At 37.1% G+C, this 1,153,433-nt stretch overlaps 4 protein-coding genes across 9 annotated transcripts; 2 read left to right on the top strand and 2 right to left on the bottom strand.

Annotated features, from left to right (window-relative positions):
• Window positions 1-82,508: 82,508 nt before the first annotated feature.
• On the top strand, window positions 82,509-894,487 carry EYS (eyes shut homolog). The gene is given in 50 exon segments (XM_033053725.1): window positions 82,509-82,621; window positions 166,313-167,170; window positions 172,679-172,792; window positions 212,224-212,417; window positions 215,259-215,386; window positions 222,278-222,392; window positions 239,004-239,163; window positions 254,091-254,195; window positions 254,464-254,603; window positions 261,155-261,321; window positions 269,233-269,486; window positions 280,220-280,324; window positions 353,606-353,719; window positions 355,948-356,070; window positions 369,072-369,176; window positions 388,135-388,257; window positions 389,900-390,013; window positions 391,156-391,269; window positions 391,716-391,829; window positions 408,595-408,792; window positions 411,058-411,179; window positions 439,512-439,633; window positions 458,132-458,391; window positions 465,746-465,842; window positions 466,977-467,084; window positions 467,616-467,761; window positions 473,821-473,992; window positions 475,580-475,658; window positions 485,925-486,124; window positions 544,668-544,792; window positions 548,407-548,531; window positions 551,760-552,012; window positions 626,520-626,710; window positions 628,397-628,488; window positions 644,022-644,172; window positions 672,929-673,041; window positions 699,699-699,928; window positions 743,758-743,922; window positions 751,162-751,315; window positions 782,937-783,045; window positions 785,764-785,984; window positions 841,620-841,792; window positions 850,670-850,852; window positions 855,332-855,498; window positions 855,695-855,839; window positions 861,135-861,309; window positions 867,918-868,090; window positions 878,740-878,837; window positions 878,839-878,902; window positions 889,479-894,487. Coding segments are annotated over 49 exon segments (8,853 nt in total). The 5' UTR covers window positions 82,509-82,621; window positions 166,313-166,416; the 3' UTR covers window positions 890,678-894,487.
• PHF3 (PHD finger protein 3) lies at window positions 893,746-945,287 on the bottom strand. 5 transcript variants are annotated; one of them, XM_033053729.2, is made up of 17 exons: window positions 927,817-927,938; window positions 926,273-926,389; window positions 925,972-926,046; window positions 925,553-925,714; window positions 921,698-923,501; window positions 910,967-911,291; window positions 909,757-909,934; window positions 908,095-908,245; window positions 907,812-907,968; window positions 906,685-906,801; window positions 904,535-904,666; window positions 903,951-904,083; window positions 903,270-903,462; window positions 901,554-901,701; window positions 900,359-900,448; window positions 897,924-898,119; window positions 893,746-896,794 (listed from the first exon to the last, which is right to left on the bottom strand). In XM_033053729.2, the coding sequence occupies exons 4-17, from the start codon at window positions 925,692-925,694 to the stop codon at window positions 894,621-894,623; spliced, it is 5,940 nt and encodes a 1,979-aa protein (XP_032909620.1). In that variant the 5' UTR covers window positions 925,695-925,714; window positions 925,972-926,046; window positions 926,273-926,389; window positions 927,817-927,938; the 3' UTR covers window positions 893,746-894,620. The 5 variants fall into 5 exon arrangements, with proteins under 5 accessions (XP_032909620.1, XP_032909621.1, XP_032909622.1 ...); XM_033053730.2 differs by lacking the exon at window positions 926,273-926,389; XM_033053731.2 differs by lacking the exon at window positions 927,817-927,938 and having other exon boundaries at window positions 926,273-926,465.
• A 6,295-nt stretch (window positions 945,288-951,582) lies between these two features.
• On the bottom strand, window positions 951,583-964,688 carry PTP4A1 (protein tyrosine phosphatase 4A1). 2 transcript variants are annotated; one of them, XM_033055143.2, is made up of 6 exons: window positions 964,409-964,688; window positions 957,908-958,457; window positions 956,279-956,371; window positions 955,783-955,913; window positions 954,072-954,146; window positions 951,583-953,005 (listed from the first exon to the last, which is right to left on the bottom strand). In XM_033055143.2, exons 2-6 carry the CDS (start codon window positions 958,010-958,012, stop codon window positions 952,888-952,890), a joined length of 522 nt encoding a protein of 173 aa, XP_032911034.1. In that variant the 5' UTR covers window positions 958,013-958,457; window positions 964,409-964,688; the 3' UTR covers window positions 951,583-952,887. The 2 variants fall into 2 exon arrangements, with proteins under 2 accessions (XP_032911034.1, XP_032911035.1); XM_033055144.2 differs by having other exon boundaries at window positions 957,908-958,454; window positions 964,409-964,615.
• A 71,209-nt stretch (window positions 964,689-1,035,897) lies between these two features.
• On the top strand, window positions 1,035,898-1,058,403 carry LGSN (lengsin, lens protein with glutamine synthetase domain). Its single transcript, XM_033054457.1, has 5 exons — window positions 1,035,898-1,035,927; window positions 1,041,648-1,041,707; window positions 1,042,292-1,043,252; window positions 1,055,293-1,055,471; window positions 1,057,104-1,058,403. The coding sequence occupies exons 1-5, from the start codon at window positions 1,035,898-1,035,900 to the stop codon at window positions 1,058,301-1,058,303; spliced, it is 2,430 nt and encodes an 809-aa protein (XP_032910348.1). The 3' UTR covers window positions 1,058,304-1,058,403.
• The last annotated feature ends 95,030 nt before the right edge of the window (window positions 1,058,404-1,153,433 follow it).

Genomic DNA, 1,153,433 nt, shown 5'->3' on the forward strand with positions numbered 1-1,153,433 from the left:
GCTAAGTGAGCCCTGATCTGCGCAAGTACTGAGTGGATAGTACACTTTCTCCAAATTTCCATTTGTCCGATGGGTCCAGTCCCCCAGGAATTGAAACCTGGAAAGAAATTTGCATGAAAATCTTTCCTAGCAACCTCATGGGAATATGGCAGGTGTTTTTAAAAGGGAGCTCACATCTTTCCCAATGTATCTTTAACTAGAGCTAGAGAAGATGATGACCAGAAGCTCACAAATTGGCACCAGGTAGTTATCAGATTAATTAAATTATCAAAAGTTACAGTTTATCATGTTACTTTTATGTCTTGGTTATAAGTAAATTTAAAGACCAATGTACCAATAGACTGATAGTGCATCACTGAATGCTGAAAACTTTGGCAGAAAGTGAGACTAGGAGAAAATTAAATTGCAATTTATCAGTAATTAGAGGTATTGGCTTCATTGTAGAAGATTAAGATTAAGGTTACTATTGAAGTCACTTATGTGTTTATCTATCTTCTGCATTTAGTATTTTATAGAAAACATTGCCATGAAGTTTTTTTACAGGCATGATTTTGCTGTTAGGAGGCCCCTGGCTGTGTGCTGACCCAGCAGTGCAGGGACTCAGCCCCTCCATGGTCTGATCTGGGTGTCACTGATTTGACACAGCACTGCTGCCCACGCTGCTCTGGCTTCATCTCTGGGGATAACGGGAAGGGTGATAGCCCCGCTCACTGCAGTCACTGCCTGACAAACCACAGGCCTGTCTGTCTGTGGCTGGGTAAGGCTGGGGGCTGACACATCTCAGGAAATGACTAGCTGCTGGGAAAAGATTTTTTGGTTTGGTTTGGTATGGTTTGGTTTGGTTTTGGTTTGGTTTCAGTAACATTTTTAATGCTTATGTTCTTGAGACTTGGAGAAGTACTTTGGACCGTGACTGTTAGTGTCACGAAGTGCATCAGCAATATCCATTCATGATATTTTAATTAAACTATTAAACATTAATTGTACCCACAAAAAAACTCCTAGCTTCATTTGTATTATTTGCTCTGTTCTACACATAGAATGCTTCTGTGTGTGATCCACCCAATAAACCCAAAAACTAGGAAAGATAAAGAAAAAATTGGCCATTATTATGTTGGTATTATTCTAGCTCTTGTCAACATATATTTGCAGAAAATAAGAAACTCCAGAGTAGAAAAATGGTTAGGTTAAAATGTTTTATAACAGCAAAGTTCTCCAGAGCTTGTGCATTAGCAGGAGATTAATATTGGAGTGAAATTATCCATCATCTAACTAGTATAATGTTTATTTTTGGCCTGATCAAATATTTAATCCAATATGGGCTTCATATTAATATTTTGTATATAAATAAATTATATTTTTTTTCTTTGCACCTGAGGATTTTATTGCTTTTCTTTTTCCCCTTTCAGCATTTAGACAAGCAAAAAGCAATTGTAAGCAAGCAGCCAGCATCTGCAAAAATATCATGGTGTTGTTTACCATAGGCAGGAGGCCTTTAGAAATGGAACATTATCTGTTTTAGTAAGAGTTGACACAAAGTACTGATTCTCATTATTATGCAACTATTATGTACTAAATAGGAAGGTCTTTCCACTTGTTGTTTGTTTGTTTTCTCCAGACTGTGCCTGTATTGGTCTTGTTCTCCAGTTCTTTTGAACAGTGCTATTACACATCCTTGTAGTGAAAATTCTATTATGAGGTTGTGCAAATTATATGACTTTTTGCCACTAGAGTCACTTTAACAACAATATATTAGTAGTAAAAGTGGAGAAACAAAATTTAAAAAAAAATGATGTAGGTCTGCCTTAAAATTAAGATAGAATATCTTTCATTAACATACTATAGTCTGGATTTCTTGGGGCATCACTTTTACATCTTATAATATACCTTAGAGAGAATGAAAAATTATATTCAACAATAAAACATTTCAAAATATGCTTTAGTTCTAATGTTCAACAAAAGAGATTAAGCAATCTCACTGATATACAGTAATTTCACAATTATAAGCCGCACCATTTTGACTAAAATTTTGGTTCAAACCCGAAGTGCGGCTTATATACGGACAAATAATGAAAAGTTGCTGGTTTAGTTTGGAGGACAGGTGTCTGCTGAGAAGAGTAGGAGCTTCTCTTTGAAATGGAAAATGTGAACCCCCTCCCTTCAAATTATTATAATTTTGAAATCAAGGGGCTTTCAGGCAAAGATATGGGAATTAGGAATAACAGTTCTTTACTAGGTAAATTAAAATAGAAATACAGTACTACAAAGAAACAAACTCCAAACCCTGACAAAGTCAGGGTACAACCTGACAACCCGTCAGGCAGGGTGTTGGTAGCAGTCCCATTAAATGGTGGCTGCATCCTCCTGCAGTGACAGATGTGATTCTGTTGGAGCAGTGCTCCTGCAGAAGGTGCAGTTTCCCTCCAGAGGTCCAGTGGTGATGTGCAGAAATCTGGTTTTCCTCTGGAGTCCAGTGGAGAAAGTGGCTCCCTTAGTGTCCCAAAACCTCTGTTTTTATCTTGGTAAGAAATGTTGGGCTCTTCCTCCTGGCTGGAGCAAGTTCCAATGGGATGAAGTAATTTTATCAGTCCCACAGTGGGTCTCAATGGCCATTAGCAGAAAATGACTCTTCGGAGGAAGGAGGGGTTGTGAAAAGATAAAGAACAATGCCCCACCTGGTTTCAATGGATGGGCCATTAGCAGAACATCTCCCACGGAGATCAGGATCACTGCCCTTATCCTCAACAGATGGTGATAGAATAGATACCTTTTATGTAATCCAAGACAGTTGCCGACATCCAGACACGCGGCTTATAATCAGGTGCGGCTTAGAATTGTGAAATTACTGTAACTAGATACCACTTGGAATTTGTAAACAACTCACTGTGCAAACATTAGCATCTGACCAGGCTCTTAGTTGTTATATTCACATTGAATATGAGCTCCCGTTCAGATTGAAGTTTTTCAAAGGAGACGGTCATTTATTCCCTAAATTATACTAAATTGCATAACAGTGACATAATTCTCAGATGAAGGAGTGTGCTGTATACTGTTACTGGCAATGAAACAAACAGCTGTTTAATGAGGGTTTGTGTTGCAGCATCTGCTTGTGAATCCTCAAAGTAAATGGAAAAATTGGGTTAATGGTTTTGTTTATCAACCACTTTCCAGTTGTTTTTGTCCATTCTGAAGATAATGAACTTCTAAGGGACTTACAGAATTGCAAGGCATGATAGCATATTTAAAAAGCACATTTTCAAAACAATGGGAATAATGATTGCTTGTTTTGGAATTTTTAGGCTTGATCGGCTCCCATGCTAAGCACTTTACTTAAAAATTATTCACCTATTCAGAAATAATATCCTTTGATGAAAGTTAATAATTGTTTGCAAATTACCAACTACACTACCATAAATTAGGTGCAGTAAATACAATAACAACAAAGTAATTAGTGGCTGTATTTTAAAGCATCTAAAGCAATTTGAGGCAGTCACTCTGGGTTATATAATCCTACTTTGTTAATGAACACCTGATGTCCCTCAACTACCCCATTTCACACCATAAAATCAGAAATAGGATTAATAATAAAATGAAATTTGCATCAAGATCTCCACAGTCTATGGTGCAAAAATGGACCTAAGAAATCTTCCTGTCTTCTGCTCAGCTGGGGCAATTGGAAAGCCAATGCTGTCCATTCTGTGTGTCCTAATGGTTCTGCCAAAGATCTTTTCCACTGACGTGTTTTTTTTTCCATGCACAAGCTTGTTGGAAAGATCCAATGAGAGTCACATACACAGAAGTTTAGGTGGATATATACAATTGTTTTTCCTTTTCCATTCTTAATGTGAAAAAACTGTTGAGGTTAACTACTATATGTCAACTATTCCAGTTGCTTTAATTTTTAGAGCAATTGTTCAGTTCCAGTAAATTTATTTTTAGTAGTATATAATAAATTTGAGGGAGCATCCTGTATTTTATAGACAGTTTCCCTGGCTGAGTACATCAGTGGCTTTCTAAGTATGTATTATAACTGTTGGCGTTTGTTCGCTTTTACTGAGGTGTTTTTTTGGTTTTTTTCCCCAAAAATGCCAATGCAAAGTTGATGGAACTAGTGTAAATGGATGCGTGAGTAGCTTTAAGGGAATATTGATATCCAGAAGTGTTTTCCATTTACCTTACAGCAGGCCCCAGATGGACACTTGGAAAACAATTTTTAAAAAATTTTGACTGATTGCTCTTGGCATAAATATTTTCCTTTTAACCTTAAGAGTCCCATAACATTCATTTTGATGGGAATAGATGTGTGTCAGAAATTTCAGTCTATAATGTATGAGTTTTTAAATAGTTACAAATATTACAATTGTTTGAATATACATGCTCATTCAAATGCAGAGAGGAACAATTCCTGTTCTCACAGAAGACATGCCTGTTTACTTTTATAACTTCAAGGAATATATTATCAAGAATTATTTTCTACATAAATATATCTGAATTAACAATGGGTGACTAATATCCATTCCAAAATAACGCAATAAATGTTCATAGGAGTTAACCTTGAGCTGCTGCATGTAGTTGCACATCATCCTGATTTCCACTGATTCAATTTCTAGATAAAACAAAACACCCCCCACAATGTTACAAGGTTTAGTTTCTTTTCCTTTTTTAAAATCAGTTGTTATATAATAATCTAGGGTTTTAGGATGTAGGTGTTTGCTGACTATGAGCTTCATTAGGAATATTATAAGCTACTTACTGAAACAGTCTTACTATAATTGTTATTGAGATTTTTTGTTTTAGTTGAAAAGTATCATTAATTACATGGCTGTTCAGGGCAAAATAAAGAAGAAACAGAAATAACCATATAAAAAGAAATGGAAAAAAAACCAAAGTACATTTATCCTTTTTCGCCCTTTTTTTCCCTCTTCTATACTCCTATTTTTCTTCCATTTTGTTTAATGTTTTCCTCATAGAATATGGTGAGAAGACCTTATAAAAAGTTATGATAATCTCAACATTTTATTAAAATATGTTAGTTTTCTTTTTCCTTTGCTAACTTTAGCTAATTTTTTTCCTCTTTCTTTTCTCTTGAATTCTGAAGTACGTATATTCAAAATCATCTGGAAAAGCAGTCAGAACTGAACATCAAGGTTCATTCAATATCTTTCCTATTTATATTCTTAGTAAAGAAAAAAGCCACACAACTGAAACAAATATTTTCCTTGGAAAATTATGTTTAAATAAGATATGAAATCATAAACTTGCTATCTGAGTGATGAAACTGAGGAAGCATAGGGCACATAATAGGAACCTCTATGCACGAAATTCAGAGATAATTTTTTAAATCCTGTAAATGAATACACTTACCAAAGTTTTTTATTCTTTCTTTTATAATCACCCTCTTGCTATTTAAAAGGGCTGTTTGTTTGTTTGTTTTCATATAACACATATTTTAGTAAAATAAAGCAAAAACCATATATATGCAGAGTAACTTTTCTTTTTATCACTTCAATTAAAGTAGTGTTGCTGATGCTGTGGAAAAAAAAGTGTCATTATTTCAATGTAAAACTTTCAACTGTACATTTAAAATCTGGGGATATGCACAGGAAGCATTTCCAGCAGGGTCCCCTAACAATAATGCACTTTTACAATAAAAATTTGCTATTCAGTAACATCTATCGAAAACAAAAGAACAAAAAAAAACCAACCAAAAAACAAACAAGACTTCACAATACCAGCCTATAGGGGAATATAAACCTATATGATCATGATTGATTGACCTATTTGCTCTTTGATGAGTTCAAAATTTTGATAATATTAGTTATTGAAAAGTCTGATGTACTCATTGAACTATTATCATCCTTTGCTGTTATATTCAATGTACAGAACAAATGGAAGTAATAGGAAAATTGGAGGCTCAGAAAGGTTAAGTTACTTCCGAGATCCCAGTGTGGATTTTTTCGACCTCTTGACTTGAAGAGCCCCATTAATTCCTTCTCCAGCTTAATCCAATTAGTAGTTTCATAATCAGTTCAGCCCAAAGAACAATTATTTTCAGCCACCTGCTTTTATCATATAGTATTTGAACCTGCCTTATATACTCTGTTGGAGACAGACAGGAGTTCAGATGTACATTTCCTTTTGTGGTGCTCAGAACCCCTGGTAATCATAGCACTTCTCTGCAAAATAATGAAGTGGATTTTGTTCTGCTTGCATTTTACCGTGCCTGTCCTAGGCAAGTGCCTCAGTCTCCATATGATCTTTAGAAAGAGCCCTGAGTACCTGAATAGTTTTTCTCTCCCACTTCACCAGCAATAGCTACGGACTTTAAAATAAACTGCATTGTGTAGGCCCTAAAATAAATGCGTGTAGTAGTTGGCAGATCTTTGCTAAAAATACACCATCATGAGAGATTTTCAAAATACAGTGCTCCAATCAATAAGGCATTAAATCCAACAATAAAGTGGGTAATTCTAGGAATGCATTTACTCCACTTGATTGGGCATACTACCTACTGAGCAGTACGGTTTTTTGCATTTTCCAAACACTATCAAGAGATTAGAATCAGACTGGTACAGAGAAAATTGCTCTTCATAAGGACCATAGTACTGCTTTGCAGCACTACTATTTTCAGGTTTTTTTTGATGTCATATCTCTGTCTCCAGCACATGGTTTCTTAAAAATAGTTCATCAGTAAGTAAGTTTGTTATTTTGACTAAGGATACCATAATATTGAAGTGATATAAGGCAGAGGAAAAAGAATATGTAAAATCATTGAGCTGAGCTCACCCAGGAGAAAATCTCAGCCTTTGAAGATGAACCTAAATGTTTTAAGAAAGCGTTAAATCGCTGTATGAATATACCTGGGAAAAATATGCAAGTATGAGAAAGAGTCCTAAATATCCAAAACATGTAAAATTCCTAGAATCATAGAATGATTTTGGTCAGAAGGGCCTTTAAAGATTATCTAGACCAACTCTATTTCTGTGGGCAGGAATATCACCCATCTTTATCAAATCACTTTTATCAAATTTTGGTAGTTTACATTTCACAACGCAAAGAGGGAATTCTCAATTTTAGGAAAAAGAAAAAAAAGAGAATATTCTCAAAATACAGTATTTCTGGCCAAAGATTCAGTTACAGCTGGAACCTGCCCAACCACCATCTGAAGAAAGTAACTGAAAGCAGGTGCTGGAGCAGGTGCCAGCAGTTGCTGCATGGGTGATGCAAGTACAGCATGGGAGGGCAGCTGTTAGGATGTGCAAGATTGGTATTACCCAATGCTTTTAATTTAGTGGAAAATTAGCATTTTTGTGAGCTTGATGCTTTTCTGTGGTCACTTGGACTTCCTGAAAGTAGTTTTACGTATCAGAGACACTACAGAAGAGTCACTGGCAACATCACTTAGACTACTTAATCAATGGTTTCATTTATCTTACATTTTCTGGATAAAAGTTGCTTTTCATGGCATAGTGTAATGAATAGTCAAACACTTGAGTGATTTTTGTTTAGCTGTTTAATATGTGGAAATTATTACACAGGGGAGATGAAAGCATGATGACATGACAAGCAATGAATAAATAACATCTCTAAAAGTCAGTATTGCTTTGTCATTGCATTAAATGCTCCAGATTTACTTGTTCTCTTTATGCCACATGGTACTTCAAATTATTTGATATCCTCGTATTTTGACTTCAGGATGTTTCCAATACAGCAGAATGGCCTGAAATATATACACTGGATGAGATACTCATTCCTCTGCAAATAAAATTTTGTCATGACTTCAGGACACAAGGAGATTGCTCCTGAAACTTGGAAATGGGGTCTGCTTGCTGGATGCTGAGGCCACTGCAAACCAACCTTAATAAAATATGAGTAGTATTTAAATTTAGTCCTGCAACAAACAATACTGAGAGAAGAAACTTCCCACACCAAAACCAAAAATGCCCAAGTAATTTTCCACTATTTCAGAAAAGCTTCTTGTTCATCAAAAACATTACTACTGAAACACTACTGAAATATTATATTCTCTGTTTTACTGAAGGAAGATTCAACAGTGATAGTAACTTGCTGTATTCCAGCTGCAGCTTTGATTCCTTCAATAAATAAATTATTAGAGCTATTACTTTGTAAGACAGAATATTTTACAATAGGCCTACTTCTAAAGCCTGAAGGAAGAAATCTTTTTGCACACTCCTTTTCACAGATGTTTCAAAATTAGATAGTATTTAAAAATTTACTATCGTAATTACTGGGGAAAATTTCAATAGCTTTGTTTTAGAATTAGTCTAGTATTATAGTGTGAAATATTTGATGCTAAGAAGCTAATGACATGTCAAATTACAGGATAATTTAAAAATTGAAGCTGGTATATTTATTAGGCTTAATTATTAGGGAAATTACCTTGAGTAATGCTGAAATAGAGTATTTGTGAGACATGGTTTAAAGGTATTAGTACATAATCAGGGCATGGAAGCACACCTGTAGACATTAAGACCTGACCAAAATAATTAAAAAAAAATACATTGGTTGAAATTTGCACTTCATCTTGCACTGCTAAAGTTTTTAGCATTTTGCCTCTTTAAAGTCAAATAAAGCTCAATGTTTCCAACTTCTATTAGACAGGTTTGTAATTTCAAATAATAATCATAAAGTTAATATGTTTGTGTGTTTTTCTTCCATTAAAATAATTACAGTAATTTCACGATTATAAGCTGCACCATTTTGACTAAAATTTTGCTCCCACCCTGAAAATGCAGCTTACGCTCAGGAGCAACTAATATGTGAAAAATTTTCTGAAATTTCCAACCCTGGAAGTGCAGCCGAGGTGCTGAGCCGAGTACCTGCCAGCAAAACCCGGGATTACGAGATTGTTACAAATTGGTTACTCTGTTGCGCAGCAGATGCAGTCGGGCTCCATACTGGCAGTGCGGGGGGGAGGGGGGGAGGGAGGTGGGGGCTCCGTGCTGCCATCCCCGCGGCCCGGGGCAGAGGCAGGGGGCTCCATGCCGGCAGTACAGGGAGGGGAGGGAGGCGGTGGGCTGTGTGCTGCCATCCTCGCGACCTGGGGCAGAGACAGGGGACTCCGTGCTGCCATCTCCATGGCCTGGGGGGGAAGCGTGGGCTCCTGCCCCTGCCTGCCGCCGCAGGTGCGGGGGGGGGCTCCGTCTCTGCCTGCCACCACGGGGCAGCGCCGGGCCAGGGCGAGTGAGCCCGGCGGCAGCAGTGGCCGGCTCTGAGCGGCCCCGCCGAGCTGGGCCACCCGGCCCCATTGGCAGCCCCAAGCGGGCCGAGCCTGCACAGCCTGAGCCGAGCCAGTAAACCCCGTGATCCCACGATTCTGTTACTACTTGGCAACTTTGTTGCACGCGGGTCCTTGCTGCGAACGACAGAGCGGCTTATAATCAGGTGTGGCTTATGTATGGACAAAGAACAAAATGTTGCCAACACCCGGAGATGCGGCTTATAGTCAGTGCGGCTTGTAATCGTGAAATTACTGTACTTTACTGCCACTAAAGAGGAATTTCTACAAAAATTGAAAAGGTGACAGATTTTTGGTGTACATGTAGTACTATACAAGGGACTTTATTTCCTTAAAGTTTATTTTTATGTACTTTATCTGTCTAGGAAAAGTCATGAGCACTAAATAATCATTCTTGTTACCTGTTTTGTAGCAGCACAATGATGGTATAGTACAAGCCCATAATGGATGTTACTGTTAGAAAATATATGTCCCAACAATAATGAGCTTAATTTCAATCAAAGGCATACATTTCAAGTAAATTTAACCATAGAATTGTGTTTGTGAATTTCTGTTTTCATTCATTCAGTCAGTATCAATACCTACATACAAAGGCTCTGTGCAGCAAAAACAACAAAACTAAGCAAACTTAGGAAATAATTATTATCTTACTCTGTGAGTGTAACTTGAAAAATGAACTTGTTTTTTTGAATAGTTGTTGAACATGAAGTCCCAGAAAAGTCAGAAACTAACTTCTGAGGTATTGCTTCCATCTAAAGTTATTTGTAGTGAGAATGTTTAGACTTGACTTATCATATAATGTCATCTGGATTCATGGAAACTATTGTGCAATGACAGAACTGCTTATTTTTCAAGAGAAATGCATGGTATTAGATTAATTATGTCAATAAGTATGTTAGTATCTATTATTATCAAGATTCAGCAATCTCTATTTTGAATATATTTCTTTTTAAGGAGTGTGGGTGAGGGGTTATTAATTAGAATTTATTATCTCATGTTAAAACTGGAGAATTTCTCAGTTTAATCAGGTTACTCTTCCAGCAGCTAATATAGCAGGATTTTTTCCACCACATTCCACACTAACTTTGTCATTGTCTTCCTTACAGGCAATGATAAACTACATTTGAAGTTAAATAAAATTAAATCAACAAAGAACAACAACAAAAAAGATAAATGCATCCTTTAAAAGTTACCAGAAGACGTATAGTTGGGTAACATCAGGGAGTTTTGTCAGAATTTAATTTGATTAGGTAGTCATTCAACAAGTGGTCAGAACTTCGCTTCTAATGTTTGAAAGCTTTATTAGACTATTGTTGCAGTCTGCATGGTTTCTATTGCTGTCAAGTTATACAGCGGTGACTATGTAAATGTATGATATAATGCATTTCCTTCTTGCTCTTGTAGTGGCACATGGCTTACTTGTGTCACTGCCTCTTTAAGAGGCAAATTGCTATCTGGTGAGACTTCTTGACGTAGGAAAAATAATAAAACTAGTCAAAACTAAATATAGTTCAATAGCAGTATTCAGTTTATTGTGCTGTAGATTGCATTCATTGGATGAAGAAACATACATATTTAGCAGATGCCTTCAGGTAGAAATGTTAATCTGAAACCTGGCAGGTTTTAAAGTTTCAGGCATAAGAGTATTTACCACTGCATAAATTATAATGTATTTGTTGCATACCCGTAATTTTTATGGCTATGATAGTCCAAGATGAAAGCATGCTTTTGATGTATGCTTTCCTACCTATTAATCTCCCTATTTTTTATGGTAAGCAATATTATATTTGCAGCTGTTATTCATGATAGACTCCAGCTGCTATGATGTTATTTTACATGCTTGTTTTGGATAAAATCTAGTGCTACTATGTGCAGAATTTCTACACCTAAGTTATTGTTCATTCATATCTATCCTCTCACTCTATCAAAAGAACAAAGTTTTCTCAGAATAAAATATTGAAACTTGTGGCTAGTTTTTGTCATTTCCTCTACCTGGAATCACAGATTTAAGTACACCTTTCCAAGACAGTTATATCACTGCACATTAATGACCAACCTCTGAATCTTGAACATTTTTCAATTTAAAAATAATGAAATATGTGCATGTGTTTAAGAACATGAAGACCAACACAGTTCTTTCTTTTGAGGCTGTTTTCAGGTTGTCCCATATCCTGTACATGTCTGATTTTCTTTCTGGTCCATTCATCATAGGATGCTGCTGAGAAAGATGCTGAATGCTCACTTAGAAGATTCCCTTTATTTTTTTTTTTTATGTTTGCTGGTGTGCGTGTGTGTTTGTGCAGCACCTTACATAGAAACACTTTCTTCTTGAGCCTCACTTGGAATGTCTTCTGATGAAGAAAGAAACTCCAGGAAAATGGCAGATAAATTCTGAGATGCAAATCTCTTCCAGAGCCCCATGGTTTGACTCTGACATCGGCAAATATCTTTGTGTACACGATCTCTGAGAGCTGTCTGTGACCTTGAATAAAACAAAGCACTTTCTCGCACACTTTATTTTTTACCTTTCATCAAACACAGAATGGAAGGACTTCTCCCTCTTATTTTGTACTTGTCAATAACCTTGCACAGAAAACACAGGAAGGCAATAACAGGAAGGACTGTATCAGGAATGGGCAGACAGTGCTCTGGAGTGATGGAGAGTGATTTGAAAAAGGGAAAAACGGTACAGAAGACAGAAACCTGGAGAACATGTTTACTGCTGTTTTTTTTCTTCTTATAAATGAAAAACCTAGATGCCATAATTTTACACAAATTGTAATTCTGGTAATTTAGGTACATATCAGGTTGATTTTTTGAACACGACATCTCTCTCACCCCACTCATTCTCTCTCAAAAAAAATTACATTAGGGTGAAATAACATCAATTTCTATGCCCTCTGGTTAGTGCACATCAGCTCTGGGTGTACAGAAAGCCTGCATTCAGAAAGGCACACCAGCATGTCACAGTACTTTGAAATAAGGGGACTTAGTGCAGGACACATTCAGTCTGTGCCCATCTTTCCACTATTTGTGGATACAGTGAGGATTCAGTGTGTTTGTATTTCAGACCAGACCAAAATCCTGAGCATGTCCAGGCAGAGGTTTGTTCTGTCCCTTCATGGAATGATGGAGTCATGCCAGAGGAAGACTGCTTAGTTTTTATTATTTTTTATATTGTAGAGCAAAAATTGCTCTAAACTACTGAGCAATCCTTTGAAATCTTTGAACATGTTAAGAGGACTACAGGTGTAGATTGTATCGTATTATTAATACATAGATATTTGTAGTTGTTTACTCTTCTTAAGGGACACTTAAACATGGGAAATATTCCTTTCTCTGTAGATATAGTTCATAGTACTAGGATTTTAAAGTTTTATCATGCTGCAAATTATTTTTTAAATGTCTAAGTACAGAAGAAAGCTTATTAAAAGTTGTTCCAGAACATTTTTTGTTTCTTTCCTTCTAGATCTATCTGCAATTATACCATTCCAGACTGCTCATTTATCCCAAAAATACATTGTCTAGAACTCTCACCAAAATGTTGTCCATCTAATTTTCTGCACTCCCTTTATATTTCCTTAGATCTAAGTCTAAACATGCATAATCTCTGATATGTTATTCCCGCTCAGGGAATAAGAATTACAAACAGTGACCTCACACCCAGCCACAAAAGAATTATAACTGCAGGTACAACATGAGTGCTTAGATGTGTTTGGATGTGTTGATTAACATCAGTTAACATCAAGGTCGAGAAACAGGTTTGTCTAGAGACCCAGGAAATTTTTGTTGCAGAACTAACCTCACTGAGTACAGGTAGTGCATTTGGAAATGCTCCAGAGAAAGCATTGCTGCAGACACAGAAAAGGTCACCTAGGTCAGGCATTTTTACAGTCTAGAGATGTCTTATATTTAGTTTTAAGACAATAACAATGGATTCCACATAACCCACTAGGATCAACAGACCAGCTGGGTATTGGAATGCTGCAAAACAGAGGTTCATGGAGCCTCTGCTGGACCAGCTAAAGCAGCTGTTGCAATAATGACTTCAACAGACTCATCCAAACAGTCATCATCCAAAGAGGGACTGACCACCCTTTTCTAAAGATATAAATATATGTGAGAACATTTTTGTACAAATAAAAACACACAATTTGACCCTTCCATCCCCCCACCCATCCCCGCAGAACAAAAAAGTCTATTTCTGTGTCTGTACAATACAAACCTACAAAGCTCAGACTCCTCTAAGGCTAATAATGCATGATGTTTAACATTCATGTAATAAATTGTTTCTGTTTACCATTATCCATTTCACCCTGTTTAGGAAATTTATTATTCTGTAAACTTTAAACTCCTCTTTTCTTTTTCTTCACTAAGTTCAAGCCCGTTCAAATGTTTTCTTCCTTCATGTATGATATAGCTGTTTCTCATGCTTTGTCCATGCCTAGGTATTTATTTTTTCCCACTTAATTCTGTAGACTCTACATACAATTGAGTATTCTCTTGTTGTGATTTTTTAATTTTCTTACTGAAATTGCATCCTTCGATTTTAAAACCATGTGAACTTAAGAAGAAAAATACTCATTTGAGGACCAAAGGTGTTCCAAGGGAATAAAGGCTTTTCTAAGCATGAACCTAAACCTGCATTGTCAGAAATAAGCTCATCTTCTTACAATCAGCAGATATATGATGTAATAAAAACAAATAAATCAAAATAAGTCTCCAATTTTTATTCTAAGTTGTGTTTTCTCACTGTTGATTCTTTATCAGATTTGTAGTTTCTGTAATCACTTTGGGCATAAGGTAAATGAGTTAGATGATGCAGAGACTAAATATTTCAGTTTATTAGAGTCACAACCATTTGCAGATACACTCCAGAGTTCCTGTATTTATAGGTATCACAATAATAAGGTACAGATAAATATATAGCTCTGAATAATTCAGGATTCAACTTTCCAATGGTTTCTCTTTTGCCTTTTTTAATTTCTTCTCTGCATCATTGCAATACCACTGTATATTTCCTCTTTTTCCCATTATCTCTCACTTCTATGATTACTTTCATTCTTGTTGCTTCTCCTCACTACCTTGGACTATTAAAAAATGGGGTCATACTTTATTATATTTTTATGTTTGGTGGGGTTTTATATACTCAATAAAAAATTTATCATGCAAAACAAGATATAGACATAAATTTTGTGCACTTTCAGAAGCTCATTCTGTACAAGTGTTGTTAAGCTTTTGACTATCCCTTGTAGATATTTTCCTAGTTCTAGTTTGAAGAATATTTAATTTATTTCTGTACAGTTCTTTGTCACAAAGTCATGATGCTGTGCAGATTCTTGAAATGTTTCTGTGCTAAAAGTAAATAATAAACTCAATAAGCCTTAGGAATAATAAACCTGTAACATAACTGGTATAATGTTAATGAAGAGCTAACAAACAAGTCATTGAAATACCAACAAAAAGGATTTTAGCTTAACTGGACATTAAACAGGAGTGAAGAGAAAAAGGAGAAAAGTATCCTTCAGCAGAAAAAAAAAACTAACTTAAAATAACTGTTTAACTAATGTAGAATCTCAGACATTCCGTGAAACTCCCACTATCAGTTTGCAGTTATTTTTGTTGTATTAAAATTGTAATGATTTTTATATTAAAATTTGACAGTGTTACTCAAACTTATTTTTCACCCATATTCTTGTACTCTTCAATCCCTTAGAGATATTTATACCTGGAAGTAGTCTGCTTTCTATTACATATCCAGTAACACTTCTTTTAAATTCTGTCCTTGCAGATATTCAATCCGTTGCTCTAGCTCTTAGAACTTTATCAAGGTTTCAGTTCTGAGAAATCAAAATATCCAAACTAGAATTGGTAAAATTGCATAGCAAGATATAACTGCCTTCAAAACATCAGCACAACCTTTATCATAGCATTCTCAGTTTATTATCTGTTGGAAATAAACAAGCAAAGAAAGGATTGTTTCTTATTGAGTTCCCTAAGTTTTCACTGATAGCGTTGTAGGAGTAAAATGCTATAAAAACAGATGTTGTGATAAACATGGGTTTTTTAATAGAGTTCAATTTCACAGACAATAGAAACAGTCTTCATTTTTCTTAGGATCCTAGCCCACACCAGAAATACATGTGAAAAGACATTCTCAAATGTTTACTGTTACAATGTAAAAAAAAATCTTAAGCATCTAGTCTTTCAACTGAGTAAATGTGCAGTTTTACTAAACAATTAACCTTAATGCACAAACAAAAAAGGATGAGATTTTTGTTTATTTTAGTCCTTTGCACGACTTAAATTATTGCCAAAGAGACAGAAATATTTTAATAGTAAGCTGTGATTATTCCTATACGTTCCAGATACGTCTGCGGGATTCTCATACTTCATTAATTCTCTTGGTAGACTTTATAGCAGCCTGCAAGTGCTTGATATGCAAATCACAAGATTACATCTTATATTGATGTAATTAACAAGAATAATTGTACTGCAATCATGACTGTTTCCTAGGTAAAGTTAAACTTAAAACATTACCATTTCCCATATTCTGAATAGATGTTAAAGCACAAAATAATTGTCTATCATTTGTTTTTATCTTTTTTAGACTTTTTCCTTTTAATGTCCACAGTATTAGAGCTATCTTGAAACTTGAGGGGGAAAAAATACTCAATCATAACTGACCAGATAGTTCAGAGAGGTTTTTGAGATGTCTGATCTGGTGTTCAATTTTACCACAGTTACTTGTTGAAGCTCTTATTGCTTTGCTTGGCCAGGAAAAGATCTATTGCCCTGGCATAGCCAAAGATTTTGTTGTGCTGGAGAGCAGCTTTACATTTTTAGTGAAATTTACTTCTATAATATTATAAAAATTATACTTTTCCACTGGAAATAAAAAATAAAAAAAAAATAAAGCAGATAGATAAAACTATTTCAAATTATTTCTCTAATTCAATAGAAAGAACATAATCCACCTTAGGTCTGAGACACCAGACAACACATTTAACCATTTTGAATCTATGCAGGGATGGAAGTCACGCTCTTGAACTCAGTGTAACCATTGATGTCATTTTTCAAACTGACTACAGAGCTTTCATTCTGAATCAGAAAAAAATACATTCATGAGAATATGTGAATTCTCATCCTGGAGGCTGACAAATCAAAGTGGTGTAAAGATATCTCTACTGTGCACTATTTCAGAGGGTAGATGTGGCCTCAACATTCATTTAATCAAAGCAGCTAAGCAAAGGTTTAACTTTGTAACAAGTTCCACTAACTTGTATAGAGTACTTAGTGTTAAAAACTGCTTAAAAATTGACTAACTTCATGAATCAGGCCTCTAAAATGAAGGAAGCGGTAATGGTACTCACAAAATAATTAGAAAGGTGGCACAATTTTGCTAGTGAAAGGTAAAAATGAAACAGCTTCAGTCTATGCCATTTTTATCATTATTATGATTTTCTTTAGGTGAAAGTTCATAGACAAAATAATGGTCTGTAATTTGTAACTACATTAGCCAGGATATAGCTGAACAGGAGCGCAGTAAAGGAGTATAAAGTTGTATAAACAGCAATAGTATATAAGCATTTTGTTAAACAGTTATGGCATAGCTAAAGACAACATAGGAAATTTTGCGTAAGCATATGATCTGTGTGACCAACAAAGAGGCAACAAATTCAAGTAATAAATATTAGTAAAGCATGAGATAAGCAAAAGAAGAGATTACAGGCAGGCAGGGCATTCTGCATATATTCTGTATTCAAATACATAATAAAGAAACATTCAAAAATAATGCTTCATTCAAAAATTATAAAAGCAGTATCAGAAGCAGATGAAACTTCCTCATAGACTCGTTATGAGCTGCAAAACCATACAGAAACCTCAGGTATAAATCAGGAAAATGAGAGAAGAAAGAGGACAGGTTCACTTCAGTTCTGACATCTTTCAGCAATGACTTCCCTAGACCAATCTCCTGGGCATCAATAACCAACAGCCACCAAGAACTATAGAAATCAATGATAAATAAACAGCTTTGTCTCCACAGTATTGTAAGAACTTATTTATGATTCAAGTTCTAAAGACAAAGTTTTAAAAATGCAGTAATAATGATTAATATTATGTAAGAATAATCCAGTTGCATAACATGTTAATGAATAATTTTAGAAAAAAAAATATTTTTTTATGTTTGAAATTTCTCATCACAGTTGTGTCTAGATACTGGACATATGTATCCACTAATACATATATGCATAAAAGCACATGCAGTTCTGACAATTCTTCACCAAACAAGTATGTGCTATGTACAAGTTGAGCAATTTTCACTTCTGTCCTGCTCACCAAAACTCACAAATTCAAAAAATAGAAGGGGAGGCACAGACAGTGGAAGTTATAATAAATTTAGTTATTACACATTTGGAAGTGTTTGTTCCAAGTAATGAAGCATTACGAAAAACGATAAGAACAAAACACTTGGAAACAGAAAGACCAACACTATATAATTTAATAGTTTCTACTTTACTTTCCCATGATAATTACCTTTGTTTGTAACTTGAAGCTCTTACAGTTTCATTGCAAAATCAGATTTAATTACTACTGTTTAAATTGCTCTACTAGAGCTATTAAAAGTTTGACTTGTTTTTCTTCAGGTGCTCAACATCAAAGAAGAATGTACTTAACAATTATGGCTAGTTAGGGTGCTACTCTTTCTATTTTGCAATAAAAATTAAGTGTTTCATATATTATGTTAAGATTTATCTAATAGCTACATTTTTTCAGGATGTCATATGCTACTGGCAGAACTGCTATTCACAGAGTATTGAGGAAAAGTACTTCTTTTTAAAACAGAGCTAAATACACTGTCAAATCATTTTAAGTTTTAGCACAGAATGACATATCCTTTCTTTACTGAAATACCGAGTAGCAACTTATACTAAGCTTTTTAACAAAGGTAGAAAATAAATGTAACTTGTCAGGATTTTACAGCAAAAGGGACATATTTTCTTATGAATGCTGCAGGTGTAATGGAACACATTACTCTTGACAGGTATTGATGACCATCACTTACCTGGAATTTACTCCTGCCACAGTAAAGCCAACAGAGAAATCCTTTGAGCATTCCTAACCCATTTAAGTGTAACCTCAAATCATTATGTGTTAGAGTAGTCCTAACACATGAGATGGCTCACGGCAACTTGGCTGTCTTTGTCTAAAATACATTCTGTTCTATGTGTTCTACAGCTTCTGCCACTGAACAATTGAGGTACAGCAATATTGAACTCTTGTCTCCGAAGTGATGGTGTGATTGACTTCTCATTCTGTTAGTAATTTCTAGCAGTGGCATTTTGACTCTAATGTCTTTCCAAAGCTCTCCTTGTTTTTTCTGGTTGTTAATGACAGATTTTATTAGTACACAGACTGTACCTTTTGAATGTAATTAAAGTGCTATCCTGCTCCTCTATACTTCATAAAGTTAGAAGCACGTAATTCTGTTCTCTGATAGACATAGTCTTACTAAGTCTGTGTTAAATGTATAATTTGGGCCTGGCAGAAAAAGGGATTTTAACTTTCAATACAGAAACCACAAAATAAGCTTTTCTGGGACAAAAGTCAGAGAACTAACTTTGCTAAAGGGTAGATGTTCATAAAACACTAATCTCTATTTCAGATTATATGGTTGGAATTTATACATACAGATTGCCTTTATAATCATAGAGCAAATTAAGCAATTTTATGATGTCATTAATTGCAAACTAAACAGATGTCTGAAAGAAGTTAGACAAACTGCATCCTTGAAGGGCATCTTGATATCCAGATAAGAATGAAGTCTTGAGCAAGTAGAGTGGTTGCTGACATATATACTAAGTTTATTTTTCTGACATTATGTTTTCAGGTGGAAATCTGTCATAGGGACCAATATGAGTTTCTAAAAGATAGGGCATTTTTCCTTTTCAAACTTCTGTGTAAAAATCTGCACTATGATACAGGAATTTTAAAAATCACCTCTTTTAATTCTCATAAGATGGAGAGAGCATAAAGACCTAGCCAGGAGAGAGGCTGACATGGTGAGGGCATTGCTAAAGCAACGGTAAACATCTCCAGAGCCTCAGTGCCTTAGGTGAATCCCATCAGGCCCCCCATACTTGTGAGTTTACCTGGACTTCAGTAAAGCCTTTGATGATGGCAGCCCATGGGTTGGACTCTTCACTGGGTTACAGCTGGCTGGATGGCTGGGCCTAGAAGGTGGTGGAGAATGGGGTCACATCCAGCCCTGTTTAATAGCTGTACTGATGATCAGCGTGAGGGCATGGAGAGCACCCTATCAGTGTGCAGGTAACAACAGGTTGGGTGAGATTCTTGGTCTGCTCAAGGGTAGGAAGATTCTGTGCAGGGATCTGGACAGGTTGGGTTGATGGGCCCAGGCTAATTTCACGGGGCTCAATAAGGCAAGGTGCCAGGTCCTGCACTTGGGTTACTGTAGGTGTAGAAGAGATTAGAGGCAAACTTACCCCTGACAAGTCACAGCTGTACTAATTACCAAAGAAAATGAACAGCCTTGCCCTTAATGGGTCACAGCTTGACTAATAAAGGCAAGTGTGATAAAAGGGGTGGTTGGCTGGCTATGGTACCTTGGAGGTGGATGGGCCTGGGAAAAGAGGACTGCTGAGGAAAAGGAATGATCTTGAGAGACATGAAGACAGATGAAACAAGGAAGAGTTGCTGCAGTAAAAGATCTGCCATGAGGGCGGTCTGTGTCTGATGGAGTTGGAGCCTGTAGTCATATCTGAACTGGATGAAAGCTGTGTTCAGTGTTTGCAAACCAACACTTACAGTCACAGTCCAGCAAGAAACAGCCAACACTCGGTTTGCAGTTGGACCCCCCCAGTAGGAGCTTGCTGTAGACAGTCAGGAAGGCAAAGCTGTAAAGGAGCATAAACTGGGACCCTTTTCATGTTGTTGAATGAGAGTTTGTGTCTTGGTTCATTTTTTACCCCCAAGGAGGGATGTGCTGCAGCAGGGTTACAACATCCCCATACAGTTACATGCTGTATGGGGCTGGGGAGGAGGGGCTGGAAGGCTGCCTGCTGGAAAAGAACCTGGGGGTGTTTTTCAGCATTCTAATAGACATGATCCAGCAGTGTGCCCAGGTGGCCAAGAGGACCAGTGGCATCCTGACCAGTGTCAACAACAGTATGGCTAGCCGGACCAGGGCAGTGACTGTCCCCTGTCCTCATCACTGATGTGGCCACACCTTAAGTCCTCTTTCCAGTTCTGGGCAGTGAGGACGGCATTGAGGTGCTGGACTGTGTCCAGAGAAGAGCAATGAAGCTGAAAAAGGGGTCTGTAGAGCCCATCCTATCAGGAGGAGCTGGGGTCTTTTAGCCTGGAGAAAAGGAGGAGGCTTTAGTACTCTCTACAATGCCCTGAAAGGAGGTTTTAGCAATGTGGGGATTTGCTTCTTCCCAGGCAATCAGTAACTGGAAGAAGCCTTAAGAGGACATAGCCTTAAGCTACAACAGGGGAACTTCAGGTTGAATATCAGGAAGAATTTCTCACAGAGAAAATTAGAAACATTGGTAAGAAAGAACTACCCATGAGATAGTGAGGTCAACATTTGTGTAGGTTTTCAAGATACAAGTAGTCATGGCATTTAGTGCTATGATCTTGTAAGTGTGATGGTATTCAGTCAGATGTTTGACTCAATGATCTTTGTGGTCTTTTCCAACCTTAATGATTTTATGATTCTTGCAAATTATAAAAAAAATTACATTTTTGAGTTAAATTTGGAATATAATTATTTTACCTATTATATAAAATAATTTTTTTTATGGATTTGTGGAACCTGTGCTTATGGAGTTGATATATTTTCTGAGGTGGCATGTTACAAGGCAAAAATATAATTTACTAGCTAATAAGTAACTGTAGTGTTCTCTATTGTACAAATTGAATTATATTTTTGAAGTAAAATAGTATTTTCAGCAGCAGCCATTCAAATCCAGTGTCATTCCAGGTTTGTGTTTTTAGAATTTTATTAACAGCTTGCATCTATTTGCATACTGGAGGAAGGATTTCAGAATGCACCCTAGAGTTTTATTAAATTTGCCAACTGGAATACTATTCCAGAGCTCTTTTATTAAAAAGCACACATTGCAGTATTTTAGGGAAGAGCTGAGAAATAGAAGTCTTTAATGTTTATTAAAAAAGCAAAGAGACTTGGCATTCAAAATTTATGTAGGAAATTATTTTGTGGCGGAGATAATGTCCTGAAGACCCTGTGGAAACTCAGTGTCTAGCTTTGTTTTGTTGTTGCTTTTTGCTGCATTTTGTTTATTTGTTTATTTGGTTTTGGTTTTTTGTTGTCAGTTGTTTTGGGGGTTTTGATTTTTTTTTCCTCTCTTTTCTCATGTTTTAATAGTGGATGTTAACAGTCTAAATGCTGTTCATTTATTGCAGGTACTGATATCAGTTTTGTATGACCGAGATGTATTTTTATATTTGTATTATTGAAACTGCTTTCACACTTTTTTTAACATATCCTCTTATTTTCTTGCAATTATGGTAAATGCTGAGAAAAAAATTTCAACAAGAGCATTGATCAGGTGTTAGCCATATGATCAGTCTTAAAAAGGACTTTTAGGATCTGCTATTAAGCAAGAAGATAAGTCTGTTTTCCTACCTTCTCCTGCCTGAGCATTGCTTTTTATCTATCCAAAGGTTTCAGTATACTTTACAGGGAGAACTGACTTCTCAAGAATTAGAAAAAAATGAAAATTACTCATTCTCAAAAGTCCTCTCTGAACTATTAACCTTCCCAAAGCAGACTTCCCTTGTTATCTATGAAGTAGGTAATGTCTCTTTATAAGATTTGACTGGAGTTCAAAATGCCCCAGGTAAATATTAATTTAATAAATCTCCTTAGAGTTGGGAGACCTAGAAACTTAATATCTGAGATTTTTATTCCCATCCAAATGTATATTGCTGGTTCTCTTCACAATAATTAGTTTTGCTTAGTTGCAAGATGCAGTAAAACTGATATGAAGGGTACAGATGCTCAGCAGTATGAGGTGTCTTAGGCTACTTATGTGTATACTGTGTGTACCTAAGAGGAAAATGTACACTTCTGAACAGGAAGTCCTCTTTCCAAAATTATCACATTATCTTTTCACAAAAAAAACCCCAACCAATACAACCCCCAAAAAAACCACCTTGCAAAATTTAAATGAAAATTAATATGACTATCAATACAGTGGATCCAGAAAGAGCCAAAACTATTTAGAAATTGTTTGAAGTTCTAATTTAAAATTATGTAACATCTGAATTAAAAAGTAACCAAGCTATATAAAGTACTCAAAATAACTTTCAGACATGTTCAGGAACAACAAGTGTTAGAAATATTTCTACTTCCAGAAAGAATGATGTGAATGGCCCAATCTAAAGCTACTTAAATTCTGGTTTTCTTCCATTGCTTATATTGACACCCCACACACACATATATATGAAGTATTTCATTGTTCTTCTCCCAAACTGAAATCAGGAGTCTGCTCACAGCTAGCAAGAAATGATGGATAGTGTTAGTATTATTATTTGAGAATCTTAGTGCTCAAGAGTCTGCATTAAAATCAGATGGTTTTGTTATTGGTACTGTAAATTGGACATCATATCCAGCTTCAGGAAATAATTCTGTTTTTATTCTCCATAGAAACATTTGATATTCTCAATAGAAACATTTGACCTACAGACCACTTTGAATATTTCGGATTCATAAAAAATAGCTGCTAGTAGCAAGACAAGTGACAGAACTTGAAATGTTACTTTTAACTCATTTCTACAAAAAAGGTTGTGCATATAGTCAGACTCACTGTCACTTCCAATCTATTTTTATATTCATCTTCCAGCTGTCATATCCATGCTTGTTGAGCATCGCTGCCATACAATACTTTGCTCACAGTCACTAAGGGCCAAATATCCACACAGAACAGGTTTCTTATTGACTTCCGTGACAGCTGTACTCACATAAGAAATAAAATTTAGTTCACTGTCTTATATTCAACAATGCCATCAAAGAAAGTTTAGCTTTTGTTGTTTTTTTTTCATATACAGAAATACAGTATGATCAAGACAAAGCAGTGCATTTCTTCTTTTGCTTGTGCTTGCTCCATTTACCTCATACTCCCCTAAAATTCCATTTTTTTCTTACCTGTCAGAAATATCACTAATAGTAACTATTTCTAATATGATCTATTGTTTGAAATAGTATGTGTACATAAAGTTGTTAATATAAGTGTACTGAGTTATGTCCTCATAGAAGTAAGAGTATTTTTCAAATTTTTGCTTATTGTACTTTAAAAAATGGTACTGTATTGGGAATCATGTAACTTAAGTCACACTCACCTAACAGGTCAGTGATCAAGTTGTCAGTATTGGAAGAAAATGTTTGAAACACATCAATGTAAAATTAAATCAGAACTGAATGTATATTTTTTTAAAAAAAGGGAAAGTCACTGCAAACAGAAAACTAATTTCTTAGATGAAATTCTGATTTTTCATATTTTTTTTTACTTGAATAGTCTTATCCTCTTCTTTATGAAACCAGTTAAAATAGAAAGAATTGTGAAAAGCATGATTAATATGCTGTTATGGTCTAGATTTCTCAAGTGGATTTCATCATATTTTTTGCGTGATGAGCAATTGAAGAGGGGCTCATTTTCAAACTGATTGAGAAACAAAAGGGTTAACCAAGGGCTCTCGCATTTCTCTGTAATGAATGGCTTGACCCGGGGATGGGAGAGTTTGGGAGTCTTGTCTAGGGCTGGCTGCCTCTTCCTGCAAAACCTGGTTATGCAATCCCAGTATAGGTACAATGCAAGTGTTCTTTATATTCCAGACGGGTAAAGAAAGTGGAGATGAAGATTCTTCCACTTTGAAAAATTCTTCACGTTTCAAAATGAATTATTTCAGAGGGAAAAGGAAATGCAATGAAGACTTTTTCTCTTGTGAAGTTCTGACAGTAGATGACAGTCTTTAAAATATTCACTCCTTGCCAGAACTAGAATAAAGGGAAGAAATGAAGAAATTATGGAGTTCTAGCTATCTATTGAACAGTCCAATTACTCTGCTGGTCCTGCTGGAAACTGAAGAGGATCAAAGAGCAGATTCAGTACTAATATAAAATATAAATGTGGAAAATAAAAATACCCCTACAAAACAAACAATTGCCTGGAAAAAAAGAGTTAACAGACTTAATTTTGTGTTTCATATCCACATTTCTGGTTTTGTGCATTTTACAAAAGAGTAGAAATTAATAAGTTTCATATTATAACAAATTTAGAGTGTAAAGTACTGACAAGTGTTTTCTCTATTATTTGGGATCATGTTTCCTCCCACATTTTCAAACTTCATAAATTCAGGTGTGAGAAATTTTAAGCAGTCCAAAGAAATCCTGTATGGATCCAAAAAGCTTTGAATACTCAAACTAATTACTCAAAGACTAATTTTCTTCAATCAATAGGGTTACATCTCTGTAAATCTGAATTCTTAGGTCTTGTATACCTTTGCAGCTGAAAGTCACATATAGGCATTTGTTCATCTCAGTAAAGCTTTTTTTTTCCCTTCTTTAGGAATAATTTCTGTTCATCCCTGTTGATAAAGATGTTCTAAATACCTTAGTCCTGGCTTTTCTCTTTAGCTCTCACTGATTTGAATGCAGACCATTTTTTCATTATGTTTAGGTAATACTGGTTGTCCCAGTTGTACTCTATAGCTTGCAAGAGATATGATTTTCATGAAGTGTTTTAAGATTTGAAATGAAGTAAAACACCAAGTATAGGAGTCTCTTTCTACATGGACTTTGTACAGAACCTTAGTCATAGATGTCCTTAAGTTTGTCCACTATTTATTTATGCACTTAAAACTAGATAGGATAAATATAGATCCCTGTATTAATTTTCATTATCTTTCCTTAATACTTAAGTATTTCAATTGTTTGTCTGGAAACAAGAAGATAAATTATATTTCTTCAGGGTTTTGGTTTTTGGTTTTTATTTTCCAGATTTGATTTTTACCTGATTTTCTTTTTCCTATTTCATCTAATAGAGCATTAAAAGCTTTATTCAGTGTGAGAGTGCTTCTCATGTTTTTAAAAGTAACAGTTTTCTGGATTTGTCAACTTTTAGACTTTATTTTCTTGAAATAAGTGTTTATAACTAAAAAAACACCAAAACTCTTTTTTTGTGCACTTGTTACTTTTGTTCATTTTTGTTTGGTTGTTTTGGATATTTTAAAAATAAAAATCCGGCTATTTTGTAAATATTGTATGCACTTATATAGTTTTGAAGGAGTGAGACAGTGACACTTGCTGATTTTGCTTAAGTTGGATAAATTCTTGTGTCTAACCAAAAAGCACCTCACCAAAAGCAAAGCTACCTTATCTTACTATGGTGAATTTAACTTGGCTGGATGACAGGTGCCCACCAAAGCTGCTCTATCACTGCCCTTCTCAGCTGGACAGTAGAGAGAAAATATAATGAAAGGCTTGTGGGTCCAGATAAGAAGAGAAAGCGAACACTCAGCAGTTACTGTCATGGGGAAAACACACTCAACTAAGGAAATTAATTAAATCTATTCCAATAAATTGGAGGATAATTAGAAAAAAACCCCCAAACCCATAGCATGTTTTTCCCACCTCTCCTCCTTCCAGGGCCTAATGCTACCTCTGATTTTCTCTACCTTCTCCTACCACCTAGTAGGGGGACAAGGAATGGGAGTTGCAGTCATTTCAGCATACATTGTCTCTGCTGTTTCTTCCTCCTCAGGGATAGAATCAAGAATAACAAGAATAATATCTTATTCTATGTAGTTCTGTTAAGGTGTATCAAAATAAATAGTTACTTGAAGAAAAATTTTTTTCCTTGTTTTAAATGTTTTGACTCATAAATTTTAGAGTGGTGTTTTAAAGTAAATTACCAGGAAAAAATGTATAATAGGGAAATGTCTCTTCCCTAAAGCCCAGCTAAAATACAGAATTTTCACCTTTTGTTTCCACGTTAAGTTTGGCTAGATTTTTGCATATTTCTCTCTATAGTACTGTCTCCTCTATGCCTTGAGGTTATCCCTGCAAACCTCTTTAATTCATTTCTCAGCAAGTTTACTATTTAGAAAGACCCAGGTTGTCATTCATGGGATTGAGGCGTTATGTCACAAAGGAAATAAAACTGTTTGATAGCCCCTGTTCTATCTACTTTATATCTGAAATAAACTCTACCTCAGTACTGAAGCATTTCAAAAACATCTGAAAGTTACTGCTGCATGGGCCTGGACTTGTGCCTTGGATGTATTAACAATTGTGTAGGAAAGGTTTATATATGCAGTTTGGGCGCAATCCTCAAAAGTATAAAGCAAAAGGAAAATGCAGTCATCTAACATTTTGCTATGAAAAAAACCCCAAACTCTTTAATATCTAGATGGAACAGAGTGCTTTTTAAAAACTAAGTGAACATAAGAACATTTAGAAAAAATTGAGTGTCTAACCATTAATCCTTTTTGTCAGTAGAAGCTGGTTTATTTTGCAGTAGCTCCTACCCCTACCTACTTTTCTTATTTTCTCATCATGTGCCTATTATATAAATGTTCTTACATTTCAAAAAAGGCGCCAGTACTAACAGTTTTGACTGGCAGAAGTATAACAGTCTGATAATGAAATGTGAGTCACGATATATTAGAATATGTTAATACATCTTCTAGGTTTGTTTTGGTTCACCCCTTATCTCCTCACCCCATTTTTCTTAAATACACTTAGGCAAACTTCTGTTCTTCTATGTAGGTTTCTGTATGGCTTGCACAGAATGACAGAGGATTGGTATGTAACCTAGTTAACCTTCAAGATCTAAGGCAATATTATTAGCTCTAGCTGTGAACCTACCTGTAGGTGTTTACTTAACCTTTGTTTAAAGGTGTCTACTTACATCAAACTATTCCAGTGTTTCATTATTATTACCATGAAAATGCTATTTTTAGACTGTAACCTGAATCTGCTTTGCTCAGTTTGAAATCCACTTAAATATGGACATAAAGAACATTTTAATATATTATTTAATATATAATTCTCATAGCAATCGTCTGAATTGGGAGAGCATCAACATTTCTGTACTCAGTCTTTAAGTTTTAGAAATGAAATAAATTCCTTTCTAAACCTGCCATCATATATTTAATTTCTGTACAACTGCTAATTTACATTAACCTCATTTGGATCCATGAACTGAACTCTTCTGGGGTGCGCAGAGCCCAGATCTGAATGCAATTCCCCAGTATAGACCCCAGCAATGTAGTGTAGAGAAGATTCCCTTTCCATAAATTGTAGACATTTTTTATTTTTTTCCTAATTAGCTGTCAATACATGGACTGTCTTTCTACAGAGGTAAATAAAATTTTGATTTTAGTGTAGCTTGATTATTTCCTAGTATTAATTGCTATGAAACTGCTATTTGTCCTTATCCTGCATTTATTCAATGATTCTCAAGTGCAAAATGAGTAATTTTCTTAGCTTGCAACAGTGAGCTATTTAAAAAATCTTGTAGTAGTTATCATTCTGAAATATCATGGATAAAGATAGGTGAACAATAGAATTATGATTGCAGACCTATATTGATATAAAAACAGCAATTGTTTTTATCAGAATTTAAAGCAATCTGGAATTCACATGATTAATTTCTCTGGACATCCAGAGGTTCATTTTTTTTTTAATGAGATCAATTTATCTTTCTGATACTCAGTGGAGATCACTGCCCTGTTATTTCAAACTCAAACAAAAAGAAAAATCCTTATAGACAGCTTTATCTCCTTCAGGACTATTAGAAGAAATTTTTCACTGGCTCAGACCCAAATCTCTGCCAAACATGCATATATAGGAAGTGAATTTTCAGCTTTCCTCAATAAAGATTTTAAACAAATAGCTTAACTTAGTGTTTTGTATTTTATTGTGTTGAGATTTTTAAATCACTAGCATTTAAAAGCAAATGTTTATTATCCCTCCTGAAAACTTAGTGCTAATAGCACAAACTTCCTGGGTTTTTTAAGATCAAAATTTATTGCTACTGTAAATCAACAGCATTGTGTGTACAAGACAAGAGGTTTTTTCAAGGCTGTTTCTTAGAGTTACTGCCTTAACAACAAGAGTTGGAAGATAAAAATAAACATGTAAGTCTAAGTGGATCTGACCTTCTGGCATTAACATAGAACCATAGAATGGTTTGGACTGGAAGGGACATTAAATATCATCTAGTTCTGACCCTTCATCCATGGGCAAGGACACTCTTCACTAGATAGGTTGCTCAGATCCCCTTCCAAGCTTGTCTTGAACATTTCCAGAGATGGGGCATCCAGCACTTCCCTGGGCAGCCTGTTCCACTGCCTCGCCACTTCTGCAATACAGAGTATCTAATCTAAACCTAGTGTCTTTCAGTCTGAAGTTCTTTCCCTTTGTTCTATGACTAGATGCTCTTGTAAATCATCTCCTTTCTTGTAGGCTCCCCCAGGATTGCCAACCCCACTAATGCACGATCACTGCAGCTCAGGCTGCCTCTAATCTTGATGCCCCCAGCTGGCTCTCTTACACTGGTGACAATAAAATCCTGTATCACATTCCCTCTGGCAGAGCTGCCTACAGTTCATTGTACAACTTTCCCAGCAGATGTCAGGATGGTTGAAGCCCCCAGGAGGACAAGAGCCTGTGAGCATGATGTCTCCTTCAGCTGCAGCAAGCAGGCTTTGTTAGAAAGATCCCATTTACCAGGGGCCTCAAGTAGATGCTGACCACAAAGTTCCCTTTGTTGTCTCGGTCTCTGATTCTTACCCACAGGCTTTTGACTTGCTCATGGCTGTTCTTCAGAGACAGCTCTTTACAGTCAATACAGAGGGCAGCTCCTCCACCTCTCCTTCCTCCCCTGCCTCTTCTAAATAGCCTGTACCCTGCGATAGTCACACTCCAGGCATGGAATTAATGCTGTCAAAGTTTCAGTAATGGCAACAAGGTTATAGGTTTCTACTAGCATGGAGGTAGCTTCCAATCCTTTCTGTTTCTGCTCATGTTGCATGAATTGTTATAAACACGCCTAAGCTGGGCTCTTGCCTGTGTCACCTTCCTAGAGGAGCACCCCTTAACTCTTTTGGGATATTTCTCTGGTGTTTCCCTTTTGGCTTCTGTTAGATGCGTCCCTGGCTTGTCTCTCTAGGACTGCAAGTGTGTTATCAACCTATTTTAATAATTTGTGAAGTATAAACCCTTTTACTGCATTCTTCTTTTTGGTCATAAGATACAGATTGATTCAATTTGATCTAAATAAAATGAGGAAAGGTGCTGAACTCCCAGCATCTCTGACATGAGTTGCACATGTTATTGCCAAAAGGACTGAGCAGAGCTCAGGATTACTGAATTTATGTGTAATATCTAAATTAAATATTGAGAGATAAACTCTTCTTCATGAAGAAATGTTTTTTATACAGTAAGCAAAGTAATTGTAGAGTTAATCTGGGGCACTGAAGTCACAAGTATGCAACTAATCACTGCTGACTGCTGCTAGCTGACTGCTAGTCTCCCAGCTAATCAATGTATTGGTTTATCTCTTGGTGACAAAGACATAGGTGGAATTATTTTTCTCTTGGTTACATTACTGTTTTGATAAGATGCAGCATTATTCTAATAAGAACAATTTTTTTGTGTGTGAACAGATAAAATAGATTTGATCCAAATACAAAATAGAAAATCGTAAAAAAAAATCAGAACAATGAAAGATTTCTTTGTGCAATAATCAAAACTGTTATGTTTAATTCTGCTTACATGGTTACAATGTAAAGTATGTAAAAAATCACAGGTACTGCATGTTAATCAAGGGAATAATTCTGTTTATTGAAAGCCCTTGAACTTATTCTGTGCAATAGTCAAGTGAGACGAGACCAGATTTAATAATTGTTATCAAACTAATATCAGAATTAATATCTAACAAGTGACCTTGATGATAAAAATATGTGGATGGGAACTGGACCTGCAAGAAGGACTCACAGGGTCAACTTACAGTAGTTTCACGAATACAAGCCGCACGGATTATAAGCCGCACCCCCGGTGCCTCGACAATGTTGCTGTCTTTGTCAATAGATAAGCCGCACCCCGAATATTAGCCGCACTTTCGTTCGTCGCGAGAATCCGTGCGCAGCTTTCACAAATTGGCCAATTAGTAACAGGATCGCGGCATAGCGGGCTTTACTGGTTCGGCCCGCTCATGGTTGCCGACGGGGCCGGGTGGCCCAGCTCAGCGCCACGGCTCGGCGGGGCTGGGCGGGTGGTGCTGCCGCCGCCGCCGCCGGGCTCGCTGGCCCCCCTCTCCCGTCAGCACCGCCCCGCTGCCGCGTTCGCTCGCCCGGCTGGCAGGGCTGCCGCCGCCGGGCTCGCCGCCCGCCCCGCTGCCGCTTTCGCTCGCCCTGCGCCGCGCCTCGCGAGCGCCGCGCCCGCCCCGCGGCGCTTTCGCGAGCGGCGGCGCTTTCGCGAGCGGCGGCGGCTCGCGGCGGCGGCTCGCGGCGGCGGCTCGCGGCGGCGCTTTCGCGAGCGGCGGCTCGCGGCGGCGGCTCGCGGCGGCGCTTTCGCGAGCGGTGGCTCGCGGCGGCGCTTTCGCGAGTGGCGCTTTCGCTCGCCGAGCGGCGCTTTCGCGAGCGCCGCTTTCGCTCGCCCCGCCGGCAGGGCTGCCGCCGCCACCAGGCTCGCCGGCCGCCCCCTCCCGTCTGCACTGCCGCCGCGTTTCCTCGCCCTGGCCGGCACTGCAGGCCCCCGCACCGCCGGGCTCCCCCACGCTGCTGGCCCCGATTCTGCTGGGCTTCCCCCGCTGCCAGGCAGCCCCACCCGCCGGCCTTCCTGCTTCTGCCATGCTCCCCTGCACTGCTAGCCCCAGTTCTCCCGGGCTCCCCCGCCATGCTGGCTCAGGCTCTGCCGCCCTCCCTGCCCCGCCCTGCTGGCTCAGGCTCTGCCACCCGCCCCCCACACTGCTGGCCCCGCCTCTGCCAGGCTTTCCCACCTCTGCCGGGGCCGGCCGGGCTCCAGCTTGGCTTGGGGCTGCCGCGGGCTCTCACTTCCGTGTTGGCAGCTTTTAGAATTTTGTTAATAGATTAGCCGCCCCGGAATATTAGCCGCACTTCCGGGTTTCCACCAAAATTTTGGTCAAATTGGTGCGGCTTGTATTCATGAAATTACTGTAATCATGATTTCCTCCTCTTCTAATGGGTTTTAGTTCTCACTAAAATTAGGAGAGGTCTGTTCTGAAAATGGAAATATTTCATATATGGGGTTTTAAAATTTCACTAAGTATCAATAGTGCTGTGTGTATTTTCTTATTAACATTCATTTCATAGCTTTCTTTTCTAAGATTCGAGATCTATGGTATTTTCTACTGTCAGCTGTAGTCTGACAAATGAGAGTTATGCTGAGAACCCAGTGAAATTGAATACCTTGATAAAAAGTATTTGTGATTTATTTTGCATTGTGCTGCAGTATGTTCTTTCAGAATAAATATCCAATCCTAGTAGATAGCAGTTTAATACTAGTTTAATAAAGGGTGAATATATTTTAAACTGAAAATATACCTCTATAACTATTTCTTACTATAAAATTTACAGTAGTTTCACGAATACAAGCCGCACGGATTATAAGCCGCACTTCCGGTGCCTCGACAATGTTGCTGTCTTTGTCAATAGATAAGCCGCACCCCGAATATTAGCCGCACTTTCGTTCGTCGCGAGAATCCGTGCGCAGCTTTCACAAATTGGCCAATTAGTAACAGGATCGCGGCATAGCGGGCTTTACTGGCTTGGGGCGGGGCCAGGAAGGCTCGGCCCGCTCATGGTTGCCGACGGGGCCGGGTGGCCCAGCTCAGCGCCACGGCTCGGCGGGGCTGGCCGGGTGGTGCTGCCGCCGCCGCCGGGCTCACTGGCCCCCCTCTCCCGTCAGCACCGCCTCGCCGCTACGTTTACGTACTCGCCCTGCCGGCGGACCAGCCACTGCCGGCGCTGGCAGGCATACCGGCCACCTCGCCGCTGCGCTGTTTACGTAGTCGCCCCGCCGGCGGACCAGCCACTGCCGCCGCTGGCAGGCATACCGGCCGCCTCGCCGCTGCGCTGTTTACGTAGTCGCCCCACCGGCGGACCAGCCACTGCCGGCGCTGGCAGGCATACCGGCCGCCTCGCCGCTGCGCTGTTTACGTAGTCGCCCCGCCGGCGGACCAGCCACTGCCGGCGCTGGCAGGCATACCGGCCGCCTCGCCGCTGCGCTGTTTACGTAGTCGCCCCGCCGGCGGACCAGCCACTGCCGCCGCTGGCAGGCATACCGGCCGCCTCGCCGCTGCGCTGTTTACGTAGTCGCCCCGCCGGCGGACCAGCCACTGCCGGCGCTGGCAGGCATACCGGCCGCCTCGCCGCTGCGCTGTTTACGTAGTCGCCCTGCCGGCGGACCAGCCACTGCCGGCGCTGGCAGGCATACCGGCCGCCTCGCCGCTGCGCTGTTTACGTAGTCGCCCTGCCGGCGGACCAGCCACTGCCGGCGCTGGCAGGCATACCGGCCGCCTCGCCGCTGCGCTGTTTACGTAGTCGCCCCGCCGGCGGACCAGCCACTGCCGGCGCTGGCAGGCATACCGGCCGCCTCGCCGCTGCGCTGTTTACGTAGTCGCCCCGCCGGCGGACCAGCCACTGCCGCCGCTGGCAGGCATACCGGCCGCCTCGCCACTGCACTGTTTACGTAGTCGCCCCGCCGGCGGACCAGCCACTGCTGGCGCTGGCAGGCATACCGGCCGCCTCGCCGCTGCGCTGTTTACGTAGTCGTCCTGCCGGCGGGCCAGCCACTGCCGCCGCCGCCGGGCTTGCTGGCCCCCCTCTCCCGTCAGCACCGCCCCGCTGCCGCGTTCCCTAGCCCTGCCGGCGGGCTGCCGCCGCCCGGCTCGCCGGCCGCGCCGCGCCGCGTTCCCTAGCCCTGCCGGCGGGCTGCCGCCGCCGGGCTCGCCGGCCGCCCCCTCCCGTCTGCACCGCCGCCGCGTTTCCTCGCCCTGGCCGGCACTGCAGGCCCCCGCACCGCCGGGCTCCCCCACGCTGCTGGCCCCGATTCTGCTGGGCTTCCCCCGCTGCCAGGCAGCCCCACCCGCCGGCCTTCCTGCTTCTGCCATGCTCCCCTGCACTGCTAGCCCCAGTTCTCCCAGGCTTCCCCGCCATGCTGGCCCGGGCTCTGCCGCCCTCCCTGCCCCGCCCTGCTGGCTCAGGCTCTGCCGCCCGCCCCCACACTGCTGGCCCCGCCTCTGCCAGGCTTTCCCACCTCAGCCGGGGCCGGCCGGGCTCCAGCTTGCTTGGGGCTGCCGCGGGCTCTCACTTCCGTGTTGGCAGCTTTTAGAATTTTGTTAATAGATTAGCCGCCCCGGAATATTAGCCGCACTTCCGGGTTTCCACCAAAATTTTGGTCAAATTGGTGCGGCTTGTATTCGTGAAATTACTGTAACTATTCCTCAATTATTGTGTAGAAATAATTAATTTCTTTGTGCTGTTGTTCTTTGTTTTAAGTGAGATCACATTATTGATTAAATTTAATTACAATATCAATATGCTTCTGCATTAAAAGACAAATAATCATCTACTACACTTTATTTTGGTTTTGGGGTTTGTTTTCCCACCCACTAAAGTAAAGCTTAAGAAAATTTTTGTAGGACTTCCCTAATAGGATTGAAAATGAATGTACTGGTGGCAGTATTTAAGGCTTTATGACCAGCAGGCATACTGATCAAGAGCAGGCTGCATTAATTCTCTCTTTGCCTTTTAATTACTTTCAAAGGGTACATTGATGAGGGTTGTTTTCCTTAACCATCATGACGGCTGAACAGTATTCTGACGTTGTAAATTCTGTTAATGTCCTGAGAGTTTGCACAATATACATACGTCTCAGGAAATCATACCACAAACTCAATCTGATGTACAATATCAATTCATGCAAAATTTCTGTGAGACTTTTATCAGTAAATGAAAAGATCTCTCAAGATTCATAGGGAAAAAAGCCCAACTCCTAAAACTAACAGAGGAATCTATTTGAAGTCGCAGGTACGGTTGTAGTACTTACAGATGGTGGGAATGTAAATGCTCAATTCACAAAATTATGAAGTAAAATCTAATTTGCAATGTTTCTTATGTCCATATAACACAACATAGTCAGAATATCTAGGGATTCATAATTTAAATTTGCCATGTAGAAGAAAATAGGGAGAAGGGTTTTTTCTTCTTTTCTCTTTTCCAAATGAAATTAATCGATACATTATATTTTAAATTGTATTTTAAAAGGAATGTTTATGCTTAACTGCCTCTTATTTGTTTTTTCCCTCAAACATATGTCTTATGTTGATCACAAAGGTTTAGATCCAGATTATCAATTGATTTAAACAGACTCACTAAACTGAAATCAGCAAAGGTAATGTACAACTAAGACAGCTGTACTAATGACAAAAAAAAGACTGTGATAATAGAAGGGACTTGTGAAAAGGTGCTGCTGCACAAGAATGTCAACAGAGGAGACATAATGGCCCATATATAGTGCTATCAAGATTAAATTATGGGATGGCAGCTTCAGGAGGAGCAGTACATATGAAAGATTATCTAAAGAAAAGATTTGAGTGATAACTGATAAACATTTGTGAATGCTGCAATGTCTCAAAAGGTGGCATTCAGGAAAATATGAGTAGAAGGGCACTCATGGAAGGTAGAACACTGCACTGTTAGTGAGATAAAGAGCTTTAGCAGACAGTAAAATGGGATTGAGAGAATGGGAATGTCTTTAATTTCTGTGCAGGCTTTTGTTTTCCACTTTCTATTTGCATTCTAATCATCTTGGGTAAAAGATTTTGCATTTGCAAAGTGTCCTGCTCAATATCATTTCATTCTTGTCAGTGTGCTATTTTATTTCCACTAATTGTACTATTTATTACAGCTCAGTTGGTTCACAACTGACAACATAAAAAATATCCTCCAGTGATTGGCCTACTGAACAGTGCCCCATGCTTCCTTTATTGCCTATATCAGACATTAATAGAGAAACACCATTCCTGAGATGTGTTGACATCATTGATTAGGATTTTGAATATACTGGAAAGTAAACAGAAACATTAATTTTAATTTTAAACTCCATTAGGAATTTGAGAGTAAAACAAAACTGATGCCTGCAGAATACAAGTGTAGATTTTTAATGGAGCAGCAGGCATTTGCTTTGTGGTTTCTAAGGGAATCTTCAGAATAGATAGTAAAAACAACTTTAAAAATATGTGATCATTTTCCCAACAAACTATGAAATTCCAATACACTTATTTTTGATTGGGAATGCAATAGGAGAAAGAAGAGAAAAAAAGGGTCATTCTTTAATCATTCCATATAATATATCACTGATTGTTAACAGATAATGTTATGTCACATTCTGGTGATTTTTAGACACAGAAATAATGTTGATAAGGCAAACTTATCTGTGACCAAAGCCCTGGAACTGTTGAAAACAGTGACAATTTTGCTATTTAATGAAAACAGAACATATTTCTACATCTTATGGTATTAACCTCTTAAGGCTGTATGCCAGCTGTAAAATGTTCTGGTCTGACTCCTTGGCTAATGTAGATCTCAGCATAACAGAGTTGACATCAATCAAGTCAAAGCAGAAGCAAATGCAGGAAATGCATTTTAAAAAATATGCTACATGTGAGCAGATTGTTCTATGCCTAGTGTAGTAGATCTTTTTTGGAACTGAAAATTTAAATTCTATGATTTCTGCAGCATCAGGAAGCTCTTTGGTTATAGATGTTGATAATGCTCAGTGTTGATACAATTCTATTGCTTGTCTCAGGTTCTGATGATGATCTTGCACACTGCAATTTGTGCAACACATTGGTCAGACATTTCTTTTGTAATCTAATGTGATTATCACAATATCCCTGCATCTTACAGTATCTTGTGTGTTTTCTCTTACAGAGTGTTTTTAACCCACATTAATTGATTAAGTTTTTAATTTGATGAGATGAGCCAGGTTTGTAACAAGCTGCTTCTGCATTTCTCCTTTTGTCATTTTTGTTATTACCGACTTTAATTTCTCTTTTTTCTTTAGCCTATTTGTACAAAAAATGAATCCCTCCTAATTCCTCCTGTCGTACATAGATCACTTTTGAGAAATATGTAATGCTTTCCTCTCCTTCTCTAAAGCAACCCACTTTTTACTCCAGAATGTTGTACAAATTACCTGAAGTAATCACGTGGAGTATTCTAGATCTTCACATATATTGCAGTATCTTCATATGTGTATTACAATCCTATATTTAAGCTACAACTCATATTTTAAGATACATATCACATTCTGAATATAGCTCAAAAAACTTTATTAATGTCATTAATGTCATTTGATTATACAACAAAAAACAAAGGGGGTTTCACACCTGTAAATCAAAAGTTGAAATGGCAGGGATGAAAATAATCAAGTTTATGGTATAATGCATATCTTTATGGAGTAACAGTGTGAGACACTGAGAGTTTGGCAAGTGTTAAGAGATATTAGATGATTGGATTAATAAATATTTTTTTTAAAAAAGTGATTTAAAATTATATTATTATATGCTGTAATCTTAGCTTTACTTGCTTGGCATCAATAACTAGATTTGCTGAGGCTTTAGGCTGGAAGCTGTGCACTTTCACCTAGAGTTGCTTTTGGATAGAATAGAGTTCATTTCCTTAGTAACTTTCCTGGTAGCTAGTTCAGTGTGAGAATTTAGTGTGAGAATAATACTGATATCACACCAAGGTTCTAGCTGTTGCTACATGATGTTTATTCTATACCAAGGACTTTTCAGTTTTCCATGTGCTGTCAACTATATTAATGGACAAGAATGCAGACCAGAAGACTAAGAGGTTACAGTCATCACTAGAAGATATAACTTCAGAAGAACAGCTGATGACCTGCCTACGTGGACATGGAGAAAGAATCTAACTGTGTGTTAGAAGACCCAGATCAAAAATCGCCAATCACACAGGTGTATGCAGGGTGCATTCAAGATGTGTAAAGAAGTGTATAAAAGTCCAGAGATTTCTTTGTTCTGGGTCTCTCTTTGGGAGCACCTCTCATATGAGAAATGGCTAAAAGCATTGGGACTATTCAGCCTGGAAAAGGCTTTGGGGTGACCCAATTGCAGCCTTCCAGTACCTGAAGGAAGCCTACAAGTAGGATGGAGAGGGACTTTTTATAAGGTCATTTAGTGACAGGTCAAGGCGAGTGACTTAAAATTGCAAGAGAGCAGATTTAGGTCAGATGTAGGTTAGATATTAGGAAAAAAAATTCTGTCATGGTGGTGAGACACTGGAACCTGTTGACCAGGAAAGCTGGGGATGCCCCATTTCTGGAAGTATTCAATGCCAGGTTGGATGGGTCTTGGAGCAATCTAGTCTAGTGAAAGGTGTCCTGGCCCATGGCAGGGGGATTGGAGCTAGATGGTATTTAAGGTTCCTTCCAACTCAAACTGTTATATGGTTCTATGATTGTCTGGAGGTACACATCTTGAGCTGTCTTATTGCTGTACCACTCATTTATTAAAATATTTTTTACCTGGCATCTTATGTCTGGGACTCTGCTACAGGAAACCTAGGGAAAAAATAAAAATCTTTGACAGCAGGGAGTGAGATCATGAAAACATATGATATGCAATGATATATACTGAATCCTTTTTCGTTTAAAATAATTTTTAATTTGGTCTTTCAGATTTTAGTTCCCCTTTGAGGAACAGGATAGAGAGACCAGGAATGGAATGTTTGAAAGAGTGGCTGTAATTGGCTTTTCCTTTTTTTTTTTTTTTTAAATCATACTAGGATTAGAAGACATGAATTATGGAGAGTGACTGGGGAATATTTATTTTGTTTAGTTTGGAGAAAAGGAGACTTAGAGTTGAAGACTGATGTATACAAATTTGTCATGGGGAAGTGAATAGGGAGGCGCTTATCTTCTCTGTTGTCGTGATAGAAGGTGAGAGAACGCCTCAAAGCTGCATCAGGACAAGTTCAGATAATATATTAGGAAATAGCTCTTAACTGAGGAGGTAGTCAAACACTAGAACAAGTTCCTCACATGATACCCTTAAGGCTACCAGTGTTAAAGAAATTTAAAGAAATAAAGAAATTAAAGAAATATCTAGGTACTATGGAAATGCTGAATTAAAATTATGGCACTTCAGATACCACTTGGCAAACATAGAAACAATGTAGTCATTCAGTTATTTTCAGAGAGTGATTATAAATGTGGAACAGCACTTTCCATTACAGGATTATTCTCATTCTCTTTTTGTGTTATAAAAGCTCCCTTTGGATACCTTTCTGGTACTGTAGCAGGAAGATAATTATTAAAAATAACTAGTGTAACAAATTAGGAACTTTTAACTCTTGATGCTCAAATTATCAAGTTGAGGTTGATAAAAATTTCTGAATTCACTTTACAGTAAATATGCAATTTTAATTCTATAATTCTTCCCTTAATAAATATAGGACATTGAATTGTTATGAGGTTTTTAAATATTAAAGATTGAGAAAAAGACAACTCCATCACACAGCCCTTTATTCCTCATTTATTATTGCACTTCATCACTAGAAATTTGTATTAATTTCCAAGGGATTTCTCAATTTTAAGAAAAACATGTCCCAGCCACAGCAAAGCATTAAAATCCGTATTATTTATAATAATTCACATGCAATTCATAAAACAACAATTTTTGCAAAACAAAAATTGTATTTTTCTGGAAGTTATGAAAATTACATTTTTCTCCTGAAAATGGGTCAGATGCTTACTTTTCAATTATGAGATGTGGAGTAGGTGCTGGAATTATAACCTTTGAAAATTAAATGGAGTAATTTGAAAAGTACATATTCTGTGTGCTATAAAAACTTCACTAGTTAATATCCATTTAAGAAAAGAAAAAAATCTAAGAAAATTTTTTGCAGATTAACACAAGTAGGATTTCAGCTACTCTATCCACATTTGGGCATTAAGGAATGGTTCTGCACTGATACAGATGGTGGTCAGTCACTGGAGCAGACTCCCCAGGAATGTGGTTATGACAATAAAGTCTGTCAGAGTTCAAAGAGGGTCTGGACAACAATCTTAGTCCTACAATTTAATTTTAGGTGTCCTGCAAGGAACAGGCAGGTAACTTGAAGATCCTTCTGGATCTCTTCCTGTTTGAGATATTCTGGGCTTCCAGGATTATATGATTTCCGAAATAAAGAAAAAATACAGAGGGTTTTTCCTTTCTGTTTATGAAAAATCAGTAAGAATGGTATTTTCCTCCATTGCCTTTCAATATTTAAATACCAGTATTATTTCCCCTAAACTAACAGTAGCTCTTTGTTAAATTGCTTATTTTATAATTACCTTATTTGTGCAGTCACCAGGATGAAAAATTTTATATATATATATATACAGGGAAAATACTTTCAGCACCTAAGTATTTTCTAGTACATGATCATGGTCAACAACAAGCACTTTCCCTATGTGGATTAAGGGCATTAGTACTTAATGCTAGTCTACTAGCTCTGTAAAGGGAAAAATAATAAAAAAATTCTTTAAATAAGTAATTAAAAGTATAATATAAATAAAAAAAGACATAATGGATAGGTAAAAGAATTAGAGTAATACCTCCAGGAATTTCTTTTTCTCTAAAAGGGCAGTAGAAAGGAAGAGTTTCCATTTCACAGAGTATATTTATAAAAATGAAGCATTTTTTCAGCAAACATTATATTATAGGTCATGTACTGCCAGTTGATTTAAAAGTAGGTGAAGATTAAACTATTTTTACTTATCAAATATCAAAGAGCTTGCATATTTCTTATGACTTAATTCCCATTTCATGAAAACTGAATTAGTCAGAAGGAAAGTCAAACCCATTACTGTGTTAGTCTATGAGATGTGTTGGCAGGTGCTCATGGGAATCATTTGTTAAAACATCAGCAAAGTAGGTTACAGTAATTTCCCACCTCCTTTTGGAACTCTTGTAGCTTCTCTCTCATAATAATTATCATTGTTCCTTTTTTCCCCCCCTAAATTCATGAAGCTAGGCTAAACTGCTAGTCACAGACAAGAATCATCCTCTTGGTATGGATAGTAATTGGGAGCTGATACAGTCTGTAAGATTCTCGACTGGGATTGTTTCTATTCCTCTGTCAGGAAAACATCCAGTAGAACAGTGTAGAAGAAGGGTTATAAAATTAAAGTAGCAGACTAGGAAAAATGTTTTGCATTAGGTTTTTGGCTGGCTATTCAAAAGGCATGGTTGCATTTCATGAAGGTAAGTGGTAACAATATTTTAGATTATCAAGATGAGAAATTATTCACAAGGTTACTTGTGAGATGGACCAATAGAAAAGATGTCATTGGGCCATTATGCAAAAGAATCCACCAAACTTTGAATAAGTTGTGTGTTAGAGACCAGGGAAGATCCTAAGCGTGAACTAATACCCTGTTAAAGACTTATGATAATGCTGTGCAAAAAGACCATTTTAAAAAGCAGTAAGATTTTAGGACAAAATCTGGCTAAAGAAACAATCCACCAAAAAAAGTTATCAGAACAAAGAAAGTTAAAATAAACTGATTTTTAGAATAGATACATAGAAGGCAGTGTGTATTGGAAGAAAAAATCCATCTGAATTCTTTACTTGCTATTGTATTAATTTTTCATCCTTTCTGTAGAATCTTTTTAGTCCTGTGTTTTTGTTATTTTTGTGGGATTCTTTTTTGTTGGTTGTGTTTTTGGCTTTTTCAGTATGGATTGTTTTAAAGGGGTTTAGAAGGGAAATGTCATCAAAGTGAAGTGTCTTTGCTACCCTGTTATTTTAACTCTATATGTGATGTCCATCCATACTGTAGGGCCAGGATAGAACACTGGAAAAATTATTTCAGTGGCAAGTGCAATTTGCAACCCATATCAAAGAGATTTGTAGGAGGAGCATGTCAAGCTACTCTTAAAAACAAAAGGAAGAATGGGCAAAATTGTAGCCTTGCATTGTACCACAGAGTACTTTTCACTAAAAATGAAAAAAAAAAAATAATGTGAGTTTACAAAAAGAATAATTGAGTGAATGAGTGTACATAGCAAGAAATTTTGAGACATGTTTATTGTACTGAGTGCATTGTGTCTCTAGCATTCAAGAGATTAAACTTGGTGCCTGGGACCTAAAATCCAACAGTACAGAGACTTTGTATGGTATGACAATCTTGATATTGTATTCCTTGTCAGAATTTCTTTGAATGCATGTAGGGTTTTCTGTACATTTTGTGCTCAGTTAAGTATGTACTATTTACTTTTGTAAAGGGATAATTTAAAAAAAAAATTAAACTCTGTTTTCTATGGGTTGATGAAGACTTGACATTCATTCAAAATGTGATTTAACTGGGCTGAAAAGAATTAATTCGTTGAAATGTTTGGTTAGTTCATTTGATACAGGTGGAAAGAGATTGCACAGTCTCATCTGGCTGTCAGAACAGATTCACAGATAAAGAATGGAGGTGAGAAACAGACTGACGATCAAATTTGGTTTTCCTGAAGGCATTTCGACTGTGCTATGACCAGATGCCCTAGTTTCAGCTGGGATTGAGTTAATTCTCTTTCTGTAATTGGTACAGGAAACTGCTGTGTTTAACATTTAGGATAAGAATGATGTTGATAACACAGCAATGTTTCAGCTGTTGCTGAGCTGGACTTGCACTAAATCAAAGGCTGTTTAGCTTTTCACACCACACCATCACTGAGGAGCCTGGGGGTACACAAGTGGCTGGGGGGAGAGACAGGCAGGGCAGCAGACCCAAACTGGCCAAAAGGATGTTCCAAATATTATGATATCGGGGAAAAACTGACCCAGGGCCTGCTGAGCCACTGCTTAGGAATAGACTGGGCATCAAGTGGTGGGTGGTAGGTAATTGCATTGTTCATAATTTTTTTTTATATTCTACTTATTTTATCATAATTATTTTGTTGTTTCATTTTCTGTCCTGTGAAACCTTCTTTATCTCAAACTGTGAGTTTTAATTTTTGTTCCTTCGAATTTTCAACCCATTCCACAGCAGGGCAGAAGAATGAGGGAGTGGCTATGTGGTGTTTTGGTGCCTGCTGGATAAAACCAGGGCACAAGAAAATAGAAATGGCAGCAATTTTACAGTCTGTTTTTAAATTTTCATATCTTGAACAGTCTTCTGTGTATTTCCAATTCCACAGATGACTGCTTCTGATGCTTTAAAGGGTTATGTGTTTAGTGATCAGAACATTGTAGGTGGACAGTCTGTGCCCCCTAATCCTCCAAGGGCTCCATTTTTGATATTAAGAATAACCCTAAATCTGTGAATTTCATATAGGAAATAAAGAAGATGTTAGTTTGGGATTATTTTGGGGTTTTTTTTGGACCAAGCTGTTGAATGAACCTTGGCTGCCAAATGCTCACAAAGCTACTCTCTCACTTCCTGCCCTCAGCAGGAGAAAGTGAGAAAATAAGAAGAAAACTCATGGGTCAAGGTAAACCTTACTATAAGAAAACAAACGCTGCCACAGAAGCAAAAAAAAAAAAAAAAAAAATAAATTTAGCTACTTCCCATCAGAAGGCGATATCTGACATTTTCTGGTAAGTAGGTACTCATTACATGCAGCAGTTTCTTCAGAAGACCAAAAACTTAGTAACAAAATGCCCTGTGACTTCCTCTCATCTTTTTCCCGTAGCTTTTATTGCTGAGAATGTCATCATACAGTATGGGATATCCTTTCAGTCAGGTTGTTCTCTCCCAGACCTACCCTACTACCTACTTGCCTATGAGTGTGTGTGTACGTGTATAGAGCTGTGACAGCCTAAATGCTGCAATTGCTATTCAGCAATTGCTGAAACACCACTGAGTTATCAACGTATCTCAGCTACAAGTACAAAGTACAGCACTATATGGACTGCCATGAGTAATGTTAACCACATTCTGATGCCATATGCATATTTGTGAATTCATGTTTGATTTGGCAGAGTCACTCCACTTAAAGACAATTTAAAATACTGGAGGAATAATAAATATGTAGAAGGACAGTTAAGAAAACATAAGGCTCCTGAAAATATTGTGCTACTTCAATGATTGCTAAGTAGCAATAGCTTTTCTACAACAAATATTTCAACACAAACTTTGTACTGCCTTTACATTAAAAAAAAAAAAAAAATTTTCTTTAACAATGTGTTTCACAGAATGGGTAAGGGTGGAAGAGACCACAGTAGGCCACAGTGGGTCATCTGTTACAGGCTCTCTTCTTAAGCAGGGGCATCCTGGAGCACATGGCAAGGATTATGTCCAGATTGTTCTTGAATACCTCCAGTAAGGGAAACTCCACAGCCTCTCTGGGCAATCTGTTCCAGTGCTCAGTCACTGAAAATAAAGAAGTTCTTCCTCATATTCAGGTGGAACTTCCTGTGCATCAGTTTCTGCCTCTTGTCTCTTCTATTGCTTGGCACCACTGAGAAGAGCCTGGAAACATCCTCTTGATATCCTCCCTTCAGATATTTGTTATAGATAGTGATGTGGTCCCCTCTCAGTTGTTTCTTCTCAAGACTGAACAGGCCCAAACCTCTTAACCCTTTCTCATAAGAGATTTGCTCCAGCCCCCTAATCATCTTTGTTGCCTTCCAAAAGATCTGCTCTAGGATCATCATGTCTCTTGTGTGGAGGAGCCTTCCTAGAGCAGAGATGTAATTTTTCCTCCAGACTGCACAAATGTTCTGAGTTCCTAAAATATTATTAATTTTTTTCTTTAAATCAGATGTAAATTATTGCAAAAGCCTGTCCAGAGCTCCAAGCACCCTGCCACAATTAATCATACAATAAATGCAATTAAATCCTCAGCAAATTAAAACCAATTTCACATGAATGAGATTAGTAAATCAATCAGATATGAACAGTCTCTATTGATTAGCAGCCAAACCAGCATCATTCCAGGGAGGCCCTGTCACATAGGTCTGTATTTTAAGTATGTTTGGGACATAATTTAATTTGGTCTATTAACAAAAAACTTATCCCTCATACTATCCTCTTTTCTTCCCTTCACCATGTGTAATTTACCATTATCTCAAGATACTCCATGCTATGCAGTATATTTGATTTTGTCACAAAATTAGTATAAACAATAGTTTTATTCATTTTGGAAGAATAACACCATGATTTTTAGTACTGCATTTCACATACAGAAAAAACTCTCCAAGTGAATTCCATACATGTATGCTTTTGTAAAAAACTCAAATCAATGAACACCAAAAACATGAAAATAGCCTTCTTTTCACATAAATTTAAAAATTTGAAATTTCAATTTGAAATGCCCTCTCCAGGGATTCTTGTTAATGTTGTTAGCTATTGTCAACAGAAAGAGAAGATTTGTTCCAAAGTCTGAAACTATGCACAAAAGGGAATCAGAAATGTCACTTTAATTAATTTATTCTGTCATTTCTCTGGGGGGAAATAACCATAATCTCTCTTCTGGTCATACTCACGTATCCCACTCATCAAGTTAGGATCCACCCAGGTTTAAAAAGGGCACAATGCAAGTGGTACACAGGATACTATACCATGTGACAGAAGGAACACAACCCAAAAATTGTTTCCATGTTTTCAACATTTTTTTGTTTAAAAGGAAATTTATATTTTCATATTCTACATATATGATCAGTTTATGCAAAGAAATCCTTTTAAAGTCAGTATATGAGGATCTTAATTACATCAGTGTCTATGAAAAAGTTCAATACCATTTAAGTACTCAAAATTTTGCAAGTTTGATTCCCATATATGACACCAATATAAGCCCGTTTACCTACCAGCCAAAAGAGTTATGTATAGGTAAAGGGAGATTCCATACAGCTGAGGGCATGTGCATTAAATCACAATTGTGTGGTCAAAATTGGAAGATACCTTACAGTTCATCTAGTTCCAACCTTCCTGCCATGGAACAGAAGTCCTAATCCTTCTCTTATATGCACTGCTATAAATCATAATAGAGGAAATTAAATTAACCTGATTTTAAACAGTGCAAACTAATAATCTGATATAGTTTTTTTTTCTGTGCAGGGCTCTCTCCTGAGCTGCTCTATAGCCCTGAGCAGGGATTACACCTATCAAACAATAGTCTCTCCTCTCTTAAACTAATTTATGCTGTTATCCATCTTGAGTTTCCACAGGCAAAACATCCTAAGAGTTTAAGGTTCCTGGTCCTTTCTTGTTATGTTTCTATTGTTGTTTATCTGAGAGACTGCCTCACAAAAGAACAAAAAGAGCACACAACAATAAGGAATACATAATTCCTACCAGTATATGGATTTTCTAGTACTTTTTAGCTCCTTTTCTCAATCTTTCTTTTACCAGGAAAATCTGTGTCATCCTTGGGGTTTCTATGCACACATACTCCCTTACTGGCATATTTAGATAATTTCAGCAATAAAAATATCAGGCTAATTTATTTTACTTTTTCTTACTGAGATACCCTTGAAAACTTTATTGGGCAAGTCCCAGGCATTTAACTTGACAATAGAATTTATATATATTTATATTTATTTATATATTTACTTATATATATATATAAATATATTATATTGCATCTGTGTGGATTTTCAACATTCATTTCCAGATACTGTTTTATTTTTAAAAATTACCAGGTGTATAAATATGGGGCAATCCTCATACTGACTGAGACATTTTTTTCTGAGCATTCACACCGCTTAAAGAATATAATTGAGAATGCCTTGGGGAAACTATTTCTACCTCATTGCCATGTAAATATTCCTTATTCATGAGTGGATGAGTGGGTTTCTGTGAAAGGAAGATGACTTTCTACTCACAGATTTAATAAGTTAAGGGATTTTTTGGACTACTTACTTGACCTGAAACTGATTCTGTATTTTTCCATATTTTGAAGGTGACTCCTTTTAACCACATTCTGCTGCCAGAGGCTCCCTGAAAAACTGGCTGGTTTACTATTTGAAAGCTTTTGAGAGCATTCAGGTCAAGAAAGGCTTATTCTTTGAAGAGCTGGAAATCATTAAAAACAATGCCGTTTTTGAAGTACTACAAAAGTTAGTGGGATTTACTATTGTCATAGAGACTTTGCAAAAGAACTGATATTTTAAAATATGTAGCTTGAAACCTGCTTGCTTAGTTTGGATTCTGATTATCTCAGAGCCTTGGGAAGTTAAGATTATCTGTCTAAACTCTCATGACAAATTACAATGCCACAAATTTTCATTAGTTAAACATTAAAAGTTGGGTTTGGTTTTCTGGTTTGGGTTTTTTTTTTTCATTGAGTATACAATGTGATTTTTTAATTAAAAAATTATGTAATGGTTATAGATTTGGATCAATTCTCTCTCTCAAATTATCACATAAGTAAAAATGATTGTGCTCCATTTCCACTGTTCTATTATCCTTTTACTTGATAATATGCTCCAAGCATTTGCCTCCACAAGTCGTATTAATATCTATATGTATATATAAAAAGGAATTTATATTCTATATTCCTACCTCCTCTTCAGAAACTGAGTTACAAGAATCTTATTATTTAAATATTTGAACTCTTTTATTTTACTTTTATTAAGATTTATAGAATCTCCTATCTAAATTAAAGTGTTCTGAATGTATTTTTTCTTGTAAAAGAATTTTTCCAGGATTTTTGGTACCAATGCTATTTTAAAAGTTTGGGTTTTTTTTTTTTTCTTTCCTTGGTTTTTTTGGGTTTTTTTTTTTTTGTTTGTTTGTTTGGTTTTTGTTAATTTTTTTTTTACAGACTAACTGATCCCAAGAAGGGTCCTTCCTAAAGGTATATTTCCTCTTACAAGGTAATGTACAGCATCCAATTATGGCTTTAGAAGATAATCATTAACTTAATAAGCAAGAAAAAATTCTCCTTAGAGAAACTTTCAAGATTTTGCATTTATTTCTTTTCTTGAATAAAATTAATAATTCTTGTAATTTATTTTCATTATTAAACAAACAGAAGACCAACAGACTATGCCTATATTAAGAGGGTGGCTACTTTCACTGTAGTAGTAAGCAGCAAGGTTTGACACTACGCAGCCATTCCCTAGGTAAATCTCATAATTAACATCTGTTGAAGAAGGTTATTCCCTCATTTTTAGCTGCCAATTTTTCTGTCTACCTTGACAGTTGCATGTTTATATGAAAGGTTGTATTTTTCATGGAAGAAAAATTTATCTATCTTAGGTTCTGTAACAGATTCTGGTTTAGAATTGATCTGGGCCACTCCGCAAGTTTTCATTGTACTATCTGCACAAATCTGTCACGAGGTAAATAAATAAATATTGTTAATTTCATTTCTGCAGATGAGAAATTAAGAAAGAATGTAATGGATTTCATATTCAACAAGTTTCTGGACAGTAACAGGTAATCCCATGGAAGCTGTCCCCATTTCTAGAGTAACTATACGTGTGTGACTTTCTGCTAGGCAGAGTCTGAACTCATGTGAGAAATGTTTAATGTTTAAATGCAGACTCATGCAGGCAGAGATCAGGCCAGACCTGATGGGTCATGTCTGAGTCCCACTGTACCTAATCCAAACCCAAAAATTTTGTTTTTGTTGCTTTGTGTTTTTTTCCCAAAATTATGTGCCAAGATTTTATTTGGTCTGTGCTACATTGGAAGCATTTGGGTAAACAGCCAGACTGATTTCAGAAAAGTGATAATTTTGGTCTGTCTAAGCACACTTCTCCAGGCAGGCATTCCTCCAGCTGATGTTCTTGCTGTGAGAATCAAAATCACTAAAACAGGTTCAGAAATAAATCTCCCCTCCTTGGCTGATAGTGTGCTTTACAGAGGTTGATTTACTTGCAACTACTTGATGGGGTTTTTAAATTAACAATTCTAAAATCTTCAATCACCTGAGCTCTGGTGAAGTTTCTCAAAAAACAATGATTAAATATAATAGTTATCTCTCTAATATATCTGGTCTTTAACATCTTTCTGAAATGGCCATTTCTTCAGCTGTCTTTCTGATCAAATTCACTTTCTATACTTAAAATAAATTTTATTTGCACATGATTTTTGTCTCTTCTGTTTCAGTAATTCACACATTTATTTGTACCATTACATTTGCTTCAGCTCTTATGAAATAAGAAATATTCACATAAAAATCATAATTGATGTTGTAGTAATTAAATAATGTACATGTCTTTAGAGTTAATAATCTAAGCTATAACATGTTTTGGTTTTTCAAAACAACTAGAAAATAAACTATTATTCTATGTTATAAACACTGGGAAAATATTTGCATAAAATCTCTCTCTGGGTCTCACCATCTGCACTTTTGTTTAGGAAAGAAAAATATGATAAGATGTCCAACTTCTCAAAGTAAGAAAAAAAATGTTAAAGCTGAATTGAATGAATGAACAAATGAGTAAAATCTTCAGACATAAATTAATATACAGTAATTTCACGAATACAAGCCGCACCAATTTGACCAAAATTTTGGTGGAAACCCGGAAGTGCGGCCAATATTCCGGGGCGGCTAATACATGAACAACATTCTAAAAGCTGCCAACACGGAAGTGAGAGCCCGCGGCAGCCCCAAGCCAAGCTGGAGCCCGGCCGGCCCCGGCAGAGGTGGGAAAGCCTGGCAGAGGCGGGGCCAGCAGTGTGGGGGGCGGGCGGCTGAGCCTGAGCCAGCAGGGCGGGGCAGGGGGGGCGGCAGAGCCCGGGCCAGCAGGGCGGGGCAGGGGGGCGGCAGAGCCCGGGCCAGCAGGGCGGGGGAGCCCGGGAGAACTGGGGCTAGCAGTGCAGGGGAGCATGGCAGAAGCAGGAAGGCCGGCGGGTGGGGCTGCCTGGCAGCGGGGGAAGCCCAGCAGAATCGGGGCCAGCAGCGTGGGGGAGCCCGGCGGTGCGGGGGCCTGCAGTGCCGGCCAGGGCGAGGAAACGCGGCGGCAGTGCAGACGGGAGGGGGCGGCCGGCGAGCCTGGTGGCGGCAGCGGCAGCCCTGCCGGCGGGGCGAACGAACACGGCGCTCGTGAAAGCGGCGCTCAAGAAAACGGCGCTCGCGAAAGCGGCGCGGCGCGAGCGAGGCGCGGCGCAGGGCGAGCGAAAGCGGCACTCGTGAAAGCGGCACGCGCGAAAGCGGCGCGGCGCTCGCGAACGCGGCGCTCACGAAAGCGGCGCGGCGCGAGTGAACGCGGCGCTCGCGAAAGCGGCGCTCGCGAAAGCGGCGCGGGGCGAGCGAGGCGCGGCGCGGGGCGAGCGAAAGCGGCGCGAGCGAACGCGGCGCGGGGCGAACGCGGCGTGGGGTGAGCGGCGAGCCCGGCGGCGGCGGCGGTGGCAGCCCGCCGGCCGGGCGAGCGAACGCGGCGCGGGGCGGCCGGCGAGCCCGGCGGCGGCGGCGGCAGCCCTGCCAGCCGGGCGAGCGAACGCGGCAGCGGGGCGGTGCTGACAGGAGAGGGGGGCCAGCGAGCCCGGTGGCGGCGGCAGCACCACCCGGCCAGCCCCGCCGAGCCGTGGCGCTGAGCTGGGCCACCCGGCCCCGTCGGCAACCATGAGCGGGCCGAGCCTGCCTGGCCCCGCCCCGAGCCAGTAAAGCCCGCTATGCCGCGATCCTGTTACTAATTGGCCAATTTGTGAAAGCTGCGCACGGATTCTCGCAACGAACGAAAGTGCGGCTAATATTCGGGGTGCGGCTTATCTATTGACAAAGACAGCAACATTGCCGAGGCACCGGGGGTGCGGCTTATAATCCGTGCGGCTTGTATTCGTGAAACTACTGTATTAATATTTTCTTAGGAACAATTGATGTGGAGTTGACTTTATATAATCATTATCACTATGGTACCTTTATATTAGACAACATGAGTTTGCTAAAAATATTTTTAAATAAGGGCACTGATGCTCATAGTCATACACTGACTGCAGAGTAGTTTTTAACTGACACAAAACTTTTCCTGAAACTTTCATTTTCTTTGTGGAACCTAGTATTTTTCCCTTAAGGAAAAGACAGATCTCATCCTAGGTAAAATTTTGAATTTTGCATTGAGGGAATGCATTAAATGTGACATTTCTGGGTCTTGCTTTTTAAGTATGAATTGAATGTGGATGGATTCTTCCATCCAATAACTTGGAATTGCAGTACTAATTTTATGGATTTAGTATGTTGGAAGATTTTGGAAACTAGGATACAAAGAGTGAAAAGTCTTTCAAATTTATCTTCTATATTCTGCATTGACTTACCAACACCATGCATGAAACAGGTCGGCTTAAAACTACTGATAATGTGGTATTCTACATATCCAAGCAAAATCTTTGAATAATCATTTTTTTAAGCCAGCATATTTAAATTGTCAAATGATTTCTGAGAAGAGTCATCTAATCTTGCTTTCTATGACCTTAAAGCACAAAAATTGTATCCAGGCATATATCTTCAACTGATAATTTAAATTCAAAAAGGAATTTCCAAAAATAGTGTTTTGGAAGAGTTCTTTTTTCCTGCAATACACTGCACTTTTCTCTAGAAACAGGTTTTTTCTTTTTCTTATTTTTTTTTCAAGTTAGAAAGAATGAAGAAATACCTTAATTGCACTCCAAAGTTTAAACAATGTGTAGTCATAAAAGATTTCAGTGTTCTACAAAATGTTTTTTCCATTATGTATGTGTCCTTATGACAACAAATGCATTGAGATAATGTTTAGCTTTCATTTGCTTTTATAATTGCTTCAAAGTTTATATTTTGCTTTACTAGCAAGTATGCTTACAGGTAGTACTGTGACAAACTTTGGACTTAAGTACATCCACAATCAACATAAATTCAATTTATATTGAACAAGTGATAACTTTTCTGAATTTGTTCATAGTTATAAATATTGCCTTAGGAATAAAATATATCATTTTTCTAGCAGGAAAGAGGCAAACATTTGAATTATCCAAACTGAAGTAATACTTGCTGAGAAGATATCATCACACAAGCAAGGTGCTATTTCTCATGAGGTCTTTAATACTATGAGCCTCGACCAGCTAATCTACACTATCTGTAAAAAAAAAGACCCAAAAAGCTGCAATTTATCTTATTTCTTAGATAAAATACTTGTTACTGCGTTCCTCTATTGGTTCTAATAAAACATAAATAAATTGCTTCTGTTTGCAGCGGTATTTGTAAAACTGTCCTATGGATTTAAAAAAGACTGAGATTAACGTTCTGATTTTTCATTAATTATATACAGTACATATAAATACATGTAGACATATATCAATATTTACACACAAATTACTTTGTTTTCTTGCTTCTTATTGGCACTGTACACAGATACAAAATTTGTGCTTGTAGTGGGTAAACCTTGTCTAACAGCCAGACACCCACTCAGATTTTCACTCGTCTGTTCTGTGAGGTTGGGGAGAAAACAGGTGAACAAGAATGAGAAACCATCTGGATTGAGGTAAAGAAACGGAATAAAGACAAAAGAAAAATACCAGTTATTGACATGAAGGGAACAAATTCAGCCTTGGGGAATTAGCTTCATTTATTGTTATTTAAGATGAATGTTTAATTATTGATTCATGTATTTGAAATCAAAGAAAAAAAGAAACAAACATTTTGGTGAAAATTTGGTGGGGAGAGCACCTTTTCTCTCTTTTTCCCAGGTTCCACATCACCCCAGGTACCTCCTCTCCTTTTATGTCAACTTCAAGTAACACTCGGTCCCTCCATTAGGGAACAGCACAAGGAGTGTTGTGCTCAGGAGGCAGAAATTTCCCTCTGCATTTCCATCCTTCTCTCTTCTGCTGCTCCAGAGCTCTCCACCACGGACTCATTCTTCCTTTTCCTTCATTCCTCACTTATAAATTACTCACCAAAATCAGGTAGATCAACCAATAAGGCAATTTATTAGTTCATTGATAAGGAACAGGCAAGCAGAGTTGGGGACATGGGGAGTCTGCGCTCCACCAACACATCCTGCCCCTGGTCACTGCCCCTTTTATAGGCAGTCTCTGGTGGGCTGCGACATGCCCACTGCGCTGGGGTACAAGTCCAAGCAAGCCCAAACATGTTAGCTAGCTCTCAAACAGCCGTGGCTACAAGCCCTCATCAGGTCTGGACAAGGCTCGAAATGTCAGATTTCACTCCTGGCAAGCAGGTAACAGCAGGGACAAGTTTATTTCTGTTTCATACAAGCCCATGTTTTCCTTATACATAAAAAGTGGATACAATTTATGATTATAGTGGCAAAGTAAAAAATACATAAAAACAAAAAGCACAGCAAAGTGATTTTAACGAATAGAATGCAATATTTTTTTGCGTGTGTTTCACGTTCATGCTTTACTTTGAATTCAGTATTCTTGTTTATATTGATCTCATGGTGTATTTTTTGTAATGACACAAAGCATTATGTAACATCTCACATGCTCCTTTTGCCTCTCTTGATCTGAGGCACCCTGCCACAGGCATTGCATTACGCTGGAATTAGATGAAACAAAAAACACACAGTATGTCTGACTCTTAACCTTTCCAAACTTCATAGCCCATATGACGTTCTGATAAACCTGTGGGTGACCAGAAATTGAAATAACTTCAAAGTTATAAAAGTCACTCTGTAAATCTAATAAGTTTTTTTCATTTGTATTTGTTAGTCCAGCATTTGTTTGCCTTCCATTTGTTCTGGTTTAATAATTATATTGTGTTTGCAGACTAGATTAAATCAATTATTTCCTGTACTAAATGACAAAACAAAGGCTTTGTGTAATTGATCGCAATCTAGGTGATAAGACCCCTTTTTTTTAAGGGCTATGCTCCAGAGCAAGACATATGAAGAAGAGGAAGTTAGTATATGCTTAACACATCTTTCACTCAGCTGCCACCTTGTACAGATTATGAATGAAAACTATGAAATCTGAAATTGCAAGTAAGAAATACAGGCTCAGCAGCTAGATTCACCAAGCAGAAGGAAACTTGATAGGGATGCCTTTGAAGGCAAGCCAGTATGAAGTCCCACGTAGGGTTTTCATAGTTCCCTGTCTGATCACAATCACACCTCTAATGATTTCTATCCCTTATTGATGCGCCGTGCTCACTGATTTATGCATTAAGTCTGGAAATGGCACAATAAATAAATGCTTCCTATGCAATATTTTTTTACTTCTTACTCAATATTAGCACCAGGAATACAAATATCATTGTGTGTATTTCCTTGATGAGTATGCTCTGACCACACTTCCTGTCCTCAATATTTATAGCCATCAATTCCTCCAACTATAGGAGAATGAAGCCTCTTGAGAGAATCCAACATATCTTGCTTTAGATCATGGCTTTAAGAAAGTCACAAATCCTACCATTTCCCCTTTTCGAGAACAGAGGCTTTTAAGCGCTGCCACAATGCTGTGGGACTCATACTCAGAATTCCTTTGAATTACAGTTTCATGTCTTAACACGTACCTCACACATAGCTCTTCTTTGTTAGGATGGGGAGTTGTAACAACTTAGAGATCAAATGAAAGCATTCTCTTTTATAGATGGAATGTCTTTGGGTCAAACTCATGTGATTTCAGCAAAGAGAAACTTGTGTGTCCTTAGCAGAAGTTCAGCTGCTTAGAAGATCCACCATTTTTAGCTCAGAAACACCGATTATTTCTACATTCATAGTTAGTCAGTAAAGTTACACTAAACAGACAAAAAGATAAATACATTGGAAAAGAACAATTCTAAAAGTACCATCTGTAATGATGTTCAATCGTGCCTTCTACTGCATACAAGAGTAAGGCCAACTATGTTCATGTTACACTGGTCTTTTATTGTTTTGAGCTAAATTTTCTACTAATCAATCAGGTGAAAGGGTTTCTCATCTATGTTTTCTCTCTTTTTTTTTTTTTTTTTTTTTTTGGTAATGACACCTACTAAATTCAGTTGCGAGCAATCAAACAAAGTAAGAATTTCTAAAGGAATGGGTACTTAAAATTTGTGTGATCAACTCTGTAGGAAAAGTCTTGAAGGCATCAGTGAAAAAAAAATATTTTTACAGTCATTCTGATTATTAATAAAAATAAAGAATGGAAAAAATACATTCAAATACAGTGAATTTGATAGTGACTTCACACTTGCAAAACAAAAGCATGGTTTCAGGGTATGAAAAAAAGAAGTTTTCTGTATCATATTAATGATATGGTAAGTGTCCCATTCCCTCTTTTTGTAATTTTAAGAATAGAAAAGATAATCAAATCAAACTGTGCTCTGTTAGGTGATTAAAACACAACTTTGCCTGTCATAGCAATGCTAATTATAACTACAGTAATTTCACAACCATAAGGCGCACTGGACTATAAGGCGCACCCCCGGGAGTCAGCAACATTTCACAACTTTGTAGATCATATAAGGCACGCCGGACTATAAGGCGCACCTTTTTTTTGCAGCGAGGATCTGTCTTCGGCACCCCCTGTGCGGTTGCTGGCCGAGGTCCCGCCTCCACCCCGCTGCCGCAGCCCTGCGGGTCCCCGGGCTCACTTGCATCCGGCAGCCACAGTGCCATGGGGCAACTCCCTCCTCAAAGCCTGGCGCAGCCACAGGGCAACTCCCCACTCACAGCCAGGCACAGCCCCACTGCTGCTCCCCCTCACAGCCTGGCACAGCCCCGTGGGGCCACTCCCCGCTCACAGACAGACACCCCGCTCACAGACAGACACAACCCTGCGGGGCCACTCCCCGCTCACAGCCCTGCACAGCCCAGCGCTTCCACTCCCCTTCACAGCCCGGCGCTGCTGCAGGGCCACTCCCCCTCACAGCTCGCACTTCCGTGTTGGAAAATTTCACAACTTTGTCCATTATATACGGCACACCGGACTATAAGACGCGCTTCCGGGTTCAGGAAGAAATTTTGGTCAAAAGGGTGCACCTTATAGTCATGAAATTACTGTACATTGTGTTCTTTATTTTTCATTACAATTAAGGAAAAAGAAAGGGAGGATTATTGTGACTTTTTATTGTGACTTTAGATTTGTTTGATTTGCTTAATTGTTCAGATCTGTGTTATTGTCTCATCTTTTCAGAAATGAGTTTTGAAAGCTTTTTCTTGAGTATTTTGTTTTTATATCTGTTGAGAGAGACATAGAAAGAGAAAGTGAACAATGTATTGGATATATACACGATTTCAAAGCAGACAAAATAAACAATAGTTTGAAAAAATAGTTTTCTGAGGAGCCAGTCAACAAGTAAAGCTATTCCATGCTTTTTGGGTTTTTAAAAATTATTTATTTCTATTTTAAAACGTTCCCTGTAAACTAAGATTTTTTTTTTTGTTTTCCTCAGGTGAAAGGCTTTTAAAAATAGAATTTTGCTGACAATATATTTTAATACTGGAAAATTCAAGCCTACCTTTATTTGTGTTTTAAGAATTATTCTAATCTGAGCAACAGAACAAAATCCTTCCTTTTAACCTGTCTCTCTATTAGCTTTCTTGAAGTTAGTCTCCCTTACACAAAATACAACTAATAATGCAACTATGATAAAATCAACCAGTATTTCCTTTCATCATCACAAATTACTTCAATGTGATAGAAGATTTCTACAGAGGATAGACTCTCTATAATATATTCAGTAACTTAGTAAAATACAACTGAATCTGCCTTGACATATCAATATGTATATATGATTTTTGACCTACTAACCCATCATATCAAGAAACTATTTAGTCAAGCATATAAATGCACATAAAATTTACTTCTTTCTCCAAAATATCTCCACCACTTGCTCAACAATTCATTTTTTAATGTGCCCCAAAGCTCCATTTTCTTACATTACTTCTGTGTTCAGGAAAATTTAAAGACCTTGAGACAAGGTAACAGCTTTCACATAAATAAAAAGTTGATGGAAAAAGGAAGACTATTAATTGTTCTTTATTCCACTGGCTCAAAAGTAATGGGCTTAATTTGCAAGGAGGGATATTGAAGTTAAATGCAAAGAAAAATAAGGTTCTATCTATTGTTAAGGGTAATTAGGCTTTGTAATACATTATCTAACAAGCTTTTAAAATCATATAATTGACATCTTCTTAAAAACAGATAAATTAAATAGGTAAGGATTACCTTGTCTGCAGCTGTTATGCCCTAGGGCACATAATTCAATTACATAATACCTCAAGTTCCTCTCCAGGTCTATTTTATGTGTTTTGTAACACTGAAAATACTGAGGTAATCATATCCACTTTTCTAAGACAGTACTGGAAAACAATTAGAAGGAATCGATGTACAGTGGGACACAGAGCAGTATCAATTACGGTGTCTGGTCTCCATTTTAGTATATGCTGGCATGGATTTCTGAAAAGCCTTATCCTCCTCATTATCTGGTTACTACCCTACTGTGTGAAACAGCCACATGGCTGTGGGACCGAGAGAGTATCAGTAATGACAACAGAAAACCCTTTTAGCTGTTTGCTATAATTTGAGGGAGGTCTAGCAAAAAATAGCAATCAAAATGTTCTAGATTGTTTTTTCCTTTCTCTTGATAATTGTGCCAACCATTATGTTAATCAGTCTCCCTGAGAAGCAAAGCAGTTTTGGTTTGGTCATTTGTTTTTTTGTTTGGAGATTTTTTAACTTTTTTTTTTTCCTGACCAGATACTCTGGTTAATTGGGCAAAGTTTCTTATATTGTATCCTAAATGCTATGCAGCTTGGACTGCAGCTATGCAGTTTGAGACTGCATTACTTAAGCTGGAATGCAGCTGCTTTGACATAATTTATGTCTATATAAGACTTTTTTTAGTGAGTTATACTACCATAAATCTTCATATTCTACCATATGCCAAACTTCATCAGGGGATTCCAATTTGAAGAAGTAAATGTGGTTTCAAAATTAACTGAAAAGAGCATTTCAGAAGCTGAACTGACTTCAGGAGCAAGGGTGACACAAACAGCTAGCCCACATAGCAAAATAAACCCCACCATAGGTTTTTGTTGGTATTGTAGTAGCCTATATAAGAGAATAATTTAGCTCTGCTAACAGTATTTCCAATTTTTTTTTTTCATTAATTATTATAAAAATAACTTTGAACAATCAAGGCTTTTGGTTATAGTCATCCTAACCTTCACCAGTTAAGTCAACTATCCTGCTAAATTGTGTAAATTGTTTAACTGAACGTCATTATATAACTATTAAAAACATGCATTTTTTTGTCTCTGACTTTCAGTAGAATGAAATAGGTGTAACATGAAACTAAGAACTATTCCTCCACATGGTTTTAGTTATGAAATTTCAGTTTGACTATGACTTCCAATAGAATATTTTTCAGTTAACATATACTCTGAGCTATTTAGTAAGTAAGTCCAAATACTCAGTCTCAAAGGAAAATACATATATACATAATGGCAATAACAAAAACAATTGGGTATTTTTGAGAATGTTGTCTACAATATTTCTGGCATTTAGAAAAATAGTATTTCTTTGAGTAGACATTATATAGTAGCAATTATAGTTTTCTTATAGTCATGCCATATGAAATGTCTTAAAATCTATTTACCATACTCTAATATTTGTTGTCACCATTAATGTTGTTTATTGTAAAATTCCTTTTTGTACTTGGTAAGACTTGGAGAACAGCCTAGTGCCTCTATGAGGTAACATTAACATTTTTGTTTCCACAGTAACTTTTCTCTTTGGTTTGCCACATACCTAATGATAAAGAAATTCAACAGCTTTGCTGAGCTTTTTTCTTTGCACAGCAGTATATGCATAGATTTTCTTATCCCATGATTATGAAATTTTCAAATTTGTAACAAATGCTTCAGTGAATCAGATGAAGTTTCAGCATGTTTATGATGCTGTCATAATGATTCATTACTGTATCGGTGCCTCTGATACAGAAATCCCCTGAAGGAGCTTCCCAAACTTCTGTCACTCTGTCATTTTCTTTCTGTAAAGAGAGTTATCTGAGTTCAATAATTTGAGCTTTGCAGCTGGTAAAATTCTCACCATGCCCAAGTGTTTCCAGGTTGTTTTACTTAGAAATATTTAAATTCATTTCTCCATTTCTTGTATGCAGTTCAACAGCTTGCCATACATGTAATACTCAAAGTTCACCTTAAGTTATGCTGAGTAAGTTATTTACATTAACCATTCTATTTTAAGATTTAACCTAGGATGCATCTCTTCTGACATTACCATCCATGTTGTGAATAACAGAATAAAAAATATAAAATCTAAATGAATTAAACAAATAACCTGGAGAATGTGAGTATTAAACTATTAATGACCTTACTCACAAGGTAAGAGAAGTAATTTTCCTAAATGTTTGAACTAAGGGAAGTTAATACTTATGAATTAATTTGAAGTAAAGATGGAAAGGAAATAATGACATTTTTTTCCCCACCGCTAAAAGAAACCCCACACTTACAATTATTTTAAAGCAAATTCTAAACGATGAAAAATTTTATTTCTCATCAAGAGGAATTATCTATTCATATTTTCAAGATTAATTTTTACCAGATATATAAAACATATTTTAAAATAGTCAGGAAAAAAAGAACAAAGAAGAAGAAAGGAAAATCTCTTAAGAAAATTATATTATTTAAATATGCATTGAAAACAGATATTAAGAACAAAGTATAAGACATTCAAAATATAAAGTCACTTTGAGCACATCAACAGTAACAAACAGCATAAAATGTACACAATGTACTACATTTTTTGAGTAGCACATTTTTGAGTAACATTTGAGTGCTTTGTTCTTTCAAAGAAGTGCTAGTTAAATCTAGGGTTATGTTTAGGTAACTGTACTCTGCTATTTTTGCTTACTTAGAATACTTTCAAACTTCACTGGGAGAATTCCTAGGTTTTCAACATTGCAGCTGGTGTAGCTTGGCTTAAGCTTATTGAAATTTGTGAGCTACACTTCTCTAACCTCATAAAATGGCTCCTGGATCCAAATCCATTCTGGAGTCACTCCTGTTCCATTTTGATTTTTGTGGCTGGGCTACATGTAGAAAATCTTCTAAGTAAATGATATATTTTATAACTATATCAAGGAGTTCCTCTAAGTGGAAGAAGTTAGGCAGCATAACTACACTCAGCAACAGAATGACAGAAATATTTTCTGCTTGACTTTGAAAAAGTTCATCAGAAGTGGCATGAACCCTTTTACTGCATTTCACTTGTTGGAAAGTCTTTAATTCCACTTTGATGGAGAAATATCCTTTTAAAACAGATTACATCAAACAATAGACTTAATTAATGAGAACACTTGGTTTATGTTGTATGGAAAAAATAAAAAATCCGCATCCATTATTTATGCTTGACATATTTTTCCTTGATTGATAATTCCCCAAGTTATTTATTCTTCATGCACTAGGACTTCACAAATTAAGTCTATGTTTTTATATTGTTTTGACTGACAGCTCTACAGATTTAAAACTTACATTCATATAGGAAAATTATTGAATTTTGGCAAATGTGAATTTTAATTCACTTCTGCAACCGATGGCAAACAATTCTGTATATTCATGTTTTGAAGTATAATTTCTTGTAAATATAGATAGTCTGGTTTTCTGATGTTGTCTTCTTGAACAGTATAGATGAATTAAGATCCTGCAGAATGAAAATAAATAACAAATTAAGAGGACCTGGAATTCCTTACCATTTTCAAACAATGCAACATACTGTGACATCAGATTATTTAGTCACACTGTGCTCTGTTTGGTAGTAATCACAGCTGTAGTAATAATCTTAGTAGTAGTTTTACTACAATGCATGAAGAAATGTACCTCAGGAGTCAAACACTGCGTACAAAAATCCATTTTCCGGTATCATACTTTCTTGAGTATGCAATGAAAGGAGTGGGGTAAACTACATGATCATATCAAACAGGGCACACAAAGCAGTGGACATGTGATATTTTCTGCTTTCATCCTGCTGCATGTTGATGCAAAGAATGTATCCAGGAGTATTAAACAAATGTGGTCAGGAACAATTACATCACACTATTAAGATGAAGAAGAAGAAGCAAATGTATCTCTTACACATGCTTCAGGGTATTAAATGGAAAAATACAGAGGGTGTGTATCAGTTAACAAGTATTTAAAACCACAACACATTTCTGTGAAAATGTTTCCTAATGACCTTGGTTAAAAATTAGTTTTAGTGAAGATAAAATTGAAAATAACCTAGAGATTCCTTCCATACCTTATACTTCTCTTCCATGAAATACTCCAAAATGAAGTCACAAAACTATTTCAAACCTGAGGTCAATAGGAAGGTTTGAAGTATATACCTTTTGAAGCCTTTACCCTTTGAAGCCAATACCTTTATACATCAAAAAGTGCAAACTTGTGCTTCTTTAGGAAAACAGAAATGCTCCCAGAACTACTTCACTGCTAAGACCACCCCTCCCTATCAGCCCCCCTCCAACCATGCCAGAATATCAGGAGGTTCAAACTTTTATTGAAATTGGGTAGCAAATGTTTATTTGGTAGATAGGGGAGGGGAAGGAGGGGCTGGGGGAGGCTATGCAGGAGCTTCTGGGAGAAGTGCTAGAAGCTTCCCCCTTGTTTACAGAGCCAGCTGGCTCCAGAACACATCAGCTGCTGACCATCAGCTTGCCCATCAGAGATGTTGACAGCACTTCTGGAATAACATAAAAAAGTGGGAAAATTGTACTGTGCAGAAGCAGTTGCAGTCAAGAAAGGAGTGAGAATACAACTCAGACTCAGGAGTGAGAAACAGCTGCAGACCTAAAGGCTGGAGAAGAAGTGAAGAAGTGTAAGGAGGTGCTCCATGCACTGGAATGAGCAGGTAGATGCCCAAAAAAAGCTGTGACCCTGTGAGAAGCTGGAGCAGGTTCTTGTCCATGGAGAAAGGCACCCACGATGAAGCAGGTTTTCTGTCAGGAATTGTGATCCTGTGGGGTACCCGGACTGATCATCCGTGGGATGTAACCCACACTAGAGCAGGCTAAGAGTGCGAGGAGTATCCTCTCCGAGGAGGAAGAAGCTACAGAAATAGTGTGTTTCTCAGAAGCAACTGAGCACACAAGAAAACTGATTAAGAATTTATTCTAGTTTAACTTAGAAAGTCCTGGAATTTATAATGTAACTGGAATTAGGTCCCAACAGTGTCCTTTGTAGGCATACAGTGAGTAGGAATCTGTATGTTTCAGCTTACTAAACAACCAGAGTCATGAATCTGGAAACTGAGTCCAGGTTTTAATACTTGAAGCTATCTAAGAAGGAAAAAATCTCAGAACAGCAAGAGATGGAAGCAGGGATGAACCTTGTTTCTTAGCCATCTTAAGCAGCCAGTTCACAAACTAGAATTGCTTCATTTTCTTTCAGAATTTCACTGAAATATTTTTTCCATAGATTTCTGGAACTCTTATTGTAAATTCTGACTGAAAAAAAAAAAAAATTAAAACTATACACTTTACTTGACTTCTACCAAAATTCTTTGGGGTTGTAGAACTTGTAGATGAATATGTATACAATTAGTATTCTAACTTACCTTTTTCAAAGTGAATAGAATTACATGATTCAAAGTTTTTTGATACAGTGAAATGCATTCAGGAGGTAGTTCTGTAAATCATACAAACTTTCTTGTTCTGGCACGATAATATAAAGCTGCTACAGAAGATTTTGGTCACACAGTGCAAGCATTTGTTATCTCTGCAGTGAACTGTGTCCTATGTAGAAATGCCTATAATTTCCAAAGTGTTTTATTCAAAGCACTGTGTGAACAGTAGCTAATTGGCAACAAGTTTTGAGCAGTTAATTTTTTTGCATCTACACAAGCTTAGAACAGTTTGAAATTTTTTTAACACTTCAAGTGTTACATTTGTAAAGAATCTGAAAGTATTTAGCACAGGTAAGTAGTGCCATGATTGAGAATAAAGCTGGCTACAGAAAAATAATTAAAAAAACAACCCCGAACCCTTAAATATCCCAAAGCAGTAGACCTTGGAATTTTACCCTCTCAAGGATTTTTGCAGGGGGAAGATTTAAACTCAGAATTGAGCAACTAATACTCAGAACTTAAATGGCTGTGAAAACTGAGCTGCTTAAGAAGAGATTAAGCCTTTACTCTAGTTCAAAATAAGCAGGAAGCTCAATACCAGTCTCTGATATGAGTGAGTTTCTCTGTAAGATACTAGCTACTCTAGCATGTAAGCACTCTTATTTTTTATAAGTAAAATTATTCAGGTAGTATCTTTACTATACCGTAAAACAGAAATACTGTTGGGAAGTTATGCAGAGAAAGAAAATGGTCAGCCCAATGCAATTAAAAATTAGTAAAACGATTGCTGAAGAACAGTTTAATACATTCTACTTACAGGTAAGATACTTGTGGTTTTTTAGAAGTCATCTGTATAAATAGAAAAATAAAATAATTTAAAAGTTACATCATATAATGATGTAACTAATCATATGTTATCATATAATGTTTAATATAGAGGGTACCAAGTTGCATTCAAAATTCATATGCAAACCCCTTACTGCATCTTATAGAGATCATTTCACACATCCTTGAAATAAGAAAATTTTGATAATACTCAGGACCTTTTTAACAACACACAGCAAACCTCACAATGTTTTATTAGAAGAAAAAGAAGTAGAGTGTCCAAATAAAATGCAGGGGGATTTACTGGCACAGTGTAATTACTTGTGTTGGAATTTGTCCAGGACACTGTGGTTAAAGGTCCTACTGTTACGGAAAATCCCACTAGCTATTTAATGGTTCCAAATGGTAGAGATGGGACATGATTTGATTTCTGATATAAAGTAGGTGATAAGAATCTCTGAAAAGTGTTTGTGTTTGAGTCTGCTTTCACTCTAGTTCGAGGGTAGCATAGCCTTTACTCTTCTGTGCAGTTACCAATGGTCTATATTACCAAGAAAAATAAAATGCCTGGTCTTCAGAAAGCTTTGTGATCCACTAAGTGGTTTTCTTGGTGGTAGGCATACATAATATTGAAAATATAGGGTATTAAAGGTCATGACTCAAAGAACCTCTGTCAGTATAAGAAGGAAAATCATTAGGGAGACCAAGAAGAAAGCAAACCCTTCAGAGCGGTTTTTCGAATATAGTCACAGTCCTACGTAATTCTGATCTGAAATGATAGCTCTGTAAATAGGATCTCTCTACTTAAGATACAATCCTAAAATCTTATTAGGGAAGAACCACATTATATACAGGAAAGAAGAGCTGGCAAGCAATATATGAAAAATATTAATCTGCAGTCGGAACCTTTCCTCTATCTATGAGAGAACTCACAAATACTTAGGTCCTGGCAAAAAAACAAAAAACAAAAAACCCCAAAATCTCTCTCTGATGTTGCTGTTTTAACAGTGTGTATAATTTGAAAAATAATACATATTAATATAATTTGGGAAATATTTTGGGAAAATTTAATTTGGGAAAAATTAATTGTAGTAAGTACTGAAAATGGATTTTTTGCTAATATTTTTTCATGGAATATAATTTATCTTATGAAAAGGCAGATTCTACTAAATGAAGGACATGACAGTAGAAAAGATCATACACAAATAAACAGGTATGTTTCAGTAGGTGTTGAGCAGAAGTAGCTATAAACTTGTCGTATCTATGTGTGTGCATGCACATTTTTTTGTGGGATTCAAAAGATTGTGAATGTCACAACTCATTTTAACCTTCTGTTATTGGTAGACATACCTCAATTTCGAAAATCAATTCTTATTAAATGTTTCATAAAAATGTTTCAGTGTTATTAAAAATTATTTTTTAAAAGTTACTTTCTCCTCTTCGTTACAGTCAATGCTCTTATAAACACATGTAAGTCAGAATGTGAAAGAAAAACATGGCATGAAAATTTTATTTTAAATTTTTCTTATCTAGCTCATCATTGCCTCTTCAATTATATTAGCTAGCCTGTTTTTTCAAGGCAGCTAGTATAATTGTGTTGTTCCAATTTTCACTATTTTTGAAGTAAAAAGTAGTAACTCCTTATTTTTCATCAAAGATAAATTGTGGGAACTGCCTTGTCTTTTCCAGTGACTAATGAAAGAGACAGATAGCTAGTTTATGAGAGATTAAATGTTCCAAAAATTTGAATTTCATGATCTCTGCACCGCAAAAAAGTAAGTACGTTGGAAATTAAAGTATCCTTGAAAATCTACCTTAAATCTCATTGAATGGTAATGATATCTATAGTTCTAAGAATTTTTTTTCAAATTTATACTTTAAAATGTACAGAAATGACTTTAAAATAGACTTAAAATATGCCATTACCTCACTTTTGAAAATGGCACATATACTCCACATTCACTCTCATTCTTCTCAAAGTTTTACCTTGTGTTCTTTGTTATAGGATGAACAAGAGTAGCTTTAGTACTTCAGCTAATAGAAGACTGTCTTAAATATTATGTATAGCTTTAAGGTCTGAGGATCTTTTCTTCCTTTGATTACTGATGAGGAAGACAAGACTCACAAGTCTTTGTTGCAATTTCATGTTATTGTTTTCTTCATATTTTCTTTTATTACATCAGAATCAATGATATACCATCGTTGTTCATCTCTGACAAACATTTCTTTTTATTTAAATTATTTACTTTGACCAAATAACTTATAATTTCACAATGGGTCTCAAACTATTATTACTACTGGTTCTGAATGTAAATTACTACTTGCGGTGTCCTGATTAAAACAGTTTTTAAGTTAAATTCCAGCAGCTATGCACAAGATTTTTTTAATCCACATTGAATGAAAACAAATCTATAGAGAAAGATTCCTCATTGTTCATTAGAAATTAGATGAGTTGTTTTTAACTTGTTCTAAAGAATGGAAGGTAATTGTTTGCTATCAAAATCTCTCAAAAAAGTCTTACTATATTCACAGTGGTATGTTGGAAGAAAGTACAGTGGTTAAAAATTGATAATAAGTCAAACAAAGGTTGCAGGCTTTGTTTACTGCAGGTTTATGAAAATTAAGAGAAAGATTCAGTCCCTGGGTTATATTTTTCTTTCTGAGAAAAAATTATAGAATGTTACTATAATGAATAGTTGTATTTTAAAGAGTTATTAGCGTTCTTCCATTGAACCTCTCCATGTACAGTTTGCAAGTCATATGTAATACTGAGGACTTACAAGTTCTTTCAGAGTCTAACCAGAAATTCCACTTCTATTTCTGTATATTCCACTTTACATTGAAATCCCATCACTCTATAATGCAGGAATTAGTGTAGCAAAGTTCATGATCTTTAATAGTTCGTTATTCCAAGTGAAGTTCTTTTGTAAAAAAAAGACTGGCTTTTTCTTTTCTTTCCCTGTCTTCCAAAGTCTGGAAGATAAAAAGTGGTGTTTTTCTATTTCCTAACATGTTTTATTACTATATTTGTCCCAAATTGATAAAAATCTGTTGTCAGAGTGTGTTACACTCTGCCCCTCAATACCTTTTGTGAGATGATGGGCAGCACAGGAGGTTGGACTCTGGACCTAGTTGTATCCTTCTTGTTGTATCCTGTTAAATCTTTCCTACCTATTTTCCTCCTGTGGTGAGTTGATCCTGGCTAGACAGTAGATGCCCAGCAAATCTGCTATATTGCACCCCTCCTCAGATGGAAATGGAGGGAAAAATTATAAAAGAAATCATGAGTTGAGGTAAGGACACAGAAAGATCACTTGCACGCGAATCTCATGGGCAAAATAGGCTTGATTTGGGGAAAAATTAATTTAATTTATTACAAATAAAACCAGATTAAGATATGAGAAATAAAACTTAAATCTTAAAACCCTTTCTTCCATCCCTCCTTCTTTCTGTGTTCACCCTCACTCCCAAATTCTCTACCCCTCCCCCTACAGAAGTGCAGAGGGATGGGGATTATGGTCAGTTCATCACATGTTATCTCTGACATTCCTCACACTCACCCCTTTCATATTTTGGCGTGGAGTCTTCAGTGGGCTGCCAGTGGAGCTCTGCTCCATTCTGGGTGCACAGGAACACTCTGCATTACCATGGACTGCCAGGTAATCTCTGCTCCAGTGTCTGGAACACATATTTCCCCTTCTGAACCTGCCTTGGTATCTGCAGAACCCCTGATTTCACATATTTGTTCTCCTCTCTGTCACTGCTATTGTTTGTGGCACAGGGTTCTTTTTCCCCATCTTAAATACATTAGCCCAGAGATACTACTTCTGCCTCCTATGCGCTCGACCTTGCCCAGCAGCAGGCCCACCTTCGAGCTGGCTGCCATTGGCTTTGCTGGACATGGGGGAAGCTTCTTGCAGCCTCTCTTAGAAGCCTCTCTTGTGGTCTCCCCTTGCTGCCAAAACCTTACCACTCAAAACCAGTACACATTTACAGTTCCTTGTTTTCTATGGCTCCTCTGTACTGGCATGGGTTACTTTATGTACTGTAGCACTCTCAGGGGTGTCCCTGCTCTGGCATGGGTCATCTATGACTCCATTCCACTCAGAAGAATTTGTCCTCATGGCATGGAACTCCTTCCAAGACTGCACAGCCAGCTGTAAGTCCAGCAGTGTCCTTTCCACCGTATATCTCTGCTTCCTCCTTAATTTTCTCCAAATCTCTGCCTCTTCACAGTTCTCCTCAGGTGTTCTCTTTGGTGCTTCTGCCCATGTTCCTTGCTGTGTCTCCTCACTTCTTTCAGCTTGTTTTGCCTTTCATATGTTCCCATATATGAGTCCTCATATCTCCTCACATGAGACCACATCTTTTCCTCACAGCTTCCACCCTGTCTTATTTATATCTGAAAAGTGGTGCTATGTGTTCCCCTCACCAGCTGCAGCTGTGGGACACTGCAGAGCCGAGAGCTCATGTTCTGCTCCTACACAGGTGTTAACTGAGGGGCAAGAGCAGAGAGACATCATGATCTCACTTCTGAGTAGGATTAATGGGTAGAAATGTGACAGAAGGGAACACTGCTCCCATCCATTCAAAATTCAGGAAGCATAGGAATATAGAGATGGAACTTGCTGTGATCCAAATGCAACAACTTGGGAGAGCAGCACAGCCTGAGATTTTCCAGACCTGCATGACATCTTCCAATCATTATTGCTTATGAGAAAAAACAGATACAGATAAACAGATAGTACGTGATTTGATTTTGTGAAAGGAAGAGTATGAAAATAGATGCCATTAAGATCATAAATCACATTATGTAGCAGATACACATAAAGAAGTTGTATACACAGTGTAATGAAAACCATTTATTAAAGCATGAAATGCTTATTTTTACAGAGAAACTGCAATACATAATTTAAAATGCGTGTTAAAATGCATCTTTTTATAATATAACGGATCCACCATGTGGAAAATTTTCAGGTAAGATATTGTCTTAGATCCAAAGTATTTTATATTAATAATTAAGAGAAATATATCACTTTCTATATTTTTCATATAAAACCTGGCAATACCAGAAGTTCATTAAATTTCATTGCTTATCCTTAGCCTTCTTGAATCTCTCATAACCTCAGTCGTGGGACACCAGTCCATGATGTGTTATGGCCAAACATAACAAAATAGAGCTGTTTGATCCTGACTTGTTAACAATAGCACACTGTTACTTCTGCTGCATCTCATGTAAAGATGTGCTACAGTTCTGCTGGAAGATAGTTTGCATTTCGGAGGAAAACAGTTTCATAGTCATTCAAAAAATATAAATCGGTAAGGAAGATACATAAACTGAAATACTGCTAAGTAACATTTCTTTTAACTTATACAGGGGGAAAAAATTAGACTCTTTAGACTTTCTATGTTTAATACATGCAAATGTACCTTTGAAGCAGAGAGTTTACATATGTTATTTCCTCGACTGGGTCTCCACATTGTCTGGGAAAGTGTTATTTGGCCTGAAGCAAAACCGTGACAGAGATTATGTTAACAAAAAAAGGGATAGTCATGGCCAAGAGCTCAATCTCATGCCTGTATTTATTAACTTGTATAGATGTAGCAATAGACTTTAGAGGCAAAAGCCCTGTTATGATAATTCACTCTGTCATTTTGCCTAATGCTGGCCTTTAGGCAACAAACAATTAAATTTTTATTCATTATTTTTCCTACTAATCTATTTCATATTTCTTACAAAAGCTTTGAGACCTGCAAAAATTATCAAGTGAGTCTTGATTCAGGTTTTTTTCTCGTACTGACAGTGCCATAAAGTCTTGGCTGTTGAGTTCTTTATTCATATAATTATGGAATTATGGAATCATGGAATAATGGATAGCCTTGGATTGGAAGGAACATTAGAGACCTAGTTGCAGGACCTTGCACTTCATCATGTTAAACCACATGAGATTCCCCCAGACCACTTCTTGAGCTTGTGCAGGTCCCTCTGGATGACATCCTGTTCTTCAGGGGTGTCAATCACACCACTCAGTTCATTGCCATTTACAGATCTGCTGTGTGCACTTGATTCCTTTGTCCATGGCATTAATGAAGTTATTAAATTACACTGGTCCCTGAGGGAAACCACTTGTCACTGATCTCCATAGGGATTCTGAGCTGTTTACCCTCTGAATGTGACCATTCAATCATATTTTTTTTTATTTATGTAACACTCCACCCATTGAATCTGTCTCTCCAATTCACAAACAAGGACTTGCCTTGGTTAAGTTGTGATGATTGTCTTTAATCTCCTCCTTGTTCTCCATGTGTCTCACCATATATTCCAGGAAGATCTGTCCCATGATTTTTCCAGTTCACAGAGGTGAGGCTGACAGGTCCATAGTTCCTTTCTACCATTTTCAAAGATGTGTACAATGTTTCCCTCTTTCTAAAAACTGTGTCTTCACCTGGTTGCAATAACTTTTCAAATATGATGAAGTGTGGCTTGGAAACTGCATCAGCCAGTTCATTCAGGACTCTGGGATGTGTCTCACCAGGTCCCATAGAGTTAAATACATTCAAGTTCTTAAGGTAGTCATAAACCTGATCTTTATTCACAAGAGAGGCCCTTTGCACCCTCAATCTCCATCCACTCAAGAAGTGAGGTAAGAGAGTTGGCCCCTGAAGACTGAGGCTAAAAAGTTATTGAGTACTTCAGCCACTATAACCAGTTTTCCAGCATTGTTTCAGTAGGGGTACACCTTCTTTGACCTTTTCTGGTTAACATACCTGCAGAAACTCGTTATTTGCGTCCCTTGCCATGTTTAGTTCCAGCTTCTTACCTCCTCCTTACACAGTTGAACTTTGCCTCTGTACTCTTCCCAGGGTACTTGTTTTTGTTTCGACTGCCTGTGCATCTGGGGATTGTTAGCTCTTTTACTCTGAGGAAGATTTATTTACTCCTTAAAGATCTGTCAACTCTATTCCACTCACTTGTCCCTGACAGCAGTCTTCCCAAGGATCCTATTGACTATCTCCTAGAAGAGGTGGAAGCTTGCTTTCCTAAAGTTGATAGACCTAACTTTACTCCTTACCTGACCCATGTTCCTCAGGACTGCAAACCCCACCAATGTATGATCACTGCAGGCCTGGCTGCCTCCAATCTCAATATCCTCTCTTACCTCTCTTCTATTGGTGACCATCAGATCCAATATCACTTCCTTCTGAGTCTGTTGTCTGGCTCAAGAGTTATTGTTTTGGCTCTTAAAATAAGTCTAATTTCAAATTTCATTTTTATCTTAATTCATTTTGCATACTTTTCTTGTACTTGTCTTGCTATCACTCATATATTCTGCATTGAGAAGTATCCTCTTCTATGTGTTCTTAAATAGGTTGTGATTCTTTTGTCTTCTCTCCCAAATGCCCATGCAGACTGTGGGTGAAATCCAGCTCTAGACACAGACATTTGTTTCCAGATAGCTCTAATGTAGTAATCTACGTGTTGATTTGATAGATGTCTAAGCTTCCGTCACAGTCTGTAGAGGTCTAACCAACACAAATGCTCCTAATGAAATCTTCATGTAGATGTCTTGGTTTTAGAATGAGCTAGAAGTCTCTCTGTATGCATCAATTACATTGATCAAAGCCCCAGACCAGCTGTACAACTATAAGTATTTCATGCTATTTTAGATACCCTAAGGTATCTGAGCTACCCATGCAGGAATGGCAAATGTTACACAGGACAGGAGAGACACAACCACCTAGAGTGATACCTAGAGGGCAATGCACATAGATAATTCAGTCATTCTTACAATAAATAATGAATATAAAGTAAGCTTAATCATTTAGTTCACTTGTAGAAATCTACATTACAGACACCTCAGTTGTACATGCATGTATCCAATGCAAGGCAGCTTGCAAGGGCTAAATACAAACTTTTGTGAAACTGTATTTTAGTTCCTGTATAACTTTTGCAAATTGTTCTCAATTCTTGAAATTAATTTCTGACTGTGAAATTCTAACAGGGATCTTATCAATGCTGAGTACACGTGTAATATCTCCTTTTTGTTCCTGCTTAACAATTCATACTTCCATGGAGAATCCCTTTCTTCTTTTATTGTTGATGCTGCCTTGTATAGTTGGTCTTCCATGATGATCTTCTAAATCCTTTTCCAAAATAATATCTTTTCACTGTCCATTTGACTAGATTGAAATGAAAAGCATTTGCAGAAAATCAACTTGATATTTTTCCCCCAAAGTGTTGTGTCTCTCTTCTTCACATACCAAAAGCAATAATCTTCAATAAACTAGGAACTAAAGCTAGTGCAATGCCTAAAGTCTAAAGAGCTTTCTGCTTCCAAGAGCTTTACCAACTGCAATAATCTGCATAAGGAATTCACAGAATCACAGATTCACTAGGTTGGAAGAGATCTCCAAGATCAAGTCCAACCCATGTCCTAACATCTCAATTAAACCATGGAACTGAGTGCCACATACAATCTTTTTTTTAAACACATCCAGGGATGGTGACTCCACCACCTCCCTGGGCAGACAATTCCAGTACTTGATCACTCTTTCAGTAAAAACTTTTTCCTAATATCCAACCTATATTCCCCTTGGCGCAGCTTGACACTGTGTCCTCTGGTTCTGTCAGTGCTGCCTGGTGAAAGAGACCAACCCCACCTGACTAAGCATCTTTCAGGGAGTTGTAGGCTTTATTGGCTAGGGTTAAGCAGGTGTATATATATCCTAATGGTAGTTTAATTCCTCCAGAAAATATTTCTATCACACCAGAACAGATTTTCTTTGTCGAGCTTAAGGGAAAATCCCACTATTTCAGCAGACATCAATAGAGGGGCAAATTATTTATATGGGGAAAAAGACAGTCAATAAAATATATCTGTAAAACATCTTTTAAGAAAAGAGGGCAATTTCAAAATCAATGTATTATCCAGGTTCCAGTGAACAGAAACGTTCTTTTTTCATTGGTGCCTTTGTGCAACTCTTGCCATGTTATAAATGTGACATGCAAAAAACCCTTTCTGATAATTAGTCGTTACCTTTTGTTACAACTATTGTGTCTAAGTGCAGCAGTCGAGAAAGACCATAAGACTATCAGGTACCTTTGATGTCTGAAGATGTATGTCCTTACTAGAACACGAAACAAACATTTCAGCTAGCATTATTGATCTTTGATCTGGGTTGAGAAAAATCTACTGGCTTCAGTTTTGCTGTTTGTGGGTTAAAAATACCATAATAGACAAAAAAGAAAGGTAGCTAATATGTTGCAACCTACAATTGCAGAACAAATGCCTGACTCTCAAGCAACGCAGATTAGAAGCATCAGTAAGGATGTGATACTTTTGGTCACTTACCAGACTGAGAACTAGAATTCTCTCTCTCTGAATGTGCCAAAATATTTTTCAATAAGGTTTCAAAGAAAAGACTGTGTTCCAGTATAATTGCATTTTTTGGGGAAAAATAATAATAATAATAATAAAATAGAGTACTTAAATTGCTGGTTCATTACATTTTAGCCTTTAACTTCAGAGGTTGTAGATCACCACTTTTCAGACAGTGCCAGAGAGGTTTTATGTATCATGTAATTCCATTTAAATTCTGCAGTGAGAAGCTAATTGAGACTTATGTGATGTGTCATCCCTGTGCAGACCATCTGCACAGGCTGAATTGCATTCAGACTCAGCCTGTGAGAAACAACAGAGTACCCAATTGCTGCCTGGTCGGGAAAATAAAAATTACAAATTTATCTACATCTAATATAATGTGGTAAGATGAATTACAGGCAGTTATGAAATAGACCAGATTTCTCTATTTCTATATTGGTAGATCAGCTTCAGCTCAAAACCTGCTTTCATTCTCTCCAAAGAAACCATCATATGGCAGTTTTTATCTTTAAAATTCATGGCACTGAAAGTAACTCAGCAACTGTTCCAGAGTCCTTAGCCACTGTATTTTGTATAGACAGAAACATAAAGAAATATTCCTTGATGTTTTCAATATATTACACAATAAACCCTCATTCTCCCAACCCTCCACACTCCCAAATATATCTTTCTGAAGTTAAAATAGTCAAAATAAGAGTGACAATAACAGAGAAGCAAAGAGGAGAAATCACCTTATTGTAAAATTATGGTCAGATTATCAGATTTTTACGTAATGTAGGACCATAATAATTTCTAGGTAAAAAAATTAAAACAATCTCCTTTCAAATCTCTAGGAACCCTCTTCTGATGCACTACTTTATTTTTGTGATCTTTTCTTTTGTCCATATAAAGACATCTAATTTATGTCTTCAATAAATAAACATTACCATGTCTATACTTTGAACAATAAATTATATTTTTGATCTTAACTCTTTCTCTTCTTCCACCTCGTAACTATACTGCAATGCATGAAAAAAAGCGAAAGAACCTGTGAGTGACTCCTTGTCTTTACTTGGTCTGTTATAGTAAGTGGCTTGCTCTGGCGATCAGTCATGACTAACAAGAATTAGCAACCAGCAAATATTGCTGGAAACAGACAAATTGAATAAGCATTTTGTATTTAAAAGAGACAGCAATAAAATTAGTAATTATAAGGAGAAACAAATCTTTTCTAGAAGAGAATATATATGGAAATTTAGCCAGTGACATTGTACTTTTTCTGGTTAGATATACATAGATGTATGTAGAGCAGTCAAATAAGCAAGCAACAAAGCACACCAACAGTGGAAATGCATCGATGGATAACAGAGAGTGTGAACAAATGCCTGCAGCATACTCAAAGTGGCATTAATCACACCTACTATAGGTTCTGTGTTTTGGGATCATGTTTTTAAAATGTGCTTGGAAAAGTAAACTTAATGAAGGTTAATATGATTTAAAACATTTTATTGTGGCAGGTGAGATACCTGTGGAATATTTGCCTTTTAATTATTAGAAAAAGTGTTTGCCTTTGAATTTTTTTCAGGTAATTTACAAGCTGACTGCTTTCTACAAACTTCCTTTCCCCACCTGAAAGTGGAATGTGTTGACAAACTGCAAGGTGGTCAGGTCCTAAGACGCAGGTTAAGAACTTGTTTACAAAATTCTCTGTGCTAAAACACTTGTGCCTACTATCATCTTATCTTTTAAGGTAAAAACAGTCGTGTACATGGAGCTCAGAAGGGCTTCTGGTTTAGGGATGGTTTTGCTTTGACTGATGCTTTCAAAGGTCATTTTAACGTATTCCCTTCACCTCACAGCAGAAGTGCAAGAGGATCAAGTATGGGCTGATTTCTGAAAAGTTGTATAGGAATAACAAACTCTAAATTATTCTTTATATTGGCTGGAAATATTGTGTGTCACACTAAACTAGTTACTTGTGTGGGAAAAAATGAATGAAGGATGGAGAAGAGAAGCCATCCTTCCAAGGCAAATAGAGAGTTTTATAGAATAATAGAATGGCCTGGGTTGGAAGGGGCCTGAAGATTTTCCAGTTTCAACCCCACTGTCATGGGCAGGGACACCTCACACTAGACTATGATGCTCAATGCCCCATCCACCCTGGCTGTGGAGTTTACTAACTTCATCTTCATCTGTGTTTCTTACCAAACATATAAAAGGGGTGAATTACTAATTATAATTATTGGATTATTATCCAATTAGCTTGCATATTCCTTCTCTACAGATAATAATGTTTCTGGGAAACAAAACAAAACAAAACAAACAAACAAGAAAAACATCCATGACGGCTTGTAACTTGCCCAAAACACTTTTTTTTAAATTTGGCTGCAGATATTGCACCTTTCTTAGCTCTGTAGAAAGGTGATTTCCTTTGACTTACATGGGTAGTGAATCATATACAGTAAATTCACGAATACAAGCTGCACTGAGTATAAACTGCATCTCTGGGTGTTGGCAAATATTTCGGTTTTTGTCCATAAATAAGCCGCACCCGAATATAAGCCGCTCTGTCGTTCGCAGCGAGGACCCGCGTGCAATTAGTAACAGAACCGCGGGAGGGCGGGGTTTACTGGCTGAGCTAAGGCTGTGCAGGCTCGGCCCGCTAGGGGCTGCTGACGGGGCCAGGTGGCCCAGCCCGGTGCTGCCGCTCGGGGCCACCCGCCGCTGCCACTGGCCTCGGTCACCCCGGGTTGGCGCTGCCCCGAGGTGGCAGGCAGGGACGGAGCTTCCCCCGCTCCTATGGCAGCGGCGGCGGGCAGGGACTGAGCTTTCCCGTGCCCGTGGCGCTGGCGGCGGGCGCGGACAAAGCACCCCGCCTCCTCCCCAAGCCGCGGCAATGGCTGCGCGGGGCTCCCGTCAGCTCCCCGAGACGCGGCAATTGCGGCGTGCACTTCCCCCCTCCTCCCCGGGCCGCGGCAATGGCGGCGCAGGGCCCCCGTCGGCTCCCCAAGCAGCGGCAATGGTGGCGCGCCCCCCACCCCGTCGGCCCCCCGAACCGCGGCAATGGCGGCGCGCCCCCCCACCCGTCCTCCCCTGGGCTGCGGCAGAGGAGGGAAGAAGAGAGCTCTCCCGCCTCTCTCCCCACCCCCCGTGCTGCCTGCAGGGAGCCAGGGCAACACAGTAACACTGTAACAATCGCGGAATGCCGGCTTTTACTGGCAGGTGCTTGGCTCGGCGCCCTGGCTGGCACGTCTGGGGTTGTAAATGTCAGAAAATTATTCACATATTAGCTGCCCCTGACTATTATCCGCACTTCCGGGTTTCCACCAAAATTTTTGTCAAATTGCTGCAGCTTGTATTCGTGAAATTACTGTAATTTTAAATAGCAGCTCTAAAAACACTTCCATCAAAAAAAGGCATACACAAATAGAGTTCAAATGGGTTTTTGATAGTTGGAAGGAGTTGCAAACTGTGTGGAGGAAAGCTGCAATCAATTTCTTCAGTCATCAAAGCAAATTTATTACTGAAAAATGTAACTTCTCTCTCTTAAATCCAGTTGATAATAGGTTAACAGCTAGACCAGAGAACCTCATCCATGGAGAAGAATGACAATCTGAGGCACTGAGTATAGAATTCTCCTGATGTTTGACAGCAATACTATCACATAAGCCTTAGTGATAGCAGAAAAAAATACTTATTTCTTGGGTTTCATTTTTCTTGTTTCTGGAATGAAAAGTTTGTTGGGTTGGTTTTTTTTTTTTTTTTTTTTTTTTTTAATGAAATGAGTCTTTAATCAAGAACACAGATTTCTATAAATACACAAACACTGCCACACTCTTCTGAGGAAACATTTTTAAATTTCCAGTTCTGTAAAAAAAATTGTTTATCTGGTAAAATGCATGGAAGAGCTTCTTGAGGTTTTGAGGTCTTGAAGATTAACAGAATTAATAAAGGAATACACTTGTGAGTTATTCCTTGTTATTCCAGATCCATCCACAGAAAAAATGCAAATGATATTTGCTGCCAATAAATAGACTCTACTCAGCTGACAAAAAAAAAAAATAGAGAAATAAAGCTTCATTGCAAACTAGGCATTCATTTATATTCAGTCCTTTCACAGTGATCAAAACCAGACATGAAGATGATGAAGAATTGGCTCCAGAAAATGTGCACAAGAATCATGGCATGTGACTAAGTTTGCTTGTTTACATTTTTCTGTCATAGCCATTTTTGCTTCATCTGTCACTAAAACCACAACTTTCCAAGTTTTGTTTAGAAATTTATTCATGTTCCCTACTGAACATTAATAATAAAAAAAAAAAATATAATACTTCTGGGTTTGGGTTTTTTACCCTCTAAACTTTCTAAATTCAACTGAAATCTGAACTCCCTTTTTCAGGATCTATATATGTGTGCATATCTAAGAACACGCAGGCAGAAGAGACAGGCTTCAACTAGCTAGAAGATACCTTGGAAAAAACTGCCAGTCTCATGATGGTTATATGGATATCTAAAATCATTATTTAGTACTGGTTCACTAAAATTTAAAATGAAAGGTTCATCAACCAGATGTTTGTATGCTGTGAATTTACAGAGATATATTATAGAGAGAAAAATAAAAGATTTAGCTTATATTCTCTGCTTGTTGTGTAGGTGCATTTACTATTAATATTAATGGGACCAATGTCTATACATAAAAAGACTCTTAATTTACAAGAGGTGATATAAAAGCAGAATTATGAACTATTGGAAGAAGTCACATTAAGTGAGATACAAGCATCATATAGTTCCTACTTCATTTAAAAAATATTAAGACTAGTCAGAGACGAAGCAGCAACTTAAGAGAATATTTTATGAATCTGAACTTTAAAAATTACAGACAGCGTTCTTAATAAGTGCTTTTTTAATAGAAAAAACTAAGTATAGATAGGAATGAAATGTCAAGAAAAAATTTACATAATATGTTTTGTATAATTGGTTGTACGAGAAAGCACATATAAAATTTCTTATTTGTTTGAGGTTTTTACTGTTGTAATAGCAAATTTGAAGTCAACTTAATGAAATTTAAAAAAAGATCTGATGTTCCTGTCTACAACAACATAGGATCTCTTTACAAATAAATATCCTTGTGATCAATTACTCTGTCTTCTGGGTTAAAACCTAAATTAAAAACTATATCTATTTGTATCACTACATGAGCTGCAAATTTGCTTTTCTGAGATTTAAATATGCCTGATTTTTTTTGACACTTTATTATATTCAGGCAGAAATATACCTGTCCTTCCAAAATAGTAGGGTCCTCTTTAAGGTTGAAACTTTAATGGTATTCACTCAAGTCTTCTAACAGCTGGAACAGTGTCCAAAGGTTTGATTTGAAAGAATAATCTCCTAGATATCAGGGTCATTCTTTAGATATTTTTTTTTTTTTCATCTGAGAGTAGTACAGGTTTCAGTAGAAAATTCCAGGAGATGAAATAATCTTGGAGGTAGTAGTTTCATATTTTGGAACTGAATTCCTGGCTCATCAGGGAGGATCTTGTAGGTAGGATAAGTAGGAAAACTCTCATTTGGTAAATTATGGAACTTAGGTGTAATAAGGGCATAAACAGATGGCTGGTGTTTCTCATAACAGGTAGTTTTGACTTCTAACAGGAAAAACACAAGAGGCATAGAGAACAAAAACATAAGTCTTCAGGGTTAAATTGATGACACTTTTAGGTGTGTCTTTTATACTCAGTGCTACGCCTTAAAAATATTCTGAATCTATGTCAGTATAAAATCTAGATATGCATCAACCCCATGTGCAACTTTGTTTCCTTGGAAGAGAGGAAATCATAGTGTAGTTCAAACAATCCCTTGTTCTGGAGATTGAGAATGCCTGAGATTCAGTATCCTGCAGTCCAAACCTGTCACTTAACACACCCAGGAATCTAGGACTAGGTTCTTTTTATTTTTAATATTCTTTCTTTCTGTGGTTTTATTTGGAAAATGTGCACTAGCATCCCATGGGGGAAGACAAACTATTCCAAGCTCTTGTAGATGGAATAAGGGAAGAGACTAAACACACTTCCTTTCATTAGAACAAAGTTTTAAATTCTTTCATTGAAACATACCAAAGAAAAAGTATAAATCTCTACCACCATTTACATAAGAGCATATTTGTTAAAAAGCATCTGTAACTGAAAAAAGCCCCCAATCTGATAAGCTTACTAGAAGAATACAGTGTTCCTTTATTTTTCCAGCATTAAGCAAGGAGTTTTGGAAAGCCACATCATTATATATTTTCATACCTTAACATAACTAGCATTCTTGATCCCTTATTATCAAAGATTCAGCTGCTTATTATTCTGAAGAAATAAGCCAAAATGAATAAACCTATCAATGCTGTGGACAAATAGTTCAGATATTTTACTAAAAAATAAATTAAAACTATATAAATATTTTAATAACAGTCTGAAAAATGTTATTAATTAATAGCTTCAGTACTCCACTTCCAGAAAACCACAAGATGACATCAAAGAGATAGTCTACTTTTCTTTGAGTAAGTAACACAGAAAGTTTTTTTCTGTATTAACAAACTGTATTAACAAACAATAGCAGATCCTGCTTGCTGCTCCTGAGGTAGCACATCCACATGTGGCCACATCTGTAAAATTAAAATATCTTGGACTATTAAACCCAAATCCAAACTTTATATTGGAAAATGTAAACATGACTATTATGTAAGGAATTGAAAGTGGAGAAAACCTACTTTAGTGAAAATCTATAAACCCCACCTTTGTTGAGAGAAGATTTCTGACTCAATTTCTCTAACTCTTGATGGTATAGCCAAGTGCAGGTGTAAACTATAAACCCAGCTCTCTCTCAATCTGAATATCTGGAGAAAAACTTTTCTCATTTTTTTCATGCTTTCTGAGATTGCAACAAAAAGTCCTATGCCTCCATTTCACTTATTTGTCAAACTCTCTGTGGGAAATGGAAACAAAAGTAAAATTTAAATGATAGAAATAGGGGCTTTTGTAAAATAAAAAACCAAACCAAACTCAAGTGCAATCTAGGGTTGAAAAATCATGTCCAGCAGCAAAATATTCAATATTTTCTTACAGACTTTATATAAAAAGGTACAACTCTATTTACTGTAAGATAGCTAAAATGATCGCTATCAGATCTTCAACTTCTTACTAAATAGAGTACAAAAATGCTAATCACTATGACACATATATAAAATGCTGTATTACTAAGATGTGTATTTATTACCTAATGCCTAAGTTATAGGTGTGACAATATGGAATATGACAACACGAACCAAGGTTCCTTGAAGTGCTGATTTTATTTATTAAACTTCATATATATGTATATATACTGAAGGACAGAGATGACGTGAGATGAGATGAGGTGAAGTAATATCTGTATAGATAAAGAGCTGTCCTCTCTAAGTTACTACAGACAATAAATCTATAGATAGTTCACTGATGTCTGCTCCTACTCTGCTTCCAATAATGTTTCCTTGAAATCCTGCCAGATTTCAGTTTTGGTAAGAGAGTATTCTGAATTGCTTTCTATTGTTCATTATTTAACATTTTTATGTAGCTTCAAATATATGCAACAGTGGAGTGAGATAATATATGGTCCTTGCCTGAAAGAGACCAGATCTTACAAAGAAATAGAAAGAAATGGTGCATAATAAAGTGAGAATAGAATTACTTACACCACCAGATGTGGTGCTTTTTAAGATGTAAGGGAGCTTAGGGGGAGCGGAGTGCATGGAAGAAGTATTGTCTGTTGCAAATCACAGGACTGACAATATGGACTGCAAAATGGATGGGCAGGAAGAATTTTTCTTCATATGAAGAATTTTTCCTCAATTTTTCTTATTTTTATTGATCTACTGTTAGAGCTGAGCCCCAAAACAAAAGAATGTTGAGGTTGTTTTGTTTTGTTTTGTTTTGTTTTGTTTTGATTTGTTTTATTTAAATTTGAACTATAGGCTAATTTATTCAGAAGTGACACTTAATCAGGATGGGAGATCACTGCAGTATATTAACCATTGATTTGTAAACTATTTTGGACTGGATGTTTCTGTCTTGTTGAAATATGCAACATTTTAGTAAGAAGCTGAAATGATAGCTTTTCATTGCTTGGAGTTCTGTGTGGTCATCAATGGTAGACCAGAAACACACTGGGTATTCAACAGTCCTTGTGAGAGCCGTGGTTTCCTTTGATGTATGAACAACCTGCAGGTCTCATTGGAACTAGAGTGACTCAAACCCCTCAAACAATTTGCACGCATGTATGGAAAAACAAAAGGCACGTTTTTTGTATAGTACTTAATTAGCATCTAGTGTAGGAGACAACCAAGGGTAGGACTATATATGACTGAAAACTGGGAAACCCCAAATATATATCACTTTTGTTACAATGAAGAGGTAGACTTCAGAAAAATGGTTATGCATGTGAGACTATTTAGATGTTACATATGTCCCCATTTTACCCATAAGGCACAGTACTTGACCAAAAGAATTTAATGTTCCTTTAATATATACATTCATTTGACATAGGTACTATGCCTGTAGAACAAAAAAGATATTTTTGTAACTCTATGTATAAATAACAATTTATTTACCAGTTTTCAGACCAAATGTAAGCGGGCACACATGTAATTTAGTATCTATTTTAGTGTCTGTAGTGTTTATAACAGTAACATTTAGTGTATTTGTCTATAAACCAAAATCAAGTAAAATTTCTAGATCAGAACATTTGTCTTATTCACAAACTACTGATCATTTGCTGCTATATATTCAAAATTTGAAATATCTGAATTATCTTGCTTAGCCTGAGAGTTTGATCATGTCTCTATTACTTTAATTTTTCACATTAATCTGTAGCTTTTGTTTAATTCAAGAGACGTTAGTGCATTTAACCCAAGATTACCTATATTGAGTCCAAATTAATATTATTCTGTTGATTTTGCTTTTGTTTCTGAAGATAACCCTACTCTTTATCTTGAACTTCCTACCCTACTCTAAAACCAAGAGAGAGAAAACATCAGCCATGAAGTTTTGACTATGTATCAAAAATCCATATGTTTTCCCCAGTATTATCTAGGATCCAAAGAGAAAATATGATGGGGAAATTCATAATAAGGAAATTCATAGGCTTTTCCTTGCTCTGACCAGTTTGGTGGGGAATTGTTTTTTTTTGTTTTGTTTTGTTTTGTTGGGATTTTTTAGGGATAGTAGGTAGAGGGATTGCTTGGTCCTGCTATTGACATAATCAGAAATTCCCTTTGATCCTAATGGTGAGGTCTGTTGAGGGGACTATCTTCATGTTCAAAATACCTAAGACTTCAGGACATGCAGTCTTAAATCCCAGTAGGACTGAATCAATCTTTAACCTTCAAAGCCATATTGATCAAATGGTCTTGTGTGATGTTTGATTTGCACCTTTGAAATGGCAGTCCTTTCTGGTCTATTTGGAAAGTAACATTGCAGTGGCTTTATTTTTGAAGGAAAGGAGTTGCTTTTGGGTGTATTATCAGCAGGCTTTCCAGTATTATGGGAAATGTGTTTGTAAAATTCCTTGCAATAGAAGGCCCTCAATTGAATATAAAATATTATTTCTGTGTGTTTATATAACTTTCCCAATCAACTAATAACCTGGAACCCAGATGAACTAAGAAAAAAAGACGTATTTGATAGAAGAATCACGGGTTTTGTTTTCAGATAATATTTTTATTATATTTGTTAATCTACAAACAATCAACTAACCACAGAGGTAAATTAAATTCAGAAAGATTTGTGAAGTAGAAAAAGACTTCATAGAAGAAAATGTTGACCAGCCAAATACATGCATTTTGACAGGTGTTGGTTATTTCACAGCTCATGCTGCCTGTCTTCAGAAATACTGTTTCTGGACTGTAATAATATTTTAAAATTTTTATCACAAAATAAAAATATTTACAAGACTAAATGACTGAAAATGAAATTAATCCCTGAAATTTAATAGTTCCACACCTTTGAACCTGGAATTTGTTGGAAATCTTTCCTCTTTGGATCCTTTTTTAACAGTAATTAATGAAGTTAAAACACATGAACTTAAAATGTCTTTATTTTTATAAGTTGTCAGTTTAAAGACAAATTATTTGAGGAATCATATCTATATATGAGTTAAATATTTATCAAACTAAAATGCAGTATTAATTTTATAAACTTTATATTGAATAAGGGTTTAGGAAGATTAGTTACCTGCATCGAGAGCTTCCAGGCAGATTATGTTTCACTTTTTTCCTAACATTAATATAAATTCTTATAAAATATTATACATTCTCTCTGCTATCAAATTAATATATTTTAGGCAAGGAAAGGATTCTTCTGATAAAGCAAATTGAAAACATTTGGAATCCATTCTTGTTTCTTATCAGTAGCATGCTGTCTAGTCCCTCAAGCAGACAATCTCCAGTACAATACCATCTGATGCTGTCATTAAATCCTCAGCGTCAGGTTTCTGTAGCAACAGCAGAGCTCTGCCTGCTTTACTGCCTGCATCTGAAACCCAATCCGGAACAAAAACTGTTAATCTTATGGTGTTTTTCCACGTTTATTTGACAACTTAAAACAGAGACCTTCTGTAGCTGGAAAAAAAGTGGTAAGTAGCAGTTAAAGTTTGTGATTATTAAATTGTAGGGCTATATTGTAGTTGTTGATGTACACGCACACCAGATGGTGGCCTGCTGTATTCAGCACCAGATTAGAAAGATAAAGTCTGGGCTATATGTAGGCCCACACACCAGCTTAAGAGTTTACTTTGTAATGCATAATAGCTTTTAGTAGTTATTTAAAATAGCAAATCTTGAAAAGCTTTACTTTGATTTGATTATAGATGTGACAGGATGAACATATTCCCAAGGTGTTTAAAGTTAGTTTTCATGTTACCGTTTTCACACTGTTATCCCTCTGCAGGCTGACAATAGCAAATCATATACAGGTTATATCAAGTTTACTTGGTTTAGGAATTAGTGTTCACAGAACAGACAACTGTCTTTGACTCCAAATACACAATGGTAATTAAAAACTATGACCAGAAATAATGTATGGCTTTCTTACAGAAAAAATACAAAATGTTTCTCAGGGAATTTAGAAATTTAATGTCTTTACTTACTCGCATATTCTAAATACACTTTTTTCTATGTTCACTAAAACCAAAGAAAGTATCTTTCAAAAACAATTTTTTTTTCTTTGCTAAGGCAGACAAATTTTCTGAAAGTCATTAGAAAGCCCAACCAACTATCATGGAGAGTTCCCAGATCAGAGCTGTTTTGGGTTTAATTTTGCTAATTATCTGTTCTTTCTCATTATATTTTTATAATCTTGTTGCAATACATGATTGCAAAACGTGCATGACTGTTATATGGAATTTTACTTAGCTACAGTATCTATTTAATGGAAGAAATAGCTATTAAAAATGTAGTTGATACATTTATAAAAATATAATCGTAAATAAGCAGGAACCACTGTAATTTCTCAGTGTACAAAATTTGATCATGGTAAGTATGAAAGCGATGGCATAGGTTGAATCAAACAGCTGCTCCTGTTTGCCTTTATTGCTCAAGTTAAACCAAGACATTGTGCCTTTATACTTCTGAAGATTTGAAGAAAACAGAAAACACAGGTATAGTAAGCAGTTTTGTTTATACATATGTGAGAACGTTTAGTTATATTTTACTTAGATGGGACACAAACTTTCACAGAATCAATATTTTTGCCTTTATTTTTGAGGCATCTCCAGACATGACTTCTTTATGTAATTTTTTCTACTAAAATAATACCACTATGTGTTAGACTAATTTTTATATATCTGTGAATGCCATTTAAATTAGAACTATAGTATCATATTTAAGTATTTTGCAAAATAATTCTGCTGAAGTAAGAAGTCTTTCAGAAGTTTCATTAACATATGATATTCATCTAGTTCAGGGTTAAACCTCTTTTCTGAAGAAATCAGACAATCCTGTTAATTTTCCAAGGGCCTTTTCCAAACTAATATCAGTGGTGGCTGGCTTTTGCTAAAGAATGGCATGATATGAGGGAGATGCTTATTACATTAAACATATTTACTAAAAGTATGTTTAAAAGATAGAATATTCTTTTAATATTACATATTTGTAATGTTTTAAACATAAGAAGACACATGCTTCTTCTTTCTACCTGGTGGAATTTTTGGTTCATAACAGTGCATAACCAAAATAACACTTCCTTTTTTACACATCTGTGAAGAGGAGCAATACAAACCCTCTAGATAAATTTAAGTAGCTGAGGTATCTACTCAGTACATTTTCCAGCAAGAAAGAGAGTAGGAAATAAGCAGGCCCTTGACTACAGTGTCATGCTAGCAGTAGCATTGAACAGATTTGAGAATGCACAGGGAATGGAAAAAATCCACACTTGTCAGATCTTGGTATGGATCGCTCTTTTGCATTAATATGAAGATGGTAATTAAAAAGTGGCAAAAAACCCACATCACAAAAAATCCTCATATTTTGACCACACATAGCTGAAATACATAAAAATGAAACACAGTGCTAAGTAACCCAAAGTAAAGATGCCTCTATGTCCAGCATAGGATCCAGCAGCCTCAGCAGAACCAGATCTCAGGCCACAGTTAATCAACTCTCACTGCTTTAATAAATTTTTCTTCCTTCAAAAGGGAGTTGGCAATTTGTATTATAGTAGTGATGTTTCAGTGAAATAATCAATGTTTTGATAATACTATTTTGAAATTTTTTTAAAACAAAATAATTGCTAGACCTGTCTAAGTGCCGAGTCAAGCCTTGAATCATTTTACTGTAAATACAAAGCAATTGATCCAGTTAAATAAATAAAGTGTTTCTGGTGAAGCAATTTTGCCCATAGAAACATGGCTGGGTATTTGAGGCTAGATGGAACCATAATTTATTCTTTTCATCATTAGTATATTGCTTGGTCTTAAATTTACCTGTTTCATTTATCTTAATCTTGATTATTTAGTCATTTTTGGTTTTGGGTTTTGTTTTAGATTATAGACAATCAATCCAACTAAAAAAGGATTATGAGCAAATTTTGCCAGATTTGGGATAATCTCCTTCCTGCATACACTAATGTTGCAGAAAATGTGTGGCTATTTGCACAAAGGTTCATCCACTTCTATGCACATTCTTAAATAATATCAGTGAGCTTTTGCATGAATAGGGAAAAAATAGGCAGGCTGTAATATCTATCTTTTTAAAAAATACATCCTCTTTGTGAAAACATTATGCAATGAATGTTAAAAATTAGATAGTATGATATTCATAGATAAACCTAAACAGTTTGTGTTCCCAAAACCATTTGGGAGCGCTGATTTTCTTTCTAGCGTCATATGCTGACTTGATTTTCTTTGTTACTTTGTTTTGTTTTGTTTTGTTTAAACATTTGGTAGATAAAGAAATCTTTATGAAAATTAGATATATTATAGGAGGAACATGCCAACAGACACTGACTGTGATACATGCTGTAATATGAGGATTTCATGTCCGTAATGATCCATTTTGTTTCTATCTCCCCATTCTGTCAATCTTGCTTTCCTTTTCTTGTGCCAGTCAAATTAATCACATTTGAAGCCCAGATTCCTGAGGCTTATTTAACTGTAGAGAGTTGATAGAGAAAGAAAAATAATTTAATTGGTCTCACAAACCAAAGCCACTTCTCTGGAAAATAAATTTATGATGAAGTAAAATATAAAATAACAGCATTTCTATACAGAGTTGCAAGGTTTCAGTAATTTGGTAAAAAACCCCAATTTTTTATGAAGTTAACAAATCAAATGGACAGATGATCAATGTCAAATCTACTGGAAAACTGCCTGTTCAAATGGAATGCCAGATTAGATAATGATCTGTCACTCAAACTGCTGATGACCATGAATATATTGTCAAGCATGCCTCAGAGTAGACTTGTAGTAAAAGTCACCTTCATCCTAAAATGAATTTAGCATAAATTTAAGGTTAATAAAGATTTCCAAGGTACACCATGAAGAAGCTGCTATTAGCTATAAATATATCTTGAACATTGACTTTCTGGATTGGTCCAATCATTGCAACAATTATGAATTATAATAATTATTTATTAAATCAAAAGACACTTTTTTTTTTGTGAATAATTTTAATTGATGAATGTTGTAAAATACCTTGGCATACTTTACGTTGCCAAGATGCTGCTGTGTTTGTAGAACCCTTGTGATTCCCCAATTTTTACTAGCTTTCCTACTTTTGTATGACTCCCAGGGAGTGTGTTCTTTTGTAAATCTTCCTTTAGAGGATGCTAGCTGCCATTATTTTATGTATCAATACGACAGGACTTGAATAGGGCAATTATGCTATGCAGTCTGAAAGCAGTGGTTATGGAAAGCTGCTCACACAAGTAAGTGGCTGCAAGGTAGGTAATATATGGCCTCCTTTTTCATTCATTAAGTACCAGTTGCTTCACAGACTGAGTGGATGCTTCTTGCATGTGTAACAGCATATAGAGGGATCACTGCCTGTGCATACTATCACTCCAGGCAAAGGAATCAAGTGGGTTCTATTAAAAAAAAAAAAAAAAAGTTGTGTATCTTGGCCTTCATCAGAAGAGGGAATTTAGGGAAAGATTTTAAAGTGACAAATGAGAGATAACAGGTTCTTCAAAGATTGGCAATAAATTGTGGAGCTATTTGTCTTCTATAGTTAAAAAATTAATATGGCGGGAGTCTTCTGCTTCATTCAAGGTCTAAGCTATTTAATTGATTTTCTTCAGGAGGGCCTTAGCTTTTAATTTATATAGTTATGCCTTTCTCTTCTTACTCCCTGAATGGAGCATATGTATTCTGTACGATCAAATCTTGGTATTTAAAGAATTTTATGAGGATGCAGAAAATTTAGAAAACACCTGAGCTACTTAGGTTAAAAGGCTACATTTCTTCCTTCATGAAATAGCATACACCTTGCAAATTTTGAAGTAGAAATTTTATACTCAGTCTTGAAATGGACAAAATTATGTGTTTCTCTCGGGGGAACAAAACTGTTACCATTCACACAAATAACAAAAACTAAATATAAGGCTAGTGATTTATTTTCTTTTCGTTTATACAAAATTATTTTTCAACTTCTATGTTAAGCACATTGAACATGGACAAATGCTCCTCTAGCCCTCTTTAACTACATATTTTACCAGGAAACTTAAAATTTTCATCAACACAATGTTTGTGAAATGCTTAAATCTCTAAGTAATTTTATTTTTGCAGACTGTCAGTGAAATTAGTTTTGATACTTAGATGTCTATGATTTGCAAAATTCTATTGCCAAATAATACAGGACAGAAGTGTAAACTTGACATCAATGGTTGCATTACCAAATTATGATATATTTCATTTTACATTTTCACAGTATTATCTTTGAAATTGCTTGTGATTTTATAGTCTGTATAAATAAATAGATGTGGTCAACATATAAATGCCATAGAAAAAGTGTGATTCTTTAAAGTAAAAAAATTTTTTATTCAAAATAAATCTTTCCAATGCGGAATTTAAATAGAAGTAGATAACACCTTAATTGACAATAAAATAAATAAAATAGGTTGGAAGGATGAGTATTGTCACTGGTAAGAGCAATTATATAATTTCATTTATGCTGACTGGAGTTGATGAGAATGGCAAAAATCTTGAACATAGCTGCATGTGACTGACAGAATTTGTGAATGTAACTTCAAATGAAAGATTTTATGGTTGCCTTAAAATATTTTTAACATTTTTAACATATACAAAATATTTTTAATATTTTGACATATTTTTAAATAATATAGAATATTATTGTTAGTGTATAATACAAAAAACTGATATATTTCTATTAATATAAAACTAGTATATAAAAATGAGAAAAAAAAAATTGACGTGATGGAGTTTCCGGTACCTGATGCCCACCACAGGACTGGATTTTTTTTTTCTACAGAGCGTAACTTTGGCAACTCTAAGTACACACTGAAATGTAAAGTAAAGCAACGTTACAGGCGATCAGATAAGATTATCTGCTTCCCTGAAAAAACATGTTCACACAGAGAACAAGAATTTTTTCTGTGGGTGGTAAAGGAAAGAATCAATTATATTTTCTTAATAGCTTCAGAATTTTTATATAGTTTACATTTTTAAATATGGAAGCGTTGCTTTAGCCCATTATGTAATGTAGTTTTCAGTGTAATCTGATAACACTTCCAAGTTAAAAGAGGAAAATCTGTTTCATATTTTGCAGTTGCTGCTCAGGCACAAAAAGGAGTATTCTTAGGAGAAGTGCTACCAATAGAGTTTGTCAGATAAAATAGAAATTAAATTAGGGTTCTGAATGTCTCAACTCAAATTCTGTCTTGTCCTACTCACTGCTCTTTGATGGGAAATATAAATGGTTGAGAGGAATATTTATTTTTCGTGTTGAAACATAACAGTTATTTCAAAGGAAATTTGGAGGAGTGCTGGGAATGGTGAGCAAAATGTCAGACATTCTGCCTTTTTGTGTAGCATGGGCCAGCAAGTTTCAATACAATGCAGCACATGTTGTAGTGGCTCTTGACAACTGAACAATTCATGTGGAAGACTTGGTATTCACATTATGCAGTTCAGGATTTTTATTTTGGATTAAGTCTAGTTTCTACCTGGGGACTTGAATGCCTGTTAGCATTTGGATTTATTAGTTACACACTGGGAGTGCATGTTCTCTCAAATGATATGTTTAATATAATTTGAAAGGAATTCTATTCATATGCTACATGATGTGATCTGAAGCCCTGTAAGGAGGAACAATCAGGATATTCACTTAAAAACCACATTCCTCATCCAGCAGTAAAGACTATTTAGCACAGCTCCTCCTTCAGCTATAGCTTTAGCCCCGTACTTTCCCATTGCTTTATACACTACTGTGTTTGAAATCGTGTTCGGAAAACCAAAATGAAGATCTGAGCAGCCTTTCTAGTGAGTAGTGCGCCCTTCTGTTTGATCTATATTCTTTTTGTAACATTTCATTGCAGAGCAGGAGAGACATTCTGGAGCCTATTAGTTGTTACCATGCTCTCTCTTTGCCACAAGCTTGTGGCTAATTAACAGCTATGGGCATCAGAAGTCATTACCCTGCCTTTTTTTTTTACTACATCTCTCTGGCCCTGTATTTATCACAGTTTTGTCTATGAGGATAAAGTTTTGGGGAAACCGAAAAAAAAAAAGGAAAAAAAAAAAAGCCATGGAAATTAGAAAGTGTAAATATACTACCACACCTTTGTAATTTCTTTCTTTTGTCACCTCATCCTTTTCAGTTGTGTTTATTCAATGCAGCATTATTGGGAAAGGTTATGAAACCTATAAGATTCAGGGACTTGCAAATCTTTACAAATTTTGGGGACAAAACTTCCTAGAAATTTTCCCAGAAAAATGTTATTTCTTTAAAAAGCAAAAAGCTTGTCGTTGCATAAGAACATCAACTTTTCCTTTTCTAATGATATCTATAATTATCAGATTAACTTCATTTTGTTATTTGTTGTCCATGGAAGGGGGATTAAACTTGGTGTATAGACAGATACCCACAATAGACTCTGGTGTTCTCATCATCTCTCTCTGGTACCAGTACTACCCTATGTTCACTTTAGGTAAAAACCTCATTGGACACTTCTGAAATTTTGCAAAATATAAGGTGCTCTAGTGCAATGTTATTGATCAGAATTTCTTTTCTGTCCCTGCTGCTTTACAGAACATTTTTTTTTCCATTACAGATAAATTATGCATTGCTGGAAGCACAGTAGTTATTTATACTCATGTACATGGAAGGAAGACACCTTTAGGCGAGTTTATCATTTCAAAGTGTATGTCCTTATCAAAGTACAACTACATGGATGAATCACTTTCTGTTACAATGTGTCCATATTTTCCCCACTTGTCACCCAGGAAATAATTAATTCTCATTCATTGTCAGATTTTGCATCTGTACAGACTATATTTATGTTGTGAAAATTAAATAGTGATTTATAATTTAAAGGAGAAAAGTATTAGGACATTATGACCTTGTCACAGTCTTGAATGGTTCTCTTGCTTTAGAAACAGAGGATAATATTGCTTTTTTTAGCCTAAGAGACAGTTGATTCTTCTGGAATTGGACCCTGAAACTCTTGAGTTGCTTATTGTGCCTCATTGGCGCCAATAGTCTTAAAAAATATTTTTTTAAAAAACCCTAAAACTCTGCAGTCTTCTTTTGTTCCTAAATGTCCTCTCCCTTTCTATAACCACAAGTAAATGTGACAACAATAGTCTTGAACGTACTGATTTTCATATTAAGTATTATGAATTGTATTTAGAAACCATTACCTGTATGTAAACATGAAGAACCTACATGCTGCTTACATAAAGGTTGTGATGTACGGGAAAATTAGTCTAGCTTTCCATTTTCCTGCGAGATGTGCATTTGTCATGCAAAAGAAAGGATATTCAGTTTCTGTTTTTGAAACAATACTTGAATGATTATTTAAATAATGGTGTATTTAGTCAAGTTCTTCTCCAATTCTTCATTTCAGCAGCCTCATTTCAAGCTAATGTCAGGCTAACTCAGTTGTGAGCCACCTCTATCAACTTTTGCAAATTTAGCCCATTGGTGTTAATACATCCTAATCAATCAGTACAGCAGCATGACTAAATGAGTTAAGTTATGCTCACTGACTACACAGCCTAAAAGCCTATGACTATAACATATAGGATGCTTTCTATGCCATTAAATTTCTCTGAATTGCAGAAATTTTATCTTCTAGGTTGACAGAAGACTAAGGTATGTTATTCACATAATGTTAGTAACTGGAATAACTTAATATATTCTTTTTCTTGAGGAAATATCGTTTCTTATACTAATTGGCAAAATATTTCATTCAGAAAAACAACCGTTCTCCAGCTTTGTTTGCAGTATAGTACAGATAGCAGCCTCAATAACAAATGACAGAAGAGGTTGAAAAGCAACTACATGCTGGAAAAAGTATATCTTTTTTAGAATTTTGGCAGGATGAACTAAGCATCTTTCATTTTGATGTACTACACAATTTTCATCCCAATATGAATGAAGAGGAATTTTTACCAAACATGTCAATTTAACCAAAGTCTGCTTTTAATTCCTACTCCTCTTCCTGTTTAGCTAAATTCAAAGATTTAAGTTCTTGCCTGTTTATTAATTTGCATAATAGAAGCCTTTATCACTTACAATATAATCTGTTGTTGGACTGTTGGACATCTGTGAATGATGATTCTCTATGTTGAAGGAAACACAGGCCTCCTTTTTTTTTTTATTTGACTGATAATGTCCAAGCAGTCACCTCCCTTATGGCATGTGAATCAGACAGCAAAAGACAATTTAAAGATTATTAAGTGGGTGGGTTTAATTTCTTTTTGTCCTGTCAAATCCTTGCAATAATCTTTATCACAAGAAAAGATGAATTATGAGCAATTTTCTTTTCTCATTACAATCATTGCATGAAAATAAAAGTATGGAATTGATTAGATTACAATAATTGTCGAGAATTAGAATTAGTCATAAGATTTAGTATGGAATTGATCAAAGACTACAAAAACCACTGTAAATTTTACCAACATTTTCTGAAACTGTCATTAACCTGCCCCTTTCTAAAAGCAGAGGTTGTGACTGATTAGCAGATCAAACTGTATACTGTTGAAATGATTAAAATAGCACTTTTGGCTATTTCCCACGACAAACCCCCAAAGTCATGATGTACAACTGTAAGTGTTATGTGTTCTTAGCCTCCTGCCAAGAACAAATCAGTCTGACCAAATGCTGGCCCACAGCTGGAGGGCTGCCTGAAGTAACAAAACAACCATGCCATACTAAAGTGCCTTGCACATTAAGCCAGAAACTGTGTGATAAAAGGATTGCACACAAAAGGTAGTTTATCAAAAATAAAGACACAAGGAAATCCTGTATATATAGAAAGTCCATTACACCATGTTTTAAGACATGTTTGTATGCTGGCAGCATCTCATGTTCAAGTTTATTAAACATGTCAGTGTTAATCCATTTCTGTATCAGATGCAATTTGAACACATCGAACTAGTGTTGTTAGTGCTACCACTTGGTATAGTCTTCTTTTTTCATTTTCTTCCTTTTATGAGATCTGCTTTTTGTTCTGTACATATTTTATGAGTCTATTCAAAGAGAACATGTATACTTCTTGACCTCTATAAATGGTAGTACCTTAGACTAAGGTGCAAACTCTTTATACCCATCACATCAGCAGGATGGGAATTACTTTGTATACTTGTGGAAAACATATTCTTATAGAGACTAATTTAGACACTGTATTGCATAGAAGCTGCAAAACAAGGTTGTTTTTCACCTTTAGAAGGTCTGTTTTGTTTCTAACACTACTGAAGCTAAGGGTAAAGCAATTGTGAGATTCAATAATGAAAATCAGGGCAGAGAGCAACTAAAAGTCTCTTGAGATTTTGTCACCAGTGTACCAGGACATCATTTGCCTGCCACTCTTAAGAACAGTCCTTTCAGTTGCTATTAAACAGACATAAAGCATGGTTTTCACCTGTGTCAGACAGACTCTGAAACAGTAATCTACAGTATTCCCAAATTAAAAGAATTACAGAAATTGTGCTGTAGCAAAACACATGTATTGACATTTTTCTTGTTACCTTACAGTATTGATTTACGCTTTTGGGAAGGATATGGTGCAACAGTATTATGCAGACAGTTTTGCAGTGGATTTTCTAATATATCTATATATCTATATGTATGTATCTATCTATATATATATACAGTCATAACCAATTCAAGAAACTTACAGATCCACCAAAATAGTCAAGTATATATGTATGTCTCTATCACCTCCTTTTCCTTTGCATCCAGAGGTATTTACAGTGCTACAGAATTCAAGGTGAACAGAAACCTGGCTCTTTGTTTTCCCTTTGAGCGATGTCTCCTTTTAAACTTTTGACCAATTCCCATCACTTTCAACAAGAATGCCAATGCAAAGTTGCTTTTGCTCAAAAGAAGCAAGTCCTTTTTCTTCAGTGCTTTTATTTTTGACACTCTTACATGTGTTTAATGTAAACACACAGCTACTAATTTCTCTTTCCTACAGACCAGTGGCTTTGGCTGCGCTGTACTCGTTTCACTCTTCCACTGTGGCAAAGCCTATGCAGCCTGATTCAGTCATACAAAACTAGCAGTTCCTCTCTTTCTAATGGAAAAACAGGTGATCTAAGAAAACACATATGACCAGAGAACAGGAAAACAACAACAAGAACTAATTACATCAGAAATAATTAATCACATGGACATATGGTAAAAAATGGTAAAAAAAAATGTTTGATATGGAAATTAATTTTAAATATTTACTGAAGAAGAAAAATTTATGTAAGAGGTTATTAGTATACCCTGTAATTCCTTTTCAGTGAAATATCTTTCATGTTCTATACAGAATACGAATTCCCTAATAAGGGTTAAAGGAGTATGTATTGCAAAATTAATGTTCATCTCATTTCTAGTTTGATTGGAAATATACATATATATATATGCACACACACACATTATTTGCCCTCTTTTTTTGTTCATTTGGTTCTTGTTTTGGGATTAGGTTTTTATTTACTGTCAGACCTAAGTCCATCTATTGCTAAATGTTTTAGATTAAGTAAATGAATAATTTCTAAGTTTCTCTTTCAATCATATCATCACAATTCTTGTAAGACTGAATGTTTCCTGTGAATTCGTTAGCCAGGAGCCGTCATATCTCCTGGCTACCAGCTGAGTGTAAAATGCACAGTGGAAATAGAAGAATGGTACTTTGTCAAGTATTATTCACAGCAACCTTGTGAAGGGCACTACAACTTAATATAGCATCTGTCCTTGGAAAAATCACTGAACCTACACAAAGAAGTTCAGGTAGAGATACTGGGTGTTCAGGACCAATTTTCAGATGGTCCAGACCACTCAGCTTTTGCTTGGTTCAAGTAGTTCTATTTTAACTACGTTGAGATTTGAGTGCTGTTATTCCCTGCTGTCTACACTGGCACAGCTCTCTTCAAAAACTGCCCTAGATATGACTTTCAAGAAACGATATATGCAATTTTATAGCACTAACTCTTCATAAGAGCCTGAATCACCTTGAAGACAGTGTCTGATGTCACTGCCTGGAGAGATCATTTTGTTCATTAGGAGGAACTGTATCAGCTGGCTCCTATGAGGCAGCACCCTGACATCTTAAAGCAGATAGATAGCTAGACATGGCACAAAGACTCCATGGGTAAGAAAAGAGACAAAGGCCAACATAGTTAATATTTCAAGGATCTTTTGAATAAAATTTGAAATGGGAATTATTTAATGTATTAGAATTTTAGTCTTGAATCTAATTGAATGCGTAAACTACTTTTCAAGTGATGATGGAACAACTTTCTTTTGAAAAATAGATAATTCTTCGGATGTTGTAAAGTACTGAGCGGGGCTATTGCTTAATACCATTCTGAATCAGTGTACTTTATCTGCTTTCTTTTACTTTAAAACTTAGGAACTGCAAGGATAAAAAAAGAAGAGTAATGGTGACTACACTTTGAAAATAATGGGTCAGTTCTGAGTATTATTAGGATTTGAGGATGAAAAGTCAAATTTAGTGTTGTAGGATAAGGTGTATGGGACAAGGCAAGACTGTAAGATTATTTCAAAATTGCACTATGTGAGTAATTCTTAGGTTACATTTACTCTTATTATGTATTTGAGAAATAACTAGATTAATAAGCTAGGTTTTATTCTCATTAGGTGTTTTGTCATGAGGACTGAAGAACTGCATAGACAATAAATTATGTGAAATCACTTTAAAAGTTGTGCATTTTTCCTGGTTTTCCATATATAGTTTTGATGCAAATGTACCACTGTTTCAACTGCGGAGAGGAGAAACAGCGCTCAGACTAATAAAAAATCTGACTGATCATAGCTCACGAAAACTATCATAAAGAAAAAAAGTTAAATTCAGACACACAAAAAGGCGTGGATACATAGTGCAATGATTTATTCTGTTGTTACCTTTTAAGAACATAACTTGCATAAAATATTTTTATAAAAAAGGGAAGCAGATGTTAGAAGACCATATGCATCCAGACTGTAACTGGATGTATAAACGGGATGCATAAATATTTTTTTTCTGAAATAAATTGTATTCTAAATCTTTAAGATGTTTATTTTCACAAGCTTAATGCATAACGGAAAAAAAAACTTCCATACAGGTCTTTGGCTGACCTCTATTGTCCTACTTTTTAAAGCTGATTTCATGTTTTGCATTCAACAGAGCAGACAGAAAGGCGATGCAGGACATGGCCAGGTTGTGATAGACCTGCCTCATTTTTGTGTTTCAAGGTCTCAGGCATGTTTGTGATACACTACCACGGCAGGAATTTCTTGTTATCACTTCATCAAGGGCTTCTGGTCACCAACTTTCCTGATGTTATGGGGAGAACTGTGAAAACAGTGTATCATAGGTCTCCGCCCTGTATTCGGAAGGCACTTATTAGCTATAATCACAAACATTATTTTATTTGCTGAGGTAATTTGATACTGAGGCACTTTGCCCCCTCTAGTTACAAATTGTCAAAGAAAGAATTTGAAAATCCTGGATTTTCCATTTACAGAGATTGTCCTGCAGCGACAGAAGGGGAAATCTTAGAGACCGTGGACACAAAGGAAGCTCATTCAAAAAGCCAAAAAACTTTGGAATGTCAAAGTTCTGGCTGGCATACTCAAAATAGCTGTGCATCTGCCAGACTACTCAGTTTTTCTGTTGAAACACTGGGTTGTACTTATGGAATATAGTCAATCCTTTCTCCAAGTGTCAGGTTCTGTGGTGCTTGGAAACTCAAAGCAGAGAGAGTTTTTTTAAGCTTTGCAAACAAGCATGAAAAATGTAAAGCTAAACATGTTAGATGTGAGTATATTAAAGAGTGGGGCATATATATATTGATATTTTTCTTTTATAGATAATAACTACATGATTATTATTAAATTCCTAAACCAAATGCTGACATAAGTTTGAGTAAAGTTATTGATGCAGCCAAAGCAATCATACTGTACAAAACGAGCTATGGAAAAAATTGAGTTAATAGGTAGAATCGTTGTAATTAGGATGTGTTCTTTTGGAGCTTTCTTTTGAGTGATCTTTCTGGATTTAAAGTCGTATATATTTTAAATTTCTCTGTGTTAATATACAAAAACAATAGGTTTACTGTTAGCAATGTCATTTATTGACTTGTCTCTTCCTAATTCACACCAAGCAAAGTTAAATATTATAGTAATGAGAAAATATTTCTATGATTACTCAGAAAAAAAAAGAAAAGAAAAAGAAACTAAAAATAATTCCATGTGAATTAACTTGGAAATTTGATGGTAAGAAATATTCTTTTAACTTGTAACACAATTCTTTTAAATTTCATGGGATCCAAACAATATTGTTTGGTTGTTTTTTGTTTTTTTTTCTGAAGGAAGACCAGTTTGATCTAAGCATTTGCAGTTCTATACTCTGCTCTGGCTTTTTTTACATAAATGTATTACAAATATGGAGGTTTCTGCATTTTCACAAATCGGATCCTGAAATGCCAGTTTCTTCAGAGCTCCGTGACTGCTTCCTATGAACTGTATTTAAGAATCAAAAATAAATATACTGACAAGTTTAGAAACCTTAAACTGATCTAAAATCTTTTTTGAGCAAGATTTCAAACTATAGCTATAATGGCAAGGAGATTCTCATCAAAGACATTAAAAATGTAGTTAAAATATAGATCTCTTCACTCAGCCCACTAGCTGAGAGCTACAAGATTGCAATCATAACAGAGTAATGAAAATGGATTTAGCTGATGCCATTTCTCATTTTCATTACCATCATTTTCATGAAAATGAATTAATATTGTGCTATTTTGTATTCTCATGGCAATTTTTGTCACAAAATGGATTCATGCCAAGTCATCCTCTGTTCCTGTTAATCTTTGTCAAAAAGGCAGGGCATCAAACTTTTTGTGTCCTGTTGAGTTCACAGAAGGATGTAAAATGTCTGTAGCTCTGCAGACTTGAAACTGTTTTTGGTGGTTTGGATAGTTTGACAATAGGTAATGCTTGTTAGTGCAATAAAAGTAAAGTACAGAAAGCACAAGAAAGACGACAAAATATGAAGATTTTTTTTATTGCTCTAATTTGTACTGGGAACAGTCAAAAGCAATTGTAAAAAGTCAAAAGTCCATTGCAATACCAAAGGACATTAGTTAGTAGTTTAAAAGTGACACAGGTAAATATCTAGTTTTGCCTATGCAAGCAAATGTAGAGATATATAGCTAAACCCCCATATTCATAGCATAGATAATTGTGTTAAGCACTGAAATTTTGAAAATAAGTAATAAGGGATTGATACAACCAAATTTAAAACCCAGTAGGTTTTCATTCTAATGAAATATAGCGGGTAACTTAAAAAAACTGGCTGACAAATGTACTTCAAGAAAAATGCAATCATTAATGTATGTATATAAACTTATTCATGTGAAAATCATTACACTATTCAACTATAATTTTGAACTACCAGATTAATTTTTGTCTATATTTTTCTCTTCATAATGTGGTTATGTTCCATATTAGATATAAAGATGGCCTATTTAGTAATGATTTTGGTATAAAATAATTACATTGAAATTACATGTCTTACAACCTGAATGTATTTTTGCTTTGAAAATTATGTCCTGAAAAGAGAAAGAAAGTAACATGATAATTTAACTAAAGAGTGGAAATGTATGAAACTCTTTTTGTCCCTGTAAAGGAATGTCCTTATTCTTTCATTAAGAAAGACTGAACATGACCATTTAATAATGTACCATAGCAAGCTGGTGAAACTACCACAAGTGAAATGCTTATACCAGAACCTGATTATGGAAAAACATATGTTGAATTCTATAGACATTTAGCAGCCAAATTATTTTGAGAGATATATTAGCTATTTTTCTATGAAAAAAAATGCCCTTATAAGTCATGTGCATGCTTTACCTTTTCCTGTACCTTTATCTTTACTTCAGTATCCTTTGGTCTGGCAGCAATTAAAAATTAAAATAGTTTAAAAAGTTAAATTAGTTTTAAAAATACTAAAAAGTTAAATGGTAGCACAAACAATCAGAAAAGAGAATTTTCTCTTTATCGGTATTTTTCTCAAATCATGTCTGTATTGTCATGTATTATTCTCAAATCAGCTGATGAACTTGAGAAGTTCTAATCAGCTGATCAAACACACTGCACTGATTAGAACTTCTCCCAAATACTAAGTTATAAATACTTAGATACTTTTCCATCTGCTTGATTTCCCCTTGAATTTTAGGTATTAGATATTTTGATATTATATTTCACTAAATATGTAGAAAATTATGTAAAAGACTTGTTAGGTTTCTAATTTTGCAAACTAAATAATGAAAATCAGCTGGTCATGAAACTGAATGACTATAAGCCATTAACTGACAGAGCAACTTTACAAAAAAGCCTAGTTCATATTCTTTCCCCAGTAAAATGTGGTACTAAATACATGCTGGATTATAATTGTCCATAAAATCAAGAGGTAACTTATCTTCTGAAATACATGGGACATACTTCTAATTTAAAGCAGTATGTTTTGGACAGAGCTAAATCTGATAAAGCATTGTGTAAGCCTTTTGTTTTGGAATAAAATTAATTTGTTTCTAAAATAGAAGCAAACATCTGTTTGCACTTTGATAAACTTTTTTAGATGACATTTGATATAATTTATATAATATTTCATATGTTTAATATAGTATCACATTATAGGTCTACTTAAATTATTAGAATTGAATTATTACTTAAGTGAAAAACCCAATTATGTTATGACATCTGATTTGTTACATAAAAATTCTAAGAAAAATCTGAAAGCTTCCAAAGCCCCAAAGGAGACAGGATGTTGTCACAGGCAAATAAGCTACAAATACTTTATTCACTGTGTATTTGAGAGTGATTTCAACTTTTTCATAGACATAATATTATCTATTTTTTTCCAGTTAGTTGTGTGGCTTTCTTGTATAAAATATTGTATAGAAAATACAGTGTAAAATCTTAATTTACCAGAGTTTTATGTGAAGGGATTTTATGTACAGAATAGGTACTAGGTAAATTATCAAGTAGAAAGATTTCACCTGGGTATAAATGGGTTTTAATTAGGTAACATTTGCAAAGCAGATGGAGATGCTAAGATTCAATCTATTGTTTTAGATTTCTTTAAGGGTGAACACATTTGTTCTTATACATAAGGTATTATATATTTTATGTTAATGTATCGTATTTTAAAAATAAACACATACAATTGAAACTATCAGTATCTCAGATAGATTCCGATGAATTACATAACCCACTTGTTAAAGCTGTATTCATAAAACAGAATCAGAATGCCTACCATAGATTTTAGCACTCAATATCTCTAGATGTTAATCATCTTTCTACTTTTGCTTCATTGAAGCTCTTGTGTATTTGCCACCTTCTTGATGTTCTTGCCTAGCTCTTCCACCTTGACTTCATATCCCAAAATACTAAGGACCAACACAAATCACATTTGGAAAAGTGGGAGAAATGTCTTCTTTTCTGGAATTTGTGAAGCACATTCAGCAAAAGGGATCTGACCTCAGAGCCCACTGTAAAAACAATCCTCTCTTACAGCCTGCTCAAATCTCCTCTTTGCTGTGTCATCTGAGTCAAAGGAAAAAGACTGTGTCAGGTGATGAAAAAAACTGAAAAACCTTTCTATGTCAACTTGAAAGGCATCTTCCAAATTTTTTTTGTCTTCCTTTTACACGAGTAGATATTGTAGGTGAAAACAATTTTTTTTAAGTTAGGCCTTTGTTCATCTTTGTGATTTGTTCAAATGATCCCTCAGTCAGGAGCTTTTTGTGGAAAGGACTACCTCTGTTTACTTCTTTCATTTTGGCTGGTTTGATGGGACTCTGGTTAATGACTGGAAGCTTGAAGACACTATCATGATATAAATACCAAGAAAAAAGTTTCCTAGGAATTATGAACTTGTTCCATGAGACTAGATGACTGTAAGATCTCAGCCAATATAAAGCGGCAAAATGCTGATTGTGTGACTGCTGCTTAAGAATTGAAGTATTACCATAGAAGACAATTATAGTTAGTGCAGCATCCATAAACTGGAAGAACAGAGGCATTTCATGCCCACTTATGCAAGGAGTGACTGCCTCATTCTGTTTTAACCTATCTAGGATCAAGTTGACTTGAAAAGAAGGTTCAGTGGTGCTTCTATGACATTGAGGATATTCTTCTCTCAAGGACTAGAGAGGTGCAGCTGCCCTCAAGATAAATTGCTGTATGGAACAGAATGATTCTATTTCCATCTCAGATGGTAGAATTTACTTTTAATATGAGACGAATTGATTCTCTAGAAACTACATCTGTTAAATATATTGTATTCATAATGTCTGTTAATTAAAAAGCATTCCATACACATAAAAATAGAAATGGAAAAAAAAGCCTAATGACTTCTCATTTAGAGTAAAATATAGCTTCATACATTTTTTTTTCTTTTTCTCTTGCATATTGGAATACCATTGTCTGTAGTCATCTGCCAATTTTTTTTTTTTCATTTTTATAAACCCCTGGATTCTTAATATAAAATTGTTTTTTTATGATTAGCAAATGCTTAGACATTCAGGCATCTTGTTTAATTGTTAACTAACATAGTACAGAAGAAAATTGATGACATTTCCTTTATTAATTTTTTTCCCAGATTTTGATTTATATAGTGAATGATTGGTAAGTTTTTTTGCTGCAGTTTTTTTTCATTTTCACAAAGATTTAACTTCTAAGCAGGTAAGAATTACTCTGATATTACATGCACAAGTGGGTGATTTCATTGTAAAAGATAATTGTTTCAAAAACGATTCAATCACTTTCTTTGAAAATCAGCTGTTAGAATACTCAGTAATCTCTCATCTTCCTAAATTTAAATTCACTGAAGACTAAATGCATGGGCATGTTTTGCTAATTAATACCATATTGCTACTACTAAAGACCTGTTTGTTTGTAGAATATTAAACTCACAGCTGTCAAATGAGGTTGTTTGCATTACACGTAAGACTATTCAATCTGACATTCATGTGTAGTCAGACCATAATATAAAGGATGGTTTTGTAGTAAAGTGCCTGTATTAAAAAAAAAAAAAAAATTGAGATAGCTTCACATTACAAGGCAGTGCTTGAAGAAAATATTCTATATTATGCACATTTTGATGCTATGTGAGGAAAAACTCCAGAATAAACACAAGATGCGGGGTTTTCCCCTTTGAAAACCTTCATTGACATTGTTGTGTTTACCAGAAAACAGTGTATTACCATATCACATGAGAGAATGCAAATTATGATAATTTTTTATCATCTGCAAAGCCAGGTTTTTATTAATTTTAAAGAAATAAAATAGAGTAGTCCAAACAATTACATGTCCAATAGATTATTTTGAGATTAAAAAATCCCATATATACAAGTATATTTATATTACTAATGCAACACATCTGCTGATATTTTGAGAACTCAGATTTCAAAGGGCTTTTGCAAAGGTGGTCATCATCACTATTTTTTTTCTGCAAGTAGTGATGAAACTTGGAAACTATTCATTTTTATAACATTGGAATTATATGATTCAAGGACAAAAGTAGGTAAAACAATATGAAAGCAGACAACACACAAATAGATCCAATGCTTAGAACTGTTCCAGCTTAGAACTGACAGAGAAATAAACAGTCATTCATTGCAAATAATCTAGGGACTTGTTAGAAAAGTTTTGCACATAAAATGACATTTTCTACTTCTTCTACATGGGTAAACAGATCTGCTCTATACTGCCTATAGCATTTGCATTTATTTAAAGTAGTCCCAACCAAAGATTTAGCTATTTCAGAAAAATTTTAAATTACAATTCTTAACTAATGTGGTAAATATTGAATGTGAAACTCCCGAGCATCTTTACTATTCATATACATTTGTATTATCTGGTGTGAATATAGTGTTCAGAAGTTTACAGTATTTCTGATAAATAAGCAAAGATCAATGTGTCATTTAATTGTTAATTTAACTTGGGCAATTTACTGACGTTTTTACATGAGTAGATATAGATAGACTCACATGCTGTGTGGTGTAGTAGGTTTTTCAGGGGACTTTTTTTCCCTCTTGTTTTTGATGGGGTCTAGTGGTTTTGTTTAGTTTGAAGAAAATTTACCTTCTATTCTAAAAGATAAATAAACTAGAAAATAGTGGTAATAATAGTAGTAGCAGTAGTAGAAATAATACGATAATAATAAAAATAATACCAGCAAAACCCCCAATAATAGTACTGTGACTTGTGGAGGACTGATTTGCAAAATCAAATCCATTTGTTTCAACTTTTCTAAATAATCAAACCATATCAATAACTTTGCTGAATCAGTATTAATCATGATTACAGAATTTACTTCAGGTCATTGAAAGTAATTATATAAGTGCATGAATGATTGTACTAATTTTTATTGTAAAAATATTACTCATAAAATATTTAATCCATTAAAACTGTTTACTAATATTATGGAACATACACTGTAATCATGGCAACATAATAAATACCTGATTAAGACCTCATTAGGAGCAAAGAACTTTTGATGAAAGTAAATATACTCTGAAATTGTAGGGGTTTTTTTGTTTTGTTTTGTTGGTTTTATTATTGCACTTACTAAAGGCATACAATTTCCATCCCATTTATAAATTTTGATAATTCTGTGCTGATGTAAAATATGAAATAATATTATCAGAAGAGATTGTCTATTATATAAACTAGTGTTCTTTCAGGCATAAAATCTGTAATATTTAAATATCTTTAAATAATGGAATTTATTGCACTTTTCAGTTCTTAAAGTTCCCTTCACAAATATAAAATTTCTAATGAGGTCTATGGCTTATTTGAAATTATCTGTACTCATAAATGAGATAAAGATCTTATTAAAATCTTTTATTTCTGGAAGGTGGGACCTCCTTGTGGATGTCAAGTGTAATTCCTAGCTTGATTTAAAACAATTCAAGGTCTATAGAAAAACAATGTGGGGAAACAAAAAAGGGTTCTACTCAAAATGATGACAAATACAAAAGCATTTCTTGTCTGACACAATACTGGCCAGTTTCAACTTTGAGTTCAGTTTTAGCCTTTCATGCTTTCTCCATGCATATATGAGCCACAGCTCTATAATATTCTTTCTTCCTTTGTTGTTTTCATATCCTCATTTGTTCATATAAGTTATAATAAACCTGTTAATTCAAAAAAAATATAATCTATCTGAGAGGTAGGTAACTTACAATAGTACAAAACATTTCAAATGAGACAGTTTATAAAAATTAATTTCATTTCTATATTGCATGTTATTTCTTTAAAATAACCAAACCTGTAATGTATTCCAAATAAAAATAACTAGGAAAAAAGCATCTGAAAAATAATTTAACCTAACTTTAAGATCCTATCTGTTAGAATTTGTTATAGAAATTACATATAATTTTAGTAATCATACTGTAAGAATTTGGTACTTATACTTTTGATATGATGCAGGGAGGTACATATAAACTTATGGAAAACAAAATAGATTTTTAACTGTCTTTTTTTTTTAAATGTAATTTGTGACAATCACAGTTAACTATTTTATTAGTAGCATATTATTTTTTTGTTTCTGTCCAAAGGAAATATATATGGTAGTTTTAAAGACAAAACTAAATATTTTAGATTCAGTTCTCAAAGTTGTGAGCACGTTCAATGGGCGCTAAAGAACTATTGTAAAAAAAGGTCTTGGACAATAAACTATGTCTTGATCCCATACCATAAGAACACATTCCTTCACAATTTTCAGTATGTAGTAATTAGTGACTTAGATAACAAAAAAAAAAAAAAAAAATTAAAAAATGCACAACTTCTAGATGAAATTGCGAATCTATTTGTAATTTTTTTTAAAAACGTGTTTGCAAAAGAGTTTGCTAGACTGGCATGCTTTTTTTATCTGCTATTATAGGAGATACATAAATAATTACATCTTTTACGGTTATTAAAAATATTTGCATGAAAAAAGTTACTATGTGACATAAATGACTAATCTATTCTTGAGGAACCATGAGGAAACTTATCTTTTTTGTCTAGCTATAATAAATACACCAAAATCCTTTTTTATAGAATTTTAAAGTGTATTTCCTGTTTCTTAACAAGACACAAGACTTAACTTACTTTTATCATATTCAAAATAACTTATTTAAAAGTGTGATAATTTAGCTTATTTATTTATTTACAATGACTAGACAAATGAATTCTTTTATGTACTTAATAAGTTATGCTGATTCTACAGGAAAGTCAATATAGCATAATTTATGATAATATATTACCTTAATATTCACAATTTTTCATTTTTGTATCGACAGCCTGTTTAGTATCCTATCAAAAACTGTGTTCTCTAATGCAATTTTTTTTTTTCTGGAAGAACAGTGAAAATTAAATTCCTTTACTATACACACAACATGGAGAATAAGAGCAGTGCAAATATGAATATTTCCAAACTTTACTTTTCATTACAAAACATAGAATATAAAACATATACTGTATCTGTTTCGTTTTTTGCACACTTTGTAAAAAGTTTAAATTTCTATACTTTTGTACCATCAACAAAAAACATTTTCAGATCATTTTGTGATTGACATATTCACATAAAAGATTACTATATAAATCCGTGCATTTGCATACCCTAGTTGATTTCTGTCTTTGATTTGTACCCAGATTTCCTAAACAATATTTGCTTGTGTTACAGCAGTTAAATACTTATATCAAGCACTTCTATATCATGCTTCTAAGCAGAAGCAGAAAAAACCTAGACTTTTTAAAATGTAAAACCACTATTGTTCTCCAAAATTCTTTCAGTAATATCAGTTTTTCTTTAAGATCAGCATGGATATTAGAAAATTTTAAAATAACTTTTCATTTGAAAAATAAGATTTCAGTAATTTTCTGAAGATGCCAGTCATCTGCCTCACAAAGACATCCAAATGGAAGAGAAAATAATCTTCATGAGAAAGGTTTCAGATAACAGCATTTATAGACAGAAAATACAGCTATTTCTTGCAAATAACAGCACGTGGATTTTTGACAGAAAAATCTTTAATGTCTCTGCAACATAGTTCTTGGTTTTCTGTTGGAAATCAGGACAAGAACTGAGAGTATCAAGAAGCTTTTGACTGCTTACTCTTACTCAGGTGCCTTTTCTTTCCTTTAACTGTTAAAACTAAATCCAAATGATGAAAAACAAGCTAGAAGAAACCAATTTCTATTCTAACGACTTTTTATGTTGACTCCACTGCTTTTATTGTGGGTATTAAGACAGATGAGTACACATTTTATATGTGAATCTCAGAGGTTTCATACTGTAAGTGTGCTCGAGTAAGTCTGTTAAGTTAGATCAGATTCTTAGTATGCAATGATTGATTTTGTAAATAAAGATTTTAAGATAGTGTGAATGTTTTAGCAAAAGGTTTAACTAGGTTTGCCTTCTTAATTACAAAAGGCTACCATTCTCTTCAAGAATCTTTTAAACAAGTCCCAAGGTAGTTCAAATAGCTCACTGATCTAAGAAATCGATATGGAGTTTAATAGAGACAACACCAATTGAGTGAGGTATTAGATTCCTTAGTAGTCAGAGGACCAAAGCTTTAGTTATAAGGCTTATTTTTAATCTAGTGTGACTTGTGTCTATATAATCTAATGTAGTACACAAAGCATTGTACTCAGAGGACATTTGTGATTTACCAGCCAAAACAATTTCCAAGCAACAACCATCTGAAAAACAGAAAAAGAAAAAAGAACAGAAATTACAGTCAGAATCTTTGTATTGTATCGCTGCTTTTAAGGTCATTCCCTATTCTTCAACATCATAAAATAATGCTAAAAATTCCTTTCGCATCATATTCAGCATGAAAATATAACTATAACCATGTCAGTGTACATACACAAGAGTAGATAGAGTAATAATTATTCTTTCAAGTTAAATTCCTCTCAACTCTACTTAGTCAAAACACTCAGTCTGTTTGTAGGGGAAAAAAGTGGAGCTTTCTGGTTTTTACCTACAGTAATTTCACGAATACAAGCCGCACCAATTTGACCAAAATTTTGGTGGAAACCCGGACGTGCGGCCAATATTCCGGGGCGGCTAATACATTAACAAAATTCTAAAAGCTGCCAACACGGAAGTGAGAGCCCGCGGCAGCCCCAAGCCAAGCTGGAGCCCGGCCGGCCCCGGCAGAGGTGGGAAAGCCTGGCAGAGGCGGGGCCAGCAGTGTGGGGGCGGGCGGCAGAGCCTGAGTCAGCAGGGCGGGGCAGGGAGGGCGGCAGAGCCCGGGCCAGCAGGGCGGGGAAGCCCGGGAGAACTGGGGCTAGCAGTGCAGGGGAGCCCGACTGCATAGGGGAAGATAGCAGAAGCAGGAAGCCCGGCGGCGGGGAAAAGCCCCCTAGAAGCAGGGCTGGCAGTGCACGGGAGCCACATTGCATAGGATAGGATAGTAGAAGCAGGAAGCCCGGCGGCGCGGGGCTGCCCGGCGGCAGGGAAAAGCCCCCTAGAAGCAGGGCTGGCAGTGCACGGGAGCCCAGGGGAACCAGGGCTAGCAGCGTGGGGGAGCCCGGCGGTGCGGCGGCCTGCAGTGCCGGCCAGGGCGAGCCAACATGGCAGCGGCGGTGCAGACGGGAGCGGGGAGCCAGGGAGTCTGGCAGCGGCGGCGGCAGCAGCACCGCCCGCAGGGCAAGCAAACGCAGCAGTGGCAGTGCAGACGGGAGCAGGGAGCCTGGCGGCGGCGGCGGCAGCAACACCGCCCGGCCGGCCCAGCCAAGCCGTAGCGCCGAGCCGGGCCATCCACCCCTATCGGCAACCATGAGCGGGCCGAGCCTGCCTGGCCCCGCCCCGAGCCAGTAAAGCCCGCTATGCCGCGATCCTGTTGCTAATTGGCCAATTTGTGAAAGCTGCACACGGATTCTCGCTACGAACGAAAGTGCGGCTAATATTCGGGGTGCGGCTTATCTATTGACAAAGACAGCAACATTGTCGAGGCACCGGGGGTGCGGCTTATAATCCGTGCGGCTTGTATTCGTGAAACTACTGTACATCTATTTGGTTTTTCCTCTGAGAATAAATAAAATAAATTTTAAAAAATGCACTCACATGCAATACTGCCACAAATTAATTGATATATAAGGAATAGTAGAGCCAGACTTCCATATAAATTAAGAAAATTAGCATGTTTCATCTATACCTAAGGACCAAATAAAGCTTGCAAGTGTGTGAAAAACTGCTTAAGGGACAGTGTCCCATTTCAGGGAAGAATTGCATTACTGAGTACTTGGGATTCTATTTTTTCTTCATTCAGTAATTCTCTGTAGCACAATTCATCTTAATTCTGGAGAGGAAAGGTGAGAAAGCCAGGAAAACCAACCAGGATCCCATAGCTTTTCCTGACTTGACAACCTGAACTTAAACTAGAATGACAAACAGAGTAAAAATGCCTGCAATTATGCAAAAATACCCAAGGGGATTATTTTCAAATAACTCTGTTATGAAAGTTTTGTAACACCCACTATTAAATAACCTTGGTTACTGATATATATAACTGCAGGTTTTCCTACAGTAGCTGTGAAAATTTAATTTGTCAGTAGTTTTCTTTTTCAGAAATTGTTACTATGGTGGCCACTAAATATTGGGATTACATAATGAACACTAATACAAAATGAGAAATTGACTTTTACTTGCATATATATATACACACATGTAAATTTTAATTAATTAATGTAATAGTGGATTAACTTTTGTATTTACACATGCACGCATTCTATTTTTACATGTGAGTAAGCTCAGGAGAACAGATGGTTTTCTTCATTTTCTTTCTTTTATTTAACTGGACTTTCAGATCAATTCCATCTTCAATTACCTCCCAAAGCGTTAGGTTAGAGTTCACAGCCTTTAACTCCTGAAACAGATTAGAAATGCCTATTCTTTACAGATTCAGTTTTAACAGAGGGTTATATCTACAGGAAAAAAACTCAAAGACTCAATTAAGACCTAGTAGGTAAAAGAATTGAGTTTAAGAAAATTTGCTCAGCACAGAGTTTTGTTTATTTCCCAAAAAACAGATCAGAGCTCAGAAGTTTCAGGCAAATTTCTGCCTGCTAGCTACTGAAACTTTAAGAATAGGAGTGGCTGTTCATAACAGCTATGCTGTGATCACACTTTCAGCAAATTCATGACTGCAAAGAAGTGGGAATTAGGGGATTATCGTGAAGATGCATTGTCATATGGGTTTTGTTGCTGTTGTTGTTGTTGTTGTTGTTGTTTTTGTTGTTCTTTTTTAATTATCTTTCCTACATCTTGCTCTGCCCACTGCTGGAAATGATTGAACTGTTTTATGTTCTTACATTGATTCATAAATAACTGGTTATTTCAAAAAGACAGCCAAATATTAAAGATTTCTTTTTAGCTATAAATTGAGTTTGTCTTATTGTTACTAACTAAGTTATTTGCTCTTAAAAGAGGATTTTTTAACACTAAACCTTTATTACATGCATTTAAAAGTATTTGTCCATAATTTTTATATATATAATTATAGGCATTTAAATAAATTTAATATAGTTTGAGACTAAAATTCTCAGAATCCACAACTAAAGGAAAGAACAGTTGTTTTCTATAAGGCATTGAAAATGCATTCACCACTTGCCAGTCCACCTTTTGTTTCGATTGGTCATAAATAAAATCTAAATTTATAGAGATTTACTAAAAGTCTAAGAACTTTGGTTTAGTTTCAAAAGAAGAGATAATGCTGACTAGGTGGGAAAATTTTGTTAGAACAAATCTTAGAATCTGTAGTGGCAAAGAAAATGTATCTACCATGTTAGGGAAGTATTAAATGAAAGGAGATTAATCTTGTATAGCTCTTTAAAATCAGCAGTAGCATATTTCTGAATATTAATTTTCAAGGGGCTTTTGTACTACATTAAGGAAATAAATAGAATTACATTTATTTCCCATGTTTTTAATGTTATGGTAAATATTTCTTTCAAGTAATCTTTAACATTTCCAAGGCAATGAAATGTGACTTCTGGAGCAGGACTGGCAAACTTTTAAGACAAATTTCTGGTAACTACTTCTTTGTCACAGCCTGTTCTATGAATTCCTGCTGAGATGATGTGTGTTGGCCAGACTGTTGTATGATGGATTGCTGGATTGTATGAGGCGACAGCCTGTAGTGGAAATGTACAGACTGAATGCCCCACAATTTTAATCTATAAATAAAGTTTTTGAAAAGCTGTTTAGCTGCATAAACCTATTATGACATATACAGATTTGGGGACTTTCCCTTTAGCAAATGTCTCTTTTCTTTCAAGTCTATATGATTGCCTTCTAGGTGTATGTCTCACAGCTCTTCAAAATGTGCTCATTTTTCCCATCCTCTTTATCTTCACTTAGATTACTGGTGCAAGAGACTTGCTTTATTTTATATTTATTTTGGATAGTATTATTTTCATTCACATTTTAAGAAGTAGGAAGGGAAAGGTCAGATCAGTTTTGATTATGTGATCACTTCATAACTATTTTATTTTAAATGATTCTTTTTTTTTTTTTTCCCCCTACGGCAGTGCCTTTCTCTAAATATAGCTTCACTCTTCCATGAGTATTGTTTTCATTTTTTTTCTGTGTCTGAAACAAGGAAGAGCAGACCTATTTTAAGAGACATCCAATTTACATTGGCTTAATTATTCCAGAGGATCTTTGTAGTAAAGCTGGCTTCTTCTTATCCTCATCATAGTGCCTTACCATTTTCACTATCCTGCAGAAAGCCACTTTCCAAATTCCATGGAGTATCCAGTAATTTCTGTGTAAGGAGCCTGGCATCTGGTTTTGAAAAAATGCCTGTAGACCAAACAGTGATACTCAAAGGAAAAACTGCCTCCAGGATCGCTGATATCCTCATTGCAACAGCTGACTGTAATCCTCACTGAGCAGTGAGCCTGACAAAATCAGTGATGATGGTACTTGCTGCTTCTTTCTTTTCTTCAGCAATAGAAATTAATCTTGAATCTGGGACTGTCAACATTACCTTAAAGTCAAAAATTTACAAAAAAAAGCAAACAAGTTAAACAATGAACTACTACCTGTTTCTGTGAATCCTGAGAAATTTTTCCTGCTGGAATAGCTACAACATTATGTGTTCTCTAACATAAATACTTCAGCTTCAAAATTGCTCTCATCTTTTTATGTCTTATGTAATCTTAATTTTACAGACCTTCTGGTATCCAGAAAGCCACAAGTATTGTAAGAGATGTGAGCAATCCTTTCCCTAAGGAGAAGGGTGAGGCAGAGACAACGTGCAATGAACTGGCACCAATCACTATTTCTTGTTCCCTTGTTTCTACGGTGCTTATGGGGAGAATGTAGAGAATTCAGGGATGATGTTAAGCCCAGTAAGAAAGGACTGATGAGTGGAAGATGTTTTAAAGATTTAGGGGTTTTTTTCTCATTATCCTACTTTGATTTGATTGGTGATAAATTAAATTAATTTTCCCCCACATTTGGTGTAGTTTGACTGTAGCAGTAATTGGTGAGCGATCTCTCCCTGTCCTTACTTTGACCCATGAGCCTTTTGTTACATCCTCCTCCTGAGGAGGAGGACTATATAGAGTAGCTTCGGTAGGCACCTGCCACCCACCCAGGGTCAACCCAGCACACTAGATTACATAATTTTGTTAAGCATCCCTTTGATTTATAAATCACCAATAAAGAAGCAACCCCATCATATCACAGCTTAATCAACCTACCTTAAAAAGTATTCACTGTATTACTCATGTTGCAAAATATAGACTTTCACATCCACTTTAAGTCTATTTTGTCCTGCATCCACCAAAATTTGCAACCTTTCCCTGTGTCTTCCAGTATCCCTGAGTTCCTCAAAAATCAATGTGCCTTGATTTATTGCTGATTTACACTAAGTAATCTGGATTCCTGCTTTAAAATTAAAAAAAAAAGAAAATAAACACTGTTCAATAGCTTAAGCTTGTTTAATGGCAAAGTTCTACCTTAGCATCATCAGTGAGATCAAGTGCACCCTCAGCAAGTTTGCAGACAACACAAAGCTCTGCAGTGTAATCAGCATGTTGAAGGGAAGGGATGCAGGCATGTGAACCTCATGAAGGTCAACAAGATCAAGTGTAAGGTTTTGCATGTGGGTCAGGGCAATCCCAAGCACAAGTACAGGCTGGACAGAGAATAGACTGAGAGCAGCCCTGAGGAGAAAGACTTGGAGGTCTTGAAGGACAGCAAGAGAAACCTGACCCAGCAATGACCACTTGCAGTCCACAAAGTCAGTCATATTTGGGGCTGCCTTAAAAGAATTGTGGCCAGTGGGTTAAATGAGGTGAAATCTCCTCCTCTACTCTGCTGTCCAGAGACCCCACCCGGACTACTGAGTTCAGCTGTGGAGTTCCAAAATAAAAGGATCTGCAGAAAGTCCAGATGAGGGTCAAAATGATGGTTAGATGTCTAGAGCACATTTCCCAGCAGACTGAGAGTTGGGGCTCTTCAGCCTGGAGAAGAGAGGACTCCAGTGAAATCTTACAGTGGCCTTCCAGTGCCTAAATGGGCCCTAAAAGAAAGCTGGAAGGGGACATTTTACAAAGGCCTGTAGTGATAGGAAAAGGGGTAGTGGCTTCAAACTGAAAGAATGTAGATTTATATTAGGTATAAGGAAGAAATTGTTCTTTATGAGGATGCTGAGGGACAATTTACCTAGAAAAGTGCTGGATGCCTCACATCTGGAAGTGTTCTGGGATACATTGGATGGATCCCTGAGCAACCTGGTCTAATGGTAGGTGTCGCTGCCCATGGCAGGGGAGTGGGAACAAAATTATCATTAAGGTACCTTCCAACCCTAAGCACTATGATTATACAAGAGTCAGATGTTAGAATCCTGTATCTCAAATTAGGAAATGAATACTTTTATACCTAAGGCTCTAACATGGACAAAAGTGTGTGCTGGTGGCTTAACAAGCTATTGCCCACCAGCTGAGCTACTGCAAATGTGCATATGCATTCTATTAGCACAGCCTAATTAGCTGAAAACCCCTGCCACCACAGTTAGTTCTGGGAAGTTTATAGGAAAGGACTCATTATAATGTACTATTTGTAAAATGAGTTTTTTGTTTATGGACTGAACACTCATAGTCATAGGTAGTGAATATAGAAAAAACTATCATTATGTAAATATAAATGATAGAAGACTCATATTGTTTTCTTCTTTTCTTCTGAAATTTTCGTCAATTACTCTGAAGTCATAATTGGGAGCTGTCTTGCAAAATGGGACACAATACTTATCATCAATGTTTTTAAGTCTGTATAATGAAATACCAGTAATTTAGGATAATATGTTATTCATACTTATTCAGGTTTTTCTTCCTAAACTCAGCCTCTACATTTCACTATTCTTATTTCATTTTCAAAGCACTTTTTCCTTCCTAAACCAGAGAATATTTCCATATTATTATTGGGACAAAGAAACATAAGAATGGACAAAAAATACTCACTGTATTTTGGATTTCAATACTTGAATTTATCTTCTTTAGAAAGAAGTACGATTTAGTATTTCACTTTATGTGTACATATATAGTTAGACATGACTTTAAATCTGTGGCTGGGTTCAAAAAGAGACATAGTTGCATTGGATTACACTTTAAGGCAAGTAATTGCTTAATGCTTTTAATGAAACTAGAGGACTTGAAGTAACTATCCATCTATACTTTTAAATAGTACTACAATTGTTTGGGGTTTTTTCACCAAGTAAGATTTACTTGCCTTTTAGTAGCAGAACACAGAAAGGAGAAGGGCAAGTTCTCTCAAATCAGAAACATTATTTTTAGGGTTTTTTTCTAATCAACCATGAAGATTGTGTTTTAGAATCTAAGAGCTTTATGTAGCCTTGGCAGCAATCTGATAAACCTTTCTGTACTTCTGATACTTATCTTAGCATACACACACAATACAAGTAAAACAGTGTCATAAGACTGCTAGGTTAAGTACTGTAGGATTCAAGAGCAGGAAGAGGGTCTGGCTTTCTACAGGCAGATTGAAGTAGCCTCGCAGGCACTGGTTCATGTGGAGGATTTTAACTACCCTGACACTCCCTGCAGAAGCCACACAGGGAAGCCCAAACAGTCCAGGAGGTTCCTGGAGAGCACTGATGACAACTTTCTGACAAAGTTAGTGGAGGATCTCACAAGGATTGATGTGCTGCTTGACCTCATACAAACAAAGAGAGAAAGCCACATTGGAGATGTGAGTGTTGGAGGCAGGCTGAGATTGTGTTTCAGTGTTGGGTGAGGAGGAGGCAGGGCTGCAAGAGGGATTGCAGCCATGAAGAGCTAACTTTGTCCCCTTCAGGGATCTTCTTGGAAGAATCCTATTGGAACAGCTCTTGCAGGAACAAGGGGTACAAGAGAGTTAGTTGACATTCAAGAATCACTTTCACCAAGCTCAAGAATGATACATCCTAATGAGCAGAGATATTGGGCAAAGGGGGCAAGAGTAGATGAATAAAGAACTTTTATCATTACTGAGGCCTAAGCAGGAAAAATGCAGCAGATGGAAGCAGGGCTAGGCCACTTGGATTAAGTATAGAGAGGTCAGACTAAGTAAAAATGAGACAAAGAAGGCTGAGGTCCATCTGAAACCATGTCTGGCCGAGGATGTCAAAGACAACAAGAAAGGCTTCTTCAAATCAATAACCAAAGCGAAACTAAGGAACATCTGTAAGGAAATTCATTACTAAATAGAAGGAGGATCCTAGAAAAGAAGATGCAGAGAAGGAATAACTACTAAACACCTTGCTTGCATCAGTCTTCACTGAAAAGAACAGCCCTCAGAAATCTCTGACCCAAGAGACCAGGGTAAAGGAACATTAGAAGGAAGACCACCCAAAGAGACTTGATGAGTCTCTTAAGAGGTCTTGTTCTTTTTTAATGTACCCCGAGTTAGATGTAAGGGAGAAATACTGACAAGATATTCTTAAATACATAATGCTAAAACAACAAAAGATTTACTGACAAACTTCAGAAAATCAGAGAGTTTTGGCAAAAGTTTAGAACAATATTCAATCAACATAAAGCTTTTCACAAATTATTAACTTAGTCCATTCAACTTAATATCTGATTTTAAGTTACTTGAAACTCTGAGAAGAGGGAATTAGAAGAAAAAAAGAAAGAAAGAGGAAAAAATATATAAAAAAATAACAACTATACAACAACAAAAAACCCCCCCAACACCTACCACTCCTGATTCCAGTGGTGTTCAACTGACATAAAATCCAAGAGGAAGTAGGGTCAAGAACTATGTGTGTACCTTGTGCTTTAGTACCCTTTGGCTTTCCTGGGCCCTGGCCCCAGGTTGAACTTCCAGTCAGTTGACCATTTAATAACTGGGCTAGGGGCTCCAGGGTCAGGATGGGGAGCATTTCTTCCCACTGACTGGTGGCCACTGGGAGGCTGGGGTACAGGCTTTACAGGGGGTGGGGTGTGTAGAACAGGGTATTTCCTCACATGGAATGTTGCAATCCAGCAATTTACTCCAGTCTCTCACACTACACTTCCTAAGGGACAGCTGTTTTACATGGATTGTGCTCTCCTGAGCTCAGCCAGTGGAGAAATAGTATTCAGGAAACACCTTGTTTTTGATTAAGAAAGGGTAGCAACTGAGGTTTTATCGTTTTTTGTTTTTTAAAAGCTGTTTTGCATGCCAGCATGAATTAATCTATCTTTTTATAGCTATAATGTAAAGTGTTATGGTTTTATCTACCAGTTTATGCTTTTGAGCACTGTTCTCAGGAGGAAATTGATATGGGAGCAAAAGTAAAACCATAAAATTAAGAGCACAGATCACATTTCAGGAGGTTCAATTGTTCAATATCTGTGCCACAGAACACGAAGTTTTCAAACAAAAGATAAGCACCCTGATAATTTATATGACATGTAAACAAAATTAGGTAATTTCAATCATTTAAACTCTTATCAGAGAAATGCACCATAAATTTAAAACAGTTTACTAAACAGTAGGAGCATTACCTCAACATTTGCCAATTATTCAAAATGAAAATGTCCACTGTATGACTACATGTAAAATATGTAAATTGGAAAATTATTTGTTATTACCATAGTGTTTTAAAATACTCCAAATCACGGTTTTGTTTTGATAGAAAATAAGTAGGTGAGCAGTCACTGTCATACATTATTACTATTCTTTGATACTGTTAACAGGCAAAAAAAAATAAAAAATTAAGTTGAATTTTTTAAAACACAATTAGTAAAACAAAATATTTTGAGCAGTTGATATAATTTACAATGTGTCAAGAAGCCACGTTCTGGAGTATAAAAGACTTCAAGTATCTGTGCAAAGTTCATATTAGTACACCTGTCTTTCATAAACAGCAGAACTCTGGTTGCCCCAAATTCCAGTAATATAGGAAGAGACCACTGTCACCAACAAAGAGACACAAAAAACGAGACAGTTTTAATTAGCGTAGCTTGCAGCGCTCATAACAGAGCAGCTTGTCAAGTATTTTTAGATGACCCAGAAAAATGTCTCCTCTTCAGAATAAGAAAGAAGATAACAATGTCAAATATAATATTTTATAATTCTGGTTCCTTTTCTGAGGAATAAATAGAGATATTTTTCTTCAGAAACTTCCATTTGTTAGCAATAGATGTAATGTTGTGGAATATACTGCATACCTGGATATGCAATTTGTAAAAAGAAAAAAACCACCAAAGTAAGGATATGTGATCTACCAAAGCTATGACAGGGGCTAGAAACATCTTTCTTAATTCCTCATCAAGAGATAACACCATTTAATTATGTAGACATTTTTCCCAAGAGCCCTTTTTCTGGTGAGGAATTTATTGTGCCGGAATTACAAGGCCATGCAGTAATGCAATTATTTATTATCCAAACATTAAAAATATTGATGATTTCATTTTCAAAATAAACTATTTTGAAATTACAGTAGTATTATTGATGTTGCTTCCAAAGACAAGCATCCTCATTATTTATTCTTTTGAGTTTAAAGCTAAAATAAACACACTTTCTAATGATGCTTATAAATGTTGCTATCATCCAAAATATGATGGCTTAAAGTGTTTCAGTCAGACGACAAAAATTATGCCTTTAACCATTTTCTTTTTCTTGAAAGGAGAATGAAACAGAGGGATCTTTGAATACAGTTTGAGGGAAAATACATATCCATAAAAAAATTTTACTCTTTTACTCATAAATTGCACTGTATTAAATAAGATATTCTATGAAAGCTTTGGCTTAGATTTTCAAAGGAGGAAAGCATTAGACATCCTTTGCTAAGTTAATTCAGCATCTCTATTTTGTTCAGTATCTTCAAATATTTCAGGTTTACTTTTCAGCTAAGTACTTTTTCCTAGAGGTTTTTATTTATTCTGTGAAATAATTAATAATGACAAAAACAAACAACTTAAATCCCACGAGAATTAACATGTATATTAGACTTTCTTCAGTGCTTTTGTTTTCTCTGGTTATTTGCAGAATCTCTTGCTATGCATAACTCAAGAAATTTTAGTAGCCTTACTTTGACACCACAAATATCTTAGACCAGGAAATCTTTACATTTTCTGCCTTTTAAGTGTATTTCAAAGTGGTTATTCACCTAATTAGCTGTTAGGAGTTAATTGGAAATGATAAAAGGATAATAGAAAATTCTCTGTATTTTTTTCTGTCAAATTCTATTTTGTTGGAGATTTTTCCAAAGCAAAATAGAATATAAGATGATGGGTAGAGAAAAAGAGGGGCATAGGTGTTTCAGACAGACCACAACTCTTCTCTCATCAAAAACTTATTTACTTGAATGTGACTACCGCTAGAACCATATGCATATTATAGTATTGTTATTCATCTATTTATTTCTTTTAGCAATATTAGCAAATTATTCCAGTTATATAAATAATAAGAATTCCAGATCATTTTCATTACTAATCTGCTACATGCTTTTTGCATCATCACTTAACGTTTACCTTATCTTGAGCTCTTAAGCAGGTTTTGTCTCACTATCTTTATTTGTATTATGCCGTCCTTATTGGCTTTATGGCCAGAGATCTTTTTGGTCTAGTCTTTAAACAACTAGATTGACACCCATATGTATATTTTAAACTTGGGTTTGTTTATTTCACAGGATCCTCCTTCCCAGATACTTGAAAGGTGATTTTGCATCTTTTCCTGACATTGTTCCTACCCATTATCCTGTTACAAAAGGTTTTTCTGAAATTCCGTCATATACTTCTTTATAATGTTGGCCTTGTCCTGGCTAGTGGTTGTTGCACTAAATGTCTTCCTGAGACTGTCCTTCAACCTAAATTATTCTATAATTCCATGGAATTGTCAAATAGTTAATTAAGAAGGAAGAAGAACATCTCTGCAAATTACTGAATATTTGACCTAATGTGCAAATTGTACTTGCCAAGCAATAGAACATTAAGGACTTGACTAGACAAAGACCAAGGAAAATAGCATATCAAAGCCTTACAGAAATGAAAAATTATTATGAAAAAGAAGAAAAAAACCCCTACAAACCAAGAATCAACAAGGAAACCAACCTAATCGCCGCCCCCAACGACCCCAGCATCTACTAACTGGTTAGATAAATGTGTCTCCACAATTGCCCGTAGTAATTTGATGCAGAATGTTTACTGAGAAACAGACATTCAAGCCCTATATGTATTCTAGAGCAAAGATGAGAAGTTGAGCTGATGCACTGAGTCTGAGGATCCTTGCATGGGAAATCTTTTTCTATACTACCTTGGCAGCAGTGATCCTCCCTAGGAGGATTTCCTTCCTGAGAATCTCTGGACTCTCAGATTCAAGCAGAACTCAGAACTCATGAATACCAACAGGCCCCATCTAAGTGCATCTGTTTCCCAGGAATACATAGGTGAGCCTTGAAAAGCCAGCATAGACGCTACTCTTTTTCATTCTTCAGCAGACTAGTGAGATTACTACAAAGCAAATTATTTAAGACACTAAAAGATCATTCACTCTTTTTTCTTCCAATATTTCATGCTGATAGCAGGAAAATACACTTTTCCTTCAGAAATTTTGGGACCAGCTCTAGTCTGCTGATTCAGGTTGACTTAGACAGGGCAGGCACATAACAAAGTCTTAGGCAGTGCTTAGGATTTCCATGGCATTGACCACATGTCAGATGTTACAGAAAGAACCCTCTGAATTCAGCTTTGAACTAAGTTGTTTCTCTATAGCAGTAAAATGCACCTGCAGCTTAGTGCAAAACAATAAAAATATTTAATAGCTTTAGGACTGTTTTGTTGCCTTTTCACCTCTGCCGGGTGCCGTATAAAAGGTTGTTTTGTAGAATTCAGAGAGGAAGAAAAATTATCAAGAGCAAATAATTTGTACTATCTAGAATACATATCTTGGGGTCTGACTCAGTCATTATTCTCTCATTTTCTTACAGGCTTATTAAGCTGTGTTCTTTTTCTTTTTTCAAAATCTATTAGTTACTGTCTTCTTTGCCAAAAAAGTGTTATCTCCTAAGTTATTCTTGCATATAATCAGAAAAGTTTGAATTTCTCTTCCTCAAATGTATCCCTAACTATCAGTATATCAGCAGTCAGTAACTATTCTGCTGGCACAGACTAAAACATTAAGGTAATAATTATTTTCATTTTCAAAAACCTGTATTCTGTAATATGCACGTAAAATGCTAATCAGTCACTTTGTTCCATAAAATATAGTATTGAGAAATCCTGGAAATTAAATTGTTTATCTCAAGAAAATTTTTTTAATGCGCTTTGATTATTTTGAATATAATCTCAAGAACATTGAATTTAAATTACAGTATAAAGCCCCGCCCCCCCAAAATCAAAACCCTCACTTTAAAAACCCTGGAAATTGTGGCAATACTTATTTCAGAAATGCTGTCTCACTCTTTTCTCCCTAAGGAGATCATCATTGAAGCTAGTAATTGGCATATTGAAGTCCTAACAGGATTGGATGTTCTGGACTACAGCTCTCAAAAGCACTTCAGCAAGTAAAACATTCAATCTGTCTGGGCTACATTCTGCTCTGCTCCTTGAAGTTCTATTTTCAAGTGACAAAAAGTGATTAGAGATAACATATTTCCAATTTAATTTTCCAGAATCAGGCAATTAGACTGTTTTAACAGCACACTTTTTTCCAGAAAATTTCTAATTAATGCTGTGCTTAAGCAGAGCTGGGTTCAAATACATGTTTTACTTTTATAACATTTGTGACTTGTACTATAGTTATGATAGGGTTTAAAACACAAGTCAATGATGGCTGTTAAGTATTTGCCATTTAGGTTATGTATAGAATACATAAAACATTAGTTGTGTAGAAAAGGCTTTGTCTATATTTCATTCATTTTTCATTCATATATTTGTCTATATTTCATTCTTCATTTAAATTAATATTTTGGTTATTTGTTTAGATAGCAGTATAATACATCTTTTAATCTCCCAGCTATTTTAGGCTTATTTGTATCCTTTATGGTCTTTCTTATATAGTCAAATTGGTTATATGTACCAAGGATAGCATCAATCTAAAGTCCTCTTGTTCACTGTCACATGCAAATAATGGAGTTCCTGCTCTGCCTGTTCATTCACTTAAATTAACTATTTTATATCTTTACCAATTATTATAATAAGCAACTTATCAAGAAATTTGCAGATTTTGTCAACACAAAATTACAGAATGTAAATGTTTATAGTAATACTTTTACACACAGTTTTGCTTTGAGTAGGTTTTTGAGATTATGTTTTAGCAATACTTGAATTATTCTGGTAACAGTATTTTAATGAGAGAGTAATATAAATCTAAAGTAGCATCTTCTAAAGGGTATATGTTTCTACAAAGCTTAGTCTTTTTTTTTAGTAATGCTAGGTGGTTTTGCTAACAGATATACATAGTGGCTATACAAAGAAAGGTTGATTAGGTAAACAATTACTATTTTAATGTGTATTCTAGTGGATAGGATAAGCCAAGGTTTCATGAGGAACTCTTGGGGCTTAACTTTCTAGTGACTGGTATTAGAGTATAATGAGTTTCTAATGTAGCTGGCTTTGGGGCTTGGTAGGGGTTTGGTGAGAGTTATGTAATACATAAGGCAAATTGAATGGAACAGAAACCTTACAAATATCAGGCCTTTTCTTAAAACCTAGATCACAACCTAATCAAATAAGATGAATCACGTACAAGTTGTAATATGGAGACAGTGTTAGAGATGGTCATAATGAACAGTGCTGTATATTTGTAAGTCTTTGAATTTGGAAAAATTCAAATACTGTAAAAAATGACTGATCCATGGACAGCAGATGAAATTCAATAGTTTTATTGTTTATTTTGCAGTTGTCTCATCTATCTCTCCTCTTTACAATGCCCATGCATAATGCTCACTTTCTTACCTATGACTATAAGGCTAAAATTAGAGTAAAAAGGAGTTCTTAACAGTTACTTGACATGAATGATAATAATTGATAATTAAGAAATTACAATATATTACACTATTTAAGTTATGATTCCAGGTGTTTGCTGCACTGCCTTAGCAAAGAGTTTGTGCACTAAGAGTGTCCCTTAAAGCATCTGGAGATGTGTTGCATAGCTTTCATTAATAAGATTATTTCTTTCTTTTCTTGTCTACAAATTTTTTCTTTTTTTTGTCTTCATATATAGTTGAAGTGTAGAAGATTGCTACTAAGAAAATTGAGAATTCATTTGCACCACACAATCAAAATGCAAGAGCAACACTTACTGCTGCTTATTAATTTTATAAGGACTTCGTTTAGAGATTTTTTCTTCAAGAAAATAGAAGCCGTGATACAGCCAGATAGCTTTTCCAGCACGCATTTTAAAACATAGCTCTCTAAAGGAGATCCTGGGCTTCAGAACTAAAGCCTATGTCATTATAGTGTTCACAAATCCCGGATTTAAAATGGTTGGGTTTTCCTTTAAATTGAGTTTTTTCCTTCTTTCTTCTTGTTGCCAACCCTATTTGTATTAGAGCACTTCTTAGACATATTTAATAGCTAGTAGACATTTTTCTAATTTGTGACTCAAATGTTTCCACAGCCAACATATAATCTCTACCACTGTGCCAGTATTGATTTGTGGTTTAAACAGCATTTTTTTCTTTTCTGATGTTCTAACCTTGATCTGTTTTTAAAATGGTATTATGCTGCTTCTCTGTCTTTTTTGCTAGATTGCTTCTCATACAAAGAGCTTCATGCCTGCCTTCTAGCAAAATAGGAGTTCCATGGCTAATGTAAATATTTATGGGAAGGTTACACATTTCATACTATATCAAGCTGCTTCTAACACTGAAATTCTGACTCCTGGCAGTATATTAGAAACACTATGCTAGACTGAGCAAGCCATGTTTTTCCATTTCCTCTTCTAAGATTAGCTCCGTACTCACTTTATCATTGTCATTACTTTTGTCAGCAACTTTTGTAGTTTGATGCTATCAGTCTTGAGCACAAGGAAAGAGAATCATATTCAGCATTTTGGAATATAATGGAAGCTGAATCACTGGGGTTTTCTTATGGAGAAAATTTTAGCTGAAGTACCTTGGAATTTATTTTTCGTGCACTGATCCACCCTGATAGCTCATTATAAGTCCACGATCAGTGTGTATACTGAGGCTTTTCTTGTCCTCAGCACTTATAGTCAGTAAGCTTGTGAAAAAGATGTCTAGATAGAAGACATCTCTAGTGTCTTCATTCATTCCGATGTAAATGTCCAAGAAAAAAGTTAAGCACCTTATTGAGGTGAGTCAGAATTCTGATAGTGAGTAATCTAATAATTAAAACTTGTTCAATCATGTTTCAGAGAAACAATGTTAATGCTTTATATGTGAGACAGATTTCCCATTAAAATTTCCACAAATTACTTGAGTTCTTTTTGCTTGCTTTTGTCTGTATAAAAGGGACACAGTAGTTTCATATTCAGGATTACTGAAAGTAAACAAAACTGTTAAGAGCAGCCTTGCAACACAAATAGATCATCTGTCTCTACTGAGTTTGAATATTAAGCTCCATTAAAATTCTTGATATTCCCAGTCTCAGTGTCTTCTCTCAGGATCTCAAGGATTTAGACATTAACCTTTTAGCCCATAGAATATAATCTTTTTATGTTTCTCATGCAGTTTTAACATCAAGTTTAAGTTCCCTGACAGTACTAACCTTTCTGCCAGTGATGTGGATTTCTTGACTGAGCAGATTTCCTTCCCTAATATCCTGATGGCGTCTGAAATGGTGTGGCCAGGGAACTAGGGAAGTGATTCTCCTCTTTACTTGTCACTGGTGAGACCACACCTCGAGTGCTGTATCCAGTTCTGGGCCCCTCTCTGCGAGAAGGACATTGAGGTGCAGGAGTGTGTCCAGAGGAGGGCGAAGAAGCTGTTGAAGAGTCAGGAGAAGAGGAGCAGCTGAGGGAGCTGGGGATGTTTAGCCTGGAGAAAAGGAGGCTCAGAGGAGACCTCATCCCTCTCTCAAGAAGTGCCTGAAAGGAGGCTGCAGCCGGTGGTGGGGGGGGAGGGGGGTGGGGGTGGGGTTAGTCTCTTCTCCCAGGCATCCAGTGATGGGATAAGAGGACACAGTCTTAATGCGCATCAGAGGAGGTTTAGGTTGGATATTAATTAGCAAGCGTTTCTTCACAGAAAGGGTAATTAGACCTTGGAATGGGTTTCCCAGGGAAGAGGTAGAGTCACTGTCCCTAGAAGTGTAAACGAAAGACTGGATGTGGCACTTAATGTCATTGTCTCATTGACATGGTGATATTCAGCCGTGGATTGGACTTGACCTTCTCAGAGGTGTTTTCCAAAATAATTAATTCTCTGACTCAGTGATTGTGTTTAATGGATATTACAAATTATCAGCAATTTAACCACTATTTTAATCTATCTTCTCCTATTAATTTAATTTACATATTATAAGTAGATCCTTACCACCAAGATTCTAATTCTTATTGCTCAATCCCATATATTTTTCTAATCTATACTAAACTACTGCTTTCTAAACACCTGCCACATTAAACTTAATTTTGTTTTCTGTGACAAGTGGATACTTACTACAAAAGAGTTGACATCATAATTTTAGGTAAGAATGGGAATTGACTTTGTCATATCATAGTATTAAAAAGGACCATACATATATAAAATGAAAAATACACAGAACTTTGATTATAGCTTTTTAAAAGAAATGCCAAAGCAATGATGTAACAAGAGGATGTCTGGATGTACATGACAGTGTAGTTCAAAGTTCCCATCTCTCTTTCTATGGAAAATATTACCTGAAACATTTCAGTTTTGCTCTATTTTACCCTATTCAATAGAGAATAGGTAGCTTGACAAGTACACTGTCACTTTCATTATTTCAAATTCCTATCTCCAAACCCAATTATTCAGGGAGACATATTTTTTAATGATATAGACACACAGGGACTAAGACAATCTCAAGAAATAGAATTCAATTTGTGAACTGATGAGGATTTGAATTTAAGCCTCCAGTGACAAAAGTGTGTATTTCTGGCACCCTCTATTAATCTTTATGTTGGATAGCAGTATATCATGATCAACATGTTGCCATGTGATCTTATGATCCAGGTAGTATTTGAAATGCTGATATACACATATATATATGTATATATCTACATATATATATGTATATGTATGTATGTATTTCTGAAAAGATGAGAGTTTAACTTTCAAGTTGATGGTTAATTTTTAATGTGGTAAATGGATATTTTTATACATAAAGCTAAATATTTTCGTTTATTTTTTTTTTTACTGGAACAAACATGTTTCAGGTAATGTTTATACAAAAAATGTATAGAATTAATTTCCTTTTTGAAAAGGATCAGTTAGTCATTAAATATGTATGTTGCCTTCCGTAAATATATCTGAATTTAATTAAAGCCATTGATTCTTTTTGTGCCTTTCTCTAGCCTAGGAAGTAATTTACAATTTGTTTGGTTTTATTTGGTTTTTCTGGTGAAGTGAATTAAAAACTGTGATTAATTTGGGGTTTTTTTTCTTACTGAAATTGTTGAATTAATTTAAGTCTTTTGATATGTTTTCCTTGTTGCTTTTATATATTTTGCTCTTCTACTTGCAGTTTTTCCTGAATTTTGTTACCTGAAAGATTTATCATTAAAAAGTTAGTGAAAAGTTAAAAATGGAAAATCACTTCACTTTCTGTCCATACTATTTTGTATAAAATTATTCTGATTTGTTTCTGTATTTTGACTTACTTCCAAAGTCAATGCATTTTATGCATGCAATATTTGTAAATATCAACTTCATTTCTTGTTCTGAAGTATACTTATTTGATTTCTGTTAAATTGGCACCAGCTACTCATGTTATAGGCACCTCATAATTCATCTATTCTTTCAATTCTTTTAAACACCAATAGCTTTTATATGATGTATACATTTTATCCACAGTGGTTAATAAAATATACTGAATTTTCATAGAATAGGCTTATTGTTTATAGCATAATTTACCTATTATACCATTTTACGTACTGAAAATTTTAAATTACAGGAAATACAGCACACTTTCTAGTGCCACATGTAACTGAAATCCATCTTGGAGAAAAACAAAGGGAAAAAGTAAAAAAATATTTTCTCCATAGGAAGAAATGTATTGTTGGATGTATTTATTCCAGTTACTTTGCACAGTGGAGAATACATGGCATAAAACACAGTAATATGCTATTAAAAATTTCCCAGAGGTCAGTATCTTAATTCATGCATGCTGTTATCTAGTTTAACAGAAGCTTCATCTTACACATTTTCATATCACCATTTAATGTATACTAGCAGAATTTTCCATTGCTTTTGAAGTCAGTCTATGAAGCATTGGCATTTAAAATATTTGTATGGATGCAACTTCTTAGTTAATGGACTGTACAGAGAGTATTCTAAATATACTCCACAGAGACTAAAAACTCATTTTATTCTGAAATATGCACATACTAGCAAAAGTGGAACCTTCCTTACTGTACTGTATAAAACAGGCTTAATCTCATCTGGAAGGGAGAAAAATTGAATGTCATTCATCAACAAAGCTGAGCAGGTAGGCAAAAGTAGAAAATAGTTTTCCCCTTTTCTTGAACAAGTACCCCATTGTCATGGTAGAAAGAAGATTTTCGTTTGGGCAGAAATTAATGTGTGTGATTGCACTGGTACGTGTGTTAGTTTAAATTATTGTTGTATCTAACTCCAATGGGTTTCAGAAAAGTTGAAAATAAAAGATATTTTGTTTTGGAAATAGAATCCAGGGGCTGGGAATTTCTCTTCATGGACAAGATATATCAGTCCTGATGGTGTGACAGTGGGTCAGGATAAGGAACTAATAGTGTATTGATTTTGCATTGTACAAATTCTATCTATTTTCTCAGATGTTTAGGGAGACATGTATAGGTCACTGATGGGAGCAGAGACTTATGTTGTTAATCTTGTAGAGGGCTGTGTGGTTGAGGTTTGTGTTTATGTGAGTTTATTGGTATGTTTTTTAAACTGCCATGTTCTCTTTGTGAAGACTAAAGGTTGTGGCGCTTCTGACATTGAACTGTCATTTTGTAATAGACAATAAATAAAAACAAAATTAAGAGTTCTCATCAGATAATTCCGTGGGTATTTACCTTTAGGTAATTTTAAATTGAAGATCAATTAAAATTATCTAACCTGTAATATATCTAAATTTTATTAATTCAATAATTCCGTTTATATGGGTATGAACAATTAAAGATGTAGTGTCTTATTTTATTGCATTGCAAGAAGTTTGTGCAAGGAATTATTTTTTTTCTATAGATATATTTTGGAATTAGTTTACATTATCAGTTAAGTTTCCATAGACTAAGGAATGTTATGACACTGAAAAAAATGCTAGTAATCTAAAAAATATATATAAGGTAATTCCAACTTGTCAAGAAATTATAAAAAATATTAATATGTTCTATGTCACTTCCAATGACAAAATAAATGCTTGATGTTCTCCAAAATGCTTCTAATTGCAGTAAAATGGAAATTTTTATAAAAAAAAGACCTTATTTTCTTTTTTTCTGATTCATAATGAAATGAACCAATACTTAATTCCCATAAATTGTGAATACACATTACATTATTAAAAAGTATTAAAATTCAATCTTTTGTAGTGGGTGGACCTTGGCTGGATTCCAGGTGCCCGACAAGGCCACGCTATCACTTCCCCATCTTGGCTGGACAGAGGAGAGAAAATAAAACTGAAAATAACTTGTGGGTAGAGACAAGCAAAAGCGAAAGATTTAATGTAGAAAAGCAAAGAAAAATGCTAAAGACTTTATTCTTTACTTCTCATCAGCAAGCAGTGCTCCGCTACTTCCCAAAAAGCAATGGTTCAGGCTGAGTAGCATTTCCTCTGGAAGGTAAAACTTATAAAAAAATGAATGCCTTCCTTTATTTCTCCTTTTCTAAGATTTTACACGTGAGCAGACATCATATGGTATGGAATACCCCTTTGGTCAGCTTGGGTCAGCCGTCCTAGCCCTGTCCCCTCCCAGGATCTTGCCAACTCCCATCCTGCTGGTGGTGCTGTAATGATGGAGAGACGGTGCTGATGCTGTGCCAGCACTGCTCAGCAGTGCCCAAAACATCTCTGTGTTACCAACACCTTCATAGCCACCACTGCAGAGCCCTGCACTGTGAGGGCTGCTGTGGGAAAAATTAACTCCTCCTCAGGCAGACCCAATACATCTCCAAACTAAATTCTCTTGTTAATATTTGAGTATTTGAGTATTTTAATTGAATATATAAAACTTCTACTTCATCTGGCCTATTAGACATGTAAGCTATGAAAGAATCTTAAAAGTCGCATTTATTTATTTGCAAATTTGGTATTTTTAAATTTACTTCCTTTCATATTGATATAAGTTTTGACTCCATCTTAGGTAGTCATCACAGTTCAAACTTAACTGTTCTACTTTTTTATTCAAGAAGTTGCCTATGTGATCTAAATAAAGAACATTTTATCCAATTCATCTAACTGTACTCTTTTAATGATGATAAAAATGTTAAGCGAGCCTTCAAACATTAATGTGCTTAGTTGTACTTCAATACTTATGTAGAATTCAGTCAATGTTGTTTTTTGGGTGTTTTTTCAAAATAAATATAAAGATATTTAATGTCTTTATTTTTGCAAGTAACGAGCAAATAACTTTTGGTCACCTTTTAGTTGCTCCATATTAAACCTGTGCAATCTGGAGAGCAATAAGCATTTTAGGAATCCTCTAAGCATTTAAGGAATCCAGATAGTACATTGTTTTTAAAGATGACAATGATTTAAATTTTATGGAAGACAAAACATAAACTAAACTGTGCAAAGAAATAGTAACACATTGGCAGGGATTAGGAAAACAGTACTTAGGAATTTGGTATCCTTATTCATTTATCAATCTATCCTATGGATTCTGCTTTACTTGAAAACAACATGCATCCTTATTTATCAAGGTGTGATAAAAACTTAAAGTTATGAAATGTTATACATCTGTACACAGTGCTGGCTGCACAGAATATAATTATTGTTAAATACACATATATGTAGCTGTGGAATATAGTTACTTATGACAAAAACCCTTTAAGTCACATGTCTAAGACATTAAAATATGTCAATATAGACCTGAAAGTTACAGCAGAGAACCATAGATTTTCAAAATAATTTTCACTGGCAAAAAAAGGGAAGATATTGTATTATTAATCATGTCCTTTTCCATGTACATGGACTTTAATTACTTAATTCCCTGAGTTTCCATTTTAAGATCATTTAACATTCTTCCTTTAAAAGTATTGTGACAATAGCAAGAAATAATTCACACAACTTTTTAAGATTCCCTTGTGTCATATTGTCTTACCATCATGAGCCTCATCAAAAAGTATTTAAATGAAAATTTACTGAGATATTAATTCCTTCCTATATTGCCTACAGTACAAAGAAACTTGTCTGGCAAAAATATTCCAGTGGGAAAAAAAATCTGATAAACATATTCTCCACAGCACATTTCTTTTGTACAATAGATATATTTTTCAAACATAAACTGGATACAGTAAAATAAATCTATGCTTATCATCTTTGAAGTCATGTATCATTGTGATCAAATACAAAGAATCTTAAATATTTCTTGTCTAGGTATCATGTTTTGTTACCTGCCTACAAAGGCCCTTCTTGTTTTTATAAAAGTAACAGGATATCAGAATTACTAGGGCTGTGAGACTCCTGACTGCTTCTAATTCATGCATTCTCCTAGCACTGTATTTTTCAGGCTTTCCTTGATCAGCCCTGGGTTAATTTGACTTAAAACAATCTCAGAAAAACTCAGAAAGTATTCACCTAGATAATAGATTTTAAAATAGGTTTTTGGATAAATATATAGAAAGAAATGCTACTGAATTATAAAAAAAAAAAAAAAAAAAAAATGGGGCCAATAACTACACATAGAAAATTGGCCACAATCCTGCTTGCTTTTAGAATCTAATCTAAAGATTTAATGTTGAAATTGTCAAAAATCCTTCCCTAGTTCAGTGGATTGACATATTTCCTAGTGAATGCATAGCAAACTCTATATTTACAGGATATATCAATTCAAACTGTCAAATACTAGAGACTAGATAAGATTCCTTTAAAACTTCTTGATGAAGATGATGCATTATTGAAATCTGAATATGATAGAATTTTTATCTTTAAAAGGAACTGTATACAAAGTGACCTAAAAGTCCATGATGGAAGCATTCCATACATATCAGAAATTGAGGACTAAAGACAAGAATATCCTGTTTTGTCTTCTTATACCTCTGATACTGCTCCAATATTAATGAGAAGTTGTATTAGGTGTAATACTGGTTTCCTAACAGAAGTTAAATTGAGGTAATGGTACTAAGAAATATAAAACCAGGAGGAACCTCACCCAGCTGAATGCTGTTGCATGCATCTTCTAATCTAATGAAGATACCAGCTCCACGTTGAATTTTCTTCTACTCAACAAAGTTGAGTTTTCTTCTATTCTGCTGGTAAGACTGTCCTCTTATTTTTTTTTTTAATTTTGCTTTAATATTTTTACAGTACATGTACATCATTAGCTTTATCTTGCCTAATATTTACCTTTATGCCTATAAACATCTATCATATTCATTTAAGTTTTCATTTTCCTAAGTTAAAACTAACAAACTAATCTCTTTTTTTCCATTCATGGTTCAATTTTCTGTGTCCTTGATAGCAGCTGTGAATTCTATGTTAACTTTTCCTGACTTATTTGATTCTTGAGGAAATATAACAGCTGAGGTCTTGCACAATGATGCTATTACTTATCTATTTCTTCTGGAGATGCTACTCTGCAATCCAAAAATTAGAAGTTTTATTTTATTTTCTTTCATATTGTATACTTGGCTCTTAAACATCCTATGATACACTAATCTAGTTATTTTGTCTTTCTCTTCTGACATTTTAAGAACCTCTAGCTCATAACAGAAATTCATAGCAATAAATTCTCAGTAATCCCCTAAGTTACTTGGCGTAATAGAATTTATTAAACAAACATCTGCAATCGACCTACAGGAAAAAATAAGACCTTAAAATATTAATTGCTGATATGTTTTCTATCCTTTACTGGGTTTTTTTTTTGTTAATAGATAAATAGATAGATCCTTCACTTTTCTCCTTTCATTATTCCAAGATTTTGAAATACTTTGATATGAAAGAAAATAGGTTACCCGTGTAGTTTGACCACTGAGAGCTCTAGCGGCAAAGGGTGAATCGCCATTGTAGGATTTCACAAAAAGTTTTAATTGTGACATTAGTTGGAATACAGAAACTGCTTCAGGGAGGAGGAGAAGGAGGATGGGCAGGCGGGAATGCAGGAATGTCTTGGTTCCAATCCATTTTCTAGTCTTGATAAAAATGTTGGAAGCAGAATAATAGTTCACAGAAATTTAATCCCTTTAAAAATAGAAACCAGGGCTTAAAGTGTGAAGATATGGACTGTGAAAATAAAATTTGAGGTCACTAAGCCATAAACCTAAGTAAAATTGAACAACACAGAGTTCATCATTCCAAAAGACTAAATAAAGCCTCCACAATGAGAAGGAACTAACAGTCTCCAGGATTATGAATTTTTCAACAAATATTTCAGATAATGGATTATCCTGTTTGCCCATATCTTAAATAGCTTTTTCTGTGATACGGGTTCTTTTTTTGTGTGTGTCTATTGTCACTATTTGTAACAATGTCTAAATGTAATCTGTAGGATAAAGCAAGTTTTTCACCCTTGGAAAAATCACAAATTTATTGACCTGGCTACATGAAGGATTAATTGTGAGTATTGGGTCAGGGAATCCTTTACGGTTCAGGTAAACTAAAAATACAGTTAGCACTGCTATTGAATGCCTGTTATTCTGTAGTTCAGCCTGTGTAAACATAGGGAAAAAATAACTTGACTTTGAGACTTGTTTTATTCTGGCATAAAAAAGCTTAATCTGGTTACTGGTGAGTTTTATTTTAATTTTTTTTAATCAGGAGTCCCTGATCTGAATGACATGGTTGCTTAACTTCATTTCCATTATATTTGCCTTAACATCAGCATTAGAATCACTGATAAAGATGACTTGGGTAACTCATTCGTTCTGTCAGTTTGTCTTATTCTAAAAACTGCTATGTATTCTCGTTTTTCACTTCTATCCACATTTTACATAGAAGTTAGTAAAAGGTTCATTATCTGAGTATAAATAAAATATATATTTATTTATTTATACATATATATGTATAAATAAAAAATACAGAATTTGAACATTTTGAATGTTTTTTTTTCTGATCTGTATTGGCTGATGTACAAGGAAAGCAGAAATTTTATGAAGCTCAGAGGACTAAGCTGTGAAATTTTTGAAGATGAAAATAGGAAGTTTTGTATTTCCACTACAGAAACTATTACTGTTGTCTACTGTCTACGAAGTCAATACATTTTCTTTGGGAAGTAAGAATTTTAGGCTTTGCTGACATCAGACACTTGAATTGCAATACACTCTTTACAATTCAGTACTACCTGTGCTGAAGTAACAAATCTTATTCACCTCATTAAAATTATACAATATAAAATCACCTTAAAATACTTGAACAGGAGTTGGGAAAAAAATGTGTTCAAAGGCTCGACATGAATCTATTCAAAATCTTAGCTGAAGGTTCCCATTGTCTTCTATCATTTGTGCCTCTCCTTTTCTCCGACCAATAATTCCTTCTGATTTTCATCTGGGAGGTATAATGGTTTAGCTGTGTCTTGTCAAGAATAAGCAAGCTGTTACAACAAAAGGTGAGAAAACTGTCTCTACATGCTCAACTACCTTTCTAAATTCCCCTTCACGCCAGTAAGGGAAGTAGGTAACCAGCTGGTCAGTGATTGTTATAAATAATGCCTACTACTTTAAAATATCACATCTATCAAGCTACTATTGTACAACTCTGGATGAATGCTATGGTGCAAATCAATGTTAGAAGAAAAAAAAAAGTAAAAATATTTATATCTTAGTGAGAGCTACATGCACAAAGCATTCTGCAGAGTGGGCAATGGTGAACCTTTCGAGTAGATGCAAAACCTTTCATAGAAATTTTTAACAGAATCTGGAAGAACGTCAGAAACAAGTTGTGAAAATGCAAAGTTGTTAATGTCAATTAAGGTTTTCTTCCTTTTGAACCTACAGCCTTCCACCATTACCTGGGAAGACTGGGTTATTTTTACACATCAGGCTCCTAATCTGAGTGCATCAAAAACTCCAAACAACAAAACATACAAACAAACAAAAATCCTCAGAAAATAATCTCATATTATGTTCTACCAGGAATCATAGTGGAATGACTGATACCACCTGGCAGAAAACATCAAGACAGTTTAGTGCTCCAATTAAATGGAGAAGAAGAAATTTGTCTAAAACTGTTCTGAGTTTCCAAGATTTTACTTAACTCTTGTCATTTTGTGTCTTGCTGCCTCTACCACTTACCTATTTTTTGCATTGTGCAGTTGAATATACATTTCATAGGAAAAAGCTTTTGAAGTTTCATAAATAATTCTTATTGCAGTGACATTATGCATCTCTTGCACCAACAAATAGAGGCAAGCTTAGCTGGTTCTAAAACAGATTAAAGTAAGGTGAGGTAGGACAAGATAAGGTAAAGTAAACTATGGGATGTAAAGATAAAAAGCTGAATTTTGATAAGGTTGCAGTCATAACACTGTTTTAAAACACTGAAACAAACCAAAAAAGAAGTAATTGAAAAAGAAAAGTCTCAAACACTCCACGTTTCATGTTCAGGAGAAAAAGATAAACAAAAATGTTATTGAAATTAAGTATTTCTAAAAGGTAAAGCTTAAATTTTGCATATTTAAATACTGATTGATGTAGAGGTTATTTTATACTTCTTTTAAACTTCTTCACAGATAAAGGTAGGCTTCAAAATTATAATCTTTCTAAAGGTATGATCACTGTATACCTAGAAGCCATCTAGAAGTTTCATGTTAAGCATTCTGCTGAAGAATGCATTGCTGTTTGACTCAAAAGATTCACAAGAGTCTAATTATCAGTTCTCAAACTATGGTCAAGAATAAGCAACCATGTTATTTCCTGCCTTTCCAATAAAATCCATATAAAATCTGAATTTTAGCAACTGATTGGTGTTGAAAGATTAGTTAGGAACTACAGAAATTTAGGGTGCTGGCAGAAATTTATTACAGCAATTTCACAATTATAAGCCGCACTGAGTATAAGCCGCACTTCCGGGTGCCAGTAACTTTTCATTCTTTGTCCATACATAAGCCGCACCTGATTATAAGCCGCATGTTACAATACAGAGTGTGATAAAAGGTATCTATTCTATCACCATCTGTTGAGGGTGGGGGCAGTGATCCTGATCTCAACCGCAGATATTCTGCTAATGGGCCATCCATTGAAACCAGGCAGGGCATTGTTCTTTATCTTTTCACAACCCATCCTTCCTCCAGCGAGTCATTTTCTGCTAATGGCCCATTGAGTCCCACTGTGTGACTGATAAAATTACTTCATCCTGTTGGAAGTTGCTCCAGCCAGGGGAAAGAGCCCAACATTTCTTACCAAGATAGAAACACAGGTTTTGGGGACACTAAGGTAGCCCCTTTCTCCACTGGACTCCAGAGGAAAACCGGATTTCTCCACATCACCACTTGACCTCCAGAGGGAAACTGCACCTTCTGCAGGAGCACTGCTCCAACTGAATCACATCTGTCACTGCAGGAGGATGCAGCCACCATTTAATGGGACTGCTACCAACACCCTGCCTGACAGGGTGTCAGGTTGTACTCTGACATTGTCAGGGTTTGGAGTTTGTGTCTTTGTAGTACTGTATTTCTATTTTAATTTCCCTAGAAACTGTTATTCCTAATTCCCATATTTTTGCCTGAAAGCCCCTTGATTTCAAAATTATAATAATTTGGGGGGAGGGGGTTTATATTCTCCATTTCAGAGAGAAGCTCCTGTTTTTCTCAGCAGACACCTGTCCTCCAAACTAAAACTGCAACTTTTTGTTCTTTGTCCATATATATAAGCCACACCTGATTATAAGCCGCACTTTGGGTTCAGAACAAAACTTTAGTCAAAATGGTGCGGCTTATAATCGTGAAATTACTGTAATTGGCAGACTGTGTAACAACAGTCTTAGTCTTTAGTACTTAGACTAAGTAGCAGAAATTAACAGTAAATACATGAAAATACCACCCTCTTCTTTAGCTTTAATTTTGTAAAACAATAGAAATCTGTTAGGATAAGTAGAGGGTCATTCACATCCCAAAATAGATTCAAACTACAAAGTCGTAATACCTATATGACACTTGCATCAAAGGTCTAGCTGGGATTTGTAGCACCTATTTAAGAAAAAAACCCACTCTAAACTTAGCAAAGTAAAACTGCTAAAAGATAGAAAGTCTTTAAGATCTTAAAAATATACATACATTTTAAATTTTCTAAACTTTATGTTTTAACTGATTAGTTATATATAACATTTGTGACTTACACATTTCATAATTAAAGGAGTTTGAATATGATGTAAGATCTGGAGATGTAGATATCAGAAGTGCATTTTCAGTAAAGAAGCTAAAAGAGAAAAAAATTAAGCTTTCACATGTAGCAGTAGTTCATAAAAAGCCCCCAAATGATACTTCTTTTGTCATGACATCAACAAATGTGTGATTTAATTTTGTTATTTATACTGCAAAGCTGGTAAAATGATAGGACTTTATTTTTGTTACAGCAGGTTAGAGATTGCTTCAGGATCCCTGGCCTCATGAAATAGAAATGCAGCTAAATTACTTTGACATCAAAAGGGTAAAATCTTTGGACATGACTGCAGTAAAAACTCTGCTAATGGTAGACGAAACTGAACTCCAGCTCTTCATGCCGTGTACCTTTAAAACTGTTGGGCTTCAGTAAAGTTAATTACAATTTTCGCATAGGCTTGAAAGCTTATTTAAAAAAATATTTAATCATATGCATCTATAAAAGCAGCTATCAAACAAATGCACTTGACAGGAGAGAACAGTACCCTTCCTCAAAAAGAAAGTGCTTGGGAAAATATGTAGATCAAAGGATTTTCAATAATTTCTCTACAGATAATGTTATAATTGAGCAGCATATATCAGCTTTATCTCCTTTACCCCATGTAACAACCATATTAGCTCACTATATTGAGTTTCATTTTTTTTGTGTATTTTCATAATTCATGGTCCAAGGATGAGAAGTAAGGAGTAATGTGTAGGCATGAAATGTCATAAAAGACAATGTTCATGTGTGAATTCCATTTAAAACAACAACAACAAGACCCCAAAACTAAGAAAAAACAAACAAAAAACAAACAAAAGGAGCCACAGAAAAAAATCTGTAAAAAAAATTAAAACTAACACCAAAACAACTAAAAGAATTTTTGATGTGAGAGGGCTTGTATTAGCTTCATCATGATAAAGATCCCAGTACAGATTAAGCATATAGTTCTGCTTTATTCAAATAGACAAGAAAGACAAGCCACAAAATTTTATTGAGGAAAATTAGATTTTCAAATTAATTATCTGAGTTTTACACTCTGTGTAGGGAATATGTGCAGATAAAAAGAACTTCCCAGGTTCTCCGTGGATAATTATTTTGATTATTAGAGTAGTTGTTTCTGCACAACAAGACAGAGGTCTTAATTTTAATAAAACAATTTTAAAACTCCAAGATTTAGTTAAGAATAAATTTTTTCACTATAAAACTAGCTCAAAACTCACTCCAAAGTTCTTTTTTACAGTTCTACAATATACCATGCAGGAGGGGCATAAAAATGTCTGATAACTTACCCTCATTCAGAAAAAAAAATATTTGAAATCTCTCCTGATTTACTGGCCCTCAAATATGATGACTAATGGAACAGAGAAAGACAAAATATGTCCCAAAAGCCATAATCTAAAGTACTTTTTTCTCTACTAATGATGTTAAAGGCTATAAATTTGGATTTTAAATCATGATACTAAAGAATAAAAATGCAATATACAAGGCTAGAAATGTTTTGAAACATTTAAATGGAATGTTTGCACTTCAGCATTTGAAGTCATTGCAAAGACTTTTTCATCTAAATTATTTAAGCAAAGTGGGAATAAAGAAACTGAACAATTGCAAATGTTGGCAAGTTCTTTAAGTAGCTGAGATAGATTCTGACATCTGCTAAAGCTACTGATAGAGTGGTTTGATCCAGGAGTGGTAATTACTGCTTTGATTTCTTTGTTTGTACAAATTGAATATATTTTTTAAATTTTGAATGGAGAGTTTAAGCTGTGTGTAATACGACTAAATGTAAACTGTTCTTCAGAAATATATAAATGAAAAGATCTTGCTTTTACTCTATTAGCTATCTAGTGGCACCATATATAAAATCCATCAAATTTTTTTTTTTTAATTACTGGTCATAATAAAAAGACTTGTTTTTATTTCCTAATTTCCTTTTTCTTTAAAATTATATCTATAAGTGAAATTTTTCAAGTTTTTATCCTATATTCAATGCCAGAAGCCAAAAAATGTTCAACATTTCATTCTCTTGTGACTCACTTATCACTGCAATCCTTCAAACAGAGGCTTTGTGAAATCTCTGTCCTGCGTGGGTGGCTCATTCAGGAGCTACTCAGGAAAAAATATGTCTGTGATTGTGTTAATTTTGATGGGCCATCAAAGATCTGCATCATCCTCAAACCACCCACATCTGCTTTAATTGCTTTGGAAGGTTTGTTAAACCAATTAACATCAAATTTCTACAAACTTTCAGTCTTCTGATTCTACTCCATGCAGTTTACTGTTGCATTCACATCAGAATTTGTGTTTTTCTGTTGTAAAAAGAAAAACATAAAAATTATTTTAATAATGAACAAGAAAAAAGATTACATAGTTTCTTTTTTCAATGTTCTCCTGCCTTGATTCCATTTAGATAATTAATAACATAATTTAATAGAAATTATTTATGCAGTTCTAATATACATTCTATTAGGAAGAATGTTTAATAAGTAGGATTAACTTCATTTTTTTTAAAAAAGAGAATTATTGATTATCCTATATAGAATACCAAGAGACCATGGCACCCCTAGTCATTAATTAGTATTTTTGATTCCATTCAGATAATTAATAGTATAATTTAATGGGAATGATAGATGAAAATTTTCATGTTCCCCTGAACAAAGGAAAATGCTTCATGCCTTTATCTAGACCTTTCTTTGATTCTTATGGCTGACAGTTTGGATTGGGGTTTTTTTGTGAAAATCTTTCTCATAATTTCTTTGTGTGGTGTAAGCATATGTCACAATGTGCTTGGTGACGTACAGAGGGCAGAAGCTGCTGGTACTTTTTTAAAAAAACTGACCTTTGCATTTTCAAGACATTATCCTTTCTTGAAAATTGATTTCATATGAAATAAAAAAATCACCAAGAAAGATAAAACTACATTACTATCAAACATTTTGTATATTTAGAGAAATTTATTTTTTTAGGTTCAAAAACCATTCTCTAATACTGACATTAAAAGTGAAAAATTTTGCTGGATTATAAAAAAGCAAAAAATCTTTATATCTTATTTTTTCTACATTGTTTTCTTGTCATTTTTATTTCAGCATTTACTTCATGCTCCAGCTATGCTTACTGTCTTGGCTAATTCCTTGCTGAAGTGTTAATGTTTTATAGGTATTATTTTGCATTTGTTATCAGTAATTGCTGATGCTTCTCTTTTCACGTTACATTTCCCTCAGCATCCTCAGGCAAATAATAGGGATTAATACTCCAAAATATAAACATATTAACAATTCCAGAGTGGGGCATTCAGTAAAAATAATAATTTAAAAAAACTAAAAAATCCCCTTCAGATTCACTACAAAGAAATCGTTTTACAACTTCAACATGTTACTCTTGAGAATTCTGGGGTGCATAAGATATTGTCTTTTTCCTTCTCATAGTAACAGAAACAGAGTATAGTCTATAATTACACAGGTGAGACAAAAGGTTTGTCTCGATCTTCAATTAATAGAATATTTGCATAGGACAAGCAAGATCTTCAGCCTTATTGTCTTTCTTTACTGAACATCACTTGCCATCTGCTGGCTGAGTTGCAATTAAAGTGTTTTTGAATACAATTTCATTTTTATTTTTTATCTTCCTAATTTTACTGAAATTTAAATTTAAAAAAAGAGAAAAATCAGCATATCTTGTCATTATCTGTTTCTGAATTTTACCTTTATGTACATATTGAGCAACCATGTGCACTTTGACAATTAAATGCAATAGTAACTAAAGAAACATGCAACGTTTCATGCATTCCAGGTATTCTCAACTTGAGTGGTGCTTGTCTTCTGATGTAAACAAATTTTCATAAATTTACTACATTTTGGACAATCTTCAAAACAAAACAAAGCAAAGTTCTTCAGAAATTAGAAAATGAAATTAAATAATAGCTGTATGAACTGTGGAGGAAAATAGGAAGTTTATGAAGTTGCAATGGAGGCAATTAATGTAAAAATTTGATTTTAACAAAATAAAATGTTGGAAAAAATTCAAATATTTGTTAAAAATAAGACATCTGACAGAGGACATGCAAAGAAATTGGAAACTAAATCTTCAAGTAAAAGAACATTGAAATGGAAACCATTAAATAAGGAAGACTGTGCTATTGTTATTTCATATATTTGTAAAATATTGGGTTCCTCCATTGTTCTTTGACTAACCTGTGCCTTACCATAGTGTGCAGGTATTTATCAGCTATAATGGATTTGCTCACACAGGTACCATTAAAAGCCTGAGGTTATTTCTCAGAAGAAGAGACAAGGGATTCTCTGATCATTTACAAAAGAACAGGAGACTAAAGGAAAATCTCCTTGTCCATATGTATTTTTCTAAATTCCCTCTTACTGAAGTCAACAAGCTTAATCCAATTGAAATGAAGGTGACTGAAGAGGGCACAAATTAACACAATCTCAGTCCATAGGATAGATGCAGATGAATGTTAAGCTGGGGCTCGAGAAAGAAGAGTTAGTCAATTAAAGGCCAGTTGAATTGACTCACAAGATATTAAATCTAAAATACTGTTAAATGCAAGATTTTGTCCAGAACAAATGTTAGAAAAGTAGCTTACAACACTGTATTTTATGTACAGATTGGTAATCTTAGGTATAGGATAATTAACAGCGTGTTACTGATGAATGAATGTAACCAGTAACAGTATAATAATTTTAATGAATAGTACTCATTCTTCTTAACTGAATCTTTTAGAGTAAGAAATTGTACATATAATTTGATAGTCAACAACACTTTGACAAATGATAGTGGGACAGGCCTGAATGGTATAATTGCAAAAGCAGAATTTGAGATTAAATTCATGACTTTTAAGAAATCATGATGGCCAAAACAATGCACTTAGTCATAAAAATATGACTCCTGTTTCTTTTAAGGTATACACAAAGCTCCAAACAATTACTACAAAAAACTGACTTATGTGCTTCTTACAAATACAATCCTAGACATGGCCAATCTATTACTCTCCTGAAAGAATTACAAATAAGGAGAGTGGAAGCCAAGTAAAGTTCAAAGCTGCACATGCAATTGATCCCATTTAATAAAATCGGATGAGGCAGAACAGTATTTGGTTTTTGGTTTTTAATAGAAATTAAAATATAAAAACTTTTTTTTTTGTTTTAGAGGACTCAATTGGCTAAGAATTGTTAGCCCAAAAAAAACAAAGGCAAATTGAAACTAGATTCAAAAACTGTTAGTGGTTGACTGTCATTAAATTATATATATCTAGGCACTCACTAAGAAAGTAGAACTTTTTATTTTTTTTAAATCACCTTCCTATCCAAGACTACTTTGTACACCCATTTTGGATTACTTGGGGGAATAAAGCCTAGTGGGTATATTTGCATATAAACATTTAAAAAATTATTGAATCCCAGGAAATAGAGATTCATTCAAAACCCTACTTTATTTTCTAGTTCAGCAGTTATCTGAGAACTATCTGTATAACAGATCAGCTGCTGAAGGACATCACCCCCAATAAACACATGAACACACACACACGCATACAGTAAGTTTAATAATTTATAAGCTATATATAATAGTGAAATAATATTGAACTACTGAGCTGCACACCGCTGTCAAGCAGTTCAAGCACAACTCCTGTGCTGGAGCAATGTGTCAGTAGCAATGAAGTTTGTTTTGGCAGAAGGTTCTTTGTCTGCATACTTAGTCATAGAAATTAGCACATTAACAGAGGCTGCTAAGGCCGATACAGCCTTGTTGCAGCAAGACTGAGGAATATACTCATTATGACTAATTATTTTGTGTCTGAAAACTATTCTTGTGTTTTTAAAATAATTCTCCAAGATGCATAGTTTCCAGCTATATGAAGATTTATACCTGGTTACAGAGAAAGCTTAAGCATGTCAAATAGGATCATAACCTCTGCTCTACTTTCCTAGATTTTATTTCATGTTGCATCCTTTAATTTTCATGACTGAAATAATACTAATACTGATATAACTAATGCCTACTTAATAGTAGCACATGACTTTGATGAATATTACTAACATGGGGAAATACAGTCATAATGCTTACTTCATATGTTTTTTTAATATACTTTACAATTTTAAAATTACTCAAAATTGCACCATTATAATATAAGATCTGTAACCTGTCAATCTTTAATTTCACTTTCTTCTAGACTCTTCTAAACACATATTTCCTAGAGTAGTGTATATAAAAGAAATCTATTTTCTTTAAAATACCTTCAAGTGCTTTCTTCTGAATAGGTGAGGTTACAACCCTTCTGGCAGTTCAAACTATCCAGCAACATCACAATTATCAGGTAAAAACTGTATTTCTCATAACACCTTGAAAGAATAGAAGGTGAAATGAATAAGAAAATGAATGATTTATGACGTAGTAAGAACATTGAGATGGCATGCTAAGCTGGGCCCTTTTTTGTCACATAGATCTGTGTTTTGACTGAAAGAATGGGGCTATTTATGTCAACAAGTAGTAGTGATTAACTCCCAGTGTCTGTAAAGGTGAATTAAAACTATGATTTTTCATGAAGATTCTCCTGATTACTGTTTTAATAAGACAATTAAGTATTAGTAATAGCTAAAAATAATAACAAAAAAGTAATCTAACACTACTCTTACGTATGTCAACCTTTTATTAGCTGAAAAGAATGTTTTTCATTTTACCTCCTTGGAATGACAAAGGATATTGTGGAAATTTGATATATGACTAGGAAAGAAAAATCAACATTTGGCAACTTCATTTATCTGAAATACAAGAAATGGGAAATTATAAGAATCATATTAATTAAAACTATGTCAAGAACTCAAAAAAGGCAATTCTTCACAACTCTTAACAAAATAAGTGTGAAAATCTTCCAGTGTCTTATAAATTAAGCCTCTCTTTTTCTGGAAGGACTTGTGCATTTCTACATGCCACTGAACCCCCTGATAATGTAAGCAAACATATTGTAAATTGATTCACCTTTCTAATAAAATTAGCAATGTAGTTTTGTCCCACTTACTCTACTGACTTAATACTCTCCACCACTGGAGATTGAATGTTAGAAATCTCTCTTTTATTTCTCCTAAATTTATTTCTCCTGCATTTATATCAATTTGTTCTTGTGCCAACTTTTCACTTTAGATCTATAGTGTATTTATGAGAAATTATAAAACTGTATAGCTTCCATTTTACTAGGATAAGTAAGTCAATCTGGTTTAGTATTTTTGGCTAATTTAAGCTGTTTTTATGATAAATCCTTTTCTGATTAAATCTGTTTAAAACAATGACCCATACCGTATACAGCAAATATTGCCCATATTATTTATTTAATGAATCTAAGATCACTTCCTCATGCAATAAAACTGTAAAACAGGCCATTTAGAATGAGAATTCAGAGTATCGTTGGCATAGTCTGGAGTTTATTTGTTTCTGTTAATTGCATATGCAGCCTTTTCTCATAATAATGATGCTCCAATTGAAAACCTAAAATTAGGTCATAGCAATTCTTCTCAATATTTCAGATTAAATTTCCCTTGTGTTTTGGCCCAACTCCTTACCTATTGCAAGTACGTGGCCTGATCACCCTTAAAAAACTCAATGACTTTTTCATGTCTCCATTATACTGCTAGCTGAAGAATTAGTACAGACAGGATTTTTTCCCCCTTTGCCCTTTCCAGTTCAGAATCTCCATGCACAAAAACATTTATTATGAGCAATCATGTACTTTATACTAACACAGTATTTTCCATTTCCATTTGTATTCTCTCAGAGTTAGTTCTTCCTGTTCTGATTCTTTCTGTGAATGATGCTTTTCATACTTCGAGTTAGGGAAAGGTTATTAACACTTTGCTACGTCTTTGCTCTTATTAGTGAGATCTCTGGGATAAGAATTTACTTTTCATCCTGGTGGCTTCCCTTTGAATACTACAAAACTTCTTACAGCTGCAGCCCTTTTTCTCCAACTTCAGAATAATTTACTGTGTGGTTCTACGTTAAATGCTTTTCATCATATCTACAGAGTTTAAGAAAATATAACCAACGCATTATAACTTTTCAGGGAAGAGCAACATTGAAGAAATGACCACTACATTTAGAAACACATAATTTTTGACAATAGTGCAAGTAATTTATGTGAAACAGCTTCAACAGTGCCATCTGACATGTATATGCAAGTTTATTTCTTGAATTGGGCACTTTTTTTTTTTTTTTTGATTAGCATGAATTGCCATATTCCATATAGCATTTTCTTTCTTTATGTCAATTTCATATAAACAGAATTAGCTAAATGTAGTTCTGGATTAAATGTGATTTTTTTGAAAAATGAGTGCAGGCAAAGAATTTTGAAAGCTTCAATACAGACTATCTCTGAAATACAGACAACTAAATTATGCTAGGTATGCTTTTTGCATCTGAGATATATAATCCATGAAATTGTTCATACAAAGAATACACTATAACCCATTTGTTACTTTTATGACCTGATCCACACTAATCTCACTGCAAGAACACTTAATCCAGTTACTTGTCTTTTGAGGATTTTAAAATGCAAGAACTCGTTACATATTATTTCATTTAAGACATGATAAAAGTTCTCATCCGTATAAGAAAAGCTGTTGCTTTTATATTATTGACTTTGAGGATATTACATAATTGAAAGAGGTTTAAAAAACAGCCTCTCAATTATGGAGCAGTGCCAATTTTGCTGCGCTGCATGTAGTGTTCAGTGTGACAGCCTGTTAACTGGAACAATCTGTGAGTGACAGTTCTTCAGTTAGTGTAGGTTAAATTACTTTTCAAAAAGAAAAAAACAAAAAAGAAAATTCTGTGCATTTCTGCTGTTTCTGATTTAATTGCTCTATATTATTTTAATTTTACATATTAGTTTGGATATGTTTTACTTATAGTATTTTTATTTATATCTCTTATAATAGGAAAATTATTTTAAGATCTATTAAAAAACTGAAGAATTATAAGAATTGGTTTCAATTTTTATGCCCCAAAGTCCTATTATCGAGGAAATCTAGGTTGGTTCATTCATAAATGTACAGAAAGTGTGCTTTTTAATATGAAGTCTAGCAATGTGGTATAATACAGCAAGGGTAGCAAAACTGGCTCTAAGAGCAAGTTTTACAAACTCTTTTCTACAGAGATCCTTTTTCTTTTTTTATTTTTTTTCCAGTAGATGCAGACATTTTTTCTTGAAGAGAGAGAACAGAATAAGTAACCACTAGCTAGAATGCTGCTGCCATGCAAAGATTAAGTATAATATGAGTTCCAACTCCAAATCAAGAGGGGAGAACAGTGTTTTAAAGATTTGAAGATCAGACTTCTGAAGATTTGAGAAAGTATTTGAGGAAGTATTACTCTTGCTAATAGTAAATCTCGGGTATAATTTTTGAAGTTCCTTACATCCTTTTTCAGACTATCCTGGACAATAATTGGCAAAAACGTTTCTGCAGACATTTTGATATTGCTCAGTAGTACATTTGTAATCCTGAAAAGACAACAGACCTCACTTTTGAGGTTAAAATTACCACATTTTTATCATATAAATCTGTTGTATAGAAGCATAACTAATCCCCCTTTAGAGATGTTTTAGCAGTAGCAGCACAGGGAATTTTTTTTTTTAAGTGGAAATTGAATATATATTCTGTTTTAATCTCTTCAAGGATAATATGAAGTCAACTCAAGTCATGGATGGGACCTGTCCCTCAAGCACTTCCTGAATAAATGTGAGATTTTCAAACAGAATTACACTATATAATTAATCCTGCATCATCAATCCTATGTTATCCTAAACAAATCTGCTCCAAAATCCTCATTCTGTGATAGGACCAACCTCAACAGCTGGACACATGCCTACAACCTAATTAATATCATCAGAGAGGTTAATTAGGTGGCTCTGAGTTCTGGGTGCCATGTCCCTTACAGCCTTTAACCATATAGCAACAACCTTCTGATTTCTGAGATCAATACATGGGGAAAATGTGACACTTTGCATAGTGAAGTACTCATCTCCTTGGGTGAAATGAACTAACTTTAACTCTGAAAATAATTTTCTTCCTATGGAATCTGACGTTCAGGCTCTCCAAAAAAGCTTTTAGTGATTTAGAGGCTCTATATGCTAAATGTGTGGTTATGTGCCCTTAAGAAAACTTCTTTCTTTTCATAATTTCTGATAAAATTTGTTTGCAGCTGTGTGTCATTGTCCTTTCTATTGCAGGCTCTTTTCTTGAAGACATTGTCCCATTTATAGAAGCTTTCCCAAAACTGAGCACTCTCCAATGACCTCAATCTAATCTACTACCTGACAGGTTTTCATGCAGGATGTGAAGGTCTGGGTCAGACAAGTGGACAGTCTTCTTTCCTGTCTTCAGTCACACTTTCTTTAACTGAAGACTATCTATCTGCTGTGCATCCCATTTTCAGATTTAAATTAAGAATTGGTTTCTTATGCAGTACAGAAACTTACATAGTTAGTTATTTAGAATGGAATCTAAAATTCAGTGTATAATGCCTTTAGATGGAATAGAAGAAAATGAAATTTTTATGTCTTGCTATTTCTTCAGGAAATGATCTATCTTTATTTCAGGCATATCATTTCCATACCTGTAACTAGGCATCTAAAAGGTGTGGAGTTTCTGATTGTATTTGTGCTTTAGTAAATAAAGAGCTTTATTTTCAAAGCTTTTTATATTGGCATGCAAATGTTTTGACCCCCAAAAAACGCTAGTTGATTGGCACATTGATATTCTTCTTTCTGATGTTTTTCAGAGATGTTTGATGTAAAAATGGTTCCATTTGAAACTGTACAGATAAAACAGAGGAGTAATATAAAATTATAGATTCATATATATAATTGTTCCTATTTTTTGGAATACCTTGAAGAGCTAAAAGATTACTTTCATAAATCAAGAAATTCCTTGAAAGCTGTGAGATGCAAAGTTTATCACTATTGCCTGGTCCTTTGCTGCATGTCTCTGAAAGCTGGGATAACATAACAAAAAGAGCCCTGTTTATGGGCAGTTTCCTAGGTATTTACTACTGGCTTCTACAAAAGTCAAGAAACAATTTTTACAGGTCTACCCAAGGGCTAGTGGGTATTACTCTACTCTAAATAAAATAACTGTATAGCCAATGACGTGTGGTAAAAATGAAGTTATCATTCATGATCCACCAGGGTTTTTATTTGATTATCACAATTAGCTTGTGATTGGTATCATCTCGGTTCAACTTTGCTTATCCCAAGATTTAAATAAGGTTGACATTCTTAATATTCACATAATTATTCATTATCATGTTAAATCCATTGCCCACACAAAAGGCAAAACACTTTGTTGACAAGATGATAAATATCTAAAATTATATAAACCAAATATCTCATGTCCATGATACCTTTATCAAGAGTCAGTTTATAGTTAATGTGAAAAATATTATAATCTTGGCCTAATTATCAACTGACTAAATTTTATTTTGTCAATACAAAGACTGATAGCAGATGCCAGAGAGTAATGATCATATCCCAGTTCATCAATTACTTTATGTACATTGTGCAAAAAAGCAGAACAACCTAAAAATTTAGTGAACCTACCCATCCAACACCTCCAGTAAAATGGAGTAGACGCATCTGGTCACTATGGCATCATCTTCTAAATCTCATGAAAACCAATGCAGAAGGATCATGGTCAAAAAACTGCAACTGGATTATTTCCTGGCACTTGCTTCCTGGATCAATTTTATGAATTTGCATAGATTAGGAAAACAGCTGGAGTGTTTTCAAGGAAAAAAATTCATATCAACAGATGTGTTCCAGGAAGGCAAGCAAATAAAACTTGACTTCAAATATATCATATGCCTTTAGGCAGAGATAGTTAAACACATTTCACTTCTATTGTGTAACTGATGTGGAACAGTATTGGCTCCAATACTGACCCCCAGGACATCACTGACACCCCTCATCACTGGTCTCCATGTGGACAATGAGTTATTGACCACAACCCTTTGCATGCAGCCATCCAGTGAGTCCTTTTTTCTTTGTCTATCTGGACAAAGTGGTCCATCTATCCATCCATCCATCCATCCATCCATCCATCCATCCATCCATCCATCCAGCCAGCCAGCCATCCAGCCATCCATCCATCCAGCCATCCATCCATCCATCCATCCATCCATCCATCCAGCCATCCATCCAGCCATTCATCCATCTGTGTCCCTGCTGTTCAGCGACAACAATGTTGTGTGGGACAGTGTCAAATGCTTTGCATAAATCCTGGTAGACAATGTCTGTTTCTCTGCCCTTATTCAGAAATGCTGTATTCCCTTCACAGAAGGGCACCAAGTTCATCAGGCATGATTTCTGCTTTGTAAAGCCATGTTGGCTATTTCCATTCATCTCTTTGTTTTCCAGGAGAATCTACTCCATGATCTTGCCTGGCACAGAGGTGAAGCTGACTGGTCTGTAATTCCCTGGGTCTTACACTTTCTCCTTTTTAAAATGGAGGTCATATTTCCCTTTTCCAGTCATGGGAAACTTACACTGACTGTCAAGAGTTTTCAAAAATTATGGATAATGGCTTAGCAACTTCACTTACCTCAGGACCCTTGGATGAATCTCAACAGGTACCACAGAATGACATTGTCATTTCAAGACTGCTGATCAAATGTAGTAGGCTAGGTTTTTCACAGAAATACAGATAAGGGTGTTTGATTTGTTTCTCCTAATAGTTCAATGAACATAAATGAGTCCTTGGTGTGAACAGACATATATTTATTTTACAGTGAAAAGCTGAATCTGGACAGGAGCAAATGATACAATTTGCTTTAAATGCTATAATTGACTAAGGTACACTATAAAATTACACAATAACGTTCAGAATTTCATGTTAATTTTTTGCAGACTTTGTTGATTGCACTTCAGTAACAGTTTTGGTTGTATGTCATGGACTGTTTAGGATCATATGTTTTTCTGTAATCAAATTTCTCCTAGGGAAACTACTGTCCTTGAACAGCTGCTCTACCTGTCAAACTGAGCAGAGAAAATGTCTATTTTGAGGTGCAGAAGCAGCTGGTTTTCCTTAGTAGGTGTTAAAGTGAATCTCAGTCAGTGTCTAACGAGTCTACACTAAGTTCTGCTCCCTAGTGTCATTACTTTTTAAATAACTGCTTTTCCAGTTACAGTCTTTTTCAAAGTGAGGATTATTAAAATCTAAATTTCAGATATTTCATCTGTTTTAGCTATCTGTGAGGAAAAGTTGTAATTTTCACTACTGGCTTTAGGGAATTTTCTATACAGACTTCTGGTTTTGTTGTGGTTTCAGCCCTGCAACTAACCAAACCCCATGCAGTCACTGTCTCACTCCCTGTCCAATGGGATCAGGTGAATCAGAGGGGTAAAAACTAGAAAACTTGTGGGTTAAAAGAAAGACAGTTTAATAGGGGAAACAAAAGCCTTGAACACAGAGCAAAACAGGGAATTAGTTCAGTGCTGCCCATGGCCAGGCAGGTGTTCAGCCTTCCCCAGCAGAGCAGGGCCCATCAGAGGTAACAGTGACTTGGGAAAACAAACACCATCACTCAAAATGACCAACTTCTTCCTTCTTCCCCCACTTTACGCACTGAGCATGATGACATGTCATCTGGAATATCACTTAGGTCAGTTTGGGTCACCCCTCTGGACTGTGTCTCCTCCCAAACTCCCATGCACCCCCAAATTCCTTGTCAGCGTGGCCAAAAAGCAAAAAAGGCCTTGGCTCTGTGTAAGCTCTGTTCAATGGTAAATCTCTAAATAATTAACCCTGTGTTCTGCACAATTCAAAAACACAGGCCCATACCAGCCACTGTGAAGGCAATTTATTCTACCCCAGTCAAAATGAGTTGGACAGGAATTCCTGTCAAATACTTTTACAAGAAAACTCCTTTTTACTAATGTGAAAAAAAAAGGAGAATCTCAAAGTGGCAGTGTGTTCCAGGCCTACACAATGAGGCTTACATGTCAAATAATTTATAAGATAATATGAAGATGGAAAAATAAATTTTTCAAGCCTTGATTCTTAGAACCAAACACTAAACCAAATCTGTTACAAGCTCGTGAAAACAAATAACTAAAATTTTCTTCTCATTATTCAAAGCGAAATCTAAGATTGCAAGCTTTTTCTCATATGTGTAATACATGTTTAAATAATTTCAAATGCTTATCCAATGTCATGAATTCTTTAAAATTGTGGGTATTTTTCTGAAGAAGCTAATAAAGAAAATAAAATTATATAGTATAGACAGTATTTTATAGTATATTATATAGTATAGCAAAGTATTAGCAAATCATACAAATAATACCACTATTAATAAATTAACATTAATTCCTATTCCACTCTGGGTCAACTAGTTAAAAACTATGAAAATCAAAAAATATATTACTTAGAGTTTGCCCCAATATTTATTTAGATAACTTTTCATCACAATGTTATTTATGAAAAACATGTATAAAAACTTCTAGATTCTGTCAGTTTATTTATGTTTGTTTCATTGCAAAGTTTATTCTTGCTCAACCATGTGTAAAGAGTTCTCATCTTCAGTTCTAAGATTGTCACCCTTGACTGCATGTTTGTCAGCTCCTCACAGAATCTCCCCATGCTTTCACTCACTCAGTTCCTTGTGTGCTGCATCTGATCCTGTGGCTTGTGCAAGGCCCCTAGTCTGACTGTGTTTCAGGCCTTCTAAGGAGCCATTTCTTTTATTCTGTAAGCGTGAAGGCATGCAGTCAAGTAAACTTATATTTCTCTTTGATCCTGTTTGAGAATTTTAGCCTGTAATTTTCCCCTAATTTCTTCTTCTCTGTCATTAGAATCTAAGTGTCTTCATCTTACAAAGTGCAAAAATGTCTTTTACATCCAGAACACAACTATAAGAAATGTTTTTGCTGTTGAGTATGGGTATGAACAGAATGTGCAACATTTTGGGAATGCTGCAGCTTTTCATTTTGGAGCAAACTATGATTACATTAGGTATATAGTTAGCCTGTAAAAATGAGGAAGTTAGAAGTAGCATCTGGACAAGGTATAACTTAACTGAATTACACTCTTTGATAGCCAGGCACTCCAGCTTAACATAGTAGGATAAAGAAAGGTGGATTTATCCAGAAACACAGGAATTTTTTTTTTTTTTTTTAAAAAAAAGGTGCTATCTCTCAAGATTGAGCTTCTTTGTGCATAATCAAGCCTGGGGTACAACTGTTAATTGCAATGCTGCTTTGACTAATCAGGCCATTTTCTTTTCCACATATAGATTTAAAGAATTCTCTTTTGGCAGATGATCCCTTTAGAATCTGTCTCCTTATATTTTTGTTACTTTGTCAAGCAAAATTTCAAGAACACCCTCTTTTCAACACTGGACTTTCATCAGTTCCACAGTTATAGGAATCAGAGAGCTTGTGACTGAAAAACAATAAAATTTTTGCTTAGAATACTCTTTATTCAGTTTAGCTCCATGAGCACAAATATAAATTAACAGTTAATAAAATGTGTAAAATTTTTGAACAGCCACAGGAGTCTTATCAATGAGTCTGGATTACCCAAGGATTCAGAATTATGCTGAAATCACAGTACATTGAAACCTGTATTCTATTTAACAGAAATAATTAAACTCCTGCAATGACTTTTTGCTTGGATGGGAAAAGATTACAGAGTAATAGAATGATCTGATTTGAAAGGACCCACAAGGATCAGTGAGTCCAACGTTTAAATGAATGGCTTCTGGGGATCGAACATATGGCAAATAGATACATATTTTTCAGACAAGAAATTATAAAACCTCAAATTTTTGTTTCTTTTCTTTTTAAAATTTTTGTAATATATTTTTGTATTTATCATGCAGTGACATATATGAACCTCTCTGATAATTAGTGTAATTGAATCTCTTTTTGCTATGCCTTACCACAGTTGCTTCTGCAAACAAATATCATTACCTCCCAGCCACCAGGAGCTTGTCTCAGGAGAGTTAACACCTTTGATCAAGTTCATTAACTGTTCTCATGATTATCGCCTGAAATGCTTGAATGACCAAAACTCATTTTCCCAAAGCCTATAACTTACCTCTGTAAACTCATCTTTTGCAGTGATCTCCTGTATGTGTGAGGAATCATTAGCACTCCTTCAGACATTCATGAGAAAGTGAGTTCTGTAAAGATTATGCTTGCTACCCCAGAAGTTTACTCAGTAAAAGGCTGGAATAGACAGTTTTGAAACAGAGCATAAATCTTTCCCTGTCTCTCTCTTTTTACAGTTAAGTGCTGTGATGATGACAGACAGACACTGGTGCTACTAGATTTGTAAATGGGGAGACCTGACTAGTAAACACATAATCCTAAATATTGCACACTACAAAATGCATTTACCTGAGTAAGATTTTTCTTAAAGGACATTTTTTCTCCCTATTTATTTTATCTGTATTTTAAACCTATGTTTACATCTTTTTCCTCTCCTGACAAAAATCTCTGTTCCAAATCTTCTTGTTTACTTTGAGAGAGTTTTATTCACATAGGCTTTGTTTGCTGCTCTCTTTAGCAAATGTAGGAAAAACTAACACTACACTGATATACTCTTGCTGAAGTTTACTAGCTGTACATGCCTTACAGGCCTTTCAAAGTAAGGATAGCCCATTTACTTCTGAAACAGTTCCTTCTTTTCTAATGTTCAGAGATAAGTACATTGTGCCAAGGCAAAGTACAATAAACTCTGGCAAAAAAGAAATGACAAGCCATGTGAATTGTTTCTCTACTTAAATATTCAAAAAGCAAAAAAAGTAATAAGAAATTTTCTCCTTTAATAAAAAAATAGTGAAACATCTAATACAAAATATTGATAAATATATTAAGTGTTGCAAAGAAAAATGTAAAAATACATCACTTCTCAATTAACTCAACTTCACACAGATTGTGAGGTGGTGAGATGATGGTTAGAACCCCAAGGCGATTTTGAGAATCAGCTAGTAGCAAACAAAGGCATGCAATGTACTGAAAAAAGCATGTAGTGATTTTTAATTATTAAAAAATGGAATTTTTAGGGGGTTATTGTCATTTAATTAATAGATGAAAATAAAATATATAAAAAACCAAAAGGATTTAACTTTTTTCATATATTTTCTCCCCTTTTAAAGGGCCAAGAAGGCAAAGAAATGCAAAAATAAAAAAAGGAACAACTATTTGAAAAAGTAAAATACTATGAAATGGTATATTTTAATAGGTTTTTAATTTTTTTTTTCAAAAGTTTTTCTCTTTTATGCAAAAGAACCTATTAGGTTAACAAAATTTATTGAAGAAGATTCTCCTCCAAATGTCTTATAATAATATTTTTTTTGATCAATCCTGCTTATAAATCAGGTAAATGTATGTTCCTAACCATGACTTACCAAAATTTTTGGACTGTTGTCTGTAAGAAGTCCACTTATTTCCATTTCATTCTAGACAGTATTAGTGCTGTTCTAAATATTCTATACTGCACTCAACCTATGAAAAAAATTGAGGTGGCTCTGTATTTTATAAGCAAGTTGTCTTACTTCTCTTATCCCATATATCTGCATAATTTCCCTATAAATTTGATAGAATTTAATTTAATGTACTTCTGCTATTTAAAAGATTGAAATAATTTTCTATTTTAACTACAAGTATGATAATGGAAAAAGGTACTATTTAAGAAGATTACTTGTGTGATGGGATTTATACTAAGAGGCCAGAGTTTCAGCCTTAATTCTGTCAGGTCTTGGTTTCATGGCTTTAGAAGTCAAACTGTCAAGAATTTTAAATGTGTCTCTTTGTAAAGGCATAGTGTTTCCACAAAGAAAGTTGAAATGTACATCCCCGTGGCAAGGCCTAAGAAGAGAGTAAAGCAATTGCACAACTCAAAACACAGCTGTAAGTGGGGGAAATTAGTAAGACACTAAGGAAATTAGGAGGCTTACAACCACTATATGGTGAGAATACAGAAATCTTTTGAGAATAAGATGTGCCACATGAAAAAATATGAAAAAAATAGTACTGGGGTAGAGTCAAGGGGGAAGGCACTGAAGGTGTGCAGGTAGATACATTTTTAATGATTTTCTAGAAAAGTCAGTAAATTTCTGACTTGGCTATAAATATTTCTGTAACACTTTTAAATTTACAGACTGAATTTGAAAATATACATGGCAATAGGTATCTTTTTCTACACTTGTGCAAGTCAATGGGCTAGAATCTTCTTATGTCATCACCTATAGCAAAATTATGACTCATAATTAATGAGTAGAGATTAATAGATGTAATGACACAGAGAAGACACATACTAAGTTAGAAAAAGAAAACCCTTTTCTTACTGTGAGAATGGTCAAATACTTGGGAGACTTTCCCAGGGAGTCTGTCAAAGTCCCCCATGTGGCTACATATTCAAAACCTGACTGTCCTGCTTGAGAAGGAGCTTTGGACAGGATGATCTCCAGAGGCTCCTTGAAACCATTCTGAGATTGTGTGAAAGCCAAATATAGAACTCTAAATTCAAATGACAGTTCTATTGTTAAAACTGGATATTCTTACAGCTGAAGGTTGACATACGTATCACCTCCTTGACTCAATACTTCAACTTTGATTTGATTCCCTATCTCAGGTGTCATTTTTATAGCTGGTCTTTTCCACAGGAGTCAAGCCCAGGAGCTACAGATCTTGATTTGCAAAGAAATAACTTATCTTTTCTAGCACTTCAATCTTTCAGATGATCTAAGAACCAATAAAAATTCAGCTAGCATTCAAAAAAATAAAATTGTCTAAATATTCTTAGGAATTATGTATTAATTAAAAATCTGTTTACTTCAGAATTTTTCTGTCTGCACTTATGCATGACACGTGACAGTAGACTCTGCAAAGAAGGATTAAATAAATAATAGACAACTTCTAGACTAGGCATACTGAAATGTCACATTTTCTAGAGTTGAGAAATATGTATGCTGGCATTATATGTATAATGCAGAAATCCAGCTTTATTTTATATAAAGTAACTTGCAAACCAAGTACTTTTTTGAGAGACCAAATAAGAAATATTGCTCAGATATGCAGATTTTGGGAGACAGTGATGCTTAATTTTGATAATGGACTATAAGAAGTGAAAACAATTTGGGACAATTGAATTTCACAGATGGAAAAGTGGAGTAATGCTATTGCAAAATGCAAGATCATGAACTAAATCATACATAAACTAAAAGTAATTGCAAATGCCTCAAACAGATATTCAAATCTCCAAGTATAGCTCATGAATTGCAATGTGTTATGGAATTCAACAGACAATATGTTTTAAAGAGATCCTGCCTTTTGAATAAGAATGCTTATGCACAAAACAAGCTGACAAAATACCAGAAAACTTACAAGACACAGAAGTGAGAATAAAACGTAATTAAATTGTAAATCCCAATTATGTGAGGTGAATTCCTTGATGAGTTAGTCAATACATCTTATACTAATACCCTTTTCATTACATAGTTGTGGAAAAGAAATTAATGCGAATTACATATATTAAATAGCTTCTATAATGTTGATGTAATATTCTTAAAAACTTTGGAAGACAGTTTACCTACTATAAGTTGAAAAAAATGTTAGATATTATTTATATAATTGTTAATACGATATTCCAAATTTGCTCTCTATGTTAAGCATTGATTTTAAGTCTTCCTAAAATTTTTCTATGCATCACCATGACTGATGCTATTACTAACTCAGTCTAAATACCTACACTTTAGGGAAAAAAAAATCCAGTTTTTCATTATAAATGTTGTATAACACTTTTAATGCCAAAATAAGTTTAATAAAACTTGTAAACCCAAAAGCTTTTCCCTTAGTACCTAAATCTTACAGTTTAGATTAAATTTTTCTTTTAATCACTCCTATCAAGAAGTGGACAATACATCATCTAGTTTGCTTTTCAGACTTACAAAGTTCTCAGCTTGACCAATTGATTTTATAAATTTCTAATTCTTCTACTTCAGTAGCTTACTTCCTCTGAAAGAGGATGTAAATTTTATTTTTTTCCCTATGTTTTGTTGGTTTTTTTGTTGGTTTGTTTTGGTTTTTTTAAATAAAATATGTAAAACTAAGTGTGGTTGGGCACCAGAGAATGGAGCTATATGCATTTCCTACCTCAGTGGATGCATACAGATCTCTCTGTGGATAGAGGAAAAGATGCTGCTTTGTTTAATTGCACGTCTGAGCTTTGAAGATGCTCTTATAATGCAGGTGATGAGCAAGAACCACAGCAGAAAAGACTGTCAAGCATGAACAGAGCCAGGAAGGTCTTGGGAAGAATTGAGAGGAGGTTTCAGTGACTACAGGAAATACAGACTGATTTTTTAAAATTATCTAGAGACAATAGTGTAGTTTTCCAATCCAAAATACCTCTGGAAATTGCTGGACCACAGAAAAGAGTATGCCATTCAATTACACATGGGTACTAGTGATGCTGCTTAAAAATACCTCTTTTCTTGTTGGATCAAATTTTAACTTCTAAGTATTCTGTTCTAGCAATCCTAGAAATTTAAAACCATTTCACTCCAGAAAAAAGAAAACCCCGAAAAGGTGATGTACTTATTTAAAAGCTGCAAATATTTTGGGATCAGCAGCCATCTATTGGTTTTCAGTTTCACAGTTTATGGAAAGATTTTTTTCATTTTTGTCAAGTGTTCTAAGAGTTGTGAGGGCTTTTTAGTGTGTGGTTTTGTTTTTGTATGGTTTTTGTTTTGGTTTTTTGTTTTTTGTTTTTTATGTTTTGTTTTGTTCAGTTTTGTTCAGTTTTGTTCTGTTTTGTTTTGTTTTTTCTCCTGAGCTTTACTGAATTTTGCCAAAGCTTGTTGGAAAAATGAAGTGCTTTCAGCAGGAAGCATTGAACCACTTACTGCTTTGCTCTGAAAATTGCAGTCTGCATGCTTCCCTCAGGGTTAAAAGCTCTGCACATTTTCCATGAATGATCAGGACAATAACAAGGAATTTCTCACAATTGTGTGAGAAATTTATTGTCCGAGGTTATTATGAGATTCTGAGTAAAATGAATATATTTTACTAATCCAAAATCTACTGTTGGAGCAGTGTTGTTTTAAGAGAGCCTCCCTCAAATTTCAGACACCAATGAAAATTAATTTTGATGCATCAGTATCCTATTACCTCTGAGCCAAGAAGTATTTAAACTTTGTCGATTAACACAAGTGCAGTTGAATAAAATCATCACTTGAATGAAAGCAGCATGAGGTCCACACCAGATCTTTCCAGACAATTAAGTACAAGTACAACCTTGTCAGTTTTTTAAAACTCCCTGTGCTATATTGTTTTTCTGCAACTGAAACATGTGATGATACCTGCCTTCTCCCAAGTAGTCAGTTTCAATACTTTTTCAGGAGCACTGAGACATTTATGGCAGCAAAAGATTGTGTTCATTATTTGTGATGAGAATCGGGAGAATAATGTTGATACAAATTTTTTTCTATACACAGTTTGCTTTTTTTCCCCACCATCATCTAAAATCCTCTTTTTAGGATTATTGTAGAACCTAGGTTACTCTCCAAGTGTCCTTTTAGTTGATGTTTTAGAAAATTTAATGTTCATTTCTGTATTATATTTGTTAGCTCTTTCATTTTGACATCAAGTCTGAAATTCTCTTATACAAGCCACATGACACCTTCTTCAAAATTTAGATTAAAATTTTATTAATCTCATCTTCACTAGAGGAAGGGTTGGCTTTGGGTTTTACTTTGTTTTTCTGTGCCATACGTGAAAAAAATTTCCCCCCTATAGCTGCTGCAGCTTGACTCAGATGGCTAGAACTCATGTTACTGACAAGACTTGCCTGGTATTCATTGTTCATAGTGATTTCCAAAGACCTAGAAGGAATGACTCATCTGCCTATTTACTCAGGTTTTTCAAAATAAATTTGGTGAAAATTGTGAGCTTTCTGATTTTTCATTATCCCTGAAATACAGTTGTCCCAAATTCTTTATTTTATGAATTCTTACAAGAATTATGGTGGAGGTAACTAAAAACACAGAAAATTATATATAACTCTAATAAGGAGCATTAATTACCTCTTTCTTCTTTTCTTGCAGTTCTTTTAAGAATAGAGCTAAGAAGTTCAATAAAAAGCATTTGCTAAATTGTCTATGAGTAGTAACAAGCCCTCCAAATCAGTGCAAGGGAGAACGTAGTTGGAGGAGCAGAGGTGATTTAATTCCTGCAAGTACTAACTTGCAAAATCCTAGCAACAATAAACCAGTCATTCAATTTCTCTTGTTGCATATTAAATTTAAAATATATTAAATTATGGAACTACTTTATTAATTCTAACATTGAACAGAAGCTTCTCCCAAATATATTAGAATATTTGAAGAGGCCTATTGGGAACATAGATTATAAACATTGTTATTTATAGTGAGTATGTGTGTGTGTGCACTTTAGTGTTGGACTTTTCCCTGTTAGGTTTATGGCTGGATGATCTTAAAGGTCTTTTCCAACTTTAATGACTCTACGATTTATTGTGTTTACACATGGTGTTAAGAATGGGATTTCACCACTAAATATTTTTCTGTGATAACATATTTCATTTGCTGATGGTGCATGTTTGGCAACTGTGGAATATTTAGAAAAATGTTTTTGTTGAACTTGAATTAGTAATGCCAAGGATTAAGTAAAATGCAAGAATACTGAACTGACATGACAATTATTATTCAAACCCTTTAATATTGTGAGTCATATGAATTAATTTATTGTTGTCATTCACAGATCCAAATATTTTGCTATTATATAGATCTTAAAATACTAGTAAAATAGCACTCAAATATACTAAAGCTATATTCTGAGTTTCATATTCTGGGCAATTAATTTTTCAGATAGACATAGATATTTTCTTTTGTCTTGTGCTTCCAAATTCCCTGAAATGGTAAAATCATACCCTGCAGTATAATCATATCCTGCATTGAAGGCCCAAAGACATTTTTCTAACTGAATATTTCCAGAGGCTGTTGTCTAGTCTTGAGGCTTAATGGGATTAGCTGACCTATCCAACCTACAGCTTTTCCTTAGCCTCCAGGAAATGTGTTTGCACTCTGACTGGTTATTGGGATTGATTCTTGGCCTGACAAATTTTCCTAGAGAACTGAGTTTAAATTACAACTTGATAATGGTCACAACTGCTCCAAACACCAGCCTAACAGTTTAAAAGTATAAAAGATTTTTCCCCCCCTTCCAGAACTGATAAAATAAATTGATGCTTGATTATTACTATAGACAAGGCCATTGTATCAGACAAGGTCATATGTAGATATATCACCTGGGCTTCATAGGGATACCTTTTTACACCTAACTATTCCCTGACCTGGGGCTGAGTTTCTCACTTTCTTTTCAAATTCATCATCATGTCAGGCTTAGAGGGTTTTTGGTTGCCTTGAGCCTCCTTACTGGGTCTTCCTCTGGTCAACTGTCCATGCCTGCTTCTCAACCCAAACCTTGTGCTGTGCTCTTCCCCAGGAGCCAATACAAGGCGTTTGTCCCAGAAAAGTGTTGGCCTGCCTCTGTAGGGGCTCCTTCACCAGCCACATCCCGTCCTTTCTCACAGTATGTTCTTATCAACAATCTCTATTTGCCTCTGTAATTATCTGCCTATTGGTTTTGAGACAGGCTTCAGGGCTCATCTGCAGGGCTTCTAAAGAGGACATGATAAGGAGACTAGGGTAGCTATCCTATGATGGTAGGCTGATGAACTTGAGGCTGTTCAGCCTGAAGAAGAGAGGGTTGCATAGTGACCTCATAATATCCTTCCAGTATCTGAAGGGGGCCTATGAGGAAGATGGAGAAGGGCTCTTCATCAAAAACTGTCGTGATATGACAGAGTAATGGGTTCAAAGAGAAGGTTTAAATTAGATGTTAGAAAGGAAGTTTGTACTTTGAGGGTGATGAGGCACTGGAACAGATTGTTATTCTAAGTTGTGGATACCTCAACCCTAGCAAGGTTCAAGGCCAGGCTGGATGGGTCTTTGAGCAAGCTGGTCAAGTGCAAGGTGTCTCTGCTCATGGCAGGTTGGAACTAGATGATCCTTCAGATGCCTTCCAATCAAAAGTATTCTTTGATTCTATGCCATCTAGGAGTCTCCAATTATCTTATTCTTTCTTTCTATCTAGCCTCAACTAAAGTTGGACACCATGTACTGTAATAGCCAAGACATCCTTGGAAAATATGGCTCCTTAATCATGAACATGTCAAGTTAATACGTTCTCTAACAGACTATTGAATGGAATTCACTTAATCTATATTATCTGGAATTGAAGAAAATTAATTTTCTTTTCAAGATTTGTAGGGGTTTTTCAGGGAGATTGGTCTTAATTCCTTTGCTCTAATTAAGGATCAATTATTTTGAATACAATAGAGTTTAACCTCTTGAATATGTTAGGAAACTTGTTCTATTTTAGGTTCACATACAGCTCACAGATTTGCCTATGTTTTCAAGCAGTATGGAGACATAAGAGAGGACTTTTAAAGTGAAGCTGTGAAGCTACCTGTTACCACTAAATGATATTCATGCTATTGATCATCTGGGGGTTTTACTGCAGAGTAGCCTTATACATATGGATCAACCATCCATACTCAGTGGGGTGTACTAGGTACATTCTTCAAGCATTTTTTTCAGGTTTGTTTCATTTGAAGATTCACTTGTTTTGAGATTGCTGTCTTAAATGAACTAAAGCGTGCTATGTGGTGGTAATTTTAAGTTAGCTTCAGAAGCACATTTTTGATCTTAAAAAAAGTTTACTCTAAATGCACCTCGAAATATTTGTCATAGGAACTCAAAAACTTCAAAGAAATGGAAACAAAGTGATAATCTGGTTTAAATATACATATTGCTTTTATAGAAAACAAGAAAATAAACTTTTCTTTTGCCTTTAGAATCCTTTTGCAGTTTAACTTTACCCATACAATTTTCATGCATTCTCCTTGAAAGTCATGTTTTCACTTTAAAAAAGTTTGTACATGTTTTACTGGCATGATTAAATACTTTCAAAGTTTAAAAAACAAATGAAAGGTAGCGTGATGATGGACATGAGAAATGTGTATCCTGTTCTAAGTCTATCTGTTTTCATTTCATTCTTTATACAACACTAGTCAGACAAACTGAAGGAACTTAACAGAAGTAAACACTCTATACCTGTTTCAATGAATGTCAATGCTCTTTTATCATCATCCTTGATGGTCACATCCAGGACCTTGTTCTGTGACTGGGCTATAACTAATAAGGGCTCAAGGTTTCTTGTCTATTGTTGTGAACCTTGTGTTGTCAAGTACAGCAGTTTTAAAGGACAAAACATGTTTAAAACCACTCCTGCCTTCTCTCTTTTAATACAGTTGTAGTGCAATAAACTAAATATGACGTATATAAATTAGTATGTAGATTAAGAAGCATTAGAAAGGAATTTCACCACAAAAACACAGTAGGTTCCTTAAAAATTTCCATTGTTAATAATTTCTAGCAATTTTTTTTCATCCCCAGGCACCATAAGCATCATGAGTGAATACAAAAAAACTGTGAAATTCATCAGTGATCAGTGGAACTAGAGAGACTGAAATTGTCAGTAGCTTGGGATATTGTCTTCTTCTCTAGTTTGTATTGCAACCACAGTTTTCACTGAGTGTGAATATGATCTACTATGACACTGTATCATAACTGAACAATAAGTTCATCATTAGAATGTCTGTTAGTCATGGAGGGTCTCTGTTGGAATTTTTATTACTGCTGTCTTTTTTGAGATTTGTTGTTGGTTTTGATGCTGTTACTTGCTCTTTGAATTTTTTTCTTCCCTCTAGTGTTTTCATATTAGTCTCTTTTCAGATTCAACATGCCAGAGTCTGTGATGTCTTTATTTCATTTATTTAGGGGAAATTTCAGATTGTAAGGTCTGCTTCTTGCTTTCCTTCCCATGCTCTTAAATTTAGACATACCAGCTTCCTTTTATCTATTTTCATGCCCTGATCAACAGTACACAATTTTAAATTTATCTTTAATACAGTATCCTTATATAATTTCTGTTTTTCCTATGAGCACTTAACAGCATTGCCCTGTTTTAAGCATTCTTTTGAAAGGCACTGGTAGCTGATAGGGGCTGGAGACAGGTTGGAGCAGAGACTCAATGGTATAGGGGTATGGACATCCTCAGAGACTTCAGCCATGGTCAACTTAATGTCCCAGGACTGTAGGAACAAGAAAGAGTTGTTACACCAAAGCCTCCTCTGATTATCCTGGAGGAATGGGGACAGACTCCAAACAGACACTTGAGTGTTCATAAAGATTGCTTGTGTATATGTTGTTTCTATGATTCTTTTTCTGACTTTCAGAACCACTAAACAGACTTTTAGGCTGTCTGGTGAGCTGTTTTTGACTGGATTGGAGTTTATTTTTTTCATAGGAGTCAGTATGGGGCTGTGCTTTTGATTTGTGATGAAAACAGTGCTGATAACACACTGATGTTTTAGATATTGCCAAACAATGCTCATACAGAGCCAAGGTCTTTTCTGCTCCTCACTTCACAACGAGAAGTCTGAGTGTACACAAGGAGTTGGGAGAGACCTCTGGTAAGACAGCTGACCCCATGTGACCAAAGGGATATTCCATACCATTCCATACACGATGTAGGATGTCGTGCTCAGAATACAAAGCTGGGGGAAGAAGGGAAAAGGGGGCATTTACAGAGTTATGGTGTTATTCTTCCCAAGTCACTGCTATTTGTGATAGAGCTCTGCTGTCCTGGGGATGGCTGGACACCTGCCTGCCCATGAGAATGTGTGAATTCCTTGTTTTGCTTTGCTTGTATGCACAGCTTTTGCTTTCCTTACTAAACTATCTTCTTTGCAACTTATGAGTTTTCTCATGTTTACCCTTCTGACTCTCTCCCCATCACAACAGGGGGAAATGAGCAAGCGGCTGTGTTGGGCTTAGTTGTCAGACAAGGTTAAACCATGACAGTTAACAGTAAACTAGAATATAGTAAAATTCCCTGGCTTGATACTTGTTATGCCTACCATCATTTTATAGGGATTGTTGAGTAAAAGACTAGTCACCAGAAACCCTGATAAGCAAGTCCAGCACTGTCTGCATCACTACTCTATTTAGAATACAACTGTAAGGTAGAAATAAGGGTTCTATATTTTGAGATGTTGGTAAATTCACTGTCTAGCATGTTCAATATTGCTTCAGCAAATGCCATATATTTTAAATGGTGTCTAGTAAATAAGGAATCATTTGCAAATAATCAGGATTGACATAACTAATGCAGAATTTCCTAGGTATTATTAATTTTCTGATGAAAAATAAAAATGTACAAAAGACCACTTGGTATGTCATTTAGAATATTAGTGCATATTGCAAACAAATTTTGCAAGTATAAATTATAATTTATGGCTTTTCCTTTATTACATGTAGCTATTAAGTCCTGTTTAAATTTGTTGTTTTGAAATACACATCAGAAATAAAGGAAACATAATATCACAGTCCCGGGGAGCAGCAAACATGGGCTGCCATGAAAAGGTAGAGTGCTGGAATTGGGGAGTGACAGTGACAGCAGTGACAAGAGGCACCATTCCATAGCACTCATATGGGAAAGAGAGTACCTGGGGATGGTGCTCAGAGGCAGCCAATGGTCCGGTGGTACCCAGACAGATAAACAGCAAGGAGACAGGTCCTGAGTTCAAAAGAGTAAGTCAAATATTTAGGTCAGGGTCAAGGCCCAAGTAATCAAGGTATAAGGGCAAGAACCTGCTCACTTGTAGCATAGCCCAGGTGAGTATCAAGGATCAGAACTTGAGGTTAAATGCAGCTCCTGAGGAGAGTAGGGGGCACCCACAAAGCATCCCCTTCTCCGTAACAGCACCCTCTCAATTACTTCACATCACTTTGATCCACGGTTGCAACCCCATCCTACCAAAGCTTCTCAGGTTCAGGAAGGAATTTAACAAAGTGGTCATGTGATTTGTGAGAAGCTGGAAAGTGGAGGTTCATTCCTAGCCATAACATGGTGGCATGATATTTATAAGCATTTCCTGGTTTATTCTCTTCTTTGATATATTTTCTTTTCCTGAGAAGTTGTTAAAGTCAAACATCATCTGCAGGCGTTTCTCCAATCTCACTTATAATGTACTGTATATTTTGTTATTAGAATGTAATACTAGTTATTAATCGAAAGAACACATAATTCTGCAGGATCTGCAGGAATTCAGATCATTTGGGATTAATTTTTACTGGAGTTTTGCATAAATCTACCCATTTTATTCTTGTCTAGTGCAAAATAGAGCATTGTGCTGCTTTTCACCCAGCCTTATGTAAGTTTAAGAGTTGGATTTTCTTCAAGTATCTCTGTATCCATACAAATCCCAGTCTTGAAATTTTCTTAGTCTTTATCAATTACACGGAGTCAGCTGGGCTTATAAATAGGCAGATTTTATCCTTGCCTAAAGCAGACATAAGGTATAATAGTTGTCATATTCCTTTTTAAATTTCATCTCATGACATCATTTTATTTCATGAGATGGCATTAACATTTCTCCATTATTTAATTTCTTTCTGATTTTCTAAGTAATATATGTTAATATATTAACTGTACTTCATACACAGCTTTTTACTTTTTATACTCTTCACTCTATAATTTTTTCTATCATGATTTTATTGTTAAGTAAACAGTCTCTTGGTATTTCTTTTCTATATTCCCTTGGAATTTTTCATTGCTTTTACAGGGTGTTTTCGTTTATTTAATATTAGTTATAGGGCTCCCACAATAATTTTTTAGCTGCATGAAGACTAATCATGGTTTTGTGGAGAATAAAAATTGTTAAAATGCTGTTAACTGTGAAACCACCCACTTTTTAAAAAATAGTTCAGATTTTTCCCATTTTAATGTTGTAAGGAAGCACATTTTCATTACTAGTTAAAATGAAATTTGTATATGACACCAGAATGATGCATAATTACATGAATTAGGACAAAATGTAAGTGGGCAAGAACTCTTCTGCATTAGACATGCAATATTTTCTTTTTGAAGAGTATAAAAGGAAAAATAACCTTTTTAAAAGATCTTTTTAGTAACACCTGAGAAAATCTTACTAAGAAATACGTGTGAAAAGATGGGCCACTGATTGTAGGATTTCTAAATCTGTGCAGTAATATAGACCATAGACTTTTATACCTGATAAGTGACAGATGTAATAGCAGTTATAATGAACATAATAGTTCAAGACTGCTACCTTTAAAGAAAAAAATGCTAAATGACCCAAACTACACATTTGATACCCCATTATTTAATGGTATCTTTGAACATCATGAGATTCTGAAAATAATGGAATGGGCTCAAAATAGAAAGACTATGAGTATTCAGCAACAAGAATAGTGGTTTTCTTGCAGATCCGTGTCCTTTCTTCCATTCTATGGGGACTTAACTCTCAGAGGTGAAAATACAGAGGCAAAGAGAGGAAATTAGTTTTAGCATACAGCTTTGGAGCTATGCAGCTAGAGTACTGAAACTCTTTGAAGGCAGAATTTGGATTCAGTAGTTAAAATAAAACGAAAAACATTCTGGGAGAAGGATCAAAATCTAGTTTATACCCCTTCTGAGTTCAATAGTCTAAGTCTTCTGTTATTACTATGGGTTAGTCATAGTCCACGCTTTTCTGGTATCTTCAAAGGCTTAAACAATGCTGGCCACTCTGCTGCACAAAGGTCATTGTTACGGGTTCACATGTTCAGCATGTTAGTAATTAAACATAGCTACATTTTAGATGTTTTAAACTAAATTTAGATGAAAATAGGAGAGACTAAATGTGACCCTTAATTATTATCCTATAATTGCCATCAGATCATTAAGTTGTTTAAAGCCCTTTAACTAAAATTTTCCTCAAAGAGTATCTTTTCTGTCCTTTAATCTTTCAGCCTAGTTCAGAATATGGACCAAAAAACACTTGAAGAACTTTGGGGAAAATAAGGACATTTAAGGAAATCATGTACTGTTGCATCATAATCCACACACACTTTTGTGGTAACCCAGTGTAGTGTGTTTATCCTGGGTAGATGCCAGGCACATGTTCTCACTCTGCTCTTCTCTGGCTGAAGTACAGCAGTTCAATAACTTTTTTTTCTTCTTAAATGTTTTATCTCATAAGTCTTACTACCATCTCTGATCTTGGAGCTGGCTGGCATTGGCTCTGCTGGACAATGAGAAAGCCACCCCTCTAGCCCTCCCCACACCAAAACCAGGCCATGCAAACCCAGTTAAACTACATGTGTGTAGGTATAGAAAAATATGCATCTGTGGGAACCCAGGACACTCCCCTGGCTTCCCTGGAATCTGGGCAGGGGGCTCAGATGCCTTAGCAAGGTGCCCAAAACCCCTGTGAGTTTGATTTAAGTCCCTGGGACAACTTACCATTCTTTATATGAAGAATTACAAAGTCACAAAAAATAAGTAGAGTATAAATTAGAGTGCTAAAAGGTAGAAAAGTGAAGTTTTAAAAATTGTTTATATTAGGGGTCTGTACACAAGATGGAGGAATTAGGGTGTGGTATGTCTTCTTCTTCTTCATGTCATCCATCTTTTGGGTTAGGATGTCAATTCTGGATTTGTTTAAGGGAAAACTGGGCAATGCAATGTAGGTGTCATGTATTGGAGATTAATTGTAAACAGTGTATGCTAATTTATAGTATAAAAGATAAGTCCTGCCCAGGAGGGCAGGCAGAGTGCCTCAAACGACTTGCAGGAGGAACTGCTGCAAGTCAGAGAGAAAATTCCTTAGATAAGAAAGAATAAAAAACCTTGGAAACCTCAGAAAACGGCTTCTGACTCTTCCTTCGGTGCTCAGGCTAGAAAATAAGAACTCTCAAATCACCACTACTGTGCAGTGAGTGATCTCAGACCATAAAAGAGATCGCCGCCGTTCACATGCATCCACATGATTTTTACATGTGCTGTGCAAAAATGAAAACAATGTGAACAAATTTCAAACTATAAATGCTGTTGTTTATTTGCACTGAATGGCTTCCCTTGTAAGATAAGTTTTCTTTAGAATAACTTTCTAATTTGTAAATATCAGTTATGGGGCCGCTATCATAAAGGGGAGTATAAATATCTGAGAGTGTCAGATAATGAGGGAAAAAAAGGCTGAAGGAGAGAAAAAAGTTTTGTATTTAATACAAATTAAACTATTACTAATGCAAAACTATTGAAAATTTCTAAGGTATTTAACATAATATTGTGTTTTCATAATTTTCATTATGACTCCAAGCAAAAGCTTCATACTGTTATCTTGATTTTCCTTCTATAATCACTCATCTCCATGCAATAAAAATTATTAGATATATTCAAGGTACAGAAAAGGCTAGTCTATAAATTAAATAGTCCTGAAGGACTCTGTAATATGTTGTCTTTAACTGTAATACATAAAAGTCTCAAGGATATGATTAAGGACATTTGGCTTTCAAAGACATTCTTTGAAAAGTAAGGATTTTTTTGAATGAATAAGAACAGAAAAGAGTTGAGTAGTGATTACATGAAAAGCAAAAATTCTCAGGCCTACATCTTTGGAATATCTACTTTTATCATAAACTATTAAAATGTTATCAGGAAAATATCTGTGGTTAAAGCTTATCATTAGAACTTAGATGTTCCTTTTTAGCTCCTCATTTTGCCTCAGACTTTATTACCATTAGTTTTGTCAATAGAGGGAAGGAACATGAAAAATATCTCTTCAAGCTCTTGTGCATAAAAGTAAAATGAAATGCACTAAATAAATATCGATTTTTAGCAGGAATAAAAATAGGAAAATATTGACTTTGGTTGCACTGTTGCTGTTCTGATCAGTTCATTTGACTTATTACAGTTTCCCATTAGTAATTAGATGTTGCCCTTGATTTGTTGTACATTTTCTGTTTTGTAATGAGGTTTTCATATTTAACTGCAATTGATGTGAAAACAGAAATATTTTCCTCTGTTTGAATTTCTAGGCTGCCATGGAAAATACATGTAAACCTTAAGGAACAAGTTTTCTGAAGCTATTCTCAGTAATGAAGCATATGTGAAAGAAAGCTTCCATTGGCCAGGTGAAACAATGACTACGAAATCAGCATTTTACATGGTAGTGTGCTTTCTTCAACTTTGCATTGTCAGTGGTCAGGTAATATGTGAGAGGCAAATGACTACTGAATGGAGAACAGAACCAAAACCTACAGTAATAAAATGGACACCAAGGGAGAATGTCTGTTCAGACTTTTACACTGAATGCTGGAATATGAATAAAAGTATTACTGGAGAACTCTCTGAAGAAGATAACCTCAGTATCCCTCAGATATGCCCCTTGCAGCTTCAATTAGGTGACAGCCTCTTCATCTCCTCTGAGCCATCCTTTCAGTCCTATGGAATGAATTTGGTAAATGTCTCCAAGGAAGAATTTATTAACTGCCCTAAGGCCAGTTTTCTTCAAGAGCAGTTGATTTTTGTTTGCCAGATAAGAGGACTGCACCAAGTGGACCCGAACTGGCTTGGTGTTGGAACTCATTACTTTGCAGAACTTCACAAGAGAGGTCCGCTATTGTGCAACGTGGGCCTTCGTCTGAACGTAACCGTGAAGCAACAGTTTTGTCAACTGTCTCTGGATGCACCACTGTGCTCTGGGCATGGAAAATGTCTAAGCCATGTTTGGGAAAAAGCATACAATTGCCATTGTTTCTCACAGTATTCAGGAACATTCTGCCAGAAGTTTGATATATGCTCCACTAAACCTTGCCACAACAACGCCTCCTGCACTGAGAAGTCAGAACTTTCTGGAGATTCTTATGAATGTACATGTCCTCCAAAATTTTCAGGTATTTCTTTTCTCCTCTAGGAATAAACATTATATAGATAATACTCGATTCTTAACAGATGAAAAAGCAATAACAGTAGAAAGGTAGAATTTTGTATCATTTGTTTGCCTACTACTGCTACCACACCTGCAGTCTTTTTTACGTGGAATCACTTATGGGAGACTGCAGGCATTTGAAGTCAGTTTGTACTTGCTGACATTCATAAATATATTGTAGAGAAAAAAATAATGAGTTCTTATCATGTTTCTTTCCTACTTAAGCATGAGACATAAATAAGTACTTGCTGACTTACAGAAGTAACTGTATTTCTCTTTTTGTTCTGCAGTTCAGGTTCTTAGATCAAATAACATAATTAATTTGGAGCAAGCTCCTCGCAAAATAGCTGGTTAACCAAACTGGTGAAAAGGAGTAAGTGATTTTATTGAAATGAGTATTTCATTCAACTTGCCAAAACTCCCCTCCATCTTCAGTTTAAAGACCTTTCAAATTACAGTAATTTCACAATTATAAGCTGCACCATTTTGACTAAAATTTTGGTCCGAACCCAAAGTGCGGCTTATAACCAGGTGTGGCAATATATATGGACAAAGAACAAAAAGTTGCTGTTTTAGTTTGGAGGACTGGTATCTGCTGAGAAAGGCAGGAACTTCTCTTTGACATGGAGAATGTAAACCCCCTCTCTCCAAATTATTATAATTTTGAAATCAAGGGCCTTTCAGGCAAAAATATGGGAATTAGGAATAACAGTTCTTTTCTAGGGAAATTAAAATAGAAATACAGTACTACAAAGTCAGAGTACAGCCTGACACCCTGTCAGGCAGGGCGTTGGAAGCAGTCCCATTAAATGGTGGCTGCATCCTCCTGCAGTGACAGATGTGATTCAGCTGAAGCAGTGCTCCTGCAGAAGGTGCAGTTTCCCTCTACAGGTCCAGTGGTGATGTGGAGAAATCCGGTTTTCCTCTGGAGTCCAGTGGAGAAAGGGGCTCCCTTAGTGTCCCAAAACCTCTGTTTTTATCTTGGTAAGAAATGTTGGGCTCTTCCCCCTGGCTGGAGCAACTTCCAAAGGGATGCAGTAATTTTATCAATCACACAGTGGGAGTTAATGGGCGATTAGCAGAAAATGCCTCGCTGGAGGAAGGATGGGTTTTGAAAAGATAAAGAACAATGCCCTGCCTGGTTTCAATGGATGGCTCATTAGCAGAATATCTGCGGTTGAGATAAGGATCACTGCCCCCACCCTCAACAGATGATGATAGAATAGATATATTTTATCACACTCTGTATTGTAACATGTAGCTCATAATCAGGTGCGGCTCATGTATGGACAAAGAACGAAAAGTTGCTGAAACCCAGAAGTGCGGCTTATACTCAGTGCGGCTTATAATCGTGAAATTACTGTACATTAGTGAAATTTTTAAAATCAAAACTTGGTTTAATTGAAAGGTCAAACCTTAAATTAGAAGGACAAGCAAAATAAAATACTTACTATTTTCTTCTGGATTGTTCTGTCCCCTAAAGTTGTTTCAAAGGAAAATTTAACATACAGTTTTTATCAAATTAAATGTGTCTCAAATGAAAAAAGAAAAATCACGTAATATTCCAAGTTATACAGTACTTACCCAAAACTCATTGGAGAAACTGAATTTGGGTTTGTATTAACATACCAGAGAGTACAGCATAACTGAGTAAATTCTTATCTAATCATTATCTTTATTTCATGGAGAAAAAAATGGATTAAGGAAATTATGGGGATGTTGTTTCTGCATTCAAATCAATAGAGTTTGGGTACATTTTAGAAAGTACCAGAAATATTCATTCTCATCACAAAAAGAATTGTTGTAGCTCTTTTTGTACTTGCGGAGCAAAATTATTGAAATGTTCCTCTGTCAGACTGAATTTCTATGCTCTCACAATAGTGATGTTATGCTATGAAGCAGAGCTGATGGTTCAGGAAGGAGTGAGGTTCATAGAATACACTTCATAGAAATGAAGCTTATGTTGCATAAAGATTGCTGTAATTTATTTTTAATTGCTTTTCAAAGTGCATAATAATTTCGATACTAATGCATTTGCCAATAGAAGATTATGCAGGTATGAATAAGTCAATGTTGTGAGAAAAATATTTTTATAATTATGAGCAGTGCAATAAGATAGTGGAAAACCTTTATGGTATGCAGGATGTTTCCTATTTTCTTTATCATTATTGGAAGCTGTGTAAAATGCTTTGAAAATAATAATACCAAAAGCGTCTGGTACTAATTGAGCTCAAATTAATGAAAAGATTTGTAAGCAATTCAGTTAAAAGCAATCATCATGCTTAATGCTATCAACAAACAATGCTTAAAACATTTTGTTAGCCTATATAGGAAAGTTCTAGGTGATACCATCATTTTGTACTAACAGTACTGTTCTCATAAATAAGCTGGATGTAACAAGAAGAATTAGGAGACTAAACCACCATATATTATGGGTGTGGCTACAAAAGAGTAAAGGCGGTAAAAGTACAGTAATTTCACGACTATAAGGCGCACCTTTTTGACTAAATTTTTTCCCTGAACCCGGAAGTGCGCCTTATAGTCCGGTGCGCCTTATCTGAGGGACAAAGTTGCGAAATTTGCCAAACCGGAAGTGCAAGCCGCAATGGGGGGGCGGTGCCGCGGGAGCACCGTGTTGCAAGCGGGGGCGGGAGCGGGCGGCCACAGCCGGCAGGAGCCAAGAGGGGAGGGAGGGAGCCAACGCCAGTCCTGGCCTGGGCGGAACAAGGAGCTGGGTGGCGCCACCATGGGCGCTGGGGGAACGAGAAGCCGGGCGGCGCCGGCCCTGGCCCGGGCGAGGGGGAAACGAGAACCCGGGTGGCCCTGGCCCGGGTGCGGAGGGAACAAGAAGTGCGAGCCCGCAACAGCCCTGAGCAGAGCCCGCCCGGCGGCGGCATCGGAGCAGCGGCAGTGAAGCCCCTGCGGCCGCCAAAAGGCAACGCCGGCCGAGCCGCTGCGGCCGCCATAAAGCGGTGGCGGCGAAGCCCCAGCGGCCGGTGGATCGCGGCATCGGGGAAGCCCCCGCGGTCGCCAAATCGCGGCGCCGCCGGAGCCCCCGCGGCCGCCGAGAAGCGGCGGCGGGGAAATCCCTTGCGGCCGCCGAGAAGCGGCGCCGCCGGAGCCCCTTGCGGCCGCCGAGAAGCAGCGCCGCTGGAGCCCCCACGGCCGCCGAGAAGCGGCGGCGGGGAAATCCCTTGCGGCCGCCGAGAAGCGGCGCCGCTGGATCCCCCGCGGCCGCCGAATCGCGGCGCCGCCGGAGCCCCCGCGGCCGCCGAGAAGCGGCGGCGGCCGAGCCCCCGCGGCCGCCGAGAAGACAGACGCCATGGCGCCCACGCCACCGTGCCCCGAGAGGACAGGCGCTGGTGCGGCTGCACCACCGAGCCGAGCGGGGACGGGCGCTGGGGCGGTTGCACCGCCGAGCCGAGCGGGGAATGGCGAAAGGGTGGACGCGCCGCCTTGCCGAGCGGGGACAGGCGCCGGGGCAGCTGCACCGCCGTGCTGAGCAGGGGACAGGCACTGGGGTGGCCGCACTGCCGTGCCCGGAGAGGACAGACGCCATGGCGCCCACGCCACCGTGCCCCGAGAGGACAGGCTCCAGGGAGGCTGTGCCGGCGAGCCGAGCGGGGATGGGCACTGGGGCGGCTGTGATGCCTTGCCGAACGGGGACAGGCGCCGGGGTGGTCGCGCAGCTGTGCCGAACGGGGACAGGCACCGAGACAGCTGCGCCGCCTTTCCGAGCAGGGACAGGTGGCCGGGCGGCTGCACCGCCGTGCCCGGAGAGGACAGACGCCATGGCGCCCACGCCACCGTGCCCAGAGAGGACGGGCTCCAGGGAGGCTGCGCGGCCGAGCCGAGCGGGGACGGGCACTGGGGCGGCTGTGATGCCTTGCTGAACGGGGACAGGCGCCGGGGTGGTCGCGCAGCTGTGCTGAACGGGGACAGGCACCGAGACAGCGGCACCGCCTTTCCGAGCAGGGACAGGCGGCCGGGCGGCTGCACCGCCGTGCTGAGCAGGGGACAGGCGCTGGGGCGACCGCACTGCCGTGCCCGGAGAGGACAGACGCCATGGCGCCCACGCCACCGTGCCCCGAGAGGACGGGCTCCAGGGAGGCTGCGCGGCCGAGCCGAGCGGGGACGGGCGCTGGGGCGGTTGCACCGCCGAGCCGAGCGGGGAAGGGCGAAAGGGTGGACGCGCCACCTTGCCAAGTGGGGACAGGTGCCGGGGTAGCTGCACCGCCGTGCTGGGCAGGGGACAGGCGCTGGGGCGGCCGCACTGCCGTGCCCGGAGAGGACAGACGCCATGGCGCCCACGCCACCGTGCCCCGAGAGGACGGGCGCCAGGGAGGCTGTGCCGCCGAGCCAAGCGGGGACGGGCGCTGGGGCGGCTGCGCTGCCTTGCCGAGCGGGGACGGGCGCGGGGGTGGCTCTGTGGAGCCTCGAGGGGGAACAGCACGGCAGGAGCGTCAAGCCGAGCGAAGGAACGGCACGGCAGGAGCACCGAGCCGAGTGAGGGAACGGCACAGTGCCTCCGCAGAGCTGCGAGGGGAAACAGCATCGCGGCAGCACGGAGCCGTGAGGAAGAGGCGGCCCCGCGGCTGCGCCAAGCCACGCCTGCCGGCACCAGGGGCAGGCGGGAGTGCCAGGGCCCACTGCACGAGGAGGGCGCCTGGGGCTGCCTTTGAAAGCCTACACTCTGTGAAAAATGTTTCTAAATTGTGCTCCTTCCAGTAAACTCCACGATCTCGGGTTTCCGTTACTAATTCGTTACTTTGTTGCGCATGGCTCGTATCTTTGCGGCAAAAAAAAAGTGCGCCTTATAGTCCAGTGCGCCTTATCTGATCTACAAAGTTGCAAATTTTGCCGACTCCCGGGGGGTGCGCCTTATAGTCCGGTGCGCCTTATGGTCGTGAAATTACTGTACCTCCCATAACATAAAGTCTATTAGAAATTTGAACACTTTTTGAAGTGTGAATAATGTCATGATCATAATTCAAGAGGCAAGCATAATTATATAGTATTTAGACCTGTGCGCTGTAATAGCATAAACAACTTATAACTGCAATTGTAATTTTCAGAAAGCTGTGTATTAAAAAAAAATCTCATATTTCCACTCCACATAAGAACATCTTTTGTTCTCAATGCTGAAAGAAACTATAAGCTAGATTCATGTTAAAAAGGAATAAATACTGCAGTTCTAGTAGCACTTCAACATTTTAAGGTATGTATGAATTTGTATCTATATGTCAGATGAGGTTAAGCACAGTAGCTGAGCACAGAAAGATGATTAATATCTTTCTGATTTGCCTTAGAAGTTCAGTAAGTCTGGTGCAAACTAATGAACAATGTTAACACAAACACCTTTCTCTCCCTTTGCCTATCTATACTGTAGCTATAAATTTGATATTTACAAAAAGTTTACCAAACTCCCTAAATATTTATTAAAGTCCAGTGTTTCTATTATTCCTTGACACAGGTAAAAATTGTACAGAAATAGTTGGACAGTGCCAGCCATCTGCATGTTTCAATGGTAACTGCATCAATGTTACTCCAAACACTTTTCTTTGTGAGTGTGACAAGGGCTTTACAGGTAGGAAACACCTTTTTTCCCTGTCTTACAATAATAATTTTATCTATTATGATAATGGTACAAACTTCTACTGTGTTACAAGCTATTTTTGATGTTTGATCGCTATTTGCTTAGATTTTTAAAAATAAGTTTTTAAAATATAGAAATCAGACTTCCAAATTACTCATGTATTAAAGTAAAAACATATAAATGATAGAAACTTTTCATAATCAGATGCCATCCATCAGTACCTTGCAGTCTAACAGAGGAGGACTCTTAATCACTGACACACTGGTTCTCAAATACACAGCAAGAATCAGAACTCTTCCTGGATGGATGATTTTGAATGGTCATGACATTCGTATTCATAATTTCAATATCCTCATATAAATTACTAGGAATATTATGATGGAACTGTTCTAAAGGGTCAATAAAGTAATGATTTAGGGGCGCAACTTGATGAAAACCAAGGAATTTAACTGGTTTATTTATGATATATGGGCAGATTCACTAACATACAGCATAATTTTACAATTATTTCCTAACCAAATGTGGTGGTTTAAGTCTATATGTCTTCCTACGATCCTGTGTAAAGGTGTTTGCTAGCACAAAGGCTATTTTAAGAATAGCTACCTAAAAGAATGCTACTATGAGAAAACAGACATTTTTTTCTAGGAAAACAGACATTTTCCAATTGCTGCTCCACTGCAACTCTATTGTATTTTCAGCCAAGGTGTGCTGTGTAATTATGAAAGTTGAATGCTCTTTTAAATGTGTGAAATTGGCAGAAAATTGAAAACATTCTTCTGTCTTGATATTGAACTTGCACAGAGAAAACAAAACATAAAAACAAGATTGTGCACATTATGTTTAAGATTTTGTAAACTTTGTCCTAATGTTTCTCTAAAATGAGGTAAGACACTGACAGTAACTAGTTCACATGATCTGAAAGAAAATATTATATATACTTGTTACTCTATATTCATGGGATGTAAATAAAATTATAATAAAATCAAAATGCTTTATAGGCATTTATTCAAAATAAATAAAGGTTGCTGGGTCCAATACCCTTTTTATATTCACAAGGATAGAATTAATCTATTAGACAAGCAATTTAAATTCTCATTTCAATTATGTATTTTTCTTTGTTATTAATGGTTTAGTTCATTCACTGGGTTCACAAAACTCTCTTTACTCTTTCCTGAAGGAAGATTTTTAGCATAACAGCAAACAGCTAGCGTTAGGTTTGCCAGTATTCTTATGATTGAATATTCTGATTCATACCAGAATTTGCATGCTTAGACTTACTAAGAAGCATTTAGAGGAAGGGAATACAGGTTAAACAGATGGGGTGGATACAGAAAGGAAGGATGGAAAAATAGACTGGTGGAGCGTAAGCAATTTCTGCTCAGTACTCTTGTCTGACTGAGAAATGCACTGAATCACTGTAGTCTATCCATTCTTTCTTATTAAATATTCTCTTACCTCTCTTTCCACATAAACTCACTCTCTCCCCATCTGTGTGTTCTACGGTCCCAATGCTAGAACTGGAGAGAAAAAAGTGCCTGAATTTGGTGTCTGCAATTTGAGTGAGACCACTGGTGATAGTGGTCCTAGTAACTCTGGTGCCAGCATTTGGAGTAAATGAGGGTCTCAGCATCCGCAAGCTGAAGGAAGACCACAGACTGTAGGAGTGTGTAAGAGGGTAAATTTTGTGCCAGCAAGGGGTATCAGACTCTGACAGACGGTGGCTCACGTGCCTAGTGCCAATTGGAGCAGATGAGAGTCCCATCATCAGCAAAAGAAGAGGGGAGCAAAAGTGCCAGGAACTGTGTACACTGGTGGGAGCAACTTGGAAGACAAAATGTTTACATTTTCCTCTAAGTTGATCTCTGAGTGTGTGTGCAGATTGTGTGTTCATCTGTGTATGTGCATGTGCAGTCCATTAGCACCCTTCATGCTGAACTGTCTGTCGAGTAGGAGGATCTGGGCATCAATATTAGATGAGCAGAGGTCCCACCCTGCTATTGAAAGGATTCACAAAAGTGTTGGTCTTTGTGAAACAGAGGATAAGGGGCTGTGTGTTGAAGGGGTTCACAAATGCATCAGTCCTTCTGAAATAAAGGGTAAGGAGATGTGTATCTTTACTAGAAGCTTCAATCCTTATCAGTCAGAGAAGATCAGGATTTGGCTGTTTGTACACTTGTTTTGTGTGAGTTCTGGGTGGGTGCTGGTAAAGGCAATGTCTTATCTGGTTGTAGTCTCTGTAGTTGGTTGCATTCGTGTCCTCCACATGTGTGCATTTCTGGCATACAAGTTCATCTTGGCTGAGCCTGCAAACAGGAATGCAGCAGCTGCATTCATTTGAATGATGGGACTCCCAGGTGTTTGGGTTCACTGGGCTGGGGTTCAGCAGCTGGGAAGGAGGTTCTCCAGGTGCCAGAGTTCACCACAGCAAGTGGCTTTTATAAAAAAGTGTCTCTTAACAAAGAGAATGTCTCAGAAATTTTGATGGATGTTATTGTCCTGTTCTGAAGATGCGTAGAAAACTAATGTGACTTATTCATAAGTTAGAGAAAATAACAATATCTTAGCTACCTCTGTAATGGTAAAGCTCCATATGCTTACCCTAGGTAACATTTAGTGAATTAAGAGAAGTAGTTTTCCATTTGAATATGTTTTGTTGAATCTGTGTGGCATTTTGCTCCTTAAGTGGGAAGATAGGACTGACTAAATAACAACCCTTGGTAGAGCACTTGAGATTATTTGAGTTTTTTCACACATTCCTGTAAGAGACTTGAATTTCCTGCCTTTCCCAATGGTCCAATTGACCTCTTTGCAGACTTTAATGAGTTCCCTCCTCACTTGAGGGACAGGAGATACTGTGAGAATGAGGTGGTTTTGCTTGGAGCCACTATGCAAGAGTTTCCATCATGCAGGCACGTTAGTTTAAAATGGTCTGTTTACTTAATTGGTAAATTAAACACAGACTATTTTGGAAAAGGTCATAAATTTGAAGATACTTTTATACACATATAAAAGAATTTATTGTTTGCACAATTACTGTTTTAACGGCCTAATAGTTCAATTTATCTACTACTAACACTCATTCCCCAAATTAACACCCAAAGTGTTCTTAATAGTACCCCAGAAAATATTATGCAAAAAGGTTTTCTACCATCTATTTTTTTTTTTACTTTGGTATTCTGCTCAGTTTTCCACCCACCTCTTGGTGAATTATACCCATTTCCCTCAATAAGAGGGCACAATTGCAGCAAGTTACCAGCATTTTGTGGCATTCATTGAGAGGAGTGTTACATTTACACTGGAAGTTTCTCACCTATCAATCAAGGGATTATCTTAGTCTACTTGTACATGTTTTCATATCATTGTCTACTTCTACCCAGGCTACCAGTGGGAGCTTGGCAGAGTTCTCCAGACACCTGCCATAAAGGACTTGATTTGTCAGATAGTAACTGAGCTGGGGATGAGCTGACCCTCTTCTAAGATGTGCCATCCACAAAAATGAAACTGAAACAGAGGAGACAGCCATCACTGGGCCCAAGCATAGGGTTTAACACAAACCAGAAAAGTTCTGAGATCTTGCACTCAGATAAGTACAAAGGTCAGTCTGAAGAGATCTACCTGCTACAGATTGTGGTTTTCAGTGTTTCTCTAAGGGACGGGGGAGATAGCTGCAAGGATATGAGAATGGGGAATGAGTATGTTTTAATAAAATCATTTGTCAAGTATGACAGTTTCCTCAAAGAAAGCTGTGTATTTATTGGGATTATGATTCTCAGTTGTAAAAATATTCCGTTTAAATTATTCTGGAAATATTCCTTTCTCACCTATAATTATGACTAGAATGAAGAAAGTATGGTCAAGTTTTTTGCCCATTTTTATGAATGATACTGTTAAGAATGATAGTGTTAAGAAAACAAATTATCTGTGAGTTCAGTGAAATTATGGTAATATTTTTATTCACATCATTTAATGTATGTTTTATAAGCATTTCATTGAATCATAGAACCATTAAGATTGGAAAAGACCTCCAAGGTCATCGAGTCCAATCTTTGAACAAACACTATCTCTTCCACTAGACCACAGCACTAAGTGCCACATCCAGTCATTTCTTGAATGTCCTTAAGTTAATTGATGAGAATATGAAACAGGTCTTTTCATACATCATTTGATGCAAAAGGAGTTTAGGTAATTGTCACTTCTGGGCTAGATAATTATAACACTAGTATTTACTCTTCCAGACATGATGCAGATCAATTAATCTTAACTAGTGATAAAGATATCTGACCTAAGTAGGTTTAAGTTTTCTCAAATGTATTCCCCTGGCATGATTTCATTACATACTTCAATAATTTGTAGTTCAAAACTTTTTATTAGTTTTGATAACCTTTCCATATTTCACAGTCTTTTTCCCCTTTCATTAATAGATTTGCATTTAATTATAAGTAATTGTCACATTTATTGATTATATCAACTCAACAGTGTAATGAGTGAATATCTCCTAGCACTTTAAAACTGATGAGTATAATTACTCTGGGAAAAAAAAAAAAAAAAACAGGTATGTATGATTCTTGTTGTTTACTTTTCTTCATATGGATAAGTTTTTGAAATATTCTCTTTCAGGGAAGGAATTTCTTCACTGCAAGATTATTGATATCACACTTTGCTATAAAATTATAACTGATTTTTTTATTATTTATATGAAATTAAATCTATTTTTTTATAAATTATTGTGCTATTTTAGTATGGAGAATCTGTAATTCTTGCCATATCTTAACTACATTAAATTACTAGCATAATCACACTATATGCATTAAATGAATGAATTTGTTGTGAAGCTACAGCTTGATCTTGCAAAAGGCAGTGAGAAATTTGTGTTGTATTCTATTTACAGATTCTATCAGCTAATAAATACTAACACTGAACACAGAATTAGAAATAGTCTGTAGAAAATATTAAAGAGTAAAGTAACTGAAACTCTGAGGTACAAATGTCTATGGTAGTGAAATACCCAAGTAATTCTGTCCCCAATTTTCCTGTTTTTCTCCAAACTCCTTCTGCTAGCTGAAAAAACACAAGCATTTTCCCACTTGATTTGTTATCTGCTAGTATTATGCTTATTTGAAACACAGAATACAGCAAGTGTAACTAGTTGTAAGATAGGAAAAAAACCTCCTGGCTGTTGGAGTTGCAGTTCTTCTTACACATTTCTGATGGTTTATGATTGAAAGAGTTATTTCATCCTCTACTGAAATAATGTCATCTAATGACATTTGCAAGAAGACACTTGGGACACGATACTGAAAACTCATCCTCTGAAGTAAAGTCTTGATGTGTATTCACTGTTCAAATGCCTTAGTCTTACTTAAGTAGGGATGGTAGGACTTTATCCTGAGAGCACACGGTGTTCTTAGGCCCTAAATGAGCAAAAGTCAGCCTCTTCAAAGACATTACTCCATCATCATTAACACAAACTTTTAGCAGAACAGGTAAGCCTGTAAACCCATATTGTGGGCTCCCATGCAAAAAGTTGTTAGAAATACCGAGTTTGAACTTGCAAGGCTCTGGAGATTCATGTCATTTAGCACCAGTCTATTTCTCAGCTAGATACCCATAAAGTTAAATAAGACACTGATGTTATAAAAGGCACCAGCATAGAAGTTGTTTTATAGACTATAGACCTGTGAGGTAAAGCTCAGTAGGTAGGCGAGCTGTATCAGCTGAAGGAGAAGTGGGAGAGGAATGAAAGAAGAAAAGGAGGGAGAGAAAGGAGGAAAGAATGAAAGAAAAGAGGAAAGGAAGAAAGGAGGAATGGAGAAAAAGAGGAAAGGAAGAAAGGAGGGAAAGAAGGAGGGAAGGAAGGAGGGAAGGAAGGGGCCTCACTGTGACATCAAAGCTGATTGCAAGCTAATGGTACCCATCTGTTCATCAGATCATTATATTTTTCACTTTGTCATCCTGTAAAAAGACTTGTATACAAGATTTGTGCAATGAGGTACCTTTTGCAGTCCTCAGTATTGCTGGGAAGAAGTCCTGTTCCCAAAAAAACCACCATTCCAGTCAGACAAGGCTGAAGAATCTCAGCACAAATATCAACAGGTGATGACTACAATATCATATTTTCACTAATTATGAGTTTGCAGAGTTATACATCTGATCAGTTAATTTAATATCTTTATATTTCATTAGCAAATTACACTAGCAAGTGCATTAAAGTATGCAAAAAGTCTATTTTTCATGAAAGAGATAGATTTAGTATAACTAATAAGGTTAGACCCATTTACTGTTTTATTTACTGTTGTATTTACTTTAAATACTCTAAAAATCTCATGCTGTTTTTCTTTTTGCATTCATTTTACTTCCATTTTACATTGTGTCTTCTTTTACATTCTGATAATTCAGGCATCTTTCTATTGTCCAAATTAGAAAATAAAAAAAACTATTTCAGTTGTATTAAAAAATTATTTCATTTGACATTGATGATGTTCTTTCGACTAAAGTACCTATTTAAATTATATTTTTCCATTAATTATTTTAAATTGTTTTATTCTTGTGAATTAAAAGACATGCTTACTGATAAAGGCCTTATTATATAGAATATTACTGTTAGTCCTCAAAAGCATGAGGAACAATGTGATTAACATCTTAATACTCTTTATGACAGTGCAATTAACAGTTATGTAAATGGTCTTCTGGAAAGCAGACATTCCTGAAGAACCCTTACATTATGTTTATGTACTAAATGTAGACTTCGGAAAATAACAGGACCTGTGAACTGCTAAAATGCATAATAGTTTGTAAAAAGAGCACAGAACTGATGGATATATCAGATATAGGCATAATTCATTAATTAATTGAATAATTAATTCATAATTCATTAATCAGATTCCATGTACGATAGAAAACAGGACATCAAAGTTTTTAAAGCAAGAAGAGTGTGATAACAGTGCAGCAGGTGATGCAACTACAGCTTATAATAATTTAAGAGGATGTAAAATAAATTTAAAAAAGAAGAGGATAAGCTATCCAGAAGTAATCTAGACTCCAACCCCTGTTGCTCAGGAGGCTTAGCCATATTTATTGTCATATAGTGTGTCTGGTTCAAGCTGCAGTTCCAGTCTGCTCCAGCCCACCCCCTACAGGTCATGGCTAAGCCCACAGCAGATATAGGGGCACCTTGGGTGAAATGTAGTTAAGGAAAGGCAAAATTCTGCACGTATATTGAAGAATTAAGGAGGAAAAAAAAAAGTAAACAATTCAACGAATGTAAAGACCAGTAAAGGAAAGGGGAGGGGGTGCTGCAGGCACCAGAGTAGCTATTCCATTGCAGCTGGTGGTGAAGACTGTTGTGGAGCAGATATTTCCCTGCAGGGTGTGTAGCAGTCTGGAGTAGAGTGAAATAAGGCCTAATAAAAGGAGGAGGAAAGGTGTATTCAGAATGGCACAGAGTACAGGTGCATTAATATTTTTGCTTTACCGAGAAAAGACAACGACAGATAAAAAAACCGTAGATGCTTATATTTCTTTTGAAGAAGGTAAATTTCAACATGATTTTGAGTCTCAAATGTTTTGAGTCTCATTAATTTATCTCAAATATTATATCAGGTTTAAATAGACAGGCATTAAAAATGGGTAACGAGATCAATGAATCAGAAAAACTTCAGACGAAATACTAAATAAAATTTCCTTTATTGACAATAGAACAATACTTAGATATGTAGTAATATGTTGTAGGATACCAGAGTGATCAGCCTGCATATGCAGTTCTGAAGCATAACATCTGCATAATCAGCTCTTTTTCTTGTACTCTTGTATGCATTGTAACGATGCCTCCAGACATGCTGTAAGATCAGGACAGCTTCATGAGCTTGTTACACAATTATATGTCCTTAATTGGCCAATTGTGTGCATCACACTGCAGTTAGATATGTTTCTGTATTTTTAAAGCCTTTACTTTGAACTGTCCAGGATGCCTCCCAAAGTCTTCTGATTATTCACTTTTGCATAAATGTCGAGGCTGCAATAGCTTACTGGTGTTTAAAAACTTATCACTGGATATGTATCACTTTCTCAACTGATTATAATTAGTCTCTGAGTCACTATTGGAATTTTTGGTGTGTTTTCTGCAGTGGTTTATTTCAGACTTTAGCAAAATCATAATGAGAAGTAAGTGGAGACATTAATTTTGATCTTACTTGGTGTGCCATAGAGTCTGTCACTCTAAACAAACACTCCAACAAAGATATCACAGTAAGGAAGATAGTAACTTGTATGTTTCAACTAAATGCCTAAAATATAATGAAGAAATTCTGAGTTTCATTTCATTAACATACAAAAGGGGATTAATCAAAAGGTGTCAATAAATGGGGAAACAAGGAATGAGAAAATGTTTGGACATACATCCTAGCTAATTGTTAATTTTCGTTTATTGTTTCAGTATCTGCTAGGTGCTCCATGAAAGGGAATATCATTAATAGTATCTATTAATGCAGTAGCCAGTTCTGTAACAGATTCTTTTGGGAAAGAATGCTGTTTCTCTCACAACTTTAAAACATACCAGTGTAATAATCTTTATTTAATAATATATATATATCAAATATGACAAGCAGTAGGAAGCAGCAAGATAATTTCCATATGTCCAGAAGCTCATACGTATTTTCTTTTCTTAATAAACCTTTATAGATACATTATCCAGACTGTTTCATGTAACTCTAATCAGTGTAGAATTCAAAGCATTTAAAGACAAGATTTAATAATAATATTTTTCATAACTTAAGAAGCTAAGATGATACCACAAAAGAGGACATTGTGGAGGAGTGGCGGAAAAGGAAAAAACAGGAAAAAGAGACTTGTTTTTATAAATCTGAGTTGAATGCTTGTGATGCTTCACAGAAGACAGGCTCAGAAGGTGGTATCAAATAATAAACTGAATAGAAATGAGGATTTAGAGTATGACATTTTAAGTCTCATGATTGCTATTCAAAGAGGAAAAAAACCCCTGAAAACAAAAGAAGAGATAAAATAATGAAAAATAAGAGGAATGGAAGTAGTTTAAATAAAACCAGAAATGCTCTTTACACAAAGGCAAAAGAATGTGCTCGTAATACTGCTTATGGCTGGGAATCTAGGGCAGTCAATGAGGCTGATGAATGAAAGGTTGCTGAAATATGGCATTCTTTGTTAACCATAAACCACAGCAAATACCAAGAACAAAAGAGTTCTACCTCAGCACAATACTGGGCCTGAAATGGGAGATATGCCAAAGACTCCATTAAGTCCATAAAATATATCACTATTCATTTCAATGGAAGTGGTTGGATAGTGGGGTGATGGATGAATAGACAGATAGGTAGATAATACAACAGAGATTGCTCATGGTTTGACTGTCATTATTCATATTTAGCAATCACAGTTGTATTGGTGAAGACAAAGCATATATTGCAATATACTGGGTTAATATTGATGAAAAAATAGAGATGTAATATTTCTTTTTGGTTCTGCCTGTGCTGCCATTTCACTTACAGAGTTATAAATTACACTTACTAAGAGGAAAAAAATAAAACACACAAGGTGAGGTGATATGAAAGCTTAGAGAGCATGCTGAAATCTCACAAACTCTGACAAAGCAAATATTAAAAATAATAGTCATTCTAGAAAGAAGACAAAATCTGCAGAAAATAAAGTAACATAACCAATAAAGTCACTGCTGCTGTGAACAGAAGACTGTTTAAAATTCTCAGAATTAAGCAAGTAACAAATTTCTAAAAGAAAAAAAATTGAAATCAAATCCCTAGTTTATGAGCAAAAATAAAAGGTTACTGTTACTATTTTACAGTTGGTTGACAATAATAGCTTATGAAATTCATACAGAGATGGAAAAAAAATAATAAGATAGAATACTGTGAAATTGAAAAAAATAGAAGATATCACACATTAATTCTAGCTGCAATTTCAGTCATTGTGCAAACAAAAATTCTTCAAAGATTTTACGACTGAAATAATGTCAGCTGAATTCCAGGTAACCATATGAGAGTGTCCTAAGTCATTCATCAGGACACTGTAGGAGGCAAGAATACTGCTCAGGTGTTTTGACATGAATTCCTGCTTATTCATTGGACAACTGTAGCCTCAATGGAATTTTGTGTGCAAAAATGAATTGTATGTTAGGTAACACATCGATGCATCCTATTATAATATAAAGGACATAGGAACAGAAAATAATCAAACTCAGATTTCAGGAAAAGGAAGTTTATTGATAAAACTTAAAATAGGAAAAATGTTATGCACAACAATAGAAATCATAGTACCTGACTGCTTATGCTTTTATAAAAATGATGTTACAATGTTAAACTATTCTATATCCACAGGTTTTACTGCAACTTCTTATAAAAAAATGTATAAGCTTCACCTTGTTTAATATTACAAACTTCTGGTGAAAACCCTATAGCGATCAAAGAACATTAATCACTAAATGTTCAAAATATTGTGATTTATAGATCTTCATCAGACACCCACAGAGAAAGGTGATTACTTTTGTAAATTTACACCTACTGGTGAAGACTTGTTAGGAAAGTGAGGTGTGCAAATCCTCATGACAGATGATCAGCAGTGACAACAACAATTGTTGCAACTTGAGTAAAGAGCTAAAGCTGTAATAATGAAATTTGCTAAATATACCAGTTAGAATGTTCCTTCAATAAAAATGAGAATTAGAAGTTTTACAGGAAGACTTGAGTGACCTGGAAGACTGGAGAAATAAATGTGTAAAATGTTATACAGTTAAAAAGAGTTTAAAAAAAAATTTCTTCAAACCATAAACTGTTTGGAGGACTGCTGGCCTTCAGCCTTCAAATCCCCAGGTAACCTTTCCTTATTTGTGAGCATGAAGTCAAACAGAACATTTGTCCTCATTGCTCCTCTATGGTTTGGGTCAGGATGTTGTCACTGATGCTCCTTAAGGACCTCTTGGATTGCTTATACCCTGCTATGCTGTTCCAGCATATACCAGGGTAGTTAAAGCTCCCTATGAGGTCAAGTCCTGTGAACACAAGACTGCTTCTATCAGCATCACCCACTTGCTCTTCCTGGTCAGCCAGTCTATAGCAGCCACACACCTTTCACCTCTACAGCTCTGCTCTTTCATCCTCACACACAAGCTCTCAGTCAGCTTATCATCCATATCCAGGTGGAGCTCCACATTTCTGCCTTTTACTCACATAGAGAGCAACTTCTCCTCCTTGGCTGCCCTGCTGATTCTAAAGAGCCTGTATTCCTCCATTGAAGCATTCATTCAACAAACCGTCTAACTAATCTATGTGATACCAATGAAATTATAGTCCTACAATAGCACAAAGACCCCCAGTTTCTCCTATTACTCTTCATGTGCAGGGGTACCTGAAATAAAGCACTTCGGTGTGCTGATTTCCAAACCAAATCTCTTTTTTTTTTTTCCCATAATAGTGTTTTATAGGCACTCCTTGCTTTCATGCAAATGCTGGAGGTGGTCTTGCTTAAGCCGTGGTTGTGTTCCATTTCATTCACACCCCTTCAGACTGTAATCAACCCTGTCTCTTACAGGCTGCTGGTAACTCTCTCCTCTGTTGGTTTCTAGTTTAAAGTCCAAATCAATTGTCATTCTGGAAATAATACTTTTTCCCTGCCCATTTAATAGGGATCCACTGTCTTTCCAAATATAAATTGTTTATTGTTATAAAAGTGAATATACTACGTAGTACTGTCAAGGTGTTATGGAGCTCTGCAGTCCAAGAAGTGTTTTAGCTCATGTATTCCCGTGAAGTGAATTTGATGTTTGTATCAATAGAAGGCTGTTACATACCTGCATAAGTAGCAACTAAACAACCAGAAAAGAACTACTTATTCTGGCTTGATTTATTTACTTTAGGATCGCCGATGCAAATTTTTACCACCAAGTAGTATTACATTTTTAGGATCATAGAACTATAGAATATTCTGTGTTGAAAGTTACCCATCAGGATCATCAAGTCCAACTCTTAACCTTCCAGAGGACACCTCAAGATCCCACCATGTGTCTGAGAGCATTTTCCAAAGGCTTCTTAAACTCTGTCAGGCTTGGTGCTGTGACCACTGCCTTGGAGAGCCTGTTCCAGTGCCCAACCACCTTCTGGGTGAAAAATCTTTCCTTGATGTCCAACCTATACCTCCCCTGACACAACTTCATGCCATTTCCTCAAGTCCTGTCACTGGTCACAAGAATTAAGAGATCAGTGCCTGCCCCTCCGCTTCCCCACATGAGGATGGTGAAGATCACAATGTCCCCTCAATCTCCCCTTCTCCAGGTTGAGCTATATACTGTATTCAGCATAATGTGCTCCTGCTAATACCATATAATATTTTCAATTCAGCTTACTCAATGGCAGTCTCATAGGAATCCTCAAGGCATACTAATTGGAAAAAAAAGGAGATATGAAGCAGCAGTTTTAATGTCAGTTAAAAGGAAAAAGAAGACTAAATTATAGAACTAAAGAGTATTGTAATAGAGTGCTGTAGAGAAAACTAAGAATTTTTTTAAGAAATTCTTGATGCTTTAGAATAAATTAATAATTATTTCAGAGTTTATTAAAGAAACAAAATAAATTAATATCCCTAGTTAAAATCTAAGGTAGAGAAATTAATAATAACAGAAGGTTAATATGGTAATATACTTGCTAAGGTAACCATGAGTAGTAAAAGGCAATGGTGTCACTGCTGACTTGTCCACAGCAGTAAAATCAATACATTAGTATTTCCTAGCAGAGAGACTCTGTATCATATTCATAGGTTGCAATGAAGTAAGTTATAACTTTAAAGGCCTTTACACCAAACTACCTATCATCTACGTGAGAGAAAACAGCTGAGCAGCAGACGATGAGAAGGTAAATATTTTCTTGATGTAAACGTGTTATTTCACTTGGCTTCATCCCCACAAATTAATATTCTGCTGGCTGTCTTCACATAATAGGTCAGACTTAAAAAACAACTTTAAACCACATCATCAACATCCAGATAGAAATGGTAGGAATTATATTTGCTTAGCTAAACTGATTGCAACTTATATGTTGCTAGGCTTTTCCAGGGCAATATTAAAAATGAAAATAACATGAAAATATTAAAAATTAAAATGAAAGTGGGACTAGTCCACAAACACTTTTTTCACAAAAATTGGGCAGTTATGTCTGCACATCACCACCACAACGCCTGTAAATTTGTAAGCCTTACTCATTCTTTCTCAGTGCCCCCTCACTCCAAAGCTTTGCAGTGCCAGATTTCCATCAGAATAGCCTAAATCTTAAACTGTTTCCTGTGTTTCCAGATATGTTTTTACAGAGTCATTACTAATTCAATAGGGTAAAATTCATTTTTATTGCTTCTTTATGAAAAATTAATCTCATTTTTTAAGGCATCATCATTTGTAAATGCTGTAAATTATCATGCTATTTTGTAGCCAATTAGTAAGATAAATGCCATAAAACATAATATTTTTTCCTTTTCACTGCAGTCTCTTTTTTCAATCAATTTTTGCTTGAAGGTCTTAGCAATATCAACATAGGTTCTCTGACACAACATATTACTCTTAGCCTTTAGCTTTATACATTGTGGTGGCACTGTTACCATTTTATTTCAGATTTATCTTGAACATGTCCATATAATGCTTCATCAGCCTTCTTCTCAGCCATGTATGTATATATTATCTGGTCAGTGAAAATAAGTTGCAGCAGTCTGTCACCTGACATGGAGACACCTGGACAAGTGTATTTGTTCTTTAAAAAGCATCCAACTGTGTTGTTTTTCTCTGTAGTCAAAATTATATTCTGTCACTTTATATCAGCAAAATGATTCATACAGATTAATAGGGAAAGCACAGAGATTCTTCTGATGACTGCAAGTTTCTTAACTGCTGTGCATTACATAAAACTGGTTGTGAAAAAATGAATAGAACATTCTTACATTCAAAATAATGAATGATGAGTTTTTATTGTCCCAAGACAGAACTCAAATTAATCTCATTGTAATCCATGTATATTTTATCAGTTATATTGTCAGGCTAGCTAAATTCTCACACAGATTTTTAAGTTATTCAGGAACAATTCACAGATCTAATGGACTTTTCAGCATCTTCTAGCTCTTCTGTACAGTGAAGATGGGTAAGGACCTTAATTTCCTTGATGTTGATGTGAAGACTTAATTGTTTTTTGCTTTGATCAAAAGAGTTGGTGATATATGGCATATATCCTAATATGTGTGTAATGATTGGCAAAGAACAGTCTATAGCCCAGCAATTATATAAATTCAGATTTAGCTCAAAGTCTCTCCCTTACATATACTGACAAATACAGGTTCCTTTCTACCAACTAAGTACACTGTACAGGTTGTACTATCAAAGAAATTATTGCATTGTAACTTTTTATCACTGAAAGTCCTAAAGTCTACTTTAAACAAGGATGTGTCTCACCCATTATGAATGAAAAAAATTATTTGAAAACTTGCCTGTGCAATGTTTTTTTCCTGAAACCTCCAGGGAATCTGATAGCTGATAGTACTGAGTTGTTTGTATTGATGCATATTATTTTAAAATGCCCTTAGTTGTACATATTATACTAGTCTTAATCAGGGTCATGGCTTAATCCCAGCAGGCAGGAAAACCCTACCCAGCCTCTCTCACTCCCACCAGTGAGATGAGGGGAGAGGATCAAAAGAGATTGAGATAAAAAACAGTTTGATATGTAAAGATAAACCTGTCAACACATGAACATCAAATTAAGGAATTAATTCACCACTTCCAGTGGGCAGGTAGCTGTTCAGCCATCACCAGGCAAGCAGGGCTCTGTCTCATGTAATTCTTATTTGGGAATATAAACACCATCAGTCCGTGTATCCACCTTTTCTTCCTTTTTTTCCCAGCTTTTTGTTGCTGACCATGACACCATATGGTGTGGAACATCACTTTGGTCTGTTGTGGTCAACTATCCTTGCCACATTCTTTCCCACCACTTTTTGCACCGCCAGCCTGCACAATGTTAGAGTGGGGCAAGGAGCAGAAAAGGCCTTGATATTGTGTCTAAGCATTGGTCAGCAACAACTAAAGCATGCCTGATTTTTCAGAACAGTTTTCATCACAAATCCAAAGCACAGCACCATACTAACTACTGTGAATAAAATTTACTTGATCCCAGGCAAAACCAGTAAAATCAGAAACTGAACAGATTAGCTAGAAATTTATTAGGATCAGCACTGTCAAGCATAATTCTCCTAATAATATTTTTATCACTGGGTGAATTACTATGGTCATTATCATGCCTGAGGAGTCATTTTTCTATTTGAAGAGATGAACATTATCTTTCAAGTGAAAAAATGTTCTTTATATGAACTTTGTCAAAAGCACATTCTTTCTGAGTCAGTAATGTCTCCTATATTTCTGTATTTTGGTGGGAATGCTGCAAGTTTCTGTTGAGTGACTCTATTGCAACTGTTGAGTAGTTTTAAGCATATCACAAAGGTGGTACTGCTGTTATCTGCTTCTCGATGGGTAGCTTAAGTTTCATTTAGCGTTTTGTCAGAAATGATAGATGAATGATTTAATGGTACTGAATTGTTCACCTTGCACCAGGATACAGGATTTCTTTTCCATCAGTTCCATCCATTGAATTGTTGTGCAATAGCACCATCATAGGGAGATATAACATTTGAAGCCATTGTGAAGATCTTTGATGTGATACCATTTTGCATTTTGTTGACATTTATACTTTCCTTCATTAGAATTTTAAAACATTTTAGCTTTTATGGTAAACAGCTTGTTTATTTGCCAGTTTTTACATTCTACTCTAGCTTTGTTCTATATTTATACTTAAAGAGTGTTCTGAGGAAATTATTTTTAGAAGAGCTCAAACACATCTCACACTTGCCTTTGACAAAGCAAAGATCATCCTCTGAGGTAGTGTATCCTGTCTGGCTTCCATACTGGCTGAAAAAAATCAAAGAAATGTAATATTAAATTAATATCAGTATTAGCTACTCATTTCTCTTCTCCACTGCTGGATACCTATAGCATTCCCTATAAGAAAAAAATATTTTATTAGGCTGCAACAAGAAAAAACAGTACATGAATTCTAGTCCTTGTCTCTCACCTTTTTTTTGTAGCACTTCCTAGCATTCAAGTATTTACCAATAGGTGCTAGTCTGTTAGAACCCCAAGAAGACAGGCACTCAGGCTCTGTACAGCCTTATGCTAAATGATAATTTAAAGTTATATCTATAATGGCTAACAAAATAATATAGTAAGAAAAGATAAAATAGTATACATAATCTTTATCTGCATAGATTCTGATAACCCTAAATTGTGTAGTCTTGAACAGTCCTCAATGCACCATCCAGATCTCCATGCTGACTCAGTCTATGGATTGGGTTACTCTATTTTGGTCATTCACAGGATTCTATTATAGGATTTTCTTTGAGGGAAAATCTTGAAATCTTTCTTGTGTTTGGAAACTGCCATCACATTATTCCAAGACTAGTTGTTTTTTTCCTTAAAATGAACTCAAATTTATTCAAATTTTCTTCATGAATCCTGCTTATTTAAATTTTGATGCTACTTCTTCTTTTAAGCAGGAGTTTCTATAATGATTCCCTTTCTATTTGACTTTGTTTTTTCAACATAACACATAAACTGAGATAGAACTAGAATGTTTTCTTCAGCTATTTATGAAAAGCAATATCAAGTGCTATATTACAATAAATGTGACATAAATTTCATTAACTTACTTGTTGTTTTCTATAAACATAGACAGGTTTGGTAAGATTTGTAGCTTACAAGTTGTGTTATCCTATTTTTTGCTATTTTATGGCATCTTTATTGTCTTCCAGGTGTTTGCAAATACCTTGATTATTTGACATTTTCCATTTGATCTTTTAAAAAGCTAAACATTAAGAATTAATTCCATTAATTTCTTCTTCTCTGCTCCTCTGATTAGCTGAATATGAACCCTTTAATGTGTTACGATTAGTATTTAAATCACAGTTGTCAGGCACCCTGTGACATGTAGCAACCTATAGGTTCATATCTGCACTCAAACTTCATGTTGCATAGGTAATTCTGACATCTGCAACTTCTAAATTACCTCTCAATGATCTAACTAGAGAACTACTATGCCTAGACTATGAAAGAAGATATATTTTTTCCTTCTCAGCTGATTAAAATACTACAGTAATGATGACCAGTGCTCTGAAACTCAGTAGTATACTATTTTTATTCTCTTTCCTAGAGGTATGCTTATCTAGATCCTTTCTTTAAATAGGAACTCAAGAGTTGCCATTTCATGCCACCAACTTTGTGACACTTTAAAGATACAGTTTTCTGACCTCTTTTGTTCTTTCCTCACACTCAAGTGAGTATATTAACTTTAACAGTAGTAAAATAACCAACTGCCTCTCTGTAACACCAGTAGCTGGCCTACCAGTTCCTCAGGTACAAAATGGATTTGTCAGTAATCACATACTGTTTTTTTTCTTTCTCCAGTCTGCCAACCCAAAGCCTTCCAGTTAAGGTGACCAAGCACTTCTAAACTCTACCTACAGCATTGGCATGACACTTCTACTTTTCTGCAATGCTTGACTTAATATAGCCAAGAAATTATTCATCATAGTAAGAACAAATTGCATTTTCCCATTTCCCCTATCTGTGGCTTCTAGTTATCTATTCAGGTGGTAGGTGCTAGATGGTAGAAACATTCAAGGCCAGGTTGGACCGGGCTCTGGGCAACCTGGTCTCACTGAAGGTGTCCCAGATCTTTGCAGGGGTGGTTTGACTCCAACCCAAACCAGTCTATGATTTGATGGCCTTGAATTAGAATCTATGCCTAAAGCAAAAAAAGTAGAGGAGATTGTATTTCAATGTATTTAACGAGTTACAGAAAAAAATATATACATACATAAATACATACATACATACATACATATATATATATATATATATATATATATATATATACAAAGTATTTCCATTTAAACATTTTTTTTAGGAATGACAAAAAGTTACCGATTCACATTTTGATTGTTAAGCTCTAAATACATGAAACTAATTTCTAAATACTGTTTAGTCAGTTATTGCACAGATGAGTATTCTTATCTAATGTAGACTCTACACATTTCACTGATTTGCATCCTTTTTTTCTGTAGTATTTTGAAATCAATCCACAGCAAAAGCTGTCCCCAAAAAATTTCAATAATTTTTAATTACAGACTCTCATTTGTGTCACACTCATTTTCCAGTGTGACCAACATAATTTTATGGATTTAAATCAGTGATAATTTACAAAAAATTGAAAACCCAAAGTCAAACAGCATTCTGTAAATGAATACACATTTTGAAATGCAAGAAATATGCTTTGAATATACTGAATTGCAGCTCCAAGATAACCATGGCTTCATTGGACAAGAGGAACAAAAGGCTTAATAATTTATTTAGTTTTATGGATTAAAAAAAAAAAAGCCAAAACACATCTACTCTCTGTGTACTCATGTTTTCAAATGTAGATTTTTTTTGTTTTACTTTGTGATTCATTATTTAGAACAAATTGAACTGGATTTAATTATGCATTTAATTATGCACACTTATTAATCATTGTCCTTTTAAAACAATTGAGTTCCTCACTGATGTGTCAAATCTATCAATAGTATTAGATCACTATAACTGTGTCTCTAAATAAAGATATTACTGAATATATATTTTAACAGCAAGACAAAATGTCATTGATGCCTAAGATGCATGTATTTTACAGTAAGTTTTCATGAAATTAATATGATTGTCTCTACAATAACTGGGCATACCTCTGCTTTATTAAAATTAATTGTGATTTCCCATACTGTTGCTTTTTATGGAGTGAATTCTTTCTGACTGATATACATAACTTTCCCTCATCATTTATATCTTCTCAAACTTTTTGGGGAGTTTAGAGAGGCTCCTATTTCTTGTATCTTCACTGAGCTTAGGTATGTAGCATGTGTGTATGCAGTGTGTCAAAAAATAAATAAACTGGTGTCCTCGGTGTATGTTACTTTAATTAGAAGTGAATAAATATCATTTAACTCCATTATCTCGCTCACATCACTGAAGATAGGCAGCAAACACATCAAACTGGGTAGGCTCGACTTGAGCTTAAATATGTCAACTCTATGTTAGACAATTATAGAATATAAGAATCATTAGAGGGTGTGGGTGCTTTGATGATTAGGTAGTATTTGTTCAGAGGATGTTTTACCACAGTTCGGATAGAGACCATTTATTTTCCAAAGTCCTGCCACCAGTCTAGAAGCTTTCATGAGCTCTAGGCTGCAGTGCCTGCTTCCTCTCCATACTCACAGTCCTCCCTGCTTAAATTTGTCACTGCTGTGACCTGCACATGAAAGATCACTGTACCCTTAGGTGTGCCATGACTGCATGTTGATGTAGAATATAGGCATGCACTCCTCACTTGATTTGTCAAAAAGAAATCTATTTCACTGCAGGAATAAAGAGCTTAATAAGTGCTCAGTACAAAAAGCTGCAGTTTCACAGTTTCTTACTGTTATTATTACCCTTTAAAGCCAGCAGGTAGTCTTTACTCAATTAATTTCATAGAATATCACTTAGTAGGCACCATTTTATCAACACTTGACAACTAAGGCATGCTTTGCTTATATCAGTGGGGGTTTTTTTGTGGCTATTGTTTTATAAAAAGAAAACAGCCAGAACTGTTTCTGAAACCATTTTTATTCAGAACACAGAAAGGCTTTATACACTGTGTTCAACTGTTGTACAATACAGAAACCTCTGTGGGTGCCTATTAGCACAAGAAACATACATGGAGTTCATACTACAGTTCATTCCTGTAGAGAAATGCTGTGCTGTATGAAGAATTTATTATTTTTTTTTTTTAATTATGGAGATCATTGCAAACACAGAAAAGTTGGAAATGTAAAGCAAATTTCATGAATTCCTCTTGAGATTTATTCAGTCTAAATATTTTCCATTTCTTCAATGGATATCCTTGAAAAAGGAAAATTTTAAATAGTTTTAAGACATTACATTGAGTAGACTGAGGAACTCCAGAGTCTGAATAAAAAGAAATTCTGTGCATTTTATTGATTTAAATTATATTGTAAACTTTCAATTCAATTTAGTACAGCCTAGGTTTCTCTTTGTAATTATGTTAGTGGGGAAAAATTCCTAAATAAAAATTTCTCCTGTATTTGAACTGGTTTTGTTGCTTCTATGAACTCTCTCTAGAGAAAAAATTCTTTGGTTTGCTGCTGGCATCTGTTATTTTTCTCTTACTTAAGCACTTAGTGCTTACTGGTCAACTTGTGGTATTTTAAATGTAAAGCCAGAGTGAACATGAGCAGTAATTTGAATTTCCTTTTGGCACTAAGTATGGCTACAAGCGCATATCAATCTATAGTCAAGCGAGCTGCATTTCTTCTTCATCTCCTTTTATTACTATGACTTATTTCTTCCCCTTGGTTTTTCAGTTTTCTCCCAAGCTAATGGATTCTCAACTCTGAGATACCTGATAACTTGTCTTGACATTAATCACTCTGAAGTTAACAGATAGTATACCTTTCAGCACTATCTCTTCTTTAACTTTGTCCACATAGCAATGAATCAAGGTCATGAAAATATAGAATTGTGCCTTTTGAAAGCAAAGTCACTTATTTTTTATATCAGGCCATCTGTTATTAAAAAAAAATATATATTGTTACATCCTTTCAAAAGAACAGAAGACTGGTCAAAGTTTATGTGATTAAAAGCTAATTGTATATACAACTAGAAAGACCAGCATTCCTGCAAATAAATAAAAATGAAAGAAACTACCTTTATTTTTCTAGAAATGTATGGTGTTAAGAAGTATTACCTAATTAAGGTTGGTAATACATTTTGGTATTTTACCATGTCATTTCAATTTAGAATTGAATGCTTTGTCTATTAATATGTGGACAAATTATTGGTCTATATATTCATGATTAAACATTTTATTTCTGTATGGTAGTTTATGCTAGAGTTCCAAATAAAGGATTTTAAATAGTTTGCAAAAGGCTTTTAACCCATGGTTCATTTGGAATCCATCCTGGACACCAATGGTCTTGCCTATAAAGCAGACAAAATTCAACACAGGGCAGATAATGATTGTTGATTGATTATTTAGTTTATGTTTCAAAATAATTCCACTAGCTCTGAAGAAGCCATTAATACAGGAGATCTTTTATCATTCTTTAGGGAGAAAGAGACCCTGATAATTTTGATACATTTCCAAGAGTTCAGTTCTTGTTTTAATTTTGTTTCACAGTGATTTATAAATATAATAGAACAGTGCTCTGAGCATGTAAATCCCTTGAAAGCTTTCCAGCTGACTGATCATGATCACAAAAAAGCCACTGCAACTTTGACCCTAGAGTCCAAAAATCAAAACCTGTCACGTGTATGAACTGAAATGTTTCAGTATGTTACGTACCTCGTCAAAAAAATAATTTCTTCAGTGTTTGTAAGTATAAGCCCATAATCACAACTATATACCTGCAAATGCATAAATGGATTTCACTGTTTATGTATTTGATTGTGGTCCTGCATCAATGACTCCAGCACTTTTACATCTTTGCTTAAGAGAATCTCCTAAAAACAGCCTGTGTACACAAATACACACACCCCTCTCTTCTGGGTGTGAGAGATTTAGAGAGATAAAGAGAGTACTTAAAAAGGCATCTTCCATGTGTTTATTTATAGAAATAATATTAATTGTAAACATATTTCATGTTTAGAGAGATGAAAGAGCAGCAGTAGACTCTTAATCCAAATATTCAAATTTTTGACGATACAATGTAACAGGAGAGTCACAGGCCAGGCTGAAATGAGAGTGGATTATAAATGAGTCAGAGTTACCAACAGCAGCAGCATTATTTTAAAATAACAAAATGAGTACTATGTAATAATGGCACCCATTCATCAGGGCACTTGAAAATGTGGGTAACATAAATAATTACTCTCATTTTTCAATCTCAATTAATATGCCCTTTTTTAAAAAAAGACACAAAAGATTGTTTCGTCCAGAGTCAAAAACTGAGCAGACATGAGGTAGAAGCCATAACATGCCACTATAGCAAAGAGGAGGAAAAGAGCAAAAAGCAAAGAGGAGCTGCAGTGTACAGCAGCTTATGAAAAAGACTGCTGGAGGAGGACTACTGGACGGCATCAGACATGAGTCAGTGGTGTTAGAAAGAAGCTTCCTAGAAGCTAGGATGACTGAACAGTTAGCCAAGAAATCAAGCCCAGAAACAGGGCATCCAAGTGGAAAGGAGAGAAAAAATTGGAAGGGTAAAAGTAAAAAATCTCATGGGATGACATAAGGACTGTTCAGTAAGAAAAGAAAAAAGCCATGCATGCAGGAAAAGCAAACCAAGGAATTCATTCACTAGTGGCTACCAGGGGACAGATGTTCTGCTGTTTTGAGGAAAGCAGGGCTCCATCATATGTTGCAGTTTCCTGGGACAACAAGGGAAGTAACTTGAAGTTACTCCTCCACTCATACCTTCTTCCCCTAGCTCTTCTTGCTGAATAGTGTCATCTGGTCTGGGATATCCCTTGGGTGGGTTGGGGTCAGCATTCCTCTCCATGTCCCCTCCCAGCTTCTCATGCACCTGTAACCTCTTCACTGGGGGGGCACTGTGTGAAAGAATCATAGAGTAGTTTGGGTTGGAAGAGTCTTTAAAGATCATCCAGTTCCACCCCTCCTGCCATGGCCAGGGACAACTCCCACTAGACCTGGTTGCTCAAAGCCCCTTCCAACCTTGCCTCGAACAGTCCCAGGAATGGGGTAGCCATTTGTCTGCACAGCCTGAAAAGACCTTGCCACTGTGGGCACTGCTAGCAATAACAACAGCCCTGATGTGTTATCAACACTGTTTTCAGTACAAGTCCTTAACACAGCCTCATACATACAATTATGAGAAAAAATAACTATCCTAGAAAAAAATAAGAAAAAAAAATAAACAGAATATATTTATAATTGAATAAGAAGCAATGACATGAAGACAGAACAGAAGACAAAATTTGAAAACATGTCAGAATGAAGGAAAAGGATTAAACCCCCCACGTTTTTGGCTTAGTGGCTCTTGTGGGCTTTGAGGATAGATGAAACTTTACAGGAGTCTTTATCTTGTAAATCAGTGATCTGCATAATTTCTCCATAATAAGATGAATAAAATCAAGAATATACAGTTTTGGATAGCAAAGAAATAGGTTGATGCATAATCTAGAGTGCTTTCTGAGGAGGATATCATAAATTTTTCATTATATATACACCAGATTGCCTTTTTGTCTTGCCAGTTAGAGGGTAAAGACACTACTGATTAGCTGGCTGACAGTTTCTTGCACCTGTGAGAGACTGTAAAGCTTGTGTAGTGCAGTGAATATGTGATTTTTGCCATTAACACCAGAAGGCTTCAGGCTGTGTAGTGACCCAGCAGTGCAGGGTCTCAGACTCACCTTGGTCTGAGCTGATTTTCATGACTGCTGCCTTCCCTGCTCCAGCTTCATCTCTGGAGATGGCCCCAGAGGAGAAAGGCACACTGTAATCCTTCAGTCTTTGCCAGGCAAACAATAACTCTTCATCCCTGAGGAATAAGGGCTTTGGCTGGTAGTCCAGAAAAAGAAAATGGTTTGTGATTAGAAAAATATATTTAAAATAAAAATAATAATGGAAAATAAAAATATACCAAACAAAAAACCCAACAGCAACAAAAGTAAAATAAGCACACAAACTCTAGACTTGAGACACAAAAGGAAGAAATGCCTTTTATAAACATCACAGTTGTGATCCAGAAGTCTGCACCATACTGAGCTCTGACTTCCCTATGCCATTTTTTTACTTCCTCTAGTTCTTGGTTTTATATCCACACAACTTTTATTTTTTGATATCCCAGTTCATCCTCAGCCTTAACACCAGAAAAAAAAAATAACATTAGTTGTTAAATAAAAAGTGAGACAATAAGGAGTATTTAGAAACTTCCTTGCTTTTTTGGTTCTATCTTCAAGAGCAGTGTCTTTGGAGATGTAGCTCTACTCGTGTCATGAGATACTGTGATACTATCATGTAGCACTTAAATAGCTAAAAAATTAATTTAGCTAATTTCTACAGTCCAGAGTTAATTTCTAAAAATTCATGCAATGAAAAATGGCATAGCAGATTTGACAGAACTGGCCTGACTGATAATACTGCATGTCAAGTAAGGCTGAATTCACTAATTAGATTGCATTTGTGGGGTTTTTTTCAGTCTGAATCATAGAATCATAGAATGGTTTCTGTTGGAAGGGACTTTTAAGATCAGGTGTTTCCAAGCCCCCTGCCATGGGCAGGGACACAGTCCACTAATCAGGTTGCTCAAAGCCCCATCCAACCTGACTTAGGACATTTCCAGGGATGGAGCATTATGGCTACTCTGGCAACCCATACCAATGCCTCGCCACCCTCACAGTAAGGATTTCATCCTATTATCTAACTACTACGAAATATGAGTAGTTTTAAAATCAGAAAGGCAGCTATAAGCAAAGTACTTGGAAAGAAGTGTCCATTTCCTAGTGCTACCAGAATTTTTGAGGTTTTTTTTAATATTGTCAAATATTTCAATCTCCATTTTAAAGGTTTTTGTGGCCCTTCAAGTCAAGAATAGGGTACCTGATGCATTTTGTTAGCAGACTAGCCAAAATCCCTTTACTCTAGCTAACTTATGTTGAGTTTATTTGTATTTTAATAATATTTTATACTAGAATATAGTATATGTTTTCATTATGCAGTGGAAAAAATAATGTTAGCAACAGTGACACAAAGTACCAGAGCTTTGAATTGGACCAGCCTGCACTTTCACTCTAATATACAAGGGCTTTGTTTTGTAAAGCAATAATAAGAACAATAAACTTTTAAAGAAACACATAGTAGCAAAGAAAAATTATAATAAACAGTCTTTGTTGTGTCTTTTCTTACAATATTGCTATCAGTTCCCCGACTCTTGTTAATCCAGTTCCCGGGTTTGAAATAATTTCTACACTTTACTTTGTGGAACCATAGGAAAAATGGCCTTCTGCGCTTTGCTGTGGTGCTTTAGCTCCCTGTTTTCTTTGTTTCTCACAAATCCTTTGCTTTATTCTCATGCTTCTTGCCCTGATAATTAAAGTTCTGCCTGGATTCCTGCAGCTGTGGTTGCGCACTGGAGTGGTTTTGCCCCTTTCCTCCAGCACCTTTCTTCTAAACCATATTGCAGTAGACAGTAAAAGTTAAGACAGATGGCATTCCTTTATGCTTCTCACTCACATACTTTTAAGGATAATTTAACATATACTGACTTATATTGACATTTTAATCTAGTAACAAAATTATCTAACAAATACTTAACCTTTTCACTTGGAACTCTCTTCACCTGTCATACAAACTTCCTTTAAAAATTAAAGTGAAATTCCTTGCATAATGACAAGTCACCAGAAGTTTGTGCTTTGGGAAATATTTCCAGACACAAAGCCACAGGGCAGATAACACCACTACTGAGTATACCAATCTCTCTCTCCAGAGTAGTGATTAATTACCATTGATGGAGAAAGGATATTAGAATTCATTGCACAGATTTCTTTATTCTTCAGGATTGGCATAGAAAGATGAACATGTTTCATGTTCATGAACAAGTCTCGAAATAAAGGGTTTAGTACAAGATATTAGGCAATATAAATAAGAAAACCAAATTAACTTATTTAATGTTATGCTTGCAGTTACACATCACATGTGAATTTACCGTTATGATTTACAAAAGACTCCTTTCAAGACCTCAGTATTTCTTACAGTTTTATATTTGAAATGTAGCACTTCAGAGTGCTGGCTTAAAATCTGATCCTATGACAGGGCCCATTAGCACTTATCTCCCTATAAATGGTAAATGTGATAATTTTGGCTGGGGTGGAGTTAATTTTCTTCATAGTGGCTAGTTTTGGATTTGTGCTGGAAACAGTGCTGATAACACAGAGGATTTTCTTGTTTCTGCCAAGCAGGGCAGAAGGATCAAGGAACATCAAGGAACTGGAACTAGGAACTGGAAACAATACTGGAACAGGCTTCCCAGAGAGATTATAGTCTTCATCTTATGTAATTTAGAAAATAGGATAGATAAAGCCTTGACTAACCCGGCCTGACTTCACAGTTCACATCTTGCTTAAAGCAGGAGTTTGGACTAAAGATTTCCTAGTGTCCCTGTCCTTAAACTCTATGATATCTGAGGTGAAATTATCTTAAACTAAGTATGAATAACAATATTATTAACCATGTTTAATTTCCAAATAGAAATAAACCCAAAAGTAAAACACATGGCAAGTCTGTGCCATTAAGAGTAATGTACAGTTACACAACATGAGTTTTTTTACAATTGATGCTTTGCAATGTGTTCATCTTCCATGGAAACTGTCAGTACAGAGGAAAAGAGATATGTGTTTGTCTCTGGACTCTGGACAAAATGACAAGATCCTAATCATTAGTGTTAAAGGAACAAGTTTCTTAACAACATTATGCATTTCAGAGCTGCTGTGTAAGTTCTCTAAACATTAGACTGACACACCATATTCACTCATATCTTATCCACAATCTCTCTTACTCAGTAAGTATGGCAGGCAATCAATTCAGAAGTGTGTAAGTACAGTGGTCATTATAATATTTTTCATAGTTAATTAAAATACAAAGGACCATAGGACTTACCATCTATAATAACATCATATGATTTATTTCAAGGTCTGGTAATTGATGGTTTGAAACAATGTCTTCAACATTGAATGTTTATTGATATCATATCATGTGTCAACAGAGCACAGTATCTACTTAATTCATGAATGAAATTCAAACACTAGAAAACATAAAAAATTGCCTGCAATTCTGTACTCACTTTGAAAAGCTGATGTCTAGACACATTTCAAATTCAGTAAGATTAAATTAATCATTTTAGAGAATTAGCAACAAAACAGAATTTTGCAAACAAAATCACTATCTCCAGGAGGGATAAAACCCAGCGTATACAATCAATATTGCTCCAAACTTTTAAGTACTATAGTGTCTGTCTTCATTTAGAGGGAATTCCATATTGTGTATCCATGATTTACAGACTACTAAATAGGCAAAAGACAAATTTATCTTACAAGGAGATAATTATCACCACAGTGATTATGACAAAAAAGTCACTATTTCAAAAGATTTTCAGACTTTAGAGAAATCTCTGAGAATTCTTTTTGGTTTTTTACTGAGAGATTTGAATCCCTTTATTATAAATAAAAACAAAACTTATTTGCTGAACTGTTCAAACTTAATATCATTAAGAGTGAACTCAGATAATTTAAATTTAGGGCATTTTTCAAAATTAATCAAAATTACAGATGCAGATAAAAGCACCATATATGAAAAGGGAAGGTTGCATAATCTTTGCCCATTTTAATTTATTATTTAGAATATATGTGAACGAAATTCCTAAATAGATAGGTAGGAATACTTCATATTTGAAGCTTCTTTTCTTCCAAGACATGGGATTTTTTCCAAACAGTAGTCAATCACTTCAAAATATGTTTTACTGCTTTGGCAGTAAAAGCAACAGACTCAAAAACCCTATTTTTATCTATCAGCCTTTGGAGATTGCTAGAATGGGAATGCTTCTGGAGATCCCGTTGCAAAACTCTTGTATTTGATTAGCTCAAATCCATTTGTTCAGTAAACTTTGAGGTGTACTTCATTTACTGACTGCATGTTATGAAACATCGGATATCTAGAGTTTGGTATCTAACCTGAAATACTTGTTTAGTTTGCCGTGTTTAGTTAGAAGAAAAGCAAGCATCCCATGAACAATCAGTCCTAGATATGTTTTTTGGATGTAATGAATCATCTTCTAAAGGTGTCTAGTTTAAACTATTGGTTCTAATAGGGGTTAGAGAGCATCGAGTTTTTTAATTGCTGAGTTAGGTCATATGAGCTTGCTTTTTATATATTACTGAGCACACATCTCCAAATTAGAAAGAGAAAACACAGTTTTCTGTAGAATTTTCACTTACTACTGAAGGGGTCTTCTCATTAACCCAGCAAGTGTCTTCTATTTTTTTTTTTTTCACTTTCCATGTATTTTATCATATTTGGGTTGTTATATTGCTGCTATTATCTTGCTACACATCATTGTGTGTCATTATGTATTGACATTTAAAGGCAGGAGTCTGGAGTAAATGCCGCAAATATAAGGCCAAAAAATTATGACATAATTGAAACCTTAAGATTCATCTGTGCAGAAAATGTTTCCACAATAAAACTTGTGAACTTCTTATATATATGGGCTTCTTATTTTCCAAACTTATTCCAGATGCTGTGCTCACCCTGACTCTGTTCCTTTTGCTGCCATTGGCAGCAGGGGTGTGTTACAATGGGTGTTCCTGTGAGCATCTGTAGTCAAGGAGTAATATGATATTTGAGTTGGTTGTTTTACCTTTCTTGCTCTACAATCTACTCAGGATCATATTTATATGTTTGCTAACATCCTTATATACCTTTCTTTTTCTTCAGTGAGTTGTAGTTCCAAATTACACCTGAATTTACAGCCTGTGGTGGGGTTAATGGATGTTAGATACTGTTTTTTTTGTTGCCCCTAAGACCAGTTTTGTCCACCTCCAGGTCTGCATTTCTTTGGCTGTTCACTGGTGAGTTGTTTGCAGCTGTGGGGTCTCCAGGTCCTGGAGTGCACCTTTCTCCAAGTACTCCATACCTGTATGCCCTATGCTGCATGCCATGTCTGCAATTTTTGAGGCTTATTTTACCATACCATACCTCCATTCCTTTAAATTACATTACAATATTAGAGCCATAAACCCATGTTGATATTACCAGCTTCTGAGAATGACTAATTTTTTTATGACAGTACCTTTACAGTCCCTCCAGAATTGGCAGGTGCTTGCACTGCTCAGCCCAATATGCAGGGATTTGAACACACCCAGTTTATGCCATTAAATAATGCTGATGGCATGTCAAGAAATGGAAATATACCCAAATGGAAATATACCCAAGGTCATTGAAGACTCTAAGTTACAGTTCTGAGAAATGTTGAATGTTCAAAGGTTGGTTCACTAGCAAACAGTAAAATACTCTGTTGGTCCTCAGTATCTAATAATGTTACAAGCTGAAAAATAAGCAGATTTTTTTCCTTTTTATCACAATTCTAATAGAATGTACAAATGTACAAGCTTAGTTAAATCTAATAGATGCTTATTTTGTTTTTATTATTTTCTTCTATATGTACTCCTAGGGATTTCTTTCTTCTCAAGAATACTTATTTGCAATAAATTAATGCATAACCTAGAATATAAATCTGGATTATGAAACGTTGTGATGTGGTCACTTGACAACATATCACACATTTTATCCATTTGATCAGACTGCATTTCAGATATTAACCCAACTGAACACTCTTGAGATCTTTTGACAATTTGCTTAGAATTTTGCAGCTGGGATAAAAAATCAGCAATATCAAAATACTCAAGATAAAACACCAACAACCTATTTTCCTCACCAACAACATGCAGGTTGAAACTGTTTTTATTTAAACAGCTATCCTCAACGTTTTCTTCTCTCCCTTCTAGGATATAGAAGGTATCAAAATAGGTCTATTGGTAACTACTCAGCCCATCCTACCGCTTCTGTGTTACTGTGATGTGCTTCCTAACCCTGAGATTCAAGCCTTCTTTTGTTCTCTCTTTCTATTTCACTTGGTGCATCCTGCCTCTCTTCAATATACTCAGTCCCTGTGCTGTCTCAGACTTCCCCTTATTTAGCACACATCCCTGGACTCTGCGGTTGCTCAAGGGCACACCTTCCCAAAATATATTCCTATAATTTACATTTCTTTTCAACCCTTGCCTCAGTTATTGAATTTCAAGTGGCTATATCTCCTGAAGATACATTTCCCAGGCCTTTAGTAGTCATCTCAAGCCTAGAGCCATGTTTCTGAATATTGTTAAGCAATTTAATAGGAATTCATCTCAGCCAAAATCCTCTTCCCTGTAACAGAAGAATCTTCTCATTTAGACTTGCAATTTCTGAGGATGAAACAAAGGTAAATGTATATATCTTGAACAGACTCCTTTGTCAAAGACTTGAAAAATCAATTATCTTTTGATAAGAGTATTCCCTATGTCAATTTCTTTCTTTCTGAGTAATTGTATGCCTGCTTCCACACTACTACAGATTAGGAAAAGAAGATATATAATTTTTAACAATAATTAGCTGTGAAACTATGGAGACAAATTAATCACAAGCTTCAGTTATTCACATCCATCAAGCTGATTTTGAAAAGAATTTTGTTAAGGAATAAGAATTCATGCAAATTAGTGAATTCCAAAGGTTCAAGCTGTTTGAGAAAATTAAAGGGTTTAAACAACTGTACATTCCCATCTGAAAATTTGAAAGTAGTGGAAGTTTTTCAATGTTTTTAGGTTCAATATTTGCAGCTGTGTATAATATGCTATTGCTGTGAGCTACATTTGCTCATAGCTGTATATTGTTTATTTAGAGATGATGTACAAAATTATAAACAACTTGGCACATGTTTATAGAAGCTTTTTTTCTCACACATTTTTGACTGCAAACAAGAGAAAAGACCAAGCCACACATTATTTAATTTATTATGGAGGAAAGTGTTTGTCTATTCTCATGAAACCACATGATTTTTCAGTCCATACATATCTGTCACAATCACTCAGCTGGCTGTGGTAACTCTGAGGAGAGAGGAAAAAGTTAATAATCTGTCATCTGTTCTGAAAAGTATATCAGCAGAGAAATAAAAGAGTACAAACTTTCTGGGGACTGATTAATTGCAGAATCCTCTTCCTGGATTCACATAACTAACTGAACTGCCCACTGTCAATATATAAATTATTGCATCTCTGATTTATCCTAGTGTCAGAAGTATTCTTGAAAATATTAGTGCCAAAAGGATGGATAATAGCAATTATCATCATCATCATCAACAACAAAAAGTCTCTGAATAGTGTTAGAATTCTTGAAGCTTTATATTTATTATGACACATTCATGATTGCTGAATACTTAGGTGTATAGTACAGGCACCTTACAGCAAATTTTTAAAACTTTTTATGAAACTTTAAATTGTGGGTCAGTTTCTTTATTTGTCTCTCAATAGATACTAGCCTAAAGCTTTTGGTGTCCAAATATCTAAATTCTACTCTTCATCTGCTGACTTCCACTCCTAAAGAAAGAAAGACAAGGAATTTGATAAATCTACCTAATGTATGTATTGATGCCTTATATCTAAATACATCCAACATGTTTTATAGGATTTTTCTGATTTACACTAGATTATATGAGGTTCCATTGAGATAAATCATAAATAAACACAATTATGGCTCCCCCAAAAAATCAGAGGCATATCAGTTTGCATAACTGAATTAAGAATAATGAAACAAATATAATCTAATATCACTTTACCAAAGTATGTCAAGAAGGCACTCAGAATAAATTACTATCCAAAGTAAACCTGTTAGCACAGGCTTTAGAATATTTTTTTTTAATATATCGTTGACATATATTTTTTAAATGACATATTCTACATTCTAAAATTTTTATTCATTGATCTTTTTTAGTTTGGAATCACATACGCTTTTTCATTTTAATGAAGAAAATGTCTGTCCTGCTTGATTGACTTGATCTGTTTTCATTTAGGATTTTAAACAGAAGTGTGTTTCCCATTCGTACCTTTAGAAACAAAGTTGAGAAACCTCATACACAATGCAAGTCCATGAATCTGAGGTGAGATCTCATTTCTAAGAGGTATAATTCCTCAGAATTCAGAAGTAGTGAGCTTCTCACAGAAGTATGTAGGCCATCAGGAACATGCTTTAATTTGGAGTATAGACAAGATCTTATCACTTGATGAGCCGTTGAGGAATTGAATTAATACTTTTTGAAGAAACTCACCTCAGAGGAAACACTGCTTAATCATTACATGTTTGAAACCACCTTTCCAAAAAGTGTTTGGATAGAAATCATATAATTTTTACTGTAGTAAAACCCATGAAGTATAAGTGAGTTCATTGCTAATGGACACAGATATTCTTCTGTGTGGTGAACACCCTCAGCTGGTTACATAAAAACCATTTTTAATCTAGGCATTTATTGACTGGGCAGCATTGGTGTTCTTCACAAAAGTCATAGCTGCCAATCTGAACACTATAGCTATTATCCTGATGCCCCAGTAGCATTTTAACACCTTTCTGCAGCAGACTGAAGCACTAGGAAGTGATTTTAGGAGAGAAATGTTATATGATCTCTTACACCTAGGGGTGTGCCCTGCTCTTGCCCCAAGGAGTAACAGCCCTGCAGAAGCAAGGACAACCTGTGCACACTGCCTTAGCAACAGCTCAGGATCAGTCTAGTTCTGTTAGCTTACACTGTTTTTTGAACACTGTGGTTAGCCAAGATTAGCAGTGAATCAGTTTTACATTTAAAAGGAAGGACATTTGAAAAAGCTTATGAACATAAAAAAGTCCCTAAGAAGTGGACTGGACTAAACTAATTTTAATAAATTAAAGTAGTTGAAAAGATTGGGATTATTTAATCTTGGAAATTTTTTTCACAGCTGAATCAACTGAAATCTGATGGTCATAATATTAAAAGAATTGTTTACTGTTGCATAGTACATATTAATGGCATGTGTAAAAAGGATTTTTTGGCATGTGGGTTTCTATAATTGTAGATAGAAGCTGAACATATTAAAATAATAACAATAGATTAAAAAATTAAATTTTCATACTTGTCTTCATCTCAGTCTTTATTCAGTTTACTGCCTGTTGTGCATCTTGGTCCTTGATTGTATCAAGTGTCAGTCACTTGCTTCATTTATGCTGAAAATAATGTCTCTCCCAAATAAATCTCTCTCCCACTAAATACTTCATTTTTTTAATCCTAACCCTGAAATATTATTGCTGTATTCTGAGACAAGTACAAATACAGTAATTTCACGACCATAAGGCGCACCGGACTATAAGGCACACGCCCCGGGAGTCGGCAAAATTCGCAACTTTGTAGATCATATAAGGCACACCGGACTATAGGGCATGCTTTTTTTTGCAGCAAGGCTCCGCCCTCAGCTCCCCCCGTGCAGTTGCTGGCTGAGGCCCCGCCTCAACCCGGCAGCCATGGGCCCCCGGGCCCGCCTCCGCCCGGCTGCCGTGACACTGCCGGCTCCCCCCATGGCTCATGGCTCGCACTTCCGGGGTGGCAAATGTCGCAACTTTTTACATCATATAAGGCACACCAGACTATAAGGCGCACTTCTGGGTTGGGGAGAAAATTTTTAGTCAAAAGGGTACACCTTATAGTCGTGAAATTACTGTAATTGATTATAACATATTCTGTTTCCTGAACCAGTCTACTCCGCCTTATGCATAACTGCTCTAGAAAATAAAGACTTTTCATTAGAGGAACAACAAAATGAGACTACAGTAATTTCACGACTATAAGGCGCACCCTTTTGACTAAATTTTCCCCCGAACACAGAAGTGCGCCTTATAGTCCGGTGCGCCTTATATAATGGACAAAGTTGCAAAATTTGCCAAACCGGAAATGGGGGGCGGTGCCACGGGAGCGCTGAGTCGCGGTGGGGGGGCGGGAGCGGGCGGCCACGGCTGGTAGGAGACGCATGGGGAGGGAGGGAGCTGCCGCCGGCCCCAGCCCGGGCGCAAGCAGAACCAGAAGCCGGGCAGTGCTGACCCTGGCCCGGGAGCAGGGGGAACAAGAAGTGCGAGCCCGCAACCGCCCCGAGCCTAGCAGAGCCTGCCCGGCGGCGGCATCGGGGCGGCGGCAGTGCGGCGCAAGCCCATCAGCATCGGGGCAGCAGCGGCGTGGCCCGGGCAGCTTGGAGAAAGCGCCGCAGAGGCGGTATAGCCCAGGAGGTGGGGGAAAGCCGCCGGCATTGGGGCAGTGGCAGTGTGGGGGAAAAGCCCAGGGGGGCACGGGCTTCCCAGAGTGGCACGCGGCTCCTGGAGCTCCGGGGGAGCGCGGGGCTCCCAGAGCTGCACGGGGCTGCCAGAGCGCTGGGGTGACACGGGGAGGGAGGGAGCAGGCTGCCGCAGAAGCCGCGAGCCGTGGTAGTCCTGAGCCCCACCTCGCCAGCCGGCGCTGGGGGCGGGTGGGAGTGTCGGGCCCCGCGCACGGGGAGGGTACTTGGGGCTGCATTTAAAGGCTACGCCAATCTGTGAAAAATGTTTGAAAATTGAGCACCTGCCAGTAAACACCACAATCGTGGGATTCCGTTACTAATTAGTTACTTTGTTGCACACGGCACGGATCTTCGCGGCAAAAAAAAAGTGCGCCTTATAATCCTGTGCGCCTTGTATAATGTACGAAGTTGCGAATTTTGCCGACTCCCGGAGGTGCGCCTTATAGTCCGGTGCGCCTTATTGTCGTGAAATTACTGTACTCACATCATATTAAAGTGCAGTATGCTAATATGAATCTTAACATATATTGCTGCTTGAGAAGAGAAATCTTTGCATAAATGTGAAGTCCAGAAATGCTGCAATTAAAATAGAAACTCCTTATTTTAATCAGTAACCTCAGATATTTATGTGTCACTATGTGGTGTCTTAACAAATTGAGTGATATTTATCAATGGTGTCAGGAATGTCCTTTGCCTTTAAATGGGCTATCATTATAACATGGCAGTGAAACCACAGAAGGGAAGACTAGGTGGGATGCAGTTAAATTGAACAAGGAAAAGATGGGATTCTCCTGTTGTTAGTTTTGTTTGGTGAAAATTTTTTTTTTTTCATGTGTGAAAACAACAGAGTATGCCTGAAATAAGGTTCAGTTCCTTAAACTAAAACTCATTAGCTTTCCTATTGGTCTATCAGATAATCTTTACTCATTTGTTCTTGCTTTTTAATCTTCCAGAATTTTTATTTTATTGAAATAAAGCAAACAAAAATTCATTATATTGAAGGATAAAGGTGAACTGGTCCTACTGATGATACATTTAATTTCTTGGAATTTCCTCTTTAATCAAGGTGTTCAATCAAGCTGATCAAACTTTTTTCTTTCTTTCTTTTCTTTTTTTTTTTCTCGCTGAAATTTCTGGAATTAACCCTCTCCCATTAGAAGATGGCTTCTGCATTTACCTTCCTGAGAATTTGAGTAAGATTTGAATAGCTGATCATTCATCAGCAAGTGCTAATAGGACTTCAGTATTTTCAGCAAATGTCTCTTTTTGGGTCTGAGTGAGGGAAAAATTACTTCTGTTGAAATTGTTTGCCACAGAAATACACAGCATCTAGAGCACATATAACTATACTACTATTTTATTGATATCAAAGTAAAATAGAAGGTTGTATATTAAATCTATGCAGGCCTTTGCCTTTTTTTTTCTTTTTTCTTATTTTTTTTTCAATTTAACTCTCAGGCCTTCAGAAGATGTACAAATATTTCAAATATGCATGTACTGGCTGGACTGATGTGCTGATCCCAGCTATTCGTTGCTTTAATATTGTCCTCTTTCTGGGGCTTGCATTTGATACCAGATTATAAAGATCTGTTTTCATCCTATTCCCTCTTTACCTTTTTTCTAGCACAACATTCAAGAGGTCGGTAAATGTGAACACAGACATGAATTTAAGTATTTATTTAAACCTATTACAACAAGAGCAACTGATAATGACAAAATATGTACGTTTTAAAAATTCAGAAATAATTCCTGATGTGCACAAATTTTTAGAAGGGTTTGTTTGCATCTTGAGTCAAAGTAGATAAATAGTTTTGCAAGTTTGGAGGACCAGTCATTCAGCTCTTCTCACCAAAGCTTCTTATATTGTATGTATCCTCTTCCATATAGTTAAGTCTTCTTCTATGTAGATAAAGAAGTACTTTTCAAAATGCATTGTGAACACATCAGCAACTGTAGAATTCAATTTTTTCATGGTAGTCAGGTAAAGAGATCTCAGGTAAAAATGTGTAAGGTTTTTCTCACATTGTATCATTCTGCTTCTCTCTTCTGTCATTTACTTTTCTTACACTCTTCTCTCCGAATTAATGATCCCTTTAGTGTTTAAAATTTTCCCCATCCAAGAGTTGTAATCAAGTCACCTTTTAATCTTATTTAGCAAATATATTGTGACATCAAGTTTGGGAATAATGGAATAAAAATCTCAAACCACTAATTCTCTAGAATTCCATTTTTTGACTTGATTTGTCAAACTCATCAGGCATGGATGTTCAGGTGGAAGAATGTTGCTCTTGCTTTTCACACAAGATGCTGAATACTGGGAATTATAGCATAGAGGAATATCAAAGACATAATTATTGTCAATGACTAGGGAAAAATCCCAGCTCAAGACTGAATTCTTCCTAAAAGATATTGGTAGATTTCACTTGTGTTTTAGACCTTGAGTTAAGTTAATATCTTCTTTTAAATTAATGCCCCTTCACAAGGAAATGCCAAGGAAAAAAGAGTAAAAAGTTTGGTTGGCTTTTTTGGTTTTTTTTTTTTTTTTTTTTTTGGTTGTTTTTTTTTTTTTTTTTTTTTTTTTGGGGTTTTTTTTGCTGTCCTTGAAACTTGCATTTTTCCTGATATATTTCTCATGGTGTGATTGGCAATATTTCCTTATCCTCTCTCAGGCTTTTCTTTATTTCTCTTCTAGCTACTTCAGTCTTCTCATAAATGAGTGTTGCACTATCTCTCTCTTTTTTTTTTTGGCAGAACAATACCATTTTCCTAGTTTTGATACAAATGAGCATAACATTACCAAAGGCACCTCTTCCATGTGGTTTTCCCCACTGGTCTTCATTGTTCTCTCCTATTTTGTTCATTTAGTCTTTCCTTTTTCCAATAATCCCACTGAGAGACATTTTTTAACAAAAGGCTAAGAAATGCTTGGTAACGGTGGCACAAAAACCCATGGAGAAGTGAATAGATTCAGGGTAGAAACAAGGGAGGAAAAACTTATTATTGCATTCAGCTACTGAGACTTCACTTTCTGGCTTCCCTTTGGGTAGAGCAAATGAGGTCACTGTTTTTCTTATTTTCCTTCTTCTGATTATTAATGTGGATGGGACAGGAGCACCCATTCTTGTCAGATGTAACTAATAATGGAGGGAAAAATAGGTTGAACCTTGATATATAACCTCATCTATGAGTGCTGCTGGAGTACAATGTTGCACTAAAGTAGAACAGGACAGATAGACAGTAAATTGAATAATAAGAAAGAATTGACCAATTCCCCTCACTTCATGTTGCAAATGTTCTCTTATATATGCACTAATACCAATTAATGTCCTTTTTGTGAAGAATGACCTCCTTAGCTTTTCCTATTAGCAAACCCTAACATCTGGACTTTGCAGTGCACAGTAATTTGGTTACTATGGTGATGAGGGACAGCAAAACATTTTTGAAAGATTCTTTGAATGTCCTCTGATGCTAAAGACAAGTGAATAATCTGTCAGAAAAGATAGATTCAATTCATTTTGCCTTATTGGAATAACTATTTCTACTGAACTGAACAAAAAAAGGAAAATGTTTTGACCATGTCCCATTAACTGTTCTGGTATATAATAGAGACAGAGTGTGATATTTCAATATTCTGATGAATATTGTTCCACATACTTTCAGTTACTTTAGATAACCACTCTATTCATCATTAAATTATTGAGTTTCACTAATCTATTAAGTGGTTTATAATTATTATTTCTGTTTATCCTGCAGTTCTCAATTTGAGTTAAAAGTACTTTGTTTACCATTTCAAAATTATACATCTTTTTGTAAAATGTAATTTATTCTTTTATGAATGTCTATTTTAAGTCACTGGATTCAAATGACTAGCAAAATGTTGAATCAATACATATTGCTACTTCAGAAGGGATTTATTACAAAGCTGTATTATTGCTGCAGCAAATTGCTAAGAAATTCTTCTGATATAATTTGTAATTATGTATTAGGGAAGTGGTTTGAATCAGAGCATCAAAGCAAAAAGTATGCAAAAAGCATATTTGATGCATAATTTTCCAGAAGTAAATATAAATAAATTCTTAGCTGCTATAATCCTTCTTTATCTTTGATGTCACAGGATTAAAAAGAGTAAATTGTCAAAAATACTTAGGCAGTTCAAAATGTTAAGGTATTCAGACAGATCAGTTAAATCCTGCCTAGGGTCACAAAAATTTAGGAGAATGTGCAAAGCTGCTGGACACAGGGTAAGAAACTGATGAGTTCCACAAGTAACAGGGTAAGTGACTGACAAATGTTCCACAGACCACCATGAGAAAGGACTGAAATTCACAGACAGTGAAGGGAGAATTCTGTGAGAGACATGAACATTTCAAATAATTAAAGAGAATGACTTGAGGAAATTTTACAGATTATTTTCTTGCAAGGCCAACAAAGACTGAATAAAAGTCTCTTTTCTTTACTACTTCTGTGTTAACACCTGTCCTAGTCATGAGTGATAGATCTTTAAACTACAGCAACCAGAAACCAGAATGGCATGCAGACCTGGATGACTCAGGCTCTGAGCCAGCAAGTCAGCAAGGGATTCAGGATATGGATATCAGACAGACTTAAAATCTGGTCTGATTCTTGAGGGATCCACTAATGAGGGTTTATCTTTCTATTTAGAAAATGAAGGAGTGTGCATGTTCATTGTTGAACTTCAGTACTAACTAGCCAGAGATGAGGAAAAAGTTTGAGCTGTCATTGCTGCTTATGCCTGTGTGACTGCTGTTTGTGTTATCTGGGAAAAGATACAGCTCTTCATGTTGATTCACATGTCCAGCAAGTTTTAGTGTGTGTATATATGTGATTGTGGTTTTGCTTACTGAAAGGACATTTGGGTTTGGTACTGGCTGGATCCATAAACAGGAATGAGAAGAGCCCTCCTGGTCTGGGAATCCATTGGATTCAGCTTCCATTAATAATAACTGCTGTGAGATGTTACGTTTCTGTTCAGAATAGCACAACACCATGGCTCCAGTCACATCCTTCCTTTGCTATAGATCAGGTTAATCTCTCAGAGAGATTCCTACCATGTTCATTCACCAAAACAAAGCATTTGGGAATATGTTAAGTTCTTTGCTTGTTAAATGATGATAACTCACAGATGTCCCAGTAGCAACTGGAGCATCAAAGTGTAAAAAAAAATTAGAAAAACACAATTAATAAAAGACTCTCAAACCTTCAAAAAAAATCAAAAACAAACACAAAACCAAACAAAAACAAAAAACAAACAAAACAAAATATAAATAACAGGGAAACACAACAGTAAAAAAAGTAGTGTCAAAGAGCATGTAAAGCATCACTCCAACACTCTGTATTTTTAAATGTTTATTTGTTTTAGGTCCATTTTGTGAAGAACTTGGTGATCTTTGTGCCTCTCAACCATGCCTGAATGGAGGTGTATGCCAGTATAACCAGTCTGGATACATTTGCAATTGCCCTTCTGGTTTTCTTGGTCACAACTGTGAAATTGATATCAATGAATGTTCTTCAAGGCCATGCCAGAACAGAGGTACATGTATCGATTTGCCAAATGTAAGTATAGATGTCAGAGATCCCTATTTGATCAGAGAACTGTGGCATTACAGCATTGCATCATAGAATGATTTGGGCTGGAAGGAACATTAGAATATGATCTATTTCCAACTTCTCTGCAGTGGGCAGAGACCTGTTACTCTACATCAGGTTGTTGAAAGTTCCATCCAACGTGACCTTGAACACTGCAAAAGATGGGGCACTTACAACTTTCTCCCATCTCACCAATTTAGCAGAAATGGGGATGTGTGGGATGATGTCAGAGGTCTCACAGAAGTCAAGGTAAATATTATCAGTTGCTCTCAGTTGCTCTTCCCATTCCCATCAACGCAGTTACTGCATCGTTGAAAGACACAATTAGTCAGACATGATTTACCCTTTGTGAAGCCATAATGTCTGCTTCTAATCACCTTCCTATCATCCATATGCTTTGACACACTTACAGGAGGATATTTCCCTCTAAAGTGTCAAAACATTTAATTCTAAAGTAAATTTTTTTTTAGCTTTGCATGCTTTATGAACATAGTATTTTCTCAGTGTGTCCTGTTTATAATATTTTTATTATAAAAATGCACAAATTTCCCATTTCACACCAGTTGCTTGGTGATCATTTAAGGAACTACCCATGTATTTTATTTATTTTTCCCTTTTCCTGATCATCTGACACGAACATGGGGCATGACTTTATTAACTAGTGATCATCTTGTTCTTGCTTTTCATGCACTTTAAGTTTTTTAATTCTTTTTTATTTATTTATTTATTTTGTCTTTTTGTAAAATAGAATACAGTAGTTTCACGAATACAAGCCGCACGGAGTATAAGCCGCACTTCCGGTGCCTCGACAATGTTGCTGTCTTTGTCAATAGATAAGCCGCACCCCGAATATTAGCCGCACTTTCGTTCGTAGCGAGAATCCGTGCGCAACTTTCACAAATTGGCCAATTAGTAACAGGATCGCGGCATAGCAGGGTTTACTGGCTCGGGGCGGGGCCAGGAAGGCTCGGCCCGCTCATGGTTGCTGATGGGGCCGGCCGGGTGATGCTGCCGCTGCCGGGCTTCCTGGCCCCCGTCTCCCATCAGCACCGCCCCGCTGCCGCGTTTACTCGCCCTGCCAGCGGGCCAGCCGCTGCCGCCACTGCAAGGCACGCCGGCCGCCCCGCCGCTGAGTTTACTTGCCCTGCCGGCGGGCCAGCCGCTGCCGCCGCTGCGAGGCACGCCGGCCGCCCCGCGCCATGTTTGCTCGCCCGGCCGGCAGGGCGGCCACCGCTGCCAGGCTCGCCGGCCGCCCCCTCCCGTCTGCACCACCGCCGCATTTGCTCGCCCTGGCCGGCACTGCAGGCCCCCACACCGCCGGGCTCTCCCACGCTGCTGACCCCGATTCTGCTGGGCTTCTCCCGCTGCCAGGCAGCCCCACCCGCCGGCCTTCCTACTTCTGCCATGCTCCCCTGCACTGCTAGCCCCAGTTCTCCCGGGCTCCCCTGCCCTGTTGGCCCGGGCTCTGCTGCCCCCCCTGCCCCGCCCTGCTGGCTCAGGCTCAGTCGCCCCCCACACTGCTGGCCCCGCCTCTGCCAGGCTTTCCCACCTCAGCCGGGGCCGGCCGGGCTCCAGCTTGGCTTGGGGCTACCGCGGGCTCTCACTTCCGTGTTGGCAGATTTTAGAATTTTGTTCATGTATTAGCCGCCCTCGAATATTAGCCGCACTTCCGGGTTTCCACCAAACTTTTGGTCAAATTGGTGCGGCTTGTATTCGTGAAATTACTGTAAATTCATGCAGAACTCATGAAGTTTTGATAATAAAGTCATACCTGGTAGTATAGTACATCAAAATAAATTGTTGATAGTCCTTCATTAGAATGACTATTGCAAGTAGTAGTGATTATACAGAATCGAAACAGTGAAAGAAGAGTTCAAAAGCTTAGTTCTCACATAGCAGTGATACATACTCATACACAGAGAGAAAAATAGATATCTAAATTGCTGAATAAATTGATTTCTAATTTATGCAACCTGTCTAAATATTTTGTCTAGTAAATATACTAGCATAAACTATTTCATGCAATAGACCAACACTTCCAGTAGTTTGTTTCACAGGTATAGACATGTCTCAGTGGGAGTTGAAGTTTCCTGATTATACCTTTAAGGCCAATTCTAAAGAAACACCTAAGCACTTCCAATTTCACTAGAGGAGCAAATCCCTTTACTTTTTCCTTTACTTTCTGACTTCAAAAGGCCTATGAAGAGCATAGAAAAACAAGGGTGGCACTGTAAGCCTTAAGAAATATTTTGTTTTGTAAAACAATTTACTTTACTTACTGTTAAATTAGATATTGCAGTAACTAACAGATGTCTTTCAGTCTAAAAAGAGAAGCATAGACTGTGCTTTGTATTAAAGGAGAAAATGGATGTGCATAATGTTCTTTCCTCCTCTAGTTCATGACACTGTTCGGTTACTGATGTACCTTGTGTACTTTGCTGTTTAATAGATGCAAACATTACACTGGAACAAATTCATAAATGAGGAAAAAAACCCTAAATTAATTAATAAACTCCTTCTCGATTGAGTTATGAGATCACAAAACGGCAATTTTAAAGCTGTTATATTTACGTCTAGCAAACTCAAGTATGGTATAATCTGTCCTGGAAGGCCTGTTCTACTTGTCCTAAATTAAGTTTGTAAGCTATCTGCAACTAGAACTGTTCTGTCTTTGTAGACTCCTTTATATGATGAAAAGTTGTTCTAGTTAGGACCTCACTAGTAATGGATGTAAACACCATAAACACTAAATTTTGTATTTTCTTGGGTACAACAAGTCATGATCTCTAATTTCCCTCTCTTCTATAGGATGTGGCATGTACCTGTATGCCAATATTCACTGGCAAGTTCTGTGAGAGAATACTGAATCCATGTGAATTATTGCCTTGCTTAAATAATGCAACTTGCATAGCTCAGCAGCAAAACTATAACTGCCGGTAAGATTGGAAATTAATTTATATCAGTACTTTGTTGGTTCACTTGATGATATCATGCAGATTGCAGAAAGAAAAGACATCATCATTCACAGAGAACACAGAAAACTATAAACTTTTGTTTTAAAAAAAACATATTTATTTTTTGTGCTTTAGTAGTTTAGGTTTCTTATAAACCCTGTTATACAAAAAGATTTAAAGCATTTAAGGGCTATAAATTGTTTCAATATTAATACTAAAAAAATTATAAATTTTAAAACACTGATGACATTTGACACAGTTATACTAAATGTGCAACTCCCTTTCAAGGTGTATGAAGTTTATGTTGTTTCTGAAAACATAGGGCACCCTATTTAATTTCTAGTTCACAGACACACATTAGTAGACTTACTGATCCTTCAGACAGCATGTGAAAAACTGTTTTAATCAGAAAGACTAAAAATTATCCATTTTAATGTACCAGAAGTGATCCAATGTATGATTTAATTTCATTTTACAATTCATTTTTATATTTTTTTCTGTGCTAGTAAGGAGTACAATTTATCCTGTCCCCCTTCACTTGGCTTTTATCTTGCTGCCTGAGTAAATTCTGATAAGCATTACTGAAGTAAATGTTTTACAAATTTTAGGATGTTAATAAAAGCAGAGAATTGAAAACCTGACTACATATTATGAATTAACTTAGAAACTCCAAAAAATATAACAGAACTATATAACAGAGAGTTTCAGTGCATCAGCAGAGATTCAGTTGAGAAGACTTGAAATTACAAGTAGAGCTATGTTTACAGTTTTCCTAAAGAAGAAAATCCTAACAATTTCATTCGTATTTATTCCTAAATACAGATATACAGTAGTTTCACGAATACAAGCCGCACGGATTATAAGCCGCACCCCTGGTGCCTCGACAATGTTGCTGTCTTTGTCAATAGATAAGCCGCACCCCGAATATTAGCCGCACTTTCGTTCGTCGCGAGAATCCGTGCGCAGCTTTCACAAATTGGCCAATTAGTAACAGGATCGCGGCATAGCGGGCTTTACTGGCTCGGGGCGGGGCCAGGAAGGCTCGGCCCGCTCATGGTTGCCGACGGGGCCGGGTGGCCCAGCTCAGCGCCACGGCTCGGCGGGGCTGGCCGGGTGGTGCTGCCGCCGCCGCCGGGCTCGCTGGCCCCCCTCTCCCGTCAGCACCGCCCCGCTGCCGCGTTCGCTCGCCCGGCTGGCAGGGCGGCCGCCGCCGGGCTCGCCACCCGCCCCGCTGCCGCTTTCGCTCGCCCCGCTGCCGCTTTCGCTCGCCCTGCGCCGCGCCTCGCGAGCGCCGCGCCTCGCGAGCGCCGCGCCCGCCCCGCCCCGCTTTCGCGAGCGGCGCTTTCGCGAGCGGCGCTTTGGCTCGCCGAGCGGCGCTTTCGCGAGCGCCGCTTTGGCTCGCCCCGCCGGCAGGGCTGCCGCCGCCGCCACCAGACTCGCCGGCCGCCCCCTCCCGTCTGCACCGCCGCCGCGTTTCCTCGCCCTGGCCGGCACTGCAGGCCCCCGCACCGCCGGGCTCCCCCACGCTGCTGGCCCCGATTCTGCTGGGCTTCCCCCGCTGCCAGGCAGCCCCACCCGCCGGCCTTCCTGCTTCTGCCATGCTCCCCTGCACTGCTAGCCCCAGTTCTCCCAGGCTCCCCCGCCATGCTGGCTCAGGCTCTGCCGCCCGCCCCCCACACTGCTGGCCCCGCCTCTGCCAGGCTTTCCCACCTCTGCCGGGGCCGGCCGGGCTCCAGCTTGGCTTGGGGCTGCCGCGGGCTCTCACTTCCGTGTTGGCAGCTTTTAGAATTTTGTTAATAGATTAGCCGCCCCGGAATATTAGCCGCACTTCCGGGTTTCCACCAAACTTTTGGTCAAATTGGTGCGGCTTGTATTCGTGAAATTACTGTACATACAAACACACATATTCAAGCTCATATACAGTTAGATCTTCCCATTCAGATATGTAAAACACAGCACAACAGTGTTATCATCCATTTTCCAATTATTTAAACTGAGATATAAGCTAATAATTTATTATTATATAGCTGTCTTGCCCACAATACGTGCATATTAGTATTAAATGTGTTGAAATTTGCATTCAAAAAATAGACATGACATGAAAAATTAATATCCAGATGTATATTGCCTTTATTAACCAAAAAAGAAGAAATGAAAAATTATCCTGGCCCTGTTATTCGTATTGAATAATCTATAATTCCACAAAGTATTTGTAGAAATGGTCTGTATTAGGAACTTTGTTGTACGATAGAAATTGTTTAATAAAAATATCCATTGGAAACCACTGTGGTTGAACTATCTTTCCTTTGATAATATTATGTAAGAATAAGCATGGAAGTAATTATTTAGATCAATATAACAGAACCTAAAAATGGGCAATTAAGAACCCATTTTACATTGGAATGGGTTATAAGTTCATTAACACTAAGAATGCTCTAAAAGGGAACTAACAACCTAGAGAGAGTGCTGTGACTAGTGTTAAATCCACATCATTTACCTCTGCAACCAATTTGCCCACCAGACATTCTTGATGGAGGAGGAGAACTCCAGAAAGTGACTCATATCTTCCAGAGAGGAATATCCAGAGCAGGTGACAATGACACATCTTACACAACTTTGCAGCTTTCTTTGTACAGAGGTAGAGGGTTACAATGCAATCATAGAGTATTAGGACAAAATAAATATGCAATACTATCAGAGACTCATAGAACAGCCCGAGTTGAAAGAGACCTTGAAGTATCTTCTGAGCCAACCTTTCATGGGAAAGGGAGTTTAGATGAGATTTTCTAGTACCCTGTTCAATTGCTTATTGAAAACCTCCGGTGTTCAGAATTAGTTTTGCTATTCATTCCCCTAAGGCTTCAATTATTGATTGCAATAATTTTTATTATTATTTTTATTATTATTTTTTTGTGAAATTAAAATCAGTTTTCCACTACTTAAACTGAAACAGTTAATAAATATAAATATTTATGCTTATGTACTTAAAGGAGGCATTTAGGTGAAAGCATTTTGAGGTAGTATGAATTACATATTTTTCACAAGGAGATCACACTCAGAAGGTTTTTTTGTGAGAGCTGCAAGCTTGCCAAGTACTTGAAATGCAAAGGAGGTGTTGACAGATAGAGAGATCCAACAGGCTTTACTGTTTTAAGAATTCAAAATTTTCTTTTTAAATTCATGTTCTACATTAGCTACTTGACTAACAGAGGATTTCAGAAGACCCATAGGAACAGTGGTTAGACACTTTCAGTTTTCTAACATCACAGACTTGGAAGCTTTCTGCCTGTGATTCATGTTTTAATTCATTTTACCTAAAGGAAATCTACCATTAATTATGTTGCCTGATTTGGGAGATTTGTAGCTGCTCATCAACATTTTTAGTGAAGATTTGATTCATTTTTGGTAATAAGTGTCAAATACTGTATGTTATGTCTCTGTCTAGCCCCTTTGCAATGAACTGCATGTTTCATACTACATTTGGTGCAATACTACATGTAATACTATGACACAAGTCACTTTTTATAGTATTTTAACATCATAAATAAATGTAATGGTGTTTAGATCAGATGCATGTACAAATTCAAATAATAGATGAAGTGCACTTTTTACTTCATTACAGTAATTTCACGACCATAAGGCGCACCGGACAATAAGGCGCACCCCGCCTCCCCCCGGAGTCAACAAAATTCACAACTTTGTAGATCATATAAGGTGCACCGGACTATAGGGCGCACTTTTTTTTGTCGCGAAGATCCATGCCACACACAACAAAGTAACTAATTAGTAACGAAATCCCGCGATCATGGAGTTTACTGGCATGTGCTCAAATTGGAAACATTTTTCACAGATTGGTGTAGCCTTTAAACGCAGTCCCAAGCACCCTCCCCGTGTGCAGGCCCCGGCACTCCTGCCCGCCCCTGGCGCCAGCTGGCAAGGTGAGGCTCGGAGCAGGCGGCGCTCGCGGCAGTATGGAGCAGGCCCCGCTCAGAGCAACCGTGCTACGGAGTGGGCGGTGCGCGCTGGGGTATGGAGTCAGGCCACTGGGAGCGGCCACGCTACAGAGCGGGCGGCGCCCGGCGGCTCTTCGCTCCCGCTGTGGCTGGCAGTTCTTCGCTTCCCCCGCACCCGGGCCGGAGCTGGCAGCAGTTCCCTCCCTCCCCGCACGGCTCCTGCCGGCTGCGGCCACCTGCTCCCGCCCCCGCCTCGCGACTCGGCGCTCCCGTGGCACCACCCCCCCATTGCGGCTCACACTTCCGGGATGGCAAATTTCACACTTTGTCCATCATATAAGGCACACTGGACTATAAGGTGCACTTCTGGGTTCGGGGGAAAATCTTAGTCAAAAGGGTGCGCCTTGTAGTCGTGAAATTACTGTACTTTTTATCTTGCTTACTATGTTGTTCTTCTTATGTCCAAACTACATTATTATATCCTACACAGTCCCAGCTTTTTCTCAACACATCCTTCCTTCTTTGGGAAAGCAATTGTTTTCCATTTTAAGCATATAGTCAAACAGAATCAATTTAATTTTCCCCACTTCAGTTATGATGTATGACTATCTTGTATCCTAATTCCATCCTTTCAGTCTTGATATCACACACAACTTTGTGCTAAGAATCTAATAGGTGTGTTTTTTCTTAAATGTCAAAATTTAAGGTGAATTCAAATAGGCAGTGAGCAAGCATATCCATCACTATAAACTGTGGTTGTTTGCTTTTTATCTTCTTCTATTATCCATGTACTTTAGGATAATAAAAAAAAATCACAAAAAATGTGAAAGGGTTTCTGAGAAAATATGTTCTGTTGGTGCCATATTTGGAACTTTACTGTCAACTTTTTTTTTGTTAGCTTATATTTCCTTTTCCTGACATTGGTATGTTTATTGCAAAACAACAAAAAGCAAAACCAGTAAAAAGTGCAAATATAAAAATTAGAAGAAACCACTTATAAAATTGGCTTGTTAGATTATCTAATTAATGAAATAATCAAAGATTGAAGCAAAAAATCTGGGAACTCTTTCACTTCAGATCATCGGTAAAAATAAATCAGTAAAACAAACACTGAGTTTCTCTGACTTGGTTTTAAATGTTATTTAAAAATTATAAACTATATAAATTATAAACCATGCAAAACCATGGTATTATTTTGCATTCCTTTCATTTATAAATTTTATTATGAAAAACTCCTTTTAGCTATAATACGTGAACTAGATCTTTGCTAAAAATTGAATTTGCAAGAATTTTGAAGCCGTGTAGTTGAAATTGTAGAAACATGATTGCATGCAGCACCTTTTCCAAGAGGAAGATGAGGATTTTGTGGTTTATTGCTACTCGCATGGAGTGTCCCCATGTGTTTGTGCTACACCAGCCTCAAAGCATATAACCATTTACAGGTTTTTCCATATCCATTTATCTCTGTCCAAATGGGTCTATGCATGAATTGTGGTTGGTTTCCAGGGATTTCTGATTAAATCCAACCAGTTTAATGCTTAACTAAGGTTAATAAAGTGACTTAAGCTTCTGGGCATGTCTGTGCATTCCTCACACTCAGAGCCATACCCACAGACAGACATCTTTAAGATTTAGAAAGCGTGGTTAACTCGGATGCTTTCTATTGAATGTTGCCACCTAAGTAGTTGCTATGGAAAATATATCACTTATTTTAGTGTACTGCATAACTGTGAGAAGTTTCATGCATTTCGAAACAAGGAATTGGACAGGTTTTTTCTAAATGAGAAAACATAAGCAACACATCTGGATCTCATACCTGTTAGGAGTAAGACGATAGGAAAACCAGAAGCAATTCTGTATAATCTTCATGATTTCTAGTTTCTGGACTGAATAATTTGAAAAAAAATCTAACTTAGAAACAGCTAAAAAAAAATCCCATCTATAACTTTTGGATTATTTCTCAAGCACAAATTTTCAGCTAGCTAGCCATTTCCTTCTCTTCTTCTTAAATCTTTTCTTTCCATGATAGCAGAAATAGCCTTTAGACAGAGGAACATGCTGTGTCTGTAAGAATATAATGAGAGTGTTTGACAAGGATTATCTATCTATCAAGATATAAGTATTCAAATATTTTTCTACATTGTTCCATTATTGCTTTTGAATAAGGCTTCTTTACTATCCATTTGAATGTTACCCTTTTTATTTGTGTATAAGAGATTTTTTTTTCTTTAACATAGGAGGGCTACATCAGGAAAAGATTTTCTCCTACTAATAATAAGTGCTGACATGAAGCAGACTTTCTCTAATCCTTTTACATATATAAGTTATCCATCACTCCATTGGCACTACATGAAACTAACAGTCACAAAAGATTGAATGCTAGTTTTTTCTTTAAAAAAAAGTACTGAATTAAAATTAAGTAAACACATCAACAACTATGCATTGTTGTCTCTAGATTGCTCCTTACATAATTAAGCAGTTCTTTATCCCACTCTTTATTCATTAGCAATGATCGATGTTTATTTCTCACTTATCACATTTTAATTTTTATATTAAAGGATCTCTCTTATGCTTAAATTTACCTATCCTTTCTAACAGTTTTCTAAAACCTTGCTACCTTGTCTATAAATGTTTATTAAATATTACCTCATTCTAGATTTTTTTATTTCCTAGAAGATTATATGAAATATTGGTGTGAAAATACTTTTATCAGTGAAAGAAATTATTTGTGAAAAGCAACATTATACAGAATCATGCAAGGGATTTTTAATTTCTTGAAAACATATTCTGTTTATTTTAAATAATGTAAGAGGTCTATTTTGTTACTGCAAGAACATTATTTAATAGAATTATGGAACATAATTAAATACAATTAACTTTTAAAATGCAAGTTCTCTAAAATACCCTGGTGTATTTGCAGCTGCATGCCAGGATTCACTGGAAAGAACTGTGAGGAAGTAATTGACTACTGCAGGCTGCTCAGCATCAACTGTCTGAATGAAGGATTGTGTCTTAATATAATTGGAGGATTCACTGTAAGTAATTTAATACATGTTAAACTAATTCAGGGTTCTAAAGTATAAAAGCTTCAGACAAGCAAACTTGAAATGCATTCATTACTCTAAGAGACAAAAGTGGCACAATTTTATAGGTTTTATTTATTTTAATCAATAACACAAGGGAAATTCACTTGGGTAATATGGATTTTTTTATTACTTTTGTACTGAGATCTTGTTTAATACTACATCAAGTAAGATAACTGAAGGGTATTTTCATAGTTAAAAGAATGTATAATAATTGTGGTCCACTGTCATTACCCACAAAGATTATAATCACAACTTTGTTGCTGCCTTTTAAAATACATTGCTTGAATTAAGATCATCTCTTGCCATGTTTTTTTAACCAGAACCAAATTACTTATCTACACATAAACATGTTTAAAATTACAGTAATTTCACGACCATAAGGCGCACCGGACTATGAGGCGCACCCCCCAGGAGTCGGCAAAATTCACAACTTTGTAGATCATATAAGGCACACCGGACTATAAGGCGCACTTTTTTTTGCAGCGAGGCTCCACCCCCAACTCCCCCCGCACGGTTGCTGGCCGAGGCCCCGCTGCATTCACCCGGTAGCCATGGGCCCCCGGGACTGCCTGGACCCGGGAGGGGCGGTGCTGCGGGTCCCCGGGCCCGCATCAACCCAGCAGCCATGGGCCCCCAGGCCCGCCTCCACCTGGCAGGGGCGGTGCCGCAGGCCCCCGGGCCCACCTCCAGCTGGCTGCCGTGGCACTGTTGGCTCCCCCCACGGCTCACAGTTCACGCTTCTGGTTTGGCAAATTTCGCAACTTTGTACATCAGATAAGGTGCACCGGACTATAAGGTGCACTTCTGGGTTCGAGGGAAAATTTTAGTCAAAAAGGTGCGCCTTGTAGTCGTGAAATTACTGTAATACAAATTTAAAACTTTGATGATGAAACTGTGGTGTGGGGATGGTAATTCCAACTGACAATTTGGGATAAAAATATTAGATCTGCTTGCTTCAACTCTCTAAATTGCTCCTGAAAATGTTAAGCAAGGTGCAGAATCTGGCTCTTGTCCTTGTTAAACTCCCTATGGTTGCTTATTGCCTGTCCCTCTATTTTTTCAAGGTCTCTCTGTAAGGATGCTCTGTCCTTGAGGGAGTCTAAAGCTCCTTCCAGTTTAGCGTCACCTGCAAACTTGCATTGTATTCCTTCAAGTTCTTTGTCCAGGTCATTTATGAAGACGCTGAAGAGCACAGGGCTGAGGATGGAGCCCTGTGGAACCCCACTAGTCACAGGTCACCAGACTGGTGTCACACCATTCTTTATAACCTTTGGTACTGACCTGTGAGCCAGTTGCTCATTCATCATGTAACCTGGTTATTACAGTAATTTCACGAATACAAGCCGCACCAATTTGACCAAAATTTTGGTGGAAACCCGGAAGTGCGGCTAATATTCCGGGGCGGCTAATCTATTAACAAAATTCTAAAAGCTGCCAACACGGAAGTGAGAGCCCGCGGCAGCCCCAAGCCAAGCTGGAGCCCGGCCGGCCCCGGCTGAGGTGGGAAAGCCTGGCAGAGGCGGGGTCAGCAGTGTGGGGGGCGGGCGGCAGAGCCTGAGCCAGCAGGGCGGGGCAGGGGGGCGGCAGAGCCCGGGCCAGCAGGGCGGGGGAGCCCGGGAGAACTGGGGCTAGCAGTGCAGGGGAGCATGGCAGAAGCAGGAAGGCCGGCGGGTGGGGCTGCCTGGCAGCGGGGGAAGCCCAGCAGAATCGGGGCCAGCAGCGTGGGGGAGCCCGGCGGTGCGGGGGCCTGCAGTGCCGGCCAGGGCGAGGAAACGCGGCGGCGGTGCAGACGGGAGGGGGCGGCCGGCGAGCCCGGCGGCGGGGCTAGGGAACGCGGCGCGCCGTGGCCGGCGAGCCCGGTGGCGGGGCTAGGGAACGCGCCGCGGCCGGCGAGCCCGGCGGCGGGGCTAGGGAACGCGGCGCGCCGCGGCCGGCGAGCCCGGCGGCGGGGCTAGGGAACGCGGCGCGCCGCGGCCGGCGAGCCCGCCGGCGGGGCTAGGGAACGCGCCGCGGCCGGCGAGCCCGCCGGCGGGGCTAGGGAACGCGGCGCGCCGCGGCCGGCGAGCCCGCTGGCGGGGCTAGGGAACGCGGCACGCCGCGGCCGGCGAGCCCGCCGGCGGGGCTAGCGAACGCGGCAACGGGGCGGTGCTGACGGGAGAGGGGGGCCAGCGAGCCCGGTGGCGGCGGCAGTACCACCCGACCAGCCCCGCCGAGCCGTGGCGCTGAGCTGGGCCACCCGGCCCCGTCGGCAACCATGAGCGGGCCGAGCCTGCCTGGCCCCGCCCCGAGCCAGTAAAGCCCGCTATGCCGCGATCCTGTTACTAATTGGCCAATTTGTGAAAGCTGCGCACGAACGAAAGTGCGGCTAATATTCGGGGTGCGGCTTATCTATTGACAAAGACAGCAACATTGTCGAGGCACCGGGGGTGCGGCTTATAATCCGTGCGGCTTGTATTCGTGAAACTACTGTAATATTTTGTCCAGAAGGATCCCATGAGAGACAGTATCAAAAGCATTGCTGAAAAGATTGCATCCACTAATTTTCCTAGATCAACTAAGTGGGTTTCCCTTTCATGGAAGGAAATAAATTTTGACAAGCAGGACTTTGCCTATGAAGCTATGCTGGCTGTGACCGAGAACTGCAACACTCTGGGTGTCGTTCAATACTTCTCAGAATAATAATTTCCATGGTGTTATCAGGCACTGAAGTGAGACAGACAGGCCTGTAGTTTCTGGGGTCCTTCTTCCTGTTCTATGTGTGGCAATGACCACAGAAAGTGGTAGTGCAGCTAATAATACACAAATATGTTAAATATTTCTTGGTGGACAGCACTACTATAGAAAAACATATCTTCTAGGAGAGGCAAATTCAATGCTGTATCCATAGAAAAAAGAATATGAGCTACACAATAGTGAGTGTTCCTGATAGTCAGTGACAAAGAAGGCAACTTTTAGCTCAAAGTGAATTTTAAAATCTGACACCATACCATTGGTGACAATCCCTGTAGTCAAAAATAGGCACTTGTACACATTGAAGCATTTTTCAGTAGTAATACATTTTTGACTGTCAGTGAAGGGTCATCATAGGCAGCTAAGTAATCTAAATCATTTTAAGAAGTTTGCAAATGAGGAAACTCTCACAATCTTAAAACAGTCCATGGTCTATCAGTTTTTCTCAGAAGAAAAAAAAAAAAAAAGGAGCAATTGTATTTAAAACATTCAACTGCTGGTACCAAAAATTTTGAAGCCACATTAGCAACAAAGTGATGAAAGTACTGTGCATGGTTCTGAGCAGCTGCTTCTTCTATGTGCTACTGATTATAGTAGGAACATTTTCAAAGGTTTTTTAGGTAATGCTGTGTTTCAGCAGTTTCCTATCAGATCAGTGCCACGTCACATGTGTCCTGTCCTTGTGAATAACTTCACCAGACATTAAATTTCATGAGGATCTATTACTGTGGGATCCAAACCCCATAATTCCCACAGAACGCTGAAGTCAAGGCAGCAGACTCATTCACTGATAATAAAAGGTTAGGAAAAGGATTATATTTTCCAAAGTTGCCATGAATAGTGAAAAGATAAATCCCCCCATTTTATTTGGGCTCTGAAGAAGATCAAATATATGATATTTACCTTGTTGGTTTCTAAAGCACAAAAAGACAACACCGCAGCTTTCACTCACTTTCAGAAATATATATATCACTTGGGCATATTGACAAGCACAATTCTTGGACGTGAACAGATCTTCCTCTCTCAAAAAACACTGATATGAAAAATTCTATTATTTACTATTGATTTAACAATTATTGCAAGAAGACTGCTATTGAATTTCTCCTGATTTTCACCTGCAATGTTGGAACTGCTACGAATAAATATAGTCATTATAAAAGTTTTGAAGAAAATATAATATAGCATATATATATATAAAGCATATAATATATCCTTTTTCAATATCCATACCATAGGAAAGATTTTAATTAATTTACCGTTTTTTTTTTCAATTTTATAATATATAACTATGCCTACTTAGAGACAAGGGACACTATTTTAAGAAAGTTTGAGCATAAACCATATTTATACAAATACTGATATGTGAACTAATTTCAGATTTCAGCAGTCTTATTCAATAAAAATATTTAACTACATTATTATGAGAATATGATAACCTGCTTCTTTAAAAAGTTGTTTAAAAATCTGCCTACAGATACACTTTTCAATAGATTTTTCTGTTCTCATGGCAACTTTTCTTTTTCTTAAACGGATTTTATAAGTGAAAAGTCAGTGTTCTTCTTTTGCAGCTGATACTATTTTCTCATTGCTTTTAATCTGATTGTCTTAAACAATTTATGGCTGTAGGTATCTGTTTTCCTTATCTTTACCTGAAGACAGGGAAAATATGAGCAATGACCAAAAGGCAAGAGATAGGGAAGAAAGAGCTGTTATTTGTTCCATGCTAATCATACTACTGCCGCATGCTAACCACCTCAGGGTATGGAGTGATTTGAGAAGTGTTCTCCCAGTGATTTAGAATGGTTCCAGTAAAGCCTCTGGCACATGACTGGGCAGTGAAAGCCAATAAAGAGAGTATACAAACAAGAAATCACTTGTGGATGTAAAGCTTTCCTCTAGGTTCCCAGAGGGGATCAAGTACGACACTATCTATTTATCCACAGCAAGTAGTTTAGATCATGGCAAAAAGTATTATCTCTCCTTAAGATCTCCTGTTTCTTCCTGAAACAATAGTATTAAACTGAAAAAAACCTCAAAACCATTAAAAAAAAAAAGATACTGAAAAATGTATTAAGTCAATCTAGTGCAAATTCTGAGAATAACAGAACTCTAGTTTACCAGAATTTGGAAGCCTGGAAAGGAGCACAGTTTTGAAAAGATGATAGCAGGAAAGTTAAGGTACAAAATCTGTCAAGTCTTTGGCATACTATGCCATACTTTGGCATACTGTCTTGACTTTCTAGGGAAAAACCACTGAATTGCATAAAAAAGATAGAATTTACAGGTCAGTTATGATTAACTACAGAAGTGCATTTGAGGAACAAGAAAGTGCAGCTCTACAGTGGTTGCTACACACCCTCCCATTTGTGATCTGCCTTATACTTCCTACAGAAGGGTAGGTAAATTGAAAGCACTTTTCCTTTCTCATAGGGTAAAAATGCTCATTCATTACTTTTTTCTTTTCTCTCTCTTTTTTTTTTTTTTTGTCTAGCAGCTCCTTACTATGCTGCAAGCAACTATCTTTCAACTTACATGGTCTGCGTAGTGTCTCCAAGTCTATTTTGTCAATATACCTTTTTCCCATCATCCTGACAAACCACTGATTTGTGCAAGGCTGTGTGCTAACAGCTAGCAAAGAAATTGAGTTATGTAGACACAAAAACTGAAGCTGAAAGATGAAGAGGAAGCAATGTCATTGTAAGGTCCATTTCCATTTGCCAACACTACACTTGAGACAAGGTCTAAACAAATTATACATACTGCCTGAACAGCAGAGCTGTGTTGGCAAAGAAACACACACAAGTGCAGCATTAAAGAAAGAGAAAATAATCTCTGCTACCACTCTGAGTTTTACCACTACAACTTCTGTTGGTCATTCAAAGAAAATGTTTGAAATTTCTCTGAGAATCTACACTGAAACTTGCATGTGAAATTTTGTATTGGAATAATTGCCAATGGATGCCCTGATACCTTCAAAAAGAACAACAGGGAATGCTGCTGATTTCTAACTGGTGTTCCTACAGTGCAGTGGAAGTAGATTGTGCTTTTAAGGGAGAGTGAAGCTAAGGATAAAGAAGTAATGGTTTTAACTTCTACAGGTAATTTTCCTGGAGAACATTAATTAATGAGAACAGGTACAGTAATTTCACGAATACAAGCCGCACCAATTTGACCAAAATTTTGGTGGAAACCCGGAAGTGCAGCTAATATTCCGGGGCGGCTAATCTATTAACAAAATTCTAAAAGCTGCCAACACGGAAGTGAGAGCCCGCGGCAGCCCCAAGCCAAGCTGGAGCCCGGCCGGCCCCGGCTGAGGTGGGAAAGCCTGGCAGAGGCGGGGCCAGCAGTGTGGGGGGCGGGCGGCTGAGCCTGAGCCAGCAGGGCGGGGCAGGGGGGCGGCAGAGCCCGGGCCAGCAGGGCGGGGGAGCCCGGGAGAACTGGGGCTAGCAGTGCAGGGGAGCATGGCAGAAGCAGGAAGGCCGGCGGGTGGGGCTGCCTGGCAGCGGGGGAAGCCCAGCAGAATCGGGGCCAGCAGCGTGGGGGAGCCCGGCGGTGCGGGGGCCTGCAGTGCCGGCCAGGGCGAGGAAACGCGGCGGCGGTGCAGACGGGAGGGGGCGGCCGGCGAGCCTGGTGGCGGCGGCGGCAGCCCTGCCGGCGGGGCGAGCGAAAGCGGCGCTCGCGAAAGCGCCACCGCTCGCGAAAGCGCCGCGGGGCGAGGCGGGGCGCGGTGCTCGCGAGGCGCGGCGCGGGGCGAGCGAAAGCGGCAGCGGGGCGGGCGGCGAGCCCGGCGGCGGCAGCCCTGCCAGCCGGGCGAGCGAACGCGGCAGCGGGGCGGTGCTGACGGGAGAGGGGGGCCAGCGAGCCCGGCGGCGGCGGCAGCCCGCCGGCAGGGCTAGGGAACGCGGCGCGGCCGCCGAGCCGGGCGGCGGCAGCCCGCCGGCAGGGCTAGGGAACGCGGCAGCGGGGCGGTGCTGACGGGAGAGGGGGGCCAGCGAGCCCGGCGGCGGCGGCGGCGGCAGCCCGGCGGCGGCGGCAGCCCGCCGGCAGGGCTAGGGAACGCGGTGCGGCCAGCGAGCCGGGCGGCGGCAGGCCGCCGGCAGGGCTAGGGAACGCGGCGCGGCGGGCGAGCCGGGTGGCGGCAGGCCGCCGGCAGGGCTAGGGAACGCGGCAGCGGGGCGGTGCTGATGGGAGAGGGGGGCCAGCGAGCCCGGCGGCGGCAGCGGCGGCAGCCCGCCGGCAGGGCTAGGGAACGCGGCAGCGGGGTGGTGCTGACGGGAGAGGGGGGCCAGCGAGCCCGGCGGCGGCGGCAGCACCACCCGGCCAGCCCCACCCGGCCAGCCCCGCCGAGCCGTGGCGCTGAGCTGGGCTACCCGGCCCCGTCGGCATCCATGAGCGGGCTGAGCCTGCCTGGCCCCGCCCCGAGCCAGTAAAGCCCGCTATGCCGCGATCCTGTTACTAATTGGCCAATTTGTGAAAGCTGCGCACGGATTCTCGCGACGAACGAAAGTGCGGCTAATATTCGGGGTGCGGCTTATCTATTGACAAAGACAGCAACATTGTCGAGGCACCGGGGGTGCGGCTTATAATCCGTGCGGCTTGTATTCGTGAAACTACTGTACACAGATGCATTCTTGTCAATTCCATTCAGAAAACTGTTCCCCAGTCACCAGAATTTTGCTTTCTTATATGGATGTACATTTAATAATATTTATCTAATGGCATGATTCACCGTAAGAGGATAGAAAAATTAATATAATAGAAAAGAGTGATATCTAAAATCTTGCCCTGCAGATGGCTTTGTGGTAGTCCATGTTGTACTCTTTTCATCTTTTTCTCACATCCATATAATGAGGTCATAGCTTTTATATTTGGAACTTTATGGTGAATCTGAGATATTTCAACAACAAAGTGTGCACCAAGAAGATATAGGATTGATTAAAAAAAAAAATGAATATACATTAATAATCAGTAACACCATGGGTCACACTGCTGTAGTTGAAGTTAAAAAACACAGCAAACATGTTTTGCCCAAAGACTACAGTGTTGTCTAGCAAAGCAGGAGACTGTATATCCACACAGAAAATGGTGTTCACTGAAGCTGATATGTTCCTTCTAGGGTGATGTGGGAAGGAGGATAGAGGAGGGAACCTCTCTTTTTCCTGTGATTTTCCCTATGTCAAGCTGATACGTGGCCCTCATTCAGCAGAACTTGTACAGAAATTGCAATCAGGCAGACAAAGGTCCAGGTTGCCTCCCTTCCAGATGAGGTTTACCTTTGTGGGTGCAGAACCAGGCCCATCAGTCAACTGTCAGGTGGGGAATCAAATTGCTGCTTTGCAGAAGAGCAGTGAGCAGCGTCAAGCCCCACAGGCTTGCCTGAAAAGCCTTTGTGGAAAGGCTGCTCCTCTGGTCCTCTTGGTAAGCTCTTCCCTGAGGAGCCACTCTCAGTCCTAAAGCTTTTTGATAATGCTTTATCCCTACAAGTCTGGCTGAATTTGTAACTCAGAAGAAAAGAATCTCTATGGAGAATTGGCAATAATCTCCAAAATGGAGCTATGCCATACTGCTTAGATCTCACAGCCCTAAGAGGCCCTCCACCTTATTCTTAGAGAAGCTATAGTAATTTCACGACCATAAGGCACACCAGACTATAAGGCGCACCTCTGGGAGTCGGCAAATTTTGCAACTTTGTACATTATATAAGGCGCACCGGACTATAAGCCGCACTTTTTTTTTGCAGCGAGGATCCACCCCCAGCTCCCCTCCGTGCGGTTGCTGGCCGAGGCCCCGCCTCAACTCGGCAGCCATTGGCCCTCGGGCCCGCCTGTACCCAACAGGGCTGGGGCATGCCCCCCACCGCTTCGTGCCACCTCCCCAGGGCCAGGGCATGCCTGCCACCCCTCGGCGCTGCCTCCACAGGGCCGGGCCTGCCTGTACCCGGCAGCCGCGGCCCTGCCGGCTCCCCCCGCAGCTCGCAGCTCACACTTCTGGGTTGGTAAATTTCCAAACTTTTGCCCATATATAAGGCGTACCGGACTATAAGGTGCACTTCTGGGTTCTAGCGAAAATTTTAGTCAAAAGAGTGCACCTTATAGTCATGAAATTACTGTATTTATATTTATTGCATGATAGGAGAAATAACTTCTAGATCACATATCCAGAACTGAAAGGCAGTATATCTGAGAGAAAACAACTTGTTTAACACATTCAGTTCTTTCCAAAAAATGCACTGGGGCTTTTTAAAGCCCTCTGCACTGTATCTATCACCATTTGTTTTCTGAGTATTAAATAGCTACAAGGAAACAAACATTTAATATATTTGGAGTATTATATACTAAAGCCGTTGTTTAGAGCAATAAAATGGTTATGAATATTTATAACAGATCTACTACCAATGCTAGAAGCAATGAAAATTTGCACTGTAAAGTCTGTTGCTCTCAGATGCAATTTTTATCCTTACATACAACATGTAAAATAGATTATTGTCATTTTCCCCTTTTAAAAAATCTACAGTCTCTCCTACTGTTTCTCCCCATGGACCATATGAGAACATTATAGCCTCATCTCTGTGAAGCCACTTTGCCACTATCATTAAGTCTATTGATGTCTCTCCTGTGTTTGTCCTTCCAGCTGAGTGTTCAAAATAGCAGTAGTTCAAAGTCAGATACTTCCATTAGGGGATAGTTTTCCACAAGTTAATTAGTCAATTTTCTTTCACAGAGTAGCAGTAATTCTACAGAAGAGTTCACATAAATTTTAAAATGTCCCAAACAGCTTTTTCCTTCTTTAATTTGGACTTTATCAAAATTAATTTTCCTGTTTTTCTTTATCCATTGAAATAAACCCCATCAAAGCACCCTAGGTACATTTCATATGTGCTGCTAATTATCTCTGAACTGTACAGCAGTTAATCAACAGTAGAAATCTTCATGCAATAAACTAAATGTCCTTCTTTTAAAGAGTAAATTTAAATGAAATATATTTAATTAAAATAGTGATCATGTAATCATTTTAGATATCTTTGTATCAGTGAATTTATATAGTATAAGAGCATATAATTAAATATAAATGGACAGCAAAACACACCAGATATAACCAATATAAATTTTCTGGTTTATTTTTAAGTGCAACTTCTGAGAACTAAAAGCAAGCCTGTGCTCAAGATTAAACCACTTTTCAAAGACAGAGAAATTCCCCAAATTTCTTCTTTACTGACTTCCCTATCTAATAAGGAGCTGGCCCCTTGAGATAAGGAAAATGTCTGTAGAAAGAGTCCATAAAATTTCACTCAGCCAATGTATTTCACTCAGCACTATGTATTTCTGAAGCACATAATTAAAATAATATTTCACCTGTTTATTAATGCCAGTAAGGTCAGACACACATTCTCCATGTGCTGCATAAATTTTGTGCTGTTTTTGGTAACTGTTTTCAATACTGTACAGTAAGTTTCTAGCTTGAGCTTCTGGATGATTATTTTTCATTTTTCAGTATTTGCCCTTTTGTCATCTACTACCAAAATCTCAAAAATGCACATTCTTAATTTGCCTTTTAAAGTTATAAAAAATTATAATAAAATGTCATTATTTATGAAGTCATATATAAAGAGAGATGGCACCTCCTCAAACTACAAAGATAATTACATCTTCCCACCTTCTATATGAGATACGCATGGGTAGAATTCTAGTTTCTGTTTTTTCCATATGTTCACCTGAGAAATGAAATAATATAATCTTTATTAAAATTAATTAATTAATTCAAGTTAAGACATATTTCTGCTGAAATCCCTAGTTGTTTTACCTAAAATCAGGGTTTCATATGAAGGAGCATTTCCTATCAAAGATCATAGTATCATAGAATGGTTTGAATTTGAAGTGACCTATAAAGGTCACTTAGTCCAAATCCCCATCAATGGGCAGGGACATCATCCACTACGTCAGATTATTCAGAGTCCCCTTCAACCAGACCTTCAGTGTTTCTGGAGATGAGGCATCTACCACCCCTCTAAGCAACTTACTCCAGTGTTTCACAATTCTCATTGTGAAAAAGTAATTCCCGCTGTCTAAACTGAATCTACCTTCTTTTATTTTGCAAACATTACCCCTTCTCTTGCTATATAACCTGCTAAAAAGTTTTTATAAGCCCTTGTCAAAAAGGGAGATTCCTCAACACTTGGTGTGTGAGATTTACTCAGCCCTTAGTGTTTAATTTGCCTACCAGAACTCCAGGAAAGCTGATCAGATTGTGTCCAACCTGTCTGTCGGTGTCCCATTATGGGCACCCTTCACTGAGCAGTCCTGCTAGATTGGAGAGTGGCTTGACTGACTCATTCAGGAACACACACCAACAGCACAAGGGAGACCCTTCCACTGTGTGGAGTATGTTGCCCTTTGCTGGTGCTTGTGAAGGACTCACACCAACAGTTCACAGAACAGCATTCCTTATTAATATAAAATTGTGAAAGGTAAAGTTTCAAGGATTGTCAGTGGTAGTATCTGGCTGCAAAAACATATTCAAAGCAATACACAGACAAGCTAAGATTCTCAATAAAAATATTCACCATAGACGCAGTACAGTTCTCACCCAATAGGGGTCCCTGAGCTGGAAAACACAGGTTCACCCCATTGAGTGATCCCAGCAGTTATGATAGAGTTTTCCCTAACATTCCCCATTCTCTACTTTTATACTATTTGTCTATGTTTAGATGGAGCTGGAGTAACTCTAGTCATACATATCTTTGTTACTGTCTGGTGTAAAACTCTCTCACTTCACTTTTAAAGATACATTCAAAAAAATAAGAGAGCACACACCTTATAAGGTGGATCATATGCTGAAGGGGGATAACTTTGGGATGGAGGTGTGTGTTAATCTTACATTTAGGCTATAATGAACAAAGTTCATCTGAGGAATGTGATTTTGCCAGAGCTTCTGGCTCAACAGCAGAATATCTTTCCCTATGTCCCGTGGCTCTCCTTTGTAGTTTCTCAGCTACAAAGAAAGCACAATTGAGTTCCCCTCCCTGCAAGGGTTTCAACAGTGCCTGGCTGCAGTGTCTCCACTCTGCTCCACCCTCCATTTCACACGCCTCAGCAGGTGCCTATAGTTCCAGATCATGTGTACTGGAAATCATTATGGAATAGGTTTTGGGCATGCCAACTACATTCCACCCAGGGAGCAACAATTGTATTTTACCCCATAATTTCCATACCTAACTTCTGTTAGGATGTGAGTATGACTTCTCAGTTTCCTCTAATTTTGCAGCCAGTCATCTTTCTACAGCACTCCTTAATGAAAGATCACCGGAAGATCTTCCCAGAATTGTTTTTGCTCCAGACTGGACAACTCAAACTCTAACAGCCTGTCTTAGGAAAGCTACTCCAGCCCTCCGTGGCCTCCTGGTGACCCAATCCTATACTCAATGGCTTTGTTGTAATGAGGATCCCAGAGCCGGCTGCAGCACTCCAGGTGGGATCTCACCAGAGCAGTGTAGAGGAAAATAATCACTTCCCTTGATGTGCTGGCCGCGCTGTTTTTATGCAGCACAGGATACAACTGGCTCTCTGGGCTGCAAGTACACATTGCTGACTCACGCCCAACTTTTCACCCAACCCTCTCTACTAGGCTATTCTCAAGGCCTTTGCCCTCAGCCCGTGTTGGTAACAGCGGTTTTCCCCTACCAAAGTGCAGGACTTTGCATTTGGCCATGTTGACCCTTATGGGGAGTTCCCATGGGCCCAATTCTCAAGTTTGTTCAGGTTCCCCTGCATGGTGTCCCATACTGCAGTTTGTCACTTGCACTGCTCAGCTGTTGTCTGCAAATTTGACAGATATAATAAATTAGGACAAATTAATTTTCTCCTTTAAGGTTTAAAGTCACTTAAGTGCCCTAGTGTATTGTAGGTTAATGATCAATATTGTAAAGTTTTAAGATCTATCAATTTAAACAAGGAAGTAAAACATTATCCCCAAATAAGTTCCTCAATCCACTAAGAGGCTATGCTTTTTTTGCTACAAGCTAAATTTCTACATATTTCTTGCAGTTGTTTTCCTAGTGTGAGCGACTTCTTGAATTTCAGTTAGGAATTAACTTTGCATACAAAAAAAATATGTAAGCAGATTATTTTTTTATTAAGCTAAGGATTTTGTTTTCTTCATTTAAACAATTTTCAGAGCTTCATCAGTGCAGAAAAATAAAAATACTATTTACTTTTAATCATTTGGCCAAACAGCATGTCTTGAATTCTTGAAGCCTTTTAGTCATAAACCAATCACTTCAGTTCCTAATGGTAAAAATATCTATAGAAAAATTTTAAAGTATAAACACTTTTAAGGATGTACACATAACTCAGATAGTATTTGTGGAATGGAGGGCAGCAGGGATGGGTGGGCAAAGAAAAAACCTGAGCATAGGAATAAACAATATGACAAAATAATGTAAGATAAATCAAAAATTGAAAGCATTCATACCCGGTTTAATGCCTAAATTTTGGGTTGAGTTGGAATTTTCTGAATGTACTTTAAAAGGGGCAAAGTAGTCTAACACATGAACATCTTCATTTTGCAAGCCATCTTACCAGGCAATTGAAAACTCTGAAGGAAAAAAGAAAGGTTATTGTGCCAGTATGCCATGGAGATGATTACAATTAAGCTGAAAAAAATTGCTTAATGTTTGTGGAAAGTGCTGTCTTAAGCATCCCTAAGACTTGTCCTTCAATTATCCTCGAAACGATTCAGGCATAGTCTGGAAATAGTGATTCAGTTCCTGAATGCTGTCTTGCCAACAATACATTTCACCCCAGGTGCAGAGAAGTCACTTTGCTAGAGGAAAGTAAATGTCCTTTTCACAGCTACAATCACAATTCCATCTCTGAGAACATATTTTTTTAAGTTAACGTGTATCCACTAGATATAGGGGTAGGTTTCAGTGAACTTATTTGAAGTTCTTCCTTGCAGAATGGATTTAAGACATGTAAAGAAAGAAAATACTGGCTAAACAGTTTTTATCAATAAATAGTAATGTTTAGTGACTGGGTAGATAAAAGGTTGAGCCTAGTGAAGGAGAATTTCCAGGTGTGTCCTCATGAAAAATACTCATAAAGGAGAAACTATCTTATAAATCCATTTGTATAGGTACAGTGGCAGAAAAAATGAGACCAAGGAAAATGTATGCTCACTGCTGAATGATGTGAATGGCATTCAGTGTCTTTGCTCTGGTTTTTACTTACAATATGTGCTCTCAAATTTCCCAAGTCCTGTGCCAGGTGGCAAAATTTAGAGGAATGAAATACCATCAGTCAAAGAGAAATACCAAAACAAGACCATAGGCAATGAGGGTATTTATAAATATCCAATGGGCTTGACAGGATACATCTATGGAAGATGAGGGAGTGGGCCAATGTAATCAAGTCATGATAAAGGGTAGGTAGCTTCATCTAATACTGGCTTGCATTAGTAAAAGCATGGAGAGAAGGTCAAGTTAAGTCATCAGTTGGTTCTGCTCAGTATTTGATAAGCTACCTGTGAAATACTCTGTGAAGTGTAGAACTTTAATGTATGAAAAACATCAGAGAACCATCAACACTGAAAACTTTGCATCATATGAGGAAAGGCTGAAGGATTTGCCTTTGTGAAGCCTTGAAAACAGAGCACTGAATGGGGACATCATTCTTTTCTTCAGCTCCTCATTGGGTGATCATAAAGAAGATGGACCCAATTTTTTCTCAGAAGTGCACGGCACTAGAGTGAAAGGCAACTGGTAGATGTTGCAACAAACGAAATTATGGCTAGGTATTAAGAACAAATTGTTCATAATGTAGTGTGAGTGTACCAAAGTGCTGCAACAAGTTGCCCTGAAAGGCTGTGGAATTGTCATCTTTGGAGATATTTAGACCACAAGTAAACAAGATCCTGAGCAACCAGCTTGCTCCTCTGAGCAAGGAGAAGGACTCTATGACCTTTAAAGGTCTCTCTCAACCTAAATAATTCTGTAATCCTATGAATGTAAATACATTGACATACAGGATAAATCATGATTCTATAGGTTTGTCTGGGATAAGCTCTGTGAACAGACAACAGATACAGACAAACCCATAGATACAGGTACCTAAAACATACCATCTTGTTATCTCTTATTACCTTTCACTTAGTACTGTCATATTTAATCAAACATAACATCAAGGACAAGGAGAGTACATAGCAGTGAAAGATGTTTCTGGAGATCAAGGGGAAGGAAGTCAGGAAATGTCAGGGGTGTGTATGGGTATTGGCACAAGAGTGATGCAGGAATAAAAATGCAGAAAATACAAAGGAGAATACAGTTGTTGGAGAGCAATGTGTTCTTCCAGGTCTTGGAAGGTAAGTCACACTGATTCTGTAGGCTATCATGCTCCTCTTATACCTGGGTCACTTTGGAGATGGCAGTCTACTTTAGTAATCTGCTGTTTCAATCATTGAATGCAGAGATTCACAGTAAGGGATTCACATCAGTGCAGTTCTCTTAAAGCCTTCACTTGACCACCTAAGTACTGTTCATTTTTACAAAATATATATGTCAGATAGGGAATCAGAGATCACTCTAAAGGGAATGCTTAAAAGACTGAGAGGTAGGGCTGGTTTTAAACTTTAAAACAAATGTGAATTAATTAATTCACAAGCAGCATACTTAATGCTAGTAATTTTCAAGATTGTTAGGCATTGTCAGTACACCTACATATCCTTGCTCTGTAACATTTACATTCTAAATTCTCTGTGATCACACAATGCTGTGGAGCTGATGCTGAAGACTTAGTGCTGACAGCAGTGGTCCCTAGTGGTACTTAGCAACAAAGGTCAAGGAAATCTATGTCACGAGCTTTGATGAGAGAAGTCATTACTGAATTGAGCTTGTCTTCTGTCTCAGTCTTGCCTCTACATATTTGATGGTTTGCAATATTTTATCTTCCCCTAAGAACCCCCTGCCCTTCAAAAAATGATGGTCTCCTCCTGGTGCTACTTGCCTTGAGGCTTTTTACAGTAATTGTTTCTGTAGTCAGCAAAATATTCTGCCTAATTTCTGTGCCTTATGATAATATTGTTCTTTGACGACTTTCTTTTTACTTGTATTAGTCACTAAACTCTCTGTCTTTGGTGGTCACAGGTACACATACTAATATAAAATGTTTATATACTGTGAATCCGGTACACCATTCCAGCATTCTAAAATACAGGCATGCTGCTGTTGGATATATTGTTTTATTGCCCTTGTAATGGAACTCAAGGTCAGCTACTATTAATAATATTTGATCAGGGCACTTGTATGAGTTTCACAGGACTCTTTTAAGAAGCTAATATAAGCTTCAAATTTTCCCCTTCCCTCTGAATAAACTATTTTAATTTGTTTTATTAACAGGTAGGGTCTGCATGTATAACAGAAACCCTGCACCCTTATGTTTTCTGATTACCAGTTAGTGACAGTGTTTGTCTTGCAGAACTTGTTATCATCACGACTCAATTTCTCCCCCATTTCTATCCCTTTAAAATCCTTTTTGCACACTCAGTTCTCTGTTCTGTTTCTCCCTTACAGCCAGCAATTATCTTGCCATTTCCACCAAATCATATGTCTTTTGTTCCCCCAATTTTTCAACAGGCATGGTAGATGAGTTTTGCCTCTGTCAACTATTTTATCATCTGCAAATACATGCATGGAGAATAGTCTCAGCTGGGTACAGTATTCTGCATTCTACCACACTTTTACTCAATAGTAAAATACAACACCCAAAGAAAATTCTACAGACTTTCACATTACATTTTCATTTTGGGCTTTCTGTGTTTCTTTGTGTTTCTTGTATCTAGTGCCTCTGTGCACCTGGATGGACAGGAGAATTTTGCCAATTCGTTGAAAATGCATGTTTAATTTACCCAAATAATTGTTCTGATGGAGCAACTTGCATTGATATGAGTCAACTGAGAGAACAACCTTTGTTTCAGTGCTTGTGTCCTCGTGATTTTACAGGTAAGGCATATACAAATCATGTAGAAGCTTTTAGTTTCATTTCCTTTTAAATAGTCAAATATAAGAATACTGGATTAAAAAAAGTAAAAGGGATAAAGAAGTATTTGGAGAGTAATCACACCTCTGTATGTTCTGCCCTCTGCTGTGATGCCTGTAAAGTCTGAATGGAATTTATAGGTTACTTTTGAATCTTCCAATTAAGTTTACAGTAAGAATAATCCTAGAATAAGCTTTAGCTTCAGTTTAAAAGACTAAGTGCATAAAATTTTTGCATGTGAGCTACATGTCTGGCATCTAATTATAGTTCCTGGATATCTAATTAATGAGAGAAACGGAGTTCAGCAAGTTTGTTAGTTTTTATCAGCCTGTATTTACTTAGATAATTTTACTCAGGTATTTACTTAGATAATTTACTCAGCTGAATTCCACCTTTTATTAAAATACCTTAGTGGACCACCAGTGATTTATGAAATTTAATTTGGTGTGGGATTAACTGATTTGTTGTACTTAACCAAAACCTAGTCTTCAAGTGACTCAGTTTTTCAGAGGGGGATTATAACCACTGTGTCAGATACTTTTTAGTCATTGACACAATTTCTTCAGCAGTGTTTCTCTTTTAATTAGATACAAAAGAAGCCTAAAACAGTAGCTTATATTAAACACAATGGTTTTTTAAATGGCAAAGAAAATTATTTCTGATTTTTTCCTCCAGTGTTACCGTTTAATTAGAAGCTCATTGAAGTTAGATTCTAAAATCCTTCAATAATCTTTGTCTAGAGAGGGAACTGAAAGAGAAGATTCATATGTGATTCACTGCAAGTTTAGGTAATATTATGGAAAAACACATTAACCATATGTACATCAGTTTAAAGATAAGTGCCAGAAATACTAAGAGAACTTTAAAAATAACAATTTGAAATACAGGAGCAATGTTTATTGCTCAAAGAATGAAAATTAATTTAATCTAAAGAAGTGATGATAATATTTAGAGAAAAATAACTTTAAATTTACTACCATTGAAAAAGAAATAATAGTTTAATAATAGTTTAATAATAGTTTAATAATCTTTCTTTTCACTTCTCCTTTCTCCCCTTCAGGGTTTATTTTTTTTTCAATCTACCCTTCACTTTTTAAAAATTGATGTGACACCTAAAAATATGGATTTGTTAATAAAAGTAACATTTCACAAGAATACTTTAAGGCTTTTGAGATAATTTCAGGTTTCTAGTGTACAATATGATCATGAAACAAAAATTTAACAGGCCAAAATAAATGGCAATAAATATATGCAATTAATAGAATAGAACCTTACTAAACACTGAGTCATGACTGAAGTCAAGTGGAAACAGCTTTGCTGCTCATGGGCATCTTGCTATGAGGCTGAGGCCAAGATTCATTTTTTTGTAGATTCTCATTGTAATGAGTTCTATAAATTGTAATAGAATTTTTTTTTTTACTTTTTCTGCTTTGAAATAGCCAGTTACTTCTTCAGTCTTGATCCATAAAGAATTTCATTGATATGTTTTACTGTCTCATTTGTCTATTTAAAAAGGAAAGAGGGAAGGGAAAGGTAGTAACAATTTTTTTATATCTACTTTGCTCTGAATTAAATAGTTTCTGCAATGGAAAAGTTTTGTAGCTTCACCTCTATTGGTTCTTAATTGTGTTTCAAAATTATAAACACTATAGCTGCAGCTTTTGCATTAACATTCAGATCATGTTTGGAACAGACATCTTAGGGAACACAAAGTATGACATGATGTAACATTCTCAGATGTGAAAAGCAGAATTTTGATTTAGAAAGTAATAAACCCACATCAATTTGGTTCCATACTCTTTAATAAAACCTTGTGGAAACTTAACATATACACATGAAATTTTAAACTATAGATTTTATTTCTGTTTATATGTAAAATATTTTGGGTCATTTACTCACAAAAATGTCCCAATGTTAAGTTTAAATGCCCACAGAATAAAGGGTTATAAATATATACAGTAATTTCTTGACTATAAGGCCCACCCTTTTGACTAAATTTTTTCCCCGAACCCAGAAGTGCGCCTTATAGTCCGGTGCGCCTTATATGATGGACAAAGTTGCGAAATTTGCCACCCCGGAAGTATGAGTCACAATGTGGGGGTGGTGCCGCGGGAGCGCCGAGTCGCGAGGAGGGGGCGGGAGCGGGTAGCCGCAGCAGGCAGGAGCCACATGGGGAGGGAGGGAGGTGCTGCTGGCCCCGGCCTGGGCGCAGGGGGAACAAGAAGATGGGCGGCGCCACTCCGGGTGCGGGGGCGGGGGGAACAAGAAGTCGGGCAGTGCTGGCCCCGGCCCGGGCACGGGGGGAACGAGAAGTGCGAGCTCACAACAGCTCCGAGCAGAGCCCGCTCAGCGGCGGCATCGGAGCAGCAGCAGCATGGCCCAGGCGGTTGGGGGAAAGTGACAGCGGTTGCCGCCTTGGGAAAGTGGCGAGAAGCGCTGCCACCACCAGCCAGGTGGAAGCTGGGATGCAGCGCAGCCGCACGGTGGGAGGCAGGAGCCGTGCCAGATGGCGCCAGGGGCGGGCAGGAGTGCCAGGGCCTGCTGCATGGGGGGGGCGCCTGGGGCTGCATTTAAAGGCTACACCAATCCTTGAAAGATGCTTGCACATTGAGCACCTGCCAGTAATTTGTTACTTTGTTGCACGCTGCGCCACTCCTCATTGCAAAAAAAGAAGTGTGTCTTATAGTCCGGTGCGCCTTATATGATCTACAAAATTGCGAAATTTGCCGACTCCTGGGGGGTGTGCCTTATAGTCCGGTGCACCTTATGGTCGCGAAATTACTGTAGTTATTTTTGTTGAATAGTTGCCATTAATTTCATGCTTTCAATTTCCTTCTATAGTTAGTTTACTCTCATATTAATTTCTCTCTTCTCTGAAAGTGGATAAAAACCTTTGAATCTATGACAGTGCTTGTAAGTAATACATCATATGACATTGAAACGATCCATGTCAGCAATTTCTCAGGTCTGCACAGTAGACCAATTGTCCTTGAATAAGTTTCCTCTAATTTATTGCTATCTTTCCTTGTGTGTAGAGAAATCATATTGGCAGGAATTGATTTAGCATGTTAGACACTTCATTCTCACTTCAGAGAAAAATTCTTTAATTAAAATAATCTTACTACTGTTAAATTGAACTGAATCCCAAGAAAACTCACTAACAAGAGTTTAAAGTACTATTTTAATTGCATACTTTTTACTTATCTTAAAACTTTTTATAACACTTATTAAGATTGTTCATAGATTCATTCACAATTTATTTTTTCTCTTTACTGTTTTATTGACACAGATCTTCTAATTTCTACAGGTATATGTGAAATGTATATAAACATACTTGGATTGAGATTACCCTATTGAACCATGTAAGATACTTGAAACAGTATTCTGTAGAAGATATCTCTGGTGCCAGAATAGCTAATGTCCCAGAGAATGAAATGTGGGCTATAAAAGTTCATTTATCTGCTACAATCTAGTTAAGGCAACATTTATATTAGTGAAAAAAGAAATTATATGGCCTAATTTTAGTCCTCCTCTCTGGTCAAATTCACATTTTTAATTTTTTTTTTTTTCTCAAGGGTACAGTGGTGACATATTTTAGCCCTGGTGGGCAGCTAAGTACCAAACATCTGATTGTTCACTCTTCCCCAGTGAGGTGCTGGAAAGAATCGGAAGCACAAAAGTAAGAAAATTTGAGATAAAGATAAATCATTAGGTCAAGCAGAAGTTGTTCACATAGGTGAAGCAAAATAAGGAATTTGTTCAGTACTTGCTGCTAGCAGGCAAGAGTTCAGCCACTGCTAGAATATTTGGGATACATTTCTGTTTCATGTCAATTTCACAAATCTCAAAACTCAAATAGATAAAAAGAGTAGGTTTTTTGTTGTTGTGTGGCTTCTTTTGTGGTTTTTTTTCTTTGTTTGTTTGTTTTGGTTTTTTTCCCACAGCTCTAATTCCTATAGCAAAGGTGTGCAACTAAAGGAACTTTTGAAGCATCATGGGAGGTCCTTATGTCACATGAATGTACTGGAATTACACAATAGTATCTGTCTCAGCAACAGATGCTGCTGTTTTAAGCTTTATTCATTTCACTTTATATGTTATTGCTATTGTCATCTCTGAAAGAGAAATGGTTAGGCCTCATAGATTCCAAACATCAATGACCTTGTGGTGAAATAATGGAACAAAAGAAGTCACTTGTTAAGTGGCGCTACAGGATTTCACTCAGAATACTTACAATCATAGATGAATAAAAAGGGAACAGCTTGTTGCTTTCCAGAAGACTCGATTTTTTTATTAAAGAAGAACTTTTAGGGATAACTAACAGAAAGCAATAATAACTGAAGTATTGAAGTCCTCTTCAGCTGATGTTCAGAAAACTTACCTACTTTTAAAATGCCTTTTAGGAGGTGTGTCCATATAGCATTAGTTAGGGTGAAAGGAAAATTGTTTTAGCTAGTCCATTCCTTTAACTTTGCTCCCAATGCAAGTGTCTCCCAATGCCAGTAAAGTCCAAGAAACACGTGAGTTACACTGAGTCTATAAATCAGAATGATAGCATGTACTGAATTGGAAAGGACTCACAAAGATCAGCATGCCCAAGTCTTGGCTCTGTACAGGACCATACCAAAAATCACACCACATGCCTGAGAACATTTTAGAAACATTTCTTGAGTGCTGTCAGGCTTGGTGCTGTGACCACTTTCCTGGGGAGCCTGTTCTTGTGCCCAGTCACCCTTTGGAAGTAGAACTTTCTCATGATATTCAACCTAAACCTTCCTCAAATCAGCTTCATGTCATTCGCTTGAGTCCTGTCACTGTCACCACAGAGAAGAGATTGGTACCCGCCTCTTCTCTTCCCCTTGTGAGGATGCTGAAAATCACAGTGAGGTCTCCCGTGAGCCTCTTCTGAACAGACCTCAGTGATCTCAGCTGCTCTTCATACGGTTTCCTTTCTAGGTCCTTTCACCTCTTTATGGCCCTTCTTTGGATGGTCGCCAATAGCTTTATATCCATCTCATATTGTGGTGCCCAAAACTGCACCTAGCACTCAAGGTGATGCCTCAGCAGAAGGTGTGTTGTAAGGACACCGATCCTTGCTAAGACCTCACACCTAAGATGATAGCAAGATGAATTACATGAAAACACAACAGTTTCAGTCCATCTAGGGCATTCAACTGTACCAATTGTAATGAAAGATAGAGAAGTAAGTAATGGAAAAATAAAAAGGATACATTATCCATACTGGCATAATATTTAATTTGAGCGGTTAAACTCCTGTACAGTAAGTGGGGGCTAGCTAGAACTGATCTTTGATGTAGTATGCTAGTAGTTACTCCCAATAGACTGTGTTCAAGTAGATCAATTTTTTCTCAGGTCTTGATTTCCACAAAAAATATTAAGTCTATTGAAATTTTAGTGCTGGAAATAATTCAATTATTTTGGCATGCAGTATCTTTATGAAAAGCCAAAAGAATATCAAAATATTCTACATGAAAATTCAGGGAGAAATGCAATATCAGTATTTAAATTCTGCCTGCAGTTAAAATGGAACAAAATGCTCCCAGTGCAGGGGGATATTTAGATATTTAACAGTTCAGATTCTGGTTTAATTTGCTGCGCACAATATATTTTGCTCATTTGAATCAGTAGGAATTTTGATGGAGTTTTTTTTTAATGAAGAATAGTTATGGTTAACTTAAAGATGCTGTTGTTTTTTAAGGACCACAAATGTGTCAAGGTCTGGATTTCCAAACATATAATTAGTAAAGTTCCAGTAAACTGGAAGACATACTTTAAAATACACCCTTAAACTTGGCATATGGAATCCTCCTGAGAGCTAAATCTGCTCATGAACTCCAAAAATTACTTTCACCCACCTCTACCAACCTTGTATTTTTTAAGAGAAGTACAAACTACTTGACTGTCTGGGACTATTAGCCCAGAACTCAAACTAAAGAGGCATTTTACATCGTTAACGGAATATTTTAAAAATAGCAAAGTTTCAGGGACAGAGCAGGAGTGTTTCCTATTCACAATGTGTTCCTGTGAAAGTCTGACCTCAAGTTCAGCCTGCCATTTTATTCTCCTGCTTCTCACTTCAGCATACCTCATTTTATTAAGGCAACGACTCAAAGATTTACTTGTCAAGGAGTTAGAACTGTGCTGATTTGCTTTAGTTTGTCTGACTCTTCTAGGTTTGCAGCTATTGATGTGTATCCTTTCCTTTTTTATTCATTCAGATTAAAACTTAAAAGGTTGCTTTGGTTTTTTTTCTGTGGATATTTTATATGTCTCTTATTGAGAACACCGCTGCATTATTCATTTTCATTTCCAAATATATAAATCTGCTGTTAGTGACAAGGGAAATTGTAGCTTTCTCTAAGCATTGAGAGGTAGTTGGATAGATAATGAACATTCAAATAGCTGTATATTACCCCCCAAAAAAATCACATCATCAGTAGGAAACATGAGGGATGAAGACCTTTTATGCAAAATCAGTCCAAAGTCTTCTGAACAAGCTGAAGTGCTTAAAAAAATTTAATTATCTGTAATAGCCATAGAGACATTATTTTCTGCTTCTCAGCTGAACATGTGTTTACTGACCCAAGTACACAATTTCAGATCTTACCAAAGTACAAAAATTTTCAACAGTGTTGCAAATCACCTATCATGCTAATGGGTTTAAACCATGATAAGGTGTGCAGTGTAGATATAATTATAGCATGTTTAAAAACACAAAATGCATTAGAAAGATGAATAACACTACAGTGTAGATCTAGTGACTGTTTTCATTACAAAACTGATCTCTGTAGCTCAGTTTTAGTTCTTTAAAAGACCTCAGACTTACATCTTATAGTTTTGAATATCAAATTTCCTCTTTAAAATATGCATAATCAGGTTAGCTGCATACTGCTTACTTTTTCTCAGGCACAACGTACAACACCATTAGCTGGCATAGCCTACTGTATCTCCACTTAAGCTGGAATAATGATAATATATGAAATTAATATTCTAGGCTTTCTTATGATATATTTCAACCTTTGTGCTCAGTAGTTTTCCTTCCATTAAAAAACAAAATCAAAAACAAAAAAAAAATCAAAAACCAAATGTGTTTTGTTGAAAAATATTGTTGACATACAACACCACTTTGTGACACACTTAAACTTTGGCTTTATCAATGTTAATGATGTCTTATTGATGTACACTTTTCTTGTCACATAAGCAGACTTGTTAAGCTCTTTGATACCAATCTGTTTTGCTTTGTTTTGTTTTGTTTTGTTTTGTTTATTTGAGTTTTTTTAACCTGAATCAGATCAGAAACTTACATTCAGTAGCAACTTCTATACTTTGGTCGTCACTCTGGGACTCTGAATAATTCAGGTTTACATTTTTTGCAATATACTTGCCTACATTTATATTTACTGAGATATATCTCACTTTAAACACATTTTCCTTCAAAATATTTTTTTTTTATTTTTATTATATCTTTCTCAGAATTTCACACCAATTTAGTATAAACTCTGTATAGAAGGTTTAATTTACATTTCAGATCAGAACACTAAATAATATTGAATTTACATCAGAGTACAGCATCTGCTCTCATAGCCCTCAGTAGAGGAAAGACAAGGAGCCAGTAGAGAGGACTGGAACAGTTCTCCTGTGAGGAAAGGCTAAGGGAGTTGGAATTGTTCAGCTTCGAGATGAGAGGTTTCTTTAATTACTCTGGATTATTTCAATAAACCAGTTTACAAAAAAAACTGAAGAGGAACTTTTTACAAGGGTCTGTACCAATGAGAAGGGGTACTGGCTTTAAACTGAAAGACAGTAAATTTACATTACATATGATGAAGAGATTTTTCAGAAAAAGTGTTGTGAAACACTGGGCCAGGTTGCCCAGGGATGTGATGTCTCTTCTCTGGAGCATTCAAGGACAAATTGGACTGGGCTGAGCAACCTGAGTTAATGATGTCCCTGTTCATTGCTCATTTCATATTTTACTTATGATGAGTGGAAAAGCATCAAGCTAGATAAAATTTCTGTGTTCCAGGCATGAGAATTACTTTGCATACTCTCCTAGTATCCTGTTGCAGTTTTTATATGAACTAGATTTTTTGATGAGACATATAAAGGGCACTTTGACCAACAACAAAACAAAGAAACAAACAGCACCTTCACAAGAGGATAAAAGACTCTGTGAAGGAGAGGTCTGCAAAAGACTTTGACAAGAGATGAATCTTTATGAACAGTTTCCCAGCTAAATCCTGAATGCAGCTAAGAGAAAGGACAGATAATCTATTAAATGGTCAAAAGTCTAATTGTGTGTTCCAGAATAATGAGTTCATTTAAGAGCCAAGGTTATTAAAATACATCTCAAACATATTTAAAGACAGTCTGTAAAAAGTTACTCAGCTAAAGACTGTGCTCAAACAGCAGCTGCAGAGGAACTTTCAGAAAGGACTATTCTTATGTACCCTTAAATGATTACCCGCATTCTAAAACAGGAGAAGCTAAAATTTTAACTGCATATTTAACATTTGAGAATATCTGATTGTGTATAGTTCATGCAGTAATAGACAACTGCACTAAGTCATAAACGGTCTGTAGTCAGTGGAAGTCTTTTTGATCTTTTCAAAAAGCTTTAAATTCAGCTTCGTGTAAATAAATTATGATAGCTGGTGAATTTTGAGAATAAGCATAATAATGCTCACTTGAACTGGAAAATGTTCCTATTATAGTTTGTATCCTCTTGGTCTATGAAACAGGGACAGTACTCAATGAACTGAGGTGTTTTACTTTGGCTGCTTTACTTATTTGGACATGTGTGTCTTTGTGTTGAAAAGATTCTGTTGCTTTCCCAAAAAAGGAAATAATTGGCCCATGATACGGTGTAAATCTGGCTAATCACTTACATCTAATCAAAATCTAGTCAGATTTACTGCATGATGAGTTCCAGTTGTGAAATGGTTATCTCCAAACCCAGTAAATTATTGTTTTTCATGAGATAATGGAAAATATGCCCTTTATATGTCAATTAGAAAAGCTGTGTCATTACAAAATTTATTATCTCATTGTTCTTCAGTTTACCTTCTTTAATTTCTTTCTCTCAGAAGAATGAATCTTCTTCACAGGGATTTGAGAACAACCATCCTAAAATGGAGATACAAAGGAATTTTGGAAGTAAAATAAGTGAAAAGCACAATTAAACCTGCAAATTCCAACAAAAGAAATATTTTTAGATTATTTTTCAAATACCACTGTAGATAAATATGTTCATGCTGATGCCATTTCACATGGCTGTATAATTTTTTTTTTTTTTTTCATTAAATACAGGGATGTGGTAGTGACAATCGATGAATGAGCTATTTCAGTATGATGTACTTTAGAAATCTAAAATTCAATAATTTAGTCTAAACAAATTGTCTAGATTTCATCTATAGTTGGTGAAGATTTTCTAGTTTCAAGTTTCCTCAACCCACCTACAGCAAAAATGCTTCCACCAATAAGAATAACATGAATGTTTGTTTAATGTTTAGCTGTAGATAAAATATTTTTTATCAATATGCAATTATATTCTGTTCTAAGTAAACCTAAAAAACTATATATATTAATCTTAAATAAATCATCATTCGAATATTTATGCTAACTAGTTTATAAAAGAGATTTTTCTAAGGTCAAAACCAAGTCATTTGAGCTTGATTACTCAACTGCCAGGCAGAATTTTGAGCACTGACGTGTAAATGTCAGATTTGTTCTTTATTTCTGGTATTTTTAAATTCTTTTCTCATTCACTGAAATTATTTTACTTAGAAAACCACAATGATTTATCACTATACCTATATTTATTTAGGTACACATTTACTGCACAGTTCTACACAACTCCAAGGGAAAATAAGGAAATATTCAGAATCCATGGAAACCTATCTTGGAAAACTAACTTCTAGTGGTTCCAATAAATATTACTGTAAGTGGAGTTAGTGTATTTGAAAATAAATAAATAAATCAATGTAAAGTTCCAGGAATAAAATGCGTAGTTTTCAAGTGCTTACAATGTCTCTACCAGGCTTGTCCCTCTGTGATCTCTTTAGGATACATGGAAAGAACTGAGAATTTTAGAGATCTCCACTCATATGACCTTTTTTGCACTGAGTTCAGGATGAGATAGATCATACAACAAAGGTGGAATTTTTCATGACCTAAAATGCAATAGCATTGATGTAAAAGTTAACATTTCAGATAGTGAACCTTAACTGCCCATGCTCTGACAAAGAGCATATTTTTTAAGGCTTCTACTAACTTCTCGGTTTGAGTGATTGAAAAGTAATGGTTCTGTGATTATTTCAGCATGTGCACATATGTGTACATATGCAATAAATCTAATTGGGTGTTACAACTGCTTTCAAAGTCAGGGAACAAAAAGAACATACAAAGTCTTGAGTTGTAGCTTCATAAAATTACTTTGGAGAAAAAACATTTAAAAAATAAATATTATGTAATCCAGTACTTGTGTACTGAAGAGAAGTGTTAGGTCATGTATTCTTTTTGTTTGATAAACTTGTTACCACATGAAATAGCAAGTTAAAAATATGTACTGTGGATCATTTTTATACACCCTTTATTAGCACTCTTTATTAGGTTGTTCCACAGTTTCTGGAAAAAAAAATATTAGATTGAATGTAGAAGTACAAAAATAGACTAGAGCAGAATGCAAAAATAGACTAAGCAGATCACATAAAACTAAAAATATCTCCAGCAACTCTAAGTGCAGCCAAAGTCCGAAGGAATGCAAATTCTATTTTATAGGTTAAAATGCTTGAGTCATTTAAAAATGAAACACACTAGAATTTCTGGCTTTACTACACTGTGTTGTATAGATTGCAACTGTGAGTTATATTCTTTTGAAGAACCCTCAGGAAGTTATTTGATAAAGCCAAACTTAATGGCACGTAAGCCTCCAGATGATTCTGTTATGTTGAAAATTTTTGTTATGTGCAGGGTAGAAGCACACCGTATATGCACGCAAAGCCAAAAATGTATTGATAATGTAACTGAAATAATAAAACTAAAATAATTATCAAGGAAAACATAATAGCTGCAGAAATGAGTGAAAATGCAGTTTTAACACAATCTTTAGTTTTTGTCGCTTTTTACCACGCTTTTCCCTCCTCCTGTACTTCTTAAGGTTAATGGTTTCACAATTCTTTTTTTGGGAGCAGTGTTGCAGAATCTCTAGTCCTTCCCTAAAATGAATGTGACATTCATACTGGTGGTTTCTTTATGTCCAGGATCCACTTGGGGTCATTTCCATTTGTCCACTTACACATTTTTTTCATTGGGCTGCAGCTCTATTTTGGATATTAATTTACATTTCATGGGGAGTCTAAAGTATATTAAATAAAATTTCTTTGTGTTTTTTGTTATCCTTAAGACCAGTTTTGTCGAGCTACAGGTCTTCATTCTTTAACTGGGCACTGGTGAGTTGTCTATTGTTATGGGGCATCCCATCTCTGATCACCTCAGTGTTCCTCACATCACATTCTATGTCTTTACCTCTCTTATCTCTTGCTATGGTACCAGTCCTGTATTTGTAAACACCACTGCATTGATACAGTAGATACAATTGTACTTATAATGTCTGCTTGTTCCTATTTATTTAAACCTATGGTTATTCCATGTAAAGATAAACAAAAGCAAAGCAAATCAGAAGGAAAAAAAAAAAAAAAACTATTGTCACAATCAGGCCAAGTAAAACATCACTACAGGTAAGTTTGATGACCCTCAGTTCTTGCAAATTCAGTGCAGAGTTTATGATCTCTTGCTAGAAAAAGCGGTGTTGTTCTGTAGGGCTGTGGGGGAAAAAAACCCCTCAGTTTACTTTTAGAATTTCCACTGTATTTGCCAACTTTTCTTCTTCTGGTCTCAAAGTCCATTTAAAAGCTTACTCACTCTACTGATGTTGTTTCAGCAATGTCACATTTTAGTCTCTTTAGAATTCTCAGGTGTGCTTTACCTGGATTGGGTTATTTGTTGTTATTTATTTAAATAAACTAGTAAGTTTATTATCAGATATTGACATAATTACATTAATTTATCTGTTTCTTAGCTGGCTGTTACCAACCCCAGAGCTATGTAGTTGTTTTAGGTCATCATGGATGCTAAGCTAACAAACACAGATGAAAAGCAAGGGATATTCTTTCAGGTTTAGTGTGTTAATGCAATCAAATGTTTCATCCCACAATGCACAGAAAGTGGAGGTTGGAAGCTGCATAAAAGAAATTACTTTTGTGTCATGGATGGGGTAAAAAAAGCTAAAGCTAAGCTGGAAATTAAAAGAGCAAGAATCAGGGAGGACACAAAGGCTTCCTCTAAATATATTGGTGGTAAAAGAAAATTAAGGAAAATAATTAAACAGTTTTTAAGAATATATCCTCAGATAAAAAATGTATAAGGTCATTTACAAAAATAAACAGTACAACAATAGTCTTTAATCAATATTTTTCCCTTCCTCCTCATGTTGTAAAATTTCTTTATTTTTCCCTTTGTTCCTTGAACCCGCTGAACTTATTTCTGATAGAAGAATAACATGCTTAATTGTGCACAAAAAAAACTTGGTTGAGTTCTCTAAGTACTGCATTTCTCAATTACTCAGCTCTTACTCACTATGAAGTGATAATTAGGCATTAAAAGCTAAGTGGATTACTGTGGAGATCTCTCCTGATATCCATTTATCATTTAATCAGACTTTAATACCATAAATTATGCATTTCTCAGCAGTATTCAGATACCAATAAATTTTATAACAGTTTGGAGTTACTAGGTTTTGTTGACGTCATTGTGGCAGGGAAAAGTCATAAAGTTTGCTAAAGGATACAGCCACTGTAAGAATTTCAGATTTATAGCAAAGTAGTTCTTAAAGCCTGTTGGGTTGTACTAATATTTATTCATAAGGGTTTCCTGGACAAGACAATTCCATCCTCATGAATAAACATGAAAAAAAAATTGATCCAAAATATATATTGAATTGAAAGGGGTTTTTTTCCCTGCTTTTTTTTGCTAATGATTTTGCCTTCCAAACCTCATTAGGAAAAGCAAAACAAACCAAACTTCCCAATTCCTAGGAGATTGCAAATTCCTCAGCACATCCAGTTGCTTTTGGAATTAAAATATCTATTTATGTGTTAGCATGCCTTTTTGCTGGCTACTATTACAGGAAAATAGGCTTTCTAAAAGTATTAATCATGATGAAATCTCCCCAGAAATGCAGATAATTTGGGTCACCATTAGAGTCAATATGAACGGAGCAAATGAGTCTTGCAAATGTAAGATCAGGTTGCTCATAGTTTCCCATGTAATATTACATATTATAATAACAATAATAGATACCAAGAAGTATCTAATTTCTCATTTCCTTGTGTTCTCTGTTATTACATATAATTTTAAAGCATTTTAAACTCAGTAATCTTTATAATACAGACTAAAAAAAAAAAACTTTGCTGTTAAAAATTTCATGGATGTTATCAGTGTGGGATTTTTAACTGAGAACTGAAAGGCTAGAATATGTATTAAAAATCCTTAAAAGCATGCTGGTCAACCTCTCTGAAAAACATCAGATTGCACTTGTGGTTTAACACCTGTTGGCCCAAAATAGAGATTTTTGACCTCCAAATCACAGCATATTCCTGTTTGCATTTACAGAAGTCCATAAGAAGCAATCTTTAGGTCTTAATTTGGCACTCCATTCTAGCATACTAAAAGTGAATTAAATTGGAAGAAAATACCAAAGGAGAGACACAGTCATATTCTTTCCAAATTTTAGCCTATTAATTTGCATTTTCCTGATGTCTATAGATTTAGATTAAAGGGACGTATGATTAAAAATTTGAAAATAATTTTGTTATTTACAGTAAATGCATTTCCTTTTTGTTTTACATTTGAAGAATTTCACATAAAATACTTACTTCTGACTCAAAATTTTACATATTGAAAGCAAAGAAATTATCCATATTTCTTGTGTATTCCTCCCAAACATTTTTGTCCTGTACAGCTCTTTAATGCTTTCTGCTTAAGCCATAAAGTACCACTGATAACAAAGAGGTTGGTGGTAAAAACATTAGTAATTTACACTTATTGTATTTTCTGAAGTGTTCCTTTTCAATAAATCTCAAATCCTGCCCCTTCTTCTAATTTTCTCAGCAGTAAAGATTTTTTCTCTATTCGTTATCCTTTCTAAATTTGGAAACTTGTTTTCCAAGACTAATAGTAAACCTGATGATCTTCCTTATTGATCCATATCACATTGCCAGAGATATATTTCTCTTCAGTCCTTTTTTTTAGACCTGTCCAGTTATAAGTTTAATTATTTCTTCCTGCTGGACTAAAACCAGTTTTCAGTTAAATGAAAAAGTTGTTCAGTGAATCACACTAAACATTACCTCAAATAAATGTGGAACAGCCAAAACAGAACTCAGAAAATATATAATGAAACATGTATATATATAATAGATTCAAAAGTCTTGAGTAGATATCAGGGTTGACTGATGAAACAGGAAGAAGAAAATACAAAGGCATTACCTCTGTTTCAGTTAATTATTTCCAGGGAAATTCCACCCTCTTCACCTCTGTATATCCTTCTGGATGCATCCTAAATTGTTTCAAACGCTGAAAAAGTACTTTTTTGTTTGACCTTTTTTAAAAAAACACTGAGATCTACTATTTATATGCATAAGCAAAGTGAAGAAGAGTCTGAAAACATACGCAAGATCTTTAACTGATCTTCCAGAGATCTTATTTAAAGAAAGTTATTCTATCAATATGACTAATATGACTTAAGATATTTCCTTAAGAATGTGATATTAATTCCTAATCTTTTTATGACTTTTTTTCCCTACCTCAGGAGAATTCTGTGAAGTGCAAATCAACAACTGTGGTTCCAATTCATGTGAAAATGGAGGAACATGTATTGGTCATGAAGATCATTTTGAGTGCATTTGCCCTATAGGTGAGCCATTGGTATTTTATTCTCTTTTCTAACATAACAAATAAAATGTCATCCAAATATTTATGTTAAGAAATAGTGACATATAAATAGCAATGATTCTCAATAAATTCAGTGAACATTTTTATGAAGAAAAGCACTTTTTCTCTTTGTTCAGGAAATAAAACTGCCAAATAACTCTAGTAGAGTGGTGTTAACTGCTAACACCCTGAACAGACATAATGTCAATATTCTGAATGAACTGTGATTAAACATTCTCTTTGTGGTGCAGGTTTTGAAGGTGAAAGATGTGAACTCGATATTGATGCCTGCTTATTCAACAATATAAGCTGTGCCCCAGGAGCACTGTGTATGGATAAATCTCATGGATTTAATTACACATGTTTATCACCATGTATTGGAAACACAGAGGTAAGATAAAGCAATATATTCCCCCCAGCATTTTTTGGGAAATCAAACAACTTATTCTAATAGCAGTGAGCTGATGAAACCTCATTTAACACGGGTTTCCTAAACATAGGACTCATACCTGATTTATTCTCATGTTCCTTTTTCCTGTGTAACATATCCATGTAAAAGTATGTGATCTGACTAGTTTGGTCGCTGTCCAACAAACCATGTAATGTCTGAGCTCTGCCTTTCTTTTTCATTATAGGTTTAGTCACTGATGTCTCCTTCTGTCCCCTACTTGCTGCTGCTATATTATGAAACTTGAAAAACTGTAGGCAAAATCTCTTTGCAATCTTTGATATGTTTAAAAGTTACCAGATAGAATGCTGATGGTACAGCAATGTACAGAAATGACAAAAGTCTCTTTTCCATTACAAACAATAATAAAAAGTATGTTCAACAACTAAAAGGCAAGACTAATTACACTTCAATGAGAAATGAAAAAATGCAGTTATAAAAAAGACCTAAATTCTCCTTGCAAGCTGCTCTTCAACGCTTATAGCATATGGAAATGAATACTGTTTTAGTACTTTCTAAGTTTTCTAGAAGAAATGCATTTGTTGTATCCTTCTCACAATCTTTTATGAATTTTTAAAATAAATTTGGGCAGGATTAATTCATTTCAGGTTGGACTATGAGATTTTGGTATGGGTTAAACTAAAATACTGTTGCACTTTTCTATTATGATAGTTCATTTAAAAGGTCTGTACATAATGCTGTATAGCCTTTCAAACAACTACACAAACATGATAATGAGTGTTTTACAGGTTTTATCAATTCTTTTATTGAAATATATGCACTGTAAAAATTTACTATGCATAGTAGGCAATATATTTACAAAGAACAATCAATATTTATGTCACTTTGAAGTCCATGAGTAGACACTTAACAGTGAATATGAAATATAGCACAAAAAAACTCACTGGCTCAAAGGTTTATACTTAAATTGTTCAGCATCTGGTAAATTTTAACATTTTTATGATTTAAAGTGTCATACTGAGTGCAAGTATATTGTACATGATCTAGCATTATAATGGTGCAATCATCATTATGGATAGTTAGTATGGGAAGTGATGGTGTGCCAAGGATGCTGATGGGAGCTAGTAAAACATTTTCCTATAATAGTCACTTAAATACCCTCAGACATACTTAATTTATTAATACAAACATTTTGTAGACTATCATAAATGTCTCATGGGAAAAAGAAAATATAAAATATATGTATGTATGAATATACACTCACGATATGAGATGCTTAATTTGGGCATAATGTGAATAATTAGTAGACTTTCTAATGGCAAAGAGAATAGAAAATAAAATTATGCGTTTGTATACTTGAGTTTTACAGATCATTAAAACGATATCATTTCGTTATTGGAAAAAACAAAGGCTGTATTCAAACAAATAATTTAGTACATTTCTGAAATAGCGTAAGCAATCATTTGAAATTAAATATCAGTATTACTCAATAAATTGTATTATTGAGCATTTAATTCTTAATTTATCTGCTATGGAAAGAAAATAAGAATATATTTTTTCATCCTTTTAATTCTATTACATTTCCAATGGTACCTCAGTTATGCTGAACTGCTCAACCTCTGCGTATTCAGCAAAATAGATAGAAGACAGTGCTACTATTTGCAACAGTTTCTCAATGAACAAAAAATAAATGCAATTAATTGAGGCTCTTTTCTCTCTGTATAAATATATAATGATATTAATGCATTAGGGTTTGGTTTTTACTTTCCCAGCCCAACAATTATTCCACTGCAGTTGTTTTCAATTTCCCTTTTTTTCCAAACAAATATTAAAAAAAATTGAGGTGAACAAATTAGGACAGGGGTTATATCTTCCTTTAAGCTTCAAAATCTAATCTTAACTTTGTAATTAGGATAGTGCCTGCTTGCTCTGGGCCAAGAATTATGAAAGAAGTCTGAATAAACCAAAATTTTGTCATCTTTAAATTAGTGACTTCCAACAGGACCAAATTTAGCTACTTTGTGTTATAATACTTTTTCTTTTGTAATGTACTCAAGTAGACATGAAAAGGAATAAAGAAAATATCTCTTTTTTCCATTTGAATGCTCAATGTATGCTACAAATTTTAATATTTTTATTAACAGGAGCTCATAGAGAATTGATAAGATAACTCATAATAAAAAAATACTTGTAGTGCAACATGATAGGCCGAGATAATAGAATCACAGAACCATAAAACAGCCCAAGTTGGAAGGGACCTCATAAAACCTTCTAGTCCAACCTTTCATGGAAAAGAAACCCTTGGTTAGATTATAAATCACATTTTGAAAACCTCCAGTGATGGATGTAGTGCAACCCTGAATAGTTTACATACCTTGAAAGTCCACCTGTGACCCAAACAATCACAAAAGAGGAGGCATCCTAAAATATTCTGGACCCCTCACTTCAAGAAAGATATTGAGGTGTTGGAGTGTGTCCAGAAAAATGCAAGAGAGCTTGTGAAGGGTCTGGAAAGCAAGTCTTATGAGGGGCAGCTGAGGGAGGTGAGGTTGTTTATGTTGCAGAAGCAGAGTCTCAGAGAGACCTTCTCACTCTCTAAAACTCCCTGAAAGGAGGCTGCGGCCAGGTGGGGGTCAGCCTCTTCTCCCAGGCAACCAGCGACAGGACAAGAGGAGACAGCTTCCAGCTGTGCCAGGGGAGGGTAAGGATGGATATCAGAAGAATTTCCTCACAGAAAGGGCTATTAAATTTTGGAATAGACTGGCCAGGGAGGTGGTAGGGTCACCATCCCTGGAGGTGTTCAAAAAACAATTGGATGTGAGACTTAATGCTGTGGTTTAGCTGATGTAATAGTGTTTGATCGAGGGTTGGACTCAATGATCTTGAAAGTCTTTTCCAGCCTTAATTCTATGATTCTATGTGTGATTATTTTTAGTGGCTGCAGCTACATCTTAAGAATTTTATTGCTTCCCTTAAAACACTTATTTTTCAAAATTATTTCAGCAAGCTTAAAAAATCATTGTTTCCTTTAGCTCTTACTATGAAAAAATTGAAAGCATAAATGTAAACTGTGGGAACTGCAAGATGTTGATATATAGTAATAGTATTTTAAAAGGAAGCATAGGAATTAAAAAATACTTTTCAATTATTTTTCATTCTCTTTTCAGTTTTAAGATCTAAACAAATGTGCTTAACAGACATCAACTTGATTTGTCAAAAATAATTCCCATATGAATTAGGAACTAAACCACATCTGAAAGTCTCAGTCAGTGTCTATCTACAGCTTTAAATACTGACGTTTATTGAGTTCCACTGACACATTTTACTTAAAAGTTTTTTCATGAGCCAATGTCCCATATTGCACTTGCATTCAAGAACATAGTTCCAACCTTTTCAATGGAAGTATCTATAGACTCAATATATATTTAGTGTTAAGAGGAGCTGCCACTTCCATATTTGTTCTGGTCCTTATGTTCTCTGCAGCTCTACAAAGTCTCCTCATATGTAAAAGTAAGGCAATTTCAGTTTTCAGTATTTTTAAAACAAACATTTTATCTACTTGCTTAGTGTACCACCAGTCTAGGAAATGATGTAGGGCAGATTAAATAAAATTGCACTTCTGGAAAAATTTGAATACTCAGGTACAACTGACTTTGCAGTAATAAAACCTGAAAATTATAGTAAAATTATGTGCTTGGGGGGGAAATATACATATGTGTATATTTTTTTATTTATGTAAAATGCAGTTTCGTTCCAACTGCAGAGAATTGCATGAAATGCAAGACAAAAGAGGGATTGGAAATAATGACTGCCATCTTATCTCTACCATTTGACAATGCATGATACTTAGAGAAGAGACAGACATATAGTAGGGATATATCCCTCAATTCCTGCAAAGGGAAGATAGGAGAAGAATAAAATCCTCTAAGGCTTAATTATATTTCCTTGCTGAAATAAAATCTCTGGGTTGATTTTGGAGAAAGAGATTCCTACATTTTATCACGACTACATAAAAAGGCAGATTGTTGTTAAAGTACTTGCTCTAGACAGAAGTATGATGGTGAGACTGATGAGAATAGACCTGTCTTTAGTGTGTTGAAACATAGGATTTGTGTTTAAATACATTCTATAGCTTTCATTTCAATTTAAATCTTTAGATTACACTAACATCTTAAGGGGTCGCACCTTTCTTCATGGTATAAAGTATCAAAATGACATAAGAATAAATTAAACATAATGTTGTGGCAATATTTAATTGCCTAAGGTTTTCTGGGTGGTTGTCTTGAATATAAGCTTATTTGACCTATTTGAGCTTTGAGCAAATAGTAAGAGTCAGGACAAATCCAGCAAAAACATATAAATATAAAAGTAAGAAAACACATAAAAATAATTTAAAAATGAGATAACAATTCCCACACCATACACATAGAAGGGTTTTTTGCATTTATGTTGAACTGTGGTTTTTTTCAAGATGTTGTTATATTGAATAAGTATCCCAAGGTGAGTCTAAAATTCAGTATAAGGAGCATAACAAAAATCTCTTATTTTAAGGTCAATTTAAAACTTAATCAAAGACAAATGAATATTAGAATATTTCTGCCAAGGAATGTTATTATTACAAATCTTAATGACATTATAAAGAGATTCAGACTCAATCAAACTGAAGTACTAGTGCATTAACTCATCTTCTAGACACCATTTTCTTTAAAAATCAATTGATTAGAAGGAGGGGTCTTAATTGCTTTGAAATGAATATGTAGCTATCTATCTTCATACTGGCAAAATTTTCATTGAAATGAAAATGGAACCTAAAAGTAAAATGAGGAAAGGAGCATTAATTCAGACTTATAACTTTCCTTATTTTTTAAGAATACAGGAAACACTGGTTTAGTGTTAGCAATTAAAAATGAAAAGGAAAAAACTGTTCCAGTCTAAATTTACCAATCTTTCAACATCAGCAAATTGAAAATAAAGCAGCTTCTGATTTTCCCACAGCATAGATGTAATTTATAAACATATAAAAAATTCAATGATAGATTGAATCAGCATGATAATTAAAATGAAAAAAAAATCAATATTTTCCTGATAGACACATATTAAGCTAAATTATACAGCATAGGATCAGGAAATGGAAATGGAAAATTAACAGTCTAGTTCACTACTGTCCCTCAAGCACATTTTAAGGGCAGCTGTAAAAATGATGCTGTTAAATTAAAACATAAATGCCTTTTACCAACTAAACAGCAAATTGACATTGATTTAATAACATTCAGTATTTTATGTTCTTGGAGATGAATTTTTTTTAATATTAAAATATAAAAAGATTAAATAACCTTATATATTACCAATGGCTTTTTCCATTCAACTCCTGGAGAAAAAATCCAACTTGTGAAGAAAAAGCTCCTTGTGTATGTGATGGGTTGACCTAGGCTAGATGCCAGGTGCCCTCCATCCATTGAAGCCACTCCATCAGTGCCCTCTGCAACTGGGCTGGAGAGAGAAAATTGATTAAGTTGAGATAAGGGCAGGGGGAGATCACTTAATGATTCCTATCACAGGAAAAACAGATTTCACTTAGGGAAATTAGTTGAATTTATAACTAACAGAATCAGAGTAGAAGTAAGAAGTAAGACAAATCTTAAAAGCACCTTCCCCTCTTCCATCCATCCATCCATCCATCCATCCATCCATCCATCCATCCATCCATCCATCCATCCATCCATCCTTCCCAGGTTATATTTTATTCCCCATTTTCTACCTCCTCTTCCCTACAGTGGTGCAGGGATATGAGGAATGGGAATTGTGATCAGTTCATCATGTCGGTTTTGCTGCTGCTTCTGCCTCAGGGAGCAGAGTCCCATGGGAGACAGTCCTCCACAAACTTTCCCAGTGTGAGCCCTTCGCAAGGGCTACAGTTCTTCCTGACCTGTTACAATGTGGGTCTCTTCCACAGGATGAAGTCCTTCAAGAAAGAGGTTGCTCCACCATGGGTCTCCCACAGGGTCACAACTTTCTTTTGAACATCCACCTGCTCCAGTGTGGGTCTCCTCCAAGGCTGCAGGTGGATCTTTGCCTCCCCATGGCCCTCCCTGGCTGCAGGGGCACAGCTGCCTCTCCATGGGCTGCACCAGGGGCTGCAGGGGAATCTCAGCTCTGGCACCTGGAGCATCTCCTGCCCCTCCCTCTGCACTGACCTTGGTGTCTGCAGAGCTTTTTCTCTGACATGTTCTCTCTCTGCTCTTCTCTGGCTGCAATTACTTCTGTGAAACAAGCTTTTTCCCTCCTCTTGACACTGTTAGTCCAAGGCTCTACCATGGTCACTGCAGGGCTTGACCTTGGCCATCAGTGTGTCCATCCTGGAGCTGGCTGGCATCTGTCAGGCATGGGAGCAACTTCTGGCAGAAAAAGGGAAAAAAAGAAATCAACTCTATAGCAACTCTACCCCCCACTCCCCACTACCAGACCCACCCCCACCACTATCGGGATCTGACCATACAAACCCAATAGAGAGTATTTGCAATTCTCATCTTCAGGTATGTGCAAATGGAGGTAGTTGCTTCTATGATGAAGAAAATCAGAGATCTCACTGTGTCTGCACACTCGGATGGACTGGAAACACATGCCTTGAGAATATTAATGACTGTGAGATAAACCAGTGCCAACATGGAGCCACATGTGAAGATGGAATTAATAAATACAGGTACTAACATGTTGCTTTCTGTACAAGCTTTCATAAAGGGTTGTATGCCATATGAAGTTATTCTGACTTTCAGAAAGAATTACAAAGGGTGTTGTTAACGCAGTAATATAATTTTCATATCAAAAAATGCCACGGAATACTGATTTTCAATAAGGATGTGCATTCAGTAAAACTGCGTCATCTGAAGTGTTGCAGGAAGGAATCACAAATATTCCTCTTTGCTGGTCAAATAAGTTAAACCAACTATGCAGAATCTAACATAAACAAATGGTCTATTTTATTAAATGGCAAACACTTTCTGAGCCTGCACTCTGTCATAGAGTGTCTTATTAAAATTTGAATGACAATTTATTATCATTTGAGTTATTGAAAAAATCAAAGTATGTGTTCTCCTTAGTGAGCTGTAACATGCTATAGATATTTTAAAGTGAGATTTTATAAAATATGGTGAAAAAATAAGATGGGAAATGTTTTCTTCACTAGACGGAGTTCAGCTGTTCTTATCATACTTGAATTATTTATTGTTCTTCTTAAAAACCCAGAATAAATAAAACTTCTCCATAATATCTGTAAATGTATTTTGAAAGACATTATTCTATGCCATGCCCTACTTAGAAGCACTGTAATTAGTATGCTTTAGTGTTTCTACTTAGAAAAGATTGCAATAGTGGAAAAAATAAAAATAGAAGCAATTAAAGATTTCTTCAACTTCACTTCTGTTTTTAAAGTATCTTCTGTAAAAAAACCCCCAAAATCACGAAACAAGCACATAAATGGAGAAAACTGATTCTCAGGATACCAGAATTAAAGGAGTTTTTGTCAAAGAATCCTTACAAACTAAAGCATCCTTCCTTTTTTCCACCTTGCAATCAACTCTTGTATCAAATTACTGGACCGTATTTTGGCATTTTATTTAACTGTTCAATCTGTGGCTCTTCTTTCTTTCTCAGGAGAATAATTCTAATAAAAGTACAAAGCTATGCTTATGTTACAAAATCCACTAGCATTTACTGAGAAATTAATGGTTCTGAAGATATCTGGTAATAAAGAACTTTTGATTTTATCTTGTGAATCCAGACAGTTTACTGACAGAAGACACTTAATTCTTACTTTTTCAGTCTTGGAAAGACAAATTAAATTGACAGATTAGCCTGTTTATCTAAGGAATAGGAAAACATGCCACTAAGATCTGAATCTCAGATGGTCGGTTTTGTTAGCAGAGAACTTGACCCCAAAAGAACACAACTGGTTATTTTGTCAAGGCAAAACACAGTATGTTGAAATACCTACTCTGTTGAAAGAGAACGGTTCTGTCTCAATGACAGTGAAGCATTTTTTTAAATAACTAAACTTTGCCTGCCTTAAAAATAATATTTCCCAAGTTACTGGTAACAAGCGAAAAAAAATTAAAATCGCCTTTCCAATAAAAGGTTTACAAAAAAAGAATACGAGAGGTAATGCTGAATGTAAGTGCACCCACCTTTTCTAAAGACCTGTAATTGCATTTCTGTCTTAAAATGGGTATAATTTTTTTATTAATGTACTTATCAAGAGCTATATTTGATGCAATTGTTTCAGGAAGACATAAGAAGACTGTCAGCAGAATAGATGGGGAATCAAATGTTTAATTTCCATTAAGAACCCTACAGAAATCCATTTTTTCAGCCATTTAAATTATTATAGCCATTCAAAACCTCTCCTAATGAGTGCAGAAGATAAAGATATGCCAGAATTTTATATATATTCGATTTTATTTACAAAAAATATTATAAAACTCTAGACCTTTCTCCTAGTTAAGAGATCTTAAATTTTAAACTATTAAATTTTGGTCATAATTTATTTTTCTAGTGGTGGCTTGATATAGTAATACTAACAGAAGGAAATCAGAGAAAATATCCAGCTTTGACTCAAGAATATCCTCCTTTTTTCAGATCTCATATTTTTGCAAGGCATAATTTCTTTTCCAGATGGGAAATAAGCTGTCAACTGAATGAAATAATCCTTTCTGTCCTTATCATGGCATATTCTTTTTCTCCTCACATTTTAAAATACGCTTCCATATTGTAGTGTCACATAGAGATATATTTTTGTATATGCAGTGAATTTCCTTTGTGTTCAGATTGGGAAATTGCACTAAGTGAATGAGGGGGAGTTTTAAACTTTTATATGGTGCAATTCTCAGCAAGGCTGCATACTAAGATGCTCATAATTGCATTATGATGTTTTAAGAGTTTTACTCCTTTGGTTTAGTGGCCTCAATCACAGTGACACAAAACCTGTAATTAATTTAAATTAATTGTTGCACTACCAGTTGAGTCTGTGCTGTTTGCAATATCATGAAGTAAGTTAATCAGCATGCATTCAAAATGATAACTTCAAAGAATTATTGCTCTTGCCACTGGGTTGATGGTGTAGCTGTCAATACAAACCTGGAAGATACTGTGCAATAGACTAACTGCATCCACATGCCGAAAGGATCTCTTGATCTTCGGTTATATATACTTGAGAGTAAAAATTACAGGAAAGATTCTTTACCTCAGTAAATAGACAATGTTTCTACATAAAAAGAAAATAATAATATTTTTCCTGTCTGATGAATCTGTATTGTTTGATTATGTTCTGTGTAGGAGAAGAGAGTGAACTGATTTAGTACGGTTCAATGAGAAGCATTTAATGAATAATTAAAGTGAAAGAGATCTTCAAGAAGTATAACCTCCTGTTTTGAAATCCAAGGGGAAAATTTATTACTCTGTTTTCTTCACACTTGTAAATTTTTTTCAAGTCAATATTACATTTTGGCCAACCAAGATCCTAACCAAAATAAGACAATAACAGTGGAAAAGAACAGAGTCAAAAGGCACAATTTAAAACTTGGTGCAGTTTCCATTGTTTGTCCTGTTTCTATTTATTCAGTCCAGTGTGCTCAGATTAAGACCTACATTTATCACAACCCCAGGAAAGCCCAACGAGAAAGACAGAACTGTCACATTAAGACTTTTGAAGAAGCTGCATTATAGGATTAACCACTGTTTAAAAGGTCACGATGAACTCATATATTTTTAAGAAGTATTTTAGTCAATAGTTATAGCTCTGATGTCATCATTTCATTAGTTTTTATGCAGGAAAATGTCTCATTAGGAAATTCAATTTGGTATATGGTAAAATTTGAATTGCCAACACATTCTTCAGTATTCAATATACAAATTTCAGTGCATACAATTAAATAAGCAATTAATCACAGCACAAAAGAGTAAAGTGACACATTGTAGAGTAAAATACTGTAAAATATTAAAAACTTAACATGATGCCAGCAAGATTGTGAAAAGTAAACATAATTTAGATCATTTCTGTGTATCAAAAAATTTAAAGCTTCTATTATTTTATTCATCCTTGACTTTTTCCATTTTCTTCCAGCTGGGTAAATTGAGATGTTTGATTAGATTATTTCTTTATATCTAATTGGTTTTTTAACAGGTTTATTCATCCTGTACTATATATGCAATTTGACTGCAGGACCTAGTTGACAGTGCCATATAAAGTTAGTACTCTGATATACACAGTTTTCTGCAGCAATAATAGACTTCTTCTACTAGAAAAAGAGGAGAAATACTTTTCCTCACTTTTCTACAACTCCAGAAGATCAGTGAATTTATGTCACAATTTCTCAGGGAATACCTCTGCAATAAGTTATACAACAGCTTTTCTGAAGAGAATAGAGATGCATATAAAAAGTCAAAGTGGAACTAAATAACCTTTTCAACCACTTCTGTGTGTATAGTTCACACTTCAATGACAAAAAGAGATAATTTATACTGAATAATTCTCACTAATATGCTTGGAATTATATCTATATATCTATATATCTATATCTCTATATCTATATGATCTATATCTATATCTAATCTATATCTATATCTATCTTCATTTATATATCTCTATTTATATTTATATATTTTTGTATACATTATATATAGTATATATAGTATATAGTATATAGTATATAGTATATAGTATATAGTATATAGTATATAGTATATAATATATAGTATATAGTATATACTATATACTATATACTATATACTATAGTATACTATATACTATATACTATATACTATATACTATGTAATGCATGTATTACATATCTTATATATTGTATATTATTCATGGTTTATATATATTTATTTATATTTTATTTTATATAAAATTAAGAAAAAAAAGTAGAGGGATTCTGGGAAGTCTTTGCTAATTCCAGAAGTGAATGTTCCTACATGCCTCTTGTATCAATATAGAAAATAGCTAGGTCATCTCCTAGCACAAGTTAGCATAAACACATCTTCTGGTCTGGTCTTTGGCTTTTTGCAGTAATTTTCAATATTCATTTGATGTACATGGTTATTTACTCAATAATTTACTCTTTAGTGTAGGCAGCCTATGGTGACAGCTTGACAGCTATACTGCCAGGTCTAACCAGCACCAACTGACTTACCCTCACATCTGCTGTTCAAAACCCTTAGTGATAAAAAGTTGGTAGTAATGCATTGCATGTATGCCATAACCATTCTCATTTTAGAACACATTCCTTCTTAGACTAAATTCCATGCCTGTCTTTGTATCTCCATTTAACATTTATTTTGCAAGCATATTAAATTATCGTGCAACATTAACTATGTTTAGGCTCTGGAGTAGTAGCATACAATCATTTGCATGACGTGTGGGAGCACAGTAATTCTCAAATGACTTGTGCTTGCTACTCATTACTAAAATCCATGTTTGTAGCAAAAGCATTGAGGTATTTGTTTTCTCTTTTAGCACCTCTTACTCTTAAAATCCTGCTGTGGATGAAAGAGGACATACATGAATCTAAGAAAGTATTGTTATTTCCATTAATGCTAACACAAAACCTTTTCATGTGCTGTTCTCTGGTGCCATGCTTCTGCTTTCACTGTTCTCCCGTTTTGTAAAGCTGACATTTTAGTCTTCCTTAAGAAAGAGGCTGTGGAGGTGTCATTAGCATTTTCTGGTTTCTGCTGAGAGATCTCTCACACACACTCTCACAGCAGATGGGCCATCCCGGAGCTGAAGCTGGAGCAGGAGAGGCAGCAGAGTCCAGCACAGAGTGACACCCAGAAAGACCATGGAGAGGCTGAACCCCTGTGCTGAGATGCCATTGCATAGCCAGATGGTCCCTCTGATAAGGGCAAAATACAAGTTCCCTGAGCTAGAAATATACTTACAAATGGAAATTCTGGTATTGTATATGTCTGTATATATATATATTTTTTTTTTAATTTATTGTAGAGAAACATTTATGCTTCAAAGAAAATAAGACTGAAAATCAATCCATGCCTCAAGGCTTTGAAATCATGCTCAGTATTTTAGTACTGCTGAAAATAATACGAAGAAATTGATTTATAATAAAAATATAATGATAATACCACTACTAATAATACAACACTTAATTACACTGTTGTAGGAGATGACCATACTAAATTTAAATACATCCAGGTACAATTTCACCAGGAAAAACAAAGTGCATTTCACTATTAGTTATTTTCAATTTCTTCAGACACCAAAGCATTGAAAAATAAGATATTAATGACATCCTTGTTTGTAGTATGGAGTCAGAATTATAAAACCAAAGCTAGAAGATTCTACATTACATCTATTTCAGTGTAGTTATTCTGTGGCCTCTGAAGATAAGCTATACAGCTAGTAGTAGCCAGGAAATGACAGAAAATTTTTCATCCTCCCATTCTTGTTAAGGATAGCTCTAAGTTAATTTTTCCATTCAATGCTAACAATAATAGCCACATTTTCAAAGAATGATTGAATAGTTGCATTTTCACATTGCACACACTGATTGTTACTGTAAAATAAACTAAGGAAATAAAGTGATTGCATAAGAAAGATTCATATGACTGGTTGTTTACCATATTATTGTAGGTAGATTCAGAAAATGTGCACTAAAGGTAACTAAAAGCACACCTGCTTTTAGTGTTTATGCGTAATGAAATTTTATGCAAGTCAAAATTTATATTAAGCTATAAATGTAATTGTCTAAAGCCACCTGCAGCCAAAGCAAATGCAGTCACTCCCTCACTCCCATACCAGCAGGATAGGGAAGAGAACTGGAAGGGGGAAAGTTTAAGACAGTTTAATAGGAAATGCAAAAGTCATGCACATAAGCAAAGCAAAACAAGGAATGAGTTCACTGCTTCCCATGGGCAGGCAGGTGTTCTGCCATATCTAGAAGAGCAATGCCCCATCACACATAACAGGTACTTGGGAAGAAAAATGCCATGAGTTAAAATGCCCCTCACTTTTTCCTCCTTCCCCCCACTTTCATACTGAGCATGATATCACACGTTCTGAAATATCCCTTTGGTCAGTTTGGGTCACCTGTCCTGGCTGTGTTCCCTCCCATCCTCCCATGCAGCCACAATTTCCTCACCAGACTGGCAGTGCTTGGCTCTGTGTATGCCCTGCTCAGCAATAACAAAAGCATCCCTGTATTATCAACCCTGTTTACATCATAAATCCAAAACAATATTAAAACCAAAAGAATATGAGTACTACCCACTGTGAAGATTAACTCTAACCCATCCAAAACAAGTACAGTAAAGTAACTGTACGATATTATTTTTGTGTACTCCATTCCTTTAAAAATGAGAATCAGAATCAGCTGAAGCTCTAAAGAAAAGGCAAAGATTTCTTGTTTCCTAAGAAGCGGCTGAGGCTGGAAGAGAGATTATATATATTTGAGTCATTACTGCAGTAACAATGGATCTGTAGAGCAAAAATGATGGTGATGAAGAGCTCACTAAATGAGGTAGGGAGGCTTACTTCAAGCAAGCTCTATTTTAGCTCATGGACTAAAAGCCCATTTGCAGTTGGTGTCCATTAGCTGTACTCCAAGACACACAGCTCCTGATTTAGTTTCCATATGTCTACTATAAAAAAAATGCAGGCACAGTAAGCAAGGACAGGAGCAAAGAGCCACATGAGCATTCACTTCTGTTAAAAATAAGGGGGAAAATACTGTTTCTGCTAGAGGGTTCGGTAGAGAAAATTACTATAATCAAGACTTCCTTAACTTGTTAGTCCTTTCCATCTTCTGGATAGCATCTCTATGGGCCAAGAATATGTATTATTGTAAAATTACCTCCTGTGTGAGGAAACCACTGGACATGGTAAGTAGAGGATCAATCAAAGAATATCTTGCCAAGTACAAGGGACTTTCTAATTTTATGAAATTTGTGTCAGCTATGAGATAATCCAGATTTGTTTTCATTCAAACAGCAAAAGAACACAAAGGTAGAAAGAGTAACATGAAAAAGTCATCTCCAACCTTACAAAACTTAGATGTCTGTCTAAATTTTAGGGAAAAAAAAAACTCTGAAAAATTTCTATAAAATATACTGAATAAGATCTATAGAATTCTATAGATTCTTTTTTTAAGACAGAAATTGTAACTTTTGTTGCTAATAATAAAGGATTTTAAACTGATTTTCTATCCAAACAAGTTGTAATATTGTTTTTTCCTAGGAATATTGTAGCAAATAACATTTTTTTCCCAGAAAAATCCATTAAAATGCATAATACTCATAATTATAAGAGTTTTCTCTTCCAATATTTTCCTTTGAAGCTTAATATTAATGTAGCTCCTAGTTGGTCGTATGTAAACAGCTAAGATTTTAATTTCATTATTGCTGGTAATGCATGTGAAATTAAGTTACTTAGTGACTAATTAAAGGTAAAGAATGAATATTGAAAAAAAAAATTGTGATTCACTTGTGAGTAATTCAAAGGGAGAGTATTATTAACCTTATTGAGTGATTATTGACCTATATATTCCAGACTAGTGATTTAGTTGGCTTTTTCCCCCCTCCTCTCCTCTTACTTCAATAACAGGTGCATATGTCCCCTTGGCTACACTGGCACATTTTGTGAACTTGATATAGACAACTGCATTGGCAACCAGTGCTCTCAATATGGATTCTGCCAGGACCACTTGAATAATTACAGCTGCTACTGTGTGCCTGGATATGAAGGACCCTTCTGTGAAGTTGAAATTAATGAATGCTCAAGTTCACCTTGCAAAAATGGAGCTACTTGTTTGGATTTAAGTGGCCACTTTTCTTGTCATTGTACTGCTGGGTTCAAAGGTAAGTTTTATTCTTTTGAAGTGCCTTCTATTACAGATGTGATTGTCTCACTTTATGTAAGTAATGTTTATGTGACTGTTTAATTAAAATTTATAAATATACATATGAATACATTTGCAATTGCATGATTCACAGGAATTTTAACTTAATTTGCATTTAAATTCTTAGGTTGTCCCTCCTAACAGCTCCCCAGTGACCTTCCCTCCACTAAACGTAAAATTATGAGTGTTAGCTTTGATTCTGTTGGGAAAAAAATCTATGAAGTTCCAAAACACAATTTAAATGGCATTATTTTAATTTCACACATATGCAGTCTTATATATTATGGCTTCAGTCATACATAGGCTGATAAATGTTTTGGTATAGAACAGGAAAATGTAAGCTTGAAGAGGAACGAGATAAACAGTATCATCTCTCTGCATGCATAGAATATAATCAGCTACATTTGAGTGAGCTGTGCAGACTCCACTTCTACGCACTGGAGGGAGATAGGGCATCTGTCTGTCCTAGACATCTTTTCTAGGAAGAGATGGGCTGTGGAATTCTGCAGTGCATTAGACAAATCCTAAACAATCTAACACTATGATTTTCTTTTACAACAATTTCTGTTTTGTGTGAATAATAGTAATATTCAGACTACATGTGGGAGACATAAAATAATTTTGAATGCAGTAATACCAAAGTGTTGCATTTTCAGTCTTTAGTTTATATCCTCAAGAACAAGCAATTAGTGCTCCAAATGCTTCTCTATTGACAATCTGTTGTATCAATAACAAAGGCAAAAATAAATAGCATAGTATGCACAGTGTCACTTGTACTAACTAAATATTAACTTACAGCTTCTTCTTCTAAGCTTCTGAGGGCTTTTGCTCTAATCTAGAGAGTGTATGTAGAACTAGATTTTTAAATCCCAGTTAAACCACTGAAATACTAAGTAATTATAACTTCACTGCTATTTTTTCATTATACATTCTGGCTAGCTACACATAATTTTAACATTTAGGCACTAACATTTTTCATTTCAAATAAGTTTATATTCATTTGTATATTTAATTCATATATATTCTTTTACACATTTATGTATGTGATATGCACTCGCAGATTTGTTGTCCTCAGTTTTGGTTGATTAAATAATCTCTTGGTCATTTGCTTACACATTAAATAAAATATGCTACTTCTTGTTCATGCTCATTTATTAATAATTGTGCAATAAAACAGGGAATGGTCCCTGAATTGACTTTAATTCCATTATAACTGTAAGTCTGAATAGAAGTGAAGAAAACAGTACTTGGCTCTCCTCTGCAAAATTTAACACAATGTATTTCCACCTTGCTGCTTAAACTTCAAGCCTTGTTTTGTACTCTGCTGGACTTTATGGGGAACTTCAACCACCCCAATATCTTCTACAGGAACAATACTGTGGAGTATAAGATCTGCTTGGAAGAGTCTCATGGGATAAAACCTTTGTGAGAAGGGCCTAAGAAAATCTATCACAACGTCTAAGCTCAAGAGCTATTAGTCTCAAAGAATGGACAAAAAATACTAGGAGGCCAGTATGGATGATCAAGGAACTCCTGGCCAAATTCAACGCCCTGAAAAAAAGGTATACTGACAAAGGGTGGAAGGAAGGACAGGTAACCTCGTAGGAAATAGAGAGACACTGTTTGAGAATACAGTTGTAAGTTTGGGAAGTCAAAGGTCAAGTTGCGTATGACAAGAAATGTGAAAGACATCAAAAATGGTTTCTGTGAGTATGTAGGTGACAAAAGCAAGGGAAAGGAAAATGTACTCCCATTCTTAATGAAACTGGACATGGAAAAGTTTGAGGTTATGACTACTGCCTTAGTCTCAGTCTGTACTGGAAAGATTGTCCTTCAAAAATCCACCATCCTGGAGACCAGAGAAAAAGTCTGAAACAAGTAAGACCCACCCTTGATGGGTGAAACCCATGTCAGGAAATACTTAGGCAATCTGGATATATGTATGCCCATGGGCCCTGTTGGGATGCACTCACAAATCATAGCATCATAGAGTTTTATAGTCATTAAAGCTGTAAACACCCTCTAAGATCACTTTGTCCAAATGCTAAAATAGCACCACCATGTTCACTGCACAACCATATTCCCATGTGCCCCATTCACATACTTTATTAACAGTTCCAGGTATGTAAATTTCACCATTTCCTTGGGCAACCTATTTCAGTGCATGACCACCCTTTTAGTGAACTCTTTATTCCTAATATCTATTCTAAACCTCCCCTGGCACAACTTGAAGCCATATCCTCTCACCCTACCACTTTGTAAAAGAGACTGACCCCCACCTTGTTGCAACTTCCTTTCAAGTAGTTGAAGGGGGTACCAAGGTTCCCTTCTCAGTCCTCTTTTCTCCTGCTTAACAACCCCAGCTCCCTCCCAGCTCCTCAGTATGGCTTGTACTCCAGACCCTTCACCAGTTTTTTTGCCTTTCTTTGGATATGGAATTCCATAAAAGCTGGTAGACGTCATTGCAAATTCACTGTCATTTAACTTTAATAGATCATATTGATTAGCAGAACCACCCAAAGAACGGAGGAAAGCAAATGTCACTTTTCAAGACGGGCAAAAATTAAGTCCTGGAAAACTTCAAACAGCTCACTGTTACCTTGATTCTTATTGAGGTAATGGTTCACTTAATCCTGGAAATTATGAATAAAAAGAAAATGATCTGGAGTAATCAGCACAGTTTCAGCAAGGGTTGGTCATACTCGTCCAACTTGTTAAACTTCCAAAGTGAAATGACTGTCTTGTAGGTGAGGGGTGAGCAGCATATATTCTCTACATTGACATGCAAAAGCTTTCTGCAGGATCTTCCCCAAGATCATAATGAAGAAAATGGATGACGTATAGGCTGGATGAATAGACAGTGAGGTGAACGTAAAACTGGATGAGTGGCAAAGACCAGAAGAAGATGTTTGTCATGGAGTCAGCCTTTCCAGGACCAACCAGTGGTGTACTCCAGGAGTCAATAGAGCATCCAGTCCTTTTTAACTTCTTCATTAGTGATCTGACCAATGGGACAAATTTTGCAGCAGACACAAAGATGAGAGGAGTAGCTGACTCACCACAGAATTGAGCTGCCACCCAGAGGGACCAATATAGGCTTGAGAACTGGGATGACATGGGCTTCATGAGGTCCAACAGGAGGAAGCGCCAAATGCTGCACCTGGGGATGAATAAATCCATGTACCAGTGGATACCATGGGCTGATCAGCTGGTATGCAGCTTTGCAGGAAGAACCTGGGGGTCTTGGTGGACATCAAGTCGAATGCAAGACAGCAGTGTGCCCTTGTTCATAGAAGGCACATGCCTGGGCTGCATTATGAGGTGTTTTGTCAGCAGGTCGAGGAAAGTTATGCATTCCCTCAGCACAGGTACTAAGGCTATACCTGTAGGACTGCGACGAGTTCTGGGCTCCCCAGTAAAAGAGACATGGACATGCTGGAAAGAGGACAGTAAAGACAAAAGGATGATTAAGGGACTGGAGCATTTCTGCTGTAGGGAAAGGCTGAGGAAGCTGAAACTCTTCAGCATGAAGAAGAAAGGTGCAGAGAGAGATCTTAACAATGTATATAAATACCTGGAGAGGGTGTACAGAAGATGGAGCCAGGCTCTTTTCATTAATGCTCCATGACAGAACTAGAGCCAATGGGTACAAAGGGAAGTACAGATGCTGCTGTCTGAACGTCAGGAAATTATTACTGTGAGGGTGACTGAGCACTACCACAGATTGATCATGGGGATTATGGAGTCGCCATCCTTGGAGTTATGTAAAAGCCATCTGTACATGGTTCTGTGAAACTGGCTCAGGGTGTTCCTGCTTGAACAGGGGGATTGGACAAAATGACCTTCAGAAGTAACTTCCAATCTCAACAATTCTGTGAGGAATTGCTTATTTAAATTATATAATTATATATTACTGGAAAACACTTAAAAAAAATCTTTATTTTATCACATGATGAGATATTATATAATAGCATTCCATAGAAGCAAATTTAAAGAAAAAAGAAATGTCATAATACCCCTTAGGTGTAAGTCGTTACCACACATACCGAATATACTTTCTAATTTTTCAGTATAAACAAGAAACAATTTATAAATGGCTATTTAAACTTATAAAATTGTTATCACTATCCTGGCAATTACATTTTCATAGTCTCTGAGGGTTTATAATCACAGGATATTTTTTACTACAAAATATATTTTAAGTTCAGTTATAACTAGAAGTTATGAATCAGTGATTTGTATCTCTGTGCACAACTAATAACCCCACATTTATTCGTATCTCATTTTTGTGTGTTTGTTATGTTGTTTGTCTTTAATTTAGCTTTTTGACAAATCCAGATGTACTTCATTTTTCTTCATAAATAGTAAATTCACTTTCAGAAGTAATACCAAAGTACTCTCCCCACTGTCTATAAGAGAACTTCACACATGTCAAACTTGGAAGTTTGAAGTATGATTTTTAAAATTAAATTTATTAATTTTTAAACTTTTTTAATCTTTGACCATGTGGTGGCCTTCTATATGGCCGTCTTCTGCTTCAGTCCTTCTAATGTAGCATAATATTTCAGAATAATTCCCAGTTCACACTTGGATTAATTCCTAGTCTATCCTTTCTCCCATATCTTTGTGTAAACTCTATCTTGATACATCAATGTTCAGCATCAAATAATTCCAACTTTCATGATGACTGGTTTGTCTAAATCAATAGCATTCTATCTATTTCTGGTTTAAAGGAAGCCTTCTTGGAATTATTGGAAAAAAAAAATCACATATTTATCAAAACATGTCCTTCATTAAAACTCTTTTCTGTTTAGATGCTCACAAAAATGTGAAGGCAGTTATTGAGAAATCTAAGCAGATAGGCAGTGTTGCCTCATTGGTTTCTCTTGAGGGTTTGTATCTATTTAATGTAGATTATAGAGTTAAGATTTGGGAATTCTCTTTATTCTGAAGATATACTGTATCCCACATACCAAAATATGGTTCATCATTTCTTCACCTGTTTGTAATTAATAAATAACAGTATTAAAGCTCATCACTAATGTAGGCTTCACAGTGACTTTCTGAGTTCGACTTTCTTATATTCTGTATGTCATGCTCTTCAGCATCCTTTTTTTTTTTTTTTTGCCTAAAAATTTCTGGGCTTTGGTTTTACTTTTTCATTCCACAAATACACAGGAGAGGCCCATGTTATAGCTGGAGTCTGAGGAAATATTTAGTGCTTGTATTTTCAGTACATTATTAATTGGTTTTATGTTTGTTGGATATTTTCAGATAGTTGCCCCTTTCTGTAATGTGTGAATAGTGTATCTTCCATGCTGTCAATTAAAACAAATTTTGAAGGAAAGTACTGAAATTATGTGAAAACCAATCCTTTTTTACGCAAGTAAGTTTAAGAAAACTTAATCCTTATACAAATCAAATCTAGAACAGCTGATGGACACCCTAACAGCAAGATCAAGGCTGCTCCGTGAGAGGAATCACAAACTAGAATCCAAGTTTAATCTCAGTGCAGTGTTGCCATCACTATACAAGGCACAGATGTGCAACATCTAAGCAGGAAAGTCAGAACCAGTGTTTGAACAGGGTACCAGACAAGCCCCAGACAGCACAAGCAATGGACCAGATCCAGGCTCCAGCTAGGGAAGCAAGTTAGAAGCAGCAGGAGGAGACAGAACAGAGACAAATCTGCAATGGACATACAAGCAATTTATCCAAAACTAACAAACAAACAAACAAACAAAAAAACGCCACCAAACCTTACAAGACCACTGTTGAGACAGGGAGGGAGGCAGGATTGGAAAATAAAACAGCTACAAATAGTTCAGGCAGATCAGGTGCCCACAGCTGATCTCATTGGCAATGGGCAGGGTGTGTGGGAGGGACCTCGGTGGGTCGGCTTCAGTCGGCTCGGGTGTATTAGTGCTCTCCGGGCTCTGATAGGTGCTTGAAAGGAATGGGCTGAAGCAGGATCATCTGGAAAAATGAAATCATTAGTTTTGCTGACAAAGGAAGCCAATCAGGTTCATTTTTTCCCCACACCTGTTTTGCATTTGAAACACCTGCTTCCATTCCATTCTTGCAGTTCCTATAGGAGCTGTATGATAGGACTAGGCCATCCTGGAAGCAGAGCTCATGTCTGCTCCCACATTTCTACCACATACCGAGGCTGGGCTGGTTTTGCAGCTCAGGCCTTTGGGTAGTTCAGCCTTTTCAGTTCAGCTCTGGCTGGCCTTTTCTGTTGGAGGATTGATTATTGGTCACATTGTGCCAGTGCAACCTGTCAGAGGTACAGTGTAGTCCCCATGGATACAGCTGAGCTGGGTTCTGGGCAGTTTACATCTGAAGAGTCACTCAGAGACTTTCTCCGAGTTAAAACTCTTCCATGGAAGCTAAGAGTATGGAGTGGTTTGGCACATCATATAAATTGTTTTCAATCCATAAAGATGTTCACAGAAATACCCTATATGACCTAAATAAAAATTAGAATTTGTTTTGGATTTCTAACTACTACAATATCTTACATAGAAAAGACCTTAAAGAAAATTTTAAAAATTACCAAGTGTATAGAACAACAAAGTTGAGAAAAAAAATTCTCTTTCAAATTCACTAAATCCTCACCTGGACTGTTTGTCTTTCTTTTTCATAACCGTGTTTTCTGCAAAGCAAAAACTTTCAGCAGGAGCATTACTCAGCTTGATGCATCTCTTATCTAACAGAATAACATATGTTGCTTAGCAAGCAACAAAATGATACAATTCACTATCAGGTGCATGACTGAATGCTTTACAATTATACATGTTTTATAAAATGGTGGACAGTAAGACAGGGTTGTTGTGAAAGCAATTCTCAAATACACTGTTAATATTTTGGCTACTTCTTGAACTTTATAAAACCCTTGTGTTTTGCTTTTCCCTTTTTCTAAATAGTACTTCATTAAGTTTACATTAAACAGAATTTTAAATAATTTGCTTTTCATTTGATCTCAGAATAAAAAGATTAATTTTATGTCATAAATATCTCCTCAAGTGAGGAGTTTTACTTCAAAAATAATCTTACACATCCTTTTCTTAATTGCGGTCATTCTATGTGCCTTTACATTATAAAAAGTTTGGTTTTGTTTTTTGCCTATAAAACAAAAAATGGCATAAACAGTATTTAAAAGAAGCTTTGTATTTTCATCTTTTTGCATGTGTTTTTGTGATTCAGACAGAAGTGTTATAGTGGTTGTGGCACTTAATAAAAGATACTTTAACTACAATGTGTGTTACATTAGGAAAACAAGGTGTCAAATTATTTCAGTTTTATTCTAATTTCTGAATTAATTTCAGACATTTATTCTAATGTCTGAATATTACATTTGAGAACAGTTTGAAATTAAACTTATTTCAATATCAAAAAACCCCTCAGTTTTGTGGATATTCTACAAGATCTAACAATAGTTTGATAAGTTCAGATAAAGTGCAAAGTTACTGCATTTAAGTTAAGCAGAAAAAAGACATCCAAATCTTTAAAGGTACAAACTTTCAATCTAGTGATTCTACAGAGCTGCACTTCTGAAAATAAGGAAGAGTTCCTCCATTTGCTAAAATAGCATGACTGTTTTAAAGAGAGTAAATTATATCAGTAACACTGGAAGAGGATGAAATATCTTTGCTAATTTTTTTAGCATTCACCTTCTCAGGTCCTTACATTCTTCTCAATACCTTTGTGCTCCTGCAGAACAATGTCTTGAGTATCATCAATATATCGGTAGAAAATGTTGCTGTTAAAGATCAGGTAATGCAATTTTCAAAAGTGGGAGACTTTCCTGTAATTGTCTGTTATATATTTGAGAACATGGCAATTTTATACAGTATAAAATATTCTATAGTGTTAATAGAAGTAGAATTGGCTCATGGTAATTTTTGACATTCTCTTTGTACTTCAGAATTGGTGATATGAAGCCTTTAAAGTGTATAGAACTCAGACCTTAAGCTATGATTTATTAAATAGCTAATTAAATATTATGTTTTGCTAGTAATTATTTTGGATGTGTTGTAATAATTTTAACCTTAAAAGCATAAACCAAAAAAATATTTATATTAACACACTTTGATGTTGAAAGTAATTTGTAGCCAATTAACGACTTTTATCTGACTTTCAAAGAAAGTTCTCATCATACATTTCAAATGTGTAGTTGAGAAGAGCTGCATACTGAAAACAAAAAAAGCTTCTCCTTATTTGTCCAGCACTTTTCATGTCTCAGAAAATATGGTCTCACAGTAGCTTCATAGATTCTTTGACTCCCTCTGAAATATCTTTAAAATACTGCCCACATATTACCTTTGTACTCTGAGAACTTGAATTCCTAAATTCCCCCTGGCATGTTATCTTGGATATCATCAGTATATGAGGACGACCTCACTCTCTTATTTCCCTTGAAGCTGCGTTTTGCTTTAACCTGTAACAGTTTGAGGGAGGTGAAAGAATCTGTTTAAAGGAGTTTTTTCTAGTACATGCATCAGCTTGCCTATGACTTATGGCCAAATAATTTACTTCTGCAGGAAACTCTTTGTGCCATTTGTGCTACTCTCCACCTGCCTATTCAAAGGAAGAGAACAGATGCCAATGCATTTTTATTTATCTCCCCCAAAAGAGACCCACCATAATTAGAGATATGAACTCAAAAGCATAAGGAGTGCAAAATACCAGAATTGGATCATCAAGGTTATATATAGTGTCATTACCTTATCAGCACTTCAAAGAAAATCCTTTAAAAAATTAAAGAACTCAGAAATTATTTTATAAGTTGGCCAGTCCTTTCTGTAATGCTCACTGGTGCCATGGCATATGTTAGACAGCAGTCAGCAGCTGCTCTTAGCAGAAAGTTTTTAGTTTACCGAGTTACCTGAACTCTCCCTGGACTATGCTTTTTCTCCTCCTTTTCATTCATATATCTTCAAATCTTATGGAAAATGAAGAGCATGTTTAGAGGCAGAAAAAAAAAAAACAATAGGAGCCCTTCTATCACAAGTTTATGTGTGGAATAGAATCTTGGTGCTTCATTTCTCCAATGAAGACCTTTTGTATCTAGTAGATACAGGTTTTGAGAGCCAAGGTCTTGGTTCATATGATTCTATAAGAGGGCATGTAGGTGTGCTGCAGAGAAGAGGCCAAATTATTTTCACCTTGCAAGGAATTCAGAGGTATATCAGCATTTGGTTTCTTTTTATCTTCTGCTGTAAGAGACACAGGATGCCCAGCATGCTTTCCATGCTGCTGACTTGTTATAACTACTGAAAGTGATTTACCTCCATATTTGTATGGCTGGATGTGGTGGGTTGACCCTGGCTAGACACCAGGCTCCCACCAAATCCTGTCTATCACTCCCCTCTGTAACTGGACAGAGGAGAAAAGATATAACAAAGGGTTCATGGCTTGAGACAAGGAGAGATCACTGCTCTAGCTTGGTCCCCCCCATGGTGACAAGTCCTACCAGGAACCCTGCTCCAGTGTGGGCTCCTCTGTCTGTGGGTTGGCAGGTCTCTACCAAGATGCCTATTCCAGCATGGACTTCCAACAGGTTCACAGCTTCCTTTCAGGCATCCCTCTGATCTGGCATGGGTCCCCTCCACGGCTGCAGGCGGATCTCTGCCGCCCCATGGTCCTCCCTGGGCTGCAGGGGCACAGCTGCCTCTCCATGGGCTGCACCAGGGGCTGCAGGGGAATCTCAGCTCTGGCACCTGGAGCATCTCCTGCCCCTCCCTCTGCACTGACCTTGGTGTCTGCAGAGCTGTTCCTCTCACATACTCTCACTCAGCTCTTCTATGGCTGCAGTTTCACCTGTGCGAGAACTTTTTTCCTTCTTCTTAAATGTGTTATCATAGAGATGTTACCACCATCTCTGATTGGTCCAGCCAGCCTTAGCCAGCAGTGTTTCCATCTCTGTTATTGGCTTTCTTGGACATGGAGGAAGCTTCTGGCACCTTCTCACAGAAACCATCCCTGTGCTCCTCCTTCTACCAAATTTTGCCTTGCAAATCTAATACACTGGAAATAGCTTTTCCTGTTTCATATCAAAGCAATCTCTTTTGTAGATTACAAATCTACATTTCACTATACTTTCTAGCTTTGATCTTAATTATTTCATCTCCTTTTATCTTCATTTTGCCTCATTAAATGTTCTTTAGTGTTTTGATCTTCTCCTCTGTATTACATGGATGAAATGTCCAGCAGTACAGTATTGACAACCTGATGTAGAACATAAACTGAATTGTTCTATTACACATAAATGTCTGTAAATCAGTGTTGGCCTGCTTTTCATATGCAACGATGCTTCATAATTCTGTTTCAAAGGTCTCAGAGAGCAAACTGAAAGAAAATTATTGACAAAACTGTGTGAAAATTGCTTGTATGATGTAGATTTGTATACTGGGAAAAAAAGCTTCAGGATTATGTATAACCTCAGAAGGAAAGCTTTCTATTTACCTGATTGTAATGCTTCCAACTTTGCCTGTCAAAATGGACTGCCCTGTAACCAATGAAGCAGAAAAATTCATGACACCCAGGGAGTCTATCAGTGGTCCTGTGTATGCAATGTACCATGGCCAGTGGGGTCACCACATAAACTGTGACAACTCCATAGACTTTTTTCATTACAAATATATCTCTGTGTTTTGAACATGTCCTTTTTTTAATTCAAATTTTCAGGAGAAACATGTTCTGTTCGCATCAGTGAGTGTCAAGACAGACCCTGTTGGAATGGAGGAACCTGTGAAGAGGATATTGGTGGTTTCAAATGCAATTGCCGTCTTGGTATGCGTTTATACTTTTTATGTAATTGCTACATTGCAAGAATTCTGCTTGTATTGTGAAATCTACAGGGTTAGCTATTTAAACTACTAAAAAGAAACATTTTCTCTAATTTTTCTTAAGAAATTGCTTTAAATTATAGATTACTTAGATTAAAAAGTACTTGCACTGGAACATATTGAGAAAGAAATATTACAGAACTGAAGATTTTAAATTATGTTGTGTATATTCATACTTACAGCAACACATTCTTTCAAAAAATGTAGGGTTTAGGCAGCAAAATTTTGGCATTTAGCAAACATAAAAACCCCAGTCTTTCAAATCCTATTCCACTGGCCTAATTACTAATTCCCAAAAGAACTGAACTTTGCTCTGAAGTTTGTATGACCTCAATCTGGTTGCCTGATCTCCATGGCATCTGAATTGTCCTGAAGTAGCCAAGGTATTGTATAAGGCTAGAAAATATACTAGAGGATATAAGGGACATCTAAGATGCCTCAGGCCAGGTGGCAAATGAACTAAGAACAATGCAAAAAGACCAATCAAAATTAGAGAGAAAGATATATGATACTGAAGATTTTGCTTTGCTAATATACATGTACATAATATACATTGTTTAATTTGAGATTTTACATGTATTTTGGTGTTGACTAAGAAAATGTAGAAAAAGTTGGGTTAGAAATTCCTAACCTTAGAAATTGCTTTGATCGAAGGAGCCTGGGCTACCGATTTTGCCATTTGCAAGTTCATTCATAAATAAGGATGATAAATTACTGATAAATTCTAAAATTGTTTTTGCTTTGAAATGTGGATTTATAAGATCATTGTTCCTATGGAAAATAGGGTCCAGAAAACTAATTTTATACAGTTATGGGATAAGAAGTACTTACAGTACTATAGTGTTTTGAAGATTAACAGATGGTGATCAGTAAAGCCTCAAAATGTCAGAGTACTGAAATACAGGTCTCCAATGAACCCTCACAACCTAAAGAACTTATTTTAAGAGAACTTTAATGTATTTAATAACATAAGATCCTTAAATGCCTTAAGGTTGGTATCTGCTGAGTTGGGAACTGAAGACAATACTGAGTTATATTTTCAAAGATAAGGTGATGCTTTTCTTCACTGAGACAAATGTGAGCCTACCAGGTGTTTCACTGAATAAAGGCTGTAGCAAAACATAAACATTAACTCCTTTGTTCTTCTGAGATAGAACTTACACATTTAATGCACCACTTAGCTATCATGTGCTTCGACTCTTGGAGTTCACCAAAACTTTTATCTACGGTGGATTTTACACAGAAGCATCTTGCACCTCTTTCTTTCCACAGATCTAAAAGGAGATCTCTTTCATACAGCAGAATGCATGTCAGTGACAGCAAACAAAATTGTTGTGGCATTGTATTAATAATTATCTGTGTCTCTTTCTTTGAAGAAATGTCAGTCACTTTATAAAGGTTTCCTAACCCAATTAATTTTCATTATCATTCCCAGTGTGTATGTGTCATCTGGAGCAATTAAATTTATGTAATGGATATATATACCAAAAACTATAAGTTTCCTTCTAGTGACTCTTAAAAAATGCTGTGTATTATAATGATTCTTTATCATCAGTTAAATTATCAAAAAAACCTCCTAGCGAACCAGGGGTCATCTGCAGAAATGATTGCAGCTGCATTATTAATATAATAGCAAACTGAATAGAGAAGGGGAACATTTTGTACTGGTGTGAATACCTAACAATGAGCTAAAAAGAGGAGTATTTTAATCTAAATGTACACATTCCTTTTTTGCCCTTGGCTAAATTAATTAATATCCCAGTTCATATTCTCTAGGTGAAGGAGCAGATAAACAAATGTAACCATCTTGCAAATACATTGCTATGATTAAATAATGTCTGTAAATTGCCTGAAATCACAAGTAGCTACATTACTGGATATTTTTTCAGCTAGCTCAGTTCTAACAAGAGTATCACTTCAAAAGATAACACAGCTGACTTGAACTAATCTTTAAGTGAAAAATGACAATTTATCCCTCCATACTTTCATTGACAGCCAGTGTCCTACTGGATTTCTGGAAAAAAGTAAGTTTTGCTTATCAGAGGAACAGTAGTTTCTGACTTTTTAGCAAGTAAATAATAGTAAATAAATAAAAAATAAAAATATTGAATAAATCATATACATTCAATATTAATAGACAAGGGAACACAGAGAATTTGGATATGCCCTAATGATCAAGTTCTTGTAAATGAAAAAACTTGTATCTGTAACTGTCACTCTGACTAGACCAATTAGGTGGGTAGCTGTTGTTTTCTTTGCACTTTTCTGCTTTGCCTCTGTTGTCTAAAATAGTATCTGTACCTAATTTAAGTATATAATTATGTCTTCTCAAATTTGACATTTCAATATCAAATATGCTACAAGGAACATAAAGATCTTTCCCCTGTCTTCCCTGGAGGTTCTATTTCTATTTTTATTTAGATTATTTTTTAATGAGTAATAGTAACTATTTTACTAGATACATCTTAAGATAACTTTGATGGGCAAGAAATATGTCAATGTCTCAGGCATCTCAAAAATGAGCAGCACAGTTTTTTTCTTTTGTTACTTTTTTTCCTTTAGTCAACCTTTGCATTCGGCAGTTACCACAGGTAGGAGTTACATACATTAAAAGGGTAATCACAGTCAGGAGTTTTATACATTAAAATTAATAGAAATTTTTTCTTCAAATTATGGCATAACAGTATTTCTATTTATTTGAATACAAGAGAGCATAAGTCCTCTTAATGTACAATTCAGAAGGAAAGGATTAATTTAAATTTAGTTTTTCTTTCAGAAACATTAGTGCTAAACTAAGACAGGTGTGAAAAGACTTCCAAAGAGCTTTGCATCAATGATGGGTGAAAGTTTAACTAGTGGTCTTGGCTTAATAATTACGAGATGTTGTATAATAGTAAATATAGAATAAATCTATATATTTTGAAAGGGAAGAGTGATTTTTTACCTTTTATCTTATAAAATTTCCATTCAAAGTGGATGTAAGGCTAGTACATTTTTATTATAAAGATATATGTTTTTCCAGAAGCTCCTCTGGTTACACAAGGTATGCAGTGTTGCATCTGGAAAATGCATAACTGGCCCAATAAGAACAGAAACATGAAAAATGTAAGGCTGGATCCTTCACAGAACTGTGTGCTGTAGATATTTGGTTGTTTCTGGAGAAAGCAAGCTGATTAGCCTGATTAACAAGCAAGGTTCATTAACTCAACAAGAATGTTATGGTAATACTTAGGCTGCTTCTGATAATAAGTAGGATCTTTCAGATGCTGTTTCTTTATAAAGTAGAGTGTTTAAGAAATGCAGAGCAACTAGCATATTGCCATTAGGGGGAGTTAAGAGAATTAAGTTGTCAGAGAAGATTCATAATCTGATAAAACTGCTTTTGATTGAGACTTGTGGTCCTCCGGTTTTGTTTAATTTTATTTAAAGAGCTTAACTGGGAAAAGTACACAGAATGTGCAAATTGACCTGTGCTATATTAAGGCAATCATCAATCTGACATATTTATGTCTGTATGAACTCTCCAAGACAGATTTTTCTTCTAAAGAGTTCTACTAGATATACCCCAAATGCTTCTGCAGCCTACACAATCCATTAAAATGACCCAAAACCCTGCATTTTTTTAGTTTAAGTTTTCAAGCTTTATATATAGAGTTTGTTCACCCTTGAGAAGCACAATTGTTTTTCCTTGTTAATAAACCATAACTCTATATATTTTACAAATCTAAATTATGTACATTTAATTCTATGACCTCATTTTATGAAAATACATATTATACTTTGTTAATTGCTTTCAGGTAGTTCATTTTCATAATAGGTGGTCAATTTTAATACTCAAACTTTTATTTTTATTAGACAAATCCCCTTTCAGCAGCTTTAAAAATAATCCATTAAAATTCTCTATAATACAGCTGAGACCTTTTTTAGAAATTATTCCAGTAGCCCATTGTGCTATTGATAAGATATTGTCACTAAATAGGATAAAATGAGGTCATTTAATCATACAGATCATTAATTCACATACAAGTATCTCAATGTTGCTGGAAACCTGAAATATCTAGAGTCAAATTTTAAAAGTAGATAACTAGATCCTTTCTTTGTAAGCAATTTGAGTTGTTGTTGGGGTGGGGTTGTTTTGGGGTTTTTTTTTTGTTTGTTTGTTTAGTTATTTTGGGGTTTTTTGGGAAGGATTTTTGTTGTTGTTTGGTTGGTTGGTTTTTTTCTTTTGGTTTTGTTTTTCTAATTTCCCTGTACTATATTCTAATTTTATTAACACAACATAGGAAGTTCATGCATCAAAAAATACGGATTACTTTGAGTAATGGACCCTTCAGGGTCTACTTTTCTGGATTTTTGTGACAAAGCATGATCTTTATCTTTGCACCTCAAGATAAGAGGGAGTAATATACAAATAGATCATATAGAATTCGATTTTTTTTTTTAGATATTATATGAAATTATTACCTAAGTCCTTTTATCTCTCAGTAAAAGACATTCCTGGCTTCCAGGTGAGCATTGTAAACATCTTTGGAAACTGTTTGACAGCAAAGTAATTGTGTGATAATACAGCTTGGGTGACCAGTTACTGCTGCATACTGATGACCTTGTGCGGGAAACTTTAGGCAGGTCAGGTCAAGTGTAATGTGTTCTACTTTTTGCTTTATTCCTCCCTATCCTACTCTAGGTTCTATTTGCTATAAATTAAATTATTTTTCTCCAAATTTAATTTATTTTTCCCATAATTCTCATTAGTAAGTGATCTCATTGTCATTATCTCAACCAATGAGATATTTCATGTAATTTTCTCCCCCCATCCTGCTGATGAGAGGGACTAAGAAAGCAGCTAGCTAGATGGAGGTCTGGAAGCCATCCCAGGTGAACCCACCACAAACTCCTAAACATCAGCATTGTGAATCAGCAGATTTAAGAAAAAGAAAAGTAAAAATAGGAACCTTCATTATTTTAGCATCCTCTAGTTTGTTTTGCAAGAAAGGATTAAATTGGTAGGAAGAAAGTTCTAAAGTATTTAAATTCAGGTTATTCATTGATACAAGTAACATAAAGAAATTTTTTATAAGATTCTTGGAATGTGGGGAAAGCACTGTAATAATAAGTCTTCTAAGCAGAGTGGAAAGGGCCCTAAGTAAACCTTCTGTTCAATACTGTCATAGAGCCAAGTGCTGCATTTGTAGTAGCTATGTCTGGAAGATGGCATAAGAAAAGCAAGGTATTCCAAGGATTCTGAAACCTTTGTTCCAACACAAGTCATCTTGTGTTGTTTAATAATAACATCTGATGCTTTTAATCAATTTTATTGGAAGAAACTCCAACCTCTTTCCTTGGAGCAGAGAAAACCTTCGGTCAGTATCAAAAATACTGAGGAAAATGATAGGCACTTGCCATCACTTGCTGTCCCCATGTGATCTTTATCATGAGAAACATAAGGATTGATTATATCGATTAATATGTATTCTGAGTTCAGTGTAATAAAAGTGCAACCTAATGCCATCTTCACTGATGGAAGCAATGGCCGAGGAAATTTAAGTGATGATATATATTCAGCTGCTGTTGGATACTTGATTTAATGGTGATGTTGGAACTAACATGGTTTTGGCTCAATATAGAGTGAATGTAATTCTCCACACAATCTATCAGAAAACTGAAGTGCAGATAAGTGATGAGAAAGTCCTAAAGGACCTGTGTTGTACTCCAACCTTTGTTAAGGTTAATGTGTCCAGGAAACTTTTTGCCTATCAGTGAACCAGCATGTTTAGCAGTGAAAAAAGTACCCATGGAGACTTAGATCAGCTCTTATTCCAAGAAATAATGTACATTTTCAAACGCATGGGTTCAATCCCTGTATGTTTTATTGCCTTGTAGTTTCTTTGTACATTTTTCTTCTTTTATGTGGCTCAGTCTTCAGAATGTTTTTATTAGTCCCTGGTGCTGTTTTTCATTTTGGCTATTTATATTGCTTATTGAAACACTATTAATTCTTTGAGCTTGCTTTTACATTTGTTTTATATTGCTTCCTTTAGGTTGTTTTTTAAGACATGCTACTTGTTTCCCTTTCCTTTCTGCTCCCTTTGGTATTTCACCTTTTTTTCTCTGTGAAAATGAATATTTAGAAACTTGTATTTGTTGCAGGTTTGCTCATAAAGACTAATTAAATGCAGGCTGGGCTATTAAGCATGAATTTTTCTTTTTTGTCACTGAGTACTTGTGCACCTTTCTGGTTACCCTGCTACTTGTTTAATTTACTTGTTTTAATTTTAAACTTTTTGGTTTTAAATTGCATTTATAGGTGAATTCTGCTTGTTGAACTTTTCAGTTCACCTGTTTTATTCATGTAGGATAAATATTTTAAGTATTTCAAAGTTGGTGAGATTGTTTTTACAGTTTTACTTCTTCCTTTAGTTCACTTGAGGCAAAATATTGTGTAGAGTGTCATTATAGCTTTTTATGGAGGGAATGACTCACTCTTTTATTCAGCTTTTCTTTTAGTCTTTCAGCTAGATGAGAGTAGGAATAAACTGAAAATTTTCATTTTTGTACGTTTCAGTGTACATGAATATACCATTAGTCTTTTCTTTACATTGAAAAGTTCTTAACAAAACACCATATTCTGAAAAATTAGAATCATTAATGACTTCAGGAAGATTAATTTAATAAAATAACATAAAAAATAAGCATCAACTGAATAAAATTGTAGCAACAAAAAGATTTCTAACCCAGCTGTTTCCATGACAACCTCCTTTCTTAGGTTTTAAAAAACATTTCTGCATTACTTCTACGCTACTCATCTTTTTTGTTGTATGTTATTTAAATTGATATATGTTTCCATTTTATTCATGTGGAATATTGGATGAAACACGTAACAGAAAGTATTTTTCTATTTGCATTATAATAGTGTCATGGTGCCTGATTTATATAAGAAGCATTATATAACATGCTTTCTGCACGTTGTTTTCATTTTCAGTATTAATATGACCCAGAGAGTTCAATAGGTTTTGTTTGTTTGTTTGTTTGTTTGTTTTAAGACCAATCCTCATTGTTGCCAACAAAATAGGAAATAGTCAGATATATTATGGTTTAATTTCCATGTATTTTAGTTTTATAGACAATATTAATCCAGATGAGATGAATATTTTGCTAGATGTACCAGTCTTTTGTATTAGAGTTTAAAGTGAGAGAACTTGCATTCAGAAAACAAAGTTTTACCCAGCAGAAGATAGATGAGATGAGGTAAGATGAATACCAGCTCATGTTATTTACTCTGTGATTAAAGTCACTACAGTAAAAGTAGATAAAGGTCTCCTTAGCATTAATCTGATGCCATTCTTTCATCTTTACAAATGAATTTCGGGGTTTTGCTGGGGTTTTTTTTATTTTTAAATTCACATAATTTTCTTTCATTTTTATTCACATTATTCCTTTAGGATTCTTAAAACAGTTTATCTACTTGAATAAAGTAAAATTTTATGCTTTAATCCACACTCTGGATCTGAAAAGGACGAGTGGAAAATGCGTATGTATTATAACTAAATGTGAATCATCAAAAAAATAACATGAAGGATGATATGGACAGGATCACAGTTTGTACAAACAGTGAAAATTAGCTATAATAAGGCACAATTAAAAAGTTCAATAAAATGAAACCTCACAAAAGCTGCCACACAATTTTATTATGTTCGGCATAATTGGCAGTCCATTTTAGAGGATAACTTGGGACTGCAATAGTGAGACTACTGCCCAAATTCTTAAAGGACACTATTTGAGACAAAACCCCCCCTATCTTTATATGTTATGACTTCAGCAATTAAAAATAAAAATTTAAATTAATTAATAGCATGGTTTTAGTTCAGCCACCTTATAGTCTAGGCTGCCCACACTATTAATCTGTTGCTGCATCCAACCTCCATAGGCAGTCCTCAAATCAAGTACTCAGTCAAACATAATCAGAAGGTCCTGAGAACAGATTCACAGCTTAGAAACCAGAAAGCAATTCTTATGTACAGTAATTTCACGAATACAAGCCGCACCAATTTGACCAAAATTTTGGTGGAAACCCGGAAGTGCGGCCAATATTCCGGGGCGGCTAATACATTAACAAAATTCTAAAAGCTGCCAACACGGAAGTGAGAGCCCGTGGCAGCCCCAAGCCAAGCTGGAGCCCGGCCGGCCCCGGCAGAGGTGGGAAAGCCTGGCAGAGGCGGGGCCAGCAGTGTGGGGGGCGGGCGGCAGAGCCTGAGCCAGCAGGGCGGGGCAGGGGGGGCGGCAGAGCCCGGGCCAGCAGGGCGGGGGAGCCCGGGAGAACTGGGGCTAGCAGTGCAGGGGAGCATGGCAGAAGCAGGAAGGCCGACGGGTGGGGCTGCCTGGCAGCGGGGGAAGCCCAGCAGAATCGGGGCCAGCAGCGTGGGGGAGCCCGGCGGTGCGGGGACCTGCAGTGCCGGTCAGGGCGAGGAAACGCGGCGGCGGTGCAGACGGGAGGGGGCGGCTGGCGAGCCTGGTGGCGGCGGCGGCAGCCCTGCCGGCGGGGCGAACGAACGCGGCGCTCGCGAAAGCGGCGCTCGCGAAAGCGGCGCAGGGCGAGCGCGGCGCGGCGCGAGCGAACGCGGCGCGGGGCGAGCGAGGCGCGGGGCAGGGCGAGCGAACGCGGCGCGGGGCGAGCGAGGCGCGGCGCGGGGCGAGCGAAAACGGCGCGAGCGAACGCGGCGCGGGGCGAGCGAGGCGCGTCGCAGGGCGAGTGAACGCGGCGCGGGGTGAGCGGCGAGCCCGGCGGCGGCGGCGGTGGCAGCCCGCCGGCCGGGCGAGCGAACGCGGCGCGGGGCGACCGGCGAGCCCGGCGGCGGCGGCAGCCCTTCCAGCCAGGCGAGCGAACGCGGCAGCGGGGCGGTGCTGACGGGAGAGGGGGGCCAGCGAGCCCGACGGCGGCGGCAGCACCACCCGGCCAGCCCCGCCGAGCCGTGGCGCTGAGCTGGGCCACCCTGCCCCGTCGGCAACCATGAGCGGGCCGAGCCTGCCTGGCCCCGCCCCGAGCCAGTAAAGCCCGCTATGCCGCGATCCTGTTACTAATTGGCCAATTTGTGAAAGCTGCGCACGGATTCTCGCGACGAACGAAAGTGCGGCTAATATTCGGGGTGCGGCTTATCTATTGACAAAGACAGCAACATTGTCGAGGCACCGGGGGTGCGGCTTATAATCCTTGCGGCTTGTATTCATGAAACTACTGTAATTGGCAATATCATAAAGGTCACCAATGACCAATTTTGCATAGCTGTTCCTTAAGAAAGGAGCACCTTCACAACTCAGTGAAGTTTACTACTGCATTATTTATCAAATTTAGGGGCAGCTTTACCCATGATCAAATTTAACAATGCTCTATGACGTTATGTTAGGATCCCTTTCCAAGGTGAATTGATTCTTCAACAAAATATTTTCATTTTCTCTAATTCTAGAATGTTATGTCGAGTACTTCTCTGTATGTCTTTTCTTAAACATAATCTGTACACTTGAGACAACCTGCTCATCTATGCACCCTGTGCCTGGGTATGGGGTGTTTTTTGTTGCAGATATTTTATAGACCTAGTATCTGCACAGAATCATAGAATGGTTTGGATTGGAAAAGATCTTAAAGATCCTCTAATTCCAGCACTCCTACAGAAACACCTTCCACTGGACCAGGTTTTTAACCCAACCTGGCCTTGAACATTTCCAAGGTTTAAGTATTCACAACTTCAGAAAACCTGTTCCAATGCCTCACCACCCTCACAGTAAAGAATTTCTCTCTAATGTTTAATTTGACCCCTTTCAGTTTGAAACCATTGCCCCTTGTCTTTGTCACTATCTACCTGCAGAAAAAGTCCCTCTCCCTTGCTTTCATAAATGCCCCTTCAGGTACTAGAATCCATCTCCACCTTGTCTCTCACTACATACCCTCATACCCCAAGGTCCTTTTCTGTCCTTTCTGTCCCGTTCTCGCAAACCTTGCCAAAACTTTGCCAGACCTCTGCCAAGCTTGTATTGGTGTTTGGGATTGCCCTGTCCCAGGTGTGGAATCTTGCATTTTACATTTTTAAAATCTCAAACCTGTCAAGGTCCCTCTGGATGTCATCCCTACCCTGCAGCATCTCAACCACACCACACGGATGGGCGCAATCAGCAAAGTTGCCCGAGGGTGTGCTCAATTCTGTTGCCCTAGTGCCAACAAAGATGTTAAACAATGCTGGTCTAAGCAGTGACCCCTGAGAAATGCCATTTGTCACTGATCTCAACTTGGACATTGAGCCATTGACTGCATCTTAATGACAATTTAATGAAATAAGTTCAATACAAACTTTCTTGGTTACATGTGTAGTTTCACTTTCATCTTTGCAAATTTCTTAAGATACCTAGAAATTCAATTTACATATCAATGATAAAACCAAATTTGGATAAACAAAAACTCATAATAATAAAACTTAAAATATACATACAATATCTCTCTAGCTGCCTATTATTTATATATATTTATGACTGTTCATGTAAGAAATTGAAATTGCTTAAGGAAATTTATTTGATTTAACAAAGAAATCTTAGGCTGATAAAAAAGGTCTATATGTACTTTCTCAGGGAAACATTTAAATAGAAAGTTCACTGACCTTTATCCTTTCTAGAAGTGATGATTTTTTATCATCAAGAAACTTTGTGAAATGTTTCTTTAACTAAATTCCATGTAAACGTATTTATTTACCCTACACATAATTTTATTTTTTCCTTAATTTTTTTTAATTGAATGAGAAATACATTCTTGTTTACCTGAATGTGGATGTTAAACCATGCTGTACTTCATGGGAATATGTCATCACTCTGTATCATTTCTATACCTTCTTTTAGTACCATTTCTTATACTTCTATATGTTAGTGCACGTATGTTTTACTTATTTACTGTTTATGAATTGCAACTGATAAAAGGGCTGGAGCAAGATGCTTATCATTGTAGATAAAAGATATCTTTGCAGACCAACTTCAAATGACAAATTTATCACTGATGGGCACTGTCACACAATGAAATAATAATCCACTGTGGTTAGCAGTACAGAAGACCTGTCGAAAGTTCTAGTCTGCTTTCATAACTAGACATGGTTATTCTCTCCAGCCTATTTTGCATAAACTGTGGTTAGACAGGAAATTGGATATCTGGTTACTCTTTCTACTTACTAGGCAGGAATCCAGCCCATAACCAATCTGCAAGTACTCCCTGAGAGGATTCAGCAGCTTTCTTCCTTAAGCTTATAACTGAGACTGTGCCAACTGTGTCAGCTGGACTTTCAGAGAATAAAAAGCATGCTTTGACAGCTGGATGGTGAGTCTGGACATCAACCAGGGGAGAAATAAAGTATAATACAGATTGCACATGAGTCCGAGAGAATTATTCAGCTTTGCTAACTGGGATTTAGTTAAACTTTAGTTGAACTTCTTGGTCAAATTCATGTTTCTTTATATCAAACAAGTTCATTTAGCTTCCTCTTCATCAAATTAACTTCCTTGTCATCCAAAATAAACCTTCACTTTTTTAAAATTTCTATCGGTTTTGACTGGTATGGAGTTAATGTTCCTCATAGCACCTCATATAAATGCAGTGTTTTGGATTTGTGAAAAAATAAGTGTTGATATTATACCAATGTTTCTTGCTAGGCGGTGTTTGCACAACAAGGCCTTTTATGTTTCTCACACTGCCCTGCTGGCAAGTAGGCTGAGGATAAACAAGGAGCTGGGAGAGGCCATAGCTGGACTCCTGAGCCCAACTAACCACAGGAACATCCCATGCTATATGACATCATTCTAAGCATATAAAACTGAGGAAAGAAGGACATGAGGGACATTTGACTTTCAAGTCACTGTTGAGCATTATGGAGCTGTTTTCCTAGAGCAACTGACGGCTGGTGTGAAACAGTGAACAAATTCCTTGTTTTTCTTTGCTTGCATGCACAACTTTGCTTTCCCCATTAAACTCTCTTTTTCTAAACTGTCTTTCTCCAAAGACGTGAGTTTCTCTTTCTTTTGTTCTTCCAATTCTCTGTCTCATCCCACTGTGGGGTACTGAGTGCGCAGCTCTGTTGGGCTCAGCTGCCCACCAGCATTAACTAATCACATTACCATATAATTTCCTCCTTGTTTTCATTCTATAAAATAAGATGCAATTATATTCTAAAGATTAATAAAGGCATAATCATACCAACATTTTAGTGAAACAGATTTTTTGCATGTTCTGGTAGGCTTTGAGATAAATTTAGCTCTGCAGTTGTAGAGCTGCAGTAGCATTCTGGTAGCACAACAAATAGTTAATGTCACCAGTCATTTTCTTTCTTGAGGTATATATAGAAAATTATCAGTGAGTAGTGCTCTTGCCCATGCACTCACATCTTTCTAAGATTTTTTTTTTTTTTTTTTTTTTTTTACTTCAAATACACAGTCCTTCAACACAAACCATCTTCTCAAGTTGTACATCAACAGCTTCTCTGATGTCAAGGTGCATGTAATAGAATGGTATGTTTGGGTGATTCTGTACCACATGAGCTGTTAGAATGACAATTGCCTTCATCCTCCATGACATGTTACCTTCACTGAATTGCATTTTTCTGTCATATTTGCCCCCCATAGCCACCCACATACTCTACTACAAGAGAGTGCATCTCTCTCTTGAAATTTCTCTATGAGATTGAATACTCATTTAATTCCTGTGAACTTATACTGTAATTAAAGAATTCTAAATATTCGTCAAAAGGCAAAGAGGATTACTTTTATCCACTGCTGTGGCAAATGTATATAGCCTTAGCTATGAACTGAGCACTGGGAGTTTAGCATCACTAGCTACACTTACTTTTTCCTTGAAACTTTTTTCTCCACTTATTCTAATGGAACTGAGAAAACTGAATGCAGTATCTTAAACTTAATATTTTAGCATTGTTTTAATGCAGCACTGAAATAATTCAATCACAGAATGTGTTGGGTTGGAAGGGACCTTAAAAATCACCTAGTTCCAAACTGCCATGGGCAGGGCTGCCTTTCATTAGACCAGTTTGTTCAACTCCCCATCAAGTCTGGAACTGAACACTCCCAGGGATGGGACATCCACAACCTCTCTGATTAAACTGTTCCAGTTCTTCCCCACCCTTGTAGTGGAGAATTTCTTCCCAATATCTAATCTAAACCTGCGCCTTTCAGTTTAGAACCATTGCCCCTTGTCCTGTCACTATTTGCCTATATAAAAATAGTATTTGCCTATATAAAAGAGTCCCTCTCCCTCCTTTTACTAAGCCCCATTAAGGTACTGGAAGACCACAGTGATGTGTCCCCAGAACCTTCTCTTCTCCAGTCTGAGCAATCCCAGCTGTCTCAGCCTGTCTTCATAGGAGAGGTGCTCTGGTCGTTTCATGGCTCTTCTCTGGACCCATTCCAACAAACTTTTCTTATTTTGACCACCACAGACTTGGGTGCAGTAATGCAGGTGGCACCCTAAGAGAGAAGAGTAGAGGGGGAGAATAGCCTTCCTTGGCCTACTGTCCATTCCTATTTTGAATCAGCTTTTGAGGTATGTTACAGGTTTTTGGGCTTTTTTTATGGTTGGCCTTCTAAATGCACACTGTGGCTCATGTACAGATTTTCATCCACAAGGGTCCACAGGAAGACTAAATCAGCTATATGATGTAAATGTATGCTGTAAATAGTAATGGTTAGTAACATAAATCACATTCTTAGCTGTTACTTTTGCAAATTTTCTTTTTCTCCTTCATATCTCTGAGTTAGTAGTCCTTTTATTTTTTTTTTTTAAGAACATATGTTGAAAAGGTGTATTTTAGGAATAGTTTTCACTTTTCACTTTTTTTTTTTGCTCGGTGCACATAACACAAGTTATCACTGAGAGCTGAAAGACTGGCAGTAGTAATTGCATATTTTTAGGTAATGTGATTTTCTTATCATAGATGAAATTTTTCTACATTTAAGGTAACGTTCAATTTTAGCTCCCTAAAGACATAAATCTATCATGAATTCTCCACTGTGATAGAAAAGGAGGGCTAATGATGAAGCTTTTCAGTCATTAGAAGCATCAGAACACAACTTTACCACCCATGGAGCAGACAGAAGTAGAATTTTTAGACCTGTGACTGTTTTGAATTTGAAGTTATTCACTGAATTTAATGAGATTTTGCATGCAAAAGTTTTATTACATAAACTAGAAGTCATGAAGTTTATTTTTTAAAGGTATCAGGATAAATATAATAAGCTGTTTAAATGCTTAAAGTATCAGGTCTTAGTCTCCATTTTCTAATTTTAATTATCTGACAAATTAAAACAAGAGTAGAACTTTTTAACAAGTTAAAAAGAATAGATTTTTGCATATATTCTAGCATATGAAATATTATCTGGCTCTAGAAGGAGAAATTAATAGTCAAGACTTTCAAGAGATAATGAGACAATATTTCATTAAAAGCTTTATTATAATTTAGAGAAAAAAATAGAAAAATTATACATTTCAGGAAGATTTATACCTATTATAAAAGATAGGCTATCACGACTTGTATTAAGTTGAATACCTCAGTTATTTTTTGTCTTTTATAAAGGCAGATGTTTTTTAGAACATCTCAAGGAATATCAGGAAAACGTGATAATGTCTATAATGTCACTATCATTTATGAAAGTGTATCAATGAGATAATTGTACTTGCTAGCTGTGCATGTGATGAATTAAATAATTATTTATTCTACTTAATGAAATCCAGAGAAATAATTAGTTACACCAAATGTCTTCTAATTATTCATTTTATACAAAAGAATTAATATATTTCAGTTCACCAAAAGAACAGTCATTACCAACCAAACTTGATTACTCAGTGAAATGCATGTGAAGCTCCTCCAGAGGAACAACCTTAAAAGTAGAGGAAAGAATAACAGTGAGTTAATTAGACTTCTTGAGGATGTACCTACCATCAAGTTGAAACTGATTAGGATTTTTATTCTTTATAGTACTATGAGACTTAGCAGATTTTCAAATTGATATCACAAATGTCAGAAAGGTCCTATCAACTTTTCACTTCTATACTCTGAGACATTTGGAAACTGTTTAAAAGTATGCTTTTCTAAGGCATTATGCTTTATTAAGAAATAAGGCAAATTATAATTACTCTGCAATATGTGCTTACTTCCTCCTTGCTGTCCCCTTCCCCCCCCAAAAAAACTCCCAAAAATCCCTAGTAATATTAGAAGGGAGTTTCTTGCTGGCTGAAGACTAGGTAACAGTCATGCTCCCAAGTCCTGGGAGTTTTTTGTATTGTAGGTAACTGCTTTTATTGAAATATTTAACCTGGAAAAATACAATAATTGATCAACAACTAGGCATAGCTACCAAGTGGCATCTTATTAGAACGGCCTCAGAAAGATAAGTTGAAATCTTGACTCTGGTGAAACATTATGGACTTTACTGATTATTTACAGTGAATCATGCATTTTTCAAGGTGAATATAGCTTTGAAAAAGAGAATACTTTATGAACTAGTAGCTTTAGAATCACTGGGAAAATATCAGTGTTTAAATGTTGTCTTGACTGTCAAACTGGATTCAGTTCACCTGTATTTTCTGAGAAGGAAAAGAAGAAGAATGTTCTAATATAAAAATTTGTTTTGGAAGAATAATGCCTTATAGCCAAAACTCAAACAACCAAACAAGCAGCAGCAACATAAAAGTGGTGTTGCCATGGCACTTCATTTTATTTCTTTCATTTCTTTCATCTCTGATTGCATTTCAGTGCTAAATTATAGTCTTCATGCTTTGTGAGATATGTGTTGCATCTTCTGAATCTCACAGCTACATCATGGGATCTGAACTCAAATTTTCTCAACCAGTCAGGCTGTTTTGTTGGAACGATTGTGTGTTAAAATTTCAATGCTAGCCCTGACAAAATGACAGAAGCAAATGGTAACTGTATTGTCAAAATGTGAGTGAGCAATTGGCTGGACAAACAGTGCAGAGCAAGTGAGAGGTCTGCGTAAGGCGACAGGAACTTGAATACTACATGTAAAGGCTGGGGTATGGATCTGACTGAAGTGGTATTAAGCTGCCTCAAGAAACTGCAGAGAGCCAAGTTGGAGAATGGATAGAACTGCACACCACCAGTAGATAGAGGTGGCCAGGCTAAAGCATGCCAACACTGAAAACACTTTCATCTGGGGAAGATACTAGACCTAGGAAGCTAGTGTGATAACTGTCCTCAAGAGAAGGAAAGAATATGAGAAGAAAGTAATAATGAAAATAGAATGCAAAATATTTTTATTAAAAATGTAAGACTATGAGCCAGAGAACGTTGCATTAGAGTTTCTCTGCAGTAAGTGGAAGGTAGCATGCTCATCAGGGGACTGCACTGGCTAGATGCAGGTCAAAATGTCTATGCATTAACTGGAAAGATAACTGACCTTGTAATATTTGAAATCGGTTAAATCTTATATAGTTTGTATCTTGCAGACAGAACTGTTTCTATTTCTGTAGTCTTGTTGTTTTAGAATACCCATTCTGATTCCCTCTGAATGATCTGTCTCCTCATCCAGTTTTACTGGTAGATGTTATTTTTGTCTAAATGCAAGCAGAAGAGTCTGACAAAAAAAGCGCTTTGTTGTCATTCAAGTGATTGTTCCTCATTTAGATATAAATATATATCAATTACATGTAGCATTTTTAATAAACATAGCTTATAAACTAAACAAACATATTACAATAAATTATAATAGAGGTGCATGCACTATGCAAAAATAAAATACCTGAAAATAGAAATGCAACGAAGAAAACCAAGAAAGTCCTCCAAATATTTCTGGTTTTAGTTGTATATTTTGGTACCTATCCTTATTAAGGTCATGAAAATTGGATTTATTTCACATCTGCTTTATAGTGTCCGCCATGTTAGCAGATGGATCAAGCTGGTAACTAGCCATGACGAAAAAGCTAAAATAACCTACTGCTCCAGTATTTCCTTACAATTGGATGATACACACATTTTTGAAAGGACAGTTTATATATACTTAATACTAGGGTTATTAATCAAAATGGATTTTATGCTATTAGTAAATTTTTTCTTTTAGCTGAATTTCAATGATTGCTTAATCATAGTGTAAAACTGCCACGTTTAGTAATCCATCACTCATGAATTATATTAATATTCACAGAATTTAACTGCTATTTGAAAATGCAGAATGTAACTTTAAAAAAATACATCTTGGTTGCCTGGCACACAGGGACTGTAGGATCAAGTGTCTGACCCTTATATATTAAGTTACTTCTACTTGAACATAATGAATGATATTTGAACACAATTAAAGATCTAAGGACATATGCATCAGAACAAAGAGATTAATTCCCAAAGAACATGCTGGCTTGGACATGGAGTGATACAGGTCTAAAATATGGTTATGTTCTAAAATACTATGCAAAACATGGCATGATGTTGCTTTATTAACTACTTTTTAACTAAGTGAATTCTCTTACTGTCCTTTTTTAAAAAGTTTATAGTAACTTTTACCATTTAATTAATACCAAATTGTGATCACAGTATTTAGCAATATTTGGAAAGTAATGCTAAAGCCCTAATTTCTTGATTCCAAAATTGAGGGTTAATATCACAAGGCAAGAAATGTCTCTAGAACCCCAATAAAATTCTCAGAAGTATGAAAGAAATTAAGGTGCAGAATAAAGCTAAATTATTTTCCCACTCACTTCAGTGAAAGTGAAGTGTAATTTAGAGTTTAAAAAAATTCATTTGATATATATGACTATATGGTGCTTTGAAAGAATTCTGGAGGCCACCACCAAACACTTAAATTATATTTGTTGTCCACACAGACTAAGAATCACAGCCTTTCACTCTGCTGGAAGCATCACTGCTGTTTGCAGAGAGGCTGACTACTGAGTGCTGTGAGTTTACATTCTTATGTGGCAGATTTCTTGGCAAAAGCCAACACAGCTTTAACAAAGGTAAATTGGGTTTAACCAACCTGATTGCGTTCAATGATGAAACAGTTTGTTCAATGGATTATAAGAGAGCTGTGAATTTACTTTTTTGACTTTAGTAAATCATTTTGGCACAGCCTCCCACAGCATCCCTCCTAACAATTTGGTTAAGTAATGGACTGCACAGATGGACCACAATTGGAGCAAAATGTCCTATACTGTTGAGCACAAGGCAGGTGGATAAAGGTGATCTGGGACCCACTCATGACTGGGTTTTTTCAGGGCTCAATACCATTCAGTATCTTTTTAGACTATATGGATGACAGGACTGAATGCATCATCGCCAGGTTTGTGCATGACATTAAACTGGGTGAAGTGATTTAGTCAGAAGGAAGAGCACCCATAGACAGAGATTCTGACAGACTTGAAAAGCTGGGTCAGCAAGAATCACAGAAGTTCAACAGGGTAGATTACAAAGTTCAGTGACTGGAATAATCCCAAAGAGCTGGGGTGTTTACCCCTACAAGCAGGTGAGAATATATCTTTGCTGGGAAGGCACTGGGACCAGAGTGCAGAGCAAATTGAATTTGAGCCTGTGGGACATACTTCAGCATATGCTTCATATGCTTTCATACTTCAGAAATGGACATCCTGAGCCAGAAACCATGCCCTGGACTGCAACATCTAGCAGATGGTGAGCAGATCAAGAGAGGTGGTTTCTCAGCTCTCCTTATTAACTAAAACATTTATTTGTTAAAAACAGAATTCCAGACATTATACCTAGCCAAGCAGCATAAAAAAAAAAAATTAAAAATATGAAGACAAGGTATAATTTCTTACAGAATACCCCATAGGCTATATTTGAAAAATCAATTTCATTAAAGTGCATTGATTTTTTAATAGTGAGCATGTTAAAGAAGCGCAAATACTATTAAATAATTTGATAATAAAAGATGGAGGAGGAGTACTGGGCATAAAGGATAAACACCATCAATATGTGAATTGATCATTCGGTGCATTGTACATCAAGCCATTCCCCAGTGAGGATCTCATAATCTGACAGTTCATTATATACAATATATGTAAGTACACAAACTTCACAGAAATATGAATGAAGAAATATATCCACTAAATAGGCTAATTTAATAACAATATTTTCCATTGTATTAGCTGGGAAATACATTCTCTATGGAAAGAAATGGTTGAGCTGCACATTTTCTCTTTTTTAATCTTTGAGCAGAAGAGACATTTCTCCCCCTTCCCTGTCCCTCAGTCTTCATTTTCCAAAGTGCTAAAAAAGGAAAGACCCAACATAAATCATCAGTTGAAAAGGAAAAACAAAGTGCAATTATGCTGGTGTTGATAGTGTTTTTTTAAAATTTATTTTCATTATAAAGGAAAACAGAAAAAAAAACCAGAAACAGCTACTGTGAGTACTTGTTCTATGTACAAGATCAGCTCTTATAATAGTTTACCAGACAGATCACATCTATTATCACTATTTATACTGCAGTCTTTGCCCTAGGGCTCAGCAAGAAGACATCTTGCACTTGCCAGGAATTCTCTGTGCAAGTAATTTCTGGTATAGCCAGGCCAATATCTGCTCCCAGTTCTCCCTGTAGACTGTCTCAAAAAAAAACCCCAAAAAACAACAAACAACGACATCAACAAAAACAAACAAACAAACAAAATCCACAACAAAAACCAAACCAGACCAAAACAAAACAAACAAACGAACAAACAAAAAAATTAAAAAAAAATATCCCAAACAAGCAAACAAAAAACCCAACAAAACATTTAGAACACAGAATTTTTTTTTATATCAGTCTGGGGTGTGTTTTGTGTATCTGTGTTTAGGCTTTTTACATTGAACCCTGCACATCCAAGCTTTTCTTTCCATAGACCCTGGTCTTGGGAATTGTAAAAGGAAAGAAAAATAGAAACCAATGCATACAAACTTGTACACTATCATCAACAAAAGTACAGGGTTTTATCATAATAATATATGGCTTTTTTGCCAAGACAAATTTAAATTTTATGTATAAACCTGTGAATAATTGAGCTCTTGCTCCTTATTTCATTGTTAACTATGCCTGGGCAATTCAGAGGTAAATCACAATATATTAATTTCTTCCTGAAAATGTCATTCTCAGGCAACATGACTGTAAAATAATTTTTGTTTTGAGTTGGAGAAAAAAGATTTAATATTTCAAGTACTATGGTGAAAAAAAGGTTATCAAGTACTTGATCGTGTCATGTTAACATGAGTTGAGTAAATGCATGAGCTATGAACAGCTTCAGTCTTTTGACATTACATAAAACAGGGCAGGATTTTTCAACATTAAGACTTAAAAGTTTTCGGTTTTCCTTAATCAGATTCTGGGCCAGCATGTGTTTAAGCCATGATGAAAACTGCAAGTATCAAGTTCCATGACATCCTTTTTGTCTTACTGTGTGCTAGAAACAACATTGTTTGTATTCCAGATTCTCTCAAGAGGAAACAGGTGTTTTAGCTGCTGCTGGAATTCCTTGAAATGGTAATGATAATAATACAGACATGTTCAGTAAGATGAGGCTTTCACCCTGGTGGAATAACCCAAAGAACACCTGACCTTGTAGATAAGATCAGAAGCTGGAAGCACGTGGAGAGTCTCTAATAACAGTCTTGTCAGTATCTAATATGAGTTCCTTAGCTAGAAAAGGTATTAATTCATCTTGAGCTACCTTCCTCTGAAATAATCATGGATAAATACATAGCTGAGTAGTAAGCAGGGGAACAGAGATATTTTTAGAGAATGATTAATTTAATAACTTCTAGATGTCTATTTTGTATTATATAAATCGCATTTGAAAACTTCATGAACAGCTTCTTCTCAGAAAATGTAGTTTTCAGGAAGCAAATAATTTTATCTGCTTCTATCTATCGGAACTTTCTCCTAAGGCTGCCTGTGAGTTTGTGTGGGTGTGCTAGATAAGCAATTATAATTCAACTCAGACTGCCCTGGGTTTCCATTGCGCTGGAACAGGACTGCAAAGATAAGAGAGTGTGCAATTTAGCCAATTAATTCAGATATTGAGAATGGCTCAATCTCTGAGCCACTCCAAGAATTTCAAAGAATATCCTTTGAGCTATAAGGACCCTTCCTTCATGAATAAAACGATAACTCTAACATCTCTGAATAGTAAAAGAGGAACAAGAAGTTATACACATGCCTTTGGGTATGATTTTTAACTGTAAAGGAAATTTTGAATTGGAAAGCTTTTTTCTTTATGAGAACACACAGAGTGGCAGTTATTCCCAGTACATGTTAATCTTTAGGATCATCTTAAAAAGAAATTGAAGAATGAAAGCCTCCTGACAGCATCATGTAAATAACATAATTTGTTTTACAGTGTGGTGTGCATCCCTGCCATATGATGGAATTCATGTAACATTTTAAATATCTGGCCTTTCTCAAATGATTATCAAGTCTTACTTCTTCTGTCTTACTGTTAGAAAACACACTTTTTCTCTCGGGAAACAGGGATTTGCTAAGTCTTATCTCTTTGAAATCAATTTTATAAGAATAAAGCTACCAGATGTGTAATAAAAGCATTGTCAAAATTGGATTATTCTTTTTGGAAGTAGTTAATTATTCCTTCTTTAACTAGTGATCTGATACAACTTTATAAAATTGAGAAGAAGTAGGCTTTGCCCTTTATTTTCTATTTGCACCAATAACTAAGGTAGTGGGAGGACCCCAAGAGGTAATCTATGTCAGAATAACATTTAACTTGAAAGTTAAATCAAGTTGCTGAGGGGCTTATGCAGTAAAGAGACTGAAAATCTCCAGTTTTGGCAGAGATGTCACGGCCTCTCTTGAGAGACCTGTTCCAGTAATTCAGGGATCCGCATCTGACTCCCTCAGCAGGTTCACAGATGACCAAACTGGGGGAAAGAGCTAATATTTGAAGAGAGGTGTTGCCGTTCAGGGAAGCTAGTAAAGACGTAGAAATGAGCCAATAGAGCCAATAGAAAATTCAACAAAGACAAACAGGAAATTCAGCCACCGAGAGAGAGCCTCTTGCATCAGTGCTGAGTGATGTGCTGGGACAAGAGCTGCAGAAAAGGTCCTCAGTAAGTGCCTTGAACCAATTAGTGTGAGCCAGGACTGCACTCTGGTGGTGATAAAGGCTAAAGGCACAGAAGGCTGCTATGGTAGTTTGACCTCAGCTGGCAAAGTTTGACCTCAGTTTTTGATGTGTGCACAGACTGCTCTGCAAGTGGATGGGGGAGAGAATCAGAACGGGAAAAGTGAGAAAACCTTTGTGCAAGCAAAGATAAATAAGAAATGAGTTCACCATGTCCCATCACAGGCAGATGTTTCTCCACTTCCAGGAAAGCATGGCCTCAGCACACCTAAGTTGGGAAAACAAGCACCATGAAAAACACCACACGTGTCCTGGCCCCACTTCTACCTTCTTTTTCTGATTTTTTACTTCTGAGTGCAATGCCATCCAGCATGAAATATCTCTTTGCTCCATTGGGGTCACCGGTGATGGTTGTGTCCTCTCCCAACTTTTTGCGCACCTCTGAGGAGGCAGACTGGGAAGAAGGAAAGGTCTTGATGCTGTGAAAGCTCAGTTCAGCAGTGCTGGTCTCTTAACACTATCTTGGTGAGAAAATCAAAACAGCACCATAGGAGATGCTATGAGTGGAGTCACATCCATGGCAGGCAGAGCCAGCACAGCTGTATTAGTGAGATCATTGCCAGCTGGCTGAGGGGAGCTGTCATTGCACAGGGGAGGCCACAGCTGAATATGTCTCCTTCTGGGTCCAGGGAAAGAAATATGTTCATAAAGGAAAGCAAGTCCATCCAAAGATCACTATAGCAGAGAGATGAAATATATAACCTGAGGGGAGACAAGAAGAAGCTTTGTTTGTTTAGCTCAGGGAAGAGAATTGAACAGACGAGGCTTTAATTCCTGTCCAGTGGAGAAGGTGGAGCAGACTTTTCCCTGACATGTACAACAAAAGGGCAGGGGCTGTTAACCAAAAATTGTAGCAGATCTTTCAGAGAGACTGCAGAATTGTCATCCTTTGAGTTTCTCAAATACAACTCGACACAGTCCTAAGCACCTTTAGCCGCCTTTGAAGGTAAAACTGCTTTGAGCAGGAGGCTTCAATTAGATTACCCCTCTCCTTCTAACCTAAATTACTTCACAATTCAACAGACTGGCTCCTTCTTCTCCCTATTACCCACTAAAACCAGTTTGGAAGAAAATACATTATTTATTTCTGTCTGTGATCTTTTTGTCTTCTTAACTTTAAAGAGCCTCTTACCTGAATTATTTAGAATATGAATGTAAACACATGAGCTCAGAGTCTCTTGTGAAGCTTTCTGAACTGTTTCTGATGCTATTTCCATAACAGATCTGCTTCTCACAATTAGCACAAAAACCAGCAGTTTCATACAGTTTCCCAGATAGAGTTAACAAGCAGATGCTTTGTATCTATCTAATACAGAATTAATTTACCTGTACTGATAGCTCTTCAGGGAACACATTTATGTTGGTACTTTTCTGCTGTACCATTTAAAGATACTATTTTTTAAAGTGGGAAAAAAGAAAGGTTTTCTAAAGGTCCCTGAAAGGAAGCTGAGAGAATAAAAGAACACTCCCTGTCATTTTATCTTTGAAGCAAAACCTTTATGTAAGTAAATATGAGTCATTCGGATTTGCTACCTGCTGAGGTAAAGTACTTGTTTGCTGTAACACTGCAGAAATAAATTTTTTGAAATACAATTTCTGTAAAATTGAGTTTCTGTAAAGGTTTGAACTAGTGAGAGGAAGCAAAGATGTTTTAATATGTTCTTTCCTGAGATTCCTTCTAAATGATGACAAATAGTGATAGGATGAAGTCTCTATTAGATGGTGTTTCATAGGGTATGAAGCTGTACTTCAGGGATACTGAGACAGCGTAATGAAAAATCATTATGAATTTTAAAGGAGAATATGAATTTTCTTTTATATATCAAGAAGTCATTATGTACTATTGCTGTGTTCAAGTGTCTTTCCATGATTTCATTATTAACCTTAATTTCCAAGAACTTTATAACTCAGCCATTCTAAATCATATTACAAAAGCACCTTATATGTCAAAAAGCATGCATGCTAATTTTGTCTTAAAAAATTGAATATACTTAGTCTAAATATATTCACATTATTGGCTGAGGGTCAGACAGTACTAGCAACTTGAAAAGATACTGTTCTTGAAAGATCATGTGCTGCAGTGGTGATGTTAGGGTCAAATTTGAACAAAACTTAATTTAAAACAATTAGGTTGGACTTGCCTGTCAGCCAGTTCAGTCTGTGCAATAACTGGTAGTTCAAAAAACAACCTAGACAGAAAAGACAATGAGAAGAAAATGTCTGGGAAAAAAAGTAAAATGTCAAGGCAGAAAATGCAAAGAAAGGTAGCTGTGAGCTCTGCAAGTATCTCAGAGACTGGAGTAAATTATGACTTCACTTAAAATTGTGCTGAGTAATTCAGGTCACTGATTAAGTTTCAACTGGACCCATTATCTATACCATTACTTATATAAGTCAATTTTCAAGAATTACCATATTTTTCACAATCACACTTGAAACTATTTTATTTTTGTCTACATACCACATGAAATTGGAAATTTCTATCATTGCCACCATTTTCACTTTTAATGAGTTAATTGCTCTAGGATGGGTTCTCTCTTATGGCTACTCCAATGTGAGTCCTCACCATGGGCTCCAGTTCTTCATGAACTGCTCCAGCATAGGGTTGTTTAGGGTGGTATAGCCTGTTAGGAACAGACTGCTCCAGTGTGGATCCCCCAGAGCAGGACAGGGGGTCACAAAACTCCTACCAGCAAACTCTCTCCAGCTGGGGTTCCCAGCCTGTTCTGGGCATTCAGCAGCTCCAACGTGGGACCCTCTAAAGGCTGCAGGTGGATCTCTGCACCCCCATGGTCCCTCCATGGGCGGCCGGGGCACAGCTGCCTCTCCATGGGCTGCACCACAGGATGCAGGGGAATCTCAGCTCTGATACCTAGAATGCCTTCCCTCTTTAACTGACCCTTGTATCTACAGAATTGTTACTCCCACATACTCTCACTCCTCACTTCTGTTGCCATTGTGGAGCAGTTTTTGTCCAGCCTTCCTAACTACCTTATCCCATAGGCACTACCACTGATGATGGTTGGCCAGTGGCCGCTCCCTCCTGGAGCTGAGTGATATTGGCTATGTTGGAGGAAGCTTCTGGCAGCTTCCCACAGAAGCCACCCCTGTAGCCCCCCGCCAGCAAAACCTGGTCATGCACCAGTGCATCAATGAAATTACATTTGAAATTATGGAAACTCAGTCACTTTTATGGCTTGTAACCTTATTTCTTTTCAGTCACAACCAGTTTGTACCACTTTATTTGTCTGCCAATACTATTCTTTTAATGGAAATATGTTTTGTGATGCAAATGTTCAATTAGAGGCTTCTACCTCTTGTTTAAAAAGAATCCAAAACTTTTATGTGCTGTTTTAGTGAGAAACATAACTTTTAATATATATATGAAAAGATTAATGTACCTAATTTATAAATATGAAAAAATTATGCCTTTCAGTACAACAGGAAAAAGTATATATATGTAATTTTTGTGACTCACAGGACATCATATGAATAAGAAAATTGTTTGTGAAATGAGTGTGACTGAAGATATACTAATTCATAGGTGATAAAGTGATAAGAAGTGTGCTGATTTGAGCTTTTTGAGAAAAACCCATCTGTAGTTGACCAGTTTCACATGCCAGTACCTGATTAATCCATTCCTGATTTTACTAGACAACTTTCATTTATTCTAAGATCTAACCACTCTAAGTGAATTTGAGTTCTTCTGAATTCTTGTCTAAGCATCAACTATATATGCTTTTCATATGTTTAATATGTTAATTACCTGCTTATAGATTGTGTAATTCAATACCGTACAAAATTCTCAAGGGGAAATAAGTGTTTTAATTAACAAAACTTCTGGTTTGTTTATTTTTCATCAAATACTCAACTTCTGGCTTTTCCAAGAAAAATAGACTTTTAGAAAAACTTTTTAAATGCACTTTATAGCTGTATTTTTTCATACAGTGCTGCCGTTGAAATACTTTATAAATATGTTACTTAGTATCTGATAAACTCCACTGAGTTGAACTTTAAAACACTCAGCAAATATTTATTTTGCTATATGTCAGAATAACTGCATATTAGGTGCTCCAAAATCTCTTCTACAGTTTCCATTGGCTTTGCATTTCAGCATGGCATTTACTGTTTCCAGGTTTATCAACATATTCTGAAATGAAAATTTGGCTTTCTAGTCAAAAGAAGAAAGTGGTATCTTGTAATGTATGTTGCATTGAAATATATTCCTAGATTTATGGAAATGCATTTTATCATCTTTTACACCTGTCTGCTTTGATAAATTTTGCACAAATGATTATTTATTCTTGTAATCAATTTCAAGGACAATGTAAATATTCATGAATTCGTCATACCAATATTAATTTACTGGGATTTTATTCACATAATAGGGAGTCTCTGATGCATCTATTATAATCTCACATACCCTTTCAATTTGACAGTGGTAAATTAAATCCAGGAAACACATGCTTTTTCCATTCACGTAATTTAGAGTGTGATAATAAATTATTGCCATCCGTCATAATAAGTGTACAACTATATAGCAGAAAAGAAACCACACAGGAGGGAGTAACAAATATATCCCTCTCTGATTAATCTTTTTAATGTGTTTAGAATAAGTACATTAAAGGATCCATGTATTCAGTTCTGTGTGGTTAAGAGTCTAAGTATCATTTGTTTAAATATCAACATGGTGTATATGCTCATATATAATAAAGCTTGAGGTCAGACATTTAAGAAGATTAATTGAGCAGGAGGGAAGGGATGGGTTAGGAAAGGGGTGGGAAAGGGAAGAAGAGGGGAGAGGAAGGGAAAAAGAAGGGGAAAGGAGGGAAGCAGAGGGGAAGGGAAAGGAGAGCAAAGGTAGAAAGGATTTTGCATCCTAAAAAAATAAGTCTGTACAGAGGAGCAAGGCGTGGTGGAAAATGTTTCTTAGAAAATGCTGTGTATCTGTCTGTAATGCCTGTCCATGACAGATTTTTATTATAATATTGAGATGGATTAGTTTGCTAGAATTCTATTTTATTTCACTAGAATTATTCTAATAAACATGCAGATAGAAGACTTAGTAAAATAGGCATAAAAATTCAATATCTATGCTCTGAAGCAAATGTATATCCCACTTTAAAATTCCCCAAACCTTGTTTCTTACCAAAGTCACAAGGACATCAGGCTTGTGAAATAAACATTGAGCAAAGCCCAGTATGGATTCACAGAGTTCTCATTTTTGAGTTGGTTTCTCAAGAGTAGTGTCTTGTATGTATTCTTACAAGGTGCCTATCACATGTAATTAACGATCACACAAAATTAAATAGTAGGTTCTTCTTTCCTTTGAAGTTGCTGTAGTATTATCAGCTTAATTTTTTATTAAAAGTGTAGTAGACACAATAAGTGCCCACTTTTTCATTATTGTCATCCAAGCACTGGAGAAATATCTCTCCATTGTCATTTATACATTTTTTTAATGTTCCATATCCAGAAGTCAGTGAAGGGAGTACACAGATTTGTCATTACAAGATAATGAGTTGCTCAGCCAGCATTAGGCAATCAAATCAACAGTTTTTTTAGTAGCAGTCAGAGTTCTACATGGCTGTTGTTTCAATCGGTATAGAGCTCCCAGTGGTCTTAATACATTTTCATTTTGTTCATGCATGACTGAACCCAGAGAGCATCTCTGTAAAGAATAAACCCAAAAGGGGGGAATAGAAAACAAAACAGGCATATGCATGAAATTAGGTAAAAGAAAGAAGTGCTGTGTGGTGATCTACCACTTTTTCTTCATTTGGCACAGTAGCATAGCACTGTTTCACAGACACACAGAGCCAGGCAGGCTTGGATTCATCTCATGGATACTGTCCCTAGACTCAGATCAGAAATGGCTGGAACTAATGAATGTGGCTGTGTGGGGGCTGGCTTGAGTTAGGCAAAGCCTGCCTGCTCCCCTGGAGTGCTAGAATGAAGTGTAGTACTGCAAATGCTTCACTGTGCTGCAACATATATTGCAAATACCTTCTTGCATTTTTTAACAAGTTCCTGTATTCCTATTAATTGTTTCAGTTTTTTATTTGGGAGTTCTAAAGGAAGCAAACATAGTGTATGTTTTAATCTTGCTGTATACAAGACTGGATATTGGTGTTGGGGTTTAGATTTCAGCAGGAGTGTCTTGTCTGTGCTACAGCAGACCTGTATACCTGCACTTATATACCCATGTAAATGTAGACAAGATAAATGTGTTAAGGACATATGCAGATGCTGCCTCACATAATGCCCCTTCCAGTAGAAAATAGTTAATAGAGCTCTTATTTCAACTGCCATTCAGAAGAAGAGCAGTAAGATGAAGGAATGTTCATTCTCATAGGATCTGTTTTGCATAGAGGTTATTTCTTAGGGCTACACCTGTGGATATTTAGGGAATGTATCTCCCCTGTTTTGGCTCTTCAAAAGGCATTCTTTTCCAGGCATAAAATGGGGCAAGTGGCTCTGCCATCACACGGTCCCTTCCGCTTATGCTTGGTTTAGCCATATGATACCCAGTTGATATATTAAAGCTTACATAACGGTAACCATATATTATAGGCTTTTTCCTAGTGGTGAGTTCCACACATTTTTTTATACAGTCAACCTGTAGGTCCCAAGTGAAGGTACCATCAGGTAACACTCCTTGCTTCGAAAACTCAGTACACCAAACTAGGTCAGAACACGTTCATAAATACTGAATCCTGTAATGAGAAGTGCAGTAATTTTAGGAGCAGCATCCATAAACCTATTAGTAATTTTCTTTACATTCCAATTGCAAACAATTATATTATCATCTCTCTAGGCTCCCTGTAGAGACCTGTTTCAAATCACACTTGTGAGGGGTGTCAGAAGAGAACAATGTACATATTAAGATATTTTGCTTCTGTGTGTCTGGTGATAAGGAACCATACTGTATAGCTGGTCATTTACTGGATATAATTAAGACATAGTTAGGTAACAGAAACTGAAAATGAACTACTAGATAAATGATTGAAATTGAACACATTGTGTACTAGAAAACTAGCATATAGTACCTCAGATGAAGTAGAAGTATTTTCCCTCTGATGCAAAGCACCTCTGACAGGAATGTGACACATAGAAGCAAAGTCTGTAAACAAAGGCAAAAAGAAAAAACTTCAACTGCTGCCAGATTTGCAATAGGGTACATCTAGTGATTCACTGAGTGAATCACTGCATTGCATTTCTCAGTATTTACTGTATAAAACCAAAGCCATTAGTGGTGTAAATTAATTTTTTTCTTTTTTTGTTTGTTTGATTTTGGCTTTTTGTTTTTTGTATTTGTATATTTGGTATTGGTTTCCAGTTGATGAAGAAATTACTGGCAAGAAATAAATTAATAAAAAAATCATATTGAAAAAATATTATTGTACAATTTTTGTCATATTAGGCAGATACATGTACCACCAAATATTCTTGTTTTTATCAGAAAGACTAAGTAAGATTTCAAATCTAAGTTCCTGATTAACATTTCAGCTATTTTATTGTTCATTTATTAATTAGACAGTAGCATTCAGAATGTGCACAGATAGGATATATGTTTGATGGATGATGACTGAAAACATTAATCAATCAAATAAAACTGGCATCTTTCATTGTAGTTCAATAATAAATAGAGAAAAAAGCACCCTTTTTTGTTTGTTTTTGGTTTTTTTCTGTAACAGCACTATTTACTAAAACAATCATCCAGATATCCAGAAAAAAGGATACAAGGTTTTTCTCAGCCTACATCTCCCACTACTAAGAACAATGCCAAGCCTTACATTTTGGACTAGCATAGGAGTTGGGCAAGATTTATAAACCTCTTCTGTATCAACAATACCACAGAATGGTGAGGGATTCAGGGTTCACAGGTGTGAGAAAAGCATGCAAGAGAGTTTGTGCTAAGTCTCACCATCCTAATGCTGATGTGTTACCACTGAGACTATGAGCTTGCTTTCAGCCCTTGTTCTGAAGAATGTTTCTGTACTCTACTTCAAACAGGTCTGACCCAGAACAGGTATAGTAAAAACTTTGGGTAAACCATCAGACACGAGCCTATATTTTCCATTTTTATTTCCGAAATACTGCATTTGTTGCTGCTCATTCCCAGAATGAAGCAGAGTACAGGAATCTCAGAGTAACCCTGCTGTACAGGGCTTGCTACTGCAGCCATCAAGCTTGTCTTAACATGTTTAGTTGACAAGATGCTTTCTCCTTATATTTCTCTCTTTCCGCGTAAGTGCTCTCTTATAAAACTGCATAATGCGTATACAGAGTATATGCTTCCCTTTAAAAGAGCCTTTGTACTTTGGGACAAAAGAGTCCTCGCTCCTTGTACTTCAGCTCTTGTCATGCACATTCGGGTATGCACATCTCAAAAGTTCAACACAGGAACTTTTATATCTGAAGAGAAATCACTTTCCTATTTCCTACTGACTTGTCATAACTTGCTGCCTGGAACTCAAAGAGCTACAGGTTGTCCAATTCCTGCTTACAGGGTAAGACGGCTTTGAGCAGTGGATTCCATTGTGTGACTGAGGAAGTTCAGACAGCCAAAGACCCAACCTAGTAAAGCTCAAGAATAATATAATGTTATTGTTGTACCTCTGGGGGAAAACAAACAAACAAACAAACAAGCAACAACAATAAAATAACAGACAACCTTGAGAACATAATGAATAAATATAATTTGAAGAAAAGAAAGCATAGAGATAAATGGCATTCAGTCCACATGGGCAGGCTTACTCACCTGAAATTTATAACTATGATTATAATGGTGGTTATTTAAAGCTAAGATAATGAATACTGAAATTAATTAACTATTCTTAGTGTAAAGTACACATATTTGTCACCACAAACAAGAAGAATGTAGTTTGAGTAAACTTCAATTATGTCTTCTCAAATTATGTAAGTGCACATGCATGTGTGAGAGGCAGAAAAGGCATACTGATTTGGTTTAAAACAATGTTGATTTATTGGGATGGCATAGTTTTATAGGTTGATCTCAGAATTTATAATAAAATTTATCAGAAAAAGGTATTGAAGACATAAGAATTGAATGCCTGATGGAAAGATCTTTTTGTTGTTATATTTCAAAAGGACTGTAGTGTTTAGATTACCTTTTCAGTTCTGGCATTACTAATATGGGATTATAAATGGCTCAATCATCTGTATCTCATAAAATTTCTGCCTTTGTTATAAATTAAAATATATGTAAGGCAAATGAGAAAAGTAAGAGACAGTCCTACAAATTTGAATTTATGGGTCTGCCCACTGCTGTCTCTTCTTCAAATTTTATGTAGTCTTTTTGTAAATGAGTTTCATAACTGTTGTTCTGATATATTGATTTGTGCAAGATGTACCTCATGGCTCTGTGGCACTCTTCCTCACCAAAAATAATAGCACACTGGGAGGAAAAAATTGCAGGAAACTGACACTATAGGTAGCAAAAATGTGTCAGTAGAACAACAAATTTAGTTTATTGGACTTCTCATGCAGTCTGTATAGGAAATTATGCATCTAATTTTGTTTCAAAATGGCTTGTATTATACCGTGCAATATTCAATGTAGCTTGAAATTATGTCTTTGCTACTGCATCTTAGGTGGATGATTTGCTAGCTGATGTTGCTTAGAGCTAGTGTCTGTGTTAGGTAATTTTTATTCCACACTTCTGTATCTGCAGATATTAATATTGCATGATTTATAATTTCGCAGGGGATTTTTTGAGAAAAGAAGCATTTTCTCCATAAGCCTTTATTTTTTCCTATGCATTAGAAAAAGATTGCATCGATAGAGATGTATATACATGAATAGCAGATATAATTGTATTTTGCACTGTTCTGAAACTGGAGTACCTCATGCTTATCAGCATATCAGTAAACACTAACACATTTGCTGCTCTGAAACAAATGTAAAATTGACACTTTCTTTCTCCCTTTCACTCTTTCTGTCTGTAATGTGCAACTTTTCAACTTTCTGCAAGTTTACTGACATGGAGTTTTCAGACCATTATAGTTCTCATATGAGTGCACAGAAAACAATTTAATACAGTATTAAGAACTTCCATTTTTGATAGAAAAATTAAGTGATACTGTAAGCTGGTTTGAACTTGTCATATCATATATAATGACAGGCCTGATAGAAGAGGTGGTCATTTATATTGCATGTTAAAACTTATATGATTTTATTAACTTCTTACATTGAAGTACACTGTGGCACATAGTATCTGGGATGCTCATTGTAGGTACAAACTTGTAAGAGGCTAACATGGAAGACTTCAGATACCTTTAGGGAATTGAGAACCTTTAAGCTTGGTCTTAAAATTGCTCCATCTTGAGTATTTAGTTAGCGTGTAAAACAGCTTCTACTTTTATTGCAATTCCATTCCTATATTGCTTAAATTTCATGGTATCGCTGGGGTATAGGTGCCAAGTATGGCAGGGAAATTGGAACTGGGTCAAATTTGAGGTTCCTTGCAACCCAAACCTTTCTGTGAACCTATGATACAAGGAACTGGTTCTAGGTTTAAATTCTGCAAAAATCTTAAAGAAAGACTCAATCAAAATAGAGGCACATCAGCCACAATATGGGATTTCAAAGAGATTACATAACCAGAGAACCAAAGTGGACTGCTTTTGTAACCCTGTGGTTGGATGACTCACACCTGAAAGGTGTTTTTTATAGATTTCCTGCAGACACAAGCTTTCTCAAAACCATTAGTGCTCTCTGTCTCTTAGCAGTTTTTAATCATTAGGCTAAAAAGCTATTCATTTTTGTCTCTACCTCCACATTTCCTTACCTTATTTTGTGTTCTCTTCCTTCACTGATGAAGAGAAAAAGGTGAAGGTTGCATCTTTCATAAGATATCTGATGACCTAGAGGCTAAGACATTCTCTTGTAATTATGTCAGTACAAATAACTTCAGCATCTGAAAGGCTGTAAATCAAGATCTTTCATGTAATTGGTTGTGATTCAAATTACAAAGCTATAAAGCAAGAGATCAGCACATACAGTGCTACACAATTAGGGGCTGAAAACTGTGGTCAGTGCAAGGGAGTGGTAGCAGAGAGCAATCCAGAGTCAGCAATGAACCAGGTCTGGAATTCATGGACAAAGTTCAGCTAGGAGCAAACATGGCCAGTGGAAAGACTGCAGACAAGACTGCAGAGTAGGGCTGAAGGGTGAACCCACCTACATTGCAGGGCTAAATCCCTCCTGGAGACAGCACAGAGACACAGCTGGAAACATTCTCCGACGGCATGACCACAACAAGCTATTGAGATCAAATGGGGTTCATGGAGCCATGTCAAAGCACCAGAAGGAGCAGCAAGGAGGCTGAGCAGGGTCACAGAAATCTATTAGTGCCCACAATGCTCTGACAAATGCCAGTGAATCTCTAGTGTCTTACCACTTAAAACACTGAAAGATGAGTAAAGGTATTGATTCTCAATAAAGGATTCCAGGCTTTAGTCTTCAAGAGGTTGGAGACAGATATTAGGGATGAGAGGGATTCAAGGCATGGCCTTCTGAAGTCATTTCTTACCATCCAGTTCCAGGTGATTTCCCAATTGGCATATATTATTGCCTATTCACGGTACCAGTGTCACCCCACATCCTGGTATGAGAACTCTCATATTTCACTTCAGGAGTTTAAATCGAGGTCCTTTATTAGACTGTGTAACAAATGACTTTCTGAAGATCTACAGTTTAAGGAAGATATTTTGAAAATAAACACAAATTTTCACACTACATCAAGAACAAAGGCAGTTGAAGTACCTCTTTTTCAGTTATCTTTCATTATAGTAGAGAAGAACATGACTTTTAAAAACAATAAACTCAAGAATGAAATATTCTAATTTAAATTGGGGTGACATATATCAGTCTTTTGACAGGGTTTGACATTTTAACTTCAAAGAAACCATATTCTACATATTAATAGAGTTCTTTTGCACTGAGGTTCTTACCAGTTCAAGAGGAATGCAGCATCTTGCAAAATTTAGAATTGTGGCCATTGTCCTCCCTAAATATTTACTCAGTTCTAAAATAACTGTGAGGCATTTTTCTAGTTTTAAATGGTGAAAAGAAAGAAAAAATAACAACTAAGGTTTCCATTAACTTAAACAAATAGTGTTGTTTTAATTGACTAAGTGTGAAATACTAGTGACAACAACAAACTTCTCACTTTATTCTACATATTTTACAATTAGTTTGAATTGCAAATACCAGAAAATTTTTGTAAAGTTAAGCACATAAAACATATATTTAGAATGCAAAACTTACATTTTAAATGCATTAACTTATAAGAGTTTAGAAACTGTCTTTGTGCCAGAATTCAGACTTACTTTCTTTTTAATTAGTAAGCTTATTTGACTGCATATAGATAGTGGAAGAATTGAATCATGAGCTAAAATGATAGATCATAATTTTTTTTTTATTGCTACTGCCTCAGACTTAAAATTTTTGAATTTTTTTTTTTTAAATTATGTACCAACACAAATTTATTAAATGCATATTCGATTTAGTTCTGTTTCATGCCTATGCAGTCAAGAAAAGATATCTGGCAAAGAGAAGGCTGTGGTCAGACAAAATGTCATAGTGTTATGTGAAAAAGTACAAGGTCTGCTTGGGACTAAAACCTATGAAGTTTTCATAAATGTCAAATGCTCTTCTCAGTGTAATCTCTGTTTGCAAGACTGCTTTGTCCCTTTTGCTCTCGCTACTCAGTAGACATTTTTTCTCTTTTTAATATGAGCCCATTATGTGGTTGTCATTATTAATCTTGGTTATGAGCTACCTCTATAATTAGCCTTTTCTGTTTCAACAGTGTATTTTATATTACCAAGAATTTTTTTAATATATGTAAAGAGTCGCTACTGACACCCTTTAGATTTTTGCCTATAAAGGTAATTTTTAGTAATTTTAAGTAACTTTCATTCTGTTTGCTCACACTGCCTCCAAGCATCTTTATGTATTAATATATAGATGTTTAGAACAGAGGCAAATATCTCATGCTAAAAGTGACAAAATTACTGCAGTTATGCCATATATCAGTTAATACAAAAAGGGCTATATCAACCTCGTCTAGAAATGAGTGCGATTCTGCCAAGATTTATGAGAGACTGCATTATCTATCTCTAAACTTTTTCATCTCCTGTAGTGCCAAATCTATATACTAGATTTCATCTCGCTGTATAATTTCCTGGAAAGTACCTTAAGCCTCTAAGCCTCTGTTCAATCATGACAGGGAGCTGAAATTGAGTACAATGACCTCTATTATTTTGATTGTTACTAAATGAAATGGAATTTAGCTTGCCTTCCTTTTGTTCTAAAGCAAGGACTGTTTTCAGAAAGGTTTAGATCAAACCATAACTCATTTTAAAATAATAAGAAGAGAAAGTTCCACTGTATAGCAAACAATGAAAAAGAAGAATGGTAAATTATAATACCTTTTATTTCTTATTCTATTCATATCATCATTAACCAGAAAAGCAGATTGTTCAAGGTCAGCAGCAAGATAGGCTGAATCCCTAGACCTCAATAACATTCTATTTTAAAAGTAATGCAAATATTCAATAGTTTCAATATACAACATTTGTAATTTAAAACACAGAATAAATATATCTGAAGTTATATGTACTGACATATGAGGCTGACCTTCCTGTCACAGCAGCCTTTCCTTCTATTCTTTCCTACAGTGTCAAAACTCATTTAAAAGAATGTTGACTGAATAGGGTTTATTTGTTTGTTTGTTTGTTTGTTTGTTTGTTTTATTGTACAAGCAATGTACAAAATGTACAAAAAGTTTTCTTCTTATACAGTTTAATGTTGTTGTAAAAAGAAAAACAACAAGAGTGGGAACAAAGGCAATCTCATCCACTGGTGATGTCAGAACTTGTATAGGTGGTGGTTAGAGTCTGGGCTTATCTATAAGATGACATAATCGGCAAAAAAAAAAAATCTATATGCAATTTAAAGTATTTATGATAATTAATAGGCAGGATAATGTAAAGTACAGAAAACTGTACATTTACAGTTTAATTACTCTAATTTTATTTTAAGAATTGTAGTGTTCTTAAGGTATATAGTTTGCTTATTCTGTCAGAAACTAAGTAGTGGAGATGTAATATGTCTTTTTTTAATCTACATTTTGAGGCCTCATGAATTTTTTGTCCTTTTTGCATTTCTTGTTATATGAATCTTTGGTAAGTTTCCCTGTTTTTAAAGGCTTCAAGACTGAGCTTAATGGAAAAGATGAAAAAAAAAATCACTTCATCATATTAAAAAACTGTATAATCTAGTTTGAAACAGCAAAGGGTTTCTAGAATTTCATATGGGGCTACCCAATAGTTTAGTCATTGGAGTATGAATCCTATCAGTGATACTTTCAAAAGCAAATTTTTATAAACAAAAAAACTGTAGATATTAAATGACTGAAATAAAAGGTTTTCCATCTGCCAAATCTTCCTACTCCTTACTCGCACAACTAATTTTGACCTGTCCCTCAGGAAAACTGTAAAAATAAACCAACAATAAAGAAAGAAAGGAGTAAAAAATAATTTTAATTGACTGGCCATTTTTAAATTTGGAGCCTGGAAATATTTTATTTTATACTTTTAGGAGAGTTTTTGGCTTATTTATGAAGTCTCTGAATTTTAATTTTGGATTAATTTCACTACTCTGTATCTCCCTTTCTTGTCTGTTTTCACTTAATCTTTGTATTTTGGGAGAAATATTGGCATTAAACTTTGATATTGTTAAAAGAAGTACTGGAAAGAACTCTCACAATATAAACTTGGTATATCCATTTGCTTTTGTAGGTGCTTCAAAGTTCTTCAAAATTAATGATATTTCTCATTTTCTTTTTTTCTATATGAATTCTTTTCTAGGGTGGGAGAGAAGTATTTGTGGAGTTATGGCCTAAACACTTGGGCTAACAGCAATTTTAAGAGAGCGGTCTATCACAGGCAAACTTCTTTTTAACCATGAATAATTCATAAGCAGATTAATCTCAAGGTGTTTAAAAAGGCAATCGTCGAAAGCACTTATGTAATTTAGAAGCTTGAGTTTTAACCAGGAAAATATATTTTAAAATCTAACTTTAGGATAGAATTTGCTAGTGTGTGATCTAATGCACTGTTTTATCTCTTTTTTTAAAAGAAGCAATAACTCTTGCTATTGTTAAAAATCTTGGTTCTTCGGCTTCATAACTAAGTTTAAAACAATGACAACTTATTTTCCCTTATTCTCTATAATGAAAGCGGGCAGGCTCAAAATACACATCATACCCAAAACTTAAATAATGCCAGTAGCCAATGCTGAAGATGGACTGAGCATGGCTAAAGGAATTTATTTGCATTGTGCCTCCATTACCATAGCTATGCTGTAATGAAGTTCTCCAGTCTACTAGAAATATGATTATTAGTCTAGACAAGACAGACAAACTAAAACCTGCTTAGTATGGACATTCAGCTTCCCTTACACTTGAGACATTGCCAGGACAACACGCTGTCTGCTCATTTAAAAAAGCCTGATGGAAAATTGGAGTGAACAGTGCTGAATGCCTAAAATTGATTAAACAGTTTATAGAGAAAGATGTAAGGGTTCAGTTTATCAGAAAGAAATAATAGATCGTTGTGTCATAGCTTGTAAGTAAACTTCTATGATGTAGAAAACAGGCAGCCATGGTCTCTTTAGTGATGAAGATACAAGAAAGTCCTCTGTATTCTCTATATTTATATCTGTAAATAGGAATGCCTGTAGAAGTAATACTCTTTTATCTACAGAGACACAGACAGGTTGAAGTCAATAAACTCTATATAAGGCATAATTTATTTATAATTGTCTGTATAAATTTACTAAAAAAATCCCAATAATCAAACTGTTCAGTGCACATATGCAGTTTTATATAGGTAGTAACAGGTAAATGGAAGGTCTAACAAAAGTATCTGTGCTACAGCACTAAAAATGTTAAAAGGATGACAAATATTTTAAGTCTAAATTATACACTTTGAATTATAAGACTTTCTTAAGATTCATGCAGCAAGGTTTTTGTAGCAGGGGAGGCTACAGGGGTGGCATCTCTGAGAGGCTGCAGAAACTTCTGTGTCTATCAGAGCCTGAACCAGCTGGCTCCAAGTCAGACCTGCCACTGAGGCCAAGGCTGAATCCATCAGTGAGAGTGGTAGTGCCTCTGGGAGAACAGATGTAGCAAGAGGAAAAAGTTACTGTGCAGGGCCAATTGCAGAAAGAGAGAGGAGTGAGAACACATGAGAGGAACAGCTCTGCAGACACCAAGGTCAGTGCAGAAGGAGGGGCAGGAGATGCTCCAGGTGCCAGAGCTGAGATTCCCCTGCAGCCCCTGGTGAAGCCCATGGAGAGGCAGCTGAGCCCCTGCAGCCCAGGGAGCAGAGATCCACCTGCACCCTGTGGAAGGAGGGCAGAGCCCGTGCTGGAGCAGGTGGATGTGCCTCAAGGAGGCTATAACCCCATAGGAAATCTATGATTTATTGTCTCCTTGGAGTGAAAATTATGATAGGTTATTTCTTTATTCTTGCGTAGGTGGCAAATGGCTATGATAGATGAATTTTTATTAAAAAACTACTATGTAGTTGAGAGTTCAATATCTAAAGTGTGTTATTGATTATAAACAAATCACAGAACAATTTGGTTTGAAGAAACCTTTAGGAGATAATTTTTTCGACTTCTGCTCAAAAGAGAGCCACATACAAGTTGGTCAGAATCTTGTGCAGTAAATTTCTGAAAATCTCTAAGAATAGAACATCTCAAACTTCTCTGAGCAACCCTTTATCTGTATTTGCCTTCTCAAACAGTCCTTCCAAAGTACTATTTAAAGCTGCTAAACTCTACTTTAAATGAAGGCCTAGCGACTTTTTAGGAGAATAGTTTTAATCACTTCTTTGTTTGTTTCTGCCCTATCTTAATGAGCAAGATTGTGGCATTTGCTTTCTAACTCATGTGGCAATATGGGTTAATATCGCTACAGTGCTTACATGTTTTTTCCTAAATTAATATCTCTGTAAAATATCTATAATAAAGCACTTTCTTCCTTCACAAGGGTGTAGTAAGGTTTAATGAGATAATAATGTGCAGAATTCAAAATCTTCAGATAATAGGTCACGTGTAAGTGCAAAACATTAATTATTATTATTTCTGTCCCTTCGAGTGTATTTAAAATGCAAAAGTCATCCACATGAGGATGTTTAGATTATTTTTTACCAACTCTGGTTTTTCATTGCTTTTACTCAGCAGTGTACTCTGGGCCTCATGTATCTCACCTATATTTATTTAGTTTTCTAGAGTTCATACTTCCCAAATCCATGGTTTATAATAAATTAGAAAAAATAAATTTATGAAACTTCTCATTATAAATTTACCACATGTAAGTAAAATAACTTGTTTAGAAGGTAGGAGAGTTTCCATTCAATAAAAATTGAAAAATAATTTAATATGTAGGGATTTATTCAGAGAAAGGGTCTATGGAAACCAGTGTGTCTTTATTAATTTGATGTTTTGATACTGTAAGGAAAGATCAGTGCCAGAACAAAGCTGAAACTCTGTAAATATGATTATTGCCCCCATCAGGGGGATGCAGTGCAGGGGCTCAGCCTCAGCATGGCTTGAACTGAATATCTTTGATTTAACCCCAACCAGCAACTGCTGCCTGACCCAATTCATCTCCATCTTTGGGGCTATTGTGTACACCATGGCTGGACTTGCACCCACTCTGGGTGGGTCTAGATCCATGTAAAAATAGACAGACTTCTTCCACAGATGCCATTCATATTTTCTCAAGCACATGTATAGGAAATGTTTTTCAGTTCAAAGATTGCATTTTAACCAGATAAAATGTTATGACCTAAATACAGCACAATCACTTGAAATTGGAAGTACATATTACATAGCTTAGATTACAATATGAATACATGAGTCCACATTTTAGAGCAGAGTCTTCTGGTGTTTTTACAGAGGACTATGTAAGGCTGAAAGAGCCAAAACACGTTCAGTTTTATTAGTTTTGCTGTTTGTTCCTGGAATAAATTGCTCCAACATTAAAACCTTTCTTGATTGGAGAGACCCTGCAGGAGACAGCCAGGCAGCAAAGCAAGAACCTGCAGGTACTGAATTCTAGACATCCTGTAAACCTCTCCTAGTTTCCCAAGGGCATGTCCTAGCCTCTGGAGAAACTGGAATGGGAACCTTGGCTGCCTCAGATGCCACTGAGAAAAAGATTTTGAGTAAAGAAAATAAAATTAGATAGATGAGAATATGACTACTACTATGAAGATTAGGACATTTAATAAATATTTTGTATCTTGTGTAACTGTTTCTCATTAAATGTTTATTATGTGAGAAGAAAAGGCGCAAAAAGCATAACAATTACAAAGCCATATCAGTAACAACATCGGAGTTCATCAGCGCAACACTCAAAGATGTATTGACTTTGAAGGCTGCTAAAAGCTGTTGTGTCTGTGGATTTTCAGTTTCTGTTCTGCCAAAAAGCTTCGTGAAATTTACTTCTGGAAGAAGATAGAAGGGATTCAGAAATATTCTGGAGGGCAAGGAGCTCAGAAAATAACAGTAGTTTCACGTTAAAGTGTTCAGAGTCAGAAGAGTCAGATCGTATCCTGTTGCCAAGACATGCCATAGTCAGGGCAGCAGGAAAGGCATTTTTATTCAGCTTGTTGAAACTCAGCTTGTAGGACATCAACTGTAAAAAGATGGGAACAGTGTAGTTCAAATTATATTGGTTTGGTCTGGGGTTTTTTCCCTAAATTATTTTTTATCTTGTCTTTATCTCATTGTTTTGTTTTTGAAATTAGTATAGAATTTTATTTCGAAAACAGTCCTAAATTCTCTGCTATGTATTACTGGATGAATTAAGTACCTGGAACTAAATATAAAGCCATTAAAAAAGAAACATTTTGCTGTTAAAATGTCCTTATTATTGTTACACATTGTAGCTATTAAGAACACTATTCTTGCATAGATTGCTTTTGCTGTCTCTCCAACCCTTGTCTCTCTAGCTCTTGTCAGACAATGTGTTACTTCTACTGTATAACATAAAGGATGCTGTTGTCAAATAGAACTGAAGAATTAGTACTCAAAACAATTCCGTCTTTTAAAAATATTATTTTTTCCATTAAGAAATTTGCCTATTGTTGAGATCCGGTATTTAATTTCTGGTAAAGTTACTTGCAAAATATTTTCATATTCAATCATACTCAACACATTTAATATATGCAAACTAATTCTAACTGTTAGGAAATATATACCAGTGTGCAGCAATGCATAATATTTATGAGCAGATCTTGTAGAAGACAGCATTATTCTTATGGGATTTATGCTCACTTTTCCTTTTTTTTTTTTTTCCTTAAGGTTGTTTAAAGGTTTTTTTGGGTGTTTTTTTGTAATTAAAGAGTGAAAAGTATTTCCATTATTTTCATTCTCTTTCATATTGTCAAAGCAAAACAAGAGACTTTTAGGAAATGGACCCTCTGAAGCAAAGAAAATTACAGAATATTATACGGACCAAAAAGCAAATTACACAGTTTAGGCACTAGCACATTTGAACACTCATTCACATGTTCACAGCACGAGCAAGTCATGATAACAAAGGCAGTCGATGGTCCTTCCTTTTTTCCCCAGAATTTAGAGATTAAATGCATTTTTAAAATAAACTTTTGAGCTGTTCTCCTGGCTGACTGTCAACAATATAATTTGAATAAAAGAAACCCACGAGCTATTATCAAGTATATGTGTCACAAAAAACAAATGTATTTTTACACATATTGTGTCATGTATTTTGTACAAATGCTGAATTTCCAAACACTTACTTAGAGGTCTTTTTTTGTCAAACTCTAAAAAAGAAAGAATTTCTGCTTTCTCTCTATCTGGATTTCCTCAGTCTTTGTATACACAAAAAAACCCAATCAAAAATGATAAAAACACAACAATCCACTCCAAAACAAAACAAAATAAACAAATAAATAAACAAAACCAATCAAAACCAACAAAAACCAAAACAAAACCCACAAAACCCACAAAAAACACAAAGAAAAAAATAAACCCCAGCAAAACAAAAAATCAGGGCTCTCAACCCTGTCTTATTTGTCTCTCCAAGTACTTCAGAAGCCTGAATAATTTTGCATATTGCCATGCAGCCCAGAATTATGCACTTCTCCAGTGAGATGCTGCCTTTATTTTTAGGTACAGGGATGACAGGAACAGATAAGCATGTTACCAATACTTTATGTAGCCTGATGAGTCAGTCAGACTGGACTCTCACAATGAGAAATAAACATCACTCTCATGGATGAAGCTCTTTAATTTAGACCTTGGTCCCACCTAGAGCTAAACTAAAAGCCTGGCAAATTAGCACTGTAAGAAATAAATGGATTTTGCATGAGGAGAGAGGACTGTTCTCTGTCTTTGTCATATCCTAATCACATAGAAACTTAGGGATTTTTTCCTTTATTTTTATGACAAAAGCAACTGTAAGTCAGTATTAGCAAATGGACTTCTTGGCTTAACACTTAATCCTTGTGCAGTTTCCTATTGCGGTTTTTTCATTCAGATTCAATAATTCTCAGCTGAATTGACTTTGTAACTGTACCCCACGGGTAGACTAAGTGTTCTTTGGGCTATTAAAGAACCTGTTGCCCTGGAGCGCTCCTGAAGTGGATATAAAGTCCAAATAGCAGCTGGAAGACACGCAGTGAAACTTACTTTGAAATAAAAAGCTGGCTGCTGCATCTCGAAGTTTCTGGTCATATTTACAGTAGAGTGCGAATGGTAGAGCCAAGAATATGATGAAATTGTTCATAGTTTCCAAGTAGCCTTTCTCTTATTTTCTTGGGTGTAAATTAGGAAAACATGTCTCAATTATAGGAGCCTCATCGTTTTCTGCAGAGATGAAGCTCTGTTAAGATGATCTCTGGACTTTCTGCTCTCTTGGCTTTCTATATCTATCAAATTATCTCCTCTAAGATACTACAGAAGCATGTAATGAAAAGCATTTCAGTGTAATGCATTGCACAGAAATATAGTCTAACTTTGTCTGACCTGATCGGAATCAGAGGCAACTTCTATTTACCTGAAATTGCAGACATAGTGGGTAGATTCTTCTGCTCTTGTTCAAATATGACTGTATTTTATGCAGCATCTCTTGAATTTCATGTGAAATTTGAAATATTTATTTTAGATGCAATGAGACTTGTAAGATGTGAGTAAAAATGTAATCACTGTTTCTCTCTCTCTCTCTCTTTTTTTTTTTTAAATAAATTTCTAAAAAAGCTTGGAGGGCTACTTTTTGAACTCTTTTCCAAATTATGCACCTCACATGATAATACTTCAAATATTTCAATGGAGCAACAAACACTAATGCCTTTCAAAGTAAAGCCATAGATTTGTAAAGGTATAATCTGTTACTTATTTTTCTGTGGCAACTACTGTTCTCTGATTCTGAAAAGTGGCTGTGATTCAACAATCTTTGGCAAACAGTGAGAGCTTCAGAATATGTACCTGTTTTTCTCTTATGAAGGAATGACTTTCACATTTATCTTAGGCAAAAAATAAAACCTCATTAAAAGAGATCTGTCTTCAGTGATTTAGGATCATTCTGAGTTAAGCTGATGTATGCTTATGTGCTTGTGTCATTGTACAAGAGAAAATAATTTGGTTTTGATTTTGTTTTGGGGTTTTTTTGGGTAGGAGGCATTTAAATGACTCTTCATGTCAGTGATACAATTTCTAAAATTTTCATATTGATTTAGAATAATTTTTATGCTTGCAATTCAATCCCTACTTTGCTGTAGTTTCAATGTTTGAAGACAATCTTACTAAATCAGATCTATGCTGCTTTTTAGTCTGTGCTGTCTCCCACTGAATAAACTTGGGGGTAAATTCTGAGTTAAAACAGATTCCAGTAAAGAAAATTCAACTAATAATCAGATCAAGGTATTATAATAAATGTCAGAGACTTACAGTCTGGTTTTTTTACATCTCATTTGGCAAATGGTCAAGATGAGAGCTTATATTTTAGAAAATTCATCTGAATTTTGAGGTGAAAAACACTGGCAGTTGGGTCTTCTCCACTAAGTTTAATAAAGTATTGAAGTGAAAAGGCTAATTTCAAGGGAAATTTGCAGTATATGATGACAAGGAGAATTTCTCACTCTGTCATTGTTCAGAATGATGCATCTTGAAAAGCTGATTAATCTTTTTTTTTAACAACAATTTTACAGCAAACCCAAGAGTAATTTGTAAGGTAAAAACATTTAACACAAATCATAGAGTTGTGATCATAAGAATTAATGTTTATTTCTACTAGACAGACTATATATGGAACCACATCTAAAGAATGATGAATGTTTATAATTTCTTTCAATGTAAGTCAAAGACATTGGAATTAGATACTGAAGTACTCTCAACTTGTGAGTCTAATCACCATAAGAATTAGCTGGAAATTACCTGGCAAATATCTGCTTATGTATTCTGTTCTGATTTGTAGAAGCCAAATATTTCATAAAAATATCTTTAATTCAAAAACTTCTGTCTAATTGTGAAATTTTCCAGGTTTTCTACTCTGCTGGAATATGAATCTTTCAATGTCTTTGGCTTGAACTGAATTTGCAGGGGTTACAGAAGCCCTAGAAAAGATCTCAAAGTCAGAAAACCCCAATGACCATGGAAAATCCCACCTCTCATCCCATCTCATTGAGTATCCAGGTTCCTTTGTCTTTTCAGTGGACTGGAAAGCTATATCATCTAATAATTTTTACAGTTTGGAATAAAAGAAAAATATAAATTTCATTTGAAAACATTCACAGAAGAGAAGTGTATATTATCTTGTCAACATCACGAGTAGGTTGTTTTCCCACCAAATTATTGTTTTTCAGGCTTTCTATACCATATGTTCTGAAATAGGTTTATCTTCCAAGACCTTTTATGATCTAGTGTGACCTAACTCATCAGCTGTCAACCTGCTCCCTGCTTAGGCCTTCTGTCCAACCCTACCAGAAGTTGCCTGGAATTTGGGCTTCTTGTCCAGAGCACAAAAGTTTTCACTGGCTAATTGCCCTGATTGGTTGGTTGGTTTGTTTGTTTGTTTGTTTGTTTGTTTTAATAGCACATAAATAATATCTGTGGCTTAAGCATGTTTTCCTTATGGCTAGGAGCATCAGGTGTATTTGGAAATCCATAGATTGACATGTGAAGGAAAATTAATAAAAAGGGACAGAGAAAAAGGATTTTTCCAAGTCACCCAACAACTCAGAAATAGCACCTGTGCAGGAATTAGCCTTGCTCTGTGGCCCATCCTAGACTTGTGTGACTGCTTTCAGTATTTCACCTTCTCTGTGAAACTCCAGATTTGTAACTCAGAGTTTGTAATTCTGAACTAGAAACTGGAGGCAAAATTAGCTGATCTACAGATGTCACAGAATGCACCAGAACATTTAATTCAGCTTGGACTTTTCAGTGCTTCCTGATTTTCACAGCTAACCCTAACTTGACAAGCCTTGTGGCTGTAACTATTGAAGTTGACAGTTGACATTTGTTCTCAGCATGAATAAGAAACAGCCTTTTTCTTGTCTTTTGTTGGTAAATTGTTCTTCTCGATCCTTTTGTCCTTTTGAATGACTCATGCAAATTGAGATTACTCAGTAGCCACTAGAAAAATCAAAATGAGTTTATGCATATTAAATTAAAAAAAAAAAAACACAAAAAACCCCTTCAAACCTGCAACAGCAGTGATACAATTAATGTTCTAGTTTAATGAGATAGATTAATTTCAAGGAAAAAAGTATGCTATCTCCTTATGAAATTTTTCCTGTATTATGTTTTATATAAAATTTGTCAGATTCTTTTACTGATATCATTATAGCCAAGCAGAAATAGTTTCACAAGTAATAAGGGAATTGTTTTTACTTTTAAAGAACTCAAAATTTTCATTGTGGAAACAGTTATAAAAGTATAAATGCCATTAATTTTTTTTACAATTACTATAGATGGTTATCTTCAAAAACACTAGCATTATAATATGATAAGGAATATCAGTATTTTTATCCACTCTAATATCCTTTCTTGCTTTCTCTTTCATCTTCCTGCCTGATACAAAACTACTTCCCTATGGATATTTTGGCCTATATTCTTTTCTCAGCTAGACTGAATAATTTTATTAAATCATTAAATTGTGGGTTGAAATTCAAAATTATTTTACATGAACTAATTTTTTTTAACTTAAATTTAAAACAAACTAGTAAATGCCAAAATATAGCTTGCTCAAGGTCAAGTATCTACCAGTAAAAATGTTTTTAAAATATGTAGATTTATTTAGAGAGGTAAGTTATTGTCTTCAATCTCTATCAGTACAGTCTGGGTGACAAATGGATTGAGAGCAGCCTTGCAGAGAAGGAATTGAGGCTAATCATGGATGAATAAATGGGAGTGTTGTAGAAACTAGCATCCCAGAAAGATAACTGCATCCTTTTTGTTAGTGAAACATTTGAAAAAATTGTCCAGAGAGTTGCTAGATGCCCCATCCTTGGAGGCATTCAAGATCAGGTTGGACAGAGCTCTGAGCAATTTGATCTAGTTGAAGATATCCCTGTTCATTGCAGAGAAGTTGGACTTCAAAGATATTTTCCAACTCAAACTATTGTATGATTCTATGACTCTAGACTGCATAACAAGAAGAGTGGTCCCCAGGCCAAAGTAGGTGATTCTGTCATTCTACTCTGCTCTTGTGAGACCTCACCTGGAGTACTCTCCTGGAATATCATAGAATCATAGAATCAGCATCATAGAACAAACCAGGTTGGAAGGGACCCGTAAGGAGTACTCCCAACTCTGGGGACCCCATCACAAGACAGACATAGACCTGGTAAACAGGTTGGGAGCTGGCCATTAGTATCATCAAGGGGCTGAAATACCTCTCCTGTGAAGACAGGCTGAGAAAGACAGCATGGTCGAGAGTGGGGAAAATAAGACTCCAGGGAGACCTCACTGGGGCCTTTCAATACTTAGAGACCATTTATAAAAAAGGTAGAGAGAGAATTTTATCATGAGCTTACAGCAGTATGACAAGTGATAATTTTAAACTGAAAACTGTCAGTTTAGATGTGATAAAAGTAAGAAATCTGTTATTACAAATGTGGTGAGACACTAGAAAAGAATGCCCAGAGAAACTGAAGATGCCACATCCCTGGAAGTGCTCAAGACCAGGTTGGATGGGGCTTTGAGCAACCTTGCCTAGTGAATGATATTGCTGTTCCCAGCAGAGGGGTTGGACTAGATAATCTTTTAAAGTCCCTTCCAAGCCAAATCATTATATGATTCTGTTGTACTAGTAGTACCTAAGTAGTGTGTAATACTTTATTTTTATAAATTATTAGATTTTTTTACTCCATTCAACCTTTTTTTTTTATTCCAATTACATTTCATTTTTTAATGTTGAGAGTTTAAACACAAGTTTTCTACTGCCTGTACTAAACATATTTTATCTGTGTGAAAAATCTCTTCCCTGTGTGAATCTAGTCCCTGTAAAACTCTGTAAAACAATTCAGGACATCATACATACTATGCAGGAGTAGAAATGACTGTACAAGCTTTTAAGTAAGAGATAATCCAGTTCACTTTGTGCTGAATAACATTTTGAATGCAGAGACCTTGCCAAGGGGCACTCAAGCTTTGTTAGAGGAAAAAGCACAATTTTTCATAATAGTAATTGCTACATATTCTGGTATCTGTGGCAACAAACAAGTTTGCAAGACTCTGAATTCAGGACAAAGAGGTGAGAAATAAAGATTAACCCTTATCAAAATGAAAAAAGATCTGATTTAAAAGCAAATTTAAATACTTCTAAAGAGTATTTGTGTAAATAGTGTATCTGAAAAATAACAGAATATGAATAAAGGTAACTCTATTTTTCTTTTCAAGATAAATTATCACAGGGATAGGGAGTGGAATGAAACCCCCATAATCCAAGGGGAAGCACTCAGTCACCTGCTACACTACTTAGATACAGAAAACTCCATGGGTCTGGATGGCTTCCATCCAAGAGAGCTGATAGAGCTGCTGGGAGAACTCACCAAGCCACTTTCAGTCATTTACCTGCATTTCTGGCTAACCAGGAAGATCCCAGGTGACTGGAGATGGGAAAATGTGAATGGGAAAGTGCAAGAGTGGCCAGAAGGGGGATGTAGGGAATTACAGGCTTGTCAGCCTGATCTTGGTGCTGGGGAAGGTAATGAAGCAGATTGTCTTGAGTGACATCAAATGGCTCATGTAGGGGATCAGTCCTGGATAGATTTCATATAAGGAAAAATTCTGAACTGAAAGGATGATCAAGCATGAAAACAGGCGCCCAGGGAAGTGGTAGAAAACCATCTCTGGAAGCATTCAAGAAATGTCTAGATGTGATACTTGGGCACATGGTTTAGTGGTGAAGATGGCAGTGTCAGGCTAATGGTTGCACTTGATCTTTGAGGTCTTCTCCAATTAACAATTTTAGGATTCTATAGGCAGAGTATCAATTCTTAAATTTTGGCATCTCTGCTTTATATGTCCTTTGCAGTTGTAAAACGAAAATTATTTTCCTTTCAAAAACATTGACAGCAGACAGTTGAGGCACAAAATATGTGCATCAGATACACATTAAAAACAAAATAAAACCAAAAAAAAATTCACAGAAAAAAAAAAAAGAAAAAAGAAAAAGAAACCAAAACACCAAGAAAAGAAGAAGAAAAAGAAAACAAGTGTTGCAAAAGGAGTCAAAGATATATCCAGAGCAACTCAAAATGGTAACTTTAGCTTCAAACAGGAGTCTGGAAGTTGTGCACAAAACCATTTCCATGAGAGTTATTTAAATGAGAATAAGCTTATCCAGAACAGATGATAAGCATAAGTCAAGTGGGAGTGATGATCTGAGAGATGTGTTTCTGTCAAATGTTCCTGATGTTCTATTTTATTCTAATTGTGTGAGAAAGTGGTGAAAAAGAAATGTTATACAGAGTTTTATTCCAGAAGGTATCAAAATATGTTTCTACTTTCACATTAAAAGCCTTCATCTTCCTCCAAGCTCTTTATATTAATCAGGAAAATTTAACTTCACAGTCCTCTGGTAGAGGACTGTTTTCAAAAAGGAAGTGTATTAATAAAATAGGCTTAAGCTTGTGAAATGATACAAAAATATAAAAAGGAATATATTGATTTGGTGTCATTAAAAAAAAAAAAGCAAATGTTAAAGAAAATTAACAAATTTTGACACCCCTGGCAATGCAGAACAGAGGAAAATTTCTTCTCAAATACAAATCTAATGATCAACCTGACCACTAGTATATATGCTGGAATTTCTTAGTGAATACAGCAACAGAGGATTTTAATGCTCCTTGTTTCATATTCTGTCTACCCTATACTGTATCCAGTTTCAGTGAATATAAATTTCTGTCTATGTTTGGATCACAGCTGAGGAACAGGAGAGTATAAAAAATCTTTAGAGGTCATCAGGAAATTAGTAGATTTGGCTGGATGGGTATCAAATGCCACCCTTCTTCCCTCCAGCTTGCAAAGCAATCTGTGTCATATAAGATGGCCAGTACCTCTTCCCAAAACAAAGTCTATGGAAAACAGAATTATCACAGCAACTTGCCTGTCTCACTAAGCAAACACTTAAACATTTCAGTAATGGAGCAACAGAGCAGTCAGATAAGATTCTTCTGAAAACAAGAATGAAGCAATTTTGGAAGAGCTTGGTAAAGGGTTTCACTGTTAAAATACCACTTGGATTGTTGCATGGAGTTAAGATCATGTGTCAGAAAGTTTTAGCCTTAGTTCTGTTGCCATGTCTTCCTGAAGGCCCAGGTCCCTCAAATCCCAGCAGAAAAGCAGGCTCTATTATTCCAAGACAGTGACTTCTGCAACAAACACATAGAAAGGACTCAGAAATCATCTTCTATGATTCTCAGGGCATCCTGAGCAGGGTCAGGATTTGGAACTGATGAGTCTCATAGGTTCCTTCCAACACCACATATTTTATCATTCTATAATTCTACACCTATTCAAGGCTTTCCCTGAAATTAAAATTCTGAGAATATAAAGAAAATTTTATGCTAGTCAATAATTTAAATTATTTATTCTGTGCCAATTATTCCTTTTTTTTTCTATAATTTCCTCAACCAGTTTATATTTAGCCTGTATCTGACTAAAGAATACCTAATTTATTGGAACGACCGAAAGTAAGTACCCAAAGAATAAAATAGTAGGAAGAATCTCAAGCAGTCTTTAACAAAGGCTGAGATTTTATAAATTAAAAATAGTGTCTTTCAGTGATCATTTATGTGGAAAAATTATATATAAATAACTCTTGGTGTTACTCTAGATTGTATGGTCTCTAGCAACCTGGACCTTAGGTTTTTCTGCTTCAAGATTTTAAAAATATTATGAAGTGGATTTCCATTGCAAATCTACATCGTGTAACTAAGAAGGAATTACATTTCCTTGAACACAATACCCACAGTTTTATGGAACATTCAGTCAACAATTTATAGAGAATGGACTGTATGTATTTTCTCTCTTTCAAAAATTATCTAATTCTATTGAACTATACCTATAAATGAGGTTTGTCTATCAGAATATGCTTCAAGAGATGATTAATTCACAAATAATGTCTGCACCAAACAATTTTTACTGACTTTGGTGAAAATTTCAGTATTTTTCCTTAATATATTTTAAACCAGTAAGAATCATGCTTCTATGAAGAAAGAAGTCCCAAGGTTCCTCTTAGTCCTTGCTCTTGATTATGTTCAGTCTCCTTCTGCTTTGAAGCATTCAATAATAACAGCCAGGTGTTGGCTTCAAGGCACCAGCTGTTCTCTCTCATATTCAAGATTCCTGATACTGATTGTGTCCAATAGAGTTGTGGGTCTCTTTGGGATGACATGGAGGACTTTCTGGTCAACTCTGTAGACAGTATAATTTTGTGCAATTCTGAAGCATGAACAACTCCTGTGAAAAAGAGTTGAATTTAGAAATTATAAAAATGTGCTCCATTAGTTTCACAGTAGGCAGGATTCAGTTTACAATTCAGGTAAAAATGAAAATTCAGTTGTAATTTAATAAATACACATAAGAGATTTGACATATTCCCTACTGTATGTGATGATATCTTCCTCCCATACTTTCAACACACATTCTCTACAATCTTCAGAGCCTATGCACTATCTTATGTGAGTCATTTAAACCTTTCAGAGTTTTCCTGGTATCATCCTCCCCACTACAAAACGTTGTCCATTATACCAACAGTCCTTAAAAAACCCTCTTCCATATCCATGAGGGAGAATCCTTGCTGCCTAAATCAGTATTGCATTAAGGTGGTCCATTATATTGCCTTTGTGCAAGTTTTTCCTCACTGTGTTCAGTTCACCTTCTGGCATGATGTAGAAGAGCAGGGGAGAAAAGTTTAGATAGCCCTGTTTAATCAACTTGAGCTGCTGAACATGGAGAGATGGTGTCAGCCCAAGCCATCACTTTTGTTGTGGTCTGCTCCCAATAGCTAGAACAGAACAGAGTAAAACAGAAGAGTTGAGAGAAGGGCTGAGTGGCATTTTTGCAGTTTCTCTTTTTTTTCATGTTTTTTTTCCCTGTATTACAGCAAAAGTAGGAGCAAGGAATATAGGACTTTCTGTCTTTTCTTCCCCCACCTTGACAGGCAGTGGTGACAATGCAGTATGTTTTCTACTAGCCCTTTGTTATGATCATAAGGTAGAACTGATTTCTACCTTATGCATATTTTCTTTATGTAGCAACAAACAGATCTGGACAATCTGCAGAGACATAATCTGTAAAGACTGAGACATCTATTTCTCATTCAGAACTGTAGGCTGACATTAGTGAAATTCCAGATAATTTATCCCAGCATAAGTGAGCACAGACACGTTTTTTAAGCCCATCATATTTGAAGCCGTCTCTTCTAGTTACATGCTGACAAGTTTACAGCCATTGTAACTCATCCGGATGTGTTTGTGTAGGGAAAGCGTATCCAACAGGAGCACAGACACTTCCCATCCTGAGACCTAGGCACAAATTGATGTCAGAAGGGCAGGGATAAAGGGTTTCCATACACTCTAAATTGCTTAGCATGACTAATAAATCTAACTTGCATAGTTTGTAATTTGTCAAATTAATTTTGCCACAGCAAGTACTTGTCAGAATTTTGACAAAGGTGCAATTATATTGCTTCCTGATAGCAGCAGATTAGTTCCTGTTTACACCGTGATGGCCTTTGACAGCCCTTTGCCCCAGAAGAGCCCTTTGAAATTAGTGATGCTTCACACACATGCTCTTGGGATTTGTCCATGGCTGATCTCTGTCGTTAAATTCTGTTCCATTGCAGAGCCTACCCAGATGTACAAAGACATTTGACATTATACAAGAGCCCCCAGTCGACTTTAAATTCAGATCAGGTCTGTTACCCAAATGTAGATTTTCTTATTCACATTGGTGAAAGATATATGCACCTATTTTTATAGTTTCTAGTTATTATAACAGCATCAAGATAAAATACATGTTGAGAATTAGTGTAGCGCTAAGAATTTGATTAATATGAAGTAAAATTTTAAATGCAATTAGAATTAATAACAAATCAAAAGACATCTGTTTGAAATAGGCAGGAGAATATTATCAAAAAAAAAAAAAAGAGATCCATTAACCAGTGAAGGGTTTTCTAGAACACTTATAATTTAATAATTGATAATAATGTTTGGTCCTATTGCCCATTAAATAAATATTACCAGTCCTAAGCATTAAAAGTTTGAAAGTCTTGTATTTTATGTGCTAAATAATCACAGGAAGGAGAAGTCATTATTCACATGGTTTACATAATTAGTCACACAAATGCTAAATTGCAGCATACTAGAAACATTTAGTGTATTATAACACCTGATTTACTGTCAGATCAACAAAATTCATAAACACAGTTTCAGGGCATTTATTATATGTATTTGGCTTGAAGCAAATCTGACAGCCTGCACATCCATACTGCAGTCATTTATTATCCTTCCTCATACAAACAATTAAAGACACATCCTCCTAATACCCACTGAAGCTAAAGTCATAAATTTTTCTTTTCATTGTTTTTTTTTTCCTTATTATCTTTGAATGCACATACTTTAACTTTATACTCCCACTTAACAACTGGCACAGCCCCCTTTGCAGTTAATCTACTGGATATTTTTGATTTTCTAATATAAAACTCTTCACAAAATGCTTTTCACCCTTGATTAAACACATTCAGTATAGAAATAAAATTAAATGAAGAAAAAAGCATTCCTGGCAAAGTATTTAATTAACTGTTTTTACTGTCATCACACAATGGGGACCTAAATAGACTAGAATGTGAACAGGGAATCCAGAACAATGCCTTAAAACACAAAAGCTGTGATTATTCTAGATACTTATCTGCTACTGTGCTGTCAGGAAGAATTAAGATGAATTTCTGTTGGTACCCACAGAGGAGAGACTAAAATACTTGATCTACTCAAAGTGAAGAAATTATTGGCTTAAACATAAAATATCTATAAGGTTTATCAGATAAGATATGGTAATGGTACAAAACCTGGCGTTGTTTCTATTTTGATTTTAAGGCATGTATCTTGCAAATAGTCATGAAAGGGTGTTGAGGTGTCATTTCCTTCACATAATTAATGTTCTAGAAAACACTAGTGAATTTAAATATGCCTATGTAACCTTGAGCATTTATATGCAACCACAAATAATGATCCTTCCAGTTTTATGAATAAAGAATAGACCAGTTCTTTCTAAAACAAATCCTTTTATTCTTATGTAATTATTAATTTAATTGCTAGTTTCCCTATATCTTATTTAGTCTTCACTACATTCTGGCTAATGAGTTAGGATGAGTTATCACAGAAAGTTTCATAAATATGAAAATGTGTGGAAAATGTTAAAAGTCTAGCAGTTGGGGTTGGACAAGTCATCTTCTAACACTAAATTATGGAAATATCTGATACTCTGAAATTATTTTAGGCACAGCTATAGCTATTTTCATTATAATGTGGAGAAATTTAAGTTGAAAACCGTCGTTATTATCCAAAGTTAAATAAACACCTCCCAATGAAGTACTGTGTAATCTTGCTGAGCTTTGGCTATCTGTTGGACCAGCAGATGAAATCTTCACTATGGAGACCCTGACTTGAAAAGTTAAGACCTGAGCCAAAGTCAATTTAAAACAAAAGAGAGAATCCTATTGACTTCAGTGCGATCAAATCCTTGCAGAGCAACCTAAAGGACCCCAGTGCCAGCCAGCTTACCCGCAGCATTCACTTCTATCCAGGCTGGAGCTGTTGTTTTCCTGGAGAACCATCTAGCTGGCACTCACAAGCCAGTTGGCACTGGAATTGTCAGACAGGGTAATTTTGTCAGTTTTCTTGGATAGACAATAAAAACAAATGTGTCAAAAACCTGTTGGATTGATTTCTAGTTGTACATGCCTCAGGTTAGAAACTCTTTTCAGTTATCTAAACTCTTCAGATGGCTGGATCTTATCACTTTTTGTCTTCATTTAATAGATTTGTTCTGGTCATCTCAAACTGCTTCTCGCTTAGACATAATAATAGACTAAAATTACTTATCAGCATAACTGGAATGATGTATGCTAGTCACAGTAAAATATGCGGTAGTACAGACTGTTTATTGTGGATATTCATTGAATCAGACCAAGATTAATATATCTGTCTTTATAAAACATGTTACCAAATAGCAACAATCCTAATTTAATAGCTGCTCAGATGCTACTGAGGACCCTGTTCCATAAATCCATCATTGCAATCCATCACATTGGTGTGTGACTGGAACAGAGGGTGAGTTACTGTGAAGATATAATTACCTACAAATCTATCTATAATTACCTATCTATAATTATCTCAAACTGTACAGTGTCATAGCAAGAAAAAATTATAAATATTCTTTCTATAAAGACTTTAAGGTCTTTAAACATTTAAAACCTCAAGTTATACTTTGCTATAGCCTGCATATTCTTCTGTCTATACTCTGATTTTTCCCATAATAAAATAGAGTAGAAGGAACATTAAAAGCTAACTTATGAATGGAAAGAGAGTAAACATGTGACAGATCTGACAGGAGAAATTGCTATATCCAGAATAGGTAATTTAAAATATGGTGAATGTAAATATTTCAGTAGAAGCAGTAAGGCTCCATTATAAAGCAATGTACAAAAATATATGCCATAGGAGTACTTATAAATTTTCAGAAAACCCACTTATGCTATTCATTTGCAAAATAAAAAGTAAAAATGAAGAAAGGTAATCATACTGAAGTTAACCAGCATTAAGCACGGATGTAGATAGACATAGATAGAAGAGAAAACACTGTGAAATAAAGCTGTGAAAATCCTGCAAATAAGAAAATTACATACAGGTCAATGAACTGAATAAAGCTGTCTTCAGTCTTTACTTCCATAATATCTACATTTTTAGGCATTTTTTCTGACCATGAAGTGGTTTTATACATCTGGTTCAGCTATGTTACAGACTGTAATGATTATATCCTGTAAAATCTTTTAAAAATCTGACCCTGTACAGAATGCACTCATTGTTTAATAGCATATAGCCATAGCAACATAACATATGTTCTTTCTTCTTTTCTTCAAATGAAAACCCAGTTATTGCACATTATATACCTACGTGTTTTATCTATTAAATTTTTTTACTGGGCACTGTTTATATCTGCACTTGCATAAAGCTGTGAGCCACCTCTAGTCCAGAGTTCAGCTGCAAATGGCTAGGTATTGAATGCTGCCTTTCCTAAAACTGACACTGAGACCAATATTTGAACTATTTCTCATTCATCTTCGGGTTACAGAAATTGTAAACTGTTTTTGCTTCCTCTCTTACGTTTATGCATCTTGAAGAGATATTAATCTGCAACATTTTCATCAGTGGTTAACGAGCTGCAGTGCAACCTACTGGCTTTCAGATTCCTCTTTTCTCTCTGAAACCCAAAGCTATGCATAACGTCAGCAAAGCTTGGACTGACTTTTCAAATCTTCTCAAGATATGAGAAATTAAGTTTGCTTTCTTATGTGCCTGTTTCCATTTCCTTTGTCTGTCTTGTCTGTGTGGGTTCTAAGCTACTATAACTATATTTGTGTAGGCCATCTGCACATAAAGGACTATAGAAGAATAGAATAGCTTGGGTTAGAAGGAATATTAAAGACCATTTAATTCCAACCTCCTGCCATGCCCAGGAACACCTTCCACTAGACCATGTTGCTCAATGCCCCATCCAGCCTGGCCTTGAACACTGCCAGGTATGGGACATATACAATTTCTCTGGGAACCACTTCCAGTGCCCCACCACCATCATATCACTATATAAGTGATATATTAGAAAGCAAATAATGTCTTTCTAATATATCACATTCATTTAGGGAAATTATTCTCAACATCTCAATAAACTGGAATTAGTATCATGATTAACTAACAATGTGAAAAAAGTATTGTAAGAGAAAGAAAGGTTAAATGTGCACAAAACCTAAAAATCTCTCATCAACAAGATTGTTTCTTTGGATGCAAAAACTGCCTGGAGCAATTTTCAAAACACTTCCTCAGTGTTGGCAGTTATTAAAAAAAAACCCAACAGAAATACATGACATGATACAAAATTGAAAAAAAAACCAAAAGAAAACAAGGAAGAGTGAATGGATTGTAGTCAACCATTGAGAGATAATGTATTTTGCATAGAACTTCATGAAAAGTATTTCAGATAATTATTCTAACACCAAGATATTAAATAAAAAGATCCAAAAATTAAGGCAGGAAATGATTAAACTCCAGAAGTAAGTATAGACATTTATGTTCGGGTTTAGACCAGTTCTAGACTCACAAGAAAAATGCATATAGACTAGATGAGAGTAAATACAGTATAGTGCCAGTGCAGTTCTCTCTGCAATCCAGAGCTATAGATGTATTAAATAAAAGTTTAAAGAAATAGTGCTGATCCATTTTCTCATATAATGAATTATGTAGTTATGCAAATTAGTTATAATGAAAAGAATAAAAATTATCAGAACATATTAATTACTGAATTGTAAAGCATGTTTTAACTTTAAATGAGGGTGCCATAGCAAGCTGCTTCAGCAATTATTTGACTTCATAAAGCATTCATCAACTGTTTCCATAAACATTAAAAAAAAAAAAAAAGTGGAGGCATTAGAGGTTTAATCAGATTGGGCAAAACCCCAATAATCTAGATTTTTTGGTAATCTCAGAGAGAAGCTTGTTGGGTAAATTTTACAGATGTATACTGAGTAGTTCACTTATGAATCCTATAAGCAGGCATGTACTAAAATGCTATGGCTTTCTAAATTAATGCCACTAATAATGTTTATATAAACCTTTTGATCTATTTTTCCCATACACTTTTAATACAGAGCTGTAGAGACCCTGGACACAGACGTCTCTCACCTTCTTTCAGTAATGTCAAATGACAGCAAATTGCTATAATGCCTAAGCTATATCTTTATGCCTCACTTTGAACATGAATTAACATTAGATTAGGAGAAATGGTGAACTGGTTATGCTGCCCAACATGAGAATGGAGCAAATCCCACACAGTGTGAGCAAGATTCAAAGAACCAGCTCCTGACCCAGACCACTGCTGCTAATCCTTTGTCTTGCTCTTCTGTACAGTCTTACAGGACATCCTCCCTTCCAGTCTTCAGGGCCACATAGGGCTTTCTGGCCCCATTTCTGAGTGACATGCTGTGTCTTTAGTAGAAGTCTGAGGCACTGTGCTGCTGTCTCACTGAACCTAAGAAGCCACATAAGCAGTCTCCTGAAGGCACCAATAACTGCATTTCTAGTGGGCAGCCAACCCACTCATCCACCGACAGCCCCTTCCCAGCACACAACATACAAAATCTCCCACTTTCAAATGCAATAAATCAGTTTCCTGTACTCTTCTGTGTCCTCTGAAACTTCAGTGGTGGAGACTATTCTTTGGTTTACCCTGGGATTGGCCTGCTTGAAAGATAACTATGGGGGAAATAATTTGGGGTTTTTTTTAAATAAGAGCTGCTACTCAGTCACATCCATCTTCAGCCATGTGATTTATTTTACAGCTGGGCTGGTGTTCTTTCTCCAGAAATTAAAAGTTTAGGCTCATAATGGACTTCTTATTTTGAAAGATTCATGCTTTTTTTTTTTCATTCTGTTGACTATGAATTTCTGAATAAAGGTGAATTTTATGCCATGCCAATGGGCTCCAAGTCCAGTAGAATTTTTAATCACCCAAGTAACTCTAATTATATAAATGCCTCCTCTGAAATCAATAGCATTCCTCAAACATCCAAATTGCACCCCTACTTAAGTGCTTTCTTGGATTCAGGCCCAAAATACTCTCATTAGAAAACGTGTCTCTTTTTATTTCAAAGAAATGTAACAATAAAGGTGTATTTCTGTAAAATGTTCACATCTCAGATGCAAGCTCATTTTGTAAGGTCAGGATGAGTCAATGGATCACATTAATAAAAATTGTTAACAAACAAGGTATAATCTGTCTATCGATTCCCTTCAAATAGATCAAGAAGTCTGTTTTCATCATAAATATGGACATTTTTAATTCATTCTTTCTACATAGACTTATATGAATTAGGATTAATTATAATGGAATTTTATGCAGAGTTCATTTAAACCTGAAAAAATTATACAGCCTACTGTTACTGCCATTTTTGTGAATCCTAGAAAGGACTGCTGCTTGGCTGGAAGGCAGAACAACAAATTTACATCTTAGGAATAAACAGCTAAAAGTAATCAGAATCAGTAATAATCAAAAGCTTTTCTGGCTACTGGAATAGCCAAAAAGTACACATGATAAGAAGGTTGCTGCTAGAGGCTGTCTTTTTCATCTCTGCTTTGAATGCAATATTTTAAATTGTTGAAATTAACTTGACTGAGGATCATAAGATTGTCTTTGCAGGAGAAAATTCTGAAGACTTTAAGCCTTCCCAAATAATTCTAAAAATACCAACTAGAGCACTGGGTTAGAGGATTACTATAATTGTCTCGCTAGTACCTTCCTTTTCATATTTAACCTCTCTCTCTTCATATGCTGACATCCTACATACAACATGACATTTTTTTAATACATAAATGCTTTGTAGGTATCTCTGAACTATGTTTTAAACCTTACCTGCAACTGTGGCCTACTTTCTTAGTTTTAGCATTTGATTTTGGAACCATCTATTCAGACACTGCTCTTACAAATCCATGACATTTTGTGACCTGTACATCTACATCTATATTTATTACTCTTCCAGTATACTTCCAAGTGCAAATTTTGTAAATAACTGTTCATTTTTTATTATGAAACTCATAATATCTTCAGACCAAGAAAAAATTTCTTCTATATTTGACTAAAAAAGTTTCTGGTGTGCAGAGGTTCTGCAATCAAAATCACTTCTGTCTCAGTAAACTGATTTTAATTTCTGTAAATATTGGGACTCCTTCGGATGGCACTGAGATGTTTTCCAGAACATTTTATGATCCCAAGGTAAAAAAAAAAAACAAAAAAACAAAAAACAAAACCAAAAAAAAAACAACCAACAGAAAAACACCAAATATATTTCTGCTAGAGAACTCCCTGTCCATTGCAGGGGTTTTGGAATCAAGGTCCTTTGCAATACTAATAATTTATGATTCTAAGATGGTTTTGTGTCACACTTTCTCTTAACTTGTACTTATGATGATGCTGTAAATATCAATTTTATTTGATATTGCTTATTTTTCTAAAATAAGGATAATTTCTTTCAATTATATTATTGTCCTTCAATTTATCTCTAAGTTCTCTGCAAGTCTTGTTCTAATCTTCCAGTTTTCTGGAAATACTGCCAAGGTAAAAAATATCAATTTCTAAGAGCCATCTTATTAGGACTTTTAATATAGCAGTAAAACATATATCTCTTCCCTTCAAAGTCCTAAAGATTTTGTGTTATTTTATGTTTTATTATAATTAGTATTAATTATCAGGGATGACTCAGGTAATTCTTTTCATAACCTTGAATGAGGATTCCATGTCTTCCTGGACTATATAAGGTAGTAAATTCAATACGTGTCATTTAATGTTATCTGTAACACTAAGGAAACAGTCAGTATTTCATGATTACTTATAAAAAGGACTAATTCCTAAGCTAAAAGTAAAAATCGGTCTTACCTCTTGAGTTTCATATTATTTTTAACAAATGCTTGAAAAATTATAAGGAAAAATAAGTTTGCATGCATTTAATATAATTTTGTAGCATGTCCATATCTAAAGCATTTTCCCTTTCAGTATTTTATTATTTTCACTAAGCTATTATCTTATTACTAATTTTATATTAACCTTAGTTGTAGGTCTTTGTAATTTAACTTAGATTAATTAAAAGTGATCTATTAGTCAATTGTAAAGTAATAGATTTTAACATTATTCCTCATATTTGTAGTGTCACAAGTAATACTATTTTGCTTATGCTCTCAAGACATGACACTATGTGAAAGAATGACCTTCAGTACTTCTAGTAAGCTGAGGTATGCCCTGCTATACATCTGATGAGGAAAGATTATGCTGAGATTTTAATAGACCGGTAACATCTTATCCTATAGCTGCACACATGCTTCTTGAAAGCAGGAAAGGCAATTTACCCTCCACTGTGACTATTTATTAGTTTTTTAATTGTCTTGGAGACTACTTTTGCACAAGAAACCATTAAACCATTGCAGAAAAGAAAGAATGTGCACGGTGGGTGAGAGCATCTGTGTTGATGATTTCTAGGTAAATAAATATCACCTATTAGAACATGATTTTGAACACCTGTTCAAGAGCAATTTAAGCTACTATTATATTCTTGGTCAGCTACTGTTTAAGCACTTGTTGGTAGAATGGATTACTGAGAAGGACAAAGTAGCAACTTCTAGTCACAACTGCTCTCAAGTTTGTGGAAGGAATACTTAGAAATGGGCATCTAGATTTGATTCCCTATAAATAAATTTTGTCTTTGAATGAAAAAATGCATCTTTGATATGATAATGTCACACATAGAGTGGCTTCACTCATAAAAGAGAAGTAACAACCTGTTTATTGATATACAACAGCAATTTGACCAAGTTTGATAGTAAAAGTGACAGTGGTTTAACAAAATTCAGTGACAAAAATACGCTTGATAATTTATTATATAGACAATAAAGTCAGACAAAATTATCAGGGAGATATCCCCTTTGATTCAGGAAGGACACCCTTGAATTCTAAAAGTCTTCTCAAAGAGTAATTTGGGTGCAACTGGCCCTCTTCTAGTCTGAAACTTGTTCAATGTTTATGTCTTAGAGGTTTATAGGTGCACAATCAATCAATTAAATCAGATAAAATTTCAAATTTTAGCATGTCATACATCACTTACCAAGGATCTGTTGCAGCAAGGAGCGTCTCAGATTTGAGGAGTAACCTTGAGAGGTGCCCTATTAAGGGGAACATCCTGATGTGCAGTTCACTGTCATGCAAGAGAGCTCAACTCTTCACTGAGGAAGATAATTTAATTATAGCCATACCTGCATGCTGACCACAGAAGTTCATTTCTATCACACTTGACTTGAGCCAGATTTTGACCAGCACTATTTTTGGGTAACCGGAGGGGCCTCCGGTTAGCTCTTGGCTATTGTGTTGTTATCCATCTCCCTGACATACACTGTGGGTCTGCTGCACCCATCACAACTGCTCCTGGTGGTCATCACTTGAGCACAGTTATGGGAAATAAAGGTCAGGCTTTGGGACAGCACTTTGTCACCCACAAGAAAAGGTTATTAAATATATGTCTGAAAAGTAGGTTGAAGTACACCCTCTTTGAATAAATAAAATTAGGATTCTGAAATATAAACTTTATGCCTGAATCAATGCTCATGGAAATCAGCAAAAGGGATGGATGTAACGGATTTGGTGTAAGTCCTTGTAAAAACAAAGCTAAATTCTTACATTCTGTTGGGCTAAGGAAGCACAAAGGAACTGAAGAAGATCTCAGGCTCTCAAACAGTGTTTTTCTACTTTATGTATATGACAGATGGACTCTTCTCACACATGTGTTAAGATCAGTGATAGGAGGTGAACTTGAGTATGGACCACAACCATAGATAAATAAATAATCTGCTGGCAGATGTCTTGTGTTTCCTTTTGGATGGGACTAGTTGAGGTCTGACACAACCTCAGACTTTATTTGCTTTATTAATGTTTCATTTATTTTCAAATACACCATAGTGATAATTCTCAAAATATATATTTTTAATTAATTTTATGGCTCTCTATTTGGTAGCTAATCCTTGATATTTTCTATGGTCTTAATGCTACATCTAACCATGTGAATTTATTTTACCAAAAATACTTCAATAAAATCTTAACGTCATTTTTCTGTCTTCTGGATGACAATTTCCAAAGCATGTTAAGGTCATAAGTGCCTGATTTCCACTGACTGCTAATTGCAGTTAAACATCTGATTTCCCCCTCACAAAGTGGGTGGGGGAGAACTACCAGATTTTACTGAAAATAACACAACAGGTCACATAGCTAAGTACTTTAATTTATTAATTGTATATAAGATTAGTTCTGTATCAGGTTACTTTATAAACATTAAATACTTTTAGTCTTTATCTGTAGCACACACCATGTTATCTAATAAATTCTCTGCTGTTGCTATATCTAAGATTTTAGCCAGCCTATTGACCTTTAAATTCTGCTGTCCTCCCTTCCTCCCTCCTGCAATTGAATTTTTTGTCATGGATCCTAATTTTATGACACTGTATTGAAAATATTTCTGAAGGAAATATGAAGAAAATGTTAACTCTTCCAAAAGAAGCATTTATTTCACAGTCAGAAGCTTTCAGAAGTGAGAAAAGAGGTGACCACTGATTCAATGAGTAGTTCCTGACAGTTATGTGTTTCTGTTACTTACGGTGCTTCTGAAATAATCTGATTCCCACAACATTTTCATGAAGAAATACTTACTGTCTTTCTAAGATCTGTTATGAGCTTCAACCTGCTTTTAATATTTAAATTGAACCATATTATTAGTGTGATCATATTCAAACTGTTCAGAAATCTTTAAGCAATCTATGTTCAGTTTCGATAGGCAAAAACTGGTTACAATTCAAAGATGTTTTAGTTTGCATTGTGGACTCTACATATTTTTTTACAAAATCTACTAGAATGCTAAACTTAAGGTGAAAGTTAGTTGTACAATGTGTGTGGACAACAATATGCTGAGTTGTACAATGTGTGTGGACAACAATATGCTGAGTTTCATCTGTTATATTCCAAATCTATGTTAGCATTCAAGTGATCCTTTTCTCTCTGGAACTCTACCAGAGAACGATTTATTTCGCTTTCCTTCTTAATTTACTATGTCATGCTTTCCCACGAGGCAGTTTCAATAATAAAACAGATATTGGAAAATTAAATTAAATTTAACTTTCAAAGGAGGTCCCTCCAAAGGCTGAATGAGTCACATTGTTTAGGATACCTGTGGGATATCATTAGATGTATTTTAAGTGATTGTATTTCAGGACAATGCTTGTTTGATGTTTTTACCAGCATAATTCTCACTTTGAAAATGAAAAATTTCTAACTACATAGCTAAGAAAACACAGAACTATTGGTTTTTCAAACTCCATTGCTTTCTGCCATATACCCTAACCTATTGTGGAAGCAAGAATCCTTGTGGACAATGTCAGAAAGTTACTTTGTTACCTGGCACAAGAGATATGAAACAACGCTAAATGAGGTTTTCATGCTGTGTAAATTTATCTTGGACAGACTTCCTACCATTTTCTTCATTTTTGTTCAGTAAATAAGGACATTCAGGCCTGTGTTTTACTAAAGAGAAGACAGCAGAAAAAACCACAAAAAAATAGAACAAATACAAATTATGTAAAGAGATTAAATTAAAATGAACTCTAGAAAATGTAAAAGGACAGAGAAGTGATCAAGAAAATTCACAATTTTGAAGTAGCATGAAGCACATTTTAAATTGAAAGTCACATAAAAATATGTCTATTAATAAATTAACTGCCTATAATGTTAACTAAACATATTTAGAGTAATGCAGGATTTTATAAGAAAAAAGAAAATAGTCTTGGAGTAAGGAATTAATGCTTCTTTAAAGAAAATCACTGCTGACAAAGGGCACAGAAAGTGAGATTAGAAAATATGTACATAAATACATATATTAGTACACTTGAAAGAACAAGATTAAAATTATTTAAGGAACTCCAAGATGGACATGTTTAAGAATAATTGGATTGGAGAAAGCAAATGGAAATTTGAGTAAATGAGGAGCATGTACTCTATTTACACAAAAAAAATTATTTCTAGTTATGTGGTTTTGTTTGCATATTTGATCTGTACTAGGTGAGTTTCTGTTGTGGGTAGATCTGCAAAGAAACATCTTGATTCAGTCTAAAACCAGAATTTTTACACTTAGTAGAGATTAATTGAAGGTAATTATAATAAATTATTTTATGTACAGTTCTCTTGCACTACATGAAAAGAAAAACTTTGGGGTTAGGTAGTTTTATTCAGTATACAGTGAAAAAAAGGGCTTGATTTTCAGTTGCAATGTATCATTAACTCACGCTGGATTGTCATTGTCATGCAGTACAAATTTGAATGACTTCTTTTTTTTTCCTCATCATAATTTCACACTGTAGTGCCAGAATGATAGACTCATAATGGGCTCCCTATAGACACATACAGAAATCATTTTGTCATGGTTATCTCACCTTGTAACAGCACCGAAAGCAGTTGGTCTCCATGGTCTTGCATTAAACTGTCACATCATTGTTAAAATCCTCTGTTTCAGGAAATGGTGACACTACATCTTGAGTGCTGTGAAAAATAATGACTTCATTGCCCATACTCAGTGGCTCTGTAAAACCAGATTACTCGTTTATTTATATGGGAGGGGAAAACATTTTTCAATAGTAAGCAATCGTAGCAATTAAACATTTTCTTTGCTTGTTTAGCTGTCTCAAATTGATCACACCAACTTTTTACCACCCCAGTAGCAATTTTTTTTTCCTTTTGTACTTTGGCTTGCCCTGATTTTCAAGCCATTTTAAATATATGCTAAACAGGATGTTTTTACTTAGGATTATTTAATTCCTCATTCCCCTCAGAGATACTTACTTGATCTTTTAAGATTTTTGGATATTCATTTTCCAATGTTTTTTTTCCCTGTTTTTACCCTGACCATAACTGCACACCAGTTCACTGAAATCCTAGACAGAAAAGAAATTTATTATCCTGCTTCTGTAAGAGAAAAAATTACACTGACTAAAATTGCTTGGCTCTGAGGTCAAATCTCTTTTTATTTAATAAAAGCTTCCATTTTAATTATGCAATTAGAAAGTAGCATCTTTCTGTACCAGAAAGGTATGATAATGAGCTGGACTATCTTTAAGTACTTTAGCAAACAAAATATATTTGGTATATTAATGACACATCTAAGACAGCTGAAGATAAGTCTGTTATCTAGTATGCTCCCTTTTCACTGTAAGTAAAGTGATATTCCCTGTCAAGGAAAGCCACATTTTTTGAGCCTTTTCAAAATGGCATATTTGGTGCCAACCCAGCCAATCCAGATCATGGGCAACAATGCAAATGACTGTTTCCAAAGAATCTGAAAAATGGGGTTTATTTCAAAACAAAGCAGATGAGAGCTCTTACTGTAGTTGATTATCCCTCCTACACCCTTTCAGTGCTATGTCTGCCATGGTTCGATTTTGTGGGAAGCTCAGGCAGAAAGGCATTCTACTTCATGCTGAGCTGCTGCTCAGTCATCAGTCTTGAGCATTACTAGCCACAGTCCCTGTGCATAACCTGGCTTTCTTTTCCCCCCACGTATCTCTGTGATCTCCAGGCTCCTGCCATACTTCCATGATCTTTCCAATCAAGATCTTAAACTTCTTTCTCATCAGCCTTTTACAACACAACTTCTTGTTTGCAGGAGCTAGTGTTGTTCAGCACCAGCTCTCTCTGCAAGCTTGGACTGCCCTCCCCTTCACAGTTCTCTCAGCCTAACCATATTATTAAATGGATGATGCTCTCATGGCATTTCAACTGGAAGATTCAAGACATGCAACCTTTATTTGGCCATGGTGTTATCAAAGCTTACAATAAGGCCACATGATGAGTGCAGCTAAGAAGTTGCAGAGTGAGCTACCTACACCCAAATCCCCGATTATCTACTGTCTGCTAGCATTTATGATTTAAGCTTTTTATTTTTTTCCCTCTGATTGTCACACTAAGGATTTCTCTTTTGATGTATGGTTACCAAATTTCAGGGATGTCAATTCAACCAGTTTCACTGGAATTCATAATTTGCCTCATAAATTATGGAAAATCAGGGAGCTTCCATTACATTCTTTATTAATGCAGAATTTGCCATCAAGGGGCAACAATTAACATTCAACTTAATTCAAATGCTACATGCTATAAGCTATTTGTCATTTAGATTTAAGGTTAATCTTCAGACTATCTGTAAACTTATGTTTCAGTTTTTACTAGTGTAAAACTTTGTCCTGATAAGTTTACTTTTAAGGAGAGCTAATTTAAATAGACTTAGGAATCTAAGTGAATTTGTTAATGGACTGTTGAATTATTTAAAATAAATTAACATTGCTCCATGTCCCCTGAGATTCTTATCTGGAAAAAAATTGCATCCATTTTGTGCATCTGCTGGGCAATGACAATGTCACAGTTTCTTGCATGAGAATTTTACTCTGTTTGAAAGAAAAGTGCCCATCTGGTCTGGATGTACTATTATTATTTCTAATACCATTTGTCCATTCTATTTCTTTTACAGTGAATTGATAAAGAATATTTTATATTAATGACAGTTTAAAATATTTTAGAAAAATAGAGTAAAACAGCTCTACAAAAAAAAGGTGAACACCACCAATAAGAAAGGAAAGCAGATACCCAAATGAAAGAATGACAAGTAAAAACATCTTAAATCCTTTTCTATTGCCTCTAATGCCTTTTCACCAAGGCAAATCTTGAGTATATAAATGTGTTTTATTTCCTTCCAACTGCTTCCACAAATTCATATTTTTTTTCCATATATCTGAGTTGTAAATTTTGCTATTCTTTACACTTGAGATGTAAGTCCTGAAAATCACAAATGTAATCAGAAATTCCTCAGGCCTAGAAACACAAATGAAACAATAGTTGTCCCTGTGCTACCTTTGGTAACAGGTATATTTAGCATCTATCTTGGAACAGAGCTCTTTGTCTTGTCATGGCAGCTTTTTATGTGGGAGTTATCCAGATGATGTTCCTATGCCCTTTGTTTTGATGTGACTTTATAAATTTGTCTGCTATAATGGCATCCTCTTGAAAAGCAGATAATTATGGTAAAAGAAAAAAAGGGGGGAAAGAAAAGGAAAGGTTTGGAGTTTTTTGCAGGAAAGGAAGAAACCATGCTGATACTTTTCATCTTTCAACAAAAATTTCATGGGGCATTTCATGGAAAATTAGAATAGGTTGAAAGAAAAGCCTGGGAGACCTCCTGCTGTGCATAAGTAAAATCAGAAAGCCTCAGTTTGTGCAGTTTTTATAAAATCATCCTGCCAGAGGACATGGTTTTCAGGCCCACTTTATGGTTTGTGGGACATCTCCCACCCACAAGTTTGTCTTTATTTTCCTCTGCAAGTGCGAATCATACAGGTGTGGGGGGCTTTGTTTGTTTGTTTTATTTTGTTTTAAATATTGGAATACATGTTTTCTGCAATATGTTTGTTCTTAGTTCCTATTGAAATTTGTTCAGCAGTATTCAACTAGCTGTCAAGAAAACTTTATCTCCTGTATAAATAATTCTCACACTTGTACAAGATAATTTCAATGTGCCTGTTCTCTCCTTGTTCTGAAATTTTCTGGTTTGTGTTGTTTTTTTTTTTAATACTGCCCTCAGACAACTGAAGGCTCAAAAAATAAAAATATTAGATGAAACCCTCTTATAGATGCAGGGTGGTTTGCAGAAGACAAGATAACTAAATCATGGATATTCTCCTTCTCTTCTTCACCCCATGGAAATAGTAATGGCTTAACCTTGATTGGCCAGATGTAAAACAAATCATCTATATGCAGATTTAGAACACTGAAACATCTGGTAGATGAGATTTGTTCTTTAACTCTTCTTGAGTAATCTAGGTCAGTGGAATTTCATAAAAACATAACAGCTTGCTATATTGCATCTCTTGCATGACTTTATTTTCCTTTCTAATACTTGAATGCAGCTAGTATGCATATACCCACAAACCATATTAAAAGAGTGATTAAGATTTCAATATCTGGAAAAGCCAGAATTACAGCTGCCAGTGTGATTTCCTGTACCATCTCAGTTCCTCTCTGTGTAAATGCATTATAATCTGAAGCTGAATAATTTCTTTTTGCTTACATTATACTGCTTCTATATATGTAATTCAATACTCCTATGTCATTTAAAATCCAGAATACTGGGTGTGTCTTCTGTCTAGAAGAATAGTTAAAATTTTAGGTTAAGTGGTAGTAACTTCTTTCTCTGCTTTTTTGCTGGATTTTAACAGTTGAGGAGATTTCTTTAATAATAATAATAATAATAATAATAATAATAGTGATCACCGTGGAAGTTTGATTATAAATGTAATGTTGATTTTTTGAGAAATTTTTAAAATCACATTCAGGCTACTAATATGTATACTTAATACAAAGCCAGGTTGCTATATGAAAATTGTTCTGCAAGGAATTTGATATCCTCTGTTTAATTTTAAATGTTATCACAATTCATATATGCAAATTTAAGAAGCTCATGAGAAATAGAAAATACTGTGACATTTGTTTGCCTAAAATCCAACCAGCACTGTAGACTGAGCTGGTGTTTGACCTCAGGGAAGATTTTTAATAAAGTAATGATCTTCTTGTGGAACAAAGACATAAAAATGTGATCTCAACAAGAACAGTTCACACATCATTACTTGAGGTGTAGACAGTTCAGTTTCCCAATGCACCTTATTTTTCAATGCATAACCTGTGTGCAAGAGTTTCACATATAATCTACTTTAGTAACTGGCTTAACTTGACATTTTAAGAGTTGAGACTTTAAAGACTGAAGCATTTTCCAGTTTTATGCTTTCATCCTTTAAAAATGTCTAGGAGTCTTACCACTATATAAAATTATTACTTTGATGTAGAGTGTCTGAATTCAAACTTCTAGATGCTCCTAGACAACATTTGCATTGAAAAAATTTAGTAGGAGCTAATAGAGCCACATAAAAGTTAGATGCATGTTGTTTCATTTCTACAAACACATATATTATTAAAAAAATTTAATAACTAAGATTTCTTGACATTATTGAATAAGGATTAGATCCAGTCAATTTAAGCATCCAGGAAGGATATGTCCCACTTTTCTGACATATTCATAATGCAGATTCCCTTTTCTTTCATTGAGGACTTTCTGCTAAGAATGAGAATGCAGAATCATAATTTTCAGGTATCTAGAAATATTAGAAACTTATATTTATTTCATAGTTCTATTGAAGCAACTTATTTTTTTAGATTTGACCTAGAGTTTCTAGAATTATTTATAACACATAGAAATTATTTTTCCTTATATGATTTATTCCTTAATATTAGGTAATAGGAAAGAAAATAATGTTGAGGGTTTGACATATGAAATATATTTATAAGCCAGATAACTGCATATATATTTTAACAGAATATCTACAACTCGATGAAATTTTCTCTATTTTTTAAAAAAATTCATATATGTAAAAGAGTCCTGCGAACAATACTGCTTTCACAAAATTACATCCCAGGAAATATTATTACTTTTCTTGACTGTTTATGTTTTATCTTACATTTATATTGGATAAGAAAACATTGGCTAGTGCCAGTGGAAATAAAGATCTCATCCTCAACTGGGGAGGAAACCCAAATAAAGAGCTATAAAACTTGAGAGCTGAAAATATTTACTGCAGTGTGTGTGTTGACAAAAAAACTGTAATTACATCCTTAGTAAATAATTATATGCTTTTCTAGTTTTGATCCCAGAAACTCTAGAATAAACCACAAATAATATAAATACATTTTTACATAAAAGATTCCCATAAATGTACTCTTTACTGTTTGAAAGGATTTGTATATGGGACATATGCCTTTCATTTGACTGCATGGAAATATTTATTCAGGACTAGATGTCTCTCTGATATCCCTAATCACTGGCTAATGGAGAGAGGAGCTGAATGGATGAAGGAAAAGAATTGTTTCCTGGTTCACAGAGCAATGTGCTGGCTCTGCCAAAGTCATCTTATGAGATCAGAGGGTAGAGCACAAAGGTTTGGAGCACTCATACACAGACATTTATTTCCATATTTTCAAATGTATGAAACCAATTAACTTGCATCATATAACTATGAAAAAAAAATTTATATTTTAATTTAATAATTTCTTTTATTTTGTTGCCTAACAATGTTATTATATCACAAGCAATTAAGTATGAATACACGGATTTTAATGCAGCTAAAAGAGTTCCTCAACTCATTCTTAATTCAAAAACAATACAAATCTAGCTATTTTGCCTCATGTTCTTTCAGCCTATTAAGTGAGTTATTTAATGTGTGTGAAAGAAATGTCTTTTGTTGGCATGTTGATCAGCAAGAAATAAACATAATCAAAGTATATTATATTATATATGAATAATTCTTCAGCAGAAACAATTTAAGATAAATACAAACTCCATTTATATTGTTTTCTGTCTGCAGGATATATTAAAATGTGACAAGAAGAAATAAAATTCTATCAATATGTTTGCTTTCAGCTCTTTCAGAGTGGATAATTGACACAGTATGCACCAAATTCTATTGAAGACAGATTCTAGTTATGCTTTTCATTTCTTCCCTTCCAATCCATAATTTAAGAAAGCAGCAACGAAGTAAACTATGCAATGAGAATCTTTGCAAATTAGCGCTTCTGCTACCTGCAGCTCTGTGTTGGCTCCTATGATATTTCCCCTTGCTTGCTAGTCCTGCTGTAACACAAATCCCCAGAATGTCAGGTGCAACTGCTGGGCATTTATACTGCTCCTGAGAAAGGGTGACCTGGTCATGCCTCAGATTTCATATTGGTTCACATGGTAAGACCAAAATGTGGGGATTTCTTCTGATTCTGAAATGGCATTACTAGCTCCTAAAACATTTTAACGCTACCAGCAAGGCCTATAGGAATGCTAAGTGTTTATTCCAAAACTGACTTAATATGCTTCCCAATAGCTTCTTTAAGAAGCTCTCTACAATGTGTTGTCTTGCAAAAACAATTTATGAATAGGCATAAATGCGATAAATAAAAAAAGAACAGCTTGAAAAAGTATTTTTTTCCATGTTTAAGAATGAGGTGCTATCCTTTATCCTTCTGTACTGGTTAATTTTCTGTCCTTTTAATCAAAAAAACCAAAACAAACCTTATTGAGGCCAGACTTCTGATAGTTAGGTTTCCAATGTGAATTAGTTTTCAACTCGGTAGCTAGTTCTCAGTTAGACATGTTAGATGTGAACATTTTTAAAAGAACATAACTTCTAGAAAACAATCTTAACTTACTAAAACTTTAAAAAATCATATGTAACTGCTAAATTAAAGTAGGTTGTAAGCTATGCCTAGCCACCTTTATTGTCATAAAGGTCATAATGCTGTAAAGCACAGGCAAAAGGAATTTGTCCTGCAGTTTTTTAGTACACTCACATGCAAAACAGCTTTTTATTCTTAGTTTCTTCTCTGAATTTTGTATTTTAAACATATAAAGTATGACCTCATTTCATTGGTGTCAGTAATTTTCTAATCCCCTCCCCCCAAAGTTTCTTTGATATTGAATATCATCAAAACAAATTAAAATATATAAGTCTTGATTCACAATATATGCCATTTAGAATAATTCTGCATTATACTTCAGATTAAATCTTTCACCTTTGGTTGCTATTTATGAAAATATCAATTAATCTAGTCTCTGATTAGCACATGTAACTTAGGGGCAAGTGGGTAACTCTGCCCTGCTTCCCCACAATGAAAGTTAATTTAATATTTTGTTGGCTTTGTCAATTTACTAAACAATTTCTATCTGTTCCTCTCCTGTCAGGACCCCCTTGAAGCCCCCATTGCAGCACCTGTGCTTGTACAGTGTCTCAAAGTACCTGTAAGGAATTACAAAACTGAGCTGCTCTTTCCTTATACAAGATTAATTAGCCCTCAGATTTTTGTTCTAATGATGTGCACATCATTCTTTCTTTCCTTTAGAAACAAAGCCAACAGCTTTATGTGCCACAGCTGAGCCGTGCACTTCACAGTCCTGAGACCTGACTTGTGCAGCCCATCTTTGCTGTGCCTCAGTATATTGGCACTCTGTATTTTGTCACTCTCCACAGCAATAAGGACAACACAGTGGATAGAACAGAATCTAGGTACTCTTTCTCATATTGGTGTGGCAAAATTTAAGAAAAGGTATTGAGCAACCTGTTTTTGTGGAAGGTGTCCCTGCCCCTGGCAGAGGTCTTGGAACTAGTTAATCTTTATGGTCAATTCAACCCAAAACATTATATGATTATATCATAAAAATACTAAAATTACTCTAATACAAGAAAACCACTTTAAAATGTCTACCTTGTGTTCATACAGCTGTGAATGTCTTCCTGCATTCTAGAAGCATTTCCTACTTGATTCATTGCTTTATTCCACCAATAAAGATGCATTTGCAATATTGAATAAGAAATGAATAAAATTTAACTCTTTGTAAATAAAATACAGAAAACCTGACTTAAAGTTTCATTTTCCAGGGAAATATGGATCATAAGACTGCTGGGTTTTAGTTAAAGAATACCATTCGAAATATGTGTTTCATGCTAATAGCATACATAATGACAAAGAAAATCAAAGCTTATCTTATTGCATTTGCAGGTTTTTCAGGCCAGTACTGTGAAACAGAAATGAATGAGTGTGATTCAGCTCCCTGCTTGAATGGTGCTGTTTGTCAAAATGATGTCAACAGCTATGATTGCTTTTGCCCTGAAGGTAAGTTGTTTAAAATAATTTATTTTTATTATCTTTGACAATTTTCAAAACTGCCTGCAGTTTGCAAAGCATCTTCTTGACAGGCTTCAAAGCCATTGTTAAAACTTCCTTTCTATGAAAGTTCATTCCTTTCCAAAGTCATGTTGGCATCTTTGTCCAAAACTTGCCTACCAAAACAACCATGATCATTAAGATTGGAGGTAAATTAGGAATGGAGACTGATATATCTGTAAATTCTACTTTTTGTCAGACAGAACTTAATGATTTTAGCAAAAGTTGAAGCATTGGAGAAAACACAAATGAGGAGCACATTAATTCCATGGAAAATACCATCAACAAGCTTAGAAAAAATATTTTTACCTTCCTTAATAACATGCAGATTTCTGACTGATCATAAAGACTTTAATAGGCCATCACTAAATAAATCTATTAGAACTTTCACAGACAAGAATAATATGATTTTCAGCACCTGTTGTCTGTTTCTTTAAAAATTCACACTGCTTGTTATCAGTGCTATATGAAAAATACTAGTGATTTCAGTAAAAAAATTAATCAAAGAAAAACCAAAATGTTTTAAAACATTTAAAATTGATTTCTGAAATGCTTTCACAAATGGGTTTATTACGAATATTTTAAACTGGGTTTTTGATTAAAATAAAGCCAAGGTAGTAATTTATAATCTGGTATGTTCCATGTTTTAATTATTTTTTATTTTAATCTTCAAATTATACTATTTTCTAAATATGGACTCATGTTAGCTGATTTCAGAGCTGACAATATTTCAGGTTGTATACATTAAGGCATTCCAGTAGTGATCGCTTCAGAAACTGATCACAAGAAAGGAAATTTCCCCAATTAACTCTCATAAGTACAGCCTCTGTCATTAGTTAGCTTAAATTAGAAGCCAAAACAGATATTGGAAGGTAGCTGGAAAATAACCTGGGAAAAGATCATCTTGCTGTATAAACCTGCCTGACCAACTTATACAAAAATAAATCTTGACATCCACGTTGCTGATTTTGTGGCTTACTTGTTACCTGTGAGACATGGGTCTGATTAAACTTAAAATGCAAATAAGAACTGTTATTTTATACATTATTAATGAATTAAGGGTAATTCTAAAGTTTTATGACTTAAGGATCAGTGGAAATTGGTTCCCTGGTCAGTTTGAGAAATTATAGGAATATGGCTTGCACTGAGGGTGTACTGATAGCTCAAAATTAGTCATGGTCTTCCTGCAGCCATGGCCTGTGACAGCACTAATGACACTCATTTTGTAGCATGACCATGAATTAGAATACATTTACAAGAGCATGAAATATCAGATATTGGAAAGGAGATTTTCTAGCAATTTTAACTAGAAAAAACCACTGTTGGGACTCTGGGTTGGCTAAAAGTTGTTGTGACACAAGAAGCTGGGGTTGTTTAGTCTGGAGGAGAGGAGGCTCAGGGGAACCTCACTGCTCTCCACTGAAAGGAGGTTTTATTGAAGTGGGGGTCTGTCTCTCCTGCCATGTCTCTACTGACAGGATGAGAAGAAAAGGCCCTGAATCATGTCAGGGGAGGTTCAGATTAGATACTAATAGATCAGAAAAAAATCACTGAAAGAGTGGTTATAAACTGGAATAACTGCCCAGGGAGGTAGTGAAGTCACACTCTCTGGAAGTGTTTGAGAGGTGTCTGGATGTGTCACTCGGGGAGATGGCTCAGGGGTGATTGTGGTGATGCTGGGTTGTCAGTGGGACTGCATGATCTGGAAAGCCTTTAGCAACCTTGATAATTCTAGGGCTCTGTAAAACAAATAAAGAAAATGCAGAAAAGCAGCTATTTGAGAACTGATTTTAAAAGAGATTTTTAAAGTTGATTTTTATTTTGACAGCAGAGGTCCAAATTCCAGCTTCACTTCATCTGTGATGTCAAAATGGCAGCAGATGCATGAATTCTTAAGTCTCTGCTCAACTAAAAGCTGAACTAGATTAATGAACATACTGAATCCTAAAAATGTGCTTTCATTTATCAATTCCTTTTAAAGTATATTTGACAGAAAAAGAATGTACTTTCCTATTAGTGACAGAGCAGAAAAAGCTTTTTGAATGATCTTTTCATAAGGATTCAAGATCTCTTTTTACAAGATTAAATTGAAAACAAGGGACCTAAAGACATTGCTTTAGAAAAATAAGGAACAGATAGAGCTGAATAATGCATACCTCTTTGGTTTTTTTTCCAAGGATTTGAAGGCCTGAACTGTGAAATCAACTTTGATGAGTGCACTTATGGCTTCTGTAAAAGCAATTCAACTTGTTTAGACCTGGTTGCAGACTACAGCTGTGCTTGTCCTCCAGGATTCACTGGTAAGATTTTTTTTAACTTGGAAAAAGACATGAAATAGTTAAACTATTTATTATATTTTCTGAAATTAATTGCACTTTGTTCTGTGTTTTAGCATTAATAAAAATAAAATCAACTCAGGGTTTGGTGTCATTGCTAATCTGTTATAATTTCCCTACTAATATGATAAAAAATGAAAGCATTGTGTGTATGGAAAGCAAAACTGTATTTTGCACAGAAGAAAAAATTGTTCAAAAACACTTAGTCTATGAAACATAGGTGAGCAGGTAGCTGGTTCAATTTTTTTCAAAAGATTTTATCACAGTCATACTTGATTGAGATGGTAACAAGAACACAATTTTAGTAAGATGGCACTTTGTTCTCTTTAAGAGACGTGCCATCAGATCCTTATGATAAATTCTTGTAAGTTGTGCAATTATTTGCATGTTTAACAGCCATAAGAAAATAACTCTTGCATCAGGAAGAGTCTTCAAGGTTCTATTTTCTGCCAGAAGCAGCTAACAGGATCATGGGGAAATCAATAAAACTGTCTCCAAAAATATGCCATCTAAAGAACAATGTCAGGCACTGAACACTGACTTTCAGTTGCTGATTTCAGAGAGGCAAATGGACCAGCTTTAGTCATAAGTAGTGACAGGAAGACAAGCAGTGTCAGTCTAAGAAATCATACACAGTTAGTGGATCTTGTAATAAAAAGCCAAAGAGATTTGTCCAGAGAGCTCAAAATGTGTGGGGACAAGTGGAGAGGAAAGGAAAAAAATTGAAGAGCTCTGCTATGGAGAAGTGAAATGCAAAAAAACCAAGTAGAACAGTGAAGGATGAAAAGTGAAATTAAGTTAGTTGCAAATAGAGCATTTCATGTTGGTAATAATTCCAGTGATGTTCAGTTTAGAAATTCTTCTTTCATATTTTGTCAATCGTTAAAAGTAGGAAGATGGGACATAAGGAATCTAAGACAATATACAGAGATTTAGAATCTGTGAAAGTAATGATAGTTGCATTTGCCACCGACATCTCTGAGTTTTCTTGATTCGTGCAAACATATTCTTATATTATTTATTCAGCATTAAAAACCTGCGTTGCAATATATTTCCTGTATGATCTTATTCTTTTTACTTGCAACTGGCTTTGCTTAGTATGTCTATTTGGCATCAATTTTGAAAATAACAGAGGTGATTACAAAGTATTTGTTAGCATAGATAGAAGTTTAATGCAACAATTTTAAAAGAAGAGGTTTTTAAAACTTTCTCTGTACTGCTAGAATCAAAATGGAAAATATCTAACTTTTTGGCAGTAGGCTGTTAAGAGTCACTTTGAACTAGGCAATGCAGGGAAAGCTGTTCACTTGAAAATACAGCATTACTATACTGGGATTTGCTGGAGTCCACATTGTAGAACCAGAACTACAAATTAATGTGTGTCACTAAGGAGTCTCAGACAGAGTATGCCAGTACTATCCTTGTTCATTCCAATATGGGATGGATTCAGGACCAGTGAACAGTAAAAAAGTTAATAGTGAGTTATATGTAGATTTTAATGGATACCTTGAGGCCTATATTGAAGTCATAGAAGTTCACATGACTGCATAACAGGCTCATTTGAAAAAAGTTCAATTTTCTCCTGTTTTTCCTACATGAGAGACTTTCCATCACTAATATGCTGTTGATCTCACTTCTCACTTTTGTTCTCACTTTTTTTTTGTGAGACAGGACAGCTTCCACAAGAAAATTGACTGGAATTAGAAGTAGGGACGAGGATCCTCCTCATTTCACTGAATAGTTTTGTCTGTGCTCATGCTTTTTGTACAATTACAGTAATTTCATGAATACAAGCTGCACGGACTATAAGCCGCATCTCTGGGTGTTGGCAAACATTTCGTTCTTTGTCCATAAATAAGCCGCACCTGAGTATAAGCCGCTCTGTCGTTCGCAGCAAGGACCCGCGTGCAACAAAGTTGCCAAATAGTAACAGAACCACGGCAGAGCAGGGGGTTTACTGGCTCAGCTAAGGCTGTGCAGGCTCGGCCCGCTCGGGGCTGCCGACGGGGCCAGGTGGTCCAGCCCGGTGGGGCCACTCGGCGGGGCGTCTCGGGCCTGGCCGCCGCCTCTGGGCTCACTCGCCCCGGCCCGGCGCTGCCCTGCAGTGGCAGGCGGGGACGGAGCACCCCCACTCCCGCGGTGGGCAGGGACGGAGAGCCCCCACTCCCACCATGGCGGCAGAGGGCGGGGCCGGAGCCTGCCTGCTCCTGCTGCAGCAGGAGGGGGAAGGAGCCCCCCGCTTACCCCACGGGCCGCGGGGATGGCAGCACAGAGCCCCGCCTCCTCCCCGAACCGTGGGGATGTCAGTACAGGGCCCCCTGCCTCTCCCCCGCCTGAAGGAGGGAACTCCCTTGCCTCCCTCCCTCCCTCCACGCTGCCAGCATTAAGCTGGCCCCGCCTGCCACGCCACACAGTAACTAATTTGTAACAATCGCAAAATCCTAGATTTTACTGGCAGGTGCTCAGCTCGGCACCCTGGCTGGCACTTCCGGGGTTGTAAATGTCAGAAAATTATTCACATATTAGCCACTCCTGAGTATAAGCCGCATTTCCGGTGTGGGAGCAAAATTTTAGTCAAAATGGTGCGGTTTGTATTCGTGAAATTACTGTAATTTGCAGTCAGTCATTGTGGGTGTCGTTAGGTCTGCTCTCTCCAAATCTTCCAACAACTGCCTCAGCCTCTCTAAGAAGAGTCTGTGGTGCAAAATACTGGATTTTTGGGCTTCTATTTTCTACAAAAGGCAAACAGTGGCAAAAGAGTGTTCCATGTTCTTCTGAGTTTTAAGATTTATATAAATGGCACTCAAAGATATTGCTACAGTAACAGTGATACACTCAAAAGCTATTCAAGGGCCAAAGGAAACATAGTGTGTATATGTATAAAATTCTTATCCACTTAATATTTAAGCAATGTAGAAATTGCACAATTAATGTAGAAAAGAACAACAAACAGAGCAGTTAGCTGATGACAATTAGATCTGATGATGGCACATGTTACAAAGTTCATCAACAGATCTGCCAACAACCTGTCAATCACACCTTGCAGTGTTCTGATGAGACTCCATCAAGGAAGTAACACTTGAAAAAATTCCAATATATATATGACTGATTTTTACCTTTTATTTTCTTTTATATGCACTTTTGTTTTTCCTATCATATTAAAAGAGATTTCAAAAAAGTTAACCTTTAGCACCTTAGCTGGTCAGGTACAAAATTGCCTTAAGCCTGGTTGTTTGCTTACTTTCCTGTTTACTGTCTGTGCATGGCACCCTCAATTCTGATTGGGATCACATGCCTCTTGGACTAAAGCCCTGATGGAAGGGCAGCATTGGACAGGAGAGCCTCCTTGAATGGTCTAGGGTGAATCCCCCTTGAACCAGGCTGTGGTGCTCCACAGGTAGTAGATGTTTTTCCTTCCCTGAGAACAGAGCTGGGAAGAGACAGTGCCTGTGTGCAACAGGGAGCAGGGCTGGATGGCGAATGAGGAAAGTCAGCAGGACAGGAACACCAAAACGTCTGAGAGGGTCTTGAGGGAGCTCTCTTGCAGCTTCTCCTGCCAGCTGAATTGTTTGTTGCTGAAAGGGTGAGCATCATAATTTTGGCAGCCTTTGGAACTTGCTGCATAGAATTTCCTTAACTCTGTCCAGGACAGGCAGCTCCTGAGAAAGACCAGGAAAATGCTTTCTCTGCAATCAAACTTGCTCTCAAATGCCCTCCTGTGGTAATCTGCATACACAGGATTACAGTAATTATCTGTAGTAAAGAGCTACTGGACAAATGGACATATGGCAGAATTGCTACTTTCTTCCATCAAGGTGTTTTATTTGATTTTGCCAATTAGAGAGGTTTTGAGAACATCTGGGAGTTGAGATATGTAAAGGCAGTCCAAGTCTGTTAAACTGGCCAGCCTCAAAAATTAGAAAACATCTTGCTTAACACATCCAAACCTAAAGATAGGTGAAGTACGGAATTTTAGTATTGAACAGTGGGACACCTTTAGTTCATTCAGTAGTAAGAAACCTCAAATTAAAACATCAATGGGAGGGTGTTGAATTTATCAACGATACAGAAGGCAATTTAATGAGATATGATTATTGACCGTTGTCATTATTTGACTGGATTTTCTCTGGTAATATAAGCAGTTGGAACTGAAGTGCTCTGTAATTCAGTGGTTTTGGATGAGAACACATGGGGTTTTAATCTTAAATGAATGATGGGATTATGTTTTTTCCGTTGCAACTCCTTTTCCTATTTTAAATGTTGGAAAATATTAATTTGTTTATTTATTTATTTATTAATTTAAAGGATTTCAAAGCTGTTCATGTATATGGATGAGCCCTATGCTAGTAAGGTGACACCAGTGAATACTGGGTAGAAAAAAACATTATTTCAAACTGATTTTTACTTCATCACCTAACACTGAATTTTGTAGTTACGGTTTATAGGCATGAGATTTTTAATCTGCCTTCCTCACTTGGTCCATATCATGGCCCATATGAATACTCTATGTGTAAAATGATCCCTCCTCTAAGTTTTGCCCATGTCTCATTAATGTTTACCATTATAATGAGACAATATGAATTAACAGTCAAAATCTACCATCAGTCACGCATTCACTTAAATTTACACGAGGCTAAATAAATATGCAAGCCCTTTAATATGCTTTCTGAAGATCAAATCTGTATAGTTTCCTCTGTCTCATACAATTGGGCTTTAGGAGTTTGGTAGTAGATATTGTGGCTAAGCAAGTGGGTGCTGCAACACTGAACATTTGAAAACCAACCTTATACAAGGATGTGCAAAGTCTTGCAGCTCAGCTCAAGCCATCACAAGACATAAGATAATATCTTTCTCTGGGCTTTTGAAAATCTTTCCTGTATATTCTTTTCCTGTGGTATTCTAAACTTTGTTTTCAGTAAGCCTGCAAAAGTTGTTCTATTTTAGGCATGTTTTGCCTGATGTAGATGCTTTTAGTTACTGTCAGGACAACTGCACAGCTGCATCCTCTTTTCCTTGTTAATCATAAGAAGTTCTGTCCCAAACAATTCAAAGGAAAAAAACTGGCCTGAGAGATCGACCTCTACCCAAAAATAGGTTCTAATAAGGTGGGTATTGGTCTGTTTTCCCAGATAGCTAGCAACAAATAGCCGCACCAGGTGAGGTTCAAGTCAGAAATTAGGAAGAATTTCTTAATGGAAAGGGTTGTCAAACATTGGAATGGGCTGTCAGGGAAGTGGTGGAGTCATGAGCGGTGGAGCTGTTCAAGAAATGACTGGACACGGCCCTAAGTGCTATGGTTTAGTTTGACATGTTGGTGATTGGTCAAAGGCTAGATTCAATGATGTCGGTGGTCTATTCCAACCTAATTGATTCTGTGATCTATGGGTATTCATCCACCCTTAGAGCAGGTCACAGAAATCCAGTCTCACTTGTATCTCGTGCATCAGATTATTGTTCCCCACCAATCAGCCCTTATGGCCATCACAGAGGCAGCTTAAAAGCCAGGTCCTTTCTGTGATTGAGTTAATTTAAACAACATGCCTCTGTCTGAGCTCTAGCAAAAATCTAAGGTTTTTAATGCAAAACAAACAAAAAAACAAATAAACAAACAAAAGAACTACCTGGAAGTTGACGATTGAGAGAGGGATGGTTCCCCAGGCCAGCAGAGCTCTGACTCATAGCAGGCCATGGAGGAGTGAAGGGTTGTCTTCCTTTCCCTTGCTCAGCTGGAGCAGTGCAGATAGGCTGCTGCTTGCCACAAACACTGCAAATGGCAGGCTGCTGAGAGCAGGCTTCACACAGTGATGTGTGCAAAATTAACATACTGGAAAATAAACATTTATGTGCGCATGGAAATGTATTCACCATGTATTTCTGAGTTATTAGAGAATATTTATTGTCATGTCATATGTAAGTGTGCCTGCTTTCCTTGGAAGGAATTCAGGTTAGTAAACTTGAATGGGCAAAAAATTCAGTAGAGTGCATAAAAATCTGTTTGAGTTTCATTATGCTGCAAATTACTTTACATAAAATTTTTGATAAGATAATACATAAAAGTTAATGAATTGCATGAAAGAAAAGCAAATCAGTTGTGGTTTTTTCCCAGTAATTTTAAATATAAGCAAAGTTGCTCAGTTTTTTACGTGAGAAATCAAATAGCACCTTTCTCCAAATACTTATCAGGATTGGTTTAAATTAGAGGATGAATAATAATAGTTGAAACCACCTGACAAAAGATAAGTTGATTCTTCAATCAAAACTTTAATTAGCTTGTGTGGAATTTACTTTATCTTTGCTCTTCTGAAGGTGTTATGAAATTGTTTTTGTATTCCAGTTTATCCCCATTATTTCAGGTACAATGGCAGGTTTTTAAGTAGTGATCCCAGCTGTCAGGCACACCATAATGTATGTAGAACATCCCTTAATATTTTTCTGGCCGTGACTATGTACTTAATTACTTTTAGATAAATTGGAAAATAATCATTTTATATGAATAGGCTTGATTTTCAATTTTAAAAATGTTGTGAAAGTTCTTATCAAACAAAAAAAAAAAAGAATCATGTCTACAAACACTCATGCGTTGAGTAAAACACACACACAGAGGACACTGGAACACGTGGCTGAAAATTTTAGTCTTCCTGAGTTACTTTGGAAAATAAATATCATTTTTCCTTAACTCCATATTTTTTCTACAGTAATGTCATTGATGACACCATACAATGAACAGTAATATGCCAGCAGAGTGACCACCACTTTTGCTTTTTACATGTGAATGCACCTGAAAAATAACATATGGGTATTAAGACAGAATTTCAATCAATTTTTTTGTTATAATTTCCTCAAGAAACCTGTTAGGACTTAATTTTCTGTAATGACCCATGCAATCAGTGAATAAACCCTAGCATTAAAAAATCAACCTCCAAGTAACTTCCCCAGTGCACATTTTTCATCCCTTACAAATATTTTGTTAATAAAGTGGAATGAAACGGACGTGGTATCTTAGATAAGAATGGTTATATTTAGGGTGTGTTTAGTTTTTTTCTAGTATATGGTTCCTCTTCTGAAAAAAATCCAATGATTTTCTGAAAAAATCATTGATGTTGGAAAAAGTCTGTTGTTCAACACTGCTTCTGCAATACCAACTAGCCTAATACTGAAGTTTTTGATACTAAACTGTATTTATCAGTATATACTGGATTGCCTTTCTAGACAATTAAACAATTATCTTTTAACATTCTTTGCTTTGATAGAGTCATACTGTAAAAGGTATGACTATCAGTTTTGGTATGACCACACTAAATAGGAGCCTTATTTGGTGCCATCTTTAGTAACCTGATGATTTTTTCTGTTCTTTACTCTTCGGCTTTAGTCTTTGTAATGATTTTTTTTCTCTTTATTTTCTGTATATTCCCCATCCCTAGCAGTGTTCAGGGCCAGGTCGATGGGGCATTGTGCAACTTGGTCTCATGGAAAGTGTTCCTGCCCATCACAAGGGGTTGGCACTAAATGATCTGTAAGGTTATTTCCAAACCAAACCATCCCATGATTCTATGGATCTAACACCAACCTGGCCACTAGACAAGTCCTGAGGCCCTTGCTCTTAGCTTGACAGCTGAGCAGTGGCTAAAAATGGCAGTGCCATGTGTATTGGGCCTGCAGTGGTGATAGTGGGAACATTAAACCACAGCTTGACTCTCTTCACTTAAACAGGGAGCTCACTGGACACTACTGAGGAGTCTTGAGACAGAAGGGGAAATGTGTTAATTGCAAAATGATGGTTTTTAAAGCTGTTTACACGAATTTCATAAAAAGATTTTTTTTCCCCTTGGTACACTGGAAATCAAGCAAAAATTGGAATAGCATTGGCTATTTGATCTGTTAACAATAGAACAACACCTTGCCTCTAGTTATCCTAGTAACCTCCAAAACCTCCCAGAAGAGGATATATACATTTCACATGATGACAGTGATGCTACATAGCCTGGGTGGCTCAGGGTGGGCTATTGCTGTCACCTGTCTCACTAAATTGTTTTGATGTTTTCCCAGGAAAGACACAGAGAGGGCTACAGGATGAGTGCATTTATTCTGCAAGTCTTCTAACAATCCATAGATTGCTGACTGTATGCTTTAAATTAGTTTTGTGTACCAGAAGGAAGTTAATGTTGGCCATTAACCACCTTGTACTGAACCTAAATACTCTAGTTTTGATTAAAGCACACAATGAATCCAAAAACATTCAATCCTGATTTGAATGCATGAAAAGAAGCCAGAATTTCACTGGCATTTTTTCCTAGTAGTAATCACTATCAGATTTAGAAGTTTATATTAAATATTTTATTTAAATTTTTGTCTTCAACTTTGAGCTATTGCATCTCATTACCTTTTCAACACAAAATGAAAAAGCCCTTGCTACTCAAGTTATTTTCTCTTTGTAAAGATACTTATACAGTGTAATCAAGTCACTTTTTTGGTTTTGTTTCTTCTAAATGAAACAGATGGAGCTCTTTAAGCCTTTGCCGACAGCATGCTTTCTTCAGTTGCTGAATAAATTGTGTAGCTTTTCTTGCATCCTTCCCACTTATTTTTAAATATGGAACATTCTAATCAATGTTTTATGCAGAGGTATTTCACACATCGCTGTTCGTTTTTTGTTTTATTTAAATACATCTGAGATTTTTTCTTTCTCACTGCACTGCAATAGTGCTCATATGCTGAGGTCTTCAGCAGTTCTTTTCAAATTGCTTTTGTTGTTTCCCCACACACAACTCAGCTACAGTTCAGTATCTGTAGTCTGCATGGTTTTTTCTGTGCTTGTATCTGAAAACTACAAGTGACCAGAAGGGACCTGCAGTACCTTGAAAAATGTACTGTTTAGCTAAACAAAAGTTATCACAAGATTTCACTTGGTGCATAGGCTTGGTCCCCTGTGGAAAGGAGATACAGAAAAGGAAATGAGAGTGGAAATGAGGTATCTGTTTAAAAGTCAGTGTTGAAATAATAGAGTAAGGAGTTTTCATGTTTGCCTACAGAAAAAGAGACTCAGGCAAGTATGAAATACCTCATTTGCCACATTATGGTTTTTTCATGAGAAAAATTTGAGGGGTGAATTCAGATTGAATGTGCCAAAAGCTGTACTGCTTTCTTTGGAAGGGTAGGCCTTAGTATCTGTTCATCTTTCCTGCTAGTGTTACACTTTTATCCTGTTTATCTTGTCTGCTGCAAACCTGGGCTCACCTCTCTTTTATACCACTAATGTAGAAATGTGTTTTGATGGAGGAGTAGAGATACAGATTTGGATACAAGCACTAAGTTCCAAAATCAGAGTGCAGTTATCACACACCAAGTAACTTAAGACCTTTACCATAAGGCAAAGTAAGTTTCCAGACAATCCAACTCATTACACAAACAGAAGTTTTTGGACCTCCTTCAGTGTTATAAACAGAATTTATGCCCTGTAAATTATATAATCACAACACTAGAACAAAATATTAACTATAATCTGTTTCATTCTTATCTCAGCAAAAAAACCCATATAATATACTATGTTGCTTTCTCACCTATGTATCTTCTTAAAGTCCAACAATTCTTTATTTTCTTGGGGGAATCTTTCCAGTGTGATATTATATTTACCATTGCAAGGATTTCCTTATTTTCTAATATTTCACTGTAGTTTAAATGCATTACTTCTCACCTTGTCTACTATGAACACAGCAAACTGATGACTTTTGCAAAAGTACTCTTTTATTTTATGATTGCCATCACATTTCTATTCAAATTTTCATTAGTTAGACTTTACAGGCCCATTTTTTTTGTTCATCCTAAAAGGTCATGCTTCTGAGCTGTTTGTCATTCCTAACATGCTCATATGGGTTCTCATTTGGTCCACAATTTTCTTGGATGCACCTCACTGCACAATGCAAAGCACTTCAAAAGCAGCTTTACTCTAGTAAGATGAGAATGGAAGGATAATTTTATGCTTCTAACTGGATATGGTTTTTTGCATGTATCCCAGCAAACTATTTGTTTTAAAACAAAATTCTGGCATCCGTTCCTACTTAACTTGTGATTTTCTGTATTGTATTTTCTCTTCTGATTGGATTACATTTGTTATATCAAACTCTATCTTCAATTGGTTGAAATTAATGAAGACTTCTAATCCTGTTCTTCAATGTACATTTTTGTGATGCCATCAGTAAGCTTACTTTGCTATCCACCATCTAGACTGTTGAAAAAATAAAATAGTGGGATTGAATGGGCAGTAAATTTCTTTCAAAACCTGTGCAATTCATTCATCCAGTCTGGTAGCAAAACCACTGACAACTAATGCATGAAAATGGCTTTCCATAAAGTTATGTTAATATTATCTTATAGTTTCTATGTAGACCAGTTACTGGGATTTCACAAAAAATGCCAGAAACATTAGTAAACAGAAGGAGCGTGAAATATGCTACTAGGTTTTGTTATCCACAAAGTGTGTAAATTTAGAGTAGAAGGGAATCAATTTGCTTATATGAGGCCCATTTTTTATTAATTGTTTTGTATTTATAGGTTCTTGCAAGTAAACAAAACCTTTTTTTTTTAAACTTTTCCCAATATTTCTTCCAGGAACTGAATTTCACAAGTGGATTTATAATTTGATATCTTTGCCTTTTATTCTTCTCCTAAAGGCTGATTTTAGTGAGTCTTCAGTACTTTATCTATTTTTCAAATGTTCACAAAGAAAACTATTGAGTTTTTGTCCACGAGTACCCAAAGGTATAGTTCATCAGACCAGCCTATCTATTTAACTCATTTGACAATTCTGTATTCAACACTGAAGTTCTGCCCTTAATAAGTATTAATTATGATAGTGACCTGCTTTACAACTGGTCTTTTTACTGATGATTGATGTGGAAGAAACATTGAACAATTTTTCATGATCCTTCTTCACTGGATGGCAAACTGCAGCTTTCCCTCATCTCTGATATGAAGTATATGCAGCATAATTTCTTGTTACCCAGACTATCCTATAATGGCTACATGCTTTTCTGGTCTGACTGCATTTATGATGTACTTTTTAGTTTATTCTGAGCAACTTGACCTGCTTTTTTGTTCAGTTGGGCTTTTTTTTTGCTTTGAAAAACCAGGAAGTGCCACGTTGCTCTCCTAATATCCAGTCTTTTTCCCACAAAAAGGAAGTTTATCCTTGTGTACTTACAAAAAGCAGCATCTTTCTTAATTACCTTTTTAAGGTAAGATGTTCACTCTTTATCAGGTTTCAAATCAGAACTTTTCTACTTTTTTTTCAGTTCTTCTGGATTCCTTTATTAATATGTTTTTCACCCTCCTCTCCCTTTCTGTGGATTTTGACTGCTCTCAGCCAAGTTTTTCACATTTCTTTCCTCATAGTCAGACAGTACTTTTCCCTTTAACTTTGAATCAAGTAACTTGTAGTTACCTTTTCCACTATGTCATGAAAAATTACCAACAGTAAATTCAAATATCTTTGAATATTTGAATGACAATTGCTTTAAAAAATTATGGTTTTATAATTAAATACCCTACGGGTCCAATCCTGTGTTAAGGATTCTGCTAGTTCTTTTAGCTATTTAAAATATTACAAGCAACAGCAAAACAAAGTAGCAACAGAAAAACCCACAAACTATAAAAATTTAAAATTCCTTTAAACTGATTCTACTGGATATGTGATCTGTATTTAATCATTAAATACAGCATATTATATGTGACTGTGCAGTATTTTCCAAAAAATGTTAAGGTCTTACCTGGTTTCTATCATTATCCTTATCTATGATCTTCTGCTTTCATCCCTTTAAAGCTTTTTTAAAATGTTGTCTTTTTTTCCTTCCCCTGTATTCTCCTCACTTTCTCTCCTGCCCATTTGATTTCATTTTTGTGTACATTCTACTTTTACATGTTAGCTGAAAGTACCTCTTATGGTTAAGAAAGACAAAACTGCAAGGTGACACGCTCGGCCATGCACACATTGTTGCAATGAATCTGTAATTGTCCAAGCTCTGTTTGTGCAAGAGAGACCCCAGAAACCAAACACAATCCTTTAATTCAGCTCCTTAGACTGAGGGATGCTTTACCCATCTGGTATATCTGATTTGAGTGATGTAAGGAACCTTCCAATAACTTCTACAGAGAACACCAACAAAAGTTCTGCTTGTTCACATCCGTGATAGTTACAGTTTTCCTTCTCTATTATTGGCTTAACTTCTGATATTTAGTCCATATATTTGTCCCATCTATTTCTGATCAATTTTTCTTCAGAAAGATCCCAGTATTATTTATAATAGCCTTTGTAGGGATTGTCCTAAATTAATGTAGTGCACAATAGAGAAACAGGAGACTGAATTTTATTTGGTATGTCAAATGTCAAATGAGTTAATTGTTTTCATAAGCCACCTATTCCATGGTCTTCTAAATTTTCCACCTATATATCTTCTGCATATTCGCCTATATTTTTGTTGTTTCAGATTTGAATAAGTTTGAATTACAGCTCAATTAAATCTCTTTAAAAGCAGAAAAATGAAGAAACAGCTGACTGAACTTGTGGGTTTCTGTTTGGATCTGAGAAATGGCTTCATTCTTCTGGAAATATGAATGCAACCTTGAGAACTATTTTTTTCTTGTTATTGTTACTAAAGTTATTAAATCTCTAAAACAATTTTTTTCAAAGCAGTATATAGTTCTAGTAATTATGGTATCGTGTTGTGATGCTAGAATATACAAATGATATTTTTGCAAATACTGTTCATATTTATTCCTTTAAAATATTTTATTTGTTAATGATCATCTAAGATCTATGAATTTCTCTGGTTTTAAAACTGTCAAACAGAAATAAAATAGTGTTTCCAATCTGGAGAAGTTAAATTATGCAATTGTCACTTGCACTGTGAAGCAGCTTTTCTACTTTCCCAGCATGATTTATAGTTTTAATCTTTAATTTTCTTTTCTGTCAGACAAAAACTGTTCCACGGATATTGATGAATGTTCCTCCAAGCCCTGTAAAAATGGAGGCCATTGCCATGATTTGATTGGTGAATTTTACTGCAGCTGTTTGCCAGGTAAGAAGCCACATGATGTTTAGTTGAGAGATGTTCTGTGGTATTCCAAAAAGAAACAGCTTTTCACAAGCAGGCAACGAAGTAGTAATATTTTTTTGCTGAAGAGAGAGAAGGATGAACAGGTATTCTCTAAGCATATGCTACAATCGTTATGCAGGTGGTGTTAGCAGAATTTGTTTACAGAATATAACTTGTGTTCTGGAAGTCCAGTCCAAATTCATTAATAGAGAGCCTTAAAAATCAACCAACTCTGCCAATAGCATGATTTTGATTCCATCTTTTCTACAAGCAAAAGTTATTTTTAAAATTTCTCAAAGAAAATGTGGACAAGCTATACAGTAGTAGTCATAAGGGTTGTTGTGGCGGGTTGACCCTGGCTGGGAGCTGGGTGCAGTCAGTAAATCATGTATTACTTGTTGCTCCTTTTTTCTCAGGGGTAGGACTCCTCACGCTCTTCCCTTGCTCCAGTGTGGGCTGCCTCCCAAGGGAGAGAGTCCTCCAAGGACTTCTCTAATATGAGTTCCTTCCCATGGCCTGCAGTTCTTTACAAACTGCTCCAGCATGGTTCCTTTTTACTGAGTGCAGTCCTTCAGGAACAGCCCACTCCAGGGTGGGTCCCCACAGGGTCACAACTCCTGCCAGGAAACATGCTCCAGTGTGGACTTCTCCCTCTATGGGGCCACACGTGCTGCCAGAAGCTTGTTCTAGTTCAGGTTTCACACAGGAAGGGTCACAGCCTCCTTAGGACATCCATCTGTTTTGTCATGAGGTTGTCCATAGGCTGCAGGTGCATCCCTGCACCCCCATGTCCCTTCTTGGGCTGCAGGGGCACAGCTGCACCAGGGGCAGGGGAATCTCCTCTGGTGTCAGCAGCACCTCATTCCTCTCCTTCTGTACTGATTTTGGTGTCTACAGGGCTGTTTCTCTTGCTATCCTCACACATTTTTTCAGGCTGCAGCTCCTAGTTAGGTTTTTTGGGTTTTTTGTTTTGTTTTGTTTTGTTTTTTTCTCACAGAGGTGCTACCACTGTCACTGATGGGCTCAGCCTCGGACAGCAGTGGGTCATCCTAGAGCTGGATGGCACTGGCTCCATCAGACCAGGGGTAAGCTTCTGGCAGCTACTCAGAGAAGCCACCCTTGTACCTGCCCCCCACTGAAACACTGCCTTGTAAACCCAGTTGCAGTGATGAAAGATGCCGGCAATATCTAAATTTGGCAATAAGAGTAGATCAACTTTTCTGTCTTTATGTGACATATGTAATTTTATTCACAGATTCACAGAATAAATTAGGTTGAAAAACTCCTCTGAGATCATAGATCTCAATAAATAAACAGTATCTCATTAAGATGTGAACCTATATGCTTCAGTGTGGCTTTTCAGTGTGGATTGGTGCTATGGGCAAGAATTTACACATTGAAATGTAGTATCTCTTAATATAACCAGCTAATTCAATATGTGACAGCTCACATAATATGACCAATTTTTTTAATCCCCTTCTTTCTTTGTTGTGGGTCAACTGTGTCAACCAATCAGAAAGTAGGGAGCAAAATATGAAGCAATAGCAGTTTTTCATTTGCAGTTTTTTAATACTCTTAAGTCAGTTACATTGCATTAAACCTTGTTCTACAATGTCAAATTAACAATGTAAGGATAAAATTATCAAGCTTGTATTTAGACAGAAATATTTACTGAAAGTGGACAGGCAAAAGAAGCAGTTTAAATTTTTTATATCCTTAAAAGGGCTATATATGTTTTAAAAATGTATAAAAGCTATTTCAAGCCTAATTTACAAATAGCTTGAAAGTTATTGAGGTATGGAAAACAGAAACTCACAGCCAGCACTGCCACGTAGTAATAGTATAAAGGCATGAATATAATTTGAATCTATGTATAAATATTTATGGATATTACTACATATAAAAGTATGTGTATGTGTGTCTTATGCGTGTACATACATATACATACTCATACTACTTTTTAAGACGTGAGTCTTACAATAGACTTTCAAGATTCAGATTATTGATGGTTTATTATTATTGTTGTTGTTATTATCATTATTGCAATTATTAATAATTATTTTGGCTAATTTTTTAAGGCTAAATTCTTGTATGTGTTGCCATAAGTTAGTTTTTTTTTTTCAGCTGCAAAGACTGTGACTGTATTTCATTATTCTTTCCACTATTGATAAACCAAATGTCATATCTCATTTTGTCAATGTAGTTTGGCCTGTGAAATCACAAACACAACAAATATGAAAACATCTTCCTGTTATACTTAAAAAGTGAGATCATATGCATGAAATGAATACTGAAATGCTGTAAGAAGTACACATATGAAATCTCAGACTATAAACGTTTTCTATTACCATTTTGAACACTTGTTAGATACAGTCTTTATGATGAATTCGCCCATCTGCAAAATGCAGGATGAACAATGGTTTAGACAGTATTTAGGACTGCAGAAAGGCAATAAAGCATGTGAAGGACAACACAAAGGAATTTCAGCTAGTAAATTGGTTTCATCAGGAACCCAGTTTAAATGGCTCTCTGCAAATGCATGTAGCATGGGGAATAGACAAGAGGAGTTGGAGATGTGTGCATGCCTGCATGGCTATGATATTATCGGCATCACAAGGACACAGAGGAATTACTCCTGTGACTGAAGCGTGGCAATGGAAGGATACAGGCTTTTTAGGAAGGACAGACAAGGTACATGAGGAAGCCGTGTTTGCACTTTGTCAATGTCCAGCTGGAGTGCATGGAGCTTTGCCTGGTGATGGAAGAGGAGTCAATCCAGAGCTTATGGGTCAGGATTAAAGAAAGGGCAAGGACAGGTGACATTTCAGTGAGGGTCTGGTACAGGCTGTTCCATCAGGGAGTCCAAGTGGTTGAGGCCTTCTGTAGAGAGATGGGAGGAACCTTATATTCACAAACCTTAGTACTCATGGAGGACTTCAGACATTCTGGGTTTGCATAGACAGGTTTTGGGATCTGAGAGGCTACAGAGACAACAGATGAAAGATCTTAATCAGAACTACTTACTACTCAGTATAAAACTAAAGGACTACTAGTAGATTACAGCATAACATAAAACAGTGAGCTATATCAAGAGACCTACACTAAAGTTAGAGAAAAAAATAGTATTGATTAGGAGTCAAATGTAATTTACCACTGAAATTATGATAATATGCACAGATTCCTTCACTAAATCCCTGGGGAGTAACAGTGAAGAATCCCTGCTCAAGGGAGAAACAAAACACATTTCCAGGAAAATGTATAGGTTTCTGCTTTGTGAAAGTTTGGTGTTGCTTTTATAGTCATAAAAGGAGCTATCAAAAGGTCAGAAAAAAATCTCTTATCTTCCCAGATCTCACTTCAGCATTAAGATGTACATTGGCAGTTGGGAGATGCCAGACCAGCGTTAACCCCACGGCACCAAAGTAACTCACTACAAGACAGCTTGTCCCATTTGAATTATCTGACCAGTTAACAAACCACAGATAAATTCTTGTGGGGGGTGAGATGCCCTGCTACAGACTTGTGTAACTGCATCTGAATTACTGTATCTAAGTTTTGCATTCGCTGCTAAAAGAAGGACATTGACTTACTGAGGCAAGTCTAGCAAAGAACCATGGAAATGGAGAACATGATATCCAAAAAGACACTGAAGTAATTGGACCTGTTCACCCTGAATAAAAGGCTGAGAGAATTTATTGGGGTTTACTACTACATCCTGGAAGGATACAGGGAAGACAGAAAAAGGTTTTTCTTACAGATCAAAATTGTCTCAGGGCAGGAGTCAATGGGCACAAGTCAGAATGCAGGAAAATTCAATATTAAGGTGAAAGAAACACCAAAACCTACAGCACTATGAAAGTGCTGGAAACTACTGGACTAGAAATGCTAGAAACTACTGGAAATATTGCCTGGAAAGCTTGTGGTATCCCCATCTATGGAATCATATTTGAATATTGACAGCACAATTCCCTTAACTACCTGATCTAGCTGGGATCACTATGAGTTAGTATTAGACTAGATAGCCTCAAGACATCATTTCCAACTCAAGTTCTCCTGTGATTCTATTACTATTTAAGGATTTTTTTGCACAGTTTTACTTTATAAATGTAATACTTTAAGGTGAATTTGAATTGAACTAACAGTACCTACACAAAGTCTTTAAGGCTGTAAGCATTTTGACCACATCTAAAAAATTTCTGCGTAATCTTAATTATAGTGCTGCATTTTACCAAGTTTGTGGCTGAAAAGTATATAAGTGTTTGTTTATATGCAATGTTTTTCCAAAGCCAGATTTTTAATGAGTATTCAAGAATTTATCAACTATCATTTTTTCATGAGCATTAATTTATTCTTCCACTAGAAAATGGTTAGCCATGTGTATTGAATTGTAAAAAGGGGGGAAATTCAGTAAAAAGAGAAGGGCTATATTTTACGACAAAAGTAGTCTGTCGTCTGGAAAACATGCCTTGAAATGGTCGAGTAGAGAAGTACAGTTTGAGAAATAAGTGAGGAACTTCTTTCTAAAACTTATAAAGTGTCCACAGGCAATATTTATGTGATATTTAAGAAAATTTTAATCTACAAGATTCTGGATTTTTACAATGCATTCAGAAAAGCATCAAAAGTGTTCAATGGAATATAACAAGCTCCTTATGGAAAAGTAAAGACCCTTTAAGCTTGTAGAAGACAAGCATGAGGGAATCTTAGAAACATAAAATAACTTCTAACAGATGACATTTCATTTCTCTATTTGTTACCACAGAATGTGATATAACTAAAGAATTTAGTTGGAAGGTTTGGTAAAGGCTTAGACAAGTTCACAACCAAAAAGCCTGTAAGTCAATACTAAGGAATCCTTTGACTTTTTTAAAACACCTGAATGTTTGGAGGTTTCAAAGGGAACAGACTGCTGGAAGTTGCTAAACTAATAATATCTCCCTAAACAGTTTCTCTTTTTCTGCTTTCAGACAGTTCTAAGCTGGATGCACAATTTTTTTATTTTAGAAAACATCACAGCTACTATACAGATTCTTTCCCATCCCTGTTTCTGCCCCAGTGATGTATTATCCCTGCAATACTTGACTGAATACATAAATATTTCTTATTTTTTAGTTTGGGGCTTTTTTTTTTTAATGGGATTACTGGATGATTAGCATGATTGCTAAAAGAGACTGATTTTGAAGCAGAAAATCCTATCAGTTGATGGATTCAACCTAAAATCAATTTTTATTCAAGTTAATACACTGAATCAAAGGAGCAGTACTTCTGATTAAAAGTAAACATGCACACAGAGAAATTGTAAATCAAATTCTTCCTTTTTGGAAGGTGTTGCTGTTATTAAAGTTTAGTGTACCATGAAATAAGACTGTACTTTCTTTCAAACCTTTCTGGCAACCCTTGTTATGAAGTAGATGCTTATACATGAAAGTTTTTACTCCAGGAAGAGACCTTAGAAAAACTATTGCATGCTGTGACTCAAGAAATAAAGTGAATCATCAAGATTACAGATGGAAAAAGTTTACAAAATCATTCAGTTCTTCACACTGTTGCTGCACAATGATCCTTAACATAGAATGTGCAATGATATTTTTTGCTTTGATTTCAAAGTTGCTTGATCAGAAAGTGCAGCATTTTTCACATGAAGCTGTTGCTCTGCTTGCCAAAAGGACTACCTGATGCGTAGCTTAAAATTTCAATTATCAATTTCTTGGTCCAAGTCACAATTCACTTATGCAATTTATAAATCATGTTTATCTTTTACCTAACATCCTAACTTGTATTGGGATAGAATTCTTACTAAACAAGTCCATTTAATCAGCTGTAGAAAGGTTGTTCAGCAGACTCACACAGAAGATACTTTGAGTATCCTTATAGCAAATAGTACAGAATTGCCTGTAGCAGTAGTTAGTGGACTCAATATTTTAGGGAAATAGAGGTCAATATATTTGCATGATTTTGTCTGTTTTGCAAAATCTTAATATTGAGACTTCTGTAGGCAGTTACATTCATGCCATGTGTGATGGCTCCTAATCCAGGATGAAGACTGGGGGTACATAAAGTCAGATGTTGCTGAAGCAGAGGTTATGCAGATCGGTATCCAGGACCTGCCATTTTTACAGACCCTTGCAAAAGCAGCATCTGGAAACAGTGAGTGACAGGGAACATCATTAGGAGTCCTTCCCAAGAGATTTTCCATGCATTTATGACTCATCCATACACTAATATTTTTTTCTCTGGTGTTTGTGAAATGTTAAATGCATTTTTAGTCACCCTAGTAATTCTTCTGGGGTTTTGAGAATCTTAGTGTATTAAGATAGTTTTCTAATAGAGCTATTCCTGAGCATGTCGAGTCATTTGTTATCACTGAAGGTCTGATTGCTTTCCCCATTTTTTCATGGAGCCCTTTAAAATATTGGTTAAACTTCAACCGTTTTTTACATTATGCATAACAATTTATTCATAAATTACCAAGCAGAAGAAGGCAACAATTCTAAAATTTGCACAACTTGGGAGTTCCCTTGAATGAAGAAAAAGATGTCAGAAGTATTCTACAGTATTTTCAACATTAGGAAGCAGAAAAAATAATTATCGAAGGCCATTATTTGCTTTTTCATGCTGGAAAAAAGCCTCATATTTTTGCATTATCAGAAGAGAAAGACTGGATAATAAACAATAAAATGAATGTTTAATGGGGATATTCCCCCCAGACAAAGAACTATGTACATGGTCTGGTTGAGACAGAATTAATCCTCTTCATAAAATTTGTTACAGTGCTGTGTTTTAGATTTGTGACCAAAGCCATGTTGCTAACTCAGGAATGTTTTGGCTGTTGCTGAGCAGTGCTTGCACAGCATCATGGCCATCTCTGTTTCTCATTTTGCCCTGACAGTGACTAGGCTGGAGAGGACAAATAGCTGAGAGTGTAAAAAACTGGGACAGCTGACCCCAATGGACCAAAGAGATATTCTATTCCATATGCAATAATACAGTCAGCCATAAAACCCTGAAAAGAGTTTTTTAAAGTAGCTGTTTGTAGAGACCCTATGGCCATTGAGGGGACATAGTGTGCTTTGGTTAGTTAGTTGGGGTTTTTTTTGTTGTTTTTTTGGGGGGGTTTTTTGTAACTCACTAATTTGTCCTTATCATGACTCATCAGTTTTCTCACTTTTTCCTTTTCAATTCTCTGTGTAAATCAAATTTCAAGATACATACCTCTTTCTACTTTCATGATTTTTGCAAAAGCAAGAAAACAGTGCAGAAAAGTCTTAAGTTTCCTCACTTGTAATTATCATACTTTTGGATTAAGTTGCCATACATGTTTTAAATTGTAATTCTAACCTTAATATACATGTTTTACTAGATGAAAGTCTTTGAGATTTATGTAAATAAAAGTGCACAATAGCTCATTCCTCTAGTGGACATGTAATTGCTCAGACATTGTGTATTCAAAATGCGCGCTATGATGTAATACCAAACTGTGTATTCTGTAGTACACTGGCATCTATACCTTCTATTTGTTCAAAATGTTCCCAGAAGCACAGTAAGGTTTAAACTATTAAACCTGATCTTTATTATCCACTAGAAATTGGACATAAAAGTATTAAGAGCAAATAAAACTCTGTAATTTCTGTTTTAGAGAGATTTCATTATATTATTCTTATAGAAATAAGCATTTAGTGAGTTTTTGCACTGAAAGACTGAAATACATAAAATGTTGGCAAATTAAGATGCAAAACAAGATATTATGACTAAAAAAATTCTTGAAATAGATATACCTTTTAATTACAGTTTTAAGATGGAAAGAATGAAATGAAGACCAAAGAGGCAAATTCACAAGACAATACTGAAAACCATTTGTTATACATCAACACATACTATGTATATATACTTGCAACCAAGTGCAGGAGAAGGAAAAGGTGGAATCCAAAAGTATCATATGAAATGAGAAAGGAGGAAAGGAAAAATGAGAAGAGCAATACATTTTGAAAAGCTCATTATAAAGTCTCTTATAAGAAGTTGCAGTTAAGGAAGGCTGTGATGAAGAAAGTAAACACAGTGAAGCAACCACACGGCAAATTTCTTGCTATTGTAAAAAGATATCTTATTAGGTGTAATAGCTTTAGAAAGAAATTTTCTTTTTTATAAGTCAAATTTTCTACCTGTGTTCCTATTTTCCAGTATAGTGCTTCATGCCAGTGGTAAATGAAATCTTCCTGCAATAGAACAAGAAAAAATTGTCGACTTCCTCTCATATTTTCAAAAAATAGGCTGTCATTTATGAGGCTAAAAATACAGGGAAGAAAATTGATTAATAGCTTATTTGTAATGTCAATTCAATCCACTAACCCTAGCAGATGACTTAAAAATTTGACATGTTTCTAATAAAAACAACACTATTTATTTCAAAGTGTCTAATAAGACATTGAGTTACTGTTACCAAAAGCAGACACAAAAGAGTGATGTCTTGAGGAACACTGTAATAACACATTATAAATCCCCCAGGTAAGGAAATATCTCTGACAGCCTTTAGCTTGAGTCTATTCATTTCTAAAAGTACTGTAATGGCAGTACCAGGATGGAAAGGAATGATTACTCAATACTAAACAGCTATTTTAAAAACCTATAAAAACCATCATAGCTCTATTGCACAATTCACCAAAGTTATATGATTTTATAAAGAATTTAAATTGCCAGTTGTGACTGATTTTTAGTTTGCTGCTTCTTATTTTTGATATCTCCATATTTTTCTTGTTTTCTGATACATTATTGGAATATGTTCCCGTGGTTATAACCTCTTGGTTATAGAATGAGCCTATTCACATTTAATAAGAAATTATTAAGATTTACAGTGCTGGAATCTCTGGCTCCTCTCTATCTTTTTCCATTGTTGACATTATAAATGCAAATAATGTTTGTTTTCAGACATCACATTCTAGAAAACTGCTAAAAGTTTGGTCTATAGAATTAAAATCATACTTTTGTGGAGAATTTAAAGTGATAATCAAACTATGGCCTTTTCCTGATGTTAGTATATGTCTGCTAAACATAATTTTTATCTGTTTTATTTATATGTTTAAAAATTGTTTATTCTAAATCCTCTATTTCTGAAAAGTAGATAGCTAATAGATTATTTGTCCACCACATATCTAAATATATTAAAATTTCTAATAAACGATCTAAGGCTTTTGGAATTATGATCTGCTATTATTTTAAAAAATAATAATTCAGAAGTTTATTTTTATAGCCAAAACTGAAACAATCTTTATTCTACTGCCATTTCTAAAGAAATATTAGCAGTCATTATTTTGGATATTATTTATTCTTTTTCTTTGAAATTTTCACTCATTTAATTGTTTGTCTATGTTTTTGTTCTGTCTTAATGCTTTTCTACCCTTCTCTAAAATAACTTCCTTCTTTGACAACTAACTTTCCAACTAATCTTCTGGTCCTACAATATACTGAAAAATAATTAGCATTTGTTCAGTTTTCATATTCTATGTCTCTACACGCATTAATAAGAAGTAAAAATATTGTATAAAATTCCTAACAAGTAAGAGAATTACCTTACCAGACCTGCAACAAAGTCTACTGTTGTTGCCTTATGTGGTTTATCACAATTTTTTTTCCTTTACTTAACTGTTACTAAAATCAACCTGGTTTTTTCCTCCCAGCTTTTATAGTACCATATGGTGTTTTAATCAGATGAGAAATGAAGGATCATATTTGGATCTCATATGATCTTTAAAATTTACAAAAGACAGACTAGAAAATATATGATAGATGACAGGGAATGTCTTTGTGCTTTCTCTCTGTCTAACAGATTGCTTATCAGCAAATTCTAAGAAATAGTTCGACTCCAAAATTTTGCTTGTGTGTACTGCCTGCCAATCTTAATTCCATGAACAACATGAACAGCAAGCCAATGTATATTTTCATATTTGTCTTCCTAAATTCTAATTAAAAAGCTTTTGCATTCCTGAGGAAATGCATACCTGACTTTATGTGGCACTTCAGAAACCATTCTCTTTTTAATAAAGTCGTTGAACTTACTTTCTGTAACAAATTAATTCATCTCTAAAATAAGAATATTGAACTGAAGAGCTCTTTATTTAATCCACTATTGTATTACACAATGGGGGGCAGCTCATCTTCTTATCTCCTTATTCTTGACACATGACATCTGAAAGCACGCAATACCTCCGAGATGTAACTAAGGAAGAATAGCAACATTACCCACTGCTTGTGTTGATTTTACTGGGAGCTTCACATTTCACTAACCTTTTTTTCAGAGATGTTAAGCTGAAAATCTGTGTAATTCAGAAGTTAGGTAATTCATATCAATGATTGATATTGTTGTTTATTTTTTTTGTCATTGCTTTTTTTTTGTTTTTTCCCCTATGCTAGCAGCAATGCTTTTACTCCAGTTCTAACTGGCGTAAACTATTTCAATTAAGCAATTTTTTGCTCTCATTTTTCATTATCCACAAAGGAATTGTAAATGGCACAGGATTTGCATATCAATAACAGGAAGATGCTATATAGGAAAGGGTAATAAATTGCCTATTCCTAATAACAATCACATTATGTTATATAATACATACCACCTTCTCAGCAGATCTTGACATCATCACAAAAGAAGCATTAAACACTGACAACTTCACAGTCCTCATGGGAAAATGAAAATGTATAACAGATATTATTTCATAAAGTTTGGTGTTTTTTCTACTCTTGCAGTTATATTATTCTGCAGGTGTAAAACATCATTAGATGCTGTTTTAATGCATCATACCACAAAATTGTAAGAGAGCCTTTTAGCCACAACATTATAAAATAACATTTCAATCCAGCAAGCACAGTCAGAAGAGAAACTTATTCTGTGTTTTTCTTAGTGTAAATAAGAGCAATTCTGAAGCTGCCTGCTGTGGTACAGTAATCAAACTTCTGTTGTAATAGCTGTAAGTCTTCTGGTTTATTTCTGTAAGATGAGTAGAGTATGCCTCTCTTTTTCCTTAATCCTTTTTCTCTAGTTCTAATCCATCTTTTAGTGGAACTGACAAAAACATTCTTACAGTATTGGAAGATGTACCTAGCCATTGTGGTCCTTTGCCTAGGTTTAAGGGTTTTTCATAAAAGAAAAACACTGTAGAGCAATATCTCTCCTACATATTTGGATTAAATTGTATGGCTGAAGATCCAATTTGTCCAAAGCAATAGAAATGGTCATTGAAATCAAGTAGCTAAAACAGACATGGTGGACTCATTAGCACTCACTGGCAGGAATAAATTCTAAATGGGGGAGAATGAACAGAAAAAAAGTTACAGAAATGTCAGATTTACTCCTTTTGAAAGAGCTTTCTATATCAGAACTCCTGTTCTGCTATTTTGCACTATATTCAATAGACGAAGAACCCTTAAAAACCAAGTCTGAGCAGACCCAGTGCCCTCAGCTGCTCCTCACACGGCTTCCCCTCAAGGCCCTTCCCCATCTTTGTGCCCTCCTTTGGACACTCTCTAATAGTTTAATGTCTCTCTTACATTGTGGTGCCCAGAGCTGCCCCCAGCACTGGAGGTGAGGCTGCCCCAGCTCAGAGCAGAGCAGGACAATCCCTCCCTTGCCTGGCTGGCCATGCTGTGCCTGATGCCCCCAGCACAGGGTTGGCCCTTCTGGCTGCCTGGGGGCTGTTCATGTTTAACTTTCTGTCAGCCAGAACCCCAAGACCCTTTCCACAGTGCTGCCTTCCAGCATCTCATTTCCTAGTCTGTTGATTCATCCAGGGTTGCTCTGACCGAGGTGCAGAATCCGGCACTTGGCTGAACTTCATACGGTCCCAGGCTGCCCATACTCTAATCTGTCTCTCTGCAGGATCCCTCTGCCTATGAGAGAGTCAACAGCTCCTCCCAGTTTAGTATTATTGGCAAATTTACTTCATATTCCTTTAAATCCTGTGTCCAAGTAATCTATGAAGATGTTGAGCACAGGGCAAAGGATGGAGCCCTGTGGAACCCCACCAGTAGCAGGTCACCAGTCTGTGACACTCCATTCACTAGAACCCTTTGCATCCAACCCCTGAGCCAGCTGCTCACCTATCACATGATGGGTTTATCTAGTGGTGCACTGGGTATTTTGTGAGAGACAGTATCAAAAAGCTTTACTGAAATCCAGAAATATTACATCAATTGACTTCCCTTGATCATCAGTTGGTTACCTTGTCCTAAAAGTAAATTGTGTTTGATAAGCAGGACTTTCGCCTCACAAAGCCACGACTGATACTCTGCTGTTTTTCAGGCATTTTTCTGTATCCCCAGATTAATCTTCATGATTTTATCAGTCGCAGAAGAATCTAGAGAGTTCAAATGAAAATGCATACTGCAAAATCTTTTGGCTACAGCTTCAGCTGTGGTATTTAGAAAGGATTCAGAGAAGTTTCAGAGCTGCAGGCTTGTGGTTAAGCCAAGTTACAGAAAAGAACACAAGTAAAGTATAAAACTGTCAGGTCTAAATTGAATTCTTGAAAAAATACTTGTCAAAATGTGAAGTTGAACTATTTATAATCATCTGAAGCCAAAAAAAATATGACAGTCCCTAGGTAAAATTAATTTCTCAAGAGCAAAATGTGTGAAACCATTGTAATTTCTGTTTTGAGATATTAAACTTTTGAGATAGTAAACTTTTGAGATAAGGAAGAAGATTCTATATATCCTTAGTTCATCATCATTCTTATAAGGAAACCAAGGGGACACTGTCTCAGTCAGACTACCACTGAACAACATGTAGCTCACTGGGATAAAAAGTACTAAAAATGGTAGCAATTCAGTGTGGAAAAGAACACCACTGAAAGTATTTTGGGTCCACTAGTCCTCTTCATTAATCCTCCTTATCAATGGCGTGGATTATTGAATTAGGAATATTGTGTCTGATTGTGCAGATCGCACCAATCTGGGAGAGAGGCAAAAGCTCCAGCAGTGTTCTGGAAAAGAAAGAAGGTTCAGCCGAGCAAAGATTAATCCTCTTCAGCAGTCATAAACAAATTTATAGAAAATTGGAAGCAACCAGGCAGCAATGTGCAAGAAACACATCAAGAGATTACAGGTTGAATGGAATTGAGCCACGTACTGGTGTTGAAAAAGAAATCTCCACCCTCAGACATTTGTCCAAGAGTTCTGCTTGTGCAAGTGATGTAACTCCCTGCCATGCACCAAAATGTACCAGCAGGCTCCTGCCAATCTGACCTTGCCTTGCTGACTTTGACTTCCAGGCTTCTGCTCAGGCCTGCTTTGTCACTGCAGGTTGTCTGGTCATCCCTGTGCTGTGCTAGACCTGGTCATCAGCAATGGACCTGCCCAGCTTCTCTCACTTAGGGGCTGTGGGACTGTATTGCTTGTCAGTGAGTTGTGCCCTCCTTGCTTTGCTGTCATATGACATATATGAATAATAAAATTTGATTAAATTTATTAAATTAAAGCTATCTGAAAACACCACTTTAAAATTTGGTATTAAGGCATATACTCTGCATACAGAGTCAGCACAGGATATGACTGGAATATGAGTTGGTAACCACTACATATCTCACAAAGTCTATTAGTATTTATTGCTCCAATGGGTTTGTGCCTCTGTATGGAGCTACAGGTACTCAGATTTCTATCAAGACATTATGTTACTATCCATAGTGCTAGATTTCATTGGTGAATGAAGATTATTATCAGAAAAGCACTGGTGTTCAACAGGTAGTGACAAAACTATTAGAGAACAGTTATTCTCCCACTTCCAAAGGATTAAATTTAATCTGATAATTTTTAAATCTTTCAATATGTGAGATAACTCATATTTGGGTATGCAGTGATTCCATGATGGACTGCATTCATGCAATGGAAATAACAATGCCCTTTAACTCTCCTGTGTTGGAGCATAACTGAAGCATGTGTAGCTAAAAATTAATCTCCAGGGTTGAGCAGGCCCTGCAAATATATCAGTCAAGAGAAATTAATGTGCCTGTGCCAAGACTTTCTGCTTTAGCACAGAGATGACTAGGACAAATTGGCCAGCAGTAGCTAATTAGTAAAAGCCAGAAAGAGGGCCAGAAAAGGGATGTAGATTCAGGCTCATGCAGGGTATGATGCTGGCTCTATAAGCTCTGCCTGTGACATTTGTCCCCTGGGAACTGTCTGAATCAGAATTGATCTTGGAGTAAATCCATTGGTAGCCTGGATGAAATCATTTTGGTTGTCTGTGTCAGGGACATAGGCTTGCCACCATTGCCATATTAGTTTTTACAGTAAGTAACCTAATATAGCTGAGGCAGTGCTTCTGGGATATCAAGAATATTTTAAAATATACATGCATTTGTTGATACCAAATTGAGTTAGTGGTAAGCAGAAGATGGACTGACTGTTCTTTTAAGTTCCTCTTCAGACAGAATTAAGCTTAAATGATGCACAGAAGTCTTAGCTGAAAAAATACATTTTCACCTTCTAACCAGAAAATCATACCACAAAATTCAAATCAATTACAATTACAAAATTGTACAAAAATACTTTTCAGTTTCCAGTAGAGCTTTTTGAGGAATATCTAATGAAACATTATTTATCAGAAAATCTGACATGATAGCCTAGAAGTTTTACTTTTTTTTACTTATCGCTTAGTTGAAAAAACTTTGCAAAAGATCTACAACTCTTGAAGTTTATGACAGAAAATTGAATTGCAAATCTTGAAATTCTTTTGCCTTAGAATATTTATTTTTTTATTGTACAAGCAAATTGACATATGTAGGAAAAAAGCTGTTGTACAAACACCCTAAATACCCGTGAAAATAGTCTTACAACTTGTCAAACTTTCTATATGTACATGTGTGCATAAACACAAATTTTGACTCTTCCCCAACCTTTACTGAGAAATAAAGCATCAGATTTTTTTCACAAGAACAGAACAGTCTGAATTTTTCAGATTCCTGCTGTTGTTGGCTCAGAAAGTCTGCTTGTGAAAATGAACAGTCCCCAGAGAACAGACTTCCTTTAACTTGCATTGCCATGATTTCTCAGTCTCTTACCTTTTCAAACATGAAGTTTTAAAACTTTTAGAGGGTAACTGCTATTCTTCTATTCTAATTGCTGAAGTTTGAATTGTCTTTACTGAGAATAATGGATTTTGTTCTCTGAGTTGCAGACACCATATACGTAAGAAGGACACAACAGAGAAAATTGCATCTTCTGCTGTGTCTTTTGTAGTTGTGATTGGTTACTTCAATATAGAAATCACATCTATTTATTAGAGGAGATGGTCACAATAAAACACTTTCCTCTTGTACTGTCTGAGGCAAGAGCATTATTTGTTTCCCCTGCCTTTCATGTTGTGGTGGGCTGACCCTGGCTGAATGCCAGGTACCTGTCAAAGGATTTTTATCTCTCTCCTTGGCAAATATATGGGGGGGTGAAAATATAAGGTAGGGCTTATGAGTTCAGATCAGGTCTGGGAAAGATCACTTGCACATTACTGTCACAGGCAAAACAGACCTGACAGAAAAATTAACTGAATTTACTACTAATCCAACCCAGAGCAGGAAAATGAGAAGTAAAACAAGATCTTAAAAACACCTTCTCCCCACCCTCCCTCCTTCCCGTGCCCTACCTGCTACCCCCTAGTGGGACAAGAAGATAGGAATGGGGTTACAGCCAGTTCACCCCAGGCTGGCTGTGCTGCCTCTCCCTGAGAGGAGTCTTTCCCCTGCTCCAGTGTGGGGTCACTCCCATGGGAGACAGTCGTCTGTGGACTCCAGTGTGAGTCCTTTCCACAGGCTGCAGTTCTTCATGAACCTCTCAGACTTGGGTCCCATTCCATGGGATGCAGTCCTTCAGGGACATCCTGTTCCAATGTGATGTTCCCCACAAGTCCTACCAGGAAACCTGCTCCAGAGTGGGCTCCTCTGTCCACAGGTCTGCAAATCCCTTCCAGCAGCCTGCTCTAGGGTGCATTTCCCATGATTTCACAGCCTCCTATCAGTCACCCACCTTGCCCCGGTGTGGAGCAGCTCCCTGGGCTGCAGGGGCACAGCTGCCTCACCCTGGGCTGCGCCAGGGGCTGCAGGGGAACCTCAGCTCTGGCACCTGGAGCACCTCCTGCCCCTCCTTCTGCACTGACCTTGGTGTCTGCAGAGCTGTTCCTCTTGTTCTTGCTCTCTTTTTCCCTGGCTACCAAAACCTGGCCAAGCAAACCCAATACACATGCCACGGTGATGATTTTTCCTTTTTATGACCATTTCTCTATTTTGTTCAACACTGCTATTATTAGTTGCATACGTTTTACAATTTTTGCATGTTGTATAATTTTTTCAGTAAGTACAATTTTTGTATTTGAAATTCCAGAGGACCCAAGCAAAAGCAGAATTTCATTAAGATAGGTGTAAAATGACAAAAACAATTGCAACTACTCTATTCCAAAAATCAAATTAATTAAATGTTTCATATAGAATTATTATCACATTCAGTACAAATAAGGAGAAATTGGCACCCCATTATATAAGACTACTAATGAAAATGAAAATATTGTCCAGGTTTTGCATTAATTTTCAAAATTCTGGCATTTCTTTCTTTCAGTCTGTTTAAGTTTTTCTCAGATGTAATTTTAACAGGAACCATAAAACCTTTTCCCCAGAAGCAGTATTTGTTCAATAAGAGTGGATGAATGCACATCAAATCATGCTGGCTCTGACAATAACCCTTAATGTGAAGTTTCAGTTAATAGTTTCAGATGTACCTGCCATCCAGAATATAAGCAGCCATGTAGTGAAATTGCCATAAATCACTGTGTGGCTGGACTATGTCAGAATTGATCACAATTCAGTGATCTCCCTGGAGAGTTTAAGTGTCACAGTCTGACTAGTAAAAATCACTTTTGTCATGAGGCATTTGGCTTTGTCAAAATGAAATGTCTCAAGAATGTAAATGTGGTATTTAAAAAAAAAGTTAAATATTCTGTTGCTAAATTTTCCTTATCTAAATTTATGAAGTATCTTTTGGATATCTGTAACAAAAAAAAAAATCAAAATGTGCCCATTTCTTTTTGTAGGAAATAGTAAATTCTTAAGTACTGCAACTGAATCTGTTTTGATGAGAAACTTTATACATAACAAGATGTTTAATAATACCCTTTGTTCTTCTTAGTTCTAACTTAGTATAGTGACTTCTTTAAGTAGATCAGATTGCTCAAAGCCCAATAATCCAGGCTGTAATACTTCGAGAATTAATTCAAAACAGAGAAATAAAAGGATACATAGGTTAAGACCTTTATTTCAAATCTGTAAAATTATTATGAATAATTATTTTTATTTCATCAAGGAAAAAAACATGTTGGCTTTTCTACATTCATTATCTCCACTTAGATGAAAGTCTTACATGCAACAGCTATAGCTATATCTGTGCATAGCTGTTATCTTCATTGATCAATGTTTCAATTTTATTTCTTTATCATAATTTTTTATATTAGGTTTATGTAGTACTTCATTATGCAGATGTTTAAAGATATTTACAAAGGCAAAATGAGAGACTCAAATTCTTAATGGCAATCAACAAAGAGGAAAACTTCATCTGTGCAAAAGTGTTGCACAGATGGTGTTCTAGGATGGAATTGAAACATAGCTTAAAGTCACTGTTCTGCATCTACTGATTTAGAAATGAAAATGACTCCATGTGTAAGGCAGTTTTAATATTCATTGCCTTGTATTTATGCCTCAAAGCGTTGTTCAACAAGCCAGAATTTGTAAAGTGCAGCATGTTCCAGCAATTTACCCTGATGGTCAAAAGCTGCTCTCTTCCCTCATGTAACAAGATGTTCAAAAGTTTAAAAATCTTCCAGACCAGGAGGTCTTCAGTCATGCCTTAAGAATAATGTTTATATTTCCTTTGGTTTAAAGATTATGTCCGAGCAGTGCTGAACTTTTGAAATTTTGTAATTATTTATTATGCTAAACTGCACTTAATAAACACTATTAAAGCAAGGTTATGTTTAGTTTTTAAACCTATCATGGTATATGGTAGGAATACAGATTTATTTGAACACCTTTGACCAAAGAATCTTCCTTTTTGACTAAAACTTTGACTAACACAATGTCAGATATGGGGCAACTCAACGGCACACTGGAATCTATAGTGACAATACCTATGCTTCTGAAGCATGGCATTACTTTATAAATTTATTTTTTAATTAAATGTGAAACTCAGATCTTCAGTTAGATTTGGTATCTAAGTTTGTAAGACATTGGAATTCATTATATTTAACCCACTGAACCAAATCTCTGGTTTAAGTCTTTAGTGGCTTTTCATGCTGCACTCATTAAATTATAATAAATTGTTCCAGTCTATTTTGATCTTTGTTGCACTAAAAATATTTAGAAAATTTTTAAGTGCCCAGCTAATAGAAGACCAGAAATCTGTACTTCTTATGCATTAGGTGCCTAAGTTTTTATGACTAAACCAAAATGTCTAAAATATGAAACTTTGCATTTATACTCAGCATTTGGATACTAGCTCCACACACATGGATTGATTTTTTAACTGCTTCATATCATTTAGTTACATATATTTATTTGGTTTGAAAAAAAGGGGGCCATACAAGGAATATTTACTTGCAATTATTTACTGTGAATGTTCAAAAATAAAAGTGCTTTCATCAATGAAAATTATTTCCTTGATGCCTATTGTATTTTAATGGTTTTTATTATAATTTGAAGTACAGCTTTATCATTTACTTTATCATTATAACTTTGTTCCATTCAGAGTTGTTTTGTATATGAAACTGAAACATTCAAGGAAACTGGAATATTTTACCCTATCCTAAATAGGATTTTAAAACATAAGAATACTACACATTTAATTGGTCTATCGTTTGTCTGTTTTCTCAGACTAAATGTAATAAATTTCCTAAGTCTTCTGTTACTCTGTTTTCCAATAGGTTTTACTGGTGAGTTATGTGAAGCAGATGTTTCTGCCTGCCTATCACAACCATGTGGAGCCTCCAGCATCTGTAAAGACATTGTGGGCGGCTATCTTTGCTTCTGTGCACCTGGCTTTATAGGTGAGTTCGCAGAAGTGTTCTTTAACATGTGTCAGTCAGTCAGAGAAAATAAGTTTGTTCAAAAGCAGCAACAGATATTTTAGTAGTGTGCCTCTGATTCAGACAGAAACAAACTTTTGTTTCCTGGCACACAAAAGTACTTGGCTGAGTAAAAGTATTCAGGTGTAAAAAATACTGGCTACAAGGGGCTATTTCCACTCCAATTACTCTTTATACTATTTTAGACATGGTGTCTGTCTTACACTGATGTGATTTGAACTCCCAGTCATATGCAAGTTGGCCTCAATTTATCTTCTTTGTGCTCTCTGTAATAATGAGGCTGCAGTAACAAGCGTCTCAACTGCCAAACATACGTCCAAGATCCTGGGTAGGTTTAACTACTCATATTTGCATCTACCCTGCAGGCCATTGCCATTAGACTGACTAGATTAAAATTAGTTTGGCTATGTCAGCTTACTGACATGGTATTATCAGATGGCAGTGTCAAAAACCCATTCCTTCTAGATACATATACAGGTATTTTTGATCAACTACATGGTGAAATAATCAAGGGCAGTAGGAATTCCCTGAGTGGCAGATCAGCCATGCTACCCAGATCCATCCTGTCTAACTCCAGGGACTTTGACAGGGCTCCAAAAGCAGGAATAAGATGACATAAAATCTCCCTCAGTAGACAGGGAGGACACAGACAACCATAGGAATTGACGTCTTGAGAAGACTGCACACCTCTTAACTTGCTGTTCGGCATCCTTACATAGGCATTGATTGAGATTAAATAATCTGTAATTTAAGAGCTATAGTATTTGTTTCTTTAATACAATGAAATGCTTTCTCCTGTTTCTATGACTGGTTTTTATTATTATTATTATTATTATTATTATTATTATTAAAATATAAATTAAATTTGTATGATGTTACTTGTGGTAATCCTTGGTGAGATCTTTTTTATTGAAAAATTTGTTTAAATTGTTATATCTACATAACAGTGGATCGGCATTTTTATATTTTTTCTGTGGTCAATTAAAACTCTCAAAATTCCTCAGAAGCAATCAGGAGCTTTATCTGTCTTGAAACATTGATAACAATGTATTTGATGCCAGAAAAAAATATTAGACACATCATTCACAACTAGAAATCAGCATCAACTTTTTTCCTCTGCATATTTACAAATACATGCAAATATCTAACTTTCCTGATGTCTATTTTTTACAAGATATGAAAATATTTGTCCATAATTAAAGCATTTCCCAATATTTCACATAGAGATCCTTAAAACAAACCCCAAAATTAATAAACAATGAAAAAATAATATGATAGAGAAAGATTGTAATTTTTTTTTTTCTTGGAAACCATATTTACACTTGTGATGTTTCAGGAAAACTCAAGGCTTTCTTGCCCTTAAAATATGAAAAATGCAAGTTTTTTAGTACATCTGTAAAGGACTCTAGAAAATCGTTGCTGAACATTAAATTCTGCTTTTTCCTTTAATCAACAAGAAATGAATTCCCCGAAGACAATGTATGGCTCATTGGTAAAAGCTCCTTGTACCTAAGCTCAGTGATTTCATTTTGTTGTTGCTGCCTGCACTGATGATTCACCAGTGGCTTGTTCCTAATGAAATGAATCCTTCACTTGTTTCCAGGTCATAACTGTGAGATTGAAGTGGATGAGTGTCTTAGTGACCCTTGTCACAATGGAGCTACTTGTGTTGATCACCTGAATGCCTTTAGTTGCATCTGTCAGGATGGATTTGAAGGTATTAAAAAACCCCACAGGACAATAACTTTGTAAACCTCCACGGAGTTTTACACCATTTTTTAAACATATCAGATGAGATGCATATATTCATATATGGGTATGATCTGAGGTCATAAACATGTCAGTTAGAAGAAGCAGATCTTGACTAAATTACCTATTTTGTTTTCATGATGGCATGGAGCTAGGTGCTTTCTGCCAATTGGTATCTTGGCAGTTGAAAATGGATCTGTGAGGTTCAGTGAAATTCTGCAAATAGGAGATACTGTTTTCTGCAAGCTTTTAAAATATTTTTAATTGAGATAATCTTGTCAAATTGAGAAAAAAAAATCCAATTGTGTGGTAAAGGTTTTGGTTTTGGCATATTTACACAATTTATATGAAAAATTTAATTGCTTTGATAAGTGGATGCATTAATAGCTGCAGCTATGCTTTCAGCTTAGATCAGGAATTTTAAGAATATCCATTTTCTTTTTAAAGCACCATTTTTAAAATATGGATATTTGATGATTAAAATACAAATCAATCATAATTCAAATGTCCCAGTGCAAAGTAGTACATTTCTACCACTCATATATTCAGAAAAATTATCACTTGCATTTTTATTTCTTTAAATGCTTTTAACTTCCCAAATCATGTAATTGATGCAATTTTTTCATTTATTCTTCAAATTATAAAGAATTTGGTTCACTGAAAAATATTAGCAATAAAGTATTTTTGTACTTTGAGTAGTTACGTGGATATTTTATAGTCTAGATTGGAATTTTCTTCTTGTCTATAATAGATTTCTTTTTCACATTTTTTTGGGAGTATATCTTTTGCCTTATCATGAACATAAGAAATATTTCCTCTCATGACACTGTAGTCTATTATACTTCATGTAATTTGTTTCTGTTCTTCTATATTTATATAATAAGAAAACTGTTTGCTTTAAGCCTTAGTAAATTATTTGGTGACTGTACTTTTAATATTTTTAAAAAATAGTAAACAAACATTCAGAAGATGAACATGTGTCAAATGTGTCAAAAAAGTGTGTCAAATAGATTCTGATATGTGAATAATATTCAGTTAAAATGAATGTTGGTCTTTACCTAAAGATGCCATGCATAACTTCTTTCGCCTTTCCTTATTCTATATTCATAGGTACAACTTGTGAAGCAAATATAAATGAATGTCAGTCTTCTCCATGTCTTCATAATGCATCATGCGCAGACTTTATTGGTGGCTATAAATGCATCTGTCTACCTGGTTTTACTGGTGAGTTGTTTTTGTAGTTAACCTTGTTTTCCACAGCCTGGTAGTCCACAAAGCATCCATTAAGACATTATTGACTAATTTGCTTGTGTTTTACTGTCATTTCTCTTTACCTTCCCTGATCTAATGTTCAATTTGCATTCCAACAAACCGGAATGCTGACCGCATCTGTAAACTACATAGCACAAGATAAACTGGTCGCATTTAAAAAGGCCTTCAAAGCTTGCATATATAAGGAAGACTAGTTACCATTTAGCAACTCAGAATTGTTGGTTTGTATTTGTGGTTATAAGAACAAAATGGATGCTCATATCAGTAGTGTGGCTGTTTATTTGGCTGATGTATGTTAGCTTATCTTCACAAGTTGCTTGAGATTTTTGTGGTAAAAAAGAATTAGAAACTGGCAGCTGATTTTTTGGTAAGTGTTCAAAACTTTCATCTTTTCAAAGGTGCAAGATGTGAAACAGATATAGATGAGTGTGCTTCATTTCCCTGCAAGAATGGAGCCACCTGCATTGACCAACCTGGTAATTTTTTCTGCCAATGTGTGGCTCCGTTTAAAGGTAATGAACGCCAAGGGAGATGGGAAAGTAAACATAATTAACTTTAGAAGGTATTTCTGTCGCTTGTCTAAATGCATTTCAGTCTTCCTACAGTGTTAGTAGTCCTTCACTTTCTCAAACAAAGCTTTCAATGTGACCAGCCATATATGCCTTCAGCTGCAAGTAAGGTGAAGGGAACATTGTTTATACATCTGCTAGGTGTATTTCTTCATTAAACAAAATTGGTACTTTAAAATCAGTTTGTTAACAGAATAAAATTGCTTACATAGATAATAGGAGCATATAGCCATTAATCTGCCATCACAAAGATTGGTTGATTTTCTGCACAGTTTTCTCTCTAATTTTATTGGCATTGTCTACATTATTTAATCATTTTAAAAAACCAATTTATAGCTATCTTGGAATCCAGAAACTGCGTGATTATTTCTCTTTGTGCTTTTAAATGAAATATGCTTAAATTGCAAAACTTGTTGTGACCTTTTTCCTAGAAATTTTGCAGTTAAATTTTAAACACTTACTGCTAATTAATTTAAAGTAACAAATTGTATGGTGTTTTTGAGAAAATCTAGTTCAAGTGATAATCTCAATTGAAAGCACCTATTGATTTATAAATTAAATATAAACACATTTTTACTCCAGCAGTTCAATATAATGATACTTACTTAGGATTCCAGAACAATCATTAAAAGGCAATTTTCCTGGTATGTTGAGACAGCAGGAATTTTCCCCTTTAGGGAAGAAGGTTGAATAAAATTCATTATTCATGAGCTCATGAACAAACACTCATGTTTGTTCTTATTATTTTAATTAATGGTCAAAAATTTAGTTTGTCTTTTTTGTTAGTTTTAATTTATGTTCTACTGAATAAAATCCAGTACAATAACAAGTAAAAGACTACTGCAGTATCTTCCTCTGTGCAGGAAGATGTAAAATAATTTCCAGTACATGGTTAGAAATACTAATCTCTTAAGTATGTCTTACAAAAGGAACCAGATTTCCAGTAGACTTTGATATTAATTTAGATATTTAAGTAAGTAATTAAAAATTCAGAGAGTAAACCTTTCTGTAGTCAACCTTCAAGAGACTAGCAATATTTCATATGCTCAATGGAAGAGGTAAGCCCTGCTGGCAAGACTCACAAAATGTAACTGAGATCCTCTGAGAACATTATAGGAGCAAGTAGTTAATGGCCTGCTGTACCACTGTGACACAAGTCCGTGAGGCCAGATGGGATCCACCTGAGGGTATTAAGGAGCTGCCAGAAGAGCTCACCAAAACACTCCATCATTTGTCATCAGTTCTGGCCAGCTGGGAAGATGGCTGGAGGTTGACCAGTGTGATGCCCATTCTAAGGATGGGTTGGAAGGAGGATTCAGGAAACTACAGGTTTGTCAGCCGGGCCTCAGCACCTGGTTATAGAAATGGCACCTGGTTATGGAAATGGCACCTGGTTATGGAAAAGATTGAGTGTGATCACATGACATATACAGGACAACCAGGGGATCAGGCCCAGACTTGTGGGTTTAGGATAGACAGGTCCTGCTTGACCAATCTCATCTCCTTTTATGACCAGGTGACGCACCTGGTGGGTGACAGGAAGGCTGTGTCTGTTGTCTACCTGTATTTCATCAAAGCCTCTGATGCTGTCTCCAACAGCATATTCCTGGAGAAGCTGATAATCCATGGTTAAGACAGGAGCACTCTTCACCGGGTGGAGAACTGGCTGGAAGGCCATGCTCAGAGCGTGGTGGTGAACAGAGTCACATCCATATGATGGCTGAACCAGTGGGGGTCCCCAGGAACTCAATATTGGGTCCAGTCTTGTTTAATATCTCTGTCAATGATCTATGTGAAGGGCCAAAGGGCACCCTCAACCTCTTTGCAGGTGAACCAAGTTGGATAGGATTGCTGATCTGTGGGAAGTTAGGATGGGTCTGCCGAGGGATCAGGACAGGCTGGTTCAGTGGGCCAAGGTCAGCAGTATGAACTTCAATGAGAGGTTCAATAAGACAAAGTGAAGGGTCCTACGCTTCAGTCAGAGCAACCCTATTCATCCCTACAGGCTGTGGGCAGAGTGGCTGGAAAGCTGCCCAGCAGAAAAGAATCTGGGGTTGGCAGAGTTCGAACATGAGCCAGTGTGTGCCCAGGTGGCCAAGAAGGCCAGTGACATCCTGGCCTATAGCAGCAATAGTGTGGCCAGCAGGAGCAGGGCAGTGATTTTCCCTCCATACTCAGCCCTGGTGAGGCCACACTTCAAATCCCGCGTGCAGTTCTGGGCCCTCACTGCAGGAAGGACATTGAGGGGCTGGAGCATGTGCAGATGAGGGCAAAAGAGCCTGTGAAGATTTTGGAGTGTAAGTCGTATTAGGAGTGTCTGAGGGAGCGGGGGTCGCTTAGCTTGCAGAGGAGAAGGCTCAGGGGTGACCTTATTGCTCTCTACAACTTCCTGTAAGGAGATTGTACCAAGGTGGGGGTTGCCCTCTTCTCCCAAGCAGGCAACAACCGGACAAGAGGGCGTGGCCTCAAACTGAACCAGGGAAGGTTCAGGTTTAACACCAGGAAGGATTTCTTCACTGAAAGGGTGATTAAGCATTGGAATGGACAATCCAGGGAAGTACCAGCATTGCCATCCTAGGAGGTGTTCAAAAAAAGATTGGACGTGGCACTTGGTGCTGTGGTTTAATTGACAAGGTAGTGATTGGTCAGAGACTGGACTTGATGATGTCATTTAGGTCCAATCTAAATTATTCTATAATTCCATTATATGATAATATTTTTGGTAGAGGATGTTTGAGGCTATTTACTTCTTTACAGTTTTATTTAACACCTTCTAAGGTCAGATTCTTATACTGTTTTTGCCTAGAATTATACGGGTATAAATAAAAGGAGATTTAGTTTAATATGGAAATGCTACTTCTGTCTCACACCATCTGTTTGTTTAGTGTTAAACTGCTGTAAATGTAGCCTTTAACAGATTCACAGTAAGCCAACATAACGGTTAGTTAAACTATGTTTTCTAATTGTGTGGATGTATTCAGGGTATTTTAATGAATAGCTTTGTGTGCTGTAATTACAGATTACAGACTTACTTAGTTAAGAAAGTACATACATGATGTTAATGGCAAAAATTATGTAGGAACACCTGTTTTGGTTTTGAGTATTTTCACAGATTTTCTTGCTTCTGATATTCCCAGTGGAAAACAATAAATGCTGTATTATGAACACTGTCATTTACCTGGAAAGCAATCTGAAGATGTATTTCCATAGTATACTACAATGATTTGGTTGTTCCATCATAAAATCTGACTTGAAGGGTATGCGCTGTTACTAGGAACATATATCAGGAACATGTACCAGTTGATCAGGAGATGTACAGCAGACCTTTACTATAAAGAATGTGAAATAAGGAGTTCAGAGCATGATTTCGACATTCAGATGCATTCATTCAAAAGGCAACCTGTAAGATTAAGCTAGAAATTGATTCTATATATAGATACTGGCTTACATACATTTATCTGGCTTTTATTTTTATTTCTGTGACTACTTTTGTATTTGTTTATTTTTACAAGGAGACTAAGGAAGGTTATGACCAGAAAGTTTTGATTTTATCTTTTTTCTTCCCCTTCATTTCTGCATATTTTTTTTAATGGAATAGAAAATTTTTACTTTCTTCACATTTCATGCCTTCTGACAGCAGGATAGATGCTATTTATTTTTATGTGTGGCAAATTTTATAATATCCCGAATGGGTACTTTTATGTTTTAAAAGCTTTTATACTGGTTGTATATAAATATGAAAAGTCATCAGAAATTTAATTGAAGCATTACTGTGTACTCACAGTTTCTTGTATTTTTCTTGGGAGGAGCAGTGGGTTTCTTTGTTCGGATTTTTAAAAGCCCAGATTTGTCTACTTAGGAAAAATATTTTAACTCATTCAATTGACTTGCACAGAGTAATGGAAAACATCAAAGGCTTTAAAAAAATTATACTTGGGCAGTGATATATATCTAGATTTTTCTTCAAATGTCTTTAGTCCAGGTTGTGAAAATTAGCTTTACGAGTCTGTTATGTGAATGAAGTTTTACTTCTCCTGTGGACACCATTTCTTCTTTAGAAAATACAATTTTCATAAAGTTGATAGACAGCACTGGAGAATTATATCTTCTGATGCTACTAGTGTAGCAAAACTAATGCATTCCTCTCTATCACTGTTGCCCTGAGACTAGATTTCCTCCCATGTAGGTCATGACCTTTTTATAAATTCTGGTATTTCATTGGAATTTTTGCCACTGAAATTACTACTTCTGACTTCCCAAAAGTACAGACTAACAGCTTAAGGGTACTATCTGTCCACCTTTTTTATCATAATTCTTTTGACCTTGATTTGGAGAAGCTCAAGATTTGATTAACAGAAGAAAATCTATGCCATATTATGTTATTAACCTGGTTAGAGAAAGAAATTCCTGTGCATACTTGCAAAAATCCTAGGAGTTACTGAGCCTGACTGAACCTGTGCTGTGACTGAAGTTAAACAGAGAAAAATGTATAGCATTTAGGTCTGTATAATATGCTTTTGCCATTTATAATAGTTATCTATGCCATAAATACTGTATGTGTTTGTGAACATATTCTGTTAATCAAACATGACGATCCACTTGTAAAAGTCCAGTTCTCTGTCTCTCTTGGCTTTCAGCAGCCAACAGTTCTGCCACTAACCTGTGTAATACAAGCCATTATCACACCTTGTGCTCTAAAGCTGAAATGGCTGTGCTGCCACTTACATATATTGCACTGTGATGTTCTTTGTGTTTAAGACTTAATATGTCTGGTATAGTTGCTTCTACTTGGTTGTAATACATCAGTACCTGCAAATATGAATTTTAGAAATGTCTTCACTTCCACCTGTTTTCTATCATAGCTGGGGTACAACAGTGATAGTCATTTGTATCAGACATTTTGTGTCAGTGGACATTCTGAAGTTCTTCAGAAACAGAGTGAAGCTGTTGCACTCCCTGCTGATAAGCAACTGGAACACAGAGAAGGAAGGAAAGAAGGAAGATAAACTTGATTTGGGTGTGAGACAAATAAAATATTTTCATATTCTTAATATTATTAAGAGTTTGATTCCATTTGAGTATCCTAGCTGGGAAGTTATGATAATAACTTTTCTATTATGTTATTGATTCTAAAATTGAAGCCTATAACAGAATCACAGTTATTACAGAATTGATGTTAAATCCTTGGGCAGAGAGCAGAAGGAGTGAGAAATATATGGTGAGGCTGTATCTTATTTAGGGGTCCTAACAACTTCATGGAAGGTAGAATGAAAACTCCCATGACTCTGTCAGAAAATACTGAGTTGTTCCATTAAAAATTCAAATATATTCAAAAGCACTGCAATTAGTAAAGGCTATAGCTTTATTTACATCCATGCTGTTTTTATTGGTGGTTTTAGTGTTTAGTAAGAACACTGAGGTTGGTTAAAATATTATTTTAACAGTTGAGTTCTAGTAATTTATGGAACCTTACCATCCAGGGCTTTGAAATGCCAACATTTTTTAATCCACAACAATGAAGTTACTCACAATTATTAGACAGCAGTCCTTGCTGAGAATGGAGCAGAGCAAGTTTGTCCCTGTATCAGGCAAGCTGCTTTTCAGCATTCCTAGCATGCAAAAGATGAATGATCTCACTACATTTTCTAGACCCGCTCATTTTTACAGAAGATAAAGTAAGACTTAAAAGGCTGCTTTTTCCTTCTTAGGTATTATTGATAACTAAGAACAGATCTTGCAGTCTCTCACCAGAACTGCAAATTTTTCCCATTTTCTACTCTTGTATTTAAGGCAAAGTTGAAAATAACTAACATCATTTCTGTGGCACATGGACTGAGCCAGTAATCTGTTGTTCCCAAAGAAAGCTCAGGAAGTAAAAAAGCATTAAAATTCTAGTTTCAATTAGAAACTGTATATTGGATATGTGATAGTCCTATGAGAGTTGGCATGATTTTTTTTCCTCAGAAAAAAGAAAAAAGGAGAAAAACCACCAGTTGTTTAATAACTTGTTTTTAATAAATGGAACAAAAACTTCTATTATTTGATACAAATTATTGATATGACTCATTAAAAAAAATGCACTGTATGTATTTTGTCTAGATGTTGCTAATAGGTATGACCTTTTAAATTGAAGATATGCAATGGTAGAGGAAAATTGAAATCCACTTCAGAGGAAATGTCTACTTGTTTCTTGCAACCTTAATGACACGTCTCCAAATGTGTTGCAATTAAGATCAAAGCAAAAATGGTAATTGACCATCAAACATGCTGCAAAAGAAAGTAAACTAGTAAGGAAACGCAACTCAGCAGAAAAAGAATGCTTAAGTCTATTGAGAAACAAAAGTAATAATGAAGATTTCATCACAGGACACTCTATTATGGGAACAGCTAATTATAGTACCAATAACAAGTTAGAAATGTAAGTGTTCATGAAGGCAAAAAGCTAGAGTAGAGATAATGGAGCAATTACTTTTCCAGTGCTCATAGGCCAAGCCTCAGTCTTTCCTGTGCCAAGCCCTGCTCAGACAGGCAGGTTTGCAAGACCTCTGTCTCTTTCTTGTATAACTCAGTGTTAGACCATAAACCACTATATTTGGTTCAACATCAGATTTTATCTTGTTTTGCCATTCTCTTGACACTGAACAGCCAAATAAAATTTTATTTCTGGAAAAATGAAACTGATGCACAGCCATATGAAAGGCATTTTGCATCACATAGGAGCTTTTTGAGGGAAGAGAGGCGGAGGGGACATATTTGGGTTATATTACCTAGAAAACATGCATTGCCTCTGAACAATAAGGGATATGTAATGGCTAAATGGAAATCAGAGCTGGGACTTGCTGTTGGCTCATATATGAAGTCACTGCAGGACTTTGGAACTTTTTTCTGGTATTTCTATTGGGATATGTATTGCTCCTAAAAGCTGCCATCTAGATGAATACTCTCATCTGCTTCTGTCTCCAAAATTAAACAATTCAGAGAGAAAGTCTTTTTCCTAGCAATTTCTAGTGCCTGTTTAGGTGCTTTTGGGTATGTTAGATATCCACAAAAGTCTGGCAGGTATGCCAAAGTCTGTAGGAGAGCTGTGGCCTTTCAGAACAGTGCTGAGAACAAAAAGGCTTCTCTAAAAAACGTGTTTTCTTAACTCTGTCCATAACAGACCCAATGAGGCAACTGCAGTTTCAATTCTGCTTTTAGTTTGCATCTTGGAACACATCTTGATCCACAAGAAAAATTTCCTAAGCCTTTACAGCCATGAGTGATCTGGGAATACCTCGTGTAAATCCAGTCACCTACAACCAATAAGGGGTTTGAATTTCATCAGTCTTTCTGTCAGAATGGTGTACAAGATCCTCTATTCAGGAAGCAGATTTAAGTTACGGCAATGATACAAGTTCTATTAATTGCAAATGGAAATCTAGTCCTTAGTTATTCAGAAAGTATGTGCAAACCAACATTTTTAAAGACTTAAAACATGGTTACCTTTTCCAAGGCTGCCCTGCAAACTATGAAGGCATTGCTGCTGCTCAAAGAAAAGTTAACCAGATTTCAGAAGGGTTTCTTTTGTCTACTGATGCAATAGTTTTTAGCTTTATTTTTCTACATAATAAGCCTATTTATGGCATTGGGTCATCTGCCAATGCAAAAAATAAAAGTAATAAAATTATAATTTTAGTATCAAATGCTATAAACAATATCTCTCTAATCACTCATAGCTTAAGAAAATAAAGTGTGGTCTTGGAACAAAGATAACTTTGATGACGAGAACTAAAGGCAGCTATTGTTGCAACTCATTATTGAGACCCACAGGTCCTAGGCCATAGGGAAAATCTAAGTTTGATGCAAGTTTTCTCTAAGCTTTCCACACATAATATTAATTTCAGTTGAATGTTGTTGCAGATAAAATAAAGAATGAAAAGAAAAGCATTCCCATATACTTGTGTCTGAAATAAATTTTGTTAACTGTTTTCCATTGTAGAATTCTTCTTTTGGTTTCTGAGAGAGTTTTTTGAAGCATGCTTTTATGTAAAATGTGAAACACAGAGATGGGGATACAGATATATCTTCATTCTTTGTTCATTATAAACTTTCATATTTTGAAGAAAAAAACTGTACCTAAATAATATATTCAACTTCTGCTTTCTTCTATTTTTTACAGAAATTTATACAGGTATGGAGCACTAATATAGACACCTCTGTGTGATCTTTATTTTAAAATTTGTGATGTGGGTCTTTCTCAAATTCTATTTTAGCACTGGTGCATGCTCTGCATTATCATATATAATTAAGGAAATGCATTTTTACTTGAAAAGTGCTAAGTATTTTTTTTTCTTCAGATATCATTTCTTAAAAAAACCCAAAAAACAAAAATAAGTATATGATTTTCAATTAGTATGGATTTCAGAGAAAATGCCTTTCTGCTGTTTATACACAGAATGTCAAAGCAATTCCTTTAATGGAAAGTAGAATTTGTATTCCAAAGAAAAAATAGATTTGTTATAAACCTGAAGTGTAAGAAAAGACTTGTTTTGTTTTTAAAATATTATAATACTCAGCTTAATTTCAAGTAATGTAAAAATATGCACGCTTCAATTATTTTTCTATTTCCTACCCACTTCCAGGATACTACTATGTTTTTGTTTACAGTAATTTCACGAATACAAGCTGCACCATTTTCACCAAAATTTTGGTGGAAACCCAGAAGTGTGGCTAGTACTCTGGGGCGGCTAATATATTAGCAATATTCTAAAAGCTGCCAACACGGAAGTGAGAGCCCGCGGCAGCCCCAAGCCAAACTGGAGCCCGGCTGGCCCCGGCAGAGGTGGGAAAGCCTGGCAGAGGCAGGGCCAGTGGTGCAGGGGGTGGGCGGCAGAGCCCAGACCAGCAGCACGGGGCAGGGAGGGCGGCAGAGCCCGGACCAGCAGCGCGGGGAAGCCCAGCGGCATGGGGAAGCCCAGCAGAACCGGGGCTAGCAGCGCAGGGGAGCCCAGCAGAACCGGGGCCAGCAGCGTGGAGGAGCCCAGCAGCGCGGGGGCAGCGGTGCTGGCCAGGGCAAGCAAACGCGGCGGCGGCAGTGCAGACGGGAGTGGGGGGGCGAGCAAGCCTGGCGGTGGTAGCGGCAGTACCGCCTGGCCGGCCCCGAGCGGCCCCGCCGAGCCGTAGCGCCGAGCTGGGCCACCCGGCCCCGTCAGCAACCATGAGCCGGCCGAGCCTGCCTGGCCCTGCCCCGAGCCAGTAAACCCCGCTATGTCGCGATTCTGTTACTAATTGGCAAATTTGTGAAAGTTGCTCACGGATCCTCGCTACGAACTAAAGTGCGGCTAATATTCAGGTGCAACTTTTTTATTGACAAAGACATCAACGTTGTCGACGCACCGGAAGTGCAGTTTATACTCTGTGTGACTTGTATTCGTGAAATTACTGTACTTTTAGTAGTCTTTAATCATCTGAGCTGTGGAGATATTTTCTTTCCTTATATCCCATAGCAGATCAAGATAAGCAGGCAGTTTTTAAAATAATGGCAAGCTAAAAGATACATCTAAGCTCAAAATTTTGAACTTTTAATGGAGACAATTTTATCTTTAATATTAAGACAATATTTACAGTTGCAAGGAACTGAAACAATAGGTATCTAACTTTTTGCTCATTAATGTTCCTGGGATTTTATGGTAAGTCTGTGAAAGTCTTTAGGAGTAAGAGCTACTGAGCTGTGTAAAGGTGATGGAAACAAAAGCACATATTTCTCTGAAGTGATCAAATCACTTTTGAATCAAAATTGTTTTTTCCACTCACTTCAAATGATAATCTTGGGAAAAACAGTAAGTTGCATGTAGATTGGGCGAGGGGGGGAGTGGGCAGGCATGTCTTTATGTAACTTTATATTGCCTTTGTACACTATTGTAAAGAATTAAGTTTACCTAATTCATCTTGGAAAAGTGATTAATTTCAATGTTAGAAGAGTCTTTCAGCTCTGTTGTTAAAAGGTAAGTTAAAAAAGACTGAAACAATCCTGTTGCAGTGATGTTATGATCACAAAACCACAGTGTTGGTGCTGCTACCTGCTTGCTAGTTCTTGAATTTCTTGTCCTCATGAATGCATATTTAACACCATTACCAGACTACATGTTATAATTTAGGAAATTGCTGTCCAAACGACACACTTGTTTTTCTGGTAGATATTTTATTTTCACTGTATTGTCATAATTGTACCATCAGTCTGAAATGAGATGCATTTTGCAAGCCATACTTTTACAGCAAAATGCTGAATTTGAAAACTGTTGTCAAATTTAATTCCTTAAAATGTTAGTAGCAAATGTTTTATTTATTAGATTCTTTTCCTAAAGAATAGCAATGTTGAAGAGATGTCACTTCTGATTACAGGAGACTTGAGTACTACACATCAAAACATTTCATGTACACATTTATGCTGAGCAAATAAAACAAATAGCAATAGTTTCATAAAAAGAAATAGAAATTTATTTCAGGCATTTTATTTTCTATGTCATTTTTATAAATTAGGCTTTTGACTTTTAGTAAAAACCTTAAAAAGACAGTCTTTTTCAGCAAAATAAAATCTATTTTCAGTGTTCATTTATGGTATTTAGAAATTCTACTTTAGAAGTATTATAAATAAATACAATAGAAAAGGAAACTCATTAACATCAGTGGAATGAGATTTCTAAATATGCAATATGCTTCTTACTCTGAAACAACAAGAAGAAAAACAGTATTTTCCAAATAAATTATTCATTGTTTGATATATAGTATGCTAATAGAGAGGCATACTATATGCTATTAATATATGCTTATATTTAGATAAATTCATATAATACTTAATGCAATATATTGTGCAACTGTAAAGGAAATTGTCCTTCAGCTGACTGTTTAATATAATCATTTATGTTTATACTTTTGAGGTTTGTTCCGGTTTATTCTAATAGAGAGGCTTTTAGTTGCCCATTAAAGACAATCTATTATTGCAATCAATAAAATCTAGCCAAGAATTGAACTAGCAAAAAGGTCAACTCTGTCTAAAGGAAATAAGCACAGTTGTAAAGATTAACTGAGTTATTAAATAATTAATGAATTTCTGTGATCAATTTTTTCACATTTCATCAGTTGGATATTCTCTTTTTTGTCATTTAACTGTTTATTGAACATTACCTTTTTACTCTGAATTTTAAAATTCTGACATGTCAGTTTATAAACTGTTTTCCTAGCACAGCATTCCTTTCTGTCAACAATCACAGACCTGTAATTTCAGAAACTTTTCAGATCAACTGAGAAGTTTCATGTTTAACATAAAATAGCTGTATTGAAATCAATCAGCTATGGCAAAACAATTTGTACAAAAATGTACAAAAAATATACAAATGTACAAAATATACAAATGTACAAAAATGTACAAAGTCATATTTACACAAAAATATTTTTAAAGAAATTATTTAACAAATGTTTAAAGGAGAGAGAAAATGCTTAAAACATAAAAACCATTTTCTGATTGAGCCATTTTTATTTTAAAAATTCAACCTATAACCTGTTTGCTGTTTGATATATCCTTAATCATACATCTTTTTTATCAGCTTTGTGAAAAAAATGCTGATATAAGAGCAACAGCAACAAGTGAACCTTGCACCATTGTAAGTGTGCAACCATCTGCCTAGTACTATCCAACCTAGTCCTATCTAACCCTAATCTTTGTGGAAATATGCATTTTTCAAAAAAAAAGTGCACATTAACTCATCCAATTTGATTTTTTAATTCTTTTATAGGAGATCATTAATAATTAATTACTTTACGGAAATGTTTCAGGATAATATCAACTGTTGTGATTGTTTGAGTAAGGGAATAGTCTTTTAACTTATTAGGTCTCAACACTGATAGTTAAAAATTACAGTAATTTCACAATTATAAGCCGCACCATTTTGGCTAAAATTTTGGTCCGAATCTGAAGTGTGGCTTATAATCAGGTACGGCTTATATATGGACAAAGAATGAAAAGTTGCTGTTTCAGTCTGATAAGAAAGGCAGGAGCTTCTCTTTGAAATGGAGAATGTAAACCCCCTCCTTCCAAATTATTATAATTTTGAAATCAAGCAGCTTTCAGGCAAAAGGATGGGAATTAGGAATAACAGTTCTTTACTAGGGAAATTAAAATAGAAATACAGTACTACAAAAAAACAAACTCCAAACCCTGACAAAGTCAGAGTACAGCCTGACACCCTGTCAGGCAGGGTGTTGGTAGCAGTCCCATTAAATGGTGGCTGCATCCTCCTGCAGTGACAGATGTGATTCAGTTGGAGCAGTGCTCCTGTAGAAAGTGCAGTTTCCCTCTAAAGTTCCAGTGATGATGCGGAGAAATCTGGTTTTCCTCTGGAATCCAGTGGAGAAAGGGGCTACCTTAGTGTCCCAAATCCTCTGTTTTTATCTTGGTAAGAAATGTTGGGCTCTTCCCCCTGGCTGGAGCAACTTCCAATGGGATGCAGTAATTTTATCAGTCACACAGTGGGACTCAATGGGCCATGAGCAGAAAATGACTGGCTGGAGGAAGGATGGGTTGTGAAAAGATAAAGAACAATGCCCTGCCTGGTTTCAATGGATGGCCCATTAGCAGAATATCTCCCATGGAGATAAGGATCACTGCCCCCACCCTCAACAGATGGTGATAGAATAGATACCTTTTATCACACTCTGTATTGTAATGTGCGGCTTAAGAAAATAGTTTTCATGTAATGATATGCATGAAAGATGGGCAGGAGGAAAAAGACATTGACTATCTAATTAAAGGGTGTTGAATATTGTTAGAAATAAGGCACTAAAATATATATTGTAATATTAATAGCAACTAACATCATTCCACATGCTTTAGCCTCATTTGGTAAACTACTTTATGGCCATATTTTAATTTACCATTCTTTATAAATGTCAGGTTAATTTAATTTTTTTTTATTTGTGCTATTTCACTTTACTATAGTTAGAATGAAAGAAGCAATTTGTTTTTCCCTAATTCCCTAAAAAGGGGAAGAAATCTATTTTTTGTCAGGAAATAGTTTTGGTGTATTTTCAAATCTGCACAAATTTCACTGTAATTCATTACCTTCTAAGGAGCTACCTTGAGCAAGATTCATGTTCCTGTTTGCAGAACACCATGGGAGGAAGGTGCATTAGCTCCTCACCACGCATCCTGGTTTAGTTTCCACGCTGTCAGGGGAAGGACCTGACCAATAAGAATAGGCTACACAGGACCTGTGATAACTAAATGAAGAAGTTTTCCTTAGGCTCCCTGAAGGGAGAAAGCCTGATATCCACTGCAGCAGGATGGGAAGAGGTCAGGGTAAGTAGTGGACACACTCAGGCATGGGGAGAAAGAGACTCTACAACTGTGAAGGCTGGAAGAGGATTCCTTCTGATTACTCAGATGAGAGGTTTTATCTGGAGGGACAAGTAAGCTCCGATCCTGACTTCTACACCCTCATCTCTACCACTAAAATAAAGCAATGGTTGACAACAGATAAGTCACTTCTCTGAGGAAAAATGGTACCAGGTGACCAGACCTGATCTCTGAGGAGGTTTATTTGCATGTCAGAGATCTCAATGTGTGTGGGGAAAAGATTACCAGAATTTGGCCGATTACCAGAGCTTGCTTACTCTTGCTGCTTGTCCATGAGGCCACCAATGACAATGCCAACAGAGACCCAGAGCATATCAAAGGTAACTAGGGCACTCCAGCAGCAGAAGCAAAAACTATGGAAGCCCAGCACTGGTGGTAGTAAGATATCCTGGGGGTCACAGGCAAAACTTCATTGATACATCCCTCAAGTGGATCAGGCACAGTGGAATGGCAACCATTTAAAAAATATTGTGGTTGATGTCTTCTACAGATAGCTTGATCAATAAAAGTTTATGAAGTCATCTTTAGGAATTTGGAAAAATACTTAGGAACATTAGTTCTCCTTGGGATATGACCACACTGATTTTTGCTGGAAAGACAACATGGAAAGACAAAAATATGTAGTCATGGTGACAATTTTTTTTAGCAATTGAAGGGTGAGAAAAATAAGGGAGATATTTATCTATATTCTATATTCATGAATAGGCAAGAGGAAGTTTGGGATGTAGAGGTAGAAAACAACTCTGTCAATAATGGCAGTGAGATGATAGAGCTCATAATCTTGTAAGAAACTAAAAATTCAAGTAGCACAGTAATGATTCTAAACTTCAGTAGGCTGGTTTTCATTCGCTCAGAAATCTGTTTTGCAAGCTCCCATTAGAGATTGAACTGAAGGGAAAAAATATTTGTCTTGAACCCACTGATTTGTCTTAAAAGACCATTTCCTCAAAGCACAGTTATTTCCAATGTGCAGAAACTCAGGCAGGTGTGGCTAAAGAAGAGATAAATGAGCTCCTGAACGAGCATAAATAGAAAACGAAGTGCACAAACGTCAGATGTAAAGGTAAAGATGCCTCTCCAGGTAAATAAAATTAAGTACTGCATTACTGGATCATCTGAGGGTTCCATTTAGGATTGTGAGCCATGTGTTAAGCTTATTTGTGTTATTCCACTTTAGGAATCAGCAGGGTTTTCACTCATGTCAAGCTGTTGTGATATAAATATGGAAACTTCAGGGCAAAATCTCAATGAGCCATATGGCTTCTTTTGCTGTGCAATTTCATGAATTCCAGATCTGAGAGTGCTGGCTGTCTTTAGCAGGATCATTCTGCATCAGAGAGATCATAAGCATAAAGACAGGGAACAACTTATGTTGTTTTTCCTCTTTTGTCAGCATCATTACTGGGGTCAAAGTGTTGTTGGATTTTTTTTTTTTTTTAGCCTTAGTTCTGTTCTTGTTGTTATGGTAATTAAAAGCATTTAGAGTTCAGTCCTTAGATGACTGTTTTACAGTAAGCAGTCAGCTCACCTACAATCCTGCTGGCATTTTGGACAGAGTTTGTTTCATTATTGTGAAGGTTCCTAGCAGGAGCTGGGGCCTATTGGGGGTCTGCAATGACACAGGGCAAAAGGGTGAGAGTCGCAGTTTCCATTCCCCATCCTCCTGTGCTATTCATGGGTGAGGAGGAGGTAGAGGAGTCTGAAGTGAAGGAGTGAGGTTGAGTCTGGGAAGAAAAGAGGGGTGGAGAAAAGTGGTTTTGGCTTTGTGGTTTTGTTTGTTTGTTTGTTTCGCCATCCTATGCTAGTTTTAATTATCAGTTAATTCAATCAGTGTTCTTCAAGTTGTTTCTATTTTGTCCATGACAGTAATTTGTAAATGATGTCCCCATCTTCATCATGGTCCCCATGGTTTTCTCTCTTACTTTTTCCACCTCCCTGTTGAGGGGGAGTGAGAGAGTGGCTGGATGGGCATGTGTCATTGCCAAGATCAACCTACCCAAGCATAACTGTGTGCATTATATCTCCCACATGACTACCCAGGTGTTTTGTCTCGTAGTGTCACATTGCCCATCATGGGGTTAAGGTTACAGCCAGTCTGAGGAACAGAGAAGCTGTTGGACATGGAAAGATGTTGTTGGGAAAGAGGTTGTTTCAACTGCTGCGGAAAGGAATGGCTGGGCAACCACAGCTGGGGCAAGGGCACTGGCGCAGTGTGATGGAGGCCTAGAGAGCAGCAAATCCTGGGAAGCTCCACCAGAAAGCATAGCATAGACACAGCTTCAGTAGTCATGGAAAGGCTTCAAAGGGATTCAGAGGGGCTTGTGTATAGTTTGTTACAGCCCTGAGAGTCACTATGCACTGTCTGAAAGTAAGCCTGAAAAAACAGACTTGCCTCCAGCAACACTGAGTGGAAAAGGCAGGCAGATTTACAAACCCAAATCCATTTGATCTCAGTTGTCTCTGCCCCCCTCATTTCCATTATCAGTAACCAAAAACATGAAACAGTTTTGTTTATGGTCTAACAAATTCAGGCTCATTATATAGAGCCTTTAAATTTCTTTTTATCTAATTATTGTAAATTAAAGATTTAGATGAGGGCATCTCTGACCCACAATCCACACCATCCACACCAAGATCCACAATTACAGAGTTCCTTAGATAGTCCAGATAAATGCACATAATCTGCTATAAAAGAGTGTCGGTAAGGAAAGAGGACAATGGGGCTCTGTGAAATTTTCTATTGTATGGAATTTTTATAAATAATGAAGGCATTCACTCATGATTAAATAAGTACATTTTTAGTAAAATAATTTGTATTCATTGATGGTAAGCAGAACAGATACAATGTTACATATATTTAATTCATGTTCAGTATTATTGGTTAATGTATGAACAATTCACATGGTAGTTGTGACAACAGGTTATCAAGACAAAATAGCAGGAAGCTTCAATCAAAATTCATTAATCAGTTTTAAATACATTCTAAAAAATTGTATTTTTGAGCCATTTAATGCACAAGGGTAAAGACAAATGATTGGAGATGTACCTATCTATTGAAACCTGTGAGATAGCTATTAAGATTTTAAAACATATTGTATCATATGAAGTAATAGAACCAAAATATAAATTGTCTTATTTTTTTATTATTATAACAAGCAAATAAATGTTTCTGCATGGTAAAATACATATATGTATCTCTGAGACCCTTCTACTCGATTTTAAGCAGGGTTATAAAGAAAATCAAGCTTATAATAGGCAGCAGATGCAGGGATATATTCATTAGTTTAACACTGACAGCTTTGCCATTTTCTTTTTCAGGTTTGAACTGTGAGTTTAGGCCTTGTGAGGCCAGCAATCCCTGTGAGAATGGAGCTGTGTGCATAGAAGAAATGAATTTGGACGTTTTTCCCCTTGGATTCCACTGCCAGTGTGTGAAGGGCTTTGCAGGTCCACGCTGTGAGATCAATGTCAATGAGTGCAGCTCTAACCCTTGCCTCCACGGATACTGCTATGACAGTGAGTTCAGTGTGGTTACTCACTTTATTGTAGAGAAGTCTTTCTCTTGAAGCATCTGTAGCTGCTGAGCTGCTCTGGGGAAAACAGTGGATAATTTACTGAAATTTAGCTTGTCTGAAGCTTCACAGCCTGTACCTGAAGGATTATTTTTTGCCAAAATGCCTCAACTCCCAACACTGGGGGTTTTGTGTTCAGGGGGTCAGAATTCTAGCTAATGAGAAATTTTAATGAGATTTGTGCTGTCTCCTTTGATACCTAAATTAACCAAAAACATCTTAGATTGTGCATTTCATGAGAGAATATTCAGGTGCTTAAAGAGAGCTCATGGAGCATTACATGTCATAATTCTAATAAGTAAAAAAATTCTGTTTAATTTCAAACTAATGTGAAAGGGTATACCAAATTACCTTCTGTCTGGATTGGCAGGCTAAGTTTAGTATGGTGTACTTGACAGTTTTTTAGGGCTCTTACCATCTTTCAGACACTTTCTATATTTGTCAAAAAAAAAAAAGTAGAAGTAGTAATTTTCAGAGGATCTTAAAATGCTGACTGGAAAGATGAAAAACATCTGAAGGTCATGTAGTCAACCCTGCATGAAGCTAGGCTATTAGCAGTGCTAGAACAGGTCAGCCAGGGATTTTTCTGAGTTTTGAAAGCCTTCAAAGAGGGACAGATATTTCTTGGGACAGCATATTCCACCGATTAACTACTCTGGCAATTCTCAAACTCTTCCAGTCCCATCCAAATCTCCTGAGCTGTAACTTTTGGCCATTGCCTCATAGTACTTCCTAGTACTATTAAGGAGTTTCAGTTCTGTCATTTCTGTGACTATCCTTAAAGTTATTTTTAAATAGCCCTCCTGCTGTGAATATTTCCTTGAAGGTCTAATACAAAGCAAGTTTGGTTGACTCAACTTTTCGTCATAGGGGCCACACTTTAAGCACTGAGTAACTGTGTTTGTCTTCTTCTACATCTCTCTCCTGTTTCCTCACATCCATTTTCAAAAAAGAATGATGATTTAAGAACTTTCATTAAATGCATTTTTTCAGAAAAAATTTTCAGCAGACCTAATCAGCTTACTGGTTTCACATGAGATCTTAAAGAATTGAGCCCAAATTACTAAAAACATTGTCTAAAACTCTCCTAGTAAAAATAAAAATTAAAATAAAATAAAAATAAAAATAAAAATCAGTTTCAATAAAATATCTTTAAAAGTCTTTCTTTCCTTATCAAGGAATAAGGTGAATGAATTAATCTTCTATCTAGCAAAGACTATTTCCTCTTACATTTACAGATGTTTTCTATGTGGTCTGCATTGGTTTATAGATATTTTTTTAACTCACTCAGATGAGCTGTATTAAAGTTCTTCATGCTGACAAAGTTCCAATTTTGGGGAGAACAGCTTGTCTTTGTGGTACCTCTGGCTTGAGTTTTATCATGAGGACATTTGAGTTCCTCTACCCCATGTGAACTGGCTGCAGAAAGCTGGAATGCTAAGGAAGATGGGAAGCTTTTAGCATATGAATAATGCTCCTGTGCCGAAGGACTTAAAGCATTTAATGAATACAGTAGCAGCTGTGTGTACAGACATGATTGTAGAATCAATTCTATGGTAAATCTCAGTGATAATGAAGAATCCAGGGACTCCTTTGGGGTTAAAATAAATGCACGCCTGCAAGAAGTGTGATTACTGCTGTCATGAACTTCATATATGCATGGAGCACTCTAAAGATTCCATTTGGATCACTAATGATGAAAAAGAGATGAGATTCTTATGATTATCTTGTTAAGAAATACATCATAGAAAAATTCAACTCCAGTAAGTTTTCCCTTAATATCATGGTATAATATGAGGCATTCCTTGCAACAAAAATAACAACATTAAAAACAACCAATAAACCAAACATTGTTTAACTGCCATATCCTATTTAGAGATCATTTTAAAGATAGAATCCTATGTCTTTTTTGACTGTTTTGTGATGGAAAATTACTCATTACTTATAACATCACTTTTTAACTAATTAATTTATAACTCTTGAATCAAAATATTTCTACTGTTTAAGTAAAATGCAGTACATGAATATTTCATATTTAAAAGATATTTTGAGACCACATTTAATTTATTTTTATTTTTTTAACATGTCGACACCATTTAAGTAAAGCTGGTCTTAATCTTTTTCAGAGAGTATTCATAACTGGCACTTAGTAAATTTACTGCATTCAGTTACTAGAACTCTTAGTACTAAAGTACTGTCTCTGTTGCAGTTGTCGATGGCTTCTATTGTTTGTGCAACCCAGGATATGCAGGACTGAAATGTGAGCAAGATATTGATGACTGCATAGTCAACGCTTGTGAACACAATTCTACATGTGTTGATCTACATCTGGTTAGTAGCAATTGTTTTTGTTTTTGTTTTTGTTTTTTTTTTTAATTAAAATGTTTAAGTTTTCATTCTAAAATCTAAAGCAATATTTTTCTGAGTTCTAAACCTCCTCTTGATCCATACATCCACATATCAAGTGCTTTATAATTATGCTTTTCAGACACTGGGTTTTGGTCTTTTTGTTTATTTGTAATTTTATAGGCAGTGGGAAAGAGGAATGTTTTTATTATTTAAAAGCAGTTACTGGGTCAATGTGGTTATGCAGGGAATTCAAAAGGCACATAAAATTTTCTACTGGGTGTGTTTATGACCTCATTATAAGTGACAGGAATACTCATTTACACCAATTACACTGGCTTCAAAGGGACTTAAAAAGTATCCTACCCAAGAAAACTGATTTACTTCAAGTACTTCAGCACTTGTTTTCAAAACTCCTCAGATATATCAGTTTCAGAGGTATGAAACGTGTTAGAAATAACTTATGTCTTCTCAGAAATAAAATCATTGTATCACCTGATTCCTCCATGTGAGGAAAGACGACAGAGATTCACATTGTGTAAGCTTCAACACCATGTTCTCTGTCACTCCTTCCAGGAATCTGCCAAGAATCAGTTTGTTCTCATTGTACTCAACAGAGGCACTAAGACCATAGAGTATAAATATTTTCCTTAAGAAGCATTCAGGCTGTCAGAGAAATGATCAGTTAAAAAAACAAAACAAAACAAAAAGTGGATAAAAAGACTTTCTTATTCTAGTTTCTAGTTATTTCTTATTTCTTATTCTTCTTTCTTATTCTAGTTTCAACAGGCACATTTGTGAAAATACTAAATTGATAAATTCAGAATTCAAATAATATTATGAAACTTAAATGTAGGTGTCTATTTATGGAATGAGCTAAACATCTAAGCACATCCAAGGATCATTGAGGATGTAGGTAGCACAACCCACAATTCAGCTGCCACCATTTGAATTTTCACTTTGGGTGGATTGCAGAACTCTGTAGGTATTGTAACATTATTGCTGAAGGTGTTTGCAATTTCAGGAGCCCTGAAGTGTATGAAAGGTGTGGGTTTGGAGGGTTTCCCTTGGTTGGTTTATTTGACTGATTTGCTTTTTTGCAGTTGTTTCTTTGTTTTTTTACTTGCTTGATTGTCTTAGTACATGCATAAAGAAATTGGATTTTTTTCCAGACAAATCCTGAGGGTAACCTGCAATTGTCACTATACCCTAAACTTGAACCAAACTTAGCTGCTTCAAAAGAATTGTCTCAAATTTTCTGATTTCCAGAGCTGCTTCTTTTCACCAGTTAGAACTCTTTATGTATTGTACAATATTTTGGGTTTTTTTTTTTTTTAATATATTTTGAGAACTATTCAACACCTTGGACAAAATCAAGTGCTTGATACAGAGACCACAGTTTGTGAAACTTTTGTTATTGTTTTGGATGCTATTTTAAATGTGCATTTTTCTACCACTAGACTTCAATTATTATTTCAAGATCTCATACTGGACACATATTACCATCTTAAAATCTGGTTAGAGTGCATTCCACAAAATAAATTTTATGCCTCCAATCATGTACTGTCTTATTCTCTAGGAGAGCGTTGCATGTGTTGACATTTCAGGTACTATTCCTAACTGCAGCTAATCCTTTAAATGAGACTGACAAAATGGAGTTTTATATGCAGTTTGATCAACATTCTCCCTAAAAAACCTGGTATCTGAAACGGAGAAAAATATTATTTTTAAACATTGAATATATTTTTCCCCTTGAGAATTTTGGCTATGCTTCACCAAATGAGTTCCAATATTGACCCAGAAAAGTTTAATATTTTGAGCAAAATTTAAGATGACAGAGAATAGTAGCTCACTGTAATTTCAAACACTGTTTTAATTTTTTCTTCACATATCTTTCATCCCTTTTTCCCTTGAATTATTTGTGCTTACTTTTGTTCTGTAGTTCTTTTATATTCCTCACCTTGTTTTTTATGGGCCTGTGCAATTTTGTTTTAAATGGAACACAGCATACCAAATCAGTGAGATCCATACAAACTCACTGTTTCTGAGAAAGCATGATGTTCAAAACATCTATGTGGATAATAGCATCTGCAGAAAATAAATACTGTAGAAACTTAATGGCAAGGTGTCATATTAGACTCTGTGTTGATCATTTTCAGGCTATTTCAAAATTGCTCACCTATGTCAACATCACAACAATCATTTATGTGAAAGAATTCATTTTGATGTTGGCTAAATCCTCAGCATTTTTTTCATTATAACATTGTACTTTGGCATTATATTTGGCAACATAATTTCACTGTAAACCACCCCCACCAACCAGAATGGGTTCTTCTAAGTGGAAAAATTATTTTGAAAAGAAATTGGGACTTTCTTGTATTATTTTGCTTTATAATAATAATTCATTTCTATTCAATATTTACATTTCTCCTTCTCTATTCTTCTCCAGAGTATTTACTTAAACTAACATTTATTATATACCTTTCTGAAATAACTTTCATGTGGATCATCTTTTAAGTTGAATCTAGAAAGGGACCTAAAAGTTGTTACTTGTTGTGAATCACTAGTTCACTAAGTGATTTTATTATTCAGTTTATATGAGACTATATTATTTCACGTACTATGTCCCTCTTATTGTATTCATTATCAAAGAGTACTGACATTTTTTCAAATCATATTATCTGTTTATACATCAAGATTCCCAGTGATCAACACAAAAAGGATTCATGAATTAACATATATTCATAAAAATGGAAGACCCATTCCTTTTTCTTTAGCCGCAGCAGCTGTAAAAGAACAGATAATGAATGTCAATCTCCTAGAAAATTAATTTTTAACAATATAAGCTGTCTTCATCCTCCTTCTTCATCCTCCTTTAAAAGGTAAAAAACTAGAGAATAGGAAGCAACTGAAGCATAATAAAGGAAGATTTAAAAAGAGATGGAAATCTCAGGAGTTTCATAATTTCTGCATCAAATACCATTTTCTTCCAAAGGTATATTACAGCAGCCCTATTATACAAGTCAAAGACCAAAGATCTGAATGTGAGAAAGAATTCCAACATATAGTCTAATTGCAACATATACTTCACAAGCTTTACCTTGGCTCTCCAGGAAGGGGGTGGCAATAAACAACTGAACTGTGGAATGAATCATAGGATAATTTACATTGGAAAAGATCTTCAAGTTCTTTAACTGTAAGCCTAGCTCTGCCAAGTTCATCACTCAATCATGTCCCTGAAGGCCACAGGTACACACTATTAAATACCTTGAAGGATAATGACTGAGCCGCTTCCCTACGCAGCCTGTTTTAATGCTTGACACAATTTTAAAGATATTTTTCCTAATATCTAATTTAATCTTCTCTGGTGGGAGATCAGGATAGGTGAAATACAAAGTTTAATAACACAAATACATCAGCATAAGTAGATTCTGATTTCCTACTTCATCTGAAAATTCCAGTTCTCCAAGAATTATATACTAGCAAGTTATTATATGACAGCACATGCCACTGTCAGTCATATTAGACCCTCTGGTGGCTCTGGAATAATTAATCAGCTACCCTTATGCTAATAAATCTTCATTCTGCAGTCCAGCAGCTGAAATACCTTTGGTGCATTTTTTCAAGGTAAGAGTGAATTACCATTGTCAGAATGACACTTGCAATACGTATCCTTCCTCTTTGGTGTTGGTAATGTGGTATAATATAGATCCTTAAAATTAGATGACAATGCTATCTTGGCAATGCATCAGAAGGAGCAGGCACAAGAAATTACACTCATGAGGGGATAATCCAGCTGCCAGCTAAGGACTACACAGCCACTTATTCACTCGGTCCTTTCTATGAGATGGTGAAGACAACAGAAAAGAGCACACAGAAGAAAACTAGTGGGTTGAGAGAGTTTAACAAGCAAAGGAAAGAGGAGGAAGAAAGAATAAAACAACACACATGCATCAAAGGCAATCACTCAAACCTTCCATGTGTATACTGATGCCCAGCCAGCATTTGAATAACGGCTACCTTTTGGTAGGGTTTCCCCGGAGTAATTTGCAAATTCTACTTTAAAAAGTTAAAATAATACAAAGCATTGTTGTGGGGCAATACACAAAAATATGTTGTTCTAATGATTTATTTAAGATCAGATAATGTACAGTAATTTCAGGTCCATAAGGCGCACCGGACTATAAGGCGCACTAAGTTTTTGCAGCGAGGATCCACCCTCAGCTCCCCCCATGCGGTTGCTGGCTGAGACCCCGCCTCAACCCAGCAACCATGGGCCCCTGGGGCCGTCTGTGCCCGCCGCCGCTCCGTGCCACCTCCCCAGGGCCGGGCTATGCCCACCGCCGCTCCGTGCCGCCCCCACGGGGCCGGGCTATGCCCACCGCCACTCCGTGCTGCCTCCCCGGGGCTGGGACATGCCTGCCGCCACTAGGCACTGCCTCCATGGGGTCAGGGCATGCCTGCCGGGGCACCGCAGGCCCCCGAGCCCTCCTGCACCCGGCAGCTGTGGCCCCACGGCCCCACCTCCACCTGGCAGCCGTGGCCCTGCCGGCTCCCCCCGCGGCTCGCGGCTCACACTTCCGGGTTGGCAAATTTCCAAACTTTTGCCCATGTATAAGGCGCACCAGACTATAAGGTGCACTTCCGGCTTTGGGCCAAAATTTTGGTCAAAAGGGTGCGCCTTATAGTCGTGAAATTACTGTATATAGAACATATAACATAAAATATTATTTTGGGGTATTTGCCTTTTAAAAAATAAAAAGTAATAGTATCTTCACAATAGCTCTGACTTCAGTTTTTGCTTGTGCTGTTCTGTATGTCAAATCATAATGCAAATCCTGTCACTTTAGTGTATGTGGATATCCATGCAGAAAATTATAATAGATGTTTCCTTCAGCGCTTTGTTTCTGGAAGCTATTATTTCTCTATACCACATAGGAAAACAAAAAACATAAACTATAGGTAAAGTTATGGTTGTATGATAATACTTGTATTGCAGTCCCATATCCTTCTTGTGGTTAACTCTCTTACTTGATTTAAAAGGCAATTATTTCTCTTTCAATAAAACTTAATTTTATCGAAATGAGCTGTCCAATAAAATAATGGAGAATAATGCCAATTTGAACGAGAAGAAGAAATATTTTCTTGCTTGGTTTCTGTTTTTAAATTGGTAAGGAAAAAATAAATGTACTTATAACAAGGCAAAATCATGTAATTCAGGTCTTTTAAGAACTTATATTCTGGATTGTATGGAGGGCTTATATAAAGGATGGAGAGAGACTACTACAAAATTTTTTTATAACAAACAAATTAGAGTTGACAGATAGAAGGCCTGTTCCATAGTTTAAATTGTAAGAACGTAACACACATATAGGTTAGCTCATTGCATAAATTGTGAAAAATATTTGAAAGGAACTCTGGCATTGCGGACTAAACTATACAATGGCTAACTGTTAACAGCTTATGTTACCCAAAACAAAATTAGTCAGGTTTTGGACTAACTTAAAACAATTTCCTAAAATGGCACTCTACACTTAAGTTCCTCATAAATCAGATTTTTCTGTACTTCATGCTAAATAGAGAAAAGAAAAAGAATTATCTCCAAAAGCTGTAACTTATTTTAAAACATCGAGAAGCACTCAAGGTGCTTCAGGAGGATCATCTTCCTGTGCAACAAGAGCAGGTGGTCTGATACTATAAGGGAAATAAAAGGCTATATAGGTCATACATCAGTGAAGTTTCTAGATTTCTGTGGGCATGGAAATTCTCTAAGCTTTAAATTAAGCAAACAAGCACTGCAACAGAAGTTGGTCTGAAACTTCAGCTTAACTCAAAGACCACATACCATAAATGGCATCCAGTGTACATAACAAATGACAAGCCCTTAATGGTTACCAGGTCAAATAAATTCAAGTTGACTTCAATGTGACTTAAACTTATACATTGACCTCATTGAGAGTACCCATGTGGTGAAACTGTGCATGCTGGACAAATAACTTTAATATTGCCAATTATACATCCTAGAAAAGAGCTATGCAGCAGCTGTAGTTCACCTGAAAAACTAGCAACTGCATCAGTACTTTTGCAAAGTTTTACTGCTGATACAACTCACTGTGCTGCCCTGAAGATTTGACTTACCATCCCTGAAATATTTCATCTCCCACTTATATTTAGCTAAAAAAAAAGCCTTCATATAAAAGTTTTTTTCAAGATCTATTGAAAGGCCTCCCTCCTCTGCCTTGTACTATAGTGAATATAACAGTAAAAAGACTGAAAATTTGGTCATTACTGTGTGTACTCCTTTATGCTCTATTAAGTCCAGTTCAGTGAAAGACATTGGAATACACAAAATTAACTATTGATTTACTGACTTAGGATAATGTCCTTGGTAGTGATCTGAGTTATTATACATTACTTGGATAGAGTGATTATGATATATTATGCCTTACTCATCTAATTGAAAGTTGATTTTGGCAAACAAGTATCATATTTCCATTTATTTGTTTTGTTTCTGACATTGTTTCAACATGTTTTATTTTAATTTTTTGAAAGAAGTTGCAGACATATATAAAAATTTGTGGCTTCAAACAATGCCAGTAAATATCATAGAAGTGAAAGCCTTCTCTTTCCTCTTTCATAAGCTAAATTTTAAATACCCTACAGAATGAATAAAACAGTCACAAAAGTGGAGGAAATGGAAGTCAAAGATTGGCTTTCCAATGAGACTTGTGAACAGAAGGCAAATTGATGCAGTAAAGATACAGGAAGGTAGTCCCAGATGGTGTGCTTTAAATTTTGCCTGCAATGAGGAGGCTGGACAGACAAAATCAGTGACAGCATGGAAAGAAGTGAAGAACTTCACAACATAAGGAAGAAGCTGGAGAACTGTGGCCTACTTGTTGAAAACACAACCCTAAATTTGATTTGTGTACCATATGAAGACTAACATTATGTTTAAGGTGGGAAACGAAGAGTTTGTACCTTTGAAGGCATTAAAAGCCTGACAGTGATATTACAGACACTTGGAAGTACAAAAATGTCATTGATTCATAGGGAAGAGAATTCTACAAAAGAATAAAATTCTATTTATCTGCAGATAAGTACATAATTGTATGTACTTAGCAGATTTATAGAGCAGAAGGTCATGAAAAGATATGGGTCCTCAAGGAAATTTTCCTGAAATAAGTTAAATGGTGAAATTCATAGGTGATCAGTCACTCTCTGAATGTTTCCCTTGCTACACAACATACAATAATAAACTGGAAGAATTAATTTAAAATAGCCTAAATCCTCCATACAGCAGGAAAGATGTTTTCTTTTGCTTAAAGTATATTAAATAGTTTTGCACCTGTTTTCCTAGAGAAAATGTGAATGTTACTCCTACTCCATCAAATATGAATTACACTATGGTGTCTCTTCCACAACAAAATAAGTCTTACAGGAATAAAGAACAGTCTCTTATTTCTGTTTGTATTAAAAAAAAAATTAAAAAGGGAAATAATTCACATAAAATGTGTACAACTGACAAATTATGTACTAATGTTTGTCATCCAAAGACTAAGACTAGGAGGTCATTTTCTAGGTTCATTAGGTCCCTCTAGCTGCTAACCTCTTCAGGCTTGGCAAAATTACATAGTGCTTGGAAAGGAAAATAGCCCAGAGAAAGATTTGTTATCCCATTTATTTTATGTTATTTTAGAGTTCTCCAATCTGTTGTCCTTTAGATTTTAATATTCTGTCCCAAGGATTCTGACTAAAAATTTTTTACTATGAGTGTAATAAATAACAGGAACAGGCCCCTCAGAGAAACTATGGATGCCCCATCCCTGGAAGCAACCTGATCTAGTAGAAGGTGACCCTGCCAGAGTCCATATCTTGCAGTATTATTTATTTATTGATTTGTTAATTTGTTCATTGTCTTTTCACCTTTATCCTATTTTGTTTATGACAATAGAAAAGAGGGAGCTGAAGAACACCTGTGACAATTTACCAGGTCTTGCACTACTAGGCACTAAGTTACTTGTTGTGAGTTGTTCTTATTTTTCTGTTGCTTAGCTATCCTGGCTCAGAGAAAAAGAAATTAAAAATCAAATTATATTAAATATATACTCTGATTGTATAGAATATGTTTTATTTGCATAACATAAAATTCTGAAATATGCTGAGATATTTCTCAGAAAAAAAAAAAGTAATTTTCAAAATTATTCTAATAGTTTATCCTTTTACATGAGAATTGACTTGGAAAGCACTGGGAAAACATTTCATTCATTTAGTGAGTTATCATATTAATTGATTTCTGCAGGTCTATTATGGAATTGTGAAAATGCGAGATTATGCCAGTTGTGGGTTTGACTGAAATCAAAACTCTTGACCAAAATTTCCTTTCAAAATAATCATGATAGCCTTTGAATACTTCATTACTCTTCCACATTACTCCAAGCCCTGCCTTCAAACGTGTTTTGTAAGGGATATTGAAGCCCTATGCAGGGACACACATGGGGCATATGTGTTTTTGGGGTTAACCAAAAGTTTTCTGCAGCAGTAATTACATATGCATTTGCCTTTTTGAGACACGATGCCAAGGTTTTAAAGGCATCCTCATCACCTTTTGGGTCTGCCATAAAAAAAGAAAGCTTGTTTAGAGTTCTCTACCAGCATTTTTAATAATTTATGATTTTTTTATGCTAAGGCAAAGACTTGATATATTGCATAAACGTATTACTATGTTTGCTTCAGTACAGCTTTAATACCAGCCAGCACCCCCTGAATGTGTCAATAAGTTGTATTTCTATCCAGATTAATTCTGTTCTAGTCAGACACTGTATCTCTCTTATTTCATTCTAGTAGTCTTTTTGAGGTAATGTTGTATAAAAAGATGTTTCTGTTTATAGGTAAAGCAGATTTTTTAAAGTAAAAGCTTCACCACATTAATGTAGAGTCACTTTCTCAACAAATACCTCTAGTTTAGTCCAAAGTATAAGTACCACTGCGATTTCCCTTGGAAAAATTGTGAATTTCATGTTTGGTTTTCACTCATTCACACATGCTCAGTGGAACCATTGAGTGTCTGGAGAACAAGAATGACTGAGATACACAGGTGACATGAAATAATTCTTGGCATTCCACTTTTGTTTTTTCCCTTCCCCACCCCTCCTTTTTTAAAAATTCTTTCTAATTGAGGAAATATCAATTAATTCCATGATTTTTATTCAGAAATTGCTAGACCTTCCGTGGTGGGAATAATAAAAAAAGCAAACAAACCAAATCCAAAAACAGACCAAAAAAAAAGATAATTCCATCAGAACTCCCCTTGAGGTGAAACCAAGAAGCAACAAAGCATGAAAAGAATTTATGAATTTTATCATATTTTTTATTTAATGAATATGCAGAACAGGTTCACTGTCCTTGTAGCAGATGAGGGACTGGGAGTTGCGCCAAAAAAGTGTCCAAACCAGCTGAGCCTGAGGCACTCAGCAGTACAACAAAGAACAGCAAGTGACAGTACGGGGGTACTCCATGCTGAGGATGAAGACCCCCATCTGCCAGTTCTAACTTTTGCTTAAGTAGGATTGCTGCTTTCCAAGGGCTTGGATTTGGGGTGCCGTGGTGAGACTAACAAGACTTGTCCAGCCCTGAGACTATCATTTATTGCTGCTCTTCGATGTAGGTACTAATGATATGACCAGTGCAGACCTGGAACACACCACAGGTGACTCCAGCAGCATGATAAAGAACATGAGTGCTCCAAAGTTTTTCCTCTACAGTCCTCACAGTGAGAGGAAGTGGTTGAGAGAGTGTGGATCTATCCTGTTGGTCAACAATTGCTTATATAGCTGGCATTGATAACAGAGTTTCATCTTTGAGGACCATGGGACCTTCTCATAGGATTGAGGCTAGGAAGATGTGGGACTGACTTGTTCAAAGGGGACAGAAGTATCTCTGACAACAGATTGGCCAACCAAAATCAAGTGAAGAAGTGACAGACTCAGTTGTCAAGCAAAGGGTACAAGTGATTTAGATTAAAGAGACCTGATAAACACTGCAGAGGGCCCACTACTGTCCATACACTAAAATATGGACGTACCAAGGGGACAGAGTCATGGAGAAATCTATCACACCTTTCTGATAAATTATTCTGACTCTGTGCCCATCTGAGGTGCCAGTACATTAACTTTGAAGCACCCCAGCAAGTAAAGAAGACAGGGCCAGACTTTTCTTGATCCACAGTGGTCCCCACTCAAAGAGGCAAAGCCAACAAACTGATACACAGTAAATATACTGTAAAGAAAAAAAAAATAACACCAGGTCCATTAAAATGTAAAGAAAATATTTTTTACTGTAAAGGTAGCTCAGAAATAGGTTGCCTGGAAGTGAAGCATCCATTCTTGGATTTATCAAAAATCCAAGTGGATGAAGTTCTGAGCAGCCTGTTATAGTTCACCCTGCTGTAAACAGGGCAGGGGGAACTGCACAATCTCAAGAGTCTAGTGCCTACCAGTGTCCACTTATGTATCATTTTCCAACACAGAAACTTGATACCTGCGTCTCATGAAAACACCTATATTTTAATATATACCTTTCACCACAGTGATATAAACCTTTACGGGAATGGTTTACAGATACAGAAAAAATTAGAATGGAGTACTAGAATTGTATTGAGGAAACATTATACATTGAGAATTGACAAAAAGGTGGTTCACACTTGTTGAAGTCACTTAGATGGAGAAAATTATGTCAGAAGAAAGTGGCATTAAAATATCTCCATTAGAAAATGCAGCAGTAGTTTATTTAACAATTGTTTGACTTGAGTGAAAATGAGCATGCAAGGATAGGAAGCTCAGGTTATTTCAACATGATCTTAGACCAAAAAGATTTAAGATTAACTTGTGCAAGGATAGAATCAGACTTAGTTGCTAGTGACTACGTTATACATTATTTTAGGTCACATTTCTCTGCTTTTTTTACTTAAACAAAAAATGTTCTGTAAATGGATCTGTAAATTTACTTATGTAGGTACTTCAGTGAAAGTGTAAAATAGTCACAGTGGGGACATTCTGTGTAAATATAGTATGTGTTGATCAGAGCACAAGGCATCAGAAATCTAAACCCATCTTAGATTCAAAAACTCAAAAAGGAAGAATTCTATCTTTTTCACTCATATTTTATAGCATACCTGAATTAAGGATAATGCTACATTAGCAAGAAACACAGATAACTACAGAGTTAAAAAATGGGCACTGAGGCCTGGCTGCAAACTTTATTCTTGTTTGGAAGGCAAAGCTTGCCATCTTTCGGACTTATGGAAAGTATTAGGTGGGCACATTTTCTGTTTCAGTTTCTTTCAAAAATGATTGGATTTGTGTGCACTGAGACCACTGTATGGCAAAGCACATTTAAGTGAGAACGACTAAGAAATTCATGTCCAAAGCTTCGTCCTTGGGTAAGCTAAAACCCTAATGAGTCTGAACCATAAGAGTCATGACAACAAGAAGCATATGAACACATGGTCAGTTTTAAATTGCTTTGGCCAATAGATTCATAAAGGACAAGTCTTCTGAAACAGCAGCTTGTGATCTCAGTATGGACAACAGCTTGGAAATTTCTGGCTTTAAGTCTGTCTCTCATTAGTCAGCTGAGATACTCAAATTAAGTGTAAATGTACTGATTGCCTATAAATGTTGTCCATATGTTTGCCTGGTTTTGTGCCCACTAGAAAATCAGTGATCCATTTAACAGAGCCAGATAAAATGTGCCAAATGATTGAAAGAGCTTAACTATTACTGGTCCATAACAGTGCATGTCATACCACTTCAATGAAACCCAGCATTCGTGCTTCAAAAAAACTCTGCATAATGTCCCAAGCCCTAAAAGATGTCAAAAACTAAATTTGGACTGTTCCTGCTGACAACCTGCTTGTTGGCAGAGGTGTACTATTGAACTAAACTGAACCATGAAGGATCCAGCTAGCTGTTAGCACTGCACTGACAGATACCATAGAAAGTACCATAACATTTTCTGTGAGAGGTGAGTGCCTAGATGTTTTAGGTATCTTCATCACATGATGAGCTTGACTTATATCTCAGTGTAACATCTGTCTTGATGTAGTTTAGCTAGTGACAGGAAATACAAGCCTAGTAAGGAGTTATTTTTATGTTCCTTTATTCTGAGTACTACTAAGACATTGGTTTCTTGAACACGTGTTCAAGATTAGTGTTCAAGAACGTTGCTCAAGTGCAGTCACTGAGATATAGAAACAATGAAGAAAAAAGAAAGAAAGAAAAAGACCACTGGTGGAGGACTGCAAAAGTTTTCAACTGATCTGACTTCTTTCAGTTTATAAGTGCATAGGCTGTATCTGAAATGTCTTTTGAAACAAGTATCTGCACTTTACAGAATTTGTAGAACAATTTTAGGATCTGCAAAACTGTTGGAAATTTCTCATGTAAGATTAATAGTATAAGATGATTTCTGATTTTAATGTTTGCAGACTCTAATAAAATATATGCAGTATTTTTTAAAATAAGCTCAGAAATATCAAACTTCTTCTTAAAATTTGCTTAGTCCTAAAATACAATTATAGTTTGAGAAGCTGAGTTTCATACATTACACTGATTTTGGGGTGGGGGGAGGTGGGGAGGTTGGTTTAGTTTAGTTGTAGTTTTGTTTTATTTTGTTGGGGGGAGTGGTTCTGCATCTTTTGTTAGGAGAAACTGTAATATTTTGTGCAGCAGAGAAAAACACAATACACTTTTTGATTTACCCTGTTGCCACTTGCTAGTTAGTTATACATCTGGGATGACTGTCACTAAATGATTTCTGAATAAGTCCAAAACTGAAAAGCATCTGCAAGCAAAAATCCCAGTGCTATTGAGAACAAAAATGCACATTCTGCGTGTGTACCCACAGGGGAAAGACACAAAAGGCATATCAAAGAGTCTGGCATTTTCGTTTTATTACCTAGGCAGCATTCCCAGTCTCCTCTGGCTCTGGACATATGCTTTTTAGTCATGTTGTGATAGTTGTTTCATGCTTGAGGAATGAACAATAATTGAGACACAGTTTTTTACATGCTTTAAATATGTCAAGTTCATTAATAACTGTAATTATGAACAGTAGGCCAAGTACACCTTCTCACAGTACCTGCTGCCATGCAGAAGCTCAGATCTTTCTCCTCAGCCTTCATTATGTACATCTGTAGTTTCCAAGTTCCCAGCTTTATATTACAGTAATTTCACGACCATAAGGCACACCGGACTATAAGGCACACTGTTTTTTGCAGCGAGGAGCCACGTGGCGTGCAACAAAGTAACGAATTGCTGCCAGGTGCTCAATTTGCAAACATTTTTCAAAGATCGGTGTAGCCTTTAAACACAGCCCCAGGTGCACTCCCCGTGCAGCAGGCCCCAGCACCCCCGCCCACCCCCAGTGCCGGCTGGCACGGCTCACGGCTCCTGGCTCCCACCGCGCAGCCGCACTGCGTCCCGGCTTCCCCCCGGCTGGTGGCAGCACCGCTTCTCAGCGCTGTCCTGCGACACTTTTTCGCCGCTTTTCTGCGCTGCTTTTTCACCACCTTTTCACCACTTTTTGGCGCTTTTCCGTGGCACTTTTTTGCGGTTTTTCACCGCTTTCCCGCAGCGCTTTTTTGCCGCTTTTCCACGGCACTTTTTTGCCGCTTTTCGGTGCTTTCCCATAGCGTTTTCTCACCGCTCCTTGGCGCTTTCCCGCGGTGCTTCTTGGCATTTCCCATGGCCATGCCGCTTCCTCCCGCTTCTCCCGGCTGGCAGCCGCGCCGGTTCCTGGTTTCCCCCGCCTGGCGGCCGCGGCTCCCATGGTTCCCGACTCCCCCCGCATGGCCGCAGCTCCCGCGGGTCCCAGCTCAGCTCACACTTCCGAGTTCACAAATTTCCGAATTTTGTACATCAGATAAGGCGTACCGGACTATAAGGAGCACTTCCGGGTTTGGGGAAAAATTTTAGTCAAAAGGGTGCGCCTTATAGTCGTGAAATTACTGTACTTCTGTTGGTTTCAGCTGTATTCCCAGCTTGTTTTCCTACCTTCCAGACTGTCAGTTTTTCTCCACTAAACTTTTGTCAATTAAAAAATCTATACTACTTCCATTAGTACCTGCGTGCCTTTCATTAAGTGCATATCAGGAAAACATATACAGAAATTTATTATTTATTTTAAAACTGGGTAATTACAGTAATTTCACGACTATAAGGCGCACCCTTTTGACTAAAATTTTCCCTCGAACCCGGAAGTGCACCTTATAGTCTGGTGCGCCTTATCTGATGCACAAAGTTGCAAAATTTGCCAAACCGAAAGTATGAGCTGTGAGCCGTGGGGGGAGCCGGAAGTGCCACGGCAGCTGGCTGGAGGCGGGCCCAGGGGTCCGCGGCACCACCCCTGCCAGCTGCAGGCGGGCCAGGGGGCCCGCGGCACCCCCCTTCCCGGGTCCAGGCAGTCCCGGGGGACCAGGGGGCCTGCAGCACCCCCCTTCCCGGGTCCAGGCGGTCCCGGGGGCCCATGGCTGCCGGGTAAAGGCGGGCTAGGGGGCCCGCGGCACCCACCTTCCCGGGTCTAGGCAGTCCCGGGGTCCGATGGCTGCCAGGTCCAGGGGGGCCCGGTGGCTCGCGGCACCGCCCCTGCTGGGTGGAGGCGGGCCCAGGGGCCAATGGCTGCCGGGTTGAGGTGGAGCCTCGGTCAGCAACCGTGTGGGGTAAGCTGGGGGCGGAGCCTCGCTGCAAAAAAAAAATGCGCCTTATAGTCCGGTGCGCCTTATCTGATCTACAAAGTTGCAAATTTTACCAACTCCCGGGGGGTGCACCTTATAGTCCGGTGCGCCTTATGGTCGTGAAATTACTGTAATACACAGTAGTTGTTTGATATAACACTAGTTTGATCCAATTGAAGTGTACTGAATGTCATGGATGCTAAGAAAATCCAGACTTTTACTGTCTTAGGTTTTTCTCCTCTGTCTTAACTGAATATATCTCCTCCTTACAATAGTTGTCTCAAACTTTTATTTTTTTGAATTGCCCCAATTATTTCACTGCTACTGTCAGATGTATAATTTTTTTCTTATGATGTTGTTGATTCTGAACCCCAAAATTTCTTTGTTTCTAAACTGCCAGATAAGCAGAACATACATCAAACACAACCTTTATTTAGCAAGGGTATATCAGCAAATCTTTGCTATCTCTTTTTGTCTCTAACCTGTGGGTAAGAGAAAATAATTTCTATGTCAAGGTTTAATGTCAGACAGCAACTAAGCAGCAGAGAGCTGCTTGCTCACTCCACATCCTGGTGAGATGGGGGAGAGAATTGGAGGGCTGAAAGCAAACTTGGGGGCTGAAAAAAATTTAATGATTGAACTAAAATCATTATAGAGAGGGAGGGAGATATTAAATCCAAAGAAGAGAAGTGATGCAAATGAAACCGATTGCTCAGCATCAACCAACCAACAGCTCAGCCTGTTCCCAAGCAGTAGACCCCCTAGCCAGTTTTTCACCAATTTTATATGCTGTGCAAAGCATCACGACTGCCCTTTGGTCAGTCAGGATCATCTGTGTCCTCTTACAGTCTTGTGCCCCCCAGCCTACTCAGCAGCAGGAGGGCATGAGAAGCTGAAAAGTTCTTGGCTTAATGTCAGCCCTGCTCAGCAACAGCTAAAACATCAGTGAGTCATCAACATTATTTTCATCCTAAATCCAAAACACAGCACTGTACTAGTTACTAAGAAGAAAATTAACTCTATCCCATCCAAAAATAAGACACTTAGGAAACATCATTCTCCAGAAATTTAAGAGTCACAACAATGCTTACATAGCTACAGCTGAGAAATTGTATATCGGGAATGTCTCCAGGCCACAGTTAGAATCATAGAATCAGCTATGGTGGAAAACACCTCCAAGTTTGAGTCCATCTGTCAATCCAGAAGTGCCAAGTTCTCTACTAAACCATGTCCCTCAGTGCCACATCTACACAACTTTAAATACCTCCAAGGATGGTGACTCAATTACTTCCCTGGACAGCCTGTTCCAGTTCTTGATAAGCCTTTCCACGATTTTTTTTCCCCCCTCAAATTCCACCAAAAGCTTCCCTGGTGCAACTTGAGGCCATTTCCTCATTTCCTGTTATGTGTAATTTAGAAGAAGACACCAATTCCCACATTGTTAACTGTGCTTTCAGGTAGTTGCAGAAAGTGATAAGGTCCCCCTGAGCCGTTACGTCTCCAGGATAAACAACCAGTCCTCACGAGAGTTGTGCTCCAGACCCTTCACCAGCTTCATTACTCAAGTACTTTTTATTATGCTGTAATTCCTTTCTAATGAATTGGTCATTCCAAATTTTTTTTTTTTATTTAAATAAAAGTCCCAGTTAGCTTTTCACCTTCATGTTTTAGATGGACTATTCATTATGAATTAAGGGTTTGTATTCTAAATAAGCACTATCCTGGTTGTCTTAGAAAACTGAAACTTCCTTCTTCATCTATTATTGAGCACAATTGTGGCAGCTAATCCAGAATAGTGCTTATACTGGCTTTTTCCATACATATCAGTAAACAAATATTCTTCATTCCTGTTCAGAGTATGCATGCTTAATGAAACACCAAAACAGCAAGATGTTCTGGTGCACTTCTTATCAATTACCTCATGATTTCTCAATGTACAGAATGTTACAGAGCACTGCTGGGTTTTTTTCAGCTGTATTATGTTTCATACATGCACATATTCTGTGAATGAAAAAAGAGCAGGAAAAATCCTTGAAATCATTTCTATTTTAAGTTATTTCTAATGTTCAGTGTTTTAAAGCAGTGATATTTTCTAGCTCTTCATACACTTTTCAGAAACAATAATTTAATTGGAGATAAGTAACTTATGTACATTTGTATTTTAAAAATTACACTACAATATACTTCCTTTTTAAATCTCAGTCTGGTTCAAAGAAACTGGTACAATGTTTTCCCACTAAGTTTACCCTGATACTACACTTTAAAAAATTATATACTAAAGTTTTTAGTTAAGAAAAAGAAAAAAAATCCCTACACCCAGAACAGTATTGATTTAATATCAAAAATTAATTTTTATGCTGCTGCATGAACTTTGAGTTTTACATTTTTCTGGGCCTATGGTCAAAGTGAAATATTCAAATCTATAATGTAGTGAGATATATATATATAAAATAAAAAGAATTTGAAATGTTGTTTATTTAGAAGACAGGTAAATCTTGGTTTTTTTTGTATCTGAATATCTTTAACAAAATATTTTAAGAAAAGTTATGTTATACATGCAGAAATTACCCTTCAGTATCATTCTTTCTCTGGTTCAAAACATTATTTTTAAAACATATAGTTATAAACAAGTGGAATGAGTTTCAACAAGTAGTGCATATATAAACAAAAGTTTTGTAAAAGAGGACCCTGGCGTTGGTTATTATGTTTGCAAATGGGGAATTCCTGAAAAAGAAGTAATTTGTGAGAATAATATTTATTGACAATGTATTCTTTGGAAAACTTCTACTTGAGACTGCATTGAGGGAAGAAATTTTGTTCTCTATTAAATCAAATGGAGCTATAAATCGCAGAATATACAGAGTCAAAAGGGACCCACAAGGACCATGGGGCCCAACTCCTGGAATTGCAGAGCACGGTCCCCAAGAGCCACCCCACATGCCCAAGAGCACTGTCCAAACACTTCTTGAATTCTGTCAGAATTGGTGCTGTGACCACCTCGCTAGTGAGCTGTTCCAGCGCCCAAACACCCTCTGGGTGAAGAACCTTTTTCTAACATCCAACCCAAACCTTCCCTGACACAGGCCACTCCCTCAGGTCCTGCCACTGCCACCACAGAGCAGAGATCAGAGTCTGCCCCTCCTCTTCCCCTCACAAGAAGCTGTATCTGCAGTGAGGTCTCCCCTCAGTCTCCTCCAGGCAGAACAGACCAAATGATCTCAGCCACTCCTCATGCAGCTTCCCCTCAAGGCCTTTCATCATCTTCATGGCCCTCCTTTGGATGCTCTCTAGTAGTTGCATACATGTATGTCTTTTGATTTTCCAGATATTAGCATTTTTAAATTATTCCACACAGAATTGCTTACCCAGGGACAAAAAAAAAAAGAGATGACACTGTAGGTGAAAAAGGAAGATTAGAGATCTTGCACGTAAGTCTTGACAAATCATGGTCATATATTTATCTGCCTGAGACAGTTGGTAGGAAATACCCTGTGGTGATCTACAACCAGTTCTCACAGTGCTCTTGTAGTCATTTTCTTTCAGCCTGCAGGAAACACATTTCTCCACAGCATTCCTCATTTCTTAATTTAACCCATTAACAGAAGATGATCAAAATCAGATTTGATAAAGTTCTACAAATGCTAATAAAGATGATTTAGTCAGAAGTTATGTCCCTTCATCCTCTTGTTGCTTGGAATCTTCAATTCCCTATATGTCTTGCCTATCCTATTTTTCTAATGCTTGCGCCTATTTAAATCTCTCTGATTCAGTTTATCCCTCCAGAATCCACCACTGTCTCCTCACATTCCTATCAGGTTTGCACTTCAAATTTGTGGTTGGTTCTTATTTTTTTTTTCCTGTTGGCTTGTAATAGCCTATAGAATCACCCTATTAGCTGCAATGGTTGCACAAATCCAGCACTTCATCCAGTTCCTGCCAGGACCTGGATAGAATTCCATGATAGAGAAGAGAGAAGAGAGAAGAGAGAGAAGAGAGAGAAGAGAGAGTAAAAAGAGAAGAGAGAAGAGAGAAAGAAGAGAGAAGGTCAGTGGCCTAATGATGACACAATTGCAATCACACCAATAGGAAAAGGAAAATAATATATTAAATATGTATAAAAATTTCAGTCACATATAATTTTTTTGAGTGGCTTATTGATGACTTGCTGATCCCATCAATATGCTGCTGAAATCCAAAGCATAAAGAAAAACTCTAGCATTGCACCAGCATCATAAATTGCAATAGATTTAATAAAAAGGACTAGTGGTTACAGTGTTTGCAATACCATTAAAAGGTGTGAACCTCCTGAAGTCCTGTAGGCGAGCACCTTCAATATCCAGAAATAGAAATTCATTAAAGTAATAAGAGGCAAACTCCAGGAAGGCCAGAAAAATGCAAATTGCAAAAGATTGCCCTTAATAAGATCAAGCTCTCCCAGGGAGTGGAAATGAGACAGAAAAAGTTATAGCTAAGATTAAATATTTTTACAGCCTTACAAGATTAGAATGAAAGTCTTTAAATTTCCTGCTAACAGAGAGAAAAGCCTTCTTTTCCACTCATATGAAATATGAGCTAACAGGTAAAGGGTGGTTAACCTCTACCATACCAAATACAGATAGAACCATAAAATCCAAAATTTCTTAAAGTATTACTTCCCTAAGCTCACAGTATAGCCAATCTACAGCACAAATGATTGATATTTTATTGCCTCATCCTAAATAATACTAAAATTAATTTTAAATATGTATTAGGAAAATAGGAAAAGAGGGGAAGACAGATCTTAACATTTGCATGTGAAATATTAAATTAGGATTTTATTGTAAGAATACTATTCCCTTTTCTCTTATCTGTACAAATGTTTCTTAATGGAAATCCCTTACAGTCCCTTGCTATGCTGAAACACACACAATTAACCTGTTTTTTTCAGGAAAAGCAGAAGTACATTAGTAAAATCTGGTGCTCTTAAAATCATGTTCTGATTCTCAAGACAAAGTACAACAAAGACATTCTAAAGCAGAGAGGAAAAACCTGAGACTGGAATAAGTTTATAGAAATGGAGAGGGTTGGTAATGTTCTTATCTCTCAGTTTATTTAGTGTGTCTCCATTTTTACAGTTCCCTTTTCTTTCTCTCTCTCTTCCTTCTAGGAAACTGCATCTTTAAAATGGTGACAACCCTTGGCAAATTGAAATGTATCTCTTTTATTTCTTGTCTAACAACCTCTTTAATAATTTTTAAGTGACATCGAGTTTTAAGAAAAAACCTCAAAAGTAAACTCTCATTGATTTTTCAATTAAATAACTTGGATTTCAAAGGAGTGCTTGCACTTATTTCTAAATTGTGTTATGCAACAAGTGAATTAGACTGTTGGACACAGTTTGTGCTTTTCCCAGAAAGTATTGATTCTTATAATAAACCATTCTGAGACCATAAGTATTACAGAAATTCTCTACAATCAGAATCTGCTATGAATTTTTCATTTGTGGATGCAGCTATCACTAGGTGACCCTGATAAACAGGCTGATCCAAGGTTTTAGTGTATGAGCCAACTTCAGTTATGCATCATTAAGCAGTTGCACACTCTTGGTTCTGGTAATGGGAGGCTATGAGTGAAGAAAACGTGAGCATTGAGATTTAGTTTCCAATAATAAGGACATGTATCAAACATCTGAAACACTGCATTTTTTTCTTTGATCTTGGAGTAAATTCTAGAAAATTGGGCTGTGTTTATTGTGCTTCAATATTTGGGGACACTGGAATTTCTGTTTTGGGAAACCTAATCTATCTGGTTCTAGGCACCCACTGTCCTTCCAGGAGGTGTGACACTGGGCTCAGAATTACAAAATTCTTGAAAGAAAAGATGCTGAACTTTCTCACAAAGACATGCACATTACCTGGGCATTAGCAACTGCCTAGATGTATGAGGTAATATGGGGAAGTTTCCACTATATTTTAAACTTCTGTGCATATTGTTATAATTTTAAAAGTAAAGAATGATGGCATATCTCTGAAAACGAGCACAGCCAAGCCACAAGAGTTGCAAATTCAGGTGAGCCTGGATCCATGTTCTCACTCTTACAAATGACTTTCCTGTAGTGTGCTTTATTATAATGACATTTTCTACAAATTTAAAGTAGGGATGAGTGAAAGTTCAAAAGAAGAGACTTGACATCAAATAATATTTTGAATGTCTGGGTGCTTCTAAGGATATTTAGTTTGAAGTATTTTTGGAAATGCCTGTTTCTTTAACTTTCCTCTACTTTTGAGCCAGAGGTTGGCAAAAATGGCACTTTGTGTTGATTGAAGTGTACTGATGTCATAATGGTTGTATGCTTAAGATCTAAATTTGAATGAGCTGTTATGTTAAGGCAGGAGATAGCTTTGTTTTATGGAAACCAGTCGTAGCTCTTCTTCATTTTCTTACTTTCTTTAAAAAGTTACCAGCTGCAACATCAGGTTTGTAATTCAAAAGCAAGATGATTATTTCTGTCTGTTAGTACCTAGACTATTCCTCTGGAATATCACAGTTATTTCCCACAGCTTTCCTGTTACTGAGATCCAGGGGCAAACTGAAAGTTTTGGACAAGCTTTTAGAGGGGTCAGCTTTCTGTCAGTACTTTGGTTTAACAGGAATATGTTCATGGCCTTTCACTAGTCATTGAACAATTGAGCTAAACGTCAAACCAGATACACCGATCAAAGGCTGATACTCAAATGTCTGTGACTAGCTGGATTAGTTATTAACAACTTAAGGCTGTTGTTTTTCATTTGTTTTCCTGTACTGTTCAGCACCTGTCATGTTGAAGATTATTTGATTGGCACATTTCCTAGTAAGCTCTCTATGAGAGGAGCAAAAGAAAGGTATGAACAGAATAAATGGCCGAGGTTAGGAAGTAGAGACAAAAAAAGACTTATCTTTATTAATTATGTAAGAGGTCTCAAACCGACTTTGGTTTGTTGTCATAAAATTATTGATGGATTGAGCCAGTATAAAATCTTATTTTTTTCCCTTAAATCCTTCATATTTCCTAAGAAAAATATCACATCAACAACTTTTGACTGTAACATTTGTTTATATTAATGATTGTTCTTAAATAACTCTTATGGTCTTCTAATGTCCGTATTTCTGTACCATCTCATAAATTACATTTTAATTTACTAAAAAGTATAAATTCACAGAGATTTGGATTTATTATTGAGTACTTTTCCTTTTTTCTGCAAACATAATACATTTATTATGTTTGACATTGTCCATGCTCAAATGGAATATCTGTGTCAATACTAGTAAAAGCTGTGTTGCCTCAGCATGTTACAGGTGAATCTCCACACAGAAAACTAACCCCAACACGATTTACATAGGACTGTGAGGACTGTCATATCTGAGCAGAGGTGGAAATAATTGATTAAATTGTAAAGGCATAGGTCAGAATCTATTTGAACGTTAAATGCAAATTTTGTACATGAAATCTAAAATAATTTTAAGAGCACCCTGTTACTAGCATTAGCTGTGATTTAATTTTAAGAGAACTAAACTTTCACCAAAATATACTTTGATAAAAACTGTCATTTTAAAATTATTAATATCATATGCAGCAATAATAATTATTTTTTAGCAAAGCACCATTCTATGAAACAGTTGTGTATAGAGACCTGCAGTGAAAATAACAAGTGTTCCCATTTACAATAATTTTCTTTGGGGTTACAAATTGCAGTACAGTTCATTTAGAGTTATAAATACACAGCATGTCTAGATACCAGCCATATTTTAAGCAGGAACTTGCACTGAATGAAAATGTAAGATTCTCTTTACTAATGGTGTGCCATTCAAATATGATGAAAATCTTACTTTTTTGCATATACTTTTTAAATGCTTTTAGCATACATAGAATTATTACAGTGTAAAGCAAATCCTCATTACAACCTACCAAACTTTACTTGTACCAGTTGTTTTAAATATGCTTTTCTGTAATGTAACTTATTCATTATTTAAAATGTTAGAGAGATAAGCAAATTTAAAATGTTCTTTGTTTCTTCTGTGAGCCTTGCTTAAAATTTGAATTAATGAAAATCTGGTTTATCCTTTATATCAGATGATCTATAATTTATAGTAACTTAGGGTGCAAAATAATATAAGTGGTTTGGAAGAGCAAATAAATATACTGGTCAGCATTTTTAAGATGTAAATGTATAAGAAAAGATATATCAGTAAATAGAACTTAGAAGTCTTTAAAAATATCTAGTATTGCCTAATGCTACCTCAAATTCTGTAGATATCTAGTACTTGAATTAAGTTGTTTACTCTAGTATTTCACATTTTTAAGTGGTTAACACAAAACACCACATAGCAAGAGTAATTTACATAGCAAGAATAAAATAGAAAAAAGCCTCTTTTTTAATAAAGTAATACACAAGAATACATCAGGTAGTGATTCTAATAATAAAATTCAGTAACTAATTTTGCTGAATTTTAAATAGTAGTCTTATCAGAACCAATCATTTGTAATACTGTTTAGAAATTAGATTTTTAATTGTAATTTTTCATCACTTCTGAATCCATGTTTCACACTTTTTTTCACCTTATTCTTTTATGCCACTTCTTATAATCGTTCTTCCAATTAACATCAGTATTAATAACCACATAGCAAACCTCCTGACACTCAGCCCCTGAGGTGTTTTTTGCTGTGAGTTAAGCAATCTGATTATTACAGAGTTATTAACTAATATTAGAGCAAGCCATGTATGTCTTCTAGAGTTGCAACAACAGAGCTAATTGCAGATTTTCTTTGTGTCAGAAGTCAAATTTCCTTAATTTGTGGAGCAGCACAGTTAATACATTCACTCTTCCTACAACCTGTGAAGAAGAGGTAAATAATTCATTATGAGAAGATAGAAAAGTAGTGTATTTTCTGTGACTTCACTCTGCATAGGTCTTGTCTTAGCTCAGACTTCTATAGTAAAAATGAAAGTAAGTGTTAAGCCAAATGAAGATGAACAGGTATCCTGGCTTTGTTTTGTTCTGATTTATTTTGTTTTGCTTTTGAACAAGTTTGCTTATTTAGGATATAAATGCAAACAGACTTGAACAAAGAAAACAATGCCATAATGACAAATGGAAATCTAATTTTATCAGTTAATATGTATGATTATGCAAATGGTTAAATCAATAACAACTTAAAAGTAAAGCCCTAAGTAGCAACTCAGAAAAGACCCTTAAATTAACAAAAAAGGCTGCATAAATAATGTTAGGATGTCAATATGGTTTAGAACAATTGCAAATATGATTTCACAGATGCTTGCATTTTTATGTTCACATTATTTCACAAGGTTAAATGAACTGCTGTTAGCACTAACAAAATGAAGCTGCATGAACGTTTTCTGTAGGAAAAGAAGCCCTGATTCCTACAGACAAGAGTTTTGTGATGAGTTTTCTATAGAAGCTGGAGTACATTTCCAATTACAGCAATTTCACGACTATAAGGCGCTCCCTTTTGACTAAAATTTTCCCTTGAACCCGGAAGTGCGCCTTATAGTCTGGTGTGCCTTATATGATTTACAAAGTTGCAAAATTTGCAAACCCGGAAGTGAGAGTTGCGAGCCACGTGGGGAGCCGGCAGGGCCACGGCTGCCAGGTGGAGGCGGGGCTGCGCCGCGGAAGGCAGAGCCCAGCCCCGTGCAGGCGGGGAGGAGCCCTGGCAGGCAGAGCCCGGCCCCATACAGGCAGGGAGGAGCCTCGGCAGGCAAGCCCTGGCACCATGGAGGCGGGGAGGAGCCCTGGCAGCCTTGCCCTGGCCCCCTGCAGGCGGGGAGGAACCCTGGCAGGCATAGCCCGGCCCCGTGGAAGCGGCGAGGAGCCCCGGCAGGCTTGTCCAGGCCCCAGGGAGGGGACACGGAGGGGCGGGCGGCAGAGCCCGGCCCAGGTGAGGCGGCACGGAGCAGTGGCGGGTATGCCCCGGCCCCGCCGGGTACAGGCGGTCCTGGGGGCCCATGGCTGCCGGGTTGAGGCGGGGCCTCGGCCAGCAACCGCGTGGGGGGAGCTGGGGGCGGAGCCTCGCTGCAAAAAAAAGTGCACCTTATAGTCCCATGCGCCTTATATGATCTACAAAGTTGCAAATTTTGCCGACTCCCAGGGGCTTTGCCTTGTAGTCTGGTGCGCTTTATAGTCGTGAAATTACTGCATCTGTCAATGATAAGTAGTCTTACAATAGGTTCATCTTGTTTGGCTTAATGGAAAAAGGATTGCACCCCAAGAAACAGTCTGGCAGAAGAACTTGGAGCAGAAAGAATTAAGGGATTTCTACTTTTCCTTTTGTGTGTTTCTATTTCCAGGTGAGGTATTTTTTGTTCTTTCTGTGAATTAAAAACTTTAAAGTCCCCCCAAAAATGCTTCAACTCCATGGGTATCTTTAAAAATTATATTGATTCCATTTTTTTTTCTAGACATGGAAAACATATATGGAGTATACATCTGTATGATAAAAATTCTGCTCAACCTATATGTATATACAGGATACTTGAAAATTTGCCTTGTTCATAATTCAGATCTTTGTTGTGTGTAATGAACATTTTTCATTGCAGTTTCTATTTACCAGATGTTCAGCTACCATTTCCTAGTGAAGTAACGTTGACTAGGGCTTAAGGAAATGATTAATTCTTCATTTACAGTGTTGGAGAAGGGAAAATATGCAAATATTCTTAAATGGCACTTTCTTGCAACACACACAGTTAATTGGATAAAGACATGCTCATATGCATATGTGGTTCTGGGTTTGTGTGCAAGGGATCAGAAATTGTTACCCTGGTGAAATCCACTCTTCTAAGCATACTGTGCTACATATTGTACAGGAGAGCTATGTACAAGGAACAACTATAGTGTTATTTATGCACTTATTGTGTTCTTTGGAGGACAAACAAAAGACAGTTTGCAGGAGCTTAAAGGTACCATTTATTTTAACCTGTCTCCAATGGATAGTAATACACAGTTACAGTAAATAAAGGGGAACAACATACAAATAGGTATCAAATTCTATTCCTTCAGTCTCTTGCTTGATCCACTGCATGCTTTCTACCATGCAGCTTCTTGTCATATTATGTTGTTGGTGTATGCTAAGCTCTGACTGACAATCCCAGCTCTTTCAGCCTTTCCTCATCTGAGAGATGTGTCAATCTCTTAATAATGTTACTGGCTGGACTCGTTCCAATCCTCCATATCCTTCTTGTACTGAGCAGCCCACAACTGACACAGCACTTAAGGTGTGGCCTCCCCAGGGCTGAGTAGAGGGGAAGGATCACCTCCCTCAACCTGCTGGCAGCATTCCTCCTAATGCAGCCCAGGATGCTCTTGGCATTCTTGGCCACAAGGGCTTATTGCTGACTCTTGTCCAACTTGGTGTCTACCAGGCTTCCCAGGTCATTCTCTGTAAAGACTTGTGTATAAAATAAGCCTTTTTATCTGCTTACATATAGTTCAATGCAACATTGCACTTTCAATTACTGCAAAAGTCACTGAGATGAAATAATGTGTAAGAATTTTTAGCTTTTTCTGCACATATGCATGATATACATAAATGTTAGTAATGTTTTGTGTTTGATGTGACAATTCTCATGTAATGAAAAGTCTTCAAAGAACAGAATTTCCACATTTGATTGACAGATAATTTTAGTGAGACTAGAAAAATACTGCTGCTTTCTAAACAAAACTGTTGGCAAGCCTCCTTTCACTTCTCATTTTGTAATCCATTTCTCGAAAAGTTTTTTGGAAAAAAGTTGGTATGTCACATTCCCAGTATATATGAAAACCTAACCTGACAATAGAACAATTTTTAAAAGGTGTCTTACTCATGGGTATGGATTAGTAGTGCTCATTTTTTCCCATTCGACCCTGATAAATACACTGAGAACTTAGATATTTGGGTGTGGCTATTATCACAGATCACAGAATATTCTGAGTTGAAAGGGACATACGTGGATCATCAAGTCCAACTCCAAAGAAAATAGCCCATATGGGAATTGAACTTTGGTGTTATTAGCACCATGCTGTAAACAACTGAGCTAATCACGGGGTCAATATGTTGAAACATCAACATGTGGAGTAGCAATGTAATTTGTCTCAAATATATTTTCTTTTTTCTTTCTTTGGCACAATTCATAACAAATTATTTTCTTTCCAAGTTCATCTCTGTGTTACTTTTAAAAGAGAAAAAAATTTTAACAAAATCTTTCTGTCTCCTATCATAAAGTTATTAATATTGAAAAAAACTCTGAGATCGTCAAGTCCAGCTGTCAATGTAGCACCACCATGTTCATCACCAAACCATGTCCCCAAGTGCCACACCTGAAACATCCACAAATGTTTCAAAAAACATTTGCCACATATTTTTTTAAAACTTACAGGACGATGACACAACCACTTCTCAAAGCACTCTGCTGGTCACACTATTGTTGATAAAGGCCAGGATATCACTGGCTTCTTGGCCATCTGGGTACACATTGTTCATGTTCAGCTGCTGTCAACCAACCCTCCCAGGTCCTTTTCCATTAGGGCAGCTTTCCAGCTGTTCTTACCCCAGCCCATGGCACTGCCTGGGGTTGGGCAGGAACCAACACAGCCTTGTTGAATGCAACTGCTCTTGGCCCATCAATCCAACCTACCCAGATGCCTCTGAAGAGCCTTCCTATCCTTCAGCAGGTAAGAACACTCAACACTCCCACCCAGCTTGGTGTCATCTACCCAGGTTCTGTGCTCAATTTTAACTCAGAAAGATACCCTTCAATTTTATTTACTGGCTTGTGAAGTTTATCTCAGTGGATTTAGAACATCCATGTCGCAGAAATCATCGGTGTTTCCCAAGCAAGCACAGCAATGATTTTCATCAATGTGAGCACAAAACAAGCAGGATGTAGTTGGGAAAATACAAATCACAAATGTACTATAAGGTGGTTGGTGAAAAAGTTGATTTGACCAGATATAATAGAATATACATGTAAATAATTTCATTTGAAGTACTGGTATCAATGGAGCTGTTCCACACTCCAGAACAATCATACTGAGTGTGACTTTAAATTGTTAACTTTTTTTTTTTTTTTTTTTTTTTTTGTTATCTTTGCTGTGATAAAATATTTCAAGCTTTTAATTTGTCAGGAGACTATAAGAGTATCATTACAGAAAGGTCTGGGTCAACTGCTCAATCTGGACTTCCTTCAGAGTTCTGACTCTTAATTTATTATATCTTTAAAGCGTATTAGAAAATTAAATCATTTCCCTTTGCTGTTTATATGAAGAGCATAGCCCATATGTCTTTGAAACGTAATTGCCTCTGTCTCTAAATTTCAGTAACAAAAACCTAAAATGCAACAAAATTTGTTGCAGTCTCTAAACACTTGTAGATGTCAAAATGCTGGTCTATTACACATTTCACCATCGTGCTGTGGAAATTTATTTATGCATTCATACCTTTAAAAACTCCTAAAGTTTTTTTTTTTTTTTTTCTGTCTGGTAATGTCTTCCAACAATTAGCGATAATACTTTTGCAATTGCATTAAAATACGAAGAGTAACAGATTGTTTATTCCACCTTATGTATTACAGAGATACCAGTGTGATTGCTTGCCTGGATGGGAAGGAAAATTTTGTGAAAAAGAATCAAATGAATGTAATTCAGAGCCTTGTAGAAACAATGGCACCTGCATGGACCTTTTCAACAGCTATCAGTAAGTGCAGCACCTCCTCATTATATGGTCATCTTCCAGGAAGGCCAGGCTTATGCATCCAGCCATTAGTTTATTTCCCACTTTGGGAAAGAAATGTTGTTGCACAGATGGGCAAATGACTTGTGTCATGGATACAGTGCTTCACCGTAGTTTCATGTGAAGCCAGCAGATATAATAAATGGTATATGTAAAATTAAAAAAAAAAAAAAAAAAAACAAAACAAGCAAACAAAGAAAAGAGTATGATTTAAAACACTTTAAGCAATTAACCTGGTTTGGAACTGCACTTTGTCAAGGAAAATATAGTTATTCTTTCTGTTATATTTGCCCTATAAACACAAGAAATTATTTAAAGAGTAGAAGTAGTGGTCGTGGGCAGTTAGGTGAGGAGCTCATATCATTGCTGCCACCTTGTGGCTTCAAATACCAACAAAATAGTAATTTAACTAGAATTTATATACCCTCAGACAAAGCAAGAGGATTTGACATCAACAATATTATTTTTAGCTTAAACCCCAATCTTTATTTCATGCATGAAGTTATGGTTTAAAAATTATTTTATTTTAGAGCATGAGGATTAGGATTTCATAAACAATCTAACAACCAGTTTCTGCTCCATGAAGCCAGGATTTGTCTGTGTTATGATGTCAATACTACAAGAGTCCTGTAAATTCTAAATAGACACTGATGTGGCTGCATATATTCCTGGTAATAGAGGCAATAATCAGAAAGGAAACTAACCACAGTTGACAATGGAGAAATGATTCCCCAAATACCCTAACATAACTAAGTTAAATAACATAATGTACATAATATTTTTAAAGATTAATTTATGTTCACAACTTAAACAAAATGGTTTGTGATGTCCGAGAGCTGTATTTTTATGTGGCGTTTAACTTCCTAATTTGGTAAAATACTTTTATTCTAATAACAGAAAGTGTAACAATGTTGAGAAAACCTATTAAAATCTTTTTATTTGCTTTTTTCCCCACTTTTTAAAGTCTTTTGGAATGTAAAAAAAAAACTTTTTTAAATATTTAAATTTTTGTGGTTCTCATTTTTCTGTTGCCTGTAGTTCTTTGTAGTCTACCACCCTCAAGGACAATTCTAGGTGAATGGATATTTTGCAGCTATGAATCCTTACCTGTCCTTACATTTTCCCAATTTTTCCAGCCTGTAGAAGCATTATATGTATTGCAGAAGGTAACAGGGCTTCTTCTGGTTTTACTCATACCTGGGTCAGTTACTTATGCACAAATCCAAAGACTTCCTATTTTTTTTATTGAGAACAAAAATGCTCTAGAAGTACTTTTTGTGGATTTGGCAAATACTGAACTGTTACAGAAAATGTTTACAAGAAAATTAGTTTGAATTGTAAGCACCAGGCATATTTTTTCTCAGAGTTATTTGTCCTAGTTAACATAACAGAACAGGAAAATTAGACATACCATTGAATCATCATATACAAGGGGCAGGTTACACCAAACAAAACAATATCTTCAGAGTGATTCTGAAAGTGATTCTGAGATTTGACAACACCAAGGAAAATTAGCATAGCTCAATGTTTTATAAAGCAATTTCATTTCAGTCATTAGAGCTGTCCTTGTTTGTACTCACAGATGCTAAAAGACCATAATTACTCTTAATTTTAAAAATGTGTTGGTTTTTATTACCTTTGCTAATGTTTTTCTGTTACAAGCTACATCAACAAGACAAATTGTTTGTGTTATGGTAGCTAAGCAGTGGCAATAACTGGCACCTGAACCTGAGGACATCCAGCCATGTCTTTACGCTTAAATGTAGTTTTAAAAACAGGATAACTGGATTATAATTGCCTAACAGAAAAGATCATTGCAGTTCTTCAGCTGTGCCCAGGCATTATTTTGGACAGGCATTACTCTGGACCAAAGTCAGGCCAGCAAGTGCTCTGAGAATGCATCAGTGATAGGCAGTAAAGTTTCTTTGCCTGTGGCCTTGTTTTGGCACTGTTTATTTTCCTGCTGAGAGTTGAGCTTCTGGCAGCAATACTCAGAATTTTCTGAATTTCTTTGAAATTGGCCATTGACTGTACCATGACTGGTGCTTGATATTACTTACAACTTAAATCATTGTAAGAGATAGATTTCTTTTATGCTTTGATAATCTTCATTAGTTATTTTCTCTTAAATATTTGCAAGTCCAGCTGAAAACATCACTTACGTAAAAACTAAGGAATTTATTGTGCAACAGCTTAAAAAATATATTTTTTGTATAGGGAAGAAGTGAATATAATGCAAAATGAAACATTTTCTTACCAAATTCAAATCTGTGATAAGACAAGAATTATAGGAAACATAACTGCTAATTAAAAACTTCATTTTTGAGTTAATTTTTTTATCGGGGCCATTCATTGTTGAATCTTGAAATGAAAACTATATGGCAAAACTGAAGTATCAACAAATCTGTCACACTGAATACCTTTCTTTATGGATTCCACCATAGAAAAATAAATCACATCCCAACAGGAAAAAAGAAAATAGAGCCTTCTCAGAAACATATTTTTATTTAAAAAAATAAGGTAAGAAAGATACTGAACCAGTAGTCAAGCTTGAGTTATTGATTGTAAATAGTCTTTAATATGACACCTTTCATTTGGCTTAATTTATGTTCAGCTGAAAAAATGAGAAGTATCTTTTTCTTCCTTCTCAGTTTTCAGTTTAGCACACAGCACATGGTAAATAAATTAATTTAGAAAAAAATCATGCATATATTTCATGCATATATTTCCAGTACCACATGACTCTAATTCTCATGATAACATGAAATCTCAAATTATGGCTCTGAACATTTATGGACAGATCCATCTAGTATCAGCTGGATTCTTTATTTCTTCTCCATTGTATTCATAATTCTGAGGTTTAGCCCTAGTAAAATCAAACCCTAATTAAAGCCCCTGTTTCTCCTTTGTTGTTACCAAATTTTGAGTGAAAATCTATTCAACTCTTCTTGCCAAATAACAGGCAACATAATTTTATGGATGAACTGGAGTTTCTAATGATGTAGAATAGTTTGGAACTTGTCTGTAATCATTATGATATTAGAACTTGGATAATTAATCAAGTGTCGTTCCAAAGTACTCAGTTCTTTCTGTATATTTATATTTAAATTCACAGATTCATTTTGTTACTTCTTGTTGTTGAGTTTTTATAAGGAATAAAAAATGGTGTCTTGCTGCTGCTTTTCTGTTTATGACATACAAATAGACTTCTCCATACTAAACAGGAAATTAGACCTACTGAAGTATATTCTCTTATGTCATTTATCTATCTTTTATGTGTTATGACAGGCTCAGTGTTTGCTTCAGTTGAATACAGAAAAGTTATCCTTTGTCAGCACTTGAATCCATCCACTAAGACACTTTTTATAATCTCAGTGTCAACTAAAGTTCAGCTCTTCATGCTATCTTATCCACTGCTGATATCTTACTTTTGCAATCAGGACCCCTTGTTATTTTGTTTGTTTGCTCGTTTTCATTTGGAAACAGACATTTTCCTGCCTGCTCATTCTTATCCTTGATATTTTCCTTCTGGCATGTTTCCGTACATCCTGTTTGTGCAGCTATGTCATAGGTCTCCATTTAACCCTTCACAGTTATGGATATTATAAACCTGGCTGTGTTATATAATGCTGAAACCTCCCTTCCCACTAAGTTCTAAAAGGACTAAAGGTGGTAACTCCCAATGTCAACTTAGAAATTGAGGCTCAAGTTCCTTAAGCCCTTCTGCAAAATTGTTGTTAATGTGGGCAAAAAAGTTGCCTGTATTTAAATTTTCTCAATTTAAACTCTTTTGTACTTTACCCTGTCCTTTAAGAGGCCATGGTTTTCTACCTCCCTTTAGATTCCAGTAGAAAGAATAATTTGTGTTCACAGTGGAGGGTATTTTGAGTGATTTCAGAACTCATCTCAAACTGTGCTAGTCTTCCTTAGCAATGCTTTCTCAATTAGCAACCATGCCATGATCATCTTTCTTTGTCTTTACTTAGATAATGATTTATGCCAGCTGACAATTTGGATAACCATACTCTCAACCAGATTTATCTTGCCTCCTTGTTGTTACTTTCTCAGTACATTTCCAAGAAAAACACCTTGCCCTATTACTTCCTTCTTTCCTCCTTAGCATTTGAAGCCACATCTTTTCAGAATAATAAAATAGTTTTCATTAGTGTAACCTGTGCCAATCTCTTAAAAAACCACCAGTCTTGAGTCATTAGGATATATTCACTGTCATGTATACTTTAATTGCAGTACTGTTACAGAAAATCAGCATACTGTTTCTTCTCTTTTTTCATCCTTCTGGAAAGGATTTATTTGGAAAATCAAAGTCAAAATCAGCCTCTGCATTTTCTCAGAAATATACAAGAATTGCTCTGTGCCAAGTTACAGAAGTAGGTGATTCCTGAATTCAGGATGTGTAACTATCTGAAAGATCTAAAAGTAAAAGCATGCCTATTTATACAGCGTGTTTTAAAGATATGCTCATCTCTAAATGAGTGAGTTTTAAACTATCACAAAATTCTAAAGGAAGTCATGATATGATTATCATTTTAATGCTGTGTTCAGTGTGCCTTCTGTTTTTATTCACATTCATTTTACCTAGTACTATACTCTTCCTTAATTTTTTTCCCCAAAAGCAAGAAGCAACTTTTCCCATAGATGAGTATCACTCATATACTGGTATATATTGGTATATATTGGTATATATATATTGGTATTTAATGATCCCAGATGCCAAATGCTAAAGCATTTTACTGCAAGTAGTAACTCTTATCTGTCATTTCTTCAGGGTTCTTTGGCAACTCTTTCTCTTTGTTATAGAGATATTTCCCAAAACATTTGTCTGTTGCATTTCTGACTTATCTTTCATTCAGAGTTGTAGGCTTTTTTCCTTCATCCAAGTACCAAGTTTTGTATATATTTATTACTCAAAACCATCTTTAAAAGATTTATATGGACAGTCAGGAGATCTACTAATGAATTAACTAAAGAAATGTGTGAAAGCACAAACAAGTGTTTCCTCCACAGCTAGCAAGTGTTTTAGAGTTCCTCTTTGGTAATACTGCTAACAACTGAAAATGTGTAGTGTGCTTCTTGTTATACTGCAGTGAAATGAGCTGTAGGGTTTCTATTGCCTTTAGCAAAAAAGAAAATGTTGCTGTGACACCTTGGCAGCATCTAACAAACAGTCACTGACATTCTGCACTCCTTAGGGCATATTTTAGCTGTAATTTAAAAATCTTCTCAAAGAAAAAGAACATTTTTATTCAAAATCCCAAGAAATCATTAAAATTTGTAGCAAAACACAGTAAATACCTGGAAAATACCTCCCCTCCTCCCAAATTGGCTCATCAACTTTATCCTCCTGAACAGTAGCATTGTTCCACCTGCTATATTTAATCATTAGGTGATTCATTTTAAATAAATGTTTTATAATGTATTTTGTTTGCAAACACCCAAAGACACATAAAATGATCATTTGATGAGCTCATGGGTTATATGGAGGGAATGCAAACCAGTTTCTGAAATAATAAGGTACCTCAAGCATAGCTTTGAGAGTGTATGAAATGCAATATAAGTTACCCAAATTCATCATTGCTGTAGGGCAGTTAAACACTTTCATTGCAAATAATCTACTGATACATGAGCAAAGCTCACAAAGAAAGGCATTTGCACAGCAGTTTTTGGTCTCTGACTTATGATATGCTAACTTTCCTGAGAACTCCTGGGGTCATCAGAGGACTACTGTGAACCTTTGAAGAGCTCCAAGGTGCCTGGTGCTCCTCAAAAGGGATAGCTACAGAAGGCTGTGACTGCTAACAAGCTGTAGCAGTGTCCCACAAGCTTTGTTGCCAACTTTTCTTGATTTATGGGGACTTCAAGCTTTTTGTTTCCAGCTGACTCCACATTAAGGACAGTCAAGTATGCTTTCAACAAATGCTAGAAAGAGTGTATGCAGCTGCCAAGCCGAGAGCACAGCCAAGAGAGTAGAAGGGGCTAGAAATTCCACTGACACTATACTTAGGTAGTGAGGTGCTGCATGGCACCATCACTGACCATTCACAGGTGTAATTAGATCAGGCCATCAGAGACCTCAAACCGGACTGAGCTCCTCAGGGAGGATGCAATTCTGTAGGCCTGGAGCTGCAGAAATGTCTGGAGCCTCTTTCTGAGGCTGGGATCAGATGATAGTGTCCTTATCTTGAGCAAGCACTTGTGTGCTGGAGGAGGATCTGTGTTTCCAAGTAAAGGAGCTTCAGGAGGCAGTCAGCAGTGTGTGAAGCTGAGATGGGGACAATATCATGCTCTCCAAGACTCTATGAATACAAGAACCTGAACTCCCAGACATAGTGAAGGAGAAACAGGAAGAGTCTTTGAACAACATTTTGGAAGCGGAGACTTCAATTACGATGAAGGCTAGAAGATTTCAACCTTGGCAACAGGTTGAGGATTCCTGTCCTATCTGAGCTCTGCCACTACAGAGTAGGCTCAGTGATCCAGGACCAGAGAATGTCAATGAAGAGAGCTAGCAGCTCTGTCAATGAAGCATCTAAATCAGCTAAACCTGAGTCATGAGGCAACACCAGAAGGAAGGATGAGTGATGGCAAGCACTGAGAAACTCTCTGCTGCATGCTCCTGATAGGAGATAACATGAGTCCTGAGGGAAATTACGAAAGTCGTTGTGAGACCACTCTTGATTATCTCTAAAAAATCTTGGTGACAAGGAGAAGTTCCTAAGGATCAGAAGAAAGACAGGTTATGGAAATATGTCAGAGAATGGAACAAAGGAAGGAAAAAAAAAAAAAGAAGGCTAGAAATGGATAATGTGGCTGCTACTTTCAAGAAAGGCAAGAAGGAGGATCTGGGCAACTGTGGACCAGGTAGCCTTACCCTGGTCCCTGGAAAGGTGACAGAGCAAATAACACTTGAAACTGTTTCCACACACATGATGGAAAAGAAGATGCTCAGGAGAATGTTTTCACAAAGGGGGAAGCATTCCTGATGATGGCATTTAATGAGATGACTGGCTTGACAGATATGAGAGGACTGTGGATGCCATTTCTCTTGATCTTAGCAAGACTTCATACACTACCACAACATCCTCATGGACAAAACTCACTGAATTGCTGGACACAAAGACCATAGTCAACATAATTCATCCCCTCATCACGTTACGTAGCAATGATATTAAAATTGAAATTCAATGGCTTGTCTTTTGTTCTGGTCAATAACTAAAATTACAAAAGTAATCTTGGGTAGGATGTGGTGGGATGTGATGATGTGTGGGAGGGTGTGAATTAAAAGTAGAATGGATAGAAATAAGATAGGCAATGCACAAAAAGAATGTCTGAAAAAAGTTTTTAAGACAGATTTCACTACCTCATTATTTCTAATCCTAATATTATAATGCTTCTGTTGCATATGATTCATAATAGACTCGTTCCTGCTTGTTCTTTTGTCCTTCTTTTAACTGCTCCCATAAAGAACATTCACATTTTAAATTTAGAAAACCCTAGTAAAAAAGGAAGTTTAAACAAGCAAATAAACAAAAAATGCTGCTGACACTTTAAAAATGGCTAATTAGAAATGAATGGGAAAACCATCTGTCTTTGTTAGCTACAGATTAGATATTTCATGCATCAGCAGTGTCAGTAGCACAAAGGAACAACATTTTCCTAGGATTATGGGCATTGCTGCTGACATTATATCCTTTTGAACCATGGAGAATCAGTAATAAACAGTTCTACACAAAACGACAGGGTGTAGATCCCATTCTCATTACAATAAAAACTTATTCATTTGATCTGAAAAATCATTTTAAAAATCTCTATTTCACTTCTTGGAAGGGATTTCATTGGTTTCATAGGTATTCTTTCTTTTTTCTACATTCTTAAAGCAATTCCAAAGTGGTCAAGGGCCAAATTTTTTGTAAAGTAAATGTGGCAGTTTTAATGTCAAGACGTTACACATGTTTATTTTGTCTTGAAATGACTTTACAGCCAAAAGAATACCGAGGTTTCATCTTCAATTACGAGGCATTTTCTTTTGAAGTAGAGAATTATTTTCAGAGCATAACAGTCATGATATCTTTTTAAAAAATTAGAATGGGATAGTAACTACAAAATTGGTTTTGGAGAAGAGCATTATTGTATATTGATAAAAAATAATTTTAAAAGTATGAGTTACTCAGCTAAAACAGTTGAATCTTAGAAATACTTGTTTATATATGACAGTACAATATGAAACATATGTACACATATAAAAATTATACATTTAATGGTTCTAGTGTAAGTAAACTATACACAACACAATTGGAAAATCAACATTGGTTTCCTCACCATTAGTTTCTATAGGTAATAAAATTTAAGTTAATTGTCTTTTGGATTTGTGTGGAATTTACACTGTGTGCTCTGTTAGATCAATAGAGGCATTATAGGAGTTTATTAAGACTGCAATTCCAGACTGTACACTGTTAGAGATCCTCTATAAACCTGTGCTCACTCTTCAGCAATAGCAAGAAGACTAATGCAGGAACAGCAACTGTCACATTTTCTTCTACTAAATGCCAGTATGGATATATGAAAAAAATCTATCAAAGTGAGCCTTTATCTTTGAAGGTCACAGATAGGTGGAGAAAAGGATCACAAATACAAAAATCAAAGCTCTCTATGAGCATCCATAAGTGTTGTTATATGTAGGTCTCTTGGACTTGTTCATTCCCTGTCTGGAAGGGACAGTCATAAAATTTTCATAGGTTTGCTCTATTGAAATAACTCAGTGAGACACCCATAGAAAAAAGTTGGATTGTTTATATTACAGTAGATATCAAAGGTAGATAAAGACATAACTGACTCTTGGAGATGAACTGAAAATAATTTTTGTTGTCTGCTTTTCTAGTTTATATAAGAACAATAATCTCTGTCCTTATAAAGCAATTTTTTGAAATGCTGTTTTCCAGGACATGACAAGTCAAATTTGGTTTTGTAACAGAATCTGCAGTAGAGAAATAGCTACCTCATGTGTGACTGCAGTATTTGAGCAGTGCAGATACATTTGTTTGCTTGTCTGGTTTTTTATAACTTTGAGAAATACTGTCTGACTTGACATTGTTTCATTTTGTTGGGTTTTTTTTCTGCTATTTATATGTTGGAAATTATAACACTCCTTGAAAAATTTTTCCAAGGGTTTACTCATACAACTAGTTTTTGGCTAATCTAATCAAGATCTGTGTTAGGTGATCTTTGGTAAATTTAGTCTTGAAAGATGAAATGTTACCACCTCTCTTATGTTTTGAGGTTGCAATCCTCTAGCACTGTTAGGTGAATGGCAAGAGATTATAATTTGGCATACTAATGAAAGTCAGTTTGTGCAAATACTTTTTTCTTTCTTTTATTCTAATAGAAAATGTGAAAACAGAGACATCTCTGCTTCTTAAGCTATTTACAAAGTATTTTCTAGGCTGCCAGTATTAGTTATAAGATTCTCTAGGCTTTCCAAAAGTTTTATTTTCTATAGGCTCTTTTGAAAATCTGAGTTTATAATGCTGAAGTTAGCATGACTGCTGCTGAGTGTTGAAAATGTTTCAATAGTTCTCTTGAAATACATAAATATAGATACTATACAGTTTAGTGATATCATGATGATCTGACATGGCATGATACTAAGTACCATGTCTATCCTCGATTATCAGTTTTTTATAGGCACATAGTTGGTTCTAGGCATAAAGTATTCAATGTCTTCCATGGTTGGAATAAATAAAAAAAGGGGGGAAAAAAAAGAAGAACCCCCCTCCTCCCCAAAACAGTGCCTTAGTCCATTTTTCCAAATAAATGTTTTCTTGTACCCTTGCTTCTCTTCTTGGATCAGATAGTGCTTTGACGTCAGTTTGCGGCATAGAATATTGTTTCTTCTATGATTGTCTTCCTTGGAACTTGAGAAGATCCTAGGTAAAGCTCAATCAACAATTCTGAAAATTTTTCCATAGAATATTCAAAGGACTCCCTCCCCTCCCATCAAAACCGATAGAGACATCTTGCTTAAATGACTTGCAGAGTTCAAAAACTGCAATATGAAGGAGGCAAACATTTCTTTGCTCATCCACTCAAATCATTATGCAGAGGTTATTTGCACAGACTTCTGACTTGGTGTGCATTATGTTCCATTTTTTCTCACATCAAATTCCCAAATGTCAATGTAAATGTATGTTTATGGTTAGATTTGTATTTTTCGTGGTTCATAAAATTTCAGAGTTGGGGCATGTTATCTAGCACTTTGTGCTGCCATGTTAGTTATTGCTAATAAGGATTTCAATTGTAATCACCTTTATTTTGCCTTTTTGATTGCCTGTGGTGGAAGGAAAAGACCAGGAAAGATCTCCTTTACTTTCCCTGAGCAAAAGACCCTTACACTGTGAGCACTCTACCCAGAGAGTTCATTTTTCTTTTCTGCAACCAGTGTCATCTCTGTATATAGGGTGAAGAGCTTTAAGGTCAATTGACAGAACTACAGCTGCATTGCTAAACTTCCCAAATTTAACAAATGTTTCTCCTGGAGGGGCTGTTACCTGCATTCGGATGATAGCTTCTACTTTTTCAGTGCAGCATTTTTCTTCCTTTCAGATTCCTCAGGTCAAAGAAGACTTGTCTCAAAATCAATACTAAAATACTGTAAGAGTTACAGGTAACTCTCAGAAAATATCAGAGCAATAAAACCCAAGAAAAGGCATTGAGCTGCTTTCCATAACAACCAGGCTCTTTACACTGCAATCTTGTGTAGAGGAAGAGATTTCCAAGGGGAAATAGTGCTGAAGATACCAGTTTCTACAGTTGCAGCAATAAACCCAGTTGTCATCAAAGACCAGCATTAAATTAAGAGAGAGGAGCACAAGCAAAGAGGCAACTGGGGAGATGGAAGCCCTTTATTCAGAATCCTTGAAAGATGGAGGGTTATCCTGATAACTGATTTATTCAACATCTGAGCCTAACAAATTAACTTCCATAACGCTTGGAAGACACATGACAACTGATTCCTTCTGATTATTGAAAGAATGAAATAATACTTTTTTTTTTCCTTTACCAAAGTGAATTAGTACCACACAAGATATGGGAGGTAGATCGTTGGTATCATTGATTTACAGATGCTCTGTTTTATCAAATTAAGGGTTTTCTCTTTGACAAGTCTTTGGAGAGGTGCTGCCTGTTAAAAAGGCTGCAAATTACATATTTTCCCTCAGATTGCATGGTGAAATCTTAAATTACCTTTTTGCTGCTGTACTGATTATTGTTCCAGTGAGGGATGAAGGGTTCATAGGCAAAGAACCCAACTCTGGGTGTTGGTGACAAGAGATGGTAAGAAAAGGAATTTATGTCCTTTTCCCTTTGCATTTTGTCAGGAACAGTAGGAAGTCTAATGTGGGTTTAGTTAATAGAGGATGTTACCTAAAAGAGCAGCTTCACATGCCAAAATGCATATGCATTCTCTATGGGGGTCTGCAGTAATTCAAGAAATTAATGCTGCTACTCAGAAAATTTTTTGACATACAGAACACAAATTTAAACAGACTTTTCTTTCTCTTCAACATGTGTTGTGTGATAACTTGCTAAGCTGCATTCCAAAATTTTAATATTACTATGGTACTCTTTTTGTACATCTTGGTAAGTTTGGAAGATGAAAGTTCCTAAATTTTAGGGGATGATTCAGTATTTTTAAACTATTATAATTCATTTTAAAGAACTTGAACAAGGTTGACAGTTTTTGTAGCACCTTAGATAATAACCAAAACTGTAAAGCAAGAGTAAAAAATGCATCCAAACATTGGAGTATTTTTTTTTGTATATTCAATTTAATTTATACTGCTTCTAAAATAGCAATTTAAGTAGACAAGACTGATGGGAAAGAACTTCAACACTGGTTTTCCCCATGGTCATGGTCTATGAACTAGACTATTGATACCAAACCATGTTTTATTTACTGGTTCCGAGTCATATGGTCCAAGTGATCCTCCTACATGACAGCAATAATATTCAGTTTTGCTTATTGAAGTTTTTACTAGTTTTTTTGCCTTTCTTAATTATATGTATTCAAAGTATGTAGCACTTGTGCTTTTAAAGCACAAACTTTCCTTCTAATTAGACAGTTTGACTAGTGATTTTTAATTATTTTAAATGTTTACCACCTGGAACAGAAAACCATGTAATTGCATCTGGCCTTGTAGACAGGACAAAATGCTGTTATTCTTATTGAGATAAATAAGGAAATAGTTTGATCCAAAAAGAAAATTAGTATGTACCTCATTTCTGGAGTCCAGTAGTCTGAAAGTTGCATCCAGCCTGATACAAAATGTATCTTATATTCCGGTTCAGGAAAACAGAAAAAAGAAAACAGCAGCATGAAAAGAAAATGGAAGTTGAAAGTGTATATACACTTTGTAGCATGTAAAATTCTGTTTCCTGAAACAGAAATGTGTCCACTGCAGCTGAAACAGAGCTTAAAACTTGCTGTCTCATTGAGCTGAATGCTACCTTGTGATTATGTGAACTCACATCTTCAAATAGAGGCTTAAGAAAGAAATATATGGAAAGCAAATACGACTTTCTCTATCTGTTCTTCTAAAATATGTTTGTTTGGGGTTTTTTTTGTAGTGTAATGTTCCTGAATGCACAGAATACCAGCAATAAATTTTAGTTGCTGTTACCAAAGGGAAGAATATGAGCAGAGAATTATGGGGGAGGAAAGTATACAGAACAAAGAAAGTATATCTTAAAAATGAGAAAAAGAACAAGGATTAAAAGTCTTAAGCACTTGAACTGGAAGGGAATGAAAACAAGCCCTTTGAAGGCTTTCTGCATATATCAAACATGCAAAAGACACACTTAGACACTCTTAGAGTAGCAGAAATTTATTCTCTCTTTCTAACAATATACCTCCCAAATAATTTTTCTCCAGTTTGGTGCCAATATCCATGCATGTCTGTTATTGCCTGGTACCATTCCCCAAGTACTTTATCTATTCTTTCTTAGCCACCACTTCAGATTCAATATGTAGACTGCAGGTGGTGAATCTAGTTCCCATTAAGCAGTATCTACATCTCAGTTAAATTAAAAAATGGTATTTGTATAACATACATATACATATGAGTATGACAAAGATAGCAATGTTTTTTCCCTAATTTTAGCTTCATATCCTTGTTCTAACAGCTGATAAAAGCAGGTGGACTTTAACTATAATTTTTGAATTTATGTTCACCTATAAATTTACTCTGTGATGGACATATTGGTCTTTGCTTACTTACTGATTAATTCTTTGGAGAGAGCTACACCAGCCCCTCAGGACCCTGGAGTATATCTCATGGAGTTCCATGGACTCAGGTATATTCAGGTTCCTAAAACCTGACCTTCTCCTAGAATGGAAAGGACTTCAGTCCCCCAGTACCTAGCATGAGCTTCAGAGACATGGGAAGTGAGATTAACAGTAAAAACTGAGGCAAATAAAAATGTTGAATATTTCAGTCTTTACTCTGTTGGTTGTTGCCAGTTCTCCTGTCCTATTTACCGCCAAGGTACATTTTCTTTAACCTTATTTTTTGTGGCAAACGTACCTGTAAATCCCTTCTTATTCTTTGCAGCTCTTGCAAAATTAGGCTCCAAATGGAACTTAGCTTTCCTAATGCCGCTACTACACATCCAGAAAACATCCCATATTCTTCCCAGGATAAATGTCCCTTATTCCTCACCTGCGCATTTCCTTCTTACGCTTCAGTTTATCCAGGAGATACTTTCTAAGGCATGCTGGTCTTCTGCTTTCTTGCCTGATTTCTTACATGTGGAAATCAAGAACTGTGCTCTAAAAAAAAAGTCCTTAAAGAACTGCCAGCTTTTTTCAGATCCCTTTTCCCTGAAGGCAGTTTCCTAGGGGATCCCATGGACCCAAATACTGAAATGTAATCTAAACTGCTAATCAACTGAAAGTTTCCTCTCCTCAAATTCAGGGTCCTAGCTACACCACTACTGTCCTATATCCCTCAAGATAATTAATTCCATCAGGGCATGAGCACTGCAGCCCAGCTTAATGCTTTCTCTAATTAGTTAATTGGTGTCACATTTGCTTGGTTACAAATGGGGAGCGCTAAAAATAAATTAGGAAATGAATAATGGTAGTGATAGTAAAGGCAGGCTCAAATGAATTTAGGGGAGAGGAAGAGAGGCATTGGTGAAAATTTGAGGAGACCATCTAGGGCTGGCATTTGAGAGCAGAGAAGTAGGAGCACATGAACTGCAGGGATAAACTTGTGACAGCTTTTGCAGGTTGAAGCTGGTGAAACCGGTCTGATAGCTGTCTGTGGAACAAAGAACATATTAAACTTTAAAAGTATGAAAGAAAGAAATTGTTTGAAGGAGGAAAGAGATAGAAACATGAGTATTTAAAGCCTTTGTAGTGACTGGAAGTGTGTCCTTGGAGCTTTGTGGTGTGTGTTGGTGCCCTAAATTTCAAGCTGTGCCTGCATTGTAAGCAAGCTCTTATTTCATGACTTCAGATCATCCAATAACCTCCAACTTACAAGGAATAAATTCGTCACTGAGCAGTATGGTTTCTCAGACTGTTAGTTGATTTGATTGAATGCACTAAACAACATAAATCCTTACTCTAGAATGACCCGTTGTTGCATGTATTGTATGGCTAACAGGCAGACCTAAACTTCACTGAATGTCTTGCCATTTCTCATCAAAAATCTGTCAAAGAGGCAGTTGAATGACGGGCACACTGTAGGGCTCAGTTCAGGATTCCTGTTGCTTTGACTGAACAACTGAGGAACAAGCAGTTCTGGTGCTTCTTAAATATTGCAATGTTGTCTGCAAGTCACCTTTTTCTGTGGCAAAGGCTAGTGCTCTGAGTGATACTTTCTAAATTTTTTTTTTAATACAGAAGACTAAAGAGACTGGCATCTTTTATTTTTCTGCTGAAAAGAAAGAAGTCTAAAAGCAAAAAAAAAAAGGCTTCTTCTGATATTTGGAATAGTCATCTACATTACTGCTTATCACAGAATACGCTGAGTTGGAAGGGAGCAACAAGGATCATTGTGTCCAACTCATGCCCCTGCACAGGACTATCCTCCAGAGTCACACCATGTTCTTTTCTTAAGCTTTGGCATTTTCCAGAGCTCCTAGCTCAGCTAAGTTGGAATAATGATATGTCATCAAAATTATTTTCTAGCAGATAGCCACTTTAGAACTGTTAAGATTCAGGAGAGACTGCCTCTCCAGTCAGCATGCCTAAAAAATGGTTTTGGCTCAGAGCAGCTCTTGCCAATATGTACAGCTAAGTGATAAAAGGGAGTGAGAAAAAAGGAGACAGACTCTCCTCAGGGGTATCCAGTGACAGGAAAATATGTAGTGGGAAGAAGGTAAACTGCAGGAAATTCCAAGTGAAGATAAAAAAATTCTCCTTTTGTTTTTTGTTTTTTTTTTTTTTTTAATGTGAGGGTGATCAGGTTCTGGAAGAGATTGGCCAGAGAGGTTGTGGAATCTCCATCTTTGAGATACTCAAAACCAGGCTGGATACAGACTTGAGAAAACTCAAGTTGTACCTGTTTTGAGCAGGGGAATCTAGATGAATCTCAGACACATTTTTCCAAAATCAACAATTCAATATTTCAGGCAGGTTAGAACCAAATTTAATACTTAACTCATCATTTAGAGACAAAGGAACTTAACACATTAACATTACTTCTCTGGATACAATTAATGACTTGCAATTTTAAATTTTGATGTTAATGTTAAAACAGGTGGCAAATATAAAACCGTGAATACATTTTATGTATTTTCATTGTCCTTTTATTTGTGTTTCTATAGAAAGCCTTTCAATTTATGGAGATATGTATGGAAAATAAAGAGATAATACTTACAGAAGCTGATTTATAAGTGTTGGAGGAGTTCTACACGTCACAATCTAAGCAATATATGGGGCTTATATTATTAAAATGACTAGTTTATATAAAATAGTTATGATTTTGTTTTCTAATATCAATGGGTGTATTTGGATTTGGTTATTGGAAAGAAAAATATTTATGTTGGCAAGTTGGTAAAACAATAGAAAGAAATTCAGCATTAACTATCTTTATATGGGCTCTTAAAAGCATTTATTAGCCTTTTTTTCCCCAGAGAATTTTAGAAATCATCTTGTTTTTTCTAATGGAGTGAAAAAAATGAGTCATTTTGTTTGGGTTTTTGCCTTTTAATCAGTCAATTTCCAAGAATACCAGTTATAATAGCTTAATTTATAATTTGCTTTTAATAGTCCTAACACCTTTTTACTTTATTTTTTTTAATTAACAGTTCTCATTAAAACAAAATTTTGTTTTGATTCTTAAAACTGGGCCTCAAGATAGATGCTTCTATGTATTTTTTCCCACATTTAATGAGGACTCCAGCAACTTTTTTTAATAATTCAGAAAGGAGTGCAAAAAGCTCTGTTATTAATTGTCTCCTTTGCATTAATATTGACGGTTGTATCTTAGCTGGTAGCACGCATGAAGCCAGAGAAGGACTGGCTAGTTGTGTAGTGTAGATAACTGCTGTGTTTCAGTGACCTAATGTTCCCTGTAGTCATACAGAATAGTTTTGATAACTCAAAGGCAGTTATGAAACTCATTAGGTAAAAAAAAAGGGAAAGAAATGTGTAAATGTTTGCTCCTCTGCACCTCATTTATGTCCATAAAGTTGGAGCAGGTCAGAACTGAACTGTGTTCTCCTAATGTGAAGTGAAAGGATCTCCATTTAATGAGCTTTTTAAGCTAAAAAGTGCTACATACCAATTTGTAGTAGTGCATTGGTAGTAATTTATTCACACTTTCATAAAAGAAGTCAACCAAAAAAAAGAGCAGCTGTAAAAAAAATTAACATCTGTGTTCTGATCTGTTGGGTCAGAGGGTTCTCCTTTGGTTCGCATGAGACATTTAGAGATGCCTAATTTGTAGAGTCTGATGCTTTTATATATTGACTACTTAAGAGAAAATTCAGTCAAGCACTGATTGGGCATGCAGTGTTATACAGTGGATGTTGCTTCTAGATAATAAATGTATTCTGCCATGTATAGCAAAAGCAGGTATGTTTGTTGTGCATAAACAGAGAACAGAAACATTTATTTTTAGCCATATTTCCAAAGGTATGTTTTAAGTATTGTAAACTCTGAGTCCTGAAATGTGATTTTTGTCAGTTATTTTAAGAATGTCTGAATGCTTTTTGACAGCAACTATTAGTTTTTAATATGAGAAAAATACAGTAACCTGATGTTTGAATCCTTAATGCTAAAATACTGAGGCCTTTAAAACTATAAAGTTCCTTTTTAATATCCATTCCATTTCATGTGACATGGCAATTGTCTCCCATAAATAACACAGACCACGAAAAAATTGAAAGAAAACACTGGGTTTTTTTAAGGGATGAAATTTGCCTTCCATGTGGCAAACAATACCCATTCCTTACAAAAGAGAACTGCATAACATTCTCCATTAAACAACCTGTTTCTTATTTAAGAACAATTTCTCTTATCAAATTATAACTATGAAGATATATTTGAATGGCTTAATACCTGAAATCAATATTGATCAAAGTAGACAAGAGCTGGAATAGTTCATCTTTCATATTGTCTCTTGCCCTGTCAAATAGCTGCAAAAATAAAATTAAATTCCATTTTATTTACTGCGAAGTAACGGGAACATATGACTTTTAAACTACATAGAGGCCTTTTATTTCAGCTAGTGAAGAAATTTGACTCTACAAACTTTGAAAACATTAGCAAATTGTGTTCTTTGAATTCACAGAACCACATAACATTTATATTGTGAATAAAAAATATATTTATCTAATTAATGAAGAGGTCTTACAATCAGATGTAATTTAGATTTTGGTCAAAGTTTTCTGTGTTGTCACTAACAGATCTTCACAAAAGCATTCAAAAAAGAGAAAGAACACAAGGAAATTAGGATCCTTCATGACTCCTGCTTGCTTTCTTAAGTGTAGTGGATATGCTACCTGATGCATTTCATCCCAAACATTGACGTACTTACTAGTTTCGCACATATGAAAAGATGTCTATCTAATCCTCAACATTTAGAAAATTCACCTTTCATATTTGATAATTGGTATTGTTGTTTCATCTAAAAATGATCTAAACATGATTGTCTGCATTCCCTAAACCAGATGGTTTTCCAAGTGATACTGTGACTTAGAAGTCCTTTTGCTTTTGCTCAGAAAAATTCTGGGAAAATAATCTGAACTTAACTTTTATTCATAATGCATTCTGATACAATTGCCAGGAAAAGAAAACCTAGTCACAGGAATACATTATTGATTTTGTTCATAAATTTTTTTTTGTTATTTTTTAAGTAGAAAAGGTAGCAACTGGTTGGGCTAAGCTGTTTATTTTTCTTCTGCCACATCAATGTTCTTTTTCTTTCACCCTTCCAGATGCACATGTACAACAGGCTGGACAGGGCCAGACTGCAGTGAAGATATAAATGAATGTGAATCTGAACCATGCTTGAATGGAGCCACCTGTTTTGAATCCGTGAAACCGGGGCAGTTTGTATGCATTTGTCCTCCATTTTATACTGGTGACTTCTGCCACCAGCGCTTCAGTCCCTGTGAGCTGCCTTACAATCCATGCATAAACAATTCAACCTGCTTGGCACAAGTAGATGGAAATCCAATGTGCATTTGCAAAACAGGTGAGAACAACAGTTAATTTCTTCAGTTTTCTGTGGTGCTCCGGAAAATTGCAAATATATGTTGAATTTATCGCTATCTTTAATATAAGTAGAAAAGAATATGTTTCAAAGAACATAAAATTGCAGCAGGTCTACCAGTTGTGCTAAAAGACTAGAAAAATAGCTGTCAGTTTACCTATTATTAATTTCTTATTTTACAGTACTTATTAAATCTATGGTGGCTTTGATTCAGCACTCAGTATTTCTCAATTGTTACAATGACGTGGAGATAGACACGCACCTGGCCAGCCTAGACAAACTAAATTGACAAAACAGACAGGGAGATTTAGAAAAAATATATGCAAATTGGTGAAAGTACAAAAATTGGAGCAAGTTGGAAATGGTTTCTTTCCCTGCTGAGCTGTCAGGAAGGCCTGGCACATCAGGGAAGTAATCTTCCCTTGCTTAATGGATATAGAGGGGTGCTCCATATATGCACAACAAACCAGATCACAGCAGGTGCTGACAGCTTCCCTGGGACACGGCTTAAAAGACACAGACTCTCCCTCAATGTACGAGAACTGCTAAGGTGGAACAGAGCAACAGTTTAACTGTGTAGAACTTTGCTATATGCTTCCATGTAGGGATTGAAGAACACATTAAGTAATTAACAACTACACTGAAAATTTAGAAAATTTAAGTAGCAGGTGTGTACAGTTACTGAAACTGGAATTTGAGCAGGATTTTGAAGTCTTCACTGTTATGTCTATAAAGGTAGGGGTGTTTTAGGGACAAAGGCTAGCAGATAACAGCAGTGTTACATGACAATACTATTACTTGTCATTCACTAAGCTACAAAGATACGGATATAATATTGAGGAATCAGGAGCATAGAATACCTTGGAGGTTTTTTATTATTAGGGTAAATGTTGCCACAAGCTACTAAGTTAAAAAACCCAAACATCACTGGGGAGGTATGCAAGTTGCTTAGTGAAGCATCTTTAGGAAAAGTTGTTTTTCAAAAACAGCTTTTGACACAAAATATTGATTTTTTGAAACCCTTTTCAGAAATGATCTATAGAGAGACATGTAACTCAAGTCTTTTCTTAACATTCCTCAGAAAAATTCATCTTTTCTAAATATTTTTGTGCACTGTTTCTGAAGAATAAAAAAAAAAGACATGCAGCCAGGATTCTCTGGGAGCTTTGATGGGATTTTTAAGAATTCTTGAACCTTGCAGCTAAGAGTCATTGGGGAAGTTGTAGGGCAGTTACTCGAATCAGTAACATACATTTCTAACAAATCTTGGAAAGTGGAAAATTCAGAATTCAAAAGGGGTAAAAGGCAGAATTCATAAAGTGAGTCGATCACTCATGGTCTGAAAAATGCAACTGGTTATTCAGGACTCATCAAAAAAAACAGAGAGAGAGAAAAATACAGTATTTTAGCTGAAAGCAGATTGAAGAAATCTAATACCTCTGTTGTCTTCTCCTTTATCATTTACCTATTTTTGTCTTGCATATTCCTCCCTTTTTCTCCTGATAAGCTTGTCAGGGGTATACACCTGATTACAAAGGGCAATCACACTGACAAAGAGAGATTACTCCAAGACACTTGACTTAGTAGTAAATGGCATGTGGATTAAATTTGCCAATTAGCTAACAGGCCAGTCACTGGAAAGTTTGAGTCTGGTATAGCTGGAACCACAAAATGTAGCAGTGCTCACCAAATTCTAACAACTATCTGCAGGACATTCTATCTGAGATGGGTACAAAAGGACCATAAATTATACCATTTAAAGTGATACATATTTAGAAGAAAAAGAGAATACACACTGGATGGGTCAGAGAAGACAAAAGCTGATAGAATATGAATTGGGCAGAATCAAAGTTGATGTAAGATGTTAGTTTAGGAGAGAATTACCACAGCAAATAGGAAGGTGATGAAGTCATGATTAGCTGTAATGTAAAACAAAGCTTCATATTTGTTCCTGTATGTACACTGGGGAACTACAGCTGTCTTATTGTGCTATAAAGAGTTCTAAAATTATATAAATACCATTAATGTAAAACTTACTCTTGAGCTGTTTGCCCTAGATACAGAGGATTTGTGTAACAAAACTGGGCTCTCATATGGAAGCGGTTTCATGGAACAGTGTTAGACCATGATTTAAGTTAAAATGTCCATACAAGCAGGTTAAAAAAGTTTAAAAAATTATGATCTCTACATTTGCACAATAGTATACTTAAGATTGCAAGAATGTTGTAAGGAAGGCCATTATTGCCAAAGCTTAGAAATCACTGCTATACAACAAGTTTCCCAAGAGGTATACAGAAAACCCCTCTGAAATACTTTGCCAGTAATTGATAAGCAAGGATTTAATCAAGACAATTGGGAAGACATAGGAGTTGAGCTGTTAATCATATAGCCAGCACTGAATCTCCTTAAATACTACACACTAAATGCAAAGAAAACAGGAGAAATAGCAAACTTAGGGCAAATAGCAACATTTTATTGCCTAATTTATCAACATGCTTTTACAGTATTGGGGAATTCCATTGTTAGAATTAATCTTAATAACAGAAATTAAAATTTAGTGTAACCGAAGAGCAAGGCAGGACATGTAAACAAAGCTATAGAATTTAAATAATGTTGAAATATTTGTAGCTGAGCCTCGGCCACTATTTGCAAATTCCCCAAGGTCTACATGAAAAAGATCCAAAGAGCAATTCAACTGCATATATAAGTAAAATAGAGGGAAAATAAACAAGAGTATAGGCATTAGACCATGCTCTTCTAGATAATGGCAAGCACAAAACTGTTAGTTTTGTAGAGGCAACCTGAAAGAAAGATAGGGCAGTTTGGTAAAAACAGTGATGCTTTCTGAGAACAATTCTGTTCCAAGCCAAAAAAATTACTAAAAAAATGTATTCAAAATCAAGGGAAACTATGACAGGTTATACAACTACAGAGTGCAAGATCAGCTCTCTGGCTGGGGCTGATGAATAAAAAGTTTAATTAATGATGAAATGGAAGATAAAAGGTGACAGTTTTCACCAGGTGTGAAATCTGTGAAATTACAAGCACATAAATATTGCAGAGAATAACAAGATAAAAAAAATAATTTGCAACAATAAACTAGTGTTTTCTAATGAGACTTTTTTTAACAGTGATTCATTCCTTTATGAGAACTGTTAGTAGATATAGGTATAGCAGCAAGACAAGTTAATAGGAATGGCAGATAGTTGTTGCTGACATAAAGACAGGAAGGGAAGGGCAAGGTCATTGAATTAAAATGATTCCTAGAAATCGTGTTTCTTACAAGGTAGAAATGAATCTCTCTTAAAAATTAGATGCAGAGCTTCCTTCAAGTTATATGCATGGGATAAGCTCAGGATGCATGCAGCCTCCTTATTACAATGGAAGCAAATTTCCATATACATTTTAGGTTGTGATAGAAAAATTATCAGAAAATGCTACATATTATATATTAGGTATTACATACATATAGAGAGAGTTAATATCAAAGCTTTACCTACTCTTTTCAGAAATATGGATTATTTGGCCAGTATTTGTGTTAACTCAGTAGTATTTTGTTGAGTAATGGTAGATGGGAAAATAGATAAATAGAATACTGTATGTATTATTTCAAGTAATAAACTGAAAATGTCTGGATTGTGGATGTCCACAGTATTACATTAAAGAAGGATTATTTTCTGGTGTACTTAATTTCGCACAAAACCAGACATACAAAGTCAAATGGCTAATGCTGTAGAATATTTATACTGACTATGCTGACTATTTAGGCAGCTTAAGAAAAATCCTTCAGGTGGTGGGAAGGCTGAATTCTTGACCAGTTGCCTCTTGCTGTTTTATTATTGCTGTAATGATTTTTTTTTTTTTTAATTTCATAGTTCTGGGAAGCACACCATTTTAAAGAGGAGTAAAAAGATCAGGGAGCAGCAACATATGTCATTATGGCATACAATTACACAAAAGCTTTGTCATCTTATTTGTGTTCATTGCAGCTTTAAAGATATAAAGCTAGAAGCTGAGAAGTTGAAAAACTGGTTTATGCATGGGGCTTAAGGTTAAAGCCATCAGTTTTAAGATGTAGGGAAATTATGTGCATTGTTCCAGGGAAATATAAGGACTCATCTCTAAGGAGAAACAATTGCTACAGTTTTTACTGGAATTAGGCATTCTATTTTTGCTTTGTCCTTTCTAAAAGAAATACTTTCTTGATGCTTCAAGGTAATTTCTGAAGTCCTTGTTTTAAGATTTTCCCTGGGCTTTTTCACCTCTTTCATCAGTCTCCTGTCAATAGCTTTCACATGACATCTACTCTTTGTTCTGGATGCTAGTGATTATTTTTATCTCATCTACAGCATCTTATAGCTAGAAATTCAAACTGAGGCAAAATATTTTTCAGCCAATGTTTGAAACAAGGCTAAGTGAAAATTATTATAATATACAAAATCTATAATATCAAGCAGAAATAATAAATAGATGATGAAAAACAAGTTATTTAAATTGGAGCTTGCCATTGTCAGATTTCTGAGCCATTCACTGCCAGTTTCTTTTTCAGACACACACATACATAATTTACAGAGGGAAATAGCCTATTTTACGGTGCCTAATATTTTACACATTTTTGATTTTGATTTATGTACCTACTTATGTTATGCTGAACAACCTAAGTACCTGAACTAATGATTATGGCCTTCTTTGATATCTCTTCTGTTTGCAAACATTGGTTCATAAATAGTTCATGGAAAGGAGACAAACATTTATGATACTGTTTGGATAACCAAACAGTAGAGAGCTTATGGCAAAATAATCCTGTTAGAATCCTGTTACGTGCAGAGGTCAATTCCATAATATTTCTCGGCAATGGAATGAGGAGATGAAAATGACCATAACTGTGACAGCAGATATTTAGCTTCTATATTCTGCATATTCCATCACTTTTCAGCTCCCAGAAGGCCCATAGGCAGAGTTGAGAGATGCAGGATTTCCTGTATTTCAGAGAAACAGAAGTAAAGATAGCATCTGTCTCATCTTAAGTAACAGCTTTCCAGATATTTCTAGATCTCATATCATTAGTCACTTTCATGCCACCTGAACAATTAGAGAGAAATCTAGTTAATATTTTGTTTGTCAGTGACTTCTGGCTACTCACACAATCAGGCCTAGTACTTAACCTGGTCAGTCGTGTACTAGTTTACAGCTCTTTTGCCTTTCTTTTTTCCTTAATTGAGCTACAGGCAGGAATAGATGAAGGTTCAGCAGCATAAAGATGTAGATTGAATACACTGCAGATAAGAAAACTATTTGATAGTTCACTCTGGTTCAGGCTCATTTGCACTTAATACACTAAACAATTCAGAATACAAAGTTGGCTGTGCTGAGGTAGATACTTCAAAACATTACACTGAGACAGATTTTTTTTTCTCACTATTATGACAGTTCTTTTACAGATTTTTTGGGGGATTGGTGGGGTTTTTTGTTTATTTGTTTTGGGCTTTTTTTGTTTTGATTTGTTTTGGTTTTGTTGTATTGGGGTTCTTTTTATGAAACACTCAAACAGGAAATAAATAATGCTCAAGAAATTCCTGAAAAAAGAATAACATCATAGCAACATAAGTGAAATAAAATAATTTCCAGGCTAGTTTGAGAAATGTTTCAGGCTTTATTTTTCCATCTTTATAGTAACATTGCTGTGAAATCTTCAGTAAATATTAAGCACTCATTTCAGTCAGACCCAAAAGTTATTGAATAGAAATAATCCTGATAAGATGAAAATGCCAACTGCTTTGATGTGGGCTCATGTTTAGATCATATATTGGAGTACCATAACAGCTTTCTCTCCAGCTTTGACCAAGACACTTATTTCTTCCAGTCATTACTTTCTCTAGACAAAAATAAGCCATACTATTCTAACCATGATCTTTCGTGATTTCCCCACCTTCATCAAGTACTTTGAAAACCATAAATACATATATAAGAAAAAAAAAAATTCTTATTTGGGTATCTAAAAAGTACCAATTATAATTTTTGCTTATTATTTAAATAAATAATCCAGTATAATCTTTGCCATATTTGTAGCAATATATAATGAATTCCAACAGCTAAATTCAAAGTTGTTTCAATTTAATTTTTTTCTCTAAGTGATGTGCAAAATCACTTTGGTGAACTCTATTAATGGTCTTAGGCAACTCACATATTAGTCATACAATGCAAATAGTTTACTCATTGCAGTGGTTTAATTTCTCCATCATTTGGAAACAAATATATTGAATTTGTGCAAAAATTCAACTAAGTATCTATAGTCTCTCCACCATATGTATAGAATTTTAACACAAGCATGCATTTAGCAGAACACCTATTTATGCAAATGTTACAAGATGTAGTATGCTGTCTAAGAGCAGAAATAGGGTTCATATATCACTGAAAAGTGTCTTATTTCGTTTCAGTACATATTCTGGAACATTTACACAGGCAAATGTAATGTATTATGCAAGTAATGTACTGTGCAGATAAGATCTTAATCACATTTTTTCTTCATTTAAATATTAAAAACAGTTGGGTTTTTTTCTCAGCTATTGACTGCTTTAAATAAGTGTGGTCCTCTGACTTCCACTAACTTCCACTCTCTCTAATATATTAATTACTGAATTAGCTTGTAGTTTCTGGTTTTGTTCCACTCTCCAAGAAAACCTTGTCAGGGTTACATTTCCCCAGCATGTTTAGCCAGGTGCTCTATCCAAATCTGTCCTCTACTTCATTAATGTTGAGACTTCATATACTGCCTGGAAATTAACTTGCTGAAACCAAGGAACATAAATAGCTGGAGAAAGTTCTTTCAGAGTTACTTTGCAGTCCTGATCTTAGAGTCAGTGAGCAGTAAGGGCTGGATCCTTCAGAAGCAACGGTCAGCCAGAAGTCTGGCAGTATATGAATGAGGCAGACAGAGCAGCACCAGTGGCTGTGTCCAGGAGCAGCAGAGGACGCCAGTCAAGGCTACAGGGAATGGGGCAGATCCAAGGTCAATCCAGGGAGCCTGTCTGTAGGCCAAAGTCAGCATACTACACAGCTAGGCATTGGCCATGGCTTCAGCACAGCTCAATCAAATATCAAGGGCAAAGAGTTTCAACTTAAATGTTCCAAAGAGAAGAGGTAGCCATTGCTGATGCTTCTTCAGGCTTTTCTTAAACAGCTTTGAGCACAGCTAAGGTTTGCCAGGCCGGCCACTTTCATTGTCTGAGTTAGTCCTGGGCTCAGATAGTCAAATCTCCACTAGAATCTGTGACCCTTTTCTTCACATCAAGTAGTAGAGTTCATTCATTCACGGTTAATGAAATCTGTGTTTCAGGATTTGAGGGTACTTACTGCGAAGTTAACAGTGATGAGTGCATCTCCCATCCATGCCAGAATGGAGGTCTCTGTGTGGATGGGGTCAACCACTACAGGTCAGAAAAGTTACTTGAATGACAGATGGGATACATGGATTTTTATCATCTAGCTTTTTCTTTTGTACTTTGCCTGCCTAATATTTGCTGACCTTCAGTGAAGATGTAATGTATGTGACATTATAGTCTTGTATATCTTCATGTGTGCAAAAAGTAGTACATATACACCATAAATAGGACCCCAAGAATTTATTGTGGTGCTAATTAAAATCATAAGGATCTAATTTAAAAAGCAGAGTTGTTAGCCCAGTTCCGATTATACAAACAATCCTAGTTGAAATTAACAGAAAAACTTTGTGAAGAGTGTAGTTATAGCTGTTACATAAGAAATCATGCAACTATGTCTCTTTGATTATGATTACCCTCACAATGTCTGTGTGCATACATTGATCAGTGATTTTGTTTTTTCTCAAGAACTATTAGTCTTACTGCAAGTCACTGGCATCTGGAAGTCTTTTTTGGGAGAACTATAATGTTCACAGTGGGTTTTTTTCTCATTTTCAGTCTCGGGCCTTCTTGGAGCCTCTCACTCACCAGTACCCCCAAGTCCTCAGCAGGGCTGCTCTCAATCTTTTCATACCCCACCCTGTGTTCCTATCAGGGTTGCTTTGACCCAGGTGCAACACCTTGCACTTGGTCTTGTTAAATCTCCCAAGAGCCCACTTCTCAAGGTTGTCCAGGTCCCTCTGGATGTCATCCCATCCTTCAGGAGTGGAACACAGAAGGCTATTATTTGTACAACTATGCTCATCTCAGTGTGTCACACCCTCACCATAGACTCTATTCCAGTGCAGAAGCTATAGCATGAGAGGCATCAGTCAGCTGGCTGCAGGGCAAGTGCCAAAACAAGAGAAAAGTAGCTCAGGCCAAGGCTAGCTCTAATCAAGCCCTTGAATAGTGGGGTCAGCACAAAGCCTGTGGCCTTCAGCTAATGATAACAAATATCTTATTTACTGGGCTTCAGACACTTTTACTTTTTTGGTGCTTGTTAAAGTACTGCCCTTTGCAATTACCAGTAAAAAAACACTATTTTGGCACCATTTAATTAATACCTCTCAACATCTGCCAATTTTTTTTTTTTCCAGAATCTTTATAATGACCTAGAAAGTAATGTGGTAACATTCTTTTTGCTAGGTGCTCCTGCCAACATGGCTTTACTGGGACCCTGTGTGAAGTGGAAATTAATGAATGTTTATCAAGACCATGCAAGAACAATGGAACTTGCCTGGATCTCATAAACAGGTAAATGAAAAGTTTCCCTGATTTCCTTGTGTTAATTCTGGGTTTGGATGGGACCTTCACCATACGACAAGTTAAAATGGAGTAAGCAAATACTAAAGATTCAGTTTTTTGTTTCTTATGTGACCTTAAAGGAAAACAGAAGGAAAAATTTCTTCTGCATAACTTGTTCTTTTCCTCCCTTTTTTTTTTATTTTATTTTGGAAAAAGACTGAAATAGAAGAAAATTGATCTTGAGTTGGATTGCTACAAACTTGACAAGTTATTCAGAGACTTGTGCCAGAAGATCATTAGCCGTTGAGTCATTTCTTATACCTTCAGTCAAAATTTTTATTTTTATTTCAATTTTTATTAAAATTAAATTTTTATTTTAATTTAACAAAAAGTAAATCATCCTCTTTGCTTCAGAAACATGGAAATGAGAAAACTCTGTTTATTTTTTTAATATGGATAAGGAGACACATATGGCTTTAAAATTTTGCAATAGATCCCATTGTTACTTCCATTGACATACCTTGTTTCCCTTTTCTAAAGATTCATTTGTAACTGTGCACCTGGGTACTATGGGTCTCTGTGTGAGATGGACGTAAATGAGTGTGAAACTTTGCCTTGTTTACATGGAGGAAGCTGCATCAACAGACTGGGAGGCTATCGGTGTCTCTGTCTACCTGGATTCACAGGTATGATCTACTATTTAACACAGCCAAAGAGCTTATTTCACAGGTTTTACATGGTTTTAATATTATAGCAAGAACAAAAATTTATCTCCTTATTGGAGGATAAATTATATTAACCTAAATAGAATTTTATCTAATTCTTTTGAATTAGCTCAATATTATTTATATTAAGACTTAAATTATAATTTCTTTAATCACCCATACATTCAGTAGAAATGAGTTACTGAATAGTACCAAGAAAATTAATCTGTATTCTTTTTAATTCAGCCATGAAAAAAACTAATACCATAGATACAGAGCAAATTTTGCAAACAATAAAAGGCTACCTTGTCATTTGAATTTCTGTGGAACCATAGAAAGACCTTTACTTTTTGACTTCTTGGATCAACACCATTGCCTTTAGTGCTAATCTTTACAATTTTACAGAGTCATGACAAAATATTCAATGGGTAGAGATGCAGTAAAATTTCCCTAAAATGATATTGACTTTTATTTAAATGCTCAGTGTACTGCTGAGCTAGTTCATACACAATATTTTGATAGATCCATCATAAGTAACATGAAAACACATGGGATCATGGGATCCCGTGGGATCATATAACTTCAGAAATATTTACAGTTTTTTCCTCAACTTGAACCATTTCTACATTTTTTTCTGCATAAAATGTTTTCCTATCTATTCCAGCCTGTGATGAATGCCACATAATGTACAGCATAAAAAAGGATACAATTTTCATCCCCGGAACTGAGAGGAATGTAATTCTCCACAGAACAAAGAACAAGTAGAGTTTTGGGAATTTCTATCTAGCTATATGTCCTTCTTTCATTCTCCAAAAATCTTAGTCTATTTATCACTTGTGCACTCTTCTTCAAAATTATCCTTGACATTTCAGAAAAAAATTTTAAAATCTATGTAATTTTCCTGTCTAAATCTTTTAAAGCTTCCCCCTGCAATATTTTCTTCACGTGGCCTGTGCTCTAAGTAATAATTCTTGGGTGTCACAGAAACTTCTGTTCATTAGGCAGTGGTGCTGCAGATGTAATTTCTAGCTAATAAATGTTAAAACAGTTGCATTAACCTTTATTGCATGTTTCTGTAAGAATTGTCTATTATATTTATAAAAGACAAGATACCTGCACATGAGCGTTTAGGAGATGGTAATTTGAAGAGGAACAAGCAATCTGCAGGTTTGCTTTTGTCTTGAGTCTGCATTATTGACAAAGCAGTTTGATTTTAGTGCTTTTCCCTAACATATTTAACCAACAGGGATAAGATGTTGGGTTTTGTTGTAGGGTCTTTTGTGATTTTTTTTTTCAATTAGCTGCAATTTAGGAACAACTTTTCCTTCAAAGACCAGGCCTCTTTAAAGACAGATGACATCATGAATTGCTTCCAATGATCACTTGAATTTTTTAAAAAAAATTTTTAATGTACTGAGAACTTTAATCATCAACTGTTAAAATATTATACAATAATAAATGAATGGAAACCAGTAACAAATTAAATTACATTGAATTGGCTAGGCCAAATTATATTAATATATTTAATTTTATTTATTAAATCGTATTTTTAAATTACTAATTCTTTTTAGATATGGATAGATGTCTGGGCACTACTGCCAGGCTATTTCTGGCAGGAAAGGTATAAGGGAAATCCAAGCAGAGCCCAAGACTAGGGGAATAAGAAAATACCAGTCTCATGTTTCTTCAAAGAGAATAAAGAAATCATGCTCCAGTCTAAAGTTCAAATATCTAAATAAGAGTACAAGGTATAGGTGTTTTTATATTTTATCTTTCTGGTTCTTGTATTCACTTTTAAATTAAATGGGAAGATATAGTTCTCAAGAGCCATGTATATGAATCTAAGATCTCAAATTGATATTTGATGAAAACAAATGTCAAAGTTTCAGGCCAAGGAAATAAAATTTTTAAATTGTTTTAATTACCTTTTTTCCTGTGGTCTAATCTTATCTTGTAAAGTTCTCTGTAGTGGAAATCAAACCTTGTCAAAACAAAGAAAAAGTTGCTTCAAAATAGGTGGCAACCTTTAAAATTTACTGCAGTCCACTCAGCACAAATTTAATTTGAATTGATATGGATGAAATAATTGCCTGAAATAAGTGTATTACTGACACAAAATACAATAGAAATAGAAAATCTAAATCTTTGGTATTAGTCACTAAGCTATAATAAATCTTACTTAAGATGAAATCAACAAAAACAAGCTCAGTGACCTTATCAGACCTTGTTTTCCATGCACTACACAGAGAAAACTTTTGTTAACAGATTATTTACTCATAACAGGCTGAATGAGACAATGCTAAAATGATGTTGAAAGGACCTTATGCTTTTCACAAAATTAATGTCAATGTGACAAAATGAGTACTTGTTCTTTGAAGTCAGTTACTGTTTTTAAATGTTTTTATATTTGTAAGAAATTATTTAACAAATAATTGATTTTCTTTCTGCAACTGAAATATGGTCTGCTATATGGTTTTTAGTATTTCTGCCTATTTTTAATTTGTTAATTTTCATTTCTTAGATTTATGCTACAGATTTTTTTTGTTAATATACATAATTGGCTTCATTATTGGTTATCCATAGGATAAACCTATTAATTGATCTTTTGATTCACACCTGTTAATTATGAAATCTCATTAAATGGTCACAAGTATTTTTAATAATATTTGATACCAAAATTGACTTGAATGAGGGAACTAGGTGCTGCTAAGCAATTCTGAAAGGAAATATCTTCTTTTCTCTCAGTTCTTTCTACTTTCAACAGGATATAAAATTTTCAGTTACTGCAGAAAGACCAACTTTCTTTCACTTTTTTACTGTTTTTTATATCATGTATAAATTAGTATTGCATGCTAATTTATTATTGTTTTCCATTTTGAGTATGCTCTCAGCAATCAATTGCTTTTTCATCATACATTTGTTTTTCCAGGCAGAACATATTCAACTTTATTGTTGTACAAAATTCTGTGTTCTTCCTTTTTATCTTTTCAAAGTGATCAATTCCCATAAATTCCTATCTTGAATTTTTCATCTTTTCAAACAGCACACAGTATTTTGATTATCCCCTATAAACCCCACAAAACTAAGCAAAACAAAACAAAGAAAAGAAAAAACAAACAAACAAACCAAAACTAGAACTGAAAAGTCTTCATCTTCCTCAGTCTTTAACCCTAATAAGAAGTAATTTCATATTTGGTATATAGAGGTTTTCTATATTTTTATGATTCATAAACCTATATATTATAATAATAGAAGTTCTGTATATCTTCTTATGAGTCAGATATGAAGTACAAGCCAGAATATATGTATTTTCAAATATTAGATCCCAGGATGGTTGACTTCACCATTACCCTGGGCACGTTGTTTCAGTGTATGATCACCCTTTCAGTGAAGAAAGTTTTCCTAATATCCAATCTAAATATCTCCAAGTGCAACTTGAGGCCATTTCTTCTCATTCTGGTACATGTTACCTTGGAGAAGAGACAAGCCCCTACCTCACTACAACTACCTTTCACGTAGTTGTGGAGAGTCTCCTTTTCTTCAGGCTAATCAATCTTAACTCCCTCAGTCACTCACAGGACTTGCACTCCAGGCCCTTAACCAGGTTTATTGTCCTTTTCTGGAGTTAGGGGCCCAATACCAAGTACATACAAGATGCAGGTGAAAGTCTTGATGGAAGATGTGAAAATCTCTAGATTAGGATGCAGCTGTAGAATGGTGCAAATGAGCTCCAAGAAAGGCTGAGGCATCGCCAATTGTGATGTGGGTTGAATATAAAGGAGGAATTGGAAAAGGCTGCTGAGTTTTCCTTATTAAGATGTGAGGCAGGCATGAATGGAAGACTTGAAAGAGTAGGAGAACAGTTGTCTTCTTTTCATCTAGTGTCACTCTTTTTAGTCTATATTAGTCTTCTTGCATCTATGGCATTTCCTTGCCTCCTGCAGAATTCTGACATGTGGGGGAACCTCCAGGTTGCCATCAATATATTAACACCCCCCCACCCAGGGTATGTGTGAGGAATTATTCTTTGATGTGTGGAGGAATTATTTCTAGCAAGGTAAGTATGGTCTGTAAAGCAGAGCTCAAAGAGGTGTCTTCAGCCCAGTAACACATCTGGCATAGTCTCAGCTATGAAAAACTTTACAGGTGACATTTTAAGCAAAGTGCTTGTTATGTGGTATTATAGTCTGTCTCCCACCAAGTTTACAGAACATTTGGTTGTATTCAGCAAGACTATTTCAATTAAAAGTTTTCATACTTTGGAAAAGGATTAAAAAAGAAGGCAAGTTTCAAATTAAATAATTACATTGGAAGAGAATGATAGACTGTCTAGGTTACTGTCATAACCAATTGCCAGTCTTTTCTGTCTACAGTGCAACAAATTGTAAATTTAATACATTTTGCTTGTGGAAATAATTTAAATTAAAATGTTTATTCATATCAGGAGGGATTAATCCATTGATCCTAAGGGACTAATGCAAGGGATGTATTAATAATGTATTAGGGATTTATTGTTCAGGGGGTATTAGAATATGGATGCAGAATTTAAAGAAGAAATTTTAACATCTGAATGTAAATTATTTTCTGTAAGAACTACTAAAATATTTTGAGTTTGTGCATTTTGGCAAGAACACTTGAGGTCCTAATACTGAGGTTATTTTCTTTGTTAGAAGTAATACTTTAAAAAAAAAATTTTAGTTTTTTTTTTATTTTTTTAAAATTTAATTATTTTTTCCTGTGATACATGCATTCATTTTCATCTTCAAACCTATTCTACCATAATTACTGTAATGGTTATAGTTTTTATTCACAGCAAATCTCAGAAATTATTTCTAGAGTGGGAATTACAAAATGGACTTCTATCCTCTAGAGATGTCTGAATCTTTTAGCACCAGGAGAAGCAAAGGTTCATTTTTCCTGTTAATATTGGCAAAGCTTTCCTAGTAGGGGCAAAATATGGAGATACCATTACAAGGCATTCCTGTTCTTTCCAACAGAGTCAATCTTACTTGGCAGAATCTAATCTTAATTATATCTCATAATATGTCTTTTTGGATTTTGTTAGGTTTTTTAATTTATTTTTTTTAAAATAAACTTGTCACAGAGTTGCAAAGGAAATAAAATTTTAGTTTTTCAACAGATTAGGTTGTAATAGAAGCACATATGAATATGGAATAATTGTCAATGATTACCGTTACTCATTCCAGAGTGTTCTCTTTTAAATTGTCTCAAACCAAGGCCCTGGAGATGGCCGAATATCTGCCTGCCCAGGGGAAGCAGTGAATAAATTCCTCAGTTTGCTGTGCTTACATATGTGGCTTTTGCTTTACCTATTAAACTGTCATCTCAACCAATAAGTTTCTCACATTTACCTTTTGTTTCTTCCCCAATCCTACTGTGGGCACAAGCTACTGGCTGTGTGGTGCTTAGCTTCCTCCCAGGCAGTGGGCAGTAACTGCCTACAAAGAGACCTACGTGCATGTTGTTTGTCAATTAGTATTTTGTAATACTAATTTTGTAATATTTTAAGATATTTAGATGGAAATTGTGGCACTTACAAGCATAAAAGTGCACCACCATATAATTCCTAATGAATTTCTTAAAAAAAAAAATTCAAATAATTTTGTCATTCACCATTTGACAAATTTCAATTTCATTTTGAGAAATTAGACCACCACCAAGACATATAATTTTTGTTCTGTGTTCCTCCTATAGGAAACCTGTGCTATCCAACTTCCTGATAACTGTGTAACAAATTTAATCTTGAAATTTCAATTTCTCCATGGCTTGCAAGCTGGTACTTAAAGGCTTCTTGCCTTACCACAATTACAGGTGTCATCTTTTTGTAGTTATCATTTTTCATTATATATTTTAATATAAACATCCTTTTTGATATTTACACGATAGGTAATTCCAGTTGGATATTCTTTATTGGGGAATATCATGAACTACATGAGCAATGAAAACAATTATTTGGAAATAATTTAGTTGCTTGAGTTTAGAATTTAAAGCTTAGTTGCATTTTCTTGATTTTTAAACAGGTGATAGGTGTGAAGTAAATATAGATGAATGTATGTCTTCTCCTTGCCTCAACAATGGAAGTTGCATTGATGGCATCAGTTCCTACAAGTGTCACTGTAGGAGAGGTTTCATCGGAACAAACTGCGAGATAAATGTTAATGAATGCTTACCAAATCCTTGTCTTCATGGAAGGTGCCTATTTTTATTTAACTATTATTATCTCCCTGATAATGTACCTAACTAATAATATTTAAAATTTAATGATATGGGAAGTTTGATAAATATACTTTTAATTACAGTAATTTCACGAATACAAGCCGCACCAATTTGACTAAGATTTTGCTCCTAAACCGGAAATGCGGCTAATAATCAGGAGCGGCTAATACAACCTCAGAAGTGCCTGCCAGAGTGCTGAGCCGAGCAGCTGCAAAGTCGGCATTTTGCGATTGTTACAAATCGCTACTTTGTTGCACCGCGGGTGGAGCCTGGCTCCGTGTAGGCAGAACGGGGGGCGGGGAGAGAGGCGGGAGAGCTCTCTTTCCTCCTCTGCCACAGCCCAGGGGAGAGACGGGGGGGGGGCCCGGCGCCGCCATTGCTGCAGCTCGGGGAGGAGAGGGGGGACCCGGGCCGGCCCTACCGCGGCCGGGGGAGGGGGGGGGGGGGACCCGGGCCGCCCCTACCGCGGCCCGGGGAGGAGAGGGGGGACCCGGGCCGCCCCTACCGCGGCCCGGGGAGGGGGGGGAAGCCAGCGCCGCCATTGCCGCGGCCCGGGGAGGGGGGGGGGGAAGCCGGCGCCGCCATTGCTGCGGCCCGGGGGAGGGGGGGGGGAAGCTGGCGCCGCCATTGCTGCGGCCCAGGGAGGGGGGGGGAAGCGCGCGCCGCCATTGCTGTGGCCCGGGGAGCCGACGGGAGCCCCGCGCAGCCATTGCCGCGGCTCGGGGAGCCGACGGGGTGCTTTGTCCCCGCCAGCCGCCGCCGCGGCAGGAGCGGGGAAACTCCGTCCCCGCCCGCCGCCGCTGCCGTAGGAGCAGGGGAAGCTCCGTCCCTGCCTGCCACCGCAGGGCAGCGCCGACCCGGGGTGACCGAGCCCAGGGGCAGCGGCGGCCGGCCCCGAGCAGCAGCACCGTGCTGGACCACCTGGCCCCGTCAGCGGCCCCTAGCGGGCCGAGCCTGCACAGCCTTAGCTCAGCCAGTAAACCCCGCCCTCCCGCCGTTCTGTTAATAATTGCACGCGGGTCCTCGCTGCGAATGACAGAGCGGCTTATATTCGTGTGCGGCTTATCTATGGACAAAAACCAAAATATTTGCCAACACCCAGAGATGCGGCTTATAGTCAGTGCGGCTTGTATTCGTGAATTTACTGTATGTTCTTCCATAAAGTAAGGGTACAAGCACACTTAAAGATGACAGATGTTGCCTGTTTAAGCTAATATAATATAGTGACATTATTTCAATTTCTCTTGCTTTTTTGTTCATTTCCATAACTAGTATTCAGTAAGTGGGGATTAATTAATGTTTAATATACTTAAAAGCAAATCTTTAGCTGTTACATGTCAACAGTTGAAATGAAAAGATGTCTGCTAATGTGAGAATAAGAACCCTTACAAAATGCCTCAGCACCCATGGTATAAATCCATTATAAAACTACTGAAAAGTGCCATGGATTACAGTAGAAATGCATGGAATGATACTACTGTTTTGAAATGCATGGAATGATAATACAAGTGCTGGATCTGGAATGTCAGAGCTTCACCTGGATAACACCATTTTGTGTTTCAGATGCATAGATCTCATTGACGGGTATCAATGCTCTTGTGAACCAGGATGGACCAGTTCAAGATGTGAGATAAATATTAATGTATGTTTTCAAAATGTTTTTTTAATTATAGGGGAAAGGGTAATATGTCATTGAAACTCATCTTTATTTAGTTAACCTCTGAAGTCACTATATTGAAAATGTATGACAGAGATTCAGTTGTTTAAAATCCATTCTGAAAAGCACATTATTTTTTGCTTACATGACAGTGCATTAGAAAAGACCATTAACAAAATGTCGAAAGAAGTTGAAAGGTGAAGTGTGAATGATGAATCTGGAAAGTCCCAGCAAGCTAAGCCAACATTACCTGAATACAATTTATCCCTCAGTTCAGGATGAATAGTATAATTACCTAATCGGCATGTTTGAGTCTCATTTGCTGTAGTTTAGCTGTGTATTTGGAAAGCAAACCTCAAGGGGCAATGTTCTGTACTCAAAGTTGCCATAACTTGTCTTTAAATTTCAAAATCCATGCAATAGTAGAATTTTGTGGTGCAAAATCCTGGGGTTCACTGCCCACTTCATCCTCTGAAGTTCATTAATTGCTTTATGTTCTCATGGGGAATGGCTTTGGACAAGAAGGGATCCATATATATAAGTCTGTGTTGGGCAGATTCCCAGCAAATTGGTCAGCAAACCAATTTGTAGAAGGTGACTACATCTGGCAGAACAATGAACAGAGTTTACAATATTATGTACACTTTGCAGAAAGTATTGAATTGATTTAGACTTTTTTAGGTTTTCTGCCAAACAGAGCTTAATCTCATCTTGGGATATGATCCTTTTAAATGCATTTGGTCTCATGACAAAATCTGGCATGAGAAAGTTTGGCATGAACCTTCCTTCAGGCTATCTGGCTTCTAATATGATGCTACCGAATTGTCAAAAAATATTTCAAAATGTTATAGAAATATCTTTTTAACTTATGTATGAATGCAGGGACTTTTCATAATTTTTATTTATAGCTTAAAGTACTATATAACTAAAAATGTTTCATTTTGCATAAAAGAAGTATGGTCCATAATTTTTCTGTTGAAAATACATGAACATTTCACACAAGGTGTAATTCTAGCTGGAATATTAGCTTCTAAACTCCTTTACAGCAGGAAAAATCCAGAAAATAACTAATCCATTCTACAGAATGCCCATCATGAAGTGATAAGATACGATATTGCAAATCTGTGTTTATCTGCTGTTGCATATGCTAATACAGAATACCCTTGGGTAATATTTTCTCCTGAAGCGTCCATGATTTACACTTTTCTCCATTTGAAGAGAACAAGAGATTAAATGACCTGTAGACAACATCATAAAATTATATTCAAAAGATAATCATATTTCATAGCGAGATGTTTGAAAATGCATAGATTAGAAATTCATGGGAAGAAACAATATACATATACCTTTGACAGATAAGTCTGTCAGACTAACAGCTTCATTGTTTGATAGTCATTCTATTTGCATGCAATGTGATTCCCAGATTACCCTATGCTGCAAATGTCATATTTTAAAGGTTCTATCATTGCGTTCATCCTGCCAGATATATATCATGCTTACACAGCTCTCACAGTGATCAGCTAGGCTTTCTGACTATGTAGGGGTATGCTTATCACAATAATTATAGTAGCCTTATGCTCTGCAATTGTTTTTTTCTAGAGTAGCTTCAGCCACTTCTTTTGTTTTAAACAATAATCATTATTTAATCCAACAAATCTTTCCTTCTTTCCTTCCTTCTTTCCTTCCTTCTTTCCTTCCTTCTTTCCTTCCTTCTTTCCTTCCTTCTTTCCTTCCTTCTTTCCTTCCTTCTTTCCTTCCTTCTTTCCTTCCTTCTTTTCCTTCCTTCCTTCTTTCCTTCAAAGGTACATTTCTCGTATTAAGGGCTATGCAATTTCATTTGGTGTATGAGCCAAGATTTGGGTTAGAAGGAAATCTGCAGGAGTGTTCTTTGTGAGAGCAGGGCTGGGGAGGCTCCATGGTGGAAACAACACATTTGAGTCAACTTCAACCAACCAACTGCAGGAGACAGCTAAGCCTCTCACTCAAGATGAGGGCACCTTTTTAGAAATGTATTAAAAAAGAGTAGAAAACACTGCTCAGCAGAGAAAGGAGTGAGGGGGGAAAGAACTGTGAGAGACAACCAGACTGTAGTCAAGGTCATTGAAAAGGAGAGGGAAGAGGAGCTTGAAGTCCTGCAGCAGAGAGCTCCAGTCAGAGCTGTAGCACCTGAGAAAAATCATGGTGGAGCAGGTATTTTCCAGTAGTCCGTGGAGAGAACCATGCCAGAGCAGACATCTGCACTGCAGCCCACATAAGACCCCATGCTGCAACACAGATATGCCCTGAGAGTCCTACAGCCAATAGAGTGCCCTAAGAGGAGCAGCAGGCTTTAGGCAGGAACTGTGACCCAGGAGAGGAGCCCATGCAGGAGCAGTTTCACCCTGCAGCACATAAAGAGGACCCACACTGAAGCAGGGAAAAAGTGGGAGAAGGAAGGAGCAGCAGAGAGGAGCTGGAGCAAAATACAGTCCCTCTCTACCACCCCATCTGCACTTCTCAGAGTAAGAGGAGGTAGAAAACTTTGAAATAGAGGAGTGAAGTTGAGCCTGGGAAGAAGTGGTGTGTGGATTTAGGTTTTCTTTCTGTTTCTCGCTGGCCCAAATTCTATTTCTAGTTCCGTGAATGTAAATTATTATTTTACCCATGTCAAGTCTGTTTTGCCTGTTACAGTAAAGGGTAAGGGTTCTCTCTGTCCTTATCAATCTAGGAGCTTTGTCATCTTATTTTATTTCCTTGTCATGGAGGAGAGTGAGAATGTCTGGGTGATCATTAACTAAGTCAGCAACTAAGATGATATATATATATGTGTGTATGTATTTTCCTATGCAAACTTGGATTTTTCCTTTTATTTTCTTTTTTTTCCCTTTATTTTTTACCCTGGATTTTTTCATGCCTACCTATGTTGCTATAGAGGTTTCAAGAAAATACACATCAAAACTTTCTCTGGTAGTCTAATACTTTTAGGTACAAGCACTATATATCTTTATAGTTATAGCCTATAACTTTTGCATATCAGTTATGGTGATGTATATTCCCTATCTACTACAGTTTCCATTGCTTTTTCATTTATGGAGTTCGCTCAAGAATGAGTAACAGTATAGATACATGCACTGTATGAACCAATTTCAATACACATTATTCCCTTTGATATTTGCATATTTTTGAAATGTAAAATGAATATACATTATGGAAAATTGATCTTTCCTCTCTGATAAACATAGAATGATGATATGTGCAGTAATAGCAATTATGGTTAGTAATAGACATTACTTCTTACTTTTCTTGCCTTTTTTTTCTTTGCCATGATGGATGAGACATGATTGACAGATGTGCTTCTTCCATGCTCAGTTAAGACTGTCTCATCCTGTCAAAAAGGAAGCAAAAAGAGTTTTGAATCTTTACACAGGAGAATATTCAGCTTGTTGGTGCTTCAGCTTGTATCTGATAGAAAGCTGTGATGAGACTACATCCTAGAGTTGTTTTATTTTATCTGGTTTAGCCAATCTTTTCTCTCTATTTTCATAAAAGATAAAAACAAGTAGTAAATCAGAAAAATCAACTAATTTTCTGTGCAAAGGCACCACAGCTCATGCACATGCAGAGGCTACTTCAAGCAAATAAATATTTATTCATCAGGACCAGCCAGCTTGCACAAAAGACATGGATATGACAAACACTGGTGGATGTTCTAAGACCCTCAGATAAGGTAGATGCTCTTCATGCCTCTCTGACTTTTTCACACTCCTGAGCATTTTTACCTATTGCTAATTGGTTTTAAAAGCATTTGTTAAAGTAAGTCATTTCTTGAAAGAGGCTAAACTAAGCTTAACTTAACAAAAACAAAACAAAAAACAAAGTGGTTTATGCACAAGATGCAGATAGGTAAATCTAAGAGCAAGGGGAAAGGGAGATACCCACTTTATTCCGCAAAACTTGATCTGTAATTACAAACCCACAGGACAATTTCAGTGTGTGTAATACTTCAGAGACGTCCTGGCCATAACATAGGAAGTTTATTTTAAGTCAAAGTGACTAAATTAGAGTTTTTTTGAATAGAAAGTAATGGGAAAAATAGATAATATAGACCTGATCCAATATGTTCCTGCCTTGTATAATTGTCTCAAAATTAGATTTATTTTTATTATTTTTCTCTCCTCCTTTTGTTTATAACACAAAATTTCAAGGCAAAACATTGTTATAATTTTGATATCCTTTTGGATTATTTTGGATAAAGCCAACATTCTGAAAGGTGGGCACAAGTTTTCCCAATTCATTCCTCAAGATGTTGTATATACATTTAATCTACTAAAAAGAAAAAGTTTTGGGAAGTTAATAATTTTTAAAAATGGATACATTATTATATTAACTGCAAAAAATAGTGTAATAATTTTACTTCTATTAGAAGAATACACTATTTTAATAGTTTTGTTAAACATCAAATGGAAATCTATCTGGAGCATTCATCTAAAGGTCTCAATATAAATCTCATACTCTTATATGGAATCAATACTATCAAGATTTAACCCAAAGTATACACATTGTAAAATTATACTATTTTTTCAGAAGGTGTATTCAGCATGCATTAAAAACATATGTATATTATATTCTGAATGTAAAAAAATCTTGTTTCAAAACATGAATTAGCCTCTAAAGCATTTATTTACAACCTCTTTTACTTTCTGCATGTTTTACTTTTTAATTTCATTCCAGACCCTTAGCGATATAGCTCCCAATTATAAAAAACAACTTCAATTTTGACCTGAGAATAATGTTGTCCTACAGTTAAGTAAATGGAAGCATGCCACTTGAAAGCATCTTTCCTTTGTGGTGCAATAAATATCTTTAAATTCCTTTCTTATCCCTTTCTTTTCTCCCCTTACTTCCCCCCGCCAATCACCACAGTGGATTTGAATGAGTTCTCTTAATTATTACTTCACTTTGTAATTTCTTTTTTGATACAAAGCAAAACTTCAATTAAATGAAAATAAGTCTACATTTACATTTTTTGCATTGAATCTCTTTTTTAGAAATAGATTTATAAAATTAGTTAGAAAGAATTTTAGATTTCTAATCAGCATTTCCCAGGCGGACTAATGAAAAATAGTCCTTGCTGCTGAAAAATTAAAAAAAAATAAATCCTAAGTTACAAAACACAGCTCTAATTGCTTGGGGTATTTTTGCTTTTTTTTTTTAAGAAACAGTGTTGAACAGACACATTCTTTTGAAAATACTGGATTTTCACTATTTTTATTAATTTGCCAAAATACGTTCCCTTAGAATTGTTTCAAGTTATGGATTTGGAGGTAATATAATGAAATATGTAGAAAGTTGGGCTTTCTTAGACAGAATAACCTCACTTCCAAACCCAGATGTCAGTATGGACCCACAGATTTGAATATGGAAGTAGTATGCCTTGAGCAAAGTGCCTTTCTAGGTCACCTGTTAAGAGTCCAGATTTCAGAACAATTCACTGCCAGCAGAACCAGTGAACTGTGCCATGCCAAGGTGGACTCTCTTAAGGGACAGTCATTTTCTTCCTAATACAAACAAGATTTACTATATCATGACATTCAGAGAACAGGAAATACAGGGAAGAAATAATAAATTATTGCAGTCTAATAAAAGTAGTGGGTGTTGTATGACATTGTTTGAGCTAAGGATTCTTGAGAAAATCTAACCTTAAAAGACCTGCATAGCTAGAAATCTCAACATTCTTTCACTTTTTTGCCTTGATTTTTAACTTGACTTACTATGCTAGGAAAATCAATAAAGACTTGTATATTTACTATAAGCATAGTTTAGTAAAAATAAAGCCAGAAAATCACCAGTTCTCCTGTCAGAAGTATGTCTATTCTGTGCATTTACATCTCCATGGAAATTAATACTTGTATTTAACTTTTATTTGCCTAGATTATGTATTTTAGAGATGTCTTGAGCCTTTATTTTAAAATGTAATGAGGTGGAAGATCAAGTTTTAGCAGTTTTACAGTGACTGATCCCCAGTGGTCAAGTTGAACCTTATCTCTTGCTGGATATATCTGGATTTGGGGAATCCAGGTGGTTATTTTTGTACTTTCTTTCTCTGGGAGTTAAATACTCAATTTATAATAATTCTTGTGAAAATAACTATGCACTGCAATTATCTCTCCCTCTCTCTCAATTTTTTGTTGATTATATAAACCTTAGAACACTAATAGACCCATCAAGAATTCTGGAAATTCTTATAGCAAAGAACTCACATTGATTATTACTTTTAATAGCTAGAAACAGATCTATACTCCATAAATTTTTCCAATAATGCTTAACCCCTATATATTATGTTTTCAGCAGTATCATGTGAAAAATATATAAATGATGTAATAATGGTTTTGGAAAAAAAAATCTGTTAAGTGTTATTTTTCTTAGATTTTACTTACTTTGAAGTATTTTAACTAGTACTTAAATCATGTTATAATCTATATTTTTTTTAATATGCTTTGTAGTAAACAGATTCTAGAACTTGGCACCATGTCTGTTTCCACTAAGCATAAAAAGAGAAATAATCACCTGTCTTAGAAGGTCATAGTGCAAGTCATAGTTCCCCTCTCTGAAGACTTTAGGGTAGAATTAGCACTTTTTTCTATAGCATTCCAATGGCAGTTCATGTTGATATTTTCCCCATTATAATTTTTATATATTTACCAAGTTCATTGCCTGTTAGCAACACATAAACTCAAAGAATTCCATGTTAGGTCAAAATGGAGAAAGTCTAGGCTTCACAGAAAAAAAACAACTCAATACGAGATGCCTTCTGAAAGGGACCCCTCCTGCTTTACTCCTAGGAGGTGAGATGTGAGAAATTTCAAAAGATATTTGGGTGAGAATAAAGTGTGTCAGAATAGTGAAGAGTCAATAAAAACTGTATGCAAATAATCACAATTACATAATTTTAATTTTTTTTTATTATTTCATTTCTTTGCATTGGAGCTTATTAAAGCCATCCATGTATTGAAAGATGAGCTGGGAAGGAGAGAATTGGTACGCTGTAAAGTGTGAGTCCTGGGCATCCTTCATGGATGTGAGAAAGGTTTGGGAATAAGCAGAGCACCTCAACTGAAGTCCACCGACTGCAAGCCAAACTGTGCCACACGGAGCTATGGTGACAGGACTGCACCAGGGAGATGCCTGAGTTGTCTCAATTTCTTGTGTTAAACTAAGCCATCTGCCAGGCCTGCAGCCGTGTGCTGCTGCTTGCAGAGCGCAGCAGGGCAGTGAGGCTGGCTGGGTGTGAATTTGGAGACCTTGGCACACAGACAGAGGGCCCCAACACTGCCATGGCCACAGGCCACCACCTCCTGGTCACAACTGGGCGAGCCAGAGGCGCCCCAGTCATACAACAAGGTTTTCAGTGTTCTCAGAGGAAAATAAAAATACAACATGAAATAAATCAAGCAATCTGAGAGAATAGCAATTAAAAGGAGTTCTTGATGTCTGTAGAAAGTCCTGAGGAAGAAAACAAGTTGGGTGCCAAAGCTGTCATTGTTATTGCCCCCTGACCTTTCAGTATTATGACTGCTCAGCAAGACCTGGAGTTTTCAGCAGGCTCTAAGTGGAATAATTCTGCTGAGAAGTCCGACGCAGAGATGAAAGTAATTTTGTGCCTTCTGGGGGGAGTTTCATTTTGGTATTATCTTCTTTGTGGGACATTTTGTTTTCTTTTTTTGGTTGGTTGTTTTTTTGGTTTAGGATTTGTTTCTTTTTGGTTTGGGTGGGGTTTGTCGCATGTGTGTGTGTGGCTTTGGTGGGTTTTTTTTCTTGTTATTTTGTTTTTTCTTTTTCTTTTTTTCCTAAACATTTATTGCTAGCAAACTGTTAAATAGTTAGTAGAAACTTCACAAAGTCTTAAGAGGTTTGCTTCCATATTAAGATTTTATTAAGATTTTTTTTCCCATTCAGATTAAAGTTTCAGATTTAGTAAAGTCTGAAAAGATCCCATGAAAACAAGAAGGTACAAATTTAAGTATGTCAGTAATTGTGACATTCCTATATATATTAAAAAAGTGTTTTGGAAAGCTAAAATGACCCATCTTTGTGAATATTATTCTTGTAGTTTTCATTTTTGCAGTTATTGAGAGGCAATTTTCATTATCTGATCACTTCTAAGCAAGAAAATATTAAAAGATATCTTATTAGGTTGGGAACTGGGAAACCAAAAAAGTATTTTTCTCCTACTGTATAGAAGAAGAGATGCAATGTTTCTATGTCTGAGAGTCCCTACTGTTGTCATTCTGATTTGGCAACTGTCTGTTTAGAGGTCATAGTTAAGATTCAGTCTCCCATTATATAAAGGAAGTCAAAGTGAAAATAGCACTGGTGTTTCAATGAACTTGTCTTCAGATAATCAGGGTAGCTGGGAATTTTCTGCAGAGCCAGCTTTTCTCTAATGCAATGCTATAAAATCAGTCTCTGGTGGGATCTAACATAGGCAAAACTTGGTAACAGTTGTCTTGCAACTTCAGTTTGTCATCTCATGTCCTTGTTCTTTAGACTACAAATTATGGCAATTGGTGGTGGTGCAGTGGCTCATCAACTTTGGGATAAAGTTATTTGTGGCATTTTTAACATAGTTTTGTCTTTTCACTGACACAATTTTCTTGCATGAGTTAAGAGCAGTGCAGGCTAGCAGATCTCTGGTAATAGACTTGCAAAAAAACAGAGCAGACTAATGACAAACTTTTAACTGCAGCACATCATAATGTACTGGGAAATGATAGGTGTGGTTTCTTTCCTACAACCTGTCTGACATTTATCTTACTGTAAAATCTTAACAGAACAATACATTTCACAGAAGAAAGTAAAAAGGTTTTACGTAGTTCGCCACTTGGTACAACTGTGATAGTGTATTGAATGAAAGCTGTGAACATTTTTCTGAGCTTTGAATTTAACCTTAGTTACTTTGATGGTTTTGGTATTTTTTGGACTTAAACTTTTGAATCATAATTAGGAAAAAAATTGATCCATAAATTGATATAGATTTAATTTATTATTCTAATGAGAATAAATAAATTCTGGGTTTGTAGTATGGAATAAAAGTAAATATAAATTAAGAAGACTATACAGGTTAATGGAATAGAAAAAAGGCAGAGTTGGAACTGAGAATTGAGATTTTTTATATAAATAAAAGAACACTACTGTCTGCTGGAAAAAAAAATGTAATTAATATAGCAAAAGACTACTCCTACAACCTAGACACAGGAATTTTGGCAGTCTGTAGCACTGCCTCCATCTTCCTGTGGGATATATAATTCAATTAGCTTATGTAATACTCACTAATAAATCATCCTATATACACCCAGCTGGAGAGCTTATAGGAAAATAAGTTGTTTTCTCACAATTCCCCATGGATATCTGCATTTATATTCTGCCAAAGCTACTGTAGTACCTGCAAGAAATGTGAGTGCCCTTGGATATCCTTAAAGAATTAAACCTTCTAAAGTTATGGGAGTGTGAAAATAAATTTAAAATACTGGATTTAGCTAGACTATTTGGGTTGCAGCTGCAAAATACAACTCCTTTGGGATACAAGTAAAAACTGGGTTTCTGTGATCAAGGGCAAACACATGTTTCGCACTGGCTATTGCACTCACTAAACTCTCCTGTAATTCTGGAGAAATATTAACTTACTGCTAATTTTTGTGGCTTATTGATCATTTTTACATTAGCCTTATCAGAATAAATTATTATTATTATTATTATTATTATTATTATTATGTGAACACAAACATGTCTTTGTGCAATAGTAGGCATTAATTGATAATAAGAAAACATTTAACAGGCTATACTGTTAATAGGCTTGTGTGCATTCATTTATGTAAGTAATTCTTTATTCTGACCAGAATTGCCTTACTAATGTGTTTCTTTTACAGCAGAAGGTCTTAATGTAAAAAAACCAGAAGAAATAATTGTATCAATTATGGCTCGAAAAACATGATTTAAAAATTTAATAATGAGCTGGATTTCATAATTTTGGCTGAAAGACTGCTTATATAAAGCTAGGAATAAGTATAATGTGTGTGAGTTGTAATCAAAGGATCTCTATATAAACATTTTTTTGTCAAATTTGAGACTTCTGCTTAGCAGACAATAAAAAAGTCCAATACTTTTTCAAATCTCCAGATTCAGATTCAGTCTCTTGCACTTCTTGTTGAGATGAATGAGTAACTAACGTGTTTTAAAGATGTGAAATCAATGCATTGTTATTTCTCTTCTCAGGAATGTGAATCTGCTCCCTGCATTAATGGAGGTTCTTGTCAAGATGCCATCAATGCATTTGATTGTGCTTGCCTGAGTGGGTACACTGGCAGGTTTTGTGAAGTTGATGTTGACGTTTGCAGTGAGTCCACACTGGATTCAGTTTTGTGTTACAATGGAGGTGTATGTGTTGATGGACCTGGAAGAACATTTCATTGCAGGTTAGTATGAATACTGTCATATAATACACTTTAATTTGTTAATATTTCAGGACAGTACTGATACTGTGTGCACTATGTGAACTGAAATGGATTTGGTGTTCAATCTAGTGCTTAAAAATATTGTTATCTTAAACCATTCACTGCTTAACATCAGACCCTTCTATCTGAAAAGTCATCTTCTAGTGCTTTTCAGAATGATGTGTGGAAACATCCAACATAAAGTGACCCAAAAATATTTAAAATTATTATGTTACTAATATGTATGTACTCATATGTTCTGTACTCAAAAGGAAAATGAACTTGCAATCAAATTTAGATGACAGGCAATTTATTATGCGTACACAGACACATATACAAAACAACATCCTAAGATCCATCATCATCATTCTCCAACTGTTTAAGTCTTCTGCCTAATTTTATGTCTTATACACTTTTAAAATACCTTTAAAATTAGGCTACTTTATAGAGTGCTTATTATGTCAAATCTTAATATCTAAGTCAATTTTCAATTGCTAAATTTGTAGAAATATTAAATACTAAAAACTTCTTTTATAAACATTCTTAAGAGAGAAACATAAGTATCTTCTGCCATAAAATCATATGTTCAAGGGCCCCCTGGATACTTTACTCCAGTCAACCAACTGCAGCACTCAGCTTGGTGCATATGCAAACTGGCTGAGGGTGCCCTTGATCCCACTATCTATGTCATTGATGAAGATATTTAATTGTGTTTATCTCATGACAACTCAAAAAATATTATGGCTTAGCTTGGACCTTTCAATAGGTGCTAAAGTCTCTTGATTCTGCAGTGGGCTTTGACCTGCACAGACACTCAGATGTCTCATAACCTGTTTCACTCATTATTGTTTGATTGTCAGTTTGAAAATTCAATCCTGTGCATTCTCCCATTTCTTCTTTCCTGGCTCATGTTCACTCTAGACTCCTTTTCTCAAGCTTTAGGTACTGCAGCACCCTTTCATCTTTCACAGATGAATCCTCTGAATTAAATTAAATTGCTTCTATTTCTTCCCTCTTCTGCTTGGGAGGTTATGCCAAACATTGTAAGGTATTTGCCTTTCACTTGCTTCTGAGCCCAGCATTGACCATCAGAAGGACTTCATGGAAACAGTCATAGAATTTGAAAACAATTATAACTAGAATTTTTAGTGTTGCCAATATGACAAAGGTTTTTTATGAGTGTTTTAAGACTACAGTAAAGTAGGTTGATCTAAGATGTGGTTATGATCCTGCAAAAAGAAGTGACATACTTGATGTAAGTTTCTCCTGATGGGGTCCATGCAAAGGACTTTTTTCAGCTGATTTCGTCTCCTATATTGATATGCTTTAAAAAAGAGACATAACTCCCTTTCCAATCATTCAGCAGGTGCTACCATTCCAAGTAATGTGTACAGAAGTAAGAAGCATAAAAAGATCATAAAGTTAGGTTTGCTCCTGTACTGTGAAAGTTACAATGTGAACCCTACTCCTTTTTTACCCTTCCATTCCATTTTTAAGTAGTTTGAACAATGCTCATGTACAGCCTAGAGAACAGGAGTTATATGGAGGATGGAAAAGTTGAATTGAAAAAATAAAGGGAGAAATATTTCCTACTCTATCAAAACACCATGAACATTTAAATAAATAATGAGTCTTAATGCCTGTTACACACTGTGGAATGAGCAGCAAAAGGACATTAATCCAGTATAGCTTAGAGTCTTCCTGTTTTGGGGACATGTCTTGGGATGTTTCAGTTTTGTGGCTGGTAGATTAGAAAATAGGAAGCAGTGAAAATGGTCCAGTAATGGACAAGTGTCAGGCTGCCTTAACTGTGAGCACCACTGCCAGTTTCAGCTATGATGTATGTGATATTTTACTCAGTAGTACAATGAACACTTCAACTTTCCTTGAATTATGTGTGAATCAATTACATGAACAACCCCACAGGCTTCTTCCCTAAAATTAATATGAAAAATACCCTTTGGGATAGTCCTTGAATTGTGTGTTATCTGAAATATCTTTCTGTCTACAAATCCATGGTTTAAAAATAAAACAATTCATTGGAAATGAGAGGGATGCTGGGAGTTGTAATTCACTTCTATCCTGGGCAGATTGCCATTGAATCAGTGCTTCAGGAAACAGATTACCATCTGAAAGGATGCCCACCTACCTTCCTTTGTATTTCAGTCTTCTCAATTAAAGGTGCTGGCTGCCACAACAATAAACACTATATGAATCAGCAAATTGATAATAAGATAACATTGGGCTCCGGGGCCTTTCAGAAGACAATTCAATCCAATGTACATATGATTTATCAATCATAATGAATATGTAATACGAATTCCAAAGCCTTTCATTATATGTTTCAAGTATTCTGGGGATGAGAAACTTTACATAAAATACTCTGAAATTTCTAATTGTATTTAATCCACAGTTGGCTCATCTCCACTTTTGCATCTTTTGCTCCCAGACAGTTCAGTATGTTTAGCTTGGGATTTCAAAATGTAAGCATAATAATAATAATAAGTATTCTTCCTTCCCCACAGTCCTGGTTTGGAGGGCAGGTACTGCCAAGAAAAGGCAGGAGGAGCTCCTCTTGAAATGGAGAATGCAAACCCCCTCCCTCCAATTCATTATAATTTGGAAATTAAGGGGCTCTCAGTTAAAGATATGGGTTTAGGAATAGCAGTTCTTTACTAATATATCTACAAGACAAACAAAAAAACATCAGCTATGAAAATTAGCCACAGAACAGAACAGTATAACTCAGTTCCAGTCCTTCTCGGCCGCAGTTGCCATCTCCCTGCTCTCAGTCCCGGTGGTGGGGCAGGGCAGGTTCCCCGCAGCTGCGGAGGGCAGGAACGATGGCAGTGGCGGCCCAGGTGGGAGAGGGTTAGAGGGAGGACCCCACTGCTCACTGTGCGGATTGTGGCGCTCAGCTGGGCTCCAGAGGTGGCAGGCTGGATCGGGGAAAAGCAGCAGTGTAGCGGCCGGCAGTGGCTCCCCGCGTTGGGATGGCAGCGGGGGCAGGTCGCAGCCCCCGGACGTTTTCCTCCATTGAGCACAGCCGGGCCAGTGTCCCCCAGAGCACAATTACCTCTCCTCGTCCTTCCCCCACCCCGCCCCTGGTCTCCCGGTATCCTCCCTACCCTCCTTTGTCATTAAGCATCATCTCAGGGTGTAGTTTCTTAACATTACAATGGGGAAAATTCCACAGAAAAAGGAAGAGGACAACCCAACCCCCAACACCACTAATTCTTGCATTGACCTTTTTCAAATGTTTGTTTCAGGTATTTCCTGCTGATTAGGTTCAGAAGTCATAGTATCTCGGAAGGGTTATCTGTGTAGTGCTTTCAGGCTGATCAGTTGAAAATGTCAACAGTCCTAGCACATGTCTTGCCTTATATTATGTTCCTGAATATTATAGCTTCATTGTACTTTTCAGCTTTTTACAGCATATATGAGGCTTGTAATTTTGGATTTTTTTAGGGAAGACAGAGGAGACTTTTGATGTCATTCTGTCTTTTTCAATCTTTTTTTTCATAATTTATTGTTATAATTTAATGTATTTATTGTTATAAGTTCTGCGCCAGAGATGTGTAGCACTCTAAGTAAATGTGACCCTATCTTTTGATTCACAAAGGAGGACTGGTGCTTTTTAATCCACTTTTTGGATTTTGTTTGACTACATAATTTGTTTCAGAACTGAAGCTTTTTTGGCAGCATCTTTACAGGACTATTTTATACTCAAGACAGGTAAGAGTGAATATTTGATCAATAGAAGTACTGATCAAAAATGCAAAGATTTTTTTCCTTCAGCTCATGAGATCTTAGAAAAAAATCAAAATTAAGAATAAGTTATTCTGCATTTCCTCCAAATAAAGTGCAGTTATTTTAAAATATTCATTATGATATCCACTATCTATTCTTTTATTCTACTGATAAGGAAGCAGAGTTTAGATTTTAGAGCATCTTGTTTCCAGTACCTATATGTTCTAATTTTCTTCATCTGTTTCAGTAAGGATCAGCAATCCTCATAATTAGCTAGGACCTCTACAGGGATCTAGGAAAGGGATTAAAACAATTCAAGCATGGAGAGGCTGTATGAGCAAAAAACTGGAGTCTGGAAGACGTATTATTCTGTGGCTGTAGTATGCAAGCAGCATATAAGATAAAAAATGGCAATGTAGATCTGTTTGTCTTAGAGCTTGTATAAGGTAAGCAATATACTACTAGTATGAAACAAAAGTTGTGGGTGGATCCTAGAAGTGCAGTGTTGTAGGGCAACCTAGGTAATGTATCAAAAAAAATTATTTTTCAGAATCAAATTTGTTTAGGATTCGGTAAGTGTTTTTAAACAGAAATGTAATCTATCAGTACTGTGCATTCAGTCTTTCACCCCAAAGGAAGTAGAACTATTCTTTGAAGTCGTTCATGTCAACTGTACCTCCGGGCAATATACAAAAAGTTCTCCTGTACTTCAAAAGGCTTAACATGGGAAACATTTACACAGCTGTGTGCCCTATCAACTCAAAAAGTGACTTAATAGTAAAGGATTTGTTTTGAGGCTTACTTAGGTCTTTTATGGTGGGTAACAGAAAATGTATGCTTCAATTAGCAAGATTGCTAATTGAAAAGCTTTATTTCATTTAGATGGTGATAGATGGGGTCTGACGAAAGTTGCAGAGTACAAATTATACAGAGCTATATATCTACATTCCTCAGCACACTGAAATAAATGTAAGAAGCAAGTACAGTAATTTCATGATTATAAGCTGCACCATTTTGACTAAAATTTTGGTCCGAACCTGGAAGTGCGTCTTATAATCAGGTGTGGCTTATATATATGGACAAAGAACGAAAAGTTACGACACCCAGAAGTGCGGCTTATAATCAGGTGCGGCTTATATGTTGTCCTAGTTTGGAGGACAGGTGTCTGCTAAGAAAGGCAGGAGCCTCTCTTTGAAATGGAGAATGTAAACCCCCTCCCTTCAAATTATTATAATTTTGAAATCAAGGGGCTCTCAGGCAAAGATATGGGAATTAGGAATAACAGTTCTTTACTAGGGAAATTAAAATAGAAATACAGTACTACAAAGAAACAAACTCCAAACCCTGACAAAGTCAGAGTACAACCTGACACCCTGTCAGGCAGGGTGTTGGTAGCAGTCCCATTAAATGGTGGCTGCAGTCCCCTTGCAGTGACAGATGTGATTCAGTTGGAGCAGTGCTCCTGCAGAAGATGCAGTTTCCCTCCAGAGGTCCAGGGGTGATGTGGAGGAATCCCGTTTCCCTCTGGAGTCCAGTGGAAAAAGGGGCTACTTTAGTGTCCCAAAACCTCTGTTTTATCTTGGTAAGAAATGTTGGTCACTTCCCCCTGGCTGGAGCAACTTCCAATGGGATGAAGTAATTTTATCAGTCACACAGTGGGACTCAATGGGCCATTAGCAGAAAATGACTCGCTGGAGGAAGGATGGGTTGTGAAAAGATAAAGAACAATGCCCTGCCTACTTTCAATAGATGGCCTATTAGCAGAATATCTCCCATGGAGATAAGGATCACTGCCCCAATCCTCAACAGATGGTGATAGAACAGATACCTTTTATCACACTCTATATTGTAACCCAAGATATATATGGACAAAGAACAAAAAGTTGCTGACACCCAGACATGCGACTTATAATCAGGTGCGGCTTATAATTATGAAATTACTGTAATTTTTTTTCATATGGAAGAAGCAACTTCACTGGACCATTAGAATCTCTTAAAACTGACAAGTCATAAAACAATAGGTTCTCACATTTATATGAGCTGTGACTATGTATACAGCACACTCTGTTTAATGTATGAGAACAAATGCGACTCCATTTATATGTAGATAACAAGATGGATTTAGCTGATTTCATATTTGATTGACTAGTTCTTTACACTTAGTGAAGCATGAATATTTAAGTGTTTGCATTGTGTGTATGCCTTAGATTACATGAAAACAAAAGTGTGCATAGATTCAAGCGAAGAACCATATAACCTTGTATGGTATTTCCAGCAGTGGCGATAAGGGAAATACCAGGAAGAAGTATGAAATGTGCGTGTTATTTGTCCTCCAGTATTCTCCCATGTTCTCTCAAATGGGGATTTTCCTGAGCCTGTTTTGATTTGTTCAGTAGAAGTCAGTGAGTCTCTACTTGCACCATCTTCTCTTGAACATATATAAACTTTTCCTCTGAGGAGGGGGCTTTGGGTAATCTCCATAGATCCCTGCTCAAATCAGCTGTTCTGTGCCGATATGGTACAGCAAACAGACCCATGGGTCTCACCTATTGCATGGAAAAATATCTTCCTTTTAAAAAATTTTAACCACTGCTGCTGCCAGCTTTATCCTATGTCTAGTGGGGAAAAAGAGAATGGAAAGATAATTCCAAGTCAAGCTTTCCTTGTTTTTGTGGGCCACTGCCACATTGCCCTATGCCCCTTCATTTCTATGGTAAAGGTTTCTTGTTTTCCCTGCTCTTCCTCCTTCGGAAACCATCACAAACTTGTAGTCATCCTTGTTGCCCTCTTTCAAGGCTTTTTAATTACTGTTTTTCCTTTACTAACGAAGCAGGACAAGTACACACAGTATCCAGGGTATGGGCCACTCTGTGATTTACAAAATGGTGTTTTTTCTTTCTTCTTCTCTATTCATCCCATAACAACAGCAAGTCACTTTTCACTGATGTTGTGAGGAAAGGGAACACAGGTGTTTCAGTAGTATTCTTAAGTTAGCTTATCAATAAATTATAGTCTCCATGGAGAACAGTTAGATAAAATTAAACATGTCTATACTACTGTATGTATCATTATTTTAGTGATATTTACAATGGCACCTCTTCATCTAGTTAAAATTACCCACTCTCCTTATCATTTTACTGTTCTAAAATTCAACAGTAAAGTGCAATCTGCTAGAGAATTAGCATTGTCTACAAAAATGCAAACAGCAGTGTCTGGAAATGAGGCACTAAAATCTAGTAGGAATAAAAACACACCCAAAAGCAAAACACAAATCTAATACAAATCACCCATCTGCCCAGTCCCAGAATAAAACCATTTTAAATCTTACATGTGAATAGCTATTGCCAATTGTTATATTCTATTTTTTAAGCAAACCTTTTAAAAATTCATTGCCTGAAAATACACAGGATGCCTCTACCCTATGTGTATATTGGTTTGGGGTTTTAGTTTTGTTTTTATAGCTAAGTTGTTTTGTGACTTTATGATACAGAAGCCAAATAAAAATAGCTAGTGGGAATCACATTCACATTCTCATTATACAAGATGCAGGGACTGAACAGGTGAGTATGTATCTGTAACAGAACATTTTGATTTTTTCTAGTCATACACAGAGAATATTTAACTCAAACTTACCCAAAACATGAATGCCTAGGCAATATCCAAGACCTAGAAAAAGAATTAAAATTTCTCAGTGCTGAAGAAATAATATGCTGCTTATTTATTCAGCATACCTTATGAAATACTAAAGCATGTTACACAAGTAATTCAAAGACATGTCCCTATTGATATTTTTGCTGTTAATCTTCAAAATTTGGTGATATTTGTGGCATTATTTTTTTTTTCTTTCTCAAATACATCTTCTAGGCACATGTACAAAAATGACAAATGCACTGCTTAGAGTGAACTGACTGAGTATTTTATAGTGATTGTTTACAAAAGCAGCAGCAAACCTATCAAAATTTGCATTGAAAAAAGATTACTGTACTTGGTTATATTAAATTAACAAGTCATATAATGCAGCAGTTGACAACGTTTAATATGTTATTGTTTAAAATTCCTGATTTACTGTTTTGAAGAGTTCAAACCTATTGGCATTTTGCGAACATAAAAAATTTAATACCTCGTATTTTGAGTGACAGCCCTCAATTAAAAAAAAAAAGGCAGTGCTTCATACAAAATCTGCTAACTCAGGCTACAAGACAACAGTTTTCTAGAATCCTTTAAGGGTATTTTTAATAATTAAATAGATATACTCACCTTTTTAAACAAAAATAAAAATAGTTAAATATAAATAAAAATAAAAATAGTTTTACAATTAAAATAGTTGCAAGAAATATAAAAAAGCAATGGAAAATATTAGTCCTTATTTTAAGACCAAGATAGAAGTATTAATATTTCAACGTGTTTGTATAAAAAATGGCTTTTTCTAAACTGCATTCACTTATCTATTGACCTTGGTAGCACAAAAAATTTGAAAGCAAATCAATTTCAGGTAATTGCTTAAAACAGCAGAATTTCTACAGATTGTATTTGATGGATGGATGGATTGATTGATTGATTGACTGATTGATTGATTGATTGGGTTTTGCTTTAAAGGGCATTTATTGAAAAAGTTAGAGGGTACCTTATGGCTATTTCATTTTACTGTAACCTGCATTTAAAAAGGTGAGAAAATTAAGTAGATCTGAAAATATCAGAGAATTTTAAATTTTTTTTTTTTTTTTTAACAGCAAGGTCACAATGTCTTTCAGATGTATAGACTGATGCTTTGTAGAGGTGGACTAGGGCATAGATAAGGGAAAACAAAAGGAAAAAAAGAGAGTATTATCGAGGTAAATTGGTAATTTTTAAGGTCCATAATAATAATAAAAATATTTTTCCATCTAAGTTCAGTATTGAAAATGGACATTTCAGAATTGGTCTCCAGGGGAGCCATATTTTATTTTTTTTTTACAAGCAGATGTATGTTCTAGCATGCATGAATATGATTAGTTGCTATGTTATAAGAAAATGGAACATAGGAACTGCTATTTAGTATTGGACCTCAGCCTTATTTTGTTCTCTATCTGATCTTCAGAGGAATGCCTAATGAATTCAGTAGAAAATATTTTTCTCCTCAACTCTTCATCTGCCTCCACATATTGGTCTCACTTAAACTGGTTGGAGGCAGTGATTACCCTGAAGCATAAGTTCAAGATCCTTCGCAAAAGTTATTTTAAAGCATTTTTAAATATGGATATTTCTCTATCCACTAAATTTCAAAACCTTTCCAAGATTTCCTTCAGAAATCTGCCATTAAAAATTGTTCATCTGTACATCTCTAATAGTGTTGTGTAGGTCATGTATATTGCTTTATATATCTCCTTGCTTTAATTTCTTCCAGAATTCAATTTATTCAAAACATGTGTAAGTCATTCTGTTTTCTGCATGATTGCATGTACTCTGTCTCCTTCTCAGTGAGCATTACAGAATATGATCTTCAGATACTAAGTACTTTGGTTCCTACTAAGTATTCCTATTATTTTTCTCATTTTCTCGTCAACAATCTTCTTGTGATGGCCTTACAGTAAGAAATATAATTGTGTTTTCTCTCAAATAATAAATAAAGAGAACAGAAAGACTTCAGGAAACAGACTTGGACATCTTTGCTTTCCAAGTAAATGTAGAGGATCAATGATATGTAATTGCAAAGCTATGAAAGTAAGGAGCAGAAAACATAATTTTTCACTGCAAGTGGTCTATTGGAATGAAAATATTTATTTTTTATTCTGAATATTAAACTGATCTGGAAAGGGTAATAAAAACTAAAAATAATAACTTCTAAATGGCCCAAAAACAGTAAAGAGACTGCGGTCATCAGCAATTGTTTGACTATGTTTGATTATTTTCTTCATCAGCAAACAGGTGCTTCCTATTTTCATTCCTTCCATCCATTTAATGATGTTTGATCCAAGGTTTATAAAAGGTTGAAGGATCAATTGTAAGGTGCAAGTCAATTTTCTATCGCACTCTTACTTTCACACTGTTAAAAACTTTTGTTCTGTATTATGTTTTGTAAATCTCTCAATAGTTTTAAATATCTGCAGCTAACTAGATTAAGAAATTAAGACAGCACTGTAGGCACTGCCTTGGCAATGTGAGCACTGAAGTTAACTTAGAATGGTAAACTTTAAAAAAAACAGTATGCTACAAACTTTGTGCAATGCCTTGTATCATTGTAATATTGTTGTATCATTGTAACACATTCTCTAGAGAGGTTGCAGGGACTGGTAAAAAATAAGAACCTGTATTTCACTCTAGGTCTTGCCAGGTTTGGCAAACAAAAACAGTTTGAAATGAGAAATTAAATTTCTAGCTTAATGGTGAGTAATCCCAGCAATCTATAGGCTTGTTTCCTGAAATTGTCTCCAAAGGGAATGCTATCAGACATGGCACATAAAGCACTGTTGAAAATTTTTCTGGTACAATCTGGTTGAATGACAAAATAGAAATTAGGTAGTGGGGAAAAATCAGACAGTGGAAGAAATTCTATGAACACTAGTATTGGTAACAAATATTATTTTCACTTGTTTTGAAGAAATGCAAACCTTTCTTTTTTATTCATAATCTTAATGAAATGGATAGACCATCTCATAATGTGCATGTACTGAAAGATGTGTTGGGGTGAAGACCACATTGGATCAACAGAGAGCTGTGTCTGGAACTCAGGAAAAAAAAGGAGAGTTGGTGGCCTTTTGTGGCCCTTAGAAGTAGGAGCAGACAACTCAGGAAGACTTACAAAGATGCCTGCCTGGTCCAGTTGGGTGTCCCTGTCTATAACAGGTGGGTTGCAACTAAATGATCTCCAAGGTCCCCTTCCAACCCAAACCATTCTATGATTTTCTGTGTTGTGAGGTTGTGCAGGTTGATTATTGGAACCACCAAAGCTTGAGTAAAACTTAATCTTCCTAGTGGCATAAAAAAAATTACATAAATACATCAGCAACAAAAGAAGGGATAAGGAGAATCTTCATACATTATTGGATGTGAGGGGGGAAACAGTGGAAACAGAGCAACACAAAGCTGAGGTACTTGATGCCTTCTTTGCCTCAGTGTTTAATAGGGGAATCAATTGCCTGGTGAAAAAGAACCAAAAGATGCTGGTTGATGGCCAGCTGAACACAAGCCAGCAGTGCACCCAGGTGGCCCAGAAGGCCAATGGCATCCTAACTTGTATCAGAAACAGCATGGCCAGCAGGATTTGGGAAGGAGTCATTGCCGTGTACTCAGCTCCGGTGAGATTGCACCTTGAGTTCTGTGCTCAGTTTTAGGCCTCTGGTGACAAAAAAGACAGTGAAGTGCTGGAACATGTCCAAAGAAGCTGGAAAAAGTGTCTAGACAGTAAGTCCAATGAGGAGCTGCTGAGGAGCTCATAATTACTTGTTAAATGCCCCTGATTAACCTTCTGTTCTTTATATGTTTGGAAATGGGTTCCAAGAAACCTTGCCCATGACCTTTCCAGGGACAGAGATAAAGATAATTGGTTCCATTCTACTTTTTCTTCTTAAAGGTAAACATAATATTAATCTTCTTCCAGCTAATAAATCACCCAAGGCCACTGACACCTTTAATTTCTGTGTTGTTATAAGTACAAAAATGGCCATTATATTTTCCTCACAAATTACCTTTCTTTTTCTTAATTTACTGTGGGTGGCTGAGCACTGATATAAGCACAATAGAGAAGTACCTATTTTCATTGCTGATTCCTTCATTCACACTGAAACAGTTAGGAAACTTCAGGTACACACTTTTTAAGAATTGATAATCTTTATAACACATGGTAGCAATAACCCTTTACACACCATCATATAAATTATTCTCTTATAACAACTGCACAATTCATGCTACCTTTGTCCTATTAGTTAGTGAACCGCCAATGAAGGCAATCCAGATGATCACGGTAGCATGCCTCTTAATGGAAAAGTGTATTTTGTGAATTACTATTTTCTTTGGATTGATGGATAATACTTCCTATAAGATACCATACAAGAATCCATTATACTATTCTGAAATCTGGCAGTGACTGCTTATTTTGCTAGGTTTGGGGTGGTTGTGTTTTGGTTTGTGATTTTATTTTTGCTGCTTGTTGATTTTGTTTGCTTTTTTGGTTGATTTTTCTCTGAAACTTATTTCACGTCAATGTGAAATAGATGTGTTTGGAAAGAGGCTGCTCCAAGGCATGTCTTCCAGAAACACTCATTTAGTCTTACTGTCTCCTTCTTTTCCATCTTCTCAGTCTGCTCTAGGTCGCCTCCAACAGCTAGACTGTTTAACATTGCAGAGGTTGTAGAACCTAGAAACGGGCACACTATAAGACCCAGCTGGATCATCTCTAAAAATTTGAATAGACACTTTACTTGGATAGAGTTGTAAAATCAGTAACATGAACTTTGTCTTGTAGTTCAGTCACAAGCATAGATATCCCTACGGTGAACTGCTATCAGTAGAAGAGATCAAATAATAGCATGATACCACCTCAGTTGATTATCACTGTTGTAATTGTTATACAATCAAATTGGGACAAATGGAGTGGTCTGTGTAATTTTTAGTGGCCTCAAATTTTCATTGTCTTCCCTGAATTTATTCTTTAGAACTGTGTGAATAGAGTACGATATACTGACCATTTGTAACTAAATTACCATTTGCTACTGCTCAATCTCTTTTTCCTCTTTGGTTGAAATACAGTACAGAAACAAAAGACCTAAATGTAAAAATCAATGCTTCCTAATTTTAAGAGCTTTTTGCGTACTAATTTTAGTACTGACTGATACCAGAACAATAGACACCTTTGGGGATAGGATCTAAATAGCTTCCCAGATTGAGTTCTCAGTAATGAAGCTCCTGTTGAAGATGAAAATACACTGTTAAATATGTTGTTAAGTACTATGCCGACAGTTCATCTGATTTTGCTTAAAATCTGTGGATACCTTTTGAGAAGCAATTACAGAATTTGCCGTGATTTTCCCTTTGTTTTGAGAGAAATGCTGAGTGTTTCTACCTGAAAAAAAATCAGTTAATGACATAGGCAGACTTTGTAATTGCCGCATTGTGGCAAGTGTGCAAACTTAGAATCTGAAGTAAAAGTAAGGCAAGCCCAGACCACTAATAAGCATGCGAAGGGGTGCGACCAGTATGAGTCCTTTCAGAGAGCTGAAGCAGCATGTGTGGCACATATTGCTGAGATTATTCAGAAATTGAGAGCAAAGATGAATGCATGGCCTGCTTTCAAATGAGAATGAATGCAGCTCCTGGTAGCTCAGCATGATGTTTTCTTTAGACTCAGAGCCAGCTGCTTCAAAACAATAAAGAAAATCCTTTCCAAGCTGAATCCATCCTTCAAATAGGAGACCAACAATAGCTGGAAGGGAGTGGAGGAATTCTGCATTTGCTCTTGCTGTATTATTTCAGATATCTCCTTTCCTCATGATTCCTACAGTAAAATCCCAGGATGAAAGCTGACACCAACAAGACTACATATATATTTATACACACACACACACACACACACACACACACACACACACAAATATTCATATTTTTGTACACGACTTTGTTGCAAAATAAGTCTTCATCTGGAGAAATAAATTAATAATCCACATTTCCAGTACTAAATACTGCATAAGCAGAGTTTAATATATATATTTTAAAATATTATATTAAGCCTTGTCACTGGAAGGAAAAACTAATGTGCCTTTACATGGAAAAAATAAATTTTCTTTCTGAAGCAAATGGTGGCTAATGACTTCTGTATATTGCTATGAATATGTGGGCAGAAGACTTGATACACAAGAAATCTTCATACTGTCCAGAAAATATATTTTTTTTTTCAATTCAGAGCTCCTGAATTTTATTTTTCAAAATGTAGGCATTGAAAATGTTGCATTAAAACATAACAGCATAAACTAAAGGTAGCGCATATGTTAATGGTTCTTCAATGTTGCTATTTACTTTCACTATTAATTTTATGTATAATAACTTTGAAATAGTGTGACATGGTGATTCTTCCCTCTATTCTGCTCTTGTGAGACCTCACATGAAGTGCTGCATCCAGCTCTGGGGCCCCCAGCACAGGAGGGACATCAACCTATTGGACTGAGTCCAGAGGAGCCCATCAAGTAGATTAGAGGAATGAAGCACCCCTCCTATCAGGAAAGATTTTGAGAGCTGGGATTGTTTGTCCTGCAAAAGAGCAGGCTTTGGGGTGACCTGTGGCCTTCCAGTACCTGAAGGGAACCTACAAGAAAGCTGGGAAGGGACTTTTTACAAGAGCATGTAATGACAGAACAAGGAGGAATGGATTTAAACTGAGAAAAGGGTAGCTTTAAATTAGATACTAGGAAAAGAATCTTTACTTTGAGAGTAAGGAGACATTAAAACAGGTTGCCTGCAGACCCTGTGGATGACTCATCCTCAGAAATGCTTAAGGCCATGTTGGACGGAGCTCTGAGCTGTCTGGTCTAATGAAAGGTGTCCCTGTTCATGGCAAGAGATTGCAAATCTTTGAGGTCCCTTCCAGCCCAGGCCATTCTCTGATTCTATGATTCTATGATATATGTGGTATGAAAGAGAATGTTAAATGTTAAGCATTTGACACTTACCATTATTGTTATCTTTAAACACTACTACTATGTACATGACACACATTCAATATTTCATTTTTTAAATAATATTAAGGTTTGTAAATTTCTGTTACAGTTTCCATTCATCTTTGTTTCCAGTTTGAATTGATGTTTTCCCCCAAGAAAAGTAGATCCTGTTTTTCTTTTGGAAGTTCTTATTAGTTTGAATTTGTACCCTTCACACAATATACTGAATAGTCAAAGGGAAAAAAGCACCAAGCAAGAGGACAAAGCTTCTTCAACAGACTTCTTGAAGGCTTACAAGCACTGATCGATCATATTATTGTAAAAGGTATCAAAGACTGAATTTCAGCCAAGATAAGCATTATTGAGTATTAGGTACTTCTCTGAATGCATTTAGTATCGCTATTCTACACTCAACAGTTTTCTCATGAATTACTTTATCATTTACTATTTATACACTTTATTAACTTCTTCACTCACTGCATTTTCTAGAGGCAGCTCTTTGAAGTTATTAAGCATAAGCCACACTCTGAACCTTGCACTTGTTCAGAAACAACATAAAGTGAAACACAACAATTAATAAAACTGTGGGAAATACAGTATAGCATTCTGTTTAAAATGTAGCAGCATCAGTCTATTGAGACTTATGTGATACACACAGACTTGCAAAAAAAAAAAAAAAAGCTTGCAATTTATCCAAACTTGTAAAGATCATAAGAAAATTCTACTGGAAATACGTCTCACAGCCACGGTCTGAGTTTGGAAGCTAGCACAATAGGAAATAAGGAAAAATATATTGGGGTGGTTCTAGAATGTCCACATAAATTATATACCATTCAGATCCAATTTTTTTTCTGCAAATCCTGAGCCCTGTAGTGAACAAATTCTTTCTAAGGTGTGGGCTGCATCCTTTCACCTCCCTGATTCAGGAACAGTAGTTGATACACTGTCAAAGCTTCCACCTCTTCCTGCCTATCTACTCCTCACTTATCATCATGGGGGTTAGAATAAAAGTCAAGGGAGTGAATCACAGAATGGGTCAGATTGGAAGGGTCACACAGGGTCATCTGGTCCCACTTTACTGTTCAAGCAGTGTCATCCTAGAGCACATGGCACAGGATTGTGCTCAGATGGTTCATTAATATCTCCGGTGAGGGAGACTCCAGAACTTCTCTGAGCAATCTATTCCAGTGCACAGTAAAACAGTTAATCCTAATTTTCATGTGGAACTGTCCAGGTGCGGTACCCTGCATTTGCTTCTGTTGAGTTTCAGGCAGTTCTCTGTCCATCTCTGCAGACTTGAAGGTCCTTTTGAAGGGCTGCACAGCTCTCTGGGGTATCAGCCACTCCTCCCAGCTTTGTGTCATCAGCAAACTTGCTGAGAAAGCCTCTGCTCCTTCATCCAAATCATTGACGAATAAACTAAACAATACTGGATCCAGTATTGAACTTTGGGGGACTAATTGTTCCTTCTAACAGAGCCTGATTGTACAGATATTCAGGAAGGAGAGGAAGGGAGTTCCATCCAACCTGATAAATATCTGCAAGAAAACATACTTTCATTTTGGAATTTTAAGGAAAGTTACAAGAATCAAACGTAAACTTCATAAAGAAATTTTCTCAGTTTAACTCCCTTTGCAATTCAACATAGAACCATTAAAAAAAAAGACTTGTGTTGAAAAGAATATTAAAGATCATCTTATTCCAACTCCCCCAACTCCACCATGGGCAGCAATGTCTCCCACTAGCCCAGGTTTCTCAGGGTGCTATCTAATCTAGTCTTTAACTCCTCCAGGGGCATCCCCAATTTATCTGGGTAACCTGTTCCAGATCTCACTAACCTCTGAGTAAACCATTTCTTCCTAACACCTAAACTAAACCTCTGCCCTATCACAAAAGACCCATGTAAAAAAAATCCCTCTCCCTTTGTTTATAAAGAAAAAATGTTTAAAAGTTTACTGATGTTTAAATCACCTCTTTAAATCTTTGGTTTGGATACAAAGCAGCTGAGATTTTTCTCTTTAGAATATCATCTATCTGCACCCTTTTGTACAGATAATCTGGAAGAGTGCACTCTGAACATGGTCATATACATATGTCATAAAGTTATTAAGGAAATCAACCTCTTCATTTATACTCACAAATTTTGTTATTAGAGGTTATTCTGACTTTAATAACCTTTACTGAAGCAGCCTTCTGTGTTAAGCAAAAGCAAAACTACTCTGTTTCCTTGTCTTACAAAATCCCAGTGTATTACGGCTGAAGAGACTGTGAGAAATTTTAAGATAATCATACCAATAAAGCCCTCTGCTGGAGAGATACCTGCTTGCAAAAGGAACTTTTCCTTCACCAGACTTACCACCTTCTTGAATGACATAGATTTCTTCGTCCCGCTAGTTGTTTTGGTTGGAAAGTGATTTCCGCCCCCCAGTCCTCATTTTCATTGAATCTGTGTTAGCAAAACATTTGAAGTCCAGCTTTAGCTGCTTTTTCTTTCTCCTCAGGAAGAAAGTTGGCCATTTGACAAAATGGTAACTGAGCAAAAACATTTTTAAGAGCTAACCTCACAGTGCTACCAGAGCAACACCTGCAGCTGCAGCATATGTTACATTGGGGGTGCTTGGGAGTTCGCAAGCAGTTTTACTTGCTGAAGGGAGGAGACCTGTCTCTAACTGTCTGCAGTCTGCAGGGCTGGCACAGGCCTATATTTTTTAAAGATATCGTGTCACTTCTAAAAAGATAGAGCTGTTCCATTGGTATGTTTCCCCTACCATTTTGACATGTATTACTATTTATTTTATACAACTATAGCATTATCCATGGGTAGAAATTCATAGGCATGGTAGACATGTGAATGACACTCTGAAGTACAAATTCTGTCATTATGTTAGACATGTGGCTGGCGGGATTTCAACAGATGGAATTAAATGATTAGCAAAACTAAATAGCGGTTTTTAACTACACAAGGTGGTGTAAAGAGCAAGTCCTGCTGTGTTATTAGTCTTTGATGTTTATTCATTCACATTTAAGTAGTTCCCTTCTGTGCAAAGTAGCCGTCAGTACAGTAAGAATGTTCCCATTAGAGTATGCACTTGTTACTACCACTAGGGCATTTTCTATGGCATGGATCATCACTGGCAACACTATGAAACAATTTTTTCATGAAAATGGAAGCAGGAAAAGAAACATACGAATGTGGAAGTAAGTATTGCTGAAATTTTAACACTGCTTATTTCCACACTTTCTTCTAAGTGTATGGTCAATTCTATTAAAAAGTCAGGTGAGATAATTTTCACTGCATGGGCTTATATGCTGTCTTGCCTAGCTGCATTTTATGTTATCACAAGTTATTTCCACTTTTAAAGATTGTGCAGTTCAAATTATGCTCATTGTTATCCCCCTCTTTTTTGATACCACTATGCACCATTGTTTTCAGGACTCACAGCAACACTTTAGCTGTTCTCCCTTTTAATTTACATGGTGATCAGGTAAACCTGCAACCACAAAACCAAACACTGCTTCAGTATCCAGCAGTCATGGTAGTAGACAGAATAGCATCATGCTCAATAGAATCTTTTCACTGTTTCATTTTTAAGAAGCTAATCTATTCACTAAGAACTCTTTGGAGGATCATTCAGTTATGAATTTCTCATTTCAAATAATCATCACAGTTCTATTTTCAAATATTTCATAAATCTCTTAGAAGAAAAGTGAATCACATAGGTTCTAAGTGTTAATCTGTCACAGTAAATATCTGCCTGTTCTTACCTCCTGTGTTTATGCTAACCAATATCCTGAACCAAGCTTTTTTTGTGAATTATTTAAATGGATCTGTACTTGACCAAAGATTTACCTCTGACTGATAAAAATGTTCATTTTCTCCACAAATTAGCAGTTATGTGACATATTTCAAACAATATAAGAAAAATACACATTTGATGCAACTGTGGAGTTAAGATTACTGCACTTCTGGAAACTTTATTCATAAATAACAATATGGTCATTGTGGGAGCAGAAAATGAATCACAGTGTCATTAACTGTACATCTTCTTGATCAGTTTGAAAATGGTTCAATAAGTAGGTACATTATCATTACTTACCTTTAACTGATTGCTGAAGGAGATTTTCTTCTTTGTTTTCTAGTAATTTATTTCATATTAACACGGGATGATTTTCAACAGAAGCACTTGTCAGCTGCTGTATTTATGGCCCTTCCAATGAACATATTTGTACTCTAGTTTCTTCCCAGCTCCTTGGAATATTAGACAAACACTGGAAAACACAATATATGTGTAGAAAAGGGAAACATAAAAAAAAGTTTTCCATTTTTAAAGACATATTTTTATGTCTTAATATGTCTTTTTAAACATTAGATATTTTCTTTCATTATAAATTGCACTGAGGTACAGTTTTGCCCTAAACCAAAAGAGAGGGATTTTTTAGTGTCATTTAAGAGACCTCCAGTTCTTATATTTTGCTCACTGAAAAAAACCAGTTAGTTGGGTCCCAGTTCCTCTGCAACTTATGCTCTTCTAAAAATCATTTGCTTGTGCAGGAATATAAAGCCAAAGAAGTCATTAGGTATTAGGGATAACATTTATGGGTACAAAGAAACCTTTGAAATACTGGATTAAGCCGTAAGGTCAGAAAAGTTGTTGAAGTCCCTGGAGTATTTTTCCAGTGTTTTTATATTTGCAAACATTGTGTTGAGGCAAATAGCATACTACAGGGCACCACTGAACAAATTATAAAAGTAGCAATGAGGAAAGCTACAGCTTACCTTCATCCTTTTCGTTTCCATTTCTGAAAAGCAGGAATCATGGGCAAGGAGACAGGTCCATTAAATTTCAGATTCAGTCTTTGAATAATTATTTCTTTCTCATTAAATAAATGATTCAGTTCCTCCTTTTGAATTTCCTTGCTGAATACCTTCCTGTCTCAGGTAAAAGTTTTTGAAAGAACCGTTTAACATCTAATATTGAAAGTGAAGAAATGCTGGCCCTAATATATTAAAAGCAGATATTCCTTGAAAGACTGAGCTTAAATTGTTAAATTTAAGGTTAAAATGTGAAATTCATATTTACAGCTAAATAAAACACAAAATCAATATATTTTCATTTTAGTTTATATTTCATATTTATTTTATCTCTTTCATAAATCTAGTGGATGTTTTTATTATCTTCATATATTTGAAGTCAAAACAACTCTTCTCAATTTGTATCTGGGTTATAGTTGTACTCCTTCCAAATTCACGTTTTATTACTTACAGAATAAATAATATTTTTCCTCATAAATCTTTGAAATTAACATAATTCTGTGTTTGAAATTAGTGTTGACTATCTGCTTGCTGTTAATGTAGGGTGATATTCCTGCAGTCAGATCATATTTCTAGGTCAAAACACACCTCCATGACAGCTGAGTGACAACCCATCTTTTCAGTTAGCTTGAGCATCTGAATACTGGAGAAATATTGGAGAGCTATCTCCTTATAGTATTCATCCTGCATTACTGTAGAAGTTCTAGATGCTTGGTCTTTAATAAATTTGTATGTATATGAGTGGTTTTCACAGACTTTTCTCTTCTAATGCAGATTGAGTAAATAACTATTTTGTTGTCTTTGCTCTAGACTTTCAGTATAGTTGTGTATCCTAAGCCCAAGATTTTTCAAACAATATAAATGCTACAAACATCTCCAGTATTAAAAACTTGCTTTATTTCCTCTATTTAAGGATACCTTGGAAGTACCACCATAACAGTTTCAGCTGATTTCTTTCTATTTTTTTCTTATCTTTTCTTTATTTTCTCTCCACAATTTCTAAATTGAAATAATTTTTAGTCTCACATATGTAGTACCATCACTTTCATTGTTAAGGGCATCTCATTGGATATCTTTGGAGTATCATTCTCTCAGAATTGCTCATTATATGCAGAATTTTTCAGTTCATTAACTCCTAACTGCCCATTTAAATACCTTTCCTGACCCTTAATTGAACTATGTTTCACTCTTTCATCATTAAATCTACCCCAGAATTGTGTGTGTGTATGTCTGTGTGTGTGTGTGTGTGTGTGTGTGTGTGTGTGTGTATGTGCTGGAAAGTGGAAACTGACCTTACAAGTGCTTTCTTATGATGTTTTGTTGATGACAACAGAAAGCTTAAAAGTATATTTAGAAACAATCAAAATTTATCTAGAAATATAAAGATCTATGTTTAATATTGATAACATCTTCCCTACACAATTTAGAGTTTAAGTCTTATGAGTTGCAGTTCTGGGTATTACTTACTCATGCTTTCTTCCCTTAGCTCGTTTCTTAAAGTTCTTTAAGCACAAGTACGGTACAGTTGATGAAGATGTCTAGTTCCATATATTAGGATTTATATAGACGTACACTCTAATTTGGTTTCTTTATTGAAGTCCAGGATGCAAAGAGTCAAAATACATATATAAGCATTTGATATTTAAGCTTAAAATTTGTCACACAGTACTATACAAAACTAACTTTTCCATATATGTGAAAATATTTTGCTACACAGTTCTTTAGAAATGTGTCATTTTTTTGTGTCTAATGTTACCTTTTTCTGAGTTTAATTCCTATTTCATATGATTGATTTCTTCAGCAAAAATGCTCACCAATTTGTGTGAGTTTTTGTGTGCTACTACTGTTATCCACTGACTGACATGCCTCATTGTCTTGAAAGATTATTTCACATGTTGTAAGATTATTTCTCTATCATTGTATTCTTGATAATGCAGAATGCTGACATCAGTAAATCCTCATAAAAAAAGCAATGTATCCAGGTAATATTATATCTGAAACACCATAAAAATAGATAATCAAAGGATTATTGCATAAATGGGAAAAAGTATTAACAATAAAGACAGTTTCTTTAGAAATAGTAATCAGCAATAGGCAGATGTTTAGTCATGGAACTAGCTAATGCCATACAGTGTGTAAAATCTGATGATTGAAAAAATCAGTGAGCTGACCAGTTAGATTTATCTCTGACTGATTCTGACTGGCTTTATCTCACTCATTAGAAAAAAAATAAATTAATATCATGATCTGGGTGCAAATTACTAAAGGCTGATGGACACATTTTCAAGGATAGCTTTTCTGCTATTTATTTTACACATCTCTATGCATCATAGTAAATTTAAATGAAAGAGCAGTCCATTGAAAATTAATTAATGCTTACTGGAGAAGAATACTTTGTTGTAACTTCTGCCTGTTAGTTCCAGCAGGCAACTGAGCCTCATGAAGTGGTTCTCACTACCCTGGGTTAGGATGACAAGAGAAACAGAAGGGTAGAACTGTGAAAACTTGTGGGTTTAGGTAAAGACTGTTTAATGGAGAAAATAAAGCTGCACACACAAACAAAGAAAACCAAAAATTAATTCACCACTTCCCATGGGTGGGCAGATATTCAGCCATATCCAGGAAAGCCGGGTGACATGTAATGGCAACAGGGAAAGACAAACTCCATCACTCCAAATATCCTTCCCTTCCTCTTCCCATAGCTGCAATTGCTGAGCAGAATGCCATACGGTATGGGATGTCCCTTTGGTCAGTTTGGGGCAGCAGTCCCAGCTGTGTCCTCTCCCAGCCACTTGTGCATCCTCAGCCTATGCCCTGACGGGGTGGGTGGTGGAACAGAAAAGGCCCTGAGGCCGTGCAAGCTGGTCAGCAATAATCCAAAATGTAGCAACATAACTGAATTAACAAAGCCAAGCCAGCAGCTGTGTATACAAACTCCAGCAGTTTTAAATCTGCCTTTACGTAGCCATTTTTACTGCATTTCTGACTTACCAGAGTATTAATTCCTAGCTCTGAAGAGTCTGATGTCTGAAAATAGATTACTTGAAAAAATTAATTAAAATTAGATAGTTCCACCAAGCTTCTACATGCTGTCAAATGGAATTGGCAGGCTTTTGCTTTAAATTGTCTTTTTGTTGTATTTTTATGTCACTTGTCTCACAAGACTATCCTCAAAACTTAGTCAGTTAAATCTAATTAGTATACTTTCTTGTTGACTCAGAGGGTTGACTCTGGCTGGATGTCAGATACCCACCAAAGCCTTTCTATCACTCCCCTCCAAATATGGACAGAGGAGAGAAAATATAACCAGGGATTCACAGATTGAGATAATGATCAGAAGAGATCACTACCATCTCAGGCAAACGAGACTCAAATTAGAGATATTAAATGAATTTATTACCAAAAAAAAAAAATCAGAACAGAATAATGAGAAGTAAAATAAAACCTGAAAAACACCTTCCTTGCACCTCTCCCTGCTTCCTAGCTCTTCCACCTTCCCTGGGGTGCCAGGAGACAGGGAATGCAGTTATGGTCAGTTCATCACAAAGCTGCTTCTGCTTTAGAAGAGCTCTTATCCTGCTCCAATATGGGGTCCTTCCCACGGGACATAGCTCTCCATGAATTTCTCCAATGTGAGTCCATCACAGCAACAGTTCTCCAGAAATGACGTAGTGTGTGTCACTCTTCTGTGGGGTGCAGTCCTTCAAGGACAGGCAGCTCCAGTGTGGGCTCCTCTCCTCACCGGTCTGCAGGTCCCTGCCAAGACCTGCTCCAGCATGGGCATCCCACAGGGTCACAGCCTGCTCTCAGGCATCCACCTGCTCCAGTGTGGGTCTCTTCCAAGGCTGCAGGTGGATCTCTGCATCCCCATGTCCCTCCCTGGGCTGCAGGGGCACAGCTGCCTCTCCATAGGCTGCACCAGGGGCTGCAGGGGAATCTCAGCTCTGGCACCTGGAGCATCTCCTGCCCCTCCTTCTGCACTGACCTTGGTGTCTGCAGAGCTGTTCCTCTCACGTGTTCTCACCCTGCTCTTCTCTGGCCACAATTACATCTTAGCAACAACTTCTTTTGCTTATTAAATATGTTCTCACAGAGGAATAGTTTCTAATTGGCCATCCTTGACAAACAGCAGTCTTGGAGCTGCCTGGGATTGGCTCTCACAGTTATGGAGGAAGACTCTGGCAGCTACTCACAGAAGCCACCCCTGTAACCTCCATGACTATACAAACCCAATACATTTTTATATAATTTTACATTACAAACTGCAGTGCCATCTATTTTTCTCTGTATTTTTGAAGATACTTGCAACAAAACTATTTGTCTTCACAAAAAATCCAAGGGTGCCTCTGTTGCCTTTATGTATGTAGAGACCTAGATCCTAGAGGCTTAGCTTAATGACTTCATGTGAATTTATATAGTGACCAAATATAAACTAAGACACCTAACTTCAAGTACATGTTTCTTGAAATCTTGACTTGAATATTTTGCAAAGGATAGAGATACACTCTCTCTACCTTTTTGTCAGGCTTGATAGAGCAGCACTTCATAATCTTCAGCTTATAAATTACTTAATGTAACTACAAGTTTACAGCCTAACAATTGCCATTAGTTTGTAATCATAAAATGGTCAAGTGAGCAGTAATTCTCACAGCACCTTTATCCCATATCCTTATGATACATGAAATGCCTTTAGCAGAACTCATACATTTTTATGGAGAGTAAATTAGAGCTATGTCCCTATGTCTGACTCTAATGGAAATTCGCAGTCTCTGATGTCAACATAAATCTTTCTGAGAGCTGTACACACCATTCAGAAACTCAGTAGCAGATGTTTCTTTCTTCTTCTGAGGTTATGCAGTTTTTGCCACTGTATTGTTGTGCACAACTGCCAGCACTATTGTTTTTAATATGTGTATATACACACATATTTTAAAAAAACATTTTAGAAACTTCACTGAAGTTCTCTGATCCATTATGTCTCCTTTTTTTCCAGGACAAAAGCCATATTCATTGATCTGACCATTTTTCATCATCCTTGTCCATAGTGGATGTTCATAGCAAGATACCTGCATAGGTCTACAGTCAAAACATTATAGATGTTGTCAAAAATTCTAAGAGAATATTGGTCATTATTGCTTGTTTCTCTTGAGTCTCAGTAATTAGTCTGCAAAAAATTCTGTTAAACAGAACTGCATTAAACTTACTAAATATTACTGCAAATTGATAATTTCAGGAAATATGTCACAAAATATGCACAAAATATTTTGTACTGAGCAATTTTTTTTTCCTTTAAAAAGATCACTAGCTAATGTATATTTTGAATAAATAAACCCTGAAATTTGTCATTGGAGAAATAAGGTATATACTGTATATATTGTATGCAGTAAAAATATCTACTAACTGTAAGCTTTTCTAGATACCTGAAAATAAAATTTAGGTCTATCTGGTATTTTGGAGGAAGAAATTTGCTTTGGAAAAAATGCTGATTAAAAAATCTTGAGCATCTCTCTATATGTTGTAAGTTAAAACAACAGTGTTAGACACAGAAATTCTTGCAATTAAACATGTTTTAAATTTGCTTCCTAACTTGTTAACTTGTTAGGAACCTAACAGGTTCCTAACTTGGAACCTTTGACTTCTTAAATATATCAACTTTTAAGATTTTTTAAAGAATAAATTTACTCATTAGAATATTTTCAATGTGTACCTATACCTGCATACAGATAATAAGAAACTATTAAGAAATGCAGAATTATTTTTTCAAACCAAAATCTGCTACAGTGTATATTGTTAGCAGCAGATAAACACATTTTTTTTGTTTCCCCTTTCAGTTCTCCAAGTACCTGTATTCACCTCCATTCCTTTATTGTCTTGAAATGTGAAGTATTAAAGATGCACCAACATAAGGTGCACTCAGTTATCTTCCCCTTGCTATGCTGCCAGGATTCTGATTTGCAAATTATCAGATACATCTTCTTTCTCATCAGAATGTCTTTTACTTTATTATGTACTGCAGAACCATCTGTCACACTGACAGTATTAATATGTGCTGTTTCTATTAGATAGTCTCCATTGTTTAAAGTGAGTGATTTTTCTACTTAAACTAAATTTTTGTAGCAAGACTGGAGTGTAAAGATGTGTGATTTTGCTTCCATTATATTTTTTTCTTGTTGCTTGTTGTTTACAATTCACATGACAAATATTTTCGCTTCACTCTGAACCAATGCCCTCCTTTACTTTTGGAATATATACTATAAAAGCTGGAGTTGTGCTACATTTAAATGAACCACAGAGGCCTACAGCAAAGCTCAGTGAAGAATTTGTTTTCCCCTTGCTATAATAATGTGCCACTTGAATTATCTCTACAGAAATGGTACATATTGCCTCAAGTACTATAGTTTGATCCTGCTTCTGTACAAGTCAGTGCTTACTTTTCCATTCACTTAGCAGGGCATAGTCAACAGGCCTTACATTGTAAATGTGCCTATAAAAAGTTTCCTCCTTGACAGTCTAATCTTCAGAGATAAATTTACTTATATATAGTATAAGATGTTTATAGTAAGATAATCTTTACTATCAGGATTATTTTACATACAGAAATAAATCAGTGGTTTACTGCTAGCCTGTCCTTTCAGTTGCTATGGTTCTTACCTGTTTTTTCTTTTCCTTTCCAACAGACAGAACTCAGATTTATTATATTTTTAAGGTTAATATTTTACTTGTATGAAATGGATAGCTAATAACTGCTGCATCTTTTGAAGAAGCCTCATTTTTGAAGCTTAATTATTTAAAAATGTTTTTCAGTCTTTTCATAGCTTCTTAGTGGTTGAGTCTCTCCCTAGGGATGCAATAGCTATTTTCAACTTGTTATTTGTTCAGATATTGTCCTGAATTATTCTCTGATGACATTAAGACCAGACTTAAATCTAGTGGTAGTTGTAAAAATCCTTCTCTCAGACTGCTACTTGGGGAGCAGATCCTGCATTAAACCGCATGAAAATTGTTTTAACTTTGTCTATTTTCCATAAAATAATTAGACAGCTACCAGTCTATATGGATATCAAGGCAAAGCTATTTAACATCAATAATGTTACTACAGACAGTCTCTATTTTCCTTCTAACTGCAACTGAAACAAAAGGAAACAAATGGGAAGACAAAACCAAAGAAAGAAAATATTCTACAAGACATTGAGGGCATAATATACACAAAGAGACCATTGTTGCTATAAATCTTTTGGCTTCATAAAAGACATTGTAAGAAAGAGACTTCTGATAGTCTATACCATGACAATTTTTGTTCCTGATCATCTTTGTAATATGCATTCAGTGCTGTATCTGGAAGGTACTTTGAGTACATGCTGTCTTTTACAAAATCCTGAGCTTCTTGAGTGGCTCTTCAAAGAAGCTTTGCAATATTTTTTCGACCATTTCTAAGGTGCATATAAAGTTAACATCTTGTATGAATTCTTTTTCATGCATTAAATTACTGAAAAAAACCCATGATCATTTGGTTATTACCCTCAGTAGTATGTTTCTTGGAAAAGATAAAGCTAATCATTCAAATTATAATCCTACAATTTTTGTTCTTTTTATGATTAGTTTATAGAGAAGCTCACTGAACCAACTGAAGTACCTTCTTTTTTTTAGTCTTTATTTGCCTGCTTCTAATCTGCTGCTTCACATATCTGTTTTCATTACAGAAAACAATTTCAACAGCTATTTTGGCACAAGTTTCAAGTGAAGCTGTACACTTAGTGTAAATCCTGGTTGAATCAGTTTCAGTTTCAGACTTTAAACTGGTATTCATTCTATCATATCTTCATGACAAACATGAATGACATCAGTGTTTTTTCTTGTACATTATCTAAGAAAAAATGCCTTAAAATGGGGATTGCATGGATTCACACTGATTAAGATTCTGAATGATAGCTTTTCAAAACATAGATCCTTCAAAGAATAAACTCCATTTTCTTACAGTGCGTTTACCTCCCTGACTTAAATTTGAAATAGTAGCAATTGTATTTTGCCAAACTTGATTGGCATAGTGGCACTGAATTGTTTAGTTTGTTGGGTTTTTTTGTTTGGGTTTGTTGTGATTTTTTGGATTTAGTTTTTAATTGTAATAACTAAAATAGTTGTATTATTTAGTGTACACTGGGGTTATAATTTTTTACTATACAGAACACTGTTTTTTCTCTATAGTGGTTTCACAGAATGGCTTAGTTTGAAAGAGACCTCTGGAGGTTTTCTTGTCCAATGGCCCTGTTCCAAGCAGTGTCACATAGAACTGGCTGCCAGAACCATGTCCACATGTTTGGAATATCTCTGTGGATGGAGACTCAACTTCTCTGGGCAAGCTGTGCCAGTGCTCAGAATTTCATTCTCAGAATGAAAAAGTGTTTTCTGATGTTCAGACAGGACCGCCTGTGAACAGCTTATACTCGTTGCCTCTGGCACTGTCACTGGGCACTGCTGTAAAGAAACTGGATCTGTCCTCTACATGCCCTCCATTCAGGTATTTGAAGACATTGATGAGATCCTTCCTCTTCTGAGTCTTCTCTTCTGGTCCCTTTATCATCTCTGTGGCCCTTTACCGTTTTTTTGGGGGGTTTTTTGTTTGTTTTTGGGTTGGTTTTTTTGTTTGTTTGTTTGTTTGTTTGTTTGTTTTTTGCAAAAGGGGATCTTTGCTGGCTTATGTTTTTACAATTATATTTTTAAAAACAAAATTAGGGTAGATTTTGGAAAAAATTTCCATGTATGAATGAAAGTAGGGTGGAGTTGGTTTTACTCAAACAAGGCTTTTTTTACTAAAAGGTTAAGGTCAATAACTGTGTCTTGAGAAAGTGAGCTAGATTTGTTGTCTACATATTCTATAACTCCGAAAGGATTTGGCTCTTTTCGCTGGAGCTGCTTTTCAATCTTTGGGCTCAGTAGCACTTGCCACTAGTCAATGGAAAAAAATAGTCTTAAATAAGGAGTATACACACTCAAGCCAGTGGGAACAATCTGCTCAAGCACTGATGTGGAGGTGGTTTTATGTTTTCCATAGGAATTCAAATAGGCTATGCACCAACGTAGTGACCTGACTGCAGAACAGTGAACCAAAAGCAGAGTTCTTTCAATTTTCTATATTTTTCAAGTTCTTGACACAATTTTTCTTGAATATATTGAAGGGGTTTAAACCTTTTTGTTTTGTTTGGGGGTTTTTCAATTAAAAAATCACTATTTCTTCCTGGTCTGTATGATGCAAAAATATTTACCAGTACCTATGTCCCAAATAAAGATGACTGAGTTGTTAGTCCTTCTTAATTTTTTCATTCTGAAAAACAAGGATCTTCCCTCTTTTGTTTTATTCTAGTCCCATCTGTAGACTGCAAGGAATACAGCCATGTAGAATGTACAGAAACACCTCCAGATGTAGCATACTAATGGACTGTGAATTTTAACTTCTCAGCCAACTGACAATATGCATCATGGAGAACATCCAAGACAGTGACCTTTCACAAAGCTCATATTGAGGTGCTTACCTGGTGAAACACCAAGAATGTATGGAATGATACATACCCTCAGCTGCCTTTCCATTGCCTGCAGCTGTTTCTGCAAAATTTGGTTTACATCTGACTGATCTCATGTTACAACAGTCTAAGTTCTGGCAAGCATTTTACACAAATGCATAGAGAAAAAGCTCAGTTTCTACTCAGACTCTAAAATCCTGAGCTAGCTGAGAGTTGTCTTTGTGCTCTTCTGGCCCATCATCAATTTTTTTGCAGTCCTTGATTCATCATTCCTAGCAACTGAAACCTGTTGGAATATTGTATTTAGAATGGATGAAAAAAAATTGGAGAATAGGTGAATTTGGAGATAGGATGAAGTTTTAAAAATAAAGAAAAGGAGACTACAGTAGTTTCACGAATACAAGCCGCACGGATTATAAGCCGCACTTCCGGTGCCTCAACAATGTTGCTGTCTTTGTCAATAGATAAGCCGCACCCCGAATATTAGCCGCACTTTCGTTCGTCGCGAGAATCCGTGCGCAGCTTTCACAAATTGGCCAATTAGTAACAGGATCGCGGCATAGAGGGCTTTACTGGCTCGGGGCGGGGCCAGGCAGACTCGGCCCGCTCATGGTTGCTGACGGGGCCGGCCGGGTGGTGCTGCAGCCGCCGCCGGGCTCACTGGCCCCCCTCTCCCGTCAGCACCGCCTCGCCGCTGCGTTTACGTACTCGCCCTGCCGGCGGGCCAGCCACTGCCGCCGCTGGCAGGCATGCCGGCCGCCTCGCCGCTGCGTTGTTTACGTACTCGCCCTGCCGGCGGGCCAGCCACTGCCGCCGCTGGCAGGCATGCCGGCCGCCTCGCCGCTGCGTTGTTTACGTACTCGCCCTGCCAGCGGGCCAGCCACTGCCGCCGCCGCCGGGCTCGCTGGCCCCCCTCTCCCGTCAGCACCGCCCCGCTGCCGCGTTCCCTAGCCCTGCCGGCGGGCTGCCGCCGCCCGGCTCGCCGGCCGCGCCGCGCCGCGTTCCCTAGCCCTGCCCGCCGCCGCCCGGCTCGCCGGCCGCGCCGCGTTCCCTAGCCCTGCCGGCGGGCTGCCGCCGTCGCCGCCCGGCTCGCCGGCCGCGCCGCGTTCCCTAGCCCTGCCCGCCGCCGCCCGGCTCGCCGGCCGCGCCGCGTTCCCTAGCCCTGCCGGCGGGCTGCCGGCCGCCCCCTCCCGTCTGCACCGCCGCCGCGTTTCCTCGCCCTGGCCGGCACTGCAGGCCCCCGCACCGCCGGGCTCCCCCATGCTGCTGGCCCCGATTCTGCTGGGCTTCCCCCGCTGCCAGGCAGCCCCACCCGCCGGCCTTCCTGCTTCTGCCATGCTCCCCTGCACTGCTAGCCCCAGTTCTCCCAGGCTCCCCCGCCCTACTGACCCGGCTCTGCCGCCCCCCTGCCCCGCCCTGCTGGCTCAGGCTCTGCCGCCCGCCCCCCACACTGCTGGCCCCGCCTCTGCCAGGCTTTCCCACCTCTGCCGGGGCCGGCCGGGCTCCAGCTTGGCTTGGGGCTGCCGCGGGCTCTCACTTCCGTGTTGGCAGCTTTTAGAATTTTGTTAATGTATTAGCCACCCCGGAATATTAGCCGCACTTCCGGGTTTCCACCAAAATTTTGGTCAAATTGGTGCGGCTTGTATTCGTGAAATTACTGTAGTTATCACAAATGTATGAATTATTTAGCTGCTTACTTGAAATACTTTGAAAAAAACAAAATAACTTATTTTGTCATATGTATAAAAATGCAACTGTATGAAGAGAATAACATATCATATATTTGCTTTTTTATTATTTTCCTATTTTCCTTTCTCCTTTCCTTCCCTTCCTCTTTTTAAAAAAGAAAAAAAATGTTGTCTAAAGGTGGTGAATAAATGCAAGGACACTTACTTGTGAGTGTTTGGTAAGGCAGGGGCTGATAAAAGTCTGTCAGACAGGACACAATATATTGTTAGAGCAACACATTTATTTTCCCACCATACTAACTCCTTTATTGTTTTATTTTTATTTGTCTTTCTGTGAAAAAAACTCAGTTGTGGATTATGGACTATCTGGCAAATGAGGTCTGCTATCTGTCTCTTCCTATCAGAGTTTTCTACAGTGTTTTATAACTGCTATATTCTATTACTCATATAGGCTGCCAAGGAAGAAAACCAAACCTGTTTTTTAAACTCTTTTTAAGACCAATATAATTGAAACTAATGGATAAAATATTAATGAGTTGATGAGTAATAGTAGCTCTAGGTCTTGCTAATTCTATCTTAGCTGTATTTCATATATCCTTCTGAGCTGGTTGAGTCAGGTACAAAGAATGATCTTTACATTGCACAGGCAGGTGCAAATTTATAGTCAAATAGAGAAATATCAATAAATTTCATTGTAAATTATTGTCTTTGGTGATATCTAGCTGCTATGTGAAAAGTTTTAAAATATTTCCCTGATATTTTATATACAGAAATTTCACGATTATAAGACGCACTGAGTATAAGCCGCACTTCCAGGTGACAGCAACTTTTCATTCTTTGTCCATACAAAAGCCGCACCTGATTATAAGCCGCACGTTACAATACGGAGTGTGATAAAAGGTATCTATTCTATCACCATCTGTTGAGGGTGGGGGCAGTGATCCTTACCTCAACAGCAGATATTCTGCTGATGGCCCGTCCATTGAAACCAGGCAGGGCATTGTTCTTTATCTTTTCACAACCCATCCTTCCTCCAGCGAGGCATTTTCTGCTAATGGCCCATTGAGTCTCACTGTGTGACTGATAAAATTACTGCATCCCATTGGAAGTTGCTCCAGCCAGGGGGAAGAGCCCAACATTTCTTACCAAGATAAAAACAGAGGTTTTGGGTCACTAAGGTAGCCCCTTTCTCCACTGGACTCCAGAGGAAAACCGGATTTCTCCACATCACCACTGGACCTCCGGAGGGAAACGGCACCTTCTACAGGAGCACTACTCCAACTGAATCACATCTGTCACTGCAGGAGGATGCAGCCACCATTGAATGGGACTGCTACCAACACCCTGACGAGGTGTCAGGCTGTACTCTGACTTTGTCAGGGTTTGGAGTTTGTTTCTTTGTAGTACTGTATTTCTATTTTAATTTCCCTAGAAAAGAACTGTTATTCCTAATTCCCATATCTTTGCCTGAGAGTCCCTTGATTTCAAAATTATAATAATTTGAAGGGAGGGAGTTTACATTCTCCATTTCAAAGAGAGGCTCCTGCCTTTCTTAGCAGACACCTGTCCTCCAAACTAAAACAGCAACTTTTCGTTCTTTGTCCATATATAAACCACACCTGATTATAAGCCGCAATTTGGGGTCAGACCAAAATTTTAGTCAAAATGGTGCGGCTTATAATCATGAAATTACTGTACTTTGTTGTGGCACTTACAAAGGTGAAACTATCTGTCGTATCTCACCTTTTAAGGCTTTTTTGATGATGATGCGACTAAAAACTAAAACAAATCATTTAGAAGTTTTCTGGCATATAAAAGTAATGTCTGTTTAAGGAGAGCGAGGTGGTGAGCCGCTCACACTACACCGTACTGTTGATAACAACATGAAGTATGTGCTTCCTGGAGGTGGTTCAGAGCAGTTGATTTGGCAACACTGGATTGCTCCCTTAATACTTACTAAAACCGCAATGCACCCCCCCATTTGGCAAAGGTTCTTTCAAGAAAAAATTCTAAAGGCATCAATCCTTCCAAAAAGAAAGAAGAAAAGGAAAAAGATAAATAGAGAGGTTATCAAAAAATTTAGAAAATTCCACTTTAACGATATGAAAAAAGAAATCTGTATTGACCTGTAATGGATATTTTGGAGCTTCCGGGATTTTGATGTAAATTTTGTTAGAGTAGGTTACTCATCACTACAGACTTAAAACTGGTATTTACTGGATTATAAGTATACTTTTTGTCAAAATCAGAGGTGTCACATTAGAGCTCCTGTTACTCTAGTCAGTGACACCTACTTGTTTGAGGAAAATCACTCAGGATGATTCTTTGGGTACAGACCTGTTTTGCAAAAGTAGAATGCCAAAAAATAGATCCAGACAGCCTTAGAACAGTCTTTAAAGCAGTATTTCATGGTTCAAAAGCAAGTTCATCTATGAAGATTTACACGTCGGTTTGCAGTCAGTTTCTCAGATCACACATTGAAAGACTAACAATAGTACAGTGTAACATGATGTCTGGAAAGCTAGTGAGCATAACGGCCACACTGACAAGTTTTCTTTTCCTATTTGTTCTCCCTTGACATCCTTGTCACATTACAAAAAGAAACTAAGGCCTTCCATTATTTCCCAGACATTAAATGTAAGTTATGATTCAGTAGTTTTAGGTCACTGCTGTTTCCACAATCTTGTGCACTCAGATGCATGCAGGGAACTGTTCCTTAATCATGACAAAAAATATGCGTACTACTTTTTTTTCCAGAGGTTGGTTGATTGGTTTTTTAATTTAAGAACCTGAAATCCATATTGATTTTCCTTGGACAGTACAGATCTATACTTAAGGGTCAGTCTTCTGGGAAATTATTTAAATGTTTAGGCATATTTCTTCAATAGCCATTCAATTTCAGGAAAATAATGCTTGGTGGAAGATGCAAGACAACTAAATGGAATATCCCATTGTCTTTTGCTAAGCATCATGCAGCTGGCATGACAATCCTGACAATGAAATAAGTTGATTGCCAAATCTTAGGTACAAGGTATGCCATAAGAAATTCATCTATTCCACTTTGTATTTAGAAATTAAACATACTTCAATGTTCTATTCAGCCAATTCTAGTTCCTTTCTCACATTTTGGTCTTTATATTATAAAGGACATTAAGAAAGAGTATTACAGCATTAATTAAAACATCTGCAAACTGAAACACAGTTATAGTGGAATGAATAATTAAAAATAAGACCATGGGAGTTTCCTGTTGTCTGAGAGACTTCATTCTTCCATGGAAGAGTTCTCTTCCTGTTGGGGGGAAAAAAAAAAACATAGTGAATAAATGCAAAATCAAAGAAAGAATACAGTTTAATGAAAGAAAGAATTACAGTTTAATGTAAAATTGGGCAAAAATATGTTATCAAGGAAACAAATAATTTAGAACTTATAATGAGGTAGGAAGAATTTAGGCAAAACATAGCGATATCAGGGACATCACAACATTGCCTTTATTAGGAGCTGGATAATTGACTATAGTAAGTGGTGGGCAAGGTGAACAAGCAATGAATATTGTGAGCTTTGGCAAAAACAGTAGCTCAGCAAGTGACAGGAGAACAATACTTCAGAATAACTTAGGTATATAACAGTCCTTTATAGAAGATGTCACTGTTTAGTGAATTAACTGAAAAATGAAAATAAAATTCTTCTCCCTGGAGACAATAACAGATTACTCCTTTGGTTTTATTAAATCACAGACATAATCTTAATAATTAAGATCACAGACATATAAAAGTTTCTGAACATAGGAAATATTAATATTCACTAGAAAAATAAAATGTTGAAAAACTACTTAATGCTTCTTAAAATCTATTTCAATTACTGACATCTATTTCAATCAACTTCCATCTCTGTTACTTCTTTAACAGAACCTTATAAAAGAATCAATGCTGAGATAAAAGGGGCAGTTTATCTATGTTCTCCCAATGCAAGACATTTTCTACATCTGTTTAAATTGTGTTATTTTTTTCTATTCTTGACATAAGTTCTTATATAAAATCATTAGAAATAATATCCAGAAGAATAGGTTTTTATATCATATACATTTTTCCACTCCTGGTCTACATCAACATTTCAGGTGATTAATATTATGTGACTTCTTGTGATATTTAGTAGTATTCTATAACTCTCTATTTCCAAATTACTTAATGGGTGCAGTGCTTTTAAGTAAAGTCTTACTTCTACCAAGGTATAATAACTGCTTCTATAATGTGAGTGCTTCAAGTGTGAGTGCATTTCAATTACAGATTAGCTCAGGATCACATCTCATTCCATTACTGATGTTCTATGTTTGAACCCAGATCCCTAGAGACTAAACACGGGTGCTATGAACTGATTATGTCATCTTTCCATTTGAAGTGTTTCTCATAAGGTGCTGAGCACAGCCTTTCAACACTCCCCCCCATCCCAAACTTATTTGAAGCCCTGTGCCTTGGTAGCACTCCTGCATTAACTTAAGAGCGAGACTGCCACAAACTTTGCTTTCTGAAACCTATTGTCATTCATACGGTGTTTCTTAGTCAGGCAGATTTCTCTGGAGAACAACCCTTTTTGTACTTTGATAGACTGGGCAGTAATAACAGGAACTCTTCCAGTACCTACAAGAAAGCTGGAGAGGGACGTTTTACAAGGGCATGTAGTGATAGGACAGGCATATACTGACTCTTTCTTAACTGAAGAGTGTAGGTTTAGATTAGACATTAGAAATAAATTATTCACTGTGAGGGCAATGTGACACTGGAACAGGCTGTCCAGAGAAGCTGTAGATGTGTGGATGTCTCATGTCTGGAAGAGTTCAAGGTCAAATTGGATGGTGCCCTGGGTTGCCTGATCTAGTGGGTGGTCCTGCCCACAGTGGGGGTGTTGATGATCTTGATGGGTACCTTTCACTTCAAACCGTTCTGTGAAATCTGGTGTATCACCCTAGCAATAGCATTCTACCTCTTGGCAAAGACCAGATATCTGAGTATGGAAAAATATTAGCTTGCTATATTAATGATGTTGGGTTTGGTACTGAAAGTGGCAAGACACTCTTACAGGTGATGTCTTTTTGTGTGCTATGGAGACAGTTTGTGTGATTATATCCAGAATAAAACATATACATTTAAATTTCCACATGTCCTTGTATTTAGGTATAAACAACATACAGTCAGCCAGCTGTCTATGCTGTTACTATACTCATTGAAAAGCTGTGCAGTCACTGCAGCCAGAAGGGCAAATCAACCCTGCCTGGAGACCTGGAGCTCAAGTGTCTGTCTCAGGCTCTGTTGCCTAAGCATTAGTCGAAATGGCATTGCAAATGCTCTAGAGTACCCAAAACTTTCACAACAGCCTGGCAGATTTCTGGCAGATCTGGCAGCAGTCTTGGTCTTCAGCCTCTTAAAGGAGTGGGTCATTAACTCATATCCGTAAGGACCTGAGTCTTTATGTATGTTGACTGTATTTCTCTCTGAGCTCGTTCACTAATTGTACTGGTTAGGTGTTTATCAGATATTATGGGATATAAGAAAGGGCATACATTATATTTTGCTTTATGTAGATTGTACTTTTGAAATATCTTTCCATTCACTGATTTACTATGCTTTGATTCATAAAATTAAGTGGTCTCAAAGTACAAAATAGAATTAATTTTGATGAAACTAAACCAGAAGATGTGTTTCAAAACCCCGTCTCTGAATGCAATGGGTTTGTCCATGGGACTAGATCATCACTAATTTAAAGTTTAAAAAAATTAAGAAAATCATTAAATATGTATGGCCAGAACATGAGATCCTCAGAATCAAATTATTTGATCTTCAATTCTTCTCCAATCAGATCACATCTTGCCAACAATTTGAGCCTTAGGTGCCCAAGCATATTTGTTTGTTTCCTAAATTTAGATCCTAGCTTTATATATTAATATCAAGTATACACTATCTACCAAATTAAGCATACTTCAATTTGCAAAGGCAGTGAAGACATGTTAGAGATAACAATTTCATATAGCATCTGTTTTGTGAAAAACGTCAACAGCTTTAGTATACTATAATCCATACTCTGACCTATACTGGACCTTATAAAAAAACCTTGCTGCTTCTTCCTCAGTTTAGTAATAAGACTGTGCTTTTTTTAAAAAAAAAGTTAATTACCAGTGTCCATGTACCTTCTGTTACTAGGCACCCTTGTTTAACACTGATTTAAAGCTGTATCAGAGAAGCAAACTGCGTTCTTGATTAGTATTGATTGTTGGTGTAGTGTTGACCCAAACAGACTGTAACAGGGGAATTAAGGCTGGTGTGGCTGCAAAAGGGGAAGCACACTCCTCAGTAACATAAAATATAAGATTAATTTACTTTGTAACATGAGTATAAAAACTGTTGAGCACACCTGCCCACATACACACAGAGATTCATACTCACCAAGGCCCCAGTTCCTCTGGTGTGGTTGTGTCCACCACCATGGACCTGGAGTAGCAGGAGAGTCACTCCTGGCTGGTCCCAGTCCTGGCTGGCAGTCTGGTCTTTACATGCAGCTCTCTATTTCAGGCTTAACCATCACTGCAGCATTGTGTGTTTGCAAATATGTCCCCCCAAGGACCACTGTTTTTGTTACTCATTGCTTTTTTAATTTCACTGGCTAGGACAATGGCCTTGCTGGTCAGTTCATCTTGTATAAATCTTCACAGGTTTTTTCCCTCCTAAGCCAATAACCCATCATCTCCTGATCATTAAGTCCAGCCACAAACCCAGTACTGCCAAGTCCTCCGTTAAGCCACCTCCCTAAATGCCACGTCTACTGGTATTGAAATATGTCCAGGGACAGAAATTCAACCACTTCCCTGGGCAGCCTGTTCTAAGGCCTGACCACCCTTTCAGCGAAGAAATTATTCCTAATATTCCATTTAAACCCCCCTTGTACAGCTTCAGACACTTGTCTCACTGATTCTTCCTGGAGAGGAGACCAACACTCACAAGCAGTTGAGGAGAGTGATTAATTATTTCGTACAATAAATTAAATTATTTTACGTCCGTATTTTAAATGCAAAACAAAAATAAAATACTTGGAAAACACTACTTACCAAACTTTTTTCAGATCGTTAAATAAATTTATCTATTAATAGAATATTCTTAAATTTTTATATATTTCTTCCAAGTAAATTATATATGGAACATTTCTTCTTTACGCTAACCTTTTTCAGTTTCTGTAAAGACATACGCAGTATATGTGTGCATGTATATATATTTGTGTATTCGTGTGCGTACAGACAGGAATACACCCCTATATTTACATATATAACCACATTTGGTTTTTGTAGTAACATTTTCTAGCCATGAGAATCATTCCCTCTGAATATTGATAGCAGAATATATATAACAGAATTGAACATACAATGAAAATAGAAGCAAAACTAAGTTTTAGCAATTTTGATAGCTCATCATTATTCTCTCATCATCACCACTGCTATTGCTAGTCACAGTCATGTGTGATCTAAATGCTCCTTCCCTGAACACCCAAACATTATCCATGAGGTTAGAGGAAATAAATGGAAGTATTTTCTATACACAGGTTAGGTGGCAAACAGTTTAATGTTGAAGATAGAACTGTATGGCCTCTTTGAATACTTAAACACTAATCTATTTGCCTGTTATTTCTATTAGCACTGCAAAATAACTAAATTAGGCTTCACCCTTGTTCAGGAGAGGATATAGTCTTGAATGAAGATTGTCTTCCTTTGGGATTCTTCATTACCAGCAGAATAAAACATCTGAGACGATCAGAATACATTATTAGCTGATCAGAGCAGAGTCATGAGTAATTAAGTTAAAACAAAATGAATAATGATTTATATTATTTTTAAAACATAATATATGGTATTTTTTCCTTTTTTGAGATGGAAGAAAAATATTTAAATGTACATTATGCTGCAAGTGATAAAGAAAACCAGCTGAAAGAAAAAGGACATTTCTAACAGACGTAGTTGTCTGTAACAGTGAGACTTGAACAGGTTCTTGAAGTAGTGATCCTTCTGTCTGCTGAATGCAGAACAGTGGACTCAATACATGATTTTTTAAAAAATTAGGCTTTATGTACAAAATTTGTTTAAACATAAATTGATAGGCTTAATAAATAAATTACTGGAGGCAGTTTTGTGATCTGCTTTGGGTTTGGGTTTTTTTTCTACAAATCTAAACACCTAATGGCTGCAATTCCTCAGAACTTAGAATGTATTAATCTGCAGTTCTTACAGCAAAGGTTGGATAGAAAGGAGAACAGTTCAATGCTAATGTAATTAGGGATTATGATCCATGTTGAAATTAATTTCTTAATCTATTGCAATATAGAACTAGAATATACTCAACTTCTAGTATGACAATAATTTCTTTAATATCTTTAACAGGTCAAAATGTTAATTAAGAGGACTAAAATTGCTTTTTTCCTTGGGTATCAATATTTCATACTTGGATTACAGTTCTGGCTTTTTTCTTTTCTCATACACATCTTCACTATTTCTTCAGGTCCAAATAGTAGTTTGTTTCCTCACCCAGTCTTTCTTTTTAAGAACAGAAACCTGGAAACATCTTCCCTGACTAAGAACTACTTGTAACACTTACTATTTTGAAAATGTTATTTATCAGTAAGGTTTAATGTGATACTGAGGCTATAAAAATACAAAAGTGTTGGTGAATTATTAAATTAAACCATACCTCCTTTTTTCTTTTTTGAACTCTTATATGTCTATTTACAGTAGTTTCATGAATACAAGCCGCACGGAGTATAAGCCGCACTTCCAGTGCATCAACAATGTTGCTGTCTTTGTCAATAAATAAGCCGCACCCCGAATATTAGCCGCACTTTCATTCGTAGCGAGAATCCGTGCGCAGCTTTCACAAATTGGCCAATTAGTAACAGGATCGCGGCATAGCGGGGTTTACTGGCACGGGGCGGGGCCAGGCAGGCTCGGCCCGCTCATGGTTGCCGACAGGGCTGGGTGGCCCAGCTCGGTGCTACGGCTCGGCGGGGCTGGCCGGGTGGTGCTGCCGCCGCCGCCGCCGCTGCCAGGCACGCCAGCCACCCCGCTGCCGCATTTGCTCGCCCTGCTGGCAGGGCTGCCACTGCCGCCGGGCTCGCTGGCCCCCCTCTCCCATCAGCACCGCCTCACTGCCGCGTTTGCTCGCCCTGCTGGCGGGGCAGCCGCCGCTGGCAGGCTCGCCGGCCACCCCGCGCCGCGTTTGCTCGCCCTGCCGGCGGGGCAGCCGCCGCCAGGCTCACCGGCTGCCCCCTCCCGTCTGCACCGCCGCCACGTTTGCTCGCCCTGGCCGGCACTGCAGGCCCCCACACCGCCGGGCTCCCCCACACTGCTGGCCCTGATTCTGCTGGGCTTCCCCCGCTGCCAGGCAGCCCCACCCACCGGGCTTCCTGCTTCTGCCATGCTCCCCTGCACTGCGAGCCCCAGTTCTCCCGGGCTCCCCCGCCCTGCTGGCCCGGGCTCTGCCGCCCCCCCTGCCCCGCCCTGCTGGCTCAGGCTCAGCCGCCCGCCCCCCACACTGCAGGCCCCGCCTCTGCCAGGCTTTCCCACCTCAGCCGGGGCCGGCGGGCTCCAGCTTGGCTTGGGGCTGCCGCGGGCTCTCACTTCCGTGTTGGCAGCTTTTAGAATATTGCTCATATATTAGCCGCTCCGGAATATTAGCCGCACTTCCGGGTTTCTACCAAAATTTTGGTCAAATTGGTGCAGCTTGTATTCGTGAATTTACTGTACATTATAATACCACTGTCATTACTATTTTTTACGTGGCCATACATTCAGGTCTCTTGCATATCATAACCCTGAAGTAATAATTTCTGATAAATGGAAAATACATATGTTTCAATCTTCCATCTAAAAAAGAAGACTATGGAATATTTATTTTTTGCTAAACCCTGCCTTGTAGAAAACTTGAGAGCTACATCAAGCATTTTGTTTTCCCAGAATAAAAAGTGTTGAATTATCAGATTATAGTTAATACTATGAGCAATTTGCCAGCACTTTAATTTGTAGAGATTTGCACACTGTGCTTTCTAGAAAATCTCTAAACACACTTGAAATAAATGCCTAAATACAAAAGGACTGTCATCCCTAATCAGATTTTGAAACATCTGCAACTTTATAATTGATGACTGCTAGATTTAGCACAACTGTCTATGGAAATTTTTTTTGTCATAAAACCACACCAGTGCCTCCTGTTTGTGTATGCAAAGGTGCTTGAGACTGATATCTCTGCTGATTTACATCTCAGCTGCATTTTACATGGCCTTTTTAGACAACTGCTGCCTGTTTTTCTGCAACTTCTTCATTCAGAAGCAAATGAAAATCCAGCATTCAATTTAGATCAAAGCATCTGGTCACAGCAACAATACATGTGCTTAAACATGCACATGCACTTTTCCAGTCGCAGACATTTGCATACGTAAATCAAGTGCTTGCCCTAGAAAGAGGTTTCATGAATTTAGAAGATTTAATGTCTGGATATGTCCAAATATTACAATTTCTGGAGAATCTGCATAGGATGTTAACTTGTAATTCATTCAGAAGTCAACGCTCAGAACAGAAAATAAACTCTTTCAAATGCACTTCTACTGACACATAGTGCTAAAATTCTAACAGACATCTGCAAATGTTAGCATCTGTAATGGCACATCAGTTTTCTTGTGTAAAGGCAGTTTAAATAAGGTGTTTATATGGATGTAAGTGCATATATGTATTTTAAAATGAAAGAGAATTAATAATGTATACAAATACATATAGTTTCTGCTTATGTTTCAAAAAAAGAAAGTGATTGATCTTGAAAGATTTCATCTCTTGCCTGTTTTAGAATGTTTACCTGAAGAAGCCTATGTACCTGGAGGGACTTATTCTGCCTTAAAAGCCTGTGTGTGCATACTTATGAATAAGATTTTTATTTGTTTAAAGAGAAAAGGAACATTGAAAAATATGAAACTTCCACATTTTAGAATTTCTTTTCAGTTTGAATCTTTAGCAGATCAACATTTATTAATGACACTAGAATTACACTGTAGCAAGAAATTTATTTTATCCCCATATTTTAATTTTTAATAACTCTATTTTTTTTTTTTTTTACTTTTTTAAAGGTATAGCAATATAGAATGATGTTTATATTTAGAAAAAATAATTTTGGTTCTTTTTCAACTGAGACACTGGACTTAGAACTGCCAACAATGTAAAACAGTGATTGCAAAGACATTTGTGAAGCCAAATGCCCAATTTCTGTTTTTCCTTCAATCAAAACATTTGAAGGTGTATACTCTATATTTAAACTTGTAAAAACCTGAGCTATTTTCAAAACTGTTCTTGATTAACAGATAAACAAATACAAGCAGCAGTTAGGGTAGTTAGAGATATTTCTTCTTTAGGCTAGGAGAGTGCAAAGTATCACACAGGTTAACCGCATTACACTTAATGAAGATATATGGAAAATTTCAGGTGTGATGGATAAAGCCTAAACAAAAGAGGAGTCACTCTGTGCACCCAGGGTACCCATTGAACAGTTCTCTACAAGGCATGTGAACTGCTCTGTGTTCAAAAGGGCAGACCTCCCAAGGAAACTTTTGTTGCTGCTATTTTCTACTATTGACATAGATGGATCATTTCCTGCTGCCACTGAAGGCATGCTTTAAATATTAACTGAGGTTCATAAGCCTCTATGCAACTTTTATAAATCATTACTGCAGAGCACTAGTCAAAAATGACATCTGTGGAATGTTTTTGAGAAAGGTGGCCTGAAAACATAAGGAATGGCTTAAATTTTTCCTCATAATTAGTATGAGAAAAGCAGTTGTAAAAATCTGAAATTATTGTGTATCTTAATAAACATACCTGATTATATTTAGAAATTATTTCAGTGTTTACTGAGCTATTTATATATATATGCAAAGAGAATTTTAAAAAAAGGTCAATTCATATATGCAACAATGCCCCTTCTTCCAATGTTAGTTAATTTGCATTGCTGCTGAACATTCTGTAAAGCACTGTAATGAAACATAGTAAAAATCATCATACACCAATATCAGAATTAATCAATTACTGATTATTATGTAATTCTGATTATTCTGTGTTTGTATCACATCAAATTGGCAAGTCACTACAGATTCACAGAAAAAATTAAGCTATAGCTACATTACATGATGTAGAATAACATCCTAAATTTAGATCATTCTAATTTGGCAAGTTGTTTACGTTACTTTCAAAAAGGCTGCCATATGGAATGCTTCAGGAATTTTTATGGGAATAAAACTTCAGTGCTTTCTCACTTGTACTTTGCATGACCTTGAGTATCTCACTTTTCTTTGACTGTGCTCCCATCCCTCTGGCTTCATCTATTTATATTGCTGGCATTTTCTCCAATCATGTGTACAGACTCACAGATTGTGAACTGGATGTTTTGAGGTTATATTCATAGAAATTATAATAACAGTGACAACAATAAATGTATCAGTGGTGTGATTCTGAGTCTATAGGAAAAAAAGTAACATTTCAATTGTGGTTTCTTTGCCAGAGAGAAATCAGCTGGAAACAAAATGTTTGTTAATTCCCCTAAATATATGTATCCTTTCAGGAATTGAACAGGGTTAAGGAGACATAATATGCATAAAGCTGAACTAGTATTTTTTCATGGCTTGGCACATTGTATCTGAAATTATTCTCTCCTGTGAAAGTCACTGTTCTAGAATCCCTGCAGTATTTCATTTCACTTTGAGAGTTGTAGGGCAACAGCAGCAAAGTCATCTTCTTTTTAATGCTTTAGTTCACATTCAACCAAAAAAGTTAAATTAATGTTTTTCTTGTTGTCAGCAAGAGGCACAAAGAGAAATATATTACTTATAGCTTCTATCTAGTGAGCAGTTACTGACTTCAAAAGAATGAACTTATGAGGCTTAGAAAGCCACTTAGTTCAGTTGTGCAAGATCCCAGCATTCCTAATTGCCTGGAATAAGAGAACAGAAGTGTAGGGCAGGCATAAACATTGGAAAGGTTGGAAAAATTTGGGCCTTTCTGTATGGTTCAGCACAGTGTTAGAGTCAGTAAAAACAATAAAATACATGTCTGTGGCCTCTTTTACACAACTCGAAAATATACTGTCGAAGGAGATTGGGGAGATTGAAGTTTGGCGTGGGGTTTATATGGAAAAAAAAGTGCTTGAGTTCAGAGCTGGACACATGATTTTTAGTAATTTTATTCATTGACATGAGGGGGTAGAAGCAGGTTAGTGTCATCTTCTGGCAAAACATCTCCCCAAAATGGTTATGTTTGTCATAATCCCCAAGGAAACTTTACAGTCTGAACTTTACTCAGTCTCTGCTGACCTGGCTCAGACACAGTACAGAGTTAGGAAAAAGTAGAACATTTCTGGTTACCATTGGTCTGAAAACTCCTCTGGGGATGCACCCGAGCATGGACTCAACACATATGTGTTCCACCTCCAGTGCCACTTTGGGAAGGTGTTTTCTCCTTCATCAACCCCTACTTGTGCAAGCACCTGGCATTAACTCTCCAGGTGGTATATCCAGGTAGTACTTCCAGGTGCAGGACGAAGGCAAAAAGGGAATTTTTTTGGCAAGTTTGTGTAGGGATTTTCCCCTCTTTAGAACAGCTTTTAGGGTGGATATCCCATTCTCAGGCAGTTTGTGGATATTTTCTTACTTTAGATAGCATTTATCCCAGAGAACTTTTTGCATGCCTTTTCTATTTTTTTTTTCCTGTGTTCCTCCCAAATTGTTTGTGGGAGTTATTTATACTTACTTTATTTTTTGTTTGCTTTTTGTGCCTTTTTTTCAGAGCTGAATTTGAGGGCCAGGTTGACTTGTTTGTTTGTTTTCTGTTTCGTCCAGAAGCCTTTCCTGACCCGTGCAGCTGCTGAGGGCGAGTTATCCCTTGCTCTGGGTTAGCCATGTAATGGATCCTGACTGTGGCTATCCATACCTTCTGGCAGCTTCCAAGACCTTCCATGGCTAATGGCTTCTTCAAGCCACCACCTGAGAGGTGGGATCCTGCTTGTTAGCTCTTCCCTGGTAGGTCAGCTGCTGAGGAAGGGAAGGGTACCCTTCTTATCCAAGTCTCCACTTTCCCCCGCTCACTCCTCGTCAGCCAATTTTTGTAGTGGACAGACACATGACAAACTTGCTACTCATAAAATTAATTTTTTTACAAGGCCACGACACGTTTAAAGAGCATTTTCCTGAATGTTATCAGGAAATCCCTGCTAAGTTGTCTCTGTGTTTTTCTCCCTTCTGTGAACTTTTGGTGTGCTTGAGAAGTGGCTCACCTTTGTGAGCAGCTACAGTGTGAAACACTGTAGACTAAGGACATAGAAGACTCAAGGTACTAAGATCTGAAGAAGTTTTAAAGTAAATTAAAGCAGTGTTGAGTAACTTTCTTAACAGATATTTATAACAGCTCTGTGAGTGCCAGGAAATCAGTTAAATCAAATCTTTGGGTGCAAATGCTGGTTGCGGTTCCTGGGTACTTAATCATGAGATCTCAACTTCCAATATCACTTTCTGCAGAGAAGGTATTACATTGGCTCCAAGCTTTTACATCATCAGATAGTCAGGCATAGTACCACATTTTGGATTTTGGGTTGAGCTGTGGAGTTCAATGGAAATGATTGAAGGCACGGGAACTGTCCTATGGGTAGATTTCATTGTCTTCAAAGGTTTGCAATCAGTGTTGGGTTAGGAAAAGGGGACCACAAAATATATTATGGAGCCATGAACTAGTTTTATCATTCTGGTGCTCTGATTTGCCTAGTTACTAGTGAAAAGCACAATAGCAAATGCAATTAGAGTTGTTATATAATTTCCTTTATTTTTTTCCAAACAGCTGGCCTTTTATTTGGTGTTATGCTCAAACTTCCAATGTTTCTCCATACAATACAGGCTGACATTTAAAGTCTTCCTTATAAAAATGTGTGTAGACTGTGACAAGCCATGAGGATGCTGATGACTTCTCTGTGAGGAGGAGCACGATGCTGCTGGCAGGGCCTTCTTTCTTCTCACTGTTTGGGTCCACTTGGGTTTCTTTAATGCAGCCACTCACACACAGAAGTCTGTGATTTGTCTGGGAGTCACTCTGGGAGCGACTTTGACACTGTCCCCAGAGGGGCATCCCCAGAGCTGAAGCTGGAATTTGGGAAGCAGCAATCACTGAGCTCAGCATATATGTTCCAACAAAGCAAGTCCACTTCAGACCCAAACAAGCTGAGACAAATATTGAAACCTTGCAGTGCCAGGTCAATATAGGGCCTGTATTCTACTCTTAGAGGCCCAAATCACATTCATTGGAGGACAGTAGATGTTGTGTATCGTAATTTTCTTTGTGAATCTGACACACAGAGGGTGGTAACCATGGTATGGGACCTCTGGGGAAGATAAGCATTTCTGGAAATGCAGCAGGAAGCCTGATGGAATACATTAGAGTGCTGAAATTTCTCCTTGGTATCTCTATGTAGGTGACTGAATCCCACCCATAACACTATAGTTAGCAACCAAACACTAGGAAACAAAAATAATCACAAGGCACTACACATTGCAGTTGGCAAGAATTAAACCTTTAGTGAGTATAAATGTCCTAAACAGAGTTTAACAAGTAGAATGCACAAAGTTGATTAGATAAGGCAGATGTTCAAGGTTGGAGATGCACTTTTTAGGCAGATAAGAAAAGAACCTCCAACTTATCCAAGAAAATATGAAAGTAGTTGCATTGTAATAGAAGTGTTTCAAATAGAGGGAAGAACATAAATGTCAATGGTAGTGAAAAGGAATGGATTAAGATAGATAATACATTATTTCCACAAAAAACTTTACAAATACTGTTTATGACTGAGCACTACATAACATCATCTTTATGGTTATGCTTATTCTATCCATCTGGAGGTGAGGGGGTAGGAATGGGAAGAGGAACCCAATTTTTAGCTTTAATCAGGAACTGGGAATGATCTATTTTCAGCAACATTGGTAACGTAGCACAGATAGTCATTAATATTTGTAAGATACTAGACTATGTCAGATGTAAATTTTCCTTTCTCATATGTAATAGATATGCTTGCCCTCTAGGAGAATATTCTGTGCTAAGAAAAAATAAAGATGTGAAAATATGGGGAAAAAAGTGATATTTTTTGTTTCATCTACACCAGAAATTGCAAGTACCAGTGTCTATACATGTTCTTGTTTATCTTTAATACCTATTTTAGTTTTCTGCTTGCATCAAGAACTTTACTCTCTGTGCATGTGTTATAGAAGGTATGTACTAGTAACAAAGTCTAGAGATTTTTTTGTTTCTGTGCAGGATCTTGCAATTATACAGTATAAGATGAAAATTTACTAAGGTTCTAGTTATAGTGTGGAGCTCTTTGTTAAAAATCAGCTTACTCCATCCCCATTGACACCTATACAATCTTTCCAAGAAGCAGCATTTAATATTGTTCTACATGATTCTTCAACAGTCATCTGGAATAAAGAATAAGTACTTCACAAATAGCACAGTCAGTAGAAAGCTTGCACTCAGATGGTTCTTCACAACTCTTTCTTTTCCCTCTATTTTCTTTTATTGTGTTTTTAGCTCTCCAAGAACTATTATAGTTTTGTCCATTCTTTCAGAAAGATGCTCTGGCTTCTTCTGTGGAAATGCCGTTTTTAAGAGTTTTAACTACATTGAGGGCAGTAAAATGTGTCCCCTGATAAATAAAATGACTTGACAGTGTTCTCTACTACTATTAAATGAAGCTATATGCTCTCCTAAAATTGTCTGCACCACAGAAATCGCTGTGGATGCTAGTAATCTGGACAGATTGCAATATTGTCTGATCATGCTTTTGGGGAATCTAAAGTAACTGGTTTGATTCTAAATGAGTTTTTCCTAGTCATTAGAGACATTTTTTTTAATATATCACAGTTTGTTCTTGCTGTGGTAGTTTACCAATTTTCTCCCCTAACCACCACTATGGGAAAATTTCTAGTGTTTTTCACATCAACCAAAGAAACAGTAGCAATTATTTATTAGTCATGATGATGGACTAGCAAGCCTGCCTTATGAGGAAAGGCTAAGAGAAGTGAATATGGTCAGTTCTGAGAGAAGAAGGTTTAGGTGAGAGGCTTAAAGGACCTTATTACAATGTTCCAGTACCCAAAGGGTTGCTACAAAGAATGTGGAGATTCTTTTTTCAAGGGATCACATGGAAAAGATGAGAGGCTATGAATAAGAGTTGTTCCTGAGATTTGGGTTGAACAGGCGAGGACAATTTTTCACAATGAACACAATCAGCCATCAGAATAATTTTGACAGGGAAGTGATGGATTGGACAACATTGGATACTTTTAAGACTCAACTGGACAGGGCACTGAGGCATCTTGTATAAACAGTGTTTTGCCAAGAAATGTTGGACCAGATGATCCTTGAGATTGCTTCCAAGCTAGTATTCTGTGAAGCAGTATTTTTTCCATGCTTCCCTTTTGTAAATCGGGGATGAGTTTTTGTAAGTGTTTCCAAATTTTATAAAACTTATTACTAGAAGTACCCAGCAAAGCCTGTAGGTGTAGAATGCACCACAAATATGAGAAAGAGCTAAGAAAAAAAAGGTTCAATTAAATTTTAAGTCCTTTTTTCCTCTACTAGTATGTCACATTTAAACTTCAGTGTCTCAACTGGAAAAGAGACATGCTTTGTATGCAAAGTCAAGAATTTACTGTTGCTCTAATTGGAATCATAAGTCTTGCGAAAAATGCATTACTAGTCCAGTTACAGAAGTACTAAGATTCACCATACAAGTTATTCAAATACTGAAGTTCAATCACAGTAATAATAGTTTAATGCTTGAAACTTGGAGACAAACTTTATACTTCCATTGGTTTCATTCAAGGAGAAAGGGTTATGGTGCATTGTCATCCTGAATCCTTTGCCAAGGGAATGCAATGGGGGCTTTTTATTTCTTGTGCTTGAGGGCCTTATACTAGGGGACACTTTTAAGCATTTTCTAGCATGTCCTATACCTTACTTCTTTTGCTTTTCTGTGTTACATCTGATTTTTTTTTATGGAAGTGGTGTTTGGAAGTTGTGGAAGTTGTTTTTTGTTACTCCTAAAGGCATTTTCACCCAACTTCAAATGTATCATCTCTTCAATGATCAGTAGTTATTCAGTGATCATTTCCTGATAGCCTTAATCTCTCATTCTGTGCTTATATTTTTTGAAGTATCAACTGTTATCCAGTACTTCTGTTCCACAATGCCATATATTTTATTACATACACAAAAAAAAAAAAAAAAAAAAAAAAAGAAGTGTCACTGGAATAGTACTTGTTATCACTATTGAGCTATGAGACATATAAGCACACCATTGTACAAAGAAAAGCAAAACTCAAACAAATTAGAATGAGTCTATGTTGTGGGCTGGGGGAGGTTTAGAAATTTTTCCCATTATTATGTTAAGCTGGCCAGGGTGACTCCCCTTTTAGCCATTAAGTGCTCAAGATAAAGCGATGGCTGGGTGGGCCCTGATTTTCTTGATTGCCGAAAGTGGAGTGCTGCTTTTGTCCTTGGTGGGTGGGGGGACACTCATAGCTCGCCAGCCGAACTCGAGGAGAGAGGTTGTTTTCTCCGTGGTGGGACCAGGCTCCTTGGACTCAGACTGCTAAAGCTTCCTGCTTCCTCTGAGCAACTGAGAACTGGGACACCCATGATGAACAGAGTGCTTTCCTCACCCTTCTCCCACCTGGGACAGCCGGTGCCACCTCACTCCCCTGCTCCTGCAGCAGCTGCGACTGAGAGGCTGCCCTGCCCTGCTCCATCGGGACTGTGCGGACGAGGAGGGGCATCTGTCGCTGGAAAAAGGGACTGAGACTGAGTTTCGTTCTGTTCTGTCACTGTTTTTTTTCTTTCATATAGCTGATGCTGGTTTTGTTTGTCTTGTAAATATATCAGTAAAGAACTGTTATTCCAAACCCATACCTTTTATACCTGAGAGTTCCTGAATTTCCTTTTCCTGGCAATACTGTCCCTTTATACCAGGACAGTCTACTAGACCTAAGTAGCTAAAACAAAGCTCCAGGCAAGCATAAGACAAGTCCAGACAAATCAGGCTTGATAAGCCCCAGTCTACATCCTTGCAGTGTTAGAACAAACTCTGTGGCTCCTTATTTAGCAATACCATATTTACTGAGCTAAGGGACTACAGAAGTGAGATACAGAACAAATTGTGTTGATGTTATTTGTAAAAACTGATAATATATTCTGAAATGGAATTTGTTACAGTTCACTTGTTTCTGAACAATTCATGGCCAAAATGACTAATGCTAAGAATCACCTGAGACAGTCCCCTGGGGATTCTAGCAATAAACTATGGGGATAGGAAATAGCAGTCTGCTAATAAAGTGCTCACAATTCTGCATTATGAGGGTTTTATCTGTATAATCAGAGTTGGGAAGTACAGAGGTCTTAAACAGTAGTTTAAAAATTAAACTAAATAGTACAGAACATTTTATCAGAGAAGGGTAACAGGTGTGTAATAGCTCCCTTCTCCATTCTCCTGTAGCATTCTGTGAGCTCCTTACTTATTTTGTAAACACGACTAATTAAAATCTTTCATTTTCACGTGCATGGGTATCAACACAGTCATGTAAACACAGTCATGTAAACACAGTCATGCACACACAGTCATGCACACACGGTCACGCACACGAGCTGTTTTAAATTGGAAAAGTAAATAAAATATAGGAAAATAGTGTCTGATATTAATCTGATTTTTTGTATCCTGGATTTTGAATGAGTGCCTGGATAGCAGAGAGATATGTTAAGACTGATATTACAGGAGTTTACATCAGCTAAGGACCTGTCTCAACTTATTCCTGTATATATAAGAACTATTAGTAAAAAGCTTAGAGAGATTCTGTTTGAGAAAGGATTGACCAGATGTTAGCTTTCCTCTATATGAAATCTCACTGCAAATATGGATTATTTTAGCAAACAGTTGAATGGTAGCTTTTCATCAGTTCTACAAGGACACATGCACAGCACACACACACACACACACACACACACACATACACACACACATTCCTGCTCCTCCTTTAATTCTACCCACACTACTGGTGTGTGAAGAAATGCATATAGTTTCCAATTGGGTAGGTTAATAAAATAAAGAAAGGAGCGTGTTTAATATATTTTCATCAAGGCTTAGCCATTCTGGTTATTTTACTGTATTCATTGTAGCCTGATATTCCACAGATTAACCTTTCCTTTAATGCTGTCACACACCACCAACTGTGATTTAGCAAGTACATAATTTATCACTTAATAAGAACATCCATATTAAGCACTGTGGGAGCTTTTACTGGCAGTAAAATCTGCTTTTCTCATAGGGAAAATAAAGGCTGAATCCAAGTGGGCTGAGAAAGTTTAACATCTCTTGCAATGAGAATGACCTTAGAAAGAATGGAACTTTTTATTAGCAAATGTATTGTATGGGTTGTGGTTGTCTCAAAGCATTCTTTGAGAATAAAGATCCTAGTTTGACATATATTAATTAAAATTTCGACAAATTCAAGGGTAACTCTGTGTGTCTGAAGTAGTTAAAAAGTAGTTTTATTTAGCCCACATTGCACTTATTGTAGTCAGGAATAAAGCTCTAAATATAGTCCTTACTGTCCTATGATTCCATGGTATTTTTATGTTTTTTTCTATAGATGTAATTAATTATCTCTTCTATTAACTCTTTTACAAGTTGAGAAGAAAGATGAAGAATGATGAAGAAAGTTGAAAAAAATAATGCTGAAAAGTTGCAAAGCTTCCAACTCCAATCCTCTCTAAAAAACCTGAATCTGTTTTGGGGTTTTACATGCAAGTTTCCTCCTTTCTGAAGAAGGATGACTTGCACTAGAGTGCAAGGTTCCAGTTCAATGTGCTGATAGGGTCACCTTTCCAAGGGGTTAAAAATAAACTGCTTCTGTTACCTTCATTACAGAATGTTGATGCATCAGTTCATTCTTTTTTGCATTTTTCCCTGTGAATATAAATCGTAAGTGATTATGTGGGGTAGAGATGGGGTCAAAACCCAGTGGCAAATGTCTGATATCTTTAAACCAGTCAGAGGCTCTTCTAGGCCTATGATAAATTCTGATAGTGAAAATATGGGGCTGCCTAAAGTTAACATATAAGATCCCAACCTTGTGGTTTGCAGCTCCTGTTCTAAAAGTAGTTCTCCAAGAAAATGGCACTATTACTGACCCCTTTAAAATTCATTTTACCTTTGCAAAGATATTCAATATAAACTAATGATGAATATAGAAATAGAATAATACCCTTTAAAACATACACACTCAAGTGTGCTAATACTATTTTTTTAAAATTCACATTCAATATTCTTTAGAATAGAACAAGCATTTCCTGACCACCATGGAGAGCTATAATTTATTTTTATTTCATTCTTTGGTAAATATTTCTTCATAGTAAATAAACTTGCTTCATTCTAGACAGTACATCCAAGGAGAATACAGAGGAGGAAAAGAAAATAAAAAAAGCAACATGATAGTCTATATTTGTGGCTTGGGGAAAAATTCATTGTCAGTGTTATAAAATTAACAATAACAGCATGACCTTTGGGAAGGGTTTTAGAGAAAAAATCTCAGGAAACTTGTGTTAATTCCTTAGTGGCTGCTTTCTCAAGTTCTCTCCATAGAAACATGGTTCAAAGTATATCAGGAGAAGCAATTTTCAGTAGTATTAGTGATATGGCAGCTGACTCATATTGCTTTGAACTCAGAGCCATTTGTCTTAGGAAGACAATCAGTTTAACCCATTAGTGAAACCATAGTACCAAAATGTTCCATGCTGATCCAACATAGGATCCCAGAAATCACTAAGAGTTCACACACACATGCACACAGAACTCAATGTTCTTTTTTTCTCCTCTCAATTTTTCAGACTCCAAGACCAGTAAAACACTTATTTATTTATTTATTTATTTATTTATTTATTTATTTATTTATTTATTTATTTATTTACTTGACATCATACACCTTGATTGGGTTGTCTGCTGCTGCATCAGCAGCATCCACAATCTTCAGACTAGATGAATGACCACACAACAAATGATCTACTTTCATGTGGGACCTTCATTTTTCAGTGTTCCTTAGGGAATTCCTGCATCTGAGCGTAATATGATAAAAGCCCAAAATCAGTAGCCAGTAAAACCTTCACAGGACAGTTTCTACTAAGCTAAGCTTAGTGACCTGTCCAGCACCCACAATTTTTGTGTTCTTTGAAGGCGAAGGTTAACCTTACTATGAAACTGAGGTAGGAAAATAAATTTAAAATTTCAGTACTTGTGTAGAAATCATAAGAAAAGCACAGAACCTCATAGTGGCTTAAACTTGGCTAGTTAGCAGATGCCACCCAGCTGATCTTTCACTCTTTCATCTCAGTAGGATGGGGAGAGAAAAGAAGATGGAGAAACACAGAGGTGTAAATAAACACGGGGAAACTACTGGCTAAAAATCTTGGCTTGAGGAAAATTTTAATTTTTTGCCTATTTTGAACAGAATAGGATGGTCAGAATAAAAAAGAAAAAAAAAAGACAAAAATAAATAATCTCAGCATCTCAATCCCATCAATCTCTTTTTCACAGGCTTAGCTTCACTCCTTTTTCCCAAATCCTGTACTTCATTCTCCTTTTCTCAGGTGGTTTAGGGATAATGAGGAATGGGTTGTTGTGGTCATTCATTTTGTAACCTGATGACAATACGTCACATATATATTCATTTATGAAGCAACATTTATTTAATGTGTATATTGAGCTAACACAGACAGGCAGATGTATAAGATAAGAAAAAAAACCACACAGAAATTAGACCAGCTACATTTGAAAGAAAAGATCTGAACATTCAAAACTTTCAAATGCGACATTTCATTTTTCAAACAAATGTCAATAGGGCCAGTATTTTAGTTTGTTCTTGTATATCTTGAGAAAAAAAAATCAGTTAAATAGAATGATGTTTGGGTTTTTATATTTTGTCTGTGAAAAACCCTACTTTAAAGGGCAGGAATGATGCATGGGCTTCCAGTAAACTGAAATTTACTATCTAAAAGGTTAGCTGTTAGAGAGTAAAGTATGATAAAGACTGAATTTTTTATTTATCACTCTAGAAAAATTATTCCCCTGCAAAAAATTTAAAGCTTTAAGAAATCATGTTGCATTGATATGCATATTTTAAATTAATCAGTGATCTTACTCATTTTTTCTTTAAAATTAAAAAGATTCAGCAGAAGTTTGTAGTGCTCATACTTCTCATAAAGGTCAGTAATGCTAACAGTCATGTATTTCACAGGAAATGTCTTTAATAATCCTAAAGCTGGTTAAATTATCTGGTTTTCTTTGCTCTTCCTTTTTTCCTTTATAAACTGGCATACGAGCATCGATTAAATGAATTATCAGAATCATGTGTGATTGATTTTTCATTTCTTTAATTTAGACAGTAAAACTTTCTATCACATTTGAAGTTAAGAATTATGATTGAGATAATAGAGGTATGATTCCATTGGAAGTTAAAAAGGAAAAAGTTGCCTTGCAAATGTCAAGGCACCTTGTGATCCAAGATGATTAAAACTAAACTGTTTGCTATATGAATCCCAAGGTGCTGCTATATCTCAGCGTCCATGACATTTAGCCAGTGACTTTTCATAGCTTGTTAATAATGTATAGCAATCCCAGTGTAAATTTGCAGTGATAGATCGGGCCTGTTACAGTAGAGCAGTTAACTAGATTTATTTTGGACAGAAAATGCAGATTTGGGGGAAAAAAAATCATGACTAATGTCAAAAGAGATTGCACATTTACAAGATCATTTTAGCTAAGGCAGTTGCTCAGGAAATATGCTTTTCACATTCATCTATTATTCTCCCCAAAATCATAATTATCTAACCTAGAGGTATTAGCAAAACATTACCAAAATCATCAAGGTTAACACTCACAAAGAAAAACTGATCTTCAAAAAATTTTATAATGTGGACTGCTTCACAAAATTCATTGATTTTATCAGATTGGCTGAGTCACATAGGCAGGTAAAGGTTACAGCATAAACATTCTCTTCTAAGTACAATTGCTATTAATCATTGCTCCAGATAAACCTAATAAACTTCTGTGTGGTAGAAACCATGTTTTTTTCTGAAACTTATATCTCACTGATGCACAAATTATTCATAAGCTGTAAAAGGTCACAAGGCAGATGAAGAAAGAAAGGGAGAGAGAAGCAAAAGGGTACAGGTAAAAAAAAATGGACTCAAAAGATGAGATAAAAAACAGACTCAAAGAGTAGTGAGTTACAAGAGGATATAAATCAGTGTTGTAGAGAAAAATGTGGTTGATTTTTGGATTCTTGTTGATTTTCTCTGAGGCTAAAAATTTACAAACAAAGAAAAAATTTTACTGTGACTGTAGCCAGAATTTTCATAGATCAAAATCCTTCATTAAATTCTCTCTTTTCAGTTTTTTGTTCAGCTATTGCATTGGCATAATGCCCAGATTAAGAGAATTACTCCTGATAATGATTGATATAAAGGTACAACACAAAAGGGATTATATTTTCACTACAGTATGTCAGCCTCTATATGAGATAAAAAATCTTCAGCATATGACAGAAAAGAGAAAGATCTTTGTCAACATCCCTAAACCCATCATAAATAAATTGTGAATACATTATTCTCACAGCAAATGAGTACTACTTTTTGCTGCCTTTCAGTACCAAACTATTCATCTTATGTTGATCCCTCTGTAAGTTTAATAGCTCAGACTTCACAATGCATTATCTTACTTTATCAGATAAGCACTAGCAGTTATTTACTGATAAACCTAGATATGCATTTACTTATAAATACATAAATTGTTTTCTATTAGATGGTAATCAATATACAAGATTTGCAGTGATGATACCTTCATGTGAAAACTATCCTAAAGCCTTTGTTTTTTGTTTGCAGAAGGTTTATATCCCAAAAACCACAAATAAATATGTTCCAAAGTATTTCAGTTATGTTTACTTCGATTCATAGCACAAGAACAGTATTCTATACTTCCTTAAACTTCCTAATATCAGTTCTGTCATTTAAATCCTACCGTTTCTATCCCTTATGAGGTTCTACAAGAAATGACAAAAGGAAAGTAAGAATGTGGAGAGGCAGAACAAAAATGCAATGTTTTTTTAAAGGAGTAGATATAAAGAAAGGTGGAAGTGAACAAGAAGTTAAGAAATTGTTGAAGTTCTTGTCACACCCTAAAAAGTGTAAGCTTCATTAAAATTCTTAATAAAGTGTAAAGTTTATTGAAATTTTTGGAAATTTTTGAAAGTTGCTGATACCAAACTGTTGTTTTAGCTTACTTCTATTTTTTTCATAATTGTTCAGAATAATTTAATTAATAGTGTGGTTGTCTTTGCAGTCATGAGGCATTTTTTAAGTTGTATCCTGCTTTTTGAACGGGAGCAAACTGAGTACTGTGGTATTACAGGTTTTACAAAAAAAATATAACATGTCAATATATTAAATGCTCTCAACATTCTAAAGTATTACGAGTTGAATAATTATGTGACATGGGGAAAAGGGCACCTTGTATATATTGATATATGTAGGAATTGATATAATGGATATCTAAATTCTTTCAAGGCTTTAAGACTTCCATCTAAATTTCAATTTGAAGGCAAAGTCCTATTTGTAAAACTTTTCTATTTTTCGTGGTGCTACAATCATTCTATATAGTATTATAAATTTAATGAAATAAATTTAATAAAATAAATTTAATAAAATAGTATTATAAATTTAATAAAATAGGTTATTTTGCCTAACATTTATACATACACACACACATTTTTTTTTCCACCTCAGTGTCTATAGAGTTAGACCCATGGTTATATAGTTTATATCTCTGAAGTCTCAAGGCTTTGAAGATCCTTGAGTCTCTGAAATCTCAAGCTTTTCTGAGTAGGAAATTGCAGAGTTCATCCAGGCTGTAACCTGCAATATCTAGCTGATTCGACACTATTGATTCTCTCCATGGGAGTTATAGTAACCTTCTCCACTAATCATTCTTGCTCCAAATAGTTATGACCACAGGAGCTCAGTAAACTGCTCTAGTCTTTACTGCTGTCCAGTTCTCAGGAAGTGTACACACCACATATCAAAACATACCCAATTGAAGTAGCCAACAGGAGAGCTCTTAAAAAGATTTTTTTTCATTGTTTGAGTTTTACTGACTGAAAAATCAAGCCCACACACCTTAGATACACATAGGTGTAGTTGTTCTGTCCATATATTTTACATAATTCTATATTTCTTCCAGTTTATTCTGTAAATGCTTTTCTTTTTTTTTTTGTTAATATAAAATATGTATAATTGCACCAAAACATAAGGTTACACTTACATTTAATTTAAATTGTCATAATATTCCCTGTATCTAGTTGCCTTTTCCCCTAGTAGAATATTCTTTCCATCCTTTTTGTATCTGGGAATTTTTTTTTTTCTTTTGTCTTTTTTTGGTTTCTTTTTCTTAATATGTTCTGTAGACAGTGTGAAGACAAAGGATATGAAGAAAACTATTTAAAATTTCACTGAGTAGAATCATTCTTCTGCATTCCTTATTCCACTCAGCACAGGAGAATATTAGGGTGATTAATGATTGGTATGAAGTTCTGTTCTAACTACTGGGCTTTGGCATTTACAGATAGGATCAAAGGACCAAACTGCATCTTCTCAGTGAATTGTTTTTAATGTTTTTCCACCAAAAAAACAGGTGGACTTATGACTCTCTCATTAAGGTGTATTTTCCATGTTTTTTCTCTCATATATTATGACTAGATATTTGAAAAATAATAGTGTGTTTCAGTTTGTACATTTTCCTAGCAACGTACCATAACTGTCATTTGTCGTTGATGCAGATTTTGACAAATCTATTCTGTTGTTATTGTCGTGTTAGATTCCAAATTTTCATTACCCAAAGTGTATTCCATAGAAAATGAAACTAATACAGTCTAATACTCAAAGCAAAAATAAACTGAAATATAATTTCTAATACATAGTGTAATGATCTCTCAGGAGATGTCACACATTTGTGTTTTATGGTTCATCCTCCTCTTTTGCTTCACAATCTGGAAAGCTAAGTTAGGCACTGCAAATTATGTATGCTGTGTTCACTCAGTGTAGCAAATAGCACCTTGATGAGTAGGTGACATAACTACTTGGATTTACTCAAAGATATTTTGGTAACGTAATCATCTCCCTCTTAAGTGGGGCATAAACCTTCGTGCTCTGCACTAGACCCAAAACAACATACAAGATGTGCACCCTGGTTACTAAAAGAAGTTTTTGAAAGTGTTGTCTCATGTGAACTATATCTGCGTATAACAAATCTCAGAGTAAATTTTATTAATATTATGGGACCCTGTTTTTATATCATATTTGATATATCCATAAATCTGTGTCTATATACACAAAGACATATTTCAATATTGAGATTGGTAGGATTTTTGAACTTCATTAAAGGTCTTGTAAGTCTTTTAAGCTATATGTTGAAATCATATGGAAATACTTTGATATCAATTATCACATAAAATACAGAAGAATTTTTTTAAAAAACTAATATTTTATACGTAGAATAATAATTAAATCTTGAGCCCTGAAGATTAGCGTTTATGTTGTAGTTTACATTTGATAGTACACGTTTGTCAGCAAGCAGTTTTTCAAACATAGGCTGCAGTTACTTAGCTAGATTATTTCAGTAGACAATCTCCCAGGAGTACATAAGGCAAGGTTTGTATTCACCTTGATATAACCAGTACACTCTAATTGAGACAGTTAGGCTTGATTACGATCCAGATGTGAGATTTTTGGATGGATTTTGCCATCTTAAATCCCTTAAAAGAGCAGCATGTATCACAACATGAAAATTGGAAGTGTTCCAGTAAAATACTCCTTGAAACAGAAAGTACATATGATGTCTTGCTAATGCACATACTTCAGACATTGTTTCCACACAAGGTCTATTTTATATGATGTTTGTGTGTAGTATAACATTTTGGAATGTTGTTGTCTTCAGGTGTCTTGATGGATTTTCTGGACAATTTTGTGAAATAGAAGTTAATGAGTGTAATTCATCACCTTGTCTGCATGGCTCAACCTGTGCTGATCATATCAATGGATACACTTGTAAATGTCAACAAGGTAACTGCTATATGGCAGAGCAATCTTAAACAATGATAATTTTGAATTATCAGTGTTACTAGTGAGAAAATTGGTGAATCATATCAAGCTCTTTTGTTGTACATGAATTATGTCTCTTTGGCAAGCTTTTTGAATGAAATCTAAAGAGAATTAACTACTCTAGTAAGCATATGAGAAAGGCTTCAAAATAAAACGAGGTCACTGAGGGAGTCGGAAGTATTATTTAAAGCCAAGATTATTCTTTATGATCTTTGCTAATGTAACTTGCTGACTAAAGAGTCAAACAGTGCTGTTTAACAGCAAAATAATTTCACTATCTACAGAATGAAATTGACTGAAAAGAAATTCTGAACACTTTAACTCACATTTTTATTATTATCCTTAGTGTTGGTGTTGTAAAAAATACCCCTGGTTATTCTGCTGGCTGGGATTAAAATAATTTTTTAAAAAAATTTTATATATAGAATGAAATAAAGGCACTTTCTTAAAAAGTGGGAACTGTTTTCTGATTCTGACGGAGATCAACTAAAACAGGTCTAGTGGTTTATGAAAATATTAGAGATTTAGTATTTATACAAAAGCAAAGGTCACAATCAGTCTGCATTTTCATGCAAAATCACAAATTGAATCTGTTCAGGACTACTTACATCTGCTGTCATGTCTACTAAAAAAAGCCTTTTCTCAACATAAGTAAGATTTTTAATCCATATACATAAGTAACATTCTGATCTGTAAGTTACTCTTAAATTATGAAATATATGAGTATCTGCCTCTGAAACTTTAATTTTTAAAATAGTTTAAATCTATTTACCATTTTACTGACTTATGCTGCTGAATGATTTCTGTGATAGTACTGACACAAGGTTTCTTACTGGTTATTTTAGAGATTATTTAGATATATTCTAGATGATAAATATTCTGTTAGCCCATGTTATCTCCATATACCTGATCTAGTTACTTTGTGCAAAATATCTTCACATTGTTGGTTTCAAGTTACAAGCAAATACATGTTAGCCAACTCTCCTGCGGTCAAGTAAACATATATATATATATCACACTTTTCTAGAGTCTTTCTACTCATTCTGGCTGTACATTTAAAAGAAAGCACATAGTGAATCGAATACTAATATATTTTGCAATTTTTTTCATCCTGAATTGATTCTAATGCAGTTTACAAAACTATATGTAAGAGATTTTATTCAAAAAATGTGGAAGATACTGAAGAAAATGCACACATGTGTCTAATGAGAATCAATTTGGCAGCTTATTAATTTGTTTAATTGACAATAAGGAACGATTTTCTAGCATGTAAGACTTAAATCTAAGCATCTTTGGATTACTAAAGGCTAATTATTTGTAGAACTACATTGCATACAGCTTAATAATTTTTCAGCAACTTCTTTTTAATGTAAAAGAGACACTTGGTAATTCAGAAAAACACTATAGTTCTGATGTATGAACCAATGAGTGAAAAGTATTTTGACATTCATATAGAATTCATGATAATAAAGATCTTTCTGATCTAAAAAATTCTGAGTCATGACCTAACTTCAGGACTATATATCCACCTGGTACTGCATATGGCCATATCTCCCTCCATCAATATTAATGACTTAAAAACTTAAAATATGTATTTTTAGTCATTAAAGTGCTTCACACATAATACATTGCCAATTCCATTTTCCCCTTATTTTTAAATCTTATTAAGATAATGTACCAAAAATATTTTAATATACGCATTCAAAAATTGCTCATAGCCAAGGACTGTGATTACTGTCTCCATGCAGCATCGAAATTCTTGCTATGAGTAAAAGGAACTTCTCTGGGATCTTGGAACTCACTCCTACAGCCAACATATTTTTAAACTCCTTCCAACCCAAGTATAATCTTCCTTTCGTATATATTACTTTTAGTACTACCATATGTAATATGTTGTAATAACATACCAACATATTTTAGTAGGGGTGAAACGTCTGTAAATTTCTTTTCCACCAGGTAAAACCACAGAAAACTAACTCCATGCTTCAAGTATATACATAATTTTTACATAATTTGTTTTTTGGTTTTTTTTTTTTAATTATGTAATAGGGTATTTTCAAATGTTGTTTGATTATCTAAAACAGCTGAAGAGATGAGAAGGCTACAGCTCTGAAAAGCAGTGAATTTGGAGTGGCAGAGGAACTTTTGAGAGGAATAACTTTTTTCAAAGTTACACGACTGAAGAAAGGGATTAAAAGAAAAAAATATCATCCAGAGAGAGAAAGTGGAAATACCTAGGAAAAAATCTAGGGTTTTTTGCAGGCGTTGGCTGTTCACATATAATAGATCTTTTATTTCTCTTCTAAGCTTCACCTATAGAAATATGGAGCTGGGATTGGGGATTTTTCGGTCTATAAAGGAACAATGCTGGGCAGATAGTCTGATATAGCCCTCAACAGATTCCCTGTTGTAATTTAATGAAATGGAAAAGGGATAGTACCAAGACTGAAACAGGAACAAGGCAGATGATTGCAGCTTTCCAAAAACCTCCAGAGAACAAAGTGAAGCATGTGATGACAGCATGTGATACCAGCAAAAGGAATGGATTCAGCTCTGACAAATGCATTTTGTAATGGACCATGAATTTTGTCAGCTATTGTTCCAGTAGCAGGCTCCATACCCTTAGAATAATAGATGCATGTTCAGGCTCTGTGGCTGCAGCTTCAGGCTGTTCAGGTGCAGAAGCAACATGGAGAGATGCAAACTGTATTCTAACAGCACCTCAGACAGCTCAAAAGCAACAACAGCAGCTGTTAGAACTAATAACAGGCTCAAAGATGTGAAGTCTTTAACTGGGCAGGCTGCTCTTCTACCAGGGCAGCTAAAGCAAGACTGGAATGTAACAGGTGAATCCATTTGATGCATTGTCTTAGGCACTCTGAACAGTGGCCACTAGATTTGTAGCAGCCAAGGATTACTAAGGGGTTTGTGGGGCGGTTGGGTTTTCTTTGTTATTTTCTTTAGAAATAGTAAAGTGAAGAAAAAACAAATCTGTAATGGGTGGTGGGAATATCATGGCATAAAGTCTGTGTTCTTCAAAAATTTGCCATATATTACAGAATTCTGAGTTTGTATATACCAAGCAAATGGACTGATTCTGTTTCAGCTTAGCCTACAAGGAGTAAGTTCAAGACAGGTTTAAATTACCTGATCTAAACCAGCTTCGAGATGAGTATTTAGTCTCTAATTTATGGTGTACTTATTGTAAAGGAGATTTTCATAAGAAATGCATATCAATAAAATTTCCAGTTATCTGAGTAACGAACTGTGAGAGGACAGAATTTCATAGTGTTAAACACAAAGCTGTTTTTCTCAAAACTTGTCCTCCTCATTGATCTGGTACTGTAATCACTGACTTTCTCTTTTTAAATATTTCCTTTATTTTTTTCTACTCTGACAAACCGCAGCCCAAAAAAGTTCATATTTATCCTATAATATATATCTCTATATATGTGAGAATGCATGATAGTTACCCATACCCATATCTTTGTTCCATCAATTCAGTAAATGGAATGTAAATTTTAATAAGTCTTCCTTTGGGGTTTGCTTTGTTTTTTTGTTTTTTTTTCTGACAGGATGGGAAGGCCTCCATTGTGAATTGGATGTTGATGAGTGCATCTCCAACCCCTGCATACATGGTATCTGTGTTCAGAAAGAGCCCAGCTTTGGTTATTCCTGTTTTTGCAAGCCAGGATTTGTGGTGAGATGCTGAAATCCTTTCTTATCTTTCCTTTTACCTGGCTATCCAACATTGCACAGAAAATACTGTATATAAGCCTTTTTCTTTTTAAGCTTTCTCAGAATTGTTGATATATTTGAATGAGGTGGTGTATGCTTTGTTCAAGGAATTCACCAGGAATTTCTCCCTGTTCCAGTGACTCTGTCTACATTTTTGTAAAGTATGTATGTTACCATAAGGGCTTGGTAGGTAAAAATGGATCTTAACAACGCAAACAATATGACTAAATTTACTGACAAACTACCCTGAGAAGGAAAAAACTATCTCCTAAAAATTAATACCTTTTTTGAAAGGTGTTTTTTACAGAGTAGAGCGGGTAACATTAATACTTTGCACAAACCATGATAACTGCTGTCTTTTTGCCCTCTAAAGAAGATTGGCTTTCAAAACAATGTCAAGTGATGATGAAGGATATATCACTTGAGGGTTATAGTCCTTTCATATGGAAAACAGTCAGATCCTTATGTTAAAATAACCTCATTTTTTCAATAAATATTCATGCTTATCTCACATGAACAACTGTAATGGAGAAGATCAGTTACACAATATTTTTACCGCCTATATCTTACAAAAAAAAAAAATTCTGAATGCCAAATAAAACCACTAGAGAGAAAGATTAAAATCTGTTTAGAGAAATTCTTTTTTCAATTAGTGCAAAATTTTTTGGTTGTGTGACACTGTAGAGACAAGAAATAGAGATAAACGCAAAAATGGGTTAGAAAGAGGATAGATTAATTGCTGTTCAAATTACTCTTCTGAATGTTACACTGACCTAGAGAGTCTTTGTTTTACTTATTGCCAAAAGCTGGAATGGTATCTTTGGTGAGCTACCAGATGCTAGCTCCACTTGTTTTCTTCCTATTTTCTTCCCACAGTATTCATTAATAGCTCACTGATGATGGGGCTAAATAGATATTTGACCTATGAGGGCAGTTTTTCTATTAGTACATAGCTTGAGTATTAATTGTCTAGTATGTTGCAGAACAAGCAAGCCCTTGCAAAAGGAAAAGTAACAACTCTTTGAAGCAGCTGAAATTTAAGGTGTATCATCTTTGCTTTTTATTCCATTATTTGTTTTTCCATCTTCAGTCCCTCCAATTCCACTATGCTTTGGGGAGGAATATAAAAATAAGAAAACATGGTGGTGGAACCACCATATAAACATTTTTAACATACATATCTTCAGTCATAAAGATAAGAAGTTATGGTCTAAACACCTCAAGAGGTGTATTTGTAAAACCCCAATGGGTTTTTGCTCTTAATCATGAGTAAGTATGGAGTGGAAACAGTGAAATTCATAGAGAAAAAAGTATTCAAGGAACTCCAGCTACAGTGTGTATGTAAATCTTCTGTAGTCTATGTCTGTACTGCTACCCAAACTATGGATCATAAAATATAGATTGTGAAATCTCTCATAAATTTTGAGAAGAAAAGCATAGCCAGTGGTATATGAAATAAATGTTTACTTTTTAAGGAACCATCTATAGACATATACCTGCTTTTAAGTACAAATCGGCACAAGCTAAATTATTCCATCCCCTGCATGGAAACTGTTAAGACATTACAGGCACTTTCAGTGCTATCAAATTTATCTATGACTTCTTAATGTACCCTTCATGCACACTGGAGGTTATACACATCTGCTTTGTTTCTATGAGTCATAAAATCGTAATCAAATGCTCTTTGCCATTAAATGTAGTAGTCATAAAAATGTACTAATCTGTCACAGGAAAGTCAGAGTGAAACATAAGTTTTATAAGATTAAGAACGATTATGAGCTTGCTCAGACTGATCATTTGTTCTCTGTGTGGAATTAGAAAAGCGCAAGGGGGAAATGCATCGAAACTGACATATTAATTGGCCTGTTCCTTTGTGCTTTGGAATACCAATACAGTGAGTGATTTTATAAGATGCCATGAATCTACCAAATAGCTCATCTGCTTGCCAAAACAAATTAAGAAGTTGATTGAAATAAGCATGAATGTATCTAAATCATTCAAAACCCATTAATTTAATGTCTTTTGTTTTAAATCCCGAATAATTTGAACTACTTGTAAAAAAAGTCATTTCAGTTTTCATGCCTACATTTCTTCCTTTCTCTCTCTCATCCTTCCTATTTGTTTCTTAATATCATGAATTAATAAAATAGAGTGAACAGAGACCTCAAAAACTGTAAGTTGTCCCAAGTTCTATGAGAGTAGTTAGCCAGGCAGACATGAAAGACTATTTCAGCATTTGTCTGAAGGAAAGTGTGTTATGAACACGTTTCTTGAGCTCTAGAGAAGGCTTCCATTTTTTTACATGTGCCCCAGCTGCAGGAGAAGATTCAGTCAAAAATTATGTCATGATGATATGCTGTCAGAGATGTATGTCTTCAGGGATGACAGTGTTCATATTTTAAATAGTTTTCCAAATATGTAGTATGCTTCCAGGATAGCTGTTAGATGTCTCTCTTCATGTAGCCTATTAGTTCATTACAACAGAAGTGAAAATAAAATGAACCCAGGCATGACTTCAGCATATATTTATTTCACACTTCAGGAATGCATTTAATTCAGATAATTATTCCTGGCCTTTTTTACAGACCACTGAATATGAACATTTTTACTTTATTACTAGGGAGGATATTTCAGACTTCCCATGAATTGTTACTCTTGATAAAAAATAAGAAGTGAATGCCTGGTCCAATTTGAGACTACCACTCTGTTTTTCCTTTTCTAAGCATTATCTGTGAATGCAAGGTATTAACAGGGATCTGTGACTAGATTTGGTAACAACGAACAACAAACAATGGGCTGCAATGTACAAAAGGAAAAAACATTAGTTTGCAAGTCAGAGCAAACCATAGGGTTTAAGACAGCTAAGTCGTCTGTAAAAACTCTTTTGTAAACCTACATACTAACAGAAGATTATTATTTTAACCAATTTTTTATTACTGGTAACAATATTGTCTTTGATACTTGGCAATTATAAGTCTCTAGGGAATTTTTTTTATTGATAATCAGAGTAAAAATTATTAAATTAGTTAAGGAATATTTTCCACATGATATTTACTTTTGAAAGTGTAAACAGCTTAATATAATCAAACAATATTTTAGAATCAAAAGAAAGCATTAATTGTAACTAACATCACTATGAAAAGTAAATTGCCTTCAAAAAATGGCTTTTTTTCTGAAAACTCTCTTTCAGGGACGAAGCTGTGAGCTTAATTACAATGATTGTCTTATACAGTCCTGCTCCACTGGGTTTCTTTGTGTTGATGGAATAAACAATATCACCTGTTTACCTACTGTGCCCCAAAGCAAAAAAAATCTCACTGAAGTGGCTGAAGTGTTTCCTGCTGAAATTTTAGACAATGACCTTCCATCAGCGCTGGCTGTGTCTATGGAACTTTGGTCTAAACATGTTTCTCCTGATTTTCATACAGGAGAAGTGTCCCAAGGTGAGTAGAAAGAGCTTCTGAAGAGCATATATCAAACTTCTTTCCTTGTTAATGCTTCTAAAATGGTAAGGATATTGAAAATATATTTATTTTAATTATTAGGATTTTTTTTTTTATTTCGTGTATTCCCTTCTGTATACTTTTTTGTATTTACTCCAACATCCTTTCATAATTGCATCTTTATGTAACTGTAAAATTACTCTTTCCCCTCAAAAGAATTTCTTACAGCATCTTTCACATTCAGTAAGGAAAACTCCACCTTCTCTTAGATGGGTTATGAGTTCTTAGAGTGTACAATTTCATATGCCTCATATTGTGTTCAGTAATCTCTGATTCTAATGCCAATCTTCCCCTCTTCCTTGGCTAGTCAGCAGGAGAGAAAGATAATTTTTCTTACTCCACGGGGACTTTAATTCTTTTTCCTAGTTCACATGTTTTCTGAGTGCTTCTTTTTCTGTGCATCTAGAAGTTTTTTTGACTAAAAAAATATATTGGACAAATCTCTCAAAGTCTCTGCCGTTCTAATAGTTTTTAGTGTTTGGGGAGCCAAAAATTGCCTATCCTGTTATTTTGAAAGTGTTTCCAAAAAAGTCAAATGTAACAGAAGTGCAACATTTTATTGTGAGGACTGGATCTTCATTGTGACCTCCCCATTCTACTAAAAATAGTATCATACAGGTAGCGTGTATCAGGCATTCTCTTTAATGATAGTTGCAGAATTTTTGGTTATATACCTCTTCAAAATGATTACTTTTATAAAAAATAAGCTGCGTCCTGTTTTGGTGGGGGGGGGGAGGAGTTTTGTTTGTATATTTTTTTTTGTTTTGTTTCGGACCTTTTTTTTGGTTTTTTGTTGTTCTGTTGTTTTTGTTGGTGTGGTTTTTTTTATTATTTGGGTTAATTAGTTTTAGAGAATGTTGGTTTCTGATATACAGAATTCTGTTGGGATTGATTGACTGAGCCACTCATTCTGCCTTTTCCTTCACAAGAATCACATACTCATCTTCCATTTTTTGATTGATTTTGTCTGTTTTCCTTCAAAGATGTCTCTTTATAATCAGCATTTTCATCACTTATGTTCTTTAAAAAAACAAATATCAACTTGACAAAATTATTAGCTACTGTTAAACAGCTGACCACAGAGGAAATTCAGCTAATACTGGTGACAAAACTGCGTGATCCAGGCATGAAGATCTTTCTTTCATGAAGTCAGGGTACATTCTGAAGCGTTCAGCCCAGTAAGGTATCTCAAGAATTACTTTTCATCTATACAGTAAATAGTAGTTCTGAGTTCAAAACATATATATTTGTAAATGTATATGAGACTCCTAAAATATTTTTTAAACAATCTGATCAAATGTTCTTATATATATATCTCCTTCCTACAAAAATTTCAGGTATAGAGTTACTGATGGATGTACCGAAAAGTTGTCATTGTTTGAATCCCCTAATGATGAGATATTCTATTTGGTTTTATTGGCACGAGTCACATTTGTGCAAACAGAAATTTGTAAAATTTTAATGGCAAACCATTTTTTTTAATACCTGTTATCCTGTTTCAAGTTCTACCTTATGCAAGTTTATTAGCAATACTGTACTGAAAAAAAATTACTGCTGTGCCTGATAAAGAACTCATGAGTAAGCCCTGTTTCCTAGACTTCACAGTACATCTGCAGTGGAATAGGCTCTGGCCTTTATCAGCCAGTATTCTGTTGAGTTTCTCATTTCTATTCAGAGAACTTTTTGAGGTGGTGGGGTTTTTATGCAAAGATAAAAGTGTCTATCAGAGTTGCCAGGTACTTGGAAGAGATTTATTGTCATCTGGCAGCAGCTGATATGGCACCTGCTGCCATACCTGACACAGATGGCTATTCTTCACATTCTGCCACACAGGCTACTAGATCAGTGTAGAAACAGGCTGAAGGCTCCTACAATGCTGACAGGAGATCAGCAACTGAACAGTTTCACCTCACTACAATAACCTTTCCAGGATTTTAGATGTTCCTTTCATCATACGTATAAACTCAGGAGGTATTTCTATGCTTTTAGTATATAAGTATAATCAACCTTTTTAAAGTAAAATAGATACAGAGAAAAATGTATATTTCTTGGGATAATTTTTTTTGTATGTAGTATAATTAGTTTGCTACTTCGCATTCCAAAATAAGACAAATGATGGCCACATTTTTTAAAAACAGTACTATTTTTAGAACATTACTACATTTCAGAAATAAATTTAGGGAATTATAAGGACCCAGGAAAACCTAAGAATTCTGGAATTAAACAATCAGGAATATTGATTGGTTTGGTCTACATATTTAGGCTATACTTTCATGAAACGGAATGAATACCCATAAAACCAAGGAGAAGGTTTTTTGGTTTTGTTTTTTTTTTTTTCCCATTCTTTGCTTGAGGGCTTGTGTTGGAAAAAAATGATTTTATATCATCGATTTAAATCACTTAGGGGAAAAAGAGTATTCTAGACCAGGAAATATATGTATAAAGGTGCCAAAGGACAAATTAAACATTTTTGTGGGGTATAGAACACAGTTGTTTTCCTGTGAATGCTTGTCTACATAGATTTCATTCTCAGTATGCATCCATAATGACACAGATCAAATTCATACTGCCAGAACTGCCTCCTGATACTTGTGTCTGTACTGAAGAGGTCAAGTTGCCTAAGCAACACTGTGGATTTCGAACCAACCAAGATATGACCTAAAGGGAATTTTGTTTGGGATTTGTTGTTGTTGCTGTTTTTGAGGGTTTTGTTAGTTTGATTGAGTTTTATGGTGGAAAAAATAGATAAGAAACAACAGTGCATTCCCAAAAGTAATAGCTGCCCTTATGTTGATACATAAGTAAATCTATGTCGTTTTTATTGAAAGAAATAAAACTATTAAAAAGCTAAGTGAGAAATGCTCTTGGATGAGTAAGATTTTTAATACAGAGGTGTATCTATAGTAGAAGAAACATGTCAAGCTGCTAAACCTGATATACTCTTCTATACTTACAGATTTAGTGTATTTCTCAATAGGCTGTACTACTAATACTTGAGAAAAAATACTCATGACCCACCCAGATAACTTGCAGTCTCTGAAAATGGGTACTACATACTTTTCATATATTTTAGAATAGTTATTCTCATCTGACAATCAGTAGATACATTACAGGAAGTTCTAAGATAGCTTAGACTAGCAGGGACCTCTAGAAAAGGACTATGAGAGACGGCAGAAAAATATGGTTTTTGATTTGGTCTCCAGATGTGTTTTTCCACTGCCATAACATGGCTTGCGGCAAATAATGTTTTATAAATACCTTTTTTCTTAGAAAAAATATATTTATCACAATAGAAATGCTTTCATGTGACCACAGGGGATGATCCAAGTTCTTAATCATATGTCTGTTAGCACTCTGCGAAGTTCTGTATGACTTTTTCAGTTTCCCATGCTCTGCCAGCAAGTAATTGCCCAATAAGCAACAACTGACACAAATTGAATGCAGGAAAATTTCCTTTCTTCAATTCTCCCTGCCTGCCTGCCTTCCTTCTTCTCTTTCCTTCTTTTGATTGGCCAGAGATATTGCCGTTTCCATCCTTGGAAATATTTAGAATTGAACTGGACAATGTCCTGAGAAACCTGTTGTAGCTGACCCTACTGTAAGCAGGTGAGATTAAACTAGATAAACTTCAGAGGCCCCTTCAAACCTCAGTTATTCAGGTATTCTGTGATGCCCTGTAATGGTTAGGACAGAATTGTCTTTCAGACATTGTTTATAAAGACTCTTAGAATTTACTTCTATGCAAGTATTTTGCTAGTCACCAAGAGTGGGATTCACCTTACCTGTAGCTATCCATTAAGTAATCTGTGTAAACTGTATCACTCTAATAAATGAAGAAAAATCACACCATCTGCTTTACATGTCTGTTCTGGGATAGGATGCAAACTTTTCTCCTTTCCTTAATTTATACCATTCTGCTTCTTTGTACTTTTGGTTTTGGCAAAGGAATTGAATATTGCTTTGGCTTTTCTCTTTGTGTAATGTATGTGAATCGTGGACCTCACAAAGACATTTGAAAGACAAAACCCGGTAGAACCAGATATGAATGTTAACAACACATCCGCTACTACACAGCAGCTAACTGGATTTACTTCTATTAATTATCTATAGATAATTATAGAAGTAGATATCTATCTAGATATCTATTAAATATCTTTTCTTAACTATTAAGAAAAGATTTTACTGAAGTGGGTTTTCATCCCTCTTTCGAGTTATCTACTTTTACTGCCTGTGTTCAATATTTCATTATTTCCTTTAAGACTGCCTAACATATGAAATATGTTCTGAACATATTACTAATAGTCAAATTGGTACATTACTAGAAAGCTCTTCATGGTCAATATTATTTTGTTTAAAGCCTTGCTCTTCAAAAATTTCAATCTTGATTCCATTATTGGTTAAATGCTCCTAGCAGAAAGTAAAATTCAGTCTTTTGAGTTTTACACAGTTTTTCTTTATAATGTAATGTAATGCTTTTTCAGCTTTCTCCTTAATCACGTTCTATTCAATTACAGCAGTATACACTAGGTTTCTGAAAAATCTTTAAACTACATGATGCCTTTGCTTCCTAATCCTGCTTTATCATATTTAATTGTTTATGTTATATTCACTGGATTTGACAGCACTCTCATTATTCCTTAACTCCTTTGTCTTTTATCAATTTGGCCAAACATATTACTATTCATTCCATTGTAATTCCCCCGTTCTCAGCATCTGTAATCATATATTGTTTTTAGACACGTTATACCTGCTACATCAAAAAGGTAATTACTTTTGACATACTGAAGTTGCTAGCTATGTAGGCTAGCATGGAATTTCATGCAAAGTGAGTGATTTGTACACTGATCCATTATTTGCACTATCTAGAAGCCTGAACTTAGTAACTTCCAGACCTCTTTCACAAGCAGTCATTTTCCCTAGAGTTCTGATAAAGAATACCTAGAAGAGTAATTGCAAACCTGGCCTAATTCTAGTTTTACTTAAGTGCAACCTGCTGCCCTTCAGGCAAAAGCATTTTGATAGTCTGTGACTTTTAAGTGTACTGTTTACTCTGATTGCTTTGTGACCAGACTTCTAAGCAAGTCAGGTATATAGGAAAATCTTTGGGAATTCCATGTACAGTAATTTCACGATTATAAGCCACACCTGATTATAAACCGCACTTCAGGTTTGGACCAAAATTTTAGTCAAAATGGTGTGGCTTATAATCGTGACGTTACTGTAAATGGCTGTCACAACAAGAAAAAAATTAAAAATAAATTAAACCTTTCATTTAAAACTATATATAATTTGACAATTTCTAGGTTTCTGTATCAAAATTAATTTAAATTCCCTTTTGAGTTGACAAATAACTTCTGCTTTCTGATCATCAAAAGTGTTCTAGCAATACCTAAATTCTAAGCCTTAATTCTAAGTCTTCTAGGCTTTGCATTGTCCATCTGCAAAGAGGTTCATTGTGCTCTATATTCCCAGCTACCTTAAAGCAGAAAGAATAATGATGTTGGGAATAAAACTCTTGGCATACCTGCCAATGGCAGCAGATGTTGAGTTTCAGATAGGAGATAATTTGAGAACAGTATTTATGCCAATTGGTATCTCCTGTCATTTAGAGTTTCAAAGCCAGTGAGATCTATGCATGTCATCTACTCCTGGAACAGGGAAATTTTCAATAGCATCTTCTGTCTTTGAAAAATAATACTCTAAGAAGCTTCTTACAGGCATAGTTAACTTCCATATGATTGGAAAAAACCTAACAAACAAACAAAACCACAAACAGAAAAGTACGTTGACCAGTACAAATATTTCTGGGTTAGGGAAGTATTGTTTTTCCAGTGGGTCAAAAGATTTTCCTTGATTTTTTGAATACTATCACCAAGCTATGTAATATGTGGGCTAACGTTCATCAGCGTAGCAAGTGTACTGTTCTGAGAATCTTGAAATGTCATTTGTGTAATGGGTTCTGAGGAGCCTAAAACTATTAGGATTATTTTTCTTTGAAGAATAGCCAATAAAAGACATGAAATATTCCATGTAGCTCACACTTTGCATTTACATTTTGGATCAGTTAGTACATTTACTGAATTAATCATGCTTTGCTCTTAAACCTTATTTTGAATCTATTCAAAACACATCATAACGATCAACTTCTGCGGTTCAAAATAACAAGGGATTTTAGAGTCGTGAGAACCTCTGAGTAAGTCTTTCTCTTGTTATTTATTTGAAAAACCTATTATTTGGTATAATAAGAGAAGTATCCCAAATACACAGATTACTCCACAAGGATACTGTTACATTCTCTGGAGTAAAGTAATCCTTAGGCATGATTTAGCAGCATTCAGGAAGTGTAAATGCTGTCAGTTCATCTTTTCCTTCAGCTTAGCTGAGGATTCAAGGAGGTTCCTGTGTGAGTCCCTTGAGCAAATAACTGCTCACCAGCAGCAATAAATTCTGATAGTGTCTGGGATGTGAACCAAAGAGAGGGGTATGATAGGAGGGTTGCACTATTGGATTCTAGTGCAAGGTCTCTAATACCCTCTAATGTGAATTCCTACTCAGAAAAAAAAAATATATATATTTAATGGAAAATAATTATTTTCCTTTGTTTGGGATCTCTGCTTACATGGACATTACAATATAATAGAGGAACTCTTGGCTAACCATTAACTATAAGTCTCAGTTTTGTTCTCAGACCGGTCATATCTGGACACAGATGTAAAGAGGCTAGTGTGCTATGGAAAATAAAAGAAGAAAAAAACAAATCTTCCAAAATGCTGTTATATGTGTTTGCAAGGAAGGGAGTTGTAGGATGGAGAGGGTAAAAAGGAAAAAAATTATATTATGTGGTTGGATGGGGAGCGCTTTAGTGTCAGGACAAGATGAAACAAATTTATACACAGTGAGGTGACAGAGGATAGGATATTCAGGATGACATGTTTAGGAACAAGATTTGGAATAGTACATAATACTGGCCTGAATAGAAATAAGGTACTCTTCCTGGGTTCCCCTCAGCTTCTGTCAATGTATCAATCTTAAAAATTTCCAAATTTACCCTGGTGGAAGCAAGAGGTAATATCCTCTCAGGAGTAAAGCAGTAGCCATACTACAGTGTCATGTTGCCTCACCATTTTACCCTCTCATTACTTCAATTTTTAACAGGCTTGTAGAGTTGTGAGCGACATTGGCTTCTGCACCTCAGACCTTTGACCAGAGGGTTTGTGTTATTTCAGGTAGCCAGTAAATCATTATGTGCAGTTATGGAAAACACAAAATGACTTCATAAGCCAATCCTATTTTTTCTTTTGATGTCATATGGGTCAACTTGCCATAAAGATTAAACTGATTACTCAATACTCTTGAGATAATTGTGCCTGATTAGCAGTAAGCTACCCTGTGACTTGGCTTGGCCTCTCAGCAATTTTTCATATATAGTTTTTCTTTTTTCTTCTCCAAATAAAAGGCACAACACATTTTCCACTATTAGTGGGTACACAATGGGGAGCTGGAGCAATTTCTCTCAAGTCTTTGTTGTCTTAGCTCTGCTTCAGAAATTAGGGGTGCCTTAAATGCCTTTAAATGACTGTTCCTGACAGTGTCCATTTACATATAACTAAGCAGTTGCCAAGTGCCTGTATGCAGAAGAGAAAGGTTATGCCTATTCTGCATATCTAAATTGATCAAGAATATACCAAATAAAAAATGTTTTGTTGTTCTTATTGGCTGGAAAAGGCTGCTCTCCATCTTAAGTTAGTATCTTACAGCTTTTCAGTCACTCGTGTTTTATGGGCTAAAGCAAAAAATCTATTTAGCCTATCTCGGCATGATTTATTTCAAAAGGTTTTTTTTTTCTAGGCTGGGCAGGTGCAAGGCTTTTAATCCTTACTTACATCATAATTTGCATTGTAGCAAACTGTCATTTATTCAAATACCAAAGAAATACTGCAGTTTAAAGTATCACAAACACTAAATCATATGGCAGTCGTGTGTATCACAAGAATAATTTTAGCATCACTGTTTAGAACTAGTCACTGTTCAGAATTTATTTAATATCACAATAATTAAGTCAGGAAAGTTTGGAGGGGATAAAATATACTGAAGATAGTCACTAGGTGAGTTACCCTGTTGTAGAAGGAAATCGAGTTTGATAAGTAGGCCTCCCTTTCACAGGGCCCTGCTGGCTGTGACTGATGACTGTGTTGCCCTCCAGGCATTTTTCAATACTTCCCAGAATTGTATTTTCCATGATTTTAGGGGACATTGAAGTGAGACTGACAGCCCTGTAGTTTCCAGGGTCCTCACTGAAAACCAGGACAACATTTTCTAGATTCCAGTTAACTGAGACCTCTCTGGATTCCAAAGACTACTTGAAAATCATTAATTTTACTTAATTATTTTGAATATATTTGTCTTTGTAAGTATTAGGAAAAATAATAGGGTTTTTATTGGTGAGAGTAATTTAATTGCTTTTATACTTTAACATAGAAGCACTATAAGGGAAGTGGAATTTTACACAAAAGAAAATTATTACTGGTATGGAAGAAAATATAGATTTTTTTTATACACTTCAATATAAAAAAATAAGATATCTTGAACATTCTTTTAAGAATTAATCTCAGCATGACTGTTGATATCTGCAGGGTATCTGAGTTAGTATCTATTAGTTTCTTAGTATCCAGTATACAATTTTTTTTTCTCTGTTGAAGAGAGAAGAAAAATCTCTCATAATGGACAATCTACTACATATTTCTTATTCTGAAGGGCATGTTTCAAACTTCATATTATGTTATACTCTAGTATTTCCTCTGAAAGTTAACCTTGGCACCAGGTGTTTCAGTTATTCTGGTGCTTGTGGCTTCTGTGGCTTCTGCAAACCCTTTTCACGTAAATAGAATATGTTTCAGACCTTTAGAAATATCATGATCTCCAAATCTGAAAGACTGTCAGCCTCCAAAAATATAGAACTCTACCAAGATGCATTGCATCCAATTAGCCCACCTATCTCTCCATGAGCCCTGATAAGAATTGGAAGAGGGAGAATCAGTTCCTGTTTAGACCCTCAACTGCAGGTTTTGCTGTGGTTGTATGACATCTGGGAAAAAACCTTCACATGCTGACTGGATTTATGTGAATGTGATTACAAAACAGGTACTTTTAGGCCAAAAATATTTATTTTTATTTAATTTATTCTAGTACTTTGAAGTTAAAAATCATGAATTTCAAAATTAAAGAATATGAATTAAGAATTTCATTATCAGGATAAAAATGGACTTCATTTACTATACTTATTTTTTTCATTGGTTTATATAAAAAAGCACTAGGGGGAAAAAAGTGAGGGGATTTAAATTTTTTCCATATCATGCATTGAAGCAGATAGGTCTGGTTTTGTACTTATTTCTTAAGTTAATTCTTCTATTGAAGATATGATAATTTTCTCTTCTAGTAATCATTTACCTTTCATATTCCGCCTTTTTCCTTAGCCTCAAATGTAAAAAGGAAATAGAGTATCTATCAGTGATGCTCTGCTACTAAGTTATAATCCTGACCACCTCTAAAATGGTGAACCGTTAAATCTCTCAGCTTTTATTTAAGGCTACTGGACAGCCATCATCTTAAAAGATGGTTCCTGTTCAAGACTGAAAAATTGAGCCAAGTTCTATAATACTGACTCATCCAAAATTCCTTAGTTATGAGAGATCTTTTTCAGTGTAACCTCGCTGGATTTTTTCCACATTGAATAGACTTTCTCAAGATCAAGAAGAGAAATGTTAAAGTCTGTTATTTATCTTCCATTCACTTATAGATGGCAGCTTCAGGAATTGTGTAAAACAATACATGAAGACAAGGACTTGGCAAAATTTCAGAATTTACATTCCTGTATGGTCAAGGCAATGAAGTTCAGTAGCTCACATAAATAAAAATATAAGAATTGCTTGGTTAGAAATTCAGCCTTCAAACTTTTGTTTAAGATTTAGATTGTTCACATTAACAACATGTTATATGTATTAGAATTCCAACTCCTGGTTAAGGAACAAAACCACCTGAATCCTCCAATCACAGTATGTGGTGAAAGTTATCCCTGCATTGAGTATGGAGCCCTCCAGTATAAATTCACTGTATTTTACTTGAGTTGCTTCTACATGCAAAGTGTATCAGATAATCAGTTAGATAATTTATTTCAGTTATTCTTCTGTGAACTAGTATGACTGACCAGGAATTGGCATTACTGGCATAAAAACTGTACATTGAATTTTGGTTTAGAATGAAACACAATGTCCTTTATGTCTGCTTTGTCACCTTTGGGTTTGTGTTTGTCTGCCTACTCCAGCTGACATCCCCAAGTTACTGCTGGGATCACAGGAGAGGTCTTTGAGACCATGGGAAAGAGATGGCTGTAGGCACCCTTCTAGTTTAACACCATGCCCTGTCTCATATTCTCTTCAAAAGCATACTAACATGTCTGACACAGTAGCACAGTGAAGCACTTGAACAAACAACATTGTTTGGACATCTTGGGACTCATAGAAATTCCTGAAATTCCATTTCATAAAATGAAATGTTGTTGCTTTCCATCTTTTGAGATGGAATTTGTGCTTTGAGGCATCTTAATATGTTTATGAATTTTGAAGTATTGGAAAACATTGTAAACTCCAGCATCCAAACTTCTGAGAAGAAGTTTATCTCTTCTGTTTTTATAATTACAGTTACAGTATTTTGTATCTTTTTTCTGGATTCTGGACATCTTTCTTTTTTTGGTTCTCAAATCATTGTGTCACTAATTTGTGTTGTGTGACTGCGTAAAATCAATGTTGGAAACACACAACAGATAAATGTAGACAGGGCTATGCCTTTAGTGCAACAACACCTCTTGTCCTTTATGTTTTTTTCTTAAGACAGCTAGAACCTTCTTTATTTATGATTTCTTTATCACAACATGAAATATTTCACACATCTAAAAAATAATGATTGCAGTATACATTTCTAAATTTGTGTCAGTAACTGCTAGCTTGAACCGACTTCATCAGAACCAATATGAGAGTCAGTAAAGGCTCAGAAAAGAGAGAAAAATATGTACATATTATGATCTGCTCTTTCTGAACTGTGAATAATGTTGTAGTTCAGACTCTTGTATTTTAGAATTATATTTCTTTGTAACCAGTTTACTTCACTAAAATATTTACTTAGATTCGAACATAAATCATACAACTGTGTGCATAAGTTAGAATTCCATTGAATAGTTGAATAAAATATTTCTCAAAGGTAGAAGTAAAATATAAGTACTTATTTTAATTGTTCTGATTATTTATAATGCACTTTTAAACTTGATAGTTCCCATCTTGTAAATAAATAATATTCCAAGAGTGACTTTTTTCCTGGGAGTCTCCCATGTAATAGGCATGAAAAGTTTATTGGTGAATCCACCTAAGGCTGATATTGCACTCATTAATTTGGGATATTTTTAATTTTTTATTTAGGTTTCTTGTTTTAGTTGTCTGTGCCTGCTTTGTTCTGGAACATATCCATAACATCAGATATAAACAACATTCACTTGTGCTCCAACGTTAACAATAAGATACTGCTTCAATGCTATTAGCATTTTTTTTTACTTCGCAGTGTTATGATAAGACTACATATAAACATCTACAAATATCCAAGTTTCTGTAGGTATACATTTCATAAGAAAGCAAGTTCTGTGTACAGTCCTACAAGCATTTGCTTAATGGGTGTAATGCTTCCTGCCATGAACTTGATTTTACTGTATGCAAGTTGCAGAATCTAAGCCTCAGCTGGCTGTATATGTTTTGTTACACCAATTTTAAAATTTTTGTACGCTCTATGAGTTTTTCTTTCTAAAAATGTAGGTATTTTCTTTAGGTGTATTGTATATCAGTCTTATATGCATTTTTCAAGGCCTTATTGTGGTTAACTAAAAATTGCCTTTATCAAATGGATTTTTTTAATCAGGAAAAAGGAAAAATGAGCAAATATAGTTTCAGTGAGTTTTCATTAGATAAGGTTATTTCAAGTGATTTTTACTTTAGCACCTTCCTTGCTACTTAAAAAGCATTATTGTTGTTGCTATAGCAACTGTTGAAAGTATCATGCCCTGTTTGCAGGGTAAGCAAGTGTAGGTCATACAAATGATACAGATGCTCTCAGACTTAATTTGTAAAAGCTGTTTAAATAACCATTTCACTGAACTCCAGCACTATAAACATTGTTCTGTATGTTTTAGAGCTATTAAAGCTTAATCCACTGCATTTGAAATGGATGGTTAATCATTGGTCCTTACTAATTTCAAATGAAAACATTTTACTACCAACATTTACTAGAGTAAAATAACTTTAGTTATACTAATAAAGCATTACCTTGATGGAATTGCAAAGTACCCACCCATAATCAACAAGTTAATTATAAAATTTCTGAGTAATTTTTTCCCAGATCTTTGCTTTTAGATAATGCCTTACTTTGAAAAAATACTTTGGTTTTGTAGTACTAAAGGCTACTATTATATGTGGCTTTCACTTACGAATCAGTTAAAATGCCTTTATGAAAAAGTGTGATACAATCTTGATTAGGTTATTACTGGTACTATGTCATTCAGATTCGTGTTAGGAAAAACCACAGTAGGAGTGATAAGAAAAGCAATAGCAATTCCTCAAGTACTGAAGTGTTTGCTAATGCATAGGGTAATCCCTGGGAATGTAATTTGTTGGGAATAATGCGGCATTGGCCTGTAAAATGTAAGCAACTGCTTACGCAGGTGTATTTCATCTCTGGAAATGAAGCAAATAAATGACTCATCCTTTTAAGCAGTAGGAGGTAAAGTCAATATGTTTTTGTTTCCCAGGAGATGACAGATGATGAGGTGAGATTTGATTTCATAATTGAAAGTCCCAGCAGGCTCACAAGAAAAACAGCTCAGTGTTTCAAGGGGAAAAAATGTTCTAATGTACTCTACTATTCGTCAGGTTTTGATTTGTTTAAATTCAGATATTCATCATAAGGTTCAAACTTAAAAATAAATAAATACTTAATAAACTTTGAGATAGCATTTTCCATTTGGGAACAGGTGGTAACTCTATATTTATAATCATTGTAAATGTGCGTTTCATTAATGTTATTTTTAAGGTCAGATTTGGAAAGAAATTATGTTTCTGTTCTGTCTGTAAAGGACATTGATTTCTGCTGGTGTAGCAAACTGTGTAGATTTCTACTCATCAACAGAGAAAGTTGCTGTGTGTGTACAGCCATTCCCACTGCCTTAGTTTTGCAGTAGTGCTTTTAAAGGGCTTAAGACTGGAAGATTCTTATATACTTTATCAGAACTCAACATTTTTTCCCCCTTCAGATCCTAGTCAGAATTTTCAAGACTGAAAAAACCCATTTGAAATTAGATGGAGAAAACCAAGGAGTTTCATGGAGTATCTTTTCAGAATAAACTGATATGAGTGCTGTGGGACTTTCCCTATTCCTTTTGCTTTTTGTGTCTTGGCATTTTACTTGAAATTAGATTAAAAGGCTTTACTTAGGCAGATAATGCATGCTTCTAAACATAAAATTAAAATCAAGTAAATGAACCCCCTACACTGTAGTAATCAAATAGTAATTTTCCTGCCCTTTCTCGGAAAGTTACAATAATATTTAAATTAATTAATTTTGTTGGCTTTTATTTTATTCATAATCAAAATTATTTTTAATTGGAAGCACCATTTCAATTAAACTCCAAATATACAACCTGAGTCTACAACTGAATGAAATATCTGATCTTACAGATCACTGCATGTCACACCTACCACATATTCTAAAATTTCTGTATCTAACATGAGGGATAGGACAGACCAGTAATTACTTTTCTTGCATATTAACATTTGATCTCCAAATATTTCCATTATAAAGACAAAAAAAAATGTATAAGCCCATCAAGAAAATACTTAAACACTTATTAGAATCTTACACTGTTCTTTGCTACACATTGTATTTCATATAAAAATAAAATATAAATAAAAATTATATTGTAGTCCTGGAGTTGTTTGTGAAATTTGGATGAGATTTTAGCATTATTCCTCGAAAAAAATTCTCTAGATTAATTGCTGTCAAACATATATGCATCTATTACCTGGATGATCCAAGAGTTTTCTTTGCTTTTTGCTGAATAAGGATTTACCTGTCAGTTAACAAAAGCTATTGAAAATGTCATTATGTCATAGTATCAAACTAAAAGTTCTGCTTTTTCCACTTAAATCTATACAAGATAATTGCACATATTGGTAATAGAGTTTTTTTTAGTCCTTACTTCTTGTATTAGAATGATCCAGTTCTTCTGTGATTTCTTGGTTTCTTCATTTGTCCCTTTTGCCTTTCATGTCCTTGGCTTTATATTGAGTCTCTGAATACACCAACCACAATGCTAGAAAGTTACTCTTCAACGTATGGAACAGAAAAATGTAGGAAGAAGTAAAATTGCCCCTGAAAATGTGCTTATAGGTTTTTTTAATGAAACTGATTATAAAAAGGCTATATAGTTTTCACTTTTGAGTTTGTCTAAGAAAAGGAAGAATGTCCTGATAAGTGTTGAGGAATCCATCCAGTGCTGGTACCTTGGTGGGCAGCTGAAGTGGTAGCTGCAGGTTGAGCTCTGGGGGCCCAAAGCAAAAGGGCAGGAATCACCGACTCTTTGTCCCACAAAAGGCCTGGGGTTTTGTGGCCTGACCAGGGAACTGGACATTCACATACACAGCAGGAGCCGAGGGTTCCAGACTTTCCTGTGCCTAGACTGTGGCGGGGGGTAAAAGCCCAGGGGTCCTTTATTCAAGGGTCCTCCTCAGGGGCACTAGCTTGAGCTGCATTTCTATTTACCTATTGCACCAAGGCTGGTTCAATTGGGTCTGAGCCAGCTCAGGAGCCTGGTGTGACTGTGAAGGTGTGGGGGTGTAGCTGCACCTCAGTCCCAGCTCAGGTGTGGGAGTGTGATGGACAGAGGGGCTCCTGGAGGGACAGACAGTTTCCTTAGCAAGAAGCATCAGTAATTTTTGTTTTTCCTAGGCAAGATACCAGCCTTCATTACTGAGTTTATTTCTCATCCTTCATGTTTGAACACTTAAATTTAACAGAAAAAAAAAAGAGCAAATGGTAGCCATGCATAGATTTTTCCTAATTGCTGACAAAGATCTAAGCACAAATACATAGTTTAAAAATACTGTCTCAGTATTTTATGGGTGATTTCCAATTAACAAAAACTAGACTTTTTTCTCCGAATTCTTACTGAGTTTGAAAATGTTTGGAAACAAATGTGTACAATACCTAAACAGAAAAGTGAAAAGCTAACCTGGAGTTCTGCAAGGGTGGTACCAATTCTTGTGAGTCAAAGTTATCACCAGGATAACTTTCCATTTTTCATACTTTCTGTTTTCTAATATAGTGAAAAGAAGCCTTAAGTGTAATATAAGGTATATTTATTGGATCACATATGAAAGGCAGTTAACTATGAAATTAAAGTAAAACACACACATCCTTCAAGCATTTGCAAAGAAAGGGATTTAATGAGAGAGAATTTTTATTGCCAGGATCCATAACTTATTTGTTGCATTCCTTTTAACTTCTGCTCAGTATGATCAAAGTCCAGTCTCCAAATTAGCTAAAGTCTGCCTGATGTTATTTTGTTTATAAGGCATACCAACTGTGATGTCTCATGGTGTTGATTTAATCTCCTGTCACTTCACTTAGTAGATATCAACTATCACAGACAGTCAAGGTATAAATTTGCACTTAAAAAGAATGAAAGAATGTAGGAACTCTATGCAGTGCTACATGCTGGAATATGCCAGGGAAGGAAGAATAGAGCCTCATCAGCTAAGGCTTTTCTGGCCATGCTTTTTATCTCATTCACATTTGCATTTAAAATATGTTTATGATTTGTGGAAACAGCTCTAGAATGGAAACCAGTAGTCTGTTCTGGCTATTCTAATCACAGAACTAGAAAATTGGGTACTCTCCTCTCTGAATATTTAGTGTTCTTTTTTTATAGATCTAAAGCAGCCATGATAGAGATTATCTCTTATTGTGGAGTACTTAGAAATGGACTCCAAAAAGTGCTACAGGAAACTAGTATGGCTACATATTTTCTAAATGAAGAAAATTAAAGATGATAAATTCTGAAACTGTTAGTCTAAACAGAAATATAAGGCAGATCAAAAAAGCTTTGAAGAATATCCAGAACAACGTGTCTTATCTATTAGCACATTTTTCCTCTGTATTTCAATAGCAGGATGTCAGTGAGCAAGGCTGATGACTGAAGATTTAAAACATGGAGAAGCCAGGGACATTACGTATTTTTGCATTTAATTCTGTCTTCACTTATATTAAACAGAAAACAATTAGGTTGGATTCCTCCTTTGAATGTGAGTTTTCAAAAAATACCTTTTGGAAAATAAACTACATGAGTGATAGTTGAATAAACAGAGAAAATGAGTATTAGAAATTTTTGATGTCTTCAATGACCAATCATTTTCAGGGAAGACAGTAACTATGATGACAAAAAATGGTTTTAGGATAGCTCCAGGAAGCCGTAAGACTGATGTCTGCTGTATCAACTAAGATAATAGAAATAATGCTTAGAATAGAATTGGTGAACACACAGTTAAATATTACCTCGTTAGGAACAATCAACGTGTCTGGTTTGGGGGTGTTTTAAAGAGAAATTCTACCCTAAAACTTGTTGTCAGATTTGGAAGAGTTAGCTGTTGTGTGAATAATGGATTGATGGAAGCCTTCTAAATTTACTGAAGTCTGCTGCTGAGTCTCATAAAACAGATTTTTAAAGGGAACAGCTGGAGGGTCGGAATCAGTAAAACAGTAAATGTTTATTGTAGCTGAAGATCAGTAGTGAAACTACAAACCAGTAAGTTCTTTAATGCCTTTAAAATTGAATAGTCAGTGGAATAAAAACAGTTCACTGATAAAATCAAATTGATCAGTTGAAGAACTCATTAACTAGATTAGTAGAAGAGTCTTAGGACACTGTGGGGTTGTACTATGAAATGGTATAATGAAGTTGCACGTATGTTTGAAATGGTGCACAGGCAAAAAAGGGAAGATTGAAAAATCCTGAGTTGTTTTACAGTGACTGACTAGGGAGCAATTCTTGGGGCTCATGTCTGGTATTTGTATAGAGTGATAAGTCAGTATAGAGTAATCCTAAAAAAAGTCCCAAATCAAGTTTTAGAAGCTATTAAGAAAATAAATGGAATATTCTAAAACATCCAAGATACAGTATAGATGTTTGCATTTAAATCCTTGAAGTTTCTGTCTTCCCATGTCTGTTTAAAGAGATGTAATAGAACACTGAATGATCAGTGAAGATCAAAGTTATTGGTGTGAAAGCTATCAAAGCTATTTCAGAGCTGAAGAATAGTAGCAGACTAGCAGAGAGATTTGTATGTTTGGTCTGTTCTTGTCTTTCTATAATCATTCATTTAAAGGACTTCTGGAGAGTGAAAACTCCTGAAATCAGACCATAAGGAAGTTGTCACACTTCTTGTAATAAAATTTGTAGTTTCATCCTCATTATGACAAAATTCTTGGTTGGTTGTCATAAATCAATGTCAAACAAAAAAATGAGAACAAACCTTTTTGGGCTTATCCAAGCGCAATTCAGTAGCTGATTTATTTTACTGTGAAATGCCAAAATAGTCTCTCTCTTTTACAGAAACATTAATAGTTTTACACTTTTGCTTCTACTTTAAAGAAGACTTGTTTGAAAATCTGTTACTCATTTCCTTTAAGATCCTTGAAACACTGCTGTGAACAATTGATTATATTATTCTCTCCCCTACCTTTATTTTTTTCCCACGATTAGTTCAAAGAAGGCATAAAACCAGTTGAAGTCTATTCCTAGAGATAACTTCTGAAATGGGGATTTTCACATGGAAGGCCATATGGTCTTATTGCTTCATAAGTTGATTTCTTCTCTCTCACAGCCCCTGGAGTAGAAGTTTCCAGGTGAGATATTTTTTGCAAGAACTTGGAACAAGTTCCAGGAGTCTTGCTCTTAACTAACACAAGATTAAGAAACTGAAAAGTGTGTCATGAAACCTGGGACTTTTTATCTTCTTTTTCTAAAAATTTGATCTTGTTAGAGAAATGGAGCTTAAAATTTTGGCTTCCTTGTGACAGTAAGAATGCAGTACTTGTCCCAGGTCTTGACAGCTGTTGAGATACAGTTAATGTCAAAAAAAGCTTATATTTTTTTTCCCTGCAGAAAATCCTGCAGAGTAGGCTTGTCTAGCGGAAAGGGAATACAGAGAGTTAATTAAGGCAGGGCTAATGACAAAATTGTACCTTATGGATATTTTGAATATGTTTGGTTAGTTAAAGTCACAAATTCAATACGCCAATTAAACTTAAAAAAAAAAAAAAAACCAAGATAAAATCATCAGTGTCAGGTTTGAAAGCTACAGAAGCTATACTAGTTTCAGTATTTGTTCTGAAACTCTCCTTGAGAGCTGAGATGAGTAAACCTTGTTATATAAATCATTATGAGCATTTTGAACTCCCTCAGGGTGGTTGCAGAGCTGTAAATGAAAAGGGCTTATTCAGTCAAACACAAACCTCTTCTTCCAGATTTGAGGATTTCCACCAAAATCACTTTGGAAAATGAAAAGCAAATGTAGCTCTTAAAAACAAACAATAAAGTATCCACACCTAACAAAACAGACTCCAGTGCTCCCACTCTTCCAGGATTTTTTGGTCTATTTTGTATTTGAAAAGTTATTGATTTCCTGTTTGTCTTTTATGTTTATTTCATAATGTGTCTCTGCTTGTCACAGAGTCATAGATTCACAGAATCATTAGGGTTGGAAGGGATCTCTGGATATCATATAGTTCAGTCCCATTGTCTGTTAAATTTTTCTTTTCTCTTTGATCACAGACCGATTAACTTTTACTGAGGAGAATCAGTGCTAAAAGCATGGCCTTTTATGGACTTTTAAATTTATAGAATATTATTATAATAATATTTGTGAGGTTATACAATACATTTTTACCCCCTTCTAGTCCCTTTCTCTGATTTTTTTTAAAAAAATGAAGTCTACTGATAACTTTGAACAATGAGTATAGTTTTCTCTGCATATATAAGTAGAGCACTTACTCCATGACATGTTTGCTATGGAGAATTTATTAACTTGCCAATTGTTTCGCCAGGAGTGACAGCCAACTGCTCTTCTGCTGGTATAAAAAAGAAGGTGAGCAAGAGGCTGAGACTAAGGAGAGACTACCAGGGTAAGAGAGAAGGTGGACTGTGCTCTTTTTCCACACTGGAGAAAAGAAACTTCTATCATGTCATGAAGCAAAATCAAGATACCATAAACCTAGAGGTGCTGTTGCTATTACACTGATGTAGGACTTCATTATCTATTTATATAAAGTAGTATTGTGGCTGGAAAAATGATGAACACACTTCTTGAAAGCATAATTGTATAATGTTTGGGTTTATAATAGCAGAGTCGCTCTGAAAATAAGCTAACTACGTAAGGACTATGAATTTTCACATTATCTAAGTCGTTAGTATTTTAAAACTTAGAGGCTAGGTTTGACAACAAAAATATCTTTGTCATTTGTACTTAATCCCTTTAAAAAGAATTACTATCACTGCTGGAATACACCTTTGCTTGAAACTGCACCCTAGGGCCTGCCCCCCAAATACCTGCAGAGCTGGCCTTGGATGCTGTTTCATGTAGAACAGAAGGACATTAGAGGCTCTATCTCCCAGGGTTGGTATTCTGCTTTATTCTTAGGCTTCTATGTGGTCAGAGCGAGAGATGGGGATAAAGAGAGAGAGCCCACACGTGGGCTCAGGGTTTTTCTCTGGGTCAGGAAAGGGGAGGGGTCAGCCCCGGCCTCTGGCCAATCCCACCGCAGGGGCCAGTCCACCGGTCCTGCAGGGGTCACAGGGCTAAAGGGACATACCATCCCCAAAACAGTAGGGTATTGGGTTACAACATTTGCTCCTGCTCCCTTTTCTTCTCAGGTACCTCTCAGCCCTTTTTGTTGTCACAAAGTCTTTTCTGGTAGTAAACCTTGCTATGGTTATCCCAATGGGGCAGGTTTGCTTTGAAGGTAGGACCATTCTTTTCCTTCCTTGGAGTGTTTCTGCTCACTAGTAGTGTAGTAGAACGGCAAAAGCTAATGGGTATTTCCTCTTCGCTGCTGGGAATCATCCCTCTAGGGATAAACTATGAACAAAGAAGATAAACTCTCTGTCATCACTAAATTAATCTCTACATTAAAGAACCTGTATTTGAGCATGGTAAACTTTGGTTAAACTCTTTTGAATGTGGAGAGGGAAAGGAGATAAAGTGAATGTCAGGGATACAGGATAAATGTTCACTGACTTAAATGAAACAAGCTATTCATGTAAGCTATCACTGTGGGAAATACTTCAAAATATAGAAATTGAAGTACTCTTAGGATCTTACAGTGTGAAAAATATGAGAAATTAAATAGTGTTTTGACTTATAGCAAGCTATGAGTTGAGCCAATATGTTTTCTCAAATGGATGTTCTCAGTGGTATTTTTGAAGTCAAGGAGAAGTATTGAGTGCTTTATCTGCTCACAAACTTATTAACTAGATTGAGTGAATGGATGGGTTTTGGGGGCAGATATGGTGGAGGTAAAGTGGCAACTGAAGGAAAGGGCTTTTTAGACCTCCCCCCTCCCTCATTTATTCAGTGTTTCTATCCCTTGTCTCTCTGCCTCTGTCTCTCACTGAATCTTTCTTCTGCTACAACTTTCTGATCAAAAGTTAATCAATTTATTCACAGTATAGTGTGTCTTAAAATCATATAATTTCTGATACTGATAAACCTCTACCCCTGTTGCAAATAAACAAGAGACAGCACCTCCTTCAAGAGATAACTGAATTGGCTTTCATTTTGAAGTACATTTTAGCATCAGGATGTGAATGCCATTCTTTTCTTTGTGCAATAATGCTTCAAAATGTAACTCTTTGTAAAGTGCCATATAAAACTGCAATTTAAATGTTATTGTCAACAACTTTAAAAAAACAATAACCCAAAAAACCCAACAAAGTAGTTAATTTTAGAGCTATGAAATATTGATATCTATCCTGTAACCTTGAGATCAAGCATGAAGCACCTTCATATTTTATTGTTAGTATCCATTGGCTTTTTGAAAAGTCAGTAGATATTATGCAACCAAATAATATTTGTATAAATATTCAGATTCTCTTTGTGTACTTGCATATAAAAGATAAATTGTCATTTGTCCAAACATCTAAACAATTAAAAAATCCAGTCATATGCATGGTGTTTGAAAAAAAATTCAGCCATTGCACCTGAATAGGGCTCTTAACAATTCAGTTAATTTTTAAATAATATTTTGAGAGTTCTACTTGTATAATGTTCAGTTTGACAGAGTCAACAGGATTGCCTGAAAGTGTTCAGCCAATTGGTTGCAAATACCTGCTTTACACTGATCAGTGAGTTTAGGTTTAGGATTTTTGTTTCGCATTTCAATTGCTTACACGTTTCTGGAGAGGTTTAGTTATTCATACTTCAGAATCACTCACTGAAATGAGAAAGAATTAGGATTATGTCAATCTTAGGTGACAGTAAATTATAATTTTTGGCAAACACAGTAAAATTCTATAAAAAGATCACGGAGATTCAAGGGCTTTTTTTATTGTTTGTGATTTTTTAACTGGATCTAATTTCCAGGTAGCATCTACCTTTTAATAGAAAACAAAGAACACAGAAAACCCATTAATATATATTGATTTCATTTTTGCCTTCTTTGTTACGAGGGTAGAGGGAAACGAACCCCTCTTCTTACGTCTCAAATATCACATTCTGTTAATGCTGTCATTTCTTGGTTGCTTAAAGCAGAAATTGTGATTGCAAGCAGTACTATTCTTTTCCCCTTTCACAATAAAAATATTAATTAGAAAAGGAATACTCAAACTACTCTAGTTCTTACTATTACTTCAATCTGTATGAGATTAAATTCATCACTTTAGTAGAGCTCAGTATCTTTGCAATCTAAACAGGCCTCAACTAATATATGATAATTTATGACATCTGATATGAAAAAGATTTTCAAACCTTCATAAATTTGCTAGTATGCCTATGTAAAAAAGCTTCGCAGACACAAAAATCTGAAAACTAATCTGTTCTGTACTTTAGTTATTGCCTTTATAAGAGGAGGAGGGCTGGGGGGAGATATTTATTTCCAATAGTATTAGCAAAGGAATACAAATAGGAATTTAATTAAGAGAACTTTTTAAATATCTTAAATTCAGCTTCATATAATGCATGTAGCAACTCTGAGTGATGGGTTGCAGTAAATCATTCTGTTTCTCAGAGTACATGCTACCATATTTTACATAGTATCTTTTAAAACCTTAACATATTGGAGGATAGCCATGCTACTGCTTAGGTTCTGGAAGAGGTGAGAGAAGTTTGAGGAATCTGAGGCTTTGAGACTTTGATTACCTCTGGAAAGTTAGATATGGTTCCATGCAGGCAGAGGACATAATGCATACTGCCCTGAATGTTTTGTAGCAATTTGCTACCTTCTACATTATACAACAGAAAAGAACATTCATACAGAAAGATGTGCCACAGTGATACTGAACATCTGAAAAACTACAGTTGCAGTGGGCCAATCAACAATTTTCTGGTTGCAAATATACACAGTAGAAATGGAATCAATGTACACAAATTGTTAAAATTTCTTATGCCCCTTTCCTGTAGCAGAGGAGACCATTACTCTAACGAGAAGCAGAGAATATTTATTCAGGATTTAACTAGTCAACCAAAGAGGTGTCCTTCTCAGAGGATAAGCTCTCTAAGCATCTGTGGGATATTATGCAGAAGGCTGGCGTAAGCTATATTAAAAGAGGTTGCTAAGCTCTGCTGATTTTGTAAGTGAGGTGAAAGTACAACTGTAGTCAGAGTTGAAAACATGTTTTTAACACCTGTTGTTACAGCTTAAATGACAGAATAATTATGTGTAGTAAATAGTGTGGTCAGTCTCTTAATATTTGAGTTCTGGGTGGTTTCACATCTGGGTGGTTTCTGGGTGGTCCAGATAAGGTATCAGAAGTGAGAATTCCAGAAGTCATGGAATAATAGAATATGCTGAGATGGAAGAGACTCATCAGGATCATCAAGTCCAGATCCTGGCCCTGTGCAGGGCACCCTAAGAATCATATCATGCGCCTGAGAGCGCTGTCCAATAACTTCTTGGATTCTGTCTGTTTCGGTGCTGTGGCCATTTCCCTGGGGAGCCTGTTCCAGTGCTCAACCATCCTCTGGGTGCAAAACCTTTTCCTGATATCAAACTGAAACCTCTCCTGACTTGGCTTCGTGCTGTTTCCTTGAGTTTTGTCACTGGTCACAAGAGAAAAGAGATGGTATCTGCCCCTCTGCTTCTGCTCATGAAGGTGTCAAAGAGCACAATAAGGTCTCCCCTCAGGCTCCTCTTCTCTAGGCTGAAAAACCAAGTGACCTTCTACTTTGAAAAAGGGATACAATTGTGAGAAGTAAACTCATAACCACACAAGTAATGCTAAGTTAAGACTTAAACTTGAGGAGTTTTTTGCTATAAACCCTGAAATTATGGAGAAAGGCAGGGCTGTGTAAATTAAGCTGTCCATGTTTCACACAGAGGTAGCTAGATTAGTCAGGAGGGAGTTGAATACAAGGTTGTGGAGAAGTCAAAAGAAGCGCAAACTTAGGAAGAAGTAGTGCTGCCAGTCCACTTAGTGTGTTGGTGTATGTGAAGCAGAAACAGTGAATTAAATTATTGTTAGAGCCTGTAACAGGAAGGCAGACTGGCAGACTGGGCTGCAGCTCTGCTGAGAAGAACCTGGATGTCTGCAAGCTGAGTGTGAGCCAGCAGTGTGCTGTGGTGGCAGTGGTATGTTACCCTTGCTCTTCTGCTGACATTCTCACATCCATCTTCCTAAAAATTCTGATGGTGTCATTATGGTGGGTTTTCTTGGGGAGAAAATTCCAATTCTTATCAACTCTTTCCTCCCCACCTCCCCGTCTCCCTACCTAGCATCTGTGTCTTTTGCTTTGCATTAGAGAACGCAATAAAATGCACGTGCACAGCTTAAGCAGTTATTGGGCAGCACCTGTACATGACCAAAGCATAGACAAGTCAATGCTAACAACATCATAATCATGAACAATCCACAAGGAGTGTGAGCAGTTTCCAATGAAAACTACATGGTTGTTGTGTGTTGTGGTAAAGCTTATGCACCAGAAAGGATGCCCAAGGAGTGGTGCTCATCTGAGCATGTGCTAAGTCTACACACTTGGAGGTAAAATTTTCAGATATGTACCTAATATACTGACCTTTGTCCATCACTGTGCAGATTCCAAGTATTTCTTCAGAGTTTTTTTTTTCCCCTTTCACCCTTTGAATTGTGGCTTCTGTGTAGTGGTGGTTATATGTCAGTATTTCTTTATCTTCAAGAGTGTACAGGTTTTATTTCAAGAAAATTACTGGAATAAAAGTACAATATTGCTTTTGAAGAAAGACCACTAACTGCACATTCTTAATTGCACAAGTGAGAAAAACTGATTTATTAGTTAATATTTTTCTCTGTACTGCTTTTCGATGCACTTTATGATCTTTATATTTCAAGTGCATTAAAAAAAAAAGAAAATGAGGAAATGAGTATACTTCTTTATGAGCTCAGGACAATAAACACTGCTCAATGACTTAGATTCAAGACTGAATGTAAAGTTCATTTCTCATCTTCCCAAAGACAATTTTTTATATCTTCCATAGCAAGTCCTATCCTGGGAGACTAGAACAGTAGATATTGACAGGAATGGAAAAATTAAAAAATGTGGAAGTGGAAATGAACTAGTACATTTCCTGCTAGGTTTTCCTGATTACCAAATATGGACTTAAAATAATGTACCTGTTTTTCATGTCAGAAAATGATGAATGCCTTGTTAACGTTTTTCATGTCACCCACAGCTTTCTCCTCCTATTCTTCCTTTCTTCCTTCTATTTCTCCTTTATTCTTCTATTCTTCCTACTCTATTTAGTAGGAAGCTGTTCATCCCTCTATGCTGTTTTTCCAGTTCTGTACTGCCAATCTACGAGATGCTGGACCAGACCATTGAGAATTCGTAGTACTGGGACATCACCAGTACATGAGCCTAATGAGACCTTTCTGTTTTCTTGTCTTTTGTTCTGTAAGTCAATATTGCAAAAGCCTTCTACATTATTTTCAGTTCGTTTGATGTAATAGGCATCAGCTCAGAAACTTAAGCCATTGCTGAAACTAAAGAGGTAAATGTAGCTCTGTGGTTTGAGGGAGTTGTTTTAGCTTTAGCCAGGAAGGCTGAAGAGTCATACTGGGCATCTGATCTTGAAAAGAGAATAAAATGAAAGTTCATGGTTATTTTTGCCACTGTGACTTTTACTGCACTGTATAAATTACAGTTCAATGTAGGAATAAGTTTGGTAACTGTTCTATACCAGGTGTCTCACTGTTTATGATCAAATTTCTCCTTAACCATAGTTCCTATTATAAATCTAGGTAAATTATATGTGTGCACGTGTGTAGGAAATTATTTTTTTTCTTGTCTGAAGAAGGACACAGAGGTAGGCACTGTGCAATTTATCAACCTCTCCTTGTCAGGATCAATTTTTTCTCAGTCAAGACTCTTGATCCTTTGGTCTCACAATCAGACCATTATTTTCAGTGACTCTCATCCTCATTTTGATCTTCATTACAGGCTGTAGAGACATGAGATTCTCTATTTCGAACAAAATTATGTCCCAGGAAGAGTGAGATTTAAATCTAAACTCTCAGACTACAAAGACAGGCAGAACCAGTATTGATGCAAGTCTTTGCACATACGGCATTAATTAAAAGTAGCCTTTAAATAGGATGAGATAGTTCAATGAGGGCAACTGACTTCTTGCCCGGAAAAACAAAACTAGAGAGAATGTTTGTGCCTCTTTCCCCTCTTCTACATCCACACAGATCAATGTTACAAGAGAAAAGGTTCAAACCAGAACACAAGTGAAGGTGTGGAAGGCAATGATAGCATTTCTAGCTTCTTTGAAAAAGAGAAATACAGTTAGTGCTGAAGAATGTCTAGCAACTGGAAGATAGCAGGAACATACTAAATCACAGCCCAGTTGTTGTTTATATAGGTATGCCCTCCAGTCATGAATCAGATGTTGGATCATCCCTAGAAGTATTTCAATGTTGGTTTTTTCAAAATGGTCCACTTTTCAGTACTGCTCTTTTCCAAATCGATTAAAAACTTATATTAGGCTTCTTTTTGTACCAGAAAGTTGGCAGTGAGCACTTTTACAGTGTGTGGCTAGTCCTAATCTCACTGCAGAAAAGTAATGATTCCAGGATTCCTCTTCTCTGCTCTCTTGGGTACAGTCAGTTTTGCATCCACAGCTTAGCACACATCAATAAGATTTGAGTCTTCACCAAAGCTGACTACTCTCTTTCTAGTTCTGGGTGAGAACTCAAAGCTTCTGAAGTTACTCTCAGTTCACAAAGATTGAAATCTGCTTTCATAAACTCTGAGCAATATATGAAAAGTGAGTAGCAGCCACACACCTGTAGCACTGCTGCTCCTAAAAAGAACAGAATAACTACCAAGTACATTGAAGAAGACCCTGACCCCTTTCTTCAGGAAAGGATCTGACAGATGGTGTTGATCTTCAGCAGCATTAAATCAAAAGTACCTGTACATTCTGGTTATCCTACCAATTACAGTGCATCAGTTTTCAGAAGATTTTTTGATGCCTGACCCCTCATGGACTTTGTGGAATGAACTTTAGTGCAAACATAGGTCTGTGTTCAAGGACTAAATCCAGTAAAGCATTTAATATCAGAAAAACAGCACAATCACTGTATAAACAATTAGAATATCAATCTATTTAATATGCAAGAAGTACATGGGGGAAAATTTCATAAGTGTAATGAGACAGGAGATGATGATCAGAGAGAAACTGAAAGAAAAGAACAAAAGTCTGACATTTCATTAGAAGAGGGAAAGGGAAGGCAAAGTTTGATCAATAGAAATAATTTTAAAAGAAGTGTTGGTAAAAGAGAGGAGCAATCACTGTAAAAGGTAAAGATAGAGCTATAAGCAATATACATAACTTACAGTTTTGGTGATGTGTGGCTTATAGACAGCTTTATACTCTCTTGTGACAATAAAATGTGTTTCCCTCTTTGTTTTAGGAGAGGAAAGCACTCTCAGAATGCAGTGGTTATTAATAAATGTGTTGGCCATCACTTTTTAGACTTTTTAATGCATACTGAAAAAAAACCCAAACAAAATACCAACACATGCACCAGTCTTAAGCTCTCTATAATGGCTTTTTTTATTTGGAAATTCTGAAAATATGGCGATCTATCAACTGAAAGCTTTCTGTTCAAATGATATCCCAATAGCTGGTTACATGAGAAATCGCACCATGCTCACAATGTCATTGCTGCTTCCTGCATTTTCCTGGTCTCTGAATGTCAATAGCTTCTCCATTGTACCACAGCTGCAAAATATCTTCAGGCAACTGCAATCAGCAACCTAAAAGTTGTATCAGACTTTTCAAGAACAATTCCTGTTAAACAGTTTATCAGTCAAATTCTTGGAGTGGGAGACAGGTAATGGAACAAAACTGCATCAACACAAGAGAGATGTAAAACTGCCACAGAAACTGGTATTTCCAATTCAAATTTGCAGGAAGGCCAAAGAAAGCATGCTCCAATGTAGTATTAATAATAAAAAGTTATAAATATAGTTTGGAACAAGAGAGTGTTCATTTTAAGGGAGATGGCTGGCAAACAGATTTCTTCAAATGAGTAGTCCTTAATAAAAGCCCCACTGATACAGCCATATGCAGCTAGGGGCTTCTGTGCTCTCACAGGGCTTTACACTTCTCTAATATTTAATTCTAAAATTAAGTAAAAAATTAAGTAGGGAGTAGGTAAATAGTTCTCTAGCATCTGATCTCAGCAAGCTGTACTGAAGGGTTCTAAAAGCAGAACCTTTTCTGTTAGTTACTCCAAATTCTATTTTGAATTTGTTTTGTTAAGAACTATTTTTCTCTACAGATTAAAACAATTATATTTTAATCTGCTGAAAATACCTCAGTTAAGATTAAGGTACTGAATGAAAAAATGAATCACGATGACTTTCCAGTGTTCAATCTCAGGTCACTGCTTCATGATTCAGACAAAATGAGACAGGAAATTAATTTTTCAGTTATCCTCCTCAGAGCCTACTGTGATTCTTCTGCTAATTGACTTGGGACATTTGTAAAGCATTTCCCTGCAAAGAGAATTGGGGTTCTGTGCCAGGAACCAGAAAGGTAAACATTAAACAGTAGCACGTCAAATGATTAATTGATCACATCTTTCTGTGAATCCGGTCTTTTGAAAGAACACAGAAGATTAATAAAAGGAATCTAAACAACAAAACAATTTCTAAGGCATGCATCCATACAACTTTGAGAAACTTGTCGGGATATATGAAATGTGTATCTTGATGCATAATAGAAATTAATCATAAAGTTTTAAACAGGATAGTGATTGTCACAGAATCTCCTTCAGTCATCAGCAGCTACCCATGTTTGAAAAAGGACTGGATAAAATCTTCCATAGACTAAAACTAAATGTAGGAGCCCCTATAGACCTATATCTATAGATATTTGACAAGAAACTCCAGTGAAATCACTGCAGTCTGGTGAAACAGAAAATTGTGCCGGTTTGGATCCATCTGTACTGTTCTGCCAAAAAGTACTCAATTCTCTGTAAAACAGGATGGCTTCTTCTATCACTTACTGAAGAATTAAATCCCGTCCTTATCAAAGTGGCACCAAAATTTCAAGCGGTTTAAGGTTTGATAATTCAGGGTACTGAGGTTGTATTTCCTTGTACCCTTTGCTCTTGCTTTTAATGTGCTGTTACCTGAGTCATTCTGGAGAGATGTAACGGCCTACAGCTGTGGACATGGTACTAAGATCTCTGTATGCTAACTTTAACATCTCTAACTTGTCTCTGAGTAATTTGAAGTTTCATTATGAGATACACTGAATCCAGGGCAGTGTCCCACATCTGGCAAAATTGCTCAAAACTACAATTACACAGGAGTTGTGTTTTTTTTTTTCAACCTAGCATGCATTTCTAAATATTAAAATTTTCTATTTCATGTGTTATCCTTCTGAGATTCATATATACAGAGACAAATTTATTTTCTTAAGGTGATTATAAAAATTATTTTGGGAAAAACTAAATACAGTAATTTCACGAATACAAGCCGCAGCAATTTGACAAAAATTTTGGTGGAAACCCAGAAGTGCAGCTAATAGTCGGGTGCGGCTAATATATTAATAATTTTCTGACATTTACAACCCCAGACGTGCCAGCCAGAGTGCCGAGCCAAGCACCGGCCAGTAAAAGCCGGCATTTCGCAATTGTTACAGTGTTACCGTGTTGCCCTGGCTCCCTGCAGGCAGCACGGGGGGCGGGGAGAGAGGCGGGAGAGCTCTCTTCTTTCCTCCTCTGCTGCAGGCCAGGGGAGGAGGGGGGGGGGGCGCCGCCATTACCGCGGCCCGGGGAGCCGACGGGGGGGGGGGGCGCCGCCATTGCCGTGGCCCCGGGAGCCGACGGGGGGGGGGGCGCCGCCATTGCCGCGGCCCGGGGGGGCCGCGCCGCCATTGCCGCGGCCCGGGGAGCCAACGGGGGGGGGCGCAGCCATTGCCGCGGCCCGGGGAGGGGGGGGGAAGTGCGCGCCGCCATTGCCGCGGCTCGGGGAGGAGGCGGGGTGCTTTGTCCGCGCCCGCCGCCAGCGCCACGGGCGCGGGAAAGCTCCGTCCCCGCCCGCCGCCGCTGCCGTAGGAGCAGGGGAAGCTCCGTCCCTGCCTGCCACCGCGGGGCAGCGCCGACCCGGGGTGACCGAGCCCAGGGGCAGCGGCGGCCGGCCCCGAGCGGCAGCGCTGGGCTGGGCCACCTGGCCCCGTCAGCGGCCCCTAGCGGGCCGAGCCTGCACAGCCTTAGCTCAGCCAGTAAACCCCGCCCTCCCGCGGTTCTGTTACTAATTGCACGCGGGTCCTCGCTGCGAACGACAGAGCGGCTTATATTCGTGTGCGGCTTATCTATGGACAAAAACCGAAATATTTGCCAACACCCAGAGATGCGGCTTATACTCAGTGCGGCTTGTATTCGTGAATTTACTGTACACAGTGTGTTATTGGAAGACAGCAGAGTGAATGAGCCATATATGAAGTGGGATGACAAAGTCCTAATCAAAGCTCTCACAAAAGGAAAAGAGGAAAAGATACCATCTTATACTTTTCTGAAGCTCATAGCAATGTTACTCCATAAACACAGAAGAAAAAAGGCTTTCATGAACCAGAAAAAATCAGACCAGAAGATGGGGCAGTCACAAGATGAAAGAAAACTCTTTACATGTCTTGGAAGCCTTTACATACCTCTTCTCACACCTAAAACCTAAGAGAATTTCAGCTCAACATATAGAAACATCCAAGGAAGCCTTCATACTTAATCTGACTCTTAAACAAACAAACAAACAAACAAATAAACAAAAAACCCAGAAAACTTCTATTCAGTTTTCTCTGTAAGAAGTGTCTTGACAATCCTTGTACACTTGTACCTTCATCTTGTATGCTCATGGTCTGTTTTGTGATTATTTTGTTCAGCCTGTAAATTTGAATGCATCTATTAACTTTATCTATGTGCTAGTATGAATTGAGATAGAATAGATAGATAGGTAGATAGATAGATAGACAGACAGACAGACAGACAGACAGACAGACAGATAGGTAGATAGATAGATAGATAGATAGATAGATAGATAGATAGATAGATAGATAGATAGATAGATAGATAGATAGATAGATAGATAGATAGATAGATAAACAGTTTCTTAGTTTAGGACAGAATAAGCAAATCTGTACTGAGAAGCAGTGATTTCTCTTGATTGTATCGTTTTAGTTCTGTAAGCAAAACGGTAAGACACTAAGATGGTCAAAATAGTCTTTGGACTTAATATGAAATTTCTGAATTTTAGAACAGTACTGTCAATCAGGTTCCTAAGAACACTCATGGTAAATAAAAATTGGAAAATATAATTCACAAGTTTACAATAATAGGTCTTTTCCAATTTTTAAAGTTTTCATTCTCATTGAGAGTTAATTGAGAATGTCTTAACAGAAAACTGTCCTGAGACAGAGATAGCAAAACCAGTATACTGACTGCTTTTTCAATGCACCCAGAGATAAAAGAAAGATCTCTTAAAGGATGCATAGCAATTTCTGCCAGAGGATTCTAAAGTAGAGAACAAATGCTTCTGAATTACCACTTGCCCTAGAAAGTTTGTCTTTGACACTCTGTTACCATTGTATTATTAATCTTTCCAACTGACTTCCTTCTTGTTCCAGACATACATTATTTTCCTTGTTTTCTTATCTTCTTACCTCTTTTTTCCCTGTCACTGGTCTCATTTTCTTTTTATATTAATGGGGAGAAAATTTATCTACAGTTCTTTGGCACCAGTCTTTCATTTTTTCACACCTTATTCTTTTATCTTAATTAGCTGTGGCTTAGTTTTTTGGTTGTCTACCAATTCTTCCTTCATGTTCATCTATATCTACAGGTACACGAAATCAGAAAATGGCACTAAGAATTCCCTGCTTTTGTTTGTTCAACCCTCTCTTTTGAGACTAGGGTCCTTCTGTTATCATTAAAACATGCTCATGATTTTAAAAGATTCCATATTATAACCCTCTGTGTGAATGCCTGTCTGTACCTTATAGCTCTCATTCAGAAGGTTGTCTGTCACTGATAAGTAACATATTTTTGAGCAATCTATGCCCCCAGTACTTGGGGCAAAGGACAAACAAGAGAAAGAAAATACAAAGCCCTTCTTTTCCCTCAATATACAGTTCCGTCCTGAAATTACTGTAATTAAAAAAAGTCATTGAACTTGCTTTTATGTTTACTTGTTTATATGCTCCCATGTACATTACTGGCACACTTTTAATGAATTAGTCTCTGATGTTTTATAATCAACACTATTTTGTATACAGTCATCAGAACTCCATTTTATTTGCAGAGTCTTTTATCAAACTGATTTCTCATCAAATTGCATCCTCAAATTCTACCATACTAAAGATAATAGAATTGTAAAGATGTAATTTAAAGTCTATTTTGGGAATAGTCAGCTTCCATAGAAGTTGCCCAAGGAAATGCTTGACCTGTAGAAACTTTATTACTAGCAATTTTGTTCTTTTCCTTGATTAGGTATCAAGTTGACTTTCAGATCCTGACCTCTTCTTTCCACCAAGGAAATAATTTTCTTACGAACTTTTGAACAATCAGGCACCACCAGGCACAGAATTTACAAGATAATTTAGCCACCTGTTTTTGAAGTATACCTACCCTGTCTCCTTTTTATTTTTCTTTTTTAATCAACCTTAATAAAATGGCAAATACAACTTGTATGATGCTTCAGGCAGGACTAGAATAATAATGTATGCTATGAAATAAGAAAAAAACCTAAGTGCAGCCAGTGTTTTTCAGCATTCTGCAAAACCTTTTCTCTTTTTCTTGGTAAAAACACTTGGAAATACTTAATGAAGTTGATATGGGTAGATCTGGTGTGCTGCTTCTCCATCTTCTCATATTACCATCTTAGCAAGCACACTTACTCAACTCAGAATTTTTAAGAGGCAATTTTGTAAATGCATGACAAAATAATACATTATTCTAAATGGCAATGCTTTGAGCAAATTATCTCAATCATAATTATAATAAATAATAAATAAATAAATAATATTATTAATAATATTATTAATAATGTGTTGCGGATTTTGTTAAAATCTTGAACTTATACTGTTCTGGAGTCTTTATTCTACTACATTTGAGTCCCTCTGTTATAATTGGTTAAGGTGATCTTTAACTTAAATATTTAATGTAATGCCATAGTATTCAAGTCCACTTACAGTTTTCAGATGACCACAAACTACTGTTAGAGAACTTGCATATGTGGTATAAAATTTTCATGAAGTTCTAAATAGCTTCAAATATTTCATTTCTGCATTTAGCTAACTGTGTTTTGAGGATGAGCACTGGGATAGAAGCAACCAACAACCCATTACACCAGTCACTCCCCTCAGTGACTCAAGCCAGAGCTGTTCTAAGGCCCTCAAGTGCTTGCTGGGGTGGCAGGTGTTGCAAAGATCTTTTGAGTTTAATGTAGCCAATGAACTGAGAAAAGGAAAAAGAAAGCCTAAAGGGATTTGGGTTTTCCCACTAACCACTTCCTGGAGCTGTACAATAACCTAAACCAAATTTCCTTTTCATGATTCAGTGTTTTGGTTGTTTGGTTTTTGGGGTTTTTTTTCCCCTATAGCAGTAAAGCATGGTGAATATCTGGCTTGCAAGACTATAAACTATATCTTGCAATTCCAGAGGTAGGGTTGCTGGTTCCTGTTATGTGGACTTCAGCCACTCGGTGATCACTGTCTACCTATGCAGGAAGTTTCAGTTCTACCTCTGCAAGATAAGTTACAGAGTTTTAGATTTTGTTCTGCTGTTTAGTGTTTTGGGGAGATTTTTTTAATATATATGGCCTACTTATGTATAGAACTAAGATACAAATATTTGAGTTCCAATATTCCTATGAAATTGTTAAATAATGCTGTCAGCATTGAACAGATGTCACGAAAAGGTCTGTAAAGATCCCATTTAGACTGTCTGATCATCAGTTGAAAACACATGTTTTCAAATTCACACGTACAAACCAAGCATCCCGAGTGCAAGATTTCAATGACAATTTTGGATCTTTATGCTCTTACTCTGGAGAAAGAAGATAGTTTTTTCTGTTCCTTCCTTAAACAATTTCTAGATTCTAATGGAAATTTGTTTCTAAAGAACTTGCTGCACTTTGCTTCTAGTGTGACTTACACCTTTGTTGTTTTGTTTTCTTTCTGGCAATTACTGTTTCATTACAGTCTTACTAGAATGTGACTTTAATGCAAATACTTCAAATAACTGACTCTGAAATAAAGAATGAATTAATTAAAATTACTTTGAAGTGAATTTTTAATTTAAATTTCACAATTATAAGCCGCACCATTTTGACTAAAATTTTGGTCTGAACCGGGAAGTGTAGCTTATAATCAGGTGCGGCTTATATATGGACAAAGAACAAAAAGTTACTGTTTTAGTTTGGAGGACAGGTGTCTACTGAGAAAGGCAGGAACCTCTCTTTGAAATGGAGAATATAAACTCCCTCCCTCCAAATTATTATAATTTTGAAATCAAGGGGCTTTCAGATAAAAATATGGAAATTAGGAATAACAGTTCTTTACTAGGGAAATTAAAATAGAAACACAGTACTACAAAGAAACCCTGACAAAGTCAGAGTACAACCTGACACCCCGTCAGGCAGGGTGTTGGCAGCAGTCCCATTAAATGGTGGCTGCAGTCCTCCTGCAGTGAGAGATGTGATTCAGTTGGAGCAGTGCTCCTGTAGAAGGTGCAGTTTCCCTCCAGAGGTCCAGTGGTGATGTGGAGAAATCCAGTTTTCCTCTGGAGTCCAGTGGAGAAAGGGGTTCCCTTAGTGTCCCAAAACCTCTGTTTTCATCTTGGTAAGAAATATTGGGCTCTTCCCCCTGGCTGGAGCAACTTCCAATGGGATGCAGTAATTTTATCAGTCACACAGTGGGACTCAATGGGCCATTAGCAGAAAATGCCTCGCTGGAGGAAGGATTAGTTGTGAAAAGATAAAGAACAATGCCCTGCCTGGTTTCAATGGATGGCCCATTAGCAGAACATCTGCCGTTGAGATAAGGATCACTGCCCCCACCCTCAACAGATGGTGATAGAATAGATACCTTTTATCACACTCTGTATTGTAACCCAAGACAATTGCCAACACCCAAACAGGTGCGGCTTATAATCTTGAAATTATTGCTGTATTTACAGTAATTTCACGAATACAAGCCGCACCAATTTGACCAAAATTTTGGTGGAAACCCGGAAGTGCGGCTAATATTCCGGGGCGGCTAATCTATTAACAAAATTCTAAAAGCTGCCAACACGGAAGTGAGAGCCCGCGGCAGCCCCAAGCCAAGCTGGAGCCCGGCCGGCCCTGGCAGAGGTGGGAAAGCCTGGCAGAGGCGGGGCCAGCAGTGTGGGGGGCGGGCGGCAGAGCCTGAGCCAGCAGGGCGGGGCAGGGGGGCGGCAGAGCCGGGTCAGTAGGGCGGGGGAGCCTGGGAGAACTGGGGCTAGCAGTGCAGGGGAGCATGACAGAAGCAGGAAGGCCGGCGGGTGGGGCTGCCTGGCAGCGGGGGAAGCCCAGCAGAATCGGGGCCAGCAGCATGGGGGAGCCCGGCGGTGCGGGGGCCTGCAGTGCCGGGCAGGGCGAGGAAACGCGGCGGCGGTGCAGACGGGAGGGGGTGGCCGGCGAGCCCGGCGGCGGCAGCCCGCCGGCAGGGCTAGGGAACGCGGCGCGGCACGGCCAGCGAGCCGGGCGGCGGCAGCCCGCCGACAGGGCTAGGGAACGCGGCGCGGCCGGCGAGCCAGGCGGCGACGGCGGCAGCCCGCCGGCAGGGCTAGGGAACGCGGCGCGGCGCGGCCGGCGAGCCGGGCGGCGGCGGCGGCAGCCCGCCGGCAGGGCTAGGGAACGCGGCGCGGCCGGCGAGCCGGGCGGCGGCGGGCAGGGCTAGGGAACGCGGCGCGGCCGGCGAGCCGGGCGGCGGCAGCCCGCCGGCAGGGCTAGGGAACACGGCGCGGCCGGCAAGCCGGGCGGCGGCGGGCAGGGCTAGGGAACGCGGCGCGGCCGGCGAGCCGGGCGGCGGCAGCCCGCCGGCAGGGCTAGGGAACGCGGTGCGGCCAGCGAGCCGGGCGGCGGCGGCGGCAGCCCGCCGGCAGGGCTAGGGAACACGGCAGCGGGGCGGTGCTGACGGGAGAGGGGGGCCAGCGAGCCCGGCGGCGGCGGCAGCACCACCCGGCCAGCCCCGCCGAGCCGTGGCGCTGAGCTGGGCCACCCGGCCCCGTCGGCAACCATGAGCGGGCCGAGCCTTCCTGGCCCCGCCCCGAGCCAGTAAAGCCCTCTGTGCCGCGATCCTGTTACTAATTGGCCAATTTGTGAAAGCTGCGCACGGATTCTCGCGACGAACGAAAGTGCGGCTAATATTCGGGGTGCGGCTTATCTATTGACAAAGACAGCAACATTGTTGAGGCACCGGAAGTGCGGCTTATAATCCGTGCGGCTTGTATTCGTGAAACTACTGTATTTAAATTGAAAGCATCTGTTTGACCTAGACATTTCTTGTTAAAATGGAGAATTCATCGATGTGCTTCATTGCCTCTACAATGCGAAATATATTTTCATAAAAATACTAGTCTGAAATTCCTTGATTTGAATTTCTTTCTAGCAAATAGATCTAAAATAATAATAATAGCAATAATAACAATAATAATCAATGAAACAACCCCCAAACTAGCAAAAAGTTGTTGAATGGTTGGTGTCCAAATGAAGGATATGAAAATGGGGCTACACCTAGAGAGGAAGCCATATGAGGGAGGCACTAATACCTTCTGTCTGGAGTTCAGTGTCAGGATCCAATGGAATGGACTGAAGTTGTGTCAGGAGGAGTTTGGGATGGATATTAAAAAAGGTTTTGTACCAGAGGGTGGCTGGACACTGGAACAGGCTCTCCAGGGAAGTGGTCACAGCACCATGCCTGACTGAGTTCAAGAAGTGTTTGGAAAAAGACACTCAGGCACATGGTAGGATGTTCTGTGATTCTCTCAATTGTTAGATTTTAGTAGTTTGAATTTACCACCTGACTACTTTAACACAAAAAAAAAATTCTAATTCTTATGTTCTTCAAATGCTTTTACATGTTCCCATCCGCTGCTACTATTATTTTTTCCTCTTTGTACATACTGTAAGTATTGTTGATCATTTTGTGCACAGGTGTGTCCAGACAGTTCAATAAAATCCTTTGTTATTAAAAAACAAAACAAAACAAAACCAAATTCAAAAACATCAGCCTGTTTGGATGGCAATACCAAGAAATGTTCAATAGAGAGACCAGGTACTGAATTATGGTGCTGTAGCTGTCTGTGTTTGTGACACAGGCATCTGTCCTGTGACATCAATTCTAAACTGACTGCAATGCAACATTCTTCACTATGTTGCAGCTAATGTAGCACAGTGCTAGCTTTAATATCCCTACCAGTGTAATGGCTGCACAGAGTTTAATTCTTGATAGCTTTCCCTAAATGTGAACAGGAGACAAATGCCTGGTGAGTGGCTGTATATCATTTAGTCATCTCCCTGCAGAAAAGAGTCATTTGAGCTAGATTTAAAATTAGAGAAGTCACAGACTTGGGCACTTACAGAGTTTCCCCTTTACCCATAATGGAGAAGAATAATGAGTTTCAGTACAAATTGCAAAAGCTAAAAATATCGCTTTGTGCAATGAAAGTTGTGTTGTTATTTATCACCTCCCCCTTTCGCTGACACTTTCAATCAGCTTGTCAGCTTTTACTGGTAGATAATTTGATGAAAGCTTTGCACTGAGTAAGGCTTTTTGCTCAATTGTATGCAGCAAAAATGCTGTTTGTGTCAGGACCAATTAATAATGCTGAGCATGTTTTCATACATGTGAAATGTTACTATAAACCTTTCTTCCATGAAACGCCAGGATGCATGAGTAGGGACTAATGGCATCCTTTGTGGCTGGTCTAAAGATGTTACAGTAGGCAGCTGATAAGTTTGATGACAGATGACAAATTTCTGAAACATTACAATGGCTGTGGACTCCTGGCAACTTATTTAAAGCTTCATTTGTCATGCTTCCTATTAACTATCAATAAAACTGCAAAGCTATATATAGATATTAGTCCGTGCTAATGTTTCTCCCTCCTTCTCACCCTCAAGCAATAGGGAACCTGGCAGTTAGGACATTTGATATTTAAAAGCTTTATCTATGTTCTCATTTTTTTACTTTTTTATTCTTGAAAATGTCTTGAAATGCAAATATCTGTGATTTTTATGACATTTAAAATCCAAAGAATATATTATTATAAGGTATGAGTAAAAATATCCGATGAGAATATGAAATGCAAAGGAACTTTTCCTTATAATGACAGAATCTTCATTTCAAAACAGCTGTTTCTGAAACTGATATTATTGGACTCCCATAGGATCTTCCTATATTTTGTTTACTGGACATGATATGCCACCTGGGGAGTGAAAATACAGAGTCCATCCCAACTGCAGGATCTGAGCAGCTGAAAATTAAAGTAATGAAAAATTAATGTGGCAGATACTTGAGTAATTTGAGAAGTGATTGTTGTTTTAGCTGGTTCCATTCTCCTCAATCCTCTTTCATTTTAGATACTAATATTTGCTCATAAGTTATAGAAAGCTCATTTGTTGCTGTGTTAAATAATATTATTAACCTTCCTTTTCTTTCAAATGTTTACAAATTTACCTTTACCCCGCAAGAGTATAAACTGCACATTATATTTGCCAGGGGAAAATATTACTTGTGAACATATTTTCTTTATTTTTAATTTAGTGATATCTGTAGCACAGCAGACCTACCACAGGAATCGTTAATTAGTTCTTGCTTATTTTATAGTTCAGTGTTATAACTTTCGCTCTCTCTTTGGCTGCAGTCTATATGGAGAACAAATTTAAAAGACAGACAATAAAGTTCATTTGATGGTCAATTCTGTGTTTTAGCTGTTTATTATGGGTAAACATTTTAAATCATTACTAATTCAGAAGATTTCTTATGATCCTGAACTGTAATCAACAGATTCATTAATGAGACCTTGTAGGATTCTAATTCAATTAGGATTCAATTCCTAATTCTTTTCACTAACTCTTGATTAATGTGCATTACTTTACTGCTAGGCTTGTCTTTAAGTACTATTTATGGATTAGCTGCATATTTTTCATGTCTGCATTAATTTAATTATTTTAGCCAGAAACATCTTCCTATTAACACAAATAGTCCTACTTTAACTGATTTTTCATGCATATTAAATATCTAAATTGAGAAAATAACACTTATGCTATTTTCTTTGTTAAGTATATAATTTACAAAAAAACCCGTAAAATTTGGAGGAGTTTTGTTTGTTTGTTTGTTTTTAATTTAAAAAATATAATTGCGTGTTTCAATAATTGATAACATTTTTCCTAAACATTTTTAACAACCCATGGAGAAATTAGATTTCCATAAAGATGTATTAGAAAAAGAGAAAAACTATGCAATACAGTTTATTCCATATGAGTAATAAGTATAAATTCATGGTGTGTGGCAGCACAGTCTTTTTTTTTTATTTGATTCATTTAAAAAATTCTGGTTTGGGTCTCATGGGTTGTGTTGGTGACTGGGGTAGGGGCATGATTGAATACTCTCTTAGATGTGTCATGCTTCGTAGGGAAAAGAGAAGTGGATGAATGGATCCTCATACAAATGATGATATCTGAGGACTGTCAAGTGAAATCCTACAGTGTACAAGCCAATAATTCAGCTGCCTTACTAAGGTTCTCAGAAAAGACAGTATCAATCATTTTTCAGTGAAAACATCAATTGTTTCCGTCTTGTTTCTGTTTTCAGTTCCTGCTTCTGATGTGTTGACTTCATAAAAGTAATTTTAGCCTGTGTCCATTTCTCCATCTATAGAATGTGTGCCTAATATATTAGATCTTGCCAGCAAAGAGCTTTGATATCTGGTAATAGAAACATACAATGCAGTAACTTGTTATTGCATATCTCTTTATCAAAGGAAAGTGCTTGAAAGGAAAGGACTACCTATAAAAACCCTTTCTGATCTTGTTTTTCTCTGCAGTTCATGAGTCTGTGTCTATTCTTGTAAGTACTGTCCCAAAGGAGATACAGAGGAGGACAGTATTTCTTGCACTGATGACTGTGATACATGTGATACCTGGTTCCATTATTGAAGTCACAGTACTGGATTCAGAACAGAATAAAGTCATAGAATCAGTAACAATAGCCTGGCTTGGAAGGCATCTTTAAAGGTCCAACCTACTAGGAATGTACATCTTCCACTAAACCAGGATACTTAGAGCTCCATTCAATCTGATTTTCAATATTTCCAGGGATGGGGCCTCTACCACTTCTCTAGGAGACATGGTACAGTGTTTCACCACCATTATTGTAAAAAAAATTTCTTCCTTGTATCAAGTCTGAGTTTGCCCTCTTTTAGTTTAAAACCATTACTCCTTGTCTACCCTATTGAAAATTTTGTCCCTATCTTTCTTAGAATCCCCCTTTAAGTATTGAAAAGCCACAACAAAATCTCCCCAGGGCTTTGTTTTCTCCAGGCAGAGAACAGAGATATTTTTCTGTCTCTAAATTTCCAGATGTCCAGAAGTTTTCAGAACATCATATTCTTAATGATTCTTGCTTTGTGGGAACTTTTATCAGACACAGGACAAGAGGACTGAAACAAGTCAGTTCCTGTTCTTAATTCCTTTTGATTTTTTAGATGGAAATAGTTATTTTCTCCCATGTTTGGGAGATAGAAAACATGGAACCCCTTTGTCACAAGGAGAGAAGATGGGAACACTGCAGCATGGCACTTAGATTTGGATGTAGTAAGGAGACAAAAAAGAAAATATCATGTACATCCACAGATACGCTATTAACTGAGACCCATCTCTCCTGCTGTGATGAGCAGACATTATTGAGCTCAGGAGTCCACAGCTCTGGCCACTGTCAGCACTGGGCTCTAGCCAACAGCTTGAAACAAACACAACACTATTGCACCTCAGGTCCTCTGCATCCACATAAAAATGTTTCCCTCTCATATTTGAACTTACTATAGCTTACCTCCCTGATCATACGAATGCAAGGGGTGTGTGTGATGTTTTCATAGATAGATTTTAACGCAGCCCATCAATCAAATCACTGTAGAATACTGTTGTGATGCAACTTTCCAGTACAGTAATTTCACGAATACAAGCCGCACCAATTTGACCAAAATTTTGGTGGAAACCCAGAAGTGCGGCCAATATTCCGGGGCGGCTAATACATTAACAAAATTCTAAAAGCTGCCAACACGGAAGTGAGAGCCCGCGGCAGCCCCAAGCCAAGCTGGAGCCCGGCCGGCCCCGGCAGAGGTGGGAAAGCCTGGCAGAGGCGGGGCCAGCAGTGTGGGGGGCGGGCGGCAGAGCCTGAGCCAGCAGGGCGGGGCAGGGGGGCGGCAGAGCCGGGTCAGTAGGGCGGGGGAGCCCGGGAGAACTGGGGCTAGCAGTGCAGGGGAGCATGGCAGAAGCAGGAAGGCCGGCGGGTGGGGCTGCCTGGCAGCGGGGGAAGCCCAGCAGAATCGGGACCAGCAGCATGGGGGAGCCCGGTGGTGCGGGGGCCTGCAGTGCCGGCCAGGGCGAGGAAACGCGGCGGCGGTGCAGACGGGAGGGGGCGGCCGGCGAGCCGGGCGGCGGCGGTGGCAGCCCGCCGGCAGGGCTAGGGAACGCGGCGCGGCCGGCGAGCCGGGCGGCGGCGGCGGCAGCCCGCCGGCAGGGCTAGGGAACGCGGCGCGGCGCGGTCGGCGATCCGGGCGGCGGCGGCGGCAGCCCGCCCGCAGGGCTAGGGAACGCGGCGCGGCGCGGCCGGCGAGCCGGGCGGCGGCAGCGGCAGCCCGCCGGCAGGGCTAGGGAACGCGGCGCGGCGCGGCCGGCGAGCCGGGCGGCGGCGGGCAGGGCTAGGGAACGCGGCGCGGCGCGGCCGGCGAGCCGGGCGGCGGCGGGCAGGGCTAGGGAACGTGGCGTGGCCGGCGAGCCGGGCGGCGGCGGCGGCAGCCCGCCGGCAGGGATAGGGAACGCGGCAGCGGGGCGATGCTGATGGGAGAGGGGGGCCAGCGAGCCCGGCGGCGGCGGCAGCACCACCCGGCCAGCCCCGCCGAGCCGTGGCGCTGAGCTGGGCCACCCGGCCCCGTCGGCAACCATGAGCGGGCCGAGCCTTCCTGGCCCCGCCCCGAGCCAGTAAAGCCCGCTATGCCGCGATCCTGTTACTAATTGGCCAATTTGTGAAAGCTGCGCACGGATTCTCGCGACGAACGAAAGTGCGGCTAATATTCGGGGTGCGGCTTATCTATTGACAAAGACAGCAACATTGTCGAGGCACCGGAAGTGCGGCTTATAATCCGTGCGGCTTGTATTCGTGAAACTACTGTAATTTCTTCCCCTGTCTTCTTGTCAGTTGTCCATGGCACATGCTGAGACTCATTGTACTCTTATCATTTTCCTAGTGATCTTTTGAACAGGGTTCCAAAATTTGACCTCTGTTTGCATTGTACTCCTGGTCAGGGAAAGGCTGTGAGTATGCTCTGTCACTTTCTGTACATCTCTGAGGAGATTTCATGTAAGGATTTTATAATGAGTATATTTGAGACAAATTTGAAAAGAAAATAATAAGCATTAAGAGAAGGAGAAATTAGGTTTTCTATGCATATAAGCGCCAAATTGAGCAACATGTGCATTCCAGACCTGTTAATGCTGCACATAATATCATATCTTAAAGAAACCCAAGACTTTTGCTTGGAAATAAGGCTGAAACTGATACAATCTCTGTTTTTATTATTTTCCAGATGACACATTAGTAACTATTCAGAGCATTTAATAAACTTTCCCTATTAATGAAATTCATTCTCAATGAAATTATTCCCTGTCTGTTATAAAAGCATTAGAAGACTGTCAGGCTCCAAGAGGAGCTATGTGTACTAGGGTGTTTTACATTGTAAGACTCCCTGCCCGGTGTTCTTTGGAAATAATATATATTCTGCATGTTAATTCCAAAATGTTCAGAGCTGTACTGCTGCAAAGAGAGTATTAGTTATGTATCCAATAGGTTTTGTAATAGAAAAATGAAAAATCATACCTTTGTATTCAAAACAACCAATGCAACATATTCCAAAATTCTGACTTTTTAACTATAATCATCTTGTTGTTATACTAGAGGCGCTTATGTGCATGTGTCAGTTCTGGATAAACCCTGAGGTATTATATAAAGGAGATACATCTGTATGTGTGTATGTGTGTATTCTGTAGAAAGAATTAGTATGGATAGACAGCATGGCACTGCTTCAAAGACACAAATACTGTAGAGTTAATAAATCTGTTTTCAGATTAATGAAATTTAACATGTATATTGTTTCAGCAATCTGAAAGTACATGTGTAGCATGCACTTGCATATTTTGCATTCAGAATTTTATTCTTTTATCTTAGTCAAGATAAAATACTGAAGGTTTAAAGATAAATTATATTAAATTCTTAAGCTTTAAGTTTAGACACTTTAAAAATACATTAGAGAATACACTTTTTTTAATGTGCAATTTACAAATGGACCTACCTCCTTGTCCTCTTCAGGTGTCCTGTAAGTATCAGAAAAATTGATACCAGAATAACGATGTTTTGCTTATAGTTTGAATTCCAGTAGCTTTACATTATTGTGTTGCATTTTATTAGCTATTTTCTTCATGCTAAACCATGTTTACTCTTCATTCTTCACTCTTTTTATTTATGTCTGTTTGTTACATTTGATTGCATCAGTTGTCTTCCATAAACTGATTAATATATGAATTCTGAATCTTTACACAAAGATTTGTTTCTATGCTGGTGCTTATTTCATATCCAGATTAAGTTAGCTGATAAAAGCTCATTTTGCATTACAAAGTATCTGATCTTATTTATTTATTCACAGAAACTAAACCCTTTAAAATGTAAATAGAATTCAAATGTAAATAGCTTGTAACATGCATTCGTCTATGTCTTATCTTGCCTATAAGATCTTCCTTTTAAAACCAGAGAATAAAAACAAACAAAAAAAATCCACAACTTTTTCCAAGAGCTCTAATAAATTACAGTAATTTCACGATTACAAGCTGCACCTGATAAGAAGCCGCACTTCCCGGGTGTCGGCAACGTTTCGTTTTTCCTCCATATGTAAGCCGCACTGGATTGTAAGCTGTATTTTCGTTCACAGTGAGGATCCCTGTGCAACTTTCACAAAGTTGCCAATTAGTAACAGAATCGCAGGATCGCGGAGTTTACTGGCTCAGCTTGGGGCCGTGCGGGCTCGGATTCGCCCCGCTTTTCCCCTGCAGGGGCTGAGTGGGCTTGGATTGGCCCCGCTGCCCCCTCCGCTGGGACCGTACAGGCTCAAATTGGCCCCACTTTTACCCTACCGGGACTGTGTGCGCTCGAATTGACTCGGGGCCTTGCGGGCTCACACTTCTGGGTTGGCAGATTTCTGAACCTCATCAATATATAAGCCACACCTGATTATATGCCACTCTTTGGGTTCAGACCAAAATTTTAGTCAAAATGGTGCAGCTTATAGTAGTGAAATTACTGTATTTCTCTATATGTCTCGGAAAAAGCATCACCCATAGTACTTTGTTAAGTTTTCCCACTACAATTAAAAGGAAATGGTGTTCTTATTTCAGATTTCCATGCCCTTGATGTAAGTGCTACTCAGATTTCTCTGATATACTCTTGTTTTTTTGCAGTGCTTTCTATAGTCCATTAGTGAGTTGCAATGACTGGTCAGGCAGAATAGATTCTCCCAGCAGTCAACCTTTGTCATCTTGCAAAAGCAAGGGAAGCAAGTGATCTGACCTTGTGCCATAAATAAAATGTAAAAAGTGGGATGCTGAGGTTAACATCAGTTCAGTTCATCTTCGTTGTCAAGAATGGCCTGAGTTTTTCAAGGTAGCCATGCCTAACTCTGTGTGGGTTTGTAGGCGGTACACTTTTGGGGATACAAAGCTTTTTTGATGTTTACAGTGATTGCAGGGAGCTCTGTAAGCATTCAGCATTCCCTCTGAGTGACATGCTCCTCTTTTCAGAGTTACTTCAGTTGAAACTTAGATCAAGAATGCTGAAACTACCTGTGTTTAACTCCTCCTCAGGGTTTGCTGAATTTAAGGAAGACGTAAAATGTAATGCCTCTCATGTGATTGCTGCTATCATTTCTTCCCTCAAGGATACAATCACAGGATTTAGGAGTGACTGTAATACCTCCTGCCTCATTGTCTCCTGTAATTGTGATACAGCTACAGTCAAGCAAAAAATTCCTGATCCGGTCAGGCTTAGGAAAGAGAAAAAACATTTAGCAGGGAAAAATAGAAATAGAAATTTCTGTGGGAAAATTTTGCAGACTTAAACTTGGAAAAAGTAGTCATTTTGCAAAACTTACAGATGATGGGTAAATCTATAAGCTTGGTGAGAAGTCCAGAGGCTGGATGAAAGAGTCCCTGTGGATTTCTAATCAGGTCTTTGGGATTTTTACAGTATGTTGTAATCATGACACAGTTGCATGGGGTGCGGGGGCTATACTAGACAGAGCTGTGATTTGTGAGTGTCTGTAAACCTGTGATTTGTGAGTGTCTGTAAACCATGGAAAGATGGGGGTGCAATAATACCAACCTTTACCTGAGGGAATGGATTTATATAGACTGAGGTGTTGAATGTTTAAGTAGAAGACAAAAATTGCCAAGAGAAAAGAGTCAGACTAGGAGTAGATACCATAATGAAGTGTTTCATAAAAATTAAATTATAACCCTGTTTTCCATAGAAACTATTTCATTGTTTGTTTAGATATTAAGGGTCTATTTGATTTGTTGTAAAGATTTTTATATAAAAAATGAAAGCAACCCCAAAAAACTTTGAAGCAGGATACACTGTAGGAGAGGACATGTTTTCTCCTCTTCCTAAATCCCTCTCCTATATATTTTGTCTTCTTTAGCAGCTTGCTTTAGGTTCCAGCCGCAACTGTCTTACAGTGTGAAACTTCGAGGATACAACTCAATTAATTAACATAGCACAGTTACTTTTTTTTTTTGTAACCTGTGCAGTTTCTCAAATGAGATTGGCATTTTACAGACACATGGAAATATGGTCCCCGCAGAACTGGCAGAAAATGTGACAGCACATATAAGAAATCATCAAATATAGGACAGGAAGAGGAAAACAAGATTTCCAAGAAGGATGCTGTTATGACCAGACCCAGAATGTGAGGGCAATGCAGGTCATTGTAAATAGATCTCTTGTTTATAAATATATGTATATATATATATATCCATTGTGGTTATTATTATCTGTAGTAAGAGACCTACATAAAAGCATAAAAATATCACTTTAAAAATGTATGAGGGAAAATAAGAAAGAAAGGATACGAGTAGAAAAATACCACATCCCATGGAACTGTGATAAAACTTGATTGTTGAAAAGTGACGGTCACCGTCTTGTTGATTTGAAGGCTTTAAGTCCTCTGATGGAAGGCATCAGAAATGAGTGTGGGGATGCTTTGGGAACCTTTTATGGGTTATGATACCCTCTAAGACATGATAACTGCCTCTCAGGTCAGCTCAGGTGATCCAGTCATGTTCCATGAGAGGGGATGAGCAATGTCAGGCCTGAATGCGAATGTGAATGTTCTGTGTGAATGTGACCTTCCTTCCCCAAGGAGGGGAATGGGGTGTGAGGGAGAACTGTTGGCATGATAAAAAGCACTATCCCACCCACCTCACAGTATCTGCTGCTCATCTGCATCAAAGCCTGGCTTGTTGCCTTTGGTGCTGCATGTTCACCACTTTGTCATATGCAGACCAGAGGCTTGCTGCTGCACACCCAAAAACTCACCTCATTGCCTTGGGGAGTGAAAATCTGCCCTCAGAAAAGCACCCTGCTTCCTCCACAGAGTTTGGAGTCAATAAGCATCAACATTTCCGTCTCTCATAGAACAGTATAGTTTTTCAGTTCCTCACTCTGTACCCTGGTCATGAAAATAACCTGACATTTGGCAACATGGCTTTAAAGCATGCTGTTATCAAGAAAAAAGTACTACTCAGCTAGAGGATCACACTAAAGTAAAATGGATTTTTTTCCCTCCTGTGGATGTGCACATCATTCTTTGCAAAAATCTTTCAGGTTCAACAAAAAAATTATGGGTATATCAATGACAGAATTTGATTTCCTCCTCTTTCTTCACTGAAAAAGCTATGCTTTTCCTCACAACCTATGGTGATCATAATGACCATGTCTGCAGCTTTACTTAATTTCCACAAGAAAATCATCCTTGTCTAATACAAAGAAAGGTTGCATACATTTGAGGATAATTTTGAAACACATTCTTTTTTTCAGGTCATTAATATTGTGGGAGATAGCTCAGCTTATTTTTTATTCATTTGCTCAACTGCAAAATTATGATTTATTTTTCTAGTTTTACTGTTACATGTAGATAAGTGTCTATCAAAAGATTGGTATTCAAAATGCAAACAGTTATGAATAAAGGAAAGCTGCTGCTATTGCTAGTATAATCAATTCAACCTGTTGCTTCTAAGTATATCAATTTACTGGCTAATATGATTATTGAAACATCATGGTTTAAGCAATGGAGAATTTAGAGTTCATTTTATTCCCACCAGTAGGGCTTGGGTAGGGAAATATTACACTTTGCAACTATGAAACCTCTCCACTTACATGTTTCTCATGGCACCCGAGGTGTGTAAACAGCCTACTGTTTAAAGCAGCGCTTTATTGTTGTTTTGAACACTGTGTCCTGATGCAGTTCTAGGAGCTTGCTGTTACAATCTCTCAATCAACCTTCCAGTTCACCTCCTGAAGCAATATATTCTATAACACTGATATTAATTACAGTAATTTCACGATTACAAGCCGCACCATTTTGACTGAAATTTTGCTCCCATCCCGGAAATGCGGCTTACAGTCAGGAGCGGCCAATATGTGAATAATTTTCTGACATTTACAACCCCGGAAGTGCCAGCCAGGGTGCCGAGCCGAGCACCTGCCAATAAAACCCAGGATTTCGCGATTGTTACAAATTGGTTACTCTGTTGTGCCGTGGGTGGGGCCAGCTCAGCACCGGCAGCACCGGGGGGGGGAAGGGAGGCAGGGGAGCTCCCTCCTTCAGGCGGGGGAGAGGCAGAGGGCTATGTGCTGACATCCCCACATTTCGGGAAGGAGGCAGGGGCTCCATGCTGCCATCCCCGCGGCCCGTGGGGTAAGCAGGGGGCTCCTGCCCCCATCTACTGCGGCAGGAGCAGGCAGGCTCCGCCCCTGCCTGCCACGGTGGGAGTGGGGGCGCTCCTTCTGCTGCCACCGTGGGTGCCGGCAGGGTCCTTCCCTCCCCGCCGCTGCCACCGTGGGTGCCTGTGGGCTCCGTCCCTGCCTGCCACCACAGGGCAGCGCTGGGCCAGCGCGACTGAGCCCAGTGGCAGTGGCGGCCGGCCCCGAGCGGCCCTGCTGAGCGGCCCTGCCGAGCTGGGCCACCTGGCCCCGTCGGCAGCCCCAAGTGGGCCGAGCCTGCACAGCCCAAGCCGAGCCAGTAAATCCTGTTTATTGTTACTATTTGGCAACTTTGTTGCACGCGAGTCCTCGTTGCGAACGACAGGGCAGCTTATAATCAGGTGTGGCTTATTTATGGACAAAGAACGAAATGTTTGCCAACACCCGGAAATGCGGTTTATAGTCCGTGCGGCTTGTAATCATGAAATTACTATAGTTATATCAGGGGTCTTGTCCCTGTATGCTTTCTACAAACTCATTCAATGTAGTAAAGGATAATTTGCCTTGTAAAACTGAAAAAATAAAATAAAAGGAGCTAGAAAACAACGTTAGCTAAAGTGAGAAGAGGAACACAAGCTTGTGGGCTGTTGATTGTCTTGTAATTATCAGCTGTGGAGTTTTTCCTGCCATGCATTCTTTGAGCATCCTTTTTGACACAAGGACAAATAGTAATGCCTGTCTCTATAGCAGAGTCCTGCTTGAGCTTACTCGACACCGAGAACAGAAAATTCCTCAACTAATGCCACCTCTAAGAAGTCAATTTTTTCTGTGCTGACACTCATCTTGGATTGCAGTTTCATCTCTCTGATGTTGTTTTGCACACAGTCTTCCATGAGGTTACATTTATTTATCCCTGAACATTGATCACATATTTACTAAGGCTGACAGTTGTTCACTAAGACAGAACAAGTTTGTGCCATCAAATGAAACTGCTGATCCACATGACCCAGGCAGAAACTAGGACAGTTGACTGAATGTTAGTTCTGTAGAACATCCCTGTCTAATCGTAAGTAGCTCAAAAAGGTTCATGAAGCTTTTTTTTTACCTGAAGAATTCTTTTAGACTTACTGGGGCTTAGGTTTTTAGTTCTACAAGTTTGATTTAGTTCTGTGTATTTATGCAAATAGTACAGTAGTTTCACGAATACAAGCCGCACGGATTATAAGCCGCACCCCCGGTGCCTCGACAATGTTGCTGTCTTTGTCAATAGATAAGCCGCACCCCGAATATTAGCCGCACTTTCGTTCGTCGCGAGAATCCGTGCGCAGCTTTCACAAATTGGCCAATTAGTAACAGGATCGCGGCATAGCGGGCTTTACTGGCTCGGGGCGGGGCCAGGAAGGCTCGGCCCGCTCATGGTTGCCGACGGGGCCGGGTGGCCCAGCTCAGCGCCATGGCTCGGCGGGGCTGGCCGGGTGGTGCTGCCGCCGCCGCCGCCGGGCTCGCTGGCCCCCCTCTCCCGTCAGCACCGCCCCGCTGCCGCGTTCGCTCGCCCGGCTGGCAGGGCTGCCGCCGCCGGGCTCGCCGCCCGCCCCGCTGCCGCTTTCGCTCGCCCCGCTGCCGCTTTCGCTCGCCCCGCTGCCGCTTTCGCTCGCCCTGCGCCGCGCCTCGCGAGCGCCGCGCCCGCCCGGCCCCGCGGCACTTCGGCGAGCCGCGAGCGGCGGCGCTTTCGCGAGCCGCGAGCGGCGGCGCTTCGGCGAGTGGCGGCGCTTCGGCGAGCCGCGAGCGGCGGCGCTTCGGCGAGTGGCAGCGCTTCGGCGAGCCGCAAGCGGCGGCGCTTTCGCGAGCCGCGAGCGGCGGCGCTTCGGCGAGCGGCGGCGCTTCGGCGAGCCGCGAGCGGCGACGCTTTCGCGAACCGCGAGCGGCGGCGCTTCGGCGAGCGGCGGCGCTTCGGCGAGCCGTGAGCGGCGGCGCCTTCGCGAGCCGCGAGCGGCGGCGCTTTGGCGAGCCGCGAGCGGCGGCGCTTTCGCGAGCCGCGAGCGGCGGCGCTTGCGAGCGGCGCTTTCGCTCGCCCCGCCGGCAGGGCTGCCGCCGCCGCCACCAGGCTCGCCGGCTGCCCCCTCCCGTCTGCACCGCCGCCGCGTTTCCTCGCCCTGGCCGGCACTGCAGGCCCCCGCACCGCCGGGCTCCCCCACGCTGCTGGCCCCAATTCTGCTGGGCTTCCCCCGCTGCCAGGCAGCCCCACCCGCCGGCCTTCCTGCTTCTGCCATGCTCCCCTGCACTGCTAGCCCCAGTTCTCCCGGGCTCCCCCGCCATGCTGGCTCAGGCTCTGCCGCCCTCCCTGCCCCGCCCTGCTGGCTCAGGCTCTGCCGCCCGCCCCCGACACTGCTGGCCCCGCCTCTGCCAGGCTTTCCCACCTCTGCCGGGGCCGGCCGGGCTCCAGCTTGGCTTGGGGCTGCCGCGGGCTCTCACTTCCGTGTTGGCAGCTTTTAGAATTTTGTTAATAGATTAGCCGCCCCGGAATATTAGCCGCACTTCCGGGTTTCCACCAAAATTTTGGTCAAATTGGTGCGGCTTGTATTCATGAAATTACTGTAGTCAACAAATACTGAACTACTACGGTAGTTAAATCTAACAACCAAAGTAGGTTGCTTGAACCAATTTATTGCTGTATTTATTCCTGAATGTCAGATGTATCTAGTAATACAAGATATTGAGCCTATGGTATCTTAGGATGCTGCTGAGATTCTTCAAGGTAAATGGAAAATTCTGAACACATTCTAAATTAGATTGTATGGAAATATGATAGACCAGGCTTGGATGTATTAGTGAGGAAAACACCGGGGGGGAACATTGATAGCCTCAGGTGTCAATTACTACAAATGCTGAATTTTAATGGTACATCATCACTGAGATGAGCTAAGTATACAAATTAAAGACTTCCAAGTTGATCTCAGCCTTTCTATTATGTGTCTATATAAGAACATTTCTGATTAGAAAGGTTCAGAAAGAGGGGGTCAAAAATGGAAAGTGGATACTTTTCTACCATGAATAACAAGTTGGATTTGAATGTTGCAGAAATTAAATACATTCTCTTTATTTTCTGTTTCCCAGACCTAAGTTTCTTACAAGACCCCTGCATGACTTGCAATTTTAGCTGAAAGTCATAAGCAGACAATGATTCATTGCCCTGTATAGCTCTAAAACATCAGTGGCATTCCTGATACTATATTCATGATGCACTGTGCAGAACCAATCCATTTGCATGAAAGTTGTAGACCTCTACATTGAGATTTTCCATTTCAGTATGAAAAGATATTTTAACTCTGAGAATTATTAGAGAATATCTAGGAAGGTTGAGAGCTCTCAATTTCCATAGATATTTCTTCACTGAGATACTTGTGGTTTTCATTTCTCTATTCTAAAAATCTATTTATATGTTTTATTGTGTGTATCAACAGGGATCACATATTGCACCAACATTTAATCAAGATAACCCAAATAGAAAATAAGATTATGCTTAACGGATTTTCAGTTTTGTATTTAATTATACTGAAGGTCTAAACTAAGTGGCCTCTGCAATTTTTCATAGACACCTAAGAATAAAGGGAAAGAATTCATAGGCTAAGATTCATGGACTGAGATTCAATTCAATTTTGAAAAGTAAATGAGGGTATTGCTAACAGTTTCACGTGACTGAAATGTGGTTAGTACTGATTATAGTGAGAATTTAGAATGTCTGTAGTTTCATTTAGGCATTTACATCTTGAACTGGATCCTATCCTTAATATATTTCTTATCTGTTGTGACAAAGCTCTCAGAGCTTGTGAAATCTCTGTCAACTAAGGTGGCCTCAAGGCCCAGTGGACACTGCCATTTTAAAGAATGTTCCACCACATTTCCAACAGATTTAATAGCCAAAAGTGGAACCTCCACCAAGTGCAATGCCTTGAAAAACCATGGCAACTACAGGACAACCAACAGCTCTTTCAGAACTATTAATAGATATCTGATATTCTGACCTTTTAACTGAGAACTGTTAGTTTTATGCTAGCTATACATTTAAAAACTATGCAGGGAACTATCACCTTTTAAAAATACCTTTGGTATATTTCATAGTAAATTTTGAAGGTATGGGGTAGAGGTAAACAGACAGGTGTACTTTTAGTTACTGACATGCAATTTACATATATAATTGTATTAGAGCTTGCTATGGATGAATCTCATTTATTATGTGGAGTAGAAGTTGTCCCTCTTAGACTACTGGCAATGAGTAAAAAGGGATCATGGCCTTGTAATCCTTCCTTCTCCATTTGATCTAGCAGATCCAGTCAATCTGTTCTTGCTGTTCTGGCCAAGTGCCATCTCCATGAATTCAAAGCAGTGTCCTTTATAACAGTTCCTTGTCTTTTTTGACATGGTCTGTAATGTTCTAACATGTCATTTAAGTGTGATGTTTTAAAATGACAGCACATGTACATTTTGTTTTATTTTCTGCTAGTCTCCCAATGCCATTTTCCTTAACACTTGGTACAATCTATAAAGTGACAATTATTAGCTAATGTTTGTCACCTTCTTAAGCTCAGGTATTATACTGGTCTTAATACATGTCTAAAAAGCTCCTGAATACCGATTCACACCATTAAATGCCTCTCAAATTGCCATAAAAGGCTTGCTTGCTCATCTCAATTTGAAACAGAAAGTGTTCACTGCTATAATAGATTTTCTGTGATCTACAATGACAGGTTTATTGGTGTTAAATATCAAAAGGCTTTTTCTAGTTCTGTGTTATAGGTATAATCACTTTAAGACCACTAAAACAGTTAAATTGCTGAACCTCTCATATGTGGAACAGTATTACAGCTCAGTGATATTATGTTAAATGAGGAACCAAAGGTAGAGTGAACTCCAAGAGAGATCATAAAAACTAAGTGTATTATTTGGAATTAGTACGTAGAAACTAATTCTGAAATTAATTCTGAACTTCCCTTTGCAGTCCAATCTATAGTTCTGCTCTTGTAAACACCCATAAGGAATTTCTCACAATCTGTATGTGCCCATTAATGGAAAATACTTTTGCTGTAAGAGAATTAAACAGAAAAGAAAGGTCTGTGTTTCAGCGTATCTACCAGAATCTTATTCATGCACTAATAAAATGTGGAGTGTTTAGGTATCTGCCAGAATAACTAGAAATTTTAGAATTTTTGCTTACTGTTCTATGACTTCCTTTAGTTTCATACTATTCTCCACAGACAGTTAAATCAAATGGCATTACCTTAGATTTACTCATCCACTGCAGTCAGGTGGAAGAAAAAGATAATAAAAAAATCTCTTGCTTATTCTGCAGTGTATTACACTTTTGTGTCTGGTTTTAATCCCTTTGAAGAGTCTTTAGTCTTATAAATTACTGAGTTTTGCATTAGTGCCTAAGAGAAATAAATGTGTTATTTAAAGTTGTGTACTTTATCATTAGACAACCTGTCTACAGGATGGGAGCATTAACTTGCTGAGAAAATTCTCTTAAAGAAAGTTATAGCTGTAGGTTTTAAATGAATTCTCCTCTTCTCATGATTGTGGTGGCATATTCTCATTAATTTTTAAAACTCTTTCTTGGAAACACAGTATTCTGAACCTTAGGCAGTAGCTTAAAAGTGAAAATTGAAAGGGAACATTGAAAATTGTGAGAGGACAAATGCATTTATGTAAAGAGCAGTCTTCTGTAAACAAAGGAAAAAATAAAGTTAGGGTTTACCTACAGCTACTAGAGTACCATGGTAGGTTTATCATCCTTGCTGGTTCTGAATAATTAGCTTGTTTCATTGATAAAACAGAGGGAAGACTTCATGATAGAAACTGAGTTGGCTACACTTGATTACAGAAATGAACATCAACAAAAAAGTTAATTTTGTACCTTGACTACTTTTTTCCACCTTTACATATTGAGCTTCCATTGCATTGATGATGAGAACGTCATCTAGAGGGAGTTTAGTTTTCTTTAAAGAAAATCCCTCCACATGTTCAGTGAAGTTCATACTTCTAAATGTAAGGACAATTACATCACACCTGACAAAGTCAGTAGCATCTACAATGTTGATCTGTCATGAAATGATTTTCTGATGCTTCAGGCAAGAGAATACCAGCACATTACAGTAATTTCATGATTACAAGCCGCACCATTTTGACTAAAATTTTGATCCCACCCCAGAAATGTGGCTTACACTCAGGAGCGGCTAATATGTGAAAAATTTTCTGAAATTTCCAACCCCGGAAGTGCAGCCGAGGTGCTGAGCCGAGCACCTGCCAGTAAAACCCGGGACTGCGCGATTGTTACAAATTGGTTACTCTGTTGTGTGGCGGGTGGAGGCGGGCTCCGTGCCGGTAGCGTAGGGGGGCTCCCTCCTTCAGGCAGCGCAACCCGGGGGAGAGACGGGGGTCTCCGTGCTGCCATCCCTACAGCTCGGTGGGGAGGCGGGGGGCTCCCTCCCCCGCCTGCCACCGCCGCTGTGGGTGCCAACAGGCTCGGTGCCCGCCTGCCACCGCGGGGCAGCGCCAGACCAGGGCGAGTGAGGCCGGCGGTGGTGGTAGCAGTGGCTGGCCCCAAGTGGCCCCCCCCAGCTGAACCACCTGGCCTCATCGGCAGCCCTGAGCGGGCCGAGCCTGCCTGGCCCCAGCCGAGCCAGTAAACCCCACCATCTCGTGATTCTGTTACTATTTGGTAACTTTGTTGCACACAGGTCCTCGCTGCCAACGACAGAGCGGCTTATAATCAGGTGCGACTTATGTGTGGACAAAGAACGAAATGTTATCAACACCCGGAGATGGGGCTTATAGTCAGTGCGACTTGTAATCGTGAAATTACTGTAACTGCATCATCTGGAACATAGGCGGTAGTGGAAGATCTTTGCAGTTATTCCTAGTAGAAATAAGTTATTCTTAATGAATATATTGGTGGTTTTGCTGAGAACTGGGTTTTTTTTTTTTTTTTTTCATTTTCTGAAAGTATGAAGTAGTTCACCTTACCAAATAATGTCATATTTAAAATAATGTTGAAATTCTGGGTCAGGAAAGAGTTTCAGTTCACAGTTCTCTTTATTCAGCTCTTTAAGGGCATACTGCTGTTCTTGGGGAGCAGCTATAGATATTGCCTAAGAAGCACTGTCTACCACTCCGATCAAATTTTACAGTAGACATGCTCAGGACTCTTTCATACTAAGGAAGTCAGAAGCTACAAAAATATGTGCCACATATACCAGGCATAAAGTACCCCAACCATTCATACCAAAGGTGAATTTATGTCTTGGTTTAAGCTTAATCATTATGCAGGTCTCCTTGTCTATAGTTCCCTGCAGCTCTCCAAGTCTGTATCTCGCAATGGACTTTGGTCCTCACAGTGCAGAAAACAGAGTTTTGGTCTTGGATATATTTTACACACCAATGTCTGAAACATGCTGTAAAAGTGAACAGAAGTATTTACACTACCATTAAGAGATACCATCCTGAAAAAGTCTTCCAAGAAGCAGTGGCCCAAAGCTAGTCACTTCTTGAATTAGCAAATGAAAGTGCTGCAACAAACATCCAAAGTCATACAGGAAGCAGGTTGCTTGTTTGCCAGTAGAGACTGAGAAGAAAAAATAAAGTGAATATAACACTATCAGTAATCTAAACAGATAAATTCAAACTTTTCACCACTAAAAGACACACAGACATAACTTGCACAGTGGGTAAATGAACCTATCAAGAAGTATCAACTACATCCTTTGTGTTATAGGAAAATTTCTACAGATTGCAATAGGTATTTATTGTTCTCCCATAAATCTGATCCTGGTTGCCAAGCAACCACAGCCATTTTGTTATATGTATTCAATATGAACAACTACTGCATTTTTTTTCTTGTCTTAAAATTAATGGTGAGAAAATTCATTCACTTAAATGTAGTCCTTTATTATGGTTCTTCTCAGACTTACAGATAATCCATATTGAACAATCTGTGTGAAAAAAAAGTCCTAAGAGCAACAGAAGGTGTAAATGAAAGGTTTTTATACAAAATTTGATGTTGCTAAATTATTATCTGTATGAAATTTTTGAAACACTATCTTTCTATCAGTAACTAAGCAAAACATGAGGACAGAGAAAAATTCCATAAAGTTAGTTTGGTATGTACCCTTCCCCTTTATAGGATGTAAAATACATAAAGTCAACGTTAAACTGTTATAGAAGGCTGCTATTTTTGATAGTAGGAGAGTAGATATGTTAACTTACACAAACTAATGAGACACTGGTGAATCAGACTGTGTTTTTATTTAGATTAGGTTTCTACTAGAAATCATATCTGAGATCAAAAGTTTGGGACATAAACATTGCTCAAACCTCTGAGCAATTCTTGTGACAGATTAGGTAAATATGAAAGACAATTTGAAAGACAATTTGCAACACTAAACTCAGTGCAGTCAAAATATGAAATATGTGATTTCCTGATTGTTCTGGTAGCTTGGAATCAACCTTAAAATAGATTTTTTCCTTAATAATCTGTAGATGAAACAGCATATGTATTAAAATATCTTCCAGGAGTAAAGTGACCTTTTTTGTTACCTTGGCATTACTGGCTATTTTAAAATGTATATATTTATTACAGTGAAATTTCTTGACACGCTCCATTTGATTCTGATGACTGAAAAGCAAACGGTCTCTCAAGGTTTTGAAAAAATAGTTGGTTTAATTTCCTAAAATTTTAAGGACTTTCTCAGCAGAAGAGAGGGTGCAAGGAACTTGGCTGTAATATTTTCCATAGAATCTGAAATTAGAATATTATTGGTTCAGCAATGTCAGAGGCTTCTGTTTGGCATCACCAGTGGATACAATTTTACCATCTATTGTTACTTTCCAGGTTAACAAAGAAACTATGAAGAGAAACAATTCGATGATGAGTAAAATCCTGATGTGGTATTCCTCCTGTCCTTCAGGCGAGCAGAACAGATAGGACTTTCTCTAACTAATTACTAAAACTACAAAAACAATTTAGTACTTCATGTGAGTTTTAAATAAACAGCAAAGAATGGGGTGAGGGAATCAGTGATATAAAATCTGGAGGAATGTACTGAATGAATATATGAGAGACTGAGTAATGCATTCTTTATTTCAGTGTCCAGAAAAACAGTAGTACAACTTACTTCTTTATTTTATTTGGAAAACCATAGCACTTGATTCTTAAGTTCATTGGATTTGAGGTCATCTCACATTGCTTGAATTTGAAGCTTCCTTCTCTGAGAGATTAGGGGATTTGGAGGAGCTGTGAGGGAAGGTGAAGGTCAATATTTCATTCAGTTGAGTTTCTCTTGTTCTGCACAAGTGAATAAATACTTCTCAGAACCTTGCAGCTGTATGTTTTTCACCAGTTTTAGGGCTAACATTGTCCCAGGAGCACCTTTTCTTTCTCTCCCTGACTTTCAAGGACATTTAAGGTAACTATTAATCAAATTAGAAAAGTCAGCTTTGATGACTAAGTTTGTAAGAGATACTCTTAATCTTGCATTCGATCATTTAAGAGATTATTAAGAGTCCATAGTCCTTAGCAAGACTTTAGACATCATCATGACTTGCCTTGGAGATTAATGATGTTATCCATATGGGATCTAGGTAATCAGCGCAGCCCAGTAAATATGCTGTCTGCCTTGACCTGGCCATTCAGTGGCTTAGACACACTCTGGCCTGATCTGGGTGTCACTGTTTAACTCCTGTGCTGGGGCCAGTGGCTGCTGCTTCCCCTGCTCCAGCTTCAGCTCAGGAATGTCTTAAATAACTTACATAATGATTTTAATGTTAACACAGCTTTTCCATATTAATTACATAGCATATGCTATGAGACCTTCAAAACACTTCTGTCTAGTCTCCATGTAAATGCTGTTTTCTCTTTTGCCTATGGCAGGATCTGGAGACTGACACTAGACTGTCTCTATGCAGAGAAATTGAAGTTTTTAGGGTGTGATACATCTCAAGAAATGCATCTAAAATTATTCAGGTAAATCATGTAAGAGAAGTTCCTCTCTCCTCATCCACCATAAAGCAAATCTGAGTCATTCTGTGTCTCCCTTCTCTCAGATAAGTGCCCTCATCTAAGGCTACAAAATCTATACTTTCCTCTTCGCTTATGTTTTTCATGAATTTTGCTACTCTGAGGGACAAAATGCCCTCTGTGAGAGTTTTCTATATAGTATCTGGAACATTTGCTAATACATAAAGGATAGAGATATTGAGTCCTAGACCTAGGAAAAAAAAATTAACCTGGGTCTCTTGCTGGCTGAACAGTATAATAATTGCTTTGTAGCATAAAAGATGAACAGTGCCACTACCATCACCTTTGTAGATCTGCTGTAGAAAAGAATAATGGTGCCTGTTTAGTTCTTTGAAAGTGCAACTGTGCATGTCAACATACAGCATAAAATTCTGGCCTTCAGCATCCAGGTGGACAGATACGCATGCAATCTTTAATCTGATACCTCTCATCTGAAAAGGGCTTACATTCCCAGCTGCTGCCTTCCCTGGTTTCTATTATCTAATGTTGGATAGGTTCCTACTTCATTTTCAGAAGGAATTTTTTGGTTTATTGCTTGAAAATGCTTAATTTCACAATTACTGCATATTTCTTAATCCCGTTTTGAGGGGCAGAATGACACAGCATAGCAATTTGGTCATGATCCCTCTACAGGAGATGCTATTTAACCAGTAATTTCCTGAATTATATAAGGAAACAAAAGGATATTCCTTATTTAGCAAACTGAATTTTTAGATAGGTATTTTTACAGTAGTTTTGATTATTTGAAGCCTAGCATATCTGATTTTACCTTTTCAGTTACACTAAGTAAGAGGTCCAAGCCACAAAAGCCGTGTTATTTTTTTCTTTTTGCTTTTCTAGGGATAATGCAAATGATATAAATGACCATTGCCTTTCACAGACTTCATTTGCAAATATATCTCCTTGTCTTGATTCTTACAAATTTTTTCTCAGCCCACATCCAAAAATTATGCATTCTTCTTATAACATAGATTTTCTTAGTGTTAAAAGATGACCTAAATTGTTAAAAGATGATCTAAATTCCATTCTTCTCTGTATAGGGGTTTGTAGCCAGGTGATAGCCTTATTCACTAGGCCTTAGTGGTATATCTTGTACATCTCCCTCCTTTTCGCTGTCCCAGTAGATTTCACATTCACTTCTGCAGAATGGCTTTATTAAGACATGTATATGATCTGTGACATGCCTAAGGAAGATGAGAGCTGCAGGTTAAACTTCTCCAGGCAGAGGGGCTTTATAATATGTATGTCTCTACTTTGCTTGTAAATGTGTGCGAATTGTCATGTATTCAATATTCCTGCTATGTGTAAGAGAAGGAAATGCTTTTAATTCCCTCAGAGGGCTCAGTACTGTGCTCCTTAGGGAGGAGAAGCCTGCTTTGTCCTTTAAATAAAGGAGACGATTTTAAGTCCCCAGACAAAGCTCGGTGTGCTTTTTTAGAGCTGTGTTAACACATTTCCTGTACAGTGAGAATCTTCATTAGGCCTTTACAGCAGTCAGGTTATAAATACAGGCCATTTTTGGTTCTGTCCTTAGGAAGTTCATAAAATTTGAAACAATTCTTAAGGAAAAATTTCTTAATGAACCTCATGTAAACATAAGTCATGGCATTTTCTTAATGAGAATGAAGATTCCTAATACAAGTGGTAATACTGGGATTTTACTTTCATGTAAAACTTTGAATTCAAACATTTGGAAGACATAAGATGAATTTTTGATGTTTTGGTTCACAAAACATCAAATAATTTAAAAGTATTCAATTGCAAAATAATAGTTTAGGAGTGGGCTATAAAAGACACAAGATAGATGTTTAATTTTTCTTTATAATTGTGGGACAGTATTTCAATACATTTTCCAGATTTTGCTTTAATATGTCTCCAATATTTGTTTATAGTCCTAGATATAAAAAAGTTCACTTCATAGTCATTATTAGCTAGCTTGAAATTTTAAGGTAACCAAATTGACTATAAATTTCCCACCCTATAAAGAGAAAGAAACAATCAACCTTTACAAACCAATTAATGAAGGCACAATAAATGGCATCACCAGTATGGATCAATATTTCTCTAACACTATAAAGACCATCCCAAGTAATACAAGCATTGTGTACCACCATAAAATAGATTGCACTCTAAATTTCTTTGTGGTGAGCTGGTATCAATTTTCAGAACAAAGCTTTTGTATCCCAGGGTCTTTCTGGTTTTCATTAATATCTGTTCCCCTCCAAAGTGTGTACGACACATGCTCCTGTTGTTACAAAATGTATTGCAACTATTTTGTTACTTTTGGCATATTAGAAATTGAAAACAATTAATCTTAAATACTTCTTTTTAATCAAGTGATTTTCACATGAATTTTTTTTGTGAAAATCATATCTATCATACAAACAGCTATCAGAGGCAGCTATTCCTAGTTTTTACATTTTCTGTGTCTGAAATTACTTGTTTCAATTGTCTGCATTTAATATGCCTAACATTTTAAGTTACTCTAACTAAGATTTGGAAAAAAAATTTAAACACAGTTGGATGAATGAAAATTCATTGTATCCAAAATTAAAATGAATATTTTTCCCAAATCCTATTTGGTGTAAATATGGAGGTTTTCTATTGTTATTGATATCTGCAGTCAATTCCCATCTAACTTTCAAAAGATTTTAAATATAGGGTGCTCTAGCTCCCAAATAATCTATTTTTGCAGAGGGTATTTTTTAGTCAAAATAGAATACAGTGTTTGACAAGAAATTCTCAGTGATTTTATCTATGTGGTATTTAAGCATAAGTCAGTATTTGTAGATTGATTTTCCTAAGTAATCTTTACTTGGAAGCATTGGGGGCAATGCTGTTTTCCTTAAATTGTATTTATATAGACAATGTAAACCATGGGCTTATCAGAGGTGAGTTCTAAATTTCTGAGAAAGCTAACAAATACATTTAGATGGAAGTACTTGGCATATTGCCAGATTATGCAGAAACCCAAATGGCAGAAAAGCAACAGCTGAGAATTTTGCAAAGGCTTGACTGTGAAATTAGACTATTTCCAGGTCCTATACAAATTGTTATTTTGTGCCTCAGTCCTTCCTCAAATATTTCTGTCTTGTTTGTTTGCATTTAATGGATGTTGGAGACGTCTAAAGCAAATTAGTTGGTGTTTTACATTCCCTTGTTTGCAAAGATTTTCATTTGCTAGAAGATAAATACACAGCCTGATTTTAGTGCTATGCACAAGATGTAAAAATACACTGGATCTAGTCCTACTTTATATACAGTAATTTCACGATTACAGGCTGCACTGATTATAAGCCGCACTTCCGTGGTGTCAGCAATGTTTCGTTTTTCTTCCGTATATAAGCCACACTGGATTATAAGCCGCACTTTCGTTTGCAGCGAGGATCCGTGTGCAACTTTCACGAAGTTGCCAATTAGTAACAGAATTGCCGGATCACAGATCGTGGGGTTTACTGGCAGGTGCTGACCTTGGAAACATTATTTCCAAGTGAAGAAAGATACAGACAATAGCTGCGGCAGTGTACCCTGCAAGTTTTATTTACAAGCCGAAAAAGATACAAACGCTAGTGTGGTCGTTTTACAAACATTTCCAACGAATGCGCGTTGCCTTTAAACAGCCGCTCAGCCTCGCAGCCGGGCAGCCTCTTGGGTGGGTGGAGAGCAGGGCAGCAACTCAGCCGCACAAGACTGAAAACACTGAAAAAAATAGAGAAATATCATGGGCTCAGATCGGCAGCACCGTTCTGTCGCCAGGGCCATGTGGGCCCCGGCTTGGCTCAGGGCTGCTGCAGGCTCTCATTTCCGGGTTTGAAAATTTCTGAAAATTGTTCATGCATAAACCATTCCGGAATTCAAGCCACACTTCTGGGTATGGACCAAAACTTTAGTCAAAATGGTGCGGCTTATAATTGTGAAATTACTGTAATTCCAATAATAGAAACAGTCATAATCAGAAAATTATATAAAATTGTGAAAAATAAATTTTAAACAACAATTCTTCTGAAAGCACCTTATTGTTATCTAATTTTTATCTTTAAAGGATGAAGGCATATTTGGAAATGTTACCCAAAGTTACAGAGATCTGGTCCTTTGAAACAGACAACAGTAAGGGGACCATCCTAAAGCAGACCACAGTTTTAGTGGTGTTGCTATTGCAGGCACAGAGATTTATAGAACTAAACAAAAATTCCTGCTCTCTGTTAGGGGAAGATATTTTCCATATAGACATAAATCCTTTCTGAAGTGGCCAAGATAAAATAGTGATCTAGAATATTTTTGTAGTGACAACTTTGCAGTTTTCTTTCTGTTCTTTTAGAAAATTTTCTTTCTGTATTTTAGAATTTTTTTTTTTCTTCAGTTTGAGTGAAATGGGAATTCCTCTCCATTGACTGAACAGGACAACAATGTGGTCTATATCCACATACTAGAACAGAGGGAGAAAATTACTCTGATTAATAAGGGCATCAGCACAGTGTTGCTATACCTCTGGTAAAAATCAGGGCTAAATCTAAGCAGAGAAACAGATGCTTTTTCATATTTTAAATTAATTTGTGTTCTATAATGAAATATGTATGGGAAAACTTAGCAGAGAGTTGAAGTTTCATCTGCTGGATAGAATACTCAGCAGAACTAAATTATGAACATCACAGCAGTAGTTATGACTGCAGACTTCTAATATGTGAAGATTGTTTCTATAAAAAAGACATTTATCTTAGGGTAAGAGTGAAATGTGAAACAAAGCAGAGTCCATGAGGATGATTAGAGGTCTGGGGCATGTCTCTTATGAGTAAATGCTTAGGAAGTTGGGTTGTTCCACCTCAAGAAGAGACATCTGAGAGTGGACTTCATTAAAGTCTAAGAGACTCTGAAGGGAGGGTGTCAAAAGGATGTTTCCAGGCTCCTCTCAGTGGTGCCAAAAAATGGAGGAAGAGGCAATGGGCAAAAATGAGTATGCACATGAAGCTCCACCTGAATATGAGGAACAACTTTCTCCATTGCTGGAGATACTCAAGAACAATCCAGACACAATCCAGACACAATCTGATGCCATGTGCTCTAGGATAACGGTGCTTGAGCAAGGAGGTTGGACCAGATGATCCACTGTGGTCTCTTCCAGCCCAATCCATCCTGTGATTCTGTGAAAACTTTGGGGTTTTTTCTATTATGGACCTAAAAATAATCATATTCAGTGAAAAATAAGAATCAAGGTTTCTTGTAATTTTTACTTTATAGGTAAACAATTTCAAGTGTAGATACTATCTTTAATCATCTTCTTAATCCCATCTTAATTCTAAAATGCACCAGTTGCACTTAAAGTAAGTAATTCCAGGCCAACCAGAATTAACTACAAATTTTGGTATGGTAATTTCTATTCTGACTATTACTTTATGAGTTTTCTGAATTAAACCTGAATAAGAGAACTGAATATATCTGTCTGAACAATAGTACTGGATTATTTGAAAAAATTTAGGTCCCTTTGCTGACAAAGATCCTTTTAAATAATTAGCCTCTCATTTATCTCTTAGAATTACTAGAGACCCCTTTAGTTTCCTCTTCATTGTGGAAAAGCCAACACCACACCATCAGTGCAAGAAAAGTTACTGATGTTTTGCATGTGTGACATGAAATTTAAATCTGTGCCTACTTGCCTCATTTTACTTCAGTGCAAGTATAAGTATAAAGCTGACAAGGATTTCTGCATACTGAATAACTCTTCTGTTGTTGCTGATAGGCATATAAACACTTTGAAAGCACTTCCACCTGAGTTCTGAACACATACAATCCTGCCTTTTTGTTTTCACAGTTTCAGAAATGCCATCCATATTGCTCTTTATTCTGAAGCTCTTAACACTTGCATTCCTCTCATCTTAGTGACTGATTCCATTACTATTCATTCCTGATTTCTCCTCTCTGCTCTATTTCACTTACTATCTAGGATCTTTTGCTGTGTTTTCTTCATTGTTACTTGCTTATCTGAATCACAATATCTTCCTAGTTTGTCAACTAGTAACTAGTGTAGATCCTGGAGGGAGGGAAGCCGGTTATCTTCTACCACCTTTTTCTTTGCTCCATGTGTGTCTTTGAATGTATTCTAAATTTGATCAGTGTTTCCAGCTTTTGATGTCATCATCTTAATTTTTGAGCACACAGGAAATCTTAATATGTAGTATATGCCTTCTTAGCACAGCTGAATATTATGCATTTTGTGTGGACTTCGGAAGAAAAAAGTCTTATTCTTGCCACCTTGATTGTGTGTCATCTTGATAACAGACATCTTTACCTATTTGCTTTTTTTCCCATCACAGATAAAGGTGTATGGGTAACTTATTTGTTTTGCAGTACTGATTGCTATCTAGACAGCATTTTAAAGTCATCTAACTTTCACCCATGAAAGTTAGATTTGCAGTTAAAGTTGATCTTAGGATCAAAGTGGAGAGCTCTCCGCAAATCTTCATTTAGAAAGCCTCTATCTCATGGTGTAGTTACTTCAGAATCCAGTCTACATTTAAGCAAAGATACTAATGAAGCACTGTACAAACCCAAGTGTTTGCTCTGAAGCAACAAGAACCTTCTCATTTTTCATCATCACCAACAAATTCCATACATGTAGTTATTTTGGAAGATGTCCCGTGTCTACACACTTTAATTTTCTCCTCATGATTCATACAGAATCTGTGCTATACAAAATTTGTGTGAAGGCCTTCTTTTGCACAGTAATTTCTTCTACACATTAGGACACCAAATACAAGGTTGAATTTTTCAGCATACAAATTACTTCAAATTCATATAATGAAATAAATTACCTAAGCAGTACCATTATTCTAAAACTTTCCCATCCTTTAAACTGTCAGTTCCCATATTAAAAGGATACCAAATAAGAATTTTGCATGTGCACTATGCAAGGCACTACATCATATACAAAAGAGATGGGGGAAGGGGAGAGTAGCCAGTATTATATATTATAATATATCTACAATATATGAACCACCTGTTTGAAGTTTTGAGCTGAGGTTTTCTCTACAATGCTATGTGTCAGAAATTATATCTACTAAATTTACTAATTCTGTTTTTAATCAAAGTTTTTTTGTGTGATCTTCAAAACATTCACTGATTTTTATGTCCTGGAATGTTGGTGTGGTGTGTTAATAATTATTCACTTCTTGCTTGTATTCTTTAATATTCATGGCAACATTTGTTTCCATAGTTCTCATACACATTAGGAGATGCTAGACCACTGGAATTCAGAAACTGAAAGTGACATGTTGTATGCATCTATCTTTTGCCTTCTTTATTGGACATCATTGAAGAAGTTAATACCATGAATTATTCATGTTATTAGCATCCACTGAGTGGTTTTTTGTTGATGCTTTGTGTACATGCAAGTCTTCATTAGAGCAAGTAAGAAAACAGTGCATTAGAATAAGAATGCATTAGAAAATGCTTAAGAAGAGAATGCATCTGAAGCCTACAAGCTTCTAATATATTATTCAAGATGAAGGAAGTAGAAATAATGCTCATCAGACTCTTAACTGAGGCTTTAGTATTTCTTTCATAGGACAGCTGCATATCTGGACTAATAGGGCTAAAGGAAAGATAAATACTGAACACAGTACTATATATAAGATAGTCAAAAGAGTCACGACTTCACCAGGAGTGAGTGAAATATTATTTCAGAGCACCATGTCTTTATTTTTGGGGTCATGAATGTCAACCCAATTTGTAAAAGACAGCTTGATATGTTAATACTGTGAATACTGTACATATCTGAAGGTACAATTTCAGTTGGGAATGTTTTCAGGCTTCATGTGTCCAAGATGAAGACAGATTCTGCATCTCATATTAGCCTGCCCATTTGCCACCACCCTGAGAGATGTCTTACATAGGTGTGACCAAAACTATGCATATTGAAGACAAACATGCACTTGGCCAATTTAACTGCAGCTCACTAGGCAGTTATGAGCTTGTGCAGATTCATAACTGTGCTAAATACAACAATACTTACTTACAATGCAGAACAGATAAAACTTAGCTGCCAATTTAGTGGGGCATGTTCACAGTTAATAGGTAAAAGTAATTACTATAAATTATGAGGAACAAGCGTAGCTAGTTCACAAGCCTTACATTGCCATCTTGATACAGTATTTCATCAGTGACTGACAGAGGTGGTTTTCATGATAAGCATGGCTTGAATCTAAGGCCTTCACAAGAATTTATATCATAATCTTCAACAGGAAGAAGCACACTCTTGAAAATATTTGTCAGCAAATCACCTGAATTTCACTTCTCCCACAGCTGCATAACCTCAAGCAAATTCAAGCTGAATTGCTAGATCAAAATTTTGGATAGCTAAATACTTGGATCTGGAAGAAGAACAAATTATTCACAGAGAGTTCCATTATGCTTCTACTAGATACCATGCATATATCCTCAACTAAGTGCGTAGAATAGACAATATTATTGTATGTGCCACTTTAAAGCAATAGCCGGGGTTGGATAGCCCATGTACCTCCCTGATTTGACTTTTTGTCTGCAATAGAAGAGCAGAATACTATGAAAAAAATTACAAAAAATCTGTCCCTTTTACCTGTGGATTTGGCCAGATAGAAATGCTGTCTTTTTCTGGATTTCACAATAGGGTTTTTGTTTGTTTTCCAATCAGAAAATAATTTTGCTTATATTATGGACTTGGTATTGGGGGTAAGGGATGATTACTGACATTTTTTTTTTTATTATTTTAGGCTTTAAAGCTTATGTTTTAATTGTGCTGGTCTCACCATACATTGCAAGATCTTGATTATCTTGGTATTTACATCAATTGTTTTTATTCTGAATAATGAGAAGATAACTCTTTTTGGAATAGCCTATAGTACTACAAAGGATATCTTAAATTCACAACATGAATTCTTCTTGCTTTGACCATTAAATAGTGTTGTAATCTTTAAAAGAGTTATTGTATGCTAAAAATAGTTCAATTCTCTATTTTAAAAGTCTAGTTGTAAGAGACTAAAAACTAGCATTTCGGTTTTGAGTAAAGGGCATAAAACTTGGTTTCCTTTGAATAAAACTGCTTTTCTCCCAGTGGTGGCTCTAATGCTTTCTAGCCATGGGGGTTATCAACATGTAAGCAGTGGCACTGGGCTTGGTGCTGGCTGTGTGCCAGCTGCCAGTGCTTTGAAAGAAAGGGCAGCAGGGGGGAAAGATTTTAGCAATGCTTGTGAAGTTCTGCTGAGCGCAAGCCAAATTATCCCCAAGGTAAGGGCTGCTCCTGATTTCTGTGGTAATACTACTTGATCCTCTCTGTGTGTCTAATAGTACATTTGAAAAGGAAAAAACCACAGTCTTTAGCTGAGGCAGAACCACACACTGCTGATGTTTTTCCTGATTTTTCATATGTATATGTATAGATGTATGTTTTATGCTTTCAGCGAGAGAATTTCTTCTATTCACTTCTGACTGCCATGAACATAACACCTCTTTCCATTATCTGTATGTGGATGACTATGCCACGTGGCAAAAAAATCCCTTCTGGGACTGGCAGGCAGCAGTCAAGCAAATACCAGTTAATCTCACTAAGCTATTACTGTAATTAATAGATACAGGTAATAGATATGAATTTTAAATTTACTCTTCAGCAGGAAACAGAATCCTGCTTTAGAAACCATTAATAATTTTCTGACCATAATAAAACAATCTCCTGCACTAATTGCATTCCAGATGTCTCCTATTCAAAGGGGTTATTGCTAGAAGACTCTGCCCTCCTTTTCTCTGACTTCAAAGAGGATATTTTCAGTTCTTTGTTGTCAGCATTTTTATTTTAAAAAATCTGAAAAAATCATTAAGAAAATATTATGTGTAGTTTTCTTGTTGTTTCCAACTGTAACTCTTGAACAGAATGAGGAAGAAACTGAAAATTAATAGAAATTAATAGAAATATTAGAAAACAATAGAAATATAGAAAAATAATAGAAAATAATAGAAAAATTAATAGAAATAGAAATTAATAGAAAGCGCAGCCTACTGTCCCCTTCATGGAGTGAGTAGAGAAGGTGAGTACAGACCTCACTCAAAATCATTGCAGACTGGGTGTTGGACATGTAGGAGTGAAGAATCAAAACTTGGATCAACAGACTGAAGCATGTGTGAAGAAAGGAAAGATGTGCAATAACTTCAGGAAAATAGAAAGAGTCCTGGGATTTAGGGTCTGATGTTCCATACTTTTAAGGCACCTGAATTCTATGTATGTGTTTATGCATATGTGTATGTGTATGTTTAGGCTAGAAATGAAGATCTTGTGAAGTAATAGGAGCTCTAAAACAGTCATGTTTTTCTTTCAGAAGAATTTCACAGGCTTCTCAAATCTCTGGCTCTGTATAAGCATGAAAAAGCAACAATAAAGGGCGTTTATTCATAACTGTTGTTTTTCTTTGCTTGAAAGCTACTTGTGGGCTGCACGGGCAACCGTTCCGGATGTTAACCACATTTTATTGTTGTCTAACATGCCACATTAGAGAACATTTCAACTTTGAGGGAAAAACATAACTATAATTCCCTGCTAGTCATGCAGCACAGACTTCTGTGACAGCATAAAACATGGATTCACTGTAATTGTGGGTTTGTTATGCGGAACCACAGGTGAAGCACATCACAGTGAAATAGCTTTGCGGCTGTGAATAGAAATAATGGTTAGAGAACATTGTTCTGCTCTGCCTTTAAGGTGTTTCAGCTGAAAAGACTAAACTAAATGTATGGATGCAAATGAGACTCGTTTGAAAATAAACTAAATCCTTTTAAATTGTGGTTAGAAATATGAAGCAAGTTATTGTATTTAAGGAAGTAAAGAGTAAAACTCATGGATTTTTTTGCTGTCACTGTTTTTTAAGGACTTGCTGGAAAGATTGACAGAGTGACTAAAGTGACTCATTAAATATGAAATTTCAAAGAAATTAGATTTTTTGAGAGAAAAAGAATGTAAGGAAAATGAAAGCTGAGGTACATTTTAGTATATTGCGAGTGAAAAAAACCAAACCCCACTCCTACATGCCTAGGCCACCGGAAACAGAAATTTTCTACAAGTCATAACAAAAAAAAAAAAAAGTATCATAAGATTAATATTATCCAGTAGTCCTGCTTTTATAATATGTGAAATTAAAAAAAAAATAGGGAGAGGAATTCTTTGTAGTTAGGACATCAAGTATGTTTCTGCTATGGTAAGATACCTGTTTTAATTTAAGAATATTTTCTTTTCTCCCTCTGTCATTAATGTCTACAAAGAGCCTGACTGGAGGCTCTTCTTGTACAACTTCTTGCTCGATGGCAGGACTGATCCCCATGCCTTCCTTCCACACTCAGAGCTCTGCAGTCACTCTTGGTGCATTGGGTTACCCTTAAAGTGATGTTGGTGTCCATAGGGAAAAGTAACAAGGGTTAAGCACATGTGAGCTAGGCAAGCCTGCTGGTCCCCGCGTAGAATCCCAGATCCTTCCCCTGACAGACAGCCAAGCTGACAGACAAGCCTCTGAGGACATCAGGTTGTGTTGGTGTAATGCCCCAGATCTTTTGGGTCTTTTAAAAGGATTTAACATTCTTTTTTGCAACTTGAGTTAGATGCAAGGGAGAAACACTGACAAGATATTCTCAGGAGGGCAAACAAATAAAAACTTCACTGTCAAACTTCAGAAAACCTGAAAACTTTTTAATGTTAAAGAAACATTAAATCAACATAAATCATTTCACAAAGCATTCATTTAGCAAACTCTAAGATCATCCCACTTAGCAAAATCCAACACATATGACTTTAAGTTACTCAAACTTTGAGAAGAAGGAATTAGAAGAAAGAGAGATGGAAAAAACAAATATAGCGACCACTGTTGGTTCCAGTGGCATTCACCTGAGAGAAATTCCAAGAGGATATAGGGTGAAAACCTTGCGTGTGCCTTGTGCACTGGCTTACATCCTCATTAGCTTTCCTGGGCCCTTCCTCTAGATGAGACTTGTGGTCATTTGGCCACTCATGATCTGGGTTAGAGGTTCCAGGATGGGGGTGTGGAGCATTGCCTCCCACATGCCAGGGTTTGGCCCCACTGCAGGGCTGGGATGCAGCCCCTGGGGATGCAGAGTATGTGGAGCAGGGCATCATCACATCAGAGCAAGGCATGACCTGCCCCCTTCCCCACACATGTGCCTGAAAGGTTTCAAACCAGCAATCTCCTACAGACTCTCACAACTAAAGTATTGGTGCCTCCATGCCTCGCAGAAGGGAGTCTTTGGTAATGGTCTGGCTTGTCTTTGCCCCCCTTCTGCAGACACCAGCTCTGGCCTGAACTATGAGAGTTTCCTGAAGAACCTTTTTTGCCTTCAGCAATGCCCTGAGCAGCTGCATGTCTGCTGGTCCATCACAAGTTTTCAGCCTCTCCTGTCTCAACAGCTCACCCATCTCTACCTGTGGGGATGTGACATCTGGCTGTAGCCTACTCCCTTTCTGTGTGTGGCTCAGCTTCTTCTCTGAACATGTTTGTGCAAAATTCTGCCTGATGGTGTCCCTCACCATAGAACACAGAGGTGCTGCCAGAGCACACAGAGAGACCTCACCCCAGGCAGCAGTGAGGAGAGGGAGGGAGGGAGCTGTGCAGCACATGGCAGCCAATAGCACAGCCATGGTGTGGCCATTGGAGGGACAGGGCACTGGGTCCTGCCAGCCAGGCTCACAGCAGCTGGTAGCAGGGCTGGATGCCCACGTGCACACCCTGGCTGAGAACGCCGTGGCAGTTTGTGTGGAGGAAGCTGTCAAGCTGTCCCACCAGAAGCACTGCTCCTTGCACGCTGTTTGTAAACCTGGGACGTGGACATCCATTGGAAGTCAGTTGTTGGGCTTGAGGGGGTCTGCAAACAGCTCTGTGAAACAGTCCTTGCTCTGACTTTCTTGTTTTTCTTTTCTATTTTTTTTTCTTTTGGTATTATCCAGTTTTAAACAAGCATAAGTGTTTTTTATGACCACAGTTTTTATACTATAAGGAAATATGTTCATTCTTACTAAAAATAAATAAAAAATCCATGTAGAAAATTAATTGTTCTGATTTTTCATGACAAGTCCTTTCCATAGGCAACAATGCCCTCTATTTGAGTGTTGTAAGATAGTTCTAATTAAAAGAATGACAAAAGATGTGAAATATATATCCATGAAAAATAGAAGACCAATATCTTGAATAGGAGGATTTTGTCCCAAGGTGTAACATAACAAAAAGAATAGCAGAAGGAAGAAGAAGAGCATTATTATAATCCTCTTTGTGCCTGGGTCCATGCAAACTGCAGGGGGTGCATTAGACAGAGAAATACATGGAGACAAAACCTCAATCACCAGGAGTGCATGCTCGTGAACATATTAAAAGATTTTATTATATCTCTACCTACCTTTAAAAACCAAGACTTACAATTGTGTAGCTGACAAAAATTTTTGGATTTGCAGGCCTCCACTCTGAAGCTGATGCAATTGCTACTCATCGGAATAGAGAAAACCGGTAGGGAGTGGCAAGAGTCAATGAAGCTGTCTGTCAACTGGGATTCAGACCTGCCTGAGTATCTGCTTACCATTGCAGCTGAATCTCAAACCTTTTAGCATTCAGACATTAATATGAAGTCTAGTAAACCCAAAAACATGGAGAGCTGGATGTACGCAGGGGAACAAGCTAAAGCTGAGAGGATTTTGTAGGTCAAAGGACTTGTCTGTTGCTTAGGAAAGCAAGTGTTAGCCATTCTTAGAGAAAGATACAGTTTCAATTTTTTTTTTGTTCTAAAGGCTTGGGGGATGAGTTCTCTCTGTTAGGACAAAAAGCAATCTAAGAAGTCAGCTCCAGAGGTCAAATGAAAAAAACTGTGTCTCAGAGCAGTAGAAGGATTATAAGCAAAGCTTATGTTCTATAAAAACAAATTGTACTGCTAGAAAAAAAGTGAGAATCTTAATAGGTAAAACCACACCAGTGGTTTATGTTAATAGCTGTTGTGGGAAGGTATGTAGTCTATTTGTTATTGAAGTAGCATGTTTTTATGGATTTTGCAGAAACCTGGAGTCTTCTAAATATTCTTCAATCCTTTCTCTCATTAGCTCTTTCCATATTTGTGGACACAGAGCAATTGCAGCAATTTTACTGCAGATGATTTTTTCAAAAAGGTTTCTATTTAGCAGCACAAACATATTTCCCAGAAGAAGCCAAACTGCTCAAATCCGTGGACTAGTGGAGTTTATTGTCTTGCCAGGCATCATGACTCATTGCCATATGAAGATTGAAAGAAATGGATGTTGGTCAGAATAAAGGAATAAGTTTGGTCAGCAGTGCTCTGTGAGCTTTCTACAATTACATATGGAAACTTAAAGGTTGATGCCACTACCTTGTGCTTGTTTGGTCTTCCCTGAATTTTAGTAGATAATTCAGTCTGGCCTCAGTTATCAGAGTTAAATTATAGTTTCAGGAATTGTGAATAAACTGTTCCCACACCTACCTTTTTTTCTCTTCATGATTACAGATTTCACTCTTCTGTGAGATACAGGGTCTCAGATGCTTTTTGCTGGCAAATCTCTGAAGAGCTGACATAGTTCTGACCTGTTCTCACATGTCAACTTTATTATACACTGAACAATGTGGTAAAGAAAAACAACCCAACAATAGAAACAATTCACTTCCAAAATATTGGGAAGGTAGGATTTAGGTCTTCAGGAAGGGGATGTTGTGTGCAACTTTGCTCTCTTTTAGCCAAGCTGATCTCCTAAATGGATCAAGAAGAAGAGATGGTTAGATACCAGACTTGCAGGAGTGTGGGGATAACTGAGTGGTTCCTTGGGATAAGCAAAGCCTATTCAGGGGCAATTCAGGGCAAACAGAATGAGAGAAAGATTTAGAGCTCAGTGGCTAGCTCAGGAAAGAAAACAAGCAAGGGTTAGGGATTGGCAGTAATTCTCTAAAGCCTTTTCTTTGAGAAATTGTCCTGTCTATAAAATGTAAAAAGCTTTCTGAACAAATTTTTAAATTAAATTTTCTGAAATTTACACCTACAGGCCTATAGTTCAAAAAAAGAATTTTTAAGGATTAGATACATTTAAAATTGTAAAATCTCTTTTATTGCAGCACTGGTTATTGATTGGTATTGCTTGAAATTTTTAGTCTATTTTACTGCGTGTTGTATGTATGCATATGTTGATAATTTTTGTATAGTACTGAGAATTTTTTAAGGGTTTTATTTGAGATTTGACCGCAGTGACTCTGACTTTGTAAATAGGTTTATGCAATGTTGTGAAAGGATAAAATTCAGCATACTTTTACAGTGATTCACAAAAGTTCAACAACAGTTTTTTATTTATCCCAGTATAATTTTTGTTCAGAATTTAAGCATATATAGTGAGGTATTTACTACTGGAGTTGTTGTCACAACAGACTAAAATTTTACCTATTTTGGAAAATAACAAGAAGTCTGTGACCTTCAAAGATACTCTAAACCCCTGTAGAAATGATTGAGTGAATTTTGAAGGGAAGGGAAGGGAGCAGAAAAAATAAAGGAAAAGAGCAGGGAAAAGAAAAACAAGAAGAAAGAGGAGGACAGGAAGAAATAAAAAATCCAAATAAGCCCCTTTTAAGCATAGTCATATGTCATCTGATGGGCTTGAAGCCACGTATTCACATAACTTTTCTATTTATATAAGACTTGCATCAGCCTTTGCCAGGTATTGCACAGGGTGCTGAATGTTAAGAGGTTTATAGATAAATCAGACAAGCTGGATGTAGGCTCAAGGGAAATTTTCAGCTTTCACCCTAGCACCACAAAATAGTTGATATATTATTAACATGCCAACTTCACAATTAGGTTGTAGAATGTCTTCCTTCCTTTCCATACTGTGTAGTTTCTGTAAAGACTTCAAACCCATTCATTCTTGTATCTAGGTTTGATGAAAACACATAACTTTGAAAAAAAATGTTGAGCCAAAGCTTCTAGATATATGTCAGGTCGTTCATCTTTGTAGCCTAGTCTTTCAGGGATTGATCTATATGCTTGCTTAGTATAATTTGACCAAAACCTTTATGTCTAGTTTTATAAACTCTTAGTGTTAATGTTTGACAGAAGACAACTAATATAATTTTTCAGATTCATATCTGAATCCTTGAAAGATATAAAAAAATATCCTATATCTTTGCTACTACTATGAGAATAAGAAAGCAGTGTGAAGAAGAAAAATGTCTTTATATCCTTACATGTCTCAAAATTCTATCCACAGATTTTAGTTATGCTCGCTACTATGGTGATTCTTACCTGGAATTTCAAGGCTTACATTTGAACATGCAAAATTTCATCCATCTGGAATTTAAGACCTATAATCCTCATGGACTTCTCCTAAATATTGAACAGAGCCCAGAAAGAATACGGAATTTTTTAATTCGGCTTGTCATCAATAATGGTACTTTGCAGGTAAGGCATCAAAACCTCCCACTGAAGAAAAAGTAAATAAAAACTAGTATCTGTAAAAATTTTAGCATTTTTTCCTTTTCTTGTTGTAGAATATAGTAAATAAAGCTACAGAGATCCTTGAGATCTTCAGTATTTTAAGGAAAATAGTTGTCAAGCTTGCTGTCTGTTATGTCTAACTCTTGGCTAATATGATCAACATGACTCACAAAAGTATGCGCTAAAACACAAAACCAGAAAATGTAGGTTTTGTCTTTACATGTGGTAGAAATTAAGTTATTGTATTTTATACCTAGACTAACTGAACTTCCTCACGTGGAAATTCATTAAAATTGTCATAAGGAAGGTTTATGACAGGCATAGGCACATAGGAATTAAATGAGTTGTCATAGGAAAATTTACCATGCTGGGGAATAGAGTATACCTTGTTTTTTTTACCATGTATCTCTAGTATAAACCTTTCGCTACATCTATTATTTAAATCGGACTTCCACAGGGTCAGGGAAAAAACCCATTTCTTTGGATTTTGTGGACACTAACTAGGAATATATTTGCTTATAAACTTTAAAGATTAAAGTGTGTATCATGGTGCATGTTTACCTTCCACAAATTACTCCATCTTTTCTGAGGAAGAGATAAAACTAAAGCTTTATGAAGAGATAGGCAGATGCTAAAGAGGCTATAAAAAGATATTAAAAGAAAAGTTACTTCTCTCATAACTTATCTCCCATTTGCCTGCTAAAAGTTTCCCAAAGTACCTGTAATTGTATTATTTTGTAAGAACTGTGAATTGTCTGTTCAAAACAATATTTTTGCATTATATTTGCTTTCATGTTTAAAGACCATGACCATACTAAACAGATATATAAACTCAAGATAAAGAGAAAAGAAAACTACTTTTTTTTTGCCCTTCATTATACTATGACTATCTTTGTCCAGAAAAAAAAATGGGATTAGTCATGGGCAGGAAGTTATTCAAAGTTTAGAAAATGTTGCCGGCTTTATGGTCATCTTACTTGTATTCATGGTAAAGTAATGATGCAGAAAAAATATTTTTCTAACATATCATAAGCACCATAAAATATGAAAGTACTTTAATTGACACAAATCTATTCAGAGATCCCAGTGTGCCATGGTAAAACTAATTGAATTCACTTAGTCATTCACAAAGCTGGTCAATTAAATGTAGATTTAAAGCCCAATGAACAAATGGTTCTAAGCTCACAATCAAGCTACAATTACAAGTAGACAAACCATGAAATCAAGTGCTTGTTCACATTAGTATAGGAAATTAAATGGTGCTCCAAAATGCTCAAGCCTGCACGCTACATTACATGTTTGGAAGTGTAAGGAAGCCATAAAATGGTAAGTAAAATTCACCCGTGGCCAGTGTTAATTTCATATGGGTTGCAGATGGTCAACTTCTTTGCAAATCAGACCCATAATATCTGCTTGTACAATACACAAAGATTAAAGTATTGTTATGCAGGTTAGGAAGCAAATATGTGTACTTGTGTATTTCTGGTACAATAGGCTTCCTTATACAGAGCTTTTAATAAGACATTAATTTTCCTTGATACACATGACATCCTTCAGGGCTTTTTTTAACCATTTGTTATTTTAAAATTCAAGTTTCTGTGCCTGATATTTAATTAAATAATTTAATTAAAACCTTTTCCTACTCTGTAGTACCAGTATTTATGTGATGAAGCAGCAGAAGCGAAAAACATCACTACCACTGCTCGAGTGGACGATGGACACCGGTATAATGTGCAAATTAGGTAAATTTACTGTTGTCTTTTTTATCATGTTTCAAAGATCACCTAGCTTGGACAGTTAGTAAATTCCACAGATATTATAATTCATTAAATATGATACCTGAACATGTACAGTAAAATCATGTTATGGCAGTCTGGACCACAACACATTCTTGGAAATAATGTTTCGAAGTACAGTTGGACAGTGCTCATCACATCCCTGATGTGCTTATTGGAAAAAAAATGTATAAATAATTTACTGTAGCAAACATAAACATTCAGTCAGGGAAGAGGCTGTGCAGCAGCTCCAAGCTACTCAGTCCAGAAAATAGTTGAATTTCCAACAATTAGAGTGTGACTTATAGAAATATCTTGAAAAATAAATAGGCAGAAGCAGCACTATGGATTCATTGCTGTCACGGACTTTCAACTCGTAATAGGATATATTATTCCTGAAAAAGTAACAATACTTGCAACTGAAGGAGAATAAAATGAAAAGAAAATTAAGTAGGAAAATGCAGTAGGAAGAAGGCTTTCCACAGTTTTTGCATATAGATGTATCTAATGACCAAATGTCTGTTCTCATAGAATCAACAGCTAGGAAGCGAAAGTTTTGGGTTTACTTTATAGGAAAGTTAGGCATCTAGTCTGCTCTCTGGATGCCTAATTCTTATCAGGTAGTTTAAAATAAGTCCAGTCATCTTGTCCAGCAAGAAGAAAGCAAGCTAGCTCTCTGCTTGTCTCTCAGGAGTAGGTTAGTCCTTAAAAAGTTTGTGGAGGAGTGCAGAAGGAACAAAAACCTTTTACTGGAATAGGCTTTTTATAACTATATCTGTCCAAACATTGTTAAATGAAGAACTTTTTCAGCACTACATTGTCCTTGTTTCCTTCCATGGGAGATGTAGTGGAGTGTGTATCCATTATACTGTACCTTACTGCCAGCTGTGGCAGTGAGTACTCAGTGGGGAGAACCAAAATTTGTTACCATCACTACCATAGTTTTTTTCCAGCAAGTTAAACCACACTCATGGTCTGAACCACTCAGTAATATAAAATTAATGCACTGTGGTTGGGCTTATCACCCAAAAAGGAACACCATAAACCAAACCATGCTAATGGTAGCTAAAAGCAAGTGTAAGCTTCTCTGTGACCAGGAAGAAATGGAACACAGTACCTCTATGACATTGATAAAATTGAGATTCTCTAAAATCTAATAACATACAGGGTTCTGTTTATTTCTTGGTTATGACTCCATCTCCATATCAAAATGGAGAAAATAAATTGGAAAATAGTTTTTAGAGAAGAGCTATAAAGATGATAAAATCATAAAGCAGCTTCTGTATGAATAGAGATTCATACTCAAATATTCTGCAAGCCCATTAAAGACAACTAAGAGAGGATCCCAAAGAAGACAAATCCCAAGAGAGACAGAAATGGGATAAGGAATGGAGACATGAAATTTCTAGTTACTTAGATAGTTTAAATCCATTAGAATTCAATTGTTATTCCTTTGTTGTTCATTTTAAGAAAGATTTAAGATCCTGAAGGTAGCCAAAGTGTAAATATCTGAACGCTCAGTAGTGTGGAAGTCTCTACAAAAACAGCCTTTCTCCTGGCACTGAAGCATTCAAACTGCTATGTCACTGCCATCCCTCAGATATCCACTAATTACCATGGTGTGAATACACTTATTCTATGCATTTCCCCCCTACTTCATCAAGCAGAAAATAATTTGAGTCTCTAAACCAGCCCATGACAATAGCCTGTGATGAAAAATACAAACCAAATCCCTGCATTTTGCTTTTCCTTTTGAGCCTACAAAGAAAAGAACTTACTTTTGCTTGCAGGAAATTATTTCAGGACAGTTCAGGAAGTGGGCCACACTTACTTTTCCTGCTGAATAAAAGGCATGCATACCTTTATGGGATTTATGGGATTCAGGCTAGTTACATAGCTAGTTACATTATACTCGCTTTAGAAGACTGGAAATTTTGTTCTGGATGTTGTTTTAGGATGACAGCAAGTCGTGTGGGAGTGTTGGTTCACTGGAGGGTAAGGAAGTGCTGCAGAGGGATCTGGGATCACTGAATCAATGGGTCAAGGCAAATTGTGTGAGTCTTAGGAGAAGTGGCTGAGGGAACTGGGGCCATTCAGCTTGGCGAAAAAGAGACTGAAGGGAGACCCTACAACTCCCCCAGAAAAGGCTATAGTGAGGTGGGGATCAGTCTCTTTCCCCAACTAACAAGAAATCAGACAAGAGGAAACAGCCTCAAGTTGCACCAAGGAATGTTTACGCTGGATATTTGGAAAAAAATCTTCACAGAAAACATTATAAAACACTGAAAGACGCTGCACAGGGAAGTGGCCAAGTCACCATCGCTGGAGATACTTAAAAATCATGTAGACATGGCAGTTAGGGCTATGGTTTAGTGTTGGACTTGGCAGTTCTGATTTAACAGTTCATCTTGATGGTCTTAAAGATCTTTTCCAACTTAAAAAATTCTGTGATTACATGATTCTAAGATTCAAAATCTTAGTGATGTAGATGTCAGAAAGATTTGGAGTTGCATCTCACTGTCATCTCATCCATTTTCTCATGTGCTTGAGTTAATTATAAAGTATATGTCCTGTATGTATGCTTTACAATTTTTTTACTTTATTGACAATTAAATATATATTGTTGACAAATAGGTTTGATAAAGTCAGTCTTGAAATACGTGTTAATTGTTTTATAAAGTTACCATTTCATTCAATCAACTGCAGCAAAATACAGCAAAATAAAGATTAAAATAACTTTGGTGAAAAATTGCTGCAACTTATTCAGCAACTTTCTAGAGGCTTGCAAACATTTAATCTTCTCAGAACTGATTTTCAGTGAGACAAATAAATTAATGTTTGAACAATGTTATCTGGGAAATCGGTGAGGTTAAATAGGAATGTAGGAGATACTGCATATTGTAACATAGGGGATATACACACGGGATTGTCTTTGGTTTTTGTTTTTTAATTTTTATTGTTTAATGTAATTCTAATTGTTTGGAGCTCTTTGATGTAGTCCTGTGATGGAAAGGATTTTGTCTTTTCAATGGAAAAGCAATGCATTTCAGCTACTGAAGATAAGACATCTTCAAAGAGTTTGCTGCCTCTACAATATCATAGTAAATGAAGATAGACTTAAAAGTAGTGAGTGCTGTTTAATACAAGTTTAAGAACAGTGAATCGTAGATAGTGATAGTATCTTCCTTTTCTGCTTACAGGAGAACATTTTACTGCTTCCTTTATCCCCCAGAAATAATTCCTTGTGTGAATAAAAGAAAGGTCACATCATCTAATATTTGTAAATAAACGTGCATATTACTGTCAGACAATGTCCTTTATCCAGTTTTCATAGTTCATCACGATATTCATGCCAAAAGAAAAATAGCAGCATTGCTGAAGTACATTTTTCATTATGATGGAATATTGTGACGGGTAAAACTGTATTAATTTAAGAAATTTTGGTACAATATATTAATATATATTTACTTCAAAATCTGGGACATCTTGGATAATTTGGGTTAGGATATTACTTTTTTCATCAGATTAGTCTGATTTGTGGCATTGGCTGCTAAAACCATTGCAAAGGTTTGCCTCAGAGCAGTGCCTGACAGTTCAATTTCATGTGTAAACTACTGTAGTTGTGTACTAAGCCTTTTAATGAAACTTCATTGCAGCTGTTTCACCCACATTTCTGACAATTCTTTTGGTTTTCTTAAGAATGTTATCAGGGAAGTGGGCGAGCTTCAGTGAAAAATGGATATGAGCAATACCCCACAGGGATTGGATTACTGCAGGATATTATGAAGGGAGGGAAATGTTAGACTCAAGTACCGGAAGTTTTACATGTTTGGTTTTGTAGTGAAGATACAATTTTCTTACTGGCAATGCAGAGGATGTTCAACCACAGTCTTCTCATTCCAGCCTTTAGAAAACTGCTTCCATTAACTGCTTTAAGATTTTTCTTCTTCAATATTTGTTATTAAAACATGTTGATAAAATAATATGTATTGCAGAAACAAACCAAACTGCGTCAGCAATATTAGAAACTTGCCTTTTCTTGGCCCCATATTCTCCATTTCCGTATTGCTAAAAATAGTTTCCTCAATTATATATAAACAGGTATTTTTTTTAAATTTTAGTCTCAGACCATAATTGTCAATTGCTTTAGCAGATTTGTCCACTTATAAATTGATTACACAGTAGATGTCATGAATACAACTTCATTCTTTGAACCTATCTACTTTGAATTTTTTTAATTGTCTGAGATTATTAGGATCATTAGCATTAAAATCTGGTGTAGGTGCTCCGTCAGAAACTGACTGCAAAATCTGGCAATTGCATTTCAAAGTGTGTTTTATTCCTCTCCTTTAAGTCCTATTGTTTGTAATTTGAGCTTTGCTCTAGTTACCTTTTAATGATTGATTGTCTTGCTTTTGAGATGTAAAAATTTTCTGATTCCTCTAGTCTGAAAAAGAACTTTCTAATCATGCCAAAATGCAGCATATGCTCACTCGGGAGCTTGTATATTGCTTGGTTTTGACAGCTTTTTATGAGGGTTTGAGATAATCCATATGGTGTGATGTATGCTGTATTTATTATCCTTCAAAATATGCTACAAACCTCATATTTTCCCTAGGGCTTTTAGGCAGGTAAGATAAGCATATGATAGATAAAGTGAGTAGCAAATACTGCAGATGCTTCTCTGTTTGTCTTTGGTTCTGATTGTTTCAATTTTATTATAAATTCCTATTTTTATTTCATCACAAAGGTGCAGAACTTTGACCTTCATTTTTAGCATAACAGCATATGGGTGAAGAAGTCACTCATCTGTTGTTTCATGTATCCTGTAAATTTCATATACTCTGCTTAATGAAAACATGCTTAATGGTCCATATCCTCAAAAAACAGTGTATGTCAAAAGATATTATTAGCAATTACTACTGTTTAGTTAGAGAACTGTATTTAATAAAGTGCAATGGCAAATATATTCTTGGTATAAAATTTCTTCAGGGTCTTTTAATTTTCTTTGCCTCTCCCAAGCAAGCTGTCAATGGACTTGCATCAGCTGAAAGAAGTTTAAGTACTTGGACCCCGCAGGGTTTAGCTTGTTTTATATTTGTTACCAATACAAAAGATAGGAAGTTGCTGGACCTCTAAACTGGCCATTGAGAGGGTCCTCACAAACATACTTTCTTAGCCACAGTTGTGTTGGTCTTTTTTTTCAGTCCCTCCAAAAGTACCTAGTGTAAAACTAGCAGTGAAAGTGCTGAGTTATTTAATAATTTCTAATTTTTATATGGTCTGAAGCTTTTCCCAGTAAGTGGAGCTTGCTTGGAAAAAGTACAGGTTATTATACTTATTCCAATTTATTTATGATGTATTAACTCTGGTAATAAAGTGACATTTGTATTTTCTTAATTTCACTGTATGTTGAGTCCTAAGTAGGTTGTATCTGCTACTTAATGTCCAATATACACTGCAGAGATGCTAAGTCACTGAAAAAAAATGGTTTGAGAACACAGTTTAGAAATACAGGCATTTTCATTTAAATGTGGAATGAAAATAATTAAAATGTTAGAAATACTGATACTGATGTCAAGACCCAGATTTGTAAAGTGAAAAATAGAAATGAGTTCATCACAACGTATGAAAAAAATTGGAACGATTCTTCTTTCATTTTGGTTTGGAGATTTTGGACAAAGATAAAGAAATTTAATGTCAAATACCTATGGTAACTATCACACAGATGAGCAGGAAAAAGGAACAATATCCCCAAAATGGGTATTATGAAATACTTGTGAAAGGAAAAAAAAAATACTTGGTAGCAGCATAGATTGACTACTGGCACAAGTAGCTCAAAAAGTGGACAGCTAATTTCTAAGGGCTGAAGATTTCTGTTACACAGTGATACTATTACTGCCACTAGCAGAGCATAACAGTACCACAGAAATGGAAATGCTGGATTGAAGTAACAGAATCAAATGAGATTTTGATTTATGAACTGTGAAACTGAAACCAAATAAGAACCAAAATATACTAAATAGAGGAAAAGTTTTGAAATCTTGCTAGTCAGAATATATGTATTTTCCAGTTAATTCTGTTAACGTGCACAATACATTTAGAGAGAATTAATTTGATTTTAATCCTTTCACAGATAAGTAGAGGAGGAACCAAGCCAATAATATTCCCTCCTATGACTAATTTTATTTTTTACTTTATCTCATAAATACTTTATTATTTAAATGTACTTTAATGTATCTTTCTATTTGGGAGCTGGGTTGTTTAGCTGGAAGAAAAGGAGGTTAAGGGGACACTGTGCTGCTCTCAATAACTACCATAAAGGAGGTTGCAGCCAGGTCAGGTCACTCCCTTCTCTCAAGTAACAAGAGAGGAAATGGCCTCAAATTGTACCAGGGGAAGTATATTAGGAAAAATTTCTCCATGGTGTTCATTGTTAAGCATTGGAAAAGGCTGCCCAAAGAAGTGGGTGGTTGAGTCATCATCACTGGGGACATGGTTTACTGATGAACTTTGAAATATTAGGTTCATGGTTTGACTGGGTGATCTTAGAGGTCTTTTCCAACCTTAATTATTGTATTATCCTATGATAATTCTCTCTTTTTAATGACTTAGAGTATGTGGAAAGAATTATTCTGTAGATGCTAGAGAGCAATAGCAGCATCTCAATAAAAAGCACAGATAAGAAAACTGATCCATACATAGGTTGGTCCATATATAGGTTGAATAGGAGAATGCATCTATTATATCTGCTGCTGAAAAATTATTAAAGAAAGAGACAGATCATCTATGGGTTTATATTTACCCAGTTTCCTTTGTGAACAAGTATAGATTTCTGTAGCTGAAGATAATTTTTGTGCACAAATACCAAAAATAAATTTCAAGTAAAGTGCATCACTGCAGTCATGTTCTATTAATCTAAGATATTTTTAAAATACCAGTTAGGCTGAATTATTTTTTTTAAAGAGAACATCTTAAACTTCAATAGTAGAACTACTGTACCACAGCTAAGGGTTCTACTGCTTTTTAAAGTGTCTTTATTGTGAAAAACAAAAGTGTATTTTAACTCTAGATTCAGAAGTTGTTTTTCTTTTCCTTACTAGAAATTACCTTTCTTTGTCTATATTTATTATTAAAAGTGAAGAAACAACTTGCCTCTCTTTCTGACTGCTGCATGAGCAAATGCTAAATCTGTGAGAGATACTGTCTAAACAGTTTATGTGTTTGCTGGAGGCTTTTCCTCGGGATATGTCTTTAGCTGGTTCTCTGTTTAAGAGTATTTAAATCCTGTTCTATCCCATGTGACCTATACAATAGTTCTTAACTCTATTGTTCACATTATTAATTTTGCAGAACATTCAAAATTTTCTTTCCAGAATAACTCAAATTGCTTTTTTTAAAAAATAAAGTAGAAACATTATCAGCTGATTTTTAAATTTTTTTTTTTCCTTGTAAAAAGTAATAGAATTCAACAGTATCCTATTTCTGAATGGATTTTGGTTTTAGGAAATCAGACCTAACACACATAATATACATAATCTAGTATTTCTTTTCACACACTTGAATGCACTGAGGCCTTTGATTTTGTAAACAAAGTGATTTTAAGTACTCAGGTTTTCACATGCGATATCAATATATTTTATAAATTATATGCATATTTATAAGGAGTAACTATACTAGCTAGTAAATAAGCTAAGGAAGTGTAAGTTTTAAAAAATATTTTATGGAACTCCTTTGTCTCTCTATGGATAAACATATGACATTATTTGAACACAACAGCATAAGGTAACATAAGCTACCATTTTTATCTAAGTTAAAATTTCTAAAATTTCTTGGGTTTCGATTTTCAGGCCAGAAGGGAACATTTATTTGACCACCAAGGTACCACTAATTTGACCTCTTCTATATCTTAAATATCAATATCTTAGTATCTATATCTTAAATATCAAATATCTTAAATGATCAATTTTTAAAGTCTATGAAAAACATAGATTTCAGTTAAATCAAGCCCTTCTATTAAATATTTTCCTAAGATACACTATGCTGTGGTCACCGCTTCCTAAACCCACAGCATTGGTGAGCAGTTTATGTATACAGCTCAGTCTCTCTGGCAAATCCCAGCCAGCACTTCAGTAAAAAACTGAAAATAAAAGGTGAGTAAAGATTCCCTTCTGACCCTGCTAACCCTATCTCTCAGGCATTGAGGTAATGCTCAGGTCTGAGCCAGCAGCACAGACATATAAGAGGTGCTATTCACTTTCACCTCAGAGCTCTATCTGCTAGATACCATTTCACCACTCTGTTATTTGAGACATGTCCAGAAAACAGAGAAATAAAAATGATTAGATGGTTATGTAGTGGGAGAAAAATGCAAATAGGCACTGCACATTGTATCCAGAAACCTGAAGACGTACATTTTTATTGAAGTCATTTTGCTGCAGCAGATATAAGGCAGCATGAGCATTTCAAAGATGGTGCAAGCAATCCTTTTCTCTACTGAATAAAGCAGGATATGCATAGAATAGGACAAGCAGTACAGCAGTCTTGTTTACTCAGACAGTGCTGTGTGAATTCTGCACACTGGAACTCCTACTTAGCAAGAAGGAAGCTGGCTTTCTGCTTTATCCCACATGAATCCCTTTCAGTCAGAATTATCTGGAGGCAGGGAGATTGCACCTCTTCTGAAAGCAAATAAGCTCTTTCTCCCTGAAGGGCAGGATAGAGCTTGCAGAGAGTCTGTAGCACTAGCTCAGACAGAAAATCCTGAAAAAAAAGACAGTCTGCCTGCTACAGGAGGCAAGCACTAAGGTGAGCCTTGTAAGGCCATGTAAGGAGGATTTTGTTTAGGACCAACTAAATTTCTAGTAGAAATTTTATTTCAAATTAGAGAATAAATTTGCTTTCAAGACCTTTATTTAATCACTCTTCTTGCTACATTTTCATTATTTTAAAAAAAATAACCTTTTAAGAATCTAATTATCTTGTGTGCTAAATAAAGTCTATCCTTAAAAAGGGGACTCATGTCTTTTTGGACAAGTTACTCTAACAAAAGGGAGACAATTCAGAATGCCTTCAAAGGGGCACTTTTGGCCTCAAAAGGCTTGGTTGTTTTTTCTATGTTTAAACCACTACATTCTTCTTCTTTCTATTTTGGCTGCTGACCCATGTTTCCCTTGCCTAAGCTACCATTCAAACCACACCTGTAACTATATAAGATGCCAGCGATTTTATCCAGGCTCCACAATATCTATTGTATATATTCACAGTCCTCCACTAACTTATTTATTTAAAATGTTATCTTGAAGTTTGACTTATTAAAATGATCAATTTAACTTTCTTACAGAAACAAAATTTCTGTCAGTAAACAATCAAGGGGTTATACTATTGATGTTACAGGATGATTCCCCTTTTGTAGTGTGTAGAAAAGATCTTGGTCCTGCATTGCCAGATATGGCAAAATACCTTTTGCTATTCTGAAGTCACTACAGAAATTTCTTTCCTCATTCAGCAAGAATTAAGATTTCACAGAGAAAGGAATAGTGGAAATAGATTAGACCTAGAAATTATGTCAGAGAAGCTTGACACTCATATTTTTTGTATCTTACATTTAGTTTCCAGAAATTGAGAATAGTGAAAATAGACTTTCTGCTTACATAGCTGTCTGAGTACAGGGAAAAACCTCACCCTGCACTGATCAAATCTTCTACTAAAACGAAAGTTTAAAACGTATGGCACTTTTTTCAGCTAAGTAATGCTATTTTAGTTTGCATCAATGCAATATGAAAAAAAAACCCCTTAATCGATATCAAAACCCATTATGAAATCAAAGCTTAAGATGTTGCACTTATTTTTTAATTTTCCAAAGTGGCTATTTTTCACAAACCTCTTATGAATCAACAGAGAATAAGCAACTTCCTTTTCCTAGTAATGTCATTGAACACACTGTATTTAATTATACTAAATTGATTCTAATAACAGTTAATAGTTATTTAATACCACCAATTAGTTTGATGCAAACTGTTGTTTTATAACCTCTTAAAGATAAAAGCTTACTTATTCATGCTGCACTTCGGTACAAATCATAGTCTACGCATTCTCAGAACTCTACCTTAAAGCAAACACTCTGACATTAAAATTTAAAATAATCAAGTGGCAAATCTGTGGTGTATTGTGATGTTTCCTTCCTCTGATTGCTTAACTAAAAAATGTGAAAAATGCTTCTGTCATAGCTACTTTATTTTGCTTTGGATCTCAAAAGAGATCATTAATGTCTCTTATAAGAATTAAAATTTTCTTTGTTATCTTCTGAAGCAGCTTATTACAGGGACAAAAACACAAACCCAGTAAAATAGCACTCTAATAACAGGCCTATAACAATACATCAGGTTTTGTTCTGTATTATTTTCTATGGAACATTAAAGGGTACTTATGGATATTAAAAGTGGGCTCAGTGTTCTGTGGCTGCTTTGGTCACATGTCATAAGCATAGAACTTATATTAAGGGGAAAACATACAGGGTATAGAGATTACAAATAATGTTGGCTTGCAGAGCTCACGTAAATATGAATGCCCACAATGTAGCTATTTTTTTAATGAAAAAAAGATGAAGTCTAAATTACAGTGTTAAAAGTCTAAATCCAACTCTAAACTTTCTGCTGTCTGAATATTTGAATACAGTACTCTCATTTGAGCCAAACTTTTCCCTAAGTGACACTTGCATCAACATCAACTTTAAATAAGTGCACATAATTTTCTAAGTTTAATTTCTGTAAGTAGTATCTATGGTTGGTATGATGTGAGCAGCAAGAAACTAGAAGCAAGAAACTGCAAAGACAGAAAGGGCCAGAGGCACAGATAGTTGTTTTTTCTTTAGCTATATCTATAGTAGTAAATTAAACTAAAATCTGAGGGCTAGTCTCTGGACTGAGGCCAACTGGCAAGGTCATGTCTATCAAAACTTTTACAGTAAATTAGTTTGATAAGGTGAGTTTGAAATTATTCCTGACTTGCACTAACCGGTGAACTTTATAAGTTTCAAAATTGAAGATAATATCTAACTTCCATAGTAACTGTAACAGAAACAGTGGTAACTTTGTCAAAATACGGATGATTCCATGTCAGAATTTGAACTCAAGTTGTGGACTTTAGTGCAGTAGTGTAAGCATAACTTCTGTGAAAAGAAAAGGGGATACTATCTTTATTTATTCCTTAGGATATGAAACAAAGTTCATTTCCTCCCTCCAATGCATTATTAGAGAAATTTGTGTCATTAGTTTCATTGTTCTTATTTGTTTAGCTAAATCACAGTTAAATCTAAGACCAGACCATAAAGTTAACTCTAAGACCAGACCAAGAAACCAGCTTCAGTCCCAGGAAGGATGCTATCAGAGAAATGAGAAAAAGAAAGTTGTTGACTAATTAGTTCATCTGCAACATGGAAGTGTGTGTTACCTGGTGTCTCAGCAGGACAAAGTCAGCACCCACAGTCTCAACTTATGCATTTTTCTGCAGAATGAAAACGTAGTGACTGTGAGTGAACTGATATATATTCTGTCTAGATAAATCTACCACCAGTAATTAGAGATTCTGCCCTATTCTCTAAATGTTTTCAGTCTGGAATTGCTGGGGTTTATTTTTTGCTGAAGGAAGATGTCTTAGGAATGTAGAATTGTAGGGTGTTTTGGGCCAAAAAGGACTTCAGGAGGTCTTTGGCCCAACGTCCTGCTCAAAGTAGGGCCAGCCAAGGTCAGAACAGGTTGCTCAGTGCTTTATTCAGATTTTGAAAATCTCCAGCACTGAAACCTGCAAAACTTTCTGAGTAGAGAGGTCTAAAATTACCTCAAACACCTTTGAAAGGCCATAAAGATTTCAAAACCAGTTCTAGGTCAAAATTTATTCAATCTTCTAAATGTGCATTAGCAAAAAATTTCACTTGATTGTAGTGACAGTAGGTTTATTGTTTTGTTATAATTTTGCAAAAAATAAATATTCTACTGCAAGGAAGAGTTTGAGTATGATACCAGAAAATTAAAACCTCCAGATACTGAGTAAAAAACAAGTTGTCTTTTTTTAAGCTAAGGAATCTATAAATAAAACTTAATATAATGAAAGTGAAATACATTCTTAGCTTTAATTAAACAGTTGCCTTCAATACAATTGGGGAAATTAGGGATTATTTGTTTTATAATATATGATAATAAAACTTCTTCTGGTGGTTCACAACTCATATTTGGTATAGACGTTTTAAATATCTTGTTGCTTTTGTTTAATAGACTGAATGCTAATATTACAACCTATAGTTTTAATACCAATTCAGTGGTATTAGTGAAATATTTATTGTTTTTTAGCATTGCTACATTCAAGTGAAATTTCTGGAGACAGATGAAAGTTTCAATCTTGTTTCTAGAACAAAAGATTTTCCTTTTCTATCAGGAAAAAAAAGTTGAAGAGTTTTTATTCCCAATAAGGATGCACAGCATGACTGACACACTACTTTTTCTGAACATCCCCCTTTCCCTCCTCCTCTTCCACCATTTGTTTTGTTACTTTTTTACCATTTTATGATAATACTAAAAATGTCATTTAAACACCAATGAAAAATGTGAGAAGGTAAAGACATTATGTAAAAAGAATTGGATTTTGTACAGGCATTGCCATGTTTAGGGACTGTTATATCAATAGTTATCAAATTATTGTCTGACCTTTCCATCATTCTAACCTGCAGGGCATTGAGCCACGGATTTAGTACTGTTTAGACAGAATTCATCTCCAGGTTATAATTAATAGACCAGTATTTAATCACTACATTTGTGTGATTACAAATGAGGGAATTGTGAACTATTACAGATGGCTTGGACTGAGGCACAATTACTGGTAGCTTACCCAGCAAAAGTGCTTGAGATTTGCTGCATGCATTTCCACATTTATAATTATGCAAAAAGCCCTGTCCTCTTACTTGACCTTTAAAGCACCCAATGTGCTGATTGTAGAAAAAGTATTTTAAAAGCCTGATGGAAATTTCATAGAGTGCATATATGACCCAGTGATTGTATCATCAGCAAATGCTAAACAATAATGGTTTGAAGTCATTATTCTAATTTGGCCAGACCCTGCTAGAGTCAATCAAACACAATCAGAGGTGCATGGCTGACATTCTAACAAGCTTAGGGCAAAGGCAGCTCATGCTTTGAATTGTATTAACTTGTTTTCTGACACAAAATATTGAGAACTAATTTCAAAATATTCTTTTAATATATGCACACCAAAATACTTTTACATATCAATCATATAAGCTACTAAGGAAAAGTTACAAAATATGTCTAAGGTTAATGTGAAAAGAAACTACATCAATATGGTGTTTGTGTGGTAGAAGTATGTACATGGTTATGTAACTAGTTACAGCATTAACTTCTCAAAAGATGTAGAAGAAATAGTAATTAAGAGAAAAACAGAAGAGAAGTTTCTTGAGTAGCTGTACTTCAATTTTAGCACATCTGTCAAGTAGTTAAACAAGAAAAGCCTGGCAGTTCCTCCCTGATCCTCTTCCACTCCATATTAAGAATTATGTTGCATAAAAATGTCTGATTTAAAATATTTCTGAAATATTACTATCTTATTATTATTTTATTAGTGATTACACTATCATTTTTTGAGGAGATTTTAGATATTTACAAAATCATATTATTTTTCCTTTAAAGTCTCACTGCCACTCTTTTCTGCAAAATATATCCAAGCAAAATATATCCAAGATACCATGCTATGTCCAAACAATACTAAAAATTTCTTGACCATTGCAAACAGAGCTACAGAGAATGATTGTGCTAGTTACACACATTGTCAGCAACCTTCCTTTGTAAGTCATTAATTAAAACAGCCTGTTACAGAACCTTGTGTGTGTGCTAAGACATACAGTCATTGAGTAATATCCAAAAAAAAGAAGATAGGAAAAAATATTTCTTTCCTTGATTTTAGATGCATTTTGCTCCTTTTTCACATTCATGTTAGGTTATAATTATCAAGCTAAAAAAAAAAAAAAAAAAGTGAGGGAAAACCAAAAATAAACCTGAATCAATCCATTAAGATGCTAGTTTTCAGCCCACAGAATCAAAACTCCAAATTATTTCTCTTCTTTATTCTTGATTCTAGTAACAAACCAAATTTTTTTATTCTCCACATGAAGTTATTTGCCCTAGGATGGACAGGCCATTTTGCATACACAAATATTTATAGGCCTTTCTGTAAATATGTATCACCATGTTTGCATATTGTACTGAAAGTATCTCAAAACAAAATTACATGGAAAACATAAAGAGCTGTTTGCAAATGTTACTAATGTTAGCTCTTCATTATGTCTGTCAAAAACACACAGAGGATTTTATGACATAATATGCGACAATCCATTTATTACCATAAGACAGAATATAGTTAAGAAAACTTGAAATGCTCTTTTTTCTAAGAATTTTCAGAAGGTTGTTTTGCATTGTCAGACGTAAACTGATTTCATACAATACCTACTGCATCCTACCCAACCTGCTTTTTCAGAGCTGTGGGCTGTTGGTCTGTGGTTTGAGGTTTTTTTGTTTTGCGTGGGGATTTGGGGGTTTTTTTTAATATGCTATTTTCACATAGATGTTTTGTGACACCCCTATTACAAAGACACTTGGATAGCTTTAAATATAGAGCTGATTGAACTGTGATTTGTTTCATGTACAGAGAGATGGATAGGCTGGAAGAAATTCCTCCACAAAAGAGTGGATTAGTTCTGATATTTCCTTCTTGGGTTTCTTACATGAAGATAAAGTGATTGCTGCCTGTTGGGTATTGGAATGCAAATGACCTTTACATCATTTAAAAAAATTGGAAGAAACCTAATTGTTTGCTTGGTACCTTCTGTTTGTTGTTGACAATTTATACATGTTGTTAATGGAAACATTTTTAAGAGGGTATGTGAATGGGGGAGGGAAATGAAAATGTATATATTAATTTCTGGGCCTAATATTACTGACTTCAGCTTTAGGAGTGATGCTTTTTAAGGTAAGTATTACAGATTATTATAGTACCTCTGCACTTTCTAAAATACAGCTTGTTTTATATTTCTTTTATGATTTGTATTTTGTGCGTGTGTGATGAGAAAGAGGGATATTTAAAATAATTCCAGTTCATTTGATGTATCTTTTGCAAATTACAAAGTTTTCTTATTATTATTAAAAATTGTCCAGCTCTTTTTATTCAGTCATTTATGTGCTTTGGTGCTTTTTTTAGCAATTAATCTGCCCAGATTTACATTATGGCTTCATTTTAATGGAATTTCAAACCCCAAAGACATGTCAACTTACAGCTTTTAAACAGCTTCTTTTATATTTATAGTTCTATAATACAAAACAGCTATTTACTTTATTTTCTTTCTTATTTGTTTAGTAAAAGCCTAATTAATTTGTCAGATAGATAGCAATGTAAACAATATATCGTGGTAAAATGTGCCTATTTCTGAATTTGTGCAGGCAAGGCATGGTACCATGTGAAGCAGAAATGTCAATCCTGAAGTTATCTTCAAATACAAGTATAACTAGAAATTTCTGGTCCAGTTCTTATTGGCTTGAGACAGGATCCATATTTGTTGGTGGTTTGCCTCATCCTCATACAGCAAAACAGGTATTTTTTTTAATTGTATTATTTTTAAGAGTGGCATACTGAATACAATAGAACTGAAGAGATTTAAACCATGCAAAAAATAAAAAATACGGCTTTTGAGAGTTACATCTAAGGGATGAGCATGGTCCCTTGCAGAGTTTTGCTCATGTGTTGGACTTTGGGAAGTGAACAAAAAGGGCATTATGGTCTAAAGTCAATATCTGAAATCCTATTTGTCTTGAGAAGGCAGAATAAAGGAACAAATATGATCAAATTTAGAGGAGGTACCTGTTACGTCAGGTGCTAGTTCTATGAAGATGTGAAAAGTATAACTGCCATGGTTTCCAAAACAAAGGACACTCTGCATGAGTGAGGAGATTCTGCAATGGGAGATAGCACAGGAGCTTGGGGGGCCTGTATGCAGCTTGGGTAGCCACCTATGCAGGGATGAGAAGTAATCTCCAGTGGGGCTTGTACAGAGACAGGGAAGAAGAACACCCACAAGGTCATGCAGAGAGTTGGAGACGAGCAGATCATTACTCACTTGCTCTTATGGAGGATTTTTTGGGGCAGAGTAGTCACAGCCACAGATGCACATCACTTAAGTGATTTCCAATTTATTTTTTTTCCGAAGCAGCATGAGTATAGCTAACAATTTCTATTCCAGTTTATGACACTCAAATTCTTCATGCTTACACTGATCAAAGGCCCAGGCCCTGTAACTCATTTGAGACTGGCAGCAAACACCCATGGCACACTTAGTCCAGTTTCCAGCAGCGTGGCCCCTGTACAGCACAGCTCCTAATGCAGCTGGTTCAGCCTTCTACATCTTGTCAGGTGTCTAAGTATGGGGTGCACCTCAGCATCTAAGGGGCTATTGTCATACCTGTGTACAAGTTTTTTAAATTAAATTTTTGACATAAGATGCCTGTGACCTGACTAGTCACATAGCTCCAAGGAGGTCTCTGATTTTCACTTATCCAAAGCCAGCCTAAGTTGCTACCTGACTATTTAACTCTCTTGTCTCATTCCCAAATGTGCTTCCAGAATGTAAAACTGCTCACCATTACATAATAAAGACTATCTGTGAGTGTTTGTGTTTTCCGTGTTGTGAAATACATTAAACTGTTAGCACTGAGCTGGTGTAGAGCAGGTCTCATTATCTGAACAAGGATCTTTGGATTGGTGTCACCTCTCAACTACAGCAAAGTTAGACTTCAGGGTTTTTGTTTCTCCAGTGCACTGTAAAAACTGGGCATAGGTAGTCCAGTTTTCATTTTTTAAACCATACTTTTGGGTAGGCTTCACCCTGTGCAATTGATTTAACCTTTTTATTTCTGTTCCATTCTTCAATAAGTGAAGGTCATCTTACCATGAGGCAAACAGAGTCATTTCAAGCACTGGCATGTTTTTAATACTGCTACTGTAATACAGCATTGCTAGATTGCTTTCACCTTATAATAAATTTCACAGTAATCAATGATGTGACAAGACTGTTGAAATCCAACTTAAAAGTTCTTGTGAGTAAGTGCTTTTTAGGCTGTGAAATATTTCGCAAAAAGTGTATCTCTAAGTAGCTTGTACTGACATTCTAAGAACTTATCATGTAGTATTCATAGTTACAGAACTTGTCCCTTAATTCAAATGTTGGTACACAAACTATACTTTGTCTGGAATATTTTATCCTCAGTTTTACGTAAAATTTTATTTACTACAAAAATGTATCCATAGTAATGAGATATATGAAAATTATCATTTCAATATTTAAAGGACCTGTCTTTTAGAAGCTAAGAGAAATTTTTGGGGGATACCCCAAAGGATTTATAGTGAAGGCTTAGAGAAGTTCAATTCACGTAGTGTGTTATGGAGCAGGTAAAAAATCAATTTGTTTGAGGGATATAGTAATAATGTGTATATGAGAATAAATTTTGAGATGAAAAATAGCTCTTTGCTAGCTAAAGGCCAAATGGAATCCAGAAAAATAAATTTAAATTAGGGAAGTTCAAATAGCAATGAAACACCATGTTTTAAAGGTAATTTATTGCTAAAAAATTTTGCCTGGATGCTTTGGATTGTCATATCAACATGGGCTTTCCTTCTTTGAGAATGTTGCAGTTCAGTTTTATTTTTAATGCAGGATTAATAGGTGAAATGTTGTGGTTCATGATTGTAATCTAAATTAGGTAATAGATGTGGGACATGTACGAATGCTCAAGGTGGTGATACTTAACCCCTGTTAGTACTTGGGAAGCATATGTTCCTATAAATTCCCCAAAAACGCAAGAATATATCCTCTACTCTCAGTTGCCTCTCTAGTATTTCACTGAGATTTTTTTTCTGTTTGAGGTGACCTTGGCCTTTATTTCTCTTAATTTGCTTTGCTTATTTGTGATTTTTGTATTCATTTTGATCTTAGTATCTTATTTTGCTTATTTTTTATGTTTTTCTAGCTTTAGGGAAGTTCAGTTTTCCTTGGCTTCCCTGTCAAAGTCTGTAGGCTCCAAGACAAATATAGTCTATAAATGCTGGTTTTTTTCCCCCTTTTGTCAGAGAATGGAGAACTGCCTGTCCAAGTACCCTTTATGTGGGCTTTTCAACCCCAGCAGTAGGAAACCACTCCAGAAAGTTTCTTTTCCATCAGTTTAGACCCAGGCAGTCAGGCTTCTATTGTAAAACCTTCATAATCCCTGAAACAGAACAGATCTGTTTCTGACCTTCATCCTGCAGCTTGCTTCAAGGGAGATTTCTGCTCCAGCTGAGACTCAGCTTTTTCTGACAAGTGCTCTGATCACTCTTGGAGTCAAATCTGATAATGACCCTTGTGATATCGGCAGTATTCACCTAATAATACATTGCCTTGTTTTAGCTCCTTCTCTCATGCGAGTAGTTCACTCTGCTGTTGGCTCTCCTACTGTCCAATATTGTGGAAGTTGCAGAGAACAGTGACTTCAGACCCTAGACTGCTTCAGTTTCTCACTAATGGGAACTTCTAGCTGTCAGTACCAGAAACTGTTGACATGGGAGTCACGTATTACTGGAATTGGCTCATGTTAAATGATTCATTTCTACGATAGATTGCTCCTCCATTCATTTTGATTGAAGTTTGAGATGACCTATAAAGCCCTCGGGGTAAAACATTGTCTCCTCTGATGACTTCATATACATCTTCCTAATCAGCTCTGAAATGTCCATGCATTCTTTCCACATATTTCTTTTTTTTTTTTTCTGTATGCTTATTATTTTGTATTCGTTAGAGTCCAAGTGCACTCAACACATAAGGCAAGGTGCAACAATTCTACTGATTTCTCTTGTCTCTGCCAATGTCTTCAGGAGATCAGAGCCTTACCCTCAAGCAGTGATGCATTCAAAGAGTATCTGTGATATCTGGGGAAGCAGTGCCATAATACCCAATAGATTTCTTCACTATTCAGAAGATCTCAGACCTCCCAGATCTCAGTCCTAGTGTCTGTAACTGATGGTAAGAAAAACTAGAGCAAGATAAAGTTATGGACTACTTAAGTAAACCAGAGATATAAAGTACCATGGATCCAGAAAGATGCTTATAAATACACCTCTGGCTGATGTTATCATGAGGCCATTCTCCATTACCTCTGAAAGCTTACAGGAAAAAAAACAAATGTGATGTTATGTTTACCCTAGAAATGACAAAAAGGAAGACCAAAGATGGAAAAAGCATTTGCCTTGGTATGAATTTTGAAGGATCTGACGATGTGGGTAGAGATCAAGGTAACAGATATTGCACTGAAACAATTTATCCAAGTTCAAGGGCTGCAATTTGTTTCATGCACAGCAAGAAATTCTTTTTATGACTCTGTAAACTGTCCTTTGCAAAGTTTAGTGGAGTCATCTGGCAGTCTAGGAAGTCATTGCTGAACAGTCAGAATGAAGCTAAACTATAAATAGCTGGCTGGCAGACATCTTGTCCGCCAGTCTCGCCACAGTGAAAAAGTCCCCTTCAGTTCTGTGCCAGCTTAGTTTATTACTTATTTTTATATTCTATCCTATTTCTTTGGTAAAGGATATGATGGGAATAGTTCAGACTTGCCACAGGCAAATTGCAAAATCAGTTGCACTGTTAAAGACAACCATCTGTTTAAAACATTGGGGTTTAAAAACTGTTTGTGATCACTGGTTTTTAAGACAAAAAAATCAACAAAAAAGGAAGAGAAACCAAATTACACACAGAAAAAAAACCCCTTTTTTATCACAAATTGAAAAAAAAAAAAGATATTATTTGTGAAATCTCAAGATTCAGATAAATTTCAGAAGTTTCAGAATAATTAATTTTATGTTAGCCTTGGTATTGTTGTTTACAATAGCTTTTCTCTGCAGAGAAGATTGGTATACTCAAAGGGAAATTAAAGGTTGTTTTCAAATACCTACAGAAGCAGCAGTTGATTGCAGTAATACTGTTATTTCTGCTACTGTAATTGTTCCAGTAATTATTATTTCTAGACTTAATAGTATTTTATTATTGAGAATGTGAAATGTCATTACATCTTTATATTCCTTTTCAATTCAAGCAGTTCTCTATAATTAAACCTTGCAAGTATTAAAACAGGAAAGTTTCAGAAGGAAAATAAGCTTCTAAATAGGAGAGCAATCTTCTAAATAAAGATAAAATATTAAGGGAAGGCAAATACATATGTGGGCATCAATATGTTACCAACTGGGAAATGGCAACAGATTGAGTGATATGCTCAGCATCATAGTGTGTTAATGTTGAAACTAAGGTGAGATGGAAATCATTATGCAGTTAAAGACTCAGACTGGGAAAACACAGTAGTCTAGTGGGTTTGTATTTTAAATACAAATGTGTAAAATACACTGTGCATGTGTAAGAACACATATAGTTTTCCGATGAAAAAGAAATAATGTGATATCACAACCATATGTACTGCCAAGTTTTAAGATATTCTCAGGTATATACATATGTAGATAAAAATGTTTTAAACATTTTAATATCAATTGCTAAAACATACAAAATTACATTTTTTTCTCTTCTAATAAATCATCCACAGAATTCAGTGGCATTGAGTGAAGAAATGGACAGTGTGAAACAGGTGTTACAAAATACAGAATCAGACCCTTAATTTGGAATGATCCAAAAGCAATTTGCTCAATGTTACAGCTGCTGTGCTTCCATAGACTAACACAACAGTAACCCCTCTGTAACTGTCTAGTTAGAAACAGTTTATGATCCATTTCCCTTGCCAGAGCATTGCAAAGCAGTGGGAGAATTTAGTACAATCTGTGCATAGTGCTTTAGATTTGATTATCTGGCATTCACCTTATCTGATAAATCTTGAGCTCTGACAGCAACTTTCACACTATAATTTATAATAATATAATATGTACATGATTCTTTAGCATCCTGCTACTGTAATTGTTGGATGTGAGCAAATTACAGTGGTACTGACCCAATTAATGCTCCCTGGGCTACTGTGTTCAGCCTGAGAAGATTCCTGGAGAAGCCAACAAAGGAAAGAACATCCAATCTGTCACAGGATTGCAAGGCATACTACATTGTTACATGGCTGCAACTGTTTACCCTAGTGGTATAAGCAAGAATGGGTTATTTGAGCTTAGAAGGGCCAGTTCTTGAATGTCCATGCATTTCCTGTTGTTCCAGAGCATAACTAAAATTTCCATATTTAACTATTGAAAACCATATGTTTTTTTAAATAATTTATTAGCCAGTCTGGTTATAGAGTTTTGGGGGGCTTTTTGGGGTTTGTTTTTTGTTTTTTTGTTTTTTAAATTTGATCATAAATCTCCCTATTATCCAAAAAATATTTCATATTTGATATAATTTAAAGAATTTTCTGATCCATCAGTTTAAGCTCTAGCTCACAATAGACCAAGTGGAAGCCAGTTACCAAGCATTAGTGTTCCCCTTAGATACAGTGAAATATAGGTGTTTAGCTTATAGTAGCTATGCACTAGAATTTAAGTTTCTGCTGTGATACAGAAAATGAAAATGAACAGTGTTGAGTCTTTTATCCAGAATCTCATTGTGGTTTTAGTGCTACATTTCTAAAACTGAGTTGTTCCTGTTTGTATCAATTCCAGAATCTGTATTTTTCAAAAAATAGGATGAAATTGTTTGTCCTTATATTTATGATGTTCCCTTTTAATTTGACTTTCCCTACACACATTGTACATCTTCTAAGTCTGTTCTGTTTTCAGGTTTGTGATTTACAGTATTCAGAAAGGCTCTTTCAGGGTGTTTGTTGATTTGAAATGCATTTAGAATCCTGAAGAGCATCTGACTTCTTTTTGAATCTCAGCATGACAGTCTTAGATCCTGACAAGTATTTACTTTCTAATGTCCTACTTAGGATATGCTTTGACTCTGTCTTTGCATCACCTGAATGCTTATCTTAATTAAGAGCACCACTTACTGTTACTCGATATATTTTAAATATTTATGCGCTTTTATATACTAAATAAATATTTGTCACATCAAAAGTACTTCTACTGTTTCATTGGCTACTATCACATATTCTGGTATTTGTTTTTCTTTAGATTGATAAGTCGAGGTCTACAGTGTCTATTCCTACATAATAAAGCATTACCCTGAAGTCAGGAGTCCCGTTTCTTGACTGGAGAGATGTTTTGCCTGTTATGAATAGTTTGTTTTGACCAGCACGTGTTTTAGCATCAGTACTTCTTACATTGTCAGATAACATGTTTAACAGTATAAGACTCAGTGGGCAATATTTGTTGCATCTTAGCAGTGTGAAACCTCAACTAGTATATGAAATTTTTGTATTTTCTTTTATTCACCACCCACCTAAAAACCCCCTTCCTCTATTTTCCACAAATACTATTTTCCTTAAGAATTTTTACCTGGGACCACTGTCAAAATATCTTTGGAAACTAAGTTGGCCCAAGTTTTGGATGACCCTCTTGGACCATTAATGTGCTGATAGGATATTAATAATTGTAGAAACATAACTTCCTTAAACAAAATTTTACACTTTTTATGTGATATTGTCCCATGGTTTTGCTACTTACATTTTTCATTACAACATTCAGGAATTTTCTTCTGAATATAGATTTGCTAGGGTTTAGTTTGCTTCAATAGATTTGGTTTTTCATAGTCGCTTTTGAAATGCCAGTATCATATTTGCCAATTTCTATATTGTTACCAGGCATAATCTAATTAAAAAGTTATATAACATTTTTTGCACAATTCCAGGCTTTCTAACTTTCCTAGCTTTATTCTTCCTTCTTTATTCTCCTATTTTCCTACTTTGACAATAAATTTTTTAAAATTTTTTTTAAAGTTATTCTTGATTTTTTTCTCTCCTTGATCATATGTAGTTCTTGAATTCTATGGAAGTTTTCTATACCTGCAAGCATTTTACCCATCAAGCTTTCCAATTGTTCTTATCCTTACTAGCCTTGTCCTGATGCAGTTAAACCTCCTTACTAGCCTTGTCCTGATGCAGTTAAACCTTCTGGTGGCTTTTTAAGTGAGATTTTCTCCCAGGAGAACACTGAAGTTGAGTATATTATACTCACCGTTTTTAATGTTTTGGGGGTATTTTTAATTATTATATATTGAAATATTGAAACATATTCTTTGCCTAGCTTAATGTAAAACCAAGAGTTATCTCTCTTGTGGTTTCTCTAACAGTTCCAAGAAACCCTTATTTACAGCATCTAAAAATTAGTCCCTTCAGCATATTTTGTCATGATTTCCTACCGGACTACTTGGAGTAATTAAACTCTGTTATTACTGTCTTTTCTGCCTTACCCCTTCTAACCTGCTTTAGTATTCAACAAATACTATCATCAACTTGATGATATATAGCTCTAATATGATGTTTTTCTCTCTGCATGAAATTTTAGTGCAAAATTATTTGTGCCAGTTTGCGTCTATTTGTTTGACTATTTTTATTATATCGCCTTTTTCTGGTGCAGCCTACACCTTTCTTGATTTTTACTCTTGCATTCATAACATCCCAGTGTTTATATTTCTACCATCAAGATACTTATCATATTCTTACTGTTTTATGGGGTTTTTTCCTGTTTTAGAACTCAGGTAGTTTTCCAAAGGCCATTACCTTTCTTTTGAACATAAATAATGGTTTAGTGGTTTGGCAGAAAGAGAGTGGTTTTTACACAAATGTTCCCATTACAATTTATGTAGCATGTTTAGATATGTCACATATATATTGAATGTGAATTTTTGTTTTTTTAACAAAGGTTTTTCCCAGGAAAGAGAAAAAAAATTGATGGAATTACATTGGTAAATCAGTTTTATTCTAATTTCAATATACTCTAATTATGTCTACTATATAATGTTAACAGACAGTCTTGCCTAATCCATTGATTGAAAAAAAAAATACATATGAGACTTCCAATATTTTTCTGAAAGTATTCAGTGTTGCCCTGTAAGATTCTTTGTTACTAGTGTGCCTGTAACCCTTACCATCTACGAATGGGTTCTTGTTATGTCTTCAAGGCTAAACAATACAGAGAAGTGATAGTATCAAGGAAAAGCTAAAACATTCCTGTAACAGTGTATTGCTGGCTTATGTTATTCTTTTTAAGTCAAGCTGTGTTAAAAAGGCTCCAGATGATCATCTTGGACACTGCAGCATTTGACATATTTGAGAGGAAAGAAGTATGGACAGGGAGCACTTCAGTGAAGAGTGACACATTTATTTGTTTTTTTTTCTAATTAGATTAATCAGTATCCTTACAGACATATTATGGATTTGTTAATTCTATTTTGTATAACTGAGTATGTTCCTGGGAGTATTTTGGATAATTCATTACTTATTTATCTACTTGAAACAAGTTTGAATTCTTGATGATGATCATTATTAGTACTATGTGATCCATAAACAAGAACAGCTTATATAGATTACAGAAATCTTGAATTTTACTAGTTATTGTAAAATCTATACCTAGACTATTAATCAAAATGTGCAATGAATTTTTCTAGTATGTCTAATAAATTCCAAATTTATAATATTAAAAATATAGAATGGGAAACATAAAGGTATAAAGATTTTCAATATTATTTCCTGAAGGCTTCTTGAAAAGTCTGTATTGAATAGTTATGTCAATTTGGGTGATTTTATTAGTTGTAGGTTACACTTAATATTTTATTAGGAAGATATTAAGAGAAGTATTTTTTTAAACTTGTAATATCAGAATTATTGATTGTGAAAATGTATATTTCTACACCTGTATTATTTGGTATTTTTACTGCTTCTATTTTAAATGTCACTAGAGTTGGTTTAGAGAAGTTAGAATTTCACATATGCACATATGTATATATGCATGCATTTAATATTTTTATATAATGCAAACACTGGTATTATATTAGCAAAATATCTATTAAACTTCTCAATAGAATCTCCAAACATCACAACAAAATAAATTCAAATGAGAAAGGAAGACACATCCTTCACTGTGTTAAGTCCACAGTCCAGAAAGTATTGCTGGTGAAAAAGCAAGGTTTTTTCTCCCTGATTATCTTCTGCAACAAATTAAAGGGGACACAAGATTACAAATATTGAATCGCTTTGACAAACCTGTGCTTCACAGGAGTGCAAAAATCTTATTAATATCAACATCTCTGCATTAAAAAAAGGAAGCATTTTAATTACATACATACAATATATCAGCAGTCCACAATATAAACTGGTTACTATAACCAAGATTAAAAATGTAATTCACTCTCATTAGACAATGCTAAAATGCCAAGATCATGATACTTATTGCAGAGCTACAGATTACTCGAACTGGTGATATTACAGCTACACTATATTCTTGCAGAAAAGAAGCCAGTGAACTTTAAGAAGTTCATGGCCCAGGGCCATCAGAGCAACAGGCAACTAAGAGCAGCCACACTGAATCTGAACATTAAAAGCAATGAGTTTGTGCTCCAAAACTCTCAGCAGAACCAGTATACTGAGCCAAGTAGATTATTTCTGTTTCTTGTTTATATGAGATTTTGATATGCATGACTTTAACTGTGTCCTCTAGAAGCTCTTTGATGCAGCTAGAAATAACCAGAGCTCTGTGTGCATGGGGAAATTAAACTCCTGAAGCTTCTGAGTCTGAAAGAAAAGGAAAGAAAAGGAAAAAAATTTGCCAAGTCCTTTGCTGATCTTAAATTATGATGGTTGTGACACTGTCTCACTGAAATCCCCTCAGAATCTGGCTTTATGGAAATATTTTTTTCTCAAAAGCATTTTAAATATTTCATAATTTCAGTACCTGAACTCAGACTTGTGTGTACTAAGTGCTTGAAGCTAACCAGGTAGCAACCTTAGCAAATTAAAAGACTAATACCAAGTAATCACAAAAAATTTCTCTATCTTGTTCTCTTGAAATAATTTCTAGAAAACATATGGGGTAGAGGGATGTAAACAAATTCTGTATTTGGAGAATTTAATAAGAGAATTCAGATTTCTGTTTGGTATGGAATACTTCCTTTTCTTTTTGACTAATATTTCCTACAGAGGGAAATAAGAGTCTGGGAAACAAAAGACAAATTGAAAGGAAAACAGTAAGTAATAATTCAATTTCTAAAGGCAAGTGGTGGGCATGTTCAGATGAATAGATATATTATAGAAAATCTGTTTGATAAAAAGTGCATGCCATGTATTCCTGTGTGATATCAGAAAATTTTTCTATTCCAGTACCTTTAGGGAGCCTCCTCAAGCTCTTTCTCCCAGTCAACATATAAAACACAAGAATGTCTGCAACCACTTCACTCTGCACTGAGATGAAAAGTTGACAATAAACAAATACTGGGCCATTCTGCCCCATGAGCTTTTTCAATTTGAAGGAACACCCCTCTTCTGAGAAGTGAGAGATAGTTCCATTCCCTCTCCCCTGGCAATGATGTAAGTGGGTATGGAATAACATTAGGGTCCAGGCCATGTCCCCTCCTGCTTATTGCAAAAATCAACCCTGTCCTGGCCAAAACTGGGACACCGTAAAACCAGCCTTCAGGAATGGAAGGTCCTTAAGACCAGAGGGAAACTCTGGAGCAAGGAATATTAACACTGCTGGAGACACTATCCCTGAAGGTGTTTGTAAATAAAGATTGGATGTGAAACTTAATGCCATGGTTTAATTGATAAGGTGGTGTAGGGTCCAAAGTCAGACTTGATGACTTCAAAAGTCTTTTCCATCCTAGTTAATTATATGATTCTGTGAGAAGGATGTGGTTAGGGGTCCCTTAAACGCTCTGGTCATATGTAAGTCTCTGAGGTTTAATGGGTTGCATCCAGGAACGCTGAGAAAACTGTCTTGATGCCGGTGTGAGGTCACTGTTAATTATCTTTGAGTGGTCATGGCAATTAGGAGTGGTTCCTGGAGACCAGAAGAGAACAAATATCATTATCTTTGAGAAGGGCAAGCAGGAAGATCTGTGAAACTATAGGTTAGACAACCTCACCTCAATCACTGGGAAGGTGATGCAGCAAATCCTCCTGAAAATAATTTCCAAACACATGGAGGTCAAGAATGTAATTGGAAGACATCAAAATGGATTTAAAAGAGGAAGTTATACTTGACCAGCCTCACAGTCTCTGCAGTTAGGTGAGCAGCTTGGTGGACAAGGAAGAACAGTAGGTGCTGTCTACCATGACTTCAGCAACATTTTTGACATTGTCTTCTATGATATCAACATAGAAAAACTGACAAAGTGTATGTGTATATAGAAGTTCACAGTGAGGTGGATTAAAAATAACCTGAATAACCAGGCCTGAAGTGTTGTAATCAGTGATGCAAAGTCTGTCTGGAGGCCAGTAAATAGTGAGGTGCCCCAGAATCTACTAGTGGATCCAATACTATTCAACTTCTTCATTAGTCACCTGGAAGACAGAACAAAATACACCCTCAGCAAGTTCTAAGATTCAGTCAAAACTGGAAAGTGGCTAATTCTCCAGAGGGTTGTGCAGCCATCCTGAGGGACGTCGACAGACTGGAGAAATGGGCTGACAGAAATCTCATGAAGTTCAAGAAGGGATATTCCAAAGTCCTGAAACTGAGGAATAATAATCCCATGCGCAAGTACATTGTGGTGTCGACTGTCTGGAGCACAGCTTGGCATTCTTGGATTTCTAGTGGGCAGCAAGCTGTCTAGGCATTCTTGCAGTGCATGGGTGGGGATTCATCCTCTGTTCAGTACTGGTGAGCTTGTATCTGAATTAATAGGATCAGTTCCATGTGTCCAGTACAAGGAACATCTGGACTTACTGGAGCATCTCCAGTAACGGGCCACAAATATTATCAAGGGGTTGGAACATCTCTCATATAAGAAAAGACTGAAAGAACTATGACTTTTGTCTTTTGGGTTTTTTGATGCTTTCTTGTCATATCACCTTTTGCTCATCAACTCTTGCAGGGACCCTATGCAACAGTACCCTAATTTTATCAGAAAAAAAGGTGCGTTTTCAGTGATATGCAATGATATGATTTGATGATATACAAATATATGATTCTGTTTCTGGGGAGATTATTTCCTTATTTTGAAGAGCAGTTTTAAAAGGGATAGCATTGTTTTGAACTTGCATGCTAGTTGTTTTTATCAATTTGAAAATTCAGATCCAGGTGATCATTTTCCTTTGAACAATATTGGCAGGCCTGCAAGGTCAGTTTTTGTCTTTCATCTGTAAGGGCTTTTATTTTCCCATAGCTGCCAGGCTGACCAGATGTTAAGATCTTCCGTTTTTGGTTGATGTTGCCACTTAATAATTTCACAGTTCCTGCACATTATCACAGGATTCTGGCAATAGCTATAGCCCATTTTTGTTGGCAAAAATCTCCTTGATATCTTATCTTGATGTGTCCTCTGATATGGGAGTTGTACCGGGATAAAATTTTCAGCATCTTTGTGATTCTTTCACTCTTTGACAGCTGTGATTCCCTTAGTTACATTAACCATTTGTCTCTTCTTCCTGTTCAGTGTGTGAAATCCAGGCCAGTTATAGACATTTGGGATGACTCCTTCTGCTGAGCGTATTCAGCCTTTTTTATCCAATAGCTTCTCGTGTTCCCAAATTTCCTGATTTTCCTGGAAATGTGGTAGTGTGTATGTGCATAACACCTTCTCATGTAGCGTGTCAGATACTACACCTTTACTTGCCTATTATTCATTGTCCGGTCTGGAAGCTCTTTTTAAAAAATGGTTATTACCTTGAAATTGTCAGCAAGGCAGTATTATGGGGTGGACAGCACATTCGAGCCAGCTGCTACACAGGATCTGTAGTGTTTGATGGAGCTATGCCTTTACATTGGTATCTTAAAAGTTGATGCAATTCAAAATGAATATATCATCCAGAGTTGTAGATATAGGTTTATGACCTCATGTTATACAAACAACAAAAGACATCATTGCTGTTTTTCTAGAAGAAACGGATCTCAACAGATGGCATCATCTGTGAGGTTGGCATTTCATTAATTACTCTGTGTGACTGTATGAGATCCTTTATGAAAGTTTCAGCAGGTCTGGTTGATGATAAGTAGAAGCCTTACAAGAAGTAAGGCTTGAGCAGTTAGCAGATAACTTTCATGAGGTCTTAGGGGATGTGTTGTTTGGTATCAGTCCAGTCCAGCAAAGCTTAAAGCTGAAACTATGGTGAAGTGACTTAATGCAAAAATACTCTTCAGTGCTGGCATCCCAGACATCTGTCATCTAAACACTCCAAGTTCCTTCCAGACACTGACTTGAACACTGCACTGTTTTCAAGCAGAGTCCCAAAGCCTGGGAGGAAAGGCTCTAATCATCCACTGAATAAGTGTACTCTGGGATCTTCTGTAACAAGCTTGATGGCAGACTGGTTGTACTGAAAATGTATACAGGCACACTTTCTTCCTAAAAAAAAGTTGCGCACATAAATTTTGTGTGGCTTATTGATCTTTTTTACTCCTTCCTTTCGGTCTCTTTTTCAAGGTAGAATTATATCTAAGAGTCATGAATAGTGGCCACTACACTCCCTATAGGCAATGAAGAAGAACTAAGAAGAGCCAGGATTTAGCCCTTAGAAAAGGTTATTTTTTGACATGTACCAGAAGATAGCAGGTCATGATTTCTAATCTTTCTTGTGATACAACCTGTTGGTGGAAACCTAAAGGAGAATTGTGCAAGAGCAATTACTTGCATGTAGTTTAAGCAGGATCCTTTCAGCTTCAGGATAAACCAGACATTTAACAAAGCAGAGATATGCTTTACAGCACGTATGTACTACTTGGGCAACTAACGCAGTGATTACCCAGATGACCCTTTCAACCAGCAGCTCCCTAGATTTGTCACCCACTCTTTCCTTCTGTATTTGGTTACCGTAGGTTCATTTCTTGCAGACCAGTTCTTTATGCAATTGATGAGACTGCACAAATATTGCCTTTAATCTCTTTAAGCATTCTCTGCAACACACAGCTAAAATCAAGAGCTGTTCTTTAACTATCAATTTACTCACCTGTTAACTTGGATTTTTGATAAAGGCATATTTTCAGGCATCAACTGCAGCAATCTAACCCCAAAACTCAATCTATATAAGAAGAAAGACATGTTATGCAAAATTCTTATCAATTTTAATAGATGCAACTGATCTGAATATTAATATGTTCCTATTTTATGTATGTGTGATTTTTCTTGAAGTTTTTTTCAGAATCAGAGAGGTTTATGCTACAAACATGAAGTTTTGGGTGTATAACTTCATCCTATTAAAATGTAAATCCATGAGTTTCTCTTCAGAAAAAAAAGAAAAAAGATAATTTGCTGCTAAATCCCATTGAGAATTACTTTTAGTGATTAAACTTCTATGTTTTAGATAGCAAGTGAAGCAAATTGTTGCCATTTCTGATAACCACAAACTCAGTAACTAAAAAATCCATGTTGCTATACGGTACACTAAGGTAATTTATTTAATTTTCCATAGCCATATAGTGCCTTCTGAACTGTCAACAATTAAAAAAAAAAATCTTTGTTCTCACAGCAGTGTTCTTACAGTATTCTGGTACAGTCTCTTGGATTTTTATTTCTTACCTCTGCCACCATTTTTCCTAGAGTTTGTACAACTTTGCGTCTCTCTAACATCTTTAGTGGCAATTGTGTTTTCACGCAATGACTCACAGTAAGCATTGCATGAACTATATTATAATGTATCTGTGAAATTTTATATGATAAATGCAATGTGTCAACATGTATTAATTCTCCAGCTGGATCTGGCTGGGACACAGCTAATTTTCTTCACAGCAGTTTGTATGGTGCTGTGTTTTAGACTGGTGACCCAAGCAGTGTTGCCAATATAGGGATGATTTGGCTGTTTCTGAACATTGTTTACACAGCATCAATTCCTTCTGTTCCGTGGTCTTACCTCTCAGTGAATAGACTGGGTGTGGCCAAGAGCCTGGGAGGACACACAGCTGAGACAGCTGATCCTGGGAGACCAAAAGGACATCCCATTCCATAAAACATCATGCTCAATGATAAAATGGGAAGATTTCCAAAGTAGCTGTTGCTCAGAGCATCTGCCTGCTGATGATGATTACTTTTGCATCAGTGTTTTTTCCTCATTTGTTAAACTGACTTAATGACAAGCCATGAGTTTGCTCACTTTATCACTTCTCTCTACCATACTGATGGGGGGTGGGAGCAAAAGAGTGAAGGGATCTTATAGTCCATCTGGGTTGTACCCACTGTATTCCCTCAACTGTTCTGTCACATCAGAGGGACATCTGTGGTTAATTTGTGCCATGTGCTCACAAAGATTCACACACAGTATTTTCTCTTGTATTTCTGTTAGGTGACATAGATAATCTGTAGGCCTGCAGTAGACTTTTCAGTGTGCTAAAGGTATTTCCAGATGTGAGAGCCCTGCCTGACTAGCTGGTAAGAACCGCTCCTTCTGCAAGGAACTAACAATCTCTTTACAAAGAAATACTAGGACAGATAGCAGAAAATCCTCTGTACATATTTTATATGAAAATAGTCATATGAGGTTCTATAACTTTCCTAATCTTGGTGTGAAACGAATGTTGAAATCTGGGATTCTATAGTGGAATCTTAACACAAGGATGCATAAATACCCTCGGAGTTGATAGCACCTTGATCTGACCTAAATTGCAGGAGATTATCTGGTCATGATATTCTACATGGTTTTCTTTAACCAAAGACCAAAAGTCTTCAACACAAGTAACATCCCATGTTTTGGTAGAAAAACTCTAAAAACTTGAGCATTTAACCTTTTCATAATAAAAGCTTAATATGAAGTTAGACAAAGTAGAAGGAAAATGGCTAGACACAGCCCTCACTCACCCACCATAATCTTGCAGGTGGATTTTTAGTCTCTCACTGTAAATTTTGTGAATTTGTATCTTCTTTGATCCTATTTTCTTCTTCATTATCTTGGAGCCCAGGTTCTGTGCTCTTTTCTCCTAAGACTAGTTTCAGTTTCTCTGCTTTAGCTGCAGTCTGCTGGTTTCCTGTGATGCCTATTGTCTTCCATCTGTTTTGTGACCTAGAAAATTTTTTTTTTTTTTAAATCAGACCCCACTCTTTGGTTCATTATGGAAACCAATCATATTTTATCTTTCTAACAGTGTAAATTTTATGCTTAAGGGACCATAATGCTAATTTTAAATAACAGCAAATGAAATATGCAACCTATTACAAAATAACACTGATACACAACTGTGTAGGAAACTCCTGACCCTAGAAGTTTTTGCACTGTTTTTCCAGTGTTAATAAGACAAAGGGTTTTGGTGGCAGCTGCAGTATTTGCAACCTGGTCCTGTTTCTCATTTGTAGTCTGTCACTCTTCTTTCCTCCATGTGTTCAAAAATTGTGTAAAGTCCAGCTCAGATTAAATTTTTTGCAAAGTTTAATTTAATCTTTATGCTATCTACTTCCAACATATATTATACTCTTTGCTGTTTCCTTGTGTGTGGGTTTCTGTGTATTCATTATTCCCAGTACCCTCTTCCAGCAGGTGATTGTCAGACATTCAAGCATTTTTAATTAAGGAACTTTCACACCTTCCATCTTTGATGTTTTCAGTTCTTTATCTGAGCTCTTCAATTTTGTGTTTTTTTTCCTTCCAAAAAATAAAACCATCACTGAAGATGTAGTTTTGTTTGTCTAGACTCTGTCTAAATTACAGTGATTCCTGTTTGCTCTTTTCAGAGTTAATCTGGATGATTAGTGTTTCTGTAGTGTCCTTGACATTTATCAATCTACAAGATAAGGTTTGTGGGTTTGTTTGGTTTTTGGGGTGTTTTTATGTTTTTTTTATGAATAAAAATACATTCTAAAGTATTTGGTTTCTTGTTATGCATGCTAAGTTAGTCTCACAGTTATGTGATTATGCATAGAATCTACTTCTCTACTAATATCAGCAATCTCTCTCTGCATTCATTCTCAGTACAGGATCTCCCATTCTCATTGATCTTCTACATAGAAGTTTCCATTATTTCAGTAACAATAAATTGACTTTGTGTTTCTTGACAGCTTTGACATTTTGTTGTGTTGTTTCATTCCTTTTCCCGATAGCAAACAATGTAGCAGAGGCAGATTTTATAGAAAACTGTAGTAAATGGAGGCCATTCCTGATCCCTGGCAAATAAGCCCTTCAGTGCTATTTGCTTAATGGCTTCACTCTGAACTAAGTATCTGAATGTACCTATCGGGCATGCAGGGAACATCTGAGCCTGAAAAGTGGTCAAACAACACATTTGCCAAGCCAGCAGGAAATGCACTCTGCTCTGAAGGTAGAGGCTGACAAAGCTGCTGTAATATAAAGAGTCACTATTAAGAGAAGAACATGATGATCACATTGTACATTTGTGATTTTTGGTGTGCGACCTGAAAAAACAGAAGAGAGGAACAAAGGAACTGGCAGCTGTTCTATATTGGAAATGCAACTATTATTTTGTGCTCTTTCATCTAAATGAAATGAGATTTGGAAATGAAAGAATAGAGTGGGAGGAATCATTTAATGAAATGGAACTGTAGGGAACATTAGCAGAAAACCTTTAATTTCTAATTGTATTATTATTAATGGTATTTTTTTTGAAAGCAAAAAGGAGTAAAGATAAGTTACTCTATTGGTGCCCGTCCCTCTCTTCTGTGGTTTAAAACTCTCTGTTTACCTGGATTTGACTTACTTCACTGTTTTTACTGTTTACTTACTTTACTGTGTTTGTGATTACAAATTTCTGAGAACCATATACAGAAATACAGCATATATAGAAATACAGCAAGCTGTTTTCTCTGTATATAATAGTAGCAGAAAAAAGCAATATGTGATTGTGTCACGTCTCATTATACAGATTCTTACACCAGATTACAGAATGCTGCTTTACAGACAATTGTTTACATCATGGGCTGAATAGTATGAGAAGAAAATGAGAGAGGAAAAAATTAAAACCAAGTACATTTATAGAATGTCTTTAAAATGTAATAACACAAGTTAATATAGGGTGAAATGCCAATGTAAACCTGAAATAATAGGAATAGCCTGACTATTCACATAATCTAATATTATTTGGTATTTGTGAGCTCATAGGTAAGCAAGATCTGAAAAATAATGCTGCTGATTTTATCAAAATGAAAATTTTTTGCCGATTCCACAATCCTACTGTCCATTTGTATGTCCATATGGCAGAGTATGAATACTTTAACGGGGTTGGAGGAGAGGGATTTGGATTAGCCAGATGTTTAGTTAAAAGAGATTCCTGGTTTACAGCATGAATGAGTGCATGAATGCAATTCTCTGTGCCACTGTGTGTGTGAGCATGCACACGTGCACGTGTGTGTGTGTGTGTGTGTGTGTATTTGTATGTGGAAGTTTATTCATTATGGCTGCTGAAATTCTAATAGCCAAACTATCATGTGGAAAGTCTTCTACCAAGATGAATGAAGAAATGTCCAAGATCACATCAGGCATGTGTGATTTGCACAGTTTTACAGGAAAGAGTTTGTAGATTTCTTACAGTAAAGAACCAGGAGGTCCTGATGAGCAGCAAAATGGACAGGAGGCAGCAATGTGCCCTTGCAGCAAAGAGGCTAATGGTATCCCGATCTGCATTACAAGTACTGCTGGCATGTTGAGGGAGGAGATCTGTATCCTGTGCTCAGCTCTGGTGAGGTCACATCTGGAGTGCTGTGTCCAGTTCTGGGCTCCTCAATATAAGAGACACAGAGCTACTGGAGAGAGACCAGCACATGGCCAAAAAGTTGGTAAGGGAACTGGAACATCTCCTGTTAGGAAAGGCTGAGAGAGCCAGGATTGTTCAGCCTGGAGAAAGTTCTGGAGGAAAACTCACCAATATTCCACAAATATCTGAAGAAAGGCTGCAAAAAGGGCAGAGCCAGGTTCTTTTTAGCAGTGGCAAGTGGCAGAACCAGAGGCAATGGGCACAAGATGAAACATAAGAGGTGTCATCTGAATATCAGAACTTCTCCACTGTGAGGGTGTCTGAGCACTGGCACAAGTTACTCTGATTGGTATGGGAGTTCCCAATCATGGAGATATTCAAAACTTGTCTGGACTTGCTCCTGAGCAATTGGTTGTAGATGGCACTACTTCAGTAGGGAGTTGGATAAGGTGACCTCCAGAGGTCTCTTCAAACCTCAGCCATGCTGTGATCTGTTACTGTTCTATATCCTAGCATCCTGTATTGGTTGCTACTATGGAAATATAATATACAAGTTCTATGTCTGATGAAGATGGTTCTTTACTCTCAGCTAATATTTTTGTTTCTAAGAGAATGGTAGAAGAAAAAACATGAAGTATTTCACATGGCCACACGCATTTCGATGTGGCAGAACAATGGAAAGGAGGGTTCACAGTCTTCTGAGCACCATTTCATCAATGACTCTTGTAATCTCTGAAGACTGAATAGAAAATTAAATTATTTTATCTTAGTGGGATGTACATTGCATGAACATAATTTTTTAATCTCATTCAAAGGGCTTTTAATAGCGTTGACTTTTTCTGATTTTTGGAAAGTTTGGTTTTTTTCAACAAGAAAGAATATGCTTGAAAAGGAATGCAAATGTATTAAATTTCTGTAAAGGGAAAGTGGCTGACCTTGTGGTGTTTGTCCTGCATAACAGCCTGGGGTATTTCGATAGTTAAAATTACTTTCATCAGTTAAGATTTCATCTTGAGAAGCATAGAACAGGGGAGCATTGAGGCTTAGAGCAATGTTGGGGAGGGAGAGGAGGGAAGTCACTTCCAGAATCTGAGTGAATGAAGAAAGCAAAGGAGCAGTTTAGAATCTGCCATGCATGCTTAATTATTTTAACATGTGTTTTCTTTTTTGTAAGTGAAGAACTTACATTAAAGTTCCAGTTTTTAGAAAGTGGTTTGATTTCTCCTCTAGATCATATAGTGTGTAATATAGTTGTATGTGAATCTGATCTTTCTGTTTACTATGGTTTTGCTAGGGACTATCAATTCAAAAAACATTTGTATATGCTTTAGGCAAGAAGATTAAGAGCATGAAACTCAGGGCAAGTATGAGAATTTTAGGATTAGGTGTGTCTTTTGACAAATATATAAATAGTATACAAATCAAGGTAGGAAAGAATAAAATTTAGAGCAAAAGTAAATGCTCCAAAAAAAATATCAACATCGGTCCTTGGCAGTGAGTAGGTAGCACTGTTTTAAGCTACAGATAAGCACATATTGTCATAAGTCCCTCAGGAAATTCAAGCTTAACCAAAGAATTAGGTAGCCAAATCCGACTGTTTGCTAAAAGATTTTGTTTCCTCAGAAGAGATAAATTATATGTCCACTTTTGAGCTGTACCAAGTTAAACTGCCATTAATTGAAATCTATGTTAATATGCTGAATTATAGATACATTTTCATGCTCTACTACATTTGTCATAAGGGCGGTAACAACTAACTGAAAGACAGATCAGACAAAAAATGCAGTAACCGGTCAGTTGTTTCGTTAAAAATTTAAAAAAAGTTTTTGATTCTTAGTTATTAGTGGAGTTTATTTAGTTTAGAACACAGTAACTCATATTGTTTTACTATAGCAAGATAGTTAAATGCATTTCACAAGTCTTTAGATTCATCACCTTCTTGGAATATCCTGGTTTCAATTTTTATGTGATCTGTTGACTGTAGACACACCTCCAATCACATAAATACATGTGACTAACACCTTGGAATTCCCACATGGTTCTGAAAACTTTGTTATGTGTCAGGCAGTTCTTGTTGCCATGTTCCTGGTCCTGATATATGCCTCATTGGATTCTCTGGAGTATTTTGGGGAAGAGAAGGCATTTGCTGAAAGGTATAGTGTGCCAGCTGATATATTCCTTACCTAGTGTGTGATGAATACCATGTTATCTTCCAACACCTCTTGTATTAAGAAATTGTGCTAGAAAAAAAAGTATTTAAGGTGTACAAAACCAGACAAAGCAGTTGCATATGTTTCCAGATGTACTGGCATAATATAAGAAAAGCACAGATCATAAAACATTATGAAGAAATTTTCATCCTCTCTCCCTTCTTGAACAGAGAACCTTCAGTCTTCTTAGGAGTTTGACAAAATTAGACCCTTCTGAATACCATATATCATCTATATTCATTAAAGAAAAGCCTATTTTATCAGAACATTTTCATAGGCATTTTTTCATCCTGAAGACACCTTTTTGCATACAGAGGTCTTTGGTTTAGATAAGGTGTTATCTATTCTAGTCAGACAGATGTACAACTTCTTGTTAGAGCTCTTCCCTTTTCTGTAACTCAGCATCTATAGTTGACTAAGTGTTTCACACTGAATTTTCCTTTAGGAATAGAATATCCTGACTTGAAAGTGACCCATGAGATTCATCAAATCCATCAGAATATAAATTCATATGCTTGAAACAAACACCTCTTGGGTTAAACATTTGTAGGTTTGAGTGATTGGTTATTGATTGGACAAGAACCAGAACTAGAGAAGCTGACTAACTTAGGCTGAAAACTAGTTCATGGTGGTGGACTTGGAACACCTTTCCCTAAGTGCTGTAATGAGTTATCATGGTGTTCAACATGTGTGACTTCAGTGTCGCTCTGCAAAGGTCAAGTGCAGGGAGATGAGCTGTGTCACAGGTAAGACAAGACAAGGCTGGAAACACCATCAGCCCTCTCACTGGCATTCCTTACCAGTCTTCATTCACAAACCATACACATTTTCATCTTCAGTCCTTGTTCTCATACAACTCTGAACTCAACATATTTTCTTCTACAGACCATTTTCTTACACACCACTGTCTCTTTTTCTCATAAGCCTCTCTGTTAGTTCTGTACAACTCTGTCTCCTCATCTTATAGGCCTCTCTGCTACTTCTGACTCCATTCTCTTATTGGCAGCTTGTACTGATTCCTTTACTTATGGGCAATTTCATACAGCTCTGACACCTTCCTTCATTTTGCATGGCTGGCTACCTCAAACTGTCCCTTTTCCCAACCACCTAAACCTGGACACTGTCCCTCATATAGTATCATCTTACATTATCTGTCCCTTACATAACCACATGTCCCTCAGCTCCTCCTGATCTCACTGCCTCTCTAACTGCAAATTCCTGTGTGTGTTGGAAAGTTGGCCAACTCCTTTATATCCTCAAGATTGACTGGCCAGGCACAGATGTTTCTTCTTTGGCAGTCAGTACAGTTGCTGTTCATTGGGGAAGATACCCCTCCTGCACTACTGTAGCTCTCCACAGAGATGATTTCCACAGTTGATAGAGTCTATACTATTCAAGAAAGGTAAGTTCATTTTCCAAATTTCACTCCACATTTTCTAGTCCGCTTAGTCCAATACATTTTCCATCTTTCTCAGGGACAAGGTATTGTACCACATTAAACAGAGAGAATTGAAAAAAATAAATTGCAGTAGTTAAACTAATTAAGAATTGCAATAACAGATGCAGCAAATGAATCATGCGTAATGGTTATAAGCACAGACACTGAAATTGCTTACAAAGACCCAGACATTGCTAGCCATAAAGCTTAGGAAGATCCTTCCTCACATCAGAGTTTTCATATCCTTTCTTAAATGCAACATTGCACTTGTTACAGCGCAAACCAAGAGCAAATTTAAAAGATAAGGATCCTAGCCAAGGATGAACTTTCATAAAAATGGTAAGGGAATTTCTTAGTACTTTTGAATCTTTCAGACTTACTGATTTTAATTAATCCTTTGTGGTTTAATGAACCATTCTGAGCTAGAACTGTCAGGATCATGGAAGATTGACAGTGAAACACTTATGCTCAAGGTTTAGACTGCCAGTCAATTTAGATGAAGAAATTATGCAAGAGGAATGTGAATATCAGTTATGTGGTGAGCTGGTTCCCCCCTGAGTCTGGGACCAGGCAGATGACCAGCCTGGTTTCCACCAGACTGTGAAGCACAGCAATACAGGAGATGGTTTGCTAATTCAGATCCAGTGTGAGAGGACAGTCTCAGTTACCTGCACTACAGCACAGGAGACTGGAAGAACTCGCTGGATAGCAGAACTATCAGGGTTGCTACTTTTATAACCCCTGATTTGAGTGGCTAGAACAAATGAGACATAAAGAGCAGAAATCTAAACCTCTGGCACCCTAAGCACTTTGGGGATTTATTTTCTTACCTTCTTCTGCCTATATTATTATGCATTACCATTCTTGCTTCATGAAATTCTAGTGATAGGATTCAATATCCATAGCAGATACAATAAAGTCAGTATGAGTCAGGATGGAAAAGATTTCAGTTCCTTTGTGTTTCACTCAAATTATTGATATGATAGCATGAAGTCAATTTTACCAGTACATATTCCCATTTTGCCTTCCCATTTCTACACCAGTACCAGGGCAGAAACGGAAGCAATATTTTTTTCTCCTATATTTTAAGTGTTTTCTTTTATTACTTTTGTTTGAAAGCTAATACTACTTTTCATTTTCCTACACATTTTGAAATGTCATTAAACACTTTTGCTAGTACTCCATTATCTAATAAAAAAAATACTTGCGGTTTAAAATTTGAACTGAGTATGGAAAATGTTATTAAAAATAAATATCAAGAAGTGAAATAATGAACAGTATAGATGCATCAAAGACACATACTCCTCTGCTACTGTCTACTTCAGCAGGACCTCTCAAATTAACCAGATAAGCTTTGTCCATTTTGCTTGAACTACCAGAGTTAAAATGAATAAGGTTTAATTTTTATTAATTGCTTTATTTAAAAATTTAAATCAGCAAGAAATATTTTTCAGCAAGGTGATGTCTGACTCAGTAATGTTGACTTTTGACAGTCTTGAAAACTCTGGGATTTAAAGAAAGTACATGTCCCATATATAGCATGATGCTTTGAATGTACGCAAGTTTCAGTGTTCAGTAAGTGGAATAAAAAGGAAGAATAATGTCTTATTGGATTAAGTTTATTCTGATTTTCCTGCTGCTAATTTGATAGTCTGTATATTTCTATTTTTTTCTGTATGTAATTCAGGATCTAAAATAGGATAATATGTTTTAAAATGACATTTTTAAAGAACAAGTTCCAAATTCTTCTTTGGGGGGAAGCATCACCACCACAACCCAAGGACTTAGATATGGGACTTTTGGGAGTTTTTTTTAAATCTTAGTTTTGATTTTCATATTTTTCTTTAGTGGTTTGATATTGAAGTTCAGTTACAGTAGACGTCAGGCACGTTACAACTGAGATGGTTAGCCAAATGTTTATGGCCAATTTAAAGAGAATACAGAGGTGAGATTATGGCTTGCTTTATTTCAGAGTTCATTGTGACTGTTTTATATGATTCTAATCACTAGCAGGAAACAAAACTGGAGTAAAGGGGCTGTTATCTAAGTTGAGGGGGTTTTCGCTTTATTAATTTCCAAATGGTTCACCATGGTTTTAGTAAATACAAGTTAAAATTTTATTAGAGTATTCAGAACTGTCCACCTGAGTTATTTTATTTGTTTAAAATGTTGCATTTTAAATGTTTTGTAGTCTATTAAAAAGAGTTCTACTAATCAGTCTCCAAAATCAGACATATTTCTGGAATCACAAAGATGGGAAAGGCTAACAATAATATATACTTGTACACTGTAATATCTATAGTGAGACTTTTAAAAATATATAAAATTTATCTTGAGTGGAAACACATGAGGAAAGATTGTGCTATGCTTTGTTTTCTTTCCAGTTAATCACCCTTTTCAAATAAATGCTCAGATCATAAACCAAAACCTCATTATATTATTTATGAATCTGTAGTGAATTGACAGCATGTAAGTTCATTTCATTAGGAGCTCATTCTAGGTTAATTCTGTCTAGCAGCAGCTTAATTTGGGCTAGTCAGTAAGGGATGTTAATAAATGATTAGGCATAGATGTGTGAACTTTTCCTACAAGGTAAGTATCTGTACTCATTTTTGTCAAGTATAAAGGGCATTTAAAGAGCATGGTTACTATATGTCAAACATATCTGAATAGATTGTGAATACTGAATTTTATTAAACTAAATTTCTGGTGTTGCTCTGGCCCTGACATTTTCAGGCAATTTAAATGTTACAGTTTGTCAGCATATTAATGTATTTTTGTAAATGGAAGGGAACTCAACTACATGTGAAGTCCACATTTTAGTTTCTGCTAAACACAATAGGTATCTGTTCTCAAAAACAGAGGAATAAAAACCATTTATTTTTTATTACATGTATCAATAGCTCTTATTCCTATATATCTCAAACATATTGGGCTTTTGTATAGATAGCATAGCAGAACAAATGCAAGTAGTTGACCAAAATGTTTATAATGTAGTTATAGTTAAAAAACAAAGAAGTGATAATTTTAAAATTGCTTTAGAGGAATGCATTGCCTTCAAAATATGCACATATCAATGTAAGAGAAATTATTAGGAGACCAGCCAGTAGTGAGGGGAAGGTAACTATGTTGTTAAAATATACACTGTTACAGTGTTTGGGATATATGCAGCTAAACATTGATTTCCAAACCACATGACTAACTTGCTCTCCAGTGTGCAAAATGGACCATAGGTTGACATAGTGAATTTTCCCTATACCAGAGTCTTGGATGAACTTGGCACAGTAGCTATTATAAAATCATATTGTATCTGCCCTTTGCATTTATTGATTTTTTTTTGTTGATTTTTTGGTTTTTTGTTCATTTTTGCAATTTTGAGAAAGAGAGCTTTTGTTGAAACACTCGCACACTTGCATGATGTGACTGAGAAAACCATATGAGGCTCAGGGAGAAAAAAAAGGAGCACAGCTTTAAAAAGTTAGTTTCTGCAACCAACATTAAAACTGCTCAATTATTCATTTTTGGGGGAGCAATGTTACCAATCCCATGTAGTTTCCAGCTCAGAATCCTGTAACCATTTCTGTCAGTGTTCATAATAAATTTATAAAAGATCCTGCACCTTGTTAATTTGAAAATTATTTTATTTACTATTTATAAAAGGCAGGGGGAAAAATGACAAGCATCTCTTATAAAAATTAAAATGTGAAGCTCAGGAGGACAAGATATTTTCAATGGTTATATGTTATTATAATTATGGCAGCAAAAGCAGGCTACTTAGTGTGTGTCCATCTTGGCATTCCATCACACTTATTTCCATGCCAGAGTAGCTGGCAAAGGAGGAAGAGAAAGAATGTTCTATTTTCTGTATTCCCTATGAATAACCTTCACTAGCCCTTGTGGTATATCAAATAGGATTTGTTAACTTGCAGGAAAGTGTTCACGTCCTGATCTTAAATGAGATTTTTGGGTTTTTTTAAGTTCCAGGAAGCTTCGTTGTAATCCTCTGTGTTTGTTCCACAGAGAAACCATCCTCCCTTTGCCACACTTGAACTTTGTTGACTTTAAACGCCGCCTTATAGATGGTTATATAACTTTCCACATTGTTGCAGTTCAACAATGTATGTCTTTTAAAGTCTTAACTTCCTGTAAGCCTTTGCTGCTAAGGAAATAAACAATAAACTGTTAGTGAACTCTTCGAGCCCTCCCACGGGTTGGAAGGCCAGATCATTCTGTTTGTAGTGTATGGCATGGCACGCTGTGTTATGTTCCAGAGCTGTTGAGCAGTGCAGAGAAAAGCAATTCTCCTTGCTTCAACCATATTGTAGCCTATCTGTCCGCTGGGAGGGAGACAGCTCTTCTTTCCCTTCAATAGGATTGATTTTTAACCCCATTTACACTTCTATCATCCACAACACACTATGGCAGAGTTCCACAGCTTAATTTTGAATTGTATGAAAAGCAAATGCCTTACCTTGCTTCCATCTTCTCACTGATTTATATCATTCCACGTCCTTTTGATTCTGTGTTTTGAGAAACTGAAAACTGTTTATTCATCTGCACACTATTCTGTCTTTCATTGACAGTGAGTTTTCTTGTCTGAAGACACAGTTACTCTGTTTGGAAACTCTCACGTATATCATGGTCCTTGCATACCTTACAATTTTGCATACTGTGACACTTTTGCACATGGGGAAATCCTGCTTTCAGGATTTTGGTTTTGCTATCCTGAGTAGTGCAGAAAACAGTGATACACTTAAATGCATTGAAGACCACAGACCCCAACACAGATTTGCAGAGAGAATTTCTAGGGACTCTCCACATTGAGAAACCTCACCATTTTGTCACAACTTTTCTGCTTCTGTTTTAACCACCCTTCAAACTTATTAAAGGCTTTCCTTGTTGTCCCAGGGGGACTGAGTTACTTTAGAATGTTATAACACAGAAACTTTTTAAAATGCTGTGGAAATCAAAGGCTATGTGCCAAGGCATCTTTTCTCACATAGTCAGTGTTCCTCCTGTGAGTAATTTCCCTTCTCAGAAACCCTCTCAACTATTCCCCTGTACATTACATTCATTTACATATATGTTAATTCTGTTCTTCAGTGTAATTCATAATCCCTGTCTTGAGTAGAATTGGGACTTACTGATCTGCAGTTTGAGGTGTGTCCTTGCATGGCATAGTCTTGTCCCCATTTTCAAAATCATACAAAGAAAAAAATCCAAGGCCCTCTTCCCTCCCCCAAAAAATCCATCTCTACCATTCCCATGGTTTGGATGGCATTTTAAGTGACGACCACAGTAATTTCCCATAAGAATCCCAAGCAAACACTGTTTGATCTTTCTCGTTTTTTTGTCACTGTTCATTTCTTGGGTTTTTAAAAAACATTTTCTAGTAGTAATTCAATTTGAGACAGATCTCTGATGTACCCCAACTAAAAAGGGGTTCCATCATGGGAACCTCCCAGAACTACTCTACGTTAAATTTTGATTTGGTGAGTCATTTTCATTTCCTGTGAGGGCCTTGTCTCTTTGAACATTCCCTTTATACTTAGCTGGTCTATTAGCCCTAAAGCCTTTCTGGCAGGCTTAATGCTCCTGTTGGGTTTTAAAAAGCATTTAATGCTTTCCATTAAGCTTTCAGCAAATTTTTCCTCAAGATATTTTTATTTTTATTTCTGCAACTATCTAAACCTGACTTCATTTTTAAAAATAGGTCCTTGGTAGTGCATACCAACTTACTGTTCTGTGTTTTCAGTGCCCCTGCAGTGATTCCCATTTTAGTAGGTCCTTAGGCATCTTTGAAACATGATTAATGGTACTAGAAATCTTTTGAACAGGGAAGTAATAAACTTAGAAATTTCAAATCTTCCCTGTTTACCATTCACAAAGGCTGTATTCCTCTCTAGAAAAATAAATACCTTGATCACAATGGCAAGAAACTAAAGAATCGTGTGGTTTTTTTCCTTTGTAGATTTCTGGACCTGTCTACAATTTCACTGGCTGCATAAAAGTGGTAGAAATCAATAATGTTGGACCTTTCAGCTTCTCAAATGCTGTAGGAAGAAGCAATGTTGACAATTGCAGGTAAACTGCCCTTTATGCCTTTCCAAATTATAAGAATTTTTTTTGTACTGATTTTGCTTTTTTCCTTACACAGGGTGACCATTTAAAATAATTTCAATAATGGTTATAGAAAAGAAACAATCAAAAACCCTAGAGAGAACAAAAAAACCCCAAAACAATGTTGCTTTCTTTTATGCTTTTAAAGCATTTTCTTCCTGGAAGATTTTATTCTTTGCAGAGCTGTTCAATTAAGCTTGACAGCTTATTTAGAGTGAGTTGTCACACCCTGAATGCTGAAACAGTGCACTAATAAAGATGATCTGCAGGAAAATACAGGATTGGGAAGTGGGGAGATGAGTAAAACACAACCAGCACATGACTTTAGGACTGCCATTAATCTTGTTACAAATATGGATGACTTGGTGCCACATTTACTCTACAAGAGATTGTGAAAAATGCTGGAAAGTATTGTTTCTGAATACATTTAAAAACCCCAATTGATTTCAGTTTTGCATGTTCACATTGCTGTTGGTCATGCACTGATTAAAATAAAAGACCATACAGGGACAGTGGTGTACATTAGGATTCTGTTCTGGAATATGATAGGTCTAAACAGGGAAAAGTGGAAAGCAAAGGAAAACAGAGGTGAATTGCATTTGTAGATAATGAAGTTTTCAGAAGAGAGTATCATTTCAGTCATAGGATGTACATGTCCTAAATTCCTGGAAAACATGGCTTTTTACAAATGACTTTTCCCCCTAGAATTTACAGAATAGGTCAATTAATGTTCACATGCTTGCTTAAACACTATCTTCCAAAGCTGGTGATAACCCTCTAGACCATTAACTAAAGATCCGTGAGACCTGAACTCTGCACTCCCCTCCACCGCTAATCCCTTAATGAACACACATCCCACTCAAAGTCACAAAAAGAGTGTCAACACTTTGTCTAATGAACTACCTGCCCCAAGTCTCAGGCATCTCTGCTTTTGCCAGTAAAATTTACTCTGAACACAAAATTCAGTTTATCCCTGCACAGACCTACCATCACTTTTATTTAGAACAGCAGCTCAGTGTCATCTCCTTGTCCAAACTTGATGAAGAAATAAATCTTTGCACCCTTCAAGTTCCCCAAAGCCCTTTGTTTGCAGTATGTTCTCTAAGTGCATTTAACAAATGGTTGAGGTTCTAAATCCTCCACAAAAAAAGAAAACCCTGGCCTTTGTTGTGATAAACCCCAAATAAGAAAGAAGTAATGTCTCCTCTCTTGTCTTTGTGCACAGTTTCATCAGAAATTTTCCTAGTCAGGACTATGGTGTCCCTCAAAATGAGGGCATGTACTCTTGTCTGTGAAATTATGCCTCTGAAAAACAGAAATTCATAAGATTGAAAGCAAATGAGGAAGCTACTTCATGTCTTTCGTTCAGGTATTAACTTTCATAAACCATCTCAGCTATCACCTCTGGTACTAGATTAGGAATTTTTTCTCCATTTTGCATATGTATTAGAGCTTTGATGTCCTAAATCATGGGCAAGAGGTAGTTCTGTTTCTTTTAAACTGCTAAGTAAAAACAGGATAATTTAAAAACCAGTACTGTTACCAAATTTTCTACTTTCTTTCATTCTCCTTAATAACACTTCCATTGATACAAATGCTTACATCCTTGTGTTTTTTGACACTATTCTTTTTTACAGTTTTTCCTATTCAACACTTTATATAACCATTCCATTAAGTATCGATAGCCTTCAAACAAAAAAAAAAGCAATGATAACAGCTTTGTCCAATCTCTGCATATAACATAGAGAGGGATATAGACCTGAAAGAGGTGGCTTGTAAAACAAAACAAAACAAAAAAAAGCTTTGTTCCTTTTAAATTTTTATTAGTATAGAATGCTGTGTTATCTGTTATATTATAATCTATAGAACTATCCACCAAGATTCATTGAATCTTGTATTGATTCTGATGCTCCCCTTCATATTTAATTAGCATACAAATATGGCATCATACAGACATTAAATGTTGGTTTATTCGAATCAGATGTCAGTGACTGCAGTCTAGGACTGTTTCTTGCAAATACTTATCGTGCATATATTACTGATTAGGAGAGTAGAATGACATGACTCTTTGTATAGACAAACTGTGGATCTTGTACGTAAAAGGATGTTGGAAGAGTGCTGGGCCTTCTCAATCCTCTATGCTAAACAACGTGTTCCTTTTACCTCCCTGCTTCTTCAGAATACTGCAGATGAGCCTAACACTGCCCAGCCCCATGCAGTCCACACAGACCTGCACCATTCTGGTCTAAATCACAGTTATTCCTGTCTGGGAAAAGCTGAATTTCAACAATGGAAATTGTTGTACTTAGTCAGCTGAAATTCAGATTAATTTCAACAGATAATTTAAATTATTCTGATTTTCCCTTGGTGGGGAGGGAAGTCAGTAGAAATGGATTGCTTCTTCTTACTCATTCCTGCCCTATGACACACGAATTTCATTGCTGCTCACACCTGGCAGTTAACATCATTGTTTGCTCTTCACTTTAGGTATAACCCACATTCATCTTGTCATATCAGTCCTTAAATATAGTCTGTTTCCCTAAAGGCATCTACGAAGCTCAGCTGTCATTCCCCTTTTGTGAGATAGGCTTCTTGGGGAAGATGGATTTGTTTTGATAAGGAAAGAGAAAGTGATTGAAGAAAGTTGTTTAAATTGGGCAATAATGGATTATATACTTTGCAAATACAAGTAGCAGGTGACTACTAGAATGTGTGGTGTCATTTATATTTTATTTTCAGAATTTTATGGTTCCGTAGATGCAGTATTGCTAGAGTTGGAGTTGCCTAATAGTAGCAGAGAATTCTGAAGTGTGTCAGACAAAGCAATCCAATTTCTTCTGCAAGAACATCCATGATGTCACTTAGTGGGACTCTTTCTGTTCTTACTGTGGCAGTTTTACTTTAATTGACCTTTCACATATCATCACCTATTTATGGATTTGTAATCCTTTTGAATGCCCTGCTTTTACATATTTAGCATGTTCTAGTGGCATTCCATTATCCTGCTGTGCTCTTGGTGCCCCAGCTGCATGGATTGTGGACATGCTGATACTTCTTAAAATGTATGGGTTTGTGGGTAAATTTTAAGCTTATGATTTTTTCATAGGATTGAAATTTACTTAAATGTGTTCTGCCATCCAACTGGATCTATTTGTATTTTAAAATACGAAAAGGATGGTCTAATGTGTGCAAGCAATGTAGAGAGCTTTCAAAAACATATTTTAGAGATAGTTCATTAACCTTTTCAAAACTACTGAAATCACTACATCAGGACAAGACAGTACCTTTTGTAGGATATTATATACTGTCTGTTCCTTATATCAGAGATTTATATTACTGTTTAAAAATAATCGGAATTAAGAAATGTAAAAAATTGCACCATAATATTAGTTTCCTTGGCATATATATCTATCTACTGTCAAAAATACTAAATATATTATGGCAAGAATGCTATTTGTTGCTTTAAAATTCATATCTTTTAATGCAAATATCATACACCACAAAGTAGAATTATTTTAACTTGGTAGAACTAAATTGGAGATGGGGACAACATGGAAGTTACCTTTCAAGTAATTTTGAAAGCAGGTGTTAAATTCTACTTAAATTAAAGTTGATTGATACAGGCAGCACTGGGCAATTGGTTATGATCAAAGACCAAAAACTTTCAATAATGCTTATCATTCTGAAAAATGCAAAATTTCAGTGCATGCTCAGAAGCACTGGGGTTTCAGACATGAGGCTTTAACTCTGTTAATCTGACCAGCTCCTTCTGCTATTCAAATGCCTCGCTGTTTAAGCATGGAGGTCATAGGTAAATGATTACAGGATATCCCAAGGATAGAGAGCAGGTAGGAGGGTTGTACTGCACTGAGGGCTCCTCAGAACTTCCTGCCAGTAAATGTAACCAAGGTGAAACAGGAAATGACAGAATAATGATATGGACAGGAAGAGTTTGACTCTCTGAGAGCAAACTGGCAGCCATAAAGTACTCTGAGTTATGCAGCTTTGGCTTTCAAGAGAGGTTATAATGGAACTGTATCAATTAGTAAAGGTAATCCTTCAAGAGGTTTTCTAGAATTATGCTAGACTATATAGTTATGTAAATCTTGTCAAAGTTTATTTTATGATTCTCTTTAAATTATACCTGTCTCAGAGTTAGGAATATAAAGGCAATTTTGAAAGAGATTATATAACAACCAGTAGTAATAGTAGAAGGACAATTGAAAATAATGGATCTCTGATAACATTTTTTAAGAAGTGAAATCTCTTTTATTTTTTTTACTTCTTCTGAAGGAAGATATTGTGATGTGTTAGTGTAATATACAGCTTCTTCAAGTGTTTCAGAAAATGTTACTGGAATAGATTTGCAGGATAAATGACTATCACTTCCAGATAGAATTCAGATGACAGATATAAATGAAGCTTTGAGTCCCAGTATTAAGAGACGGTGTTTACTGCAGTTCGTTTCTGTTTTAGTGTCTGGGAGCTATGACTGCTATATATTGCTGTAAGAGCTTAGTGCAAGAGTTTACTGCATGTACTAAATTCAAAGGTTCCAAACACACACACAGAGAAAACATACATGTACATGGACACATATATACCTGTACCTATCCAAGCCTTGTTTTTTCATTTAAAAAAAGAACCCTATCTATGAAACAGAAGAATACTGTTTTCCTAAGAGATGTCTTACTGATGAATGCAAATTTACAACAGTGAATTGGACTCTCAGAAAGGAGCTAATAAGCTAAGTTCTTCATTACTACCCATTGGACAGAATTGTGGTAGAATTTTTAAAATATTTTGCCTTCCTATTAATTTATCTTTATATGTGTTTCCAGTCTGAAGCTGAGCTTTATTTCAGCAAAAACTCTGATTGCTATTTGCATTTTGGAAAGAGGCTCTTGAAAGTGCATTACCCAAGTTCCATTCCCTGAAGAGGACTGATGGGCTTTCTAATATATGGCAATTTTTCTCAGGAGCTGTCAATACACTTTGGAGAGCTCTACATGTTTTCAGTAAGCCCTCATTTCCACTCAGGCACATTCCAACAAGCTCCAAATCTCCTTCCTCATGTGTGAATATTCCCTTTTCCATTCTGTAGTTTTCTGTGATCTTTTTACAAAAATCCCCACAGATCACAACACCTCTGTGAAGGCAGTCTCCTGTGCAGTTTCTCAGCATTTTTTCCACTGTGGAATTTCCTGTTTTTCAGTTTACTATAAAACACCACACCTCAGAGCATCTGACACCAGGCATCTGAAGGTGTTTGACTTCTGTCATTGGAATGGACTGCATACTTTAAAAAGGGGAAAGTTCATCTGCTGGAAGTTATTTTTCAGTCAGTTGTGAAAGTCCTGCTGTTACCTTTCCACTTTCCAAGGAAAGCGTTTAAGCTGGTACATGCTCCATGTTGGCATCCTAAGAGTCCATAGAAGACTCTGGTTGGCTTGAAGAGTTTCTTCATAAGAATTCACCTGAACTGAGAAATTTAAAGTCAGTCAAACATACAAGCTAGCTCAAAATCGAAGGAGAGATCATAGAGTTTCAACCATCAGATGTTCTGTCCACTCACTTCTTAGTTATTTATAAATACAAGATACTATAAAAACTACTGGGCTTCTGTTATATGTGAGACGCTACTAGTTAAATTATTACATCCCAATATCTCAATTCTTACATTACCTGCATTTGTATTTACTCCTTAACGGTTTAAATTTATGTGCTTAATTCTGAAACACCAAAAAGAAAGAAAAAAAAAAAGACAAAAAAGAATATGCAGTGCCCATCAACATTACAGAAGAAGATGATTAAATGAAGAATACTGACACTACTTAGTTTTATTTATTCAAGTTGTATGGGTTTTCTCTGGTTAATATGGAGACAGGCTTAAATGATTCTGAAATACAGAACTGAAGATAAAACTTCAGAAATATGATTCATTTGTATTCACCACATACACAGTGCTTGATGTTATGTTAATACCATTTCTGTACAATTCTAACATAGAGAGTGATAACAGGAATTTGATCTGCTTTATGCATTTATTTTGTTAGTTTTCCCCTCTCTTATATATTGCTTTTGCTGGCTGATAACTTTTCTGTGTACTTGCCTCTTACTCCTTTTCCAGAGCCTGGGTTGATTTCATATGCTTTCAACCCTTTACTTGATTTGCCCTTCTTGATTTCCCTCATCTTTTGCATTTGTTTGCAATATTTTCTTTTCCTTTCTGAGTTTTGCCATCCTGTACAATTTCTTTCTGCTCTTTGTGTGTACATGAATTCTATTCTTCTGTTACCTTTTCTTCCTCTTCTGGCATTCTTGTTCAGAGAATGACTTTTCAGTGATAGATTGCAGTGTTAAAAAAAAAAAAAAAAAAAAAGAAGAAAGAAAGAAGTGGCAAATGTAAACTTCTCTACTGTTAAAAATCCACAACACCACTGTAAAATATTATACAAGTCCTTTATCTCAATCTTTTCAAATATTCTGTGAAAATTGTTTCTGATACATAATAGATAAATCCATGTGTCAAATATATTCAGGTGAGATAATGTGTGTTTGTAAACATTACATTTCTCTGCTGGTTTCAGCATACCACAAAACTATTATTAATCTTCTTTAGGAAAACTCTCTATTTCTAGATTAATAATAGTTCTTGGTGATGTTTACCTTGACCTTAATTATCCCTCTGAAACTTTAGACATATGCATTATACCAAGAGAAAATTGTTTCTTAGTTCTGTCAACAGAAATCAATGGCAGTTACTGTCCATTAGCAGGTGTCTGTAATGAACAATTATAATGAGATTGTGATTTCTGCTGAAATTGCCAGGTAATTTCATGGGAACTAAGACATGTATTAAAGGATACCATGCATTTTTTCCTTTCATTTTTATCAAGGAGGCATTTGCAAGTATATATGTCGGTGTTTTGCATACGATGCCTGAGACGGTGTGTTGCTCAAGATAAATAACATCTCAGTTAAATAGTTTGGAAAACACTCTGACACAGCTGTGAAAAAAGGAAATATTTTTGTGAATAAGACTCACAGGTTTGTTTTTTTGTTACAGTAAATTCACGAATACAAGCCGCACGGAATATAAGCCGCACTGCTGGTATGTTGGCAACATTGTTGCCTTTGTTAATAGATAAGCCGCACCCGGAATATTAGCCGCACTTTAGTTCGCAGCGAACTTTCACAAAGTCGTCATTTAGTAACACAATCGCGGGATCGCCGGGGCTTACTGGCTTACTGCCAACCTCGGAAACATTGTTTCCAAGTGAAAAAAGACACACCCTTTATTTACAAGCCGAAAAAGACAGGAACAATAGTGTGGTCATTTTGCGAGCATTCCCAATGGATCTGCGTTGCCTTTAAACAACTGCTCAGCCGCGCGGGCAGGCAGCTGAGCTCCGAGCGGAGCCACATCTTTGTGCTGGCACAGGAGCGGCCGTTGTAGCCCTCGCAGCCCGCGGGGGGAGCGGCCGTTGTAGCCCTCGCAGCCCGCGGGGGGAGCGGCCGTTGTAACCCTCGCAGCCCGCGGAGGGGAGCGGCCGTTGTAGCCCTCGCAGCCCGCGGGGGGAGCGGCCGTTGTAGCCCTCGCAGCCCGCGGGGGGAGCGGCCATTGTAGCCCTCGCAGCCCGCGGGGGGAGCGGCCGTTGTAGCCCTCTCCCTGCGAGCCGAGTGGCCGTTCTACCCCTCTCCCTGCGGGGAGAGAGGCTCCCCCAGCCCTCTCCCTGCGAGCCCAGCCAGCCCTGTAGCCGCACAAGACTGAAAACACTTTAAAAAGTACAGAGAAGTATCACACACTTTTATCGAACTGCCGAGGTAACTCACCCCGATAACAACCCCCGCCCCTCAGTAGCGCCGCCATCCACAGGCAGGCAATAAGCTGTTCTCTGATTGGTTCATCGTCGGAACAACGGGAAACCATGGATTTCAGACTGTTTTGGCTCGGGACTGAACCAGCATGATACTAGGTAAGGGCAGATATCACATTTTTGTCCATAGATTAGCCGCACCGGAATATTGGCTGCATTTCCGGGTTTCCACCAAAATTTTAGTCTTCTTGCTGCGGCTTGTATTCGTGAAATTACTGTAATCAAATAGTCTTTCTACTACTGCTCATGTTATTAATTTAATTTATTTTAAAAAATGCTCCCCTGATGGAGTGCTTTTGTACTCCAGTCACACCCTTGGATCTATTTTTGTTCATTTGTATAATATTTAATGACTCCAGTTACTGGTGATTCTTACTCTAGACTACTAAATTTACTAATGGAATTTATAAAACTTCTTTCACCTCAAATGCTAAACTGTTGCATAGAAACAGGTCCCTTCATACATCACGGAATCACAAATGTACAGAAACACAGGAGGGGTGAGGCTCAGAGGGACCACACTTTTAGCAGAACACTCATAGTATAGAACTAAATTTGTTCACAGTACTGCATCCAGCTCTGGGGTGCCCAACGCAAGAACTACATGGATCCATTTGAACAAACCTGGAGGAGGCCACTGAGTTGATCATAGGAGCACCTCTCCTATGAAGGCAGGTGGAGAGAATTGGGACTGTTCAGCATGGAGAAGGGAGGGCTCTGGGAAGACCTTTTTGGACCCTCCAGTACCTGAAGGGTGCTTCCAGGAAGGCTGGAGAGGCACTTTTTATTAGAGCAGAAGAAGGATTGGCTTTAAATTGAAGATTTAAATTAGGTGTTAGAAAAATATTATTTTCTGTGATGGTGGTGAGGCACTATAACAGATTAGCTGTGGATCCCCCATTTCTGGAATTTTCAAGGTCAGGTTTAATCAGAGTTTGTCTGCCTGGTCTAGTGGGAGGGCCTGGCCAATGACAATGGAGAGTTGCACCTAATTGATCTTTAAGATCCCTTCCAACCCAAATCTTTCTATGACGCAGATTTTAACTACTTTAGGAAGGAAAAATATGTGTTAAAGACTTCTGTTACAGCTGGAGCCTCTGTCTGCTATGGCCTCTTTACACTGAGTGGTAGATTCAAAGCCCCACAAACTGTGCGTGGTGCATAACGTTGCTGTATCCATCTAAAGCACACTCACAAATCATGGAAGTGAGAGAGAATGCCTGTCAGATGTCTGTTCACTAGGTCACCACAAGGTCTTACGTAGGAGGCAAGAGAGTCAAGGATGTGGCAGAGTTCTGTGGACCAGCATGGGGAAATCCTGGGAGGTATTGCAGTCCGAAGGACAGCTCAGGGAATCCTCCACACTTGGAGCTTCTCCACTGTCAGGACTGATCAGAATTAGAAGGCTGCTGGGATAGTTTAAAAGCCTGGCAATCTTTCAGCCTTTCTTACCTGTGGATTATGTGGTTATTTAATGGTTGGAGAGGTGTAGAATTTCAGCTGTATATTTTTAGCTGCAGTAAAGGAGAATGTTTTACGTCAAGGATTGTAGTTCCGGAAAACTATAAGTTGCCACAACATTTGGGGTTTTTCTAGATTATCAACAGTGTTCATTTCCTTTTGCCAAATTGCTTTGAATATCCATACTTTCCTGGAAATTCTGTCATCTGAAAAGGCACTGTGGTTGAACATTATTAGCTTTTGAAATGTAAAAGCATAGAAAAGCACAAGAAAATAAATGCTAAAGATTTATGATATTTAAATATATTTTTTTTTCATTAATTAATATAACTTTTTCATTTTATATTTCAGCACAGCTTCCCCCAAAACCAAAATACAGTAATTTCACGATTATAAACTGCACCATTTTGACTAAAATTTTGGTCTAAACCCGGAAGTGTGGCTTATAATCAGGTGCGGTTTATATATGGACGAAGAACAAAAAGTTGCTGTTTTAGTTTGGAGGACAGGTGTCTGCTGAGAAAGGCAGGAGCTTCTCTTTGAAATGGAGAATGTAAACTCCCTCCCTCCAAATTATTATAATTTTGAAATCAAGGGGCTCTCAGGCAAAGATATGGGAATTAGGAATAACAGTTCTTTACTAGAGAAATTAAAATAGAAATACAGTACTACAAAGAAACAAACTCCAAACCCTGATAAAGTCAGAGTACAACCTGGCACCCTGTCAGGCAGGGTGTTGGTAGCAGTCCCATTAAATGGTGGCTGCATCCTCCTGCAGTGACAGATGTGGCTCAGTTGGAGCAGTGCTCCTGTAGAAGGTGCAGTTTCCCTCTGGAGGTCCAGTGGTGATGTGGAGAAATCCGGTTTTCCTCTGGAGTCCAGTGGAGAAAGGGGCTACCTTAGTGTCCCAAAACCTCTGTTTTTATCTTGGTAAGAAATGTTGGGGTCTTCCCCCTGGCTGGAGCAACTTCCAATGGGATGCAGTAATTTTATCAGTCCCACAGTGGGACTCAATGGGCCATTAGCAGAAAATGCCTCGCTGGAGGAAGGATGGGTTGTGAAAAGATAAAGAACAATACCCTGCCTGGTTTCAATGGATGGCCCATCAGTAGAATATCTGCCATTGAGATAAGGATCACTGCCCCCACCCTCAACAGATGGTGATAGAATAGATACCTTTTATCACACTCTGTATTGTGATGTGCGGCTTATAATCAGGTGCGGTTTATGTATGGACAAAGAATGAAAAGTTGCTGGCACCCAGACGTGCGGCTTATACTCAGTGCGGCTTATAATCGTGAAATTACTGTAATATTATTAATGCAAAAATAGAAGGTATTTCCAAGAATTAAAACAAAAAGGTTGAGAACATATCAACTTTCTTGCAAAACTTGCACAGATTCACAGAAGCTAAATGTTTAAAGCCATTTTTCAAAGTTGTTGAAATTTTCCTGCATATGTTTCTCACAGTATTAATAATATAATACATCATAACCATCGAAATAATCTTTGAAAACTTTAGCTTAATTCTTAAGAAAAGTTATTTTAGTGACACAAGACATCAAGTGGTGGGATTCAGTAGCTTCATGAAATAAGTACTTGGGCTTCTAGCCAGACAGATATGTGAATAATAAAATAATTTTCTTCTACTTAAAATAGCAAAAATAATCTCTGTTTTGTTCTGTCCACCTAAAACTTGGTTTTAAAGATGAATGCATATATGGTTTGACAAAAATTTGCTTTTAGAATATTTCCCAAAGTATCTAGTCTTACATCTATTAGGCGCAGTGGTTAAGAAAAGCTAAGTGTATAAGATGATGAATTGTCTAAAAACTATCAAATGGAAAAGAAACTATCTTGCATGCTTTCTCTATTGAACTACAGCCACACTTAAATTTAGTGCTAGCATTTGCTGTCATTCCAATTACAGAAATGTGGAAATGGAGAGTATATAGTCAGAAATAATTAAACTTTGGAGCAGGTTTCCATGGCTTCTGAGTTCTGTGCAGAAAGTGTCTCATAATGGAGCTGGAGTTGCTCCTGGTATTATACCAGACTGCATTGTGGAGAGAGGCGTATTAGAGAGAATCAGTGAGAATGAAAGTCACACTGAAAGAGATAATTTGCCTACTGCAAACTTGAATTGGTATAATGCTTTCTCTTTGACTTTTAAATTTTATACAGAAGTAATAAGAAATCTTCAGAATTGCCTTCGACTGCTCACAGCCAGAATGACAAGAGAAAAGTTTGGAAGTTCAGTTTTATTCTGTCTGGCAGGATTCTGCTGGTGTCCATTCTATGTCCTTCACTGTATTGGTGAATAGACCATGGACTTTGTGACTTATAAAGTATTTGTGGGTTTGTAAAAATCTCATTTAACAAAGTTAAAAGTGAACCAGTTAGTATGAAAAAACCTTGTGTGATTTTATAGAAAATAAAATCCATCACAAATAATCCACTATTTTATATATTTTCCATAATTAAAAAGACTGTTTGAACTTCTCTTTGTCAGAGCACTTTTATAATAATGGTTTGTTTCAAATCTAAAAGTTACCAGGAATCAAAATTTTTAAAAAGGGTTTTTTTTTTAAAGATGTCCCTTATATTCTTGAAATCTAAAATATATTCTTGACAATGTTATGTATTGTGAACCTATACATCAAAATTTGATATATTAGCATGCAATTAACTTAATAAAATGTATTTAAATGAAAATAAAGCTTATCTAAAATTGTGAAAACATTGCAGATTTAGTTGAAAAGCCTGAAAAAAGGCAATATTAGTAACTTTTTTGAAATTAATTTTGTAGAAATCTTCATATCTGAATTATTTTAAACAGGACAAAAGAGAAAAGGAGAGTTACTTTTACTTAATTAGACAAGCAACTCAATGTAAGCTTCTGGAGAAAAATTATAAATGTTATTTCTGTGTGTGTGAGCAAGAAAGCAGGAAGACAATTTCCCTTCTGTGTATATTATTGATTGTGATATTGGTTGTGCTGTATTTCATTATGTCCTGATGTGCAATGTAGCAGATCCTAGAAACCATAAAAGATGAAAGATATAATTCAATAGCCCTTAAAGAAATTGGTGATTTTTTTAGAAAAAGGGATGCAGAAAGATACTTTAGGAATTCAGTGTCTCAGTTTTTTTGCTGAAGTATGGCTGTGGGGATTATGGTGTATACAAAGGTAACACTCTTGTTTAATGAAGAGAAGCACAGGATGCAGACTAGGTTTCTTTAGCTCAGCAGAGACGAGCATGTTAGAGCCAATGGCTGAAAGTTGTAAAAGTCTGAATTGGTAATCACCCCCCAAAACAGCTGTTGTAAAAATGATGATAATTGGGTACAGACTACCAAGTGAAATGGTGGCTTTGTCCTGTGTTGCTTTGTTAAGCTTATACTTCATGTCTTTCTAGAGAAGGTTCTCCAGGCAGCCATAACTTAGTACAGCTGTAAATGCAGGAAATACTGAGGCCTGAGATGAACAGAAGAGATTGAACTCTAATGTAAGTGGTATTTTTTAAAAAAAAAAGTGATTATTTTTCCAGAAAGGAGTTAAAGGATAAATAAGCAGTAAAGAATAAATGCAAAACACATGATGAGACATGGCTGCATATTTGATGTGTGTTGCTGAGTCATAAATTGTTTTGCATTCTTATTATCAAGAAATCTCTGCATCTTAGATGCCCTCACTCCTAGATCATATAATATGAAATATTAAATAAACTGAAGTAATATTTAATTATTTCTTTAAAAATATAATTAACTCTTATTCTAATAAATTCTTACTTAAATGACTTGGTGAATCAGGTTGTATATATATTGGCTGATTAATATATGAGGAAGTTATTATCTACAGTGAATAAATGAGCTTCCCTGGAGAGCTGCTAAACAAAATTTTATTTTCTGTGCAGGATAGGGATTGTTTGTTTAAGGTTGTAATATTAAGCAATGCAAGACTAGAAAGATATATCATCCTTCAAAGGACCTTGGTTGTAAAGTTAAGAAAACAGTCTTATCTCCACAACCACTGGATTGCAGCAGCAAAACAAATATATTAACCAGGAAAAGAAACATGAATTTCCCTCCAAATTTCCTATAAATATTTTAAAATTACCTAATTTCTCAAGACCTTAATTGATTTTAAATAGTTTATATGTTATTTTCTGAATCTGTAACCTGCAAGACTGTTTAATCATGTTCTGTCTGACTCTTGCTCTGCAGTACTGCAGATAAACGATGCATCAGTGCCCCCTGCAGCCTTAAAACCCTAGTATAACAGTTAAAAAAACCCCAACATTATTGATCTTCGTTGAAATAACTATTCAGAAAAAGAACAGCTTTAAATCCTGTTGTATCCTTTCCTTTTTCCTCCTTCCTTCTTTAAAAGTAAAATCACAGCTCTTAGGTAAAGAAAAAAATCTTCAGAAATGTAGCCTAAAACTTAAGACAGACCTTGATACATTTGTGAGAATAAAAAGTCCCTTTTCTTGCATTCAAATTCACTGGCATATGAAAAGCGGAAACAGGGAGAATAAGAAATTCAGAATATATGTGTAAACTTTAAAATTAATAGTTAAAAAAAGAAATTCTGACTCTCAGAAGACCAATTCCTGTAAATGTGTAGAATGTTCAGAGAATAGAGAAATGTTGCTTTGTCTGTGCTACACTGCAGGTATTTGTGCATTTTCATTTATATTTTTGAAAATTTGCTCAAAAATTGAATATATAATATGTTTGGTATTTGTTTCCTCTCATTCAGCTCCTACACACATACTTCCAAAGTAATTCGCAAATTTCTAGACCCAATATTAGTTATGGGTATAGAGATTTCTTTTGAAACTCTGAAGTTTCAATGGTTGGCAATAGCAAAAATCTAAGGTAGCTTATCTGTGAGTGGGGAGAAGGAAGGCTTTCAGCTCATAAAACCACGAGCTGTTAAAATTACCAACAGTGTCAAAAAGAGGACATGAACATAAATAACATTAATTTTAGGAAAACAGCTGTCTCTATGCAATGCATGAATTTGTTGAGATATATGTGCTTCTGAACACTTTTCTGAAGCCAGATTTCCCCATTTTCCCTCTCTATACCCATGGTAAAATTAAGAGGTAGACAGGAGATGGTGCTGCACTGCTAGAACCCATACACGGTCCCACTTGACAAAAAAAAGTGACTTGGCATTCCTTAACTGACAAAAGATTCCGTATTTAAATAGAAAGATATAATGTGGAATTTTTACATCTGTAAGGATGAAGGCTGGAGGCCAAATTATATTAGTCAATTGAAAATGCATTAATTTCTCAGAACTAACTGTCTAACATAGTTCACTGATGTTATAAAATTGAGTAAGTATTGTATGGAAATGATAGGAAACTATTAAATCTCTTCTGGGCACTATAAACACAAGTGTGACATCAGTAGCTGGCTTCCAGCATTTATCAATTATAAAATTCATTTCATAAACCAGAAGATGTAAAGAAGAAGATATAAAGTATTCTTGACTGAATTAAAGTATATGAAAAAAATCTGGCAACATTCAGAACTCTAACTGAGGAGAGAGTTCTAGTGCAAGCAAGATTAGTTTTATAAACAATAAATACCTTTTTCCCCTCAGAATAACTTTATAATATAAACAGGATAAGGTAAATTCTCTAATTTGGGAGTATGGCCCTGCAAACTTTGAAAGATTTTTATCAAAATGGATTAATTGAATAAAATTACTATTAAAGGTATATATTAAAAGGTATATTTGTACTTCCTAAGCCCTTTGCAAATGGCAAAGCACAATCTACTTGCCTTGGTGGGTTTTATTTTCATAATTTAAATCTATAGCTTAGATGTTTTAAGTCTTGATTACTAAATGAGTTGTCTAAATTTTTCACAAGGAAACCAAGCATTATTTTTTTAATTAAGAATGTGAGCAAACCACACTTGTATCTTGCACATACATCTTACATCTTTTAACCTCCTGACTGCATTCATAAAGTTATGTGGTTGATACGATGATGAGCATTTGGCTGATATTATTAAATCTGACCTGCTTTGATACAATTACCCATTTAAACCTCTAATATCAATGCTTTTCATGATTTAAAGTTACTCAAGGAAGAATGGCTGAAAAATGTAGCTCAGTCTGAAGGTAAAAATGAGACGTATTCTCTGCCATTGAGAATAATTTCCCAGTTTTGCCTACGCTTCTTTTCTACTCTTGTTTTGAGACATTTTTTTTGTAGTTGGAATGGCCAATTAGTTTTGCAAGTGGTGTTGCTTATTTCCAAGTCATAGCCAGGTACCCAAGCCATCAATGACATAGCATTTGGGTTCACATAGTGTTTAAGAAAAACAAAAACTGTTTGGATCAATGGATGCAAAATTTCTGAAACTTCCAATGTTATTCTGGAACAACATGACCACCTGGTAATTTCATTATTAAATAGTCTTAGTTTATTATGTTTTCTACCTCGCTATGATCTTGTCCTCTCACAATCTTTGGGTTGATAAGAAGATGGGAGGGTATGAATAATTCTTTTATAGCATCTTTCTGTCAAATAATCCACATCAAGAAATGTCAACTCCTTAATTATTCCTAATCTTAATCAAAAGTTAACAGTTTAATGCAGAGCATTTTCTTCTGCTGCACTTGATCTTAATCCCTGTGCAGTCTTGAATATTGCTCACCTATTGGAAAGAAAGACAGAGATCTGCTGACAAGGCATCTGATGTTTTCTTATTTCTTGTTTGTGGAGTGTTGTTTTTTCTTCCAGCTCTTCACACTAAAAATAAAACTTCTCAGTCTTGATAAGGTTGCCTGTTACTACTCTCCATGTTTTAAGATTTTCCTAAGTTAGAATCACATTCTGTGACATGTTAAAGTAACAGAAGTCTCTTCATTGCAAACTTAAACTGCTTAAAGTGTTAGAGAGATTACTTTAGGTTGGAAAAAGGTAAGGTAAGCTCCATTCTTTGCTATAAAAGAAAATTTATAATTTATGGGAAATGCTTTTAGGAAATGTTTTCAATACATAAAAGTGGTTTGGGATTTTTTCAGCTGTATAATCACAAATCATTTTAAGTGTGACATAGTGAGCAGGAATTTTTCCTCACTCATCACAAATGTTTTATTTAGCACCATCCCTAGTCAATGGGAAAAGTTGGTTGCGTTTCTCAGAATGTGATGAGCTGGAGATGCCTCTCTCTGCATATAGATTGTCTGCAGGGAGAACCATGGTGGTCAGCTCAGGCAAGTTTTGAAGCTCTTAGGTAGATAATGTTTGACAAAGTGAATTCTGTCCTGGAGTTTTATTTGTGGATGAAATTTCTTCAAATATTTAGGAGGAAAATTACTATATTGGGTGGCATTTTAATGCCTTGGAGAATTAGAAATCAAAACGAGATTGAACATGAGGTCATAAGTATCAAACTTCTTTATTACTTTGTTATTGATGGTTCTCCTTGGTGCTCTTAACATCATAGTTACGGTATTTGCTCACTCTCAGGTAAAGTCAGCATGCTCCTGACAAAAACACATTTTTGTGTTTGGGCCAAAATTCAAATAGCTTTCTAATATTACTTATGCCAGCATTTAACATTCTTCCTTTAGGAGAATCCCACTAGTAAGAGCATAACATTGTTTAATGTACCCTTACAGTCATTCCAAGAAGGGAAAGTCATCTACTAGCATTGCATCTTACACTGGGACATGCTAAAATATGATATTGCTGTAGGGGAAAAAAATATTAAATTGTAAACAGTAGCAGCCAGCAGATAAAAGGACACACATATGAATATCCAAAACAGAACTTTTTAATTCTTAAACAGAAACCTCCTGCTTCAATCAATATGAGTGGTTGTATACTCTGACAATGTCTGGGCCAAACAACAGTAGCAGACCCTGAAGCCTGCAGTTAATAAAGTGGCATGTGATAAAAGCATCATTTAGGAGGGTGATCTCACAGTGTATTTGTGCACATAGAGGCCATCTGGGCACAGCAACCATGAAATGGTAGAGATTTCAATTCCCAGTGCAGTAAGGAAGGAAATCAACCAAACCTCTACCTTGGACTTACAGAGGGTGGACTTTGGGTGCCTCTTCAGTACTCTTTTTCAGAAAGTCCCTTAGAAAAAAGTCTTTAATAACAAAGTGGTCCACTTTAATAACAAAGAGCAGGTTAACTTTATGTGCCAAAAGACAATCCAGTGGTGAAGAAGGGTGGCCTGCCTGAACAGGGAGATTTCACAGGACCTCAGGACAAAAAGACAGTTTAGAGACCTTTGGAAGAAGGGACAGGCAACTCAAGAAGAGTAAAAGGATATCATTAGGTCATGTAGAGAGAAAATTAGAGAGGCAAAAGCTCCACTAGAATTCAATCTGACCACTGCTGTGAAAGATAATAAAAAGTGTTTTCATAAATACATTAGCAGCAAAAGAGGGCCAAGGAAAATCTCCATTTCCTTGGAGGAGAACATTGTCACTGAGAAAGAGAAAAAAGCTGAGGTACTTAACTCCTTCTTTACCTCAGAAGGTACTTTTAACAGAAAGACCAGTTATCCTCAGGGCAACCAGCTGCCTGAGCTGGTAGGAGAAGAATAGACCCCCTGTAATCCAGGAGGAAGTAATTAGTGACCTGCTGAGCCACTTAGACACTCTCATGGGCCAGATGGGATTCACCCAAGGCACTGAAACAGAAGACAGAAGACCTCACCAAGCACTCTCCATCATTTATCATTAGTTATGGCTAAATGCTGAGGTCTCAGATAACTGAAGGTTCACCAGGAAAGAAGGTAAACCTTCTAGCTGGAAGAAAGATACTGGAAGTGGGGAAGAGTACTGAAGATAAGAGAGGTGCCTGGAGGTGAACACCAGGGCATGCACAGGGACCATGACTGGTAACAGTCATGATCAATTGCTACAGACAGCAGCTCAGTGTGAATCAACATGACTTTCCACTAGAGCTTCCCAGACCAGCAACCTCCCTGCTAGAAGTGGAAACCTAGTGAACATAACAGGGCATGGGGGAACTGAGGACATGGGGAGTGCATGAGATACACACCTAGGGTAACAGTTCTAGTCTCATTGGTTCTTAAGTAAACCTCAATATACAGTTTAGCTATGGGCTGTTGTTTACTCTCTCATCTGTCATGAGATGATTATAAAATCATTCCTTCCTCCCAGAAAAAAAATACATAAAGTCTATTATTTTAGTTCCTTATCTTTTACCTTGTAAAATTCTATTTAGGATGTTTCAAGTACTGCATTTTTTCCTTCTCTCATTTAATATTACAGATATTTTTTGACCTGTCATATTTACAACACTCTTTCTTATGCACTCAATGAGAATGCAGTAATATTTTAATTAAATGCCAAATTACTGATGAATAAATGATGTTTGTGTTTATGCATGTCAGCCATTCTCCAGCATTAAGATGCAATTAGACATTAAATCTGGAAGAAAGACTAGTTGATACATAACAGTACTCTGCATTTTTAACTCTTTCTGTACTAGTAATTTCTACATATTCTCATCTTGCTTTCAGGACAGCTTTTATGTTAATTTCTATAGTGTGTGATACAGAATGCTTTTTAAAAAGCATTTGCCTCCAGTAACACAGTCTTTGAATAGAAAAATGCTTTCTATCCAGGAATCTTAATTAGTATTTATAAAATGTCATGGTTTAACCTCAGCTGGCAACTAACCCCATTCAGCCACTTGCTCAGTTCTCCCTGGTGGGATGGGGGAGAGAATCAAAAGGTATAAGTAAGAAAATTTGTGAGTAGAGATAAAGACAGTTTATAGGTAAAGTTAATGCCACGGACAAGCAAAGCAAAACAAGGAATTCATTCACCACTTCCCACAGGTAGGTGGAGGTGTAGCCACCTCCAGGAAAGCACTGCTCCATCGCTTGCAACGCTGACTTGGGAAGATAAATGCCATCACTCCAAATGTTCCTTCTTCTTCACCCAGCTTTATATGTTGATCATGCCCCTTTGGGCAGCTGGGATCAGGCTGTGTGCCCTCCCAACTCCTTGTACAGTCCCAGCCTGCTCACTGGTGGGGTGGGATGATGAGCAGAAAAGGCCTTGACTGTACAAACACTGTGTGGCAGTAACTAAAACATCTCTATATCACCAACACTGTTCTTAGTACAAATCCAAAACACAGATCCACAGTTGCTACTGTAACTCTATCCCAGTCAAAACCACAAATAGAGATCTCCCCTCCTTCTATTAAGGACTATTGTCAGCACATGGGGAAACTAATCCTAAAAGAAATAAGACAATCCTTCTGTAAAAATTATTTAAAGGCCTAAACTATTCTTATGTGAGACCTTTAAAAAAAATGTACTCTCAAAACTACACTTTAATGTAATCAGGGCACATTGAATTTCTGCTTTCCATTCACTTCTGGAAGCATCTTGATTCTCTTAAGAGTCCTCTTAACACTTAGAATCTGAAATGCCTCTATTTTATAAGTGTATCTCAGAGAGAACAATACCTCCTAAATACTCCCAGAAAAAGTTGAGATGACACTTTGAAAGACAGATCCAGTGTTGGTACATCCCTTCTTGCTGTTTTTATTCCTCAGATCTCAGACCAATGATAAGAGCACTCTTCTGGTTTATCAGATTCTTGACTTCAATTCTGTCCTTAGCTTGGTGAAATTATAAACACCTTCCAGAAGTGCTGTAAGAACTCCCAAAGCAGTATATTTTTCTGTTCTGTCCTGCGTGGAATAAGCTTTGACTATGTTGAATGGATAAAGGAAAAATGTTTGCATTTGGTTCCCCATCCCTTGGGCTAGAATATTTAGCTGAGTTGAGATTAATATTTTCCCACTTTATCAATTGTTTTTTAAGTATATCTCTTGAAGTATTTTCAAGGTTTTTTTCTTGTCAAAGCAGGGCACTACACATCTGGAAAATATTGCTGTGGGCAAAGACCAAAGTTTGCCTACTATAGTCCCAAAAATTACAAGCAAAAGTCTTGCCAGAATGAATTATTGCTTAGGAAATCAATTGCATCTTCAGTGCTTCTCCTTTATTCCTCACAGACACATTGTGCTATAATATTGCATAGGTAGATCATGCAATTTGGTCTCTAAATTATAGATGGCATCAACAAGGTGGAAGAATATCTTTACTGCTTGAACTTAGATGGAATCTTTGGTAAACAGTAGTGACTCCATTCTGGAATTGTGATTTTTGTGATAGTTGTCATACCATCTATGTTAAAGGAATTCAATTCAATTTATCCAGCACAATTTACTCAGCCATTTAGGACTGGAACAGAATGCTTATATTCTAATTTTTAAAGAGTCTTTTCAGAAGGAGAAGTACAGTGTCATGTTAAAAACAAAATAATATTTTTCATCTGCTGAAAGAGAGAATGAAAGTATTTATTTTCCTTCAGAACCATCAGTTTCAAGAAACAAAACTAGTTGCAGAAATAAAAAAAAAAAGATGCAGTGCTTAGGCCTTTCAAGTGCTCTTTTTCTAAATAGCAGCTAAGATGAAACTGGTAAGAGGTTTTCCAACTGTGATTATTGACCAAATGTAAAAGAGAAAGATGAAGTTCACACATATTTGAGATTTATTTAAACTTCAGAAGGTGTAAGATTTGCACATTGGTCCACTCAGTGGTCAGTTGTTTGACCTCTTTCCTTGTTTTTTGAGTTTAGTGTTTGGATCATTGGCACATGTAATGTTTTATGCTTAAGTAAAGATCAGTATGAACAAAGATTTCATGCTCCCTTATTTCTTCAAGCAGGCCAAGTAAAAAGATGACTGGATTCGATACAGAAAATAAATTTTTCAGTTTTACCAAAACTATTGTTTTAACAATTGTCCTAAACTTAGGGGCTAAGGGTGTTTTTCAAGTATCATCTAAGGAATACTCACTTCAATATCTAGTTTAGAAAGGTTTTTTCTAATAAAATTTCAGCATAGAGTATTTCCACTGCAATGGCTTATTTATCCCTTGCAAAGTTCATAGAATTTACTTACTTCAGAGGAAACAACAGGAATATGTCTCAGTACATGTATTTCCTTTTACTCTTTCCACTTTCATCTGTCTGTAACTGACATTTCTTCCCATACGTAGCACTGCTATGCATCCTGGAGTTTAAATTCTTTCTTCATATTTGTAAATAGAGCTTTTGCCAGTTTCATTCTATCTGTTAATTTCATTCTCACATCCTTGGCTGCATTGTGTATTGAATATATTATTTGCATTGCTAAGAGGTTACACCATTAAATGAGATTCTGTGTGTGCAAAAGCAGTTACAAATAATGATGCTGTCCCAATTGATATTTTTTTAATGGAAATCTGCAACTACAGTATCACCAAGTTCTGCTACCAAATGTTACGGCTCATAGGAGGGGGAAGCTGGGCTCACAGTCTGGAACATGCACTGCAAATTAAATTTTTTAAGAGATATGCCTGAGCATATATCACCTTCATTTGGAAAACTGACCCCCAGCACTTCCAACTAAAACAAAAATTGTGATGAGTGAAGAAATCAGATTAATTTATAAGCTCCAAAATATAAATAATCCATATCTGCTAATCCATATCTTGAATTGTTTTTACAATTAGAGTTCTGAGTGATGTAAATGGTGTCTCCAGGAGGGTAAATGCAGAGATATACTGCTTTGTGGATTCATTGAAATCAGAGATCCCATTTAAAATACTCTGCTTGATGTGGTTGTGAACAGTGAAATCAACAGCCTGTAAAAGACTTTATTAATTTTTGCCAAATTACATTCAAGGTGTTAGGTATTTATTCCTGTTTAAACCAAAAGTTCCATGAAGTGCAGTTGTTTTCAGTTCCATAAATTTCAAAATTATACCATACCATCCATGCTAATGCTCTTGAAAAATCTTTCTTTTGGCTCCAAATTCTAAAACATTCAGTTAAAATAGTATTCTGTCACAACCTAAGAAAAATGGCTGATGCACATTTTTCCACTGAAGAAAACTGCAAATAAAAGCAGTTGCTTCCCAGCACAAACTACTTTATTGACAAGATAAAAATACAAACTGCCTTATCCCACTCATATCAGATAAGGCTAAATCCATTACTCCAGTAATAAAATGTTAAGTGCATAAGTACCAGAAGATATAGGCAGTGGAGATGTTATCATATCACAGGGACTCCTGTGCCATAGCTTGTCTCATCAACCTGCTTCATGGGAAATGTCAGAGTGCTTCTGTAGACACGTCTGCCATCAGCCTGATAATGAATTACTTGGGGGAAAAGTCTGCTCTCTTTGCAGGTCTCAGCTTGAAGTCCATTATATAGATAGATCGCTCTGGAATTAAAAAAAAAAAAAAAGAAAGAAAAAAAGTTCCCTTATATTTAGGTGGAATTTCTTGCATCTCAGTTTGTGTCCATTGCTGTGTGTCCTGGCCACCAGCAAGAAGCATCTGCTTCCCTCCTTTCCCCTTCCCTTGCCCCTCAGGTATTTATACAAATTGACCAGATTCTCCAGATCTTTCCTTTCTTCAGACTGAACAGCTCTCATGGCCCTGGTCACTGCCTTGGTGCAGGGCTGAACTGGCAGCACACTGAGCCTCACTGCCAGGTCAGTGAGAGAGGAACATCCCAGAGTTTTGTTAACCTTTTAAGCTGCAGTGCCTCTAACTCCACACGCTGTTTCAAACTTTCATTGAATAGAGAGGGAAGCACAGTTGGTTTGGGTATTGTGCTTTTGGTTTAATAACAAAACATCGAACATGACCTCTAAGCACTATATTCCTGCCATTCAGTGCATCATACATCTCCTTGAGTGGCAAACAATGTAATATAAAATAAACAAGACTTCAAATTGCACTAATGTCTATGTTTAGACAAGCATTTCAAACTTACATGCACTCAGCTATGAAACAAGTTTGTAGGCCTTTTAAACTCAGATTTTTGCGATCATTTTAAGATTAAAAACAATGTGTTGATGCTTGCAGCAAGTTAAAGTATCTTTGCATGCATTATTGACCTGAGAGGCAGTGACAGGCTGGGAAATTGAAAAGAAAAAAAACCCCTAAATATAAAATTCTGGCCTTGTTGTGCAGTAACAGTGAATCAAGTTTTGCCTGATATATTTTTGTTACACTTTGTCAAAATTTCTAACACCTCAATTACTACTTTACTTTAAATGCTTCCCAGCTCTTTATCCAAATAATGTTTTAGTTAAAATTCATTGAGCCGAGGTCATTGTTTATTCACAGCAGCAGCTTGAACGGCTTGTGAGCGCAGCTGCAGATGTTCGCCCCACTAACCAGCCCCAGCAAACTCTTCCCTGCTTTTGTGGTAAGGCAGGAGCTGCAGGGTGCCTGGAAGCAGTGCTGGCACGAGCACAGTCAGGCACCATCTAGAAGCAAAACATCCAGAACAACACTGCAAAGGCTTACATCCTGTGAAAAATTAGCAAATGAACCGGGGAGAAATCAGTCTACCAAGCAGCTTTCCTTTCTTTCTTCTCCGCAGATTAGAATGTCAACCAAAAAATGAAGCAAGGCTGCATTACTTGTGCTCATAAAATTTCATTTAAAGCACACTGCTGTGATTCTATTTTAGAGAAAAAGAGTGCTTCCCATCAGAAAGGGGATGTGAAACTTCCACAGCTGGAAGTCAGTGCTTTCAGTAGAGACAAGAATGCACCTGCCAGTCAGACAGCTCTCCCTCTTGTTCAGCATTTTACCCCTGACAGTAGCTGTGACCAGGTTCAGAGGAGTAAATTTTGCAGTGATCAGATAGGATTATCTGTCATTAGAAAAATGGTTTCTCTAATAGCTAGTAGTAAGAGCTTAGTTTATACTATGTCAATTCCCCAGGTTTTATGTAGTTTGTGTTGATTTTTTTTTTCCAGGAGTAACAGTAAAATCAACAAATACCAGCAATTTCTCCCAATAAATTTCTCCTGTAAATGTCTAAATATTTATGTAAACCTACTATTAGTTCAGAGTTTCTACAACATTTAGGTTATGCTTGGGGACAAAATCAAGATTTTTGTTTATTAACTTGTAATCGAAGATTGTAATCCCAGCAGGTGAGTAAGCATTTTTAATTTGCTGTGCTAGCAAACGGAAGATTTGCTGTGCTTGCTGGTAGAAGATAACACACGTTAATGCACCCTTAATGCTGCTCTGAAGGGAATAGCCTGCATGAAGTTCATTTGAGTTTGCCATAGGAGAAAAATATTGTTATAAATCCAGCAATAACATTATTTTCATTGTATTTATATAAATGGAAATGTTGTTATTCAATTCATCTAAGTGGAAATAAACAGTAAGTCACTTATTTTCTTAAATTTTCTGAGCCTTTTATTAGCAAGTCCTCAGCCTCAAAAATATTTTAAGATTTATTTTCAGCCACGTTTGATGACTGCCATTTTCTTGGACGCTTTTCTCTCATATAAAGTAGATAGCAGCCTTGAAACCCTCATTGCTAAGCACCACAGTGTGTGTGTTTAGGCTATTTGTGGTTTGGATGCATACTGCATCTCTGTTTAAGTATCCCACTCTAATGTTTTCCCTAGTATTATGGCTCTGCACATCTTCTCTTTACTGTCACATAAGCCCTTTGTCCCTTTTGTTCTTTCCCAGGCTCCACTCATTTATTTGGGTCCCCTTAGATATTTTCTTTGCTCTGAATTATTTGTCTCCTTCCTCTGTCCACCTCCTTTCCTAACTGCCTCTGGGTATGTATCCATTTTTTTGCTGTATTGATAATTCAGAGAAGCAGATTTTTAATAGTGGCATTAATAGACAACCTACTTACCTGGGATGTGTTATGTTGGGTGGAGTTTTTTTCAGAATATTATGAAGCTTGTTAGTACTTTCTAAAATACAGATTTTTAAAAAAGTAAAATATTAAAATCAGTTTTTGGGTAAATGGGATATGTTTGGAAGCTAGACTTAAGAAGAAGCAAGACAGATGCATGGAGTGGTGAATGCAATGTCACACTGAATGCATCCCCACCTGTCTTGTTTCTGCAGTTGCAATCTACTGATGCATCATCACTTTTCAATGCTTTTTTTTAAGACATACTCCCAGCTCTAAGATATGAAACAGAAGTTTTAGCTGATACAAGAGCAGGGGAAAAAGAGAAAGGGAAAGGCACAGCAGGGGCCAATATATGGGCTTCTTTCAATTTTTGCTTTTGTAAAGCAGCTTTATGCCATCATTTTCACTGAAAGTACAAATTTACCACATTGCCAAAAAAATACTGTCTTTTGCTTACTGTGGTGCCTATAAACCATTGTATTAAGCACCTAATTTCTGTGCTCTGTTCTGCTCAAAATGTTAGTGATATTCCAGTTCAACCGTTTTAAAGTATCATAGGTTTGGTTTGGAAGGGATCTTAAAGATCATCTAATTCCAACCCCTCTGCCATGGGCTGGGACATCATTTACGTGACCGTGTTGCTCAGACCCCCATCCAGCCTGGCCTTGAACACTTCCAGGGTTGGTGCACACACAATTTCTCTGGGCGACCAAATTCAGTGCCTCACGACCCTCACAGTAAGGAAATTTCCCCTAATATTTAATGTAAACCTACCCTCCTTCAGCTTAAAGCCATCCTTCCTTGCTCTGTCACTACATGCTCCCATGAAAAATCCCTCTCCAGCTTCTCTGGACCCCTTCAGACACTGGAAGTCTGTAGTTAGGTCTCCCCAAAGCCTTCTTTTCTCCAGGCCAAACAGTCCCAGCTCTCTCAACCTGTATTCATAGGGGAGGCGCTCTAGACCTGGTTTTTTTGGGGGTTTTTTTTGTATTTTTTTGTTTTTGCACAACATTAAAACATAACAGAAATATTTCCCCTGTTACCCCAATATTTCTGTGAATTAAAAGATGTTTCTGTACTACAGATTTTTCTCTTCTGCTGTGGATGCTTGATTTACTTCTATGGAGATCTCTCTTAGAACCACCTTACAAGTTTTGGTAACTTCAAACAAGAGTTATTTAATAAGTGAAGCCTATGTTTATTTATTAACTGTTGTTTACATCCACCAAAAATGATTTATGAAAGCACATAAAAACTGTGCTACTTGCATGAAGGCTATTCCTGGCTCCCTCACAGGAAAAAATACCTTCCCTGTGTTTTTGCTAGCTTTCTGGTGGGGACTTGATTTGGGAACTCCTTATGTATTCATATTTTCTAAAGTATATTCTGAATTTCTATTTAAAAAAACTAATATCATTTGAATCTTAAGTGCAATAACGAAATTAGATCTCATAGAGTTTTTGTTTGCTTTGATGTGTTGTTTCTCTCCTTTCAGAATCTCTGTGCCCGCACCCCTATCAGCAGCATTCCCTGTGGTTTCTTCAGAGATGCCTCCCTTGCCTGACCCTGGTGTGTCCTCTCAGACTCCCCCTGCATTGCCATCTGTGTGCCAGGAGGGACTGTGCCACAACGGAGGGACTTGTCATCCTCTCTCTCTGCCTACTGGGGCCACCTCGTTCCAGTGTGACTGCCCACTACACTTCACTGGTCGATTCTGTGAAAAAGGTAATTGGGATTAATTTTTTCTCTATTAGTTACAAAATGAAAATATTACTCTTCTTTGGGGATGAAAAGGGAGGAGAAGTATTGATTGTAATATTTCTCTGCTTCTCATCCCTGTTACTTTTGGTTAACTGAGGAGCAAAGTCATTGAGGTAATTCGAATAATACTTATTTGCAGTGTAAATTAGGTGATATCAGTCAGGCACACTCCTAAGAGTTGCAATTTGAGTTCATGAAAAAAACATTGCATTATTTGTACAAAATTTTTGTGCACAGTTTTAATGTATGCTTTTCAGTGTATTATTTCTGGGACAGAAAAAGTTGACTTCCTCAAAAGATTATGTTTTTCTTTTCTACAGATGGGTTTTTTTCCATCACTGTATAAGATTTTTTGTTGAAAAAGGCTTTTTTTAAACTCTGTAACTCATTTATACTTCCACTACTGTTGCTCATAAAGCATAGATCAATCAAATGAACATATTTTAATTAGAATTTGAATAAAAAATAATTCATTTAGTAATTTTGGTTTCTTTGTAAAGTTAATCAAGGCTATAAGGCAAACTGATCAATATTTCTGTTTTGTAATTGCAATTGCTTTCCATTATTGTTTTTGAGAAAGTTCTTTTTCAGAGTAGATTTCATAGCTGGCTTCAAAAACTATTTTGGCATTAAGGTACTATGGGTTATGAATTGCGGTAGATAATTTTCATAGCACTAAAGGGCATTACTGGTGTGCAGGAAAAGAACCAAAAAAAATTCTAGAATGTGGTTCTATAGCGGTATCATCCTCTTAATGAACTTCCCTGGAATGAAGCAAAAGTAACTAGAGTTAAGAATGCCTTTGCTAGACTGCCAGTGTATCTGAGCTAGCAACACCTTGCATTACTGTCTAAAAATAGCTCATTGCACTCACTAGATGTGAAAGCAATCATTGACTGTCAGTGCAAAAGAAGAAAAAAGGCCATGTGTTGCTTATATATTAGAGAATATTTTACCATGCAGCCTTTTCAAGTTTACAATAAATCATGTATCTGCAAATTTTTTAGTGTTAAAATTGTATCCCATGAGTATTTTCTACATATTTAGTATCTGGGCATACTCTTTGCACTTGCTTACATACACCGCAGCTGTGGAAATTGCAACATGAAACAGAGGAACTAAAAAAGTGTCTTTTCACAAAACATAAAATATTTGGTTAGTGCTTCAATGAAGTATTTTCAACATTTCAATAAAGTTCTTTATTTATTTACATGCATTTTATGTGCCAGAATTTCCTTCTGTGTTCCAAAGAATGCAGTTGGCATCCTTTTTATCAGCATCATCTGCGGTGTTTTGGATGAGAGCGGGTTCTGGCTTTTTTCAAGGGTTATGCCAGGTGTAAGCAATGTTCAATTTAAGCAGGAGTTTGACAGACATCCTGTGGTGGTAGGCCATATCACTATGAGTGCATAACTGCCCTGGGGGACCCCACTAGTTCCTTCCACCAGTGTCTGCTGCTTTCTTCTGACCTTCCAGCTGATCTCTCGGTCTCCAGGGATCTTCTATGGTTTGGTGTTTTTAATGACAACTGACATAATCTGTACTTGAATGGTATTATCTGCGCTGAGTACTTCCATGTACCACAGACATTGGGGGAAGTATCTTCTGTTTCGTTGACTGAAAAAGCTATTATTTTTATGTTTCTCATTCAAAAATACAGGGTTCTAAGCCATTTTCTCCTTTGAAGCTTAACCAGTGCAGGCCAGCAGAGTTCATGCATTGGAAAGAGTTGACCACCAACTACAATTCCAAGGCAATTTGTCTTCCAGGGAAGCTTATCTTAGTTGTGTAAATGATGGGGATGCCTTCTCTCTTTCTGTGATTTTATTTTAAAAATCATGTGTGAAAATAAGACTGAATTATGACTGCCTCAAAAGCAAATTAAAAGCAGGGGACTCTTGCACTAAGTTGCAGTTGTAACCAAATCTCTGATGATTAGGACTGATACCACATAAGGTACACCATTAACCATTCCATTCAATAAAACAGAATAAAATAATAGAAGCTTTAAAGAAACCCTGAAACAAGTAGCTCCGTTGGAGAATATAACATCAGCTGTGTAATCATATGATCCTTTTAATGATCAAACACTTAGTTTCTGGGAGATATCTATTTTTTTTTCCTAAGAGTGGAAGAGATGCCCTTTGCTTTCCTGAAGCTTACATGATGTTGAGATATTAACAGCAATTCATATTTCCACAAAGATTGTCTAAACATTTATTCTTTTTCTCTTTTTGTGTGGAGAGGATGAAGTAAGTTCTCTTTTCACAGAGCTCTGCTTTTACCCTCTACAGGGAACAGTGTCCTCCTCTCTTGCTAGTGTTCCTGGCTCAGCCAGGGCTGCCATTCCTGACATATTCACCAGCTGGGAGCTCACTGGGGCAGCTACAACCCAGAGCTCATGCTGTCACATTGCATCTCTGTATAGATCAGAATATGACTTGATGGATCCTGTATTTAGTGGCTGAAAAGTAACTGCAGCGTAGAGTGCAGTATTTAATCCTAAATTTTCAATGAGATTGATAATTTAGTCTAATGAAACCAGAATTTGCCCAACTGAACTATGATTATAAACCTTTGCTATTCAGAGATATGTTCTTCAAGAAATCTAGATAAAGCTCAGATAAGAGATAAGAGCATCTGCAATCATTTTATAAATATTTACCATAGAATTTGTTGGGTGAATTAGTTGATTTAATAGCTATGATTAGATACACTTAGTTTGTTAGCAGCTGTTTTTCTTACAGTCTATAAGAACACCTTCTAGAGTGAGAGCAAGTGAATTTCATCATCAGTTATCTGTTTGACTTGATGAGTGTCATTAAATGCAATTTATTGTTTTTATTCAATTGTTCCTCTACTAATAAGCTGTAGCAGGTTGTTCTGCCCTTAGAAGAAATAAATTCAAGTCATAATTGTCCTTATGGGTATATTAGATCAAGGCAGTTTATCTAAATGCACAGTATACTTACTCTAAACAGATACCTTTGAAATATGTCTAAATGAAAGTTTTGGAAAATGGAAGCCTATCTCCATTTTTCTAAGGAAATAGAAAAATATGTACACAAATCAGTGTATTTGCCAAATTCAAACTGAAGTTATCAGCAGTGGTTATACACCAAAGGGCCAAAGTGAGGATTTCGTATAAACCATGGAAGAGCAACCATCTGAGGCCTCTGTTCCCTCTGCTTTCAGTATTTTCATTTTTCATTTTTTTTACTACTAATTACCAAAACTAATTGGAAATTAGTAGTTAGTACAAGATGTATTTTAAACCTGCTGTACGTGTAAAGATGTATTTTAAACCCTTTATAAGTTTTATTAAAATGCAACATAAAAATATGTTTGTCACATAAAATTAATCTTCATTACTCAGTGGTGAGTGCTACATGACTACTTTCATCCAATAGAAAGGGAGGATTTTGCAGATAGGGAATACTACGAAGAGTAGATAGTTTTCTCTGTGCCACTCATTTTTCTTTTTCATTTCTGTGTAAATAAGCTCTTTGACTTTAACATTAAATGTATCATTCTTTCTTTATTGGCTAAGCTGTGTTATCTGGTTCATTGCGAAATTCCCTCATGAGTGGAAAAAACTGCAATGGTTCTGCTTTAGCATGAAAGCAGATGGTGGTGTACTTACCACTGGAAAGTTCATAGCAATAGGTTTGGAATATCAGTGTCTTGCATGTGTGAAGATAGTATATCCTTGACTGTTAATTATAAGATTAACATTTTTAAAACCTCCAAAATTTTTAGTATTCCATAAAAGTTTTATAAATTGTTCAATAAAAAGAGTAGTTAAATGTCATGTGTTAAAACCAGGAAACCTGTTTAATTTGATATGTTGCCTGTGTATATTCTGTACATTACTTAAAGGTCAACTCCTTTGACAATACTGAAAAAATAGAAGAAAAATGGAAGGCTGTTGAAGGAACTTAGGTTGGAACAGTTACACTAAAGACTTTGCTACATTTGTTCCCCAGGATACACTTGTTGAAATCCTGATTTGTTGAGAAATACTTGATAATATCCCCCTGAACATTAGAAGTTTCTTTTATGGATGTTTTTACTAGATTTTGTTCCTAATTTAACATTTCTGACTTGTGCCTTTGACTGCCATAATTAATCTCTGACAAGTCTGGGCTGTTTTGTCTTTATGTCTTTGACTTTGAAAAGAAATGTAGTTGGTCCAATTTCTGTTATTTCAGCCATATTTAGAACAGTCTCATGTCTGCAATAGAACTATTTGTCTCCTCAGTAGCATTTATACTGTGTATGTATGATTTAAAACAAGTCTGTGACATTTTCCATCAAAAAGAAAAGTGAGGCAGTGAAAATGATATAAAGAGGTTGAGAAAAGGCAATTACACTTTCATCTCCACATTCAGGTTTCATTTTGAGGTACCCAGAAAGAGAAAGTGGGATGTAGTTACCCCAAAACCTCTGTTTTTCCTGGGTTCAAGAGTTCTTTCACTCATTTTGTTGTCCTTCAAAATTATTCATACTTTGTAAGATTCTGTGAACAGGAAAAAAAAATGATGTGTTTAGAGATATCTATAAATTCCTGCAATCATTAATTTGATATCATTAACCTCAGCTTTTGTCTAGACTCCAGAGATACCTATTGATGTCCCACAGTTTGTATTTGTGTGTGTAAAACTTGCAAATGAACTCTAGTTTTTGGACTGGATTTGGAAAAATGTAGCAAGTTTTCCCTTCACACATTTTTTTAGGGCATGGAGTTGAAAATTAGGAACACAGTAGACTAGTTAAGAACAATCAAGGATTTAGCCAGTAGTTAACTTGATATGCTAGATTTGATACTAGTCAAGATTACCACAATTTTCATAGGAAATGGCTAGCCATCCCAAGAGTGTGTTCCATTCAATATAATTCAACAGAAGTATTATTTGGGTGAGCAATGCAGAAGGGAATTATATAAATTAACATTTTTCTCTGCACTTTCACTTGAAGATATAATTTTGCACTTTGATATCATACAACACAAAGCATGTGAAGTGTGACTTGTTAACACTTTATAATACCAAGTCTGTCAGTAATCACATTAGCTTCACAGTCACCTGGACATAGCATATGATCCTTGCTTTTTTCCTTTCTAGTTCACGAAATTATGGAGACTTTTTCAAGATGTCTAAAATATCTTCAAGCCAATCGTATCTTGTTCTATCAGTTTTATTTTAATGTGGGTAATTTGCTGAAGTGTTTTTGAAATCAAAGGAAAACAGAGTTTTGAGGGAAAAGAAGCTGAGTTCACGAGGAGGAGGTGAAGCAGTTTTATACTAATCCTTCTTATGTTCTGAACATTCTTGTAGAATTTTGCCACTTCAGAAACAAGCTTTCGTAAAACTTAATATTTCATTTTCATCTAGTTTAGGTATTATGTCCCATATTCATTGAAGCATGTAAGCTTTACATGTATTTAATTTTAAGTGTGTAAGGAAGCTCTGCAGAATTTATGCTCAGGATGCAGGTATTCTACTCCATCAGACCCTGCATCCCTCCATTCTGTTACCTGTTTGGTCATTTTCATAAGTTTATTCCTTAAAATCAAGCTACATCTCAAATCCCTCCAGAGGACTTAATGAAATTGTAAAGGGATGTCACAGTTTTCTATGATTGTTAAGACTAAACATGTGATTAAACAAAAGTTTGAGATACGCCTTAATTATACTGAGGGGAAGAATAATGAGAAAGAGTTTCTTGAGATGTGGGAAGAGCTCTTCAAAGCACCAACAAACTCTTAAAAGCTGCTGTCCCCAGTGTCTGTAAAGTTATTTATAATTGCAGCTGCCATCTACCCACAACCAATGAGCACCAGAACAGCTTTAGAGTCTACTGCTATAACATATAATATAGACCTATGCTATATTGTAGAGCTACAGTGTTCTCTTATTTAATAGAGATGTAATATATAATTTATATATATTATATATTGATATAATATATTTATATATAATATATATTTCACTAGTCTGTTCTGTGAAATAGATTATGGAGCCTGTTGGGTATAATTTGCTTTGAGAGATTACAGTGAAAGAAGTTAATTATTAAGGAAAATTTGTATAGAGTTGTCAGTTTGCTAGGACATCCTCTGTGTTTCATTCACATCCACCCATATCCAGTCATGAGCTATTTAATATATGAAGTATTGGTTTTAAGTATTGTTTAAAGTTGTTTATTTTTATTTGGATTTTATTTAAAATAAGATAACTGTAGCATTTTGCTATAAGGATTTGCATGAATTAACATTTCTGGAAAAAACAGATGATAGAAAGTAGAAAAATCTTTGTCTTGTCATGGCATAGATCAGACCTGTGAAATTTGGCATTTTGAATCACTATTTCTTTAATGTGGATGAATGTTTTCTTGTCATAATTATTTTTAGGAGAATTGTAACAATTGGATAACAAACTCTATTCTGGGCAGGAACAGATAGCAGAAAATTAAATAATGGTGAGTTTACAGTTTGCAGGGAAAAAGCTTTCTCCCCTTCATTTTTCATTTGAAAATTTCAGTATAAAGTTGATTCTTTCTAAAGCATATAACATATTAGGCTGCAGTGTCCCAGTCCTTTGAGTAATTTTTCATTTGAAGATAATCATAGTTGTGTAAGTGACAAATACTTGCTTTTTTCCTCTTTTATTTCTCCATTTATGGCATTTTCTGGGAAAACCTTGTTTCAGTAACCCTGAATCACAGCCATTTGTTCTGTTGTGCATACTTGCTGATAATCAAGTCATCTGCAAAAATGCTATGTCTCCCCTGGCACTATGGCAATTCTTGTTTTCTGAGCTTGACTCATTTGAGTTCTTCCCCAGGAGATACTGTGTAATAAAGCAGTTGAAGTATTAAATAATGTTTTTGAGCTTTACTATTATAACCTGTAAGAAGGAGACATAGAAGTCTGTGTGTGCTTTTACAGCACAGTTAATTTAATAGTTATTTAGAAAGCATCTGTGGTACTGAGTTAGGATAACAGTATGTTTTAATACCTTGACAATTTGATTTCAAGAATGCTGTGACTAAAAACAGAGGTTTTATTTTCATTCCTTCACACAAGATGTGGGGCTGTGGGTCTGTTCCCAGACCACTCTCAGGAACTTTCAGCAAGCTGAGAGAGCGAACATCAGGATTCCCTAGGGACCTCAGTAAAGTATCCTGCTCAGGACCACATCACCTGGCTGATCCTTTCATGTCGCCTTCCAAGGCCAGTGGCCATTTTGGAGGGATGCTGGCTACTTACATAATGTGGCTAAAGAGCAAATGGCTTTGCTGTTTCCTTGCCTATGCATAAATTTCTGGCTCAAGCATGAAACCCCACATTATCTCTAATTAACAGTGCCTGACACATTCCTTTTCATGCATCTTCATGGAAGACTGGTGCCTGCATTTACATAAAATCTTAACCTGCCAATGTTTAAAGAGGAGGGCAATTTATATTATAGGTCTTTAGAAGTTATCACTGAGAGGCTCCTCAAGCCTCCAACCTCCTTCTGAAGAAGGCACTTCTTTTACATAATATAAAAAGACAGTTTTCCTTTCCACCATTGTACTTTCTTTATATTTTTGTAATAACATTTTGTACTGATAAAATAGGCAAGTAATTATACAGCAAAAACATTTTAGGCATTTACCATTTCAGTTACGCAGGAAATCTAGGATTCAGAAGGTGAATTTCCTAGTAGCATGACATACTTATATCCTTAAATTCTACATGGATGTAAATAAGTTCTGTGCAGAATATGGAGAGTTAAAAACTTGTCAGCATGTAGAGTCTCCCTGTGTTTTAGTGGAATTATGGAAAGTACTGAATACATCATCAAACAGAGCAAAGAATCGAGACATTGCCCAAACAGATACTCTGTTAGAGTCGTACTTCAAACTATGACTTCCATAAATGAAAACAATTTTACTATGTGACTTGTATTTTACTGTATCAAGAATTTTCTTTAATGAATTTTTTAGCCTTATACAAGACAAAAATAAAAATACTGTATTATAAGTAAATAATAAAAGACAGTTGCATATCAAATACTATAGAAAGTATGCAAATATGAAAACAAACTCAGGGAAAAAAAAGACAAAGGCCCTATCAGCTTCTATCAATCAAAACTGAAAGCTATAGGTTCATCTGGCTGTCAAAACTGCTTTTTCGACATCTCCCATTATTCTTAATGCTATCTTGTGGAGATTGTAAATTAATGGCTGATTCTTTTTATTCATATGTACAATTGATTTCAGCAAATATTTATTTTGCTGATAAATGTCAGCAAAATAACGAGCAAAAATAAATCAAATATTTATATAAGTAAAATATGTACAATGTGTACAGCCACAAGCTTTTAAAGTTTCTTTTAGAGTTTGACAGCAGAAGTCCAATCCCTGTTGCACACCTGTACATGAATTTCCTTGTATTAAAGAAGTATGCTACTGAGTTTTGGGTTTTATGCAGCATAGTTGCAAAATTGAAAAGATTTATCACTGTAGGTTGGCCTGAAGTTTAAATTATGGGGTTATTGTTTTTATTGTAATAGGAAAAAAAAACCATAAGATGGGAGTGCTCTTACTAAATACATGTGTACTTCATTGAGTGTCTAGCCACAAGTATTGTAGAATCACTACACAACCCTCTCTGTTCAGAGATTCTTATACAGGAGTTTTACAGAAACTCCTATTAAATTAATTCTGCTCTTGATAGAAAAACATTTTAAATCACTCATAAAAATAATAATGTAGAGAAAAGGTGCAGAAAATCAAGAGTTTCTATGCATTAAAAAAATCGAGTATGAAGGGATCTTTCATTCTTTGAAATCCAGCAGACTGCACAAATTTCTTCCTTTAATGTTGAATTCAGGGAGACTCAAGAGAGGAATTGAGAACATGAAATTCATTTCTGGATGATAAGAGTCAGTCTCTAGAGACTGATTTTTTGGCATTTCTGGAGACCAACCTGCATGCAATTGAGAATAAGAGAAAGGATGTTGGCCCAGATTAAAAGCCTGAACATTCTCATGAATAATCCAACCACTGATGCTTGTGGGTTTAAAATTTATCCAGAGATGCTGAGGAGCGGAAAGATTCAAAAGAAACAGTAACAATAAATTTTGTTAGGACTGAACATTTTGTTCCAAAATATTAGCTCAAAATGTGTCTGTTTCAAGGGTCATCCAGGGTATTTTTTGTTTCTTTTGTTTTGTTTAGAATTTTAGGTCCATTAAAAAGGTTATTAAGCTCTTGGTCTTAATTAGATATGCTAAAATGTGGATAACATTTAAGGAAAGGAGGGAGGAACAGGATAAAGGAATTACTACTGTGCACTTCACAGCAGGCAGGACAGATTTTTGGGGTTGTGTAATAGGGCAAAAGAACAATGAAAATATTTTTAAAATATGAATCCAGAAAAGGAAAATATAATGAGCAGTTATAAAGAAAAGTAGTCATCAGCATTGTACTTGATCCAACCGAAGTTCTCTTAAAAATTCTTGGACATAGGAATGCTAATAAAACCTCAGAACTCTCTGAGGAAGGAAATGACTGTTTGATATTTGCCATTTGCACAAACTCAGTTTGCAATGTTAATCATCGTATCTCAGTGCAAGGAATACCTGCTACTTTGTTGTTGCTAAAATGAGCAAATGGAGCTTTACCAACCCCAGCATCTGTTTGCATTTTCTGTTACCTGTGAAAAATAAATCACATGTTCTCTGCATTTCCAGAACCACAACACTCTTCATTCTTACTTCTGGCTCCGGTAGCAGCACTTTGAAATCCTGCTGCCTTGTTACAGTTTCAGAAGCAGTAGATTAATACTTTGCTATTATATTGCTGTAGCTTATTTTTCACATGAACAACTTGCCAAAAACATACAGGACTCTGTGAGTAGCGATGAAGCTTGCTTGTAATAATCAATAAGGCTTAGTCACTCTCCATGTCATTAAGGTTTTTATAAGTTCTGGCAATATCTTCATTTATCTATGCCATGTTTTTTTGCTCATAGCATGGCTATTTTCATTTTCTGCTCTAAAAGTTGCTTCCCTAACAGAAAATGTCTTTCCCCTAAATATTTGATTCATGAGTCTTTTAAAAATTTGTAATCAATATCTGTCTACTAAAAAAAAAAAAAGTGAGGGAGAAAAATGCTGAAAGCATCTATGAAAATACTGGGAAATGTCATTTAAAGTAGATTCTTTGTTGAAACCGGCAATATCAGTTCTTACTGACCCTGACCAATGCTGTTTCCTCTTTTCTTTCTTAGTGGTGTGCTACTATATATTACTATATATAGTGCTGTATAATATCCTTTTTTATTTTCTGGCTTTGTTCTCCCAAATAGCAATAAACTATTTATATGGTATTGTGTATATTTGTAGAAAACACAAAAATCTCTATATTTCAGCTTCACAATAGTTTTGCATCTTTTTCTGCCACCATTTGTTACTTGTTTATTCTCCCTCATTTTTGCTGCAGCTGTTACAGTCCTCTTTGACTTGCCAACCCCCCCCAGGGCAGTGTGGACAGAAATAAAAGAAGCTGACTCAACATCTCCTTTTTTTTTTGAGCTCTGGTATAAAGAAAGGGACATTTTTATTGCCTTCTATTTGAAAATTTCTTTGTCACAGAATTACAGAATCTTTAGTGTTTGAAGGAACCTTTGGAGATCATCCAGACCACCCTCCCTGCCAAAGCAGGGTCACCTAGAGCAGGTGACACAGGAACATACTCAGGTGCGCTTTGAATGGCTCCAGAGAGGGAGATTCCATGACCTCCCTGGGCAGCCTGTCCCAGGGCTCTCAGCATAAAGAAGGTGTCCTCATGTTGTGAGGAAACTTCCTGTGTTTTAGTTTATGGTCCCTGCTTCTCATCCTGTCACTGGGCACCGCCATAAAGAGCCTTGCACCACCCTCCTGACACCTGCAATTGAGATATTTATATGCATTAATGGGATCCCCTCTGGGTCTTTTCTCCTCTGGATTAAACAGGTCCAGCTCTTGCAGTCTGCCTTCATAAGAGAGATGCTCCAGACCCCAAATAATCTCTGTGACTTCTGCTGGACCCTTTCCAGTAGCTCCTGTTCTTTCTTGCACTGAGGAGCCCAGAACCAGACAGTAGTGCAGGTACTAGGGCTGAGTCACTCTTACTTTTGTACACTCTTCCACTTAGGTGGAAGTCTTCCTGGTGTGTGGCCACTGTTACAAACTTGTATCCTTCTTTTTCTAACCCAACTACATGGAAAACATTTCTGATTTCCATTCCATACCAGTTTAATTAACTAGCTGTTGCCTTCTCAGGTGTGGCGACCTGGTCCTCAGTCCGGCACGGCGACCCACCCCAGGGTCACTCGGTCCATATGCTCCTGGACACCAATATGGTGGACAGCAAATGGTGTTTATTGAAGGGTCACAAGGGTTTTTATAGCTTGGGCAGTCAGTGTCATTTCCTTCTGCTCACGTCCGGCTAGGTGCGGCCAGGTACGGAGCAAAGGTCTGACTGCGGGGGGATGTCCTGACTGACCATACAGCCCGATATCTTCCGCACGCAAATCCCTAACTCTCCACAACTAGCCAAAAGTTAATCAAGTTAATTTTACAGATGCAGCAAAGCATATGTGAGCATGTCGTGTACCAGCTGCCACACTGCTCTCAGGGGCAGTCTGAGCCATGCAACACCCACCTAGACCAGCATTTCTCTGGACTAATGTGCCCTTTTTGCACGAGTCAGCAGGTGATGTATTCTGTGTTCACATAAGGGATGTTCACATAAAGGTGTTCACAGTGGCTGTGGCCACAGATGTTTTAGTGGCCTCTGTGGTGGGGAGGTCAGGTCAGTAGAACTGTGTTATCATCACCTTAAATAAAGGGATGAGATTACGATGGTGCTAATGTTGATTTATTGTTCTGATCCACATCAGCCTTTTTTCTTAGAAGTACTTGATTGTTTCGCTATTATCACTGAATGAAGATTGAATTATGGAGTTTCTTTCTTTATTTGTGGAAAAAACGAATGGGTTTGGACAACATGTGTAGAAAAAAAAAAAAAACCAGTGAGTTTTCCAATCAATACTTCACTGTGTAGTATTGTAAGATCCTATTTATTTCCTTTTCTAACCCTGGGATGTCTGATCAGGCAGCACATTGGCTTATAAATGCCAAAATACTATCATAGCAAGCAAGGGGTTCAATTCAATTAGCAGCCACTGTGATTTTCAAAACTAATTTTTTAATGGGAAAAATGCAGGAAGGGAAAAATTCTATGAAAATTTGGGATTTAAATTTTGTTAGCATATACACTATCTAAAGAGACAATGCTAGGAAATAATTGGAGAATTTGAATAAAAAAGGTGAATACGATCATGGCTTTCAGACAAATTAATTCAGAAAGTATCTCCAAATACTTCTGTTACAATTTGGCACTGGTAATTTCTGTGTTTTATTCATTCTTTCTTTGACCTTAAAACCTATGGCCTGTACTTTTTGTTGTTCTGATGGTTCCACAAGCCCTTATCTGGAAATCCGCAGGAGTCTGCTTATTTTCCTTGGTTTTGTGACCACTGGACCATCACACATATGATACAGCAGAGAATAGAATCCACCATCCAAGTTAACTTGATGCTCTCCACATGTCACATCAGAGCTACAATAAGGACAAAGGAAAGGTGGAAAGGATTTAAGGAAGAAGAGTACATGTACTGTGAGATGAACTGAATCACTCAGAGACCACAAAAATGGTTTTCTTTGGCTGTACATGGTGGATTATAAAGCTGAATCAAAGGTAGCAAAGAAAGATATCCTCACTAAATTGGATTATACGAGAAAGAGTTTGACTTGAAAGAGATTAATTTTGGAGACAGATGATGTCCTGTAGCATTGCAGAATTAGTTTCCTGAAGCAAACTTCAATTGTTATTAACAGTAGAAAAGATACTTGCACTGACAATGTTCAGTTTAAGGGAAGAAATAACAAAGCCAAATGTACTGAAAGAAAGGTAAAATGAACTGTCACAAACCAAAGAACGTAATGGTTTCTCAGTCAACACAGTGTATTTGAGGAAAGAAAGTACAATCAGATAAAGAAGTGAAAACAGCATCCTTGCCTCTACCTCCAAGTAAACCTAAAGTTATTTCATTGGGCAAAAACCTATCCCTGGGAGCAGTTTAGGCAGAGTATGTCAGGACATTAGAAGCAGCTCAATGCATGCTGTGTAATAACTGTTGTTCCAGTTATGGATGTATTTTATTTTCTGTTGTCTGAAAAATTTGGTGCATGACACAGAAAATATACTCTTAATTGCATAGGAGATTAAAACTCAAGTTCGCCTATATTCTTGAATTAGCCTCAGATTCACTGTATGACCTTGGAATTCTGTTCCCTTACTGCAATTCTTGCTGCATTTTCTTTTACAGCTTTGGGGGTTTTTTTTGAGGGATTGTGATGATGTGATTCTGCTTGTCCACTCTATCTAGATAAAGATCTTTATCAAGCTTTTAAAAATTCTCGGTTGTCTCAAGGAGGTCCTTGTTTACATCCCTTCCTAATCATGGGATGTCTGATAATTCAGATCAGCTGCCTTTGAAAACTAATGCAATGTCATAAAGAGCAGGAAGCTCAATGAATTAGCAGGTACTTTAATCTGCCAGGTCTCAAGCATTAAATAAAGCATATATGACACCAATTGTATTCCACAAAGGTTAATTCTAAATCCATTTTTTTCACAAAGGATTAGCAGATCACCCAGAGGGAGTCAGTGTTCTTTTAGTCCAAACCATATGTCCTTAACAGTCAGCACAGACACACATTCTGACAATGCCTGTCAATAGAAACATAAGATTGTGAATATAAGATACTTCTGATCAATGGTCTTAAATCCACTGCCCAATACCTAAGACCAGCTCCCGATGACCTGATTCATTATATATTTTCACAGGGCAAGAGCTTTTAGTTTTGTTTCTCTGGAACAGTCATGTGTATGTCATCAGTGACTTTTTTTTTCCTTCTTTATTTTCCCCAAAGAAAATTTCTTTCTTCAAGTATTTTAAAATTTGGTACATTAGTGAGAAAACGTAACTTTAGGATTCATTTGCACTGAACAGTTTTGAAATATAAATTTTCCTATATTAGGACTCTTCATACATATCAAGTATCCGTAATTCATTCTTGGCAACAAATTCTTTTTGCTATTAACAGAATAGTATGCCTTTCTACTTATTACATAAATGCACTTGTCTTTTAGTTTCAATGGAATCTGTTGCACAAATAATTTTTAAAAACCTTCTTCTTGGTGCATCTTTCCTTGGTGATGGCTGACACAAGAGAAAACATCATCATACAAGTTGGATACACAGCATATATTCAACATACTAAGAATCCAATAGAAGCTCTAATAAATGATTTCTCTGGAGAGAAATCTAAATTCAGTTTACCTGGTTTGGTACGGATTTCAGACTCTTACAATGAAAGAAACTCCAGGTCTCATGCTATAAGTGTTACTTAACTTGCTATAGTATATGTCTGTTTCACGATATGATAACTTTTTCATATCATATTCCAAATTATGTTTCCTTATTAACCTTTTGAATAATACTTTGACCAGATGCTTGATTGCTCGATTCTACGCATGTCCTTATGATCAGTGACAGATGGTCATGCTCTGACTTTATCTGAAAAATCACTTGTCTTGAAGCAGTGTGTGAAGAAATCATAAATAATGTGATTTTATTAGCATAGGAATTCACACATTTGGGAGAATTACTACCATCTGTGTGCATTAGTGCACCATCATGCCTTGTAGATCAGATCTGATTCATGCCCTGCCAAGTTTGAATAGAAATTGAATTACTTGGTCTTTTTCTGCGTAGGATCATGCAGACAGGCCTCTGTAAGTCCATCCAGTTGCTGGCACCAATTGCTGAATATCAGAAATATGTTATTGTCAACAATTTCATATATGACTGCATGCCAGAGGACTCTGATTGGGATTGTATATAATTAAATACAGTAATTCAATTATATACCATATTTTTCACTAGGATGATGAGAGGATTTGCCTGGAAGTTGACCACCCCAAACCAGATCAAGTTTTCTTTGACTCACCCGTCAGACCTACAGAAATCCATAGCAGAAAACTTTGGAAGACATACTCTCCTCATACCATCAGAGGAAAATCAGAGGCTCCATATGAAAACATATCTTTTAAAGATTTGGACATAGCTTTAGGTGTGTATATATCTAGGCTCTGATTTGTTCCTAAAACATTGATGCCAAGCAGGATTCAAACAGTTGTTTTCTAGAGTTCAAATCCATTGAGCTCCCCTCTTCGGCATTCTGCTATTCCACTTGAATCTCCAATCACAAAACAAAGCAGGTCCATAAATAGGCAATCTTTTACAAACATCACAAACAGGTTCACTTGTGTCCATCAGAAAGCCATAGGACCTGCAGTACTTTTCATGTTGTTTACAGAGATACCTCAGTAGGTTTCTGGTTCCAGGGAGTCTTTGGTACATTCCATTGCGGAGAGCTTACTAAAACTGAAATAGAGCAATTAGGCATTAAATTTGGTGGAAGATTGTTTGGCTGTTACCAGCTACAGTATTTGTGTCAAACAAATTTCTCCCATCCTCTCTTAAAGTAAAATTATTGGTAGTTTTGATTTAAAAGGACAAGTATTTAAACCTATTAAAGACTCAGTAGCTACTAGGAACTTAATTTAATATTTCAGCCTATGGAAATGTCTTAAACTAGTGGTGACATGATCCCTCATAGACATAACACTAATAGTCACAGTTTGGCTAGAAAATAGATTTCTAAGCTGTGATTGCACATTTCTTGCAATTTAAACGAAATTGCCATCTAAGTTGTTGAAAGTAGTAACGGAAATACCATCTAATGCAAAGTCTCAATGTATCAGTACTATTTCCTAATTTTCATTCTTTCTGTGTTGTAAGAGCTGTTAACAGCTCTCATATACTGTGTTGTGTTCTAGTCTTCTGGCTTCAAAAACTGAAATCATCCAGATATTTGCCAGTACTTTCTGCAGATGTCTCAAAAAGGAATGAAAGGCAAAGCTGTCTGAACTCAGTCTGATAAGATCATTTTCATCTGAATGAAAACTTGCTGTTGAGTAGTCTATCACTTAGAAGTCTCTTAGCCAGCACTCCCTGGTACCACTAGAGTATGTGTTCAATTTGAATATTGATACAACAGCTGCAGGCATCTGTTTATATATCCTGAAAGCTGCTGTCATTAGATCTTCAAGAGGTTGAGATAATATTTCTCTGTTTATTTCCTATAGCATAGAGTACAATAATTTTGTGGTGCCTTTTGCATGAAAAAAAGTTCGAATAAATCTTCATACAAAATACACACAGCATGTTTGAGTCATCGGGGGAACATACAAATAGGCAACACTATTTGAAGTATCTAATATGAGGTGATTAATTTCTTATTTTCTAATACATGCTCCAGAAGTCATGAGAAAGCTATCTACTATAATTGAAGTTATGCAGATATTTGAGCAGTAATTTACAGAACTTGCTTTTGACTTATGTATCAGTCATAGATGAAGTACTGTGTAATAGGGTAATTTTTGCTACAGGAGACTGTTCAGTATTATGTATACAAATTAAACACTTGATGAAGAATTTGCTATATTAAATATGCAAATTAAACTTCAGGAAGACATGTAACTGAATTAGCACAGAGAAGTCCTTGGTATTCTGTAATTTACTTGGAGATTGCTTCAGAGAAAAGCCGTGAAAACTTCTGCCCAAGAGAACAAAAGTCTTTAGCTAAAGTTTGATGAGAAAAGTATTAATAATAGTCACCAAACTAGGGTAAAGTGGAACAGGAAACTTACTCTGCTTGGGTACTATTGATTATGGCCTCCTAGAATGCTTCATTATCAGCCAACTATGCATTGCTTATAAATGCATTAGAGTTTTGGGACAAATTAGTCATTGTTAAAATTGGCAGTTTAGTCCCTAAAGACAGACAGTGTGCAGAGCTTAGATGTGTGTGGTCCCTCAGTAACATCCCTCTTGTACTTCTACTACTTTCCAGATAATTTTTTTTACAGACTATAAAGTATCTTATTGATTGAGCTCTGAAAGTTGTAAATGTGATTTATGAGTTACATTTGATTAAGAGTGTGGCTGCTCTGGGAGACACAGGGATTTCTTCCCCTGGTCTAACACTAAGTAAATCACTTAAATCCGTTACCTCAGAGAGTATGCCCCTTAAAAAGACTAGTAAAAATGGAAAGTTGCATTGGAAAACCATATAGGAGAGCTTTATTTTAACCAGAGTGCCAGACGAAAAAGATGCATGAGTATGAGATAACTAAAACACTGCAAACATTACTCACTAGAAGGTAAAGTAATGCAGTTTTTCCAGCAATTTTTAAGTACAGAAGTTTGAAGATAAAGTAAAAATTGACAGCAAGGTAAGTAGCTAAGTTGTCACTACTGCCACTGTCCTTTTAATTATACTTTCATTTGATGTGCAGCACTATGTATCCTGACAGGAAGGAAACTTTATCTTCTAAAAAAATAAAATGGGAGAAGACCAGCTTTTAACAAGACAGCACATTTTCCTAGCTTTTTAGAAGAAAGTACTTGTCTTTCAGGTTGTTTGCATATGAAAGAAGAGGTCTTTATAGGCTTTGGAGTTGCACCTCTTTTAAGTTAGAACCAAGGGAACATAGAGTGAAGATATGTGATGTGTGTTGGTGTCTCTTCTACTAATTAAGATTAGGTGTTTTGTGAGTGCCCACATGACTTATCTCTTGTGGCTGATATCCAGTGAGGCTATAGCCTGTAAGTTTAAAAGAAAAATGTCTCTCTCTTTATCTTCAGCCTATAAAATTGGCTAGAAGACTGCGCTTGCTCTACCAATTGATCAAATTAACTTTGCAATGTACTACAACTTCTTTCCTATATTAATCATTTTCCTAATCAGACTCATTTAGCAAGAAGAATATTTCAAGTATTTGTATTTCAAGGTGTGAAAGATTCAGGAAACTAATAATTAACAAGGGTTGAAAAAGCATATTTTAAAAATGATTGGATCACTTTTCCCTAGTATGCATGAACTTTTATCTTTTTAACACAACAATTGTATTAGTTGTATTCTTTCTTTGACTCAAGATGTCAATAGCTCTACTGATGTAGCAAAATTGCAGAAATTGTGTGATGAAATTTTTAAGCATGTGACAAATGATTGGTGAACCTTTAGGCATGCATTCCTATACAGTCTCTTCATGAACATCTTCTCATGAAATCACTGACAATTTTATATACTTCTTAGTTCAAACAGTGCAAAAATTAAGTGCTTCCTTCTTTTGGATCAAACACCTAATTTATCATAAAAATACTTAGCCTGAACTGCTGGATGGATAATATTTAGTCAAACACTAGTGATAAGTTGTAGACAATACTTTCTTACTTTGCTTAGATCCATCAACTTTCTAATATGACAAAATGTACCTTAAATAATTTCATCACTCTTAAGCATGCTCTTTTTCTTTCTCGGAAAGCTCTGCATTTGAAAAGAGGAATCTAGAAAATAGCAACAATAATATTTAAAAATACTTCCGTTCTAATTAGTTCATCTATAAAATGTGTGCTTCCTTATGACAGGAAGGTAGCACAATACCACACAAGAAAAGCTGTGGTAACTCACTTTTAAGCAAGACTATATATAAATACTGACCATATGCAGTTATGTGATCTATCCGCTCTGTGCAAAGGTGTCATTGTGAAAGTGAGCTCTGGAGACGGTGATTTTCTTCTCTTCTTAGCTCAAACCTACCAGTAGCTTCAGCTAATGTTGTCAGATTTCTCAATGTAGTTTCAAAAAAGCAGTGAAGCCCCACAGAGTTAGCTTCCCAGGCTTGTATATCCTCTGCTTTTCTGATATTTAGGATTCTATTTGTGATATTAAGCTAAGTCTTCACTAATGCAAATAGAAGCCTTTAAGCCTTCTACATCAATCTAAAAAAGACTTAACCAAAACTCTGGAGGGGCCTTCAGTTTGATTCATGATTAAATAGAGTTTGGGGTGGGGGTTGCAGCTACAGGCACTGGTTATTTTTTCTCAGTCTCGTGATAATTAGAATTAGTGATGCATTTTACGTTAGCTATTTTTACCAGGTTTTAAGAGAATAGACAATGATTTGTGTTTTATTAAAAACTCAAATGACTTGAACCATCAAAAATTCAATGACTTGGATTTTTATAACAATGGCTTGAGTTTTCCAATGTTTTCTGCTCCTCCAGTATATGAAAAATATGCTCCTCACTGAGTAATAGCTTGCATATATTTTACTCCTGCTCATGCAGTTCCAAAAGGTGGGTTTCAATTAATTAAGAATGTACATTGTGGTTTTGTGTATCCATCATACCTCTGCATAGTTACTTTATTCACCATACTGCACTCCAAGCGAGCTGTATCAACTATGTGACTGTCTTACCTGCTAGTACGAATATTCAGTGATTGATCTCCTCAGTTATGCCCTTCCTATTTCACTGCATCCCCAAAACTGCAGCCTCAGTTGTTCTGGAGCCTCTGTAAACTTGGTGATTCTGACTTCACACAGCACTGTGCAGAGCCAGATTCTGAATGGATCAGTGCCCATCCAAAAGGGACAGCAGATAATACAGTTCTTTTCTCATTTCCTCATTCTCTGTTGTGCAGGCATTGCAACTCAGGGGTAGTAATACAGTTTTAAAATCCTTAAAACAGAGGAGTTTTTGAAGTATCTGTCCTAATATCCTCTCACACGTTTGCTTGTATGCCTGCTTGGATATCTTTGTCATTGCTTGCCTTTGGCAGAAAGGACTACAGTAATTTCATGACTATAAGGCGCACCCTTTTGACTAAATTTTTCCCCCGAACCCAGAAGTGTGCCTTATAGTCCAGTGAGCCTTATATAATGGACAAAGTTCAGAAATTTGCCAACCCAGAAGTGTGAGCCGTGAACGCCCCAAGCTACAGGAGATGCGCCCCCCCCCCAACCCAAGCTGCCGCAGCCCCGGCACTGTGGGAGCCCTGTGCCCCCCACAAGCCGCAGGAGCCCTGTGCCGCAGGAGCCCCGTGCTGCGAGGGGGAGGCAGCACCACGGCGCCACGGAGCTGTGAGGGACAGGCGACACTGTGGAGCTGTGAGGGGGAATGGCACGGCGGCAGCGCCGAGCCGCGGGGGACAGGTGGCACAGCGGCGGCGTCGAGCCGAGCGAGGGACGGGCGGCAGGGCAGCAGCAACGCAGCATTTCGCCGAGCGAGGGGCGGGCAGCGGGGAGGCAGCAGCACCGCGGCGAGCGGGGGGCAGGTGGCGGGGCAGCGGCAGCGGAACCACGAGGGGGAACGGCACAGGAGGAGCACCGAGCTGAGCGAGGGACAGGCGGTACGAGAGGAGTGCCAAGCCAAGTGAGGGACAGGTGGCACGGTGGTGGTGCCGAGACGAGCAAGGGACAGGCGGCGCGACGGGAGCGCCGAGCTGAGTGAGGGAACGGCACAGCGGCTCCACGGAGCTGCGAAGGGGAACAGCACCGCAGCAGAATGGAACTGCAAGGGGGAGGCGGCCCCGCGGCTGTGCCGAGCCACACCAGCCGGCACCAGGGGCAGGCGGGAGTGCCAGGGCCCACTGTAGGGGAGGGCGCCTGGGGCTACCTTTGAAAGCCTATACTGATCTGTGAAAAATGTTTCCAAATTGTGCACCTGCCAGTAAACTCCACGATCACGGGATTCTGTTACTAATTCGTTACTTTGTTGCACGCAGCATGGATCTTCGTGGAAAAAAACAGTGCGCCTTATAGTCCAGTGCACCTTGTATAATGTACAAAGTTGCGGAGTTTGCCGACTCCCGGGGTTTGCGCCTTATAATCCGGTGCGCCTTATGGTCATGAAATTACTGTAATCAACTATATTTGTATCCTAGACATGTACAAAAGAAGAGAAAATCTTTTTATAAGACTATAAAGATGCTAAAGAAATTTAGGAAATATGAAGGTGCTCAGTCTTAAATCACCACAGAGTTATTTTTCATAGACATAAGTGTGAGTAAAGATATTTATTTACCCGTCTGTCTATACATACTCTTTTCATATCTTAACCCACAGAAACTGTAAATGTATTTGAGCTGTAACAGTGCAGAATACTGAACACTACTCCAGATTATGTAGATTTTGATTGTTAAGAGTTAAACCAGAGACTTCAGTGATTGGAATTGCTCTTCTGCTGAACAACCTAAGAGAAGGCAGTTGTGAGACAACTGCACAGAAAACTATAGAAACAGAATGGGAGCAGGTTCAAATCAGAATTTAAAGACCAGGCTCAAACATTGAAAATATGGATATGATTCCTTAAGTAAAAATAATTCACTTGTCAAAGCATGTGTCTAAGCAGTCCATTAAAGCTGCAGTCAAGCTTGTACCATGAAGACAGCTGAGTGTGAATCTGGTTTTGCACCAAATCAGAATATCTGTAGTGATGCCACACTGATCATGGACTTTGCTGAAAACATACTTTGCAAGGAACTTAATTTTGTTAGAATTTAATATGATCAATGCAGTATAAGCAATCACCTTATAATCATCCCATAGCTTTTCCTTGGGAGCACTATAAACAACCAGTAAATTTGGATATAAAAGTGTCTGACTGAACTGGCATGTGTAGACCAAATGGACTCAGACAAAGGACACTGCTAGTGCAGCTCTATCTTTACCACTAATGAGGGACCAGCTTCCCTACCCATGGTGGGGGTGATGGGACAGCCTGAGAGAGCAGCCAGGCAGATCAGGGTAAATGTCCCTCACAGAAAGCTCTGGCCCCCTGGCAGCAGTGCTGGTCGTGGTGGTGTCTGGGCAATAAAGTTTGGAAAGGAGGTCAAGCAGGTAGGGGCAGGATTTCCAGCCAGGCAGAGTCCCAAAGCTCTGGCCCTCAGTGACCAGAGCTCCTGTCAGTCACAAAAATAGAGGGGGAATACCTGGTTCTACCTGAGCCACGTTCCCATGGCAGATGGGTGCAGGTGGCCACTGTGAGGCCCCTCCCCACCTCTCACTCTGGAGGGTTCTCCACAGCCAGGTAAGAATGAAGCTGCCTTTAGCACTGAGAGACAGGATGGGTTTTTTGAGAGTCAACAGGATTTAACCCATCCTATGGAGATTTAAACTCAAAGCTAAAACCAAAACCTGAGTTCTAATTGTTATGCAGACAATAATGTGTTATGTTTGAGCTCATTGGGCCATTGCTGAAGGTGTAAGTTTCCTGACTGCCCTGATGTGCAGGACTGACTGCTCTTCATGAGTGTAAACACTTGAGCAGGAGCACTGCTTTTCCACTATGTTAGGAAGGTTATTCTTATTTAAGAGGACTATTTAGCAATTGTCTATTGTTTCATGATGCTGAAATGGTAAATTCACATGTGAGTGTTAATTGTTATATTTCATTGGATTTTGTTTAGCCTGGATCTGCATATATTTCACATTGGCATTATCTTGATTCCTTTAACACTAACAATAATAAACCAGGGAATTTTATAATGAACCCTCATTTCATTGAGGCTGTAGCATCAGCCTAAGGCAAAAACAACAGAATTTTTTTGTTATTACTTTAATCTAACACTCAATAGAAGCAAAGATGCAGGAAAACAAAAATTTTTTTGTCCTCAGATGCACTTTAAAGACTTGAGATGTACAAAAGGATTAAAAGATAAAGAAAATTTTGAACATACTTTAAGGTCATGTAAGGGACAACTATTACACTTCTAATAAAAATTGAAGTTTTTTATTTATATCAAAAGGCAAAAAGGGATAATCTACAAGAATTTTATCACCACTTTATATAACATGATTCATAAGTGTCACCTTACTTTTAAAATCACTTTCCCCAGTTGCACTGCCTTTTGATTTACAGTAGTTTCACGAATACAAGCCGCACCATTTTGACTAAAATTTTACTCCCACACCGGAAATGCAGCTAATACTCAGGAGTGGCTAATATGTGAATAATTTTCTGACATTTACAACCTCAGAAGTGCCAGCCAGGGTGCCGAGCCGAGCACCTGCCAGTAAAAGCCGACATTTCGCGATTGTTACAAATTGTTACTCTGTTGCACCGCGGGTGGAGCCTGGCTCCCTGCAGGCAGCACGGGGTACAGGGAGAGAGGCAGGAGAGCTCTCTCCTTCCCTCCTGTGCCGCAGCCCGGGGGAGAGACGGGGGGCCCCGTGCTGCCATCGCCGCGGCCCGGGGGGAAGGCGGGGGCCCCGCACCACTATTGCCGCGCCTCGGGGAGGAGGCGGGTGGCTCCGTCCCTGCCCGTCTCCACTGCCACAGGAGCGGGGAGGACTCTGTCCCTGCCTGCCACCACAGGGCAGCGCCGGGCCAGGGCGACTGAGCCCAGAGGCGGCAGCCGGCCCCGAGCGGCCCCGCCGAGTGGCAGTGCCGGGCTGGGCCACCTGGCCCCGTCGGCAGTCCCGAGCGGGCCGAGCCTGCACAGCCCGAGCCAAGCCAGTAAACCCCACAATCCCATGATTCTGTTACTACTTGGCAACTTTGTTGCACGCGGGTCCTCACTGCGAACGACAGAGCGGCTTATACTCAGGTGCGGCTTATTTATGGACAAAGAATGAAATGTTTACCAACACCCAGAGATGTGTCTTATAGTCCGTGCGGCTTGTATTCGTGAAATTACTGTAGTTGTCACTCTAACCCAGGCTGCCAAATACAGCAGGCTTAGATTTCCTCCTGGTGATGCAGTTGCGGGTGGGAAATTTTGGCTTATTGTTGGTGCCAATCTTCACTTGGTAGTAAAGCCCAAACAAAACTGAAGTCTTCCAATCCCTGTGGATCACTATTTTCTTTCCAGTGGTTGTGCCATTTTTCCCTCTGTGGGCAATACGCCATTTTTCATAAAGTTTCTGTGACATTTCACCTTACAAATATGCCAAAGTCAGCTAGCAACCTATGACTTCATAAAGGAATCCATCCTCTCACCAGCATTTCCAAATTTCTTTCAGGTAAGAACACAGTCTATAATATTGCATGTTTGAAGAAAATTTTCACTGTGTCTAGACAGAGTAGGTAGTTGAAGAATAAAATACAGGTGCATCACTAATAACGGGGTCTCTGGTATAAGATGTGGATATATCAGGTTATACCATCATGCAAATGAAAGATTTGCTGATTCTGACAAAATTGTAGCTGACTATTTTAGCACTCAGGCCCATCAATTGAACCCTGGACATAGGCAATATTTTCACTTGAATTCTTTTGGGAATATAATACAGTAATCTTTTCAAATGTCCTCTCACTATGTGCCCCATTTCTATGATGCAAAACTTAGTGCACTTTTACTTTAGCAACTTTGTGGATAATTTTTTTGACAGAGTTTCTATTAAAAGAACTTATTTTGGTAGAACAGCTGTAGATTTTCACTCAAGGAGGAAACTGCCTCTTGTCTCCCAGTAAATTATGTACCATGAAATATGCTGTAACTGGTTTTGTGATATGCTTTCTATTACCATTGCTTAACCATAAAAACTTTGCAGAAGAAAAGCTTCCCCAGCTGCTGTTAATATTTAGAAAGTCTCACTTGAAAAAGAGGAAAATGCTATTGTACAGAGTGAAAGTTGAAGCCTACTTTGTTTGTCATCACTTGCATATATTTCCTATATAAATTACCATATTGTTTTAATTATTTATGTATTTTGGCCTATGATTTACCCATGAACACTTTTAAAGTGTTAAAGTGATATGTTTGAAATATCTATTAAATATGTCCTTTAAAAGAATGACAAAATGACAGACCCAACAAAAAAAACCACAAAACCACAGTTTCTGTCTTTTGGTTTTTCATATTGTTGTATTCTATTTCCACTTGTTTTCAGTCTTCTGTATCATCAGTTCTGCCTTACAATGCAATTTTTGTTTATTTGGTGGGGTAAAGTGTATTTTGTTCATTACAGTGATGAATGTTTCAGAAAAGTTGAATTTGTCAACAGGGTTTCTACTGCTTACATACTTAGGTGTTATGCTCCATTTCAGTCAATAATTTGAAAATAATGATGCAAAAATATAAACTCTTTTTCAGGAACAAATGTAGATTTTGTTCTGTTGATGGGAATCTATCTATTTCTTACCAGTTAATTTTGCTGACACAATGCAGCCTAATACAACTGTCACAAAAGTTGACCAAACATCTAGGTCAAAAAAAGAAGAAAAGTCAAAATAAAAATCTATTAGGAGTTTTAATTCCACCTTCAATAGCTTTTGGCAGTGTCTATCTGCATGCTGAACAGCTAATTCCAGTCCTAACTACGATTTCTCTGGCACAGCCATATACTTATGTGACAGAAATCTGGGCTTCACTGTTAATAAAAAAACTGGTGTATTTAGTGGAGAAATTGTGATGATATTTTAGAAACAGATCATTCATAAAATTTATTTATCCTTTGCAATGGCAGGCTATTTTTTCGGATTGAAGTTCCATTTAGTAAAACAGTAAGTTCCCTGCTTCTTCTCTCGGAATGAGCAGAGCAGTTTTAACAGGTGCAGCATCAGTACTAGCATCCTAGTTAATTACTGACGGTAATATTTAAAGCATTTATCTCTAGCACATGGCAAATCTGCCTCCAAGCAAACTGATGGGTTTAAAATTATTCATAGTGCAACTTGTTATGGTGTCATAGTGACACTGAATCATAAATTAGATTCAGTCTTCTTCAGACTTTCCATGGTCAAAATTTTCAGGTTTTTTTATTTAATGAAGTGCTGAACAACTGAAACTCTGTTTTTAGTAAATGTGAAATAATGCCCCACTGATATCATGATACATATCTAGCCCACCTCTATGAGTAAGGTACAACTAAGGAAATAGAATAATCTGGTACAAAATTTATTATACCAAATTTTAGTGATCAATTTGCATCAATATTCAGTGTCATACCTGTAAAGGCTGAAATACCACATCAATTGCCCACAATTATGACAGAAACTTTGTCACACAAAGTGATGCTACTAAAATTTCTTCGCTAAACACAGAATCCTGGGAAAAAAGTGTTGCAATTTATTCCTGTTATTTTATGTGGCAGTACACTCACATAAATATAGTTCCATTTTGATTATCAGAAATACAATCACTGAAAACCACATATTTGAGAGTTTGTTTTTTCGGGTTTTTTGTATGAAAAATTCTGATCAGGATCATTCCAAAGTACCTTATGCATGGGAAGGTAAGAACTCTGAAAAAATTGAGTTTAGCAATGATAACTATTGGATTATAATATTAGAAAATATAATCTAATGCAGAAAACATTAATTAAGTAAGAACAGGACACAATGACCATAGAAGCTTCTGCTGAGTGTGTGTTAGGGGTTATTATCATTAGTCTTATTTGGGGATAATAAAACTGTCAAGGGTGTTCTGGTTCTTTAGAAGTCCATGGTTTCCATATGCTTACCCCTAGGCAATATACATTTGATGGTTTGTATAAAATTCTATAACTCCAAAGTTTTCTGTTTTCTTAAAGACTGAATGCTTCTTTAACTTTTGGAAGCACAACATTAAATGCATGAAGTAAACAGTATGTTTTTAGATAATTTTCAAAGACTTGGTAAATTGTAAATCTACTGTCTAATTTTTTCTCCTAATTTATCCTAATTTAGGATATTATTGTAATCTATGGTAATAAAAGTTAATTCTGCAATGCTCTCATTTGTATGATTTAAATTAACATGTTTTACTGTGCACTGAAATGTACTAAAAGGAATCACCATTCATGTGATTAGATCTTATTTGAGGGGCATAGTAATGATCAGTTGAAGAACAGTAACATTTTAAGTTACTACATCTAATTCACAAATGAACTTGAATATAGTGTCAGCATCTCTACTATTTCTAAAATTGTAGCTCATTTGTAAAAATATTTTCCTTCTGTCTTTTTAAAATTAACAATTTCTTCTTGTTCTCTTTGTGTATGTCCTCTGATATTCTTTTTTAGAGGGGTTAGTTAAACTTCAATTAGTATTTTTGAGAAGAATAAGAATGCAATGAATTGGAGCATGAATTAAATTTCATTTACAGATAGAGAGATGAAGAGTAGATGTGTCTGGATGAACATGAGGGTTTTGACCAGGAATTTCTCCCATGACACCAGAATTCACACTCTGTGAAGAAATAATTGAGGCTTCAGGGCTTCTTGAGCTCTGACTGTAAATTTATGCTGCTAGAAACCAGTTTCATAACAGATGATACTGTCTTTTATTTCTTTTGACATTAGAAATGGTAGTTTGTAACCTTTTGCTATGCCTATAAACTCTTTAGTCATCAAGACTGTTTTTAATTTGCAGTTGGCAACAGTGGAATTGGTTGCTTTCTGTCATTATCCTCAGCAAATGTGTTGAAGGTTATAATAGATTTTTTGAGTTTTCAGATTCTGAAGATAAATACAAAGCTTTTCAGAAAAAAAAAATCTGGAACTAATATCTTGTCTGCTAGAAGAATGTCCAAAGAACTATTTATTATACAGTAATTTCACGACTATAAGGTCCACACTTTTGACTAAAATTTTCCCCAGAACCCGGAAGTGCGCCGTATAGTCCGGTGCGCCTTATCTGGCGTACAAAGTTGCGACATTTGCCACCCCGGAAGTGCGAGCCTGTAACAGTCCCCAGCCGAGCAGAGCCCACCCGGCGGCAGCATCAGGCCAGTGCCAGGCCAGGGCAAGCCCGGCGGCATCAGGGCAGCGGCCGTGCAGGGGAGGGAAAGCGCGGCGGTGCAGCCCGGGCTGGGGGGCAAAGCCACCGGCATCGGGGAGGTGGCCCCACCAGGCGGGCCCTCCGGCATCTGCACAGAGCAACGGCAGACATGCTCCGGCCCCAGGGATGCTGCACAGAGTGGTGGCGGGCATAGCCCGGCCCCACTGGGTACAGGCGGGCCCATGGGTCCATGGCTGCCTGGTTGAGGCGGGGTCTCAGCCAGCAACCGCGCGGGGGTAGCTGGGGGCGGAGCCTCACTGCAAGAAAAAAGTGCACCTTATAGTCCGATGCACCTTATATGATCTACAAAGTTGCGAAATTTGCCGACTCCCGGGGGGTGCGCCTTATAGTCCGGTGCACCTTATGGTCGTGAAATTATTGTAATTCATATTTTCCCACAGGTTTGCGTTGGTTTGCCTTTTTAAAGACATTGTGTTCAGAGAGGAAAGAAACACCCATCCTAACTGAAACAATTTGAGATTCTTCTGCTTGTATTCTTCATGTAGTGCAATTAAAAAGTGGGACTTTTTATTTGTAGGAAATTGTAGATACGAGAAGTTACATCATGGTGTGAGTGACATGACATCTGAGTAACAGCACCAAAGAGACAAGGGGTGGATTTTGTGCTGATTTTCAGAGCCAATGTCAGCTGGCTCCAACCTGCTGTTGGCAAAGACTGGCCAATTAGAAACTATGGTAGTGCCTCTGTGATAGCATATTTAAGAAGAAAAAAATAAGGTTATTGCTCAGATATAATTGTGGCCAGAGAAGAGTGGGATGAGAACAAGTGAGAGGAACAGCTCTGCAGACACCAAGGTCAGTGCAGAAGGAGGGGCAGGAGATGCTCCAGGTGCCAGAGCTGAGATTCCCCTGCAGCCCCTGGTGCAGCCCATGGAGAGGCAGCTGTGCCCCTGCAGCCCAGGGAGGGACATGGGGATACAGAGATCCACCTGCAGCCTTGGAGGAGACCCATGCCAGATCAGCTGGATGCCTGACAGGAGGCTGTGACTCCATGGGAGGCCTGTGCTGAAGCAGGGTCTTGGCAGAGACCTGTGGACCCATGGAGACAGGAGCCCATGTTGGAGCAGGTCTGCTGTTAGGGCTTGTGTTCCTGTGGGGTACCCACACTGGAGCAGCCTGTCCTTGAAGGGCTCTGCACCCCATGGAAGAGTGACCCATGTGGCAGAAGTTTGTAGAGGACTGCCACCTGTGGGAGGGACTCTATAGTGGAGCAGGGAAAGGATTCCTCTCCCTGAGCGGTGGCAGGAGCGCCTTGGGATGAATTGACCATAACTCCCATTCCCTGTCTTCCTGTGCCACTTTGGGGGGAGGAGTTAGAGCTGGGAAGGTGTTTTTAAGGTCTTATTTTACTTCTCATTATCCTGCTCTGATTTTTTGTTTTAAATATTCAATTAGTATCTCTAATTAAAGTATTTAGTGAGTGATCTCTCTCTGTCCTTGTCTTCACTCATGAACCCTCTGTTGCATTTTCTCTCCCCTGTCCAGCTGTAGAGGGGAGCAATAAAGAGGCTTTGGTGGGTGTCTGGCATCCAGCTAGGGTCAACTCCTTACACATGGGTTCAAAGAGCAATGTGTATAAATTCATAAGATAACAGTTCCTTAGAAGACATGAAATGCAAAGACAAAATCTCTGTCTCATAAAGTTCATGAGTTGCAAATCATTGAAGTCCAGCAGAATATTTTTCAGAAGCATCACTGTCTACTTGCCATGTTTCTGTCCCCTTCTATGACATCCATTCAGCCCCTGTCATAAAAAGAATCCTGAGTTAGGCTGTGGCTGTACAAATTGTTCCTTTGATACCAAGACTTCAGCTCAGCTCAAATGCAAGTTTCACCTGTTTCACAGCTTGGCTATTTCTAGCCACAAAACATTCTGATCGCTCCTTCATATTTATCTATTTAGAAATCCCATTCCTGATGTTTGTCTCAGCAGAGCTTTAATCTATGACCTGCAGTGACTGATTCCCACCCCTCCTAGGAAAACAGAAAGATTTCTTTTCTAACTGTAGAGAAAAAGTTATTAACTTATTTTGTTGATCCATCAGGACTTTGGGTTTTTGTCTCCTTGATACATAAACATAAGCAAAGAAGAATCAACATGTTTTGGCCCTCCAGAATAACTCCTTATGTAAATATGAGAATTTAATCGAAGACCAGGCAGTATATTTTTACAGCAGTAGTTTCAGTTTAGTCACCACATTTTCTATTTCATGGCAGAGTTTTATGTCATAGTAGCAGATATATTCACATTGACAAAGGGGGGCACACATATGTATGAAAACTTCCCATAAATTAAAAATCAATTATGTCAGCTTGTAAGGCTTAGGTGGTTGGAGAACGTACTAGTCTATGTTCACATTACCATTTCCTCTCTTGCTCCCATTCTACAGTTTTAAACAAGTTAACAAAGCCAACATGGGCTCTCATCAAGTCCACTACTGTGTGCTCTTTGCAATGCCAGCCCAATTTACAAATTCATTTTATATTTGAACATAATTTTGAAAATGTTCTACTTATTTCTCAGAGTTTGTTCTTTATAATCATCATGAAACTACTTTCATAACATTTGCTGCTCAGAAACAAAGCAACAAGCACAATGTAATGAGGTTTTAAACATTTATTGTTTATTTACATGCTGTACATAAAAGAAAAAAAAAACAAGGTTTCATTCCTTTGGTCCAAGATATGAAAAGTGAATAAGTTTATTTTGGTGATATTTTTTATTGTTATAAACAGTTGCCCACACTTAGTGCTAGTAGTCACTATCATACATTGCTTCACAGATTCTTTATTTCGGAGTCTTTATTTTTGATACTACTGTATTTGACATATGCAAGCACACTAGAAAAACAAGCCAAATTTCAAATTTTATAGGCTTGCATTAAAATAAATGTGAATTTAAATCAGTCTAAACAAGACTGCTTACTGTCTGAGTCTACTAGACATTAGATAAAAAAGGTAAAGAGCATTTTGCAAAATGACAAATGTTAGTTATTTTGTGCCTTAGATCCGAGTTTTAAAATGAAAGTGCTAATGACATGAAGTTTTCCTGCACTTTCACTGTTTTTCACTTTTTTTCACTGTTTTTTACTTTGTGAAAGGCTATTTGACTTGAGGAAAATGTGTAGGAGTATTTTTTTTCAAATAAGTGTTTTCATTCATCTTTCTGTCTTAAAAATCTGGAAGTAATAGCTGAGAGTCCGAAACTAACTAAAGTGATTTAGCAGATAAATTAGGTTAAAGCTGTGTTGGATCATTTACTGCAGTTCACCCATTGTGGCACTTTTTAGTAGATTTGTTACTAAATTAATGTAAAATCTAGAAATAATTTTCCAGTATGAAATCCAAAGCACTGAGACTGTTAGGGAGAAAATATTTGAGGTGTGACTTCATGTAAGATATAATTCAAAAATGAAAATTCAAACAACACTAAAATGCAAAATGTAATTTTGTTAATATTTACATACCACAAGTTAAAAGGGCAGGTGTTCCTTATACTGGGATGTCCTTTTGAGCATATTTTGATTTTTTATCACTCTTTCAGTGTATCTTGGGATTATGTTTCTGTCAAAAAAAAAAAAAAAATCAGCACTGCTACTGTTGTAAGCGGCATCTGAGCTATTCTGAACGAAAATTCATTTAAACCTTGTTTTCCCCCCTCATACAAATTTTTCATCTATAATTAGAAAAAGAAGTAATTTCCTACATTACTATTTATAGCCTAGCAAAAATTAGTAAGGCAGATGGGGAATGTGTATTTAAAAGTAGCAGTAAATATGATTAGCAGTAAATATGATTAGCAGTAAATATGATTGCAGTATTGTTTTATTCTCTGCTTTCATGGTTTTTTATCATGTACCAGAGAACCATGATATTGTGTGGCATTAGTGACAGAGTTGTGACATAGTAAGGTTGTTTTATAACTGTCCATTAGATAGGGAAAAAAATTATAGAAAGTTGATATTGCAGTCGTGCAGGTAGTTCTCAAAATGAAACTTAATTCTAGTCCTGCCAATGACTTTAAATAAGATTTCCCATCCTAAATTACCATGTCTTATCAGAAAGGAATTGTTAGTAACTGCTTTGTTTTATATGAGCAGAGCCTGGGAGACGCTTCTCTCTGCACAGTTCAGGTCCATAGTTTTTGTAGGTAAAGAATTAAAAGTGTTACTTGAACTATACTTGTGAACCATATATGACTGTAGTAAATTCTTGGTGCAATCCCTAGCTATTCTTCGGTTGCACCAGTGATACACTTAAAATTATGTGGTTTATTTTGTTATTGCAATGGCTCTCAGAAATATTATCTGTCTCCTCTATTTTTCCTTTTCAATACCTCATGTTTTGCTAGGCTTGTCATTATAAAGTGACTTTTTAGATTTTGCTAGAGGGAAAAAAAAACCAGTTGGTATACCCAAAGGACTGTCAAGGGAGTGATACCGACTTTAATTCTAAAATTATTGTTCTAAATTCTGTTACCTCAGACATTTTTGACATTTCTAGAAATTCTTACAGTTGCCAGTCAATGAAGATTTTGCTGTTTATTTTGGAAGTTTGCTGTTCAGCCTTAGGATTTTAGACAGATGCATACTTCCCAGCTATTATTTTCAGTATCAAAGGCTGAGCAAGGAGCTTCACCTTCTTTTCAGAGTTATTGATAGTTGGTTTCTATAAAATGACAACAACCTTCATTGCAATGCTTCCTAGAGAGCCTGAAAGTATTTTTCCTAGAACACTGTTGTGGTTTAAGGAGCCCAGGAGGCACCTTAATCCAACACAGCTGTTCCCTCCCTCTCTCCCAGTGGGATATGGAAGAGAACTGGAAGGTAGAGGTGAGGAACACTGTTTTCATCACAAAATCAAAATATAGTACCACACAGCTATGCTTCTATTACAGCTAAAACCTGTGCAGTCATGTAATTGATATTTACTGTGGAATATTTGGTTTCAAACTGAAAAAATAACTTTATAAGTAGCAACAACAAGAACAGTATTGAACTTCACAAAATAGCTCATGACATTCTAATTAATGTGGCAAAAGACTGGCCCACTGAACAATTAATTCTATTCTATATTATTGGTTAATTTTAACTATACAAAAGTAAACTTAATATTTTTATATTTTGATAGTATGCTCCAATATCTTAGGTAATAGAAATAAGTTAGTATAAAATGGTAGATAAACTGTTATTTATCAGTCTCAGCCATAGACCAGTGATAAATGGCACAAAGTAGAATATAGCCATCTGTAAAGGATTGGTTATTTCGCTGTCAGTACATCAGACTGTAGATTTATTTTGCTATATGCCAGTTATCCTATATTACATAGTTAGAAGTATTTGAGTTTCAAACCTTTTCTGCTAAGAAACTCCTCCTGCCATGAAGACATCAGTGCTTTTGAGTTAAAAAATATGCTGACCAACTCTCTTGTGTATAATGTGCTTTCTTAGCAGCTCTAAGGTCAGAAATACACTAGCTGAGAACTGAGAAAGGTTTTTAGCTTTCCATTAGTGAGGGCAGAAGGCTTTCTAGCTCCAATACTTGCGATTGCTGATATCACATCATCCTGATGAACATCTTGTCTCATTTATTTCTGTCTGACTTAGTAGGCAGCCGATGGAAAGCTAAATCTAAAATTGATATCAAACCTGAGGTGAAGTATTAATCTCTCAGTCTTGGAATTGGTGAGAATATATGTTCTGGAATCATCATGGATGGAAGGAAGAGAAGACAATCAGAAGTGTTTTCTCTGAAAAGGAAGGCATAACTTTCATTCGTTTCCTTATTCTAATACAGCAACTGGAAGCCTGAATAGTTTCACAAAACATAAAGAAAAGTTAGTATTTGTCCAAAAAAGTAGGTTCACCTCTTCAGTCTCAGAAACTTTATGAAATCTTACTGATTTCCCATCTTCATATGTAACAATGAAGTAATATTTCAATGGCATATAAAGGTGGTTTTATTTTTACTTTAAAGAAATAAATACCTAACACTGTAATTACAGGCCAGTTAGCTTGACCACAATATCCGGTAAGGTTATGGAAAAGTTTATATTGGGTGTCATCACACAGCACTCACAGGATGACCAGGGTATCAGACCCAGGCTGTGGATATTGTGTACCTGGATTTCAGCAAGGCCTTTGACACTGTCTTCCACAACAAACTCCTGGAAAAGCTGGCAGCTCGTGGTCTGGACAGGAGCACTCAGTGCTGGGTTAAGAACTGGATGGATGGCCGGGCACAGAGCGTGGTGGTGAATGGTGCTGCATCCAGCTGGAGATCAGTCACCAGTGGTGTCCCCCAGGGGTCTTTGCTGGGGCCAGTCCTGTTTAATACTTTCATTTATGACATGGATGAGGGTATTGAGTCCTTCATTAGTAAATTTGCAGATGACACTCAGCTGGGAGCATGTGTCAATCTGTTGGAAGGCAGGAGGGCTCTGCAGAGAGACCTGGAACGGTTGGATGGATGGGCAGAGTCTAATAAGATGAAGTTTAATGAGTCCAAGTGCTGAGTCTTGCATTTTGGCCACAATAACCCTCTGCAGCGTTATAGGCTGGGGATGGTGTGACTGTACAGTGCCCAGGCAGAAAGGGACTCGGAGGTGCTGACAGACAGCCAGCTGAACATGAGCCAGCAGTGTGCCCTGGTGGCCAAGAAGGCCAATGGCCCCTGGCCTGGATCAGGAATAGTGTGGCCAGCAGGAGCAGGGAGGTCATTCTTCCCCTGTACTCTGCACAGGTGAGGCCACACCTTGAGTGCTGTGTCCAGTTCTGGCCCTCAGTTTAGGAAGGACATGGAGATGCTTGAGCACATCCAGAGGAGGCAACGAGGCTGGTGAAGGGCTTGGAACACAAACCCTGTGAGGAACGGCTGAGGGAGCTGGGCTTGTTCAGCCTGGAGAAAAGGAGACTCAGGGATGACCTTATCGCTTTCTACAGCTGCCTAGAAGGTGTTTGTGGTCAGGTGGGGTTGGTCTCTTTCACCAGGCAGCACTGACAGAACCAGAGGACACAGTGTCAAGCTGCACCAAGGGAAATAAATATAGGTTGGATATTAGGAAAAGGTTTTTTATGGAAAGAGTGATCAAGTACTGGAATTTGCCTGGGGAGGTGGTGGAGTCACTATCCCTGGATGTGTTTAAGAAAAGATTGTATGTGGCACTCAGTGCCATGGTTTGGTTGAGCTGTTAGGGCATGGGCTGGACTCAATGATCTTGAAGGCCTTTTCCAACCAAGTGTTCTGTGATTCTGCAATTCTCTGACATGTTAAAGAGACACTCTCTTTGTTTCACCTACACCTGTAGTAAAGGTTTGCTAACACTGTCACATCAAGTCAATGGAAGAAAAGCAAGCAGATGAACTGGAAGCTTTAATGCTGAACATCCATCTCATTGAAACTTCTACCAGTTAGGTTTTAGAAGTGGGAGAGTGAGGATACTACAGTTAAAGACTATAGCCAAGGTAAAACCTTAGATGTCTGCAAGTACTACAACTTGGCTGAATAAAGTTGCTAAAAAATTAGGAATTACGCAAGTTTATGCCTTTTTAATTGGTTACCTCATTATTTTAATCCAGATAAATTTTCTTACTTGGTTGTAATATTCTTTATCAATTTCATGTGACTGAACGGGTTTGTGTGCCCACGATGCTCAGCCCAATTGAAATACTTTGAAATTATTGCTATTGGGATTAAGCAAACATAAATATTTTTAAATGCACATGCTTCTCCCAAATGTTGCTGAATTGTAATTGCCAAGAAAACGAAGTTGCTACAATTCAGATATGCTATTGTTATTTTGTTATTTTTAAATATTAGCACTGTAAATATATTAAAAATCAATTGGAAAATACTTTTCTAAGATACATTCTAGTGTAAATGCTTAAAGTGATCATTATATTTAAGTGATATTTCTAGCTTTATAATTCCTAATAAATGTAAGAGTGGTAAATGTTAGGAAATAAAGGAAAGGAATAGCTAAGATGTTTACATAGATACTTCTCCATTTTACGGTTTTTTTTTCATTTTAGGGTAAATAAATTACATTTGCAAAAATAGGGGTGAAAAATACCGTTTTTTGAATCTTCAAAGGAAGAGGCAGAGTGAAATATCCAGTTTTATAATTCATGCTCTGATGCTAACTTAATAATTTTAACATTTAAATATTCTTCTTTGCCTGTTATTTGTTGATTTTTTTCCACCAAGACTTGAGTTAGCTACATGATTCCCAAAGGAAGCCATAGAAAGATGTCAATATAATTAAGAGATGGAGAAGAAATTGCTTTCATATTCCTATTTTTTTGCACCCTGAACCTGTGAAAACAAGTTCTAATTTGAACTCAGATTTGATTTATACAATTCTGTAAATTATGTTACTTATATAGCTAAATAATAATAGGAAAGTCTAATCAAAATCTCATCAAAATCTCAGAGGAAAGCAATAAAAATCTGTTGCATACACAGTGTAGCAATACATAAACTGTGTTATTTACATGAGCACATTAGATTTAGTGTTCTTAAAACTACAGCTTGCATTTCACTTTTAATATTGATCATCTAATATCTGGTGCCAACCATGTGACAAATTAGTCTGCGATGTTATCCAGATGGAAGAGTCCTCTTCAACTGACAAAATATGACACACACTGAAATAATCTGAATATTTTTCCAAATTAAACTTTTATAGTCAATTACTCTTCAAGTATTTCTAAGACCCATTGGGATAGGAATGTTTGTTTATGTGTTCAAGCACTACTGCAGAGAATAAAATTAAATTTAGATGGCAGAGATAAAATTACAGTGACTGCAAACACATTGATACCCCATAAAACCAAACAAAACAAAGCAAAACCAAAAGGGCCTCGGAATTTTGATAAACATATGAATTATAAGATACAAATAAAATACATACAAATTTAGCTGAGACTCACTAAAAATCAATATAAAATTAAGTTATTTGACCCATTCATTTGTGGAACCAAACAGTGCTCATTACAATGACGATCTCTAGTACAATCAACTTTTTATGAGAAGTATGAGTTTTCAAACATATTATGACAGCTGCCTCTTTTACTAATGAAAACCAATACTTTATTTCATTCTCTTCTTTTACCAGTTCATTAAATGTGAATCAAAACTGTAAATGCTCATGTTCAAGTAGATCTTCTGTGATATTTTACAGAACAAATACATTAATGCGGGAACTTCAAAGGATTTTTACAAGTCTTGCTTCATTAAATTTTGCCATAATATGTGTCACAGCAACCTTCAAAGCAATCAGCATTTCAGCACCAAATATAGCAGTGCAATATGACAACTCCAGTTTAAATTATGATTTCATATTAGGAGTATGTCTAAGATTTTTTTCCTGTAATTGGGAAAGATGGAAATACATAAATTAAGATATAAAGGACATTAATTTCCCTCCTAGATAGGGTGCTTTTTAAAAATAGATAAAACTCTGGTGTTTTTGCAGGAAGATCATATTTCCTGTCAAATATGTTCAGCTTGAAAAAATATTAGATAATAGCTTCCCAATTTCCTCTATGTCAAATTCAGGAAAAGAGGAGCACTTATGCATCATTTTAAATGCAGGTGGTAAAACACATCTGATTAGGTATAAGTATCAATTAGGAACATTCTTTCCGCTTCAAAATCCAATGCACTTAGGAGAAAAGTAATAAATTTTGGAGATGAAACTAATCAAACAGAAAAAGACAAATCACTGTGTTGTTATCAAAACTATCAAAAAACAGGCAGTAAGAGGCTAATTCTGTTTGTGGATTTAGGCTAGCAATAACTAGATCTTTACTAATTTTCTGTCTTTCTGTGAAGGTGTCATTTCTATTTTAACAAAATCTTGAGTGGAATATGAATTAATAATTTTCTGGTTTTTTTATTTTTCATACTTGTACTTGCTGACAAATCTGGACTTTTTATGTCTATGCAACATCCATAAAAAGTTACAGAACTTAATAATTACACAGTGCATCTCACGTGGATATTTTAGAATGTTTCTTGCTTATTAACTAAATAAAATTCTTCTTATTCTGAGACAGGTAATTTTCATCCTTTCACACAGATGCAGTAATTGAATAAATTCTCATCTTCTATAACTGAATGCTGTTTATTTTTGATGAACTTTGCTGATGTACAACAACAACAATAACTGAGGGTGTAGGCAAAAAAAAAATCTAAAAAAACTTCTTCCTTTCCTAAAATGTGAAATTGGAAGAGGAATATTGTGAGCTACAAAATAGGAATATGAAAATATTTTTTTCTTCTTTTTGTGTGTCTCTTTTTCATATAGCAACTGATCAAACTGATTTATTATGATCTTGTTTTGTCAGACATGCAGCTAACTCTTCAACTTCTTTGTATTTAAGGAATGCTAAAGTTAGCAACATATTTTTCTTGAAATAAATCTAATAACATATTTACATTGGATTGATCTGCTTATTGAAATACAGCTGTCAAAAGAGATGGGTAACTCTAGGCACTGGGTAATGATAATTGCTATATGCTTCAGATATCTATGGAATCATTAATTTCCTTTATGTTAAATGGTCTGCATCTCTCTTAGTTTCTGTCATGCAGTCTTACTAGTGATAAACAGAGCAGAACAAGTCCCACAAAAATCACAAGCCAGATCAAGCCAGGAGGGCATCTAGCTCAATATCCTGTTTCAGAGAAAAAACAGTCACTCTTTGGAAAGAATATATAAAACAGGACAACTGATATTTTTCTCCCAAGTGCATTAATTCAGTTTCCACCAATCAATGAGACCAAGATTTCCTGACCTGTAGTTCCATTTTATTTGCTAGTCTGATGGATTAGTTTCCCTTTTTCTTGTATTGTTCTTAATTTTTCATTATTTTTTATATACTTTTGACCCACATCTTTTGGCAATAAATTACCCCAAACATTCTAAAAAGTTAATAAGAATTTCCTTTTATTTTGCAAGCCTGTGACCTGATAGTAACAATAATTGAGTAATTGAGTGTCCTTACCTTCTGTGTTCCAAGACTTGGAGCTACCATTTCTTACATTTTCCTCTGCTTGTTGAATAGGCCTGTTGTGTTTCTCCATTTGGAAGCAAAGCAGTCCCTTTCATCATCCCTGTTTCTGTTCTGTGTTTCATGGTACCTTTGCAGATGCATGCTTGCCAAATATCCTCTGCTTTATTTTCCTAACTTTTTTTAGTCTTTTCTTCTGTTACTGTTCCACTTGTATGGCACTTTCTTTCAATGAAAATGATGTCCTGCTCTAAGGATTGTTTATGTGACCCATTGCCTCTAGTGTTTGTCTTCAGTCCTTACGATTAAATATACTGTTGTTCTGCCATTCAAAGGCCCTAGCAGTCTGCAAAGTAGGAGATTAAGTCCATGATCTGATTTCAGACCTCCCAGCTGACAGCAGGGAGCATTATCAAAAAGGCACCAGGCCGACCTGATAGAGAAAGACTTGTGCATTTTATTTTGTAAGGAATTTTTGCTTTGTGATGTAGCTCAGTTACAGCAGGCAGGAGGCTTCTGTGCATTGAGACGAATGAGAGGAGCAAGGGTGAGATTTATTTTGTTTCATATTTTATTGTCTTGAAACAGCTGAACTCAGCTAATCAATTTCATGGGAAATGGTTACTGTATTTCTGTACTGTCGTAGGTGCCTGTGATGCTTTATGAAACACCCAAGTCAGATTTCATACGTACCAGACATAATCCCTAGGAATTTTCTGAATCATATTTATTTCACTTTGATTTTCTTCACACCATGAACATGAGATAAAAGAATGCATTACTCTAAGGTGGTTAAATTCTGTGAGCATGAGATGGATAGAACAGATCATGTATTCATCAGACCCTTGATATTGGTTCTTAACTGACTTTCTACCTGCTGGGAACACCTCCATTCTTGATAATATGGAAAAGGTTTGCTGCACTGCTCGTAAAAGTTTTTATCACCTGTTCTTCTATTACATTCTCTGAGTGATGGAAAAGAAGAACAAGCACAGAATCTGTCCATAGGTTTCAGTGGTTGTTTACCATTGTAATTGAAAAATACTAACAGTAAATTCAGAGTTTAAGTCTCTGACTAAATATTCTGACATCCTGCTCAGTTCATATCTTTAACATTTCAACTCAGAGCTACTGTACTAATTTGTTTTTTCCTAAAGAAAATCCTTCTGCAAGCTGTCTATCTCTGATGCATAACAACAAGAATGAGAATTGTTCATCTACCTTCAGATATTTCTGGGGTCATGTTTACATCTGAACTATTGACTCTCAAGTCCTTCTATAGCAAATAGAAAGAAATAGGTAGGTTTAGGTCATGAGTGGGGGAGGATAATCACGTTCTAGGATTACCCTCTTACTTTCATTATTACCGAGGACCAGGGACATTCAATGAAGTTATCTACTGTGTAGATTGTAGACAAGCTTATTCAGATGTTTGGTCTGATTTTCCTACAAGAAGATGAATGCATTTATTCTCTTCCTAGGATTTTGTGGTGTTAAAAGTCTTTCTTTGTTCTCACTTAAATTTATTTAGTGATGGCTGGTGCAGTTAATGAGTATTAATGTCTTCAGGACTGAAAAATATATTTTAAAAAGAAATAAGCATAATATAATAGAATTCAGTGCTAAGCAAATGTCATAAAAAACAAAGCATTCAAAGGAAAAATTAGAGGTAGGAGTGGAAACAGATTGATTCCAATCTACTAGCAGTAGAAAACTATATTCTTCCCCTTGCTCCTCTTTATTTTCTGACTACAACACAGTCAGGTAGGGACATAATAAAAACTTGTTGATGTTTCCCAAGTTTTTCTTGTGGTACTATGTGTTATTGTGAAAATTGTCATAGATAAAGTCCCAGATAATCTATTTCAGTAGAAAATTTGAGTCTTCAGTTAGATTGTTATAGTAAAATTAGCAATATGTCTCTGTCAGGTAATTCAGACTCAGCTCTGTGGTTTCTGTTACAATTTTTTTCTCTTTAATTATTTGCAATTTTTTACCCTTAAAATGTGAGAAAGTTTATATTTCCGCCGGTATCCTAGTTAATTGTTTCGAGAACCCCTTCGGTTGCACGCACTCCATTCACTTTGGAGACCACTGCCCCCATAGAGGAGTCCCTTGTGATCATGGACAGAGGTGACAGTGTCAGATAGTGGACCCAGGGTGGAATTAAGTAACTACTTCTTGTTAGCCTGTCCTGTGAAATGAATTAAATACTAAATTATTTATTTCTAGCAACCATCTTAAAATATGCAGATCTGTAAATATTGCTAGGAAGCAGTACTAAAATACTCTCTTAAGTTGGTAGAGAAATAGCTCATTGTAGTTCAGCAGATGCCCTTCATTGTATCTGATTCATGGATCCTACCAATGTGCAGTCAAGGTCAGTGCTGCATGGGACTTTAATTTCTGCTAATTAAGAGTTTAGTAGAATGAGAGAAGTGGAAAAGTTTCATCCCGACTGGCAGCTTTTCCCATAGTATTCTATTTGTGTACTTTATCACAGACAGATTTTAGATTCTTAATACACAGACTCAATCTGTTTTCTCCCACTTAGACCCTTCATCCAAGCATAAGGCTAATCCCTGTATTCTCAGTGACCTCTTTACTGATGTTGTAGACTTGCAAAGGATTGCAGCTGCTGTAGAGCTTTAGGGCAGGAAATGACTGTTCAGGATCAGCAGGCTAATAGCCTGCACTTCACAGGATGTGCTCTGCATCTTGGCATTTCTGGATGGCTTTTTGCCGGGTATGCATTTGTTTCTGATGCAGTTGCTGTATTTGCTCTGTCTCTTCTGCTGATTTCTGAGAGGACTTCATAGCACTGACGATGGAGGCCTAGGCTGCTTTGGGCACAGCACTGCAGATGTAGGCATGACTAGGCATGACTGTTGAACTAGCATCTTTTCTCAGTACTTTTGCCTATACATCAATGCAAAGACTTCTGGATGCAAGGTGCAGGAGTATCTGGAAAGTATTAAATCTTTATGGAACATCTGTCCTTCCTAAAGTACTTACGTGTTTGTCCTTCCTTTCCAGATTACTGAGATATATCATGCTCCCTTCCCCTCCTCATTCTTCTTTCCCTTCCCTTCACCTAGCTGAAAGAAACTTCACAGATTAATTTTATTTTAGAATATAAATTGTGGGCAGTTACTCTCCAAGTTGGCTAGTTGTTTTTTTAACTACCTAATAAAAATATTTTAATAGCTTTTTTGCTCAGTGTACCACTATATTGTGAGTATGAACTACACTGAGATTTCTAAAGTCACTACACTTGAAGAATAATAAGGTTGAGTGCACAGAACTTCTCTGTGAAGGATGACAGAATCACCAATTTGTTGAGGTTGGAAAGGACCATCATCTTTGAACCATCAAGTCCAACCTCCTGCTCAAGCAAAGCAGGATCACCTAAAACAGGTTTCCCACAACCATGCCCTGTGAGGTTTAGAGAATCTCCAAGAATTGAGAATTGACAAACTTTTCTGGGTAACCTATGCCAATGTTTCACCATCCTCACAGTGAAAATTAGTTTCCATGTGTTCGGGTGTAATTTCTTGGGTTTTGATTTATACCCACTGCCTATCAAGTGCACTGCTGAGAGAGAATTTTGGCTCCCTCTTCTGCATCCTCACTTATTTACAGACTTTGATAAGATCCAGCTGAGCTTTTTCTTCTGCAGCCTTAGAAGTTCTGGCTCTCTTAGCCTTTCCTCATGTGAAAGAGAACCCAGCCCTCAATCCTGTTTATGGCCCTGCACTGCACTGCTAGATCACCTAGTACTGTTTCTCTTGAAAGTATGAATTTAATTAGGCAAAACCACTCTCATAATCATGTAGGTCTGCTTCTGATTTGCAATGCAACTGACCTTTTTTTCACCCTGTAGCTTTTTCCACTTTCTCCAACAATCCTGGCTTTTCCAGACTTATGATTTAGAAACAAAACTAGTCATTGCTTTCCATCCCGCCTTTCTTTTGCTGTCAGGGTGTGGGGCTTTTAATGACTGTCCTTCCGTATGTGCCTGCTTAACCCTTTCCTTTTGTCCTTTTTTCTTGAGTCTGATGAAAACAGCAGAGAATAAACAGCAGTCAGATTCACAAACAAAAAACAAATAAAGTGAATACAAATTTTTTTAAAAAAAATTCTAGTCATGCCAGTGTTTAATCATCACTCACAGATCCATTTTGTAGTTTTAGTTCATTAAACTAAAAATTTCTTTGCAAAAATATTACCTGAACTCAAAATACTTTTCTTCATGCTTATTCCTTATTCATATCCCTGGTGATCAATCTGGGCAATCTTCAAGATGTTTTTGCTTAAATAGGATTCTTAAGGCATCAGAAAGACATTCTACCTAACCTCAATTAGTTTTAGTTTATTTTTTTTATTGCATTCATGGTACTATTTTCATGTCTACAGGGCAAAAAACCCCGAAAACCATAATGACTAAAGTAATGAATGCAATAAACATTGTAAATGTTAAGCCTTCACACTTAAAAATTTTCTCTTAACAATTACTAATTTCTAGAGTGGTGGAGTGGAAAAATGCATATACTGTCCAATGGCATCCTCTTTATAATTTCAAACCCCAAATTCTGAGTGTCCTGAAAATGAGGAAAAACTGGGCTTCTTGTCTAGATATAAAAATGAAAAGTACTTCGCAGATATGTCATAGGACAAAAGTTCTGCACTGACAGATCTTAAAGATGAAAATTTATGACAGCCTTTTTAATTTGCGTCTTCTAGCAGTAATCCCTCCTATAATGGCCTTTTCACTTCTGGTAATAGGCAGATGCTAGAACTTTTTCATTTTCAGCACATTTTATTTGATGCTTGAAATTAAATAAATTTATATGCATGCTCAGCAAATAATACACTTGATGATGCTATTCACAGGTATACAAAAATGGATCTTTTTAATGTGCTTGCATTTTATTACTTTATTTTGTAATAAAATATTAAAATTAGCTTTTTGTTGTTCATTTCAGACATATCACTATTTTTTCCATCCTTCACTGGAAATTCTTATTTGGAGCTACCTTCTCTGACATCTGTATCTGATACCAGGACTGCATCTGGGCAGGAAACAAGCAATCTGACGACTCTGTACTTGACAGTGAAAACAACTGCTCTAAATGGCACAATTCTTTACAGTGAGTACCAAAGATACTTGAAGCTAAGTATCAGTTTTAGCTCCTTCAGGTCCTTATTAACTTTAGTGTACATCAGCTGGCATTTCCTCTTCAACAGCAAAATGAGTCATTAAAATGCAGTAGAAGCCTTTTGGTATTCTAATGCATGCTGCATTATAAAATTCGAACCATTGTTCTTAGTGTTCCTCTGGAAAGTTCTTTAATTCATGACTCATTAAGCAAAACATAACTTACAAGAGAAAATGCAGCTTCCTGACAAGAAAGAACATAGCAAGCATATGACTTTAGCTGTAAGTTTTACAGCTCTAAAATACAAATGTTGAAGAAGTTTTGAACAACTTAGAGAAACAGCTTCTTCATAGTTGGATTGAGTCTCGCTTTTTATAATTGTGATCTTGGTTCCAAATTCTTGATTTATGGAACTATCTTAAGTTCTGCAGTTTTGCCATATTTTGAAGTACTTACTGTGATTTCACACTTCAGAGAATTCTTTTGTGATCCCCAGAGAGTATACTTGCAGACTTGGATGTATGCCTGTTAATACTACATAAAAAAAAGTTGCTTCTTGCCTACATATTTCATTCCTCAATATACGGCATAAACTTCTGAGACAGAAGTACACTTTTCACTAGTCAGCAGGAAAAAATAGACTTCTCTGCCAGTTCAGTATTTCATTATATATTTTATCTTGCAATTTCTTGCAAATGGAAAACATGGAAAGTGAAGTGATTTCTTCCTCAACTCAAGATAGAAAAATATTATTTGATAAATTTATTCCACAAAGACAAAATAATTAGGAGCAGTTTCAGTTCACTGCAGCTTCCTGGAGTTTCTCTACACAAAGAAATCTTGTTGATTATAGCATAAATTATTCTGACTAAATTTTGTTACATTTCTATTAATCTGGTAGTAGTATATATGAATTCACTTGAACTGTGTACATATTTATAAGCCAGGGTTAAAAGTAATATCGGCTTTGTGGCATTATTTAATTATGCCTTTTATTTTTATCTGTACTAGAATTTTTTTAGATGTGAAATATACTAGCCCTAAATTGAATATTAGTGTTTACTGCTTTTCAAAATAGTATCTCAAATCCTTGTATGTTATACCTGGGCTGTTTCTGCATCTGTCTAAGCTGCAGTATTACTATATTTGCTAAGAATCATGGATAAGTGGTGATGTGGCAGTTCTTTATATCAAAATATTTTATACTTGTTAGGTATTTCAAATTTAAGAGGAGTTATTTACCCTTGAAGAAGAATTCAAGGAAGGTTATTGGGAGTACTTTGAGTATATTTGGCATTTAGTGATTTTGATTGCTTCATCACTGCAAAGTCATTTGACTCCAGCCAAAGTTAATCTTGCTATCTACACATAAGCCCTGAGTAAGCATCTCTGTGAGCCAAAGACCTCAAAGAACTCCAAACAAAAAAAAAAAAAAAAGAAATGGAAGATTCTCTGCTATACTCAGGAGGATGTGGTATTTTCTGAAGCTAAAGGAGTTGAGATTGTTCAGCCTGGAGAAGAGAAAGCTCTGGAGACACCACATTCCAGTCCTTAAATATTAAAAGGGTGCTTATAAGAAATATGAGGTTAAACCCTTTAGCAGGGCCTGTTGCAATAGTACATGGGGTAATGTCTTTAAACTGAAAGAGTGTAAATGTAGACTAGATATAAAGAAGAATTTTTTTTTTTTACAATGGAGGGAGCAAGGTACTGGAATAGATTGCTCAGAGAAGTGGCAGATTTCCCATCCCTGGAATCATCCAAGTCAGGTTTGAGAAGACTCTGAGCAACCTGATCTGGTTGAAGATGTCCCTGCTCATTGCAAGGCATTAACTAGATGACAAATTCATATTAGTCTATCCATTTTCTTTTCTACATAATCTATTCATCCTTCATCTAACCTAATTAGATATTAAAACCTAATATAACCTGTTTGGCTATTAGTTCATACTGTGCATGGAAAATTGTTAATAGGGTTTTTTTCAGGTGGTTGCAGAGATTTTGTTTCAGCAGTATTTGAGGACTTCACATTCTTAAGAATATGTGTTTCTGCTTTCTGGAGACATAGAATGGCATTAGTGGAGAGCCATGAAGTTTTTTTTCTTTTCAGTTAGCCATATCTGAGACTTCCATGGGCTGTGTCACAGGTCATTTCCTGTCCTTTCATGCACCCTTAAAGGAGGAAGAAGTGTGGGTCAGGATTAGTGGTATGAGTTCAGTTCTCACCCTAAAATTGATCTAGGGTAGCTCCAGGAACTTGGGATAATTTTTGTATGTTTTCACACAGTGAAAACTCACCATTTCTTCATAGGTTCTCAGTAGCATGTCATACTTGCATTCTCATTCCCTTTGTTATCTCTAAAATGGAATTTTAGCTGATTTTGCAATACTCTGCTCTTTTATTGACTAGTAGCATTTCTATTAAGGTTAGATTTTCATTAAACTAAATAAATAAATAAGTAAATAAGTAAAACTTGTATCACTGCTTGTCTGTGGAACACAGACACAGAACTTAGTGGATGACTGTACATCTTGTAGAATTTTGATACTGTGTTTAACATTACATAGACCTTTGCTTTACATTTATATTTTAGCAATCTCTGCCCCTCTTTCTATAGCACCAATTTATTTTCCTTGTTATTGCTCTTTCTTTTTTTTTTTTGTACTGTATCTCTCTGGTAATTAGATTCCTTTCCAAATATTACAAATGTTTGTTATGATGGTTCCAATCAATATTCTTACCTAGTTTTATATTAATACAAAATAAAATATTATATAAATTTGTAAATAAAAGTCTTTCCAGTGTTTTAGGAATGAACTCCATGTGCCTATACAGATAATTGAGAATGTTTAAATTATTTCTGTATGCAGGCACAAAGCTCATCTGTCAGATAAATATCATTTGTGAGTTCCCTCATATGCTTTCTCTGTATTTCCTTCATCCCCATTTTTTTCTCCCTGCTTTGTCTTTCATTTTCACTTCCAAATGCTACAAAAGGGAAACTGCTGTTGTCAGCTTTTCTCTTTTTAATAGTAATAAAACTCCTGCCCTTACTGCTGCTTTTTTTGAAGCTGTGTTACCATCAAACATCTGAGCAATGAACTGTCAGTAGAAAGCCAACTGGAGGCTTTTGCACTCAGTAGGCACAAGAACCACACACTTCTAAGAGCTAATGTTCCCAACATTTTCAGATTCTGTTTATTTATGCATGTTAGCAATGGTTTCATAATTAGTTACAAAAAGCTTCACACATTCATAAAGCAAAAACCTTTCTATTTGTCAAAATAATTTTTTTTAATAGAAAAGACATTACAGTGATCCGCTTCTTTTAGATGTACTTTACTAGAAAATTGTCACACATTTTGATTATTTTCTTAAGATTAATCCATCTTTAGATTACACATTTTACAAACACACCTGTTTTACCAGGTGGTGGTGAGGTTGCATCTGTTTTTTCTGGCAGATAATTAGTAAACATTTAATTACAGGGGGAAATCTCAGGCAAGATGCTACTGATACACAAATGAATTTGAATCAGAAAGTATGCATAAGAAGACTATTTAAACCAAAATCACAATGATAACATAAAATAATTAAAACTTACATCTGTCTTTACCTTGTACATTAGCCAGTGAAGAACAAAAAAGATCCATGCCTTCTTCCCCTTTTGATGTCCATGTACCTTAAAATAAAGAGACAGAGCACTTAAACTATCAATGTATTATTTTAATTCATTTTAGAAATTAGTCCAATTATATATATATACAAATACATATAAGACAAATAAAATAAATATAGAGAATACAGCAAATAAGATTGCTTATAGGCTAACCAATAGGCACATGAGAATCATTACATGTACTAGGCATGTCACTTTAGTAAATCATATCTTTTTTTTTAAAGTAATTTTCCTATTTGATGCCATTATCGGCAAGAATTTTATCAATGGTTGGTTGAAATTACCGAGTACTAAGGACTTGTAAAGGCTTCCGAAAATAGATTGTCTGTTAAAAAATGGGGAAACAGATAGGATATCATAGAAATCTATGTATGATTTACAGAAAATTACTATACCTTCATTTGTTTTAATACAAAAAACCATGTATTTACATTCTTAATAATGATGTTTTGCCTAATTATTTCAGTATACATTCAAGAAATGTCTGAATATTAACAGTAAATTGACTAAAACTGACTGGAATTTTTGCAGTTACCTTATGTTGAAGTTATTGAAAGAATGTGACAATTACGTTTGTGCCAATAAAGTTTAGCCATCATTTGAGATTTATTTGTTGACTATGCATTCATAAATGCATTAATAAAATTTCTATTCTATTCCTTAATTATTTTATTTGTTTGCATGATTAAATTTCATTAACATGTCAAAGCAAATTGTGATCTTTAGCCACAAAACAAAATAAATAGCTAGTGATCATAAAAACCTGATACAGTTGTAAAGTTTTACTTCATCATTTTCACTTTTAACAGAGTCAGCATAATGCTACTCACAATCCCTTCAAGGGTAGATTGTTTAGCTTCTGCTATATATGGTAGCCTATAACTTCTCACAATTGGATTTCAGATATCACAGCCCATGTTTATAGCATTCCTTAAGGACAACAGCTCCCTTTTCATAAGTTGTGCTCATAAATTATTTCCTGTGCTTTCAGAAGCTCTGTTCCCCAGATCTTCCCATATTCCCGTTACCCCTATGGAACAAAATAGGGTTTTTTCAGCTGTAGTCTCTTTGATTCTTATTTCAGCTGTCATTTTCAAGCAGAGCATTTCACAGTATCCTTCCTCTGTGTCAAAATAGATTTTCTTTCTTAATAATCCCATATTTTAATGGAACTTCAAATCTGTCTTTTAGATAGGCAATCATTTAAGCCCAATGGCCACGTGGTTGTTGTCATACTGGTGTACAACAAAACCCTTCCAGCTCACAGTTTTCTGTGAAAGGATGATTGCTGAGATCTGGGTTCTTTAGCCTGGACCCCTCGCATAACCTCTACTAAGGTCAAGATAATTAGCCCCTAATATCTAACAAGATTATTAACTCAGATATTTCCTGATCTCTATCTCTTCCCAGAACCTCCTTGTTCTGCTTATGACTCAGGCTTTTCCTACAAAGGTAATTTCCATCATATACACTAGGTAGCATATGCTCTTTCACATTGCCAGAACAAAATTCTCTGCCTCCTCATGTTCACTGTAAAAAGATTTAAGGGACTGTCCTTTCAAAGTATTTCATACCACCTAGTAAATAATGTGAAGAATGCTGTTAGTCACCTGTAAGTGTGACTTAAGGGTGCTCCCTAGACTGAAGTTCAAGCAACAACACTCACTGAAGTTTCAAGAAATAATGCTGCCTTTGGGAGAGCTGTCCCAGATTTTTTACTTTACTGGTAATAAAGAGGACCTTCTTCCAAGTTTTTACTAGTAGGCAATGTGACTAGACCGAGTCACTGGGAGAAGAGAAACAAGCTGCTCATCCGTAACTTCACTTTAAGACACGTTGTATGCCTACGCATATACATCCACTTCATTCTCTCTGAATCAATGTGACTCACAGACCTATTTACTGGTAGAAATTGGAAAATTTTTAGTAGGTAGAAATTGGAAATTCTGGGAATAACATGTGCAGGGATGGGAAAAGATAAGGAAATAAATAATACAATATGTGCATATATCAGTTATGTGAGGGTTAAAAAGCAGTGCAGTAGTATTTTGAAAGAGAATTATCAGACTATTGAAGAAGGAAATAGTAAAAGCCAAAGGCATGAAATCCAATCAAATTAAAATAGCTTTGGAGTTAATTAGGTATTCAGAATACAAAATATGTCTAAGCATAAAAGACTTCAGTAGGTCATCAGGATTTGTAACAGACTGAAGAAATGCAACGTTGACTAGAAAGCTGCTTTCGAGGAGAGAGTTTACATTGTGAACTCTTTCTGCTAGGAACTATACAAAAGGAAGTTATCAGGCAATTGTAAGCACTCTGTCTCCTAAAAGATCAGTGTTTTCTTTTTGTTTTGTCCTCCAAGATAAAGTTGATATTTTTTCTTTATAAATTTATTATGTTTTCCAAGTCCCAAGTATGTCTTCTTTCTCTTTACCTTTCTGAATTAAAATATTAAAGGATGTTCTGATCTGTGCCCCCTTCCAGCAGCTCCAGGCCTGGGAGCTCCAGGCGGTGACTCTAGGCTGCTGCTCAGCAGCTGAAACCCAGCCCAGATCCCAGCCCTTCTGATCCTCTCTGGACCATGGCTCATGGGCAGACTGACTCCAGGCTCACACACCCAAACCCAGGCACTCCACAATTGAGCGTCCCCCAAATGCTAGCATAAGATTTCTACCAATTTGATATCCATGCCAGGAGCCAGGCCCTCCTATTCAGAGGCAGTAGTACATCAAACAATACATACAGTAAATTCAGTTACTGGGTCTTTTTTACTTCAGTTAAACATAGTAAAATACAGTGAAAAAACAAATTAACATTTTAACTATTTGTCTTGAAGGGGAATAAAAATTGTAAACAGGTAAGCACCTTTTATGAAAAGCAGATACAGTGAAATTCAAAGGGCAAATTCACCCAATATCATTTGAAACAGTAGGTGTCAGTCCTTTTTTTTATAGAAGAGCTATATATCATCCACCACTTAAATGTAAATATCTTACTATCATTTTTGTAAATATATTCTTTAGTGGAAGGGAACTTACACATATTTTTATTCATATTTTAAGAGCACAAGTAACAGTATGTTTGATGTTTTATAAATAATTTTTCTTCTCATCAACTCTGAAATATATCATTAATTAGTAAAGGTGATTTTTTCATAATCTTTAAATCTATTGTAAGACATGTTCTTTTATAATTTTTGTTTTCTATAATATATTTGAAAAGCTGAATGAATGTGATTTTGGGGTGTTTTAGTTGCCTTAATGATACTGGTGGATATAGAGAGAAGTTCAATTAATGTAAAGGTCCTTGTAAGATTGATGCAACTGCAGTGGTATTAATTTTGTCTTTTAGTAATTTTTTTGTACTTTAAACTGTTATCAGCTAAATACAGAGATTAACAGAGTCTGATTTTTTTTTTCCTCACTGTCACTCAAGAAGAGTCCTGTGTATGGACAGAAAGGTCCCCAATGTCACAGAGGCATCGTGTCTGGTGGTGTGAAATCCTACACTTTCAGAAGTGTGACTAACTCCATTTTTGTTTTCAAAGCTGGTGAAAAAAATTTTGGAGAGCAGTTTCTTCACTTGTATCTTGTGGAGGGAAGACCAACAGTTCGATTAGGCTGTGGAAGCTCTCAGAACATTCTGACTGTATCCCTGAACCAATCAATCAGCAAGGGTATACTCATCCCTGTCACAATAAGGTAAGAATTTACCACTAGGTTACACTAAAAGAGTTTTTATCATCTATATTGAGCAATAAATGTGATTTCACTTTTTTTTTTGGATGATAAAAAGATAATTCAAATTAGAAAGCAAATTTAGAAACCTTTTTCATAAGGTAATCTCCTTGATTGAAAATACATTTTAGTTCACACAGATTACTTCAGTCCTTTGAAGAACTCATGAATCATTCAAAGTCCAGATATAATTACAGATATAGATTAAGTCAGTTTGAGAACTGAAACAGTTTAAACATAATTTTGGAGGTTAATGATGGGGGTCTCTTATGTTATGCTTATTGATTAACACATTGAATAAATTAGATTTGTCATCAGAATTTTAGTGCTACATATAAAATTAATATATTATTTAAGATAAAAAATTTAAAATGGACATGCTATCAACATCTCACATTGCAGGGTGGACTTGGTGATTTTAAAAGTCTTATCCAAACAACTATGATTCTAAAAGTTGTAATATCCATATTTACCACTGCATTATCAGCATTATACAACAGTGGCTACTCACTACTGTCATTTTTCGTCTTGTACAAACAATAGTTCTCAGAGTGGTTCATCTACCATGAATTAATTCTTTTCCAGTCATCAGATTTTACGTATGCAAGCTAGGTAAGAAGTAAAACAGAAATAATATAGGGTCTTTTTGTTATATTTATATTACTCATGTTAAATAACGGTAAGGCACTCAATCTTTACTTCAGAAACATTTTACAAATAATAATGACAACTACATAAAATATCAAATTACTGTGATTAAGATAGTATTGGTTTTTTACATAATTTAAGTATTAGACTTAACTGCTGCACCTGGACTGTAAATATTTGTGATGTGAGGGAATGCAGTGTGCAAATTGTTAAATTAAAGCTAGACTTTTTTTTTTGCTGATAGAGGATGGTATGTGAAGGAGACTGCTGCAAAAGTTACCATGAAACACAAATGTTTCAAAATTGCCTTTTACTCCAAAAAAAGAAAATCAAAGCAAATCTGAATATATTTGTGTTTTTCTTCTGAACTGCTTCTCTGTGATGTAAATGTTGATAAATTCTAAAATGACAGAGATTTGATGATCTCAGTATATAGAGTAGATTGTTATGGGGAGAAGAGAATGTTCAGGATTTTTTTGGTTAGATTGTATGCTTAATGCATAAGCGTTACCACTTCTTTTAGAAACAAACTTGTTAAAATATAAATCCTCTTTTCAATATATGAAAGGCTAAAAGGAGCTGCCATTTAAGAAACTGTTTTGTTTCCATCTCCTATTTCTTCTCAGCCACAGATCTCTAAATTACTCTTTTTCTGCATTTAAAACAGGGATTTTTTTTCCCTTTATGCTTAGTATTAACTTCTAGTATTAATGGAGCAGTCACATAGCATACATTCAAATCTTATTAGCTGACAGTGTATTTATTTTAGGATTTTTTACAGACTGTAAAAGTATATAAAATTTACAAAGAAAATTATATCACGTTCTCTCTTTTTGATCTAGCAGATAAAGAATTTTTTTCTCTCATAAAATACTTGATAGTGTTATACAGCTCAATACTAATAAACTATTCTAAGTTTGTTTTTTAATCCCAGAGACTTCTCTTGTGTGAGACATTGGTCAGAAAATTGTCTGCACTGCGTCAGCTGTGGTAGCATTGTCTTTCCTTCATACATTTAAGCCATTAAAATGCTGTACAAATTGCAAAGTCTAATAATATCTTAGCAGCAAATGCAGTTAAACAGCAACTAAAAAACTGATTCTAGGTATAGAGTTCAAGTTTACACCAAAAAATTGATTTCCTTTTTTTCTACCTTAAAATTAACACCTCTGTATTTATGGCCCCATTCTTCTTGTTGTTACACTAAAAAAATAATGCCAGTCCAATTTACACATTTCCTTTGTTTATTGGAATTTTATACTTCTATCTTTTGAAACAGTGGCATACTAAATCACTTGCAAGGTGTGACTGTAGATTGTGACTAGCAGGGATTTACATGAATTTGAGTTTATGGGCTTGGCCTTCAAAATGACTTGTGATTATTCTTCTGAGTCCTTCTAAAAGGTAGAGAGAGCAGTATATCCTTCACCAAGCAGCAATAAAATTGTAATCCTTCAGCAATCATCCTTAACCTCTGTCAAAGGAAAAAGCAAACTTGACAAGGCGGTTGTAGCCTCCCAAGATCTTGTATCATGAGATGTAAAATATGAATCCATGACAAACTGCTGATTTGTGTTCTCAGAGGCTGCTGGAGATAGATAATTCTATCTGTATGCTTTACCTGCAAAATTAATGTGTGGAATTTTTGCCTTATAATGCAGGAAAAGAGTCAAAGAGTAGAATAAATAAACATTTTTTGTTACTGTTTCAAAGCTCTCCAACAGGGGAACAATACATTTGTTACATTTGACTTTGAATTAGTTTGGAAGATCATATTTGACAGTGATTCCTTCTTTGGATGAAACTGTGACTCCAGTGGTTAAACACTACAATTAACATGTCCAGTAACATCCATATAAGTAGATTTTCTCCTTTTCAAACTTATTCTTTTAAATCCATATGCAGGAAACTAATACGTTCCCTTAGTTTAAAGCTATTGCTTTCTTTTAACTGTATGATTAGTTTCTTAGATATGGCCATTTTCTCAAACCTGATGAAGATTAAATGAGTTTTAAATGTTCAGTCATTGTCTTTATGATGCTTGGGAAATGGCAACTATATAGAAGAAAGTCAATAAAGCTCTGATTGCTTACTTTTTTTGCCTTGCCTAAAGAAAATAGAAACCTGTTTCAATGCCATTTCATTCCTTGTTTCTATTTCTGTTTATTTTAGGATGATTTGATTACTGGTTTGAAAATGTGCATTCGATTATAATTTTTTTTTTGTGATTTCATAATTGAGATTGTATTGGGTTTTTTCAGTTAAAGCTTTGAGCACATACTTGAAATGTAGTTTGGATTGGTTTTATGGATTTGTTCTTTAAAGTTATTCAAAGAACATTAATTCAAACACATTTCATTCTGTGAGTGGGTTCTGAAATGCTTTTGCCTGATAGAAAATTTGCTCTACTTTGTGGTTAAAGTGATATGACTGCCATGAGGACAAATGATGTTCCTTCAATTCAGTGGTTGAATGAAGGTAAATTTAACAAGAAAGATATTGAGATAATCAGGTCATCAGGATTTTGATTTTTCTAGATAGTAAGGTGGACTGTTGTTTTTAGAATATGAGTACTGATATTTTTTAGATATCTTAGATTTTTGTCTCTGAATGACACTTTTATCTGTTCTGCACAGACAAAGGGTCCTTTTCTTTTGGGAGATTCCAAACAAGCATTAAATAAAATCTTCCCTGTATGAGACAGCATCAGTCTTCCATCTCATTTATGTGCAGAACTTACAGCATTTTTCTCTGAATGAACATAGTGCTCATCCCCACAGAGCAATATCATGTATTATGTACATTTACATTTTCATGTGTCTTCCAAGTGAACATATTGGAAGCAGTTGTTCCCAGTTTTCTGTCACACTTTAATCAGTAGTATGGATGTGAACATTTACTCATTGCTGAGAAGGGCACCTTTAGCTGTCCTTAAAAGAGTTTGTTTATTAAATAAATTATCTAGTTAATTTGGCCAACTCTCACCTAGACCATGCAGTGGTACAGAAGCTGCTGAAGTTTTTTATTTGGTCTTCCAGCTTCATAAGCAGATGGCACATTCTGAACTGTGAAAGTCCTCAGCATGTTTTTGTACCTCCACATGAAAACTTTGGCAAGATGTGATGTATTAAGTACTAGTTACATGATTATACTATCAGTGTCCATGATTTTACCCACACTTCTACTTCCTCCCTTTCCACAGAAGAAGAAAACCATTGATTGAACTATTGTACAAAGCTTTTTCTTGCAAGTGCATTCTGAAAATATATTTTAAAAAAAATGTGTAAATCATTATCCATACAATATGTTGGTTCATTTTTAGTCATGGTGTTTACCTATTTAATTTCATTATTTCAGAGATATATAGGTTTTCATATTAGTGCATATTTTTATTATTATTTACAGGTGTTGAGGATCCTGCATAATGTGAAAGTATTGCTTAAAATTATATTAAATCAGTAAACCAAAAAGAAAGGAAGCAAATCTAATTATCTGATGTCTTACTATTGCTTCCAACATTGACAATTACCTAGAAATATAGCATTTTTAATTTTTTTTTTTATGATTTGGAAACATCTGAGCAGCAGGTTTTGTATTTCAGCAAGTACATAGTGTAGCCTAGGTTTCATATGTGCAGTACTGAGTTCCAACAATAATCAATTACGAATGAAAAATGGAAAGGTGATTTGGTAAATTACTTGAGACAACTACGTGCAACATTGCTGTCATCTTATCACACCTCATCTTTTCAAAATTATTTGAAGATTAACAGTGAAAACAGTCTGGGATAGATTTAAGAATTTTTATTTTATTATATTAATTTGTAAAATTATTAAGGAAAACACATTTAGGTGTGGGTTTTAAAAAGGAATCTTTTACATACTCTGTATCTTAATTTTTACAGTAATTTCACGAATACAAGCCGCACTGTTTTGACCAAAATTTTGCTCCCATACCAGAAATGCGGCTAATACTCAGGAGCAGCCAATATGTGAATAATTTTCTGACATTTTCAACCCTGGGAGTGCAAACCAAGTCAGTGCAAACTGCAAAGTCAAGCTCCTGCCAGTAAAACCCTGCATTTACGCGGTTGTTACAAATTGGTTACTCTGTTGTGCGGCGGATGGAGCTGCTCCGCGCAGGCAGCACAGGGGGTGGGGAAGGCGGGGCAGCTCCCTCCTGCTTAACCCTGCAGCTCGGGGGAAGCAGGGGCTCTCTCCTGCTTGGCCCCGCGGCTCAGGGGGCTCCCGTCCCCGCGTGCCGCCACCGCAGGAGCAGGCAGGCTACATCCCTGCCTCCCATCGCCGCCGCAGGTGCCGGCGGGCTCTGTACCCTACCTGCCGCCGCGGGGCAGCGCCGGGCCGTGGTGACCGAGCCCAGCAGTGGCAGCGGCCGGCCCCGAGCGGCCCTGCCGAGCGGCAGCACCGAGCTGGGCCACCCAGCCCCGTCGGCAGCCCCGAGCCCTCATGGCCCGAGCCGAGACAGTAAACCCCGCCCCGCCATGGTTCTGTTAGTATTTGGCAACTTTGTTGCACGCGGGTCCTCGCTGCGAATGACAGAGCGGCTTATACTCATATGCGGCTTATTTATGGACAAAAAACAAAATGTTTGCCAACACCCGGCGATGCGACTTATACTCAGTGTGGCTTGTATTCGTGAATTTACTGTAATTTTAAGTCAGCACATAGATGAATTATACCAATGTTGTGTTGCATAGAACTGGAAATGCTGCACAATATTAATTATACTAAATACATTTTGAAGAAAATTTGTGATTACTTTTAGAAGGACACATATATAACTGCATGAATTTATGTTTTCTGCATTTTCTATAGCAATTGAAAATTTCATAAAATCATCACATTTGCCACTATAAGGTAGGAATGCTTTTGCCCTGTACACCTATGTAGTGTTTGTTCTCTGAAAGCCTTAATCCCGATTTCATTAATCGAGCTGTCACAGCTTTACAAAAGTAATCACACTACATCTATTCGGTTTTAAAAATAGTCCCATAAGAGATGCATTAAATCAAGCTAATGAATACAAATTCTTGTATATGCAATTAAAATTTAAAAAAAATAATAATTTGGAACATTGGAATCAGCTAGTTAAATAATTCCATAAGGCATGTTATCTGGAATAACTCAAAAAATGGATTCTGATAAAGGATATAGAAAAGATTACCTTTTTTTTCAATTGTGTTCTGTTCAAATTCAGCTTTTGTATATGAACAGAACACTTCAGAGTGTTTAGAAACAGAAACCACTTTCTGAAACTTTTTTTTGCCTTCATTTATCAGCAGTATGCAATATTTCATCAGTGATCTGTCAAAGCCAACAAACCAACTGCTATGGCTGTTCAAGCTCATTAGCTACTGACTTGAAGAACAGATGTTTGAATTCCTGTACCCTTCATGCTCTGGATTTACACTAGGTTTTCTTGCATAAACTGACCTTACAGGAATGACCCAAGAACACAGAAGGACAGAATCAAGTGATTGTTTAGGCTGGAAAGGACCTCTGGAGGTCCTTCCAACATTCCTGCTCAAGCCAGCTGTCCTGGTTTCAGCTGGGTTGGAGTTTTCTTCTCAGTACCTGGTATAGTGCTGTGTTTTGCATTCAGTATGAGAGTAAGGTTTGTAACACATTAATGCTACAGCTGTGGCTAAATCATGTTTATAATAAGTCAAGGGCTTGTTTTTGTGTCTCATACTCTATCTGTAAGGAGGTACACAAAAAAAAAATCATCAGCTGGTTTTGGATGGTTTATTACAAAGTGACTGACCACAGACCAGTTCACAGCATGTGGTGTCATAATATTTTCATCTTCTGATTATACATTTATCTGAGATTAAAAGACTGCATTTCAAAATGAATTATATCTGCTGTGTTTTCTTATGGAGAAATTACAGGGTTGCATTAAGTGTCATTTGAGTTCCTACAAGGATATGTACTACAAAAACTAAAACTACTAACCAAATCAAACATGAAAAAATAGCAGCTAGTGTAATTTTCAGAATAACAAGAAAATTTCATTTTCCAGAGGAAATTTTAAGGATAATAATCACATTAAAGAAACAGTTCCAATGTGTTATTGACAATTGCAGTAATTATTTATAACTTTCTTAGTGAGTGATGCTGCTAACAACAGTTATTTCTCTGTGAGATTTTACTGAATCTCTATGTCACAATTTATCAGGTCGTCTAAAGACAGTGAGTTGTGAATTTACTAGAATTAAACTATACATTATAAAGCATAATGAATGCACATTTCTTTATATTTCTCTTTTAGATTTGGGGATGTGTTACAAATTTAAAATTCCTATATTCAAAGAATCTCTGGGTTTCTGCAAGAAAAATAGGAAGAATAAAGTTCTAATAGTTTATGTTAACCAATTTCCATTTTCTTGATACATCTGCTTTGAAAATTATATGATTTGCCTTTCAACAGTGTTGCAGATAAAGCATATGTAAGAGATTTTTTATTATATCATCAGAATTCTAAATTGCATTAAACCTAAATTTCCAAAATTTCTTAAGTTCTTTAGACCCCTCCCTTTCTGTATTAAAGGAAACACTACTTTAATGGTGCAGACTTGCACATACTCTTGTTTTTTCTGTGTGCTGAATAAACATTGTATTCCAGGTACTGTTGATGTGATTGCTTACTCATTGTGGTTTCTCCATATTGACAGTGATCTCATAAGATTCACTTTTCCATCTTCTTGTGTCTGGGTCAGGCTGGGTGAAAGAGCAAAGATATCAAAATATTTGGCTACTCCCACTGTTCCAGGGAGGAAGTGGGATGCATGGTCCTTCTGATCTGCTTGGAAGGAATAACAGTTATTTCACATACATGCTAGTACCAAGGGATTTCAGTACTGCTGAAGGGACACTAGGCATTATGTATGAAACAGTGCAGGTATCATTGACAAGAAGGAAAGGAGTCACTGGATTACAGAAGGAATAATAAAATAATAAAATTCAAGATAATCTGATATATTGTTCAATATTTTTATCATTTCAATATATTTTCTTTTTATTTCTAATGTATATAAAATTCTCTAAAATTCATCATATATATCCACCCAATGATTTGCACAGAAGACTTTTCAGACAACAGTTCACTTTCTGTTGATTTGGCACAGCACATGGAACTATAGCATTAGAGTACAGAGCTAAATATCTTTTGAAGGTGCCCTGTTGCCTACTTTCTAAGTGAGATAGTAGTTTACTCTGTTGTATCTGAAAGTTCTGAAGAGCTAAACAACAAAATAAAACTGTGAATCAGAAGTAGTTTTTTAATTCTCTTCCTAAAACCTGTTGTTCTGTATGTGAAAGATCAATACAGAAATAAAATTGGTTCAGTGTGCTAATAACAATTGGCAATTCTCTTCAGGTTTACTTTAGCTGAGAGCAATAGGAAGTGCTATTTGCTCTGTAGGAATTGGAAACCAGTAGAAAATAAAAAACAGTAGTCAGCCAGCCTTTGTGCGAATGTCCAAGAAAGCAGTGGTAGAGGGAAGGGCAAGAAAAGGTATCTGTCTCTCAACAAGCCAGTTTGGCTCTCTCTGGTTCATCTCATGAGCACCAATAACCACAGAGGAGTCAGATGGCAGGGCTCCACAAACAACAAAGCAGGCAGCAAAGTCGTGCAGTCCAGACTGCTGTGGGATTAGGCTGAATTTTCTCCTGTTTGCTGAGAAGAGAGAAGCTTGTCTTGGTCCAGGTGAAGCCCAACAGCAAATTTTCAACATGTGTTCAGAAAGTTTGTTAAATCTTAGCTTGTTACTTCGTACAACTCTAAAGTGGGAGTACTATTTACCTATCCCCAAAAAATGTTCAAAAGACTAAATGTTCTGTGGCAAAGATGTGACACTGAGCATCTGGTGCATAACCTGTATTTTGTGCTATACTCAGTCCATGTCTGTGACCAGAAATGTACACAGGATCTCAGTTGTAGTGGGGATCTTTGTTTCATTGGATAACCTTTTTCATGGGGGCTCAGGGAAAGAGGAAATAGAGATGGTAATTATTTAATTTTAATTACTAAAATCTTATTTTTTCTAAATTCTTGTCTTCTAAATAAATTTCAGGAAGATGTTTAATACACAGTTTTCACATATACAGAGAAGAAACAACAAGACAGCTGTTTGTTTAAAGACTAGCCAGTTTAGGTCTAGCTCTGCATAGCAGCAGTAAGAAAATTTGGTGCTGCAAATTGAGTCACTTGATTAAAGAGAATATTCAGTAAAATTCACACATACATTTATTACATAGTCCTCCTTGATAGTCGTGAAAAAAGGAGAGGAAAAAAGAGAGAGGAGTAAATTTCATCTTTCTGAGAGAGATATCCACAGCATCTTTCTGAGAGTCTGCAGGAAACTCATTTGTGGAACACATCATAGGAAAGAAGGTATTTCTCTTCCTTTAACTGAAGTGCATGGATTCTGTGAGGAATTTATATTTTTGTGTAACTAATTCAGGTGGGAGAAATTGTTTTATTTATCTCTCCACCACTGTGATTGTTCCTATCATTAGCTTGTTCTTTGAAGCATACATTCACCTGTTTTTTTCTTAGTCTGTGAAGCATCTGGGAAACTTTCTTCTCTGTTTGGTCACTATTGTGTACCACTTGCCTTCTGTGCTCTTTAGCTTTGTTGATCTATTTTCTGTGGAGCTAGTGATGCTTCCCTTACAGCTGTGACCAGCTTCATCCAAAGATGCTTTGTCATTTTGTGATCATTACTCAATTATTTAATCTTTTAGCTAAGTGCTGCAAAGGTTTTAGGAAGGAGATGTGCAGAGTGCAGGTGCCCAGGCACTGGCAGCGGGGGCTGCAGCTGGTGGGTGTTTCATGAAAGTACTGTGACCCATGGAGATCCCCCACTGGAGGAGGGGGAAGGTGTGAGAGGTAAGAAGCAGCAGAGAGGAGCTTTCATAAACTGAGCCATGTTTCCCCATCCTCCTTCTGCATTGTTTGTGTGGGGTAGAAACAGAAGTTGGGAATGGAGCAAAGTTGAGTCTGGAAAAAAGGGGGTTAGGGAGCAGGAGGTTAATTTTTCTCTTTGTTTCTAACCATCCTAATCTATTTAAATGACAATAAATTAAATGAATTTTCCCCGTCATAATAATTGGTAAGTGATCTCCCTGTCTTTATCTTGGCCCAGCAGTTTTGTCATCATGCTTCCCCACATTCACTGTCATGTTCAGAGGGAGTGGAGAGAGAGCAGCTGGGTGAGCAGCTGGCAGCTGACTGAGGTCAACCCACTGCAGAAGGAACAGAGAAATGGTACCGAACATGATTTTCCTGCATTCCTTCTGTGTGCGGTTGTGTGGGCAAAATTTTGTAACAGATATGCAGCCTCTGGTTTATTTAAATTACAAGTAGTATTGTCTTATGTTGGGTAAGTATTCTGTTGTTCAGCACAATGTAAATGTGAGTATATTGGAGAATTCTTGTAGTCAGATAGTAAGTGTTAGCATACAGTAAACATAGAAAAGTAATTATTGTATCACACTGCTCGTGCTATGGCTTTTCCAGGGGTGTGGAAAATACCTGCTGCATTAGAGAGTATTTCCAGATAGAGTAACTGTTTCAACAGTTTGTAAGCAGAGTCTCTGGAACCTGTAAACAGGTGTCTATGGCAACCCTGTACTTTGATGTAAAATAGCAAGACATTAAATAATGCCAAATCTGCTTTTGAGCTCACACTTCAAATAAGCTGTATTAAATAGACATGTAACTTGAAGGTTTGGAGTACATTAAAAAAATTATTCTTCCAGTTGTGGATTACTTTTCCTGGAGGCTTTGCTCAAGCGCAGTATCACACGTTTGCTGTACATTTCCCTGTTTGAGGAAATGGTGTTCATATGGCACCAATTCACATCTGTGCCCTGGGACACATGTCTCTGGGTTTTTTTCTGCAGCTTCAATGCAATTTGCAGTACTGCTCTGCTGTTTGCAGCAGAGGTGGATGTGACTTCCTACTGCGCTGAGGGGTTTTAGTGAGACACCAGGAACTAGGGATCTATACATTGTCACAGAAATTGCTTCATCCCCCCTACGGTTCACATTGTCTTGTCAGAGCTGCCAGCACCTAGCAGACCAACAGTAATGAAAGATGTGAATGTGAGAGCTGCAGTGTAGCCTGCTGTGTTGCTACTAAATTACTCAGCAGCCGTTCAAAACACCTTCAGAAAATACATTTTCTCTTGATTTGAATACATTTCATGTAAATCTGACATGTGGTTTGGCCCCTGGGTTTTGTTCCCAACACTGTCAGAAACAATCTTCTGCAACCTCTTTTGTTCATCCATCTGGAAAATAACAGGATTATGCTTGCCTGCCTTCTGGGGCAGGTATAAGTTTTGCTTAACAGCAAATGTTGTGAAAAAATAACAAAACTAAACACCAGTCTGTGCCTGACATAAGACAAGGTATGTTCTGACCATTTCTTTCCTTGGATGAAAAGTGCTTGTCCTCAACCACCAAAGAGCAAGGCATTGATTAAGATTGAGTTTTTCCTTCACTTTTAACAGAAGGGAAGAACACATTTCTTTGTCTTAATGGATTTATTTCAATCAAATACTTAACCCTGCAATCTTTCAAGATTTCTTAATGTATTTTGTGGAGGTAGTGACTCTGGCACTTTTATCTTACTGCTTTTTAAATGAAATTTCTTAAATTCTTATGTGGACAAGCAGGCACATAAGTGGTTTTATGGGAAATTTAAGGTGGGGATATGTAAAAAAAAAAACCTGAAGGTAATAGCTGAGTGGAGTTTGCTGATTGCTTGATGCAGACAATAATCTCAGCAGCAGCCTATACCAAATGTATATCCATGTTTTTCAGTTTTAGAACTCTGTTTGGTGATGCACTGAGGTTGATGTGGTGTTCTTGGTCTTGCTAAGTACTCAGTCTCCACTCCAGAGGCTATGAATATTTTCTAAAGGCCATATAGTTTCATCTGCTTCCTTTTAAACTCTTAGACTTTCAAATTTGAGCCAGAAAATTTTGGGTTTTATTTTGTAGGGTTTTGTTTGCTTCTTTCTTTGCTGTTTTTCCAGAACAAAAACCACATACTTAATAATTGTGAAATTATCTATTTAATAAAAAAAGAAACACTGTCATCATGACCATTTTCTTTGTCTCAAAAATTGCAAAGCCGCACCTAATTATAAGCCGCACTTCCGGGTATCGGCAAATTTTCGTTCTTTGTCCATATATAAGCCGCACCTGATTATAAGCCGCACATTACAATACAGAGTGTGATAAATGGTATCTATTCTATCACCATCTGTTGAGCGTGGGGGCAGTGATCCTTATCTCAACGGCAGATCTTCTACTAATGGGCCATCCATGGATACCAGGCAGGGCATTGTTCTTTATCTTTTCACAACCCATCCTTCCTCCAGCGAGGCATTTTCTGCTACTGGCCCATTGAGTCCCACTGCGTGACTGATAAAATTACTACATCCCATTGGGAGTTGCTCCAGCCAGGGGGAAGAGCCCAGCATTTCTTACCAAGAAAAAAACAGAGGTTAAGGTAGCCCCTTTCTCCACTGGACTCCAGAGGAAAGCCGGATTTCTCCACATCACCACTGGACCTCCAGAGGGAAACTACACCTTCTACAGGAGCACTGCTTCCACTGAATCACATCTGTCACGGCAGGAGGATGCAGCCACCATTTAATGGGACTGCTACCAACACCCTGCCTGACGGGGTGTCAGGTTGCACTGTGACTTTGTCAGGGTTTGTTCTTTGTAATACTGTATTTATATTTTAATTTCCCTATAAAGAACTGTTATTCCTAATTCCCATATCTTTGCCTGAAAGCCCCTTGATTTCAAAATTATAATAATTTGGAGGGAGGGGGTTTACATTCTCCATTTCAACGAGAAGCTCCTGCCTTTCTCAGCAGACACCCATCCTCCAAACTAAAACAGCAACTTTTTGTTCTTTGTCCATGTATTAGCCGCACTTGATTATAAGCCGCACTTCGAGTTTGGACCAAAATTTTAGTTAAAATGGTGCGGCTTATAATCGTGAAATTACTGTAATCCTGTGGTATTTAGATATTCACAGCTTCTAATACAAGAACATTCATTCATATTGAATAGCAAATGACCCTCTATTATTGCATATATTATATTTCACATCATGTATTTTCAGACAATATACATCTGTGATGTTTTATTTTCTTGTGAGTTTTACATTGGTCAGCATCTTACAGCTTTTGGAATTAATATCTCTTATTAAAGCCCTCTTAGTTCAGGAAGATTATGTCAGACTTACCAAGCAGGCAATCAAACAGTAGGATGATTAACTTGGTTTGATTAGTTGTGAACTGCTGTAGAAATTCTGCTGATCTGACTAAAAAATTATCTCTTGGGGGATTTGTTAATTTTGTTTTTAGCCAGGTCAGATCAGTAGTTATACTCTCTGAACAGTTTCTTCAATTGGGCACCATTCTTTGTGGTAGCAGCACAGTTTCATATTGACTAAAACTGTGCATTATTAAAAGTAGATTAAATATGAAATATTTTACGACTCAAGCAGGTATGGCAATTGGATCCAAAAAGAGACCTAGATCTTGGAAATCTTGGAAATTCCTCTCGTTCTTACTCTGGGGAGTTAATGCATAGAAGACAAGCATTATTCAATGCATCACTGTCAGAATTATTTCATTTCATATCACTGCTTTGTGATTTAAAGTAATTAAGTGATTTGTCCATACACTTTTTATTATAGCTGATCATGTGTTCTGACAGGTTGACAGCAAGGTTGTGACATTTTTTTGGTAGCTTTTATTTCTTTGGTCATGCAGTGTTGTAGTACTGATTAAATTCTGAACATGTGTTTTTGCTCTCGCTTAGAATTCTTGCTATTGATATTTTGTGGGTTTCCTTTTTTTTTTCCTTTTGTACCTTTTCTTTTTAAACTACTCAAAATCTGCTGCCATTTTTCTCAGTTATGAGCAGGAAGACAGTTAAGTTCACCAAGGGTTGAGTACTGAGTACAGACAACCAAAGGGCCAAAACATTTACAGCTACATTGAGCAGGAAATGAAGCAGCACAGAATTGTTCAGTTTAAATTCAAGATGAGCTGCAAGAAGCTAGTATGTATCTCATCTCACCTTACACATATTCTTGAACTAAACATGAACTAATGTTTTGTGACCTGCAACTTTGACAGCATAGTACTCCTGCATCTTCAGATAATGAAATAAATTACATTGCATAATAACTTGGAAAAATTTATGTACATATTCTATACCTTTAAAATCTCACTTTAAACAAAAATTAAACAAAAATTTGGGTATTTTATTCTTCCATACTGCATTTTGAGTTGTTGAAATACTTTACATGTCAATAGCTGAGAGTATCTCTGCTTCTTTTAACCCCAGATAGCTGAGGATGGTTTTCTATGGGCTCCAAATCACATCTACTATAAAAATACCATGCCTTAAATCATTATCATGGATAGCAGATTCCAAAATAGTCAGTAGATTAAAAATTAGTATTAAAAACTTCGCTTAATAAGCTTTTTCCTGTTTTCAGTTTCCCCTCTAGAAATAATCATGCTCTCTTTTTTTGTCAGTGTGGAGTTTGTATCTAATTCAGGCCAAATAAGGTCTGTTTCTTCCCTATCTGCCCAAAATGTTACTTAAATATTCAGCTGTGACAATAGAGGACAAACTCAGAACTTCCTTTGCTCCCTCAACCCTTCCTGAATAAGAAAGAATGATAAAAGGAAGACAGGGAAAAGAAAAAAGCAAATACTTATGAAGTAGATTTTCCATTACTGATTCCCTACACAATTTATTTTGTTTATCTAATTATTGGCAGTGCATATAATGGAATCATCAGCAGGTGTCCTGTCTTTTATATGTCAGGTGCAGGTGTATGGGGTTTTTTTTAATCTTCCTTACCAAACAGTAGCCTATTTTGGCTGGGATTTTTGTTTGTTTGCTTGCTTGGTTTGGTTGGGGTGTTTGGTTGTTTGTTTGCTTATTTTTGGTTTGTTTTTTTAATTTAAAAAACTAGTGCAATATTTGTTTAGTGAAAACAGTGGTAGAATTAGCTGACCTAACCCTGCTCATCCTATCTTCCTGCCAGCTCTCTTCTTCTGGCACACAAATGAGAGGCAGATGCATAGCAGGCAAAGTTTTCATCATTAAGCAAAGCACTTAATATTGACTGAAAACAGGCAAATATTTGACTGCTGCAATTTAATAAGTGCAGTGGGTATGCTCTTTAAAAGCAATTTCTAAATTAATTAATTTAGATTAATTTCGATTTAGATTAATTCATCCTAATTTCTAATAACTTCACATAAGATCAAGAAAATAATGACAATCACAGAACTTTTACTCATTACCTGTTGTATTTGACATTCTTCAGACAATATCTTGGGTAAGTCTGTTCATCTCCTTCAGTTTTTCCCTCTGATACAAGATTTACAGAGATCTTTTTATTATAAAAATAATTTAATATTAATCACAAGGTTCTGTGGTGCATAGATGAAGACTAAAATAATTTCTAATAGCTACTTATGTTGGATAGGTAAAGCTGTTTCCTAAAATACACTGCCATTCAGATAGAACATTCCTTTGAAGGCTGTCCTAATACCCTTATATCCAGATCAGCTAAGTGGGTAGAAATTTTTTTAGTCAGCATTTCATTGTCTGTCTAATACCTGAGTCAGTTACCCATGGCATCCCTCAGTGTCCAGTGTGAGCCAGGGAAATAATTAAGTTTTTCACTGGGCCTTCAGAGGTAAAGAACCTTCCAGCATGACCTCCTAGGGTTTGCCTCAGAGGCATGTCTGAAGTAGATGTCCATGAATGCTCTTCTGACTACATTAGAAATGTTTTTGCTATTCACAATTATCTTAAATTATTCAATTTTTCCATTTCTGTATAAATTTGAAGGGCAACTTTTTTCTCCAAACCTTGCAAGTATCTGATACGTAGGCTGGGATATGTTGATACATTTAGTTTGATCATTTTTTAATAAGCTTGGTTTGTTCTTGGTATTTTGGTGTTTGAAGCTTTAAAGAGTGTTTTGAAATAAAAGAAAACTCTTTTTATTTCATTCTAAAGCAAAACTTCTTGTTTTACGACCTATTTGATGGAACTCAAGTACTGGTCAGTACTGAATCCTCTGAACCAAAAGACATTCATGATGTGATCACGTTATCATCCATTTTTCTAGAGTCCAGTATTCTTTTATCTACTGCAGTAAAAAAACCCACACAAACAAACACCACAAAATAACCTTTAGTGAGGGAATGCTGTGAAGGTACCACTATAATTGTGCATACAACATGCAGAAGACAGCCAAGAGGCAACAGGCAGAACCTGGAAGTTTCACCTGATGTGGGGAAGAGCTACTTTGCTGTGAGGATTGGATTGCTGAGCACTGGAACAGAGTGCCCAGGAAAACTATGGGCATTGTCTCCCTTTGTGGAGATACTCAAAAAGCTATCCAGATGCAAACAAAAGAAACAGGGTCTAGGGGACCCTGCTTGAGCAGGGAGGTTGGAACAGGTGACCTCCAGCAGTCCCTTCTAACCCGGCCCATTCAGTGATTCCGTGGGAATTGTGAAAATCAGTGTGTACTTTGGCTTTATGGTGGGCCATAATAGAAGAGTGCCTGCTATTAACACCCTGCAAGGACAATTAGGTGTTGCAGTACCTGAAATCCGCCTGTCCTTCAGGCTCATTCAGGCCACTTCAGCAATTTGTGTATTTTTACTGCTGGCTGCAGAGGCTGCCAGACACTCTCAGGGGTGAGCTGCAACATTAAGTAAGCTGGTAGGGAGCAGGGCAGTGTGTGAGACAGGTCTGGATCACACACAGTGGAGTTCCCTACCTTTCAGGATAATGAACACCAACTCTCCCAGTCTGCAGAAATTCCCACTCTGCAAATAGTGATTTAAAATGCTTTTCATTAGGGCTAACACTATAAAGAAGGTAATATAACTAGTAACTGGAAGACCCCAGTTGTGCATGATTTAACTTGTTGCTAAGTAGAGGCAGTTTAATTTGAAGTTAATTTTTGTCAGTTAGAAATGTTAATTCTGATAAATCGATACATTTTTTCAATGCTTGAATCTTGACCTAAAGTATCTACATGGTTAATAACATCAAACATCGCTCTGAAATGAAATAATTAATCACAGGGTAGTTTTGTAGTGAAATAATTTCTAATATTTCCAAATTCAATATGTGTGCAGTTGCATTTATAAGTGGCAAATTGGACATCAAAAATCAAGAAATAAAGAACTTCATCTGTAAGCAAATCCGGATTTCATATATACAGCAACAGGCACTGTGGTGCTTGTTTGCACTTCCACAATTTCCTTACTGACTTGCATTCATAAAATTTAATCTTATTAAAAGGCCTATGTAAGATTTTGACTATCCATGAAGAAATGTGGCACATTTAACATCATTCAAGATTGAGTTTTTTTCCATGAGCACATCATACTTTTTGTTTCTACAATCTGATGAAAGCAATCTATTTTGTTTAAAAAACCAAAGAACTTCATAAAAGATGGCCTGTGAATACGCATTTACACATACAAACTAATGTATAATATTCACCTTGCTTTTCTGTTTTGCAGTTTATATTCAGGAATCTTGTGCACTATTTATTTTTCCAAATAATACATTTCAGCTCAAATATGCCACTAAACAAAGTGAATGAAAAAAAATAGGAGAGAAATTTGTAATACACTAGGAAATATACATCTGGCTATTTAGGTAGTTTCTGCTGAAGCACATCTAAATGACAGTATAACCCATATTTTGCCTTTTGATATTCAAACAAGCAATAAGCATCATAATCCTATATCTTCATATAAGTTTAAAATTGTACCTAAAATGTGTATAAACATATCACCATAAAGCAGTCTCTTTTTTCTTTAAAAATAGTTGGTTATAGCTCAGCAAAATGTTCTTAGCTGTTCATGTTAGATGCTTTGATTTAAATAGGTTCAAGTACAAAATACACATGAAATTATTATGAGAATCTTAATTTCTTTGACAGAGCAGTTCTAAAGCTTGTACTTTCATTCTGATGAGGGAAAACACAGCACATGTGTTATCAAAAGCAGACTTCAACAAAACATTTAATGAGTCTGGTCCAGATAAAGTTGAGTAGAGAACTTTAATCAGTTTAGATGACAACAGTAAGCTTCAAGTTCTGTGCAATTCTCTATTTATGCATGTATTCTGAAATCAGAAATCCGCTCTGTTCTGTTCCTTTGTGTGTTTCAAAGCAATACGTATCCACCAAAAAGCAATTCTTAAAAAATGCTATGAACTGGTTATATTGTGCAGCATTAGGCTTCACAAATCAATAAATCTGAAGTCTGGTAATTGAGAGTGTCATTTAATGTTTCTGCCTTGTATTAGTGACTTCAGGTGAGTTGTTCATGCTTTGTGAAAGTAGATTTGTAACGTGCCCAGCACTTTTGGCAATTGTGCCTTTCATTTCTCCAAAAATCGCTTATTCATCAGCCCTGAAGAGGGTCTGAAAGAATTATGATGACAAGGCCTTACTTTCTTTCTTACTGACAGTGTCAAAAGCAGACACACAAGGTTGGTGAGGATTGGAAATACAGAGATAACTCTCTTAAGTGGTGTTACAGCTTAATAAGAAAGTTTTTGATTTCCGGTTTTATCTGGATTACAAATTATGCATTACCCTTCCCCATGGACTTTTGTGACAGCCTAAGTAATGCTTAACACAAATAATATATTAGTGATAATTCTTGTCTTAAATAGAAAACTTTTCTTTGGCGATGACATCTTTGTACCTTCAATTCATAAGCAATACAGTGGAGAACTAAATATCCTCTTTTAAGAAGCTACCTTTAGCTATGTATGCCCTGACTCACATTCTCTTGACATATTTTCAGTCGATCTTAATGTAATTCAACTGAATTAGGCATTCAGAGACCTTTATAGAGGGGCTGAGTATAGGATAGAGTTGTTATAGCAGTTGTTGCTGAATTATAAGAGAGATTAAGTATCTGCCTATTTCTTTTTTCCTACTGGGATGCTTCTGAGAATGTCACCAGAATGGACCAAGAACAGGCTGTTTGAATATCACTATGAGAAGCTGGCACATTAAGTTTGCCTAAGTCATAATTAGGGAAATGTGAAAGTAGCTCCAAGGTCCAAAGGCTTAAGGTTACAAAGGATTAGAAGATATTAGCCTTAAAGAGTCTGAAAGCAAAATACTTTTTTTAAAATTGATATTTGTATGTGTAAAACTGAAATACAGCAGGATGTCTCTTGCTTCTGAGTATAAAAAATATGCCAGCCACAACCTCAGGGTTTGCACTAGTTGGCAATAGGTCTTTATTCTCCAGTCTACTCAGGATTTCCTGCACTAGTATATAAATTGCTCCTTCTCTTGGTGTTCAAATTGAAGAGTCACTTTCTCATTAACCACATTGTGTAACCTATTTTTCTCTTAGTTTTTCCATGTAGAGGGGAGGTAACATCCATTTTAGACCATCAGAGTATGCAAAAGAAAATTAATTAGTTCTGCCTGGTAGAAGTAATATATGTTACTGATCATTGTTTTTCTTCTGTGTGTAATAGTTAAGAAAAGATCCTCAATAGGAGATCATTGTAGTATTGCAATTATCAGTACAGCACTACATTGATAAAGCTTTATTCACATGTCAAGTGGCTTCCTAATTTTCATTCATAGGATCAGACTTATGTGAGACAATAAATGGAAGACTGTATCTGAAGATGGTTAAACATAATAATTAATTCCTATGCTCTAGTGCAATACCAAGCTGTTGCTAGCTCCAGAAGCAACCCACTGCTTCTGGGAGTGATAGCCTTGCTCGGGGAAGGGGAGACATGATTTGAAGACTGCCTACTATGTCTCTCTTCAAGTACTTTTTCCATGGTTTTTTGTATTATTTTCTTGGTGACATGTTAAGATAATTGAACCCTCAGCATTTGTTTGACTTTACCTTTTTTTCTTAATGTCCTCAGGGCAACTTATCCCCCTCAAAATACGGTCATTTGGATATGTTATTTTCCTTTATTCTTCTCTTTGTTCTGGTTTAACCATTCTAAAAAGCACAACTTATTCATACATAAGCAGTGTAAGCTAAAAAAAAATTTTAAACATTGGTTGTTGGCAGAAATATGTGTACACGTACATTTTCTTTAAACTTTGTATATCATAACCACTTTACATGAGACCATTGCTTCTATATGTACATAAACTGTTCCCTTGTTTCTCTTTATTTTCACAGTCTATTCAAATACATGAGGTTCAGCTTGGAAGATAAATGGCATAAAGTAGTTTTAAGATGTGATACCAAACCAACAATGTAGATAGGTTTTGAAATTTGAAGTTTTCCCATTTTGCCAGTCTTACAACAGTGTTAATTTGCTCACCAGGAGGTAATATTGATTCTTTCTTGCTATACTCCACTTTCTTTCCTGCTATACTCTAGAGTTGTACTCTGCTTCTACTGATATGTTTTCTTAAACAGAAACACAATCCAAGACTCCTTTTCATTGTGTTCAAAATCGCTCTATCTACAAGTGATCTTGTACATAAAGAGAAGGAAATGCTTGATAGTAGTCTGAGAGTTACGTTTCGCTTGAGACTAAAAGACCTCTGATTTGGTACTTTTTTAGGGTACAGTAATTTCATGACCATAAGGCGCACCGGACTATAAGGCACACCCCCTGGGAGCTGGCACATTTTGCAACTTTGTAGATCATATAAGGCGCCCCGGACTATAAGGCACACCTTTTTTTTGCAACGAGGATCCCCCCCAGCTCCCCCCGCGTGGTTGCTGGCCGAGGCCCCGCCTCAACCCGGCAGCCATTGGCCCCCGGGGCCGCCTGTACCCGGCGGGGCCAGGGCATGCCTGCCGCCACTCCGCCCCGCCTGCACGGGGCCAGGGTTTGCCTGTGGGGGAGCTGCCCCGCCTGCACGGGGCCGGGGCATGCCTACCGGGAAACCGCCCTGCCTCCACCTGGCAACCATGGCCCTGCCGGCTTCCCCCGCAGCTCGCAGCTCTCACTTCCGGGCTTGCAAATTTCCGAACTTTGTCCATTATATAAGGCACACCGGACTATAAGGCGTACTTCCGAGTTCAGGGGAAAATTTTAGTCAAAAGGGTGACCTTAGAGTCGTGCAATTACTGTACTCTTTTAAAATTAGCATTCATATGTTCCATGCAATCAAATTTTTTTTTATTATTTAGCAGAAGTCCTCCTACTTCTTCGAGTCTTCATCAGTGTACTATTGCACCATTGCACTTGATGACTATTTTGGCTTTTCCTAAATTACAGTAGTTTCACGAATACAAGCCGCACCATTTTGACTAACATTTTACTCCCACACCGGAAATACGGCTTATACTCAGGAGCGGCTAATATGTAAATAATTTTCTGACATTTACAACCTCAGAAGTGCCATCCAGGGTGCCGAGCCGAGTAACTGCCAGTAAAAGCCGGCATTTCGCGATTGTTACAAATTGCTACTCTGTTGCATCCCGGGTGGAGCACGGCTCCCTGCAGGCAGCATGGGGGGCGGGGAGAGAGGCGGGAGAGCTCTCTCCTTCCCTCCTCTGCCGCAGCCCGGGGGAGAGACGAGGGGGCCCCCGTCCCCGCCATCGCCGCGGCCCGGGGGGAAGGCGGGGGCCCCGTGCCGCCATCGCTGCGGCTCGGGGAGGAGGCAGGGGGCTCCGTCCTCACCCGCCTCCACTACCACGGGAGCTGGGAGGGCTCCGTCCCTGCCTGCCACCACGGGGCAGCGCTGGGCCAGGGCGTGCGAGCCCAGCGGTGGCCGGCCACGAGCGACCCCGCCGAGCGGCAGCACCGAGCTGGGCCACCTGGCCCCGTCGGCAGCCCCGAGTGGGCTGAGCCTGCACAGCCCGAGCCGAGCCAGTAAACCCCGCCCTGCCACGGTTCTGTTACTAATTGGCAACTTTGTTGCATGCGGGTCCTCGCTGCGAACGACAGAGTGGCTTATACTCAGGTGCGGCTTATTTATGGGCAAAAAACAAAATGTTTGCCAACACCCAGCGATACGGTTTATACTCAGTGCGGCTTGTATTCGTGAATTTACTGTAATTTCCTAGTGTCATCTATTATCCCTAGGCAATTTTTTCACATTTCTCAGAGAGAAAGGCATATGACTTTTGAGGTAGTAGGTCAGCATTTCCATTTTGTTTGCTGAAATTATTTCATCTCCATTTAAGGGAAGAACTGGACAAAACTTATTATTTAACAATTCTTCTAAAAAGGCTAGTACTTTTTCCACACCAGCATATTCTTTCAGTGAAGATTATAGTTGAATTTTTGTGTCTTATATATTTTTTATCACTTGTTGCATAAGCTTTGGCTGGTGGCTTTTTACTGAAAGAGGAAGGCCGATTTTCTTTTCTGACATTATATAATTTTTAATAAAGTTGCTTGAATGCGATTACATCTATATTAAAAATCAGTGAATTAGAGAAGTCAGGTTATAGTGTAAGAATGAGCTGTGCAAAAGACCACAAGCACCTTCCCTAAGGAGTGTTCATATCTGAAGTGCCAAAAAGAAGAGTAGAAGAGTAAAAGTCTTTCTCTTTGATATAATGTAGAGAAGGTAAAAGTAGCCATAATGAAAATTAAACAGCCTTGTTCAAGTACCTGAGGCATTGCAGGAGAAACAGGAGAAAGCAGCTGTATTAATTCTTGAAGGTGAGTTACAGTACAGTACAGTACAGAAACACAGAGAATTTGTCTGCAATGAAATCTCAATGAATTCATCTAACAGACAAAAAAACCCACAAAATATGCTATGGAGATCTATAATCTGACATAAAAACAAATACAATATATATTCTGTATTCTTCCATGTACAAACTTGTCCTGAAACTCAGATTAAAACATAAGGTTTCAGTTGGACTTGTTGCATACTGCTAGGATCAATTCTGTAACAATCTATTCTTCCAATACTGTCACAATCATGAACAACAGTAATGACTATGGTAATGATTATGATAATAATTCAATTTTGTTGTAACTTCAAAACTCTGCTTAAGTGTTAGCATTAATTATTCCAGTATTTTTGTGTTATTCCCATTCTTGCATGTGTGAAATGGAGATGTCACAGTCTATCAGTTGGTTGTCACAGCACAGTGATGTATTGTGTTTACACCAGTGAAGTCCCTATGAAGTCAATGGAATTGCAAAGATATGATTAAAAGCAGAATTTATACTTTCCCTTAAAGATCCAGTCTGGGAACACATATCTTTAAAGTCATGATTCATAAAATATATATGTTGAAGAAAAGCATTCCATTGAAATAAATGATCCTTGGGTGTATGCTGCCTGTAGTATGCTTGGCAATATATGCATTAGAAAGAGTCCCATTAGCCAGTCTACTAAAGGATCATAAATTTGACTGTTGGAGTAGCAGAGCTGGAGTAAATGAAGCATAAACCAAGCTAAGCACAACCTAACATAAACAGTATCTGTTTCACCTAATGTAGGTATTACCATTTTCAGCTACTAATATGCTTATACAAAAATATTGGGGGTTGGGGTTTTTTAGATTCTGTATAATGTATGAAAAAAATATATACTGACACTAAACAAAAAAATTGCATCTTCTGTGCAAAGTAGGTAGTATTTGGCAAGGTAAAAGGTATTTGTTTTCCTTATTTTCTTCAATTGCACTAGTACCCTTATAGCAAAAAGAGAAAAGAGGATCTTTTTGATAAGCACAGGACAAGGGGGAATAGGTTCAAACTGAAAGAGGTTAGATATAAAGTAAAAATTATTCACTATGAGAGTGGTGAGGCACTGCAAGAGGATGCCCAGGCAATTAATGGATGTCCCATCTGTAGAAGTATTCAAGGCCAGGTTGAATGGGATTTTGATAACCTGGTCTACCAGAAGGGCCATGGCAGTGAGGTTGTATTTAGATGACCTTTGAAGTTATATCCAACCCAATTCAATCTATGAATCTATGATTCGATGATAAAAATATATTTTTCGACTTTCTCAAATTGGAAGGGCCCCCTAAGGATTATTAATTGCAGCACCCTGCTCCTTACAAAACTACTTAAAATTAAACCACACACTTAGGAGCATCATGCAGATGCTCCTTGAACTCTAACACTTTGGTGTCATGATCACTTTCCTGGGGTACCTGTTCCAGTGACTGACCACCCTCTCAGTGAAGTAACTTTTCCTAATGTTCAATCTGAACTTCCCTTGATGCAGTTCAGCTCATTCCATTTCCTTGTGTCCTATTGCTGGTCACCAGAGAGAGATCAGGATCTCTCCTTACACTGCTCTCCTTGAGAATGAGGTCACTCCTCAGCTTTCTTTTCTCCAAGATGAACAAACGAAGTGACCTGAGGCACTCCTTCTAAATCATGTCTTTGAGGCCTTACACCATCTTGGTCAGCCTCCTTTAGGCACACTGTAATAGCTTTATACCCTTCTTTTATTGAGACCCCCAAAAGTGCATGCAGTACTTGAGATGAGTCTACTCCACTACATTGTGGAGTGGGACAATCATTTCCCTCAGCTGTCTCGTGATGTTGTCCCTAATGCACCCCAAGTTGTCCCCTTCGTCTGCCAGGGTACACTGGTGGCTTGTATTCAACTCAAATCCTCTGATTTCTCCAGCCTCTCCTCTCCCACTTTATATGTATAACCACAATTACCCATTCCAGGTGAAAATTCTGGCACTTGCTCTTGTTAAATTTCATATGGTTGGTGCTTGCCCAACTCTCTGGTCTATCCAGATCTCTCTGTAAGGCCTCTCTGCCCCTGAAGGAGTCCACAGCTCCTCCTTGTTGTCAGCAAATTCACTTTAATGTACATTTAATTTCTGTGTCCCGATCTTTTATAAAAATGTTGAAGAACTTTGGCCCTAAAACTGAACCCTGAGGAGCCCACTGGATACTGGCTACCAGCCTGATGCAACCCCATTTAGTACCTCTCTGAGCCAGCTGCTCAGCCAATGTATTATGGACTTCTCTGTCTCTGTACATTTTATCCAGCAGAATACTCTGGGAAATAGTACATAAAACTTCACTGTAATTCAAATGCACCACATCTACTCTCGTTCCTTGGTCAACTAGATGACTGACTAAGTGCTAAAAGGAGATTAAGTTGATTAAGCAAAACCTTCCCCTTATGAACCCATGCTATCTGTGGCCAGTGAGGGTGTTGTCCTTCAGATGTTTTACAATAATTCCCAGAATAAGCTCCTCCATAATTCTATCAGGCACTGAAGTGAGACTGCCAGGCCTGTAATTAACAGGGTCTTCCTTCTTTCCATTCTTGAACAATATTTGGCAGCTTCCAGCCAACTGGAACTTCTCCAGACTGTCAAGATCATTCACAAACAATGAAGAGAGGTCCTGTGATGACATTGGCCTCATCTTTTGGTTTGCTGGGATGAGTCCCATCAGGGCCCAGATATTTAAGTACATACAGCTGGAGCAGCAAATTTCAAACAAGTTCAGGGTCAACTGGGAGTTTATCATTCCCTAATGTATTCCCAAAGTTCACACACCTCTTTTTGTTTGTGGTTAGTTTTATTCTCCTAAAGAAAGGGCCATCAAAGGACTCCTGCAAGACACTTTACGAGTCAAAGTACTTTGGGGTATTTCATCTTCCTTGTTTTCATCTACAGTAATTTCACGATTACAAGCCGCACCATTTTGACTACAGTTTTGAGCCATACCCGGAAGTGTGACCTGTAATCTGGAGCGGCTAATATATGAACAATATTCTAAAAGTTGCCAACACGGAAGTGAAAGCCTGCGGCAGCCCCAAGCCAAGCTGGACCTCGGCCAGCCCCAGCAGAGGTGGGAAAGCCTGGCAGAGGCAGGGCCAGTGGCGCGGGGAAGACCAACAGAACCAGGGCTAGTAGTATGGGGGAGCCCGGCGGCGCAGGGGAGCACAGCAGAAGCGGGAAACCCGGCAGTGTGGGGAAGCCCAGCAGAACCAGGGCTAGCGGCGCAGGGAAGCCCAGCAGAACCGAGGCCAGCAGCATGGGGGAGCCCGGCGGTGCCGGGGCCTGCAGTGCTGACCAGGGCAAGCAAACGCGGCAGTGGCGGTGCAGGTGGCAGGGCGGAGCGAGCAAGCCTGGCGGTGACAGCGGCAGCACCATCCGGCCATCCCCGAGCAGCCCCGCCGAGCCGTAGCGCCGAGCTGGGCCACCCGGTCCATGAGCGGGCCGAGCCCGCCTGGCCCCGCCCCGAGCCAGTAAACCCCACTATGCTGCGATTCTATTACTAATTGGCAAATTTGTGAAAGTTGCACACAGATCCTCGCTACGAACGAAAGTGCGACTAATAATCTGTTGCGGCTTATGTATGGATGAGGACCTAAATGTTGCCAACACCCTGGAAATGCGGCTTATAATCCATGCAGCTTGTAATCATGAAATTACTGTACTTTTCTCCTTGGTCTCCTTTTCTCTTTCACTCTCTGTAAACTTTTACTATTTGGTCAGTTTACAGCAACTAGAAAACCTGAGAATTGATGTTGAATTGCTGTAGGTTATGAAATATGTTTCATTGATTTCAAATAAAATGTCAGACATAAAATGCAGCATTCATTTTTTATAATTGTCACTTCTGAGGGTTCCAACTGAAGTTGGTAGGAACTACCAAAATTTTACCTTACTGAAATAGAAGATGATAAAGAGACATGCCAACATTTCCTTGGAAGAAGTATGCTAAAATTAATTTTTGGGAAGTAAAGGTATGCTTTTTAAAGTAATGGAATTTTTAGAAATATATTGTTAGGGAGAAAAAAGGTAGTAGGTACAAGAATTTTGGAAAAGTGTGAAGACGTTATTAAAACTGCAAGGCACAATACATGCTTGTGAATTGAATATGCTCAGTCAAAAGTAACATCACCTTTCTTGAAAAATCTCCTATATTACTTGACAGTTGGTTAGGTGTTCCCTTGACAACTGCTCTGGTTAATCAAGGGTGTAAATGAAGCCGCTATTTCAGTGTTTTGCAGGGCACTTTTATTTTATGTCTTTAATATCAATACTTTTTTAGTAAAAGGATTTTTGTGGGGTTTTTTTACTATGTTGAACTGTAAATCTGGGCTAGCGTTTTTTCAGATTGTAGGGAGAAAAATAGCAAGTAGTTCTAAATGTAGTCCTCCAACTGTGGCATTATAAAATGGACAGTGGTGTAACTAGTTTCTAATAATTTTTCAGAAGACCAGAAACCTTGGTCTGCTAGCAGTGTGAGGTCTTTGTCAGAAACCATGTCTTACCATGATTATTTAGCTTGGATAAAAACAAAGGTTCTCTTTATAATGCCTGGGGTTGTTTACATCTGATATGACACTTTAGTTTTGCCATACCTCTCCTTAATCTATTAGAAATATGGCTGCACCTGCAGCATTATATAGAAAATAAAATTGCTATAAACTAAATTTTCTTAAGTATGTTTATATAACCATGAATGCACCATTTTTACATGATTACATTATGTATTTACAATGCATAAAAGCAGTTAAGTCTTCCAGAAGTTCCAGTCTCTGGACCTATTCTCATCTATAACGTCAAATATGTAATAAGTTTAAGATACTTTACTATGTTTCCCTTGATATAACTGGAATCTGAAGCAATCATGCTATCAATTAGAGCTTAAGTCAGTCTTTCCAATTATTAGAAGTGACATTAGTAGGGATTTTGTGTTCATGCTTTCTACTGTGCTCCTTTAGTGCCACCTGGTGACTGGCTTGAAAGGAAAAAAACCATGATTTTATTTCCAGCTGGAGAAGTAGTCTATGATAATTTAAGCTAAAACATTTACCTCTGCTAGATTATACCAGGAAACATTTGATTTAGAGGTGCCACAATCTTAGCTTGAGAGGATTTCTTTGATTATCAGTTCCTAAAATAATTATCAGACCTAAAATAATCAATACATAATACCCACAATAGTGTCATGAGTGAGTGAAGTACACATTGCACTTTGTTAGAAATCCAGTGTTCATGCACATAGTTAATCAACATGCAACTAGTAATGACATAGTATATAACTACTGTTTTGCACCTGTTGCAGTACATGAGTCTTTTGTAAAAAATAGTAAATCCTTTGTAATTCTCGTTCTTAACTTTATATAAAATCCACAGCAACTATGAAAAAAAATCATTTTATTCTAAGCCAAGAGCAAATAAGAAGGTTGAACATCTTGCTTGAAATCTGTGGAAATAAATATTTGAATTCATCAGGCCTATATCTTAGCATCTCCAGGAACAGGTTGGACCTCACATGGCTCCAAACCTCTTTAGATTATTGTGCATAACCTTGCCCATATGTCTTCTCCACATATACTCATTTCCAAAAACTACTCTTTGCACACCCAATTCTTTACTTCCCTCTGAATCCATTCTATATCATTATGAGCGTGATGTGCATGAATCACAATTCTGGTGCCTGACAAAATTATCCTGCAATAGGAATCATATTGCATTCTCTCCTGTCACTGTCTCTGGAGGGAAAAATATGTTGGCTTTAAATGCAGCCGGAATGTGCCACTGAGATGTGAGGCAGATGGACTGAAATGCCTTCAGCATCTAAACGAGTGAAAAAGCACCACAAAACTAAAAATACTTCAAAACTTAAAGATGTCAGTGATTAGCCACTTTCATCTCAGGTGTTCTTAATGTGAGGTCAGTATCTCATAATACAAGGTTAATTAAAAACTAAAGAAAAAATGTCAAGAGAATAAATCATCAACTTCATTTTCTCTTTTCTAATGTGGATAATGGAGTTCAATCTTCTGTGAGCTGCGTGAAATAATACAACTGCATTTATTCAATTGCAAGATTAAGACAGTTTTCAACACAGATTATAAGAAAACTATAACCAGGTCATAGAGCAACATGAAAGGTATTTTAGTTCAGGTAATTTCTGTGACAGGATATTTCAAGTCCCTTCTTTTTTCCATCATTGTTTTAGAAAATTAATATTAATAGATTTTACATGTGTATATGTTGTAGCACTTTCTGGATTTAAGTGCTGTAATAGACTGAGACGGCATTATGGTTGAATTGTCATTTTTTCATATGTTTATAATTTTCTAAGAAGTCTGTCTTTTGGATTGTAATTTTCCATGCTCTGTCTCTTTCTAAAAGCTATTCTAGGCATATTTAAGTAATCTAGCAAATTCAGAGTCCTAATTTTGTGGTAATGTAAGCATGAAAAATATCCATTTTGTTCACATTTCAAAGGACAGTTTTTCCATCCTATGACGAGACAGAGAGAAATGCCAAGTATTAATTCATTGGAAATCTTTACAAAGAAATAAATGCTGAAGGAAACAGTGGTAGCATGAAGTGCATTCCTAACATGCAATCTCCAGAACACAGGGCAGTAGGTTTCTGCTTGCAGCCTCTGATTTTATTCTCATGACTCAGTCACTAATCTATTGGCTGACATCAAACAAATCTGTTCTCTTTATTATTTCATTGCTGCACATTAAAATAAAAAGCAAAACACCTCTATGTTCATTGTGGAGTTAAGATCTAATGATAAAATCTCTGTATAATAAGTTGCTGTTTCAGGATACTAAGGAGTTTTATTTGGATCTTCTTTTTTCTTTTTTTCTCACATATTTATTTAAAGGTAGAATGTATTTCCAGGTATGCCTGAGTAGGGATGACTGTGTTATTATCTAAATGAATTTATGATACTTAGGCTTGTCCAAATAGAGATACCTAAAGTAAAGAACTTGTCAGTATCAAGCAGTCTTTAAGATTTATTTTAGTTGCATCTATGTTTAATATTTCACTTTTTTTTCTCTAGTAAAGGATCAAAACAATAGACATTACTAAGCAGTGAGAATATGTGTGCACCAGGCATTCTCAATGGAAGCTCACAATGTTCAATGGATGGCTAATTGCTTGAAGATGGTCACACTGACACAGATCTCGATGTTCTTTTATTTTTCATTAAATGAGCATTCTTCTTAATTAATTTTGCCACTTCACTTAAACTTTTGTTCTTTGTGGACTGGACCACTGTAATATGTGATATAAGGGGTTATTTAGAAAAAGGAGCATGCAGACTTCAGAAGTCTTTCTGAAAAGCAGGGACAAGGCAGGGGCAGAGGGTAAGTTTTGCAATGAGTATAAGTCTCTACTGCAGTATTCACTCAGAGTAGAAAGTATCAAGGAAAGAGTATGAGTTGTTTTCGCCCAAGAGAGAATCTTAAATGAGTTGATTTTCTATTATATGAAAATATTATCTTTATAAAGTCTGATTTACCAAGGTAATTCCCAGCAGCTGAAATATGAGTAGGAATAATAAATCTATTCAAGGAATATTTTACATTTCAAGAATTGGTTGCAAAACACAATACTGGAAGTATTTTCTCTAAAATTGTCCTTATTTCAAGTACCTATAAATGACATTAGCAAGCATCTGTCAATATACCCACTGTTTATTAAAGAGAAACTTCTGTTTACTGAATTCATTATTTATATTGAAATTGTGCATATCAGATGATCTTCAAAACAACAGGCACTGCTTCTGGCTCCCTGTATTCGAAATCAAAATATTATGCTAATTTTAGATTTTTCAAGAAAGAATGCAGTTCAAATACCTTAAGAGCATGACTCTTTTAAACCCAAAATTAGAAATAAAAATGAAAAGTTTTAAAACTCATTTCAGTAGTCTAGGAGTCTAGATCACATTTCAGAAGGTGATAATACAAAACGCCATTCAAATATCTCAGACTTTTAAAGAAAGATTCAGAAGTAAGAAAAGTGCTGCATACTTACAAGGTAGAAATAATTTAGCACGTTTCAACCCCATGCATCAGAGCACAGTGAAAAGTCAATGAATTAGTATTGACTGATTTAACTGTGAACCAGCAGTGATATAGCCATTGGAAAGGTGGGATTTATTAGTATGCGGACATCAGCTACTGATGTAGATGTACTGGCTATAAGACAAGTTAGTAATCACACTGGTTTTGTGCTGCTCACTCAGAAATCAGGGCACTGCAGTGGATTTATAAATATTCGTTAGGGGCCCAATATCATATCCATTTGTGTCAATACAAGACTCCCAGCAAATTCAGAGGTGAAAACTGAGATTCTAAATTTCATAATGAATCTACAGACAGGAAGATGAAATAGTAAGACTTTAGACACAGCAGCAGAAACACAAAGCTTAAGGCATAACCTGGAATAAATCATTCCACGGCAGCTGCACACAACCAACCAGGTGGTGATATATAAAAAGTACTATTTGAGACTATGGTACATCGATGTGTTTTCTCCAGGAGTAAATATGTTCTTGTCAATGCTGAATTTCTATAATTAGTAATGTATGTTTCTAGTGTACGGATCATAATGGGCTTTAAAATATTTTAACTCTTTCATATGTCTATGGACTAACATAAAAATTCATCTATCCCAGGGCAAAATATTTCATTACACTCCTGTCATTGTCCTTTACCATTTATTCAGCAAAAGAAATGGAAAATTTGGCAGTCCATATAAATATATAAATTTTTTTTTCAGAATCTTTTTTAAAGTTTTTCACATAACATTTGTATCTACACTAGGGAGACTGTACGTCAACCACATGACAATACCGACTTAAATATTTAAAGATTTATTTCTTCTTTTCTCTGTATATATTTCAAACACTAGTTTAGAATAATAAGAAAGCAAACAGAAGAGGGGCATCAGTAAACAAAACTTGCATCTTTTGTCTCCTGGGTAGTTCAATAGCCATGAAACTGGAATTAATAGTGTCCAAAGATTTTCATCCTTTTTGGAAGTATGAACATCTCTTTCACCTTACCTTTGCCGTGTGGGGTTTGAATGCTCCGTGACCAACAGTATAATCAGCAACGGGATCTTCTGTTTCCTTACAGCTACATGCTGCCTGTGGGCAGTCCTGAAGGTTACTGCATGATTGAAATGGCTGCAGATGGAAATCCTCCTGTACAGCACAGACTTTCTTTCTCACATCGAGCATCTCAGGTGAGTCTGTAAAACATCAAAAAATATCTATTTGCTTTGAATACTTTATTTTCAAAGTTATTTTCAAAGGAGGATAGGTATGCTCCAACTTCTTCTAAAGAAGGAAATGTAATTCCTCTTTAGATACCATTATATGTACTTAGTTTCTTTCTAGAGAGTCTTTTCACATACAGCAACAGCAACATATCCATTAATTTCTTAGTTTATTTGACTCTGAAGCTTCTATTCCTGCTGTACAAAGTCCATAAAGAGGACATGGATGCTATGAGAGTTAAAAAATTTATATTACCAGTGTCATTTACCTAAGGCCAGGGGGTTATTAGAAACAATTCAGATATTATTAAGGAGTAATTCTAGTTACTTTTTAGTTGCAAGCCACACTGTCTAGATGAGGACAGTTATGAATCATTAGTGATTTTATCTGGTGTCAGTATTTTTCCTAGGACTTGGCTTCTGAATAATATTATAAAAATACCTGTCTCCATTTTGAAACTGATACCAGAAGACTCATTCTGAATGGACAAGAGGCCAACTTTTCCTAATCTTGAATTTTTCAGTTATTCTTTGTCTTCATTTTATAGCCTTTGTTATGCATTCTCTCATCGCAAGATAATTTCTGCATGAAACATTTAAAATGTTTCTGAACTGTGATTGGCAGCTTGCTTTATAAGTTTGTTTACTAGAAGACAGGCCAGTTATCTGTAGAGATGCTAATCTTGATATGCATCTCACAGTATGCCCTGCTGGTTTGTTACAGAATTTATTCCCTTACGTGGTATGTAGTATGAATGTTAAATCCTCATGACTAACTATACTATTACTCTTTATAGATCTGCTCTTAATCTCCCAGAACCTCTATTTACAAAGTACACAATCAAAAAAAAAAAAAAAAAAAAAAAAAAAGACATTTCTTATCTCTAAGAGGAATAATGAATATCTTCCCATTATTGCCCAAGATAATCCTTTTTACCACTCAGGCTCAAAGTGAAGAAGGATATTTTAAAATTAGTATTTGAGAAGTTAAACATGAGTATTGCATAAGTTATATAAATAACTCTATATTAAGCCTTTTATGTTATTAACAAGACTTACAAGAAAGCTTTCTTTGTGCCTCCTTAAAATATATACTGTTTAAGTCAGTTAAATTCAGAACAGGACTTTTATAGAAAGAATGTGTATTATGGCATAACAACATGAGCTTGAACATCGAATACATTATGATAAAATCCAGTGATGCTAGAAACTGAGCAAAGCATACTGAGGTTGTTCTGTGATACACTGAATCTGCCCCCAAGGTTAGTGCTTTTGTAAAGTAAGACAAATAATATTGTGTTGCAAGTGGAGTGTTAAAAACACTGCTCTTAATCAAAGACACTTTATATGGCAGTCCAATGCTTTGCTTAATTCTTGAAAGAGATTCACAAGCAGAGAGAAAATGTCAGCAAACACTACTTACAAATCTTGTCTATCACTAAGGTGTTTCATAGCTTTGTTTGAAAGGGGATAAAGTCAAGTGATCTGAAATGAATTCAACAAGTGCATAGCCAATGTCTTTGAATTCCTTTGATATGAAAAATCTGATTTAATTTTATCCATGGTCTGAAAGAAGTAGGTGTTTTTATTTTTCCCCTCAGAATGACAGACACTAAGTAGAAGAATATCTGGCAGTATTCACATTCATTATATCACCAAATTTCACTTGAAATTGTCAGTGACGCAGCTCCACGACTGACAAAAGTAATACTGGAAACAGCAAACCAAAAATCATATGGATGTGTGAATTTCACATAAATCAATGGGATGTTTTTCTCCTTCTTTACAGGTGTCTGAATATGACAGTGAAGGCCTTCTTCACTATGAATTATCCCTTCACATGTTTTACAAATGTTGTGATATTTCTGATTCCATTGGTTTATTCCAGCTTGACTTGAATGGGTTACGTGTCACCCTCTTTCTGGACTAAAAGTATTGTACAAATAAATGCATGATTGTGTGATACAACTATATATATATATATATATATATATATATATATACACATATATATTTTTTTTCCCAATTCCTTATAATTAAGGGCTCGAATCCTAGGTCAGGAATTGCCATAGTCAACACTAATATAATTTGTTCAGACCCTATGTAAAAATGTTGTGGCTGTTTCTTTGCACCTTTATAAAGATGTTCTAGGCTTTTGAAAACTTGAAAATTTCTTTTCCCCCTGCCTTGCACTTCAGTACAGCAGTCTGTTTTCTGTTATTCATAAAAAAAACTGAAATATTTTTTCCCTTTATTTTGGTGTCCCGTGGGTCCCAAGTCCTAAGGGAAATGTTTTCAAGTCTACAGCTCCTCCTGTGTTCCTGCACCAAACTTCAGCCATGAATGTACAACTCATCATACAGGATGAGGGCATCTATGAAAAAATTTACCATGTTCACTGGGGTTAGGGCTGGGAATTCCAATTTGTGTTTCATGGGATGTATGTTGTTTTACATATTTGAAAATCTGAAAACACATTAAACTATCCTCTTTGTAAGGATTATTAAAAAAAAAAAAAGGAGAGATAATAATTTTTTAAAATATAATTGCTTCAGAAAGTATCAGAGGTTTTAACCATCTTCAAATAATGATTATTTCCTTTATCACTATCTGTTATTCTTTCACTGTTTACAATAGCATCACAAATCACTTTTTTTTCTGATGAGTCTCTTTTTGTTTCTGCAGATCACCTTTGGATCAATCTTCCTTGGAAATGTTCCTGTTCAGGAGGAAGTTCATCGATGTGCTGGGCACATATATGGCTTTAAAGGATGCATTAGGGATTTTCAAGTTAACCACAAAGAGTTGTTCATCATAGACGAGGCTCTTGAAGGAAGAAATGTTGAGAACTGCAATGTTCCAATATGTGATTATCATCCATGTCACAATGGTGGGACCTGCACTAGGTAAGAGATATTTCTTTACTCATTTTATCATTAATTCTTGATGGAAAATTATTATAATTTTCTCTGTAATGAAATAATCACCAATCTTTTCTCCTGATAATTTCAAATTGAAAATGCAATATCTTCATGTCACCCAGAGAGATGTTATACAGTAATTTCACGAATACAAGCCGCAGCAAGAAGACTAAAATTTTGGTGGAAACCCGGAAATGCGGCCAATATTCCGGTGCGGCTAATCTATGGAGAAAAATGTGATATCTGCCCTTACCTAGTATCATGCTGGTCCAGTCCCAAACCAAAACAGTCTGAAATCCATGGTTTCCCGTTGTTCCGACGATGAACCAATCAGAGAACAGCTTATTGCCTGCCTGTGGATGGCGGTGTTACTGAGGGGCGGGGGTTGTTATCGGGGTGAGTTACCTTGGCAGTTCGATAAAGTGTGTGATATTTCTCTGTACTTTTTAAAGTGTTTTCAGTCTTGTGCGGCTACGGGGCTGGCTGGGCTCGCAGGGAGAGGGCTGGGGGAGCCGCTCAGCCCACAGGGAGAGGGGTAGAACGGCCACTCGGCTCGCAGGGAGAGGGCTACAACGGCTGCTCGCCCCGCGGGGCTGCGAGGGCTACAGCGGCCGCTCGGCCGCGGGGCTGTGAGGGCTACAACGGCCGCTCGCCCCACGGGGCCGCGAGGGCTACAACGGCCGCTCGCCCCGCGGGGCTGCGAGGGCTACAACGGCCGCTCCCCCCACGGGGCTACGAGGGCCAGAGCGGCGCTCGCCCCGCGGGCCGCGAGGGCTACAACGGCCACTCCCCCCGCGAACCGCGAGGGCTACAACGGCCGCTCCCCCCGCGGGGCTGCGAGGGCTACAATGGCTGCTCCCCCCGCGGGGCTGCGAGGGCTACAACGGCCGCTCGGCCACGGGGCTGCGAGGGCTACAACGGCCGCTCCTGTGCCAGCACGGAGATGTGGCTCCGCTCGGAGCTCAGCTGCCTGCCCGCGTGGCTGAGCGGCTGTTTAAAGGCAACGCGGATCCATTGGGAATGCTCGCAAAATGACCACACTATTGTTCCTGTCTTTTTCGGCTTGTAAATAAAGGGTGTGTCTTTTTTCACTTGGAAACAATGTTTCCGAGGTCGGCAGTAAGCCAGTAAGCCCCGGCGATCCCGCGATTGTGTTACTAAATGACGACTTTGTGAAAGTTCGCGGCGAACTAAAGTGCGGCTAATATTCCGGGTGCGGCTTATCTATTGACAAAGACATCAATGTTGCCAACACACCGGATATGCGGCTTATACTCCATGCGGCTTGTATTCGTGAATTTACTGTACTTTATTTGCTTGCATGAAAAGTAATATAAAATATAATGACATTGTCCACACAGGATATATATTTTGTTGAAGCCAGAATTCCTTTGCAACTAACCACATCAGTACTGCTACAAAACTAAATCTGAATCTTTGTATAGACGGTTTGGACAGAAGATGCCATTCTTCTGCCTAACAACTACATATCTTACTCAGTCATGTACCCTCACACATCTTCATGGTGTGTTCCTGGGTGTAAATGTTCATCATCATGCTATGAAAACATTAACAAGTGACTTTCTTGTTCACCTTCAGCATGTGTGAAAAAGTATTGCCTAAGAGCCTCTGAAAGTTAAAGTGTATCATGATGAAAGAGGAAGTGGAGTCTGAAAGAGACATGAGTTAAAAGAACAGAGAATGACAGTTCATTTCGGTTGAATAATGATTCCATAGGAGCACAGTAACTTTTTAAACTATAGCAACTTGATCATTATCTAAGGAACACAGCATTTAGAAACACATTTCTGTTTAGAAATTATAGAATTTGTGAAGTAGCTGCCAAATTTAAAAAGAAATTGTGCTTCATTTCAAGGCAAATGTTGAACATAACAGTCTAAAGTTATTTTGGTATTCTGGGTCACTGTTTTTTTTCTTAGATTGAGGAGATCTTGAACAAATTTTTGAGGGACTTCTCTTTATTTATATGAACACACAAACACCAAACAGGTCTTTGATCTCTAAGTGTTGTTTGATTAGAGCACAAATGAAAGCAAGGCAGTTTTATGAAAACACACAATTTGCCTACCAGGCTGGTGAAACTGAGTGTGTACTTTGGAGTAATTAATCTCTTTTTTCTCTGTTGGTCTTTACTGTATCTCTGCCATTCTACTGCTTGGCCTGTCAGCAGCCATTATGGAATACAGTTTCATTTGAATTTGTGTCCTGAATAATTCATGAGGATTGGATTTTTTTCCTGCCTTTCTGCTTTCCAACTGCTGGCCTGGGCCCTTTTCAGAAATGCTTTTGTTTTGAAATAGGTTGCTTCTCTTCTGTCCAGAGGCATCATGGAAGACTGGCCATGTGCAAACCAGGGATGAGTGTCTGTGCAGTAGCACGTTTTCCATTATTTTCTACAACAGCCAACTGATTTTCAGGGATCACCTTCTCCAAACCCAAGAATGATTCATTCTAACAAGCAGGAAATCATCAGCAAGCCTGAATAGATTAATAAAATGCCTGTTGACAAAACTCAAACATTAAAAGGAAATGTACAAGAGAGATGCATGGCCAGGTGATCTGGGCAGAGCACAGAGAAAAAAATCCAGCTAACACAGATATGGAACAAGTCAAGGCCCATCTGGAGATTAATCTGGCAGGGACGTGCAAGGCAAAACCAAAGTTTATACAAGGATATCAGCAGCAAAAGGAAGACCTAGGAAAATGCAGGCCTATTGCCAAATGGGGAAAAATTCTGGTGACAAAGTGTTCAGGAAAAACTGAAGTACCTTCTTTGCCTTAGTCTTTTTTGATAACTGGGCTCCAGGAATCCTATTCCTCTCCTGTAGGAGAAAGTCTGAAGAAAGGAAGGTTTACTCTTGGAGGATCAGATTAGGGAACTTTTAAATAAATTGGACATATATCTATTGGACCTAATGGGATTCACATGAGTGATGAGGGAAGTATCTGATGTCATTGCAAGATTTTTGCCAGGTGTTTCAATTACACTACTTAATGGCAGAAAGAAAAAAAAATAATTTTATTCTTAAAGTGCTTGGCAATTAATTAGTGGGTTTGTTTCTGAAAGACCATGAAGTATTACATAGCAAATATCTCTGCCATGTTTTTGTAAGGAAGACTGAAATTTATCAATGCATATTGTTGAGTATGGACAGGCATGTTTTTTAAGAAACATTTTTTACAGTTGTTTTTAAAAGAAAGTTATTTACCTTTTCTCATCATCAGAGTGCAAAAATGCTACTGTACTGTTCAGCCTATTAATCACAATGACTACGCAAAAAAAATTTATTTGAAAGGAAAAAGAAATCTTTGTAATTTCGGTAGAAGAAGACAGGTATTAGAATGTACCTAGTTTTTAGACAAAATACTTCAGGATGCATCTGACTCTGTGTTCTGGTCACTGCTTACACCAGGTGCTTCCCAGAGGCGTGCCAGGACAGGGTTTGGCACCAAGTGGGGCATCAGGACAGACCCAGCCCTTGGGCACTGGGTATAGCAACATGCTGAGGCAGGACTGGGACATCAGTCCACTGTGGGAGATCAGGATCAAGCTCAAAATGGGAAACAAGGGCCAGACACAGCCCTAAAATGTTTAGGCAGGGCAATGGTGTAATGGTGACTTGGGAAGGCAGACACTGCAACTCAAAATGTGCCCCACTTCCTCTTTCTGACCCCCTGCTTGATACGCTGAGCATGATGCAGTGTGGTCTGGGATATCATTCGGTCAGCTGTCCTGGCTGTGTCTCCTCCCAATTCCTTGAGCAGCCCCAAATTCTGTGCTGGTGCGGTGGGGGGAGCAGAAAGGCCTTTGACTGTGTTGTCAACGCAGTGTTCAGCACAAATGTAAAACACATTAACTCTATCCCAGGCAAAACCTGCACAATAGAACAAAAACCATTGCTTTCAAGTGTGTATAAATATATGTTTCATCTGATGGATGCTTCAACAGAAATCTAAATTTTTAATTCTTTATGTAGTCATTGTGTATTAGATTAAAAAACAAAATAGTCTCCTATGTAAATGTTCTACTCCTTTAAAAAGCAAATTTTCAAGTTCCCTAGCTCTTTTACTGCACTTTAAATTTATGTTGACATGGAATTCCAGAAACTGGTAAATTTCAAAAGGGGAAAAATGACAACTATTCAGTAAATTTAAGGGCTTGATGCCACATAGTTCGATGGAATTCAAAACTCATTGGATTTGAATGTGTTTGAAATGGATATAGAAAGATTAACCTATGAAGCTCTTAATATTCTCTATGGCCCCCTGATCATATGAGCCAGATGTTGCAAACCAAGCTTAGTGTTAATTAAGATGACACATCTGTGTGGGAAATAAACTCACCAAATTACCCCACCAATGATTTGACAATTATGTCAGCTACTACACTAGTAGCAGTTGATTAATGCATTTGTTTTAAATTGTATAAAGACTCAAAAAATGTAAACATGCACAAACTTAGCTTTTATAGTGTAGAGTACAATCTTGAAATTAATTGCTCCCACAAACAATCATGTTTGCAGTGTCTCAAACTATTCTCACAGTGATTATTCTTACTGTTGTTATTCCCTATGTATTGATACAGCAGATGGGTCCATTAATGTTAATCAATTAACCAAGACTGAAAAATCAAACTCAATTAGCAATAAATTTCAATAGAGAGACACTTATCTTGAGATTTCAACTGCCATGTATGCTTTAATCAACAAAAATATGTGAGGAATTTAAATTTTCAAATTTCATCTCCTGACAATGTAAGAGATACCTTCCCAAACACGTAAGTCTCATTTGAATAGTACCTTTTTCACTATGAATGGACAAATATTTAAATACATACATCAGAAACTGTCTGTTTTCTGCATTCTTGGAAATCATGCAATTCCCCTTAAGCCTTTAAGAATAGATCACTAAATGAAAATTACTATCCAAACTCTTTTCTAAAGTTCATCTGATAACATTTTGAATGTCTTCTAGAAAAAAAAATAGAGTATGAGTTCAAGGTTACATTAGCTTGTAAGTCCATAATAATTTTATAGTTGAACTTGGTTAAGTGATAGACTTAGACATCTTATGATGTAGATGCTGAGGAGACCAGATGAAGTGAATTAACAAATTTTCTCGTGTCCTTTTAGTATATATCTTGACTATTCATTAAACTGTACAAAGAGTAAGTATGAATGTGAATTTTTAGGAGGAAAATGAAAGAGCTTAAGCATGGAAACACTAAAATGTTCTTTTCCACACTTTTTACATCTCATTTTTCATTTCAAGGTTAATCCTGGTGATCCTTTCCCAGCCACGTGCCAAAAAATACATTTATGCTTGCTTGTGCCCATAAGTCAAAACTGTGTGTTATGGCAGGTTTCAGCTGAAGGTATTAATCTAAAAGTAGCTTGTATGCCTTTATTAACTCTTTTCCCACATTTTTAGCACAGAACTGCAGTCTGCTTCCAGATTGCAAAATCTGGTTTGTGTGTTTCTTAACCTAAAGATAGAATTGTTACCCTAGAGTGAGCAAGTGTCCATTTTCAATCTAAGGCATTTCTCCAAAACTAGTAAGAGTATTACAGACTAAGTTTTTAGAATTTATCATGGATTTTCTCTCACTGCTTTAGATGCAGATGTTTCTGGGTAAGAAAGGTACTAGCTAGTCAGAAATATCCAAATTGGTCATATATCAACAAACTTTCTATAGATTTTATATACTAAGTTATAATATGTTTTGTAGACTAAGAGATTCAGGTCAACATATGATCTAGAACAACAGTTTGTTGGGTTTTTTTATAAATCTAAATCCTAGTTTACATCCACATGAAGTTCAGAACTAATATTTTAAGTTCCACCATATTCAGGTTTTGCAGAAAGATTAACCAAAGGGATTAAATTTCATTTCAGTTGATTTTCAAATTAAGAAAATTTCCAGATTAGAGTTGTTTCTTCTCACACCATTTCAGAATTTGCAACAAATGCACTTATGCAGTGCTGATTTGCATAAAGTACAAATCATCTTGAAGGGGTGCTTTTTAGGCAGATCTCTCAATACCAAAGATGCTCACATTTTACAACTCCAGAAACTTGTGTTGTTGTGACGATGATGATGATGATTATTATTATTATTCATGCTTACACACACCATTATTTAGGAAGAGTACTTTGGGGACTTGATTTTTTGGGATCCTGTTCTTTTAATAAGATTAGATATTAAAGTGGGAGTTTGGTACTTAGAAAAGAGATTCACATTTGGGAATCTATTGTTTTTCTATTGCTTACTTCAAATTTGATTTTGGAGAAGAAAAGAATTAATTTAAATTTATTTCCAAGCTGTTTTTCTGGAAGAGAGATGTTCATCTTTTTAGGTTTCTCGTGCTCTTTGGAAAACTTAATGCCATTCTTATTAAAAAAAAACAATCATACTTGAGGAGGATGAAAGATGGTTCCATAATGACCAAAAATCCTGTTGGATGTTTGGATGTACATCATATTCTCACAAGAAAGTCAAATAAGCAAAAGACAAATTTTAATTTCCAATTTTCCTGGCATTAAGCATTAACAGATAGAGAATTCATTTACCTAGAATGACCTTTTTGGTAAAAGGAATTCATCTGGCTTAAGTCCCATATAAAAACTCGGCACAATTTTTTTCTGAATAAAATATGTATTTCTCTTACATTAGTTTTACTTAAATCAGAACAGAAAACTAAATTTTAATGCCTTCTAGCCCTTGAAGATTTGACAGTAAATTGTTCTACTCTACAGTTTTGTTAGGATATCTGTTTCAAGATTGAATTAATTGAACAAGGTGTGTCTCACTCTTGGCATCAGAAACAGATTCCCATTTTATCATAATAAATTTCTTGGGCATTATATTCCTCAGATTATAGTAGTATGGAGGAGACATTTGACAAAGAAGTTGGAAGAAATCATGTTCCACTAAGCTGACATCATTAAGTGATGATATTTTAGATTTTAAACAAAACATCTCTAATACCTCAGGAAATGTTATTACGATAATGTATGGGGACATAGCAAAATATAAAATCAAAAATTTTATTGGATATACTAGTATTGAACTGTTGTCCTTTTTAAATAAGCATTTTTAAAATATGGAACTTTTTACTAGTGATTAAAATGAGGTTATTTCTTCAGAATTTATTTCCTTCAGAACATAATATTTTATTAGAAATATTGTTGTAATAACAAATTCTGGATATTGAAAAATAATCAAAACAAGCAAAAAGTGATATTCAAACCATAAAGCATTCTGCTTCTATTTTAAGCAGTATTGTGGTGATTCTATTAATAATGTTTGTGGGAAAATCAAATTTTATGTTCTCAGAGCCACAGATTTAGTATTCGATTAGAGTGAAAAGGGGCACACTGAAAACAGCACATGTAAGAAAATCAAGAATTCAAAATAAATAGGGCTTCAAATTCATAACTTTTTAGATAATGTGCAAGCTCGGCATAAAATTTTTTTACACATCACATTATATATCATCTCTGTTGAATTTTACTTAAATCAGAGAAGCTACCATTGCTAAAATTTTAGTGGAGGTATTGAAACAGCAGTAAATGCCATTATTATACCAGTCATCTTGGAATGTTTTGACTGAATGAATAGAAATTCTATGCATCATTATTTCTGCGAATTACAGCACAACGAAATCAGCATTTCTAATAGCTTTAATTCAGAAGGGGTGTCTATTTTGAAGCTTTAAAATGCAGCATAGCAGCAAAATTAATTAAATACTTTTGTCAAGGAAAGTGAGATGTTTAAGCATAAACAGAAAGACACAAAAAGCTATTCATACAAATGTCTCCAACTGGAGAAGAATTGTGCAGATTCTTAGCAGGAATTTAATTTTATTTCATTAATTCTATGAATCCTGACAAATAGTAGAGCTCAGACTGTTTGCTATAAGGTGTATCATGTAGTATATGTATGAAAAATCACTAGTGCATCATAGTCATTATACTAATGATTTTCCAAAATTCCACATAGCTAATCCCTTCAGTATAAGTTTTTCTGAGGACCCAAGCTCACTGGTGGTGAAAGGAGTTACACCCAGTTGTCAGCCAGTCACTAGTGAGATTCCCCAAAACTCAGTGTTGGGCCCAGTCCCGTTTAGTATCTGTATTGATGATCTGGATGAGAGGGTCATTTGCACCCTCAGTAAATTCACAGAGAGCTTCAAGTTGGGTGGGAGTGTTGATCTGCTGAAGTCAGGAAGGCAGTGCAGTGGCACTTGGACAGGCTGGATCCATGGTCTGAGGCCAATTGTGTGAAGTTCAATAACACCAAGAGTCAGGTCTGCACTTGGGTCACAACAACCTCATGCAGATCTACCAGGGTGCTGGTGACAGCAGCTGAACATGACCACTGTGTGCCCAGGTGGCCAAGAAGGCCAGTGGCACCCTGGCCTGGATCGGCAATAGTGCAGCCAGCAGGCCCAGGGCAGTGATTGTCCCTCTGTACTCAGCACTGCTGAGGCCACAGCTCAAACCCTCTGTTCAGTTTTGAGCCCTCATTATAAGAAAGACTCTGAGGTGCTGGGGTGAGTCCAGAGAAGGGCAGTGCAGGTGGAGTTGTCCAGCCTGGAGAGAAGCACTCTCAGCGGAGACCTCATTGCTCTCTACAGAAACCTGAGAGTAGGTCATGACAAAGTGAGTGTTTCCCTCTTCTCCCAAGTAATAAGTGACAGAACTACAGGAAGTGGCCTCAGGTTACAGCATGGAACATTTAGATTGAATATTAAGGGGAAAAAACTGACTAGAAAGTTTATATATTGGAATACATTGCCCAGGGAAGTGGTCAAACCATTAGATAGTCTGCAGTATCTGTAACAAATGTCAGAACATTTCTTCCTTTTCTGCTGACCTAACATACACACCTAATTACTAGTTATAGTTTTCTACACTTCAAATGCTGAAAATTACATAACAGAGAACCAATAATGTGGTTGATGGAGGTTGAATGGGTTAGAACTTCGTTGTTCTGAAACTTTATTTGGGAGCTTATCATTGAAAGAAAGCAAGCTTATCAGAAGTCACGTAGCAGATCAGGTTTTGATTATGCTTTAGAGAAACTTTCTTTGCCTTTGCTATCTTTTTAGCTTTCCGAAACATGCTTAGTATTCAAACAGAATTTGAGAATTTGAGAAGTCTGGATATGAAGTATCATCTTGATATAGAAGGTTATCATGACACCAGATTTGGTTTTGTATTTTATTTCTTGTTTTATTTCCTTCTCGGAAAGTACTTATTTAAGTTTGCCTTTCAGAATTACGAAAAATTGGATTTCTCTTAATGGGAAACCATGGTTTTTTTTGATTTAATAAAACCAACCAACTTTGCGATCATCTGAAGAGATAAATACAAATACTGGTACCACGACAGTAATGAGAATTGTGTATGCATATAATGAATTTACGTTAGGTGCTGTTTAAGTAGCTAAACCCAGCTAAAAGACAGCTTTTAAGAAGCAGAAAGACAAGAATAGAGGAGGCATTCTGCCTAAAGATCCATAAGTGTCCAGCTGACTATTCAAAGGTAAAGGTAACTCAGTAGTACCTCACTTTTTTTTTCTCACTGCCCATTGCATTGTGCCAACACCTGAGGTGCTTATACACTCTTCCTCACAACTGGTTCCAATTATATCAGACTATATATTAGTCTTGCATGTTGTGAAGAAGAGACCTTTTGGGTTTTTTTTTTAAACTAGGGAAGACTTATTGAAGTTGTGTATTACTCTGAAGTGAAAGGGAACATAAAAGATCAATATGTTATTTTATTCTCAAAGCATCAAGAGATTTAATAATTACCTGGTTTTCTGCTAGAAAATTAGTAAATCCCTCTTCAGGAAAGACTGTCTAGGAAAAAATATATGAATGAAACTACCGCTTTTGAAGGCTGGTTTTCTGAAATCTCTATATTTGGAAATATGAAGGTAAAAGGACCCTAGAACCACAAAAACCCTTTTGTCCTTTACCAGGACCTCCCTCAGGTTACTTCACAGTAGAAGAGGTCAGAACAACGCCTGGGTCGTTTGTTTCCTCCATAATTAGTGGAGACATCTAGCATTGTTGTAGACTAGTTGTGGAACAAATCACTACACCACTGCACCTTGAAAGCTGATGATAATGACTATCATGATGATAATATGGAATATTTATTTAATATATATGGTGTCATGGTCATATGAGTTTTTTGATATCCTACTCATGTTTGTACCTAGAACATTTCAGTATATGTTAACATGTAGAGTACTTTAATGGATACTTTGCTGTGTATCAAAAGAACACATATGTGGGAACAGGTATACACACTCATGGATAATTTGAATAGGTTATAATAGAAATGAGGTCAAGTTCAAAAATATTCCAGAGGGACTGAGAATCTCAGGTATCCCCCAAGGTGAAAATCCCAGATGGAAACCAGTTACTCAGAGCCAGAAGTTTTGTTTTAAATAGTTATTGATACTGACAGTAATAAGGGCTGCACTGGTAAGCTGGCCCAGTCCAGTGGCTGGGGTGTGATTGTGAGTCATCACTCTGGAGACAGAAGACACTTTCGTTGTGTCTGCACTGGTCAGATCAAAACCGTACCATGACCATCCAAGCCTCTGGCCAAGTACAGCCAGCTGCTGGGAATTGAGGAGGAGCTCAGCAGCAAGGTTGGCTTTGCTCAGAGGAACATTCAGGAACCCTCATATCAATGAAGTGTGGATGGTCATCCCTGTTCTGGTTCAACTGTAGTCATATACTTAGATCACAATTGTCACTGATCACTTGGATCACTGTTACTTAAATTACAGCTCTCTTTCTACATTCCCCAGCAAATTTTCTCAGGATTGCAGAGGAATGTGTAAGCCTTCAGTTTCAGAAGCTCTGGTCATGATATCAATTTTCTATTTCCAAACAACCTTTGAAGCTACTACTAGGATGTGAAGTTTCATTATTTAGTCACCAAGTCATGAGCTTCACTGTAATCATGAGGAATTTGTGAAGTGTGAGATAATTATCTGTGTGAAAACATAGATACAAACATATGTGGATACATATGCACTCAAATTATATGCTGGATATATCTGTGCTATATGTACTGTTCCTTTCTCCAAAATCATCCTGTTTTCATTACACTTCTGGGTTTTACAGTATATTGTTGGTGAGGGTTCTAAGGGCAATTTTTAAAAATTTTGAATCTCACCCCAATTGCAAAGATGAGGACACTGAGAAAATAGATTAAATCCTCAAAAGACACGTGAACTGGAGTACATTGGGAGTTAATTCTATTAATGAAATATAAATGAACAGTATTTGTTCAAGATGCTTGAGTGCTGTCCTTTATATAAAATATTTTTTTCCTATATTTCTCAGTGACAGTTGTAGCAATTATAATCATAGAATCATTAGGGTTGGAAAAGACCTCCAATGTCATCTAGTCAACCTTTGACTAATCTCCACCTTGTCAGCTAGATCATAGAACTAAGTGCCATCTCCAGTTATTTCCTGATCACTGGCAGGGGTGACTACCACTTTCCTGGGCTGTGTGTTCCAGTGCTTAACCACCCTTCCAGTGAAGAAATTCTTCCTGATGTCCAACGTGAACCTCTCCTGACATAACTTAAGGCCATCTCCTCTTACCCTGTCACTTGTTACCTGTGGTATGAGGCTGACCCCTGCCTGACCACAGCCTCCTTTCAGGGAGTTGTAGGGAGCTATAAGGTCTCCCTGAGACTCCATTTCTCCAGGATAAGCAACCCCAGCTACCACAGCTACTCTTCCTATGATTTACTGTCTACACCAACTCTTCACCAGCTCAGTTGTCCTTCTCTGGACACACTCCAGCACCTCAATGTCCTTCTTGTTTTGAGGGAGGGGCCCAGAACTGAGCCCAGCACCCAAGGTGCAGCCTCACCAGTGCCAAGTACAGGGAGACAATCATGTTCTGCTCCTGCTCCCCACACTGTTGCTGATCCAGACCAGGATGCCGTTTGCCTTCTTGGCTACCTGGGCTCCTATTCACAAATTTAATTTATTTTTTTTTCTTCTGGATTATTCTATCATGGGGTCTGGAAAAGACAAAGGAAAATACACAGAAATATGCTGGAGAAGGGTATATCATAAATTAAGAGATGTTCGATCTAAACAAATTCTTCACAGCAAGGGGATTTGAGTTACAAATTATTAGCATTTTGAGCACAAGTCTTAAAATGTAACATGAAGACTACTATCTGTAGCCTGGATAATATCCAATAATTATTATTTTAGGCAGTAGAACATAACTATGCTAGTATAGCATGATTTTATTTCAGTTGTCAGATTTGCCCAATAGTTCATCCATTCTTCCATTCTGTAAACCATTTCAAGAAATAGTGCATTGTACTCCTAGGTTGGAAACTAAGCATGATAGTTCATTAACCCAGATTTAAACACTTTCCTGCATACCTTCAGGGATTAATTATGGACATCATACCTTACCAAAATGTTCAGAGATTGATTTAAATCCCAAAATTCACACTAAGCTCATTTTCATCATGTTATCACTTTATGCAAGCCAGATTTTTTTCTTTACATTCATTAGTATTCAGGATATTGTTACATGGATCAGAGTCACTACCTGGAAAAAAATGCTAATGTAGTGGAGAGAACAAACTGTTTAGAAAAACCTAGGGTAAACTGAACTGAAAATCATTTGCAGTTAAGAACCATTAACAAATAAATTGTGTATTGTAAAGGTGATTACCTTTTTTTAACTTTTTTTAGCTTTTCCTATGGCAGATTTCATGGAGAAATTAAAGTGAAAATTTACCAAATGGTTTGCCAAATCTCCCATTCTGCTTCTTCAGGCATACAGTCCATAATATGGTTTTGCTCCAAATTTTATGATACATTTAGAGCTGATAATTTCATGAATTCATTTTTCCCTTCGGGTCATGCCTGTTACAACCCTATTCTCCCACAATGGGATTTAAAAAAAAAAAATCTCCCTGGTGGTGAATACCAAACCTGTAAATTAGGCAGAAGGTCTAAATATCACAACTCCCTAGCTTGGAGAATACACAGAAAAAGAGTTACAAACCATTTCCTTTTCCTGATGCTCTCTCTAGCTTTCTGATTCAGTCAGTGCAATTCTTTTACTCTCATCTTCCCCAGGGTGAAATTTGCCTACTTAAGACTCACTTAAACTGTGGAAGCACAGTTGAAGTGGGACACAGGACACTGTAAACAGCTCATTGCTTTGTCACTGTTTCAGGGATGATAGAGCAAGAATGAAATGCATAAACATGGATTTGGTTTCACAGTAAGTTAAAAGTAGCCACTCATATTTAAATGCTGCTGCATTCTTTGACTATCCTTACTATTTCACTGTTTAAAGAACAATGAGGTAGAAAAACTGTTTTACAGATACCTATTTAATTGTCAGGCATTAAAATTCTTTGTGTGGAAGAACATTTTTAACATTAAAATGTAACTTCAGTATGTATGCTTAAACTTCAGTGAAAAAGACAATATGATCAGGAGTTTATTTCACCAGCTTTACACGTGTTGAGATTCAGCATCCAAATTTATAAGGTGGTAGTTATTCCAGCTCAAAATTCAAGGCTGAATTCTAACATTGGTTTTCAGCTTCAGCAAATGCTCTCTGGGTCCTGCTGTGTTTCACTTAATAGCAAGGACAAGTGAATTCCATCTGTAGGAGAGCATGTTTTACATAGACGCTACTGCAAGGCAAGAGTCAATACTGAGATGGAGAAGGATTCAATATCTAGACACTTTTTATTTATAGACATTTGCTTGTTTGTGTTCAATCGGGTTTTTAAAGCTACGGTGATGATTTAAGAGCAGATGTGGAGTTACAGCACGTAGTTGTAAAATGTTTGTTCTGTACTTTGATGGTAAACTGTTATGATTTAATATGAAACAAGATGGCATTTGTGGTTAGGAACCAATCTTGCTAGGTGCAGAATAGCAGATTATGTAAAAATTGGTAATTGAAATGAACATACTTTTTTTTTTGTCTGCCGACTAAGATAGTTAAACCTCAATTTGGAACAATTTTTTATGGGTAAATAATTGTGTAGTAACAAAACCAGTTGGATATTATTATATCTTTATAATATGTATATAGGAGAAAATATATTTATAAGATGTTTTCATAGGTAAATTGGTATATATGCATATATATTGATTTTGGTTATCAGGATGGTTTTGCCCATATTTTTGGGTGGGCTTTTTTTTGCTATGAATTGAGCAGTTCCTAATTCCTGGATGTTTAAATTGACAAGCATTTTCTGTAAGCTAGATTTGATAATATGTGTTTTTAGTAACTTGGGCAATATACACATATTTCTCATAACTTTGACACTGATTGCATATGTAATCTGTCAGGTTACACTGCAAAGCCAGGTACATGTCCAATTAGCTTTCCTTAGACCAGAACACTGCAACCTGAGCCACAAACCCAAAAAAACAGAGCATCCCAAGGCCACTCACTACAGAATGCTCCAATTTACAAAAATAAAATTGAAAGCAAAATTAGAAACCTTGTTTTTGAGCCAAATCTTATCTTTATGCTCTGGAGACATTTGATTATACAATTATACACTGTCCAAGAGCCTGTGTATGCAAAATAATGCTTTTCTTAAAAAAAAAATAAAAATTAAAAAATTAAAAAAAAAATAGAAAAAAGGCAAAGCAAAACCGAACAAAACCCAACAAACAAATAAAAAACCAAAATCGTAAGTAAATGAGCGTTTCAGAAACTGCTTTTCTTTGCCAGGAAAATCCTGCAGTCCTTGGCTGTGAAAAATCCTTATTATCCATATTTTGTTCTGCCGCCTCTTGAGTAAAACCACTCTGTGTCTCCGGGCTGGTTTTAGGCTTCCACCAGGTTGTGAGAGAAGAGCTGGGGGCTGCTGCCACCTACAGCTGGAGAGCCACTGGCTCCCCGCCGGAGAAATGGACTTGGCTAAACCCCCTCCGGACAAAAAGCAGTAGATCACAGAAGTGAGCTGAAGGAGGACTCTGCAGAGCTGCTAGTAATTGGGTTTTGCCAGCTCTTTATGACATTTAAATAAAGCTAGGGGTACAGAGAAAGTAAATCCCGCAGTAGCATTTTGCTTCTCATAAAAGCATTTTCCTACTGGCAGTAGCTTGCAGAAATAAATTTCATAGAGAGGACAAAAAGCCCTCAGCTTCTGACAAACCTCATGTCAGTGAACATTTGAAATGTACTGAGATTTACCAGAAAAAAAAAAAAAAAAGAAAAAAACCAAAAAAAAAGGAGAAATATTTATTGTACTCTTAGGGTATATTTAGTCACTGTGATTTCTGTGTTGCAAATATTTTAAGATGCTCAGAATGTTGTCTCCTACAACTTCCATCCCTCTCCCCCTTGCATTTATATATCTCCAGCTGTTAAAAAGAAAAACAAAAAAGCACACTCTAGATTAAGACCTCAGGAGAACAGGAATAATAATGCCCAGCAGTGGTGTGTCATTTTCTGCTACTGCTCCAACATTTTTTGTTCTGAGCTTTATTGCAGTATTTTTTTCAATAAGGAAAATACAGGGTAGCTTCCATCTAAACATTGTTCTGTTCTGCTTAACCTAGTAAATATTGGCATGACAAACTCTGTGTGCATGGGAAGGATGGGAAATTGCTGTTTGTTTCCATTTGAGTATATCCTCTTTTTTCACTACTACTGTGGTATCTGAGGGCTTTTCCCCTGTGCTCTCCTGATTTCATTTCACTTTCAATGAAACAATGACGAAGAGTGCTTTATGTGGACCAATCAGACTACTTCATTCCCATAAAGGATTTCTTATGCAGATAGTCCCAGTGAGATTTAGCAAATTATGTATTTTAGGAGAAATGCTGTGTTCATGGAAGTATCCTTTTATAGTGAGGTGTGCAAGCACATAGGCAAGAGCCTTCACAACACTGCTACTTTATTTTCATTTACAGTGCAGAAAACAGAGTTTTTTATCTTGTGTTTATAATATTGAAATTAAACTTGACACCTGGTTTGCATTTTTGAAAACAGAATGAGCATAAGAATAAACTGCAGGAACACATTATGTTATTAAAAAATAAAATTGACATATTTCAGCCATGCTTCATCCTCCAGCTTTCCTTTTGTTTGAGCTAACTTAGGCCTGCAATCAGCACTTCTTGACAGAATTACCTTTATTTTAACAGGAATTATGTACTGATACCTGAGTCACAGAGGCTGATATTCTTTTAGGGAGCATCTCCAATTATCTTTCTTGACAAGAGATGTTACGACTATATTCCTCCCTGTCAAAATATTCTATTAGTTAATAATTAGTAATTGTAGAATTCTGTGTTTACATATAAAGTAGTTTAATCTTCTGATGCAGGATTGGGATGTAGCACTGCCAGTGGAAAAAGTAGAAAAATGGAATTTTGTTCTGGTTTTACATCTAAGATTACACCATTTGAGAGTTCTGAGATTTCCTTGCCTTATGTGGAGTTACCCTGATCTATACTACTGAAATGAAAATCTAATCAAGTGCTACAGCTGGATAAATTCAACAATTTTTTTTTTTTTTTCACCCAGAATAACTTTGGATTTTATTGATCTGCATTATAGAACTGAAGACAACAGGAGAGAAATCTGAAAAACAGCATTTCAATTAAAACCTAGTAAAAATTCTTAAGGTGCTTGTTGCATTGCCATACTTGGCTTGATCATCCTCAGAAATCAATGAAAAACCTGCAGTCAGAATCATGCAAAAAAAGTCTTGAACTTTTAAAGTCGTTTTTATCAATAGAAGGTAAAGAGTTGGGATAGAGGTGGATACCACTGAAACCACTACTGTCCGCTTGATTAAAAATTTGTCTAACTTTAATTATTCCTTTCAGAGAAGTACAACCAGCTAGAAGGTGAGAGACAGGTGGTGCAACAAGAGAAGGAGAACAGAGCAATAAAGTATGATTTGACTGCTAGTTTAATTCTCTGTAAGACGGAAAATGCTGTGGTGTCACTAGCTTGCTGCTACTGGTGTGAGTGTCATACCAGTGGATGTCAACATAAAGTGAAACCAGGAAAAAGAGAAATCCACTTGCCTCCCACTTCTGGAACAAAGAAAAGGTCAAAACCTGTTCTACCTCTAGTGATGGCAATCATAGTTAAATGTATGAGAATTCATCCTTTGAAAAAAAAGTATTTTCATCGTGAGATGACATTGCAACCCTTACTATAGAGTGGCTAAGGGATCCATACAGGCCTGATGAACAACAGCTGTAAACTGCAAAGTAGTATAAACCCACTTTGGTCACATTTGTTTTCCAATATTTTAGGCATTAACATGTACTGAAGTACAATGCTTTGATGTGCTCCTCAGAGCCTGCTGTTACTGAATACCTACTAGCTCACAATTCAGCAATCCAGCATTTTTGTGCTCCAGTTCAAAAGACTTCTGAATAAGTGCAGTGCAAAGAGGGCAATTGCAAATAAACATTTTCAGGTCTCCCTGCTTAAGAATGAACACATAGAGGAGTATAAAATTGGCCTGTTTTCCTAATCTGACTTAATAATTTAATAATGATGATTAAATCAATATTATGTCCCAGAGCCACATCAATATGTACAAGAAATCCAGCACCTCAAGGATATGTTACACAGAGGAGACTTACTTGATTCAATTATTTATAATGATAGTGTGTCAATAATCTTGATTTTTTTCATGAATTATTAACATTTTCCCTCCTCACTATCTTCCTGATTTCTGGAAGGAGTTAATTATTACAAAGCTTTCAGCTATTACAGTGGTCTTTAGCACAGAGAGATGATATAATGATAGCATTCCAGAAGTGTTAAAACACTCTTTCTAGAACAATTTTCCAATTAAAGCATTGAACTATAGGAAGCTAATTTCCTTCCCACTCTGCTTACTTGGGTACAGAAATATATGGTGGCAAATTAAAGGGTTTTGTTTTGCTCAGTTTTATCCTACAGAGGTGACAGTGAGGGTTTTTTCTTTCATCTGTACATTTACCTTTTCCTACAAGCAGTCACCATAGCTACTGGCAAATAGCATTATATTTGCCTGATTCTCTCTGGTTTGACTACAGCTCTTTTTCAAGGAAAAAAATTAATGTGGCTTGATTGTTTTCAGAGAACAGAAATCTTATATAATAACCAATTAGTCCTGTCTGAAAAGTCAGTCTCTGAAAAAGGGAGGGTTCTCCTTTATTCTACTGAGAACATCACTGTGAACCTTTGCATCTGGTTTTAGACACATGAATGCTTCAAAGATTTTCTCCCATTAAGTGCTTTCATCTATGTTTGACTCAGCTGGAAACAAGTTTGCCATAGTATAATATTAATAATTATTCAGATGTCAACATTTGCAATTTTTTCTGTCTCCACCTATTTTCTCAATTTAGACAAACTTTAGATTGTCTCAGACAGTAATTTCAGATTGCTTACTTTCAACCACTTCCTAGCTCCAAATGGTGTGTAAAATTATCAGGTACTTTCATTTTGACTTGTGGATTTTCCTAAATGCATAAGCACAACAATCTGTGCATATTCAGAATTCTGTAGTATAAGAAGCTAGATGCAGGCTATACTGGCAGTTCTTTTTCTATCTTCAATATTTTACAGGTATTTTTCACAGAGGAAAGCTGCTCAATTGATGAGGCTTAAATTGGGATAAAAGTATTTATTGATTTATTAAAGAAGAGTGACAATAAGTGAATTCAGGATCAGTATCAGCAATGTTACTGATAAACCCCAATATCAGACACTGCAGAATGTTAATAAACACCCAAAAATATCCAAGAAACTTTCTATAACTTATTTATGAACACCCACACACGGAGCATGCACACCCAGTCCCTCAGAGGCAGCGTGGGTTTTGCAAACTCTGAAAAGTATGGATCTGCCACATGCAGAGCCTCCAGTGGAGATGGGAATGCTGAGCACGTAGTGACAGGATAAGGAGGACCAACCTTAATCCTCAGTAGAGTATGTTTAAATTAGATATTATGAAAAAATTCTTTACTGTGAGAGTTGTGAGGTCCTGAAACAGAGAAGTTTTGGATGTCTCACCCCTGAAAGTATTCAAAGCCAGGCTGGATGGAGCTCTGAGCAGCCTGGGCTAGCGAAAGGTCCTGGCCCATGGCACTAGGGTTGGTACCAGAAGTTCTTTAAGGTCCAACCCAGGTCATTCTGTGATTCTAAATCCTTCTCTGGAAGTACCCTTCTGCCTATTTGACTGTCCATCATAGGTGAATTATTGGCTTGGTCTAGCTGTGTAACTTTCAGACCGCTCAAGTTAATAAAGAGAATTCCCACCCTTTTTTGATGGTGTAGGGAGGGAACAAATGTCTTAGCAGGTCATATGCACTATACAAAACATACAAGGGCAATATTTAATTCAGTTTTGAAGTACTATCTTGCTGATTAGACAACTATTTAAAAAAACAACAGAAAAATAATTGCACTTAACAATCAATAGAGGAGTTGAAAAAATTGTTTATGGGCATTAAAATGAGTGTGTACAGGATCAAGTTTTATGAACAAATCTGATCATCAGAGTCCATTCTTTAAAAATAACTTTGAAGGAGATTTTTCAAAAATAATTCTGTAGCATCATATATAGCGTAACGGTGCAATAAACTATCACAAGAAGGACCAGAGAAACAGTCTGACGTCAAATTTGTATGTATAGCTGCAGAAAGCATGCAGAAAATGATAATTTAACATTCCTAAGACAAACTGTAGCCAAATACACATGCATAAGCATTATTTTACTATTTAAGGTATCTGTCATATTTGTTTTCCCAATTAGATACACACATAGAGTTCAAAAAGAAAGGTGTCACATAAACTTGCCCTTGTCTGGTATAAATTTCCAGTTCTAGATGAATTAATTCAGAGCTCTGACAGATAATGCTGGCAGTGCCTCTTCAAGCTGTCTGTTCCACTTCTGTGTTGGATGAAGGAATATATGCCTGCATCTCATCACCCAGTTTGGCATTTTATTGTGAGCCAGGTGGATTTGTATTAAGGTACTGAGCTGTGAAGAGAAGCAACCGAACCATGGCCACCCATTCTGTACTACACATTGTCCTGAGGTGGTGTTACCTCCAATAGGGGATGTTACTGACACTGAGGGGTTGGGACTGCTGGACAGTTTGACTGATAATGAAGTACATGAGGCGAGAGATTAAAGAAGTAGGACTGTAATTTGATTTCCCTTGTAGATGTTGGGGATTTTTGCTAGATTTAGCAGAGATTTTCATCAGGCTTTTCTACTACTACTATTATTGCTTTAGCTGTAGCATATCCTGTAAAATGCCCTCAGTTATTTTAACTGTTCCAATATAATTTTTCCTTTCTGACACATTTGCAGCAAGAAGATATTGACTAGTAATATTTACAGTCAGTGAAACTCACTAATGTGCCTCTGTCTTTCCTGAGACAGACCAGTGTCGCTTTTCTCTTGAGGCAGAGCCCTGGTATAGCCAAGGATGTAACCTGATGATGCATCACATATCATTCTTCTTTCAGACTTCAGTAAATACAATTCAGCATTGCATTTAAAAGCGGAGGTTTTGTGTCTGTTAAGAAATATTGCATCTGCCTTGCTAGTTTTCCTCCTTTCTGACAATAACTTTTAATTATTTTCATGTAAAATGTGAAGAAGGGTGTGATATGAGTATGGTCTTGTATTGTTTCATATACTGTGAAAGATGGAGAGTAGCAGATATGAAATTAAATACTGTTCTAACCTACATGTCTGTGGTGTTTCACTCCTGAGAGGAAGGGAGCACTCAAAATTCATGAATGCCCATGGTTGAAAAGGAACAACAAATGTCAGAGGGTAAAAGAAAATCTTACAAAGTTTCATTAGCAAATTATATACATCACGGAAATTGGAATAAGTTAGTCCCTTATCTTCTAGTAGTAATAGAAATAAAATATTTTTTTTAAAAAGGGGGAAGACGGAGACAGAGCAAAGGATATCACTGGTCCTGGGACAAGCATCAGTCTGCCCAACAAGGTGTCCAGGGTCCAGGGAGTGCCACCAGGGCTTTTCATTGATAAGTTTTCCCCACTCCGAGGTTAGATTTCTCACATTCCATGCAACTGAGTGATCATGCACACACTCTTCTACACCTTTCTGGAAATGGGTTTCAGAGGTTTTTGGTGGTCTTGTCCCCCGTTGACCTGTCCTGCCCACTTTCTGACCTCATTCCTTGAGCTGTACTGTGCTGTGCTTTTCTTCAGGAGCTCAAACAAGGATGCATGTCCCAAAAAACTGCTGCCCCACCTCCATATGTCCCTTTTTTCAAGCTGCGTCCTGTTCTTTCTTTCCCATTTGCACAGTATGTTCTAAGAAAGTTTTTCATTCTGTGCTGGAGAATGAGTGCCAAAACCACACTAACAGTGTTGTGTTTGATAGCTGCTCACTCTTTTGACTCATTAATTAAAATTAATGAGTGTTCCATCTCAGAAGTAGAGGAGAGCACTGGATTTCAGAGGTCAGCGTATAACTAAAGAGAATATTTTTTTTCTTAATTGGGTTGAAGTCTTTTCTTCTGCCATCTTTGTATATTTTGAAATATTCTGAGATATTTCTTATCTTTTTCTTAAACATGCTCACTGGTCATGCTGAGTTGCTATTGCTAACTGTTGGGTAAATTGGTGGCCTGATGAATTACTCCCAATTACACTTCTTAACAAGCTCCAGAGTCATTGCTCTATCTTCATTGCTAAACCTTACTGTTTTGTTAGGCAAAACCTAAATTCACCTTCATGGATTTTGTATTTTGCAGTAAGTTTTAGTACTTGATAATGGCAACAAAACTGGACACTTCCATATAATTTCTCAGGAGCTGGAAGAATTTATTTCTGCATTCCTGAACATCATTTAATATTTACATATTAGTGGAATAGTTTTAGTTTATGAAATCAATAAAATGTTGGGTAATTAATTTTGGCTTTCATTAGTACATACTGACATCCCTTAAGTGTTTTTTTTTTCCTTTCTCAATTATCAGAACACAATCTATTTATCACATAGGATGTGTGACTTATTTTCAGGTGATTTTGGTCCAAGTGCACATGTACAGTGCCTCTTCAAGGCACACAGATAAGATGGCATGTTTCAGAAAACAGTTTTCTAAAGCTGGACTCTCAGCTGTTGAAATTCTGTGTGCAAATGGATATGTATAGCCTGGAAATCACAAGATCATACAATGGTTAAGGTTGGGAGGGACCTCATACAATGGATAGGGCTGGAAGGGACCAACCTGGCCTTAAACACTTCCAGGGATGGGTTATGCACAGCCTTACTGGGCAACCTCTTTTAGTGCTTCACCATCCTCTGAGTAAGGAATTTCTTTTTAACATCTAATCTAAACCTGCCCTCTTTCAGTTTAGAACCACTGCCCCATGTCCTTGTCACTATTTGACCATGTAAAAAGACCCTCCCCTCCTTTTTATAGTCCCCCTTAATGCACAGGAAGGCCACAGTGAGGTCTCTCCAAAGCCTTTTCTTCTCCAGGCTGAACAACCTCAACTCTCTCAGTCTGTTTTCATAGAGGGAATATTCTCTGGTCATCCTTGTGGCCTCCTCTGGATCCACTCAAACAGGTCATGTCTTTCTTGTGCTGAGGATCCCAGACCTGGATGCAGAAATCCTGAGGGCAGAGGGGAGGAGGACAATCCCCTCCCTCGACCTGCTTCCTGAGACTCCTCTTTTGATTCAGCCCAGGATGTAGTTGGACTTCTGGGCTGTGACCACACACTGTTGGTTCATGTCCAGCTTTCCATTCATGAGAACCCCCAAGTCCTTCTCCACTGGTCTGTTCACATGCAGCTCTTCTCCCAGGCTCTACTCATGTCTGGAATTACCTGGACCCAGGCGCAGCACCTTGTGCTTGGCCTTGTTGAACCTCATAAGGTTCCCAGTTCTCACTGTCTGTGTCACTGATGAAGACACTGAAGAGCATGAGTCCCAAGACAGAGCCCTAAGGGACACTGCTGCTCACCTTGACACAGAGGAGCCATGGCCCACAACTCTGGTTGGGGTCGCCCAGGTCACCCATAGACTTTGGTAGCATCTATCTAGCTATTCCCTTCCCACTAAAAAGTCCATGCATCAAATCCACGTCTCTCCAATTTGGAGATAAGGATCGTCTCAAAGACCTTACAGAAGTCTAAATGGATGGCATCTGTCAGTCTTCCTGCTTTACCAAAATATGAGTATTGGTCTAATACCAATACTCAACTGTGACGGACAAAAGACTCTCTAACAATTTAAAGTTAGAAAGGGTATGTTTATTCAGCGCTGGGCAGCAGCGTGGGGTAGCCCCCTAATACGCACTGTGAAATTACAGGTGGTCACAGAGTCTATTTATTGACAAAAGGTTTAAATAAATACATATTCATAACACCAGCCCCTCCCATCCCCTGCTTCCTATGGTAATTAGCTTGAATGGCTATTAAGCACACGTGGTTGGTTTCTTGAATTAAGTCTGGGGTCGTTTTTGTGGGGAGGGGTCCTAAAAGGAGGAAGTTAGGCGAGTCTTCCTCGCCCTGAACTTTCGACCCTTTTCTATTAATGACAATACAAATGATTTCTGGGGATATTCCAATTTTTCAAAGAATGGGTTTCTGGTTGAGGTTGCTCGTGCTTCCTGCTTACCAGTTTCGTCTTTTCCCATTGTAAGCACAGCTGAGCAAACATGAGATGACGGACGATCAATCAATTATTTAAGTTTAACTAAAATCTTAATTTTTCTAAGATTAGTGTTTCATTCCCTTGTCAACTGTTGCTATCACTCTGCCATAGAAGGCCACACAATTGGTCAGGCATTATTTACCCTTAGTAAAGCCATCCTGGCTGCCTTGAGTCCCCTCCTTGTCTTTTCTGTGCCAAGAATATTCTAAATATTCTTGGAAACTATGGATAAGACAGAAACAATGTTAATTAATTTCTACCATTGTTTTGAAACATTAAGGAGATTTTTTTTTTTACATAGTCATTGAGGATTCATGGCACTGCACATAATATGCATCCATAAATATGTAGAACAAGGTCAAACTTCAGCTTGGGACCCAAAGACTATAAAACAGAAACGAATTAATAAAGTAAAAATGAAGTTGGACATTCAAGTTTTAACTGGCACGTCTGAGTTTATAGAAAGAAGTGCCATACCCTTTCTGTAGAAGCAGCAATACGATAAGAATAGTAATTTTTTGGCAGTTGCAGCTATGCAGTAAATGTCTTCCTGAGCTTCTTGTGGAGAATATTTTTACTTAAAAAGCCCAGAGGGAAAGACATATCATATAGCAGAAATATGTCAAGGAGGAATTATCTGGAAACTATTAGAAAGACCGAGCTGCAGTGCTTGAAGAAGAGCAGTGTTACAGAAATAATACATTTTCAAGCATGTTGCAAAATTTAAAAAGCTGAAAATTCTTTTAAAAACTTAGAATCTAATTAGTAAGATAGACATGGGTTGTTGTCATATACATTTGCATAAAAATAATTGGAAGTCATGTTACCAGCTGCAACATTTAAAAGAGCATACTGCTAACACATGAAGGTTGTATCACCTTCTCTGGGGCTCATGGGAGAAGATGCTGAAATATGACAAGCCAGCATAATAGATAAGAAGGAAAGGTCTAAGAAAAACTATGACTAATTAGTGTAAAATATAAACTGAAGCCCTTGGTAAACTGAGGGATGTTTCCTTCACAATTTAGAAACATTCTGAATATACTTCCTAAGACTAGACAATGCATTAAGAGTTGGAGGTACCACCTATACTATTCACTCTTACCTTGTCTTTACTGATCAAGAAAGGTTTCAAAATTTAGGACTGGTAAATGAAATGTTGCAAGGAATGATGCCATCAATGTATGTTTTTCACCAGTCAAGGTCAGTGATCAGTTCTAGCAAAATCCTTCTAGACTGCTCAGTCTGTGAAGTCACTAGGTCACATAAAGTCAAAATATTCATTTATCTTGGCTGGAAGAAGCCAAATGATAACTCCAGGTTGTGAAGATATTTTTATTTTGTAGATGCCAGTTTACTAGTCCCTGCATAATGTAGTTGCATTCTTGAGGCTATTTTTTCTTCACAGCAACTTACTTAAAATGTCTGTGAAACTACTAACAGACCATAGAAAAAAACTGATTTTGATTTATGCAGTTTTCTGAATCAACTGGCTACTGCAAAAAGAAATCAATGTTATTAATTCATGATCTTCCAGTGCCCCAGAGGATTGTGTTGTAGGAGAGAAGCAGGATTAGAGTCTGAAATGGTCTGGAGAGGGTTATATAGTGGAGCCTTTTTATTCCTCTCAACGGACCTGGAGCCTGTGGAAACAATTTCACATCATTATTTGCACCACTGAGAGTTGCGGCATTTTACCTTGTGTTCTGCTTGTTAATTACAGATGAGAAGTGCCAGTTTTGAAGGAGTATTTGATGATGAGAAGAAAGTAATAATGCATATTCCACTTGAGAAATCCTAACTAGTGGTTGTAATTCTTGACAGCTCTTGGTGGAGAAAAGTGGCCTTTTTTATCAATGGTTAATTTGTCTTGAAAGTGCAAGTGTTTTGGCAAGCTGGTAATCAATTAATAACAGAAAGTTATAACTTAATTCTCGGTTCTGCAGATTGAAGTTTTTACACTCTGCTGATCATTGCTTATTTATTTTTCTTTATTTTTCATTGGCTTTATTATCTCAGAGTAGGGCTGAGTCGGATACAGTGAAAATCAGATTAGAAACAGTTCACTTCATCTGATTCAGTTTTCATTAAAACCCTTTAAATGATACATTAGTACATGTTACATCTGACATATCTAAAGGTGTGACACAGATTCTATTCTGACCTGCTCAACTTGTATGCACACTTGGTAATTCCATCATGCTTTAACTCAATGTAAATTGGACTTCTGCTGCAAAAATCATAAATGTTCCTAATGCTTTCTTGAGTTTTTATGAAGCCTGCATGCTACCAGTTTTTCTCTAAATGGTTTCTGCCTCAAGGATGATTATAAAGTCATTCCTAACAGCTTCCTTACAATTTATTTTTTATATTAGAAAAATAAATTTTCTTCAGGTATATGTACTTCCTTTCCAAGGAAGCCTCTGAAATATGTGGAAAAAATTGACATTGCATTTTTAAAACTGCATTTATAAATGTGTTCACCTGAGCAGACATTGTGGTTTGCAATACTATATCAGTAATGGATCTTAACAAGTTCTGCATGACCTAAAAGGGGAAGCAGAGGAAGAGAAAAACAGTTGCCTTTTAGAAAGGCAGGTTGTAGGATAGTATGAGAGGTTCAGGTATTCTGTGGGCATATTGTGTTTTCAGGAAAACTGTCAAAACTCTTAAGCTGTGTGATGCTGGTTTGAAACCTCCTCAGAAGACCCAGGTGGCAAAGAAGCATCGTTGTTGATTGAGCAAGGAACACTCATCTACTTATATCACATCTGGTTAAATATCTTTGTCTGATTCCAAGGGACATGGCAATTTTCTTTCAAGTGAGACCTTAAGCATTAGTCTTAGTTGGCTTAGTTGCCAAACTTTTAGAAATTTTATATAAATTTGCTAGATTCAAAAATACATAAGGCAGATTTACATGAGTAACCTGCTGTCTGAAAAACAAGAGAGATTGTTGCAGTTCTGCTTGCACACCCATATAAATTATCATTTCCTGTCCAAATGCTCAGTTCTCATTCAGCCACTATTGTTTTCCTTCCTAAAAAAAGCCACCCTTCAGTGGTAGAAAAATGGATTCTTTAAGGATATTTTTCAATTTGATTTATTATCTTCAGGAATTTTGTTTTGGTGTTCCATGGCTTAAGTCATTATAAGCATCACATATTAGTAAGATAATCAGTTTATTATACAGAATAAAGTCAGAACACAATTTATGACCAGATTTGTATCCCTACACTGAGTTCTTAAAAATGAATTCTTTGTTTGTTTATTCAGTTGGAGATTTTGATGGTTTTTGTTGGGTTTCTTTGTAAAGTAAACACAGTAATTAAAGGAGTTAAAATTGAATATTTGAGAATTGTCATTTGTTGTATTGGAGCATTTTTTCCAAATACACCAAAATCCTTTAGCTAGATAACTTGCTGAAATCTTACCTCTTCACTGAGTTTGAAGAGTTGCTTCTCTTTAGTGTTAGTAATAAAAGCTTTTTTTTTTTTTTTTCTTTTGTAACTGGCTGTGATTCTCTTCCTTTGAGCCTCAGCTGAAAGAAATAATTCCTTGTTTTTCAAAATCCACAAATAATTTATTTGCCATCATCTGCTGTGTTTAGTGATTCTGAATTCATGGTAGCCGATGGCAGAAAAGGTAATCTTCATCTCTCTAGAGAGAACTTCATCCAGATAAATATAACAACCATTTCAAAACAGGAAAATTTCACATGGAGTTCTCTGTAAAAAAATTTATTGTTTTCAGCCCTTACTGAAAAACTAGATTTTCAGAAAGAAAAATGAAATAATGCTAGTTTGTACTGCACAAAATTTATGAAAATGAATATTATGTAATTAAAAGCCATTTAGAAAAACCATGTGTGTGCACTTATTTCAACAGAAATATAATTTCAACTTGTTGAATTCAGCAAAAATTGCGTCAGCAAGAAACTCCTTCTGGAAAAATAGAGGGAAGGAGAAGTAGAGAAAAACAAGCTCTGTTCATGACACAAGGTATAGAAACTTCAGGGAACAGACAACACAGGTCTAAATCTATGTGCATGGAAAAAGAAGCTATCTGATTCTGTTCAGATTAGAAGAGTTTTGTCTATATTGTAGGAAAGTTTTATCAACCTTTCTGTAAACAAAAAATGGATAATCATAATATTAAGGGTCAGAATATGTTGATGAAAAATGCTACAATAAATAAATACAGGATAAATTCCTCTTTGGATATGAAAATCTACCCTCATTAGTCCAATGGGAGTTTGAAACATGTTCTTTAGTATTAAAGATCATGTGTAAGTTTAGTTATTAATTTATACTCACACTTGGACTGAAGTTTTCTTCTTATAATGTTGTTACTTTTTGACAGAACGATCATCAGACTCTGTAGTTTAAATTTACAGTCTACAGGTTAATTCAGATTTTATGTGGTGACCACAAGAGAACATTTCAACATAGTTGTTGTGGTTTTACACATGATGAATTTGCTAAATACTACAAATTTGCAACAAAGATTTATCATCTCTGATCCTGAATTATTCAATAGATTATTTAATGCCTGTTACAGTATATACTGAAGAAATTGGAATTCAATAAGTCACTGTCATGATCTTTAAACAGAGCCTTCTGTTCTATTTTCCTTTCCCTATTCCTCCACTCCTAAACAAAACAATCCCTGTGGGAGCAGAGTATTCAGGAGAGCAAGCTGGGATGTAAACTGTGAGCTACTGAAAATGGTTCATTGTCTGTAGTACCATGATAGAAGGGAAGATATGAAGGGATGAAAATACAAAAATCTGTACAAACAGCAAGTTCTGTGCTTTACGCATTTGCATTAGTATTGCTTCCTTCTTAACCTTTATTCTGTTTGCAGGTTTTCTGCTTTCTTCAGTAGAGAACTATTTTTAAGGGATTGCATCTTGTGAAATAGCAAGAATTATATTATTCTTTTTTTAATTAGTTGTAACTTTTACATCTCTTGTATAGGCAAGCAAGCAGTTAAGTGTATGCAATTAACCTTAAAGGGAACTATGGCAGGTTCAACACAACAGCTTTGAAATGTTTTTCAGAGTGTAATGTCATTACAGCCGCCCTCTGTATTATACCAATATTCTGGCAACCATTTTAAACAAGGTTTAGGTGGTACAGCTTTATGTAGGTTTTTGTTGTTTGGTGGTTTTTTAGGTAAGAGATCCACTTTTAATCAGATTGTATTGGTCAATCCATAAGTATTCTGAGAATCTTCTGAATGGCTACATTTTGAAATCCTAGTTGGAGAAACTCAGATATATTGAAGAGGAAGCAGTAGTACAATTTGTAAAAGAAAAATTCTATATTGGAATATGTACTAGCCATTTTCTTATATTTAAATATGGAGTATCATTTTAACTGAAATATTTGACCCAAGTGTTGAGATGACAGAGTCATTTGTGCACCTATGAGCACCACTGAGTTTGTTACCCACCTTCGTTGCACTGAGCCACATATTGACTCTGCATTTCATCCCCTTTGAAAGGCAATTGTGAACATCTCAGTTTTGACATAGATTAATAAAAAGTGCAATGGGCAGGTGGCTTAGGCATTGCACTGCTTAATGGGAAGCACAAAGAATAGAATGAAGGAATTTCTTCCACCTTCACTCTGCATTGGAATCATTCAGGCTGGCTGTGCCACATCTCTGTGTGCCTTTACACTGTGGATTTGTTCTCTGACTTTTTGCTGCCATCTAGTGTATTTCACAGCCTATAGCTGAGCTAAACTGGAAATGCTTGTGAAAGGGGACACCCCATTCAAAGTGTTGAGATTTATCATTAAAAATAGAGAAAAATAGTATTTTTTTTCTTACTCTAAGGATTTTTCCCTGTGTAGCATACCTCTTTCTATGCACTGAATAATCTCCTTGGCATTTTTCAGTTCTTTTGAGTCTGCATCATTTGCCTCATCTAAAGAATTTCTTTCAATACTTTGCAGATTAGATTATTCTTTGATCTGTGCAATTTTTCAGGTCTTAGGTCTACATTTACGAATACTCTTTAAATCTTGGAGAACATAAAATAATATAACTTGAACTATTTGATAAACATAAAATGCTGGGAAAATGAAACATTCAGAAATTACAAGCATTCAGTTCAAGAGCTCAAGATTCTGAAAAACATATCTTGCTTGGCATTTGTTTGCAAGGCACAGCAAATCTGAAAATTTGAATATGAATGCCAGTTAGCCAACTGACAAGTAAGTTTTTTCAGCATTGAAAATGCTCAAAATGCAGAGAATATCCTTCATTGTCCATTTGTCCTGATGTAATGTTATTTCACGTGTGTAAACAACTTCCAGTTGACTGACTGCTGTAATTATTAATAGCTAAAATCTTTCTTGAAATTAAAGTGATTGTCTGTCAGGTTGCCAGCATTCTTGATTTTTCCTTATAGATATCTTAATAAGGAGAAAAATGAGCAATAAAATATACTCTGAAATTATAATTTGCTTTGTATCACATTAGCTAAGGTACTCCTAGTACACATTTCCCAGGGAGGTTTAGAGTCTCCATCCCTGGAGATTACACAAAAACCTTCTGGACACAGTCCTGGGGAAATGGCTGTAGGTGACCCTGAGCAGAGGGGTTGGACTGGCTGACCTCTGGAGGCTCCTTCCAACCTCAACCATTCTCTGATTCTCTCATTTTTGAGCAATAAAATCTGCTTCTGGTACAATGCTGGTTCCTCTATTTTTTAAGGAGTCTGAATCCAACAGCTACTTTTTTTAAGTGCATTATTCTGGTTTAGTAGCAGTCTAATAATTTAAACATTTGATAATAGCTGGTACTTCTATTAAAGGATTTCATAAGGGTGTCTTTTTAATACTTAGAAAAAAAATAATTCTGGAGATACGCTTAGTATGGCTTTGCCACAAATGCCTGTGGATATTTTTAACTTTTACCATTAAGAAAATGCCTGAATACTCCAGGAGTTAAGAGAAAAGAGTAGTCTTTACTGGTAAACTGTGTGAACACTGATGTCAGCAATATCTTTATGCTGACTGAAAAACAGACTCCTAGACTTGCAGATAGTCTCTAATTTCTACAAACACAGCTTTTGACACCTAAGGGTGTCCAAAGGATAATAAAACTATATATGAGATTAACACCACTCCTAAGTCTTTCCCTTGATTTTATAAGGTCTGAAATAGCATTCAGTAAGATACACATGGTGGTTACTCCAGCTTTTTCCGGATGTTTGCAAAAGAAGCAAAGAAATTTGAGAAGCAGGGCAATAGGAAGTCCTCTATTCTTTAACAGTTTCTTATAATGCATTACAGACTGGTAGGAAAAACATAACACTACTATGCCGCAAAATGGTACTTCTTTACATTAAGATCAGAGAAGAAGGGTGAAGTAGAACAGTATAGAAGGGAACGTGTGAGACACTAAGAAGAAGAAAAAACGGACAGTTTAAAATACAAAAGTGGCATAATTTCAACATCTCATGCATTATTAAATAGCCTATGATTGTGGTGTTACATTATGCTTCTGCTATTTTAGGAATTGCATAAAAATCTGTGCAGTATTATTTCAATAAAGCTTTTATGTAACTGTATAAAATTGCAGTATATTACTGCAAATGTGCAGAGCCTTATTGCAGTGAAGTACATTAAGATAATGCCAAACCAAGGGCATCATCATATATGTAATAAATTCTGTATAGTAGTTTTGCCTTATCATATTAGCATAAGAGCATTATTTTATTTAGATGACCACAGAGTTTACATTACAGACGGTTGCCAGGATCATAAACATTGTAAATTGTCATAACACGATCCTGAAACCTGATTGATGAAGGCTCTCAATTGTGCTGCCTTGTACTTTGGCCTACTGCTGTGGATACCAAAGTCAGAAGCAGTCAGTTACAATTTAATAACAAATTGCAAAAGCACAAAGCATTTGTAGCATGCTGGGCAGACTCTCAGTTGCTACATTCGTTCATTCTGCATTTGTATCTACAGTGAAATTGCCAGACTTGTTTAACTTTTCAAGCATTTAAGCATCAGGAATTAATGTTGCAGGTCATGGTCTAGAGGTACAAATCGTTTTGGGCTGTGGAAGAAATGCAAAAAATGCTCAGCAGTATGAACTGTATTAAGGAATGTGTGGGTGAGGTATGTCACTACTGCTTACACACAGATTTGAGGAGTGGGTCAGCAGTGAGATATGAATCCCTGCATCTTTCCAACCTACAGAGAAAGAAGCACATGAACTGTAAAATCTACCCAGATATTGGCATATTCAGGCTTCCTGTTTATGTCACTGAGATTCCCATAACTGAGCAATTGTTCAAATAGATCCAGTACCATGGTGTTCAGACATTATATTGCCCAATCTGAATCTTTCTGTGTATTAAATACCTGTTATAACAGGACCCAGTTCCCAATGGTTTCACAAGGTACTGCCTGAGTGATTTTTAGCCTACAACATTAACACACTTTCATGGACACATCAGATTCAGTGGGAAAGGATCATGGATTTGTATTTTTTTTTTTTATATCTGGAAAGGAGAAAGAAAATGAAGGCACAAAGATAATATTTAACAATTTTAAGAGGCTATTACAAGGCAGATTTGTTATTATAGCACATACCATCTCACAGTTTTCTCAGAAGGAATTAAATGGGCATGGTACCAATCATGTGGACTCCACAAAAAAACTGGAATGAGGTATATAGAAGTCTGACATTTTCATATAAACTGCAATGGTTTTACTTGACTTTACTGTCTTTCAAGTCTAATTCTATGTCAGTTTTGAGAATTTGAAAGCAGACTTGTTAAACCAATTTCTTCCAGCAGCATTTTTACTTTGAATTTCCGCAAGTAAGACATTTGAAAGACAAACTGTGGTATCCTTTCAGGGGCAACCATTTTTATTTCACTGGCTGGGTGTCAATCTTTATTTGCAAGTTATTTTTATAGGGGTTTTGCTATTCAGGATTTATGGCATTTTTCAAACCACTACCCTTGGGGAGGTTTCCTAAATGACTGACAGCTGTTCAAAAAGCAGTGGAAGAGAATTTTCTCCTAGGATGTTATATTCAGTATATCATCGTGTATAGCCTTATGTTAATCTGCTTGGGTTTTTGATAATCTTGCATATCTGCTTGTAATAGTGATACCTGTCGATGACTTATTGTCCTTTATGTCCTTTCTGACCTGACCTAGATATCAACAATGGCTTGAAGTTAAAAGCCTCAGACTACTGGGGAGTTGCATTTGCTTTTTTTGTAAGCAGGATTATCTTGTTTTATGTAAGATTTTTTTTAAAAATTGCTCATAATAACTCTAGTTCTTATTCTTTTAGGGAAAAAATATGTTTCTTCTGAAACAAGGGTTTATTGTGGCAAAACAAGTAGACACATCAAAGACACAAAAGCTTGTGCGTGAACTTCAATGAAGGGAATACAGTTCTAAGGAAAAGTTTTCTGGGAATGTGGGAACATACTTAGAACTCAGGCAGGCTTGTAGAGAATGTTCTGAAGCCGTTATCACACCATTGGTGTTTGGCTACTTTGGCTGGCATGAAGGCTGTTTTCAGCAAGTTAATGAGCTGAAGTCACACAATATTTCAGTCAATTTGCATTAAAATACCTTTAATAAGTTTCCCTTACAAAACTTTAGGAATGCTACAATATTACTGGTTTTGCTTCTGAAAGCTTGCATTTATGAGCCTGGCTTCAAACACAAATACAAAAGTAATCATAGTAATTTTCTTAATTCAGAATAAAAAGGGTAATTTTGCATTCAGCAATTTTCAGCTTTTCATTCCAGACAGAAATCTTACCCTGTTGAAAGACAATAAAATAGTGTTTCTCTCCAGCTAGTACACTAAGATTCTGAAACTAAGGCCAACAAGTAAATGTTTCTAAATGGAAGAAGAAATATTTGTTCATTCCACTGAATCACTAGTGTTGGTCTGTGAGCAAACAGCAAAAGTTTTTAAAATGGCATTTGTTTTAAATATGCAGTAAGGGCTCATCTGGATCACTGTTCCACAGTGCTTCATGCTGATCTTCTTAATGCACCCAGAAAAACCAAATTATACTAGTTACACAGGTGAAGAGCCTTAACATTGAGGAAAACCCTGTCTTCCCTTAGGTGAGAAATTATTCAGATTCAAAGTTGTGTTTAGCCTCTAACTTGGATTCCTTTACTACTAAAAATTGTCATATGGTGTTTTCTTAACTGAAGTTGGCAGCGATAGCAGAGGAATCTCATCAGGTTGCTCTGCAGGTGGCATGTCATAGTGAAGCTGTCGCTGTCTTAAGTATTCTCTTTTGTGAAAACATCTAAGAGATTTGCCTAAGGTCTGAAAATCTGGGGAAGAGCAAGTATTTTTTCCCATACAGCTTGTAGCACATTCTAATCCTACTTTGTCTTCTGCATCCATACAGCAGGATTTATCAGAAAGTGAACATTAATGAGCCTCAGAAGCATCTATTCAAAAGGCAGATGACCAGCAGTCATACAATTTTTGATAGTTTGCATTCTTTGCTTTCTTACTAGTTTTAAAAAGTAATTTTCATTGGCAACTGCCTACTATAAGAAATGGCACATATCACATTCATCAGAACAAGAGGCTCTTCTGCCTACAGAAAATTTTTAATACAGCATGTATTGCTACTGACACTTTGAGGCTAGACTGCAAAAATTCTTGTTAGATATTATCAATTTTGTCTGCCTTGGCAGCTCTATTATCTGATTCCTAGAAAAAAATGACATGATAGATGGAAATGCAGATGTACAAAATTCCAGATGAATGTCATGTTTTCTTATCATCATTTTCAAGCTTAACTGATAATAATGTCTTACTTAATATTCCCGAAATGGCCAATGACCCTTTACAATTAAGGTATGTTTGTAAACTCATCATCTCTGCACAACAGCTCTTTGAGATAAATTGCTTTAATCTGTCTTGAATGGAAACACTATCAACAACAGGCCTAATATTATTTTATTCACTATTTACATCAAAGCATCTTAGATTATATTTAGCAGCTTTGTAAAACAGGTAGGGTATGGCATAATAAGCAAGACTTAATTTTCACTGCTTTTACTGTATAGAAAGCGGCCTTTTCTTAACTTGATTTAATTCATTATTGTGTCACTGGGCCATGAGTTGGTGATCATGATGTCTTCTCGCTGGGATTACTTTGTAACCAATCAGAGAAGATTCAGCACAGTTCCCATGTTGACTTTCCTTGTGCCCTCTAAATTCTGCATTCTTTGTGCCTGTTATTAGTGATAAATTCTTCTCCCTTAACCTTTCTAAAATCTCCCTAAATCTGAGATCCAGACAACAGTACCTTTATCTTAACTCAAGTTCCCATTGTGGTGTCTTAAGTAAGAGCTGTTCCAGGTATCCAGAGAGGCGTATTCAAGGGGGCTTCAGTGGTCACTGGTGGTCACAGGTGCCATCTGCCCCATAACTTGGGGTCATCTTTCTTTGACGGGTGATAGGCCTACAAGAAGTTGCACAGTTTGCCACAGCAGAAATTTTTGTCTGGATGCATTACCCAGGGTGTGCTAACCAGACCTTGCCTCTGCCAGGCCTGAAGTTTGCACTGTCCTGTTGCTCCATTCTGCACCTACAGCAAACTCCTTCAGGGGTCTTAATAGTGTTTGAGACAAGCAAGTGTGCTCCTTACGTCCTTACAAAATTGCAGCTACACTGTAACAGAGACATCATTTAACCTAGCATAAGCATGTGTCTGGTGTATTAATATTGCTTGCTTGTTCTGGGTGAGGTTATGAACCTCCGGCACTCTCGACGCGCCCTTTGTGCCGGGTTATCTCTAAATGATTAAAGCAACTAGTAGTTGCTAAAAAGGTTATTTATTGTAAAAGCGCATCAGTCTTCAAAGGCACAGTCATAGACATCAGAGTCCATGCCAAGTTTTAGCATAAAGTCCTGGACAAAAGCAGGAGCTGTCCCTGGGGGTCCCAGAGAGGGCCGGTGTTGCTGCTGGAGCTCCGATCTTCTTCTCGGGCGTTGGAGGCGCTGGCAGGCATGGCAAAGTGATGGCAAAAAGCAGTGGCAAAAGCAATGGCAAAAAGCAAAAGGCAAAAAGCACAAGCAAAAGGCAAAAAGCAATAACTCTCCCCAGTACATAATCTTATATAGGGTTTTTCTAACAAGCTAACACATAAATTCAAACCACTTTCTCTCAACCTATGAAAATTCTAATTTCTTAACACGCTAGGATACGTATAAACTATGTATACGATCTATCTTGTTCTATCTGAAAAAAGTAAGTAATATTCTCACTGAAGTTCTATTTTGTCTAAATAGTGTCTAAGAAGGAGCTTCTGGAGCCTGCACTGAAAACATTAGTGTGTTTATTGCACAGGTTTATAAAGTGATGAGATATGTTCATGTAGGAAAAAATATCTGTTAAAGACTGTGCAACACAACTGTCTCAAGATGTCCTTTGCTGCAGGTCATGAGATGATGAATGTCACTTAGCGTTGCATTAAAACTATCCCTTCTTGTGAGATGTCCACTGTCAAAGACAGGATAATGGTATCTCTTGATAGCACGCAGGCTGCCTCCCTTGTGGTCCTTTTTCCTGGTTTTCAAGGACTACACTAGGAAAAACAAAAAAGTCTCCATGCATTTCCAACCCAGGGGGGCTGCTCAGACCCTCTCATTGTCACTTCCAAGGATGTATTCACAGCTCTGTGGGAATGCTGCTGGGATTTGTACAGATTCCAGGGGAGTGGGTTTTCTGCATTTGCCATCACAGAACCTGGGCAAGGAGTCTGCTGTGGACCAGCAGATTGAGTATGAAAACCTTTAGGGATATGCAGCATTTTTACTCTCGATTTTTGATTAAATGTGTTGCAGCATGGTTGTCACACAAATCTTGACCTGCTAGTGAACTCACTCTGACAAATGTTTGCTGTTATCAAAACACAGAAGAATTGCCGGAAGTTAATGTCCCTTGCAAAGTCCAGATTTTCCAGTCTTTGGGCCAGATCATTTGTCCTTGAGTAGCTAGCAAAATGCAAACCTCTGCAGAGAGCCTGTAATTGCAGTTCCTGACATGGCAGCTCCCAGACACATTTGGAATTTGTCACTTGCTCAGTGGGGTAGGTTCACCCTGGTCAGCAGGTAACCCTCAGCCCAGTTACTGACTTACCTCAGAAGGATAAGGGTAAATGGAAAGACAAAACCAAGAAAACTGGTGTGTTGAAATAAAGACAGTTTAATAAATGAAGAGAAACAAAGGAAAAAAACAAATTATACAAAAGCAATCATTACCCCCAGCAGACCAATGCCCAGCCAGTCTCCAAGCAACAGCTACTTTGGAAATATGAGCTCCCAGGTTTCACTGATGAACACAATCCCTTAGATTATGGCCAGTTCAGGTCAGCTGTCCTTACTGAGCCCCTTCCCAACTTCTTGTCCACTCCCAGCCTGCTCAGAGTGAGAAAACATAAAACCTCAAGCTGTGCAAGCATTGCTTGCAATAGAGAGACATTGACACCTTAACAGTGTTTCAGTCTCAAATCCACAATACAGCACCACACCTTCTGCTTTGCAGAAAATTAACTATTTCCAATACAGTTAGCTGGAATAAATGTTGAGAGTCTGATGCTCTGATCTGTTACACCTCTTTACACCTCTTTTATCTTTGCTGCTCATAATAATGCAAAATGGGAAACATGGCCAGTGTAGAAGAGAAAAAAACGGTGTATGCTTCTGCTACCCTGTACTGTTTCAGGGGGGAAGGCATAGCCTGGTTTCAGTGTGTTTGCCCACAGGTCAGTTCTTTGAAGTAAAAATATTCCATTTCAAGAATGCATGTCACGTAAGCTAAAAGGGGGTATAGCTTTGCCTCTGTGAAGGAAGGGTTCTGAGTTTCTCCAGAGAGTTGATAAGACATGTCAGAAATTACTCAGTTAGATCACCAGGTTTTTTTCCTATCTCATAAAGCAAAGTGTGTGTGAGACTGCCTCATCAGCCCCAACTCTTGGTGGAAGATCACTGGTTTTCACTGACAGGTCAGAGCACAGCTCTGCATCCTGCAAGCCTCTGTGAACATTGAGTTAATTTCTTCTGGGACACTGGGAAGGGATTTTTTTTTCCTTGTCATCAGATTGGCTGCAATAAATTGTGTTTGGAGGCTTTCTCACAGGGTCTCTGGCGTGCATTTGCAAAGCTCTGCTGCTGCACTATGACAGGTGGTAGGAATGTGCTGAGGTTACACTCTCGTCTTCAGACGGCTGCATTTCCTGGCAGGCAGGAGTGCACAGTGACTACAGAGCAAAGTATTTGCTGAAATTATGATGAATGAGGGATGAAGCTTTTTAATAGTTTGGGTAGTAAGAGGATGATGCCTTTTCTCCAGCACACTTAACCTTCATAAAATAGGACATAATACTATTTCAGGCACTGCCTGCAACTGCTTAAGAGTGAGAGAGTGCACATTAGTGGCCATCCCCTGGCAGGTGGTGACGTAGGAGGAAGGAGTGATTAATGTACCTTTTGTGATCCTGTGTGATTTATGCTCGTGATTCACAGATGAATTCATCGTTCTAGTGCTCTTTGCATCTTACAGAATCACATTGGCTTAGCTATGTATAAAAAATATTTGATAAATAACAAATAGAGTGATGAAGGAGCTTCATAAAATTTGGTTTTCTTGTCTTCCCTAAAATTTGAGATTTATGGAGTTCTGCGTAAAATAGATTAGCTTGTCTGTTTGGGGCACAGCTGCATCACTTTGGCGATAAAGGTGATGCTTAGATAAAGTGGACAAATATACCAATATCTTTCTTGCTGTTGCATATATTATATACTTTTTAAAGCCACGTCAACCATTTTTTTATATATCTTTCACTTATGCCTTCTATTCATACAGCTTCAAGTACAGTAATTTCACGAATACAAGCCGCAGCAAGAAGACTAAAATTTTGGTGGAAACCCGGAAATGCGGCCAATATTCCGGTGCGGCTAATCTATGGACAAAAATGTGATATCTGCCCTTACCTAGTATCATGCTGGTCCAGTCCCGAGCCAAAACAGTCTGAAATCCATGGTTTCCCGTTGTTCCGACGATGAACCAATCAGAGAACAGCTTATTGCCTGCCTGTGGATGGCGGCGTTACTGAGGGGCGGGGGTTGTTATCGGGGTGAGTTACCTCGGCGAGTTACCTCGGCAGTTCGATAAAAGTGTGTGATATTTCTCTGTACTTTTTAAAGTGTTTTCAGTCTTGTGCGGCTACGGGGCTGGCTGGGCTCGCAGGGAGAGGGCTGGGGGAGCCTCTCTCCCCGCAGGGAGAGGGGTAGAACGGCCACTCGGCTCGCAGGGAGAGGGCTGCAACGGCCGCTCCCCCCGCGGGCCGCGAGGGCTGCAACGGCCGCTTCCCCCCGCGGGCCTGCGAGGGCTAAAACGGCCGCTCCCCCCGCCCGGCTGCGGGGGCTACAACGGCCGCTTCCCCCGTGGGCTGCGAGGGCTAAAACGGCCGCTCCCCCCGCCCAGCTGCGGGGGCTAAAACGGCCGCTCCCCCCGCCCGGCTGCGGGGGCTACAACGGCCCCTTCCCCCGCGGGCTGCGAGGGCTGCAACGGCCGCTTCCCCCCGCGGGCTGCGAGGGCTAAAACGGCCGCTCCCCCGCCCGGCTGCGGGGGCTAAAACGGCCGCTCCCCCCGCCCGGCTGCGGGGGCTAAAACGGCCGCTTCCCCTGCGGGCTGCGAGGGCTGCAACGGCCGCTTCCCCCCGCGGGCTGCGAGGGCTGCAACGGCCGCTCCCCCCGCCCGGCTGCGGGGGCTACAACGGCCGCTCCCCCCGCCGGCTGCGAGGGCTAAAACGGCCGCTTCCCCCGTGGGCTGCGAGGGCTAAAACGGCCGCTCCCCCCGCCCGGCTGCGGGGGCTACAACGGCCCCTTCCCCCGCGGGCTGCGAGGGCTAAAACGGCCGCTCCCCCCGCCCGGCTGCGGGGGCTAAAACGGCCGCTCCCCCCGCCCGGCTGCGGGGGCTAAAACGGCCGCTCCCCCCGCCCGGCTGCGGGGCTAAAACGGCCGCTCCCCCCGCCCGGCTGCGGGGGCTACAACGGCCCGCTCCCCCCACCCGGCTGCGGGGGCTACAACGGCCCCTTCCCCCGCGGGCTGCGAGGGCTGCAACGGCCGCTTCCCCCCGCGGGCTGCGAGGGCTAAAACGGCCGCTCCCCCCGCCCGGCTGCGGGGGCTACAACGGCCGCTCCCCCCGCGGGCTGCGAGGGTTAAAACGGCCGCTCCCCCCGCCCGGCTGCGGGGGCTACAACGGCCGCTCCCCCCCGCGGGCTGCGAGGGTTAAAACGGCCGCTCCCCCCGCCCGGCTGCGAGGGCTAAAACGGCCGCTTCCCCCCGTGGGCTGCGAGGGCTAAAACGGCCGCTCCCCCCGCCCGGCTGCGGGGGCTACAACGGCCCCTTCCCCCGCGGGCTGCGAGGGCTAAAACGGCCGCTCCCCCCGCCCGGGCTGCGGGGGCTACAACGGCCGCTCCCCCCGCCCGGCTGCGGGGGCTACAACGGCCGCTCCCCCCGCGGGCTGCGAGGGTTACAACGGCCGCTTCCCCCGCCCGGCTGCGAGGGCTAAAACGGCCGCTCCCCCCGCCCGGCTGCGAGGGCTACAACGGCCGCTCCCCCCGCGGGCTGCGAGGGCTACAACGGCCGCTCCTGTGCCAGCACGGAGATGTGGCTCCGCTCGGAGCTCAGCTGCCTGCCTGCGTGGCTAAGTGGCTGTTTAAAGGCAACACGGATCCATTGGGAATGCTCACAAAATGACCACACTATTGTTCCTGTCTTTTTCGGCTTGTAAATAAAGGGTGTGTCTTTTTCACTTGGAAACAATGTTTCCGAGGTCGGCAGTAAGCCAGTAAGCCCCGGCGATCCCGCGATTGTGTTACTAAATGACGACTTTGTGAAAGTTCGCTGCAAACTAAAGTGCGGCTAATATTCCGGGTGCGGCTTATCTATTAACAAAGGCAACAATGTTGCCAACACACCAGCAGTGCGGCTTATATTCCGTGCGGCTTGTATTCGTGAATTTACTGTATTCTTTGTTTACTAAAATCACTCTGTACCTATTTTTTCTGGTTTCAGCATTTATTACAGATAATTTCTTTGTGCATGATCTAGTCTTTAACAGTAACAGTGTAATTCATGTCATATATAAGTAGTGTGTTGTATACTGCTTTTAACAATAAAAAACCTAACCTTCCTTAAAACATCTGAAGCTGCATGGTTTTCTCTGTGCACAAGTGATGCTGCCATAGCTACCACCTGTGGAGCTGAACAATTACAGAGCAGAAAATCGTACCATAGAAACACACGAGCAATGGAATCACTCCATTCCCCAAGTACTACCAATTTCCAATCTAACAGAAAGTGCTGGAAACACAGGAAACACCTAAATGGCACAAACACTGCTTTAGATAATACTACAAGACATAGAATTATATTACACACAGAAAATAACACTTAAGGGTAGCCATATGAAGTTACAGGAATTTCTGCCAGTAATTATTCTGTGCACTATAAAATCTTGGAGGACTCCAGACAGCAACTGCAACACAAGCTGTTCTTACTCTGCTTTCTCCACAATTATAATGCAAATTCAATCCCAATGGAAATATTCTTTGTTCAGCTGCATTACCAGAAACCTCTGCCAGAGATCCCCATCCTACAAACATCACTGTGAGATGATTTTTACTGCAACTTGACAAAGGAAAATGTTATTAATATTAACATGTTTAAATATAGTTCAGTTACTCATCTCTTTGACACCTTTAGAAATAAATCACAGTGTAGGTACAATAGGAAAGTGAGATTTTAAAGGAATTTGCTCATCATATAATAGAAGATACTATTTAACTCCAGTGTTGATCTTATGTTTGAAATAATTCAGCAGAAAATAATAAAAACTAATAAGTGTTTGTAATCAGCAATTATTTATATCAGCTCTAGTGAAAGATCTCTTAAAGACCTTACCTCACAGATAATACAATGTCAAACTGACCTATTGATATCAGTGGTTATGATATTTCACTAAAATGTTCTAAGTAAATGTTAACAAAGTTAGGATTTCACATTTTTAATTTAAAACATTTTTTAAAAAAGCAAATTTTAAAGTATATTTGGTTTTTTATGGCAGTATTTAATTTACTGCTTTTCTACTACTGAATGCCCATCAGTTTAGTACAGAAGCTATATACGGCAGAGTATACAGTTCAGTTGGTAGCTGTGCACCAGTAGAATTTCCCCCCTTCTAGCACCCTTTTCTTCAATATCCAATATGCAAAAAATAAATGTAATTATTAACTCTGCTTACAAATCTATTTCTTATTTAGATTTTGGAGTCATTTGATTTGTATCACATCTTGATTTGTCACACAACAGTATATATCTTAATGTTAACTTTTTGGAATTACATGACCTTGAGTAAAGCAAGAACCATTTTTTGGTTTTTTGGGTTTTTTTTCCCAAAGAGAAGAAGCACATGCATCAAAAAATTCAGCTGTTTTACCAGCTTCTATAGGTCCTAAGGGGTTTCGTAGAGATCACTCTCTGCATTAAAGCATCTGCCACTGTGCTAAAGATTATGATCCTCTTTAAACCAATCATCTGGTTCAGACAAGTTCAACACTCACACCATGGTCTGACCCTTCCACACGTTAAACATCATTATGTTGGAAACTCAGTTACAGGTGGGAGTTTCAAGAGAAACATCCTTTGATGTGAAAGTTATTCAGACATGGTAGGACCTTGACTCCAGGGAACTACCTTCCAGTTCTGAATGTCTTTAAAAGGCTGTAGGAAGCCTCTGAACATCAGAAAATTGAATCAGTTAACAAAGAAAATATTTTCATTTTTGAGTTGTGTAAATTCATTTGGATAGCATAGATAACACTCTTTTTAAATTTTGTAAAATAAAAATTCTACTTAACCTGAGATTCTATCAAGTTGTCAGGATTCTAGGGAAGTTTATGATACAGGTCTGAATTAACTTTTGGACTGCAGACTGTTTTGGGTTAGCCTTTAAGTACCCAAGTGTCTTGGAAGCTTTCTCTGAGCATTTTTCACCTTCTCTTCAGAAATTAAGAATATTGAAGACAGCAGTGGAAGCATGAAGAATCTCTTGTTCTGAACCAGGAATAATCAGTATAACCAGAATAATTGGTATAATCTGCCCCTACCTTTGAAGAGGCAGAAATTGGGAGAACTGAGGTTTAGTTGATACTCCAGGGTTACTTTTTGTCATTAAGGCTCTAATATTCAAGCAAAACAGTTCAGAAGTAGAGAATGGAATTTAATTTTAGAGAATTTAAATTATTTTTTTAATTTTAATTATGCCTATTTGTGTCACAGTGTGTGAAAAGCTGTGATTTTCAAGATCACCTGTTTTCAGTAGTGATGTCATAATATGGTCAAGTGAACCTGAAAGCCTGGGAAAACTCCGAGCACCTACTCCAATTATTAAATCATTCTGCAACCACAAGCAGATTGTTTTCTTTCACAACCTGAGGTGTTAGTTGCCCCTTACTAGCTCTAATGTGCATTTCACTTATAGGAGCATTGATATCAATTAATAGGAAGGAATGGAAGGACGAAATTCCATCATTAATATTGCAGCCAATATGGCTTTATATTCTTTCTTCTTGCTGCATTAGAGCTCTGTCTTTTTGTTTTGTTTTGTTTTCCGGTAAGACACTCTTACTTCTTTTATGTGGTAACTTCAAAATAAATGTGACCACGAAACATCACAGTTCATTCTGTGCTTGTTTCTATGGATACATAGCGGACATCCCTATAAAGCAAAATAAAGACATAATGGTTGCAGAAAAGGCATAACTAAGGTAGTGTTCATGAAAATAGAATGAGTAGTAATATCAATACATACTAGTAAACTTTCAAAAGCACTATTTTCCTTGAAGAATTAGCAGCCAGAATGCAACACCCCATCATGTGTTCACTGCAGGAAGTAGCAATGCTAATTAGATTAAAGTCAAATATGTCTAATTCCACTTCCATGATCTCTTCATTGTTCTATGTAGACACAGACATATCAAAGCTGTACGGCAAAAATATGGATACACTTTTCAAATCACCATCATTGCTACTGAAGCAGAAGTGTTTTGGTCAGAAGAATACAGCATGTATTAGAGGTTGAAGCACCACTCACTCCATCCAGCAGTGAAGACCAATATTTGTAAAATATTCGGACATTAGAATGAGACAGTGTAATATCAAATTGTTACTAGCAATTGTTCCAGGACTTTTATTTAACATGGAGAGACATCATACTGATGCACATTGGAAAATAAAGTGTTCAGAAGGTGTAAAGAAACTCATTTGCCTTCAAAACTTAATACTGTCACAGGCACTGCCCTGCTAAATCTTAGTTACAGACACTCTATTCAGAAAATAACATGAAATCTTTTGTCTACTTTACTGACAAAACTACATACTCTAAAATCCTCTATGATTAAATGCAGATTGTTGCATATGCTCTTCTAATCTTAATTTAGCTTATTTTAGTTATTCATTTATAAGTTCAAGTGTATGATTTAAAAGAGCTGCATATTTCCATTCCCCAAAATTTGCAAAGTTAGATAGCCAGTACAGTCATACTGACAGAATAACTTCCTGTGATTCTTCTACATAAATTTAAAGAAATGGGTCAGCATCACAATATCAAGAGAAACTGAGTTGTTTCTCTGAAGGGAATCTGGAAACAAATAAAAGTACTGCTAATTATGTCATGAAACAATTGCTTCCCTCTATTGTATAGTCTGTTTTTATCTTTTTCAAGATAATGATTTAGCTTTTGCTGCAAATAAGTCAAATGATCTCTTGAGTACAAGCTAGAGAGAGACTAATCTCATAGCACTTAAAGATAGGTCTGTTTGAGGAAAACAGTACACAAATTGGCTTTTTGTACCATTTATAAAGATCAGCTGCAAATCAGACTTCTTCGTTGCACTTTGGATCAGTTTCTCTGGGTGTGTCACCAACTGTGCCAATTCTCAGCAATAGGACAACTCTGAGAGTTACAGTTCTTACAAATTGAAATATGCCAACAGTCAGTTTTATAGTATTTGATTTTACAGTTTTTAGGGCATTTCATGTCCTTCATAAGTCACAGCCATCATCCAGGAACGTGTGAAATTCAGAGCTGAGGCCACCAATCAAAGTAAAAGGTCAACCTACAGATGGAACAACTCAAGCTATTGATAAAGAGCATATTGTAACAAAATTGAAAGCACACAGTGATTGCTAACTTGTTCACTTCTGACAACATTTTCACTAGTTCTAGTACTCTGTACTTCTTTGTCCTTCTCATGTTCAATTTGTTGTGCAAGCTTAAGCAATTACTATTTGTAAAAGCTTTGTGCTCTCTCCTATGCATTACCTTTCATTTTATTAGGAGGAAACTGCAACAGAGTGGTCAAGGTATGGTCCTTCATACACACTTACTTTTCTAGCTGCTTTTGTTTTTAGCTTTTGTGACCTACTTTGATGTAATTTAAAGAAATAGATTAGATTGAATTAATTGTAGAAATTTGGTTAGAGCCACGGGCAAATGGAATCTATGAAGTTTTCCTTAACCTCCAACACTTCAGTTTAAGTATAAACAAAATCCCTATGATGCAGGGATTTCTTGCTCCTTCTGTGAGCTGGTGGTTACTCCAGAGAAAGGATGAACAAGAAAAGAGTATCGAGGCTTTCTTTTTCCTCTTATATTCCTGACAGCAAAAGAAATACCTGAACTACATGGGGAGAAGGTGAATCTCAGAGAGATAAGAGAGGCAGACAGGGGATAGACACCCAGAAGCTTTAAGAGATGGGGTTTTTGGAACTAAAGAAAAATGCTATTTTTGTTTTTGTGGGAAGTCTTATTCTACACTCAGCACAGGTTATTTGGCCCGATGGAGGCCAATTTTTACTGGTTTGTTCCTAAGAAACACAAAGTTCTAGGTACTTCGATTTTTTTTTTTCTCCTCTGGATTTTCAGCATCACACATTCCATTGTAACAGTAATAAGATACAATCTCCAGTGATGAAACACCACTGTTGGGCCTGAGATAAGATTTAACTCTAGACTTTATGTACCAGTATATGTGAAGTGATTCCTCAAAAACGGTGTTCTTCAAACATGACCTACCAATTCAGTTGCTATGTGACTGATGATGTGCTAGTCTGAAGTGTAAAAAGCTATTTGGGAAACTTGCAGGATCTTATTTAAATCTCTAGGACTTATCTGTATTAGAGTTAAAGCTATGGATAGTCAAAGAAACTACAGATTGAAAAGGCACAGAGATTTGAATTACCTTCTGAGGCAAAGAATCACCTTGGTCATTGGTAAGGAAACTTACATTATCTAGTTTGCACAATCCAAGGAATTTGGCAAATCTACCACCTTTTTTAAGCAATAATCTGTAGAATATATGGCAAATGCAATTGCTTGTGTCATCCATATATCACCTTAAACTTCATAATATAATATAATATAATAAGGTCTAGATACAGGTGTTAATAGAAATTCACTCAGCCTATAACATTCCTAGGATTTGATGTTTTAGAGGCTACAGTCTGGTATTCTGTATAGATATTAATTAATTTCATTTGAGGTTGAAAAAATATTTTCTGTTAACAAAAGACTTTTAGTTATAGCTCAAATACTCTTTCAAAAATGTGTTAAAGTCCAGGCAGCATTCTGCAGTGCTATTTTTACTGATTAGATCAGTGGTGCATTTTTAATATGTTAACTACCATGACATGGTACCAGTCCATTTTTTAATATAAATTACTATATGTTATTATAGAATCATATTTTCTGTGATGTATAGTCAGAGGAAACAAAGGGTTACATTTCACTGGCCACTGTGCAAACACAGATGCTAGTTTGCAAATAAGGCTTTGAGGCATGATTTGTGTGGAGGAATATTATCTTCTCCTTTTTTAACTTAATGAATCAGAAAAAAACAAAAACCAAAAAGCACCCAAGGCCCATGGGTAGAAAATAATAGAATTTAAATATTAGATATTATGTACAAGATTTAGAGGCAAAGTGGAGAGATACATCTTTCTCATTAAGGCTAAAATGTTGGGTCAAAGTATGACTCATAGTCATTCCCTTCCATGTAAAAACATTATCCATGGGGACTTGCTCCTTCTAAGATGTGACTCTTGACCCACCTTGTGTCTCTGTTAGCTGTTCAGAGAAAAAGCAGAGCATATGCCTGTGGCCCCAGTTTTGTGTTTTCATTAAGAAATGAACAAGCAATGTACAAAGGTTATTTTAGCAATCATTGAGAAAAATAAGTTGAAGATTTAATGTGGAAAGATGAACCATGAAAGAAAGATTCTATTCAGATTTTCCTCCATGAAGTTCATTCCTTCAGAATTTCTCTCTTTTGGTGTTTTTAGGATAGTTAGAAAAAGGAATGTCCAAGGTGAATGGTAAATGTTTTAGAAGCAGCTGTGGTTTACTGGTCTTTATTTGCAATGTCATCAACTTTTCATAGAGACTTTAGTAACTGCTATTTTCATTCATAGCTTAGAACACATTTTATATATTTATAAACATAAAATCTTATCTTTAAATATTACACTATATTATGTGCATAGGATAAAATTATCTCTACTATGTTGAGCTAGAAATGGAACTCTCAGAGGCTGAGTTGAATCCAGGACATGAGGAGATACCAGGATTGAACAGAAGGATTTATATTTGAATTACCAAGAGGTATAAGAAATTAGTTGAATAGGGAAAATCACCATAGCAAGGTGATGATGCCCTGCAAGTTCAAAGCTTAACTTACCCTTTTATGTGAGCTCTTAAGAGATTTGTGTCTTCCAGCCTTGTGCATAGATCAGGCTTTAAAGAAAGTACAGATGATCAAACCCCTGTGATTCAGAATGTTTTTAAAAAAAAAAAAGTAATGGGTGCTAAATAGACATGAAAGAGGTGCTGAGCTGCTGATTGTTAGAGTTGCAAATTGGTAGAACTAGTGACAAAGCCATCAAGAAATGGTTATAGAACTTAGCTTTCTCTAAGTTGAATTCAGAATGGACTAGTTTGCCTCTATGAAAGTTCAAAATTATAACTACATAAATAAAAAACCTCTTTTAGAAAAACAAAAATAATTTAGTAAGAAACAGATAAAGAGAGAAAAGTATAATGAGCACCTAGATTTGCACTATATTTTTTCCCTCTTTCCAAGGAAGACAGTTCTGGATTTAGAATATAACCATTATAATTCAGAGTGATTATGTTGTGTATTTAAAGTAAATGCTGCTATTTTCCAAACTATTAAAGATTTTGCCCTACAGTTTTGTTACCTGTCTCCTCATGATTACTCTAGCAAACTGCAGCTGCTCTATAATGAAGCTGAAATCTTGGAAAATACTGCAACCTATAAATTCATCTAAATTCGAAGTACAGTAATTTCACGATTACAAGCTGCACCGTTTTGACTAAAATTTTACTCCCACACCGGAAATGCGGCTTACACTCAGCGGTGGCTAATATGTGAATAATTTTCTGACATTTACAACCCTGGAAGTGCAAACTGAGGTGCTGAGTTGAGTAACCTGCCAGTAAAACCCCGGACTGCGTGATTGTTACAAATTGGTTACTCTGTTGGGCCGCAGGTGGAGCTGGCTCCGTGCAGGCAGTGCGGGGGGTGGGGAAGGTGGGGGACTCCCTCCTTCAAGCAGCCCAGCCTGGGGGAGGCAGGGGGCTTCCTCCTGCTGGTCCCGCGGCTTGGGGGAGGCAGGGGGCTCCCGTCCCCTCCTGCCACTGCCGCCTTGGGTGCCAGCAGGCTCCATCCCCACCTCCCACCACCGCCGTGGGTGCCGGCGGGCTCCGTGCCCCCCTACCACGGCGGGGCAGCGCCAGGTTGGGGCAAGCAAGCCCAGCAGTGGTGGCAGTCGGCCTCGAGCGGCCCTGCCGAGCGGCAGCGCTGAGCTGGACCACCTGGCCCAGCCCCGAGCCCTCACAGCCCGAGCTGAGCCAGTAAACCTCGCCATGCCACGATTCTGTTACTATTTAGCAACTTTGTTGCACACGGGTCCTCCCTGCGAAAAACAGAGCGGCTTATTATTGGGTGCGGCTTATGTATGGACAAAGAACGAAATGTTTGCCAACACCGGGCGATGCGGCTTATAGTCAGTGCGGTTTGTAATCGTGAAATCACTGTAATTAATGTTTTTGCCCTTTAAGATTGTTTTAAATTTCCAATAGAATTTATAGTATACAATGCAAGTTCAATGAAAGCAGTGCAACGACCAGTATGGTGCCGACCAATGTTCAGTGTCACTGCTTTGTGTATGGTACTCCCAAGTCCTGCTGCAAATAGTAGAGATATTGAAGCAAAGGTTGCTTAGAGCCCTAGGGACTGCTGGGAGCAATTGGAAATTTTCAGTCGTAAGGAATTATGATAGATTTTTGAAAGACAAACAGAATTGAGGCTGCATATGATTTCAGTAAAATACTGAGATCTGCCTTCCACTTTATGCTGCTGAAAACATTTATATGCTTCCCTGGACGTGTTTCACATAGTACTAATTTTTCTATCATCAAAATCATTGCCTTTAAACTTAAAAAAAAAATTTCATTTTTAAATACATTTAGCATATGTCGACTTCCATTGACGATTTTTTTCATAAACACAAGGAAGGACAAAATGTAGATTTAACCGAAAAGACCAAAATAGGGGAAAGGAGTAATGTCAGAGCAAGTTATAGCCCTTCCACTGGATCCAACTTGACAGATCATTATTTCTCTTCCTAGATGTGGCCAGGGAATGGATTTCTGCCCAGACAGATTTTTTTACCAAGCGTTACTTGCTGTACTTTTTCTGAGGGATCCTTAACCACCTGTCATTAAATGTTATGCATCTAGAAGTGCTTGACACCACAATTGTGCATCCTCTTGTGACAGGAATGGTCATAACTGACATGTCATCAGGCAGAACTTTTAATGCATCATACGTTTTAATGGATGTGTATCCTTCATGGGATGGTTATGGAGTCCTGCATGTTGACAAAGTGAGTGGAAAATGGAGTCTAAAGAGTGTTTATAAAAGACCCCAGAATAGGCTTCATGATCCTGAAAAGTTAATACTGCATTAGTAAGCTCAATTAGTACATTGCAAAATCAATTACAGTCATCCTGAACTCCTGAAAATAATGGCATTTTTGAAGGTCTGAAATAAATAATCTGCCAATAAGCAAGAGTTTCTCTTCCTTCATTTTTTCCATTCTGTCCTTCCTAAATCACAGCTAAATCAAACTCCAGGGAACTTTTTACAATTAACGTATTATGTAAAGAGTGTATTCTTGCTCAAGGAAACTCGTATGCATAAGGATAAGATAGAACAGATGCTCACTGCTGTCTGACTGGGATGGATAAAGCTTTATTTGGGTTCTACCAATTAATTTTCTCCTAGAGTTGAATCAGTTTGTGCATAAGGGTCTTTTTCTCCTATGTTGACAAGAGGTAAGCAAGATGTTGGAACCATTTTGTCCCTCATGTTCTCCTTTTGAAGTGGAATTGTAACCTTTCCACTCCAATATTTTAATCTAAATCAAATAATTCAAAAGTATCTTTTAAAAGTGAGGGCCTATTTAGTCTGCAACAGAACCAGTATAATTCTAAGTCTACCTCAAAGAAAATTTAAAGACAAATAGTTCCCCCATGACTGCACACAACCAATCTTAAAACATTTTCCCTATGAGTTTTCTAAACCAACTTAATTCACAAGTGATTTGGTCTTGGTTTAAAGAGAGTCTTTATATAAAGAAAAGCAGTTTAGAAATTTTGGTGGGTTGACCCTGGCTGGGCACCAGGTGCCCACCAGAGCTGCTCTATCCTCCTCCGCTGAACAAGGGAGAGAAGATATAACGAAAGGCTCATGGGTCAGGCTGTCATGGGCAAAACAGTCTTAACTTGGGATTGATTGATTGATTGATTGATTGATTGATTGATTTACTCTAATCAGAGTAGGGTAAAGAGAAATAAAACCAAATCTTAAGTCACCTTCACCCCTTCCTTCCTTCTGGCCTCAACATCATTTCTGAATTCTCTACCTGACCCCCACAGTGGCACAGGGACATGGGTAATGTGGGTTGCAGTCATTTCATCACAAACCTCTGTTGGAGGGAGCTCCTCACTCTTCTGCTCCAGTGTGGGAATTCCTCCTGCATGAAACAGTCCTTTGTGAACTTCATCACTGTGAGAAGGCCCATTGGCTGCAGTGCTTCAGGAACTGCTCTAGTGTGTGTCCCAAGACACAGGGACACAAGCCCTGCCAACAAACCTGCTTCAGCATGGCTCCTCTCTCCATGGAGCTGTGGTCCTGTGGATCCTGCTCCAGCACGCACTTCTGCCGAGGCTTTTTTCCTGCTTCTTGACAACATTATCCAGAGGCACTGCAGTCAGTCATTGCTGATGGACCTGGCCTTGGCCAGTGGCAGGTCCATGTCACAATCGCCAGTTACTGGTTCTACTGGACATGGGGAAAGCTTCTGGCAGCTTCCCACAGAATCTACCCCTGTAGGTCCCTGCCACTACCAAAACCTGGCTACACAAATCCAATATAAAAATGCTTTCTGTGAAAGGAAAAGCAAATTAAAGCAAATTGTCAGAACTTGCAGAATTATGCTTCCAGACACCAGAAAAATTATTCCAAACAGTAAAGACAACAATATAATTCACAGTTAGACAAGGTACCTTAATTGAGGAAAACTGAGTGAAAAGTACTAAAGCAGCATGAAAGCTGAATTGATTTTGGGAACTGTATAATAGATGGAAAGATTGGCAGATATATTATGTACTATAAAACACCTGTGTGAACAAGGAAGAAACACCTCCTTTATATATTGTCCCTGATATTTTTAAGATTATTGATGAGATAAGGTTATCCTTCTGCCTGCAGTGAGTTTCTGTGGATTTGTCTATTACACAAAGCTTTCAAAGGAAGATTGTAATTGCCTTTACATTACACTGGTGTTTTCTGGAAAGCAATTTAATGAAGCATAATTCAACTTAAAGCTTAAACTGAAAAAGTATTATGGTCCTTTCATTTTCCAGTAATTTAAAACAAGAGTGCTAGGAAAACATAATAGTAACAACTTGAAAATAAACTGAATTACATCTACTACTTATTGACTGAAGGAGTTGTTCCCTCCAGGCTCCATAGCTTCATTACAGATAATATAAGGAGGGCACTAAAAGAGCCTATGTCATTAAATATTGAACCCATTGTGACAAACAGTACAACCATGGAATCATAGAATGTTTTGTGTTGGGAGGGACCTTAAAGATCATGATTAAAGGATGTTGCATGTTCTTCCTTTCAGGGAAGCCCTCTTGCATAAAATTACACATATAGTGCTTTCATTGTGCACCCACTTTAGAGATGAAAAAAGCACAGGAATATAGAAAATTATACTCTGCTTCGGACAAACACAACACTGTGTCAATAGAGTACAGATGATGTCTATGACACATTGTAAAGAGGGATTTTAATATTTTCTTTCAAAAACAGAATTGCTTTACATCAAAAGCAGAGTTTTAATGGCTGCTTAAATACATCTGTTATTGAATTGCTAATGTATTAAAATCCAGTCTCCTCTGTATTGTGTAATAATTAATATAAATAAGTTACCACAATCTGGGTTGGCATCCCAAAGTTGTCAACCTTATAGAACACTTTGATTTCGTTAAATCAGGTCACTGATGTAACATTGATTCAAGGAGAGAAATTGTGTTACTGAATTACCAATGCCATGTCATATCATGCAAATATTTCTTGGTGACTTTCTTTACAATCTAATATCTAAACCAAAGATCAAAGGAATATTTTAACATAAGAAATGGTAATACAAAGTATGTCCCTCACCATTTCAGAGTATTATAAGACTATCAGGGAATAGTTCATTTTCCCCACACTTTTTTCCCTATATCGTAAGCCTGGAGACATGAGGTAATGGTGCTCTAGAAATATTCTTATTGTCTCTTTCACTCTTTTTCCATACTATTTCTGTCTTTTCTCCCATTTTCTCTCACTGTTTGTGTCTTTCTTTTCTTCCTTCAAATGATTCTGAATAATTGGGTTGTTTGAGTTTTTTTCTCTAGTTACTCCTGGAGTTTGTCAGTGCTCTACAGTAAAATTGTGAGGGATTTTTTGGTATGTAACATATACCATAGCTGCATGATTTTCTTTTGATGGCTTATAAATCTGCATCCATATTAGTAGGTAAGGTAGTTCAGTAGGCATAGATTTGCAGGTCCAGTCAGTTAGTGCTGAGGACCCAACGTCCCCATTATTCATGTTTCAGGAAGCTTTTACTCACACTAGACCTGGTCTGAGTATGAATGTCAAGTCCATACAGCTGAAGCAAATTGAGGTGTGAGACAATCTTCTGGTTCAGGTTCATCAGAAAGAAATTCAGTTCATGTACTCTAGAAACAAAATGTGGAACAAAGTATTTCAACAAGAGCCAGCCAGGAGATTTTCTGAAAAGCATACTCTGGATCTGAACTCAAACACTAATATGGTCATTTCAGCAAAACACTCCAAATTTGTTTCTTGTTCACCAGCTTCAATATTCTGGTATTTTTCTTGTTTTTCACTTTCTTCAGCTCATGTATGTAATTATCCAATAAGTTTTTCTTGGAGTCATTCACAAGTGTACAGCACAGGCAAAAGATGTTACTGTTCTGATTTTCTGCCCCCTATCATTTGCTTCTTGCGTTTATAAAGGATAGCAGGCCATCATGAAATTATGAAATCTACCTGGGAGAAGTTCTTGGTCATTCAAGCATTAAATGTTTCTTGCATCTGAGATTAATTCAGTAGAATATGGGAGATCTTGTCCTTCTCCTAACCTAGTACAGTTACAGCATCCTTTGAAAGAGAATAAGTTATTTGAGGCTTTGTGAAATTGATGCGATAATTTTCTTTCTATACGTTTAGCTGTTATGTTTTCAAGTTTTATATTATTTTGTAGTACTTCTAAAAAACTATTTTATTTGCCTTATCAGGAATCACTCTTTGTTATTAGAATGTTACAGCACCAATAGCAAAATGTCATAACACTGCTCATTTTGTTAACCATGAACTACTCATTATTTGTTATGAAGCCTGCTAATTTTAATCTTCCCCACAACAGCAAAAGTAAGACTATAAAAAGAAATGGACAATATAGGCATACACAGGTCATTAAAAGAATGCATGAAATTCTTTTCTTCAAAGGTGAAGGCTAAAGTCTGTATCTTACGGCAGTCAGCAGCGATGATCTACCTTTTCTTCTATAAACAAACCGAAACACATTTGATAACTAAAAATCATCACCAACCAGGAATAATTCAGTTTATTGATGCTTTTTTAAAATTAGTTGAACTGTGTAATGTTGATATTTAAACCTCTGTAAGCAGGGTTCTCAATGCTGCACAAATGAAAGCAATCCAGTAGCTCATTTAGATTCCTCTCCTGCTGTCTGCAGCAGATCTATAAATAGAATAGGCTACACACAGAAATTTATTATTGCAGCTGATAGCAATTTTCTTTTGCAAAGGTGTCTGGAGGCATTATTCATGAGATTCATTCTGGTAGACACTCAAGCTGAGATTCTCACTCCCCAACTCTGCAGGTGGTCAGTTTAGGAACACTCTAATCAACTGCTATGAGCAAGAACTGTCACAAGACTTACTTATTTCCCTCCTTTAAAAAATACAGGAGGTCTTTCACTCCAGATTGTTTTCTTTAACCTGATTGCATAAATATTATAAGCAGATAGTGAATTTTTAGAAATCACATGTATTTGAAATGTTATCAGTGCTCATCCTAGTGATTATGTTATTATTGGAAATCCCCAATGAGTGTGATTTGATACAACATGCGCCATGTCTTCTGCATTCATACCCACAGGCACATGTGACCTTTTCAAGTAAAAAGTAAATATTTCTGTTCAATACTGAGGATGTACAGGGATACTGGGCAATCACATGAACTGACCTATCTAGCTGCCATCTATTTCTAGCCATAATATAAGGGAAAATCAAATAAGACCTTTTGTGAAATAATATTTTTAATAAGTGATAGATGGGAACGTTTTGCACTCTTTGTTTTCCTATCTGTTTTTTGTTTTCCTACCATATCTCTCATTGTGCTGCCTTTGAATGTTATAAAAAAATTATTACAACCAGAATATGTACATTTCTAAACATCAGTTTTGACAACCCTCAAGACTGTTTACAGTTTATTTTTATCCTTGCCTATTCTAATATTCTTTCTTGACTGAGAACATAAGTTCTATGATAGCAGAGATATTACCTGTTTTTCTGTATCAAGTTCAATAAAATCACTACTGCAAGTGTTCATATTTCAGGATTTTTTGCATTCTACTGTATACGTACAAGACATATGCAGTACCTGAATATAGAAAATGATGTTTCCACTTGCAAAATAAACTAGTAATTTTCATTTTATGTTCTCACGTACTTTTCATTTTTACAGACATAATAGAAGACCTGTTTTCCTGTAGCAGTTATTTTGACTATGCTGTGAAAGCAGCAGCACGAACAACTAGTGAGACCTTAGAAAAGTCACATATCCCACCAACAAAAGAAAGAAAAATCAAAATATCATATTAAACCCAACAGAAACTGTCATCTCATATGGAATTCTGGCATGTCTAATGCCAGGAACACCAGTAAAAACAAAGAGATCTATCACAACCATAAGTCAGATGCTACAGATTTTCTCTAAGTGTAATTCCTATTCTGCTTGTTTTGAGTGAATTTTGGTACTTACAATTTTTTGTTTGTTTGTTTTAATTTAAATTTGTCAGTGATGAAGAAAATTGGTATTGTGAATGCCCTAAACTCTTCACTGGAAAACTCTGCCAGTTTGCAACTTGTGATGAAAATCCATGTGGAAACGGTGCTACGTGTTTTCCAAAGTCCAGGCGAGATGCTGTTTGCTTGTGTCCGTATGGAAGGTCAGGCATCCTCTGCAGTGATGGTATGAAACATTTTCTTCGTGCATTGGTCATGGTTTTTATCATTCATAGAAGCTGTGGTAAGAAACAGTTTGAATGCTTTGTTGGTAAAACACTTGAAGTCACCACCTCCCCACCTAAAAAGCAGCTCTAAATCTGATCACATGCAAAGAATGGCTAAACTCATCACCCTTCCCATGTGTTGTTTCATTAAAGTTCCAGCCAGAGAAAGGTAGACAGAGGGAAGAAGTTTTATTCAGAGGAGCTGTCAAATACCAGGTGGCATCTGATGTTTTAGTAAATCACCTGGAGAAAAACTGAGAGATTCAAGCAAGAGCTCCATTGGAGAAATTGATTTCTCCTGTAGTTTGATTTTTCCTCTACTTAGAGAAGTATTACTTCGTACATTTTACATATTAACGCCGTATAGAAAGAATACTTTCTGGATTGCAAAAATACCACCATGTACCATAACTTGATTAATTTTTCAGGTCAAAAAGAAAGACAATTTAAAATTTACTAAGTGTTTTGCTGTGAAACAGGAGACAGGATGAAGTGAAAATAATAAAGCAAAGGAAATACTAACATTGACTAACATTGTCAAAGGAAGGACTTTTATTCCTTGAGCATTGATTATAATGATTGTTTTAGGTCAGAAATTCTTGTGTGTGAACATCTAAGGTATTCTTTCCCATAACAGTGAATGCAGCAAGAAGTAATGATTGAACAACCCACATGTAGAAAATAATCACTGGTTCTGATCTTATTTAGTGGTGCACATGAAGTGCCTTTTCAAATAAATGTTAAACAATGATCAAGTTGGTTTTTGTCCTATCATATACATATTTAAGTCTTATTTAAATTTTTTATTTCCAAAATGTTCAGTAGATAAACATTTATGTTAAACTGTTTTCATCTAACCATGGTACTTGATAGCAAATAGAAGAGGTGAGTATATAAAACGTGATAATTTCTTGGTAACCTTTCCTAGTTTACAGTAGCAGTACACTGGGACTTCATTTGCTGCATCTCTAGTCATCCCAGCTGCATTTCTTTGTTCCTCCTCAATTCCACTGCATCCTCTTTAAAATGAGAGTCCAGAGCTGATTTAAGGTACTATATTCAAGGTGTGATAATGCCACTGCTTTGTGCAGTAGTGTTTGACATTTTTCTGTTTTACTCTCTGCCCTTACTTAACCAATTCATCCATTCTAGTTTCTTTTATGAGTACACTGACATATTCATGAAAGTGCTTATTAAAATTTCCAACACCTCTTCCTTTGAAAGCTGATGGTGAGGTCAGAGCCCACTATTTTGTATTTAAGGCTAGGACTGTTTCTGTAATCTACCCCAATTTACATCTGTCAACACTGAGTATCATCTAATGTATTTTCCCTGTAGTTGTTCAATGTGGCTCTTCTGCAACTGTTTATATTTAATTGTCTCTAAATTGAGAGACTACATAAAAATTGAGAGCCTAAATTGAAAACCTAAACTGAGAGAAAGTACAGAAATTCATTCATTTTATTGGGCTACAAAACTGGAGTTTTTGAAAGCACAAAAAGAATCAGCTTTAATGAGTGGAAAGTGAAAACTCTCTGGATCATCACTATAAGCAACCAAAACAAGAAAGAGCACTCATCTTTGCAGGACTGGGTATAAATCTAAGGTAATCAGCCAACAGCATAAGAAACTATTATTGAAATAGGAAGAATTATTTTATTGAACTGTATCTTAACAATTTAGAAGGAATAGAAATAAACTGAGCGCAAACAGAAGTCTTAAAATGAGTTGCAAGAGGCCCCTTTATCACATTTTCTAAAACAAAGAAGGGACAAAGAGAGCCACAATGCAGTGGAGGATGGATGTGTCCTTATGGATTGCCCTAGCAGCATCAAAGCCATACTTTTGGGAGATATTTGAAGATAATGATATCTAGCCTAATTAAAATGGTGGAATAATTTAAATTGTTTTAGAAACAGAAGGCAAACTTAATTGTTTACTATGACAAAATGTGTGTCCCAGATAATAAATTTAATAGAAATAAATGGTCCATAAAAATTAAGGCATAGAAGCACACATTTTAAATGAATCCTCTTTTGTTTAAGATACACAATAATATTGTCTCTGCTATTCAGATTATAACCTAATGCTTGCTACTTTGTGTCTGAAACACTGAAGAAAAGCTGTTTATCAAATAATGATTGGTCTTCATCAACATGGAACAAGTGAGATGTCACAGTGATTATTTGATAAAATGAATATAACTAATGTAACAAATAGAATTGCAATTTCGTGCCAGCTTGGTTGCTCCTACCAATAGAGATTATTTGCAAAAGACAAAGTAAGGATAAATAAAGATGCAGACAGAGCCACAAATGAGTCTACAGATACAGATCTTCCTCATATTAGAGCTCCAATTGCCAAAGGGTTAGAAGTCATACTAAGAACAACAGCAACGTATGTATGGAAAAGTTATAATAAAACCATCATCACTATTAAATTAAAAAAAAATCGAAAAAACTAAGAAAAACCAAATTACTTGACATGAAAAGTTAAAAATTCATCATTTTATGCGAAATACATAACATTCAAAAAGTGAAGAAAAATAGGACAATTGTAATATACAAGTGAGGCAGAAATGTAAGGACAGATAGTAATTTCTGCTAGACAAACCTATATAAATATGGAAAAGAAGAGACAAGGTCTGGGACTAGCAAGGACTTTTCTTACATTTCTGAATCAGATGGAGCATACTGCAATCTAAGCAGGCTGGTAAAAATGGCTCTGAGTTTATTTGTTATGCTATCCTTGTTTTAGACATCAATAAAAGCTTCCAAAAGTATGTCCATTTTTCCAAATATACATAACAAGATGCATTATGTCTCACTACACATTTTTCTTGCTTTTACCACTAGATGTCCACGTTATTTTGACTGCAAGTTGATCATTATACATTGAAATGTCTCTCAAGAACCTACACAGCTGCAGTATAATGGGCCAAGGAGAAGGGGGATGATAATATAAAACAGAAGAGTACAGGTCCTGTTGATCAGGTGGAGGATATGGCCAGACAAGCATTCTGATCTATTTACATGTGATTGGCCCTTTTTGTTTCTCTGTATCCCTCTATTTTCCACACTTGTTCCTTCCCAAATCACCTGATTTCCTCTTTTAGACACCCATAAATCCTGTGCTTTTCCAAAATGCTCTTCACCTACATCCCATGTGTCCCACACCCCATACATCCCTCTGTCCAAAAGGTGATCCAGTGTTCATGGCTCAACATGGGGCGTGTCACACCTTGACACTAGGGCTAAAGGTATCCTGACAGTACTGGGAGGGATCTGGACAAGGTTCTCCTTCCTCTGAATCCTTAATTTGGGTCCTGTGTCCTTCTGTGCTCTGTGCTCTGTGCTCCTCTGGGATTGTGGAGGTGGACTGTGATGGGCTGGTGGTTCCTGGGGTAGGGGTGGGACTTGACTGTGGATTTGAAGAATTAAATGCCTCCGTGACTTCCAGCTTGGCTGGGGGGTCGGGGAGAGGGCAGGAGAATACCAATATGGAACACTGGAAAAGAGACTGTGTCTACATGGGCAGATTGACTAATTGCCCCAAGTGACTTTGCTTCTTTAAACTGCAGATAGAGGGATCTATTCCAGTTAAACTGAGTCTAGTTATTGAGCTCTGGCTTTTCAACAGATTTGTGTGAAAGTAGGCAGCATTCAAGACCTTACTCTGATAAATTTCCTTTCACATTTAAATTAGCTAAAAGTTGATTGTATTTTGTTTTTTGCAGACTATAAATCTCCTCCAGTGTTTACTATCACAGAGTTGATTAGAGTTATTAAATTGCTACCATCTCTGCAGTCAGCCTTTTTTTTTTTTTTGTTATTTTGTATACACTTCTATCTAAGCACAGAATGGAGGCATCTCCTTGTTTTCTACAGGAGATTGATATAGTCTGTAAAATATGAGATCAGTATGTTTGAAATATCTGAGTGCAAGAAATTTTGAAATATAAGAAAGATGCAGAAATCTTAAATAGTAAATATCAGTGTATCATTGTACTGCGGAATTGTAATGGCCTCCTAAGTGTGAGTGAAGCAGAAATAGTTCACTCACCAGGACTGGAAATGTACACCTGGTGTTGTTGGTAATTATATGTTGCACAAGAAACGAGGCTCTTCTAGGAAGCTGTTGGTCATAACATGAGGTCTTCTGTTAAGCTGAGAATCAAGGGCAAGCACTTTGTAAGTACCAATGTAAATTTAAAGGGAGAAGGATTTCAAAGGCGTGTGCATTGCTAAAATGAGTAATTGTGTCATTTCCAGTATTTTAGACCAACCTTCACAGGTTTTGTTTCACACATGTTCACATATGTGACAACATGAAGCAGAGTCCTAACTGTGATGTTGTATTTAGCAAACACACCCTGAAAAGGGTCATTCACAGCACACATTCACAGCAAAATGTAAGGTTCTTCCTTGAAACATTCCTGAGCAACACTTGCGGTAATGTTTCACAACCCAAAGAATTCCAGCAGGTTTTTTGTGGGATGTAGTCCCCCATGTATAAAATTAATTTCAAAGTGTTGAAGTGGGAATAGTCACTTGCTTCAAGTTCTGTAGAGTGAAAATCAGCCTGCAGGCGAATTGTTTCTGTGCAGCTATGTTTGGCACACAATGTCACCTTCAGAGTTGTTTGGGGTTGCAGACTGAGTTGTGGAGTTTGGTGACAGCAGATGCCCAAAGGGAATTTCCTCAGCTAAAACAATCTGCATTGTAAGGTTCCTGGTCAGTGATAAAAGACCTCGGGGAATGCTGATCAGGGTTGCTCTTCTTACTGTTTAAGAGAGTTTATTTTCTGGGTCATTTTGTTTTCACTGGGCCTTAATTTCCCCCATCCCTCCGATGTGAGGAATGTCATAAAAATTGTAAAAAACACATATAGGCACACTCACACACTATTAATGTCACTGCTGTAGCAGCAGTTTTTCAGAACCCTATTTTCATTTCTGAGCAGTGAAATCACTTTTATTATTTCAAATTTTGTTTCCCAAAGTATACCTCTGATGACTCCATGATCACTGATGCCATAAGACAGTTAAAAAGAATCCATAAGTCCTGGAGGTGGGGAGGGAAAGTCATACACCTGAATGACCCATTAAGTGGATCAGTAACTCATGATACAACAGTCTTCCAGACATCAGGAATATTTTACTATCACCTTGAACCCTCAGCTGGCACTGCACCACCCTGCAGCTCTGGCACCCCTTATCTTTTCCTCCTTGGATTTCCCAGAGCTTCAAGGGAGAAAAGCGGGTTTGCATGGCAAGGTTATCCTGCAGCCCATGGTTAAGACCACGCTGAGGCAGCTGTCCCCCTGCAGCCCCTGGAGGCCCACTGTGGAGAAGATATCCACCTGCAGGCCATGGAGGAGCCCAGGCTGTGACCCACGGGAAGCCTGTGCTGTGGCAGGATCTGGCAGAACATGTGGACCCGTGAAGAGAAGAGTCCACACTGGATGCCAGGTTTTGTGACCCATGGGAAACCCATACTGTGAGGAACTGTAGCCTGTGAAAAGGACTCCATTATATCTGTTTTGCCATCATTAGAACTTGTAGGCCAGAATTATTCCTTAAATCTAAGTTTCTGCTGAATTCTGAGGCTAAGGTAGGGGTTGTCTGTGCTCATCCCATGACAACCAGTTAGTGTCATGAACAAAACAGGCTTGACCTGGGGAAACATTGTCATTCAAATACGAGTAGGGTAATCAGAAATAAAACCAGATCTTAAAATATTGGTCTCCTCCCTTTCCTTCTTCTTGGGCTCACCTTCACTTCTGAATTCTCTACCTCCTCCTCCTCAACAGGTACAGGGTGATGGGGTTGTGGATGTGGCCTCTGCCACTCCCTCCTCCTCAGTGAAAGAACTAGTCATACTCTTCCCCCTTCCAGTGTGGAGTTCCTCCGCGGGAGAAGTCTTCCTCTCTTTCCATCTCTCTTTCCATCTCTTTAATCTGTCCTGGTTTTCGCATTGTATTTTAAAGCTGTAGTCCAAGATGTATTGCCAGTCAGTGCTGAAGGAACATTAATTTTAACTCAAAACAGAAAATTCAAAGATAACAAAACCATTATTCTCTTTTTTCTTTGTCACTTTATTCTCTTCACTTTGTTAAGGTCTTTTTCAAACTGTAGTTGAATTTTTTTAACTCCCATTTTTTGTGCTCAGTTCCAGTGAGATATGCAATGTTAGGGAAGTAAGTAGTCGACCATATTGATACATTTATATAATGGGACAATTTGTCATTATTTGTTTGTGAGTCAATGGGACATATCATGTGTTATTACTTGTTCAATACTGGGAATGCAGAAAAGCAGAATGATGAATGACATAGAACTGACAGAGAGACACAGGACAAGATCAAGGACGAAAAGTTGATAAAACACTTCAGTATTCTGTCAAAGTAATGTGTATTTTAGTCACAGTATTAATTTGGAGTATGTGAACAAGGCTCATAATCAAAGATGTTGGGACCCATCTCTGATCTTTACCACTTCTGACTGTGCACTGCAAGAGCAAGAGTAGAAATCAGTTTGGATGTTGTCCAGACTGGAAAAGAAAAATAACCCAAAGAGGTTATCTATGCCCTATGCTAATTCAACCAGCCTCAAACATTTTACAGATACTGTTTAGAAGGACTGTGTTCAAAGGAGAAGATTATGCAATTTTCTGCAGTCTGCATTCTTTTTTTTTCCTAATTTTTAAGTAAAAAATATGTATGAGTATGGCAAACTAGTCTGCATTGAAATCAGTCTAATGAAGGTCATTGCATGAAATTAATCTCAGATACTGATACACATTTACTAATGATCTTCCACTTTATAATTTGATTGGATAAAGCTTACTTGACAAACAATACTTGATGTGGAGAAGAAACATGATGAAAAACGTGGCATAAAATCTGTAGTAGTAGTTCAGAGACAGATAAAATATAGAATAGTTGTCAAGGTATATAGATTGAGTTAGCCAGAAATATAAGTTTTGTACTTGGTACTAATTAACATTTCTAAATACATTTTACTCTCCAGAGACCAGCATAGGGAAGACTATTTGCAAGCACCTATTGCATGTGCTTACCTGCTAAGGATAGGGTGGTTTATTAAATACTGCATCTGACTTCTACTAGGTGTGAGAAACTTCTTCAGTACAGTGGAGAAAACTGTGAATAAGTAAATCAATATAGTATGCAGTGTTTTCCATTAAAAGTGCCCATGGGACTCCTATTGCCTTAAAAAGTGTTATTCCCCTTCAGGACTACATGCCTGATGGAGGTATAGTTCCATATGGTGCTCATGCACCATTTCACTTTGGATCCAAACTGTGTGTATGCACAGGGCAGAGCCAGCATGGAGGGGAGCAGGGCTGGGTAACACCAGCAGGGCAGCGAGTTAACAAGTGCACTAGTGCCTTTGCAAGCCAACAGTTAATAAGGACAATCCAACCAGAGAATTTGAAATTTCCTACATCTGTTCATGGGTCTGAATTCCTCCTGGAATGTGCCCTGCTTCCTGCTGGCCTCCTGATAAGCTAGCATTACATAAATCTTTGTTTGCCCAGATATTAAGCTTAGCCCACTGTTAGTGATATACTGGATTTACTGTTATTTTTACTTAGGCAATTATGTCACTAATTTGTGTTGATGTGTTGTTATCCTTGGACAAGTTGTTGACCCCAAAACCTATTGGATGATGGTGTCCATTACCACCTACAGAACCTAAGGAAGGCAGGGATGCCTTAAGTCTCTATAATGCTGATATATTATGGAATGTACTTCATGGTCCCAATAAAAGGCACAGTTAAAACTGGATTAAAAGATCATAAAGACCTGAGAGGAGATGCTCAAGTAATCAAAGATGGACATTACTGAGGAAAGCTGGTTCTTGTCTGATGCTCTGAGAATGGTTGTGCTCAGATATCCAGGAGCCAAGAATGTTTAGTGACTGTGTTCTGGCCTGGAGTAGAGAGATCTATATTCTATTCTTCCATACTCTCCAGAATGTGCTTCATTTTGTGTAAATTATTTAGTTTCTGAGTGTCCTAGGGTTACTGGTCCTTTAAATCAGAAAAAAAGTGCTTCCTTGATTTTACAAAGAATGAGTTTAGAATTTCATAACCATTGAGCTTTTATGGCAATGAAGACCAGGGACAAAGAACATGAAGAATGAGAAGTGGTTTCAGGATACAGAGCAGAAAGACTTCAGCCCACCTATCTTTAGGAGTCTGAAATACTATACTCTGATTTACAACTCAATGTTACCTTTTTACTTGGTAGGGTGAAATAAACATTTTTGAATACTCTTCACCCGTCCTGTATAAAGAAGGTTTTTATTTGTGATTCATGTAGGTCCTAATTCACTTTGCTGCAAATTCATACTTTTATGATGTTTATTTTTATTTTCTCTACCTGGAAAGAATTATTATTCCATAACCTCATCAGCACATCTTTGTACTCACTTTCACTCAAATACCTGTCAGATATGACATTTCTTTTAACATGAAAATTTATTTCTGTATTTTCTTTTTTCTGTCTAAGTCTTGAGTAAATATTATGGTATACTTTTATTTGTAGCAATGTTACCCAGAATCCAGGAGATGGCAGTAGGTGACAATAATTCATTTTTTAAAATAAACCTATTTACAAAAGCTGAAAAATATATTTATTTGTCCTCAGAGGAAAGCCAAACTATATCTGCATGTGTGTAAAATATTACAACATATCAAATTATTAGTTTTATTTATAAGCTTTTAAGTTTTGAATCAGACTAGGAAATAGAACTCGTAAACACATATGTGAACATTTTGCCCTAACACTGAATTTATTCTTTTTTAATCCAGCTATTAATATCACTCAACCAAGTTTCAGTGGCACAGATGTCTTTGGCTATACCTCATTCCTAGCTTATTCTACAATTCCAAATATCACCTTCTACTATGAATTTCGCTTGAAATTTCAGTTGGCAAACCACTACTCAGCTTTACAAGATAACCTGATTTTTTTCACTGGGCAGAAGGGCCAAGGTAAGCTTTATTGCTTTATCTGTATCACTTATCCTTACAAGCTTTCAAATACTTATTGAAAAGTAGGATAAAAATATGTACAGGTTTTTCTTGATTCTATTTAAGATATAATGTCATTAGTGGGCAAATAATTTATTCAAAAGTGCTTTGTTTTGTAAAAATAGAGTAATCAATTGGGTTGTATAAATGTTTATTTTTATTAAGGGGAAATATAATTGCTTCCAGTAATTGAAGTCAACAGTTAATCTGAGGTAGTGTTTAGGTATGGTAGTAGAAGTCTCTACTACTATAGTAGTTGTTTTACCATATCTGAAACATCACATGAGTTTTGCAGATATGGCCCTTGACCTACAGGAACCCTACACTTATGCTAAACAGTATCAGAAAATTAATGCTTCAGAAGGATGAAGGAGGGGAGAAATTATTATTTGCTGCTTTAAGATACTGAACTCCCAAAATAGAGTATTAAAAACCAATTTTGGGGAGGCATTATGCAGTTACATATATATCTAACAAAACAATTGCAATATATCGCATCAGTAGGATACACAAGATCCCTTATTTGCTATGTTAATACATTTGATATTTTCTTAGGTCTTCCTTTCTATTAAATTTCTTTTCTTAAATTCCTATACTCTCTGAGGCTTCTTTCCCTTTCTCCCTGTGGTAGACTTCCAGGAGTCAGACTGTTAGTGTATTGCAATGCAAACTAAAACTTGTTGGGTTAGAACAGCTCAGCAGTTTATCTGTCTATGCTATAATTAAGTCTGCTACTTTTCATTTGCAGAGATCCTGTCAAATTTAGCTAGTGCAGCTCAGCCCATCAACTGCCCTTCAGTGTGCCATGAGACCCTGGTACTTAATTATCAGGCTGATTACCCAAATCAGCCTAACACAAATCGGTATTAAATACTCTGAATGTGTTTAAACTCAACACTTAGCTCTGCTTCCATCTGTGTGGAAATCAGAATTTGCAAAGATTTTTCTCAAACTTCAGCAAAAGACATGGTAAAACTTGGTTGATCCTGCTAACTGAACTACATTCACATTATTTTAACTACATCCAGGTAGAACTCTCTTCATGACACATTTCATTCCTGTGACAGTCACCCTTCACTCCCAGGCAGCTTTTCCTTTCACTTACTAATTATTAATTTTTGTGGGTGGATGAAATATTGCCTTTCTTTTTCAGGTAGCTGAGCAGAAACAGTGCACAGAGTTGAAATTACCTAAAACCTTTACATTCAGAAAACAGCATTCAAAAGCCAATGTCTGCATCATTAATTTTTTATAAGAAGCTCTGCTGTAATATGAACACAATGAAATCATTAGAACATTCTTTTCAATGACAAGAATGAACCATCATATTCAGACATGTTTCTGCAGCCTTGGGTACTGAATTTCAAGCACTTGTTTGAAACATTTCCAATTGTAGGAAATGTAATCAAACAAAAATTATACCAATTAATTCACTGTCTTTATTCAAGATGGAGAAAATGCAAATATGAAATGTAGAACACCAGTGATATGAAATAATCTCATTCTTTTTCAGTTACAATAATAAAAAGAGAACACACAAAAAAATGCTTAAATATAAAAAAACATTACACTAAAATTTGTCTCAAAAGGCCTGCCTGCAGGGTGTACCCTGTACTGTCAGAAGTCATTGTGGAATGTCACTCTTGGAATCATATTTGGCTGAACTGAGTTTTTTTTTTTTTAAATCTTACTGGTGTCATTTTTATTAATGAGAATACTAGCATTCTGGGCTTATTATGCAGTTGTCAGGCAGCAACCTGTCTTTTTATTACTTTGTATATCATTTGAGTGTGTGTGTGAACACTGCAGTACAGCAGTCAGGCATTTCTGCATCCCCATGTCAAACCATGGGTGAGCAGCAGCACAACTGCCAAGGGCAAGACTCAACAAACACAGAACAATCAGGTGATGGTAAAATGGTAAAATGCTGTTGGTAATTTGCAGTTTTCTCCTTAGTTTAAATGGCTGGGCAGACTGAGCACTCCACATTTTAACAAGCGAATGTCATTTATTTCACAAAGAAGATTTTGTTTTAACAATTTACAAAGTTTTGAACAATAGTGCTCTCAACAGGAGAAGCATGAGGGTTTCACAGCCAGTGATGTGCCAGTAAGGAAGCATTTTTTAATACTTAATTTGCATTTTCCCCTTTCGCTATTTCAGCCCATTTCTTGTAGCTAACATTCTCCTGCAGCACCCTCCCTGATTCCCCTCCAGTGTTGTCTCTCCCAAACCACACGCATCAATTCCATAGCTAACCTCTTGTGAGTTACTATGAAATTCTGTCCCAATATACAGATGAAGTTAAAAGGTGTCTCATTTATGCAGACTATTAACATTATTTTATTCTGCCCCAACCCTGACAGAGTTCAAGGCCAGGTTGTATAGGACCTTGAGCAACTTGATCTAGTTGATGGTATCACTGCCTATGGCAGTGCGTGTTGGGACTAGATAATCTTAGGGTCCCTTCCAACCTCAAGAATCTATGATTCTATGATTATCTTCACTATCAAGTCAATATGGCAGAGTGTTGACACTGTTGCACTTCTTTAATATACTTTAATTCTGAAAAATCATTTTAAAAAATCAGAAACGCTTTTAAATAACTGTTTGTCTTTATTGTGCTTCCCCTAGTTTTTCTAGCCAAATGACATAAGTACACTGTAGACACTGCTGAAAATAGAAACTTTAGTAAAGGTTTTTTAATAATAATTGTTATTTTCAGTTTGGAAGCCCTTCACTGGTAATGTGCCACTGTAACTGAAAGCAATTGGATTTCATTCCATTATGAATAAATCATGAACAAATCATTGTAATAAAAAATGAATAGTGTTTGTGTTTTATATAACTGAATGTAGCTGCACACATTCTACAGAGGCAGTGGATTTATATTCTTTAGAATAAGGATTTATTTTTCTTTTTCTATAGATTCCTATTTCATCAGAATAGTAACTCTATAGAAAAAAATAAACTTCTGTAGAGAAAAAACACAGTATACCACAGATTTATTTCCAGAATATAAGATAAGGAGAATATGGCAGTTTTGGCTGTGAAGCAGCTGTGTGCAGAGCTTCAGTGGGAGGAAAATATAAATAGCATTGTGTCCTGGAGAAAAGCCCACTTTATCTTTTGCAAATGAAGAAAATTTCAGGGGCAGGTGGCATCAAAACACACACTTGAAATGAGGGCCACCATGTGACACTGAAGGAATAAATTGGAAAAGACCTTCCCTGAAACAAATAAAAACCAAGACAGCTTTATGAAAACAGAAGAAAATATCAAACATAGTACAGTGTACAGGCATGAAATTGAGCACTGAATTGCTTGAATTCACAAGAGAGTTGTAAAAAGAAATGAATGGCTTTGAATTTCAATTCAGGACATCCTAAGGCACAAGTGAGAACATTCTTCATGTTCACCGTATCCTGGTTCTTTTACCAAACACAAAGAAAGGTTGGGGTAAAAAGAAACAAGTTGATCAGGTTTTTCTCTAAACAATGGTGGTTCCTGTCTTGCCTGAATGAGAAGAGAGATTGAATGCTCTTTAAAGATGCCAGTGTAAAAATGTGTTTATTTGAATGACCATAATAGGTCCAGGAACTGAACTCTTACTCCTGGCTTTATGTCAGATGTAAAATCCTTCAAATGAGATTTTAAACTGTAGTTACTAAAAGCACAAGTAACACTTACAGCATGCAGGCCTAAGTGTAAAGAAATTAAATTATTTACTGCAAACTGGCAAATCAGTTCTAACCTGAAGGTTAAGAAGGCTTACAGAATTAACGCACTTGGCCGACCAAGAAAATTCCATCAATGAACATCCTAGAGCTGCCTTAATCAGGGGCAGGTCCAGTAAAGTCTCCAGGTGCTATTGAGTCAAGGGCAGCTGAAGGAGCTTGATAGAAGCTGCTAGAGCTTCTTCAGTGCCATATCCTTGTCACTCCCCTTGCCTCAGAGCAGCAGGTGCCCTCTGGATTTGAGGCTTTTGAGGTACCTATAAAAGCTGAAAGCATCTGGAATAGGATTAAGTCAGCTCCTATTCTCCTGTGCAACATGATTTTTTTTTTTTTTTTTTTTTTTTAAAGATTTTAAAGGAAGTTGAAAATGTATTCCTGTTCCAGGGGGAAGGACAACTGCTAAATCTACTAGGGTTGACAGGTTTTGTGGATATCACTCCCTTAACTGTAGCATGAAAAAAAATCTTTTGTAAACAAATCTTATAAATGTTTAAAATCTTTGCATCTTTTATTTTAAATCCACAAGAATACTGAAAATAGTCTTACAGGTTAAACTGAGAATATTTGAAATATATAGTAAACTCATAAGCTTCCTGGTAAAATCTTGCTAAACTGCTAATTTCTCAGTGGGTTTGGAGTATATTTTAAGCACTGGTGTTCATTAAATCTGGAAAAAGTAGTTATCCTTTTTTTGTCTTTTCAGGTCTGAATGGAGATGATTTCTTGGAGTTAGGCCTCCGTAATGGGAGAGTGGTATATAGCTACAATCTAGGTTCTGGCACAACAACTATCATCAGCAAACCACTCGATCTGACACTCAATGTTCATGTCATCCATCTAGGCAGAAGTCTCCAGAAAGGCTGGCTGAAGGTAAAAAAGTAATTCCTTTAGAAGGCTAGAAGGGTAGCTTTTAGATTAAAGCGTTCTCTGTGTTTTTTCACATTTTACATAGAAAATTTAAATTTTTTTTGTGCTTCCCTATAAAGCTGGGAGGATTTTCTTCACTAGGAGTTCCTAAATAAAGGTAAATCCCTTTGTATAACAAGTATTAATGTTTCATTGAAAGGTGGATGATCAGAAGAATAAAACTGGCACTTCTCCTGGGAGGCTGGTTGGACTCAATGTCTTCAGTCAGTTTTATTTAGGAGGCTATCGTGAGTATACTCCAGAACTCCTGCCAAAGGGACCCAGATTTAAGAACGGCTTTCAAGGTAAAGATTACAGAATTTTCAATTTTCTTAATACATGCATCAGATTGTATAACTTTCTTTCATAGGCAACTGAAACAATCTCTGTCTTATTAGGAAACAAACTAGAATCTCCTTGGCTGAATTTCCTGTGGCTTTTTCATTATTTCACTACAATAACTAAGAAACATGATGCAAAGAGGCTTTGCTAAAGAATTTTAATATTTTCTCCTTCTGCTAAAGTGGAAGTTTGCCATTGTAATGCTTGCCATGTAATCTCTTCTTATGTGTCCTTTTTCTACAGCATCACTTCAAAAGGACTTTCTGAAGTTGTTTAGATTCTTCTCCCACTGTGACTGACACTGCTAGTTTGGGTAACAGCTTTCACACTGAAATCCTCTTTCTGAAAGAAATCTGATTTTGTTCTTCCTGGCATTATGGTCTAGGTCTCCAGACAGGACTTAGCTAATATCTTTTTGTAAATATTTATCAAGCAGATAATAATTTTTACCTCAAAACTGAGGTTGAAGCTTTATGAATCGATTTTCAACTTCTACCGCATCAGCAATAAAGCAGAGGACTTGTTCATAACACTTTCTTTTTGTTCTTTACTTCCAAAGAAACAATGCTCTTCATATTTGCAAGGTAAAATTTCAATTCATTTTAGCACTGGAAAGCCTTTCAAATGAAAAGAAAACATTTTGCAATAGTAAAACAGAGTTGAGTTCTCAGTTATGAAACTAAGGGTATGTTATGAAAGGCAAGCATAGCAATAAAACTCATTTTCATAAACACTGTATTTCCATTAAGACCATGTAACTGCTTTATTTCCAGCCATTACCTCACTTTTTGCTCTTACACTGAAATTTACTCAAATTCAATTTCATATAATATAGTCAACTGCTCACTTAGAATGTCATATGAATTAACATCTCATGTGACTCTTTTCAGGAAGTATGGATTGTACACTTATGCCTCTCCTAGCCTCTTACTTGCAAATTGGCATATGATAAGACATAATATCTGTGTGACTATTTTAATACGGTCAATATACGTGAAATAATTTTGGTTTTTTTATAGGCATGCTAATGTTAGGGGGGACCAACAGGAATCTCTGGTGCTTTACTTTAGCCACAAATATGTTGAATTTTCCAAGTTCCTCATGTTCCAAATGTATTTTAATGACCAAATTCTTACAAACTCAGTATGAATAATCTTTAAAAAACCCACAAAGTTCATTTACTGTTAGTTACCATGCTATTTATTGATTTTTCATGTTCTTTAAAAAGCAGTATTATTGCAAAATTCTGGCAAACATCTAGCACATAAACAGTTTTCTGTTTGTTCTTATCATTTGCAGTATTTAGTCTATTATATTTGCTAAATCATTCCATACTCCTGTTCCCAGCAGCACTTTGTCTCTGTTCTCCAGAACATAGTGACTTTCAAGGAATCTGCACTTTCCTGTGACCAATTTCCTCCTAGGTTTCCTTACGTAGTCAGCATCTCATTTGTTCTTCTAGCTCAGAAATCTCCCTAGTTTCACTTCTCAAGATCTTCAGGATCAGAAATAAACATCATTGATTTTTTCCAGAGTGGGAACTGCAATATGACTAACAGAGAAGAAAATTTTGAGCTATTTTACTTGAGCCAATCTGCAGCTGCAGGGATCTCACAGAAACTCTGGAAGTGACAGCCAAGATAAATTTATCTAGGATATAGTTGATTAAACCACTCAGACTTCTGGAACTCTGCTGTTGGCTCCTTTTAAAGACATGATTTATTAAAGCCATTTTGCTTCTAATACCAGAGAGCACCTCTCCTTTGTAAGAAATCACTACTGGATGAAGAAACATTGAGACCAGCCTTACTGCTGCAGATTAAATGACCCCATTGTCAGTGTGCAATAATTTTGGATTTTTTACTCTGTACAACTACAGTTTCAGACCATTTCCTCCCTGACCCACATGCCTTTAGCACTTGTTCAAGTAATTTCCACAGAGGAGAAGGAAACTGAAAACAAATGCTCTTAATAAATTGTCATGTAATAATCAAAAGTTGTGGAATTTTTAATTTAGGAAATGTGTGAATCAGCACCTAGAGATCCTTTTGAAAGGCTGAAGGATGTTTGAAAGTGCTGTAAAGAATTTGCAGAATTTCATTCATTACCTATGAGAAGCTGAAGGAACTGGTAAAGGTAGAGCTCAGATGAGCAGCCAAGTTCATGTGGACTTCGAGGCTCTTTGCACTTCATCTGAATTTGAGGTTCCTTGAGGGCTTACAGGAGCTTTTTGTAAATGGATGGTTTACTGAGTGTTCAGCTTTTTTTCATTTCCTATAACAGTGTAATTAAGGGACCTTGAGAGTTTTCTGAGCATACTGCAGATGCTCTAGAAAGTCACATGTGAGGTTTGGGTCGTTGAAAGTCTTGTGGCCAAAAATACTCAGCCTGGTCATTAATAGACAACCTGACGTGGGATTATAAAACCAACTTACACATGTTCAAATGTGTGTGCAACTCAGCACTATGACTCCCCTACACAAAATGAGGAAAAAGCTGAAAGTTACAGCTGAGTTTCCAGCCCTTCCATCTCTGAAAGAGGCAGAGAGAAATCTGGTGTCAGGGACAAAAGAGGGAGAGTTCTGATGTTTCCTGCTCTGTACTGCGATGACTGCAGGATTCAGTCTCTAACTATCAATGCAATTGATGGAGAGCCAGGGCTTGCATCTAGAAATAACTGAGGAGCAGAGGAGCGACTGATTGTTGCTGTGGTCCTGTTCCTAAGCAGAATGGAGCATGGCTATAGAAGTAATCTGTTGTTTGACATCAAACACTATTAAAAGGAGGGGTAAATAGGCTAAAGAAATCCTTACCACAAAGCTGAACTGTTGAAGAACTTCTTTCATGCTGAATCACAGAAATTATTTTGGAAAGTAAATAAAATTCCAGGTACTGCGGTCACTTTTTAAAAAGAGAGTAAACCCAGGACACCGCTGAGATCCAAACAGATAAAAGTAAAGTCTTTCAGTCAAAGGTTAAGTTTATGATAAGTTAGAATATATTACAAACCTGCCAGGGTTAAGACTATTTATCTCTATGTTTCTGCACCACCGATGTCACAGAAAGAAAGTGAGTTCTGAACTAGCTTTTACTCAGTGCTGTGTGATTCATACAGGCCCTCTGGGTGTTTGGGTCACGGCTTCAAGAAGTCCTGAGCAGCCACCGTCAGGGCTATATTCTAGACTAACCCCCCAACACCCCACTACTCACAAACAGCAAAGAAAAACGGGGGAAAATGAAAGCATTTAAAGATAGGCAGGATACAAGAAATCTGTAAATTCAGTACTGCATTCAGATAGAAAATATTTTATCAGTGTATCTATTTCTGTTGGTTCTCTTGGTGCATTTTCAGTACATCTTCAAAATGCCTGCTTTGTATACCTTTTAGTCAAATTAGCATCAAGTGCTTACAAGTGGGTAAGGGATCCTAGCAAGAAATTATGGGAAAAAACCTTTGTGTGATAAGGATATCTCAGAAAAATAAAGAGAAAGTAAAGCTGAAGAGTGAAGTCATGTATTTTATGATAATCCCTCAAATTTACTTAATCCATTGTTAGTGGCTCTTTAGTGGTTTATGAGCTCTGCTTGACTGAGGTGAAAGCTATAAAATAAATTGATGGTAAAAAAAGGTTAATAATAGAAAAGCCTAAATGTGCTCTAAGAAGTCACAATTCAAAAGATTGCAAACAAAAAGGCAGTATACCATCTGTGAGTGTACAGTGTTGTTGTCTGATTTCAGTTTACTTGCATAAAACTCAGATGTTCAGAATCAGCCAAGTTTAACTCACAAAGCTGGGAACTTTGAGTTCTTCTTGCAAACTTGGCTGTGTCAGGAAACCTCTCCATTATTCAGAATAGTTGGCAGCCTCTCATTAAAAGGGGCCCAGAACTGGCACAGCAAAGGAAATTCAGGTCAGAAGGAAGGCACATTCATCAGCTGACCCTCTGCAGAAGGTTGTATAGTGCTTGCTACAACAGGCTCAAATTGCTGCTCTGACTCATTAAATAAAAGATTCAGTTGAACTTAGAAAGCTGGGCCAAAACACTCTTGTACCTATTACATGCTTTGTTTACCAGTGCTCAAGAACTGTTCCTAACCTAGATGGCACAGTCAGACTATGGTTGGTACACTTAAACTAGTCATCAACACAAATGCCAGTTTATTTTCCATGCTGACCTTAAAGTCCTTGGGGACTCACTGTGCTTTCCATTGTTTACACAGAGCTCTGGGCTGCTTTTGCTTAGCACTCCAGCAAGACCCAGGAGAACAGAACATGCTTTCTCTGCTACTGATAAAGAGATGAAACATTAGTTAGGACTTAACAAGCATCACACAGCCTAAAAAAAACAACCCTGTAAAAAGCAAAGAAGCAATAATACAAAGATTGCAGATGATCATGATCATAAAACTAGGTTATTTTAAAATTACTTATCCTATGTTTCTGAATTAACAGTTATGCGTCAATATAGACAGAGCTACAAAATGTGTGAAATACGGAAACAGCCTAAGAAAGCTACTTTCAATAACATTATGAAACTGTGGCTAAAATAGTTATCTTGCTGTAGATAGTACTTATATCTTGTTCCAAAAAAAATGTAACTATTAAAAAATCACATTGTACATTCATTGGGTCTTTCAGATGCAAGTCTTCTTTCGTGATTTCAGTGAATCATGCAAAAACTCATATTAAGTGATGCTTTTAAAAACAATGTAATGATTACTTGAATGATTACTTGCAATCTCCATATCATATCCTTTCCCTTCTTCTAAGATTGAGTCTCTGCTATGCACTGCTGAATACCAACCCTTCTTGTGATTTCAGGCACTGTGGGAGTTCACTATGTTTCAGCTAAATTTTATTTTGTTTGTTTGGTTGGTTTTTTTTATGTCTATATTTTTTGGGATTTATGACTGTTTTTATCTGATATAGACACGTTCCTGTAAGAGCATGAGTGTGTAAACAGAAAATTGCACCTAGTCACTGACTTTATATTCTGTCAATATCTTAGGAAATTATTTCCTTTTTTTTACCCACCATTAAATGAAGGACTTCTGATCATCCACTCATTCACCTGAACAGAAAGTAGCTGGCCTACCTTTATCTCTTGTAGATGGCATGGTTCTTCATTCACTGAAGATGTTCTGGAGGAACCCATTCACTGAGGGTTGATGCTGTTCTGTTGTTCAGTTTGTTTTGACTTTTCCTATCTGTTTTAAATCTAATTTCTTTCTTTCTTTCTTCCTTTCTACTTTTGAGGTTGCATTTTTGATGTTCAAGTTCACACCAGCCTTAATCAAGGGTTTAAATCACCAGGAACTCCAGAAGGACACCCCAATTCTGGTCGCAGTGTTGGACAATGTAAAGATTCCCCTTGCAGCTTAATAAAATGCAGAAATGGTGGCAAGTGCATAGAAACTGGCTCTACTGTTTAGTAAGTGTGCATATATATACATATATTAGACACAGCATAGACTTTCTCTAGAGTAATAACTGTGGTAATTTATTGTGTAACCAAATGAGGAGGGGAGGAAGGAAGGAAGGAAGGGAGGGAGGGAGGAAGGAAGGTGAAAGTTCGTTCAGTTAGACAAAAACATTAATATTAAAATATTAAAATTATGTTAGGACCATTTCTGGGGAATTTTTTTTTTTACGAAATTACATGGGTTGGTTCTGCTCCACTGTCACTGGCATGTAGACTTACTAGGAAATGCATGGGAAGAATTAGATTTGTGACCTTTTTTTGAAACTGAGTGAGCAGCTGGGATAGCAAAGAAGAAGTAGTAAAGAGGAGAACTTGACTGTGTTAATGTCCAAATGTGGCTGATGGGGCAAAAATAGGTGACTTCTGTTTCCTGGAAATTGTTATTTTCCATTAAAAAACCCCTTGTGGAGTAAACGACTGACTGCTCAACATTAGAAATTTCTGAGCCAGTTTAAACCTGTAGGAACTCCAAACATTTTCTGAAGTCTGTCAATTCATCTCTAAGCTGCGCACCTGCTGATCTGTGGGATGAGGGGAGGTAGCCCAAAAGATGAGTCTCTGGTCATTCATGCCTTGTCCCTCAGAGTAGGTGGAGTTGAATCCCCAGGCTGTATGCAGAGAAGGAGGAAGTAAATTTGCAGTTCCAAATTACTGTTGAGTGTCAGTACTTCCATTGTTATAAATTTTGTTTTCAAACACCTTGTAACGCAGCTGTAAAACCTTTGCTGACAAGCACTTTTTATTTTTAAAGTATCTGCCAAGATTAATTATGCTTGCTTCTCCTTATGTGCTTTCACATGTGTTCATTTATTTCCACATATTTGCATAATTTTTTTAAAAAAAGAAAAGTGATGATTTAAAACTTGTTAAGATACTGACTGAAAACATTGCAGACAGCAAGACTGATTTGAATGAGCAAAAAGGCTTTGCACTGTGTGTGATGCTTTTTAGAACAACAAACTGTCCTTCTGTGTGCTACAAATAAAAACATTTGCATATCTGTCAAACTGAAAACAATCTACTAATTCTGTATTGGAGAGAGAATTATATGGTAATTGGTTTTGCTGCCTGTGACACAAATCTGCACCTACGAGAAAATTGATACAGAATACCTGCTTCTAAAACTAGTAAACTGTACTGATACTTGGAAAACTGTCCCCAAGATTAGCACACAGATTGCTCCCCATTTCTCTTATGAGTGTATTTATATTCGCTTAAATACAGTAATGAAAGAAACACTTTAAAAAACACAGTTTGGAATTGCTTTCTGATTGTTGCACTACTGCATGTCACAACTGCTGCACTTGTCAGGATCCTCCCAGAGCTGTTAAATCCCTGATCTTCCTGAGGAACAAGAAAGGATAATGGTCATCCTTCTCCTTATGAGCATATTAGAGGTGATACAAAACCAAAATTACGAGACAAAAAATCGTAAATGTGGACTGAAACATCCCACTCCCATCCACCCATAGGCAAAGTTCTTTGTCATCATTACAATTTGTATTCCAGATTAGTTTAGGGATTATTCTAAAATTTCTGGGGCACTGGGGGAAAGGAGGGGGAGAGGAAGCAATTTGATTTTTCTGGGGTTTGTTTGCATTTAATTTATAGTGACCTACTACTTAATTCTATTCCAGTCTTCATATTTCAGGACAGCTAGGTCTTCACACACTAGATGTATTTGCATGCATGTACCAGTAGTGGTCTTTTTTTCCTCCCACACAAAAAGTGAAGCACTGCCAAAGAAGCATGAATGTAGCTTACATAAAATTTCTGTCAAAGTACAGTAGCTGTCAATACTGTCTCAATGTATTTTCTTAGAGGGAACTTCTTTCTCTTTTCAAATCATCTGTGTTCCTTGAGGGAACTGGATTTGTGTTCAAATATTTTCTCTGTTGAAATGAGATCTCTCCAGAGGTTTTGGTTGCTGTTTTGAGCTATTTTTATGTCTTGCTTTCACCACCCTACCAGGAAGTGTGCAGTGCTGTTAAGCTGTAGATTCAGTTGCTATAGGGATAATGCTTTGATTTAAATAGAAACAGAAATATGCAGCATTAATCTTTACATTCTGGCCAGCAACAGAGCACAACTGCTGTGTTTTAACAAAACAAAGGGGAAGTACTTGAATAATAAAATGAAGAATATAATTTTCAAGGGACAATAAAAAATGAAGAATATCATTTTCAAGGGACAATAATACCCCTATTATTTTATTTATGACACAAAATCATAGAAAATAGAAAATTGCATATAACAAGATTGTCTGTGATGTGCTGTGGCTACTTCTTGTTGATGAAATAAGAAAAAAGTGTATTTTGTGTGTTGTTTGATCAGAACATCAGGCAAAATGGAGAGGATTCAGTCTGTTAAATGTGAGCATGTACTGTCACTTTAGACACCCCTGGGTAGATGTTTGGCCATCAGCTGCTGCTTCAGAAGAGTGTGGGACTTGAATAAGTTTTCTGCCCTATCTCCAAACCTCATGTGGATTTCTCAGTACTGTATAGATTTCAAAGAGCAACAGCACTCAGGTTTCAGAAATTAAATCATACCCATATGTGTGGGGTAGCCCATAAAAGGAGCTTCTGTAGTCTCATTATTAGGCCAGATTCAATTAAAGCAAATTTGCAGTGCAAGGACAGAATCAATACGTAACATAAGGACATACTTTCATACTCTGCAAGGGAAAAGACATTTAGCCATTTAATTGTGGTTTAAAACAATACAAATTTCTAGTTTGGGGGGGTGAATTTGCTATCTAAAATTTTCCATCCAATTTACCTTATTTAATAGGACCCTTTTGCAGCACTCCATGGTTCTCTTTGCTTAAATACAGCTGATTCTCTTCTAATCTTGTTTTCTTCAGGTTCCATCTTTACCTCCTAGCCCAAAGATAGACAGTTTTTTGTTAAGGCTCTAGTTTTCCACTGCATGAATTTACAACTACTCTTATTTAGAAATTTCCTTCATTGCTCAGCATCTTTCCACTACAAAACAAATTCAAGAACTGCATCCAGAAATTTCCAGTGGATTGGGCAGCCTAATGAGGGTCAATACATGCCAATATGAATTTGAGATGTCCTACACTACCTGAGATATTTATATAATGTTAAGAAATGTTTCAGTTTCTCCTGTGGAAGTGTTTGGGGGTCAGACAAGATACCCTAGGGAGTTTCAGATATCACTAAACATCTGCCTAATTTGAGGTCTAATTAATCTGATAAATTCATTAAGCATCTGATCTCCATTGAGTATATAACCATCCTACATATAGAATCTTAAATTCAGGTGTCAGCTTCTAGTGTGATCAGTATTTTTTGTAGTAACACATAGCTACACTTCCTACATATCTTATGTGTAAAATAACTTTTCATTACTTGCTTTAATGTTGCCTGGATTTTGATAAAAAGTTTTGGGTTTTGATTCATAATCAACAATGAAATACACTTTTCATCCTTGCTTATGTAGAAACTGTGTTATTTGTTTGAGAGCTAATTTTGGCTTTGGTAAGGGACTTTGAAGCTGAATAAACCATTCTATGAATACTGTATGACACTTATAAGCATTTTACAAGAAACAAGAAAGAAAAAGCCATTAAATTAAACTATCCTTGAGCTTCCTAAATACAAATATTTTAGAACTTGAAGTGGTATTTGAATTTCCAAAATTTAAAGTTTCTTTTTCCTACTTGAACTGTCTGACTTTGCCCAGTACTTACTTTGAAGTGCATCCTATTAAGATTCCTTTCCAAAACCAGGTGATTCAAGATTATACAGTTTGTTTTCAGATACACTATCAAAGTTGTATTTGAAAGCCTTTCTATCCATTCCCACTTAAAAATATGCTTTAGAAAAGAAAAAAAAAAGACATTTTGGCAATTGCTCCTCAGATTCTGGTCTCTCGAGTACAGAAGAATTAATTTAATCTATGTTATTCAAAAAGCCTGAAAATAGGAAATGTCATCTTGCTGTGACATTGTCTCCAAAGACACATAAACTTGGAGTGTCTCCAGATGAACTAAATGTGTAGGATCCTATTAGAGTCAATGGAGATCCAGGACTTTCCATTGTCTAAACACTGGCATGCTAATGGCACGGGTCCTGGGATACTTTTCTGCTCTTCACAGGAGCACAGAAAAGAAGCACTCCAGAGGAGCACAAGTCTGCAGCTTTTCAGTCTTATCTGCAGGCTCACACATCTCTCAGACACACCATGGATCAGAAGGCAAATATCATTAGTCTGTGTTGAGGCGACTGAAGGCAGGATCTTCTCATTAGGGTCATGCATGTATTCGTTTCTGGGATGGATACTGCTCCAGTTCCCATGGCCATTTCCACTGGATCTCCACTGGTAGATTAGTAGTTGAGCGCAGGCTCAAGAATCCCATCGCCTAAGTGTGAGTATTCTGACAGGTATCTGTCAGAATCTTGTCTCCCTGGCCAACAGCTGCCTCTCTCATACACCTCTGGTTTTAGACTGGAACCAACTGGGCACCTGATGGAACATAAAATTAACTGTCTTGATCTCAGAATGAAGCTCACCTATTATACCTAAACCAATACAAGAAGCACCTGGGTGATACTCTTAGTCATACAATTTACTTTTAGGTAATCCTGCAAGAAGCAGGGAGTGGGACTCAAAGATCTCTATGAGTCCTTTCCAACTTGAGGTATTTTGTGATTCTAAATGGGTCTTTAAGTCCCTGAGAGTCAAGTCACTAGTGTGAGCTATTGAGCTCTTCTGGTCTGAAAAAACAAACCAAAGTCAGGAGACACAGAGTAAATAGACCACTACAGTAGGCTACATGATGGAAAACATTTGAAACACCACCTCTTCCTTCATCTCTGTAAAGATTAGGAAATTTTGGATCTAACTTCTCAGCACCAGTCCATCTTGCTTAGGCATGTTAAATAGGCTTCATTTGTTGATAGACTATTGCCGCTGTAGGCCAGCAAACATGTTCAACTCTGTGCAAATAATTTTCAATTGATTTAAACCTGACTTCTGTTACGTCATAAAAGAAGAGAATTAAAAGAAATTTAAAGAGACATATGCAAACATATGCAGACAAGCCAGGGAAAAGGGAAGAGCCCTCATGTATGATGCCCAAGAGCAGCAGCATCAGCTCCAGCAGCCTCCCTCAGGGCACAAGGAAGGGGCCCTGCTGTTTGCACTCTGAGAGTTAAATCAGGTAAATTTAAAGGGAAGTTAAATACTTCCCCTTCTCAGTAGCTTTCATGCATTGAAGCATAACATTTATAGCTGAGACAAAAAGCACTCTGATGCTGACTTTGATGAATTCAGGTGCTTTTGCTTTTGCAAGGTCCTGTCCTCTTTTCCCCTTCATGCCAAATGGCTGTTTAATCACTCTGAAGAGTTTGTTGTTTGTGCTTTGTTTACACGTTGTCTGATCTGAAGGTTTGGTGAAACAAGAGTTTCATAGGCTCCTCATTATATTTTACACAGAAAGAGTGGTCTGATTAATGGAGGATGTGCAGCTCAGTCAATGCAAAGAAAAATTCAAGAGTTTGTGCAAAACAAAAAACCAAACAAACATGGACCAATCAAAACCTAATCAAAAGATATGAGTTTTCATTCTTAGCCTTGGGAGAAAAAACTTCCAGGAAAAAGTCCATACTTTTATTCAGGGGAATAATTATTTTAATCATAAAGTGATACAAAATGCTGGAAAACAAATAGATCAATTATATTTTAACTCTTTATTAAGGAGAGCATTTTAAACATCATTTCCAAGTGTATTCTGCATTTAACAATTTCTACAGAATTCACACTAATTTTAAATTTATAGGTTAGTGTGACTTTTTTGGGTTTGTTCCCCAGCTTCGATGAAAGAAAGGCATAAAGTGTAGCAGATAATAACAAGTTCAATGATTCAGTTGGTTTAGAAAATTTACCTTTGGTATAGATTTACAATCATGAATATATGAAACCCAGATTGCCACCTCTTTCATCGCGTATCCACTATTCTCTTTTCAATCGAGTGCTTCAACAAACTTACATCTGATATGCCAGTTATAAGAATTTAGAAAATTAATGACTAAGTGAAAGGCAGTTGTTGACAGAGTCCTGTTAGTAGTTAAAATTTCTCTTCAAATAACTTAACAATTCCATTGTGCTGGTTTTCTTTTGGTTTTTTTTTGCTGTTTACCTTTCCCCTTTAATGCTCACTTTAACTCCTCCTGCTTTATGAAGCCAGGACCTTTTGGAGATATTTGTAGAGCAAAACAAACATACAAAAGCTACAAGCCTTTTTCTTCTTGTTTTTTTTTTTTAAATTCTTCAAACAAATGCTAATATTGTAATGTTAATGTGCAAAATAAAATATTTCCTATTATATAGATTTTTCTTTTATAATAAAATGAACGTACCAAAAAGTTAAATGAGGAACTTGCTTACTACCTTTTTCCATTAACCATTTTGGATCAGGTTATTAAAGATAGGTATCCAAACTTGAAAATCTTGATTAGATTGCTACTGAGAGATTGATTTCTTTTGATAATACTGTTGCATTATTTTCTTTCACTTACCCTCCGTAGCTGTGACTGCCTCACTGGATGGAAAGGTGCATTTTGCACAGAAACTGTGTCAGTATGTGAACCTGAGCATGATCCTCCACATCTGTGTCAGCAAGGCAGTACCTGTGTGCCACTGCCTAATGGCTACACATGTCACTGTCCTCTTGGAACAACTGGTACCTACTGTGAACAAGGTATGTCAAATGCACAGTACATTGTACACTCAGTTAATGATGTAAAACCACAGCATTTTTGCAATAGATCAATTAGATGTGACATAGAGACACAAAGTAGAAAATAGATTTAAGAAAGTGATGCTCCTTTCTATTGGAAAAAGTAATTTAAAGCAATGAATTGTTAGATATTGTTTCCTTACTCTGCTTATTTTTAATGACCTTTTTTCCTTCCATTTTTTCAAATCATTCAACCAAATTCACAAGCATGATTTGTCAGACACCAAGGGGAGAGGAAGCATTGCAAAGCAATATAATAGTGCTTAGTTCAATTCCCAATCTCACCATAATGAGGTATGATGGGAAATGCACTTGAGATCCCGGTAGTGGTACAGAAGAGGGAAGCACCTGGGACCTTATCCAATGTCTACTGATCCTAATGAAGAGCTTCCTTTTGACTTCACAGCCTATTGGGTAGGGATGCACTGATAACGATGACAAAATATGCAGTCACTGTAAAAATCCACAAGTGAGTATTCTCCCTGGTTTTCTTTCAACATGTCACCCTCAAAATGTCCTCAGTTTGCAGGTTTTGCATTTCTTACCCTCATGTAAAGGAATCCTTTATCTGTTTTCTTCTGTGAGAGACTGTGCAAATGAATATGCAACAATGTGGATACACAGGTGCTACAAGCTCAGGGACTTTTCCTGCAAGTGCCCAAAGTGCCTCTGTGTGTAGGGAGGTGTCATACAGTTCACACCCCCTATTCCACAGGTCTTAGATCCTGTTAATTTTGTACAAGCTTATGTTCTCCTATCGAGAAACTCTCTGTACAACTTTTGGAGAAATCCAGTTACTGTTAAATAGCTGCCTTTCCAAACTGCCTGTCAAGGTCCAGCCTCTCTTGTTGTGCAAGTTTGAAGCACAAAACTGACAGGCTGAACTGCATTTGGCCTGATTTGCAGTCCTCACCCTACAGATGGGTAGTTTTTAAACTCCATTACATGTGGAATTGGTAGGCTCAAATGAAAAAGAATATAGCTTCTGGAAAGTTACTGTTGAATTCCTTATTCCATGTAAGAATGTGCTTGCTTTATTGCCTCTGCTGCAACAGCTGTTCAAGGCTCTTTATATGAACTTTCCAATTTTCAATTCTCATTTCAAGCAAGGTTTTCAAAAGTAATGCCATCTGGATTCAGGATACTGATCATCAGGACATGTGCTATACATAAAGCAGGTAATTAATCAGGTAAACACTCCTGTGTTCTGGTTCCAGAATACATTTGGTTCTTCTTATGATGGCCACATTATCAGTACAAAACTTACACCGGAGCAAGAGAGAAATGTATTTCTTACAGACTGTCTTTCTTGTAGTAATTCTTCACCTGGTAAACAGATTAGAGGGTTCCTGTCTGTTCTATTTAAAAAGCTTACCTTTTATAAATAGGTGCTATGGATCCTGACCAAACTCTGTGCCCTGTATTTCACCTTACTCTGTGGCAGAATAATTAATTATCATGAGATTTTTCAAAGAGCAGTTTGCACTTTTAGTGGATGGCAAATTGCTAAAAAACAGCTGCTTATCAAGATGGAATATCTCATCTCTGGATTAATGGTGGTTATTGGAGCCAAAAGAAAAAGAGACAGAGAGCAATGAACAGCCCAAGGGACTGGGAGAAAACAAAGGACAATTAAAGGATGAAGAGTAATGAATGTACCAGAAAGAGTGGGGGGAAGTGTGACAAGAAGACTGAAGAGATTTATGAGGCAAAAAAAGTGCAGAGTAGAGTAACAAAGGGTAAGAACAAACAGGGGTTTACCAGATTATAGCAACCGGGGCAATAGGGGTAGAACCACAATAATAAACAAGAGTACAGTAATTTCACGACTATAAGGTGCACCCTTTTGACTAAAAATTTGTCCCAAACCCGGAAGTGCACCTTACAGTCTGGTGTGCCTTGTATAATGTACAAAGTTCGGAAATTTGCCAACATGGAAGTGTGAGCTGCGAGACATGGGGGGAGCCGGCAGGGCCGTGGCAGCCAGTTGAAGGTGGGGCCGCGGTTCCGTGGCACCCGGGTGGAGGCGGGGCTGCGGGAACGCGGCAGCTGGCTGGAGGCAGGCCGGCGGGGCTGCAGTGCCGTGGCAGCTGGGTGGAGGCAGGGCTGGGGCCCGTGGTGGCCCTCCTGCCGGTGCAGCCGGGTACCAGGCCCCATAGCTCCCAGGTACAGGCGGGCCTGGGAGCCCCAGGAGGCGGGGCCGAGCAGCACTGTGCGTGCCCCGGCCCCGGGGAGGTGGGGTGGAGCAGTGACAGGCATAGCCCGGCCCCAGGGAGGTGGGGCCAAGCAGCGGCAGGCATAGCCTGGCCCTGCCAGGTACAGGCGGGCCCAGGGGCCCATGGCTGCCGGGTTGAGGCTGGGCCTCGGCCAGCAACCAAGCTGGGGGAGCTGGGGGCGGAGCCTCGCTGCAAAAAAAAAGTGCGCCTTATAGTCCAGTGCGCCTTATATGATGTACAATGTTGTGAATCTTGCTGGCTCCCGGGGTGTGCCTTATAGTCCAGTGCGCCTTATGGTCTTGAAATTACTGTACTCTGAACACAATTATGAAGGGTACACAGGCATAAATCATCAATAAACAAGCACTAAAAATGTTTGAGGTTCTTTATTAACTATGTACATGAGAAATGAGAGATGAAAGCATATGAGCATGATGCTGTTCTTGTTCTGTGATTGTTCTGCTTAAAGCATCAACTCAAACCACCAAGCATGCAGTGACAGAGACTGCACAGAGATAGGGTACATTATGGCTAAGCTTTAAATGTCAGAGCTCCATAGCAAGTGTCCAGTGTTTGGAAAACTAAGTCAGAATAGACTGAACAGAGAGAGAGCAAGATCAGTTAAAGAACATAGCTTTCATTCCCTTATGGCCTGAGACTCACAGGGCTTACTCAATTATCTCACAATGACCATTGCCAATAAGTAAATTGAGCAATATTCTCAGGAGGTTGCACAAAGATGTGTGCTATTGCATGTGGTTTAGAGGAAATAGAGGAAATCAACCCACTTGAAAAAGAGAGGGTAGCAGTTTCAATCACTCTGCATTTCCTTTAGGTTGTGCACAACCAATTCATATTCAGGAAGTAGCACAGTGATATTTTGTAGCCTGAAATGCTGAGAGAAAATATTTCATCATATATTTCAACCTGACAAAGCAAGTACCAGGATTTGCTTTCTCAGAGAAAGATCAAGAAATTTAGCAGGTAGACAGCACCCTGGTGACTGACAAATAGGAAGATGCCTGTGAAATTTAAGACCAGTTTTGGGAAGGCAAGCATCCACAATGAGCACTAGAAGAGAAGGACAGGGTTGTAAATTAGATCGGAATGAGCCCAAGAAATAAAGCCTTGTCATGCAAGGCAGAGTAATACACTTGTTTAAGAACTTAAAACTCCACTTCTGGTGCACTGTGTTGTCCAAACACAGTGTCCTGTTAGCACTCATCAAACAAGAGTGTTAGGTTTCAAAATGTAACATTCATATAAACAAACAAAAATGTTATTAATTTATACTTCCATAAACAAAAGGCTTTGTAATGAAATGGGAAGGAAATTGGAGATTTCTGGAGGAATCTTTTTTACTTGATGTTAAAATTGCCATTTGGACTCAAACCACTTCCAAGACTGCTTGTGACACATGAAGCAGTAAATCATGCTGTTCCACTGGTTTGAAAAGGTCACAGCTGTGACAATAACACAGCAAAGCCATCCTGGCTCCTGAGGTGCATAAATGGCAATCAAATATTGCCATGATCTGCCCCAGCATTAAATCTTAGTTAGCACTCCCATAACCACAAGGATATGGGGAACTAGTTTATCTAGAGATTTTTTAAAAGTAGTTCTGTTTTCCATGACACCAAAACATGATATTAAAAAAATATTTTGGTAATTTGGCTTAAAGTTTGCAACTGAAGCACCAGAAAATTCTAACTTTTCTTCTGATTAAGAAGTAAAGCTTCAGCCTCCGCAGCATAATAATTTAGTTATTTCAATAACACACAATATTCAAAACCAACAAGAGTTTCCAGTAATTTGTCTGGGGAGTCTCCTGCATGGCTTTGCACGCCAAATTCCAGCTTATTCCATTTCTGCCAATGAATATCTTTGTAATTAGATCTCTCAAAGGGTTTCTGAAGAGGGAGAAGTCTCTAAGGACCTGTTTTTTTTCTGTTCCCCTGTAAGTATATAGTAGACCCGTTGGTTTCACTGTGATTATTACTGTGAGAAACAGTGGCCAAGATCAAATGTCAAGGATGATTCTTCCTGAGAAAGAAGGAACAGTGTAAAACCGTTTTGCAGCAGGTAGTTTGATTATACAGCACATTGCTACATATGTGAACACAATATCTTTTTTCATAAATAGTAATTATTAAGACGTGTGAACATTAAAATTAGAGACATTATCCATAATTACTGACTGCAGTTATATTCTAATATGTGCTAAATTCTATTTTAGTAACTTATTCTTCTCATAAGAGCTGTGTGCCTGTGTGAGGCCATTAATCCTGTCTCCAGCAGTGGCCAACAGTGGATGTTTAGAGAAAAAATTAACACAGCAGCTGTATACAACATCTCCCTGAAGCACTCTTTTAGCAACTAAACATTTATGGCTTACTTTTCTTTTTTTTTTGCCATTTATCTTAATGGATTAAATCAAGTCTCTAGTTTTGTCATAAACAGTATCACCAAAGATTATGAAAAACTTGAACAAAAATAAATTTTAAGTCAATAAAGTTCCTGTGGCATTCCTTTCCAAATTGAGATATATTTCCACATTAGATAGAGTTTCTATGGGTACTGAGCATATTTATCTCCCAGATAATTTTGTAGAGGAGTGAAGAAGCCCTACAATTTCAGATTAGTTAGTTGTGAGATAACAGAGACTGATAATGTTCTTATTTAAGGGGACAGCAATGTAATATTTGAAAGATTCTATAGATGGCACTATTGGAGAACACTTGCCAGTGGTGAAACTAAATGGCGTTTTCATCACAGTATTTCTATGAATTTTAAATTATTCAGCAGTTTTCTTTAGCAGGAATGGTTTGTGCCACATACATTCATAACATTATTATGATAATTTTTCTTGACTTCAAGGCATGATAACAGAGTGCTACTGCCTTTTTCACAAAGAAATGAGTTAATAAATAGATTTCTTCAACTGTATATTAGTTTCTGAATTCCACAACTACAAATACTGCCTGTCAATGTACAACTCTTGAAAAACTGAAAGAAAATGTAAAAAGTTTTCATTGTCCTGTCCTTGGTTTAATGAGATACTTGTCAAGCAATAAAGCCATTTCCTTGATGAACAAAGGGTGAGCAACTTCCTGGCGCCATGCTTATTCAGCTCTAGTCGATTTCCTAAATATTATTTTGATGCCAAATTCCATTTTTCTGATATAAAAGTACAACAAATTTTTGAAAATACTTGATAAATTGACAGAAAAAAACCCAAAAAAACTTTGATTTCTGAAATAATTTTTACTCTATTTTTTACTTTCTACATAGTATAGAATGATACTTGATGTATTTTGACTACTATTGTAAGATAAAATAATTCACAATATAATTTAGCTCAACTTCTACATGACAAGACACTTTATATACACAATCAAGCACACATACATGTACACATGTGTTGAGTTTACCTGACAATGCAGTTAGACCTGCACAGTCTATCTCATAATTATCATTTGGAAACTTTCGTTTCTATCTTTAACCAGGAGGACAATTTGTTATTGTGTCACAGTAACTATTGTCACTATTGTCTTTTAGTCATTTAAGCAGTACCAATCACATCAAGCTTTGTTTCCAGTGACATTTTTTGAAAACTTGTGGCAATATGAGAAAATCATTAAATAGTAGCCACATCATTCATGTTGCATAAGGATAAAATATGTTGTCTAAATTCTACATGAAAAGCAATCTAAGCTTTCAGGTTTATCATTAACAGTCCAGTAAACTTAATATTCATGTCTGGCACAAGGGAACATGCATTTGTAATATTTATCTGTATAATTTTAAATGCCAAGTAGAATTAAATGAGTTGCCTACTCAAATACATCACATATAAACCCAAGTGGAAGTAATGTATGATAAAATAAAGGAGATAATACCCCCACACCAAGTCAGCCATGTTATCATGGGATGTGATGTCCCAATAAAAATTCAGTCATCTACTTACCATTCCCTCCAGTCACCCAAGTGAGTAAGAACAAGATCCAGCCAGCTAACTAGCACTAAGCAGAATGACTCTGAAATTACTTAGATGTCCTCTACGAGCATGAATTATATGTTGGAAATGTGCTTGCCACCTTACTTTGTGAAGGTGTTCAGAATTAGTTAGTTAGTTAGTTAGTGGTGGGAACTGGTTTTAAAGACAAAGTTCCTAGATTTAAGTATCTAAATGTGAGTTCAATATATAAGTTCCTATTATGAGTTTAAAGCTTTGAGAGTATTTCTCAGCCCATAGGGATAGGGCTGGTGTCTGGTCTTAAAGATGGCTTTGCTGAGGAGTCCAAGCAGGAGTTGCCTCCTGCATTGCTTCAGGACCAGCTTTAAATACCCTATGATCCTGTGCTGAACTACACTGTAGCAGCATCAAGATCCACTTGATCTGAACCCTGACTCACAGACTGATTTGCAGGCTGGACCTTAGCATCTGCTTCATCACTCTTGAACACACTTACCCTAGCTCAGCTATCAGGCATAGGGAGGCTTGATCAGGCTTTACCTAGTGAAAAATGAGCCAGACATGACCTTTTCTATGTCTTTTGTTATTAGGTCCTCACTCCTTTGAGCAGTGACTCACATTTCCTTTCTCCCTCTTGCTGGAAGCTGTAACAGATTGCCCAGAGAGGCTGCAGAGGCTCCGTCATAGGAGATATTCTGGAACTGTCTGGACACAATCCCGTGCAATGGGCTCTGGGATGACCCTGCTTGAGCAGGGAGGTTGGACCAGGTGATCCTCTGTGGTCCCTTCCAGCCATGTTGTGATTCTGTGTAGCATCATCAGATATTAGTATTCAGCTTAGAAAACTGAGCCATTAATCACATACAGAAGAGAAGTATTTGTTTAAATGCCTCTTGTAGTTATAATGCATCCCACGATTGCATCCCTAAGTGTTCTAGTGAGTAATGCAGTAGTTACAGCAAAGGTCCTTCCAATTTAGCTTATAGGATCAGCAAAGGCATCCATTTACCTCATTTGTTTTAGCAATGAGTTTCTCAGGAGTAAGCACGTGTGAAACAGGTTGTCTTGTGCAAGTTTAGCTGAACTTCTTATTTGCTTATCTTAGGTGAAAAATAAAGTCTGCTGCTAAGAAAACAGAATTAGAGTACCTCAGCCTCTGATGTGTTAGTTCTGTATATGCCTGCCATAAAAGAAAATTGAAAAGCTTAAATTGTCATATTCTTCACCTTAAAAGTTTGTCTGTCTATAGAAGCAATTTTGCAAAAATGAAATTTCATACTGTTCACCTCTGTGCACTGTGGTAGAGCGAATGAATTCTGTTTTGGGATATGAGTGCACATATGGGTTCCAAGCACCTGTCAAGTCAGATTTTTTCCATGTATTTAATCAGTACTTGCAGAATCTACAGATCATTTACAAGAAAATTATAAGTCATTCTAGTACCTAGTTCCTATAGTTAGTCCTGCTGCATTGTGGCAAAATATGTTACTTTATGACACTTGTAAGATACATTTATTGGGAATAAGCCTACTTTTTAAAGATAATGAAAATAAAATATTTGCATTTCAGAAGTTCCAGAATGAAGTATATTAAATAGAGTATTGTATTTGATATCTATAAATCAGGATAATACCTCCTTACTAAAGAATTCTGACATCTGTTGCTGAAGCTGTGGGTTTTATTTTTTAATACTCTATCTGTAATATGAAACCATAGACTTAATTCTTTCTCTGAGTAATACCATAAAACCACCTTTTATCCTTGTTATCTTTCTTTGCTTCAAGGCTTTTTATCATCGCAGTCTTCCTTTCATATCCCTCCCAATGACAAGCAATGTAGCATTTCAATCCTGCTGATTTTGCTCTCACACTTGTCATTGTCCAGGCTTCCTCCAGAAGCAGCAAAGAATTAACTAGATTGAAAAAGTGAAACTGAATCTGGCATAGAGACTTTCAGATACCTCATTATACACTCTGCCTAAGGCGACCTTTTAAGTAGCAGCATGTTTTCATGTAAGATGACCACTGTGGCACAGTTCCACATACAAGACTCACTGTGCAAAAATCTGCTAAGAGGAGACTGACTTCCAAATGATGCATGGAGAAAAATGTCTGTATATCAAATAATTATTACTACTGTACTGATTGTTTTTTAAATATGAAGACATTAGTAAAGGGATTTATCTTTACTAAATGGAGACCCTTGTCTTTCTACTGAAAAAAATGTATCTAGAATAATAAGTGTTACTCTGTGTTTTGTACCTCATAGTGTTTATAAGTTTTAGTGATGTAAAGTACAGCAGCAAATCTGTTTAGCAAGTTTTACCACTATTTATCATCCATTCTAAATGCTATTCTAAATACTTTCATTTCTGTGAATTTTTAAGTATAGATGCCAGGAACTTCATACTTTTTGACATTATGTAATATATCAGTAGAGACACTGCCTAGTCTTGATAGGGTGCATAACAGCTATTTTGATACTTAGGATGGGAGTGATTTGAGAATATATACATAGATTGAACAACAGCTCATCAAAAGCCTGATTCTGATCATTCAAGCATTTAATAAATCCATTATAACCTGATATTCCAGTGATTACAAGTTGCTTTCAGACTTACTGAGATTTTGTGCCACCAAATCATGTGCCTTCCTCAGAAATATTATCTATAATTCAACCAGGGGGAATTAATAAAAAGGTCATCTGTGCAGTTACTGCCCACTCAAGAGGTATCCTCAGGTCAGGTTGTGCTGATAACAGGTGAGGTCTGCATCCTCTACAGTGATGCATCTGTCTGCTGGACACTGTCTACCAGGGGCACCTTGAACCCTATTCTGAGGGAAGCGGTGTGACAAATAGACAAATCACAAGAGCTTGCAGCATGCTGGCTGTATTCCAGCCTAATAAGGAGGCCCATCTGTGATAGGCAGTACAGGTGCAGTTGGGTGGTGAGTGGTTCACCAGCAGATGCTATGCAGAAAATTTGAGGGTGAAAGATAGCAAAAGGTATCTCAGAATGCACTTCAAGGACATCATGAAGGTATATTTGACTGCAAGCAAGCAAGTATATTTGACTGAGAACAAGTTACTATAAAACAATGAAATTGGGAGCACTAAAATGAGGAATGATGATCTCTTAGGAAGGGAACAGCACAGCTTCAGCTGGAAATGCAGAAGTGAGAACACTTACAACTCAGGCATTTAATACTGCTATTTAACTAAATAGTAGAAATGGTTCATCACAAACAGGTCTAAATACACCCTCCACATCCAAGTAGCTTGATTTATTCCAGCAAACCTACAAATACAATAGACTAACAACTACGTGATCATGAGTTAGCTAATAACTAACATGATTACAGAGGTTATTTACAAAGCATGTAGTTAAAGGACAAGGGGGAATGGCTTCAAGCTGAAAGAGAATAGGCTGAGATTAGATATTAGGGAAAAAATCTTTGAAACTGGTGAGGCACTGGAACAGGTTGGGCCAGAGAAGTTGTAGACACCCCATCCCCTGAAAGTGCCCAGACCAGGTTGGATGGAGCCCTGAGCAAGCTGATCTAGTGGAAGATGTCACTGGCCATAGCACGGGAGTTGAACCTAGGTGATCTTTAAAGTCCCTTCCAAGCCAACACATTCTGTGATTCTTTGATTCTCTGAATAACTATCTCCAATATGCAATGCTACAGTGGGAAAACTGAAAGTCGTTCAAGTCACATAAAGCATTATAGAAAAGTAAAATAATTTATTGTGTTGTCTGAGGGCAGTTGAACCAGCCTGATTTTGTAGTGTTATACGAACAATCAGCACTGAGAGAAGAGGTAAGACAGAATGATTAGTCGTGTATAGCTCAAAAGTGTACATTTGTACCCTAACGTAATTGTGTAAAGTGTTCTCTTTCCCTATAAATAGGACACTTTGGAATTATCAAACATCTCAGTGTGATTATCCTAAATACAAATTTCAGCAACAATTAATGAACATTTCCCACTTAAAAGGTACATTCTTATGGCACACAAAGCATCTCATAACAAATCTCCACTAGGATTTTCATCTGTATGGTGAGAAAATAAATGTTTATTTTGACTTGTGCAACAGTATTTTGCATTTAAATTTTTAAACAATGTGAAATTTACACTTATATTTATTTGAAAATGATGCCAACAAGATCTCATTTATTTTGTATTAGAAACTGTAGCCTTGATTGTTGAGGAAAATAAGGCACCCAGAAGACAATGGCATTGATCAGCTATTATCTAAGTTTTATTTTGTAGCTAGGTTATTTTTATTCTGTGAAAAGGGAAGAATTGGAAGTATTATGTACAGCATTTAAGCACTATTATGCAAAATAACTGTTCCATAGTAATGCAGTCCTCTCAAAATATCTTTCAGAGGACATTTCCTTTTGTATTTTTCAGATATTTCCATTAGTGATGCATCCTTCAGAAATAATGAATCATCATGGATGTCATTTGCACCCTTTTATATCCGCCATAAGACCCATATTAAACTGCAGGTTCCAGCCTCTCTCTCCTCATGGTATCCTGTTCTACACTGCACAGCATCTGGGTACTCAGTCAGGTAAGGGGATTCCAGCTTCCTGCTATCATACGGCCAGGTATTTGGTGAAAAAGAAAGGGAGTTCTTTGGGGTGATTCAGGCATTCAGTCTCTGTGACTCATTGTCCATGGTGGCTGGGTTTTATCATGGAATCATAGAATGTTAGGGGATTGGAAGGGACCTTAAACATCATCTGGTCCCAACCCCCTCTGCCATGGGCAAGGACACTTTCCACTAGACCTGGTTGCTCAAGGCCTTACCAACCTGGCCTTGAACACTACCAGGGATGGGGCATTCACAGCCACCCTGGGAAATCTGTTCCCATGTCTATCCACCCTCACAGTAAATATGTCTTCCTAATATCTAACCTAAATTTCCGCTCTTCCAATTTTCACCCACCACTCATTGTGCTGTAGTTCCTGCCCAAGCCCCTCTCTGGCCTCCTTGTCGCCTCCTGCAGATACTGAAAGGTTGCTGCAAGGTCCCCCCATATAGCCTTCTCTTCTCTAGGCTGAACAGCCCCAACTTTCTCAGCCTGTCTTTGCAGGAGAGTTTATCCAGTCCTTCTATCAACATTATGGCCTTCCGATGGACTAGCTCAAATAATTCCATGTCCTTCTTCTGCTGGGGACACAAGAACTGTATTGTAGAGTTGATTTGAACTGTTCATAAGAAAAAAAACATGCAAAACCAAAGTTTTACACGGTCCAAAGCCAGCATGTACTTAATAAACTTATTTAAAGGTTCAGGACAACATTTCTCCCTGAAAGTGACCACAGTCAGCTTTTTAGAAGCTACACTAAGATACTCACTTTGGGGGACCTGGTCAAGTGTTTTAAATTACGAAAACCAAACAATATGAAAACTGATCAAACAAGTGAAAGTGAACAGAGTGAAGTGTAGCTTTTATTATATAATGTTGAAAAGTGTGCTAGTGCAGCATGTAAAACATGCAATATCTGCATTTCCCAGATATGCAGTGACAATTAAATCCAAAATAAAATATTTCTAGAAGTATTTTAAACTTTACTAAGTTAACATTCCTAAAACTTCATATCAAGAAACATACTCTGATAATGTAAGTACATTCTAAAATTTAGTCTTTAAGGTGTACATTTTTTGTAATTACTTTATTAACATTCTCAATTGCATTTAAATGGTGAATGCAGATTTTCAAAACAGAAACATTATGTGTCATCCATAACATCATCTTAGAGGAAATTTTTCACTTGTATTGAGCAGTAGGTTATGCAAAAATTATGCTTTATATGACAAAAAAAAAAAAATTATTGATTATGTATTTTTACATTCTTTTGTTCAAAGTCTAAAGCTCTAAGATATTTCAATAAACATACTCAGCCACAAATTCCTATAAACACACATATGCCCAAAGTACCAGTGTACACAGATGTTACAACAGGTTGATAATGCATCATATACTGCTGATACCTCCTGTTTGCCTTATTCTAACTGCAACCACATATCAAGAAGCTTCAAAGAAAAAATATATGGAGCATCTGTAATAAAAATACATGTATTAGCAAAGAGCTCTGTCTTCTACAATGAATCTTCTATAGTTCTATCACTTACAGGCCAAATTCTGAGATTCTTGGTGAATTGTTCTCTCCTGCATAAACTAAAGCATTACATGGCCCATGAAAAATAGGACAAAAAAGGGATCTCTCGCAAAAATAGACAGAGGTCATGGAAGCAGCTAGTATATAATGAAATTAAATATCTCATTGGAAGCATCAAATAAGTGCTAAGTATGTTTAACTTGGGCCAGGAGTGGTGTAGTCCCAGCATGCCCTTATTCTCTTGCCATTCCTGAGTGTTTTAGTTTGCACAGGAAAGAATATTTTCCTGCAGTCACTTTCTAGAATCATAGCAATTCCATTCCAAAATAAAATTCCTCTCATATAGAGGGATTAATTTACAAATTTCTTATTTTCACTTTTACTGTCCTCAAGTTTTGAAAGATTCAGGAAAAACTAATCTTTTTTTTAATTTTTGCCTTCATATAATCCTGTCAAATCCAGGCCAGAATTAGACTGATGAAAAACTTAGGCGTATTCTTAGCAGCCAGCAGATGAGATAGAGCTTTCTGTGTAGGATTAGTTTAGAAAGCATTTCAAATAAAGCTGCTTCTTCTAGACATTTATGTAAGATTTAATAAATTAATTGCTGAAATCATAGGGTTTTTTTCCAAAATTCCTTTTAAATAGGAAATCATTAGAATTTTTTTTTCCTCACTAGTCAATGCTGTTTTATTAAAATAAATGAGCTGACTATGTAGCTAATTTAGCAATGATACTGAGTTGCACAGTTATGTATCAGCTTGGTTTGTCACCCACATAAACACTACGCTGGGACTTTTTCTTCAAGGACATGTTCTACCTAATAATCCTCCTGCCTTAAAAATAAAATCACATCTTTAGTAGGTGAAGAAAAAAACCATGAGACTTCTGTTGCAACATTTTTCTTCCAGCTTTGTTCTTTCCAAAGAACATGTCAGAACTTTCTAGATAGAGCAAGTCTCCTCACTTTGAAGTTGAGCAGCTGGTTTCCAGCTTCTATTCCTCGAAAATTATCACTACTCCACTACATTTAAATACCTCACAAACTGGCATAAAATGGAAATATCCTGTGAATCTGTTAGCCTAATTTCCTATAATTGTCAGTCATCCACTTTGTTGCTTTGTCAACTCTTTCTGAATGTGTATCATGACTGATATGGTACTACTGATTTCTGCAGGTCCTAAGAAAATAATTCCCAAAGTTTGACAAAATTTATGTGGCTAGCAACATTAATAATAAGCTGGGAATAAAAACCCAACCCAACAGTGACTTGACTTCAGAAACTTGAAGACTGAATGACAAAGGAACTTTCTTCCTCCCTTTGACTACTTGCTCTATGCACTGCTTCTGGTCAAGGTCTAAGCAAACACTTTGGAACTCATGTGGAGTCCAGCATTGTTTGTAGGAGGCCAGCTCACTTCACATTTTCTGAAGGGCAGTGTATCTTTTTACCAATGAAAGCATGAGACTCCTAATGATTAAACAGCCTTTAATTCATACAGGGCTTGCTGGATGTCCACCAGGTGCTTGAACAATGTATATAATTCAGTCCATTTACACAGCCACCATTCTGCATACTTGGAGGCCTTGGCACCCTGGTAACAGGCAGTTTAAAAGGAGCCTTGCTTTTTTGTTGAGTCATAGCATTACTGAAACTTTACATTTGTTAGCAGAAGTGGAATATGCCATACACTGCCTGGATTATTCTAGAGTTCAGGCCAGGGTGATGGAAAGGTTTGCTCCCCAAAGAGATAAGAACAAACAGTCATGCTAGGTGACAAAGAATGAAGTCAGGTCAATAGACAGAATGGGATGACTCATGCTAAATTTAACATTCAACATCGGCAACAGTAGTTCTCTGTCTCTCTTTAGCCAGATTATGTTACCTACCTGGTTTAAAAAAACTTTAACTCCTGATATTTAAGGCATTTCAGCTTATAAATCTATAACATAAAAATAATAGAATGTCAGTAAAAGTGCATAATGTCTCCATGATTTTCTAAAACATTACTTATGATGAAAATAGAATCATGGAGCTGGACTAAAATCTTTTGGAAATATTCAGAACTTCTAAATAACAAAAAGACAGGGATATTATTTTTCTAATTAGAGAGAAACTGATCATCCACTCACTTTTAAAACAAGAACTTGAGTGGTCAAGTCTTTTCTCTTTGCAGTCATATTTCCTTAGTTGACAGGGACATAATTTCTGCTTCGTTACTAGTTTTGGAATCATTTATTATATCATTTGGAATCAGTGTAGGAAGCAGAACTGCCAGCTAGCTGTGTGACAGAAAAGACATCCCCACTGTCTTGAAATCTGTTGCATATGAAGTTACCTGTTTGACACTGGCAAGCAAACAAAAAAAAAACCGGCAAGTTGAGGCTGCTCAAGAGAGATGGTTGCTTCCAGCAGCCAAAATGTGCCAGGGTGACAGTGGTGACTAAAGGAAGCACAGTAAGTTTCTTCACAAAGAAGAAAGGCATTTTGGAAAGGTGAGGCTGAATAGTCCAATCTACAAATAGGTAAGTGCCCACCCCTTGTAGATACATGGGCATCACTGTCTGCAAGGTTGCTCTGGGTCCCAGGTATGCCCTTCCTGGTATGGGATGGTGCTCCAAACTGAAGCTGGACTCTACCTATTGACACACTGATTTTCTACATGGTTTGAGAAATATACAGGCTTGACTTGACACCAGTTTTCCACCTTGCATGAGCTGTGATATGGAACTCCACACATGGAGCAGAATAAATTATAATAATCCATGAAAGCATATCCATGGGTAGCTCCTTTAAGTACACGTTAAGGGCATTGGCTAAGGTCAACCCTAGGTAAAAGATCAAGTTACAACAACTGCAATAAGCTCCTTTACTTTGTCAGCCAGCTGGTACCTAACTGCACACTCAGACAAGGGCAAAGACAAGGTTAACAAACTTAAAGGAAGGCAGTTTCAACCATGTAGACAAATTACCAGCTAGCAGTTAACAGCAGACGTTGCAGAGGGTGGGAATAAGGCTCATCTCTTCTCTGTTCTTCATTCCCTCATTTTATCCCTTTACAGCCCTTCCTTTTCTTCCCTGTTTTCTCTCCTTGGCCTTGGGCCTTATTCTGGCTACTGGAAATGCTCAGGAGGCATGTGAAGGACAACTGCTGGACAGTAAGGCTTCCTCTCAGGGGGACACCACAGTGCATCACCTTCCTTGGTCACCTTGGCCACAGATTGTAGTCACTCAGCTGGAGGCTGATAGGGACATTTCAACCCCTTCTAGAGAAGAAAAGTTCTGCTCCTAGAAGAATATGTAAGGGGTGACAGTGTACAAGGATGTGTTTCAGGTCCATGGAAAATCATACAGAAGAGCAGGATAAGAGGAAAACTGGGAACAGGATGGAAAAAAAGAATGAAAGCAATGTTTTGAACTCAGCTCACATATATGGCGCTCTCTCTCTCTCTCTCAATCTATGTATATAGACACATATATAAAACTATATATATAGCTCCAGCTAGGCAGGAAGTGAGCAGATACCTGTTGGAGCTGTGATGGTTACAGAATGCATCATGCCAATGCGAGGCAGTAATACTGCTGGAGACACGGGCACTTCATTATGGTGGCTTAACATGGTCAGTTTGGAGTGCAGATGAGCACATAACAGTAAGAGGTTTCATTAACTCGGAATTATTCCCATTAATGTTACTGCTTATGAGACTAAAATGTTTAAATGTTTGCTCTGCTGCCATGATGGTGCCAATGATCAATAACAACTTCTGAAAAAAATGGTGGAAGGAGAGTGGAGAGGAGGAAATGCTGCTCAATACCACAGTGATATAAAGAGGCACTCTGGGCCTAAGCTAGGGGACAGAAGGGTGAGGTAAAACCAACAGAAGGCCCAGACTGCAAACATACATCCAGAGGTGCTGTCTCAGTGCTCTGAAACAACTAAAGGAACCAAGAAGGTAGATGTTCAGTAACCAGGAAATCACAGTGTAGGGTTCCTGGGACACTTAAGTGCAAGAAGGTGCTGAAGCACTGAACTCATCAAAGCTTAGCATAGAGGCTTCTGCTCAGCAACACAGGATGAGACAAAAGACAAGCAACATATGGCTCAAAGGAATCTAGATCTTCAGTGGTTCCTGGAACTAGTCAGTCAGTTTTGAGCACACAGGAAGCCTTCAGAGACACTTACATCTCTGTATCACTGGGATAATGGTAATAGCAATAAAAATGAACACTCCTGACTGTAAGATAGCCAACACTCCTGACTGTAAGATAGCATTCACTACTACAAAAGTCACTTATAAGTATCTTTGCCCAACAGAGACGTGTAAATTGAATATTATTACATTTTTTACTCTGGTGAAGGTTCTGGCCTGAATAGGACATCTCCAAAGAGAGTGCAATTTTCCTAGAATGCATTTTCGACTGTATCAAGTTTTCACAAATTATGATGTATATGAGTTTCCTGTGGTAACACAGAAACATGGAGAGTTGATACTGCTTGAGCATGGTCCCCTCTTAGAATTGGGGTATACAGAAACATCTGCATGCCGAGATAAAGATTGACTATGAAAGGGCATTGCCACCATTTGGAAGAATTTAAAATTTGACTGTGAGACTGTAACCAATTTGTTGAAGAGATTTACATATATATTCATAGTAGTAGCAAGCTGAAAAATTTTATGATGCATTCATCATAAGGTCATATAAGAAGATACTATTACAGATAATCCAGATCTCACAGTAGCAGTTGGATGTACTTTTAGGAGACTTTTCATTATCTCCCAGTTTTAGGAACTGACTGCTCAAGACACAGGGCTGACTAGACATCTGGGAATTCTAACATCCAATGTGGGAGCAAGTGAGACTTGTACACATGAAAAACATGGAAATAAAGTTATGAAGAAAAATTCACCCCTGCTTTGGAGTTCTAATGGAATAAAGACAATCCACTCTGAGGCAGAGCAACTTTGACCTTCAGTCACTTGGTGAAAACCCTGAACTAGGATTTGAAAGTAGATGTGATGTTTTCTCTCCAGAACAGGTCATTCCTTAAGGCAATACCTGCTATCAAATTCCCTTCCCTTGAGAAGAAAACAATCCCTTAGCATTTGGGCTATAAAAAAATCACAGTTTTACTGAAACATGGTAATATGGGGCAGGAGGGTGCATCAGAACAGAACTGAATGTTGTTAATAATTTTGTACAACGCCCGAGCTCTTGACATGTTGCAGTTTCAAGGCCCAGCTAAGATGCAACAGCCTACTTCTAAAGAAGATTCAACCTTACTAACACAGATTGCCTTACAGTTCCTTGCACACAGAAGATCAGGAAAAGACTTGCATGCACAATGAAAGAACAGCTGTGAGTGTCTGTCTGGGGAGTCTCTGCTTTTTTTATGACACCACTGATGGAGACAAATAGCCCATATTAGATGATATGCCAATCTAAAAAGGCAGAAGCAAAGTTCTGTGTCCTGGGTGTCAATCACATTTTCAAGAAGCTAGGGACCAGCTATACAGTCTAGTGCTGGAAAAACTAAGCATGTCATCTCCTCCATGTTTAACAAAAGTAAACTTCCTCAGCAAGGTCTCCAGCCATAGGTTAAATAAGACAGGGCTGAGCAACGATCAAACTGAAATAGTGAAAGACCACCCTGCTTTACGGTCTCCTATACAGAGACTGCTGAGAAAAGAGAATCAGTGGCAAGAATGCCATTTGTTTAAATTGTCATAATTCCTATGGTGGCATTGGCCTGCACAGTCTCCAGCTGTGCAATCTGGCCCTCACAGACAGGGCAGATGGAGATCTTGTTGAAAATATTACTGGTTGCTAAATTAAAAGGATCAAAGACAAGCCCATAATTTGCCTTCACTTTAAGAGGAAGTTTCTTGAACAGTGAACGAATAGGACTTTACATGACAGTCCTAAGATGCTTTCAGCCAGTTATCCCTAGTACTACTTGTGATATGATAAACTACATGGAGAAATACTGACTGCACCCTAGGATCAACTTTCAGATCATAAAATTTATCTCAACACTGTTGTTCTTGCCAACAACTAAAATGGCAAATCTGTGAAAGAGAGGGTCTAACCAGAGGAGTAAGAAAGAACCTCGAGAGCCTCAGGGAGAGGTGAAATTGGAAGTGTAATTTTTTTGTTTAAAAGTAGCAGAAGAAGTTACTCCCATTTGAAGTGAAGCTTCAGATTTGTGCCAGAACTCAGAGATAACGTCTTTACAGTGTAGACAACAGATTCAGTAACACAGATTTGTTCTTGTGATAAGACTAAATAAGATTCCAAAACAGATCATTGTCAAATGTGCAAAGCTACCAAAACCCTCCCCTGCAGGCCAGGAAGTCTTGGAGAACTGCCAGTTTCTCCAGGTCTTGATTACAGGTCTGATGCAACAGCAACTCTGGTCAGATGTTTTCCTTCTTTCTAGAGAGCAAAATGTATCCGTACTCAAGTTTGCATGTCCAGGTAGGAGAGGGTTGCTGTAGAGATGGACAAGACACACTTGTGTTTCTTCATCCACAATAGCAGAATCTTTAGTCTTTCCAGCCCATAGTTATATGGTTTTCTAAGAGCATCATGTTTAATTCTAATTAGTGACTTATGGCAATTCTGTTCATTGGTTAGTATTTGCTAATGTACGTGTCTGTCAAAAACTTTCCTCTCTAGAGATGTTTACATTCTTGTCTCCTGGGGAGAAAATTCACATGGGTAGAATATTTCTCCTGACAGGTGCAAATTGATTCCCACAGGAATAGATTGATATGCAGGCTGATTCTCTCTGTTACAAACTCCTTTCTCACAGGAACTTATTAAGCTAGCTGTTAGCTGTACCCAGCTGAAGCAGCAAGACCTGAACAAGGCCTTTCTTTTGTAAGGTTTTACCCAAATGCAACAGGAGAGGGGATTGAAGGCTGCCCAAGAGGTAGTTCAGAAACTTTTCCTCATGCTCCTTTCTTACCCTAGGACTGAGGGCCTGATAAAAGACATAGACAAGCAGGTTATGTACATTGCTGAAGCAAAGCAAGATGAGTGCATTCAAACTATGCACTGGAAAATTAAGCACACTTAACGCCACATTATTAAGCAGGAGAAAACACAAATGAAGAAAATTATACTAATTTTCTGAAAAAAAAAAAAAAAGAAAAAAAGAAAAAAGAAACACGCAAGGTCTCAAAAAACCCCCACTAAATATAGCAAAGTAAACCAGATCAACACAACTGTAACTAGCAAGCTAAAAGGAAGTGCTCTGCCATCACCAGAATTGAAGGGAGGAGCTTTTTTCTTGTTCTTTCCATGGTATCTGAAGCAGGGAAGGTGAGGCAATAAGAATGCGCTCTACAGCCACTGATACAACTGAAATATCTCCATCCTGCCTAAATGGCAACCTGAACATCTCTTGAAGAGAGAGGTATAATTTTAGCAACTTTCACAAGCCTCCAGTAAATTAAGCCATTCAATTTCACTACAAACAATATAATTCAAGGATTAGAAATACTCAAAATTAAACACACATGAAAGCAAACTTCATCATTTTACTGACAGGCATACCCTTAGGAATGTTGAATCTTTAAGGAAACTGGACTGGTGGCTATTAGGAAAGCTTGCATTCAAATTTAACAAACATATTTACAAATTTAATTGATAACAACCTGATGCCTGTTATTTCCAAAAGTAAGATATAAGTTAAACTGCACGGGCAATCTCAAAAAATTTGAGAACATAACTTCAATTTGCAGACTTTTCCGCTGTCCTCTTCTGCTTCCGTCACCTTTCCCTATTAGGCTCTATTGCTTCTCTTACAAACTTCTCCAGCTCCCATTTCCTAACTTTTCCCAGATTTCCTTCTTCGTGCTTTGAAGTACAGTTTGAAGAGGTACTCTCTCCTTTTACACTGCCCGTAAGGCCAGAAACACTGATAATACAAGAAGACAGAACTCTCTTGTAAAACCTCCTGTCATGAAAGCCTCTAGAAGAACAATACAATAAAAAGCATATCTGTTCCTACAGCTGTCAGATTACAGTAATTTCATGATTACAAGCCGCACTGACTATAAGCCGCACCTCCGGGTGTTGGCAAACATTTTGTTCTTTGTCCATACACAAGCCGCACCCAATTATAAGCCGCTCTGTCGTTCACAGCGAGGACCCGCGTGCAACAAAGTTGCCAAATAATAACAGAATCGCGGCATGGTGGGGTTTACTGGCTCGGCCCTGCTCGGGGCGGCCGCCATGGAGCGGCCCCGGCCCCACTCACCGCAGCTGCCAGGAAGCGGGAGAGCGGTGTGCCCAGCCGCCACTGCCGCCACGCTTGTCGGGGCTGGGCAGCATTGCTGCGCTTGTGGGGGGCGAGCGGCGCTGCCGTGCTTGCAGGCTCTCACTTCCGGGTTTGGAAATTTCCTAAATTTGTTAATGTATTAGCCGCTCCGGAGTGTACGCCACACTTCCGGGTTGGGAGCTAAATTTTAGTCAAAATGGTGCTGCTTGTAATCGTGAAATTACTGTATTAAAGCCAAAACACCCTTGTTGTGAAAAGGCACCTTCAGGGAAAGCAGAGTATGTCTGGCACAGACAAAACTGTTCATTAAACTGACACATCCATCAAGCTTTTACTCAACATACTGAAGTTGAGAGTATTTCTGCCTTTGTAACTTGATCAAAACTTTATTCTTTTCCATGGGAACACTGATTCACATTTTCTGGATGCCAAAGTGATCCTGTTTCCTCCTACCTCAGTTATCTAGTCTCTGCACAAAAACAGAGCTTTTCAGAAGGTTGGGCTTTTTACTTTGAAGCAAACATGCACTCAGTTTCCAATAATGGGGAAAAAAAAAAACCAAAAAAGCTAAGAGTATAAGAGTATCTCATCAGGGAACATTTCCCTTTTTGTGATTTAGATATAATGATGGTACAAGGAAATGCAGGCATGAAAGCATCAGAATCGTTAATATGTTGTCTTCAGTGCACCCCCTCTAAAAACTAAAACTATTTAATATTTTTTTTTTACAGGTGACTTTCTATGTATATCATTAGTAAACGGATTTACACAGTTACGCTACAACCTTGGAGACAGAACAGTCATCCTACAGACCCTTCAGAAGGTGCATGCAAATGGAAACACATGGCACTCACTCAGTGCAGGAAGAGTTGGTAATGAAGGCTACCTGGAACTGGATGGTATCAATGTCACTCAAAAAGCTAGTCCTGGAATGAATGCACTAGACACACATACAGATTTTTTTGTTGGAGGGGTATCCTCCTTAAACTTTGTTAATCCAATGGCAACAGAAAATGAACCCACAGGTTTCACTGGTTGTATTCGAGAAATTATTATAAATAACAGGGAACTGAATCTTACCGTGACTGACCCCAAAGGTGGAGCCAACATTGGCGACTGTGATGGAACAGATTGTGGTTATACTGTGTGCAAAAATAATGGAACATGTCAAGTTGAAAACTCAGGTTTTTCTTGTTCTTGCCCAATAGAGTGGACAGGGACCACATGTGAACAATCTATTCACTGTTCACAAAACATGTGTGGGTCTCACGCGCTCTGTATTCCTCAACCTTCTTCACTTTCATATACGTGTGCATGTGCATTAGGCTGGACAGGTAAGTACTGCGATAACAAAATCAAATTTTATATAGCAAAGTTTGTTGGGAACTCCTACATTAAATACACAGATCCTTTTTATGGAAAAAGAGACCTCCAGTACAGCCGCCTTTCTTTAAATTTTACTACCAATCAAACTGAAGGCTTAATAGCATGGATGGGAAAAAGTGAAGATGAAGATAATGACTTCCTTGCCATTGGTCTTTCCAATGGAACTTTGAAAGTTGTGATTAATCTTGGAGAAAGAATCTCTGTTCCTCTAATGCATAGCAAACACTACACCTGTTCCGATGGAAGATGGCATTTCATTACTGTAGTCCAAAACCAAACTTGTATTAAGGTTTATCTTGATGAGGAACTAATACTTTTTGAAGATATTGACCCACAAAGGAAATACACTGCTTTAAACTACGGTGGCATTTGTTACTTTGGTGGGTTTGAAATTGGCAGGAAAGTCAATATAGTTACTACAGGGCTTTTTCAGAAGGAATTAATTGGTAAAATTAAAGATGTTGTGCTCTTCCAAGATTCTAAAAAGATTCAGCTAATGAAAGCAGAAGGATACAACATTCATGATGGAAATTCTGGAAATTGATTGAAAAAAACTGTCCAAGACTCTTTCAAAAAGGATAAAATTCCTTTTCCTCCTGTTTATTGTGTTAGTTGGTAGTGTACTACTCAGCAACCAACATAGGAAAGCACTTAGTAATAAAGGACAAATCTGAGTATTAATAGCATATGCATACAAAATATGATTGTTTTCCTCCTAGAATTATTTATATATACTCTTTAGCATTTATTTTAAAATAATGGGAAAATCTGAAGGGTTTTTTTGTGCTGAAAATAGTTTTGAAAACAAAGTAGTGATTAGCTTATAAAGCCAACCATCATTCAAGTGTTGTTTCTTCCTTTATGAGGACAACTGTTACCTGTTTCTCCAACTCTTGAATTTTATTAGAATGTTTCTTTTATAGTATTATGATCAAATCTAAAAACTGAAATTGGTGGGGGAAGAAAAGGTGTTCTTGAGGCAAAAAGCACATTTATTATAATGAGAATTTTAAAAAATGTAAGTTATAATTACTTGTTAAGCCCACAAAGACTCTAATTAGGCAATGAAGTTGTTCTTCCCCTCTGTGTCCATTCTGTATGTATATATGTAAGAGGGTAGAATTCAAGCCTCTCTCAAGTCTCCTAAAATACTACACCTAAAGAATGATTTTAAGAGCAAAAAACGTATTTAATTTGAGAGACAGATAACAGGTCTCCCGGTTTTCTCCAACAGAGGTCTCCCCTATTTGACTTTTGGCTTTAATGATTTATACCTGGAATGTGTCAGTCTGCCTACAAATAACTTTTATTCTTAAGACCTTAAAAAGTCCTAGAACTGTTCTTACCTATATCTTTCTGGCTTACATGCCCCTAAATGGCATTCCAAAATGTTATGAGAACAGAGGTTTTGCTCTTAGTAAACCAAATTTCTGCAAATATATTTTTCATTAATTGATAATCTCAAAAGTAAATAGAGCTGTTAAAACATAAATACAAAAATTCAATTCCTTCTCATAAGGAAGGAATTATATTCCTGTGTTATATTCTGCTTTAGGAAACAATAAAAAAACAAATCAAATTCTGTTTTAACGTGCTTACACCAATAATGTATGATGGCATCTACATTTCTCATTTGACTGCTGGCTTACTTTATACGTAAAATTATTAAATAAAAATAATAGTGATTGATTCCTATCTTTTCCTTTTTCACTTTATTATTGCTCAAAAGCACATGACAAACCATCAATTCCTTGCACGGAAATTTTGTGAATACAAGTCTTCACCACGTACCTGTCAGAAACAAGTAACTATTTTGGGGGGAGGGAAGTGAGGATGGGGTGTGTAATAGAGCAAAGGCCCTAAGCACCTAAAACTAGGTGAAACACACTTGCTTCCATAGTGAGCATGTAGCAATGAAAGCACTGTCAAGTGAGTTGCAGGTGACTTAAAGATAGCTAAAGTGCATGGGAGCTACCCCAAGATGTTTCAAGCACCTGCAAACATCTTTGTGAAGTTCATTCTATCTTCTTCAGCTGCTCTGAGCCCTCAAGTGTTCAGCCCAATGCAATAGAGCTTCTGCAATTCTTCCCAAAAGGCAGTTCATGAAGCCCACCTGGCATTTGAGCTGTCCCCAGATTCTTCTCTTCCTGTTTCTCACATGGCCTTGTCTGGCCATGAGATGCTGGAGAAGGGAGCATATTTAAGGTTTATCCTGTTCTCTCTGGGGCTTCTGGTGTACTGCCAGCTCCTCAGCAGTCCACGCTGCCTTTTGTGATCTGAGTGATTCAGTGTAAAACAAAGAACAAGTAATCGGAACACTTCCAGTTAACACGAATGTTGGAAGGAGAGTGACTGAAGGCAACGGAAAAGTAAAATCCTTTATTCCTGTAGTAGCAGGATTTATTCCTATTACACTAACTAACATCCTAGGAACAAATTCTGGAGACTTTTGCTATTTGTTAAACACTTAAAACTCTCCCCCAAGGTGTTTTACTCTGGCTCTCTTCAGGTTTTACACATACACAAGGCAGGGGTAAAGCACTCAGCAAAGTTGAAAAATTTTTACATATTCTTTTAAACAAATTATTTCTGGTAGCTCTGGCAGAAAGCATTCCCATCCCTTTCATACAGGCAGTTGCAATTTTCACTGCTTCCAGTTTATTTTCAAAGCAGAGATGGATGGACACGTGAGAGGCAGATCACCAGTGACCTTGGAATAGACTACTTTTGAATGGATCAAAAAAAAAAAAAATCATCATGTGCAGAGCTGTCAAGTTAAAACTTACTCTGAAAATGAGAACAATAGTGCATTTCTGTGCCTACAGAACTCAGTGTAAATATTTAAATAACAAAACACATGTATAATACTACCAGATATATTCAGCTTCACTACTGCTACACAGACCATGGAATTAATTTGGAAAAGACTAACTTTATTTTAAAGATGTTTGAATATTGCTTTTAGTTACTGAGGATTTTTTTTTAATTAGTCTTCTCAGCGATGAGGCTAAGAAACATCACTTAATAAAAGTCTACCACCTCCTTTATTCAGTTCAAGATTTATAATTTTAGCCAATTTGACCATGAAGCTACTTACATGGTATACAAGTAAAAATTTACCTTAAAATAGATTCATAATTAAAACTAACAATCAGGATGTTAAACTGGGAAGACACTTCTGGAAAGAAGAGGGTTTTATATAGCAAAGTGCAAAATGCTCTGTCAGCAGCATAGTAAGGTTATGTACTCAAAGTGGAAAAACAAAACACTGAAAACCAGAACAATAAACCTCAGTTTTTCTTTATATGGCGGAATATTTTTGTTGTTTCTGACAGATTCAACAAGATGCCCAGTGTATTTTAATAAGTATAAGAGTAGGTGATTTCACTTTCACATTTGCATGTTGTTAGGCATTGGTGGATGGTAGTCCACAAAATACCAAGTTACCAGATCCCAAGGGTACAAACACTTCTGCCCTTTTTCCCCCCTCTTTGTTCTCCAAATCTCAAAACAAACCGAGCTCTGAAGTGCACAACAAATGTGTCATTCTCTGACTCAGCCTTCTATATTCATTTAGCCTACGTTTCACAGCTATGAAATCAAACACACACAGTATGTGAGAAAGTTTTATCATTTTAGAATCAAAATATCCCTTAAAATATTTACATTTTACAGTAAAAAGGATAGCAAAACACAAAGTAATGTACAAGCTTAGGTATTCAAGTTTCTGAAGCATGGAAAATGGTGGGAGAAATGAATTTACTACTACAAATCATTTTCAAGAATTTAGGTTAGAAATGCTTTCTTATTAAAACAAGTGCAGTTTAAAGCAGTAACATTCGAGCAGCTCAGCCTTCCAATTTCTGGTCACAAACTGCTTCAGATGCTTAGGAAAAACTTGAAATATTATATAATGAAATAGACTCAAGTTTTTTATTGTACTACAGAATAATAAAAAAAAAATTCCCAAATTCTTCACACCACCGAGCATATGACATTTTGTTGTACATGGATTCTGAGGCTTTGCTGCAGTCTTTAAAAACAGTGCAATTTAAAAACAAGGTTATTGTATGAAAATCACCTTTAAAATTATCAGAGCATCTTAAAACAGAAGAGAGCACAAATTACCAAAGGCAGCAACTATACTGCAGACTTGACTAAAGCCAGCTTCCTCAGCTAAGAAAATTCCTAAGCCTTTATTGCATATTAATAAAAGAAATCTTTAAAATTTTGAATATACAGCAATGTAAAATTTTTAAAAATATTAAACTCCTACTTCTACCAATAGTTGGTATAATGAAAATAAGGATGAGTATTGGTACATTGAGTGGTACCAAAACACAGACTTGTTTCTGCAAAACACCAACACAGAATAAAAAACGATGGCACAATCCTAGCAGGCTCTTTTTTTTTTTTTGTCATACAAAGTTTTACAACATTACTCTAACAGTTTATTTAAATAGGATTTTAAGACTGCCTGCATCTTTTTACCTTTTGCTTTTAGTTCTGTCACTGTGGTCCCTATGCCTCTCTCTGTTCTTTTCACTTTCTCGTTCTCTATGCTTGTCTTTGCTTTTTTCCCTCTCCTTATCTTTTTCATGAGCCTGTTCATCACTTTTAGGTTTCTCTGTCTTTTTATCTGGATTTCTAGTCTCTCTGGGGCTTTTTCCATCAGCAGCTCTATCACTGTGTGGAGATCGCACTCGTTCTTTGTCTCTCGGTCCTTCCTCTCTACTCTTCCGCTCTCTCTCTTTTTCCTGGTTTCTGTCTCTGCGCCTGTTTCTTTCAGAATCTTGCTCCCAGTATTTTTCGTTGCTCCACTCTTTTTCATGTCTGTCTTTTTTTTGGTGATGGGTTTCACTGTAAAGTCTTTGTCGATCATTTTTTCCCCTACTGAATCCTCTCTCCAAATGCTGGTCTTCTCTGCCCCAAGGATCGCTGTGGCGTCTTTCTGGTCTCCTACTGTCTTTACTCTGAAAAAAATTTTCTGGTCCCAAAAACCTTGATTGTTTGTGAGCCACTGGTAGCCCTTGTGCAATGGGTCCTGCATACTGTGGTGGTTGACCTGATAAATGAGCTACTGGTGGCCATGGCATCATCGGATTTTGAGGAAAACCAAAGCCAGGAGGAGGAAGAAGCGGAGGAGGTAAATGAGGAGGAAATCCAAACATAGGGTTGTTTTGTGGAGGGAAGTTATGAGGTGCAGGAGCCTGAAACTGAAATCCAGGTGGATTAGATTTAGAATGTTGAAAATTCTGCTGTGGTGGTCCAACAGATGAGAAGCTGCCACTTGCCACAGGGCTCGGGACTTTGGAAATAAACTCAGAACGAGAAGAGTTTTCAGTTTCAAAATGAGATGAAGTTACAGCTGGTCCTCTTCTGAATGAGTTCACTGTTTCAATGTTTTGCATCAATGCATCTTCCTGTGAGTGTTTGATATCTTCTGCTTGGGATGCAACTGTGTTTTCTGCCTTAGCAGCAGCTGAACTGAACTGTGTCTCATTGGTTTGGGCCTCACTTTGATACAGGTTTAAGCCCCCTTCTCCAGAAAGTTGTTTATTCTCTGTTTCTCCTTGATCATTCCCAGAAGCATTTTGTCGGTCTTCAGTTCTGCTAACATCTCCATCCTTATTTTCTGAAATATTAGTCTGCTGGCTTCGTCCAGCCGCCTGTCGTGGGTCTCTTTTAAGATTAATAAATGGTGGTGATTTAGAGGTATTAGCAGTAGTAACTTCAGAAGAGCCTACGTTAACATTGTTCTCATTAGTTTTTTTTCCTGAATTTGATGAGGAAGAAAAGCTGGAATTTGTGCTCCGTCTAACTTCCTGTGCAACACTATCCTTGTCCAATAACTGTCGCTTTGGGTCGTTTTCTTTACTTTCTTCCGTTTCTTTATTCTGTGACTGAGCAGACAAATTTGCTAAAAATGCTTCTGTGGAGACATCTGGAGGTTTTCCCTTAAGACTCAGCCCTACCAAAGAACCAGCACTTCTTGCAGAACTTGAGGTCCCTACAGCCGCTGCATCCACAGTTATAGCAGCATTAGTGGATTCTTGAGAATCATCCAAACCAGTCTTTGCTCCACTAACTTCAGCAGTTACATCAGCAGCATCCATGGGTTCTTCTTTTGAGGTTGCCTGTTCATTTAATAATGGCATGTCTTCACTCGGACCTGCTTCTGACTTGCTGTGCTCATACACCTGCCCTGTCGTACCCAACAGGCTTTGAAGAATATCATCCACTGGCAACGGTTTATTTGCCAGCTCCAGAGTAGAAGGCTGATTCTCCCACCCAACCAGGACTCCAGGAAGAAATCTGAGAGGCTTTGGTGGTTCATGTTTGGTGCTTTCCACCAATGGTTCAATAACTGCTGGAGCATCATCTGTATTAGACTGCTGTGGTTTATTTCTCTGTTTGTGTAGCACAGTTGTGAAGGAATTAAAAAAATTATTTTCCTCTTCTTCTTCTAGTGCCAAATCGTGATGTGAGACTTCAGGTTTGCTTGGTTTGCTCTTCTTCTCTGGTGGCAAGCTACTCAAGGTACTTTCAGCAGCTTCATCTGCAAAACTACTGGTAACACTTGAAACAGCAGTAATCTGCCTCTTCATTTTCTGGCGAATTATTAATCCCAACAATAAATTTGGTCGATGTATTTCAATCCCTGTACAAAATTGCAACAGTAATTTATCATTTCTTTATATTTTGGTTAAGGCAGGAATTTTAACAAAAATAACCCCTATATACTTATAATGTACTAGCAAAAGTATTAATCTTATGATAATTGAAATTGTTCTGTTCATCATGTTAAACATTAACAATACTTAAAATAAATTTTAAAATTATTTCCATTATTAAAATTACGGCTTCAAGCACTGGAAATAAAAATTGTTTCAAGCACCCTATAACTTCTAAATAGAAAATATGAGACAGTTATATAGGACATCTAATCTCATCAGAAACAGCAAAGAAGTTAAACATCAAGTTATTCTAACACACCTACAACATGGTAACAGTAGTAGCAAAGTATATTAGGGGAAAAAAAGTAAACAGAACACTTGCAAACCAAAAGTTTCCTCATAATTTGTATTAGACATACTTCTTCAAAGATTTACCAGGACCAAATTTCAGAAATGTTTCCCTCATTCCAGGAAGGGCACTGTGTTGCAAGGCATACTATTACTCATCTCTTTGCTATGTATTTTGTTCTGTGTAACTGTAAAAAAAATGAGTTGTAGCTCATTCTCTCTTCATTTTGGCCCTGCCTACCTCAAAAAGAAAGATTATCCACAAGTAACTCAGGTGTACACAGAACAACTGAGATCCATTTCAGGACCTTTTCTTCATTGCTTGTCTATGTTTTAAACTTTCAATTAATACTTTGTTCAAAAAAGAACTTTGGAATACTTGAGAAAAAAGATTAGTACATTTCAAATAATGAAAAATACTATTTTAAATAGAGAGTATCAATTTGGAACTCATGCCTTCTACCATAGTCCACTTCTGTGACTCAGTTTACTGACACTGAAACCTACAAAACCACCTGTGTTAGGAAAAAAAAGGTAGCAGACATAAAACAAGGTTGCACACACTAATCTTTTCATCTTTGAAGTATGAGAATCTACCAAGGGGAAATAAATGTCTTTTCAAGGAAACTAATATAATAATACTACAGAAAACTCATTACATATTTCAATAAAATAGTATTTTTAAATTTTATTTCCTCTTATATTTCTGTTGCCAACTTAAGTAGCATTATGATAATGAAACTCCAAATTCCAAGCTGTACTTACCAGGCCCATCAAAAGGCACAAGGTGATGAGGGACTTTATCTGAGGAACCTAAAGGGATGAGGTACAAATCTTTCACTTGCTTCATATTATTGGCTGCTACACCATAACGTTTTCTACTGCTGAAATAGGCGAACAACAACGCATAAGAGATCTGATCCTCCTCAGTTACTGGGGTAAAGCGGACCACGCAGATCTCCTGTTTACAAGAAGAGAGGGAAAAAGATAAGTAAGAACATTTTTCTGTGAAATGTTTTTTTTTGTTTTTAGTGACTGCTCTTTATTTAAAAGAACAGTGCTGAGGAGAAGAAGCCATGCCAAAATGGCAGAGAACAGAAGAGACAGAAGGAGCAGAAACATGGCCAAAAATAATTCAGAACTAGATAAAACAAATAGAAAGTGTTTAGTATGAAAAAAATAACTCTGAAGTGTATGACAAAGAAGCCATCTAATATTTTGACAGCCAGTTAAATAACAAATTTTAGGGAAGCCTGCCAGCTCTTCCAGTGAATTATTCTACTCCCTACCCTTATTAGAAAGCTGCATTTTGTAGTCTATTGTGTCCAAGACATCCATTAATAATAGTGGAAGACCAGTATTCAGATCTCAGAATTATGTCCAAAGACCAGTTCTGCCGATTTAATATCTGAATAAACAGCCTGCAAGACTGGACAGAAGATCCTCCGCAAAACTCAGATGGCACCTTAAGCAGGGGGCAGTGGTGGATATGCTGAAGCACTGGTGGCCATTCAGAGGGACCTCAGCAGGCTCAAGTAACAGGCTGACTTTTGTCAGTGTCAGCAAAGGCAAAATGCAAAAGGTGCACTTTGAGCTGGAGTAACCCCATGCACTGGGACTGGCTGGGGGACTGACTGGCTGGAAAACAGCTTGGCATAAAATAATGTGGGATCTTGGTGGATGAGCCCACTACGAACCAGTGATGTGTCCATGCCAAGAAGGCCAACTGTAATCTGGGTGTCAGAATCAAAGCAGTCAGCAGACCAAGGGAAATGGCTATTTCTATCCAGCCCTTGTGAGACAACACCTGGAAAAGACTTTCAAGTTTTGGGCTCCTCAGAATATGGACAACTGCTACACAGTGGGACAACGTCCAGCAAAGAGTCACTGAGATGGTTTTGCACAGTGCAACACTAGTGAAAATGAAAAGGTTACAGTAATTTCACGACCATAAGGTGCACCGGACTATAAGACACACCCCCCCGGGAGTCGGCAAAATTCGCAACTTTGTAGATCATATAAGGCGCACCGGACTACAAGATGCCCGTTTTTTTTTGCAACGAGGCTCTGCACCCAGCTCCCCCCACGCGGTTGCTGGCCAAGGCCCTGCCTCAACCTGGCAGCCATTGGCCCCCGGGCCTGCCTGTATCCAGCAGGAGGGGTGTCGTGGGCCCCCAAGCCCGCCTGTACCCAGCAGGGCCGGGGCATGCCCGCCGCCCCTCCGTGCCACCTCCTTGGGGCCGGGCTATGCCCACCGCCCCGCCGTGCCCCCTCCCCAGGGCTGGGCTATGCCTGCTGCCCCTCTGTGTCCCCTCCACGGGGCCAGGACAAGCCTACCGGGGCTCCTCCCTGCTTCCACGGGGCCGGGCTATACCTGCCGGCGCTCCTCCCCACCTCCCCAGGGCATGCCTGCCAGGGCTCCTCCCCGCCTGCACGGGGCTGGGCTCTGCCGTCCGCCCCTGTGTGCCCCCCCCGGGGCCGGACTATGCCTGTCGGGGTGCAGCCCCGCCTCCACGGGGCCGGGGCAAGCCTTCCGGGGCTCCTCCCCTCCTGCACGGGGCCAGGCTGTGCCTGCCGTCCCTCCTTGCTCCCTCCCCGGGGCCAGGCTCTGCTGCCCACCCCTCTGTGTCCCCTCCACGGGGCTGGGGTAAGCCTGCTGCAGCTCCTCCCCGCCTCCACAAGGCTGGGGCATGCCTGCCGAGGCTCCTCCCCGCTGCACAGGGCCGGGCTATGCCTGCTGGGGCGCAGCCCTGCCTCCACCTGGCAGCCGTGGCCCTGCCGACTCCCCACGCGGCTCGCAGCTCTCACTTCCGGGTTTGCAAATTTCTGAACTTTGTAGATCATATAAGGCACACCGGACTATAAGGCACACTTCTGGGTTTGGGGGGAAATTTTAGTCAAAAAAAGGGTGCACCTTATAGTCGTGAAATTACTGTACACTTGAGAGGTGAAATGGTATTCAAACTTTCCTGACAAGTGACTGTGTCAAAGGAAGACAGGTATTCTCAAACAGCAGATGAAGTTTAAAGTTAGGTAGGAAGAAAATAAATGCCAGCAGTTGCCACCAATCCCATTCAACATAACTGAGATATTCCTAAAGTTCATATAGTTTACAAATGTTTCAGACAGAAAAAAGAAGTATCTTTAGGATGACTAAGATGCACATTAACTAGCAAGTCTCTACTAGGTAAAATTCTTACCTTGGTCCCTGAAGCTTTGATTTTTTCTACGTAATCCCAGACAGTGTGGGGAGATATCCTGCCACCTACTTGAATACTATCTGGTAAATCCTATGAGAAAAGACAACAGAAATGTCCAAATAAATCTTGTGGCATGTCCTTCATCCAGTATGTGTTTCATAAATTCAAAATATACTTAGTTCTTTTACTTTTTAAACAGCAATTTTAAAATATCAGTAGATGTAACAACAGAAGAAAAAAAATTGATTTTTGACATTTAAGATTTTCAGTGCAGAATTAACAATATGTACTAAATTAGTTATCATCCAATACTGTTCATCTATACTTTGCCAAAACCATCCTTTCCGGTAATGTTAACTGAAAACATAACTGTACTGTGCTCTGGGAACACCCAAGCTATCCATTAGATCACACCACAATGAGAGCTCCACACCTATGTTTATAATAAACTTTCAAAATCTTCATAACGGGAAAACATAACCTACATGTGCATGTGTATACAGATGTTAATTCTTATTGGATACTACTGAGTTCACTCTTCCCAAGTAAAATAAACAGACTTTCAGAAATTTTTTTTTTTTTTTTAATAAAGCAGAAGAGTTTTCAAAAGTGCATCATACTCATATAACAATCCTTTAATATTAAGGATTACTGCATGGCCAGCACTTCCCTGAAAATCTACAGCAAAATAAAGACGATCTTATTAAGAAAAGAACTAAGTTCTTTTAATAAGAAAGCTGATGCATCCTGTGTAGCTGTCAAGAATAAAAATTGAACCTTATAAGTTCTCTGATCTTTATTTTGTGACAGGAGACAACTATTATAAGCAGTTGCATGCTTTTCCCATCTCTCAGACATAGAAGAGAACTTTACATAAAACTTTTTTTTTCAAGGACAATTTACACAATGCAAGGTTGGGACCAGAATTGCCAGCAGATAGGCAAAAAAAGGAAAAAAAAAAAAAGAAACTCCATTACTCAAGTTTTTGCTGTAGATGGGAAGATGAACCAGAGGTTCATGTAATGAATAATGCTTGACGTACAGACCTTAACCTATGTCCTAGCACAAATACTTTATTCAGTACAAAGATCATGCATCACTGTCTTCCATTATTATACTAATATTAGCCTACAAGGTAAATAAATTGGTAAAACTAATAAAGGAATTGTTCATTCTTTTCAATAAATATAAATACCTCTGTTAAATACTCAAAGGAGCCAGAAACTGGATAAGCCTTAATAACAAATTTTGCTACTGAAGGCATATTGATAAAGCCCTTCCAGATGAAATTCAGGCGTGCCAGAAACAGACTTTCACATTCCACAGTACCAGGTGTTTCTGACCTAAAAAAAGGACAAACAAAAACCCACTTGGTTTATGACATGATATATCATGCAAGACAGTGTAAATCATAATTTTTCTTAATCACAGAAATGTAGCATTAGCAAGAATTTTCTTTTTTGGTTAAGCATACTGGAGGGTCAACAAAAAAAGACAAGCAGACAACCATGTTTCTCATCTTCCAAAGAAGTTGCTCTATGGTACAGGAACGACAGTCAGATGAACAGCACATTAGTTCACTAGTCAGCATTCTTTAAAAACAGAGAAGTTGTTTAGTCTGAGAATTATCAAATGCTACCACTGAAGAGAACACAAATGCATAGAGGTGCTGCAGAGTCAGAAAGATGTTCCCCTGCCACAGCTAAAAGACAACATACTGCCTGTTGGCCTAGACTGCTTTCCTAATTCCCACATTTTGTGCCGCCACTGTCTGTCCACCACCTGAATGCCTGTGTCACCCTACTCTCTCCTTGTCCCACAAGCTGGCTCCTCGTATCTTCTCACCCATGCATCATTTCCACACCTTCTGCAAGTGCCTCCTCCCAATTCCACCTGTACAAAACTGTTTTTCCTCCCTTTGAAAAAAGTCTGTTTTGTCAACAAAACAGCTGAAAAAAATAATGGGATGGCTTAACTAATTTCACAGGATAGTGTTTCTCAAGCTGAGAGTTTCCTTATGAAAAAGATTACACATTCCAAGATTTTCCAACATGTTGCTATCAAAATATTCTAGGCGTGCTATTAGCAATTTTAAACTGCCCACTAGTACCACATGTTGTACTGTTACAGTAACAATGTAACCTATGTTTATTTCTGTCTGCACTGGAAATTACCTTGAACCTGCTGTTCAAAAACCAAAGTTCACTATCCTTGGTAAAAGATCACACTGTCCTGATAAAGGCAAAATTTCAGCATGAACTCTGGTCAATTCTAAATAATTGGAAGTTGATGTTTTTCTAGAAAAGCCTCCCTCAAACCAGAAAGAAACAGCCTCACAAACTGCAATTTGCTTTTTAGTGAGCAGCAGTGTGTGGAAGAAAATAAAGAGAGAGCTGACAGCAAATACAGCAAAACATCAAACAAGCTGCTGTTACCTGTCATTTCTAAAAAACCACTACATTGGAATTTGAAAGTAGCCTGATTTATCAGTGCATCTGTTTAGAGCAATCTCAAATTCCCTGAATTTATATATACACATACAGAAAGACACAGTCATTTAAATGCAGCACTATTCATACTGCATGCCATAACAGCAAAAGATAACATGAGATTTATTCACTTATTTTTTGTAATAGGAGCTTTTTAGACCTTGTGGCACCAGACAACATTGGCTTTTGGGAAAAGTAAACTATGTGGTAATTAGAAGTTGGAAATTACAACAATATATGTAATATTATGTATACAAAGGAACAGCATTTACTCCAGCAGAGAACTTCATTCTAAAAATGCATGCAACTTCAAGTACCCAAATGGATTAACAAAATGGCATTAAAAAAGTAGCTTTAGACGCAACAGCTTAAGACTAATAATGTCTTTCATTTAAAAATACTATTTCTACAGCTTATATTACTTTGGGAGAGGTGTGAATGACTTCGATGAGTCTTGCTTGTCATCTTCCAGTAATTCTGAAGCTAAGATGCTTGATGTGGAGGAGAGCGCGTCTGCAATGCTCTCTGCTTCGTTGTCTGACTGCTTCCGCGCCACGCCAACAGACACCTTCACCTTCTTCCCAGACAGATCGTCAGTAGGTGGTGCCATTCGGCCTGCAGGAAAGAAAACACAACGGGTTTCATGTTTTATTAAAAAAACAAAAGGAGGACTTCCTCTGAACACAAGGAAGACACAACAAAAATACCACCTATTGCCTTTGGAATGGAATAGGATAAGAATTTTACACATATTTATACCCTGTATAAGTTAGTACTTTGTATATGTTTATGCAGTACTAAACACAAATTTGCCACTGCAATGTCATAGAATAAAGAAATGAGGAATCAACAGTAGTATGTACATCCGCCATAGAGATTTCACTCTCTGAAGCCGTTTTTTTAAAAGAAGACAAGTTTATGCCAATAGACTATCCTTTGAATAGTCTCTTTTGTAAGTTATGAAGTAAAACATTCCTTCCACAACTTTGTCAGTAAACTAAGTAAAAATCCAAATTTACTTAAATTCTTGATGAATATTGAGAGTTAGGACTGAAAATTACAGAAGTGTGATCTATTTATTTTCAAGTGCTTTCCCAAATTACCTATACAGATTTTGCAGTTTAGATCAAAGAGATGATTTTTATGTTGACTTGTGGTGTCTGGAGATGCAGATTCATTTATTTCTTTATCCTTTTCAGCTTCTTCTGACTTCTCAAACAACTTCGTATGAGGGTCCTAAGAAAAATCAACAATTCAAGTTAGGCTTTTTTAATCCTTCTGTTAATATTCCTAATGTTGCTTAAAAGTTTTAGGGTGTTTTCCTCCCTTCAGACATAAAGCTCTTCCTTCATAGAAGCCTAAAATTCTATCACAAAATCTTCAAATTCATTACAATAACTAACTGGTATTCTCAAGTACCTTCAGGTACCATTTAGAATATTTTCTAATTTCTAGTTTCTGTTTTCCACTACTGCCAGAATTCATCATACAGTCAAAGACACAACATGGAAGAAAAGAAATTAACAAAATCACCAGGCCAAGAAGTCAGTAAAGATAGAAGAAAAATTAAACTAAACCAGACCTAACAGATAATTATAGACCTAAATAACAGAATCTTAAACAAAACACTTCACAACCATATTGCCTATGAACTAAATACACTGTAGTGCCATGCTTTCTTTTCCACCTGAATTTCCATTGCTTCCTCTTGTTCTTTCATTGGTGTCTCACTTTCAATTTCTATTTCTCCTTTGTGAGTAATTTTTGTGATAGGTCTTCTTTCAACCTCCCTCTGCTCTTTCTCAATCATTTCAATTGTCTGTGAAAACAAGAAGTTATGCGTAATTATTCCCATACAGTAAAATTTGGAAATCCAGAAATATGAGATAACAGTACTGCAATTAGGAAACCCTCCAGGAAGAAAAGTAAAACATTCTTATTTTGCAAGTGTCAAACAGTTTCATAAAGCAAACATGCAAGCAGCCTAACTTCGACAGTGTAGGAGCTAATACTTACCAGGCATGCATTTAAGTAAGTTATAAAGCAAACCTTCAATACTAAATTAAAACATTGCTAATTCAGATTTCCCAAGAGCTGAACAAAAAAAATTACATGCATTCTTTTCCCATAATAATAGGGACAATGTAGGATATAAATATATGCAAATTTGTATCATTTTTCAAAAACTTGGTTTTTAGTACATAAACCTAATGTTTCACCTCAAAAAAAATGCCAAGGTATTTTTGAAGGTAATGGAGATGCTAATTCCGATAGCACTGCTGCTTTGCCTTCTTGCAATAAAACAAAATATAAACCATTATTTCTAGTATTTCCTCTTAAAGTACATTTCCAGTTTTAGACCAGGAGGGGGTTGTGTTGGCTGTGCCAAATGTCTCAAACCTGATTTACTAATGTAACAAGGATTCTATGATTACTTTATCTGTCTGAAAAACATCAACATACTTTTGAAAATCCTGGTGAAGTAAAAAAAATAAATTAGTAAGCAGCAGTCTCAGTGCCTTGCTTATAAAGTAACATGAAAAATACAGTCAAGTCATACACTGCTATTTATTTTACATGTTTCTAGCAATTTTGAAGCATTTTTCTGAAATACTTAGGACTCTTCAGTAAGTTTTTGAGCAGCATAAAAATTTTTGGGAAGATATTTCTCATAGCAGTGGAATATTATTTTGCATGGTCTGTTTTCAGAATTTCACTGATATTTATAAAAATAAATGTAAAAAAGTTCCACTACAAAAGATGGGTTTTGGATAGACACAGAATAAACAAACTTTTCATCCTTTACAGGCCTTTGAAACAACTCAAGATAATCAACCACTGTTTTTCTACAGAAAATCGCAAAAAGTTATGATTCATAAACAGGTGTAGCCACAACGTGCAATGAACAAGGAAAAAACACAGGAATAATTACTATTGCAAAGCATATTGCAGCCTCTAAAACAGCATTCCACTCTACTGAATTAGTTATTACCAAACATTAGTTCTGAACACAGAGATGAATTTACACTACCCAAACATTGTGCTTTTAGGTTCTATGATGTGGAATATAAATATCAAAGATCCCATCAATATAAACCCAGATTTTGTAAACTAGAAAATTTTAATGGCCATTTCTAAGCAGCTGCAGTTATCATCAGACTAAATGCCCAATAAATAAAGCAACGTCTAACAAAAGGAATTTTCCATAAAAAAACCACAGGTCCTCTTATTCCTGTTTCTCCTTCTTAACTGTCAGCACAGTATATGGAATGACTTTCTGTTTCGAGAAGTCACGCTTAAACTAACCTAGTAAACTTCCTACACTTTCTTGGGGTTTTTTGCTGCTTGGTTTTTTTGTTTGTTGTCCCTTTAGGTTGCTTTTCTGACTGACAGATCAGGTTCTCATCTCTGGATTTACTTTTTGGGGACTGATTTGTAATGCTCCAGTAGTAAGTTAGAAACAACACCAGTTTGCTTTCGTTTGGTTTTTCAAATAGATCTCTCTCCCTCTTTAAGAACTGGTGTTTCAAAAGCTCCAGGAACACCTTTAAAATCTTGTGGAAAATAAGGACAAAGAAGCCTCCACTCTTGAGGCAGAGAGAGCAAGCATCAACAAAGTTGTAAGACAAAGGAAAGTGCATGGTTTCCTCCCCTAAAAAACTGACTACACTCCTTTCACTTCAGTTCTAACAACATCTTTGGGTACTAAATTAATTATAGAGATCCTCCTGCTTGGTTACAACATCCATTTTGCTCTTTCTGCATACACCTGACCTGCAAACAGAAGTTACATATGCTTAGGCTGTCAAATAAACAACATAAATTGACAAGTCTCACGTGTCTGTTTTCTCTCTGTCTCCAAGCAGCCAGTTCTTTGGAAGCCAGTTCTTCTGGGCTCATTTTTATTAGATGATCTGGAGTAACCTCTCCTTTCAGTACTTTCTTAAATAATATCTAGAAGAAAGACAAAAAGTAACTATTGCTATCAAGACAAAAATAGCTTGCAGCAGGAAATAAATCAGAGAAGTAACATGCAACATGCTCTGTACAACTAAATTTACTGTGTAGGTTTGTAATTATCTCCACTGCAGGAAGCAGTACTAGATTTTTTAACATAAAAAGCTTAATTCCAGAGCTCCATTTATTCTACATAACAATGTATCTACATATACCCTTAATGATCAAATGTATAATTAACTGCTGTTTCAAAGAAGTTTATGCCCACTGCAGTAGTAACTCAGTTTACTGCTTTTGTTTTTAAAGGTGAAATCCTATGCATTACACAAGAAACAGAAGAAAGTATTGAAGAGGATATGTATGCTTCTTGACTAAATGAAGTCCTAGGGTAAAAAATGTATGAGCTGTATGAGCAAAGAGAAAAGAGAAGTTAACTGTTAGATAAAAGTTAAGAAATAAGTTCTTATAATTTACAGTTGGCTAACTGTAATGGCAAAATACTATAAACAAAGTGACTTGATCAGAATAACTGATAAAGGACAAAATACAGAAGCTGAGGAGGTATGATGTTAAGTAATGGGCTCATAGAAAGCAGAATAGAGAGTGAAGACCAAGCTTGAGAAATTTGGGTGTCAAAAAGCACAGTGGGGAGATGCTGGAAAGGTAAACAGTAGGTGTAGTAAACAGCAAAGAATTATGGGGGGACAGGAATACCTATATAACAGATCAATGCTAAAGAGAAACACAAACTACAGTTTGAAACCGAACAAAAAAACAGTACACTGGGAGCAAGGAGTTGGAGAATTAATTACGGGGAAGAACACAGAGGACACTGAGTGCCCAAAGAACAAACAACATCAAAAAACCAAGGAAAGCTAAAAAAAAAATCCCAAATCAATCAGGTTAAACTGCAGGAGGATTGATAATGTTTCTACATTGAAGATTATTCCTTTAACCTACAGCAAATCAAGGATTTCTGAAAAGGACAACAGATAAATCACACATACATTATTTTTAGGATCTTTCAGATTGAACATTAAACTTCTGTATTTGTTCTTATACTTTGCATCAGTGTCTCGAAAAAAAGAAAACAGCTCTCTTTCAATCCTTGTGGCAACTTTTGCTGCTCTCTCCTCAGGAATCTTCAAACTGGAGTCTGTTAATCTATAAGAGAACACAGTGGCAAAAATTACAAAATGCATCCAAATAATTAACAGTTTTTCCTCTGTCTTCCAAAGGAAAATAGTTATAAATACAAATTAATAATTTCATTTCTTAATATATCTTTACCTTTTCATAAGAATTTCCTTAAGAGATTGCTTAACACTTTGTCTTATCTGATCAGCAGAAGGTTTGGAAGCTGGCACAGCTGGGAGGTGTATTGCACTAACAGATCCCTTCTCATTTTTCTTTTTCTTAATTTCTTGTTTCTCATGCATACCTATCAAAACACACAGTTTAAAAATTGTAAAATAGTCAAGCAGGCTTATTTATAAACTTTTGCTTCTGATGGAATTACTTTAATGAAATTTTATTTTTAAACTGCGAAGAATTGATCCTCAGGAAGATGGAGTGGACCCACAGGATGGATGGCTTGTGTTTGGTTGGGTTTTCTTTCTTCTTTGGTTTGGATTTTGTTACTTAGATTAATCCAGAATAAAAACTTCCTTAGCAGAAACAGGGGGTTTGCCCTTTGATGTGCATTATTTTCTTCTACACCAAATCAAGATGACCAGTGCTCATTAGCTTGATCTTCAGTATGATTTTTGACTCTAAATTTTTGTAACAGCATAGATTCATCTTTCAATGAATAAACTGAGAATATACTATGAAGCACATATAAGCATAATAAAGCTTTACTTTAAAATACCATTTTACATTAAACTTAGCATTTCTGCATATTAGCCATCAAAATTATTTAAATTATAATAATCTCATCTTCTGATTCATGTAACACTCAAGGTCATTTCAAGGTTTGTGTCATAAATAATATAAATAAGGAATACGTCTAATCAAAATAAAACCATTAAAGGAAAATTACTAATTTTCAGAGAGTCAACCGAAAGCTAATTTATGTCAGCTTGTGAACACGTCACTAATTTTGAGCAGCACCCTTTTATTTAGGAAAGCAATGGGAAATAAGTAATATCAATATTTTTCATGTTATAGTCAGAAAAAAAAGGATCAAAATGAAGACTTGATAAAGATTTCTAGAATGCATAAGCCTTGGCAAAAGACCAGAACAGCTAAGTTATACACTTTCAGAAAAAAATTCAAAGCTTGAGTTTCAGAGTAAAAGACAGTTTTCACACAAAATCTCACTAGCTTTGCTGCTAAGATTTCAGTTCCAAATGACAACAACTTCACATTACAATGATCTTACAAAAAAAATGCTTCCTTGAAGGGAGCTGGGGAGAGGACAGAGGTTGCTGGAAGGGTAAATATGTCCCTTCAAACTTTCAGATGAAGTTTAGAAGGAAATCTGTAATGTTTGCCCTTGAAATGAGTTGATAAAATTGCCAATTTGTTATTTTTTATCAAAAGAGATCAGTAAGTCAAAATATAATTTATACAGCAAATAAACCAGTTTTAGGTATAAAAGCATTTCATAGTATTTTATGAAAGAGTATTTTAAAGTCTCGTACAATGTAAAATAAAGTTTAATACTGAGATGTCTATGTACTTTTTCTCCCACTTTTGATTATGTGAGCATCGTCTACAATTGAAACAGGAAACACACATCTACCTAGGATGTATTTACCTACTAAATAAAACTAAAAAAGAAACGAGAAATAAAGATCATAAATGTTATGGGAACAAACAGCTCTTCAGATCATCATCACATCCACTGTAAAACATGATTTGAAAAACTGATGTTATAAAGAAAGGTATCATCCTTTACTGTACATAGATGTGAACTGCAGCATGGAGGATATGCCCAAACCTTGGTACCTGATTTTGTGGACCTTTCGACTGTACTAAGGGATTCTTTACTTATTTTTTCATTTTTATCTTCAGGGGACCGCCGAGGAATTGCAGTAGTTTGTGATCCTTTCCGAGCAGGAACATGCTGCCCTTTTTTAGTATCTGAGTCTCTGGACTCTGGCAAATTTTTCCCATCCCCAGATTCCTGAAAGAAACATTTACACATGTTAGTATGCTACTGAATGCTACAATCAGCCTCTACATAATTACCACATATTTTTCCCATTTTTTCCTTTTTACACTGTACAATGTATATCCTGGATGTATGTGCCACCATATAATTTTCTAAAGAATTACCGAACAATATCCCAAATTGCTGCCAAGCATTGCTGAACAGTATCTTTTAAATATTGGCTCAAGATACAGCACAGACCATTTGTATTTAACTCTGTATTGACAATCACTAAGTTTGCAGTTATTTTAAAAGGTTAGGAAGACCAATGAACATCCCTTAACCAGTTTCAGCCATAAAGGTCACTTATGTTTAGAAAGCATACACAAACTAAAATTTAAAAGAACAGTTTACATTCCAGAATTTCAATAGTACTATTCAGAAATAAGACAGGATTGCTGATGATCACATTATCATGAATACAACACTAGATATTAACAGACCGAAGAGTTATCTCAATAATCTTGGTAAATTATGCTTTGGTTGGTAAAATTAGACATAAAAAGTAGAAAAGCCCCAAAGCACCAGGCACTTTTTTCTACATACAATCTGAAATAAAAACAATCAAAACTAAAATACTGTTATCTTAGTGTTTCATATTGTTTATCAGCGTCTTCTAACACATAGCAAATCAACAAAGGTCCTACAACACATTTAGAAAACTGAAAGAAAAATGCACTAGGTTCTTCACCATTTCTTTGTACACCTGCATGTATAGGTTTATATACACATACAGGAGTAGGACTTCGATGATTGTTGTGTTCCTTCCAGCTAAGGACATTCTATATATGCATGAGACACACATATATTCCTGCTCAATATAAGAAGAGCTTAGCAATATCCTCTTGAAAGAGTCAAGCCAGTTAGAAAATGAAATAACTTTGCAAGTAATTTAAATTAGATTCACAAAGGTGTCTGAACATGGTCTATTAATTGGTAATGGGACAGGAAGAAACCTTCTAACCCCAGTAATTAAGAGAACTTAAAACATTAAATAAGACTCACCCGTCTGAAGATTTTGACTTTGTGCTTCCCAGTGTCCTCCATTTGCTTTGTTTTTTCAGTCATTGCATTTAGATTACAAGTAGGAGTTTGCTTTGACACCCCCAGTTTTTCACACTCAATTGCTTTTTCTTCTTTATGCTCAAGTTTCACTTGAGTATCTGGTACATTTTGATCAAAGCACTCCATTTTTTTGTCTTCTTCAGCACAGCATTTCACACATACATACTCTTTATCTTCTTCACCCATCTGCTGTGCTTGAGAAAGGCTCAGTCCAACACAGTCACCATGAAACCAATCATCACATCTACCACAACCTACCATAAACCTGAAAACAAAGCAAGATGTAAGTCAATGAAAACTGTGAAAGACTATGAAAGAAGATACAGCACCTTCAGCAGGATATATCATAATTGTTTTGATTTGTGCATCTCAATCATTTGTTCTTACCTAGTAAGTGATTTTCTTTGCTTTACATCCCTCTCCAGCCTTACGACATGGTATTATCTTCCTGAGATTTCTTTTTTTTGCCTTTTTGCCTGTTACAGTAGTCCAAGAAACAATCAAAACCTCACTGTGTTTGTGTAATTTACTCCTGAATCCTACCAAGCTTCTTTTCAGACTACTATCAATGTTCTTATGAATGTTAAAAAAAATAAACCAAAAACCCAGCAACTCTCAGAAACAGTAAACTTGTTTGAAAAGACTTGAATTTTTTTTTGCAAGATATTATCCTTGCTTTCCTACAATGAGTGTCATCATTCAGCAAAAACTCATCAGCAGTTGCAATCTTCCACAGCAGTATGAGGTCTTTAAACATTTTGACAAACACAATGGATGTATCAACCTATTCTAAATTAGTTGATATTTTACATCTCATTCCTTAGACATTATTACTAAATTATTCCTAGAAAGTTGTTTTTCATGGTTTTTACTGGTGAATATGGAGCCAGGAGTTTGGCTTCTAAAACCACTTTTCCAGCTTGCTGTGACTGTTTTGTTTTAAACAAGGTACACACTTTTGCACTACTCAGTTATTTTATTCAGAGCTAATAGTTATTTACAGAATGTTTTAAACACCAAAATTACAATCTTTTAAATAACACCCTTCAACTCACATGTCACTTAACTGCATTATTTTAAAAGCAGAATCAACTTTAAATACAGATAGTATTTTCAAAGAATTGTAAAGGTGACCTGGTCTAAAATAAACATAATTTCTGACTATTTTGTGACAGCATTTTGAAAACTTCCATCAGGTATCATGAATATCTAATAGCACTGATAGGTACAACTTCCAGTGCAAGTATTTAGTAACAATGTGGGATTTCAAAGTTCCAGAGGCTAAAAAGCAACTACTTCAGGAGACTTACATGGTAGGAATTCTTTTTTACAAATAATGAACCTGGAACCAAGGAACACCTTTCAAATGATGTAGGAAGATCTCTTAAAATACCCAGTCATATCCTCTTTCCCCTTTCATATATTTTATGGGGTGGGAGTGGTTGTTATTGCTTTTTTGTGCGTACTTTGGTTTGTTTGGTGGGGTTTTTTGGTTCAATTTTTAATTTTAAATTTTGTTTTATACTTACATAAACTATATTCAAGGTATGTACTTTAAACATATAGTCTAGAAAATCCAGAAAGACTGCAAGTGCATTAAACAAAATAGAAGTTCTTTGTTAATACTAAAAAATTACTTACTGAATTCCTGGGTTTTGAATTTTGTAGAAGACAGATCAGACTTAAAAAGTAATTAATGAAAAATATATTGCTGAAACAACCAGGTTAAGAGTTAAATACATTGACCTGCAAATCCTATTTCTTTGGCGTAATACCTTATAGATCTCTTCCATGAGGTGATTCTAAGCAAAGTGATTCCTAACTTGTGCATATCCCCACTCAGGCCAGGATCTGCTATTCACTGACTTACCTACTTGGCAGAACCATATAAACATTACAGGATGTGCTTACAGCAACTCCCATTCTCCAGAATTGTAAATAAATGTTACAGGTGGTTTGATGTAGGCATTGTACTCAAAAACTACTGTTGCTTCAAAGAGGTGAAAACTCTTATTATATAAGAGCAGACATTTGAAACAAGAGAACAGAAGAAAAATCTGTGTATGTTCTGTCCCTCCCTACTCAAAACATGTTAGGATTACATTCTGCTCAAGAAAATATTATTTTGATGCAAAATGAGTCTATGAAGTTTTAGAGGTCCATCAGACTGAGCAAAAGCCTACGATGATGTTTGCTAGATTTGAAGAAACTGGTTTTTAAACTCGATTGAGAAGAAAAATATTTTCTCATTTTGAATTTTCTTTTTCTGAGCTTGTATTATTTGTCTCTAGCAAACAGTATCTGCCCATCTGATTCATAATTTTATTTAAGAAGGCAGAGGTTCCTTCATGTTTTGTCAGTATCTCAATGTTATCAGATTCACGTTCCAGCAAATTGCAAAAACAAGAAAAGAAATGTTAGGGGACAATTACTTCTGATGGTCTCAGCAGAGCAATACCACAGCATTTATAAACACAACAGAAAAACAAGAAAGAAGCGACAGGACTGCTACACAAAGCTGACTGCTCCCTTCTGAGAGCCTAGAGTCAAACATGCACAGGCAGAAAATATAAGGTGAGTGCCTATTTCGTAACTGCAAAGCACAGTGGGTGTTTTACATAGAACACATCTCATACCACTGCAATAAAATACTAGTAAAGCTCTGGGAACACTGGAACAAAAATTCCCAATGTAAAATTTTCTGCAAAAGCTGAAATAAAGTCAAAGCACACAGCCAAAGCATCATGCTTAAAGTGTGTTTTGGTGTCCTAATGAATTAATGCCTGTTGTTCAAAAATAAAAGGAAACCAAGAATACACCATCATGAAGCCACAATCACTATTAATTGAATTTTTATTAAAATATACGTATTTTTTCCTCAGTTTGTAAATTCAGGCATTGAAGACTAATTTGTTATACGAGGAAGATGGATTGCAGCACTTAGTAACCAAACCAAACTTTTGATTCATATTTAGAAAATAGGTATTTGCTTAAGAGATTAAACTAAAATACACAAGATGCTGCATACCTTCAACTTTAAATTGACAGCATGTGGAATGTTTCAGCTTAGCTCACACATATTAAGGGGGGGGGGTGATAGAGATGGTGTGTAAGTAAGGCACCAGGATAGTTATCCAGTCTTAAATCTTTATTTTCAGGTCTATCAAATAAATAAAGAAGTTTTAAAAGACAAAAAACCCTACAATGAATCCAGCTCAGAAAAGATCATTCTTCACTAAGACTACACACCAGGAGAGAGATGTCATTCAAACAAACTACTGAAGATGGAAGATACATTTGACTTCATTCCAGTCTTCACAACTTCACAAATGTCCATGATGCCTGTTCTATAAAACACAATGCATTGTTTATAATTGCTTTGTTTAAACGTAGTTATACAAAATGGTAATAAAAATACTGGTGCTGCCTGCCCAAAAAAAAAAAAAAAATCACTTTTTCTACTAATTGGGTTTTTTTTTCCCCACACTAGTCAAATGCAAGACTGCAACTCTTGAGGCTGGGAGAGAACATAATGATTATGATACTACTAATGTAGATAATCCTTTTTATCATAAGGCCTCTTTTACATGTATGTTTCTCTCATCTGCACACAAAACAACTATGATTTGTAGCAATTATAATTGGATAGTGGGAAATGTTCAAACTAAATAGGGGAGTCAAGAAAAACTGAAGCCTTGTTTGAAGGCTCAAGGATGTCCTTTGCACAGTTGTTATTTTTGACTGAAGCAGTTCTGGTATCTTGGACTAGTAAAACATCAAAGTTTCTGACTGTAGATTGCTTCAAATTTGGAGTGCAGGACGTTTACCCATGTTGTAAGGCTGGATTGGAAGATGTAAAGCTGAAAGAGAAAGAAAAATATGTTTTAAAATATTAAATCATGCCACATTCAATGAAAGACTTGCTTTCATTGGACTTCAGTGTAATTTTTTTTGTTAAGAAAAAATTTAAAAACAACTGACAGGTGACAGCAGACAGTACTATAACTCATTTGGACTTCTGCATATAGTATGCTACTGTTTCATTCCTTTAAAGAATCCCCTTGGCAGTCCACATAGCAGCATGAGAAGAGACACCTTAAAATCATAAAACATAAAAAGAGACAAAATAATTAATGCAAACCTGCAACAATCTCTCTTATGATAGGAAGACCTTTTTTGGTGTGTTATTTGTAGTAAATTAAATCATTTGTTAGATGAAAAACTCAGGCTTGGACAATTTATTTTCTAAATATATGGGCCATGTTTTAAAATTACTTTCATATATTCAAGTTATGTAACAGCAGCAAGTTTCCAGAGAAAATCATTACTGTAAAATGGGCAGAAACCACCTTACTCATAAAAAAGATTTTCATTGTAAAGCCATACTTGACTAAAATAAAGCAAAAATCAGGAGGTGTCAAGAGTTGTTCAGTGTGGAACAGTAATCAGCATTTTAAGATTAATTAATAATATAAGTTGCATTGCCAAAGAAAATCATTTAGTTTTGAAACAATCGCTTCTCTAATTCTTCATGTTTGTGGTACATAGCAATTGAGAAAAATACCGCAACAGGACTCAAATACTAACCAAAAAAAACCCAAACAAAAAAAGCAAGCCAAACTATTCAAAATAATACTCTACACCTGAACTCTCCTAAGGGGAGTAAAACCACTGTTCATTTTTTAATCACTTCAGTATTTAAAGCAAGTCCTCTATCTGCACTTCATCCCTTAACGGCACTGTTCACCAATCTTCTACAGATCTGTTGTAAACTTGCATTAACATTCCAATTGTTTCTCTGCTGCACTGACACACAGTCTAACCAATTTTAAAGCAGGGACAAGATATTCATGGCATGGCAGCTTTAGCAGAGTGTATGGTCCAAATCAGTGAAGTAGTGCTGCTTGATACAAAGCTCAAGTGAAATATGGTCTGTCCAAAAAAAATCTGCAATACCTTGTAAGTGCACAGAGACATAAGCAGTTCCATTTGTTTCCTTTTTGAAATTCTAACACAAGTGATATGATTTTTCAAGTTCTGATCTTCTAGAAAAAACCCACAAACCTCCTCAATCACTATCAGCAGATCTCTTTACATGGAATTTGCAGCATACGAAAAAGACACAGCAAATTTATTGCCTAAGAACTAAACTTCAATAACCCATATTTTTTGCTATATATTTCTTCTCGTTCTTAAAGACATAATTTTCTTTGCTATTTGTATTACAGGAGCCCCTCCAAAGAGGAAGTGACAGGAAGAGAAACACTCCTATGCTTTTTGAATTAAAGATGAATTCATGAAACATGCTAAACAGCAAAGGTTAAACTACTAAACTTCCCCAAAACCCTGAAAAAAAGAGTACATGTCCTACTATTAATTACACATCTGCACTAAAAATTATGTATACACGCACACACACATATATATAAAATCATTAAGGGAAGCTCCATTACCAGTGGATTCTACACAACATTGCATCTTGCAGGATAAGCATCATATGCTTTATAAACTGCATTTATAAGCACTTGGTATTTATATGCATCTTCTTTAAAACTATTTTAGACAACTTATGGTATCCATTTGCTTAATTCCTTAATGCCAATATTGCAGCATAGTAACATAATCCATATAAAATCTACAAATACAATTATGCAACCATAAATAAAAGTCACAGTGGAGTCCTTCCCCTCATTAATTATATATTACCATGTTTTTTTGTTTATACTGTCATTCAGTAAATTGATGATATCTTACATAAATAATCTGCTGCTTAACATACTCATATTATCTAATGGACATTTACTAGAACTCAGGCACCATCATTATTTTAATTACTCTTCCTTGTAAAGAATGTTCTCATAACAAATTGTTTGTTGTATACTATCCACTGATACCAGGCATTACTACCCTAAAAAAATACACAAATATAATTCAAGAATGCCAGTAAGTTTGGAGCCTTAAGCTCCTTTCTCAATCACTCTCTTTTGTATTGGCTGTGCAAATTGTATGATAACCTGGATCCACTATAATTTACTGACATTTAGCACTATTTTAAAAATACAAATCTAATAATCTTTACTACAGATAAAAATGGTTTGCAGTTTGCATCCATCTTGCATGTATCATTGCCAAAATACTTTTCTGTACTACAGTTCTGAAGGAACTTTTTAGTAATTATGTGTAAGCAAGAGATCAGGAATACTGTACCTTTGCTAAATCAACATCAGCACTTGTCAATTAATTACCTTTTACAATATTACTAACTTTTCCTCCATATTAAAGCATAGTGGAAATGTAGGGGAAAAGGAATACCCTAAGTAAAATCTACTCCTGTATCACTTAATTTTTCTGTGAGTTCTGAGGTCAGTTTTTATCTGACAACTCAAACTGGATTATTGAAGCCCAAAAGCAACAACAAAACAAAACCGGGAAAAAAAACCACAAAACAACAGCAGAAGAGATTCCTCAAACCCCTACAACCTATTTAAAAAAAAAAAAAAATCTTACTCAGAACAGTTGAAATCAAGAGGAAGTCACCAAATTAAAAGTTACAAGATTACTCTGTGATAATGTTTTTTAGAACATTTGCTTCAAAACAATATCTCAAGTTGTCTACTATGAATTATTCATCCAAAATTGATGGAACTTCTTGTTAAAGATGACAGACTACAGATACGGGAGACAATCTGAAAAATATCTGTTAGATTTTGTCTATTTGTACAAGCAAGGAACCAGTTCAGCCCTCCAGCATGCAGAAAATGTAAACATCTACAGTGAAAACCAGAGAAATCTGGTTATTAGCAGATTTCTCAGTGTCTGCAGAGCTACCATCTTCATTTAGCACTAAGCAAAGAAATTGCATATTATTTTTAAAATTCAGCTATCTTTAGCAACCTTTAACCTGTCTTCTGCAAAAGTAACTACTGTTTGTGACAAAGCTTAGTATTTTCAGCATCACTTGGATTCATTAGGAATTTGAGTAGTAACTTCAGTCTAACATTTTTCAATGTGATATGCATATCCATACACATACACACTTTTCATCTATAGATAGATAAATGAAAAATTTTGCATGTGATTTATGTTATTAGCTGATTAGAAAACACATGACAGCAATATGGGAACACACTGGCAACATCAAACATGTTGAAAATAATACTGTTGAGTAACAACAATTCAAACTTTGCACTGAAAAAAATACCCCTCCAGATATGCTGAAAATTATAAAAAGTAATTGTCATCTGACTTGTGCAGAAACACAAAGCTTAGTTACCAATATGAAAGAGCAATTCTTTTTAGCTATATAGCAAAGATATATCATAATACATAAAGCAGAGAGGCTGAGAAGAGAGTCCCTAAAGCCAAACACTGAAAACCAGTTCTCTGAGCAATGAAAATATATATATATAAAACAGCTTCAAGACAAATGGAAAAGAGAGCATGAAGTCATTGTTCAAAGTTCAAGTGCCAAACAATGATAATCTATCAACAGAAAGCAAGCCAAGCATTGTCTCTTGCAAAGCAAGTTATAACTTGTAAACTTTCTTGATCATGCAAATCTCATATTTATAAAACAGAATTCCTCCTTTCCCAGACAAATCCATTGCATCTGCCGTACAAGGTAAGCATACTTAGACTTTGCATGTGGCCAGCAAATTACTGCATGTATTCCTAAAGAAAAAAATTTACTCCATTTGTCACATGATGATCTGCAATAAAACAACACTGAAGTACCATCCTTCTACTCTTCTAGCACACAGAGTAAAATGTAAGCATTGCCCTTTGGGAATTCTGCACATAAAGCTGATGTCACAATTTCCACGCATTATCTTCAACCTGAATTAATTCTCCAAGCTTGGTATTACAATAACATAACAACAAGTTAGTGGTTTTACACTTATTACAGGGAATACACAAAGATTCAAGTGACTACTACTCTAAATCCTAAATTTTAAATATGTTACTTTAAAGTGACATCCTGCAAAGTTCTTGGCAAATTATTTCCCAATTTGGGGCTGCAACTTCAGTTTAACTTTTCCTACAAGCAGTTTGTACCACAGTATTGATTAAAAATTTCCAAAATTGAAATAACCATAGAGAGCAAGATATAAACACAAATGTTATTTCAACTCTTAGCTCTGCCTTTGACATTTCTTGAATATACAGACATTATACAGCATTTATGTCTCACATTTTCTCATTTTCTCTTATACAATGAACAGAGAAAAAAAGGGTAAGAGTGACCAGCTAGGTGGTTTCAAAAGGGAAACAAAAATTCCTTGAAAAGTAGTCCAAATAGCAAATGAAAAATCCCCTTTTCATTACAGTAAATGTTGATAGTTTTGATGGGTTTCCAAGAGACAGAATCCAAATTTATCATCCTACGCTTCTTCTCTTTCGCACTGTAGTAGAAGTGTTTTCTTTTCCTTGTACTAATTTAATTAGGACAAAATGCCAAGGCACTGGAGATACAAGTTTTGCTTCCTCTTCTATCTTAATGACAGTTAGTGAATCTGAAAGATTTAAGCTATTTGTGGCATAAAACCATAAAGTAAAGTAATCTGAAAAAATTGAAGACTTTATTACTTAGACTAATAATGATAAAAAGTCATGCAATGACAGTCCTAAATTTTCTGTTATTAGGCATGAAGCTCAATACTGCAAGCTTCCTTATTCCACTATTGTATCTCAGTCACACTCTATATACAAAAATTCTGTGTTTATCTTTCTACAAAAATCTTTCTACATTTAGCAAATCTGATTATCTTTTGTTGAAAGAGCTCGTTGTATCTACTGTTTTGCAACGCAGACATTAAAAAATAACACAATTCCAACACCAGAACCCTAGAATACTGAAGACCACCATTACAAAACTGATGATACCTATAATTACCACCTGTGGCAACTCATGGGCTGCCTCAATCCAAACTCAGCTGGTGATTCATACACTATATTATTCTTCTGGCAGTAGTAAGAACTGGCAATGTAAAATTGGGTTTGTTGAACTTAATCCTATGTCGCTGTGCTTCCCTGTACCTTCTGTAATTCTATTTTGATGTTATAAACTGAAATAAGTAGATTTAACTAAGTCACTGCCACACTGCTAAGATCCACTTAGTAATAAAAATCACGACTTTCTAAACTCTAACAAGACACTAAAAAAACCAAACCCATAAAATGAATCAAATATTAGCAAAAATAGAAAGAATGTACCACAAGTTCAAGTAAAAGTTGCATTTTTAACAGCTATCAAGTAGTTTAAATTCCAAATACCACATTTTGCTTTAAAAATATCTACAGCATCACTTTTATACCCAGAAAGCAGCCTTTTGCGATGTAAACAATTCACTGAAGTATGGCTACTCAGTTCTACCAAGTTCTAATACAGTTCTACTGTCATGGTAATGCCCAGGATGACAAAAACTAAGGAAATGAAACCTGCTTAAAATTAAACACTCTTACAAAGACACAAATTATAACAACCTTAAAAATAAAAGGATTTTTTTTTTTAACAGAACAACAAGGAACTAAATTTGGGCATCCCTTCAATCAGGTAATCCTCAGCACCCAGGCAGAGCAAACCTCTCACTAATTCCTTTAGTAGGCCACAATGATGCAGTTGCTATAACTGTACAGTATATTAATTTTCATGTATTTGTTTTTCAAATAGGATACAACAAGTCAATAAAGCTGAGAAGGGTTTCTTAGATACAAACAAATGCCAAAAAAACTCCTCAGGTACCAAAGGTAATTGTTCCATATTTCACTGTGATGCATGGAGTTCTAAAGCACAGTCACTAAAAGTTACTATTAAAACTTTCTCTCATGTAAGTTAATCACAAACATCTTCAATTTGACATTAAAAAAACAAAAGGTAGGCTAGCAGGTAGAACAGCAACAAAAAATACTTCAATATTAAAATACAGTAAATGCAATGAAGAAATTCTTATTCTTGGACTGTTGAATCATTAGTGAAACCAAATGGTTTTCAACTCACTTACTGTGTAGAATAAGTTTTGCCACAGAGGAATATTAACAAATTCAGATGCAACCTCATTATTAAGTATAAAGGCAAAGTCAGATATGGTCATGTGGAAGTTTTGTGGGGTTTTTTCATATTTTTCTTTCTCTCCTTCCCACCAACTACTTAATTACTGTTACATGAAACCTCACACCAATGATTACACAAAGTGAAAACAACAACTCTGCATCTCTACCATTAGAATTAGATCTGTACTAGATAAAAGTCACATGTAAACAATTATTTGATTTTTTTGGTTGACAGTGATCCTTCCACTTAAGAAGTCTCTGGAAAGAAGGAAATGACAACCTGAACACAGATATCTAATTCCTTTTCTATGAAAAAGTCAGGTTTAAAGTGCATAATTAAATAGCATAGAAGAATTATACAGTCATCAAAATATCTACTGACATAATAAAACATTTAGATCCAAACTTTGGGCCAAATTAGTTTCTAATGGTCTGTTTAAATGACTGGAAAAAAAAAGTGTATGAGTGCAAAGGAAATTAACTGATTGTATGACATACAGACTTATACTGAAAGACCAGGACTTTGTTTTAGCATGAGTAGCAGGAAACATTGGAAACTAGTTTTTTTCTTTCCACCCAAGACCAATAATAAATATTCCTAAGACACACTGCCACACACACCTGTTGCCATGCGGCTTTTTGCAGAAGCCACACTGCTTGCTGGGCACCCAAACATGTTTGCTTTCACTAGCAGAGGTATGTTCCAAGCCTTCCCTTTTAACAGTTGAAATGTTATCTGGAATGAACAAGGGAGGTTCATCAAGTGAAAGACTTTTGCTACTTCTTCTCTGGCGAGGTTGGAGATTCTTATCATTTCTTTTTGACTTGTTTTTTTCTTTATCATCCTCCTTCAGATGTTCTACAACAGAGGGATCTTTAGTCTCTGCCTCTTCCTTTGTGGAGGTATTTGCTTTTTGGCCAGTTGCAAGTTGGTGTTTGCTGGTTTGCTTCTGACCAGGATGTGAAACATGGCCTGATGATGAATGCACAGAATGGTGAGTATCTTTAGAACAGCTCTGATGAGTAGGAGATTTCTCACTTGCTTTTTGAACTGATGACTTCTGGGCTTGCCCAGAAGCCTGGACTCGGGGTATTTTCTTCAGCTTTGTGTTGGTCTGTTTTTTTACAGTCACCCCTGAAACGCTACTCTTTGCTTTCAAACCCAGATCAGATTGTTTCTTCCTAATTTTAACCGGGTTATTTGGATGCTGATGACTCTCTTGCTCATCCGCATTTCGCTTCAGACTTGCTGAAGAGGGACTGTGAAGGCCCGAAACAGCAACACCAGCTCTCGTTCTTGACCGTGTCGTTTCTTGTTGCACTGTACCTGCTTTCTGCTGAGTACCTGCAGTCAGATTCGGTTTATTCTGTGCTACAGATTTACTATGCCGGGGCCTAATGTTCTTTTCACATTTTGTTGAAATACCAATTTGTTTTTCATCATCCTGTAATTTTGATGCCTCTGGGCCTTCTACTTTAGTACTGCTGATCTGTTGCTGTACATTTTGGCTTGATTGGTCAACAGCAGTGCCTTCTAAAATGATATTTCCTGCATCAGCAGAAGTAAACTCTTTGCTTTTCAAGTCTTTATTATCACAGTCTGTACTATCCAATACTTTCTCAGATGAAGTTTCAATTTTCTCCATTCCCTTGTCATCACCTCCAGCTTCTGTTACACATTCCTTTAGTGACAATGTATTTTCATCAAGAACTTCCACATTGTGGGAATCTGAACTGCAGTAAACCTCCTCTTTCACAGAGCTAGACAAATTTGTAGAGGTCTCACAAATTTCATCTGTATTCATGCAAGCACTAGATGAATCATTATCTTTTCCAGTTACTTCAATTTGATTATGTTCTTTCTTCTCTGATTCCTCTGCTTTACTATCAGTCTTTTCTTCTGAAGAATTTTCCAAGTCCATTGAATCAATCACATCACTTGTTTCATTTTTAACTGGAATCATTTCAGTATCTGTAGACACTGAACAAACTGACTCAGCACTCCCAGAGTCAGTCTTCACTGCAACATCCACTATTTCCTTTGTTTCCCTGGGAGAAGGAGAACAGGGCTCTGTTAAATTAGCTAAACTTGACTCTTGAGATCTTTCTTCAACTTTTGTCTGCTCAGAGGTTTCAGACTTTCTTCCTTTCACATCTTCAGGATCAGGCAGACATTTTGTATTACTCTGGGGTGCTGTTACTGCTCCTTCCACCTGTCCTGATCGTCTTGTACTACGCCTAACCTCCCTAGGCTGCTCTGTTTTCAAGCGTGCAGCAACATCTGTCTCTTTAACCGGACTTCTCTCTTGTTTCTGTCCATTTTTTGGAGCAGATACACTTTTTACAGATGATTTCTTGGTATTAAGAGGAGGAGCAACATTTGAACGCTTGGCTAGCGTGCTCTGCCGCAGACTTCGAACTGATTCTAGGAAGGGAAAAAGAGAATCTCTTAGCTATTCTGCTTCCTTCTTTTTGCAAATACAAGATTTGCCTAGAATAGAAGTGACTTACCCCAGTTTAGCTCACTGGATACAAAGAAAACTCAAAACTTAGTTGTTTATTAAACTTTAAAATCCCTCCAAACCCAAATTACAGTAATTTCACGATTATAAGCCGCACCATTTTGACTAAAATTTTGGTCCGAACCCAAAGTGCGGCTTATAATCAGGTGCGGCTTATATATGGGTAAAGAACAAAAAGTTGCTGTTTTAGTTTGGAGGACAGGTGTCTGCTGAGAAAGGCAGGAGCTTCTCGTTGAAATGGAGAATGTAAACCCCCTCCCTCCAAATTATTATAATTTTGAAATCAAGGGGCTTTCAGGCAAAAATATGGGAATTAGGAATAACAGTTCTTTTCTAGGGAAATTAAAATAGAAATACAGTACTACAAAGAAACAAACTCCAAACCCTGACAAAGTCAGTACAATCTGACACCCCGTCAGGCAGGGTGTTGGTAGCAGTCCCATTAAGTGGTGGCTGCAGTCCCCTTGCAGTGCAGATGTGATTCAATTGAAGCAGTGGTTCTGTAGAAGGTGCAGTTTCCCTCCAGAGGTCCAGTGGTGATGTGGAGAAATCTGGTTTTCCTCTGGAGTCTAGTGGAGAAAGGGGCTACCTTAGTGTCCCAAAACCTCTGTTTTTATCTTGGTAAGAAATGTTGGGCTTTTCCCCCTGGCTGGAGCAACTTCCAATGGGATGAAGTAATTTTATCAGTCACACAGTGGGTCTCAAAGGGCCGTTAGCAGAAAATGACTCGCTGGAGGAAGGATGGGTTGTGAAAAGATAAAGAACAATGCCCTGCCTGGCTTCAATGGATGGCCCATTAGCAGAACATGTCCCATGGAGATAAGGATCACTGCCCCTACCCTCAACAGATGGTGATAGAATAGATACCTTTTATCACACTCCGTATTGTAATGTGCGGTTTATAATCAGGTGCGGCTTATGTATGGACAAAGAATGAAAAGTTGCTGGCACCGGGAGTTGCGGCCTATAATCAGGTGCAGCTTATAATCGTGAAATTACTGTACTTGCATTTCAATTTTACACTGACATAATTTGGATGTAAAATCCCATTATTCTAAAGGCTACAGAATTTTTAAGTAGTACATACAAAACACAAATGATGATAGAAAGACAATCAAGACTAACTCTGCTTTTCTGCCTCTCAGCCTCTTCTACCTCAAACAAAAATTGCTCAAGCTATACTGTGATTAGAAATATAGCTGAAGTTTAAAAATCTTTTAGAGAACAGTCTATAAATCTGAGATCCAGTCACATCCTCACCTGATGACAGCTTTTATATTTTCTAAACAAGTAACCATTCCAGTGCCTTTCTAAACATCATAATCACCAGCTTTGTACCACAGGCTCTTATTTAAATTCTGATCTCCATATTAAGTAATTTTATCTTTTTAACTCTAACTCTCAACCTGCTCTATAGGGGAAAAAAGCAGAGCAGTAAATAAGTTCAACAAGTTAGAAAACTCGTAACATAATAAATTAGCTAACACAATCTAAATATTTTAATAAAATATTAAGCATCTTGAGATATTTTAGTTAAAAACTTTCTGACTCCAATACTATAACCTAATTTAAAATAAAAAGAGAATAAGCATATAGAAATAGAATTAAAACTTTCATTTGAAACCGAGACATGCTAACATAATATTCCCATGCTGTTTTGCAACTCCATCATGCTTTTGTTGGTGAAGAACTACATTATCAATATTATGTAGGTAAAAGGATCAAAATCTTAAAAATTAGTTTCATGACCATAAGCCATAAGGAAGACACTAAAGGTTATTAAAGAGGAATTCTAACTGACTCATACCCTATGGATGCCAGTTTCTGGCTGCAGCGTATGAAAAAGGAAGTTTCCATATCAGAATTCACACAACCATGTTAAATTTACACATTTTGGGAGTAGGATTTTAAAGACTTGATTTACTGCAAATATGTAAACACAATCCATGATCACCTTGTGCCATTAAACGTGGTGATTTCCTCGGTGATGTGACTGATGCTTCTTCAGCACGGCTTCTCAAATTCCTATTAGGTGAAGCAAGCTCATCATCATCAATGGCATCATTACCACTCTCTTTAACTCCTTCTTCATCCATAGTATCATCAAGACCAATAACTGGAAAAAAAAAACAAAGAAGAAAGAGCCTAAAACTTAAAATTATCAAAAAAGTGTTGCAGCTATAATGCTGAGCAAGATAGGGGAACAGACATTAAAAAATAAATAGATTGCCCATCTAAAATCAAACAGAAGAGGAAAAAATGAAGAAATGAAGGACAGAAAATTCCCACGTGAGGCAGTTTCCGTGTAGAAGAAGCTATCACCCACAGCTTAAAATTTCTGTAGACAGTCCTCATAGCTTTTGGTGGACTCACATTTTTATTGGGGTTTTTTGCCACAGGAAGGTCCCCAGTCTTAGAGATCAGCTGCCCCTCACTGTCCCTTCCCACCTAAGAAAAAGTGAAGAAAGGTAAACAGGAAAGAGCTGATCCAGAAGTGCACAGTGTAAAAATCACGGTTTTCTCACAGGATACTATTTAAAAACTCTCAGCCCCACCCATGTAACATATCTGCATATATAACGACTTTTTGGAAGAGCTTTAAGTGCAGCAAGCACTTAACCTCCCAGGTGAGACAGGGAACATTGTCTTTGGTGAACTCCTATACTCCACTAACCTGAGAAAGATGCCAGAGGTCGCTCCTGTAAGGAGGTTTCCTAAGAGCCAGTCAGGTCACTACACCAGCCATTCTCCTCATTTGCTCTAAGTTTGGTTCTTGCAGTGGTAGACTCTCCTATTCAAAGATCCCATGTGTGATAATGAATTCTGATCCCCATGGGATTCAAAATTTGTGAGATCAAGCCAAAAACCCAAGTGACTTTACACGTGACAAAACGTGAGAAGGTCTAACAAATATAACAGAGACTACAAACAATCAAGTATGCCTGTTTTTCACTATTAAGACACCAACCTTGAAGCATTTTTAAGATAAACTCACACGACACATATAATATATTGAAAAAATTTCTAAAAATTGCTTACTTAAAAATTATATAAATTAATACATCAATCATAAAAGTCAAAAAAGCAAGGAGTTATATTAAAAATTCTTAGAGTTTTTTGACCAGCTCAGAAAATTTGTCAACTGCTGGTGCTTCTCAAGTCTGATACTACTGCAACTTAAAAAAACCCCAAAGCCCTTGTGAAGGCACTACAATAATAAGCATACTTTTAAAATAACAAAAATTGGAAGCTGTAAAACACTGCTGAAGTGAAAGACTAATGATAACCAAGTCTATCAATCTACAATCACCTGCCATGAAGAATACAACAATAAAGTAACCAAGCAAAATTAAGACGTTCAAATATTAGGAAGGTTTTTTATCAGCCTCTTAAGGAAGGTTGATTATGGCACCAGGCAATCAGCAGTCTGAACCCCTGTAATCAGATGGCTGCTAAGAGCTGAAAGCTAGGAGTTTCTTAAGCTAACAATTTATGGTCATTCATTTTATTTTAACCATCATTTTTAGTTACTGCACTGTACACATCAGTTACAAGAAAATGTGTTTGTGGAAATTACTGTCCACTTTCACTCTCCAATCCACAGAGCCACCTTTACGTCTGTGTGTGTTTACAAACATACAGATAGTACACACAAGGTGCATGAGGCTGATAAAGTTGGTCTCACTCCACTCAAGTGTGTTCCTTTTTTGCTATAAGTGACCTACTGGACACACTGGCAAAAAACTTACATTGTAGTTGCCCTATTAGACATTATTTTCCCAGTAAATATCCAATGCTGGCCATTATCTAAGATGGAAACCTGAATGAGACGGACCCTCACCCTAACTCCAGCTGCCCATTCTCATATTCTCAGCAGCCCTGCACTTTGATATTCAAGTTTTCATGGTGTTACTGCAAAACGTGACACTGGCTTTTGGGAACAGACTGTGACAAAGAGACTATTTTCACATCTGCTTCTGTTCCTTCTGTGTAGAACTAAACCACTAAGCTACTGAAGATAACATGAAACATAAAAACTACTAGGACAGCTTCTGAAACAACTCTGGAGCATAATAAAGGGCTGACATAAGTCTTGGGCTTTACAATGCTCCTGCTCAAGGAATTTATACGTCCTCCTTTATTGAACAAAAGAGACACATTCAGTCCATTATTGACAGACAGTTTGAAATATTAAAATTAAAGTATTTTCATACTTACAAGACTCTGTGCTGTAGCTTTAATTTTACAGAGGAATTGAAGCACAGAATCTCGCTAATCTCAAACCATCTGAGCTACAACTCAGCTAGTAAAGACAGTCTCATGAGGCCCCTGATGAGGAGCATTCCACACAGACCCTGCTGGGAAGAGAAAAAGTGACAGAGAACAGCAATAGATACAAAGAAGACTAGGAAAGTAAACCATGAAGGAGAAACGGAGGTAAAGAAACAACCCTAGGAAAGATTAAACCAACGAAAGCAAAATCAGAAAGAACAAAAAAAGTAGAGATGATCCTAGTAACAAATATATAAATATTATCTCAGTAGTAATAATTAGAAAAATGAAATAGGAAAAATAAAAAAGTAATAACTAAAGCAAAAACTTATCTGAATAGGAAGAGTTGCACACCAATGTACAACTGAACAGATTGCAAATAAGAAAAGTACGAGACACATTAACGTATTTATACTGGATAAGGCACCACTGACCTTCACCTTACAATTTTGAGTTTCTCCATTACTTGTAAAGTATCTAAATTTTCAAACTGCTGGGCTGTACTACTGACTTACTTTTAGATATATTAAACCATAATAGAACAACATACAGTAAAATCAGTCTACTTGCAAATTTAAAGTAATGTTTTCCCTATGCTAAAACAAAAGCATGACCATTTTTAAATTATTTAGCAAGGTAAAATTGAAGAACACAAGCCTTACTTTCTGGTGAAAGAGAAGGTAAGGAGAAGAAAACACCCCTAAATACATCCTCAAAAATGATGATGTTTATAAAATCTTTATTTTTGTTAACATAAGACTTTGCTCAACTATTTTCAGCCACAACTAGACAGAAATACTCAGTTTTTTGACACACTGACCAAGGTAAATTTCAAGTGTAGAAATAAATTTCTTTTCTGTAGATGTTAGCCCTGGATTTCTTTTGCCTAGGTAACCACACCAAACAGAACACCATTGTTGTTCCTGCTTTGCACTGCTGTAAAATGCTATGTCCAGCTGAATCACACTGACAGCAGGAATGTGTAAATCCACAGCAGATTCCATTTAAGCATCACAGATTATACGGAAATGGTTGAATACTTAAAAATTTCTATGTTATATGGGAATAACAACAAAGATGTGACATTATGCTTCAATGAAAAGAACAGTTACAGTCTAAGCAGTAAGCAAACACGTCTAGGCAAGCCTTCAAAAGAGTTAATAAACTCCAGAGAAGCAACAAAACAGAGAGAGTGATATTTTGTCAGCAAGTCTCCAGATCATAAATGAGGATGGTATACTTTCTATGAAAAATCTTTTTCCTATTGACATTTGTGATACATATGTTCAAGAAACAAGATTTAAAATACTTTCTGTTAAAAGAAGATGTATTTCCAAGAGAAATTATGTGACTGATGACATAACTTACATAAGGAAACATCAAACTAACTGTTTCACAAAAGTTTGCCTATAACCCATTGAACTGAGAATTTGCCTGCAAGTACCTTGGGCTTACTGCCCAGTGCAAGAAAAGAATCACAGTAAGCAACATGAAATATTAACTAAACATTTGCTCCCATTCTCCATTAATGTCTGTGTTGTAAAGAGGTAATTTTACAGTCTTCAGAAAAAAGACATATGAAAATCAACTAGGATTAATAAACTTAATACAGGAGGTATCTTGACAGAGGACTGCATACTGAGTTTATTAAAAAGATGCAGCTATATCACAAGCCTACTGAATTGTGGCTCTTTAGTGACACAAGCCTGGTTCATCGGAAATAAGGAGTAGAAAAACACAAATTTCAACAACAAAGTAAAAATACCACACCAAACCAAGCACTTTACTGCAAACTAATTATTTTTATTAGGAAGGGAGTCTTCATGCATTTACAAATCAGAGAACTAATCTAAATTGCTTTGTAAATCGTAGTACAGATCCAACCTCTCTCTACCCATGAAACTGATCCAAAGGCATAAATAGCTAAATATTTCAGAAAGACCTAAGCTGGGGAATACGGAGAGTTTGCCGTCTACGAACAGGAGGAGGCACAAATAAATATTCTCCAGGTTTTCAATACCAATACAGTAAATTTAAATTTTATACAGAAAAGTTACTACCTTGGTCATAAAACATTGTATTATTATAGTTATTCATATGAACAGCTTGGAAGAAGAAAGGCATAATTAGGTAAGAAAATTCAGAGAAACAACTGTAGACCAAATTTTGGCATCTCAAAGTTACATTCAAAATTACTTCAAATACAGGAGAAAAATATGTACATTTGGCTTTAGTGAAAAGAGTCTGAAATGCCTAACGTAGCTAGACATCACATCAGCTAAAGAAAGGAGTATTTGCAGTCAGAAAAATTGGTTTGGCTTCAAAGATTCAGTAGGTGATCATGATTTTAGCACAGATAATGCTGCTTTTCACAATACCAATGAAAACACAGGCTAAAACTAGAAAAAACCAGACTGCACTTGAGGGAAACACCTTCCCAGCAGCAATCCAGAGGGACAAGAAAAAAAGGGCAATTAAAAAGATGTCCCTAACACATTTTGTATATTCTTACAGTATCAATCTTCTTCATCATTTATGGTAAGTACGTAATTTGATAAACATACCCATAAACTAAATTAGTTAAAAGTTTGATTTTAATAGGAAATCTTGAAATGTCTCCAGATGACACGCAATTAAAATTCCATTCCCTGTATTATAACAAATCAAACTACCCCAGTAAATGAATCCAGAAAAGTTAGACAGTTTGTGATAGTTAAGAATTACTAATTTAGTACAAATGCTGAGTTATTTTGCTCACTGGCAAGCTATCAGTATGCTATGCTCATAGGTGGATAAGCTCCAGCAAAAACAGAACAAAACAGAAAACCTATCACCAGGGTACCATTCAAAGTTGAAATAAGTGTGTTGCTCTTAAGAGTTGTCATATTCTAAACTTCAGAGTTTTCACTTCTTATCAATGAATTGCTCAAGGTAAAAAAAAAATCAACACAACCCCAAAAGCATGCTTCCACATCCACTCACACTACTCAAACATTTAAGATGGCCAAGAGTTGTTCTACACAATATACAGTAATTTCACGAATACAAGCCGCAGCAATTTGACAAAAATTTTGGTGGAAACCCGGAAGTGCGGCTAATAGTCGGGGGCAGCTAATCTGTGAATAATTTTCTGACATTTACAACCCCAGACGTGCCAGCCAGGGCGCCGAGCCAAGCACCTGCCAGTAAAAGCCGGTATTTCGCAATCGTTACAATGTTACCGTGTTGCCCTGGCTCCCTGCAGGCAGCACGGGGGGCGGGGAGAGAGGCAGGAGAGTTCTCTTCTTCCCTCCTCTGCCGCAGCCCAGGGGAGGGGGGGGGGGGGGGGCGCGCCGCCATTGCCGCAGCTCGGGGAGGAGGCGGGGTGCTTTGTCCGCGCCTGCCGCCGGCGCCACGGGCGCAGGAAAGCTCCGTCCCTGCTCGCTGCCGGCGCCACGGGCGCAGGAAAGCTCCGTCCCCGCCCGCCGCCGTTGCCGTAGGAGCGGGGGAAGCTCCGTCCCTGCCTGCCACCGCGGGGCAGCGCTGACCTGGGGTGACCGAGCCCAGTGGCAGCGGCGGTTGGCCCCGAGCGGCAGCACCGGGCTGGGCCACCTGGCCCCGTCAGCGGCCCCTAGCGGGCCGAGCCTGCACAGCCTTAGCTCAGCCAGTAAACCCCGCCCTCCCGCGGTTCTGTTACTAATTGCACACGGGTCCTCGCTGCGAACGACAGAGCGGCTTATATTCGGGTGCGGCTTATTTATGGACAAAAACCGAGATATTTGCCAACACCCAGAGATGCGGTTTATACTCAGTGCGGCTTGTATTCGTGAATTTACTGTAATTTTCTACATTGATCATGCACAGATTTTAAGACAGTGACCTGATCAAACTGATGAAAAGAAGCAGAGAGGCACCTAAAAGAAGTTTTGAGACACTTCTGACTGGTTCAAGAATCTGGATTCCATTTATTTCTCAAAAGTTTCATTTTGTCAAATTCTGTCCTTTAACTGGCAAGGAGAGCAGTTGTATCAATTTCTACTACCAACATGTCTTTCTGCTTATACTTCCTTCAGGGCAGGAAGAGCCCTCCATAACTGCCAAGCTCTTAAGATCTGCAGTGAGTAAGACGTGGATAGCTTGTGCCTTGATTCACAAAGGTATCAGAACTTCTTAATTGTGCTGCAAGACCAGCATTCTCCTCAGTCTAGCTCCATTAACCAGCAACCTAACTACATCTTTATGGTTCAGTAGTCACCCTTCACAAACATTGCAAAATTATTTCAACATAATTTGACCTCTACCCTAATCAGTTTGTGAGAGTCATAAAGAGTTATGTCTACCTCTGCTGAAAGCCTTAACCAGGATTACCCACAAAGAATCTTATTCTCTTCTCTAAGTATGTAATTATTCAATCAAAGCTAAAAAGATAACACCACTCTAACCCTGTTCTGTTACTCAGTAGGCAATTATAGAGCAAGCTCAGCAAGTTTGGCCTGCTCTGGTCTCTGCTGGTCTTTGTCTGACCAACATCGTCATCTAACTAAAGAAACTATCTAAATCCAGCACCATCTGGATTCAGGCCCAGAGATAAACATGAAATGCCTTATTACTGATACAGTTCTGCCTATCAATAGATAGGCAACAAACATCCATTGTCATTCTATTTGTCATACCAGTACTGCTGACTGACATGCTCAGTACAAGAAAGGCATGGACCTGGTGAAGCAAGTCCAGAGAAGGCCACAAAAACGACTGGAGTGCTGGAGCACCTGTCCTTTGAAGAAAGGCTGGGAAATTTGGAGTTGTTTGGCATGGAGAATAGGAGGACACCTCACTGCAGCCTTTTAATACTTAAAAGGAACTTAAAAGAAAAATGTGAACAGACACTTTAGTATGGCCTCTAGTGACAAGACAAGGGTAATGGCTTTAAAGTAAAAGAGAGTAGCTTCAGATTGGATGTAAAGAAGAACTTTTTTTTATTATGAAGGTAGTGAAACACTAGAAGAGGTTGCCCAGAGAGGCAGTAGATGCCCCATCCCTGGAAATCTTCAAGGTTAGGCTGAACAGGGCTCTGAGCAACCTGATCTAGTTGAACATGTCCATTGCAGGGGGGCTGGACTAGATGACCTTTAGAGGTTCTTTGCCATTATTCTATGATTCTATGCTACTATTCTTCTCAAGAGATATAGTTATAATTCAACTTACAAGACCTGTGTTTTCTGTATAGATGTCTTTATGTGTTTCTTATGGGCATGCACTTGAACTGTCTAAAGGACCTTCAATCAATTGTTACCATAAAAAAAGCTTAGTTCTTGATGAATGATGCGCAATATAAACCCTAAAGCTGAGCAAAACATGTTGATGAGTAACAACTTTGAATCAGACCAGTAAAAACTCCCAACAAAAACTTAAGTCCATGCAGAAGTAAGAAAAATAGCAGGAAGCAAACCCACACTCAAAGCCAAGTTAAGAGCAAGAAAGAAGGGGATTCTGAAAACAAAAATACATGATCTCCGGAATACAGCAGAGAAAATGTCACAATCTTGAGAAACTAGGCATGTGGGTAAGAAGCAGGCCTGAATCAAGCTCTTCTCATATACTCATGTTCACATAAGAAATTTCATGCTTAGATGGTTGGGTTGAAGGCATGTAAAGACAATATCTTGCCTGTGCATAGGTTTCCTGCTTCTGAGTTCAGGTCAAATCTGCTTTCAAAGAAGTATTAGTGAGCCATGCCTTCTGCTTCTCCATTTTATCTAGAAGACCTGATTACTATTTCAGCGACAACACTTCTCAGTTTAACTACTACGACCTTTATCTCTTCAACTTGCTCACAGCAATTAAATAAGCTGTAGCATGAAATCTGCACCACTTTAAAAGTTCTACAAAACAGAATACATTCCAGTTATTCAAGAAGTATCAAATATGGTAAACCTGTCCTTTGCTGGTCCTGTGAATTAATTTCCATGAGCACTTTGCTCCTTTTCTTAAATTGTTTAATAGTCTAGGCATGAGTTATGCAAAATATAGAATATATTAAATCAAGTTTTGCCACGAGAGCTATGCTTTTTTACTTTTTAGACAAATTGAAGTTGATGTACAGATAAGCTTCCACCTAAACTGGAAAAATAGCTTTTGCATGGCTCAATTCATATGAAGGGTACTATAATCTTGAATAACCACATACTCATCAGCAGACTGTAACAGCAGTGTTAGATCACCAACAGTGTCAAACATCAAATAAATCACTTTTTTCAAGGAAAAAAGACAAGCAAAGAAACTGTACATCAAACTGATACTCATTATTCTTAAGTAAAAAATTGTAAGCACATACTGCACTCCTATCATGTCACAAAAAGGACAGTTCTTATCAAGACCTACAAAGAACAAGCAACAACAAGGACATCTGATGCTCTTTCAGACACCTACATGAAATCCAAACCACACATTTTATTTTCTTTCCTAAAATTCGGCTCTATTGGTGCTTTCAGATTTAACAAAGCATTAAATTTAACAAAACATTAAATTAATAAACTCAGTACAAATCAAATCAGCTTCGAATCTCTTAGTCTTCTGAGAGTCTGAAATAGTAACCCCCAAGCAAACACATTAGCCCACCTATTTTTAAGAACCTTAAAATAAATTGTGATTATTTAAGTAATAACAGTATTAATTGTTGCACTACTGATCACTTTCAGAAGAAATACGTGCCAGGAAGCACCTGAAAGTTTCTCCATACCTTCCAAAATATCCAGCTGTACCCTATGAGTTAATTCAAAAATCTTAAATGCGTTACAGTTTTACCGGAGGATGCACAGGATGCAATATAACAAAAGAATTTGCAAATGAGGTGGAATTTGGTTTAGTTGTATACATTATACGGTCTTATGCATATTAAGAGAGATATGATTTTTGTCTGGCAGGGTACAAAGAAAAACGCATAAGAATACAGACTACTGCAAGAGTAAACAAAAGCATTAAGGATGGCCCCAAGAATGTTTTTCTGAAGTAGGAAAAAACTGCTAAACATCTTGTTTTGGCTTGATAGTTCACTTTTTCACTGCTTTAATCAGTATAATCTTTGATTTACAGTTTTCCATGATGCAATATCACCTAATTTAGTGAAGGTGAAAATTTAGTCCGTTAGTAACAGTAAAATATGTACTATATAAGGAAATTCCAGATTTTCAGAAGCTGTTCAAAAAACTTACTCAAAAAAATTAAACATTAATCTAATCATGTAACTGCATTAATCTACAACACTTATCAGTAATGAAGTTAAAAAATTATGTTTTTTAAACATCCAGTCAAATAAAGAACACTACTAAGAAGAGAGTATATTTTTGTCTCTTGCATAAAATTCAGTGTAATTATTCCAACTCTTCATAAGTATTAAAAATTTCAGGGATTGTATCATCCCTTTTTTCTTAAATCTTCTGAAATTACTCAAATTCTGAGATTATTTTTCTTTAACTTTGTTCTAAATTGTTTCCAAATCAGGTATTCCAAACAGAAAGAAAATAATTTTATTATCATTCCAGGGTCTTGAAGTCAAACAAAGCAAAACACCCAGAATCAGCTCAGTGTCAGAAGGCCTAGCACCAACAGAATAACCCTGAGGTCAGAGAAGTAATTTGTACAATTATGTACAAATGTACTCTCCTGCTCCTACTGCTAATCCAGAAATACGATTTTTTTTAAACCAATCAGTGACTTCAGTGATCAGGCACAGTACCTGCACTAAACAAATCTTCACTTTCATTGGGAGTAATTGACAAACAAAGCCTAACCTATCTGTGATCCACATAAGGAGCCTTCCTTTATTGTTACACTACAAAATTAAGAAGACCTGCACATAGTTTACATGCCAGGCATGTATGAAGTGCATCAAAAAAGGGCAGCAAGGTAACAGAAATCCCAACTTATTATTTCTACATTATGAAAAAGGGTTGGTACTAGAGTGAAACTGCATTTTAAATTGCAATCTTAAAAAATTATAAGATTTACCTGTAGAACAAGGCATCTGGAAATTGGGGTCATTGCTATCCAAAACAGGCAAACAGAACTGGGCACTTGCAGATCCTAGCATAGGATCCTTATCGCTGAGCATGTTCTTCAGCGAATCCTCTAAGACATTCTGACTTGTACTAAAATCCTCACAGACTTCATTCTCCAGGTTGGATTCTAGAAATAGGGCATCATCTAAGTGTTCAGTAGAAATTAAATGGTTAAATGTATCAACTATATCCATGAAGACTCCTGTGTGTCTTTCAGCCCTATAGAAAGACAAGAAAAATACCATAAGAAAATAAGCTACAAATTGTAAAACACCTAAGACACCAGCAAATTTTTTGGCTGTTGTGTTTTGTAAAGAATGCTTCATGTATTTCAGAAGTATAAAAAAGGAACTGCTTATGCCTTAGTATGGCCCACTGCATAACTAAAAATCAATTCCCCAATTATTTTTAAAAGAAATTCCATGTTAGTCTCTTCTATCAGCATCCGAGAGCTGAATTCCTACAGTGTGTTTAACAAAGGTAACTAAACAACTCCCTTCTAAAATCTGTTTAAACCTTAACCAACCCAAAGGGGTAGGACACCAGAGAAGGAGGATATCAAGAACAAGTGAACCTGGAGATAGCAGCGCTGTGAGCATGACTCTTCCTTTTTTTAAATGTAAAAATGTGAGGTCAGCTTCCACTAACATCAGTGGAGCTGAGAAGGTTCCAGAGCCTGTCATACTACTAATACATACTACTGAGAAGCCCAAATTTCTGTTCAAAGAGCAAGTAACAAGTACTTCTTAGCAGGCTAGTAGTACTTTCAAACAGCAAGGTGTTATTTCTACTATTTTTCACCAATCAATACAGTCGATAAAATTATAAAAATTTTATATGAAAATCTGATCTTGATCAAGTACATGAGAATTCTGAGCTGGCATCTAAAGGAGGAGCCTTTGAACTTCAATTTTGAAGAAGTTTAGGTGAACTTCTAGAAATCTACCTAAGGAATTGTATACAAAGGATGGCAACTGCATTTTACAAGGAATTTTTTATTTTCTACATCTTCTTTGCAATGCAGTAGAAGTGCAACTACTGAAGCAAAGACTTAACTAATAAGTATGTATAACTGAACAACAGAATGGAAGAAAGTAAAGCACTTCTTTGGAAGTTTTGCATTAGCATATACTCAAAGTGAAGATAAATACGATCAGACAGGTGCAGAAAATGGAGCAGTGCAGTACTGCCTGGCTTAATTTGCCATACAGAATAGTCTGAAAGGCCAGTTTTTGGCACACAAAGCTGTTAAAGCTTTTGGAAACAGCAAAAGGACACAAATATTTCCCTGCTCCTTCTTTCATCATCCTCCTCTCATGTGAGACTTTTTTTTTTAAGAATGAACACACTAATTAAAGGAAAATGACAAGTGAGAATTACAGTTACTTTCTAGATGGCTATTCCAGCAACCTCCTAGTAAATAAATCCAGTACTTACTCATGCTTAATAGAACATTAAGTATGCTTCCTTAGACATGTTAATGGGCCATTTCTGTTTCAGCAATCAACTGGGAATATCCTAGCAAGATACATGTAAGGGCTCTGCTACAATTTCAACCCTATTTATGCCATTTATTTTATTTCACAAATTTACAAAAACTACAGGTTTAACATGGAGAGTGTTTCATTCTTTGGGGGTGGGGTTTTTTTGGGGGGGGTTTTGTTGAGTTGTGGGTGTTTTATTTTCAAACATGCCAGTCTTCCTTCTCCCATAGAGCAGTTCAGAAGAAAGCAATGGTCAGGTATGGCACAGTGTCTCTGAAGAGCATGGTATCTTTCCAATTTCTACACACTAACCAAAACAAAGCAGTCCAATACACAAGGTCCTACTGACAAAGCAGCCAGTAAGAAGGAAAGTGCACTTCATCCAAATCATGTACATTTAGTAAAGAGCTTATAGACTTCAGCACCCTCACCAAAAAAAATGGACTTCTTTTATCAAGCAAAGCAGTGCATCTAGCTATACACCACACGAACTAGCACCTATAGCTGCCAATATTGCTTCTGAAGTTCCAAATCTAGCAGCGAATGAAAAAGCAATTATGCATTGGACTAAGTACTATGCTGCATTGTATAATCTGTTTTTATTATTATACCAAGTAGTTACAACAATCTGATATTACACAGCATAAACTACAAGAGATGCAGTGGCTCCAAGTAAGAAAATAATTGCAAATGCCCCAATACAGTGCTTTAAAGCACTTCCACCTGTAATGGCAGGTGGTTTTTTTTCCATATTAGCATTACATAAGCACAATTCAGAACACTAAAAGCACTGAGAAGTAACTGTCAAAGCAACGATACATGCAGTGGCCACAGACACCTTCAATGAGACATAAGTGGCTAGTAGAGAAAATTCAAGAGGAATTTTACTGAAAGCTTTATTTCTGGAACATGAGCCTATGACCAAGTATAAGTTCTACCCAAATTTTGCAACAAAAAGCTGGGGGGCTTGCATAAAAATATTAGCACCACAAAACCTAATCAAAAAGAACTTGTTCTACCATTTTTAAAATGGAAAGATTACGCCAGCAAAACAAATCAAAATTTTGCTTTACCTAGCTCAAAAAACCACTCTGCAATTCTTTTCATAATTTGTACACTACCAAGCTATTTTAAAAAAATTATTTCCAACCTTATTATATTAACTATCATAAGTGTAGAATCTGTGGGACTGAGGATGAAAGCAACTTCTTTAGCTAGACAGCTGCTAGAAGCAGATGCTGCAAAAAAAAAAATCTTCCCCTGCACAATTCCCTAACTGTATGAATTTTGACCAGTTTATTTTGCATTTGAAACACTTTGAACATCAGGAAACATAGCCAGAGGTACAGGTAAAATCACAGTTAATATTTTCTTGCTCACTTATTTCCAATGATAATCCTAACCCCTTTAGGAAGAATGCATTACTCCACTGGAACACAGCTGTGTCCTCCACTTGAACCCCAGCAGCCAGTGCCTCGGCAAGGCTCCCAGCAGATGCGCACATACCAAGCGCGCTCCCATCGCCTAGTAATTCACAAGTGCTTTCCCACTGGGTAGCTAATCAGAAACAACAGAACATGAAAAGTATTATGCAGGCAGAACCATTGAGGAGTGCTCATAAATGAGGCAAAGGAGCAAGTCCCAGCCAGGCTCAGTGAAACTTCTCCCATCCACTGGCTCCTAGAGCATCAGGGCATGTACTGAGACAGCTACAGCACAGCAACATTCAGGAGGAGGCTGGGTAAAAGAAGAGCTCACCATCAAGTAAAGCTTGAACTATAGAGAGCATTCTCCTCAGTTTACTAAATACTTTTCTCTTACACTTTTGAAAATTATTTGTTTCTATCAGCCTCTCCACTGCAAAAACAGAAGCAACAATTACAAAACTAACACTGCAACAATTACAAAGTAACTCACCAACTCACTGACCAACATGTCATTAAGTGATCCAACACTATAAACAACCCTGTTAGAAAGCACTACAGTCACAGAATTTCCCCCACATTATGTTCACCATAAAATTTCTTCATGATCTCAATATTGTTTCCTTTTACAATCTGAGTCTTCCACTGTTGAATTAGTTCATTAAGCCAGGTATACCTAATATTGCCTCAAATTCCAACAAATCTGGTATGAAATAAAGTAGGATCTGCCACAGGAGATTTTAATCTTCTCCCCATTTACCATATTTTCATTTCATCTTTAATAGTTCTACATGACTTTCTAAAATTAAAAGATAAATAGCCACAATGATGACTTGCTAAGAAAAGAAACTGAGACCTCAAACAAGCATATCCTTCCAAACTAATCTCAGAAGGGAAGGAAGACTAGAAACTGGACAAGAGATGCTTTACATCTTCAAGCTTTTTCATTGCTTAGTTTGTCTACGAAAGAGGTAAATAATTTCTTCCGTTCCTGTTATATTATTTTCTTAATCACAACAGAGAAAAATAATTCAGTGGAGAACTCAAATTGCATCCACGTTTCTACCATCTTATCTAAAATCTACCTCAGGCGGGGCATCCACCATTTGCATTTACCACCAAGCATTCCATGTGCTTTTTAGCTGATGCACAGTACAAGCATACTCTTGACTGCATTTAAACTGTCTCCCTTAAACATCAGCATGTGAAAGTTTTTCATTTTTCAACTACATATTTGGATATATGTTAGATATATTTGTCTTGATTTTTTTTTTCTGTATTTTCCTTTACATTAATTTTGTTCATTTCTTACAGTACTCCCACATCATTTATTTTACAAAGCAAATGTTAGGTTTCACTGTAATTACTCTCTTCCCTCTCTGGCCAGCGGATGAATTTAATGTACCAGTTTACCTTTTAAACTTGACTTTGATATTTTAGCTTGTATTTTAAAGTTAGTAATATAAAATAGAAGTTCCTGTATGTTTAATAATTATCAATTAGAACATAAATCTAGTTCATTAAAGTCCTCAGTAGCTGGACTTCAAAAAAATAAAGTATTTCTACAAAGAAATTTTACCAAAAAAAATTTGCCTGAACTGGCAACAAGGACAGGCAAAAACCTGAGGGAATCTAACAAAGGAAAAAGAAAAAAAAACCCTCAACCTCACACTGCTTATTTAGGATATTCAAAATCCTAGATGTTGAATAGCCTATCTACTTTATTGAATAAGTGAGTCTGAAGGTAGCATACCAATACTACAATTCCTTCCATTTCACTGAAGTACCTTTCTGAATAGTGTCTGTCGTTTCCAATTCACTGAATCTGTCTAGTGCTTTTAAAAGCTTTTGTACATCTAGTTATTGACTGGACCGTGTGGGAGACATTGCAATGTTCCAAATACAAGACTTGGTCTCCGGACCCTGTGCTGATGCACACCAAATCGCCAACAGCAAGCAAGCACTAGTCATAACAAGTGTAACAGAGTCCATTAAAAAGATCCATATTATATTTATTTCTTCAAGTAGTAAACTCTGGTAGGAGAGAAAACAAAAGGAACAAGTTATTTGGATGACTATCACCTTAGATGTCAAAACGCAATGGGAAAAGCTGACTCAGCACTGTTACAGAAGAATCAGTAAGTAAAAATAACAAAAACTTTTCATCAGAAGCAGGAAACAGCATCTTAATTGGCATGTAATTAAGGTAGTAACACAAACAGCTTAAAAAATAAAAATCCCTTGTTCGCGCTGTGTGGCAACTACTGCACCCAAAAGGGTCCCTCAAGGTATGAAATATAGGAGTTGTGATGTCAGACCCTCCCCACGGGCTCACTGATACCTTGACACTTAAAACCCACCTACCAAACAGTGTCACCTCAAAGCCCTGATGCACATTTTACTATCATCCTCCTCCTTCCTCCTACACAAACTTTAAAGTTTAAGCTCTCAAGTACCTAATTGAAAATTGATGCTAAGTTGTCATGTATCCATACTGCCATGCTTTAAGCACTAAAAGCTGCATGCATCACGTTCATGGATATTACAGCATCAAAAGCCAAAACAGAGACCCATGTCTTCTGCAGCAAGTGATTTTACCCAAGAGCATTCACAGTCCAAACACATCATGGGATTAAAGAGAAAATCAGTATCAGACAGTGCATCAGAGGTAGTGTCACTAAGAAGACATCAACTTGACACCTTCTTGGTGAGTTAACAACTCTCACACTAATGCACTTTCTACTCTGGTTCATATTGGCTCAAATCTCATCATCTGGGGCAGTCTTCAAGAATTAAATCAACTCACAAGACAAGAACAAGCAATGTAACTTACCAGCATATGAACGGCCATCTAGCCACAAAAATTGTTTGGAACTGTTAAAAGAAGACTTCAGTGCACTTTTTCAAAAAAATAGGCACATTCGGCACTTGCACAGAATACAGTTTACTGAGCTTTAGTCTTTAGGCATCATCAAATTTGACCTTCCTCATGCATTTATCTCCTCCAAAACCAAGACACTGGTAAAAACCTACCTAACAGGAACACGTATGCAAATAGCTTTACTTGAATCATCAATACCACTGTAAAGGAGGGCCAGGTACACTCACTGACAAACTTAGCCGCCAAAACATCAACCCATTTAGGTATCCATATGCCACCTGTTCCCTTATGTAAATCCCCTTCTTATTATTTATTAATTTAATCCCTCATTTAAAATTTAAGATCTAGCTCTTAGTGGCATCAAAACAGAGCCTTGCTAAAGACAAAAAACCAAGAAATGTAAATCTGAGCATTTCATTAATTGTTAAGAAGCCCCTCTATACTATTTTTGTGTTTATCTCTGTCTTCAGACAGCAACTGACACAAATCCCTTGCTCCTAAAATCTCAACACACATAATAAATAATAATCACCTCTCAAAATCTATCTAGAATCAAAAGTGATGTGCTGCTCCCCTCAATGACAGAGTAGATATCTTACTATTTGCTATAGTGGTATTTAAGAGAGTAGACAGCTCAAGATACTTGTTTTATTAAACCTTCCCTATTAAAAACTCATTCACTAGCCATAACTGTACGTCAGTGTGTACCCCAGTGAACAGAAAGAAAAAGTAAATTTCAAACAAAGGATTCAATTAGAAGATAAAGAAATGCAGAAAGAATAGAGAAACCTTTTCTTAATCATACAATATCAAATTGTATAATTGAAAATTATCTTAACAGTTATGTTTTAAACAGTACAACCTCTCCTCCTCAAAAAAAAAACCCTCTCACCCTCACTTCTCACTTTATAGTTCAAAGAGGCACACAGTGTTGCACTAAAACTTGTGTTATGTCAAAAAACATCTTCACAGTGTGAAATGTAGAGTATGTAAACGTAAAATGCAAAGTGTTTGCATCGTGAAACATTAAGTACTCTGTTTTTCTTTGCTGGGCTGTCCCCCCAATGAATACTCCTGAATACCATAAAAATTAGGCATAATCAAAGATCATACATAATTCTATGAATCCGTCCATTGTTGTATATAACTTGGGAATTTGTAAGCTCACTACCAAAACACATTTCACTGAAAAGAAAAAGATGAGGAGAGATTATATTTCCATCCCTACTGCTATTCTCCTAACTCTTCCAGTCTCAGGTTTCTCAACACTTGTTTCAAGCACTTTCAGCTGGAACATAGTATAAAATGCTAAACTGTGTAACAAGTTGCACTGATTATTTGTCAGTCACTGAGAGAATATTTCCATTTGTAGTACCTTTTGAATTTGTCAGTGTCTCTTTCATAATGATTCATTTCGAAACACCTATCAGAATTAGGGTTTGTTTGTTGGGATTTTTATTAGCAATAGTTAAAAGCTTAATGGTTAAGCCTTGTAAAGTTTTTCATAGAAATAAATATGCCATCCATCATGTAGCTAGCTATATACCATTAAGGAGGAAGTGACAAACTGTCTGCATTTTTCACTTTTTGCTTCTGTAGAATGAACTCTCATACCCCAATTCAGTGAACTTTATAATTGTTATTTCATAGTATTACCTTTCAAAAATATGCCCTTACCATAAAAAAAAAAGTTTCTAATATAATATGGTTCTCCCTTTAAAGCCTGGATTTCACAATATTTAGGTTAACCAGGAAAAAATAATGGAAAAAAATTAAAATAACAACTAAAAAAATTCATGAGCTCAACTCTTAGCACAACACAAGTGGCAGAGATAAGCCTCTTTTTAAGAGAGCGGTTGCAGAAATACAGTAGGTAAGAATTTTCAGAGTTTCTGCTTTCCTTAAAGCACCTTACCACTGTGCTGGATTGAAGCTAGTCAACATGGTTTGTAGTTAGGTACCCTTTCAGTTTGCAAATGCAAAATGCACACAAAAACTGAATGATTGAGTAACAGGTAACAACAGCTGTAAAAAAATGTAGGTGTTCAGAACTCCATATTTATATGCACAATCTTTAAAGCCAACTATAGAAATCAAAAGCATTAGTGACTTTTTACAGAAACAAAAAAGAATTTCATTTCAGGATACACACTAAGTGTAAAACCAGTGGGATTATTCCAAGAAATATAAAACCCCACGTTTTCAAGGGCTTCTTTACATTGTGTCCCAAACCATAACAGATTAACTTATTAAGCAAAACAAACCATGAATTGGTGGTGTTAAACAGATGCCATGTGTTTACCATCCTCACATTTAATCCTAAAATACTTTCACTATTTAGTGACACTAGCATTCATTTTGATAAAAACAAATGTATAAAAATTACATAATAAATTAATAGCTACGTAAAAGACGCCACAACTACAATTTGCATGGTATAGCTCCTGTCAGCCCCCCCATTCCTGTCTTTCCTTACTGTTTTTTACGCTTCACTCTACAGGCCATTTTTACTAAATTAAACTATGCTCTTCATCCAAACTCTCCCCGCATGGCTCTAAGAGGTCTCCCTTGTGCACACCATACAGGATCAACACTCGCAATCACGTGAACGACAATTCCTCTAAAGCCTGAGAGTTCTTATTTGCATTCGAGTAGGAAGCAATAAACGCACTGTCTCAGAAAGAGCACCTCATCCCAGATTAGGAAATACCACCAGGCCACTGAATCCCACAGCACTGCTGATGAACGCATTTCCTCTCGCACTTCCTACAGCGGGTACTATACACAGAGTTGAACACAGAAATTGTTGGTGATGCTAAGTTTTAGAGACGGGAGGAGGCGCCCGGACGGGTCAGACCAAGAGCCAAGAGCAGGGTCTGAATCGGTAATTGTTTCCGTGGTTTGTATGGGACAACAAGGCATCGGCGGCTCAAGGGGTGAGAAGAGACAAAACAGAAGAATCAAAACGTAGCAACTGCAGGGCAGGGAAGGCAGTATGGGAGAGCTCTCAGCAGCAACACGACTTGGGGCCAGGAGCCTGCGGCAGGGTCCCGCACGGACACGGGGCGGGAGCGGCCGCCGCAGGCGGCGAGGCCGGGGCCAGAGCGCCATGTCAGATGGCCGGGCGAGGAGCCCGGGCCCGGCCGGCCCGGGGCCCGCAGCCTCCGCAACAACCGCGCAGGGGCCGCGCACGGGCAGAGCGGGGTGGCCGGGGAGCAGCCCGGGGGAGCGCCCGGGGCCCGCTGCCGGACCTCAGGTCGCCTGCGCACAAGAGCGCACAGCCCGTGCCGCGGCCCCGCGGTGGAAGCAGCCGCGTCCCGCCGGGCCGCCCCTCGCCACCCGGCGAGGCCTGGCCAGCACAGGCCGCGGCTCTGCCGCCGCAGGCCCGGCCCGGCCCTGCTCGGCCCGGACAAGGCTGGAGGAGGTCGCGCAGCGCAGTGGAGTCCTCCACCTCCGCTGCTGCCCTCCCTGCCTGCCCCGGTCGCTGCCGCAGCCCGCAGTAACTCACCCGCTCCGCCGCCCAGCGCTGCCCCGCGGCCGCGGGGGAAGGGACGCGGCGACCGCGCCAAAGGGAAGGAGGGCGGCGCGCGCAGCTCCGCGGGGGCGCGCGCGAGCTGCCCCCGCCCAGGTGGTCGCGCCCGGCTCGGCCCGGCCCGGTGGCGGCCGCGTGCCCGCTGTCCCGCCGGTGCGCGCCCCCGCGGCGTCCGGCGCGCCGGGCCCGGCCGCTCACGTGACGGCACTGTTGGAGGGAAGGATGGGGGCGGGCTGGGGCGCGCGCGCCGCGCAGGCGCCGGGCGGGAGGGGCCGGGGGCGCGGGGCGGGGCAGAGCCCCCGAACGGGCCGGGTTGGGGCCGAGGTGTGCTGGTGGTCCCGGCACTGATGGGCTCCCGAGCGGTCCCGTCGGCGGTACCGGCCCTCGCGGCTGAGCCCGGGGTATTCTGGGCACCTTCGCTGGAGTCCGGGGCCGCAACACCCAGAGACACCCGGTGGCAACCGCAGGCCCGGCCGTGCGCCTGACGTGGGCTGGGCCCACGGGAGGGCACGGGAGCGGGGTGCAGGGCCGCCGGGAGGCTCCGCGGGTTTTTCCCGTAAGACTTGGCTGAGGACACACACGGTGTGACTGGTGCGTGTGTAATGATGTGGCTTTTTGTCTTCGGAGAGCAGCTGCCACCCCCTCCTCGGTGCAGCCCGCATTACACAACCTGCTTGTTAATCTATCCTGTGCGCCGGCGGCCGCGGGCAGATTCCTGCAGCTCTCGGTGTGCCAGGCTCTTCGGTTCCTGCGTGTTGGACAGAAAAGTCTCCGCAGTCGGTCGGTCCAGGGCAGACGTGTCTCACGCTGCCTGTTGGTGCAGGCGCGTTTCCGCCTGCTCTTTTCCTGGTAACAGTTTGTGTGTGTGCACTGCAGGACCTGTGGCGCACGATCACACGAATCGCCACCTCTCGCGGTGTGCGTTTGTCGGGACATCAGAACCTGGAGTAATTTGGTCTTCACGTAGTGATACCAAAAAGCAGGACTGTTTCCTAATTTGTGTTACAGCATTAGCTGAATGCAGCATTCATTACGCTGCTTTCGGTCCTGATGGCTGGTATAAAGTGCCGTGCAGGCTGGGTCTTGCATATACTAAGTTTCAACACTTCCAAAGGAGAAACTGATTTTTAATATTTCTAAAGATCAAATGTGGAATTACCGTATGTATTACTGTATTAACGCTGTCTTTATAGATTCCTAGTATTTTGTAATGAAATACAAACATGATGTAAGGACAAAAAAAAAAGTGATTCCTTTTTTTCAATTCTGTTTTGAGTCTTCGAGATTGTATTCTCTAGGGCTTTCTGTGGCGCCTTGAAGGCTGAAATACATTAAGTGCTTCTCTTGCTACCATCACACTAAGAAAGGAAGCACTAAACTGAAGGCATGGTACCACAGCAATATTTACAGGCACTGCACACGGTATTTGCAACAAAACAGTTTTGAAGCAGAGCAGTTTTTAACCTATTCAATTTTTTCTTCCCCTGCCCTTCCAAAGTTACAGTTATGCACAGTACTGCAAGTTAGTTTCTTCCTGTACTTTCCCAGTTTCAGAAGGTCTCAATCCTTTCCAAAGCAAGCCTCTTTAAAGAAAAAACCCTGAATTCTTATGATGGCACAGAACTAAGCTACTGGGCTGCTTGCACCAATTTCTTCAAAGGCATTTTACATATGGAACTTTCAACAAGGTGCTAACTCTCTGAAATATTGTTGATATTATACAAAGAAATGAAATTACTTTCTGAAGCAAAATTCAGTTCAACAGAATTTGTATTGCACAGATTTTCCAGCATTCAGCCCTTTTGATTTCATTTCTTTTGACACAAGCAGCAGGGAAAGCATTGCTGGTAATCTGATCATTGTTTATTGTTCTATTCAGCTTTTTCTTTACACCATCAAAAGTCACATAACTCCAGTGACCCATCTCAGTTTAACAGTATGTGCAGTTTTCTTTTTTACTGACCACACTGTGCCACTCCTTTTATGTGGTGAACTTGGCCATCTGTAGCACCTGTGTTGCAGTTTAGCAAAAAACAAAAGAGCACCCCAGTAGCAAATTTCATAGGTATTACAGAGGCCTTTGTATACAGTGACACACTAGGTGTACACAATTACAACTGCACCATCTGCTATCTTTCCTAGCAATATTTTTATCATGTAATCCCTTTATATATGAGCTACTTAGTAGTAGTCCAGATCTTGCAAGTTGTTTCCATTGAAAAGCAACCTATTTATTTTCAGTCTCCTACTGTCCTGAGCACAAGAAAAAGCAGCAGAAGGCAGCTTCTTTGCTTAGAGCTCCAAGTCTTTAGCCACAACTCTTTCCAACAGGATCATGAATTTTTATTTGTTACAGTTTTTCCATGTTTTTTTGTTCTAAATGGAATTTTTGTAAATATGCTCTATGCAGTCAGATTATGATCACACTGGTCTTAAACATGGCTTGCTTTTGAGTGTGAATTACTAGTTCTTTGATTGTCCAAGTATGGAAAGGAGTCAGATTACTCCATATGCTTATCTGGATAAAGAATGTATGGTGGTGGACAAACAGGTTTTCTCCCCTGCTGTAGGGCAGTATTTTCTACTGCCAAAAAGCTGAGATATGTTACAGCAGTAGACCATTAACTATTCAAACACTGTCTCACAGGAACATCTTTCTTTTGTCCACAAGATACTTGATTTAAATTATTTTAAAACCCAAGTGCTGCATTTATTTCGAAAATTGTTCAGGAAAGGGAACGAAATCCTGAAATTGCAGGAAAAAGTCTGACAAACCCTCTGGAGAGGAGATATGATGAAATGAAATGCAATGAAAAAAAACCTGGAAATTTGGAAATAGGGTGACCACGATGAAATGGCCTCAGATGACAAGAAATGCAGGTAAATGGACCAAAACTTGCTAAAATTACTCCAAATAACATCCTAAAATCATGGAAGAAAAGAAAAAATAGAGCCTGTTGAACAGTTGCTAAAAACTGAAATGGCAAGAGAAAGAAAAGGAAAATTCCAAAACCAAGTGAAAAAACGAACTATGAATGGGATGACAAGAAGTGCATGGATATGGACAACAACTTGCTAAAATTACAGTAATTTCACGAATACAAGCCGCACCATTTTGACTAAGATTTTGCTCCCACACAGGAAATGCGGCTTATACTCAGGAGCGGCTAATATGTGAATAATTTTCTGACATTTACAACCCCAGAAGTGCCAGCCAGGGTGCTGAGCCAAGCACCTGCCAGTAGAACCCAGGATTTCGTGATTGTTACAAATTGGTTACTGTGTTGTGCGGCAGGTGGGGCCAGCTCAGCGCCAGCAGCGCGTGGGGAGGGAGAGAGGCAGGGGAGCTCCCTCCTTCAGGCGGGGGAGAGGCAGAGGGCTCTGTGCTGCCATCCCCGCGGCCCGTGGGGTAAGCAGGGGGCTCCTGCCCCCATCTACTGCGGCAGGAGCAGGCAGGCTCCGCCCCTGCCCTCCGCCGCTGCGGCAGGAGCGGGGTGTGTGCTCTGTGCCTGCCTGCCACCGCGGGGCAGCGCCGGGCTGGGGTGACCGAGCCCAGTGGCAGCAGCGGCCGGCCCCGAGCAGCCCCGTCGAGTGGCCCCACCGAGCTGGGCCACCTGGCCCCTGTCAGCAGCCCCGAGCGGGCCGAGCCTGCACAGCCTTAGCTGAGCCAGTAGACCCCCTGCCATGCCGCAGTTCCGTTACTATTTGGCAACTTTGTTGCACACGGGTCCTCGCTACGAACGACAGAGCGGCTTATACTCAGGTGCAGCTTATTTATGGACAAAGAATGAAATGTTTGCCAACACCCAGAGATGTGGCTTATAGTCCGTGAGGCTTGTATTCGTGAAATTACTGTACTCCTAACAACATCCTGAAATCATAGAAGAAAGGAAAACATAGAGCTTGTTGAGATCTTTGTAAAAAAATTAAATAGCTAAAAAAATCATGGGAAAATTCTGAAACCAAGTGAAAACACTAAAAAGTGAATGGGATGATAAGAAGTGCAGGGATATGGACCAAAACTTGCCCAAATGATGCTCATTGAAATAGCAGAATTTCATTCCCTTTCCTGAAATGTTCCCCTCAAATTATAGATTATTTTTACCCTATCTCATTTTTAAGGATAAACAATGCTCACATAAATGACCAGTACTTTACTATTTTTCTTACTGCCAAAGATCTTAAGTCTAAGCTTGGATTCATCCTCAATACCAAATTACACATTTTTTCATTGTTTCTTCTGCAATAATGCATATGGGTCTGATTAGTTCAGAAATTACTGCTTATCTCCAACAGTAATATTACCCCACTAATATAAGGACTGGAATGGATTTTTATACCCTGAGAACCAAAGACGGGGAGACTAGAAGTATTAATTAGTTTAGAGTAGTCTGAAGTGGTTCAGGACTGTTCAGAAACAAAGTTCTACATAATTTCACGTATATTTAAGCACATTTAAGTATATGTAAGTATTTACAGACTTAAGTTGAAAGTGACTTCTCAGCACTTTTGATAATCAGATTCAAGAAAATCACATTCAATTTTATACCTAATTTTGGATTATCAGTAACAAAGTACCTTGCTTGACTACCTTGCCTCTGGATTTTTAAGGGACCACATGACAGAACAACATAGGGAATGCATCAATTTTCTTCTGCGCTAATTGCAAACTCTCACCTCATTTCCCATGAACCTTTCTGCTACATGCTAAGGAATCCTGTAAATACTACCAGATTTACAAGCCACATTACATCAGCCATTAAGTCCACAGCACAAACCAGTATAGCAGCTGACAGAAATGTGCTACAACATACCTCTTGAGGAGGGGCAAGGCAGTTACACACTCATTCTAAGCATCCAAAATCAAATGTTATATTAAAACCTGTCTTCCATGCCAAGCTTTTGCCTTAAGATACAGTAGTTGTTTAAGCATTTCTACACTTGAATTTGTAAATATGTAAATATATATACAAACACAGTACATAGAATTTCATTCAACCTGTTTTATATGGTTCCATCTGCTATCCTACCTTCACAATTTAAATATTGTTGAAAACAACCAGAATTGCTACAAAAGAGGAAAATATTTTCTGTTCCTGGGTAAACAGGGAGAATTCAGAAACTGACTTTTTGCTTTCAACAGACACATGCTCATGCATATTTTTCTTCATTTACTGAAATCAACCGAAGTCAAGACCAGTCTCAAGTTTTAGATGGAACCAAGCTTCCATTACTAACGTGTTAGAGCTTTTAACTGACACACAACCCCCTTACCCATGATGAATTCTGTAAAGACAGAGCAAAATCTATGTACAGAAATTGCATTAATAATTTTAAGTAAAAAATTCCAGGCATTTTACTTGTAGTTGTTTTACAGACTTCTAATTTCATGGGTGACCAAATCAGTTTAACTTGGATACTAATCTGTGTTAAACCAGTATTTGCATCAATCAGCCCAGCATGATGATGACTTACAGAATTTGTGAAGATTTTGTCTTTGCTATTGTAATCTAGTCCATTTTGACATCAGAAACATTGATAACTTCGGATGTTATTTCATAAGAGCTCATTTCTTCAGTCAAATGAAGCTGTATTCTATTAAACAAAGTACCTTTTAAACAATGTTCAGCTTCCAAAGGAAAGATGATCCAAAGTTTATTTTACTGTTTTAAAGATTGTGCTATACTAGGCATTTTTAAATCATACAGTGCTCTTTATAATGAGGCTGTAACTTCTCCAAAAGCAATTTTTCAGAAATCTCATTGACTGATTCTGTGATCCCACCTCACTGTTTTGAAAGGGAGATTTACTAACCAAAGTTTAAATCTAAGCAGATATGAGCATGAAATCATCTCAGCTGGCAACTAAGAGCATCTTCCAGTTCTCATCAGAAGTTAAATCACCACTCTGGAAACTCACATACAGGTCTTTGCTCACACAATTTTTGGAAAATTATGTTTGTACATAGCTTCAGTCTTGACAATGAAGCACTCTATCACACTATTTTACCTGAATTCTAATGGTACTGATTAAAGTTTTCTCCAAGCTTTACTGATGCATATCCTTCTCTGCTTTACTGCAAAAACATCTTCAAGAACACCATTTTAGTACTGGGGACAGCAAGTCACAAGTAAGCTACATGAAAATATACTGTACTTTCTACCATTAATTTTTGTCCACATTAATTCATGAGCAAAACAAACAGTAAACATTACAGCAAAGGGGACATTCAGGCCCAGATTTAAAAAAAAAAAAAAAAACAGATGCCTGACTAGATTCTGAATTTAGGCACTTCAAGATTGCTGACAAAGTACACAAAAATAAGTGAAAGTGATGAGCATTTCAGCAAACTTCGTAAGTGCATTTCAGTATTTATTTAGATGTTTTAAGCTCTCGCACTAGATTTTACAAGCTGGTGAACACTGGCAAAAGTATTTCTCCCACAGAACTATAACCACACATTCCCAAGACAGTATAAATATATGGTTGAACTAACATTAATACACATCACCATTTTATCAATTACATAATAAAACAAATTATCAAGTATCCAAATATTAAGTTACGCAGCTTGAAAGGCATACAAAATATTACAGAGGTCTGCCCAAGTCATAGCAGAAACTCAAGGAGGAAAAACGAAAAGAAAAGAAAAAGATCACACTTTCAACAAAGCAATAGTTGGTAAACAACTCTCAATAGGTACAGTAAAAGAAAACTACAAGATTTTTCAGAAATTTTCTGATTAAGAATTTTTAGCTACAATAACAAAGCATTTCTACGTTTTAAAAAAATATTTACTAAAGTAAAGGGCATATTCTATACTTCCTGCACAAGACAAAGGCAACATTTTACTAGAAATATTAAATAGCCCCTCCCAACCTTTTCAGGCCCTCTGTTAAGTTGCACATGAAGTGCCAACATTAATTTTACTGTAAGGCTTTTTGTCTGGAGACATTAAAGACTTGTGTGCTTCTGTACAATTTAAAAGATCTTCTACATGAATAACCGGAATAATGACTTGTAATATGGAGAGGTTCAAGTAACAGAAAAGTACAGATGCAGGGGTAAAAAGTTGCTGTAATTCATAGTATTAAAAAGACAAGACTGTGCAAATCCTGATAATTCTAGTGCGATTGTGGGAGACAAAACATACAGTGAGCAGGCAAGACTACTTTAGAGGCCATATTCTTCAATATTGAAATGACTGTAGAAAAAAAGATAGTAAGGTCCAGATAAGCTGGTAGTTCTCACATCATCAGAACTATGCTCATTTTAAGGAAAAACATGTAGCTGATATGCTGGGTATTTTGGCACCTAATCTCTCTACAGATTGATTTATTTTAGTACCCCAATTTTTAGTAGTTAAAACTAGGTCAGTAAGACTCAATGGCATGATTAAAGGATATTTGATCTGATAATTAATGAACAAGGAGACAGCTCAGAAAGAGGGTACAGCAAAAACATTTACTGGGTCTCCAAATAGACAGATATTTATCTAAACATAGAAGTTGCATTTCTACTAAGCCTTTAGCCTAATAAATACTCCTAAGGAAGCTTCCTTTACTACTAAAAAATACCAGACTGATGTCTTTGGCATGCAGTCTGCTTAATTCTAGTTTCCATCCTTTATTCCCAAAGAAGTACTATAGGCTGTTGAGCTTTACTGAATACAACAATTATTTCGGTGACCATTGGAGTCTTTAAAGCGCAGACGCATCTTGGGGCGGTATTTCTCCAAGTACAGAAGTTGCTTGCTGTTGAAAGCTCCACGCCGCTTCCTTGATGGAAAAAAAACAGATTTGAAACAGAACATTAATCTACTGTCCAGTGAAATAATACCAACCAGAGAAAAATATTTTTAGGTCACTTTAAAAAGCCACCTTCAAGTCAAGGCTGTAACCAGAGCAGGGATAATTGGAAGTTAAGTGCCAGGAAAGAGGGTGGTAGCTTCCTTTCACAAATACCTCACTGGACCACATGCACAAAGGAGTACATAGCATTTCAGACAGTGTTCTAGCCTATGATAAGCAAAACCCAGAGACTTTACATTAAGCTCTTTAGAAGAAACTTCAAAAGGAAGCTATAGAGCAGATACAAGATGGTCTTCTTGAGAGCTGAAGTTATTAATTCTCTTAAAATAATTATGAAGAATGTGACAATAGTAAAAACTACATAAGCATTTAAAGTCCCCATAATAAGATGCTGAATAGAAATTAAGTTTTCTTTGTTTTCTCAAACCGTATGTATGTGAAAAAAGGTACATGTTGGCTGATTGTTTGGAGTATGTACCCGGCTTTCTACTCTTCATTTCATATGCAACCCGTACAAGCTGAATTTAATTCTTCAAGGGCCTGGCAATTATTCAAGAAGTATTTTGTTATTGTTTATAATGGATGTAGCTTCTTTTAGATATAGCCGAAACATGAGAAATTAAAACATTAAGAATAGAACTGTTCTCATCCAGCTTACATACATTGATTAAAACAATCCCAGGAAATATTTGCCTTCAGTAGACCACCAGAAAAGACAAAGGTACTCTTCCCTTTATATGTAAAATAAATAAAGAGTACTATGCAAATCTAATGGAAATTTGGGGCAGGGAGGCGGGGAGGAGGTTGTTAACAGTTGTTCAGGTTTTTCTAAAACCTTCTCAAGTACCCAATTCACAGGTCCAAGTCTACAACACTGACTGTATGCAGTACAATTTCAGATGTACTAACTAAATACCTTACCAAACAAAAAAGGCATCAAAGACAAGAATAATATTCAGAATTTCCTTCAGTGCCCAAGGATGTATTCACGTACTGAATCTTGGGAACAGCTATATGTTAGTGTTACACTTACTGTCTTATGAACTGCACTGCATCTTCGTACTTCATTCCACATTCTATCAGTGCAAGAGCAACTAAGACTGGAGCTCTGGTTCAATTAAAAAAAAAATAGTTTAGCTTTTGTCAAAAGCATATTCAGAAAAACAACTTACTTTGTTTTTTGTATATATGATGTTTCTTCACTAGGAAAGCAGAAAAGGCAGAAGGCATTTCTACATTTACTGAAACATAATATCACCTGGTTTTGAGTTAGCCATTCTCATTAAACAGGGGTTTAAATTAACTCTGGTCAACCTTAGCTTTGTTTATCTGACTTTAGGTACGAGAGAGGACAACAAAACTAAAATGCAAGTAATCTTTAACCATTTGCTTCACATCAATTGATTCTGAAGAAGAGTTGCACATGGGTTTTTATTCTCCAAAATGAATCATCATTAAAAGCAGTCAGGATGCCAAAGCAGAAATCAGAAGAGGGGTTGAGTTCAGTAAGAACTGACAAATCCTAGAACTAGCGTCACAGGTTTTGGGAACAGATGTAAACCACAGGCTGCTGCACTCCCCTGAGGATTTTCTTGTTTGCCATGGTGTTCTTCTGTTCTTCCTCTGACAGAATCAATTTTCAGTTACAAAAGCTTGACTTAAATCAGACTCAAATATATTAGCAATTTATGACTCTAAAAAAAAAAAACCCAACAAAACAAAAAACACAAAACCAATAAAACCCCACAAGACAAAATCTCATGCCACATACTAGTGATAGACTTGTGCATATAATAGTAACTTTAAGTGGTTTCATTATGTTCAGGGATTTAAAAGAAAACTTACATGATAGAAAGCTAGGACTGACTTTCCAACTAACTGTCCCATTTTGAGAAAAACCAACTGGTATCATTCTAAGCAGCAGAAGAGGACTTGTTTTGGTAACATTCATCACTACAGTGAACTTTGTTACGTATGAAACCATAATGCAGTGGATAAGCCAGGCTTATGGACCACAAGACCAGAAACCTCCATTTTATATTGGATAAGCTGAAATCCATGGGTAGAATACAGCAACGCCTTTTTGAACAGATTTAGTTCCCAGGTAGTTTAGAACAGCAGAAAAAACATTATTATCTTGCAATTTTTGGAACTCTATTCAAGAAAGTGGCAGCAGACAGAAGGAACAGGACTAAGAGGAGAATATCTAGCATTAGCCCTAAAAATTTTCATGTCACTAAGAAATGAGACAAACAGTTTTGGGACTTTGGAAAACATTTTTCATCCCCCAGGTAGGTAGTGGATGAAAGCTGGTCGTGACGTGCCAAAACCACCGGCTTGTTTGAGGTTAATGATTACAATGCCCTTGGTTCAAGGAGACTGGCAATACTGCTGAAATAGAGATGGAGAGAAAGCAAGCAAGTCACAAAAACCCAAATCCATTAGGGAAAAACAGACAGAATATCTAAACGGGCACTCATTGATATACTCAGTACAAGAATATATGCGTTAACTTAATTCTGTAGACTTTGTGAGAGCTGCAATCAAAGCATCATCTCTTGAGCTAAAGATCTTTAATAAACACATACAACAGTTTCCTGCCATCTTAACTACTTTTAAGTGTGAAGTCATTCCAAAACTGGATACATGACTATTTTACATTTGTCTCAAATAAACTTTTGCACTAGATCTTAACAAGTCTGACCAGTGATTAATGTTCAACAAATCTTTGAAACTTCACCCACCTTCCAAGACCAGCAACACAGTGTACAGCAATACAACAACCAGGTTCTTCACGAAATTTAACTTTAAGGAGGTTTAGCCAATCATCAACAATCTGGTTGGATGGTGGAGCACCGTCATCAAAGGGCCAGTCCTAAAACACAAAATGACAAACACATAAAGACAGAATTATTGTAAGCTGTATGCGTAGGCAAAAAAAGCAGAGACATAATGGACAAAGAACTGACAGCTGAGAAAACCCCTCAAACCTACAATTTTCTAGTAGTCTAACTATAGCAATATTACAAATACATTCCTCTCTATCAATTTTCATTGATCACATGATTTATCTGAAAACTGAACTTTTTTTCCTGACAAGTAAAGGTATCTCCACATGTTTCCTCCACCAGTTGCTGGAATACACTCATAAAGTTAATAGGAGGTGTCAAAAATCTTGATTTTGGGGAAGAGTGACAAGGGGTATGTGTTGGTTTTGAACTCTGCATCTAAACTACTTACCAAGACCTGAATGCCTTCTTTTTCCACCGGAGCAGTGTCATAAGTAGCTTCACACACTCTTACCACTGTGGTAACACCGTATTTCTTAAGTTCCTATGGAGTGGAAAAAAAAATGCTGTAAGACTAAACTAGCTTCATTTACCATTTAATTTTCTTGACAAACTAACTTAGTAACTCATTCCAAACTTTCCAGTAGCAAAATCATTCAAATGCTTGCCATCCTGCAAAGGCACAGAAAATTGAAATGACTAAAAACTTGTGTGCTAACACCAGACATTTTAGGTTTCTCTGAAAATATTGCCTTATGTGTAGACTAAGTTTTATTATGTTGGATCAAGCTTTTTGCTTTTAAAATCAGATCTTGATAAATATTGATTAATCAAGTAGTCAATCTCCAAAAGATCATTCATTTTAGAGAAACAAGAAGCTTCCTGATTTGCAAAGTTACATATTTCACTAGCAGCATTCTGAGCAAAGTTCACATCTTCCCCATCTCTGTCTCTGCTTAAACCAACAGGTTTGTTAGACCACTTACTCTTTAAGAGTTACAAGCACAGAATAAATTATTCCAGTTCCTGAGTTGTCATGACAAAATTTAGTTTCACATTTTGCTATTAACCTCCATTAAAGCAATCCCTCTTCATTCTCCCTGCAACAAATATCATTCACACTGCAATCATCATAGTAATAGCCTAGCATACCTGATCTACTTGTGAGAGTATAAAGGCAAGCAAATGTTCTCTCACCCTGTTTTCTGTGAATAATCCAGCACCAAATGCAGAACTGAGCTGTAGTACACCTAAAATCTTGCTAAGGAGGGACTTAGCAAATGTCGACCTTCCCACAAAGCAGTTCGGCAAGGAACTTAATTAGCATACACACACACTTTATACAATCATGCACTTTATAGTTCCAACATGCTAAACACATGGTTTAGATGATAAATTCAGTACTAGAAATATATGCCAAGCCACTGGCTTTAATCAGTAGCATGGACCAAAACACTTAAAGTAGCTTCAGCAGCTCTGGGTGCAGAGCAAGCCTACCGCCACAAATTTCACCCAAGTAGATGCTATGACACAAGAGGATCCTCTTAAGCTACACTAAAACCAGGATCTGCTAATAGCGAAAGAAGCTAGGAAGTGAAAGCATATTGCAATCCTGTTACTAGTTACTAAGGTTCTGACCCACAATATGTATCACTATGCAGGAAGGGCAATGAAATGTTAACACCACTTCAGCCCAATCCGAATGTGAGCTCCTACCACTAAGAGATGTTTGTATTGTTCTACACATAACTCCACTAGACAATTCCTGTTTTCAGACCTAAACAATGTACTTAATGTACCATCCACTAGACAGTATAATTATTACTTCCCTCTCAGAATTATATTTGTGATGGCCAAAGTATATGTGATTTGCTTGCAGATTTGCAGATATCTGCAGATTTGTCTGCTGATCTTCAAAGCACAGTACCAGTATTTGAAAAGAAAAATCAATATACAGTTTCAGTACCTCCTCATATGGCTTTTTTACAGCAGTTACCAGCTTGTAAAGGAAATTATAAATATAGCATGCTGTTCAGGGATTAAAAAAAATACATCAGTAAGAATTCTGTATTGGCCTTACCTCTATAAATTTGTTTAAGGTTGCATTGGTTGGATTATGTGTGATCAGGAATCTCATGTTCTTGTAGGTGATTTCCACAGGAGCTGGGCGGTTCATTCGGGCCATACTGATTTAGTTAAACATGCAACAAGATTATGAAAGGATTAAAAAAAAATCTAATACAGAAGTGATGTAGAGAAACGGAAGTCTACTTCACTATACTCCACGTGAAATTCTCAGTGCTTGGAAGTATGAAGTTGGGAGCAATGGGAAATGAAATGAACCTCTTAACAAGAAGCAGCAATTCTTCAATCCAGTAATACTGAGGCAAAAGAAAGGCAGTGCACTGAGGTTTACCCCATCCAGGTCTGAATTCCGTTGTTAAATGCTCTGCCAATTTCAATTCAACACTTCTTATCCTGGTCAACCACTCTTAGGGGGGCTTCTTGGTGGAGTAGTAATGGATTTCTACAGTTCACTTGTCTGCATAGAGGTCGTGCTGTGCCTGGCAGTAGTCTCCACTGCCCTTCAGAAACTCCATAAATGTGTGACCAAGAACACCACAGAACTGCTGTAAAGAGAGGGAGGGAAAAGCATCATGAGTACAGGTGAAACAAGATTATAAAACACTAAGCTTTATAAAATGAAAAAATAAAACCACAGCAACTAAGAAGTTTAACAGTTTATTTTTTATTCCAAGAATTAAGTTTGTGTAAGAATCCTGTTACCTTTCTTAGCATGGATTACTAAAAAATAAACATATTTATTTCTTACAAAGTTTTCATGTAGGGCTTTTGCAACACCAAATAATCCTGTAATGTATTAAAATACTAATTTCAGATGTTCTAAACACAGCAACAAATTTTATGAAGCCCAGTATTTATAAAAAGAATAGCTCTTCCAGGATACCCATACAACTGCCTTCTCCATTTTGAATTCAGAGACATCACAACAGCTATTAAAGTTACAGGGGAAAAAAAAGTATAAATCCACCTGACTCAAATAGGAGGCCTTGAAAGCAAATGCAATCTTTGTGGCTAATAATACAATGTAAGTTTTTGAAGCACACAGATTTCTAACTAAGGAACATTTCACACACTAAAGGCTGAAGGCCAATGGCAACAAACAAAAACAAACATCACAAAGAAACACACAATTAAAACCCAACCTGCTAACAAACATGAGAATGAAGTTAACAGAAAGAAACTAAGATGACAATTGCTGACACTCAGAGATACTACCATCACCTGGAAGTGATGTAGACTAGGATTAAGCCTGCCAACTACTTCAGTATTTACCTTTAACAACTTGAGAGAAAGCAAGAACTCGAAATATAATAGGCATGGAAAAGGAGTAAGAAGGATCCTCTTAAGTTAAAGGTCAACAGAACAGCAGGAACTAAAAGAATTCAGACACGAAAGAACTCCAAGAATCATCATCTGCCTCACCAGCCATGCCCTAGCAAGGTGGCAGATGTGCATTTAAAAGCCTCCTAGGACCAGATGTAGGGAACAGCTAAAATAGCAACTGAAAAAAAGAACTGAAGGTAACTTATTTAAAGTCACTTTCAATTAGTTTAGGGAGCAGAACAGCAAAAAGGGACAGGACAGCTTTAAGCAGATAGAGCTGCACAAGGTCTTGTGCTGCTTTTTGCACTGTACTGGCATATTTCAAGTGGATCTCTTCTTAAGACTGTTAAAAAGAATCACACAGACCCTTGCCCTGTTAAAGGATGAGGGAGTGAAGGCTGTCAGAAACAAAAATGCATGCAAGTGAGCATGAGGACATAGAATAGAGTCATTAGGGTGAAAATCCTTCAACCATTTTTGGCAAAATGGAAATTTTGGGGCAAAAAGAACATTTAACATGTCGCATCCCAGGGCATGTGTGAAGAAAGAAGTAATCAGGTTTCATCCAGTCTTCTAGGCAGGCTGCCCTTGGTCTGCAACTAGGAGTACTCAAGATACCAGACAAATCAGTAAACATGGAAAAGGGCAAGCAGCAAACAATTATTTAAGTAAAAAAATCCTTCTTTTTAATGCAGATTGCTAAGGACATTTTAGAGTGCACAGTTCAAATCTTATACAAAGCAGAAGCAAGCAGATTATGCAATGTTACATTTGACTTCCATGTGTTATTAACCCTTACAAAGGAATTCATTTTGTTAATTACTGACTTAACAGTCAGTATTGGACACATCAGAACCCTACTAATTCACACATCTAAGGACCTAACCAAGCATGTACTTAAGCCTCTCTGTTTGCCTTGGCAACTACTGCCGCCACACTACAGAGGACCAAAGCTCACATTTTCCTTTGATGTGAATGCCATCACTTCTCACCAATACCAGCAGAAAAGTTTCACAGGCAGACCAACTCCTTTAGGCAGCAACACACTGTACTATCCCAAGACAGCTTTGCCAACCGAGTTTCATTCTTTCTGGGAGTCAAATAAAAATTAAAGAGTAGTACATAGGCATGCTGTTTCTGTTGTGCAGTTAAGTCAGAGTTCAAGGCTTCACACCCACCTTCAGCAAAAAGACCTGGAAGATGAGAAATCAGCTACAAAAATAGTGTTGCAGTAATTATGACCTTAGGCTTTGAGGGAACTCAAATGATGTCATGAGCTTTCAAAAAGCCAGGAAATACAGCTTTAAAATTACTATGTTATCTCATAGAGGTTTGGTAGGTAAGCTATCAAAACAGTCAAGAGACAGTGCATGAAAGCAAAAAGTTGCGTAACTGAAATTCAAAGACATAGTGTTGAAGGCAGAAGGCTCTTTAACAGAGTAACACCAATTCATCATTTGTACCATGAAGTTGGGTATCCCAGCATGTTCTTTTCAAATTGTGTATACATTTTCCTTGAGGAAATTTAATACTGAAGGAATTTGGAAAAAGTGGCAGTTTCCATCCCAACAGAAAACCCAACATTTAGACTGTTAGAGCCACCAAAATAAACCTGGAAAACGAAACTAGCGCTAATATGCCAGGACCACCTATTGAGAGAAGGTAACCTGTCTATTATAGCTGTATTATGATTGTATGATCTACTACAATTCAAGCTAGGAGAAGTTAAAGAATAGCCTGTTCAAGCAGGAGGAAGGCATCTCGAAAATGAAGGCTTTAATTCATGCCCTTCTCTGGGACAGAAAGCTAAAGTGCCTGGCATCACTGACAAGCAGATTCACATGTCAGTTTATCTGGGGTTTGAAACAGTCATTCATGTCTGACAAAAATGGTTTATGAAAGTAATCTATTAGTTCATTATTGATATGGGGAAAGTAGAGAGGTGCAAGGTTATCCCAGGCTGTTGACAGTCTGGTTCACAATTCGGTAACATCTTGAAAAGCATGCACACAAAAGGACTTGTAAACACAAGTTATATGACACTACCTTCACAAGATGTGCAAGATGGTTCATGGTGGCTCAATCCACCTGCTCATAGACTGAAAACATTTATGCCCAGAGCCAACTATGTGGCCTTACATTCTCTTAAGTCAAGAGCTGACACGCACTCACCTACTGAAACCACAGGACTAAAACTAGAAAACGAAAATAAATTAAGTTTCACGACAATTTGAGAACACCTGCAAGGAAGCTCATTGTTCCAACTTACTACCCAACAAAAAGATACTGAACGACAAATACCTCCAACTTCCTCAAGGCCTCAGTAGCAACTGCCAAAGCAAACAGGGAAAAGTTGGAGGGTAAGAGGTACTAATTGCAAAGCCATTATGCAAGGTAGAAGCACACCTTCAAAAGTTATTCTTGACAAGATGCACCTTCTATCTACTGGGCACATAAATGCCTGTCCTTATGATATCCAGGGTCCATTTTACACCACAGAAAGCGACACATTGCCTATGAAAATACCATAATATCTCACCAATGGGAAGGTAGAATCCAAAGGTTTATGATAAATTTGTTGTGACATGCTCTATGCCGGAAGGATATTCTTGTGGTTCAAGTATGCAGTGAAGGGAGAAGAAAAAATCATCTCAAAACTTCCTGTATAACAAGTCAATGCAACTTTTAGAGATGATGAAACCAAGGCCATGTGATTTGGTTCAAAGTTCTACTGCTTGGACCACAAAAACAACATGCAAAGAAGCCTTAACAGATATGGGAGAAAGTTAGGCATCACAGAAACCAATCCATCCCCTGGTCTAGCACTTCCTTCTGAGTTTCTAAAAGCAAGGAATCTTCAAATGACTTCACACTATCATTTCAATAGCCAACTACATAAATGCTGCCATTCTACTAAAAAACTATTCCACATTATGTTTTAACCAATAACATGAGAAATGTAGCAGACACAGCAATAAATGTCTGCATGTGTTTAACTAAGTTTAATGAAGTCATGAATGCCTAACAAAAAGTTGCAACTGAGAAGAAAGCAGCAAGGACTTCCACATAACACAAATATTTATTGCATTGATCCAATAGAGTGAGTTTTAATTTTTTGAAGAAGGTGACAATCTGTTGTGTACAGTTCAGTAATACCCTTATCTGGGTCTTCTGGTTAATGTTTAAAACAAGTGATTGCTTACAGTCAGCCTACACGCAGGGACAGATCCGGCATTCTTATGTGGCGTGTATTTTGCCAGAACATGAAAGTTTCAACTGACAGAAGTCATTAGATAAGGCTAATTTCTATTTATTTACTGTTTGTTTAACTGACACATTTAGTTTCAGTAAGACAATAATATCCTGTTTCCTTGGCTCTTGTTATATCTGTCATGCATTTTTATTTCTCTTTCTCATATTTCCTCTCGGGGCTGTGCAATTTCTGTATTACCCCTTCTGCATTTTTTCCCCTGAAACAACTCTGTTCGTGTAAGACAATTTCGAACACCTTTACTGTTCCATCATTGGAATAATACTGGCTGACATTTAGGCGCAATCTTCAGGTTTCTTGAACTAGCAGTTTTATGAGCTTACAAAGAGACAGGATTCATACTTCTGAGTCACTGCTTTCGAAAGACTCAGCAGATACAGGTAGACATATTGGAAAGTTATCTCCAGCAGAAAAAAGAAACACCAGATTACAGGACCTTCATGCCACCAAAGCTGTACAATTGTCAGCTCATAATACTTGCAATGTGCATAGCTGGCTACCGGTGAGCAAATAGTCCTTCTTCTATTGTGTCGACGATTTGATTTCACTAATTGTCTTTCTTGCTTCCCTGCTTTTGGAGGGCACGCTACCACCAGCAAACCGTGAATTGTTTGATTTTCTTCTGCTTAAATACACACTGTGCTCTGCAGTCACAGGTACTACACAGCACAGGTACAGAGATTACTAAGTGAGTTTAAAAAGGAAAACAAACCAAATAGCGGCGAGCAAAACCTTCCAAAGCTGATCCACCTCCAGAAAGAAATGCCATCCTTGAAAAGACAGATGGCAAGGTCTTGAAAGCAGTTTCGGTCAAAATTAAGGTACTTGACTGCATTCGTGAGCTTTTGAGGCTTCAGGCAGATTGTTACAGAAACATCCACTTCAACATGTACTTAAAGATTCGTCTGCAGACTTTTCCTGCCGAACAAGGCCGGCTGCACACCCGAATTCGGGCATACCCCACCTCTACTGCATAGAGCTCATTTTGGAAAGGACTCACGTCCTCACTCACAGCCGGCACGGACTCCTCGCCCGAGTACACGGCGGGGACAAAGCAGCCGCCCGGCCGCCTTCGCCCCGGCCGCAGCCGCGCACGTGGGGCCGCGGCGGGGGGTGAGCGCCGGCCAAACCTGGCAACCTGCCGGCCAGCCAGCCGGCCACGGACAAGCCCCGGCTTGCCCGGGCAGCCTCGGGCTACGGGGTGCCGGGCTCCCGGCCCGTCTGTCCCGATCTCTCCCCGGCGCGAAGACACTGTCCCGGCCGTGACAGCGCCCCGCGGGCCAGGCCAGGCCGTCGCCCCGACTGCGGCGGTCACGGGTTCGCATCACGCCTCGATCAGGCTCCCGACGCGGAGCCATCTTGTCCCCCGGAGCCGCCGCCCGTCTCGGCTTCCCCCCGGCAGGGGGCTCCCGGCACGGCCCAGGGCGCGGAGCCGCGGCGGCGCTGCCCTTCCCGGCGGGCGGCCCGGCCTGGCCCGGGGGACTCCGCCGCACAGAGCCCGGCGGGGAGAAGGCCGGGCCGGCGGGCGGGGCAAGCGGCAGCCGAGGACACAAAGCGGCTTTGTGTCCGGTCCGTGCCGCCCAGGAGCCGCGGAGAGGTCGCCACCTCCTTTCTCGGTGGAGGAGAGAAGAGGGGCGCCAGCAGGCGGGGGCAGGAGAGGGGCGCCGGCGGGGAGGGAGGCCGAGCCGTGCCGCAGCCGGGCGGACTCGGCTCCCCGGCGGCCCGCCCGACAGGAGCCGCAGCCCGGCGCTTCGAAAAGCCGCCCGCAGCCGGCGCGGCCCGGGCGACAGAACAAAGAGACAACATGGAGGAGATGGGGGAGAGGGGGAGGAGAGGCACGGTAGCCGGGAGGCCAGCGGGACGAGGAGGCCAGGGCGGGGGGCGCGGGCGGGCGGCACTCACAGGAATATGGTTACTCATTGAAGACTGTAGCCTGATCATACAGCCGGGGTGCGGGCGCCACCGCCGGGGGCAGGAGGAGCAGAACCAGGAGGAGGAAGAGGAGGAGGCGCTGGAGGCCGCGGAGCTGCCGGCGGGGGTTCGGCGGCGGCGGCGGCGCGGGGAAGGACCATACAGCGGCTGCGGCGGGCGGGCGGCTCTGCGGGCGGCGCCGGGCGGACGCGGCTGCACCAGGAGCGACACTCGGCGCCGCCTCCCGCACGAGCGCCCCGGGCCCCACCCCTCGCGCGCGTCACTGACGAGCGGCGCAGCCACCCAATCAACGGCGCCATCGGCGCGTCTGGGGCGGGCGCGAGGCCGCGGGGGGCGGGGCGCAGGCGGGGCGGGCGGGCGCGAGAGGCGGAGGCGGCCGGCGGGAACCGGTTCGTGAATGGGGCCGGCGCGGGGAGCGCCCCTCGGGGCCGCGCCGGGACAGCGCCCCGCCCGCTCGCGCCGGTGCTGGCGGCTTCGTCGGGAAGCGCCTGGCGTGAGCCCCGGCTCCCCCGGGACGGAGCGTTCCAGACTCTTCCCTGCGCCGCCGGTGCGGGGCGGCCGGCTGGCGCTCCGCAGCCCAGTGCCCACCGTGGCGGGGCGAGGCGGGGGAGCCGCTCTCGCGCGGGTCGTAGGACGCGGGGTGGCGCAGCGGCGGCCCCGCGTGGGTTTAATCCGTCGGCCCCTTCGCCCGCCGGCTGCTAAACCGCTCTGGCGAGTTTAATGCCGACAGGAAGCTCTGCCCTCAGATTACCCTGTGTCTTTTAAGTCGAGATGCAAACACTGATTGTGGTGTTGCAAATGGGACCTCAGCCCAGTAGGCCAGAAGCGCTGTGAGAAACAGGGCTCGCCCAGCCTCGTGCTCCCTCTCGCTCCTGGGAAAGCGCCTCCCCGGGCACAGGGGTTCCCCAAGGGCAGGCTTGAGGAGGCGCAGCCGGCGCTGGGAAGCGCGGATGGTGTCGCTGGGACAGCGGCAGGGCCGGTGCTCCCTGCCTGGACACCGCATGGGAAACACCTCCATGTGGGTCGCTGCCAGCCTCGTGAAATACCAGCCTATTTTTAGCTCGAGATCGTCTGAAACTGTTCCAGCTGTATTTAACTAGTTAAGTCTTCCTTTTGCACGATGTTTTATTGCTACTATACAGATTCCAAGAGCTTGCAGAAGTCGGTTTTGATATAAACAATTACCAGCCCCAGTCTGAGTCTCCTCAAGTTAGTATTGCCCTATACAAAGACATGTCTGGTTTGTGATTTTGCTGAAATGTCCTGGTTTTTTTAGAACCTGCATAAACTATGGTTTGTCCAGAGATTTTCAATGTATCTGACACGTGAGAGATGTGCTATTCAGAACATGTCTCTAGTATCTGTCTCTCCACCTGGCTTCAGGAGGCCATAAACTAATTTCTGACCAGGAGCCATGTCTCTGCTAGGATAATGTACTTAGCTCCTCTGGGCTATAAATAGATCTGGATTGTATTTATTTACATTGTGGTATGTACTTACTGACTTAGAGCACGTGTCTGGTGAACTCGCAGCTGTTGCACTTCTCCATATAAAACTTCTTGAAAGCGTGCTCAGAATGCTACAAAATGAGATGATCCGAAGGTTAATGGCTGCTTGGAATATTGTTTACTTTTGGTGGTTGCAATAATAGAAGGTTTTGGGAATAAAGAAATAAAGTGAACTAACTTCTATCATCAGTAAAGTTTGAGGAATTTGCTCTGAATCACAGGGTTCTGTGATTAAACAGCTCTTTACCTGCTTTAATCCATACTGTTTGGTTTTTGTATTTAAGGCTTTTTGTTCCAACAATGCAAGGTTTTGTTTACTGCTTCATTGCACAATAAACTGCTCAGGATTTTAAAATCAAATTACTTTCTGCTGCAACATCCTTTAAGTGCTCTAGCAATGTAAACTAGCAGTGCTCTAGCAGTGTAAACTTAAGTTTACACTGAAAATAAGTCTGGTAGTTTCTCTGAAATTATATACCCAAAGAAGGAAGTATTTAGCTCTGAAAACTTCTCATCTAAAAGGATTTTTTTTTCTTTTTGAGTAAAGAATGTCTCGATCATTTTAACAATATAATAATAATTTTTATTAGCTTGACCCTATCTGGTCCCCCTAGTTGTGATTAATTATGTCATACTAGTTGTCATTTACTTATTTTATGATCTGAGATGGCAAGAGATACTTGGAGACTACCATCATCTCCTATTTCATATAATACAGGGCAGAGTCAGAGGTATGTGTAGAGGAGAGAGAAAGTGGATAGCTACAAGGTGCCAGTTAGTGAAATGATGAAACAAAGTGGGTTGAGGAAACGGAAAGAGGTGAGACTCCTAAGAAACTTAAAATATAAGAATGAAATACATGCTTGAAAGGAGAAATCTGTGGGGTATAATCAGAAGAGACTGATACCAGCAGTACAAAAAGAAAAGATGTGATCATCACCATCTTGTGGTATTAGGAGGATTAATATAACTTCTATAAGAGGCTATAATAGGAAAAAGCTTGACTACATTTTTGAAGCGGGAATGAAAAACAGAATGTGGGTGTGGACTGAATGTCCTTACCTAGTTGACTATCCTCAAAAATTTTTGAATGTTTTGATAGGCAGTTGAGCAGTAAAACAGTCAATTTAAAGAACACCAAGATTTCAGAAATCCAAATGGTGAGTTATACCTTATGACTGCTTTCTTTTCTCCTGAACTGTGAAAATAAATAGTGAAAAAAAATCCATATTCACACTCTTTATGTAAAAGCGTAAACATTTTATATGCCTTGCTAGCCATTTTTGTAAAGAAGGGGAATCTTAATATAATTGTGGAAAAGTTTTTTACTTTTGGTCATCTTTGTCAACCCTTCTGTATTTATAAAAGTTCCATTATAATATTTTTTAGTCAGAGGGATCAGAACAGGAAGTAGTTTTCAACATGCAGTCACACCCAGACCATGCATTGCTTTGAAGTGGTTTTAATTTATTGCTACTATATATGTTCTTTTTTTGGGAGTGTTACTTATATGGAATTCATGAAAGTTACAGTCTAAAATATTATTGTTATGTTTTAAATACGTATCTTTATGTACCAGCTTATATAAATATTACTCAGACTAAATAAAAGTACTGGTTATTAATATCCTTGTCTTTTGCAGACACTTAACTTCTTTAGTCCTCCTAAAAATCAGTCAGTTGTTCCTAATGTTTGTCTGGGTCTTCTGTAACATGACATTAGGGCAAAAACCCACAAACAGTTGTATACTGGAAAGAAATGTAAGAATCTGAATTTGTTCATTTGGAGGTAGTTTCATTATGTGTATATTGACTAATCATATTTTAAATTTTGGTGGAATTGGGGATTTTATATAGGTCTTGATGTCGTGTCTGTTACTGGTCTATATGTATAGAATTAATGTATACACTGGCGGTTCTACTGGTTACATCTTTGATCTGCTGATATTTGCTGTAGCCTTTTGTGTAGAGGTTTCCAAAGGCTGTGCTAATGCCTGTGTCATGCCAACGTGTAAAAACGCTAGGTAAGTTGACTATCACTGGGTTAGACTGTCATCTAATAGAAAACTCATACATGACTAAGCAGATTAGAACAAAAAATAATTAAAGGACAAGAACGTAATTAATGCAAATCAATGTAGTTCTAGGGAAAACAGCTATTACCAAGAAAGCAGACTTAATGCTTTGATAAGATTACAAGATTGGCATAAAAGTAACTGCATAGTTGTAACACTAAATGTTCATGTTTTCAAACAGTTTTATCAAGGGAGTGTAATCAAAGATCAGTCTAAAAAGTGTGACTGATGCAAAGACTGATGAACAGCAAGTTGCAACAATGCCAGCATAGTTCTTCAGAGTAATCTAGACTGTTTACTAACTTGTATTCACTAAAAAAAGTGTTTTAGTACTGACACTTGCAAAGTCATTCACATAGAACAAGGAATACAAGCAAGATTTATAAGTTTTCAAGAATATTTTTGTTATTCTTAAAGGAGTATAGGGATTATAATGGACAAGTCAATATGAACTCCCAGGGCAGTGCTTTGGTTACAGTAAAAATGATCATTTTGTGATCCTTAGATATCTAGTGTGAATTTGTGAGGAGTAGAGGGATTTACTTTGGTTTTTTTTTAATAACAGCAATACTAATCAATTACCTGTGCCAGTCTGTTGATCACAGACCTTACCTGATTTTCTGATATATGTAAACCCCCAACCAATTCATCTAGAGCTTGTGTGTGGCCTTTTTCATGTGCCCTGTTAGCTATACTCCTTTGTTTATACTTACTGCTCCACCTCTTAGCCCTTTTTTGCCTCCCTCTTGAGGTTAGGTTCAGTGCCATGGGGTCTCTCGGATTTTGTGATCTGGTGAGCAGGCTAATGGAGTGGAAAGGACTGCAGGGCAGTGTCAATTTGTGTTTGAGAGTGGTAGGTCCACAGCTGTGTCATAGAAGAGAGAGTGATATATTTTTGAGAATGCAAACGTGCAGAAAATGTTCAAACACTGGAAACAGTGAGACATATAAAGGACTCCTGTTTAATTCAAGAAGTAGATGCAGTGAAATCTCACAAGGAGAAAATATAGACCTCTAAACGTTTCTTATTTTGAAGAGTAAGGGAGATTGGTTTATAAATGTATGAGAAATTCACTTGATCTGAAGTTGATGAAGATACAAGTTACTGGCTTCAGTGCAGGAATTACTGGGTGAATGAAATTTCGTATACTGGGATGTACAGGAGATCATAAACTGTAAAATACAGATTTTTACATCTTGAAGTGCAAATTTAGTAGAAAAGAAGACTTTTAATTAAAAATGCTTTACTTCAGGTTTTTTAGTTCAAACTCTTTATGGTATTTATATCTTAATGGAGCTTTAGAATTTATCCTATGTGTCAACTGGAAATTCTGCTTTTAATATTTCTAAAGTTCAATAGTGTTAATAATTTAACTGAGTGCTTCTTTTTCTTTTTTCCACTGATTATAATTTTGTTGTGTGTATGAAATACCAAGTCTCTTGCTTGTTGTCAGTTCTTACTAGGTTAGCTTCATTTCTGCAGCTTGGTCTCATTTATTCTCCCCTCTAGCATGTTTTCCTCTTTGTTTTTTGATGGATATCTTCAGTCAAAATCTTTCTTCAAGCTTCTTTTTTTTCTTGGGTTCTTAAAAAAGTCTCATGATTGTTAAACTTGAGGTAATTTTTCTCCTACATCCCAAGTTTCAGTCAATAGCACGGTCAGGACACGGTTCTATTCCCACAGCCTGGGCTCGCATGGTGAGAGCACACATGGAACCCTCTACTGCTGGCAAATAGCACCTAAGGAATACTGTTCTGCTGAGATTGATGGGACAGACCTGTGCTAGAGGGGAACCTTTCTGCTATGGAAATTTCTGTGCTGATGTGCTAGAAGAGGGCTACAGGATTTTTACTGTAGGAAATCTGTTTGTGATGCTCTAGCACACTATCAGAATTGAAAGACTTTGCAGTGGATTTTTCCTATTTGTTCAGCATCCTTGGCCATGCATGTTTATAAAAAAAAATTTCTGAATTCATTATAAGGAATTAACGCAGATCTTTTCATCATTCATGCAAATGAGCACTTCATATACAAGGTGTGGTATGCTAAAGGTTTCTGGTATAGTGTCATGATCTTCGGCTAGTTTATGTCTATATGCTTTTGCGATAATGACCATTATTTTCCATTTTCAGCTCCAAAACTGGTTTCTGCATTTTGAAGAGAAGGCCATTTTAGTTTCTTTCTGGAATCCTTATTATATGCATTGGCCCTGGACTGGTCAGAGGGATTAGAACAGTACTACTGAGACTTCACAAATGCAACCAATGTGAAATCCTTTTTCAGTTGTTTTTTGGAAAAATTTGTTGAATTTCTCATTTTACTTCTGTCTGTTCAATAGAAGAATTGTCTTCCTAATGCCCATTTTGTGGGTAAAACTGTGAAGATGTGGTAAGGAAGGATTTTTCATGACTGAAGGAATGATGATCTTTTATAGGCACTGTAATTTATGCTGTAAAATGCTGTAATAGTCACTTGGCAAGTTTAACATTCATAATTGGCCCTTAGGCAACATATAATCTGAGTAGATAGTATTTAATTGTTATAGGAGTAATTATAAAGATGAATAATTTCAGAAAATATTTGCACAATATTGTTTACAAGTAAGTTTTCTGTTGTTAGGCTCTTTTACAACATATCGGCTAGTTTATTCCTATTGAAGTAAATAAGGCCTATACATGGAGAAAACTGGACACTTTTTACTTAATTTAATTAGGTTTTCTCCTAATTTTGGAACAGTCCAATTGTTTGACATTCTTGGATATATCACAGCATTTATCTTAGGAAGTTGTTTGAGCTGACAGCCTGGGAATGTTTTCTCAAGTATGTTAGTGGAAAATCGTAGCTTTGCCACAAGGAAGACAAACAGGACCTTTGATGTTAATTGTGCTTTCCATATTTACTATTACTTTTTAGGAAATTTTGGAATAAGAATCCTATACAGCAGCTGTTAAAATACTTCATTTTTTTTTAATGCTATAGTTTTTCAGGAATACTACCCATGAAACCTCCTAAACTAGTACTCTTAATAGTAATAGCAAATATGTTAATGGCAATTACAAGAGCGTACAGCAATTACAAGGAGTCGTAATTTTTCCTTTTTGTAAAGTTTCTTTGGATAAGTGTGCAAATTAATTTATCTTTGTTTCTAAAATGCAAACTATATATTTTATTGCCTTGCATTATTAGTGCTGCAGCCAGAAATAAACTGCAATATTTTTGCTTGGTCTGTTCAGATTACTGCAGCTATCAGTCACTTACTGCCTGTTCAGCATCCTCTTCACACCGCTCCTGATTTTTTCCTCTCTGTTGCTAGGGAGGAATGCTCATTGATTTTTCTGTAGGTTTTGTTGTTGTTGTTTTGTGCAGTAAAATAGTAATTTTTTGAGACAGAAAAATTTTGCACATCCACTTGTATAACTCACTATGTTCTTTTGTCAGCTGATACACTGTACTGTCACTAGACTCAGGGTTTATCTTGTCATTTACTGCTGGAATGCCGTTATTGTTAAAAATCATAGCCTTTCTTTTTATTTATGAGTATTTAATTAAAAATTGAAAAATAGAGCTTCCATTACCAACTTTAACTTCTATTGCAATTCTGTTCCATGCTCAAATATGAACTTATACCATTTTATGACAAAATTATTATACAAGAAGGAAATTTAGAACATCCATAGAAAGTGTGTTTTCTCAGTATCTATACATGTCCTTTTATTGTTTCTTTGATTAGTGAACATTTCTCTTTTGTATAGTATTATAATTGTCTGTAGAAAAGAGATATATCAGTGTTCATGTTAACAGGAAGAACAAATCCCTTGGAAACCAAAATACGTGTAATCTTATGTTCTAAAGATCACAAACAAGGGCGATTAACTAGTATTAATCTAAATGAAGAAAATTACATGTGTTTAAAAGTCAAGATGGAAGTTGTAAGCTGTAAGGAAAAGATAAGTAATTCTCCAAATGTCCTAAAAAATGTAGTGGTTTTTGTATTTGGATTTAAACAAGAAAGAATCTGAGAACTGTCAGCCTCTGTGATCTAGTGCTGGAATTCTTTTGGATCCCTAATTTCTTTTGCCTTTTGTTTGAGTAAACTGGTTCAGCAGATCAAAAATAGGCTAAATCTTTGTCATTAAAAAAGACTTTTGTCTTAGAACAGGTACACTGTGTCAGACTATCAATAAACATGTATTTTTTGTGACATAAATGACATTCCAACTGCACTCCAGGTCATAGGCTATTTTGCTTCCCATCTCTTGATGAGCTCTGCACCAGCCTTTGCTATGTGTGTGATTATGTTGTTTTTTTTCCCAGGGTTTGCACAATCAGACTGTTGGTCAAAATAATTCATACCAAACTAATGGTAGGGATTTGTACCCCACTGAAAATATAACTGAATACACTGTAGTTTGCCTGTGTAAATTTCTTTATGCAGAATTGCCTCTTTTGTACCCCTAGTGCCACATACCTTTTTAAGTTTTTCAAACTAGTATTCTTGAACCTACCATCAAGCCCAAAACTGTATATTCCTGTCTAATATTCCTGCAGTTCTCATACTCGTATGTGCTCTCAGAACTACCAGCGGTAGACACATGTGTTTCAGCAATAATCCTGTTCTCTGAAACTATTACTTCAACATGTTTTTGATGCCACATGGATAACTTTTTTAGTAATGAGAGTTAGCATCTCCAAACCAAGAAAAGTGGGACACATTTGTTTCTACATCTGCTTAGATGCAAAATTCTGGAACCTCTGCAAATATTCGCTATCTGTGTTTAAATGTTCCCATTGTAGAATTGCACAATTCCTGACTGAAACATAGTGTATACTTGGGGATAGAGTAGCAATTCCAGCAGTTTCCATGGCCACCCATTTTGTCATGAAAATATTATGGTGGTAATTTCACATTTTGCTTCTGTCCAAAATTCATGAAACATTACATGGATGTCTGCATCATGGCATAAACAGTTATAATTGGGGCAGCATGTTTATTGTGTCTGTGATGCAAGTGGGGCAAGTGTCTGCAAGTGTCTGTGATGCAGAGCTCTAGAGGCCAGAATTAGCTCCCTTGTCTGTGGTGGCAAGCTAAAATAACCACTGTCCTTAGAGCCATAAAAGAAAAGTAATCTGGTTGGTTTGTTCTTAGAGAGACACCACTCAAAATGGCAGTATGTAAACTGGGAAATACCATCCTAACCATTGGAGTGAGCAAGTGCACCGTTGTGTATTCAGGATGTACTTGATTTATGGAATTGTAGCTAATCAGTGATAGTTTAGTTCAAGGTTGCCTAATAGATTTGAAAATACTCTTGGTGTGACACACCCCACTGTGGATAATTGTATGTAGTGAAACTTGTGTCCTTGAAGCTGACCTTTGGAAGGGAGGAAAAAGGAGTACACAGATACAGAGCTAACTGCTTAGTCTAACTAAATAGGTCTTAACAAGTATTTCAGATTAACAATGTTTGCAATGATAGAAAAAAGTGAAGAAGCTCTTCAAGTGCCAGTAGAGCCACTATTTTCTGTGCATTCTTTGTCATATATGGGAGCATTTCAATATATCAAAAGAAACTTGATGCAGAGGCCTCCTAGGTATTAGAACAAAATTCTTTAGGATGCAGACAAGATTAATGTAAAACTGATTTTATTTTTTCTGCACTACTTTAGGGTAACTAAGGATGCTTAGAAGCAGACTCTTATATTTTTGCTGTATAAAATATACTTTTAAAAGAAACCAGACTCCAAAATTTACTGACATCATTCTTGTAGCTTGTAATTTTATTAGAAATCCCAGTATTTAAATAAACTCTTATTGTAGAAAACATAATAAAATTCCAATATATATTTCAAAATCTAATTTTACTTAATCATTTTCCTGCAAGCAAGAAGCTGTCTGGAGACATTTTCAAATGTCTAGGCAATTTCTGTGCTTTACAGACATTGTTCCTAAGGATTAACACTACAAACTTCGGAGACAACCTCTGGAAACAAGCTCATCATGCTGCTCAGTGGATACTCTGCTGTCTGTTGTAAGGCTCATGAGGCAGCTCTTACCCATACATTCTCTGAAGTCTCTCATCCTGTTAGTGATCCAGTAAGCCTTGACTTTAACAGAAGCTTTCAGAACCAAGCACTCCTTGTACAAGATAAAGGCTACCATTTTCTCTCCAATTTGAATAAAATACATTGCAAGGGAATGCAGGAATCTTGACTTTTTTTTTTTTAAGGTACAATTATGAATAAAACTGATCATAAATACTTTTCCACTACTCATATTTTGTGGCTTTTTTCTTATACTATTTCCCAATTTCTTTGTAATTTGACTATCTTTATTTAGGGAAGAACAATATCCTATTTAGTCTTCTTTCAGTAAATAACCTGAAATATTTAGTCAGATTTTACTCTGCTTTATTCACGTTCAATATAACATATGATACTAATTTTGGAAACAAGTAAATGTGACTTCATCTTTGATCAGTTAAGCAAAAAGTGTATTTTGCCTTTGGAAGTTGCCCTTTAGTTTGAAAGATTACTTTTCAAAATTATCTATGTTATTTTAGAGCATAAGTCATATTTTCCAAGGGAATAGGCACTTGGGGATGCTCAACTTTACACAGTTCCAGCATAAGGGAATTCACACCCTTAATTACATGTTACAGATTCCTATTCAAAACACGAGAAGGACTGGGAGACTAAAAATGGAGTCAGTAGGAGTCAGCATGGCTCACTGAAAGATACAGCAGACAAAAACCGTAGAAGAGAGGAATAAAACTTAAAGTAGCTTGACCAGCACTTAGAGGATGAAGCTGACTTTCTTTAGCGAGGCTGCAGTCAAAAGGAGGGAAAAAAATAGGCAAACGTGGGGATAAAATTCTTAAATATAACCACAAAATTAATATTTTTAAAAGAGAAAGACATTTTTGAAAGATACTGTGGTTTCTAAGAAAATATTTCTTAAAATACTGAATAGTTATACAAAAAGGGAAGATATCGATACTGCCTGCAGGTGAAAAAATTATCAGTGAAGTAAATGACTGTTTCTGTCAGTTGATAAACACCTTTCAGCCTAATACTGTGAGGATAGCACTACTTTAACAAAACTAATTTTTAAAATTATCTATTTACCCATCATAGTAATGAAAAAAAGGGTGCTAAAGGTTCCCTGCTTATAATTTTCTTGTTCATACACTGCTTCAGTCAAATCCCTTCATTCTCTAGAAACTAAGCAGTATGCACTCTTCACTGGTGCAATTATGAATTATCTCAACTGCTTTTGTATACTGCTTTCTCTACTTGCAGTACAAGTTCTGCATTTTTAAGGATTTTCACTTTCTTTGTGTTTTGTAACCCTTCCTTCTGCTTTTTGTCTGCTTGCATTATAGCTACCAGCAATATTGTTTTCTTTATCTTCTTTGAGCCAAGATTGCATGTTTATTTTTTATTTATTCCTGCGATCTCAAGCCTGCGTCTTGCACCCCCAGATACCTCAGGCTTCTTTAGAACATTCTTCGAGGATTACAGTTTTCAACCTTAGCAAATTTACTCTATTTCCCCCTGCTGAATTATCAGGACTCCAGTTTTACATTTAGTCTTAAGGTTCAGGTGGTCTTTTCCCTTATGCTCTATATTTTTCCCGTCCTATACTTACAAAATTCCCCTTATCTGATCTGTCCTTTCCAGTTTACAAATTTGTATCCTTATGGTCTCTCTTTTATCATGTTATTATTAGAAAAAAATGATGTAAATGTGGTCCTCAAAGTAGCTGTAATTGCCTTACGAGAGTGATTTACAGGGAAAATCATTAATCTGCATATTATAAGTTATAGCACAAAACAGGAAACCAAATTATAAAATACCCTAATCAGAAGTAAACTGAATGAATTGGTATTTACACAATAAAACTAGATCAAAATAATTTCCCTTCAATTGGAAGAAACAGACTAACTAAGGTTAGGCTGCAGCTCATGCAGAAACCTACCATGGTAGGAGACATCCAGCTTCTTTTTGCCCCCATGAGTTCATTGTCAAATGTGAGAGACTGGTCTAGGCTTTTTCTATAATTTAGAGAGTTAGAGAAGTCCTTCTAGAAGCGGATAAATCCTGTTCTGATGTAAGTGTTAAAGATGGGATAAATTGCTTTTCAGCAGTATTTATCATGACTGTAGAAAAAGAATGAGCAATTAGAGTAAGCACCTATGTTTCAAGCTGGTCACACAAGGTAACCTGAATGTTACCAGTCTCTCCTTACCAATGGCTCTAAAATATCACCTATCCAAAAAAAGTATCCCATCAGTGTCCAAAACCATGCTATGTGTGCAGCTCAGTTATAAGAGGTATCTGTTCCCATACTCTGACTGCTGTTTTGAGTTGTTCTATGCAATAGGCTAACTTTTTTGTTATCCCTTCCTTGAGAAGATTTAGAAAAAGAACAGAATCCATCATAATTTCATTTAATTTTTGCATCATTAAAAAGTTTATTTGACCTAAAATGATTTATGTACTTCTAAGGAAAGGAAAAAAAAAAAAAAAAGGGGGGGGTGGCTCACATGGTTTTCAAATACAACTATGTCCCTGTATTGGCCTAATACTGCATACTTGATACAAATGCAAGACCTTAAATTTAATCATCTCATCCATCTTCTGGGATTTGAGTCTGCATCTCTCAAGACTCCCTTAATTCTTAGACTGTACCACATCTTCAGTAAAAAATGAGTGTCTAGAGCCTCTCCAACAAGATGTAAAAACCTTTGCTGAAACACATGTGCCAATCTATTAGTGAATTGCCTACCTTCCTAGTCTTTTGGTCTTTGGCTCACTGATTCTTTATGTTTTAGAATCCTAATGAAGCAGCATCATCAGCGCTCCAGTACACCAACTGCCCCATCACAAATTCCGTTCTGAATTCCAGTAGTCAATTTAATCCTGAGTAGGAAGCTACATCAGTTTGTTTATGGATAAAGATTTAAACAGAAACTTTAAACATCTGGGAATGTGCATTAATAATTAGTAATTTATTTCTAATATCTGGATTTAAAAGGCAAGGAGATCTAATATATTTCAAACCTATTTTAAGCAATCTGGCATAGTATAAGACTGAGCACGAAAAGGCTAGCAATGAAATGAATATCAATTTAGAAGGGACAAAACGCTCAACTGTAGGGTTAATGAATCTCTGTGCTGTGAATTTACAGTAATTTCACGATTATAAGCCGCACCATTTTGACTAAAATTTTGGTCCGAACCCGGAGTGCGGCTTGTAATCCAGAGTGGCTAATATGTGATAAAAAATTCAGAAATTTGCCAACCGGAAATGCGAGCTGGCAGCAACCTTGAGCCGTGTCCACCCAGCCCCGACGGGGCAGCGCCAGGCCGAGGGGAGCGAACACAGTGAAGGCTGGGTGGAATGAACACGGCGGGGGCCGGGCGGGCAGCGCCGGGCTGGGGGGAGCGAACACAGAGCAGCAGCGGGACTGGCAGTGCCGGGCCAGGGCCAGCCCAGGGTCAGCCCGCCCAACGTCGGCAGTGCAGGCGGGGGTGAGTGAGCCCGGCAGTGGCAGCCGGCCCCGAGCAGCCCCGCCGAGCGGCCCCGCCGAGCTGGCTCACTCGGCCCCGTTGGCAGCCCCAAGCAGGCCGAACCCACATGGCCCCAAGCCAAGCCAGTAAACCCTGCGATCCCGCGATTCTGTTACTATTTGGCAACTTTGTGAAAGTTGCACCGGGATCCTCGCTGCAAACGAAAGTGTGGCTAACAATCTGGTGCGGCTTATATATGGACAAAAACTGAAATGTTGCCGACACCCCGGAAATGCGGCTTATAATCAGTGCGGTTTGTAATCGTGAAATTACTGTACTTGAACTGTAGACATAACGTTAGTTAGTGTGAAACAAAAACGAGTTAAATTCTCTTTTGCTGTCTTCTGGTGGGGGTGTTCAGCCAGATTGAATCCTATTTTTCTTCTGCTTATCTAAAAGGTTCAATAGCTCAGTCCTTAAACATGCTTTTAAAAATATGATTTCAACCATAGACAGTGTTGAAATTAAAGAATTCAGGTATGATTTTGGACAAAGAGTTTACATTTGTCAGACCTTTTAACGTGAAATAAAGACCTTAGGAAGAACCGTTTTCCACACATTTTGATGCCTGTAGTAAATTATGTTTGTTGATTATCAAATTCTGACATGTCCCTGTAATTTGGGAGAGAAGTCCTATAATCCAAAATTAAGTTTACTTTATATGAGTAAAAGTTTTTCTGCTCACTGGACAAAGTGTGTAATAATTTCTAATCTTTGTGTTAAGACCTTTGTAAATTGGAAATACAATTTTTTAAAAGTCTAAATTGACTATTAATAGTTTAATATTTGTTTTTAATTTGCTTTTTGTCAAGGCTTTTTTTCTGAACTAAAGAGTGCAAAGGAAGACTTTGCTAAGACTTTGCTTCCTGTTGATAGCAGTTAGTCATCTGGTTAAAAACAGAGGCATGCAGCATAAGTGCCTTGTTTCTCAATAACTATTAACTTACCTTTTAAAGGCTACAACTGACCTTTTAAAATGTATTTGCTAATTTAATTAAATATTACTAATATAGTATCTGCAATGCTGTTGTTTAAGCATCTCAGTATGGCTTGTTTTTTCACAAGGGTAAGACAGCGTTGATTCACTTTGGTTTATGAAACCCAGAGATTGCCAGGTTCTTTCTTGAGGAAATTTTGACAAGTCATCTTGCAGTTGCACTTTTAGTAAACTAAACAGAACAATACTTTGCATTTGTTCGTTTCTTTTTATTTTTTTTCTTTTTCTCTTGATGTATCCTTCGATTTATTCAAGCATCCAAATTCCACTTCTGGCTTTCAATCTGCTTGTATACTCTCCAAAGCCTAATATAAAGCACAACTGTAATAAATTACTCTCTTACTTGAAAATTTACTTATTCACATTATTGAGAATCTGATATGAAGAAAATTTCTCTGGTTCTATACTCAATCATCTCTCCCTTTGGACACTGAACTATTAATTTTAATTTTAAAAAAAATTTGAAATTGTTTCCCAAGTGTTTTTGCATCCATTTTCCTTTAGTTTCAGCAAGATATTTTTTGTATGATTGCTTCTCATAAAGTCATGAAGAAGTATCAAAAAACTTTTATTAAGTTAATATGTATGATCCTTTCCTGGCTTAGAAGGAGATTAAATTGGATTATAGCCAGAGATTCTCTAAAAGAATTTTAAACTATCCCTTAAAGCCATTCGTATTTGCTTGCCTACTGCAATATTTTTCTGAGAATTGCAGTTGGCTGGCTGGTTTGCAAATTCCTAGTTACCTCTATTCTTCGTTTTTAATATTTAGATGTTCTTCCTGGAACCTTATTAGAATTCTTAGAATTCCTTCTGGAACCTTATTTACTACCTACAATTAGAATGTCAGTTAGGAAATTCTCTAGAAAATAGAAGACATATGTATGAGACTGAAGGCAGATATTAAACCTAAGACATTCCCTCCCTTAGCAGAGTGTTAACATCAAGGCAGTTATGCAGGAGCCATGCCATTGCAGTGTAGAAGGAAAGAAATAAATATGTCTCCAGCCTTCTCTCAAGCAAGGATTGGTGACTGTGGATCATGAAGGGACAGGAATGCCTGTCTGGCATGTTGTCTGGCATGGCAAACAACATTTCTGGACAGGATGGGTTACAGACCTGTCACTACCCTCGGATTTTTTATTGTCTGGGCAGTAGGGTATCATGTTGTCATTCTAAGTCACTTACTGTTATGTGCTATAGATGTCATGTGGTTGCCAAACCCTCAGTTTTGAAAGCTACTCCTGGGACCAACTGTTTGAATATTTATATTGATTCTCTTTTCAGATCTTCTTTTAATACAGGATGCAATAAGATTTTAGGCTTGAAAATACCAGGAACAGAGAGAACACAGGAACAAACTGTTGGACAAACAGGCACTGTTCAGTCTTAAGAATAGACCTGATAGACACTGTATTGAACTTCTGGGGGAAGAGCTGTCTGACTATAGGCTTTCTGGAGGTTAACAGCATCTCTGTGAAAAAATAAAAGTGGAGTACATGTGTAGGGGGAGTTTCCTTGCAAGGGGAATCTTACCACTTTAAAAGTTCCCAAAGCTCTGAATACGCTGATTGGCAGAAGTCCAGCACTTTTCTACTGAGATTTTTAATATCATTGCTTCCTTTACAAATTGCTCTTTGTCCCACAAGTCTTGGCCAGACAAAGTCCAGTTTGATAATGCCTCTCCTTAGGCAGCCCAGACAACATGGGCTGTGCTCCAGTGCCTGCAACTGGTAGCTTCTCTTTGTACTCCTGCTGCCACTGGGGCCATTGGGTAGCTCCTAATTGCTGTAGTTATGAGCCCCTTTGCCCTCATCCCACTAAATGCTCACTTCCTGTCTTTGTGCCAGTCAGAGATGTTGCCTGAAGAATGATGAAGGATGGTAGTATGGAGAGAAAAAGGAAAATTATTTTTAATTTCAACTGCTCTATGATCAGCCTACCATTAATGGACACCAATTTAATGACGCAAAATCCTGAAGAAGCTGAAAAGGACATAGTTCATTTATAAAGCACACAGGACACTGAAGTGCTTTGACTCTGGTCATTGCAGCAGTACAAACAGCAATTAGACCCCAGGAAAAAAATAGGTTGTTTCCAACTGCTGATTCCTTTCATGTTGTTTGCAACCTGTTTTTGCACAAACCACCACAGCTATTTATAAACTGCAAGTGGGAGCTGAGAATAGGAAGAGCTTTGTGTTTATGGGATGACACTGTCAGGAGAGCAATACTTTAGCTAAACTGGGATGGCCTCTGCAGGCTCCTGTTTCTATGATTGTAATGCGGCTGGTATTTTGGGGACTGAGGTCTCACACACACAGGCTCGGCTTCATGTAATTTATATCTTCTTACATATAAAAATAAACAAAGTTATGTTGAAAAGCTGTGAAGCTGTACTTTTTTTGGGCAAGATGAGTAAAGCTTTTTGGCCTCTAATTTTAACTCTATGAAATAAGTTGATAGACCAGTTACCAGAGAGGGCCAAAAAGTGGTTGTTACAATGCTTAGTTATTTTAAGAATAGCGTAGGGACATGAGTGAGATTGTTAGATGCATTAAGGGAAATAAACAGGTCTTCCAAAAAATTTGCAGTGGTAGAAAATTCAGTACTGTTCCAACAGATCTGCATTCACTTGCAAATGACCATCTCAAATATTATTTTTCTATTTCTCCTTTCTTTTGTTGTAGTTTAAAAAAAAAAGACACTGCACAAAGGAGTGGAGAATCTAAAGTTTCAGGTCTTATTTGCTCTTTGCAAAGGGAAATACCATTCCCAAACTTCATAAAAGGAAATTCTTAGAAAAATCTTCTCTAGCCTATTTACCACTAGGAGCTATGGTGTTTGGCTTGGAGCAATTTGGCCTGGACTTATCTCTTGACAAATTCTGACTTGAAAGAAGAAACAAACAAAAAACCAAACAAACAAGAGGAGAGGAGAGGAGAGGAGAGGAGAGGAGAGGAGAGGAGAGGAGAGGAGAGGAGAGGAGAGGAGAGGAGAGGAGAGGAGAGGAGAGGAGAGGAGAGGAGAGGAGAGGAGAGGAGAGGAGAGGAGAGGAGAGGAGAGGAGAGGAGAGGAGAGGAGAGGAGAGGAGAGGAGAGGAGAGGAGAGGAGAGGAGAGGAGAGGAGAGGAGAGGAGAGGAGAGGAGAGGAGAGGAGAGGAGAGGAGAGGAGAGGAGAGGAGAGGAGAGGAGAGGAGAGGAGAGGAGAGGAGAGGAGAGGAGAGGAGAGGAGAGGAGAGGAGAGGAAGAAGAAAAGAAAAGAAAAGAAAAGAAAAGAAAAGAAAAGAAAAGAAAAGAAAAGAAAAGAAAAGAAAAGAAAAGAAAAGAAAAGAAAAGAAAAGAAAAGAAAAGAAAAGAAAAGAAAAAAGAAAGGAAAAGAAAAGAAAAGAAAAGAAAAAAGAAAAGAAAAGAAAAGAAAAGAAAAGAAAAGAAAAGAAAAGAAAAGAAAAGAAAAGAAAAGAAAAGGCTTTTTTTTTTTCATGTGTGTTGGATGCACTGGGATAATATGCTGTAGAAATAGTTGACAGAAGCAGATTGACTTAGCATGTTTGGGCTCCTACCAAACTATTGGATTCTCTTACCCGCTTTTGCTAAAGAGATGTTACAGAACAGTATTTAAAGTATATAATTTTATGTTTTCTGCAGAAAAAGTTTTTTGATTCAGCGAAAACTCTTCACATTTGGCAAGATGTTCTCTCATTTGAACATAGCAACAAAATAAAGTTACAATCTGTAACCTTAATCTTAAAATTATGGAAAAAGGTGTTTGCAGTTTTATTTTGTAAACTTTTTGAACTGGAATTAAAGTCAAGGCATTACTGCTCAGTTCATGGTTAAAATACCTTTTAAACCTACTCTTCATTCTCATTTAACATAAGTGTCTTCAGAGGCAATGAGAAGTGGGTCAGCACCAGAGTAATAATTGTTTTTAACTCTTCCATGGTTTTGACTAGGAAAATATAGTTAAGAAAATGATAACTTCTCAATTTCTGCAAAGTGCCATATAAGAGTAATGCAAATTATGCAGCACATGCAAAAATGTAACACAAGTACAGACAACTCCCTGTTAATAATTGACTATCACCATTTGTCACTTTCTAGTGGTTTGGAGAGCTGAGATGAGAAAGGCAAAGGAAGATATTCAATCCATCTGTGGAGATTGTCAAGAGAAATCATGGAAAAGTAGCATAAAAACATGAAGTTAAAAAAGAAATGTATAAACTTCCTTTTTGATATCCATGAGGAGTAAGTAAACTTTTACTCTCATATAATTACTAAACAATCCAATGATGTTGCTATCTGCTAATTGCAAGTAAATTGTACAAATTAACAAATATTAATATTCACAGAGAACTGGTTTTGTTCCAATATGTATTTAAAGAAATATTTTTGTTAATATTTTTAGTATTTCATAAATAGTGGAAAAGACTAGATTAATTAGAAAGTTAACAAACTTCCTTATTGAGAATATTTAAATCCCTGAGATTGTACTAGAAGAAACAACTGTTTATGTGTGTAAAAATGCCATGTTGAAACCAGGCTTTCTTCTTTGGTAAAAGGAAATCAAGTCACTTATTTAACATTCTAAAGCTACAAACGCAGAGAGTATTCTAAAAGCTCAGCAATTTTTTGCATTTATTTATATTCTTTATCTTCATAAATGCTAATGTAGGTGAACATTTTGCAGCTAAGACCCCTAAACCTTTGTTAGTGGCTGGAAAAGCCTAGAATCCAACTGTAATTGCTCTTTCAACCCAATGTCCATAATCATATGAAAATTTTAGTACTGACCTTTGGGACACTGAAGTGAAGAGTACTGACAGCTTGTGAACTTCTAACTTGAAGTTATCTTTCACATTCCAGTGCTTGTATTGAACTTACTCCTGAGTAAGGTCTCCATGCCTGTAGATAAGGCTGAATCATTTGTGTGCTGAGAGAGAAGAAAACACTGTTATATTTTAAGACCAGAATAATTTTAATAAATCATTGAGTAACTGAAAGAGTAGACCATCCATGCTATGTCCCTGAATTAATTTTGAAGACTCAAGGGAAAGTTTGTGCAGTGAAGGTTTTCTCTTGAGGTTTGAGCTTACTGAGACAGGGCCTGGTATTTCAGTCAGTAGGATGTAAAGAGAAAATGATTATAAAAAAGGAGAAGAATGGGGCAGAAACCTCATAGGGAATCCGTTTCTGAAGTTTGTGTCAGAGGTACATCCTACAAGCATTTGTTATGCCATGAGCTGAGTTGGTCCAGTGCTGTTTACATTCATTCTCACTTACATGCCTTCTGTTAATTGTGTAGCATATTAAGGGACCTTCTCATTATTTGGAGTCGTAAGAAGGCAACTATTTAGAGTTACAAACATTTTTACACTTCCTTGATGGAATCATGATCGTTATCTTATTTAGATATCAAATAGAAAAATGTAAAGGAGGAGCAGTTTTTGGATAATATTCTGACAAAATGAAACCATTTGTATCTCTGGAGGAAGGTTTAGAAAAGTACAGTCAGATTAAAAATGTCATCAAGTCAGGACTGCAACAGCACATCTGGCTGGTTGGCATTTACAGGCAATTTATAGAGAACAATGGTCCTGTTATCTTTCAATATGTTTTTAAAGTTCCTTCTGTCTTTTGGGAATTCTGATGAAACATTTAGAAGGAGACAAAATAGAACACTTTTGTTTTGATATTTGAAATGTGTAATGCAAACTCTCTTCTAATTGTAATGCGATTGGTCTCTATGTGTTTTGTGGGAAGGTTCAAAACGTTGCCATTATTGATATAACATGGCAACCACAATGCAGTGCACAGTCAAATGAATTTTAACTTCCTGCCAGTTTAAGCTTTAATGGTTAAAAGCTGTTCTTTTATTGTGGTGGTTTATTTGTTTCCTAGAAGCTTACTATATCTAATTAATGCCTACTACACATGTATTTGTATGCTATCATAACACCCATAATTTGTTTGACTTTCATTATGGATAAATTTGCAGCAGGAAAGTAAATCTATTGAATAAACCCCATCATTTTTATCTTGAAAAAGTTCTAGTGAATAAAACAATTTAAGTCTGTATCTTGCTCACACTGTATTACTTGGAATAGTTTCTTTGTACACAGGACACTTACTGTCTGGGATTTTGGGATATTTTTAATATACAGGATTCATCAAAAGTTTTCTCTTTATGTTTTTGATCTTTACATTTACTAAAGTATGTATAGTATTCCAGGCTTAACTTTCATATGTTACACCAAAGGTTGCAGTTATTCTTTTACACGATTTTCTCTGCGTGCTTTTAGTTTGTCTCTAATTTAACACTGAGATAAAGGACTCTTGCTTTGTAAAAGTTATTTCCTATGGTGAACTCCTCCTGTTTCTGTTTTAATCTTTGTTGATCTGGATTTATACTGACCTCTCTTAGAGAAATTATTTTGTCTAACCTGTTTTTTATTTTTTTTTTTCATTAGGATTTAAATGATTGTTTCAGCTAGATTCCTGAGTGGGTTTTTTTATTTTGCTTGTTTGTTTGTTTGTTGGGGTTTTTTTCGTGTGTAGGCTTCCTCTTCCAGATTATTTCTGTTTTATTTTTGCGTTGCTGTTTTCTTGGTGACCTACTTGCTGTCGTTATGTCCAGACTCAGTCTTTTCGGCTATGCACTTTTTAAAAGGCTGTTTCTAGAAATCTGCCTGCTTGAACAGCATACAAATAAAACAACAGTTCAAGTCTTCTGACAATGTACAAAATTTGCCACAGCATCTCTTACTTCTGGTGTTTTTCTGTGTTTGCTTTAGCTCTGATATTGAAGTGACTATATAGTTTTCTATCAACTCTAAGGTATTAGATACTGCAGTTTCTAGTGTATTCCAATTTGGTTGAAGCATTAATCTGTGACTTTCCTTGGACATTGTTTTTATGTAAATATGGCACTTTCTTGTGAGGTTAATTTATTCCTTAATTAGTTGAGAGCCACCCTTGAACAAGTAAGCCATTGAGAAAACAAAGTTGAAAATATATTCCTGCTACTCCCATTTACATTCCTGCTAACTCAATTCACATCTCTAGATTTAACATCAAGGACATATTTATATGGCCGATTTCAACTGGCAACAGTTAAAAATGCTATAAAGTCTGAGGACATGTAGCACAGACAAAAATTTCTAACCTTCAAAGTCAGGTGATGCTAAAGCAAACTGGGCAGTAAAGATGTCCTTTAGAGGTTAAACAGCAAGAAATGATAAATTGTTCTGTGTTCTACTGTTCATTTATGTGATTTCATAGCCAGTAGTGAGATGAATCCTTTCTCCATTAGTCTATTGAAAATTTATTTTTCCTGATGGTCAGCAACTGAAAGATTAGGTTGCAGAACAGTAAGGGACATTATCTCTTCGGTGTCTCTCTAGCTCACACAGGAGTTCCAAACATGCAAGGCAGGTCATACAGTGAGATAAACTGTAAATGCAAAATACTCTCAGTAATGATTAATAACAATTACAAGGAAAAACAATTTTGGTACTCAGAGATAAGTTCTTTTCTATCCAGAGTCTGTAGAATTTGGCATTAACTACAGACATATTGCTGCAGAAGCAAAAATCCACTGTTTTAAAGACTACAGGCATATGCACAAACATAAAAATGTGAGTAAGGTTGAGAAACCAAGCTCTAAAAAGTTTGTAAGTGCCAAAATGAAATATACATCTATAGTCTTTATTTGGCATCCTAGTGCTTATGTATTATGACACAGAAGCACATATTTAAAATATTACCTAATTCATTACAGCTGACAGTGCATACTATTGAAATTCTTCTCTGAATCATTGCCTTTCTCACAGATTTTTCTATGAGATGTATCACTTGCATCAGAAAGCACCACAAAATTCATTGATTTATTGCTTTATGCCATGTGAAACAATGGAATATTTTATCCTTATCTCGTTTGAAGGAAGCTGAAGTATGGAGAGGTTAAGGTCAAAGGTATCCATTAATTTCATGTATCTAACCAAGAAGACTGAGTCCTCATTTTTCAAATAAGGTAGTATTTTTAGTAAACCATATGTCTAGAGCAGAGGTGCCTCTAACAACTGTTACAGTGTGAATGCTTAATACTAAATACTGAGTTTTCACTTCTCGTCCCAGGCAGAACAGCTGAGACAGTCGGGAAAATGAAAAAAAAATCTAAATGCGCGTGTGTATTAAATCATTCACTTTGTGGATATGGTGTAGGAACAGGTTACTCATCACTACAAGTCTTGTATAGTTTGAATGTGTTCAGTGAGTATGGAATTTCTAAGGATTTTGACTTCTCTTTTGCAGGTCTCTCTGGGTATGTGTCAGTGGCACTTTAAAGTTTACAATGTGGCCATTTAAGATGGTATTTCACAGGGACAGTGACAGGTTCAGCCTTTAAATATCCATATCTTCCTCAAGTTCAAAAACATGGCATAAAGTAAGGAGTAGAAGACAGGAAGAGTGAGATGAGGTTAAAATATTGGCAAGAAAAGACCTCAGATTTATTTATTTATTTATTTTTGTTATGTAGAAAACAATCTGGATTTCCATATTTTCTTCTTGCAAATAACCAAAGTATTATTGCTAATTTTTTCTAAAAGTTTTCAGGCTCAGACAGATTTCCAGTATGGAAATTGGCTAAGCTTAAGTCATCCTAAACTGGTGTTGGCAAGTTAACTTCATCTGATTCTACTTCTACTGGAAAGTATTGGCTATGGTTATCTCAGCCAGCCACCCTCCCTTATAATTCTAAGGGCTTCATTCTGCCTCAAATTACATCAGTACAAGTCCAAAATATTTTACTTTCTGCAAAAGAACATCAGCGCAAAAGTGATAGCAAATAATAAAAATAGTCAAATAAAAAAATTTTATAATTTCTGAAAACAAGAGATCTGAATTAACCCATGAGGAATGAGGTTCACAAAATATCTCTGTTCTCCATTGCATTTGTTTCCTATTCCTTTTCATAGAGAAATTGCAAAACAGGATTCATGTTACTAAGGTGATTGCAGTGTTTCAAGAGAAGAACCGTAGCATTTATGTTATTTTTCTACATTATAACAAGAACTACTTACATTAAAACGGGAAGATGATGAAATATCCAGTTTACTATGGCCAAAATCTTTCTCAGATGTGAAAATTTTCAGAAATCTTCAGCATAATTTAATAGTATGAGGAATCTTTGGCAGGGCTTTCTAATTATTAGTAGTGATCATACTTGATTTCTTGAAATTTAAAGGGTTGTTTCAGCAGAATTTCATTGGGAAAAAAAATCTACTTTTTCTTTTGATTCTGAATGAAAATGAAATTGATCTCAAAAGCTATTGGCAAATGTGATTGTTTTCCATATCATCTCAATAATTAACTTTCCAGTAGAGTTACTAAGTACAGTAGCTAGTGTAGTTAATCTTTATTAGCTGAGGCATGAATGGCAAATCCACTTCTGTTACACTCCCTGAAGTTTTGTTTAATAACCAATGTGTGTGAAATGTCAGCTCTACAGCTTCTCTTGGGATTCTTCCATCAAGAGAATACATATTCTGTCTGTGCTACACTGGCATTTTCTGAAGCCGTCCTCCAATTTGCTTGCCCAAGACCCACAGAAGACTGAGAGGAACAACATAGGAAGTTTTTCAAACGACTACATGAGTAATTTTAAATAAACTATTCTTTCTTCATCATAATTTAGGGTAAGGTGAAAGTGCCAGTTCAACCAACTGTTCCATAAAAATCTGTTTTTACTGCCCAGGAGAAGTACTGCTGCTGTGTAGCAAACATGAATGAGGCAAAGCTTGTTTGGGAAGGGGGGCTTTCTCTGGATTTCCAAACTCAGTGGTATTCTGGTTCCTTTCTGAATTACACACTGCTAATTTCTCATTCTCCTTTAAATAACTGTCTGACATGTAGTTATTCTAAACATGCTGTCAAAGGCTTTAAAATAGAAGATATAACATTTAGAAAAAAATTGTTCTTTCCACAAAAAGATGATTGTCTGTCTCCAAATTTACTTTGGAAATTCATTTCAAGGATCATATGTTCATAATGCTTTGGCTTAGAAAATTAAGTGCTCTTCAAATATGCTATGATTTAAGAAATGTCATGGATTTAATTAGATGGCTTTATTTATGACTGCAATATCCTCTGTCTGTCATGGTGAGACACTGGAAATACTGGGACTGAATCCATAACTCTGCAGGACAAGTTCTACTGAGAGTACATGGAATTTACCCTCAGCAATAGCAAAACTGTTCCAAATTTGGTAAAATATTGACATCTTCTTGATATTCATACCTTTATCTTTTTTTCAAAAAGAAATAATGTATTGCCATATGACCTACAAAAGAAGGAAAAAAGAAGACTCATAGACATTAATATAATAATTAAATTAATAATTAATTAATAACTACTCTATTTTATTGGAATAAATGCAGAAGTTAATTGGAATAAATGCAGTTGCTTTTTGGAAAGCAAAAGTTCAGTCTTTTGGGGCCTTTATGAGTTTTTTATGACAGATTTCCATTTTATATTCATGCTCTTGTTGTAATAATGATAATATATATCCACAGGTATGCATACCCTCCCATCTTTCCATATGGGTATATGCGTATTCATTGTGTGCATATAACCAGATGTTTTGATACATATTCTGAAGTTATAAAATTGTTTTGTGAACTACATAAACTAAGTGAAATACTGTATGATTCTTTGTCATCGATTTTTAAAACTGCATAATTGTGTTCAACTTTAAAAAGTCCTCCCTTGCACCATCAGAGTGCTTTGTTTCTTAAACATGAATAACAACCGTAAAGAAATAGTGTAGGTTAAGTTGATATTTTTCTTAAAGAGGAAAAAAGAGGATAATGAAAACATAAGGTTGTGGAGACATCACTGGGAAAGAGAACAAGAAGAAGGAAAGAAGAGAAATTTTAGTCCTGTAAGGCATTGAGTAAAAATAAAGATCTGGGCAAAGTAAAAAAAAAAAAGGGAGAGGAAGTTAACATCATCTGTCCTGAACTCATTCTGTCAGTCAGAGATAGGAAATATCACCTTCAGAAATCTGAATACACTTTTGCACTTTATCCCTTGACTTGTCAATCACGGAAGAATTTCAGTACACTGATTCCAAAGCCTTCTTTACACCATTGTAGGAGTACAGATTACTAAGTGCGTTACTAAGTGCTGATTAGAGAAACAGGAGGCTTATTTGTGAATACAATTTCAGGAGGAGGTTAAATGAGATAAAAACTAGAAAGAGAAAAATGGAAAACATAAACCAAATAGAGCAAAACAAGAAAACTAAGAAAAAAGAAAGAGAATGTTGCAGTAAAGTCTTTTCTCTGTCAACACAGTCTGTCATGTTTGCTGTTTTCCTGGAATAAATTTTTGTCCAAATTGATCAGTTGATGCCCATGAGTAACAAGTGCCGGATGTTCTAATTCTTCTTTAGATAATGAAAATTATTTTGATACCTGAGAGTCAGGCTGTATGACTGACTCATAGTCATGGCATGACTTACTTGACCTACCTTACTCCTAGTTTGAAGCATTAAAGTGAGCAACAGATAAACATTTTCAAGCTTGAATGCTCACTTTAGTCCTAAAATTAAAATTAAACCTGAAATAAACAACCAGGGCCAGTCTACATTGGTGGAGCTAACACTTCTGAGCAGCTTCCTTCAAAGAAGTGCTTCTTTTATTGTGTGAATGGTTTCTGAGAATTTACACTTGAAATTGTTGGCTTCACTCCTCAGAATATTTCTGTGCCATCTGTAAATTTTCCACCCCCTTATTTTGTGTTGTCCATCTGTTTAGACTAAGCATTTTCTCATAGGTCCTGAACACAGTGTGAGTGAGACAAACGATTATTTATGTGTTTGTCTCAGAGCCTTGCAATTTTTAAGGCATGGATTTTCCCCACAGTTCCTGCAAGGTGGGCAGATAAGGGTTCTCTTCATTATCTGAGGCAATAATGTCTAATACCAAAAGATGCTTAATGTTAAAGTCTTTCACTCAGGTAAAGGCAACTGCTTCAACTTTGCAGAGACATAATCCTGCAATTTATGTACCCTATGAACTTCTGCCATTGACCTGCTTCTGCCACCTTGCACTGGATAGCGCTGCACTGATTGGGGACCTACAGCAAAAACTATCTCCTGCAGGATTGCCAAACTAGGCACCTTTTCAGCTATCTTTTCTTAGGGGACTAATTTAGCGGATGTTTTTCTTAGGGGACCAATTTAGAGGATGCTTTCATACAATTTCCAATGAATGATGCAAAGACTTTTACAATATGTGGTAGTGAATATATTAATTCCCTCAAAAAAGTAATGTTGGGGTTTTTCCATTTACATGGGAAGCAAAAAAAAAACCAAAAAACCCAAAACCAAACAAAAACCAAAAATTAATTATAGTATATCAAGATCTGGAGCAGTCTTCCCCTTTTCTGTGAGAGTGCCTTAGACAACAGAATATGGGTTAGGGTAAGGAGGGAAAAAGACACATTGGAGCAGTCTTGGCTTATCAAGTAACTATTTATTTGTTGAAAAAGAAAAGACAACAGAGCAGTTTTAAACTAGGTTATAGGGGCATTGGTCTTACATTTCAGTTTCAGTATATTTTATATTTTTCAATTTGAAAAGTAAGATTTTTGAGCTTGGCAAAATGGAACAAGCCAATAAAATCTATTTATGGAAGGATAAAATCTACAATTTTAAAAAACCAATCTATTCCAAAAATCACAGTCGGCAGATAGTAAACATTAATAGATACTGATGTATCAAAACAGAGAAAGAATCACTTTAAATTTTAGGCTAAGGAAAATTCTTCTTGAGGATAATTTACATGGTGACTTTCGGCATTTTTGGCAAAATTACATGGCAAGAGGGTAAACCAAATCTGTTACTGCAATCAAGAAAGAAAAGAGTTTCATGTTCTTCCAATCATCTTTCGTTTTCTATAGATGTTTTTACATCACACCTCTCCTGTCAGACATGAAAAAATAATTATGGGTCTTCAGAATTTGTGTGTGCATTACACCGTGGTCAGGACATATGTGGACCTAGGGAATTCTTTCTGTATCACCTCTAGGGTGCATTTCCCTTGTACTTAGGCATCTGCTTCTTACCTGTAAATGAAAAGAAATAAAACTTTACTAAAATTGTGCAGAAATACCCAAGACTATAGCACTATAATCAGCAAAGAAGGCTTAGAATCATAGAATGGTTGGGGTTAGAAGAGACTGAAAATTCATCTAGTTCCAGCTCTTCTTCAGTGATCAGGGACATCTTTAACCATATTGGGTTGCTCAGTGCTGCATCTATATTCAGCTTTGTGAAAGGTGTGGGGATGGAAGAATGCCAAGCTTTTTTGGAAAACTTCACAGGTTCCAGCTCCAGTTAAAGGCATGAAAAGGGGTGCCTCTTCAGGAGGAAGCATTCCCATTCCTCCTGCACCGCCAGTGCAGCATTCTTTCATTGGCTTTATAAGAGAACCACTGCGAGGGAGCAAAGCAGATAGCTCTTCTGAAGCTCTCTGAAGTGACCCAGATCAAGGCAAACATAAATACAACCAAAATGAAGTTTTGAAGGGTCCTTGTGTGTAACACCAAGAGGAATAATCAGAATTTGAGAACTGGCTGAATGGCAGGCCCCCGAGGGTTGTGATCAGTGGCACAGGGTCTAGTTAGATGCAGTTCTGTGCCATGTGCTCTAGGATGACCCTTCTTGAGCAGGAAGGCTGGCCCAGATCCTCTGTGGTCCCTTCTGACCTGACCCATTCTGTGATTTTAGCTTCATTCTAAAAGTAACTATTGTTTAAGGTAGGTAAATAAGATTTAAAAAGCAACATGTTGCAAAGTACAAGACTTGTTAAAGTTTGTCTGCATACTGAATGACATGAGATTTTTGGACTGTACAGTAAACACCCTGCACAAAGAAACACAGAAATGTAAGTTAAGGTACAGTGCAGCAAAACCTGTCTAATAAAACCCCAATGTCTTGACTTCTACATGTACTCTCACAACTGTATAGTCATAGTGAGCTTACAAGCAAGAATAGCATGAAAAAAAAGAGATTTAATGACATTCTTTTGAAAATGGGAGTATTTCATTCATCACTGAAATTATTGCCAGGCAAATCCAGATGAATTTAATTTATCATTAGATATGAATGTTGCTGTGTGACTAAACAAAAGATTTCGGATGTCATGGCTGTCAGGACTTTCAAGAATAAGAGTTTACTCTCTCTATAAAATGTAAAATGCAATCTGATCTGTTTCAACTGAAATACCTGAACATATTTCCGTGGCATTTTATCTCTGAAAAATGGGAAATTTATGTGAGCTAAACAGCAAACAATTGTTCCAGATATACTGAATTTCACATTACACAATCTGTACATAATTGTTAATTTTTCAGGAAATATTAACCCAGGGTGCATTGACCTTCTTGTGCTAAGCATAAATAACACCAAAGAACTAGAGCAGTTATGAATATGTCAATTTTTAAATGTGTGAAAAAATTCTACTGCACAAAATGAAAATTTGTGGAAAATTTATGGAGAAAACTACTTGTGAGAACTTAGAGAAATTTATTTAAAACTCCCTGCTTTCATTCAACCCTAGATTTTCACTCAGTCATATTCACATAAAAGAACAAATGTGTTTGAGCAGTCTGGCAAGGATCATTTGTGGTTTATGTCCATGGGAAAGGATATCTCTTGCTTTCTTACTTACTGGGGTATCAAATGGGTTTTTGGACTGCTGTTTAAAACCATTTTGAAGTCAAACAGTATTTCAGGATGATTCTTCTGTTTCAGAATTTAATTTCTCTTTTCAAAATTCTTAGACAATGGGTTGCCCATTGTATATTTCCTCATTTGAGGTATCTTTAGGCTTACAGTCTGCCTTGTTTTTAGAATAACAAGAATGATATACATGACATGATGATATCTTTATTGTCATTCTTCTGTTATCAGACCACAGACCTTCTGATCTTGGCTAAACCACATTCCTCATTCATTCTCAGTTTGGTTGCTGTCAGTTTTGTTCATAGCCGTCAACCGAAGACATTCTTTTAGTTCTTGTTTGATTATTTCTTATGGAACCATAGAATAATTTGAGTTTGAAAGGACCTTTCAAGGCCATCTAGTCCAACCCCTCTGAAAGGACATTTTCAACTAGGTCAGGTTGCTCAGAGCCTCGTCCAATCTGCCCTTGAACACTTCCAGGGCTGGGGAAGTATTCAAGAGCAGATTAGATGGGGCTCTGAATACCGTGTGGCTCACCTCTCTGGGCAACACAGTTTGTTAGTCAACACACAGTTTTTTAGAGAAAAAGTTCTCAAGCTGGTGTATTAAAATAGATATAAAAGCAAAAACTCTTTCTCAGATTATGCTTTTCAGGAAGCAGTAACAGAAATTAATCTTGTGTTCTATTAACACAAGGCAGTCTTGTGTTTTCTATCTGATGGATTTTGAATATGAATCTATAAAATTTACAGGTTTGAGAACATAGGGTCTATTTGATTTTAAAAGTAGATATGAAGTTTGATGATAAGAGCAGTTATACTTTATTGTGCAGAACCAGATTATCTGGTAGAGTAGATTAGGACCCATTCAATATCTACTTGCAAGGTCAGGTCACGAATACTCATTGCTTGCAATGGAAAAATCATGTATTATGATTTTGTGCTAGGTTATCTTGTGTATTTCATGTGATCATTCTTGTCTTGCGTCCAGCTCTGTCCCAGTCAAAACCAACACACTAATCTTCTATTCACTTTCCACAAATCTGTGATATCCAGGGCTTGTCTTATATGCCTTTTGCTTCAGAGCTCAGCTACTGCCCCAGGAGGCAGCTGCCCTGGAAGCTGAGTCTGCCAGATGTAGCAGCTGCTTCCTCTGACTTCCCATCTGGGCTGGAATGACAGCATAAACGCTGCACCAGAAGGACTTCTGCAGGTAAGTACTGGTGTGTACCCAGCCTTTGAATCACTTCTGAGCTCAGTGGGACACTTAGAGCATGGAAATTGTGCAGTCCAGACCTACTGGCTGGCTGGGACATGCTAACTTCATCACCACCTCTGTTGGTCCCATCCTCATTCCATTCGATTTCTGAGTTTTTGAAGAGAAAAAATGGGTGTTGGTTATGCTGTAATGACTGTGAATTGATGCAGAAGTTTTAAATGTAGACAGTGACCTTCCCATGTACCACATACTAAGGGAGAAAGAGTGACTGCTAGAAATGTTTTACTTGAACCTCACTTAGGTATTGGAGAATTGGTTTAATTTCCTGCCATGTTCTGCTGTGAGCTCAGGAGTGTCTTTCACCTTGGTATTCTGAAGAACCTAAGGCTGTGGTGAGCCCTAGCACAGCAAAGAATACAAGTGGCCTAGTAGGAATATGAAGACACCCATTTTCTTAATCCAAGGGAAGACTAGATTCATTTGTCTGATAGTGTATGAAAACATGATACCACAAAGACAGTCAAGCACCCAGGCAAGAAATAGTACCATATGGAATATGGTGTCACTGGAAAAGCAAAGTTTTGCAAAGTGTGCATACCATGCATTACTATGATTGGTAATAGGTTTCTTTCTGCTAGATGTCCTTCTGCAAGGAGGGGGTTATTATTCCCTGGAGATTAACTGATTATGCTTGGGGAGAAAAATTTGCAGAGATGATAGGATAGGTCAAGTGGAAGAGAGTGATTATTTGTTTGAGCAAGCTTGATGCCTGCACATGAAGGAAAGTCTGTTCGATCTGTGAAATCAGTCATTGAGTGGCTGCAATGCGACAGGGACATGGATATATGCAATATGTGTGATCTTTGTACAGGTAGGCCACAGTTCCAGAGATGAAATGGAACCTGGAGTAGGATTCTGGGCAGGACTCCATAGTGATAACTTCATAATTATATCTCTTGGGGCAGAATGGATTTTAAATCCAACCCAATTCAATCCAAGATGTCCCTGTTTACATAACACCTGGAGCACAGTTGTGTGGCCATAAAATGGAAAAAATTTAGAAGCTGAAGCACATACAACCTGATACCCTTGCATACTCATGGAGGAGAAATGGCAGTACTGCCCACCTGGGCTAGTTGGAGTGCTCCCTATGGACACTGTGGTTAGTTTTCCTTGATTTCAGCTGTAGCAAATAGCCTTACACATTAGAAGATGGTTGTGTGCTCTTCAAAAAAGCTATTAAAAATCCAGAAACAAGGTCACCATCCTCAGAAAGGATGAAGGCATTTTCATATAATCTGGAAGATTTGATTGGATTTTCTGCAAACCTTTGAAATACCCTTTCTTTCCTGATGTCGTAAAGTGTCCATGGTGGTCCTTCAGAGAAAGTGTGAGGAAAACAGCTAAAGTCAGTAACAGCTTCAAACATTCATTTAATCCTCCTCTACATTCAGGGCACCAGACTTAAGAGCACTGAGTAACCAGCCTGAATACCCCTTTAATATCTCACAGGGGATACAGATAAAAGGCATCAGCATAAGTGTGTAATTCCATTTGACTAGTTTATGCTATTCAGCTCTCAGGGAACTGTCGTGGTTTGCCTGATCTGGTAGTCCCTAGGCAAAGAACTTGTTTAGAGGAAGATCTTTTAGGTGAGGTATCAGCATCTAAAAGACACCAATGTGCAGCTTTATCTTGTTGTATGTACCATCTACTCAGGATGTAAGGTTACATTTATCATATTAATTTATTAGCAGTTTATCAAAATGTTTGGTGTAGACCTGCTTTGCCAGTGAAGTATTTCATGTCTAATAAGCTCTGACATTTCCAACAGGTTGTGATTGCAAAAAACTCAGTGTTAAAAACCTCACAGGAAGAAAATGGGAGGTAGGATGTTGCCTTACTCCTTTGCTTAGGGACTGGGAAAATTGATTGCAAAGAGTTTGAATAAGCAATTATTACATGACAAAGGCAATAAAGTGTAGCCAAAGTACAAACACTTCCATGGTAGTTGATTAAAGAAGATTAAATGGTTTATTTGTGTGTCTCTCAGAGCACAGAAGACACAGCGGGATAGAAATATAAAACTGATGAACAAGCTTATTTCAGAACAATGGGGAGGGTTCAAGACAGAAGTGTGATGGAAAATGATGTGTTCATATCCTTAGAGAGAATAAGAAATAGGATTGAAATATATTATTTTCTTTTTTATAGATGTATCAGCCTACCAAAAATTTGCATAACAAAATTAACCCGTTTTGCAGATGTGCTTCAGTTCTTAGTAACAAGTAAAAGCAAAACTAGAGAAACAACTGAATTAAGAAACTATGTTCAAAACATTTAGTGGTTTGCTGGTCTTGCAACTTTGTGCAAAGTAAGCGTTATCTCCTGATAGGGAAGAAATGGATAGCTGGAGTGAAAACCTCTTGCAAGATTTCAGCTGAATCAATTAATTTCTTTGAGTGCAGAAGTGTTAAGTGGCATTTGAGTCAATCTAAACCTCAGAAATCTATTAATGTGCAAATGCTGCAAATGAAAACGTTATTTTCTCTCATTTATTTGTTTTCTTTTGTTGTAAGAAAGCTGTAATTTTGAAAGATTTAATTTTTAGTCTGTCTGATTTTGTAGCAGGCTATTGAATTTAAGTATCATTAAGTTAGAATTTGCCCTGCTGAACTGGTAAATACAGTCATATAGAGACAATTAGCTACTTACTGCTGTCTCTCAGATGCAGATCACCATGAAATCTAACCCCCATGCCATATCTGTGCAAGCAGTTCCTACCATCCTCCCACTGCTGCCTATTTTTCTGGACCTCAGATTTCATAGCCCCATTTCAGCATAAATAAATACCTGAGTTGTTGACAAACTTATAGCTATCTGGTGCCTGAATTACAATGATGTGTGCAGTAAGCACAAAGTGGCAGAAAGAATCTCAGTCATGTCTCACACTATCTAGAATTTAACAAGGATCAAGAGACTGATCCTTGATCTCTTCCCAATATATTTAGCAGCAAAAACTTGCTTACTATTATTAAGCAGCCTTACTTATTCTATTCTTATGGAACCTTGTAGGTATGGATTTCTCAGTGTTGAAACCATCTAAACTTGATCTATCTAAAATTCCTTCTGTGTCTGTATCTGGTTTATCATCTGTGTTATCTGAACAGCAAGTGATGGTTTGTACAAAGCACAATGCATCTCAGAATCCACATGTCCTGCAATCTGCCTGTCTTCCAAACAAGATTATTTAACAACATTGATGAAAAACAATTATATTCTACAAAATAGTTATTACCATATTTAAATTTCTCACAATAGTCAAAGAGGAAACATACTCTAACAAAAACAATGCAGAACAATAAAGAAGACTTACACAGCCTGGCAAAATAAATTGCTTATTATTAGCAAGAAGTCTCAGTACTACTGTCTTTTCTGAATTAGTACTGTGTGCAGTTGAGTACTTTTGTGCAGTTTTGGTTGCTGCAGTATAAGAAAGATGTTAAAATATTGGAGAGTATCCAAAGGTGGTGACCACCGACAGGACCCACAGAAATGACCTGAAGTTGTGTCAGGAAAGATTTAATACTAGAAAAAGATTTTTCACCCAGAGGGTGGTCGGGCACTGGAACAGGCTCCCCAGGGCAGCCACAGCACCAAGCCTGACAGAGTTCAAGAAGGGTTTGGACAAAGCTCTCAGGCACATGGCGTAAGTCTTGGTAGACTCTGTAGGAGATTAACATGGGAGGATGAAAGATAGGAAATGTATTTTTAAAAATCATTATTCAGATAGGAAATGTGTAGAGATTTACAGTAACTACCACTTTAGAAGATTTGGCTATCACTGTAACCAGAGATAAATGTCAGTATGTGTATCACTGCAACTAATATGTATTGATTACTAATAGAAATTTCCTAAGATTGATCAGCTTCATAGAAAGCTACCCTAAAAAAGAACTCTTCAAACTTATGAGAAGCTAGGCTGATTGAGATTCTGATTCATCTCCTCCCATTTCCTTGGACACTGGAATTACATTTTCTGTATTTTATATTCTTTGCTCCACAAGATAATGTGCTTACCCAACAGAGATATCTTTTTCTCCTGTAGGTCTCTCTTGGTCTCTTTTATTGCTCTTTACCTTATGGGGTAAACATACTGGTGCACATTGATAAAAGTAGCCCATTGGGGATCATGAGATAACAGACAAGCAGAGATGTCACAAAATGTGCATGTATATGGTCTGAACTGCAGGAAATAGCTACCAAGTGTATCTTGGCTTCACTGTGCAAAAAACAGCATGCTTGATTCACACCAGGAAAAAAATTTGGGGACCTGTAAGTATTCACATATATTGTTCTCTCAGAAAAGCATCCAGAATCCCAGAAGTTTTTACAGTGGAATATTTTCTAACCCAATTACATGCACAAGCATCTCAGCAATTCAGTCTGCAATAGTTTGAATCTAAAACTGAGTAACTTTTGCCCTTGTACTTGTTACTGATATTTTTGGAGTATACAAGCTGACTTTAGGGATACCTGGTTTCTTAAATATCATCTGACATGCATGACTGTGCTGGGCTGGACTCTGTAGAGCTGTGCCTTTGACCTCCTTATATTTATTTCTGGGACCAGTAAATCCCAAGATTTAAACCACACTTTATCCTTCTCCTGCCAAAAGTAACTATAATGGAGCCTAAGGTATTAAGGGACCAAAAACCTTAATTTGCCTGGAATTTTCCTCCTGCTGTGAGAAGCAGTGCTGTAAGATCCCTGCCCTTCAGTCAGGTACAGATGTTATGGATAGAGCAGACCCACTTAGCCTGTGGATAATTTGTGGGAATAAAGCCAACACATACAGAAGCACAAGAACAGAAAGTAAGTAAAGGTCCCAACAAAAACAGTCAGAATTTTTCCATTTCTGATTTCAGGGAACTTATCATTATTAATTATTTTATTCATATTCTTTATAATAATTGTTATCTTTTAAGTTATTGTAGGGCTGATGCTATGCTGTATCTAAAAGATGTGAAAGTCCCAGGAAAGGATAATTTCTATCTGTTCTGCTCCAGTCTGCTTTCAGCCCACTGTGGACAGTGGTACAAGCAAGAAATTATTCTGCTCATGCCTTTTCTGGAAATAAAACATTTGGAGAATGAAAGCAGACTATTTCACTGGGCTGTGAAAACTGAAGACAATAGATATCTTGACCCCACAGAGTAATAATTAGATTGTGTGCTGGGAGAAGAGTGACCTGAATTTTGAAGTGCTTTCTGTGATGAATTTTGGTATTAGAGCATCATAGCTAATATATGTAAAACACCTCTGGAAAAGTATCAGTGCTTAGAGCTCTGGTTCCTCTCTTGTTTCCCAGAAGTATTTATGCCTACTTTGTCATATTCCCTCATGCATTTGTGCTTTGTGGCCAAATAACTATATTCTGTGTACAATGACAACTAAAACAAAAATGATGGCAAGTACCCTTTTTATCAAGTTAGTCCATTGCTTGGTGCTTAAGGTACAATCCAAAATTATTTGGGTTTAAATTCCCTTAAGTAGTGGAGGGTGCTAAGGTTGTACCTCCACCTTGCTAAAAGAAATGTGGCATCAAATTTATGTTCATTCATAAAATTTAAAGGGTAGATTAGTGTCCTCAGTTTTCATTTGTTTTAAATATAAGCCTCACTGCCTAGTTTTTAAAAATGTGGCTTTAAAAACAAGCCATCCATGGGTAATCTTAGCTTTTAATCTCTGGGGATAGATGAATTTAACTGCTGGTTTAAGAAAGGAGTCAAATATCAAAAAAAAGAAACCAGACTGCCTTTTTTAAAAAAACAAGTGGTACCTTTTGTCTGACTTTAGAAAACTTCTTTTTAGCATACATTGAGTTTGGGAGTGATTCTATTTTCTCTACTTCTACCTTTTTCTGTAGGATATTTACAAATTATATTTACTGTGGTAATCAGATACTTAAGCAGGACACTTATGTTTATCCTCTGTAAGTGTTAAAAGTTTGTGACTAATATATATTTCCTCCCCCAAATTCACGGGTCTGTAGAATTTGAGAGTATCTCAGAGATATCTGTGTTCTCAGAAGAGCAGAGTATCTCCTGTTAAAACTCACATTCCTTGGCTGCTTCTCTTCAGAAATAGCAGGCCTGTATACATTTTCCATTATTGCAAGACACTACCTTAGCCAGTCAGCAGTGGAGATGTTGAATAATGCCAGGTCAGATCCTAGGGCAATAAACAAAATATTTTTGATTTAAATGCAGTGCCAGGAATTCTTATTACTAGGAAATGTTTGATGGAAAAGAAATAAAACAAGTATTGTGCAAGTTGAATTTTACACTGAGCTGAAACAATGTCCCAGAAATATCACTGAAGATAGACATCCAAAGGGGGTTTCTGACAACTAGGTATGATTCTCAACTGAAGAATTAAACCCAAATGATGGGGATTCATTTTGCTGCCTTTTGTTAACATGCAATTTGACTTCCTTTGTCTTTCTTTTTCCATTTTTTCCCCACAACTTACAGTATTTAATACACTGTATTTATTATAGTGCCTTGTGTTAACTTTAAAGAACTTCTGCTGAGGTAAAAAATGTCTTTCTATTTTATATTTGCACAGCATAGCAGCATAGGCCTTACGTGAAACATCTATAAGGGATAGATAATAATAGTTTGATACATGGTGAGATAAGAAATTATGTCCAATGTTGATATATCCAGTACTAAGATATAGAAAAGTCATTTAGAAGGTTTTCAAGATAGATGAAATGTAGCATCAGATAAAACTTTCTACTGTCAAACTTGTAAGATGATTTTGATAACACTGATACTGTTTTTTTTTTTATAACACTGATACTGGTATAGCCCTGGGACTGATTTGTTTTTTTACTTGTTGGAAAGCTGCAATAAAGAAAGACTTGTAATATGTGTTCATGGTGGGACATGTCAGGGCCCTGAGAGCATGAATTGAACTTGAATGGCTCTGATGAGCCTTCCCTGGGACCCTCACCCTTTTCCCCAGAGGCCCCTGCCCTTTATTTCTTCTGAGCCTGAGCTGTGTAGTAGGATGCCTGTGTCCTGGATGGCCCTTAGACCTCTGCTGTGGGTGGCTAGTGTCCTGGATGGACAGATGCCTGTCTGAGCCTGTCTCCTCTGCTCCTGGCTGAGCACCCTGGGTGGCCCCTGGGCCTGGTACATCTCATGCTGTGTCTGTGGCAGTTGAAGATCCCTGCTCCCATGGGGCTAAAAAAAAAAAAAAAAAAAAGAGCGGCCTTGCAGAGATTATAGTTAAAAAGAAAAGAAGAAAGAGTAGGCACGTTTTATTCACAGAATGCTTAAATACCGCTTTTTATTGACTAATTCTTTGCTTTGCATAATATAATACTATCATGTTGAAACACTGGATTAAAAAAAAGAAGATATTTCCATCTGAAAGGAAAAAAAATAATAAAAAGTGTAATGAAATGAGTTAAGCAGTGTTCTGCAGAGCTCGGTGTATGCTGTTCAGGGAATGTGGCGACAGCAGAAGCATTTATAAGCAGTTCAATATTCAGGTCTGGATCATGAGGAAAGCTGCTCTAAAGCAATTTCTTTGACCACCAGAAACAGTGGTGTTTCTTCAGCACTGTTTTGCTTTTCTCTAATCCCTTTCTGCGTCAGTAACTCTGGCTGCTTTGTTCTGCTATAACCTTGGAGTGCACCATGCCTGATGGGGTCATGTGGGTATAGGTGATTTAGAAGGTGATAACCCAACTTTGCACCACCATTTAATTCCTAGAACGAAAGTTCCTTGTACCATAACTGTCACAGCTCATGAATATGACCATATGTGGTCCCATTTGCTTTAATAAACCAAGAAAAAATATTTAGAAAACTTATAGAAACAGGAGATGATTGTTTAGAGAAAGAAAAAAAACCCCACGTTTTCTTTACTGACCTCAGAAAGATACTCAAAACACATTTTAATACAAATGTTTTGCAGGAAACTCAGACTCTTTGGATGAGGAACATAAATTACACAGGAGGCATCACTTAGGCTGCGGGAAAATGTCTCTTCTGAACCTGTCTCAGCTGAAGCCATTAATGGCCCCAAATGTGCTATTTGCTATTTAGTTCTCTATGACTTGACTGCCAAAACGCTTGTATATTCAATTTCTCATCTACTTTCAGACAAGACTGACAAGACAGCCCATGACAGAGGTGATACCAGCCCAAGCGCCTTTGCCTGAAGTCAACAGGGGATTGCTTACAGGTTTCACCAACAGCCTCCTACAGACTGACAGACAGACAGATGACCAGCCTGGGACTGCCATTGTCTTCAGCCTTTTAACACAAGATCACTGCTGTCTAATTTGTTAGATTTGTAAAGCTGCCTCTTCACTGTCTTGTATTTTGTGATCTAATATGTATGTTTCAGTAACATAGTAGAATACAAATGTGCTTTCCTGTGATCTCTAGCAAATTAGGTGGTGATGAATAATCTGTGCTTTCAGACTCTCACTAAGAGCAGTTCTGAATTTATAGCTTAACAGATGTGTCAAGCAGAAAATAAGCTACATCAAAGCAGAATATTAAACAACAGTTATCTTGCAATTTGATTTAAGTAAATTTTTACTGGCAATTGTTCATCTTCCAGATTTCTCAATATCACATCTCTGCTGAAATATATGAACCTGACTCCTAATTTAAGATGGCTAGACGGGGAATGAATATTTTTACCTCCTTTTTCCTTATGTGTATATGAATACTTGATATATATGAAAATACATATCAGATGCTTTTATATACAAAACTAAAATATTTGTTTGTCTCTATTGTGTTTCACTCATGTTTATAAAGATTAAAATATCAGGACAGATATCAGATCTTCCATACATTTCACCAATGAAAACTAATCTGATTTATCACCTGCAGTAGGCTTTGGATAGTGTCCATCGATGTACCAAGACGAACAGTATGAGGTGCATTAAGGCCAAGTACTGGGTCCTGCACTTGTGTGAAAACAACTCCATGCAGAGCTACGGGCTGGGGACAAAGTGGCTGGAAAGCTGCCCAGCAGAAAAGCCCTGAGGGTGCTGGTCAACAGCAGCTGAACAGGAGCCAGTTTGTGACCAGGTGGCCAAAAAGGCCAATGGCATCCTGGCCTGTATCAGTAATAGAGTGGCCAGCAGGTCCAGAGAAGAGATTGTCCCTCTGTTCTTGGCACCAGAACTGGTGAGGTCGCACCTCAAGTGCCATGTCCAGTTCTGCACTGCTCACTGCAAGAAAGACGTTGAGAGGCTGGAGTGAGTCCAGAGAAAAGCCAAAGAGCACAAAGCTTATGAAAAGCAGATGAGGAGCTGAAGGTGTTTAGCCTGGAGGAGAGGAGGCTCAGGGCATACCTTCCGGTTCCCTACTGTCTGAAAGGAGGTTGTAGCTAGGTGGGAGTCAGCCTCCTCCCAGGCAGCCAGCCACGGGACAAGAGAAAATGGACCCAAGCTCTGCCAGGGAAATTTGGGCTGGTCATCAGGAATAAATTCTTCATTGTCTTAGGTTACAATGTAATATGTACCCAAAAGTATGTATTCTATCACCATCTTCATAAGCCATTAAAACCAGGTGGGGCAGAGTTCTCTATCTCTTCCATGATCCATCCTTCCTCCAGGGAGATATCTTCTTTTAATGGGTCATCAAGCCTCACTGCATGACTGATAAAATTATATTATCCCATTGTAAGAAGCTCCACCTAGGAGGAGGAACCAAGCATTCCTACCTGGATATAATCTGAGATTTGGAACACCACAAACAGCCTTATCCACTGAATTCCCAAAGGACAAGAGCTCCATAACCATCAATGGATCTTCAGAGGAAGATCAAACCCTTCTACAGGATCACTGCTTCAACAGAACCACATCTATCACTCTAAGACGACTGCAGTCATCATTTACTTGGACTCCTACCAACACCCTGACCAAAAGGATGTCAGGTTGTGTTCTGACTCTGTCAGCGTCTCTGTATTATTGCATTTATTATAATTTTCCTATTAAATTGTACTTCTGACTTGAGATCTCCCAGTGGTTTGCTTTCAAATTAGTACGAACGTTGGAACAGGCTGCCCAGGGAGGTGGACGCCATCCCATGGGGTGTTCAAGAAATACCTAGGCAAGGCAGTGCTATGGTTGAGTTGAAAAGGTGGTGTTTGGCCAAAGGTTGGACTTGGTGATCTTGGTGATCTTTTCCAACTTTAATGATTCTATAATTGTAAGATTCTATGATTTCTTAAAAATTCTTCCTTCAGTTAAGTTACATTAACACTTTATATTGATAGATCGTATCATACAACAATTTAGTTTGCAGTCCTACAGATGTCAAAGATGGCATGCTCATATTACTATGTGCAGGTAATATTTGTGATGATGCAGTAATATTATTTTTAGTGGCTGTAGATGTTAAAAGTTAATTGCACAGACAAAAAGAATTTCAGAAAGTTAGCTGACCTTTATGCAGTGAATTCTCATAAGGACTAATCTTTGAGTTAGTTTTTGGGTTTGTTTGGCATTTCACATTGAAAGAAAATATCTCACCAGAGCTAAGTCAGAGGGCACTCCTACAAGATGCCTTTCACCTTCCTGCCAAGGTCAGCAAACTACACAAATAAAGCCTCAAAAAATAAGCTGCAAAACTCTAATGAATCAACAGAGCAGACAAATTTTTTCTAAGGTTTTTTTTCCTTGTAGTCTATTTGAGAATTGATTGGTGTTTTAGACTATTTTACAAGGACAGAAAAGACCACTCTTGATTTGTTGCCGCATCATTCTGTTGCTGAATATCTTAGATGGGAGGCTGTTACTTTGTCACTGTGGGGGGCCCATCACTAAGGAGCCAAGCTTGTGCAATTTTCCATTGTGTTTGTTATGTGAGCCAGAGCTGCTTTTTACCTCTGAAGAAAAGTTAGAGTTTTCCTAAAATCTAAAAACTATTTTCAGCAAGATGGATGCTAGGCACAGCCTAGTAATCTACACTACAGTGTAGTTCAGTGGCTGAAATTTTGTCATGGGTGGACTCATTGCAGGCAGGTACATCACCTTGGAGCTTCTCAGCCCTGAGTTGCAATTGAAGAAATACCTCCCTTTGTTCAACAACTAGGGAATTAAAGTATTTGTCCAAGAAGTGCGAGATCTTGGCCTTTGTTCTGGGAGATGATGAAACCATATCTTCCTTGTCTCAGAGTCTGGGGAAGCAGCAGGCTGGCAGATGATCAATAGTGCAGATAAAGCTGGATCACTATGCCAAAAAGACTGCAAAAAATTAATGGACCCAGGAAGACAAAAACTCATGTAAAATGTATATTCCCAATGTTTGTGCTTTCTATCGTCCTTTAAATGGGTATTGCAGAGCTCAGATCAGGAGCTAGGAAAACACTGTCTTAAAAAGACTACAGGCATGTCCTCATGCTTGCCTTCTCAGGCCACTGCACACTGTAAGGCACCAAATGTGGGCAAACTTGGTATACAAAAGGCCTGAGGTCCCGTTTGTGTCCAGAACCTGTAATATTTCTTGCAGGTGAGGAAATCTCAGTAGCATGAGAGGTCACTTCTGGCCCAGGCACATTCAGCCCCAAAATCCAGATTATAGCTGGGTGGCATCAATTTTGGCCACCCTGACTCCAGTGTGCTTGAATCTGTCCATGACTTGTTGTATTTCACAAACTATGTGCCATGGTGTTGGACTTCATTGAAGCCCTTGGGGAAAATGTTGTGAAAACAGATGTTAATAAAGCAGTTTATTACAGATATTGGCCTATTAAATTGAAGGACATTAAGCAGTGAAATAAATTATTAAGAAAAACAGACAATTCCAGGCATTCTCTTGGGGAGAAATCTATTTTGTGCTCAGCCACAAGCTAGTAGGGGTGAAATAGATCTATTTAACGTAGTTTGAAATGTAAAAACACTCACTTGGTCACATTGTATGAACTGTATGTTCCAACACCGTGTTCAAAAATAAACATTGCAGAGCTGTACAAGAAACACACAAACAACCTTTTCCCCTGTGGGAATATTCAGCACCTTTCTGTGTAAAGAACCAGCTTTATCACCTCAGAAAATTCTTCTAAAGTTCATCACAGTTGTACTGATATTGTGTTTGTACTCATTAGCAAGCTAAGAGATGCTCCTCCTTAGCATTCAGAACCAGCTCCAACACTTCTGTGAATAGATAATAATGAAGAGACAATGTGAGAAAGAAGCTTTCCACTCTTTAAGAGATAGTTTAGATATGAAGAGATTAATAGCTGTTACTGGGGAATCTGAACCAAGAATCAGTCTTCAAAACCTTCCCAGGTGATAACGGCACAAAGAAGTCAAAGCCAGATTATAATAAAAATGAAAAAATCTTAGAATCCACAATTGTTTTGGTCAGTTTTTTTTAGGTTTGGATTTTTTGTATGTCAAAAATTAATGAGCTTTGTACATCTGCATGTGCTGAGGTAATTCTGTGTATACGGTGATTTTTTTGAAAGCTCCCTAATAACTAGAAAGTTCTGTCTGATTTCTACTATTCTGACAAAGTGGTAAACATTTCAGAAGTAATTAAGCCCCAAGATTTATGCAAATAAATTAACAGTTAGAGGAGAGAAATTCTGCTAATTAAAGTCTGCAACAGGAATGTATGCTCTATTAGAATGTGCATGAAAAGGGAGCCTGAAGGCTGGAATGAAAAGCTTCATTTGGGCATTGCAGTTTGTGAAAAGCAGTGTTTCCTGTGCCTTGTCTGGCCAAAGTCAAACAAGTTCAAGGCACAGATTTATAAGGAAAACAGTCTTTATCACCTTCAAAGTTCAGAAATATATATTTTTTTTTTTACTTAGTTAACAATTTATTCCTTCATTTTTTTCAGTCTGTGACTCTGCTTTTGACTGGGTTGGGGAACAGAAATTCAGTAACACTATGAGAAAGGCCAAAGCTTTTCTGAGCCAGTCTAAAGTAGAAAGCCTGGGCAATCATGTGAAAATAAATTTGTGATGAGATTTGTAGTCCAACAACTAAATCAAATAGGTTTTGATAATATGCATCTATTATAGTAGGTCTTGTTCCAGTCTTTCTTTGGGTTGCTTTTAGATGGCTCTTACCTTAATATAAAATATATTAATCCAAATTATCTAGTCTAAAACCTTTTGTTCTCCACAATGCATCATTTACAATGAAAGCCCTCATTGCTGTGGCTTCAACTTTTTCACAACTCTGATTGAGGAAAAGTCTCTTCCTGGCTGTTGAATCCGAATCTCTGCTAACTGTTCAAGTATATGTGAGTGCAAGGACACTGTATAGATGTGCATATACATTTAGGCTTCATGAAGAAGAATCTATTAAACTATGGTGCTACTTACAAATGCTTTAGTCCAAGGACATCCACTCCAGTGAAGGTGAACCACAAGATTGATCAGAGTGTAGTTTATGACTGTGCTGGTACTGCAAATGTTCAACTGAGTAAAAATATTTTGTCTTTCCCTGTTTTTCTGTGATGCACAGTAAATCAAATTTTCTAAATGTTTACAGCAAAGAAATGGTATCCTTGGTAGCTACCATTTAGTTTGAGAATTTTTGCAGTGGGATTTCCTAAAAGGCTTCATAGAAAAAAAGGTTCATTGTTTGAAGCCAAATTCAACTTTTGGTTAAGACTGATCAAAATAGTTTACACAGATTTTCATAAGCTTTCTGCTCACACTGTGTATTATTTGGCTTAGTGATCACAGCTGAAAAGCATGATTTTAATAAAGCAGTTGAATAAGCAGATTAAAGTAAGTCACAGGGCCTGCCTCATTCCAATAGTAAACAAAGTAAACTAATTTAGTTAAGGCAAGATAAGTAATATATATATATATAGCATGTGTGTTATTGTTTGGTTGCCTTATTCCTTTACATTCATATTTAAAATAGCCAGCATATCACAGATGATAAGAAAGATTACTTTTTGCTTTTTATTATGCAGCTGATCTCCTTGATATGTTTTTTACAAGTTCTTCTGTTGAAGTAAGGCGAGGTGTTGCTGTAAACTTTAATTCTAATCAACGTCCCTCAAACACTCAAGAATCAACAATTTGTATACAAGACCTTATCAGGAATGACTGAGTTAATCACTTTGAGTACTCCACTTGTGCAAGGACAAATCCATGCTCCTGTAAATGCCTGTGCTAACCACAGGTTGATTTTATTTACTCAAGTATTCAGCATTAAGGGAAAGAAGTGGTAGGAAGGAGACTGGTAATACCAGTATCGCAGGTGATGTGTGCAATGAGGCACATACGCATAGGGTTGAATAGGTTCCCAAGCTTGGAACTGGGAGGGAATTTTGCTCAGGGTGTAGTGGCTACAGACTGCAAAGGATTTTGGTGGTTTGCTGGCTTTGCTAAAATCATGTGCGTGTATTTGCACAATCACATTCCTGCAAGAGCTGAAAGGAAGGCGCTTGGTGACCTTGGCTGCTCTTTGTCCTGCTGCTGTGGCCTCCAGGATTGTGCTCTTTCTGAGCCGCCTTTACTAATTGGATACCTCCAGCATCTGAAAGATGGGAGAGCATTAGTTGTGAGCACATGATTACTGGTAACTTTGATATTAATCAGCAAGCAATCATACCTTCCAACCAAATACTAATGCCAGACTGCTGGGAAAGGGACAGTCAATCTCACTGGGCAGTTTATATGTAAAGGAACTCTACTGCTTTTCTTGTAGCATTTTAAGCTTTAGGGTATTTCTCTAATGAAGGATTTAAAAACATGTGACCCTTGGCCAGAGATCTGGTTCTGTCACTTACGCTGCAACTTAAAATGTTTGAAAGTGAGCGACCATGCCCCATTGCTGGAAGTGTTCAAAGCCAGGCTGGATGGGGCTTTGAGTAACCTGGTCCAGTGGAAGTTGTCCATGCCCATGGCAGGGGACATGGAACTACATGATCCTTTGGGTGTTTTCCAATCCAAACTATTCTGTGATTCCATGATTCTGTGACCTAGAGTTCTCAGAGTCTTCAGGTGGAGCAAACTCCCATCCCCAGCAAAGTAAGCTCTATTAAACTGAATCTCGTCATTACAACAACAACATTTATGCAGAGACAGTGTTGCATTGTTACCCATTAATTATTATTTATTTTTTTAAAGTGTTTTTCCAGATGAATGACTAATCCGAGAAGCCCGCGGGATGCAGGTATCCATGGTTACCTTGGTTGCCTGGCGACTCCTCCTTACGCTGCTGAGCCAGTCCCTGCTCCTGCCACTGCTGCTCGGTGCAGCCCCATCCAGCACCCAGCCAGGCGCTGCACACAGGAGCTGCTCTGCAGGCACATTGGAATTAGAGTTGCTAGTTTTATATGGAAAAAAAAAAAAAAAAAGAAAGAGGGAGGGGGCCGAAGAAAGGCTCTGTCTCTCTAACAGCAACAAAAATCCAGTTGTGGTTCCAGGCAGGATCTGAGTCAGTGGGTTGATGTAAATCCTCAGTTGTGCTGTGAGACACAACTTTGCACAAAAGTTCATTTAGGGTAGGATTTAAGGGTATTGATTCATTTCTCAGCCAGACATAGACCAAGTACTAATAAACTAGGGTTTGGCTCCTTTACTGGGTGAAATGAAGCATAGCTTCATTTTGAAAAAGAGTAATATTTATGTCATTTCAGAAACAGAAGATGCATTTGTCTTATAAATGAGATTTTAAAATATAATTATAAAAAGGCTATGAGTCAGATTCTCCCAATTATGTCAATTTAGGCCGAGTTAGTTTCAAATTTAGAACAATAAATTTTACTGGACCTGGTTGTGAAGGTCTTCTCAAATGTTGCTGGTTTATGCATGCCGTGACTCACCAGCATCCAGTCATGGTATACAGAGGTCTGCAGTTGATGTCACAGCCTTGGGCTCTGCTTTTCAGAGGATTTCTCAGAACAATGACTTGCAAGTACTTTTCACCTAAGCACTCAGGATGGTATTTGTGGTCTAGCTGGATTGCTTACACAAACAAGAGAACAAATTGCTTATGTAAGTCAGGCACTTCTGGTGCAGTCTTGTCTGTAAATAGGGATGCCCTTGCCTTCCTCCTCAGCCTTCCCCGCTGCAGCACTCAGCTACCTTACTGTAGAAACAGACAAAAGAAGATCTTTACTGAGCTTACAGTCCTAAGTTTGCCCTTCCAAGCAGTGTTCTGCTGAACAAGATCTCCTTTAGGAGGTTGCTTTCTGGAGTATTGATCTGTTTTTGGCCTCTGGTACATTCAGGGGTGCAGTCTAATTAATGTGCTTTTGCCGTAAATCCTTGAAAGCACCATTGTTTTCTGATTAATTCTTGCTCATGACTTCCTTGGGGTTAGTGCCATGGTGTCTCTTACTCTAAATCTTCCAGAGGAATAAACTCAGTCATCTGTAGTGCTGGATTATTAACCTTGTCTCTGGTTTGGGCTAGATCAGTTCAACCGCCTCCCAGCAGTTCTTGGGCACTACTTGGGAGTTAGTACAGAATGGACACTATTCCCTCTAGGCAGTTTGAAAGCAATCTATAATACTTTGGAGACAAAGAGTGGTCACTAGTGCTGACATTCCAGATATTTTGGTCTAGCCAGTTCCAGTACAAAAATAGTTCTGGGCATGTTTAATCTTCTGTAAAGTAGTACAGTGCTTTAACTGGTTTATTACATTATTTACTTGCCACCTCTTGAGCAGGTTCAGCCTGATCACATTTGCAGGGATACAGACAAGTACAGGATTCTCATTGTGCTACATTTAGTGAGATCCACTCAGAAAAATGGAAACCTGCAAGAAATGCATTTAGAGTGCAGATGGTAGTGGTTAGGGTGCAGGTGTTTTTCAACCAATGTCTGTCATGGGGAATGAGAAAGTTTCAGCATGTTTTCCCATTTTTATGGAGATACTCGGCTAGAAAGCATCACACAGATTCACTGAATGATGTTCATCTGTGTTTATCTGTCAGTTCTTCTGTTGTAATTGGATTGTTAGCAGTAGGGGGCTTGTGAAGCACATAGCAATTAAGGTTATAATTCAAGACTCCTAATAAGATCTATTATTGAGTAAAGATAGCAATGACCTTAGCAAAGCAAGGGGCTGATCTTGCCAAGTATGTTGCTGGTGTCCTTGTACAGTTCAAAAAGAAGAGACTTCTTGCTCACTTGCAATGTTCTCCAGAATCTTTGTGATAAGTGAATTTCTCCTTTATTTCTATGCTTTTTTCAGAGTGTATTGAAATTTTCAGCAGTATTCTTTTTGTTTTGCATTGTAATTACAACTCAGGACTAAGCTCAAATTACACCCTTCCTTTCTTTTAATCTGTATATCCTATCTCTTATGCTTATCATGAAGGTCGTATCTTTCCTTACTATATCTTCCTTGTAAAAAACCTCCTGGCTGAATATAATTTGTTTTTCTGTGTTAATTTAGGCTAATAATTCCCCTTGCCTCACTTGCAGCCCACATAGTGATGCAACTTCCACTTGTTTTGTTCCCTGATAAGTATTGCCACAGTACTTTAATAAAATGATGTAGGACTCTGTTTACAAAAGAGTGCTTCTGTGGTATCTTACTGCTTTCACAGGAAGCTTAACAGCTTGCAGAACAGTAAGTGGCAAATGTTTAATGCAACATTATGCCAACTTGAGGACAAACTGTTCCTCTCAGGAATGTTTTCAGGCTTAAATGAGAGGAAAATCCCCCTTGCAGAATATGAATTCTTGGAGGCGGTGGGGAGTGACTGCCACTTCTTTGCCTTGCCAGCAGCTCTAATTCTCAAGCACTTTCCAAGGCATTTTTAGATCAACTGTAGTGTACACTCAGCAGCAAGTAGTGATAAAGCTGTGACTGGCTTTTCTGAGGAGCAAAGATTCCTTTTTTCATGGAGAAGGCAATAAGTCTTCCAGTCTGTCTCAGACAGAAAACATTGGCTTTTGCCCACAGGTGCTGGAAAGGTACTGAGGAGGAGACATGAGGCCATGGCAAAGCTATTAATATGAGTAAGCAAAGACTAACAGTGTAGTTGCAAAAACTGTGAGACAGAACAATTCCAACTTAAACAGTGATGAGTCAGACTGAAATACGTGGAAATTCAGGCGTGGATGCGAGTCATCCATTAGGAAGATAAGTGGATATGACTGAACCAGCAGTAGTTTGACTAAAGAGTAAGAGGAGCTCTCTACAACTCCCTGAAAGGTGTCTGTGGTCAGGTGGGGTTTGGTCTCTTTCATCAAGCAGCACTGACAGAACCAGAGGACACAGTCCCAAGCTGTGCCAAGGGAAATATAGGTAGGATATTAGGAAAAAGTTTTTATGGAAAGAGTGATAAAGTACTGGAATTGTCTGCCCAGGAGGTGGTGGAGTCACCATCCCTGGATGTGTTTAAATAAAGATATGTGTCATTTGATGCCATGGTCTAGCTGAGATGTTAGGGCAGGGGTTGGACTCAGTGATCTTGAAGGTCTCTTCTAACCTGGTGGTTCTGTGATTTCACAGAAATAGTTAGGAAATGACATCCAAGATCATGGTGTCCAATCTTTAACTGAACACCACCTTGTCAACCAGGCTGTGGCACTAAGTACCGTGTCCAGTCATTTTGTGAGCAGCTCCAGGGATGGTGACTCTGAACCTCCCCTGATGCAACTTGAGGTAATTTCCCCTTCTCCTGTCACCGTCTGCCTGAGAGAAGAGGCCAACCCCCACCTGGCTACAACCTCCCTTCAGGGAGTGGTAGAGAGCTACACAGTCGCCCCTGAGCCTCCTCTTGTCCAGGCTAAACACCCCCAGCTCCCTCAGGTGCTCCTCACAGGACTTGTGCTCCAGAACCTTCCCCAGCTCCTTTGCCCTTCCCTGGACTCCCTCCAGCCCCTCAGTGTCTTTCTCACAGTGAGGAGCCAGAACTGGACGCTGCACTCGAGGTGTGGCCTCAGCAGCGCTGAGCACAGGGGGACAATCCCTGCCCTGCTCCTGCTGGCCACACTATTGCTGACACAGGCCAGGATGTCACTGGCCTTTTTGGCCACCTGGGCACACACTGGCTCATGCTCAGCGGCACTCCCAGGTCTTTTTCCACTTGGCCCCTTTCCAGCCACTTTGTCTCCAGTCTGTAGTGCAGCCTGGAGCTGCTCTAGCCAAAGTGTAGGGCCTGGCAGTTGGTCTTATTGAACCTCATACCATTGGCCTCAGCCCATCTCTCCAGCTTGTCCAGATTTAATATATTTTAACATTCTCTGTGTTAATCCTCCTAAGCAGTAAAATCAGCAAGTGGTCTCTGTCCATCATCACTATTCTTAACCTATGGACCTCAACCTCAGGTTAAAATACTCTGTTGGCTTTCTTTGGCTCCTGGGTCCTGGATTCTTTGAAGGGGAAGAATTGTGTGGGCATTATCTGTAAGTAATCCAGGACTTCCAGGTGGGTGTCTGGGCTGATGGATCCAGGACTTCCCAATGGGTGGTGTGCTGAAATCCAAAGTCATAGAAAATGTGTTTCATGCTTTCTACCTTATAGCCAATCTTTAGGGTAAGGCACAACTTTGGATGCTGTAAAGATGACAGGGTGCTCAACTGGTGCTGTGAATTTACCATGGGGAAGGTATATTGATCTGAAACTCAGGTCTCTTGGAGTCCCAACAGGGCCTGAAGACTTTGTGAAGCGTGAGTGATTTTCAGACCTGGGTGTCCCAGTCCTCCACCTCAGAAATATGGTTTAATAAGGGGGGAAGAGAGGAATAGAATTAAAACCTCATCAGATGAAATATGTGGTCTTATAAAGAAATGCCATTCTTCACTACAGGAAAGGTTGTTTCCAGTAAATCATGGAAAATGTCATTTGTCCAGGAAGCTTCCTAGGAGGCAAAGGAGAATAACAGCTTTCAGATCACAAGGTTCCTGAAGATATAGTTAGAACTCATTATTTTGCAACCTTCATGTGGCTGATAAAGAGGGAATTGACGTTTCACTTTTTTTCATTTAAAAATAATTTTTCAATTCACCTTCCAGATTTTTCAGAACTTGTGTTTGTAATGAAAAGCTGTTTAAACAAAATTCCTTCATATGTGTGCATAGGCTTTAGCTCTGTCTGATCAAGGGGGAAGAAGCATTTCCTGTGAGGACTCACAGCACAGGCTAGGTGCTGCTGGTGTGGAGAAGGGACCACATTCTGTGCCAGGCGCCCAGGCTGCCTTCAGGTGGAGGCTGAGGGGAGCTGATGTGTTCCCAGGTTTCACCTGGATAAAGATTTAGGGCCAGTGTGTGCTTTCAGAGCTGCTCACTGGAACATGTCCCACAGCTTAATCAGCCAGAAAGCACCACTTAGCGACTTGGCCATGACCTGCAAACTTGGTAGGCAAATTACTTTTGCAAACCACTAACAGCAGAAAATTTTCTAAAGAAGGTACGTTGACCAGGGACGGAGGGGGAGATGAGTGTTTCCATAAAAAATAACATTTTTCTGCACTAATTTTATCTTCTGGTTTCAAAATTGGCAGGCAGAATTGTTAGGCAGGTGAATTTCAGAAGGCCAGTATGAGAAGTTGTAGGTTTTTTCAAAAATTATTTTAGTTATTTTAGTTTTTCAAGCACATAGGAGCAAAGTCCTGCTATGAATTCTTCTGAGGAAGAAAGAACTAACTAGAAGATCCTCTTTTATACCCCTGAAACTTGTCTTGGGGGCATGGAGTTTGGCAAGCTTTTGAGGAATTTTTTGAAAAGCCCAAAATATACTTTAAATCGTGGAAATTCTTTACATGGAGATCCTGCTTTAGTAGAAAAGGGGAAAGAGCATGAATGATGAAATTTTTGCTTTATAGCTAAGAGGATGTACTGATCAATGTAAAAAACCCACTATTTTATGACATATGGTCCATTTTTCATGGGCATTTCAGGCAGAGATAATGGAGGCTTTTTAGAGGTGACTAAGTTATGTCTGTATTGGGGGATAGGACACATCATAATGAGGATACATGATGTGGTCTGTACTTCCCCTTACATCACTGACAGCAGTCAGTCTGTATTTATAGAAAGTAGACTGTACTAGGAAATTTAAAAACTGGATTTAAGTTTTGATTATGACAAAGTGAAGATTAAAGGGACAGTAGCTTTGATTACAGTGCTATGTCTCTGTAAATTAGTAATTGTCTGAAGCTTCATTAGGCACAAAAAAGATGGAGGAATTTTCATAATATTGTTTTGTTGACTAAAAGCTAAAAATATGATTTTTTCTCATGTATAACAAATTTCTAAGAATTCTTTTTTTATGGCAGTTTTGCAATGGCTGCAATGACTTGTGCAACAAAATGAGGACAAGTACGTCAGTAAAATAATTTTTTTTTCCTTTGGTATCTTCTGCAAGAAGGATCCCATTCCTGAGCCCTAGCTTCGCTTACACATGGCATTAAAACTCCAAAGCAGAACTGCAGGAAACAATTGTCTGAAGGCAGAAAAGGTCAGTAATTTTTTGTGCTCTGCTGGTTTTTCCTCATTTTTGTTAGAAAGAGTTAAAGTTCACCTCCTGGCATGCAATTATTTCCCATATAAAATTATCATAAGCATGTGTGTTGCAATAGTATTTTTCATTACAGTCTGCTGCAGTATCACATATACCTTTATGATGTTCATGGAAAAAGAATTAATTTGTTGTATAGTATTATGGTAGATAGCTAACAGATGTTTTATTGCCCTTCAAACATAAAAATAATTCCATTAATGCAAAAAAGTGGGTGGCATTTTGATTAATTCTCAAATAATGAAAATACAGTTTTCATGCATATGTTTATTTTCATCATAATAAAAATGAGAGTCATAATAAAAACAAAATAACCTGTAACTGCACCATAAAGAGAGAATGTTTTCCTCAATAAAGGTTTCCACAAAGCAACAGAGGTTGTCTGATAGAGTCCTACCCAGTGCACAGTAGTGGATTTGATAAAGATAAGCAAAAGCAATTAATAATTGCCATTTCTTGAACAGATTAGTTAGACACGACTCTTGTGTGCAGTAGGTTCCCTTTCCCATAAATTAATACAGCAATGATATATTATAGGCAATCTATATCAAACCACTTCTCATAAAAAGTCTGATTTTATTGAAGAAAAAGGCATTTCAGTAGCTTTTGGAAAGCAAGACTGCCATAAGAGTCTACAGTATTGCCTTTCAAATTTTGCTATTTCAGCTATTTATTAACTCAAGGCAGAGGATATCAGTATGAGCCATAACAAAGTCTCAGGGCTTGAAAAATCAGATTCTTAAATATTTGTAAAAGAATTCCATACAAAAGCCCATCTGCCAAAAGTTTGTACCATAATAAAACTTTGTAGGTCTCAAATATTTCCCATGTTCCATATGGTAGCACTGAATCTCCTTGTTTGATTAAATAGTTTCACAGGTTAATGACATCTAAGAAAGCTTTCTTTTTCATCACAGTTCTGGAGTACTTGGTTTCTTTTATTTTCTCACTTTAGGCTTAGCCATGAGACTGAAAAGAGAGGCCAAAATGAAGAATATCTTCCTGAATGCAGCCAAACACACACTGCAGCAAACTCAGAAGCACAGGCTGGAGGTATGGACACACAAAAATAGAAATAGCCATGGCAGCTGAGTCACACAGTTCTGAAGTGCAAACCTGAGATCTGGATTGTATTATCCATAGAGTAGATCAGAATTAATCAACTTCCTCAGGACAATGCATAAAAGCTTACTGATTTTTTGATCAGTGATGTGTTGGAAAAGAAGCTTTTAAACAGGCATTAAACATAAACAGTAAATATCAAATTTTCTTGCTTTGCCAAGAAAAAAAAGAAAAAAAGGTTGTATTTCTAATACTTGGAGACATGAACTGGCAGGGACAGAAACATAGTATTCTTCAGGGAGGTCATCCCACCTCTAAAAGTTCACTATAACTGTAAAGAAAGAAGCTGATACAGGCTAAGTAAGCAAAACTTCAAACAGTTTCTTTTCTCAAAATTCATATGGAAGTTAAAGTACACTGAGAAGAGGATTTTGTTTCATTTGTTCTCTGCTGTCTTGCCATTGCCTGGTAACATTTTCATATAATGCAGGCTGACACTTGGAAGCAGAATTAGTAGGAGGATTGATTTTGTTCCTTTGAAGAACATATGAAATACTGAACGCTTCAGGTGTGAGCTCAACCTCATCAATTTTCAGCCTCAAACTTCTATGTTTAAAACTATGGGGATTTTATGCTGAATGTTACTTTCATGTCTTGTGAGAACTGCAGCTCAGCTGCTTGTATCCCATTTTATTTTTCACAATTTTCAGTGCACATGCAACATCCCACATGAAAAATTATCACATTTGAGTGTTTAGTAGAAACAGCTTTTGTCTGGAACTTTTCTCATGTAATTGTGTGTTGTTGTTCAAGCCTGGGATGCACAAAAAGCAAAAAGTGCCTCTGCTAGCTACGTGCAAAGCTGTGGTAAAAACCACTCAAAATTAATCTAACTTCGATGTTATCTGTTCATAAAAGCTCACATGTAATAAAAATGAAACCTGTGAAAAATACAGTTGAGGATGAAAGATCAAGCTGCACAGAAGCTATGGATCACCACAACCAAGAAGTGCCTCTGAGACCTAATCTAACTACCATGGGAATTAATTTTCTGAATTAAATGTTAGAGGCAATAGGGGAAGAATAGGATATAATTACTTAATTAAAGACTATATTGAAATACAATTACACAAGGGACAGAATAAAGGTTGCCAGGAAATAATTTATCAGAAGTTTCCTGCCTTCCAGTATCAGACCTCAGCTCGTCAGCCTGCATCCCCCAATGGATGGTCACACATCAGCTGCAGTCCCATAGTTGTATGGCTGAAATAGTAAATGACAGCAAAAGAAATATTTAAGTTCTTTTAATATAACTGATATTATATTCAAATTTTAGCTTTGTATTTAGTTACTTCATTGGTTTGAAAAGGTGAATGTAATCTTTTGTTATGTGACAGTTTAAGAACCTCCATCAGATTTGAACCCTCTTGTTTTTCTCATCACTTATGTCAAAGCTTGAGGTAGGTGATCTTTGGACAATAAGGGTCTGGTTTTCTTTGTGGGAATATTAGTCCAGGTGCTAATGCTCAGATGCCTTGATGAAGGAGAAAGTAACAAAGAGTGGTTCCTCTATGGAATAAATCTGTGCTCTGTGTGATTGAGGATGGATAACTGTGGCCTCTTTTCAGAGGATGGGTGGAGAGATTTGCTCGTTTTAGCATGTGTTTTTAATTTCAACTCCTCACTGGAGCTGGGAGGTCCTCAAGCCTGCTGTGTGGTTGTGCCAGGAAGCATGGTGCTGCTGCGGTGCTGAAGGAATGCTGTTCTCTGGGTAGTGGGTTCTGCTTCTCATTCCTAGGCATGTAAAATGCCCGGGACTGTAGGATATGGCTCAACTCCCTTTCTCCACAATTAAATTATCACACCTACATACAAAAGAAGTTGTTTTAGTATCGCCAAATATCAAAGACTTGGTGGAAAGATGCTGCCATAAGAACTTCTAAGAAGAGCTGCAATACTGTTTTGTAAGTAACAAAACTGTATCTCATTGTTGAAACAGAGAGGTTACTGAAATGAGTAAAAAAATTTATCAGAAAAAGAACACCTTGGAACCACAGTTCTAAGTTCTTTTAAAGATGCTCTGGTGAGGTCTTACAAATGAACCCTCTCTCTACTCTCCATATGGACAATGAGTCATTCTAATGTCAAATGCCCAAAGCCTGAGGAAATTGCAGGTCTGTTGTTGCTGAGTCATAGTGGCATGTACATCTTGCTAACTTCAGCTGGCATGCAGGAAAGATTGATACACACCTCTTACTTCTCAAATCTTTTCTTGTCTCTCAGGCTGTTGCGAGGATTGTGTTCTACTTTGGAGATGTCCTAGAGAATAATGTTACGAATGCCCTCAGATCATGCATATTTCCTGGTTGCTTCTTGAGCTACTAATTAAAATGGAACACTAAGTGGAGCATAAATGAATATTCTATAGAATGGGTCATTAATGACCTTTTACACTAGTCTGGTACTTCTACTGAAAGATAATTTTCCCTGCTGCAGTAGCAGAAAGAGAAGCAGCAGGGTGAGAACTCTGTTCTGTTACATATGGTGTGAACAGCACCACTCTCTATGCATCACTGAAAACAGCCTCCATTCCCATTATACAATACTGATTTTAATTGTTTATACCTTTCTGAAGCACCAAGTTTAAGCCAAAATGTTTCATGTTCTTCCTGTGCCTCTGGCTGAATTCCAGAATATTTCAGGCAAATAATTCAGTTCCTTCACTAAATGAGTCTAGGAAAAAGGTGACACTTTGCTCATGTTAATACTTGAGGTCTATTCTGTAAAGTTCTCCAGCATCACTCTGCAATACTTTAAGTTTGGCAGAGAGATAGCTCTCACGTCAAAAATAAGCCTTCCTGGAGTGCCCACATGATAGGTTAGCAAAAGGGCTGTATGTTCTCAGTTTCCTGAACTGGGATGAAGCTGGCCAAACAGCATGCAAAAGGCAATATGCTTTTGATACAAAACCTCATCCCAGGCTTCCAGTGATGGTAAAGGACCCAGTAACAGGGCAGTGGGCAATTGGGGAATTTGTTAACTTGGGGAAGGAGTTATGCTTATGTCTCCACAGGTGAAATGTTTTTTTTTTCAGGTGTGCGTGACCATTTGTTGCATCATCCTGATGGGCAAAGGCACTGTCAGAGTCTTACCCCCTACACTGCATGGCACAAATGTATGCAAATGCTACATACACAGATACTGTGTGCACCTCTATGGCAGCCCCTGGTGATCCCTTTCACACGTGATTGGCAGGGGATACCTGTTGGTGAGAAGTGTTTTGGTAAGCTGTACAATGAAGGTGTGCAGGAAAACTGCACGGCCCCAAGTATACTGCAGCCTGGGTGATGATGCCAGGACACCTGCCGAAAGAGCACAGAATAGGATAAGACATGGTGCAAAGATCTGAGAAGAATGCATGACTTTCCAGTTTTGTTCTTGTAGCCACAAGAACTAGATATGATGCTTTGGGTTTCAGCTTTTATATTTTTCAGAATCTCTGCTGCTTAGTGTGTGATTGTGAAACTTCATGTTAGGTGTTAGTAAGGTCTCTTCACAGAGTAGTTAGACAAAACAATCCCTTCCTAGCTAGAGAATCAAGGACAACTGGTACCCAAAAAACCATAAACAACAGCAAGGGAAAGGGGGCAAACCAGGGGGCTGAAATTTCATTGCCTGGGGCTGTGGTTGGATAATTGACATCAATATGTATATGAACCAAAACTTATAAAAGTTTGAAGACTTGTGACCAGGATCCATCTTGGATTTAATTTGAGTGTAGCCCCAACCAGGCTCTTGCACTGCCCGAGGTGTATCCTTTCAACAAATACTGTAATTTCACGATTACAAGCCGCACGGTCTATAAGCTGCATCTCCGGGTGTCAGCAACGTTTCGTTCTTTGTCCATACATAAGCCGCACCTGATTATAAGCCGCTCTGTCGTTCGCAGTGAGGACCCGCGTGCAACAAAGTTGCCAAATAGTAACAGAATCGCAGGATCGTGGGGTTTACTGGCTCAGCTCGGGCCGTGTGGGCACGGGGCTGCTGATGGGTCCTGGTGGCCCAGCTCGGTGGGGCTGCTCGGGGCTGGCAGCTGCTGCCGCCAGGCTCGCTCGCCCCGGCCCGGCGCTGCCCCACGGTGGCAGGCGGAGATGGAGCCCGCCGGCACCCGCAGTGGTGACGGGAGGAGGGGAAAGAGCCCCCCCTGCTCCTACAGCGGGAGGAGGGGAAGGAGCCTCCCCGCTCCCGCGGCAGCAGGCAGGGGCGGGAGCCCCCCCACTTCCCCCCCAAGCCGCGGGGATGGCAACATGGAGCCCCCCACCTCTGCCCCGGGCCATGGGGCCAGCAGGAGGGAGCCCCCGCCTCCCTCCCGCCCCGCCCCGCGCTGCCAGCACGGAGCCCGCCTGCACCCGTCGCACAACAGAGTAACCAATTTGTAACAATCGCATAATGCCGAGTTTTACTGGCAGACGCTCGGCTTGGCACCCTGGCTGGCACTTCTGGGGTTGGAAATTTCAGAAAATTTTTCACATATTAGCCACTCCTGAGTGTAAGCTGCATTTCCGGGGTGGGAGCAAAATTTTAGTCAAAATGGTGTGGTTTATAATCATGAAATTACTGTACCTATTTTATCTCTCTGGCTTTGTTCAGTGTCTGTTCCAGGTCTGCCTTTCCAGGCAACAGATATGCTAGCGACTTTGTGCACTTCACTATGCTTTTACCCTGATGATACATTTGACGTTCATATGAAATGTTAACTTTGATGTCTCTCCTGAGGGTATTTTCAGCAATGCTTCCTTGAGGTGTGCTCAAACCTTGGCAAGTCGACTGACATCCAGCATCAGTGCTATTGCTCTCCCCTCGGACTCATTCTGAATATACAGGGAGCAGGTCTGGAAAGGTGCACTAGGCAAAGCTGTTAGCAGACCTTGCACCATTGGTCAACTAACCTTGTTTCATCCAAATTGAACTGCTCTAATAGTTTCAGCACAGCATCAAGCTAGGTGCAGCACGTGGGTTCTGAGAGAGAAGTGTGATCTGACAGGAACTTTCTGGAACACTGCAGAGCACCTATCTGGCAGCTTAATACTAGAAATCGATACTGCTCCTGCTTTGTCTTCTTTAAACAAGCTTGGCTGCTGACTTTCAAAGGTAGTTAATGCCACTAGTGCTGCTCTTTCAGCAGTGCTAATTGATGTTCAATCTGTGCAACATCCAACACCGCAAAACAGGGCACCCATTGATTTCTTGCTGCTAGCACAATGCCATGGGTGCGAAGATTATGACAGCATGTGCTGCATGAACTTAAGTGACCATTGAAAGTCCATTCATAAGAGTATCAGTAATCTTGAGCAACTCACTAAACTGCTACTGCAACATGATGAAGGTGATTGGTGGGGAGTGTCCTCATGGCTCGACAGCCTCAGTTTTGAGGCATGGCTTAAACACTTAGTAATGTATAGCATAGTTATCCTTGGTATGTTCTTAATGATTGTGATAAGTATCCCATGTATTTTGTATTGTGTGCAATGAATGATCAATAGTAGTCTTAATAAGATAATGGCTTTACCAGCACAGACAGTTTTAGCTGTGCAACACATGAACAAAGTAGGGGGAATTGCTACTGATAGATAAGACTTTATAAAAGGAAGGTCTTGTAACATGGCTCTGGCCTGTTACTTAGGCTAAGTAGAAGGGAGCTGTGGGAGACTGACTCAGCTGGAATGAGAGATGTGATGTGTGGCTGCCGCCTGTCCACATCGTGGTGTATGGTGGTTGTGCTTTGAAACTATGTAAACTGCTAACCAGCTAAGTGCTTTAAAAGGCCAGGTTTTGGCAATAAAGAACACTCCTTTGTACCTGCCTGGGGTCCTTATGTCACTCATTGCTGCAACACCTTCCATCCTTCCTGCCTGTGAAAATTCTCACAGTTTTTCAAAGTCATAATGATTATGTCAATTGCAATTCATACAGGTTTAGGAAAGTTGTGAGAAAGCTATAGCTTTAAGCTTTTTAGATGTCTTCTGAAATAACTGCAAATTTCATTGTTACTTTAAGCTGTTGCTTTACCCTTGACTGATCAAGTGTATCACATAGTACTTTCCTCATAGAACAAATATGCTTCTATCACTAACTTCAGGGGAACTCTGAAAATCTTTCCATTTCTTAGAACACTTTTAACCTTATACTTGCCTTCTGTGCCAGAAGGGGAACCAACATAGAGTAGTGCATATCTGAGAAAAAGAAAGAATTGCAGAGCACTTCTGCCCATGCTGTTTGCACTGTAGTCTTCACTGCAATGCAGGTCAGGCTCCTCTTTGCTGTTTTTGTAACGACTTTTGCTCAGGCTCCTACGTCTAGAGTTCTTATGCTCAACTAGATCAACCTGGATCACTGGAAAAAAAATTGTCTTCTAAATTACACTGATTCAGTAGCAAAGAAGTGGGGATTTGGCACCTCCTCATAAGCAGATAGGGAGTGTTTCCTCATTACCTCTCTGGATTATAATTGAAAGATCAGGAACTTGTTGAAGATGACACCATGTAGGAAAAGTATTCATTCATCTTTAGAAACATCTACAGGGTAAAGGGAGTTATTTATGAGTGAAAAAGAACCATTGGACTGGATATAGGAAAGAAAACTTGCCTATGGCACTGCAAGTACTTGGAGAAGACATGTTAGGTGTGGCCTGATAAGGCAGAGAGGAAAATCAGTCAGAAATAACATCTACGCTACGCCAGTTTTGTTTAACTTATTACAAAAAGCTTACAGAGATTCAAAATGTGCTAAGTGATGACCTCTGGACTATGACACAGAGGGGCAAGTCCCTCAGTGCTCTTATAAGAGTTGCAGGAAATGATCTGGCAACAAAATTCTTTCAAAGGGCCATGGCAGAGCTCATAGGAACCACACATTTGACAGCCTCCTATGTGCTCCACCATCTCCTCCTTCACCCACACTGGATTATTGGACTAGATGTAAATCAGTATACATAAATATGACCAAGAAGAGCTCTTGAATCCTCAGGCTGATTGGAACTGCTTGAGTCATGCTCTTATGTCTAATAGCTTGTGCCTTTCAAAATGGGTTTGGCATATTTAAACCATTTATTAGAAATGGTCCCTGGCCTGTTCTGAACCCTGAATTCTACCTGGCACATGAGCATGTACAAAACAGGCAAGGGAGGATGATGTGCCATGAGTGCACTGCTAGAGGGTCTCCCAAACTGATTTGGGTGTGGCTACAATCTATTCATCTGTTGTGCACATAGAAGTCTTCATATCATTGTTGGAACATTTGTTATGGTTTAAATCATCCTAATTTAAAAGATTAAAATAACAGAATTGACAATATCTAAATCTATATAAATAAATCTATATATATAAATATTTGTGTAGCCTTCACCCAGTGGTCTTTCAGTGGTTAGGGTAGAAATGCTGAACGTGTGTATTAGAAGGCATCAGAGGCAGCACACTCAGCTTTACCTTGTCCAGTTCCTACCTCCAGTAGGTCATGAGGATTTCATTCAGTGGCTGAGCCTCAAGGATGTTTGCTTGAAACACTAGGAAAAATGATAAATGGCTTTTGTGAAATCCAGTTCTGTTACCCAGCTCAAGTAAATGTGCAAAATTGCAGCAAGAAGGAACACTCCCTATATTCTGTACTGCAGTATGTGCTGCTGTATGTATTGACTACTTTTAACTGATATGGTTGGTTTTTTATAGCCAAGCCTCCTTTTTACAGCTGCAGATAAAGTCCCAGTAACATAAACTATGGAACAAGCCTCTGTTTTTTTCCTCTACCTTCTAGGTATGGACTGGCTTATTACCCCAGTAAGTGTGTAAGAAATACACAGGGTTGTGGGAGTAAATCTGTTTTCCAGGAGCACCGTGGTTTGCGCTATTGAAAACCTATCCCAATTACAGTAATTTCAATTATAAGCCGCACCATTTTGACTAAAATTTTGATCCGAACCCAGAAGTGCTGCTTGTAATCCGGAGTGGTTTATATATGAACGATGTTCTGAAAGTTGCCAACCCAGAAGTGTGAGCCGAGCTGGAGCCCGGCCGGCCCTTACAACAGCGGGCCAGCAGAGGTGGGGAAGCCTGGCAGAGGCGGGGACCCCGGCAGAGCCGAGGCCGACAGTGCCGGGCCAGGGTGAGCAAACACGGTGGCAACAGTGCAGGCGGCGGGCAGGGTTGAGCAAGCCCGGCGGCGGTGGCAGTGCCGCCTGGCCAGTCCTGAGCGGCCCCGCCGAGCGGCAGCACCGAGCTGGGCCACCCGGCCCCGTCAGCAACACGGAGCAGATCGAGTCCGCCCAGCCCCGAGCCGAGCCAGTAAACCACGCAATCCCGCGATTCTGTTACTAATTGACAACTCTGTGAAAGTTGCACGTGAATCCTCAGTGCGAACAACAGTGCAGCTAATAATGCAGTGCGGCTTATTATGGACAAAGAACGAAACGTTGCCGACACCCCGGAAGTGCGGTTTATAATCAGGTGCGATTTGTAATCGTGAAATTACAGTACTTGTAATCTGTATAAATGCCATGCATTTGTCAGCTGTGTGTTATCATTCTCCAGTGAACTGAAAATCCCATTATATGTGCTCTGTAAAAGCTCTTTCAAACAGTAGGAACCCAGAAAGACACTTAGAGTGACTCGGTAACCCTTGCTGTCTAAAAGTAGTTTTCAGCAATATTTTGCTGCACATCTTTGAAAACACTTTAATAGTGACATCAATGTATTTTTTAGAGCAATAGAAAATTCATACTCAGTTACTCTACAGAATTTTCTAACTTTTATCACTCTTATTTGAGACAAATTCTGGTTTTTGTTTTTAATAAACAGATCAGCCGTCCTTAATTCTGAAGCAGCAATATGTGCAATAAAACAGTGTGTGCATCCTGTAATCAGTCCAGTCTTAGTACTGAAATATTGTGATAGATTTAATAATAATTTCATGGCTAGGTATTTAAAGCCTTCTGTACTTTAACATCTTTTTTACCTAAATCATCTACCTAAAATCATAACTTTGAATTGTCATTGTTTTTTTGTGTTGACCTGAACAGAGTGGAGGGATATTCATCACAGGCTGTTTGGGTCACCTGTCTTTGTGAGCTTTGGTAAATGGCATAAATTCACACTGGGGTGAAATTTGGTATCAGAGGATCATCAGCAGTAAGGTATGTGGATGAAAATTTCAAATGGCATCCATTTGTCCTTATAAATTTGATTCCAGCTACTCAGGCCATGACAAAGAGGTGACTTAAACTGATTTAATGAGTTCCTAGTATGTTAACCTAGAGATGGAACAATGAAACAGCAGGTCACTTTTCTCTTGAGGTACTGAAATATTTAAGCAGTTCACACCCACCTGTTTCCATCTGATGGACTGTATGGTGATTTCCCAAATTTGGTAAAACTAAAGATTGAGTTTTAAAGTTAAATTCTTACAAGAATTCTCCTCAAGACCAGGAGTCTTAGGGTCATGAATCTTGTAAGAATTTATTTCTAATGAGATTTTCAACTGTGATGGCAAGTTAAGAGCATGGAAACAGGACTACAGCCAGCTGGAACACTGCTACAAAGGGTTGAAATACATCAAAGAGAAAACATTTAGCAGAGATGTGTTTAAGAAAATATAAATGGTTTGTTTTTAATTTTCTTCCCCTTAAGAGACAGAAAAGACTCTTGCTTATTTCTGTTTGTTTTGGGACACCACCTAGAGACACTTGATATCCATGCCTAAGTCCATGTCTTGCCTGACATAGAAATGATTTGAGAAGAGGCTGATCTTAATTGAATTTGATGTTGGTTGCTCTCACCACTTACTCTCTCCTTCATTGCATTTCTAAAAGTTCTAAACTCAAGGAGAACTCAACTACAGAATTAATGTTGTAAAGTGGAATTGGCAACTCTCAACTTTTTTTTTAGAAATTTCTCCATTGATAAGTAAAGAATTAAAAGGTTCTGGCAAACTATTATAACCCTACTACATAAGTTGAATCATAAGGGGGTTTTAGCTATTATTCTCCTGGGAGAAAAACCTGTTTAGAGATGAAGAGTGAATTGTGGGCTTCTTAATAAGCCTATTACAGAGCAGGGTTTATGGGTAAATCCATCAGCATTCCTGCTTTCCTGCTAGCTATTCCTTGTACTTTTTCTTCAGCAAAAGAGATTTCTTTTACACAAAAACTGAGTACTCTATTTTGTCTAAATAATGTCAGATGTTCCTATTAGTTGCAATTCAATCATCAACTTTATCAAGGTATTTCATACTTGAATTAATAAACGTAATTTCAGAATTAATGGTTTTAAGCTTTTTTACATAAACAATAAATCTGTGAGGATGGTGCCACCTAATGTAAGTAGAGAACACGGCAGCTACTTTTTGTTTGAGGCTGTTAAATTACCAACAGGGCTTGAAAGATTAGGAATTTAGTATTCCTTTATCCCTTCTGTTTCATCTCACACTAGCTTGCTTTCGAGGCTTCCTTGAAAACATGATAGAAAAATATATTTTAAATGAAAGCAGAGATTCTTAATTTTACCCCAATGCATCTATTCTATGCTAACAGAATTTAAAAGCTGACTGGCAGTAAAGGTGGTTAGAAAACAGCCTCAACATAAAGTACATAATTTTTACCAAGACAGAGATTAAAGCTGTTTCCTCCTATGACCAGAAGAATATTTCACTAGTTATAGAGATTTAAGCTTTCACTAGTTATAGCAATTTAGACTTATACTTCTTCCCTTTATCTGACCTAATGATTTTTTAGTCAGTTTACATCAAGCAGAATTTTATCAATGAGGACTAAGCAACTTTGTCATCTATTCATTTAGCAACAGCAATTGTTAGTATAATTAGGATAGGATAGGATAGGATAGGATAGGATAGGATAGGATAGGATAGGACAGAAGAGAATGGTTCTAACTGGAAGTGATGTACAATCCAACTAGTCCAACTGCCAGACTACTTCAGGACTGATCAAAAGTTGCAGCATATTATCAAGGCCATTGCTCAAATGCCTCTTAAACACTGAGAGTCTAGGCACATGGACCACCTCCCTAGGAAGTCTGTTCAGTGCTTGATTTCATCTTGGCAAAGAAATGCTTCCTACTTTTGAGTTTGAACCTTGCAGATTTGAATATAGATCAAACACAGACTGGAATCACTAAGCATTGGAACATGATTATTAAGGGCACCAGTAAAGGTTGCAGAATTACATATCTAAATCCATTTAGATTGTTGATTTCAAAGTTGATTTCAAATCATATCTATTGTACTGTAGATAACTATACTTTATGGAATCAAAGAAGAGTATATGTTCTATATGTGAACACAAATAATCTATTAAGGAAAAAAGGAATATGAATACAAGTACACCAGAATGTTCTGTGCATGCAGACAACATAAAGGAGAATTTACTTTCAGAGTGGACAGATTTACTGAGAAAAGAGAAATAAAGAATACTGGAGCTATGGTGCAATAACACAAATACATTAAAATATCCAGGTATTTAGGCTAATAAATCTTGTGTCAAGTTTTAATTATCGGAAGTACTTACGTTTAAAGTAAGCATAATACCCAGTGCAGAATTCTTATTCAGCTATACAACGCTAAAAGTTATTGCAAGGAGAACCTTAATTTCCTCTAGAATTGTTTTAAGATGCCAGATGTTACCTGACAAAGACATTAAAGTTAGTGGATATAAAGAATTTTTTACAAGCCAGTATATTATGTGGGAAAATGTACTTTTTCTTGTTTGATTTCTTTGATTTTGCCAATTTATAAGTGCAAATAAAAGTAGCAGATACTATTAATTTATCATTATTTATCTCATATATAAAAATATGTAGTTTTTGGACATATAATTAGAAAATTTGGAATTGGGGAATGAATGGCATTGAATATTTTTAGTATACTCAGAGTGCATACTAAATTTCATTATTTTCACACTTGTGCTTTTAGTGATATGCATAATTATGTACTAAGAAACCACTTATAATTCCTCTGGAAAAGTACTTGACAAATCTACTATGCATGTTATGTTTGCACACTGCAGAGAGATTGGTTCAGTCTGATCCTGTTGTACTTGGGGGATGTATCTCCCTTTATTTTTTCTTTCTAATGAGATTTTCAACTGTGATGGCAAGTTAACGGCTTGGAAACAGAACTACAGCCAGCTGGAACATTGTTACAGAGGGTTGAAATACCTCAAAGGGAAAAATGTTTAAGAAAATATGAAGGGTTTTGTTTTTATTTTTTTTCCCTTAAGAGACAGTAAACATTCTTATTTCCATTGGTTTGGAGACACCACCTAGAGACACTGGATATCCAGTTCATGCCTTGCCATGGAGTACCTCTCACTGTATTCTTAATGCACTTTAATGGCAACTGGCCATCTGCTTTAAAGTGGGGCAATTTGGACTCTGTGTGGACACACATCTGAACTCCCTTCTTAAGTCTAAGTAAAAGGCCAAGTCTATTAAATGATACTTTTCTCCTCTTTTTCCAGCAAGCAGGGGTAATCCTGGCAAAATTGAAGTGATTGAGGCGTGATGGACGTATTGCTGTGTTTACCTGGAGGGCCTGCAAGACATGTGAACAAAGGCCATAAGATGCCATGAATTTTTCCCAACACTCTGATAAAATGAGATTGGTAGGCATAATGTCAAAAGGCTCTTGGGGACTGACTGTATAAGGAAAAAAAATCTGTGGAGGGTGGTGGCAAGTAACAAAAGGCAACAAGAATCAAATGATGATGCACAGTCCATGCTGAAAACTAACAGTAACCATCTAACCTTTTTCTAGCATGGATGCAAGGCCTCCCAAAGTAGAGTGATTCCAGATTGAATCATAAAGACTTTACGCCGAGTGCAAAGATCTGTAGTTACAGAACCTCAGCCAGTGACACTGCTGTGTTGATGAGTCAAGTAAGGTCTGTTACATCTGCCAGGAATTTGCGTGGTATATTAAGGTGGAAATTCCCAGCTGCCACAGATGGCATCAGCACTTCTGTTACACAGTTTCTGCTGTGCAGCTTCTTGTGGTTCACATCAGGGAGCATGTCATAATGAGACAGAATTACAGGGCTAGCTGTAAAACTGGAATAATGGTACTAAAGCTCACATGATGTATTTTGCAGGATTAGAATGTCAAGCACTACCTGGATTTACTGTAATCCATATTAATTGCTAATTACAGTCTGCAGGGCCAGGTGCAGCCACAAGGCTCACTGGAAGGAGTGTCTTGTGCCCTGCTTGCTGGAGCAGCCCCCCAGACCTTGTCACAGGTCGTGCTTCCCCATGGGGTAATAAGCTCTGAGTAGGGGCATGCTGCAAGGCAGCCTCCCACATGGTACAGTGCTGGAAGAGGCATACAGAGGAAACAGGACACAATTCTCAACTGCTACATGCTCAGCTGCTGGCCACTCACCCAGTCCAACAGCTGCACTGTGGTAAAGCATGAATGCCAGGGAAATTAATATATTGCCACCATAGAGGTGGAGGAGTGGAAGGAAGGTGTATTGGGTAGAACTCTGGGCACAGGAATTCTTGTTCTAGTCCTGGTCTTGTTCTGGTTCCAATTCAATGCAAGCACCATTTGTGCTGACCTTTTGAGAACACAGGAAGAGAACCATGTGAGGAAAGTTTAAAAGAGGACCTAGGAAAAACAGAGCTACAGTAATTGAGATGTATCAGTGAAAATCTATGTTCCAATAATCTGTTTACTAGATGACAATATGGATTTTAATTAGCTGAAATATATTGTAAATTTTGATGCTAAATTATATATCAGCTGTAAAAAAATGCAAAGAAAAAGGCATTGTGAATAGAAGCTACGGTTTTGTTTAGTAATCATGGCAAGGCACAGGGTTAGAGGTAAAAGAAGAAATGTATTCTGTTGGTGAAGGACACATTAGGTTAGATATACTTGAAGAGATTTCAATGTGCAAATTTCTCATTTGGCTTTGTAATACCAGCCTTTAGATATTAATTCAGAATTTTTAAAGTTTGTGATAGTGTGGGAGAAACTTAATGAATACCTTCTTTTGTCAGCCATGTAATTGCCAGCCTTGGAGAGCTCCAGAGTCTTTTTTTATGAAAAAGCTCCTTCAATAGGTCTGGCAAAACACGTTGTAGCCTGTATGTCCGTGCAGTACTGTGTAGTGTGGATGGTAGTCTGGAAATCTCCACTTTATAAGAATGCTAAATGGCTTTAAAAGGCTTCTTATTCTGAAGGCTTCTGAAACAGGAGAAAACATCTTTTAGCAACTGAATGTAACCTGTTCTAGTTAGGAGGAAAAAAAAATTCCTGGTGGGTGCTCCAAAGCCTGACTCTTTGCTGCTTTAAATGATCTAAATTCATAGTATATAGAAATTTTCCCTCATGGAAAACCAAATTACAGTAAGCTCACGACTATAAGGCGCACCCTTTTGACTAAAGTTTTTACCTGAACCCGGAAGTGCACCTTATAGTCCGGTGTGCCTTATCTGATGGACAAAGTTAGGAAATTTGCCTACCCAGAAGTGAGAGCTGCGAGCCGCGTGGGGAGCTGGCAGGGCCACGGCTGCCAGGTGGAGGCCGGGCTGCGCCCAGACAGGCATAGCCCGGCCCCGTGGAGGCGGCATGGAGGGGTGGCAGGCACAGCCCAGCCCTGGGTAGGGGGCACGGAAGTGCGGCAGCTGCAGCGCAGCCCCAGAGAGGGGGCAAGGAGGGGCGGCGGCCACAGCCCGGTCCTGTGGAGGCGGCACGGAGGGGTGCCGGGCACAGCCTGGCCCCGGGGAGGGGGCAAGGAGGGGTGGCAGCCACAACCCGGCCCCAGAGAGGGGGCACAGAGGGGCAGCAGCCATAGCCTGGCCCCATGGAAGCGGCACGGAGGGGCGGCGGGCATGCCCCGGCCCCGCCGGGTACAGGGGGGCCTGGGGGCCCATGGCACCGCTCCTGCCGGATAAAGGCGGGCCCAGGGGCCCATGTCTGCCGGGTTGAGGCGGAGCCTCGGCCAGCAACCGTGCGGGGGGAGCTGGGGGCGGAGCCTCACTGCAAAAGAAAGGGTGCCCTATAGTCCAGTGCGCCTTATCTGATCTACAAAGTTGTGAATTTTGCCGACTCCCAGGGGGTGTGCCTTATAGTCCGGTGTGCCTTATAGTCCAGTGTGCCTTATGGTCGTGAAATTACTGTAAATGGAAGGAAACTACAAAAAGTGATATTTTAAACTGGGTTTTTTTTGTTTTTTGACAATGCATGAAAAAACCCACCCTTTTGTAAGTAGCTGGAATCAGAAGTAGTTTTAGGCCACGATGACAGTGAAATCTGCCTGAAGGTTCCTATCCATTCACCAGTGAATCTTTCCCCTGAGTTGGCAGTTGTTTGCCACAGTGGCTGTCACCAGAGAAGCTGGTTCTCTTTTTTTAGCTGCTGAAGAGCTACTAATGGGATAATGAGCAGTTTGCATTTTCTCATTAGCACTTATTCATCATAGACAGTACATACAAAGCATCTGTATCTAAAGTATTAAGTAACCTCTTTTGTGATGTTTGTTCTGTGTTATATTTTTGAAGTGTCTAGACTTTTATATTGGTATTTGATAAATTGTGTTTGAAGCCTATTTAAAGTAAATAATTATGCAAAGTCATGGTATCACTTCTACATTGTAAAGTAAAGGGATTATTTTGTGTAAATCTTTGTTTCTCCTCCAGAAAACACTTTTTTGAGCTGTTCTTCTCAGGATCCCTTTCCTGTGATGTAGGTATGAAAATATTATTCTGCACTGTACATGCCCTTCAGTAATCTGGTTTACTTATAATGATGCTAAAAACTGCTTTGTAGCCAGTATATCTGGAAAAAGAACATTTTTAGCACATTTATGCTAATAGAAAATTGAAACCGTCTCAATGCCTCTTAGCAAGGAAGATGAACTTTGCTACGCCTACCTAAAGGGTTTTAGGACTGGAAAAGGTTCTTCTGTAATGAAGCAGAAAGCGAGGATGGAATGAAAGATAGGACAAGAATTTTAGGACAAGCCTAAGAGGCAGGTCTGCTTCAATTCATCTCATCTATCTGCCAGGAAACAAGGGGTGGATGAGCATGGCATGGCTGTTTCTCACAGCTGTGTTCCTGATCAAGCAGTAAATATTACTCCATACATTTTGGCCCTTTCTTATTGTGGCCAATGCTAAACTGGGTTTTCAGGAATTTGGAATTCATCACTTATAATGTCTCTCATGAAATCAATGATAAATGTAAAATAAATATTAATACTTTTCCCTCATAAAATGTCTTCCTCTCGAGTTTTCTGATTTTTTTTTTGTGGTTTTTTGTTTTGTTTTGTTTTTTGTTTTTGTTTTTTAAAGACTGGAGAGAGGTTTGTTTCAGGAAGAATACTGCCATATCCATTTTGAAAGCAGGTTTTTACAAAAGCTTAGTTGCAGAAACTACCTTTCTGAATGTATATATAAAAACCATCTTTTATAAACCCCTGGATTTTTCTCATGAGATAGAGTAGCTTTGTCTTGATTTATCTTATTTCCCAAAGGTGGGAAGATGATGACCAAACAATGCTCTTTGCAGTAATCTGTGTGTTGTGGTAGATCTGAAATGAGCTTCCATCAGTTTCTGGATCTGATTCTTAGATTCTCCAATCAGCAAAGTTCTTCTGAAGCCAGCAGCATCTTGCAGGCAGATCTTAGCAGAGAATCCCCTCCCTCTCCTCTTTCAGTCTATCCACAAATCAAAACAAAACAACACTTTTTTAAAGAGGATCTGAAAAACACTTGAGATGGAAATAACTGATTCTTTGAGCATTAATGAAAATATTGTTTCTTGCTAATGATATTTGCAAAATTGGTGCCTCAACTACACTATTTAAAGCAGAGGTTGCTCTTTCTTGTCTTTATGATGTTTAGCAGGACAGAATAGAACAGAATGAGAAGTGTACCAGAGATGTTTTGTACTTGCAAGAATGTAATGAAGTTAATAAAAATATGTATAAATGAATCAGATGCACAATCATATAATAATTTATTCTGGATAGTATCTGTGGTGGTTATCAGACTTGATCTACCACTTAAATCAGAGCCAACTCTGAACTTGTCTCAGGGCATTCTATAGTCAATTTCTGAATACCTCCAAGGATAGATATTCCATACTCTGTCTGGGCAACCTGTGCTAGTGTTTGACTACCGTTGTTGTGAAGAATATTTTTCTTGCTCTGAAAAATGAGATTTTTAACCTGAAGTGTGTCTTTTCTAAATTAAGAACTGAGGTTGTTTCTTCTTGTATTCAAAATGGTAAAAATGGGAAGCCAGAAGAACTGTCTGTCTGGCCTCTACCTCTCAGACAGTTTGGTGAATAGTCCTGCTCAGAAGCATCCTTTTGACATAACTCATCCTAACAGGCTCACAAGCATGGCAAAGTGTAGGTCTGTGGCAGCTGTACATTGCCTAGAAAAGGAACTGTGCAATTGTGCCTACTGGTGTATAATGGCAGTCTGAGGCAAACATTTTTAAAAGAACTATTCTGAAAGCAAAATGCTGACTTCCATGATATCTGTCATGTAGGAACCTGGTCCTACTAAACGGTCTGGGTGTTGAATTTTTTGGTGTCTGGGTGACCAAATGTCAAGACATGTAAGCAAGCCTTTTTCTTGAATACTAGCGAACTTCCACTTGCTTCCTGCTCTCGTCTGTGACAAATGGGGCAGTTCAGAGGGGGCAGTTACAGAAATTGCATGGATGGAGTCACAAATGTATGATCTCTGCCCTACAAGAAAAGGAAGGGTTTTCAGAATCCCCGTTTGGGACTTGGGCACTTACATTTACACATTGGACTGATGACACTCAAGATTTTTTGTGAATTATAGCTCCTAATGCATAGTCATTATGTTGGGGGTAATTTTAGCAAGGTTTTTTTGTTCGGTTTTTTTTTTTGGGGGGGGTTTTTTGGTCTTTTTTTGAGTATTAAAAGAATGCCAAACCTGAGTTTTCACATAATTAAATGCCAATCTGAACATCATATTTACTTGAATTTATTGAGTGATGGGTTGTCAGGTAGGGTTGCTGTAAGCACAACAATATGGACATCCTTTAATTTTATGTCATCCGAAGGAACTTGAATGAGTGAAATGTTTGTTAAAAACAATCCTATGAATACATATTAGACCTGAAAAAAAATAAGAAAGATAAGCTTAACTACATAATCTTTGAAATATTTTTAGATATCTACTGCAATAAATGACGCCTCTTCAATTCTAATGTAACTAGATGCATCACTATGAATTTGCAACATGCAAGCCAGAATAACCGGCTGGTGCTGCATGTTGTTCTTCCAGTGTTCTGTGCCTTTCAAACCCCTGTTCACGTGCCTCAAAATCATACTGCTGTTTTAATGCCCAGTGTAGGTTTTACCTCTAAGGAGCCTAACAATAGCTTCTATTCCAGAGCAGAAATGGCTTGTTACAGGACAAAAGCCTTTTGTGAGGAGAAAAGTTGAGCAAACCAGTTTTATGCTCAGTTGCCTTTGTTTGCAGGCAGGCAGCTAATAATGTGTTTGCCAGTTTACTACTTCCGCGCTGTTCCAGAAAGCAGCGCTCTTGAGCATGACTCATTGGGGTTGCTCTTCATGCTTCATCGTCTGCGTGGCCTTCTGGGAAAAGAACTTTACAGCAATTCTGTGTGAACTACCCTTCATTGTGTCTGTGCCTATAAATATGGGATAGCTTTCTACTAGATTTTTACTAGGCCATTTCTAATGGTGACCTGAACTAGAATGAAGTGGACATGAACAAAAAGGAAGATGTTACTCAGCAGGTAAGAGACTGATCATGAATGATTTCTGAGCAGGTATACTGATGTAAAATGCTTCTTGCATTTACCTCAAGATTTCAAGTGAGTGCATTATTCCTTGTGAATTATGTGCAAGGCTCTTCATGCATGTATGTTGAGTGTGGTCTGATCCTGAAGAAAGTGGATGTCAAAAAAAGGCTTCTTGTTTAAGCTGAAAACACTCCATTTGCCTTAGGAAGCAAGTCTAAGAGATTTTGACTTCCTATTAGTTTCATTTACAGCTTTATTAAAAATAACAAAAATAGATGTCGTAAATCTGATCCTCTTAATATTACTGGGGAAATAAATTGGCTTTAACTTCACTAATGCAAATGAAAGAACTACAGTCTGTGTATTGGATCTGACCTGGATTAGAAAGTGACACTCTTGAGTCAGGCTACTGGCCCAAATGGAAATGCTTAGTTTCTCTATAAGTGCATTTTAAAACAGATTCTTATCCTGAATTCATTCTTTTGTGGTCTCAAACCACTGTGAAGGAAGGATCAGCTTATTCATTTTGACACTCTGCCTTATTTAGGGATATATTTTTTTTTTAACACAGTGCAGGTTGCATAGTCAAGGGAAAGTAATTGCAAATAATCTTGTTACAAGGACAACTCTGTTGCTTTGAAGCAGCAAGATAATCAATGACCTTGAGAAGCTTGTCTGGTAATTGTGTTGTGTAGTATGAAGGCTTTGAATGGGCGTAGCAGACAAAGGCAGGTGTTAGATGTGAAAATTACTAGCACAATATTGTGAGCTAACCTCACTCCATTCATTTTCACATGAAGGATATTAATAATTGAGAATATTTATGTTTCAGAGAAGGAAGAAGACTTTTTTTGCTCCTCACATTGCCACACATCTCCCTTGACCTATGGCAAGTTTGTGCTTCAGCTTTTCCAACTGCAAAATAATGGGATGTACCTAACATTTATGCCACTTTCACATCCTTCACGATGAGGTTTTTGTAGCAGTAAATCACTCTCAAAGAGCCACTTTATCAAACAAGGTCACTGAGGGAGAAATTAGTCACAGCAATATCTTTACAAAGTATGTGTTCCTCATGTTTCTCTCTTACAAACAAGCAGTGTCTGTTTATCATTGCATGCCTTATTTAAGCACTGCACCCAAGAGCCAAAACCCCTCTCTGTGCTTGGAGATACTCCCTGGAAATATCTGTGTTGTTCTCAGTACAGCTCCATGGCCAGATTCTGTCCTGGTTCAAACCTTTGTAGCTCCAGTGTCTCCAGTGAAGCTTCATTAATTCTCAGCAGTAGATAATATGTTCTTGCATCCGCTGCTCCTTCGCTGCCTGGTTGCTGGGGAAGCAGCAGGGCAATGCTTTCTGCATGCCAGGGAAAGGGGCAGAGAAAGCACTTGGACACAGAACTACTTGCTTTATGGGTACTCTTGTGCGAGGTCTTAAGCAGCACCTCCTGCTGTCTTGGCTTCAAGTATTCAAAAGTCATTACTACATAAAAAGATTAAATAAACTTGATGTACCAAACTGTGAGAGCTGTAAAGGGTAACCTGGTAACAGCCAGAGTGGGACAGAAAACATTCCTTAGCCTTTAGAATATGACAGTATTTGAAAAGAGAAAAAACTGACTTTTGAATTAGAACTGGAAAAAAGTTCAATCAGTGTAAGCAATGTCCCATGTCAGCATGACCTGAACAATATTTCTGCATTTTTTTTAGAGTGGAAACATTTAATTTCAGGTTTTCAACACTGTTTTATATGATTAAAAAAAATAAAAATCTAAGTGAAACGATTAATTTTTCATAAATAAAAAAATAATCCAACCAAATCCTATATATTTTTTACATTTGTTTTTGTTTCCCATAGTTTTCTATTTCTTAGGTTTACCAGATTTTGACATTTAGATGTTCTTTGCAAAAATAATCTTTCCTTCTTGAAAACTCTATAGCACCAACTCAAGAAGATCATTACAATTTGACCTCTTAAAAACCAGTTAATGAGATTAACTAAAAAATGAAAATGTGACTTAGCCCCTATTGTATTTTGTTGAATGCTTGCATCACGTTTTTAGGTAGTCAGTAGCAGGAACATTGAGTTATTTTGTTGATTAAGTATACTAAAGCTCCTGCTAGAGTTTCACCTAGCCTTTTTCACCTTTTCCTTTGATAGAAATCTTTCTGAAGCTATTCATCCACAGTTACTCAGAGCTCTTTTTAAACTAATTCCGTTTCTCTCTTTGTTCCCCCTTTCAAATGCTTTACTGAGAGTTTATTTTTTCTCATTTCCATGTCTCTTTTTGTCAATATGTTTTTGAGAGAGGTTTATAAATTGTAATAGTGTTTGCAGTCTTGCCTGAAGTCATGACACAAACAAAAAGTGGGAGAAAAATTGAAAGTTCCCCCTGCAGCACCTGAATTTTCCACGTAGAACGCTATGGATATATTTTCAATCACCTATAATATAATTTTAATACGAAAGTTCAAGAATTGCCCTGGATTTTCACCTGTTTCACACAACACAAACCTCAGTATTTGTTATTCCTCCCAAAGGCAACACTTTACATTTCCAATGCTCTCAACTTGGCAGGTTTACAGATGAACTGCCTTTTGGCTGCACTGTATTTCATGATATAGTTAATACACCACTTCAGAGCTGCACAAAGCCCAAAGATGAACACAAACTGATTTAGAGAAATTGCTTTAAATTTATATTTTCTGTGTTGCCACAAGATATAAGATGTCCCTCAGATGTGGAATCGTGGTCGCATGCCAGAAGTGGCACTTAATTTTGTAAAGTAGAGAAAGCAATTTCATCTGCACAATGCTGAAATATTTACCTGCTGTTACTGTCCTCTATTCTCTCCTCTTCCTACCTGCATGGTGCCTTAACATGCTGCTGTAAAGCTTAAGTGTAGCCGTTATCTGCTGATAGTCAGAGGCATCCAGACTCTTGTGTACTCAGAGTGACACAGCAGGAGCGTAGTGATGATGAGTAAAGCTGTTATTTATGAGTTGAGATTATCCATAAAGGGAAATGAATTGTGATCCAGCCTGCTCTTCCTGCCTCTTGTAGGACTTGCACTGGTCCACCTCTGCCTGAAGCCTTGCCCAGTGCAAACTCCAGTACAGAAAGGGATCGATGTATCAGCACAAATTGCAGCACTGGCACAAGTAGACATAAAGAAATCACAACTTGGGAAAGTACCAATAAATATCAATGAATAACATCAGATAAAACATTAGAAAGAAAAACCTAAACCTCAGATCTGTTGTGCAATGTGACCCACACTGTTTGTATTTTGGAGCTGATTTTTGGCAGGAATATTTGAATTGCTGCCCAAGTGCTTCTTGGCTAAGAAAGGGAAAAAAAATTCAGATCTGCCAAGACCTCTGACTTAAGGTGCAAGCAAATATTCAAAAATCAGAAAACAAAAATTAATTGATGCTGAAAAAAATTGGGTAAAAGAACTTAGAAGTAACCTATTTCCTAGTACTGTTGACGCAGAACAAAAATGTAGGAACATTCAGGAAGGAAATTAAAAGTAGTCAGAATTTTTGCTGTATTAATGCCATGACTGTTTTGCTTTCCTTTCAGCACAGCACAACACTTGGTTCAATTAAGTAATCATTTGTAGCCAGCTTACTTGCACTGTGCCTCTTTCAAGGCACTATGTCACTTAACCATCCCTGTCTTCTGTAGAAAAAAAAATTCTTTCAAGAAATAAAAAGTTAAACAGATAAACTGAAAGTCCAGTTCCTGGGTGGTCCCCCCTCTCTACCCATGTACTAAGCCTTTACCACATAAACTACTAGACAAGTAAGTGTAAGTCTGTGCTATATCTCATGCATATGATTGTCTTTAATATGAAGAAATGCTGTTGTGGTACCTTGTAACAAGTATAGAAATGTTTATTTCACTGCAGAAAATACTGTGAATGAAATGAAATGAAATGAAATTAAATGAAATTAAAATAAAATGGAAAATGAAATTTTCTAAATTAAAGTCCATAATGTTTGAGTTTATTTAGAAATTAAGAGTAATTTCCCTGCAAAAATTCGCAATGTGCCTTTTGCTGAGGACCTAAAGTAATGAAGAGGTTTTCTCTGTATAATTGTAAGAGTTTTGTTTATTTGAAAATAAAAATTATCACTGTTTTTCTTTAAGAGTAATGGGTATTTCTTTTGGGTCTAATATCAAACTGCAGTACCATAGTCTAGTTATTAATGGAAAATAAATCCTTTCCAAACTACTGTAGACTCATCAGTTATTCGAGGTCTGTTGCAAAAGAACATTTCCATTTACAAACTTGCAAGTGATCAGTCCTTTTCCTGCTCATGTCTATTCAGAAGGAATTTGTTTTGGTAAGGATTAAAATGTGGAAATGGTATCTTGTGTTCATGGAATCCTTTAGAATGTCTAGTTGTATGAAGAAGTTGTTTTCTGACATTTTGCTTTCAACATATGGACAATCCTTTGTCTGACTTCAGTACAGATGTTATATAAAAGGATGAGCTCAACTGTCCTTCATTTTGATGAAAACTTTTCAGAGATCTACAATATAGATAACAGGCAAAAAATTTGTCTAATTTTTAAATTTTCAATAGGTATCAGCATGCATTATAAAGCAGAAATGTATAAGGCATTATGATTGTGTCACTGGTTTTTAATTACTCAAAGGAAACAAAAGAATTCTGAAAACCTCATAAATTGTAAATCAAGATATTTTGATGATGGTAGCCTCTGCCACAAAATATATTAAAGCAAGTATTTGTCATAAATTAATGATAATATAATTTTTTTATGACTATAGCTTTCATAACTGGAACTCTACTTTCTCTCAAAAAATAATGTTGTATGATTAGGAATTTAATGTGATGGATCTTTTATTTTAAGACTTGTGTTTTTCTATTTGGCAGACCCTGGTTCCTCCACTCCTACTGTTTCTCCCTCAGCTGCATTCCTTTTTTGTATTACTAAGCAAAGTATTAAAATTATAATTCCAAATTATAATCTGGTTTTGTCCACTTTGCTTTTCAAAAAGTTATTTTATTACATTTCTACTCCATAATGATACAGACCTTTAAGAATTAAGTCTATTCTGCATGTCTGAATGTGTAAGGGTATCAGCAAACACCCAGAATTATTTTATGGGATATTTATTATAGGGTGTGTTATGGGAATAAACCAAAACCCTTGGATGAAGAAATGAATTCATTAAACACAGAGTGCTAAAATTGGGGTAGGAAAGGACTTGTGAATGCACCAGTGACTGTGTTTGATTGCAAGTGTGCATCACAGGCGTATCTCTGTCAGGATATGTATGTGGGAGTCTATCTCCCCACAGAGCTGCTGGCCAGCTGCCTCCCACACCACCAGCAGTGTCCCAGTGAGCTCCAAAGCAGCTGTACATACAACCTGCCATGGAAATTCGGGGCAGGCAGGAGAGAGGGAAGAGACATTCCTGTGAGCTCCTCATTAGGAGAGAAACTGTAAACATCTTTTGATTTCAGAATGATGGAAAATAGCATGGCAAGAAAATAGTGTGAAAAGGGTGGAATCATGCAGAAAAAGAGAGTTGTTAATGAACTTAATGTAGACAATGTAGCTGCTTCATTCCATATGCACATTGGATTCTGCTGCCTTTCCTTCTACATGCCTTTTGTCTGCCAACAGAAATCACTTTTGCGTTACCCAGTCTGGCATTCACTTTGCTTTTGTGCAGATCCCTTCTTCTGGAAATTCAGAAATTGGAGAGAGTGCAGATTATTCCTTTGTGGAAAAGGTAAAGAATGGTCTAATTCAGAGGATATTCCTTGATTTCCCAGTGTTTTCACAGGTGTTAATTCCAACCCAAGCAAACCAAGGAGTGTTCATATCTCTTAAATACATGCCTGAGTAGGTGTACATTAGTAATATAATAGTTTGTGTTTGGCTATGCAGTGATTTTGGTTAAACTAAGTCAGGGAGTCTTTTTAGACATTGTGAAATGAAGAATTCAATCATTACCTTGATAATTAACCACAATACTGAAATCTGTGCTATATTGCAAATACTAAAATACTTTTTAACTTTAAAGGACATATGTTTGGCAAATGATGTCACACAACGTACTATGTCATATTATAATCTACTAAATCTGGCTAAGAGCAGTATTATGAAGGTGTTTTCTCCAATCTTGTTCTAAAACATAAGAAAAAGAATTTTGTGAGATATTTTAAAGATCAAAATACATGTTCACAGAGACTTCCATCATCAAGAAGTAGTGGAAATACTACAAGGTAAATGCAGCAGGTGGTAGTGCTACATTGCCATGTTCTGTGTCATTCATGCATGTTGTTTGGTTGTATATTTTATTGCTGGTTACAGAACACATCTGAAAGTGACAATGATGAAGTTGATGGCAACAATATATGTGGTTTCAGAAAGAAAAAGGGAATCAAAGGTCCTATTCCTCCTTTAGAAAATGAGAAGATGGAGCTGTCCCACACCTCTAAAATCCCAGATCCTTGTCCCCTTAAAGGAACCACTGGTTGCTCAGAACCACCATCAGAGCAGTCTCTTCAAAGCCCCACTGCCTTTCCTCAAGTGGACAGAGGAGGTGACGACAATTCCAATTCTGGCAGAGATGGTAAAGAAGTCAGGTGTGGAGAAACACGAGAAACACTGGAATATGCTGATACTGGGAGAAGAATAGTAGGAAAAATGTATGAGGAAACAGATACAGCAACTCAGATGAAGTTGCCCCCAGGTGCGCAGTCTGTGAGGGATGCACAGAAAGATGTCTGCATGGAGGCAGTGCAAAGGGAGAAGGACTGTGAGCAGGCAAGTGGTAAAAGGGGTAAGCCAGAAGAAAAAGTTGTCAAGTTTCATGTGACAAAGATGGACTCCCTAGGAAGTGCTGCATCCATGCCAGGGAGCTGTACTGCCGAGTCCTTCAAGGGGGCACCTGGCATTTCTAAACGAAGTCTACAAGAGTTGAAAAACCTGCTGAGTGAAGGTCATCTGCCTTCTCATGGGCCCAATTTCTGTGGCACTTTTGCTCAGAAAAATCTGAAACCTCGGGACAAAGCAGCTGAGAAGCAGGGCAGACCTTTTGAGACTTTTAGTCCCCATTTTGGAGAGGAAAAGCAAAAGTATCTCAGCTTCCACAAGGAGGGAATGGGGCAGCAGAGCAAAACCGTCCTGGTCCTCAGCTCTGCTGGCTCTGATCAGCAGCAACCAGTGGGAAGCAATGTGGATCACCTTATTCTGGGGCTGCCAGCAGCTCCTACACCTGCAGAAAGTACAGCTCCTGAGGTTCAGTTTGACTCCTCCACAGGTCTCGACGGTAAGGATACTTAAACATCACTTGCTCTCCTCTTAAAGAAATTGCTCCTGTTGTTTTGTGGTGCTTTGCTAAGCTGCAAACTTAAGTCCGAGTTAGTGCAAGAGAGAATTGACAGCTGTGGTTTCTGTGTCATCAGGATGGATTGGATATTATGCTCTATGTCTATGCTGCCTTTTTTTTTTTAAAGGAAGGCATTTATAAAACCCAACTGCCTGCCAAAACTTTTCACGCACAAGTGGTCATGTCTTTTCACTAAAACTGAAATATTTCCTCATTTAAACCGAGTGCAGGCAACATTTCCTAAAATTCAGCTAGATACTACAAAGCTCTAATGGCATCTGCACTTCTTAAAATCTCCTTTTTTAAAAAACATTTCCAGCAGTAGAAATTGGTCCCATGTAGAGATGATGTTTTCAATTATTTGTCTTGTGAGAGGACTGGAATGCAAAAACATCTCTTATAAATTAGAGAGGAAGAAAAGCAAATGAGGCAGAGACAACTGCCACTTATTTCATGCTGTTCAATAAGTCCATTTTGGAAGTGTTTTTAGAGACAATTAATTGCTACTAATAGGCTGTGATTTCTTTGTAAAAGCTTCTGGTCTATCTGGATCAACAAACTGAAAACTATTATTAGCTATGATAATGTAATGGACTTGAACAGTTTGTTGATATATTTCCAGGAAACACAAAAACACCAGCTTGTCAGTTGTATGAATATGAGATTAATACATTTCCATGAGCATCAGTCTGAGATCACATTCAGCTTTCCAGGACAGATATATTTCCTTTTGACTTATCTTACTGATACAAGAAGCATGAATCTCTTAATTGATAAAATACTTTATCCATCATTAACTATGTAGCAAAATATAATAATAGTAATTACATTTTTACAATAATATTAATTTATCCTTTTTTTCTCAACTCTCCTGACAAATGGATAGAAACCCTTCTATAGATACTCTGTAAAGAGACAATTTGAACATGTCAATTTTGTTAGCTGCTGCAGGATTTTTTGGCAGACATTTTGTATTACCCAGTTTGAGCAAGTCTGAAAAAGATATCCATGAACAGTATCAGTGTTTACTGAAGGCACTGCATGAGAAAGACAAAGCTTTGAAAAGATATTTCACACTTGAACCACTCTCTAGTCATATCTATTAGAATAAAAAGTTTAGAGGATTATTTCTCAGCCTACGCTTGATACTGTTCCCTTTCCACACTGCATTGTTTTTCACATTGCTAAAGACTAGCAAAATTTGTTATCAAAAATTTAACACTACTGTGTTCTCACTGTCTGCTAAACCAGCAAGTCTATTTTAAAACTTAGGACTAATTATTCTTTGTCATAGCACTACTTACAAGGTGGAGGGAACTGATGAAATTAATTGCAGATTCTACAGGGAGATTTCAACCCAGTCGCAACCATTCAACATGAAGTGGCTAATCCAAGCTTATTACCTAGTCAGTAAAGACAGGCATTTTGTCTTCAAAAAGGTATTAGAAGTGGATGAAAAATTGATCTCTGAAGGTGGGTGTGTATTTCCACTCAGTGGGGAAGAAATCATGTGATGATTAGTTTAGATCTTTTGTCTAACTCTGAGATGCCTGAAGCTACCTGGGATTAATCCTGCCCTGGATGACTGTTGGTAGTGATGGCTGCAAGAGATGTACAGATGAGAACTAACTATGAGGGGAGCTGGGAGAAAACTGTTTTGCCTCATCAGGAAAGTATTCAATATCAAACATTTTGGAATGTCATGAGGTTTGGATTCCATTTGGCTTTTACCAAACAAGTTGTAGGGCTCACTGTGCATTTCAATAGTAAATGGAATGCACAGAAATAGTTTCTGTAAGAACTGTATGTGTCCAAAGTTTAATCTTCATTGAATACATTCAGTAACTTAACTGAAGAAAATGAAATTTTGGATAAAATTCTGAACTGTTTAATGAGCTTTTGCATAAACAGTATTTCATGGCTACCCATGGTAATTTATAAGATCAAGTCCTAAATATTAACATTTTATTGACTAAAACATTATGTTAAATATTTCAGTTGCCAAAGTGCCTGAAGTCTTGGATCTAAAGATATCTTGACATTGAATAGATCTGAAATAAGGTCTCAATAATTTGCAAGCTTTCAAATATTTGAACTTGCTCAAATCAGAAGACTTCATCCAAAACATTTGGAAAAATTGCAAGAGGTTATTTTTCAGATCCACTCAGTGTTGAGATATGGCCGAAAAAGGACTATACTTTATTGTTATAAAAGTACACAGTTAAAGGACAATCTCTAGGGATCAACAGTAGAAAGGTTAAAATATGTAGCTGAGCATCAGTAATTCAGAGTACATCAGAAGATTTATATGCAGTCATGTTAGTTACATGGCTAATATCTCTGTAAAATGATAGATCCATATATTTTTTCCAAAATTCTGATTGGACAGGGTGGAAATATTACTGCATGTGCATTTTGTCCATTTCTTGTCAGATATTTTGTGAAAGAAGTGCTTTGACATGGAAAAAAATAATAGAAAAGAAGCAGACGTCAGATATTTGGATTAGTAAGAAAAATGTCACTTGAACAATGTCAGAGAAACTGGAGCTGAAGTTAAAACTAAAACTTACAGTAAATTCACGAATACAAGCCGCACTGAGTATAAGCCGCATCTCTGGATGTTGGCAAATATTTCGGTTTTTGTCCATAAATAAGCCGCACCTGAATATAAGCCGCTCTGTCGTTCGCAGCGAGGACCCGCATGCAACAAAGTTGCCAAATACTAACAGAACCGCGGCATGGCGGGGGGTTTACTGGCTCAACTAAGGCTGTGCAGGCTCGGCCCGCTAGGGGTTGCTGACGGGGCCAGGTGGCCCAGCTTGGTGGTGCCGCTCGGGGCTGGCCACCGCCTCTGGGTATGCTTGCCCCAGCCCCGCTCCCACCACGGCGCCAGCCGGGCACGGAGAGAGCACCCCGCTCATGCTGCGGCACTGGCCGGGCACGGAGCACCCCCTGCTCTCGCCACGGCGGCGGAGGGCGGGGGCAGAGTACCCCCCCCCCCCCGTCCCCGGGCCGCAGCAATGGCGGCGTGCCCCCCCCCGTCCTCCCCGAGCCGCGGCAATGGCGGCGCAGGGCCCCCGTCGGCTCCCCGAGCCGCGGCAATGGTGGCGCGCCCCACCCCTCCTCCCCGAGCTGCGGCAATGGTGGCACGGGCTCCCCCCCCACTCCCCGGGCCGCGGCAATGGTGGCGCAGGGTCCCCCTGTCTCTCCCCTGGGCTGTGGCAGAGGAGGCAAGAAGGAGCTCTCCCGCCTCTCTCCCTGCCCCCCTTGCTGCCTGCAGGGAGCCAGGGCAACACGGTAACACTGTAACAATCGCGGAATGCCGGCTTTTACTGGCAGGTGCTTGGCTCGGCGCCCTGGCTGGCACGTCTGGGGTTGTAAATGTCAGAAAATTATTCACAGATTAGCCGCCCCCGACTATTAGCCACACTTCCGGGTTTCCACCAAAATTTTTGTCAAATTGCTGCGACTTGTATTCGTGAAATTACTGTAATCTGAAGTGCTTTTCCATGGAAAGATAGAAACTAACACATGCAGCTAATTAGGTGAATATACTGACAACACCAACCTGAATTTAGGAATTTTATTTGCCAAAGTGTCTATATCTGATAATAATGTGCATTTCTGTAAGTAGGTATGGAGTTATCAATTACCAGGTGCTTCTTAAGTTGTCCAATGCCTGCGTTCTTGGGAGACAAAGAAGGATGATTCCAAATAGTAAAGAATAAGAATAACAGGAAAGAAAGTATGTAGTATTAAATAGCCATTCATAATATGTACATGCACACAGGATGGCTTCATGCATGTGCCGTATGTATAGTGCATATAGCACATAAGGTAGGTGTCTATTGACCTTTCTGAACTGAAATCTCACCATGTGCTCCTCTGCATGCTACTAAATTAGAATATTAATACTATAGTGGCCAGAGAAGAGGCCAAAGGAAATAACTTTATTCGAGCAATGTGAAGCACCCAAGGATCATTATACCCCAGAGTCTAGGCATATCACCCCCTGTGACACAGGGGGATGTGGGCTCCCGAGCCAGGGACTGCAGGTGGCCTCAGTAGCCACAGGCACTGCCACAACTGAGCCTGGTGACATCACACAGGTTGAGGAGAAATTGCTCTTCTGGACCTTAGGAAACAACATCACCCCAGGCATCTGTAGGCGAGCAAATCACTGGAATAAGTATGTCACCTGAGGTTTCAAATTTGCTTTGCATGTCTTGGTCTGTAGTCAGGATAAAGAAATCTACTCAGTGCAGACTACAGAGCTGGGCATCCAGAACAGCTCCAGAAGCAGGTCCTCTCAACAGGACTCATCTTCTAGACTGTGTATCAAGTATCTGGCCATGTAAATATGACCAACATGAGGCTGGGAACTGTTGGGAAGAGAGGAAACTTTCTAAAGAAAGAAAATATGTTTCAGCTATGGTTGCAGGTATCAGTGGCTACCTAATGACTATTGAAATTTCAAGCGCACAAGAAAGTCTGAATACTTCAAGAATCACATGCTGACCCCAAACACCAAGTTCCTTTGTTAACTTGGCTTTCCAAAGCAAAGCACATCAAGAAAACACTAGTAGGCTGTATTTCATATTTAAATTGGATTTCATCAGTCCTACAAGAAATCTTGTTTTCTACTGCAATATTAACCATATATTCTTACTCTTGACTTTTTCAAAGCTCTTCGTTTTAATAATGAGTCACTAACAAATGATGCTACCTAACATTTAGGGATGAATTATGAATCCTTCAGCAAAGAAATAGCTTAGGCTTTTCTCTCTATGGACATACAAAAATTTGCTCACACAGTGTGAACCAAATTTCAACTCCCCATGTGATTTCACTGTCCTTTGTGCTCACCTGGAGGAGACAATTTTGCCCCCACTGATTCTGCTCAGTAAATCTAGTCAGTCACAAGGAAAAGGAAATGGAGACTCGTTGGGAACTGTAAGTGGACAATCAGAGGATGTAAGTGGTCACTTCATAGACACTGCCTCTGCTGTAATTCCTGAAGAATAACAATGTCTCACTTTGGGGCTTAGCACTGTCTTTTTCACTTGGTACCCTTTTTGGCTCTGTATTTTACACAACCTGTGCCATTCTTGCAGCTCTCCTAAAGTGAAGGACCGAAGACATACTGTTTCTTCATGTGCTTTCCTCATGCCTTATCTGGGTTCAACAACATTTTTCTCTGTTTTTCTACATTTTGAATTGAGTTTGAGCAGAACAGGGCTGAAACTCAGCTCCCTTCTAAACCCTCTTGGTTGCCCTCATATTCTGTTGAAAAAAAGCAACATATTTTTTGTCTTTTTCTTTCCTTTTCTTTCTGAACTAAGCTATATACGACTCACCATTTTTTTAACCTAACAAACTCTAAGAACAAACCAAAGCAACCAAAAACTCTTTAGTCCTTTATCTTCCATACTAATTGCTGCCATCTTCCTCGTCTCTGACTCTGTATGATTTCCCACTTTTCCTCTTAATCTATATAAAAGAAAAATACTCAGACAGAACTTCCATCCAGTCTCTCTGATCTTTTTTCTCCTCTTTCAGCTGAGATTCAACTCATCTGTCTCTGGTATTTGTTGTAAGCTAGTCATGGTATGACTGTGAGAAAGAGGTGTATTCAGACAGTAACTCTTCCTATCCACTGGAGATGCTTTTTGTCTTTACAGTAATTGTTAAAGGTCCAAAAATTGTTAGATTGGACCTAGTGTAAGGGAAATGTATTCTCTGCGTGTTATGACTGCCAGCTACCTGTCCTTCTACAACATATTCATGAAAAGTTTAGTCCTTACTTTCAGAATTGTACAAAGTCTCTTCCCTACTTAGCCTTGCTTCCCATTTAGCATAGTGCTCTCCCTCATTCTGGAAGTGTTCGAGGCCAGGTTGGATGGAGATTTGAACAACCTGGTCTAGTGGAAGGTGTCTTTGCCTGTGGCATAGGCACTAGAACTGGATGATCTCTAATGTTTCTTTCAACTCAAACTGTTCTGCGAGTCTCTTGATTTTTTAAAATTAGGAAATATTTTTAGGCTGGAAGGGATTCCCAGTTTGCAACAGTGTAATTTCAACTTGTTTAGGATTATCAGTTAGGTAATTCCATTGGGTATTACACAACTTGAGTTTCTTCCAGACACCTGCACATATTGTTTTCAAATCCTCTAAATTTTGTACACAACTGCAATTACTTACCTCACTACAGAGCCATTTTTATAAAACATCCTGGAATGTAGAACAATATAGGTTATTTATTTTATATTTCATTTATTGAGAGATAAAAATGTACTTTGCATTTGACTCTTGAAGATGTATCTTCTCCGAGAAGCTATGTCATGCTGTTGTCATGCACTTTGGAAAGAGTAATTCATGGCTAATTGAAGCTATATATCAGTCTCTAAATTAGCTATAGAACTCATGAGAATGCTGTGCTTTTACATGGTCATACCAGTAAGAAACCTGCTTTGCAATTAAGTTTAAAAAAGAAAGCAGACCATCATGAGACAAAGAAATAAATGGAAAAGAAAAAGAATTGAAAGTTTTGCTTCCAAACAGAACAGGGAAATATTTTTACTGTCACCCATCCTTTGGGAGTTTCTAATATGCTTACACATTTATTCCCCTGCTAAGAATCTTATAGATGAGTTAAAATACAAGGTAGGAAACAACTTTTTATGTACTTTACTGCAGAAATCAAATCAGTAAACAGTTTTGGAGAAACTTTTTTTAGGTGAGAAAGAAATGGAAATTGCATATCTTTTCAATCAAAGATACTTCTGATCACTGCATCAATAGAACATTCAAATGCAACTCAAGTCTACTTACCCTGTCAAAAAAACCAGATGGGAATAGAAAAGTAGGAATAAGAATGATATCAACTGTAGGAAAAACTGTCATATAAGGTTTGAGAAATAAAGGTAGTTAATGTTTGAAGGCAAAAGTGAGAACAGTAAACAACATTCTGTGCAAAACAAGTAAACTGGCTGTTCTTAAGTATACAAACCAGAGTACTCTAAGGAAGAACAGACATGTTTAAATTAGTTCTGACAGAAATTTCCTTAGGATTTAGAAGAGTGTAGATTTGTGATAACCCTGGGGGACTCATTGCTAGTGAATACCATCAACACAAGGTATCTGTTTTTACAAAAGGGCTCAGTATAGATCCCCAGAGCACCCTGTGTTAGAGTTCTAACATAGTAAGCTCTTCTACTAGTAAGAAATTGTTTATTTTAGTTATGATGTGGTTTAATAAAGGACTGTGGGAAAGGGTGGCATTAAAGTTGAAAATGAGAGATTGATCTGGGACATACACTTCCTTCTGTTTTGGCACTTTCCTGTTGCTAAGAAAGGGAAGGCTGATGTCAACGATTTGCCCTAGCTGCTCTTAGCAATCTGGATGATTAATTTCAATATTAATAATCTAAGGATGGCACCACTCTTCTGCTATAAATAAAAATAGTAATAATAATAGCAATAATAATAGTAATAATAACAGTACTACTACTACTACTACTTATTATTATTATTATTATTATCATTATTATTATTGGTAGTAGTTTTAGTTTTGTGCAATTAATATTTTTTTTTTAATATGTGAAGATAGTTTGTAGATATTTTGTACTAATTACAGGAGAAAAAGGACTATTACCAGTTGTTTCTCAATAGTAACTTAAATGGGAAATGCAAAGAGACCATAGACAAGCAAACATTTTTTTTTCTGTGTCCTGCCAAAATGATGTAGTAGATGTTCAATGATCTGCTTAAAGAAAGATGTCCAGTCTGGATTTTTATTTGATTTTTGAAATGAAAATCTGAACAGAAATCTGTTCAATGAGCATCTCATTGAACTTAGGTGTTTCTTTAAGGAGACTTTCTGAAATGAAGAGGAAGATGCCCTTATTTCTAGACACCCAGAAACCTAGAGAAAAAGTCATACTCATGAACAGAATCTTCCCTTAGAGGAATGTAAAACTTTCAGACTGTGATGCTAAATCAGCTAGGTCTGTCAAATATTTGTTGCCTACTTTACTTCTAGCAACTAATGCTCTGGATAATCACTATATGAACTGAGTAAAGACAGAGTACTCCATTCCCTACTATACCTTTCCAAACTTTAATAATTACTGGTATCATGGATGCCAATTGTAGTTTGACAAAGATTTATTAAGTGTCTGCCAAGAAAATATATTTTGTGTCCTACGCAGTAGAAAAGTGAGCAGTTTGTAGTTATTACTTAAAAAAAAATCCCCTCTCATATTCCCAAAATCAACCAGAGGTGATATTTTTGTCCATCTTACAATTTACAGAAACGTTATTTAAATGAGAAAGCTAATCTGCAAATGATAAAAGAGATGAACTCTAAAAAGTACGTGAAGGCTGCACGATTTTTTCTATTGATGCTAAAAGATCTTGGAAAAAGGCTCTTGTAAATGAATAAGTGTCCTTTGCCTAGCAGGGTATCAACACTGGTATATAGATTAATTCTAGCCTAATACTAGACCAATATATACAATTTATTCTCTTAATTTAAAAAGATGTATCGTTGACCATAAAAGTCCAACTGGAGAAGACAAATTCTTGCTTCCTTAGTTATTAATTTTTGTTTTCTTAGTGTTCTTTAGAAATATTTTATGTGTATGAATTTTCTATTAATGTTTGTTCACATAATGGAATTTATGGTATTTATTCAAGTACCTTTAGCTTGAAGACAATGCACATATATAAAGTTTTGAAAATTACCTGCCATTGGCAGATGTTTAAATTACAGTAATTTCACGAATACAAGCCGCACCAATTTGACTAAGATTTTGCTCCTAAACCGGAAATGCGGCTAATAATCAGGAGCGGCTAATACAACCTCAGAAGTGCCTGCCAGAGTGCTGAGCCGAGCAGCTGCAAAGTCGGCATTTTGCGATTGTTACAAATCGCTACTTTGTTGCACCGTGGGTGGAGCCTAGCTCCCTGTAGGCAGCACGGGGGGCGGGGAGAGAGGCGGGAGAGCTCTCTTTCCTCCTCTGCCACAGCCCAGGGGAGAGACGGGGGGGGCCCGGCGCCGCCATTGCCGCGGCCTGGGGAGGAGAGGGGGGACCCGGGCCGCCCCTACCGCGGCCCGGGGAGGGGGGGGGAAGCGCGCGCCGCCATTGCTGCGGCCCGGGGAGGGGGGGGGGAAGCCGGCGCCGCCATTGCTGCGGCCCGGGGAGCCGACGGGAGCCCCGCGCAGCCATTGCCGCGGCTCGGGGAGCCGACGGGGTGCTTTGTCCCCGCCCGCCGCCGCCGCGGCAGGAGCGGGGAAACTCCGTCCCTGCCCGCCGCCGGCGCCACGGGCGCGGGAAAGCTCCGTCCCCGCCCACCGCCGCTGCCGTAGGAGCAGGGGAAGCTCCGTCCCTGCCTGCCACCGCGGGGCAGCGCCGACCCGGGGTGACCGAGCCCAGGGGCAGCGGCGGCCGGCCCCGAGCGACAGCGCCGGGCTGGGCCATCTGGCCCTGTCAGCGGCCCCTAGCGGGCCGAGCCTGCACAGCCTTAGCTCAGCCAGTAAACCCCGCCCTCCCGCGGTTCTGTTAATAATTGCACCCAGGTCCTCGCTGCGAACGACAAAGCGGCTTATATTCGTGTGCGGCTTATCTATGGACAAAAACCAAAATGTTTGCCAACACCCAGAGATGCGGCTTATATTCAGTGCGGCTTGTATTCGTGAATTTACTGTAAGTATATTTGTAGCTGTATTTTTAAAATTAATTTATGCATCAATAATATGAATGCACATAACATTTGTGTTTTTCTTATATTTTGATTTATATAATCTATATATCTCTGGAAAACTGTTTTAAAGGATTAATTAGATTAGAATTAAAGTTGCTGTTTGTTCATGATTTATATGCTTCTACCTGAAAAATATTTGTTCGGTAGATGGAAATTTAATAGACAACATTTCAAGACATTTTAAGAAATGCTTGCAAAATTTACATCAAAAATTGACTGATGTCAAGGGTTTTCAGCCAAGCCTTTGAACAATACAAGGACATAAAAATCTCAAGGTGACAGGTGGTTGACAGGAAATGTTTACCATCTTTGCCAAGGAAATTAAACGTATAAAATAATGCAGTGAGCACTGCTTTAAAGATGAAAGCCTCAGATTTCTGTCCCTGCAGTTAAAAAAAAAGTTCTCTTGATAGGAAGATTTAGGACTTAGAACTTTAGGAAGATTTTCAGAATCTTTTAAAGTTCTGTCAATCTATTGAACAACCACAGTTTATACATGTTAATTAATTTCTAAACAATGGTCATGTTCTTAAAAAAGACAAATTTGGTAACTGCCAGTAAACCTGTATCATGTAAAACACCATTACAGGATGACTGAAGTGATATTCAAGTATCTTTCTTGGTAGCATAGGCAAGATAAGGCCAGTTCTTGCTGTTTGCTCTTGTGTTTTGGCAGCACCCACAACAGAGGGAGTGTTATACAAAATATTTTAAGAGGATTTTCTTATTTAATATTCATCTTTTAAAGGACATATTGCCCCAGTGTTTATAGAAGACATTGAGAGAGAAAAAAAAAACAAAAAACACACTATTTCCATAAGTAACTTAGACCTGAAATGGACCAAAGAGGAAGGTGTCATGAAGTGAAATAAATCTAAATTATTTTCTTTCTCTTCAATTCTTACTCTGTTCTCCTATTTACTTGAATTCTGTTCTGTACTTTCAGCTACCATTCCTCATAGAGCACTGTTATTACTTTACCTTTTCTTACTTAAATGACCTAAAGTATCCTCCTTGGATCTAAGCTGGAGGATGCTCCAGTAATACCCAAAGATTCTGAGAAGTCTTCATGGCTACAGATGAATTTGTGGCCTTTTCAGGGAATAATCTGACAGCCTTGTCCTGTGCTAGGTGCTGAGCATTCTTACAGCCTTGCAACAGGCAGTCCTGCTTGCCCCAAAGGAGAGGTCAGAAAGCTGTGTTTGTGCCTGCTAGCTACTGTTAGAGGAGAACTGCTCTAATTTGGGTAATATGCTACTGGAGAGATTAGGATTGCACCCACCAACCTTCAGAGTGCCTCAGCATGAAGCTTTAAACTTTCCCTTGGAGGCTGGTAGTGAATGGTTGCTGTTGGAGATCTTCCACTGTGGATTTGAAACATCTGCAAAATTCATTTGTGCACATCCTCAGGAAGAATGGAAGATTTATCTCCTAGAAATGTGAAAAGAAATATATTTTTTCCCAATTTTTTGTCTGTTAATATGAAATGTTACTCTTGGTTGTTTTAGTTTATTGTACTAAGTGAAGTTAATGCCTTATGTAGTTTAACTTGAACAAAAACAATACACGGATACTCAAAAGAAAAGCAGGCTGAGAGATTGAGGTTGGTGAAAGGAAGGTCTCTCTGCTCCATTATAGAAATTATACTCAGGTGTTATTGCCTTCATGTCAAGAAGTTTATAGAGCCCTACAGCTTCTGCATTACAACTGATGACTCCATAACAAATGCATAAATGCATAAACTTCCCTTAAAAGTCATTACTTGTGCTGAAAGAAGACAGCAATCCTCAAGAAGACTTGACAAAGGTTTAGTAGAAGACAAGTGCCCTTCTTTCTGTATCAACACACTTTACAAAGTCACTGAAAAAACAGCCCCTATATTCTGTCAGTTTTCAGTGGGAAATAGGTTTTCAGTTACTGTTTTTGCTCCTAAAAACACCCAACAAACTTCATAAAACCTGCTTTTACCATGTGTTCTCTCGTTAATTGGGAAAAAAGTTTAAATTACAGACTATTCTAAAAGATAAGGAATTTTATACAGGATGGCAGGGAAAAATGCATGTGTTTATTTCCAAAACTCTTTCAGGATCCATATATTTTTCTCATTTTTGTATTTACACCCCATGCCACCATTTCCTACTATTGCATTTTTTAGAACAGCCTTATTCCAGCATTCATTATTTTGTTTGACATGAACATTCCTCTTCACTTCTAGCATTCAACAGAGATCCTGATGTAAACGGCCTGGAGAACCCAACTCTCCTTTACCTGCTCTCTCATATTGAATTTATTAAGCAGCAGATGGCCAGGGACAACGTGCAGTTTGTCAGATTTGAATCAATAGACCTCCATGGTGTGTCGAGATCAAAGAATGTTCCTTCTCGATTTTTTCAAGTAAGTTTTTTCATTTCTAGTTGTACCTTTATGTGTTTTCATGCCTCCATCCCTAAATTACATTTTTTTCATACTGCAGGCAGCAACTCCAACTTAGAACAAATTATCTGTTCCCTCCCCTTGCTCATGTTCCCAAAGGATCTGGACTTCTTTAATCATTGCAATCATTTATTCCTCTTCTCCTCCAAATAACAATCTAATTAGATAAGGCTAATAATTTCAGTTCTTTGAAGTACTAATAATCTCTTTCCTCAGAAATATCTTTTCAGATTCAACACGTTATAAAAAAATTTAGTTTTATGAACATCTCTAAATTGCAAAAAAGAAAGGAGTGTTTACACTGAGCAATAAAGTGACTGGAAATAAAATAACTTTAGTTATGCAAAATTTCATAATTATCAATAAGATAGGAAAATATCACTGATTTGCACAAAGATTTAAAAGCAATATTTGCCGTAGTAATGATTAAGGAAATAAAAATCTAATCAGGAAGCAGGATAAATTAGGTCTCAGTGTTCAAGAGGGAGATTTACTACTGTGGGGTAGTAGTAACCTTTGGCAGCTTTTTCAGTGCCAAATAGACAGCTTAGACTTCTTGGAGCAGAGTTCACCAGAGTGTGCAGTTTTGGTTACGGGTGTCACGCATTGATAATGTTGACTGCCAGCTGCTTAAAAGAAGACAGATTTCATTCATTAATTAATTAATTCATTCATTCATTCATTCACTCATTCATTCATTCATTCATATGAAGAGAAGCTACCATATGCAATTTCTGTCTGGATATGGAAAATTGGCTGTTTTCAGTTCTGAGCTTGCCCTTCCTGGGTTTGTTCTGTCTCTTCTACTCACACAAATGGAATTGTTTCCCTTAGAAGAATAAAGGTAAGATGTAAATATGAGCCAGATTCCACTTGATAGAACTTGGCCTAATTGCAGTTTTTGTCAGAAAATGTTTGATCATAAGGTAAGTCATAAAGGCACTTGATTGAATGTAGATGATCCTTCCTTGGGGTCTCACCCGCGTTTCATTTTCATCAGTTGAAGCTTTCTGTTCAAATGGAGAAGAAAGTATAATTATGAGATTTTCTTACCTGGAAGTGATTCCCTGCCTTTTACCCCAAATTTTTTGAGTCTAAAAAGTGAGATTTTTCTGTTAAATGTTGCATCTGAGAAACAGTATTTAAAGAGAAGTTATGGCCTGAATTGAATTGATATGAGTCTTGTGTGGTCACTTGAGTCTACTTAAACAAAATGGTCAGAGGGGATGGAAGCTAAATAGACTAAATATAGATAAAAGTCTCACTTGCAAAGAGTGCACCTAGCAGGTGATACCAATTATATAAACACCATACAAGAAAAGCGTTGAACAATTTTTTTGTCCTTTATGGAAATTTAAAAAATGATCATTGATGTCATAGTTTTCATGTCAATTTTTCAGAAAGTTGTTCTGATTTATAAAGACACAGTAACTGGCTCTTACCCTTAATGTCAGTGATCACTGCATTTTATTGTTCTTTTACAAAAATATCTTTGTTCTACCTGAGAATCTGAATTTTATGTCTTTTATATACATAAAAATACCATTGAGCTCTTTTCTGGTGTGGTAATATGTCATTCTGCTCTGTGTTTAGGAGAAAGCACTACATGGTATTGCCATGCCAAGAAGTTACCTTGAACTGACGCTGAATCCTAAAGATAATGAATTAGACTACATAAATGCAACCAATTTCAATTGTGACATAATTCTGAATCCTGATTTATCAACGTTTCGAATACTACCCTGGACTGAGCAGACCGCAAGAGTGATATGTGATTCCTTCACTGTGCTGGGCACCCCACTAATGACCTCCCCAAGGCACATTGCCAAGAAACAGCTGAGCCAGCTTCAGGACAACGGCTTTTCTTTGCACTCTGCATTCACTTATGAATTTTGTATTTATGGCATTACTGAAGTTGTAAATTCAAAGACAATATCCTTTCCTGCAGCCACGATACTAAATAACCATGACCAGACTTTCATTCAGGAGCTTATTGAAGGCATGTATTATGCTGGTGCCAACATTGAAAGCTTTTCTTCTTCCAGTGGGCCTGGGCAAATGGAGATCACTTTTCATCCAGCATTTGGCCTAGATGCTGCTGACAGTGCCTTCACATTTAGAACAGGCCTTAAAGAGGTGGCTAAGAAGTATAACTATGTGGCTAGCTTTTTCTCAGAATCAGGATTCTACAATTTGGGGGCTCTATCACATAGTCTGTGGGATCTGAATGGCCAGAAGAATTTGTTTTCTGCTGGTTATGGAGTTGAGGAGCTCTCAGAGCTTGGAAAAAATTGGCTGTCAGGTCTCTTGGCTCACACAGCAGCTATCAGCTGCCTGATGGCTCCTACCACCAGTTGCCGCAAGCCTTATTCTAAATACAGTAAAGAATCAAAAGAGACTGTAAATGCAAATTGGGCATATAATGATAACAGCTGTGCCTTTAATGTCAAATGCCATGGTGGAAAAGGCACTTATATAGAGAATAAATTGAGTTCTGCTGCAGCAAACCCATACCTGGTCCTTGCTGCTACTATTGCTGCAGGTCTAGACGGAATAAAGAGAGGACTCAGCTATGATGATATGCTTGAAGAAGAAAATCACACTGGTGATCTGAAACATTCATCAATCCCTCTGAAACTAGAAGATGCTCTGGTTGCCCTTGAGAAAGATGCGTGCATTAAGGAAGCATTAGGCGAAACTTTTATCCGATACTTTGTTGCCATGAAACATTATGAGTTAGAAACTGAAGAAATGGATAGTGAAAGGAATAAATGCCTGGGATATTTTATTTAGAAGAACCACTCTTCCATAGTGGTGCTGTGTAAATGCATACAGTGAATGGCTAAGATTCTTGAAATTAGTACATGTATTTACAAATGTTTAAATGCTTTGAGATTCCCCCCCCCCCCCATTTGTATAGTACATGGTAATTACACTTAATGTACATTCATGGCAGTACAAAGCTGATATATTCATTAAATAACATTATCAGACTATTAAAACACAAATGGATTATTTTTGGGCAGACTAGCCCATGAAAAGAAGAAAAGAGAAAGTGAAATGGAGAAAAGCAACTACACAACTGTAACAGGACTGTCTAACATGCAGAAAACTGGGAGTGATGGGGACAGTGGTGAGGGATGGGGTTTGGAACTGGGGAAGGCAGAGAATCTCATGTCCAGCATAGTTTTGGGATTTGTTACAACCTATTCAGTAACTGGGTTGCAAAAACAAAAGAATATGAGTTTGATTTAAAACATAAGCTAGAACAATGAACATTGTAGAGAGAGGGGCAAAGGGCTGAGGCTGTAGAACCTGAGAGGCAGGAATCAGCATCTTAATGGGCATAAATAAAACAGACAGGATGGATTATATGATAATCTATGCATCATGAATTCTGTTGCTGAATGTAGTTTTCAAGAATTATAGTTAATAAAGATACTAAAAGAAATCAAATGGTGACTTGAAGAGGGAATAATTCATAGAAAGGCAGCAGTGTCAGGCCACTGTGCAATAAAAAATGAGTTGGTTTCATATCTGTTTTGATGATTAATGTGTTAATTCTGATTTAAATGGCAAATGAGGAAAAAAGGGTAAAAAAGCCAGAGAATTTACAGCTTGATCTGTACTTAATTGGGAAACTTGATTGTATCAAGTATGCAGAAGATGATTGAAAGGAGAGGAGCAGAAAGAGTATGTTGAAACCAGAAAGAAAGAGTGAAGATGCAAATTCAGAGAGTGAAAAAATCATGGTTAAAATAGAGGGGCAAAAGACCCAATCCTAAAATTAGAAATGGCAGCTGGTGTAAAGAAAAATAATTTTTTAGGAATAAAATGAGGTGGGGTTTAGATTTGCTCTTTGATCTTCTTGCTGCTGTTGTCCTTTATTATTAAAGATAGCATTTGTTTCATACACCACCTCTGCATTAACAGTGATTTCTGGTGTTTTTTTATCTTGTCACAGTATTTTGATCTATGTGTAGGAATTTGTGAAGGAAAGAGCTTGATCATCAGTGGAGTAAAAACAAGATTCAGTCAGTGCTTCTGTCAACTTGCAGAATTAGGAGGATGTGAACAGGAATGTGCTACTTGCCCACTGATGGACCTTTCATTCTTCCCCTAAAAGTATTGTGCTAGAAATGTAACACATAGTATGCTAAAGTTTGTTGTGTGATTCCAAAGAACTCATTTTATACTCAGGTAGCAAGAGGAAATAAATAATCTAAAGAAACATCATGAATTCCCTTGTCTCGGTCTGTGATTGGCGGGTGGATTTGATTTTTCTCTCTTACTCACATGATACATTTTTGAATGGCAAATTTTAGGGCATATAGGGGACTATTTTTCTTTGCTACAGGCTAATTTACGTTGGTCAGGTCTAGCCTTCCATTTAAGCAGAACTTCCCATTCTGAAAAAAAAATCTCTTTTGCTGCCCAAGTACTTCTTCAGGGGCTCTGGAAATCTGTCTTCTCTCTTCTCTTTCTGGCTACTTACCGTTTTCACAAGCTCTTGGCAGAAGATACACATAAAAATCATTCCATTCCTCAGAGAGGTTACTTACCATACTTAATATTTAGTCCCAGCAGTCACACATATTATTAGCTATTAGTTGGTATGGGTTTATAAGAAATTTTTTCATTTGTCTTGGATTTATAATTATCTGCCACTGTATACATAATATACAGATAATATACAATGGACTTCTATAACTGAATGTAATAAGCACGAAGTTTATTATATATGCTACATATATTATCCATATCTTTTCTTATTGCAACATTGACAAAATAACCTCCTACCGAAACCTCTTGCTGTATATGTCCAGCTACCTGACCAGATTGACAGAAAGCCATTACTTATGAACCAAAAAACCTCAGGTGTCTAGAACTGATGTTCTAAAAGTTGCAAACAGTTATAACAAGATAAGGTAAACCAATAAAATAAATCTACAGGTGCTTTCTAATTAGCCCTCAATGACCCATACTCTGAAAAGACATTGACTATATGATTAAATGAAAATATTTCATGTTTCTGGCAAATGTGTATTTTTTTTTTAACTACAAAGTTGCCTGGAGCTAGTGAGCCCCAAATTTTGGTCAATATTGTTCAACATCTTTTCCTAAATATATTCTATATAATAAAAATAAAGTAACTCCAACTCCATGGGAAAGCACAAAAACATATATTTCAGCAGGAGCAGTTATGAATTTTAAAGTTGCATGTATCCCCAATGAGGTTTTCATTCATATTCCTTAGAAAGACAACAACAAAAAGCTAATTAGTTCACTCTGTTTAGGTGAAATCAATTATTATTGACTGTTTTAGGGTTAAAATTTCATCTTCAGGTGTTACCTGAAAATACTCTTCTACAGGTCTGAGGTCAATGTCAGACCACAATGTTGTTGTTATTTAGATAATATAAATATATGCAGTGTTTAAAAAAAAAAAAGGCATCTATAATTTTACATATACGTCTGATGATTTTCCAGGATCATAAAATCGTAGAACCATAGAATGGTTTGAGTTAAAAAGAATCTCAATAGTCATCTAGTTCCAAACCCCTTGCCATGGGCAGGGACACTTTTCACTAGAACAGGTTTTCTTGGAGCCCCATTCAACCTGGACTTGAGCACTTCCAGGGTGGGGCCTCCAAAAAAACCATGTACTTGAATAAGAGTAAATGCAGGATACTACACTGAGACAAGGATGTGAAGAGCCTCAGTTTGGGCTTGTTCAGAGAGGAGTCTGGGTTGTGTTCATTTCACCAGCTCAGCAACTGCATAGAAGAGGCAGGTCAGGAAATATTAACAAAGGTATAGCTTGCAAGAACAAAAACCTGATCATTTTGCTCAATTAAATTTTTCTCAGGATTTGATAATAAGGTGACACACTTCAAACACACACAGACTGGAGAAAATCCTGATAAGCGAACACCTCTAGGTAGGACCTATTTGCTAGGAATAACTGAATTGTTGTGTGTAGCTTACAATGTGAGACAGAGTATATGTTTTAGTAATGTTTTTCAGGTATGTAAAAGATGTAGCTAAGGCACAGAATTTATCTTTTCTTCCCATCTGTTGCAGTTAGAACATAGTAGCAGGTTTTCCTCAAGGAAGATTTAAATTAGACAGTCTGGAATATGTCAGAGTGTTAAAGAGAATGAAACTGGAACCAGGTAGATGTCCATGGAGAGTGGCAGGGTTTTGATAAGGGACTCCAAAGTGTAGTTTATAGTGCACCAAGATAGTATATCCTGACACATGGTACCTTCATAATGTTTAGAGATATAATGGGATGGCTCATTTTCATTGTTTCCTGGGTCCCATATTGCCGTGTGATCATTGAACAGATTGCTAGACTATCTATTTAAGGAGATAAAAATTGGCCAAATCAAATTATTTTTAATGGGAGAAATCTATCCATGATGACTGTATAGAGAAGAAAACATACCAGAAGATACAGACTAGAAAAGCAGTCAGAAAAACTGGTGTACAGCTACAGTTAGACAAATCATGTAATGATTTGATCTATTTTGTTATGTAGGTTCAGAAAAATAATAAAAAAGATACACACCCCTTCATACAGTAGCTTATTTTCGATTTGGAAATGCCATACTTCTACCCAGGCTTCAGATTTCATGAGATATGAAAAGAGAATTGAATTTGCCAGCTAACAAGTCTCCAGCACGTCAAGGTGACGCCATGTAAGTGAATATTCAAATTTTATTCTTTCAGGCTCCAGCCAGAGGGCAGCAGTGCACTGTGCAGTGCTCCTCAGGGATATGGAGCTGTCATGCTGTGCTGGAAGTCACCCATTAAAACACACCCATATATTTTATATATGTACTTACAATATTTTTTTAAAAGGTAGTGTGGGAGCTGAAAATTATGAAAGCAAATGCATATCTTTTTCATTGGTTTAGCTAAGTTTAATTATCTGTTGAATTCACATGGCCTTTTAAGTAAAGGACCACGGATCCAAAATATTGTTTTCATTCTTGATAACAGCATTTGAATCTTAGTCTAGTAGAAAGCTAGTATCCATGTTCATGTGTGTGTATGTGTATTATCTTTCGGTGTATAATCTTTAATAACGTTGCAACAAAAGCACACATCATTTAATGGCAGCATTCCATTTTTGAAATTTAATGCAGGCCTTTACTGGAATTTCTTTCATGTTTCCATCTTACTTAAATGCTTTGGGAGGTCTGCTTGCTTATAGGGACTTCCATTTTACCTATACTGCTGTGTCAATTTTTCCCCATCTGCTGGAGGAAAATCATAAATGCAATGTGAATGAACACACCCTAGATATACCTATTCCAACCACCTTTCTATTTCTGAGCAGAAACATAACTTTAGCAAGAAAATGAATTATTGAAATTTAGATACACATTCTAGATATCCGTCAGCAGCTGGGACAGCCATTTTTTCAGTGGTTCTTACTACATATCTATATGTCTTTGCCCTGCAAGTTTGCTACCACAACTCACATTTTTCAATATTGAACTTCTCCACAAAGTTACAGTATTCAAGTCTTATCCATCCTTTTACTCCAACACTTTCTTTGCAACACCTTCATGATTTTTTGGTTTAGTTTGGTTCTTTTTAACTAAAAAGCTCCATTATGTTCAAAACTCTTCAAATGCTAGAAATAAAAATTGATCCTGCAAGGTTGTTGCAGAGCCTTTATTTAGCTGCTCTGAAACTCTGCTGTTTTAACACATTTGAATACATCATCCATAGAAAATATTCTAATGCAGTCCCAGGGTAAGGCAGTAAACAAAGTAAAGAGGAGAGGAACCATTTGCAAGCAACTCCACTAACCATGTGCTTGTCTTGAGCAATGGGAGGAAGATGTGAAGAGGACTGAGCAGGTGAGAGTGCTTTGTGTAAGCTCTAATTCATCACCTGAGAAAAAAAGACCAGGTCCTGGATGAAGAATGACTGGTTGAAGGTGAGAAATCACTTGGATGGGTTTGCAACTACAGAGCAATTTTTTTTGACTGAAGGTATACAATAACAATTGTTCAATTTAATCTCTGATTTTGGAGTGCCTTTTGATTTCTTTGCTGACACTAAGCTCTCATCATAACAACATCCACAAATAGAACCCTCTACCATCTCACACTGACTGTGATGTTCGATCCTGGTAATGTTATATCCTTAATTTTTTGCTCTTTTTGTTATTGTTTCATTTTGGGTTCCTTATTTTGCTGTCACCACTTACAGAATTGCAGCTAATACTGACACTGTTTTGTAGTAGATTTCCTTCAAAGGAGCCCACAGGGTGCTGTGATTTGGATTTGTGAGTAGAACAGTGTTGGTAACACATCAGTGTTTTAGCTACTGCTGAGCAGAGTTCACAGAGCATCGAGGTTTTCCTATTTCTCACTCTGCATCACCAGCAAATAGGTTGGGGTCAACAAGAAATTGGGAGGGGACAGAGCTGCAACAGCTGGCCCAAACTGACAAAAGTGATGTCATATAAACTATTATATGCTCAGCAATAAATGAAGGAGAAGTCTCAAAGTAGCCGTGGTGTGCAGACACTGCACACTGATCTGCTTGTGGGAGGTGGTGAGTGATTGTCTCTATGTCACTTGGGGATTTTTTTCTCCTTATTCCTTCACATGTTAAATTGTCTTCACTCACAAGTTCTTCTTGCGTTTGACCTTCCATTTCTCTCCACCACCCTGATGGGAGGTGAATGAGTGGCTGTGGGGGTGCTTATTTGCTGATTGCAGTCAACCTGCCACAAACTGTTACTTGAACATTTGTGCTCCTGGCCTAAGACAAACCTAGGTGAAAACACTGTATAAGCTAAAAATCTTGAAGTTTTTGGAGAGGGGAGTAATCAATGTGTAGTGCTGGTGATACTAGGATTTTTGTGGAAAAGTTGAACAAGCAATATTTTGTGATGCGTTATTAGTGCCCGGATTAGAAGCAAATGTGCTTTAATCCAGATTCTGTGTACTGAAAGCTATTTTTTACATTTAAATATTCCATTGTCTGCAGATACTTTGCCACAGGGTAGCATCAGGGGATTGTTAAAGTTCAGCCTATCCTCCAGCAGGACTCAGTGAGCACACCATTAGAGCAGAGTTGCACAGTGAAATCATCTGTGCCGCCTGTAAGTCCGAGCATTTCACTGGAGCCACAGCCACAGCAAATGGTACTGGAAGCGAGCAAGAAGAACCTCCCAATGAGGATACAGCATAAGGTTCTGTATATTGTACAGCAAATCAATATAAATTTACAACAGAATGACATGCTAAGCATCTCTGTAATATGTGCTAAATCATGAAGATTCATTATAAGGCTCACCTTTAAGTGCTCGTGTAATACACAATAAACCGCAACGTTATAGCAAGCCCAGTAAGCACCTTGCTTTATTTGGGCTATTACTGTTACTGCAGTAGAGATATGGGGGTATCTGTCATTGACAAGTTAAGGAAAATGATAAATTGGTTTGACTTTGAGGGCGCACATGGAACGTGGCCACCTGTTACTGTTTCAAATTTGTGCTTCCTTTGGGATGCTCACAATTCTGCTTAGAAATGTGGTAGTTTTGCAACACACAGGGTCATAATAACAAAATAATTTTAAACATCAAAGGACAGTGAGGTGGCCTCTTTGGCACAGGTATTCTGCACACTGCTCCACCACTGGTGACCTGCTGATCTTGCTCTACAGTGACAGTGAGCTAATCCCAGGGTCCTGTATGTTGCCTTCACAGCATATGCATTTATTAAATAAACAGTTAAAAGTAACTTTCAGTTCTCCTTTGGTGATACTTTACCATTCCGTGAAGTCTTCACTGGACACTGGGAAAACAATAGTCTCAGGAAACTCTGCAAAACATCACTTTAAAAATTACTTTAGTTTTGTCTTGATGAATAGCTTCATATCAGTAATATTTTCTTGTGACTAATATTTTCTAGTATTTTTGCTGAAAACTTAGGGCAGTGCTCTTAAGGATATACTCATACAGAACTGTTTACACTCTAATTTTAGTGTGCTGGGAGTCAAAATGGAAAGGGAACAGGTGTCAATGAAACCCGAAGAATGAGAAAGAAAAACTTGCTGATTATGGAAAAGAAAACAGAGATCATATGATTGCTTCAGGCAAAAGGCTTTATCCAATACTTGGCACATGACCCATCAACAAAACAGTGGTGGTGAAGGATGTCTCTAGAAGCAGTTCCCAAGTGGAAGTTATTTTGGAGATAGCTAACAAAGCTACTTCATAAACTACTAACTTATCACGGTTAGTATGTTGATGGAGCTTCCCCACTCAGAGCAGGTTTTTGTCCTTGAAGTACGCATGAGTACCAATGTTGTCAAATGATGTCATTGCACTGAGACATCAAATTTCACTTAAAGAAGCCACATAAAGACCAGTGATTACTCGGTTGCTGACTTCACTGGAGTTGCCATGCATTGAAGAAATAAACAAATCTAACATTTTAGAAGGGGTCTGGTTCCAAGCACTCCAAGCACCAGAAGAGTCACTGCATGCTATAGGACTGATGCATGATTTCTCCTATCACATCAAAGAGCCAAAAAGGATTGGTACTACAATGGCATCCAGCAGATAGCAGTTTTCCATGTGCTCAGCTGCTGCAGCAGCTCAGTGCTGCTGGATCTGAGAAACCTGAAGATCCTTGCTCTAACCCATGAGTGCTACAGCTGAAATGCTGCTGTCATCCCCTTGCCTCCATGCTTGACTCCAGACATGACAATGTAACCTATCATGTGGGTCAGGGCTCAGCCAAAGTCACTTGCAGTGTCCACTGATCTATACATCATTTATTGCTTTCTTTTGAAGGAATAAAAGGGATTAATATAATATATTTCTAAAGTCTAGAATATGTACAGGCCATTTCTGGGAGCCCCTGGGTAGCCTTTGTTGGGGTAAGAATTTTGGATGTCAGCAACATATCTGGGTTGTCATTTTCCTTGTTGTACCATTTAAAACCAATTGCTCAGTGCTGATTTCAAAAGGAGTTGTGTGGAATGCCAATGTCATCTGGTATAATTTTCATTAATTCTTGAGATGCCACAGAGTATCATTAGGTCACGTTTGTAGATCTGGGTTACTTGTTGAGAAGAAAATACATGGTTGAAAAGTCTGCACTACCCACCTTGCAGCTTTGATGAACAGAAATGTTGCTACAACCTGTTATCCTGAGAGCAGATATTTCCATTGATCCTGTCAGAACCAACCATGCAGCTCATATTGCTTGTATAAGATACACTCTCCATTTATGTACTGCGTTATGCACCTTCACAAATGACAGCTTGCAAAACAAAATCTATTTTTCTTTTTGGAACCAGTTGATTAATCACACAGTATCTTCCTTGCATTTTATCTGCCATCTGTAACCACAAATCTTGGAAAAAGGCAGAGGTCAATCATTGTTCTTCTCTGATAGCAGAGGATTTGACTCTCTGGGTGCACTGTGTGAACTGGAAACCTGTTTCTTCATAAAATCAGAACACTATGGAAATGACATTGAAAGAGGTATTGAAATATTGCTTTGTCAAAGACAATCCCAAAGGCAAATTCTTATAATATATTCTGTCTTTCCTCATATCCTCACTGTGGTACTTCTTGAAGCTGACCAAAGACTAGACACAAAATTAGTTTGTGTGAGTACCAGCATCTGCATTTTATGTCACAAAAGCTCTTCTGTGTTCACAGAAACACAAAGAAGTAATGGTACATGGAGGGAAATCCAAATATTCCCTTGCATTGGGTCCTCCTAGGAGTACCCAGGATTCATCAGCTCACCATGAGCTGATCTCCACCACCTCAGAGGAGCAGAGAGCCCCATGGCATGTGAGAACACAGACTGAGGGCTCAGATGAAGGGACCCTCTGCCTGGGCCCCTGTCAGGACTGTTCCAGGAGTCTGTGTGAGGTGTACATTTGTCTTCTGCATCTGTGTGCCTCCTGGGTGTGTCTGCTCAGCCTCTCTTGGGCCACTGGATCCAGCACAGCAGTTTCCCCACACATCATTTACATAATTTGTTTAAAAAGCGGGGTTGGACAGATTCTTCTTACAGAACCATAGACAGAAAAATGCCCATAAACTCAGAGCAAAATAAATGGAAGAAAAATCCATATAGCTTGCTTCTGCTACATCACTTCTTTTTTTAAAGGGTAAGAAATATGTAGATAATCAAATTTAAATTTGACCAGGAAACTCCAAACAGACACATCCAAGTTGACAGTCAAATATTGGCACCTTCTTAATTTTGTCTCATCCAGTAGATGACCATCCCAGCAGTTCTGTGCAAACTGCCAACCTGTCAATCCAGCAAATATCAGAATATAGCACACATTCCTGAAGCAATGAAATTTTTTTTTTCTTTTTTTTTCTTAGGTGAGAGATCTAATGGAAATAGAGTGGTGTAATTTGCTGTGTTTACTGACCAGATTTCAATGTCTAAGGGAGCAGACTCACATCTTTAATGCAATTTGCACTTATATCCAGCTTAATTTTCTGGTGGCTACAAGTATATTTCCAAGAGTCATGAATATAGAAGAGGCTTTTATTTTAAAGATTCTTGAATAGTAGAAGAAAAATTAGTCTCAGGTTTAACTCTGCGGTGTTTCTTGTTGACTTGCAAAACTTAAAGTACTGCTGATACCGTTTTTTAGTAAAACAAAATTATTCAAGTAAGACTTTTTGGAACAGAACCATAAAAATCTTTTTTCCTACAGTGGTGTTGTAATTTGAGATGGGAACATGAAGAAATGGGTAATTAAGCAGCATAGTACTAAGCCTAAAAAATTATATAATATTATTTCCACCTACTAAAACAGGAAAGAACTTAAAGAATATTTTTATTCTCATTGATTTCCTTTTGTTTTGCTGGATCCTGGTCTTTGAAAGAGGAAAAATAAAAGGTATTTTCTTAGTCTTCTGTTGCTGTGTCTTAAAAATGCTTTTTTTTTCTCCCATACAAGAATAGAACTTTTTAATATTTATGTATTCTCTAATACCAATCAAAATCAATGCTATTAATTATCACAATTGTAACTAATTATTCTGTTACAAATTATGTAGAATTAACAGGATTTTAAATATCCCCTTTTCATCACTCTTATGTGTCATTTCTGCTGTTAAGAGCTGTTCTGTCAACTAAGCACGTAATAACCAGCATTTTTTATCTTTGTTCAGGATTTTTGCTGAGTTACTGCATAGCCTTTGCTCTCTTCAGCATGCAGAGACCTCTTTTAGTTGTAACTGACACAAATGATTTTTTGTTTTAAGAAGACCACATTTCTTTCACCTGTCATAGTGTAGACACCATCCACGTGTATTTAATTCTTAAACCAGTTTGAACTGACACTATGATTAAGAATAACAAGTAATATTCCTCCAGAAAACAAATCTCACCTCCAGTGAGATACATGGAATCTTATTTTTATTAGTGCAATAACTCCAAATAATCACAGTATTCTGGGCCTTGATATCTTTTAACCTGCTTGATCTCTTGTCTGTTGCCTTGTAAGATTTTACATTTTTAAAGATAGAAGTGGCAAATCCCACCCTCTTTTTCAAAGTCAATGAATAATTTTCGTGAACAAATAATAACAATGAAAGGAAATATTAACTTTAAGAAGATTTATTCTAGTTCATCTGACATTTTAAACATGATTCCTGATATAGTAGGCTACAGTCTCAGCTCCTTGCATATCAGACCTTATATTGTGATAATGCAAGGGCAATATTTCTTCAGAGCTTTTTCTTTCAAAATATTCTCTTGAATGCCTTAATTTTGCATAATTCTAGGATTCTTGCCCCTTGTTACACTTACCCTCATTTTATATCAGTTTAAATCCACCAACATGAGTTTCTCTGTACTTACACCATGGTGATAACAGAATTTAACTCAACAGTTCAGCCCTTAATTTGATCCTTATGTGTGGTCTACTTAGTTTTTTCTTCTACACAACAACCTGAATATATAGAGTAGTCTACTGCAAGTGATAGCTCTCAGAAAGGACAGACTTTGACATATGCACTCATCTTTTATGCTGTTGCACCCTTGAGAGGAAGCCTGGGGTCTACAACTACCATCTGCAGTCTAATAAAGTGTTACTGACACAGTGATGGGGTCAGAGACGTGATGTGGAGTGATTTTTGTGCTTGCAAGCAGAGAAGATAACATTTTTTCCCATTTAGATGTAAGTGAATATAAGTAATGACTAATGTATATGTTTGTGCTTACAGAAATTAACAGGAAAAGAGTCTTTGTTCCCCAATCATCCAGAAAGGGAAAATAACATAACATGCCTTGGATCCTTACTGGCATGGATGCCCATATTTTCATCCCTTCACACAAACTGAGGTGAAGCTAGTGTGCATCATTGGTATGGTAATAGTTTAGAACTGAAGATGGGTCAATCTGGATCAGACGTGAGGAAGAAGTTTTCTACAATGAGGCTGGTGCAACACTGGGACAGATTGCCAAGAGAAGCTGTAGGTGTCCCATCCCTAGAAAAATTCAGAATCATGTTGGACAGGGCTCTGAGCAGCCCGATCTAGTTGAAGATGTCACTGTTCATTGAGGGGGATTGGACTAGATGACCTTTAAAGGTCCATTCCCACCCAAATCAATCTATGATCGGTACTCATCCCAGTAAAGGACAACACAGGGCGTGGCTTAGGTCTCGGCAGCCAGAAGATCTCTTGCAATTAGCAGTTTAGACATATCCTGAAGATCACATCTGTGCCTGAGGCACACTGACAGCTGTTCCTTCACTAGCATAACCATCTGTCCTAGGGAGTGGGTGGAATCAGCTAAGCCTGTTTTTCCATATATATTGCAACTCAGAAGTGTGCCAATACAATATATCCACTTCCACATGTATACTGAGCCTTAAAAAGAGAGTTTCTTTCCTTTCCCCGCCCCCTTTCTCACTGTTGAGTTGTTTCCTGTTCAATGCAAGGGATTCAGTCCCTACCATGTACTCTTTCCCTTCATTTAGCATATTTTAGACAAGGATCTCCCTTTGGCAGGCTGTTCTTGCTGATTTGTTGTTACTACCCTCTTGGGATGGTCCAGGCTCCAATCACGAGTTCTATCTTCCCCAGCTGTGTGCTGACTAGGTGAAAGAGGAAGGGCTTATATCTTCAGCTATGCCCTAGATATATTGCCACTGCCTAAATTCTATATATTGCCTCACTGGCTGCAGCACTCCTGAGTGTGTAACTGATTTCCCCTGTTTGCCTGGGCACTTTGTACTGCTCTGCATGACTCGCTGCTTGTGTTGCGGGACTGCCTGCAGCAGTGGTCTACAAATCAGGAATTACATCTGGAAGCAGAGTGATAGTAAGAGATATAAGGGAGTACTGTAAGAAATGCAGTTATTTTTTACTGTATTTGCAGTTGTGTGTCTGGGGCGAGCAAGAAGAGAAGTTGCAGTCACAAACAATTTGGGAATGAAGCCCTTGGTCTCTAGTAATGACTGAATCCTAATGGGCAAGGTGCAATAGAGATAGCACTTGGAGGCAGGAATATATGGGTTACAATCCGTGTAGCTATTTACACAATTTAAAAAGGTGGGGGTGAAATTATATCCCTTCAGCAATATAATGAATAGTCATATAAAGATCCAAGAAATAAATGTTGAAAATGCTTCATCCAAAGACCAGAAACATTTCACCTCCCTGAGAGTTTTCCAGTGAGTATTTTCAAAATGGGAAAATAAAATGAGTCTATATGGACATGTGGTAACTTGAACCTCCAATTCGGAGGCTGACACACTGCAAACTGTTACATAACAGTGTTTCAGTATAGCAGATAAATGCCTAATCAGTATCCATACATTGTGCACAGCTACTTCATGCTGTCAACAAAAGGACTCAGGGTTTCTAGAGACTTTTCCACTTCTTTTCTTTTCCTAAACAAGAACAAATAATGTGATGGGCTCATTCCTTGTTTTCAAAGGGTTCTTATGGTGTAGTTATAAATCAATTAAGCAGCAGTCTATGTAGAATAAATTGCTGCTATATACTTTTGCTATATTTAGACTTTTAAATTTTTCTGCAAAACCTCACCAAGGGACAAAAAGGTCTTAGGAATTTAAAAAATTTTCATCAAAGTACATTAAGGTGTCCAGTTGTACAATCCTTCCTTATTTTTTACAGTTTTGACTGTGAAATCATTGAATTGCAAAATGATGATAATAATCCTATTTTCATTCCAGCTTTTAATTTAGCTACAGTAATTTCACAATTATTAGTTGCACCATTTTGACTAAAATTTTGGTCTGAACCCGGAAGTGTAGCTTATAATCAGGTGCGGGTTATACATGGACAAAGAACGGAAAGTTGCTGTTTTAGTTTGGAGGACAGGTGTCTGCTGAGAAAGGCAGGAGCTTCTCTTTGAAATAGAGAATGTAAACCCCCCTCTCTCCAAATTATTATAATTTTGAAATCAAGGGGGTTTTAGGCAAAGCTATTGGAATTAGGAATAACAGTTCTTTACTAGGGAAATGAAAATAGAAATACAGCACTACAAAGAAACAAACTCCAAACCCTGACAAAGTCAGTACAATCTGACACCCCGTCAGGCAGGGTGTTGGTAGCAGTCCCATTAAATGGTGGCTGCATCCTCCTGCAGTGACAGATGTGATTCAGTTGAAGCAGTGCTCCTGTACAAGATGCAGTTTCCCTCTGGAGGTCCAGTGGTGATGTGGAGAAATCCGGTTTTCCTCTGGAGTCCAGTGGAGAAAGGGACTACCTTAGTGTCCCAAAACCTCTGTTTTTATCTTGGCAAAAAATGTTGGGCTCTTCCCCCTGGCTGGAGCATCTCCCAATGGGATGAAGTAATTTTATCAGTCACACAGTGGGACTCAGTGGGCCATTAGCAGAAAATGACTCGCTGCAGGAAGGATGGGTTGTGAAAAGATAAAGAACAATGCCCTGCCTGGTTTCAATGGATGGCCCATTAGCAGAATATCTGCTGTTGAGATAAGGATCACTGCCCCTACCCTCAACAGATGGTGATAGAATAGATACCTTTTATCACACTTTATATTGTAACCCAAGACAGTTGCCAACACCCGGACATGCAGCTTGTAATCAGGTGCAGCTTATATATGGACAAAGCACGAAAAGTCGCCGACACCTGGAAGTGTGGCTTATAATCGGGAAATTACTGTAATTTCTTATGTAGTATCACCTGTGTAAATGGGTATATACTTTTTGATTTAGGAAAAATTCTAAACCAACAAGATCTGAATGTGTGTACAATATTAACAGCACAGATAAATAATAGTATTTATTAATGATACTACAATATCTTAGAATTGATATGATTTCAGCGGATCACCATCTTGCACCAAAAAATCCCAGAAATATTCTCAGCCCCAGCATAATAATATCTTAATTGTATTACATTATTTTCTGAGCATCCCCTCCTCCCAAGATAGTGCTGTACTCTCACCAGGCTTCCTCTGACATTCTCTTCAGCTTCAGGCAAAAACAGTAATTAATGATAAGACTTGAGAGTTTTACAGCTAAGCACTAAACAACACTGTCTCTTCTCATCTCTGCTAGTTGCTTGCTCTCTGATCTTCAGCAATTATTCAGACTGATTGCAGGTAAAATTACATGTTATGAAAACTATGATGTGTACATCTACTGTTTCAAAATAGATTAACTCAATTAAAATCTGTGCTTCCATGGGACTCTCAAGATCTTTGGTCTAAACAAAGGTCTGCTAAAGCTAATTAAGGACATTAAGTTGAAATTCACTTTACAGGAACCATTATCTCTACTAGATGACCTTTCAAAATGTCTATACTTTGAAAAATGTTAGGAAAAAGGTTTTAAAAAGTATTGATTTACAGGTAAGTCCATGTTAGAATCCCTTTGTGTTATGGTGATACTAGCTGCAGGTTGTCAGGGGAGGAGAAGGATTATCTTTATCTGAAATACTTCCATGTTAAAAATAATTACTCATACTCTCAATAAATAAAACTTGACTATTTTTATAAAGCTGTGTAAGTTCATCTAAAAAAATTACTATATCAACTAAAAAAGTCACAACACTTAGCAGTACAGTTTCCTATATTTCTTGTTGCAAGTCTTAATGTAAACACAATTTCACTGGGGAAAGAAAGATTTTTGCCAGTGCATTTTAGTTGGTTGGAATGAAGATGGATATGTTACATGTTGCATTGTCTTAAGGTATGTTTTTCTTAGGATTATCTCATTTTACAATATAATATTTCTCTAATCTTGCTGAGCCAATGATCTTCCATTTCCTTTCACTTCTTTCCTGACTTTGTTCTGATTTATTTAGATTTGTGCAATTTTTATTGCAGCTATGCTTCTGAGACTTTTACAACATTGGTCCTTTGCTGAAATCACAATACATCAAGAAGTTGATGGCCTCTCAAACAAACTTCTAGATTGAAAGACTTTCTCTGCAAAAGTTAAAGGAAGTTAGTTAATATGTTTAAACAGATCAATGCTCTGGCAATGAAGAAAGTTTCAACTGTAGAGGGATTTACTGATCAAAACAAAAAGCCAAACATTAAACAAGAGTTCTTGGAAGAGAAAGACTTATTTCTCACTTCACTGACCAAGTTGGCAGCTACATTCAGCATAAGCATAAATTTCCTGTAGGCCTTAAAAAACAGCTCATAAGGCTCATATCTCATCAGTTCATTTGGGAGACCCTAAATATGCATAAATTTGTGCAATGTGTGATGGTAATGAAGAAATGTAATAGTGCTTTCACACCCTTCAGTCTGGCAAATATCTTGTTAAGACATGAGTGAGCATACTTGCTCAGTGATGTATAGAGGGACCTCCTATGGAATCTCACTGAACTCTTGTTTTTGTGAAGGGACATGACAATTACTTTCAGCCCCTTCCTCAAATTTAATAAAAAAGGTGATTTTTACCTTGTTGTTTTAGGGGGATCCCCTTAAAAGATTTTTCCCTCCCCTCATGCTAGGCCTTTGGGCATCCACTGAGTCCACAGCAAAGGCTGTGCTTTATTCCCAACTGGTCAACCCCCAGGCAGGCCTTCCTCTTTGTACAAGGTTTTGCAGGAAGCAGTAGGTGGAAGCCTGGGCTGGATTTACAGCAAAGTTTCAAGAGGGAACACTTTTATTAGCTAATAGTTCTGTAAACATTTCAGTCTCCTGTTGTCTTTTATTTTGTCTTAATAGGTATAATACATAAAATTAAGAAAAAAATACCATATTAAATTATCTTAAGAGAAGCAAAAATATATATTATTTATTGTATTGGTGCTACAGTCATTATGATTTTTATGCAAGACTGTGTATGGAGGAGGAAAGAATTATCTTTGCAAACAAAATGTTAATGACCATAAACTCATAATGCAAGAAAAAAGAGGGGGAAAAAAAAGGAAAATAATACATTTTGGTGAAGATCTAGTTTGGTCCAAAACATAAAATTTCTTGTTTAACTCCAGAAAAGAATTTGTGTGACCTTTGTTTTTGTTCAATAATATCGGTTGCCTAATAAAATATTATTTCTCTCTATAACCCCACTTGAAAGTTTTTGTGCAAGAGGAGTAAACGAGAAGTATTATAAAATAATACAGCCAATTTTGCTATTGCATGTATCAATTCATAGTCAGCATAGCTACAATTAAGGTGAAAAGAGAAGGTGTATTGCATTCAGATGTACAGCAAAAATACTAGGTAGCCTTTGGATGAGGAGCAGGATCTCTTTTCCATCCACTAGATAGAGCTAGGGCACTTTGAGTGTCAATGCAAGGCTTGGCACTGCATGCCTGTGGCTTCTGCCAGGAGGCCTGGTGCTCCCCTGCACTGCTCTGAAAATATAAACAAACACATTTACACACCTCAGGAGGCTTCTCTGTTTGGAAGCTCATTTTATGTCATGTGTTGTATGACATGTTGGGGGCAATGAAATAAAAAGTGGCATTGTCCTCCTTTCATTCTTTTTTTTTTTTTTGTAGAATGCAGATTCTATACGCTACCTTTCTTCATACTAATAGGGGAATTACAGCTTCACATCTTACATCAGACATACTTTTTTACCTTACCTGAAAAAATAACTTGAAAAAGAGGTAATTTAACCATTCAAAAACACATCTTTTGAAATTTAATGTCTCTCATTTTTAGACTTTATTGTCTTGTCAGTAAACAAATATTTTTCAAAAATGTGAAACCAAACATTATATTCTGAGATTTTTGTGGGGTTTGGTGTTTTTGGTTTGTTTGTTGGTTGGATTTTTGTTTGTTTTTGTTTTGTTTCCCCTTGTCAGTTCTCTTCCTTAAGGAAGAATAGTACAAGATTGAATCGGGATCAAAAGAGTATAGCCCCATAGATATGGAATCCGAAAAGTGTAGTTTCTCTAATGATGCAACCGGAGCTAGGGAAATAGATTTTCATTGATTTTTTTTATACCATCTTAAGAAGCTCAGTTTTTTCAAATACCATTTGCCATTATGTTTTGCTGAATTAAATAGAATGGTTCAAACTGCTCTATTTTGAAATTGTACTTGTCCTTTCTATTCGAAAAGTGCTTTCCCAAAAGTTGCTACACTCGCAAAGGCAAACACTGGCACAATATAATTGCAATTAAGTAATCCATCTCTCTCAGAGAGGGCTGAGGCTGCAGGAGGCAGATTGGGGTGAGGCCCTGCCTGCAGTCAGCTGCCCTCCTCTTTGGCTCCAAATTAGAAAGCCTTCAACAAGGTCATGAGAGCAGCTAAGGACAGACAGAGCAAAAAGCAGACGTTAGAGGGAAAATAATCTGTGGAATGTTTGGGAAAATGGAATATTCCTGTTTAGCTGTATTTATTGGGGTTTTTTCCCCCCTTCTTTGAGTTTATTGCTTGTGTTTTACAGAAAAACTGCATTCAAATGTTTGAATAGGGAAGGATGTAAAGGGTAGGCATGTAAAGGCAAGGGGGCTACTCCCTTTATCTGTGGGTAAGAAGAGGAGGGAAAAGGGATAGATGAGAAACTTTCCCCTGAGAAACAATACTCAGTGATTAAGGAATCCAGGTTCCCTCTGCAGAATCCCATCATCCTCTTTTGAAGCATTTTTCTTCCTTGTGTTTTGACCGGGTTGCTTTGGTTATCTTGCTTGCTCCAGGGATGGTGCTTCTGTAAACAAGCTTGACAGGCTTTAAAGCAAGAGTTACAGCACATGGAGTACAAAATGTTGAGGATGACAAAAGCAGATTCTAAATTAGGATGGATTTCCATCTTGTTCCAGTCTCTTCAGTGAAAAGGGGAAATGAACACTTCATATTTCCCATGGTAGGTTCTGCACATTGTACAATGTTTTTGGTGATCATAAAAGAAAAACTATATTCGACTGCTATGCAGTAGAAGTATGGTCTCTTGCTGATAAAAGGAGAGAGCTTTTAGGAGAAAACACACATGTTTTCCAGGTTTTTTCAAGTACAGTGTCCTGGTTTTGAGGACAGGTGTCTGCTAAGAAAGGCAGGAACTTCTCTTTGAAATGGAGAATGTAAACCCCCTCCCTCCAAATTATTATAATTTTGAAATCAAGGGTCTTTCAGGCAAAGATATGGGAATTAGGAATAACAGTTCTTTACTAGGGAAATTAAAATATAAATACAGTACTACAAAGAACAAACCCTGACAAAGTCACAGTGCAACCTGACACCCTGTCAGGCAGGGTGTTGGTGGCAGTCCCATTAAATGGTGGCTGCATCCTCCTGCAGTGACAGATGTGATTCAGTTGGAGCAGTGCTCCTGTAGAAGGGTGCAGGTCTCCTCCAAAGGTCCAGTGATGATGTGGAGAAGTCTAGTTTTCCTCTGAAGTCCAGTGGAAAAGGGATCCCTTAGTGTCCCAAATCTTGGTAGGAAAGCCTTGGCTCCTCCTCCTGTCTGGAGCAACTCCCAATGGGATGAAGTCATCTTATCGGTCACACAGTCCAAAGAGGGACTCAATGGGCCATTAGCAGAAGATAACTCCATGGAGGAAGGATGGGTTGTGAAAAGATAAAGAACACTGCTCCACCTGGTTTCAATGGATGGTGATAGAATATATACTTTTGGTCCTGCATTGCAATCCAAGACAACAGTCTCACTCCTTGCATGTGGTTAACTTGGAGATAGAGGAAGATAATGACAAATGGCCACTAAAGTTTTTATTCTCAGGTCAGTGTTTCTCATACTGAAATTTTTGCAAGAATTACACTAACGAATGTGTCAGAAAAGTTGAATCTCAAATACATTCCTGTTCCTGGAGATATCACATTATGCCTTTAATCCAGGGACTTTATGTACCACTTTACCAGTGTCTTTATTTACTAAAGTACACCCACGAACTCCAGCACAGGAATGGAACTAATGTTAGTATTAGAGAAATCTTTTCCCCTCTCTTCCTCCTGAGAATTTGATTCCCTTTTCAGCTTTTTTAGCAAAATCCTTCTTTCCAAAAATACAAACATACAAACATACACACACACACACACACGCACACGCACACACACACACACGCACACACACACAAACTTCTGACACATCACAGAAATTGCTTGGAACAAAAAGCACAGTACTTAACTATAGGGCTAAGTATTGAACTTTTATGTTGGCAGGTAGAAGAGTGATGCAGAGTCTCTGACTAAGGAAATTTACATCAGATCTTTTGCTAACACATATATTTCTCATGTGAGAAGAGCAATAATTTCCTATGTTAATTTACTGACATAATATATCCTTCTAGGAGGCAGTGTGCACTTACCTGTGTTTTGGTTCTCAGTATTTCACGAACATACTAACTACAGACTGAACTGCTACTGCCAAGATCAAAGACAGTCATTCCCCTCCTCGATGGCTGAGACAGAGATGCTCTTTTCAGTGAATGAGTTCAGTACTTATTTGTATTATTTTCATCCATCTTTTTCACAGCCTTAGCCCAGACCGTGATGCTGTCTATCCTCAGTGAGACTGCTGAACATAGAAACTCTTCCTTCTGGTCCCAATTTCTCCATGTCTAGGCAGACATAAAAGACTTCACTCATTTGTTTTAAATAGGAAAAGTGGGTCCTCTGTCCTGTCAGCTTACCATTATATAGACACACCGGAAATTTGACTTTCTTCTATTTTCTTTCATAAACGTTCCAATATGCCTTCAGACATTTTCCCATATTTTCTGATTTGGGGTTCAGTATAATTACAGTTACTAAATTGTGTGACTCAGAGGACATTCTTGTGTACCTGTGAAAGAAATCAGCAATGGAAAGAGCATTAATTTGACATATAGCATATTTTATTTCTCCACGGTGTTTTCTCAAGCTTAGTACTGTTTTTTCACCTCTATGTTTATTCTCCTGTTTAGTATGTCTTTCCTTTAGGTTTAAATTAATTTTGAATTCTCTTAAAAAACCCAAGTGTACACGAATCAGTGACTCCCAGAATTCAGACTGAGCTGTTTTGAGTAATTTCTTTTCTCCATTGAACTAATTCTGCTGGACATTAACTTCACTGAAATTGAGGCATATGGCTGGACTCTGTTAGCCTTGGTCCTTCCTGCGTGAAGATCCTTCCTGTAGCAATAATCTCATTCTACCTTAAATGTACCAAGTATGTGTCTACCTCTAGCATAGCTGTTCTGCTTTCTAGTCTGTCTTGATTTTCATGCATCTGACCAGTTCTGAATGTGCTTGACTTTAGGTTCAACATTAAGTGAATTGTACTCTAGTATACTTATTTTCTCTCCATTCACAATAGAGATCTCACAAGGTCTAGCTCAAATTCAGACATTCTTACTGTAGACAGCTTCATTGTGACAGATTAATCCTGCTAGTCTAATCTACCTGTATATTTTATGTCTTATCTCTGTGACAAGAATAATGCAATTACACTCAACTGCTGAAACCAGTATGTGAAAACTCGGTCAGTACTATTTCAGTTCCAGCAAACTCTATTTAGCACTTGTTCATTACTGAATTATCCAGAACACATGTAAGATACCATAGCTTTCCTTATGAAGCCAAATGTATTCAGACTGGGGACTTGATATTTGGATCAATAATGGCAATTCAAATAAAATGTGTTTCTTTTTAGATTATACATGTCCTATTCAATTATCCTCTCCTGAGTGTTGCTGGAAAAATGTCAGACAAGACATTAACAAGAACAATAAGGCTCAAAATCACCATGTTTACCAAATACCCAAATTTTCAACTAGAAAAGGCACTCCAGGACACTTTTCTTCATTAGTATTTGCCCAGAAACTTATTCTTAATATTTTGTAACAATTTACAGCATCATAAAACTGATTAATCTTCAATAAAGAGCACTTTGCCTTGCTTATGTGTGTCTTTTCTGTGGTAGTTCATGAAAAATAAATATATCACAGCTTTTACAGAAAGTGGAAAAAGTTATTGTGTAGAAAAAATATAAAAGAAGTTTTTGTCTTCCGCCACATCTTTCAATTTTTCTTAATACTTCACACACTGATAAATACAAATTTAAAGATCTATATTTAATTTTAAATGTTTAGAACATGAAGCAAACTGTAATCTGGAATTGAGGCTTTTTTTTTCCCCTTTGGTACAGAAGCCAACAGAAGTATCCAAGCAGCCCTGCTATATGTGAGTCACCATTAGCACTTCCCTGGTTAGTCATGGTGCTTGTAACCACTGTAGCACAGGTTTTGAATTCCCAGTTAAAACTATCAGTCTGTTCTCAGTGTGTTTCAGCTCTGTTTTTTCTTATGTGCTTGGGAAAAAAATAGTCCAGTTAGCCCTGTCTTTCCAGAATGCCTGAGTATGTCTTAATGAATCACCATAAATATGCAATTTCACCCTTGAGGCGTGAGTGTAATGTTTCTCTCATATGTATGAAAGATGCATTGCAACTTTTGAAGGTCTTTTTTCTTTTAAGATGCTGAAATGTACACTTCATAGAGATAACGTGTTTTATTTGTTCTGTCAAGATTCATTTCAATTTTTTAATTCAAACAAGGGAACTTTTACAACTTGGCATTCTGTTGTGCCTGGGAGAAGCAAGGATGAGGAAGGTAAATGATGCAGAGGGTAGGCTAAGGGCAATGTCTGCTTTGAATTATGCTTTACAAGTGTTGGAATATTGTCATAAAATGGACAGTAAATTAATTGTCCACATTTATTAAGACAAAGTGTTTTTAAAATGACATCTTCCAAAGGTGCAATGCTCTACTCCCAAAAATGGGAGTACAAAGTAGCTCAGGACTGTGGAGCTTGCTGAAAATCCTCCCATGGCCTGTGAATAAGAGGAAAAGGCACACAACTTATTATTTTAAAATGCCATGAAAGTATTTTTTCTCTTTTCACATTCTCTCTGAGCCAACAAGTTGTTGCTATATGTTATGAACCAAAAGAACTCACTTTGGCTGGCTGGCAAGTAGAAGAGAGAGATGTAGGATTCAGGAAGATTAATTTCCACTTTTTCTTCTGACCGGGACTATTTCTCTTTCAATGTGTATACTTTATACTTTATATTCCTGAGTAATTCTGGAATATCAGCTTCCAGATACACACTTTACAGAATGACAAGAAGCATGGCATAACAATGTGGCAGTATATAATGCCATTTATAACTTATTAAAGTAAAATTTGATTTTAAAATAATTTCTGTTGTATTAAAATCAGGCTAATAGCTATATTTTTGGTAGGTTTTTTTTTTTCCCATTATGTATTTTTCTTTTATTTGGTACATTGGTAGTTCTAGGGAGGAGTAGATCTTGTTGACTTTTGTACAACTCAACATGAGCTATACAAATGACTTGAAGCATTTTGCATGCATATGGTTATATATAGCATGTATGAATTTCCTTAGTTTCCTTTCCATTTTTGGTAACCATTTCTCTGCAGGCCTTTCAAGTAGTTTAAATGTTTTGGAGAATAAATTGATATGTTTGATTTAAATAATTGATTCTATGATTTATTAAATTGCAAAATAGATCCAATTATTTAGCATTATATACTACTATTTCTGTTGATACGGAAATACAATCAGTGAAAGGCTAATCAAAATGATAATCAATTTTGATTAAGCCATACCTCCTGCTGGCTTCAAGAAAAGGCATTGCACAATTTTTTATTTTTCTGATATTGGTGTGCACATTTGTATCTGAGAAAATTAAGAAAATATTTATTTGAAAATCTTCTGAAACTGCTTTTAAAACTCTCATTTGAAAAACCTTTATTGAATATCTTGGTGATATCCTGATGACACATTCTAATTTGATGGGATCATCAGCATGTGTTATGAACATTACATATTTCTTATATTCCACTTTGATTTTTCTAAAAAAATCGCTTATGTTGAGATTCTGGAAGAACTAAAAGAAATTATTGCTCAAGAAACAGAAATACAGAATGACATTTTTAACTACATAACCTTTAGGGAAGAATAAGAATGTCAGCATAGATACTTTCCTGTGATTTGGAAGAAGAAATGAGGTTTCTTTTTCCAGTGTTTCAAAATAATACGTGAGAACTCTGTGAAGACACTGTTTTGTCTACTGTTATCAATCACTGAAAGCTGGGTTCAAATTCTCCTCGCAGAAGTGCTTGGGATAAGATATGTAACAAACTTCTTGAAAGATTTGATCTTGATAAATACACAAAGCAGCTATGTAGCATAGGTGTCTGCAATGGCAAGGAGCTGTATGACACAGTTAAGGGAGGGTCTTTCCACACTGTGCTCCTTAAGAAGCAGATGCACATGTCAGTGACACTAAAAAAAATAAAACCACCACATTTCAGCCTGTTGCAAACTTCCTTTCTTAACAAGGTCTGTCCTAATTTCAGCTGGTTTAGCATACTCATCAACAACTCTTTTCAAAAGCCACTGTTTTTACAACACAAATAACCCTTCTGTCTTCCCAGATCTATTTTTATACTATACACACTGTTCAGTTCTTATGCAGATCATGACATTTATTCTACTTGTTCATATTATTTATCACAATATCACAGGAGCTGCATGACATGCATGATAAAATAGCCTACACAGTTCAGAGCAGAGCCATTTTAAAAACTAGACTTGGTACCAGTTGATCTGCTTGGCTGGGATTTGAGAGGGGGCTTTTCTCAGCCTGCTCTCCATGGTGTGTTTCTGCTGGGCACTTGTGCCAACATGACTCACATTAGCTTTCCAGTCAGCCAATTCAGACAGTTCATTCTGCTAAAAACTAATGCAGAAAAGTAATTTTTTTTTTTCAGTAGGGTCATACTATGTAGCCACATGCCTCATTGCACAAGGACTTGTACTGACACAAGGAAAAAGACTGGGAGCTTGTGGCCAAAAGTAAGGTGAGATTAAGCTGGCTCAAACTAGTTTAAGCTTTCTGCAAAACAGCCAACTGATCTTATAGCGACCAATTCTTTAGGCAAAGTGCTTCATTTTTATTCTGACACTTTATTTTCAACTTTTTGTTGCTACAAAGGTACTGAATTAGTTTGCAGCATTTTGGTACTCAATTTTCCAGAGGGCCTGCAGACATGTCACAGATAATACTGCTCATAGTTCCAATGGCAGTTTATTCAGCTTTCCATCAGTGGTAGCTATATCCAGATTCATCAGCACTTGTCATGCATATAAAGAATAGAGATAAATTTGGCCTTGAAATTTAATTTTATCCTTTTGCCGTTTTTTTCTATTTTAATCAGGATACAAATCTCAGATGGAGGGATGAAATGATGAATATCTCTCATGAATATGAATACATCAGCAATTCTACAATTCTCACTCTGTAGGAGGTATTATGTAGAATCCAGATGTCAAAATCCAATGAAACTTGTTATTGCCTTTGCCATTAGCCAGTACTACAATTACTTCCAGAAGCCCCAAAAAGAGAATTTTTGTCCAGTTGTGTATTTTTCAATTGTTTGGTTTTACAAATCAAAGTTTAACGAAAAACCTAACTCTTTTCACATATGAATGTAAGCAGAACACCAAACCTTTTTATCTTGCATTAACATTGGCTAATTAATTATAGTATTTTAGTTTGTAAGGAAGGATGGTATTTATGACTGAGATTTTTCAGCACATCAGGCAATGAATAGGTCTTTTATCTAGGGTTGAAGTGCCACAGAACTAAACTGGTAAGAAAAAAATTAATTATAGATACGTTTTTCCCTATAAATGACAGTCAAAACCAGACCATCTCCAAAATAAAAGCAAATATTCTTATTAATTACTTAGTAGAAATATTGGATGTTACTGCTTAAAAAGTCCCTCAAGTTTGAATGTTCATTTTCCATTTATTAAAGACCAAAGATGTTTCAAGAGACAAGGTTTAATTACTCAATAACATGAATATCCCCACAATCTTTATTCAGTATCTGGGATGTCAATAGGGATTTCTTTGTTTCTGTGTTCTGGAAGCACTGGGAAACTTTGTTCACATGGAAGTTGTATTAGGGATGATTCAGGACAGAAGTTTTCCACGTGAATTTTGAACCTTTTTAGTATTTTCTAAAATTTAGTTATCTTTCTCTGCTTTTTGATTCTTCTGTCAGATAAATATTCAGACAATTCTTTGTAAGCATTTCATTTCTGAGCGAGAAACATGGTTTTTCTTCTCACTAATGTCTCTGTTGGCCTGACTCTGTGCCCTGTTGCAGTAATCTGTTTTTCCTAGGGAAAGCTGAAGATTTTCTGTAAATACTCTCTCTGCAGCTGAAATCTGTGTGGTCTACATGATGGAACATTGCATCTCCAAGTAGCATTGGATAATCAAACTTGCCCATTTGAAATCACACTCAGCAACAAAGTACTGACATTCAAAACTATAAGAGAAACCCATTCCGTGCTTGCAGAAGCCAGAATAGTCACAAACCTTCTAGCTCCTTTGTAAATCAACAGTGAATAGAGGGTGGAAATTGTGGTATTTCAATAAATTGAAAAAATAATGACTACTAAACATATGGAGTCTTGCTGTTTGCAAAACATACTGCATAATTTTCTCAACTTGCTCTCCTTAGCAATGTAGCTATAATTTCTGTTTTCTAGACCATAATAGCCTCCATATTCCACTATATTTAACCTTGCCACTGCTGGACCATTTCAGCTAAGAACTTTTATTTTTTTTATGGACACAAGCATGGTCCTCTATCCTCCTCTGTGGGTCTCAGTCCTCTGAATCAGTGTGAAGATAGATCATATGTGTCATGGGGAAAAACTACTCATCTCATTGATGGTTTACATCAAATAAGGATTAAAGGTTTATTGATTTATTAATGACAGAGTTAACTGGCAGTCAGTGACCTGGCAATCAATGAACTTTACATTCAGGATCAATATTGGTGACACAACAGATAAACTACAGTCCCAGATGCTTAAAAACATTAAAACAGCCCATTTCCAAACTTAGGTAATGCCCATCTATACTTCCTGCACCCTGTGGCAGCAGAGGCAACCTCTGTCCCCTCTGTGGCCGCAGGTCCCTGCAGGGACAGGTGACCCAGGCGTCCTTGTGTGGTACAGGTGCCCCACAGGGACCTGCTGAGTCCAGCCCAGGGATGGGGATGTCCTGGGGGACGGCAGTGCCATCAGGGTTTTTCTGCTCCAAGGCCTCTACCAACACCTTCTGGAAGTTTCCATTTCTGTGGCACTGCTTTTCAGACAGTTGCAATAATTTGTCTCTAATCATGCAGTTACTGTTCAGTGTGATTTGTGGCTGTCCTGGAGTTTGCCCAGAGCACGAGGAAAAGGCTCTCTCAGAGGGGTTTGGCTGTCCTTTCACACGCACAGTTCCACACTCCCATCCTGTATTTGGTGTAGTTTTCAAAGTGTTGGTAGTAGGGGGGCTGCTTAATGACCTCTGTGACCTTACCTCCCCAAGGAGCTTTTCCATCTCACTTTCTCACCCTCACCCTGTCCTGTCAAAAGAGAGTGCTTTAGTCACATCTTTCCAATAACATTCTAGATGCATTTATTTATGATATACATACATGGTCAATTATAACCTTTATGTTTCTTAGCTGCATTAAAAAAAACTTATTTTCTATTTAAAAAGAAAAAACACATCCGCAATTCACATTGTAGAGAAAAATACTGATGTCCACTTCCCTGGACAGGCTAATTGGTTCATCATTCATAAACACTTGACAAGTTATATCACCCAATATAAAGGTATATAAAGGTATATAATACCATGCACACATAGAGAAAACATATTCTTATATAGTTGGTTTACAAAATTTTTGTATGAGAGATGAGGCCTAGATATTCTTCCCTTGTACCTTTACACTTGAGTCTGTAACTTGATAGCTATTTAATTTTCTGCGGATTTGGACTTGCTGGTGCAGTGCGTTTTATGAATGTTTATCCAAGAACCAATTAATAGGCATGATCCTCATATGAAAAAATATTAGGGTGCAAAGAAAACCACAACAAAACATAGAGTTGGTCTTGAAGGAACAATCAGCTGCTCTGAGAAACAACAAGGAGATAAACTAATGATCTGTTTGTGTGTTTTAGAGACAGGTATAAAAGAAAAAGGAAAACCAGAGGTTTTTATGTTCGGCATGTCTAACTTTGCTACCAGTTGGACATGAGATACTTTATCTTCTCTGCATTTTAAATTACATTTCCCTATTATCCATTGCTATAACTCCCACATTTGGATGTGTTGGAGAGATGAAAGATGTACAAATCAGGACACAGGATGAATATGCTTGTACAAAATGGAAATTAGGCAACTATGTATGCGTTTTCCTGCACAATTTTCAAGCAATATAAGAACTTTTGAAAAAATATATAAATTTGAAGAACTGGAAGAAAAAAAAAAGAAAAGACAGAAGCTATATTAATTTACTGAGAGTCTCCTAAATTTTAAATATATTGACAAATCAAGTTAGGAGAGGGGTCTTTGTTATCAATTCAGTCTGAAATATCAGCTAAACTTTACTAATTGCTATACTGCTAAATTCAAAAGTGTTTTGTGCAAGGTCTGTTAAAAATCATGCATATGATCTTTCTGATTGGTATTTTAACTCCAATTCACACTTTACATTTTAATAGATCATGATTAGTACTTCTCAAAATTTTGTGGAGGGCTGAGATGTGATTAGGAAAGTCTTTGATTGACACAGTAAAATTGTCTGAGCTGGGAAAAAGACACTACACTGAGGAAAAGCTGATTATTTATTAGTTATCTAAAGGAAAGGAAATTTTAGCACGATTTCCATAAGACGTTTACTTCCAGTAGTTGCACCATATCTGAATGTTTCCCCTGGATAAAGGGCTCTTACACAAGTTATCCAGGGGCTGACAAAGTTTCTTCTAGTTATAGGAACTTGTAAGTCTTCTCAGACTCCTCCTTGCTCTTTAAGCTATGACCTTGCCTACTTGCCAGTCTTTTCCAAATCCCCATTGAGTCCTGCTGTGTCCTTTAACATCTGGATCACTCATTTCAGAGATCTGAGAAAGCCTGGAGTGCCACTGTGAAAATAAAAAGCTCCCTTTTCTTAGCTGATAGCAGAAGGCAGTGAAAAAGTCCTTGTAGTCTAGGGAAATAAATCAAAGTGCTTCACCTGGAAAAAAAGAGTTTTAATTTAGCTGCAGCACTTAGCACATTTTATCATTTATTTTCCTTAACTCCTTTATAAAACACATGTTTTATTTTAATTTAAAAAGGTAGATTGTCATTACTGGCCAGAACATTTGTCTTTGCAGGCCTCCTTTGAGTTCACTGAGAAAAAGCATTTGAGTACAAAGTGCAATTTTGTTTCATACATCTGGCAGTGGCCTCATTTTCCAACTGACAGTAAAAGTCGTATGGTTCCATTAGCACCAGTAAATAAAAAGTGGCCCTATATTCCTGCAGAGACATAGTTTGCTGCCATAGAAGGACCCCAATGCAAACAGCAAGTACTTTTCCACCAGCTGAAAATGTATTACAAGAAATAAAATGGCCATTATGTTCTAAAGCAATAAAAGCAGGTGCAACTTACCAAAGCCAAGCACTTAACTGCTCTGCCTGTGCTGCTGTGACATTCTCAAAGCAAATAGAAGAGAAAATATTGCATGATTATATTGGTATGTGAATGGAAGTGTCTAGTAATCTGTGGAGCCATTTTGAGTTTGCACAGAAAGTCAGCATGACTCCAGTATTCCAGTTCCAGAGAAATTCCCACTGAAATCTCACTAATCAGACCTGCAGAGTGAGGTGAAAGAAGCAGACCAATGAAGTTAATGGCATTTGTCTGATTGTAACCCCTAAAACTCACTACATAGCCACCTGAAGAAACTCCTGGGTTTTATTTTAACAGAGTCTTTATAACAGATGCAGTTCTTACATATGACAGATTTTCAAACATAATTTTTGTGTGGAGTAATAGCAGTAAACAATTAACAAATCCTAAACCCTTAGTAATAATAACCACAACAGTAACAACAAAAAAAATAAGACCTACTCAGAAACATTTTGGAATGAGACAAAAAGTTTTCTTCCTTTTTATGCATACAATGTAAGGTTTTTTTAGAGTGCCTTGTGGCTGCATTTTCTCTCTTCTCCCAGGAATGCTGTGTTCACAGGGGACATTAGGAGAAAGCTGATAAAGTCACAACTTTCTAGCAAAAAGCAGCTGGTGCCCCATGAAGTGGAGCTGTAGAAGTTACTACAGCTTCTCCCAGTGCCTGTGCTGGGATTCAAGAACTGTCTCTTCTGTTCAGCCCCTTTATTACTATGCTTTTGCCTACCAGCATATTTAGTACCTGATAAAAAGATATTTGAAAAAAATGTTGTGCAAAGCCACTACTTCACAATATTTATCATAAAAATACCTTTCTCCTAGTAACAGGTAAAGCCCAAACCCAATATTTAAGATTGGAACTATCCCAATAAGGAGTTGAAACACAGAAATGTACCTAAGTATGCTGATTATCAAACATAGGTAGGGAGTGACCAAAAAGCCCTTTCTTTTTGTCTTTATTAACAAAAACTGATGAACGTCTGCACCAAATAACAGCCTTTTCAATTACAAGTCTAAAGAAAGGATGCATTAGAAAAAGGATACAAAAAATGTTTCCTGTAGAAGCAGGTATTATAAACAGATGTTTGCACTAAAATATGAACGTATAAATTGCAGAAGAAGATAAACTGAAGAGCAAGATGGATTCCAGGATATAACTTAGTGTAGGCTGTATACAGCTATGATGCCCATGAAAATCCAGCAAATCTTCCAATTCAGCCACCTGAAGAACTCTCAAATAAAGAACTTTTTCTATGCAGCAACCATCAAGTGAGGCCTGGAACTACTTCCCTCCTTTTCCTTCTTTCTTTTCAGCCAGTGGATAAAAGTAGATTGCACCCTGTACAATATTGGTGTGAGCAGGGCTATATTAATTGCCAGAAAAATGCATGCTTGGTTAAAAATTAGTTTCTTATGGAAATTAAATACTTTCAATGAAATTATAATAGATCCAAATGTGTCCCAGGCTATTTCATCTGTCATTAAACTTTGAAAAAATACAACTTTGTGGGGTCTGAAGGTCAGTCAGGGCTATACAGGATCAGTTTATAGCAAAAGTCATGAGAAGTTTTTGATGATATTGATGTGAAGTAGAGCACACAGACAAGAGAGAAAACAACCCTCTTTTCCTAATGATAGCACTGGGCTTTGAAATTAGGCACAGCAGGTAGAGAGAGATCCCACACAGATTTCAAAAGAGGATGCATGTCCTGGTACTAACTCACACTTCAAATTGCCATGGAGTTGAAAAATCACTGTGTTTAACACTAACTTGAGCTAACAAAGACAAAGCTACCAGGCAGCACAGCCATTAATGCTGAGCTGCTGTGCAGCATTTAACAAACCTAAAGCATACAAACATCAGTAACCAGCCCTCTGCATTTTCATCCAGTTGCTGTCACTACAAAGGGATTTCAGTTTTGCTGATAAGCATCCATAAAACAGGGCTCCCATTTAAACTAAAAATGAGGGCTCTTATTGAAATTGTCTTTTTAAAAAATAATAGACTCTAATTTACAACTTAAATTTTAAAGAAAATTGAGAAACAAGCCTAAATAAACCCCTCTAAAGTTAAAATAATGTGTTAGACCTTCCATACTTCTAGCGTTGTTTTAGCTGAAAACTGTTTTTGCACCTAGCAAAAGACTAACGGGGAGATGGAACATAATCATGCCTTTGATTGTGTTTAATTTTTATTGGAAAAGTTCCATCTTTCTGCATACCCAAATCTTTTTTTAAAAATAGTATGATAAATTAAATTCTCTTTAGTTTTACATGAAAAGAAATTTACTGAAGCGGGCAGTTCTCTAGCAAGACAGAACTGTTTATGGAGATGGACAAGGATAATGAAAAAGAAGATCATGCACATAAATCATTGCCATTAGGGATTAAATAGGATGTTTAATGCCCTGTGCAGGTATTAGAAATGCAAGTTGATGCTGTGTGAGTCAAGTTGGTTGATCCTTGCAGACAGAAATATTCACATTTAGAAAAATATTAGTTGTCAATGAGACTTAAGGCACAGAAAACCTAATGTAAGTCTGAAAGGCAAATGTATAGGACTTAAAGCTTAAAAACACATATTAAGTATTTGTGAGAAGAAAATGAAGGTGCATGAACTGCTAAAAGGGCTCTTTTGAGTTTGATTGGCCAGAAGTGAAAGGAGCAGAAGGATGCCAGGAGAAATTGGATTTGTATTTGTCTGTAATGGTTCCATGTTCAAAACATGAGAATATAAGGAAACAAACATAGTTATGCTAAGTGGGACAGTCCATGTAAGAGTATGAAAATAACTGTTCTTTCCTGGCAGGATGCTGGAGGAGAGGGAGCTCAGAAGTTTTTACATAGTTTGAGACAAACACCTGGAAATGTCAAGTGGTGGCATTAGACCAAAAATAATTGAAAGAAAAACTGGAGATATAGTTAAGTCTCTGTCAAAAAAATGTAGCAGCATGTTGAAGTTTCACCTTAGCTAGAGGACAGCAGATCAGTCATCCTGTGGAGAAAAGTCTTTCTGGTAAAAGTGTTCCCAAAACATTATCACCATCGCCTTTAGCTGCTTCACTGCCTGAGGTTGTTCAAGAGCTCCCTATCCAGGCCATTGGGAAAGGTGCCAGGTTTCTGAAAAATCAGATTTGTTCCTGAAGTAATTTAAAATGCTGACAGGCTGTGAACAATTGAACCTAATTTTTTGTTTTCACTGCAAAACAGCATTCAAGTAATGTCAGCAAAGGTCATTTGCTGGAATTAAGTCAGTTAAATGCCTTAAATGTTTTTTAATCTTTATTCTTAATGTCATGTGCTGACATGATAATGCTATAAAATGTCAGTGTGAGTTTTGTTAAATATATTGCAGAGAACAAAATCTGCTATTCACACATGGTCTGGAACCAACTATCCACTCTCTACATCAATCAGTCTATAGGAAATATGAATTTTGCAGATGGTGTGTGTTTTCACATTATGTTCATTGGACTATTTTGGAATTCAAAGGTGTTTGAAATCTGCGACCACTTCTTGTTTTGTTTTCTTTCCCCCTGACTTTCTTTTCATAGGTCCTTTTGGCAGAATAATTTATTTTTTTTCTACAGATAAATGAATTATTTTCTGTATATAAATGTACTTGGGAAACAAGTATTCAGCATGCTTGCTAGGCTAAGATGAAGGACAATGTTAGGATTAAACTCTGTTCATTTTAATCTAATTTTAAATACTAATGCACAGCTCCATCCCAAATTTTCTGACAAGGTACAACCTCCCCTCCCTGAGCATGCATTCCATATTTTCTTGACTATAGCGTATGAGCAAAGTGAGAGAATTTTACAACAATCAGTAACAAAAGCATGTAAGACCAGAGTCACTCAGGTTCCACCTGTGTGTAAAGAAATAGTGAAGTAATCTAGGAATAGGGAGAAGTAAAGGAAAACTCCATCATACTTCCTGGGATTAGTTGACAGCTTGAACCTGACTACTACTCTGCCTCAGCTGTCTCTCCCAGGCTAATAGGGACACCTATTGAATAGGAAAACCCCTAAATCTGCACCATAAATGGTCACCTGAGCTAACTATTGGTGATTAGAGCTTGTCTGTACTTTGTGTTAAATTCGCTTTTGCAGTCAGTCACTATCAATGGCAACAATTGAACCTTAACCTGTCAGTTTCCTATTATCAGTAACGTGTTTTATTCCTTAAACTGATTAGCCTGAGTCCTTCAGAGGTTCTAGCAGTCACCAGAAGTGGATAACATACCCAGCAAAAGTGGGGACATCTGGGAGGGTTGTCAGCCTTTCTAAGTTGACTACAAAATGCTTTTGTTGTATGTCCACAAACAAGTTCATCAAACTGCCCTCTGAAGCAGCAGACTGCGAGTGGAGTCTCTGCAATATGCTGTAAGTATTTCATATTTGATTGAGGAATTCTGAAAACTAATTAATTTTATTCCTAGGTTTTTCAAATTCCCCTTTTCTTCATTTTTTTCTACTATAAAGCCGGGAAACCTGTAACTAAAGAGAAAAATAGACTTCACATTTGTTCTTTTTTTTCCCCATGAAAAAAATTTCAAACAATGTAAATTTAAGTAATTTTCATATTTTTTCTAACTTATATTCTACACTTTTCCAGTAGAAGTAATAAAAAAAGTGAGACAAAGTACAAAACCAAGCATTTAAAATTACATGCTCCAAAGCAAATGAAGTGTGGAATAGTCTAAATTGATTTTTCTCTTGAGTAATTAAAAGGAGAAACATTTAAAATTAAATCAAGACTTCTAGTTTTCCTCTACAGTACTTCCTTAGCTCTCATTTTCTGATGAATTACATTATTTAGGATTTCACCTTTTTTATATTGAACAGAAGTATATATAGTGCAGATATGCACTAAGGTCACATTAGGTCAGGCCATATGTATAATTTACCAAAAAACACCTCAGTTCCTAATCTAAATAGACTTTAGTCTAAACTGTAAATGCAGAAGAGTCATGAGAAAGTCCCTATTCAGATTTCCTGTGTGACCTTGGGAAGGCCATTTTAAACAGTAAAGTAAGTTCCTTATTTGTTTAATATGGAGAAAATAATTCTATTTTTCAATGAGATGTACATACAAGATCAGTTTTGATTCTTTTTTGAGACCATAGTTATGACAGCTTAATAAGGATTTATTGTCTGAACAAGTAGGTCAGTACTGTCTCTGAACCCAGTACTGAACCCTTCCTCTTGAAGCTTTCTATCCCTTGCCTTCTTAAATTCCTGTTAATTTTTGTCTTGGACATCATTATTAAAACTTCCTTTTCCTATGCAACTTAAATTAAAGTAGGAATTTTTTCTAAGAGAAAAAAAGCAGTTATTGTCAACAGGTGGAGAACCATACAAAAATAACGTAAATGAAACCCAGATGCCTTTCACTTTAAGGCCAACTCCTTTTGCCTTTTTCAAAGGGAAGAAAGTTGCAAGCGTATTTGTCATGTCCTGCAGAGTTCTGCACACAGTCATCCAGTTTCTCAAATAATATTCAAATTAGCTTCAAGCCTAGCAATTACATTTTCTCCAAAAGTAAAGTAATGACATTTTTATCTTAATTTTGCTTTCCCATCTATGTGCTTCATACTGTATCCTTCACATTAGACTTTGGGATGTGAGAAAATTATGTAAGTCTGGAGTTATCATTGAGGAAGTGTACTTTGCTGCATCACACAGTTCAATTTAGATTAGGAGAATGAAAATACTGTTTGAAGAAATGAAGAGAGGAATCTAGTTTTAAGAGTTAACACACTAAATGAAAATTGTATGCAGTGTGGACGAATAATTCTGAAACATCTGTAAAGATGTTTTAAATGCAATCAGCAATTCCCAAGTCCTATCTTTGCATGTAGGGAGTGTGTTATCAGATCTTTCATGTAAGTCCTGACTTGTTGCAGAAGGTGGCATTGTCAGAAGTGCCAAGCTTTCAGTTGGCCCTGTTAGTTTCAGTGGGAACTTCTGAACGAAAAATCTTTTGCAAAGCAGGTCAGTGAGACTTCACTTCTGCGTGTGGTCTGCTTGGAACCTCTGCCTCAGTTCAGTAACTCTTTGGGGGATTTTGGAGCTAGGACACAAGGTCCAAGACCTTTATTCATCATACATATATATATGTATCAGAACTAGACCTCTGTAACCCTGCTTTGAAAATCATGATCTATAGATTTGTTCAGCTTCTGAAGGAATGAGATGAGCGAGTCAACCTGAATTCTTTTATATTGTCACATCTGATGTGACCTCTGGAGTTATTATTTCATGACAGATAAAACTCGTGTCCTCCTCCTGTGTCAAAATGTCAAGGAGGAACTATTTCCCCATTTTTTTAAATAAGGGGCTCTTTCCTTATTATATTCCTGATAATTAGAATATTCTATAATTACAGAGTCAAAAAAAAAATCATTAGCTAAAATATATCATAACAACATTAAGAGCAGTAGCAGAACAAAAGTCAGATGCCCTGCGCAGTCCCTTTGAAAGGCTAAATTTACTGACCTCTTTAGCTGGTTAGTTTTTTTTTTTAATGTTTCTATTTTAATTGTAGTTTGATGAAACTTGTTACCTAACTCTATCATACATGGAGATATAAAAAACTCTGATAATCTCAATTAAAAGAAAACCAATTTACTGAATTTGGCCCTTATACTGATGGCAATCTTTGTTAAAACCAAAAGACAGGACAGAAAACAATTCACTTAATAAGAGTAGCATGAAATAAGCAAACAGAAAGAATAAAATCTGGTCATACGACACCAAAAGAGACAAGAAAAATAATCTCATCAGCTATCTGAAAAATCCTGCGAAGCAAAGAAATAAATGTGAATGTTGGCCAGATTAACTTAGGACAGGCAGTTAATAATGGTGAACAACAGCTCTTCCAGCACATACTCTTTCAGGAGTTTTCAAGAAATATCACTTTGTCTCAACTCATGGCACCAAAATTAAAATGGCACCAAGGATTAAAAGATGTAATGAAATTAATTACCATTTTCCCAATAACAGAAATCACACTTGTCTTACTGAAATTTTAAAGGCAGACTTTTATTTGATTTCATTATTTTGTTCCACGATTTCCAGACTTATAAATGTGACTACAATGTATCAAATACATGATGTATCAGAATTTGCAAGAATTTGCAATTGGAAAGTCATTCATCACTGCAGCCCAGGATGAAAGTTCCTCTCAATCATCTGCTAAATATATTTCCTTGTCGTGTGCTGACTTCATCCAGAAACAAACAACAATAATTAGAAGAACAGGCAGCAAACAGTGATGATAGAGTGTATTCCTAGCAAGTGACTTGGAAAAGTACTGGTCTGGGAACTTGTTCTGTCCTAAACTGTCATATCCCCTTGGGTAGAGGAAGTCTAGGGAAATGTTGAATATAATGATCTATAAGACAGGGTTTAAAGTAAGCGAAGAAAGTATACTGGTAATTAGTAATTTTTCAGGGTAATAAGATCAGGGAAGATTGTGAAGAATTACAAAGGACTTGATGAAATATGATTAGGTACTCAGATAAGAGGTGAAAATAAGTTTTATGCAAAATAATGCATTAGTAGAAATATGTTGTTAGCACTTTAAATGGACATAAGAGGTTCTGTCCTGTAGTTTCTGGAAAAAAACAGATCATTCATGCCGTGGGAATAAGTTTATTTATTCCCCCCATCCCTCCATCCTGCCCATAATGTGCCCTCATCCTAATAAAATACATATTAAGAGATTCAGAGAAAGCTGATGGTAATGATGAAAAGTAGAAAACAGTTTCTGTGTGAGGTAGAACTCACTTACTGAGTCTGCTGCAGCCCAGACAGAGTGGATGTAGAGGGGATATGAGAGAGATGAGTGGAATTATGGCAGACACAGAGAGCAGGGTTAGAAGCTGTTCATCTGTCACTGGTAGAACTATGGCAGACACAGAGAGCAGGGTTAGAAGCTGTTCATCTGTCGCTGGTAGAACCAGGGCATTGCAGATGAAAATGCTTCCCAGAGGATCTTGAGGAAGTGGATTCAGAGGATACTTTAAAAGTTCTTGGGAAAGAGATCAGATAAGGAGCACTAAATGACAATCCAACATCAGTCTCATGAACCCCTCTCTGTACAAAACAGATAAAGACTGAGGGGAAGATGCCAAAAATGTGTTTTTCCTTTCCTTAGACTCATGTTCAATGCTACAGCTAGGGATAGGATAATGGTAGGTCATTTTTCTCACCCAGTACAGTCATTTATCGGTGACCAGGATTTGATGTGATGTTGTAAATCTTAATGCTTATATGCAAGCACTTTTTCTAATTGAAGACACGCAAAAAGGTAGGTGATAGGTGAACGTGGTAGGTTTTCTTTATTCTCTGAGACTACTATTGTTTTTATTTAAATTTCACAGAAAAAATATTTGAAAAAAATTCCATTTGAATTTTAGTAGAAATTACAGTAGTTTCACGAATACAAGCCGCACGGATTATAAGCCGCACCCCCGGTGCCTCGACAATGTTGCTGTCTTTGTCAATAGATAAGCCGCACCCGGAATATTAGCCGCACTTTCGTTCGTAGCGAGAATCCGTGCGCAGCTTTCACAAATTGGCCAATTAGTAACAGGATCGCGGCATAGCGGGCTTTACTGGCTCGGGGCGGGGCCAGGAAGGCTCGGCCCGCTCATGGTTGCCGACGGGGCCGGGTGGCCCAGCTCAGCGCCACGGCTCGGCGGGGCTGGCCAGGTGGTGCTGCCGCCGCCGCCGGGCTCGCTGGCCCCCCTCTCCCGTCAGCACCGCCCCGCTGCCGCGTTCGCTAGCCCCGCCGGCGGGCTCGCTGGCCGCGCCGCGTTCGCTAGCCCCGCCGCCGGGCTCGCCGGCCGCGGCGTGCCGCGTTCCCTAGCCCCGCCGCCGGGCTCGCCGGCCGCGGCGCGTTCCCTAGCCCCGCCGGCGGGCTCGCTGGCCGCGCCGCGTTCGCTAGCCCCGCCGCCGGGCTCGCCGGCCGCGGCGCGCCGCGTTCCCTAGCCCCGCCGCCGGGCTCGCCGGCCGCGGCGCGCCGCGTTCCCTAGCCCCGCCGCCGGGCTCGCCGGCCGCGCCGCGTTCCCTAGCCCCGCCGCCGGGCTCGCCGGCCGCGCCGCGTTCCCTAGCCCCGCCGCCGGGCTCGCCGGCCGCGGCGCGCCGCGTTCCCTAGCCCCGCCGCCGGGCTCGCCGGCCGCGCCGCGTTCCCTAGCCCCGCCGCCGGGCTCGCCGGCCGCGCCGCGTTCCCTAGCCCCGCCGCCGGGCTCGCCGGCCGCGGCGCGCCGCGTTCCCTAGCCCCGCCGCCGGGCTCGCCGGCCGCGGCGCGCCGCGTTCCCTAGCCCCGCCGCCGGGCTCGCCGGCCGCGGCGCGTTCCCTAGCCCCGCCGGCGGGCTCGACGGCCGCGCCGCGTTCCCTAGCCCCGCCGCCGGGCTCGCCGGCCGCGGCGCGCCGCGTTCCCTAGCCCCGCCGCCGGGCTCGCCGGCCACCCCCTCCCGTCTGCACCACCGCCGCGTTTCCTCGCCCTGGCCGGCACTGCAGGCCCCCGCACCGCCGGGCTCCCCCACGCTGCTGGCCCCGATTCTGCTGGGCTTCCCCCACTGCCAGGCAGCCCCACCCGTCGGCCTTCCTGCTTCTGCCATGCTCCCCTGCACTGCTAGCCCCAGTTCTCCCGGGCTCCCCCGCCCTGCTGGCCCGGGCTCTGCCGCCCCCCCTGCCCCGCCCTGCTGGCTCAGGCTCTGCCGCCCGCCCCCCACACTGCTGGCCCCGCCTCTGCCAGGCTTTCCCACCTCTGCTGGGGCCGGCCGGACTCCAGCTTGGCTTGGGGCTGCCGCGGGCTCTCACTTCCGTGTTGGCAGCTTTTAGAATTTTGTTAATGTATTAGCCGCCCCGGAATATTGGCCGCACTTCCGGGTTTCCACCAAAATTTTGGTCAAATTGGTGCAGCTTGTATTCGTGAAATTACTGTAATTATTTAAGGTGCAGCTCAAGCACCTGAAATGTAAAGCATTTTAAGTGCAAGTGAATTTTCACATATTTGAATACCAAAATCCACAGATGTTTCCAAATGCTGCACAGAAAAAAATATATTTGGACCTGTAAACTATCACTCCAGAGCAAATGACAACCTCATAAATGCTGTGCAAAGTACTTTCCTTGCCTCTTTGATTTTAATTCAGCTCTGGATATGTCTGATGAATAAATAAACAGATATATTTGTACATCAAATATTACTGCATATAAAGATATTATTACTACTTATAGTACAAGTAAACAAAAATTGAGAGTCTACAGCTGCAAAATGTTTAATTCATTAAGTTCCTTGGATTATTTTAAACAGGAGCTGTGATCTCTTAAATAATGTAAAACGACTTCTTCAGTAAATTACTGAAAGTCCTAGGTTCAACACCTGAGGTATAATCTTTGGGGCATAAAAATACAACAGAAAACATAAAGTCAGACACCTGAAGAATATTCCTCTGTTTTCTTGCTGCCTGGAACATCTGTCTTCCACCATAAGCAGAATTATATACCCTCTGTTTCCATAGCACACAATTTAAAAACAAGTCAGTAAACAAAACACTACTTGGAAACTTTAAACATAACTTTGCCATATGCTGTCCGATTACAAAATCCCCTTTGTTGTTCTCAACTCAATGAATTCACCGAGCAAGACTTTATTGGCAAGCTACCAGATCACTAGCAATTTCATTTGTTTAGAGATATTTATAATTTCAATTATTTACATGCACTACACTTCAACTGCCAGAGGTATTTAGACTTTTAAATGGGGCCCAGAAGGATCATTTTGATAACACTTGGATGATGAGCTGAACAAAGGCTCTTTTTCCCTTAATTGGTTGCAGGCACAGAGTGTAATAAAGTCCCTTTATGAGCTTGTCACTGAATTGGGTACAAATGATGTAGCAATATTACACAAATTAGCTGGAACTAAAATCCACCAACACAGAAGTTTTCTTTTTCTTTCTCTTCTTAATAGAGTGTCTTAGCAGCATTCTCTACCTAAGCATAGAGCCAAAGACCATTAAAAAATAAACCTCTTAGGAAGCTGTGAACAACAGAGTGAATCTAGTAGGTGACAGCTCTGCAACTTTGCTGTGTCCTTGGTTCAATTCACATCTATTTGTTTTATGTAAGTTCTCTGCACATCTCTGAGAACAAACCTTCATTGGTGGTTTGGCAAAATCAGGTATGAGTGATTATTGTGCTCTAGATGACAAATCCAAGTGACATGCAAGAATGTCTTGTGTGGTCGTGTCCATGAACAGTAACTGAGCCAATAGAATTAAATTTTTGGCCCCAAATTAATTTTTTTAATGAAAGGTCCAGATTCAGCAACAACTGACTGAAGTGCTTTCTAAGTATTTTAGTTTCTTCAGCCTCTTTCATCTCCTCAAAAGTATGAAAACCTAACTAGCTTTAAAATAAATTTACATCTGCAAAGGGATGCGAATATAATTTTAGCAACACAGTCTCAGACAAACCAGCATGCAGAATCTTGCAGGTATGATCCTCTCTTATGTGCAGATTTTACGTTTTCAGTCCTCAAATTAGCTGCTCAGGTTAATGGTTGGTTTCCACATAAATGTCTTTCCTTCCTTATACTATTATAATTTCATTGTTTCCTCAGGACTCTCCCATCTTCTTTGTATCCTTTTCTGATTTTATGCTTGGGTGGCAAGATCTTTCAAGAAAATAGGCCTTGAAAAAAATACATAGTGGCTAACAGAAAAGGGCCATGATTGCTGTAGTACAGAGAAAAAATGACGCACAGAAAAAAAGTGATTGAGGTGTTAATGTATTTTGGGTGGAGCATAGAACAGCCAGCTGCTGCTGACCATTAGTATGGTAAAAAGAGCATTCAAGGAACTGAAGATCAGGTCAAGCTCTCTCTATTTCTTCTAAAAGATCAGATGATCGGTGGTAAAGCTCTCATCGAGGCACAGAAAAATACAATTCCTCCAGACCAGAGGCTATGGAAGCTTCAGGTCTCCAGAAGCAGCCCCTGATTGCCAGAGTGAGGACAGAAAACTCTGCTGCAGCCCTGCAGGAACACCCAGTCCCTCCCCAGCTTTCCTATGAACATCTCATGTTCGTAGTGTTAAGGTATGGTGCATCTGCTGGAAAAATGGCCATTGTGGAGGCAGATTCACCTTTACTATGAAAAGGAATTTGAGAAAAAAGCAGATTTTCCTACTATATCATGAATTTCACCATCTCCCAGAAAAGACTGGCTTAATAGAAAAAATGTAATGGTAAAAAAATACACCCTTTAAAATGAAGGAAATTATTTTTTTTTTATTTTTTATCTCAGATTTGTTGCATAATTTTCTAAATATACTAGAGGATCCAAGGGAAAATGAAAAAATCAATGAGATTTTATTTGAGGATACAAAACAAGGCTTCATGGAAATATAAAATATTTGCAGTCATAATAATCAGTTACACTTATCTGATGTGATATGCTATAAAGTAGGAATAGTGTACCTAGTGATATTTGTGAGGTTTGTACAGCAAAGTTGAGCACTGCAGTATTCCTAATGTTCTCATGCAACCAGGACACATTTCCTTCTTTCTTTTCAACATGCATAATTCAAATGCTATTTCTGTTTTTATGCAATTTTCTTGCCAAGACTGATAGACTGTAGTATTTTCAAATTCAATATCAAAATCCTCTGTTGGATTTATTTCCCATTTGCTCCTGTTCATTAAGGATATAGTTGATCTTGTTGAAAACTGAAAGAAATGCCATTTCAGCCAGAGCCTCATGAATAATGTTCTGGGTTTACACAACAGTAACTCAGTTAGATCTTTGAAAAGCAGAGATTAATAATCATGAGAACCTGGAAATTTTCTGTGAGTTAATTGGTGCTTTAGCACTGCATAATACAATAATACAAGTGAATGGAAAGAAAGGAGAATCACAGAATATGCTGAGCTAAAAGGGTTCCACAAGGATTACGGAGTGCAGCTCTCAGCCCTGCACAGCACCATCCTCAAGAAACACACCATGTGCCCGCCAATATTGTCCAGACACTTGAGCTCTGTTAGGCTTGGTGCTGTGACCACTGCCTTGGGGAGCTGTTCCGGTGCCCAGCTACCCTTCGGGTGAAGAACCTTTTCCTAATATCCAACCTATACCTCCTCTTACCGCTTCAGGCCACTCCCTCAGGTCCTGTCACTGTCAGCACAGAGCAGAGATCAAAGCCTGCCCCTCCTCTTCCGCTCACAAGAGGCTGTAACTGCAGTGAGGTCTCCCCTCAGTCTCCTCCAGGATGAACAGACCAAGTGACCTCAGCCACTCCTCTGGCTTCCCCTCCAGACCCTTCACCATCCTTGTGGTCTCCTTTGTACACTCTCTAATAGCTTCATGTCTGTCTCATATTGAGACAACCCAAACTGCACACAGTAAACTCACTCAAAACTGCTCAAGATGAGGCCACCCCAGTGCAGAACAGAGGGGACAATCCCTCCCTCGTCCAGCTGGCCAGGCTGTGCCTGATGCCCCCAGGACAGGGTTGGCTCTCCTGGCTGCCAGGGCACTGCCCACTCAGACTGAACTTTTCCGTGGCACTGCTTTCACCCATCTCATTCCCCAGTCTGCCCATACATCCAGGGTTGCCCCATCACAGATGCAGAATCCAGCATTTTCCCCTGTTGAACTTCATATGGTTGATGCTTTTTTTCCCCAGACCTCCAACTTGCCTAGGTCTCTCTGCAGGGCCTCCCTATCCTTAAGGGAGTCAACAGCTTCTCTCAGATTTGTATTGTCTGTGACCTTGCTTAGTATCTCTCCCTGTCCTACATCCAGGTCATTAATGGTTATGTTGAAAAGCACTGCGATGTTTTGAAATAGGATGTGCTATTTTATCTGTTGCAGCTCAGTTTTAAACGAATATTTGAGTAAATTAAAAAAAGATAAAGAAGTCTGATAAGCTGTGCTTAGTGTGCCCTTGCATGAGATCAGGATGCAAACCCAACAAGAATTCTGAGGTCATGGTTTCCTGTTCCTCACTTGACCCTCATGTCTCAGAAAAGCAACAGGGGAAGGACACAGAGTAGATCCTCCTCAGCTCAGCTCTGGCACCTAAAACTCTCAGTTGTGATATGCTAGTTGAAAAGATTCTTTTATTACTGGCAATACTTGGAGTGAACGTCTGTGAGGATGCAATGGAGACATAAAATCCTTGTTAATAACAATGAGGTCAAAATACAAGAGCAATATTAATGGATTAAAATACTGTTTTGAGCGGGACTGAAAGTACAACTTCTGTTTCCTGAGACTCATTACATCACTGAATACAGTGAATTATTTTCTGAGAGAAACTCAAGTTATCGCAATGGTGATTTTCAAATCTGCAAGTTTTAGAGTGATTCCGGAGTTTTTACCCAAAGATAACTTAATTTTATTTTCTGTTGATCAGAAAGAAGAAAATTTATTAAAATAATAATTTTATTTAAAAAAATTTTATCCAAAATCACGCTTCTTAAAAATAGTAAAAGAACACATCACAAAATATCTTAACATCTAATATTTCATATACATAATCTGAGAAACATATTCCACTCACATTTCTGTTGACCAAGTCAAAATGCGAGTGACTTAATATTAATTTAGAAAGTGAATTAAGAAGCTTGCAAGTACATTAATGTTGTCTTTGCCCTTGAGTAGATGACCCATGTGTCAATTTGATGGAGGAAATACAAATTCATGGTTTTTATGGTTATTATATTTGCTTGTTCATCCTTCTACTAAAACTAAACAAACACATTCTCAATTTGATACACTCCAGTTTTAGAGAATTAATTAAAAGTGGCAGAGAGTGATGCCCATAACTGTGATAATCAAAGTCACAGTTTAAATTGAATCAATAAATCAACAGATTCAAATTCTCAAAACACCAATTAATACAGCAGATAATCAAGTCAAATGACTCTGTGTTACTGTTGCATTGGAAAATTTGAATGCGAAGTCACTTAACACTCATTTTAGCAGTTAACCAGTGCAATTAGTTCACCTATTCAAAGAGGAATGAAGCAGTTTCATTTTATATTTTTATGCTTGCTTTGGGGACAGAACATGCATCGGTCTTGGTTCATCTTCACAATTCCTTATATCTAGCTATCTTTTTCCCCTATTCACAGTATAATATAGATTCATCATGAGATGTCTGGAATTTGGAGAGTGTGCTATACCATTCAAATCAATAGCAGCTTTATCATCCTGTGTTCCTTTAGAACACCTGGTAGAGAAGGACACATTGTTTAGACATTACAGCTGCAGCAGGAAAAACAGCAGGACTTCTAGAGAAGATTCTTGCTTTCCCAAAACCACAGAGTGTTGCTTTGTTTGAGATATTAACAAATCGCAGTCAAAAAGATAGGTCCATGCATTTAGAATTGGCTATGTGGCCCAGTATTTTCAGAATGAGCAATTTTGGGGTCCTAATTAATTATAGAAGTGTCTTTAAATAATATTGGATTTTCAATTAACTGGAAGCTCTTCCAGCTCTAATCTACATAGGTGTTTTTCCAGGAACGCAAATACCAATTGCAATTGAGATGCATGCACCAAAGTTTAGTTATGATATTTTTTCCTTTTTCAAGGCTAATTCAGTAATTAACCACCCTCTTAAAAATAAAAATCTAAACAAGGAAATCTAACAAGCACGTATCCTTCATCACTCCTTCTTCCATAAATAATGTTCCTATCTTAAATAAGGGAAGTAATAGAAAAAATTTTCACTGTTTTATTAATTTTTAATCTAGAAAACAAATCAGAAGTTGATATTACATTTTGTCATAGTAAAATTACATTCATAATTAAAAACTTAATTTTCCTCCCAAATCAGCTGAGAACTAGATCCTGCCCATCATAGAAGTTACATGTGTTTTTGACCCACTTACATACAAAAATATGTAAAATTATTTCATTTACTGAGGAATTACTCCTTATTTCCCAATAAGAGGCATGATAAAAGAGGTGCTTTTTCAAAATAAACTGGAAGGAATCTGCTTTCTTCCTATTTAGTCTGCAGCTCTTTAAGATGCGCTTAACTGCAGAAAATTATGTTCCTTATATCTTTGCAGACATTGGAAAGAATAAAAAAAGTCCTTAAAACTCAAGGAGTAAAAGATTATTAGTATTGAATAGTAATACACAGAACCCAAACAAACTCATAGAAATTCCAATTAGAAATCATAAATTTGGAGGAGATAGAGCAACCTATTTAACAGGCAGAAGTGAAGTTTGTAACTTTTATAGCTTCCAGGCACTGTGGGATTTTTCAAGTTTACTATTTGGTGAATAGTTTATATTTGGGTAAAGCAATTTATATTCCCATGTTGGGTGTTTGAAAAAAGATATTAAATCACTATATACATGTACAGCTGTTGAGAGTATTGGTTTTGTTGCAAATGCTCTTATGGAAGTTCTTAGGAAGAATGTCAGCCATCTTTGTGAAAAAGTAGGAGTTATCTCTGATGTGACAAAAGTCTTTTAGCACTGGTTTCACAGTTGAGAAGAACTGTGGAGCCCACACAAACAGTAGAGGACAGGAAGGATGGTCTGTATTGTATTCCCTGAACAGTCAGGAAGAGAATTCCAACTTTTTACAACTCCTTTATTGCGTTGTGAGTAGTCTTGGATTTCAGGCTTGGGAAATTTCTGGTCTCCATTTCAGTGAATCACTTTTATCCATAGATCAGGGTAATGCCTAAAAACATTCCATTTACACATGTAATTATATAATCTGTTGTTTTTTCTGTCCCCCGTACAGATAGTGGCTCTGCAGATGAGTAGGACTTGGGGCTTTTTTCTATCTAATATAATCCCTAATGGTGCATAGTTACAGAAAAAAATCTTCCTTTTCAGGAAATATTGACTTAATCTTCTGCATGCAGAAACTGTAAAAGCACTCCTACTAGTTTTAGTCAAACATGATTAGAAAATATGATTAGAAAAAAAGTTTCCTCAGCTATACAAATGTTTTGGAGCAAAAAATAATAATTTCTCCTCAGGGTTATTAGTCACTTCTGAACACTCGATCACATATCTTTGGATAATAATAATCTATGCTCTCAACTCAACAGCTTTCAATATTTTAGCACAGAGAAAGAATGCATGGTTCTATTCACAGCTGAATGCTACGTCTATAAATTGTTTAAGTCTGAATTGCTATGAGCATTAGAGTAACAAAACACTAAATCCTATTTGGACATTGCAGCAATTTAGATTAGAATTCTTCTGATAATATTTCACACTTTCCATAGCCATCTATATGCTAATGTTTCCAACAAATTATCAAACGTTATTCTACACAACCTTTTTTCCATAAATGACCTGTCATATTCGTAATGGCATCTGCATTTGGTGACAGTTTTTATTTTATCTAGCAAAAAACTGTGGGTCCATAAAGAAACTAATTATATAGTTTCACGGTTGATAATATGGTTTCTAGTTTTATAACTAGTAATATGCAAACCGATTCAGTACAAAAAATTGTCTTTAAACTCAAGAGATTTTCAGAGACCTGAACCAGTTTTTAAAATTATAGAAAATATTTCATAGTTGTTACTCTAAGGTATCACTTTTCGAACTTTTCTGACCATTCTGAATAAAAGTTGTTCCATATATTTCAGGGTTTTGTCCAGTGTTTCTATTTCATACCACATTTATTTTCTAATCTTCTACTGCAAATCCCCCAAAATAACTAGAGCTAGAGATGCTCTCTTCTCACTTGCAGAATGAAGACAAATAATTCAAGACTTCCAAAATTAATCCAAGAATTGCATCACATCTAACAAAAAAATCAAAAGCACTGTCCTGGTCTGGAAAGGAGCAGGAAGCAATACTATTATTATGAGGTGAGCATGAGTTGTAAAGTTCTCCTGAGCTCTTTGCATTACTCAGATTCAGTTCAAACTCAACAGCCCAAGGCCAAGTTGCTCCTCTCTCAAAAGTGTAATGAGACTTTCAGACAAGTAAACATGATTAACATAATTTTGATAATTTTGCACCCACATCTGTTTTCTTCTGGGTATTGTCCCTGTCTGATTAAAATGATAAAAACTGTCATCTTCAGAAGAAAACATTTTTATTCAGCTCAAATGAACAAACACATACAAACACACATATATATCTTAATTCTTAATTGATACGTTTTGACAGATTAAATAATCTAATTCTGTCTCAGGAAGAGATGAAATTCTTGGACAATGCTGCTTCTTTCCAAGGCCTTCCAAAGATTTGTGATGAACCTTCAGCCTCTCTAACCTTACCAATTTTACTATTGAGTCACAAAGCCTCCTTGGTAGAATAATCTTTATCAGCTGCACCCTGGAGTATTCCCTTGTTAGGAGTTCTTCCTCATCTGTCATTAATATATTGAAATATTGGTGTCAATCCTCTGTCTTTACTATTTGTGGCTGGCATTTCCTGTTAACTTCTCTGTTATAGCCCTCTTTGAACATAAGATCATCCAGAATACTGTGATAGATCTGGATTGATTTCTCTCTGCTAAGGATTGAGGTTTGCTTATTCAGGACAAAAAGTAAACATGAGGGTAGGTCAATTTACACTTAACTAGCAGTATTTACTTACTGTATACTGAGACAGTCTTATACAACTGAGTAAGATAATATTGTTTTAAAATCAACATATGGAAAGTGTTTTTAAGTGATGCCTTGTATTTCCCACATGCTTCTCAGCAATGCAATATGCAAATGATTCACTTTGAATTCTCCTGAATTTTGGGACTCTCAGTTCTTTAGCAATCCTGAGTAGCTTAATAGATCCAGATTTCCCGAATATTCCTTTTTGTAAAGGTTCTCACACGCCATGCCTGCCTTTGTCATTTTATCATTACATCTTCGGCTCTCCGCCGAAATACCAAGATCCAGGATCACTTTCATGTGAGTGTCTGATAATGGGTTTTGTTCCTTAAATATTGGGATAGCACATAAAAGTACAGGAATTTCACGCATATGAGGCGCACCCTTTTGACTAAAATTTTGGTCTGAACCCGGAAGTGCGCCTTATACCCCGGAGCGCCTTATATATGGACAAAGTTTGGAAATTTGCCAACCTGGAAGTGCAAGTTCTCAGCAGCCCCGAGTTGAGCCAAGGCCGCTTGGCCCCAAGCAGCAGTGCCGAGCAGCGGCCGCCCGCCCCCGGCAGCAGGGCAGCACCAAACCAAGCCCGCACGGCCCCCAGCCGAGCCAGTAAACCCCGTGATCCCGCGATTCTGTTACCAATTTGTTACTTTATTGCACACAGATCTTTGCTGCAAAAAAAAATGTGCCTTATACGCCGGTCCGCCTTATATATGGAAAAAGTTCAGAAATTTGCTGACACACGGAAGTGTGCCTTATACTCCAGTGCACCTTATACTCGTGAAATTACTGTACTTCTTGGTAGGAATTTGTCACTTTACAACATGATCATTTTTCTTTCAAATAAAATAATACATAAATGGTAAATTCTCTGTGTCAGATACAGCACATAAAAAAATCAAGCACAACATGACCTTCATAGGGCATCCAACTGTTACAACTGCAAAGGCAAGCATTGAGTTACACAGAACCAAAAGACTTTTTGAATCACAGTAGATATTAAGTTTGCAGTCACAAGAAGTTACCATTCTTTTCCCCAGCTAAGGAATGTGCAATCACTAGACCGGGCTAAATATATTCCCCTAATTATTTCAAACAGTAAATGGTGGACTTGACAAAAAAAGCCCAAACACAGCAAAGTAAGAATAATAGATCTCTTATAATATTTGTCAGGAAGCAAGTTAGTCAAATAACAGTGCAAAGGTGACTGCATCTACATGAGCTAAAATCAGATAAAATTATTTCAGATCACACTTAAAAATGCAGTCACATGTAATACCATTGTTTGATGGATTATTTAAATGAGGAGATAAAAGAAACAGAGACGAAAGGATAAAACAATGTGGAAGAGACAGAGTGTGAAGTAAAGGAATCATCAGACAGAGAAAAATCCCTACAAATCCCCTGGAACATAAAAACAATTACAGATAAAGATATAAGAAGTGACAAAAGGACAGAATGTAATGTACTTGGAACTGAAAAGGAATGTAATGGGACATACAGCATGATGGAAATACTCTGCTTTGTATTCCTTTCATTAGAATAGTACATATAATTAATTTTCCTTTTCTGAGATAAGGTTTTGAATTTTCTACCTGTATGTGCTGTCTGGATTTCCTAATAATGATTATAGTTTTTACTTTTAGACTCTTCCATTTCACTCTAACATCAAACACTTCCTCAGTTTTCATACACAATTTTTTCAGGGTCTTGCAAATTTACATGCAATTACAATTGCAATTCCAATGTCTCGTCTTCTACAACAGACATTTCACATTTTGATGGGAAAAATTAAAGCAAAGGGCCAGCCTCTGATTTCTGGCTCCTGGTCTCCAAGTCTAGGGATTCTGGAGTCAGAGGTTACATCTACACATTTTTGTTCAATGACAAATTAATTTTATCTTTTCATCAGTAACATATTGTAGTATTCAATTTCATAATAAAGGCACGTTGTATAAAAACTGGGGTTTTTTTATATTGTAAATTTGCTCTCCTTTAAATCTTGATTTATGGTTAGTGAAGATATTTCCCTTGTAATTTATCCATGAACTTAATTATATTATATTCCTTTACAATTTTGCCTCCTGCTTGTCTGTTTCCAAGCTGAATGTCCCTAGACCATTTTGTCTAGGTGTTTGTCTGGTTTGCAGAAAAGTAGCCTGAGATCTGACCTCGCTGTTCTCCACAGATTCCTAGGAAGGGGATGTGAGAGGGAGGTGCTCATCTCTTCTCCCTGGTATCCAGTGTCAGGATTCGTGGGAATGGTTCAAAACTGCACTGAGGGGTGGTTAGACTAGATATTAGGAATTATTTCTATATCAACAGGATTGTCTTACAAGAGGCAATCAATGCCTCTAGCCTGTTATTGTTTAAGATGTAGACATGTAGTCAATGGCATGTATTTTAACTTCTGGTCATCCACGGATTGGTCAGGCAGATGGATTCAATGATGATTGCAGGTCCCTTCCAACTTTAATATTCCATTCCATTCCATTCCATTCCATTCCATTCCATTCCATTCCATTCCATTCCATTCCATTCCAGTCTTTCTGACCTTATTCAAGTTCTTGCACTAAGTATCTCTTACTTTTTTACTGGACTTAATGCAAAAGTTGACTTGCTTCTCCATTCATAGGTTTATTACATCTGGCAACCCTCTTGGGGTACACATTTTTCATTCACTTCTTTCATCACTAACTCCAGGATATTTGTTCTTTTGTGATATCTGTGCTTCTTACAGACAGTGATTTACTCTTCCATCTAACATCTGCTTCTCCATTTCATATTACTGTCTAGTTTTATTCTATCTCCAAATGCTCTAGCATGGATCAAATGTTAATACATTTTAGGTAATGACATCACACGAAAGACTTTTCAAAAGTTCAAGACATATCCCAAAACAACAGTCTTTCAAAAATTCCTGTGTACCATCCTCCAAGTTTACTTCCTTCAAACTTTCAACCCAGATCAGGCATAGGGCTACCAACAGGCTTGGAAGACTGGTGATATCCATGCCATTCCCATTGCAGAGCATGATTTTATTAAAATTCCACCTATATTGTTTGAGATTGAAATTAATTTAGGAATTAGAGATAGCTTTAGTCTGATCGATATTCACATTATGCTCAGAAAGGCCCATTTCAGAAAAGCAGAATATTTAAAACCAAGGAACTACTTATATCAATTTCTATTCAAAATATGTGCAGCCTGTGCTGAACTGAGGCCAAATTATGTTTTAATATCCCCAAAGATGCTACATAAAGCAAATACATACACACATCCCCAAATGACTGCTTAAGTTCTTTGTCCCTATCCTCTGGCTTGTGAGAAAATGATGATACAGTTCTTCTTTCTCAATATCAGCACTTGGCTGAACTTTCAATAGCTGGGTTTCTTCTTGAGACTCAGTAGTTAAAAATACATGCAACAAGGCCAGCCAGACCTTGTATATATATTTTTTCCTCCTTCCTTGACAGAAGTAGATAAACTGCAGTATTCTTCTTAGACATAACCAAGAAAAGTCTGCTTCAAAATTTATTGAATATGTCACCCCAAAATGTTACAACCCACTTATGATGCAACCTCACCATGATGAAAAATGCTACATGTTTTATATATAGATTAAACAAATTTTATATGGCTGGTGATTTTCCTCTACATCAGCCAAAAGTCAGGAAAGAGAGAGTCAGGAATCATCAGGAATTTGGCTGAAAAATCTCAAATAAATAAGAAGACCTTTGAAATTCTTCCATTAGGCTTCAGAAAACTTTCAACCATTAGATTAATATTTGTTCTTCTGATAAGAAAATAAAGCAAGATATTCTTAGGAGAATAAAGATATTCTTGTTATGATGATTTCTTGCTGAAAACTTTGTCTGAAGTACCAGTCATTCAGGGAAAATGCACAGCATAGAAATTAGAAATAGCTAGATTATAAAAGATGAGCATTCAAAGTCAACATAACAGTCTCCTGTAGATGACAGTAATTAAATTTCTTTTATCTGGTGGAAGAAGTGCTGCCAGCTTCCTATAATGAACTCAGCATCACCTCAAGGTTGTTAAATCTTAGCATTTTTACAGTCATGCATGAAAGCTGAAATTAGAGATCTCATGTATTTTATGATAGAAATGAACACTGTGCATACATGATTGGACATCAGAAGAGCCCTATTTCTAGGGCAGCCCACTGAAAGAAAGCATCCTTAAAAGAAAATTTACTTGGTGTATTAGCAATTGTGAATTAAATCACAGCAAAATAACTTGTACAAAAGTGTGTAATGAGGAAATGACTACAAGTAGTCAAGACTAAAAAAAAAAGTCTCAAAACAGACTTGAAACTTTTATGAGTGGGGTTAAAATTTTCACTTCCTTGCTTCCCTAAGCATTATCAACTGACACAGTGCAATGTAGCCCCTGCCATTGCCACGTTTTTGGTAAGAGGCCTGGAAAGTGTTTGCCTCACATCTAACTGGCACTCTCATGACTTCTATGCTTTCAAAGCTCATCTCCACAACAGATAATCCTAAAACACTCTATTGAAATAGTTCCATTTCTGTATCTTTTAAAGAGGAATATCTTGGATGTCAGATTTAGAGGCAATGCCATGGACAGGTTGTCCTATAGCTTTTTGCTCAGTAAACTGATGTTTGCAAGTAGTGGAACAATGGGAAATAACTAATTGTTCTGGCTCTGGCAAACCACTCACAAAATTACAGGCTTAGTACTGCAGTTTTATAAACTCCAGTGTTCGTTTGTGCTTACCCTTAATCTCCCTTCCTGAACCTCCAATTAAGATATCATTAAGAGTATTTGCATTTACTGCAAGCAGTGAAAGAGGCTGCTCATTAGATATATTCCTTCTTTTCCTCTAACCCACATAACATCTTTATTTTGGTTTCACCTTTATCAGTTCTGCTTAGATGCTTAGTTGGTATGACAGTGGAGAGCCTTATTTCCCAGTTATGGAAAATAATGGACAGTTACACACAGTTTGTTGTGTGCTCTTCTGTGCATGTACATGCGGGGCAATAGTTACATGTACAATCAGTATCAAGAACTTACTCCTCATCCCTGGTGAGTGGGTTCTATTCTGCACGTGTTAAGTCATGAAGCAGCCTCTCTTTTGCCTCATTAAATCTGTATTTTCATGCTCCATCAGCTTGTTTTCTAGTGTTTAAAATGTAGATTTAACTTATTTGAGGTAAGGACTTTCTTTTTATTGTTTGTACATCTAGTCCAGTAGCATTAATGTCACTAGTTACACTGGGAGTGAGGTCCCAGACAATTTCGATTGCATGCAATGTTTTGATTTGACATTTTATTAAATAAAGACAAATGTAATTTGTTTTGTATGAGATTAGCAACTTCTTCACAGCTCTGTTGACCAAGTTCTGCTTAAAAGATAGAAAAGATTCTTATAACTTGATTGATACTCCCTGAAAGTTTATTCCCCACCCTTTTTGTGCCAAACATTGCTTTTGGGGGGTTTGTCTTTCTTGTTTGTTTCTAAAGGATAATCTTATTAACCACTTATCAATGATATTTCAGTGTCTTCGCCATTAAAATATCAAAATAAAACAGGTTTATCTGTACTTTAACCATTTTCCTGAGGAGCAGTGCCTCTGCAATGACCCTGTTTATTAAAATATTTCCCTAACCTTTCTTTTCCTCACATTCACTTTTTTACAGCATTCTACCCACAAAAAGCAAGGATGCGACTCAATTTTGCGGCTTTTTCTGTCGCATGTGAGAAAGAAAGAAAGAAAGAAAGAAAGAAAGAAAGAAAGAAAGAAAGAAAGAAAGAAAGAAAGAAAGAAAGAAAGAGAGAAAGAAAGAGAGAAAGAAAGAAAGAAAGAGAGAAAGAAAGAAAGAAAGAAAGAAAGAAAGAAAGAAAGAAAGAAAGAAAGAAAGAAAGAAAGAAAGAAAGAAAGAAAGAAAGAAAGAAAGAAAGAAAGAAAGAAAGAAAGAAAGAAAAAGAAAGAAAGAGAAAGAGTATATGGTATTTAAGGCAAATAGATTCTAATACGTACATAGAATGGCATAACTTTGGCTGTATTCAGACTGAATTAGAACTCAACAATTAGAACTCAAACAATGAGATAAACCAAATTGTTTTCCACATAAGTGAAGAACCATGCTAGCACACAGCAGAAAATAAAATGTGTATCACAATGGCTACAGAGCCTTCTGGTTTTGGTTGGTACCCTTATTTTGCATCTACAACTGATGCATTTATTCTTTGGACTTTGGCTCTGAGATTAGCAAGAATATTCCTTAGTGTTTTGTAGTAGTCAGGTGGCATGTTGGCTAACAGACCTAAGCATGGATCAACTAATAAGCCATCTCTCTTCAGTTTTATTCCCTTAATATAAATATTTAATTTTTTTAGTGTGCCACTCTAGCACCTACATTTGCAGGGGTGTTTTTGTTGCATTTGTTTGCGTTGTTGAGACTAGACTGTAATTATGCAAAGAAAGATTCAACTAGGTTTAGTCCCTGGTCCTTCAATGATCTGACAAAGCAAGAAATTTGGTCTCAAAAATAAAATGTTCTGGGCTGTGTGTTGATTAACATGAAAAATCTGCAGTCATATTAAAATCTTCTCAGAATCTTTCATTTTCCTTTTGAGTATGCAGAATGTTGGGCTTTTTTGGTTTTTTTCCTTAATTTCCCTCTAAACTCAGAGCTCTTATCTCTTCATTAATTTTAAAGATTTCTGATCTGATAAATTTAACAAGTTGCATTTTTGGAACACATGCATGCTCTGACACATATATAGAGATTTCTTTGACATCAGTGATGGTGCTATACATTACCAACTGACACATTTTCAGTCTTAAAGCATTTGTAATAACTATCACTATTTAGATTTAAAGTAAAATTTAAAATAATAAAAAAATTAGGCTGATCACTTGTCTATCACACCGTTGTTATTTTCCCTTCCTTTGTACATATCACTCTATCATGTTGTACTGTCTCTGGGATTTCTCTTTTTTTCTTCTACCTACCATTTATTATTATAGCTACCAAAGGAAATTCATGAAATCGGTATACAGTAATTTCATGAATACAAGCCACAGCAATTAGACAAAAATTTTGGTGGAAACCCGGAAGTGCGGCTAATATTTGGGTGCGTCTAATTTATGAACAAAAATGTGATATCTGCCCTTACCTAGTATCATACCAGTCCAGTTCCGAGCCGAAACAGTTTGAAATCCATGGTTTCCCGTTGTTCCGATGATGAACCAATCAGAGAACAGCTTATTGCCTGCCTGTGGATGACAGCGTTACTGAGGGGTGGGGGTTGTTATCGGGGTGCGTTACCTCGGCGAGTTACCTCGGCAGTTCGATAAAAGTGTGTGATATTTCTCTGTACTTTTTAAAGTGTTTTCAGTCTTGTGCGGCTACGGGGCTGGCTGGGCTCGCAGGGAGAGGGCTGGGGGAGTCGCTCGGCCTGTAGGGAGAGGGGAAGAGCGACCACTCGCCTGCGGGGCTGAGCGGGGTGGCTGTGCCAGCACGGAGATGTGGCTCCGCTCGGAGCTCAGCTGCCTGCCCGCGTGGCTGAGCGGCTGTTTAAAGGCAACGCGGATCCATTGGGAATGCTCGCAAAATGACCACACTATTGTTCCTGTCTTTTTTGGCTTGTAAATAAAGGGTGTGTCTTTTTTCACTTGGAAACAATGTTTCCGAGGTCGGCAGTAAGCCAGTAAGCCCCGGCGATCCCGCGATTGTGTTACTAAATGACGACTTTGTGAAAGTTCGCGGCGAACTAAAGTGCGGCTAATATTCCGGGTGCGGCTTATTTATTGACAAAGACATCAATGTTGCCAACACACCGGATATGCGGTTTATACTCCGTGTGGCTTGTATTCGTGAATTTACTGTAATTATTGTTTTCCTTTTGAGTTGGATAACCCCAATGAAATATTAATTTTCCTCATTAACATGGTACACATTTCCCAGCAATAATTTGTTTACTACATAGAAATAACCAAGTTTCACTATAAATCTCTTCAACAGGATTAAACATTCAGTGCTGCTTTTTCCACAGTGAGAAGCAAATCAGCAGATTTTTTTTTTCCTTTACAGAAACTGAGTGATTCATGTACACTTGAATGACTGCATTGACACCGAGTCTAGTTAGGCTTTGCCATTTTTTCCTTAAGGGAAGGCTACTACTCCCCACATTATAAATGTCATTCTGGCAAGAAACTTCCCAGTGATGGATCTTAAGTGTCCAGAGGGGACCTAGGGTAGATCTTCTGTTTCAAACATTGATGGTTTCCCACAATGAATTCTATGAATGAAAGATTCATGCTGTTTCTCTGTTTCTCTGCCCTAAGCATACAAAAACATGCTCTCAATCTTCTACTCTCTGCTTAATATATTCAATTAAACAGAATTATTTCAGCAGTTTGTTAAAAGGATCTGTAAGTAGCTAGGAAAGGATCTGTAGGCAGTTATTTTATGTGCCCTGCAATTTCATGGCAACTTTACAGAAGAGGAAGCATGAGAAATTATCTCCATGCTCCACCAACATCAGGCAAAGATCTGTGCCTTCACATGCCTTCTGATACAACCAAATATAAAGAGTCAGAGAATCACAGAATGTTTTGGGTTGGATGGGACCTTTGAATGCCTCCCTTTCCCTTTTCAGTGACAGTCCTGTAGCCTGTCCTTGACAGGATCTCACAGGCTCCTAGGAGAAGTAGGCATTGCTATTCCCACCTTGCAGTCTGCTCTGTGCTGGAGGGCAAGGTGACCACAGAGACACAGGCTCCAGGGCAGTGCTGTGGCATTTGGAGGTACACGGCTTTCCTTTCACTTCTTCCTTTAATTTTAGTGGGATGTGTGTGACTATTTCCCTTTTTATAAATACCAGCTGTGCAATCAAGGCAGTAATCAAGACAGATAAGGAAGAATAAATATGAGTAACAAATTTCCTCTGCAACAAGGCGTTGCCAGGTGGTTACTCTGGGCAGCATGCACACTGCTGAACTGTAAACACTTAAATAACCATCTTACACATTGCTTGGAATGTTTCTCACCTGAAAGCGAGTTTTACCAGTTTGTACTATTCTTGGTTTGGCCATAGCATTTTTTAAAAGTGCTTGGCCTTCCCCCACACCCCCAAGATTAGGAATATATCTTGCTGGATATTGATTACTTTGGCATAGATCAGGCATAAATTTATGCGACATTACTAAGTTGCTCAGCACATTAGGAGGCAATCTCTGTGCAGCTGCAGCAAATTTAAGTAATGTTAATTAGATTCAGTGCTAATCTAATGGTAAAATTTTGTCCTCGGAACCCATAAAACATTTGAGTTTTAGGGAAAGTTTCTGTTGTGTGAAACACAGTGGGAATGTGAATGTGAATCAACTTCTTTCACACAGCAAAGGGAATAAGTCCATTTCCCATTAAAGGAGAGAAAAGAGATCATGGGTAACAAGCTACAGTCCCTAAGGATGAAGGCTGAATTTTCATACAGCAGCCAAAGAGAATGGTTCATTTCTTTGCGAGCTCCACATAGCTGTAGTGCCAGCTGAGTTCTGTCACCCTCACTACTGTGTATGTCATGAATGGCAGCATACAGTGGCTGCGCCTGGACACATCAACACCATGTTACTTCCTAAAACAAATGATGTTCATTTTTAACAGAAGCCCAAACACACAAAGTAATTTCCCAGCTCTATTTCTTTGTTAAGTTTGTTTCTACACAGAGGACTTAAACATTTCTCTTTTCTACCAGTAAAAACTCTATTTTCTTGAACAATTAAACAATTTTTTAAACTTGTCATTAAGCTTGAACCTATTTTTACTTCTAGTGAATTTTGTGTAGTGCGACAAAAAATGCAATATTATCTTACATTCAGAGAACTGATACACAAAAGACGTAAACAAATACACCACACCAAGAGGTAGAGTTTATAAAGTACACATTTAAAATAGACAACAGGTAGCAATGAAAGTTGTAGTCTGAGAAAGGATTTTTCTGCATGTTCGCTAGTCTTAACTAAGTATTTGTTTTGTTTTGTTTTTCTTTTTACAAAAAAGTGTTAAATATTTTCAACTAACAATATTCACTGTTTGTTTCCTACCCATCGGCCCAGCAATTCCTTCTGTTTCAGAAACTAGGTGGTTGAAAGATTACATTTGAGTTGCATGTCACTCTGCCACTTTTCCCTTTGTTTTTTGTTTGTTTATTTGGTTGGTTGGTTTTGGTTTGGTTTTGGTTTTGTTTGTTTGTTTGCAGGCATGATGAATCAGCATACTTTGCCTAATAAATAAATATTAGACCAAAATAAAAATTTGCTAATAATAATTTATTAGCAAAATATTACTTAATAAATATTAGACTAAAATTCATCTTCTCTGATGTCAGTTTTCCACATCCTTTAAAATTAACATTAACGAAACATTCTACAATGACCTTGAATGCTTTTCAACATTTTAATACCCATCCCTGGACAAATTTATGATCCTGTTAGAAAAAATGCAAAAAACATACAGGTGGGACTAAATTAATTGAGAAAGGATTACTTTTAAATGGAGAGTTTATCAACTAAATTCGCAAATAAATAGCTATTGAAGAAGGGACTGAATTTACATTTGTAGGTGAATTTTCATTTAGAATGAAGGACATTACTTATTTGGTTACTCAATACAGGTATGGCCCATCACACCATGTGCATATTTTGCAGGTTTCTGTAGTTTGTCCATCATTTTGCAAAGATGAAGTAACAAGCACTCATCTACCAGCATGCTTGAGTAAATTAGTGTCCATAGTTATGTTTGTATCATGCATGGGATGGGTTTATCTTTTAGCTTCCACAAAACAGCTGCTTAGAGTGAATAGAAAAAAAATCCTTGTTATTTCATTAATGTACAGCTTATCTCACAAGCACTGTACTACTCTATTTTCCTACTGTAACATTCTACATATATATTTTCCAAGAGAGCTCTGGGAATTATATGGCCAGTCAGCTTTTGCTGGAAAGTCTGATTCAACTCAAAATTAGAGGTTTTAGTGAGTTAAACACATCCTGAATTAATAGCACTTCTGAGTGGAGGCTGTCATTTATAAAACCAAGCTTGGCATACTTTGGAAGTACAAATGACTGTGTGGGGTACTCTGTTACCTTCCAGTAAAAACTGTCATAATTATAATGACGGTTAAAACTATAAAGAAAATGCGTGTTGCATTACCTGAATCTTTACAGAGCTGTGTACAGTGAATTCAATAACTATTCAAAAATCTTTTAACATACATTTTTCAAGACAGTGTTCTTAGAAGTGTAATACCTGATGAGAACTGTTAAAAAAAAAAAAAAAGTCAAGCTTTTATTATATCAGAGATTCTAGACAGGCTAACACATTATTTTCATGTACTATTTACTGACTTTTTTTTTCTTCTTTTTATGACACAAATGTTTTGAGCTATTAGTTTAGTATTTTATTATTTTACTATTCAGTTTTTGAACTTCTCATTAAGGCAGGTCTTGACTTCAAACAGTATTTCTGCCTAATCAAAACCAAGCTAGTGCCATGTCAGGTAGTATGCATTCTTGTAAGAAATGGGTTGCAGTCACTGATCATTCTTTTAGTTTCATACATTAAATAATCTCTTTCAAGTGTCTCTTTCAAATAATCTTTCCAAAGGTTTCTAAGGATATCCTTTAATCTATTTATTTGTTCTTTCCCTTTTACAGCTGGTATGCCCTCACACACACTTGTCACTCATTTTACTAAGCCACAAAAATTGTAATACACATGCCACTGACACACAAAAACATTCGTGGCTTTGTCATACTGATTAAGCCATAGCCCTGGAGTTCACTATACAATAAAGTGACAAAAAGAAATGTAACAAACATGCATCTGGAACATGGCTTGGACAATCTAGAATATACAATACCAAACCAGTAAGTATCAGTGGTGGTGTAACATTTATAATTCAAATTTCTCCACACAAAATTAAAGAGAATTCCAGACATTAAAATTAATTTTCAAAGGAAATCCTGACATAGTGGCTGAACCTTTCACAACCTTATGGTTGTTTTTCACATCATAAGTTCAAATGCATATTTCTGTTGCCTGCACCATTAAAACTTGTGCGTCTCTGATTCCAACAGCTTTAAAGAATCGAACATTAGCTTCTAGCATGATATTTGACAACAAAAAAAAAAAAGAATAATTTTAGTGATCTTTAGTCTCTACCAAAATCTAGTAACTTTTTTGGACAGGAAAATAAGGATTATATTCAGAGGGGGCTTAATGCTCTTTATTATCTATTAGAAAATATTTTAAAGGATAAATATAGACAATCAAATGTAAAATTAATCATCTTATGTTTGACATTAACAGAAAAGTCATAAATAGAAAACATATCCAACATAAAAGAAATACAACCTATAGGTTTTTGTGAAATAAACTCAGAAAGTTTAAAACAGTGTAATATTTACTATATTTTTTAAAATTCTTATTTGCTATTAAGCTTGTGCTTGGACAAAGCATAGCAATTCAGGACTCTTAATGACATCCAGAAAACAATGAGACCATACCTAAGGATACAAATATCAGCTAATTGCCAAAAAATTTTATGAATTTAAAATGTTGTACAGGTAAATTAAAGGAGAACAGCAAAATCTTGTGAGCATGTATAACTCTCACAATGCTCAGACTATTTGTTCTCAAACTATAACTTTGCTGTTCTAGCAGTGAATTTACATTAGTTTCATTCAAAGATGCGATAGTCTCAGAAAGATATACGACACAGACTTCTCATTTTATCACAGGACAAAATGCTGGGCTATCTTTTCTGTTTATTAAGTAATGGCTCTTTCCAGGTAAGCACAGGAACTAGAAATAGTTATTGATTTTGCTTCTGTTTTCTCACAGGAAATTAAAGGCTTTATCTAAAGTACATAAATCTCAGGTGGATAAGATAATTAATGTATCCTGAGCACACTTTAGAAATGCGTGAATACTAAGGCAAAGAGGTCAAATCTGTTTGAAAAGCTAGCCAGGTTTATACATTTTAATGTCCTGCTGGCAGCTATAAAAACCTGGCATATTAGCAATATATATGTAAGTATTTTTAAGTTTATAAAAGTCAAATAAGGTGGATCTGTTCCAGAAGGGAAAAGGCTGCATTTGTACATATATCAGTAAAATTAATGAGTACCTTCATGCATTCAGTCACAAAGTTATCAGATGATATAAAACAGAGGTGATATTAACATACAGAAGTTGTTTCAGCAATAATGTAGATTACAATTCAGCGATCACAAATTGCTTTGGGTTGCAGAACCACTCTTTCACTTCCTGATAGGGAGTGAAACATGATAAAATTAGTTTAGGTGTCACTAAACAAAGCTGAAAAGAATACAACTTACCCAGACCTTAAGTCTGTGGGGATGGTGAAACTTCACTTTTTCCTGGAAATGATTTTCAGTTGCCATACTTGATCAAAAGTTTTATTTACCGCAGTTGCTCCTTCTATAGAAGTACATCAGTTTATGCCTGCATGATGTTTATAATACCTTCTTCTTACAGATTGGTAATATTTTGCCCTGTTTGTAAGGAAATATATTTTAAAATATCTCATTCAAAGGAATCATTCAGGTAAGTGTTTTAGCATAAAGCTTAGTTAGATGCCCAGTACTGCAAATGGTAGATTCTGAGTGCAAACAAAATTCAGCAAAGAACTCGACCTCTGAAGACATTAGTGATTACATTATAACATTTCCTTTTTTTCCTTCATCTATGTCCTACATTTCTTACATTGTAGTATGTGCTTGCTTTATGTTTTGTGTGGGGAAAAAGCCTTATTATCATATATAACAAGCATATTCAACAGAAGATAAATGAAATAATGTTTTCTTAATATTTACTTTAATAATAACATGATTATTCTTTTCCTTTCTAAAAAAATTTTACTTACTTTAGCAACTCACATCTGATCTCTAAATGGAGATCAGTTATTTGCATGTGCAACAGCCCAATAGTATACTGATATTCAGGCATCTACCTGTTACCAATTTTATTCTTAAAATTCTGAAATATTCCTGATAAAACTCTTGGCCAGAATGAACTGAGTTCTTATGAACAATATTTTGACATATTATTGTCAGATGATCAATTTAAACATCAAGCAATCTTTCAATCCACACAGCGCATGTATTATTGCAAAAATGTCAGATTGTTTACTAGACTAGGTGCTCTGAAGTGTTGTTTCTTTTCATGTCAAAGGTCAGTTTGAAATTTCTTTCCTTTTCTGACAAAAAAATCTATGAAGATTTCATAAAGTTGTGATCTTGTTCCTGTCTCTCCTTCTCAGATCAACACAAAATGGTATCTGTAATACCACCTGAGACACATCAATCTATACTCATGGCAGATATATCATCTGTGAAACTAGTTCAAGAAAACTGTCAGGTCTCATTGGGAAAATTAAGCTTTCTATTAGGGGAATGAATCATATATGACAAATACTGAATGATAGGTTGGAAGAAGTTATTGTTCGTGAACTGCATTTTAGCTTCAAGTGCCTTCTCACTTCACAATTATAGTAGTCAGTTCTTATCACTCCTTAAATTTATATATATATTTGCTCATAAAGATCTGTTGCACCATTCTACAGATTTAGGATGTACCATAAAATAATTATTCAAGGTATTAATATTATTCAGATAAGTGTAGAATGATTTCTAATTCTCAAACCTTCATTTAGCAGGGAAAAAAAAGTCTTATAAATGACCATTTTTCTTATTAGGTTCTACTGTTTTTCTTCTGTCATACTTGTAAGAAAATGCTTCTTATGGCAGAGGTGGCTAACCTTTCACAGACTGAGATCCAGGGAATGAAAATGTGCAATATTAGACAGACAAAGGTTTTAAAATAGAATCATGAATTTAGTACTCATATGCTTTAGCACAGACTAGTAAAGAATTGAGAGCTTTGTGTGCAAACCCCAAGGCTGCCTAAAGGCCTCTCTTGACATACCTGGAAAAGGCGTTTTTGTAGTTTCAAAAATGGTTTTACACCTGATAACCATGTGACTGCATGCATACTCAGGCTGTGCATTCATTTATACTCTGACATTATGCAGTAGGCTGCTGCAAATAGCTGACTCTGAATCTGTTGTAAAAACATAATGCTAATTACATTGATTTTGAGTAAGGGTGACTTCTACTGTTAGCAACTTTGATTCTTCTGTTCTTTTATGGCTAAAGGAAAGTATTGCCTATGTTTGTTGTACTGCAGATGTAGTAGAGAAAATGAGGTAAATCGGGCCCTGTGCTCTTAAGAAGTTTTATTCTAGTTTAGTTAAAAAAACCCCAAAACACCTAGATCCAGAGTGTCAGAAAAAAATAGGAACTTAGAGCTAAATGACAGTCTGGGAAAGAGGTGATGATGACTAACTGCAAGGTACCCAGTGTAGCTGGGAGAAGTGCCTAGAGCGACAGACACTTCAGAACTGATTAGTCAAAGTGTTAAAATTAATTACTGCAGAAAGACTCCTTTTGCCAAAGAATGAGATTAAAAGAGCAACCTCCGAAGTGCTAGGCCTGAATTTCTTTCTGTCTGCAAGTATTTCTTGATGGCAGAGTCATACTTAGCTGATCACTTTCAAACAGAGAAATTCTGCTCCAATATATAGACAGAACAGTAACATAGTGAAGCTATCTCTGAGATTCAGGCATGTTAAATTACATTTGACAATCTCATTAGCTGTCTGCAGGACATGCATTTACATTCCAAGTATCTGAAATGTTGTAAACAGCTAGAGCTCTCTTTTAATAATTATGCTGTCAAAGAAGCATTTGTTCCATTATAGAAGTGGAGAATTTACTGCAAAAATCCTCTAATATGTTTGTTCTGGCATAGTGGTAAATTAAGGATGTGAATAACACATAAATATTTAAGAACAACAGAATTATGAACAGATATCTTAGTAAACAGATATATACATACACTTATATGTACATAGTGTATATATATAATAAGAGAGCAAGTTGATTAAAATATATCCTAAAAAGTATGGTAAAACCACCTTTATTTAAAAATGTTATGAGCAAGAATTGTTTGCACAATTTTAATACTGTCCTTCTGTATTTGCCCAAAATCACAATCTTAATCTATTTGTTTGCATAGTGATTTCTCACCACTGAATCTTAGCTCACTGAGTTGGTAGGTAACAATTAATAATTTTCTTCCTCTTTCCAATCCTTCAGCTTCATTTAGTAGTAGGGCCAGATGACTACTCCATGACTACAGCCATTTGGTCCATTCCCTCCTCAGAAGGACAGGGGGCAGATAAAAGAATGAAAAAACTCATGGGCTGAGAAATTCAGGGAGATCACTTACCAGTGAGAATTACAAGCAAAACAAGCTTGACTTGGGGAAAATTATCTCAATTTACTTGCAGAAAATATGTATAAAATATATAGACAGAGAGAAGAAAAAGACAAAAAGACAAAAATTAAATCCTTTCTATTCCTGCCATGTCCTTGTCAGAAGTGAGCTCCCTCACTTCTTGACTTTATGTCCCCATGGCAAGCAGTGCTGGGAATGGGGCACAGAGACTCTGGACAGACCACATTGGCTTCTCCTTGCTGCTCCTTCCTTCTCACACTTTGCCCCTGCTCTAGTGTAGGTTCTTCACATTGGCTGTAGGTCATGAAATGTTGTGACCCGAGTCCTCTTCACAGGCTGCAGGGGAATCTCTGCACCCACACCTGAAGCACCTCCTTCGATCCCTCTACTCTCACACTTTTTAACCTCACTCCTCTCTGCCATGAGGTGTTTTTCCATCTCTTATATGTGCTTTCCCATAGGTCTGAGGTGGCCTTGCCTTACCCAGGGAGCTCAGCTGTGCCTGTGGCAGAGCCCATGGGAGCAGGTTGGATATACCTCCATGTGAACAATACAAACCTCTGCACATTTCCACTGCAGGCTACAGGTTAGGCCCAATGGCAAGAGTTTCTATTAGATGAGACCACAGCATGAGTGCAGACTGTGCTGGATCTCTGTGTTACATGGAGATCTCACTGGAGAGCAAGGAAATGCACTTTCTTCTCCACTGTATCCACAAAACTTGTTGGTAGCAGAGAGAGAGATCATCAACATCGGTAAACAACACCTTTTGAGGCCCAGTCAGGCTTTTGAGACTTATCTGACTAGGCTTGTTTTGTCTTTCACTTCCTTCACTATGCATCCTATACCTCCTTGATTTTGGAAGCGAGGTGAACATTAAAAACTTCATCTGTTTAATACAAAGCATTGGCAGCTATCCTACATCTGTGTCTTCAGAAAGACAGTGGATGGAAACCATGCCAGCTATTCAGTTCAACTTAGACCTGCAATAAATATATATATAAGCATATACACATACATATAAAAGATAATTCGATGGATAGATATACAGCTAGAAATTGTCCCTAGCAGAAAAAAAATTCTTCCACGACTGCCAGAATTCAGTGAGTCTGGAGAAATGATACAGGAAATGGAATAGCTATAAAAATCCTTAAGATTATTAAGAGCAGATATAAAGAGATCTGGACTGCTTTTAGTGGTCTTAAAAAAAATCTTTGAAAGTATAGGATGATTTTTAATATCCATAATAATGAAAAACACACCAAAGACTCAGGCTCAGTTACCAGCTTTATAGATGTAATTAGATTCAGAAAAGGTTATGTTTTTGCAATGTCCAGAAATGTCTAAATACAGAAAGATTATATTGTTACCTAAGCAGGTAGAATGTTTAATTAAAAATCATTTACTGCTAATATGAAATTATTTTTGTTAAAATTTCTTCCAAGGGAAGTCGAAAAAATGTTTTCACAAAAGAAACTTTAACAAATAAATTAGGAACTTTTTAACAAGTACCACCTTTTGCAGGGCACTTTAACCAACAATGGCATGTGTGTCTCAAATTTACAGTGGTCTAAAAAGAGACTTAGTAAGGTTTTGTTTTGTGCAAGTGATATAATTCAGTCCCAGAGATTCATTTTTATAGTAGGTCAAGTGGTCTCATTCTATCTCTTCAGTAGTTCAATGGATAAAGCAGTCACTGGTAGGTAAAGGACAGTTTTTATTTCCAAGGAAAAATAAAGCTCCTGCCTCCTGACTCGAGGCACATATTGCAAACACACCCCTAGGGGTGGAAGAACTGCATATATTCCTGATTGAGCAATTCACCACTGGCCAAGGAATGCACATGGAAGGCAGGATGAGTTCCGTGCCTGACTCAGTAAACATTTCTGTCTAATATTACAGTCTGTGTGATTAGATATAATGCCATTAGGCAGATATTTGAGACAAACAGAAGACTGGCCTTTTCAAGAAAGCACACAAACTGCCTAAGTTATCTCTCTTGGTCTCTTTCTGGCTTTGGCGTGAAATATTAAATGGGATGGACAAGCCTATGACAGAGGCTGGAATTTTGATGTGGACCTTAATGTTTCAGAGCTTTGTCTGTACATATGATTGCTGGGAATTAAGGTGAGCTCTCTCAGGCTCTGATAACAAAGTTTGTACCCAGGTCAAGTTCCAACCTCTTGCAATGGACTCACAAGACTTGAGAGTGGATATAATTTTAAGACCGTTAAAATGAAGTGTGTGTAAGGTATCTGATAATAAAAAGAGGTTTAAAGTGACTTACTTAGGAAATACTGGAAATTAAGTCTCAGTACCACAGATTCCTGTCTTGTTTAACTGGTGTTTCAAATGATGGAAATACATTGCTATTAGCTAGTAGTAGAACAACCATTAAAAGGCTGTAAACTCACTCATTTTCTACTCACTTCTTGTATCATTTTTCAGCAGGCTGAGTAAGAGCAGGAAAACTTGAAGAAGGAGCTCAGTCTGGTTTAAGCCACTACTAATATTTTAAATATTCTATATCTTCCGTCTGAAACCTATCACGTCTGATTCATCTGTTTAAATGGTCTATACCCATCCACCCAACATGTGCTGCTGGTTTAGCCCTCAAAAGTGAGTTCATGTGATTTGGAGAATAATCTTCAAATTTGAATTAATAGGAGAAATAAAAAATTAAAAGATAACACTGCTGGAAGCTGTAAAGATTCCCCCAGAAGGAACCCCTTGGAACTTTGAAGCTGACTTTCAAAGTTTTGGGAAAGTCCCACAAAAATAAAAGAAAAGCAAAATTGTTACAGTAGTCAAAAGGGAAGGAAAATATTACCATGCTAATTGTAAATTGTGTTGACATGACATTGAGTCTGAGCTGAACTGGGTTTTGATTAATTAGCATTCAAAGTAGGATAATGAAATAAACACTGATTAACAGGAGAATAAGGAAATATAAGTATTATACTGGGAAAAAAAATCCCTTCCAATTATTCAAAAGTTGGCTGAAAGCAAATAATAGAGTTGCTGAATGTGTCTTACTTTCTGCAAGGCAGGTAGAAATACTTACCTTGACATGTGGTTCATACGGAAAATGGACCCAGAAGAATGGGCTCTTGGGTAGTACACTCTTTGGTTTTTTGTTGGTTTGTTTGTTTGTTTGTTTTTTGTCAGTGGACTGGAAGAATGGATTTGAGCTACTTAAGCTTGAGGCAAAACCCCTTTTGGATGCAAAGGAAGAAACATTCTGAGGAAATGTCAAGTGAGTGTATTTCATATTGAGATTGGAGTGATTTCTGCTGTAATACTGTGGTAACTACAGTGCAGGAAGGATGTTGAAATTGGAGCAGGTTCAGTGAAAAACCTTGAGAATGATGAAGGGATAGAAACACATGGCTATCACTGAAACATACAACTCAAACAGTTAGTCTAATAAAAGACAAGTCTGTAGGGGTGACCCAAGCATAATCAATAAATAATTTCTTATGAATAGAAATCTATTACCAGAGTTCTAGCAAAGAGGGAAAGTAATTGTCTGTAGTAAGCATCCAGCTAATGGATTCTCTCTCATGGTTTGTGCCCATGGTATACATGGCTGTGAAGAGTATGCATTGTTATTCTGACTGTAGGCTGTGTTTCCACCTTCTTTTCATCAGGCAGGACTTCACTCAAGAATTAGGGACAGTATTCCATTTGATTGCACACTTGTATTCATGGAGCAATTAACTGATGTGAATATAGCTGTGCCTACATCAATCTACTAAGAGTCAATCTACACAGATTTGGTCATAGATAAATTTTGTGTACCTTAATTACAGATATGCCTGTGTTAAACTAAAATTTCATTGATAGTGTGAGCATGCAAATTATGGTTTCTGTGTCCGTCTTTTTTCCTCCTTACTGTAGCTATTGGATGCACATATTTGTGCTCTCCTTCAGTAATAAATAATTTCAAAGACTCCATTTGAAGATGTCTCTTCAGCATTGTTTGCAGGAAGTAAATGTAAGGAATGAACCTTGATTCTGGATCATATTCTTATAGCAAATCAATACTCTTGAACACAAAGGTATTAATTTATTTTCAAATATCAGGATATTTTTTAAGACACACTATTTTTAGATTTCTATGATAAATGAACAGTATAAAACTGATTAAAATTTGTAAATATATTATTCAAAATAAATGTTTTTGTCTTTTGTTGATGATGTAAATATTGTTATTTGGGTGGGTGGTTTTGCCATCATATTTTTTCGCCTTAGGAAATATTATGTGTTTCAGTCAATAATGCATATATTGTACCTAGTTTTTAGTTTGGAAGTACTTAAGCAAAAAAATCCTTAAATCTTCTCTTCTACAATTATTTGTTAAGAGAAAGATGATACTTATATGTGCTGGCTTGTGCTCAAATAAATCCTCACTTTACAGACAAACTGGCAATGCATATTGGACTGGGTACAAAAGTGCCAAAGTCCATTTTATACCTTTGCCATTTGCCTTGGAAACTGGAAGGTGTACTTAAATGGCAGCAGTACTAGGAAGAGAGAGGAGTCACTGCACAATGCATTTAAATGCAGAGAAGTGGTTGTATTGCACTACCAGGTTCTAGTCCCAGAGCCTCAGAAGACTGTTAAGCAGCTAAATCTCTCCTCAGTGTCATCCTAAGTTTCAGAAGCCTAACATATACCAAAGGACTCCTGGAAAGATTATTGACCAGAGAAAGAAAAATTCAGACAATTTAATACTATTTACCAAGCTAAAATATCTATTTTGAGTAAGATTGTTTTTACAGAAAAACTGGCTGAGAGACTGAGGAACCTCTTTCTTTCTGTGGTTAGAGACTTCAGAATTAACTCAGATAAATATTCTTTAAAATATTAAATAATAATGAAAAATTAGACTTCTCGAATAGTTTGGTCCAAAATTTGGAATTACTTTTGCAATAGATTATTTCTTCCTAGTATGGAGATCCAAAGAAAGACACAATTCAAGGAAGAAGGGATAGAGAGAAAAGAGGAAGAGAGTATGAGACATTTATGCATTTTAAATTTCATTTTACTGTGGGTGCAAGGAGTAGCAGGAGGAGCTGAGGACAGGTACTGGTACTCTTCCATGGGGCTACATTCTCCTGGAAAAAGACAATTGTCTCAAAGTTCTCCCTTATTTCAGCTGGCTCAGATCTGAATGGCAGTCAGCCTTTGAGGAAGAGATACTGCTCTATCAGATGGATGATGTTGAAAAATGCTGAAGCAAGGAGGATTCTTTTGGAAGACTGTATTTCTTTCCTACTGGGAAAGTCTTTGGTAATTTTACATGAAGTAATGATTTTTGAGCTCTGGTTAGTCACTCTAGTTTCCATAAAGTACAGAAAGCATGCTCTAATGATATGTTGTAGTATTTATTTTTAAAAATGAAATGTAATCTGTTAGCAAGTCACACTGCTTAACACAAATCAGATTGTAAACATTTACAGTGGTTTTTTTTTTCCCCAATCACACTGAACAACAATATTAAATCAAATTGAATTAGACTTGCTGTGTTTTCCTAAAATGGTTGTCACAATTAAAATTTACAATTAGCCTTCCTCATTTTTCTGTAGCACTGCTTGAAAGCATGTCAAATAATTGAATATTTTCAGTTCAAAATCCTTAACACTGCGACACTTTTCCATAGTTTTTTCTTCTGTTTGCAATAACAATTTGAAATTTTAACAACTGGAGTGGAACAGAGCATAGCTTACAACTAATCTGAGTGAGGAATTAATAGACAATCTGCATTTTCATTGAAGATATTGGTGAACTTCATATATTATAGTTCCCAGTTCATGAATAGGTATACATTAAGTCCAATGTACACCACTGAATATGTTGTACAATTGCAGTTAGAATATTTTTTAATGGGATACAATTACACAGTCTACCTATACACCTGGTTTAGGGAAACAGAATTCAATCCAGTTAACCAACTTAAAAACCAAACTTTTCTCAGAAGAATTTCAAATTATATAGATAGATATATGAATAGGACACATATTAAAAATATATTTTGGTTATACAAGGGGCAAAAGGAAAAAGTAGAACACACAAGTGTGAAGAAAATGGATTATTATGCATTATTTCATACATTGATCTGATCTCATTTATATATTAGTTACAGAAATAAAGAAATATAAAATTAGAAAGCAGAAGCTAAAACTGCAAAATAGGAAAACAGAATGATTACAATGTAAGTGTTTACCTTCACAGCATCTGTGAGAATCTTTGTTGTATTTTGTTGTACATTTATATATTGCATTGACATTTGATGTGCTCAAAACATTCATTTCATGGTGATATCCAGTCTGAGTACAACAAATATCTTACCCCATAAAGAAAAGCATGATAAAGCATTTAAAGGCAGAGCTATTACATAGAAACAGCTGCCCTGCCTTCTGGTGATAAAACTTACAAAATAGTTCAGCTGTTTTCCTCTGTTTCTATTGTGCCAAAATTAGTCTTTCCACCTTTGATACATGATTCAAAAATGAATAAAAACTTGATGCAATTTCCCAGTAATGCATATTGACAACTCCACTGATTTACACGTGTACCTGGATGCACTGGAACATGGTGGTTACTGACACTTTTCCCTCAAAAAAGGGAGAAAAAAGTGAACTGAAAATGACATACTAGAAAAAGGCAATTATCTACTCATCATTTTATTGTACTGTGGTTGAACATTATAGTAATACCTATAATATAAAATATTTTGCATTTGTTTATTCCTCCAGATGTTAGTTAACAAATTTTCTACCCATTTCAGTAGGCCAAAGATCCCAAATAGCATTGAAATTTTGGGTCTCAATATTTTTTGCTTACCTGTCAGGGCTGCAAGCAAGATACCAAAAGCAACAATTCTCAGTATAATGGTCCAAAATCTGTCGTCATCAAACCTAACAGCAAGATTTAACCCTCTGATGATAGCATTTGACATAAAATTTAGTCAAACATACTAAAATACAGCTTCATTTTTCATACCACATTCTTTCCATGTATGCCAAGAGAGTTAGAAAGACTTAAACATTATATTCAATTCTGGAACTCCATGTACAATTGAAGGAGTATGCTGGCTCTTACTTTCTGGTGCATAACTAGGCACTTTTTGACTTTCCCAAGAAAATGTGTTGGAGTTGCTGGGACATTTCAATCTTCCATTTAACTTATAACATTTTGTAACCCTAATAAAAATAATAACATTTTATGTTTGCAATTGGATATATTTAGTAATAGGCTTTAACAGAGCACGTCAGTCTTTGTTGGAGCCAAGGTAGGAAAACAAAGCCTTAAGTCTTACACCTTTCTTTATTGCACACATATTTTTTTATACATGTGTATTTTTGATTTTTGCAGAAGAACAAAACAAAACAAAATAAAACAAACCCCCAAAAAATCAGCTTTTAAATAGATTGACTTTTCACTCTTGAAGAGCTGAAAATGCTTTTTCTTTAGAAATTGTTTCCCATGTGTTATCTTACAAAGTGCAGTACTTTAAATGCTGTCTACTATGGATGTTCCTGGTGTAAGCAGCACACTTATTTATGTTTCCATAAGTGTAAAATGATAACCATTTGTTTTCTAATGCATGTCCAAAGTTACAGAAAGAAATTAAAAAACATCACTCATGTACTATACAAAGTGGTGATTTTGGTCACTGAGGAAAAGGCTTTCATTTAGCAAGTCAGAGCAAAATGCAGGGATCAGCAGAAGGCAGAATAGGTTTGTTGAAGCATCAAGGAATCCTGTTGACACCAAAAAGAATCCTGAATTATTGTTTCTACACTTTCAGTTTGTAAAATCAATGCATTTTCCAGCAATGGAAAGTTGGAACAAAGATGGAAAGTTGGAAATTTTTCAACAGAGATGAAATGAATCTATATGAAACATATGAAATGATGATCTATTACAGAAATATAGGTGTTTTCCGTATATACAGATTTGAACAAGATGTTGCAGTGATTTTTTTTGGCTGGAATAAGAAGATCTATGTTGCACACCTGTTTAGAAACCCCAACAACTGAGCAGAATAATTATTGCCTTTATAAAAGCATAAACAGTACCAACACTTACGCTATTTTTCTTGCTCAGGTAAATTTTATTTTAAAGGCAATTTCCATGTCTATCTGCTCTGATTTTAACTTTCCAGCACAGTTCAGCTTACTGTAGATGCAAGCTGGGAGGCAGCCTGGGTTTTGGTCTATCAGGTATTCCCAGCACCAATATTCCCCTGTTTCTAAGACAACTATGAGTGACCCCAAGACAAAAAAGAGCCAGTCCATTAGGCATATAAAATAAGAAATATTCATATTTCATTTAAACTCTGTTTAATGCAGTATCTCAGACTTAACCTGTGAGCTGTTTGTTGACACTCTACAGCAATGCTTCATCTGGATACAGGGAAAGAATACTCCCAAGTATAGTTTGGTTATAATTGTTCCACCTCACTACTGCCCTACTTCAGCATGCCTTACATTTCTCCTTCCCACTTCATAGCACAGATCCAGACCAATATCAGAAAAAAACAGGAAAAGAAAAAATAAAAAGGTTAATTGATTTTGGAGTTATTAAAAAGACTGTGCCCAGAGTTAATCTGAAAATGGTGATGTCTGTATAAAGGACTTCAGTGACAAACCTGCAACTGCTATCTATGAAGCAGCAATTTTTATTACTTGTTTATACACTGGGGGGGGGGGGGGGGGGGGGGGGGGCTTCTTTCTTTTTTTTTTCTTTATTAGTGATTGTTTACTATTAGAAACTGAATAGCCTAACTAATAGGTAATAGTCTCCCATGAGTCAGATAGCAATTATAATGTTATTGGAGTTGCATTTAGAAAAAAGAATTACAATGGCCTTGGTTGATACAATTTTTTCTTTTTGCTAGAGATTACAAATGTACTTATCAATCAACACCATAAAACAACCCTTTTCTAATACCAAATTACCTTTTTAACTTAAGAGAATACAAGTATATGTATACTACTTAAGTACTCATCAAGATCCCTTTGTCCTCTCACTTCCTCTCAGATTCCCTAATAGAAACAATGATGGACATGTGGGTAACAGATCTCTGTAATTCTTTCTTGTCAAGTCCTCATCATATAAGCCTTCACAAAATAATAAAAGCATATGTATACTTCTGAATTTTTTTAATACTAAATCCATGCAAGCCAAAGAAGGTAAAGAAGTTCTATTGAATATCCACATTAGGACTAAATTGAATTGAAATGCTTCAGCGATGTTTGCTTAGGATTTTGCTAATTCATGAAAATTTTATTAGTAAGAGTTTAGTATTTTCAGTACAAATTTGATTAAATATCACACCTTTTCTATTAAATAGCAAACATAATGGAGGAGAACACTGAAGTTCACAGGGCAGGGGATGTATGCATTTAAATTAATCTTCTTAAGATATAAACATCATTCCAGTGGGCACTTGATTGTTTCCTGTGGCAGTCTTAATGAAATGAAAAAGTAAATATTTTCCAGGAATAAATCAAAGTACTGTATAAAAAAAACTAGTCTCTGAACAAAATCAGAATGTACTTTCTTGTTCTCTTTCTTGGTTGCTGTGGTTGCTGCAGTGGATTTTACTCTGGGTAAGACGCTACAGCTGCATTATAACCTATCAAACATTTTTCAAGATACTTAATTTTTGATTTACAGCACAGGTCTGTATAATCTTTTTCTGTAGTTTACTTGATAGCAGAGTTAGTATACTTTTTCAATACCAACAGTACCTTCAGGTGCTTTAGAAATTGAATCAGCATGGTACTTTAAAGCAGGTTATAATTGTAACAACTGGGTAAAAATAGAACAATGCATGTAATGTCAAGATAATGTTCATTTGCTGCTACAGGATGAACTGACTAAAAAGATCAGTATTAAACAGGTTTTGCTCTCAAGAGAGTTGGTAGGGCTTGTTTGCAAAACAGTGAAAGCAGAAAGCTTCTGCAATGTCTTTTGTAAAGTCTCTGTTAGTAGTACCTGAGGTTAAACTTTTCAGGTTCACTTTTGTTTGCCACGGGGTTTTACCCTAGTGTAAAAATACAGACCCACTTTTTCCGACAAAGACAAAAAGGAGAACCAATCCAATTGTTTTTTCTTTCCATAAGACACAACTGTGGATAAATAAAACTTGAGAATTAAGGGATTAGGGAGAGGAATGTAACTGGTGAGAAAGCTGGAAAGAAATTCAGTTTGCTTTGTAAACCTCCTCCCCAACCCAAACAAATAATATTAGAGCCTTACTTGTTCTTTCTCAATCTGAGCAGAAATGAAAAGGGAAGGAACTTTGGTGAGCACTCCCACTATCTGAATTAAGATGTAATTTGGATGCTTACACTTAGTGTATAGGTAAATCCCAGGAGGTTTGAGTAACTGTGTTGCTTAGGATTTCTAAATTGTCTCTGGAGACTAATGCTGTTCACATTTAAGTATTAGAGAAGGGGAGAATCCCATCTTGGAAAATTTACCTTGGTGTTAAAGTTATTGATGTGAAAGTCCTCCTTCATTTGTCTCGTTGCACTTCAGTCTTGCCTGGTCCTTGGTTTAAGTTCAGAGCACATTGAGGATTGACAGCACTTCAGTCAGACTACAAAGGTTTGCCCTCAAGCTGATCTTTGGCCAAGTGCTGTGCTATGCAATTCAGATGTGCTTCCAGTTTCAGGCATATCCCTGGGTTGTCATTGTGTTTTAGCAACACTTTTGTGTCAAAACAATTCCCTAACTTAGGTCAACTGTCTCAAGGCAATTTTCAGAAACTTCATGTACGTTGAAACGAGTGCTGTGTGAAATGCAGCAAAAAAGGTCTCTGTAGCTCATGGATGAATATGTCTTATAGGCAGATGAAGCTTGACATTTATGGTTGTATTATGATAAAGTGTTAAAATATTTATTTATAGGGGTTATTAGAGGTGCCTTTAACTTAAATTTTTTTTTCTCTTAGAACATCTGATTGTTCTAGGATCAAAACTCCTGTCTAGCATCTGTGTTAAGGTCCTTAACCCACTCTCTGCTACTAAAGGTGCTTATAATGTAAGTAGGGTGTTAGGTATCCTTTGCAAGTAATTTTTTATTGTCTTGATTGCAGCCTTTCTGTCTACCAACTCTTTTGTGGACTTCACTGGTTTCATCATAATTAACTACGAAGGAAGATACCAAAAATCTTACATTGAAATGTCAGTGCCATCAGGCAACTGTTCATTGCAAGAATGGGGCAGACAGCTGTAAATATTTTTGCATTTATTGGACTGACTAGATGTATTTAAAAAAAAGCCTCAGCCATGATGAGAATGGCAAAATATCAGTGATGGTCATTAATCTGTTTTTCAGAATAAATTGGATTACCAAAAGAAAAAATATGTTAGTCAGTTGTGGTTAGTAATCTACTTCTTTCTCCATGTATTACCTGTGAGGCACAGAAAACAGTTTTTGTTATTCATCTAGAGGGATTGAGGCCATAATTTATTGATGCTTGGAAGGATCTTAATATTTCTGGTTCATATTTTATGGTTGTTATAGATACACTGTAAATAAAAAATTGTACACTGGAAAATGAAATAGAAGTGATTTCTGAAGTTCTTGTAAGGCAGTAGGAGCATAGATCCACAGGCTAAAATTTGTGTCATTTGCACAGATTTAGCCTATAAAGAACAACAGAAACTCATGTTGCATATGACAAAACAAATGAGATAAAGAGGAAAGCAAGCCCTGTGCTTCATATGGGCATGGGCAGCAGCCCTACCCAAAATATAACCTTATTCTAACCCAGAGCCATAGTCAACACGGCTAAATCCCTTATAATTCTATATGCAAGAATGATGGGACATGACTTTCTTAAAAAGCCTGAAGATAATTTCACGGACCTGAAAGCAAGACCATTTTTTTCCAGCTACATTGAGTGGTCTAACAAATAATGCTGCTTTTCAGTTTGCCTCTTGATGTACAGTCAAATGAAATTCTGCAGGATAAACATTGTGAGCATTACAAAACATTGCAGCAGATCCTCCTGTCATGCAAATCAAGGTGACAGTTGTAGCACAGCATCATCTTATCCTATCTGTTGTCATGGCCACAAAACTTTTTTAAAACAGGCAACTAATTTTTTCTTCTGCCTCTTGCAATAACCTACAGCTTCTGCGGTTACAAATTAATTATATTCCCTTTTTTCTTTCACTATAAAGTCTGTGCTATGCATTTAAATACCCTCTGGTCATCTTATAACATCTTATTTAACTTTGAGTTTCCTCATTCTCATTGATGTTCGTGTTTTATTTATTCACTTTTATTCAATATTCTCAGTAAGGTGCAGGATCTTCAAAGGAAATCTTCAGTCAAAGCAGAGTTCAATCAAATCACATTTCTGCCAGTTGTCTGCCCAGGTTAAAATTAAAACATTATACTTATCATCTGTGGACATGGAATGAAAACGGGATGATTATGAAACTCCTTATGGAAGTTGAAAGCAGAAAGCTGATGATTTTCAATTAATATTGTTCCTTTAAAATTACAATAACTTAAAACTATCTGCTTACCGTGTACCTAAATTAATTTCCTGCACTTCACTTTTCTACATTTTGCATATACTTCAGAACATCCCCAACAGAAAGTTCAAGTGAGAGGATATTGGGAGGCTGCTAAGAGATCACATCACCCTTTGTCTGGTAAAGCTGACAGGTGAAGAGTACCACTTTTTTCTGTGAATCCTCAAGGACTTATTTTTATCTCTTACTTTACTGCATATGGAGTTTCAATGCTGGAAATGGAAGAATACTGGAAATGTAAGAAGTTTTAGCACTTCTATGCTGCATAGCTTCTAAATTCATCATTAGCTCCAGGTCACATTAGCCTGTGACAGTTTGCATCCTTCTGAGTGAAATCTCATGAAAACTGGCATCTGCTCCTGAGTGTGAAAGGCCAGTTTTCTCTTGGTCTAGTTTAATTTTCAAGGGTTAGCAGAGGTGAGAACTCAAGAAGTGAGTGGACAGAGTGCTGGATAATGTAATCTAGACTCCCTTTTCCATGGAAAGGTGGGCCAGATGATCTTTGAGGTCCTTTCCAAACTGAGCTGTAAATGATTCTATGATGAACTCTGGAAATGACCTAGAGTGAATGCTGTTTTAAGGGTACTTGCTTCCATAGGCAATTATTTGAGTCGTTGCAATGGCTGGAATGTTTCATTTCTGATAATTTTATAGGTGAAGAATTTCATCTTACAAGGTTTCCTGCTTGCTATGGTCTTCCTGGTGCAAGAAAAGCTTAGAAAAACTAAAGAGGGGCAACCATAGTGCCTATAGGACTGGTGTGCAGAATGAGTGAGAGACTGAAAGAATTGAGTTAGTGCATCTTAAGAACAGGCTGAGGGGGAATCTGATTGCTGTCTGCAAGTACATAATAATTTTAGGGATGGCAGACTTCCTGGAAAGGGACAGAGAACAGATTGCTGCAGCAAGGGAAATTCTGATTTAATTTCAGAAGAGCACTTTTCACATTGAGTGAGGTTGCTCAAAGAGTCTGTGAAACTTTTACTCTGGAATATGTTCAACACTTGAGTGAACAGAGCTCTTGGCAACCTGATGTACCTTTGAAGTTTGTTTTGAGCAATGGGTTTAGTGCCAGAAGTTCTTGCCAAACTAAAGTATTCTAGGGTTCCATGAGTTTCTGGTGTGACTGATCAGGCAATAAGTGTTTAATGTGTACTTTCAACATTTTCTGTCTGGGAAAACCTGCTAAGTGGTCACAGCCCTGCATGGAGAAGACTATGCCATTCTAAATCAGAGCAACTCAGACACAGAAGCACTATTTCTGTTCTAGATTATTCCATTATGATAGATAATTTCGACTTTTGCCGACATCATGCAGCTCTAAACACATAATTAAGTGAACACAGGCCAATCCCCATGACCAGGCACTGCTACTGAAGTTAACAGAAATAACTGGGTACAAAATTCTGGCTTAAAGAGCTCATTAAGTTCCAAATTTCTTTACCTGAAGATAAAGATTGCAAAGGGAAAACTAATCAACATCCTGATTGATTACATTCTTGAGAATATTTTGACAGTTTTACAGACCAACTTTTCTAGTTTCTATACTTTCAATGTAAATTGAAAGTGTATATATTTAATTGTGGGTGTTTGAAATTATTTACCACAGCATTCCTATTATTATTATTATTGTTATTATTATTATTACTATTACTATTACTACTACCACTTCTTTTTGTTTTCAGAATTCAGCAAACATATAGGAAGCCTCAAAACTGGAGAAAATACAGGCACAGCAAGGAAGTCTATTTTCTGATACGGTTTTTTTGGGGGGGTTGGAGGCTGGGTTGTTTTTGATGTGAATACCAATAGATTGTTGTAGCGAAATTTATTGTTCTCTGATGGACACTCTCCAGACAATAAAGAGAATAACTTCTATTCTGAAATCAATGTTTGCAATTTTCTGCTTCTCCTTCAAATACAAAGAACACAGTCTTTTATTTTGCAAAACCAATTAAAAGATATTTCTTCAATTTTGTTCATTCACTTGTACTTGCAAATAGGACTTTATTTTTGTTTGTTAGATTAACTTTAAGAGTAGCTGTTTAATTCAAAGATTTTAACTGTCAATTGTCATTCTTAGGATAAAAAAAGCTTTTTAAAGTGTCATGACAAAATACTCTCCATAAATCTTTCTACTGATGATAGGCCATGTATTAGAATTGCACAAGTTCTTAGATACAGATCCTTAGGGAACATAAAATGGTTTAAATAGATCAGTATAAATATATAATAATTGACAAATTGGTTTATGATGAAGATGAGTATTTACAGAACACAGCTAAAACTAGAATGTACTTTTCACAATTTTTCCAGTGATCAATGTTAATGATGTTATTTTCACACTTCAGCTTTTCTAGAAAAAAAAATCAACCACAAACCAAAACCCCACACCCTCGTTAGGACTTAAATTTTTGGTTTAACAGAGATAAAACTAGAAATTTATTGTCTTTGGTAGAGAACATTGCATTTGTTTTTCAAGACAATAATGGGTGGGGCAAGAAAACTAACTAAGTTAATGGACCAGAAGGTGTTTAGAATAGCTAAGAAAGTCTTACTTGGTCAGACACAGTCAGCATATTTTAATACTTACAAAATCTACAATGCTTTGGTGTTTTGATATCAAAGATTTCTAGAGAGTACTTTTAAGGTCATGACAGCACTAAGAAAGTTTTCATGGGCAGTGAGGTAAATTACAATATTTACTGAGAGGTGTATAAATGCATATATATGTATATAGATGTACATGTACATGTATATGTGTATTGATAGCCTTAAATAAAGAGGTGGATAAAATAGCTTGCATTACAGAAGGACACATTTAAAGACAATTTCCTTAGAGTTTTCCCTAGAATAGGACCTTCAGTGATTTCTGGGTCTGCAGTTTCCTGAGCAGCTGACCTGATTGTTTGCTTTGCTGAAGTATGAAGGTCTCATACTTCTTTCCTCCTTACATCTCATCTCTCCCACTCTTCCCATAAGAGAGGAAGAGTTATGAGCAGGATCTATTAGCATTGATTATACCAAGGTGCTAAAGCAGTTGATAGTGTCTAGCAGAATTACAGTAATTTCACGATTACAAGCTGCACGGACTATAAGCCGCATCTCCAGGTGTCGACAACATTTCATTCTTTATCCATACATAAGCCGCACCTGATTATAAGTCGCTCTGTCGTTCGCAGCGAGGACTCGCATGCAACAAAGTTTCCAAATAGTAACAGAATTGCAGGATCGTGGGGTTTACTGGCTCGGCTCGGGCCGTGCGGGCTCGGTCCGCTCGGGGCTGCCAACAGGCCTCTCCCCTGGGCTGGGCTTCCTGAAGGAGGGAACTCCCCGCTCCCCACCCAGTGCTGCCAGCACGGAGCCCACCTCCACCCGCCACGCAACAATTGTAACAATTTGTAACAATCACACAATCCCAGGTTTTACTGGCAGGCGCTCGGCTCGGCACCTCGGCTGCACTTCTGGGGTTGGAAATTTCAGAAATTTTTTCACATATTAGCCGCGCCTGAGTGTAAGCTGCATTTCCGGTGTGGGATCAAAATTTTAGTCAAAATGGTGTGGCTTGTAATAGTGAAATTACTGTACATGTTTGTTCTTTACTTTAGTCATTTATTTTTACTTAGGAATGTCCTGATCTTTTGAAGGAATTTTGAAACAGATGGTCAGACAGGTCGAGAAGTAAATGGAAGTCAGTCCTTACTATCCCAATCCAGTGTTACATTTGGCACTACATTTTTCTGCTGAATAGTGATTGGAAGGACAGAGGTAAGTTTGATCCCTTTCACTTTGGGACCATTATAAACTGGGGGAACACCACGGGTTGGGATTGAAACCCTGTCTTCACTAAATCCAGCAACAAAACCCTCCCTCAAGCTGAGGTACTCCTACCTCTGCTTAGTGACAGAGCAAAATGTACAGGTCTAGATTTAATACCCTGTTAATCTCAGCACACTGCTCTGGACTTTGCCAGGCAGAATCTCTCCTCTTGGCATTTTGTAGTGCAGAAGCAAACGCCTAGGCTTAGAAAGGAAAACCATAACCAGACATGAAATAGAACTACTATACGCTGATATTACCTCCTGGCACTCAAAGCATGAGACAGAAAATGGAATAAGGTGGTCTGAGTACAAGGAAACTTCAGACTATCCATAAGGGTACTGCTGCATTCCCATTTGGAGTGCTCCATTTAATAACACAGCAGAGTAATGAAAGTGTTGACATCAATGTGCTAAGGGTAAGTTTGTTGAAAAGTCTGCAATTCTATCAACATCACTGAAGCTGTTCATATGCTTTTCATCATACTGGTTTAAGTCTGACATCACAGTTATCAGAATGTCTAATAACTTTTAAATGTTATTTCCTTTAATTCTCAACATTGGAGGCTAGCTGGTAGTAAGTAAGGAGGAATTCTATGCAGTGCTGTTTTTTCCTTGCTGAGTTCTTGTTATAGTTTTATACCTCCTTTGAAAGGATTTATAGTTGAAAGAATTGGACTTTTTTACCTTTCCTGCAGCACAATAATTTACAAAACTCTAGTTTAATTCTCAGTTTTATAAAACAAGAATCTTTGCAAATAAGACTAATAACAAAGAAAATCACAACATAAAATTTAATACATGCTAACATTTCTCTTGAATCCCAGAGACAGACAATATTTCCCTTTGTTGCTTTCCACATGACACACTGTAGAACCACCTTGGGTGTAGTTGACTCACAAGCAAGACCCAATGACTTGATGTATGTTACAACATTGGTTGTTTCACTTCCTGCTTGTCATGCACAAATGATTTCTGTAATGGTCTCTCCACCTCATGCAGACTACTGTTTGGCACACTGCATAAGGGAAATGCAGCTGAGAGTCAAACTCTGGAATAACTGAATATAACTCTGATCTGGAGCCTGGAAGATGTGGCTTTAAAAAACATTTTTCTCCTAAAGTATATATGGATTGTTGTGGACTGCCTAGCTTGGTAAAGCAGGAGCTAATATATTTTTACATACTCATGTTTAAAATTCAAAGGCTTTTAAAGGCTTGTTATTACAGGTAACTTAATTGTTCTAAATTCTAGATACTGTTAAATTTTAGTCATCCCTTAATTAATGTGAACATGAAAAAATAATAAATCATTCTGTTTTATCTAGCATCATTGTTATTGGTGATAATAGCTTTATTCTGTTTTTCCTGGAACTTTAAAGGCTATGGTGAACAATCACAGGCATATAAGTTGCCCATCCATTTTCAAGAATAAAGTGAATTCACTGATGATCATTATTTATCATTATCTTCAGTACCTACCAGTGCAGCAAAGAGCTGACTAAAATTTTAGCATGAGTAAAGAATGATAGATCTTCTCCATTAAAGATAAGCTAGAAAAGAAAGACTTTCTCAGTCTCCTTCTTGTTCCAGGGAGACAAGAGTCTGTGCAAACCTTGTAATAAATACAAATCACCTCTTTTGCAGTGCTGCTTCACCTGTGCCAGCCAAGGCCTCTGCCATTGCAGGGAAGCTGCAGTCAGGGAATCTTTTCTTTCTCATCCCTGCAGAATAATTACTTTGGGAGGCAACACAAGCACACTGTAGACATGCTTTTTTGGGACTTACAGTCTTTCTTTCTTTCTTTCTTTTTGCCACAGGTAGATTTATAAGCTGATAGAGGCTTGCCTGTAAGGTCTTAAGGGTTGTAAGTCCTATGTAAATTCTTCAAACAGTTACAATCACATTACTGGACACAGAATTTAGTTGCTGTTTTGGTAGTCTGTGCTATATGTTTGAGAAATGCAACACAAACCTATGTGGGAAATGTCTTTGCACTCTTTTAATCCAGGAGTGTTTAATCATGCTCTGTAGTGAAAAAGCCTTTAACCTACAGCAGTTTCTGGGCATTCCTTGGACCTTACATGAAGCTGCTGTGTTAGAGGGTGTGACTTGATCCCAGTATTATTATCTCATCTCATCTCTTCTCTGTTATTTACTTATGTGGGGGGTGTCATCTACCACACCAGAACACTACCCCCAGCCACTGCTCTGGCTTACACAGCTCCTTTCAGCCCTGCAGCACCTGAAACCAGTATTTAGGAGCAAAGACAAAGCAGAGGACACCATTATCTGCATTTGATTGAGTCAAATAGGAAAAAAGTCTTGCAATTCTTGGTGGTAATATTCATTGAAAGACCTATCTGGAAGCAAATTTATGTGTTAGCATCATTATGGTTTTACCCTTAAAAATTTTATTAATCTATTATACTAACTGCAGTTGCCAGCAAATTTGCAAGGTGACAAAAACCCTACAATCTAGTGGAATATAAGGGAAAAAGTGAGGTAAAGGATAAGGAAACCAGGCAGAATTCTTCTGAAAACATCTATAGTGAGAGTATTTCTATGTATAACATTATAGCTTCTGAAAGACAAGTTGCAGTTCATGCAAATATGTCATTCCAAATGGGTAACCATAAGGTAATGGTACTTCAGCATGGGCTGAAGGTAACAGACCACTTAGAGGCTGTGTAGCTCATACTGCAAGGATGTGCATTTGATGGTATATATGCTGTTCAGGACTTGTAGGTAATCACAGCTAGAGAATGAAGAAGAGAAAAAAAGAGTTATTGTCCTGACATAAAGAAAGGACATGGTTTTGAAGGCAGGACATGTTCTTGCAAGAAATGAGATTGCATTTACCTCGGACTTAAGTAGAACGTGCAAGCCAAATGTTTAGTTGCTTGAAATACAAGCTCAAAATTTTAAAAGAGTAATACTCATTTACGTGGCTGTTCCTATGATAAAGGAAAGCAGTGCCAGTAACAGTGGGAAGAAAAGGACTGATTTGTCCTTTGCCAGAGCAAAGCTATACATCTGACAACTGTTTGCGTGCTGATTCTTGTGCTGCCTCACAGACAAGGAATGTGGGTGAGGGGTTTGCAAGTGCTCTCTGACACAGCTTCCCCAGTCCCCAGCTTCTTCACCAGCCACAGCACGGTTGCTCTCATATCCCATCAGCTGCTCCAAATGTGTGAGTCAAAACACACAGGCGCTGGGAATGACCACAAACACATGGCTAGAACTGAGGGAGTAAACTTGTTTCTATTAGCTTTCTAACCAAGGTAACTCAGTCCAAGCTAGAAGTTCACTGGCCTACTATTCACACAGGCTTAGCAAGAATTATATCCAGCTGCAAGGCCGCTTCAGTGTTTTGTATTCCACATTACCATTGTTCTGCTTTTAACCTATTACTCCTAACATCCTCCCTCCCCTGCTGGAAAATTACAAGAAGCAGCAGCAGAGAACATCTTTTGTAATAGGGAGAGAAGGTTCTTATAAAAAGTATGTTTCATAACCTATTCTACATAAAAAGGTAAAAAATATTTCTGCAAAAGAAAATAAACAAAAGACTTTTCAGAGTTTCACTTGTTTATAATAGATGAGTTTTCTCCACTCTCTAAAACACTGAACATAGGTCTACACAAACCTGCTCTTCTGGATTTGTTAACATGTACATTGGTGCTTTTTGGTTTGGTTATAAAAGAGCAGTAAAAACAATCTATCATTTCTATAAATCTTGTAAGTATTCTCAAGCAGAGTCTGTTTTAAATATTATGAAACAGATACAAATACTTTGTTTTCAGTTCAAGGACATGTCTTTAATTCATCTCTAAATCTTAAATTTGCTTTCCTTGTTAACTTCCTCTCTTTCTTGGAGCTGGTCTGATTTTTGGCATCAAAAGATTCAAGCTTCAAAGAGTCAGAGGGTCAGATTATTTTATATACACACAGCTGTCCCTAAGGTCAGTTTCATCTTTTAGACTTCCACCTTCTACTACAAAGCACAGACACTCAGAGGCAGTAGTTTAATCTCCATTTTACATAATGCATTACTGATAAGCCTGAAAATTAGATATTTGTGTTTTATGCACTAATCTCTTGATCACAGAGCAGTGAAATGCTTGAGATAAAAAACTTATGGAACACTAGCACAAAGCTGCCCAGGAAAAAAAAGGGCAAACAGTTATACAGAAGGAAAAAAAGTGATGAGTAAGCTGAAGATCACCCTTCAGTCACCAACAAAGAGAAATTCTCCTCGTATGAAAACAACGTAGTTAGTTCATTGACCACCCCCAGAATCTGGAGAGTGTTGTGAAACAAGCAAAGAGTCCAGAAAGGACAAAGTGACTTCTCAGAACTATAAAGTAGATAAATAGACAAACGACATTGCAATTTTTAAAAGAGAGTATGAAAGAAAGGAAATGTTACAGTGCCACTTAATATATTTTGAGAATAAGAACCTGACTGCGTCTAATGAGATGGCAAGAGAAGAAAATGCATAAGTAATTTGAAAGGACAAAAAAAAAGACACAAATATCAGACTTGCCAAAAAATATCAAAAATAACGTGGCTGTATTTTCAGCATGATATGCTATAGAAATGTTTAACTATCCGACACTTACAAAATGTGAAAAAAAAAAAAGTAAATCTCAAAATTAGATTGCAGTGGTAAACTCTGGAGATCTGGAGCTTTCTCCATGAACAGTATCACACAGCATATGGCAGAATACCTGCCAAGTTTCTCATTACTGAGAATGAATTACTGAGAATGAAGAGATTTGCTTTCCCAGTTCCTTTTGTCCCTCTTATCTAAGGAAGAAAATTGTTAATTTCCTGGTTTTCAAGTCCTAGTTCCATAATGATACACCTGCCAAATATTGACAGAATCTGAGAGTGGGGTCCTTGGGATCCCAGGATCTTGGCTGGTAGATCAGTCAGGACACTGAGGAACTAATTTCCAGCAGAGTAGGGCTTCTCAGAATCACATTAGGCAGCAGCTGGACAGTGAACCAGCCAAAAATGCTCCTGGAAGAGGGGAAAGTTCCTCAGAGCACTGCTGGCACTGACTCTTTCTCACAGAACACTTTGGCGTTGATGGACTGACATCTTCTGTGAAAAAGCCACCATATCAGAAGATTTTCTGGCAATGCAAATTCCCAGTCAACATTCTGAGTGGCATAAACATGGCTTTAAACAGGTGTGATGGACAATGTTCCTCAAAAAAACATGTGCAAAGATAAAGGAAACAAATGAGAAACAAATACTTTACAAGAAGTAAAACAAGTGAAATATGTGTTCCCCAAATATCAAGACTACAACGAATGGCTGGAAAAAACTAGGCAAAACATGTATTAGAATGATCAGCTGTGCATTGTGCTACCAATAACATTTGAAAAGGGGCAAATGTTAGCCTATGCAATGATCTCTGGGAAATGCAAGGAGATTCTTACAGTGTTGATCTCCTGGTAAAGAAGAAGAAAATTATGCTTTATAAGAGGGACAAGAACTACACATGACCAAATACTTCACTGTCCTATTTCCATTCTAATTCTCTATTTGCAATAGTTGATTCTGGTATCAAAAACCCAGTGCATAATAGAAGAATTGTGGCTGATATTTTATTATGATGAATTTGCATTGAAGGAACATCATCCGTTTCAAGAGCTTTGTTCCTTTTTTCCAAGGCAGTTGCCTATTTTGAGTGACTCCTTTGTAGCTGAAATGTAATAAATTTAAAAAAAAAATTAACTTTGTAATTCACATTCAGCTAAGCATATTCTCAGACACTTTAAACTGAAGAAATAGACACACTAAAAGATGCTTTTTAAAGAACATTACATAAACAAATCCTTGTCTGTTAAATTTCATTTGAGAGGAACAAATTAAAAATAGCTTGGAAAATATTTTTTAGGCAACAGATAATTTGCTTCTTATTTGCATCCACCATATATTTTGGAATAACTAAACACTGTAGAAAGTGATGATTTGCCTGATTTTGTGGAGTTCCCAGACCTTTGCAGGTTATTAATCCAGTTTTTTTGCACAGTGCTTTACTTAACTGACATGGTCCCCACATAAGCAAAACTATTGTCAGGAATGTAACTGAGAAGTAGTTTAGAAGGTCCAATGAAATTTAAATTAAGCTAGCTAAATTAGAAACATTTTTAATTTCTTCCTATGAAGAATTTAGAGCTTTCGGTCTTTCTTGGGTATATGATTATTTTTCAATTCTTAAATCTTTTGACATTGTTAAAAATTATTTTGTTACCTATGCATAATGTGTTATAATTTCAAATAAAAATTGGAAGATTCCGTTCCAGATTTATTTGTTAGTAGATCAATAAAAGTAACTGAAACACCAGCAATAAAATATTGTGAGTTTGAGTGTTAAAACACAACAGTTTAACTCAGTATTCAATTCTGACACAGGGTATTCAACACCAAACAAGGGTGGGTGTCTAATTCCTCATTAGGTTTTTTTTCAGGGTAAAATGCATGGGGCCTCTATTAAAAGAAATAAACTAAATATTAAGAAGAACAATGAAAATATTCATTAACTGTTTTGTTCCAAAACCTACATCCTTAGCTGACAGACAAGTTACTGAACTGAACTTTTAATTGTCTTCCCTAATAAGGATTTCACTTAGAAAATATATCAAAGCTTTATTGTTCCAGAAAGTAATGAACGATGAACTAATGAGGCACCAAAAAAGGGACAGTGTAAATTAATATTTTTGTGTTACAGACTGAAATATATTTCATCCATCAAAGCAGTCCTAGCAGATGGATATAACCATAAAACAGGGCGAATTGTTATTAAACAATTAGATAATTGCCTTGCTATTTTTCTCCAGCCAGAGAAGGAGTCATATAAATACAAGATTCTTAATACAAAAGACAGTAATATGGTAATATTAAAAATACACTCATCCTTGGCATTCCAGATAATCTGCCCTTCCCTGGACTTTATCACTGCTTCTTTCCCTGGGACCTCAGGAGATTAGTGGTGCTTTGTCCCACTTTATACCCTGTGTTAGGAATTGGAGGAACAGAGACACCTGGGACCTGAGTTATCTGTTCACCTATTTAAATTCCTGACGTGCTACACAGTATAATTTTTTTTTTCTCTCCTCAGGCTGACTTTTCCAATACACCGTGGTAAAAGCATCATACCTTACAAATACAGTTGCAGTTGCTGCTCTGTGGGATGTTACACAACTGAAAGTGTCCTGGCCTTGTTTTTGTTTTGCCCAAGAGCAGATGCACCTGAGTTTCCTGGGACTGATGATCCAAGCTCAGTGAGGACACAGCTCTGTGCAAAATCCTCAAGCCCAAGGACTGGTGCAATGCAGGGACAGTGTCCTGTACCAGGGATACCAGGGTCTGTCGCCACCAGCTTTACAAATTTCCAACCTTTTTTCAGTCTTGCCTCTGCCCCATGCTATGGGCAGACAGCATGCTTACAGTGAGTGCAAGCACTGTACACACCAAGCACACAGCACTTGCTGGGAGGGAAGGCACCTCACTGCTGCATGGCAGTGCTTAGAGAGGAGACCATCAAAAGCCAAATATCGAGCTGCCACTGTCACAACACAAACACCATATAATAAATACAAATGAATTTAAGGGATACTGCACCTCTGCAGCCTTTCTCTTGTCCAGTATAGTGAAAAAAGAAAGGAAGATGTGTACAGAAAAATTATGTTCAGTCTTTGAGTTCAGAGTCAAATTGGGAAAGTGAGAATATCTGCAGATCTTGTCCATCACACATTAAATATGATAGCTCTTGTAATAAAAAGTTCTTGGGGCAATGAGATTAACTGTCCAGGAGCATCTTAAATGAACTTCAGTGCCCTTTAATCTCTCTTGATCTCTTAATCTTGCTTAACAGAATAGCATATAAAATCATACTTCTTTTCAATGTGAAGTTCACAAAAGTTTTGCATTGTACTGTATCAGGACAATTTATTTGAGCCACCTCAACAGGGAAACAGTCTTTCAAAATGTCAATATATAATTGAGGTTTATTTTTTTTTTTCAAGCTTCAGGTTGAAGTATATATATCTTAAAATACAACTGGTTTTCTTATTTGCCACATTTGATTCACTGTTTGCTCACAGCAAGAAATTGGCAGGAATAAGTCTTGATTTACCAAAGGGTAAGGAAGATGAATATCAGATCCATATGTTGAAAAGCCAGGTCCTGGCTTGCTTCAAGCTTAAATTGACCATTGACTTGAACAGGCATTCAATCAATTATGCAGAGAATAAAAATTGTTGGATTAAAATCTGAGATACTAAATCAAAATGTATTTTTAATATGCATTTTAAAGCATTGTTGGCCCTGGAACAGTATTTTAGTACAAGAAATGAGACTATTGCCTCTTTCCCAGTGGAGCTGTCATCTCATTGATATTGAGTTGTGTTTCCCAGCTGTAGACAGAGTAGGACTGACAAAATTCAAGTCTCATTGAATTTTCAAGTCCCATTAGAAAATAAGACTCAGAAAACCTCAAAACCATTTTAATCTAAACCCTGTAGATAATAAAAGCATTCAATGCTTTCTTTCAATCTTGAAATAAAGATATGCCATTTACTCATTAGTATTTTATATTAGCCCCCTCTCCCTGCTAAAGAAATCCTTGGGGTCCCTAAATGATGAATCTTGCAAGATAATGCTGCATGATAAATAATTCAGATGGCTCCTCTTCTCTTTACTTCTCTTCTTCTTAAGAAGTGTAACTTTAAGTTTACAATATGACCTATATGAAAATATGAACCAAAATCAGTGGTCTTTTGCTTCCTGTTTTATTCAGTCTTGTAAATCCATCATGTGAAAATTGAATTCTCTTTTGGTTAATTATACGTGAACAAGTGGCAATGAAAATACATATTCAATTCATTGTGAGAGCATGATTTAATTTCATGTACAGTTGTTTTAGAGGATTAACTGGGAATGGAATTGCAACATGTTTTCAAGGAGAAACAGCAAAATTTCTGTTCTAAGGAAATGGAAAGAGGAAAGATAAGTGTGGTGGCATTGATTGGCTTTAAACTTTTCTATTCGTTTGCTTACAATGTAGATACCAGAACTCAGCAAACCTAACCAAAGATGTGAAATGCAAGAATACAATGAGTTCTTTCTTAAGGACTTTTTATTAATCAGAAAAGCCAATATAGGCAAATTAAAATTCCTGCTCAATACAAACTTCAATCAAAATATGAGCATTCAGTTCAAAAAATTAATGAAACTGTCAACACAAACAAAACAGAAATAATCTTTTTCTTTCTTCTTTCTTAGATACTAGGGGGTATAACAATGCATTTTGCTTTCCCTTTCAGCAATCCACAGGCAGTAGTTATCAGCCTTTGCTGGTAATTTTCTTAATGTGTATTAGTAGTACAGTACAAACATTTTTCATTTCACCTTTAGAATGCTCATTTTTCTACTTTTTTTTTTTTTAATTAAAAGATATTTAGGTAAACATAATTGCAAAAATGTTACATGAGAAAGACCTATTATGTTTTTCATAACTCCTTATTCTTACAATGTTACTCATTGTAAAGTGTACTACACTCATTAAGTGTAGTATGTTTTCATTGGACTCATTCTCGTGTGTACCATGCATTAGTATGGATTTTTCAGCATAGTTCTGAAATAGATTGAGCAACACAATTTATATCTTTTTTTCTCCAAGAGACTAAATGAGGAGGAACTGAGGTGTGTGCACTTGATGCAAAACAGGTCTTTGAAGTACCACTGGAATTGTTGTGACTACAATCCCACCTTCTCATTGCAGATCTTCATTTTCCCTAATCCAGAGGAAGGGGTGGGTGTGTGTATTAGCATTTTGCTTTGGGTCAGAGCACCAAGACCCAGCTGGGATGTGTCAGCACATTCATGAATGTGCATCAGGATCAGGCCTGGCAAGGGACACATGGCCCCACGTATCTTCCACAGCAGAGGAGCTCAGTGTGGCCATTCCTTCACCCAACTTCATCTTGAGTATTCCTCAACAGACAAAGAGGTTTTGGGTTACTGGAGAAAGCAGCAGTGAACTTTTCAGAGTCAAAGCATGATTGGGCTGTGTGGTCCCTCACCCCATGGATATTACCTTGCCTAATGTCAAGGCGTTCTTCCAGAGCAGAATAGACCTGAGGTTCACAAAAATATATCTTACTGAATTGTTAAATTATTCAGCAGACACCCATCACTTAATGGGAAAAGTATTAGCACAAAATGATAGTTCAGCAAACAAGTGCTTGGAATCTTACACTTAGTTTTCAAATCTAAATTGTGTCACACCACAATCATTTCTCCTTCTCAGTAAAGGAAGAGCAGAGAGAGATTTTAATGAGATTACAATTATGATCTTGCATAAAAACTAAAGCCTTGTCTCCTGCTTGCAGTTCCATGAACCAGAAGCATGAATTAATTGAACTATACTTGCACATTTGCAATTAGTTTTGCTTACTGGGAGAACCAAAACCAGATTCATGTTCTTAACTTGGAATCTGGGGGAAACAACATTCTAATAAAACACCATTTATCCTTTTTAATGAAGACTGAAAGGTTCAAGACCTTGTTTTCAGGGCTAATATCAAGATTGAAGTAAGGCATTATAATTAAATTTTAAATTCCTACTGGAGAGTTAGGGGTTAGTATTTTCACAGTGTCATCCTTATTTTTATGAAACAAAGGAAGAAGAAAATATTTTTATTAGTAAAACAATATATACTGAGATTAATGAGTCATCTGAAAGCTAATAAAATTAGTTGTCATAAACCAGATTAAATTTAATGCAGAATGGGTGTGTTTCCCATTTTTATAGTTATCTGATTTACATTTTCTTTTCTTCCTTTAAAGTAATGCTTCTGCAAGGTTCTGAGTTACAAGCTCTTCTGTACTCATTTTTATTATCTTTTTCTATGAAGAACTGACAGATGCCTTAATAAGGAATGGACAGCTGGTTTATATAAAAAAAGGCACAATCAATTTAGACTACAGTTTAAAAGTACATAAAGCAGCTGTACCCTACTAATGAGTTTTAATAGTTTTGTATCTTGAGCATCATATCATTTGAAATATTGATAATTAAATGTGCATTTTCTTAATGAAATCTTCTTCTTGAATAATTAAAACAAGCAACTTTCACTTTTTTGTAAAAACTTCTCAGACATGTTTGGAGAGCTGTTTTGCTTTGGCTTGAGTTCATAATTTTTATATATATTTTTAAAGTTATTTTGGCTTTCAAAATATAATTATTCAGTATTGATTGAAAAACAATACTTTTTTTTTCCAATTCTGTCACCATGTCACAGTTGTTGGCTGTTTTCCATTCTAATATTGCCTTTGATTCCCAGAGATACACACAAAAAATACACAAAATGTAATAATAACCACTGAAATATATGGAGAGCATACTGGGGAATGTTTGTTTGTTTGTGTGTTTGTTTGTTTGTTTGTTTGTTTTCCTCTAATAAAAATGTGATGATATGAATAACAAAACCTCTAAGTTAATCAAACAAAGGGATAGAGATTGGGTACTACATCCAAAAGAATTTTTATTGCCTACACTGAAAGCTCTTCTGTAGTGAGCTCAGGTTCCAAAATTTTATATTACAGACAGAATGAGTGAGTATGGCATCATCAGAGAGAAACACATCCAGACCATATCTTGGTAGTATGTCACATATATGGTTGCAGGAGGGATAGGAGGTAGACTAGCTGGCACAGGTCAGAAATTTTGTGATCTGGTGGACACTGTCCTTTGGCAGAGACATTTCATGTTGTCAAGTAGCCTGAAGTTTTCTTGAAGGCTGAAAGAGCTAATGCACCTACCATGGGTGTCACTGCTAAACAAATTAAAGCAAATTCAGATAGCCTAAGCATCCATACTCAGTACTAAGCAGAAGCAAAAATAGAATTAATCTTTAACTACATTATCCCAGCTGTGTGAAAAGCTGGTGTTCAGACCAACTCTATTTCCTGACCATAGCCATTCCCTAATCCAGTAGCAGAAACAAGCTGAGATGAATACACACTGCTCTTTCAGTGCCAAAAATATAGCAAGAAATTTGCTTGCAGTCCTTAGCTATCCCTCAGCTGTTTCTACCCTTAGTATCCCTGTTTTTTCATATTGCCCATACCTTTTTCTTATACACACGTCAGTGTCCATGTATATGTCAACCCCCTCTTGCAGTAGGTTAAGAACCACTTCCCTTTTCTTTAGACTTAGGAACTTCTTTGCCCTTTCTACCCCTTCCCCTCTTCACATGGATCTTCTCACAGCATATTCTCTCATCTAGGGACACCCAGCATTTGGGTCTCTATTTATCTTTAGTTATGGCAATGTGAGAAACAACACAACAGAATTTTTTTTAGATCTAGCAATCACAGATTTAAAGTCCTTTCAAAAATAAATAACTTCTAGTTATGTATAAAAACTATAAAAAATGCTTATTTTCACTGGATTTAAGATAAAATACTTTCAAAATTAATTTGGAAACGGATGAAATTAGATAATTTTAAAATTAAGGAGGGTGAATTATGTAAATTAAGTTTGCTATATAACAAAATGAAATTTCATCATTGGGCCACTTCTTGGAAGCAAACAGGGTAAGTATATCATGATTCTTATAGTTCCTCATTAGCTAGGAAACAAATGACTCCCAAATCACTGAAATTGCTGTCAAATGGCAGAGTGTCACCTTCAGTATCACCATAAATTAAATTTTCTCTTCATTATCGTCCTTTTACTGTTCTAAGTCCAGTTAGATAGAGTGGAATATTTACATAACATTTTCACCTCTCTTACTCTTGCAGATAAGGTCATAATTACACTTCAGCTATAGATCTCCAGTCATTCTAATAGATCATGCATTGCTTTACACCAATATCAGAGCATGCAAATTTGACTTCTTTGAAATGAAACTGAGCCATGGTGACAACACACCTAATGTATTCCAGACAACAGGCCTTCAATCAATACAGCCAAAATATTTTCAGAAAAAGTCTCCCTAAAATACACACATTATGGATGTCTGGTCACACCATTTCACTTTACAACACCATTTCAGCTATACTGCATTGAGTGTTAGTGTGGATGTAGGTGAACTCAGTCCAAATAAAAACTATGTCCTGTGGCATGAGTGTGAGCCCACTGATGAATATTTTGAAGGAGAAATTTGGACCTATGCCCAGAGGATTCAAATAGCTGCGCTAAGTATGAATGTGACTGTGTTTATTCAGTCAAAATCTGCCCCTACTTATCTCAGCATGTGGGCATAACATTTTCATTCCTGAGCTCTTCTGAGCTGTTCTTGACAGGAAAGGATATCTTCCTTCTTCCCAGGCTAATACCTAAACAGCTCACCTGAACACGTAAACTGGAAAGTCCCTGAGAATATCTTTGCTGATACAGGACATGGCATGGTAATCACTGCCTTAAAGACAGAAATCATAACTGTGAACTACACACAGATACACGAATTGCATTTATATTTTACATTAAGTAAAATTAGGTTGCACATTCTCTGTGTATAGCATATGAAAAAAGATACCACTAGCTTAGGACAGCCCCACCATGACATCTGTATGAGCAGGAATATAGCTTTAACTAGAAAAACAGAATAAAAATTACTGCATCTTACATGAGCAAGGTAGTGGGGCACATGAAAGTCTAAGGAAATAAATTTCTAGGGAAATGAAAGTCTGAAGCTCCTTAAGGAAAGGAGTAAAGGGATTCAGGGAGAGAAAACAATGCTGAGTACCAAAGATTAGCTACACAGTACTGAATGCAAAAAAAGCAATGGCTTTATGACATGCTATAGTTTCTCTGCCTTCCAGGTTAGCCCCTTCTAGCTGCACAAGCAAAAAATTACCATCCTTATTATTTTCTTTCTCACAAATGACCACCTTATCAACTATATTCTCTCAAACAGCCAACTTTTCTTCCAGGCAATGTTGGACTCAGTGTTTTCAGCCTGTATTTAGTTTGGAAGGATGTTTGTTTTTCTCATGCCTGAATAAGGGTTTGTGCTTCAGCCAACTTGTCTGCTTTTTCCTCAGCAATGTCAGTCTATTGCCTGAATATGTATTATTCCTCCACACAGATCTTGCCTTACTTCAAAGAAAACAGCAGAAGTTCCTTATGTTGACACAGGTGGTAGTAATGGTTGATCTTGATGGTTAACATTGATGAATTGTTAAATGTCACGAACTTCATTACTATCTTGTAATTACTACATTTCTTCATGACTTATAAATAATCATGTAATTCTCTGGTGCTTGTTGTTATGAAAGCAGACACAATTGAGCTATTAATAACCGTTTAACTCTCATTGGCTTAAAAAGTTGTAAATGTAACAGATGGGGCAGGAAGGCAGAGGGATCAGCACCTGACTTCTAGAAATAGAAATTTAAAATTTTTTTTTTTTGCTACTGATACATGCCCATGGTTATCAAAAAACCAAAGTAGTCTGGTTTTGAAAGACCCCCTTTAGTATCCAACAGAATACATTTACCCAAATCTTTATGTTGT

The sequence above is a fragment of the Catharus ustulatus genome, chromosome 3, assembly GCF_009819885.2.
Source record: "Catharus ustulatus isolate bCatUst1 chromosome 3, bCatUst1.pri.v2, whole genome shotgun sequence".
In the NCBI taxonomy this organism is placed as follows: Eukaryota; Metazoa; Chordata; class Aves; order Passeriformes; family Turdidae; genus Catharus; species Catharus ustulatus.

Coding starts and splice junctions, on each gene's coding strand:
- PHF3 (XM_033053726.1), bottom strand. CDS start 936,100: ATGGATATAGTTGATACATTTAACCATTTAATTTCTACTGAACACTTA. Junction 908,246..909,756: donor CGAAAGGTCCACAAAATCAG/GTACCAAGGTTT, acceptor GTGTTTTGATAG/GTATGCATGAGAAACAAGAA. Junction 904,667..906,684: donor GACAGAGAGAAAACAGACAC/GTGAGACTTGTC, acceptor TTGTTTTCACAG/ACAATTGAAATGATTGAGAA.
- PTP4A1 (XM_033055143.2), bottom strand. CDS start 958,012: ATGGCCCGAATGAACCGCCCAGCTCCTGTGGAAATCACCTACAAGAAC. Junction 955,914..956,278: donor AAGAAGGCATTCAGGTCTTG/GTAAGTAGTTTA, acceptor TTTGTGTTTTAG/GACTGGCCCTTTGATGACGG. Junction 953,006..954,071: donor GCAGTGCAGTTCATAAGACA/GTAAGTGTAACA, acceptor TTTTCCATCAAG/GAAGCGGCGTGGAGCTTTCA.
- LGSN (XM_033054457.1), top strand. CDS start 1,035,898: ATGAACAAAAAGGAAGATGTTACTCAGCAG. Junction 1,041,708..1,042,291: donor ATTATTCCTTTGTGGAAAAG/GTAAAGAATGGT, acceptor TGCTGGTTACAG/AACACATCTGAAAGTGACAA. Junction 1,055,472..1,057,103: donor TTCCTTCTCGATTTTTTCAA/GTAAGTTTTTTC, acceptor CTCTGTGTTTAG/GAGAAAGCACTACATGGTAT.